This window comes from Dermacentor andersoni, chromosome 4 (assembly GCF_023375885.2).
Source record: "Dermacentor andersoni chromosome 4, qqDerAnde1_hic_scaffold, whole genome shotgun sequence".
Classification (NCBI taxonomy): domain Eukaryota; kingdom Metazoa; phylum Arthropoda; class Arachnida; order Ixodida; family Ixodidae; genus Dermacentor; species Dermacentor andersoni.
The window spans coordinates 88,794,167-89,947,599 of NC_092817.1; the positions used below are offsets into that span (position 1 = coordinate 88,794,167).

Genomic DNA, 1,153,433 nt, shown 5'->3' on the forward strand with positions numbered 1-1,153,433 from the left:
ATCCTCGTAAAAAAGAATTCTCGAACTTATCGAAATATCCGCCGAAAGATAGTTTGAGTTTCTGTCAAGATCTCGTTCCAATGAAATTTAAGCACGATATGTCATAAGTGGTAGGAATGGACAGACTTATATTCGCAGGTCGACCGGTTTCCTAAGCACGCAAACACCAATACCACAATGAACAGTTTTCAGTCAGTCTCTTGCTTCGGACACCTATTGAATGGCTTAATAGTAAGGCTCCACTTAGGCTTTCACATTACCCAGTCCCATGAATGAGGTCGAGATTTCCTCGTCTAACTGACGGTACGTGTGCTAATTTTTACCCTCCCGAATCGTAATTCTCAAGACGAAATGCGCCGTTGCTGTGTTGAAATTGTCAAAAACTATTGAACATTATCGGTTTTGAAGTTGCGGAGCACAGCTCCGATTATGTAAGGTTCACTAACTGTCACATAATGGTCATTGCGCAGCTGACGTGAAAAACAACTCGCACCCGGCGCTGGCGGTGACGGCTCACCTGCTTTCAGCGAGATGTCCCTGATTATACGCCAGGGCGAGCTATACATGCCCTCAAGATGTTCTTTGCGTATTGATTAAGCGCAGACTAAACTTCTTCACCAACCCGTGCGAAAATTCACACTGTAAATTATTTCTTTCGTCAAAGTGGAAGGCACATCGATATCTTGTCGATGGAGTAATCTATGGTCAAACGCAAATTCTCAGGTTTCTTCAAAAGCACTATCGACGAGCTTAGCTAGGAATACTCAGCCATAAGGTGATGTGTGCACAAAGCTCGCGTGTGTTCGGTGATGTGCTTTGTTTTTGCAACACTTACAAAATTGTAGAATATCGTAGCTATCGATGGGGTTTTTGCAATGTTTCATTTCAGGTTAGTTGTACTACTAATTTGCTTTTCTCTGAAAGCATGGTGGCGCCGAAAGAATTGATTTCTAATTTGGGTTAGGCAAGTCGCAAACCGAGGGAGCACGGTAAATTACACATCTAAATACATCACTTTTTGGAGGCAAGGACAGATTACTCGCTGCTACGATGATAAATGACCTGCGAGCTCTTGTCGTTTGGAGATATGCCAGTTGCAACGAGCAGGCCTGATCGCGAAGCACGCTTTACTGACGATCAATTTAGAAGAACCTACAGAAAGCAGTAAGTTGGGTTCGAGGCTGAAGTATGCAAAGACGCTTTGAACAACCATTAGAACGGCTTTTGATATTGTGGCCGCAGTCTTCAAAAAAGCTGCTGTTCTCTTAGAGGAACCGTCGTTTACGTGGTCACTTTGCGAGGACGTTTAAATTAAGCGGCTGCAGTATTGCGTACCCAAAACGGGACAAATTTCGGAGCCACCAAAAATGCGTCCCCCGTGCATTTCAGTTTGTGCTTCTTTCTAGACATGCCTTTTCTTGCACGTTGCTCGGTATATCGACATTCATATGATGAACGATGCAGGGACTTAATATCTTTAAGATCAGACGCTTCCAATTAATTCACCAAAAGGAGAACTTTGTGGATGCATTTAGGTGATTCGATAGGACTTTTGCTCACTTCGCTCCATTCAGACCGTTAGAACTGTCATAATGCGTCTGTTATCGAACGCAGTACGAGAAGGCCTATCCGATCTACAAGAATGAGAGTAATCGGTCTTCGCAAAATACACAGCATACACTATGCAGTGTATCCATTATACACTATACAACGAACGCTTCTACAACGAAATGAACTGCATAACGAACTAATAATTCTGTCGCCGTTCTATTGTGAGTTGTGCGGTGCGCAACCTTTACAACGAAGCGACTTGTATAACAAAGTATTTCGGAGGCCCGAAGCACTTGGTTATAAAGGAGGTCGAGTATAAACACTTGTTACTACTGAGATGTATTTAATTTCTTTAACTCTGCCTTAGGTCGACACAAACTATGGCATAAAATGTACCAGCGCGATAAATAGTAACGATAGAGTTAAATCCTTTACTATAAAGTCAACGTCTGGTTTAACTTTTCGAGCGGCTAATTCAATTTACGATGCACGAAGCACGACAAACGGTGACCTGTTTGTAAGACGTTTCCACGACCTATTCCATGGCAGGAAGAAGCACTGTTCGTCTACAATTTTGTTTACATAATTGTGATTTTGGTTTACGCTTTCACCTAGATCAGGGATCTCCAAACGCTTTGGCCAGTGGACGGAAATGGCGACCAGTGGCGGAGTTGAAGGCCAGACAATAAATAAGTAAACAAATATTAGTGAAAATAAATTTGTAAACCTAAGTAATGGTACTGGGCGTAGACTAAAAGCTTCAAACACATCACGCCATTTAATGGATGTGCTTTGTTGAAATATTTTCCTATTTTTATACATGCTTTGAACTCCAGATCAACCAGAAGGGCAGCGATATAAATATATTTTAATTAGAATTTCGATTTTTCTGCCAAGTCCCGGTGGGGACATAGATTTGATATAACATTCAACATTGATGATGGGAAACGAGCTTGTTCCCATTTCCAGGCAGCACGCAAGTTTTTCACTTCTTCACAGTCTTCTAGTCTTCTACATGCACCAAGTAGATATCTACATGATCTGCGTTGGTATGGCAAGCGTCACTGTCCCTTTCAAAGGGCTTTTGGTAAGGGGTCGTTACCGCAACTGTGGTATTTCTACGAAATTGTGTTAACTAAGGATAGAAAGCACTCGTTTTGTTTCATCTTGGTCTCTGTCCTGCGTTTTCACTATTTTATCTTTGACAATGTTTGCGTTTAATAATCGACAGAAAATACGACTCGTGCATGTTGAAGTGTACAATTATATATAAAATGAAGCTTAGAAGTGATATGAGTGTAGGAATTTGAAAAGGCAGCTATCAGAGGGCACGGAACCAAAACGCACGCGCTGAAGCCTCCCAGCTTCGGTTTCGCATGCTCTGATAGCCAAATGTCGACGTGCCACAGTTCCGTGGGTTATCAAATTTTTTTCATATGCAAAAGTTAATACGGCTTTTACGGATAGCTAGCTTCAATTTCCCGATCGCGATGAGCCCGCTGAAATTACACAAGCATGAAAGTTAATCTTTTATTTTGGTTTAATAGTGACTGATCGCCTCTGATCACTCACCACCCCATGGTCGCCATTGATCATGGCGTGTCTCCGAAGAAACTGGTCTTTTATTTCAAAGCGGCGATTTTTGAATACGACTAAAGGTTTTCGTAGGAATCCACGACATTTGTATGCAAAAGAATTTCGTCGCGTTGGCAAAGACGTGGAACGGCGGCTATAAGGAGTGGTGGGCCTGATGCTTCGACTTTATTATTTCAGTGAACAGTGGCGAAAAATATCGTAATCCAATACTATTCTGAGAACTCAGGTTTTCGCCAGAGAAATAACACTTGCATCTCGACTTCCTATTCTTCATTCTGAAAAATTTTTGCTTTGAAAAGCAGGTAGTGTCAGAAATTCACGGCGGACAAATTGCTTTACGTTTCGAAACGGTTCAGAGCTGATACGATCTCGACCGGGTGAGGTGGGTCTTCACCGCAAAGATCAAAAGTTGAAAAGAATGTATTCATTTCTTTGGTACGTGGTTCTGACTCAATCCGAGTTCGAGCGGTTCTTATTAATTAACACGTGGGCCTGGATGGCCTTAAACAACCCCTCTTTTCCTTGTCGAGGGAATCCCCTGGCCAATCACAAACACCGAATCGTTCACCAGCTCTATCGCCCCTCACTGGTCTTGCACGTGCTGCTCGGGTACGTTGCGCACCTGTCTTCATCGTGCTCCTCCGATACGTTGTGTACCTGGCTTCATCGGGCTCCTCGGATACTTTGTGCACCGGTCTTCATCGTGCTCCTCAGTTACTTTGTGCAGCGGTCTTCATCGGGCTCCTCGGATACTTTGTGCACCGGTCTTCATCGTGCTCTTCGGATACGTTGTCCACTTGTCTTCATCGCGCTCCTCGGATACTTTGTGCACCTGTCTTTATCGTGCTCCTCGGATACTTTGTGCACCGGTCTTCATCGTGCTCTTCGGATACTTTGTGCGCCGGTCTTCATCGTGCTCCTCGGATACTTTGTGCACCGGTCTTCATCGTGCTCCTCGGTTACTTTGTGCACCGGTCTTCATCGGGCTCCTCGGATACTTTGTGCACCGGTCTTCATCGTGCTCTTCGGATACGTTGTGCACTTGTCTTCATCGCGCTCCTCGGATACTTTGTGCACCGGTCTTCATCGTGCTCTTCGGATACTTTGTGCACCAGTCTTCATGGTGCTCCTTTGTTACTTTGTGCACCGCTCTTCATCGTGCTCCTCGGATATCTTGTGCACCGGTCTTCATCGTGCTCCTCGGATACGTTGTGAACCTGTCTTCATCGTGCTCCTCGGATACGTTGTGCACTTGTCTTCATCGCGATCCTCGAATACTTTGTGCGCCGGTCTTCATCGTGCTCCTCGGATACTTTGTGCACCGGTCTTCATCGTGCTCCTCGGTTACTTTGTGCACCGCTCTTCATCGTGCTCCTCGGATATCTTGTGCACCGGTCTTCATCGGGCTCCTCGGATACTTTGTGCACCGGTCTTCATCGTGCTCTTCGGATACGTTGTGCACTTGTCTTCATCGCGCTCCTCGGATACTTTGTGCACCGGTCTTCATCGTGCTCTTCGGATACTTTGTGCACCAGTCTTCATGGTGCTCCTTTGTTACTTTGTGCACCGCTCTTCATCGTGCTCCTCGGATATCTTGTGCACCGGTCTTCATCGTGCTCCTCGGATACGTTGTGAACCTGTCTTCATCGTGCTCCTCGGATACGTTGTGCACTTGACTTCATCGCGCTCCTCGGATATTTTGTGCACTGGTCTTCATCGTGTCACAATAGGAGGCAAACACCTGCCGTCGATGCTTTTCCTCGGGAGTTCTCGACGAGGACCCTGTCATCAATAAGTGGCCACTTCGTCACGGTCAGAAGGACGACGTTGCTGTCTTGAAACGAAGTGAATGATGAGGCGTGAACATCAACCGTGGCAGCTGCGCGTTGCTGGTGGGGCATCCCCTCCTCCCTCCCCTCCTCCCGTCACCATATGTGGTAGTCGATGGCTTCTTGGAAATCTTGGGGAACAGGATCGACAGGTGGATCATAATAGAGCCTTGATGAGCAAAACGAGAACAATGTAAAAGCAGAGAAATACGTTTCGACAGGTGGACTTGTCTTCTGCAAGGCGACATATGCTTTCTTATGATATAAAACTAAAAAAAAACAGAAAAAGACAAATTCACTTGTCGAAATGCTCGCTCCCGCTTTTACCTTGTTCTCCTTATGCTCATCGTCTTGAATTTCCTTCTCCCGCCTTCTCCGTGTTGTCGCTTTTGAGAGCCTTGTAATCTAAAGAAATATATTATATTTTCAGCTTATTACTTGTACTTCAACATATTGTTTGATTTCAGTTTAGGTACTTCTAATTGAAAAGAACATGGCAGTGAATCCACATCGCACCTAAATAGACTTTGGAACATTTGTTGTTGGCCCTTACTGATGTCAAGGTCGAAAAATCGCTCGCAACATAGTGGATATAGATCGCCGAAGATTCTTGTCGCAAATAGGGAAGAAAATACGGGCCGACTTAGTCTACCAGTTAATCACTGAACAGCTACAGAAGTGCTCCTACTTTCGATTTTGCAGCTGCTTTAAAAAAAACTGCAGTTTTGTGCTGGAGCCTTTTATGTCGATTTGCAGGTCATGAATGAGGTGTGCCTGTCTGTGTGCAGCTTCACATTGAGTCTATCAATGTGGTCCGTTTTAGTTGATACAAAAGGCCAATAGCATGTATGCTTTGAACTGTAGTAACTCGCGACGATCCTTCTGTGCAAGGAACTCTTTATTTCTTGCATAATTTTAAACAAATGAGACAAATGTTTTCCGCAGCTCAGTCATGTAACTGCTCCGGGATACGTCAAGTCTACGAACACATGTTCTGTCGCCTTTGGAGATTTATGGAACTGCGTGTGATTGAGTCTACCTCATAATATTAGCAGCTGAAGCAACAGGTTTCACAATACAGGACATGCCCAGGGCCTGCTCATGAACTACGCCGTGCAAGAACATTGCCTTTACACCCGCCGCGGTTGCTCAGTGGCTATGGTGTTAGGCTGCTGAGCACGAGGTCGCGGGATCGAATCCCGGCCACGGCGGCCGCATTTCGATGGGGGCGCAATGCGAAAACACCCGTGTACTTAAATTTAGGTGCACGTTAAAGAACCCCAGGTGGTCGAAATTTCCGGAGTCCTCCACTACGGCGTGCCTCATAATCAGAAAGTGGTTTTGGCACGTAAAACCCCATAATTATTAACGTTGCCTTTCCGAATCTATTAACTAGCTTTTCATATTTGCCCAAGCGTGGCTTTTTTAACTGCAGACGTGTTTCATCAGTTGTGGCAGATTTGATTTTACCCCACTATAATCTGTATACGGATAGTCGTTTCTCATTATTTAAACATGTCATCCCCCTGTTACAACAGCACGCATGCATTAGACTGCAGGAAAAGTCGCAGTTTCACCCGAAAGGCGGAGCATCAATTGCGATAGCAAATTAGCATACAGCTATACGAATTTAGGATAGTAGTTTTATCGGCCGTATGAACTTTGAAATTAACCAGCATGGTGTCAACGCGCGCAGGCAGAAATGAACACATCACAATCGAGACCGCGGACACTCGCTGTCAAAACTCTAGCAGCAGCGAGCGAAATGACCTTGCTGTCTATCGCTTCAAAGCAAACAGGGTGGCGAGAATACAGCACGCACAAAGATATCAGCCTTCTGCAGACTGCATTCAAGATAGGGCGCGCGCGACTGCACGCGGCCGCACAAAGTACGCAGTTGCTGCCAGAGTAGAAGGCTGCCTCCCTGCTTTCCTCCTTTGCGCACGCGAGGTTGAGCTGCGTTCGTCGGTTACCCTTCAGCGCGGTCGCGAATTACGCCGTTGCTGCTGGAGAACAATGCTGTCGTTCTCCTTCGTGTCCCTCCATCCCTCCCTCTCACCCCCCCACAGCCTTTCACACGACGGAAGACGGCGTGTTTCCTCTCAGCTTTCTTCTCTTGCGCGCGACAGATTGAGCCGTGATTGTCGGCTCGCCTCGCGCGCTTTCACTCGCACATACATTATACGGCGCGCTGCGGCGTTGTTATCGCCCTTAGACTTGATGCGGAACATCACAACGACGCCGACAGCAAAAATGCGCCTACAGTGTCCTTATAATTGCTATTGCAATCAACACCTTCATACTATATACAGCTACTTACAGCAGTAGTTCCACGAGAGAAAATATGGCGAAAGCTCTCTGGGCCCAGCGCACCTGGGCGAAGTAAAAAAAAAAATATTGTGCGCGGCTCTGCTATCGCAAACACTAGAGACTAGTGCAGCTGGGGGAAGGCCAGTAAAGTAGTGCCAAAACGCACGCTTAGTCTAACTTTTGCCAGTCTTCCCCCAGCTCCACTGGTCTCTGGTGTTTTCTATAGCAAAAGCACGAATAATTTTTTTCTACTGCGAGAAAGAGGAACGCCGAAGCGAGTGCACGGGTTTTTATCAGACAGCAATGACGTCACACCACCTGTGTATCTGCCGCGCCACTCCTCTCCCGCTAGGCTCCACCCACCCTCGCCACGTCGTTATGCTGCGCGATTCTTTTTTTATGCTCTTTTATTGATTTATTTATTTATTTTATTCTTTTATGCGCTTCTTGCGATCTACCGGCCTGTGTGAACGACTTTAACTGGAACGCCTTTTGTGTGTGTGTCGCCATGTGCGCCCGTTCCTTTTTTTATTATTTTTTATATTTTTTTCGTTTTCCTCTCTGTCATCTTTCTAACCCCTATCCCCCATCCCCAGTGTAGGGTAGCAAACCGGACACTCATATCTGGTTAACCTCCCAGCCTTTCCTCTTCATTCTCTCTCTCTCTTATGCTCTGCTTTCACTCTCTCTCAGCTCTCTTCCCCTAGCTCGGCGAAGCTGCGGACGTCAAGACAAACCCAGCGATGTTCTAACAGCTCCACTGTAAAAGCTTCGGCGCGTCTTCTGACGTGGGGGCCGGGATCCGCCGATCGAAGCATCACGTGCTTCTCACGCAATCATCGCCTGAGGCTCCTGATTCGTCGGCGCTACCTCGAACGAGGTGGCGTCATCATGTAAGAGCAGTAAAACCGGCTCTCGGGAAGAAGCACAATAGCGCAATGTTTCGGAAGCAGATTCTCGACGCGCAGTGGAAACTAGCTGCACAGGGGGGGGGGGGGCACTATAGGTTTCGTGCTATTGAGCGGGAAAACGGAGTACTACTAGACATTTATTCGAGGTTTCCGGAATCTCCGACGCTGTCGAATTTTAGAAATATCGAATATACATATATTCTTATAGTGCCTCATTGTGAAAAGAGCCGTATACCCACTCAATGCTCAATCGTTTTGATATCCGAGTTGCTGCACTGTCCTTTCACTCATAAATAATTACAAGAGCACGCGTACACACGAGTTGGTGACACAATAGCAAACAGAATGCATTTCTGCTGACATCTGAAAACAACGCCAACTGCGCACCTCAACTGACGTGCAGGATGCACGTCACTTTAAGACAAGTGCATAAGTTTGATGAGATCCCGCTGTAGCTTCTACCAAAATCTTTTAAACGTCAGGTAAGAGACGGTCAGCGCGAAATCTGAAAAAAAAAGAACTGTTAAGCTGTTACTACAATATGTAGATTGTTCTTTCTTCTCAAGAGTGCGCTGTCTGCTGTAAGAGACAACTGCTGTAGCAGTGAGCAAATTCATCTTCTGTGGAATCTGTGAACTGTTCTGATCTGTCGTTCATTTTTTGTCCTCCTTTCCCCTTCCACAAATGTAGCGTAGCCAACCGAACCGTATTTCGGCTAACCTCTCAGCCTTAGCGCAGGAAGTCGTAGCTCCTTTATTCTGCTCTTTGACCCTATTCATGCGAGAGTTGACAGTCCTAATGGGAACCCGCACTGACAATGCGCCCGATACTAATGCGCCTTGAGAATGCGGCGCCTGCTATTAACATATATTCAAATACGAACAATACCAAGATTACTGCGACGCCCAGTTCACCTGCATTTGTAACACTGGCTTAATTAGGACTCCATAACGTACACTTGGTACTACGTCATGCTTTGAAACACGCTACATAAGGATTACACATGACACTCCTATGTGATTACGTGTTACAGGCATTCTGATCACTTATTTCCTGTTCGCTGTTTATATTTTGCAAACGGTACTTAGTCTAATGAACAGCGCCTCCTGCACTTCCCGCGTCACAAAGGCGCTTTCAACCTTTCTGTGGAACATATGGTTTAGTGAAATAAAAAATTAAAGAAAGAGGCTTAGTCACATACAATGGTGACGGCTACTGCCTTTCATGTAATAGTAATAATAACAAGAAAAACGCTGTAAAATGACTGGTAATAACGATATACTGTAATTAGTTTGCGTGTTATACCCTATGTTGTGTGTGGTGTACGTCTTGCGCCTTTGACATGTACTGTGTATATCGTTTCATTTCTCATTGGTAGCATTTGGAGCGTCATGCTGCGCGTGCAATCGGGAAATTTGCCCAGTTTTCATTAAACAGTCCATTTCACTCCTTATGTCTTTTGTGTCCCTCTCTTTCTCGAACGGACTCGAAGTAAACAATCAACGCTAACGTCCTATATTTGTTAGGAGTTCGATATATTCGCAAAATTAAATTTGTTAGTGGCGTTATTCTTCTAATTCATAAATTTTAAGAACAAGCTGTTTGGTGCTCTCCAACTTGGCACAAAAGAACCGGAACTAGCCCTGCCAAGGCGATAAAAAGTTCATTTGTCTTGAACCGACAAACTGTCTTAGAGTCAGTATGGCTTGAAGAGATTTATGATCTGATGTCTTTTTCTCCTCGCTGCAAAAGCTCATTGCTATCTGATATGATGAATGGAATGTTCCCTAGGTTGCATTTATTATTACTCCCCCCCCCCCCCCCCCCCTAATTGACATGTGGTTTCCAGAATTCTAACAGATGGCATCGAAGAGTTAAAAGCGCGCATTTTCAGTAATTCAACCTAATTGCTGAGGGAAAGAATGCGACCAAAAATGTGGGCGTTTGCGAAAATGATTACGTTGCATATAAATGAAGCAGTAGCCTTGACAGCTGCAATAGTTCGTTTAAAACAATTTCACCGCCATTTTGATTGCATTTTTATGTATTCTGACAGTTTCAAAATCGTTATGTTTGTGTCTGAAAACAAGAAAGGCCAGTCAACAGCGGTTGACATCGAAGAAACAAAGCGTATTCCTAGGCGCATTATTGTGTGATGCCGTTTGCTGTTCATGTTCTCCCGTGTTGGTTATCTAGAAGAGAACCGAGTCTCTCCTGCAGTCGACCTTGTCCTTTTTTCTTCGATGCCAACCTCTGTTGAATTGTCTTAACTTCACCTAAGCCAACTTATCCTGCTTTAGTACCATCTTGCTCTTGAATAGAACGCTTTCCTTGACCTTTAATATTATTTACCTCACTTTCTTCGTTTTTAGACTGCACTAACCCAGGGATCTGCCAACATTTTGAGACTTCACTACCTTTGACATTGGCCGACATTTTTTGTTGAGTGAAGCCGCACTTCTACTAGTTCCGGTTTTAGGCACCGCCAACTTCAGCGAGCGCATCAAGGTGTTATCACAGTCTTTTTTCGCTAATACGAAGTATTTGGGCTCTGGCCATACCTCTACGCTAATTTGGTGCGTCTCGTTCGTTCCACGCTTCATTTTAATGCCTCGGTGTTTCACATGCACCAAAACGTCTGAAATTGTATAAATTGTGAGACGAAAGTGGTTACATACCCAGATCCCCCGAACTCCAAATCGACCTGAACTCCATGAAACAGACTTTTTCATAAAAAAAAACAAAAAAAAAAACAACTACGCATATTAAATGCACATGTCGGAATCTATTCGAAGTGAACCTTTTGGGACGCAGGTAATTAAATGCTATAAAGGTGTTTATACGATTCACCGCGTTCTGCAAAATAACAATTAGGTGCCTGCACAGCAAGACGTGGCTATTCTCGCCATTCGACCAATGGGGGGACACACGTGACCGCGAATTACACTGCCTCCGGGATCAACACAGTTTTTGTTTACACCACCTGCGGGAGTGGGCCAATTTCTATCTCCAGGACTGGTCGACTTTATTCGGCAAGAAAGCTCCTGAGTGGACGCATCAAACCCTAGAAAAGTAGGCATGTAGATATTTGCAGGAATATATATATATATATATATATATATAGGCATGTAGATATTTGCAGGAATTATATATATATATATATAATATATATATATATATATATATATATATATATATATATATATATATATATATATATATATATATATATATATATATATATATATATATATGTATATATGTATATATATCACACACCTGATCGACATATAAGTACCGTATTTTGTTTCATCGCGCAATCCCGTAGAGAATGGAGCCCGGAACATCCGCAGGAATAAAGTGTGGATTACTGCAATGAATGTACGGGAACACATCACTCACCAATATCAGACCAAAATTTCTGAAATTTTGGGCCCACGAACGAAATAACAATGCAAAAAAAAACAATAAAACAGAAAGTCAGCACTCTAATAGCGATGTCTCACGGGTACATCTAGTCGGAATCGAGCACGATCGAGATTGAATTTCTCGGTTCCGATTGGCTCATTTGACCATGTTGCCGAAGGGAGCCAATCGTGACCTAAGAATTCGTTTCTAATCGGGCGAGATCGCTATAGAAGGTGCTCCCCGTGGCCGGTGTATAACCCTTCTGACGTTATACCCATTTATCTCTTTCTTTAATGCAACAGCATCATAGGCCCACCTCACCCACTTCGAAGCTCGCTATGCGTAAACGCGTCTTTGCTTGAAGCATATCTGCATAATAACGGTGTGGTCTCGCGAATGATATGCAAAATTAAACGTAACGAAATGCCTCGCATGGTTACTATGTGGTGGCCACAATTTTTGTGGTCAGTTGGGTGATCTATCAGCAAGTTATGAGGTCGTAGTGCATTCTCTTGCGAGTGTAGGCAATCATTTGCATAAGGACAAAGGTGTATTAGGTTAATGTTTCTGCTTGAAATTGGCACAATTTCTTGTTTGTCACGTCAGAAGAACTGGAAGAACGGAGGCTGGTTAGACATAAAATAGCGCTGATATAAAGGTGCTTTTTATACTGTAGAAGGATCGATCCTGTGTGCTCCTGCCTTCTGTCTTCGTCATACTGCGCTGCCCCTTCAAGAAGTGCTTTTTATTTATGTATTTATTTATTTATTTATTTATTTATTTATTTATTTATTTATTTATTTATTTTGTTTATAGCATACCTGAACAATAGCAGAAACACACAGGCACGCAGGATATGGGTTACATTAACAATGATTTTTGTGGTTAAGACAATAACTATTTTTTAATATTTATTAGTAATTTACTGGCTCTTGCTTTCTTCTATGTATTTTTTCGTTTTTTTTGCTGCAACCCTCTGGATTTTCTGCATTTCTTAGCTGAAAAATGTATGACTACGTCAGCGACGGCCCTCATGTTAAAGCGTGGACGAGCATCACTTGCATCGACCGACAGACGCTCGGTGAGAGGTTTCAGCGATATACAGTTTAGGTTGACAGTGCGAACGATATGGCGCGTTACGCAATTCGCAATAAGGCGAGTCGCTAAAACTTACCAGAAAACAGAGGTGCCGGTGAACGCAAAACGAGGCAGCGCTCGATGGACAGCATCGAAATGAACGCTTCGTTTCGTAAGTGCTTCAGTATTGCTGCGTGCCTCCTGCAGAGCAGGCTACGGAACGAAGGAAGGCGTGTCGAGTGGTGCGATTCCAGTATTGTGTTTATGAAACGGAAATGGCGTTATATAAGGCTGGCGGAGCCAGCGGATACGCAGGGTGAACGTATACAGAGGAGGCGAGAAGTAATAGAGCGAAGGATCGGTTGACGATCATCAAGATGGCAGTCGTAAGAGACTTGCTGGTGCTGCTGCTGCAACGAATTCCGAGATCGCCGCCGAAGGTAATTGACGCTGGGAGTTGGGGTGGTGGAAAGCGGCGGAGGAGAAGGAACAACGATGGAGGCGGGGAGAAAAAAAAAACGACGGCTCTGATAAATGATGCTCGACTCCGACGCGCGTAGAAGCGGGGCTCTGGTCGCACCGAGGCAGGAGGAAAAAGAAATCGAGGGAACGCGAGGAATCGACCGGAATTGAGCTCGCCAACGTCCGGACGCTTTAGATAGATAGCCCTTCCCAGTCGGTCACAGTAACCTCTCCACTATCTCCAGAGGCACGCGCACGTGCAAGCAGACTGGCACGTTTGAACGAGAATACTTTCTGTCTCTGCAGTGCGAGGGTGGGGCAGATTGAGTTAGGTCGATGTGGTTGGGTAACTCTGCCCGTGCTCGCTTCGCCAGGCATACCTGGCAACAGAGACATCTGCTGCGTTTCGTGGCTTCTGTCGCAAGCGTCATCACGAAGAGTTCCCGATAAAAGTACAAAGCGCGAAACTCGTGTGCATTCGATTCCGATTCGAACTGCTGCTCTCTCAGATGCGAGTCCTACGCTCCAGTTAACGGCGCCTGCTCTTCGATTGGCGCAACAAAGGCAGCATTTCAGGATATTTAATGCACCTCGTAGGGACTTTCACGATGCTTCATAACTTTCGCAATGACTTGGGAAATTTATTACGTGGTATAGCATGGGAAAATTAGATTTAGCTCAGCTAACTCTGAGAAGCGTTGGAATCTTTTAAGGTAGCTCATGTTGAGACGGCTTAATGGGCCGGGTGCACCACATGACACTGCGGGTGAACGATATGAAAAGAAATAAAGAAAAAGTTTCGTGAAGAAAAATCCCAGTTGCGCTCTGGAATGCGATGGAAAAGTAGTAAGCTGTTTACTACATGACAGCATAGGTGACACCACCAGTCAGTGGAAAGGCTGCGGTTACCAGAGTTTACACAGGAAGCGTTGATTGCTCCAAAAGGTTTCGAAAAAAAAAATAAAGAGCACTATTTGCTGGCCTAGCTGCGGCGAGCTTCCTTTTTCATTATTTTCTTGGATGATAAATTGTTGAAATTTCAGTGAACTGAACATCAGGGTCGATCAGGCCGGCACATATCCGTGTCTGGCAGCTTTACACGAAGTTTGCTCCCACGTAAATCGCGACGATGCCTCCCTATACTGTGGGCAGACCTCCACTGTAGCACACATGCTCTGGGAGAGCGGGTCGAGATACCCCAAGTTCACCAAAGAGGAGTGGGACTCGCTTCTGCGTAGCCCCGCTCTAGACAAGCAAATCCTGGCTGTCCGGCGTGCCCGCGACCGGGCAGGTGGGCTAGACCTGCCGGTCCCGACGTGGGACTAGCCGGGTGCGCGACGAGTTCGCGTTCTCGCCGGACCTCCAATAAAGTTCTTTCACTGACTAGTTCCCGTGACAGATTTCGTTTTGCTTCTTGACTGACTCGTTTACGAACACACTTGAGGAAAGACTGGCAGAACGAGTATGCCAGCACGCAGAAGTTCCGGTGTACCTACTGGGAATGGTTGTATAAACTCGCACCAGGCAGTTTACTAGGCGGAATATCAAAAACACAAACATTTGCATGCAATCGATTCACGCGTACACTGCATCTATTCATTTTCACGTTTCTACTTCGCCCAAGTAAATCCGTCTGAGTTCCAAGTCAGTGAATCCATTATTTATTGCGTAGGCAGTTCAAGTCACTCATATACACGTTTCCATTCCTTCATTTTACCATGTCTACGCAGTAGGACGCTGAAATATTGTAAGATAGTAATCACGCATGCATCCTTGGCAGATTGCACTTCATGCGCCAGTGCGGGCGCAGTGTTCGCCGCAAAGGCAATAGGAAGCTTTATTATAGCACGCGTAAAGTGCTTGCTTGCGTTATAATATAGGGGGTCCTAAGCACACGTGCACAAAGCGCAATGAAGAGCTTTGCGACTTACGTACGTTTGCCAACTCTTGGGCTGAAGTATCGCTGGCGCTGCATGGCTTGCATTCGCCTGCTTCAATTGCCACTAGCACTATATCGCAACAAGGAGAAACAAATCGCAAATTCTATTTTTTTTATTCCGAAGAAAAAAAGCTACCGACAGTGTTTAGTACGTTGTGAAAATTATTCAGATCAATCGCCTGTTTTGATGCCGGTAGGCTTACAAAGAAAAACACCGTTTCCGAGAAAGCACCTTCATCTCTGTCGAACGGGCGGGGCCACAGCATGGGCTGGTGATGTGGAGTTCTCTACTAAGAGCCTCCTCGAGGACATGCGTCTGTCGCAATCATTGCCGTTTTGCGTGTGTTTCGGTAAATGGCCGGGAGCGCCGCACTAAAGCTTTCTAAATATCTTGAACTCTCTTTTTTCACATAGGACAAACAGAACTTGAAGTGGCTGCCGTATATCTGAAAAAGCTGAAAGAACGTCCGACGCCCCGCATTGCTATGGCATGCTCCGAGCACGAAGCGTGAGGGAATTCAGTTTCCGGCGCATCAGAGCCCATACGGCGTACCCTTGTGCCCACGCCGACAACTGGAAAGGAACACAGGGCTATCATCGTACATCAGCTATCGCCGGCGGAAATTGCGAACCAATGGCGTTTTGCTCGTTTCCTTCTCATACGTTGCGATGCCCCGCTTGCGTAGTTCTTGGCCGTGGTTCTTAGTCGAGCGTTCCCCCGCAATTGCTGTGGCGCTCGATTTCGCGAAGAAAATGCGGGCGCAGTACGGCGGCATTCTGCGCCGTGGTATACTATATCCGAGCACGTTGCATTGCGCGATTGCACGTGAACTGGCGCTCAAAGTATTTTTTTTTTTTCTTTTCAGCACGGAGAGGGCCGTTCCGGCCGGGTTCTCGCTCCTAGCAGTTTCTTTTTCTTTCTTTCCTTCTTTCTTTCCTTCTTGCCTAGATTCTGTCTCAGAGAACTATCATAAATCATATACCCTTAAGCCCAGACTTCCGCGTTCCCGTGCCTCTCTTCCTGCCCCGTCAGTTAGTGTTTCCCCTTGCTTTCACGGCCGTTTCGCTTCCCCCCCCCCCCCCCCCCCCCACCTCGTCCTCGTCATTACGGTGCCCCAGTTCGTAGTGCCGCGATAACCAAACGTGTTTACGCTCTCCGAACTTGTTCTTTTTCGTGCAACAGGATGAGCCGCAAGATATTTTTTTCCAGATGTGCTCTTTATTCGTTTGAATTCTTTTGTGATGTCTCTGTAGAGGACGTGCTCCGTAAGGAGCGCTCTGTATCGGTCTTATGGCAATTCAGCGTAGCATTGCTCCGTCTTTTTTTTTTTTTTTTTCGTGGGCGGAGCAGTTCGAGATTGAAAAAAATTCCTCGGTACGGAAATCCCCCGCAAAAATGGAGAGCTGCGACGCGCGCGTTTCTGATTCTGCGGCGATTTATGATCTGTCGCCGTGCTCTTTGATCCGCACAGTGTTTCCCCCCTTGCGTTTGTGGCGTTCAGGAGATTGCGAACATGTGCTTTCTCGGGCCATAGCATCACAAAAGAAATGCTTTATGAACATATATGCCTCCGACGGTCGCCCAAGAGTATAGATTCCTGGGGAGCCACTATTTGATTTGCGGCAAAAGGCACGGTGCGCTCGCTGTTCGTTCAACGTCTACTGTCACTGCGCACACAAGGGTTGTACGAGTCGCATTTGCCTTATGTTTTGCTTCGGAGCTCTCAAATCCCCGCGGTTAGAAAGAGATAGTGTACAGTGAAGCCGGCGCTTCAGAGCTCATGAGAAATTGTGTAGCATTGTGTAGTGCGTTGTATCGGGGGGGGGGGGGGGGTGCACAAAGCAATTCGATATAGACATCCACTCTTTTCGTGAGTGGAAAGCATGGCGGTGTTCTCAGATTTCGACTAAAACATTATAAGAGCCCTGAAACTGTGCGACACAGAACTGGGCGATTTTAGTAGCGGTAGAACAGCAATCAAAGCTCTTTCTTTGCGAACTGAAAATATTTCTTCATGCACGTTTCGCGCTATTGTGCCCCACTTTATTACGCAAGTTATTTTCTTCTGTGCATGCATGTTTTGTAGACGTATTCTTGTGTATTGCATATCACCGCTAGAAGTTCGTAGCTGTTATGGGCAATTATTACGTAGAAATCAAGGAGAAGAACCGTATGGAGGTATACCAGACGACCGCCCAGTTTGCTACCCTACCCATGCAGATGATAAGGAAAACGAGGGTGAACGAGGAAGAGAGTGAACACTGTGATCTCGCATGAGGATGCGCAGGAGGGATGCGCAGGAGGATAATAAATTATCGCTGAGCTGGTGCATTTCGAAAAGTGCAGTAGCGCCTGAATGGCTTTCTGTGCCAGCGACGAAAGTGGTCCCTTCTCAGAATTTGCAGAAGTCATACTTCAAAGGAGACTGCTAGAGTGCATGCACTCGTGCATAGGTGGGTGTTGTAAACAAACGACTGACATTTGGGCACAAATGAGTATCATAAACTTTAATGTAAATATTTGGTTAGTGCATACTAATTAATGAAGTGATAAGTGTGGCTGCGAACTGAAGCAGTATAGTGGGACAAAGTGATGTCTTGAATAACGTAAAGGGTGTCTAATTTAATTATTTATTTATTTATTTATTTATTTGTTTGCTTGTTTGTTTGTTTGTTTGTTTGTTTGTTTGTTTGTTTGTTTGTTTTGTATTGCCAACGTCATGAGAGGTTATTTTAGGGAAGGGGTTACAGCAAGTCATATGTGAAGTGCCACAATATAACAGCAAGAAATTAACTAATACATACGGGCAATGACAAAGCAAGGAAGAATAAGGCAGGAGGGTCTTCGCAGTCATGCAAAATTGCGTCTAGATACTTTTTAAGTATGACCCAATAATGCTATAGGAAGCAAATAATCGTACAACTAAACGAAAAAAAAAACATCAACACGGTTAGCAATGTGCCACGAAAGACCGGACAAGGACACGTTGATACCTACTCGTGCCATGTACCTAGATCGTTCTCTACTTCGGCTGCAAATCACTTCAATTAACTGGCGTTCTTGCAATCTGCCATAGCGAACGGTGGGAAGCCGTCTTCTGTTTCTTTCGGGGCGGGGCAGTTTCCTACTATTCCAAAAAACTCCCAGAGGTTATACAATATGGCGCACAACAATGCCTGAAGCAAGCACCTCTCCCTGTGTGTTTTGTGTACTACGCAGACAAACAGCAGTGGTGCACGCAAGGTAACGCTTAGCGTCAACTCAGCAATCTCGCGTTGGACTGAACGTTGAATACACGAAACGTTCGCCGGGAACATCACAGCTAATTATAGTCAATCAAAGAAAACAGCACAGAAAGCTTCGCTAACATCGATTACCACAGTGCGTGGGATCTGCATAATCTTTCTTTCTCTTGTCTGGCGTAATCATTTATTTTCAGTGCGTACACGTAACTTTGAGATCGAGTTATCGCGGTGTCATAGCGTCGCGTAAGAAAAAAGCAAAGTGGGCGTGGCTCGAAAGATTTTGATAAATCGTGAAGGGAAAAGTGCGCAAATTGAATAGACGCAAATTGGCATAGCTCTACGTTATAATTCGCCGGATGTCGCCCTTCGAGCGCACTACATGCTTCTTATTCAAAACAGAGGTCGAAGATGTGCCGCCAGGAGCCATCACCCTGAGATACACCGCAAAGCAGTTACTTGTCATAAAAAAGCACACGAAATAAAGATATCTGCTAGTAAGGCATCGCGGTTACTTCTGTTTATTAAATTTCGCTGACAGAATTTCGCCCGTTACATTTGGAAAGTGTGACCATTGTAATGCCTGTGATGTGGCTGCCACGATAAAAATCTAGTTATCGAATCTCTTTTGCGGCGAACAATGTTTCACAAGAGACAAATGAAATTAGAAAATGTGCAGTCGTCTTCAAATCTGGCTGCAATATAGACACTGTTTGGTTCGATGACATACTCGGGTCAGCGTTCCTTTTATCGTTCTGCACGACCTCGAGCACACTGAATCTTGCTGCGCATGTTTGTTTGTTTCATTTTCTCATTCCGTGAGCGCTGTTGAATCTTGCGGCCAAATAGAAGAGCTCTTTTTACCTTGCACCTTAAGGCTATATCGTTCAGAGCTTCAATTACACGCAAGAAATGGCTAAACAATAATAAAAAAGAGAAATGCTGCAAAAACTATTCTTTGGCGCGTCTCCGACAATGGGCGCCGCTGAAACCGAGTCGGCGCGAACCTGACTGACAGCTCGAGTTGAAATTAAGCGCTCGGCGGCAATTGTAAGGCGGGGATTGCTGAGCGGGCCTTTGCTGAAGAGACCGCGAGCTCAGCATTCTCTGATCGCGGCGCCGCGCCGCCGAATAAGCGAGCACCGCTGCCGCTGCTTCGCTCGCAATCTACCTCAAACGCAATCCTCGGTCTCCCTCTCAAATACGCGAGCACGCAGACGCGCACATACGCTCACGCACACGTCACATTGGTGCTTTCCTTTCCACGCCCCCCCCCCCCCGTCTCTCTTCTCCTTCACCCTCCCGCGGCTCGCCTTCAACCTCCGCTGCCACCGCTTTTTGAGTACGCTAGCGCCTGCGTTGTCAGCAGGGCCTTTCTCGGGGCTGAAGCAAGAGATTGAAAGCCCTCGCCGTTCACAGTTGGAAATGGCGCCAGTATGCACATAAACGAATTCTCGTGTTGCCGGGACGCATAGCCATTCGAATCTGTCAAACGAAAGGAAACGGGGCGCGACGTTGCCAACGCGGAATGCTACTCGACAGTGAGGAGCAGGACCACCACCCGCAGTTTCGGATATAAGCGTCCCAGCGATCGATCGTGTTACACACGTCCCGCCGAGTTTTTTTCGAGGCCATTTGACGAATTCAAAGGTTCGGGTTCCGGAAGCGACAAAGGAAAAGAGCTTAGGTAAAGGTGTTTTACCCTGCTCCCTTTTTATTTTTATTTCTGATGGAAAGTTATTGCTCCACTAAGCTGTAAACGAGCGCGATAGGGAGAATTCTTGATGTTTTTGCGCATTGTTGTCTAGTTATCGATATTTCGAAGTATGATTCTAAAAAGAATCGTCTGCCGTACGGTATATCTCCTAATATTACGATGAGGATGAAAAGGTCACCTGTCAAAGTGGTCGAAGCAAGTATGGTTTTGGAGCAGGTATCGGTATGGGGTTTTGGTGCGGAAGAATTTCTGAATTTCATTCTCATATTTACAGAACAAGTAGCCAAGGTGTCTCGTGAGTCGATACGTGGCGCTTGAATAGGGGTCGCCCCAAATGACGTCATATAATTAATACGTACGCCTTAGCCATTTTCATGTAAGCGCTTTCTTCAAGCGTTACTTTTTCGTTAGTAACGTAGCATCGACGTCCTTGATTTTCTTGTGGTTGCTGCTACGGCGAGCACTTGGTGAAAAGTGCTGCTCTGTGTGCTCCACGTGCCTTTACATTTCGAGCTTCATGCAGTGTTTTGAATGCCTGCGTCGAAGCCTTCAGGCTAACACATTTCCTGTACGGGCTCCTTCATCTTTCTCCCGTCTGGCTCCCTCGAGGAGTGCCGTGTGTTGCCACCATTCCCGTGTGCTCCCAGTACTCAGAAATTACATGCAGCCACCATCATGCTAACCTTCTCCTCTACTCGTCGCAAGCGGGTTGTCCTGGTTGGCTGTGGAAGCCTAAGCTTGGGCGTCTTTCCGGATCAACAACAACCATAGCTAAAAAAATGTCACCCTGCATCCATGAGTTCAGACACTAGCAGAAGCGTACGCAGAAGACAGGGCTCCTTCTTGTGCCCTACTGTGGATCCTAAGCGGAAACGTATTTACTTTTTTTCTTTCTTCTGTATAGTAGAGAAACGATGCCTTAATGAATTTTTGTTGTTCTTGTTGTTGTTGTAGTTGTGGTTGTTGCAGTCCACTCTTAATCTCATTGCACATAGGCTTCATTAAGTGTAACATATTTTGTGCCACTTACTAAGCGGTACCTATGTAGGAGAAATGTCCTTGAATGCCGGCTCCTTCTTCGTTCCAGTTTCTTGCATCTCTTCCTGTACGTCACTCCTGATATCGTTCTACTTAAAGTACATCAACTAAGCGGTACATATGTAGAAGAAATGTCCTTGAGTGCCGGCTCCTTCTTCGTTCCAGCTTCTTGCATCTCTTCCTGTACATCACTCCTGATATCGTTCTACTTAAAGTACATCAACTAAGTGGAATATATTAGCAGAACTGTTCAATTTACTAATTGAAACTTGAAGGGAACGAGATTAAGATGGCAGTAGTAGTATACTTTAGCAATTGTAGTAGTAGTACACATAGTATAAGTAGTAGTAGTAGTGGTAGTAGTAGTAGTAGTAGTAGTAGTAGTAGTAGTACTAGTAGTAGTAGTAGCAAGTAGTAGACCTTTGCAAGTTTCTTTTTTGTTTTTACTGCTTTAGATCCAGTCCGTGCTTTTCTGATTCCTCTTGCCACGGAAGTCGTTCTGCCCAATGAAAGCATTAGTTGAGAATCGCAGCATATCCTGCGCCCCTGCTGTCGTTAGTGCACGCGGCGTCACCGTTCAAATCTTATAGCGCCTTCAGTTGGGACCAAGCTGCAACAGCGTCTTCGTGGAGCTGCGCGCTGCCACTAAGGCACCAAACTGCCGCGCTGCTGTCCCTCAAGCGGAATCCGCGCTTGCTTCTCATCACCGAGCGTAATTTATGCGCACTGAAAACGCTTGGGTTCGCGATTGTGCGCTCGCGTGCCCGCGCATGACGCCTCAGTCGTGGGCGGAAACGCTTTTTAGGCTAAAACGCGCGTGCTTAAAAATATCGCTACGAATAAACAGAACTCCTTTTGGCTTCGCTCGGGCGCGGAAGCGAATGCGTGCGCTCGTCCGTAGCCAAGTTAATTAAATACGAGCGTCGTCAGAGCCGGCCTGTATAATTAGTATTCGGCACGCGAATGGGGCCAAAGCCGCAATCGCTTGCCACGAGAGGCTTATTTATCAAAGCTTCACGCCCGAAGGGCTCTCATGGTGTGGCTTCTTGGTTCTGAGAGACCGTTCTCCCTCTCCATGAACGAACTATTCTGTGCGCAAACGCATACAGCTGACTCTTCCTTTCTTATATCTTTAAATCTTTTTTTTTTATAGCTGAACTTTGATGGAACGCAAAACCCCTCGTTCTGAATTGCGTGCTTGCACACAATGGAGAATTTTAATGAGTGACATAAAAGGAGCTTTTTTTTTTCTTTCAGTAAAATGAGAACAACGAGCATTATAATGAATCTGCTGCGACCGCTTCGGGTGCTGTAATGCACGTTCCCATACAGAAAGCTGTGATTTCCATCATCATTGCTTCTACACGCGCAAGCGTTCGTCGCTGGCGATGCAGTAGCTAGTGTGACTGCCGGGCGACGCACGGTTTAATTTCTTGCCCCTCTTTTTCCACCTTTTTCTACCATTACTATCGTCGCGCGCTCCTGTAATATGAGAAAATTTGATTTCTGCCTCATGAACAAGTAGTCTTTCCCCTTTTTTCTTCTCTTTACGAGTGAATTCTCGCGTGCCTTCTTACGCGGTACGAACGTAATCTTGCTCTACTAATTTCAGGTGTGTGAGGTTTCTGAAGTTGCCACGCAGCGGGCAGACTTACCACCATTTCGGCACCGCCCAACTTTTCGTATTCCAGCTCTGTTGTAACGTACTGTCAACGAAATGAACGCATACATTTCGACTGTCATGGAACCACTTCATTCAATTGACGGGGCCGCCTTTGATGATGCTTCTGTTGAGAGGTTTTAAGCTGAAAGCCAGTATAATGCCCCACGCCTCACGGGTGTGTGTGTTTGCAGTGCCTGCTCCAAACTTACCTAACCCTTGCATCGTCATCTGTGCGTTGTGAAACGCAAGCAGACAAGAGCCACTGAAGCAGCTATTCGGTGGCAGAACGCGTTTCGTTTTCCTGTTGACAGATGAAAATGCACTCTCAGGAAACGCGAGCGTTTGCCTTCCGTGTATTCTTTATATTATTTCACTGCATTGCAGGCTTCCACATATCGATTTGAGCGCGCTCGTCATAAGCACTTACCGAATCCAATGTGGTGGAAGAAGGCTTCCGATAGCTAACTTTCACATTTGCCGGTCCCGGAGCAGGCACATCGTTTCCAGAGCCGTTTGCCATTTACCTATTCGTGTTTTGTATTCTGTCTGTTATCCACGTTTTCTTTTGCTTTCCTGAAGAAAGAATACTTTATTTCTAGACAGTGACATTTAGTTTCCAGAATACGAAGCCACTTCATTAGAACTGGTATCTTGGGGAAAATGCGTAATAGCACAAAAGAAGAAACTTGCAAAACGATCGAGAAAGATAAAGTAGACAGCGAGACACTAATGTGAAATAAATGTGCAATAGATTTATGACGAGATCTTTTAGAGGAATTTTCGAGAATTTTTGCAAAGGTGCGCGCTGGAGTCAATCGGGTGAGTTTCAAAGCCGCCATGGACTAGATCGACGCGGATGAAGCGCGTGTCATAGTAAAGGTAAAAAAAGTGTGCGCGGTCCAAAAGGACAGGCAGATAAAACCGTTAGAAAAGGTCAAATCTCTCTAGGTCGGTTGACGAGAAAATGCAACAGGAAGTTTGGTATGCGTAAGGAGACTCTACCTTAGATTTATCGCGCTTATGTATGACACATTCTTGAATTTTGTTGGCTGTTGAAATATGGTTCTCCCAATTATAAGTTGCAAATATTCTTCATGCCAGAGAAACGGGCCCACGTCACTGTCTTGGTGCCTTTAATTGTGTTGGGAATTCTGTCCCGTATCTAGAAGGAAGGATACGAGACTCAGCGTAGAGATCTCAACTACTAACAGTAAAAGCTTTTCTTAGAGCATACGAACATGTTCCCAGCACAAGTTATTCTCTGTTTGTCGCACACATGGCATTATAGATTGATTGCATGTGGCCAAATTTCAATCTTCCTCATGTAGTATTTACGCAGAGTCTTTCACGCAAAATAAACGTTAACCTACAATCACATCAATGTGTAACTTCAATAAATCAATGTAATGCTTGAAAGTTTGATAACCTCTTTCCAAAGACTGCTAAGCTCATATCTAGGCAGTCACTAGTCAGACTCTTGATTGAGTATTTGGAAAGAATTCCCTCATACAAGGTAGTGTCCACGGATGCGTGACAGCACGATGAGAAATCGGAGATAGGCATCTGCTTTGGAACACTATCATGGATTTTTGCCATCCATCTTCGCGATTATACTCCGATTTTTGTAGCTGAATTCGTAGCAAATTTTTCGGCCATATACAAAATTCCGATCAATGTGTCGCACATAATATTCATCATAGACTGCCTATAATTTCTTATGTCGATAGAAAGCACAAATAATTCACTATTGCACCAATAGCTACATTTTTTTCATTCGACATCATGTTAAAGAAATTTGGTTTTTGCAGATACCTGGACAATATGCACTAGCACCTAATGAGATTGCAGACAGCTTGTCAAAGGCATGGCTCTGTGGACCGGTAAGTTTCTTTATATTTAACCTTACCTGCTGTCGATAACAAGATTTAGAAAGCGAGAACAATGCCTCGGTCGAAAAAATGAGCCCTTCCTGGCTGCACCGGACTACCGACATTTGACGTTCCCCTGGAATGTCTGGTCACGTCTCACTCGGCAATGCGAAGTTTCGATTACCCTATCACGATGTCGAATACAGCAATAAAATCTGTACACGACTACAACATTGATACAGAGAGACTGTCATGTCGAACTCCTTTTCCTCATCATTAACATTAGATCGTACATTTTTTTTCCGTAATCAAGTAGCTTCATGAAAAACTGGCATGATCACTTTTCAAAAAAGAAAAAGAATATATATTTATTATTATTTAGATATAGGTACCGACCACTAAGTTAACGGAAAGCGAAGAATTAATAATGCGTTTCCGTTGCGAACCATCGCCAATCTCCACTTGTCAGTACGAGCCATTTGTTGAAGGCGACACAGCAACAACAGACAAATGAGCGATTGGATGAGAATATAGATGGTTTTGGAAAGAACTCGTAACTCAGTACACGAACTCATAAGGAGAGAATTAACAGTACACGCGCTGTACTCAGAGTTTAATGATTTATTGAAAACCGTACCCTTACTTTATAAATATATATATATATATATATATATATATATATATATATATATATATATATATATATATATATATATATATATATATATATATATATAGGCACGTACCCAGGGGGGGGGGGGGCAGGGCGCTCCCCGAAATTAAGCGGCGTACCCCCCTCCCCCCCGCCCATTATCTGCCCACGCCACCACCCTCACGCACATTCCTAAAGCGCCGACAAATCAATCTACTCGGTGGTCAAGATTTTTCTGCCTTTTACAGCGAAAGCAGTGTATGACTAACTTCCGTAGTTTTTTTTTCGGTGTCTGTTAACAGAAAAAATCATCATGTGGGCCGATCCTGGTGGAGGAGGAGGAAAAGAGATAAGAAGAAGGCAGGGAGGTTAACCAGAATCATGTCCGGTTGGCTACCCTACACCGGGGGAAAGGGAAAGGGGGAGAACAAAGATAACAGGGAGAGAGAGGAGGGAAGGAAAGAAGGAAATTGCAGTGAGTTCACTGACGTGTGTGGCCTTACAGAAATTGCATTAATAGTCACAGTTGGTCGCACAAGCCCGTCGTCCTTAAGAAGCACAAAAGTGCCTTCACCGCTTTATGGGCCGACGGGCGATGGGGGCGGTGTTCCAGCAGCACCTGCACAGAAAGCGGCCGATTGTCCAGTTTATGAAAAGCTTTGGCAAGTTCTTGTCTCTCAGGGGTGTATCGTGGACAGTGGCACAGCAGGTGGTCGATGTTTTCTTCCGTGCCACAGACCTCGCATGCTACACTCTCAGTCTGTCCAGTTAATGTAGAGTATGCCTTTGTGAAGGCAACTCCTAACCAAAGGCGACAGAGAAGCGTAGCTTCACGTCGAGGAAGTCCGAGTGGAGGCCGGAGTTGCAGGGAGGGGTTTAGTCGATGCAGTCGTGTGAGTCGTAAGTTTGGCGAGTTCCACTCGGTCAGTGTGAGACTGCGTGCCAGGTATCGAAGCTGCCTAGCGGCGTCTGTCCTCGAAAGCGGAATTGGAACGCTCTGCTCTTCCTGATGTGCTGTGCGAGCAGCGTTATCGGCGGAATCATTGCCACTGATTCCACAATGGCCAGGTACCCATTGAAAAACGACCTCGTGACCTTTTTGTTGGACATGATGGTAAAGTTTCGCGATTTCGTATGTCAGTTGGTCATGGCATCCGTGTCGGAGAACTGACTGCGTGCACTGTAATGCCGGTTTTGAATCACAGAACACAGCCCATTTTCTAGCTCTTTCAGATTCAATGAATTCCAGCGCTCGACGCAGGGCCGTTAGTTCTGCCGCCGTTGAGGGCGTGACATGCGATGTCTTGAAGCGCAGTGTCATTCCTCGCGTTGGTATCACCACGGCACCACCGGAACAGCACGACGTAGTTGATCCATCGGTATAGATGTGCACGTGGTTGCTGTACTTTTCATGCAAAAGAAGTAAGGTCAACTGTTTTAGAGCAGAGGCCGGTAGATCTGTCTTCTTCTGTAGTCCTGGAATCATTAGGTGTACTTGTGGACGGCTCAAACACCACGGAGGAAACGCTGGCTTGGGCGCAGGTGCGTACCCTGAAGTAAACGACGCACGATGTGCACTGACAATGCCGCTAAATGTCGAGCAGGGCCTTGCAGCAGTGAGGCTCGCCAAGTGGTGGGAAGGGGTCCTAGAATAATGCCTGAGGTGCATGCGCATTGTCTCAACGGTAATGCGTCGTGATTGGGTAATCCTGCGCAAGGGCAATGGTTTCAGCCGTTGATGCACTGCGTGGTACGCCAAGACATATCTTAAGGGCTTGGGCTTGAATACTCTGTATCGTACGCAGGTTAGACTTGCAGGTGATAGTGCAAAAAAGGGTCCGAGATCGATGGCACATACCCCTGTGGACTCGGGAACCTGTAAGGCGCCCTTCGGAATCTTCGGGATGGGCTCACGTTAACGCCTGCTAACGTCCAGAAGGAATGGCAGCCGAGAATCGAATCCAAGACCGAGCGCTAAGCAGCAGAAAGCTGAGCCGCCACGGTGGGTAATGGCGCTGTAGAAGAACAAACCAACATAGAAGTTTATTTTTGAAGCCTAACGCTCAAGGTTGGATGGGAGGATTGCTTCAACCGTGTCTACGGTATTCTCAATGCCAAAACGCTCTTCTCTCCAGTCATTACGTACCCTGTAAGTTTTCACAATCCGCCGTAGTGACTAACGTCAAGAAGTTTCCTCTTTCGCATTCAGAAACGGCATGGTTAGTCTTGTTGACCACTGCAAAGGCCATTGATTCGTCCGCGCCTTACAAGCCGGCATAGACTTCGACGGATCGTTAAGTGCTCTCGCGATGTGAGTTCCCGCCAAAAGTTAGCCTCGTTAGGAGTCATCGGCTACATTTATAAACATTAGCCTGCAGCCGCGCAACGACGATGACCGGGTCCCTCTAGAGCGTAGTTTCTTATTCCCGCGTGACAGAAACTTCTTGCGGAGAAACTGCATTGTTATCTGAGCGTTGCCACTTCTCTCCGACGACGTAAACCAAGCACTGCCTTTGGTCTCTTGCTTTCTGCTTTCTAACTCGATCGATACTGTAACACCAGGTTTCATGTGAAAGAAATTTCGAAGAGTACCGGCAGGAATGAGGGTAACAAGGCGCCCTTTCATTGGGAGCTCATCTGCTGATTACACTGAGAGGATGAGGTAACGTCATTAGTAGACAGCATGGCGGTTGCTGCTAAGTAGAAAGCGCCATCGATTTCCCCACCAGCAACGAAGGAGCCGACATGGAGGTGGAAAGAGCCGGCACGGGAGGTTGCCTTCTTTCGGGAACGGCAGCAGTGTACCGTTGAAGTCCTGCTCCCATCGAAAATCTGTGTTATCCGTCGCGCGGGCTCCATTGGTGCTTCTTCTTGTTTTCTTTTTCTAGTTTTCTTCTTTCTTTGTTCTTTATGCGAAATGGGGAGGGGCCTTCTGCAAAAGACGATTTCTTATATTCTTGCCGCCTGAAATCCTCGAAAGAGAAGCGGGACGATGGCTTTATTAGTGGTGGTGAGGACGGTGCGTGTCTAAGATCAGGTATAGTGTTCTCGATGGCTGTTAACTAAGGAGAACTCCCCAATACAGCAAACGACATTATTCATTTACGCTATATACGCACACGGCTCTTTCTACCGTGCCATGTACAACGGATGCATTGAGAAGGCTAACTTGCTGTTCTTTGTGGAGCGCGGCAAACACCGCGATCAAACACCGTAAAGAAAAAAACAATTTACCCTTCGCTCCTCTTATGAAGATTAATGACTATACGAAAAAAAAAGCGTTGCTTGTTTCTACCTCTCGGTACTTATTTGCCTACCTATGTAGCTCTGACAACACTTATCCTTAATTCTGCCTTAACGTGATAATGCGAGGAAACATGTGCCCAACCAAAGCCATACGCGGCGTTCCGAAGTGCAAGCTTTTTTGCCCACATTCTGTGACGAATATTGCCTAATTGAATAGCTGTGCTTAGGGAAGGGCGTGCTCATCCAGGAACGCTCCACCGTTAAGGGCTGATAGCATCTCATTTGTCGAGCACCTGGTTCATCGAACTACACGGGCAGCGTCCCTAATGGCTCTCTGTCTCCGGCAGACACGCCTAATGCGATCGTACATTTATCTCTAAACTAATCAACGGACAGCAGACAGGATGTACGGGTCAAAAGCTAGGCCCCAGGTAATGTTCGCTAGCTTGCGATGGATATCGACAAATTCGGATTGAGCGGGAAATTATTATGGGCGCAGGGATTTGGACCACCTACCAAGGCTGCTGTAGCCCCTGTAGCAGCAGTCGTAGGCTTTCGACGAGCTGTGTTTTGTCATTTTCGTTCGACACATTTGTTGTACCCCAGTGCGCGAACATGAAAACAGCAGAAATGAGGGCTTCAAGAAAGTGTGCGATTAAGTTTCTGCCACGGAAACATGGATGACGGTCTAGAAAAAATTAATGGGTTCTCAAGTTGCACATTATGAGCAACCGTATTTTTACCTTTGGAGAGTTTTGTGCTACTATAGGAACGTGGGCAAAAGTGATCATATTCTGCCATTAAAAATATTATATATAATATTCTGTTTCTTTGTACAACCAAATAAATAAATAAATTAGTCATTCAATCAATCAATCAATCAATCAATCAATGTCTATTTTTCCTTTGGCAAAAGGAGCCAGGACTAAAAGCCGTAGTGGCTTGCCTATGGTGCCGACACTCTTTACATGATTACACACGACCGTGCTGAAAACTGCGCAAAAAAGAATAAAACGCAATAAATAATTAAAAATAAAGCATTGTAATAATTAGGTGGACATGTGTTAATGCATGCAGCAATATAAAAAATGCGCGCTACGAGTGATGCACACAACGCATGAGAACTGCAGTGAAATACAGAGTAAATTTTTCTGCAAGATGACCGTGACAAAATCCCCATGAAAATGACCGCATGATTATCTTCAAAACATGAGCTTCTTTATGATGACGGATGCCTAAGCACATTTGCAGCAAACTTTTACCAGCTGCAGCCACCGTCATCACGCCAGGGAGTCTTTGCACTGATCGATAATACAACACACTCGAGCTGTAGTGAGTTGTACGGTAAACAGAATAAATATAGATACTTCGGATTGCATGACCTGGACTGCCAGTCGCACGATAGTAGGTGGGAGGCCTGCGGCACGCTCTATACTCACAGTCGGGAGATACGTACCATTGGACAGGCAATCATACCACCGAATGGTACTCTTTACATTCAAAGAACTTTAGCTGTCTCGCATGGACAGAGGCAGTTAGATGCAACTTAACGAGCCATGACATGTGTCCAAGAATGCGTACAGCAGAGAGAGAGAGAGAGAGAGAGAGATTATGATTGAAACACAGAGAGATACAATCTCTAATGATGTATGATTCAACTAGTTGACTGCTTGCAGACAGGTGCAAAATAAAACCGGCGAAGTTTACCTCCTTTACTATGCCTGTGACTCTGGTCGCACATCACGATCATCAAAAAAAGAAAAAATAGCGGGAGGACGCATAGCGACGAATAAATCTCGATTATAAAGCACACGTCGGTAAAGAACTGACAGCCTAACCCCACAGTTGCCTACAGCGATTAAGCGTGACAATAGAGTTGGTTATTTAGCTCCTGGGCCGAAGATGCTTGCTAGCATAAAGATATCGTTTTATATGTATCTCTTATTATTGTACGCAGCAAATAATAGAAATCGTATGCAACGCGCCAACCTTCACGTCCTACGTAGAGTTCGATTTACTCGACCGAGATCATATAAAATGGACGACCCCAAGGCACAGATGCAACGAGTCGAACCCTGCGCACAGGACGTGGTGCGGGACGTGCTTTACGGACAGGAGCCCATGTGGTTGCATTATTGAAGCAGGCCGACCCGTTATGATCGAACGCCAGACAGATCTAGGGGAACGTGATTAAGGCAGGTACAACGGGGCTCGGCGCTGACGAGGCGGCTGCAGCCAACAATGACATTCGGGTTGGGGAGGAGGGGCCCCACGGTTGCCAGCAACCTAACGAGCCCACGGTCACACCACGCGCTGACTGCACAAACCGAAAGCTCGACGTTGGTGATCTAGTTGCTAAAATATTCACGCCAGGCGCGGTCAACTCATTCTGAAAGAACGCTGCTGGCAGGACGTCAGTAAGAGCGAAACCAGGCTTGCCTACATCGCTATGCGAAGGTAGCCAATGATTCGATCACGGCATCGCCGCAGAGAGTGCAGAGCAGCATTGCTTCCTCTGTTGGTGTAGATACCCGAAGTCTAACTAGTCGGCACGTGGCAGAAAAAAGAGAATTCCCACCAGAAAGAAAATTTTACTCTTGTGTTTCATTACTTGCAGTTATCTTGTTTCTCAAAAGACAACAGTGCAAGGGGGCATTTCACTATGGTTTGTTTACTCAAAAGTATATTGATTCTAGTAGAATTGGTAGGTGGGTTAGTTGGTGAACGCTTTTTTGTGATATTCTTAGCGTGAAGCAAATAACCCGACACGCGGAGTGCCGCGGAACAGCACTAACAGTTTCCACTCATTTGCTACATTTCCTTTTTTAAATTTTGCTCACGTATTTCGTTTTGTTGTTAGTTCAGCAGCAAATGGAAGTCTTAGCTTAAGCTGCCCACAAGCGAATAATTAAAATAAGAAAAAGAAAGAGCCATTCCACTCTGTGAAGGAGGATGACCAGCGAAGATGTTAAAAACCACCCCTACAACTTCTGAGGATGGTATGCAATGATGCATAGCTTTAGAGTAATGGTAGTACTGCTCTGTTAGAATGATGGTAGGAATGGGAGTAATCGTAATTTTTACAGCACGCCGCCGCCCATAGCGGCCAGAACGTTCTTGAGAAGCCAGCTCAAAGCGCTTTCTTCAGGCTACGGATTGCATTGTTTATACTATCACAGACCAGCACGTGACCTCCGCAGCCCAGCACCTGCATTTTTTTCGCATAGGAAAGTAAGCACAGCACGTGCACTACGCACAAACTATGAAGCACTGGCTCGGCGGTGCCGGCCGGGATGGATGGATGGATGGATGGATGGATGGATGGATGGATGGATGGATGGATGGATGGATGGATGGATGGATGGAGTATGTATGTATGGATGGATGGATGGATGGATGGATGGATGGATGGATGGATGGACGGACGGACGGACGGACGGACGGACGGACGGATGGACGGATGGATGGATGGATGGATGGATGGATGGATGGATGGATGGATGGATGGATGGATGTTATGAGCGTCCCCTTTGGTACAGGGCGGTGGGTTGCGCCACCAAGCTCTTGCTATTATACTGCCTAATGGCCTACCTAGGTTAAACAATTAAAAAAGAAAAAAAAACACTATGAACTACCACGCCCAAATTTTCTGATCCCGTACTGCGAACTGTGCTTTTGTACGCGTCCGCCTTTTGTCGTTTCCCTACTTTTCTTCCACCGATCCTCCGATCGCCTCTTACTAATGCCTATTACGGACATGTTTGCTTTAACACTGCTCCCGCTGAACCCAAGGGCTTCAAGGAGGCCAGTGGTGCCTAAATCGACCGCTGGGTGGATGCCTTCACATTCTAATAAAACATTCTCCGTCGTTTCCCTAGCTTTACCGCAGCAAGCACGTGCTTCTTCTTCCTTCTTATATCTCGCTCTATAGGTGCGTGTTCTAAGGCATGCCGATCTCGCTTCGAAAAGTGATGAGCTTCCCTTTGAGTTATCATAAATGGTTTCTTTCCTGATTTCGTTTTTTTCCTCTTAAGTAGTTACTCATGGCAGATTTCCTTTCCATTGCCGCCACCCATGAGATTATTTCAGCCTCTCTGACTTTCCGCTTGACCTTCTTTGTTGCTGTGTTGCCCACCATACAGGCCGCATACTTGCTGGTAAGCTTCCTAGTTCTTTTCCTCCATTGTGAATCAATATTTTTCGTGTGCAGATACCTGAACACCCTCCCAGCCCATTCACTTTCTTCCATATTCCTCAGCCGTTCTTCATACTCAATTTTACTGCGAGCTTCCCTCACTTCAAAACTAGTCCAGCCCATATCACGCTGCACAGCTTCATTTGTAGTCTTCCCGTGAGCGCCCAATGCGAGGCGACCCACTGACCTTTGGTTCCCGTCGAGTCCTGATTGTACCCCAGATTTATACCCTGATGTACCCCGGTATGCGCGGAGGTGAGGCCATCTGGGTCGCGTTGCAAGAAACCCAGCGACACGCGCGGAAGGACCATTTCAGCAGCAGCCAGAAAGTGGCAAAGAAAGCTTCGCTCTAAAAGAAAGCTGCTAAATGAATTCTTGAGCACAATTGATTTTAGCAGGGCATTATCAATTCCAAAATATTTAACCTAGAAAGTGCACCTACTGCAGGTGTCTGTGGAAGGCTTAAAAAGAAAATCTTCATGAGCGCTCCAAGGGGGAAAAAAATAAGCACACAAGGGCTTCGTGTTTGCCTTTCAATATCAAAAGAAGCGATATACATGGGCTTGCCGCCGCTGCCGCATCGAGGCTTATTTGCATAAACAGCGGCCGCTGCCACCGCCGCCGCCTGCGCCAGACGTGGTTTCGCGCTCAGCTCCTCTTTCACGACTTCGCCGGTCGCATTCGCAAGCCACGACACAGCGAAGGCGGGCGCGCGCGATCTTACGCGAGCGGCGACGGCTTGCTTTAAAACGCCTTCGGTCGGCGAAGCACGGCGTTGCGCCAAATGAGACGCGCAGAGAAACGCTAGCGCCATCGGCGCGGCGCCTGCATCTTGAAAGGGGTGCTTGCCCGCCAGCTGCGACTCCGAGGAGAGGCTATTGTCATCGGTTAACGAAGTGCGCCAGGCGACGGCGGTTTACCGAAAAGAAAGCCGAGCCAAGCATACACGGGCTTCTCCGAGCGTGATCGCGTGTAGACATTTGAAAAGGGCGCCTGGTACGGAAGGTGCAAGAGAGACGACGGTTGTAGTGCGGGATGCTTCGTGAAGGCTGCTACACTGAAGGAACGCTCGAGCACGCCGGCTTGCGCCTATACCGACGCGTCTGTACCGTTCAAGCGCAAGAAACAGCCGCCTTGTGTTCCGCTTAAGAAATTCCATGCAGCTGCTGTGCATTCCCTTGGGGAGACAGCTGCGACTGGGGCCGTCCAATGAACGCATAGGCAGTCCTCCCAAACAGCGTGTGATCACAATATCGCGTATTATTCCTATGCAAGGGCTTCTAAACATGCTAACATAACGGAAGCTTAGACAAAGCATTTTTCTTAAGCACGGGAAAGCCTAACTCTGTACTGCGGATGACGGAACCCCCCGTAGAACTTTGTTTTACAGGTCTACGGGCTGTAGCGCGTCAGAGCGGCCGATTCCGTTCTATATTTGCTCACTCTGGCTCCCCTGCACGGAATTATTAGATGTCGCTGAGAAGTACGCACGTAAAGCGCAGCAGTATAGACGCGGGCACCCCAACCGGCTCGAAAAACCGGCATGGTGTGCGCCGTTCCGTCACGTTGATTTGCATACGAACTGTTCTTTCTTCTCAGCACTTTTCGACTCCCCTCTTTTACCCCCCGACATTCCTTCGCCGCCTATGCTTGCGCGAGCTATTGAGGATCCCGGTATTTGCCTTACTTATTCCTCTCTTTTAAATTCTTTCCTTCGATTCTCTCAACACCTCCGCCCCCCCCCCCCCCCTTTCTCCTTCACGCTTCTCAACGCAATGATTGGCTCTCAAGCCGGGCCACTCTCACGTTCGCCAGCAGACATTTCACGCGATCGTTTCGATTGATTTTTGCATTCGCCACGCCTCGGTGGCTTCTATGCTGCACACGCCGTGGACGAGGCTGTCGAGAATATTGAACGGACGAAGTATGTATGTGTGTATATATATATATATATATATATATATATATATATATATATATATATATATATATATATATATATAATATGCACGCTGCTGTATATGCGTGCCAGCTGGTATTCCTCAAGACAAATACCTCGGCACGGAGCAAAACGTTTTCTATTTTTTGTTGTCTCGTGTGGACACTGAACACAAAATATTGCGACGTTCGGATAGCTGCGCCGTGAACTGAAACGCCGACGGCCTCACATACATCTACTGCTGAGCAGCGCTGGTGGCAGCTTGTTGCATGTTTATGACACTACACGAGCACAATCTGCCTCCCGTGTGTGGCAATGATTTCAGGGGTAGCGTTGCTCCATGCAAAACGCATTTAAATTCCTCTTCACTCATTTTACTGCCGCTGCACACACATAAAAAAGAAGCCTAGTTTCAGTTATTATCTCTAAACACAGACAGTGCAAGTGCTCGATGTGCGCTGGGATTGCATTGTGTGCTAGGTCTTTCATCACAATCTTCGCCGTCCTTTATCTAATTCAACCTAGGACAAGATTCACTTATTCACGTGTTCTAATGCGGTTCTATACGTGGCGAGGTACGCTTCAGTGTAGAGCGCAGAATTACCATTGGTATCAAAGCCCTTTTTTCTGACGTGTAGATAAATTTCGGTAGCCCGGTGTGAAATATTGATAAGACAGAGCTCGGTGTGAAGGGGGTAATAAAGGAAACTTATATTCTGATTATGCAATACAGTAGGACAAAGGAAAACATCGCAGCGTAAGACGCAACGTCTTCGGAACTCCATCCCACCTCTACGATGTAAACACAACCGTACCAACGGCCTGCTCTTGTCAAGCACCGAGGCCGCCGACTCCACTCTACATTCCGGACAGACGAGGAGTCCATTTCGCTTTCTCTAGGGAAGGCATCTTGAGCGCACGTGCGGTTAAAGAGATACAAGAATACGAAAATACAAACACCCGGCACGCCAAAGCCTCAGCAACCACAACCAACGTTATACTAGAACCAAGCGAGTTTGATTCTAGTAGCGTTAATTGATTCATAGTTAATTGTAGTCGAAGCCACCAAGTCGTTTTATTAGTTTTCTCGCGTTGCAATTACAAAATGTAACGCGTTTAAATCGTATTAGACGATCAAGGACGTGGTCACAGTTTATAGCGCTTCACTCGCCATAGGCGCACCCACGAGCGACTGTAGGATGGCTCCAACACCATACTAACAAAGTGAACACTTTCTACCAACAGCAACGTCCCGGCATATACTTTCTGATCGCCTCTGGGCAGCATCGACGCGCGTATAGTGTACACAGAGCGCCCTTCCTTGGCCGTGTACCACCTCCTCCCGAATGGGGACGCCGCTGGAATATATGACTGAAGGCATGTAGCAGCATCGGCGTCACGATGCCCATGCCCGCCATCTGCGTCTCCGCGCTTCCCGCTAGAAGAAGCTCGGTGTGCGCGTACGGGAAAACGAGATTATTTGTATGCGTCACACGTGGTATTGGAGGGGGTGAGGAGGGATGCAATCGCAGCGGCTGCAGCCGGAAGAGAAAAGAAAAAGGGGAAGCGAAGGCATAGGTGTCCTCCTTAATTTCCGGGAACCATCGTTCCCCGGGTGCACCCAGCAAGGCGCCACCCCCAGCGCGTTCCTGGCCCGCAGCTCAGCGCGCCTCTCTATCGGCGCCAGACCCCGTTGGGCTGCACGCGTGTCCCAGATTGTCTTTGGTTAAGATGCGTGTTGGCTTTGGACTGCCTCTCTCTGGCGCTACCGGATAGACTGTAGCCGTTCCGATCTGCGCTCGCGTGGCGGAGGTTATTGCTCTAAGGTGGAGCAGGCGCGATGCAATTCTGGGTGAGCCTAAAATAAATATTTTCGGATGGGACATTGGTTTGGGTGCGTGTGACAAAGGCTGTGTGCGTGACAAAGTGACAAAGTGACAAAGTGAAAATTCACGAAAATTTAGCTCGCAGGGAATAAAAATTACTGAGAAAGCGCCCATACCTGCCCTATTACAATACGCAAATAAATATTTTTGTGTCTACGGGAGCTCAAGTTAATAAAATCTATGAAAAAAAAACATTATTCTCTATAATCAACAATCGGCAGCGGCAAAAGGTAATTAGAAAACGCATGAGCAATCAGTGAAAATCCGTCCTAAATTCAGAAAAAAAAGAAAGAATATATAAAGGTTGTGCGAAAGCGGCGTATAGCGGGACGATTAAAGATATCATTGCATCCAACTGTTATATATATAAGTGAAAGGAGGCTCCTGTATTCTTGATTCGCTGAACCTATTTATTTCCTTTACTGATATTTACCTATAGCCATAGAAAACCATAAACTATATATATTGTGCATAAACTATTTTGTTTCATTCTTATCAAATAACACACATGTTGACCATGCTGAGAAAAGGCGAGACGCAATGACTGCGCAAGAAATTTTGATAGGAAGGGGGATATTGAACAGCGCTGCCCTAGGCAAGATCTTGGCTTCTGAGAGGCATACTGAAATTCAAATTGCCAAACTATGGGCGGCAGTAGTAATACCGGTCACGAAAGTGAAATTACCTGACATATATCAACTCCTTTAGGCGGCTGTTTCTTTCTTTATTTATTTTTGGCTCCCAGAACGATGAACACAATTCAAAAGGAGCCAGTCGTTTCTCTTTTGGAGTACGGCATAAAGCACGAATGTAACAAAGGCTATCAGAAGGACGTTGCGAAGGGAGGGCGACTGCTCAGGTATCGGATACTCAAGTAACTCTGCCATTTTAACCACGTCACGGCTTTTGTTAAGTGCGTCTTTCAAAATTAGCGTTGTCCCGCCGTTCCCTAATATTAGTCTAAAAAAATGCGACGCCGCTGTGCTGTTGAATGTTATTCGTTAATAACGAACATAACCGTTAGTTTCCCTTTATCAACTTTAATGAAACATGGCCAGTATCGTAAAACAAGACTTGTCTTTGCTCAAACGCTGCACGTATGCCGCGGTGTGGCGCTGCGGTCAGAACACCTCGGGAAGCGAGCTGGGCGTAGCCTTCCTTGGTGCCGTCTTTTCCAACTCAAGTTATATACGCGTCACAGACTCGAAGCTCGAATCACTCTCTATCGTTATGCCTTCTCAGTTTCAACATCCTGACCTCGGCTGCCTGCTTCCTAAGCTCACATAGCAAAGAAGCGCACGAGAGAGTGAGTGAAAGCGAGGACCTCAATTGCGTCCAGCGAGGCCCGACGCGCTGTTCGAGCGAAAACATTTGCCCGGCGCGAGGCAGGCCATACGAGCCGTGACGCATTCCTTCTCGGAAGCCACGCGAGAAGCTCTGCGGCCGCATCTATGCCTCCCGATATGACAGAGACGCGAGGCATCATATGGAACGTCGGGCCGCCACCCGGCAAGGGAAAACAAAAATAACTCGCCGCGTGGACGAGAGCGAATTTCATATCGCGCGAAAGTGGACACTGCAGCGCGCTCGGACGGCCATAACTTGACGCGGGCGCTGGCTGACCGGCAATATATGCCGCCAGCTGTGCCTATAGGCCGCTCGTAAGAAGCAGCGAAAGTGGATTTGTTTTGAGAGGTACTTCTTGCTACAAAATCACGAAGTTTTCCTTTTGCCCCCCCCCCCCCGCCGCCGCCCATTTACGTACTTACTCTCTATGTGCAAGTTACTATGCGTAACTTGCGGGGGGAGGGGGGGTGGGGGGGCTGTTCTGTGATCATACCCTCGGTACTACTATATGTCACGAAAGACATTGAACGTTTCGAGTTAATCGGCAAGGAACGTCTACTTTCCGCATATGTCTATTCTTCCGTTCCGCTGCTGAAGCGACATCGTGAATGCAATATCCTGCAGCGGGTGCTGCATCCCGGTCGGGGAAAAGTGTGAAAACATTTGTGCACCGTGCTTTGGGAATATCAAAATTAATCCGGAGTCCCTATACTATACGGCTGTGTACTATACGGCTGTGTGTACTATACGACTATCCCTTGGCGGACACATTCATCCTGGTGTTAGCATTGTCGGTAGCGGCGTATATAATGAGTCGGGCGTGGTCGAATTTGCATAAGGTATTGTCAGTGAAATGAACATTGTGTGCTAAAGTCGCCAGGGTGCTAGCAGCTGCCCAATTTTCTGAGACGCCGACGTGTGATACAATAACGAGAATAGTCAGTGTTCTTTTCTCGGATACGATTTAATGCGCGACCTCGAAAAAATTATGTAATATCACTTGTAGTTTGTTTTAATCCGAGACAAGCTCACACCATCATGCACGCCATGCACCCATTCTATAAAATCTTGAAATCCCGGAGGCGCTAGCTCAATAGTCGCGTTACGTTGTGCGCTTATGGCTCTGCATGTTTGTTCTTGAGCTAAGACGAGCAATATTTCAAGACGTCATATATGATGCATCCATCCATGCGGAATGACGTGCTGGCGTCTTTTACGTATGTCTGCACTCCTCATGTTCATATAAATTTGTGTTTCATTTTCGCTTAATTTTTTTTCCTCTAAGCCAAAAGAAAGAAAAACAAATCTTGCGCTACTCCCATGAAGCCGATCCACAAGTTCACAAGCGCGTAGGCTCGCTGCTACCTCAATCTCGAGAAAGTTTCTCTCCGCCCTCTTAGCTTCATGCTTCAAATATGTACACTGCCGCTTCTGGCTGTTACCGTACGAGCAGCACACACCATATGCGCTTAGTCGTGGCATGAGTGCGTATACGGCTATCGGGAGCGCCCGCGCTTGGAAGACGGAAGGAAGGGGGGGCTTCTTCCGCCGCCTCTCGGAAGAAGCCCGGCCTGGCTTCCCCGTCCCGCGGGATGCGCCCGCGTGGTCCCTGTCAGCCGAAAAGGGTCGGTCGGCTTTTGGCCGCGTAGCTCGCTGCCACCGCCGCCGCCGCTGGGCCAGCGCCAAGTTGACAATAGGTCGCGTCAATCTCATGCCCAGACCCGCCTCACACTTTTCCATCCACCGCACTTCTACCCAAACCCACCAGCGTCTGTGCCGTATTTATTTTCTTTCTCTTTTTTTTTCTTCTTTCGCTATCGGTTTCTTGCTTCGCTCGCTTTTCCATTCCAGGCACTGCCTTGCGTCTTTCCGATGTCTTTTTTTGTGTGTTTCATTTCTTTCCCCTCTCATGGTGTCTCGATGGCTAAGTCCTGCGCCTCCAAAGTCCGTGCAGTGCGGCGGAAGCTAATGTGGGCGTCATTTATTCGAGGGTCCCTGGCCGGATTGACTATGATTCTATATTGGCAAGAACTACGAGCCGAATTTATAAAGCTTCGCGCTTTGAATAATCGTCACTAGCCGTTGTACGGTGGAATTTTGAACAGCGCGACACAGAAAAGATGCACATGACAGCGGCATGTCCTGAACTTCTTTTGTGTGTCCTTTGTCGGCACTATTAAAGATCCTGCTGTTTCATAAACTGTACCAACCAGCTCGAGTGAACACACTCCTAATGTCACTAGCCGGCCGCTTCTAACAAATAAATGGCCATGATTGGTTGAAGCCTGTTCTGATAAGGGCTTTCTGTTTTATTCGCTTGTGTTTCGTTAATATTTTGACGTTGGCTCGTACAGCTTCTCAGTGGTAGTTCATTGGCCAGTAATTTTTGCACATTCACCCGTTAGCAAACGCCGCGAAGCTGTGGGGACCATGGTGTGTGGAAACTGACGTCAGGGTATTCCAATAGCCTGCGAGAAGGGTGACAACCCAGATGCGCGGTAGCCGTCATGGGAAGATTACCAGGAACAAAAATATTGTTAAAATCAGACCCAGCGGCCAATTTCATCAGAGACAATATCAGCGAAAACAGAATACCGCCAGTGGGGCCGAGAAAAGTCTTCTGAATAAGGAGCAATGGTATACGCATGCGCTACCATGGTACTCGCTTAGTTCCGAAAATATTCCAAAAACTTATGTTCACGAGCGCATCAAACTTCCCTAACGTAACAGCGTTCCCGCATTCGGTGGTCTTCTGACACTTGCAGCTCTTGATACCGATAAGCGTGACAGTGCAATACTTACCGCGGTAATGACCAATCATGAATTTCCCTTGCGGAATGCAGCTTTTTCTATTTGGACCTAATTTATTCATACTGATCGAACATATCGGTCACAAAGGTATTCCCACGTTGATATGCATGCCACTTGGGCACATCAAAGAGATCACTAAGATATTCGCAATAGTAGCACGGAAAGAAAACTACACTTTTTTTTTACCCAGAAATTGTTGAGCCCTTTTATCCGCGATACACCTTTACCGCCTTGTTTCTCCAAAGCACTGAATGTGAAAAGGCATATAAAAGTGGTGGAAGTTAGGCTGGTCTCGTGCGCTGACCAGTCACACTCAACAAACGATGTTTAAGCGTGCAAGCCGAGCAACCAGGAAGCTTTTTTACGCCACGAAAGTTTGGTGATTGCGTACTAGAACTGGTTGACCCCATCGCAGCATTCGCATCGTTGCATGATTTTATCGGGACGGGGTGTAGCGTGTTTAACGACGGTGTCGTTATCGATGGATGGACGCAGCCACCGCTGAGCCATATGGGTGCATTTACTTCCTAAATTTCTCGGCAAAAAAAAAAAACTGTTATAGACAAAACAGAAAGAAAGAAAGAAAGAAAGAAAGAAAGAAAGAAAGAAAGAGAACAAAATATCAGAGTCGCCGACAAGGACAAAAAAGCGAAAGCATTGGTCATTGTGATGGACTGCCCTTTTTATGTCACTGTAAGGCGCACTGCATCAAACGTCGCTTCGCAAATGTAAGAATAATTATTGTTGCCATCTCTCCTACGGCTATATAATAAAAGCGTACTATTCAGCGACACTGTCCCCCGAGCCCTCCGTTGCGACAATATTTGTTAAATATACAAAGGACTGCCTTGCCAGTTCTCCAAAGAAAATTTCTATCAGTAACTACGTCACTGTAAGCCTTTATTTTTTCCATCAAATCCAATGAAAATTTTTAAGCAAGCGTTAGAACATACGTGAAACTATAGCCGGAAGTTTACCAAGTAATAATCGCGCATTCATTTGCTATTTTACTGCAGTTCTGTGTTATCAAGCGCGTATAATGAAGAGCCATTAAGAGTGCTTGATTACACAGATCTTTAGGGCATCTTCGCGACCTCATCTGTTGAATGCATTTCTCTATAATTTTAAGCAATATTTGCTCAGGTACCCATAAACAACGTTCATCAAGCATCTTTTTCAGTGAAATGTGCTCAGGATGCAGTAACATTCTAAAAATATGTCAGTCCTTCGTCACTTGTGCTCATGGCTTTAGGAAAGAATGATGCGGCGTTCGAGTTAATAAACGACAACTCATGTATTCTGTGTTATATGTGTTTAATGTAGTACTGTGGGATATTATTCTCGGTACCCGGGGTACAGAGGTCGTCTTGCTTATCTGATTAAGATGTATTACGGTATAAATGGTCCGGTGGGCGGGTTCATAAGTACACAAGGTACTCGTTAGCAGTGCCTGACGTATACGCTGATGCCAATCTTTCAAAATGTGCATCCACTACATCTACACGCAAAACAACCCAACGCCAATAGGTATGAACCTCTTCGAGGCTTCTCAACTACGTCTAAACGAGCAAGAAACAAAGTCGCCGTTACGCGACCGGGTCTAGTTCGCTCTTGCATATTAAACCCAGCACTTCTTGTCCTCCGCCGTCGACAATGAAAATGAAGAAATGAAACGTCAACTGCGTAGCCAAATTGTAACACGGAGACATCAGAACTTACAGAGCACGGCTTGAGGCGAAGTCTCGGCCGTATACGTCTAAATTAGCTTGTCCCTGAAAGCATGCGTAGCCGAGCAAAAAGTAACGAACTGTGAGTGAGCCCGAAACCAGAGAAGGAAATAAATAAGCGCAACGTGCTACACTAGCACCAAGAGCGATGAGAAGACGAAGACGAGGCCAGCGGCTCAGACATCTGCTATCTCGGCGGGGGATGGGTTCCATCAGCTCATCAGGAAATCGAGATCCAATATGGACGAGGCGGAAGAGCCAAGGCTGTACGACAGTACACGATGGAAAAAAAAAAGGAAGGAAGGAATGGGGCCGCCCGTAAGAAATGTGGAGGGTGCGAAATTAACTCTATAGCGGCAAGAAACGAAACATCGAAGAGGGCTTCTGGCTTTAAAGCCCGAGCGAAGCAAGACCTCACTTCCACCCCCCTCCCCACGTCCCGCCAAGTATTCCTACAACCCTGGCTCCTTTTCTTCCCTTTGCTCCCCCTTTAACCCCCGCTCTCTCTTTCGCACCCTTCCACGCAGCCACTGCCACCACTACGCTGTCTGTTAGTTGTGTCCTTCGTTTTTATTTTTATTTTTCTTCCCTACGGCGTATTTTATTGGATTTGAGCAGACGGGCACCGAACTTGCGCCGAGGCCTGATCATGAGAAACAGAGGCGCGCAGCATGCAGCAAGAACGTGGAGGGGGATCTCTATGTAATAAAACTTAGTGACTCCAATGCAAAGGCAGGCCTCCTACGCCTTTCCCCATTCAGGCACTCCCCCCCACCCCCATCTCCCCTCAGTCCCCTATTTCCCCTTCTTCAATGTTAAAAAAAAAAAAAACACGCTTCGCGGAAATGCAAAGTAAAGATGGGGCGCAGTTGAAAAGAAAAAAAAAGAAAAAGACAAACCTCGGCATGCTTGAGAGGATCCTGACCTGATACTGTCGAAGACTGGTACTCGAGCGTAAAGAAGGCCCAGCCTATATCTCGTTAGTACGTGTGGTTCACGTTAGTTTGTTTCTTCGAAACCTTCTTTTTCTCCACTCTTGCTATAAAATGCGAGGAAGGGAGCGCTAAGAGCGGGACGGTATGCGCCGTAATTACAAGCTGCAGTTCGTACATCTTGACAGCGTCCTCGACGTTATTTGGTATGGGACCCCGAGCTTTTCTGCTCGCGCTCCGTTATTTCGTTGTGAGTCGTGCTCGCGCGCGCGTGAAATAGCGTGCTCTTTGCCGTGTGCTACTGTAAACGCACAGTCCTGGGTGCTTGTTTGTTTCGCCTGGCCTTGCTTTGGTGTCCATTACACGCATGAAGGTTACAGACATTGCTTGTGCGCCTAATACCGCACAGCTCTGTCCCCGGATTCTTCACTTATGAAAAAAAAAGAAAGTTACTTGGAACTCACCACGCTTTTGTAGTTTGTGAAATGTGTGTGGCTTTACAGGTGATGCAGAGAATGGCTCACGCCGAGTTTATCTGATGCGTCGAAGCTCTGCCACGACAGTTGTCACCACGAATTCCTAAGTAATTGCGTATAAAATGTAACGAATGGCGGCGTTGAAGACGTTTGATTGATTGATTCGTGGGGTTCAACACTCCAAGCAACTTTGGAACTACGAGAGGGTCCCAGTAGATCGTTCCGGTATCCTTATGACCGTGTGGGGTTCTTTACGTGCACCTAAGTGCAGAAGCGTTTTGGACCAGAGAATCCGATGTTCAGCAGCGCAGTGTCATAGCTACGGAACTACTGCAGCGTGTCCACCTTCATGTGAACTTCTGTCTTGTATAGGCTGCTTTGGTACGTAGCGGTGTTGCACCCGACGGCAGCAAATTATACACATCTGAGACGACGTTCCGGTTATCGCCTCACTGGTTGTATTCTCTGTCAGGTAGGCACAGGATGGTGAATAAAAGCCTTTCCTCTTCCTCTGTGCCTATAAGAAGCCGTGGCTGGAACCACGTTTCTGCTGCCTTCATATGCATCGCCAATCTTCCAGTCTTCTAATCTGCTTTGATTGATCATTCCGTGTAACAAATGCTTATGCAGACTAGATCATTCTTTGTGTCAACCCACTCCTCTCTGTAACGCCTTAGTGGCGTCGAGAGTACTAAAATGAAATGAAATGAAACTAAAGGCAGAATAAGCGTAAAGGTATATCTAGAAGGATACCTCTTTAAGCAAGTACTAAAGCAGCACCTGTAAATGGCAGTTCCACAGCGGGCTCATTCCTCGTATCCTTACTAGGATCTATGAAACTTTAAAGCCAGCACGAGATAAACTGTAACGGAATTGGGAACGCACCTTCCTGTTTCGGCCATTGTTGCAGCTGACGATGAGGCTCTTATTTTGTTTTGTTTTTTTCTCTTTTTTTCGCCATCGTTGACCCAGCGGCCGCAGAAAGAAAAAAGGAAAAACACGGCCCCCCTCGCCGTCGTTATGGCTAGCGATAGCGGTGGATATAAATGGGCCGCAGAGACATGCTTCCCTTCGCCGCGCGGCGGCCGGTCGACCACAACTCAAAACGCTGAGTGACATGCTAAAGCCAGGCGCGCACGCGCGCTCGAGAGCGTAATTGCGGCATGTCACCGGCAGCGCCAGCGACACAGGTCTCGGGGTTATTACCGAGCGCGCAACACTCTTTCTTGCACCATTCCTTAGGAGACGCGCGGCACGCCAGACTTACGCTTTCCCCTCCCCTTGTTTGCCTTATCCCCCCCCCCCCCCCCCCTCCTCTAATTCCTTGTTTCTTGCGTCTCCTCATTTGGATTTCTTACTGCGCTTCTGTTTCTCGGTCCTGCGCTGCTTTTCCTGTTTTGTGCTCCTTCGCTGTCGACGGTGTTCCCAGTTGCTCTCCCTCTCGGTCCCTCTTGCTTTTACTTGCCCCCGTCGTTGCCTTTCATTTTTCGGTTTCCGACCCCGTATGTTTTGCTCCTGTGCTCGCGTCTGTTTGCCCCCTTCCATATGTTACTCGACACGAAACGAGACCTCACTGCTTGGTTTGCGCAGAGGTTCGTTTACGCTGCAAGCTCGGGCCTGTCGAGGCGAATGTTTGCGTGGCGGAAAAATCTGTGCCGGCCTTCTATCCGCCCGTGTCGTGTGCTTGTGTGTTTACACATGTGCAGTTGTGTGTGAGTTGGTATCCTACTAGCAAGCAAGCAAGCAAGCAAGCAAGCAAGCAAGCAAGCAAGCAGGCGAGCAAGCAAGCAAGCCTGTGCGTGCCTGTGTGGGCGCGCGCGCGCGTGTGTGTGTTTGTGCGTGCCTGCCTGCCGGCCTTTCGATTAAGCCGTCGACGACACCGTTAGGCTTAGCTCCTCCTTCTCGACTTCTCCCTCGCCATATGGGAACGACAAACAAAACTTGTGTCACCACCGCCACCGAGTATTAACCGCACGCGCGTGCAGCAATCGACAGATGGAAGTAAGCTGCGCCATTCACTTCGCTATCGCGCGGAGCGGTGGCGTCTGCATGTGCATGTATTTCCGAGGCCACAAGATGTGGTATACCGGAGTGCGACTAAAAACTTTTTCTGATGGCATTACATTAGCGATGCCGGCAACTGTTGTGTCGCCGCGTACAAGAGATTGCCGAATGAGCAAAGGATGATATGAGGTCATATGTAGGGCAAACAAACAAACGGTCCGGCAATAAAGCAAATATTGTAAACTTGCCTAAAGAACAACAGTCAGTACAGAAAAGAAAACAGCACCGAAATCAATATATATTTCACACAGAATGCTGCGACATAATAATAACACACAAGCACCTACTAATTGTTAATACATAGATACAATGTCACTTTTCGTGTATACGGACGACGTTGTGTGCAACAAAAAGTAGTAGTTTGCCTTAAAATGACGTACGTGTCCCGCTGCGACAGCCTGTTGTTAACGCAGTGATTATACAGGCCTGAAGCCGAAGAATAACTCTCTCTATTCTGCTAATTTGTGAATTGAACAGATTTCTTTTTTGGCAAACATAATCTAGGAGACTGCTATTAAAGGCAGCGTATCTATACGTGGCGTTCAATCTGTACCTACGTCGCGAGACCCCCAAAACTCCCGATGAATCGTTTTTTAAGACAGGAACCAGGAGTGTCAGTTGCCTGCTTTTCATCTCGTCCATGCCAAGCTGCATCTGCCATTTATAAGTGGATTCTGTCGACTGCCGATGACCGCGCGAGATAAGCTACATGGACAGACAACTGTAAAGAGAAAGCTTAGCCGGAACGAAAATGCACTATAGGAAAGAGCAGGTCACTGGAGTGTTTACTTTTGCACGAAAAGGTGCTTTGACTGTCTCCCCGGGAACACCTCCGACACACGCAAGTAAATAAAGTTTGAAATAAAGTATACTATGGCGTGAGAAATAAGTTATTAGAAAAAAAAAGCAACTGCTAGAAATATGCAAGAAGCTAACCATACAGCGCTGGTGAAAATCGTACAACGCAGCATCGGCTTCCGTCGAGCGTGCACGCGAAGGCGTACTTCTGTACGCACTTTCTATGTGTAATTGCGGAGTGCGCAAATTTATGGGAGTGTAAAGAGACTGCCTTACTATGGCCCATTGTCGTTTTTCTGTAACGCTCCACAATCACCATAACTTCTATAGGAATGCCCAGGAAAAAGACAGCGTGATCGCTATCGCTTCTTTTGCTGCAGTTTTTTTTTCATTTATTTATTTGCCTCTTCACTATCTTCTCTGTTCGTGGTGCAAGCGAGTGGAAACCGCTTCCAGCACCGCCCTCACTCTGTTTATTTTTGGCGAGGGCAACGCAGCCGAGCGCGAAAAGATTGTTTGGTTTCTACGGAGCAGTATGTATTACAAAGAGGCTTCACTTCCTTCTTCCTTCCTTCACAATGGCCGCGCTATTCAGGCTGTTGGTTTGTGCCGCGCGTAAGTGCAGCAATACGGTTCGCTTTCTCCTTTCAACGCCAGCAGCACCCGCGCTGCCTTAAAGAGAAAAAGAAAGGGGAGGGAGAAAGCAGAAAGGACAACAAATTTCGCGAAATCTGTTGAGTACACAAGTGGATGAAAGGGCGAAAATAATCGAGCGAGAAAAATGCAATACGGGGTCGTGGCAGTGGAGGAGGAATGCAGCAAAATGAATTGTCAGCGGAGGCATAAACGGAAACGCAGACAGACCGGCGCGAACGATAACGGAGACAAGCCTCGTACACTCACTCCCCAACAGCGTCGCGTAGCGATTCTTCAAGCTTCATTCGTGGTTCTTGACTGTTTCGAGCAATTTTGTTCATTCTATAGTAGCATACAACCCCCATCCACTCCCACCAACCCACGCCGTCGACTGCTATGCCTGGCGCTCACCACGTCCCTACCCTCTTCGGGTCGCCCGCCTCGAACTCTTCCACGCCGCAACAGAAGCTCCATAAGCTGCATCAGCGATCGGAATCTTTAGTTGCATGCTCTTGGCAGCTAGCCGGCATACGCGGCGACTAGAATTGAAATGCCTCCCCCCCCCCCCCCCCCCCACCCGGTTTCGGCGCAGTGCAGAATGGCTGTTTTAAGAAAATCCATCAAGCGAAGCGGACATGCCATTGATGCGTTCCAAAGCGGGGTCATTAGGAGACGGGTCGCGACGGAGTCTGCTTCATTTTAAATCGTTCTACTCCCCTCGTTCGCCCGCATTCTGCTCTTGCCTATATTATTATTATTGTTTAGTTTTTGTTTCTGATCGCGCTCGCAATTTTTGTTTTCCAAATGAGCAGGAAAATAAAGGCAGTTTCGCAGCCCCCCGATCTTCCCACTCGCTCCATCTGCGTGTTTTATGACGGGGCAAATGAAAAGGCGCCGCCCACTGCACTCTTCGCCACCAGAAAGCGCTATCACCGTGGCAATCGGCTCCGCTCTTCTATGATTGTGAAACAAATCTGCCGACGTTCTTAGATCGTCACACTTGCTTTAATTTTATTATTTTCTTATTACATGCATCCTTTAGAGACTGCTCTCTCCCTCGTTCCAAGGAGGCACTTTCCGGTTAAAAAAAAATAGAAAGAATCGAGGGGTATGGAGTTGAATGCGGAGCGTACTGGATCGTTTTTGCGTGTACTCCCGTTATGTACGCTCGACATCGGTCCGCGATCTTTATCGCGCGAGCATATTCCTTTTCACGTGGCGCTGCGAGCAATTATTGAACTTTTTGGTGGCCAGTTATTCAGCGGCTTCTTTTGAGGAACAAAATGGGGTGCCCGCGTCCCTGTCTCTCCCCCTTCGTCTCCTTTTCTCTTGGACTCACAGCGACTGACGACGTAATGGTTATGGTTTCTCGATCGACTCGAAGTCTGCGCGGAGTACTGGGTGCACAGTGCGGCGCCCCGCAAACGGCGAATAGGAAATGGATGTCTGGTGCGGTTTCTTGTTCGTTTTTTTTTCCTTTTTTTTTGAAAGCACATAATTTCCACTTAATGCAGCATGAAATGCGTGGGAAATGACAGCTGAGCTTACCGCGAAGACCCGGAAATCGGAAAAAGAAGAAAAACGCCGTTTGGCTGAAATTTTCAACCTGATGACAGAGATTCCGTGCTCGATACAGACGTTGTCATCTTAACGACATTCGCTGCGGCCTTCTTTCCGCACAACTAGATCGAAACTGACTAGGGTGAAATGTTGATGACTATTCTTTCGATTCAATGCGTACTTCTGAAAATATCGAAGAGAAATAAGAAACACACCATCTTTGATCACTCAACAGGCCGCGAAGTAATTTAAAATTCTAAAAAAATCAGGACTTTGACCATATACGTATAATACAAAACCTGGGAGAAGATATGTGATGGAGAAGCTTGTAACATGTATTACAAATAACCTCTAGCAATTGTGAATTGCATGACGCAACAGGTAAGGCATTAAAGTATGTATAATTTAAGGTCTTAAGGCCAGTGGCCACTGTCGGAGGACAGGTGATTGTCCAGCGTCTACGTTGAAGAAATTGCACTGCTGCGTTCAAACGAGTAACCTACGTACATAAGCTACAGGGCGAACGTCGTCCCATAGACATTTCTTTAAAGTCGATTTCCCACTCCAGTCATGTAAGGTGCACGTATGGTACTGCTACATCTTCCTCTAAAGGGTTGTATCACATCACCTACAGAAAGTGGACGCAACTTGCCTTGCTCCTTGAAACCAAACACGTTATAAACAAAGCAAATGAAAAGTTCCTAAGCTGTAAATCTTTACTTCACGCTTTGGGGTTGCACAAAGCACAAGGAAAGGCAGAAAGGCTCGATTGACAAAGCGCTACTCTAAAAAAAAAGCTAACTGAAAAAAAAAGATATAAATGACGTACGTATATTCAAGCGCCACCTGGTAGTTAAAGAAACAAATAAAGCAGAATTAAATGACCATTGAAGTGAAACAAATTATCATATGGCATTTTCTCTCAATTCCGAGGCATATGTTGCACAGAAAAAAATAAAAATTGATAGCTTTCCCGTAATAGATAGTAAATGTAAGCATTAAATAGCAACCGGCAAAGCAGATTGGTGGGAGATGATACTAGTCACAATCTTAAAATGGGCGTACTGCATTTTCGCAACAGCGAACCCCACCACACCATACCGCACCGCGTCATACCGTGTATTGGTCCGTATAAACGCTGTCCAGCTAGAGCAAGAAAACGGGCTGAAGGCGACACGACAGGAAGCGAAAGACGCCAGAGAGACAGAGTGCACCGCCCAGCTAGAAGAAAAGCGCCTGAAGGAGGCCCCACGCAGCGTGGCGCCATCTCTCGAGCCAGTCAAAACCCGCGCTAGAGAACTCGTGGACCGCTGGCGTTGAACAGGCAACCCTGTCTCATTGCCGAAGAATGACAATGAAGTGTATCTGTATCTGCCTTTCGAAAGTCGCCCCCCCCCCCCACCCCCTGTTGGAAATTAGAAATAAAACTTAATCGTACTAGTAGTTATAGCTTGAGTGATAGTGCGAACAAACACTAGGGAGAACTCGGAAGCAGTATATTTTGTAACTTGTTTGGGCAGTAACTAGCGTATGTAATGCGGTCCTGTACAAACAGTTGGGGGACAGAGACCACATATTCTTAAATTTTGACTGGCTGCCCGCATGATCTCGTTTTGTTCCAAATCAGTTCCAAATCAGTTGGCTTGTCTTCGTCGTCCTTTTTTGTCCCTCGTCTACGTATGCGCTGTAAGTGACGATTGATACCATGGAATACCAACTAGCCCGTACTAAAACCTTACTACTTTCAGGCCATGCCGTGTATGCAATCCTTCGTTTATTGCATATGTTATCGTCTTGGTGGAATTGTGCCGCGTTTGTGACTCTGTTCGTATCGCCTCTTGTTTAAATAAACTTTTTCTGAACATCTCGCAACTTGACCGGATGTTCTCGTTTGAGTGCCCAGATAACGTCTCTGGATTTTGGCTCAAGGTCGCCGAAAGCGGGAGCTAGAAGAATTTAATGTTTAATACTTATTCATTTAACAAAATAGCCGGCTCAGTAACGCCCGCATTTTCTTAGCTTTCTTATGTAAAGGGCCTCCACTATTTCTCAGTTTTTTTCTTCCTATCTCCGCATATGTTACGTGTGTTGGTATAGTAAGAATTACCATCGTTGTTTCGCTCAACAACTCCGCATTTTCCCGCGTATTATGTATTGGCCGCTCTTTTGTTTATTCCTCTGCCTGCGGCGCCACACAATAAGGCCTTTTGTTGTTCGTGGGAGCGAAAACCAGGTTCTGCTGGTCGTGCTAGCTCGGCTCGGAAAACAAACGGCTTCGGAAATTGGGAGTGCTGCGCGTCGCCCTACTAATTGCGTTCATTCGGAGATTTAGGTGGAGGGGGGGGCTTCCGTCGGCCCTGATACGACAACATTTTGTGTCGCGTTTTTTTCTTTCTCGCCTTTTCATCCCCGCGGTGCTCTTCTCGGGTACGCTGCTGTCTTCTCTCGAAGGGTTCATTCATTACGAAGCGACCTCGGAGCAGCATCAGCAGCAGCCCAGCTGCCCCGATTTGTACACTCCTGCTTCGTGTTTCTGCTTCTCCGCCGTCTCATCTAACGCAATATGGCGCCACGAGGTGACGCTTCGTGCCATTTGGTGACAAACAACGCTAATTTGTTTCTCCTGTACACTTACGCGCGAGGCAGTGAAACGCCAGGACAACAGTACTTGAAAGTCGTGCACATACAACCGAGAGAGTACATTAAGGAGTGTCTCTTTACCTATATAGGATTAAGTTGCCCGTCGCATTGCTTTGTGCATGCGTGCGTGCGTGCGTGCGTGCGTGCGTGCGTGCGTGCGTGCGTGCGTGCGTGCGTGCGTGCGTGCGTGTTTTATTACACCAGGGTTCTCGCCTCCAACGTCACTGCTGTTGTCGGCTTCCAAGCGAGCTCATTCCGTGATGGAAGACAGAACGCCCCTCCTTCAGCACGTGAGACAAAATGGATATCCCGCAACGGTCCGCCGGCGCCAGCAGCGTAAATGCGCATAATTGGATTCCGAGAGAGCGCACAAATTGGCCCATTGCGCGTACGCGCTCGCCGCCACCTCCGCGTTTCATTGTAGCGCCCATTTTTGCCCCGCCCCGCCCGTCTGTCTGGCGAGAGGTGTACGTTTTTGTTTCAGCGGGCCACGTTAATTTGGTTTCGAAAAACATTCTCTCAAGTCACCCACTTTCCTTCGGCTAGCTTTCGTTACTTTTTGTTTTCTTTTTTTCCCTCCCTTTCTCAGTGTTCCGATGTCTCTCCATATTGCCCCTGGAACCGAGGTGTCAGTGTATACACGATTGCCACCGCAGTGTTTTCTGAGTCTGGTCGCGCGCACGTCACCCGGCACCTCTGCGGCGCGCGGGAAAGCAGGAGAGGAGGGCGGTGTAACCAATCGGAGAAAACGACGACATTTGCTCGGCGTGTGTGGGTGTATGTATTCGCTCGTTCGTTCGTTCGTTGGAACATGTTCGCTGTCGTCGTCAGTGTGGGACGACTGGAAGCGGCGCTAATGAATGAACTTATTTGGAAGTGAGAGGAAAAGGAGAGGACTTGGGAACGAGCCAAGCTCGCGGAACGGGAATCGAAAGCGGAGCGAAGGGGCGAGGCGTTTAAAGGTGAAGAGAGGGCGGAAGGGAAAACGCGGAGCCGTTATTCAGATGGCGTGACAATTCCTGCCGCTGCCGTTTCTCCCGTAATTGGGAAAAGAGTCACGTAGTGGGAGCGTTTGCGAAAGTCGTCGCCGTTGTAAGCGATGGAGTTCGATTATGCTCGGCCCGCTTGGAGGAGAGCGCGCCCCCTTTAACAAACGAGCTGCTTGGCTTTCAGTTCGCAACTTTCTTTTACCGACGAAATTGCCAGTGCAAAAAGAAAAAGGGAAAGAAACGTTACGTGTTGCATGGCTCTTTTTTCCTTTCTAATATTTTATGCGTATCCCCATATATCCACATCTCGACAATTACGTTTTCACTTATAGTGTGGGTCGCCAACAACGTTTCTTTCTCCTTTCTGTAAATCCCATCGAACCAATACCCACCGATCTCACTAACGTTGCAGAGACCCCAGTTTTACACAAACACTTACTTTGAGTGTACTCGTTGTCAGATAGGTAAGCACTCGAGGTTTGGGACGTAGTTCTGAGACGATAGAATAACAAGATCGCTGTGCGCGGGGATGTACCAGATGTATCAACAAAAACGTAGAGTTATTCCTAAAAAGAGTGTAATAAACATCAAGATATCATTTTCGTGAGCACGATATTAACGCTAGTATGCATCGAAATTTGCGAGAAGATCGCCGATAATGCCTTTCAATGCAGAGCACCAAAATAAACGTTTTAATTATATTAACAGTAGTCCAATGCTATAACTTCACATATAAATTTAGTAACAGGATTTTCTAGGCCACCGACAACTCCGCGACATCCATGGACATTGCCAAGACCACTAGTGAGCCTTCAGATCCCCGGAAATATGAAGAAATCTCACGTTTCCTCCATTAGCTTGAAACAGCTCGCCCTGTCTCGTATATTTACATTATATAGTAGGACTGCACAAGTATACACCGATGGTTCGGTCACACCATCTGCCACAACGGCCGCATTTGTCATCCCCCAACTTGGAATTACTCGACGATTTCGATTAGATCACAAATCGATATCTACGGCTGCGGAACTTGCGGCAATACGGGAGGCTGTCCGTTTTATGAAAACGCAGACACCTCATAAATGGACGATATTGTGCGATGCCAAATCAGCGCTACAGGCGCTAAAATTCTTTTTAAAGAAAGGACTATACTACCTGCTCGTGCTGGAAATCGTCGAACTTCATCACAGTGCCGAGTTAAGTGGCCACGTGATCACATTTCAATAGGTGCCTAGTCATTGCGGTGTTTTTGGCAATGAACTCGCTGACAGTGAGGCAAGATCGGCCTCCTCTTCCTCTGATGAAGTACGGATTGCCTACTCGCGACCTGACACCAACTCCATGATCAAAGCACTCATGCAGGACCTTACAAAGGCTTACAGAGCCCACTATGACAACATTCACAGACGTCTACATATTATCGACCCAGTCGGTAAATTCTGTTTGCCCCCGAAGCTTACACGAAGCAAAACATCATTGCTACACAGGATTCGGCTCGGCGTTGCTTTCACCCGTCACTACGCGCATCTCCTCGGCCAATCGAACAGCCCTGATTGTGAACATTGCCAGATGCCTGAGACACTGCAACACGTACTGTGCGACTGCCCAGCATATATGCTGGGGCGAAGGACGTTAGAAAGTTTCCTAGCTAGCGTTGGCAGGCAACCAATGTCGGAGGAAGCTATCCTCGGCCCATGGCCTGACGCTGCAATTTCAATGCGGGCAACAAAAGTATTGCTGAAGTTTCTGCAGGACACCAAGCTCGACGAGCGGCTCTAGCAAGACAACTGTCTCATGTACATGAGCACTCACCACTTCTCTTATCATCATCATCTATCCCAGTACTTTCACTCCCCTTCCCTCTTCCCCAGTGCAGAGTAGCAGACTAGAGCGCACTAGCTCAGGTCAACCTCTCTGTCTTTCCTATCAATAAATTCTATTCTATTCTAATACTAACAGCATAATTGTGCCAACACTTTGAGAATATTAATTTATAAGTTCTGCTACAAGATGCCGCTGTAGTTCTGCATAAAAATTGTTGCTCTTAAGCAAGATATCTGCGCAGTATGTTGCGAATGGCACTTTAGCTACATTTATAACTACATCTATACCTTCACTTAAAAAGTAACATTCACGAAGAAAACGCCATGGATACCTCAAGAAAAGCTCAGCCTTATATGAAGCCGGTCTGATGTCCTACCTTGAGTTGTATGTTCTAAGATAAACATTCTCATCAACATTAAATGCAACATCGTTTCCTAATATAAACAATGGTTTATTTTGTGGCATTTATATTTATCATTTCATTAGAAACTGCCATCCTCAAACAGCTGAGCGCAACATGCCTCAGCGGAGGATCCTCGGCTTATAGCCTACAGTGCTTTTCCTTGTCATGAAGTTGTTTTTAAATTTCTTGTTGGCCCCAAGGACGCTACTCGAAGCAGTGCCCTTCAGCTCTCTAAAACAAGCAAGGATCCTGATTGCTGTGTACTGTATCAAGAGCTGCACGACGCAGTAACCATAAGGAGAGTTTCTTGTTTGATGTTCTGTATAAGCTAGGTATCGCCACGAGCCAGAATAATCAGTGGTCTCATGCCCTGATTTCGAGATCTGTGGCTTATACTGTTCGCTCCGAAAGTTCCATGTGCGTGTGTGTGTGTGTGTCCGTGTGTACGTGTGTGCGTGTGTGCGTGCGTGTCTGTGCGGGTATGTGCGTAAGTATGTGCACGTGCGTGTGAGTGCGTGTGTGTTTCATAGCGTCTGTACGCCAGCGCTTGCCTGCATCAGGCTGATTTCAAACCTTTATGAGGGCGGCTCAGTTTCTGTACTTTGTGGCAGCGATGAAAGCCAACTGGTTATTGAATACAGCAAAATTTTAAACTGCGCGGGTTTAAACTTTGTGGCAGCAACGAAAGCCAACTTGTTATTGAATACAGCAAAATTTTAAACTGCGCGAAGAAAACGGGGCATGAACAGATACATGGAGGCCCACACAAAACGCAGGACTGACTATATTTCGTGAAGGCCGAAAATTTATAAGGTTCTACAAAATAGATAAACAAGGAACAAACAATCGTGATGAAATTATGCACGAGGCAGTGATGAAAAATAGCAATGCCGCGTGTGCTCTAAGCGCATGGGAGAGTCTTAATATGCCCATCTAAGAATTCAATTTCGTTCGTTGATAGTGATATAGGAGCTGAGCTAATGCAGTTGTCACCCCTTTTAGCGACATGCAATGCCTCGATAATGTCTCTTTCTTTTCTTGATTTTGCCTTTGAAAGGAATTCAGTGTGTTCCAGATACGGCAAACAGCTTTTGCTTTCGCATCTCTTGCACTACAAGAGAATATTACTGCCCATGCATGTGCGCATGAATCGCTCGTGTTCCTGTGCACGCTCATTGAAACAGCGGCCAGTTTGACCTATATAGGATCGACCGCACGATAGAGGTATCTCGCAGATAACATTAGAGATGCATTTAGTGAACTTGTTCAAATGATTCTTCTTGCATGAGCTATACTCCTTTTTTGCATTGTTCAGTAGTGGGCACACTTTCTTGAGTTTGCAAATACCGTGTACTAACGGCGGCTGCATGCTGAAAAACTACCTCGCCATGCTCTTCAAAACTTTCCCTGATAGCCTTATACAGTCCCTCGTGGGGAATAGAATAGGAAAGGTCTTCTACGTCAACAGATAGGGCCGTAGTAGCGAGCTGCATTCCTTTTTCTAGGGCTTGCACAAGGTTCTTAGAACTGCGAATGAGATACGGATCATGACCCTTAATTTGGTCGAGGTGTTGCTTCAGAAACAAACCCACAGCATGCTGCCAGCTATCTCTCTCTGAAACAATCGCGAGGAGCGGACAATCAACCTTGTGTGTTTTGCCAGTAAATAAAATTTCTAAAGCATCTCTGTTTGCTATAGAGACAGAAGTTACGACGGCGTCAAGATTCCTTTTCCTCAGCGTCTTGATGTTTTTTTGTTTTTTTTTGTTGTTGTTGTTGCTGTTGTTGGAACTTGGCACGGTAATTCAGAGGTTTGAATTGCTTTAGAATAGTTGGTCGGGCGTTATCTTCAAAGATACCTTGCAGCATGACAATGAAGCCACCTTCCTTATGTGCTTCCCAAATGGGCAGCCCGCTTTCCCTATGAAATGAAACTACTTTCTTGACCGAGGCTTTCCTAGAAGATAGACGACTTACATTCCGTAGAATCTTGTGTACAAGATTACCTGCACCGAATTCCCCGCGTCGTATGTTGGCAAGGCTAAGTACCTCCCGCAAAGAATTCAACACAAGGAGGGCCATTGCTATCTTTTTCTATTTTTCTCTTTCTTTCTTTCTTTCTTTCTTTCTTTCTTTCTTTCTTTCTTTCTTTATTGCTTTATTTAAGACAATGCATAGATTGTTTTAGGGGGCATAGCTAAAGGCAAACATTTTTGAAACCATTAGGCCACGAATGCATGCATCGACAAACGGCATAAATAGAGAATGCAGTGCTGCGGCAAAACACTGCGAGGTTTTTGATCACAAGATTATCCCCGACGGCGCTGTCGTCTTGGAGAGAGAAAACAACCACCGGCCGCGGTTCCTTTTGGAATACTGGCACATCCAGAAGACGCCTGGCAACATAAATCGTTCGTCAGCAACACTTCCCGCTGTGTACTTTCAAGGTCTAGGAAATGTGTCTGCTTGCCTGTCAAAGCACCTATCAAAGCGCCAAAAACGCATATAAGCTCTGCTACGCCTCACGACATCTCACCCCTGAAGAAGGAGCCGGTCGGGCTCTTAAACATCGAGTTCTAAAATATATTTTGATTGGAGTTTTCCTTCTCTTTAATTAAAAAGCAAGTCCTACGACTCTTACATGAAGCACACTTCGACATAACAAAGATGCTTGCTCGAGCCAGAGGTTGTTTCTAGGGGCCCACTATAGAAGCTGACGTCACGTATCTGGTGAAGCAATGTCAGCACTGCGTCGAAACAAGCGTTAACATGAAAATGCCACAATTGAGCTCCGAATTTCCAGAAAACCCACGGCAACGCATTGAAATAGGCTTGTCTTACTTTAGGAGCTAGTGGGGGTTGATAGTTATAGATGTTTATTAAGGACACCCTGAGCTGGGTCGGCTGCAGAAGCTCACGTACGCAGCTGTAGTCACCAACCGCAAGTCATTTTTTCAAGTCACGAAATTCGTGAGGAAGGGGTTTACGACAATGGTCAGCAGTTTCCGTTGACTAAGTTATCACTTCTCGCTCAAGACTACGGCTCCAAGCCCATTACGTCTAGCCCTCGCTATCCTCAGAGTAACGTACTTGTCGTAATGGTCTTAAAGGTGAAGTTTAGGCAGACGCGAAAGGGAAAAGCCCCAAAATAAGGAAATGTTTACACTCAGTGGCGTGCTATTTCTTTTTTACCGCTCCACTGGAAGCCCACATTCACGAAGTGGGTGGCTGCGATTTTTTCAAAGCCTCATATTCGCCCTTGAAACACAAGCTGCTTACATCGAAGTCACCGTAACAGAATCTGTGAGCGGCAGCGCACTGCTTCCTGTTGAGCCAGAAGGCGACAGGTTACAGGATAAACAGTAATATTTGCTCTTGCGCACTGAGGAGTCAGTTACAGAGGTGTTTTTCAAGAATGCAACAAGTCGGTTTTACGTAAGCCACGAATGCGTTTAAGTAAACGGACGCGATAGAAGTAAGAGGCTCACGTTTTGTTTTGCCTCGCTCCGCTGCCAAGGATACAACAGGAGAAAACTGGATGTTTCCGCGTTGCGTTTGACGTTATTGTGCTTGCAGCTCGTACTCTACAGAAGTAGAGTTACATTCGGGTTGTGTGTATGGTGACGATGCGTGCAGATCTCATCATGAGAGAGCAAAGTTTGTTGGACGAGCTGAAGATGCCAGAACTTTTTCGCCTTGTTCCATACCGTAGTAGCATATTACATAGCTTTATTATAATCACAGCAAAAGTAGTAGCTTCTTAGAGCCAGTGTTTTGTTGTCGTTGTAAAACATCATCTCCCACCATGTAGGCGGTGCAATCTCACGGCTTGTATTGTTGCATACGAGTAAACAAATATCCGGAGGTTTTGGAATCTTTTGTGGTGTCAGCATAGATGGAAGGCGAAATTCATGATGCTTCTACAGCAAGGCATTGCGGATGTTATGAAATATCGGCACTATGACATCTAATCTGCGGAAGTAGATTAGTAGAATGCTTGACCGTCATGTTCTTTAAGTTGCTGACAGTTCCTACGCTTACACTGCGCAGGTTTTCTCCGAGCGTCTCGGTTCGGTATTTTACCGCAAAAACAGTTTATGGCTAGGCTTCCGGCAATGTTCTGGTAAATGAATGGAATGAAAGCGACCTCCTGGTTTTGCATGAGGCCGCAAAGCCTTCCCACTTCGAGCCAGAAGGGTAGCTATTTCTCACGTATTTTCTGTCTGCACGGGAAATGAATGTCGTTGATTTTTGCTACTCTGTACTACAACTCGGTGGCAAAGTTTCATCGTTATCTCACCAGTGTTGTTGAGATTAGCTCTCGATATCTGGACATGAAAGCTTAGCTCTGGTAACGGACATGTGGCTCGCTTTGCCACTCACTTGTATTAGCGTGGCTTGAGTGAGGCAGCGTGCACACATCTTTGTTCGTGGTAGCCCCTGATGATAGGATATGATGATTACGATGACGGTGATTTAATCGCATCCCCTTTGAAACTGGAGGGGGGGGGGGGTCACAAATAGCAGCTAGCCTTCTTGATTGCCAGACCTTCACAATTGAAATGTATAGAAAGGCTCATTGACGTACCAGAACGTGCGAATCCGTCAAAACGCTCATTTTAATAGACGCAACTAATGTTGCGAAGTAAATGAGCACGCGTTGACACATGTCCTCCTTCAACCCGCCTTCTTCAAAATAAAGCGAGTATGCACTACAACCATTGGAGGTACTTGTGGTGTATGCATTCTATGTGTCTTTATGTCCTTCGCGTCATTTTATGTGTTGCAGGTATTTACTAGCTAATGCCGAGATCTCAGTACTGTTTCAAAATGCCTAATGCAGCAGACCATCGACCACATGAATCGTAACCCTTTCAAGGTTTGTTTGTGCGTAGGAGCGCGCGTCTCGCGGTGGCTGAAATGTTCGTTAATATTCTGACATGGACATTCTGTGACACGAATGCGGCAGATCATTTCTATAAGTCTTTCTCGTTATCAACCAACTGTGGGAAAAAACCCGCCGTGGTTGCTCAGTGGCTATGGTGTTAGGCTGCTGAGCACGAGGTCGCGGGATCAAATCCCGGCCACGGCGGCCGCATTTCGATGGGGGCGAAATGCGAAAACACCCGTGTACTTAGATTTAGGTGCACGTTAAAGAACTCCAGGTGGTCGAAATTTCCGGAGTCCCCCACTACGGCGTACCTCATAATCAGAAAGTGGTTTTGGCACGTAAAACCCCATAATTTAATTTAATTTTTAACTGTGGGAAAAGGGGGAGGGGGGGGGGCTAGAATAGGGGCTAGAGAAATCACACAATTTCAGTTTTGAATTCTGATTTCGAAACAGCAGGATGGCACCAGGTTTAGCGGTGTTTCATTACAAATTGCCGCGGATCCGCCGTAAAAAAGAACGCAGCATCAAGGGCAAAGAGGCAGCGGACTGAGTATGTTGAGCGCAAATGGACAGGACATAAAGGAGCATTACCTACGTAGATGGGCGCTACCTGGAGGCGTGCTAGTTACGCAGGCTAGTTATACCCTTTATATCAGACAGGTTCGATTCCGCTCCCCAGCGAAGATGTTCTGAATAGTCTTTTTGCCATTGAAAAGCGGCGCGTACCCAATGTCGCATACCCAGTGACCCAAATTGCCATGAAAGGCGTTAGATACGAACATACATACCACAGACTGGGACAAGTTTACAAAGAACGCTAATCGCATTAAAGAACATGGTAGAACGCGCTTCGCGGGGACAGATGGCGCCACTGTTTCATTGCTGAGAAATTGCTATGTGTTGAGCCGACACGCACTTGTCATTAACTTGCGATGCCTAAAGCAACACACGCCAGCATATATGCTCCCCTCGGTCGCGCACCAACGCTTAAGCACGTAAAATATTTCGTGAAATTTTAGGGCATCCTACAGGCGTGAGCTTCTCGTGGCTAAACTTTGCGCTTCAGTGTGTGTTTTACAGCCCTGCATAGCTCCTTCAGGAGCGTTGGCTGCATCACCTCCAAAGAATTCAACGGAGCTCCCTAGACTACAACGCTAGAGAAAGTGCGTGGCTGACAATCCAGTATGGTCTTTCAAGCAGTCTAGGGAACACTGGGACCGGGCTAGTGACTCAAACTATGCAAATCGGTGGCCATGCGCTAATACACATTTCAAAGCAATACACTCGTAAACCTATTTCTGGCATGTAGTGTTTGTTCACTGCTTCTATAAGGCATTCAGCGGCCGCAGCTTCTGTGGTAACCTATGTATAATCGGAGATAAAGTAATGTCCACACTTTCTTAAATCTCTTTTTTTTTGTAAACTAAATTTCAAATCGACTAAAGTGGCTCGTGCTCGAAGTAATCCCTCTTTTAATATTACAGCTTCTGCCAACCAAGTCTCTCTTCACGGTCACAATCACCATTTTACAGTTGCGTAAGGGTAATTTCTAATAAAGACTTGCGTATTACTCCTATTTAGTATCCTTACAACATTTTAGGTTTCACATCGGCTGAGGCAGTTTCTCTTTATTCGATCCTTCTTACCAAATAGGCCCACTATAGGACACCCGGCTACGGCGACAGCATGCGACGTACCACAGGAAGTTGTAACAGCGCTAGCTGTGAAAAAAAAAGATAAACAAGGAAAAAAAAGAAGGAGGATGGAACAAAATGCGACAGCAGAACATGCGGCACCTCATCAGGGAAGTAATGAATACTGCGTGCGCACGCGGTGGCGACGAAAAGAACGCGAACTGAGTGCACGCTGCAGATGGCGCCACGGTTGCGCTACTCCCTCTGCCGTCTACTCACCGCCCCTTTGGGCTATAAAGTGCGCGGCTCGCCTTTTATCCCGCACGTGGCTCAGCTCTCAATCCTCATCAAATCCAGCCCATTTATAACGGGTAACTTCTTTCGGGCGTCGGTAGCGGTTTTTCCAGCTTCTTCCTCGGTCCTCGCCGCGGCACCCTTTTCCGCTTTCCTGGGCGCGCTAATAGAAGTCTGACTCAAAAGTGGGAATGTCCCTTCCCTCCCGATGCTCCCCCCCCCCACCCTGCCCCCCTTCCAGCTCGCGCATGTGGGGTCCTCGTCTTCGATTTAGTTTCCTCCCCTTTTCACCTCCAACTCATCCTCGCTCACTCCCCTTTTGTGACTTCGTCAGTGTGTCTCGAGGCGCTGTAGGCGAATCTGTTTCGTCAAAGGGTGTCTTAGGCGAGCAAAGACGAAAGAAATATTTTATGAAAAAAAGAAAAAAAGCCGAGACAACTTATAGGAAGCCCACGAGGGAATTTCAACCTGAAGGGCGGGGTTGGTTTATTATTATGTCTCGAAGTGTTTTCCTTTTTCGCGGTAGTTCTTGAAATCGGTTCGCCTGTCGTCGGTGCTACCTTGAGGATTTTCAATACACTCACCGAAGGTGAATGCGTGTTAGAAGCGATTTACCTTTTCGATTTCGAAGAACTAAAGGCAAGTCCCTGCGGGTTTCATTGTGGCATTCTCAATTCGTCGCCAGACACGGATAATGCAAGTTTAACGAGTATACCGTGCCTTATTTTGCTGATCTATAGCTCTAGAGGCCGGCGAATGTGATCAGGCCTTTTGCTGAGTCTCAACGTGACCCTTTCAAACATTTTGTCAAGTGCACCTGTTACACGATAAAATAAGCAAAGTTTCCCTGCACGTGAAGGTGTTGGTAAACATGTACACGTTGTCGTAATGATGTTCAAAAACTTTCTCATCACAGTGAAGGTCTGGCTCTTATAAGTATGATGTTCATTACCTTTAGTTCTTTCGTAACGCAAAGGAATGCCGTAGGCAGAATCCTGCTTGAGTTCACTGTTGCTGTGCAGTGCTAGTTAGGGCTAGCCTTAAGGACGCGCACTCTTGATATCCGCGTTTATTTTCTTCTCTCCGCTGGGTGAGCGTCTCCCTTCGTATCCAGCGGTGCGATGAAGGCGGTTATTAAATTTTAGGCTCATCTTCTACGTCACGACGTTAGAGAGGAAACTTTCGTTGAGCCTTCCCAAAAAAGGAAAGAAAAAGGGAAAGAGAGAAAAAGAAATAAAAAGCGCGGTGAATTAGAGGCGAGCCACTCATCCCAGTGCCTGAAAAGCATGAAACACATTTCCAGAGCGTATGGGCGGACTATCCCAGCTCTCATGGCTCTAGAATCCTTGCGAAGAAACTAATAAAAAAAATTCTTTCTCAAAAAATAGAAGGCGAAACAGTGAGAGTGAGCGATAAATGCAAAGAGAGAGGAGAATCTCATCACCGTTTCTTTTTCTGCTAGGAAGAAAACGACGTAGCGAGTACGCGAGAACAAAGAAGGTTTCATTAGAGTTCGCTTCCTTGGCATTTCCTCTAAGTAAACGTAAACTTAGAACATACGAAAGGGAAAAAAGGAGATTAAAGTCTGAATAAAAAGGAGACTGGAGACGTACGGAAAGCAACAAAACACATGTCTGAGCATTTCTTTTAGGCTCCTTATTTTCTATCCTTGTCTGCCATCATTTCGTTTTTTTTTTCCTTTTTTCCCTCTCTCATACGGTCCCTTCCCAGCAGGCTCATCGCTTTTTCCTTTCTTGCTAGCGCCTTGCGTCTCACGCTTTTTTCTCCAAACTGTAGCGCCTTGCACAATTCCCCCGAGGTGGTCCGCGCACGCGCCGGTTCTTACTAACGGTGTTGCCAGCGGCGGCACCTCTGCTGTCAGCATCCATCAGGAGAAAAGAAGAGAGCATCTTTGCCCTCCTCCTCACAGCCTCATCCCCCCTCCCTCAGCACCGGCTCCACCATCGTTCTGCCGAATGAGTGACCGCTGCCTGGCAGTGGCGGAGGCAGCGCAAGAGGATGCGCTTCGCCGCTGCCGCTGTGCTGATGCCGCGCTGACTTTCCCGCCTGCTTCGCTCGATCTAGCATCCCCTCTTGCGAAGAAGAAAGGGAGGCGAGGAGGCGGCAGGCGATGTTAGAATGCTCCAGCTTACTGCTTGCCTTAGTGCGCCACCGCTCGACTCGGGCCTGGCGGGACAGGAAGGAGGAGAAAGAAATCCGACGCCCGCATTTCGCCACCTTCATCGGACGCCCCCGGTCAGCCGGCGCACAAGCAGTGTCAGGGCGACCAGCAGTGCCTTTGTGCAGCGTGTCGCCACGGGCGCGCGGGTCCGGTAATCCGCGACGCTTTGTTCGCGACTGTTGCTGTCCCTCTGCGTCCGCGTTTCATCCGCTCCGCTTTTTTTTTCCTTTCGTGCCTGTCTTGGCTTTGTATATTCGTTTTCTGTGCGTCCCTTTCCAGCCACCTCTTCTGGCGGTCTTCGCTTCGCGACGAGCTGAACGCGGTGCCAGTTTACGTCGGTCGCTCGGTGGGCTGGTCGGTTGGTCAGTCGTCGCCGCTCTGTTTGCGCTGTCCGCCGTCCGCCGCCGTCGGGGACGTAATCATGTCTAAAGCACACTAAATCCTGACAGCTCTTGCCACATTTTCCCGTTTCTTTCGTTTGTACTGCCGCCACCACCCGCCCCCCTTGCCCCCTTGTTTCCTCCATTTGCTGCCGGTCTCACTGCGAACGCTCTTTGGCTTTGCACTGATAACTCGGTAGCTGGCCACGTTTCTCAACGAATGTCTCCCGGCTGTGACAGCGTAACAGTCTTTGTAAGGAAAAGTCGACAGCCAAAGCATGTAATCATCAGCTGCCAAGCCCTTATTAGATTTTGTCATGTCCAGCGGTTCTCGTATTTGTCTGTTTACTTGGGAACTCGCGTGCTGGCCAAAAGAACCTGATTGTTTTCGGTCACCTTTTTCCTTATGTTCCTACTTTTGTACGGTTTCGCGTCCTGTTTACCTTGGATTGAAATCGTGTGTCCTTGTGGCCTTTCCTTTCCGTCCGAAATTTTTCGGGCCACAGTCTTACACGTTGCTGCACAAAGCTGTTTCAAATACAGAAGAAATATTTCTAACGAAAAGTACGAACATTTTATCCGTGGTCTTCGAAGCATTTTCGCTTAGTCGTATTATTCGCAAAGTGAGTTCTATCTCGCGCGATAATAAGGGCATTTGACAGCACACTTCTTCTTGAGGTCGTAAATAACACCTTCTAACTGAACTTAGCAAACAGTAAACTGGCTATGTACTCGGCGTTGCACTATAAGAATTAAATATTTGTTTAGATCTGTAACGCTGAAGCTCTCGTATATAATGCTTCTCCACGCCTCCTTCCAGTAAATGCACTTCCTTAAAAGGACAGACATGCCATTTGCGTCCAGCGTGCCGTTGTCAGCTCGCATTACCATACCTGATCTTCATTCGTCGGTTCATTACGCAGAACAAACGATGTCGCGAACGTTCATACTCAAATAGTGAGCTCGGCCCAGCGGCATCGCTTACGCGACCAAACAAACACGGCCGGAATCCCACCCAGCCGTAGCCGTACAAAATAAAGGCGGCACCGATTAATAGCAGGTGCTCGGCGCAGTATCGGACACCCTGTTGTTACTGACGCGTCGGCACATGGCTGGCATATGTTCGCTGTATACTTAAAACGAGAACAACCAGCTGCGCTATATTGGTGACTGAAGTGGAGGCTGAACACAGTACCTGTGTTCCCATTTGTCTGTTCATTTTAGTTCTAAACACGGATGGTAGCTCAACAAGGAAGCGCGTTTCTCGCTTCAAGCACTCTCGGTAAAAGAAAAATTGAAAAAGAAGTAAAGGAGAGTGGGCATTCATGAAGCGCGCGGCTAGTGCGTGCGCGGCAGGCCCGCCGCGCTCACTTCATAAATATTTCCTTTTTGCTGCCGAGTCGAACGCGCACGCAGCACTGCTATCACACCGCGTCGGCGCCAGTAATCGGCCAAGAGAGATCCCCGCCCGGTTGTTCCAGTTTAATCGACCGGCTCCTAATGACCGGCTGCTGTTTAATGCTTTCTTAATGACAAGAGCCAACCGGTCTCCAATATTTCTTTCCCCGAGGCGTGCGCAGCTCGCTCGCGAGCTGCGCAGTCCTGAACTTGGGTGATTAGGGGGACCGGTGTCGTTATGCAGATACCTCTCTCTCCTCTCCATTGTCACCACCGTTGTTCATCTCGTCGGTTTTCTACTCTGGCGGGAGGAAGGAAATCGTCTAGCGTGCTCGCAGGCTGCTTCGTGCTTAAACATTGCGCCTACAGTATAGTGGACCCAATGCTTGTCGCGCTAAGCTCGAGGGGGGAATGGTCGTTGCCGCGGAACAAGGTTTCTTAAGCGGTAACGAGGGCGAGTTTGTTGATGATCAGTTCGCGGCTCTCAAATTTTTGGCCATAATTTCTGTCGGCAGAAGAATTTCCTCGCGTGGCCTCACCTTTGGATATCGCCCTCTGATTCCGCTCGTCTCGCTGGCGTTGTGATTACAACATTGTCGCTTCGATGCGACCAAGTCGTTTGCAGCGTCAGTGCTCTGGATAAGTAGGGCCGTTACTGATGCAACGGTGCCTTAATGGCGTCGTAGATTGTGACAAGGATGCGTAGATGGCGTGGAAGAAAGTTCACTCAACTGATGCAACGACGTGTTTTATGCGTATGATCAAATGCGTTGGCGCAATGTTGTTTAGCGACTGTTCTGTGCTTCTTGCACTTCCCTAAATGTCGTAGTGAGAAATTGCGTCGCACCCAAGGCGACGACGCGGCCTTCCATCTGATCCTGACGCATTATTCGTTACGGGAACTGAGCGTAAAGGCGGTGGTTCTATAACAACTGCAAACGTAATAAATTATTGACCTGTTGTATTCGGATGATCGTAGCGACTGTTCAAAAATACGATACATACCAGAAACCGATCTGATTTTATTCCTGTCTCTGGACGTCAAATTTACGTAACCACCGACGTAAGCGTCGGGTGGCAAGCCGCCAGCGTTATTTGAAAACCCCGATAAAATGCTCTTCTTTAAAGGGGGTCACTCTTGTTTCTTTTCAAAGCAAATAGAATTGCCTACATTGAGCATTTTTCTTATCTCATTGGAGAGAAGACGCAAGGAACACTAACAAATAGGTAACCCGATACCGGGTTAGGGCGGTGCCGGCGCTTGCGATTGGTCCGCGTCCTCTTAGCTTGCCGTGGCTGGTCAAGCTCGCGGCGGCGTGCAATGGAAGGTTAAAAATGCCACTAAAACGGATCTTCAGCGAAGAGTAGTTGGCAGAGCGATGTCGTGTACGTGTCGAAAGCGCTCGACAAGCTTATACTGCCCCGCAAAAAGTTTTGTTATAAGCAAATAAATCCATGCTCCCCAGCAGTTCCGAGTAGCCAGTGCCAGCTATCTTCTATCCCATTCAGAACGGCGCAGTCTCCCGCCATTCAGAAAAAGAAAATCAGTTTCCTTCGGCATATTAATGCATCTATAACGCGTAAACGTCACTTTGAAGCGGTGAGCTTTTGCAGTTTTGTACCGTCGCGCGACAAGATAGGCTGAATGCGCGCAGCCGAAAGCTTTTTACCAAGGGCAGAGGGCTAATTGCGAAAAAGGCGTCGAATCAGAAATAGTTGTTTTTATTTTGTTCGGTCTAATCATGCATAATAAACTTGTACACGTCCTATCACATTCGGAGTGTTCGCTGTTACTGTGACTTCGTATGATAGACAGGCAAAGTGGGGGGTGGCCAAAAACATCGTTGGACTAATTGTGGAGCGCTGACTGTAGAACTGGAATAGAAAAAGTTCAGAATAGCTTTAGGTTATAGCGACCCTGCTCTTCTAGAAGAGGTTAGGTTATGTTGTTCAGGGTGAGGGGTCATTGGCACCTAGCCAAATGCGCATGCTGATTTCAAGTAACGACAACATTACTGAATCACGGTCTGTGTCGCGAGTGCTATACCTACCCGATTACATGCAATTCTGGTTTAAAAGGCGCACCATTGGGGACCATAGGCACAGAGGGCAACTCACAGCATCTCAAAAGAGTTGCGGAAGTTGAGTAACGTCCTTGCGCTTTCAAGGGAAAAAAGGGACTATGGGAAGGATGCAATTAATTGTTTAAACCCTTTATCATTTCCGCACTAGGACTTCAGCACCTATCAACAAGGATTCAGATTATAATATCTACACGACTTTTACATCTCACACTACAACCGGCAATCAGGAATTGTGGGATATTTAAACAGTTTGATCTGATGAGTTTAGTCTCACCTCACGGGCTTTGCCCAGGCACATGTCATTCGCGTTCTTTTTTTGTCTTTTAAAGAAAGGTCATAGAAGAAAGCATTTAATCTGGCAGCGAAAATACATGTCTTAACAACGATTACCACATTGCTTAGGCTTTTCAATTGTAGTACAGGTCTTCTTCTACAAGTGTTTCTACAGACTCGGCTACAAACACTTCACGCGATTTAAAATGACGGGTGCATACATTTCAGTGATTCGGAAAGCGGCTTAAAAATTCTGTCTGTACCAATTCAATTGTGCCGGTAACATGAGACAAGAATCTAGCAGCCAACTAGCCCGTTGAACAGCATCACTTGCAATGTTTTCGACAATGTTGTCGCTTCTAGGGGCGGCCGTAACTCAAGAACTCTTGCGAACACATTACAAGAGAAGTTTTGCGGTTCCCAACACGGTCAGCAGCAGCCGCGCCAAATTGTGTTTTCCAACAGGCGAGGTAAGCAGGGTAGTTCTTGCAATCGCTACAACTCTAACTAGAGCTCGAACTTGTGCAGCAGCTAGGCAAAAGTGCGTGCATAGTGTCAGTACTGTTCCAAGCTGAGGAAGTAGAAATATAATGTTCCGACAAATTCATTACAGGTGTCCGCGACTACATCACCTCGATTTATTGTCTAGACGCTGACAAAACTTGCTTAGTGTCTCCTCATATGACTTTAAAAAATATTTAAAGATTTCTGCTAACCATTGACTAAATGTATTTTGACCGTAAACTCATCGTGATTTTCGCACAATAGGCTAGCTATTTGTGCCTGAAAGGAACGGTAGAGGAAATTTACCTAGAGATACGCTTGAGAGGAAACATTTCAGTTGTGTGTACATGTTTATTTTTATGAGAGCATGCTGCCAGTCGTATCATTTTTAAATGAGCATTAATTTTCCCATATGTTAAGCATTTATCGTTGCAGATTTTCTACTCTGGTTACCGCGCCTATTCAGATCGATCACCGGTGATCGATGCTTTATATCGCCGATTTCGACATGTTTGATTCATTTGTCAGGCACTTAGCGCCACGCAGTTATTGTTACAGCAACTGAACTTGTAGAACCAGTTTAAATTTTCTGGTTCTGGTGAAGTTGTCATTTGCGACACACTTTCCTGCGAACTAATGTGCGTGCGTTGTAGCGAAAAGGGGCGTGGCTGTCATTCTTTGCCGCGCTCGAAAAAAAAAAAACGCGCGGCTCGTGATTACGCCACACTAACATCACGCTTTTGGGATAAAAAGCGTCCCAGTAAGTCAGGAATCAAATCATGTCGTCGGCTTTGCCTTCTGGCAGTGCCGAGCGACGATAATTATACACCAAAATGGCGCCATCTGTTCGCCAGTGAGCTTTGGTTCGGAGTCCAAGGAGTTTCATTCCACGAAATCCCATTTCTGAAGCTTCCCCGCCTGTCCAACAGCACTACCTGGCATTTTCAGCCAGTTTACAAGAGTTTCGTTTTTGATGCGAAATCCCGGCGAGCCGCGTTGCCGATGCTACTACGCATTTATCGCAGTCGCTCGCATGGCGGTGGCGCCCCGTGCGATTGCACCGCGAGAAAGGCGTTCCGCTCGGAACTGTGCTAGACCCGAATTTGAATTTAGTGATGAGGACTCGAGCTACGAGTCCGAAGGTGAGAGCAAACCAGATTCAAGCTCTGACGGCGGCCAGGTTTAAAGTAAGCCGAGGACATCCGCAGCTGTTCCCCCAACACGAGGCGGCGCCGGAACTGGGGCACTGGACACGGCGGCCGTTCACAAGAGCGAAAGCGTCACAGCTCCCCCCGAATGTAAGCGGCGATCAGAGGGAAAGCTCGCCGATTACGCTCTGTCCGCTCCCGCAAACACGCACCGCTCCTGTCCGCAAGAAGGTGAACGGTCCGATCTCTGTGACCACCGTGCTGTGTCTGCCCGCTTATCGCGCGGCTGGGATCGCACGTGGTGCTGTCAACTACGCATTGATTTCCTGTTCACCAGCGAGATTAGTTTACGACCTTAAGCGGTCTCCTTCCTAGTGCGCGCTAATCTGCCGACGTTTGTGCGCGACATGAGGGCTATACTGATTATCTGCACGTGCTTTGCTTGGTCAGGGTGTGCTGTCAGCGGCAGCATAAAAAGAAAAAAATCAGTTCCAGCCCAGGAGGTCGCCCGGAGCCCAACTTGGCCTAGCACTACGGAGCAGCGCAATACACTTTACAACGGCGCGGGATTTCTGCAGTTCTTCGCCGCCGAGATGATAAAAACAACCTGTACATATACAAGCGCATATGCTTAGATGCATATGCTGGGGTTGCCCTGCTACGCTGTGAGAGATTGGTCCTGGAAAAAGGTGACCCCAGGAGAACTGGTGAGGTTTATTGGACTTCTCATCAGACCATCCTCAGAAGTAGCCGCAAAGGCAAGACTGCAAAATGTCTTACGAGGATCGCCAAGTAGAAAAAAAAAGAACAACGTATTATGGAAAAGTGCGAAATGCATCTACGCTTCACAAAAACCAGGAACGGCTTCACCGCATGGCAGAGGCAATGGAGAACTTCTTGGTCTTCATTTCTTTCTTGTATCTGAAGAACGGCACAGTACTGAGCATTTATTTTATCAGACACTATTCCTGGATGATTTATCTTTGAAATATATATTCTGAATTTCCTTTCATAATTATTCTTTTGTAGATATGTTTTTATATTGTTGTTTTTATCAACTGGCCATAAGAATTGAGTTTTCTAGAATTCTTGCAAAATAATTTTTTGCTTTGCAACGCATGTTTTTGTAAAGAGCATTTCATAGTGTGCAATTTGCTGTGCTGCAATGTGTGCTGGAATATTATTTGTAGTGGCAAAGAGTTTTCTCTGAGACCTATAAAAACGACCGTTTTCCTGAGGTAACGAAAGAGTTAAATAGCGTGGCTAGGGAAACAAAAGGTTATTGCAGTAGAAACGCCATTTAATTTTATTTTAAATTATTGTACCTCACTTACAACTGCTTATTTTACAGCCAGTGAGGCCTAATGATATACCTGTAGTTGCGAAAGTGATCGAGTTTATTATGAAGAAGGGTATAACTGAATTAAAAAGAAGTAGTTTTGGTGTATCAGTGATATGGTTACGGTTTACATGTATGCAGTTTTTAAGATGCAGTGCAGTCGTCCTGAATGTGAGCGATGTCGTGCTTTAGAATTATTTCTGTCGAATGCTCTTCCTTGTGGAATTTAATATGACAGAGCAATCAATACGTCTTTTAATGCGCTTGAAAAGAACAGAAAGCTTCCCATTTCACGACTGTCTTGGCTTGGCATTACCTCATCGCGAGCTGGCGAGCTAAGGCAGCCACGAATTAACAACACTCTTACAGAGCGCAAGTAGTTACAAATGCAAGTTGTAATAACATAAAAAAAAGACGACCTACTTTGCAGATGCGGAGTTCGTCTCCCCGAAATTGTCTTCGAAGATAAGCCTCAACCTCATCAGCTTGAAACAGTTGCAAAGAAATTTGGCGATGGTTCTCTTTCCTATTTGGACAAAGCCGTTGTCAAGTGTTGATTTCCTTGTTTTCTGTATAAGGTTGACAGCCTGCCGACTACGCGGTAGGCTGTGAAATCGGCACTCGTTATGCAGTTGGCGAATAGACGACCTTCGCCAGCTATTCGCCAGCTTCGCCAGCTATTCGGAATATTCGCCAGCTGACCAGGTCAGCTGGCGAATATGCCAGCTGACCTGGTCATGACGGTCGAGTGGTGCCACTTGATGCAAATTTTGACGCAGAAACGGCAGTCGCGCTAGTGCGTTCAGTAGCGACGCCCACGTCGAATGGCAGTTCGACGGCGAAGGGAGCGACTCAATCCCCTTAACCCACAAATGCGATCGCGTTCTGCACGCGCGTGATTATGTAGTTGCGTTATCGTTTAGCATGTGCGTGCAGTTTCGTAGAAAAATTACCAGAGGAAACTGGCGCTGTGGTAGTTCAGCTGCCATGGGAATGGCGGGAGGCACATGCGTTTGTATAACTTTAGTGCTTGTTACTTGCGGCGTTATATATTACGCCTCGCTTTGCTAAATTTCCTAGCAATCGCACTTTTTTTTAAACGCCACGCGACAATACGTCTCTGTGAATGTGCACAATGAATGCGCATTATTGTCATTTGTGTTGAAAATGGTAAATTCACAAAGCCACAAGATTGTTTAGGTAAATCCGGTAAATCCACAAATTTTAGGTAAATCCGTGCAGCAACCATTTTTTCTATGCTGGCTGTACCCTCAGAAGAAATTTTTGTAGAAAACAGAGTGAACATGCATATGGAGTGCTTGGTGTCAGTGCTACGTCTAGAACGACATTCTTGTGTTACGCGAATAATAGTGTTTTTATTGCACAGTAGACCTCAATTTGTTTCGCTTGACACGGCTGCAATAAGTCGCTTCTGTATTAATTTTTTTCTAGTTATGTTTGCGCTTACATTTTTGTACACTTAGTATGTGCGCTTGTGGTATGTGTGCGCATAGTTACACATAAAGTGTTAGTTAATCTTTTCAACTGGGTAATGGGGTTTTAATGTAGCCTACCTTCCCATTTGCGTGCAGTTACTAAGCAGCAGCAACAACAAACAACACTCTGTGAGCATGTGAACAAATCATGCTGTCCACACACGCTCCGCCACTCAGAAACGACAGATAAAAAATTGGTTCGCACCTGCTCGGACCTTGACGTCCCTGCTGACGATGGTGCCGACACCATTGGTGGCCGAGCAGCGGTACGTGGCATGGTGCACTTCGGCCGCATACTCGCGCTCTCCGAATGCCCGGAACACGAGGGTGCCGTCCTGCAGCACGCGCCGTAATCCGTTCGGAGTAGCCGAGGCGACCAGGACGTCCTCCGAGCCGCCCTTGCCCGAGGTGGCGGCGGTGGTGCTTTTCGCGGCCACAGCACCAGTCTGAGAGTCAATAGCATGACCTTGGTGCGTGTGCCACGTGATCTGGAGTCGCGGCGACCCGGACACTGAACAAGGAACGTGGGCACCGGTGGCGTTGCTGAACACCACGCGGTTTGGAGGTTCCACGAGGAACACCGGTCGTGCCAGCTCTGTTGGTAAAAAAAAAAAAGCAACAATGATTGCAGTGTGAGAAATGAAGGTGCAACTGGATAAGGACAATGACAAGTGATCTGTACCGTGCTATAAGCGCACACTTCGTTCTGCAGCAACAACGGCGAGAAATTATTTGTGGTTGTTTTGTTTTGTTATCCCGCAACTTTAGACCCAGCACGCATAAACGATTCTATTCAATTCGGTTGCGTTTAGTTAGGTAGCATATGGAAAAGCTTTCGCCGATTTGACAAGCGTCTGATGCCCGCTTGAAGGTGTATGGAAACCGCTATTACCTGCGCTGTACTCGAGCACTAAGCTCGTTTCATACATTTAGACTTCGGTGAATGGTAATTCGCAGTGTCGGGCCTCATGGCGGCTTAAACGCGACACTGTAAGACAATTGTTTGCAGAGAATTTAACGCTATGTCGTTTTCCTTGTGCCTTTACATGCACAAGTTGTGAGGAAAATAGGTTAAACACGAATTTAATATGAATAATTAGTTGTATGCGATTGATGAATTCCATGTTGGGTATGCAAAAATCAATATTATATAGTGCAGTAGCTCGTCGAGATAGATATGACTTAAAATATCAAAGACCGAAAGCTCTTTGAGCTCAGAACCTCGCAAACATGCGAAAATATGTTGAAAATCACCACGTGACACTTATGTGGGAGGGATATGGTTTGGGCATCAAATTCTTGATCGGTAGCGCTGGTCATTGTTTTCCTGGGCAGTGAGTAAGGGTATTCCGCAATATAATGAAAATAATCTTAAAAAATACTTCCCCACTCTCAATTTATTCAGTCTTGCTCTGTAGAAAACCTCTAAAATATGATCTATCGTATAAGCTCATGAGCATTCACCGAATTAAGGTGAAAAATTGCTATTCTGGGTGCTACATCTATAAATTTACATCGTCAACTCCTCATGGGCTGTTGTCTCAATATAAGCCGCGAGACAAGTCTGTCAACGTCAGAGTAACACGATACAGTAAGGATTGCTTACACAACATCCTCGTTGCTGCTTCCATTAAGAAATGTCACGAAAGTCTGCTCTCGCTCGTAAATTGTGAGACCGCAGGAAGCCACCAAATTTCCCGGACTTCCACTGGTTCTGATCCAGTGATGTAAATGTGACACTAATAATGTAACTTGAGATCGAAGTCTTCTAATGAGAAAGCCTGCCATGTCAGAGTGTACGTCCTTCGTTAACATGCATATGCGTCCGATGTCACGCAGAGAGTAGACCCGTTATGGCCTTTCTTTTTAGCTCATTGTTTTCTTTTCTTCTCTCTTCCCTACTGATTTTTTTTTCTGAGACTACCGCTTGGTGCTCGCTTTCTTCTGTCATGTTTTTATGAGGATTTTATTATTATTAGGTTAGGCTTGTGATAAATCGATGTCAATGCTGGTTCAAATGAGATCTCACAGAATACTTCAATCGTTTAATTGGGGTTTTGAAGGCTTATTCAAGAAGTTTGACAATACATTTTTTTTATTGTTGCTGATACCCTCTAAGATATATAAGCGCGATAGCGTTAAGGGCCCCGTGTCGCAATAAAGTCTGGTATCGGCGTCCTGCGTCCAGCGTCGACCATCGTTTCGGCAGGCAATGCAGGTACAACCATGCGTACCCAACCACGCAGACCCTCCGTGTAGCGCAAAGAAGTCACTGAACTAATTGAATTTCTCAAACTAACATACGTCATAAAAATCGTAAAGTACGACTTACACATAAGCTACAGATATGGTGTGATCGGATGGTAATTTGAATATACGTGAAAACTTAAATCTGTTACGCGGATACTAAAAAAAAAAAAACTTTCCAGCGTTTCTGCCATTAATAGACGTAACGTCCGACGATTGCGCGCGCCGGCGTGCGCAAATGTCGGACTCCACGGAGCGGCACGCCCGGTTCCTTGCAACACCTACAGATGGCGCTCGCCTCCGCCGCGTCGTGGCCCACGCAAGATGCCGCGTTTCCACCAGAAAGCTCGCCTTCGTGCATAGCGTTCGCCGCCAGCGTTTCTAGGTAAACATTGCGGTTGCACAAGCTGCAGTTGCCGGGGAGCGTGAGAAGCAGTCAGGGATCTTTGCTATCACGTTCCACTTTCAAAGGCGAAGCTTAAGCGTCCTCCAGGTTTTTTTTTTTTTTTTTTTTTTTTTGCATTCACCTGTTGGCGCACACTCCTTCTTATCTAGAATACTCTCCAAGTTATATACAAGACGTGTGTTAGTCGAATGTGTCGCCTTCATCTATTATTATTATTAATATTATTATTATACACTGCTGGCTCAAAGTCCAAGGGCGGGCAATAGAAAATGTAACCGATACACAACAAAAGGAACAGCAATGTATTACAATAATGTTGTTTTGCCGTCTGGCCATCTACTTCAGGGAACGAATTCTATTCATGTATCACCCTCGGAAAAAAGAAAGTAAACTGCAACATGTCAGTGCACGAAAAATTCAGCCTTAGTGGATTTTGTTGGTGTTGTCGGGCAAGCCTAAAATTTAAAGGTGATAAATATGGTGATGGATCTAGAGCTCGTTTGTCATAGTAAAGTTGTGAGAGGAGTTCTAGCCCATTTTTTTTTGCCTTCGTGCTCGTGATGGCAGCATATTAGTTTTAATTAGTTCAGAGGGACCTTCTAACGGGACACATTTGTTCAATATATAACCTTCGTTAAATATAAACCTGGCATGTTATGCTTCTCTATATGGTACGGCCGGGGTGTGCAACTTTGCTTTCATTTAGTGTCTTCATCTCGCTGCAGCTGTTTGGCCACACTCGTGCTTACACCGCAAGGGATTTTCTAAATTTTCTTTATCGATTGCAAGGAAACCTGCTTTCTTACTGCTTATACTTCAGTCTGAGTGCTCCTCTGGACCCACGTAAACCCTCTAATTTTTACATACCCAGTTCTGTATGACGCTTTCAGCACAGGAGATTGTATCTGCTTACTTTATTCCGTGCCCCCCTTACTCTATTACCCATGTAGGGGCTTTGTAAGGTATTTTGCAAAGAATAATAAAAAAATAAAAAATAAAGAGGCTACAGCACATACTCGCACGAGCTACCACACCGTTATTGAATCGGTTCTCGACGAGTTATCCGCTTCTAAATATTTGTCGCCGTTTCGGGCAGCTCGAAGTCGTCATGGCGAGTCACCCTAAATCAATCAGCTCTGGCTCGCGCGTCAGGGGAAAGAGCGGAGCCCCGTTTCTCAAAGCCAGCACGCAAGGCGTCAAGCGGTAATGACTCTCTAGTCCGAAGACATCACGCCATGCAGATGAATTCTCGCACGACGTTCTGGCTCGCGAGCGAGATAAGCTGGGCCGCACTCGTCTGCCCGGAGAAATTAGTCATGTCCGGAGAAGAGCTCGGAGGCGCGGATGAGAAATGAGCCGCACTGACAGGCTCAGTGCGCAGTCACTCCTGTCCCCATCAAGCAGCCCACTCCCGCCCTTTCTCCTCCTTCCCATCTCGCATACGCGGTGGCACCACTAATGGCCGCATTCCACATGCAACGGCAACGATGAGATGCGGCGCTTCTGTGTCGATGAAGCCCACGGGCGCATACGCATTCTGGGAGCCAAAACTAAAAGGCAGACGCTGCTGTCGCGTAATTCTAACCAGCTTCTGTGAGCTCAGATTAGCTATACAGTCCCTTTGTGGTCAGGCTGATCGTAGTGGTTGCAGCTGGCCAAATGCGAGAAAAGACCTCCCACCATGTGGGAATCAGTGCCAAATAGAAAAGGGTTGCTTAAAGCAGCAGCTGACGAATTCTTTTGCCAATAGCGCATCGATTTCGAGCATTATTCCTCATAGTTGAGCGAAATAGTTTTTTACGTTCCGTCTATAGTCTCTAATAGCAGCAAGTGTGTTTCTTCAACAGCCTTCTGCTTTCATGGTTGTGTTGACATGGTTAAACTATTTCTAATTATAATAACAGAAACTGCACACAACTATGGGACAAATTATTACTTGATAACGGGCCTACTTCTGTCAAGCCAAAATTTTTATTGTTTACTTTGTACACGTTTGTTTACGATTAAGCTTTTACATTGATGATATGTTGCAGTTTTGTCAAATGTATCTTTTGGATAGGCTTTTGATAATGTTGCTCATACAGAAAATCAGCTTAATCCGGAGAGAGAGAATAAACCTTTTCATCAGGTAAATCCGGAAGCAAGGTTGTTGAAATTGATGAGTTCACTATAATTCTCTTTCCTATGATCATTCTTAGCTTTTTGATACGATAGTATACAGCATGCATCCAAGATGGTGGCGGATTTTAATGCTAAGTTGCGAGTTGAGCCTACAAATATAAATTTTGGATCACAGTTCCACACGTTATCCCTACAGCTTCGATTGTAACAGGTTCCATTTTGCCCTGTTTTGTGAATTTGATTTCATTTCTTAAAACAGCATGTATTTTTCTCTGTCACTAAAAATATTCCATGGCTTCACGACCAACCACTACGCTGCATGCCTGCGGTAATACGTTAAGGTTATTAGGACGCTCCAGATAGTAGCCTGGTTGTTGCGCCTGCTAGTTGGACGCGCACCAGGCTCAGTGTAGTGGTACTCCGTTAGATTGGCGCGTCCGACCCATATACGCACCATCCAAATTTTTGTGCGTAGAGGCGTGCGGTCGTGCCTTGCACTTTTTATAAACATTTATCTATTACCGTCCAAAAGTTCCCTGCTCATTATTAGCGATGATTCTCTTTCTGGCACCTGGCCTTAACATCTGCAAAACTTTGAGTGAGAGTAAGACAGATCACTTCGGTGAGAAGTTGTTGCAGTCAGTGCACGGGCGGCAGACTTATACATATTGCTCAAAAAAGCAACTAATTACAATTAGAAGTCTTCATACGACAATTTAATTGATTACAGTTACAAATTACCCCACCACAAATTTAGTTAAGGAATAACTCAAAAGTAATTGATTACTTATGGGTTATTTTTCTCCAAACCTTTGTTTACATAATGACGAAACAGAACCGCGCACGCCTGGAACTTTCAGTGCAACCTCTGTAGCCCTTTATATAATACTTATCTGCCCCACGGCTGGTCAGGAGCTAATGGAAAAAAGCTGGGCTAGCTGTATTTCTGATAACTGATGCATTTCCAGTGGTTTAAAAAAAACACGAGAAATTCAGAAAGTAACTACAGCAAGAAAGGTTGAAAACCAGCGTCTCCTTGTGTTGTTCTCTTTTACTCTCTCAATTTTTCTGTTTCTTCCTGAGCCCTGGAAATGCATCAGCAGTCTGAAGTAACAATCGCTTTTAAAAAAATTTCGTTGGTCATCATCTCGTGTTTTTATTGTGATGCCATCTAACGGGGTATTTTGTAAGTGTCGACCTAGTGGACATGCCCATTTCGTCTGCTATTGAAGTTATGATGGTACGTGTCAATAGGAGACAGCCGCCTTCAGCCAATCAGTACTTCAGCAGCAGAGGAAATGGGCATGCCCACTAGGGGGACGCTAAAAAAATAGCCTCCCATCAGTGACGCTGAAAGCTCGCTGGTTGAGGAAAAAGAGAGAGAAAAACAGGGAGATTAGCCAGTCAATGTGCGTGCTGGGGCGTAGGGCGATGCTGAACCGAATACGGTTCTTGTGTACAAGTTCGCGGTTACTCAGCGTGTGGGTTTTCTACGCAGTGCGGAGCTTCATTGTTGCTGGGACTTGAGGAAAAAAAACGCTTCCGGGTGGGCCAATGAAAAGCTGAAAAAAGCGTCCGTATGTGTTTTCCTGGCATTAAAATGCTAAGTGGCCTTCACTTTCGAAGCGTAAAAACACCGGTTCAATGAAGAAACTAACACTCAACCCCAGGATTACCTGTGTGAACATGCGCATTCGCGAGGGTTCTGCGTGTGCCATCTCGGGCGTTCTACAGCAGATTTTGCCAAATTTAAGTTGTCAAGGCTGATTCCCACCTGTTACAGCCTTCTCGTCAATAAAGTAACTAGTTACATATACAGAAGGAAATATTGAATTACAGTAAGCACCATCGAGTTAACAAAGTCAGTATTAAATCACAAGAATACAAATAAATATAATTGCTGCCATGTAATTCATTACATGTGCAAGTCAGATGGGCAGCAACAGGTGACGTTACGCCTTCTTTGTCCCCTACGCCATTGACCACACATGCACCGCTCTAGATAATATTTGATCCATAAATATCGCCACGTGCGCTTGTTTACCGTTCTGTGGTCACTGTTCACTGGCTAACTGATTTTAAACGTTGTCACTCAGCGTAGGACGAGCCTGCATGCGTCGGAAGTTTCTCGAATGTTAGCGATGCTTCTATATCCGTTGTCTGTCGTCGCTGCTCCTTCTGTAATTTGACTGTATGTGCGACGGGAATTCTGTAGTACTTTCTGGAAGACTTGCGTGCACCAGCGATGACTCTGCAGCCTTCGATGACTCACGTATAAAAGCCGACGCACTCGACCCGCAAATTGTGTTCGCCGTTATCGTTATGCTTTGAGTGTAGCCCGTTTTTCTGGGCACAAGTTCGCCCAATGAAGAGTTAGTTTTGTCATTAATAGTCTTGCTACTGTGTTCTTTCATGACAACGCGACAATATCGTATATCTTTCGCCCATGATTAGCGATATCTGTGCTATATGAGGCAAACTTTCACGAAATCATGCACGCCATTTCGACCCAGCCTACAGCAGCCGCTCCACATCACTGCACCGTTGCACTTACTTCGACTTCTGAACAAATCCCACTGTAAAGCTGTAATAACATCACCCGCATAATATGAGTACTACCATGGCTTCCTCGAGTCTAAGCCAACTGAGAAATGAGAGCTAAGCAGGAAACGCCATCGCAGTGTGTAATGTACCAGCCATATCTTTTTCCTACCTGCAAACGGCACCTGCAGCTTCCTCCATACACGATGATGGCGGAAATGGCCATTCGTGCTAGACGGAAGGCAACTACGTAACTTTAAGCATTACATCTCTATGAGCTCCGTGGTAACGGGCTGTTCCGTGGTGGCGTCTCGCAGAAATTTGAGGCACACCGTTTTTTCTTCTGAAAAGCGGATAACGGAGCCGGTAGATACGCGTCCGTTTAGAAACAATGTTGCGCAAAAGCGACGTTGTTAAATGAAAAGAAACAAAGGAAGTCGTACACAGAAGTGCGGTTTATTAATGTAAACGAGACAGATGAAGAATATGAATGTGATATTCAAAGTAATGTTTACAGCGCTCTAGCGTGAGAACTAGAAATAAAAACAGTACAAGTAAAAACATTACTCTTTTATACTAGCATTACAAAAACGGTATCCAGTCCTCTTTTTCATAGAAAAAAAAGCATGCTATTAAATAGACGCAGCGCAAAGCACCATGATATGAGAATGGATGTTGCCATGCAAAATAATCTTGCTTGCGCAACCTGTCCAAACAGGGGAGCACAACGCCTGTAAAGCGTGCTCTTTCTGTAAAGCATGTACGCAAGGGGCGAAGCAAGCGGCGTGCGCGCGCGTGTGTGTGTGTGTGTGTGTGTGTGTGTGTGTGTGTGTGTGTGTGTGTGTGTGTGTGTGTGTGTGCGTGCGTGCGTGCGTGCGTGCGTGTGTGCGTGTGTGTGTGTGTGTGTGTGTGTGTGTGTGTGTGTGTGTGTGTGTGTGTGTGTGTGTGTGTGTGTGTGTGTGTGTGTGTGTGTGTGTGTGTGTGTGTGTGTGTGTGTGTGTGTGTGTGTGTGTGTGTGTGTGTGTTTCCGCTTCACCTCGGTAGCTCGCATGCTTGCAGTGCCGACTAATCACGTGATTTAGAAGACACATTTCAGCATTTTTTTTTATTCATGAACGTTATCTCTTGTCAACCATCGCTTTCCATCACATTAGCAGGCAAAAAGTTAATTTGAAAACTTCAAATTCAAGTTGCTCGTTAGCTATGCGGTAAATCCCGGGGTGATCACATTTGTTTTGATAGGTGTTAAAGTACCTTGTCTAAAAAAGGCAATGTTTTGCGCTAATTATAGCTCGTTAAATTTGTTGTTATGCTACATGTCTATAGTTCGTGGCGTCGTACCTTAAATTTTCGTAGGTGCGCTTTCACGACTTGCAGGCTATGGATGTTCTCGATTGTGTTTGCCTTTATCAAAAAAGAGAGGGAAAGCCTTATAGATGTCTTCTTTTACTTTTTTTTCAAAAGAATAGGTAACGCTTATGACGTTGTGGAACCAACATCGCATGTGATTAGGTCATCTTTAGGGCAATGCAAAAAAACAAAAAAAATAATTGCGACAAGGCACGTATGAGAGTGTGACGATGTTTTATTTACTTTCTTTACACTCGCTGTACTAAAACGCAGAACTACATTGTGTTTCGTCATATGTGTCAGTGCTGAGAAACAGGTACAACTCCCTAACACCTATTGCCGTGCGCTGCCTATCCGCAAGAAAGATAAGACACTCATCTGATAGGCTAACACACCTTTGCTCTATATTGACCTGACGAAAGCTTTTTGAAATAGTTTTAATCTAACCATGAAGCGGCTAAGAGTTGCGTGAGAATGGCACTAGGCGCTTACATCGCACACTTATGCAGCCAGTAGCAGCATGCGGCAGTATACACGGGCGTACAAAGATGATCAGTTCACACATACGGAGTGAGCACTTAAACTGTGCTCATGTAGTCAGCGAAAAACTATGCCAAGAAATACCTCTCGAACAGTGCCGGGAGGAATCTCTATTGTGCTGAAGCCAGCTAAACACTTAAACTAAATATAGGTTGCGATACCACGCACGCTACTGGCTGCACCTGACAGTTTCGTGGTCCCTGTCACGTGTATAAATGACCCGCTAAATGTGGACCGAGTCCCATGATCCTGTACTTATATATGTATGCTTTAAAATTGAGCAATCAGCTTTTATTGACCACTGAGATGCCGTAGAAACTGGCCCGCCCGCCCATTTTCACGTAGTGCCATGCAGGCAGGCCTGAATACACGGCAAAGTTTAATGAATGGGCATGAAAAAACTCTGGATTTTTGTATAGCATGCAAGATGGTCGAATCAACAGAAAAAAACCGACTCGCATATTAATAGTTGCTAGAACGGCCCAAAATCTTGTTGCGCCGATACGATGTAAAACGTAGAGCCCGGCGCCAGCGTTTTCATATGTAAAGTTGGATCATGTGCGGATGTCACTCAGGCGATAACTGTAGACGGTGCCACGATATGTCCTCACATTGAATAGCGCGACGTAAGTGCATCTACAGCTCCATCAAAAGAGAATAAATATTACGCTGCAATTAATATTAAATTTCTCTTGCCCTCCTATCCAACGTGTGGACGCAAAACATTAACTTAAGGCTCCTGTAAAGCGGGCTGGGCCTGTAGAGAGTATGTGTTTAAGGCAAAGCAAACAATACGTGTCACCATCATTACTGCGTTAACACGCACTGATGAGCGGAAACATTGGGATATTCTTCTGACACCATGATTAATTGTAAAGTCACGGTTTCTTGTAGCATGACAGCTGCTTGTAATATCATGGTTACTTGTAACATGACGGCTGCTTGTAACATTGTAAGTTCATTGTAACGTCGCGGTGGCTTGTAACAACACGCTCGAGGCCTCGGAAACGAAAACTGAGTGAATGTACCCACTTGCAGGGGCCCAAAGCGACAAGAGCGCACAGTGGAGTTTAAGACCAATATTGGGCGTTGCTCATATAAAGATTCATTCGGTTCTATGGCTGAGGATGCTAGGTCCTGTGAAGTGGTGCATTGTAATGGAACTTCATAGCTCAGTAAATGACTGAATGTGATTGATGGATTGACAGAGCGCAGCCATTGGCTGAAATGAGTTGACGGTTTTTGATAGGTTTCGCTATAATATATTGTAATGCAGTCTTTTAACCAATACCCTTACATGTGTTAACCTTTGATGTTATGATTTCATCACATTCCTGAATTCTAGCGAGGTTTCAACGCGTCTACAAAGTTTTGCGTTGTCTTGTAAAAGCTCGCAAAAATCAACTTGGCCAATATTCTCATTTCAGCAACGTGGGTATACTTGCACCGTACTGGACAAAAAAGTACTGGTTGATCGTAGCCAATGTCGCATAGTGATTGTTGTTGTTGTCTGGTTCGAACGATTAGTCTTATAGTTTCCTTCTAAGCGCACAAAGGTTTCATATTTTTCTACGGTATTGAGCAATGCTATTCTTCGATTCGTTCACACTGCTTTTTTTTGTTAAAGCTAATAAAATGGTTTCCTCTTTCTGTTCCCTCTTTCCCTTCCCCCAGTGTAAGGTAGCAAACCGGACGCTCGTCTGGTTGACCTCCCTGCCTTTCCTCTCTTTGTTATTTCTCTCTCGCTCTAATCAAATGATGTTCTCTTTTTCTTCCAGGTATTGCAAAATGTTACAAATATAAGTAGGTTTATCTCATAATGAATGTTAGGGTTTAACGTCCGAAAGCAACATATGTTAATGAAAGATACCATAGTAAATGACTACAGATTATCTGGGACCACCAAGTAATCCATAAAATGCAACTAGAGCCAGGTACATAAGCGTTATTACAAAGGGAGGTTGTTGGTACGCGGCTACCACGGACGACAAACAAATCTGCAACCTGGCGCTCAGTAGCAGATAAGGAATTAGAGGGCACAGTAATAGAAACATTACCTCGACCACTACTGGCACTTCTGTCTAAGTGATTTACGCTAACCTAGACGTAATGTTCGTATTACTCGGTAGCATCTAACATAAGCCTTCACTGGTGAAGCATGCCAAGAAGAAAAACGAACTGTACCCTTTGTTCCGCTTGACAATGGGAATCAGCTATAAAGTAGCCTAATTGCGTAAAGTAGCAATAGCCCTGCCAGGACAACGCATGTATTGCAATCATCCTGTACCCAATTTCCCTGAAGGGGCCTACGACGTTCAGGCTTGCATTGTTTTTGTGTGGTTCCGTAGATTGTTCTGTCAGGATGTTGATATTGTCCGTGTTGTCATAATCAGCGGCTTAGCGGCTAGTGGCAAAATAAGTCTTACAGTCTTTGCTACTGAGGCGTTGCGAAACTGGCCCCAAACCGGCGTAGATGCTGCAATAAACGTCGAGGTAATTTGCCAACGCAGTTGCTTCTTCTTATTATTATTATTATTATCATTATTATTATTACTATTATTTTGTCCGCCCTCAGATGGTTTCGCCTGTTTTCATTTTGTCCAATTTCGCCGCCAAAATAAACGTGTACAGCACTGTGGACCTTGCATGTGGGGCGCTCAAATAATACGAGGGAAGGCTAAAGCTTAACCTCTATTTTTTTTCGTTTCCTGCCACTTGTCCCTTTCTTATTGATCAGGGATCCGTTGCGTGTCAAAGGGCCTTGTTTGGTTCTCTGTGTTTAATAACGAAAGCATAAAAGAAATGAAGGCCGTACGAAAAAATTTGGGTGAGGTATAGCGTTGCTGAACACGAAAGGAGGAACGATTTCCGTATTTTCGTGCAACATATCTTATGGCTGCAGCTCCTATTTACTTTTTCAGTAACGGTCTCCGCAAACTGCCCTGCAGCTTACTCGCGCCCACTTTAATGTATCGTTGGTATCTCCTCCTTGAGTTGTGAAAGGGCAGTCGCGCTCCATACGCGTCGCTAAGATGAAACTTTAAACAGTTGCGCGCTACCATGCCCAGCCCCGAAGTTATCCATTGGATTCCCCGAGAATAACCTCCCTGACGTCGTTCATGCCTGAGAATTATTCCCACGGGGACACTTCCACAAGATCGCACCATGGCGATGAAAGTTCCGGAAAATTGCAAGTTGGCGAGATGGAACGTGAGATCTTCTTTTTTTACTGTATCTTTTGTCCTAACGCGTAAAGTTGGATGGCCGGCTTCTGACCTGAACGGAACTGCCATCGTTCCTATATATATGTATATATATATATATATAGTCTTGCTTTCGTTCTGATTGCACGGTTCGTTAAGCCTCCGACAGTTCAGTGGACCTGTTTCGCGTTCGCTCGCGGTGGTGATAATAGAAAACTTGATTTTGATTTATTGAGGCTAATTGCGGCAGCAAGATATCTTGCTAAAGGCAAATCGAGCACATCAGCAAGCACTAGTCGTGTGTTCGAATCATGATAGGGTTGTGCCCGACTGTCAACGGTGAAGACATACGGCGGCGACATCTACCGGAAGCGCTCCGCTGACGTGGTATGAGCGATAACAAGGTACACTCCAGATAGATTGGCAGCCGGCGCTCGATTGAAACGCCGCGAAGCCACCCTCCTGCACATTTCTGCCATCGTTTTCAAACTAAGGGAAGCTGTTCACTATCAAATTAATGCTCCCGAGGCCAGATAAAAGCCCAGAAAGATTTGCAGACGTCCTCTCTTCACAATATACAATAAACGATCACTTGTGCGTATCTCGCAACGTCGTCCACCGAAACGGCTTCTTGAGGGACAAGAGCAGCTGTCAAGAGGATGACACGGAAAATAAAATCGTGTTGGGTGCTGGCTGTATAACCGAAGCGAATGGCGACTCAGTGCAGCGATCGCACAGACTCTCACAGAGCAACTGAACGTTTACTTTATGCAAGGCTGGGCGAGACGTTTGCATTTCGCTGCTGTCTGCATTGGCTATGCGTTTGTTTGCTTCTTTCTATTTTCTAGCTTTTTGTTGCGGCGAACAATTCTTTTTTGAAAATCACGTGCGAAAAATAACGCAATTCGGCCTGTTCATTTGCAATAGATGAAGAACCATACATTATTACCACGACAAACTGGAATTTCCATATAGTAAACTAAAATGATTCACTAATAAATTTTTAATATTATTCGTTTATAGAAATTTGTAAATTTAATTTTAACCTAGTGCTGTTGCAGTCGTATCTGCTTAGCAGAAATCCTGAAACTAGCATCATTTTCGAGATCTTTGCTTCCAAATGTTTTTGCTAAAATCTGTATTAGCGCTTCCGAACACTTAGAGGAAGATTTGTTAAGAACTGTTAACAGGAACTCCAATGTATTTAGTACCACATTTTGGCACTAGATATGATACAAGTGAGGCTAGTCTCAAGATTTAAACTAAACGAACATAACTTCCCGGTTACACGTAACATTGAATAATTAAAGAAGCTACGTCAGTCAACACTGTGAATTAGCTATCTGTACATTGCAATTTATCGTGGAAATACTGTCCGAATTTTCAGCTAATCAATACGGAGATCAAGTCTGAATTACGCTTTCACAGCAAGTTTTTTTTTTTAAGTGCGTTATTTGTAGATGGGTACATAACGGATCACATATTTGAAACGAGATTGAGTTTGCTATCACAGGCACAACTTAATGCCGGAAAATTAGCGACAAAAGCGGCAAAGTAACGACCTGGCCGGACAAAGCACAATTCTTTCCTCCATTTTTTTCATACCGTTACGCAGATTTTTTTTTTTCGTCATGAACGTGCTGTAATATACGTATTTGTGCCGGGCAGTGTGCTTTAGGTGACAGCATATGAGCATTCGACGGGACACAAGCAATGAATCATGACGTTTTCGGAGCTGTTCGAAATTACTTTTGTTATGCAGCTCTTGTAACTTCAGTGCGCGCGGGCATATCTGACAGCGCCTTCATAATGAGCCAATAATTCTGTGAATCCTTCGTTGTTTCATTATTTGTCGTAGGTGCGCTGCGAGCCCCAGCATCCTTAAGGCTCACACGGCGTGGTGAAAAACCTTTATTCTCAGTTCCACTACTCTACTCAGCACGCCTTCGATGCTGCCAGAGCGGCAGCTGTGCAAGCACGATCCCTCACACAACTCCACGCCGACGGCCGGGCCAGCCTTTGCAGTGGAAGAGCGCGCCCTCAATTTTGAGATCAACACACTGACTGTTTCTCAATTATGAAACGCTGAAGGTTTTTTGAGTAAAAGCGTGTCCTCGTTTTCTGAAATAAAAAGAGCTTATATTACGCCTCGGTTAATACGAACAACTGAAGTTACACCAGTAAGAGGCAGGCAGGTATAGTTTCTTATTTTTGTCAGCTTTGTGTTTCGAATGGGAAACTTTCGATAGCAAGCAGTATATGGCGCTGCACAATAAAAGAAGATTGAGGAGCGTCAGTACGCTCTGAGTATGTAACAATATATATATATATATATATATATATATACATCTATGTATATGAGTTGATAAGGTTGCGAAAATATTCGTAAAGGTATTGTGGCCTTCACTAAGAGTAAATGGGCTCAGTCCTGACCAATGCTTATTGTGCGTTGCAACGTACGAACGCTCTCGACATACATAACACAAAAGAACGTATCTCGCGTGTGTCCGAAAAAAAAAAAATTGGCGAACGATTCTTAGCACACTTCTACGCTCTCATTTTGAGGAACCACCACTAGGCCAGTTTCAAGTGGGATACATGGTCCTGCAGCTTAAATTAGGATGTGAAGGCTTGACCATGCGACGTGTGGTCAACTTTCATTCGGCCCAGCTGGTACCTTGATGTTCAATTTTCAGCGACTCAAAGGCAGCCCTACAATCTGTACTATCAGCTCTGCGTCGCGGGCCATCTGAACAGCTCGTATTCGATATTAGATGCCTACTTCATACATCACATGAGAAAGGACATCACGTGACGTTTCAGTGGCTGCCAAGTCACTGCGGCGTCATCGGAAATGAAGACGCCGATAAAGCCGCTCGGACAGCTCTTGAAGACACACAGGAAGAGGCCATACCACTTTCACGTTCCGACGCAGCCAGCAGACTTCAAGTGCTTGCACAGGAGATCACGCTCTCTCTATGGTGCACACCAAGCAGCCAGACCAACCGCAGCGATCATCAACACGACCTGCCCTCCTTGATGCATCTCTGTATGCCAACCGGACTCCGCCGAAGTGAGGCCACCCTGCTTTATCGCTTATGGCTAGGGGTGGCCTTCACGAAATCTTACTCGTTTCGCATTGGAATGGCCGACAACGCTCTCTGCAATGCCTGTCTTTGCGAGGAGACGCTGGAACACATTCTGTGCGACTGTCCTGAATATAATGTTCAGAGACAGTCCATGGCGTCCGTTCTAGCGCACCTTGACAGTAGACCATTGTCAGTTGCAACCATTTTCACATATCGCCGACTGAAGACATCGCAGCTGAAGGCGACGAAGGGACTACTTCGGTTTATGAAGGATACGGGCTTGGACAAGCGACTGTGACAGTGATGTCACGTACCACACAAGAGTGACAGACTGTAACCAACGATGTGTGTGCCGTGTTATGTGCCCTCTATCTCTTCTCCCCATCTTTCATCCCCCCCATCCCCCTCCCATGTGTAGGGTAGCAAACCGGTTAGGCAAAACTGGTTAACCTCCCTGCCTTCCTTCTCCACTTTTTCCTTCCTTCCTTCCTTGGATACCTGGAAGGTACCTTCAATGTTGTTCGTTAATTACATAAATATCGGGGAGGACCGTTCACGTCCACGATATTAATCGAAATGAATGTTTTTATCAATATCGAAAGTGCTAATGCCTTTAGAGACGGCACCTTTTTTTTTTTTAAATTATGGGGTTTTACGTGCCAAAACCACTTACCACTTTATGATTATGAGGCACGCCGTAGTGGAGGACTCCGGAAATTTCGACCACCTGGGGTTCTTTAACGTGCACCCAAATCTAAATACACGGGTGTTTTCGCATTTCGCCTCCATCGAAATGCGGCCACCGTGGCCAGGATTCCATGAGGCGGCACCTCAATTTTACAAAACGTTCAGAAGAAACGTAATGAGTAATTATTTTTATTCGTCGCTCTTGTACTCTCTAATTGTTGAGAAAAACAACGCAGGATGCAGTGAAATTAGGACTCGGCAATGTAGTCAGTGGGAGGGGAACAAACTGAAAATTAGCAGGCGCGAGTAAGGACACAGAACAGGCGCTAACCTGTCCGTGGCACCTGTCCTGTGTCCTTACTCGTCCCAGTTATTTATCTGCTGATTTCTTCCATTCAACCTATGTACCAACTCAAGCAACATCGGGCATTACTAAGCAGTCAGCGAGTTTCAGTTTTAATGCCATTATGGAACACAATGGGAAACGTGTCTGTTAGGCAAATAAATGTGGATGACTGGCTGCATCTTCAGAGCTTGCGAGAGCTCAAGGAGGATCTAAAACACCGCGAAAGGCCACATTTCAAGAGACGTCACCCGCTGTTAAATAATATGTTTACCCCACTAGTCCGGAGCTTCTGCTTCAGATATCGAATCGAAGTTTACAGGTTTAAGTTAGGCCGAAAGAAAGATGAAAGAACGCGCTACGGATCGTACGCGATGGTCCTTCACAGTGAAGGACGAAGCTGTACGGGCCTCGTTCGTACGAACAGCGCCTGAGACATATAAATAAAAAGCAGTGTTTGGACATAGAATGGTCTCCATCGCGCTCAAGGCAAGATCCACCTGCAGTTGATATATAAGCAAAGGGAGCCATCAGTCTGTCGGTGAGCAGTGTGTCTTCCTTTCTTCGACGCGAGTTCATCCTCCTCCCCAGGGAACATCAGCGAACCGGCGGGGGCCGCCGTAAAATGAAAACTGCGTTACTAACGCCCACGGCACTACTGCTAACTTTTTCTCTTTCACGCCTACCCTCGAGCTTACAAAATTTTGATCGGTGCTTAAAGTTGTTCATAAGCAACGCACAATACAAGTGTAAAAAAAAAAGGATTTAACACAAAGCCAAAACATACAGAGCCCGGAGACACAAAACGGAGGCAGCAGCTTCCGTTACGTTCTCGGTCAACAAGACGAGCCAAATAGAACCCCCCCTCCCAGACACCTCTTTCCTTTACATAGAAAAAGAAAATGCCGAAATGTGCCGCGATTCCAGTAAACTAAAGCATTCTCAAAACCGCTTCACCAAAGTTTGAGTAAAAGAAATAAAGGCTGGAATGACTGGAATTGGAAAGCGCAACAAAGCGTCTTCAAGGCGTATAACCTACATGGGCGCTTTAAAGCAAATTGGAGCACAAAAGGGTCGAAGCGAATTTCAGGACGTGGAAATAAAGGGCCCGCGCGGAAGCTAGCATAAAGGTAGCGAACAAATGGCAGAAAAGAAATTGCGTGCTGAAACTAAAGAAGGGGCCTTGAAGCTAGTAGTGCGGGCGTGATTAATGATCTGTGTCGGGCCAACTGTCGGGCCGCTTTTTATCAGTCGAGGACACCCCCCCGACTCTGCGAAAACACAGCCAGTGACTTGACTGTGCACAGAGCGTTACTAAACGGGAATCGAGGGAGCAAAAAGAGACGCACACAAACAGAGCATCGGTTCTAACGCTTTTCCGACAATGAAAAAGTTCTATCGTTACAGCGAAGGTCATACTTGCCGGAGGACAAGTTTGGTTTCCTTTTTCGACTTCTCCCTCTTGTTCTTTGTTTTTTGTATCTTTTGGAGTATCTTGAGAGCATGGTAGTTATTGGTATGGAAAATGTCATTCGGCTTCCCTATCTCTGAATAAATGAGTTAGGTCATCACGCCACGTTGAAGAAATAAAGGAATTATTTACCCGTCCTTTCGATTTTATACATTATATGTTAAGCGGTGGGAGGTGGCGCTTTCTTTAAACGCTGACATATAAAGCAAGAGTAAACAATCATATTTCAGGCACACATATACGTATGTTCTGTATAGTTGGCAGGCATCAGCCGCGTCCTCACTTTTGTCCCGAGAAGTGGAGAGGCCAGTGTGGCTTTTCCGCACATCACTATTCGATAGCACGCTACCATCGCAATATGTGTTCCTTGGTGACGTTTTCCCGTGATCTACTCACAAAGCTGTAGCAAATTAGGTTTTCGTACCTTGCTGATCTCGGTTGTCTCGGGGAGCCGCAAGTGCACATGGAAGAAGAAAAGAGCAGTCCTCCCGAAAGTGGCACAAAAGAACTAGCAAAAATGCGTACGGGCATCTCAGAAGGAGAGCTACCCCTCAAAAAAAATTTTTTTTTTACGTACTCTGGAAAACGAATTCGGGACCAACGCGTTTACGACATGTATCGTATGCGCTATATGGCTTGTGCGCGCCACCCGCTTTAAGTAAAGCTGATACGTATTATAGTGGAGTTGGATACGCCTTCCCAGTCTCCCATTCTGTATACAAATACCAGTCATTCTCTAAAGTGCGCGGCATTTTCCCCTCTTGCATTCTGTCTATCATGATTCTGGCACCTGGCATCTAAAGTGGATATAAGCGTACAGCATTCTTCAACAGACAAGTGCGGCCCCGTGAACCGTGGCAAATACGTGCCGTGCCTCAGCAAGTTGGTCACTGAGTTCGCGTTGACATTTTCTACTATAGCGCCATTCTACCATGGCGCCATTTTCTACTATATTTCTACTATTCAAAAGTTGCACGCGGTTCGCCCCATTTGCTTGAGCGTGCGTTTCACTGCACACAACTTGTAGCCCTGGTAACCCTGTCAGCGTTATCCAAATGGCTAGGTGCCGGCAGTTGCTCCAACTGAGCGTGGCTATTCAAAACGCGAAGGGCACTACCACAGTTGCGTTAGCTCGTAGTCGCGTATAGCCCCTCTATGCCATAATAATTAAAGAAAGGTCCCGCATACAGACAACATATAATGTAAGCTCATAGGTCTCTCTAAAGCACACCCACATCCTAATTCAAGAAGGAGTCATACTCAGCGATTTCATTTATTTACTTAAGTTTCTGTAATTTATCATTGCCAGTGAGTGTATGCATTCTTGGGCAATGCTTACAGGGTTTTCTACGAAGGCTTTAGTATACATTTAAAGATAGCCGTTTTGAAATGAAAAGACGGTTTCTTCAGAGATTCGCCGTCATTGCTGGGCTCCGTGCTCCTCGCTGTCGCCGCGCGCTAGCTGCTCCCTGCTGTGTGACGTAAGCCGAACCTCGCTCCGTGGGGCGCGGCTTTTCTCTCGCTGCAGGCTTCCAGTTTCAGTTTCGCGCCATCTGGTAGCCGAATTTCGTTGTGCCGCAACTACGCGGGTAATCGCATTCTTCTAGGTCCAAAAGTTGTTATGGCTTGTACGGAGAGCTCACTTGAATTTCGCAATTACGGAGAAGCCGAGGAAATAAAAGCTTAAAAGCTAATAATTTTTGTTAATTAGCGACTGATAACGATGTGTCACCCTTCACCTCATGGTCGCCATCTCTGACAGCATGTAAAATAACATTGTAAAACAGCAATCTCTTAGAGCCGAGCTCTTCGTTTTACGCCGATATGCACTAAAACAGAGGACTTCGCATCGACCTGTGAACAACTCCGTAACGAGTTGCTAGCCAGCGCAGGGCTGGCAAAGATACGTTGAAATTGTAGCATGATACTATACAAGTTACTCTGGCAACGAGTATTTGAGATACAGATACAAGATACTACTGCAATTATTGTATCCGATACGATACTTTCCATTTGCATCTTAAGATACTTCGATAGATCCGCAAATTTCTAATTATAGATGCTCACTGGATCCGATATAAGCAGCGTTGACAGAATCCTTAGAACGCATTCGCACCAATCCTAAATGCAACGAGGACAGCACACGGTTTATTCGGGCCCATGTCGACGGTTCTATGACTCAATTTGTTTCGATTTTCGTGCATAATTTGGGCACTTTGAGTGTCAGAAAAGTAACCTTCTTATGTTCGGAGTGCCTTGACTATAAAAATCGAGCTCATCAACCTTTCGAAATGCTAAGCACGATGACGCGGGATCAAATCTCGCCCACGAGGGCCGCATTTCGATGAGGGTGACATACAAAAACTGCCATGCACTTAGATTTAGGTGCACATTAAAGAACCCCAAGTGGTCAGAATTAATGAGGGGTTCCTCACTACGGCGTGCCTCATAATGAGACCGTGGTTTCGGCACGTAAAAACCCATAATTTAATTTCTTAATCTTTCGTAACGTATAAACAAGTGCTACTCCGTGCGTAATGTGCAGCTTTCGTAGCTTATTCATATTTAGCAGAATTCTTACCTTGTAACGCAGCTCGAAAAATTGCTTTTGATGCTTGCGAGCAACAATCGCGTACACAAAATATCCGCTTTATGCACAAGTCTACCGGAAGCAGCGCCATCCACGCTCTCGTTCACAATGGTCAAGCTTACATCCACGAGACCCTTCGAATCGCTGATGTGTGAAAGGCACTAGACGCAAGGCGACCCCATTACTGCATTCGGTAGTACATCACCACGCATGAGAAACTTAGATAAAGGCACTATAGCGAAATCTGAATTTGTACCAAAGACGCCGCACGCTTAGGCGTACGCAGCACAGCACGATGACTACGAGAAAGTGTAATGGCACCCACGCACTTAAAAAGAAGAAATCACGAAATCGAAAGGTTGGCTGCGTAGAGACGTTCGTGCGCTTGTTTTTGTCGATACTCTGCTCCACCAATAGGCACGCGGAGACCTGATCGCCTGCCCTCGCTGGTGGGCTCTGGCGTATGGATAACAGAATATCGCTGCCTAATTTTATTCAGGTGGCTTAGTGGCAGTAGTATCGGCTTGAGAAGTGGAGTTCAGCTAGCGTTTATAGTCTCGGAGGCTGATGTTGGTATAGCCTCCCCCCCCCCCCCCCCCCCCCGCCATTATCTTGTATCTTAAGATACACGATACATTCTTTCATGTATCGGAAAAACAGGTACTGATACACGTCTTTCAAGGCGTGTAATGATACATATATAAGAAATCAAAAGAGTACCTAACACAGTCTCTAAGATACATGTATCTTTGACACTGCCCAGCACTGCGCCAGCGTTATCCTGACTTTGTTATCAGCGACGTGATTCAAAAAGCGCACCATCTTGATCACGATGCGCTCATCAACTGCAAACCAGCTCTCGAAGATTCACGGACTAACCTCATTCTCGGGTATTCAGCACCAGCCCTTAATCTAAATCATATTATACGGAAGCATCATACCGTACTCTCACAGAGTGACAAAATGCACCAAATCGTTCCTGAACCTCCGCGGGTGGTATACAGGGGGGCCACCAATCTCAGAGATGCCGTCAAGTCTTCCAAAATTAACTCAGCTAACTTCAAAGGCTCCGCACCATGCGCAAAGGTTCGATGGGCACTCTGCCCCACGATGAGTACCGCTAATGTTGCCACCGCGATTTCATTTTCATTCAGAATCCGAGGGGATTACAACTGCGACACTTGTTGTGTATCTCCTCGAATGTACCATTTGCCGCGCACAATACACGCGACGTACGGAAACCCGTTTTAAGCTACGCTTTAATAATCACAAATCGCATGTGAAAATTATACAGCAGCTCTCCTTCTCGAAACATGTGAACACACAAGGCCACCCTTAATCTTGAAAAAATTAAGGCCACTATTTTGAGATCCGGATTCTCTACTCACTACAGCAGAGAAGCTTACGAGTCATTTCTATTACGCGAATTCAGCACAAGTTCAAGAGGAATTAATGAAAGCATATGTAGGCTGACGTGCATGCCAAACTAGGAAGAGACGTTTTTCCAAGTTTGTCGACGTGTCTGGTGCACCAATGAACATTATTCCCGTCTGTTTCGTGTATTTACTAGAGGTTATATATATATTATATATTATATATTATATATAGCAAGTTTACCGATCTAAATGTATAGTTGCGCATCACATAGATATTCTTCTCGCCCTTCTGTTATGTTGGTGCCTGTTACTTCGTTTTGTCATATATTTTTCATTTATTTAATTTTTTATACACGGATAGACTTTGTATCAAAAACAGTTTGCCCGCAACACAAAAGATGCCACCTGTGCAAGGAATGCAACAGAAAGCAGTTCGTGGAACTCAGAAGTTAGTGGAGGTCATAGTATGGGTGTATTCACCGTCTTCGTGGTCTCACAAAAGTTGCGGTAACTCCAAACAAGAGAAAACAAGAGAAACAGTATTCTTGCAGCTCCGACCATTCGCCTGCTCTATGCTAACGTATGACCCCTCCGTCGTGCATTCTGCTGGCTGCGTCTTTCCATCTTATATTTCTCACGCCTTCTGGACGCCACTGAATGTATACGTGTTTGTTTTCATAGGCTACGTACGTTTTTTTTTTGTCTATTCTTTTTTTTTTGAGCGAATGTACGCGCTGTGGTACGTTTTTTTTTCTCTCCATTCTTAGAAAGAAAATGTATAGATTGAGTTCTGGGTGCTTGCAATCTCACTCTTGATGACGGCCGGACACCAGCCGAAACGTTGAAATCAAATGTTTGCTTTCCTACATGCGCCTGCACTTCTCAATATATATATATATATATATATATATATATATATATATATGACAAGCGTCCCACCTAGCCTTCGTCCACGTGATGTCGCTGATTGCACTTTTCGCACTGTGCATCCTCCTGATCTACTATTTGTATTTTTTCATAGCTTGTGAGCGGTGTAGTGCATAAATATAAAAAAAATTGCGTGCGACTAAAGTCGTTCACCTTTGTGCTGGATAAACACGCGCGTTGGATCAGGTTGCACGTTTCATAGGATGGAAGAATTCACAATTGTAGGCATCGCCGCTAATCGCATACGATGTAATTCACACCGCTTGACTTAAGCGCTTCGCACGGTATGCAACGTGTAGTACATTGGGCCTGTATAATTTTTACGCATCAAACATAACTTGTGCAGAAGGCAACCAATAAATAGTTGCCATGTTTCTAGGCACATCTGTTCCAGTCACTCGCTTACGACGATTTGTATTTGACTAATACATTGCGAATAAGGAGAAACAATTTTAATAAATAATTCGCAGTGTTAAGTATAACATGTTCAAAGTTACACTCCAATGAGAAGGGACCTGTCTTATCTTTCTGATATTTAGCCATAGTCGGCCGATAAATAAATATAAATGGAATTATGTTTTAAATATCCTTCTTATCTTGAAGCTTCCTTGCTAACCTTCGCGGCTTCATCGTCATTTCTGTCTTCCGATTTTTCTATCTTGCTTCACTTGACTCTTTTTTCATTCCTTCTTTTCAATTTTTATTTATTATATTTTTTTTTTAATTTTCACACAGCAGCTCAGCAATTTGTTTACACTCGAAGAAAACGGACCCTCCACAGGACTGCAAAATTATCGCTGGCCACGTAGGGCCCGTCCATTCTGGAAAGAAAGAATTTAGTGCAATAAAAAACTAACAATAGATAGAAAACACAATTATTCAGCCGTAAGTAACGTTAGCATACTTCCCATTAGGGTTCTCAAAATAAATGAAGCGTGAAAAAAGGAATACGGTGTAGAACGAAGGCAGCAAAAAAAAAAAGGAATAGAAATATATCTACGTTGTAACAGGCAACTTACACAAATGCAAAGACAAAAGTAATCGAAAGGAGAAAAGACGTCGGTGGTGGTAACGAGGAAGCACCGTGAATAGCCAACTAGCGCAGATCGCGCACCATCCCCTTCCCTTCTCACTCGTTGGGTGTCTCCGGAGGCTGGCTGCACCGCATAGCAGAGAAGGCGAGCGGAAAAGATGCAGACACAGGGTAGAAGAACAGGAAGGGGGTTGAATGGGCGCAAGGGGGGTGAAGGAAATGGAGAGGAGGTTACAAGGACGACAGAATAAAAGGGTTGGAGCCGTGAGGGTGGGTACGGGGTTTGCGATACGACCTCACCCCCTCGCTGCTTCCTGTCCGTGCAGGTCAGCGGAACAAATTATACCCCATTTATCTCTTCCTCCCAGCTTGCCTGCCAGCGCGCTGAGAATGGCTGCAGTGCTTCGTCTCCGTGGCTGCCTTTCGCTCGCCTTGTCCCGGACGAACAAGGCTCGCAGTGTGTCAGAGTGCGGAGAGGGTCGTGAAACAACGCGCTAGCACGGCCACAGTGAAATAGTGCGGAGCGTGCTCAAAATTAAACTACTGCGCCTAACAGATTAAACGTCTTAAAGAAAGCCTGTCGAAGAAAGCCCGTCAACGTCTTAAAGAAAGCCTCGTGTCTTGGGTGCCATGTTCTTTTGGAGAATGTGGCTACTGCGATAAACTGAAAATTTATATGGAAAGCATGGGCAGCAGTGGCAGCGGCAGTAATGACGATGGACGTCAGGTGCTAACGCTTCTAATTGTGACCCGACTCGGAGATATTTCATAAAGTAATAACACGATCTCCCCAACTTTTTTTTTTGTTTTTGTTTGGTTTTGTCGGTATGCAGAACTATCACTTCGACTGTAACAGTGGCGCAGCGGACGTGAGTTGCATGCTTTGCTAATCAGAAAATCTGGCTGGTACGCGGGAAAGCTTGCTACAACAATGGTGTTTGACTCATGCAATCGTAAATTTGGTGTTATCCCTTGAACATCAATACTTGGCACGCCGGGGCAACTGTACAAAACTAGCTTTCAAGTGTGTCCTATTATTAGCGCTAATGGTCTTAATTCTCCTTCTTTAAGGTGTCTCAACATAAAATCCCTGTTTTCGCTGCCCACTGCTAAACGAAAACCCTTTACAATTCGAAGTCTGAATCAAACGCAACGTATATCACGTAGTCTTGGATTAGGTGAATGCACACAAACACACAAAAAAACATTTCGACAGGACCATTCTCACGATGAGTGTCGACGTTGCTGCGATTAGTGCTCAAGCAGTGTCGTGATACACCATATTGTTGAAAGGCACAGGTCTTTATTTTTAATCTGTAGTCGACATTCTGAAAAGTTCATTCCTTCAGGTATATGAACATGCACTGGCTCCGGGATCGCCCCACCTTGCTATGACATTCGTTCAACACAGTCAGCCATGACCATGACGGCAAGTCAATGAATATATGACGTCGACGCGGTGGCGCCAATGCGATGAAGAAGAAATGAGGTCGATAAAACGACGAAGTCTGTATGACGAGAACGGCGTGACAACAATGTTATTAAGATTCTGATATGATGACGATGATATAGTGACTGCAGCCTAACTATAGCACGAGGACAATGGTATGATAACGATCGCGTGACTGCGATTGTATGGCATCTATATGACAACGTTAGCGTGACGACGACGGTATGATGATAATTGGTTGACGAAACTGGACTGACGATGATGGAACGACCACGACGGCATCATGACGACGGTATGACAAACATGCGCGAAGATGACTGTATGATGATGCAGTGAAGACAACGGCATGCCGTTGACATGATAATCACGACTGAATGACGACAGCATGATTACGATGGAATGAAGGAGAGACGACGTCAACAGAAAGATGAAGGGGGAACTATGACGGGACAGCAAGACGACAATGGGATGGCGTTTCTGAAGTGATGAAGAGGGCACGGCGACAACCGCCGTAGTTGCTTAGTGGCTATGGTGTTGGGCTGCTAAGCACGAGGTCGCGGGATGGGATCCCGGCCACGGCGGCCGCATTTTGATGGAGGCGAAATGCGAAAACACCCGGGATTTAGGTGCACATTAAAGAACCCCAGGTGGTCTAAATTTCTGGAGTCCCCCATTACAGCGTGCCTCATAATCAAATCGTGGTTTTGGCACGTAAAACCACATAAATCAATTTAATTTTTTGGTACGACGACAGCATGACAACAATGACATGATGACAAAGGGCTGGTGATGACGCCATCACGACAATAAACATATCTAGTGACCGGAGCTAGTAAACAACCTAGGGAACTGTGTTGCGTAAGAGACTATAGATGAATAGTCTTACAGCCGTATTCTTAGTAGATCCACGACTCGAAGCATAGCGCCGCCACACGACTAAACAAGACACTACGCTTCACGTGAGTTGCCCTGGATTATCATGAAGCGCAGTGACTGCTTGTGTTGAGGGATGGCACTGCTATCTATTTTCTTGAAGCGAGGTGGGCGTTGAACGGAGAAACGTTCTAGAATACGGGGTCAAAATACCTAAAGTAAGCAAAGAATGCTAAGCACATAAATATATATGGCAGCACTGGTTTCTGTTGATTCACTAGTCGTGTAAAGTCATATTTTCAAGTATTCAATCTTTATTTTTGTGTGACCGTAGTCCTGGTCAATCGATTGTCACTTGGACTCATGTTACCATGATTGTTAGCTGTTTTTGTTTTACAACTTTCTCCTTTTCTTCATTAACAGTTGCCACTATACGCTCACATCACCACGACAAAGTAACGTGTCTAAGCTCTGGATGCTCTAGAGATGTCCACTGAACGCAGAGCTCGTCAGCGCCATTTCATTATCATCGCAGCAACTTTGTTTCATGAATGTGAAGGTTAAGCAATGAGCAAAGAATTTGTTTGCAACTAGCCTCAGCACTAACATTTCAGAAGTTACAATTACCATTGTATACCACCGAAGCAGGACTAAACATGTGCGTACAGTTAGATCACTATATTCGCAAGGGGGGGAGGGGGGGCATTAAAAATATCACTGTACATAAAAAAATATTGACATAATTTTCGATTTTATGACTGCTCCGTACTCATGTTACAATCAACAAGTGCGTTCTTCCACGAAATGAACTGCTGCTGGAAAGCTAGAAAAAAAGAAGACCAACGATCCCGCTTTGCATCACCAACGCACTATTTCTTTTGCAGCGGACGTCTGATGCCTATTGCAAAACACGAAATCTAATTAATGGTGGGTTCTGGTTGCATAACGTTTGCGTGAATATCCCTTTGAGATGCATATTCATCTGGCGAAAACCTACCATTTGTGGCAGGCCATCTCGTGCCGCAGATATTATTCGATTGCGTGCTCCGTCGTGTTGCGTGCCGCCGGCAGGTCTGGAGCTGCGAATGCGCCTGACTAAATATTATTTCGCGTGTCGGCACTTGCTTAAGGGGGAGGCGGTAACCTGGCTTTGATCAGTCACTTCTGCACGTGTACACCGGGCCGATGCTCTCCGCAGTTCGGCGCTTATTTCTTCGTGCGTGTTCGAGGTTGGATTGGCTGCAGGTGGCGTGTCCCACGAGAAGTCGAGCTAAGATGAAATCTGTGAGATGGAACCAAGACAAAAACAAATAAATGTGAACCTCTCGTCGAAGGCATGCAAGAATCGCCTTCTCGGTGTGAGGTGTGCTGTGAACGGCAGTAGATGTCGCTTCGGAAGAACCGTTGGCTTGAGTGAGACGTGTGCAAGGGCAGCGAACGAAAAGCCAGTATGGGCAGGCTGTGTGCGAGCTCTGGGAATGTTCCCGATCGCCTACCTTTTCCCGGAGAAAAATTAGGTGAACGTATGTTATACGTCAGAAATTTGCAGGTCTAGAAAGACTTTTGAAGAACGTGGTCAAGTTGTGTATTAGGTATTTCTTTGTTTCTATTGTGTGCCTGTGTGTGAAAAGGGTGCACTTTAAGGTAGTATCCTTAAGTTTCATATACATCTGTTACTTGTTTAGTTAATTTATGAGCTCCACTAACACCAGTACTTATAAACTGCCTATGTGTTACAATATTATGCCTTCCAGAGCAGGCTGTCAAGTGTATATATAGGCACCTACATGTCGGTTGTATCTGACTTACTACACTGTGACTTGTGACTTACTAGACTGTGTTTGCCTAAAGTTCAATTGCCGCAGCCAAATTTGCGATGTATAGCTCCCGTCAAGTCACTCTTTTTTACTCTACTTCACAACAGTAGATATGACGTTTGAAGTAAAGACACGGTCACGATGACAAATTCCGCTCCTAGCCCTGTCGTATTGTGTGTCATTGAGCCATCTTCTTGGTTCCATTTTCATGTTTAAACATGTGAAAATGAGCCTCAACATGTGACAGTGAGCCTCACAAGATAATCTTTAGAGTTATTGGCGTTCATTTTATTCTACATTACAGATGTGCTACCTTTGTTGTCTTTGGTTATTGGGACCTCATTCCAGGTGATGCATGAACGCATCATGCATCTCATTGATTTTTCAGCGGAACTATGATTTACGAAACAAATTAAATAAATAGCACGCTGATAATATGAAGCATCGTCCAATGAGTTATAAAATGCGATTTTACAGAAACGGACGTTATACCATAAAGAAAATGCGAGGTAAATAGAAATTTAGGCACAAACCTTTTGGTGCTAAGTGAGTTTGTGTGTAGTGTGTAGGCGGGGTCCATTTTTATAGCGATCCCATGAGTGGCTTGCTAATTAAACTCACAATTTGCTTTCATTGCAAGCTTATAGTGACGCTACGTACGTGCGAACAGAAAACTTTGGATGTAATTGCTAAATATCCAGCGTCTTACACTTGAGCTATTCGAGTCAACTAAAACCATTCTTTCATCAGCAGATATGCTATAGGGGCACAAGAGACAGTTTCCTTGAAATACCTTTTGTGTTGTGCGCAAGCAGGCTCTAGCAAATTGTTGTCATACTTATGGAAAGTGTCCGTATATTAAGTTACCTTCGTTGGGTGTAAGCTAAAGTAAGTATACTAGAGACAGAAAAAACGTGGTTTCAATGGCATCAAAGCAATAGATCACACTTTCGCCTGGTACGTGGACCTTACTATTACGTGAGCTTGCGTAATGAAGCCATACAATTAAGGCACCTAACGAACTGCTGCCTCGTAGCTCACCATTCAGATGCAGTATTATCAATCGACTTTCTCGACAGGTGGCTTTGGCATAAAATATTACTGCGGAAACATACGTCAGCGCATTAAACAGCGTTACTGAAAGAAGACCGAGCACCGACTTTACGTTGGCACTTGCATCAGCTGATAATTAATTTATGTGTCAGCTCCACAAGAAGTACGGCCAATAAAACCAGCTTTTCCTTCTGATGAACGCAGAAAAAAAAAGGAGGAAGGTTAATAACACGACAAGCAAAACCCACCGACCGCGCCACCACGTCCTTGTATACTATATTATATTATATAGTATAGTATACAGGCACGACGGACGGCGTTTGCATCACGACACCCGACGTCCAGAAGAAGTAGCACCATCAGAAGGAGCGAGAGGCGAATGGAGCAGCACCAACCCTACACAGTGGATGGAGGGGGAGGAGGGGGGGGGGGGAGACGAGAATCAATTTAGCGTCGGGGAGCAAAAGAGCTGACCAGAATGCAGCCGTAACTCGGGCGCAGCCGGCGCCCCGCCAGCTGGCAGAGTGGCATCATGCACGCAGCAAGAAGGGATTGGGGAATGCAGCGTTTCGGTGGTCCGTAGGGGATGGCTGGAGGTAAGAGAGGAGAGGCGGGGAAGAAGAGGTGCCAGGGGTGTTTATCTAGCCCAGCGGAATGATCGACTGACTGAGATCGGCGAGCAAGCCCGTCGTCGCTGCCGCCGCCACCACCACCACCACCGTGTTTTGAAGCGGCCTCGATGTCTTTCCCTTCCTTTCTCGCCCTCTTTCATCCTGGCGCGGCAGAGAAAGGGTGGGCGAGCCGTCGCCCGAATTCTCGCTCGCTCGCTCCCTCCGTCGGTGGTTGCGCTGGCGTGGGTGGTTGGACGGCAGGGCGCCTTCTTTATTTCCTTCTTCTTCTTTTCTTCTCCACTTTTTCCCTCCTACGTTCGGGAACCATCTCCTAGATTAGTAGAAGCGGATCGATGAAAGAGTTGTCGCCGTCGATCGCGATAGGTTCCCGGCGGTCCTCTTTTTCTCGCGCCACGCTACCACAGCCGCCGGTCAGGGCGATGCCGGGGAGAGTGGGCCTTGGAAGAATGTTGCGAGAAGATGGAGAGGAAGACCGCTCTGGCTCCTGTAACCTTCTGCGCGCGCTGAACACCTCATCTTCTCCACATCCCCGTCACTTCTTTTCCACTTTCCGGGCGATGTTGGGCCTTCGCGGAAAAGCGCATGAATGTGCGCGTACATTTTACTACCGCTGTCAAGAATTTCAGCTGGGTTGCTGAACGCTTGAGTTGTCCTGCCAGAACAGACAATTTTCCGACCTTAGAGGACTCCTTTACAGTTTTTATCTTTCATTTAAGGATATCGTATGCATTCACTTATATTGTTTAAATGCCTGCACAGAGCAATATGAAGCGCGCTGTATTTCTTGTCCATTGGTGTCAAATCAGGGGGGCACTCACACCGTCAGACTACTCAGCGCAGTTTCGGCACGTCCTTGGTTAACTTCCCTACCATTCTCTCTTCGTTCCTCTCTCTCTTCCATGTGGCTGCTTTTTTCCTTTCTACAAAGTGAAAGTAAACGATAGATTGATTGACTGAATACTTCCACACAACCTGCGCCAGAGTTTCTTAAGCTCTGGTGCTTATAAGAAATTAAGATGAAAAAAAAAATAATGTATATCGAAGTGTCCAGAACTCTGGCGGTCACGTTGAAACAAGGCAAAATATCGTGCAAAAGATTTTACGAAGCGAAATCTAAAATTGCTTATATAAGCAATTGATGTGAGCTTGAATCACTGCAGGACGCGTTTATATATACAGTGGGGCCATATTTTGAAACAAGTCGGGTGGGTACGTTGTTAACGAACGTGTCTGAAGTTTTTACACTTGCGCTAGGCACGAATTAAATAAAATTTTCATTTACGGTCACTAGAAAGTAAATAGATTTTGTGTCATGGTAAAGCTCAGATTTTGCTGACTACATGTGCCTGAGATTGCCGAGAGAAGTTCGTTGTTTAGTTAGCTTCTTTAACGAGGAATGTGTTAGCCTAAGATTTATATTTTCACAATCCCTAAGCTAGTACATTGCTCACAGCAAATCGTGACAAAAATTACATTTTAAAGTGAAAGTTCATTTTGCTCGATATCTTCTGTTTCGCTATATATGTGTGTGAAGCAACATGCTTCTTTAAATGCATCATTGCGCAAGTCTAGTTGCACATACTGGGAACACGCGAACAATTAGTACACGCCCAATTAGATTGTTATTACAACTGCACACATAAATTCGACAGAATTGATCAGGATATCGCTCTCGAGTAAATCACGGTGATTCTGGCATCCGCAGTAGCTTGGCGTTCCCAGTGGTCTCTTAGTGCAAGGGATCTTTCTATACAGACCTCCCTATAAAATCAATCTCGTTTGTGGGTGTCTGTACTGTTTATACGTTTGTGTGATAACTATGTATACCATAATTATCATCAAGCACGAGGAGTGATGTACTAGACGATCAGCAAAACTACCATCACAAGCTTCTCATTAAAACCAGCATTTCTTCATTATCCTTCTTGTCTTTGTAACAGTACACTTTCAGCGCGTGTTTCTTTTTACTAAGTTTAGTTTATGAATCTCGCTTTATACTGTGAACACCACTGCTTTTCTCTTTGTTTGCTCACTCGAGCAGATAAAGCGAGAAGAATAAATTTGAACATGTACTGCCGCAAATTTCTGGCAAGGGTTGAATCACTCATTGAAATAACAACAATGAAGAAACACAAATGTAACGGGCGTTGGTAATTCTCATCACGTAAATATCACATCAGTTACCACAATTTTCAGACAAGATAAAATGCCACATTTTGCTTTCAGACTTTCATGACTGCAATAACATGGGAAGGAAGTAGGTTGCCAACGCCGCAAGCCGAGGATATGGTGCACTGTGTCACGGTACAATACTGTAATTATCGTCGATAAGATATTTTGTGGAATACTTTGCCATGCCAGATATCTTTATCTGCCGTGTCAAGCGTACGAAGCTTTCTGCCAACTTCCGTTGATATAACCGAGCAAATTCATGTGCACTTTCAGGACAGAATACTATTTTTTTTTAACCAGCGTTATGCAACGTAGTCGAATCGAGTGCTGATAGCTGTCGTAGTCACGGTTTATTGAATTTGGTGGTTATTTCTTTTGTGTCATGATTTCATAACGGCCCACAAATGGGAATGAAGGCTACATTACGGCAGGCTATCCTAATATACAGTTGAGATATTATAATTACCTATGTTTTCTATAGATATGCACACACGTACCACGAACGCATAAACGTACTACTTCTTCAAGAAAGTGAGTATAAACAAGACAAAATCAATCCAAGCCAAAAGAAATGACCTATATGCACCCGCTAGGTGCGCCTGCTCTTCCTTTAGCTGAACGGGTAGCCTGCTTGCTCAATTATGTCAACTTGACAGGATATACCACGCTGACACTGCTTTTCGATGTCAAAGCTCTAGGCATGGTGGAGGCTTATTTTGTGATGTCATGCTGTAAATAATCTTTACCAGACATACACTGCCCTAGCGAAAGTGCTCACCACTCAGAAAAGTTATTTTCTTTTCTTAATATTGGTGAGTACGTGTTATGCGTATCAAACGTATATATGTGGTCCTCTGAGCTCCTGATATTCTGTGTGCCTAGTAAAGTGACTATGGTGTAAAAATCAAACGCATTGTTCTTTAGCAGCGATTTGGTCTCTTGAGAAGCACCGGAATTTAAAGCCCAAGTGCTATTCAGCCGCACGTGCCTCCTAATCGCAAATTTTTGTCTGACTCAAATTTATAATTCCTGACACGGAACTGGAGGCAGTCAGTCAATCTAACCTCTGCGCGAAGCCGTAATTTGTATGGAATGCATCAAGAACACTCATATTCATCATCAATCAAAACAGAAAATAAATGTAGACTACATTATGGAAGAACACATAATGTTGACATGAAAACTACATGACAACGGTATTGGACCACTTATGTTCAAAGTAATCAGGCTGATGTATTAGTCTCTGTGCGGACAGTAAAACTTATGTAAATCCTAATATATATCACTTTTAGTTCCGTTGTGACTTTTAGAGTTCCCTTACTTCCTCTTTTGTTCTTTCAGCCCCCTTTACTTTGTCCCCAGTGGAGGATAGCGAACCAGACCCTCGTCTGGTTGAGATCCGCCTCCTTTCTATACTTCGTCGTTGTGTACATGAATTTTCTGTAAAATTTCACTATTAGTGCAAATGAGATAAAAGTTGGTAGTAAGAGTGAGAAGTCAATGGCAAGGAGATAATATTTTATTCCAGGTTAGAAGAACCTGATGAGGAGTCCATCACATAATATTAAGAATATAATTACGGAAGGTATCTGATAGTGGAGTTATAAGGGAACTTGAAGCAACAAGTGTTGGTACGTTATCCTGTTACGAAAATTTTGATACAGTGATAGGATCGGCACAAGCTGGCTTTGAATGACTGCACTTCATAGAAAATTAAGCTCTTGCAAAGGGCTATGGCCTCAGGTTTATCTAAATCCAATAAGGGTTATTAGCTACATCGCCTCGCTTCGAGTTCTACAATTCGACCAATTTTAACGATTCTGGCAGAAACATGATCTTAACACATGGGAACAACATGACTAATCTTTACTGTTACTCTTTGATATACTGTCAAAATTTTGCGAGATATCTATTTAGCGAGATACATTGGGCTTCATATTTCGGGGAGAAATAGCTTGTTCTAACTGGCCTACCTTCCACTTTAAATATTTAGCAAATGCCGAAGGAGAACTGCGACGTCACAAATGGTCTTCGTGTAGTTAAGTGCGACCTTCCAGGACATTTGCCAACATCTCAATTGGGAAGATCAAGTGGTCGTGTCATTTCAATGGTTGTATGTGCGTTAAACGTCGAGCTTTACTTTTCAGACTTCTCAGCACATGTACCTGTGCATGCACTTCTGCCTGCAGCGTGAGACCAACAGCTCCTCGGCATCGATAGTGCGGTGGAAGCAGTCGAGAATTCTTGCGTCCACCAGTTGCCGCAGTGGGTGGGATTGGCGTAAATTTAACCTTTTGCCTATACCCTTCCAGGTTTGGCATGACCACTGCTGCTGTTTCTGGTGTTGTTGCTGCTGGACCGGTTAGTATCTCGGCAGATATGTTTGTATACATATATATGTATATATATTCTGATTCTGATTCTAAATGAAGCTTACAAGTGCGCTGTTTGGCAAGTGCCGATAAACGATCTTATATAAACCCTCTATGCTAACTGATAGCGTAGTGCCAGTAAGCGCTCCTACGTGCCGCGTAATGAGAACAAAAATGCTCTACAAGAAACCTAGCACAGAAGGTCGGCTCATAAGTATCTCTTTAGTACACCAACCTCTAGAGGAATAGCGTAGTATATATTTACTGGATTATTTCATTTACCTCATTTTCTTTGATTTAACCATCCAGAACGTGTCAGTGTAAGAGAAAAGTTACATAATCCTTGAACGCAGGTAGATATGTGTCGTATTTCATCTTGAATACACCTGTCATCAACATTCGTCCTTGAAAAAGCCTAATACATAGCCTACGACGTCATGACAGTGACGCGTAGACATCTCAGACAGTGCATCTGACTGGTCCGGTGTTTGAATTTTGGCATAGCGTGTGCTATGTACACGCTCCATAGCATGAAAATAAACACAAGCCTACACATCGCCGTTAGTTTTATAGCATTTAATGTAGACCGCTTGAATAAAGCTTCACTTCATATATATTGCGATATGTGCGCTCGATCTGCATATTTTTTTCTAGAAACGTTAGCCCATTTGGCAAACGTGAACTATTGGCTTAGCAAGACCTCTTCGGGTTGCATAAACCACCCTTCGCGGATGTAACATCGTGCAGAAGTTGCCACTGGGTTTTTGTTAACTTTTGTCAAGCCTGCACGCTTGTTTATTTTTAAGTGGTACCGAGGACACGGTATCCTTAAAGTATACATTTCAAACGTTGTTCATTCTGTGGTAGATCACCTGACACCACGCCTCAATAAAGGATCCACTTTGATGCTTACAAACGTAAAATTTTGTCTAGCCTGCTTATGATTTCGCAATAGAACCCCATAAACCCGCGTCGTCATGTTTCTCGCGACGGCGGTGTTCCCGTACAAAGTGATCTCGTCTTTCCCTCGGTGGAATGTAAAAGCAAACACGAAGTTGGGTAAAGGTCAACGCACCAGCAGATAAAGTAACTTCGTGGTAGCCAGACGACTGAGATTGCGAAAGATGAGCGCAATAGAACAAAATGCCGGTTTCTTGTTTGCAGAAGGAGCATCTCCTCTGTGCGAAAAGTACATCAATATAGACGAATGGAGAAGAAAGTGTCGGCGGAGGAAAACAACAGCAAGTTAGCTCTTATCAGTTACGAAACAAGGAGGTATAAACAAACCAGTGAATCGTAAGAAGCAAAGCCGGCTAGACGGTTTGCGCAAACTCCAGGCGACTTCACCAAACATAGCAGACACTTCTTGAGACATAGGCCAACCACGCTCGCTTTTCGGGTGAAGCGTACTTACTAATTGAGAAAACTAACCTGGTCATTTTTTTAGCTTTGTCGCCAGCAACGACTAATGTCTAGTGCCACTCAGTTATACTTTATTTTCGTTTCTAACGACTACTTTCACCTGACGGTGCAAGTAATAAAAAAAAAATGAATTTAAGGATTCCGCGGCGTTGCTCACACGGATGAAAAAAAACAAAGAAATCAATTCTTTCTTAAAGCAGCCCCACAGCGCTAACAATCCACTATACACAGAAGAAGCTTGATCGTCACGGAACTCTCGAGCTTATGAATTCTAAAATGAGTGCATCAGGTCAGGCTCCTCTTGATACGAAGCCAAAGACTGTACTGCTGCTGACAACCTTGAGTGAACTTGTAGTTTGCGAAAGCAAGCTCAATCTTGAATGACACGATGTAATTCGCATTCGCTTTCTTTTTCTTTCATTTGTCCTGGTGCAAGAGTACGACAGGATTTCTTCTTTCTCCGGTGACGTATAGCTGTTTTCCTTGCAGCACACGCTCCATCTGACAAGAGATCTTTCATGGGAAAGAAGAGGGAGTGGCTGTCTATGTCGTGCATGCGTTCGTTTTTTTTTTCTCTTTCATTTTTTTTTTCTCACTTTGCAGTTTCTCTCACCACGTCTGACAGCTGAACTTCCCTGTAGAAGCACGGGCCGCGATCTATTGCGTCTTGTGAGCAGTGTAACGCGCCCGATCTTCATACGATCTGGATTCAGCAGTGCTCGTTGTCGAGACGTCAGTGCGTTGCGAAACGAACGAGCGTTCGCAAAAACACGTCGTTCGTTGCCTTATCTGCGAACACCATCGCTTTTTGTTGCCAAGTCTTCACCTAAGCCCATCCGTGGAGGTTAAGAAACACTAGCGAACGAATTTCGAAGTGTCGCAATCGATCAGAAGCAAGTGTTCAATAATAAAAAAAAAAATGCGGCATGGGAGAAGAGGGAGCAATGAGCGACGTTTGGAGACAAGTGATCCAGTTGACACCTTCATGGCCGCTCGGGTAGAAAAGGGTAAGTTCTTCGTTTATAGCAGTCGACATCTTTATTTTGCCAGAATCATAAATAAAAGGAGTATATACGTAAGTCCTACAAATCTATTGCAGCTGACGTTTACTTCATTGTTTCCTCGAACTTGAAGGACATCAGTGATGCGGCACCAGACCGGACAACCTAAAGCAAGAGGCAATTGGTTGTGGAATTTTAGTGTTTAGCAATACCTCGCGCAAACCTCGAAATACCAAGGTGCGTATAATCTTTTCTTTCCTCTTCATTGTTGGTTTTTACTTTCTTTCTTCATTTATTCAAGCTTGCTGACAAATACTGGAAGGCCATGCTTTGACAAAAAGTCAATCTTGTTTATGTCATCAATTCAAGTGGGAGGCCAAAACCAAAGCAACGTTCACTTTGTTTTACTGTCCATTAATATCACAAGGTAAACGTCTGACAGAAAAGCTGTTAACAAGACTAAATGATGTAGAGTTTTTCCATTGATCAATTTTTTCGTTATCTCCAATTGAAGCCCAATCGTAAGGTCAACCTTCCGAAGGTATAGACAACCACCGCTTAATCTAGAAGGGTCGTTTGTCGAAGCTGCATCGAAATTATTCGGCACTTTTACGATTCATAACATCCATAAACCGTCGCTCTGTACTGCTTAGCCGGTGTGGCCTTTCGCAATATTCGCTCACTGAACTGCTATCCTCAAAGGCCGCGTTTCGATTCCGTAGGCGGCCAATGAAGCTGCTGCGGAATTCTTTTCAACCATGATGCTCGACTCTACATCTGCAGTGCTCCTCCTGCGTCTGCGTACCATGTGCTATTGCACCACTTCTACAACTACTACAACAACAAAACAACTGCCGTTACTACTGGCTATGAGTAATGATAATACTGCTAATGCTAATTATAATAATATTAATGATAATAGTAACTGAAATGCATAGGCACGATTTTTCATCTTTTATGAGAAACAAGATAAGAAACAAATGACAATGAAGAGACAACACAATTTTTCTGTGCTGCGAATGTAAGATATAGAAGAATGAATTCTTCAAGAATTCACGTTCAAATAGCAACCGTATTCGCAGAGGGTGTCCGGTTAACTCTTCATTCCCAGAACATTTTTGATAGACTATAGGTACACACCGCGCGCTCTCCTGCAAGTAATATCATTTTATTTAAGTTTCCGGAGATACAAAATTTAGAAAAGCGCTATTTTAGACATCCTTGAATTTCGTCATTTGCAGTAAAGCTGGTAAACATATTTCTGCTTAACGGTAAGCATTTTACTGGCCAAACGAGATAGTGCTGTTTAGTATTTCGTGTAAGTCCATTCTCGTTACCAATGGACTCCGTGGTTGAAACGAAAATTCCGCTTCGTATTTGGTTCAATACTCAGCGAACAGCAAATAACATGAGGAGACTCGCCAAGAGTCTAAAAAAAATATCGATACTGTAAAAAAAAAGAAGCATAAGAAAAATAAAATAAAACCTATTTAAAAAGGCAAAATCATTTTCTACTCCATGAAGCATGTTTGCATAGACTTATTCCACGCATCTACACGCAAAAGTACGTCACTCCAGTTTACTTCTTACAAAAGACGACAAAGCCAAGACTGGAATGAAACAAGCCCCGCGTCAATATAGCGAAGCGGCGGGGCCCTTATCACTGTTTACTCAAGTCTTTCATTCTATGGTTCGAAGTTGTCGCGCAATTTCTCGCAGTTTGCGAAGCAATAACGGCATATTATTGCTACTCGGTCATCTTCTAGGTGCTGCTTGCATATGAGGAAGAAATATGCTCGCTTTGAGATTCTAGGACAACCAAGCTTGGCAAGAAACTCGCGATTTCGAAGACGGACTTTGGATATGTCTTGATATCTTGAAAGAGAAACAGGAAAACGCCCATTTCTATACGAACCGCTTTCTTTTTAAATTTTTTTCTTCAGGCAATCTAGGATATTGCATAAATATTTCAAGGGAGAACATGGGGAAGGCGGGAGAAAATGAAAATTTAAGACGATGAGCAAAATGAGAACAAGGCGAAAGCAGGAGCCAACGTTTCGACAAGTGGACTTGTCTTCTTCAACTTCAGACTTCAAACTTCTTCTTCGCCTTCAAGAAGACAAGTCCACTTGTCAAAACGTTGGCTCGTGCTTTCAGCTTCTCGTTTTGCTCATCGACATAAATATTTCAAAGTTGATAATTAGCAATAAATTAGGGCGCATCTTCTGTTTTTCTCGATGTTCATTTGACAAACTCAGCAGATAAATATCACCGCAAGTCAAGAGAGCAGCTAGTTTACTTTTTTCGAACTCCGCTTCACTGTGTATTTTGTTGTCCTATCAATCAGCCAATCCTTCAGAGGCCGATATGTGCTAAATCCACTCGCATGAACAGACGCAGCAGGTACACTCCGCTCCATCAGACGCGATTGTAAAATCGTTTTGTGGAATTCGACCACTTCCACTCAAACTTCGTAAAGTAGCGACACACTTTAAAGAGTGCCGCCTCCTCCTCGCGCGCCCTGGCCGAGGCCGACGCCGCGTCGCTATTGGCCTAATGATATCACATGGGTCCTCGCGCCTGCTTCGTTTGTTTACAGTCGCGCTCCACCGCCATTTTCGCTTGGGAAGCATCTACTGACTGGTGAAGAGCGTTGCTCATCCGTGTCGTTTTGGTTTGCAAACGCCTTGAACTATGTTTTGGGGCAATTGCGACGTCGCTTCATGACATTTTCCATCACCATGACCTGCTGTACCTTCGTATGCCCAAATAGTTTCAGCGAAGGCGAGAAGCTCTTTTCGATACCGTCCGGTAAGCGCGACGGGCCAAGAAAGGCATGGATTCATCGAATTCGAATGATGAACATATTTCACAGTTCACTGAGCATGTTGGCATTTGTATGCACGCTTTAACACGATTCTTATGCGACTAAGCGACCTAAACTTTTTTTTATGTAAATAGTACATGGTAGCATTTGGTGCGCTTATAATCGTTTTGTACGGCAACAGGCTTGAATTCGCGGGAACGCGAACCTATCTGCGAAAACGTGATTACGAAACTTATTAAGACACTTTTTTTTTTTATTGCGATAAAGGCTTGCCCTTAAGGCATAATTCTTGGAGCGTATATGTGTATTATATGTGTGCTGTGAGGTCTGTGTTGTGTATGAATTGAAGCAGTGTTTTGTGGAATCTGTTATTAAGATTCAGCCCAGTCCCTTTCACAGACTTTGAGGCTCGAGCGTGTAAACTCATCTTATTAAAGCAAATCTCTGCCTTTTCTGGTTACTTACTAACCTTATTTAGAACGAATAGCTTTGTTGGCCTCTTTTATTCGTGTTCTTCGTCGGCCGTCGCCAGATGAACTTGCAATACGTGCGACTTCTACCAAAATTGAGTGACAGGGCGTTTTCGTCGCCGAACGACAGCATCATAGGTCTCTGAGACGTACGGGCTAATTCGCGTGAGCTTCGAAGTCTGTGAAGTTTAAGATGCGGCCGTGGAGCAGTAGCAAAGAAAACGTGCGGTCACCCGCTCATTCACTGGTTAGTTTAGTCAACTTTGGCTCGTTCGGTTAGTCGTTGGCACGCTCGTTTATTCTTTCGCTTCCTGGTTCGTTCAACTATTAGTTCGTATGGCCACTATGTCTCTGAGACGCATTTGTTGTAGGGCACTTAGGCTTGTGCGTTTAACTACTTAAATGAGACAAGAAATAGTGTCTTAATATCGACGACTTTATCATTCCACTTACTTCAATTTCGGCCGCATCATGGCGCGGCAATTCTTTGCGGAGTCATCACTAAAGTCATATCTCGCAAGTGTCATTTTGGAGAGAGCGCAGCCGCCCTCACTGCATGCACCTTAGTGCAACTCGGTTCGCGATAAGTGCGTCACTTTGTGAATGGACGAGCTAAGGCGCACTGAAATGTTATTAGTGATGAGTCAATAACCTGCAAAAAGAATTTACTCAAAGTAAGCTCACTATGCACTTGTTTGAGTCTGCATGAAGCGCTGTTACTGCGTTCCCGCTTCACGAATGCATACTAAAAACAGATTTCATTCTCTTTGTACGCAGATTCCCGACTCGTTGATCGGCAGCTTGTATTTCTGCCGAGATTGAGGCACAAGAAACATAATAGCATCAGCGCCCACCTCTGAGCCTTCGCGCATGCTTAGAAGACTGGCAAGCCCTCACGTTGGCGTCACTGTAGCTTGTAGTACTCTATCGAACCTTCAGCCTTTGCGCCTCATAGCTGATACTCACCGCAAATTCACATGTTAAGGACGGCGCGGCATATTTATGTTACCGAGATCTTGCTGGAGGCCAGGGTGTTGTCGTTTTCGTGGTTTTGTGATGTCGCGTGACAGATAGGCGAAGTGGGCGTAGCCCGTAAACGTTGGATCAATGGCAGAGTATTATGACAAAAAAGGCGTTCGATCCAATCATGCATAATCAGTGTGCATACATCATATCAGATGGGGCATTTTCATGGTTTTTCTGACGTCGTGTGAGAGACAGCCGAAGGGGGGGGTGGCCCGAAATTTTTTTTACCAAGCATGGAGAACTGATTGCAGAATTTGAATAGGAAAGTTTGGGGTAGCTTTACGTTATAACGCCCATGGATATTTTCCGTCCAGTTGCTTTTATTCGTTTGAACTCCCACGCATCATAAAACGTGGAACGTGTATACCACCCAGCGAACAGTGTAATAATCGTAAAGGTGTGCCTAACGGCTCCCTCTGCACCGGTTACTGAGGGCGATGGTGCATAGGGCTCAGATCGCGCTTCTGCTGAAAACTCACTGTTTATAATATGACAGCTTCTCAAGTGGAATGAGTGCAATGGTAAACAACATTACTTGTGCGGCCACACTCTATGCGATTTCCGATTTTGACTTCCTCGCACATCATCAGAAAGGAACTAGGCGTGAAGCTAACAGGACAGAGACGTCTAGGAGTAAAATGGCTATGCGTGCATGCATACTCACTTACATTATTTTTAATTCTAATATGAATGTAAAGATACTATGCTCTTTGGCAAAAACAAGTACAAATTTACTCGCTTACTGCATTCAGTATTTATTCTCTGCATTTAGTGAACTCACATGAAAACCTACCAGTTGCACGGAGTAGTTGGTAGCAGGCAGCAAAGTGAGGTTCACCTGCAGTTGAGAAGTTTCCGCTCCTCCTATGCGCACGTCCATAAGTACGGTGGCATGTTCATTAGTAAGCCTATTTTTTCAACGACGCAAAAAAAAAAAAATGCTTTCACGCATTTTTTATAGTTTCTCTTGCTTGTTCTCTTTTTCTTTTTTTATTGAAATGAAAATAAAAGAAAGAGACGAAGTCACCTTATAATGGTGACGGCTACTCGTTTTCTCGTAGCGGAAACAACAATATAAAAATATCTAGGAAAATAAACAGAAACCACTTCATACGGTCAGAAATCCACAGCACAGTCCTATACACCCATGAACATATCAGTATAGAAGTCAAGTGCAAGTTGCACCACAATGAGTTCGTAAGCAAAGTCACAAACACACACAAACGGCCGTGATGTAGGCTTCGATGAGCATAAAACAGATGAGGTGAGATGAGAATTACACAGTGTTGAAACAATTCACGCACAAAAAATGTATAACACGTGATATACAAGAACTAATAATTACACATAATAGAAGAACGTTACAGTGACATCGTGCGATTATTGAGTGCAATACCTAGTATTTGTTAATGATGCCTGTGTCTTCATAAAAATGTTCAAGCGCGTTCAATGCTTCTCTCTGTGCTATTTTCGATGGCCATGGGCCCAGCAATTTTGCGAGTGAGAAAGGCCGATGAGGATCAATGGAGCGTAGCTCTTGTTCTAGCTGCAGTCTTTGCATCTCGTATATGGGGCATTCCAGGAGTAGATGGCGGACATCCTCATCGACGTGGCCACATGAGCAAGCCGGGGAAGGAATCCGTTTGATTCGATGTAGGAAATGTTTGGTGTATGCTGTCCCAAGGCGCAGTCGATGAACTAATGTCTCGGCACTTTTAGAAAGTTGTACATCCAGCTGGTATTTGAGTTCATGGTCTACTTCGTAAAGGATTGATTCCTTAGTGTTGTCATTAAACCATGTTGACGTACACAAATCTTTCTTTAATACTCTCAATATCCGTTTTATGTCCATTGGTGATAAAGGAATGAGCTGAATTTCTGCATCTTTATGGGCCGATTTTGCCAATGAGTCCGCTAGTTCGTTGCCGGTTATACCAGCATGGCCGGGGACCCACTGTAGTATCACTTCATGTTTCCTTTCGTTAGCCTGAGTTAAATTGTTCAGTACTGCGTATGTTATTCGTGTGTGAGGTTGGCCGTCATCAATATTTTCAAGACATGCTAAAGCCGATAAGGAGTCCGTGCAAATTGCCCACTTTGTCGATGTCTCATATCTTTTAATAAAATAAGTGGCTTGGAGAACGGCCACTAATTCCGCTGTTGTTGGTGACGACGTGCGTCCCAGTCGACAAGCGTACTCTACCTCTAAGTATGGTATAACATGAGCTGCAGTCGCACTTTCTTTGATTACAGACCCGTCCGTGTACACGTGAATGGATTTCTGGTACTTGTCAAATAGGTGATGCAACGCTAATAGTTTTGCTACTAATGTGGAAACGTCGCTTTTATTTTTAAGCCCTTCGATTGACGTTTCTATTTTCGGCGCTTGCAGCTTGTTCTCTTAGTATATCTGACTGGCACACGTGCTCTGTGACTCACTTATAAAAGCCAAAAGCGTACAAAAGCATTATAAAAGCGTATAAAAGCGAAAGAAAGGTGTTAAAAGCAAGCGTGCCATCTGTGCAACTTTCATTCTTTTGTGCTTTCATATTCTTCCGATTGAGTATTGAGGATTGAAGACCTTAACAGAGAGAGTGTAACAGTGGGGTTGAAGATTACTATGCAGAAGACGAAGATAATTATCAATAGCCTGGAAAGAGAACAAGAGTTCAGGATTGCCAGTCAGCGACTAGAGTCTGTGAAGGATTACATATACTTATGTCAATAGCTCATAGGGGGGCCTGATCATGAGAAGGAAATTTACAGAAAAATAAAAATGAGTCGGAGAGCATACAGCAGACATTATCAGATCCTTACTGCAAGCTTATGATTATCAATGAAAAGAAAGATGTACAATCAGTTCATTCTACCGAAGCTAACTTATGGGGCAGAAATTTGGAGGCTAACAAAGAAGCTGGAAAACAAGTTGAGGACCGCGCAAGCAGTGATAGAACGAAGAATGTTAGTCGTAACGTTAAGAGATAGGAAGAGAGCGATGTCGATCATAGAGCAAACGGGGATAGCCAATATTTTAATTGGCATTAAGAGAAAAAAACAGAGCTGGGCAGGCCATGTAATGCGTAGGACAGATAACCGGTAGACCATTGGAGTTACAAAATGGGTGCCAAAAGAAGGGAAACGCAGCCGAGGACGGCAGAAAACAAGGTAGGGTGATGAAATTAGGAAATTTCCAGTCGCAAGTTGGAATCGGTTGGCGCAGGACAGGCGTAATTGGAGACAGCAGAGAGAGGCCTTCATTCTGCAGTGGACATAAAATAGGCTGCTGCTGATGTTGATTCTTCCACTACCACTGAATGTCTTCTTGCTTTCCCGATTTCTTACGTTCCGCGACATCCAGTTTTATGCACTAGACAGCACCATGATATGCCTACATTTAACACAGCCTTCCCATTCAAAACCAATGCGCAGCACCAACAGCCCAAGGTGCTGGTCACTGCCAAGGCTACAGAAGTAATCAAGACGCTTCACGAACACGGGAAACGGTTAGAAGAATAAAAATTGCGACGGGTACAAAATCAACAAACTAGATGCGCTAGGCGCTGGCGGCGATGCAAATGACTCCCAGTTCCATCTTTTGCTATTCGTCGTTCTTTCTTCTCGCTTCTCTCTTGACGTAATTCTCATCGCCATATGTGACCATGTCTTCTCTGAGGTGGCTGCTTCCATTTTCTTTTTTTCCGTTGCTTTTACTCGCAATGTGATTTCTCTCCTTTCATTGTCTGTTTCTTTTTTTTTCGTTTTAATTCTAACGTTGCTGGTCGGTCGGCTACAATTTCGCACCAGTGGATGAGCAAGCGAGGAGTTTTTCTCGGCGACGTAGCAGTAATTGCGGTTTCCAGTTTAGGGGAGACAGACCGAAAGGGAGGCCAACTGTTTTCTGCGCACCGAGCGACAAAACGGATAGCAAGCTGACTCACGAGGAACATAACGGGCGCACAGGGGAGAGAAACGCCAAGCTCAGAACTTCAAAAGTGAACAGATGTGACAAGAATACTAACCACAATAAATAGCGCAAATAAAGGTATTCTATTTTATATATTCTGTCTCTACAGCCAAATACGCAGAGGGAGTGTTCACAAACCTACAAGAGAGTGCATGCAGCTTGTAGGAGAACGAGCGAAGCCGAAATGAAGAAAGAAGAGACAAAAAAGAAAAAAAAAAGACAAACAGAAAGAAGGAAAAAAAGAAAGAAAGAGGAAACGAAAGAAAGGAAGGAAGAAGGAAAGTAAGAAAGGAAAAAAGAAAATGAGATAAGAAAAGAAAGCTTGCGCGATTAGCGCCAGTGAGAACATTCTCGTGCTCTTCCGGAGCGCCCTATAGCTAATGTCCAGAAAGAGGCAGATACAACGCTCAGGTAAACTCGTTGCAGAAATGTCCACAAGTAAAAAAAGAATAAAAATAAAGGGAGCGTACCGGAATAAACGATGGCTGGAAAAAGAACAAAACCAAACATATACTCGCGCACGTCCTCGTATTTAGCTTTCTTATACTGTTTCGTTCCCCCACGATAATCGCTTTTTTTTTTCCTTAGACGTCGTTCTGTCCTGACGCCTCTACGGCTTTGCAAGTGCAGGCGGATAACTGCGGCTTCTACCGCTGAATGTGGCCCGTGACGTTTTCCCCGGAGTATTCCCTAAAATATACGCGTCACCTCACCTCACGCTGCGCTCGGCGTTGCTTTTCTAGCGTTTGCTGCTTAACGCTCAGGGGCTCGTCTCTCTGTCTCGCCAAGAGTTTCCTTCATTGCGGGTATTCTGTTTATCTTGCACGTGGCCTAGAACAGCGAACACGGCGCTCGCTGCACGTCAAAGTAGATTAGCTGAAACGCCCCCTTGTTATTTCTTCCCACCAACGCGTCTGAGCGCGCAAGAATCGCGCTAACACTGGAATGGTTGCCTCCGAGTCTCGCAGCGCCCATCCGTGTGCAAAAACGACCTAAAGGGCAGGATAGAAATGAGCAAAAGAAAAAAAAAACGCGTGCAAGTGAAACGTGTAGGCACAAAAGTAAAAATAATAAAGGACTACGGAATAAGGCGTTGTTGTGGTCTTTCCTTTTTTAATTTGCAACGTATTGTAGGTCCCTGGAATGGCTGTAAGCTGGAGGAGCAGTAATTAGAACATCAAAAAGAAGTAAAGAATAATTTATTATAAGCAGAACAAAATTAGACATTAGACATTATTTATTTAATCATAAATTTGTACATTTGTACAGTTAGCTAACTGTACATTTGTACAGTTAGCGCACAAAATATCAACAGAAAGGAAATGTGTCTTGAGAATGTTTAGAAAGAAAAATGAAAAAAAAACGAGAACGAACGTCATTGCAAGTAATGTGATATACCGAAAGCGACGTTGAAAGGCACGAGGCAGCACACGTTTACCACGATAGACCAGCGTACCCGGGCGCGTCGCTTTGACCGCAGAAGAAAAGGAAAATAATAGAAGCCAGAGAGAAGTCGCATTCGCATTTAGGTGGAAAAGGAAAGGCATGTAAGAGCAACAGTAAGGGGGGTACAGCAAAAAAGTACAGCACGATGACTGTTGCAGCGGATAGGCAGAAAACGTAAATGAGCGAGCGGCAAATGAGGAGAGCGGAGGAAGTAGCCGAGTGTTTATACGAGGGGCGGTCCGGGAAAGGAAGCGGCAGTTCTGCTCGGATGGCACGCACGCGTAAAGAGGCACGGCCGTTGGCACGAGAGGGAGCGAATATCCGAGTGGCTTGTGCTTGCGCAGATGTACACGAGGGCGGATGTCTGTCTACACGTGTGTGCTAGCAGAGCGAATGGAAGAAAGAAAGTAAGAGGAAAGGAAAGAAAAAAAGAAATGCAGGGAGATGTAAGCACGAGGCTGTCGGCTGGCTCGTTGGCTGCGGCGGGGAGTTCATTCCGGCGCATTAGCAGATTGTAATTCGGCGATATATTTTCGCGAAACGTGCTAGGGCGCGGGAAGGGGCGACCGGTAGCTAGCTGCCTTGCGAAGGTCGGCGTAAGCGCGCGTGTGCGTGCATGCGCTGCCAGCGACGGAAGCGGAGGCTACGACGACGATGTCGACATCCGCAGCGCACGGCTGCAGTATTGGTTGTGCCTACTACTTATTATTCTTGCGTTTCATTTCTTGCTTTTTTTTTGTCGTTGTTGTCGTTTGTCTATCGCCGTCCTGTTTGCAAAGCTCGCTTTCCTTCTCGCAATTTTTTGCACCTTCGTAAGATCCGTTCGCTGCTCCAGAGCAGCGCTTTTCCACCCGTGTGCAGCGCGCCGTGAATCGGGCGGGTCGTTAACGCTGCAGAAACGAGAGCGCTCTCAGGGAGAGGCAGATAGCGAGAGGCGGAGGCAAAGGAAACGCAGCCGACCCGCGTGGGTCTGCACTGCTGCGCCAAGTTGTACTGCGTGCGTGTGAGCGGCTGGAATATGCACGGACCGATGGCACCGGCGGCCACCGCGAGAACGAGACGGGCGTTTGTCGCCGGAACGACGGCCCCTATTGCTGCTGCTGCTGCGGTGCTACTCCTGTTAGGAGCGCGATATGTACGTAGGAAAGCACCCCTTGGACTTGGAGTTGTGGACCGAGCAGTGCAGGCCAACAGATGGCTTCGACTCCCTTGCTCACACCCTCTTCGCATATCTGGCTGTCACCCGCTTGCAGCGTGTTCTTTTCTTATTCGCAGGCTTGTGTCGTAGGACCACTGTAAATCAACAAGGAACGACTTCGCGAGAGCAACTTCTGTGCAGATTTTTTTTTTTTACATAGTATAAGTATACATACATTTTTCTACCGTTCGCTTTCCTTCCTTTGCTTTTTCGAAGAGAAGTCCGACCGGACGCGCAGGCCGAAGCACGCCTTTTGTTTAGCTGTGAAAGGTCACCGCGCCGGGTCGGCAGTTTCCAAGCAACGGACCTCTCTTCGCTCCCGCGTTTCTGGCATTGTACTTTCTTTCCCATCTTGCTTTTCCATTGTAATTTTCCCGTCTACTGAGCGCACGTCCGCTTGCTCTCGATACAGAGAACGCAGGGAGCACCGGTTTTGGGGATCACCTCTCTCGTACAAAGCACGCGTGCGGCGCGGGGCCAGTCTTGTCGAAATGGTGAACCGTGCAGCGCGCATGGGCTGACGCCGGTATAGCGGCATTTTTGCGCTCCAGCGCGCGCGCGGTGACAGGCTGTGCCCTTTGGCGAGAATGTTGTGCTCCCTTTTCCCCTATATTTCCGTCGAGAGTCGCGCACTGTTGCGTGCGCCGGCACGAGCCAAAGCTGCCGCGCTGCCGCTGCAATGGCTGCAAATTAGCCGTGCCTTTGTTGTGGAGACCGTGTTTTCGCGCGCCGCGAGGTCATCCGTGCGTGGTTCTGGGTCGTGTCAACATGGCGCCGCCGCTCCGGACCAGTTGCGGACGCTCGGCGCGCATCGAGCGCTAGCCGGCAGGCAATATACTAATGCCACTGGAAGACCCCCCCCCCCCCCACCCCATGTCTTCACTACCCCCCCCCCCCACTTAGTTTTAGAGAGTTGCATGTGTATATATATATATATATATATATATATATATATATACATATATATATCGATTATGTTTAATACAAGAGCATTTTCTCACCAAAGCCTTCCGCCATCTTTCTGTGAAAAGTAAGGTAACTAGCAGCATTGCTGGCGGAAAGCGTCAGAAGACAATGCTTTCAGAACATAGTGTCTACATGATCCTCTTTGTCAGCCGCATGCCAGTTCACTGCCATTCGCTGCGGGACAAGTACGGCAAACATAAGTAAGAGCTCGCTTTTCCTTTACATTTATTGTTCGGTCCAGCAGTCCCACGAGTATCCTTGCATTTATTCGTATTCGTACCTTATTTAAAATTAAGCAGCTAGTATCGCCACCGCACTTAGCGCGCTATGTACTTGGCGACACAGCTGGCTTAATCTCCAATTGCAACATCTTTGCACTCCAGTATACCATCCTAATGATGGCATTGAACGTACCTCTTGGTTCACGCAAGATGCTCTTAACTTTTCAAAGTGACACTGCTCTCGACACTGTACATGTGTGTGCTAAGCGTCTTATATCGGTGTGCATAATTTTATATGTCATTGCGTTCATCTGGAGTTGCCGCAAAGCATACCTCTCCAGGTTACATTAAAGATCTATCTATCTATCTATCTATCTATCTATCTATCTATCTATCTATCTATCTATCTATCTATCTATCTATCTATCTATCTATCTATCTATCTATCTATCTATCTATCTATCTATCTATCTATCTATCTATCTATCTATCTATCTATCTATCTATCTATCTATCTATCTATCTATCTATCTATCTATCTATCTATCTATCTATCTATCTATCTATCTATCTATCTATCTATCTATCTATCTATCTATCTAATCTTCATGACCTGTTTCGTCACGCATTATTTAAGTCTAGGCTTCAATAAAGACCTCATCTTACCTCTAATGAGCATGAAACTCAGCCGACGCTAGAGGAGAACGTGAACCCCGATCACTGTTACTGCTCCCCAAAACCAAAGCCACTGCAATGACCGAGTGACTTTCTCATGCTGTACTCGCTTACACGAAATAGCCAATGATGCGAGCGTCCATTGAGTCCCGGGATCGTGATGTTTGATAGTCATTTACTAAACTCTCATTATTCAACAAAGCATTTTTTTCTCTCTCCTACCCATTACTTTTTAAGCAGGAGCGCATTTTTGAAGATATCTCTCACGCTTTCTTCAAAGATAGAAAGATGTACGGATGGTTCGATCGTGAGGGAGCAATATAATAGACACGCCCATTTATTTCGATACGACTGAATTACCGTGAAATTGCTACAGGAGTTTACTAAGCCATGTGGCTGCTGCTCCGTCAATCTTATTATAACATCACGTAGTGTGAAACCTTCTTCAGAGTTCTATCATAAGTTTAGTTAATTTATATACAGAGTGCGGAGAAATTTTCTCTATCCCCTTGGGTACTAATAAAGCCTTCGTATAGCACGCAAAATAGGTGGTGCGTATACCGAGCAGAGGTAGATAAAAAAATAGCGTGAGCAAACGCTTGCACTTGCTGGCCATTACTTTAGATATATCAACATATTTAATAAAATTTGTCCGCTAGGCGGGCTTGACAGAAAAGGTTCTTAGCGTTGTTACTCGTTTTTTTTTTTTCATCATGCACCTTGCGACAAACTCTCCCTCGTCGTCATCTTTACTTCATTGCCTACTGTAGTGTTAAAAGTGTTCCTAAGAAAACTATTTCAACGTATTTATTGCGCCCTCCATGGTTCACCAGTGTCTATGGCGCTGTACTGCTGGTCTCGAGATCTCACGTTCAATCTCGATTGAAGTGGCCGCATTTCCATGTAGGCGATATGCATAAACACTCGTGTACTGATAGGTTAAGGCTAAAGAACGCCACGTAGTAAAAATTATGCCGCAGTCCCTTAGTACGGCGTGCCTCCATATCCAGACGTAAAATAGCATTATTCAAATTTTAGATTTTACGCATAAAAAAACTGCGTTAATAAAGCGGCTCCTATTACACTGCATACAGCTGTCATTGGTACGTCTCATCCGTAAATTACGAAGAAAAGAAAATTAATAAGTACGTTTAATTTCGGAATATGCAGGTAGCGACATCACACTGCGTCTCACGAGTGAGAGCAGCGCCTTCTATACCCAAAGACGATAAAATAAAAACAAATAGAATGTACTGGTGAGAACGGGCAGCAGACTAATGATTTGAGCCGAACACTCGATCAGTGTCGTAGTCTGTTCCACTCAAGCGACGGTGCCCCGCCGCCAGCGCTCACAGACGTCAAAGCTCCAGCAGCGTAGCCACCTTACCGTCGCACCCTTACTCCCTCGCTGCTTCCCTCATCCCTAACGAACCACGTAGTTGCCACAAAAGCCCTATATATTTCCAGCATGCGTGGTGCTTGGGGAAAAAGGGAGGAGTTCAGTCGTCGCCGTCGTTCGTCGCCACGGGGGCTTCTCGCGCTAATTATCTCGCCGCGACCAGATCAAGAACGTCATCTGCAAATTCCGATAACGACGCGCACCAGCGGGCACCGCGCCGCCGCTCCCGTCGAGGCAGCACTCGGTGCGCGCGCGGAGATGGCGGTGATGGACGCGTTCCGTACGTCCGGCAGTACTACGCTGCCTGGCCACATCACCCCCTCCGCTCTCTCGACAGCGCGCGCCGCAGGTCGTTTTGTTGAAAAAGCAAGGAGGGAAGCCGTGTAACGTCGAGGCTGCTGATCCGAGAATGATGGCGTCGCAAATGGCGGCGCATCTGCATGCGCCGCCTTACTGAACCTGAAGCGCTGCTGATGGTGGGGAGTGGGGTGCTGGCGGCAGTAGTGGGCGACCACCTCTCCGCTCCTGTCTCTCGCACACGGCTACCTTTCTTCCCTCCGTCGCGAGCGATAGATGGTGCCCCGCGGAGCTGCTCGACTCAGGGGCTCAACTGAGTGAAGCGGAGCGCGTGTTATCGCTTACCGGGTTTCTTTTCTTCTGTGGTTCAATTTCTTCTCATCCTTTCTCTCCCTATCTCTCTCTCATCGTTTTGTGTGAGACGCTGTTCTCGCGCTCGTACATATTTTCATACGCGTCTCGGGAGACATTAGCTTGGCAGTGCCGGGTAAGTGCAGTTTGATGACCGCTCGCTCGCTCGCAAGCTCCTTCGTCGTCGACGTCGTTTTCTCTCTACCGCGCAAAGCGTGCACGCGACGACTAGTCTTTCTAAAGACGTCGGCCGGCACGGCGCACCTGCAGACGGAGTGCCACGAGCCGCGACACGAGGAATGAAAGAAGAGCACGAAATGAGTGCGAAACGCAGATACAGTTCTGCAAGATAAATGTCTCCTTGGCTTTCTTTTCACGTACTATCCTATCTCGTCCCACCTAGCACAGCTTCTTTTCATTTTTATCCCATTTTATTTTCGTTCCTACTCATCCTAATCTCAAATTTTATTCCCCCTCGCACTCTTCTACCCCACGCCCCCTATCCCTGCTTCGTATTCCGCCCCTTCATTCCACTGTCAATTTCAAACCGTGTCGTTTGATGGCACATTGTGAGGCGCCGATAGATTCTTTATTTCCATCAGCGGTAGCTTCTGACTGAAACGGCTCGCGTCGCTGAGACTCCCTCGAAGTGTTCGTGTATTACTCCGTTGGTTTCATTGCAGTTGCACACCCGCAATGAGTTCCGAGACTTATTTCTTTTGGTGCTTCAGCAAAGGTACTGCCGGTGTTCTCTGAGAGTTATCGTTTCGATTTCAGTCCGCTAAGCGCACGTGTCATCGTCGTCATCTCGCTTATAACTTAGAGCAAAACAAAGCGAACGCTCGTTGGAATGAGGCGGAACAAAGAAACGCCGTTTCGTTTTTGACTGTGAGTTTGAGGCGTTTGCTCCAAATAATTCAGCGCGCTTAAATGCTCATTTACTCCGTGCGAGGTAATGCGCCAGGAAGATTGTTTGGATAACGTTGGTGATAGAATATCGAAAATGCGCGCACAAGTGTATACCGTTAACAACACCAAATCAAGAATTTCAGGCGCCTTGGCTGACATCCATAACTACAACAGCTCTAACGGATGTAAAAATGGATAAATAAGTGAAGACACCTGGACCCAATCACGTCGAAAACGGAGGGCAGGGAAATGGCCGCCACATTTTCTTTCACTCTGATTTAGTAATAAATTTGCGGAGTGACATCACGCCCGATATTCGGCTGGAAATTTCAATGATTCCTGCTTGCAGCTTGTATGCTCTTTCGATAATTCTTTTAGAGAACAATAAATGCGGTGACATGTTGTTTATGTGACACAAGGTTCGGCTCGTAGATGCATTCTTCAATAATCTTGCGCACGAAAGCAACATCTTGCACTTACATGAAAAATTAGTGGTTTTGCCCGAAGGGCAAGGAATTGACAATGATAGCAAGGTTCAAATTTAGGGCTCAAGCTCCTCGGTCGGTGTTCTAACACTGAGCTGAGAAGTTACGGTAGGCAACTGCTGCTGCTCCCTTGGGCTATCAGGAGTCTCATGACTCTGGCGTCATGAGAAGTGCCGCCGGTGGTATTCCATGCGTCACGCCTCGATGGTGCACGGCATAGGGACTAGAGAGATTTCATACATACACATGTTGAAACGAAGGCGCCTGTATGAATGCTCCCTAGTGTGCGGTAAATGAAATGGATGTGAAACCATCGCCTTTGATTACAACCAAAGAAAGCATTAGATTATTTTGTACCTGGACGGTTGTAGCCTGTTTAGCCCCAACCAGTGAGTGCACGTAGCTGCTCAGCAGAAAAGTCAATGCGCGTGCGGACAATGTTAAGGCAAGCAGCGGAAGAGACAAAAAACACCGCCATGACTCTGTTACCGAGCTGATTGGGCGGAGCTTCACGGTGCGTCCACATGGTTTTATTGCTTTATAGCGAAACGAACTATCTGCAGGTGTAACTCCTGTCTCTGAAGAATTTCAGCGCGCTCATGAAACAAATTCACCAGTCTTCTCGCCCTGTTATGATCAACCTGTGAAGTGTGAGAGGCGTTCAAGCGGGCGTCCCCATGTCGACATAACTGCCCTCTTCCCCAAAACAGCGTCATCACTTTTATTCCCCGAGCGGACACAAAGGGAAGGACGAAGAGAAGAAAAACCGATGGGCAGGAGGCCGTTGATGGCACAACCTGACGAAAGCACTAATACTTCCACCGGCTCCCCAAGAAGACATCGACGACCGCAAGACCGCAACGGGTAATTAGGGCGTCCTGGCTCCCGTGTTAACCAGAACCGCTCGAGGCACATATAAGAGTCGTAACCACGTAACGATGAAACTAATACAATATTTTCTACTTTTTTCATCATCTCGATGCCCGGCTTCGTCATCGTTTCCTGATTCTTGCGGTGAAGACCCACCTCAACCGGTCGAGATCGTATCAGCCCTAACTGCTCGCCCTGGCATGAAACCGCTATCGCCTTAAACTAGCAACAGAGAATGTGACTTCCGACACTTGACGCACGGGCAGCTCCTGCACACCGTCGCTCTCCGGAGAGCACTGCGACAGAGATGGAGCGAGTGTAAGGGGAGTGTTCATATAATTCATATCACAATAGCGAATGGAAGCACCGGATATAGTAGACGTTAGGCGTCTCACATCTCTTAGTATACAACAAAGAAGTTCTAACGGCCTGCCACTGCTGGATGGCGGTGCGATAGGAATCGCCACAAGTGCTAGTCGAAATTACGTTCCATAATAGTGATGTCTCAAGTAAGTGGGTAGTAAATGCAGGGAAGCCCGGTAGCGTAAAACAGTAGTTTTTAGCTATAGAATATGTGGCTGCCTAGTAAGAGAAGGTAAGTTACTTCGCGTGCACTGAAAGACAGCCACGTTTCGAATTAAGAGATTATGTGCACTTGCTGCCACAACAACAAAACAATCTCTTCTTTTTATAAGATCTTGGTTCCCTGGGTGCTCGATTTGTTATGCTCGATCGTCAAATTGAAGACCAACAGAAATCCGCAGTGCTGCTATTTTATGCGCTGGGAGTTTTGTTCGCAAGCCAGTTCTTGCAGTATCCCGAACTGGGACTCTAATTACCATATTTTGTTAAAGCGCCCTTACTGCTCTCTCTAACTGCCATGCTCGCGAAAAAGTGGCGATTGCTGAGTCAACAGAGTGACGTAACATGTCACCTTCTAAAACAGAACTTCCCTTAGGACCAGTGTTTAAGAAGACATCACCCGTAGAACGTCTATGCGATAGCTGGCACAGGAAGCTAGTTTGTTTTTAATTGTTCTGCTTGCATGGACATGCGGAAAATAAGATTTCGCTGCAACGTGACCTTGCGATTTTTGCAACATTCAAAGCTTCGTGGTTTTTTTTCTCTAATGTTTAGCAAGAGCTCACTGTGAGAAACGCAACTATACTTAATCCTTCGTCCTGCTTCAATATCCTTAAATAATACCACATTCTTAAGGAATCTCGACTACATAGTTGCTGACGTTAATATGGTATGGCTTTCGAATATCGTGTCTCGTGTCTCATTGCGGATTGTCCCATTACTGTAGTATTTGCGGTGAATGTGTCAAGTCCGCTGTAAACGAATAGTGGCTGCAGTACGTATGCATTTATTCTCGGAATGCATGGATCTTCAACGATGGGCAATCATATCGCGGCATCTCACATCCCTACGGCTTCTTAAAATGCCGTCAAAATTTGTGGTTAGAATGCTTAGCTGCAATTTATAAAGCCGTACATGAGTCGATATTCGTTTTGTCGGTTACAAATCGGTTACAAGTGTTGCTCATTCCGTGTAACCTGCCACGGATTATTGCAGGGAACAAAGCCGAGGACCGTACCAGCTGATAAATGTTTTAAAACGATCGTTAATAAATATCTTATATACGTATCCAAGGCTACGCGATTCTTACGTCATGGTTCGCAGTTCGCCTACATTAAAAAAGTAAAAAAAGACATTTGTGAGATACGTGCATTTGAAAGATATTGAAAGGTTTTTGAACAATATATTTTCAGGTTCAATGCAAGCTTTATATAATGCCTGACGTCATTCCTAAGGCGCGACACACGGCGTTCATCGTTTGCAGCTCTGCCGCAGGTAGCATCTTATTGAGGCGGAGCACGCTTTACAGGGCACTTTTGAAAAACGTCATGGTAGAAGTATGCATGTGGCCGTTACCAACTGACAGAAACAAATAAACAAACATACAGACAAATCAATAAATAAAAAAAAATCCTTAACCATAATTCCACACTGTGCTAAACCACTTTACCTTCATGATTTCCAGAGCACTACAGATGCCGCTGATTCCATAGTTAATAATAGGTTATGGCCCATCGGAAATGGTGCACTGCTGAATTAGAGCATGCTTTGCAGAAAATAATGAGGGGTACGCATATGAAACGGGGGGCAGGGCTTATGAGACGCAAAAAATAACTGTTATCACTAGGCAGACAAAGAAAATCTCTCTACTAAGCAAGAGCAATGTAAATCACTGGAACATGCGAGAAATGCAAAATGCAAATTCAGCGCTGAGGTAACGGCTCGTCACATTTGTTCGGAGATGGGAGGAATAGTTTTCCGTCTCCTCATACTAAGCCTACTTAGTGTTGTCTTAGTGTTGTTCCCCCCTTCTTGGTCTCTATCCACGCTTTCTTACACTGGTTTCTTATACGTAATACTATGACATAGCATTGGGTCGGCAACGCATATGTGCACTTCATTGCAGTCACTAATTTACAGGTGAATATTTCAGCAAGCTTGTTTAAGGGTATTTCTACAAAGACGTTAAGCGATATTTACACATAGCCGTTTCGAAATAAAAGAATGGTTCCTTCGGAGACTTCTCGTCATTAGTGGGGAATACGGGAAGACGGATGATACGGAGTAATTGGCCACTAATTAATAAAAATTAATTCATTACCGCGGAAGCTTTTAGTTTCACCGGACTCATCGTAATTGGCAAGGTTAAGAGAAATTTCATGAACTTTTGGATCTGAAAAGAAAAAAAAAAAGCTGTGATTACCCGGGGAACTGGGATAAGACAAATTTCGGCTTTCAGAGCGCGTGAAAGCGAAACAGGGAGGCTGGAGGGAACGCAGAGGTCGGGCCCTTTGACGCCTGTGACGTGTACCGTCTTGTGATCGCGCCTTCGCGCTACAATATGTAGTCAAGCTCCTAATTTCAGTTTCGCGCACTCTGATGGCCGAAATTCGTCGTGCAACAGTTCCTCGGTTAACCGCACTTTTCCAGAACCAAAGTTGATATGGCACGTACAGAGAGCACACTTCAGTTTCCCAATGACGATGAGCCGGTTGACACTAAAATACCGAAAGTTAATTATTCGATTCTTGTTAATTAGAGACTGATTACCCAGTATAAACCGTTATTTAATGGTCACCAGCGCTCACGGCATCTCTCCGAAGCAGCGGTCCTTTTATTTCAAAACAGTTACTTTAAATATTACTTAGATTCGTTGAAACATGCTCTATACGACGCTTGTTGGCGTGCACACTACTCTAACTCGACTCTAGGTATTACAACTTTGCTTTGCGCTCACATTTCAATTGGGAGTGGTACAGAACGCTTTTTTCCCTTCTCTTCTTTTTGGCGGAGGCGTACAGGTGGCTCTTGCATGGATGGCAAGTCACCATAGTATTGGTATTTTCTCAGGAAACAAAAGGCTTTGACGATCGCATCGGCAGTCAGGGTGACAGTATTTACTGTACGTGTTTACGTTGGTGGTTATTAGAATTAACACAACACAGTAGCAAAAGAAAATCAATCGTGGGCACAATCAATTCGAAACGTGCAAGGGCTGCTGGTCTAGCACGCACTTGGAGGGCAAAAAAAAAAAACTGTGGCGGAAGACTGACGAAACGTATATGAGTGTTGCCAATAAAAAACTCGAGATCCCAAATTGCGCACTCTCCTCGCAAATTGTGTCATCAGATTCGTATCCCGAAAGTCAGCGTATTTCTTTCTCTCTTCTTAGTGTCACGCAATGTTCGAAATTCAGCTACGAAGCCGAATCAGCTTCCACTATAGCCGCTGAAACGGCAAGAGCTACCAGGAGTGCGAATCGTTGCGAACGCCTCTCGCGAGGGCCAGCTTTGTTAGCCGTGCACTGTGTTAGTAAGTCCGGCAGCATCGAACCTGACAAGCGGCGAGAGGATGCGGTATCCCAAAGTTGCCTCCTCCCAACGTTGAACCAGCAAAGCGGACGCGCGTGGTGGGGGGTGGGGGGGGCGAAGTACTGCGAGCGGAGAGAAGGATGTTGGAGAGCCGGCCGAGTAGTCGATGGCTCACCAAAACGCGGCTGACTGGGCTCCGCGCCACGAGGCAGCGGCGCTCGCTCTGCGACACAGGAAGCGGCCGCCGCAACAGCGCTGCTTAATTATTCCCCCGAGGGCCATCCAGGCGCGAGTCCCTCACACCGGTGCCCGGCGGCGGCCGAGCCGTTTATTCTCACTTCGATCGGAATTAATTACAAGGCAAGCCGGCGCCGCGTCCCTGCCCGGCCCCTCTCCACAACAATAGCAGAGCAGCGGCGACAAAACAGCGCGGCGCATCCGAATGCGCCCTGAAATGAACGCGCAAACAACGGCGCCGAGCGGGGAGTAGAGTTCTCTGAACTGCCTGCCCCCTCCCGCGCGTCAGTCCCTCGCCGTCCGCCCTTACTCCCCCGCATGCGCTTCTGCGGACTGCCTGTGCTGAATGAGAAAGTGGCGGAACTGGTTTCGGCCATTGTGCAGGCCATGAAGTTGCTCCCACAAAGTGTAGACGCTTGCAGTTTCTTTCTGTTGCGACGTTTCGAGCTTCCTGGATCGGGAGAGGGAGGAACGAGGAAGAAAATAGGCCCTCGGCCTGATTAGCTGTGAGCTGCCGGAGCTAAAGCGGGCCCGAGTGCCTCGGGTGGCGCGCTGTGCAGCGGAGGGAGAAGGGGGGAAGAGACAGCTGAATTCGCACGAAGGTTGGCTGGAAAGAGAGGCGGATACGATTGATGAAAGATGTTTGAAAGCTGACTGCACTCTCGCGTGTTTTCGATAGGTTAGCGCGGTGCTGCGGCCGCGCTAGTGCAAGTATGCTGCTGAAATTACGCCGCGTCAACGTCCGTGCAGTGAAAACTATATTGTGTCATAACGAAGACTGATATTGATGACCTACTGGGCGGCAAAATTTTTAAACGCGCTCCCTGTATCAGCCACCGACTGCCTGATGTCGTAATAGAGGGAGCCATTTTAAATTAAAATGTGTGGAACGTAGCAGTGCAGCACAGACAAGGGGCCTGAAATTCAAAACTGAATACATATTTTAAGAGCTCTGAATGCTTTCACTTATTTAATTTTTGAAGACAAGCCTTTAAATAGGTAACCCAGATATAAAAACCGCTTATATATGAGGTCGTATGAATGGCACTCAATATTAGGAAAGCGTAATTAATGGTCAAATGTTGTTCACTTTGATTTTCACTTCATTGGTAGGAACGAAAGACTTGAAATAAGAAGTGATGCCTTGGTGGTTTTCTATACAGGCATATGGGTGGATCAGCCGTTTTCCATAATTTTAGCAACACGAATTCAACGAATTCACTTTTAAGGTTTTTGAATATGATTGTATCGACCTGCCTGCCTATTCATTATTCAGCTGCTGAAAACGCTGCGCGATCACCTGGTGATACCCAAGAGGGCGAATCGCATAAGGTCGCTTTTCGCACTTGGCATGCCTCTTCCTCAACCTTCGCATGCACATTACCATAAGACTTTCAAAGCACCTAGACTCCCCCGCACTTTAACCTCTACCTTGCCAAGAGGCATTCATGCCGACCCTCCTGACACGTTCTTTCGCAAAATCCTTCCGAATTGAGCCAAAGCCGCGCGGAATCTATCAGAATCCCCCCGACTAAATACGGCGCTTCGGCACAGCGCCAGTGACTGAGGTAAACTTTCGGGCATTTTGCGTGGCGTGCCGTCACATCATCAATCAAGCGAATCCCCCTACCCTTCTTCGCCAGCCCGTGCAACCTCCCCCTCCTCCCTGCCCTCACACGCTTCTGTCCAGGCCGTCGCCCGCGCGTGGTTCGCCCCCAAACGACAGCCGGCGCCGGTGCAAACAAATCAGCGAACACGCTGCTCCGGGGCCTGCTTTCGCCACAGTGCCGAAGGAACGTCGCCTCCTCCTCGGCAGCTGGCTTCGCACTCTTGGCATCTCTCAAAGCGGCGTCTCCGTCGTCGAAGCTTCGGAGTTGTTTGGTCTCCGTCAGACACGGCACCCTCTGTATATATACGACGTCGCGAGCCGAGACGCAAAGATTGAAGACCCGTCGGCTGGGACTAAAGCCCCGTTTCAATCGGTCTTACTCGGGCTGGCTCCACATTTCGCCGAGTGTTTTGCTTCCCTGCAAACTCTCGAGTTCGTTTTTTTTATGTCTTTTTCTTTCTTGCACAGGTGTATGTGTGTATATATATATGCACCATGTCGACGTGCGAATATGCATGCGAGAAGTTTGAGCAGTACGGAGAGGGTGCTTACGAGTCCTAGCGCAGATTTCATCTTCATTATCGGCTGTGATGGCTGTACTTCTACGTGTATGTGTGGGATCAATTGTTCCAGCGTGCATAGGCAAGCGTATGCATGAATGTGTGCGAAATGCAGGTCTCCAATATCGCTAATTTCCCAGGTTTCTTTATCCTTAGATGACTATGCTTCATCCTCGAGTAATTAAGTGTTCGAGGTTACATAAAGTCTTCTTTGAAAACAAGCTGGTACGTGCTCCTGAAAGCTCTTCATTGAAGTGTTTGTGACTAGTTGTAGTGAGATGTCGATACTCTTTTCGTTCCCCATATTTTAAGCACCTAAAGGGGCGTGACTTAGAGGCATACATACATTAGCGTGTGAGGATAAAACGAAAAGATACCTGTTCAAAGGACCCCAATATTACGCGCCACCACATCGCGGCTGCGCCTAGTTCAGTTAGCCCCCCTTCTAGCAGGGTGAGTTCACTGTACGCTGAATCAAAACAACACGAGAAAAGAACTTTGCAGGTGCTTAAAATTAAACCATTCCAAGTTGTTTATCTTCTTTTACCATTACATTATTGCGCGCATAAATTCGCGATATCCGCATAACGGTTTGTAAGGTGAATACCTAAAATCTTCAACGTTAAGCACGACAGTACGTTCCGTCTAAATCTCGCTTCCACACTGACTACTAGGCACGACTACATCTACCCCAGCCGTCACGCGCGCGGTCTCGAGTGTTTGCTTTAACGATGCGTTTGCACACCCGGGCAGTTTGCTCGACCTCAGGCTCCTAGCATTTCGCTTTCCCCAGAGCGGTTCCCTCAACGACGCCAAATATACGGGTAACTTTAGTAATGGTTAAGTCGAGCAATTTATACGCAGGCGGCAGTTCTCGATGGCTCTGCTTCTCGACCACCACGACCGCGCAAATGCGACCGACTGGACGCTGCAAATTGCTCTCGGATCTTGAGGCGTAAACCCGCTACCGTAATTGAAGCCTTCATCTATATGCCTAGCTTTGCGTAACGGAGAAGCACAGAATATGTGTCGGTATCCAGACGCTGTGATTTTGGCGCGTTCAATACTGACCCCAAATGAACACGGTCAGCTTCATTCGTGGCTTTTAAACGCGACGAGTTGTTTCCCTAGTGCACATTGAGTGTAAATGTTGATTATGTAATCACGTGCATTATGCTCTTCGACGAACATCATTTGAACATGGTCAGCCTCATTTGTGTCTTGGAAACCTGATTAGTTGTCTCCCTAGTGCATATTGCATCTAGTGGACTGTATCGACTTGTTTGCGTCGACTTGTACTTCAACGCACATGAACAACGTACGCGAATCAATGAAGAACACACGCCAATATGCAGCACGATCGATCAGTAGAATGAGGACAATAAGGGTAGATGCGACCAGCGGTGAAGAAACAGGCAAAACTGTCTAGTTATCTGGTGTCTATAATAAGCTGAAAGCTTCGATTTCTGTAAACATTCGTACCTTCCCTAGTCGATGGCCATGCCTAGTCGTCTAGGCGATGGCGCAGTGAAATGACCATTTTGGCTGAACAACCAGCAAAGCACAAAACAGGTCGATATTCTTTATGGCCAAAGTGCACTAATGAGCTAACATATATACGCTTACAAAAATGGGCTTCGTGTAGAGGTAGGTCAATGGCACAGCGCGCAATTGCATGATACTTCAAGCTAAGACGAAGGTTACTACCATTTAAGGGTGTTAAGAGATGAGTGCCAAAGTTGAAAAAGTCATCAAACGCAGCAAAATAAAGTCCGTGTCCGCAAAATATCAGACATAGGCTATTACAACTATCAAAGGTCATAAAACGATTCTCTAACCTAGAAAATTGTGGCGATCAACAAAATCAAATAGCCCAGAAAGGCAGCTGCACGGATATCTCGTAGTAAATTGCACAGAAATCTCGCAGTGCAATTGCCCTCGTAATAACACACACACACACACACACACACACACACACACACACACACACACACACACACACACACACACACACACACACACACACACACACACACACACACACACACACACACACACACACACACACACACACACACACACACACACACACACACACACACACACACACACACACACACACACACACACACACACACACACACACACACACACACACACACACACACACACACACACACACACACACACACACACACACACACACACACACACACACACACACACACACACACACACACACACACACACACACACACACACACACACACACACACACACACACACACACACACACACACACACACACACACACACACACACACACACACACACACACACACACACACACACACACACACACACACACACACACACACACACACACACACACACACACACACACACACACACACACACACACACACACACACACACACACACACACACACACACACACACACACACACACACACACACACACACACACACACACACACACACACACACACACACACACACACACACACACACACACACACACACACACACACACACACACACACACACACACACACACACACACACACACACACACACACACACACACACACACACACACACACACACACACACACACACACACACACACACACACACACACACACACACACACACACACACACACACACACACACACACACACACACACACACACACACACACACACACACACACACACACACACACACACACACACACACACACACACACACACACACACACACACACACACACACACACACACACACACACACACACACACACACACACACACACACACACACACACACACACACACACACACACACACACACACACACACACACACACACACACACACACACACACACACACACACACACACACACACACACACACACACACACACACACACACACACACACACACACACACACACACACACACACACACACACACACACACACACACACACACACGCGCGCGCGCGCGCACACACCCACGCACGTACGTACATACATACATACATACATACATACGTACATACATACATACATACATACATACATACATACATACATACATACATACATACATACATGTGTGTGCGTGCGTGTGTGTGTGCTATGAATTTCACCTTCTATTCGTGCCAAGGACTAGTCTCACTAGTACAGGCGTTGCTTCTAAAATATGCCAGTGACGAGTCTTAGTCGTCCAGGCACTTGCTTTTCTCTACGGAGTGCTACGGACAAGGGGCAGTGGTTTCATTATTTTGGTGTGAATGCGGCGCTATTAAGTGGCATCAGCTTTCTAAGAAAACTAATATTGTCAAGGCTTAGTTGCCGGGAACGAAGCGGTAGTCTGGCTTCGATGGGCTTAAAGAACGGTGGCATGGAGGGAGGAGACCTGCAGCGACGACGGGCACCGTTTGTTCTGAAACTCATGGTATATTGGGACATTTCTTTACCTCATGCAAGCAATTAGAACTGGAAAGCACTAGCGAGTTGTCTTCCAAGCTTAAACTTAGCGCTAACAATTCGGAGAAAGATTCAGAACTTCTGGTGAGCTCTATCGGAGTGGGCGCGGCTGGACGTAAACGCTTTGCAGCCGGCGCCTCTGCGATTTCTGTTCCCGCGCAGCGCCAGCACTAACACATAGCATTGAGGATAACAAGACGCCCCTTACCTCAGCTCCAAGAAATATCGCGCTTTCGTGTTCATTGTTTCTTTGGCCTTGTCCATGTGCAACTCAAATACATGAAAAAATTATTGGAAGTAGAAGATAGCAGAAAATAAAAAGTGAACTGCTCATATTGCAAAAATTAAAGCTGTTCACAGTGAATGAGTCATCAAAAAATTTAGAAATTGTTGTGTTTATTTGAAAAAAAGAAGGAGAGGACACAAAAAGGGTAAACATAGTTAAACGGAAACATAATTGGCAAATTTAACCCTCTTGTAAGTTTGAAAACGAGTTGCACGCATTTGTCAGAAAATTTACATTCCGCATATAAGTGTATCTCAATATTTTACGCTGTGCCCTAAACGGGCTCGCGTAGGCTTAGCAAGGGCGTTCCGCCTCTGCAGTTGGGCATCGACATGTGCCTGAGTTTTCTCTTTGTAAATTGGTGCTCATAGCCTGACGTAACGAACCACCCCGCGTATCTAAACGCGCCCTCTGTCCCTACAGCCGCTTACCAGCACTGTTCGTCTCCCGCTTTCTTCATTTTTTCTTATTTCGGACTTATTATTCCCTCTTCGTTACGGGGAATAAGAATAAAGACTCCGCCTTCTGTACCCGATAAGCTTCATTCCGTTGCTGCAGCATGCTTTAGTTTGTTGCTCTTGTTCGTTTTTGTCCGCTCTACTCCACCCACTTTTCTCGACCTCAGCAGTGCTTTCTGTAGGGTTCGAGGTCTGTCTCTCTCTCTTTTTTTATGTGCAGTCATTTCGGACGCAAGACCCGGCTTCGCTAGCCTCAACCGCCGCACCATCTCTCTCCCTCTTTCTCTCTCTATATATCTCTCCTTCTTTTTCTACCCTTTCCACAGGGTGCCTATAAGGCCTCGACCCGGGCCATAAAGAAAGATCGTCGCGGCCGTGGCTAGGATCGACCCTTGACAAATTACGAGGCTTTGATGGCGACTTTGGGGACGCGAGGACCCTAAGAAACGACTCGTTTATATTTGCTGCTCGTGCCCCACCGCTTTCAGAACAGTGTCGGCTCTTCTGCCGTCCGTTTTCTTTAGCTTAGTTCGCTGTTTTCTTTCCGCGCTTTTTCGCGACGCTATTGCCGTACTTCTCCCTTTCTCTCGACGTAAGTGCTGCGTAACGCAGGGCTGGTCTATCCCTAACTCTCCCCCCCCCCCCCCTTGCCTCCTTCTCTTCTCTGTACCTTCAGTCTCACAGACTACATAGCGTTGCCCTTAAAGAAGCGGAGGGTACTGCCCCGCTTGTCTTTAATTTCCTGCAGCCCAAGCGGTGGTTGGCCTGCCGGGGCCATTACATGCTTTTATAAGGAGCCTGAGTGAGGAGGAGGAGGAGTAGAAGGAAGAATGGCCGGGATTTTTCGTGAAACATCCTGCAAGGTTCTTTTGACAAAGCGGTGAGATGGGAGAGAAGAGGAGGGGAGGGGGGGGCGTTATCGCCTTCCGAACCTTATTGTCCTCTGAAACATCGTTCTATGGGCGACACCGTTGTATGTCTCGGTTTCGTTGGTGTTTCCTTTGTTTTTATTTTCTTTAGTTTTGCAAATTGACGAGAGGAAAAGATTAATGCCTTTCTTCCCGTCATATTTTGGTCAATGCACGAGCAACGTCCTGCCAAGTCAACATTGTTCGGGGCTGAGAAATTACACCACCACGCATTCTAAGCGACTCTTGTGGTAGGTAGGCACGTGTGGTGGTTAAGTCGTGTTAACAAAGGGGACAATTTGTCGAATAAATAAAAAAAAAGAAAAGAAAGAATTGATGTTGTGTTGAGGAGGAGAGTAATCAGCACTGAACATAAAAAGATTCGAACCAGTAATTATGACTGTGTGGCGTTTCTTTCTTTTCAATGTCGCCACACCTACAAAGCTGTAGAGCTCTATTCATTGAAGATATGACTGAATTTCAATTACAACACAAGTGATAGAAAGTGTACCATTCAGTTATAACTCTAATCTGTTCTAATTTAAGTGGCGCAAGTTCCTGCTTAGAAGTGTATATTGGATTCATGTATACTTTTTGTAGTGAAAGTATCTCGACTGCACTACTCACATGTCAACGCTCTTTCTTCTACGCAGATTCCGGCGCATAGTACTACCGTGAAATGCGCACGAACAGATATTTGGCACAAATGCCTCGACGAGGGATAGCGTGTCGTTGTCCAAAGCTGTATTCTTTCAAACGGAATCAGTTACTACAAGAAGCGGCGTTGAGGAGTCTTAACCTAACAAATTATGGGCAATATTCAGTGACCGAAACTCTATGAACATAGTCACTACAACGCGTATAGCGCATAGCGCACATATTCTATATGGAATGCGTCCAAGTGCAGTGCATCTTGCCATGTGCAAAGCAACCTGCTTCGGTTACTTCCAGCTGCAATGGCTTTGTCTAGCTTGAGCAAGGCAAAAACTGTTCTTTATTTTATCGCAAAAGCATTGGACTACTCACCATATAAAGCTACAATTTTGCTATACTGCATATCTACAATGTCTTGACAACTGAACGGAGCGAGGAGAATCAGGGACTAGAGGGGATAAAGGTTCCGTCCACAAAAAAGCAAACGGACAAAGAAGCGAAGGAAAGCGATGCTGGAGTAAATGTGTCTTTATTCGAATATTGAAATCCCAGTCGTTGAAAATAAAAATGCTGGAAAACTGAGTGATCTTTCCAGTCATAACGTCAGCGCGCCGGCGTCTGAACCAATGGTGAAGGAATGAAAGAAAAGTAAATTAACTCTGGTCGTTACAAGACCAGCTCCTTGAATTTTAGTATTGCACGATTTGGTGAGTGAAAAATACACTGTCATCTTCTCACGCAAGTTCGCTTGCTGATAATGACTGCTTACAATATTGAGTTGTAAATCGCCCACACATGCTCAAGGCCGTGGATGCCTCGCGTATGACTACGTCCGTGTAGCAGTCGTGTACACACTTTTACAAAACTCTAAGAGAGAGAGCAAATGATAAATGAAAGGTAGGGAGGTTAACCAGGACTGAGCCCGGTTGGCTACCCTACACTGGGGAAAGGGAAACGGGGACGGAAAGATTAAAGAAAGAAGAGAAAGTCCACCGGGGATATCGTTCAGTCACTCAGTCCGGATCACAGACGCTGACTCAACCCTGTATCTTTCAAATATCGCAGCAGCGCTTTTGTGGCCTTTTGTAGCTGCGATATGCGAGGCCATAGTCCCAAGATCTTGTTCAAGGTGAACGGTTTTCTATCTAACTGGTTGAGAGCTGTGCAGAGTGCTTGTCTTTCATTTTCAAATGATGGGCAGTAGCACAGTAGATGGTCTATAGTTTCTTCGACACCGCAGGCATTGCACTCGGCGCTATCAGCCATTCCAATTAAAAACGTATATGCATTCGTGAATGCGACGCCCAAGCGTGGCCAACTCTAAAATGCACACTGTCACTATGGAAGAAAATTCCATATGCACAATGCTGGCAGCGACCACCGGATGAAAAGAGAGCACCTGCGACTGTTAAGAATATAAACAGCTTAGTCAATCGCATATATACCCGTGTTATATCGCAAAGAATACAAAGAGAGAGGTATGTGGCACGAAACACTGCAAAACGTACCAGCGCGCCAGCTTGCCTTAAAGTAGCTTGGCAAGCGCGATGGAGCATGTGAGTTACTTTCTTCTTGAATACATGCGGTGAATTTTATCGGCTTCTATTGGCGCGAACCCAAAAAGGCGCATCCTACTTACGTAAGGGCCACACTTTTCATTTTTCAATACCCGTTTCTTTCTCTCTGGCCTTGTGGTAAGCCGTAAGAAGGGCAATGTGAAAATGGATCGGTAACAGAATTTTTTTTCTCTCTTTTACTTCTGTATCTTCAGGGCACTGCGCCTCTAACGGAGGAAAGTGTCGTCATCATCTCGATCTTGGGTGATGAATTCACCTCACTGCGCACAAAGCGATAACGATTCTCGGTTGTCTGGTGAATCGCATGAGTGGTCGTACGCCGAGCGCATGAAATATTCAGTAGGTTCTTCGTGGAAAGAACAAAGGAAGCGAGCGTACTTTTTTGGCCTCTAATACGTCTCGCCTTGTGCATACGATAAAGAAACAGACAGGCAAACAAAATTCATAGATGAAAGAACGTTCGCAAACTTCAACAACAAGAAAAATAAAGGCAAGAAAAGGCAAGATAAATGCCTGCATCTGTTTTTGTATGGTACATATATGGCGTAGCATGCCAGGTAGGGAAAACGAAATTGCATATTCGCACATATTCGTCCAACTCGCGCACGGGCTTTGTTCCTGAATAGCAGCGTTCGGCCTAGTATTTGTTAAGACTTGTGCAGAGACTGTCGTTTCAAATCAGATGGCTGGCTGCAGAAAGCGTCGGCTCGCTCCCTCGATCGAAAGCCATGCAAGAACGGGTGAATAAAAGTGAATTCACAAAATTCTCTGAAAAAAAAACGTAGCTGAGCATAAATATTTTTAGAGATGTGTAAGCTGGAACTCGTTAAATTCGTAAATTGATTCATCGGCTTAAAGAAGAAAAACTACGTTAGATTAATCCGGACGATCGCTGGGCATCGAGACTCTTGATGCGGTTGCCGAAGCGATGTTGTCCTATTCTTCAAGGATTGTTAACTTGGTGTTCTCTGCCGATTAAAAACGTGTCCCGATAAACAAAAGAAACATACATAGTAAGATTGTTACTTTCAGAGTGATGTGCACCAGGCCAAACCTGGTCATTGCGAGCAGACAAATCTGGAGTGTGCGAAAATGTTCGCTCTTCCGCTTGCAGAACAGCAGGCCCCCAAACACGAGTCTATATATAATATCTATACGAAAGCTGGGCGCGAAATCATCAATCCAAGTTAAGGCTAAGCACGCGCTCACTTGAGATGGCCTAGAAACCTAATTTCATTAGCGACATTGTCCCGTTGTAGCGGTGGTGAAAAAACACAGTAGCAAAGCTGCGAGTCACGAAACTAACTTTTTTATCGGGCGAACCAGTGCCCATAAAAGACAAGCGACGCTCGAAGCTCAACGACAGGGGCGAACACAGTCGGCGATCGTCGAAATCAGCTGACTCGTCGAAGCTTTCAGCGCAATCGCTGCTACCCCCGTGCCCTCCAGAAAGTACTACACAACTTGCGTTGTGTATACAATCAGATTACACAAAGTTCGGTGACAGCAGACAACGGATAGAACCATCTATAACATTCAAGGAACTTCCGATAAATGCAGGCGCGTTTTGCGCCGAGCGGTAATGTTTAACATTTGATAGCCGGTGAAAACTGGTCACCGGGGGAAGATACAGAAGCACACGTGTCAACATGGTGCTGGCGCGCCTAAGCAAATAAGCTTGTCACGCAGCGTTCCGCAGTTTCTTCAACGTAACAGCTACAGTCATTGTAACGAACTTACTAGTAGTAGAATCTATACGGCAAGGAAGGAAGCAGGAATAGACGCAAGGACAGCGAGGTTGGCCAGTTCTCGGACCGGCTGGCTACCCTGTGCTGGGGAAATGGGGTAAGGGGAATAAACGAAAGTCAGAGCTGTAAGAATGTCTAATTACACGAACGGCATTCAATTGCTAAGTGCGCCGACGCATGCGTTCTTTCGAGCACAATTGTCACGCTCGCAGAGCCGCCTATTCAAAGCCCCGTCGGTCTTATTGATAATGAGAAACGCCTTTAAAATAACAATATGACTACTTGCCTTGATCGACCATGTTGGCTGCAAAAGAAGGATAAGCATTGTAAGTGTCGCCCACATTCCCCACTGCAACTAACCGCTCTCGCCTTCCCGAGTGACGCCCTAGCCTGGAATGCTGAATCCCGCTGGTGCTTGGCTGATTTGGCTACTTGGCTGTTCATCTCGATTATTCACAGCGCATAGGTGAAAAAAGACGTGCATGGGTCAAAACGAGCACTGTCTTTGTCCCGTTAATGTATATGTCGACCTGCGGGCTGTTCGCTATATTAAGGTTTCTAAGAAATGTCGCTTGAGCACTACCAAAATAAAGTTAAATTTTATAGACGTACCTATTTAGTTCCCTGAAGCTGCATTCTTTTTATTTTCTTGTTTTAAAACGATACTCGTTTTTATGAATCTCTTCTTGAGCTTTTGACGCAAAGACAGCTTGACTTTAAGACAGGATGTTTCACTTGAGTCCTTGGGGATGTGCGCGTTTTCCTAATATATAGGGGGTGACTGGCCCCTTTTGGGGCCTATATGCCTATTCATTTTGCTACAAAGGACATACTAGCCTTGATGACATTGCGCATGGATAGTTCAACAGTCTTGCCGAATCGAGCCGAAGTGTGTCGTGATGTGGGCAATTTATAAGGAGGTGATATATATCTTCGTCTACAAATCCACAATAACATTTGGGGGTTTCCACTTTGCCAATTCTGTGTAAGAAATTTTTTTTCTAGGCAGTGTCTAGCCTTAACCGATGAATAAGGGCTTCCCTATATCTGTGTATTGACAATGAAAATTTGAATTCAATAAACGGATCAATATGCTACAAATTCTGGTAAAACCACGTATTTCTACACATTTTGAAATACGCTGTCCTTATAATGCAGCGTAATTCATTCGTTGATATTAGGAGCGGAACCACATCATCTTTGAGGTGTGCTTGTCGTGCTGCTTTATCGGCTGCTGGGTTGCCAGGAATGCTACAATTCCCTGGTATCCAGTGGAATGCTATTTCATGGTTCGTTTGGCTTGCCTTTGCGAAGTCTTCAAGTGCTTAGTATATTATACTATCACTGATTGTTTTTCCTTTTGTGCTGCAGAGTGACGTTAGAGCCGCCTGTGAATCGCTGAAAATTACACAATTTTGTGCATCTTTTACTGACAATATAAATTATATCGCACATAGATTACGAACAGTTCAGCCGTTCTGGACGAAGTCGCACGAGATAACTTAAATGATTCTTGGTTCTTGAGGTGCGGTATAATGAATTCTGAAGTTGAAGCGGTTGCTGTACCGGAGACATGTGTATAGACGTGTCTGTATCCCGAATATCGCTTATATATCTGGTAAAGTGCTAGTTGTTGAGCAACTTGAACGAACACGTCTCTTTTTCTGAATATCCCATCTACTGAAAATTTGTTTTTTCGAAGTGTAAGCAGCCGTGGAGGATATTCGATGTTTTAGTTCCAAAATTCATTTCTTGGCAATATATGAAGATTTTCTCGAATTTCTTTATGAACATAACTTCTATCTCGTTTCATTATGTCTACAGCCAATGGGTCCTTTTCATGCTGTGTTCTAAGATGGAAATAATGTCGGCATATTTCTGTAGTTCTCCTAACTGGAAACGGTGATTGCTGAGCCTCAGATATTACAAGAGAGCAAGAAATCGCTCGCAGAACTCCTATACATATGCGCAGTCCTCTAGCTAAATGTCTTTGAAGTCGCTCTTCTGACGTGTAGGAAAGTCCGTGTAAGATGGGCGCAGAATACGCAATTTCTCGTCGCATTAATGTATTGTAAACAGCCAGCATGGACGATACTGATCCGCCCCATGATGTGCCTGCAAGTCTGCGAAGTACAGTCACTATCGCATTGACTTCGTTTTCGAGTTTTTTTTTTATGTGGGTTGCCCAGGATAGCTGCCTATCAAGTATTATGTCAAGAAATCGGTGCTCTGTGACAATCATTAGAGGGTGTCCTCCCAGATTAAGAGATAATTTCTTTAACTGCCTCCGAGTGAAGGGCAACACAGCTGCCTTTGCGTGTGATAGAATCATGCCTCTCTCTCTCTCTCTCTCTCTCTCTCTCTCTCTCTCTCTCTCTCAAGAATTGGTTAATGATATTTGCGCCGTCTTGCAATGACATCTGCAGTAATTGAGCATTAGACCCAGATGTTCAAATACACACATCATCTGCATACACTCAAAACCTTAACTGTGATGGCAGTCTTTTCGTTAAATCAGCCATGACGCAGTTAAAAAGAAAAGGGCTGAGTACGCTTCCCTGGCGTACTCCCTGCTTGACAACATGTTCAGCACTCTTTCCTTCACCCGTCTGAACAAATATTTTGCGACCTAATAAACTTTCAGAAACCCATCGCAAGGACCCTAATGGTCGGAAAAAAAAAAACCCTGAAAAGTCGCAGCACCGCAAAAAGACAGCGACCAAACAGATAGACTTATTTTTCTTTTCTTTTATTCTTTAGCACTGCGTTACTCGCCTCGCTGGTCGGAAGCGACTGCCCCCGAACTAGCCTGATCCTTATCTTTTGTGCAAATCCGAATCCAAATCCAACACACACACGCACACGCACACACACACACACACACACACACACACACACACACACACACACACACACACACACACACACACACACACACACACACACACACGCGCGCGCACGCGCACGCACACGCACGCACGCGCACGCACGCACACGCAGACGCACGCATGCACACGCACGCACGCACACGCACACGCACACACACGCACACGCGCACACACACGCGCACGCACGCATATGTACATTCCACACAGATACTCACGTAAATAGGTCATGATATCATCACCGCCACTACGATCGTCGTCGTTTTGTTTTCATCGTCGCAGACACGCATGCATTAGGCGCACTGAATCGTTTGTAGACGCCCAACCTATGCAGGATAGACAGCTACTTGGACACTTATTTGCTTAACATCGAGCCCCAAAGTGCACGGGAACTGCATCGTTTTCAGTATGATTCTAGAGAAATGCAAATATAAGCGAGCGTCTAGTGCCTGCGCGCGGAACGTTATTGAGCGTGCTTCTCACGGGTATTTGGCATGCGCATATAATTGCGCTTGTTTACTTGGTGCTTTCATGCTACGGCTACAACTGCCATTTAGCCTTCCCCACGGCGAAACAACCTTGCTGTGTCGCTTGTGGTTGGGAGTGGCGTTCACGAACGCCTACTCCTATCGTATGGGAATGACCGAGAGCCCGGTGTGCGACTCTTGTGGGTGCGAGGAAACCGTCGAACACCTATTATGTACCTGCCCTCGCTACGATGTACAACGCCTCTCTCTGCAGGAAAGCTTAAACCGACTGGACTCATGGCCGTTCTCCGAGTCAAAGATACTAGGACCGTGGCCGCACCCGTCACTGACACGAAAAGCGATTGGTGCACTAGTACAATACTTGAAGTTCACCGGCTTAAGAGACCATTTATAGTGTCCCTGTGCATCCTCCCACAGGCACTCCGTGCTTACTTTCTCCATTTTTACTCTTTCTGTTCCCCTTTCCCCAACCCCCAGTGTAGAGTAGGAAACCGGGTGCTCGTCTGGTTGACCTCCCTACCTTTCCTGTCCTTGCTCTTTCTCTCTCTCTCTCTCACAACTTCTATTTCATAGCGAAGGCGTTCCCGATACAGGTCAGCGCCTTAATTCATTATTGCTTTGCTTACTGAGCGCACGAAAAAAAGGCAGTTCCGCTGTTCTCGCCCTGAGGCATGAATACAGTCGCAAAGCATAAATGCATTACTACCAACACCTTTTACTACCTATGTAAATATGGCAGTGGTTTACTTTCACGCCTATATAGTTAGTCGTTATACACTCTGTTGCAGCGTTTGCTTGAATTCGATACTAGGGTGTGTTCAGTTAAGGGCAGACAAAGGGGGGGAGGGGGATCCCGATTATTTTTAGGTTTTAGCGAAATATATGGAGGTGGAAAAGCGCCTGTATAGAAAGGGACCAGCATTCGTTTTGCGAAACTAAGCATGGATTTAAAAAAATATATATATTTTACTAAAGGCGGAAAAGAGCATTTTAAGGACTTTCAGATATATGAAATTCGAAGGCCTATCTCTCTAAAATGAACCCATTGTACCCCGCCAAATATTTTTTGGTAAATTAACAACACTAGTAGTATTGCCCGGGCCCAATGAAAGTTAAGGTTATGTCGCCCAAAGTATGTTTGAAAAATTTCCAAACTTTCTTTTTTCAGCAACTGCCTCTGACTGACTCCGAAATCAGGATTTCTTTTTGGATCAATTAACTAAGGCGATCAAGCTAAACAACATATTTCGGACAAATCCTCAAAAGTTTCTAGTAAACTCAACAAAAGAAGTACGCAACTACTCCACATACTTATTTCGTTATAAAATCCAAAAACATACCAAAATTACAAAAATATGGACAAATAGAACCTTTTTAAGAATTTAAAACAACAATCACCGCCAATTTTTATGAAACTTTCACAGAATACCCGCTCATGACTTCTATATATAGTACTGCAAAAACATGTTGCATTATATTATATTAAATCAGAAAATTGTGCCTACTTTAAGAGCCATGCACGGTCAGTCCAACGATGTGTCTTATTGTAATAATAAAATAAAGAGCGCACTCATATCGAATTCTGAGCTCATCATTTTTGTTGCACTGGATAACAGTGACTCATATTTTGTTTTGTTTTTTGCCTCTATTTAGCCATGAAATAGATTGAGCCTGAGCTTTCAGGGCTTCTGCATCCATATTCCTACTACAGATGCCTTGAGGTGGCAAGCGCGGGACAGCATGTACACCAAGTTCTCTAAGACAAGTCCCGGAAACGCATTTATGGCATTTATCGTTAATTAGATCTGCTATCTGAGATGCTCCCCGTGTACATGAACGATGCACCAGACTAGTAGGAAAGTGCGATGAATCCATGCAGTGGATAAGCCAGCTGGGTGTGCTCAGATGAGGACAGTCGCAAAATGGTCCTCACATGTTTTTCAATTTCCCTTATACCTCTATATTACGCGTAAAGATGCTTCCACACTGCAGAACTGTGACTGCGTTTGCAAGACAATTGTTTTTCAGAGACAAGAAATCTTATCTGAGACAAGGTGCAAAAATTGCGTTATAGAGTCGAAAAATGTCGTAATCTTTAACGTCGCGTGGTATAAAGAACGCAGTTTTCTACATGTTAAACCATTTACTCCTCGTCTGTACAACCCCTCACACGGAATTAGAAGGACAAATCTCTTCGAAGGATAAATACAGGACGTTGGAAAGAAGAATTTTATCAGAGTGATAGCTTTTTTCGGCTTTCTTCTCACTTCTCCCTGCTTGGCGGTTTGTACGTGTCCGGTTGTTTATTCCCAACGTGGCACACAATACATCACTAGTTTTCACTAAAAATAAAAGAAAAATAAAGATGTTTCCTGGTTGGATTCGAGGCCTGGCTTTGCAAACGAAAATTGATAACTTCGCTTACAAACTCTGCTTTTGCTAACGCATTTTCTAGTGTGTTAGAATTAGGAATGTCAACGTGGAAGTCAATCTGGGAAGCCGGTCATGTAATATATATATATATATATATATATATATATATATATATATATATATATATATATATATATATATATATATATACATATATATATATATTCGTTAGCTGCATCACCATTTTGCTTGATACTCAATATAAATAAGACATTTCGACCTCAGTTTGAATACGCCGCGTCCGTCTGGTCTCCCCATCAGAAATACTGGATAGAAAAATTCGAATCTATTCATAATAGGGCTGCGCGTTTTATTTCATGTTGTTATGACTATACCCAAAGCATAACACAAATTAAATTCGACCTCTCACTAGAGGCCTTGCATGATCGTCGTAATGTAGCCCTGCAATCATTATTTCGTAAATATGCCCATAATACAGCACCATCAGTTCTGCCTCCTAAAACCTCATTACAGGTCACACCGGCTGTACAATCAGTTCAATTTTATGCGCATCTACGGAAATACTAATTCATTTACCTACTCCGCTCTTCTAAGAGCCATTCGCCTTTGGAACACTCTTCCTAACACCACCGCTTATAAGAGTGACCAGTAAAAATTCCGGCATCTTCTAACAACGCATTTTTCAAACTCTACATAACCTAACGTGGTATTTTTTCTTGAGTTTCCTACTATTATTGTGCTACTACACCTTAAATACTGTTTTGTTATAGCCAAATATTGTCCCGCTCGCTTTGTAATTCTATTGATTATATTTTACTTTGTGAAAGTCTCTTGTTCACTGACCTCTCGTGTTCAAAAGCACTTGGTTTGTCTTTTGTACAATTTTAACACCACATTACTGCATGTTAGCGCGTTTCTTACACTATATTTTTTGTATATGTATTCACATATGCATTCTAATTATTGTATAATATTTGAGTGTACTCTCGCCCCTTGCGTGATGCCTCTTGGGGCCCGTAAGGTATACCTAAATAAATAAATAAATAAATAAATAAATAAATAAATAAATAAATGAATAAATAAAATAAATAAATAAATAAATAATATGTGGCAGGACGTGTGTAGTGAGGTCCAGAACAACATTTTGCAATGTGGCGAATGCGGTTTCAGTCCTGGATCCGGAACTGGAGAGAGGTGCGACGTAATACTATTTCATTTCGCAATTACTGCTTAATCGCATCTGAATGTTGTGTTAATTATTCGCTTTTCGTGAATGGTTTGTCTCAATTGATATACGGACCAGCCAGCACGAGCTGCATTACACAGAATTTCTTTTCTATTTTCAAAAATAAAGAATCGGTACTAAAACGCAGGGCCTTCACGGGCACTGCTGAATTTTTGAATTTCGAGACCCTAGGTTAAGCTTTGGCTTTCCAAAATGCATGGTTCAGTGATGGCCAAGAAACTGACTGGTAGTATCCCGACTGCAGCTCCAGTCTGCCTACAAAGATTGGTGCGAATGCTGCGTTGGTTGTTCGAGGAGGGTGCGAAAAAAGACCACACATGACAGTATCCGAATAGGGCACCCATTCTAGAGGCGAACCATAACGAGCTGCCTAGTAGCAGATTGGCGGACGCCCTGTCCATTTCAAAGCCGGTGGCTTTCGGAAGGACTGGCTTTGAAATCAGTCGCCTCCAGCATACCAGGCGCTTCAGCTTCAAAAAGACAGCAGTCGTATGGCATATACAACTTTGCTTGCAGGGATGATAAAAAATACGAATACCTTCCGTTAAATAGCACAAATTCCTCACAGTATAAAACGAAGTAGGGCAAGACAAATCGCCGAACAGGTGGTGTTCAAAACATGGCATCTATGACGCCTTTCCTGCTCTACACTTGCTTCAGGCTATGCTTTTGCAGCCAGCGAACGCATAGCCTTCTTAGATTGGTTTCTGCTACTCGGAGGAAGCCGTCGCTGAGGCGTCGATCTTCACAGCATCTATATAAACCACTTCCTTGCAGTTCTTCCTTCTTTCACAGTACTATACATACCATAAAAAAGTTTTACGGAGGCTCTGCAAATTCTTACAATGCGTTCTTGCCATGTTACCGCTGCACACGCACCAAGTTTTTGCATAGCTCACAAAAACAACGTATTAGTAAACATGCTCATTTCATAAAATATCATTACCACAACTTTCTATAGATCAAAATATGGCACATTCGAAGCATGCGAAACACACCGACAGAGAGCGAACTTCAAGAAAGCAAGCGCCAATGTCCCCGTCCACGGGAGCCCACGCTCACGCTTCCAAGATTTAGGGACGCGTTTATTACATTCGAACGGCACTTTGAACGTATACTACTTTACGGGGCAGCAATGTATCTATAAATTCTGTAATTGTCATTTATTTCTACTTTATTCAGAAATATTCGTTGTTCGCAGAGAACCGGTCACATTTCATTTCGCTCCTCTCAACGGTGCCATGCCACTGCACGTTTTGAGACATTGCAAAAAGTAGTGCGCAACCTATGAGGCTTCACTGCCACAACCCGTGTAAACGAGAATGCTGGCCCAACGAAGGACATATTTAAAGGCCATTTCACCACGTCACCCCAGCTATCCTAAATTTCAGTTTCGTAAAAACGTAAATTTACAGTGTTCACGCTTTCGCATTTCTCCGTACTTCCATTGCTTCAGCTTTGGCATGTCTGGTTTATGATCGTCGCTGGGGACACACCTTTAAACGTTCTTTACAACGCCCACAAGACAGGCGATTTAGAGCCCATCCAAAAGAAGTAAAAGAAACACGACAAATTCAAGGAACTTCCTCGTGTGCTCCCATGGCAGCCATCCTTCGTCACCGAGCAACAGAGGCCGTGGCGGAAAGCTGGAGATATAAATTTGCTAGGGATTAGGGTGGCCACGCCGCGCCCAGCGAGGCGTCAAAGCTCTCCGGGGAGCGGGATTGGAGCGGATTTGTCCGAGCACTGGCGCGTCTCCAAAGCCGCCGCCGAAGGAGGAAGACCCGGCGGGCCGGCGACATCTTTAATAACTACTCACCGTTCGCAATTTTAATCCTGGTCCGTCATTAGTCGCAACACTTTAGTCTTCGCGCATAATACGCCGTCGTTTCATGCTGTCTCCCTGCATTCCTTTTTCTTGACGTTGTCCACTAAGCACTTCATGTAACGCCGCGTCCTTACCGAACGTGTTGTGGTTCCTTGCTTGCAGAAGCAATGATAGCCTTTTTGTAGCAATTAATCACTTGCTAATAAGCTGTCGTCGTTGAGAGAATGGCTTCACTATTGGGGACTTGACGTATAGTGTTACCGTTTGCAAGGCACATCACGGGAGGTGTAGTAGATAGTACAACTCTTCCCTTCCCATTCGCTCTCTCTCTCTTTTTGTGTGCGTGTGTGTGCCTCGAGGGGTTGTTTTGATGGTGTCCTAAAAGATTAGTTTCGCTGTGAGATGTGCAAAACTCGCATTAGCACGGCGTGTTAGACGGTGCTGAAATGACAGTGGCTGTGGAAGCACATTGTCAGTATTTAGTAGCTGCTGCGGCCGCTAAGCAGGCTTCGCATCATTTTTGTTGAAGTCTCTTTCTTGAACATAATTATACGGCCATCACGAAATTCTTTTACATCTGCTGTACGCATAAAGAAAATTTTCGGCAACAATTACAGAAACGCTCCTGTGCCGCTTGCGAGTAGATGTCTCTTTCAAGAACGCCTACTCATTCCTAATTGGAATGGCGGACAGTACCAATTGCAGCAGATGTGCTGTCGAAGAAACGAGCAAACATATTATATGCGACTGCCCTATATACGTAGATGAGAAGAGTGCCCTTCGTACAGCTTTGGAGCACTTAGATGACCGTCCGTTCACAGAGTAGAAGATCTTGGGCCCGTGGCCTCGTTCGTCTGCTATATGCAAGGCCACAAAGGCGCTGGTGTGTTTCTTGAAATGCAGCAGCCTGTATGACCGCCTGTGACTGACTCACTGGTGCACACTTGCATGCGTAACAGTGGATACTGTGACCGTTTCTCCTCCTTCTCCTCTTTCAATCCCCTTTCCCGCTTCCCCACTACAGGGCAGCCTACCAGGCTCAGCCTGGATAACCTCCCTACCTTTCCCTACTGACTTATGTTTCTCTCTCTCTCTCTCTCTCTCTCTATCACCCACAATTAGGATACTCCCTAACGCGAAATTTCAGTGCAGCTGTATACGCATTTACATTCAGCGATATATTGCCTGGCACGGACAATCTGTCTCGTGCGGCACGTTGCAAGCGGAGCGACGTGTGGCGCGGCTGCCTCACCAATCGCGAGACCGCGAGAGGCGGTGTGTGGGCGACGCTACGTGGATGTGCCATTACACTGCTTGAATTTTATTCGTATTAGCGTCGACAGTCATCCTGTGATGGTTTCTGCCAAGAATTTTGGCAAAGAAAACGTAGGTGCCTATTGGTTATCACCAGTGCACCTTTCTCTCTTTCAAAACCTAAATGCTTTGAAGTGTTTTCCACTTGCTAAAATTTATATCCTACCACCTTTATAAAACAAGAACATGTTAAAGAAACATCTATCTCATGCCAAAAGAAGCAAGCTTTACTGCCCACTATACACAAAGAATCATCTCTTCAGAAACAAAACTATATAGTATGGTGAAAGCGTTACTCTCTTTTGTGTGTGTGTGTGCCTCCGTGTGTGCGTGTTTTTTAACGCTTTCCTCTCTGTCCTCTTTCTAACCCCTATCTCCCATCTCCAGTGTAGGGTAGCAAACCGCAGGCTGATATCTGGTTAACCTCCCTGCCTTCCCTCTTTATCTCTCTCTCTCTCTCTTATCAACAAACACGCAATTGTCACGTAGAAAGGAATACCTTCGTCGATCTTAAGCCACCGCCTGTCTTCCTGGTAAAGAAAATTATTTTAATGTAATCATCGTACACTATGGCTATAGGGTACGTCGACCTTGGCACAGGAATGACGCCTGGGCGACGAAATTCTTATTACTTCATGGATGGTACGACGACACGTGGACACCGACGGACATTAAGTTTCAACGCTACAAAATAAGGATGGTCAGTGAAGCCTGACTATGGGCGTAACGACGAACAAGCACAACTATTACTTCGTACGTAATCCACGTCTGCGCAGCTACGTGAAATAACCAGGGCGCCTCCCATGACCTTGCAGATTTTCTGGCAGTATTCTTATTCAGGAAAAAGCTAGCACTCCCATGTTGATAGCAAAACAAGAAAACAAACAAACAAAAACGAACGAGAAAGCAAGCAAGTAAAAAGGAACTGGTTCATGCATATATAATACTTGATCAGATGGACATTACAGAAAGATTAGAAGTTGAAACGTGTGGCAAATCTTTACGCCTTGAGCTAGTCTTCATGCAGTAGAGCACAAAGCTTTGTTACGGGGACCATCATTCCAGCGCGCTATACATAGAATGCAACGCTTAATCAGCCCTCATATCTTCTTTTTTCAGCTACAACTGCTCTGTAATATCATGGCTATGTGCCGTAATAAATTATAATAATTGCTTTCCTAACATACGTATTACGAAATAAATGGGCCGAGAAAGCGTTTTCCCGCCGCAATGCGGTTTCTTTAGGAAGCATATTTTCTGGCTCTTACAACTCATGCATGTTTCTCAGCTTGCCGCTTAATGACTCTTTCGCACGGTATATGCTTGGGCAGAATAATTCTTTACACAACTAATTCCATACATCAGCACTTCTGTTACGCAAGCGCCCCACCGCCATAAGTTCGAAAGAACAGCATCAGTTTCGCTGGGACTCGGGCTTTACTTACGCAAAAGCTCGTGAAAGGATGTGGTATTTCTGCAATCGTGTCTGGCGATTGTTCTCCTATTTATGGAATAAGATTCGACAGACTGATTTAGCATGCAATTCACGGATGGTGTGTGGTAACTCTCTGGGGCGAGAAGGCGACTGATGCACGTGGAAAGCAAATTGTTAATGCTTTAACCACCGAGGGACTCTGCTTGGCAAATGACAAACAGCCAACGTTTTTTCGACCACCGGCCTCTCACAGTGTTATTGACTTGACCTTACACTCAACGGACATCCTCGCATCGTCAACGACTAGTAAAGATAGAATGGGCAGTGATCATTTTCCTGTCTTCGTTAACATTGCTGGATATAGAACCAACGGCCGAAGATCCTGTCCTGTGACGCATTGGGATACGTACAGGGACGGCCTAAGCCAATCATCTGGACATGCTACGTCATGCTACGGACATGCTACGACATCTGGTTCGCGGACATGCTACGTAGCAAGAGATTGGCTACCGCTGAGCTGAAGCTACCCGACCACTTCCCCGCTCCGGATCTAAAGCTCAAAAATCTATGCGCTGCCCGTAGAAGAGCGGAGCGGAGGCTGATGAGGACGAAGGGCGACCCACCAATGAAGACTATATATAACAGGATTAACGCAGTAATTCGCCGTTATGCAAGGAAACTAAGAAGAGATCAATGGGCATCATTTTGTGCACGCCAGTTCCACGGATATGGTGGGTCGTTCGTTAATAACCTTGCTGGAAACTTTCGACCAAACAAGCCATTTGAAGCCCTAGCATTGAAGTTAGGCAAGACACTCGCTTGTCTTGCGAATGCCTTCGCTGAAATATACTCTTCCGGCAGGTCAGCCGGCACAACCAACCCGCCCCCGCCGCTATCGTCGTCTCTAATGGATGTTCCTTTCACACTCAGAGAGCTGGAACTAGCTATGAGCAGCCTCCGACGTCGCTGTGCGGTGGGACCTGACCTTGTCAGTAATCAGATGCTGCCTTACCTACCGGTTGAGAGACGGCGTGATTTGCTGGCATTTTTTAACCAAGTCTGGGCCAATGGGGCTATACCATATTTATGGAAGGTAGCATGGGTGGTACCGGTTCTGAAGCTTGGAAAGAATCCTGCAGCTCTGGACTCATACAGACCGGTATCACTGACCTCGTGTGCAGCGAAGCTAATGGAGAAGATGGCGTGCACAAGACTCACTTGGTATGTCGAGCAGGGTCGAAAACTACCATCGTGCATGACTGGGTTTCGGCAGCGTCTAAGCGCTCAAGACAATGTGCTGGACCTGCTAAGCCACATAGAACATTACAGTGTGGATGGCCTGTCGACACTTGCTGTTTTCATGGATGTTTGTAAGGCTTACGACTACGTGTCTCAAAGAGCCATCATCAGCCAGTTACACGTTATAGGCGCCACGGGTCATCTCTTGCACTTCATACATACGTTCCTCAATGATCGTCGCGTCAGAGTTCGTCTTGGCGACACTTTGAGCGATGAAATACGTATATTTCGCGGTGTGCCACAGGGGAGTGTTTTATCTCCCTTATTATTTAACATTGCCATGAGTAGCCTCCCAAGAGTACTAAACCATCGCACACCAGTGAAGATATCTATATATGCCGATGATATCTGCATATGGGTCTCCGGCTACCAGCATCGCCACCTCGCACGAATAGCCCAGGGAGCAGTAAAAGCCATTCAGGGCCACTTGGCAACGATTGGATTATCCCTATCAGCGCAGAAATCATCATTCGTACTATTTCCTGGAGTGAAAAGAAAATCTACACGCTTGACGCTGAATTTGGACGGATACCAGATTCGACAACTCACCAACGTCCGATTTCTGGGCGTTACCTTAGACCACAGGCTACTCTAGCGCCGCGGTGTTGACCACGTTGTGGCGTCATCGTCACCCATGCTACATGTGCTCAAGCGAGTCGCTGGCATACGCTGGGGCAACCACCCGACGTCGATGCTACGGCTACATACAGCGTTGGTTACCAGTCGAATCCTGTATCAGCTACATCTGATGTCACCCTCAGACAGCCAATACGAGCGCTTAGAAGCCATCCACAGAAAAGGTATCCGACTTTGCCTTGGAGCCCCTCAGCCAGCGTCAAACAAGAAAGTGCTCTACGAAGCTGAGTCACGCCCTCTACGACTTCAGGCTTCCCAGGCTCTGATGATCCAGCTCCTACGATTGAGTGAGTCTACGCCCGGTAGAGCCCTCTTACGACGTATAGGTAACAGGCCGCGCTCACAATTTTATGCAGCATTGAACACGCTTCGCGTATTAGGATTGCGCTGCTCGAGACAGAGGGAAAGGATAGAACCACCCTGGACATTCGAGGACATCACATGCAGCTTAAGTGTACCACGATTGCAATCAAAGAGCTGCATTCCATCTGCAGAAGCCAAGTCATTAGTCCTGGAACACCTGAACACGATTTACCCGAATCACCTACAAGTATACACAGATGGCTCTGTCAAGGCAGACGAAGACCGCTGTGCAGCTGCATTCTATATTCCCTCTCTAAGATATACGTGGTCTGGCCGTCTGGACTGTATAGCCTCGTCGACAGTTGTGGAAGTCGTAGCAATAGCTTCTGCTCTGCGCAAATTAAAGACTTTGCCTCCGCAGAATGTGGTTGTCCTTACGGACTCAAAGGCCGCATTACAACAAGTATACCGTGGTCTGCCATCCCTCAAGTTCCCACGCAAATCACTAGCCATCGTGAAAGAACTCAACAACAAAGGTTTCACAGTAAAGTTTCAGTGGATTCCCTCCCACATTGGTATCTCAGGAAACGAAAAAGCTGATGCGCTTGCATACGCAGCGCTCTATCATCCTCCCAAAATCAAAGCTCCAAAGAGTAATGAAGTGCAAAAATCTGACATTCGAAATCACTTTGCGTCGCTTTGGGTTCCACCGCATATGCCCTGCGTAACCAAGAGATTGTACCGAGAGGAAGCCACACTTCTATATCGAATAAGGACAGGATCTGCTAATACACCGGCCTGGTTATTTAAAACCAGGCGAATCAATTCTCCGAACTGTGCGGCATACAACGAGACAGGAGACATTGAGCACTTTTTGTGGTCCTGCCAGCAGTTCCAAGATGAAAGAGACACTCTCCTGAAGAATCTGCAAAACAAGGACCTTCCGCATGCGCGCCTGCAACACCTTATATTTCCCGAGGGATCAGTTATAGCCCGCAAAGAAACTTCACGTCTCCTCATCGAATTCTTAAGAGAGACTGGTTTGATGGACATATGGTGAAACCCTACAGCGGTATTGTGCGAGGCTTGCACGGGCGGCACTGAAACACGCCATGATCGTCGGCTGAATATGCGATCCCTGTATATATATATATATATATATATATATATATATATATATATATATATATACAGGGGCCCTATAGCGTAAAACTATTCCAATGTGTTTTATTCCATTCTCCTGACGTCAAATTTGGTTAATCACCGATGCAACCACCGGGCGGGCACCCGCAGGGTTGTCTGAACAGACCAATCAAAGGCTCTCCTAGTTCATAGGAGGTCACTTTTGTTTATTTGAAAAACGAATAACATTGCCTAGATTGAGCGGTCTGTCTTATCTAATTGGCTGACAACAGGCGAGGAGCACGCTCAACTGGAGAGGGATTCGATGGGGCCGAGCCACTGCACTGAAAGTCGATAGCCGGATGAAGAAGGTGGCACCGGCGTATGCCATTGGTCCGGTCTCCCTTACTTAGCTTGCGGTGGCTGGTCGAAAATCGCGGCGGCATGCAACGGAAGCTTAACAATGACGCTAAAACGGATCCTCAACAAAGAAGAGTTGGCAGAATGAGGTCGTAAACTTGCCGAAAGTGCTCGAAAACGTTACACGGCCACGCAAGAAGTTTTATTATACGCTTCATGCTCTTCTAATTTTCTTTCATCTACCTTTGAATAAACCGTGCACGTTTCGCACTAGAAATCGTCTCGCCCTTGCTTGGTCGCCATGGTCTACCGGAAGCCTGCAGCCCGCCGACAACGCCACGCTACCCAATAAGTAACGTCGGTCAAGCTTCGATAGACAGGCGCCACTACTCGGCAACAGTACGATACGCTAGCCTGGAGTACGCAACAGTGCTCACTACATCACCGGCCGCAGCAGGCCACCTTAATTCGCACTATATCCGGTGTTTGTTTGCGGTACGTCCGGCACTTACAAATATGGCCGCCTTAATTTAGACTATATCCTGTGTTTTCTTTTTTTTTTTTGCACAATGTTCGATGGCTTTTCGAGTTGCACTAATCCTGGGATCGGTCCACATTTTTCGGAGACGAAGTTAGCGCATCCTTGCGCGTGACGATGCCCTGACCTTGGCTCCGACTAGGCAAGGAAATTATTTGCATTTATAAAGTAAAGAAAGGTCGCGATGAAATACACAGCATCGTATATGCAATATCACTCAATATATTTTCGTTATTCACTCTAGTTTAGTTACTATCTGCTGTGTCGCTGCTACATCATAGCATGTTTCTGTCCTTTTCAATGTTAGGAAAAGTGGGCGCAGAAGTTTTGCTGAATTTTTTCTATCTCGACTGTCCCTTCAGCTCTTTCTGTTTTATTAGTTGTCATGCCCATCGGAAGTTTTTAATAAAGGCCGACACGTAATGTTTTTATGCAATCAATAAGCGAACAAAAGCTTCTTCAGTAGCGGTATGGTAATTTAGGCGCGCGATATTGTACCACAAAAAGCCGCCGCATACTTTTTTCATATTAATTGAGTTTGATTTTCTTTCTGCTATGCAGTTGAAATGATAGTGTACTGCCTTTGATGCGAAGACAAGGTGTTTTTTAATTTAATTTAAATTCCTGAATATTAAATTTGGAATACGGCAGCTTAAGTAATCGACGTCTAAAATTCGGGAAGACTGTAAGTAACTCTCCAACGCATTCCATTTTGCTTTGTTGTTTGTTCATTTGTACCTAAACTGCATTTCGCATTGGTCTCTCACTTAGGGCTAGTTGGAGAAAAAGTGAGAAAAGCGCTAAATAAAGCTTGTCGCGAAACAAAGTTGGGCCAAGCTGCTTTCGGTGCATTTTCAGAAATCACTGAGAGGACTTCATTAATGTAGCTGATTTTGTAGAATATCGTTTGGCTGTTATGTGGCTCTTTTATAAAGTAGATATTTGCTAGATAAAGAGTGCCAGTAATTGTACTACGAAGAGAAATTCAACTGTTTTTAAAAAGTATTTCAAATAATGCTTTCATAAGTGGCTGACATCTCCAGGGCAATGAATGCCGCAAACTCTGACATCTGTTTCAAATTATTCACAAGCCGTGTAAGGATTATAGGAAAGAATGAAAAGGCACCGGTAATAATTGCTGGATTCTCATGGGATATTATTTTTTAAGTGCTCTTTGTGATATTTACACAAACTGAAATGGGCTTATCAGTTATGAACGAAACTTAGTCATATGCTGCACCCACCGCGGTGACTTTGCGGCTATGGTGCTGTACTGCTAAGCTCGAGGTCGCGCCATCAAATCTCGGTCGCGGCGGCCGCATTTCGTTGGGGGCGAAATGCAAAAACGGCCATGTCCTGTGTGTGTGTAAACGCACAGGTAAGCTGCCGAAATGTATTACCAGTAGGTATTAAAGTTAAACATTTATGGAACAAACTATTATCAAGAAAGAGGTAGTGAAGATTTTCATGTATCTTAACATAGTAGTAGCTTTGTCACGATAATGGATTGTAGCTATGAATGGGAACACATTAGTTCCTGTGGCCACAACTGTACGAATATACCCCTAATAAAAGAGCTACCTAGGTGAATTAATGGAATTACAAACGGGCGACACGGTGCTTTGTAATACATCATTAATTTGTACGAAGAGTGAAGGTTAGCGCATAGAAAATAAAAGTGACACACTCGTGGCCACCAAGAGTCCAATACCGCGGTAAGTGACCCATGTTTTGTGGCCACAACTTAAGTGCGTTCGATAGACGACTCTTCTACCATCTTCGTGTAACACCCACGCACCACGTAGTTCCTTGTCAGCCACACGCTAACGACTACGTTTTCAGGCCTTCTAACAGGCTCACCGACCCAACATATTCATTCGACACACCCATCGGAATATCCTCGACGACCTTGAAACTGGGCATGTAAGCCGATTTATTAAGCGCAGTTTATACCGTTCCCCCCCCCTCTTTTTTTTTAAGCTTTCTTCTATTAGTTCTAGAAGTCATGTGCGGTGCTTTTGAAATAATTTTATCCCTCCAGTCTCAGCAGCATGAAGCACTAGGCGTATCTCACCAAGCTGTCGCAAAAATCCCTCTCGGCGTCCCCAGGTCCAATCTTACTCCCGCCTCGAAAGCAGAGGATACATGTTTGTTTTGTTATTGTGGACTAGACAGGAGTGCAAGAGTTGGACGACGCCCCATTTGGCGTTGACGTCGGTTTCACCTCAACGGAACACCTGCATGTTCTTGATGCCACGTCGTCTGCTCCATGTGCACTAATTGGAATCGAGTCCGACGCCCGCATCACGTCGATGCGGACGCCGCCTCTAGAGAACGCCCCAGGCTGCAGCTCTCCTAACCAGCCTGGCTTTCATGCTGCAGCATTTTCTGTATCATCAGTGCTGCTGCGTGCGAGCGTTTCCCAGGAATAACGGACTCTTTGGAGAGTGGAAATGGTGAGCCGGCTTCTTGCCGGATCACAGTATGGCGTACGGGAATGCTAATAAGACTCGGATTGATCACAGAAATCGCACCTGAGCATGCCTTGTTCACCGTTTGTCTTCATCTCCTTCACGTGTACATAATGGATGACAAATATGTGCCTGTATGCACATACCTTGTAAATATGTGCGCTTGGTGGCCACAAATGGCGAGTGATCAGACAGTCCTTTACTCCGTGCACTACTTGGTAGCGTTCTTTTTTAGAACGTTTTCTTCATATTATATATATAAAGAATCTAAAGTGTTCCACAGCGCACCGAAACGCAACAGGCTTTCAAAGAGCACACCGCTTCCCATTGCCCACTCACAAAATGTTATTCCTGAGCATTTTAGGTAGCCGCGCTCTCCCACTACGGCGGCGGCAGTTTTAAAGGCTACCTCGCACCAGGTTTCGCAACACGCCACGCCCGTCAGCGCAAAAGCTACACCGCACCACGCCCGCTTTAGGACGACAACTCCTACGAGTTGCTCAAACGCACCTGAAAAGACCTAGAAAGACAGAGAAGATAAACACGCTCCGAAAGCCGTCTGCAAAGCCTTCCTCGCTGAGCCGCCCGCGCACACAAACCAGCCCCCCCAGTAAGGCATCACCGTGCGACCGAGACCCGGATCGGGACGCGCCCATAGCGCTTACGCGATTCCATGGTGGCTCTCTTCAAACAAGACGCTGCTAGGAACAGGTCTCCGGGCCGCCCTCCACTCCGCGCTGGCGTTCTTTAGGCCGCGATCGTCGACCTTGCCTATGTTTGCAGAGGGCGTGCTTTGGCCCCGGGGAACGGTGCAGGCACAGTATCCTCGGCAAAGGAGCGCGCTGTGGGCTGCGAGGAGGGGGGGGGGGGGGGCGAGAGGGAACACGCATGTCTTCAAAGTGCCCGGGGCTCTTGATCTTCCGCTGCACTGTGAGCGAGACAGGGGAGCGATACCCACACTCCCGCTTGTAGCAGCGACTGTTGTAGTCTGTGTCTGTCCCCCCTCCCCCCCCCCTCCCTCCTATAGAGTCTTTGTTGTCTGGCCCTCTCTTACTGTTTTTGCGCCTGATAGTTATCGTGCGCGAATTTAACACGGCTTGTACACGGTCGTCCTCCCTCGCGCGGTCTCGTTTACACAGACCGGGCACAGTTTGCAGTCTTGCGATTGCGCTTGCATCAGAGCTCCCGCCGGGAAGACGGAGTCGGGCGGATGCTTCGCCACGCAAGCGGTGTCTGCACCGCATGAGCCCGTCGTTTGTGCCGGGGCGGCGTTAACGCGTCGGAGACAAGAGGTGCGCAAAGCAAATGCGGGCCCGCCGCGTGCAGTGCGGTTTTGGAGATTCGAGTGGCGCAAGCAGGGCCCGACGTGTAGACGCAGCTTGGCTGCGCCCAGTTAGTCTAAAGAGCGCGGAGTAGTTTTACGGGCGAGGAAATGCAGTTTGAGCCACGCGATTATCTTCGCGCACTCGGAACTCGTACACGCGGAGTGCTAATTCCTGAAGATTTCTCCAGTGCTGCGAACGCTGGAAAAAGTTTTGTGAAAGTACTTTGCGTCAGGCTTCCCCGAGATGCGTGCACATCGACTCCGAGGGAATTATGTATGCTTTGTACCGTATTGTGTTTGGCAAAACATTCGCGTTTCTGTGCCGAGGTGGTTGGATAATAAAGCGACAGGTTTAGGATATGACACCTTGGTAAAGGACTCGTTAGCGTTAGTGTAGTTGGATAATTATAAAAAGGGAAGGTCAGTTCTTTTCTTTGTCACTATACAGGCCCAGCTTTCTCGCCTTCTAGCACTACGAAAGGTGAGCGCGTGTATTGTCCAATGCGAAGCGCAAAAGTGTGTAACGAGCCTATACTCGGTTACAACTTTAGAAGAAAGCGGAGGCCCCGCCCAGGTGACCGAAGCGCGACACCCGATTGCCTCCCCGAGTAAAACAGTCCCGCTCAGAAAACCGTGCTTCTAAAACGCGCAATTCTCGGTATAAAAACTTTTGTAGTTTGATGACTACTTTTTGTAGAGCTCTCGTGATTGGGATGCTACATCACATGCCGGATCACGTGAGAAAAATAACCCCGTGCCTCCTACAACGCTGTGCGTCCTCTGCTTTTTAGCTTCATTGCAAGGGAGAAAATATATGGGCACTTTGCTGAGCTAAACTGCGATAGGCGAAAATCTATCTATGACTGCCTCTGTTGCTCTTGTTTGAACTGTTCTGCGAACGGACGCAGCCGTGGCCGCGAGCATGGGATGCAATCACAGCCATATGGCTGCAAGGTTTGTCGCCCATGTGCGCACACCCCCACGCGCATGTGCGCGCTCTCCCACGCGCCCACCCGCACAGCCCTACTGGCATGGCTCCTCCTCTCCTTGCTTACCTCGCCAGTGATCACCACTTTCCTGCGTCCACCACGGACTGCGCCCGGACACTCATGAGCCACTAAGGCTTACGCGTTAAAGGTAGAAATAGCAGCTCTGCATGACTTTTCCGCTGGTGCGCATGTACGCGGCACATTTACTACTCGTTTTCCGAGCTTAAAATGAATCACTTGCTATTTAACAAGTACTTAAAAAAACAATGCATTTATCGCAATCATTACAAACCTGGGGCGAGAAGACGATCGAGGCAGGAAAGGTACGAAAATGCTTTATTCATCGTTTTAAATGAATGCTCTTGGTTTTAAATAGGATAAAATTTGTATTTTTTTATTTTGTGTTTTCACAAACTTTTTTTCAAGAATGTGATAGGTTTCTTGTTTCGTTCCCTCTCACGTTTCTTTTTTTTTGTACAGTGACACTGCACACGAACACACCCGCCGCTAACATTAGGCACCAGACTTCGGCAAATTTTTCTTATCGTAACTTTGGAGCAAAAGAAAACACCATGGAACAAACACACAGGATGTTTGTAGTGGTGTGCCGCCGCTGGAACCTGTTTTCAGATGAAGCGTAGCGTAGTGTCAGCGATGCTCGCTGCAATCTTTTGTCTCCGGATCACGGCTCAGGATAAACGCACACGGCACAAATGGTGCATCGTAGGCTCGCAATAATATTTCCAGCATGATAGACCACCACAAACAGTTTGAGGATCCACTCTGACGAGGGCCAGACCCACACGACTGATGCGACTCGGCCCAGTTCGAAGCGCGGGCGGCCATCTTCTTCATTGGTGGGCAAACCGGCCGTCCGGCTCATGACGTCAGTTTAGAGTGCACGCCCATTGGTGGAGGCTAATGTGCATCCGCCTTGGAGGAGTAAACGCCCATTTTTTTTACAAAGTTGTACCTGACTATAACAATGCTTGGCATTTCTTCTTACTTTCTTCTTCTTTAATGACCCCTATTCAGGTAGTGTACAGTATTCAGAATATTATTCGCACTCTAGGAATTTATGCAGATCTAAATTTATCTTTCCGCTAAAAGACGTTTGCGCATAAGCGCTATTTCATCCACTTTGGTCAATTATTGACATGATATACATTCAGTAAATTCATCTTAACAGGACTTGAATGCGGGCTACTTGGAATGTCCGTCGATGACATATAGCACAGGAAACGCATGAACTAAAGAAACATGTTGGCAAAGAGCAAGAAGGTGTAAAAACGTTCTTCTTTTTATTTAAAGTGACATGTTAAAAGCGCAGCTATGGCAAAAGTCCAAATGCATCCCCTGACGGGATGTGTAAACACCAAATAATAGGCGACTAAAAATGCCGCCGGACGCCACTGAAACACCATGTAGACATTAACAATGCTCAGCGAGCGGGTTCACGCTTGACTTACTGTCAGGTAAACGAAACTTTAGTAAAGCTTTCTTTTTTAATGGCTCGCCAGAGCTAGGGAACCTCGACGCAGTAGGTAAGCCCTATTAAAGACAACATTTTATGGGTTGTATCTGTCGGTCATCGTGGGACTGTGATCGACGTGATTTTCCAAAAAAACAAAAAGAAAAGAGAAATGCTAAGTCGCCTTCGCGCGTTCTTGCGCGTTGAGGACAGTTGTTTATTTCATTAATAATAGCGCAGAGCTATCAACCATAGAACTTGCTCGAGTTCGTCATCGTTCGCAATAGCTAGGGGATTTGTCTGCCCCTGACAAAATAGTACCTTTTGATTGTTGATTCACAAGCGCTTATAAAATCAGTAGCAAAACAAAGCGTCAGAACAGCATATCTGAAGTTATTTTCCTCGTACACCACGAACTTTTTAAGTTCGCAAGTTAAACTGCATGTACCGAGTAAATAACGCAGTCAGTACATTTCAACTTCCTTAACCTCCTACAACATGGCAGCTCAGTTAAATTTTTTTTTTGTTTTTTTTTTAATGGGGAAATATGGATGAGGGGGCGGGGGGAGTGATCGGTTGACGCAGGCTCGTAGCGTACAAACGTTGTCGTCGGGTCAGCGTTAACGCAAGAAGCCCGACGCTAACTGCAGCGTCAAAGTGAAAAAAGAAAATGTAAAATGAAAATAAAAAGTTAGTAAGGCACGGGCACTTTCAAACGCTTGGGTATTGCGTGTTCCTGTCGTATACGTCGGTGCCAGCAACTGTCAGGCAACTCTCAAATTAAGGTTGCTGCGCGACATGGCCAAGTTGTCTTTTCGCTGCCATTGTTTATTTGTTTTTTTCTTTCCTTCTTCGCCCTTCCAACCTTTCGCGTTTTTGCCATTGTCCGCTCGGCGTGTCACTCTCACTCTGCGAAAAACGACAGTAATCACAACGGACCAATCGAGTTCTTTCACCAAACGGCAAAAAGCTTGTCCCGCAGTCGAGAGCCCGTAATAAACCGTTCGTACTGTACCGCGTCTGCTAAGACGAATATATATAAGCACGCAAAAAGAAAAGAAGAAAGCGACAGTCCCACACGCACTGCTTCTCCAACACAGGAAAGATTAAAAGTAGCATCCCGGAAAGGCTTCTTTCGTTCTTTTTTTTTTCGGTGTCCAAAATGTGCGGGTAGAAAGCAATAGACTACTACAGGCACGCAGAAACTCGGCTGTCCCGCACTAAATCGATTTCATTGAGAATCCAATGAAATGGAAAAAAAAGGCTGCACGGCGTTTTGCCTTTACTTCGTTCGCTGACAAAGAACAGGACAGCATCCTCGGACAAGATAGCTGGAAAGCACCTTGGTTCTCAATATGTGAAAGGACCAGGGAGGAGGGGCTTGATGTAGAGAAGCGGCAACAAATTTGGGGAGGACGTGCGCAAGCAATGGGAATCAAACGATAGACCGGGCGGGAAGAAAGATATAAAGAAGTAAACAGGGCGTGGAGAAAGGAAACGGATATAAAAAAAAGGAGAGACGTGCCCGGAAGGCGACAGGGTTAAGGAAAGTGCAGAAGGGAGGTGGTAGGCAATATCGAACATTACAGCGTCTACTGCCACATGCGATGGTTTTTTGAGAGGCGAGCAGATTGCGAGACAGAAGCTAGAAAGAGGGAAAGACATCGGGCTGGCGTGAAAAGCAAGGGATGACATAAACGTTTAGAGAGAAAGTTCGAAACATTATCGCAAAAGAAATTGTTCGTAAGCAACAAACGAACGCAACGTTGCTTTTGGGAAAAGGAAAGAAGCGGGAAAGAAAAGCTGAAGTACAATTGAAGCTAGTTTCCAGCTAGCAGAGGTCACTGGCAAAAGGTGAAGGCGAGGAGGGCGAGCAGAGTGGGAAACGCGTCGACGACGAGGTAGGACGAAGAGAATGGTAAGGCTCGGCGCAAACTTCGCGGCTCGCTTGAAATACATTATTATTGGGAGGTTTTGTACTACCTATAATCGAGTATGTGGCGACGTTTGTTTTACTGCACTGGTGCTTTTGGCTTCCGAGTCTAGCTTTGTAAGCTGCCGCTGTGAGATGCCCGTGTCGTGTTGCAGTTACAGTAGCTACAATAAAAGAACAATCAAGACAGCAAACTACACAAGGAAACAGGCACAACGACTGAGGTGGTGTTGTGAGAAGTTCTCTCTACCTCTTCCGTTCTCCAGAAAAAAGGAAACAGTGAAATAAATATCGGAGCTTGGAAGCAACAGAAGGGAGAAAATTTACAGCGAAGAAGACGACGCTCTGGAGGCGTGAAAACTGTTCGACCACTTTTTTCCCTTTCTTTCAATATTTATGTTGCAGTGAGTAAGTAATCTGGCTCATGCTGTTGGCGCATCACAAGTTCGAAATGTTGTTATTGTTTTGTTTTCTTTCTTTCTATCCCGTGGACCATGCACTTAATCGCGAAGATAAGAAAGATGTGTGCAGTCAGGTCCATCAGCCGTATCGTTCATTCAACGCTGTTCGTTCGACGCATCGAAGCAACTTGTCCGGAGCAAGGCCTTCGGCAGTCCCCATTACGTGACGTGATTAGTTTCCGTATGAGGAAACAAGGAAAGGATGAAACCAGGAGTGGGCTCATAGTGCTTCCTTTATTGCCGGTACGATTGATCTATCGGCTTTATTATAGTCAATCTTCTTTTCCTTTTTTTATTGCACGAACGCAGGTGTATTTTTGTTGCTTACTTCTCGGCAGGGTCATGGAGAATCAGTCATCTGATGCTAGCTCATTTGTGTCGCGCACTATTTAAAGGTCCTCATGGGCTACGATGCTGCGATGAAATCGTGTATGTCGATTTCTATTCTCTATACTTATTGCGGGAGAGCTTGTGGTGATCATTGCTATAACGTAGAAACATAGGCAACGTCGCATAAATTTCTTCTCTCAAAATTACTTGGAGACACAGAAGTACAAGGAAAACAACCTGAGGGCACATCAATGAATAAAGGACTATACTGTAATAGTATAGTGTGGCCGTCACTAAGTGATTATTTTATAACACAAATAAAGGTCTGAAATAAATGTATGGTATACGAGCAGATAACGAAGATCTCGCATTGTTTATACAAAATAAAACGTGCATTGTACGCGGTGGAGCAGGTTAGCGCAGACCAATAAGCATGAGAGAATTAACATCAAAAAAAAAAACACGATCGATGCCTGACCGTTTAAATGAACTACACGAAAGGTTGAAATTTTTAAGTGTTTAGTGGCAGATAGCATGCTGTTCGTCCTCGACAAGGGTAATTGCACAGATTAGGAAAAACCTTCACTATTCTTTGTTCCCTAATTAGGATTAGAAATACGGCTGCCGACTTCTAGCTATGTACCACAATATCTCGACATATAACATTTTAACCAACTAATAAGCCTTTCTTGCGCATTTATTCGCCTGTACTTAAATCAGGGGTGCTTGTAGGTACGTGCAGAGATGAATGGGAAACTTAATATGCGCCTTCACTCTTCGGCAAAATAGGATTCTTATTAAAATCTTTACAGTGTATGAAGTCATAATAAATAAGATGTTCAAAAAGACGCAAAAATGAGCAAAGGAGGTTGCCTAGGTTATTTCCTGTACTTATTCAGTTGAAACAGTGAAAATAGTCTGAAGAATTGCTGATTTAATAAAGTTATCAAATGCCTTTAATCGCGAAATTAAACACTATACGCAACGGTACAGATTATTTACCGTAGATGTTTGCACGTTGCACCAAATGTAAAGCTTTCTTTGCACCTTTCCGTGGTGCAGTAGTTAGTCTGTGTACAAGATTCTCAAAAGTGCTAGTGCCACTTTTAACATATAAAAATACGAATTCAGTAAACTGCAGCGATTCCTTTTGCTGGATTTTATTTCTCTGTAATCATTCGGCACTAAAATCTGGCCAGTCTTGATGATAACTTAATCGGGCCGCCATTCTGCATCTATTTACGAAGACCGAAAAGGAAAATAATTGGGTTAGTTTCATTATACCGGTGCTGGGGTGCGCCGCAAGTAGGCCCAAGTTTGGCAGAATTCGGTATCTCCGCGAGAATTAGGGATGCCCTCAAACGAGTCAGCTAATTATTTCAAGGGATAACATTCAACCCTCGGTATGCCTCTATTTCATTGGCTTATCTAGACTCACTCCTATAAATAAGAGGAGTCGCGTGGTCAAACCATCGGCACCTCCTTTCAATTGTTTATCGTTCTACCTGTGCAAGTGAGTTATAGAAAAATACATTTCCTGATTCTTATTACGCACTTTCTGTTAGTTCATAAGCATTTCTAAATGATTCTTTTTTTTAATCCTCTCTTTCACCTATCGCATCCCCTTGCCCCTCCCCCAGTACAGGGTAGCCAACTGGAGATAATCTGTGGTTAACCTCCCTGTTCTTCCCTTGCCTTTCTCTCTCTCTCTCTCTCAAGACAGGCACTGTGTTTGCCTTAGAATACATCGCAACTATATTACACGTTGCATTGTAGAGCGAGGGAGCGGCGGATAGGCAGATGTCCGGAAGAGCGGGCACGCTCCTGACGCGCTCCAGAAATGTGTGGGATGCGGCTTGCGCCTAATGCGTAAAGACGTAGCGGGACAGTCACGGCATTGCCATATTGCGATACTGTGCTGATAAAGACAAGCGGCGCAGGCGGCTAACATATTGCCCCGTCTTCCCTGTTTGAAATGAGGGAGCGGGATACGCAGGGTGCGCTCGTGTTGGCATACGTGACTTTATCTTGACACTTTCTTGTTAGCTACTTTCGCGTGATCCGCGCTATCTTTCTTTTTTCTTTTTTTCACTGACTGTTTTTCGAGCAAGCTCAGGCGAGCGAGAAATTCGGAGCATCCAGCACAACATCCGTGGTTTGTTTAAAGAATGTCAGACATCTCAAATAGTGCGCGGTACTTCCGTTTTTATAATTTTCGAGTAGTATGGGCCTAGAAGGCAGACATATTGAGCCACCTCTGTCGCGGTAATAGTCACGTCGAATTATGCCGCCGATCTCTTCACAGCCTTTCGGCAAGCCTGGCAGATATACGGGCTCACTTCCTGATAAAGCCTAAGCGACCTAGTTACCGATAGTGCATGAGACGTCGATATGCTTATTCCGTCTTCCACGATAATTTAAAGCCATATCAAAAAGAATAGCTCAAACTAGCCTCCAGGTATACTCACACGCACTCTATCCGACTCCTCCACTTTTCGTCTGGTCAGCGCGACCCGTTCTCGAGAAAGCCGCCAAAGAACTCCGCACCCACGCACCCGCCCCAACTCCTTTTCGGTGTGATCCACGATCCAATCTCAGAGGCAGCCGTAGGCGGAGGATGAGGCGGCGCTCTCCCATTAGGGTCATGGCTGCTTTCGCATTCGCGCGAACGGAACGAGCTCATCTAATTCACTCCCTCGCCTTATTTCCTCCTCCGTCCCATCCGACAGCATCCCCAAAACCTTCCGCGCTGACTTACTGCACCGGCCTGTATACTACTGTATATACACCGGCACGGAATCAGAACTCACGCGTAGGCGCTCGTCTATCCGCCGCGCGAAACAGGAAGCGCGCGCGAGGCAGTGGCGCGATCCAGGGGAAGTGCATGGCGCCTCTCCGGCGCTTGCATATACGGGTGCTATAAGCGCGCCGACGGCGGTGTGATGTAGGCACGGGGCGGAGAGGAAAGGAGGCGAGTTCGAAGGAGTGAGGCCTGCCGTTTTCAATGAGCGGGCTTATCAGGAGGTGTGCATGCGAAAATGGATGGCGCTCCGCGCGCGCGCCTTCTTCTGCCCAGGCCGTCAAGAGTGCGCGCGCGTCACGGACGATATGCGATGCTGGCCGACTCCCCCCCCAACCCCTCCCCACGCAGAGCAGAAGAGCGCGGCCCACATTATGAGTGGGGCTAGCGAGCACGGGGTAGCGGCGATCTATTTCGCCGCCGCATTCGGTGTGCAGCATGTGTGTGTTTGTGTGTGTGTTTGTGTGCATGGGCCGAAGGATGACGATAAGAACATGGCCGGTTTCTCTCGCGCCCGAGATGTATACAGTATACGGCTGCTCCCTCCGCTCTTCGCCGGTGTCGTCTCCGTCGTCGCAGTTGGGACTCGTAATCCGTCTTGAGTCCGATATTCGGAGGCTCCTGATATGCATAAGCGCCGCTTAGGTTTTATCTCGACGCTCTTCACAAGTGTCGTCGGCGGCACGCATTCGCGGAGGAGGAGGTCGCGTCCTAATGAATCGCGAGACACGATTTCCTTGCGCATAGGATCACCTGGCCTGCGCTTTGTGTAGCTCTGTCTACTGTTTTTTTACTATAATCCTAGTACAAAAAAAAAAAAACTACTTGAGAAGATATGTTTCAGCGTGTGCTCCTGAGCTTTAACATCTGAGGCAGGCGCTAAGATAGAATTCGGTAGCGGTCGTCAAAGCTTTCATTTGCCACGTTCAACAGAAAAAATACCATGACGGATGGCATGTACATTACAAATCGTGGTCCTCATTCACAAAAAAAAGCTCTCATGCTTGAAATGCTAGTAAGAGAAGACTACAACTAATCCTGATGCTGAACATTTTATTAGTGAACCAATGGCAAGTAGCTCTTACGAGCGAAAAGCCATGTGAATTCCGCCTTAGAACGTTATTCGAAGAATATTGGTTACAAAATATTGCACGAACACCATTCAATCACCGGATTAATTTTCTACCAGCACGACTTTGTTTCTCTAGAAACACTTGTCATTATTTTATTAGTTGTAAACTTAATTAGTGGACGTGACTACAGAAACAAGAAATGGTGCACTCACACTTTATTTTGACAAATTGTGAAACACACATATGAATAAAAAAAATGTTTGAGCTGCCGTTTTTCCCTCTCGCTCTTTAAAAAAAATACGACAAAAACTTCGTGGTTTCTAAAGGGTTCCCTTTGCAGCATCGAGCTATACCCCTCAATATTAAGAAAACATCCAGACAAAATTGTGATCCTGGTGATAAACGTATTGAGCATTGCTATAAAGCAAGCCGCGGGTTACTTCAGGCATGGTACACGTTCATATCTGCGCATGCCATAATTATGTGCTTGCTGAAGTGGTTCGCTAAAGCAGTTTTCTAACAAGGGCTTAACGAGTACTTCAAAATTCACCGCTGTGCCCTCCAGCCTTACGACTCTTTGCCTTGAGCTCGTAACGACCAGTTTACCTCTGTCGACCCACGTGAATACATTTCTTTGCAGAAATACTTGTACGTCGCCCACCACTCAGCGAAATCTTTCTTCAAACAGATCTGACTCTGGTGAGCAGCAAACGACACACGGCCCTCTCCCAGATCAGGCTTATTTCCAGGTTGTCCTCCAATACGAACAGTAATTGCGTCCATAAGAAAGTTCCTTCAAGCTATTTCCCTCGGCGCAGAAAATATCTTCGTCAACAGTCTAAGCGGCAAGATTCTCTCGACTTTATATATTTAAAGCAGCTAAGGTTGACATCGTCGAAGATCCAGACGGCAAACTAGGCTGCTCATCATCCTAGGAAAAAAACCCATCCCCTCCCCCCCCCTCCTCGTCCCGCCCCCTTTTCTTTCCCTTTACGCCACTATAGGGACATGAAGCAATGTCTTACAATACAAAAAGAAATTTTTTTCCGTGGGAGAAAAAGGCAGTATCCGAACGCTCTGCCGAGAAGGGCTCAGCTCTGCATCGGAAGAAGTGATAGCTAGGTTGCGTCGCAGAGCTTTCCTGTCGCTCCAGTAGGCAAGACCGTCGAGCGAGCACTTCAGAAATAGTCCTCACTGGTCTGTCCATTTTTTTGTGTGTGTTTTTCTTCTTTGTTTTCTATATCTCGGCAACGAAACGAGTGAGGCGTACCAGTGCGGCTGCGCAGGGGTTTTGCTCCGAGGCACGCTCAAAAGCACGTTGTCTGGCCCTACACTCTCCGGGATCTTTAATTGAAGAGAAGAGAAAAGCCATGGAGTGCTGCTAGGAAGGAAGGAAGCGCCCGATCAGGGCCCTCCAACTTCTTCGACGAGACGCAAGAAGGGGAGCACTCTTCCGCTGCGATTCCATCCGATAAAGTGTCGCTTCAAAGGTAGTTTCGAGATGGCGGATCTTCTGCTTCGCAAGCGCGCCTGCAGTAATCCGCTTTTCTCCACGGGCTAGCCCCAACGAGAGAACTCCAATAAATATCGCAGGAAAGAAGCAAAGTACCCGTACTACACTTTCCTAGCTTCGCGTAGCTAGGAAATCTTCTGTGTTATTTCACTTTATTTTTTAGCATTTTGGCATTGATCTGCGTGGACTTCGTTTTCGTGTCGTCGGCTCCCCCTCAGCGAAGGGCCGGTGACTTTGGAGGAGGACTGCACCAGACATATATCGAGTTTGACTCATGCGCATTTTTTATTTGTCATCTCAGGTCTTTATATTGGCGTTAGTTCTCGAAATTTTTGTGTCATTGAACGATGTAAGAAAGACAATGAAGCCGATTACTTTTTTCGGTATTGGTAAAAAAAGGAGGAAACTTGCCGCACGCGTTTAAACGCTTCTTGAAGCAGGGCAGATGCCATGAATAGATAGCATCAAATATGTGACACCTTCTTTTAAAGGGAAAAATTATATTAGTCTGAATGTGCACTAAGGCAGGGAACACGCTACGCTCTTAAAGGCAACTACTTCAAGGTTGTGTACCAGGTGAGGTGTATTACTGCAGACCTTGTCAAACAGAAAAAGCCTACATAAAGCAGTCGGTCTTCCTTATATCACTTTAGTGAATTCTATAGTTTGAAGTGGTGACCCCTGGGAAAAAAAAGCAATTCAAAATGCATCAGACTCAGCGGGTAACCTGGCATAGGACAGGATAAATCGATAGTTATGCGGCACCACTCATTGGATATAAAATGCCCTGATCACTCAGAATAGGTAGAATATTGCAAGTGATGAAAAGACACCATTTAAGTCATGTGTGCTTTAGAACAAATGATGCTGACATATTCTGTAACAAATGCAAACACGTTGGGGGCAAAAGTCCATTTTGCTTAGGATCTGGCACATCTTACATGAACTATATGTGCGCTGTATGATACTCTGCTGGAACAACCGACGAAGCATTGCGTCATCTCATTTTCTGTGCCTTGTACACCATTCCAGAGTGGCATTCTTTAATATCTTCTAATGTGGGTGCGACAAAATCAGCCTTGAGGGCGGGGAGGGGGCTGTTACTGCACCTTGTTGTCGCGCCGCTTATGTGCCACCTCACCAACAAGCTCACGGGCAGCCCTCCCTCTGCACCATGGCTGAACTCGCTGCCTTTCGCGCTCCAGAAACTTTTCATCGCTTCGAGCCTCCTTTCGGCCCTCCCATAACATTTTCGCATGCTAGGCCACCTTTTCCAACAAAAGGATTCAGCAGAACCTAACTATCAGACATTTTATCCACGCACTAATAGTAAGAAATGACTGAAGTGCAGGTCTTTGCCCCAAAGAACGACATGGCCTACCGACCGACTGACCGGTCGACCGACCGACCGACCGACCACCCGACCGACCGGTCAATCATACCCCATCCGACAGACCGACCAACCAACTGACAGGCCCCCTGAACCGACTCGCCCAACCCGGACGACCGACACAAGCCCACCGATCAACCAACCATCTTCCTTGATGCCTCTGGCTCACTGATGCACCATTCGTCACGCAATTTGTCGGCAGGCATGCCTAAGTGCCCTGACAAATCGCCTGCGCGATTGCTCACGGGCTGAGAGTTACGGAAGTGCCCCATTACCGATCTACTTTATTGTTCAAGATCGACCACGTTTGTGATGTTTCACATTCATGATCGTTCCACATTCGCAACCTGGTAAATCGAAATTACCATTAGAGCGCCCAACGTCGACTGCTTACACAAGTACGTCCGTCCGTCTGCATATGCAGCCACGCCGAAAGGAGCAATATCAGGCTATTTTATACCATTTCAGAGCTCTAAATGACATGAATAAAGTACGATTCAACGTTGTTCAGTTTAGTACTTATGGCACACGTGCTCTCGTCAGAAACATTAGAAAGAAAGGCCGATCGCGTCCCTCGAATCGTACAACAGAGTTATCCTTGATGAAACACGTAGCGAAGCAGTCGGCGAAAGCATATGCGCAGACACGTCCATTGGCCACGAGCGGCCACTACTGCTATCCCGCGCACATCTCCATCTTTTAAGAGCTCTCCGCAATCCTCGAAATGGCCAGCTCGTATCACCGTTTTTCTTTTGTCGTCTTCTCAGCAGAGGCAGTAGCCGGCGAGCACGGATCCTCAGCGCGTGGCGACAGCAGTCGCGCGAAGCACTCGGGCTCTTGTCGGCAATGAGGAGGGAGTGGTAGGCGCTAGGAAAACGAGCTCAGGAGAAGGATGTAAGAGACGGTGAGGACGACGCGCGCTCGTATGGCGCACGGCTTCTGCATTCAGGCACGGAAGGTGCTAGTTGCGTGCAGCGTCGCTGCAACGACGACTATTCTTCACACTTAATCTCGTTCCACTTAAGTTCTACTAAGTAAGTGGAACATTTTCGCAAGTATGTCCCACCGAGTTGATAGAATCTATGTTGAACGAGACTGGGATGTTCCACTGAGTAAAATTATCTGTAATTGGATTAAGAGTGTAAGAGTGGTTAGTGAGAGTGTAGTTACTTCGCATAACACCTTATTGGCTTTATGATGCTAATTTTCAAGCTTGTCATTCCTAAAAGAAGGTTTTGTGAGTGACCTGCAAGCTGTAAAATAATCCGCGGTCAACATCTTTGTGGTAAAGCTCCGACGAATACATACGGCGAGGCGGCAGTTCATAAGACTAGCTCTGTATAGATGCATGTATTTAGCGACAGTATGCCTCACAATGAGAAGATGTCCAAATAATCAGGTCAGCATTTTGTGCCACAAGCGGATGCTTTCGAAAAGTCCGCCATCTCAGCCGCACACGGAAGCCGAGATGGAGTACTTTGTGAACTGTTTCCCCATCGTGACGAATACAAGTCCAATAATAATGAAGGTAACAACGAAAGAACTGTCTCCGTTGTCTCTGTATCTCTCAACATGGAGTTAGATTTGCATGCATAACTGTCGGTTGTGTGAATTACGTGTTGGTGTAGTTTGTGGAGGCGCTTCGTGACATTGTCGAGGTACCCGCACCACATTCTACATTTTCTTGAGGTAAAGTAATCTGTAGAGGTCAATCCCAAATACTAGTGACGCGTGTCAAAAGCTGGCGATTTATGAGCGTCCTCGTAGCCAACACCTCGAAAACATTACGACTGTACCCTCAAACCCGTGACGTAACGCGTGATGATCATCTCCACCATTTCGATTCAGGACGCAGACGACCTGTAGCACGAACGTTGTTGCTCGAAAGCGTGGTTTTCAGCTGCAGCATCGGTGTTCCTATATGGGTACACGAACTCGGAAGGCACGCGTCTTCTCGGCAGGTGTCGACATCGCTTGTTAAAAAAGAATTGTCGGGGCTGGCTTGTCCACGCCGATAGACTTTCTAGGGAGAGGTGGCCCTCTGTTCTTGCAGCTTTTCATCGACAGGAGCCTGTATTTCAGTGTAGAGCGTAAGCATGTGACCGAACTCGTTACCATCGCAAGGATGCGTACTATATAAGCAAAAAACAAACAAAACTAATGCACCAACTGGTACTAAAGCTAGGCCCACTTCTTCTGGTGCTTATTTGTCAGTACACTGGTTACACGTATCGGTTGTCTGTTCTTTATATTAGTCTCAAAATTATCACAGCTTCAAACAGAATTAATAGAATTCATAGAATGAATGTTTTGCCGTATGATAAGGTACACGAATGAAAAATTGCCACGCGTGTCTTCAACATTGTTAAACACAACCTGCCTTTTCATGTTCCCACATTTTACTCATCTTTCCGTGCGACCAGAAATCAAACGTGCGGTAATTTTAATCTTCCTCCAACTAAAAATATTTACGGACAGCGTTTGCTACAGTCTTCAGGGTCAAAAGTTTGGAATAAACTACCAGCAGAAATAAAACAAGCAAATAATTTTTCATCCGTGCTTAAGAAATACTTGCTTAACCTCAATAATGCTTTTTAATGTGAACAATCATAATGTCCTTTCTTTTCGTTAGTAACTCGCTGAAACGTGCTAAACATATCTAACTAGCGTTTAGATTTTGTCGAGAATAATGTATGTTCATAATCATGCAGGAATTTGCCTCCAATCCTCCCAACTAGTGTATTATGTGTTTACTTAGAAATGTTTAATGGTATGACATGCTTTTAACTGTTTCGCATTTCATTATGTACGGTCGTGCAATTTAATAGTATGCGACAAATATGTGTATGCATGTGATGTGTCTTACTTGCTTTGTACTTGCAATTGTTATTCATTTTTCATTGGACCCGCAACTAGCCTGTGGCTGTGGGTCCAACCAGTTTTGGTATTTCTGTATGTTCTATGTCTGCAAATAAAGAATTGAATTGAAAAAGAAATATTGGGTAGCAGTAACCATAAGGTAACCATAAGGCTAACGAATATTGATGGATGAGTGATCACACGTATTCTAGAGATAAGGCGAATGTGAATGCTGCCGAAAGTACAATGGCGGCTCTCATACACATTGGAAGCACTCATCTTACAATTTGTTAATCACTTATGTCAGAAGGAATGAGAAAACGTTTAAACTGAGCCGAATTAGGCGGAGGCAGCCTGAATCTTGTCAAAAGGGAGCTCCTCCTCTAGTATAAAGATGTGCGCACATGCCTACGCATAATCGAGCACTATTACGTGAATTAATGAAACATTTATTTCTTTTCTTTGTTGACTGGTTCCTGATTGGGCAAGTTCGCAATCACCTGAATTTAGCGAAATACTGCAGGGAAAACTTTTACTAGTTTGTGTGCAACCCGTAAGGGTTTCCTTTGTGGTTTCTTGCCACTATCAGATTGCTTGCGAGTTTTCCTTTAAGAAGCTCGTCTCCACCTCGCAGGACTCCGCAGACTGTATATCGTGGTTCGTGTGCCACTGAGGGGTGTTGTAGTATCTGGCCGCAGACAAGTTGGCACAAAAATTACCAGAACCGCAAAAAGTATACATATGTGACATGTGCCATTTCGAGACGCAATGCTGCGATGCAGCGAAGCTGCTGCGTTACTGCACACTACTGCTCGGGTGAAGCATGCTGCGGGAGAAGGGCCGATCTCGTCGTGGCCGTTGTTGCTGCCTGCGGAGTGAGGGCACTTTCGCCGCGACCGCGTTAGGGGGACAGCTACGCAGGGCAGCGACGGAGCGCCTGGCCGACAGTCTGGCCGCTAACGAGCCTGCCTCGGCCCCGGTCTCGTCTCACCAACACCCCCGCCTCATCTACTCCCCCTGCCACCCCTCACGTGCCGCAGGAAGAGCGGGGCCAGGGCGGTTAGGATAGGAGGTGTTATTAATATCGATCTTCTACGAGCCAGGGAAAAGCCCGTGGGTGCTTTTCACCACTCTCACCCACTCACTCCACTCTCTCTCTTCCGCCCGTCTCGCACTGTAGCCCTTGGCGTCGTCGCCTTACTTCAGTGCGAGGCGAGACGGAATGGCTACTTTGCGGATCCGAGGCCGCGAGCTTGCGCGGCGAGTGCTCATGTGCGGGCGTGTATGTATGTCTGTGTTTGTGTGTATGTGTGTGTATGTGCGTGCATGCGGGCGTGTGTGTGTGTGTGTGTGTATGTATGCCTGTTTGCTTGCTTGCTGTGTTTGTGAGGCTTCTGCATCATGGGCGCATGCACCTCATTTTAGTGCATCTGTGTGTAGTTTTTGTTTTTCTTTTTGGAACAGAAAAATATACCCATGTTTAGCGCGGAGAGAAAATATAACCTAAAACGAAGAATCAGAAAAGAGGGGAAAGACTGCGCTGCCGGCAGTAGGCCGAGAATGCTTGCAAGACCTTGGCTATTGGGCCAATTTAGCAAAGTGCGTGTGTAAAACTATGGTGTGGCAGCGAAAATTAAAGAAAATAAAAACATCAGACGTGACATTTAGTGTAGTTCCTCGGAAGGCAACCAACACCGCTGCAAGGGTATTGCTTGCAGCGGTATGTAAAGCGACGTGAAGACGTGCTGAGAATGCTGATGCTCGTGTGTGCTGGGTATAATGTTTCCATGAACACAAAATAAACAAGCTTGCAAACAGAGCCCAATTACCTGTGGTCAGGCTTGTAAAGTTTGTAGCTGAGGTTCTCGAAGACCCCTAAAGATCGGCGGATGTCAACGAACTACGGGCTGATGATGTAAGTGTTATTGTGATCGTGGGTGAACGAAGATATTTATAACACCAATATCCAGATTTTCATAACTTTAGTTTACTTTTCTATAAGCTACCTTGAGCGGCATTGATAGATCCATCTGAATGTTTTAGCCGCTTGTTAAGCGTCTTTTGACAAGTGCGCTTTATTCTGATTTATTAAGTTTTAATTTCCAGAAAATGTATGAGTTTCGTGACTCAAGCAAATGAAACCACTTGCTTTGCGTCTCTTGCTATGGCTTTTATCTTTTATATATATCTTTTAAGTAAGTCGTTTCAGAAAGTAACATAAGTGTTAATTTTCCCTCAATATCAACATACACAAGCTATAAAGTTGCATGAATGAGAAAGATATATATATATATAAGAGTGTCCCAGCTAGCCTCGGCCAAACATTTAACAATACCCAAGAGCTCTAGAGAAATCGTACCACCTGCACAGTAGCCAAAATCGTATGTACTTACGGCCAGTATTTTTTTTATCAGGAAGTATTACTTTGTTAATTACCTTTAATTAGTGAACTTCTTAAATTATTACTTGAATCGCAAACTTCCCAATTACAAAGTTGTAGGGTACCTTAAATAACCTCCGAATCAAGCATTTATTTCGTGCTGAAGTGGTCCTGGTTGTTCTTTCCAAGAAAAACCAAAAGCCCGCGAAATACGCGAAATACAAAATAGATGCGCACTCGCACGCCGCAACTCAAGCGCCTACAAGAAACCATTGAAAGTTATACGGCTGCATTCTCTTATCGCCGCATCGTACAAGGCTCCGCTACGCTTATCAATGCGTCAGCGGCGTGTTCTCTTGATGCCGCGACCATCACATAGCGTGAAGCCCAGTATCGAGCTGCTGCCGCTAGTAAAGCCGTGTATCCGTGGCTATTCGCTTGGGAGCCCTTGAGTAGCGGCGTGCGAGTGCGCATCTATTTATTATTCCGCGGGCTTTTGTTTTTCTTGGAAAAAACAACCAGGACCACTTCAGCACGAAATAAATGCTTGATTCGGAGGTTAAGGTGCCCTACAACTTTGTAATTGATATGTTTGCGATTCAAGCATTAATTAAAAAGTTCGTTAATTAAAAGTAATTAATTAAGTAATGCTTCGTGATGATAAAAAATACTGGCCGTAAGTACATAAGACTTCGGTTACTATACAGTCGGTACGATTTCCCTAGAGCTCTTCGGTGTGTTTAATATCTTGGTCCAAGTTAGCTGGGTAAACCTGTATATATATGCATTATGAGCTTATGAAAACCTGCTGTTTGTCCATTGGGTAGACTAGTAAGTTAAAAATGTTTTAAAGGCGCCAAGAAATACACTAGAAATAAGAAGAAAGAATATACAGAAGCAGTGCCCTCGTGGTGTCCCTTATTCTTCTAGCATATTCCTTATTTTAATATACTTATTCCCGCTTTAAAGGCCAGTTTACAACTCAAAATCGCCCAACTATACTTGCATATGATGACTGGACAAATGACAGAGCAGTGTGCCCACATGGTCTGCATAGTGCCATGCCCGAAGTTTAAGTCAACGTTCGTGTTCAACGTTCGTGTCGACGTTCATGCTCTCTTTCACTCCCCACGTGTAGGGTAGATAACTGGACTCAGTCTGGTTAACCTCCCTGCCTTTCCTTCTTCCCTTCTCTCTCTCTCTCGTGTTCAATGGCGAGCGAAACTTGCCATAGTTCCGAATCGTGGAGACTAATTTATGCGCTACATACAATGTGCTACACCTGTAATACACCTGGCAAGCACCGAAAACGCCCGTTTACAAGCTCTACAAAAAAAAAAAAAAAAAAAGCGGCACTCAAGGAAATTTGGGGAACAACCATGACACCACGCATGGAAAGTAGCTCGATAAATAGACATGAGTAAGAAATTAAACACGCTTACGCGCACTGCAGTCTCTTGCTTCTCATTAGATATGACCAGTATTAGATTCGTCTATTCACTCTTCGTTGACTGGCGAAGCGGCTTTGGCTGTTCTATATGCATAAATTGTTGTGTTTAAAACCATATATTCTGAATGCCTCCCATCATACTCTATCATTGCTAGGCTCACCTATCAAAACGTGTGCAGCCAGCCTTTCTGGGGCACCTTATCCCTGTTTGTATCTTCTATTCTACACTGTGCTGCTGCATCTGTCGGCCTCCTTCTTGATTTTGGATTTCTATTACTTTATAGTTTTCTGCAAAAAGCAGCCTTAGCTTCCATTCGGCACCCTTTCTTCTTTGTTCTTCTTTTTATTTAGGTGGAAAACCTTAAGCGAAGATGTAGCTTCAAGACGCAGTAAACGCAGCGCAATATCTGTGTTTCCTCTCGTTCACGGAGCACTTTTATAGGTATTCGCCCATCAACACACCATGGCTGTTGACCCACGCAATCCAACATCCTTTCTTTGTCACTGCCTCACGCCATGCATCTCCCCCCAGCTAGCCTATGTCCCAACTAATTTGCAATATATTCACCAAAACCTGTAATAAGCATAGTTGTCCTGGTAGCTGCCACAAAAATCGGCATCTGTTAACGACGCAGCGCGGCGCATAGACTTATTGCGAGCTTGCAAGGCAGCACATTTAACTGAACAGCGAATGCATTTATTTGCCATGCCACACGGAAGGGCGCGCACGTAATGCAGCTCTCCAGAAGTATACAGAGCTCCGCACACCCTGTTGGTTGCTGGCTCATCCTTAATTACTTAGCCTTCGCAACCACCTTGTGACGAAGCCAAGCGGGAGCGCTGTAGGGGGTTAGCCCGCTCCCTAAAGCGCTAACAATGGGATGCTGTGCGTGACTATTGAAATTAGGGATCGAGAGGAGCGAGCAGCTTTTGTAGGATCTAAATAGGGTCGGATGTTTCTACGACGGGACAACAATCGCGCTTTAGTGACGTTTGCGCCTGCTGAGGGCAAGCAAGCGGTGAGGGAGTGGCACGCCATGGCCCTTACTGGATATCACATCTAAAACCGGCGTTCAGGCATTGCACCGAAAGTACGAGGCAGTGTAGATACATTTTTAGCTAATAATAAGTAACGTAAGTAAGCAAACGAAATGTGATGTTTTAGTAAAACTACATTGTCCGACTAGTTATTAAGGAATTAAGCAGTCCCCCATATTATAGCAGGTATTTGTGTCTGTAGCCACTCCCCCCCCCCCCCCTCCTCCACCAACATACTTTTTTTTTTTCGTTTGTGTGGAGCACTGCACTGTGTGCTGACACGACTTCAGGTGTGGATACGAACAAACATTAACGATGAGACTCTTGTAATAACTGCGGAGTTACCATTACTAATGTACCGGCACTTTATTGAAAAGTGGATGAAAGCTTGTCCGGCCACTCGCTTCACCTACGGAAAAAAAGAACAACACATATCGCCAGCTAGGTTTTAAGACGCGGTGGATTACCGCGCATGAAATCATTCGTAGCCTCTACGGCTCATCTCATGAACTATCTCGCGATCGGCTCTTTCGACCTTTTTGTTCTTTCGCTACTTTCTTTTTCTGCTTGCTGCGTGTCTTCCAAGTTCTATCATGACAACTACGTGATGCTAAGGTTGTGTCGTGTGCAGTTATGTTTTGACCTTGCTGCAGTACCATCGCCAAACTGAGGACAACGGAAAGGAACTTGGTGGACGGAATTTTCGCCGTTACTTTTGTATCATTTGTGTGGCAGCGCGAAAATTTAACGTCGCGTGAGCATTACATACGTACACAGTTCTGAGCGATATATATATATATATATATATATATATATATATATATATATATATATATATATATATATATATATATATATATATATATATATATATATATGATGTTATCGTATTCTTTCATTGGATTGTGTACACCCGCCATGTTTGCCTAGCGTTGTGCTGCTAAGCACGATGTCGCGGCATCAAATCCCTGCCACCACTGTTGCATTTTGACGGGGCCGAAATGCCAAAACGCCCATGTGCCGTGCATTGTGTGCACGTTAAAGAACCCCAGGTAGTCGAAATTAACTCCTAGTCCTCCGCGACGGTGCGCCTCATAATCAGACAGTGCTTTTGGCACGTACTACCCCAGAATATCATTTATTTTTTAATATAGTGCTAGTCGCCAGAAACAAGCAACATAAAATTCGTCTGAACTGTGATGCTTGCTGCAAGGGGAAAACTTCAGTGGTTTTAAATATTAGAGTCCTAGCGTTATCCTAGAACGGCGAGCTTATACCCGCCCTGGTCGCCTAGTGGCTATGGTGTTGGGCTGCTAAGCACGAGATCGCGGCATCATACCCCGGCTCCGGCTGCCGCATTTTGATGGGGGCGAAAACACCCGTGTACTTAGATTTAGGTGCGCGTTAAAGAACCCCAGCTGGTCAAAATTTCCGGAGTCCCCCCCTCAGGCGTGCGTCATAATCAGATAGTGGTTTTGGCACGTACAACTCCTTAATTTATTTTTAACGGCGAGCTGAGAAGCATGTAGCGAAGCTATCTTTTTTTTTTTTGGTACACGTGTATGAATACACGATAGCGCTGTATAGAAAAGATGTGGGTATGTTGAACTCAGCTTTCCTTCGTTGAAAATATAGTAAGTGTTGTGACAACTACACGTGCATTAAGGAAAACCATGATGTAGTGCTAGTTTTAGATTGCGAGGCATGGGCTGGTTACATGCCGGACATTCAGGTGTGTTTGTTACTTGCGGGCACTTCTACAGGCCTGTTTTCAATGCGCAGCATTCTTGGCGAGTTCAACCAAGTTTACTGCAACGACTATCTCGTCGTTTTCGTGGGGCGATCCCGAAGATTGTGCTCTATGAAAGCCTTGAGCCATTCCACTCTGTGAATGCGGATGACCAGCGAAGCTGTTTAGCCCAAGACACAGATGTGACAAAGAATTTTCATCAAAGGTACGAGCACATTTATCGTCGTGATCGGTGGTCATCGTGACGAAAGGTACGCGCGCACATTTACATTTAGAAGGACGCTTAAGCTTTATACCTTTAAAAGTCGAACGCGATAGCAGTCAAAGATAGCTGACTGCTTCTGACGCTTCCCGGCAACCGTGGCCTATGTAAGCGTAATGTTTTCCTGGAAACGCTGGCGGCAAGCGCTAAGCATGAAGGCCAGCTTTGTGGATCTTTTTTGATGTTGTTTCAAAGAACCGAGCGGGCCGCGCCGCTCCTACTTTCAGACGGACCGCAAATGGCAGCCGGAAAAGTATTTGAGTTTTACCGCAGCAGAATTATGTTTTCTCGTATATTGAAATCGCAATCCGACGCTATTATGTGGATATTGCACTTGCTAAGCTTAGCATGTTTTTTTATTTATTCAAGAAAGAAATATAAACGTGTACACTGTGGTTTTATTGTTTTTCGCTCGCGTGTTTGAGTGAACAAAAAACGACAGAACGTCATTGCCGCTGCCTTTCTACCAAACTTAGCACGGTGGTAATACCTGTGGAAGAAGATATTTATTTTCGTTACAGCCTACATTATGACGGTGGTTACCGCCGACCATTTGCGATTATCACAGTTTTCGATTTCGCAAATTTTGCTGTGCTAACTGCCCCAGCAATTTCGTGATTTATTTGTAAAACAACGCGCGCGTCATGCGGAAGATGTGTATTTGGCTCCAAACTTGCGCCGAGTTATCTTTTCGCCGACTTTCATTTCCCTCCACCTTATTAGTATAACATTGCCTATTAAAAATAACTGTAACCTTCCCCTATATTCTTTCTCCGGGTTAGTTTTCTCATACATCGAGTTGTTATGACCAGCGCAATATTCAGCCCTTCGGAACCTCCTAATTTTAGTCGCTCATTACGTTTTGATAAGTGGCGTATGTGAACGACTGGAACCACACTCGGTGCACAAGGGTCGTAAAAGCCGGAAATGAAGAAAAAGACGCCGCTCCCCAAGTCGAAGCAAAGGCGATTGCTTTCGGTGTACGCCGAAATGAAGTTGTTTATGTGCATAGTAAATGTCGCGCCTCTTTTGTTCCTCCTCGAAATAAGGCGCTCTTTCTCGACGGGGGACGCCTCGTGTCTAAATATTTATGGCTCGGAGAAAGTTTCCCGGGCGACGCCAACAGCGCCTTTAACGTCCTTACGGGATTCTTTTTTGTCGCGGCAGTTAGACGACTAGATAAACCGAATTGCCGCGTGCAGTATTGATGATGTTTTCAAGGCGCCCCTAGCGGCGAGAGTGCCAGTCTAGGTTTTATAGATCGCGAAGCATAGCGGCTGTGCGCAAGCCACTCAGCCAAAACGGTGCCATTCCTTTGAGCGACGAATTCTCAGTCTCGATGTGCTCGGCTATTCACCAAATAGTTCATTTACGCGTCCTCAATAGCATTTCTTCGGCGAGCGTAAATTTTTCAAGATTGAGAAGGGCCAACTAAGCGATTTTCTTGTTACCTTCTTTTCTTGTGTGTGTGGGGCAACGAGAACGGACCCACACGACCGCGTTCGAAACCAACGACTGACGAAATGCATAACGGGACACTAGAGACGCGTGTGTGATGTTTCCTGAAGAAAAGCAGATAATAGCTACACGCCTACGTCACAAGAGTTCAGAAGATCATTTATAATGTTGCGTTTTAGAGATCAGGTTCCTTAGATTTCAGAACTTCTAAACAAAGAAACTCAGTATATAAGCATTTTGCCTTGTGAACCACACAAACACTGTGCCTCAATACTTTCATTCCACGTGGACAGCGAAAAAAAAAGAGGAGGGGGGATATATGACGCCACGTTCCAAGAACGAGCGAACGATAATCGCAAAGGAAACGACTTTCGGGTACTGCGCCAAAGTCCCATGGTCAGTTTGGAAATGTTCTTGTCTCATGGGCGAGAGCATTAATGCACAATAAATCAGACACTATGCATGCGGAAGTGTGCGCCTAAATCAAGAACGTTATCCGACGAAATAATGCGGAGAAACAACGAATTACCTCCCGAAATCAGGCTTCCTTTCCTACAGTGGCACGTTTGCGCATGCAGCACGTTCAGCGAGTCCTGACTATAGACGCGAGCTCACACGGAATCAGGAGTTGCTCACGACCAACAACCGCGTGCAACATCGTCGACGCGCATCGTCGCAGCACAGAATTCCCGCAAAGTTCTTCGAAAGACGGCCATGCGAGGAACTTAGTAGTGCTGCAGGATGGCGCGATAGTGGGGAAAGGGAAATGAGAAGCAAAGGGGGGCGACGTGAAACAGGAAAGACGTTGCCACTTAAGAGCACACTGAAGCGAGAAGGAGGGCGTGGTTCCCTTAGGGAGAACGTGAAAAACGGTATCAGTATTTCGCGCAGGGATGGACGCGCGTAGTAAATAAGAATACAGAAGAAGCGTCACAACTCAAGTGCGTAGGGAAGAGGAGGGGATTGCAGCGCGAAACCGGGAACGGCAGAGGGGGAAAATACGCAGGAAGAGAGGAAAAGGGGTGAGACGAGAGATGCGGTGCGAGAGGTTTCAGGGCGGCACGGGCAACACGGCGAAGAGAGAGAGAGAGAGAGTGTGAGAGAGAGAGGAACGAAAGCAGTGCGATGCGCTGATCTAGACAAACATCGCCGCTGCGACGGTTGCATTAGTTTTCATCTGGCGACCAAAGTGGAGCGTCGTCGCCGTTGCCGTCGCACTAGTCGTCGTTTCCCAACCGCTTCCGCCTCGCTCGTCCAGGGAAGCAGGGGCGGAGGCCGCTTCCTCGCTGATCGTCGCGGTTTGCAGCAGCCGAGCGTTCGCCTTCGACTTCGTCCTCGTCTTTCTGTACGCCCCACTCTAACGCCCTGCGGAACGAGTAAGCGTCTGCAGCGAGCGGCGCGCGGGGGGGAAGCAAATGCGATAGTTGGCCATGCTAATGCGCCGGAATTGCGAGTCGCACGTGTGGTGCGCCGAGCAATGGGATTACGCGTGGGCGCGCGAGAGTTTAGCCGCCCGGAGATTTATGATAGTGAGGTGACCTCAGGAGCGATGTAAAGAGGACGAAAAAACGAGAAATAAAGAAAGGGATTTCCTCGAAAAAGCTGTTGCCGTCGGCTGCCTCCTTGTCCCCTTGGCTTCTTCCCTCTCCGTTCTTTGGGTCAGGGTGGGGGGAGTGTTCTTACATCATGGTGTAAATCCTTATGATCCCTGCGCTTCTTCGCCATCATAACTCACACTGTTCCAGCAGTGAAGTTTAACGGGGTGTTAGTGACAGGAAACGAAACGTATGCTTTCTTGATGATGTATAGCACCTGTCCAGAGCTTTTGGAGCGCGCGCTCTGTTTATGCACGTGTTTGAAGATACCGCGTCACTGTGCGACCACATCATTCTACACGTGGGGTCGAGTATGACAGTTTCTCGTTCAGATATATTGCGCGTTGTCATCCAACACGGGATGTGTTATATTTCGCCGCAATGATCACAAAATGAACCCATTACAAGCAGCATTGCTCAGCGCCGTACTTCCGGATTGTTTGTACCATGGTAGTGTATATCATAATTCTGGAATTTTATCGCATGGATGCGGCGAAAATTATTCGCTTAACAAAAGCAAGATTGTAATAACATATGAAGTTATTTAACGCTTGAAGATATACGTGTCTGTTACGCTATAGTAATTCTTAAAACCACTTTTGAAGGTGTACCACTGGTATCGAAGCGTAAACGTTTACTAGATAGTCTGCCTTTTCTATATATTTTATTATGTGCGTATATTTAAACAAAAACCAAAGTTCATTCGAAGGAACCTTGTCCCTCTCTCTCTGTATCATTTAGCTCACGAGCACACGGCATGAACGGGATACATGCGTCGTAGCTTGTTAACTACACCGCGTCCCTACAGTGAAAGAAAATATGCAGAGCGCAAGCTTAACTACCGGCGTTAAGAGGAAGGTTTAGCTTGGGGGCTCCTATCTAAATACATGGTGAAGAATAAATCGTTTTTCTCGGCCACCGCTGCACCAAATTTGATTAGGTGTGTTGCATTTAAAAGAAAACTTTAAAATCTAGTGGCTGTTGGTAGCAAAACTGTTATTTAGGTCATCAACTTTATGATAAGATTGCTGAAAATTGCAAACTTCCAGAAAACGAAACTATCAAGCTTACAACTATTTACGTCAGCAATAAGAAAACGATATCACAATGATGTAAATTGCATGTAATAGCGTCAGCACACATAATCACTGTATTATACATGAGAGAGAGAGAGAGAGACAGAGATCACTGCCATGCTTCTCTGCGTGGGGAAGGGAATTGGGGAGATAAAGAGAGAAGGAGAGAGGCGAAAAACAAGGAATAAATAAAAAAAATATCATACCTGACTTTCACGTAGACCCCTGATATGTGATCAAGGCTTTTGCAAAATACTTGTAAACAGTTTAAGAAACTCACGTAAGATATAAATTGATAAATAAAGTTCATTCACTTTGGGTGTTCTAATGGATGTATATTACAGAACTGGGATATCTGTTTTTGGTGCATAGCTGCGAATTTGCAAACTTCGTGCTCCTTATTTATTAAAGCATACCAATTTTTGAAAATTACTTTTAAATATTCAGACCTCAAATCAGAATTCTGCTTGCAAGAGTCACTAGAATTTGGCTTTCTCTTTCAAATACTTCAAGTTTCATTAAAATCGACTGAGTGGTTATCTGAGAAAAGCGATTCCACGTTTTACACATACATTTCAATAGGCGGCATGCATCGGAGTTGGCCCGTGTTAATGCTTCCTAATAGGTAAAATAAAAGAAAGCTTCGAGAAATGGCGCTGCATATCGTTGCCAATGTCTGGGTTTGTCTTCACGGGTTTCAACGTATGCTACGTGTCTTCTCTGAAGAAATACGCTCTTTGTTTGGGAATATCACCGTCAAGGAGTATATTTGCTGCAAATAGTTAAAACGGCTGCGATTCCGACTCGGGCAGCGTATTGCTCCCACAAAAAGCGTGTTTAAAGAATCAGGACTGACACATTTTTAAAAAATAAGTTTGTCTACCTTTTCATTCTATTGCCAACACACTTTATAGCGCTAAATCTCCCCCACCAAAACGACCAGCTAGGTAAGATTACAAAGGAGATCAATGTAACACCTTTACACTGGTTAGACGTTACTGAAGCTAACAGTGGTTCGCGGTGAGCGTTCGATTTTTTTCACCGAAGTTAATCTCAACATACATAGCGTGGCAAGACTAGCTACAATTAATTGTGCGATATCACGTATCCTTCAGGCGGCATAAAATGCGTATCCCACTGCGAACTTGCGAAGCAGATACCATTATTTGTAAAGGTTTTTTCTTTCGCAAGTGCTCTTTGTGATTGGTTGGACGAATCCACTCGTCCAACGTCCAGATTATCTGGAATTTCCTTTTATGGACAATTCTACCATAGGAAATTATCTTTTATTTTTTATTTTTGTGGGCACGGGCCAATATGCCGAGTGGCTCCGCACAAAGCCTGCAGTCTAAGACCTGCTCCTTCGCGGAGGAAGTAAAGGTGCCATGACCTGAAAGCTAGCTTCACAGCCCGTGCTGATGATCCCGAGTAACTAGCGCAGATAACGCCAGACTATCGAGACGGTGGCCAGCAATAACCGGAGAGAAGGTCGGCATGTGCTCCGTCTCTTTGATCATCAAGCATGCTCCTCCTAATTTTCCGGTTCTATTTCCCAACGCAGAGTCACCACGTTAAGTTAAACGACTTCAAAGTCGTCAAATTAATCGCCTTTTCGAAACTCACGCGGCTCCCCTGTTCACGGTGCAGTAGACATAAGGTTGTCGTTAGTTTAGGTACGCAGCCCGTGACGTAATGATTGGGAATGAACTTAGGGCAGAGTGTCGTCCATTCGGTACTGCATCAGCAAAGATTCGAGTCATAATCTCTTCGACGTGCTTTTTTCTCCGTTCAACGCTGCTGCATTGTCCCAGTCAACGACGTGGTTGCACTTGTACGCATGGTCCGCCACTGCTTTGTACAGATGATTGTCCTTATCGACGTCAAGCGTGCGCTTTTTCAGTCGCCTCGAGACTTGTCAGTCGTCTCGAGAGTCGTCTGGAGAGGTTGCAGTAGCTGCATTTCATGCAGGATATTCCGTAGAGAAGCACTGGGAAATTTTCGCCTAAGAGGAGATTCACGTTGACGAGCGTGTTGCGGAGCTTGCTTGAAGGCGTTTGTATAACACGCAGGTCATACCTGGCGATGGCGTTCCACAATTATTCCCTATTTTCGGGGACTTATGGGATAGCGGGGCAGTCCCCGACCCCAGCCCATCTTTTATGGTCAATGAGAAAAATAACAAACTAGCATGCTCTGTTATTTCTTCTGGAAGGATCTCGGTGCGGGCGTTAATAAACTCGTACTACTGTGTTTGACGCAACGTAACAGAGACGGCTTCCGGCATGCCTTTGTTCTTTTGCTGCTGTGGAAGAAGCACACCGCTTTACTGCGACGCCCTCAACGCACCATCGGTCGTGAGCTTCGCCAGCGAGCTGTACCGGGTAGCGGTGTAAACAGCGAAGCCTATTAATATTGCGGCTCAGCCGGCAATAAAACTCTCGCGAGCCGCCCGGGCAAACAAGTGCACCGCTCCGTTTTGAAGGCTTTGCCTCTGAAATCCTCGCTCGCGGAAGCGGAATCATGAGAGCTTGGGAGGAGACGGGAGGGGGGGCAGGGGAGGGCGAAACAGGAAAGCCACACATCTCCCCCGCGTGACTCCCATGGCAATATATTGAAGCGGTGGTGGCGGTCCACGGTCGCAGTCTTTCACCGCAACCTTCTCCCCGCGAAGGCCTCCTGCTCCCTGCCTGCAATTCTTAAAACCCTCTCGGCTCTGTTGCTTGCTTTTCTAGGAGCTCGTCTGCAGGGGCAAGCAGCCTGCGATTTCTTTGTGAGCCCGCACACAAAGCTTTTTTCCCAGGCAAGAACCGCGTGTACCCGAGTGGGCGCTTTAGAGAGAGGAAATAAAAAAAAATAATAATAAACAAGTGGAATCAGAGGCAAGATATGTTTTATTCAGGCTTCAACCATTGTTCCGCTCCTCACACGCTTTCTCAGTAACCCCAGCTCTGGCTTGGTTGGTTTCCTTGCTTGTTCGTTTTTTTTTCTGTGTGCGTGTGTCCCGGTGTGGGTGTGTTAGTTTTTTTTATATATAATAACGAATGATGGTGGGGCTTCTGTTGCGCTACTGTCCATAATTTATCCAGCTTGAAAGCGCGGACCGTCTGTTCAGTCTTGTTGCTTCTACCACTACCATTATTGTTAGTTTTTGTTCCCGAGGAGCGCGAGTCCCTTTCTCTTCGTAATTCCCCGTCTATTGTTTTGAGCGCTCGCTTTCACCGCTTACGTTTCGCTTCGGGCTTTGAGAAAGTTAAATAAAATAAAGAAACAAAAACAAAAAAGGAAGGTGTTTTTCGTCTTTATTGCGCTTGTTGCTCGCGGACAATTCGGCTTCTGTGCGGGTATGTGTGTCGGCGCTCCAAATTAAATTGCCATCCGCCCATTTTCTTACGGACGCGAGCGGTTGAAGCTTGTGGCGCCTCCTTCGGCCGTTTTGTCGCGAAATTGCTTTCTCCCATAATTCTCTTTCAGAGTGCTTTCATTCCGTCCGTAACGCCTCCAGCGTCGAATTTGAATTCATCTTTTTATGTACATACTTTTTTTCCCTTTCCGCTTGAAACGAGCTATACTTCGGGATCTTGACGCAGTTTTCTTCGACCATTCTCGGATCCACTGCAGTGGTAGACGTTTATGTGCAATATTTCGAAGCTCGGCTTTAATATGCCCCGATAACCGCGTTGTCACACTTACTGTTGGTTTGTTACCTTCTTCAAACTTTGGTGTTGGGAAGAGCTCTTTTTTTACAACGACAGAAATAGCGCCCGTGCAATTTTTCTTGTGCGAGAAAAAAAAAACTCAGAAATGCGGTACGAAGTTGAAAAAAAAAAAAAGAACACTTGCTTCGGCTGTTGCTGGCCACCGAGATTTGACAAACAAATTTTATTTATTTTCAAAGAAGAAAACAGAATTATATTGAACTGAATTCGCGAATTTAAATATCCACCTGACCTAAATGGGCGGCCTCGCGTATACGTTCCACGACAGTGGAAAGTAGATAAAGAAGTATCGCGAATAATCCCGACCACAAGAACAGGCTCGTGCAGCTGAGCGCAAGCAGCAACTGCGTAGCTAGCATCCGGCAGCCTACCAAGCCGTCGTTTACTAAACCTTCGGGATTAACCCAGTGATAAACACCGGGGCCACATGTTTCAGCTTCGCTGGTTAACCATCTGTACGGAGTGTCTGGGCGATGATTTTTAATGCACACAGTTGGCTCACCATGCAAGTCACACAACAGGCACATTTCCTTTGCGCTATAGCAAGCACTCTGTTCAAGGTCGGTGATGTATAGCAAATCAAGAGCGACTGTCTAATCCCTGATCTCAGTTCTTATTATTTGTTTTGAAAAGATGTATGCACTTGACAGGAAAGGAAAAGCGAGGAGCAGGCCGGCAACTGGCGCCGGAAGGGGCACAAAGCCTACCTACTCTTCAGGAAGGAGGAGACAGAAACATAGAGGTGGGGGATAGGAAGAAGCCGAGGAAAGAGGAAAGAAAGGGGAAGATGACATATCTCGATGAATAAAGCAGAACACACATAGTATTGGTCACACAATAGGTCTGGTCACTGCAGGTCACGAATAGTTCTAATAGAAGGCATAGTGCCTGAGGTCTTGTGGTCTGAGGTACTGAGGCCTGAGGTCTCGCGAACCTTAGTTACTTCTAGAAAAGTAAAGAAAGTGCGATGAGCCAGATCGCGTCGAGACCCATAAGTTGGGACACAAACACTGGTCGATTGTCGTACACCGCAGACCATGGAGATGATAGTCCCTCACTAGCTACGTGCTCTGCGCAATGAAATCGGCACACTTCTCTATCAGGTGCTGGCGTGTCTCTCAGCAACCGCATGACGTACACGATGTACATGCCACATGTCCTTGCCGGTATAAACGTTCACACATGTTCCCACAGTCAAGGTAGTTTGAGTAGTTGTGCTCTAGTGCGACGAGGCAAGCCTCGACCGCGACCTCGAGGCCGGAACGTTCCATTTACGATGCGCTTGTCTGGATGTTGCTTGAGTAAGCGACGAAGAACCAGCGGACAAGCGTCGTCAAGCTTGCACATAATTTGAGGGCAGACGCCATTGTTATGAGCGCAACCTGAGGCCAGCCGATCAGCCTCTTCATTTCCGGCGATCGCTGTCGGCAGAGTCATAAATGCTGCGCGCAACTGGATAATCAATGTGACCGCGTTGTAATATAGGAAGGGCAGTGCGAGATTCCGTGAAGATGACACTCTTTGATGTGGTTAACTCCTCTTGCACGTATTTCAGTGCAACATTAATCGCTGCCAAGCCCTCAGTTGTTCACGAGGCTGGATGAGGTATATGAAATATGCGTCGTACTTGAGTCGAACGGCCGAAAAAAGCTGCAAAGGCGACTTGACCACCGCTGTGTACAGATGCATCGGTGAATACTTGACGATAATCTGTAAACCTTCGAACTTGTGTGACTGAGCCAATTGTAATATTGCCGAAACAGGCTCATCAGACTTTTTATTTATGTCAGGAAATGTGAAATAAATGGGGAATACGTATTTGTTGATACCTTTTGGAGGCGGAAGCGTAACTGAAGTAGCATGTTCAGAACTGCCAGCTATGTTTATAAATATTGCGGCCATTTCCCTTGCGAGAAGACGGGCGGTGAATCAAATGATCAAGGCGCCATTGTGACGAGTGGAGACGAGTCTGTTGGACGGACGCAGTGGACGAAGATTAAGGGCGGGTGATGGTGCGTGGTCGTACGCGGCGGCGTGTCATGTGAGGAGAGCGCGCGCTGTGGATCGGAATTGGACGGCTCGCCAGAACGATCATGGGACGGCGAGGACCTGGTGGGACGTGTTCCAGAAGCGATCAAGACGGCTACCAGTCCGTCTCAATTGTACAGCCGGATCAGCCCAAGCACGAGCGGCTAACGGTCCGCTCGGGCAACCGTCGGAGGCTCGCGGGGACCAGGGAACGACTCCGCCGCCTAACGGTCCGCACTGGATGCCGTGCCTGTGGCCCCACCTGAGAGCCACCGCTTAAACCGAACAGCGCTGTAGTTCATGTCACCGCCAGCAGTGCTTCCGGCCCTGTTAGGCTGGCAGGAGCCAACGGAGCTCGCCGCGAACGGGTCTGTCATGCTCCTCAAGTCCAGAGCGGTGACCGCCTTCTTCGCCCTCTTTCCCGGTGCCGGGGCGTGGCAGCTTCACTAGATGACGCGGCCGCGGTCATTCGGAGTACTGTAAGGACACTGCCGTGGTACCGCCGTGGTACACCACCATGGGACACCGCCGTAGTTAGTCACCTGTCTGGTGGGAGTGAACACTTTAAGACACCGAACATTACCATGCAGACATGGACGACTAAAACAGAACCGCAAAGCCTGCTCTACACTTGTGTAACTGTTGTATGTATTCTGTTGTATGTATTATTCACTGTCTTGCGTGTATGTAAATGCTCTGTGCACCCTGGTATAGAAGGGATATAAACAGTGTCAGCCCTCCATGCCTTTCTCTCTGTGTGCCGAGCCCCTGGGCCCACGAACATCTACCACACCATTGACCATTCGATGCTCGGTGCAGACGCTCAATATAATATAGAACTGTGAGGTCTGCTTGCAGACTCAAGGGTGACTGATGCGCTTCAGTGAGTAATGCAACAGACTGCGCCTCAGAAGGTAATCCGAACATAAGTCGGAGGGTAACGCGATAATCTCGTTCAAGTTGCGCCATCGAACTAGGTGGGACATTTGGGACTGGTTACACATATATCACGCCTGAAAGTACGGGTAACGCGTACACATACAGAGCCGTTGCTTGGTCGTAACCCGTACCTCTAGCAGTCAAGGCGGTCACACACTTAAGGAAGGACTGCATTTGCGTCGCAATAATTTAATGGTCATAAACCAAGAAATGCGATCATCCGCAATTAGGCCCAAATAATGGTGTTGTCGCACCCAGCTTATCGCCGTCTCGTTAAGGTACAGTCGGCTCATTGTTCAACGACCGTGTTGTTTAGGATGATTTGCTGTTGCAGCCGACTTAGCGGGTGATATCTGCAGGCCAACTTCACCCAAGTACTGCGAAGCCGCGTTCAGAGCTCTTTGCAAGCTTGCACGGAGTCGCGCACCAAGGTTCGAGAGCCCGCTTATTCAGAGAGCAACATCATCTACATAGATAGCTACGCCCACAGGGAATTTCACTGTCAAGTGACTTGGAAGCGCGGCGAGAATGGTGTTCAACAGAAGCGGTGATAAACTGCTGCCCTGTGGGACACTTCACACGTCACATTGCAAGATTCATTTGCTGTTTCTCGGGCACGCACTATCATCCGCCGGTTCGATAGAAGATTGTGCATAAAGCAGAGCATTCGAACCGAATTTCCCGCGGTTTCAATAGCGAAAATAATAGCATTATGCCGAACCGAGTCGATTGGATTGGATTGTAAAACTTTATTTGTCCAACAGATGTAGGGAAGTCTTTAAGGCTTCCCCCCTAGACGACGGCCAGGAGTCCTTGGACCCTAGCGGCGGTTTCAGCCAGTCGGACGGTCTTCAGTTGAATCTCCGGATCAGAGCTGAGTAATAAGATCTCCCATTGTTCTAAAGACTTTATTCTTCCCTCAGAGGGAGCCTGTGGGCATTCCCACAGAATGTGATTAAGATTAGCCCTGGCTTTACATAGCTTACACTGGCTGGAGTACTGACCCTGGTAGTAGAGGCTGCACGACACCGGGCTTGGAAACGAGTTGGTTTGCAGGCGACGCCAAGTGGAGGCCTGGCTCTTGTTTAAGGATATATCAGCCGGAGGATATTTAACCCGCCCTAGTCTGTAGTGTTGTGTGATCTCTCTGTAACACACTAAGCGCTCCCGCCCCGTGAAGCCTTCGGCTAGCCCACCAGCTCGGAATGTAAGTCCTCGAGCTAATTCGTGGGCCGCCTCGTTCCCAGTGATGGAGGCGTGCGCAGGTGCTCAGATTATTTCAATTTTCCTGCTACCTCTGCAGGTCTGCAGGATTCTGTTCGCCTCGGGAGAAATTCTGCCTCTGGCAAAGTTCATCACCGCAACCTTAGAGTCGCTGACTATAATTTTGGCTGAAGTACTTGCAATGGCAAGTGCTATGGCAGATTCTTTTCCAATCTGAGAGCAATCTGTTGGAACTGTGCTACTGGCTATCAATCTAGTTTCAGCGTTCGCTACAGCTAGGGCCATGCTGCCGTTGCCATGGTCGGCAGCATCAACGTAGAGCACGTCCTTCGAGTTTTTGAAACGCTTCTCAAGAGCCTCGGCCCTTTTCTCTTTGCGTTCCTTGTGATGGATTGGGTGCATGTTTTGAGGTAGTGGTGGGATTATTAGTCGGTTCCGCACGCTTCGCGGCAGGTCGACTTTGATGCCTTCCTGCCCCTCATAGTTTATGCCTAGCCTAGCTAGAATTTTCCTGCCGGTAGGGCTTCCCGCAAGTCTCTCATACTGCGAGATCCTCACGGCTTCAATAATCTCCTCAAGAGTGTTGTGGAGCCCTAGAGCTAAAAGCTTTTCATTTGCAGTGCGGATGGGAAGCCCCAGCGCCTGTTTTATACTTTTACGTATGATGCCCTCAATCTTCTTCTTCTCGAATGCCCTAAAACTGAGGAAGGGAGCAACATAAGCTATTCTACCTATAACAAAGGCCTGGACTAGCCTAACTAGATTCGCTTCTCTCATCCCGGACCGCCTGTTGGCAATCCTGCGGATCAGCCTCATGGTCTTCACTGCGCAGCCGTCTAGTTCCTTATTGTTTCGCCATTAAAGCTGTTGGCCTGAATCAAAAGTCCCAGAACTCTGATTTTGTCCACTTTTGGAATGGGGATCTCCCCAGCTGTGAGGGAGATTTGCGGTTCCTCCTTACTGGCCCTGCCTTTCGGCTGGTATAGAAGCAGTTCCGATTTTTGCGGTGAACATTTAAGTCCCCTAGGTCCGACGTAACCTTCAACTGCATGGATAGCCCTTTGGAGGGTTTCCTCGATTTGGGCATCGCTGCCCCTAGCTATCCACAACGTGATGTCATCAAAACGTTCTGTATGTCTAGGATGACAATGTAGGCGGAGTCATGGATTCCTTCAGTAAATTTAAGCTCTGAGACAAGGTCTAAAATACTGTCTAGAGCTTAATGGCGGCGACCAAAAGCACTCATAACATATGGGGGAGGGGATTCAGCTTCTCTAGCCTGACATCTAGGCGAAACAGGACCATTCTCTGCATTAACTTGATGACATTTGAGGTTAGAGATATTGGGCCGTAGGACTTGAGGTGTATTGCAGGGCGCCCTGGCTTTAGTATTGGTATTGCTACGGTCAAGTTCCATTAAGCAGGGATTACATAGGTTTTCTATAGTTCGTTACAGTCATCCAATATACGATCATGAAAACCCTTATCACTGTACCACAATGCTTGGAGCGTCACAATGTCTTCACCTGGGCCGGTGCGGCGTTTGGAGAAGTTGAGTAGGTGTCCAAGCTCCTCGAGAGTGAAGTCTGACTCGTCCATCTTGCAGACAAGACCATAAGAAGCCTTTATTATACTTACGTCCGCCATCCAGTCCGCCCATACGTACCGAAACCCCTGCAATGCTACAAATGCTGCAAGATGGGACATGTAAAAGGTGTCTGTAGGAATAACCTCGTGTGCCCACGGTGCGCCGGATCTCATTCAGCAGATGCCTGCCGCGCAACTGTGTTAAAGTGCCCTAACTGCCATGGTACTCATGAGGCCTCATCCAATGATTGCCCGCGGGTGAGGAACGAGCGAGCAGTACTCAAACGTATGGTACGGGACCATTCAACACACAGAGAGGCTGCCGCTACTCTCAGGCGACGACGACATCGGCACCGAAGAGCAGCACGAAGAGTTACGTCTACTGAAAGATATACGCCATCTTCCGGCAAAGCGGCTACCGTATCAACGCCAACTTCCACAAAGACCGACAGTGCGAAAACGAAGACTGGGGCAACACTCTCATCTCCTGAAGAGTGGCCTACACTTCCACGAGCACAACCTGCCTCGGAGTCACATCAAATTGCGCCGCCCTCAATGACCTCACGAACCGCGGATGGGATGACGACTGAGAATCGCCAAGTCATAGTGATGCTGAAATCACTTATGGACGCCATGCGCATTCTACTGAGCAGCATAAAAACCCCATCGGCACAGAGCGCACTGCAGGTGCTGGACACCTTGAGTCCGGTGCTTGCGGCTCTAGGGTAAAACCACGGCCCCAGAGATGCCGTCGTTTCAAGAGGAAGTCAAGAATGCATCTGTCTTTCAGTGGTACGCCAGACGGCTTAAGTCACGCATGTCCGACTTTAGACAGTTTGTCTTTGCGCACCAGTTCCCCATTATCGTGATTTGCGAGCCCAACCTGTCAGCTCCCATCAGGCTGTCCGGGTATGAGTGCTTTATGTCCTCTACCCACGGAGAGTGCAGCAAGGTTGTTGTGTTTATACGCCGTGACTTGACTCATATACATCACCCAGTGCCTCCTGACGAAGCAAATCAATACGTTTGCTTAACAGTGAAGAAGAAAAAGCTCACGTTCACAATTCTTGGAGCCTATTTATCTCCAGCAAGCCGCCTAGATTGTGAGCGCCTACGAGGAATTTTAACATCGACTCCACAGCCGTGGGTGCTCACCGGTGACTTTAACGCCCACCATTACCTATAGGGAAGCTCCAAAGTTAACTCTAGAGGCAGAACATTGGTGTCATTTGCCTCTGAATGCGAATTTTGCTTGTCAAATGATGGAAGCCCTACTTATCTGCGTGCATCAGCGTATAGCAGCTGCTTGGACCTAACCTTCGTTTCACGTTCGCTTTTGAGAAGAGTGCACTGGTTTTCGGATTTAGAAACACGGGGTAGCGACCACATCCCAACCTATTTGAAGATCGAAGGTTTGACTAGCTCCAAGTCCCCCAGAACCGTCCAGTGCACCGATTGGCCTAAATACAACATAATAATGGAAGACTGTTGTCGTGACGGCACCTCCTATAACCTACAGGGCGCCATAAAAGATGCCATACAAACAACCACGCATTTGCTTTCGAGGAGTTCTTCCCGCACCGATTTTGACATCGAACTAGCAAAACTTCGAGCAATTCACCGTCGTGCGGAGCGAAGATATAGACGCACGAAGTCCAATCATGACTTGAGATTGGCTAGACGAACACAAAAGAAAATACAGCGTCACATGAACAAGCTGGCTTCACGACAATGGGCATCCTTTTGCGAGTCCCTGGATCCGCGAAAATCTTTGTCGCTTATATGGAGGACTGTTCGTGGCCTTCGCACAACCTTTGGTCAGCGCCACCCGTTTAAATCTCTGGCACTTTATCTACAATGTAGAGATATTGACGTCGCTGAATCTTTCTGCAGAAAGATTGCTGGCGAGGCAAATTCCGATGAAACGGGTACAGGAACGCTCGACCACCTACTGTTCTCACGCGATCCCCGCATGGAACGCCCTTTTTCTATGGAAGAACTAGAAGCTGCGCTGGCTTTGTGCAGGCGTTCTTCAGCGCCAGGACCTGACGGCATTACATACCGTGCCCTGTGTAACCTAGGAGATCAAGCTCGGAAGGCACTCTTGCTCCTCTACAACGACTCCTGGCAGACGGGTACGGTTCCGCAAGAGTGGAAGTCAACTCGCCTCATTCCACTTCTCAAAGCTGGCAAGTCGCCTTTGGACATTTCCTCATACCATCCGATCGCACTTGCCAGCTGTGTCGGAAAAACAAAGGAAAGAATGATTTTAACACGTCTGGAATGGTACTTAAAGTACTATGAAATCTATCCACATGCTATGGCCGGATTCAGACGGGGCCGTTCGTCAACAGACAGCGTTGTTGACTTGATAACATTTGTGCAACACCAACACCAGCCGTCGGACTGGGTGGCAAGATGTATATGTGGGTGCGTAACTACTTTCAGAGGAGACCATTCTACGTGCACACAGAAAATGGCCCGACGTCCGAGCATTACGGTAGCCGAGGAGTCCCTCAAGAAGGAGTGCTTAGCCCGACTCTTTTCAATCTCACCCTCAGTGGATTAGTTTACAACCTGCCAAGCACCGTACGACTTTCCATCTATGCGGACGACATCTGCATTTGGGCATCAGGTGTGTCACGACTTCAGCTTCGTGCTCGGCTTCAGAAGGCAGCCACAATGACATCTTGCTACCTTCGTGAACAAGGACTTGAAATTTCATGCGGAAAGTGCGCAATGGTGGCATTCACGAGGAAGTCAATGTCTGGTTACGACGTATCTATAACGGACAACTTATACCATACAGCAGATGTCACAGATTCTTGGGAGTCGTAATTGACAGAGACCTGTCTTGGACTCCGCACGTCAATTACGTGAAAAAGTGGCTGACTGCTATCTGTCACCTGTTCAGGTTCCTTGCAGGAAAAAGTTGGGGAGTATCTATACACGCTACGTTACAGCTGTACATGGCGTTGTTCGTTGGATTCCTGCGATACAGCCTGCCTGCAATATCCAACACCTGCAAGACTAACCTGCGTACGATTCAAAGTATTCAAGCCCAAGCCCTTAAGATATGTCTTGGCTTACCACGCAGTGCATCAACGGCTGAAACCATTGCCCTTGCGCAGGATTACCCAATCACGACGCAGATTACCGTTGAGACAATGCGTATGCATCTCAGGCATTATGCTAGGACCCCTTCCCACCACTTGGCGAGCCTCACTGCTGCAAGGCCCTGCTCTACATTTAGTGGCATTGTCAGTGCACATTGTGCGTCGTTTACTTCAGGGTACGCACCTGCGGCCAAGCCAGCGTTTCCTCCGTGGTGTTTGAGCCGTCCACAAGTACATATCATGATTTCGGTACTACAGAAGAAGACAGATCTACCGGCCCCTGCTCTAAAACAGCTGAGCTTACTTCTTCTGCATGAAAAGTACAGCAACCACGTGCACATCTATACCGATGGATCGACTACGTCGTGCAGTTCTTCTGGTGCCGTGGTTATACCAACCCGAGGAATGACACTGTGGTTCAAGACATCGCATGTCACGACCTCGATGGCGGCAGAACTAACGGCCCTGCGTCGAGCACTGGAATTCATTGATTCTGAAAGACCTAGAAAATGGGCTGTGTTCTGCGATTCAAAACCGGCATTACAGTGCACGCAGTCAGTTCTCCGACACGGATGTCATGACCAATTGACATACGAAGTCGTGAAACTTTACCATGATGTCCAACAAAAAGGCCACGAGGTCGTTTTTCAATGGGTACCTGGTCATTGTGGCATCAGTGGCAATGATTCTGCCGATAACGCTGCTCGCACAGCACATCAAGAAGAACACAGCGTTCCAATTCCGCTTTCGAGGACTGACGCTGCAAGGCAGCTTAGACACCTGGCACGCAGTCTCACACTGACCGAGTGGAACTCGCCAAACTTACGACTTACGCGACTGCATCGACTAAACCCCTCCCTGCAACTCCGACCTTCACTCGGACTTCCTCGACGTGAAGCTACGCTTCTCTGTCGTCTTTGGTTAGGAGTTGCCTTCACAAAGGCATACTCTACAATAATTGGAGTGACTGACAGTGGAGCATGCGAGGTCTGTGGCACCCAAGAAAACATCGGCCACCTGCTGTGCCATTGTCCACGATACACGCCTGAGAGACAAGAACTTGCCAAAGCTTTTCAAAAACTGGACAATCGGCCGCTTTCTGTGCAAGTGCTGCTGGAACACCGCCCCCATCGCCCGTCGGCCCATAAAGCGGTGAAGGCGCTTTGTGTTTCTTAAGGACGACGGGTTTGTGCGACCATCTGTGACTTTTAATGCAATTTCTTTAAGACCACACGCGTCAGCGAACTCGCCGCAATTTCCTTCTTTCCTTCCCTCCTCTCTCTCCCTGTGATCTTTGCTTTCCCCTTTCCCATTCCCTCGGTATAGGGTAGCCAACCGGACGTTATTCTGGTTAACCTCCCTGCCTTCTACTTTTCTCTTCCCTCCTCCTCCTCCTACTATATTCTGACTTGTAAAAGAAGGAAGGTCACCATGTCTGGTCTCACTGGAGATAGGAAAGACGAAAAGGTCTGCAAATGCCCCCGGTAGACCTTTTGGTGGCTGGCGATTTGCTATGCGCAATGCAGCAGCAGGGTTCTCGAAAACTGCGGGTGTGCGGAGAGCTCTCCGAGCACCAAAGCAACATTTCTTTAAATTTAGTTGTAGGCCAGTGGAACTGAGGCTAGTAAGGGCAGCTTCTAGGTGTTCGAAGTGCGTCTTAAATCATGCGAAAAGATCACAATATCGTCCAGGTAACATAGGCACGTCTGCCACTTGAGGCCGCGGAGGATGTCATCGATCATGCGATCAAAAGTGACAGGCGTGTTGCACAGCCCGATTGACATCACATTGAATTCATATAACCCATCGGGAGTAACAAGTAACAAGGACTGTTTTAGGGCGGTCAGCCTCAGCCATCAGGACTTACCTGTAGCCGGAGCGCAGGTCTAACGAAGAAAAGAATTCGGCTCCTTGTAAGCAGTCCAAGGCGTCATCTATGCGAGGCAGTGGATATACGTCGTTGCGCGTTATGTTGTTCAACCGATGGTAGCCAAGGCAGAACCTTATTGAGCCGTCCTTTTTTTTTTTTACGAGAACAACCGGTGAGACCCATGGGCTGCTTGAAGGCGGTATGACGCCGCGCTGAAGCATGTCATCGACTTGTTCTGCGATGATACGACGCTCCGAGGCTGACACACAATATGGGCGCTGATGTAAAGGAGCTTGGATACCAATGCCGATGGGGTGAGCTATGGTTGTAATACTGCCCAAAGAATGTTGTAAGTAATCGAAGCTGGCGCGAAAGCGTTGAAGTAAAGAGATGAGCTTTGTACGTTGCTGCTGCGTAAGATGGGCGTCGACGCATTGAAAGAGGGCGTCAGTAAAGGATGGTGGAGAGGCTAGAACAGAAGCACCAATGGCGCCAATCTGAAGAGAAGATGGTGGGTCAGGAACGACGTATGTAGAAAAGGGATCGAGTTCATCAACACTGCCTAGCCACTCGCCCCGCAGTAAAGCGGAGGGGCAGGGAAACGGATGGGAAGCACAGATGGCAGTAGAAGTATCGTCAATTGTCAGTATGGCGAAGGGAACCAGAATGCACTTGCGACGGACAGCGGTTGCAGGAGTAGAAAGCACGGTAGAGCCAGAAGGCACGTCACAAGAAAGAGACACCAGAGTGAATGAGAATGGGGCTATCGCAGTGTCAGCGGCAACAAACACTTTTGCAGGCAGAGGTGGCGAGTCGACGAACGCGAGCTCACACAACAGCGAAAACTTGACTTCGGCGCGAGCACAGTCGATGACGGCATGGTGAGCAGAAAGGAAGTACCAGCCCAGCATTACATCGTGGGAGCATTGCGAAAGCACAACAAACTCAACGGTCTACAAAATATCTTGGCTAACGACGCGTGCTGTGCACGCCGGGAGAGGTCGGATTCATTGTGAGCTCGCAGTGCCCAATGTAAAGTCACAAAGCGGCGTCATTACTTTTCGGATTTCACGGCAAACTTTTTCAGTCATTTCAGACACTGCGACTCCAGTGTCAACAAGGGCTGCAACAAGCACACTTTTGACGCAGGTGGCAACAACATTGGAAGGGTATAAACGAGGTCTTGAAGAGTTCGAAAGTTGCGCAGGTCTTGCCGCCGTAATTGCGGCTTCTAGTTTTCCTCAGGGACAGGCTGAGGGCGTCGCAGCACTGGTGAAAGGCAACCGCGACGTGCTGAAGGCGACCGGCGTGCGTTGAAGGTTCAGCGACTCGAAGAGAAGGAATCAGCAGGAGGATCATTTAGAGGATTCCGAGGTGGTCGACGCGAAATCATAGTTATTTCGTCGTAACAGTTGTATAACGTCGGGTACCGTTTGCGGGTTCTCGGCCACAATCATCTGAAATGCATCGTCATTGACACTTTTTAATATGTGTTTGATCATGTGGGCCTCTGTCATTAATGGGTTGACACGCTTGCAAAGGCCGACCACATCTTCAGTGTAGCTTCTGCAGGTCTCGCCACGTTGTTGAGCGCGGCCGAGCAAGCGCTGCTCGGCACGCATTTAGCGAGAACGGCTGGACGACCGAAAAGCTCCACGAGTTTCGTTCTGACGGCCAACCAGGTGGTAAGGTCAGTCTCGTGGTTGCGGAACCGCTGATTGGCGACGTCCGTCAAGTAAAATATAACATTGTTGAGCTTATGCATGTCGTCCCATTTGTTGTGCTTGCTTACCCAGTAGTATCATTTAAACCAATCCTCCACGTCCTTGTCGTCGGCTCCGCTGAAGAAAGCAGGGTCGCACTGCCGAACGGTGCGGGAACAGACCACAGTCAAAGGCTGGGAAGCAACCGGCCGCTCTTCGTCCGTGGCCATCACAGAAACAGGAGGCAAGGTACGGCTGCGGAGATCCAGGGTTGTAGGCAACCAGCAAACTCCGCCAAATATAATGGGGGCGTTTGGAATCTACTCCTTTTAGAAAAGACACTGTCGTAGTCAGCGAACCGACAAAGGCAAGGAACAGTGCAAAAGCCTCGAGCTTCTCAACCGTCATCTTCTTCTTGCATGAACACCGCACTATGCTTCTACAAGTGCCGATATATATATATATATATATATATATATATATATATATATATATATATATATATATATATATATACGTTAACGTTAAACGTTAAGTAAGTACGTCTTCCAAAAGGTTCGTCGTGATCTTCCTGCATATATATATATATATATATATATATATATATATATATATATATATATATATATATATAACGTAGGAGTTTGCCAGAATCCGGTAATCACGGAGGAAATAAAGCCTCCCGCTTTAGATGTGATGTAAAAAGTTACATACAAGGGTGAGAATTTAGTGTTGCATTCACGTTTAATCTTTAAATCCTGTCATGAACATAAGACATGTTTTCTTTCCCCTTGTTTATAAGCTCTTGTCTATTTTCTTGTTTTGAGGCACCTTCGTTCGCACATTCATAAAATCATGTTCATAAATGTACAGTCTCGTATTAATTATAGTTTCTCTGAAGGGCGAGGAAATGGAAGCGTTAGCACGCAAGTGAGACCTTCAGGTGCTGCCACGGCATGTGGCAGCTGAGCTTGACCGTTTGAAAAAAGACACTTCCAGGCACTGCCATCTTCAAAGCATTGCCATATCCTTGTCTTCACTGCCGGGGGTGCTGGGCATGTTGCCTAAAAATTTACTCAATGACAAAATAAATGCTACCTCTGTATACTTATTGCAACAAATAAACGTCCTGGGGCCCTTTAACGCAAAGCAATTCCAAACTTTTCTATTCCAATTCTGCAATCAGCAATCCGCGATTGGGCAAAAACTTTTTTGGACCCCCTCCACTTCGCCTGTCTGTCACGCGACGTCACGAAACCGCGACAGCTCCCCATCTGATATTACTTGTACACACTGATTATGCACGATTTGACTGAACAAAAGAAAGATAGTTATCTCTGATTCGATGCCTTTTCCGCATTAGTCCTCGGCTATTGATCAAGAGTTTTCGGGCTGCACCCACTTCACCTGCCTGTCACGCGACGTCACAAAACCGCAAAAGCTCACCGCGTCAAAGTGACGTGTACGCGTTAAAGATGCATTAATATGCCAAACAAAACTGAATTTTTTTTTCTGAATAAGCGCAGGCTCCCCCTCTCCGAAAGGAATAAAAGATGGCTCGCACTCGCACTTGCCGGGGAGCATGAGTTCATTTGCGTATAATAAGGCGTTCTGCGTGGCCGTGTAGCGTTTTCGAGCACTTTAGGCACGTTTACGACCTCGTTCTACCAACGCTTCTTTGCTGAGGATCCGTTTTAGCAGCATTCTTTACCTTCCGTTGCATGCCGCCGCAATTTTCGACCAGCCATGGCAAGCTAAGTAAGGGGAAGCAGACCAATTGCAGACGCCGGCATCACCCTCTTCAACCGGTTAGTGATGTTCAGTGCACTGGCTGGGCCCCATCGAATCCCTCTCTACTTCAGTGTGCTTCTCGCCTCTTGCCAGCCAATTAGATAAGACAAGCCGCTCACTGTAAACAATGTTATTTGTTTTTCAAGCAAACAAAAGTAACCTCTTATGATCGAGGAGAGCGTTTGATTGGTATGTTCAGACAACCCTGCTGGTCACCGCCCGATGCTTGCGCCAGGAGATTGGAATAAAAATATATTGGAATAGTTTTACGTTATAGGGCCTCTGAAGCGAACAGTTCATTTAATAAAACAAACCTTTCTAACCCTTGTGTAGCTGCTGTCTTAACCATTAGGTAGGCACGGCATCGTCATCTCGCGTATTTGCGCGATTATTGCGGCCTGACGTACGCACACCGGACAGTTGTTCCGTAGGGGCCCGGCATAAAACACTGTCGGCGTAGAAGTGGCACAATAATAATGTTCGCCGAAGTTTCCCTGTGGTCCTTCAAGCTCTACGCGTCCCTTACACTTGTAGTTTTCAAAACTGATGCCTTCCATGCAGTTTTTCAAGAAATCCGACTACTCATTCACATTGGTACTTGATGGTGCGGGCATATGAACACATGTAAATCACCGGCATTTCAGCACGTGGCAGTCATTTCTGTATTGCATAAAGAAACCATATTTCTGAATGAAGCTTCACTCGATGTAGTCAATGTCTGTGAGACGTGAACGTCGTGACTCGAGTGTGCGGCAATAAATTAGCCTAAAAGTCCTTTAATTTTTTTTTCTAATTTACTCTGGTTCCAGACGGCGTGAGCGCTGCTTTGAATGTGATCGTGTTGTTCGCTTCGTCAAGCGAAGATTAAACGCTACTTTGAGCGAACATGATGAGCGGCTCAAAAACTGAAACTTGGCAAGATCTCACGGACAAAACGTCGGTTGAAGTCCTAGCTGAAGTAATAAGGATCAAACGGTAAGTTTAATGCCGGGCGACGTTAGAGGGACAAAATAAAAAGCACCTTTACAATGGACCAGCTCTGTCGTGTTTCCAGGCAGCACGAAACACCGTAACATTGTTAAGCTCATTATTTTGTAGGCTAATTAGCAAGAGAGGATAGTTACTCAGGCACTCCTAATCTCTCGGTGATCATTTCTGAGACTGCTCTCTTTACTGGACTGCCCGTATCTGTGCTTTATGAACAGCTATTCCAAAGGGGACCGTCTCTTTTATATGAGCGATATTAGGAGCGCAGCCTGTGGGAACTCTAAAAGATGCTAATTCCCGCAAACGGCCTCTTTCATGACATTGTTTCTTCGTAGAACGCAGCACTAGAATTAAGAAACGTATGAACCTCCCGCCTGAGTCCTAATCTGCCCACTTATCTTTTTTTTTGTTGGTCCTGATGCAACTCACCCGCTTTTTGTTTCCTCGAAATATTCTTGAGCGCTTTTGTTAACGATTGCACTTCGTCTTTCACGTGGCATTTGCCGTGGTATGTATATTGTTCGCAACGACGCAAAAGCAAATGAAACAAATGCCCCCAAATAATAGCCCTCTTTCCTTCTTTTCTTTCAGGGATCTTAAGTTCCTAGCGCACCCATCCTTGGTACTCTTTCTTGCTCCTTATCCGCTGTTTCTGCCCTATGCGCTTTTATGTTTGTAGTGGAGCCTTCGGGAGCAACGCAGTCTCCGAGCAGGCTTCTTTTCGGCTTTGCATAATGGACTCATTTCGGTTGATCGTCCCGGGCCTCGCTACGCCTCGGAGACGACCATGTCTCCGATCTTGATCCCCGGTGCTTTCTCCGCTTTTCTAAAACTTTGCTTTCACCGCAACGCAGCTCCATCTTTGCGCAGTACCGCTTGGAACGAGATGAGAAAATATGTTCGAAGAACACTCCTCCATATCTTCATTATGCATGGGGTCTCGCCCGGAGTCCTGTGTCAAAAGTATCGATGGTATTTAAAAATGCTTCATCTTAGCGCATTACGTATCTCTCTCTCTTTCTCCCTATCTCTCTTTCTGCTTTCCACCCTGCTTGTGCTTGAAGGCCTTCGTAGTTAACTGTAAAACAAAGAAAATCAAAACAATGTTCTAACAGCAGCCGCGATCTTTCATGCATAAATATGGCTCTAGGCTGATTTACTACGCTATATTACCAGCGCATAGGCTGCTCAAAGATTAGAATAATGTGCTCGATCTAAACAGTCATGGTTTTGGCAGGAGGTGCAGGACGGGGCCTTGCAACACTAAGTCACTGTAAGATGTGCTTTACGACACGTGGCTTCTTCTAGCCAAACTTGCAGATTGTAATCATGACTTTGTAATGTACTTTTGAGTCTGTTGTCTGCTCAACGTTCCTTATGCCGCTTTAGAGTGGCCGGTTTATGAAATTTATCAGCGAATGAACACTTGAGCCCTAAGCAATGCCCCCTCAAGAAAATATTCCTACAAATCTATTCATAACGAGCATATTATGACAGCTCTCACAGGCTGGTTAGAGATAGAGGGGAGAGACGACCCGCATCAGTATTTAGTAAATCGCCTACGAGTGACATAATTGCGTTATATTAATCATAAAAGCAGTTCAGTAGGTTTTACCCTTGAGATACTTTTGTTTTCATGTAAAGGGGAACCTGCCATGGTTGCTCAGTGGCTATGGTGTTGGGCTGCTGAGCACGAGATCGCGGGATCGAATCCCGGCCACGGCGGCCGCATTTCGATGGGGGGGAAATATGAAAACACCCGTGTACTTAGAGTTAGGTGCACGTTAAAGAACCCTAGGTGGCCAAACTTTCCTGAATTCTCCACTATACGGCGTGCCTCATAATCAGAAAGTGTTTTTGGCACGTAAAACCCCATACTTAAATTAATTTTATAGAGGAGATCCATGAGACAGGTTTTAGGTGCTTGCTTGCGTGAGCCTGCGCGTGCGCGTGGGTATGTGTGTCTGTGGGCACAGCGTAAACGAGCAAAATGACAAGTGTGGTGGGAGTATACTACATGTATATATAATTTGTTCGACTCCATTCATTCCTTAGCATATGTGGCACCGAGTGGCTTATTCGTGCGATCCCGCTCTCGCAACGTCGCGTATTCCAACGGGGAAGGCAGAAAGAAAGTTCACACTCTGCAGTCTGGTTTATTTTCCATCCGAGCGGAATGCCGACTAGTCGACACGGCTGGGTAAGAAATTGGGGCGCTATAAAACACGCGAAATGGTAACATGCATTGAGTTACCATTAATGTCCGCGTGAAGCTCACGCATGGCCTTCCCTTCTCTACATGACCATCCATCACACCACCCTGAGGAGACAGCCAAGCTAGTGCACACCACATCAACAGATTGATCGGCCTTCACCTCTCGATGAATCTATATAAGTTGGACAAGAAGCTACATGCCGTGCCACCCCTTCTACAATATTTATATGTTTCTTCAACTGTACCCTGAGGACACGTCAGCAACACGCTTTCCGCCTTGTTCAATACGTTCCCGATTGAGCACGCTTCACAGCAGATCCTCACCGTCACGAGCAGCAAGAGCAGCGGCGCCCCGTCGACACAAAGCCAGGCAGTTTCTCGCTCGGCCTGCGCCGCGAGACGTGACCCGGGGTGTTCGCACGTCTCGCGACGAGCTCTCGCTCGTACAAGGAGGGTCGCGTCCACTCAAGGAGGGGAGTAAGAAGAAGAAGAAGAAGAAGAAGAAGAAAGATGACAAGGAAGATGCGCAGTAAGGCAGCTTCCGGACATTGTAAAAGGCCCACTTCCCTCGCGGGTAGAGCCCAACTCTGACTCGAAAATTCTTTCCTGAGCATTCCCGGTGGCAGTTTCTCTTAGCCGCCTGTGGGACGAGGGCACAGGAACTGGCCGGTTCGAAGCACCGAAAGGAGTTCGGCGGAGCATGTTGAAATGCCAACGCTTCACGCGCGTGTACAGCCAGACAGCGGCGTCGACTAACAAAACAAAACAAAAACATTTAATTATTCAAGCAAAAGTTGTCTCTCGACGCGGCCGCTGACAAGACGCCGCCGTTCGCGCGGCGGGGGGAGGCAGCCGCGAACGCTTCCCTATACTCCTCGCTTGTATACAGTGCATCGCAGTGGAAGCGTGCGCGACGCGACGCGCATAGCAATGCCCGCTACCCTCTCGCCTCACCGAAATCGCTGCAGCGTGGTTGAGAGTTAGGGAAGTAGCGTGAGCTAAGCGCGCGCTTAGCTGCCTTACATCGCGAAGAGCGCGTGGCAGTTGCGGCCTAACATTTGAAATGCTTATCCTTCAGGCCAATCGAGAAGGCCAAAGATGAAGTCGTCAAGACGTCGGCTAAGCCGGAGCCGTTTGTGTAGACGTACGCGAAACGCAGCTCCTGGAAATGGGCTTCGCGAGTTGTCGGCTCTATCGCTCGAGCGTTCGGAGAGAGTTGCACCGATTTAAAGAAGCAGGGAACAAGTGCGTGCCACTCGGTGTTCGTGCGCTTCGCTTGCTTTCCATTGCTGCTGATTTGCAGCTTATCTTCTCCAAGCTCCCGACTTCATCCCCTCTGGCGGGGCGCGCTCGCTCCACGCACTTTACGATTCTCCCCGCCCGCGTGAGGCTCCACCGGCAGCGTTTTCTCTCTGGACCGGTTGAAAACAACGGGGGAAGCAGTGCTACTCTCTGGACTTTTGTAATTGATTTGCCGTGCTCCCCGTGGTTGGTTCCCCGCCCCGTGGCGTGTGCAGGGGCGCTTCAAGGCGTTTGGGGCCGTGGCTCGAACCCCGTGGTGCGCCGACCCGGAGGCTCTAGTAAGAAAACAAAAACAAAAGAAGTAAAAGTTGGTGCGGCGCTCCTGCCACGCCTGCGTTCCCTGCGATATTTTCGTATTTCTTCCTCTTCCTCCGATTTTCGAATCGCTGTGCAGGTTCCAGTTCAACGGTCGCCCAGCGCTTTGTGCCGGCGGCGAATGTGTGTCACTAACATCGCACGAGATGTGGTCGTTGCGATGGAGTGCTAACGTATAACGCCGGCAACGGTCAGCGCGTCAGGTTACTGAACAACTTAAGCAGACATACGCACTAGTTGGTCATTCGAACTATTATGCTGTCGCTTCCAGAATACATGAAAGTACTGAACAATGTGCCCGCTTTATTTTTTTTTCCTCTTTTTTTTTCATCTAACGAATTTTGCTGTGACAGCAGTTGAATGTTCGCAACTTTATTTGCCGTGTTCCAGCGTCATTTGTGTAATTAAGTCGCGTGATGAACAACTAAAGGAACGCAAAGTTTTCCACATCACCGCTAGTGCGGATTGCGCTCATGCCTCTATACTGCGATGTGCAATTAAGGGTCGCGCGCGCTTATCGCAGTGTTATAACGCCACGTTCACGTTTTACAATTTGTTCGCGGTTTTGTGCGTCACGGGTATTCCTAGAGTGGTGGTGTTTGCACATGTATTTCCGAGGCTACCACGAGCAATATGCAGGATAAGATGGCTTTGTTCTATGGCAGCCTTCTGCTGCTGGTGGTGCTGCATCATAATGAGGTTAGCTTCGGAGAAGCACTTCAAGTTTGTTTCCTTCATTCTTTTCTTTTGTGCTAGGTCTAAAACGTGCTCGAGCCGATGAAGGTGAAAGGGCTTGCTGAGGAGTGTCTTGAAGAACTGAGAAAGAGTATTCCGGTCTGTTAATTATCTTTTCTGCTTAATATGTCTGAGTCGACTAGAAGAACAAACGTATACGTGAAAATTTTTATGGGCTAGCTAAATGCGTCGTGTTAATATTAGGTCAGGAAAGACCCCACTGTCGACATCTGTAAACACGCCAAGGGAAAGCCTCTTTATAAGTGCGCTTTATAAGCCTCTTCTATTCATTTCTGTTCTATCCATTTACAACCCCTCTGATAATGTAAGCGGAGCGCCACTGAGGTCAGTGACGAAGCGCGAGAAGGAATACCATTGGAATAGAATCGCTGCATTATCCTGGACCTGCTTACAAATCACTCGTACTCGTGACTGCGCAGAATTTGTTTGATTTTCCACCGCGCACTGGTGATATAAATATCTGAGTTCACATGAGCAACTCCAGCATGTTGCAAGATATTATTATTGCTATGATATCTGCGGCAAATGTATATAATGATCAAGAGGACCGGTACTGTCTTACGGTCTCGATTCGAACAAGTATGTCCTTGAAAAGCCTCACTCGCAGCGCTTCATCATCTCTCGCGAAATAAAAGTCATCCGTATTATTTATTCAATAGGTCACACAAAACCGAGCCTTTATATTCATAGCCTAAATGCGAGAGTGACCTGGTCGTTGCATGCGAACTGCTTGTGCGAGTGGCCTGTTTATGAATTCTGTTTTCATTTGTTTATTTTTGCAATGTGCTTTTTCTCATTGCAATCGCACGGATGAGGTTCATTAATGCGTTCCTTTGATCTCGGCCCCGGTTTCCTGGCGTGATTAAAGCAGTTCCTTAATTAGAACGCTATAGTTTAACCAAAAGTTCAGCTAAAGTAGTCATAATGAAAAGAGGCTCTCAGATCCCTGCTTATTAGCCATGTTCGTTCTTTACCTCCGAGGAACTACTACGCTTTTATTGCCGTGTTTTTAATTTGTATTTGATGAGTGCGTCGGTGAAGGATTTTCATCATTACAGAACCACCACATTTATTTGCCCTCATAAATCTTTGCTGAGCGCTTTCCTATACAGGAGACATTGGAAGACAGTTGATCAGTCTTGCATAAACCGCTGGGGGCTGAATTGGCAAGGCATTTCGTTCTTAAGAGCTCTTTCACGTTTCGAAGCTGTTTTCGCTGATAATATATTCACTACCTTGGTTCGCAGGCTCCTGTTTTCAGATCAGCTCTAAGGCACCGACCGTTTTCTGAATATAGGCCGTCTTCAGAGCGGCGTCTCCATTAGGAAAGTAAGATTATTTTGCGGGATTCTAACATGGGGGGCCTGAAGTCGGCGTACAAAGATTGTTCGAATATTTGTTGTGTAAAAGTAGTAATGATGGCAGTTGAAAATGTAATATGCGGTGGAGGCTAAGCAACTGCCGTATCAAAAATTTCATCGTGTCTGTGTAGACTTGTGGATAGCTTACAGCAATAAAGCAAGCGTGAGACGAAACCAACTGCTTCTTACGGCATTTGAAATGAAGACGAGAAAGCATCAGATTTGTAATTTGGCAGCACCCCATGTGTGAGCTTCGTACGATAAACTCGGTTAAGTTCGACCAGAAAGCGCCCCAGTAGCCGAGCAGCAAATCGGACATTGAACTGTTTCTAAAAAGGCCAGAGCTATTTGTTGACGCATCTGTGTCTAAAGCTAGGTCTCTTTCTGAAATACTTATCAAAATAATTTATCAATCCAACGACAAATAGCATTTTTACTTACGTCTGTAAACCAGTTCCTCCAACCCCGGATTTGACAAGACATGTCGGAACACGACGCTGTCTATACAAAAACTATTCTTCCTTTTTTATCATTCAGCGTTATTCATTTGCAACCTACATGCAAGCACCCAAAAAGCGCGGTGGAAATCGATGTCAGATTCTCCAACGCGAGGCTTTCCGTAAAGAAAATTTTTTTATACCACCTCGCTCTCTTCGCTCAACAGTGAAGCGCCGAATAAGAGCCGTTGACATTCCTGGGCTTTGAAGCTACGCGCTTTCTTTGCATCATCGCGATCAACAATGACAAATTACAAACTTTAATATAGAAGGTCACCGCCCAAGTTCTGACGTCCCTCAGCATGAGTTCGACTATAATCAAAGTAGTACGTGCCTCGCGTCGGTAACGAGAAGGAAGTTCTTTTCTACAAATGCTTGACGAGGAGGGGCTTTATTGCACGGGCTCGTAAATGTTACAAAAAGAGCTAGAGGAGGATAAGGAAAGAGAGCGGGCTTTTCTCTCTGCTTGTGGCTTTTGTTCCCCTTACATTGCCCTGGAAGGACTCGGAGTGTATAGCAAAATGAAAGTGGGGAACTTGGGAGTTTCTGGCGCTTTCGTTCGTTGAAAGCATCTTAGAACGCTGCGTCCGCCCGACGTGCGGCGCCATCGCAACGTATTATCCGCGCTGGAATCCCTGCCCGGCGGCCACAGCGACTGAGTATTGTTGTTCGGCCGAAGGAGGAACGCTCTTCTGCCTGAACTGCCGCAGAGGGTCCTGCTGGTTTTCCTTTTTCTTCTTTTTTATTTCGCTGGCATCCTATGTTTCCGTGAGACTTCAAGCGTGCTCAGAGAAATTTAGAAGGACCATACTGAGACGCGCGGATTCTTTTCATGGTAAATTTTATTAATTTGACGATAAAGAGAGCAGAAAAAAAAAGATAGCACGACACGGGAATGTGGCGTTTAGAGACAGATGCGAACTCTTCCGAATGATGAGAGTTGGTATGCGCGAATCTTATTTTGATTTTGTTGTCGCAGCGTTGCTTTTAAGTGTTATGTTCTGGGCCGCAGATTCTCGGAAGAGGGGAATCGTAGTACTACAAAGACGTGGTCCGAGACACGGAAAAAAATATTTCAGTAAGCCCACGCAGCTTTCTAGAATTATTTGACATTCTTTACAAGGAAGAGTATACGTCAAGCAAAATGTAATTTGTAGCTTTCCTACCGCAATTATGATCGCGTTTGGTGTGAGGTGGATTTAAATGAGTGGTGCTGTGCGCAGTTCATTCGACACAAGCTTTCATGCTTTTCCTATCTATTGAGAAGCTTGGAGCAATGTTTTAACTTGTCGGAGGCACTGTTCAAAAGCAAGAAATTAAACGGTTCACACCCACCCACATGTGTAATCAATATTCATGAGACTGAACAAGACTTATTGCTGAGCTAGCTGGTTCGGGGTTTAGTGTACGTAAAATAAAAGAGCTCAGAGAAAAAAAAAAACATGGACAGGACTGAACTCCACAAGCGCTCTTCAGTCTTGTTTATTTTGCTTATGTAATTTTACTTGATGTCATGAGTCTAGCTCAGCATAATCACTAATGTAATCATGTGTAATCAATGGTGAGGCTCAACCGGACTCATGGCCTAACGGCATTGACGAAACAGCCGTGCATCACTTGCTGTTCTTATGCCAGCTCTTTTTTTTTTTTTAAGGCTTGAGCACACAAATGCGGAGCTAGCTGTAGTTATTCGCCTGGCTTCGCACGCAGCTTCACGTCTCTCTCTCTCTCTCTCTCTCTCTCGCTCTGGCCGAGTACTTGCGCTCTCTGCTCTCAAACTATAGTGCGTTCGCCTCTGCACCTTAATATTGAATCAGCGCCAGTTCCGATTTCCCGGCAGTTAATGATAGCGCGATTTAAAGGAGAAACAACAGCCGCAATTCAAGATGCGCATGTAGAAGATCGGGCGCCGCATCATTAGCGCCGGAAGATCCTCTATCCACGCATCTCGTATCTTTTCTCTTCATTTTCTCCCTTCAACCTCCTCGAGTTTCATCGCGAAAGAAACCCGATGCCGTTTTGCTGAGTTAAAAGAAAGGGGAAACCATTGTTAAAGATCACTCGAAAACACATCAGGTTGCGCAGAAGCCCTTACAGGGGAAGGAAGGAGGAACAATGCGCCGAGCTGAGAAAGAAAGAGAGAGAGAGGGAGAGACAAAGTAAATCTTCTCGCATGTCGAGCAACGAAAAAATGATACAGAGAGTGCGAGCCGCTCCCACGGCAATCTCGTTATCTGGCCCGCATTGAGAGAGAGAGGGACAGTGAGCCAGGGGATAGACGCGACTCCATAGGATCTTTTTTTCTTCTCCTCCTACCTCTTCTCTCCATACTCTGCTCTCTCCATGGACCACCAAGTAGATTAATGAGGTAGACACACCTGGGTTGCTCATTAGACGAAGCCCACCCATCTCTCCTAACCGCTCTCCCAAGCGCAACCTCCAGCCCCTGTTCAAGCATCCCGCTCAGATCACGAGTACCTTCTCCCGATCTCCTCCGCGGCGTCCCAATGTTGCTTGTTTCCTCAGCCACAGAGTATTCTGTCTCTCTATTTAAGTCCGCATTCGAAGCACGAGCTCTATGTCTAAAGCCTAAAGTAAAGATCTGCGTCTTGCTCAGATTTCATATCTCGTCGTTGTTGTTTATTTTAGTGCTTCCTTTCTTTTCATTCCTGTTTCTAATGAATATATAGTTACTTCCTACGCTGGTCTTCTTTTTCCCGGCTCTACTCTTCGGTGGCGCGTTCGCATTTCCCTAAACACTTCGCAGGGTCATATATACTACTTGCATGGCTTTCTTTCTTTCTTACCATAAAGGCCAATGTTCTTCGTACATTGAAAAAGAGAGAAGCCCACATTTTTTACCTTCTGTCACACCTTGAATTTCTTTCTTGTTCCTACGCATTCAACCTTCTGGCCTTCTTTGCCTTGGCTACACTGCTTATAATTTTTATCTTAGTGCGTGGGTTATTTGTACAGTGAACGAGACAAGAGAGGACGAGAAGAATGAGTAACAAGAGTGGCAGCCCCGGGTTGTTCAGAGAGCGCTCGCGCAACGCACAATACAAAGTAGAGCACGCCTCATTGAAGAGGGAAGCTCCCTAATGAGTTGCTCCCTTTCCGATATAAGAACGAGAACAGGCGGAGTAGCCCGTCTTTATTACGTACGTACTTTGAAGCTCCGAAAGAGGAATGGGACCGAGACACTCTAGTACTGTACTGCTGCTGAATCTGCCCTTTCTTTCTTTCTTTCTTTCTTTCTTTCTTTCTTTCTTTCTTTCTTTCTTTCTTATGGAAGTGGCTTTGAGAGCAGGAGGGGGGGGGGGGGGAGGCGTTACGGTGTGTGCGTGTTTCCAGAAAATTTTGCTTGACGAGAGCGTTGTGGCTTTTTATTCAGATTTTGCCATTTGTGCCCTTCTTAAGCAACAAAAGGAATATGGGGGAGTGTGCGTTTTTGGTTCGCGAGGTTTCTTCGAAGAGGGATTCGCAAAAAGACTGGGGCACAATGCGACGTGGGCTCCTTGTCGTACTCGTCGCTCAATACGCGCGCACTTTCTTATGTACTCGAATGGAACCTAATTCATCCCCGGTATATGTTGCAGAAACTAAGTGTTCTACGAATTTTGCCGCGGAATGTTTCTTATTTGGCAGTTTAAAGGTAGAAATCAGACTTTCATATATCAGCAAGTAGCAGAACGGCACGTGTCATTAAATATTAACTGTAGGAGCGAGCTATCTCATGTTTGTAAGCGTCGTAGACGTGTTCAGCTTCCTTAAATTTGACGCGAGAGAATGGAATGAATGAGGCGAAAGCTGGTTGTGGCAAAACGCGCAGACAGGTTGTGAGTCTTCCGTGTTCAAGACACAGGCTACCGTGAGCAGCGGCTGATAGCAACATCTAGACAATGCTGTTTACATTAACGCAATCCATCCTTTTCTCAGGCACAGGCTTCAAGTACTCAAAACACACGAATATTTTTACGATATTGTCCAAATCATCCGCCAGAGATGGCCAATACATCTAAATAAATAGCTAGTATTGTTTTGTTGTGTTTTCTATCTTTTTTCTGATATGACGTAGATGCTTTCTGATACGTAGTCATTCTGTAAATGATGCTAGCATCATGGTGGATATTTGAATATTTTTTTAAGGGGTGCAGACCCGATCGAGACTGTTTTGGGCTTTTAGAGCCCAGCTCTTACGTGCCCGTTCCTGCGACGAACGTCGGCGTCGTCCCTCGGCGTCCTCCCAACCAAGTAAACTGGCACAGCAAAACGATGAAATAGCGAACGCGGAGTGCGGGTGAAAGACGGCGAGACAGAAGATAGCGCGAGGAGGAAAGTGGAGGAGGAGGGTATGGCGAGAGCAGGAGAAGGAAAGCGTAGTGCCACGCACGACGGGCTTTGCGGCAGAGTAGCGTGCGTCGTCTGTATGGAAACAAAGCGCTTCATGAGCGAAGGTCTGTCTGCGGCGGCTGCTGTGAATCGCGCCCACGCGTCACGATTAGCGAGGCAGTCGCGCTGCACTTCACTTCGTTTGCAACGTACCGCACGAGGCAGATTGTCGGCGCCAGCCACTATATGGCGAAATGAAAGCACGTGTAAAGCTGCGCACAAATTTGGCATTAGGGAGTATCATAATCGTCAATGAATGTTTGTTCTGAACACCTGGAAACTGCATCTTTATGTACGGTTTTCAAATAAACTGACCTTGACAACCAATGATGTTGCATATTTTTTTCCTTCCAACTTGTCATATTTTATTCAAAGAACGCACCATACTGTAGCAGCTGACAGTGGACAGATACATAGGGCACCTGGCACCTACTAAGCATTCTTTTACCTCCGCATGAGGACACAGACGGCCAAAGGTGCTCGTCAAACTGGTGGAGCAATCTGGTTCCTTTTGCTATATCCCCGGAAACCTGGAAACCTCCTTTTGCTATATCCCCGTGTCTGTACCTTTAACAAATAAAGGTAACGCCCCATATGTCACTGATTGCAGCAGCAGCAAAGCCACCTAGAGAATAATGTGTGGCACCAGTACGTCTGGTGCCACACACACATGCATGGTGGCACCATGCAGTTGAGGCTGAAAGCGCCGTGTATAGCAGACAGCTTGTCGCAAAAAACCAGAGAATGGCTTACGCCAGCAAGCATTTGACGCATAGTCGAGCCCGCCGACCGGCAAAATCCCGTGCTGCAACGGGGGAATGGCGTGAGGAGAAGCACAGGGCCAGTCAGGGAAAACAAACTTTTCCGTTGGGCAGAATAGAGGTATGGGCAGAATAGATGAAAGAACAAGGGAAGATATTTTAAAAAAAGGAACGCATCACTTCGCACGCTCTATAGTTTTTCGACGAGTCGCGTTTCTTTTAAAAAGAACACTCGCGCTTTTAGAACCAGCGCCTCTGTTCCCTGGATGCTTATGTGAAGCTCCGCCTTCCACATGGCTTACCACAACGGGAGGTAACTCTCATTGGCCTCTTAGGGCTTGGAGTACTGCTAGCTCATCGGACTGGCCAAAAGTCACGAAAGTGAAGTTTGCGGGTGCAAAAAGACAATAGCGTTCAGTCTGCGCGGTTTTCGTCGTTTCAAGGCGCAATATATTCAGCAGCAACCTGGAAAAGATTGAAAACCGTTCGAAGCAGAATTCTTGGAACCTGGTCCTAGCCGACGTCGGGCTGAACTACTTGGTTAGCTCAAAACTTCCAAACATTTCGATGGGTTGTTTTTGAAGGAGCGACGTGTGGGCTGTAAATTGTTCAGTTGCAACTATCATTGTGTGCTGACCATATAGCCCTTGGCAGAGTGGTGTAGTCAGGGAGTAGCACACCAGGCACATCCTCCCCCTCCCCCCTCCACGATACAAAAAAACAACAACAACAAGAAATTGTGTTTGTAGGCCGCCTTCTCAGCTCTAGTTCGCCCTCCATGTCCCCCCTCAAGTGGGTACCCGAAGCCCCGAACTCATGACCTTCGGTGGGAGAAAACAGGGAATAGCACCGCATTAGAATGAAAATGTCAATTAATGTAATCAATGTCTAGTGGGCGGGAAGCCTTCCGCCTTCATCCTCTTTGCTAACGTATGCTAAAGTATGCTAAGGTGGCTGTCAACTGCTCTCGTTGCTCTTTGCAGTAATATTCAAGAAATTTCACGCATAAAGGTCAAGGCATTTCCAAGGCATTCTCAAAGCAACGCATGATGTTCAAATGCCGATTTGCAGCTGGACGTGTCGAATGCACTTTGTCTGCTAAATTATAGCTTATAGTCTGATGTTTTTATACATACCTCCATAAATGATCTTTTTCCATAGAAATGTCACCAGTTGTCCGCTAGGGGAGCTAATTCTTAGCGTGCAATTTTTCATAATCATCATCATCATAAACCTGTATTTACGTCCACTGTAGGACGCATGACCAATCCCTGCGATCTCGAGTTACTCATGTCATGCGCTGGCTAACTTCAACTTGTGCCTGCAAATGTGCTTATTTCACCATGCCACCTGGATTAATTAAATATTAAATTATTGCAATTATTCTGTTTTATGTGCCAAAACCACAATCTGATGATCCAGATCAATTTTTACCACCTTGGGTTGTTTAACGTGCACATAAATCTACGTACACGAGTGTTTTTGCATTTAGCACCCATCGAAATTGCGGCCGCCATGGCCGGGATTTGATCCCGCGACCTCGTGCTCAGCGGCGCAACACCAAAGCCACTAGGCCACCACGGTGGATATCACTCCACCTAGATATCCGCCGTCCTTAACTGCGCTTCCCTTCCCTAGGCACCCATTCTGTAAATATAATGGTCCACCGGTTATCTACCCTACGCATTACATGGTCTGTCCAGCTGCATTTTTTCTCTTGATGTCCACGAGAATATCGGCTATCCCCGTTTGCTCTCTGATACACACAGCTCTCTTTCTGTCTCTTAATGTTACGCCTAACATTTTTCGTTGCATCACTATTTCCACGGTCCCTAGCTTGTTCTGCAGCTTCTTGGTTAGCCTCCAAGTTTTTAGCCCATATGTTAGCACCGATAAAATAATTGTGCACCTTTCTTTTCAATGTTAGGGGCGCTAATTGTTAGTGCGCGCAATTTTCCACCATCATCATCATCAGCCTATTTTTATCTCCCCTGCAGGACGAATGACCTCTCCCTGCGATCTCCTGTTGCTCCTGTCTTGCGCTCCCAGTCAGGATTTTGTGATGCCTTCCTTGTGCACTGCAACCAATTTTTATGCTTGTAAATTTCCTTCTAATGTAAATTTCCTTCTAACGTTTGGTTCCACCATCGGGTGCGTAATTCAATTTTTTAAAGTCTGTGCAATTAAAAAAAAGGAAACTGGGGAATCTCAAAATTATCCTGCAGCCCTCTCAGAATTGCGTCCCTCACGGCTTTTCGGCTTCTACGCCTGGGATCATCACTTAGCGACAAGAAGCTGTCGCATTATAAGTGCCAAGTGAATGAGTAATATATACAAAGAGGCAATAACAGCAATGTACATATTTCTGTTTATACCAGTAATTTAATAGTAAAATAGGAAGCTGCGATTGGAAAGCATGCACTTGCACGACCAGTCAATCACCTGTAGAAACAATGGTAATTGACTTCGGATAATTTTTTTAATTTACTAGATAAACCTGAACGATTTGCAATGTAGAGGTTCCTGCTGTACTAAATTAATGCGGAAGAAATAAAGAATGTCACACCGTACAGCAAGTAAGGAAATAGAAGTTTGGCGCAGCCACGAGTATTACGAATGCGAATTCCCTCTAAATCAACGCGAAATGTGACGCGGAAGAAGCCCATTTCTGCATAGACGGTAAATGATGAACGGATTCAATAAATCTCTGCACGTGACCTCACAGCTACCGCGCTCGCTCCGGTGTCGGCCGACGACGTCACTTCTTGCGCCAAGATCTCCATCTCAAGCTGCGCCCCCGCTGTCAAAGGCTGAGTGCGCAGACTTGAGCCGACATCTTGCACGTCTTCTATACGCTCCATTAGGCGAGATGGTGCCTGGGCAAAGCAACGTCCGCTGCAGCATAAGAGCGCGTAATGGAGACGCGTAATAAATAAATGTTAACAAACGATCGTCACCGTTAACCGCAACGGAGGAGAAATTTTGTTCGCTGTTCTTGCGGGACGACTTTTTACCGTCTAATTTGTCAATGCCATTTCGCTGAGAAAACGAAAAAAAAAAAAGAATAAGAAACGCCTGGCGCACCAGAACAAAACTACCCTCTCCTACTTTCACTCCAAGATCTCCTCCTTTTTTTCCCGCGCGTTTCGGACGCTCCTCGAAGTGCTCTCTTCTTTTTTCTTTTATTTACTTCTTCTTGGAGAACCATCCCTTCCTGTTCCCCGTTCCTTTTGCCTACCTCGTGTGATCTTTGCGCGGGTCCTTTATTGTTCTTGTTCTTCTTTTTCTTACTATTCTTTCAACCGAAGGCGCTGAGATTAGTCGCCGCGGTATTCTGTTTCGCCGACGGCACCCATAAATCTACTGCGCTCCCCCTACCCCCCTTGCCTAGATTCCCAGTTGCCGCACGCACCTCTGGAAATGCCGCCTGTGCGTTTTTGCTCGACTTTCTGTTCACTCGCTCGCTTTCAGTAATGTTTTGAAACTTTCACTCTTGAGTTCAGCGTGCTCGCTCACTGCCAGTTCTACCTCTGCGATTTCTTTTTTTTTTTTTTTTTTTTGGGGGGGGGGGGGTCTTGCTAGCAACTGGCTTCCATATTCTTAACATTCAGTTCTATAACATCCCTTTGCTCTTCTTTTATATCTCCTTTTCTTTCTTTTGTTTCTTTACTTTGCTTGTGTTTTCTTAGAATGGCGCTTGTCATTTGTTATTGGTTACCTTTGTTCCCCCCCCCCCCCCCAAAAGAAAAGTAACAATTTTCACTAGCTAATCCAGGCGTCAGGCTTTGAACAAACTTGTAGACATCGTCGCCTCTATACTGGAAATTTTTATTTTTCATATCGAGGTTCTTTCTATATGTGGCACAAATATTTTGGACGTACTTGGCTCTTCGTTCAAAGCCTTGCGGCTTGCGAAATCCCATCCAGATTCAATGTCTGTCATTACGGTGTGATTTCCCGATGCTACGAATAACTTGGCTGAATTGTTTGTCTCCAGTAAGTGCTCGTCATTCCCGAAAACTACAAATAACGTGAAATATATCTGTTCGTTGTTCATAGCCATTTGGCGCTGAGCGAGCTATCTGTCCGTCAACTCTTCCTCCAACGTGCATTGGGGCGCAGCACGGCTTCCGTCGAACCCGTCGCTCTGGCTCGGTGGTTACGACGTTGCGCTCCTGAGAACGAGGTCGCGGGTTCAAATCCAGGCCGCTTCGGCCGAGCTTCGATGGTTGCGGAATGTAACAACGCTCATGTACCGTGCTTTTGAGTGCGCCGTAAAGGCTCTCAGGTGGTCAAACTTATTCTGCCATCTCCCACTACGGCATGTCTCATAATCAGATCGTGTTCTTGCCGTGTAAAACCACAAAATTTTCTTTCATCTATATCAAGGCGCGATAATATACAAAAAGAGACAGTTATACAGATCCAATGCTCATATTGAGATTTAAGCGAGGGAAGGATTTCGTGAAGTGGTTAATCAAATGCTACAGGTTTGCCCATTTCATTCCTGCTTTTTTTGACGTAAAGGAAACGAGCGCGCACGTGCGTGCTTTTGAGCACCCGTGCTACAGGATGCGGCAGATGCAGTGATCAACTCAAAGAGCCAGTCAGCGTTGGCATGGTAGAAGTTTGCGTGTGATTGTGGCCTACTAGTTATAACACTGAGCTGCTGTGCTGGGGAACCGACGTTTGGTTCCACCATCGGGTGCGTAATTCAATTTTTTTAAAGCCTTTCCCTACTGAGGACAAACCAAGTTCCTCGTTGAAATTTCTATCTGCAGAGGACGAGCTATGCCGTAACGAACAAAAATCTCCAAGCACAAGTTTGGCTTCATCGCGCATTAGTGGTTCGCCTTCACTGCGTGCGTTTTTCTTTTTTTCTATGTTGCACGGCAGTTGACATGATAGAGCGACATATTCCTTATGCTTGCAACGAGCTTTCCCGAATGGCGTAGTCGTCATCTTGTAGAGACGCTGATTATCGAGGACTGCCGACTTCAACCGTAAAAAAAAAAAAAAAGAATGCAAATACTCAGCTCCTCATGCCGCCGCTTATCGCTCGCCACTTCTCCAAGCATATTGCGTCAATTGCTAAAGCTCAAAAAGATAAGGAAGAGATGCTTCGTCTACTTCAGATTATCCTCACGTGATAGAAAGAGAAGCACTCGCAAGGAAGCCATGGCCGCGTTCAAAGACTGCGGCATGGCGCTGTACGCTATTCTTTGCTTTTAAGTCAACCATACAGAGGTCATCATTTAGAAGGGTCGAAGCCCTGTTATACCGGCGTTAATCAAGGTGATACTGTCGCTCTATTTTAGAGCAATGAACACGCCTTTCCTGCTAGCCTCATAATGTTGAAGCTCGAATATGAAGTTTTTTTTGTACTGCGGTTGAGTAATCTGCCAGTTTATTTTAGTCAAATATCTGTTTTGAAGCCTTCTTTTGAAACAAATATTTTCAGTAGCTAAATGTTGGCTGTTTTTTTACGTGTACGTTTGTTTCAAAAACACAAACAGTTGGTATATTTGGGTCGCTCTTGCAAAGCGTACTCCGCAGAGAAAGAATTAAACATGACCTACTCGGTAAGACAATGGCGCCCAGCAGTCATGGTTCGGGACTGCTCACAAAGAAAGCTTCGCTTTAAAACAATATCGTTGTGAGGATTTGTATAGCACACGGCTAATCGCTTTGGCTGCAATATATTTGGATGTTCGATCTCCGCTGGGCAATGAAAGCAAACGCAGGCGAGCCCAACTATCGCAAGTAGTTAGCGCATGCATGGACACATTTCAGTAAAAACTGCGAGCCTGCTGTTAAGGGAGTGTTAAATAGCAACAAAATACGCCGAAGCGCACTACTAAGCGTACAGCGTTTCCTCATGGTCGCGTCGACAGCAGCTGTTCGCTTTATTTTGGTTTCACCAGCAATTGACAAGCTGAAGCCGAGAGAGAGAGAGAATCAACGTTTATTGAGTCCTTAGTAAAGGATGGTGGGCGCTGGCACCAGACGGGGTGGAACCTTCTTCTCAGGTCCTATATGCGTACAGCAGTTCCTGGCCCTTAGCCGCCAGCGCGAGCTGGGTCGGTAGGTCGGAGCAGGACAACAAGGTCTCCCATTGCTCGGGGGGGGGGGGGGGGGGGGAGAGGGGGGATAATGGGGGGGTCTTGAGCTTAGTGCACTCTGCAAGGATGTGTGCTAGAGTGCCTTCTGATCGGCAAAATGGGCATTAAGTGTCATGCTCTGTTGGGAACATCTTCGGTTCGCTAGCGGCATGCGCACGCAAGCGGGGTGCGCTAGCGACCCCGCTTGCGTGCGTCGCACGATCGTTTGCTGCCTTCGGCTGAGTTGCGGATGCGGACGGGGAAGCCTACATCTGCCGCTTTTGAGCATTTGGGTGATGTCTTTGTAATTTATCACGGGGTGCGGTAGCTCTGGCTCGTCCTCGGCCCGGATTGACAGTTCTCGTGCATCGTGGTCGGCGAGCGCGTTTCCTTCCACTTGCGATTGAGCCGGGACCCACACGAGCTCAACGGCCCGTCCCGGTGATTTGCGTTTGGCGAGGATCGCTAGTGCCGCGGGAGAGATGTTCCCCTTGCGGTTGCTTGCGTAGGCGGTCTTAGAGTCTGTGACCACAGTCCTCACTCCCGGTTGTGCGAGTACAAGGGCCACGGCCACTACTTCTGCTTCGGTTGTATTCGTCGTACGTATCGACGCGCCTGTGACCAGTTTATCGGTGGTGGTGACGACCGCCGTTGATCTGGTGCCGTGCTTGGGAAGCGAGGCGTCCGCTTAGAGAACCTCGGGGCCCTCTTCCAGCTGTCGAGCCAGTGCCTTGGCCCGTGCAGAGCGTTTCTCGTCGTTCCTCCCCGGCTACACGTTCCGGGGGAGGGACTTGGTCTTAATAATTTCTCTCCATGTTGTGGGGAGCGGCTCCGTTGTCGGTTGCGGTTCAATTTGCCATCCTGTCTTGCGTAGGACGGCCCGGCCGTGCTCTGTCCGGCTCAGCCTTACTCTCTGGTGGGATAGGTGTGAATGAATGAATGAATATTTGATGTTTAATGGCGCAAGGGATAGGTGTGCTTCCACCAGCTCTTCCACCGTGTTGTGGGCACCCATGTCCAGCAGCTTCTGCGTTGACGAGTAGACTGGGATGCCCATGGCGAGTTTGACTGCTTTCCTTATCGTCGTGTTCAGCACCTCGCGGTTCACCTTCGTAAGCTGGAGGTACGGGGCGGAGTACGTTACGCATGACACGACGAATGCCTGCACCAGGCACAGTGTGTCTTCTTCTTTGATCCCTCTGTTTCGGTTGGTGATTTCTCCGGATCATGCTCAGGACCTGCTCTCATGTGGTGTTTATTTTTTTGACGGCTGCGTGCGCCTTGCCGTCGCTGCGCAACAGCAGGCCCAGTATCCAAACCTGCTGTGTTGGTTTGATCTCGGTGCCGTCAATGGTGATAATTATGTTCGGTGGCGGCTCCTTCTTTAGTCTTCCGGGCTGTACCATGAGCAGCTCCGATTTCTGTGGAGCGCAGCTCAGGCCGCAGGTCATGGCATACTCGTGGACGGTCGTTGCCGCTCTCTGCAGGGCTTCCTCCACCCAGGCATCGGACCCCGCGCGATTCGTCCATACCGTTATATCGTCGGCATAGAACGCGTGGTCCATGCCTTCGATCTGATTGAGTAGTTCGGGCAGGGGCAGGAGGGCCAGGTTGAAGAGCAGAGGCGACAGGACCGATCCCTGTGGGGTCAGCGAACCTCAGAAGCGCAGTCTGGACACGGCTCTAAGCAGCTATCACATGGAACGTATTTTCAAAGGCACCTTCGACGTTGCTCATCGTCAGCGCCTCTATGCAATGTCGTGGCGTGACGCCACAAAGTGCGTGTAATGGCTTAGCGGACGCAACAGGAAACTATTAGCATATGTCGGCGTGCGAGAAAAGTGTGAATCTCTGTCCATCTCATTCATCCCTAACATATAGCCGATCAAAAATCCATGACGTTGATTTCCTCGACGACCTTCCGAGAGCGTACCGAATTTATTGATTCTTAGACTGTGTTTGACGTTCTAAAATAACAAAGAGGCTAGGATAAAATCTACTGTTGGTGCTCCATTTCACCGCTATATTTCCCTTCCGCTTGTTTAACGCTGAAACGAATTTTTCGGTATCGCGTTTTATTTCATCATGTGTAAGATCAGCTGACATTATCGCACGAAGAAACAGCTCCCAACAAAGATCTCACGTAACGCACTGAAAAGGTTTCCCCAGCTTACAAAAATATTGGAATAAATTCACAACATTGGTCACGTAAGGCAGACAAAAATATAATCTCAAGACCCTTTGTACGTTATGTTGCAGATTGTAATAAATGCGGAAAACACGAAGCCGGCTCACAGAATGGCACACGGATTCAGGCACAGAATGAACCTGAAATAAGGAAAAGGATATAGAGACGGCTTGCCACAGATGATACAAAGCGACATTTATTTTCCAACAATACTACATCCTGACAGAAATAACTAAGCGGCCACTATAGCTATTGCGTTTCATTCCTCTACACTGCGTAAAGGTGGTCACTTGCTACTCTTCCAGCTCACGTTTATGACAGACCATTGTCAGAGCACACTACTTTAGAATGCCGACTTCCTAAGCCATCACATCAATGGGTGAAGCAGTAACAGCTACAAAACTTGAGGGAGGGCAACGAGCTTGCACAAACGGTTACAGACTTAATTGGCGTTCATCGGGCTGCGCGGGGTGTTGTGCTTAGTGCGCGGTGACTTGGTCTTCCAATGCGAGCTTTAGAGCTAGAAGTAGCCAAATATAGGAGACGAACACAAGAAACGCACACGCTGTGTGTATTCCCTGGTTCCCTTGTTTTCTTGTTGTTGTTTTTTTTGAGATAAAAGTTCGCCCTGATGTGATGAGCCAACAAGCCCACGTTGCAAACCTTATGTTCACCGGCTCGGATTGTTGTATATGCTCCGTCTATACCTACTTTCTTTCTTTCTTTCTGGCTCTTGCTTCCGTTTCACCAGCGTAGGGTATAGGAAGCCTGGCTTGTCCATTCTCGTTGCGCTCCTCCCCTCTCTCCTTTCTTTCTGATCTATCTCTTTCTCTCCTTGTCGCGTGCTCCTGGTTTCATTTAAAATATTTGATATTTAACCGCAGTGTTGGTTTCCAATATATTGTGAAGATACGCCTGCCCTCAAACATGCACTTCGTGAAGCATTGTGGCTCCCAAAGCTCCAACGTTCACGGAGGCGCACTTAAACGATACTCTTCAGAGAGAAAGGTCGGCAGACTCGATTAAAAGATGAGGCAACTTCGCTCATTTGGTTTTTTACTTATATTTTATTGTAACGTTCGCATGAAGGCATGATGATTGCTAGGAAGCTACTGCAGCGACGATGTCACCGTAATCGCTGCCGGAAAGTGGCTATAAATGCTGTATAGTCCTGAAAGTAACATGATAACTACATAATTTAAATTCTGGAGTTTTACGTCCCAAAACCAGAATTTGATTTTAAGGCACACCCTATCGGGGGTGACTGCGGATTATTTTGACGACCCGGGGTTCTTTGATGTGCCTTGAAACAAGGTACAAAAGTGTTTTTGCATTTCGAACCCATCAAAGTGCAGCCGACTCGGCCGGCCCGCTACCTTGAGTTCAGCAGCGCAATGTCATATGCACTAAGCTACCGCTTAGGGTAGCTTGGTCACTACTGTCTGTCGCAAAAGACAACAAATGAGAATATGTATATCAGTCTTCCTGAGCACGCGTGCATATCGTTAACGCATTCGTTTGCCCGCCGCGTCGCATCGCATATCGGGTTTAATAACGATCGCCCTTCCGGGTTTCCTTGCTGTGGTCCTTCTCCCCCTCTTCTGTGGCATTCTCTGTTTGCTCCAAGCCTTGACGTGTTCTCATGCTCTTTCCGACCCCGCAATGAAACAATGCTCCCCGACCGTACGCAAACATGTCTGTCACAGTCAGCCCGTCCCCACATATATCGGTGGATGGAACCGCGCGTGGTACTTATCTATGTTCATTCATCCCCACGTGCCGGGGGGGGGGGGGGGGGGGTCGTTTTTTCACTGATGCTGTGGCTGACAACGGAGAGTTGTCTGTCCCGTACTTTCGGAGCCGCACGAAGTGGAACACTGAGAACGATGAGCACAAAAGATTAAAAACAAAGCGTAAAGAGGAGACGACAAGCTATATGCCCCAGCAGCAGTTTCGCATGGGCCAATGTTTGTTTCTGAGCTGGCTTCTTCCGCCACCCCCTCCCCCTCCACCCTCCAACACTAGTTTCTCTGTCTGTTTTTTTTCCTTTCTGATCCCGTTTGGCTTCCTCTCGAGTTTTTTCTTTTTTTCGTACCGTCCACTTTTTTCTACATGCGCTCTTTCTGTTTATAATTCCTCTTTACTTTTGCTGCAACGTTGCAGTCACCTTTATTCCGGTTATTCTGTAGCACGTTGTTTCATCGGTTCCACTCCGGTTTCCTTGCACGGATAATCTCGGTGCGCATCTTCAGCGCTTCAGTGCATGCCGTAACACACACACGGACACCCCTCTGCCGGCGCCAACACAACACCGTAGCAAACGCTTGTCGGGATTCCTATCTCGCCATCGCCTGCACTACACTACCGAAATGTAGCGATCGGGTGCATCGGCTGCGGCATTACGCGTTATTGTGTCAGTTTTTTTTTTTTTTTTACTTTTCTGTGGTCTTTTCATTCAAGCGTTTGCCTTTCCAGCCCGTGAAGACAGCACATGGAAGGGAAAAGGAGAGGGCGTTGTGAAGGAAGGATGTAGAAGCGACAGGCAACAGCCGGTGGTGGAGGAAGAATCGGGGTGTGCTTACATTCCTGTCAGTCTCGCGATCGGAGGGAAACTGCCACTGACAGCTTCTAAACGAATTACACCGCTCGAGACGACCGGAGCTCAGTCTGCTGCCGCCGCCCGCCCGTTGCCGCCTCGAAGCTGTACTTTCGCCACTCGTTGGTGTGTGTTCGGACGCACAAAAATCAAGTAGAAAGAACAGACGCGACGAATGACGTCCAACAGCTTGCCCCGGAACTGTGCGAAAGGCGGCTTGTTCCAGAAGCACAAGACGGTGCGCTTTTATCGCTTCTTGTTTAAATTACTTCGCTCCCTTAAAGCTATCGGAAAAGCAAAGTCCTGCGACGCGCTGCTCAACACGGCTTCTGTCCAGGGCCGTATGGGCTGCTCCGCACACGCTATTTATTTCTTTCAGTTTTTGGTTATTTTATCAAGCGTCAAGTTCAGTGACGGGCCGTGGCAGAGTTCGTAGAAATTCCGAAGTGGGAAAAGTATTTCTTTCGGCTTAGAGCAGCAGCTGAGCAGATAGAAAAAGCAACGTAAAAGAAAACAATGAATTAACGAACAAACGACAACAACAGCAGCGTACAATAAAACGTCTACGAGCCTATGGCGTGCGCTGTCGCATGAAGAGCTCGCCAGGCCGATATGCTTCTGCCTCGAGCACATGCCTGCACAAAGACGGGTCAGGAATTTTCCTCCGTGGTAAACGCTGCGTGTAAAAGCACGCTGCTCACAGCCACTGCTTCCGTGTGCCATCGTGCTTTTTTTTTTCTTTCTTATTTTTATTTTGTCTTTGTATCCGTTCGTTTTTATTATCCGATTTTTGTTTTCGTATGTCCGTGTGTGCGTGTGAGTGTGTGCATCAATCTCTGTGGCTTCTCTCCTCTCGGTCCCCTCTCTTCCTGTGCTTCAGACTCCCTTTCCCTCCACTCAACGTTATTTAGGGTGTGCGCGCCTTTGTGTGCCCCCAATTCCCCCCCGGGTTGCAATCGCCCGCACCTCTGGTCCCGCAAATGCGCGTTCGGGCGTGACTGCTTTGTTCGAACGGCCGATCTGGGAGATGCGGGTTTTGCTCGGATGCTCCCTCGCCGTTGGCGGATAAGCGGCCCAAAAGAGGTACCGGGCGTGATAAGATTATATTAGTGCGAGGATCAAAGAGTAGCAAGCAAGCGAACAAACACAGACGCAAGTGCATATGCGAGAATGAGCGTTTTTTTCTTCTTCCAAGCGAAGGGTGATGAAGCTTGCATGACGAGCAACAGAGTGCAAATAGAGTTAAATGATGGAGGGGGGGGGGGGGGGGGGGTTCATGGTGCAAGTTATTTTCTTTTCTGCAGAAATGACGGCCTCTTTGGATTTGCTGTCTTTCGTATTTTAAGCATGTCTGTTGCAATACTTGATTGCTTGCGATATGTTTCCTGCTACGGCCACTATGTACAACTTTCAACTCGCTGCGTTTGCTTTCTCTGAAAGCTGATTAGAAAGAGTGACTTCACGCTTGGAGAACGATAAACCATATTCGTACGCTAACTTCAGACCACGTATATTTTCCTGCGTCGCTAACCGCTTACTGACTACCGGCTAGATGTTGTTACAGTCTCCAAGCAATTATTGCACGAAATAAACCGAATCAGATCTCATTAACTATGTTGCTTAGGGCATGCCTTTTCTTTAGCATGATCAGTGGGCGTAAGAAACGAAGCGCAACCAGTAAATATCAATAGGGAAGGCAAAATACACCGGCAAACAACTTGCCATGCTTCGCCTGTGTACACAGAAATACTGATTCCGTGTTCCCAGTATTTTAGTATTTATTGCCATAGCAATTATATGGTCGCTGCAAGCGAAATCTTACTGTCGCCATAATGTTCCGTATATAGTTCAAACACGATATGGTCACGCTCCGCGCGTTTAATGCTTAAGGACACGTGATCAAGCAAGCTAAAGGAAGGTTGGGGGGTGGGAAAGGGGTAAGCAGGCATCTCCTCATCGAGCCCGGCCATGATGTGCACCCTACTTTGGAGGTATTCTATGGCAGGTGCAAAGACTGGTCGAGGCGAGATAACTGGTATCTTCGTGTGCTGTATTCCCGCGCGTATAGTTCTAGGTCACGTTATCTTCACAATATTCGCAAAATGCAACAAATGAGAATTTGTTTATCAATTTTCCTGAGCGCGTGCGTGCACATAGTTACCGCATTCGTACGCGCACCGCGTCGCATTTGCATATCGGTTTTGATAAGGTTTTCCCTTCCGGGTTTCTTTGCAGTGGTTCTTTTCCCTCTTTACCGCGGCATTCTGCTTTTGCTCAAACTGTTCACGCTGAGGCACTGTTCATCGCACTGCGTTGTGACAGTGAGTGTTCACGGTCATCGGACAGGGTCTGCTCATGTTTGCTTCTACGTGCGTGACAGCAGGCTTGTTAGTTTGATTGGTAAGCGAATGTTTACTGCATTTTAGACGGCCGATATAACTATGAACGTTACTCTGTGTTGTTCTCTAATGCTTTGGTATCACTATCAATGGTTCGCCTTTCGGGCAAAACTGCAATTGCTTCAGCAGTGGGAGTCTGCGGTGACCGGCTCTTAACCTGCGGTTCAACTGCGGGCTGTTACCTAGGCTTTAGAAGTCGCCGCAAGACACGGTCTGACGGCTACTTCACGACTACTTCATGTAATCTCACAAATATTTTTCTGTTGACGAATTAAAGTTTTCACCACCACCATTATCCCTTAATTAAAGAATGGCATGAGCCATTCCACTCTGTGAAGGTGGATGACCAGCTAAGCTGTTTAGCACAGACATAGAGGTGACATATAATTTCGAATAAAGGTACGAACACATTTATTGTCCTGATCAGTGGTCATCTTGACGATAGGTATGAACACCCCACATTATTCTACCACCTCTCTTATTAAATACGTCCGTCACGTAAGACAATCAATGGGTCATGCACGTTTAAGCAATACTTCGTACCACCGTAAATAAAAAACAAACAAATTTTAACGCGGCCTCCCCATTACAACGACAGAAGACAAATGAATTTCTGCGCTGGAATGATGAGGGGCAACCAAGCCAGCTGTGGAAGAAGACGACGACGACGAACGCGCGAGCACACTAGCGCGTTCGATTGGTAGCGCGGAGAGGCGCGAACGACCAGCTGTGGAAGAGAACGACGTTGCTCAGGCCATTGCTGTGATGATGTTACTTTTTGTTAATGATCACGATAGTTTCCTCTTGCTTTTGCTGAATGGATCATACCCCCTTAAGCAATGAGAAGCAACCCAGCCAGCCGTGGAGGGAGACGTGGATGACGAACACGTGAGCAGAGTTCGTGGGTTGTTTGCGGACGACGTAAATGTCCTAGCTGTATAAAGCTTCGCTGTAAAAAAAAAAGAGAAAAAAAGAGAATTCACAAGGACATTGGCGGGGTGTTGAATTGTTGATGTTCTCTAGTTCTAGAAGCTGTCGCCGGTTATGGTCAAGAAACGAAGGTATCCTCTCTTCTTTAGATACAGTTCACGCTTTCCGAAGGTATCATCAAACGACGATACTAAAGGGCGAGTGTCAGTGAGCACGAATAAAGTATCTTGACGGAAATCAGAAAGTATTTCCTTCTTAGGAAGTAACAGCCATTGGCCTACCGCCTTATCTATTAACAAGTGAACTATCACACTTGACTAGTGCCCGTTATTACGAGCCACTGCGACGCTCGAGTTGTGCTATAAATACGAGCGCAACCTCTCCTAGAGCACTCTTGATCGTAACGCAGAGCTTACCCTTATGCATATTCACGCCTGTGGCCCCTGCGTTCATTATATATGTATAGTTCCTAATGAGACGCCACCCCTAGCTTGCGCTACTTGTTCATTCAATGCCACGGGGCTTGCAAACCGTGAACGTGCGGGTGGTAATCCGGCAGGGAGGGTTTCGACAGACAGGCGAGGAATTACAAGACCTGAAACGAAACAAAAATTCATTAAGAAAAAGAAAACAGACAGAAAGCTCGTGGGAGTGTAAGCGTGAACAGCAAGTATCCGCGGCTGCATAGTTGCGAAACACGAAGGCCTGCGTTGAACGTATACAGCTTAACAACGGAACGAAACGAACAAAAAAAAAAAAAAAAACGCCAGCCCTTGCCTTTCTCTCTTATTCTTCGCACTGTGTCCCCTCCAGAAGATCTTGAGGGCCCACGTTCTTCTTTCTCTCTCTCTCTCTCTCTCTCTCGCATCCTCCCCTTTCGCCGAGGATCCGGAATTGATTGGTCCGGCCCTCCATTAATTGTTGCTGAGCCTCGCGCCTCAGTAACTTAGATTAGGGCCGGCCTGCTTGGGTCCCTAATCCGAACAGAATTAATCAAGCTGCGCCGGTTGCCGACAGGGACGCGAACGCGATAGAGCCGCTGCCGACGCGCGTAGGTTCCGGCAGCTATTGGAGGCGTGCAGATAGCTGGGTTGGGGCGAGGGGGTCGCAGGAAGGGGAGGGTGTAACGAAGCGCCAGCGGAACGAGCCGTACGGCCGCTGCCGCCACCAAAGCGGAAACCAGCCGAGGCAAACTCGATGGAGAGCGGTGCACCCTGGCCAGCCGGGTAGCACCGGGTAATACGAAGGCAGAGGCGGACGCCAGGAAGAGCTTTGCGGCCCTGAGCACACGTCGTCGCCGGAACAACGCGCGCCATACGTGCCGAATACGCGCAACAATATCGCCTGTCACGGTCGCACGACGGCCGAAAGTCCCCACGTGGTTAGGGTGGCACGTATAAGACCTAGAACGTAGTGCCTAGCAAGGTACTTTTGCTGAATGTCGGCCTCGTGCAGGCATTTTTTGCAGAAAACTGAATTTGAAAGAACGACGCCGAGGTCTTTTATAGAGCTTACGGTTATTAACACAAGTAGGTTCTGGCATGCTGTCACCGCAGGGCATGTGAAGGCTGAAATTCCGCTTTAATTGATGCTCGTACTGCTCGCCGAGTTTTTTTTTTTTTTTTTTAGAAGTATGTCACTTTTCTTTCAACCAGACAAGTAGCCTTTAAAATGTGCAAACGCAAAGTAATATGAATCTGCAGTGAGCGGGAGATGGGTGGCGAGATCAGTTTTAATTTCTCCGGTGCCGTTAATGCGATCGAGACGAGCAGCCTCGTCGCGAGCACACGGGAACCTTGAGCAAGTAAGGCGGCTCCGTATTTCATTCTTGGCGAAGAGGTGGACTTAAATTACACTTGAACACGCACACACACACACACACACACATACAATAAAAAATAGAGACAAGAAAAACAGGAAAATAGCTGCTCCTTATCGCACTTATCAAGTCACGCGTCCCTATCCTTTCGTTTCGGAATCTTGTTTAGCATATTTGTTACGTAAACCAGCGACACAACAACACAGGGAACGCGCGAACACCAGTAATCAAGAACTATTTTCACGCTACACCAAGGAACCACAGCGCATGCCTTCGTCTGTTCTGTGTGTCTCTGCGTAAATTATTCGCGCTTAGTTTTCCAGCTAGCATGTTGGACCAACTAGCGCAACAGTTAATCCTTCTGAAGCAGGAAAACAATAAAGCCAAGTTAACATTTCGGGCATACATCATGTGCAAGGAATCGTGCGTACCTGCGTAAGAGACGTGATCATTCTGCAGTGCTACGTGCCAAGGGTAATTGCCGCGGAACCTCCGCAGTGCTATACAAGGAAACAATATATACGGAGAGAGCAGAAGCAGTGACAGGGAGTCATGGCATTCGTATACCAGAAGGAAATCAAGGGGAACGATACAACGCGAAAACAGAAAGAAAAGGAAAATGGGGAAACAAAAACAAGCCGACAGCAATTGGCTGCCGCCGGGACTGTTGGACCCCTAGTCGTGGGAAGCTATCTCCTGCCGCTGTAATAATAAAGACGTGGCAAAGAAGCTTCGCCATGTCTGTCTGTGTCTCCTCCTCGGGATAAAGTCCCTCCTCCGTCCGTTCGTCCTTTTCCTCCAGCTCTTGCCCTAGCTCCCTGTCCACTTTTTTTTTTTGCCTTTTGCCATCCCAAACAGGGGCAGCAGGGGAACTATAGCCGCTAGCCTTGCCTTTATTTGTTTCGTCCTTTCTGTTGTTTCTGCGTCTATGGTACAGCCGGGGCCGGATTCTTCCCCCGATGCCCGTTGTTTGCGTGGGACGCGCGGAAGGTGCCCGCCCTCCCGCACGCGGCGGCGAGCCGAATCTGCCGCGGGCCGCTTCGCGAGCTCCCCTGATAAATCAGTCCTTCGCCACCGCCGCCGCCGCCGGCCTCTCGACGGGATGCGCCGGAGCTGGTTATGACACGGCGCGTAGTGGAAAACACAAGAAGCGAACACGGAGCGTGGCTTTGCTTGCGCGCCTCCGAGCCTCGCACCAAAGCCCTCGTGCTCAATTTCCTCCCACCCCTCATCGCCCCGTCCCCCCCTCCCCCCTCTTCTCGCTAGATTTAGATCCGCTGCTGCTTGGCTTGTTCCCGCGACACCACCCCTTTCTTTGTCCGGATCATTTGCTTTTGTTTTGGTTCGAGCCTTCCTGCGTGCGTGCGTGCGTGTTTGTGCTCGAGCGCGTGTCCGGACAGGCGCCAGTGTAACGCACTTGTGTTTCGCCGCGTCCCTTCCGCCTCGGCCGCCCACCCACCCACCGATCCGTGTTTGCTTCGAGAAGCGCAATCGCGGACCAGCCGGCGCGGAGTGCGTGGCGTGTATGACTGGGATAAAAGAGCGGAACTAATTGCTCGGGAAGCGGCGCCCGGTCAGATAAGAGCGAACACACCGAGCGGAGGACGACGGATGGACGTGGCGCGGCGAAGTTTCAGACGCGAGCTCGAGCCGACTTTCGCGCAGGATCCGTGCATGGAGCTCGAACGCCGCCGGTGATGGTGGGTCGTGTGGGTGTGTTTTCCTGGTATTGTTGCCACAGCTCTGCTGCCTTTTTTAATTTTTATCTCGCTTTGGAATTTTATCTTGTAAGTGACGGTTCTCGGTTAAGGCGTGATGCGGTCGAAACTGCGAATTGATCGCCGCTGAGTGGGCGCAAACGACTGTGGGCGACGAACGCTGCTGACACGGTTGTTTGAGGAAGGCGCGCGCCCTGGAGCTAAAAATTAATTGCCAGCGCTGCCCGCCTTTGCGACACGACAAATTTGGCTACTAACTTTCGTTTGTTTTCCATTTTTGTTGTCGTTCACAGGCCTTGTTTAAGTTGGCGCCCTGTGGCAGCCTCTGCGTTCGCAGAAATCTCCGAAAATCAAATAAGTATCGAAATCCTGAACCTTTATTAGCGCCGATGAACCAGCCACCAAGAAGAAAATATCGGACGAGTGGGACATGTATTTTATAGCCCATCCGAGTGAGAGCTTGCGTCTTCTGTCTTGTCTTCTCACATGAGAGGGCTCTGAATCGACGAGGGTGTAATTGGAAGCATCTCTTAGTTAATGCACAAAAACCAACCAATAGCAATTTGTTCATAACAAAGCATTCCTGTGATTTCTAAATGGAATGGCAAATATGAATGGCTACAATTTCGCTGAGGTGTATATACAGAAACAGCGTAAAAAAAGGGCTAAACCTGAACGGACAGCTCGATTTCCACGATGCGTGTTGATTTAGTACGGAACTGAAGTTTCAGTCTGCAGTAACGCGCTGGACTGGCACAGTGTTCAATTAACCTCCACTTTGTCTGCGGGAACTGAAAAAAAAAGTAAGATTTTTTTCTAATAAATCCACGCATCGTAATCTTTTGTCACCAAAACTACATGCCATATATTTCATCTGTCGCTCGTGCACTAACCAACCGGCAGTTCACCTGGAATACTTATCAACGGGAATGCGCTACCACTATTTTGCATTTACCTCCACGCTAAACACAAAATAGAGAAGGAGGGGAGGGGGAGGAAAGCCGCGGTGAGCTCGCAGGCTCACCGCGGCTTTCCTCCCCTTCCGCTCTCTCTCTCTATCTTATATTTCTACTCCCTCTCTCTCGTCCCCCAGAGTAGGGTAGCCAACCAGGCGTATTTCTGGTTAGCATCCCTCCCCTCTCTCTTTATTTCCTCCTCCTCCTTCACCTCCACGCTATTGCGCCTTCGCCATGTTTCATGCAATTACTAACCAGAGCTTGTTTCTATTGTAAAGGCGCAAATTTGTTGCTGGATACACAGTCTATACCTTCATTCAGTTTATTGGTGTAGCAAGAAACACGGTCCAAGTAGGAAACATTTTTCGCGCATTCCGCCACGCAGGCTGTGGTCGCACAAGAGGTGTCACTAGACCGAACGTTTCAAAAACGTGGCTTGCCAAATGTTCCAGGGACATTCTTCTTTCGAAACTTGCCAAGGTTGAGGACTGGGCGTGTTGGTATAGCATATTAGAGGCTTGATTGCGCAACATTTGGACGACACACACAGAAGAGAAACAAACACAACATGTGTGTTTCTCTTCTGTGTGTGTCGTCCAAATGTTGCGCAATCAAGCTTCTTTCGACCCGTGTTGGTAACTTCAAGGTTTCGTATTTCTGTAATCCTCCGTACTCTTCAAATAAAGAAGGAGACACGTGTGACGTAGACTCTATCAACTGCCTTTTGTTTTTTTGCTGTTGTTTCTACATTAAGTGAAGGCAAATGGCGAGCTGTAGACCTCCTAGGGCCCTACGATTCGTATGCTCACACTCACCCATATAGCTACACTGCAGTGCAAATGTATATATATATATATATATATATATTTATATATATAGGGTGTTTCAGCGAACTCTCAAAATTTTTTAAAGGTTGCCTGTGGCAGATAGCTCAATTCCAGTTTATGAGCGGGTCTACTCGATGCGGGCGACACTATACTTGCACAAAGAATTTAATTGCAAAATTGACTAATTAACAATTCACTAATTAACTTTTTAGATAGATACCTTATGACCCATATGGCAATTTACAAATTCTAGCACTGGATTTCGCAAGGTGGATCCACTTGGAACAAATTCTCAGGGCGACAGCAGTTTCAAGATATAAATTGCCGAACTTTGAGGAGAAATGCATTGGCGTTCCAGTTACCTGTGTGCTTCAGTGCATTAAACGACCTTTTGTTAACAAATTAACTGGAACGCCAATGCATTTCTCCGCAAAGTTCGGAAATTTATATCTCAAAACTGGTGTCATCTTGAAAATTCGTTCCATGTAGATCCGCCAGGCCACCTCCACGGCTAGAACTTGTAAATTCCAATATGGGCCATAATGTAATTAGTTAAGAACTTATTAGTGAATGTTTATCAGTTAGTCGTTTTTGCTTCTCAATTCATTGTGCAAGTATTATCCGCCGATTCGAGTATACCAGTTCATGGACTAGAATTGTAATATCTGGCACAGGAAACTTTTAAACATTTCTGAAAGTGTTCGCTGGAACACCATATATAAATAAATAAATAAATAAATAAATAAATAAATAAATAAATAAATTGCTAAGAGATTTATTAGCAACGGGCGCGAACGGGTAGCCGTCACAAGCGTTCGGCGAGCTCATGCCGGTAGCGATGGTGCTGTGGCGCAGGCAGGCTACTCTTCTTCGTTACAATCGCCCTCCGCAGAAAAAGGCGCCATCCTGGCGGCTTAAGGCGAAGAGACTACTATTGGGTCGTAGTACGGCTTAATGCGAGAGACGTGGACAAGTTCGCGGCCGCGATGGCGTAGGTCCGTCGATGGCGTGAGGGGCTCTACGATGTAATTGACAGAGGACGTTTGCTCCAGAACGCGGTAGGGTCCAAGGTATTTTGCGACAAGTTTTGAGGAGAGGCCGGGTGTAGTAGCGGGTACCCGAAGCCATACGAGAGAACCAGGCAAAAAAGTTGGTGCAGAACGGCCGGCAGGTTGACGGGATTGCTGCTGCCACTGATCCTCGGTGGAAAAAGAGCGGGCAAGCTGGCGGCATTCCTCGGCATGACGAGCAGCTTGAGATAGCGGAGTACTTTCGGACGGGTCAGGTGTCTATGACAGAATGGTATCGAGAGTAGTAGAAGGTTCTCGTCCGTATAGGAGAAAGTAAGGGGAAAACCAGTAGTTGCTTGGGCCGCAGTATTGTACGCATACGTCACGAAAGGGAGAACTTGGTCCCAGTTGGAATGATCAGAGGCGACGTACATGGAGAGCATATCGCCAAGAGTACGGTTGAAGCGCTCGGTCATGCCGTTAGTTTGCGGATGGTACGCTGTACTGGTGCGGTGAACGATTCGGCATTCGTCGAGTAGTGCCTTCAAAGCATCGGAAAGAAAGGTGCGGCCTCTATCACTCAAAAGTTCGCGAGGGGCACCGTGGCGAAGAACGAAATGTCGTAACAGAAACGATGCAACGTCGCGGGCGGTGGCAGTCGGCAGAGCAGCTGTTTCAGCATAGCGGATCAAGTGGTCCACCGCAACAATAATCCAGCGGTTGCCTGCTGGAGTGGAGGGTAGCGGTCCGTATATGTCTATACCAACACGATCAAAGGGCCGACTAGGGCAGGGAAGGGGTTGTGATGGGTAGACTTGTCCGGGAGGTAATTTTCGGCGTTGGCACTGAGCACAGGAGCGAATGAACTTTCTGACGTAGTTTTACATGCCGCGCCAATAAAATCGGATGCGCAATCGAGCATAGGTCTTGAAGAGGCCGGCATGTGCGCACTGAGGGTCTGCGTGGAAAGCGTCGCAGATAAGGTCACGGAGATGGCGGGGTATCACGAGAAGCCACTTGCGACCGTCAGAGAGGTAATTACGACGATAAAGAAGGCCGTCGCGAATGCAGAAGTGGGTAGCCTGGCGGCGAAGAGCGCGAGATGGTGAAGAGGTGGATGGATCAGAAAGGATGCTGATGAGAGCACTGATCCAGGGATCCTTGCGCTGCTCCGACGGCATGTTGCGCAGTGCATGAGATGGAACTGTGGGCTCAAGGGCGGATAGGCAAGCGCAGTCAGCGGAGACCGGTGAGCGAGAAAAGGCGTCAGCGTCCGTGTATTTGCGGCCGGAATGATAGAGAACGCGGATGTCGTACTCCTGTAGCTTAAGGGCCCAGCGAGCAAGTTGGCCAGATGGGTCCTTAAGTGTAGACAGCCACCAAAGGGCGGGATGGTCAGTGACGACATCGAAAGGGTGACCCTACAAATAAGGACGGAATTTTCCAAGGGCCCAAATAATGGCTAAACACTCTTTCTCTGTAACAGAGTAATTAGCCTCGGCCTTTGTCAGAGTTCGGCTCGCGTAGGCAACGACATATTCATCAAACCTCGCTTTTCGTTGTGCGAGTACGGCGCCAAGTCCGACGCCGCTGGCATCGGTGTGGACCTCTGTGGGCGCTGCAGGATCGAAGTGGCGGAGGATAGGTGGCGAGGTTAGCAGGCGGCGTAATTTCGTGAAGGCGTCATCACAGGCGGGCGACCAAGCGGAAAGTTCTTTGTCGCCACTTAGAAGGGCTGTCAGGGGTGCACTTATGGAAGCGAAATTTCGAATGAAACATCGGAAGTATGAGCATAAACCAAGGAAGCTTTGAAGCTCCTTTAACTTCTTTGGTTGCGGAAAGTCGGTGACAGCGCGGAGCTTGGCTGGATCCGGAAGGACGCCGTCTCGCGATACAACATGGCCAAGAATCGTGAGCTTTCGGGCGCCGAAACGACATTTTTTTAAGTTAAGTTGAAGTCCCGCATCAGTAAGGCATTTCAGAACTTGCTCGAGACGGCTGAGATGGGTTCGGAAATCAGCGGAAAAGGCAACTACGTCATCCAGGTAGCATAAACATGTGTTCCATTTGAGGCCGCGTAAAATATTATCCATCATTCTCTCAAAAGTGGCCGGAGCGTTACACAGGCCGAAAGGCATTACGATGAATTCGTACAATCCGTCAGGTGTTACAAATGCTGTTTTAGGTCGATCAGATGGTGCCAAGGGGGCTTGCCAGTATCCGGAACGTAAATCCAGCGAAGAAAAGAACTCAGCTCCCTGCAAACAGTCGAGGGCGTCGTCGATACGCGGTAACGGGTAAACGTCCTTGCGCGTTATCTTGTTCAGACGTCGGTAGTCGACGCAGAATCGAATAGAGCCATCCTTTTTCTTAACGAGTACGACCGGTGATGTCCAGGGACTGTTGGAAGGCTGCACAACGCCACGCTTGAGCATGTCAGCAACCTGGTGGTCAATGACACGGCGCTCAGAGGCGGATACTCGGTAAGGGCGCTGCCGTAAAGGTGCATGACTGCCGGTATCTATCTGGTGAAAAACGGTCGATGTGCGGCCCAAACCGGAAGCATGGCTGTCGAAAGAAGCGCTGAACCCCTGCAGGAGAGCAATAAGCTGGCTTCGTTCTTAAAATGACGTGCCATCGTCGATGTAGCAGTGGAAAGCGTCGAGGAGTGACTGATCAACCGCAGAGTCACAAGTAAGTGCGCCAAGGCCCGCAGAAGTAGAAACGGCAGGAGCGTCAAAGATGCAAAAGGTGTCGACCGGTTGAACAAGGCCTAGGCATTCACCATGAAATAAAGCTAAAGGGCAGGCCGTGGGATTGTCGACGACCATTTTCGTGACGCCATTGCGAAGAGTAAGGAGAGCAAAGGGCAGCGGAGAACATCGGCGGCGAATGAACACCTCAGAGGGCGTAAAGAGAACAGTGGCATCAGAAATAGCGGCGCACGACACAGGCACGAGCAGGGAAGAGCGTGGAGGGATGGAATTGTCTTCGGAAACAAACAGTTTAACACTGGAAGGGTCGTTTTCGATAGTCTCGATGTCGGGAAGTGCAGAAAGTTCGAGTTCGGCGTGACAACAGTCAATAACGGCGTTATTATTTGCAAGGAAGTCCCAGCCTAATATGATGTCATGGGAACACGTGGGCAGCACGACGAATTCGACGGTATACAGTAGAACTTGAATGAAGACGCGAGCAGTACAGGCAGCGAGAGGCGTTATATTTTGGGCGTTCGCGGTTCGAAGGGAGAAGTCGGAGAGAGGCGTCAAAACCTTTCGTAGTGTGCGGCAGAGTTCGGCGGAAATTACGGATACGGCGGCTCCTGTATCTACAAGTGCCAGGACGGCGATTCCTTCGACAGAGACTTCAATTACGTTGGCTGGAGAGGTACGAGGACTTGGGCATTGCGACGTGGACGCAGTTCGTGCCTCGGGAACTGCGGCCATCAGTTTTCCTGCTCGGTGGACACGGGACGGCGCCGCATCGGAGAAAGCGAGCGACGACGGGGAGATGGTGAGCGGCGAGTAGAAGCGGTTGGGCGGTCAGGGGAAAAGGAAGAGGTAGGAAGGCTGGAAGGCGAAGTGGAAAACGGAGCGGGGAAAGGTGGCGCTCGCCGGATGTTCTGAAGTGGAAGCATGCCACGACGACAATGGCGCGCCACGTGACCAGCACCACCGCAAGCAAAACATATTGGGCGTTCATCGAAGGTGCGCCACTGGTGGGGGTAAGGTCCGAGTCGCGGTTGAGGATTCGGAAAATGCCGTCGGTCGTGAAGCGGCATAGATGGCGGCAAAAATGTCGGTGGTCGTTGCATAGAGGGCGGCAGGGGCGTTTGTGGACGAGATCGGGAAACTGCTTCAGCGTAAGTGAGAGGAGCCGCGACTGGTGTCTGCTCAACGGCTGGAGGAACGGCTTGAGATACTTGTTCTTGAATGAAGTCGCGGATCGTAGGATGCAAAGCAGGTGGTGCTTCCTGGACAGAAGATATCAAAGATAGCTGGCGGGCGACCTCTGCGCGAACGAATTCCTGAATTTTTACGAAGAGAGCAGCATGGTTGTCGTCGACTCCAAGGCATGATAGAGAGTTGGCGGGCGGGGTGGGACGTCGGGTGTGAAGCCGTTGCCTGCGCAACTCGTCGTAACTCTGGCACAATTCTATCACTTCAGCGACAGTGTGAGGACTCTTCGATAATAACATTTGAAATGCGTCGTCCTGAATACCCTTCATTATATGTTTGATTTTCTCCTCCTCTGACATCGACGCACTCACCCGTTTGCAGAGGTCAACAATGTCCTCAATGTAGCTCGTGAAGTTTTCTCCGGCCTCTTAGGATCGTGTGCGCAAACGCTGTTCTGCACGAAGCTTTCTTACTGCAGGCCGACCGAAAACTTGGGTAAAGTTGGTCTTGAAGACCAACCACGAAGTGAGGTCGGCTTTATGGTTTAGAAACCATAGTTTCGCAACGACCGTAAGGTAGAATGCGACGTTTCTCAACTTGGTAACGTCGTCCCACTGGTTATGGGCACTCACTCGCTTATAAGACGAGATCCAATCTTCAACGTCTTTGTCATCTGTGCCGGAGAAGATAGGGGGATCTCGCTGACGCAAGGCACCGGCACAAACCAAGGTGGCCGGCGCCGTTGGAGGAGCTGGAGGAGCGCGTGCGTCGTCGGGCATGATGGGGGGTAGAGTGCGACTCCGAAGTTCCAGGGTGGTCGAAACCCAGCACGTCCACCACTTGCTAAGAGACTTATTAGCAACGGGCGCGAACGGGTAGCCGTCACAAGCGTTCGGCGAAAGACAGCAACCACGAGCTCATGCCGGTAGCGATGGTGCTGTGGCGCAGGCAGGCTACTCTTTTTCGTTACAATATATATATATATATATATATATATATATATATATATCGTAAAGTTGGTAAAACAATAACATGCAATAGTATACGATGGCGAACATTCCAAGAAAGGTATGTGAATATTTCCCAATAGTAAAGAAGGTTCCTCTTCCTTCTCTGTTTATTTCGCATATGCCATATACGGGCTTCGTTGTATTTTGTACGGCATAGTGTACTTGCTACATTTTACACGCGGTGCGGTATATTCGCTGCATTAGCATGGTGCTGTAGATTTCTACACTTATGTGGGCCGAATAAGATGATAGTCTCTGGCTGCGTATATGCGAGTTTCTACCCCTTTGTACACGCTTCTCGTGGTTGAGTATGCCATTTATAATATGTAATATTTCAATTCTTATTGTTACTTCTACCCTCGCGTGGGCGTCCGCTTGGGATTCGAACTCACGAAGTGGATGGCGAAATGGAGTCGGGAAGCAATCACCGGCGACCAGCCCCCCACCCCCTCCCGCAGAGAAAAAATCCGATCTGTCATGTTTTGCTGTGATGAGTTTCGGGGTGCGCAGAGGCGCCCTTGCACTCGATGTCGCCATCCATCTGATATTTTATGGCATTATGAAAGGGTCAATTTCCTGAACTTTCTAGAAATTAGGATACCTTACGTGGAAGCTTGTTATAGGCTTCGCTCATTTTTGCCACATGTGCGGATGCAATGTCATGGAAATGCCTTTATGTTTTCCGCAAGCACTTTGATCGAGAGATAATGAGAAACAATCTATTTTTTTTTAAATAGAACCGGCGATAATGCAGAAATGGCAATCCTGAAAAGCAAATTCGCGCGCGTGGCGATATTCATGAAAGAGATAATATATATATATATATATATATATATATATTATCCGCGCAAGGCATTGATCCACTTCCGGTTTCTTCTGCCATCTCCCTCGCTTTTCATCCCATCGACCTTAAAATTTAATCGCGATCCTGCGCTTCTTTCTGCTTTCCTTTCGGAAGTCGCCCGCCATCTTCGGCGACGCCACGGGGCGGAAGCACGTGCCCTCACGGCGACACGGAAACTTCATTTCGTTGCCCCACGCACCCACTCGCGAGCCGGCGCACTCGATGCGTTCTGTCGGCGCGTAACAACAGCCTCCTCAGGACGCTGTAGCACGCATCGCACGGCTCTCCAGCTGCTTTACAGCGGGCCGGAATAAAATAGTAAGGAGGAGCACGAAGAATAGAGGCGGGGAGGGGCGGAGAGCTAGCGCGTCTTATTTTTCAACGCTCACGCAGAGTTCGACACACTCGGGGCCTTCGTTTCAATCGGAACCTCCAGAGAAGCAGTAAACCCTTCCTCAGCCAAAACTCTCGCGTGCCGTCGCTCCCTCCTCTACAACCTTTCTTTGCCCCGCCGAATGCCGGTGTCTTCTCTCGGTTCCCTATACGATGCCATCCGGCTCACCTGAGTCACTCTTCCGCACTGCTTGCATGCATTGCTAGAAAGCACGCATGTCATTCATTCTTTCTTTGCTTTTCACTCCTTTCGCTTTCGCACTGACTTTGCTGCGGATATGCTACATTCTCTCTTCGAGCTTGCGCGCGCGTGCAACGCGTAAAAAGTAAAGGGCGCGCCGACGATTTCTAAACAGTAGCGAAGACGAAGCTGCGGCGGAGAAATAGCACAAAGGCCGCCGACACTACCAGTGCGGTGGAGAACAAAAGAAGAAAGGACGCAGGAAAGTGAGCGTGTATCGGGAGAAAATGAGAAGGGCGCGCTGGAATGGCGCGGTAAGAGAGCGACAGAGAGAAGGGGCGAAGGAGGGCAGCAGACAACGCGAGCGGAATTCGGAATCAACAGCGTGCAACATAAAACCTTTTCCCTGAGCACTCCGGGATAGAGCGCGGCTAGACTGCATCGCTGTGTGACGAGTGAGACGCAGCGCAACCACGTGATCGCCGACTGTATTGCTTTGTTGCCTTGTCTTTCTAACTCGTGCACGGCTCTTGCTGCGCTTGACAGTAAAAAAAAAGAGAGTAAGAAAGAAAGATTTAAAGAAAGCTGATTGAGGTCGCTTGTTTGGCTCAGATTTTTATTACTCACACGTTGTTTTATTTTGTTCTCGAGTTTACAAGCAGGGTGGTTTAGCTGCAGCTTCGATTGTCCTCCGTGTAGTGATTTGTTGCTGAAAAGAAAATGGTAAAAAAGCTCACGACCAGTCGCATACTCTGCGTCATTTCCAGATAACTGGTAGATTTGCTGGAATCGCCTATGATGTATTAGAAACTGCTGCGGGAACAGTGTGTTGCTCAGCTATGCATGAGCTGACGTTGCATCCCTGATTGAAGTGGAAACCAGTAACTTTTGGCTTTTTTCAGCCACTTAAGCATCTAAAAGCACAATCCTAATTAACCCATACGCACACTCAGTGTCCTTCTGAGCTCGGCTTTCTGTGAACGACCATGTTGTGCATAATGCGTTTGCCTACATGCTATGGTTTATTGTGCACTCAAGTTCTCCACCAGGTACCTCTGTTTCAACGTACGTTGCGCCTCTTCACCGAGCATGGGTCAGATTTAGACGTTATTCATATTAAGATCCTCGCGTCCTCTGTTTATCACAACCCATGGCGGTGTACTTGATATACAGAAACACACATTCAGTCTAACGCCCTTTACTTCCATTGCTAGTGAGTAGCTTTCTCAGCTATGCTTTGCGACTGCCAATGTCAATGTTAAGTGTTACGACGTTCCACACCTTTTCATCGTAATTACAATTTAACTAGTATCCATGTTTGTTTGCGTAATGAATTCTTGCCGAATCTGTGGGCAGTGCCAGTGTGAGTTTACCTTCTTTGCAGTCTTCGTAGACTGGCGCCTCTTCACAACAGAAGAATTCGTGCGTTTCTGCCTCAAGATTGCTGACTGGACAGAAAGAAAATTTGCCTGGTTGCCTATGCATTGCCTATGCAACACCCGTGTGCTTAGATTTAGGTGCACGTTAAAGAACCCCAGATGGTCGAAATTTCCGGAGTCCTCCACTACGGCGTGCCTCACAATCAGAAAGTGGTTTGGCACGTAAAGCCCCATAATTTAATTTTTTAAATTAGTGCAATGGAAAGATTACCGGCTAGAGTGTCGAATCCCGAAGTGCTAATACGGAAAACGCCGTGGAACATTTTTCTGACAGAATTTTTTAATCTGTAGTGAGGATGTAGTCGTTCCGTGAAAGCATGATGAAAATGGTGACAGGCGAGCGCGATAGCGATTATACGCCGGCATTAATGGGAGGCAGATGACAAGTGTGGCCGTAGCTGTAACGAAGTATGATTTTTATTTATCAAGTTGGTGTTCCTGCGATTCATGTTTTCCGAATTGTTAAATAATTTCTGCGGTAATAGCTACGTGTTTTCGTGTTTGCCTGTCCAACTGCTTTAGTATTTAACCAGTCAAAACGAAACCAATCGGATCGAAAACGAGACGACGCTTTTACACGTGATACGGAGTTCAGCGTGTTGCTGTAGCCACGCATGCGTTTTTGGTTTCCGAAGCATAGAATAATGCCCGAGTGTCTAATAATATACCAACTGCAAGTTTAAGGAATAATTATGCAGTACTTATTGACAGTCGACTTACGTACAGTATTCTCATAGAATGCATCCGAAGTACCATGATTTCACCGCCAGGCTTCACCACTTACTGGTTTATGAGACTTTCTTTGCCAATTTAAAATTAGAATCCCCACATATCGCGAACAGCGTGCTGGATTCTATCAGTATAAATTATGGCAATTTCATTGCCATCAACGTATGGCAACACATTCTGGCCAGTTGTCAGCCCCTTTAAGCACTCCCCATACGTGGGCCGACCCGCAGTGGAGGTGCAGTTCGCCATTGAGGAGCCCACATACAAAGCTTGTCTGGTCATCCGTCTTCACAGAGTGGAAGTGCTCTGAGTTTTTTGGTTATTTCACTCTGGCATGCGGGACATCAATAGTCCTAGATATGGACGTGATATCCCTATTATTTTTAAAGGTACTTGATATATTTACACCTTTATTATTACTTTTATAACTTTATTATCTACGTATAAAGATAGGATGCAATGTAAGGCAGGGAGCTTAACCAGAGGCAGCTCCGGATGGTTACACTACACGATGTGAAGGAGTAGGGACACAAAAAGAGAATTAGAGGGGAAAGGGGAGAGATTTTGTATAGATATGATTGCCGTTAGAGGCATTTACATTGTGTATTTGCTCAAGCCACGGCCATATTGAACGGTAACGTCTTCTCTGGAAAGCGGGTGAACTTCCCGATACGAGTTGCACAATAAGATTGTGCCATTTAAGAAGTGATGGAGCTTAAATCACTGGCTCATTGACACGCACGTCAGTTCTAAGGTATTAATCGTGGATGTCTAGTACACACCGCGAAGCTTCCACCAGAAAAACCAACTTTACTTACTGCTATACTACGCCATCTTGTTCACAATACAGTACTTTGCGTAGTCATCTCGGAAGTGTTCTGCAAGAACGGTCGACTCTTTCGTTCTTCCATAGTGCACCGATACGAGGGTCAAGAGTTACATTTTAGGCAGGAAAAGAAATAGACAAGGGAATGAAGGCCGGCCGTGACTGGCTGTATAATGCACGTGGGCTTTGTGACCATAATGAATTAACGGTGAACAGCACTCACGGAGGCCACACATTGCGGTTATTTGTGCCGAGGGAAACAGGCTTCACGTTGTGCTTGCAAAATACATGTTGTTTCTTTCATTCTTTTTAAAGCGCGTTAGGTTAAGGCTGCCGGGTGCAGCAGTTTCACAAAGTACATCGGACTGATTGACGCTCGCAAGCGTAACAGTAAATTCGGTTGCCAAAACATCTTGTAATGAAGTTTCTGGTCAGGTGTATACCGCAACAGGTGAATGATAGCACAACTCAACTCTAGGAAGGCGCATATTGTAGCATCATGGCTCGTTCACCTTAATCTGAGCGCACCGCTTGTGTTTCTCAAGGCTTTACGTGAAATCAATACTGCACGGGCTGGTTAAGGGGCGGCAACAGAGTGCTGGAACTGCATAAAGTTCGCGTGTTTGTCATTGCCATGTTATCAACGTGACCAAGATTGTGTGGCATAATTTAGTAGTTCTTTTACCAGCGCTCTTACATGCCTCTGGGATCTGACGTAGTCACCGGCGTTATCTACGACGTAGACGTCGCCATCCTCAATAACGATTTGCCGATTCTTATCAAGCCAGCCAATGATGAGGTCATCGTTGATGTTAAGGGGCTAGGCAGTTCACGCTGAGTGAAAATAGCATTCAAGGGTAAATATATACCCTCGCATCTTAAGGTGGGACACTTCAGACATGCATTGCGGCCTTTCATTGCAAAATCTCTTCAGTGCCGCAAATGCATGAAACTGGGACACGTGAGCAGCGTTTGCGAAAATTAGGCAGCATGCCCCCGCTGCGGAGAGCCCCAAGCTGCAGATAAATGTGGCGCGACTGTAAAACTGCGGAGGATCACATGAAGCTTCATCGAAGAAATGCCCACATAGTAAGAAGGAAATGGTCATCTTGAAAGAGATGGTGAGAGGTCATCGCGAAGCCGCCGATAAAATCAGGAAGCGACGTTCACGTCGCCGGCGCTCCTCAAGGAAGGCGCATGCCACTTCCTACAACACCACCTCCTCCTCCACCGCCCAGGCCAGACAATGTGGAAAAGACCGCGAAGAGCAAGTCCACTGAGAAGACCACATCTGCCGAATCTTGGCCGGCTCTACCGAAACGACAACATTCACCAACAGAATCACAGCAAACTCTGAGCTGGACATCCCCCGACGTATACTATCGGCGATTTGTGCGACCAAGACAGGCAGGTGGCTGATATGCTGCAATCGCTAATTAATACAATGCGCATTATACTGAACAAGCTGCAAACACCAGCAGCTCGAAGCGCTCTGCAAATACTGGATGCACTAAATCCAGTGCTTGCTAGCATCGTTTAAGCATCATGGCTCGAGCAATAGTCTCCTTCCGCACTGTACTTAAAAGTGCGTCGATCTTTCAATGGAATGCCAGGGGTCTAAGGACCCGTATATCAGACTTTCGCCAATTCATTTTTACAAATCGCTTCCTTATACTGGTCATTTGCGAACCAAATACATCAACTCCACTCAGACTGTCCGGTTATGGATCTTTCGTCTCGTCCACATGCGGTGCGAGCACGAAAGTGATAATCTACATCCGCACGGACTTAAAATATGTCGCTAACGCGGTAGAGCCTCATGACGACAACCAATATGCCTGCCTAAATGTCCAAATGAAGAATGTGTCATTTACACTAATTGGAGCCTACATATCCCCAGCGGGTCACTTTGTTGGCGAACGACTTAAGAAAATATTACTAATGAACAATGGCCCCTGGGTTATCACAGGTGACTTCAACGCACATCACCAGCTATGGGGAAGCACTAAAATTGACTCCAAAGGCAGGAGTCTTGCCTCCTTTGCTGCCGACCATGATTTGTGCTGTGTGAATGACGGCAGCCCTACATTTCTGCGAAGCACGACCTAGTAGCTGCTTGGACTTAACTTTGGTGTCACGGCGCTTTGCCTCGAGCGTCCAATGGTTTACGGACATAGAAACACATGGAAGCGACCATGTTCCAACATACATAAAGATTTGAGGAGTTGAGCTACGCTCCTCTACTTTCTTGCGTACAGTTTATTGGTCAAAGTTTAAGAAGGATATGGATGACACATGCCGGGAAGGCCTTTCACACATTATAGAAGAAGCAATCGCAGAGGCATTGTGAACATCCATCTGCTCGCTTCCAAGGTCAGCAAGGCGAACAGAGTTGGATATGAAACTGGAGAGGCTGCGTGCGGCACGCCGACAGGCGGAGAGGAGGTATCGGCGCACGAAGTCCGTCTTGGATCTGAGGGCTTCACGACGCATACAAAAGAAAGTCCAGCGTCGCATGGATAAATTGGAAGATAAGCGATGGAAAAGTTTCTATCAGTCGCTTGATCCCCGAAAATCGCTCTCGCACATATGGAGAACGGTTAGGGGTCTTCGCTCATCTCCGCATCAGAGGAAGCCCTTCACTGCTCTGGCCCTCTACCAACTCCACTGGGAACTTCAAGTGGCTGAAGAGTTCTGTGCACGGGTTGCTGGGTCCGTGGCCATCATTACTGACGCAGCATTGCATGACATCCCTGAGGCACGTGTACCAGAAATGAACGTGCTATTTTCACTCGAAGAGCTCGATGCTGCGTTGGCGACCTGCAGGCGTTCTTCGTCACCAGGACCTGATGGCATCACGTATGCTGCCCTATGCCACCTTGGACATGACGCACGTGATGAGCTGCTCAACTACTACAATGAGTCTTGGCAGAACGGCGTCGTTTCTAAACAATGGAAATAGAGCTGTTTGATCCCCATTCTCTCATCACCGAACAGCTCTCATCATATCTTCTGATTGCGCTTTCGAGCTGCGTCGGCAAAGTGATGGAAAGAATGATTATTGCTCGCTTGGAATGGTACCTAGAACGATTCAACATCTATCCGGACGCCATGACAGGCTTTCGTCGAGGTCGCACGTCCATCGACAACGTCGTTGACATCGTAACATGGGTACAAAATCAACAAAGCCTCAAGCGCCTATCTGCGGCACTTTTTCTAGATATAGAAGGAGCATACGACAACGTCGCCCATGAGGCCATACTGAACTCACTTGAGGCTGTTGGAGTTGGTGGCAGGATATATAAATGGATTCGGGACTATTTGACTGAGAGGCGTTTTTTTCTTACAGACCGAAGACGGCCTAACTTCAGACCATTACATCTGCCGTGGTGTTCCGCAGGGTGGAGTGTTGAGCCCTATTTTGTTCAACCTCGTCCTGGTAGGACTAGCGGTTTACCTACCGCAGGCAGTTCATGTCGCAATTTACGCCGATGACATTTGCATCTGGGCCTCTGCGGTGACTCGCCCTCAGCTTAGAGCCAGGCTTCAGCGAGCGGCAACCATGACGGCGTCTTATCTACGACAACAAGGCCTCACTGTGTCTACTGAAAAGTGCGCATTACTTGGTTTTACGCACAAACAAATGTCATTGTATTCTGTTTCCATCAATGGCCAAGCTGTATCCTATGTTAAGACGCATCGCTTTCTGGGCGTCATCATCGACCGCAACCTTTCGTGGAGCCCTCAATGCGTCTATCTGAAGAATTTAGTCGCCATTGCTCAGGTCTTCAAATTTCTCTGCGGGAAAAACTGGGGTACACCAGTCCATTCTATGTTGCAGCTGTACAGGGTTTTGTTTCTCGGACTCCTACGTTACAGCCTACCATTGTTGTCAAATGCATGCAAGACGAACTTTCACGCCTTGGAGAGCATACAAGGTCAAGCCCTACGCACGTGTTTAGGGCTGCCTCGGTGTACCTAAACAGCAGCAACAATCGCCATCGCGGGAGATCATATAATCGAGACACATGTAGCTGTCGACCCTCTCAGAGCGCACATTCGCCATTTGTCAAGGATCCCCCACCATCATTTGGCCTCCTTACCAGCCGAGAGACCTCAAGCGACCTTTTCACGACTTATTAGCGCTCATCAAGAGTATAACGGCAGCTTTTACACCGGCGGCGAAGCCTTCCTCTCCCCTGTGGTGCCTGCGACAGCCTCAAGTGAATTTTGCTGTTCCTGAAATTACAAAAAAGTCCTATCATCTAGCGCCGGCTCTGAAGCAACTTACGCTCCTATTATTGCACCAGACTTATCATGACCACATTCGTATATATACCGATGGTTCGACCTCACCTACCAGCTCAACTGCCGCATTCGTCGTTCCAGCCAAGAACGTTACAGTTAAATTCAAATTGTCGCACATGACTACATCTACATCGGCAGAACTTGCAGCTCTCCATGCCGCTATGATGCACATCACCGAAGAGCCAACAGAGAAATGGTTCGTATTTTGTTACTTTAAGGCAGCCCTTCACAGCATCAAGTCTGCATTCCGTCACAGAACTTACGAGCTGATGATATCTGACATCAGGGAAGTGTACGACCATGCTCTGGAAAGGGGACACCACATTATATTTCAATGAATCCCTGCTCACTGTGGCATCGTCGGCAACAACCTAGCTGACGAGGCTGCCTGGTGTGCCCAAAAAGATACCAAGACGCGTCCAACACCTTTGGCGAGGTCGGACGCTGCCAGGGAACTTCGCCTACTTGCACGCAAGAAGTCACAAGATCTCTGGATTTCAAGTACCTTCAATTGCAGATTACGCAAACTGGACCTCACGCTACGGCTACAACTACCATCTAGCCTTTCCCGCGGCGAAACAACCTTGCTGTGCCGCTTGTGGCTGGGAGTGGCGTTCACGAACGCATACTCCTACAGTATTGGAATGGCCGAGAGCCCGATGTGCGACTCCTGTGGGTGCGAGGAGACCATCGAGCACCTATTGTGTACCTGCCCTCGCTACGATGTCCAACGCCTCTCTCTGCGGGCAACTTTACGCCGACTGGACTCGAAACCGTTCACCGAGTCAAATATACTCGGACCATGGCCACACCCGTCACTGGCTCGAAAAGCGATTCGTGCACTAGTGCAGTACTTGAAGTGCACCGGCTTAAGAGACCGTTTATAGTGTCCTTGTGTATGGTGTCCCTCCCACACGTACTCAGTGCTTACTCTCCCCCTTTCTTCCTCTTTCTATTTCCCTTTCCCCCCCTCCCAGTGTGAGGTAGCAAACCGAATGCTGTTCTGGTTGACCTCCCTGCCTTTCCTATCCTTGTTTTCTCTCTCTCTCTCTCTCACCAGCGCTGAAAACTAAGAAAACTGCAGAAATACAGGGGTTGAAGTGCGTCTTTGTGCTAAGAATATCAAGTGAACGGTGTTCTTCTGAAGTTGAAATCTTAAAAGTTGAAGATAAACGCGTAATTTTTGCTGTCACTATGCGGGTCTTTCAAATACATTAGTGAAATAAACCTCATGTACACAATGTTGGTAAGTTCAGAGTTTGTTTCTCTCCTGTACGCATCCTAGACGAACATGAACCGTTATTTGTTGATGCGTTATGCCATGTAAGTCTGTAATATTTAGTTAAAGAAAAACAGCTGCATGTAAAAAATTTACACCACAGTTTCAGTAACAATTTTAGCGAATTTCGTGCAAAATTTAGCGATAAGTTAGCAGCTGCAACTTTGTCTTCGTTTAACGACACGCTCAAAAAAAAAGTTGGCAATATTGGTCAGGAGGCGCTATAGTCGGCTCACCAACACGTGTTAGGTGAGAAATGGAGAGCAATTATTGGTCAAGTCAAGTTCTTCGTGGAAGCCGGCCTTTCATTTCGCAGTTCTGCAATGATGGCGTCGTTTATAGTTTTGTTTTTTCGTTTGTACTCCCCCGCCAGCATAATTGCTCCGCATCAGACAGTGGAGTTAGGGGAGGCTGGTAGATGTGGGCATGTCTGAGAAAAAAAAAACATATCAAGTAAATGAGCGAGGTTCATTCATTTGCCGTCGTTCCCTCTGATGAACGTGCATTCTGCCTCAGCGAAGTCTGCGTACTCGTCGAAACGTTGGCGTACCACTCCGTTCAGCTTCAATTGACCCTGTCACAGCGCACTTTCAAACTAAATAATATATACACATATAGATATACTGCGCGCATTTCAGTAGACAGTCACACATTTAGCATGTTTATTTTCGTGTTTTTTTTTCTTGCCGCTCTACACAGTGCCAGGATTTCTCGCGCACAGAACTTCAACAGACATACAAATAAAACTGCGGATGAAAGGCACCGTCGCTTTGTGTACGTTCCTGAAAAGGACCACAAGAGTTCCCCTTCGTAAGCGTACTGAACACAATAATCACAATAAAAAAAAAAGTGAAGCCTTCTTGGCAGAGCCGGTTTGGCTCTCACAGCTACCCGCCTCTTGAGATCTGAAGGCCAACCGCGAGCACGGAAGTCTCGAGTTTTCAAAGCGGAACACGGAGGCGCGTGTTTTGCAAACCACTCCCGTTTCTTCTATCAAACATGCCTCGGTACCTTTTTTCTTTATCTTACCTAAGCTTTTTTTTTTCTGGGACACCTCTGTCACTGCTCCAACACTCCACTTTGCTGCCTTGTTCACCGTCTTCAGCCTCTCCGCTCTTGTGAATGCGCGATTTTGGCATTGCAAAGCCACCTCCTTTCACCGCCGCTCTAAACGATCTATGGCGTACCGTGTTTCTCTCACTGGAAGCCTCTATTTCGACACTTCAGCAGTTCTTCTGGCTTCGGATGTTGGAGAACACAGAGGCGGACACGCATTTTCTACAAGCTACGTCATTTCGTGAGACTTGCATGCTTTGTGATTGACGTGTGTGCGTTGTGGTGTGCCTTCGTTTCCCCTTCATCTTTGTTTTTACTCCTCTTCAAGTGTGTGTACGGTGTGCCTCTTTAAAAAGACAATTGCTAACTAGCTTCTTTTTGTCTCTGCAAGGTGTTTATGTAAAAATACGTCAGAAATAATACTAATAACGTTGACTTGCTGCTTAAGCGAATGCTATGCGTTATTTTAAAGGTGCAGTCATCATGATTTGTGTACCAGCACAAACTGCAGAGTGTCAGTGTGATCCTAATGTCATATTGAAAGCACACGGAGATATCTGACGTGTTTTCTATTTAAACCAAAATTTATGCCAAGTATTGAAAGCCTGAGCAGTGCGGGCGCCGGAACGTTGCCGCGTCAGGTGGATAATATAATGTGACTTTGTATTATTCTGACCTTATACTACTGACCTCGTACTATTTGGTATACATTCCGTCAAAGGCATCTCAACTGTAGATTTGCGTGACACGCGGGGTATTTTTTGTGCACATGAAATCAAAATGAATTCAAACCACCTCAACAGAATAACGTCCCGCGCGCTGGAATACTAATGCTACCTTCGTGAACAACCCCAGTCGCAACGGCTATGCATCTGTTATGGACAACACATCATTGCATTGAAGCACTGGAAAGAACACCTGGTGGTTGTTCCCTTCTTTATCTTTCTCTCTCGTGCGCACACACAGAAAGAAAGAGTAAGGGACCAAGTGACATCAATATTCTTGAGTTTCGACTGTGTCATTTTCTGAGCCGAAGGCCTGTTGTTGGGCTGTGTTCCTGACTTCCACACTTTTATCGCACAAAAGTGCGCGTGCTGTACGACATAAAACGCGGTCTCACCAGCTCGCATTGAGCCGCGTGCCCTTGCCTTGGAGAGAGCACTTTGCATAGCCACTGAGGTCCGCGCGTCCAGAGTGTTTACAGCGCGTCAGCGGTTTTCGTTTCCTTGGCCGGAATAAGCTGCGGAATTTCAAAATTTCGCGTCGCCCCACTTCTGTTTTTCGCTCGTTGTCCCTCTTTCTTTCTCTGTATTTATTTTTGCTGTTGAATTTTTTTCTTCTGCTGTTCTCTCTTTGAAAGCGTTTTCTCCACACGAAGAAAATCAATGGTTCCTGCGCTGTCCTTCCGTGGACGCTGGCTGGACGTTTGTTGTGTTGCACGCGGTCGGTGAGCACTGGCAGACAATCGATTCCAAGGCTTTAGCGTTGTCGGGCTCAGCCTGAAATATCAATCGAAGGGAAGGAAAAGCAACGTGCCACTGTACTTTCTATCTCCTTCTTATGCTCGTTCGCTTCCTTATTCTTCGCGCGCCGAATCGGTGATTTATGCGACACGCAACACATTGCTGTTCTCGCCTCAAGCCCGAATAAGAACGCCACCGTGGGAAATTCGCAGCAACGCTCGAACATGTTACTTTGGCCGCGCAAGGCCTTTCACGAGTTTCTTTGCCCTCCAGAAAGCACCGGAGTCCAGCTGAAGCCGTTGAACGGAGGCAAGAAAAAAGGGAACGAAGACAAGCAAGAACGACCAGAGCGTTCGATCTTTCTACTGTTGTCTCGTTCGCACCTGCGACTTTGGCGTTTCATCTCTCCGATAAACTTGAGGCACTAACTGCAGCCTAAACACAGGTTACAGTCACCATAAATTGCAGTTCAAGTTTTTGCTTTCTTTTATCAACGCCCGACTGTCACGTCTGCACCCTCATCTGCTTGCACATGCGAAAATGAAACTCTGACCAAAACTAATGAAACTTATAAACGCATAATGCAAGGCGTGGTCCAAGGATACTCTCTGTAACGATGAACGCTTTGCCTATGCCCCACATTTTTCGTGTCCCACTGTCATACGCGTTGTCTCTTGTATGAATGCCATCAGCGAGACATTACTGTATAACGAAGGGAACAACGTGATTCCAGATAATAAGACTGCAAAAATTCAAACCCTAGAAACCGTTTACGTAGAATTGCATATAAAAAAGACAGTTTCCTCCCTCGGACAAATGGAGCATCCGACAGATCGTGTCGAATGCTTACGTTACGAATGCTTACTGCTAATTTGAGGCTTACTGGCATTTCAAAAAAAAAAAAAAAAAAAAGAGAATTGTCCTTAATGCCTCAATCTCCTGATGTCAAATTTGCGTAACCGCCGACGCAAGCATCAAGTGATGACCCGCAGCGTTGCCTCAACAGCCCAATCAAACGCTCTCTTAGTTTATAAGAGATCACTTTTCTTTCAGAACGACTAAAATTGCCTACACTGAGTGGTTCCTCGTTTGTAATTAGCTGCCAGGAGGCGAGGAGCATGCTCAAATAGAGAGCGTTTCGATTGGGCCGAACCAGCGCACTGAAAATAGATAACCGGATGAAGAGGGTGGTGCCGGCGTCTGCGATTGGTCCGCTTTCGCTTACTTAGCTTCCGGTGGCTTGTATAAATTCGCGGCGGCGTGCAACGGAAGGTCAAGAATGCCAATAAACGGATCCTCAGCAAGGAAGAGTTGGCGGCAGAGCGAGTTCGTAAGCGTGCCGATAGAGAGATAGAGAGAAAGGCAAAGGAAAGACAGGGAGGTTAACCAGAGATTATCTCCGGTTGGCTACCCTGTACTGGGGGAGGGGAAAGGGGATGCAACAGGTGAGAAAGAAAGAAGGATAAAAAAAAGGAAAAAAAAAACCTAAGCGCACACACGCACGTACACACGAACTATTTCTGTGGGCACTGTCATGCAGCCCGCAAAGGCATTCCTAGTCTTACGCAGTGTCACCGTACAGTCCTGCGCCACACAGTGTACTGTCACAATTTGTCAGAAAGTCCCGTGTCTTTCAAGTATCGCAGCAAGCGTGCCGAAAGTGCGTGAAAATGTTACACGGCCACGCAGAAAGCTTATTATACACAAATAAGCCCATGCTCTCCGGCAGGTGCGAGTAGCCAGTGCCTGAGCGATCGGCGGCAGCCATCTTTTATTACTTTCTGAACGAGGCAACCTGCGGCTATTCAGAAAAAAAAATCTGTTTGTTCGGCATATTATTGCATCTTTAACACGTACACGCCACTTTGACGCGGTTAGGTTTCGCGGTTTTGAGACGTCGCGTGACAGGCATATGAAGTGGGTGCAGCCCGAAAACTTTTGACCAATAACCGAGCGCTAATGGCGAAAAGGCGTCGAATGAAAAATAACCCTTTTTATTTTGTTCGGTCATGTCATGCATAATCAGTGTGTACACATCATATCAGAGGGGGTGCTATCGTGGTTTTCGTGACATCGCGTGAAAGGCAGGCGAAGTTGGGGCGGTCCAAAAAGTTTTTGACGAATCGCGGAGGGCTGATTGCAGAACTGTAATAGAAAAGTTTGAAATGGCTTTACGTTATAGCGCCCCTCTGTTGCGCAGTTTTAGTGTCAAAGGTTCTCCAGCTTTCGTTAACCTCAGCGTCTCTCTCATTTCATGCAGAGCTGATCAAGAAAACTAAACTCTCCTGCAGTTAATTGATGCCTGCTTGGAAAAGAACTCGCGCAGTTCCGCTCGCGCCGCCAAAGGTTGCGACCTAATCAAGCTGCTCTATAATTAGCTTTGCAAAGCTCACTGAAAGAGACCACGCTCGATGTAGCAATTCGATGCGACTCAAAGTATTCGAGTTATCGAGATGAAAGGACCTGCCCGGAATTAAAATTTTCAGGAACAATCTGTGTACATATAGCTGAAAGATTAAAGGTAAAACGTGGGTGGTTCGCTTACAAAAGACTCGCCCCAAGCCGCCGCTTAACGCGTTCGGCTTGCTCATGGGATCTTCCCTCAGTTACTTGCAGACACCGTTTGTCTTTTTGTGTCATGGCACATGCACTCGAGGCCTCATTCAGGGCCTCGCTTGCCTGCTGGCACGCCGAAAAATGAAAGCAAATGTTTCGGTAAGACGTCGTGGTTTCTCGCGAATGGACACACGTACGCTGTACTTAAGCGCTTGCGTTGGAAAGCGTCCAACGCTATAGTAAGGTAGACGGCACTAGATAAGTTAGAAGCTGATTGGGTGAGAATAAAATTTGCACGCAAGTGGTTAATGTATCTCGATGCATATTTGGTGAGCCTTCCGCTAAGTCCACTGAAAAACTGCAATTAGCGTGCCTATCATTGTGAGAAGCATAACCCATTCCTATAGGCTTGGTTACTGGTGATCCCCTGGACTACTGAATAGCACTTCGATAATCAGAGGGACGTTATGGGATTACAAATTATGGCTCAACAGTGTGTGAATGGCCGTTCCATGCCCCTAGGCATAATAAATAAAACGAGCAATCACCGTTTCCGTAACCGCATTGCAACTCTCCCACGCACAATGTAGCTACACCTGACTCTGATTAGCGACGAGGTGATTTGCAGTGCGTTCTGTTTAAGCTTGCTTAATGAACTCACTTGCAACGATAACTCTTTATATTCTAAAAAAATTTTGCAGTTTTGCCCGAAAGGCAAAGCATCGATCCGGTTAGCAAATTAGTAGACAGCTACACAAAATAAGGATAGCAGCTTCATTGGCCGTATAAACTTCTAAACATTCGCTTGCTAACTTAATTAGGAAGCATGATGTCACGCGCACACGCAAACAAGAACACATCTTACTCGATGACCGCGGAAACTCGCTGTCAAAACGCTAGAGTGAGAAGGCGTGGCAGCAGCAGGAAGCAAATTGACCTTCGTGCTCGTCTCGCTTCAACGCGGACTAAGCGTCGAGAACACAGCGCACACGGAGCTTTGAGCCATCCGCGCACCTAGACTCTGTACTCATAGCAGCTCGCTTTCAAGATAGGGCCCGTGCGACCGCGCCGTACGCAGCAGCCGCCGTAGTAGAACGCCTCCCCGCTGGCGCCTCGCGCGCGACCGAAGATCACTTTCAAGACCCGCGTGGACGCGCCATAAGTAGCAGCCGCCCGAGCAGAACGCGCCCCTCCTGCCTCCCCTCTACTCGATGTCTCGCGCGCGATGGAAGACGGCGCGCTTTCTACCCGCTTTCCTGCCTTGCGCGCGCGAGATTGAGATTGAGATCGTCGGCTCGCTCTCGCATGCTTTCACTTGCACATAACATCTGCATGTCATGCGGCGATGATGTTATCGCCCTTACATTTCATGCGCAACACCACAGCGACGACGACGACGACGGCATAAATGCGCCTGGAGTGTCCAAATAATCACTATCGCAATAAAAAAAGTCACACTTTTTCATTGCCGTCTTCTTACATCTCAGCTTCTCTCCACTAGTCGTTTCTCGTGCGGAGTTTACTTCTGCCCAATTTCAAAAAGAATGCATTGATATTTCCGTGTTTTTCTTGAGTTCTTTTCATATATCAGAAGTAAAATAGGAACATTGAAGCGGCTTCAGACGCTTTTGGTGGACGTAGTCCATTAGAAAGGTGCATATTTTAATCTCTGGAAAAGCGTTTTCCTCACCAGAACGTCGTCCATCACTGAATAAACAGGTCATGCGTGGACATTACAAGGTAAAAACAAGGTGGGTAGTGCTAGTGCTTTGTAATCTATTTTCATTCATCCTTGGTTACAAGCTTATGCTAAGCTACGTTTACATTAATTCGTTAAACAAGAGTCGTATAGGCTTGTCGGGTTAAAACCCGGTCATCGTGTTCATATAAACGTTGTACCGGGTGAGGCAGAAAGGGAGCCGAGGGGGGGGGGGCTTTGTCAACCCTCGTACAAAGGCCGGGTTGACTTACCTATCCGGCATGAAAAGGTGCATATAAACGTGGTTGAGTTCGGTTGCGTCAGCTCGACTACTGACTCCACCCTCCTGCGTCTAGTTTATGCTAACGAAGCTATAATGTCATCGTATGGGCGTGACTACAACTCAAATTCTGGCGATTCCACGTGTATTACAGTGCTCCTAGACTCTTTAGATTGTTCTCTTAATGCAGTTTCTTAGAAGCAAAATATAGGCGTGTGTATCTATAAGCAATAGATATTCGTTAACATAAAGAAGGAGATTTCGATCATATTCATGGAAACTTAGAACTCAATAATTTGCGCTCGCTTATTGCGGCGTGTAATGCGCTACGAAATATTCGTGTGAAGAGCAGCATACTAATGGTTATAGGTAAGAAAGAAATCATCATAAAAGAAAGCAAGAACAGCAGAGCAGACAAAGAAACTACGTGTGGAGATGTTGAGGCCGCAACAAAAACAACTACGTAGAGCCTGGTTGTACGGTTACTTGAGGGTATCGCAACCGGCAAAAACCATCATAATTCATTTCCTTTGCGCTCAAAAAGACCCCCACCTCCCTAGCGGGGCCGACAAACAAGAACCAGTTAATTAAGGCTGGCACGCTGCTTTCGGGTGTCTGTGGAGGGCGTAACAGTACTGCTTGTTCGCCCCTCTTCTCCAGCTTGTTCTCTCATCTGTGCTTGTGATCATCCTTCATTTACAGACGCTTCCTTTCCGCACGGAACGGCCGCGGCATCATACCCAATTCTCGCGAGATTGGTATGTGCAAACACGACGGAACCTTCGGAAATCGCATTACGATGGCGGAGCTACAGCACAGGGACATCTTCCGACACAGCAGACAAACGCCCGCTCCAAGCCTGCCTCTACTGGAGTTAAATACTATTAACAATAATAATAATAAATGAAGATAGGAAATAAAATTGAGAATGACTGGTTGTCCCTTCCCCATCTCTTTCTGCAGACGTGGCAGGCAGAGTTTATGGGCCGCTATGATTAACAGCCATTTCATATGGCGCGGCTGATTCCGCGGCCAGTTAAAATGAATCGTAAATGCCGAGTTAACACGGTGGGAGCGCAAGGCGAACGCGTCATAAACGAGCGGCTAACGCGAGTGAAATGTAAAGTGGGCACGCCTAGGAAAGCGGAGAGGGTTAAGCGGGCTTCCAGCCTGGAAAACGGCATGAGCTTGGTCCGACCGGCGTCCCTGAACGGAGGCGTAATTTATAGACGCTTCCGACTCATTACTTATTTCGCACTGTCGGCAACAACAAACAGATCGAAGCAGCGTTTCTGCTGACGCCGGTATTGCTGCTGCTGCTGCTGCTGCTGCTGCTGTTGGTGCCAGTTGCTTCTGCCTCGACGCCACGCTCACCCTCCGGGCGTTCCTCTGTGTTCTTTACGTCCGTGACATCGCCGAGTCGTGGGGACATGCGTTGCCCCGAGTCGCTCTGTCAGTGTTCGCGCAGTTTTCATTTTACTTGTTTGTACCCCGCTTCAACTCCTTTTTCTTTCGGCGTGTGCGATGACACAACCTTTCTGTGTGCTTCCGTGTCTCCAGCGCCTGAGCGAAGTATCAGCCGACATATGGGGGAGTGAGGAACGGTAGCGATGTATAGAAGGAAGGAAAGGCTCGAAGGAAAAGGCGAGAGGATGGAAGTGGGGAGGGGGGCGGGAGCTTCTTCCTTCTTCTTTTTTTTTTCTTTTTCTCTTTCTAACGTTCTCCATATTTGCAAAACGGCTTCGTGCCGCGACGGGGTCGACGACGCGGATGCTGTTGCGCTAGTATGTGAGACGCTGTTTATTTGTCGTCACACGTACCATAAAAGTTTTACGCCGATCATAAAACACAGCCCATGGCGACACGCAAACGGGCTTTCTTCTCTTAGTAGTACCGACACTCTTTGTTCGCCGGCATTCATGGATATATTTAACAAAGAAAAAAAAATTTAATTTATTTGTTTCATAACCGCGCCATATCCACTTCTGACTTTTTCTCCGAAAGCAAAAAGAAATCTTTTTCTAAAGACGTGAAAAAAAAAAAAAAAAACGAGGGACCAGGTTACAACACTAGAACAGGAATCGTTTCCTTTACATATATCTGGCCCGTTGGTTGTCTTTAATACAATAATTTTTTTTTAAATATCATATTTGGTTCAAGTCGGCCCACCTTCCGCTGTATGTGCGTGTGCAAAGGCTTGCAGTTAAAACTAGCCCTCTAATATTTTTAGTGCCATTTTAAGAAGAAATAACCTCCATTCGTTTCTTCGCATGGTGAGCTTAAGGAACTGAACATGAGCGGTCGAGTGGCAACAGGTTACAACCAAATTATTTGACGTTATGGCAATAATGGTAACCGGTGGAACCACATTCCGTTCTCATTGCGCTTACAGTACCGTATAGTACGACTTCAAAACAAGCGTGCCTCTCAAAGTTATGTGCTGATCATTTCTCGTCTACACAGTCAATCCTACAGCCACGTAGACAAGTCTATGTAGGCTGCTGCACACGCAGGGAATCTTATGCAACGAAAGCATACCTTATCGACTTATTGAAAAAAGTAAAATATTTTAACGTATGCGCATGCACGCAAATTGATCATGAATTTCTCCTGGGTCCCGGTCACCTCGACGCCCTACGCAAAGGTGGTAAACCGCAGTACACATTATCATGGAAATTGCATCGCGTCTCAAAGTTCATGCTGTGCCACACGCACAACTTCATTTTTTTATGCATGTCATTATCAGGCAGCCAACTTGTCGGCTGACAAGGAGTGCAAGAAAGATGAGCTCTTTCTCTCTACATACGTTCATCTAAGTTTGAACATGTATGGCAGCAAGCCTTACAAGAAATTAGAAACAAGAAAAGGCACTCGCTGCAAACAGCTTTTTTATAATATGGCAGCAGCTGGTGTTTCAGCACTTCGTCGAAGTATTTTGCAGATGGGTCACAACGGTCGTATGCAGTTACGACGTTGGAGCTGTGCTTTGTTCTTGCGTCGCGCCTTAGATACGGCTGACGCTGTAACCCAGGACATAAACGAATGCAGCGCCCCGTAATTGTTGCATGTGAGCACGGGTACACGGCAAACCTTTTAGCGTTTATTAGCGAAATAATGTTTTATGCAACGAACTCGTCATTTCTGCACACGCAGTGCTGACATGCGGCCAGGCTGCCTCCGAGGCAGGTTCACAACGGATGGAAGGCACGTCGTTAGCGCTGTTGTTGCTAAACAGTGAATGAGTTGAAACGAATAATGACGACGCCCAGGCGAAATGGTTTACGACCTTGAACAAAAATACATTACTTACAGTATTACGATCACTGAATTATTCTCACGGACGTATGCTCTTGTTTACGTTACTGGGCGCTAGCGAGTTAGGAATTTATTACTAATGTTGCAGCTTGCCTGCTTTCAGCATGAGCGCACCCAGCGCCCTGAAAGTCTACGGGTGCCCCCCCACCCAAATGGATGAAACTTTATTACAGAAGCCGAGGAAGAAAAAAAAAACATACTCATAAAGTGGTTTGCCATCCACGACCAGTTTGTTATAAATTTAGGGCCATACTCTTCCGCCACTAACTTTTACTTTCCGTGAGTAGCTGCCATCAAAAGGTCGAACAATTTCTTATCTGCTGTAATGCGTTCGGTGACAACATAGAGCAGAATAACTCAGCGAGCTAATGGCATACAGAAACTTTATAATACAATGAACTGCTTACTCCGGCAAATTTGTTCGAACCCGTGCTCCCGCTGTGTCAGGCCCTTTTTTTTCATAGTTTGTATCATTTTATTATTTTATTTTCAAGAAACTAGTAATCGTACGTGTACGCGTACTACGGCAGGAGATGACTAGGCATTATTTGCTCTGGAGCACCGTCAGGCTGGAGAAACAATTTCCTGACTTGAAAACAAGGGAATGGCCAAGGGGGCAATTTCTTCAATCATTCACAGAGAGAAGTTTCTAAGTCATCAGGTAGGCATTGCATATCGGGTACCTTTTTTTCTGTGTGTGCCAGACGTTACGCCGGGAAAAGTAGTCGAGTTAACAAGCGGTTAGGCAAGCATGACGGTGGTTTGAAAAAATCAGTGATGACGCATATCGGGGATAATTGTGAAGAGTGCAATTGTCGTCCAATGCCTAGGAAGACCTCATTTCCTTTTCCCCATCATAACCTAATAGAAAGGGAGCTGGTTGAAGTTTATCACATTGCAAAAAAAAAAAGGCTCCTGTGTGGCGTTGCGCTTGTTTTATTAATGGCAGAGACAATGGTCTTGCCTTGAAGCTGAATAGACTATCGAAAATCATGCGCCGGCTGTGTATAGTGGGCAATTTCCTTGTGCATTAGCTTTTTTTTTTCTATAGCATATATACTGATGGTTGGCCGGGCTCATCAAGTCAAGGTGATTAGGTTGACTGGTGTCGCTAACATGCTTCCATTACGGGGTTCGGCCTTTTCAGCATGTCTTGGTCTTTGGTGCATATATGCCGGCTTCAGTGCAATAAAACTGTAAGTTGATAGACAGCGCCATGCCGTTCTTTAATCTTTCGTCATTGTCCTGTTTTTGTGCGGCATTTTATTGTGTGCTAGCCAAATGACCAGACATTTACAAACATATTACAGTGGAGAGGAAGAAGTGAGAAGGAAAGCGCAGGAAGCTTGAACAGGCAGAGCCCCGTTGACTACCCTGCACATGGGAAACAAGAAAGTGGACAAAAATCTGAGAAGAAAGACGGAAGAGCACATTTGATATATATATATATATATATATATATATATATATATATATATATATATATATATATATATATATATATATATATATATATATATATATATTGTTACGCCCAGAAAAGGCGTTACTTTGAAGCCGGGTAGAGTTAGAAGCGATGGCCTTGGTCAACTGAGCGCCTGTCGAGCCTCAGCCAGCCAGCCACACGTCGTCGTCCTCGTTCACCACCCTTCGGTGCCCCCACATACTGTTTGTTGAGGCGTGAACCCACTATGCACCTAAGCGCGTCACATTCGTGAACCCACTATGCACCTAAGAGCGTCACATTTCCCTCCGCGCAGACGAAGCCCGCCGGGCAAGTCAAACAGGCTGTCGAGAAATAAAGGGCTTTAAACGGGCGACATGCGAAAGTTCAGTCTTTGCTGACCGTCGGCCATTTGATGTGAGACGTGCTATGCGGTAGGTTAATTCGCTGATGCGCTCCGTAATAACATAGGGTCCAACATAGTGGGCCAGCAGTTTTTCACATAGTCCACGTTTCCTGGTTGGTTTCCAGAGCAACACTAAATCACCAGGGTCATATATCACGTGTCGGCGTCGGCGGTCGCAGCGTGCCTTCGAGCGGTCTTGTGAAACAAGAGTGCGTAACGAAGCAAGTCGTCGGGCTTCTTCAGCAAGACAGACTGTCTCTGATATACAAAGATTATCGTGGCTGGAAAACGGGAAGATAGTGTCTAGTGTATAACGAGGCGGACGAGCGTAGAGAAGAAAGAAGGGACTGTAGCCCGTAACTTCATGCTTTGACGTGTTAAATGCGTACGTAATGAAAGGTAGCACGCTGTCCCAGTTCTTATGATCTGACTCGACATACATGGACAGCATGTTAGTAAGAGTTCTGTTCGTGCGTTCCGTAAGGCCATTTGTTTGGGGATGATACGGGGTGGAATGTCGAAACCTTGAAGCACATAGACGAAGCATCTCTTCGACCACGTCTGCAGTGAACTGCCGCCCACGATCGCTGATGATGACTCTGGGAGGTCCATGTCGGAGAATGACAAAATGCAGCAGAAAAATACACACTTCGGTTGCAGTAGCCGATGGTATTGCAGCTGTCTCACAGTAGCGTGTCAAGTGATCGGCACACACGATAATCCAGCGATTCCCATCGGATGAACGCGGGAAAGGACCGAGGAGGTCGATGCCAACTTGCTCAAAGGGAGAGCTGGGGGGTGGCACTGGATGGAGTTGACCAGGAGGAGCACTCGTCGGACGCTTATAACGTTGACACTCGCTGCAGCTGGACACATACTGGGCGGTCGTCTGGCGCATTTTAGGCCAGTAGAACCTTTCTTGGAGGCGGTAGAGAGTTCGCGCAGAACCCAAATGTCCAGATGTTGGATCGTCATGCATAGCGCGCAAGACGGAGACACGGAGACTCTCCGGGACCACCAGAAGATATCGTGGGCCTGTAGTAGAATAGTTCTTTTTGTAAAGAACCCCATCACGAACACAGAAACGAGTGGATGGTGCTGATTGCCTTGCAGTAATGAGCAGTGGTTCTAAAGTTCTGTCTTTTTGTTGCTCGACCTTGAAGGTATTTATATCAGGAAATCCCGGCTCCAGTGATGCGATATAGCAGTCGAAGTTGTCCGCGTCGCAGTCCGTCGTTGGAAGCGGCATGCGCGAGAGGCAGTCAGCGTCGGCGTGTCGGCGGCCGCTTTTATAAGAAACGGTAAAGTTATATTCCTGTAAACGGAGTGTCCAACGCGCAAGCCGGCCCGACGGATCACGGAGATTAACCAGCCAGCAGAGAGAATGATGGTCTGTCACCACAGTGAAGGGGCGCCCGTACAGGTACGACCGGAAGCGCTGTATTGCGAAAATAACTGCAAGACATTCTTGCTCTGTAACAGTGTAGTTACGCTCGGACTTACTTAAAGAACGACTCGCATAGGCGACGACGTGTTCTTTGGTGTCGACGCGTTGAATAAGAACGGCGCCGATGCCAATACCGCTAGCGTCCGTATGAACTTCTGTGGGAGCCGCATGGTCGAAGTGTCGGAGAATGGGATGAGACGTCAGACGAGACTTCAGCTCACGAAAACTAGCTTCACATTCAGGAGTCCACTCAAAGGGAACGCCCTTCTGGAGGAGGCATGTCAGCGGATACGCGATGTTGGCAAATCCACGAATAAACCGGCGGAAGTACGAGCAAAGCCCTAGGAAACTGCGTAGCTCTTTTACATGGCGAGGTTGCTTGAAGGCTTCCACCGTAGCAGTCTTCGCTGGATCAGGCCGTATGCCGTCCTTATCCACTAGGTGTCCCAGAACGAGTGTTTGGCGCTCTCCAAAATGACACTTCTTCGAGTTGAGCACCAAACCCGCTTTGTCCAAGCAGTCTAGCACAAGATCGAGACGTGCGTTGTGCTCACTGAACGTGCGCCCGAAAATCACTACATCATCTAGATAGCACATGCATACTTCCCACTTCAAACCACGCAGGATGTTGTCCATGAAGCGCTCGAAAGTTGCAGGCGCATTACAGAGCCCGAACGGCATCACATTAAATTCAAAAAGTCCATCTGGTGTTACAAATGCCGTTTTCTCCTTGTCTGCCTCGTGCATAGGAATCTGCCAGTACCCCGACCTCAAGTCAACAGACGAAAAGTAAGACGCTGATGAGAGGCAGTCGATAGCATCATCAATACGCGGAAGAGGATATACGTCCTTTTTAGTGATGGTGTTGAGGCGGCGGTAGTCAACACAAAATCGCCATGTACCATCTTTCTTTCTAACCAGGATCACTGGCGCTGCCCACGGACTACAGGATTCTTGGATTACATTCTTATTTAGCATTTCGTGGACTTGGTCATTGATCACCTTGCGTTCCGACGGTGAGACTCTGTATGGTTTCTGTCGCAGCGGTTGGGCAGATCCCGTATCGATGCGATGGTGTATACGAGAAGGAGGAAACAATGGTGGTCCCTCTTGCTGGAAGAAGTCAAACAGTCGGGCATGTTTTAGCAGAATATTCGCCACTTCGTGACGTTGCTTAGTGCTGAGCGACTTGTTTACCATAGTCAGAAATGAGGAGTGCGCCGCAGGGCAGACATTAGCGAAATGGCGCTCATCCGCAGAATCAAGGGCCTCTGTAAGAATGGCGAGCGATAGCACGTGATCTTCATGGTAGGCGGCAAGTTTCAGACCCTGTGGTAGTATTGCAGGTTCACTCGAACAGTTTACGGCCCATAAGTTGGTGCGTCCCTGAACAACTGACAGCGTGCAATACGGTATCAGTACATTCCTCTTGATGCAACTCAGGTGAACGGGCTCCACGGTAGCGTCAAACGTTCCGTCGGTGGTGGGGAAACAGGCGACTGAAACACACGTTGCGGATAACGGAGGCACAACTGTATCCCGGGATACACAAAGCACACTTTCACGACACGGTGGGGCTTCCATAAACGCCGCAGCAAAGCTAGTACCTACACTGATTTCACCCGTTTTGCAGTCGACGGTGGCACCACACAGTTTCAAAAAATCAAGACCCAGGATTACGTCATGCGTAGAATGAGGTAGAACAGCGAACTCCGCGTTAAATATTTGACCACCCAAGGTAACGTCTACATTACACACGCCCACAGGATACAACAACTCCCCACTCACTCCGCGAAACGTATCGGCACGGTCCCAGCGAAACATCACCTTTCGTCCTAGGAGGCTTTTAAACGCAAGACTCATCACTGAAACGGTTGCTCCCGTGTCCACTAAGGCCATGGATGAAACCCCGTCAATTAATACAAACACCTTATTCTTAAACATACAAATGGTTGGAGGTATCTCTGTCGATATCGAAGATTGTCCAGCGACCTCACCTCCAACGGCCGCGCTGGCTAGTTTTCCGGGGGTGGCGACGGGTATCGACGCCGCGGAGAGGGCGACCGGCTTACACGAGGAGCGGGTGGTGGTGTCAAGCTGCGATCGGATGCTGGAGAACGGTTCCGTAGCGGCTCCGGGTGCTGGTGAGGCAAGCTTCCTAAATATGTGTGCGAGGGCGAATATGTTTCGCCCAGAGGAGCGCGGTACCGCCTAGACATCGTCGATCGGTCGAACCTCGGTGGTTGGCGGCGATTGCAGTACCTGGCAATGTGACCCAAGTCGCCACAGCTATAGCACACAGGTAAACGACGATCGATGAACTGCCCTTCGAAGCGCTCAGCCGTGGGGGGTCGTGTAGCAGAGCGGAGCGGCTGAGCCTGCTGCACAGGAGGAACGGTCGGTCTGCGTGCAAACCTGCTGGGGCGAGGATGTTCTGCTGGTCGGTGTTCGGGCGTAAATGTGTCCTCACGTGGCCATGGAGCACCTCTGTGGTTGACGTCTGTGACACATACGGCGGGTTGCCAGGAAGCGCAGGGTGCCGCAGGCGCCATGTGTTGCGGGTAATAAGCGTCAGGTTGTCGTATGACGTCGCGCGCAAGTTCCTGGTGCCGCAGCAGTTCTTCACGCACGATCTGCCGTATAGTAGACGAAAGATCGGCAGACGGGCTCTCATCGACGCTGGCAATGGTTGTCACATTCGCTAGGCGTCCAAACTTTGGCACAATGCGACGTGTTTTCAACGTCTCAAACGTACGGCAATGACGCACGACATCTGAGACGGAATCAACGTGTTCCCGACTTATGAGGAAATTGTACACATCTTCTGCAATTCCTTTGAGGAGATGTCCGACTCGGTCTTCCTCGGACATCTGCGGATTTACGATTTTGCACAGCTTGAGGATTTCCTCTATGTATATAGTGCATGTTTCTCCAGGAGCTTGAGCTCTTTGAGCAAGTGTTCTCTCGGCGCGTTTCTGTTTGGCGTGGGTGTCGCCAAAACACTTCTTAATTTCCTCAACAAAGTGCTCCCACGTTGTTAGGGAGTCTTCGTGGTTTTCATACCACATCAACGCTGTCTCACTCAGAAAGTGTGCAACATATTCAAGCTGAGTGACAGAATCCCAACGGTTGTAGCGGCTCACCCTTGCGTAGTGCATCAGCCACTCGTCGACGTCTTCGCCCACTTTTCCCGCGAACGAGCGTGGTTCCATGTAGTGCCGCAAAAGTCCAACTGGCGCTGACCTTTGAGAAGGTGAAACTATAGCTGGCATTTGTCCACCTCCGTCCTGAGCCATAGGGAAGGTCGTTGGCAAGAGACCGGCAAGACGACGGCTCCGGCGAAGTTCTAGATGTTGCGACTCCGTGGTACGTTCTGTCGTACCCAGCACCTCCACCACTCTGTTACGCCCAGAAAAGGCGTTACTTTGAAGCCGGGTAGAGTTAGAAGCGATGGCCTTGGTCAACTGAGCGCCTGTCGAGCCTCAGCCAGCCAGCCACACGTCGTCGTCCTCGTTCACCACCCTTCGGTGCCCCCACATACTGTTTGTTGAGGCGTGAACCCACTATGCACCTAAGCGCGTCACATTCGTGAACCCACTATGCACCTAAGAGCGTCACAATATATATATATATATATATATATATATATATATATATATATATCAAATGTATATATATATATATATATATATCGATATTGAAGGGGAAATGAGACGTCCACCCAATCGTAGCAATTGCCACAAAGGAAACCCATACGGGTTCCTCGAAAGAAAAGCTCGCGGTTGAAGGAAACCTTGCCCTGGTCCGGGACTCGAACCCGGGACCGCCGCCTTTCCGGGGCAGCCGCTCTACCATCTGAACTAATCAGGCGGCTAGCAGATGGTAGGGCCTAGTTATGATTATTTCGTTATGATATGAAAAGTTATGACTATTTCCCTGAGTGTAACAATAAGAATGCATTAAGAGTAAATGAAAAATTAAACAAACTCTTTTTAGGAACCTAATATCGGAACGAACGTTCTCACCTGAACGTTGTTTTCTTAAGTGGTGTTTCACATCCAGGGTACTAGCTTTAAATTTAGATCATCCCAGTTCTCACATTCAAACGGCAGCGAAAATTTTTATCTGAACCGTATCAGCCAGACGAGTATCAGCCAGACGAGAGACTTTTTACGCATCTAAGCTCAACGTTTTAAGCCCAAGATAGACAGAATAGCTTCGTCAACAGAATAAGCTATGAGAATAGATATAGGTATATCTGCAATTTTCGTATTATTAATTTTGCTATGTTATCTGTGCTGATCATGTGTGCTGATCGTAGGTACCGTGTTAAAAAGAAACTGTGTTAAAATTATGCCAATAACATCCGCATATTAAAGCTTCATTGCAATGTTCAAAGAGTCTTCCTAAAAAATTAAACGGAAGCATAAGCGACTGCCCTGAACAATGGTTTTATATTTACAAAGCTAATGGGAATTTGTGCATGATTTGTTTCACATTATTGGAGCATCATGCTTATTTAGAAATGAACCTAATGGCAAGGAATCCATTGACCGAAATTTTGAATGCGGCACACTTCTACCTGAACTACTTGAAATGAGTGAAAGAAGCATACATGAAAAATGCACACCTTCTTCTTTTGATTGTTCATACTCACCAAGAGAAGTAATTTCAATAAAGCCTCTACATTCTGTGAGCTGTGCTCACCTGGAGGAATCGTACGACCTTAACAACAACATTTCTCTTTTTTTTCTTTTGTTTTATGCAACCGAGGAGACTACGTGTTCCACTGAAAAGCCCTCTTGAAGCATGTCTGAAAGTGTCGTACTGCAATCTATTGTCACGTGCAATGAAAGCGTTTGCAAGGATTAATGAGCTCTTAAAAACGTATTATAATACATTACCGCTGTGCGTTTTAATAAGTCCACATTTACGCAAGCTAACCGTTACACGTAATTTATTCAAGTGCGTAAATATAGCCGAGGCACCTTACCATTCGCAGAACACGATGCCATCGTCGAAGACAGCAGTACAAGCGGGAACACGAAACGCAGCGACAGCTGAAGCATTGTTATCCTGAACATGGTTGCGAGAAGGCGTGTCCTGTTGGGAACTAGCACCATGTCCTTATCGACGATTTGACTGTAGACGTCGTCTGTGTTCCCGCGTTTCGCCATCGGCCCTCGCGGCGCCCAAGAGTACGACAGGTCGCTGCGGTGGCGGCACTGTGCAACAAGCATGCGACCTTCCCTTTCACTGAAATGCCAACGACCACGCTTTAGTCTCGTAGTGTCCGCGGCTGTCTCCGTATACGCTGATGCAAGAAACCGAGCTCTTATCCCACAAGTGCATCGGTGTCATCACTGACAGTGTCCGGCAGGAGAACTTCGTCGCCCGCACGCACCGGCATCCACCGGCAGGGAGGCTGTCGCAAGTAACAACAATCGTTTCCCTCGCTATAGTCACTGCAAACGCATACTCGCGTGGTGGTACCAGCGGGCAACCACTCCGACGCCGTGTTCGCCTTAACAAGCACCCGATGGACCCTCCCAAACGAGGGCGGCGGAAACCGCACAGGAAAACACGCAGGTCAGCATCGTGGCTTCTCCGCACGCCGGCGTGCACCGAGGTGTGCCTCCACGGACGCCGGCGCTCGACGCGAGCACGCTCGCCGAAACCACGCTTTCCCGCGGCGCGGACGGAGCGCGGTGAGGCAGGGGCGAAGAACCTCGGGGAAAGCTGCGCGGCCGGCTTGCGACAAGCTGCACATTTCTGGTGCGGCTGGGTTTTGGGGAGAGACCCCGAACGGGTCCGCGTGCTCCGATCGATCCTGGCGTCGAGGCTAAGCACGCGGGCGAGCGCATGCGCATCAGGTCTCAGCTGGTGAAAAGGCGGGAGGGGGGGGGGGAGGAACAGCGGTGGAGGCGGAGGGGCGACAGGGAAGAGAGGAAAGCAGAAGCAATACAGGATCTCTGGAGGATCGAGAGTATCGACACTGGGGAAAGCGAGGAATAAAATGTGTGCGGAGGTTGGGCGTGTGACTTGATGCGGAAGGTAGCCGGCCCCCTTTCTTGTCTTTTTCCCCCTTTTCCTCGCCTTATATTTTTATCCACAGCTAGGTTTGCAGCGCTCAGCCTTCTTGTCGGGAAGAGAAAACTGTTATTACTCAGAAAATGGGAGTTTCGCTTTGGCTCAGTGGATGTATAGAGCTCTGAACAACACCGAAAGTTTTTGGGATCAAACCACCCCTATCAAAGGATAACTTGGGTTGGGACTTCAAGGGAACGATAGAGTCGTTTCGCGTTACGTAGGGCCCGGTGCTTCGAACTGGCAACAGTGACCGCAGGTGGCATTGGCGGGAAGTGAGAAATATGCCAGCTAAATGTGCCGGCCTTGGTCGTCCCCCCCCCCCCCCCCCTCTAAAAAAAAAATTGTCCTGAGCCTCCCACTACTGCGTGCTTCATAATCAGATCGTGGTTCTGGCATGTAGTACCTCAGAATTTAATTTTTATTGATGCGCCTGTAGAGCTGACATTCGTACTTGCGTGGTTGTGCGCAACAATGTTATGTAATCGCTGCGGCAGTTAGATAAAAAAGTAATTTTTTTTAGTTTATTGCATTATTTCAACAAGCGAGATTAACACAGGCCAAACGAGCTCGAAGGCTTTATACGTGCCGAAACGTCACAGATGCGGCTGTGGAAACGCTAGCAGCAGAGCCCTCCGACGCTGATGCTAGCGTCATGCACCGTAGACGTACCCGCAAAGAGCCGTTTTAGTAAAACAGTATTGTTTTAATAACAGTAAGCAGTACAGGACGGTGAAACAGTCCCTCGTTTTGCTGAGCAATTCTGCATCAAAGGCACGATTAACCAAAAGTGACCATTGTTGTTGTCTCAGTTAACACGTGTTAGAACAACGCTGTAACTTCAAGGTTTGCTTTCTTATTATTCTCTTTAGTTTTTGTTTTTGCTGCTGTTGAGATTGTGTTATTTAGCCTCGTACTGTGGGACAAGAGGTATCGCTCTTCCCAGTGATTGCAGAGCAGAACACTACAATCTTCGGCCTCCCCAGTCGTAATCAGTTTACTAGTTTGTTACCTTGTTAGCTCTAACCTGGGGTACCTTTTGCGCTGTTAGCTCCGAGAGTGCTTTTGCGAAAGGGGTATCAAGAGAGAAGCAAACGCCCCTGCAGCTCGCAATCTGAATGGGAATTTCTTTTTTTAGAGCACGCGCTTAAAGCGATCTATTGTCTTTTTCCATACGTAAGGCAGAGCTCAAATGCCTTGCGAACGAGGATAAAGCGAGAAAAATAACTCGTTTAGTTATTACATAGTGTTGAAAATATAGCCATCTGCGCCTAGTATTTCATGTAGAAAATGTGAGATCATCGCGTCCAAGCCAACCGACGCATGCGAGGTAGAAAGAGAGCCAGAAAAAAAAAAGAAAAGCAAGAGTGGAGAGCTTAGCCAGGTTGCGCCTGGCTTGCTAAACTACACTGTGGGAAGATAAAGGAGAGAGAGAAAAGTATAAGAAGCCAAATGGCAATTGAATAAAAAGCGATGCACACGCCTGCACAAGAGTTCACCGTGCATCCAAAGGTTGGTAGCAGGGTCCAGTATTCCTTAGAATGTGCAGCAAGAGGCTGTGGTGTCACTCTGCGGGGAAGTATGCGAGAATGAAAGAAGGAAGCAATACAGGCCAGGATGTGGCGAGTGAAAGCAACAGCAACGCGGCCAAGCTTGACAAAGCGACAGTGACGGCGAAGCGCATCGTCTATTTTATTGACACTGGTCCAGAAGCTGCCACCGCGTACGTTTCGTCGTACGCTGATTGCCAACTTATTGCTTAATGTTATTGGAGGAAGGGAAGGAAGCTACGATATTGCTCATTACTTTGAAGCGTTTTCATACTTGCATTTCGCTTTTGGGCTATTAAAATAGATAATGTGGCCTTTCTATGACTTAAGGCGTAGGGTACGTTTACTTTAAAACACCCGTTTTTGGAATGGCCAGATTTACAACCCAATTCCTTATGCTACTTGGCTTGATTCCCTTGAGTATTTCAAAGTACGGATTTTTTTTCTGACTGCAAAACCCCCAGCCAGAGCACGAACATTGCGAACTTCTTGTCCCAAAGACATCAGGAACGTTATGTTCCTGATGTCTTTCTTTTTTCTACTCTGCCTAGTAACGCATCTCGTGCTGATTTAGTAGAGAAAAACAACAGAAACAAGATAGTTCGAATGATTGCGACGACGATAGAGCAACAACTCGCGAGAAAAAAGACGCATGTTACGGAATATCAGTGCAAGTTAGGTCTGATGGAAAGCAAAATTATTGAATATTTTAAGGAATTTGGAATTGAGTGATAGGTATGCGTTTAGTTTCACGCAGGACAAGCCTTATTGGATATGCGCGAATGAAAAACACTGTCACAGAAATGTTTCGGATACATTGCCCAAGAAAATGTCATAATAACCACGCACGACTTCGGAGAAGAGATGTATGCATTCCGAGGTGTCAGCTTTTCTTTTTGTTTTCTTCCTACCGTAACTACCATGCGTTCAATGTCTCTATTGTTCCTGCTTTCGTTTGTGTTTTCGTCTACTTGTGACTATTTGTTCTTGCGCGTGCAAGACTCAGCAACATTTCCCGGCATCTACTAGCTCTCGAATCATGGAAACACACACACACGCGCTTAAACGCACGCACACGCACGACACACGCACGCACACGCACTCACACGCACGCACACGCACGCATACGCACGCACACGCACACGCACGTATACGCACGCACAAGCACGCACACATGCGCACGCGTTAGGAGATACAGAGAGACCATAAAGCTGACAGAAATTAGTTTACCCTCTTATTGACGCCGAAAACACAATCGGCATGATCACCATATCCACGTGTCGGAACAAGAATAGGAGAAAAGAAAGAAGAATACTCTATTCTACTAAGAAAATACGCGAAATAACAGTGGCGAAGCACGAGGCCTATAACCTTCGCAACCTAATCACGAGAGCTGATTCGTGCTCCCCTTTCGGCCCGCTCTTCTACCCTGACATATAAGCGAGAAGAAAAGCTCAAGCGAAGGCACTCTTGCCAAGTGAGCAAGCTGTCCACAGTGAGCGTGTCATGCTTGCTGATGTCGGTTTCGATGAAGCGCAGTGTGCGTTGAGCGCCCGTCACCGTCAATTGCTTTGTCGTTTGCAAGCAGCGCGGGGGGGGGGGGGGGGGGGGGGAGGCTTCATTTGCCTTGTTGCCGTGAGCGCGCTCGCGGTCCGAAACGAACATGGCGGCCCTTGATTAATTCTCCTGGAGAGGATCAACCGAGCGAACGGAAGGGCGAAAAAGAAGAAGAAACGGAAAGAGGAAGGAAAATGACGGCAAGAACCAGAAGAGAGACAGAGCAAAAGAAAAAGAAAAAAGAATAAGGGCGTCGGGAAGGGGACAACGGCGCTCGAGCACAGGATATGAGGAAGATCGAGACAGGCGTAGCGTGCTAGACAAAGGTGGCAAGAGATGGAGAAGGGTTAGAGCTAGAAGCGCAGGCTTGCCGAGAGCGAGGTAGGGAGCGGAAGTTGGCAAGAGAGAGCGGTTGATACGAGGAGCGTGACAGAGATGGCAAGTGGAAGAACGACGAAAGACAAAAGAAAGGCGTGAAAGGAGCAACGAGAAAGCGAGGGGTGGGCTGGAGTGAGAGAAGGCGTTGCGGAAAGGCGTTGGGAGAGAAGGAGAGGGGCAAAGATGGGTGCGGATTGCAAGGGGGCACACTAGACAGGCAACTGGCGGACCAACACGCCTGATCGGCAAAACGTGTTGCTCCCCTTCTCTTTTCCGTTGTCCCGGAGAGTGCGCGCATGCTTGCTACGCAAGCACGGCGAATACAGGGAGGGGGGGGGGGGGGGGAGGCAGACACTGCTGCCGCGATTTTCCGCTCGGCGACGCAGATATCTTGGGTGTGAGCCAAGATCCTCTATCGACAGTGCGTGCGTGTCGTTAATTTGGGCATACGCGCTAACGTCCACCCTCCTCCTAACCCCCTGCGCAGTCAACCCGCTCCCGTCGTTCCGAAGTAGAGCGGCAAAGCCGAGCATGCAGGTTGTACTGCAGGCAACCGCCTGCAGCCTGCTAGCAGGCGTCAGCAACTACAGAGATATTGTGTGTACAGCAGGCAACGTGCCCTTCTTGCACCTCGAGCACGAAATTAGGGAGATCGAAACGAGAACTCGGCGCTGATCACTCAGGCATCGCCGGCCGTTTATATATATATATATATATATATATATATATATATATATATATATATATATATATATATATATATATATATATATATATATATATATATATATATATATATATATATATATATATATACATACATACATATATATATATATATATATATATATATATATATATATATATATATATATATATATATTTCTGTTTCTCTCGACACTAAGCTTGGATCTTGCATCTTCACGTTTATATATAACAGTCTCTTCGTAGTACTGGCGCTACACCTAGAACGCACATCCCACCCGTGACCTGCTTCAGCTGCCTCTTAGCCACTCTACCCAGGAGATATGTATAAAGAAAATTCGCGGGACCACTGATTCGTTGAAGCAGACAGCAGCAAATTTATCTGTCCTGGGCCATTTCTGCCCCTTCACACGTCACTGCTTGCTTTCTTACCGCTTCATTTCGATCGTGAAAAATCTGAAAGTGCACTTCCAGGAAACCAAGAATAAATACACAAGCGTGGATTAAAGAGAAAACAGAACCTTCTTAGAACTTGAAGCTAACTGAATCTATCGAGACATTTGCTTGTACCACTGATTATTTTTTGCTTCGATTCATTTTGTTTATTCGTTTTGATGACTTATGCTTTTAAATGGGCTTGCATTGTTTGGGGTGTCCGTTTACCATAAGCAGACGTTCCACTTATGCGGGCCAGTATTTCCTGAGCGTGGAACGCTTAGTCGTGCGTTTTATCAGTCTCTTCAGCAGCTATGATTAAAATTGACATTTAATTTTGTTCAAGAAAAGACTCGTCGTTCCTCGCTCGAGGTTCATTTAAAAGAGAAGGCTTGCCTGGTTTCTCGCATTGCCTCTTTCTTTTAGTATATATTTATTACATATAGTTCAGAGTGTGCTTCTCCAAGGATTACGCATGTGCGTAAAAACTTTTTAAACTAAAGATTCGAGGAAACGGGACGTATGCAAAATATTGCGCAGTTAAAAGACGCAAAATGCCATTGCAGCTTCCTTGTTAAAAGGGCTTAAGGACAAGACAGCGCCTCGCTCAGACGAACTCCAAGTACGGGTTATTGCTTGAACAACCTTGATGTTCGTCAAAAGGTACTTTTGGTTGAAAACAGAGATTGAGAAAATAAAGTTGCATTTATCTGCTCTTGAACAATTCCCTTTCAGTTTTGCAGTTTGTAACCACTTGCACGTAGAAAATGACTCGACTGTGGAATAACATTGGTTTTCTTGCTTGCTTTTTTTGTCCCAGTAAAAAAAGGGTCTTCCGAAAATCATGCGCATGTTAAGTAGCGTGCGCTAAAATAATGACACGTATATTTAGAAAAGCGGTTACCGAAAAGAAATTCTAACCTCAATAGAAGAAAAGGGATATAGAAAAAATCTGCCACAAGAAGCAACATTGCAATATAGGACAGCACAGAGCCCCGCTAGTCGGGGTAACTATGAATAGGAGTTGACGGTGTATTGAGAAAACTAACCATGTCTTGCGAAAGTGCGGTTTGAAAGCGATGTGTGCCATTCAGGTTAAACCGCAATCAAAGCACGAGATTTCGGGCATAGCATGTCCCAATCGCGGCACTTCAATATGAGCCCATCGCGCTTAATCCACAGTAAAAGCGTTGTCTTGCTGTTAAAGAAAGAAAGAAATCAATGGATTCGACTGGTAGCAGCTGTCGTCAAATCTCAGGGGAGCCTATACGCAGGAGCATCCATGCAATGAGATGCGGGCACAAATTTATGAAAACGACTGGGGAGGTTATAAAAATGCGCAGCCATTCGTCACGTCACTTCTCATATGCTAAATGTATGGCTTTGAGCTGTAGATTTGAAATCGATTGATGAAGTTATTGATGGAGTTTATTAGTTGACTTATTTATTTATTTAGTTAGTTAGTTAGTTAGTTAGTTAGTTAGTTAGTTAGTTAGTTAGTTAGTTAGTTAGTTAGTTAGTTAGTTAGTTAGTTAGTTAGTTAGTTAGTTAGTTAGTTAGTTAGTTAGTTAGTTACAAATGAGCTCAAAGGCTACGAATATGAGAAAGACCATGGTGGAAGGTTCCGAAACAATTTTGAGTGCCTGTGGCTACACTACATCGACGAAGAAACATTTTAACTTTGCCTTTGACCGAATGCAGGTGCCGTGGCTGGAAACTGAACTTGCTGATATTATGTATTTACTTCACTAATATTTCAGTGTGCACTTGATGGAGCTTAAATATGTTTTTCTTTCTGCAATAAAGCCGCTGCGTAGTATAAGGGTGTTTGTGAAGAATTATGGGATATCTCTCTTGTTAGCACGCCGACACGGTGAAAAAGGAGTCAGAGAGACACGTGGCGCACGATAGGCCATGCAGAATTAGTCTCAGCTAGCTTGGCAAGGAACGCACAACACAGGCATAACAAGCGTGAAGCCAAACAACATGATCATCATCGACAACAACAACTGATAAGACCGAGAATCAGGACGTCAACCAGTGCCCTCTGAGGCCGCGAGCTGGAAACAGTACCTGTTTTTATGGGAAGGGTCGCGTTTTGCGAAAGATTAAAAAATTGTGGGGTTTTACGTGCCAAAACCACTTTCTGATTATGAGGCACGCCGTAGTGGGGGACTCCGGAAATTTCGACCACCAGGGGTTCTTTAACGTGCACCTAAATCTAAGTACACTGCGAAAGATTTGCTACAAAGTATACATATTTTTATATATTCATAGGAGATAGAGTTTTCTCAGTTAGGCGACGTTCCACTTGAGAGATAGTGTCTTTCAAGGCCAAAAAGCCGTTCCGATTCTACTCGTGACGTTTGAAAGTATGAGAGTCTATAAAACTGTCGAAATTTGTAGGTGTTTCTGAGTAGTGAAACACAATTTGCCTAAAACTACGTTGTCCATTGGATTACTCCAATGGCCTTGTTATTCTTACAGACATCACTTTCAGCACGTTGGACCAGCAGGAGTAAACATTTGAGGAAGTTGTTCCAAAGTGGAAATCTTCATAATGCTGTCGCAAAGCTATATGAAAGACTGCAGATATATGCGTATACTGATGAAGCCCCGCACTCAAACGGGCCGTGGCCGAGCGCGTATCAACCCTGGAACAATAAGTTCCCTAATAAAAGGATCTTGATTTCACTGCTTAGATTTCAGCGCTTGGTATGCACAATTCATTTTTTTAATCTTCAACTAAAGTCAGCTTAGTTCTTGCCTGCGCTGGTGCCAGTGTTGCCATGATATCACTATTGTGTAGGCTTAGAGACCTTTTTCATCAATGTGTATAAAAGTATAACAGCGAAGCTTTTAATCTACAGTTGGTCGGGGATTGTCTTGGCGTGCTCACTCAAAAAATCGACAGCGGGAATAGGGTTTTGTGTTTGAGTTTCCGCGAGACAGAATTAAGTTTTCTCGTCTATTCGAATTACTATCCGTTGCTATAATGTCTGTAGGTTGTTATTAAGTCGTGCTTTACGAACTGCCTGGCACATTTTACTTCAAGAAATTCAATTAGTTCAACAACGCACTTGCACTAGGTGGAAGGCCAGCTAAAATGAAAATGTGGGCGGTGCTAACGGTACCGACGCCTAGCGGCCGCAGCCCCCCAGACAGACCTGGAAAAGGACTTTGTCTTTCAGTTTCCACGTAACAGATTTATGTGTTATCGTATATTCGAATAAGAACCCGAAGCTATCACGTCTGTAGCTTGTGTGCAACTCGTATTTTATGCATTTTCTGAATGCAATTTACTTAGAAACATTTTTTAGTTCAGTAAGGCACTTGCGCTTGGCGGACCGCCTAAAACAATGAGGATGGATGCTGCACTTCCGCACGCGTGCGCGTGCGAGTGACATACGTTGCTTGTGATGGTGGTGCTTGTGTAAGGTCCCCATCTGCTGAGCTGTACATTCGCTAGTGCAGTACTTGAAGTGCACCGGCTTAAGAGACCGTTTATAGTGTCGTTGTGTATGGAGTCCCTCCCACACCGTACTCAGTGCTTACTCTTCCCCTTTCTTCCTCTTTCTATTCCCCCTTTCCCCCACCCCCAGTGTAGGATGCTGTTCTGGTTGACCTCCCTGCCTTTCCTATCCTTGTTTTCTCTCTCTTCACAGGGATGAATGGAGTCAGATTTTTTTTTCATTAGAAAAACAGTGTTGTGGAATCCGGCAAGGTGGAGGAAGTGCCATGGAAGGGCAAATTTTCATCCACTCGAAAGTAGCTCGATGCTACAAAGGCAACCCATACGGCTTCCTCCGTCCCCCTTTCCCTTTCCCCAGTGTAGGGTAGCCAACCGGGCTCAGTCCTGGTTAACCTCCCTAGCTTTCATTTATCATTTTCTCTCTCTCTCTCATACGGCTTCCTCAGAAGAAAGGCTTCGCAGTTGAGGAAAAATTTGTTCTGGTCCGGCGATTGGAACCCGGGGCACTATGCCCTTTCTGGGCGATCGCTCTACCATTTCGTCTAACCAGGGGACTAGGAGACCAGGAAACTGCAGCGCGAGGTCTTTCTAGGTTTTCTAGTTAGCAACGAACGACATTTTTTTAGCATCATGATAGAACATTTTGTCGGCCATTTAGAAACTTTCTTGCTTATTAAGTTATTGAGAAAGCGGCTTCCTATAGAATGCGCGTTATCATTCAAAAGCAAGCCGTAGGCGGAAACTATCGGATGTACGGTGTGGAACCTAATTGTCATCGCCGTGTTAACAACTTGACTGAGCACGTGATGTAGAATTTAGATTCACCCCCCCCCTCCCTCCTTTTCTTGCACGGGCACCAAATATCGAAAAATTCGGAGGAGCGCCCTGGACCAAGTGCGTTTCCGTAGTGGGAAAAAACAATTACTCGACTCTTTTTTTACTTGTGACCTTACAATCTAAAGGGAAATGAAATATTTCCGCTGTAATCACCCATTCATTTGTAAATATATTTGTAATTTAAAGAAATTGTAAACCCTAAGTATCCCTGTTTATTCGTCAGATGCACGAACACTGGTGGAACGTGTAAACTTTCGGCAAATGCTTTCCGCCACGTTAGCCTCTTCTCATTAGCCGATAATACAACGTTTCAAAGAACCAACATTATTGGACGCTAACAAGGGAGTTTGTGAAAATTTTAGTGATTTTGCAGCAATATTTCGCAATAATTTAGTGGCTTCTTGGTCTCAGTTTAGCGACACACACAAAAGAAAAGTCGCAGTTTCGCCCAAAACGCGAATCATTGATTGCAATAGCAAAATAGTCTACTAAACTGCATACATATTTCCTAAATAATAGCCCTCTCTCAGTTGTCTCATCGGACAAATACATTGGACTTAACATCACGAGCAACCTTTCCTGGCGCATGCATGTCGACTTTATATGTAGCAATGCCAATCGCATGTTGGGCTATTTGTGCTGAAACTTCTCATCTGCACTGTCGTCACTGAAACTCACTCTCTACAAAACGTTAGTTAGCTCCAAACTAGAATACGCATTCGCTATTTGGGACCCGGCTAACATTACACTCGTAAACAGCATAAAAGCCATTCAAAATTGTGCAGCGTGTTTCATCTTATCAAACTACTCGTGATATGCTAGCGTCAGCGCAATGCCAGACCTCGTTGCCAATGCCAATGCCGTTGACCTCAATGCCAGACACATTACCTCAATGCACTTAACTTGCCAGGACATTCTTTCCGTCGTAGATGCTTCCGCCTTTCGTTCTTCCATAAAATCTACCACCACAACCCTTTGTTGAAAGAACAGCTTATCACTCAACCGTCATACATATCATCTCGCTCTGACCGCAGTTTCAATGTTGGTGTGCCATCTTCACGCACTAAAGTTTGTAGCAATGCATCCATCCCTAGCACAAGCAAAGATTGGAACGACCTTCCTGCCACCGTTGCAGCCATCCTGTATACGGACACCTTCAAAACCAGGATTCATGAAACGCCACGTTGAATATGCCTTTGTATCTTGCACAATTATTTTGCTATGTTCACCCACTACTTTCTGCAATGCCTTCGGGCCTTGAAAGTATGTTAAATAAATAAATAAATAAATAAATAAGTAAATAAATAAATAAATAAATAAATAAATAAATAAATAGTGAACAGCTATCCGAACTAAGGATAGTAGTTTTATCGGCCCCATAAGCTTGCAAGCATAGACATACTAACTAAATTAACAAGCATGGTGTCCCGCGCGCATACGCAAACATGAAGACATCTCGCTTGATACCCGCGGAAACTCGCTGTCAAAATGCTGGAGTGAGGAAGCGCGGCAGTAGCAGCGAGCAAACTGACCTTTGTGCTGCGCTTAGCATCAACGCGAACTAAGCCGCGGAAACACAGCGCGCGGCGGACTCTTTCCCCGTCGCCGATGGCTTTCAAGATGAAGTGGCCCGGGTGAGCGCGCACCGCAGCCCGGGTCACCCGGAGTAGAACGACCCCCCCCCCCCCACACTCATACCCTCCCCCGGAGCCTTGCGCGCAATGGAAGACGACGCGCTTCCTCACCACTTCTCTCCCTTGCGTGCGCAAGGTTGAACCGGGATCGCCATCTCATGCTCGCACGCTTTCACTCTCACACACAGCATACGGTGCTAGGCGGCCCTTGGACTTAATACGAAATCTCACGGCGACGCCGACGGCGTTGGCATAAATGCGCCTGAAGTGTCCATATAATTGCTGTCGCAATAAATGTTGGCAATCTTGGTTCGTACACTGCTGTGCATGTGCTAGCCACCAACTTGGAAAGCTAGCTTTTCCACATTAATGAAGCTTATGCGGCAAAGTACTCTTTTCGTAGTTTATCGTAAGGAATCAAAAAGATCGTCAACCTTGCCGTGGATGCGGACAAGATTTATGTTATGTTTGCTTTCCCTTTCCTATTCTGCGCCCATTAAGAATGCGCAGCCGGTCCGAAAAGCCAGCACACAACATGTCGTGCCATTTTCCCTTGCATGTCTGACCTGCATGCAAACATGCCATATTTTCCCGTTGAAACAATCTTTCTAGTCTTGGCATGCACTGTCGCTGTTGCTTTGAACACTACCGTAGAACGAACAAGATTAGGCGTCAGAAGAATGCGGGAACAGACAAGCATGAGGCTAACTTCCAACAACAATATTTATTTGCCGGTACGAAAGCCATTATGTCACCTTCTGCACAATGCACTGCTGAACGCATGCTTAAGCATAAACACTGGTGCGGACAAGAACGAAGGAAGAACGACGAAAATGCTGAACCTCGCTGATTAATCTTACGTTATGGGCAAACAACTACGTTTATTTGCTTAAAGGGGCCCTGAACCACGCCTACACCTTGGGATTGGTGAAAAAACACGGTCCGCGGATTGCAAACACTGCTATGAACAGCGCAGCCAAATATTTCTGTCGTGCGCATGCGTGGAGCTCGCAAGGAGAGCGTTAGGTCACCTTTTCTTTTTTTTCTCTCTCTCAAATTCTCTCTTTTCAACGAAAGTCTGTTCCTCACTTTTTTGTGAACGCTTAATATTGCAATATAGCAGATTCCCATACCCGGCTGCTATTGACCAATAGCTGACAACAATCAAAGAAGGGTGTTTGGATGAGTGCGCTTCTTTCTACTGTTACGGTGTATAGTTATTCACGCTGTTTAATAAACACGCTTGAAAAAGCGAAAATCTTCATTTGAAACTCGATAATAATTGCGTAATTCCGAAAGAAGCTGAGCAGCGTTTGCTCACGCTTGGCTGCTACCGCCCACGTGGTAATTAAACTTCGGCCACCCTGCTGGCCAGTTGCATAGGGAAAATAATGGAAAGAATGATTTTGACTCGCCTGGAATGGTACCTGGAAAATTACAACGTGTATCCAGATGCTATGGCTGGCTTCCAGTGTGGGTGCTCATCCATAGATAATGTCATCGATTTGATCACGTTTGTTCAACATCAAAAACGTGTGAAACGACTCACTGCGGCATTTTTTCCTTGACATAAAAGGCTCCTACGATAATATAGCACATTATGCCATTATAGAGGCTCTGATTGAAGCCGGAATCGGTGGCTGCACTTTTTAGTGGCTGTGCAGTTATTTGACCGACAGGCTTTTCTTTGTGATGACCGAGGATTCCGTGGAGTACCGCAAGGTGAAGTGTTGGGGGGGGGAGCCCGACGCTATTCAACCTACCGCTCGTTGGCCTAGTCAGATGCTTGCCCAACACAGTTCAAGTATCGATCTATGCCGACGACATCTGCATTTGGGCGTCTGCTGTAACACGACTGCAGGTACGAGCGCGGCTACAAAAGGCAGCTACCTTAACATCACTGTACTTGCGAAAACAGAACTTATTGCTGTCTTCAGAGAAATGCTGCCTTGTTACTTTCACTCGGAAGGCAATGAAGCGTTACTCTGTAAGTGTCAACGGACAAGCAGTGGCAAATGCACAGAAACACCGCTATTAAGGGGTAATTATCGACCGCGACCTATCATGGAGCCCGCACGTTTCATACCTAAAGAGGAGGTTGATGACAATAATACATCCCCTCAAATTTCTCGGCGAAAAGTCATGGGGCACATCGGTGCGGTCAATACTGCAGCTTTATAACGCCTTGTTCCTCGGTTTCGAAAGATACAGCCTATCTGTACTTGGTAGTACCTGCAAAACAAACCTGCGTGTACTTCAGGGACTACAAGCTCAAGCGCTAAGGATGTGTCTTGGTCTTCCGAGGTGTGCGTCTACAGCGGCAACGATTGTCATAGTTCGAGATCACCCAATATCAACGTACTTAGTAACCGACGCTCTCAGGGCGCATATTCGCCAAATTACCCCACTACCTTCTCACCATCTTGCCGCTCTACTCGCAGAAAGGCCACACGCAACTATCAGTGGAATAATTGTTGCCAATCGTACCTCATTGCCATCGAACTGCATGCCCGCACCAAGACCATCCTCACCTTTATGGTGCCTGCACAGACCTGAAATACGCCTCACCATCCCAGGAATCATGAAGAAGGCTAACATGCCGTCGTTTGCCCTGAAGCAGGCCACATTAGAACTTTTACATAAGGTGCACAGTGGGCGCGTACACGTTTACATCGATGGCTCAGTCACATCTGCAAGTTCAGCTGCTGCTGTGGTGATACCAACAATATCCGTCAAAATACAGCTGAAAACGTCATATGTATCATCAACGACAGCTGCTGAACTGGTAGCCTTGCGTGCGGCTCTTCATTTCATACAGGAGGAACCACCCCGTGCATGGTCAGTCTTCTGTGATTCCAAGGCAGCCCTACAGAGTGTACTCTCAGCACTGTGCCACGGATCACATGAACACCTCGTCGCAGAGATAAGAGAAGTACACCATCGCATAGTTGATGAAGGACATGATATCATATATCAGTGGTTGCCTAGTCACTGTGGCATACATGGCAATGATCGAGCAGACGCAGCTGCCCGATCTGCCCATGACGGCGTCGACTGCGTTGCCATTCCCCTTTCGAGAGCCGACGCAGCAAAAGAACTTGCCGTACTTGCACATGACCTGACATCAGCTCAGTGGAATTCATCCAATTTAACAAGTGCACGCCTTCATACCCTGGACCCTCATTTACAACTCCGTATTCCGCCCAAGCTTGCGCGATGCGACTGCATCCTTCTAGTTCGTCTATGGCTTGGAGTAGCATTTTCAAATGCGTACTCTTTTCTTATCGGAAGGTCCAACAGCCCACTTTGTGACTTCTGCGGGTGCAATGAAACAATCGCGCACCTTCTTTGTCAGTGCTCGCATTTCAATCCGCAAAGAGCAGTCCTCTCGGCCACCCTAGATAAACTGGATAAGCGCCCAATGACAGAAAAAAAGATTCTCGGTAACTGGCCTACGCGAACATCAGCGCGATCGGTTATGAAGGCGATGCTGCGGTATTTAAAGGACACTGGACTTTCTGACAGATTGTGACTTCACTGTGTGACGCAGGATTGTACGGCGACACTGCATAACACCAGGAACGCCTTTGCGGGCTGCGTGACAGTGCCCACAGAAACAGTTTGTGTGTACGTGCATGCGTGTGTGGTTTCTTTTTTCTTTTTCTTTTTTTTAAATCCTTCTCTCTCTCACCTATCGCATCCCCTTGCCCCTCCTCCAGTACAGAGTAGCCAACCGGAGATAATCTCTGGTTAACTCCCTGTCTTTCCTTTGCCTTTATCTCTCTCTCTCTCTGACCACCCTGCTTATCGGTGTCACATTCGTCGGGTTTCGCTATCTTCGACTAGTTTTGAACACTAAACTAGCCTGGTACCACGCAAACTTTAAGGCCAGGCCCAACGCACGCTTGATAGCACGTGCTTTTTTCTGGCCGCTCCTGATTATCCGCCTTGGTAGAGTTTGCTTTGTACCGAACTATTCATAGCGATCCAAATGCGCAAGTTGGATGCCGCTTCTACCCGTCATTCAGGATGGTGCAGCACAAGGCCTATCCGCACCTCGTAGCACGGCCATATTGGCTCATATGAACACGCTCGGCCACTCACGCCCTGTCGTGCGCAAAGCTAACGATGCGCATACGCATGGCAGTGTCACGTAGCTGCGGTCTGCTACGTAGCGTAGATACCGCAGCCGCCGCGGATTGCTGCCATGAGACCAATGGCTAAGCGCACTGTAGCTCGCTGAAGACAACCGCGTTTGGAACCACGAAGGCGCCAGAATCGGAAATAGGGGCGTTGCATGAGCATCAAAAATCAAATGTGAGCTGCGTGCCATGGTGACATTCAGCAGAGGCGCGGCATTGTGGGAACGCCCCGCTCCGCCGTAGCCTTTGTAGTGCAAGTCATTTAAGAAGGAACGGAAGCAGGGCTATCAGGATTGCTTGAATGTCAATAACACCGCTTCTGCTGAACACACTGATGTACTTTTTGTGGCAAGGTATTTCCGAAATAGTCTAAGTTAACTTCAAATACATTTCTCAATTTCGATAAGGAGTGGTTCAGGGTCCCTTTAAGGAAGCAAGGGACGGCTTAAGAGGAAGCTTTAGCTCTGGCCCAACTCCGACGCGGCCTATATTCAAATACATGTAAAGCGCAAGAACGCTTTTCTGAGATAAGCCCTAGACCAATTTTTATGAAATTTGTTGCATTTGAGAGAGAAAAGTAAATTATAGTGTCTGCTGGGAGCGGAATTTCTATTTAGGGTCTGAATGATTTTAAAAGACTTTTCGAAAATTCGAAAGTTTGAAAAAAATAGAAGCACCAAGTTTACAAATTAATAGCTCTGCATCAAGAACACATATCACGGTTCTGTAAACGGTGACCATTCGAAGCGGACACATTCAGTATGTTATTTTATATTTTACGTGAATTCGTTACGTTGTGTATAAGGATTCTGCAAAAGCTGTATTTCCGTATTAAAATTTTTTTTTGACATTCATGCGTAACATATCATGTTTTTCCGCTCTAGATGTACTAATAAATGCAATTCACATAATTGTAATATCATTTTTCATTGCTGAGTTACAGAGTTGTGAACCTAATGGTTGCGTTTTCTGAAAATTTTCTATTTTTGCCACTTTTAATAAAAATTGACAACCTAAATCAAAAATTTGAAACCAACAGTCACTTGGTTTTAAGTTTTGTTTTTAAATGCAACAAACTTAGTCAAATTTGGTGCAATGGTTGCCGAGAAAAACTAATTCTTCTGTTACATGTATCCTGGGATCGTGTTTTGTGTATTTTCTATTTCAATATAGAAACTTCTGATACTATGCCGTGAGTATATGTGTAGGTATCTTGGTGGATCATGCTCAGATGATAAGAAGATAAGCTGTTCAATCAGAGGTCTGAAGAAATGCTATGGGTGAGGGGTTCACTTTACATAAACGAGCGGAGCACTTATTGATAACTTAGTTTCCCTGTTCTGCTTGACGGCTGAATCTTACTTAAACGTCAATAGATGTGCGATTTGTAGTACGTGCACTTGAGAAATTACGAACTAACCAAGCCATGGCGAGAGAGCGCCATGCCATGCCCTGCGTTTTGTGAAGGACTATATGAGAATGTTTTAATGCGTTTAGTATTTAGCCACGTTTCCTCACTTATCCCTCGTTTCCCTTCAGAAGAATCATGTGACTGTGACTATACACTGCTGGGATATGCAGCAGCGAAATTATGTCCAATAAGGCAAACGTCTTTAAGAGTCATGTGCATGCACCGTCCGCAGCAGCGCATTGCGGTAGCCTGTCGCGACGTGGCGTCGTTCTAGAGCATTTTATGCTAGTATCGGCCAACAGGAACGTTCGCAAACTTGATTTCTGACTGCATCTGAGGACAGCTTTGAAAGATCGCTTTAGTGCACTTCTGGAGTTCCTCTGGCTATGGTTTCCGAATTTGTGCCGGATAGGTGAGACGTGACTAGAGGCCATAAAAGCGGCTACGTCATGAGTGAAATAGGAATAAACTCTATACAACGAGATGAGTAAAAAATCAGGTTGAAAAAAAAAAAGCTCATCTTTATATTCATGCTTTACATTAGTTTAGAATATTTTTGAGGTAGAAATATTTCGCCGTAGCGGAGTAAGTCTGCGTTCTATGCGACCGGTACGAAAGGTTCATTCAGTTCTCCTTGAATACTTTCCTGCCTGAGATTGCTCAAAGCTGCGTTGGCGGCGACTTCAGCTCGGGCGAGTGAGGTTTCAGATGGCTAAGATGATACATATTGTAGTAAAACGACTCACGTTGAGCCATGCCCTACTCGCAATGTGCACATACAGACATAAAGAGCAAGGAATAGGGGCGCCTTTATGTCAGTCCCGGCACGTGCGTGATCGGGGACTATCCGTTAGGTAATCTGTCTCGAAAACTCGGCTCATTTGTCAACGCGAGTGAACGGCAACATACGCCAGCATCGATTAGCGCCTTCGATTCGCGTAGCATAGAAAAGCTGCTTCTTCGGCTCCAAATGCTCCAAGCATAAATGATGATTGCTGCCACGGAACACGCCGGTGGGCCTCTACTATTAGTAACGTAGGTACCTTTATTTAGCCGCTTCTCCACTGCGAGCAAACGCAAAAAGAAACAAAAAAATAATACGCAGTCCCAGACGTGCGGCTCCCTTCCTACATGCTGGCTCTTGGCTCTTCAACGATGAAACCCGATTTCGGCGCAGCCCTTGTTGGTTTACATGACTGGTGAGTCAGTAAACACCTGGTGGCTCTCCCGGCCCGATCCAGACTGCTACTGAAGCACGAAGCTCCTGTAACATTTGCTTTCATGGCGGTGCATGTGCGTGGAAAGCCCGGGCACAGATGTGAGATATCGCGAGAACACGCTCCGAACGAAGCGCGTTTGCGTCGAAGACTGAGGCATAAAAGTATGTCGCGTTGGGCCTATCTCGTCGTCGAGGGTCGAAGCAGCATTCATTAGTTTGTTCAGTCGATTTGCGCAGGAACTACATATGTGCGCTTTTGTTATTTGCTAGTCGATGGTAGCCTTTATTATCTTGAAACAATCTCTCACTGTAGTTGCATTTACTCTGGCTCCAAAATGGAAGGGGTGCGATCTAACCCTCGCATAGTTAGTTAGCGACATGCAAAAAAAAGGAAACAAAGAATACAACTCTGGCATTGACACGTTGACTTGTTCAGCGTTTGTGAGGGAGCGCTTTTCACCGTCTAACGAATGTTATCGCTCAGCGCGGGACGCACCCGCATGTATCGAAAGTTTGTCGAATGTTATCGATGGTTCTTTCTGCTGTCTGGTTGCCACCGAAGCGTTTGCAATCTGATTACATGTGCGACGCGAACTGTGCAGATCTTTGGGGAAGACGCGCGGCCGCCACCGATTACTCTGGAACCTTCGATGACTCGTGTATAAAAGCCGATGCGCTTAATCGGCAGATTTTTGGCGTTCGCCGACTGTGTTCGCCGCCGCTGTCGCCGTTCTTTGAGTGTAGCCTGTTTTTGAGGGCACAAGTTCGCCCAATAAAACGCTAGTTTCGTCATTCCCAGTATTGCTGGTTTCTTCACCGTCACTACCACGTCACATCTGGTGAAGGTGCTAGTGCGTTCACGTACCGAACGCCCCCACAAAGCCGCCGTGGTTGCGCAGTGGCTATGGTGTTAGGCTACTGAGCATAAGGTCGCGGGATCGAATCCCGGCAATGGCGGCCGCATTCCGATGGGGGGTGAAATGCGAAAACACCCGTGTACTTAGATTTAGGTGCACGTTAAAAACCCCAGGCGGTCGAAATTTCCGGAGTCCTCCACTACGGCGCGCCACATAATCAGAAAGTGGTTTTGGCACGTAAAACCCCATAATTTTTTAAAGCTTTCATAGAAGCCCACATGCTCAAAACATGGCGGTTCATCGGTAGTTCATGAGCCTTAGCGTCATCTGTACGAGGAGGGAACACTGCCGGCGGAAGAAAAAAACAATGTGACGCTATATCCGTTAAAAACAAAACTGACGTCATTTTGTTCTCAAAGGCGCAAAATTTGTTTTGGCGGTCTGCCATTAGAGCTATATATATTGAAATGCCTCGCCATTCGACTTGATGGGCGTTTCGAGCTTACAGCGCGGAAAGCGATGCAAGAAAAGATCAGCGCTGCGGGTGTCGAAATCGCAACCCTGAATAGAACATACTTTCTTTGCAGGCTGGCGAAAGCTTTAGGTGTGGAGCGCTGGTTTTGGCGTCAGACGCCAAGCCCGTTGGCCTCTGCAGTCGCGTGAAAACAACTAAAGCAAGCAATTATCTGGCGGTCGTAACTCACTACTATTGACCGAACAGGTTGAGAAACGATGAAGCTACCCGCGCAACCAAATTCAGACAAAACGACAAGCAAAAGAGCACAACGTGTGAGGGGGGCGTATTGTAACAGGTGAACTTTACGAGCGCGCCTTTCTTAACACTTCAAGCGCTGCATTACTTTGTAACCGATAGCGGGGTCAACAATGGGTGCTGACAAAAGGTATTTATTGATAATGATAAAATAAAATAGCGGTGTCTTTTCTTTACTCGTCAGGCATATATAGAATTCATAAGGAATTTTATTTTCGTTGAATTATTCTAACTGTGTCCCGCTTTAATTAAAAGAACGCATTTTTTTCTTTCACAATGTCCGTTCCCTCCAAACATAGTCGCGCTTCAATCACTGCTCCCATAACCACCCTGTCTGGTGTCGGTGACGATTTGTTCTGAACCGCTCTTCACCCGAAGCTTCTCGACCTATTTGGAAGCACTTTTACCTAAGCCCGGAACCCGAGGACAACACCAACGTCGCCAAGGAGCAGCGAGCTAGTCGTAGGCAGCAAGGACTACTACCGGAATACGGACGTCTTTTCGAGAAGACCAGAGGGATCAAGCGCAAGTCAGCAACCCAAATGGCTTCCCCAGCGTCCCCCATTCTGCTACAATAACCTCGGAAGCCACCAACCTTCCATGGATCGTCGTCTGAAGACCCAGAGACCTGGCTGGAGACCTATGAACGAATTGCGACATTTAACAACTGGGACTCCGACGACAAGCTGCGGCATGTATAGTTCGCCTTAGAAGACGCCGCAACAACGTGCTTTGAGAACCGGGAGTCCACCCTGACAACGTGGGCCCTGTTCCGTAGCGGGCTTCCTGTGGACCTTTACGAACGTCGTGCGCAAGGAAAGGGCCGAAGCTATGCTAGAAGCCCGAGTACAACTAGCCAATGAGGACATAGCAATCTTCACCGAGGAGATGACACGTCTGTTCCGCACCGCCGACCCGGATATGCCTGAAGAGAAGCAAGTTCCGTTCCCCATGCGTGGGGTCAAGCAAGAGCTCTTCGCCGGATTCATACGCAACCCGCGCAGGACTTGCTGAATTTGTCTCCGAAGCAACAACCACTAAGAAGACTCTCGATATGCCGACAAGGCAATATAGCCGCCGAAACTACGCCAGCGTTGGTGTAGTTGGGTAAACTTGAGTGTACTGCTTCAATCTGGTATCCAGATCAAATAAACCTAACGCACTCACTGGAAATGGTTCAGAGTAACTCTACTCATTTCATTCTCTAACTATAACAGAACCGCGAGTATCAGTGCCATGAAATCTAGATCAATAAGTTACCGTCCTTGTTATTACGTGTTTTTCATGATTTATTTCATGACTCAATGTTGCGCAACAAACTTATTTCTCCGCCTTCATATGTATCACCTAGACTAGATCACATTCATAAGGTCGGCATTCCATTATGCAGATCCGACGCTTTCTTGCAGTCATTCGTACCACGAACTTCCAATGACAGGGAACGCCTTCCCGCCTCGATGGCCACCATCGCAGATAACATATTATTCAAGAACGTCATAGCTAGCACTGTATAACTAGGAACCTTTTTCTTCACATTGTTCAACCTGCACTCACGAACGCAATAGCTAACTTTGTATCTCTAGGCTCCATTTATTATTTGTGTTTGTATACACATTTTTTCTGCTTTATTACCTCCTGTTTGTTGAATTTACCTGTTTTGCTTATAACCATTCCCCTCTATAATGTCGTAATTACCCTGAGGGTATGCTAAATAAGTAAATAAACAATATAAATAAATAAATAAATAAATAAATAAATAAATAAATAAATAAATAAATAAATAAATAAATGTTAAAGTACTCGGCAGTGAGGATATGCGAAAGACCATCAGAGCGGTCGTTCGCGAGAAACTGCACCAGCTCTTCCCAGGGTCGCCACCTAAAGTGGCCTCAATCGCCCGCATCGTCAACTAACTGGTTCAGCGATCACTTGGGGTTACTGAAGTGCAACCGCCATCGCCACAGCCCCAACTGGAAGCGATGACATTGTCGCACGCCGTCAGATCCCGGCCGCGCCAGGCACGACCGTGCACGCGCCAGGGCACCATGACACCGCGATTTCATTGCCAGACGCCGCCACCGCTACCGCCGCCAACCCAGCGAAACGCCCCGAGGAAGACAGACGTATGGCGCGCTCCCGACCACCGCCCACTCTGCTAACATTGCGAGGAAGCCGGCCATGTGTATCACCGATGCCCATACCACGACTTTGAACTGCGAGAGTTCGCCGTCAACGTGCCGCGTCCATAGGTGGCGGAGCACCGTCGTGACATCGCCGACTACCTCGCCGCCACTCAGTGGAGTTCTCGATTACCTTCCCGTTCAGCATCACTACCTGTCGCCGCAGCGACGACCATACACTGACCCAGCCCGGGGTCGGTCTGTGAGCCCATATCCGGAAAACTAAAAGCTGCAACCGATGGAGGTGCGGTTGCTGTTCTTCGAACTGACGAAGAACCTCCGCCGCCGACGAAGACGCCGAAAAGAGTATCTCGACGATATAGCAACGAGATGCTGCCATTCCGACGAAGCCTAGAAGCAAAGAATACGCGCACAAAAGAAGACCTGACGACACGACGTTCCAGACACACGTCAACACGACGCAGCCGTGATCCGACGCCGAGACCTAACTGCAACGCAAGACAAAGAACCACCGACCTCGACGTGCTTCTCGATGGTCATGCAGTCACCACCTTAGTGGACACAGGAGCCGGCTACTCCATGATGAGGGGACCCCTTGCCACCCAGTTGAAGAAAGTTAAGACTGCATGGGAAGGTCCTCAAATCCGGACAGCTGGAGGACACCCAATAACGCCGACTGGAATCTGCACGGCAAGAATTACGGTTCATGACCGGGCCTACCCCACCACCTTCTTTATCCTCCAATAGCGCCCATGAGACTATCAGCGACGCAAGACACCACCGTCAATGCCAGCAGGATTACTACAGCCGATCGAGCCTCCTTACCGATCATTTCAGCAGATCGGGATGGATTTTCTTGGACCCTTCCCGACCTCAACATCCGGAAACAAGTGGGTCGTCGGGGCGACGGACTACCTCACCCGCTTCGCTGAAACGAAAGCTCTGCCGAAATGTTGTGCTGCTAAAGTGGCGAAATTCTTCGCCGAGAAGATCCTGCTGCGACATGGCGCCGCAGAAGTCTTCATCACCGACAGGTGAACGGCCTTTAAACGGAGCTCACCCAAACCATTCTGTAATACAGCCAGAAAACCACAGGAGGACAACTGCCTACCACCCGCAGACTAGTGGTTTTACGGAGCGCCTGGATAAGACCCTCGCCAACAGGCTGGCAATGTATCGACGTCGAACACAAGACCTGGGATGGCGTCCTGCCGTACGTAACCTTCGCTTACAGCACGGCGGTGAAAGAAAAAATACAGGCAAAGCCGTTCAAGCTGGTTTATGTTAGGAACAAGACGACGACTCTCACGCCATGCTGCCGCATGCCACCGACGAAGAGAATCTTGACGTCGCCACCTATCTCCAGCGCGCCGAAGAAGCCCGACAGCTCGTCCGCCTGCAGATCAAGAACAAGCAGAGGACCGACAGCCCACACTACAGCATTCGACGACGCTGCGTAGAGTACCAGCCCGGTTACCGTGTTTGGGTTTGGACCCCAATAGGCTGACGAGGACTTAGCCAGAAGCTTTTACGCTGCTATTTCGGACCCTACAAGATCATCCGACGCATTGGCGCACTCAACTATGAGGTCGTGCCAGACGGCATTTCGCTATCACAGCGGTACTGCTCACGACCTGAAATAAGCCATGTTGTGCGACTTGAGCCGTTATCCAGCGCTAACGAACTTGCACTTTGCACAGCGGAACTTCAAGCATTCTTTTTTCGGACTGTGTTACATTGAAATTTGTTTCTTTGTTGTTTTCTTACTTTTGTTTAGTAAGTATCTTTTTATGTTTCACTCTCCTTTTTGTAGCATCATGGCGATGATTTTTGAGAGGGGGCATTGACACGTGGACTTTTTTTATCTTTTACGGGTGAGCGCTTTTCATCGTCTAACGAATGTTATCTCTCAGCGCGGGACGCACCCGCATGTATCGGAAGTTTCTCGAATGTTATCGATGATCCTGTTGTCACCGAAGCTCGTCTAATTTGATTGCATGTGCGACACAAATGGTGTAGAACTTTCGGGAAGACACGCGGCCACCACCGATTACTCTGGAACCTTCGATGACTCGTGTATAAAAGCCGACGCGCTTGACCGGCAGATCATATTTTTGACGATCGCCGACTGTGTTCGCCGCTGTCACCGTTCTTTGAGTGTACCCTCTCATTGAGGGCACAAATTCGCCTAATAAGACGCTAGTTTAGTCATTCCCAGTTTTGCTGCTTTCTTTACCGTCACTACTGCGTGACAGTATCATCGTTTGCTGTCTTCATAAAGACACTCCGAGCGTAACAGTGATTTATCTGTGCATAAAGAGCCCGCTTGCAAATATTAGTCATTTGGTTATTTGTTGCACCCTTAATAGCATTTCTGAAGTTCGTGTCAAGACGTTATAAATGCGACAGAAACTTCAATATTCATAGCCGAACGCGAACAGCTTACTCTCCACTTACGCTCAATTATCCATCATAGCTAAATATCTTTAGTCGTAGTCGCATACGGGCAGCATGTAGACCTCGCCGATATCTGTTTTGTGATCTGCGTGTGATCGGAGCTGGCTCCTCATATATGCCACAAGTCTGTGGGACAAAGCCTCAGAAGAGCAAGCTTACTGATTGGTGTCGTCTGTAATCGTGTTCAGTCTCATTGTTGCTTTTTTTTTTGTCACCACTCTTTAAATTTTACGTGGAGTTCGAGCTAACCATATTTTGACAAACACATCTGCCTAATTCAAGTTCTCATTAGCACCTCACCCAACCGCTGTGCGAGGGCCTCACGTGACACCTAGCGCGCTCCCTCTATAGGACGCAACAATGTGGTGCCCTTCCGCGACGGGTTGCGGCAAGCGGGTGCTCTCTTCGTGTCGTAACGGCCACATCGCGAAAGTACGCATTTAATCTGATGTAATGGGGAATCTCGACCGTGTTAAAAAACGACAACAAAATTAAAATTGAGACAGGTGTCTCGTCGAGTAGTTGCCGGCGCCTAAGTGGGCTAAAACCCATTGTAGGGGACGCCTCTGCTTACCATCCAAATCCCCCTCCCCCCCCTCCTTATTTTGAGTCTAGTTTCTGTTCCTCCTTGTTCGTACTTTTTCCTGTTACGCCCTCTCACTACTTAAGCCACGCGCGTAATGAGAGCCCGCGTCAGCGTGCACGACTGCGTGTGTGTTTTGCGCGTTAAGTGATTGTGCGCCCCTCTTGTCTCATACACCTGTAGTTACTGACGGAGAGAACAGCCGCCGGAGATGATTCCAAAGAACGGCACGTAGGGGTGGCGTTGATTCGAACTTCCTTCTTTCTCGCCATTCCTCTAGCTCCCCCCTCTTTCTCTCCCTGGAGTCTTTCTTGTGTCCTAGCCCTCAGGCGCGCTCCGACCTCCCTTCACGCCGCAGAGCAAACGGTGCGAAAGCAAGCCCGAGTGCCCATACGCGCGCTCGTGCGTTTGTGCGTGGTGCCCGTGGGCTCGCCGCCATCGTCACCAGGAAACAGCTGCGTCCGATGGCTCCAGCCTCTTGCTCTGCTGCGGCTGCTCAGATTCCCCTGCGCCGCGCACACGCGCACTCCGCCATCGACGTGGCGCGCTGTTTTCTTTGTAGCTCTCGGTGCGCTTTACAAATACACTCGGTCTGCTGGTTGGCGCCACGCCGAGGCGACTCTGCTGTGAAGCACCGCGATTTCCCCTTCCCGCTCTTCCGGCCGACCAAGGGAAGCATCGGTTTCCCCCTATTCTCTTCCCCGTCCAAGCCTTTGCCTTTCGCACCCACCTACACTGCCAGCAAGTTTTGGCGCTGTGGCTTCCCTTCGTGCCGGTGTATACGGTTTCGCTTTCCGTCACTCTGCCAGTCGGCGTGCGAGCTGCGGTGGAGCGAGCCGCTTTTCGACAGACGTGTTGCGGGCCCTCGCACCCTCTCGCGCCCGCTGCTGCGGTTTCGGGGAATAATATCTCCCAGGAAACGCGTGGACGGAGGCCAATAAAAAGGAATCAACAGGCACCGCCACTGGCGCGTCGGGGTTTGACATTCAGCAGAAGTGCAGAACAGTGTCAGCTTCGAATTGTGTGTGCCGTTTTTTTTTAAATTTTACCAGATTCTTTTTGTTCGTTTTTCTCTTCCGCCCATTAATATCCTGTATCATTTCGCTATGGAAGTTGTGCAGTCAAATGTTTTCCTCCCTGTAAGTCCCGTGGTCTAAAATACTCTGCAGGAACATCAATACATCAGCGAGCGCTGACCACTCTGTCAGGCTCCTGGAGAAACGGTGGAGTGGAACAGCATGCTGGCGAACGCTTTGCTGATCTCTTATCGATTATTCGCCGGGATATCTTCGCGATATGACTTCTTTATAACTGTCATTTTATTGTTAAGCAGCTCTAATGAAGTTTTTGTACTAGACGTAGTGCCACGTGCTGAAACTGCGTACGTGGACACAACGAATATCTTGATTGCGTTTGTACATGTCACGTCGGATCGAATTTGGTCGTTCGTTTTGGCAACATATTAAGTCATCCGATATGGGGCACTTGTTATTGTTCATTTATTATAGCAAGATGGATTCCATGTGGCGCAGACCACGAGCGAACTTGCGGTTTCGTTTTTTTTTTTTTTTTTTTTGTCTCACGCTAGAGTTTCGGCTTATAAATAAACCTGACATGGACATACGTCAGCACGCAGCGACTGAAGCGGGCGCTGCCTGCAATATACATTTTAAGATAATTAGATTCGCGCATCATGCACGTTCATCCCTTTAACGTCGCAGCACTGCATTAAACCTCGTTAGCTGAATTTTCACAGCCTCGGTTGCAGAGACAAAAGGCGCCACACGGTCAAATCCAAGGAAGAACAAAACTGACACTTAGCGGTCGTCCTCCAGCGCTTCTAATCAGCGGATAACTAACACTCCGCGTCTTCACGTCAGCTGTGCTGCGGGGTTCTTGGCTGCAGGCGCTCCTTGAGGGAACCGGCGAACAAAACAGGCAGTGCTATTACAACAACCTGCGTCGCGCCCCACAGGGAGAGCGACAGCACGTGGCAACAGACCTCGCTCTTGTTTGCTGGCGTTGCGCCTCAACGAGCGGTTCCCCTCCGGCAGCAGCACCGCAGTGGCATCGGTGTGTACGCGACGATATACACAGTACGCTACCCGCGGCCCTCCGCTCCCTCTCCCAGTTGCCTCGGCTTTCGAAGTCACCGTTGCCACAGATTGCGGCCAACGACTCGTTGGACGTGCCCCGGAGACGCCACCAGGGACGAGATAACGTACTACCTCACCATGGAGCAGGCAGAGGGTTGGATGTGGGTCGACCGAACATCACCGCCGAACGTTGGCATGGCGTAAGACCACAGAGGCAGGGGAGGGGCCGTAGAAGGGGTTGTGTAGGGTTCCGCCGGCACTGGGGCTCTGTGGGCCGACGTCGCTGACGTCTGGTCCGAGAGAACATACTGTGTAAGGTCGCTGCCCTCGCCGCCTCTTGCCCTCGCGGCCCTTTTCATTTTACGGCTCTCCAGATTGGCTATCGGATCGCGCGCGCTCGTTCTTGCTTAACCGGAGGCACGGGAGTAGGGCGACCAGAACGTACTCGGGCAAGTCGGAGCAGAGACGGGGCGCGTACACGCGGGGTCTGCGAGCGGCGAGCCAAGTGCGCTGCCGCCGCGCCGCCGCCATTCGCCGCCTTTCCAGCCTCGCGCGTTTTATGGGGTATCAAAGTTGCCGGAGATAAGCGGCTTGCTGAGCCCGCCCGTCTGCCAGAGATAGTGCTTGCTGCCTGTTTCTCGCTCATTTTAGCATCTTCTGTGTACGTACCGCGCGTTTTCTTTCTTTTTTTTTTCTTCCGGCTCCTCCGCCAAGCTTTCGTTTTCTTCGGAGCATTCGTGCTCGTCGATTTTTTTTCTTCCCGTTGTTTTGTGCTTTAGCATTGCTTGCCACGCAATCACTCATGCAGCCGTTCCTTCCCTGTCTTTCATCTTGTTTCCCGAGGGACTCGATAAGGCATTCAGGTTGTTACAGCGTGGAGGGCCCCAGGGGCAAATGGTCTTTAGCACCGCCAGGACTCCCCTTTTGATCTCGGATGGAACTTGGCCGTGAGTTTTCTTTTTGATCTGGCTCTTTTGCTTAGCCGCACGACATGCTTGGAAGCTGAAGGGTGAGGTGAAAAACGGCTGGCATGTACACCTGTGCACTTGAGGCCGTGTCGTGTGTTAATAAAGACATAGCTTATTTCTTTTTCTTTTAGAATTTAAGGAAGCATTTTAGGAGACGCTATTGACTGGCTGAAGTTATTGTTAAAAAAGAAACAACAACTTCGAGCTTGCAAATAAAAAGTTATCAGCGAGTCAAATATTCAAGCGTGCTCTAGGTTGGAGAAAGCATTATTTCTAGCTATAAGATCCTCGCGCAATAAGCCACTTAATTTAACAAAATACCCACATTTGTTTCTACTGGCAATTGCAAAACAATTAAAATTTAGCTTTTTTTGAGCAGCAGGCATACTCATCGCGCTGAAAAGCTGTCCGTAAGTGATGCATAACCGTAACAAGTGAAAATGAAAAACGTACAGGGATATGTAAAAATCTTACTTTGTTGTTTGCACGACGATACTCCAGCTGCACCAGTAAGTATTGCAGCGGGAATAGAAGAACGGGCAGGAAACGAACACATGAAGAAACTTGGTTACCCTTAAAGCCAGGAGAGAAAGAGCGATAAAAAAAAGAAGAACAAAGGAGGAAACGTCCGACAAGCTTCGTAAGAGCGCACTGCAGCGTAACCTCCTCGCTCTTGACGTTATAATAATGCGAAGTGATTTATCTTCAAAACCCCGGATGGAATTAACTGACCGCCAGCTTACACTCTTGCGTTACCCTTTTCAGGTTCTTTACCAGCTGGCAAAATATACTTTACTGGTGTTATTTTGATATCCAAACTAACGAGCACATTTCCGAAATAAAAATAAAATAAATTATAGTCCTTCTCTTCAAGAAGGCGTACTTCTGGTGTACTGTGCTGGTGTACAAAAACTTGGTGCTTTCTTGCACTCGGTACATGCCTAATAATATAAGTGCACTTTGTGCTTGCACTGGTAAGTGAAGTTTTGTCTGAAGCTTTTTCCGCTTCATATGCACTTCCGACATGATAATGACGCAAAATATCACAAGCAGTTGCGTTCTGTGATTAATGTTCTTGTTCGTTTCGCCTTGTCTGAAACATCGTGTGGGTCATAGATCTAGCCACACAATAAAAGGCAAAAAAAGAGATAGACTTAAAGGTGGGCACGAACATCTCGGAGGCAACAGACGTCATTCGCAGTGCGCATTCTAGATGGCGCCACAGTGCATCACCGCATCGAACACGTAATCTTTGATGAAGCACGTGGCGTCTTCGCTTTTATGGCAAAAGTTAGTCAACGTGCAGCTGACACAGAGATTGATGAGCAAGAAGACGTAGGATAACGGCAGCTTGTGCAAGAAAGACACGTGAACTTGCTGTCGCAATTCCTTTCAGCTGAAATTTTATACGTAAGCCCGGAGTCTATGTTTCTTGCTTTTGATAACGCAAACAATTGCTGGATATTCTTCCATGGTATTCTTGACGTCCCGAGATTGTCTATTCTCGTGGGAGATCGATGGCGTTGATTCAATACAATTATCTTCTATACACGCAAGTTCTTTTTTTATCGAGCCGCAAGTTTTTGGTATTGTCGCCTCTTTGCTCTTTGTGTTTGTACTTTCTGGCAGCCGAATGAACAATACAGCAGCTCTTCGCTGGATCAGCCACCCTGACAGAATGAGAAGTATAAGAAACAGAGGAAAATTGTTCGCGATTTCTCATTTTATATCGTCGCACGCTTGGTATGGCTGTTACTCCCTTTCGTCGTTGCGACATTCATAGGCAGTATTCTGCGCACGTAATGGCGGTGACACAAGGCACATGGATGTTGAAAACAAGTTTCTTCAACGGCTGGATGAATGTTGCAAAGGCCTATTTGTGAATTTTATTTTCGTTAAGAAGTGTTTGAAAAACAATTTTTCCTTGAAATAACTAACGAAGTCTCCTAAAGGAAAACGAATTCCATATATATTATTCTGTTCTCCGATCTTGCATTCTGAGCGCGTCGAATGTTGACCTTGGAGAATGAGCTTTCGGTTGCGCAGGTTTTACGCTCGAAAAACAAAAGTAGATTCATGGCAATGCGACTTCTTCCATGCTGCCAAAAAAAAAAATAATAACGTCAAAGCAGTTACCGACAATACATATGCGCGATATATCACTTCAAGGGCACTATAACGCAAAACTATCCCGATCTGTTTTTATTACAATCTTCGGATCTCAAGTTTAGGCATACGCTGACGCAAGCATACGGCGGTAAACCGCAGCGTTGTTTGAACAGCCCAATCAAACGCTCTCTTCGTTCTGAGGAGGTCACTTTTGTTTGCTTTAAAAACGAATAACATTGCCTACATTGAGTAGTTTCTCCTGTCCATTTGGCTGACAAGAGGCGAGGAGCATGCTCAAGTGGAAAGCCTTTCTATGGGGTCAAGCCAACGCAGTGAAAGTAGATAACCGGATGAGGAGGGTGGTGCAAGCGTCTGCGATTGGTCCGCTTCCTCTTACTTAGCTTGTGGTGGCTCGTCAAAAATCGCAGTGGCATGCGACGGAAGGTTAAGAATGCTGCTAAAACGGATCCTCAGCAAAGAAGAGCTGGCAGAGCGATGTCGGATACGTGCCGAAAAGGCTCAATAGCTTCATACTGCCACGCTAAAAGTTTTATCATACGCAAATAAATCCATTATTTCAGGCAGGTGCGAGTAGCCGGTGCCCGTGCAATCGGCGGGCAGTCATCTTCTATTCCTTTTCGGAACGAGGCAGCGTCTGGCTATTCATTAAAAAAAATGAGCTTTGTTGGGCATATTAATGCATCTTTAACGCGTACACAACACTTTTACGCGATGAGTTTTTGCGGTTTTGTGACGTCGCGTGACGGACAGACAAAGTGCGCACACCCAAAAACATTTGTCTAATAGCAGAGGGCTAATGTCGAAAAGACGTCGAATCAGAAATGGGTATATTTTTATTGTTCACTCCAATCATGCATACTGACTACGTACATATCACATCAGATAAGGAGTTGTGGCAGTTTTCGGGATGCCGCGTGCCAGACAGGCGAAGTGGGGGTGGCTCGAAAATTTTTTTTGTCAAATGTCGAGGGCTGATTGCAGAATTGGAATAGAAAAGTTTGGAAAAACTTTACCTTATTGCGCCTCACGTAATTTATCCTGCTTTTTGTTTCGTTATGGCAAAATATCAAGAAGTTCTTTTTCAGACTTTTATTGACGTGGTATCAAGTCAGACATCACTTCGAAGTACGTTAAACTCTAAACAATAGCAGGGAGAGAGCTGGATGCATAATACGAAGATATCCGCAAGCTTTAATTAAACTTTATTAACAAACGAAAGTTTAAATTTCGCACTTGTCTACCAACACACTGCTTAACTTTTTTATAAACTTATACTTTTGTCTATATTAAGCATAGAAGCTACCTTTCCCAAATTAAGGAAGTTATTCTTTTTATTATTTTGACTGGTTGTTAATCAGAGATTTCTAAACAAGGCGCTTGAAAGTCTATAGTCAATTGTAGGCAGAAAAGAACTGCGCGTCAGATTCGAAGGCTTTCATAGTTATCCTAACTAAACTCTGTAACCATAGCTTTTCCATCTAATTTTTTTGCGGTACTCTATGCATCGAGTACCTCACGTTTTGGCTTGATGCTGTGTTATGAGAAACAATAAAAAAGATAATTCGTGCACTGTTTGAACCTTGTTGCCGTAATTGTTTGCTTGATTGCTTCAAAAACATATTTTATGGTCTCCTCCGTAAATACTTCTGTCCCGGATATTCCCGCTTTCTTGACAACAAGATGGCAGGTACAATGTGAAGGTCCGGTTTCCACATTGGCAGAAGAGAGTGTTAGGCTGTATAGAAAGTGTGATGGTGATGTTTTTAAGTTTTAGTTCAGGTAAAACAATTGAGTAAGGGACGTTGTAAGCACACAATGTTTTTAAAAGAATATGCAAGTTCACGCGTACATTCGCATGTCTATGCTATGCAAAAAATGTTTCTCGTGCTCATGCAGTTGCTAATAGCGTGAGTTATTCTCTATATTTTTATTATGCTTGCATTACATTTCTGCTGAGCCAGACTTCCGACATTATTATGGTCCGGAAGAAGGCATGTACGCTTTTTTTTTACATGAGGGCCTCTAATCACAAAAAATATTCCTTCTTTAGAATTGTTCTCCATAACCGCTCGTGAATTGCGACGTTGGACATATTATTAGCTTATGCAGCTAGTTAATGGCTAGCTGCAACGAACGAAACAGTTTGTGGACTTACTCAAGGGTAACGAAGACAATGCAATTCTCTAACTTCAGGTTCAGTAAAATATTGTCACGCTAATGTGACAGGGAAAAATGGTAAGCGTCATCGTCAAGAAAAAAAGAAGACAAGGCAATGTACCCGTGATAACATGGAAAAGTTTGAACTCTTGCAATTGTGTATTTTTGTAATGTTTTTTTACTGAAATATTTAATAGCAATTAATAACCATCAGTAATGCTTTGTCTTTATAATCAGCAGCTTTATATATCACAGAACCGAACAGGCAAGCCACTGCAGCCATGCTTCGGTGGATGCGTAGTGCAGAAATGCGTACCTTGAGTAGAACTTCACGTTCGTGCTGCCTGCAACTTTATCGGGACATCTCGATAATTTTTATGGAAAGTGTTTCCCTCATATCATTACATGCCTAACCTTGTGATATCCTCGACTTCTATCTGACACACCCTGTTCCTTTCATCCGTCTTCTCTTTGTGTTGCTATAGTACGTTGCCAGGTGACGGTACTGGCCGTCGGCTCCTTTCGTTGAACGAAACGAAACCGTTCAAAATGGAAATTGAACTCCATTAGGCGCATCAGGTAGGAATATGCTCGGAGTTGAGGTAAGCCTGTGATGCTGATTACTGCAAAACTGTGCCTCAACATAAAAGCTTTCTTTATGGCTAGTTTTGGGAAAAGCAGAAAAAAAGGCCTTGACGGAAATGCAAATATTGTTTCTTATATACATCTGCGGCTTCGTTTCTTGAGCATTCGCCTAAGGGCTGTTTTAGGAACGGGACACTCAATAGGGTCGGGCGCGTAGCCGGGGTAGGAAAAGGAAAACAGCACGACGCTGAAAACGATTCGGGTTCCCATTTTCCCGATTACCTTTCTATTCGTGGCTGTGACGGCTGCCATGGTGTATTAATAGTGGATTCTTTGTCGCGAAAGCAGTGTAGGTCATTGGAGCCAGTTTCTCGGAGCTTCATTTTTTTTCCTTTGTGATATATTGAGACTTGCTCGAGCCTGTATGACTAAAAAATATTTTTAGCACAGTAATGTTGTTTGGCTAGCATTTCTAAATTCTATGAAATTGCTCCAATGAAGCCAGATCATCAGTGAAACGGGAGAGTTTTTTGAGTCATCGAGATGCTTGCCTAGTTTACAGGCTAGAATGTTTCTGAGCGAAAGAGAACAAGCACGCTACATTAAATTGACTCGTACATGACATGACAAAATGCGCGCATGACATGCACGTACACAAACTGTTAAAGCTAAAGGCAGTGCCGGGGTCAGCCAAGCCTTGCGCAAGAAAGTTCATAGTGCAATCTTTCAAAGTTCGACACACAATTGCCTCTGCATCGAGTTGCAGACAGCGTGTGAACACAATCCGTATGACACTTATAGGTCCCACACTTGAATGCCCGTCTTATGAATTTATAGCATGCAATGATACATACTTTAATTGATTTAGCGAATCAGCGTTTCGACAGCTGTATTAAGGAATATCTGGAGTGAAACAATTGCAACACTGAAAAAAAAAGAAAAAAAAATAACCAGAACGGCGCCTTCATCGCTCGCCTTTTAACTTACTTACTAGCAATAATATCGGAATTTTCTTCCAGATCTCTTTTATCACATTCCGCGCATTACTCTAATAACAGATTAAAGTGTGCGCCATTGCTAGTTAAATCTAATAGCAATATGTCAATATAATGAACGGAGCATCAAATGCGTGCTTTTGATTCAAGGCGATTAACAAAGTTTACTTTGTATTCATTTGCTTTTCCTCTATTCTTGTTCTGTAAAGAAGGGTATGATCATACTAGCTTTCAGGCGCCATTTTCTTCTGGGATGCACTAGGACTTAGATAAGGACCTGAATATTTTCAAGCAGAGAGAGAGAGAGAGAGAGAGAGAGATGAAGAGGAAAGGCAGGGAGGTTAACCAGATATCAGGCTCCGGTTTGCTACCCTACACTGGGGATGGGCGATAGGGGTTAGAAAGAAGACAGAGAGGGAAGGGTTAAAAAAAAGAAAAAAACACACACAGAGACACACACAAAGGGCGTTCCAGTTAGAGACGTTCACTAAGGCCGGTAGATCGCAAGAAGCGCAGTAGCGCTTGCATGGCCTTCTGTGACGTTCGGTCCTGTCGATTGTCTAGAATCGTTTCTTCAGAAAGAGGTTGATCGGCAAGCTGGTCGAGTTCATGGCGAAGGGCTTCCCTCTGTGCACTGTATGGTGGGCAGGCGCACAAAATATGGCCAATCGTTTCCTCATAGCCGCAGTGGTCACAGTTTGCGGTGTCGGTCATCCCTGTGCGGAACGCATAGGCTTTGGTAAAGGCAAAGCCTAACCAGAGTCGATACAAAAGCGTGCCGTCTCCATGGTGAAGCTTTGATGAGACTCGAAGGCTTAATGCGGGATCAAGGAAGTATAGTCGGGAATTTCCGAAATGTGGCTCATTCCATTGCGACGTGGTGCACTAGCGAGCTAGTAGGCAGAGCTTCCGTGCTGCGTGAGTTCTAGAAAGTGGTAATGGTACGTACTGGTCCTCTGTATGGGCTGAACGGGCTGCTTGATCGGCCTGTTCATTGCCGATAATCCCGCAGTGGCTTGGAAGCATCGGAAAGTTATTTCATGGCCTGCATCACTTATATGGTGCATCGTCTCTGCAATCGAAAATACCAGCTGTTCGTGCGGTCCGCGTCGTAAAGGTGACAGTAGAGACTGCAGTGCCGCCTTTGCATCGCAGAATATCGTCCACTTGTGTGGCGGTTCATCACCAATGTATTGAAGGGCTGTATAGAGCACTGCGGACTCTGCTGCCGTCAGTGTTGTCGCTTGAGTCGTCTTAAATTTGATGATTGTAACTTTCGCTGGTGTAACGATTGCCGCAGTGGAGCTGCTTGGCAGGACAGATCCATCAGTGTAGATATGCGTAGAGTCACGGTAGTTCTCGTACAAAAGTGGCAACGTGAGATGTTTAAGGGCTGGTGATGATAGATCAGCTTTTTTCGTGATGCCAGGTATAGTGAGGTTGATTTTTGGCTGAGTGAAGCACCATGGAGGAATCGAAGGTCTCGCAGCCGGAGTGAAACAAGCTGGCAATTATTCACCATGTGCGGTTATCGTTTGGCTGAAAGAAGTGCGTGGTCCGTCCGCTGGTAGAGAGGCTAGGTGGTGGCGAGGAGTCCTGGCAAGATGCCTTATATGGGTCCTCAGCGCTTCAATTTCAATGTAGTTCTCGACAAGGTGGTCTCTAGCGATTGCAATAGTAGCTACTGTTGATGCACTCTGAGGCAGGCCTAGACAGATCCGTAGCACTTGAGCCTGAACACTTTGTATTGTGCGTAGATTCTTTTTGCCTGCGTTGGTTATCGCTGGCAAGCTTTATCGGAGAAAGCGTAGAAAAAGCGCCCTGTGCAGTTGTAACATAGCACTTGTCGACAATTCCCAAGCCTTGCTAGTGAGTAACTTGAACAGGTGGCAGATGCCTGTCAACTGCTTTTCCCCGTATGATACGTGTAGGCTCCATGACAAGTCCCTGTCAAGGGACTTGTCATGGCAGCTGCTGTATGTGAAGCCACGTAGAAATGTAGGACTTCGATCATTCAACAGCCAAAGTTCATTACTGGAAAAGAAAGATACCAGAGCTCTGCCTCTCGCGTCGATCTTCCATCTTCCCCAGAGTGTATGATGGGCGTTGAAGTCTCCATTACTCACCCTGGAATGGGGAGTTGAGGAAAGGATGTCTCGTAGTCTTTTGTGATCAAATCGACTTGACGAAGATTTTTCTCTACTTTAAGGCATATATATTAATTATCGTCATTAGATGGCACAGGCTGATGAATGTAAATGAGGTCATGGCGAATAAACGCAAAAACCTTACTGTTTTCACCAACAATTGAAGACATAAATGATTCGTGTCCAGAAAGCCTGATCGTGTTCGATAAGTTCGGCTCGCAAATGACGAGAATGGAAAACATATGGGCATACACAAAGCGAGGGAAATCCGAAATGCGGACTCTGAGTCCGCGGGCATTCCACTGCAAAATAGGTGCTTGTCGGACGTCATCCCTGAAAGACAGTGACTGGGGAGCCATGATCTACTCAAGGGTTTCCAGCACCAGACTCAGAGCGCCCAGTACTTGAAGTGTATTTCTGGAAGACGGCGTGTGCATGTTGTTTAGAAACACGCAAATAGCATTTATCAAAGGCGTAAGAAGAGCAATCACTTCCTCATCTGTTTTCCGCGACTCCTCGGGTGCAGCACATTGCTGTACTGGGGGTGGCTTCTTCTGCGGCTCTTCTGCCGGTCGTATACGCGTAAGTGGCGGCCATTCCTTTGTAGAAAGAGATCTGGCAGTTTTCTCCCTTCCGACATCGGTGATTGGGGTGCTGCAAACTTCCGCTTGCGGTGCTGCTTGACGAGTCAACTTTTCTTGAAAATTGATATTTTCCGTCGTGAGGACCTTCAACGGTGACGTCGTCTGCGCCGGACTTTCGGAGCGGCGTCTTTGTGGGTATTTATTTATTTATTTATTTATTTATTTATTTAGTACCCACAGGTGACAAAAGGCATTACAGGGGGGGGGGGAAGGTTTTACAAACCAGTTATAAACTTTCACAAAAGACTTTTTTTACCCGACGTTAGAAAAAACAACAACAAACGTTCAACAGAAGTTATAGAAGTTACAAAACACGGTAAGTTATACATGGGCAATTCAATCTAAAGGTAAAAGAAACGGGCTAGTTGAGTCACTTCAACAGGCCAAGAAATACATCATTTGACACGACGTTGACGACACTGGCAGGTAACCTATTCCATTCTTGTATAGTTCTTGGAAAAAATGTTTTCTTATACAGTTCTGTCTTGCATGGAACTTCTCGTACCTTTAGCGCATGATCCACGCGTTCTGATAGGTAATGAGCTGTCTTTCACCATTTGTTTAAGAATGGTGATCTCTTTCTTGATTTGGGGACAGTCTTTGGAAAATGCGCAGTGATTACCTTGACAGTTAGGACACTTCAACCTGGTTGCGCTGCAGTTGTCTTCTGAGTGGGGTTCGGCGCATCGACGGTACACTGTGAAATTTCTTCAGACACGCTTCATATGGCCAATCTTCTGACAGTTGAGACATTGCATTGGTCTTGGAATAAATGGTCGAACCTGGTGGCGAAAGTGACCAACCTTTACGTAGGAGGGAAGACAGTCACCTTTGAACGTTATCCTCACACAACGTGTTTTACTGAGGCGACCAGTGTGCACAATGTCGTTGTGTTCACTTGCTGGTTTTATGAGAACTGGGTGGCTTGCGTTTTCATTGTCAATGTCATAAATGACTCCTATTATTGTGGCACCATTCGCTGGCACGATGGATCGGACCTTTACGTTATCCAGGTGCGTTACATGTTATAGTGTGCTCAGCGTGCTCAGGTTCATGACATCGATTGCCAAGATGTTTCTCTTAGTGTTTATCCTGACATCCTTGATCTCGTATGGCAAGATGTTCTTTAGATACACGGAGAGTGCTTGCCTGCTGAGGACGCGCAGGATGTCAGTCGCGTTCTGCGGCACAAACAGGATGGAGTGAGGCCATCGTTGAGGCGCAGTTTTCATGGTGGTCGTACTTGCCGCGCGATGATGCGTTGAGAATTCTTAGTTTAACCTTGCTGTACTGGACAAGTCGAAAGCTTTCTTCCGAGGACTCGTCACCGGGTGCGGAGTACAGCTCTGTGTCCTCGCTATCACTCGATGTATTTCGTCGCTTCCTCGAAGCGGTGTCCGTGGGTGAACGGGAACCGGGAGGGTCCTCGGAGTGCTGTACATCCATCACGGCGATGTAGGGGGCGGTAGACCCCACAAGTGCAGTGAGAAGTCCAGAAAAGCAAAAAGACGGCCGAGATGTGTTCCAAAAGAGAAACACTTCGTCTTTCTCCCTCCTTTTCAAGCAGAGATCCATTACTTGAACTCCCTTCTCTATACCCCGCAGGGGCGTCTGCGTCAGCAGGCGTTTGGCGTGTTGCGACACCACGTACCTGAGCGCACGAGAGTTGGCCGAAAATGACGGAACGAAAATGACGGCGAAGTTTATGAAGCACACTTCATGAAAATGTGAGACGCATCGCTATGACGTCACTTGACCTTATCGGGGAGCTGAAAGGGCACATGCAGGGTGTCTCAGCTAACTTTAGCCACAGTTTAAAAATATGCGAATGTTACGTAGCTGGACAGAACCAAAGCATTCTTGTTTGCCGCTGCTTGGAGATACTCAGATTATTTTTTTTTTCTTCCGTCTAACTAGATAATCGCAAATGTACGCAAAATATCCGCGCGACTGGCCGCTCAAGGCACTTTGCGTGTATTCACACGCTTCTTTCACGCTCAGAAAAACAGCTTTAGTTAGCACGTATTGAGCAACAGAAAGCTGTATCAGCAGTTTTTCATGCCACTCTACAATTTTCTTATGTACACTTTTCATCTGACTATAATGTTTGTGAAACTTATGAATTAATTTGGAATAATTATCTACTTAGGCGAAATGAAAAAAATAATCTGAGTATCTCCAAGCGACTGCGAACAGCATTACCTTGATTCTGTCCAGCTACGAGACATTCGCATATTTTTAAACTCTGGCTAAACTTAGGTGGGACATCCTGTATACTGGTGCGAAGGATTGGAAAGCAAACCCTGAATAATTATCCTTCTGAGGCTCGAACATTCAGTGCAGACTAAAATCGAGTTCACAACTTATTTGCACAAATTTCAAGGAAGTCGTACTATTGTACTCAACGTCACCGTACTGCACTCGTCGTCGTGCCGTGACCTTGCCGTTGTCGTCACACACAGGCTTCCATTGAACCCACAGTTGCTGACCTCACAGTGACGAGCTCGTTTTTGTTTTTCATCCGGTAACGCTTTTGTGGAACACCAAAGAATGCTAGATAAACCACTACGCCTGCAAGATGCTTCGCATAACACTGATTAGCACTGTGGGTGTGATCTGCATAAGTGTTTGTTTTTTCCCCTCCCAGGTAGTCCCCTATACACTAAACCTTTCTCTTTTTTCTCTGAGGCCTGATGAATTAGGCCTGACTAGATAACGTCAATCAAACTCCGGTCATGGGACACGTGAACAGGCTTGGCATGGAGAGTCGGAGCGCTGGGCTGTGGCGCATTCTTGCCATGCCAAGTGCATTGAGTTAAAGCGCATTACTCTTTATATCGCAGAATGACGATACCCTCGCTTTATTTTTTCCTCGGGGCCCCACTTCTTTCAAATTATACGATGTTACGAACAGCCTTATATTTCATGCCCATATCTTTTTCATATGCGCGCCGTGATATATCGCTCTGCACATCACAAAACGCGGGGGAACTACACTTCGCCTCGCGAAAAAGCCGACATGTTCAGGCCTTGCTGGATTTTTTTTTTTCTTTTTGCGTAACCTTATATCTAGACACCCCCGAACCGATCTCTCGGAGAACCGTCGTCGCATCTCCTTTTTTTTCTTCACCCTCGGCCTATACCTGCTAGTCTGAATTCAGTGAGCGATGGCTCTTCTACGCGAAGAAGCGTCTCTCCTCCTGTGAGAGAGGAGACGGGGGAAGAAAGAGAGTCGCTGCTTTCAAAGGCGTGGGAAATTCACGACGCGCGCTCTTCGTGGCCGTAAGCGTTTCTCAGCAAAGGCGCGCGGCATCTCGTAGCGCGCGCGCGCACGCGCGCGTCGCTTCGTTCTTGGACCGTGTGAAATATTCAAAATTCGCACCTTCCCTTCCGCTACGCCCCCCCCCCCCCTCCCTGCCAGCCCAGCCGTCGTCCCGTGTAACTCCCCTCCGCTTTCCGTCCGTGATCTTCTTCGCACCTTACAACCTCCCCGGAGGCGCGAAAGATACAAAAAGTAAGTAAATAAAGCAGCGATAGCGCCTGAAGCATCATTGTCGGTTCTTCCTTCTTTCCTGATGTGTTCCTCCTACTCTCTCTCTCTCTCTCTCTCTCTCTCTCTCTGCCGTCATGCTCTCTTCCATGCCTCTCTACGACACTCAAGCGAGCGCGTGCGAGCGCGCGCACTCGAGCTCGCGAGCAGCCCCCACTTCAAATACGCGCGCCCGCCTTATCATCAATCATGATGATTTTGGACGGCGTTGACGCGGCTGCGCCTCGGCGGCGTAGGCGGATCAAAAAACACACACGCACACACAAAGACAAACAAAAAAAAGACGGCACGGTCTGCTCGCTCGTATACGCGTTCGCGCGCCGATCGGAACCGGGGCGATCCTGTAGGCAGAGCTGACGGCTGATGTGTATACGGAGCAAGAGACGGACGGCGGTGAAGCGACGATGACGACGAGGACGAGTGCGCTATACGCGACGCGATGCCGGCGCCTTGCGTCTCACGCTGCGTGGCACCAGGCGCCGCCGCTGTCGGCCCGGGCAAACCGTCGTTCACTCGCCCTCATTATTTTCCTCGCGGCATCGCCTTCTTGATTTCTTTCTTCTTTATTGGCGTTGCCGTTGTCTCTTTCGCTCGGCTGTTGCGCGAGATTTCTTTGTTCTCCACCAGCGAGGCCTCTTTGCGAGCCAGTAGTCTACACCCTGTAGAAGGAGAAGCAGCAGCAGTAAGGACAGCTAGAAAGACGAGGAGGAGGAGGAGAAGAAGGAGGGGGGAAACGTCTCAGCCGCCAAAGCTCCGGTTGATCTTGTGTGCTGAGCTCTTCTTAAAGGGAGAAGAAATAGCAGCCGCTATCATCCTCCACTGGCTTCGGCTGCCGCGAGCTTGCCAGGCGCGCAGGCAGTGGCCGTGCTACAGTACTGGCGCGGTAACTCGGCAAGAAGATTTGCACCGGGAGAAAATTGAGTTCGCACTCGGCTGTGCCAAGGTCTACTTGGAATCCTACCTCGACGGGGCCGTCTGCAAATGCACCGAAGCGAAGTAGGGCAGCTTTGCTTCATTTCGCTTTCTTTTTTCTTCTTTTCTTTTTTCATTCGTTGTTCCTAGGTGAAATTGTTTTGCGCACAGAATGCTGTAAGAATAAGAGTCGAAGAAATGTAAATGAGAGGAGGTGCAAAGTTATAGCCTACTCCGCCATGTAGACGCGCAAGCACAAAATGTAGTACAATTTCTTGCCATTTGCATATACAGCTGTCATTCTTGAGGCGTCAAAAAAGAAAACAAGAAAAGCAAGGAGATTTGTGTTTTCTTGTACGCGAAGCCAGAGCAATCAGTGACCGTGCAGTACCCGAGGAGGCGGCACAATACGCGTAATTCTGACTGCTCGTATGGGAAACGCGTGCGGGCGCAGCATTTCATCACGTCGTTGGCAACTTCTGTCTCGCGATTCAAGAGCCGGGTAACTGCAGACGAAGTAGATGAAAGATAAAGTTGCGCCTAGCAAGAACGCACGTATGCACGCGCGTGGTGACACAATGACACGACGGTACGTGCCCAATCTCGCAGACACGAAGAAACACGCGCTTTCCATGCGCAAATACGCATTTACAAACAATTTTTAGTGCACCGCATTCCGGCCCTAAACCACGCACGCTTTCAGAAACTCGGTGTTTCCAAGGAAATTATGTAGTTCCAAGTGAGTATGGGCGATGCGGATGTGCCACTCTGTATTGGCTACTGCTGATAAAAGCGTCGGCAACTGAGCGAAAAAGAGTGCGGTTTTTATACGCACAGAAACACCTCGATGGTGAGATATAGATGCGTGAGGTGTTTCCGTATCGCGCATGCTTGCGTATATAATTGAAGAGCAGCATGTTGTAGTTTTGTGCGCAATCTTACGTGGATCCTGATTTCTCACAGGAACGTCAACCGCATTTCTACCAAAAAATTCTGGTTGAGAGTCCTTGGCCGCGACGATTCTATGCCAACGGTAATTCCACGTCGAGCTTCGTTAGCGCATGGTGAGAGCGAAGCCAGCTCAGAACAGCGGATGATAAAAATGACATAGAATCTAGCGGAACAAATCGCTACATAATATCGGCCCTACTTTGCCTGAATAAATTTCATATGTCCTTGGACGGCAACATAGCGCTGAAGAGTGCATTTGCTGTGGGCTCAGCAGTAATATAATAAAAAAAAACTAGAAAATACGAAAGCGCTTACAATTATTTGCATAAACTTGCTCGACACAAAAAGTTGCCTTTTTAGCATGTGGCTATCTGTAACGATGACTCTTTGCTGCTACTATAACAGGTAATTAGCGAGATGCTACAAGTAGCGATATGCGCATCGTAGCCACGGCAAAAAAAGAAAAGTGAGTCGACAGCAGTTGACATTGAAGAAAGACAAGATCTCCCGGGGCTCATTGTTGCACCGCGTGGTTCGCTGTTCCACATTTTTCTGCGCTTTTTTAACCCTTTACTGCACCTTGCTGCATTCACGCAACGTTTCGGTGAAGGGCGTTAAAAACGGAAGCAAAGTCCGTTTGGAGTTGCCTATACAAGTTGTTGCAATACCCCAACATCCGTCTAAAAAACGCGCCGCCTTGTGCTGCCCTCTGTGGCCATCTTCCACATCTTCTTGCAAAACAAACGTGGCGGAGGCGGCACGCCCCTGCAAGCAGCGATACAGGCAAGTTTTACCAATTGTAAATGTATTTCTCCATAAGACAAAGCGCAAAAGAAATTCTTACACTAAGCTCCACATCCTCCTGACTCTGTAGATTAAAAAATAACATTGTTATCTCGGAATAGTTTGTTCCTGCCGACGGAACGTTGCTACGTTGCGTAAATGCAACAAAGTGCACATGGTTTATTTTCTTCGGAAAAGTAAAATGGCTCCCAGACGCTTTTATGGCCGAGCAATTCCTCCTGATAGTGAAGGCAGCGACCTTTCTAGGAGTGACGACAACCACGAGTGTAAGACCGTTTCAATTCATTATGTGTGCAAGATGTTTTCATGTCGAATTTCCTTTTATTTTTTTTTTCAAAACGATGCAGTGATACCGCACGCTGCAGTGTCGTGTCGTCACAAGCACAGCCTTACCGTCTGTGTTCCTATGTATTAAATTTTGACAATAACGCGAAAACATTTCATTGTTTCCTGGCTGCACGGAAATCTGCATGACGTACTGCACGAAGTGTAGGAACCACCTGTGCTGCACAAGCAAGTACAATTGCTTCTTTCTGTTCCACACTAAATCGTAGGTGCACCAATCATTGTCTCGTGCAAATAAACATCTCAATATGAATCGCACTAAGTCTATCTTTCCCCTTCAAATTCTTTATTTGCACGTTGTTGCAAATACGCAACAAACCCTTTTTCTGCAAATTCAAACCACAGAAATTCGTTAAGGTTAGTTTCCATGGGAATACCGTTACTGTCATGCTTCCCTGCAACTCCATGAATAATATTCTGAAAAAAAAAACGAAAAATGGTGCAGTAAAGGGTTAATTCGGCAGGGAAGAGAGATTCCCCTTACGACCTTGTCTGCCTTCGATTTTAACCGCGGTTGAGTCGCCTTAATTTTATCTATGCATGCCTTCGTTCTGTGCCACTTTAGATACGTGGCAGCCATGCATCGATGGAAACGGGCAGAGCGGGATAAATTGAATGCACAGCTTAGGAAGATTACCAAGCGGGTTCTCGGGTTACCCGTATACACTTGTACAGAGCGCTTAATGCAGTCGATGAGGGTAGAAATAGGGGCTTGTTGGTACGGCATATCTTATTTTGTTATAGCGCAAGCTTGACACGGACAATAGAAGGCACATCTGACACACACAGCGCTGTGTGTGTCAGATGTGCCTTCTATTGTCCATGTCAAGCTTGCGCTATAACAAAATAAGGTTAATGCAGCTTGGCATTCATAACACTTTTGAAGAGATTGCAGAGGCCCAGGAGCGCGCACAGCTAACTCGCCTTACTACTACTAAGGCAGGGAGATCCATCTTGCAGGAACTCGGATATCACCCCGCTAGAGTAGCGGAGGAGTTCTCTGACGTTCCTCCGTCGATTCGTGAGAACATTACAGTCGCGCCAATACCTAGTAGCATGCACCCCGATCATAATCGCGGTAGAAAGAGGGCAAGGGCGGCCAACCTCCTTAGGCAAAAACATAGTGATCAGCGACAGGTCAGCTTTGTGGATGCCGCTTCTTGTAAAGGACGTCGGGCGTTCACCATCGTCACTGTTGATGGTCGGCAAGGAATCACCAATGCTGCCTCGGTTCGGACGAGGGACTCCGAACTAGCTGAAAAATTGGCTATTGCACTAGCCCTGCTGGATAGCTCACGGAATGTCACCTATAGTGATTCAAGATCTGCAGTCAGAGCATTTGAATAAGGCACCGTTTCCAAATAGTCCCTCAGACTTATTGAGGGCAAGGCAATCACGCACCACTTCATTTATTGGTTTCCGGCACATGAGGGTCAGATAAAGGGTGCTCCTCCCAACCTCAACGAGTCGGCTCACGGGGCTGCGCGTAAACTTGCCCACCGCGCTACCCTCGATCAATCGGAAGCCGACTCCCCGGAGAACAGGGACACGCCCTCTACCTACAACGAGATTACTAAACACTACTACCTCAGCCGTAGAACCTACTTCGTTCCTCATCCGCGCCTCAATAGAGCTCAAGCATCAACGCTCCGTCTACTACAAACGAATACATATCCGAATCCGTCGCTCTTACATAAAGTCTATCCGGATACTTACACCAACGCTACCTGCCACGATTGTGGAGATATAGCCACGTTAGACCATATGCTCTGGCGGTGTGCCCAGTCACGCTATATCATCGCTAACAGCTCGGCCAGATGGGAGGTGGTTCGCCGCAGCCCTCTTTTGGCTGACCAACTCTGGGCTGTCCAGCAGGCCCACGATGCGGCCGAGAGGCTCGGCCTTCCGGTTCCCACGTGGGAGCGGCCCGCTTCGTGAAGACTCACGATCTGCAGGACTTCATTAATGTTTGACCAAACAATACCATACCTCACCGTGCTTTAGTATCATGCTACATTTACATAGAGCCTTTTGCTTAATCTATAATTTTATTTCTTTGCTTTAAAAACTGCAGGACCTTCGGAATCAGCCGAGATATTTAGAGTGCACTACCTTCCTTGTATTTCTCCCCAATAGAACTGCTAAACTAAAGACCTTGTCTTCAAAATATGGTAACTTGAATCCACTCGAACAAAAATACCAATGCTATAATTTTTATACATGCTACAGGGTGCACAGGGTATGTGAAGTGAAATTTGAGTATCGCTTTTTAAGAACGTTAGCTTCCCGAAATTCAGCTCACTATTTCTGTTGTATCGAAAAAGCCACTGTTCTTTCACACCGCACACAAGCAAGCACAACACACAATAAATAATTCAAAATAAATTCGAACAACCGCTTTTCCATAGCCCTCGAGCAAATGCTTTCAACATCCTTAATGGCTACAGAAAAGAAGTATTCCGTCAAAGTGGTGTGCGGCAGCGAAGATTTTTCTGAGTCAGTTGTTGCGAACGCGCCAGGGGCGCGATTTCTGTTCCGGCCTTTCCAGGAAGACAACTGAAAAAAAGAAACACTCTTCCTTAAACACGTGTTTAGCCGCGGGCCGTACAGATTCTTCGCTCACATCGCAGGTGAACAAACACAAACCTCGAACAAAATATAGCGCCCAAACAGAATGCAATTTTTAGACGACGTTGCCCTCGTGCAACGTTTCTTTCCTGCTCTCGCAAGATGGCATCGCCATCTTGTTTTTTTCCTTCTTTCACGTTCCTTTTTCTTTTTTGTCCCAGGTTTTTATCACTTTCTTTTATTATCCGTCGCCAGAGGTCGCCCCCGGCCAGCTTCCCCAGAAAGACATCACATTTCGGTCCCCTCAGTGGGCGCTGCCACGTTGCTTCATCACACCGGTCAGCGCGTCTCGACGTCTGACATATTGAAAGAACCACGCTGTCCTGATTTCTGGATCTACGCCCGCATCATCTGCTTTCTTTTTCCCCCGTATACTCCTTTCGCTTCTTTCTCTTCGCCTACTTCTTTCTTCTCAAGCTCTGCCCTTGTATTGTTTTCCCGAAACAGACGCGTGGCCCCGGCGAAAGACACACCCTAGGGACGACGAGTCTCGTCAAAGCTCCCCACCCCACCGGACGCCTGTCGCGCTGGAAGGCCCCCGAGGCGATCTCGTCGCCGACGCCGCGGCTGCCGCGGCAGAAACCTTGTAAAAGTGTGCTCCGCGTTCACCGTAGAGGCGCAGGCGGATGACTGGCGGACGCGGAAAAGGCATTGTGATTTATTCACGCGTTGGTTTCTAAGCGACCCACGTGAAACAAGTCCCCGCAGCAAGAGCTGTTGATGCCCCTTCCCGGGAATCATCAGTCTGTATATATATTCTTTAGAAATTGTAAATTAACGGGAGGCACTTCACAGCAAGAATCTGACCTATCGTACGTAGAATTTATTGCAGCGTGGGCGAACGGCTATTACAAATTTTTTTCTTGTCTATAGTTTCCTAGATGACTGGAGAGGAAGCGATGCAAAAGAGAAGGTTCTTCGATTGTCTGAACGTAAAAAGGTTTGGAAAGAGTGGGTCGCTCTAAAAAAAAAAGGAGGGGAGAAACAAATCGCCCACTTCTATTACAAATTGGAAATAATAATAATAATAATAATAATAATAATAATAATAATAATAATAATAATCATCATCATCATCAGCCTATTTTGTGTCCACTGGAAGACGACGGCCTCTTCCTGCGATCTCCAATTACATTTGCGCTGTATTAACCGATTCAAACTAGCACCGGCGAATTTCCTGATTTCATTGCACAATCTAGTCTTCTGCCTTCCTCTACTGCTCTTCCCTTCTCTTGGTACCCATTCTGTAACCCTAATGGGCCGACTGTTACCTAACCTGGGCATACATGACGTGCCCATCGCCATTTTTTTCTCTTACTGTCAATTAGAATATCGGCTATACCCATTTGCTCTCTGATCCAAACCACTCTCTTTCCCTCTCTCAAGGTTGTGCCTAGGATTCTTCGTTCCATCGCTTCGTCCTTAACTTGTTTTTAAGCTTCTTTGTCAGTCTCTAAGTATCTGCCCCATATGTGAGCACCGGTAAAAGGCACTGTTTATACACCTTCCTTTTTAATGATAATGGTAAGCTTCCAGTCAGGAGCTGACAATAGAGACTTTTAGCTCAGCGGGTTTACCTTTCGCTCCGCTCGCGGTCTCCACCGTTGCGCCAGCGGAGCGGCTCGCGAAAAAAAGAGTTTTAGCCCGGCGGATCCCTCACCCGCTCGAGCGGGGTAAAGAGCGGGGCGCTCTGCTGCCCCACCTAGTGGTCCGAATAGGAGTTACTGAGAAATGAATTTGAATTACGCTTGCTTTTATTATGCAAGAAATGTTGAATAAAGATATATTACATGTTCTCAGTACATTATTTGTTAATAATGCACTGAGTACTAATGTACGGGTCAGCGCCGCAGTCGCCGTCGTCGATGCAGAACTGCCGGCGTTCATGTTCGCGGCTGCCATCTTGCATTTCCCATACACGCCCGCGCGCGCTTACGCCCGCTCGCGCGCTGCGTATACCCTCCGCTGGGGAGTGCTTTCCAGCGGGCGTAAACGCTGCTCCGTAAAACCGCTGGCCGCCTCAGCGTGGTGCGCATGCGCAGTCGCGTCTCCGCTCGCCCGCTCCGCTCCGTTGGCCGTAAACCCGCTGGGCTAAAACTCTCTAATGTCTGCCGTATGGGATCCAACCTATACGCGCCGTGCAGGCCGACGGACGCGCCACTGGTGGCGGCCTTGCGCAGAACACGCCGGAGAGGAGCCTGGCGCGCGCCGTAGTTTGTTGTGTCATTGAACGTGCTTCTCTGTCTTATTCACGTTTTCAGAGCAAGATAGGCAACACAATTTGCACGTGTGGGGTGGCCAACGCTTCAGGGAATGTCGAAAAAGAATGTTTGCAGGGTGGGGGGCTCAAATACCGGTGAAAACGTGCCGGCGATACGGTTCTAATCATTCCCAGCAAAGCCTCATCAGCGGGATCAACGGTAGCTAAAATGGATCGTCGCTTCGAAGGGAAATTTCTTGTTCTCATCCTTTCCTTTGTCTCGTGGGTGTTTTTTTCCACTCGATCATAGTTAGACGCGTGAGCAACGAAGTTCGTCTGCAGTGCAGCATCAGGTTTAAAGGCATTTCGCTAAAGTTCGGAATGCTGTTTGCCGCTTATACTGTTTTCCGCTTCTTTACCGCGTTGCGCTAGCTAGGCAGCACGACTGCACGAGCGCATTGCGTTATATGTTAAAGCTACTGAAGTTTGCAAGAAATGAAATTGTTGGTTTCATGTGGTGCGGTAAATCCTCGCACCAGCTGTCGCGCACTTCATGTTTTTACATCTATTTTATGCGAGGCTTCGCACATGTTTAACTGTTGCTAGTTGCTCCATGCATAACTCTTGTCGATTCTTTTGAGCTGCGAAGTTTTCACCCTGCCTTGTATGTAAAGGGTATAAATCACGCTGTGTCTTATCGGAATGATACAAAGGAGGTGCTTCTTTAACAGCTTTATTCTTTTCGGCCGAGGGCATCTTAGATATTGTTTGCGTTTTTGGAAATGTGTTTAGAAAATAGGTAGTTCAGGGCGAGAATGGCAATAGCTGCTGCATATGGTATTTTTGTTCCATTTCTCGCTGAAAAGTTTGCGTCCCGTTTGGGAAGTCATCACACCTCAATGCTCCCTGAGCAAACTTAACACGCCGAGTGATTTGTTTCTTTCACAACGTAGTCCCTTCTTGCATGTGAGTTTTGTACTCAACTCAATTCTTTCTTGTACTTACGCTGCAGGCGACTAAACCGCGCCTTGCCGCCAGCGATCATCTACTTTGACTGGCGCTGCTCCGCCTTTAAATATGTCACGTGGAACCTCTCTCTAGCAATATACAGAAGTACTGAAAAGTTGGTCAGTCTTTAGCTTTGTACGTTTCCTAGCAGCTCCCTTGGGGAATTTAAAATTGCACAAACTGCAGCGGGAACGGTAGTTCATTGGCGTATGCAGCAGAATTGCATCGGCGGTACAGCACTAACACGTGCTTTTATTAACCCGTGTGTTTGGTCACTTCGTTGGCTAGTGTACGCGTTTCCATCAATAAATTTGCAATTACTCTTCTTGAGGTGACTTCGACTGCGCTTATTCGGCGATGTCACATGTATTCATCGGCAGAAAAATCACAACGGCATATGCAGAGATTGCACCGTGCGGATTTGTTTGATATAAGTCTGCACTAACGACGGGTGCTTATTATTCAGGCACAGAAGCAGCATTGCGGCAAGGGTAGAATAAAAAAAAAAACATCGAGAGATCGCATCGCTCAACAAAATATACCGGCTAGGGAACATGAGCTCCACGTCATGTAAATGGGGTTCACGGCGTCTGTCTGCGGGACACACCTTGCCCGTATGTGGACCATGTTGTCCCAAACACCGGTAACATCGTGTTCATACCCGCTCGCACAGAGGTCAGCATCTTCCCTATAGCTGTCACCGCCGAAGCGGCAGCCTGGCACCCGAACAAAGGAGAAATGGCAGCCGCGAACTTCAGCCATCCTTGCTGCAAAGGGTTGTCGTCTGCTACTGATCCCGCGTATACTGTTGGAAGCGTCCGCTAGGTGGCTTTCAGTGGCGCCTCTATAGGCGGTGCACGAGGCGTATATTAACGCGACAACATTAAGGAGCTCGTGTCGCAGAAAAGCCGGTGTCGTCGGTGTCGGCGTCCGCGGCGTTGGCCGTGAGCGAAAAATTCCGGCAGGCAACTCATAAATAAAAACAACTTGCAACATGGGCTGCGTGGGAATCGAATCAGGGTCTCCGGAGTGTGAGGCGGAGACGCTACCACTCAGCCACGAGTTCGATGCTTCAAAGCGGTAAAAAAGCGCCTCTAGTGAATGCGGTCTTGTCTTAGAAACGTGCCGTAGAAAGTTATACTGCGGCGTATATCGGTAATTATGAGCATGTAACTTAGAGAAGTTGCAGTTACACGAGTAGCGAAGTACGTTTCCGCTACATTTCTTCTGCGCTTTCCGCACACGCAGAGCCATCTTGCGGCAAACACAGAAGATCCCCTCCTCTCAATGTACGGCGCTGCCCCGACAAGTGATGCGCCACCCGCGCATTGGGGCTGTGCGGGGACCGGTGAGAGGCGCGTCGCGACCCCGACTACCTCTCCCCTGACGACGCTTCACCGTGCTCTCTCACGGGTAGCAGAATCAAGCGTCCTTCCTTTCTTTAGATCACTATCTATATTTCTCTCTGCCCGTGCCGATCACGACGTTTGGCTAGCGTAGATCGTTTACCCCTCTGAGTCACCGAGTTCTTTGGTTGGTTCCGCTTGCTCAGGCGCACGTTTCGTTGCCGCGCCGAACACTGCGTTGCTCGACGCTCACCGCGTGATTGGTCGGTGCAAAGTCCGATGCGGGGCGCCTCGTAAGTGATCGTTGCGCCGTAGCGAATTGTCTTACACCCCTTGGCGGGTCGACGGGAACGCTGTCGCGTTTCACTCTTGAAGGCGAATCTTAAGCGTCCTCCAATTTTTTATTCTTCTATGAATTTCCTGCTCATGATCAGGGTTTTCTGTGAATAATTGACCTCTTATTCCGAAGAAAGTGTCACGTTACTCAACAAGCAAATTTCATGCATTGAAGAATAATAAACAAGGCGTGGTATCGCAAGTGGGGTCGTAGATATTTTCAAACCCCGCAAATTGTCATGTACGCTTCTTTAACAAGCAGGCTAATATGTTAAACGCTTCGATGACCGCACGAACGAACTTCGAAGCTCTCACTTGAGCCCAAGCACGTTTTCTTTAAATAAAGCGCGTAGTTGGTCCGTTATTGATTATTTGCAAATTGCATGATCTCATGTTAATTATCAAGACGAACAAGCAAGGTGTCCGTATGCACGATTCTCTTTATGTGAAGCACAGACAGCAGTTCTATATATTGACTGCGCAAACAGTCAAGAATGAAACTCTGTACAGAGGTTCGATGAATTTGAATGTGTACGCTAAGCCGTGACATGCTTTAGTGGTTCCTCATTAATAACTGCAAGCCGAGTCGATATCCAGGAATTTCAGACATTACTCGTCCGACATTTTTGGGAACGTCACGGCTTTACACTAGCGTTATTGAATGGGCATAACTTTTAGGAAAATATGTTCCGAGATATCAGCCGAATGTAAACAAGTTTCAATAAACAACACCGAGGGGGTACTCCATTATCACAAAATGTGCATATACTGTAATTCTTGTAAACATTAGTGCTGATTCAAAGCAGCATTTTGCTCAGGCATGAGCGGTGAAGTCACACCTCAGGAGTAAATCAGTTTGCGAACTCCGGGCAGAGTTGACTTGAAGAGGCACCGAATTTACACCGCGGAGGGATTTATCAAACTGGCGTTGCAACGGTAAGGGCACAGTGATCCTCATTCAGTCTGTTTGCACGCGCAGGCTTTTGAGAGGCAGCAGAATGGGAGACAGTGGGCACGGTTTGAGCGTGCGTGTGCATTCGTGTGTGCACGTGTGCGCGCGTGTGCCTCCGCATTTGCATTTGCGCGCGCGTGCAGGCAATTGAGTCTGTGTGGGTGTGCACGGGTGCGTGTGAATGTTTGTGTGGGCGCACGTGCTCGTGTTTGAGAAAGCATTTGTCTGAACACATGTGTGGGTGTCCGTACCTCCATGTGTCCGCAGGTGCGCGAGCGCGCGCGCGCGTCTGCTTGCATGCGTGCGCGTGCCTGCGCGCGTGTGTGTGTGCATGCCCAAATCCACGAGACCAGAATGATGTCTTTTTTAAAGTAATACTGATGCTAAAAAAGAGCAACAAGAACATTGCTCTTTGCTTTCATATGCGAAAGTTGCCGCGGGTCACAAACAGCTTTTTTTTCGCTGGGAACGAGTTTATCGGGATGGCTGACGTCGTCTCATGCGAGGGCGAGTGGGCTCTAAAAACGATAAATGAGAAACGAGGCGCCGGAAACAAACTATAACGTTACGGTGGTGACTGCCAACAAACATTCTTGATAAACCCTTTCTTTCCGTAAGTACAAATTTGCGCGACCGGGCTTGAATTGTCAGTACTAATGGTACCGTAATTGATAAATTTAGCCCACTTGGGTAGGAACATTAGCATTTTCCCTTGTAGTATAGCCAAATGGAAAAAAGAATAGTCACTTCAGGAATGCTGTAGTGATTTCCGCGGAAGTTCTACGAGCAAACAAACACTGGCGCCCGTATCGGCGGGCGCCAGTGTCCGCTGCGCCCGTATCCGCGGGCGCAGCGCCAGCAGCAGCCGCTGCCTCTTCAATCACTGGCGCTTACGAAATGGTGGAAGGACACCTTGCGGCTGCTTCTAATTTGTTCAAACACACGATAAAACGCACCGCTGCCTGCGACATTTTTTACCGCATCCTTCCATCATGGCCTGATGCAGTTACGTGCCGGTCGCGCTATGTAGCGGCTATGCTATAGTTTCGGATGAACTCTTGACATGGTCCACTACAGGTTTGCGTAGTGGAGTTCCTGTAGGTCGTTCGTTAGGCTAATTAGGTGTAGTATGAATATTCCATAGCTATGGTTCAAACAAACTGTTCTGAACAGCAGTGTTATACAGGGTTGCCAGATTGGGCTATTAATAGCCAAATTGGGCTACTTTTGTCCGAGTTGGCGTCAGAATTTTCCTTTTGGCTATGTGGCTATTGTTGGGCTACATCTTTTCCTTGTTTAAAGAAAGGGAGAATAGTTAAACACAAATGAAAAGCACGATGGAATCAAAATGCAGACGACAGCAGGATAAAGAAATTGAGCGCGTCTGCTACAAAATCAAAATTTGCAAGTTCTATGTTAGAGAACACATATGCATGTCAAAAGGTCAATGATCGCAGCCTTTTGATAATGTTAATTAAGAAAGCTGGCCTCACGAAACCCGTCTCCATAGGCGAACTAACGCTACCCGTGCGCCAGCGAACATAGACTGTTGCTGTCTCCACATGCGAGGTTTCAGCCTCCTGCGTTTTAAGCATGATATGCTTTTGTCTCCCGTTGACGGTGCGCCACGGGTGACCTCGGCGCCAGAACGGAGGGAGGACACCGAGCTGAGCCTAGCTGAATTTTGCCGAATTTTCTGCCTGCCGCATGGCGCCTACGTGGCAATTCGCTCGGGCCCTTCCTGCCCAAATTGCCCCTGCTCCAACGCCAATGTTGAATGTATCCTCTTCCGTTGCCCTACAGCCACCACAGCCATCCATTCCCTACGCAAGTCCAAACCCTCCTCCTGTCTTTGCGATCACTATCCGTATCAAATGCCGCCGTCGAACGAGTGTTCAGCCAGGTCTCGCTCATTAAAACCAACCTTCGAAATCGAATGTCGAACGAGACATTGGTATCACTCTTCCACCTGAAGTTTGGCCTGGCCAGGAACAGAGGCTGCTGCAAGGATTTTAAACCGGGCCAAGAATTTTTGTCCCGTTTCAGCTTTGACATTTTGTACAGACCAAGCAGTTCCGCTTCGCAATAAGCTTGTGATGCTTAATGATAGCATACTTTTTATGTCTATATATTGTACTAGATTTTGTATCAACCACCATCTATTGTATTAGACTTGGTCTTGCAACTTTTTGTAGTTTTTCGTTCAGTGCATTGTGTGGTGTTAAGCGAAATTATCATGAGCTGTAAACTAGTAATAACACTGAACGCCTCAATGCATGCCATTGCTTAGCGCGTTTATTGCGCGGTGCTATTTGTGTGTTGTTCTTTTGGTGATGTTTTGGTGCTCTGGGAAAAATAAAACAGTGCACTTGCAATGAAGACTGCATTTGCCTTATCATGAATTTGCCACATCGTTTCTTCATGCACTTCTTGCGCTTGTGCAGCATCCGTTTCCCGTGCCGCATGGCCTCCGTCACGATGCGCGCGAAGGTCATGCGTGGTCACGCGTCGAAAATTGAATATGTAGGTATTCTTGTCGAAAATTAATTCAATATGCTTAAGAAATGACTTCACAAAAGGACAAAGCTTTTTGGTGACTTTTGGGCTAACCAAAAGTTTCGCTTTTGGCTACATTTGGGCTACTGTGGAGGCCAATTTGGCTATCTGTGGTTGGAGCGATCTGGCAACCCTGGTGCTGTGCAATGTTTTACGCGACTCGTAAATACAATACGCCATAGGTTCTTGAGCCATTGCACAGAAATTAGTCGTGTGCGTACGGCCTGGAACACACGGGTACGTACGTGTACGCGAATGATATCACATCTTAGCTCATGGCCACGGGAAAAGCAACTCAATGTGCTCATTTGCGTTTGAAATTTTTAAGCTCGTCTTTATTTTGTGTGTGTGTGTGTGTGTGTGTGTGTGTGTGTGTGTGTGTGTGTGTGTGTGTGTGTGAGTGTGACGTCACACCCTAGGTATAACTCGTGCTTCATTAAGTTTATTTATCATTACTTTATTTGAAAGCGCCTGGGTGCATTTAGAGGTGAAGTGGAGCAGCAGGAAGCAAGCAATGTCAGCTCCTGCACGCCATCTCCCAACTGGCCCTACGTATAAATGAAGAGAGAAGCGTGGATCTAAAACAGTCCTGAGTGATTTATAGAACTTAACTAGATCGTACCTGTGAGTAGCCGGCATCGCCCGACAATATTTACTTATAATATTAACTTCTCCAACTGGGGCACGGCACCGATACCAGCATGCGGAACTCGTGCGCGCCAATTTTGTAGACCACTGCCATATTCGGCATCTGCTCTTGGGCCCTGGATTACTGGCGATGAAGCCCTGCGGAAGCGCTACAGCTGCCACCCACCCCGGTGCCCGTTTGGCGCGAACCTGGATGCCTCTGGGAGCTTCATATGGTAACAACGTTCGACAACGGCCATCACCTGCTGAACCAAGGCCGCTTATAAACGCCCGCCTGTGACTCTATCCGTTGGGCACGGCTCCGATACCAGCATGCGGAACTCATGCACGCTACTTCTGCTGGTCATTTACCTTAAGTATGTTATTTTTTTTATTATTGATATGATATAAGGAGATGTTGACGCACAATTCAAGGCGCCGGCTACTCCTTAGCTTTTCACTGGGTCTAGCTTACAGCATACAGGGTTCAAGATTGCATATCAAATAACCTTTTCGTACAAGCACCAGGACTTGTCGAGCAACGTTTTCACAGTAGCACTATGACGTAAGAAACACATCGTACATACAATATACAAGTTAAATGACTCCACAGTTCTGTAGAAGAAAGTCTCAAAAATACAAGTGATACTGTCGCCTAATAACACAGTCTCTAGTCAGCGCTTTGTTCATACATCGTGTAAATGCATTATCACATATAGTCACAACAGAACGGTCAACACAATATAATCCATAAACACATACATATTGTTACGCGAACGAAGGATTAAGAACTGGAGACTATTTGCAGAGTATATTTACAAAGGATAACTGCAGCGCTGGCCAGTTCAGCCGACAGCTCGAGAGCCAGAGAGAGTTCGTCCTCGTTCCTCGGGGCGCCCGCGTGCATCGGCCTCAAGAAACACGCAATATGCATGCATCATTACCCCGGCGGCAGAAGCACCGTCCCGAAGCGTCTAAATATCTGTGATAACCCGAGAGTAATAAGGATTGAGGCGTGCGACATGCACAACTTCAGTGGAATTTGGGACAGATGGCGCACTGGTACTGACTGGGGCGATTTCGTAGGTAACTGGAGTCATGGCCCGCAGCACTCGATGGGGGCCTGTGTACTGAGAAAGGAGTTTTTCTGACAGGCCAACGTGACGAGTCTGGGACCACAGGGGTACCAGAGATCCAGGCGAAAAGTGGACGTCTCTGTGTTGGCGATCGTACAAGCGCTGTTGCTTCTCTTGAGAGGTCAGGAGGCGAGCGCGGGCAAATTCGCGTTCTTGGGCTGCCCTGGTGATGGCGTCAAGTGCATACTCGCTCGTCTCTGCTGCGGCGGATAGGAGGGATGCGTCTAGGGGCAATGTAGGTTCTCAGCCGAACAGCAGAAAAAACGGGGAATAACAGACAATGCATTAACGAGAGGGTGGCAGGTCTTGTTGTGAAACTTAATAAGAGGTACAAAATGAAGGTTGTACAGGTCTACGCCCGTACATCGAGTCATGATGACCAGGAAGTCGAAAGCTTCTATGAAGACGTGGAATCGGCGATGGGTAAAGTCAAAACAAAATACAGTATACTGATGGGCGATTTCAATGCCAAGGTAGGCAAGAAGCAGGCTGGAGACAAAGCAGTGGGGGAATATGGCATAGGCACTAGGAATATCAGGGGAGAGTTATTAGTAGAGTCTGCGGAACAGAATAATATGCGGATAATGAATACCTTCTTCCGCAAGCGAGATAGCCGACAGTGGACGTGGAGGAGCCCGAACGACGAGACTAGAAATGAAATAGACTTCATACTCTGCGCTAACCCTGGCATCATACAAGATGTGGACGTGCTCAGCAAGGTGCGCTGCAGTGACCATAGGATGGTAAGAACTCGAATTAGCCTAGACCTGAGGAGGGAACCGAAGCAACTGGTACATAAGAAGTCGATCAATGAGGTAGCGGTAAGAGGGAAAATAGAGGAATTCCAGATCAAGCTACAGAACAGGTATTCGGCTTTGACTCAGGAAGAGGACCTTAGTGTTGAAGCAATGAACGACAATCTTGTGGGCATCATTAAGGAGTGTGCAATGGAAGTCGGTGGTAACTCCGTTCGACAGGATACCAGTAAGCTATCGCAGGAGACGAAAGATCTGATAAAGAAACGCCAATGTATGAAAGCCTCTAACCCTACAGCTAGAATAGAACTGGCAGAACTTTCGAAGGTTATCAACAAGCGTAAGACAGCTGACATAAGGAAGTATAATATGAATAGAATTGAACATGCTCTCAGGAACGGAGCAAGCCTAAAAGCAGTGAAGAAGAAACTAGCAATTGGCAAGAATCAGATGTATCCGTTAAGAGACAAAGCCGGCAATATCATTACTAATATGGATGAGATAGTTCAAGTGGCTGAGGAGTTCTATAGAGATTTATACAGTACCAGTGGCACCCACGACGATAATAGAAGGGAGAATAGTCTATAGGAATTTGAAATCTCACAGATAACACCGGAAGAAGTAAAGAAAGCCTTGGGAGCTATGCAAAGGGGGAAGGCAGCTGGGGAGGATCAGGTAACAGCAGATTTGTTGAAGGATGGTGGGTAGATTGTTCTAGAGAAACTGGCCACCCTGTATACTGAATGCCTCATGACTTCGAGCGTACCGGAATCTTGGAAAAACGCTAACATAATCCTAATCCATAAGAAAGGGGACGCCAAAGACTTGAAAAATTATAGACACATCAGTTTACTGTCCATTGCCTACAAAGTATTTACTAAGGTAATTGCAAATAGAATCAGGAACACCTTGGACTTCCGTCAACCAAAGGACCAGGCAGGATTTCGTAAAGGCTGCTCAACAATAGACCATATTCCCACTGTCAATCACGTAATAGAAAAATGTGTGGAATATAACCAACCTTTATATATAGCTTTCATTGATTACGAGAAAGCGTTTGATTCAGTCGAAACCTTAGCAGTCATGGAGGCATTGCGTAATCAGGGTGTAGACGAGCCGCATGTAAAAACACTAAAATATATCTATAGCGGCTCCACAGCCACCGTAGCCCTCCATAAAGAAAGCAACAAAATCCCAATAAAGAAAGGCGTCATGCAGGGAGATACGATCTCTCCGATGCTATTCACAGCGTGTTTACAGGAGGTATTCAGAGACCTGGATTGGGAAGAATTGGGGATAAGAGTTAATGGAGAATACCTTAGTAACTTGCGATTCGCTGATGATATTGCCTTGCTTAGTAACTCAGGGCACCAACTGCAATGCATGCTCACTGGCCTGGAGAGGCAAAGCCGAAGGGTGGGTCTAAAAATTAATCTGCAGAAAACTAAAGTAATGTTTAACAGTCTCGGAAGGGAACAGCAGTTTACAATAGGTAGTGAGGCACTGGAAGTGGTAAGGGAATACATCTACTTAGGACAGGTAGTGACTGCGGATCCGGATCATGAGACTGAAATAATCAGAAGAATAAGAATGGGCTGGGGTGCGTTTGGCAGGCATTCTCAGATCATGAACAGCAGGTTGCCATTATCCGTCAAGAGAAAAGTTTATAACAGCTGTGTCTTACCAGTACTCACGTACGGGGCAGAAACGTGGAGGCTTACGAAAAGGGTTCTGCTTAAATTGAGGACGACGCAACGAGCTATGGAAAGAAGAATGATGGGTGTAACGTTAAGGGATAAGAAAAGAGCAGATTAGGTGAGGGAACAAACGCGAGATAATGATATCTTAGTTGAAATACAGAAAAAGAAATAGGCATGTGCAGGACACGTAATGAGGAGGGAAGATAACCGAAGGTCATTAAGAGTTACGGTATGGATTCCAAGGGAAGGAAAGCGTAGCAGAGGGCGGCAGAACGTTAGGTGGGCGGATGAGATTAAGAAGTTTGCAGGGACAACATGGCCACAATTAGTACATGACCGGGGTAGTTGGAGAAGTATGGGAGAGGCCTTTGCCCTGCAGTGGGCATAACCAGGCTGATGATGATGATGATGATGATGAACCGACAGCGTCGTGACGCGAAGAATCATAAGCAAATGTTACATAGAGCAGGGCAATGTCCCAATCAGTATGGTCGGACGAGACGTACTTTGCAAGCATGTCTGTTAGGGTGCGATTCAGACGCTCAGTGAGACCATTGGTCTGTGGATGGTAAGACGTAATCAGCTTGTGCTTGGTGGAACAGGACTGCAGGATGTCGCCGATGCCTTGAGAATGAAATGTCCGACCACGGTCTGTGAGCAGTCGGTGTGGAGCACCATGCTGCAGAAGCACGTCGCGTAAAAGAAAATCGACGACATTTGTGCCGCAGCTTGTTGGAAGCGCTCTGATGATGGCGTAGTGCGTGGCGTAATCTGGCGCCTCAGCGACCAATTTGTTGCCAGACGTGAATAGAGGAAAAGGGCCAAGTAAGTCCAAGGCAACGTGAAAGAACGGCTCCGAAGGAATGTCGAGTGGTTGAAGGCACCCGGCAGGGAGCGTCAATGGTGCTTTTCGGCGCTGGCATTTTTCACACGCCGCAACGTATTTCCGGACGGAGCGGGCGAGGCCGGGCCAAAAGAAGCATCGGCGAATCCAGTCGTAGGTGCGGGAGACGCCAAGGTGACCTGCCGTTGGTAAATCATGAAGTTCTTGGAGAACAGCTGACCGAAGGTGCTTAGAAATGACGAGCAGTAGGGCACAATCGTCGGGGCGTACATTGTGCCGCTATAAACACCATCCCGGAGAATAAACAGTTGAAGGGACGAATTAGAAGGCGAAGATTCCAAGCCATCAATGATGGCTCGCAAAGTGGCATCACGGCGTTGCTCGTCGGCAACGTGTAGCAGCTGAGAAACGGAGAAAACGCAAGCGTTTGTATCGGGATCAGGATCGGCGGGTAGTTCGTCCACTGGATAGTGGGATAAACAGTCTCCGTCTTGATGTAATCGGCCCGACTTGTACACTACTGTATAGGAATATTCTTGCAGCCGCAGAGCGCAGCGACCAAGCCGGCCGGTAGGATCCTTGAGTGAGGAAAGCCAGCAGAGGGCTTGGTGGTCCGTGATTACAGAGAAGTGCGTGCCGTACAAGTACAGGCGGAATTTTTAAACCGCTCAAACGAGAGCCAGGGATTCACGATCTGTAATCGAATAGTTGCGCTCCGCTGCTGTGAGGAGCCGGCTAGCGTACGCGATAAAGTGATCTTGACCCTGTTGGCGCTGGGCTAACACAGCTCCGATACCGTGACCACTGGCACCACACCTCTGTAGGAGAGGACGGGTCAAAGGGGGCTAGTGTAGGTGGCGTGGTGAGAATGTTGGTCAGGCGGGCAAACGCGGCAGTTTGAGTGGGGCCGCACATAAACGGCACGTCCTTCTTCAGCAGATCAATGAGAGGTCGGGCAATCGCTGCGTAGGTTTTAACGAAGCGTCGGAAGTAGGAGCAGAGCCCTACAAAACTTTGGACGTCCTTGACAGACTGTGGTACAGGAAAAGACTTGACAGCACGAATTTTCTCCGGGTCTGGTTGAATACCGGAAGCGTCAACGAGGTGGCCCAGCACTGTAATCAGCCGACGACCGAAGTGATACTTCGGGGAATTTAGTTGGAGCCCAGCCTCGCGGAAGACTTGAAGAACAGCTGATAAGCGCTCAAAGTGTGTCTCAAATGTAGGCGAAAATACGAGCACCTCGTCTAGGTAGCAGAGGCATGTTGACCATTTGAACCCTTGCAGCAAAGAGTCCATCACACGTTCGAACGTTGCTGGGGCGTTGCATAGACCGCATGGCATAACTTTGAATTGGTATAGGCCATCAGGCGTGACGAACGCTGTCTTGGTCTTTTTCATCCATAGAAATCTGCCAATAACCAGACCGCAAGTCTATTGAAGAAATGTAGTTGGCACCGTGGAGACAAACGAGGGCGTCGTCAGTGCGAGGCAAAGGGTAGACGTCTTTCTTGGTAATGCGGTTTATATGACGATAATCTACGCAGAAACGCCATGTGCCATCTTTCTTTTTATCAAGAACCACGGGCGACGCCCAAGGGCTCGACGAAGATTCAACAATGCCTTTGGCAAGCATCTTGTTCACTTCACCTTGAAGGACCTTACCCTCTGAAACATGAACTTGATATGGCTGGCGATGAATAGGACTGGCATCACCAGTATTTATGTGATGCTTAACAATTGAACTTTAGCCCGATTGGCGATTGCTGAGGTCGAAGATGTCGTGGTAGGAAACCAAAAGACGACATAGAGCTGCTGCTTGTTCAGGCAATAGGTCCGCAGCAATCACGGGCCGAAATGTTGCGTAAGGGCAAATAGCATCCTGTGGACATGGTGAAGAATCGGAGCAGACGAATACAGAAAACGTCATGACGTGGTCATCTCCGATAACTCGGAGCGTTGCAACCGATATGCCTTTGGGTAGAACTTCCTTTGTCAGGCCAAAATTGACGACGGGAGGCATGTCCAGCTATCGGCGACGGTGACGACGGAGTGGGGCGCAGTGATATTACGCATCAAAAGGAGACCAGGAAGAGGTGTGGCGACGTAATCACCATCGGGCACAGGAAAAGATGATACCAAATCGACGAAAGTAAAGGCTTTAGGCGGCAGGCGGACGAAGGCGGACGTACTAAAGTTGTTCGGCAGTTCGGCACGAATATGTGCGAGTAGAGGAAGTACGAGGCAAAGGGTACCGGCAGAGGAGTCGATCACAGCTGAATGCGCCATAAGAAAATCGAGTCCAAGGATTAGGTCATGGGGACAATTGGTCAGCACTGTAAAAAGAATAGGAACGTGGTAGTCGGCGATACTTATACGGGAAGTACACATTCTGGTGCCGTCAACAGTCCTTCCATCGGCCACGCGTACAGCTCGAGTAGTAGGAGGCGTGAGAACCTCCCTCAGTCGACGACGGAGGTTACAACTCATTATGGACACCTGGGCTTCACTATATTAACGCCGTCAAAGGGACACCGTCGACGTGAACATCAAGTAAGTTCTGGTTCGTTGCGAGGGTGAATGGAGGATTTCGACACGACGAAGATAATGCAGTAGTACCTCCTGGAGCTGCATGGTCTAGTTTTTAGTCCGGGAGGGTCCATCATTGGTTGGCGACGAATAGCAGCGTGGCTGCGGCGACGGGGACCGACGGCGCTGAGGTGACGGCGAGCTAGCAGGACGACTGACATCGACGGATACGTCAGAGTAAGGAGGCATACGGCGAGGTGAATAACGGTGCCGGTCGCCATATGGGCGCGGAGACGGGGAAAAGGAGCTTGAATACGGCGACGTCCAGGAAGTGCGGCAGTGGCGAGCGACGTGGCCAATGCGGAGGCAACGGAAGCAAATGGGCTTGTCGTCCGGAGTTCTTTTCTCGGTAGGGTTACGGTATTTAGGAAGGGAATACAGATAGCCATGAGACGTAGCAGTCAGCACCGGTCGGGCGTCAGGTCGGGAGATGGAGCAGGCAGCAGGAAAACCTAGGTTTCCAAATTTTTGCCGAACAACAGCCTAAATGTGAGAGATCGCTGGGGCTGATTGGTCAATGGTGAGGTCAAGAGGGCGATGATGGAACGGCGCAGGACTTGTGGCCTCAAGCTAGCGGCGAACAACACGTGTGATGGGCTCATTTAAGGGTGGTGGAACTGTAAGGTCGACGCACGGCGACGTCGCAGCCGTGTTAGGGAGCCGGTAGAACTGTGGAATGACGCGGCAGCTTTTGGCTAGCTCAAAGCGGCGGCATTCCTTGACAATGACGTTGATGGTGGACACATTGTTGAAGCCCAACAAGTTGAATGCGTCGTCCGTGATGCCTTTGCGTACGTGACCGACTTTGTCAACCTCGGCCATTTTCTCTTCGACTTTCTGGCAAAGAGCGAGCACGTCTTGTATGTACGAGATATACGATTCAGTAGAAGACTGAACTCGGGTAACAAGCTCTTTTCTAGCAGCGAGCTGCCGACCGGTGGGATTTCCAATCAGGTCGCTGAGCTTCTCCTTAAAAGCATCCCGGCTAGAGATCTTGTCCTCATGTGTCCGGAACCAGACACGACGAGTTCCGCCCAAGTAGAATAGGACATTCGCTAGTATATGGTAGGGTCCCAGCGGTTGTTTCGGCTAACACGCTCATATAGGCTGAGACAGTCCTCAACGTCGACATTATCTTGGCCGGAGAATATGACAGGATCGCGGGGATTGGTAACCGTGCCGTACGTGGTTGGCGGGTCGCAGGAGTAGAAGGCGACGAGGTTACACGGAGCCATGGCGGAAAGGAGGACGGTGCAGCCGCTGCGGAGCTCTGTGGCGAGGACAGGGAACGGCACCCTCCACCAAAATGTTACGTGAACGAAGGATTATTACTGGGGACTATTTACAAAGTATATTTACAAAACATACTGCAGCGCTGGCCAGTTCAGCCGACAGCTCGAGAGCCAGAGAGCGTTCGTCGTCTTCGTCGTGGCGCCCGCGTGCATGGGCCACAAGAAACACGCAATATGCATGTATCAATATATACAGCGACATTAAAATGAAAGGAACAGTGAAAATGAATGAAATGAAAGGAAGTGTGCTTCTTAAATTATAAGTGACTATAGATGCCTCGCAGCGGTGTCGTGCCCAATGGAGCCGCTGGAGGGTGTTAGGTGAGACTTGTCTGTGATTTCGCGATTGTGTTCTGCCTTGTCTAATATTATTTTGTTACTCGCGGGTGACATTGAACCGAGCCTGGGACCCGACTTTGACACTCTGGAGAAAACGCTTGCATCTGTGTTGGAAACCGTTCGACAACTTGGTGCTGGACAGGAGGTGGTATTGAGAGAAATACGAGACATAAAGGACAAACAGGATGCCACTGATAGACAAATTAGGCTTATAATAGAAGAACGAAAATCAACCGCTGCTGAGGTCAAATGCCTCCAAGACGTACAAACAGCAGTATCTGCTAAAATCGATCTCCTGGCCAGCAAACTTGCAACCCTTGAAACCACTCTTTCTTCAATCAATGTGACCGAAATAAACAAACTTGGCAGTCTACTGTTCAACATCAGTGAGGTACTGTACGAGGGCTGTCAGATCGAGGGAGCACATCTGGATTCGACAGGTTCTTTTCATCTGCATTGACTGCTCAAGATCATTCCAAAGTTGCCATTATTCCTGATCATTAATTTCGATTCATGTAGCCCATTGACATTCCAATTGAAGGAATCGCACGCCTTATTATAAACCTTAAAGTATCTTCCTGTGCTGGTCCCGATAACGTATGTTCTATAATCTTGAATAATACATTGTCTATATCTAGTAAAATATTATATACCATTTTCGCACAATCTTTATCAACAGGACATCTTCCACTTGACCAGAAAGTTGGAAAAGTAATTCCAGTGTTTAAAAGCGCTAACAGAAATATGGCGGAGAACTACCGCCCTATCTCGATCACTTGGATATGTTGCAAAATACTTTACCAACTATTGCATCAAATATTTATAACCACCTCGAGTTTAACAACTTATTTTTGAATAATCAGCGCGGGTTCCAAAAATTGCTTTCGTGTGATACGCAGTCACTAGAAGTCACCACTGACTTCCACTTTAACATGAATAATGACCTTCAAACTGATTGCATCCTTTTTCAATACTCAAAGGCATTTGATTGCGTTGCTCACTGACGCCTCATCGCTCAGCTATCGTCTCTTAGACTAGACTCACTAAGGCTATCTTGGCGTTTCGCTAGCAGTTCAGAGTCGCCAATAATTTTGCCTCTTCTTTTCGTGATGTCAGATCCGGTGTTCCCCAGGACAGCCTGTTAAGCCCTTTACTTTTTTTTTTAATTTATGGTAGTTACCTGCCTTCTAGCATTTCCTCTTGCATGCGTCTATTTGTTGACGGCTGCATCATATACCACACTATTTAATGTCGTAATGACCGCCTCATCCTCCAAAAGGAATTTAACCTTTTTTATGCCTAGTGTGATAACTGGCTTATGACGTTGAATTCGAATAAGTGCCAAACAATTTCCTTTACTCGTAAACAGGCATTTTCTAATTTCACGTATTCTATAAACAATGTTTCACTGCCCGGCACGGTGTCATATAAGTACTTAGGCTTGCGTCGTACATACGACCTTTCATGAAAATTTCATATCACCAAAATATGTGCTAAGGTGTCACAAGAGCTGGGTTACATAAGTCGAAATTAGCGTCATTGTTCAACTCGTACTCGCAAATTGTCACATTTAACTTTCGTCCGCCAACAGCTTGAATTTGCTTCGTCCATCTGGTCGCCTCATCAAGAGAACTTAATTTCAATGCTGGAAGCCGTACTGAATAGAGCCACTCGATTCATTTCGTGTAGATATATAGCCGCCAATGCAGTATAACAAAAATTAGGCTAGACATTCCACTCCAGACGTTATGTAATCGTCGTTCTGTTGCTTTTTTATGGTTGATACACAACTATATTCTCAGCGCAACGCCATCCCCACTGCCACTTGACAATACATTGCGCACATCCAGGCGCCTTCATAATCACCTCAGCATGAAACGCCTATTTAGTAAAACAGAAGTTTTCAATTCTTCGGCTTTGCCACAAGCCATCGCCCTTTGGAACGATCTTCCAGATACCACTGTTTCAATCACTAACCGTGAAATTTTCCTCGAGCGTTCGTATGCCCATTTTACAAACTGGAACTGTTAGTGATGCGTATTTTTTTCGTTTTGTTTACTCTTACTTTTCTTTGTTCTTGTTCATGCTTATCACGTATTTTGTTGTACAATCCCCCATTACTCAATGCTCCGACGGAACCTGTGATGTAGCTTTGAATAATAATATTAAAAAGGACTATGTTAAAAGGAATTGGAGCATGTGCTTTAATAATGTTGGGAGAAAATGGCGACTGCCGTTGCTCCTCACTCGTCGATATTATAGTGGCAAATAAATAAAAGAACTTGAGAAATTCAACACTAGATCAATAATATAGCTTTTCTAGGACACCAAGAAAACGGACATACAATATTTTCTAGCGCTTCTAGTCGCAGAAACAACTTTGCTGTAAAACGAGGTTTTAGCAACTTCAACGTCATTCATTAGTTAACGCACATACTTGAATATGTTCATTCTTTTCTCATCAAGATTCCCTACCTTTTCTCTAAATGTAAACTTTCGTGCGTAGTCTAAACTTGTCTAAACGTCCTCCTGGAGTGTCGGGCAGCCGAATCTGAGAGAAGGAAAAATTTTTCCCTAGCATACCGGCAGCACATCGCCTTACATCCCGTAATGCTACTCGGCCCAGAACCGCTATTTTACACCAACGCAGTCCTAAGTTTTCTGAAAGATGTTGTATTACATGTTGTTAGCCCCACATGTTCGTAGCGGGTCCTCTCTTCAGAGGATGCCGCTGTGATAGCTCTTTCGTATAGCACATGCCTCTAGGCCCTTGTGTTTCAAGGGCTCTGGCGAGGCAGCAGTGCTCCAAGTAATTTTACCATCTCATATATTTTCTATTTTGCTTCATTCTTCTACGATGGACTTTAATGTCCATAGTATTCGTCATTAGTCATCGCCATAATATTATAGCACGTAGATTTTACGCACTTTACAGCGACTATTTTTAGGCCCCTTTACAGCCAAGTCACATCTTCTTCACTGAACTCATCATTCCACCGCGAAATCACTAACACTGTCTTGACGCTCTTTGGCCATATCTGGCCCTTGCGCCACTAAACCACACACATTCATTCATTCATTCATTCATTCATTCATTCATTCATTCATTCATTCATTCATTCATTCATTCATTCATTCAATCATTCATTCTAAACTTGGCGCCCAGTACACAGTGAAAACCCAGACACAACGTTTTTGAGCACTTCCAGTCGAGCTAACAACTTCGTTGTAAAACAAATTATTCGCGCACTCCTTATAAGAAGAATGTATATTTAAGCCTCATACGATCATACGGTGTCGTTAGAAAACAAACGAGAAACTTCGGCACGCTGCCCTTAATAAAAATTACGTACAAACAAGCGGCGATTATTTGGTGTCACCGCGCAACGTGTATTTAGGCATCGGCTCGACGGAGATACGCTATTCAACTGCCAAAACGCGTTTATTGTTCTTCAGCATATGTGAACCTTTGCAAGCCTTTTAGACTTTCGTGTGTACTTAAGTAGCCGCGTTCTGGTGAATTGAACCCTCGTGTTTTAATGCGATGGCAAATATAGGAACAACAAAGATGCGCGCACGCCGGGCTGTTCCAGTGTATTGTCACCGTCGTCGCTTCTCTGCTGCCGTCACGCGCATGGTCGCGTTAAACACACAATTACTCGCCTTAGAATACATATTAATTCCGTGCGGTGGCGCTTCGCACAAGCACAAACAAAGCTGAATGACTAACTACTTTCAATTTGCTCCTCATAACGTCGATTCCTACAGTGGCAGGGATTTGTATAACTTTATTACTGTTCATGAGTGGTGCGCGTCAGTTTTAACTTTTACCCACAATTTTGGCTTACGCTACCTGTATCAGGTAATATGGTGTAGCAGACACGAGTTCTAGGTTTGAAAGTTAACAGCGATAACCACTAGGCTAAGGCTTAGCGAACGCTTCCACACCACGTTATCTCTTTTGAAAAGTACAGTGTTGTTACAACGACATCGGTATACTCAATGGTGTACACAAAAATCGTCCCACGCACTCACAAGAGGGCCGCTCATAAGCTACAAACTAAGGCAGCGTTCCCACAATGATCGACTACGCCAACCATCAAAACGGGAACCACGGATTGAAAGCGAGCACGCGCACCGCGAACAGTCCGTATCGTCCCACGCAGGCCTGCCGGTCTGAGCCCCTGAGCCCGTATTTAGCGCACTATCTGCGTACAACACCGACACTCTGCGGCACAACAGCCCCAGAGCACGGAACCCGAAGGCTTCGGTGCGCAGTCTCCCGCTATTCTATGCTCGGATGCGTTTCGCCACACAATTACCCTTCACGCTTTCGCCTCTTGCACGCATCTCGGCGAGCACCACGCTCCGGCAACTCCCGAAAGAATGGCGTCCTTGTGCGCGCCTAATCCCCAGACACCGTTGCGGGAGCCCTTTTGGCAAATTATCATTCTACTTCTGTTCTCTTTTTTCTCCGGGGTTGGTATACGCGCGTGCGTGTGTTTTTTGTGTCCTTTCATTCTTCGTCGGCGTCTCTTGTGAAAGGCATGACACGCTTGAACAAGACGTGCTGTACACACATCCTTCTTACATCCAGGGAAAGAAGCTTTCTATACTGACATTAACATTTACCTTGTTGGCTGTTATAACGCTGCCACCTCGCGATTGATTGAAGCGACGGTCGTCTTTACCGCAGTTGGTTTGCGTTTAATCTATGCACAGTATAGTTGTCGAAACTTTACTTATATACGTGCATTATTCCTGCAAATAGTTCGTTTCTTGTCTACGTCATTAGGTTTTCATTACTTTTGTTGTTGCGATCTTACAATGATGCCATATCAAAGTAAAGTGAAACAAAGTAAAGAGGAAGAACCAGGTTTACATTCGTAAACTGCCCTTTATCAGTGTCGTTTGAGAGTATCCGTCGCATGAATGCTTTCAAACGTTCAAGCAGTCGAGAAGATAGTAATGGGACAGTAACGGGTCCTGAAACTCGCACATCGTCCATGCTCTGTGCGAGTTTCATAAATCTGAGTTCCGAAGTGTACTATAAAGGTTGATTTTACGGTGTCCACGCACCTGATAGAGCAGGGTCATTCTTACCTGCTGATGGCGGCGCAGGGAAGTCGCTGATGATGTGAATGTAAACACAGTAGCCGAAAAAAAATTGCAGCACAACTCATCTCACGATGACTGTCGACGTTAACGCGATTAACAATTGAACAATGTATCGACACACTTGTTTCTGAAGTCACATTTATTGAACATCTGTAGCGGTGGTAATGAGACTTCCGTTGCTTCCTATATACGCGAAATACTCCGCCATTGTCCATATTCGCGCTATTGCGCTCTCATGACAAGGTCACCCATAGGCATGGTGTCATGACGATAATTGTATGACGCCGATGTAATTATGACGATGAGACGACGAAGGCGGTCTGGCGACGACGGCATGATGACAATAAGACGGTTATTTCTAAAGTATGACGATGATGTAATGACGACAGTGTGACGACAACCGGATGACGAAGCTCGAATGACGACGACGGTACAACCAACACGGCATGTCAAATGATGCATGATAAGAACTGTCTGACGACGACGCAATGACGACGATGGCATGACAACGGTGAAAAATCACGACCTAATGACAACAGCACGATTATGATATATTGATGAAGAAGGAATGACATGTATGTATTGACAAAGGTGGTATTACGACGAAGGCATGACAGCAACGGGATGGTGTTACTGAAGTGATGATGATGGTAAAATGAAAGTGTGCCAAAAGCGGCATGACAGCAATGGTATGACGACAACTCTATGACGACGACGGCATTATGAGAGTCGAATGACGAAGTTCGAATGATGCTGATGAAACCATCCCGACGCCGTCATGAATAAGATAAGACAACGGATCTATGACGATGATGATAGGACAACGGTACGAGGTCAAAGGCACGGTGACGACTATCACGAAGCCCGCATGACGCCGATGGCGTGATGACTTCATGACGAGAGACAGATAACGAGGCTGTAGTGGTGACATTAGAACAACAACGAGGACATCTCAACAGCGGTGTGACCCCGTGATGTGACAACGAATGCTCTTTTACTGAATCACGACGATGGTGGGATGACGATGGCTTGAAAAGAGTTGGATAACAAAGCTGCAATGATGACCATGCAACGAATAGGATGGCAATACGTCGGCATAGAAGGTACAATGGCAACGACGGCATGACGAGATTCACCAAATAATGAAGCTGGAATGACTACGATGGAACGACCACGATGGAATAACGGCCACGAGAACATACCGAGTTTTCCAAACTGGTAGACAACGTCGCTCGCTGGGCCGACACAGACAGACAGACAGACAGACAGACAGACAGACAGACAGACAGACAGACAGACAGACAGACAGACAGACAGACAGACAGACAGACAGACAGACAGACAGACAGACAGACAGACAGACAGACAGACAGACAGACAGACAGACAGACAGACAGACAGACAGACAGACAGACAGACAGACAGACAGACAGACAGACAGACAGACAGACAGACAGACAGACAGACAGACAGACAGACAGACAGACAGACAGACAGACAGACAGACAGACAGACAGACAGACAGACAGACAGACAGACAGACAGACAGACAGACAGACAGACAGACAGACAGACAGACAGACAGACAGACAGACAGACAGACAGACAGACAGACAGACAGACAGACAGACAGACAGACAGATGGATAGATGGATAGGCAGGGAAGCTCGAAACAGCGGAAGTCGCCAAAGAATGCTGATCGCATTATTATTAATTAGGAAGTAAATTACAATCACAGCATAGCGACTATACAGCGTGCCTTTAGTCAAAGGACGCCAGCATTGCGTCTTTTGACACAGAATGGCGGGGTGAAAAGGAGGTAATCTGTTGACAGGCAGTCGCATGCCCGCCAAACTAGATGAGCTAACGGAGAGCACGCAGGTTCTCCTACAACTTCGCTCAACGATTAGTAAAGCTGTCCATAGCGCCGTATACGGCAGGTTTCTTCTTTTTTTCGGGACGTTGCGAACGTAGAATTGACTTTGGTGATGCCTCAGACTTGAGGCTACAATATCTGTCAATGCGAATCTCAAGTGCACGCGCGAAAGAAAATAAGCCTAAATATATATCAAGGGGTGGAATGCGGCCAAGTTTGTTGGTGGTGAACTCTCCACAGTTTTTCACAGTAAGCAAACTTCTGTTAGATGGTAAACCACGCATAGCAAACATACAACACTTGAAGTACGCACAAATTGCAAGACGACGTCCCCAGTATATCCCGTCAAGAAAGACAACAAATAACGCGCGGATGTGTCTGTTTTGCGGTCTTGTTTACAACTGTAATGCTGCGTCCACGTTTGCGAACACGGAATTATCAGAAAGCGAGCACGTAATTTTATTGCGCGAGCAATTATATAGACACTTCAGGTCAATTTCCGACATTGTCGTGATGTTTCCTATAAAGTCCAAGTGCGGTAAGATCTATCGCAGTTGAGCTGAGTTGAGTTGAGTGGTTGTAGGCTACTGGCGGGATTAGCCCTGCAGTTGCTGCCGGCAATTGCTCCACCGTAGCGACACTTAAAATAAATCACATAAATAATACACAGACCTCACAATTACAAATGGTCACTCCTAGGGTCACCATGTGGGGGCCAAATCCGTGTCCTGCAGGTAATTTAAAAGAAGGCGAGAAACCTACTTCCTACACAACTGGTTCCCGCGCGGGAAACAATGTCCTGAAGAGAACTGTGAGGAACTCCTGTCTTCTTGAGGGACCCGAACAACACACTCCTTTCCGCGTTATACAGAGTACAGCACATAAGGTAATGTTCTATGCCACCGCACACACCACACGTTGAACATAATGGAGACAACGCCAGGCCTGTCTTATACATTCACGCAGGGGTACGAGCAGAGCCCGTGCGAATGCGGAGCAGCAAAGGGGCTTGGTTTCTTTTGAGACCCTTGATCACACATGGCTTGTGAGGTGAGCTCCACAAAGAACGGAAGTGACACAACACCGCTTCTCTGTAGAGTCTCTTGTCCTCTTGAGGCACTTTTCTCAATGGATTCCTAGACAGAGCTCTATGGGCGAGGCTGTCTGCCATCTCGTCGCCTATGATACCTATGTGCGAGGGCACCCATTGGAAACGTATGGAGAAGCCTTTGATATGGAGATTGTGCCCCGAGCGTAGGGAGCTAAGACATAAGGCATCAGTAGGGAACCCGTGCTCTAACCTTTGAAGGGCAGATTTTGAATGTCTAAGAATGACAAGTTGAGGTGTACAAAACCGTAGCTTCTTTAGAGCTGCCTCAATGGCAGCGCTTTCGGCCGCTCAGTTTGCTACCCTACACAGGGGGTAAGGGAAAGAGGAAACCTGATTATGGTCTTGTGCTCTTCCAAACTGAACTTTTCAGCGAGTGTTGTCCTGTTCACTTTGGACATCAAAAAGAAAAATAACGTGAAAACATTGCTGCTCCTTGAGCCATGGAATTGGAGAAATTCGTCAACAAACTCTAGAGCTTACAGTTTTCTTTGTCATTTCTTTCTTAGTGAAACGTCATGCTTATCAGCACTCCCTCGTACATAATCTGACCACAAAGACTTGGGTTACACGAGAACGTAATTTTGTTGGTCCCATATATTATTGCGTGCGTAATCAGGAAGCGCCTATCAGCATGATTGTGACTATTTGGAACCTCAATTCCAGGCGTGCATGGAAGGTGGTGGTGATGATGATGATGATGAGGATGATGATGATGGTGGTGATGATGATGATGATGATGATGATGACGACGACGACGACGAAGACGACGATGACGACGACGACGACGACGATAATGACGCCCGAAGGTCTCGAATCGTTTAGTTGCGTCCTTTAGTAACAGCTGCGTTCATGACATGCCTTAATATGCAATGCCTGGATAATTTTGGGAATAGAGCAGTCCCTAGTAATATTGCGCCATTTAAGTAAAACGACCACATTTACACGAGCATACAGGTCACAAAGTAGCTGACAGCCGCGATCTCCATATAAATACCTTTAGCGCTTCGCAATAGACGCACATTTTTTCGCTTTTCTTTTTGGTTCACGAAATGCTTAAATGTCCGAGGCACCAAAACATGCGGCGAAGCAGACAATCTAAGGGAGAAATATTCATGTGTTGACGCCATTCGCTTCTCGCGTGCACAGTTTAAAGCGACCAAAAAGAAGGCCGCAATTTTTAATGTGTTAGGCACGGGTACTCGATCCAAACTTTTTGACGAGATTTTTTTTATCCCGCTGATATCAATTATTTTTTTGATATGAGAAGGACAATCTTGTACTTGTACGTGACTTGCTATGCCATCTTGTTTTTTCGCGCTCTTTTCTCTCCCTTTCTAATTTATTTAACTCTAGAGACTTATATGTTGCCTGATGAGCAGAAAAGCTCCCTGCTGAACATGCCGAGCTAATAAGGTTTCCACCGTCTTAAAAGCCTAATTGTTGAGCGAAAGAAACAACGCAGAGTTCGGAGAAACCAGAGAACCTAGGCGTTTGTTCATAATGAAGCTTATCTCATTAACCGCTCGCGTGATTCGCTAAGTATATTTGCCGCGTTAGTGCTCCAATCATACTCCGGCCTCAAGTTTCGCCCGTTGTACACTGTTTTTTTTGTTTTGTTTTATTTCTGTCTTTATTTCTTGCAAATATGAATTTCTTTTTACGGTTTCTTGTTTCTTCCCTCGATCGAGCTTCCCGGCGTTGAGAACACCAGTTCCGCAGGTCGCGCCCTCCAACGTTAATTAGGACTGCATTAGGAAAACAAATCATTTCTTGATGGTCTTAATCGATGTTTGCTTACGAGGCGCACTAATTAATTCCCTCTGTGGGAACGTGACAGCCGCTTACGATCCGTTGCATGGAAACCTTGTCTGCAGTTGTGGTTTCACCATTACTTACTTTTCTAGGGCGAGATACAATCCGAAAAATGTTTGATCGCGAAAAGAAAGAAACAGCTGGCTCATGTCTGGGAATGCTGTGGATTGTTTTTATTTACGCGCCATGCTTCAGAGCACATAGGAATCAGTTGCCATGCCAGAACAGCCTTAGATATTAGGAAAGCAAGGAGGAAACTAGGAGGATGTATGATGAGGGCGATACAAGAACAAGTTGCAAGGCTTGGAGCATTTCTCTCCGCCTGACTGAGGCTCGTAAGCACACATCTTAACGTGTAGTGACACTTTGTTCAGCGAAATATTTAACGATCAAACATTCATAGTCACAAAACCTTAGCTTTAGATTCAGAGCGCCCACAGTGGCTTGTTCGTACGTAAAGATGTTATATTCCGCTCATACTATGGAGGACGTTCGCGAGGTAAATCTCGAAGAAAAGCTTAGAAGAGACCGATAGAAAGGGGGCCGTTAACGGCACAGCCACTTTATCTCCATGATAAAGAGATGGTAGGTTTAATGAAAAAAAAAAAAAACATATCAAGAAGTAGGCGAAATGCCAGACTGCTATAGAAGTAGTAAAACTTGAGTAGCTCAAGCAGGCGAGGTGTCTATTTGCGGCTGCCCAGTTACGAGGGATGCCAATAAAACCACCACCGCCATCATCATCACCATCATCATCATCATCATCACCACCGCCACCACCACCACCAACAACAACAACATTAGTTCATTATAACCTACACTTATTTTTAACGTGATATAAAAAGATTACAGGGTATCACGCACCAAAACCACTTTCTGATTATGAGGCACGCCGTAGTGGAGGACTCCGGAAAGTTTGACCACCTTGGGTTCTTTAATGTGCACCTAAATCTAAGTACATGGGTGTTTTCGCCTCCATCGGAATGCGGCCGCCGTGGCCGGGATTCGTTCCCGCGACCTCGTGCTCAGCTGTCCAACACCATAGCCACTGAGCAACCACGGCGGGTAACGTGATATAACAGTTGAGATTGGCGTCTTTACGTGGCACGGGCTGCTGTCGAAAATGTGTCGAAAAGCACTCAGTGCAGTTAGGCAAACATGGCGGCCCTATTGGCTAGGTTTTAATGGTCCTATTTTTGTTTAGATGCCTGCAAAACACTTAGAGAGTTGATTGAAGATGATTGAACCATCCATGCTTTAAGGATTGATTCATCGCCTGTTCGCGTCATTTACTCACTGGAATACAACGTGCAGGCTAATCGTCACTTTTTCGTGTAGCCTCCACGTTGGACTCCGGCGAGTGAAGTAGTGAATAATCATTAAAGCATGGGCACTGTACTGTAGTACTAATTCTATCAATCTCCCAAGCATTTCTTAGGCAACTCAAGCTGAGTAACAATATTCAAACGCACAACGTAGGGCCCTCACGCTCTCTTTGAAGCACGTGCTTTCCAGTTCTCCAGGCAACGACGCCGAGCAAAACCTGACACTGACACTGCGATAGGCTCGGCTACTTTTCTCGAGCCTATCTTACTTGTTCCCCTCAGTCTGTCTTGTCAGAAGAGCCGACAAGGAAGAAAGGAAGAAAGATGCAGGTCGGATTGCCAGCGCCGCGTCATCGCATATCGGCATTCAGCGCGGGCCCAGCCCCGCGTCCACGATGCTAGACAGGGCGAATCCGAGTCATGGCCCGCTTCGAAGGGGGCGTTTCTTCACTTTTCCTTCTGCGTTTCTTCCATCGCTGGCGGCGGGGCAGGCAACAGCAGGCTGCATATATGAACTGGACACGTCGCCTGCAGCAGGACAGGCCAGCCGAGAAGCCGAGAAAAGCTGGCGCGCCCATCGATCGCGCCACGTCGTCTTCGTCGTCGTCGTCGTCTTCGCCGTCATTGCAACCGCCCCCACCACCCTCACCTACTCCCTCTTTCCGTTCAGCCTCACAAGTCGTGCCGATTGTTCTTCTCTTCCACCGTACCGTGCCGAAAAGGAGCCGAAGTTTTTGGGGGAACGCCGGACGTTGCGGTACAATTCTACCTCCATTTTTTTTTCTTTCTGTTTGGCCTCATTACCACGGCCACCACTGCCGTCCCATGCTCGCCTCATACCATATCCGACTGTTGCCCCTTGCTTCTCATTCCACGCCCCCCCCCCCTTTTCTCTCACTCTTTCTTTCGCTCTCTCTTCTCTTTTATCTTTGTCTCCTTCCCATCCACTACTGCCCGCACTTCGTCCGGCCGAAAACCCGCCACATTGAGGCAACATTTGGTGCCGGCATGAGCGCCAGCTGGCGTTCTTTCTCTACTTGCTCGTGAGTCTCCACACGTGAAGACTGCGGCTCGCGCGACGCATTGCCTCAGTGCCTCGCTGGTGCGCAATTAAGAGCAAATGTCCATTTATATTTATTTATTTTTTGTTTGCGAGACGGGCAAAATGGTGGCAAGAAAACGTGCAATGGCGCGCCGCCGACCATTTTCTCTGACGCCGCTCGCCCGTGACCACGAGACACGATGCGTGCCGGAGACGTCGACGCACAAACAAATGTCGCCCTACCAACGCTTAAGCTGAAAGTGAAAAAAATATATATATATATTAATAAAATATGCGGGTAGTGGCTCTGGCGGCGTTGGTAGTTTGCGTGTGTACGGTTGCTGTAAAACAAACCGCTCGACCGGTGAGGTAGAATTATACATGAGGTTCTTTGTGAGCTGTTGCGGGGGGGGGGGGGGGGGGGGGAGGGGGGGGGGGTCGATACAGTTATTTCTGGCTTAGCGACAGTACTAGTAATCGATTATAGTCGCGTGCGTTCAATGGTTAGTTCGGTCTTGTCTCCTCATCGTTGGAATCCCTTATGGCTGACATGTGCACCTTGTCGCGAGAGGGGGAGGGAGGGCAGTGCGTGTTTTCTCGGAGCTCTGAATACCGCTGTTGCCATGGGTGTACCGTTAATCAATAACGCTTCATAAAGCGCTGTAAGGGGCTGTTTATACTTCGGACACTTGAAAGCAGAGAGAGTGAATATAAATATCAGATAGAAGAAGATAAGAAGATAGTTCAATATTTCTAGTATAGGCTGAATTAGTGCGCGACATTAATATGGGTGGATTTTTAAGATATCTTTCAAGTGAAATATCTTCAATAGCACCAAAGTTCCATGCAATTTCTTGTCCGCTTACTACATTCAAGGATAGGTGAAACCTGCCATGAGGTATACTATAGCAATATTGATGCCGCTTTTTTTTTCGTGTGACAATACCTCAGTAATAGTAGGACAAATTTCCCAGAAAACAGCTGTAGAGGTCTCTTCCGGGCACCAAGCAGACCCTTTCTGAATACGCGAACCCCCCCCCCCCCCCCATGTAGCCTTAGAAAAAACTGAAGCCGATAAAATGGTTAGTGGTTCACGTAATTTTGCTGCTGGGCCTGTATTAAAAAAATATAAGCGACCTTTTTCTTTGACTTATGTGTCTCTTAGTCGCACTCCCACCTCGGCGTCGGTGGTCTCTATAGGTTAACTTTAGGCGAACGCAACGCACGAACCGAACTCGGAGGAGCAAGCGAGGGACTCCGATTTCCTAAAGACTGCGATTCTGTGCTCTGGTGTGCGGTAATCAGTGGCTTCTAGGTAATTATATGTAATTGTTACTGACACTTCAGTAACTGAACTCGTAACTAAACTTCTCTTCTGGTATCATATCTCTAATGAAACTCGCGAATTTCGTACTGTACTATTTTTTCTAATTTTTTTCTGTTTTATTTTGAATTTCGTCTCCGGTCGTCTCAGGCAGTAGTGATTTCCAATTAATTATGATTATTCCAGACACTTCAGTAACTGAACTTGTTACTAAAATTATGCTCTGATGTCGCATATATAATGAAATCCATGAATATATTTGTGTACTATTTTTTTTCTCTTTTTCTGGTTTATTTTGAATTTCATCTCTGCTAATCAGTGGTTTCTAATGAACTATAATTACTCCATACACTTCACTAACTAAACTTGTAACTGAACTTATGCTCTGATATCATATCCATAATGACACACATGAATTTTTTACTGTAGTATATTTTTTTTCTATTTTTCTGGTTTGTTTTGAATTTCGTCTCTGGTAATCAGTGATTTCTAATGAACTCTAATTATTCCAGACACTTCACTAACTAAACTTGTAACTGAACTATGCTCCGATATTATATTCATAATGAAACCCATGAATATTGTGCTGTACTGATTATTTTTTATTTTTTTTTTCTGATTTATTTTGAATTTCCCCCCGTCGTCTCAGCAGTTGAATCAGATGTCCTGCGCAATAAAAAAGAGTATCACTCAGTGCTCATGTCGCCAGAAAAAAGTTCTTATGTTATATAGAAGTGTTCATAAGAGCGAGTGTCAATCTATCGCAGTTTTCCACGTAATATTAGCGATCGAAGCAAGCGAAAGACGAATAGCCCGTATGAGCAAAAAAATAAAGGCCTTCTGAATTTGGCCCCTGTGGGTTCACAGAGACCGAGATGATTTCTACGCCAGTCCTTCAACACAAACGCAGGACATAACTATTGTTGGTTCTACATGGGTAGCGGACAAGGCGTAAGCGAAAGAAACGTGCATTGTGACGTCATTAGCTACTCCGCGTAATATAATCGCACGTACCAATGACTACGTCACGTGGTGTTTGTTAAAACGACAATGGCATTTGTACTGAAGCAAAGAAATGTTAAAGCACGATTACCTTGGGCAATCGAGAATTCGTTGCAATGTCTCACAGTCTCTAGGTAACGAAAACTGCTACGAAGAAAGTACTGGGGAAAGTGGGTCGGTGCCGGAGACAGGGCAGTCTAACACGGCGCCTCAAAGCGCGAGTTGTCATAAGGAAAAAAAAAAAAAAGATGAGAAAGTAGTACGTGGCGCACGCGCAGAGTGTTTCAAAAAGGGTACGCACTTAGGAACCAGAAAGGAATTCGTACAATTGTGACCTAGTTCTAAAGACACAGAGCGAGAAGATCATATTTCGGGGGAACCGTAGGCTCTCTGCTGACTGCATGTCTTCAGTATTTCGCAGTGTGTAGTAAAAGTTCCAATCTGGGTATGCGCTCCGGTACGTACGTCTGCACCTTCTGCGCTTCGACAAAACGGGACACAGGTTCGTGAATATATTCGCGGACAGGTCTAACATCAATATGTGCATTGTGTACAGCCGTCCGAGTTCGCCATATGATGTGCAAGCTCCGGAGCATGACAAGATCAAAAGGCGCGCCATCTTCTTTGTCAGCTTTGAGATAACACATTCCACGCGGACTTAGGATGGCTCTTTTTCAGAGTTCTCTCTGAGCAGTTCAAGAGAAACACCCCACATTGGAGCAAAATAAAAACACGTATTCAAATGTATCTTCCTTTACTTTTCATAATAAACAGTGTGTACCAAATGGAACAAATTTGTAAGCTCTTTGACATGCGAGCCAACGTAGACGCATAGAAGCGATTGTGGCCTAGTGGATACATCGCCGGGATGCTGTGCTCGACGATTGAGGTTTGATTCCCCCGTCGGCCACACGATATTTTCTTTTTATTTAAAACGACTCAAGACAGGAAGCTACCTTATTAACTACCGCAAAGTGCCGATATTGAAGCAAAGAATGCTTCGTGTTAAAAAAGCGCTGCTTGGCACTTCTTTTGAACGATTCGTCCTTACGTGCTATGCACTTAGACGGCGCTGCCTTTTCAGCGAATTAGCGTGAGACAAGGCGAGAGCCCGGTGCATTCCGTGCTTGTGAGTGGATGAGTAAGTCAGGGACCGCTTAATCTTTTGGGCCTTTTGCATCAATGTGCGTCTTCACGTCAACTCTACTGCACTCTGATATAACGTGAATGAATGAGTGCACAATTTCTTTAGCTTGTTTGATATTCCGGCATTGATAAAAAGGAAGCGATATATAACTATAGTCACCAGTTTTTATTTAGTAGCCAGAGAATACTTTAAGGTCATTTCAGTAATAAAGGCATCTTAAATAAATTTTCACCATATTGTTTCCAAAAGGAGACGCAGACAGAGCTCGTGGATGCTCACACGTTCTATGCGCCTCCAAATTGCATATACGGAGTGTTTCCACGAATACGTTAAGTAATATTTAAAGATAGCTGTTTTGAAATAAGGACGTTTGCTCTGAAGAAATACCGTCAGTGGTAGCGACCACGTGATGTTGGGTGGTGCGGAGTAAGTAGTCCCTAATTAACAAATATCAATTGCTTACCATTTAAACATTTAGTTTCAGCGGGCTCATCGTAATTGGCAAGTCGAAGCGAGGGCTCAGTACAAGCCATATCAACTTCGCGCCTTTGCACAATGTGCCAGAATCACTCCCAAATTATAGCAATGAATCGTCCAAAGAAGAAGTAGCGTGAAATTTTTTTTACAGATCTTGTGCATAAATGACACACAAAGAGTTACTGAAACTAATTGTCTCTCATGATTTAGTACTGCTTCTCTCGTTGTCCCGTTAATATTAATGCACTTCGCTTGGAACGTAAAAACTCTTATGCTGATGTATAAAGTATGTTTGTTGTTGCTATTGACGCGGCTGAATTCCGGACAGGTTGCGGGTGTCTGCCTAATAAGATGTAAATGCCTTGCGGCAGCAATAGATAAGGCGGTCAACTAAGCCCGCTTGGAAAGTTCAGGTTGCGCAATCACTTCGCAAAGCCTCCAAGCAGAGTAGTATAGTATTGGATTGTATAATATGTGACTAGAATGACGTCACTGTGCTCCCGGAAAGTCCGCACTTGCCGAAATAATTTATTAGAAGGAGTCCAGCGGGAAACACCGCACAGCCTTGATGCTGAGCTTGTTCGATCACCGCTGTGACGGTCGTAGTTTGGGGGGTGGGGGGTGATTGTAGTCGAAACACACTCGTGTACTTACATTTAGGTGAAAGCGCTAATGTAGAGAAATACATAGAATTAGAAATGCTTAACTTTCTTTTGTTCGGTCTAATCATGCAAAATTAATGCGTACGCATCATATCAGATGGGGGAGTTTTTGCAGTTTTCGTGACGTCGCGTGACAAATAGCCGAAATGGGGGTGGCCCGGGAAATGTTTGACTACTCATGGCGAGCTGAATGCAGAAATGTAATAAAAACAGTTTGCTATGACTTTTGCGTATAGAGACTCAGCTTTCGTAAAGGTTGCTTGTACTTTGTTGTTGAGAGATTGGGAGACATGAACAATAAGGTATTGACCAAGTGTCAGTCTTGGAAAGAATTCATCGCGTCTTTCCTCAATGCAGGACTCTACTTACGAGCCTTTTTCTCGCAGTTCATTGCTTCATGCTTGATGGATGCTATTAGTGTGATATTTGCGGTACATACGACGCCCGTAACGCTTTGCCAGACGTGCGTTAGCCTCCCACGCCTTTTTTACTGGTACACTCATTTTTTAGCGTAACACCTGTGTATGAACCAAGCCAAGCGTTGACCTGATTATCGTTTCATCTACCGTCCTTTTCTGGTTTGCCTCTTAACCGCACGCAGTGCAATTCATGTGGAAATATTTATGGTAAATTCTAACGGCGCGGTCAAGAGTACCGTAAGCTATCACCAATTTGCCTAGTTCTTTCTTCCCTTAGATAAAAAGTTTATGTGACAATTATATTACTAGGAAATGATTTAAAACTAGAGAAGCAACAACTTATTAGAGAAAAAGAAATGTTGCGAACGGCATTGATGAAAATGTCTGATGCGAATTTACGGTTGTAAACACTGGGCTGCAACGCATTCAGAAATGCCTACCCAGCACTCATAAATTACTTATAGTGTTTCGAGCACTGTCTGCGTTCGCTGCGATAGCACTATTGATGACGTTACACGACACTACCCTAAGTTTGATGCCCAGGAACAATCGATCTCCATAGCATTCTCAGGATTTGACTTCCGACCTTAGTTCACAACTATTGACATCACCGCTCGTCGGCGGACGAGGCTTTGAAAGGGCTATGTTGTTCTTTTAGGTCAATTGGCCCGTGTTATGTTGTTTGACCACGTGTCGGTATCCTTGCGGGCACAGGTCCAGGCAACCTTCTCGTTTTCCCAGTGATACCTCTACAGCCTGTTCTTGCTTCCCTATTTGGCTGCCAACACCGCTCCTAATGTTTCGACTTTGATAGCATCTCTCGCTCGTCTCCCCTTCGGAATCTAACATTGTTTAGCACTTAAAATAATGGGCCTTTCTATACAACACACAAGGATATGCCACAGAAAATGTAATTTATTGTAGTTGTCTTCTTGTCGCAAGAAGGCAAAATATCCCAAATTACGCCGGTGGGATTTATTCTGCCTTGTTTGCAAGGTCTGTTTTTTCGTTTTATTTTTGGTGCAGTGTGTCAGTGCAGATATTTTGGTGCTTCTATCATATTGTCACGTGGTGGGGACGTTGAATAACACAGTAGCAATACTGTGAACGACAAAACAAACTTTTATTGGGCGAACCTGTGCCCACAAAACAGGCTACACTTATGGCACAACGATAGCGACGAACACGCTCGGCGATCGTCGAAAATCTGATCAGCGGGTCAAGCGCGTCGGCTTTTATACAACAGTCCTCGAATGTTCCAGACTAATCGTTGGGACCCGCATGCCTTCCACAAAGTTCTACAACATTCGAGTCACGCGATGAAATCAGATAACACAAGGTTCGGCGACAACAGACAGCCGGGTAGAAGCATCGATAACTTTCCAGAAACATCGGATACATGCAGGCGCATCCCTCGCTGTGCGATTACAGTTGTTAAGCGGTGAAACGTGGTCGGCCGATAAAGATAAGCACACGTGTCAATACCCCCCTCTTAAAAAGCATCGACCCGATGCTGCAAACAAACGAAGTTAATAAACAAAAGCACTCGTAGCAAAGAAAAGAACAAAAATAACGAAGTTCGTCAGCGTCTGTAAAAGGGTTTAAGGCGCACCACGTGGACCACTTCAGATCGTGCGCGGCGCCGCTGTGAATGCGAAATGCCGTCTGGCACGACCTCATAGTCCAGAGCGCCAATACGTCGGATGACCTTGTAGGGTCCGAAATAGCGTCGGAGTACTTTCTCACTGAGTCCTCGTCGGCGTATCGGGGTCCAGACCCAAACACGGTCGCCAGGCTGGTACTCGACGAAGCGTCGTCGGAGGTTGTAGTGTCGGCTGTCGGTCCTCTGCTGGCTCTTGATTCGCAGGCGGGCGAGCTGTCGGGCTTCTTCGGCGCGCTGGAGATAGCTAGCGACGTCAACATTCTCTTCGTCAGTTACGTGCGGCAGCATGGCGTCAAGCGTCGTCGTCGGGTTCCTGCCGTAAACCAGCTTAAACGGCATGATCTGTGTTGTTTCTTGCACCGCCGTGTTGTACGCGAAGGTTACGTACGGCAGGATCGCGTCCCACGTCTTGCGTTCGACGTCGACGTACATTGCTAGCATGTCGGCGAGGGTCTTGTTCAGGCGCTCCGTGAGACCATTCGTCTGCGGATGGTAGGCAGTTGTCCTCCTGTGGCTTGTCTGGCTGTACTGCAGAATGGCTTGGGTGAGCTCTGCTGTAAAAGCCGTTCCTCTGTCGGTGATGAGGACTTCTGGGGCACCATGTCGCAGCAGGATGTTCTCGACGAAAAATTTCGCCACTTCGGCTGCGCTGCCTTTTGGTAGAGCTTTAGTTTCAGCAAAGCGGGTGAGATAGTCCGTCGCCACGACGATCCACTTATTCCCGGATGTTGATATCGGAAACGGCCCCAACAAATCCATCCCAATCTGCTGGAATGGTCGGCGAGGAGGTTCGATCGGCTGTAGTAATCCTGCTGGCCTTGTCGGTGGTGTCTTGCGTCGTTGACAGTCTCGGCATGTCTTGACGTAACGGGCGACGTCGGCGGTCAGACGCGGCCAGTAATACCTTTCCTGTATTCTCGACAGCGTCCGGGAGAATCCGAGTTGCCCAGCGGTTGGATCGTCGTGTAGGGCGTGCAGTATTTCTGGACGCAGCGCTGACGGTACAACAAGAAGGTAGCTGGCGCGGACTGGTGAGAAGTTCTTCTTCACGAGCAGGTTGTTTTGTAGCGTGAACGACGACAACCCGCGCTTAAATGCCCTAGGGACAACGTCGGTGTTTCCTTCCAAATACTCGACGAGGCCTTTTAGCTCCGGGTCTGCTCGTTGCTGTTTAGTGAAGTCTTCCGCGCTTATTATCCCAAGGAAGGCGTCGTCGTCCTCGTCGTCTTGCGGCGGGGGATCGATGGGGGCGCGCGATAAGCAGTCGGCGTCGGAGTGTTTTCTTCCGGACTTGTATATTACCGTGACGTCATACTCTTGTAGTCTGAGGCTCCACCGCGCCAGCCGTCCTGAAGGGTCCTTTAAGTTAGCTAGCCAACACAATGCATGATGGTCACTGACGACTTTGAATGGCCTGCCATAGAGGTAAGGGCGGAATTTAGCTATAGCCCAAATGATAGCGAGGCATTCCTTTTCAGTCGTAGAATAGTTGCTTTCCGCTTTTGACAGCGACCGGCTAGCATACGATATCACCCTTTCAAGTCCTTCTTTCCTCTGGACTAGGGCGACACCGAGGCCTAGGCTACTGGCGTCAGTGTGGATTTCGGTATCGGCGTCCTCGTCGAAGTGTGCAAGTACCGGCGGCGACTGCATGCGTCGTTTGAGTTCTTGAAATGCCTTGGCCTGTGGCGTTTCCCACTTGAACGCGACCTCACATTTGGTTAGATGTGTTAGCGGCTCCGCGATGCGTGAGAAGTCCTTCACAAAGCGCCTATAGTAGGCACACATGCCAAGGAATCTGCGCACTGCCTTCTTGTCGGTTGGCTGCGGGAACTTTGCGATGGCAGCTGTCTTCTGTGGGTCGGGGCGTACTCCTGATTTGCTGATCACGTGGCCTAGGAACAAAAGCTCATCGTAAGCGAAGCGGCTCTTTTCCGGCTTCAGAGTGAGCCCTGATGACTGGATGGCTTCTAACACTGTCGCAAGCCGCCTAAGGTGATCGTCGAAATTTCCGGCGAAGACAACGACGTCATCCAGGTAAACAAGGCACGTCTGCCACTTCAGTCCGGCTAACACCGTGTCCATGACGCGCTGAAACGTTGCAGGCGCTGAGCACAGTCCGAATGGCATGACCTTGAACTCGTAGAGGCCGTCTGGCGTGATGAAGGCGGTCTTTTCTCGATCTCTCTCGTCGACTTCTATTTGCCAGTAGCCAGACTTGAGGTCCATCGACGAGAAGTATTTAGCGTTGCAGAGCCGATCCAATGCGTCGTCTATCCGTGGAAGGGGGTACACATCCTTCTTCGTGATCTTGTTCAGTCGACGATAATCGACGCAGAAGCGTAGGGTTCCGTCCTTTTTCTTTACCAGGACTACAGGAGAGGCCCACGGGCTTTTCGACGGCTGGATGATGTCGTCGCGCAGCATTTCGTCGACTTGTTGCCTAATAGCTTCACGTTATCGTGTCGAAACTCGGTAAGGGCTCTGGCGGAGTGGTCGAGCGCTCTCTTCGGTTATTATGCGATGCTTTGCAACTGGTGTTTGTCGAATCCTTGATGACGTCGAAAAGCAGTCTTTGTATCGTCGGAGAAGACTTCTGATCTGTTGCTGCTTACTCATAGGAAGACTTGGATTCACGTCGAAGTCTGGTTCGGGGACAATGCTCATCGGGGTAGATGCGGCTGAATCCGAGAGGACAAAGGCATTGCTGGTTTCCACAATTTCCTCGATGTATGCGATTGTCGTGCCCTTGTTGATGTGCTTGAACTCTTGGCTGAAGTTGGTTAGCATAACTTCCACTTGCCCTCCGTGGAGTCGAGCGATCCCTCTTGCGACGCAAATTTCACGGTCGAGCAGTAGATGTTGGTCGCCCTCGATGACGCCTTCTACGTCAGCGGGTGTTTCAGTGCCGACGGAAATAATAATGCTGGCGCGCGGCGGGATGCTCACTTGATCTTCGAGCACACTCAAGGCGTGGTGACTACGACAGTTCTCCGGCGATATCGCTTGATCTTGTGACAGCGTTATTGATTTCGACTTCAGGTCGATGACTGCGCCATGTTGATTCAGGAAGTCCATGCTGAGAATGACGTCTCGTGAACACTGTTGGAGGACAACGAAGGTGGCAGGGTAAGTCCGGTCATGAACGGTAATTCTTGCCGTGCAGATCCCAGTCGGCATAATCAGGTGTCCTCCAGCGGTGCGAATTTGAGGGCCTTCCCATGCAGTCTTAACTTTCCTCAACTGGGCGGCGATGGGTCCACTCATGACGGAGTAATCGGCTCCTGTGTCTACTAAGGCGGTGACTGCGTGGCCGTCGAGAAGCACGTCGAGGTCGGTGGTTCTTTGTCTTGCGTTACAGTTAGGTCTCGGCGTCGGATCACGGCTGCGTCGTGTTGAACTGAAGCTGGAACGTCGCGTCGTCAAGTCGTCTTTCGTCGGTGTAGTCTTGGCTTCCTGACTTCGTCGGGACGGCGGCGTGTCGTCATTAGGTCGTCGAGATGGTTTCTTCGTCGTCTTCGTCGGCGGCGGAGGATCTTCGTCAGTTCGACGTACAGCAACCGCACCTCCATCGGTTGCTGCTTTTAGTTTTCCGGATACGGGCTCGCTGACCGGCCCCGGGCTGGGCCAGTGTATGGTCGGCGCTGCGGCGACAGGTAGCGGCCTGGTGATGGCGAACGCGACGGTCGTCGAGAGCTCCACTGAGTAGCGGCGAGGTAGTCGGCGATATCGCGAGGGCGTTCACCTCGGTGCGGGCGCGGAGCATTGACGGCGAAACCTCGCAGTCCCATCTCCCGGTATGGGCATCGGCGATACACATGGCCGGCTTCTCCGCAGTGATAGCAGAGCGGACGGTGGTCGGGGGCTCGCCAAATGTCTGTCTTCCTCGCGTAGGTGCGCTGGGCGACGGGTGGGCGTGCTGGCGGCGGCGGCGGCGGACGACGGAATTGCGTCGTCGCAGGGCCCTGGCGTGGTCGCGGAGGGGGACCTTGACGGCGTGCGACGGCGGCGTAGGTCATCGCTTCTGGCTGGGGCTGCGGTAATTGAGGTTGCACCTCAGGAACCCCAAGCGATCGCTGAACCTCATCTTTCACGATGTCAGCGATCGAAGCTACTTGAGGCTGCGACGAAGGCAGGACCTTGCGCAGTTCTTCGCGCACAATGGCCCTGATGGTCTCTTGAAGGTCGTCCGAACCCAGTCCTTGGATGGCATACTGCGGCGTGTGCCCCTGGCGGTTATATTGCCGGGTGCGCATCTCCAGAGTTTTCTCGATCGTCGATGCCTCTGCAGAAAACTCAGCCACAGTCTTCGGTGGGTTACGAATAAGTCCGGCGAAAAGGTGTTGCTTGACGCCGCGCATCAGGAAGCGAACTTTTTTCTCCTCCAACATTTCCGGGTCGGCGTGCCGGAAAAGACGGGCCATCTCCTCCGTGAAGATCGCGATCGTCTCGTTTGGCAGCTGCACTCTGGTTTCTAGTAGAGCTTGGGCTCGCTCTTTTCGCACGATGCTTGTAAACGTGTGCAAGAAGCCGCTTCGGAAAAGGTCCCACGTCGTTAAGGTGGCTTCCCGATTCTCGAACCACGTCCTGGCGGCGTCTTCCAATGCGAAATAGACATGCCGCAGCTAGTCGTCTCTGTCCCAACTGTTAAACTTAGCGACCCTCTCATACGTTTCGAGCCAGGTTTCCGGGTCCTCGAATGTTGATGCGCGGAACGTCGGAGGTTCCCTGGGCTGCTGCAGCACGATGGGGGACGCTGGGGCTGCCATTGGGGTTGCCTTGTCCACAATCTTCTTGGTCTTCTCAGGTAGAAGTCCGTGCTCCGGGGGCAGCTGTTGAAGACGGCGGCTTGCTCGATGCTCCGGGACTACGTTGGTGTTCTCTTTGCGGTCCGGGCTTGGATCACGGCTTGTCGGGGGCGTCCGGTACATGAACGAAAAGCACCTCCACCAGATGTCACGTGGTGGTGACGTTGAATAACACAGTAGCAATACTGTGAACGACAAAACAAACTTTCATTGGGCGAACCTGTGCCCACAAAACAGGCTACACTTATAGCACAACGATAGCGGCGAACACGCTCGGCGATCGTCGAAAATCTGATCAGCGGGTCAAGCGCGTCGGCTTTTATACAACAGTCGTCGAATGTTCCAGACTAATCGTTGGGACCCGCATGCCTTCCACAAAGTTCTACAACATTCGAGTCACGCGATGAAATCAGATAACACAAGGTTCGGCGACAACAGACAGCCGGGTAGAAGCATCGATAACTTTCCAGAAACGTCGGATACATGCAGGCGCGTCCCTCGCTGTGCGATTACAGTTGTTAAGCGGTGAAACGTGGTCGGCCGATAAAGATAAGCACACGTGTCAATATCCTACTCTCAGACTATGGATATGTATACTTTTGACGGCTATGCTGAACTTATATGATTTTTTCGCCTTCAGTGTTGTATTTTCTTTCTGTCTGTTCTTTTTGTTCCTGTTATAGTATCAAATTTTATATTCGCTTGGGTATCCTTTAATTAGCAGGCATCTGGCCCCTTCGATGGCCTATTATTTAAGGTAACATTATTCAAGCAACGACGACAACATGAAAACTAAGGATGACGCAACTAAACGTGTGTCCGCTTCTGCACGAGCGAAAAAATGACTCTGGCAGGTAACTATACAAAATCTGCGTACTCGTGCATCGCCAAGACCTCATCTACACATATACTGACACTAGGCTTATTGGGGTAAGCAATTACTCGCTTTTGGTCGTGCTCATTTGATTCAAAAGGCCAATATCAGAAGCTGTATACAGGCACGCGGTTTTTTTTTAAAAAAGAACCTGTTGTAGTCTAAATGACAAAATCACGCGTGCGAACTCCTCCCGAACTGGATGAATATTTCTCGAAGCATTGAATCTGTAATGGCAGCGACTTTATCTGTATTGTTAAATGACAATGATTACAAGTCGGTATTCTCGCAGTTGTGAGGGTCTTGCAATATTTTCGCTCATTTTTTTGCGATGACGATTAAAATGACTGTTCATCTGATGCCCTCCACCAACGACATTTCAGATGCACCGTCGCTTAATAAGAGACAACAATTTGCGAGCGATCAAGAAAAGCGGCTAGCATTTTAATGGAGAATCCGCGATAGTCAAATCTGTATTCGGTGCATCCAGTTCTCACAGAGCGAATACCGAAAAATAGCATTCCAACATTCTAAGCCAGTCATGTGACAGCGTAGGCGCAGTTTTCGAGCTCTTTCGTCAAATTTCTGCCAATGATGTCACTGCAGCTGAAGACGCGAAACGCCGGAATTATGAAGCGTGCAAGATTTATGAAACATATTTTTTTCTCTGCATAGGGGCTTGACACCCTGGCGAATGCGAAAAAAATGTGATGTGCGCAGCGGAACCTTACTTATGCGCTGATATCGAACGTTTCACCAGAGCCAGCACTTTTGGCGCATTTCTGCCGGCGCACCATGCAGAACACAGTACGGTAGAACGTGCCTAGGCAGGCTTTTTCTGCCGGTCACGTAACCATGACTGACGGTGGCCGTTGTCAGAACGTGACCCCCGATTGCGGACCGCTGCGAAAACCTCGACTGGCCAATTGTTTTCCGTGGACTATTAGGTGCCAGAGTGTACTGATTGTTCAACGCACTGTCGTGTAGCAAAACCAGTCTGCCACACCATGCTTCAGATAACGCGGTCGTTCTTTGCACTGGATTCATTCTTCTCCGTCGATAGTGCGCTGACTGGCCGATTCTTGCGATGGAGAAGCTGCGACCACGTGAGGCTAGGGAATTTCTGCTTCGTTGCTGTTGTTCATTTAGCTTTGTTTATTATACCAGCCTTGACCAGACAGAGCAAGTGAGTTTTGAAAATCCATGGGTGCATATTTGCTTTGTCCGTCATACTTGTCAGGCGCGGAAATGCAGTCATGCGAATAAGCTCACCTCTATCTCTCTCCTTGGCTAAGTACTTTACGTAGGTTAAAACTTTCCTGCGCTAAGTTTGAGGGCTCGACAAAAGAAAGCGAGTTTGCTAAAGTTATTCTGGAGCCTTTTCAACCATGTAACTTGTAGGCTAGCAGAAAATGTCACAAGTAAAATTACACGAATTGTCACAGTTATTATCAACCACACACGAAATCACGATGGTACATCGACATGGACAGCTAAAATCATCATTCCCTTCAAGAGAGAGAGAGAGAATGAAGAGGAAAGGCAGGGAGGTTAACCAGATATGAGTCTCCGGTTTGCTACCCTACACTGGGGATGGGGGATAGGGGTTAGAAAAGTGACAGAGAGGAAAACAAAAAATGTAGCTACTCCACTATTGAACATGACCACAGACGCGTTGACGAAATTTATTGCCTTGTACAGCAAAGTATGCATAAGGAAGGAGTAGCATGGTGTTAGCTACAGGCGGGTCAAACCTAGCACAGACATGCAGCCGATTGCTCCGCCCGAGCGCCTCATCTTTACTTCTTATGGTTAAGCTGGTCACAGAGTTACATGGTGGCGTTAGCAATTCGCTTGTCACTATCACTGTTAAAAGAGTTGAATATATTGATCAGCCGGAGAAAAGCTATTGTGCCTCTACTTCACCAAGAGCAGTTACATCATGCGTTCGATATGCTATTAGCAAATACTGCTAAACACGACCATTCGTTGGACAAATCGCTCTATGAGGAAGTTGCAAAGGAGGCGAAAACCTCCCTCCTTAAATTGCTGTGTTATTTCAGAAAGACTGACTCCCGTATTTCAGAAGTGTATCTTAAATTGAAGTTATACCATCCTTAGAGGTAGAGTACGCTTGTCAACTAGGACACACGTCGTCACCAACAATAGCGGAATTAGTGGCAATTCTCCAAGCCGCTCATCTTACCAAAAGATATGAAACATTAACAAAGTGGGTAATTTGCACGGTCTCCTTATCGGCTTTGGCATGTCTTGAAAATATTGATGACAGCCAACCACAAGCACGAATAACATACGCAGCACTGAACAGTTTAACTCAGGCTAATGAAAGGAAACATGAAGTGATATTACAGTGGGTCCCGGGCCATGCTAGTATAGCAGGCAACGAACTAGCGGACTCATTGGAAAAATCGGCCCATAAAGGTGCAGAAATTTAACTCAATCCTTTATCACCAATGGACACAAAACGGATATTCAGAATACTAAAGAAAGACTTATGTATGTCAACATGGTTTAATGAAACCACTAAGGAATCAATCCTTTATGAAGTAGACCCTCAACTGAAATACCAGCTGGATGTACAACTTTCTAAAAGTACCGAGACACTAATTAATGGACTGCACCTTGGGACAGCATACACCAAACATTTCCTACATCGCATCAAACGGGCTCCTTCCCACCCAGGCTTGCTCCTGTGGCCACCACGATGAGGATTTTCACCATCTACTCCTCGAATGCCCCATATACAATATTCAAAGACGGCAGCTAGAACAAGAGCTGCACTCCATTGATCCTCACCGGCCTTTCTCACTAGCAAAATTGCTGGGCCCATTGCCATCGAAAACATTTTTATGAAGACACAGAAGAAGAAGTATTTTAATGACTGGAAAATGTAGAGAGGTCGGCCGGATAATGGAGCATCTGGCCTGCTACTCTACGTAAGGGAAGGGGAAGAGGGGAAGATAAGGGTCACAATGGGGGATGATAATGAGAGGAACGAGGTGAAGGACACATTACACAACTGGTATCACAGGCGTGAGTCCAGGCCCGTGTCACAGACATCCTCAACAAATACTGGGTATTGCACTAAATAATCACACAATGTCACTATAACGTTCTTCTATCATTTGTAATTATTAGTGCTTGTATATTACGTGTTAATTATTTCAACACTGTGTAATTCCTCATCTGTTTATATGCTCATCGAAGTCTACATCACGGCCGTTTGTGTGTGTTCGTGACTTTGTTTACGAACTCATTGTGGTGACACTTGCATTTGACTTTTATACTGTTATGTTCATGTGCGTATATGACTGTGCTGTGGATTTCTGACCGTATGAAGTAATTTCTTTTCATTTTCCTACATATTTTTTATATTGTTGTTTACGCTATGAGAAAAGGAGTAGCCGTCACCATTATAAGGTGACTTCGTCTCTTTCTTTTATTTTCATTTCAATAATAAAAAGAAAAGCCCACGCTTTACTTGATCAACATGACGCCTGTAGTGAACACGCCGTAGGAGACGCAATCAGCGTTCTAGGCGCGTTCACATTAGGTGTCATTTAGATCAAGTCAAGCTTAGGCTTCAAGTTAAAATATACTTCTGAATACGAGGTTAAATGGTCGCACGTGGAGCCAATCTGGGTAAAAGGGCTTTTGCGTTTGTGAGGTGTCTTAGCATTCTACGTTGCAGCGAAAGTTATCTATAGTCTGGTACAACTTAAGAAGGCAGGGCAGTCCCCGCCCAATTGACCGAAGAACGGCAGCCCATTGCCTCCGCGACTAAAGAAATAGTCCCGCTCACACGACTCGGCCCAGATCAAAGCGTCCGCTGCCATGTTCTCCGTCGGCGGAGTCACCGGCCGTCCGTCTCATGACGTCACTCTAGTGTGGACGGCCATTGGAGGAGGCTTGTGTACATCCGCATTTGAGGGGTAAATGTCGCTGTCTTCTAAAGTTGTACCCGACTATAGCAGGGAACAAAAAAATAAAGCAGGCCACATGAAACCGCCCTTTCAGTGAATCGGTGGCAACAATATTAGCGAGTTATCGTTGCCTCGTCGACAAAAATAGACGTCGCTCACATGGTTTGCAAGCCAGGCATAAGGTGACCTTGAGCGAGCGATTCTGACGTGACTTCACCTGTCTCCGCCTGCGTTTCCTTGACCACTGCTAACCGCTGGTGAGCCTGGGCGAAGTCTTCGTCCGTCTTTGTCAAAGTCTCCCGGGTCGCGAATGTACATTCCCACATCGACGTTTCCTCGGCGTAGCATTTGCTCACCGAAAGTATGCGCGCCAGCCCCACTTGGGATTTATATGCCAGCGATCAGACAAAAGCAGATCCCACTGCATATTTATGCAGAGGATTTCATTCGTAAGTGGGTTTGCCATTGGCCTTCGTAAGTGCCTTCGCTAATATTATGCCCACGATCCCGATTGGCTGGAATGTTATCTAATGAACAATTCTAATTTAAGAGCTCTTTGTGAATACCAGCGCTCTTCTGCAAGTGCTCTAAGTCTTGCGGGCAGAGAGGAGCGCTCTCCCCCGCTCTATACCACTGCCACATGGGAACGTTTATAGTGGTTTCCATCGAATGCTATTGACATTTAATGATAACAGCAAGCTGTAAAAGGGGGTTGTTTATTATCATTAGATGAAAATGACATTTGCGATCGAATAAGTTAGGGCAAATAATATGAATGTGTTTCAGAACCTAGTATTTACTCTACATGTAAGAGGACGACGACGAAAGCATGGAAGCAGCCAAAACACCGGGTAAGGAACACTGTGTAAGAAATAAAATAATTTAATTTGCAGTCGGACATTTATTATCTTTAATGCAAATGGCATGCGTTTTACATGACTAGCGCCAAACAATGTATCCGTGCATTAAATAATAATGCTCCTGCATATACCCCGGCATGTCAGCTATAATATTTGTTGAAAGCTGATCGGGATTCATACGTACATCGCTTGAGTCGTGTCTGGATTTCGTATTTATAAGTATCGCTCTATGTTAACGTTATTTGAAAATTTTATATCGTTATCACAAATTACTAAAGAGGCATCGTATTGAAAATACGCCTACTTTGCAATGTCTTACACATATACTGGGATATACCTTGCATCTCCTATTTTTTTCATACATTGTGATCGCCACCTTAAGTGAATGACGTTAACTTTTTCCTTGTGCACCGCAATGACTTAGAGTCGTATGATGTATCGAATAGCATTGCCTACCACTGACACTGAATTTGCCCGTGTGATAGGAGTATTAGACATGTTGGGCAACCGTCCATTGATGTAATATAGTTCTGTAAGCTCTGGTATGGCTTTAGAGTGTAGCTCTTTGGCGCTCGTTCCTGCGTTTCGCGTCGCCGTCGCCGTTGTACCTCGCCGTTGTCCCTCGCCGTAACCACCTCCGTAGCCGGGGCCAGCGCGCTGCTCTAGCTGCGCACGCTCCTGGCTCCATATCGCGCGCACGGCACGAGCCTTGCTCTCTTCGCTCCTCCTCCAATGCCAGCCCTGTGCGGCGGCAATCAGAGCGCTGGCTTAGTGGCGGCTGATCTCGATTATGTGCTGCTGTCCAAGCCGAAACGCATAGCCGCCGCCGTTCGCCACTGTGTGCACCCCCCCCCCCCCTCCCTCCGTGGCGGCAACCGCGCTACAGCGCGCGGTGTTCTCCGGTTGCCGTACCACCGGCTCGATATCAGCGGATCACAGTGCGCGCTTCCCAAGCCGAAACGCAGAGCCACCTTCAGTTGACTCGCTATCAGCGTCAGCGGCGTCCGTCAGACGCTGCCATCTCTTCGCCGCGCAACGTTCCTATGGGCCTACACGCTGTCTCCCGCGACCTCCCGAAAATAGAGGCAGTTACGCCAAGCTACGCTCCCTTTGCGGCGGCTGGTGCGAAATGTTCCGCACGAGATAGATTGTCCGAGGCTCACAGACGGTTTATATTATAATGTAATCCATCTGCCTATATAAATAGCTTATTCTCAGCCAGTTTTTTCCGAGCCATGACCGGTGGAAGTCCGTCTCCCGCTGCTGCTAAGCGGGCTGCCCGAGCAGAGGCCCAGCGCCTTCGCCGCAAGAATCCAGAGGTGCGTGCCGCCGAAGCAGAAGCTTACCGTTGCCCTGAGGAGATGACCCAGGAGTGAGTGCGGCTGGCTCGTAACGCCTCCCTCGGCGGTGACAACCTCGCGAAATACTTTCATAGACCTCTCCTTTGAGAACCAGGAATTGGTGCAGCAAGTCGACCATATATCTATAAATTTATCCGACCACACAACTTCCTTCATGACAATCTAGAACTGGGAGTGGAGCGTTTCTTGAAGAAGGAATATGTGTGAAGAATAAAAGGTTGTCTGTAACTGTACGTACATGTATTGATCAAATTCTTTGCCTCAATATATCGAAAAGCCGAAACAGCAGAAGAGCTGCGCTCAAATTTCGCATTAGAAAGTAACGTAATCGTCGGCAGATTCTTTACTCAGCCAAATGTGCTCAGCAGAACATCCTCGTCTTTATTTATCTAGTTTCTTAATCTGTTAGCCGTTCAAACTCTTCTTCAGAGCCCCGGAACTGCACTTGTGCCTTCGCGTTGTAATCAGAGTCATTGAACTTTGTACACAACGTTAGTCCAGCAGCATCAGAAAACAATTACTGCTATTTTAGTGCACGGTCGTCTCTACGAAGCGGAGTTTCGAAATCGCATTCATGAATGCACCACGGTTAGGCTAACGAAGCAGATCGGACGCTTGCGACACACAGCTGTCCTGTATAGGTAGACAGAAGGTGAAGCACGGGATGAAAGTTTAAGACTATGTCTGGACGAGGAATTGTCGAAAGACTCACAAAATTTATCCCACCTGTTTTTGACCGACGTGTATTTTGGTCCTTTTGAGTCCTACAATACGATGTTTGAAGCGGATGGCTAATAGACGCGAGTGGAGGAGAGACGGTGTGTCTCTCGCTGTCACCCAGAGTGATGCTTTGAAACTTACTTTCTTGAGGAGCACTCGAGTACAATAAGGTGCGCCATTGATAAGAATGGACAGGGCAAAGCGAACAAAAATTTGCGATACGAAGGAATATGGTGGTTATAGAGCTTCCGGCGTTATCGGTAAGCGACCACTGCTTACTTGTGATAGCAATACACAGTATAAGAACGCAAATGGCAAGCTGTGTGGTGCGCAGATTCTCAAAGGGAAACAAATCAATACACTTCGTGTTCGCCATTGTAGCCATCACCCTTGGGACTCGGACGCAGTCTGGGCGAGAAACAGCGGGAGCCGTCGCTTCTTCCCCGCCTGGGGTCCTTGTTTAGGGCGGTCGCGCGCGCTGTTGGGCACAGAAGCGTTTGGCTTGTGCGTCCTACACCTCAAAATCAAAGGGCCCTTCCCCGCCGCCCTTTCTTCGAGCCCAACGCCCCAGGTGTACGTACGATAAGAAAGTTGGGCTGTCCTACCTTTTCCTCCCTCTCCTCCAAGCTTCCACCTTCTCACTTCGTCCATTTTTCCCAATCCTCTATTTCATTGGCCCCGGGAAGTGTTATTGCTGTTATTATTTCCTCAACTCTGCTTCGGGGACCCTCCGCGGGTAGACGGTGTTCGGTCTATTGGTTACCCATAGGGTTTCGAAATACGAATAGAAAGAGGATGGGTGTGTATTTGATGTTTTTATCTCGGTTTTACTCCTGTTTATACGCTTTGTATACCCTGTAGGCATTGTTGTGTCGAGAGCCTTGCCTACAGGGAGGTCGGTGATTTTTTTTATTGAGTTCGCTTCCTTGCTGTGGGGGTTTCTTTCTGCCATGATGAGTGGAAAGCCAATGCTGAAGGAGGTGAAGCGATATCTCTCTTCTATTTATTTTTTTATGTTCTTTGTGCTTCATGGCTCTTCATTCCTTTTCCGTCTCTATCATCACGCCTTGCAGTTTACTCTTCGATTTCTCTCCAACTTTGAAGATGCCGGGAGGGATTCTTTCTAGGACAAAACCTCGATCAATGGCTGCCTGGCTTCTTCGCCGCCGCTGATGCCTTTGCCGCTGTTGGCGTTGGCGGTGGTGTCACTACTGTTTTCTGTCTGTTACTATGCGTCTTATGTGTTTTCGTTCTTCCTTTGCCTCTTGAGCAGCCCTCGAGACCATCTTTTGTCTTCGCGCGCGACACCAACTCGAGCCATCTTTTCCTGTTAGCTTCCACGCTTGTGATGGTTTGTGTTCGTATAAGTCGGGCCTGAAAATGTGCCTTATACTGACTTGCTTTGGGCTCCGACGAGCGCTTCTGAAGTTCCTGGCTTTCATAGAGATTGAGGCTTCTTTTGTTCGTTCGTTTTTTTTTTCGTTTTTGTGTGCGAATGCTCGTTACACGCTACTTTGAAGCATTTCTTTTTGTTTGTCTCCTCAGTGCGTGAAGGTTAGCACTGATTGCGCCACACTGAGCTCCAATATTTTCGATAAAGTTACGAAGAGCCCGAGGCGACGATTCTCGCCAGTGTCCTGAACAGCGTTCGAACGAACATGGCTTGAAGGGAAGTTGGGTTCGGTGATTATTTCTAGTAAGCTTAGTATGTACCGAGTAATTGCGCACTTAATAAAATTCCTTTCTGTTGCACTCAAGTATAGTTAATCGTTAAATAGCGACCCTTGCACGCGTTTACGCTGGAAGGTTATGTTCATATTTTATTTTTCCCTCCTCAGTAGTGGGCAGACAGGGCCCCTTTCTCCTTCTGCAGTAAATTACTTTTCGCATTCTTCATCTATTTGTGCAATAAACAAATTCTTTCCCGCCTTTTGTTTTGATAGAATAGACGAAGAGGAGTACTCGCCTAACCCATCTAGCAAAATTAAGAAAATCACGTTCTTGTATACCCCTGCACATAGCAACTATTACAGAAAGAGCTGGAACATATAAGCGGTCACTAGTATGCGTTGGGAGAGCAGCGTAATGCCGCTACCGCATTGAATGGGCAAGTGGCTAAACGCCTTTCTTACAGCTTTTTATTTATACCTACTTTTGTATATTCTGCTTTTCTTATATTACTTGTTTTCTTTGCCTGAACACTTATGCGCACATTGTAACAAGTGTCTTTTCCCGTCCACTACATTGCTCACCAGTTCAAGCAGGCTGACGCTATGCGCCCTTCATTGCGTCTTCATTTGCTCGTTTCTTTATGTAACGTTTGGGTTCTCATGAGGCAATCAAGTTTTGTGGAACAGCTGGTAGCTAAAGTTGTCAAGGCTGCACTATCCTCAAATCAGACAACCTCTCAGTTGCTTGTATTGGTGAGTACTTGCCGGCCAAGGTCGCCGGGGTACTACATGCAAGCGCCCGCAGGTTAGAGAGCTTTGACTTATTTCACATAAATCCAAAATCTTTTGAACACATGTCCACCTACAGGTATTTCCTTATATTCTCTGTGTAAATCGGAAATCCCGCTGCAATTTGTTAAATATCTTCTTTCTCATTTACCTTAAGTGCCAGACTGAATGTTTTCGGAAACGAAATGAATGATCTCTGGAGAAAATAGACCTTCCAAGCTTGGGCAGCAACGCAACCGGTGCGCAGTGGACCTACCCTCATAACTCGAACGCACCGGATGCATTCTTCGACCGGTGGTGCGAACTGCGCCGCAAAGCGAGCGGAGCACAGTTAATGAGGACAAACAGAAATAAATTTACCCGAAGCGACGTGCTCACTTCTACCGTCATTGAGGCCTGATATGGCGTGGGTAACGCCAGGGCAATTCCTTTATGCTTGCTGTAACCTCCGCAGGGTCTCAAACGTATCCACGAGAGGCGATATCGACCGTAACACCGTGTGCAGCGCTATCGAGCCTCTCGCAATCATCCCTGCCATCGTCAAGTGGCTGATCGCGTATAGAGAAGAGTTGGGAACGGGCGCCGTTTTTCCCGGTGACGTGCCGCGAATGAAGCCGATCGGGCGAAATTAATAGTTCGAAGCGGTCTCGGCCTCGACGCCGCAGCGCCAACGATCGCCGCAGCCGAGCTGGTCGCGCACCCTGGCCACGTCCCGGTAATTGTCATCGCGATACTGGCCGACAAAGCCGCCCTGCAGCGGTAAAGGCCGCCGCTGTTGCCGCTTTGGAATGCCGCGATCCCCTCAACCGTTTGCCGTGCGTTTTTTTTTTTTTTTTTGCTTTACATCGCGCAACCTGCTGCCTGCAGCGATTTTGACGCTACACACTCCTACCTGGTTTTCGAAAGTACAAGGAGTGTAAAAGGCACAGTGCCAGAAAGGAAAATCTCACGATAGTTATCTTCCGTATCTCTCAAGTCACGGCAGTGAAATGGTGCATACGATTGAAAAAAGTGTCAGTGTCAGGAAACAAGAAAAGGTTTGTGTAACATATGCATATTGGAGGTGGCGGCGAAGTTGTTTGCCCTCAAGGATCAACGTTAGGGAACGTAACATAAATTAGTTTTTTTTTAACCAATAGCAAGATAAAGTGATCGTTGGAGTGCTTTGGTCTTTTGTTCTGTCCAACTTAACCTGCCTCCTGCAAAGATTGTCAGACTCCTCCCTCTCTTTCTTAAAGAAAAGTATTGGACAAGGCACCATGCAGGAATAAGACAGTCCCTCGATAATAATATTTGGTATTTTCGAGGCCATGGCGTTGTGCTGGTACATTGCAAAGAGAAAGCGTGAGTATTCGACAGGTGTCAAAGCGTTAGGAAAAAAACGTGCTTTGTATAGCATTTGTGTCTTGTACAGTAGATCCAAGCAATTTGTCCTCGACAGCTGCGGTTGACGTCATATAGGATGCGGTTTCTTATCGGACTTAAACTTAACTGATTCTTGCCGTGCGGCAGTGGCTGAACGCCATTGAGGGCCAAATTAAATGCCCTGGCATTCTTATCTCAAGATGATCAACGCATTTTACATTGCCAATGGTCACGCCTTCCTGGATACAGCTTTTGAGAGAATTTTCCGGCAGCTTAAGTTCTTGCCCGTAATAGCTGTTGTGAATGCCTTGACGGTGTTGAATTAACGATATGGTGGCCGCAGATCCGTTCAGATGTGGAAGTCACACTATTTCTTGACTGCCTATGATGGTCAGTGTATTTGTGATGATCCTCAAGGAAAACATAGTGGAATTGTACAGCATAGCAGAATTCGCCAGCGTATAGAATATAATTTCGCTTCACTGTGTCTGCCTTCGTGCCAGGCACATTTTCTTCATTGCGTTACTGCGGTCCTCTCTGCTTCTTAAACCTCGTTTAGATAGACTTGCCAGTTTGCTCGTGGCACAAACCTCTGTGACCATATCCATGACTGAAGTAAGATTTCCGGCCTTGTAGGCCAAGCCGAATGCATGAAATGGGCAGTTCGGTTACATAATTTAAAGCAATGAAAGCTGGACAATTTCAAAGTATTTTATCTATTTTTTGTGCAACCGCACATGTTTATGCATGTTCTTTCGTGTATATGTGATGTCTTTTGACATCGTATTAGTTTTTTTTGGCGTGCTCTATGAGGATATCAGCGTTTTCTGACATATTTTCTTATTTCATTTTGTCGCCATGCGATGCGGAGCATATTACGTGACACCTCAAGGAGACAACCTATCCTTTTGAGTTATATATCTACTAAAATTAGGCCTTAAATCGGTTTCACGAAGCAACACACTCTTATAAAGCTGTACTATATTGCTACCACTGACGTTACAGCTGGGTAGCGAATAGAAGAGGAACACAAATGCAATGTCTCCGTGAGGCCGTAGCATTGGCAACCATGACAAGATGTGAATTTCTATTCCGAAGGAAAAGCGAGAGATTTTGTTCTTATGTAAACCGTGCAAATCTGGAATGAGTAACGTTACACAGCACTTGACCTGAGCCGGCATTACGGGATTGTGTTCTTGTAAAATTGGAATTGACTCTTCTCAAACTTTAATCCGAGAAGACTCATGCAATCGAAGTGCAGCAGTTCGCTCATTGTTTAAAAATATAGGTGTTTGCATGTGTGTGTAGGCGGCGGGAGGGCAGGGGGGAGGGGGGGGGGGGGGGCGTAAGGGAGATGGCGTGGCTGGAAGCACACATGGTGATATATTTCAAACATTTGCCAGCAACGGTGTTCTTAGTGCACCTTAACACGTGTTATTCAATACATCCGACATAGCATTGACATGGTGAAGAGACTAATAATTAAACTTTTCTCACTTCAAAACTTCTAACAGGCATTCCACACTTTTCACAAACACTTTGCTTCACGTCAGGTCAATAGTGCTGAATAATTTTGAGCCTTACTAGTAATGCTGGTACTGCTTTATCTCAGGTTACGATGACATTTACAAATCACGCTCTTATGTAAATGTTCATTTTTACGTTAAGTGCATGCATTTGGCTTGGAATGTCTGAAGCAGGAATGTTCTCTGCCTATGTCAGTGGTAAAGGCGTTAATGAAGCCTTTGTGTTTTTATGTAACATTTGTGATAGCGTGATAGGCTGCGGTGGCCGCTACGAGCTTCGGTGCGTGTGTCCGCATAGCTCGCTCTTTTATTTATTTATCTTCTATATTATAAGTCATCTTTTCTTGCCTTTCTTTACTCGTGAAAAAGAAAGCTTAATCCTGGTAAATTTACCAGAAGAATAAATGTGGTTATTCTTCCTCTATTACTCGTTAATATCACTCTCAGCTGACGTAGATATCACAGCGAGCAAAGCACCGAAAGAAGCATGCATGCTGAAAGCAAGCGCCTTGGAAGTGGAGAGCACCGGATTTTGATTTCCTAGCTCGACTCAAGCTGTTGGGTCTCATCAAAGGTGCAGTCCCTTTGATGCACATCACACCTAGTCAGCGGCTATAAATGTTAACCTGCCCCGCTTCTTTTACGAGTGTGCAGATATACAGAAAGAACGAGATGCGACCGCAGCGCTCCTCGGACAATGGGTCACGCGCGCTGGAAAATTGCCTCGCTAGCGAAAATAAATCTCCCCGTCTCTTCCTATTGGAAAAGTCGACCGCGACCGCACCATCGCGTGGAGCACGGCGGGAGAAGAGAAAAACGCTTCCTTGTTGTTTCTGAATGCAACTTCTCTGCAAGCGCTTCACGTCGCCCACAGCGCATCAAATAAATCACGAAGTCGAACGGCGCCGCGGAAAAGTCGATCCGCACCCTAGAAATAGCAAAAACATACACGCATACGAGAAAAAAAGTAGGAAGCGGACAAAACTTGTTAGGGGAGAAGACGGCTTCGTTTCTCCGCGGATTCTTCATGGTCGGCGGTTTCCCCACAGGACAAAGTTGAGAAACAGATAAATCGTATAAGAAAGGCGCCTCCACCGCCGGATAGAAAATGCCCCGTAAGGTCTCGCTAAGCAGGAGCGGCGACGCGAGGTAGCCTGCGCGATATATAGTAACAAACAATGACTTCTTATAATGTTGCACTGCACGCTTCCACCCTGACTGCTAGTTGTATTCCCTCCACGGAGTGAGAAACTCACCGCGGCCGAGACTTTCTCGATGATTCTCGCAACGCCGAGTTCCCGCAAGTTTAAGTAACTAACCATACATCACGAAGTTATACGCATTCAAAAATGGCTCCACCTGTACGTTTATGATTGAGAATAGCAACGCACTAACAATATGCCAACGATCGGTTTCGAGTAACGAGAGCACCAGCAATACGCTGGTCAAAACGAAAATGTGTTGCGTTGAAAGAGACGACTGGGTGGCTCGAAGTGGCCACCAACATACTGGAGACGTCGTCTTGGTGACTTTCTTTAGCTGTTCATCAACTTCGAGCAAAATAGTTGAAAGAAATCCCCGCTACTTTACGAATCTATGAAAAGAAAAGAGCATATTACGGACTTTCCCAAATGAAAGTTCAGTAGGGGAAGTAGGTCAGGACGGCGAAAGTTATTATAGGGGATCAAGTTCCCCCGCTATTGTTTCCCGCTTATGCTCAATTCGTGTAGAAATTTCAAGGCAAAGGCTTCTTTACTAAGTACCAGGCCCTTCCCAGTAAATTCCTGTCCCACCTCGTTTTGGGCCTCCTCAGTGGAAAAAAGAAATTACCTGTGCGTTGTTGAGATCGAATAAATGTCCCCCGCCGAACAAAAATGACGAAGCGCTACGCTTTAGGACTAAGACTGTGCTGCAAACGGCATCGAGTGCTTTCGGATGATATTGCCTACGCCACATCGCGGAGGAAAAATTTTTTTTAGACGAGAAACGAAAAAGAAGAAGAAAGCCCTTGCGCACGTTCCAGAGGCGCACAAATCGTCATGGGCAGCCCTCGCCCTCTTTCTCTTTTTACTCCCGTCTCTCTTCCGCAATGCTGAGTAGTGGGTGAGAACTTTGATTCAGACCGACTTGTCAGGATCTCTAACATCAAGTCCCTGTCTCTATTGGTTAAAGGTGGCACACGCGTTCAAAGTTTACCAGCCAGCCTTCAGCATCTTCGAAGACGTCGTCATGGAAGGACTCCGGAACCAGCACGCTCGGAAGCCTGTAGCGGTTCGTCATACATCTGTCCATACCGGTTGCGGTGGTCGAAACTGTCGCGTCGCCTTCTGGAGGCAGTCCTCTGACCCAGCAGCTGACCCCTCGGAAATGAGCGTTGATTCACACAGAGCTAGTGTTTCTGCTCCGTAGAAAGTGCGGAAGATATCCAGCACCTCCACCAGTTTTTTGAGGGTGCGGTAAAAACAACTGGCGGCATTTATTAGGAGTACCTTGCTCAGCGCTTAAGGAGACATGCGTTAGTATAAGATAGCTTGCTTGTTCCATTTACCGTGGCGCTTACCGGCCCTGACAGATTGGTCAAATTTATTATTATTATTATTATGATGATTATGATGATGATGATGATGCAGCGAATTTGCATGCTCTTCTAGACATCGTCAAGTTCTGTCACATTGTCAAATCTCGTAATGGTGGCAATTCTAGCCAATCAGAGACCCCGTAGCGGTCCTCTGGGCCAGCGAGAGCTCACAAGATGGCGAATTTGATAATATGGTGATATATGACAATTTTCAGAATAGTACCACAGTATCCAGTGTGCTGCTCCTTCTTTTGTCCTCATGTGCTTTAATATAACACCACGCAACACACTAGATGCGACAATATTTGATCCGCTTGGATGTACGCACGTGCAAATTTATCTCTAATTTTGCGAAAGAATAACATTGACAAAAAGGTTAATACTGATTTTGCCATCAATAGCATTTGTTGCTATTACAATGTTGTTAGCCGTGTAAAAGCCTCGAGTCCATTCAGCATCACTCCGTTCACTTGATGAATTCTTATTATAATTTTTTCTAGTGTTTCACGAATGAAGAAAAATATTTTGACCTACCTAATGTCTCATTGCGACGTCGCGTCTCTCGTCTAGGTCTCTCTCGTAAAATTGATTATACTAACAGAACTATAAAAGCAAACCCCTTCAGGAATTGCTTGTAATACGGTTATAACTAACTACATCCAAAAAGTAGGTGAAAGGATCCGTAAATAGAAGGCTTCCGGCGTCGTCGTCATTGACAAAAAAAGAAAGAAAGAAAAAAGCCCATTCAAACTTTTCCGCAATAGATCATGCGCTTGACGGGAGTATCCATCAAAGTCACATAAAAGATGACTCGATCTAATCGTAAAGTGGTCAGTGTGTAAACTATTCTTTTCGCCTAAGGCAGCTTCGTTTGAACGTGCGTAAAACTTCGAAATTTTCACTTCTATTTTCTAGCTCGCTGGCGATGCGAAACAGCTTCGTGCCATTTTCGATTCAGAGCTTCTCTTTTCACCCGCTTCTTTCAGTACGTGCATTACTTCGCTTTCATCTTTTGTTTAGCTTGTATTTTTTTTCTTTTGATCAAGTTTTACTCCCAACACACACCTCTGCTTTACTGGGCCGTTTGTTTCGTTCTTACGTATTCGCACGTAACTGGAATCAAATTTCACGCCTCCTCCTTCGAAGAAGCCAAGTGAAACGGATATGACGTCCGTGTTTCTTTCTATCTCGGTCAGCGTTTTCTTTCCTTCCCTTTCTTTTTCTTTTGTAACTTTTCCTTTTGCGAGTTCTTACTGCCATTGCGAAATTCGACTGCCGGCCATTTCAATAGTATGTCAGCAGTGTAAAAATAAAAGCAACAAATGTGACTCAATGGTTTCCATTCGTCATTTCGCAACAGAGAGGCGAGGTAGATATTCAAATCCCATCTCTAGACACTCCGAAAAATCAGGTTGCCTCGTCCTCTCGTCTTTCTCCGATCGTTTATCCTCTGTGCCCCCCTCCATTTTGTGCTCTCATTGGTTCCCGTCTAGCTCGCCCGCTGAAATATGCGACACCTCTAGCTGAATGTTCCTGTTGCATGTACGACTCCTCCACCAACACCACCACTACAGTCGCCCTGGCTAAGGTAGGGAGATAAGCAAAACACGGAGAGAGAGAGAAAAAAGCTCGAAGGATGCGATAGCAGGGAAAAGCAGTAAAGAAATATGCAACGAGACAGCCAAACTCAACAGGCGAGCGAGCAACGCCGCTCGCCAAGCTTTCTCAGCACGCCGCTTCTCACGACACCGGCTTCATAAACGATTCCCCCTTCCTCAGCGAGAATTACTGCTATTTTCCGCCGTGCGAGTCCCTCCCGTGTGCCTTGCCGCTGGAATTCAAATCAAATTCCGGCGCCGTCACGTTCCGGCGACATCAGGACAGCTCGCTCTCCTGTTTTGGCCATTTCACCTACCATTCTTTATTTTTTTTTTTTTTTTTTTTTTTTGCACCAGAGCGCGGGTTTCATACATCGGCGAAGTACGGCGTAGAGGGGAAAAAATTGAGTTCGAATGAAAAGGAAATAAAAGTGCAATGCGAATGAGGTGGAGAAAACAAGGACGTAGATTTATACAAGCAGGGCCAGAGCGAGGCCAACGCCACGTCTGCCAACGGACGTAGTTCGATGCTGTGCTGCGCTGTGCAGCCCTCCGCTGTGAGGCGCTACAACCGGTGGTGGGCGCCGATTTTGTATACCTTTTTCATTGACATTACGGGTGTCGTGTCACCTATAAAGGGGAGGATCGCTGTGTCGGGCAGAACGTAAGTTACGAGACACTCGCGAGCTCGTCATTCATCGCGTCGGCTGGACTCGGGGACTTTCTCTCTCTCTCTCTCTCTCTGTCTTTTGCTTATTTCTTTTTACAATATTTCGTCACCCATCCAGCCGTTACAATTTACATTTCCAGAAATGTTCTTTTTTTTTCTTTCTCGAAACCACTTCACTGGAATACGCAGAGAAAATTTATTATTTGGCGTCTATATGTGCTCCACAGCGGGCGAAAAGGAAATAGAAATAGGGCAAGAAAAGGTACAAGAGAACTAGGCGTTCGTATACTTGATTGCAACCTAGCGCCGCTTGGCTGTAAAGTGCCGGGCGAACAAGAACTTACTGGATATAACAGGAGCCTCGATCCTGCCCGGAGTGATTTACGGGAAACGAGGAAAGACGATGCAGTGTAACCTGTCGAGCGATGCGGCTTTGAGTTATTCGCGCATCTGGCGATTCCTTCCGACGCTTTAGTTGTAGCCGAACAAAAGATAGATGAAACCCGTTCATGTAAGTGCTTCATGCAATCAGAAGAACAAGAAAGTGATATGTTGTACTTTCATAATGTGAGGTCCCATGTACAATTGTTGCTTCTTATATTTCCTTGGGTGCTACCCTTCCCCAGTTAGTCGTCACTGTTCTCGCAACCACCTCCAATGAACTGACTCATGGCATACTCACATTAAGACACTTGTCGCGGAATTGGAATGAAGGATGTCGAAGTCTGTCTCTTTTTGTTGTTGTGTTGGTGATTAGTGCCCGAATTTCAAATTATGTAATCGCGAATATCTCCACGATTCAATTGGTGAATCAGCATTTGGAATACTTGTACGGAGCCTAGAGTTTCCGACAAAAATTACTGCAAAGAACTCTGGCGCTGTGATCACTCGCCTACCATGGCAGTGATGGGTAGCACACGGATTTGTGTAATCACCGCGCTTGTGGCTTCAGACGTTCTTGCGACGTTACCTATTACGCTTTATATATCTAGATTTCGGAACCACTCACAGTGTTCGAAGCACAGCAAGGTAATTAGTTTCTTCTCACATGTGCAATGATTGAGAATTCTCGCATTTATAACGGAGTACTTGTTGAGAAAAATAAAATCTTTCAAAATCGCAAAAGGCGTTTGCAGCATGACGGACTGACTTTTGACAAATCCAGGCATATCGTTCCTAGGCTGGTTGAATAGTCATACTTACAGATCTCGTATGCAGGCGATATCTGCCCGTAGCTAGCACCACCCTCTTCTTCCTCCCTCTTCTAATTTTCTTAGGAAATTCTATGGTATGATGCCATGCTTATAGTGGTTGCCTACTGGCTGAACTTAAATAGCACCAACTCAGCAGAAATGATTATCTATCCCTGCAACCCTTATTCACAGCGAAACGGTAGTTCATACTGCAATAGGCATACGCCCTGCATAGGTGAAATTGTTATTTGGGTGAGCAGGTCCTTTCTCGATATAAATCAGAGTGGACGAAGCAGAAACGTTCCTTCGACATATAAACACTTTCTATCTACTGTTTTTGCTACGAAAGCGGTTTCCGTCCCGTATATATAATTGAGTCCTTGGCGCTTTAGCGGTGCTTTTGAGGCTCCGAGAACAGATTTTGAGTTCTTTTTCTTGTTGCTATAAGAACTCGAATTTGGTGATCTTTTTATCACGCTTACATTTTACATACGATCGGGCTCAGTTTCTTCGTTCCGAAATTGTCAATTTTACAATCCACTAAATCATATTTATTCCCTTTTCGATCTTACACTTCCGCCGCTAACAGTGTTTCTGAGAGACATAAACCTTCTTCCGTCAAGGCCTGTGGTTATCAACAATTGACAACCCTGCAACGTCTCCTAGGTTTGCCAGCTCCTGTGATCACGCCCCAAACTCGACACCTGCTGTTCACCTGCTTTGTTGGCACTGGTACGCGGGATAGGCACAAGAGGCTCATAACTCAAGCCTGAAATGTTTCAAGGAACTATAACCCTTGGGCAACGGACAGCAAACGCGGAAACTCATACTTGCAGTACCGGCGTGATGCATGGTTGCATGTCTTTATGTGATGTTCTTTTTAAATCAATTTTAATTCATGCACCTTGGGACAAAGTGCTTGAAAAAGAAAGAAAGAAAAAAGAAAGAAAGAGAGAATGAAAAAAATCCTTTTTTGCTTACCAGGAGCCCCGTTCGGTTTTTTTTTGCTTTCTACATGAAGGAAAGATAATCGGAACCTCATTCAAGGCTGTAATCCAGTTGTGTTCTTAATTTTGGGCGTTTAATTCCATTGGAGGATTTTTTCCCGCACATCCTCGCACGTAGGGCACACATCTCACAAAAATGACTTTCATTTCCTTTGTGAAGGAGCTGACATTTATTTAACCGCAAATCCATGACTTCCCGAACGATGGCGTTTTGATTGCATTGCATATCTGTTTTATACATACGCACAAAACGACGACACTTAATGTGCCACGAAAAGAAAGTAGTAGATTCGTAGAAATTGTACCATGCAGAACACTTCTGATTATACTTCAGGAAAAAAAAAATACTAGGTCTAAGGTGGAATGCCTATAACGTTTGCAAGTGTATTTTTTTTCGCGGCAGCCTCGATAAAACCACGTTGGCTTTCATCGAACACATTGTGCTAGCCGTAAGGAATGTATTTTGCTTCACGATACTGACTTTACCTACAGTTAAGGAAGCTAATTTTAAGATTAGGCAATTTCTCCGTTCTGAAACCAGGTCGCTGCAACTGTAGCATTGCTTAGTTGACCGCACGATGAAACTTGCTGCTGGTCCTCGTAAAATTATATGAAAAATATAACTGTGTCTAGAGAACGCACGCTATCACTGCTCCGTTTTCTTTTTCTACGAGCGCATCGACACAGAGCAACACCCATAGCAACAGTGAACGTGGTGCCTGCGAAGGCATTCTCCTCTGCGACGTACACTTTCTTGACAGAATGCAAGTTTGGCCGTGTTGGTATAGGCGCTCCTCTACGTCTATCTACACTGTCATTGTGTGTCGTTTGTGCGCTAAAGGCTAAAATATATATGTTCAACACAGAACAGCTAATCCCAAAGAAAAAAAAACGTTATGCTTGTAACAAAGTCCAGGCTCGAGTGACATGGGCTTGCCTGCCGTTGAAATACGGTCGGTACAGAAATAATGTGAACGGGGAGTCTGAGAATGGCCGAGAATGAAAAAAAAAGAAGTGAATACTGGAGCCGCAGTGCAGTGAAGTAACGACGAGATGAAGAAAGGACTACAGAGGGACCTCAAGAATAAGTGTAAGCTCAAAAGCAAAAAAAAAAAAACAAAAAAAAAACAATGTCGTGCATTTGCGAAGTCTGTGCAGCGAAGTAGGCGATAAATATAAAGGTATAGGAAAATGAAAAGAAGGACGTGCGCGTGTGTAGTTCGCATATTTTGCGCCGTTAATAGTGCGCAGCGCTGTCAAAGGTAGAAGAGGCGGCGCCTGTGCTTATGCGAATACGCATGGTGGTTTCATTCTGGTAGACAAAACGTAACGGAAAGATAAAGCAAAAAAAAAAAAAGAAGGTTCAACTAGAATGTGAAAAACTTGCCCGTTTTATCAGTGCAGAAGCTCTGCATTTTTGCTTGGACCAATTAAAAGAGAGGCTAAAAGAAAGAAACTTTCGGATATTACATGAACGTGCGCAGCTGATTCGAGGAAAAGGAATGTGTGACTGATGCTTCCGTCGGGGAAGAAAATGCAACTGTGGGCATTGTATTACCACATCTAAATTGGTCTTTTTCAATTCGGCTACCTGACTTTACGCCTATCTTACAGGCGCAATTACAGGCAGTTAGCTTTACTCAAATTACCACCATCTCTGCCATCAGCCACAATCTTAATTGATTGCCATTCCGTCTGTTCTTCACTAACCATGCACATCCAAGTTATCAGATTCATTAAAAACTTTCTATTCTCTTCTCCCAAGACACTTGCGTCTCGTTCGTTTAGTCTAGGTGCCAGGACACAAAGGCCTAGCCTTAAACGAATATGCAGATACACTCGCAGTAGCATTACACGATGATCTAATAATACCCACTTTACCTTCGTCAGCTTTCATCACTCCGGCGTAGTTCAGAAAATATACTACTACAAATTAGTTTGCGCAATCATCATTGGCATTATCTGATTTCCCGCATCTGAATTTTCCCTGAAACAACAAATGGTGCTCCTCTAGAAAAATTAAAGTAACGATTACACGACTACGATGCCGAGTCCCCTCCCTGAACGTTTACCTCCACAAGTCTGGTCTGGCTATATCGCCCTTGTGCTTTTTATGCAATGAGACTGAATCTCGGGAACACTTCTTTTTGGCCTGCCGACGTTTCATTATTCAATTTATTTATTCCACTTATTATTCAACCTTTTTATTCAACATTATTTCGACTTTTAGAAGAACCCTTCGAAATGCTTGGCTTGAATTTGATTCTTCCTACAACTCTTTCCTTTGGGGCTACCGTACTGGGATACAGCCACAGGAACGTTTGTGAAGCCCTCTGCATCTTTCTGCGTGAGACAAAACGAATTGCATGTTAGAATTCTTCAAAATTCCTATAATGTTCACAAAATTCACAGGAATATCCAGATGATTTATTATTCGTGTACCTGAAACAGTAGATATCTTAAATTCAATTTGCAAGATGTTTCTTTCATTCCACGCTAATTTATTAAAAAAATGCTAACAGTTCCATCACCGTTCGACTCATGGTCGATCCCCCAGAGTGGATTGCGCCATTTGGCTATGGAACAAAAGCAAGAACAGCAATATGCACATTATACCGTGCGAACCTTCTCGCCTTGCTAACACGCGCCAAGTCGACAGTCTGTCTATTGTAGAAAACTATTTTAATTACAGAAAGCTATTTCTTTTCTTTAAATGTCGGTATTACTCATATGTTGCTATGCTAAAACCAAGGTTCATTCAATGTGTAAATCCCTATACGCATATATTCATAACATATTTCGTCCTATCACCTTCTCAGCGCAGCTGGCAAGGCAATGAAGAGAATTGCCATGATACGATTTGAATGCTACTTAGAGGATTACACGGTATATCCACATGCAATGCCTGGATTTCGAAGCGAACGTTCATTGTTAGGCAGCGCTTTGACCTTGCAACACCCCTACAGCGCCAGGAATATCCGAAGTGGCTGGCTGCGGCCTTACTTATTTCTGTCAAGGGGCCTACGACAAGGCAGCTCAGCAGGTGATTCTGCATCACTTAGAAGCTGCTGGAACCGGCCATTATGGATTTCGCTACATACACAGCAATTTGTGCCAAATGACGTTTAACAGCGTGAGCTGTTGTGGGTTCATCCCGATAGCCGTTTCGCTTGGCGATGCTGTTCGCCGCCACCACTGGTTTCCGGTGTCCGTAGCAGCTATCGCCGGAAATGAGAGAAAAAAATATCGAGTTCTTTCCAGGATCGAACCCGGACTCGCTGTGTCGGAGCCAGCTACTCTACCACTGAGCGACGCCAGTTTTCTTTATTTTTTTTTTTTTCTTTATTGACTGAGCCACGCCGTCGCTTGCTATCATGCCGCTGGAAAATGTCCTATGAAAGCGTCCCGTGCGCGCGAGGAGACACGCGATGTGCCATGCATACCATGTAGCGTCGATACGTGTACATTTCGCGTTGCCATTGCATATTATTACGCCGGCTAGAACTCAATGTAACCGTTTCACATGCAGTGGTATAAGGCAGCCAAAAAGGTTTGGGGAAGAAAAATAAGTTTAAGCACATGTATACAAGAACGCTAGAAAAAAAAAATGTATATTGTGTAACTGACTAAATCAAGCTTGTTAGGTGACTATGTCACCGGCTCGTTTCAAAGGGGATGCCAATAAATTATTATTATTATCATAATTAGCATCATACGGTGCCACTTGTCTTCCGATAGGAGATGCGCGCCGCGGTCTATATGTGCGCCCTTTGCATTGCAGTTCGTCTTATTACATCAGGTAACACGCCACGTAGCAGTTGCGTTGGTAGACAGAGAAGCCTTGAGCAAGAAAAAGAATATTACGAAGATTTATAAATATTTATGTAAAAAGAAACATGTATGACATACCTGATTAATTCAAACAGGCTATGTTACTGTCTCTCACCGTCTCGTTTCAAATGGAACGCCATTAAATCATCATCCTTGGCGTCGTATCGTGTCGTTTCACACGCGATGTGACATGCCCGTCTCATAGCATCGATGCGTACAAACTTTGCAGCGCAGCGAAAAAGAAGACGAAGTGTCTTTCAGGCAGAACGCCGGCTCTTCCAGCTCTACTCATTTTGTGAATTTCTTAGACTTTGCTAGTGGACTGCTACTTCCTCCTTAACTGCGATGGAGATGGAGCCTCACGCGCGTCCGCCGGGCTCGGCAGTGCCCGCGGCGGCAGCCTCCAGGAAGCGCAACGGCACCGAGAGCGACACTGACAGCGACGACACCATGCAGTACTATGTCAGCAGTGAAGATTCTTGCGACGACACCTTCGAGCTGGTGCGGAGTCGCAAAGCAAAGCGAAGATTTCTCAGCGCATCATCGAATTCGAGTGAGTCCACCGTGAGATCTTCGCGGGATACCGAGGAGCTCACCATCCTGTTCTCGCCAGTTCTCGCCAGTGACAACCTGAGACGCCTCAACAGGCAAGCCGTGTCTTCTCATCTAGAGGCGCTGGCTCCAAACGAAATCAAAGACATCAGGGTGAACACCCGTAAGAACGTGCTAGCTATTGACGTAGAACACGCGGCTGCGTTGGATTCCTTGCGCAAGGTCACGGAACTTGGCGGGATGAAAGTCCGCCCTTATATTCCGCTCGGCAAACAAGTCCGTACTGGCGTAATTTACGATGTTGACGAGACCATCGTCGACTCCGATCTGTCAATCTTAATCAAGCCAGCTACGGAAAGCACCATCATCACAAACGCGTTTCGTCTCGGCACGTCACGGTGTGTGAAGATCATATTTAAGGGCGAATCCCTCCCATCGCACGTAAAAGTGGGCCACTTCCGACACGCAGTTCGCCCCTTTATACCAAAACCGCTGCAGTGCTGGAATTGCAAGAAGCTTGGACATGTGAGTAGTGTGTGCAATAACACTACCGTCTGTTCTCGCTGCACTGGGCCCCACACCACAAACACGTGCGAGGCCAGTGTGCTGAAGTGCACAAACTGCAGCGGCCCTCACGATGCATCTTCGAAGGAATGCCCTTTGATTCGAAAGGAAATGCAAATATTGAAGAAAATGGTTAGAGACCACTCGTCTCACCGAGAAGCAGCAGCATCTATTAAGCGACGACGATCACGTCGCCGACGTCGATCAAGAGCCTCCAAAGCCTCTGCAGAACGCCACACACTTATATTACCACCCACTCTTCCACCCAGGTCAAACGCAGTCAGCTCAAAGGACAAGGGTGCACCGAACAGCACGGCTGCTGACGCGTGGCCTGCACTCCCGAAGCTACATGCCCCTACTGAGCGTAATGATACTTCTACAGTAGAGGACACTTCGTCTGTTCCTGATAAATTGGCGGACCAAGATCAACAAATTGTTGTTATGATCAGCTCTCTGGTGCGTGCTATTCGTGTTCTACTGGACAAGCTACAGACACCAACAGCTCGAAGTGCATTGCAAGTGCTGGATGCCATCAGTCCGGTTCTGGCGAGCCTTCAGAAGTCCAGTGCTTGAGAACTTCTACAGCAGAACCACGGCTCATCGACAACAACAAAGATCGTTCCGGGATGATGTGAGAAGTGCCTCCATATTCCAATGGAATGCGAGAGGCCTGAGGTCTCGTATTTCGGATTTCCGACAGTTCGTATTTGCAAACCATTTTCCTATACTGGTAATCTGTGAACCGAACTTATCAGCCTGCATAAGACTATCGGGATATGAACCTTTTCTTTCAAACACGTGTGTCCGTAGTAGTAAGGTTCTGGTTTACATTCGCAAGGACCTTACGTATTTTTCCCAACACGTAGCGCCACACGACGGTAACCAATACGTCTGTGTTACTGTGAAAAAGAAGAAGCTGTCTTTTACTCTTATTGGCGTCTACCTTTCCCCAACAAGTCAGTTTGATAGAAAAAGACTGGAAGATATTATGGCTGATACTCCCGGTCCTTGGATAATAACAGGGGACTTCAACGCTCACCACCATATATGGGGAAGCTCCAGGATAAATTCGAGGGGCAGGTCACTAGTATCCTTTGCATCAGGCCACAACCTGTGTCTCTAAATGACGGAAGCCCGACATTTCTGCGAGGAACTACATACAGCAGCTGCCTTGACTTGACTTTGGTGTCACGTTGCCTGACTTTGAGCGTGCAGTGGTTCACTGATGTTGAAACCCATGGAAGTGATCACATACCGACCTATGTGAGAATCGATAGACTAGACGCCGCATTACCGGTTGTCTCTCGCCAAATCGACTGGTCAGTCTTTCAAGATCGCGTAGAAGACACATGCAAGACACATATTGCACGCAGATTAGAAGACATAATTGCTGACGCTATGCAAGATTGTACACGCCGCTTCACACATCCATCAAAGCGTACAGAGAATGACATTGAATTGGAAAGGCTTCGTGCACTACGTCGCCGAGCTGAAAGGAGGTACAGGCGCACGAAGTCAATTCTTGACCTCAGAGAAGCTCGGCGCATGCAAAAGAAGATCAAACGCCGAATGGATAAGCTAGTGGATCAAAGATGGAAATGTTTTTGCGACTCACTAGACCCCCGCAAGCCATTGTCCTGTGTGTGGCGTACCCTACGGGGTCTTTGCTCAAGTCCCCAGCAACGACACCCATTCAACGCCCTTGCTCTCTATCAAAACCGCCGCGAGATAGACGTCGCAGAGGAATTTTGTGCGAACGTCGCTGGCGGCACAGTTTCAGTCCCTGACATGGCTCTAGGCAACATCCCCGGCCCACGAGATGCAAGTATGGACGCTCCATTCTCTATGGAAGAGTTAGAAGCTGCTATGGCGCTATGTAGGTGTTCGTCTTCACCAGGACCCGATGGCATAACATATACTGCTTTGCGCCACCTAGGCAGAGAAGCACGAAGAGAACTCCTCAGCCTTTTTAATACTTCATGGCAAGATGGTGTCGTCCCACAGGAATGGAAACGCAATCGCCTGGTACCGCTTCTAAAAGCAGGAAAGTCACCGCTCGAATTGGCATCCTATCGGCCTATAGCTCTTGCCAGCTGCGTCGGGAAGCTTATGGAACGTATGATCCTCATGCGTCTCGAATGGTACCTTGAACATCATAAAATTTACCCTGACTCTATGGCGGGATTTCGACGCGGTCGTTCATCGATTGACAGTGTCATCGATCTAGTATCATCTGTGGAACAACAAAAATCTCGGAAGCGATTATCAGTAGCGCTCTTTCTTGACGTGAAAGGCGCTTACGACAACGTTTGCCATCAAACCATTCTAGACGCACTTCTGACAATTGAACTAGGAGGGCGAGTCTATCGATGGGTCAGTAACTACTTGACACAAAGGTCCTTGTTCGTACGAACGGAAGATGGTCCGACTACCGACCACTACACATGCCGAGGCGTTCCCCAAGGCGGTGTTCTAAGCCCTATTCTTTTCAACCTCGCGCTTCTTGGGCTGGCCGAATCCCTACCGGAAACAGTGAGTGTTTCAATCTACGCCGACGACATCTGCATCTGGACATCAGCGGTCACTCGCCTGCAGGTTCGCGCACGGCTACAGAAAGCAGCAACACAGGCATCAGACTACCTTCACACACAAGGCCTTACCATCTCAACAGAAAAATGTGCATTAGTCGCTTTTACGCGAAAAACGATGACTCCTTATCCAGTATGCATCAATGGTCAGCCTATCTCCTACAAGAGAAATCACCGGTTTTTGGGTGTCATTGTAGACCGGGACCTCACTTGGAGCCCTCATGTTGCCCACTTAAAGAAGAAGCTCACATCTATTGTTCACGTCTTCAAGTTCATCGCCGGCAAAACATGGGGATCGTCAGTGGGCTCCATGCTACAGTTATATCGAGCACTGTTCATCGGATTCCTACGCTATAGCTCCCCCGTGCTTGCTAAAACATGCAAGTCAAATCTTCGAGAACTTCAGAGCGTGCAGGCACAGGCACTACGTGTTTGCCTAGGCCTTCCGCGCAGCGCCTCGACAGCTGGAACCATTATAATCGCTCAAGACCATCCGATCACAACTTACATTAGCACCGAAACGCTTAGAGCCCATGTTCGCCATGTTTCACGGATGCAGTCAAGCTTTCTTGCGTGCCTGCCAGAACGACGACCACAGGCGTCCTTCTCCAACAAGGTCAACATCCATCGTGCCTCCTTACCATCGGGTTTCACACCCTCTGCACGTTCAACCTCAGCTTTGTGGTGTTTAAAACAACCTCAAGTGCGTCTTACGATTCCAGGGATAAGAAAGAAGACCGACCTGCCTACCTTGGCCTTGAAGCAAGCAGCTCTGGATTGTTTGCACACTTTCTACTTTGATCGAGTACATATATATACGGATGGCTCTTCCACTCAGACCAGCTCCACCAGCGCAGTGGTTATACCATCCCATTCACTAAGCATCCAATACAAGATTTCGCACTTGACAACATCGACTAGTGCGGAGCTTGTTGCCCTCCGAGGTGCCATTGATTATATTAATAACCAACCGGCTAATAGGTGGGCTATATTCTGCGATTCGAAGGCGGCCTTACAATGTCTTCTGGCATCTCTTCGTCGCGGGTCATGTGAACAACTCGTGTCGGAGATACGAGAAATGCACCATTACATGATCGCGAAAGGACACGACGTCGTGTTTCAGTGGCTGCCTGGTCATTGCGGTATCTCCGGCAACGACCTCGCTGACGAAGCTGCTAGAAAAGCTCACGAGGGAGCAACCCTTGTTTCAATACCTTTATCGCGGACCGACGCAGCCCAACACTTAGGCAAGCTAGCGCACTCTTTGACATTGGAGAAGTGGCGCACACCTGAATTCACTCACCATCGCTTGCATTCCCTCGATCCCTATATGCAACTGCGGCTGTTACCAGGTCTTCCGCGAAATGAGGAAACAGTGCTGTGCCGCTTACGTTTGGGCGTCGCATTCACAAATGCTTATGCATTTCTGATTGGAATGGCTGATAGCGCCGAGTGCAATGCCTGCGGTGTCGAGGAAACCATCGAACACCTACTGTGCTACTGCCCATCTTATGAAAATGAAAGGCAAGACCTCTGCACAGCTCTCCATCAGCTAGATGGAAAGCCGTTCACCTTGAACAAGATCTTGGGATCATGGCCTCGCATATCACAGCTACAAAAGGCCACAAAAGCGCTGCTGCGATATTTGAAAGCGACCGGATTGAGTCAGCGTCTGTGATCCAGACTGAGTGACCGACTGATATCTCCAGTGGACTTTCTCTTTTCCTTTTTTTTTTAAATCTTTCCGCCCCCTTTTCCCTTTCCCCAGTGTAGGGTAGCCAACCGGGCTCAGTCCTGGTTAACCTCCCTACCTTTCATTTATCATTTTCTCTCTCTCTCTTGCAGCGCAGCTCCGTTATGTTACACCAGGTGCCCCGACATGTAGCAGTTGCATATAGCAGTTGCATGCTGCATGTAGCTGGATCTGGTTAACCCAAGAAGGATAGGTGACTATTTGTCACCACCTCGTTTCGAAGGGGGTGCCAAGAAACAAATATCATCATCATCACCATCATCATCATTATCATCATCAACAACAGCAACGTGCGGTGCCACGGGGCAAAGGATGTGACATGCGCACCACGTAGTCTGGATACCTGTGTTTACTCTGCAATACACGTTATGGTGCCTCTTCGCAAGGTGCGAACCGCTGCTGAAGAAGCGGATTGTAGAGCTACGCGCGCGGCTGTAGCGAAGCAACATTGGGCTCAACAGACTGCTGTGCAGAGAGCAGGACAAGCCGCAGCACAAGCCGCAGTTCGCCGTCGACGCCGGGTGGGCAGTGCAGATAGTTCTTGTGAAAAAGAGGCAAAACAGACTTCGTCGCGAAAAGCCTGCAGTGCGGGGTGCCCAAAATAGAGCTCCTGTGGAGGCGCTCTACCAGCTTACTCTGCGGCTGTCCTGCGTGTGCCACGTTGCCTGTCACTATTCTTTTTTAAATTTCGGCTGATGACCGGCCAGCATTAAAGTTACGTCTTTCGTAGTGTTCCGCAGTTCGGATGACAGCTTTACACTGTTCAAACTAGCGCTCGCTGGTCTTGTGGGATCATTGCCACAAACCGCGCAGCGCTCAATCAAAGCTGACAATTATTTCATACGGGTATCCGACGTGACAACATGCCTACGAATTCGCGCATGGTCTCAGAAGGTTTTTAAACCAGTGTATACATACCTACGAAGGTAAGGCCTGGATGTTTCACGTTGAAAATGCTCATTCGCTGCTTTTACTAGCGAAGCAATGACGCCGTACAGCTGAATGACCAAATTTTTTACTGAACAGACGAAGGTACCAATTTCTTGGAGGCATGGTTGATAACGATTTGTTATCAACCATGCAATAGATGTCAACACAGCGGTTGACATCTATTGCAGTATGTCTCACATTTCTCGGTGGGAGGTCCTGTGGCGCTTCAGGTCAGTCACTGCAGAAGTTATACAATGCATCGCTCAGGGGGCTTCCTGTGGTACAGCTCACCGTGCTAGGAAATAGTTACACGATAGACATTCAAAAACCTTAAAGTACACAAGCTCAAGCCCTCCGAACTTGTCTTGATCTCACAAGAACTGCATCTTCATAGCGACAGTGGTCGCTATGCTAGATTAAACCATCATAGCCTACAACGCCTCTGGTGCACCGAGAGCCCACCTTTGGCACATGACTCTGTTTCTTCAGACCATCCTATTTGCCTGCTAATAATGGGGCCGCGTTTAACTTTCGCCCTAAACATTACGAAATATCAGACCTTCTAGCCAACAGAATTTACATATCCTGCCAGAATGTCGGTACCATTGCGCTTTCTGCACCAACCTTAGACACAACTGGCTGTTCCGGGTATCAAAAACTAACCTTGAGCACTCTTGCAAGCTTTGAAGCAAGCAACTTTGGAATATCTTCGTAAAGTGCACAGAACCCGACCGCATGTTTACACAGATCGATCGCGGAAGCTCTACAGCTCTGGGGCTGTAAGCATCATCCCGAGCGAAATCTGCAGAAACAAGTGTGGCTAACTGCGTCGACGGGTGCACAATTCGTCGCACGCCGTGCTGCAGTTATATTTGTTGCGCTGTCCAATTTCCTGACGTATACGGGCCTACATAATAGACCGGCTAACGCAGGCAGCGTTAGGTAGTCATCTATAACTAAAAAAATTAAATTATGGGCTTTTACGTGCCAAAACCACTTTCTGATTATGAGGCACGTCGTAGTGGAGGACTCCGGAAATTTCGACCACTTCGGGTTCCTTAACGTGCACCTAAATCTAAATACACGGGTGTTGTCGCATTTCGCCCCCATCGAAATGCGGCCGCCGTGGCCGGGACTCAATCCCGCAACCTCGTGCTTAGCAGCCCAGCACCATCTATAACTACCGTGGGTTAAATTTTCTTTGCTTTATATAGATCCTCTCTCTCTCTCTCCTTCTCTCTCTCTCCTATACTGGACAACCATGAATGCGCAGGTCACTTTAGCCGAGCTGCCATTCAGTCCCTGAGTCGCCGAGGCGATCTCCCACCTAGGCAAACGCTGCCCAGTTTTCGCGACGAACGCTACGGGGAGCGTGAACTTCTCAACAGATGGGCTCCCTCGAATGCACGCGCATTTTAGGGAGAGTGAGACGACGGCTTCTTCTTGTTTTTATTTTGCCTTCTTTTCAGCATATTTCTTTTCTTTCTTTTCCTTTTCCTTTTCCTTTTTTTTTTTCGCGGACCTGACCTGAGAGCGTAGCGAACGAGTGAACGAACGGCCAGCCGGCCAGGCGCCGGCGGTCGCTTGGAAAAAAATGCGAGCTCACGTCTGCTTGCGATTGCCCCCCCCCTGCACCCCCCCTGCACCCCCCCCCCCCCCCTGCATTCCTGCACCCTGCTGGGTGCAGGAATGTATTGTCTCTGCTCTGTGGGCTACGCGCGCGGCGCGCCGTACACGGGGATATTAAATTGTCACGAGTGGAGCCGAGAATCCAATTTCGCCTCAGGACTAAGCGGGTCTCGTTCCTTCTCGCTCATCGCCTTCTTTGAGAATAAGGCGGGAAAAGACGAAGCCCACTGGCCACAGAATCGTTCTTTTTTTAAATTATTTCTCTTTGATTTTCTTTTCCGCTCTATGTGATCGTCCCTTCGCTTTTGTTTCATGCTCGGCACAATTCGCTCTATCTTTCTACATTACGCGTCAAATGCTTCGTCCACGTGCTCCGCCTTAACTCTGAGGAGACTCTCGGTATGGGCCTTCTAACACGACGACAAAAGTAAAAAAAGAAAAGTGAACTTGACCAAGCTTTCTGTTCCTCTACGTTTAGCTCTGCTCGCCAGCGTCCCTTGCTGCTCTTTCGCGATGGCCCGCTTTTCTGTAGAAAGCTCATCGGTGCGCACTGTCCAGCCTCATGGTGCAAAAATGCTCTTGAGTTTGTTAGTCGTGCTTTCAGTCTGTGAACGTACATGTTCCTTGTCACTTGGCTTTGTTCTTCCTGCTTTCTTCGGGCAAAAAAAGGGACAACGGAAGTAGGCGAGTATTTCGAGCGATAAACTCGAACTGAAATAGAACTTATTGCCAGCCAGGAGTTGACCGGACCGGAAATACGGATTGCTTGGCTGGAATCGACCGTTCTAGAAAAATTTTTTTTTCTTCCTGGTTTAAACTCAGCTTTATAGCAAGATGCAAAACTAGTAGTTTTTCATTGTTTTCAGCACTGTTTGGCTATAGAGTAGCACTTATCGGTTGTAATTCCAGAGACTGGCACTGGTTATTAAAAGTACAGAATTCAAGATAAGGGGATAATTATTGATAATCAAAGTGCATACCAGTGGGAGACATTCGAATTTGCACAACAAAAGGTAATACGCTTCTCAGTGGCAAATTTTGAGTAATTAGCATGCTCGTCGATAACCTTGGAGCATATTGTAGTTGCATAGATGGTCAGCTAGTACTCAAACCACATCCTTGAGCTAGAAGCTCCGTGCTATGCGCCGGTTTTTAAAATGAGCGCGGAAGATCTGCATCGAAACTCGCAGTAAAACATGTACATGCACTGTAAAAAAAGGCAGTACAGAAGACTGTTCACTGGCGCAGCAATGCATTTCACGGCCAATGTTGAGCCCATATTTCTCTCCAAAAACGATCATTACAAACATGACTAAGATTGGTTGTCGCATTAACCAAAGGCCAGGAGTGATCAGAAAAAGCATATGCCTGTTTATTTGCTTTCCTCTGAAATGCTGCGTTCATCGCCGTTTGCTTCACACTCGTACTAAATATGCAAGAAATGTTCTGTAACAGCTACACGCCAAGCAATTCAGTCAAGCTCCAACTATAATTGCAGCACCACCGCTACCATCACCACAGGATATCAAGTGAAGGGAAAAAAAGGCAGGTAATCCAATAAATAAGGTGCATCAATCCGAGTTTCTGACTGGAGTGAAAAGATTGGGTTATTATGTGATTCCAAAATTGCCAAGTTGGTAATGATCTATCTTAATAGCATCACTTAGGATATCGACAACCAAAATTGCTAACGATGTGTGCTGTCCCGTATACTGTCCTCCCCTTTGCAGTACATGATGATGTAAGTCCCGTGGGCGACGCCCTTCTTATGTCGAACGCCGCAACATGAATTAGACGACGCAGCTTGAAACCAGCGTTTCAACAAGGCCATCGCAATTGTCATTGTATAATACCAGCTAATTTGCAAAGTGCACTGAGCAACGAGACTGGAGGCCTTGGTTTCGCAACCGACAATGGAAGGTGAGCCTATCTGTAACAATATTCTCCTGAGTCCCCTTGTATACATTAAAGTGTACATTCCCTTGAATGCTTTTAATTGTGAACTCCGAAGCGATTACACAGAATGTTCAACCAGGATACTAAGTAACGTGCACGCGGATCTGTATGCGAGTGGTTTCATCACATTTTTCTCGTCATATTTTGAGAAAATAGGCGCTAATTTTACACAGACCGTTTTGTCCTCATATGCGAGAGAAAGCAGCCTTGTAGTCTGATTCGAATACCGCAAGACCTCACGATAGTTAAGGACTCAGCATAAATGTGACTACTCGCCACACAATGTTAGGCCTTCGTCCGCAAAACTCTCTTCAACTGCAAATTCAAGCAAAGAACGAAAAAAAAAATGTGTCTTTAGCATGACATATATGAGGAGGTAATTAACTTGTCAAAGTACGCACACACGTGCCTTTCTGAATGTAATGGTAGTATTTAAAACAGAAATGGTTTTGTCACGTTCGTGACGCAATGTTCTCTGATAAAAAATGACTTAAAATGGTATTTATCTCACTGAGCTGTCTTCGCTTCTAAGTATGATGTAGAGCTAACCCGCCTTCGCCGCCCTGTCCATAGCGGTGCTCTTAACACTTGTACGAAGGGCCTGCACACTTCACAGACATAAGCAAAGCAGCTGGATGAACGTTATGGAGCTAGATAATGAGCAGTACTCATGAGAGTAGAGTAGCACTCTAAAACTAAATTTAAACCAGCAGTGCTGCGGAAACCTGTAGAACTGACTTGTGATAAACAGTTGTCAGTAATCAAAAGAAAACTACAGAAGCAACGTTACGATACATGAGAGTACGGGATTGTTTCCGCGCCTTCAGCAGTTCACGTGCACTTGCGAGTGTGTTCATAAAGAAAGCCAAAACTTTTAATCATGAACACATGCTACCGCAACTCGACTCATGCGCCAGTTGGGATGATATTATTCTTGCCGAATCCCTCAGCTCTACAACGATATCTATCTTTTCTTTCTCTTTCGGTCCACCAAGGCTGCGTCATATTGTTCCTCTTCGTCGTCAGCTAGAATATTATCGGCATATAAATTTTGAGGATGCAGATGATTGCATTGTTTGTTCGGAATCTGTTGGATGTTTGTAACCAATGTTTTGGAGTTTTTGTAGCACGACAGCCACTTTGCGTCATATATCACAGAAAGCTGAACTGTTTTCAGTGCGCCTCCTGCGGGTATGTATGCAGAATCGTGAAGACGTTGGCTTACAACGGGTAGGGCAGGGTTCAACGCAACCGCACAGTCGAGCGAGTCCGTAGGCAGCCGTGAATGGTAAACAGACGCTGCGTCTGTATATTATTCAGGATGTGCATATTAACGCAGTGAAGCGAGGTCAGGTCGTGTCGTGAAAACGCAGCGTGCAAAAAGTAAAACTGCTTCCTTCGCTCACCAATCTTTGCTCTAGAGTATCAGCACCAGCTGGGAAAGTTTCAAACCAGTCTAACACCTCGCCCTTGGCAAAAATGCATGAACTACGCACAAGTGAATAAGATCGTCTATTCGTGTCTGCACTATTGACACACGCACATATTCTACTCGTTTCTTATATAAAGAAAAGTGTCCGAGGATTACGATACTGCCTAATGCGAAATTTGAGCGCAGCTCGATACCTGTTTTCATTCCGCAATATATTGAGGCACGGAATTTGAGACCGAATTCACCACACCGACTGGCAGTGGGCAAGTGCTGTCGGCGCCTTCGCAGAGGGAGGGGCAGTATAGGAACGCTGGCAGGATGAGTGGCATCGGTGCCTTCTGTGGAAGAAGGCGACGATGAACGCGAGCAGTGGCAAGACCGCGAGGGGCAGTATGGGAACGCTCATGATGAAAGGCATCGGAACAACAATTGAGATGCAAGCAAGCAAGCAAGCAAGCAAGCAAGCAAGCAAGCAAGCAAGCGATTACGCCGAGGAACCGTGTCGTTCAACCCAGGAACGGGCGCCTTAGAGCTGCACTCTAAAACGGAAGACTCAAAACGAGACCAATTGGAAAAGCAAAGTAAGACATCAATCAAAGCAACAAAAAGTAAGACCTCTTTGTGAACCGTCGCTGCAATAAAATATAAGGCGACGTTAAAGCCAGCATGATCTATGTTAGGAATAAACAAAAACGGGCGTGATATACGGGTGGAGGTCGTCTTTGACGTGAATTCTACTCATCCTTTTTTTGGGTATCGCGCTGTTTTCCCTACTCGTTCGATAAGAGGTGAGCCCATTCGCTTAGATCCAAGCCGCCAGCTAGGAGTTCATCAGCCCTGCTCCGGGATTCTAGGCTAATGCAATATGTTCGCACGTCCATTAAACGCCCGCAGAATGCGTCATTTTATCCCTTTGCTCCCGTCTTCGTTTATTTATTTTTTTCGTTTCCGGCCTTTTATCTTATTTTCTTTTCTTTTTTTTCTCCTTTTATCATCAACGCGACTGCGCTTCCGGCGCCTTTTATCCCCGGCTGTTCGGCCCCGAACGTCTCCTTTCCCGAGTCCGCTTCGCTCGCACATTTTCTTTGCGACTTTGGCACTTGATATTTTCTCTCTTCGTTTTTCTTGTCGTGTTGTTCTCGTTGTTTTTAGGCACCTCCCTCACTGCTCCCTGTCGAGGTAAAACTGTGCTTCTAAACCTTGATTCCTGCTTGCCGTCTAGAGGGTGCCCTTCTATTATTCAGCAATGAGAGCCCGGCGTAACTGCAGCTCTTTGCCTTCAAGGGTTTGTGTGTTTGCCCACCTGAAAGGAGACGGTGGAGCCGTCTAGTATTACCCAGTTGTTTCATATTCTCTCTCGAGTCACCTCCCGCCGGCCGTGTCACTAATTCCACTTTTCGTACCCCCCCCCCCCCCCCCATACAGAACTTGCACTTTGACTGTGTTCAGTACACCTTGTAACAAGCCCGATGTCCTCTCTTGACGTTGAAGAGCAAATAGGTATAAAACGAATAGGAGAAAAAAAGAAGACGGAGCGCGGAAGGAAGTGATGCTCTTGCCCTGCGAACGCTTGTAAATATTCGAGGCGCCAACTTGAGAGATAGCTTCGCCTGTTCTCGGGGGGAAGTTGCGGGGAAGCTTGTATCCCAGGCGCGCCAAGCCTGCGTTGGATCCTCCAACAAGATCTTGCGGGCATGTGTGATCTACAGCGCAGCCACCGGGATATATTAGGTGCCTGGCATTAACCCAACGTCATTATGCGGTGGACCCGCCTCGACGTCATCAATGTTACAGCAACGCACGATCCACGAGGTGCAGCGTCAGCTGAATTCTAAAGGTGCATGGGTCAAGCTACGGAGAACTTTGTTTCTCGCTGTCTCCTAATGGCCAAAGATTACTTTGAGTATGGGCATGTTTTGCGCACTAGGTAGTTCAACTCAATTGTGGCCTATTTGTTTCCAGAGCATCGTTCTTCACTTGTATTACCGTTTACGACTGCGCTTCGTATGGGACACGAAATACGGGGATAAGAGAAAAAAATACTATTGCCTGCTGTCGTTCATTCGTTTTTTATTTATGTTTTTTAGTGATGCTTGCGCTTGAAAGCGCCTGATGTTGTTCCGTCCCGGGACAGCGTTGCAGAAGTAACGCATCGCAGCCTCCGCCGGAAGTAGTTGCAGGCGTGTCCTTTATATTTTACGATCAGTTGTCAACGCCTCCATTTTCTTTCTTTTCTTGTGCTCACGCGCATTGTTCTTACTGCTGTGACTCCCAAAGACAACATTACGGGAGATGCGAGCCATACGGCCATTTCCATCGAATGCAGTCGTGGGCTTCTCCTTTACGAGCCGCTTTAGAGGAATTTTACGTCCGTTGACGCCTAGATCGCTGTAAGAAAAAGAAAATTTGATCTGGCAACTAGGGCACATCAGACTGGACGCAAATGTGGCCATAGCCAGGCCGTGAGTGCAAAAAAAAAAGAGAGATAAAGAAAAAAAGAACGACGGGGTGCCTTCGCCCAGGCCGACCTCGGGCCAGAGGAAGTAGCCGTGGCGTAATAACGTTTTGCGATTCCTGACTTCCGGTCAAGGCTAGGGGGCTTTTATCGATCTATCGGGGGCGACCGATCGAGAGAGGATCTAAGCGTGTTTCTGGAGAGGCAGTGCGCCAACGTTAACCTCATTGATTCACTTCATGCACGCGCAAACTTCTTTTCATCTTTCCAAATTTAGAACAAAATGCGGCCAAAACTCCCTTAAGGGGAATTATCATGGTGCAAAGCAGTAAAAAGTGGCTCCTTATTTGAATTCATCAGTTTGACGAAAACTCGTCTGGCCGGGATTGCTCATAGTGAAGGGCAAAACGGATGCCGATTGAATTGTGGACAAGGCGCCCGTATGGGAGCCGAAACGTCTTCGTTTCTTTTCTTTTAATGTTTTTGCTCGGAATCCGCTTTACCCTTGACTATGGCTCCTTATTTACGCGTTTGTTAGCTAAACGTCCTTGCTTCTCTTCTTTTGTTAGATTCAGGCAGCGCTGCCTATCCATAGCTGTTCTGGCGCATGACACATAAGCAGCGCTCACCTTCTTTAGTAGAGGCATGCTTGCAGTCAGAGAGCAGGAGCAGCTGCGGCAGCGGCGAGCAGCGCCCGATTTCCAATCATTGCACCAATGAGGGCATGCGCCCGCACCAGGTATGCGAGAGTTGCGTCGTGGCTGCACCTTTAGCGCTGGAAGGGTAGCCTCGGACTTCGTTGTGGGTGATGGGGCCCTGGTGCCCAGAGGACTGAGAACCCCCAAAGTATTGTATGATCATGTGACTCACAGTCGTACACCTTACTACACATATTGCCGGTTTTCAAAATTAGCTTATCACTTCATAGCCCTCGCACAACCAAGAAGAAGAAGCAATTAAACTTTAGGAAAAAGAATGGCCCGGCAGGTTTGGTTGTGGAGGCCTCAGGGGGCGGCTCGAAGTCCTTGGATTCGGGCCTTGCCGGACGGCCCAGAGCTGGTCTTCCAGCTCCGAAATATGAAAAGAAAGCCACGTGACGGAGCTGTCGCACAGTGGTGTCGTGCTGCTCTCAAGCGTGCCTTCGGTGCGCTAGGTCGGCTCTCGTTGGATGACGGCACCAATGCATGCTGCTGGCCGAGAGCTACCGAGGAGATAAAGAACGCCCTGCCGCTTCCCCGTCGCCAGTCACGATGCAGCCGACCTAGTTCACCGAAAGCACGCTTGATAGCAGCACGATACTCTTTTTTTATATTTCGCGGGCGTTCTTTGCAACCCGGAATAAAGGACTGCGTGAGACGTATCGTACAGAAAATAACTTGATTGGTGGTTTCTGAAGGTGCTCTACAAATCTGCGTCCAATACTTGGGGTCCTCAGCCAGTAATTAAAAAGTTTGGTAATTAAACCTAATTAATTAGGGAGTTACGGGGAAAACAAAAAATTACCTGAGCTACTACAGGCCAGTGCGAATAATATACATTCGGTTCAATGTTCTGCCGACGCTCCTTTCATTTTTAAGATCTTGGCTCAAGTTACGTGGGACACTGTGTGTGTGTGTACATATATATATATATATATATATATATATATATATATATATATATATATATATATATATATATATATATATATATATATATTATTATTATTATTATTATTATTATTATTATTATTATTTGTGGATTCGGGAGCTGAAAATTGATGTTTTAAGATGGGCCAAAAAATTGAAAATGATCTTGCGTGACCTTGATGACAGCTTCGCATATGATGCTTGGTGTTAAAAAGAAACAGACAATATAGGAAACATTTTTCTTGGTCCCCGAACCAGCTCAACCCAGCTCAACCAGCAGTCATTGTTGTCACAGTTCCGCGTCTAAGCTGTGGGACTGCGGGGTATCTTTCTAACCATGAAGATATACCACATCACAGAGAGCAAATGCAATCTGCTGAATTCATTGCAGCGAAAAATTGTTTGTTCGCTTTTAAAGGTCCGCAGAAATTTCAACCACTTTACAAATATTGACCTTAAAAGACTTAATAAACACTGTATCTGTTCTTTTTACTGCTTTATACTTGTACTTTATTCCTCGATTCAGATGTCATTGTATAGACTGTGAATCCAGTTCCATTAAGAGAGCAAGAGTGATTGTGGAAATAAGGAGGCTCTGTTTTGTGCTGGCCTTTCGAAAGCATGGGTCAGCAAATTTGAGAAGAGGAGGAGGATATAGATAGCAAATAAGAGAGAAGTCAGTTGTGGTCGCAGGACCCATGGCTGACAGCGACAGGCAGGCAGGTTGTGCATTCAGGGGTTAGGCACCAGCCGCAATATGCGAACAATCACTCCATGAGCGTATTTGTTCATCTCCCTTCGTTTGCAGCAGCACAGTCGTCGAATCACTCTATACCTGGTTCGCTTTTTCACAGGTAAGCTCCCTTTTACTTTTACTCAAGCACCTTTACACTCATAAAATAACGTATTTCTCTTGTTAGGCTGATGTCGGCGGAAGATGTTGTACTCAAGACAACTGGCACTCATTTAGGCGACTTGCCCGATGTAATAAGGGATAGAGAACATGCAATAAAACTCAACTCCGAGGCCTTTGCCTACTACGTATTATACTGTGTTGTTTTAACTTGGTGAATACAGCTCGGCTCTGCAGACTGGTGTGAGCGTCATCTCTTTCTCTAACGAATATTTCTATTCCCTCGTTCCTCATCTCCTAAGAAGGGTAGCCAGTGAGACAAATTTCCATGTTAAACTTCCTCACTCCTCTCTTCGTATTCTCTCTCTCGTTGTTACTACGCAACCCCACTATGTACACTCTTCAGGCTATATAGAAGGCTGACGATGCACGCTTGTCCCCGACGTAGGTCAGGCATGCTTGTATCCAGACCCGTATGACAACGGGCTGTATAAGCAACTTTACAAGGAAATAGTGTGTGCGAAAGTAAAAGTCAGATACGGACGAATTATTCATTTGAACTTATGAGATATTGTACTCATTTTATCAGTCAAAATGTGTTTCTACAGGGTTTGTGTTTATATGTTTATGTGTTTCCCTGCTGTCGCAAACTCGCGCGCCCTCTTGCAAAACAATGTAGCACCATTCTCAGGCAGCTCGTCCGACAGTTGTCATGAATTCCGTCGCGCAGTGTTAGGCTCTTACACTATTTATCTTACCCACTAAAGGACTCGCGCTTGCGTTTTCCACTGTCGGGATACAAGTTGCGCAGCGCCAGTGATACTCTGCATACCCATACCGGTCCACCTCCGCGCCCATATAGTCGGCCATTTTAGGACCCTCTCAGAGCTGTCTTCGGGGAAGGACACAAACACTGCGATGAGGGAGTGGAGGATGTCTGTCATACCCGGTTGGCCTTGGAGACATATCTCCGATAAGGAAGGAGTGGGAAACGACCGCGGGAAGAAGAGGGCAGCGGAAAGGGTGCCGTTGACTACGCGCTAAGGGGACGGGATGTGAAGGGGCGCATTGTTTGTCCAGGCCACGCCGTGTTCTGCAGCAAATGCGTTCGAGGACCCCACTCGCTTGATGAATGCGGCGCCGAAAGGAGTTGACCAGACGCGGCGCCGTCCTCTCGTCGTTGGGCTGCGCCACGTCGTATCGCTGGCACAACATGGGCGACGATACGCCACCAGCGTCCTCCTAGCGGGGCTCACTGCCTGGCTTTTGTTCGACCCGTTTTGGTTCGGTCGCTGCCGAAGCCGCTCGTGTCGCAAGACTTATTGCGCGAGGCTTTCAATCGGCCATTGTATCTGCCAGATGATGCGCGAGTGCGTTCTCGGACTCGTCCGCCGGCTTCGGTGGCCCAAAGTGTCCGGAAACAATTTTAGAGTGTGTGCGCCTCGTGGTGCTCCGGGATTGACGAGCAAGGACGAGTGAAGCTGACAATTCAAAAGGCGTGCCCACTGCGGGTACGAGTCGTAGATTATGGTAGCAACGTACGAGGAAAAAAAAAATGAGAGGTGTAGCTTTGGAGATGAGGGCACATCGACGCGTTGCTTGAGCTTTTACGAAAGTACTTATGAATATCCCTAAAAAAAAGGCCTAGTTTCTCAGATTTTATACGTAGTAGGGTTTCCACGTTCGAATGAAAAGCTTTAAGGAAATGCGCATGAATCGAATCAGTTGGTGTTCTCGAGGGGGAAAACACGAAGGGAATATTCTGAGCACTTAAAACGGGAGCAACGAAGAATAACATTCCTGACCTGAATGATTTTAAAGTTGTTCGTCAGCATCTTACACCATAATGACATTTTTGTGTCCATACGAAGCAGCCATTCACGACTCTGAGTGAATGTAATTAAAAAATAATTTAATGTAGATTAGTCATGCGCTTGAATAGTCGCTGCAGAGTTAAATAGTCTTCGCCGATTCACAGCTGAATTTATGCTGAAGCGATCATATCGACCTATTGTCTTAAAGCGAGCTTCCTCAGAAGTGTATTACGTCAAAGTTTTCTTAAGTTTATTCAGTATGTGCACACTCATTCGTTCTTCAGCCTATCCGGCGTACAACTTATTGAATTCATTGCATCAGGTTTTTTTTTTGTTATATTACTGGCGACACATGAGCGAGAGACCCAGCAGCAATCCTAGATGGCTTCAGTTCCATCTACAAATGATGTGTTCGATACTAACAGCATTCATTAGGCACGTCGTGAAGTTGACATTTTTTGACAAGTTTCTAAGTCCCAATGACATAACAGGATGAAAGGATGGCGTACATTCCACACGTTTGAGTCACGACATATAAGGTCGTATTAATAATCAGAACAATATAGGCTCCTTCCTTCAATTAGCGAAGCATGGAAATGACCGGTGGCATTTGCATCACAGGGTCACATGCTCTCGAGCAGACTCTTGCGTCATGCGCAAAAAAAAAAAAAGAATGTCTTAGTAAGGGGTACAACATGTAGCCATTTCTTCCCCCCCATAGAGTCTTCTAAACACGGAAGGCTGCTAGCCCATGTTTCTGACGAATTATATATGAGTACCCATGACTCGGTCGTGCTATGTAGGTTGCAGTCTATATGTGATGGGTGGCTTACGGAAAGTAATCTCGAATATGGACAACCAAGATGAATTACTAAAGTATTGATGCTCCCGCCTGTCAAATCAGAGGTACTAGATTGAATAAGTCAGACATTGGCCTGGGGATCAATCGGGACCAGGCCAACTTTTTGTCAACCATGAACCTTTCTGAGAAACCCATATGGGTTTCGTTGTAGCCAAGTTCTACAACCGGGTGCATGACAATTTACTTCGCGAAATTTTCACAACTTTACATATTCGCGGAAATTCGATTTGCAATTTACACTGCTACTCCTTTTTTTGTTTTCAAGTGGGAAAGACTGCAGAATTTTTTATGCGCATTCGCAAACGCATCTGTGCAAATGGCGTAGGCATGTGCCTGACGTTTGCAGCGTAGCAAAGTTAAATGTATTGAACTGGTATCTCGCCATCCACGCTTTTCATGCGGCCTGTCTAGTGACAAAACGAGCAAGAGATGTTGCCTTAGCTGATGAGTCTCAAATGTACTGTAGCTAAATGACCATTACTGAAAGCCGATGGCGCTATTAAAGCGGTTACTGAAAACTCATCGTGGTGATGTCTGCAGCACACGCGATCGTGAGCTAAGCATCTACATAGCCTGTCATTTGTCATTGCTGTTGGGCACGCAGTTTCTCAATGAACCCGGCTAGCAAAAGCACCACTAGGCTGCAACTAACTTTACCCAGTAGCATCGGATGCACATGCGTTGCTAAGTAAGCGTCTGTGCTCAATTCACCTATTTGTCTTCCTGTGAACGTAACGGCTACTTAGCTGATTAGCCATCTATTGATTGTTTCGCTCACGGTTGCTATGAGGAAATATTATTCAAGTCACCCCGACTCCGTCTTCATGCAAAATGCAAATGAGTCAAGCCACCAACAGTTGTAGAGGGTAGTTGGAAATTAAAGCAAACAAGAAGCGTGGAATACTGAGATGTATTTTATATAAACAGGATTTTATTTAGGTTTACTTTGTATACCGATCAATAGGTGGCAGCCACAGTGAGAGCAACCTACGTTGCATGTTTGCAATGGGGCGAAACGCGCGCACTTCAGATTGACAAGAGAGTGAACATTGGTAACTGTCTACTACACCGAAAAGAAAATCGCGAAATAGTTCGAGTACTTCTTCTCTCGTGTTCTCGTATGTGTCTCTTTAATTAATCATGATGTCGTGCAACTTTACCCAACCTTTTTACGTGTAATCGGTAGTTAATCTAAGGTAAACACAATTACACGTGATTCATCTGTCGACGTTGTTGCTCAAGACACCGCGTGGCATTGTCGCAGTGGTTTTAACTGTCGCACCACGATTGCCGGCTTTTTGTGATAAAGTTTCTGGGTAGAAGTATTATTCCAGTATCTTTGTGAAGCCTACTTATTATATATGAGTTCGGCGATCTACGTTTGTTTTCCTTTTAAGAAAGCATGCATTGTATTCATAATGTATAAACCTTGCTCTCAGTTGCACGCGATCGTTGATTATGTCTCTGACGCATCGCGTGTATTGCTTAGAATGGACACCGCATAATTTATGTTTATCTGCATTCTTTGAAATCGGTGGTATCAAGCTATTCATTATTTGCACTGTTTTCCTACCTGTGCCAGACTTGAAAATCATAACCGACCAGAGGAATATGCTGCCAGAAGTTAAACCGTCTCGTCATTTTCCGAATTCATATACCCTCAAAAGAAAAAAAAAAAAAAAACAACGACGAGAATTTTTTAAAAGCTGACAATTCCAAGTTAAAAAAAAAACAAAAGAAAAACATTGAAAGCTTAAAAATTCAGATTGCGATCAACGTGATGTTTCTGTATCTACGGCGCGTTTCCTTATTTAAATGACAATAAATTATTATTATTATTATTATTATTATTATTATTATTATTATTATTATTATTATTATTATTATTATTATTATTATTATTATTACATAATACAAGCAATGTGCAAAACTTGTGAGGACACTGGTTTCCAATTGACATCATTTCTTACCTGCTGTCGGCCATTCAAACGCACAAAGTTCTTCGATAATGCTTGTATTGTACCCAGTTAAACGGAGACCATTTAATTTTCCCTTCACTTATCCAGCGATAGCTTTTAGGACCTCATTCACTTACTTGTTTTCGCGTTCGCTAGTGACGCCGGTCTCCGCCGACGGAATTTCAGAGTGCTTAGACAGACTCTTTTAAACAAATAAAGAAAGGAAGCAGCAGCGGCCAGCAAGGATTTGTACTTCAGACCCGCAGATTGCCAGACGAAGGTAGAGTGGAATTGGGTTCGTGGTAGTAAGAGAGAAGTCTTTAAAAAACTACGGAGGTGCAGAGGTGCCAAGACGCACCTGCTGCAAATTACCTCTCAGAAGTGTTCCAAATGATTCACTGGCAAAATTTTAAAAAAATTATGGGGTTTTACGTGCCAAAGCCACTTTCTGATTATGAGGCACGCCGTGTGGGGGACTCCGGAAATTTCGACCACCTGGGGCTCTTTAACGTGCACCTAAATCTAAATACACGGTTGTTTTCGCATTTCGCTCCCATCGAAATGCGGCCGCCGTGGCCGGGATTCAATCCCGCGACCTCGTGCTTAGTAGCCCAACACCATGGCCACTAAGAAACTATGGCGGGTGCTGGCAAAATTCGACTGTATAGCTTATATCGCCCTTGAACTCAAGACTGCTTGTGTTTTAGTACATCAGTAAAGCGGCGACAACTACGGGCACACTGGAGTTTCCATGTCAGATATGTATGCGCCCTTAGAACGGGTAGGTCGGCCGTTTCTCTATTCGCTACATGCCTCGAAAGATTAAAATGTTAATTTATAATGCTTTGTTTGCGAGCCACCTTCATTATTGCTGCCTTATTTGGGGCACCACATCTGTTACAAATATTAACCGCTTGCTTGTAATACAAAAGAAAATTGTTCGCGTAATTAGTGATATGCCCTTTGACTCCCCATCTGAGCCCCTATTTAAAAAACTTCGGGTACTTAAAGCCAGTGATATGTTCAACTACCGCCTTGCTCTTGGATACCTAAAAGAAACCAAACAGAACTTAAGCCTTGTTTCGTCTCTGGCTAGATTAAAACACAACATCCCATGTTATAACACCAGGTCCCCGGAATACTGGCATGTGCCGCATGTGCGTTCTACCTATGGTAACCAAATGACTTGTTGCACTCTCCCCACTCTACTGAATAATCTCAGATTTGCGTCCATCGATGTATCAAATTGTTCTGGCAGAGACCTGTATAATTTCTATTGCCCCAGGAATTGGGTGTAACCATGTACCTCATGTTTTTCTTTTTAAGAGTTTTGTGTATCTATATATCTATATTGTTTGTTTTTCCCGAGCTGTTTCATGTGTGAAGAAAATTGTTTAAGTGAGTTCTATGTACTACATGCCATTACTCTTTCCTTTCTCCATTTTCGTTGTTCCTCTTTCCTTTCATTTTCTTATTTTTTTTCTCGCTCCTTGCTGTCTGCTGCCTTTTGGACCTTCTGGTTATTAGGACCAGTCAAGTTGCTTTTGTAGCAACTTTTTTCCTAATGCCTTGGCACTTTGTACCTCTTGTTTTTATGAATAAAGGTATATTATTATTATATTATTATTATTAACCCTTACCACAGTGACAGTTAGAAACCACATCATACAGTTGCACTGATAAATGGTCTCCTTTCTTATGGAGAAAAAAAAATATCATTCTAATATTAGTTCTTGTGTAATCCATATAACGTACTCTGTTGATACATTAATGGAAAAGTTTCTGGTGGTCTCGTATGTGACATTCTGCGCGATCTACGCGTCGTAGGTCCGCATGGTACTACAAAGTTCTCAATGGTTCTCAAGCTGAAATTAACTTCCGAAATTGGCAAGATTATTTATATTAGTGCCAAGTAGTCTTACTGATTCTGAACATTAAGTATCTACTCAAGCTCAATATGTTAATCATATTTGAGCAGCAGTTCAACAAAGTGTTTGAAGTAGTGTACAATACAGGCACGTACCCAAGGGGGGGCCCGGGGGTGCCCCCCCCCTAAATTAAGCGGCCCCCCCCCCACCTTATCAACCCACGCCACCTCTCCTCACACACATTCCTAAAGCGCCGACAAATCAATCTACTTGGCGGTCAACGTTTTGCCGCCTTTTACAGCGAAAGCAGTGTATGATTAACTTCTGTAGTTTCTTTCGGCGTCCGTTAACTGAAAAAAATCATCGTGTGGGCCGATCCTGGTGATAGTGAAGAAAGGGTCCAAGATCAATGGCACATACCCCTTTGGACTCGGGAACCTACAACCTGCCCTTCGGAGTCTTCGGGATCGGGCCACGTATGAAGAGTGCTTAACGCCTGCTTCACCTCCGCCGCGGGTGGGCCTGGTATTGCAATATCTTTGGAATCGTCCTATGTATGGGGAGTTCTTAATTCCTGCTTCACCTCCGCCGGGTGTCGGCCCGGCATTGCACTGCCTTCGGGATCGAACCACGTATGGCGAGCGCTTAACGCCTACTTCAGCTCCGCCACGGGTGGGCCTGGTATTGCAATATCTTTGGAATCGTCCTATGTATGGGGAGTTCTTAATTCCTGCTTCACCTCCGCCGGGTGTCGGCCCGGCATTGCACTACCTTCGGGATCGAACTACGTATGGCGAGCGCTTAACGCCTACTTCAGCTCCGCCGCGGGTGGGCCTGGTATTGCAATATCTTTGGAATCGTCCTATGTATGGGGAGTTCTTAATTCCTGCTTCACCTCCGCCGGGTGTCGGCCCGGCATTGCACTACCTTCGGGATCGAACCACGTATGGCGAGCGCTTAACGCCTACTTCAGCTCCGCCACGGGTGGGCCTGGTATTGCAATATCTTTGGAATCGTCCTATGTATGGGGAGTTCTTAATTCCTGCTTCACCTCCGCCGGGTGTCGGCCCGGCATTGCACTACCTTCGGGTTCGAACCACGTATGGCGGGCGCTTAACGCCTACTTCAGCTCCGCCGCGGGTGGGCCTGGTATTGCAATATCTTTGGAATCGTCCTATGTATGGGGAGTTCTTAATTCCTGCTTCACCTCCGCCGGGTGTCGGCCCGGCATTGCACTACCTTCGGGATCGAACCACGTATGGCGAGCGCTTAACGCCTACTTCAGCTCCGTCGCGGGTGGGCCTGGTATTGCAATATCTTTGGAATGACCTACCTATGGGGAGTTCTTAATTCCTGCTTCACCTCCGCCGGGTGTCGGCCCGGCATTGCACTACCTTCGGGATCGATCCACGTATGGCGAGCGCTTAACGACTACTTCAGCTCCGTCGCGGGTGGGCCTGGTATTGCAATATCTTTGGAATCGTCCTATGTATGGGGAGTTCTTAATTCCTGCTTCACCTCCGCCGGGTGGCGGCCCGGCATTGCACTACCTTCGGGATCGATCCACGTTTGGCGAGCGCTTAACGCCTACTTCAGCTCCGTCGCGGGTGGGCCTGGTATTGCAATATCTTTGGAATCGTCCTATGTATGGGGAGTTCTTAATTCCTGCTTCACCTCCGCCGGGTGTCGGCCCGGCATTGCACTACCTTCGGGATCGAACCACGTATGGCGAGCGCTTAACGCCTACTTCAGCTCCGCCACGGGTGGGCCTGGTATTGCAATATCTTTGGAATCGTCCTATGTATGGGGAGTTCTTAATTCCTGCTTCACCTCCGCCGGGTGTCGGCCCGGCATTGCACTGCCTTCGGGATCGAACCACGTATGGCGGGCGCTTAACGCCTACTTCAGCTCCGCCGCGGGTGGGCCTGGTATTGCAATATCTTTGGAATCGTCCTATGTATGGGGAGTTCTTAATTCCTGCTTCACCTCCGCCGGGTGTCGGCCCGGCATTGCACTACCTTCGGGATCGAACCACGTATGGCGAGCGCTTAACGCCTACTTCAGCTCCGTCGCGGGTGGGCCTGGTATTGCAATATCTTTGGAATGACCTACCTATGGGGAGTTCTTAATTCCTGCTTCACCTCCGCCGGGTGTCGGCCCGGCATTGCACTACCTTCGGGATCGATCCACGTATGGCGAGCGCTTAACGCCTACTTCAGCTCCGTCGCGGGTGGGCCTGGTATTGCAATATCTTTGGTATCGTCCTATGTATGGGGAGGTCTTAATTCCTGCTTCACCTCCGCCGGGTGTCGGCCCGGAATTGCACTACCTTCGGCATCGACCCACGTATGGCGAGCGCTTAACGCCTACTTCAGCTCCGTCGCGGGTGGGCCTGGTATTGCAATATCTTTGGAATCGTCCTATGTATGGGGAGTTCTTAATTCCTGCTTCACCTCCGCCGGGTGTCGGCCCGGCATTGCACTACCTTCGGGATCGATCCACGTTTGGCGAGCGCTTAACGCCTACTTCAGCTCCGTCGCGGGTGGGCCTGGTATTGCAATATCTTTGGAATCGTCCTATGTATGGGGAGTTCTTAATTCCTGCTTCACCTCCGCCGGGTGTCGGCCCGGCATTGCACTACCTTCGGGATCGATTCACGTATGGCGAGCGCTTAACGCCTACTTCAGCTCCGTCGCGGGTGGGCCTGGTATTGCAATATCTTTGGAATCGTCCTATGTATGGGGAGTTCTTAATTCCTGCTTCACCTCCGCCGGGTGTCGGCCCGGCATTGCACTTCCTTCGGGATCGAACCACGTATGGCGAGCGCTTAACGCCTACTTCAGCTCCGTCGCGGGTGGGCCTGGTATTGCAATATCTTTGGAATCGTCCTATGTATGGGGAGTTCTTAATTCCTGCTTCACCACCGCCGGGGGTCGGCCCGGTGTTGCACTATCTTCGGGATCGGCTCACGTATGCGGGGTGCTTAACGCCTGCTTCACTTCCGCCGCGGCTCGGCCCGATATTGCATTATCTTCAGGCCGACCCACAGCGGAGGTGAAACACTTTGCTTTTCGTTTGAGAGCTTTGACTGTCGTCAGCTTTCGCTGCCATTCCATCTTCACAGAGTGGAATGGTTGTCGATTTTTGCACTCCTTTTGGATGGCGGTAGTTATCGGCATCTCCTGGGGTGTGGAGACCAGTTTTCTCATCGATTCCGTGCTCGCGCTACTAACTCAAGATGAGTTCAGTTGTCACCATCTGTTGCGGCAGGCAGGGCGTAGTTTATTGTTGTAATTATAATAGTTTATTTTCTTTATAATGCCAGCAAAATTTTTATCTGACCATCTATTCAGCGATCACGCGCATCGCTGTTGCTTCGTTAGTTCAACCTTCCTTATTTAGACTGATCCAGGGGCCAGGAAATGGACTCGGTTCGTAGCCAGCTGGTCTGTATGCTCGTGGAACGAGTTGTTGCCGGAGAAACTGTCAGTTGCGTTTAACTTTTCCTTTTGCGTCATTATTTCCTCCAGTGAAGGCTCGCCGCGACACTGGCAGATCTTCGAAACCATATATCCGCGATATGAGTTATATAAGGTGGAAAATTAGATATTTCGAAACAGCGTCCATCATCAGACCCTGCAATAACCGCTAAACTCATAAGCAATATGACTGTCACCCGTTACCTCGTCTGGTTTTCCCCTAACTGTACAGCACGTTTCATGCAAAATTGGCAAGTGGAAACAAGAGTCGCAAGGAGATGAGAAATTAAGCGATCTACTAAGAGAGAAAGCCACGGCAACATCAAACAGGGAGGAAAAGCGAACATTCATTGTGAAAATATTTATGGATCTATATCTTTTTATTTAAGAAGGAAGTAGAGAAAACGCCACCGGAAGTTGAGAATAATTCCGTGTGTTGAATGACGCTTCAACAGTTATGAATCGAGCGGCTTGACGTATCCACTTCCCTGCTGTGCTAATGGGGTGTTTTTCTAACCTTCCGCGGTGGCCTCAGTACGTCTAGAACCCCACAGCGTCCTGCGCACTACGCGGTTTTACGGGACTGGGGACCACGAATCGTTACGCAACTTCCCAAATAACAACACGAATCGGTTTTGGCACTTGGTAGAGCAGTAAACGAGGGATGCAAAAGAACTGTGATTGTTCGGCAAATATGCATTTCTCTATCATTCTTCCAGAGCTAATTCGAAAAACGCTACTAGAAATCGTTATTTGGCACTTTCGCTTATTAACTTGTACTTGCAAGGTTCTTCCTGCGCATTTTTCATGCGCGAGTCCATTTGATGTGGTTCTTTGTTTGCAAAGTAAAGAAAAGGTGTATCTCACAGGTTTACACGTTATGCAATTGATACTGTGAGATACACGTTATTTCATTTCTCTTTTGCGGGTTTACGTGTCTTTATGGCGAATGGTGGGCATTATTCACATTTGTACTAGTAAAAGTACCCTGCCCCTCATTTGCATAGAAATGTTACCTTGGTTTGCCCCCGCCCCTCCCGAAAAATATCCTGCTTACGTGCCTGGTACAATACCAGGCTGGCGGTAGCTTCGTGGCTGTGACATTGGCCAGCTGAACTCGAGGTGGCGGCTTGAATCTGAGCAGTGGAGGCCGCATTTAGAAGGTGGCGAAGTGCAGAAACGCTGGTGTACTTGAACTTGGGTGCACGTCAAAGAACGCTAGGTAGTCAAACTTGATCCGTACTCGCCCAATACGGCGTGCCTCATAATGAGATTGTGGTTCTGGCAGGTGAACACCCAGAATTTAATTTTTAAGCACTAAGTAAACTCACTACCACGTACTAATGACGTTGAAGTTAACTGGCCCTCTAGCCACATATTCGCAAAAAAGAAAGAAAGAAAGAAAGAAAGAAAGAAAGAAAGAAAAAGCCACACGCTGTCCCAAGAACGTGTTCGCAAGGTGGAGTAAAGCCTTATTAAGTACTATAGTATTTCGAAGGCTCAGCAGACACTTAAATGATGACGATGACAATGAATATGGTTATCAACGACAACCTGCACTTATCGCTGCACATGAAGTATTATGGCCATTCGAACAAAACAATAAATTGCTTGGTTGGGAATCGGTCAGAAATTCGCGGGGCCGCAACATTCATATGGGCACGGATTCAATAGGACAGACTGGCGGGCTAGTTGGTATGACATTATTTACATAGTAGTGCAGAAGCACATGGACGAAAGAAGTACACGGAGCACAGCGAAGCTGTTTAGGCTGCATACATTATGAAATCAAAATTTTTTTTATACGGCACCACACTACACCGACACATGCGCCACCGCGGTCACCGCACCTTCCATGCATCTGCCGCAACCGCTGCTGCAGCCGCGCAGGCGCCTCCGACGCCCGTGACGTCATAACCATAGAAGCGCAGGCCACGTACAGCAGTCGCCGTCGCCACATTCTTTCCCCGTCTCCCCCACACGGTCGGCTGTGCAAGCATTCCTGTCCACAATACGGACGCAAGCCACACAAGCTGGACCCCATCCGGGAACGCGTACGGGGGATGCATACGCGGACTAGAGGCAAAGAGATTCGCAGTAATAATGTAATGTATAAGAATATGGGGGGGGGGGGGGGTCGTTGCAAATTCGTAAACTGCAAAAGGCAATAAGTCGCACCTGCATTTCTAACATGGTCCTTTCTTTGATAATAACCTCTGACACCTTCAGAGCACGGCCCATTTTCAAAGCTTATGTTACAAGTAAGTTGTAGGAGAAGGCTGCTGTCACAATAAATGAGTTTAAAGTGAAAGCAATCGCTGAAGTCTGTTGTCTTTTTACAATTTTCCTTCTAAATAATTGCTATGTTACTTTTGCTCTTACTAATAAATATTTAAATAATTGCTCTTACTTTTTGCATCTTAGCTGTCCTCTAGAGAATCAAAAACCTAGATATACTAACGGAGGGCAAAACTTTCCTTGACTAATCAGTTGATTACACCCCCAAGAAGTGGTGCGGGGCACTGCGTTTCAACTTAAAGCACCCTGAAACATTCGCAAGAATGTTTGATGAATTGCGGAGTGCTTGCAACCCTACTCAAAGGATGGAATAACTGAATCTGTAGTGATTATGTGTTTTTAATAATGCAGGTGGGTCCTGTGGCTGTTCGTTATCACTAACGACATCATGTAGCTATAACGCATGCTAATGAACATATTTTGATTACACCCCACTAAGAGTGAATGGATGGATGCACACGCACCTCCCCACACACACATACGCACACACACGCACACACACGCGCACACACACACACATAAAGAATTTCCAGCAGCAAACTTTTGAATCACTACTGGGAACATTGTTTTTGTACGCCTCCGTTATTTGTGGTCTCCCTACTTTTCTGCCGCTAAACATCCGATCACCTCTTAATAATCTCTATTGCGGGCATGTTTACTTTCCCACTGCTATCTCTGAACACAAGGGCTTCAAGAAGACCAGAAGTGCCTATACCGACAGCTGGGTATATATCTGCACATTCCGATAAAACATTCTTCAACATTTCCCTAGCCTTACCGCAGCAAGCACATGCTTATACCGCGGTGTACGTCGCTTTATAAAGATGCGTTCTAAGGTATCCTGATTTGGTTTCAAAAAGTAAGTAGCTCTCATTTGACTTATCATAAAGTGTTGCTTTCCTGATTTTCTTTTATTTTTCTTTTAGATAGGTGCTCATAGCAGTTGTTTTTCCACTACCGCCAACCATGTCATTGTGTCAGCCTCTCTGACTTTGCGTTTGACGTTTTTTGTTGCCACGTTGCTTACCATACCGATCGCATACTTGCTGGTAAGCCTCCTAGTTCTTTTCCTGCACCGTCAGTCAACGTTATTCCTGTGCAAATACCTGAACACTCTCTCAACCCATATACCCTGTTTCATATTCCTCAGTGGTTCTTCAAAATCATTATTACTCTTAGATTTCCTCACTTCGAAACTTGTCCAGCCCATATCGCCCTGCAGAGCTTCATCTGTAGTTTTTCCGTGAGCGCCCAATGCGAGGCGTTCCACTGACCTTTGGTTACCCTTGAGTCTTGATTGTACCCCTGACCTAAACAAATGTAAGTCCTGGAACCATATAGAATTTTCCACATACCCTGGAGCACCTCGTATCTACTGGAGCCCCATAGCGCTCTGTGTTTCATAATGGCCACATATCTCTTCCTTCTTTTTGTTTTTTTTCCTATGTTTTCATATATAGCCTTCGTTTACCCATACACGAAGATATTTGCAGCGTTTTACCCGAGGTATATCCTGGCCATGTATTGCCACTGGCTGTTCACTGTTTTCATTGAATACCATAAAACCTGATATTTTAACGCTGTTTTAATACTAAATTCTTACATTCCTGTCCACAGATATTAGCCAGATGTTGCATATCAGTGTGGTTGTTAGCAAGCAACACAATGTTGTCCGCATAAAACAATCCAGGAAGCTGCTGCTCCGCTATTGTGCCCGCCTGTTTGCATGAGAGATTAAACCTAATATCGATTACTTCTAGCGCCCTTTTCATCCTTATCATATACATCACAAACAGTAGCTGCTATATTAAGCACCCGTCTATTAGCCCTTTGATGATATCAACTTACTCCTCAGTCCTCAATCCTTCCCATTAAATGCAAGTTGTATCTTCCACGTAAACCTCCCTCAAAAGCCGCACATGGTCGTTCTCTAAGCTTTCCCCTTCCAGAATATCCCACAAAATGCTGCGGTCTACCTTGTTATATGCTCCGGTAATGTCTAAAAAAGCCACATGTAACGGTCTCCTTTCTTCACTGGATATTTCAATACACTCAGTAAGAACAAATAAGTTATTTATTCAGGCGTCTACCGATTCTGAAGCCATCTCAATTTCTCCCAATATGCTATTATATTCTGCGCATGCTTTTATAATACGCTAACTTATACGCCTGCATTGCTAACCCGTATATCACCGATGTAATGGTTAACGGTCTATATGAATGAACTCTAACTCCCACCCTCATCCTTACCTTCATAAATTGAGTTCATTCTACCTTGTCGCCAACTGCTTACTATTCGCCTATCTGGTAATTTTTTTCTACTGCTTTCAATAGAGCTTCCCTACTTTTTGGTCCTAGGTCATTCATCCGCCTAACGGGAACCTCGCCCAAACCTGTGGTTGTGCGTTTAGTAATTTTCCTTTCAGCTTTATTCCAGTTGAAATATCTCAGGACCAGCTCATTTTCTATCTAGTTATCGTTCATGCTCTTTTTCTTCTGATAACTCACCTCGACATTGCCTTGAAATGATTCGGGTGTTATTTTTCGGATGTAATTTAATGCCACGTCCCCATTCCAGTTTATTTCCATCTTCGTCAAGGATATATTGTTGTATTGTTCCGGACATCCCGCCTAATAACTTAATCTGGTTACAAAACATTCTAGCTGCGGCTTTCTTTTTCTCACGTTTTTTCGGACAACCAATGTTCACTTTCACCTTTAATCTTTCCTTGCACCACTATTTGAACCATAGTTCTGTTCTGCTGGTTAATTTTCATTTTCTGTCTACTTCATCCCGCCTCAACTGTGCTTTGCTGCCTGCCTGTGCTGTCGTCAAGCTTTCTGCCTTTCGTTGATCGCTTCTCTCACCTCCTTGTTCCACCAGGTTTTCGGTTTCCGTTTTCCTTTCCAGCAAAGTGTTGCTTCTCTATCTCATTTCTCTCGTCATTACACTTAAAAGCTCAGTGTAATGTTTAGATTTATTGAGACGCATGAAGCGAAGTGCACAAGAACGTAGTACCACCATATTCAACTTAATAAATGCCCATTGAGTGTACGCTTAGATAAGCGTCAAGAAACGAAAGGTCATTGCATTTTTGCCGTGCTGAGCTGTTACTTTGTGGACATCGAGGGAGGTAGTCTGGAAGAGGTGCACACAATCTCCCGCATTGAAAACACCATTTTTAGTGACTAGCTTTAGTCTAGTTTAGTTTTGTTTTCAAAAATCAATTGCTTCCTGCATTATTTTCTATACTGAAGATAAGCCCGTACAGAACTAATACATAACAAAAGTTTAATTAGGTGTGTTGTTCGTAAGTTTGCGTGTATGGAATTACGTCATATGTAGAACTATTTTGTTATGCGCAAGGCTGTTCGATATAACCGAATTTCACTGTAAGCAATTTTATTGGCATGGTTAGTAAATAAGTAACTTGTTATTGGTAAACAAGAAGCATGGTGTTTGGTTCATGTGTCTACAAATTACTGAGAACGAATCATGTCGAACACGTTAGTGCAAGGACATCTGACGCAAAGCCTTGTTGCAATGTTCAATCTCGTTAAGTTCGGCTACTTCATTCAATGTCGTCCTGCTAACACAGCTACGACCAGAGCACAAGCATAAGGCGTAGGAGGCAGGTGCACCGTATTTCCTGGTGTTCTTGTTGTCCTTTTCTGTGTACTGTTTTTAGAGTGCACTTCCAATCTCATATTTTCCCAGTTCAGGAAAACGCTTACAAAAGGGCAAGAAAGACGGTTCATGTTCGGGCTCGGCTTCCTTTTCCATTTTTCTAAAGATAACATTCAAATATTACTGCAGTTCCTGTTGTTCCCTCTGCATTTTTTTCTTTTTTATTTCTAAATTATATCGACCAATTTAGGATAAAACTTGACATTCCAGTAATGCTAGCCGGAGGAATAAAACATTGGAAGAGCAAGCGCAAAATCTTACTTGTCATGACCAAAAAAAAAAAGAACGATAAAAGGAAAGAAAGAAAGAGAAGTACGGCTGATGAAATCAAATTTAAAGCCGGGGAACATGTTTACCAGATAGTGGTGTGTCCGCAGTTCGACAGGTAGGCCTGTCTTCCAACTCAACCATGACACATCTAGAGGCAAGAACCCAGGCAGGAGAGTTTCTTTTTGAGCTCTGAAAACTTTTCTTTTCATGGACATATAGGGGCGCGCGGCGAAGAATGTTATGGAACATTGATATCGTGCTGTCAAGTGCAATCCAGCATTCTTGACACTCGGGAGCCAATGCGAAATTCAATATAATGGACGCCATTTTGTCATTACATACGTACGCACCTTTGCAGTCGCATTCATGCCAGAATAGACGGGGAATTCTTGTCACTTGGAAAAGCCGAATCGTGAGGCGCATTGTTTGGCCCTTGTCGAAAAATGTTTTCTTCTCGTGAAATGTTCTTTCATTGTTTCCGACTTTTATCCTTTTCTCAAGATATAACGGATGTCTGAAAGCATCACGCTGCATGTTCCTTTGCTCACTATTGTTCGCATCCACTTCCTCTTTTTTCTTTTCTGGACGGAAAAGCTTTAGCCGTGATAAATAATTTAAACATGCAAGAATCATAAAAAAATAGTAATGTAACGTACCCTATGAGACGAACAGAAAAAGACTTGTAAAAAAACAACAAGCGTAATTCACTTTATTTATTCACGCATCTTCTTATATCAACCAGTTCGATATAACATTGTTTATTATTATTTACAAGCGCCCACTGCATTGATTCGGGACGAAAACATTGAAAACATCAACCAGGTTCAGTGTTCGTTTGAGTAGGTGTCAAAGCATGCATGCGCTTGCATGTGTGCACACAAGCGCAACAGAGTTTCTTACTGGGCGAGTTGGTATTTACGCTTGCGAATGAACAAACGTGCAGCGAAGAGAACCTCACAAGAGAGATAACGCTAGTCCGACCTAGCACTGGGCTTACAACAAATTACGTGTGGCGTGCGTCGAGCGCTTCGGTTTTTTTTATTCTGTTTCAAATATGTCTTCTTGTTTTCTTTTTTTTAGTTCAACTGCCCACTAAAACCGCCAAGTTTTCCACTCTCTCTTATGATGGCTGGCTTATCTGACATTGAAACAGCAGAAACATATACAAAGAATCGTCCACGGGTAAATGCAGCCAATGCACAACGGCATTTGCGACAGGGGCAAACTGTAAAACAGTAGCTAATAATGCACGATCAAGAGTGTTGACATCGATTTGAGCTTTTACAGAGAAGTTCAACTATTTTGACAACGGACTTCACACATGCAGTTTACTTGTTTGCTTCTGTGCCAAACGATACGGCGCATGGGCTGTTTCTTTTTCCCGTGGGGGAAATTTCCCAAATAAAGTTAGCTGTAAGTCGAACGCTGGTGTCCTTGACGTCGTCCACTTGCATGAGAATCTGTTCGCTGTCTCCTTGTTCCCTCACACACGCACATACGCGCGCACAAACACACGTACACAGAGATAGACACACGCATTGTCGCACTGGTGAGGATAGTCCGTTGGAGCGGCCTGTCCCACTGCTTGCCACGCACAGACAACACATGTGTGCGATAAAACAACGGAATGTCTTTTTACGGAGTCCGCACCTTTCAGCACTAACTGTTCATTGCGCGAAGGACAATGGAGTCACGGGATTTGCTTTATCGTTCGAGGGACCCTTCCAAAAGGATTCTCGGACGGATGATCACAGATATGGTGTTTCTCTGCTACCCACCGGAGGCATCAGGACGCGCAGACCCCCGTCACCTGCGCAGAAGGCAAGATGCACATGACGGCTACATTTCAGACACTAAACACAATCTCGTTTTAGATAAAGTCTAATACCATGCCCGAAACGATACACGCATGGATTGTGGCTCAGCCGCAAGTATTGTCTTATTGAGGCAGAGCACGCTTTACAAGGTGCCTTTCCAGAATAGAGCGAGAGAGAATAACTTTATTTAATTGGGAAAAGGGGGATAGGGGATTAGGAGCTTGATGGGTGGGGCCTCAAGTCTAGGGCCTCCCCTGGCTTCTACCGCGAGCCGAACGTGACCCAGCCTTCTGCACTTTTGCGTCTGAGCTGGCGAGTTGTGCCTCCCATTGCTCCAATGTGTTAGTTAGAATGGTGACAAAATTATCCGAAACGCATTGTGAAATGTGTCGCGTGTCCCAATACTGAACGTTTATCGATTTGAAATATCGTAACCGCATACATTGGCTAGATTATTCTTGGAATTGAACAGTTGTGATGCCCTCGGCATTTTAGAAATTGTAATGCGCTCTCTCGGATCACGACTTACTGAATGGAACAACAGCATCACGAATACCATGAAGCAGTGATCAAAAGATGATTAGAAAATGCTGTCTGATTATATGGTTAATTCAGAAGTTGAAATTACCTTTAAACTCGCCTATTCATGAGGTTTTATATGGATGAGAATCGTAAATGCTGTAAGATGTGTTGGCCCTTCGAAAAATACATTTATTACCATAAACTACCGAGTACAGCTGCTATAACTGGCACACACGCTTACCTTTAACAAAAGATAGTTTGTTGAGTTCACGATCACACTCGGCTTCAGACACTTCATGAAGGTCGTCGTCGTCTGCATTTATACAACGTTGAGGCGAGTGTTCAGCGTCGCTGCCAGTGCCGTTATAAGGCGGTCTGAAAATAAATTAGGAGACAGAAATGAGTCACTTTGTAAGCAGTAATCTTAGCCAAAATTAGGTTAGCTTCTGCTCGCAATAATTAAGAAGAAATTGGAAAGCGGCGTTACTAACGCTTTGAATATAACATTCTTTCTAATTGGCAGTAGTATTTAGTCACTCTAAAATAAAAGATAAGAACGGTACCGAATGGCCCACAACGTGAACAGACCTCTTAAGTGAAAACAACTGTCGTTTTACAATACCGAGAGAAATAACATGCTCAAGCGCATGTCTGTTGCGCGGGCTCAGTCAATATTATATTCTCTACCTGAAATATATATAGATATAAGGATGTTGCTGACGACAGAATGTTGGACAGTCTGGGTAATTAATTTCCCTGTTTTTAGGCGTTTCATTACCTTTCTTTTCCTGGCAAATCACATTTTAACGCGCATTGTGCACATGGACCAGCGTCATTCCATCCCCTATTCATGTTGAATTTTAACGGCCAAACGAACAAATTAAAAGACAAGAAGGCCACAAACACGAGCCACGCAAACAGTCACAATGATTAAGAAAAAATTTGCTCACAAACGCGTCATAACAAAATTTATTTCAAGTACGTCTGACGTTCAAGAAACGACGTCTAGTACTTCAAGATAACACTCGTACAGCATACATTTGGGACATTAAAAAGACAAAAGCTTAGCGTTTATAGGTTGTGCGAGAAATGAACTAGCTTGCCAGCGCCAGCGGCGTCTTCAGACTTTGTGGGCCTTTGTGCGCCAGTGCAAAACCGTCTCCCTTTCCTTCGGCCTGCGGGAGAGCGAGCCACGTCCAATGAATTGCGGTGCCAGTCTGTCTGCGAAAGCGATTCCAGCCTGAACACGCCGATTGCGCATGCTTCGGTCGACGGTTTTCTCTTCCTCCCGGGTCGAGAATGTTCCCGGGAGTAAGCCTCCTTTCCCGGGAGAATATGCGCGTAAAGAAAGAGACCTCGCTAGCCGAAAGCTTTCGTCTTTACTTTTAGCTATTATCGGGCTGTGAAACAAACCGATCTTTACGTAACGGCGTAAATAAACATTTGGTTGCTGTTGTTTCTTGTTTGCGTGCTCTTGCGCTATGTCGCTTCATCTCCTTCCTTGTCCTCTCTTGTTATTCGCCTGGCCGCTGCAGGGGCTAGCGCTACTCTTGGGACTCGAGAGTTTATTGCAACAACTCCTCCCAACTGGCTATAAGAAATGCCTGCTTTGGCTAAAGAGCGATTTCAGGAAGGTAATAAATAAATACATAAATAACTAACTAAATTAATTAATTAATTAATTAATTAATTTGGAGCTGTCCTGCAGGGATACTGCAAATGACGCAGTTCGGTTTCTAAACGGTCGCTTCACTTTACTCCGTTTCAATTTCATTCATTCATTTCATTCAACAAGGTAACGTTCTTGAGAACGATGGTGTCAAATTCCTTTGATAACGTTTCTAACAATAAAGGCACCGGGCGCTCTATGGGCTTCGACCGGTGACGCCTTCAAACGATGGTGCCTCGGCCGTAACGGCATGTGACGACCGCACCGGGCGCAGCGGCCAGCTTCGTTGGTTAAATGTGTTCCACCGTCTGTTCAGCGTCGCCGAGATACCTCGTGGAATCGAATCTGGACAATCATGTTGCATTTCTGTGTGCGCGACAAACGATTCTTACGGGATTGAAGCTGGTGAGGGGATTCAGTTCCATCGGCTTTCGTCACAACGTCACCAGATGGAATGGCAAAAAGCGCGGATATGGCGCGGTCTGCAGGCAGCGGTACGTGCTTTTGCGACGATGATTTGCTTTTGATTAGTCGTTCTGATATCAATAAAGGAGCTGTTCACTCGCGAGAGCTTCATGCTTTGTGTAAACTGTGTGTTTTTGCCTTCGGAGGTATGATGGATCCGGAGTTTTTCGCACCCAAGGCAAGCACGCGGACTTGTAGTCGTCATTCTGCCGTCGTTTAGGGGCTTAGTCTTATCGTTTTGGAATATAATTTGCCTTCCTCGTACTTCTAAGCTCTGGCTCCGCCTAGTATACGACTCTGTATGCTCTGCATCGATGACGAACACCGAGGCAGTGGCGTGTTCACATTCGCCGTCAATGTCAGCTTTACAGGTGCACCGGCTGTCGCCGACGGCCGGTGCGCATGCACACACACACACACACGTGAACACACACATACCCACATGCACACGCACACGCAAACACACAAATACGCACGCACGCACGCGCGCACACACGCACACAAACGCGCACGCACACACGCACACATGTACACGTACGCACACACACACACACATACGCACATGCACACGCACATGCACACGCACACATACACATACGCACATGCACACACACACGTACGCACACACACACACACACACGCTTTTTACACGGTTTTCTCTTGAGAATGGGATTTTCGTTGCTGTCACTGAAGAAATGACAGTTGCCGTGTTGACTTGAAAACTACGCTTGAAAAGGTGGTTCATTTTTCATACTCGTTTTACTTTTTCATCTCGTCGTCGTCGCTTTTGATATATGATTTTTTTTCTAACGTGGCGTTGCCCGTATGAAATCGCACACCATGATAACATGGTTTCTCTAGCACCATTACAGTACACACACACTGTCTTGAAATCAAAACAAATCATCATGTGCTTCTATTTCACATCGGTGCTTTTATTCCTTAAGAAAGATTATGGGCACACCACCTGAAAGACGTGCTGTGAGTTTGGCCCTTCCCACAATTATTTTACAGCGAAGCTGTATATGGCTAGGGTTCCATGTATTTTTCGTGTGCGTAAACAAAAACTATTACTATCAATGGTTCATGCCCCCATGAGCAAGGAAAAAATTCAGTCGTTCATAGCTCCGTACGGCAGAGGCTGCAAATACTCAGCGAAGTGAAGCAAACAGTGCATACATTCTTTCTAATCACGTATACAGCATAGAGAATAGAGAACTGTATGTCTAAAACTGTCTTCATCAATCGCTCATACCCCCGAAGCAATGGCTCGTACCCCCGTTAGCAAGAAAAAAATACAATGGCTCATATCACCGTAAGGATCATGGCTACAAAATGTATGAACAGAGTCAAGAGGACAACTCTTTTACGTTCTGGTTGCTACCGTTGATTGGGCATGCGTATTAAAAGAAGACGACCCTAGTAAGGCGTACAATATTTTTCTTGATAAACTTATTGCATGCTACAATCAAGCATTTCCAACGGAACTGAGTAGGCCAAGATGTAAAAGAATACGGAAGCCCTGGATTAACAACTCCTTATTAAAGAAAATAACAAAAAAGAACCGGTTGTTCCATATGTTTTTAAAAACGCGAGGAGAAAATGCCCTAATCACTTTCAAACAGTATAGAAATAAACTGAGCAGTGAAATTAAAAATGCTAAGGTAGAATATTATGAACAGGTTTTTGCCAAAATAGGTAAGGATCCTAGGAAAATATGGAATGAAGTAAAAAATCTAACTGGGAAGAAAGAACAATGTACCGTACTAAAAATAGTCACACCTACAGGCACACTAACCGGTCTTGAAGCGGCCACCGCCCTTAACGCCTATTTTGCCACGAGCGCAGTGTACGAGCAGGAAAATGATGAAGAGCATAACTTGGTTGATAACAGCGTTACGATAGTGAACTCTATGGTTCTCGCACCAGTAACTCCTCACGAAATCAACAAACTTATCAATGGGATTAGAAATGATGTTGCTTCTGGTTCTGATGAAATTAAAGCAATGCCAATTAAACATGTGTCTGAAATCCTATCCCCCATCCTAGCAGACATAATAAATAAAATGTTTGAGACTGGAATCTTCCCTGACTCGCTCAAGATAGCCCGCATCTGTCCTATTCACAAGGGTGGTGCTGAAGGAGACATAAGCAACTATAGGCCAATCTCGGTCCTGCCTGTTCTATCGAAAGTATTTGAAGGGGCCATAAATATAAGACTAGAAAAATTCTTTGCGAAATATGGGGTAATAAGTGACATGCAGTTCGGATTTCAAAAAGGAAAATCTACCGAGGACGCACTTCTCAGTATCAAGCATGATATTATACATAACTTTGAGCACAGGCTTTACACGCTAGGACTGTTTGTAGATCTACGAAAAGCTTTTGACTCAGTGTGTCATGATGTGCTATTAATTAAACTAAAAAGATACGGTGTTCGCGGCGTCGTCCTTAAACTGATAGAGAGTTACTTAAGCAATAGGCTTCAATATGTAAGTGTCCACCAAGGAACGACTACAAAAATAGTAATTAAACAAGGTGTTCCTCAAGGCTCTATTCTTGGACCGCTATTATTCTTAGTCTATATTAATGATCTCTGTAGCATCTATAATTCCCCTAAACTAATAATGTACGCAGATGACACGAATATTTTCTTCACTGCACGTACCCTTACAGAGCTTCAGGAGATTGTTAATAAGTATATGGAGTCACTTTCTGACTGGTTACATGCCAACAGGTTACAGTTGAATACTAATAAAACCAAATATATTATATTCGCTCCGATTAACAAACCAATGAAGAATGATATTCATATTACCTTTCGGGGCACTCCGTTAAAACAAGAGGTGAAGCAAAAATTTCTGGGAGTAAGGTTCCAAGAAAATTTGTCTTGGAACACCCACATTGATAATCTTGCTTTGGAGCTCAGTAGATCGCTCGGCTGCTTGTATAGAATAAGCTCACTTATACCTTTGTGGCTTAAAGTTTCTCTTTATTATACTCTCTTTTATTCCAGACTTTCCTACTGTATTTTGGTTTGGGGTACAACCTCTAGTAGAAACTACCTCCGAATACTAAAGTTTCAGAAGCGTGTACTTCGCCTACTCGAAAGATATGCAGGACACCCACAAGACTTGCCAACAGGTCCACTGTTTGTAAAGTATTCTCTGCTAAGAGCTGATGAAATTTATTGCTTCAAGTTATTGCAGTATGTACAAAAACATAAACTACACGCATTTAGCAATCCCGCTGAAACACACACGCTCGCCCTTCGAAGGCAAGAGCGCAGAAAGCCTCGAACACGCACGAATTATGGAAAACAACATTTAAATTACCAAATTCCGGTGCTTCTAAATAAACTTCCAGATGATGTCGACCTCAACAAATCGATTAAGAAAAAAACATTCAAAACAATGGTTATCGAGAAAGAAATTCGCTACCAGTGACATCTCATTTAAAACCATATGTAGCGTTTGTCTGTAAAACAGTGCTCTTTTACTGTGTGTTGGATGTCGCCTTTTTTCTCTTTTTTCATATGTTCGCTACGATGATTGACATTTTGCATTTGCGTTCATATGTTTTTTTTTTTTTCCCGTCCTGTCACATCTATGACAAGAAATCTGTTTTATATATTTGTGTGCAGTGATATGAACTAGATCCTCTATGACATAGAACTGTGTAGAGTGTAACTACAAATGTGTGTGCTGTTTTTCTCAAATCTCTTTTGTAATATTGTCGAAACTGTATACGGAGGGAGGGCCTCGTCAGGCTAGTAGCCTTTAGCTCTCCCTTCGCTTTTTCCTTGTATTGGAAAGAAACCAATAAACAAACAAACAAACAAACAAACAAACAAAATGTATGAACAGAGTCAAGAGGACAATGCCAGCGACTGCAGGGATGAATGTCTGAGCCGTACAAACGAAAGACTGGATTGTGATATCCACTGTGCATATACCTCCAGCACCACCCAAGTGTGGTATACAGAAGTTCATGACTGCGCACTTTGAGTGGGCTAGCCGTGATGACATTACCCCTGTGATCATCGTTTGAGACTTCAATGTGCACATTGCAAAAGCACACAAGAAATGGTTCACCCAGTTTCTGCAAGCAAGGTTTTGCTTTGAATTGCCACACCAATCTAAATTACTCAGCTACTCAACAACGGCCGTGTATAGATTTAACTTTGACCAAGATTCTGTCTAAGGTTGTAACCAAATCAATCAGTGCATATCACAGTAATCACAACGCCATCGCGACTGTCATTACCAAATGATAGAAATAAGTACATTTACCCTTGATGTGATGTGCTACAGATTCGCTGGTCATCCACCTTCCCAGAGTGGAATGGCTCCTCAAATTTTTTTCTGTTGTAGGCCCTATTGTAGTCGGCCATAGGGATTTTTTAAAAGCGAAGTTTTATATAGCTAGGCGAAACGATAATCCGTATGTCCGTGCCTGTGTGCAGAAAACTATCACCATCAGCAATGGGAGCGTTGTCGTCTTCTTCCACAACTAGCTTGTTCGCACCCTTCGGTGCAACCGCGCGAACGCGCTCGACCCACAGCTCCCGTGTTCGTCGTCATCGTCGTCTTCTTCCACAGCTGGCTCATTTGCCTCTCATCATTCCAGCCTAGAATTTCACTTCTGTCGTCGTAATGGAGAGGGCGCGTTTACGGGGGTATGAGCCATTCCTTGTCTTACGTGACGGACAGATGTAATTTTGAAACAACCTAATTTTGAAAAATCGCAAGCGTCAATGGCGGGTGATCGCTGATAACCATGTCGCGGAGCAAACTCAGACATCGAACGCAAGTGACAAAGGCGGACTTCGGGGATACCATCACTGTCGTCGTTCTGTCCATCGCGGCCGAACACGAGTGTAACCTCATTAAGAAACACCAAGACGTAACCAATAATTGAGAAAGACTTTATTGCATTGTCGGGATTAACCCAGCGACAAGCACCGGGGCCGCACGTTTCACCTTCGCTGGTTAACCATTTGTGCGGAGTGCTTGGGCGGTGATTTTTTTTATTTCTTTTTTTTTTTTTGCAGTTGAGGTGTTTCTGATTGTCTCGAAGCTAACTTTGAATAAAATTTTTGTTCGTTTTTGATTGCTGTGATTTTTTCTTGCAATATTTTTCTGGTTAGGGAAGCGCAATCTTAGCCAAATGTCTGAATTCAATGATCTAAATATTTTACTTTCTTTAAGATTGTCGTACATCAAGACGCCTTCATTGCCACGCCATTCTTGGCCATAACTTCTTTGTAGGCATGCGCTATAGCTTACAAGTAAGGTAACAGCAACAGCTCGAAGTCCTTCTGATAATACAGGCTTTTTTGCTTTTAAAATCAGCGGCTTTACTAGCTATTCCCCATCACTGCCATGTCTTTAGAAGATAAAACAAGAAAAAAGTACCGGAGATATCGGAACACTTTTAAGCAGATGATACATATAGCTTCAAGTGTAAATGGATAGCTGACAGATGAAGTAATTTGTTGGAGTTATGGCCAAAAAGAACTACGGGGCTTGTTCCAATTAAACGTATGGTTTTATTAGTTTACCGCTTGCTCTCTTTGTATGTCTTAAATACTGAATAAGTGCAAATTATTGTTTAAATGACGAAGGGCGGGGATAATAGCGAACAATCACGCAAGTAGCTTCCGCGGATTCCGAGAATTTATTAAGAGTGATCTGCAGTCAGTACATCAAGTTCTGAAGTTAGTGCGTTTCCTGTTTGCGTCGCCACTGAGACAATCTGCTATGTACGATACGAAGGTACTACCGGGAATTATGCCTTAATCGAACACATTTATTTGTGCTGTTATTTTCTAATATATACAGCAATCGCCTGAAGGTCTACATTCCTGCGAGAACGCCTACAAGAAACAGTGCCCATCCATAAAATTTCCGTCAAATTTGCCAGCTTCTTGAAAACAGCTGTGGTTTGTTCAAAAGCACATGATAGCTACTTACATATAAGAGAACACTGCTGATTCTCATGTGTGAATAATGCTCATTCTCTGTTGGAAATATATGAATAAGACGCAGTTCTTCGTTTCAAAGAAGGGAAGGACAGTCAATGTCAACTATTCTTAGGCCTCAAGTGAACGAAGAGCACTGGTATAACTAATACGTGAATAGAACTGAATAAAAGTTCATATGGTGTAACAACAATAACTATCTTGCCTTCACTCTAAAAATGTTTACCCCCTTAAGGGTGTATTCTTGTCGCACTGTAACACCCTTAACGTTAAGGCCTTAAAAATATTTATAGAAGACAACAGCGGAGCTCTGACGAGACGTGGGATGACAAAAGACGTAGTTGAAAACTAAGTAATCATTCTGACAGCCTTGGGCGCACAGAAATATCCGACAAGAGAATTTCACAGGGAGAGATAGGAAACTCTCCTGTCGGATATTTCTATGCGCCCAAGGCTGTTAGAATGATTACATAGTTTTCAACTGCGTCTATTGTCATCGCACGTCTCGTCAGAGCTCCGCTGTCGTACTCTATAAATTTTTGTAAGGCCCTAAGGTAAGGATGTTACAGTGCGACAAGAAAACACCCTTAAGGGCATAAATGTTTTTACAGTGCTCCCACGAAACTGCAGAAAGGGCGCACCTGCGAAAATAGTTTTTCTCAATATCAGCCATATGAAATGTGATTACACCCACTAGTTACTTCGATTACTTTCGTGGCACGCTTTTTTTGTGTGTTTTTTTTTTCACCCACATGTGACGGAGCAGTTCCCGCTTCTCTCGGAATCATTGCTGAAAGCAGGAAGAAATTACGACAGAACAATGGGCACACCTCAAAGACCCATGCACTTTTTGCAGCATTACCCGTGCGCGGCTCAAGTAATCCGCCTTCCCACATTATAGTTAAGTAATGCAGACTGGGAAATAAACGGAGCTCGCACTGACCGACTGGATGTCCGGGTTCTCCGGTAGTCGGAGGGCTGCGCCGTGCTGCTGATCAACTGCGACGAAGGCACCCACTGCTGGTGCGAGCCAAGCTCCCGCACCTGCTGCAGCCGACCGTTGCGGCGACGCTCCAGCGTTTTCCGCCCCGTGTCACAAACCTCTGTGCCGCCCAGCCACAAGGGAAGAAGGCAAGGATAGGAGGCAAAGGGGGGAGAGAAATATGTGAGCTCGCCGTTAGATTCTGTATATAGGTACAGTCGCCAATGATGAATGTGCACCGAAGAGCAATCCAGCCTAGTTTTCTTGAAATCCTAAGCGGTGGATCGAATCCACGAATTCTACTAATACAATAGTTCTTTTATTTTATCAGCTCCTTTAGGCTGATGCCATGTTTTATCTGTTACATTTCCTCTCGTAGTTACATTTTAATGTAAGGTTGTAGTTTCTAGGCCATGCGCAGTTACGTTGCAGATATTCTCTTCTCTGTTACTGCGAATGCGGGTGAATTTACGTGACAATGTATCGCAAGCACTGTTTTTTGGATTCCTCTTGTACGCACGCGGCACAGTTGCTGTTCGCGCAGTGCTTAAATAAATATGCGTCGCCATTAGATACACGAGGTCTCAAAACAAGAAATGTACCATGTTACCGGGCTTCTCAGTAGGTTACGCATGTTGGTTTCGCTGCCCGCCCTCTTTTGCCTACGGTATTGCAGACAAGAGCATTTCATTGACGAAACTGGTAATGAGCTAAGCATAAAACATGTAAAAGCACGAAAGAAAGAGCAGAAACTGTTACACCCGGGATGACGCTTCTCAGGCTGTAGTCATTTCACATGAATTCCACTTATATAGGATGGAAATAGTAGTTGCACATCACAAAACGTACGAAACTACAAAGCGTAAATAATGCCACTCACAAAGCAGCGAGTCTTAGGAAGCAGAATCCCTCGAAGCTGCGATGCACATTTGGGTGAATTATTTTCAAGTGGTTACCGACAGCACCCTAGAGCTTAATTATGTCCTGCATGCGGCCTTCTTCGTACCTGTTGGTCAATATTTATTAAGCCTTTAAACAGCAATCAGATAGCCTATATCAGAGAATTACTGCGGTTTTACTCATTAAGGAGAAGATCCAAGAAGAAAAATAAATTGCACGCATTAGGTCCTGCATATTGTCAAATCGTTCAATAACCCTGCTATCTAACTTGACATATTGGAAGATGGAGGATGCATCTTTTACTTGTCGTTTTCATAGCTGCAATCAACAGTTGAGTGAATCAGGATTTGTAGTTCTGGGCAACAATAGGTCAATCAGCCCTTTGGGGTTTATTTACAACTTGCGAAATAATCAATCAGTCATTGAAAAGATCGATGTAACATACAGCTGCGAAATTATTTAGTGGGATAAGCAACAATTAAGCTACGGTGTTATGTCGTCAGCAGTCATTTACCTGTCTGTAGAAAAATAGGAGTTTTGTTCATTACTAAATAAATAAAAAAGCACCAGCTCTTTTTTTTTAGGTTATTATTATTATTATCTCTTTGCAAAATAGCAAGCATATGAATGTGTGCAGAAGCGTGGAGAGGTGCTGTGTAGATTCAAGTTTTGAGGCCGATTACCGTGTCGTTGCACGAATCCCTTTCTGTACAGAATCTGGTACGCAGGCCAGAGTTCACAGTCCAACGGGCTAAAGCAACCTAAAAACGTGTCCGCATTGCGCAAAGTGAAAGAAAGAGAGTTAATGAATGGAAAAAGCATCAATAAATTTCCGAGAGCGTCTTTGTTACCAACGCATAGGGGCAAGGTTAATTTGTAATGATTCACATAAGCAGCAACAAGTACGATTTTACGGTTATGACGCGCTCCTGCAAAAATTATGCCGTGCAAAACTGCTTCCTCTGGTTAACCCTATTAGTGCTTTTTTTTTCATCAAAGAACCATTATTGCTGCTATGTGCGATCACGGTACAGCATGAGAAAGAGAAAACATGTTTTCGACCACTCGTGACATTAGAACCAAAAATATGAGTCCCTCTTTCCCTTATGCAATGTCAGACTGCTGCATGCATCAGGACCAACGCAGTTACTTTTCCCTTTTGCAAAACACCTGTATTAAGTTGTTTTGCAAATACATTGATTGTGATTTTGGAGAATAATCTGTACATACTACATTGTATGCGTACATAAATTGCAGAAATATCAATCTTTATCAACTATATCAAAGCTAAGTCACTGCAAGCATTCTAGAATTCGATTTGTTCTAGAATGCAAGTTCTAGTTCTAGAATGTTTCCTGCAGAACCAGCTGCAGGAAACAAAATATCTGCGCTCTTATTCCCTTTCGATTATGCAAACATTTTGTCTCACATTTAGCAAGTGGCTTGCAGTTTGTTGTCTTACGCATTCGAATTGAGTTCGCAAAATTAGTCGACATATCTGTGTGTAAACTACGCACTAGGCTGGACAAAAACATGCGAAGCTTTATTACAGTGACGGCAAGTTTATGTATCTATTTCGAAGAACGAAGCCACTCCCTCCCCTTAACAACCATTGTAAATCTTATAAACGTGAAGTAAAAATGTCTGTTGAAAAAAATTGAAAGAAATGTGCCCCTTACAAGAGGTTAATATTCCGACAGCATAATTCAGCCATCAATTGAACACATAAAAGAGTTTAAGTGATTGGTGCAGCTCTCCGAACACAGTGAGGAAACAGTAAATGTAGAGCCGCAAGACGGCGACGCTAATCGGCATTTCTTCCTGCGGTCAAACTGCTCAATATGCTCGAATAATGCAAAAAAGAAGTGAGAAGTTTCAGGTAACACAAAGAACACAAGAAGCATCACAAGAGAAGAGTGCACTGCTATGGCGTTCACTATGTGAAATGAAGTGCTGGTGACTGCAAGTGCTGGTGATGCAATGCAGTGCCGTGAATATTTCCAGCGCAGTATCGCAGGTGGGTTACCAGTAATAATTTGCGTACTAAGCTGTAAGTCGAGCTAAAAAAACAACAGTTCTCATGATTTCGCACTTTTGGCTTGTATTAACCAAAATTTTAACTAAATGAAATGTAAAATAGGGCCACTTGGCAAATGCTCACGACAGTTAAGTGCAGCGCAAGTTGACATAGCGCAAGCTTGAGAATTGAGACATCACACGAGCGCTACATCTAAATGCATGTAAAACGCAGAAATGCATTTTTGAGGCAACCGCCGGACCGATTTGAACGAAATTTGTAGAAATTAAAATTTTAGTGACTCTAGAAAGCAGATTTCTAATATAGGCCCTGGATTTCTTTTTTTTTTTACTGAAGTGGCCTGATATTAGTGTGTCTCAAAAAATAGAAGCACGGTGTTTAAAAATCTGTAATTCTGCACCTAAAACAGATACCGTAGTCAGGTAAACTGCATTCGTTAGATAATTCAAAGCGGATGAGTTTTGTAAATGCATTTACAGCTTACACGTCTATACTTTACAATATCTACGAGGGCCTTGCAGAAATGCTACTCCCATATGATTGGTACATTTCAGGGTGGCGCAGATTGCATAATTTTCTTCACTTATGATGTATTATTCTATGCAATTTACACAACTGTGATATGGATTTTCTCTGCTGAATTACAAAGTTGTAAGTTCATTAGTTTTGTTTCCTAGAATTTTGTGAGGTTCAACAATTCTCATGTAAAGAACAACGGCCTAAACAAAAGCTTGCTTCCAATATCATTAGATTTGAACTTTTTCTTTCACTGCAATAAATCTCCCGAAATTCCGCGCTGTGGTTACCGAGCAAAAACAATTTCTCCAGTCCCATGTACCGAGGTAACAGCCTTCGAGATAAAGCATTCTCTGAAACGACAATAAACAACGATGACGATAAATTCCCAGAAACTGTTCATTTTTCTCTATATTTAAGCTTTTTCTACCCAGCAGATTTCGCGATAGCAAGCGCCCGGGTGACTTCGCAAGCGCGAAACAATAAGTGAGCAAACTTACTGGATCGTTTGTCATTGAATAATGGCTTCGAGAGAGATTTGAAACCCCGTGGGAAACACGTGGAAAGAAATTCCACTCTGGGTGCCTCTAACACTTCTCTGAGCCACGGCGTTAAAAGTTTCCCGTCATGTCCGTATCGAAATCATCAGTTTGGTGAACATGATAGCATTTCTCCTCCAGTCCTTATTATTTCTTGCATTTTTTTCTTTTGTGAAATGTGCTCGTCCCATTAGTTTCACTCGGCATGACTGAAGTAGATAATATAAATATAATATAATATAATATAATATAAAGATAATATAATATATATAATATATAGATAAGATAATATAAACGGCGATTTCGTGCGGTGCCTTTCCTAAGTGAACTACTGTAGCCCAGCAAAGCGTGTGCTCAGAATTCCTATGCGATCACGTGCACGGCGTTACAAAGCAATACAATAATTCATCTCTGAAGTTTACCTTAAGTTAGTGACTCGTCAAGAATGCAATGCAACCGCAAATATCCCTCGAATGACACACGTATAACGCATACGTACACCAGCATTTACCTCACCTGATTCATGGAGAAGCTAATCACCTTCTCCATTCTATCCATGTAACCAATCTAAGCAAACGACATGGTGTGAACGTGCTTAATATAAAGGAATAACGGGGCGGGGGTGGCCGGTGGCAACTTCTTCGTGAGCTACGAACAATTACGAATGGTTGAGCTCGTCCATCCGTCTGTCCATCTGCGTGCGATGCTCTGAGCATCGCACGTGTAATGGGATTGCGTGGGATTGTTCCCAACCTCTGGCAAGTTCTTTTTTCATCCACTTTCACTGCCATTAATTTATAATTTCTTTAATTCAATTAGTAAGTACAGGTAATTCCCCCTATGTTTTCCTTGGCGTCTTTGTTTGTTGGTTTCTCATGATCTGAATTATAAAAATTGGGCCCCTCGGTTAACCCCCTTTCTTCTCGTTCGATCTATCTTTGGCGCACAAGCCTATTCGTATAACCGAGTTCGACTGTAAACGTTTCTCTCCCAGTGAAAAATACGTATGTAGCATGCTGACATGAATTAACTACTACGAGAAACTCAACCAGGCATTGGTGCTTCACTACCAATGCTTTAAGTGACAAACGGAGTGCTTTTTGAAACTTGAGGTGCATCGCATGCTTCGAACACACCTGATAGCCGGAGTTGCTTTTGCTCTACGACGGTCACGAGAAGCGTCGGTTTGAGGCTGTAGCTGCAGGGGCAGCCGTAAAAGAGCAGCAAAATAGGGCAGAACAACGGGTAGACACAGACCACATGATAGCCACGTTTTACAAGCGTGTATTGAGCTAGTTTCCATCTTCACATTCAAACATTCTCTGTACATTCTGCATGGCGTTTGGTGACATTGTTGAGTCGTCTATGTTCGATTTTATTCGTTTCAGTTCAATATGCACTTCTCGTCATGACACCCTCACCAAATTTGCTGCATTCTTCCACACGCTATTTACATTTTCCTCGAGAAGCATATGGCATTCTTATCTTACATCTTCGCTGCCAACTTAAGAATAAAGCAGTTAGCTTTAGCTAAGAATTATAAATTAAGCAGCACACTCGTATACAAGTAGTCTACACCATTTTTCTGATCTAAGCAGCAGAATAAAAGTGCCTTAGGCTATTATATTCTACATGCTATTCTATGGTTGCTATTATCGTTTTAGTAATTATACTCTTGCTTTGTTGCTGTCACGCACTCTCAATAGGCGTAGAAAAGGCAAATCAATGTCAGTATTCATAAGCAACTGCTTAGTGGCTATAACACGAGACGCACTGAAACAAAGCGCATGCATTGAAATGAAAGAAGTCACAAAACGAATACGCACTTACGGGGCACCTGATAGAGATTGGTAGCAGGAACAGGCGTAGGTATGACACGCTTCACTTTAGAGTAGGTCTCTTCGTCTCCGGGAGGCTGCGCATACAAGGGAGGACATCCATGAGTGATGTCAAAAAGGCAATATCAGAAGTACGGTGATTGGACATTTCATAAGAACGCCCGTGCGTTCTCAACTGTGTACGACCCACCATGCCGAATGGCGCATGAGTAACACATTTCACAAGTGACAGTCGACATTCGACAGTGTCCTTACAAAAGAGTAAATAGCTTGGACAAGACGTCTGACGAAGACAAGCCTTCGTGTAAAAATGTTGGCTCGTAGCAGAAGCATTTCTTGTTCGTCACCTACAGTTCATCTCTTAACGTAACGATCTTTTAGAAGCCCTCTGTCTTGTTCAGATACCTGAAACATTTGACACATTAATGGGAACTGTAGTATACTTCCGAAATGAAACGCGACAGGTAAACTTTAAAGTTGAACCACCCATATTTGTAATTACTCTTGAGTGATATTAAAGGTTGCTATGAATGTGGTCACTAATCATGATGAGGATTCTGATCTCTGTGCAGGTGCTAATATTACGCCAATTGCACTGGTACTGGAGACGGTGGACACGCAAATGTGGGCATTAGATCGTCCACGCGAAAATTCACGCGTTTCATTCCGTGAGCATAGCCCACATTGTAAAGAACTTTTCTTTGTACAATGTGTACAGTACACCATGTTGAACATTTCTTGTTTTGAAGCTTTCTTTCTTTTTACAGCGAAGCTGTATATGGCTAGGTTCTCGAAAAAAACTGCGTGCGTTTATCGAGCCGTGTGTGTGCGTGAAAACTTTAATTGTAATGAGGTCCGGAGGCCCGACTTCTTAAGCCAAGGCGGGCCGCAACGTCAGCGACACCACCTTCAGCGACATCATGGGCCCTCTGGACGGTCCTTAGTTGGTCTTGAAACAATGAGCTTTGAATCCTTTTTTCCCACTGTGTCCATTCTTCACCGAGGTTGGGGAGAGTCGCGGGACACCCCGCCAGCATATGTCTGATTCCAATGATGCTATATAATCGTTGTAGTCCACCTTAATCTCCCTCTCTGGATATATTTATTAATGTGGTACGGCGTGGGATATGTACCTGTTTTCAATAAGCACATTGAGACAGTCTGAGCCCTGTTCAGTTTCGAATGTGGCAATGGGAATTGCCTGCGTCCTAAATAGTAACGTTTGGCAATGTCATTGTAAGTTATTAAATGATCTCTAGATTCCCTGGCTTGATGGTGAACGGCTCGGTTGTGACTGTCACGGTTAGCAAGTCCTCGTGCCAAGTCATGAGCAATCTCATTAAGGTTTACCCGAGTCTCGTCCACTTTCCCCATATACACAGGAAACCATCGGATTTCTGTTCTCATAATCCCAATGTTTTCGAAAAGCTTAGCTGAGCCGTGTAGATCGTGAATTTCTGCCCACACATGGCCCGATCCCGAAGGTAGTGCAATACCGGGCCGAGCCGCGACGGAGGTGAAACAGGCTTTAAGCATTCCGCCAACTTGCAAAAATAAGTTTAATATCTTAGGTCCAAATACGACCCCTGTCAGATATTAAGCTGATAAGAACGGATACTACAGTTTGACCCGCGTCTCCCATGCCTACGTTTGCACCGCCCTCTCTTTGTCGGCGTTCCAAGCGCTTAAGCATCTCCTTTCCTTTCCTTCCGCTCTCTCGTGGTGGTGGTCCCGTAAGCGTTCTGCCCGTCGGGACAGCGAGGCGGAGAGAAATGCAAACCATCCACGTGGCCCCGATCCCGCAAGCATGGAATGTTTCAACCGGAGCAGCGGTCAGGATTCAGAAGGATTTTATGGAGAACCAATTCTGTGTGACCTGTGTTGTGTGTGACCGTTTCTGGTTTTCGAATGACCTCAAAATTATTACTTCACTGCGGGACGTCGACCAACGCCTTGTCGCCTTGCATGCGGGGAAGCAGTCTGTTCCCCCAGAGTGCGGTGACGTGCGTGTCTCGTCTACGTGCAGGGATTCGTTAGTAAAAGGTGTGCCGTGTTTTGCAACAATACATGGGCTCGTATACCCCCTGGTGCGTCATCATCTTTCGAGGCTCAGCATCATAGAGGAGCGATCAGTTGCGCTTCGCCTTCCATTTACGTGCATACGGCGTTTGGCGCACAACGGACAGTTCGTCATTAAGAGGCCCACATACAGAGCTTCGCCGGTCATCCGCCTTCACAGAGTTGAAGGGCACTGAATTTTTATGCTCAGCCGTGCACCGACAATGGCGAAACACAGATACAGCAAGATATCAAGCACCGTATATCCTCCTATCGGCGCGCATATCTCCCCGTACATCCCATCCTTACTCAATCGCACGAGCACGTGCTTGCACCACTAATTCTGCGGCCTCATTTTTTCTTCGCACAGCAGTTGACTGGAATGGCCTTCCCCGTGACATTGCAGCCATCACGTGTTCATCAACTTTTGCGGAAAACTTAACTGCATTTGTTTGTCATGAAGATCACTCTCTGTAACCTTAATTTGTAAGCGCACCCCTTATGTAATACCCCCTAGTAAAAGTACCCCCTAGTATTTAAAGTAATAAAGTGAAGTGAAAAAGTGAATCCAATTTGCAGACACTAAATTGCCTTTTAGCAGTGAGCAAGGGAAGGCTCAGGTTGGATACCAGGCATCAACGTCGTGACGCTCCTTCGTTAGCATCACTTTTTGATCACTGCTACTCGTGTTAAGACGTGACTATACAATTTCAACACCACAGTTTTTATAGGAAGCTGAAAACGTGACAATGAACTAGAAGAATGCACCGACAGTGGCTCAATCTCACGTGCGTAAGGGAAGAAAGCGGGGAGGAAACGCGCCGTCTTCCATCGCGCGAAGGGCCCCGGGGGAAAGGAGGGCCGAGGGGGGGGGGGCGGAGTCCTACTCAGGCAGCAACTGTGTATTGCGCGACCGCGCTCGAGGGGCACACGACCATCGTAGCTTAATCTCGCGCGTGCAAGGGAGGAAAGCGGGGAGAAAACGAGCCGTCTTCCATCGCGCGCATTGCGCCGCAGGGGGGGGTATGGCATTGTACTCCGGCAATCGCGCGGCCGTGTGTGCCCTATCTTGAAAGCGATCTGCATTAGGGGTTGAGTTTAGGCACGACGGCGGCTCAAAAGTATGCGTGCTGCGTTCTCGCCACTCAGTTTGTGTGGAAGCGAAACACAGCACGAAGGTCACTTCGCTCGCTGCTGCTTTCGCGCTTACTCACGCCAACGTTTTGACAGCAAGTGTCCACGATCATCGAGTGTGTTGTGTTCATGTTTTCTTGTGCGCGCTGGCTCCATACTTGCTAATTTATATAGTAAGTGAATGTTCGCATTTTTATACGGCCGATAAAACTATGTTATCCTTATCTTTTATAGCTTTCTGTGCATTTGCTATCGCAATCGATGGTTCGCATATCTGGGGAAACTGCAATTTTTTTTCCGTGCCATTTCTCCTGTTCCCCAGTACACGGTATCTATAGTCACCGAGCCTGACAAAGCTACAAACGTTTGGCTAACGACTTATTTTTCTGTCTTTCTCTGCCTGCCACAGAAACAAAAAAAAATGTTGTGTTACACTATGAGTACTTGAAATGAAGGCTGCAGCATTTGGATATTAGGTGTGCTACTGCGATGACATGTTTCAAGTGAAGAAGCGAAAAAAAAAATAGAAAGTTGAAGTGCACATCATTTACTTGATGCACCTCGTAACGTGAAACAAGAGCGGTGGCTCAGATGTCGTCTTTCCGTTTTTTTTTTTTTTTTATTGGTGCTGAAAGAAAGCTATCCTGGTCTGGCGGTCGTGCACCGTTGAGAAGGAGTCTTTCATAAATAAACTATAAGTTGCTTTGTGCATGCACTTCGTTAACTGTATACCATCGTTATTTCCGTGCCGCAACGTTTGTGCATTAATAATCAGCGCCTTCTATCCAGTGAATACTGAGCCGGGTAGTAAGCTTCCCTGGAGCCTTGAAACTAAATAATAAGAACGGATACGCGGCTTAATTTTTGTGCTAGTACTTGGCGCGAGATGTTAGCGGACCTAATAGAGTAAAACTAAGTTCCTCTTCAATATTTCCGCAGGCAACACATTATCAACACCAGTGGACAAAATGAAAGCGTGGTCTGGATATTTAACGCACGTCTTATGTCAGGATAGGCGAGCAGCCTGAACGAGGCTATCTACTTGCGTACGATGAATATAAATTACGTTTTACCTAACCCTTCACATCCCACTGACGCCATTATGATCGCGCAGGTTGGAAACGTCTTATCGTAATCACAAACACAGTTAAAATGCCTAAAAAATTAAGACGTTATGGTACGAATAAAATAAAACAGAAACGGCTGGGTCTTGAAGTAATATTCTAGTCAGTACGATGCGCGCCTGAAGACCATCCTTTGTTTTCTATAAAATCACAGTCAGTTATTAACAATGCTATCATCGCTGGAAAAATCTTTCCTCTTTTTCCCTTTGCCCCCTTTTCCTTAGCCCCAGTGCAGGGTACCAAACCGGATACTTGTCTGGTTGATTTCCCTGAATTTCCTCTCTTTGTTTTCTCACTCGCTTTTCTAAGGAAGCCGTATTAGTTTTATTTGGGATTAAACTTTACTTTCCTGCAAATTACAGTCTTCATTATCAGGAAACTTTGCCTACCTTTGTGGAAATTCAAAACTTTTTTTTGCTGATAATTTTGATATGGATACATTTGATTATCCCTGTTCCAAATTTTGCATTTTATAAAGTTAACGTGTCGGCTAGTTGGTTGAACAACTTGAACTAGAGAACAACACGAAAAACGAGAACGCAGAAGAAGCACACAACAACCACCCGTAGCGCTACGTGTGGTTGTAGTGTGCGTCTTCCGCGTACTTGTCTTTTGCGTTGTTGCCTAGTTGAATTGCATTTTATGAAGTCACATGGGTTTACATGTTTCTTATCGCGCTCGGAAGTTTGTCTTACATATATTATAGCATCATGCAAAACTTGCAATAAGGGTCGGAGAAAACGCCATTGCTGTATAGAGAGGCTTCGGAATCGCAGTTTTTATCATGATTTCTGCTCTGAAATAGGTTGTGGAAGGAATGGAATGTTTGCAAAATTACCATGCTAGCCTGAGACCTACTAAGCTCACTGCAATACCACTTGCTAGCACCTCAACGCACGGAATTCTATTAAAGTTGCAAAACGTGTGGTAGCTTAGACAACATCGTCCGTAGGAACTGTCAGGCTGTAATGGCTACCTATATTGTATCTTGCTGAATTCACCAACACAATCACCGAATTAGCGGGAGCATCATTTGCAAGTACCTAGTCCTCAATGATGACAAAAGCTATCCTGAGGAGGTATCAATTTTCGAAACCCTCGGTGGTGGACCTGTGAGTGAAGATAAATGCTGACAACAAAGTAACCTCGAGCACGCACCTACACTCCGTTCCGTACATAGCAGACAACGCTGTGGAAGCTACGCAAGAAGTTCGGTCAGGAAAAGTTACCAATCCGCGCGTTCCATCGATGCTTCGCTGCGTGCCAACAGCGTTCGCTCGCGCGAGCATGCACAAAAAGAAAAATAATCTAAAACAACGCATTAGCAGCCGTATAGCACAGCGTGTTTGTTTCTAAGGATTAAAACCTGGTTCATTCAATAGTGAGCCTATATAAAGACAGTTGCGCACAATTGCGGTAAAAAATAACATTGAGCTGTATCCACGTGCGAACGAAGCAGCTGCAAGAAGTATCTCTGAGTCCTTTTGGTTGTTAGCAATACTGTGTTGTCGTTATTTTTGTCGTAATCACACGCTTGAGACCCCACAAGTGTAACATGAGAGGTCTTCAAGTTCCATTCCGCGCAGAAACCAGCCGCTTGAACAGAGAAACAACGAAATACTAGCATATTAAAGAGAATATTTGTTTGCGAACGCTTTCCTTACTTTGCTATTTGTGCTGGTAATGACTTGGAAATTCGCTCACAGTTTAAAAAATATAACCACGTGCCCGGTTGTGGGATCCAACCTCGGCCCCCTCAGCACAGTAGCGCGATGTTGTAACCATTAGCTCCAAAAAGCACGTGTACTTCTAGAGTGCCAAGGCTCACTCGCTCTTTGAGATGATCACCGCGTGTATCACATTAAGTAGGACAAATGCATGAAACCACATGTGCGTGCACTTGTTTTCTTTACGCCAAAGACGCAGAATGATATGGGCAAAATTAGAGCATTTGCTTAATCGGCTTTACGAAAGCTTCGTTTCACGTAGATTCTAAAATGTGCGTTCAACTTGAATAATTTTTTACTTTGGTAAAAGCAAAACAAAACGAAAGTATAACATATCGTTTGGGCATTTTATCCGACCTTGAGCACAAACATTGAGGGGAAAAAAGCAGCCCAAGTTAGTGCATGTTCTGCAGACGCAAGACTGTGAACACAGTAGCTACGAAACTAATTTGCAGTGCTGGCTGAATACCAGCATAATTTACAAATCATCAATTGAGAGATAAAAAAGAAAGAAACCGCAGAAATTAGAAGCACATATCCCTTAAATATTTTGAAGCTTCGCAAGAATTTTCTATTGTTTATTTTCATTATTGTATAATCTGTGAATAATACCGTTACGAGGCCTGTTTATGACGTTCCCTAACATTTCGAATTAAGGCTTGCTTACCTAAGGAAGCGCTAGAGGACCGTTTGGAAAATAAGCTGCTGCCCATGTAAAGGGAACCTAGCCTAGACGAACCGCATTAAGTCAGGAAATTGCCTGTGGTACAGAATGCTTCAAGATATACAGGCCCAAACATCAGCATCTAAGGTCTTCAAAATCTACGCTGAACCTTACAGAGTATTTCTCAAAGGAACGCGTTCTTGCGTGTACATTGGGAGGCGAATATGGCCTCCACACAACTCTCCTCAGTTCTCGTCGAGCTGGCAAACTCAGAATACTTTCACAGCTTTGCAACTACTTTCTGCTCTGCAAGTCATGTACGAATATGTGTGATTCTGTTTACACGAATACACGTGAATATGAATTCACTGTGCTTGCACACCGAATGTGCACACCGAATGCAGCGTGTTGTCGTTGAGGTATTCTTTCCTGAACAAACACCGCTCCTCTGATTGCGGAAGGTATTCGGTTCCTTTGCGTTGTGAAAAGGAAACAAAAAGAAAGTTACAGTGACGTTTCACTTCATTACCGCGGGTGACGCGCAAGCGTATCGGTGCTATAGCGCACACGAGGCTATCGACCCTCGGTGCGCCTAGACGCCTACATTGTCCGCGTCGCAGGTCGTATTCAAGATAGGGCTCCGGCGGCCACGCCCTACGCAGCAGCCTCCGAAGTAGAAGGCCCCGTTGTAAACATTCGCGTACTATATAAATTAGCTAGCATGGTGCCTGCGTGCGCAGGCAAACACGAACACTTCACCACTCGATGATCGCGTACACTCGCTCTCAAAACGCTGGTGTGAGGAATCACGGCAGCAGCAGCGAGCGAAGTGACCTTCGTGCTGTCTATCTCTTCAACGCAAACTGAGCGGTGAGAACACAGCGCACGCAAAGCTACGAACCTCCGGCCCGCTTAGACTGGGCGCCCAAAGCAGACCACTTTCAAGATAAAGCCTTTCAACAGCGCGCAACCGCGCTGTGGGACAGTATGGTGGTACCACTGGTAGGATAGTACCGTTCAGCCTTGGTTCAGTACAACATGGTGGCACGGTGGTAAGGTGATAGTCCTGGCATCCTTCTCTCGTGACAGCTAGCGCTTTGAGACGCTGCGCCTCTGGTCGCAACGTATGCGATCAGAGGTGGTGGCAGAGGTTACACGGAGTTCCGAATGCGTTGCTTGAAGAAGTGGCGCTCAAAGTACCGGTTGGCTTCGGCATGCGGGTAAGGCATGGTGGTAAAGAGGAGCAACCTCCATAACAGAGTGCAATCATAGTGCCGCTAATAACCACCTCCAAATGCATGCTCAAAGCATTCTTGAAAATTAAGGATGGTTGGTTCTGCATAAATTTTTTTCGTTATCCATTAATAGGAAACATTTCAGCAGCGAAATTTTAGGCATATACGTGTCAGACTTTGTGTCCAATGTGTTAGTTTTAAAGAGTATGAAGGACGCTTAACAATATTTATCCTCAAATGTCTGCGTTGTCGTTGCCCATAGTGCTAATTAACTGTGCAATCGAAATATCCAGCCATACCGGAGCCATCACAAAGGCCCAGGTGCTTTCCTCGTTCACTTGGTACTCGGCTTCAGACGAACACCGCCGATATTCACGAGCTGGCCAGTTACGCTAGCACGTAAAAAAAGCAAAAGAAAGAAAATAAGACTGTATTTAATAGCGAGAGAGTTAACACGATTCAAATTGTCATCAAGGCAAAACAACAAAAGCAGGAGTTGCGATGCGAGAAATACAAGAACCGTAAAGGGACGCAGTCGGCGCATGTCAAACACAGGCGCAGCAAGGGTGAGCTTTCCCAGAGCTGCAGTTGTTCTAATATTAGCGCCCACGGTGGCGTGCAAATTCTTTCCTTGCTTCACGCGCTTTGTTTTCGGCATATGGGTGTGAACACGCGCGCTGCAGCTGGCTTTTGTAGAGGCACAAAAGAAAGTCAATTAGACGAGTCTTCAGGCTATATTTAGCTTCTATATGTTGTTCAGCATAAAGGGGCTTTGTTGGGCGTTCAGATTGGCTACGCGTGCGTTGTAAGAAAAGTGCGAGAGGCGGAACCACGAAGAACGCTGTCGTGACGACTGAGATTTATTTAGGTGCAAGCACCCATCAACACAGGTAACGTGCAAACGAAGTAGCGTGAAGAAGAGAGAGAGAGAGAGAGGGAGGGAGAAACGCTAGAATTTGGAAAAGCGTCGAAAAATAGAAGAAAAACACAGCAAAGCAGATGGACGCGTGCCAACAAGTCAACTATAAACCGATTCAATGTTACTAAGCTTGCTTCTCCGAAGCTACGTGAATGCGAATGGTGCGGTAACCATAGTAACTACATTATATCACGCCGCTATTGTTTCGAAACTCTCAGGAACGCAACTTGCTCAAGCTATGCGCGCCGAATGTAGTCATCGGTCGTCAAAAAGCAGCGATTGCGAAGCCAGCAGTTCTAACTTCAGTAGCATTGACTCCAATGCAAGAAACGCACCCCTTTTACAAACGGTTCTTGCAATCTGGAGCTGACGAATTCTCACAAAGATTTCCTTGGCCCACTTCAACATGACGTGTAATTACCTGCTGACGTTCGGAAAGCAGCGTATAACCTTGTAGTATACTGCAAATTAAGAGTACCAAGATTTCATCGATCGATCGATTGATTAAGTAATCAACCAATCAATTGATTTATCAATTGATTATGTATCCAATCAATTGATTGATTGATTGATTGATTGATTGATTGATTGATTGATTGATTGATTGATTGATTGATTGATTGATTGATTGATTGATTGATTGATTGATTGATTGTCCGCCTTGGTTGCTTAGTGGCTATGTTAGGCTGCTAAGCACGAGGTTGCGGGATCGAATCCCGGCCACGGCGGCCGCATTTCGATGGGGGCGAACTGCGAAAACACACGCGTACTTTGATTTAGGTGCACGTTAAGGAACCCCAGGTGGTCCAAATTTCCGCAGTCCACAACTACGACGTGCCTCCTAATCAAAAAGTGGTTTTGGCAGGTAAACCCATATAATTTTTTATCGATTGATTCAGTTTAATAATGCAATAAAGTTATTTCTGTGTTGATTTATTGATTGAGTGATTGCAAGCCCCAAAGGAGCATATGAGAGTCGCTCCAGCAGGCAGGCTATGAATAACCCTATCCAGGTTAGGCTCCCTAACGAGCATTCGCTGTAAGTGTAAATGAGGACGTCAGATCGTAACAGATACGCGCTGCCTTAGCATATTTCTCTGGAAATTGTAGCGGTGATTAAACAGATGTAGCGAGTCTGTTCGCAAGACAGTAATCAAATATGACGTTCCAAATTACGACTACTTTATTTTCTTTTTTTTTCATTTAGGGAAGTGCACTATCACGAAGTCGTTTGTTTAACCTATGTTCTGCTCTGTGAGTAGGTTTCTGTAGTTTGCCTTCCCTTTTTTCACGACTGAATTCATTTCGAAGCTCCTCAATTTTAAATTCATCTTATTTCTTCATCACTCTTGGATCACTGCTGCAGGATGAACGTACCTGGCGGAAGCAAACTATTGACAGAAGGGGAGCCTCGAAATAGGCCACATTTTCTTTCGAGTCCGAAATGAAAAGCTGCACTGGGATGTTGTACGAACGAGAGCGCAATAAACGACTTCCTTGCATGGCATAACCAGGTATTTTTTTTTGTAAATGACTTCAACCTTTCTACTCGCGCAGCTATATCCAGATTTCAAGCTCCCGATGGTATACTTTCGCGTTTTCTTCAAATTTTTAAGCATGTCTTCTCATCAGTTCCGCATAGCCTCTGTTTATCAGTTGTTGGAAACAATTTTGATGTGATCTCTACAGATTCAAAGAACTTCTAAGTCCTTCATGAAGCACACAAGACCAACTCAATGTTGGCCATGAGGTTTTTTTGTGGTTCTGTCTTATTTACATTTTTTTTTTGTGCAATAAGTCGCATTCCTGTTTAGCCTTGCATGAAAGAACCTCATTGTTCATTGTTCACGTCCGACCTATTTCTGTCAACGGTACAACTCCACCCTTTTACCGCACCCTGCTTCATCCACCGAAAAAAAAAATAACGAAATAAAACATTGGGGATATTAGACCCTATAAACGAGAGATATCGCATAACACAAAGTACACAGTTGTCCAGCTCTCTGTATACCTTAATTATAGCAGATCCCCTTACCAAGCTTGAGAAAACGATCCCGATATTCTGTTTGCAGTAGTAATAGCAGTCGTAATGGTGTGCGCAATGGACGGCGCTGTTGACAATCGGCTCCAACTCCCATTTCTTTGTTTATGTACGTTTCCAAAAAAAAAGTTTGTTTTCAAGCAGTACCTATTATGATACCACAAGCAAGTCAAATCAAACATTTGCGCTTTTTTTTTTTTTTGCGTTTCGTACGACAGATGCGCGAGTACACGAAAGCACGGCTATTCGAAGCGCTGCAATGACAGCAACATAAAGTAGCTCTAGCAGAATAAATGATTTAATATCCGTTCCCGTACGTGCATTATTTTGACCATGTTATATTTCTAGGAGCGAACAGATTTCGCGCTCCCGTACAACGCTGACGAATGCATTTTGTCCAACTTCATCTCGTCTAAGCTGTCGCGCCAAGCAGAAAGAAGGCCTATCTGGATATATATCCCTCCTCACAGACAAGCAAAGCCGAGTCAGGTATTCTACCGCTGTGCAAAGTTCTTAGCATTTTCGCACATGAAACTTTTCAGCAGCAATGAACAAAAAGGAAATCAGTAGAATAGCGAAAGCCAGGGACCTCGAGTAGAGGCAGCACAGCTAAGAAGAAATGCGTGCCTTCGAACGTTATTCATAATAAATGACCGCGCAAAGATTTCCTTCACCCTCCCCAGCCCAACCTCCGCTTACCCCCTCCCCCCACGGCCGAAAAAGAAAAACAAGAAACAGAAGACGCCAATTCAAGCGGCGATTGTCGTGAATACGGAAAAAATACTAAATTTGAGTGCGGCTTTTGCGATATGCATAAGCTGCAGAATATAAATATGCGTTCCTCGCACTTCCTAGCGCGCTTGCGCATAGAGTCCCCTCTTCTCCTTCCGTACGTATTTACTTGGAATTTGAAATCAGCAAAGAAATTAGCATAACCCTGTTTTATAAGGCCCGATGTTGATGTATGAAGCTGCTTAAACGGCGTGTCTTGCGGGAAAGAAAAGTCGAATGCGAAGAAAACGGACGGGCTTAAGGAAGAGCGTCAGATGAAGAAGATGACGAAAAATCTTGAAGTTACGGAGGAGATAGCATGTAAAGAGAAAAAAAAAGGGAGCGGGGGGAGACAGCGTGTTGTGCTGCGGGTAACATATTGGCGGCTGCATGACGTAAGAACTGGAAATGTTTTGACTGACCGCGTGCAAAGCCGGGGCCACGCACGAGGTCATGCTAATCTGCGCGTGGTGCGGACACGCTAGGCGGCCCCTCTATCGAGAAAAATCGTTGTGCTCGTGCACTTCAGATGGCTTGAAAAACAAATCCTCCCCCCTCCCCCCCCTCCCCCCACACCCGTGCGGGCTTCTTGTTCCCCCACACCAAAAAAAAAGCAAAATAATAAACAGGTCAATAACAGGCTGGAAAGCCTGAACATGGCAAGTAAAAAATTGAGTGCCTTGTCGGCGTGTTAGCATTGCATAATAACCCGTAAGGCCGTGAATAAATGGCCTGAGCCTCTTGTGCTTCGATTACAGGGACAAAGTACTATTATTACTTCTTATGGTACACCAAATATATCAGAGCAAACAGCAGAATTTTTGTTGAAGCCAGCGATTATTCTTGTTTGTGTCATGAAATTAAAGAGCAGAGTTTCCCGAGTATGATTCTTTAACTCTATAGCGGATCGCATTGAGTTAGGTTCAAACACGTTTCCAAAAATCGCTGTTTAAAGCCTGATTGGGTGTGCCCTTTCATACTTATTTGAAGTGTGCATGTATCCAATCAAGGTCCGCGTGTGCGTGTGAAAGCACACTTACGCTCAACCCAGGCGCGTACATCACACCCTTTTCCATCATCTCCTCTCTTTCGCCTTGTCGACGTCCTCCTCCCATACCCCGTCATCAAACAAAAACAAAAAAGACGTGAAGAAAGAAAGGTACATTGGTTGCGTTGCAAGAATAATAATAATAGCTCCGCAAAAGCATACAACGTGTACCGAACAGGACTACGTAGAAATATCGCAAATACTGATTAACCTGGGGCGGTTGTACAGGAGTGAAAACTCAGACATCCTGACTACAAAATGCGCGTATATTGCGTCAACAATGCAACTCGACGTTGGTCGCGGGTCGACACATGGTCCAGCAACGCGAGGGGAACTGGCCAACGCGAACGATAAATGCTACTGTTTTTTCATGTCGGACACTTTTCACTGAACATTTAACACCATTTGCCATATATCAGATTAATGTGCTGACTGCGTCATGTGACTATCATCGTCACCGTCGTCTAACGTAAAGGGTCGGACGCACGATGAAGACTCTCTTGCGTCCGACCAGATTGCCTCAGCTTACCTCTTGTGACGTTCCCGCCCCATGTGAACTTCACTGGCCTACAGATCCTGACATATCCTACGAACAACTCCAGTGCGTAACTATGGTTGTGGATAAGAATCCTAGGGCCGAACATAGGAATAATTGTTTTTCTGTTTTTCCTGTTTCCTGCGAGCTGATCGCTGGTAATCAGTGGCGCTAAATAAGCTAATAGTGTCTTTGCAATAACGATTGGCTTGCACCGGCGCTTCATTATCATTAAGTCATTCGTTTCATCCTCGGTTCTTACAACAGCACTGTTAGCATATCTGACACGAACGTCTGACATATCTGACACGAACACAGACGTTTACTTGTCACCTCTAGTATCTGTTCACGAGGTACTTCACCTAAGCATTTTCCATGCAAAATTTCGCCATCTCCAACAGAGTGAGTTTATCTTGTCCCCATATTTTCATTTCGAATCGAACAGACCATGCTTATAAAGATGGTGCACACTTTCGCCAAACCAACGCTTTTTTTGCAGTACTTCTAACCCTGAACTACCAAAGAGTCGAATAACCTTCGCAAACAGAAAGTCCCCATCAAAGACAACAACCCGTTCAAGAACGCATTAGCTAACATTGCATAAACATAAAGCGTACTACATTTCTCGGGCTTGAATTCTTAGTTTTTTTATGAGCCTTTCAGGCACTCTTCCCTCTGATTCCGGTGGCCCTGGCAGTAAGGTAAATGCATCAATTACGAAATATTGAGAAACGATCGGTATTTTTACCTGTGAACTGCGTGAACTTCCCAACAACACAGTGTTCACGCAAGTCCCCTAGGAGCCATAATGCAGTCAAGATACATCCCTTAGAGTGTCTTGCGAAATAGCAATTCACCTCGCCAAAACAAAGAAAAGAATGTTCGGGAGGCCGCTGTGCGCCTCCACAATAAATAAATCTCCTTAGTCGAAAAATCGCGCTTCTTCACGACAAGTTGCAGTGTAATGTCTGATGCACACAACCAGGAAAGTCAGCGGGCCTGAAGCTTGAAAACGTCCGCGAAAAAAAAAAATGCACCACGAGCAAACAGCTCAAGCAGCTTGTACTGGCACGTAAGGATAACAAAATGAAAAGCTCCTCCTTTCGACGCTGACGGGCTACACGGACGAGACGACAGAGAAGTAGTGAGAGAGAGAGAGAGAGACAGAGAGAAAGAGAGAGAGAGAGAAAGAATTGTGTGTGTGTGCGCAAAACCTCTTGAAGCAATAACAAAGAAGAAACAGTAACACTCAACTTGTTTCGCAATGGCAGATACCCCGTCGGGAGAATGGGAAGCAGCGACGAAGACGTTCGCGCCGATAGAAATTGGAGATGGTTGCAAATAAGTGGTCGATAAATTCTTCCGCCTTCCCAGCCACATCCCGTGGGCCCGTCCGGAATTCACGAGGAACGCGGGCATCGAGAAAACTACCAGTCGTGCGTCGCTGCATCGCACGCAAGTAGAGCCGAGACGTACGGAATTCAAAAGGCCGGCCAATGAGAAAAGAAGGAAAAGAAAGGGAAGTGCAGTGTAACTCGGGAGGCATATTGTGCTAGTTGTGTGCATTACGGGGAATACCACCGATCACACTCGGAAAGGCGCTAAGTCAATACAATATTCCGGGCTATAGTCGTGAGGTCGTTATCATGGTCATAACGTAGCTTTAAGTAGATTACAGAGTATAATAAGCAGGTCGCTGACAAATGCACGTAAACCAAGGTATAATAATAGCACAGCTTCACGTGTAAGACACCGTGATAAAGTTAAGAAAACTGACGGTTCAAGGCGATGGGGCCCGAAGTGCATTCAAAGTGATGTATGCTTTCTTTTCTTCGACGAGAATAAGCTGCGTTTGAGCTATTTGATCTGGTTAAGTAAACGCATAATGATATTGCTTGCTATATTTTGAGATGCAGGTGGCAAAAATAAAGCAAAAGGCTGGCAAGGCCACGCATATCTGCGGATAAGAACCATTTTCTTTTGTACAGAGTACGAGCTCCCTTCACAAATGCACAAAGTACCCAGAAGCGCCTAAAAATGGATGATTTTAAACGTTTCTTGTTCTGAAGTAACATTGGTCTTTTAGTTTTAGCTACAAACTAAAGCGTTGAGGAAGAAGTCACAGAAACAAAGCTGCAACGTTAAGGTTAACGTGACGCAGAAGCAGCGAGAGGACAACAAAAATGAAGCGCACGTTCGCGCATAGTACTGAGTCCGAGCAGTTCAGACGGCTTCTGCAATTTATGCGACAACGTCGCACTGCATCTAGAGCGATGTAATGCGTGCAATTAGGGATAACAGGTTACAAATACAGGTCAAGAAAATGAGATATGAAAGGAAACACAGCTAAGTCCGAACAAGTTCACTATACCGCAGTAAGTCATCCAAGGTCATACCGAGCAGGACGACCAATCGCACGTAAAGAAAATTAATATAAAGCGAAATAAATGTAATCACACTTCCGCAATTTTCTTCATTTATTTCGGGAGGATTTTCCGCAACACTCCAGCACTTGCTGTCTAAGGCACACCGCCTTGGAAACGCCGGTGCGGAAACTCAGCGTCGTACAGGGAGGCAAAAGTATGAAACGGGAGCGACGTATGGTCTGGGATTCCTTTTCGTGCGAGTCAGTTCCGGAAGGGATCAAGGCACCAAGAAAAATAAGGGGGGGGGGGGGCGAGGGGGGGGGGGGAACAAGAAATTGCGAGACGTCGCCGAAGAAAGTACAAACCCAGGACGGAGCAACCGACCGAAAACGGAACACGTCTCACGCTACGAGACCTCCGACGTGTCAGCCATTCCACGCGTAGCCGTTCATTTCCACTTCCGCGGCGCCCGACACAATTTAAGCAAGAATAATAATAACACTGAAACGTCGTAAAGGTGAAGTGCTTCAGCGTACGTTCTTTCGCGTCCGAGGAAAGTGGTAGCTACTGAAATATTGGCGCTTTAATGCAAAAGCTCTCCACAGGGAATCAATAACAAATGCACGGCACAAAAAAAAAACACCCAAAATAAAATAACATGAAAGAAGAGTGCTTGCCTGGGTACGTAGAGGAAAAGTAAAATCTAGAGAGCGCGCCAGACCCGATAGCTTGCATTGCGCAGAGAAATAAATTTGGAAACAAAAACAATAATGAACGAGGAGACGCATAGGCTTGGCAATTGGGCTAAATTATTCAGACTTGGTGCTTCGTTTTTGTATAAACTCCGGGAAATCACTCACTTGGTTTTTTTATAATTTGATGTTTGAAGCGCCGCATTCAGTTCCGAGGTTCTTGTGTTGCCAGGCTTTGCACTCGCGAAGGCGATAAATTTCCAACTCTGCTGCTTAAGTCACCGCCAGTTGTGGTGAGGCGCTTCTTTCCGGAATAAAATCTAATCGATCGACCTCTGCTTCTTTAGCAGAGCGCCAAGGAAACTTTAAGATATCAGGAGCAAAATTTTTCCCCTTCCACAATGGCTGTTGTTTTCATTTACGTAATGCAATTGCAGAGAAATTTTGCGCCAACCAAAACAAAATGTGATGCGAAATTCGCGTTGACAGAAACGTGTCACGTGAACGTGGCAACGGCAGACATATATTTGTACAGTGCGATAAAGGTACAAACAGTCTTCGTTATTACTATATATGTTCGTCATAAATAATTTAACATTTATTTTGCCAGTAATACTTACAGTGAGAGAGCAGTTAATTTTATGTCAGAAATATAGGGCTTGTTACCACATGGCTGATAAACATAATAATTATATTCAATACGTCTTGTCGCTACACCAAGTGTTTCTACAAAGTCTCTTGCTGATTGTTCAAAACTAAGCGGAATTTATTGACACTGTATTTTCTCGGCATAATTATTCACGCCGGCTGACGTTCAATATGGTGAGAAAATCGTTCGCTAAATTTTTCGTCAACTAAACATTTCTGATTAGCGTTTAACTGCCGCCAACTTCACTGATGTCCGATATAGCGTTGCCCCACAGAAGGCTGATGAATAATTTTCCTAACCTGAAGTTTTTCGAGGGTTGCAATGTGGACCCTCGCCTTTCTGACCTCCCCACCTTTCTTTTTCTTCCTTTCTCTTAGCCTGAACGTACATGCGCGCGCATTTTTAATCCGAAACATTATTTGCCTCATCCCAGGCATTTTGCGGTAGGTGGGTAGGTAGATTCATGTCTGGCCTCATGTCGGACCTCTGCAATAAAGATGTCTGGTAGAACCTATACCGCGATGGCAGTCGACGGTAACGAGATTAGTTTCAAGCGCACCTCATAGTTGAGGACACCTTTATTTAGAACCAGTAGCGGTCATTCTGAGGATTCCTTACTTCGGCTGTATGCCACATAAGATGTCTCCGGTGGTGGTTGCCTTTGCTCTAACACTCGCTTGCCAAGAGCGGTCATGAGCATTAATGAAAGTAAATTAAATTGCGGTGTTTTACGTGCCAAAATCACGATCTGATTATGAGGCACGCTGTAGTAAGATTAAACGACAAAGTAAGATTAAAGCGCTTTGCACAGTCCTACATCCAAGTTGTGACCTGCCTCTCGCAAGAACTTTGTTCTGCACCAGCAATTCTGTGTTTCGTCCAGCCAAGTAAGTGCAAGTTTTGCAGCAGCTAAATAACTGCACCAGAGTCAGCACTCGGACGAAATCTTCATTCATGGATACCATCCCCTCTAAGCAGGCCGTAATTACCCGAAACAACGAAACAAGAACAAGAAATAATGAAGAGGCGAGAGAAAAGATAGCACAATGTAAATTAGGGGGTAGGGGGCTTGACAGCACTTGCAAAAAGCGCACTCTGAGGCAATAAAAGAGACAAAAAAATTAAAAGAAGAAAGAAAATCGACCTGAGAACCTGAGAAGAAGTGTCCGCATTACGTTGCAATTAAAGAAAAAAGATTGAGCGATACCCTAGCCCCGAAGCTCATTGAAGTTCACGTCGCACTAAGACAGCTTTAAGCCCCTCATTTGCCTGAACATCTATCTGTGCAGCTTTACCGTCCATGGGCTCGAGGCTATTAATCTAGCTGCACCCTCGTTGGTTCCCACAGCCAACGAAATCCCAAAACCAGCGACACGCACCCAACACAATGCATGGCTAATGAACCAGTTTCAGCTCACTTCTTTCTTTATCGCTTTCTCTCCCAATTTTGATCAGCGCGTAAACAATCTGATATTTCGATGTGTCCTTTTCGATCAATACTATAGTGGGTCAAAGCTGTGTTTCTTTTTTTTTGTGCACGTAGGAAGTACGCTAGACTGCTACAGATACTACACGCAGTATCCGATGAACGAATAAAAAAGCCCAGGCTGATGAAGATGTGAACCTAAGGCACTTACCAAAACTTAATGCAAGCAAGATTTAACAACAAGTTAATGAGCTATCGGAGCCCCGACAACCTCAACAAATGAACTCGCGGAAATGACCAGCCCTGTGCTAGTTGCACTTCGGAAGCATTTCCTTCCCTAAAAGAGATGTAGTCGTAGAACTCAAAACATTTCTTTGAATGTTTGGAAAACTTTATAGTTAAAGCTGACTTCGGGAAATGCGCACGTGCAGCTTCCGAAGTGCGCTGCAATATTCCACGACATCGGGGTAATTGATCCAAAATAGCTCATTATGTCACACAAGGCGTGCGGCTTGCTCGGCTAAAGCAGCACTTTCGGGCTGGCTCGCACTTACTTGCAGAAACACAAACTATAGATTTTACTCGCCACAAGTATTTGAATCTCCTAAAGCCACTCACACTTTTTTTACTTATAGTTGATCGCAATGGTGCGTCAAACCTATGCCCTGTTCACTTCCCACGTGTCCTGAATTTAGGCATCTCAATAGCGACACGGCGTATGGTGCGTCTCGATGCCAATTGTCTCTTAAGCAGTACTGCTTTGAAATGCCATGCGGGAGACATGAAGAACAACGTTTTATGTTAAAATAAGATAAGCAGTAACACTTTTACAAGTAGTGAAAGAAATGGTGAAAAGAGAAAAATGCCAGGGCTGGTATACCGTAAGGATTGCTTTCGCTCGATTTCAATCCTTTCATATTCTCAGCGCGCAACCGGTCAATTCTAGTGATCACGCAAGTGGAGCGACGCTCATACCAGTGAAGAAGCGCAAAAAGGAAAATAACTGGAATAAAATTGTTACATAATTCGGGCCAAGAAGTCTAACGAACATGAGAATGCACAGTTGCATACCCTGTATGATGGAAGGGGGAAGCGTAGGAAATGTTAGTACAAAAAAAAAGGACCTGAAGAAATAACTATCTCTCTTTGAGGCGAAGCACCCAACATCGTCATTTTTTTTTTTTTGCTCCTCGGAATGACCGATGGCCCTTAATGGGATGTTTGGGCGCGCAAATAGCCGATTTGGCATATTAATGGGGGCATTATCCTTTGAGCGCGCAATAACCGTGCTCTCCAGAACGTGGGACTCGATAACGCCTTGGCCCCAGCCAAAGTTGGTGCAAGTTGCTCGAAAACCGGTAGTACTTTGTCGATGCTTTAGTGCGTAATTATTCTTTGGCGAGTGCCCCAGCCCTGTCACGCGAAAAGTGCAATGCCTTGTATCTGCACAAAAATGTGTAGTTTGGAAAGTTAGGACATTCAATAGTTGTGACAGTGTAAATTTACATAAGTGGTAGCTTTCAAACGACTAGGAACAATATCAAGGAAAAGAAATAAAGTGACGCTTCACAACATGAACGCGGGTGACGCTCAAGCGTATGGGTGGTATAGCGCACACGATGCTATCGACCCTCGGCGCGCCTAGACGCCTACACTGTCCGCATCGCAGATGGTACTCAAGACCGTGCTCGCGCGGCGGCGTCATACGCAGCATCCGCCGGAGTAGAAGGCCACGTTGTAGGTATTCGCATAATATCTAAATTAGCTAGCATGGTGTCTTCGCGCCCAGGCAAACATGAACACTTCGCACTCGATGACCGTGGACACTCGCTGTCGAAACGCTCGCGTGAGAAATCGCGGCAGCAGCAGTGAGCGAAGTGACCTTCGTGCTGTCTATCGCTTCATCGCAAACTGAGCGGCGAGAGCACAGCGCACGCAAAGCAGCGAGCTGTTGGCCCACCTAGACTGTGCCCCCAAAGCAGATCGCTTTCGAGACAAAGCCCGCGCGACCGCGCACAACCGCGCCTTGGGACCGTATGGTGGTACCGTTGGCAGGGTAGTTCCGTTCAGTACCGCATGGTGGCTCGGTGGTAAGGATGGAGCGTTCTCGCATTCTTTGGGCGCTCTGAAACGCTGCCGTTGAGACGCCGCACCTTTGGTCGAAACGTGTGCGATCAGAGGCGGGGGCAGGCACTGCATGCGGTTCCGAACGCGTTGCTTGAGGAAGTGGCGCTCGAAGTACCGGTTCTCTTCCGCGTACTTGTAAAGCCCGGTGGTAAGGGGGAGCACCCTCTATTACAGAGTGCAATATCATGGCAGCTGGACAAAAAATAAAGGTGTGGCCTGCCCCGTGCACCGAAAACGCTGTCATCCGCCGCTGCGCTACCAGTCTGGATCTGTTGTGCGGGGTCGGCATAGAAAATGCGCGAGGAACGCGCTTCGAACGCCGCCGCCCGTGTAAACCGACGCTTCCCGTCCCCGAGAACTGGCGCCGTTTGACCCAGCCAAGCGGCCGAGAATGCAACTACGGCTGAGACATTCGATCCCATTGCAGCCCGCCTGACGTGGCAGGCCACACCTCTTTTTTTTTTTATCTAGTGGCCGTGGCAGCATAGTGCCGCGAATCCCCACCTCCCAATTCGTGCTCGACGTATCCTTAATGAGTAAGTGCGATTCGTTCTCCATAAATTTTTTTCGTTATCCATTAGTAGCAAACATTTCAGCAGCGAAATTTGAGGCATATGCGTGTCAGACGTTGTGTTCAATGTGCTACCTTAAAGAATATGAAGGACGCTTAACAATTTTTATCTTCAGATTTTTGCGTTGTCGTTGCCCATAGTGCTTATTAAATGTGGAGATGAAATTTATCGACATGCCGGAGTCAACACGGAGGCCCAAGCGCCTTCCTCGTTCGCCTGCTTCGCGGCTTCAGACAAACATCGCCGATTTCTCGAGCTGGCCAGTTACACTTGCGCGTAAAAGTAGTGACGGACGCTGCGCGCGCTGCACTTGTAAAGAAGAGCGGTTGGAGGCGGTGGCACCACAGGCAGCAAAAGCCGCCATATGGACGCACTTGATTCCTGTCACTGGTGGGCCGTGCCGTTGCGAGCATGAACTATGCCCATTTTACGATTGTGGCTAGTATCATCTCCAACGAATCTGCTTTGCCGGTAACCATTTCATGCTTACATCAGCTCTCGGTTACGGGAGAGCCAGCATTTATTGATTTTGTTATCTGTGTTCAAGAAGATGTAAGTGTCTGTAGACGACGCCGTGTACTTCTCTTGTCTTTTCTATTATTTGACAGATATGCACCAAATGATGCACGTGTTTCACACTTAATAAGAAAAAAAACTAAACTTTCAAAGAAGTTTATAAAATACAAATGCTCAATTGCAAGCACAAATTAAGCCCCTCATTAGTGCTGCACTCCAAGCCAATTTTGCTGTTAGGCATGAATTGTCGAGGTACCGCTAGCAGTCTACAAAATGTCACGCCAGCACCACCGTCCCTGTAGTACTCTGGTACATCTATCTGTTGTCGTTGTACTTCCCCTGTCTGTCTACGGCCTTTTCTGTGCAACGCTTTATCATATTTGCAGCTGCACCTTATCTCTACATATCGATTATCTTTCAGAAGCTTGATAACGTTTCCTGATACTGTGCCAGCTGTTTCTGCTCGCCAGCGATGATGGCCATTCGTTTTATGCGGCAAGGACGAAGCCAAATTCTATAAACTGCTGCCAGCACAGCAAGAACACTTCGGAAGCTACGAAGCGTCGAACGCCTCCGTGCTTCCAGCGGAGGCGTTCCAGCGAAGGAGCGTTCCTGCTCATCATCGTCGTCGTCTGTGTGACTGTTCGCGTGATGCAGCGTGAAACCTAATCTATCTGTCTCTACCACACGATCCGTGTAGGACAGTGAGTGACGTTCGACGCAAGACGGCGCCAGCGTGGCAGGCGAAGCCCAGACGTGACGGCCCGCTCGTACTTCAACTTACAGTTTTCTTCTTTTCGGCGAGAGTTCTCACGGGAGAGCCTTCGCCTTGTCCGTGGATTCACGAGATCATGGTCGAGTTGACCGCTCTTTTCACACCAATGCCACTAAATGTCTTGATTTTACAGCGGACCTGTATATGGTTATCGTACCTTAGACTTTTTTTGTGTCCGCGCACAAAAAAAAAGAACAACTATCATCATCAATGGCTCATGCCTCCGTAGGCTCTGATACTCCGTAATCAATCAAAAATGCAATGGCTCGTAGCCTTGTAAGGCAGAGGCTACAAGCACTCGGCAAAGTGAAGCGAACAGTGCTTAAATTATCTCTAATCACGCATACAACATACAGAACAGCATATCAAAAATTGTGATCATTATGACCGCAAGCAATAGTTCATGCCCCTGAAAGCAAGCAAACAATGCAATGGCTCATAGCCCCGTAAGGTTCATGGTTGCTTACTCTGCGTGGGTTAGTTGCGATGACACTAACCCTGTGGTCGTTATCGCCTATTTAAACGTGGATGCATCAGAATAAAAAAAGGCAATGGTTAACGCGCTTAGCGCTTAGCGCTTGCCATACCACACCGATCCGGCCCAACCGACCACCCAGCGGCGTACGTGGATCGATTTGACACTATCAAAGAATATTGTTGCAGTTGCGAGTATGCCGATCAATGATCCGATCATAGCGACCACAAAGCCATTGTGACCGTAGATACTAAGTCACAATAAGGGGTGCAAAGTCTTTACCAAAAATTTTCTAACCACGATGTTAACAGCTCCGTTGGTCATCCACCTTCGCAGGGCGGAATGGCTTCGCATTCTTGTTCTTCGTCACTTCGTTATTGTCCGGGCCGTTTACGCTGATAGTCGTAAAGTGGGGACAGACGAAGAGGAAATGTTGGATAGACTTTCACATCCTCAGCTGAATGGCTAGCCGTTTCGAAAAGTAGATTTCTGCGCTTTGTATCTATTTAGTTCCAACAACAAAGCTGTCTATACTTTTTAGGGTTTGCCACGTGATCAACTATAACAAAAAAAAAGAAAAAGCGTGTAGCTATATTACTCAAAAAGACACTAAAGAAAAGCATAATTTGAGCTGCTTTACTAGATTACGCGTCCGAAATACAAAAAAAAAGAGATCTCCTCTTGCAGCGAAAAATGCTTGGTACGTCAAAAAGGACAGAAAAACAAAAGAACAATGGCGACAGCGTCTTTCTTATTTTTATTTCCAGCATGAGATTGCCGTGACGTCGTGAATTGTGACACGGCACCTTCTGGGTCTTTGTTAATTTTTTAACAGTAAAGATGGACCACATTGTGATTCAGTTAAGCGAAAGTCTGAATTCAGCAAGTTTCAACAACTTTCACTGAGCTACAACTGCCCAAATACAGAAATATACTTTGAAATTTATTACGCCCCACTGACCAACTGGCACTCAGATTTCTTCGTGAAACTGTGGAAAAATAAACTATGACCTTCAGTTTCCCTTCCAGTACTCAACTAATTACCATGAGATTAACAAAAATACGTAGTTTTTCAAAAACGATTTATTGATATGAGCAGAATTTGTGTTTCTTTATTGTGTCCCTTAAGGAGGAGGAGGAATAAACTTTTATTGTAGAACCAGCACTTTATGATGGCCGGGCCTAAGCCTCCCACGAAGGGACGTCGAGGGCTTGCCTCGCCGCCGCTTCGCGGGCGTGCTGGGTCGCCCAGGTTTGGTCGTCGAGGGCGGAGCTCCGCAGAGCCTCATGCAACCTCGACGAGAGAGTCGTGGTGTTAGTCTGGGTGTACTGTGCTGGGCACTCCCATAGCATATGCGCAAGTGTAGCCGGGTGAGTTCCACAGCACCGGCAGTTGGGGGTAGTGTAGACGTCCGGAAATATAAGGTTGAGGCGGGCGGGTGAAGGGTACGTGTTTGTTTGTAATAGACGCAGGGTGGTAGCCTGCGCCCGGCTGAACTTTGGGTGAGGCGGGGGGAAGATTCGGCGACTGAGGTAAAATGCCTTCACGAGATCGTTATAAGTTGTCATACTGTCCCTGGTGCCCAACTCATCTCCAGTGACTCCGGCGCGGTTGACTAGGCCTCGCGCAATGGAGTGGGTGACCTCGTTGAGATTGGGGAGGTGTGGGTGGACAGGGCCGGCATGGGCCGGGATCCATGTTAGGGAGATTATGCTGTCTTTAGAGTGTGGTGCCTGGCAGAGGATGCGAAGAGCTTGGGGAGAAATACGGCCTTTGCTGAAGTTAGTAACGGCTGAGCGAGAGTCACACACTATGGTGTGACAGGTGGGATCTAAAGCGGCTAGGGCGATGGCCACCTCTTCAGCCGTCTCCGCAGTGGGGGTAGTGACGCTGCAGGCGTGGTGTAGGACTCCATCGCGTGTAGGACTCCATCGCGTGCGACAAAAAAGCACGGTACGAGCCGGTGCTGTATGTCCGTTCTACATGAACAGCAAGCGCGGGGCGTTTTTCATCCATAGTGCGCTGTTTTCAGACAACGGCCCCTTAGTAAAAACAACTTGCTAGCGTTGCTGTCTCTTATAAAACGTAATGGACGCCGTTTGAGTTTTTTCAAGGCATGACTTACACAATGGTCACACTCATTTCTATGGACGTTTTCTCTGAGTCGCGCCTTATTTCCCTTGCAACGAAAAATGCATGGCTAACCTGGAGGCCTCACTGAATTTTCTTTTATATAACACGTTCCTCACCCATTGTAAATCCCTTTATAAAGTATACTACTATAAAGCTGGTAACATACAGGAATTCTATAGCATTAACGAGAGGGTGGCATGTCTTGTTGTGAAACTTAATAAGAGGTACAAAATGAAGGTTGTACAGGTCTACGCCCCTACATCCAGTCATGATGACCAGGAAGTCGAAAGCTTCTACGAAGACGTGGAATCGGCGATGGGTAGAGTGAAAACAAAATACACTATACTGATGGGCGATTTCAATGCCAAGGTAGGCAAGAAGCATGCTGGAGACAAGGCAGTGGGGGAATATGGCATAGGCACTAGGAATAGCAGGGGGGAGGTATTAGTAGAGTTTGCAGAACAGAATAATATGAGGATAATGAATACCTTCTTCCGCAAGCGGAATAACCGAAAGTGGACATGGAGGAGCCCGAACGGCGAGACTAGAAATGAAATAGATTTCATACTCTGCGCTAACCCTGGCATCATACAAGATGTGGACGTGCTCGGTAAGGTGCGCTGCAGTGACCACAGGATGGTAAGAACTCGAATTAGCCTAGACCTGAGGAGGGAACGGAGGAAACTGGTACATAAGAAGCCGATCAATGAGTTAGCGCTAAGAGGGAAAATAGAGGAATTCCAGATCAAGCTACAGAACAGGTATTCGGCTTTAAGCCACGAAGAGGATCTTAGTGTTGAAGCAATGAACGACAATCTTGTGGGCATCATTAAGGAGTGTGCAATAGAAGTCGGTGGTAACTCCGTTAGACACGATACCAGTAAGCTATCGCAGGAGACGAAAGATCTGATCAAGAAACGCCAATGTATGAAAGCCTCTAACCCTACAGCTAGAATAGAACTGGCAGAACTTTCGAAGTTAATCAACAAGCGTAAGACAGCTGACATAAGGAAGCATAACATGGATAGAATTGAACAAGCTCTCAGGAACGGAGGAAGCCTAAAAGCAGTGAAGAAGAAACTAGGAATTGGCAAGAATCAGATGTATGCGCTAAGAGACAAAGCCGGCAATATCATTACTAATATGGATGAGATAGTTCAAGTGGCTGAGGAGTTCTATAGAGATTTATACAGTACGAGTGGCACCCACGATGATAATGGAAGAGAGAATAATCTAGAGGAATTCGATATCCCAGAAGTAACGCCGGAAGAAGTAAAGAAAGCCTTGGGAGCTATGCAAAGGGGGAAGGCAGCTGGGGAGGATCAGGTAACAGCAGATTTGCTGAAGGATGGTGGGCAGATTGTTCTAGAAAAACTGGCCAGCCTCTATACGCAATGCCTCAAGACCTCGAGCGTACCGGAATCTTGGAAGAACGCTAACATAATCCTAATCCATAAGAAAGGCGACGCCAAAGACTTGAAAAATTATAGACCGATCAGCTTACTGTCCGTTGCCTACAAAGTATTTACTAAGGTAATTGCAAATAGAATCCGGAACACCTTAGACTTCCGTCAACCAAAGGACCAGGCAGGATTCCGTAAAGGCTACTCAACAATAGATCATATTCACACTATCAATCAGGTGATAGAGAAATATGCGGAATATAACCAACCATTATATATAGCTTTCATTGATTACGAGAAAGCGTTTGATTCAGTCGAAACCTCAGCAGTCATGGAGGCATTGCGGAATCAGGGTGTAGACGAGCCGTATGTAAAAATACTGAAAGATATCTATAGCGGCTCCACAGCCACTGTACTCCTCCATAAAGTAAGCAACAAAATCCCAATAAAGAAAGGCGTCAGGCAGGGAGATACGATCTCTCCAATGCTATTCACAGCGTGTTTACAGGAGGTATTCAGAGACCTGGATTGGGAAGAATTGGGGATAAGAGTAAATGGAGAATACCTTAGTAACTTGCGCTTCGCTGATGATATTGCCTTGCTTAGTAACTCAGGGGACCAACTGCAATGCATGCTCACTGATCTGGAGAGGCAGAGCAGAAGGGTGGGACTAAAAATGAATCTGCAGAAAACTAAAGTAATGTTTAACAGTCTCGGAAGGGAACAGCAGTTTACGATAGGTAGCGAGGCACTGGAAGTGGTAAGAGAATACATCTACTTAGGACAGGTAGTGACTGCTGATCCAGATCATGAGAGTGAAATAATCAGAAGAATAAGAATGGGCTGGGGTGCGTTTGGCAGGCATTCGCAGATCATGAACAGCAGGTTGCCATTATCCCTCAAGAGAAAAGTGTATAACAGCTGTGTCTTACCAGTACTCACGTACGGGGCAGAAACCTGGAGGCTTACGAAAAGGGTTCTACTTAAATTGAGGACGACGCAACGAGCTATGGAAAGAAAAATGATAGGTGTAACGTTAAGGGATAAGAAAAGAGCAGATTGGGTGAGGGAACAAACGCGCGTTAATGACATCTTAGTTGAAATCAAGAAAAAGAAATGGGCATGGGCAGGACATGTAATGAGGAGGGAAGATAACCGATGGTCATTAAGGGTTACGGACTGGATTCCGAGGGAAGGGAAGCGTAGCAGGGGGCGACAGAAAGTTAGGTGGGCAGATGAGATTAGGAAGTTTGGAGGGTCAACATGGCCACAATTAGTACATGACCGGGGTAGTTGGAGAAGTATGGGAGAGGCCTTTGCCCTGCAGTGGGCGTAATCAGGCTGATGATGATGATGATGAAAGTATACTACTCGCTTACCGGAGCGACCTAGGAACTGCTCGCTCCATTCTTTCGACAACTAAGGACAATTTTTTTCAGCAACAGCAATCACAGTCAATAGCGCCCCTAAACTATGAAATCCATGTACAACCACTCGCCAAACATTTGACAACGCGTTCGCCTGCATCAGACGTGAGTAGCGGTCAAATGGGTGGTACGTATAGGCGGCGCTCAAAAGCGGAAACTGAGCCTCGCGTTCCTACCTGCGAGCGAAAACCGCAACACAAGTGGGCTTTCCTGTGACTGACGTGTTGCGAAACGACCTGCGTTCGCCACGCATGCGCACAAGCGCTCGGGTGCTGTCGGCAGTAGCTTAGGCGGATCCAAACAGCCATTGTCTTTTTCTCGTTTTCGAGCACGTCGCGCAGAGCGTGGACGCACAGCAGCCTTGTTCGCAAAGGCAAGGCCAAACAAATAGTATGTAAATAAATAAGCAGCTTTCATTGGCCCCGTAAGCTAATGTAAACACACCGTTCGCTCATGGTGACGGAAGCCAGAGCGACTTTCCAGCAAGCCCGAACTGCGCAAGATGATATGAGTAGTGCGCCGGGGGAAAGACTTCGACCGGTCGTGAGTGCACACTGTTCAATCCTCTGATGCACGCCGGGCGTGTCTGCGCTGTCTCGCGCTCTCCACACCCAATACAGCGCCGGCGAGATAGCACATCCGTCATAAAAAGCGTATTGAATGAAGTCGTCGAGAGTGCCCGTTCATCCAATCAGCGAATAGGGGCCGTACTCCAGTGGTACGGGCGAGGGCGACGTGTACGCGTATATGCTCCGTCGCATTAAAAGCGTTCAGCGCTGCGGAAGCCGAAGCCTAGGCGTCACGCGAATCGTTGCGATATACTTCGCGGACTCATCCTGTGCGAAAGAACTGGTCGCGATCTTCTGGCATCCGCCACGAGAGGTTATTATACTCAGTCTTATGGCGGTGATGTTAGTAACGGTGCACCAGGAGTAGGGTGACGCTGGACAACTCCACTCTTGACAAATGTGTGATTCACGCTGTACGCGTAATTGCAGTTCGCCAAAAAAAGAACAAAAAAAAGAATACACTCAACAGCCAGACACTAGCTAGCCATGAAACGGTGAAACGTGATGAAACTTGACCGTGGTAAACGGCAATGAAAACTGCAAGAGCTCAGCGCAGCCATTGCCGTCCATTAATCGCTGTTACGCGTTTGGCACAGTAATTGTCAACGGCCTACGTGGGCTCTACTATGTCGACAATGTACGAAATTATGGACTGGATTTTTATTTTTATTCGCTTAAGCATGTGACACGCAGAGGCTCGAATTAGAGGTCTCGGTAACAATAATACATTCATTTCAAGACGTTATTAGAATTTCATCAAACTAGGACCCTTCATAAATACACCTCTGTTCACTTTGGTTTATTATTTGCCATTTTAGTTATTATTTTCTTGCCTAGAAATTAGAGGTGACTTCCGTAAAGCGCCGTAGAACGGTCGATAGTACTTTTCGAATTTCAATATAACTGAAAGAGCAACGCCATAAGTGCTGTAACCGCACATGAGTGAAAATATGTGCCCCTTTAAAATTTTCCCATGAATGTAGTGAGAATTGGCGCGAAGTCACGGTCGTTTAATTCACGTACAGAGCTTCGTAAACCCGGGCCGTTGTTGGTCAATGATAGTTGCATCCTACAAATACTGTACGCTTTTAGCGGCAATAAGCGAAGTGTTTCCTCTTGCCAGACTCGTCGGAGCAGGCGCGTGCTTTGAACTTGGTCTGTTTTCAACAGGGTGCATTAGACTGAGTTTACTAGAAACGTCGCTCAAACTTTTTCCATGGGAAGTGCTATATATCGCCATGTATACACTGTTGTAGGACAGGCGCGGTAGAATTGTCGGAATAACTACCCAGGAGAACGGAGTAGTGATCCATAGAAACCGCCGTCTATTCGTTTGAACTTCTATATTTCACTAAATTTACTCTTACTCTCATCACCTCTCCGTCTACATTCGCATTCTTCTTTTCTTTCATCCTTTATTTTTCTTTTTTTTGCGTGGTTTGATATCAACTGAGCACAACGTGAAGCCCCAGGGTTGAACATCGGTGCTGTTTACGTTGGCAAGAAAAGATGCGGAGCTCAAAACACGCTCTTTCTCATCTGATAGGCTCGAAGTTTGAAGTTTGAAGTTTATTTCTTTTTTTGTTACAGAAAGAGGAAACAAGAGCTAAAGGCCATATGGCCTGACTCTTGCTCTTAACTCTTGCTCCTAAGCGCGTTTGGCTTACATGATAATTGAATGTACGAAAAAAGCTAATATAACAAGAACGAGCAAGTAGGATGTAGAAAATACAAATAAACATGATAGTTTGTACATTATACAATAACTATGTGAAAAGACATTTTATGCTTCAACTTTTGTTTATTGGTACATTCCCATTACAGCGAAGATTTAAGCATACATAGATAGTGCATAAAAAAAATTTAGTGCGATAGCATTTTATGTATACGTAATTTGATAATATATGAGAAGGCTTTTTATGCATTGCTTAAAAGGAGGTGCATCAAAATCGATTTCTTGCTCAACGATGTTTAGTAGCCTTGGTATTTGATAGCTTATATCCTGAAGTCCGTAGTTAGTACGCGTAAATGGTATTTTTTTGATTTGATTACATAATGGGTATCGAGGAGAAGTGGGTGTGCTGACAACATGGAGTCTGCGTTTCTTTATATGTAACAGTAAACTACAATAAAAAACTTGATTCGCTCGGATCAGTAAATAGGATATGCGTAAGGGCTGTCACATTCAGGAGGCACTTTTGGAAATATGGGAATTTAATGACACATGTACCAACCATTAGACAGGATTGCGACGGGTACAAAAACAACAACCGAAGACGATAAAGCACAAACAATAAGAGTGAGGAGTCTAGGTAAATCAGCTCCAGCAGCGTCTTGATATACGACTCCTGAGGCGTATGTCTTTATCCTAGAATTTTTATCAAAACATAATTTCATAGACGATCGAAGAGAAGTCGCATGGTGGTGCTGTTTGGCATAAAGATCGGCAGGCGCTATTGCAAGCAATGCAATATTAAGGCGCCTCTGCCGAGATCACAAATGAACCTTCTTCCGAATATTAAAACAGGGGTGCCATGCAGCATGGCCTGAGTTTCTCGTTCTCCTGAGTTTGTGCGACGGCGGTTGGTGAACAATGACAGCACGGAATGCGCGAAAGGAGCAGATAATAAAACGCCGACATTAGCCACGTATTTACGCACGAGCGATAAATAAGATAAATAAGGATAAATAAGACTGGGCAGCGTTACGGGCCAGCGCCGCTTATTGTTATCAGCACATTATCGCAATACCGCAATACCGTGACTGTCCCGTTATCTTTATACACACTCGGCGTAAACCACTGGCCCCATATCCCTGGGGCACGTCAAGGGCGTGTCTCCTCTTTCGTACATTATCTGCCGATCTAGTGCGGACGTGACGCATTCTCACGCCAACCGTTTTCTTGTCTTCGAATAAGCTAACAGATAACGTTTTTCTCTAACTTATTTGCCCAGGTAATGCACTGGGAAGAACGATAAGTATATCAAAGCAGGCACCTGCGGTCGGACCCCATAACTCCTTTTTTTCCAGCCATCCATAAGCCCAAATGATAACCCAAGAGTGAAACTAGACAAGCCAGTGAAACTGGAAACTTGCCGAGCGTTAAATTTTATGTCTTGATACCATTAGGTCGTTCATCTAAGGGCGTCACCAGAGCGTGCGGAGACTTGGAAATTTGCTAAACTCTGGCCATCCTGCATAGCAACACAGTGCCGCATTCAATGTCACCCGTTGAGCATGATAAACATCTGCACGTACTTCTAGATTGTAGCGCCTCGCAAGCTATAGGGCACTCCTGCACACTCCGCATGCTGTATTGAGATTTTAAATTCAGCGCTTGGCAAACCAATGTTTACTATATATAAGAAAAAGCTTATCTGTGACGCCCTCACTGTGACGTCATCTCGAAAGGCCGACCTTCCCAAGGTCGTTGTGTTACGTGAAATTGTTCGCATTATGGCTTCAAAGTTTCTTTGTAATCTCGTTATGTCATTTAGACTTGCATGTGGTAACGTAACCGTATGTTGTATATACCACCTGTTCACGAGACAAGAAGATTGCACCATATTTGTGCGCCAACACCCCCTTCTATCATGTCAATAAAGAACGCGACATTAAGGCTTTCGACCCTTGGTATGGAAACAAAAAGTCATAGCACTGAGAGTCGCCTACGTCCCCCACTGTATTACCGACGCTGTGCCTTTTGGCATTTTGCCACATGAAAGCAAGAAGAGGTTGGGAAGATTCAGGGCACAAGGTACGATGTGCATGCTTCTTCATTTACGGCTATGTTTATTTTATAAAGTTGTAGGGACAAACGGCCTTTGAGATGACAAACGGCAATATTAACATTGAAGACACGGCCTGCAAAAATGTCAAGCTATAGCATGTGATAACTTACATGTGAATTATGACAATGCAGTGCTGGGCCGTATAAAGTAACAATGCCTTTCGTTCGATTACATATCTTTCTTATCGTCTACCGCTCACGTCCGGCTAATGCTGGTGATAACGCACGCAGAACGCAGTTCGGACAACTAAGGACACGCAAGAAGGAACACTATTGAAATAGATTGGTTCCATTATCGCGGCTAGGAACTTCTTCCTTGGGACCGTTAACGTAGTGGCAGTCCCAGCTTGTCTTGACGTGGCGTTTTATCACTCTTATATTATCACCTTGTGCGTCTTTCGTACCCCAACACATCCTTTCCGGTCAATGCAATCTATCCCAATTATCTGTTCCGCTAAGCGACGTCCACAGACGTTTAGCACAATTGTATCAAAGTTTGCTGCATAACTGTGAGCAGCCAGTTATCATTTGCCCGCTATCATCATTAAAAAAAGTTCAATGTTCGCAGCTTCAGTTATCTAAGTATGCAAAGTTTAAGACTTTCTTTTTCTTCAGCTGAGCGTGTCACAACACCCCACCCGTGATGAATATGGCCAACGAAAATGTTTCTAAACTTGTCTGACAACCACTGACACAAGGCTGAAATGTCGCAGTGTTTTCTGGCTTCAAATAGCCTTTTCTCCCCGGCCCTGCAATCGTTAAAAATTAAGAGTTGTAAGAAAGCAACTATAAAAATAACGCGGCGCACGTTCTGTGTTCGGCAAACTTCAACAAGAAATGCAGCGTCCTACAGAGCCGCTCGCGGAAAATTGCACGCGTACGCTCGCCGACGTTCCGTTCGTTCGCGCGCGTATTGATGTTTCCCTCGCTATCGTAAACACTCTTAGAGGCTGCCTATTGGTTTCCAATTACCCAGGCACGTCGACAAGCGCGCACTGAAGGACGCGCGCTTCGCGGTGTGTGCACCCTAGCCGCTTCACGTCTCGCGCGGCAGCAGCTTATCGGGAATATATATATATATATATATATATATATATATATATATATATATATATGCAAACTATCAAGCACTAAAGTTCGCTGTTACGAGTTACGTAAAAAAACAAAACGGACTGCATGCACCGACCACACGCGTTTAGCGCTTCACTGTTTGCTCATATGAACCACTCGGAGCGATATACATATACCAAGCCAAACTCTTCCTTTCTCCGAAGTACCCGTTTGGCTGCCGTATTTTTCCTGTTACTGGCCGGGGTTAACGTTGTGCTCGCATTTAATTCGCGAGTTCTCTGCCACGCAAAGCAGGCACGGCGTCATTATCGATTTTCGCAAAGTGTATTAGTATTTATTTTCTCTCTGTGTCTCTTCTTTATAACTGTAAGCTGCAGTTGTAACCTCATATTTTAGCCACCATGTCTGTCCACGCCTCGCACTCTTTACGCTGCTTAGTGCTGCGCCTTTCGTGTTATTTCATCTTGTTATTTGCCATCGCTGTTTTCTTCTTTCCTCTTTTTTTTCGTTCCTTCTTTTTGCGCTCATTCCCTCTGCCCGCCTAATGCGGCGACACCGCTTGCCAAACGCACGTGTTTACAACGTTCGAGACGAGATAACGCGCTCGGAACAGCACGAACAAAACACTCGCAGTGCTCTAGCCGAGCGGGTGGTGTGTGGACGACGAAGCGCCAGGACCCACGACAATGGCGCGGACAGCTCTTCTGGTCGATACAGAGTGGTGCATCCTTCGCCTTCCTCCCCTCCTCTCTCTCACCCCACGGCCAATGGCCCCTCTTCCCCTCTTCTGTCTTCATCGTGCCCCCCTTCCTGGTCCCTCTACCTCGCGCCCGTCGCGATGACGCTTCCATTTTCTGTTGTTAAGGCGTTCTTATTGGTACTTTCCTTTCTTTTTTTTTTTATTTCGCTCAGGCTAGTACTCCCTAAGGAGAGCCACCGTGTCCACTGACGATATAATGATTCAGGAGACAGAAGTTCGCGGCGACCACTGTGGTTACGAGCGCACAGCTCGCGAAGACGTACGACTATACCGCAACGATACGGGAGGCCAAGAGAAAACACGGGACAATGGATGCGGTTTCGAACGGAGCGGCGGACGAAGACAAAATGGCCCCGCAAAGCAAACAAGGTGAGAAGGAAAACAAAGCGACCATCCATAAAGTAGGTGAACCAACACAGATCGAGGTATAGCGTGAAAGAACCAGAGGAAAAAACAGGAAGAAAGATTGAGAACGGGAAGAGGAACGGGTCGTCCATCACATCTTTTATGTCCCGACCGCCGGCAGAGCGATGGGGAGACGCCGATCATCTCGAACCGTGGCGCCGCGATGGGTGGCGGCTGGAAAGTTTTGGCTACGTGTTGGGGAGGAGGGGTTGTTTGGTGTGTTTTATGCAGGAGTCTTCAGGCTTAGCACAGATCAGGGAACAAAAAATTAAAAAAAATATTATGGCTAGAGAAAACCGGGATACCACGCCGACCAAAGCAACCCGGGTTACTACATCGAAACGGATAATCATGAAAAAAAAAAAACGGCATTGGGGACAAAGGCCTTCGCCAGCCCTTCCGTATATTGTTGAACCTCTGGAACTCAGGCCTCATTGAAAAAAAGAAGACGACAGAAAAACAAAATAAAACAAATAGTAATAACAGTGATAATATATGTCAGAGATCGGGAGAAAGCTAAGGCCTTTGTCAAACATGAGCTAAAACAAGCCTAAATCACACACGACACGGAGGCTGTCGCGCTTATGTCTCACGAAGCTAGCAAGCTCGTATACCGTGATTTGAGCGTATACATAGATGTAGTAGTGTGCCGAAATCACGGAGATGGAGCGGGCTACGAGAAGGTACCATCAATTTGGCATAGTTTATTTCAGTGAGCTCGCTTTATTTATCTCGTTTACTCCTGTCGACTTTCTCGCAGGCGATTCTCTCCCTTCTTTCTTTCTTTCTGACGTTAAATTCGCTGCACATTCGTCCGTATATACGCCTCGGCAACTTACTGGAGTGCCGCATTAGATGGAAAAGAAAATGATAAGAACAAAAGAAGTGTAGCAGAGAGTGCGGAAATCTGAAATGCGTGCCGGACAGATGATGTCGTAGTTACGATTGAAAGGAAGTGCACTTTTGGAAAGAAAACACAATGATCAGATAACGGGTTGTCAGTTAAAGGTAGAGAACTGCGCCAAGGGATAAAAAATAAATTTGAAGAAATAACAAATTTCCAGGCATAAGATGGTTGTTTTCAAGTGAGACAGGATAGGTTGATTCTGTGATTCATTTGAAAGTGGATTTACTGCATCAAGAATATTTACTAGGGACCACAGTCCTCATGTTTGTTCGTTGGTAATTTTGTTCAGCGCTAATCAGAGCAGGCGGAATTGGGCATCTCTATTGAGAAATGTTTCTTTTGCAAATGACTCAGCCTAAATGAGAACGGCTGACAGCAGTGCAAATGTGTGCAAGCATGAATTTACAATGAGTGGAATGAATGAGTGGAATCGGCGAGAGCGACTGAAAACTCCGTTGCATTACAGCACCATAGTGAGCGCCATGCGGCTCCTACGTCATAGATGACGTGCATTGCACCAGGTACCCTCCTTCCCACAGCAGGCAGTGCAGTGCTGGTGCAAAATTTTTGGCCGTACTTATTACACTACTTTTTCGGTACAGGGACTACACCGCATGCACTTATGCTTGGATCTACCGCGATGTACGCTTCAATACGTGACCTTCCAACCAAAGATATATTGTCTCGGGACAAGGCCGCAGAGGAGGGCTGATTGAGTGTACCTAAGGGGTTCACAAACAAGAGTACGTAAGTAATGAAAATGAATGCACACTCGACAGCATATTTTTCATTCCCGTCGAGCCTGCGGTCGAAGATGTGCAGGTTATATGTCAGGCGACAAGAAAAGTATTATCACCCTCCTAGACGGGATAAGAGGAAGCAAGAGTTCCGTGTTCCGTTCGAGCAACGGCAGCAAGAAGAAAGCATTTGGTTCGCTTTCCAACCTCACTCCCTGACCTTTTGGCAAAACGCCAAGTGAACCGGAGTCAAGGATGCTACTCCAGTACGCTATGTGCTTCAGGTTAAAGTAAGTTCAAAGAACCATTCCTAACCGCCTCATTAATGGTCATTGTTTTGTTCTGCGACATACTAAACAAAATTAAAAGCTTTATAGCTGTAACCAGGGCGGATCCCAGGTAGCGTCCAGAAGGGGGAGGGGGAGCAGGGGGGAATCGGTTTATATAGTTTATGTAGATGGCTAATGAACCATTTCGAAATCTGCACATTGAATGCTTCTTCAGGGAGACTTTTCACACTGATATTCGTTTTTCCATGGCGCAGCTTCTTTACTGGGAGCATCATTATGTTCAGCACAGACACCTTTGGAGCGAAGGAGCGCGATTTTCGGCTTTTTACATCATTGTATGTGAAAGACATAGATTGAATAGAATTATTCTACTCGCCTAGTCGTCTGTTAGCAATCACACAGTGAAAGAAAGACTGCCGCCATTGCAAGTGAAATACACAAATTAACCTATTGTGCCAATCGCTTGTTAGAAATCAGAGAGGGAGGTAGAAAACGGCAGAGCGAAAACATATCAGGTGTTTAAACAAAAAAATAAGAAATGTCAGACTTTCTGACAGATCTAGACGCCAGAACATTAAATTTTTTGCAGAAATACTTATCTGCTTCAGTGAAATAATATTTAACTCAACATCGTCTCCAGCCAAGAACGGCAGTTTAATTAAACTTTACCTTTTCCTCGCCAACTCGGTTGCTTTCTCAGTGATTCAGTGGCAGACATGACGAGCAGTGCTATTCAGCTTTTTAACTGTCCAGTTCTGCTTTCACACTGTTTGCTGTCACGTCAGTATACAAACTAGCCAGTCTTAACGCTAATAAACAGCGTTCGCAAAGAAAGCCGCGTACAACAGATCCACGTACTTTCAGCGCTGTACGAAAGATACTCCCGCCTAAAATTGACCATTGATCCCCTGCTGTATATTTAATTATCCACCTGCTCGTCCTAAAGCAACTCCTGCCCGAAATTACGCGCGGATGAAAGGGTGAGCCCGTGGCCTAATTCCCTTCAGTATAAACCCTCTCACACTCACTGGGCACCGCGTGGTCTCGGAAAAGTAGGCCAGCGCGTTTCGGGCGCCCTGAAACCTACTGCGCCTGTATGAACTAAGCAAGCAACACGCGGGTTTGAGCCAACGAGACATTCAATAGAGCCAGAAGCACGGGGCTCAAAAGGACTCGGTAAACACTTGCGAGCATGTGGGCGAGTTTGCGTCCGCTCTGATTGAATTTTCACGGAACGTGTGCCGCCTCAACTTTCAACTATGTTTTTTCATTCGGATTAGGATGTCGGGCCCCTGGAGGCAGCCAAATAGTTCCAGTTTCCATTAAAGCTCCAACGTTCCTATCTTAGAAGCAGGTGCTTGCGAAGCAGGCTGCCGGAGGCCTTAGATCCATGTAGAAGGGGTCGCGTATTAGGTTCGTGTCCCACGGATGATCTAGCCTCGTTCCAAGCGAACGCTGCCTGAGGTACCGTTTGCGTGAACGTGACAAAGAAATTGAATTGGAGGTCTTTTAGCATGGGTGCTTGGTTTAAAGTTGGGCGAGTAACTGTATGATGGGCGAGTAACTGTAAAGATGGGCGAGTAGCTGTATACAGATTTAGAGATGCGATACCGATGAGAATCATTAAAACAGCAGAGAAATAAAAATATACCTAATGGATGAGAGCATACGACAGAATGGCACGTGGAACAGATTAAAATCCAGGTACTACTCGCAAGCACGTACCCAGGATTTCTTTTAGGGGGGGGGGGGGGGTCGACCCAAGCTAACTTTTCTATGCAAATGAGAGGGGGGTACCTTTACTAGTACAAATGTGAATAGCACCCACCATTCGCCATAAAAACGCGTAAACCCACAAAAGAGAAATGAAATAAGGTGTATTTTAAAGGTACGCTTGTGCGATACACCTCTCCTTTACTTGGGAAACAAAGAACCACGTCAAATGGAGTCACGCAGGAAAGAATCGCAGGAAGAACACTGCCAAGAACAAGTAAAGAAGCCAAAGTACAAAATAAAGATTACTTTAGTAGAATAGAACTTTAAAAAAATACCAGTTGGCAACAAAGGCACACGGACCGCGCGGACTTGTGTTACTCCGCCAGCCAATCACAGAAGCAAACAAAATCGTCGTCATGCAGCCTTTTCAAAACGGCGCCATACTTGATACCTCCGTAGCGTCTGCTGTTCTTGAAGAGTCTTTTCATCTGCGGAAGTAATGAGGTGTGCAACAGACATGGACAAAATGTATGGAGCCTGAGCATTTCACTGTTCAAAAGTCTGCGGTGCAGTTCATTTCCCTGCTGAACCCGTCTTACTCATGTAATTTCACTGCCAACTGAAGTGAAACTTCACAACAAATAGTAGTAGCGAAGCAAGCACGTTATTTCAGTTCAATAAAGAATTAGGTATTCGCCGTTCCAGTATAATAGGCAAGGGGAAAGGTAAAAAAATTACGCGCTAATAATTTTATTTTTGCAGTTACCGCCTTATTTGGGTAACAGAAAAGTTTGAAGTATGAATTATTTGCAGCCTCACGGATGAACAGCGGCTGGCTTAAGTTGTATCCGACTATAGTAGCGTTTTTTTAAATAGCTCTGGAAGAATCATACAGAAATACTTATTTCCGGAACAATCACAGTTCTTTTGGATCCCTCGTTTACGGCTCTAACAAGTGAAGTGCCAGAACCGACTCGTATTGTTATTTGGGAAGTTACGTAACGATGCGTAGCCGCCAGTCGCGTACAACCGCGTATGGCGCAGGAAGCTGCGATTCTACACGTACTGCACCCGCCGCGGAAGGTTAGAAAAAGATTTACATAATAAGCACATCAGAGAAGCGGCTGCGTTAGGCGGCTCGAATGATAACTGTAGAAGCGTCATTTAGAACACACACAATTGTCCTCCACTTCCGGCGGCATTTTCTCTACTTCCTTTTTAAATAAAAAGATGTTGATCCTCAAATATTTGTATAAACAACGGTTAAATTTGTTAATTTTTGCTTTTCCTTCCTGTTTGGCTGTTGCCTTGGCTCTCTCCATTAGTAGATCGCTTAATTTCTGAAATCCTTGCGACTCTTGTTTCCAGTTGGCAATATTGCACGAAAAGAGCTGTACAATTAGGGAAAAATCAGACGAGTTAACGGGTGACAGTCATATTGCCTAGGAGTTTCAAGGTTATTGCAGGGTTTGATGACGGATGCTGTCTCGCAATATTTTATTTTCCACCTTATTCAACATATATCACGGGTATGCGGTTCCGAGGATCTGCCAGCGTCGCTGCGAGTCGTCACTCGAGGAAATAATGAAACAAAAAGAAAAGTTAAACGCAATTGACATTTTCTCGGGTCGCAACTGGTTCCACGTGCATACAGACCAGCTGACCACGAACTGAATCCCTTTCCTTGTCTCTGGACCAGTCTAAACGAAGACGGTTGAACTAACGAAGCAACAACGATGCGCGTGACCGTTGAATAGACGCCTGCAACTGAATGCATCTCGAGCTAATCACGTGGGCACCGAATTGATGAGGAAACTGGCCTTCACATCCCAGGAGACGCCGATAACTACCGCGATCCAAAAGGAGTGAATAAGGCAGTAAAATGTTGACCACCGAATAGTTGTCAAGTCTCAAGATTGATTTGGGCGGCGCTTTATGAATGTGTGTGAGTAGTAGTGGCGTGGGCGGGAAAGGAAGGGGGCGTATGCGTCGTAATATCAGGGGGGGCCCTCCCCCTCCCTCCCCCCCCTTGGGTGCGCGCCTGACTACTCGTCATCGTTGAAATATAGAGAAAGAAAGGACTGCGAAAGGGAGAGAAGTGGGAAATTAAGGACAAATGTCACAATACGTTTTTTTCGTGAATCAGAGTTCATAAACATTAGCAGTTTGTTGAGTCAGTTTATCCCTATTTCAGACGCATGTTTTACAATTCCATTGACACTCTGTGTCAGAAGTTGCCCATGTAGTGCAAGCTGCAAGCTCGACATCGCCAATTGTAAAATCAGTGCAATGTGTGCTTAACGTGCTTAGGAGAACGCTTTCGGTCGCACAGATGGTACATTCGCGGATTTTGAAATTACACCCTCGCTACAATGTCGATGAGATTAGTGCGACGTCACAAATTTGTGTTTTTTTTTAACCTAAGAAGGTATGTTTCTTTCTTGACGACGAAAGTGTTTTATTTTCTATAGCCAGCAGAAATTATTCGTTCATTGACTGTGCATATTCTTTGGATCTAGATGCAAATACCCACAACTGTATAGCCGAGGGCTTTTCCAAAAACAACATTTACTTTGACTAAAAGATAACAACGTAACGGGAAATGAACGTATTTCGGTAGTGGAACGGTTTTCGCAAACGCGCATGCACAGTAATACAAAATCAGAAAGAAACGCAGCAGTAACATCAGCCCCTGCTGCAATTTCACCAATCGGACACAATCCACCACAAGCATCCCACCGATATCAGCTCAATAGTCGGTAACAAAAATATTGTCTTGGTTCAATGATGTCAGCAGCTTGAAAAACATTAACAAAAAATTCATAACATTCAGCACAAGTTGCTGTCAAACTCAAGTCACAAAAGACACTGTCTCTGCAGCTAATACGAATATACTCAGCCTGTAAGACATAGTCAATGCGGCACTCTCAGTGTATGTATCACCGTCATCTGCATTTGAATTCACACCATATTCTGTCAAGCCCAGCTCCTGAATTCACCAAAAAAGTAGTGCTTTTGGTTTTCATTAGATAACAAACATCTACCTATCTGATTGCTCCCTGCATTACCATAACGTGCTAACCCGGGCTTATTGGTACATGTCTGAAGAAAACGAGTAACACCGCTGGACAACGGAACATGACTCAGACAGACGAAGCACTGGCTTTCAACCAGTATTTTATTGCGCACACGTCAATATATACAGGGGCTTGAATAGGCAGGAGGGAGAGAATACAAGACCTGCCTCTCCTGCGGTCGATGATACATCGGCCAAACTGGCCGTTGTATTATTGACCGCCTCAGAGAGCATTCAAACTTGATGAAGGGGTGTGTTCGCAGCCACCTAGCCGTGCATAGTTCCCGGTGTGGTTGTCGTGCATTGTTTGACAAATGCAAAATACTAAGGTGATATGGTGACCAGCATGCACCTGAGATATACGAGGCCTTTTGCATCGACAAGAAAGGCGATATGTGCGTGAGTGTGCCTTCAATATCGCTCTTCACGAAGGAACTCGCGCACCTTGCATGTGGATGATAGCAACCATTTAGTAATATGGCTTCCAGATTATCCATCATCGCTATCTTTCTGACAATGTACTATTACTGTAGAGGAGGGTTAGAACGGTACAGTGGGTTGTCCTCTCCAGCGCTTTCTATTAGGCCCTTCTATGGTGGTTGGGCTGGCTGGTCACGGGTGGTGCGGCGCTAGGCGGCTGCACACCGTTACAAAAACGTGCGCAGCCAAAAACGGTCGCTAGAGCAGGTCCCATCCATGTCATAGGACGCGTAGTACGAGGCGGCTGCTGATATGACTGCATGGCGGGCTTCAGTTAGGGCCGATCCACGACACTGGCACAACGGGGAAGCATACATGGAGAGAGTGGTTGGGTCCGTGCAACGACGTCAACTCAGCTTACCGGAGCAGCCGCAGGAAAATGATGGGGCCGGTCTGGCAAGACCTCGGCAATTTCCTGCGCGATCGCCTGACGGGGCGGAGGCATAAAATTGGATGCAGACTGTTGGAGATGCGACGGGTGCGCGAAGGATATCAAGGAGAGCTGGCGTCCAACTTCCTCCCGAAGGAACGCTTTCATTTCAGCAAGCAACGCTGACAGGTCGGAGATGGTAGCCAGACCAGCAATGAGGTCGCCGCGCGAGGAAGGGCGACGGGTCAACGAGCGCTGCCTACGTTGATCCTCGTAGCTTTGGCATAGAGTGATGATATCTGTCACCGACTGAGTATTCTTGGCAAGTAGCATGTTGAAAGCATCGTCCTCTATCCCTTTTAAGACATTTCTGATTTCGTCGGATTCCGACATCGTCGCATTGACTTTCTTGCACAAGTCCAGTACATCTTCAATGTAGCTGGTAAATGATTCGCCCGGCTGCTGTGCCCGTTCTCGCAAACGCGATTTCGCTCGCAGCTTGCGCAAAGCAGGGCGACCAAACACAGCCACTAAGGAGGTCCTGAACGAGGACCCCGTCGGAAAGTCGGTCTCTTGGTTGTTGTACCAGAGACTGGCGACACCCGCGACATAGAAGAGCACGTTGCTCAGTTTGGGGGCGGTCGTAACAGTTGACGTTGGCGCTTACCCTCTGATATGTCGTCAGCCAGTTCTCAGCGTCGGTGTCATTCGCGCCGCTGAAAATGGCAGGGTCCCTGTGACGAAGCACACACCAGAACACATCATGGGCGGAGGAGGTTTTCTGGGATGCGTCTTCAGGCATGGTTGAGCGTAGGGTACGAGATCGAAGTTCCAGGATGGCCGTTGTAGGCCGAAGCACCTTCCACCACTTGTAAAGGCGTTTATTAGTCACCGGCGTTTGGGACCGACCGCTAGAGCAGGGCACTGACTCCTAGCACGAGCAGCGTTTTCCGAGGAAGAGCGCTGAAGAGAAAGACCCACTAGAAAGCGCTGGAGAGGGCAACCCACTATACCGTTCCAATCCTACTCTATAGTACTATATGTTCTCCTCTCTCTCCTGCATATCCGAGCCCCTGCATATATTGCTCTGCACACAACAAAATATTAGTTGAAAGTCAGCGCTTCGTCTTTCTCAGTCGCGTTTCGTTGTCCAGCAGCTGTTACACGTTTTCACCCCGGACTAAGCACAGAAAAAGGTATTTGGCGGAGCATGCATTGCGCCACCCTTCATTGGACTCACCCTTCGCACGTGAAAAGGCACGTCGTATGTGTGGTGATGTCTGTGCTGGCCGTCTCCGCCGCCGTTCGAAGGCACGCTGTCGCAGTCGCTATTGGCGTCGTCAAACTCCTGGCCCGCTGAGGCTAGCTGGCCCGCACTCTGTGCCGCTGACAGGCACTGCTGCTGCGCCTGCTGCTGCTGCTGCTGAGACTGCGTCAGCCGGGGCGGCGACGGGTAGAAGCTTTTGGCGTTCGTCTCGTCGAACGACGAGTGAAGCTTCTTGCTGAGCAGCACCATGTCCACCATGTCGCGGCTGCCTGTCTTGCTGTTTCTGCTCCGGTCGTCCTCGCCTGCGGATCCAGCGTGGAGAAAGTCATAAATACACAAAGGGGACTTGAGCCTTCGTTTTGAATACAATGTCTTCCTTAGGAAGTTTTCCCCGCTTTTCTGTATCGGGTATCTAGGTTTCTAGCTTTCTTTTTCTTGTGGATTGATCTCCAAGTTAGTGCAGGCTAAATATGTGAGCCGTTCCCGTCAGTCCTTTAGCAACGCTAGATCTAACGACTGTCTTGCCCGTTAACCAATATGTTATTTTTCTTTTTCTTTAGTGACCTGCGATGTTGTTGAGCGACATGAACGGACGTCTTAGCGATTTCAAAGTCAGGAAACTGGCTTCCAAAATAGCCCTCTAGAATGCGCTTTATTGTCAGCATGCTGCATGTCAGGGGCCGATATTGGCTGTATGACGCGTAGACTCGGTGACCATGGTGAAGCAAGGGCTGCGTTGACAGGATTCACCGTGTGTTCACTGAATGCATGTTTTCATTATTATTATTATTATTATTATTATTATTATTACTATTATTATTATTATTATTATTATTAATATTATTATTATTATTATTATTATTATTATTATTTACGAAACCGATCTGAATGAGACTTAACGCTACAGGTTCTGCACTTTCAATAGATGCGCTCGATTGGTGGGCATTTACAAATTTTATTGTGATTTAAAACGAAGCTGGTGTATCAATAAGATAGGCCGACAGCGGAAAGGCGCCTGAGTAGGAGTGGCTGAGCTCATGCACGCGAGCCTTGGCACATTGCTTCCTGATTGCATGCGTTTTTGGACAAACAAGCGCACAACAAACATCCTTCAGGTGGACCAATAGGGGCAAGTGTAGTGTTTGCCCTTTTTAAGGTCACAAATCTTTAATCGACGATTTACAATGTGACCTTGCGCCCCTTGGAGAACTTCGTTACCCTTTCAGAAGAGCCGAGTTCTAGAATTTCAGAACAACATTCATTTGGTGCATACTTGAATTAGGAAGGAGCAGCGCTAAGACGACCACGAGAGGGAGAACGACACAGGACACGCGTCAACTTCATCCATCTTTAGTCAATGAAAAATTAGCAAATATAAGGAAAATCACAGACATGCGCGTAAGGACCATAATGCATCATCTGCCAAACCGTTCAAGATATGACATTTCCCTTTTAAAGAGGGTCATGGAAGTTAAAGACGGTCACGGGTCACGAAAGGAGCTTCTTCCTTATGCATCGGCGCATTGAAAAACTGTAAAACGTTCAATTTCTAAACTTCCTCTTGAGTCTGCTCTAGTGAAATCATGTCAGCATGCAATGCGTGCGAGCTATGACAAGGAAGTTGATAGGTCGGTTTCCGCGGGGTTTCCATGCACGGTTATCACAGCAGTGGCTGAAGCAATCTTGCAGAAAATCAATGGCGCCATGGTCAAGAAACCGTGCGCACAAGAAAAACAAGCTGCGAAGCCGGAAGTGGTTCCGTATGCGCATAGGATCGCCCACAATGTCAAAAAGGTGGCAAAAAGACACGGCGTCCCAGTCGTGTTTTCGGCTCTTCGGAAACAAGCACAGCTATGCGCCCGCGTCGCGAGCGAGGGTACTAGGAGCAGCTGCACCAAAAAACATGGCAAGCAGTTTGTAAAGTGCTGCACCGGTGTGGTATATGAAATACCTTTGACCTGCGGGAAAACCTATGTGGGCCAAACGAGTAGATGCGTAAATGACCGTGCAGCTGAACAAGTGCAGTAGCTGAAAGAAGGAGGTGCGCATCTTTCGGCGCAACTTGCACTGCGTGTGACTGGGCAGCAGAACATTCGCTACGGAAACAATGCCTGTACTGCAAGAAGTGTCAACCACAGTTTCGAGAGATAAAGATTCTTGGCAGAAGCAGAGATACAAAGGCACGTGAGGTTTTGGAGGCATTCCATATAAAGAAGATAGAAAAAAAACTTTGTTAGTGGTACTTTCGTGGCCCTATATAAAAGCGATATGTCATTTCTTGAACGGTTTGGCAGATGATGCGTTATGGTCCTTGCGCACATGTGTGTGATTTTGCTTAGATTTGTTGATTTTTCGGTGGATAAAGATAGATGAAGTTGGCGCTTGTCCTGTGTCGTTCTCCCTTTCGTGGTCGTCTTAGTTAGCGCTGTTCCTTCCTAATTCGAGTTCTAGTATGTTTTCAGGAATAATGTGGACTAAGTGCCTTTGCCTGCTAGTGTGATCAGACTGCTTGTGTTACTTTAAATTTGGCTTCATTGGGAACCTCGAAAACCTGATGATAAGCGTCAAATTTCCGTGGTCATCGTCCGTTGTCATTTAAGTTTAATAGTAACGTAAAAGGCCACTACACGCTGTGGCAAATTCACTGCTTATTCCTCATTCAGAAGGATGCTAGACGAACATCAGATGGTTCGGTAAGTTATTTACGCGAGGCCAGCGTGTTTTATAGTGTTCCGAAACACCTACACCTACCTTAGATGCCAAAAAGAAAAGTGGAGCTTTTGTGACTTTTTCGTCTCACTTTAGTGACACACTTTAAAGAAATATGGCATCGCTGGTTCCCGTGGGTATGCGAAGTCTAAACATATGGGCTAATTCCCCATGATAGTGAAGTAAAAAAAAAGTTACGACGCAGTCCGACACTCCTCTAACTTTCCTCACGCGAGGGGTGACGCGATATAGTTTTGTATGCAGTGACTCCCCCCCCCCCCCCCCCCCTCTTTTCCATTCTCACCCCCAGCTTGCCCAAAAAGACAGTGTACTTGTTCGACTTCAACCAAGAGGCTGTATCACCTTACAGATTCTTAGGTTTTTGATAGTTGTTAGGTGGCACGCTTACATTCGTATTTCTCTTCGGTTTCACCTTTAAAATGATGCATATATAAACTAGCTAGTACGTTGCAACGAGCCTTAGTAATGTTAGCACAGGTCAATAAGCAAAATAATATTTAAAAAAATTAAAGGACAGGTCAACGCGGCTGGTGTACACAAGAGTTCGACCGTACTGCGTCAAAAAAATATCTAACGAATCTAGAGACAGCCCTAATATACTAAGAGAAATGCGAACGCTAGTTGTAGAAATCAAAATTGGAGACGCTTTCTCGCGTGTGGGTCTTTCTTTTTAGCTCGGTTGCAAGGACAGGAATTTGCCGCCACGCATAATGCACGGCGTCAGATGAGCAGAGCATGACATGGCGTATTCTTTATTTTGCTAATCTTTCTGAGAGGTATAATAGATTTTTCTTAGGAGTACAAGTTTCGTTGTATCAAAGATGGGGTATTCAGGTATGTACATGATCCGGTGATAGCACATCTTCTGTTTGTTCTCCGGCTCTATAGAACTGAGACATGCAAGTATACCTTCGCTAGTTTCCCTCAAGTTAATATATAAGTGCACTTTTCGCGTGCTGTGTGTATCACGTAAACTAAATTTGGCCACCTCGTAAGTGCTCTCCATCTATTCTGTCGTGTGACTCTACTGTAGATAAGAGTAGATTTCCGCATTTCAGAAACATGACACAATATGTGGTAGAAATATCTCGTTTGAAAGGATCATTTCCCACGGAAAAATTGCATATTCTGATTCAGGATTCACATAATCGCGCGTGGTAATAAAAAAAACGAGCTCAGCCAAGCCTAGCATCCGCACCGTTTGAATCATAGGCCTTGTTTCATAAACGCTCTGCTTAGGTTAGTGCCATAACGTAATGACACACGTTAACTTCCCAAGAAGAGTTTCGTACCTAACACATATTGAAAATTACAAGCTCCCTTATTCAATTGTTTATCCCTCTTACCCACTGCATCGCCTGTCAAAGAAGAAAACATAGATGGCTTGTCTGTGAATATGCAAGAGCATCTAAATTAAAAAAAGAAAACATATGTTTGCATACCACCTATGCAGCCATCTGTATCAAGCATCGATTTTTCGTAATGCTATAAATGTATTTGACTTTTTTATTGTTTTTATTAGAAGTTGAGAAATATGTGTCTTTATTTCTGTAATTTTTGTAAGCGTACGAAATAGGTAGATCCGTTATTTTCAGTAGATCGGCAAGTTGGGCTAGTTGGCGGAAGTTCATCTTCCAATAAGGGGGTAGTGCACTATAAACCGAATTTAAATAATCATTGCTAGGGTTTTCGATCGAGTGCTCTGAAGTTCACTGTGGCATCAAAATACAGGACTGTCTCATAACCACGTGAACTCAAGCAATCGCTGGAAAGGGAGAATGCACAAATACCTTGCGTGCGAAAGTTTTGTTATTGAAATTAGTACACATACGTCCAACCTGCATCTGCAAACTTGCACTTCCGGAAGCATAAACGCTGAATATGGAAGTTATGCCAGTTACAACAAGACAAAAAAAGATAACGCTGCTAGAATAGCAACCATCTGTTCCTCTGATGAGAGAACAACGCAACTGCGCGTTGTGCATCTCAATACTGGACAAAATTCTCAAGAATTGAAGAACATTTGTGGCCTAAATGAGGTATGGCTACCTTCGTCGAACACGAACTCCTAAATTGTGTGCAGTAGCGTGAGCGACAACCACGCTGGACATCCATAACTTTTCTTTCTTTCTTTTTTCTATTTGCACACGAAGTTTCCGAAGCAGCGGTTTCTTTTAGCCGCAGATGATTGAAAGCCGTTACGCATACACCCGCACAATACAATTATACGCTGAAAAGTTTTAAAATTGCTCTAGTGTGAAGACCAGTACGTTGTGTGGCTTCTTCAACCCCCTACCTTTTTTTTTTAATTTTACATATTTCAAAGAGTCGCCGTAATAAGTTCAAGCGACGCAACTGCAAAAATAACAACAACACTTTTTTGACACCGCAATCAATTAAACAGACTGGGAACGTAAAACGGCTTTGTTTCCGGCCCACCCGAATAAAAATTGGTGAAACTAAAAAGATATGGAAGACGTTCTGGGTCACCACAATCTGAGGAAAGCAATTATAAATCGCTTCAAAGAGTCCCGAAATCTCCACGTTTCTCCGAAGCCATCCGTCAGGCTTGTTTGACACGCGCCGGAAAACTCTCGATTACCCCTCGAAACGGCTCGCTTCGCGTGTTTTATTCCCGAGCGAGCCTCTTTTCATAGCGTTTGTTACGCACAGAGCTTACGTTATTACTTCGTTCTGATTCTTCGTATAGCGCCGTGATCTGTTCTGTCATTAAGTTTTCTGTTCAATCAGTATGGTGGGAGAACAGAGCTTTACAGTATACCAGAAGCATAGCATCGCGGCCAATTCTTAGGCCGATCGGTTACTCGTTTTATTGCCAGAGAACTATAAAAAAAGGGGCACCATAATGTAGCCCGCTATGCGTGCACGCTACTATGTCGTTACCTATGTCGACACTGTTTATGTTTACCGGACAGTTTTCCCGTACCGATTATTTATTTATTTATTTATTTATTTATTTAATTATTTATTTATTTATTTATTTATTTATTTATTTATTTATTTATTTATTTATTTATTTATTTATTTGATTACCCTCAGGGCTCGAGGGTATTATAGAGGGGAGTGGGTTACATTCGAAAAAGTAGAAAAAGACAGTACTAAATTTACATGAAACTAAGTATATATATATATATAGGGTTACATGAATACACTAAAGGCTGTACAAGGAGAGGAAAAAAAGAGAAACAGATGAGCCTAGAAATCATAAATAGACCTTTTGGAACAAAGAAACAAAAGGGAAACTACGCTCGAAGCAGTAATATATGCCTACAAAACAAGGAACACCCGTTTTAAAAAGGCTGTTGTGATCAAGAAAAACAAATGGGCGAAGCAAAAAGAAAAATGATGCCAATGCTAGAATTTCTTGTGTTTACGACAACAGAAGGTTAGTTAAAGCATGCCTTAACTCAGAATTATCAGATATTTGGACGACAGATCAGGGAAGGTGATTCGAACTTGCTGACGCATTGGGAATGAATTAATTGCAAAGTGGTTGATGTGGCATGAAGGAATACCAACCTTATAAGGATGGTCGATGCGAGCTGAAACCAGGAAGATGCGGTTATCAATTTACTCTTAAGAATGGGGTTGTCATGATATATCTTATGGAACAAGCGAATGCGGAACATTTTCCTATGATGTGATAGCAGTGGTGATGATGAGCTTATTTTCATAGTAGTAACGCTGGAGTTGCGATGATAATTAGAAAGAATAAAGCGAGCCACCCGATTTCTGGACAGATTGAAGTTGATATATGAGCGTCTCTTGACTGGGGTCCCAGACAGATGCAGCGTATTCCACTTTAGTACGAACTAACGATATGTAAAGAAGTAATTTTGAGGACTAGAAGAAATATAAAAATTGCGGCGTATGTAGCCAGCATGCGACTAGCGTTGTTAGGTATATAGTCTGCATGCATCTTCTAAGAAAGATTAGAAGAAATAAATGCGCCTAGATATTTGTAACAGGACACAGATTCGAGGTTACTTATTCATATGAGAGCAATGTAGTATTACGACGAGAAACACGCATGTGCTTCCATTTGCTGGTGTCTATTTCCATGTTCCACGTCATAGCCCCGTCAAGAGCATGGGTGATATCCGACTGAAGAATCACTGAGTCACTGTTAATTTCACTGTATATGACGCAGTCGTCTGCAAAAAAGTAAATTGATGAAGATAACTTATGAATTAAGTCGTTCATATAGATTAAAGAAAGCAAAGACTCCCGCATAGAGCCTTGTGGCACGCCAGATTCAACTGCAGAAGGGAAGGAGCAAGTATTATTAGGTGTAAGAAATTGTGAACAATCGGGGAGAAAGGAGTGCAGCCATAGAATGATGTTACGATCAAGGTTACATTTACTTCGCTTTAAGGAAAGCAGCTGAAAATTGTTGCCAAACGCTTTTGAAAAACCTAGGAATATACTGTGAACAATGGAAAGCCTGTCAAGTATGGAATTTAGGTAATGTGTAAACGACAAAAGTTCAGTTTCATAGAAAAATTGCTCGAGAAATCGATGCTGATGATCTGTAAAAAAAGCACTTGACTGTAGTAATGATGCATGATGAGAGTAAATGACATGTTCTATAATTTTACATGGAATGTACGTAAGTAAAATGAGTCAATAATTATATGGCGAATGGCTATCTCCAGACTTGTGCAAGGGAATCACCCTGTCGACCTTCCAGTCTTCCGGAATGCAGGCTGTCTGAGGAGATTGCTGGAATAGATTAGAAAACATCATAGCACGATATACTTTAGGCCTAATTCAAAACTTGAATATATATTATCAACGCCACATGGTGAAGAAACTTTTATACCATCAATATCAAAGACAATAGGGTCCATTGGTAAAAATCAATAGTGAGATAGATAGGGGTTACAGAAGACATATTTTTGGAAAAAGGAAAAAGAAATACAGAGTTCAAAAATTTGCGCACTGATCAAATTAGATTAATTGATCGTTCAGTCTTAAGGGTGATAGCTGAATTGTCTCTTCAAGCGTGCCGCAATAGAAGTCGGAAAACATCGGAGGGAGCCGCGACATTGACTTGATGCATGCTTGGTGTTTTTAATATGTGCGAGCTTATTACATATTTTGGCACAGCCCACAAGTGAATGAAGATGTGGGTGACTTTTTTCGAGGACAGGTACAACGACCGAGTGGTATGCAAAGGCTACCAAGTCCAGCATGATTCTCCGGTTGACTTCCTTGTGCACACAACAAAGGGTGAGCTCCTGGATCTTCTTCTTATCGAGCTTCTATGTCGCCCGAAGGGTTTGTGAAACGTGGTTCGGCCAAAGTGAACATCCCAGTGGACCTGTGTAACCAGCTGGTACGGGGACGACCATTCGTTTATGCAGCGTCATATGACGAGCGACCAACAATTCTTCAGGCCATAGCGATGCAGCAACAATTTTCGCAACAGAATGCCATGGCAAAAGCTCTCCTGTCTGCTTTGCACCACAAAGGAAACATCCAGTTGAAATTTTGTGGTCAGAAACTTTAGACTGGTCTCCTGATAACCAAGAAGGGTGAAATATTTTATATGAAGCCGCAGCGTTATAGAACGGACGGCTGTCTGACCAACAGCTGGTCTTAAACATGCGGCAACTTCGGAGTGGTGTAACGAGAAAGTGGCTCCAAAGAACTAACGTGCAGCGATGGGACCAGGCACTGTTTTACTATTGTAGGCCTAGTTCCCCACTTGACTACTTTCTTAGGAAGCAGAGACTGCTTAGACTTGCTGAACCAGATTTGTCATCAAGATCAATCTTAGCGCTTGTAATTCACGGTCTCCCAGGAGATTTGCACCGACATGCACAAATAAAAGGGCCGAAAGCTCTCTAGGCACTACTAGAGCTGCTACAACTTTTCCCTCATTACTGCTCTGAGAGGAGCTGCAAGACATGGCCAAATCTTCCCGGATGGTCAGATTCTCAATCCAGCAACTCGGATGTAAGGTCGCCACAACTTAAAGATAGTGCAAATATTATACTACGTGCGACCGACACAGGGCCCGGTGACGTCTTGCAGACATCGACACTGTTCAAACAGCAACAGTTGACACAAAAAGCCTCCGTGTGTTTAACCGAAACAAAACGAGACCTTCCTACTGATTTCTTCAAGTTTACTTCACATACAACTTGAAGTGAACGTACAGAACCTGCGAGCTCTTGTTGACAGTGGAGCTTCAATATCAATACTCACAGGAAGCACAGCAAATTCAGAAGACATATTCACAGGCAGCCCAATCCTTCTACGAGTCTATGACGGACATGAAAGGAGCAATGCGAATGGATAAGCTTAAGGCTAAAATATCAGCCGCAATGCGTGGAAGTTCTTGCCCCGGTGATGGGAGGTGTCGAATACGCTTTCTTCATTCTCGCCTGAACATGAAATAATTAATGCTAAACATTCGTTGGGACGGCACTGTGTCTGTAAGCCCCGATAAAGATCATTCCAAACCTATGAAAGTGCAAACGGAATTCACAGGCGGAAAAATGGTGAAACTATTCAGAAACTCTACCTGGAATGGCTCTGCTTCGGGGGCTATCTCCTGCAACCACAAATTTTTGAAGTTACCTTTAAATTGCACGGCACTACTATAGTCTGGAAAAAGTCATACAGCCTATCCAGAGAGAAGACGACATGGCTAAAAGAGGAGCTTCAAAAGATGTTAAATGCTGATATCAACCGTCCATATGTATCGCCATTTGCATCGACAATCACCATCGCCACAAAAGAAGACGGTAACCTCAGGCTGTGCACTGACTGCAAAGCGATGAACAACCAGACGCATTTGATCCCATTTCCAATGCCTCGATTAAACAGCATCATCGACTAGACAGGCGGATGTAGCTGGTTTTCCAGGATAGATCTGTGCAAAGCCTTCTTTGCACAGATCCGTCCACTTCAAGCTACTTCAAAGAAAGCCACTTCAAGAAAAGACAAAACAATAAACCGCCTTTGTGACCCCATTCGGAATTTACGAGTACAATCGTCTTGCGCTTGGTTGGAAAAACTCGCCTAGCTGGCTTCCGAAGATGATGAATACAGTTTTGAACCACTTTAATGGTCGCTTCTGCAATGTACATGTAGACGACCTCATTGTATACTGTAAGAGTGAGCAGCAACATGAAGAACACCTTGCGAATGTTCTCGCTAGTTTGTCTGAAGCCATGCTAACAATAACCTTCAAGAAGAGCGAGTTCTTCAAAACCAGTCATTTCTCTGAGTCGAGTATTGGATGGTACCACTAAGAATACTAAAGAAGAGTACGTAACGTGCATCGCTGAGCTTGTGAAGCCATCTGACGTCCATTCCTTTCGCATGCTGTTGGGATTAGCCGGCCATTTGAGAGCATTTATTCGAGGCTATGCTAAGAAGACATGTTGCTTAACAACGTTGACGCAAAAACTTCCAGGCCTAGTCCGCCGTGCGGCTAATTATGCACTCCACAGCTGCACGTATTCACGGTTTCACCGATAGTGGGTTCACAATATACACCAAAGGGTGTTTGAACCCGCCATCGCCCAGCTCATTGACGCAAAGAGATGCACCGTTTCGATGGACAGGAGAATGCGACTACGCGTACAAAGAGGTGGTGCAGGTAATTTCCTCGGATCCTGTGCTTTACCTTCCTGACTTTTCCCTTCCAGTTGAACTAAATACAGATGCGTCACATTATGGAGTGGGAGTGGTGTTGTATCAACGCAACCCCACCCGGGAAACCAATCAACAGCTTCGCATGGTGGGTTACTACAGTTACAATTTCGCCAAGACGCAAGTTAACTACACAACTGAGAAAGAAGCTCTCGTTGTCCTAAAGGCCATTTGGTACTTCCACTCCTGCGTAAAAGGAACAAAATTCAAACTCTATACTGATCATAAAGCAGTGACACACCTTTTGAAGTTGGCGGAGTTTAAGGAAAAATCGTACACTGGGTCGACGAGTGAGTCATTGCCTGAGAACTTCAATGAAAGACACTAGTGCTATGTCGAGGTTGGCGGTCACGTGTGTTTCACTTCAAGAAGCAATAAACACCGCGATACTTTGGAATGGAACTGAAGCACTACAGTCCACAGCGACGGAAAAGTTGCAGTGCCTCCCACCCTTGTGTCAAAAATCTTGAATCTGTATCACAATAGCCCTCAATTAGGCGGACATGTTGGGTTTTGTCGAACCTACATGAAGCTTACGAAGCGTTTTACATCACATCATGTGAAACGAGACGCGAAGATGTATGTGCAGTGATGTCACGAATGTGAACGGAATAAGGTGAAATTAAAACAACCAATTGAACAAATTACATTGCCGAAACATTCAGGGACATCTTTCGAAGTTGTCCACTTAGACTTCGCCGAGCTCCGTAAGAAGTCTGAAGGTGTGAAGGAAACGCAAGCGTTCTTTGTGTGCGTGGACGAGTGCGCTTGGACGGTAGCAGCGAAGCCAGGAACAGAGGCTACCAACTGCGTGATCTCGTTGCTCAACCGCAAAAATGTTTCACAAAGTGAAAGTTTTGGTATCCGATAATGGTCCAGCTTTTAGAAGCCATAAACCGCAGGAATGAGCAAAACGACGTCAGGTAGCACTGAAATTCGCCGCCCCGTACCACCCAGCAGCTAATGGATTGGTGGAACGAAATACACGGGACATGAAGCAATACATCAGCATGTACCCAAGTTTTCCGGGAGGATGGAAGTGCTGCCTTAAAGCAGCGGTATTTCACCATAACCGATCACACAGCTGGTCTAAGACGTATGCCATTCTTTGTTGCAACTGGAAAACCAACTTGTTCTCCCGCTGATGTATCCTTGGGAGTCGGCAATATGGTGCAGCTTACAGAAGCAAGAAGGACAGAACACAGCCAAGCAAACTACCATGAAAGAATGAAAGGAACCTTGATGAGAAGCAAAACACAACGTTATCAGCGCTGAAGGTAGGAGACTTCGTTCTCATGAGTAAAGGACTATATAACACTGGCTCTGTCTATAAAGGACCGTATTGTGTCGGGAAAACCGCAAGTCAGTGAGGCAATTTAAAAATTGTCTGGTATATCGGCGCGCACGAAAATGAAGAATCGCTTCCATAGCGAATTTGTTCAATTACCATCTCAGGAGGGATGAAGAAAAAAGGTGTGGGGGGGGGGGGGGGGGTGATAGTGAAGCGAGCCGAGATAGAAGAAGAGGTCGGAGAACATCGGAGAGAGCCGAGAGATAGATGAAAAAAACAGGGAAATTAGAAATGGCGGAAGAAAACGAGAAACAGCGCTGGGAAACGGGACAATTTTATTAGAGAGACAAAAAGAGTACCTTGCTGAATTTCTAAAATTATCAATAATTTCTATTATTTAATTTCTTTACGTTAACTTATTTTATCAAAATTCTTAACAATCTCTTCATTGCACTTCTAAATTGCAGTCCTATAGGCCCACGCTCCACTATTCAAATCTAGTTTCGCTTTACTTCTAAGCCTACGGGAAACCGCCTGCTTCTTGGCCAATCACCCATAGTGGGTATGCGCCACTGTTTGGGATACGAGACAAGAAGACAAGACAAAACGGGACGTGACTGAGACAGACGAAGCGCTGAGGAAGAGTGAGCGAAGAGTGAGCGAATAGTGAGCACGGGGCGTGCTTCAGTCACGTTCCCTTGTCCAGCGCTGTCACTCGTTTTCTTCGGACACGTACCAACCAGACCAAGTTAGCACGCTATTGTAGAAATGGAAACATGACGCTTGTTTGGTCTATTTTATATGTGCGTGATTACTGCGTATCTTTTGTTGACTACGACCCAAATTGTCTAAGGTTAGTAATTAAAATAGATGGCGAAGTAGTATTTAAAAATGAATCCTTGGCGTGCTTAAGAACGTTTTCGTATGCTGTAGTCACGACCTAATAAGCAATACAACTTTCTTTAGTACCAGTTTAGCTTTGCAGAGTGAAAAATTCGTTTTTTTTTCTTATTACATAGTCTCTTTAACGACTCACTAAACCATAGTCAGTTTCACGTGATGACTATGCGTAGAACGTAGCTCTCGATGAGCGGGGAAACTTTTTCTTTGAATAAATTCCAGTTAGTATTGACGGAGCGATCATGAAAGTTGGGCAAGTAATCATCCAAAATGGCAGAGAGCTCATAGTTAATAGCACCATAAGCAGCGTGTTTATAGCCACGAATATATTTTTTTCCGGTTACTTTTGTGAGGCATGGTGCAGGTCAAAGAAAAATGAAGAAGTAGGTGATCACCTAGCCCCAGTAGGCACGATATGGGATTGAAAAGAGCAGTTGTAGTGGTAAGTACCACATACACGATGTTAGAAATAGTTCGAGTAGCCTGCATTACAAGCTGGGACAAGTTGAAATAAGTGCACGAATTCAAAAATCTGCCGCCTTCACTGGAAAAAGAATGACTATAGGAATGGTCATTAGACAATACTATATTAGGGAAGTTAAGGTCACCTAGTAAAAGGAACGGACTATTCGGATACCGCACTGTAATCATATGGATGAGATCATGAAGGTCGTCAGCAAAGGTGGGTGAACAGGACGGCGTAGGATAACAAACGTCCAATATCAATTTCTTAGAGCCCGTTTGTACTTCAACCAAAACAAGTTCTAAAGCGATAGTAAGATGGACAGGAAATGACAGACAGCATCAGAGAGTGATACAAGCACGCCTCGGCCTATATTCGCAGGTAACCAGGTTTCAGTGGGACATGTCGGTCTTACTGAAAAATTATATTAGCGTCAGAAGCATTATTAGTAGAGCAAAGATCGTCATGTGCTGGCAGTAGGCTTTGAATATTTGTGAATAAAAGCGAAAGTTCAATAATGACTGGTAATTGTGATCCACTGCCCCTTGCGCAGTGCTATTCAGTGGCGGGTAGCGCGGAGGCACTAGACAGTGCGTGCACGGAATCGAAAGATTCGACTGATGGCGCGAAGGCGCTAGAAATTGCACGCATGCAATCATCACAGAGATTAAGATGCAGCACTTTTTATGATCAAAATTCCTCACCAAGATGACAGAATTACAGTTGTGCGTATCGTTCAACGCGCAAATAATCGCTTTTCCTTAGCACGGGAACGGTATACAGTGTACATCTGTCACAAAACACGGAACAAGCTAATCACTATTAGTTTCAAAGCATGCTTCTGAGCGTTCTAGGTTTTCAAGATACTTGGGCAGAATGTTAACTTTACGTCCCTTTCGGATGACTTGCCCAACAAACACCTGAGTGCGGGCGCAACTCGTAAGGCATCAAAGTCATCTTCAACCACCTTGCACACCTAAATTTCGCGTTCTCGAGAACGAGCTCACCCCTTTGCCGCGCGTGCGCCATCTGAGCAGTGATTCTATAAAACGGCAAGTCGTGAAGATGAGTCCCAAACACACCTGCCGTCTCGTAGATGACCCTAGAGCGCGCCCGGCAGCAGGTTCGGCTGTAGAACAGGCACAAGACCAAGGACACCATGAGGACGATAACCGCTGAGCAGGCCACCGGCACTACGATGCCCAGGTGGCGGTAGAAACGGCGTTCCTCGCTGTTCACTGACACCAATGGTGGAACGGTGCCTAAAGAACGAAAATAGGCGAGGAAAACAGGCTGTAACGATTGCTATCCTTGCATCAAACCAATGACTTACTCAAAGTGAGTTTTGTGTAAACAGCGAAGTTACTCTATACCTCTGCGTGAAAACAGCGCCGCAGACTCTCAAACGCGGCAAGAGAAGATATACGCATACCTTTGCATTTGTTTCCTAGGTTACGCACAAACAAACAGACAAGCGGTCAATCGATCAAATAAATAATTATTATTATATTAATTAATAGTTACTAATAATTATTTAAATTGTTTGTTTGTTTATTAATTCCGCTACATTCTATGAAATGCGACCTCCTGGCATATTTCTCTCTTGTAAGCAGCAACCACGACAGTTAAATACTCCGATAACACCGCAGTGAGCGGCAGAACGTGACGATAATTGAGCCGGCAGTGAACTGCATATTCTTTGAGCAAGTGCGTATGCCCAGCTATGTAGGAAGCGTTGTGTGGGGGTGTCATTTTTGCGCACTTGGATAAACACTGCCATAGTGTTAAGGCAACAGGACTGAACTCTCTACGTGATCCTGCATCATTTCAATCATGAATCTTGCAGTTGCTTAAATATTGAAGCCTCCGCGGAAAAGAAATCGCTTACAAAAATGCAGCATCAAAGAAATATTACTTTACGTATTCAGTCATTGGGCAGCAGCCTGCGTTATTGACGTGATGTCCATTATGATAACACCGTTATACTGTTAATGGGACTGTTAAGCTCTTAGTCCTTGCTAAACTGCCATCATACCATTGAAGACAATTTCTTCCTCGTGTTCTCAAGTAAAAAAAGAACAACCTCATGCAAAGATGAAAACTTAATTTAAGAAAAGCTTGCGAGGTTTATGCACGTTACCGCAGGTGAAATAATATACCACTTAGGCTTTGTTACCTGTAATAACGCAATAATAGATAAATTCTATAACAGCAGATATTATTACTGGCAAATAAGATTTGGCGGAAACTGAACAACGGGAAATACCGGAAGCTTAATATGGCACGACGCTTATGCAGACAACCATCTGCTATGAAATATCACCCCATGCAATTACTGGAACAATCAGTACAGTGACAGCACGATTAACGAGTGAGTTATACACATCAAAGGTTTTCATAATGTTACGCAATATGGAGATAATTGAAATAATCCAGAAAAGTATATTTGATGACTGCTACTAAATTCCTAATGCATAACAAGCGTATTGAGTTTGCAAAATGAGCCCTTCTTATGAGTGAACATAAAGAAACTCACAACCGCGCATGAACATAGAGTGTTCTGACCTCGCAAAATGATGAGCCCATTGAAATACTAAGACTACGTGGACGAAAAACGTGCGCATCATGAGAAACAGTGAAGTCCACATTTTCCTTGCTTGATTTTTGAGCAGTACTTTCGGTCGAGTACCTTGCAGAGTAATATATTCAAGTCCAAAAAGAAAATGGGATCTTTTCGATAGGAGGTGCACACAACGTGAAAAATAAGGTGTCATTATACTGCCGGGTAAGAAATCTTCCACGATCGATATCCCTTCCTTTGCATCGTGGTTGTCTTGTTTTGCTAGTCTTGTTTCGGTCATGGATGGCAGTGCACCTGCTGGCACGATGCTTTAGTGCACGTTTTCTTCGCTAAGTTTCCAAGGAAGCTACCAGACGAGCTCTCAGAGTATTGGCCAAAAAGGAGTCCGGACATTTTCATCTCCTTTCTCCATTCATTGCTTATCTTGGCTCCTTATTATAGGCAGTTTATCGAGAATTCAGTGCCGCTTTCCAGGTGCCTGCTTAAAATATCGAAGCTATGTATTTTCCATTTCAGCTCTTTGTCAGTATCCTGTATAAACAGCACATGTTCTTATCGGCGAAAAAGAATGCAAGAGTTCAAGACAACGGTAGCACGCACTAGAAATTATACTTTAAGTCTACTGAAATAAGCTTTTAAAAAGCTTATAAACCTTAAAACTAAATAAACATTGCAACAACTGCTAAATTTGTGCAAGTACATAATCCTAGTTTGTTCAAGAAGTAAATGCCAAACATGTGCGAAGGTTCGTCTTTGCGTACACGCTCAGCCATGCTAGATTTCTGATTTATTTGTTGACTGATAACCGGCACGGACACTACCTTTAATGACTGAAACGGCGGGCAAGTTAAAGGTTTATCTGTGTCAGAAGGCAGTATTCCAATTTTCAGGCATAATTCTGCAGCGAATGTGTCTTTCTTCTTTTTCGCAAGTGTAATAATCCTTCCTTTTACGTCGTAAGCTTTCAAGCGCCTTAAGCATTTCCTGATTACATTCTTAGTCAACAACTTTTAAGTTCCGAGTAAGCACACAAGAAAACAGACGCTCTTCTTGTACCTGCTGCAAAAGTCTTCAAGCAAGGTTGAAACAATGAACATTCTCAAGACGCGCTGAGTGACCATGTTCAATATTGCTGTGCTTTAAATCTTTCGATTCTTCAGCTAAGTTCCAATGAAAGTGCGGAAGTGCACACAAATGAAAGTGCAGAATTGCACGCAAAGCTTTGTGTGTCCACTTTTGTGTGTTAATTATGTCCACTTCGCGCTGAAATCACAGTCGCGAATAACCAGCAAGCCCAACTTTCTACAGTTTTGCCGAAGGAACAGTCTTTTACAGTACGAATCACCATGAAAATGTTATACGTCGGAAGTTATTCTGGTTTCCATCTCTAGAACTAAATTATGGGGTTTTGCGTGCCAAAACTACCATCTGATTATGAGGCATGCCGTAATGGGGGACTCCGGATTAATTTTCACCGCCTGCGGTTTTTTAACGTGCGCATAAGTCAATGTACACTGCTGTTTTTGAATTTCGCTCCCGTCGAAATGCAGCCGCGGTGGCAGCGATTTGATCCCGCGACCTCGTGCTCAGCAGCGCAGCGCCAAAACCACTAAGCAACCACGGCGGGTCTGGTTGCTATCGCATAACGTGAGATAACGGAATGCAAGTTGCAGCATCTGAATTAATCAACGCCAGCGACGCAGACACTAATTATTGCTGAGCTCATGACATCAATTCACTCGGTTGCACCTAGTTCACACGAGCAATAGAGGCACTAAAAAACACACATCTAAATTTTTCTTCTGTTCTTTTTATTTGTCTAACACCCTGATCATTCTTCATTTTCAGTCCCTGACATTGTTGTTTTCTTTTTTACCCTGCCATCCTTCTAATAAAACATTCCTGTCATCAATCTTTATTCCAACGTAGAGTACCATGCAGGCACTCACACAAACTTCATTCAAACTCTGGCACCATTTTACACACAGAAATTTTCTCGCTCCCTACTTCATTAGGCACAACAACCACCTGCGAATGCCAGCGTTAAAATAATGTCTGAACTAAGATAGAGTGTTTCCCCCTGGCTGCCCGAAGTTCCAATAGGTGGACCCTATTTTTTTCAAAGGTGGTTCTGGAACCCGAAGCGCGTTAGTTTTATCTTTAGAGATGAGTCGTGTCACTTGGCCTCATGAATGGCGGCATCAGTCTGGCCAATAAGCCGTTTCAGCCCTCGTTCTCTTTTCTACATCATCTTTTGCAAGTTGGCGCATAGGTACCGACTACAGGGGACTCCAGGACTCGAGCCCCCTCCGGAGTGCCCCTCCGGGGCACTCCGGAGGGGGGTGGTGCGCCTTTTTCCCGGCGAAGCCGAAGCCTAACTCCCTCGCCCCCCCCCCCCCCCACACACACACACAAAATGTCAATACCAGAATTTGCTCACCTACATCATCTGAGGTTTCTTGTGACTTGGCTCTACCTTTTCATATAAAATTTTACTTGGGCTAATAGCTCACTACATCATTATTGGCGCGGACGTGCACGGCTTGTTATTCATAATTTCGCTTTATTTCTTCAAATCTTCACTGTAGGATGACAAGCGAATAAGAAGCTTTTTGTATTTGTCCGCTTTAACATTGTTTTAAGTATCCACGTTAAAAAACCTGCACACGCACAATATATACACAGAAAACAATTTATTATATTTTAAAGAGGGGGGTGCCTCTAATCAACTCGTGGTTTCGGCGCGTAAAACACCAGAATTAATTTTTGAAAGAGGAGGAGGGAGCCAACAACCAATTAGTTCTAAGGGTATGGATGGCGTATGCCTAGAGAATGAATATGTTGCTGTATGTTCACCTCGCTTCAAATTGGTTTGCATGCTTTTCTGACACTGAAAAAAACCCTGCAGACTTCAGTGACCCCTTCGGCAATGTCTTATATCAATGGCATGTGAAACGCACTTGAATGACATATGTTTCAGTATTGCTTCTTTTTCCAGTAAGCAATGCTAACGACTCAAGAAAAGAAAAGAAAAACTCTTTAATAAGTTACTTTTTTTAGAGATAGGAACATAGAAAAGATAGTGCATATTGTTTCCAGTAGATTAGAGTAGCCGCCAGTAATTATTTCATTACTGATAGTCATTTAGGTACAATTGTAATTACTTATCTAACTCGAGACCTACTATCTAAATTACCAAAGTGTCAATGAGGCATTTGTAGGTACAGTCAAGCGACATCTAAGTGCGGCATTTTCAGCGACTTACTAATTGCGCACTAATTTTTTCTGACTGATAAATAAACCTCGTGAAACATGAAAAATACCACGTGATTACGCTACCACCCGCATCTTAAAGCAACGCCCTCGAACAGGCTCTCTCTAAGTTAGTGAGAACGAAATAAAGGAAATAAAGAAAAACATCGCGATCGAGCCTTATCTGCCGTGCCCCGGCCGAAGTAACACATCGCGCTTGGTCTTAGTTGAAAACAAGCTGTCATAGTTGTTGTCCTAACGTAAATAAAGTGCACAAATAGTTCCCTTTCTTGCCGCATTGCCTACCACAACAAAAGCCAACTGACAACCTCAGTGCAAAGGTTGAAAGGGGCGTTTTGTTTCGTCCCAGTCGCCAGGTCTTTCTCTAATGAGCACTAGGAAATCATGATCCCTGCCTTGGGAGCTGCAAATAGAAACAAGAGGAAGGCCGGAAATATGTATCAGTCACGGAAGTGTGGCGGTAGGCCAACCGCATCGACTATAATAAGAAATTATAAAAACCTGAGACAAACCGGCAGCTTCCAGAATCAGCGGCGGAAGACTCCATCTTTGAGTCCTAGCCTATGCACGGATGTTCTAGCATTTATAGCTTCAAACCCTCATGCTAGCATGTGGGACGTGGTCGCACAGGTACCAATTTCCAAGTCATCAGTTTAGAGGATTCTAAGTCACTCGGTCTTTCACACGCAACAACTTAACCTGCAACATTCTTGGAAGATATGGACCTGCAGAATCGTCTAGATTTCTTGAATTGGTTCCTCACAAAAGCCGATGAGTCACCGGACTTTTTGAGCAACATCATGTGCACAGGTGAAGCCAGTTTTTGCAGAAAGGGCAAGGTAAATTTGATTAATGCACACATTGGAGTGACTCCAATCCACACTGGGTAAAACGCACTCGGATATACTACCAGTGGTCGTTCAACATGTGGCGTGTGAATTACGCCGGTGCTGTAATCGGTCCCATCTTCTTCGATCACACACTCACTGGGTAGAGTTACGTGGACGAAATCCTTGAAGGAGTGGTGGATTAGTTTGTCAGCGAAGTCCTGCTGTCACGTCCTCCACTTCTGTGGTATCAGCAGGATGGGGCGCCAGCACACAGCAGCAGCCGAGCATGAAACTGTCTGGATGCGACTTTTCATGCGCAACAGATTGGAAGGCACGGGCCTGTGAATTGGCCGGCTAGGTCACCTGACCTCTCTCGACTCGATTTCTTTCCTTGGGGCTATGGGAAATACCGTGTTTACATGATCCAGACGACGACGTGTCATGAGCTCAAGGCAAGAAGAATGGATGTCTGCCGTAGAATTACATCGTCGTTCATCAAGAAAGTCACTGAAGATGTGGTAAAGCGGACTCAGTACTGCATAGCTGCAGAAGTACACCTACTCGAACACGTGCTCTAGGCAGCAGCTGGTGTTCAACATCGCTTAAGAATTCACAGATAATAAGGGCCACTAAAATCTGATGGTTTTCTTTTTCTGTTGTTTTTGTGCAGACGCCCTGATTGCCAATTGGGCTCATTTAAAAGTGGTGCATTTACTTTCATGAACGCATCAGTTTTACCTTTTTTCTACATGGTGGTCGCTTCCCGATCTGTCTATTCGGTATTTTTTTTTTTGGCCGCGAGCGTGTTTATGCAGCAAGTATACACTCTCATGGAAAAGAAAACCGTCATTTTAATTTGGCTGTGGTCCGGAGCAAGTTTCTGGCGCGAAATATAGCCATAAAACTGTGCACGCACTCTTTCGATGCGGTGCGATTAGAGCTGGGATTTTGCAACGTCGTTCTATGCCTATTCCATTGCTTTTCGCGTTTCGTGCGTGGTAAAAGCGGTGGTTCGGCCGCGTTATTAAGGGGCTCTTGTTATCAATGTGATCAGTCGACCTTGAGAGACGGATAATAAGTGTGACATAGAAATGAGAGAAAGGAATAGGTGCAAAGTCGCGAAACCTGCTGTTGGTGCTCCTTCCGTACCATTATCAAGGTGATGAACTGTCTCTTCGGGTTTCTGACAGGCAAATCAGTTGCTTTCAGTCGGCTTATTTGAGGGTGCTGCTTTATGACACGGGTGGGAGTGCAATCACGGGATATTTTTTTAATATTTCGTGGGGTTTCTTCACCAGCCGCAAAAAATTAGTACGGCATTAATGCGTTGCTCAAAAAACCGCAGTTAGATGTCATTTGCGCGTGCCTACAAATGTCTCATTGACAGTTCTATAATTAGGATAGTACTTCTCGAGTTGGATAATTCAGTGCAATTACCAAAATAAATCTCAGTAACGAAACATTTTGGCGGCTACTCCACTGTACAGGAAACTACGAGGTGTTGTAAATAATCATATAAGGCCGTCACTTCAGAGAACAATTCTTCGAGGTCAGACGAAGTTTCTTCAAGTGCAACTGTTATTAGGGCTATATATATATGTATATATATTGAATGAGAAGCAAGGGGGTTAACCGAAGGGCCCGATATTCATTCATCATAGCATTAGAAGCCAACAATCCAAGACACCGAGGACAACACAGGAGAATTTCCATATACTTCTTAATTGAATTAAAGAGATGATAACTTAATAGAAATGAATGCGGATGAAAAAACAACTTACCGCAGGTGGGGAACGACCCCACGTGTTCGCATTAAGCGTGCGGTGCTCTAACCAATTGAGCTACCGCGGCGCCGTTCTGACATCCACTTTCTGGGGTATTTATGTGTTGACATTAGACTAACTCTGGGAATGTTAGCCAGCGCCACCACTCACAAACCTTGGCGGCGGATGTGGAACATCTTTTCTGTCGCAAGCGTCAGTATGAAGTTTTAATATCAACACATAAATACCCCAGAAAGTTGATGGGATTACGGCGTCATGGAAGCTCAATTGCTATAGCATCGCACGCGTAATGCCAAGCCGTGGGACCGTTCCCCACCTGCGGCAATATTTTTCATCCGTTTTCGTTTCCTAATTTATCCTTTCTTTAATTCAATTAGTAAGTACAAGTAACTTCCCCTGTGTTGCCCTTTGTGGCTTTGTTGCCTTCCTATGCTATGATATATATATAGGGGGGGGGGGAACGCTGGGTGGGCCCCAGCTTCCCCCGCCCTCCCCCCGCCAGGAAAAATTAAAGCTTTCCGCCTATGGGTTGCCGCAGCCGTGAGCGACACCAAGCGAATGAACACATTTGTCACTGAGAACTAGCATCCCAAGGAGAGCAAGGCCGCTTTTGTACAAAAAAAAAAAAAAAAGGTTCACAGCTTATAACCCCGAGCAGCCGGTCTAACGCACCTGGTTCATTTATTTTCATTTTGCAGTGTGTTTCCATCGGTTCGCATCTGTGACTCCGACCCCGGATACAGTTTCTTACCAAATTACTAAGAACAACTCGGGCGCTACTGTTTGTGGGAGCTAAAAGCAGGGTGCTTCAGCCAGCTAGGGGCGATGGTTAGTAAATGGACTTGCCTAAACCTCCTGCTTCTGCTGTCAAAGAAATTTGTGACTTTGCAAATTGATCCACTTCAAGAAGATATCGCGCCATAAGTGCAAGGTTCCACAATGATTGTGCACAGTCTTAATAAAAGAATAGGAATTGCTTCAAACGTATGGCCAATAAAGGCAATAAGGCGTCGTAAATGAAGCCGCAAAAATGCACGAAACGACCAGCACGCATATCACACAAACACATTTACTAACCATCATTCCCAACAGCAGCTGAACTGCGATCGCAGCGCCAGAGTTCCTTCCAGTGTACTTAATAGGAAGATCTATATTCAAATCGAAATCAAAGCAATTGAGCGGCGAGACTTGGTGGAGAATGCGCTACCATACCTCCATTCTCCGTGTAGGTGGCGAAAACAAACTCGGCATCCGTGGATCCGGCGTCATTGTGCGCCGTCATGAGGAGATTGTACCAGGTGCCCGGCTGTAGCTGGGGCACCATCAGGGTCTCTGTCTGCGGTTGCACGTGGTTGGAGATGAGCGTCCACTCGGACTCTCCCTTGGGCTTGTACTGGGCCACAAAGAAGCTGATGTGGCAGCCGCCGCTGTACCACGCGCCCAGATGCAGAAGAACGAACGTCGAGTTGATCGCCAGGAAAGAGGACTTGTCAGGAGCCACGGGTGCTGGGGTGAGAAACAGAGAATGGACGAGAAATGTGGCGAGCAGAGCTCGTTAGTGGACACGGCACAGTTATTTTGTGTATCATTAGGTAAAGAAAACAAGAAAAAGAAAAATGGGCCCCTTAGGACCGGCTGTTCCAAAGAGGCAAACGCGACTCAGCACGTAAAGGAACAGAGGAGAAAACGAGATGAAAATAACACATAACAAACTAACAAAATAAATGCTGGAAACACCATAAAACAAGTCACAAACTTTTATGTGACTAAACACGACCTGGAAATGTATTCATCCGGTACTCTTTAAGTTTATAATACCAATTCAACACATGAAAATATGGCCACTTGTCAAAAAGTTGGATAAAGTGACATTCCTAATTACACCATTGTTAATCACCAATTCAAATAGAGCGCTGTTGGGGTCTCGGTGCTGACGCCCGTTATTGCCAATGGGTCGCAAGCACCAAGGGTAGCGTTGGCCTGGCGGCCTGGGGCACTGGAAGCATCCGAAGGTCCCGGCAAAGCAAGAGAAGACTGGTAACAGAACAACTTGTTTATTCTAACATAGCAAAAGAGCGGCCGGTCAGGTCGACCGAAGTGGAGAGACGGGAGAGCACGTAACTCAACAGTACAAATCGGAGCCTCTCTCCTCGCGTCCGGGGGCAGCTGCTCTTATACTCTCGGCGTCGCGGGCCAGAAGGAAGGTCACGGGATGAGCCCACGCGACGGCGGAGCATGAGCCCACGACGGCGCGCACGGTCGAGCCGAGAGACATGCTGAACCGAGTGTAGTGACGCATCGCCAACCCGCCGACGGACAGACCTCCTGGCACCTCACTTGGGGAGCTCCGCTCCCCGGCTGCCGCGCTTTGACAAGCGTGGGCACACACACACACACGCACACACGAAGACACGTGGCACTGAAACACGCCTGGACACGCTTGGCGGGGAGGCGTTGCGGCGGCGTCGAACGGGCCAAAATGTCCGCCGCTTTGAACGAAGCCCCGGCGTCCGTTGCATCCGCGCCGGCATTACCGCGCGTTGTAGGCGAAACGTAACAGACCGCCCCGCCGGGGGAAGGAGATCCCGATGGTCAGGGGACTGCATCCGCTGTCCGGAGGGATGTCGCTCGATGATGCTCATAACCGAAGTCGGGCGTCCTTTGGCGTTTCTTGAGCGCAGCGCACAGAGAAGGCCTCGTTCTCACGTTCAGGTGCACACAGGACACTGCAAAGTGACTTCGGGAGAGTTGACATTTTTGTTCTCGTTTCCGGCAAGCGTTAGAACTACGCCGAAAGTCAACCGCTCAGTCAGCAAGCACGGCACAACCCTCACTAAGCCCTGCCAGGCTCTTTCCCCTTTTATACTGCTGCCTAGTTCCTTACAGTAGTTTAGCAGCACTCAGAACGCGTCCACAAATCGGAAAATTGCACTAGAAAGCACATCATCACTTTGAAACACTACACGAAAGCAATAGGTTAAAAATCCTGCCTCAGGAAGAAAAACATCAGTAACAAGCAATTTTGAGGCTGATTCCCACGTTAGGGGCTTCGACTTAAGCCATCGGCGTTACCGTTGAGACTCCCCTTTTTGTAACGCACCTCAAAGGAATATTGTTGCAAAGCGAGGCTCCAGCGCAGGAGGCGGCCATTTTTGGGAGAGATGGTCTGCAGCCATTGGAGAGGGCAGTGATCCGTCTCAATGATAAACCTCGAGCCAGCTAGGTAACATGACAATTTCTGAACGGCCCACACGATACACGCACACTCTTTCTCGGTGGCGCTATACGCCTGCTCACGACTCGTCAGCTTACGACTAGCATACAGGACGGGGTGTTCTACTTCTCCATTTTCCCGTTGGCACAGTACAACGCCCATGCCTCGCTCACTAGCATCACACTGAACAACGAACCCTTTTGTGTAGTCGGGCGATCGTAGCACAGGCTGGCTTGTTAGGGCGCTCTTTAGGGCGCTAAAAGCTCTTTCCTTTGCCTCGTCCCAGACGACTGTTTGCGGCTCTGTCTTTCTTAGAGCATCCGTTAGGGGAGCCGCGATATCAGAGTACCTGGGGATGTACCTCTGATAGTAGCCGGCGACACCTAAGAACGACCGAATATCGGTCTTCGTGCGCGGTTGCGGGAAGTCTCGCACAGCGGCCACCTTTATTTCAGAGGGGCGGCGACGACCCCGACCAATCACGTGTCCGAGGTAGACAACCTCGGCCTGTGCTAACTGGCACTTGGGAGCCTTGAAGTGCGCCATATGCTCAGGCCAGGATGCGGAGAATATCGCTACGTCGTCTAGATACGGTAAAGCGAATTCTTGCTGTCCCCGCAACACTTTATCCATGAGGCTTGAAAAGCAGTATGGCGCGTTCTTCAAACCAAAACTCAAAACTTTAGGACGGAATGTCCCCATTGGTGAAATGAATGCCGCATACCTACTAGCCTCTTCTGTAAGTGGAACCTGCCAATAACCCCTGACAAGATCTAAGGTGGAAATAAACTGAGCGCTACTCACTCTCTCAAGGCGCTCCTCGATGTTAGGGATCGGATAAATTTGATCCTTAGTGATGGAATTAAGCCTGCGGTAGTCGACGCAAGGACGAGGTTCCTTGCCCGGTACCTCAACTAAAATCAAAGGGGAGGTATAATCACTCTCACCTGCTTCAATAACACCGAGCTGTAGCATTTTCTTTACCTCAGCCTCCATAATATCGCTCTGGCGGGGTGACACCCGGTACACCTTGGATCGTACTGGCTCTGGGGAGGTAAGTTCTATGTCATGAGTAAGGACAGAAGTCCTACCAGGCCTCTCAGAGAACAGACCTTGAAACTCTTGTAAGAGCTGGTGTAGTTCGGTTTTCTGCTCAGGCGACAGCGATGCTTTACTTATTAAGTCACTAATGACTTGATCGGTGTCTTTCCTGTTCGTCACTGAGCCTAGTCCCGGAAGCTCGACCGGAAGCTCTTCTAACTTTCCCGCATCGGGATTTTCCTCTCCAGTATCTGGTGCCTTTAACGCTACAGGCTCAATTTTATCCCGTTCGGGCGTGCTCTGAATACCAGCTTGCTGCGCCTCTGACCCTTTCTCATCGTTCAACAACGTCGGCCCCGCAACTACCGCCTTTGCAGCGAGCTCCCGAACCTTCGATCTGGTTAAGGCCTGAACGCTAGCCTCACCAAACAAAAGCCCCTTCTCGCGCAGGAGGTGATCGGACCTGTTCGAAAATAAGTACGGGTACTGGGGGGGCAGCATAGATGACACTGCGGCCTCCGTCTCAAGTGCTCCGAAAGGTCCTTCAATAAGCACTTTTGCTACCGGCAGACACACGCTATGAGCTTCCACTGCTTGCTTGATCCATGCGCACTCGCCCGTGAACATATCGGGTTCTACGTAAGAGGGGTGAACTACATCCATTGTAGCTGCGGAATCGCGAAGCACTCTTTCCCGTTCACGAGGAGGTCTCGCATGTAAGGCTCGAGAAGCTTCATGTTCTCGTCAGTGCTGCATAAAGACAAAAACACGACTTTTGTTTTTGTTTCTGGACACTGCGCCGAAAAGTGACCCGGCTTCTGGCACGTATAACAAACGCGCGCTTGCCTCGTCTCGAACCGCTTTCTGCGATCGGCTTCGGTTGCCGCCGTCTCCGTACGTTCGGTCGGACTGCTTTCACTCGCATCCGCACTACGTGTATCCCCCTTTGCTCTCATGGGTGTGAACTTCGGCCTCTCAAACTTGGAGCCAAATTCACCCTTTTGACCGTCCTTAGCTCCGCGAGCCCGACGCGTCACAAACTCCTCGGCTAACTCAGCGGCTCTAGCCACCGTACTAACGTCTGGCCTATTCAAGACCCAGTACCGCACGTTCTCAGGTAACCGACTATAAAACTGTTCTAGCCCGAAACACTGCAGAACTTTCTCGTGGTCACCAAACGCTTTCTCTTCTTTGAGCCACTCCTGCATGTTTGACATAAGCCTGTAGGCAAACTCTGTATATGACTCACTCTTGCCTTTCTCATTTTCCCGAAACTTCCGACGGAACGCCTCCGCTGACAGCCGGTACTTTTTTAGCAGACTCGATTTCACTTTGTCGAAATCCTCTGCCTCCTCTCTCTCCAAGCGAGCGACTACGTCGGCCGCCTCGCCGGGTAACAAAGTGAGCAAGCGCTGTGGCCACGTTTCCCGAGAGAACCCCTGCTTCTCGCACGTTCGCTCAAAGTTAACCAGGAACAAACCAATGTCCTCTCCAAGCTTAAACGGCCGCATCAGGTCAGTCATTTTGAACAATACTCGTTCTCCTGCACCGTGTGCCTGACTTCCATTACGAGCGCGTTCCATCTCTAACTCGAGACGCTTCATTTCCAAAGCGTGTTCGCGCTCTTCTTTTTCTTTCTGTTCTTTTCGTTCACGCTCATCTCTCTCTTTCTGTTCTTTAAGTTCACGCTCATCTTTCTCTTTCTGTTCTTTAAGTTCACGCTCCCTCTCCTCAATGGTCTCAAGGCATTCCGACAGCTCGTCATCCTCAGCTTCTAACTCAAGAATAGCCCTTAGCAGTTCTGGTTTTCTGAGTTTGTCTGAGACATCCAGACCCAACTCTCTTGCAAGCTCCAGCAATTTCGGTTTGCGCAACGACTTCAAATCCATGGCTGCTCTGAATGCTGCTTTCTCTACTGCCTACTATTGTCTTGCCGCAAACTAACCCGGCAGCAACGACAACCACAATTACCAGCTCTGTTTCTGACACTAACAAAAGCCTGGCAAAACTCAGAAGAAGAAAGTCCCGCACTCACCAAACCTCGCAGCCAAGACTTCAGCGCAGTCGTTCCGCTGCAGGCAACCAGTCATCACACAGGGCTCGTTGCACTGCTCCCGGATGGTCGTTGTGCTGCTCAGCATACATTCAACCGCATCTCTTCGCTGCTGGCCTCCGTTGTCGCGATCTCACCGCTGGCAACCAGATGTTGGGGTCTCGGTGCTGACGCCCGTTATTGCCAATGGGTCGCAAGCCCCAAGGGTAGCGTTGGCCTGGCGGCCTGGGGCACTGGAAGCATCCGAAGGTCCCGGCAAAGCAAGAGAAGACTGGTAACAGAACAACTTGTTTATTCTAACATAGCAAAAGAGCGGCCGGTCAGGTCGACCGAAGTGGAGAGACGGGAGAGCACGTAACTCAACAGTACAAATCGGAGCCTCTCTCCTCGCGTCCGGGGGCAGCTGCTCTTATACTCTCGGCGTCGCGGGCCAGAAGGAAGGTCACGGGATGAGCCCACGCGACGGCGGAGCATGAGCCCACGACGGCGCGCACGGTCGAGCCGAGAGACATGCTGAACCGAGTGTAGTGACGCATCGCCAACCCGCCGACGGACAGACCTCCTGGCACCTCACTTGGGGAGCTCCGCTCCCCGGCTGCCGCGCTTTGACAAGCGTGGGCACACACACACACACGCACACACGAAGACACGTGGCACTGAAACACGCCTGGACACGCTTGGCGGGGAGGCGTTGCGGCGGCGTCGAACGGGCCAAAATGTCCGCCGCTTTGAACGAAGCCCCGGCGTCCGTTGCATCCGCGCCGGCATTACCGCGCGTTGTAGGCGAAACGTAACAGCGCCTTCCTTTTGAGCCGGATCACTCAATAGCTTGCACATAAAAAGTGATGATGACAACAATAGCTTTTTACCAGGTGACCGTATCCTTAGGACTCTATATGACAGCTCTGACATGGTAAAAATCTCAAACGAGCAGATATAGCCTAACGCAGTTAAAGGAAGTAGTAAAATAACACAAAAATTAGGTGACTGCCGTTCAATACTTGCTTGTGTGATATGCTAATGCGTTGATTAGTTCTTGCTGAAATCTGCTCCAAAAAAAGAAAGACATCTACGGGTATAGCTGTTGCTTTGAATGCCGCCCGATTACATCTATACAAACATATCGCTATGGCTTTTGCTGTGCCATTTTAGGATTTTAAGTACGCCTTACAACTCTACGTTTCTAGTGGTAGTTCGTATATTGTGATTGGATGTATACTAATATCTTATTTACATTTATTACTTCAGCTATGGGAGCCATAGTATAGCTGCAGATTAGGGGCGCTCTCACGTAAAGCTATTCCAAACTGTTTTTATTCCAGTTCTGCAGTCAGCCCTCCACTACAGGTACAAAAGTTTTCGGACCATCGCCACTTCGCCTCTCTATCCTGCGACGTCACGGAAACCACGAACACTCCCCATCTTATATGATATGTACACACTGATTATGCATGATTATACCTAACAAAATAATACGATTATGTCTGATTTGACATCTTTTCGGCATTAGCCCTCTGCATTGGCCAAAGCTTTCGGCTGCGCCCACTTCGCCTTCTGTCGCGCGACATCTGAGAACTACAAAATCACACTGCATTGAAGTGAATTGGCAGCGTAAAAACTGCATTAACATGCTTAACGAAACTGGATTTTTTTCTTAATAGTCTCAGACTGCCCCATTCCAAAAGCAATAGAAAATGGCTGCCCGATGATCGCTCTGGCACTGGCTACTCTGAGATGCTGGGGAGCACGTACTTATTTGCGTATAATAAATAGTTTTACCTGTCAGTATCACGTTTATTGAACCCTTTCGGCACGTATGCGACATCACTCCGCGAACTTTTCCTCGCTGAGGATCCGTTTTAGCGGCGTTTTTAACATTCCGTTACATGCCGCCGTTGGCTATGACCAGCAACCACAAGCTAGGTAAGGGGAAGCGGACCAATCTGAGACGCCGCAATTACTTTCCTCGTCAGGTTATCTACTTTCACTGTGTTGGTTCGGCCCCACCGAAACCTTCTCCACTGCTGCATGCTCCTCGCCTCCTGTCAGCAACTTAGATAAGAGAAACAGCTCAATGTAGGTAATTCTACGCGCTTTGAACGCAAACAAAAGTGACCTCCTATAAATGAGGAAAGCGTTTGATTGGGCTCTTCAAACAACGCTGCGGGTTACCGCCTGATGCTTGCGTCGGTGGTTATGTAAGTTTGACGTCAGGAGATTGGAATAAAAACAGACTGGAATAGACTAGAAACAGGCGTTATAGGCCCTTAGGCCGCTGTTCTCGCTGGCATAGGCTACTAATTTTTCCTCATACTACTTCCTCTTTTTTTTTTGCTTTCTTTTTCACGCTTTACTAACACCAAGTACAAAAGGGCACCTTTTGAAATTGAAGACCAAATCAACGTCTTGCCTACTGACACGAGGAGAGAAAGATTTCCCGAGGATAAGAATTCTTTTTTACGTTAAAGCTTGCAAGGATGAAAGGCAACAAACAGAAACAACACAATTTCTGTTCTGTCAACTGAGAAAACACTTGCTAGCCTCAAAAATGAAATGACAGAAAAGAAAGATTATTCTATTATTCCAGAAAGATTAGTGAAAAGTGGCAGCCATTAAGAAGTCCACGCTGTCTCCGTGGTACCAGTCAAAATACCTCCGTTGATTAGGGTCTTAAGCGATGCTAACTTCGCAGTTGATCGTTCCATAAAGCACAATGTGCACTAGCTATATGCAGTGCAATGTTTCTTTATAAGGATGTAATCCATGTAAGACATATATCACTGCCAGTCAAGTGGCAGGATAAATATTTGCAGAGTAAAGCGTTCTCAATGGATAGCGCCAAGAAATGTTTGTTAGCGCAGGCTGTCGAGAGTGTATGCAGCTGCAAATGCATTCGAAATATAAAGTAAGGCTGTCTTGTAAATCGAAGAAAAAAAGGCTTTGCGTTCAGAAATGAGGTGGACATTTCCGCGTAATTACTGAAACACGGGTCTCTCGAGGACATTTGGGGGAAAAGCAGCTATGTAAAGAGCTCGCCAAGGAGCCTCATTGTTTTGCTGCTGTACCAAACCCTCAACACCATAGTTAGCTCCCTCTGTTGCCTTTAGAACCAAGAAAAAAAATTATTCATTTCCCCGTACCCAGTTCACAATTTTTCTCTATTACACGAACTCGGCATCGAAATGGTCAGCTCTAATCCCTTTGAATATGCTCATAGCTATAGCACCTACCGGCAGACGTAACCATTAATAGTTTGAGACGGCTTAGTGTTACCATCAGTAAACGTTTTGTTAAGACTCGGTTTTCTGTGTCATTCTACTCGCCCGTGAAGTGACCAGTGGTTTCATGTCTTTCGCTCGACAGATCGGGCATCGAAAACTCAAGAAAATGTTTGAAGTCGGTTGAATCTTGTGGCAAATGACCATTTGTCTCTCTTCATCTCAACGCCTTTCTTTAACAAGCTCGCCATCTCTTTAAATAATGCTCGTGACGCGACGTTTGCTCCATCGCTAAGGAAAAGAAGCATTACCTCAATAACAGACATCACTATTGCTGTTGATAGTGTCGGCGAAGGCACTGAACGTGCATTATACGTAGTGACAGCAGATCTTGAGAGTTTTAGTAGCTCGTAGCAGCAGCCGACTTTTTCGCATGAAGGGCCTTTCCGAAACCGGTATCATCTATTCTCCCCTCGGGATGACGGCCTGGTTAGCGATCCAGCGAAACGCGTGTGCTCGAAGGATTATTATGGCTGCTTAGCTTTCAACTTGTTCCTCCTCGAAAGTGACGCCTTGCGAGCGGTACACAGAAACGCAGTACTCGCTGCGGAAGTGCGCTTTTCTCTTCGTGTTGCGTTTTGCCTTCACTTCGACCAAGCTTCACTGCTTCGTTAGCGCGTTCGCGGAGCCCACCGCTGGGACCTCATAACTGGCAGGCGCCCGCGTCAGCCGTATGGCCAGACTCGGGCCGCACTTCTTGATCGGCAGAACAAACAAAGTTGTTGCCTACTTCGTTAATTCTTTAGCCTGGTCATTATTAATGGACCACTGTTCTGCAGCCCTCCTCTAACCCCCTTCCTTCTCTCATTACCCCCTGCTCACTCTTTCTTTGATGCGCCAGATCTCTACATCTTTTTTGCTTGTTACGTTTCTCTTGCACCGGTAGGGCTACCCCTCTCTCTCTCTCTCTCTCTCTGTTTCTTTTTTTCTTTTCTGCCTCTTCTCCCATCTATCCAGCTACGTCCGAAGCTGCTTAGCGCATCGGGAAAACGGGCGTTCGTTGGTATTTTTCGGGGTCCGGCCGAAGGGCTCGTTAACACACTCAAATAATTAACCTCAGGGAATTATTTGCTGCGCCTGAGTCATCACTCACAGGGTGGTGCTGTTCGGCGTACGCTGCACGCGTGGAAAGACGACACGCATGGCGATTAGGGTCGTATTGCCCGCTGCTACGCATTCATTTAATGTTCTTTAGTGTGTGTCTTTTTTTCTTTCTGCCGGCCTCCTCGTACCATCGCGGGGAGGATTTTAGTTTCGCTATCAGCTCGCTGCTACTGCCGCTGCCGCCATTGCTTGAGCAAGCGAACCGGCGAGTGGGGTCAGCACGCCCCCTGCTGTTGTGCAGAACATCCTCCCCTAATGCGTCGCAGGCGGCGCGCCGGTGACGGCTGGTTTTTTCGTAATGAACCATAAATCGCCTTGGAAGGCCGTGCGGTGTGGTCGCGCTTGTTCCGCCTACACTTCAGCCGCCGTACTTCCTTGCCACCGTATCTAACGAAATTTCATTAGCAGTAAACCTGTGAACCCCGCTGGTTACAACGTGCCTTTAACCCCAGCAATAAGTAAAATCGAACGAAAAGAAGCGGCGCTCGACAACAGCTGCCTCTGGTTAGGGATAATAGTTGTGCAACTTAGAGAGCGAAAGTTGTTCGCTGAAACGCACTAAATATTGTGGGTACATTGTGGGCAATGGGCGTATTGGTTCAAGCGACGATTTCGTTGGTCTTAACGAAGAACACTGTTATCCTTTAGAACTAATTTGCAAACAAAGCACTTGCACAATCTGCAGTCATTTTCATCCGGGAAAGCTTCACCCAACGTAAGATTGTGGCACTACAATGCCGTAGACACGGCTCACTGAAAGCTTAGTCTAATATCAACATTATGCACCGAACCGATCTTGTCCTGTACGAAGTCAGAGTACTTGCTTACAGCTGTAAATGACATGGCCCGATTTCGCTGCTTTCATATTGGTGCGCATCGATGGTGCTCCATTTCTCTTTTATGCCCAAGTGTGCAATCGTGTTACGAGCCGTCTTTTGCTACCCTTCGACTCTGCTTCGTTTCGCCTTTCACGACAAAATTTTCACTGCGCTTCTCGATTCTCGTTGTTTCCAGGCGCAAAGGCAGGAGCGCATCACAGAGAAAGAAACCGAAAACGGCGACAGCAGGGACGCGCCATCTGTGGGGCCCCAGCGTCCCATAGGAGCAAGACACCCAGCCAGGCGCTTGTGGGCCTGATGACAATAAGCATCAAGACAAGCATGGCTTGATGATGACGACGATAGAATGACGCCGACAGTGCCGGCATACCAAGTGAATTATTGTAGCCTGGCGAACAAGCATTACAACATGTTCTGTTACGGTCTAGGCGGATCCCTAATTTAGTGTACTCGTGTGCTGAGATGGACGCCAAGAACTAGATCGCGTCCGCCACTCTGCGCGCGGAAGAGAACCTACCACGTGGTAATATGCGCGTGCTCGAGCGTATAGAAAGGGTCAGCAGACCCAGGCGGGGCTGACAAGCGGGGTTAACAAGCGTATTAGAGAAGGCACGTTGGCTTGGTCAGACGCCAACGTTCGGGAGGCCACCAACTGCCAGAGGGACCTGGTGGAGCGCCAACGTACGAGAGGACCTCGAAACAACAAGTCTTCTGCTCCCGTCGCCCAGCGAACACATAAGAATCTGCGACAGCTCTTCTGCTGTTTCTCCTTGAACACTTCGTCAAGCGAGTGAACACACCGGATTCATGAAACAGAAAATCGTGAGTTCATTGTGCTAGGACGAACGCTTTGCATTCTTTTCGCGCGCCCAATGCTTTGGCTTCTTGCAACTGTAATTTTTGTCATTGATTATATGTTTGTGTGTCGGGCCCACAGGCCGTACTTGTCATTGTTTCTTTCTAGCTGTCCTCGGAAGCGTCTGTGAATACCAACATTAAGCCTGCTCCCCGAACCAAACCACAACAACTGGTTAATTGGGCCGGTCACGAAAGCGGCGGGGCGCCTAGGTGGCAACGAAGGAAGGATCGAGAAAACTGGTGCAGAGAAGGAAACTAGCTATAAGCCGTGATGCACCCGCCTACCACCTTCAAGCACTAGCTTGTAGTAGAGAGAGAGAATGGTAAGATTGTTATTCACTACTGTCATGCATGAACCTATGGCCTAGTGGCTAGATCATCAGGCTATTTTGCCATTGAGTGACAGATTTTTTGAAGTGGACCCCAGCGTCTACTCAAAAAGAGAGGATCTGCGAGCACCCGCAAATTTGTGGGTTGGAGGGCCAAATAAAGCTTTGCTTTAATACAAGTAAGCCTCGACTTATACCATCTTCGGGGTGGATTTGCCCCACATCAGGGACCGGCCCGTTGTTCAAGACAGAATTTTTTGAAACAGAACAGCGCGTTTTTGTCGGGGACAAGCAGGGAGAAATGACACGGACGAGCGCTGACTTGCCACTTGCAGTTGCAAGTCAGCGCTTGTCCGTGTCGTTACTCCCTGCTTGTCCCCGTCAAAACCACGCTGTTCTGTTTCAAATAAGGCTTGCCAACTCGCACAAACGTCCGTTTTATCAAGGCAGCAACCACCGCATGACGCCTTTATACGGGAAGGTAGCTATACCATAAACATAAAGTCGCGAAATTCGGCGATGTCTCATAGTTGCCCCTTTTTCGCCTGGATGAAAGGAATGCGCATGGAAGACAAATTATACATTCCCGGTCCCCCTGGCAATCCAACCCAAAACCTTTGAAGTGCGAGCTTGAAATTTCTGTGTGCCATGCCTGTAATTCAGCCCCGGAAAGTGCTCACCAAGCTGCTGCTGCTTCCCAAAGGACCAGTGCGCGTCCTAAGAATAATGCGCCTGTCTATGCGGACGACGAAGCCGAAGCGATGTACAGATGCTGGTGACGGCCATAATGAAGATGACGATGACAAAATAAAACAGTCTCGTTGAACGTAAGCGGCCAAGCTAATCAAAGCGTTCAGTTCTGCTAGTTGTTTCATGATCACTTAGCATAAACAGCACAACAATGGAATAAGTAACAAGCCATACGAGGCTATTCTTATATGCACGCGTAACTGTCCAGCCATCCGTAGTTTTTAATGCTTGCTTTCTTTTTCTTTAATACGCACGTCTAAATAAAAGCGCCCAGCTGCTAGTCAGCGGTAGCGTTATTTACCTCGCAATTGGCCCAATTTGGTGCTATGCTAACTAATCTGAATGATACTTGTTGCTGGTGGTGAAAACATCGGCGCTCAGTTCGGTGAAAGAAATTTTGGTGTCTTGCCTAAAAAAGATGATGTGCATGGGGCCCTTCTGTACTGTGACAGTTCATAGACAGCCTTTGACGAAAGCTTCAAAGTGACTGCAAAGTGACAGAATTTGACACCGGTCTTGGTACCAAGAGACGCTCGCACTCTGAAGCTGTATAGTTCTTTCACAACGAAATCACAGCTGCCGCAACGCTCTGACATAACCGAAAAAGCACGTGATGGCTTTGAAATTTTTGGCAAGGACTGCACTTTCAGCTATGTTGCATTTGAGGGGGAGGAATATGAAAAAAGAAGACATTTTGTAAGAATAATGTCAAGTTCATGTGCTGCTCATACCTGTGCCCTCCGTCTTGACACTGAGTACTTGAGTAGGGTCCCCTTTTCCAGCGTCATTGAATGCCTCCATGTAGAGCTGGTAACGTGTTCCACATCGCAAGTTTTCCAATACGATGCTTTGCTGCGTCCCTGGTACATGTTGCTTGACCCAATCATTCTGTTCTTCCTTGTAGTGTAGTATGTAGCCTGCCAATAGGGCATCAAGCACCAGTCAAGCATCTTTTTATACTTAACTCAGAAAACGTGCAAGGACATAGTGGACAACTCAGACTAATATTGTCATCGCAGCTGGAAACACATCACGTATCAACCTATCTTAAGCAACACACTCACAGAAAGAAGGAGCACAATAAAAAAATGCATGTTTACTTGATTGCCTATCAGCCCTGGCACGGCCTTCTTTATTTTTTTTTTTTCAGCAAAGTTACAGTATTCCTTCAGTTGTCTGATTTTTGTACTGCTACCACACTGATATCTGAAGTGGATACTAATACGTTAAAGCAAATGTCTCTTTCTTAGAAACAAGGGCAGTCCAATACGTCGCACATACTACTTGAAAGTCAAACATTTCCTGCGTGCCTTGATCTCTATAGCAATAACTCTGCCGAACAACGCGCCGAAATTGTGTGAAATGCACGAGTTCCGTACCAGTGACGGGAATGTCGGGTGGCTCCCACAGCAGATGTACCGATGTTGCGGTCGTCGACTGAACTCGAATCATAGGAGGGCTGGGCGGGTCTTGAGGCAAAACCGTGCCGGCAAGAAAGAAACAAAGAAGGAATAACATAGCCAAACATCAGCCTTTAGAAATGACGCTCTTTAATTTAAGAAAAAGGAGCAGTCATTAAGCAGCCAGCCTTCATTGTCTCGTCTTTCCATCTCATATCCCCCCCAAGCGCGCAACCTGATCGGCAGCGGCAAGCAAGCGCCGCTTAACAATGTACTATAGAGATCCCCGCGCCGAGACCTTTGTGAACTTTCAGCTGCGTTGAAGCACTCCTATCTTTTTTTAGCAAGCATCCCTGGCGTCCGGCCTAAGCAACGTTCTCGCTTCATTTCCTGGAGCCTGAGAAGAGAAGATTGCGGAAGCTCGTAGGAACCTTAACTTTCCGAGCTGCGCTTACAAGGTGAAGGGGGAAGGGGAGGATAACTGTGCCGCATCAGCAGCATGCGAGATGAGTGGGTGAGGCAGCAGAAGCGTTGGACATACACTTCGTACTTTCCTTAGCTCTGGAGCGATAACAGCGCTTCCGTGGGTGTAGTAAGCGCCTTCGCTGCGTAGCGCCATCGCTGTATGGATCCTTTCTCCACTTGAAGCAACAAAAGACGCGCTTCAATATTGCCCCTTGCTCCGCTTAGGTTGTTTCCTGCAACACTGTTGTCCTTTATCTCGACACGTCTTTTCTTTTTCGTTAATCTAGCTAGGGAGTAAGAAAACATTAGCAAGGCTGCAAGCATCACCAAGGACGCACAAGCCGTCACGACACCGTAAACGAATAAGAGTAGCGCACCTGGACCGAACTTGTACTTCGTTTCATGAACGCAATGTTCCAACTTTACAGCAAGGACAAAAATAAAACACAGCTACGGAAACATTAACATACATCGTCCATAGGAAAAACTAAATTTGTGTCTTGATGCCACATGGATTTAGGCACAGTCTGAAAATATTCCAATGCATGTTCTTATTCTTTTTCCAACAGTTATCGCGATGAGGATTTTAACGCTGCGTTTTACGATGCGTTCTACACAGTAGTGATTCTAAATGTTAATTTGCCTTCGAGACATTGACTGTGTGAAGAACAAATTGCCATTGTGTTTGTTTTCTGTTTCTTGCACACTCATTACGATCAGTGAGAAGGCATCTATCCATGAATGTTACAGGCTGAAGCACCATATGCCTTGTTTCTCGTACACGTGTTTGTAAGCTTACAATGGCACTGATACATAATGGTAAAACGCATGGGAACATGGGAGCATTATTATGATAGAGCAGCAAAATTTGGGAACGATTCTTGAGCAAACTGTAAACGGAGGCGATGGTTCCTAAAAAAATAAAATAAGCTGGCTTTAAAGCTAAAGAAGAAGGGTTACATTATGGTAAAATTAAGAATAAAATTGTGCACGTATACTGCGTTATTGCAGCCATGATTCACGTTCTTTTCATCAACATGTTTAGTATTTGAAAATTCACGTAGTATATTATCACGGGGCTCCTAACATTATAACCATGATGCAAAACTGTTTACACCGTCCAGCACAACAGAAAGAGCGGGAACTAAACGAGTGGATGCACATGAGTGTGAACATACAAAAATTTTGAAAGCTTCATTCTCAAAGTTTAGAAACTACGTGGCCCCTGTGATTATTCTGCTGGGTCAGCGTTGGTAATATCGGAGAACATGAAAACAGAAAATGCTTTCCACGCCACTCCGCGTGGGCCATTACTAAGTGTGTTTTGTGAAACTGCGGACGTATGGCCCTATATATACTTCCCGGTTTTTCGCCGCGCATAAATTAGGACTGCTTTAGCAAAAATGTCAAGGATAAATACATTTTCGAAGTTTATATTTTCTTCCTGCTTTTGGATGGCTCTGTACATGCTCACTAGTATCTTGAACTGGAGCGAGTCCTTTATCCCAAGAATGAACTTCCGTTTCTTCCCAACCACCAACCATTACGCCATCTGCCGGTAGCTCTTCACAGCAATCAATACCCTCCCGAAATAATTTTTGCGCCACCTGCGAGAGATGGCGCGTCGGCCGCTCCAAGGTTCAAAGTGGTCTGTGTTGAAGGCAGAAAGAAGGACCTAATAACTACGACATTACTTAGAGTACCACGTGCGCATATATATATATATATATATATATATATATATATGTGTGTGTGTGTGTGTGTGTGTGTGTGCGTGTGCGTGTGTGCGTGCGTGTGTGTGTGTGTGTGTGTGTGTGTGTGTGTGTGTGTGTGTGTGTGTGTGTGTGTGTGTGTGTGTGTGTGTGTGTGTGTGTGTGTGCGTGTGTGTGTGTGTGTGTGTGTGTGTGTGTGTGTGTGTGTGTGTGTGTGTGTGTGTGTGTGCCACCTGCGAAGCGCATCACAACGTTGTGTTGCAGTGGTTACCAGCCTACTACAACACAACGTTGTGATGCACTTCGCAGGTTTTAATAGATAGGCCCCCGATGTCCATGATGAGTTGATCCTGCGCGCGTGATGACTTCAGGGGCTGCAGTACCACTCGTGAGTCGGAGAAGATAAACCAAGGCAGAGCTCTCTGGTATGCGATGCGCGCAGGGCAGCTAATTAAGTAGCTGTAGTTGAAGTGTGGTGACTGGAAGTGGCTGAGATGGTGACACTCGCAGAAGGAATACATACGCCAGTGACAGATGATGTAGCTGCAACGGCAGGTGACTGTAAATATGATTGTGAGCCCTGTAGGCGGCGTTAATATCATTGCGGGGAAGAGAACGAAGAAGACTTCTCAAGAAGGAGACGACGAAGACCATGGCTTCTGCTTAGGTGACATTTCTACCTTCAGTAAATACACACCTCTTTATATCTCTGCGCCTGCATTTTTCCTGCGTCAATATGCTCGAGAGCGAAGTATGTGACCACTGGCGCGGGAATATTTCTCTTGCTCCTGAAACCAGCTACTGACGTGACAATTTACGACAACGGAGAGAGGGAGAGAGAGAGAGATAGGAAAGAAAGGAAAGGCCGGGATATTAAAGAAATGAGCGCCCGGTTTGCTACCCTACACTTGGGGTAAAGGAAAGGGGGAACAGAAAGAGTAAAAGCGAAAGGAAATAATCACTGTGTATGCAACGAAGCGTCGTGACACCCAAGTCCCAAAGCTGGTGATGCGCGTTGAAGATATATCTGATGACGACGACGGAAATTTCCACGGTGGCTCTGTAACGGTTTCTTTGTCGTGGTATCTCGGTCATAAAGACTCCGTTACAGTGGTTCAGCCAAAGTGGCTTTGTCGCAGTGACTGTGTCGGGGTGACTCCGTCACAGTGGCTTGTCACGGTGGTTCTGTCCCGGCGTCTTGCATAGAAAGGCTTTCATAATTCGCAATGGTAATACACCTCTGCTTCAGGTGGATGACCCGGCAATCTGGCTACAAAGCGAACATGAGCTTGCAAACAATCTTGCTGCAAAAGCACTGGAGCAGGCAAGTATCTGGTTTCAGGAAGGGTTCCTACACTTGTGTTTTTCTGTAAGCCTAGACGCACGCTCAGGGCTTTAGCTCGCATACCAGTGATAATTTTATGTTGGTTTGGGAAATGCACTGTAACATGGGAAGGCAGTATCATAGGAGATCTTCAAGGAGAGCCGTATACATGTCTAGTAAAGCATTCATAGAGCAGCCACCAGTGTTGCTTTAATGCATAGCGGTGTTCGCCTATGAGCGAATTTTTTAAATTAATATTCGAACATGAAGTGTCCATATCACTAGTCTGTCGAATTTCACATGCAGAAACTTGTGCCCTGCCAGCCTGTAAACACCGAAATTCATAAATATCCTTGGGACATGAAACTAGAGGGTGGAGAGTGGGAGGTGGAGGAGGGTAGCACGTATTTGATTAAAGCTTGTCTTGAGCATGCGCTTTTTGTGAAATACGTACGCACTATAATAATGATAGTTTAGCCTTAAACGTAGCACACAGGCATCAGCACCAAGTTTGGAGCCGAGACCGACAAGCAACACATTCTTTTTACAACGCAATAAGTCTTTCAGCGACTATGTCGTTGCAGATTTTGCCCACTTCAAGAACTTGCCTGTATAAACTTGCCTAAAGCAAGCAGCTTTCTTAAACCTTGTCACCACTGGAAAACTTCCAGCGGGAGGTTTAGAGACCGACGAGTGAAACTTGCTTTTCCGCTACAGCAGTTTTTGTGAAACATTATGCAACATAAGTAAGATAAGTAACACAATCCTGAATTCCAAGTTTACAAAAAACATGCCCAGCCATTGCACTCTGTTAACGTAGGCTATCAGCGGAGCTGTAAAAAAGGCAAAGCAGACCACTGAGTGCAACAGTTTACTTATATTGGGGGCTTTTCCCTTCCACGTCTCTCAAATACTCTGCGAACACGCACAATGGCTACTACGAGTGATAGGCGCTAACCTGTTGACGGGTCCAATTGAAATGCGCCAACCATTTCAAGACGCTGGCTTGCCCGCAAGAAATTCGTAAGGGCGTTCTATGCTGCTTGCCGGTGTATGCGTCCGTGGCGTAGTGGCTTCAGTGTCAGGATTCTGTGCTAGAGGTCCCGAATCCTGCCGGCGGATGATATTAATAATATTTCTTCAATCATCTATCACACAACACTTTGTTGAAAATGACGAATTTACATAAATGAAGGGAAGGACGAAGTTTAGGTAAATTTATGTAGCTCCCATAATTCCTATGCTGGCTGAACTGCCCCGATTGCAGCTCCAGTAGACACTAGCGCTAGACCTCCCTCTAGTAGTTATTGCATGAAACTATGCATTGGGTGGCCTCTCAGCCTTCCTCCTACTACGCCAGGTGTCAACACATGCCTTACTGTTTTGCCTTGCCTCCTCATAGAGGGCGTGGTAGACTTGAAGCACAGACATTGACAAATGTATGGCGGGGGAGACATTTACAGCTCCAGTGTAAAATTTGGGACAGTTGGTAGGTATGCGTGGCTCACACCGAATGGGAGAGTGCGAAGCCATTAACGGGTAGCGAGAGACATCCCGCTTAGTGAGGGCAATGGTGGCACACTTGTGAAATATTTAAACCCCGTGCCAATGGAAATGTCTGAATAAAATGTATGGCCTTCTGCAAGCTTGTAGGCAGGTTACACTTCCCTCTACTACAGCTACATATTCGGATATCATCTACATTTAAGGAGATTTCCAACGATGCACACATAAATGTGCTTCCTAAGGCTAATGAGAGAGATTTCAAACACAGTCGGACTTAATACATCCCCCTGGGGGACCTCCTCGTTGCACTGTGTGCGGGGCCATGTTACCATCTTTTGTGGAAATGTAGACTAAACGATGGGTGAGGTAGTCTGAGATCCTGTGGTACCTGCAACCATCAATTCCCACAGTCCTCGGATCACATAAGATAGATAGCCTCGTGAGTCACGTTGTCGAATGATCCGTTGATGTAACCGAATATGACGATAGTAATGTTTTGTGCAGCTTTGTTGAGTTCGACGCACTTAGCAAGCATAAGCACATTGTCTAGGCTGCTCCAGCCTTTCTGAACACTGAAATTTGCAGAAGGCCAGACATTCATACCCATCAGCACCCAGTCTAGGCGCTTCATTGCGGTCTCCTCTATAAGCATTCATACGCAGCTGAGAAGAGGTATCGGGTGATGGGAGTTCATGTTTGTTGGAGACCTGCCAGTCTGTAGAGCACAGGGATGACACGAGCCGGCTTCCCGCGAGACTCGAAGCGTCCACTCTCTCAACTGGCATTAAAGATGGCAAAAAAGACCAATAGGCGTAGCTGATCTAGTCAGGACCAGGAGATGGCGCCTTGTTCACCGACGCCAACGCGCCCGGAAGCTCCGGGATCGAAAAAGATTCGTGTGTTGAAGCAGTGTTCACTGTCGCGGGAACCTTCTGTGCAGCTTAGGGAAAACATACGAGCGCCGATGGAGCAGTGATCTTGGAGCAAAAAGCCTCCATTACGTCCACCTTGTTGATGTTACGGGACTGTGCAACTTAACTAAAAGCATGAAGTTGGGTCTACGGAGCTCTCAGGACGTACACAATGCTCCACATTCTTGACAGTGCTGGACTGGGATCAAGTCAGGAGCAGAAGGTCTCCCATTGCCTGCTTTTCAGCTGTCCAGATTATACGTTGCATATAACTTTTCATTGGCCTAACGTCGTGAGTGGCATCTGCAGACAATGTCCTTCGCGCACCTCTTTCACATTTGCGGCGCATTATCTGGAGCTTCTGATTCTCAATGCCAGCCTTTCAATGAGTTCGATGTGGTTTCAGATGTATAGTGCTGCTTCTTTCATTCCACTTAGCGCACCAACAATCTTCTCGTACGTAAACCATATAGGTCTGAATTCACGATTGTAGCCTTTCTTTGTGTGTTCCACGTAGAACAGCCCAAAGAGATGTAGGTTGGTAAGTAGTCACTGCCATGACTTTCAATGTCTGCGAGCGAGGTTGCCGTAGACATGAGGCGCGAAGAGGTCATGGTGACGTCGATTGTTCTGGCTCTGTCTCCCTTGTAGAAGGTTGGCTGCCCGTCGTTAAGAACTTCCAGGGTATTTTGATGTCCTAAATAAACAAAGGCGACGACCGCGGACTGAATACCTCTTACCGCCCAGGCCAGGATTATGTGCGTTGAAGGCCCCAATTAGTATGTGCGGCCTTGGTGTTCCATATAGAATGTCCTGCAGCCGATGCACTTCAAGTGTAGCCCGAGGTGCCGTGTTCATTGTAAAATTGAAGCTGTCCCCCTTCACTGTCACTGCTATATACCCGTTCGATCTATCGGCTGCTATGGCGTGAGAATTGAAAGTTAATTAATTTCGAACAGCCAAGAGAACTCTACTGGTATCTGTTCCTGTCGGTAAAAGCGTGACCGTGAACCCAGAAAGGAGAATGATGGTGCGCACTCGGGACTCTGAAGTGGCAATCACCAGAAAGCTGTGTTGTACACGAATTGTCTAAAACGGGGGGGGGATCGTAGGTGCTGGAGGCGATCCATTGAAATATGGTTCAAGGGAGGACGCCGCCTTTGTATACCTTAATTATTCATGTTCTATGCACAAGAATTCTTACATTAATATCATCATTGTAACTTTCCTTCATCTCGAAATATCTCTTTTGCTAGGCCTCATCACTTATTCTCATTGAAGTCATTAGCCATTATTTATTAACAAAATACATGCGTTACTGAGTGACCCTTTTTTAAGCACTGGTACTTCGTAAATGTGTTACTGAGTCTCATTTAGAAGGGCTATTTTCCCATATGTTAAAAAACTTCGCTTTAATAAAATAAATGGTTTCTGCAGTGCAACCTTACACGTGTAAAAATATATTAAATCAGTCACTTGTTAAATGAATGTGTTCTTTGCCTATAAAATAAATCAGTAGCATGTCAGGTTCTTAATGTGAAGGATTACTGATTCCTCCCTGACCTCTAAGGCGAAGACAAAAATGTAGCGCACCATGCTACAAATTACCCATATATATAAATATCTGTACACGTCTACACGCAAGTCGCGAAACATTGGCGCATCACTTGCCAGCTAAGATCAGCCTTCGCAATAATGTGAAATCCTTGCATTACCTCACAACTATTGTATCCACTGTCGCAAAGCAAAAAAATAAATATCATAATCCCTGAAGACCTTTAGAGAAGTGCTTTGTTTTACTGTAATGTTGACAGTAATCACTCCTCTCTACTAACATTACTGTAAGTATTATTAGTGACAGTCATTAACGTTGGGTACCATCACGTTTACGCTAACGGTCATTTAGTAGCCACATTGAAGCTGCTAACAAAACCGCATTCTAGCCACTGACTAAGGGATGGTTGCTTTGCACCCAATCAGAGAACCGCAATGCAGACGGAGTGATACACCCAGCTTTGCAAGAATGCATTGACGCCACCGAGAGTCATGGTTGCAATATGTTGCTTCCTTTGTACAGCGTTGTTCTCATTTGGTAGCAACAGCATCCGCCGACTGAGATCCAAGCAATGTTAAACATAAAGCTTGTTAAACTTAATGCAATATGTATGTCGTTCGCACCATGTTCCAGGGTCTTCGCCACTATCTCCTCACTGGCTGGTCCAGATCCGGCAGAGTTGAAGGCCTGCAGGCGTATGGAGTACTCGGTGTTCCGACGGAGGTTGTTGAGCGTGAACTCCTCCGTGTCACTATTCCTTGAGCTCTCCAGGGTTTTGTAGACGTACTGTTCCCCGGAACGGTGCAGCTTGTAGCCCAGATAATATCCTTTCACAGGGCTCCGTCGTTCCTGAGACGGCGGAGCCTATAAAAAACGAAACAAACGTCTTAAGTGCAAAAACATTCCTTGTTGTAGTGAGAAGGCCGCGAGATATGTGTTCAAAGTTTACGTGCACGAAATAAAACCAAGTGAAGATGAAATGTAATATTACAAAACGCGTCACAGACACAAGCTCTTGCTAATGCCACTGCCATTTCCATCACGCAGCTGTTATTATTGCGCGCCCACGGGTAAGAACAGCGATTTGGGCGAGTTGAAATGAGTTGATGGCGTTATCTTTGCAACACGAAACTGCGAAGCGCGGGAGGACAATCACAAAGCGTTAGCAAACGAAGGGCCAGCAAAAGCGCTTTACAAACAAAAGGCTGGAGGAACACACAAACGACTGAACTAATGGAAGAACATCTAAGCTAGTGTTGCAGTGCAACCTCGGTTTGAAGAGGCAAATGTGCTAGATCGCCACCACGATCAGGGAACGCAGGAAATTTCTGAGGCCTACTATATTAAGAAATATGGTGACAGGTGTGTAAGCAGACCATCAGTGGCTTTAAACGACCAAGCGTGGACGCCTTTGAGCCCATGTCAACGTTAATCTGGTCTGGCTCTGTGTCTCAAGATCGCGCTGCTACTTTCTTGATTCAAGTAAACTCTGCGCATAATTAGCGAGCAAGCATTCCTCCATAGAGAAAGATAGAGAGGAATATTTTATTTATGGGAGAGGCAGAGAGGTCGACCTGAGATGGTGCGATCTAGCCTGCTACTCTGCACAGGGTAAGAGGCAAGGGCAGCGAAAGTATAGGAATGGGTGATGACGAAGAGAAGAGGAGCAGTGAATGTGCGTCTACATGATACAGGGGAACTACAAAAGCCATTAGTCTCTAATAGGTTTAAGGAAGCATGATTTAAAAAAAAACACGAAAGAAGACACACATGGACACGCACTATTTGAGTCCCTGTGTGTCTTCTTTCGTCCTGTCATTTAGTAGCGCTACCGTATACCTACTCAAGATGACATACCAACAAGCCCTCATTGCAACCCTTGTAAACCATTAGTGTAGTTCCGCGTCATGCATAAACTTCAACAGCGCCTTCCTTGTCTGCCTTGCACTCGCAATATCAGGAGGCCATAGGCTTAAAATATCGCCCTCCGATCGTGGTTGCCGGCCAACGTTGCCTATGAAACTCGCCAGCGTCCATCTCTGCAGCATATATTCTGGGCAATCACATAATATGTGGCATAGCGTTTCAGGCGCCTGACAGCGTTCAAAATAGGTGAGTTCGACGGGCCGGAGAGGTGTGCGTAGCGGTGGGTAACAACGGCCAACTGAATTCTTCAGAGCAGTCACACTTGGCTGCGCGTAACCTCTCCCAGAAGTAAGATAAGATAGTATCATTAACATTGCAATATGTTTTTCTAACTGGCAGGAGCCTGATGTAAGGTTCTTGTCGCGCATTAACAATAAAATGAATTTTTCTCTAGGTACCCATTCGGTTTCTCTAGTAATGCATTTTTTTTGTCGCCAGCTGCACCCACTAAATTATCCAGAGTCTTCCTGCCGTATTCCTACGGGACTACCAAAGGGGATTCAGCAGACCGAAATTCCAAAGTAATATAATACTACAAACCTTCCATTTGATCTTTATTGATTTAGAACTCGTCGGCTCGATCTTGATGTCTGTTGGGGGGTTGCTTGGGGCTGAAAGAAAAGAAAGAAGAAGCGAATGTGAAATTTACTTTCGTTTTCCAAAGTTGGTCTGTTTCCGCGAAAGCGAGGTGGTCCATTTGTCATTTCTCAGAAGCAAGTATATCAGGAAGATTATGGTCAGCTGCAGGCGGACCTAGCCTTGAAGAAACTACCGACACCTTTTCCACCCGAGCGGCACTCATCAAACGCGGTCATGTCTGAAGCCCATCACGGCAGTTGCAGGGAACATAAACAGCGAGGAAGGAATTGGCCTCCCTGTTGCAGTATTTGGCCCCTACCTCCCTCAAAACAGTGGTAGCGTGGCGTATAGGTAGAACAATGTTTTTTTTTTATGCCTCATGTATAATACACTTTAATTTGGCAAGTGTTACATTAACATGTTATGCCGGTAAGAAAACTCCCCCAGACGACCTCTATTTGCAGCAGGGCCATGAAGTGCGTTTGTCTGATCGCTCGTGAGTGTTTTCTACAAGAGGCAGATGGCTACCGTTTGTATCATCCCGTCCCTCTTGACTGCGCACTTTTAAGACGTGCTACTATAATAGCACAATCAGTGCTTCTAGTAAATTATTTTTGCATACCCTGCTTCTTTCCTCCATGCCTTTTTCATTTTCTTTCCTCTTAGAGGTTCGTTTGTGTAAGCATACATCCTATTCAGAGATGTATTTATTTCATCATTAATCATTAGTACAGAAGGAGGTCCCGGAGTTACAAGAACTGTCAGGGGGACCTCCTACTAGTAATTTAACATTGCATGAATTATTACATTATGGCAACATAGCAGCGACAGACATCAGAAAACACGAAGTTAATGAAAAAATAAACAAATACAAAAAGTTGCTTACCATAATTGAAGTTCAAAACACAAGCAAATGAAACCGATACAGCGTATGAATAAATAGATATGTAGTAATTGACACGTTATGGAAACGTAGGAATGACACATGTCAAAGAACACGGGGTTGATGTAACAGATAATTAGAAACAAATATATGCTTGCAATACGCAAAGTACAAATGTTATATAGACTATGCGACAAAAAATTTAAAATGCCTAAGAAAGGAGAAAAAAGAAGACAAAGGAAGATATAGAATAACAAATAAATAAAAGCTGTCGATACAATAGGTAAGTACAGAATCATTGAAAACTGGGAGATAGATTTGTACACAATATATACTTATAGTAATGAATCAGTAGCCAGTAGTGTCGTTATTAAATATTTCTTCATATCTCTCCTGAATGTTAAGGTTGTGCGGCAGGCTTTAATATGGGGTGGTAGTTTGTTCCAGTATTTAATGGCCGAAAAAAGGGAAGTAAACATTCCATAATTAGTGTTTATTCGAGGGAGTAAAAAATTGTTGTTAGAGGAAAATCTCGTATTGTTAGTGTTGGTAAGAGCAGAGTTACTAAATTCATCTAAAATTATTTCATGATTTAGTGTGCTTTATATTAGTAAAACCAATTTGAGCTGGAGCATGTAACGTAATGGTAGTATTTTTAAGGAACTGAAAATTGGTACTGCATGTGACATGTAACTAGAGAAATTAATGATCCTCAAGGCTTGATTTTGTAAATGTTGTAGATGTATTATGTGCGAGCAATATGTGTTTCCCCAAACTGAGATGCAGTATTGCAAGTGACAATGAATAAATGCGTAATAAAGTGAAGTTCTAACCTTTTGTGGAAAATACGAGCGCGTTAGGATTAGTACTCTTATTCCAAAGGCAATTTTTTTAGACCATGTCAGCATGCAAGTTAAACTTAAGTTGGGGGTCAAGTTTGACGCCAAGGAAGACAACTTCATGTGCAGGTGAGAGAACATGAGTTTGTAAGACGAGCGGTGGCGCGGGCGCGATGACGCGTTTATGTGTATGAAAAAGCATAAACTGAGTTTTCGAAGGGTTGATGTGAAGTTTGTTACTCGTGCACCACGCAGATATGTTGCTTAGGTCAGAATTTAGTCGTTTTATTACAGTATTTATGCATTTGCTATTAGTAAATATAGTCGTGTCGTCAGCATATAGAATAGACGAAGTACTGGTTAAACAATGAGGAAGATCACTAATGTACACCAGGAAAAGTAAAGGGCCTAAAAGTGAGCCTTGTGGGACACCCTTAGTGACTGATTTAGTACGTGAAAGTGAACCTCCGAAATTTACAACTTGGGTTCTGTTAGTCAAATAACTGCGGCTGAGCCTAAGAGCTGGGCCACGAATGAGATCTCTGTAAGATCGCAAACCAGGTGCATTATAATAAGCCTGCCAGCCTGCTTTCCTTTCTCTCTCTCTCACGCTGTTTTCTTTAACACCAATCCATTAGACAGCCTAGGCAGGACATTATGATCCTGCCTCTATCTTCTGTCTAGGTATCCTTGCTCCCTGAGCGATTTCCTGGAGAGCCACAATAAAGTTTCGATGCAAGTTATATAAATCAATATTTTCTTTGATGAACTGTAGCTAAAATTTAAATGCCGTGCCGACTGCCAAATCGATTACTAGGAGCGCACGAAAAGACCAGACCGTTAGGCGGACCGCTACTGTGTAAAGCATATAGGTCTCGTAATATCTACATCTAACACTTTACGTCATATGGGATCACGAAGTATCTTTATAAGACAACATGATAAATATGTATTATTGGGTATACTAAATGGCGTAATGGTTACAGCGCTGTATCTTCTTTAGAACTGAGGTGAGAGAACACAGCGGAGAGGGAGCCTAGCCAATTTTGTCAATGTATTGAGACAGTGACAGCTGGTGGCGATAGCCAGAAGCATTGTGCTGAAATGCGCTGAAAGCCCACGACGCCTGCGTCACCTCGCGGCTGCGCACGCAGCAGCTCCGACCAATCAATATGTGTCACTGAGCTAAGCATCGCTAGATGGCGCCACACTGCTTTGCAGAGCAAGTAGAGTGGGTTTCTACTTTTGTTTTATATATATTTTTTACGTTCATGCCTTCCTTTTTTTTTGCGCAACCTTTCTTTCTCGAGTTTGCCTGACCCGAGAAGTCCCTAAAGAGAAATCTGGGGCTTTTCGCTAGGGGATCTATGTGCCTTTGCTTAGGTACTACGGAGGACGACGCTCTATGCTTCGTCGGCAGCCTAAACTTCCCCTAAACAGGGGGAAGTTCCCCCAATAGAGTGTATTGGCAACTCCAGAATCCGTTACTTGCGCTGGCAACACTGTCAAATTAAACAAAGATGGCTACGACATCCAGGTTCACGGCGGCTATATCGCTTGATGTTGCGCTCACGGTTTTTCCTTCGTGGGGTCGAATCATGGTGTTTCGTTGAAGCCGAAAGAGTCCTTGCTACCGATTACTTTATTTTGATTGGTGTCAAGGACTTCGTGGACGAAACCGCGGAAATCGCTGCGCTGTGCGTGCCAACGTTCGGCCTGCCCAGCGAGCCGAATCAGATTTTTTTAATGACAAAGAGCCTTTCAAGCGCGCAGGATGTTTAAAAAACGGAGGTGTTTGTGTAAAGCGGACACTTCTTCGCAGCGTTGCTCCACTGGTACAAGTACGATACTCGACTGTTTTCGACTTCCATAGCAGGCACGTACCCAGGAAGGGGGGCCTGCCTCCCCGCCCACACCATCACTCCTCACACACTTTCCTAAAGCGCTGAAAAATCAACCTATTCAAAAATCAACATTGTGATGCCTTTTACAGCGAGAGCTGTATATGACTAACCTAACATAGTTTTTTCATCATCCGTAAACCGAAAAAATCATCATGTGGGCCGATCCTGGTGATAGTGCAAAAAGGGTCCAAGCTCAATGGCGCATACCCCTGTGGGCCCGGCCCACGTATGGGGAGTGCTTAATGCCTGCTTCACCTCCGCCGCGGGTCAACCCGGCCGATACCGAAGACAGTGCAATACCCGCGGCGGAGGTGAAGCAGGCGTTGAGCGCTCCGCATACGTGGGTCCATCCAAAGGTAGCGCAATGCCGTGCCGACCCACGGCGGAGGTGAACCAGGCGTTATGCACTCCCCATACATGGTGAAGCACTTTGCTTTTCGTTTGAGAGCTCTGACTGTCGTCAGCTGTCGCTGCCATTCCATCTTCAGAGAGTGGAATGGTTGTCGATTTTTTCACTCCTTTTGGATGGCGGTAGTTATCGGTATCTCCTGGGGCGTGAAGGCCAGTTTTCTCATCGATCCGGTGCCAGCGCGATTAACACGAGATGAGTTCAGTTGTCACCATCTATTCAACGATCACGCGCATCGCTGTTGCTTTGTTAGTTCAACCTTCTTTGTTTAGACAGATCCAGGGACCAGGAAAGGGATTCGGTTCGTAGTCAGCTGGTCTGTATGCTCGAGGAACGAGTTGCGGCCGGAGAAAATGCCAGTTGCGTTTAACTTTTCCTTTTGCTTCATTATTTCCTCGAGTGACGGCTCGCCGCGACTCTGGCAGATCCTCGGAAGCACATACCCGCGATATGAGTCAGATAAGGAGGAATATAAATAATGCGAGACAGCGTCCATCATCAAACCCTGCAATAACCGGTAAAACCATAAATAATATGATTGTCACTCGTTACCTCGTCTCGCTTTTCCCTAATTTTACAGCACTTTTCGTGCAAAATCGCCAACTGGAAGGAAGTTGAGAAAGTAAGCCATCTACTTAGGGAGAGAGCCAAGGAAACAGCCAAACAGGAAGGAAAAGCGAAAATTAACAAATTTAACTGCTTGTGAAAATATTTATGGATCAACATCTCTTTATTTAAAAAGGAAGTAGAAAAAAGGCAGCCGGAAGTGGAGAATAATGCCGTGTGTATTGAATCACGCTTCTACAGTTATAAGTAGCCACTTCTCTGCTGTGCTAATGTGAATGTTTTTCTAACCTTCCGCGGCGGGCGCAGTACTTCTAGAACCTCAGCGTCCTGCGCTCTACGCGGTTGTACGGGACTGGTGACCGCGCATCGTTACACAACTTCCCAAATTGCAACACGGGTCGGTTTTGGCACTTAAATTGGTAGAGCAGTAAATGAGGGATCCAAAAGAACTGTGATTGTTCCGCAAACATATATCTTTCCCTATAGTTCTTCTAGGGCTAATTGCAAAAGTGCTACTAGAAATCTTTCTTTTTTACTTTCGCTTGTTTACTTGTTCTTGCGAGCGTTCTTCCTGAGCTTCTGACACGCGCGAGTCCATTTGATTGGCTTCCTTGTTTGCCAAGTAAAGGAGTGGTGTATCTCACAGGCGTACCTGTGAGGTACACCTTATTTCAATTCTCTTTTGCGGATTTACGCCTCCTTAAGGCGAATGGTGGGCATTATTCACATTTGTACTAGTAAAACTACCTCCACCCCCCCCCCCCTCATTTGCATAGGAAGCGTTATCTTGGGTTGCCCCCCCCCTCGAAAAAATATCCTAGGTACGTGCCTGCTCCATAGGCAACTCCGCAGTGCGAACCGTGTTGTAGTATATCACATCTAGCACCTCACAATACATCAGCAGTGACGTATGTCTTAGTTTTAGAAGCTAAATACCGCTATTCTGCACTTAGGCTAAAAACTGTAACCTTACCTGGTCATTGTGTCTTGGGATAAGAACAAAAGAGAGTTCTGTTTGTGGGTCGGGGCCGCACCTTTCTTTTTATAGTTAGCTGATACGTGTGATAAGGTCATCTGCGTCCGATGACTGGTGCTTGTTCATGCTTGCACTACGCTGTATCCGAGGTAGAGCTCGGGCTTGCGAATACAGCATATACCCGCCCCTCGTAGAATTTCTGACCCTAGTGAAAGGCGAGAAGTGAATGACACGAGACATTCATTTGAGGGATCGCCCGATGTCTGTGTGCAGGCGCGAGTAAGAGCGGGCGCGAGAAAGAAAATCTGGGGGCTTTGGCTTCTTGAATGTATGACTCTGTCTGGGCAACACGGAGGAGGTTTCTTAGTCTGTTGTATGCGTTTGTCCCCTAGGAATGCCGCCATTGCGGAGTGGCGTCGAGTCCGTTTACGCTCCGACTCTAGCTGCCCGCGCGGTGAGACAGTGGGCACAAACGCCCCATTTGGTGATCGCTGTGTCTGAAGGTACGTCGGACAGACTTTATCGCGCCTGCGGCACTAGTGCTCACTCAGTCATACGGAATTAAACCTTTTTTGACCCCCATACGGGGCTCTACCTCAAAAAAAAAAAAAAAAAAAGGAAACTGATTTTTCTAGGGGAGCAGTAAGGACCGTAGTAGAGGCCCGGCCTGCTCTCCTGCTGCAGTATCTTTTCTCTTTGCAGGCTTTTCATATGCTGATGTCCGCGACTTTTCAGGAGCATTCTTGAGTGGTCCCCTTTGAGTGAAATAAATGCACAGCGCCTTAGCAACCGCGCTTGAACGCCACTGACTGATGTAACGCCATGAGCATTATTGTCTTTGAATGCCACACGTTTAGGTTAGGTTTAGGTTAGGTTTAGGTTAGGTTAGGTTAGGTTAGCGTAAAATGCGTTAGGGTGGCGCGGCGTAATCTACCAGTTGGTCCAAGTTGAGTTACTTCTAACAGGATTACTTCTAACTAGCCCCCTTCATTGCTTTACTAAATGTTATTTCGAGTACATCGGGCTTCTACATCCCTAACATTCCTCCGCTTCCTCGTAGCTTATATTTCGTCGACAACATTGCGAAGGCCAGGCACAGAACTCGCACCCTCACGTACGCCCTGAAGAACGGTCTATCTTCACCTGTGTTGGCTGGTCTACGCGGAAACGTCGCCCCTACCGAAAGAACGGCAAGACGCCTCTGCAAGATACTCCGAGCGGAAACGTGGCGACAGATTCGCCTCTTCCGAGACCACATTGCGGCGATATGCGAGGAAACAATGGACCCGGCGGCTTCAACAGCAATGATCAGGTATTTCTACAACTTGGCAGAGTTGCATGCCGAAAGCTTGTGGAAAGGCTCATTCAAGAGCCTCCCTAGAAGAGAAAAGCGTAAGCCTCAAGGAAGCGGTGCTGTCAACCTATCCGGTCGAAACATCCCAGATTATGTGCAACAGACCCTAAATAAGGGACCAAAATACGCAATTGAACCTCCAGTAACGGCAGTACAGTTCCTGGCCATGGTACGCTCAGTCGCGGAAAGAACCCCTGAGCCAGAAAAAGTGACTTGCATCCAAGAAGTTTTGACGGGAGTGTCAAAAAAGAGCCTAGTAGAAAAACCCAAACCTGCAGGAACAAGCAGAGTGACTAGGTACCTCAAGAAAGAAAATCTAAAACTGCTCCTCTCAGACAAAACAGGCGTGTTTGTCGTGATGAACGCTCCTGAATACGAAAAATCCGCCCAAGAAGCGATCCGTAAGAATTTCGCAATAAGCGACATTACGTACAAAGCAATTGCAAAACTGAAAAATGAAGCAGGCAAAACATGTGAAAGCATGGGCTTGACAAGATTGGCAAAGCGCGTGAAAGAGAGCAAAGAACTCACTCTGAAGCCATTTTTCACGGTAAAAACCCACAAAGAGGGAATTCCTTTTAGGACGATTATTGAAGATCGCGGAACATGGCAAAGATGCGTCGCGGACTACCTTCAGGCCTGCTTGAACTCTTTACCCTTCGACGACCCGTTCTTGATCCGCAACTCTGACGAAGTTATTGCAACACTAAAGAGTAGCCCGCCGACGTCTTGTTTTTCAATCGACGTGAAGGACCTGTTCTACAGTGTCCCGAGGCAAGCGGTGGTACAAGCAGTAGAAGCCATCGACACGTTGGGCTACACCAAATTTCAGGACGTGTGCAAGTGCAGTATTTCTAGTTTTGTGAACTTGTTAAAACTGTATCTACATGGTGCGTTTATCGAATATGGTGACAGTGTGTATGAGCAGAAGGATGGCATCGCTATTGGTTCTTGTATAGCCCCCGTGCTTTCCGACTTATTTTTGAGTGTGGGAGACAGGAAACTTGCCGCCTTGTTAGGAGAAACGAACATAACTACCTGTTTCAGATATGTTGACGATTATTTGGTGTGCATGAAAGAAAACCAAACCGATCCATTTAGCGTAGAAACTGTCATCAGCATGTTCAAAAAAGCGCATGAAGGTTTAGCGTTCACGTACGAGACTCCTACCGAAGGCCGATTGCAGTACCTTGATATAAACATTAGGATCAGAGGCTCCCACATCTGCTGGTGCTACAAAACTAGAGGAGAAAAAGAAATCCTGAGGTATGACTCTGGCCATTCTAATACCATAAAAAGAGGCATCGCCAAGGCTTGCATCAGTCAAGCAATTGAAAAATCATGCCACCATGCTGCGAGGGAGAGCATCGATTTGCAAGTAAGCCGCTTAAGAAACAGTGGGTATCCGAACAGCATGGTGGTGCAAATCTGTGAAAACTTGTTGCCCGAAATCAGAGCCAACAGGAAAAGGCAGAAAACACAGCAAAAATTGAAAAAACGCGTGGTGTTGCCTTACATCCATGGCTTGTCACATCGGATAAAAAAGACAGCCCAACGCCATGATGTTCAAGTTCTGTTCTCCGCCCCGCAAAAACTAAAAGGCATGTGCAAGAGGGTGAACGCAGGATCCAAAGAGGCCAACCCTAGTGCTACGGTCTGTCAGACTAAGCACGCGAAAAAGTACGTGGAATGCGCTACTTCAGTTGTTTACCAAATCCCGCTAGATTGCGGGAAAGTATACATTGGGCAAACTGGACGTTGTCTAAATGATAGGTTACGGGAGCACAAATACACGTGTCAGCTTCTGACAGCACCTAGCAACTTGGCCGCACATTGCAAACAATGCAAATGCTCCCCGCTGATAGAAAGCACCACAGTAATTGGAACATCAAAAACAAGAACGGAGCGAGAAATATGAGAGGCGCTTGCGATAGCTAAAGAAAAAGAGATGTGCGTAAGCACTCCGTCCATCGCGCTTATCAGAGCTGAGGTCGAGTTTGCCAGGGCGAACGGGTGCATGTGAACGATGTATGCCTGACCCGAACTATGATCACACGTCGTCACCTTGTCATATCTTATATGTAACCCCTCCCCCCCTCCCCCCCGCTCCATATCTCCTTGTATATAAGCGCGTTCTTTAACAGTATTAAACAGTTGGTAGTTTGCGCTACGTCCGTCCACGTCCTGTCCTTCCTTAATATCGTGTTTGTAAAACTGAGCGCAATATAACCATGAACGTTCACCAACTAGCCCCCTTCATTGCTTTACTAAAAGTCAAGTATGGTGTTGAAGCAAAGGAAAAGAACCCGTATAGCAGAAATCAAAGGGGGAAATCATATAATAATGCAGAGGTGATTAAAAAGTTAATAGAAGGTTATCAAACAAGTGACTCAAAAAGAAGACATCCCAGTAACGAGCCCGATGCTCTGGCACTGCGCCAGCGAACTGATAGGCTTACTGCGGAGTATATATACACTGTCGGGCTAAGCAGCTCACCTAAGGACAAACAGAGCAATACACGTCATCCTCCGTAACCTGCCTTTTCCTCTGTCTTTGGAAACGGCAGGTTTCGAGAAGCAAAAAGAACCAGATGCCTTTTGCGCGACTCACGCATGCGCACAACGCTCGGCTAAACGCGGGAAAGGAGGTGGTCTCGCAATTTTTTTCTGCTTTAGTGAGCACCTGTGCTAAAAACACAAGGTTCGGAGTAGTTGCGTGGCATAGGACTTGCAAATCTACGCACTGGTAGTGACCCTTAAGAGACCACCCTCGGCTTTTTATAACATACAGTAGAATCTCGGTTGACGGAAATGGCTTAGTAGAATTGCCGCTTAAACAGAACGAGAACCTCTAAAGTGGTTGGTTTTGTATTTGGGAATGCAAAAAGTGATTTCGTTAATCGGAACCAAAATTTGCGAAGCTCACTGTAAGCGTAACAACAAAAGCAACCTCTAAAAACTTATCCAGATATGTACATCATCAGAAATTTGCGACACCTGCCATGAAGACACGCAAACAAACCACGTTCCCATATGACCACGAATTCTAGTGACTCCGGGATTGACTCCCTGTGCTACGAGATTTGATTGTATCTAGGGCCGGCACCCGGACTGTACTCGTGGACAACTTTCTGTGGCTATGAAGGGAAAGCTACGGGGGCGGAGCTTCTGCACTTGTTTTAGCGCGCTAAGTAGCCCGCCAACGTTTGACAGTGATTTTCGTTGCTCAGAAGAGACGCTGAATCGGGGCAGCTTCCACGTGCGACGGTTTCGCGTTTGTCTGGACGCAGAAGGAAAAGCCGTAAAATAAGTAAGCTTTAACATCCACTGGTGTTTTGTCTTATTCAACTGTTGCTACTAAGTGTTTGTGTTTTCTCTTCACCAGCTTAAACTAACGTAACTGAAAATGCGGGACTCTTTTCAGGAGCGCTCTCCTTTGTGTGCGCTTTGCCTCCGTAGCTTCCCCTTCAGCCACAAAAAGTTGTCCGCGAGTATAGAAAAGGTCAATAAGGAGATACTGCAACAGTAAACTACAGTCTACTCTGCGAAAGACCAATAAAGAAGACACGCCAAACCCCAAACCATAGGAAAGTATACATAGAAAGGTTTGCTTTATTAAACGAATTATGCTTTTGATGTCGTATAGTTGCTGCAGTGAAAATATTTAGGCATGAATTGTTTTATTCCAGAATAATTCCGTAGGAAAGAAGGCTAGCAGCCAGGACACCTGCAAGGGTACTAAAGATGGTATTGCTGCTCTGTGTGTCAGCTGTTCGGCAATACGGCCGCACCTAGCCATAATGAATGAAGCCGAAGAAGATACCTATACGAACATGTGGACTTTCTTCCACATTGGAGTTAAGTATTGCTAGGGCGCTATAATGTGAAGCTATTCCAAACTTTTCTGTTCGAATCCTGGAATCAGCCCTCCACGATTGGTAAAAAAATTTTGGGGCCACCACCCACTGCGCCTGTTTGTCACGTGATGTCACGAAAACCGCCAAAAACGACCCATCCCATATATGTGTACACTGATTATGCTGACTAGACGGAACAAAAAAATGATAATATCTGGTTCGACATTTCTTTAGCCATTAGCGAAGAAAACGTCGTTTGGCCAATTGCCATCGGTCAGACTTTTTCGGGCTACGCCCAATTTGCCTCTTTGTTACGTGATGTCACAAAACCGCGAAAACGCACCGCGTCAGAAGGATGTGTATGTGTTATAGACGCATTGATATGCTGAACAAAACTAAAGCATTTTCTGCTGGCTGATCACTGTGGCACTGGCTACTCGGAGCTGCCGGGCAGCGTGTATTTATTTGTGTATAATAGAAGATTTTGCGGGGCAGTGTAACGTTGTCGAAACCTTTCGGCACGTATACGACATTGCTCTACCATCACTACTTTGCCGAGGATCCGTTTTAGCGGCATTCTTATCCTGCCGTTGCACGGAGCCGCAATGTTCGACAAGCCACCGCAAGCTAAGTAAGGGGAAGCGGATCAATCGCTAACGCTGGCACCACCCTCCTCATGAGGTTATTTATTTACATTGTGTTAGCTCGGCCCCATCGAACTTCTCTCCATTTGAGGGTGCTTCTCTTCTCTTCTCAGCCAGTTAGATACGAAAGACTGCTCAATGTAGGCAATGTCATTCGCTTTGAAAGCAAAAGAAAGTGACGTCGTATAAGCAAGAAGCGCGTTTGATTGGGCTCTTCAAACAACGCTGCGGGTTACCGCCCGATGCTTGCGTCGGTGGTTACGTAAATTTGACGAGAGAAGATTGGAATAAAAACAGATTCGAATAGTTTTACGTTATAGGGCCCCTAAAGTGCTTATGCTTACGAGCATTTTAGTGTTTCTTGTGAAGATCGATCATGACCTGAGTATAGCACGTTTCAAGGATGAATAGAAAAGCTACGGGGCTCTGTGTATGTGTCTTCGTCACCGAGCAATCGGAAGATATTTCTTTAGCTTGTTTGTCTGCTTATGGTTCCCGCAATATTTATGTGAGCCTGAAATTAATACCACAAAGAAAAATCCCGGACGGTTCGCAAAGAAAGCTTGGCTTTAAAAGCTGGTGGCAAAGGCGCAAGCAGGCATAAATGTGAATGATTTTATTTCTTAGCATTTACAGATCTGGAATGATTTGCAGCACCGCCACTCGCCTCAAAGACGATAAGATTGTAAAACAACATTGAAAATTTTGGCCATCTTACATTGCAGTTTGACACTTTCGATTCCCCTAGCATCACTGCCTGTTATTCTGCCACCGATAGGAGCCGTAAGAGCTGTGTGTTTGTTCTGATACGTCACCAGCACCTTTTCAAAACCGAAAATAATGACCATGCTCAATTCAACAGCTGTCGATGATGCCCAAACCACAGGGCAAACAAGTATGGCTACAATCACTTCTTATTGGTTCATATATTTAACAGTGCTAAGAAGCTGTATAACATACAGTGCTCGACCTTTGCACAGATCTTTCTTAGTAAACGAAACTGCTGTTAATTACAACATATTTATCCGGTCTCCTAAGGTTCCGTTTAAGGAAATTTTACTTTACTGTGGTACACTGAACCTGAAGATGGATGCCCCAACTTTGCTAGACATGTATCTATCTGCTACGCCACAGGGGGCATGCATTATTGCCATGAGCGGATGAAACTGTAGCTATTAAACGACAGTGGCTTCACATTTAATCTCTTTAGGACAGCCGGCATTGTATTGCACATATGGGTTGTCAAAAGGTAGGTTTTTTTGTGTCAAGCCTTTCACCAGCCACCAGAAAATTTGAGGACGCGGAGGTGGACGTGAATGTTTTAACGAACAGGTTGGTCGACTTATCGTTCACCACCAAACTGTACACTCAGTACCCCAGCAAATATTTTAGCAGTACAACTCAGGGACTAGTTATGAATCAATCTCGTTCTGTCTGTCACGTTACGCCTGTCATTTTCCGTTCCATTGAAAGTTGCGCTGGGCTTAATTTCCTTCCCAAGACTCTTTAGTATCCTTCATATCTCGCCATGAAATTCTAGTACTGATATAACGTGCTGATCGCGTATTTTTTCTTCTGCACCGTTTCAACGCATTGACAACCATTCGCTAACTCTTGTTTGTTCACCATACTCTTGGACGTTAAGTTAACGTTGGTCATAATAATCCCCAAATTTGCCCTATGATTTTGTCAGTTAAGGTCTTCAATCATGTGTTATAACTTTCTTCCAGCTTTTCTAATGATAAGTGCCTGCTAAACTAATCCCTTCAAATTTGTTGTTCTGTAAAGGTACCACTGACCTCACTGAATCAAATCATCGATTAGACGTTTGTTAATTACCCTGAATAAAAAACTTACCTGCTACATTTCTTTCTTATTTTATAAAATGGCCCAAAAATAATATTTTATCGAATAGGACATGTTAGTTTCAGGATTAGCAAAAGGGGTTACCAACTTGGTAAAGACGAGAAGCGTCTGAAGCGCAAGGCGGGTCAGACAAGAACCAAGAAATTTGAAGAGACACCCTGAAGCGAGCGCACCTTCCTCCTTTGTGATGACGCTGACCACCTCGCTGGGGTTTCCGTGTCCTAGAGCATTCTCCGCAACCACCCGAAAGTTGTACGTGGTGACGGGATTCAGGTTGCGCACCACGACGGACAGATCGCTGGGGGAGTTGCGCACTGACATTACGTCCGGGGTCCACTGCTCTGCACACGAAAAAAAAATGCACAACGTCACTTCCGGCGGATTAATGACACCTGGTATTCTTCCACCAGCCAGCACCACCTATTCACTACGTTTGACAGTACGCCATGAAAACAAAACAGAGGTTCACAGGACGATAGAGAATTGAAATGCCTTGAATTGAAAGTGCATACCAGATGTCTTGTATTCATCAGTGCCTGACGAAGGCAAGCTCCCCCTGTCGAAACGTTGTCTCGAGAGACATCTTTTGTCGGACCATTGTTGATTAGCACGTCGTTCAAGGTTACACAGCGCTTCTATGGAAGTTGCTAGCTTCTTAACGGAAAAAAAATTTCAAGTAATAAATCATACTTGGGAAGAAAAGGAGGACCGAAGATAAAGAAATCAATGAAAAGCATCGTCGAGCTTTTGTACAAGTGGCAGGATGCTCAAGACACTCGCGCTTAAAGTGCAGTTTCTGTCTACACAATGCGGATTACTAGCAGTAGCCAATAATGATGACGTTAATGGTGAGCGTTTTCTAACACTATTCCTGCTTCTTCCAGCAACCCGATCCTTCACAATCTCTCATTGTGTATTTTGCGTAGCAGAATATGAAAATAGAAAGAGAGGCCGGAGTGGGCGTTTCAGATAATTTAATACGAAACTTTCAGGTACCGCTTTAGAATATTGCGGGGAACATCGCTAGATATATTGTGAATTTGGTATGGTAGACAGTCACATGGAGTCAGATGAAAGAGAGTGAAACCCAGGCACGTACCCAAGGGGGGGCCCGGGGGGGCCCGGGCCCCCCCCCCGAAATCAAGTGGCATACCCCCCCCCGCCCACGCCACCACTCCTCAAACATTCCTAAAACGCCGCCAGATCAATGTTGAGACTTGACAGCTGTTCATCGGTCAGCATTATGCTGCCTTTTTCACTCCTTTTAGATGGCGGTAGTTATCGGCATCTCTTGTAATGTGAAGGACGGTTTTCTCATAGATTCCGCATCCGCGCGATTAAGTCGAGAGGCGTTCAGTTGTCACCATCTATTCAACCGTCACGCGCATAGCTGTTGCTTTTGTTAGTTCAACCTTCTTTGTTTAGGCTGATCCTGGGACCAGGAGAGGGATGTGGTTGTTACTCAGCTGGTCTGTACTCTCATGGAACGAATTGCGGCCGGAGAAAACGCCAGTTGCGTTTAACTTTTCCCTTTGCTTCATTATTTCCTCGAGTTACGGCTCGCCGTGACGCTGGCAGATGCGCCGGAAGCGCTGCCTGGGACCATATACACGTGATATGGGTTAGATAAGGTGGGAAATAAAATAATGTGAAAGAGCGTCCATCATGAAACCCTGCAATAACCCTTAAACCCATAAGCAAGATGACTGTCGCCCGTTACCTCGTCTGTTTTTCCCTAATTGTATAGCACTTTTCGTGCAAAATTGGCAACTGGAAACAAAAATCGCAAGGAGTTGAGGAATTAAGCGATCTACTAAGGGAGAGAGCCAAGGCAACAACCAAACTGCCAAACCAAACTGCCAACCGACCAAACTAATAAAAAGGTTAACCGTTGTTTATGAGAATATTTATGGATCAACATCTTTTTATTTAAAAAGGAAATAGAGAAAACGCCGCCGGAAGTAGAGAACAATTGCTTGTTTTTAATGACGCTTCTACAGTAATCGGTCGAACCGCCTCACGTAGCCGCTTCTCTGCTGTGCTTATGTGGGTGTTTTTCTAACCTTTCGCGGTGAGCGCAGTACGTCTAGAATCGCAGAGTCCTGCGCTCTACGCGGTTGTATGGGACTGGCGGCCGCACAGCGTTACGCGATTCGCGGAACTGTCAAAACTGATCAACAAGGCGAAAATAACTCATATTCGAAACTATAACATGAGAAAGACTGAAGAAGCCGTAAAAAATGAACGCAGCGTGAAATCAGTAAAAGAGAAACCTGGCATAGGACAAACCATGATGTATGCACTAAAAGAAAAGAAGGATAATATCATCAGCAATCTCGAAGATATAGTAAAAGCAGCGGAAAAATTCTAAGCTGACCTGTATACAGTACCCAGAGGAGTCACGATACCTCACTTAGACACAGTAATCAACAGGATACAGAAACTCTCCTATAACTAGCGATGAGGTCAGAAGGGCCCTGCAAGACATGAAACGATGAAGAGCGAGAGGAGAAGGTGGAATAACAGTCGATTTAATCAAAGATGGAGGAGACATAATGCTTGGAAAACTGGCGGCTCTTTATACTAAGTGTCTATCGACTGCAAGGGTCCCAGAAAACTGAAAGAATGCAGACATTCTATTAATCTACAAAAAAGGAGACGTTAAAGAATTGAAAAATTATGGGACCATTAGCTTGCTCCCAGTATTATATAAAATATTTACCAAAATAATCTCCAATAGAATAAGGGCAACACTGGATTTTGTCAACCAAGCGAACAGGCTGGCTTCAGGAAGAGATACTTTACAATGGATCACATCCATGCCATCAATCAGGTTATCGCGAAATCTGCAGAGTACAATAAGCCTCTCTATGTGGATTATATAGATTACGAAAAGGCATTTGATTCAGTAGAGATACCAGCAATCGTAGAGGCACTACGTAATCAAGGAGTACAGAACGCTTACGTAAAAAGCTTGGAAAATATTGCTACATGCGTGTGGTATTTGTTTGTTTGAACGAGGCGCGTAGGCGCCATCACTCCAGAAAAGAGGAGGAAGAACGAACTGGGCTCGCGCTGTGAATCTAACCGGTCAGCGCTGCAACCGTTGTTGTAAATATAATCTGTAAATAGTTTCTCGTCTTACTGACTCGTCCTTCGCGTAAGAATATCTACAGAGGTTCTACAGCTACCTTAATTCTACACAAGAAAAGCAGGGAGATACCTATAGAGAAAGGGGTCAGACAGGGAGACACAATTTCTCCAAAGCTATTCACTGCGTGCTTAGAATTCAAGCTATTAAACTGGGAAGTCTTAGGAGTGAAGATCGACGGCAAATATCTCAGCAACCTTCGGTTTGCCGATGACATTGTTCTATTCAACAACAATGCAGACGAGTTACAACAAATGATTGGTGACCTTAACAAAGAGAGTGTAAGAGTGGGGTTGAACATTAATATGCAGAAGATTGAGATAATGATAAATAGCCGGGCAAAGGAACAAGAGATCAGGATCGCCAGTCGGCCACTAGAGACTGTGAAGGAGTTCGTTTACCTAGGTCAATTAATCACAGGGAACCCTGATCATGAGAAGGAAATTCACAGAAGAATCGAAATAGGTTGGATCGCATACGGCAGACATTGCCAGCTGTCGACTGCAAGCTTACCATTATCATTGAAAAGGAAGGTGTACAATCAGTGCATTTTGCCAGTGCTGACATATGGGACAGAGACTTCAGAGCAAGTTAAGGACCGCGCAAAGAGTGATCGAATGAAGATTGCTAGGCATAACGTTGAGAGAGAAAGAGAGCGGTTTGGATGAGAGAGCGAACGGGTATAGACAATATTCTAATTGACATCAAGAGGAAAAAATGTAGCTGGGCAGGTCATGTAATGCGCCGGTTAGATAACCGTTGGACCATTAGGGTCACAGAATGGGTACCAAGAGAAGGGAAACGCAATCGAGGACGACAAAACACTAGGTGGAGCGATGAAATTAGGAAATTCGCGGGCGCTAGTTGGAATCGGTTGGCGCAGGACAGGGGTAATTGGAGATGGCAGGGAGAGGCCTTCGTCCTGCAGTGGACAAAGAACAGGCTGATGATGGTGATGGTGATGGTGATGATGATGATGATGATGATGATGATGATGATGATGGAGGTGGTGGGCCCCCCCAGAAAAAAAAATCCTGGGTACGTGCCTGGTGAAACCGCTACCCATTTGCATGCATAAGTATATTTCAAACTGCAGCAGCCTCTTGTTCTACCATCATGACAATTATGCGTGCACCTACGTATGATTTTATGTCGGACGTCTGAATTCGCATTGACAAAGCGCATTTTAAATATTCTAAGCTACCATTACAGGCTATCAAAACTTGTAGACCAGTTTAATCTCTAATCACACGTGCCTCTAACTTGAATATACTTCAGTAGGGTCACGATGTAACTGTCGAATACCTTTAACACTGACGTTATGGAATCACGATAACGCGCTCTACTACACAGTACACATATTATACACGCGTCGTCCAGCATGCCGTTTGCCGCCTCTTTAAGTCGTTGATGTCCCAAATATACGATCACGGCACGTTGACTGCGGAGTTGGTGGAACAAGCTGGCCGGCTATAGGCCCAATGTACTACGGCCTTACGAGTGTGCAACTGGTGGGTGTCCTAGTAGTTTTGTTTTCGCCTACAGCAAGGCGCCTAAGCCAGACGATGCTGAGGACATACGTTTGCTCCCAGCAAGAGCACAGCTCCGGTTCCATTCTTGCCAAATAAAGCACACAAACGTCAAACAGGGAGGCCGAATTGACAAAACAAGTGGTTTCGACAGGAGGGAAAGCTTAACTGCGATCTCCACTTTGAGTATCTCGGGGGCACATGTGTTTCACTGCAGTAAATATCACAGATGAGCCACTTACCTGAATCCCGCTTGTACTGGACGATGTAGCTGGTAAGGGGAAGGTTACCGCTGTACGGTTGCATCCAAGACATCGTCACACTCTGACTGGTCACCTCTTTAATGTTCAAATTTCGGGGGCTGTCTGGCTTCTCTGGAAGTGAAGAAAAAGTTGCCTGTCACGCACAAGGCAGAAATGGCGTTTCGAAAAATGTGGCACGAAGCAACAAATTACGTGTCGCCAGGGCGGGCACGGTGAGTTGGCAGGAACCACATAAATGTTCCTTCTTCTCCCTAATATATACTCATATTCCGCACCGGTAATAAATTAAAGTGCACGAAAGCTAGCTCTTCATTGTACGCCATGAATGATATCCCCGTAATCGGTGCAAGAAACTTTCGTCACGACATATCACAGATATGCCGTTAATTATCCACTGCATAACGCTACGACAAGCGTCCTCTGTCACCTTGTGCAATAGCAAGTGGCGAGGTGGATTAGCGATATCGCGTGTCCTTTTTTATTGAGCTTGGAACAGCATGAGCAGTGCCACGGAGCTTCAAAATTCTACCTCATTCTACATCAATACTGTCTTCAAGCGACGGCACTCATTAGCGAATCGACAAGAAATTGCTTAAAAGAAACCTAAGTTACGCAGTTACCCACTTAGAGCATCATAAATGTTGACTAACAGCACCAGATTCTAAATAAAGCACCAATAATGAAACTTAAAACAGATTATATAACTGCACCGGCTTTTTTTTTTACCCTAAATTACAAGCAAGCTCAAGCACTCGAGAACAAAGCAATGCAGTGCGAGAGAGTAACTTGCACAGCCGGAGGAAAATGCTGCACCCTATTTGACTCGCAAATTGAGCCCCAAGGCTGTGTTGTAACTGCTTGGCGTTTGGACATCGTTAAACAAAAGCGGACGACGCGCTGTACCAAACAAAGATCTCTAACGTTTAGTTTTTTTGTGCCTTACCATTACTTTTCCTTTTTTCCCGCTCCTTCGCTGAAAAGTGGGCTCGGAAAGATTCTTCGAAAGTGTTAACGCGATAAACTTTGCAGCGAAAACATTGTCTGCGAAGTAATTATTCACGGTCATGCTCACTAGCGGCAAATCTGCATGGTAATTCCTCCGCGCTCTCGGAGCGCCAGTCCTGTTTAGCAAGCTCTGCTTTATTAAAAACGCTAGCGACAGCAGTCGAAGAAACGATGGGACGTCTTTTAAAATTTACACTTGCGCCAATGCGTCGGACACGTGCAAAATGCTGTTGCTATGGCCGCTTCGTGACAGCGCTCCCGAGGGCCATCGCCCCACGTTTGCGAAAACCCGGTGTTGCGTGTGAAGACACATCTTGCAAAGGCGTACGGCAGACGCACTCGAACAGTCGCCGAAGAAGGGTAATGATTAAGAAGGAGAATGCTGGCGAAAATACACGAACTCGTGGAAGTTGCTTGAGGCGTGGTCGCGTATGCAGAGCAGGTCGATATCGGCGAGATGGAAACATGTGGCGCGGCTTCGTTTCTAAGCACAGAAGTCCGCGTGCGTCATTCCCTTTGTCGTTATAGGCATTCGCGCAAACGTCAGCAAAGAAAAGTTGGCGCTAAGGCATGCGCACGTGATTGGCACAACGCAAATACTCAGGCAGATCGCTGCCTAGCGAACAATCCAAACTTCCCTGATGCGGGGGCAGCAAATACGGTAGCCAACGCGAAGCCGGTGATTCAATTTGGGATCAAGGGAAGAGATTAGCTATGTAAATAACGCAGACAACGACAGGACAATATGTACATTGTGTGTACGAAGGCTTGAAGCTGCTTATTGAGCAAATCTACGAATTTATTCAGGTGTCGAGTGATGGAAGCTCCGGAATCGCGGAAGGGCGGATAAGAACTGCTCAGGCGTCCCTACAGCCAAATGTTGGGTAATCGATCCCTGAAGCAGCTATCGCTTGTTTTCAAAAAAGTAGTCGTGCGGGTGTCAAATGGATATCTTCCCTGGCAAATGATCACACCGCTGCTCGCTTACTCGTACGACTTTTTTTAATCCGCGCAGCTACTTCATAGACAAAGTGAAAGAGCATATCGGATTTAGGAAGTTCATAATTGTGTTTAAAAAAATCAGGGACAAGGAGCAACTCTTTCGTGTTTGGATGGAGAACTGTCGTTCACTAGGAACGTCAAACAATAAACGAATTTTGACAAGAGTGAAATTGCTGAACAAGAAGGACGCTCTTGAGAAAAGCTACAACTTTTGACAGAAATCCGGAGAGTGCAGAAAAGCCTTACTGCGAAACATCTCACAAAACTCAATAAGGGCAGCCAAGACTACCTTTAGTTGTTATTGAGCAGATGGTACACACTGCTCAGCACCCTGATTGGAAGAATATAAGTTTGCGGTTTATTGCATCACGAATCGCAGTAGCGGGAATATTTTGAAGTTTCATGCTTGACTGTTTGGTAAGCCCTCTTTGAGATTGAATTACCCTTTCTTTTTATCATGTACTTCTTGTCAAGCCATAATTTTATTTCACAGTAAACAAACATGGCGGAAATTGTAAATTTTACTAGTTATTTCTGCTCTCGAACTCTGTTTAACGAAAATTCTACAGTAAATGTGTGGTGAGGACGGCAGCTTAAAACCTAAACTCTTTCTTTCCCGATTGTCCAAGATAGCTCACAGTGTGAGCTATGTTTCTGTAGCGCCTTGTGTTGGTACTTCCTTTTTACGATACACAGTGTAAATCGATCAAGGTGTGTTTTAGCTTGGTTCCACTTGTTGTTAGCAAAGCGTAACGCTTGTGGCACTTAGCCCCAGGCAATATGTGTTCTTTAAGAAAAGGGATCTCTAACACTACAAAAATGTTTTGCCGTGTTTGTTTGTTTTTGTGCGTAGGTGGTGTAGAACGATACACGGCCCCTTTCTATTCCCTACTCTATTCCGGCAAAGGTGGAAAATGCTACGCAAACAGAATTTCTGCAGGAACTATAGAAGGCAACATAACACAGAACGAGGAAGCACATAGCAACATGAAGTCGAAGAAATGTGATATGCCAAACAGAAGTTCGCGCCTGTTCCCGGAAGAGCAATACCCGGTTGCGCATCTCAATGTTCTGGGAAGTAAGAGCGCACTCAGATGCTAAAAAGAAAAAAGGGCGGCGAAGAATCGAGGATAGAAATAAAATAAACTTCTTTCACACGTCTGGCTGCGCGTGGGTATACGAAGAAACAGACATGCACACGCAAGAAAGCAAACGAGCGCCCAGTGCCACACGCTTCGTGCCACTCGAGCGCGCACGCGAGCGACCCAACCGATCGCGCGTGCGACGCCTATAGTTCGGCAACGCGCACTTTAACGTCAGGCTGCGGCAACAGCTGTTATTCAACACGTATTGAAGAGACAAGAAGACAGGGGTGGCAGGCGGCAAATACGGACGAAAAGAAAGAGCTTCTTCATTTTGGCTCAAACAGGCAAACCAGAACAGCCGAACGCTCCAAGAAGCAACACAAATGCAACGGCGAGACAAAGGAAGTCGGCGCAAACACAAAAGTCGGCGGGAGCTCACGCGCGCGGCGCTTCCGACAACGAAGCGAGGAGGCGGCTACACGCGTTTAGCGACAGAGCAACAGCAACAGCAAGCGCAGTATAGCAGCAGCACAGCGGCAGCGAGGACGACAACGGCACAACAGCTCGGAAGCAGTCCTGCTGACTCGGCTTTTTTTCTCGATGGCGAACACACGCACCGGGGGCACCGACGGAGTTGTGCGCTTTCAGCAACGCTGCACTTCCCATTTCCCCGCGGAATTGTCCCGCCGGGCTGGCGGGCTTTCAGCGCTGCCGGAGGGCCGCACGCTGCGTTTTATTCTTCGGTGCGGGTTGCCATTGCTCGTGCGTCCCCGCGTTTCGAATCCTCGCCACCACTTCACCACCCATTCCTCATTCCCTCATCCTTTTCCACAGAACCCGTGCCCACGAACCCTTGAAACTCGTCTGACCCAACATTGTACGCTTTCCTTTTTGTTAGTATTATTATTTTCAACTTCCCCTTTTCATCTGTTTGCCTCTTATTTGTCAGGGGAGTGCGGTTCGCTGCCCTGCTTCTATCACCGGTCCGCATGCTCGAAGCTCGGTTCGGACTCGGATCAAATTCTGGCGGCCCGCCTCCTCCTCTCCTCTCCACCTACGCCATCGTCCAGGACTCACCTACTGGTCTCTTCTCCTGTTGCACGGCTCGAATAGCCTGAAAGGGCAAGCGGAACAAGTGGGCTCTTTTCGTGAAAAGCGTTTTTGGCTGGCGACCGGAAAGATAACATGTCCAGGAATGGAGCGGAATTAATTCCAAACTAGACATCCGGCGGCTCGACCCGCAGGCCATACTTCTTTCCTGTTTACTTATATTTATATTAATGTTCCAATCGGCTGTCACTGCCACTTCAACTTCGTTCTTTCATTTCTTTTTCTGCGCGGGCGTATTTTTTTTATTCTCTTTACTCCAAACGAACCGTTTTGGCAACAGATAGCGTGGAGTCAGCATTGCATGAAATTTGTGATGCCTAATTTCGTTTTGCGCAATCTACTCAGAGTACTTGCAGTACTACGTGCGGAAATAACAAAAACAGTCATGCACTCGCGCTAAGCGACGCACTTAACTCGATATTGCATCTTAGGCTCTCCTTTCGAAAATAGGCTTCCTTTTATTTTTGTAACTGAATAGCCTGAAGTTCTTCGTTTCGTACTGCACACACTAGCTATATGTGCGCTATCGTAAACAGCTGCCTCTGTGAGGGTCCCCTTTCCCCCACACCCAGTGTAGGGTAGCAAACCGGATGCTGTTCTGGTTGACCTCCCTGCCTTTCCTACCCTTGCTTTCTCTCTCTCTCTCTTACCTCGTATACTCGAACGAACTTCGCAAGAGCTACAGACAACCTACATAAGCATAAAGATGCAACTGCGGTGCCATCGTCTTCATTATACGTGACGCGCCAATGTGGCTTAGTGGTTACGGCAGTCTGTTGCTGAGCACGCGATCAAAGATAGATTTCCTTACGCAGCGGCTATATTTAGATGATGCCAAAATGCACAAGCGCACATATACTTAAATGTATGTACATGCTAAAGCACACCGTTGGCAAAAGTTAATCCAGAGCCCTTCACTACGGTGTGTCTCACACCTTCGACGTTGCTTAGTGGCGTTAAACCTCACAAATAAATCTTCAGTTCACGTAAAAACACACTGGTTACAATAGTTTGACATTGAGCGTTCACGAAGGAGAAGAAGGCGACGAATTTTTGAAAAGTATCCTGAAAAAGATAACTGTTTGTCCGTCGAAAGTGGCGAAGGGCGCAGAAGTTCTGCTCTGCTCTTTTCAACAATTCGCTGCACGTTTCGACGGCCTTTTTTTAGACATCTAACTCATCTAAGCAGCAGTGAAAGTCCAGTTTGTCTTAAAGTACATGGATTTGGCACCGCAATGTCCCGCTAGTCGATAGTTTAATTTTGCAGTTGCGTCTTCCTGGCTTTCTTATTCATTGTGAAAGGTTAAAGGGGAGAGGGGGGGAGACAGGATGAGTTCGCGCAGTCTTGTTGAAACGAAAAAGACCTGGGGCACAGCCAAGAAGCCTCAATAAATTTATAAATCATTGGTAAGCATGCACCAAAAACAACGACAGCTGATAGGCGGAAGGCCATTCAACTCGCCGCAAATTACCACTCCCTGCATCCTCGAGTCTGAAGAACAGGGAGCTTGCTCCGAGGAGGAAGACAAGCAGTAAAGTCAATTCGCCTATTTTGTAATGCACTCGCAATGCCAGGCATTGTACCTATAGCTTTCCACAACGCTCCCTTCTTTCGTGTCTTCAGGCAAGCTGTTAATGTAAATGAGCGCGGAATCATACGGAAAGGGCAGGGAGGTGAAACGACCAGCAAGCGAGAATAAACCGCATCGACCAGGCTATGCTATAACCGCGACACGTAGCGGCCTTCAAGTGTAAGGCTTATCATGGAAGGACGTTCTTTACTCGTTATCAGCGGCTATAAAAAGAAGCGCAATAGACCCATCGCCGTGTATGGAAGCCTGCCGTGTCGCCGGCGCTGTGAAACGGCACAGGCGGCACGGTAGACTGATTTTGCAAGTCGGAGATTCTACATTTCAACTCAACCTTTACGTTTCTTCACGCAGCTGGAGACGGCAAAACGTTAGTTGTGACCTGCCACCCGTAATATGTTCAATGAAGTTGGATGACCTTATCAGGCGAGTCAGCACTCCTGTCTGTCGTACTTCTTGTAGCGGTTTGCCGAAGGCTTCTTTGCGCGCCACTCCTCCAGCGTCACTGTTCTCATCGGAAGCACCGGCGAGAAATACAGGCCTCGTGAAAACCGCTATCACTTCTACGTCCGAGCTCGAGGCTGACGTCAGGTGTAAAGTCAATATCAAAGCTCCTCCATGGTCCGACATGATGTCCAGACATATATCCCGTCTATCCAACTACATTCCGCCTCCACGCAGCACTGTTTCGTAGGCCTCGGGATCGGGGACTGTCATTGCGCCTAGACTCCCGTAGTTATAGATGCCACAGAGAGTCTTTGAAACTACCGCGAGCATGTAGAAGAACGAAATTACACAGAAGCACGCTAATTCAGCCCACCAGCTCTTCCCGTTTTTCTCCTTTTCATCTTTCATTCGCCTTTCCCTCTTCCGCAGTGCAGGGTAGTGAACAACGCTCAATCTGACTAACCTCCCTGCTGTTTCCTTATGTATTTTCTTTCTCTCTCTCTATCTTTCTTAGCCCACTTCAAGGATTGTGTTTTAACTAACTTCAAGATCCTAGAACGCAGACCTCGCCATTCATCCAAGTTCAGAAGGCACTATTCACGTTTCAAACATAAAGGGGCCTTCGTTATTAACATGTCGTTGGCAATATGTCATGTTCCCTGTGCGTGTGCTCATTCAGAGAACGCCCCCCTGCGTTCTTTTTCTTCCATCCTCCTCCATTCTCTATATAAAGCAGTAAACCACACCCTTTTCTGCTTTACCTCTCTACTGTCGCCTCCTATACATGACAAGCACCTCACGGAAGTACTCACGGTTCCGAGCAAGGCAAATCTAAACACAAAGAAAAGTGAATTTTTCTGAAGAAATTTTGTATTCTTAAGAAAAACGTTTGACGGCCACACCAAGACCCCGAAAGAAGAGTAGGTTCAACGTATACGCCAGCTTGTGAAACCCCACGACGTGCACGCACAGCGTGCCTTTCTCGGATTACCGGGTCATTTCAAAGCTTTCATTCCCGGGTGTGCCACAAAGATTAAAAGCGTGACAGTCCTATAGAAAACAGAAGTTCCTTTTATATGGCGAAACTAATGTGACGCGACCTATAATTACTTGGCACAAACCATTTCATCGAATTCTGTTCTCGTTCTTCCTGGTTTTAGCTTTCCGTTCGAACTCTGCATGGATGCCTCACATTTTGGAACCGGTGCTGTACTGTACCAGAGGCACCTGACGGATCATCGCCAGCTGAAAGTTAGATATTGACACGTGTACTTATACTTAACAGGCAACCACGTTTCGTCGCCTAACAAATGTTATCGCACAGCGCGGGACGCGTCTGCATGTATCCGAAGTTTCTGGAAAGTTATCGATGCTTCTATCCGCTGTCTGTTGTCGCCGAACCTTGTGTTATCTGATTTCATCGCGTGACTCGAATGTTGTAGAACTTTGTGGAAGGCATGCGGGTCCCAACGATTAGTCTGGAACATTCGACGACTGTTGTATAAAAGCCGACGCGCTTGACCCGCTGATCAGATTTTCGACGATCGCCGAGCGTGTTCGCCGCTATCGTTGTGCTATAAGTGTAGCCTGTTTTGTGGGCACAGGTTCGCCCAATAAAAGTTCGTTTTGTCGTTCACAATATTGCTACTGTGTTATTCAACGTCACCACCACGTGACAATATCATGCTGACACATCTTCGAAAGCTCAACACAATTACCCTACTACCGAAAAAGACAGTAGCGGTGGTCATGGGTCTTCATTATTGCCGATCCTACTTGGAAGGGCACTATTATAAGTTATTCGCCGATAATCAAGCGCTCAGCCACTTCTTAAGTTTGGCCCAACCAAAAGGACGACTTGCGAGATGGATAGCCGAAATGAAACAATTCATTTGCGACGTCGCTCACCGGCCTGGCGAGAAACTCCCAGATACAGCGTCCTGTCAAAACCCCAAATGCAGGGAATAGATCAGCATGAGTACATAAATTAATTGTGTATTTGGGAAGGCACTGAAGATATGGAACTGCGGAACCGGAATCTTCATATTCCTGAATCAGACGTGGCCAATATTCTGAGACTTCAGCATGACAGCCCCGAGTTGGGTGGTCCCGACGAGTTCTGGAACACCTGCTGGAAAATATCGAGCAAATTTACGTGGGATGAAAGATTTTCCACGAAGAAAGATGTTAACAGCTATGTCCGAACTTGCCATGAATGCGAACTCAACGAGGCAAAATACAGGGCGTGCGGAAACAAGATGGTAATTTCCGACTATTCTGCGACTCCATTCGAGGTAGTTCGCCTCGATTTTGCTGAGCTACAGAAAAAGAAGAAGGGAATGAAAAGGGCACAGTTTTTTTCAGTTGCCATTTATGAATGTACGAGCATTGTATTATCAAAAGCGGGAAAAAAAGATTCAAACACTGTTATTGATGTTTAACGAACGCGAAATGTTTCGGAACACAAAAGTGGTAGTCGCTGATAATGGCGCTGCCTTTCACCGCAAACAACTTACGGAATGGTCTCATGAAAATTCGACAACGATTGCGACACTCCCTAATGCGAAATGTTAGCGCAGCTATATACGTGTTTTCAGTTCACTATATATTGGCTGGCGCGGACAATCCGCTTCGTGTGGCGCATTGCAGACGAAGCGAAGTGGGCGCAACTACCTCGCTACACGGGAGAACACGAGAAAGCACGTAGGCGACGCGTGGGGTGATTCACAGCAGCCGCAGCAGACAGATCTCCACTCATGCAGTGCTTTGTTTCCATATATGATATCGGTGGCGTCATTGGTGAACTGATGACGCGCTATCGCTGGCGCCATCTCGTAGCGATAGTCGTTGCAAAGCCAGACTTGCGCGGCACCGTGCTTTTTTCTCACGGTTTCGCCATACGCTCCTCCTCCGCTTTGTGTCTCATGGTTCTGCTGTAACGTCCTTCTCCGCTTTCTTCCTTGCGCTCGCCTCGCAATCGCCGTCTTTCATCCACACTTCGCCTTTGCTTTTTCATCCTTCGCTGTGCTCGTTCGCTCGGTTACGAGGACACCGAGGGACCATGTCAACGCTCGCCGCAGGAACGGGCGCCTGAGAGCTGCGCTCTAAAATGCGCTAAATGCATTCGCCTCCATACCACCCGGATGCGAATGCATTGGCAGAGAGGGTCATTAGATATGTAAAAGAATTCATGCCGATGTACCTGAACTTCAAGGGTGGGTGGAGATGCTATTTAGCAGCCGCCGTAACACACCACAACACTTCTCATGCCACCGATTTTGGCTGTAGTCCGCACTTAGCAGCCTGTAGAAAAAGCCAGTGGTTTCCAGCCGATGCTGCACTGGGGTTACCTGAACATTAAGTACTTAATGAAAAATAAGTATGGCCAGACAAGCAGCATCGATACCAAAATGCAGTGAGGAAAGGCTCGGATAGACGTCACGGAAGTCTTATGCCAGGTATTGAACGAAGGCCGTCGTCCTCGTGCGAGAACGGATTCAAAGACCCAAGGCACTGTTCATAGGCCCTTACCCCGTGACAAGGAAATCCAGACAGCAAGGAAACATAAAAACCGTATCTTATGAAACAATGGAACAACAGAAATGACTGCGATTGAAGATGTGGCCCCTTACCATCGCAGTAGGGGTGTAAGCAAGGCCGGGGAGGATATAACGGTGCAATCACCAGAAAACGAGAAGGCACAAAGTCGAAGAATGAGGACAAGGTAGTTGGAGGCAGAATAAACATGGATTCCGATATAAGTACGTCTCTTTTTTAGGAACAACATTACAATACTCTTTCTCTCTCCCTTTCATAGCGACCACTTAGAGATAAAGCCAGAATAAGAATATCAGTTACAAATTTTGGAAATGATTCGGTGCTACCCTAGTTTACGACGTAATTTCACAATCTTTAGTGATGCTAGCTGTTTTTAGAGTTTAACAAGGTCGCGTTTGTCACTTTCTTCAGTAACGATAATATATTTGTTAAACCATAGAAGTATTCACTCTCACATCTTTGGTTATCCCGCAAGAATAGTGGAAACGATGAACTTTTGACTCATAAGGAGCACGGCGGAAACCGCTGTTAACTAGTCAAAAATTTGTTATGACGTTGAATCGTCTTCCCGTATCGGTTCCTTCAGGGTTATAACACTTGTAGTCATCTTTGAAAGGTGTAAGAAAATATGATATTTGTAACTCATATGAGCTGGAGAAGTAAATGAATTAATTAATATATAATTCGCATGTTTGGACCTACTTTTAGCACTCTGCACTGCTTAATTGATTTTCTCTTTTGATTTCATTTTGATTTTATACGGACATTTTGATAAAGCCAACGAACAGAAGCGGAATGAGGATATCTGTCTCCTGGCTAAGACTTGAATGGATACCCCACTGTGGGCTCAATCTTCAACTGGTCACAATAATAAAAATCTCTAAAGACCACTGCAGATAAAATGCGCCAGCACAAGAACATTGAATATTTCAATCCTGCTTCGTTGAAGAACCGTTGACGTCTAAACCTTATGGACCACACGGCCGCTATTTAACATGAGGTTGTATATATGTATACACGCAGGCTAGGTAGTAACCTGCATTTCGGATATGTAGCTTGCACTACTCCGCACACTAGCAACAAACTTTTGACGCTGACTGTACTTTGACCAGTGTTACCTGTCAGCCAATCTTACCCTGAACAACGACTTGAAAGTTTGTCTCGTCTCTCCCGTAGGCATTTGAGGCCATGCAGGTGAACAGCGATGAATCACGGCGGTCGGCGGATTTAACGTGAATTTCGGACACCACGTGTTCGGGCAACGTCGTCGTTGTTTCCTTGTACCTGCAAGGAATAAATAACGAGTGTCGTCAAAGTTCTACGCTTACACATACACATAACAATTATATAAACTCACAATTGTTTCTGCGAGCTTGAACGAAAAATAAATGTTGTCATAAAGCATAAAAACAAAACGAACACACCCTGTCAACAAAACCAGATTGCAGGGCCGGCAGTTTTGTGGTGGTAACGAAAATTCCAACATTACCGTATGGTGTCTTGCCGTAGGAGACAATGAATAAGTCATGGTGAAAATAGCTCTTAAGGCGAAAGGAGTGCCGCATGGGTCGAAAACCCATTGTCCGGCGTTATCGAAAAAATACCCGTCCAGCGTTACGCCACCAAAATTCAATGGCACCAAAATTGATGGTGCCACCGACGACCTTTGATGGGAGTCAAACCGCCGACCATCGGTGGGACTAGAACCCGCCACCTTATGTGGGAGTCGAACACACGTCCAGTGGTGGGACCAAAATTCAATGGCACAAAAATGTGTGGTGCCACCATTGACGGTCGGGCCCAACGCCAATGGTAGGACTTAATGAGAGCAGCATTCCGGGTGTTACACGAATGCGCAGTTCGTTTTTTTTTTCGTGTAAGCGCATGCGCAGTCTATACTGCTTCAGATATATAAACCGATTCAATGGCACAATAAATTTAATTAAAAGTTTGCGATTGGTGTGTGTTCTTCTCTTAAGTCCGTGTCTTTTCTGTTGCGCAATAGTACTTCAGCACTGGTAGGAGTCGAACCAACGACCTTTGTGGTTAATTAAGACGAAGTTCACTAAGGCAATGTTAATTATAACAGAGGTAATTAAAGCGCTCGAACCCACGACGTTTGGTGGGAGTCGAACCCACGACCTTTGCTGTTAATTAAGGGGAAGTTAATTAAGGTACGCTTGATTAAGCATGAGTTAATTAAGGCACTCGAACCCACAACCTTGAGTAGGAGAAAACAAGTGATAGGTAGTAACGCATTCGAATGGGAATATCAAGTAATTTAATGAATGTCGCGTGAGCGCGCAGGCTTTCATATTCATCCTCTTCAGCGCATACTAAAGTGACTGTCAACTTTTCATCTTCGAATACATTGTAGCTCCCGCTGTGAAATCGAGGGTTCGACGGAAGCCCGTCTGGTCGGGATGAAGCATTGAAGAAATAAAACACATCGAAATGAGGGAACCCTCCCCCCGTCATACACGCGTCGCTTACGTCACGTTCTAAAGCATAGATAAGCTTCCATGAACCTTCCGTCATCCCATTGTGAACAAGGCTTCCGTAGCGAAGCCGAAACGTCCTTTAGTTTTATTCATTTTTTAGCACTTCACTGTTGGTCGGTGTCCTTCGTTTTATTTCTTCAATAGCTCCCGCTGTCTTGCTATTATGAAAATGCAAGCGCCGCTACGACGGCGAAATAATTTTTCGTTCTGATAAAAAATTAGCCTTACGACGGAAATTCTCTTGCAGCATTTCTGAACATATTTTGTGACCTTCAGCATGTGGCCACAGCAGCTGATGGTGTGAGAGCGAAGGTAGTCGCAGACTACGAAGCTACGATAAAAGAAGCGACTCCAAAAAACAGTTTTAAGTCATTGCAATACCCGTCAAGCAAGTAGCACAACCCCACCCAACGACCTCTCCCTCCTCCGGTTCCGTAACTGCCCTCCCAGACTTTGTGGCGTGAAATCATTTGCTTTCTTCACTGTTCCTGGACGTGCTGTTTATTTCTATTTATTTTTTAAGCAAATCTTTCATTGCCTCTTCCCCCCACTTTAGGGTGCTACCTGCGGTCTTGCACGATTGGCTGCTACCATACCTGGTGCAAACAAGCGCCGGTTAGAGTGCTAACTAAGGCCCTCCGGAGTGGCAGGTGGCACACGTGAAGAAATTCATGCGCTGCCCATGAATCCCACATTACTTAAAGGACTGCAGCAACCGATCGAGGGATACAGTTATGAGCTCTCTGCTGGTCACCAAGCGCCCTTTGTATATAGAGGTCAAAATACGAAGCTCTGATGTTTTCACGCTTTCATTCGGGTCCCTAACATCACTCATAATTATCCCTAATGTTGGGACAACCACATCGATGAATGAACACTTAGAACGTCGTTTAGTACGCCGTTCCAAAATTATTCATCTTTGGAATAACGCGAAAAAGCAGGACGTACAAAGAAGCGACACAGGACAACTCTGAGTACCAACTGAAATTTTATGAAAGAGGAATTATTGTTGGGAACGTGACAGTCGCACATATAGTCTACGACAAAACCGCATTGTGCAGGCGTTTAGTGCATCTCTCGCGTGTTTGCGCCCTGGACAAAACGAAAATCCGCACGTCTTTACCACCGTCGTGGTGAAGTGATAGGACCCCACGGCCTCTCAATGTATGCGTCGGAGCGCGGTTGTGAGATATAGGGCGCTATAACGTAAAGCTATTCCAAACTTTTCTTCTCGAAGTGTGCAATCAGCCCTCTACGATTGGTCAAAAAAATTTCGGGTCACCGCACTTAGCCTGTCTGTTGACGGGACGTCACGAAACCGCGATAGCTCCCCATCTGATATTACGTGCACACACTGGATATGGATGACTGGACCGAACAAAAAATAATAATTACTTCTAATTCGACGCCATTCTGCCGTAGGCCCTCAGCTATTGGTCTGCGCCCACTTCGCGTGTCTGTCACACGGCGTCATAAAACCGCGAAAACTCACCGCGTCAAAATGACGTGTACGTGTTAAAGATACATTAATATGCAGAAAAAAACTAAATTTTTTCGGAATAGCCGGAGATTGCCCTGTTCCGAAAAGAATAGAAGATGGCTGCTCGCCGAATGCTCAGGCGCTGGCTACTCGCACCTGTCGGATAGCATGGATTTATTTGTGTATAAGAAAACTTACTGTGTGGCAGTGTAACTTTGTCGAGCCCTTTCGGCATGTATACGACATCGATCTGCCAACTCGTTTCTGCTGAGTAACCATTGTAGCGGCATTCCTAACCTTCCGCTGCACGCCACCGCGATTTTCGACCAGCCACCGCATGCTAAGTAAGGGGGGGAGCGGACCAATCGCAGACACCGGAGCCACCCTCCTCATCCGGTTATCTATGTTCTCTGCGTTGGCTCAGCCCCATCAAAACCCTCTCCACTTGAGCACGCTCCTCGCTTCTTGTCAGCCACTTAGATAAGAAAAACTGCTCAATGTAGGCAATGTTATTCGCTTTGAAGGGAAACAAAAGTGACCTTCTATAAACGAGGAGAACGTTTGATTAGGCTGTTTAGACAACGTTGCGCGTCACCGCCTGATGCTTGCGTCGTTGGTTACGTAAATTTGATGTCAGGAGATTGAAATAAAAACAGATTAGAATAGTTTTACGTTATAGGACCCATGTTCTCTTGCAGCCGCAGGCAAGTCCACGCAGTCACGTGTGTAGTCACGTTTCCTCGGGACGCCTCTCTCGTAACGCAATGTAATCTGAGAGCGGCGACATAATATGTCTTTTTCCCCTCGATGGGTGCGCTTCCCACGGGCAGTCTGTTCGGGACAATGTCACCGTGACTATCTCAATAATTTTTTTCTGCTCGAACCTCTGATTCTGCGTTCTCGATCTGCAACAAGTGTCAAATCTGATTTCAAGTTTGTGGAGATAGCCGCACATGCTAAACAATAACAACAAAAACGTACCATAGGTTCACAAGCCGCTACAGCCTGAATATCAAGAGACATATAAAATTGTTCTTTTTTCTTGGTGAGAGCGATACTTGGTTGGCTTTAGGCAAGCTGCTGCTTCTTTCATTGCGATAGCAATTATGTGGACACTCAAGGCGCATTCCCTCCGGTGTCACCATGGTGTTCCGTATAAAGTCCCAAGTGTGATAACATTGTGGCCGCGCACCATATACTGTGGGTGCGAGTGAAAGCGTGCCAGGGTGAACAGAGAATGGTGCCTCGATCTTGCATGCTCAAGGAAGGAAGGCGGGGAGGAAGCGATCGGTTTCCCTTTGCGCGCAAAGCACTGGAGAAGAGGGGGGGGGGGGGGGAGCGTTGTACTTTGGCGGTGGCAGCGTCAGGCACGACAGAGCGCAGCCGCGCGGGCCCTATACCTTGAAAGCAATCTGAGATGTCAACAGGACCTTGGCGTGCAGAGGGCCGATAGCTTCGTGTGTGCTGTGTTCCCGCCACTCAGTTCGCGTTGAAGTGGGAGGCAAAAGAAGGTCGATTCGTTCGCTGTTGCTCTCAGTCAGCGTTTTGACAGCAAATGTCCGCGGTTGTCGAGTGAAATGTGTTCGTGCTTGAGAGCGCACACTTGACATCATGCTTGATAGTAAGCGAATGTTTACAAGTTTATACGGCCGATAAAGCTACTATCCTTATTTCGTATAGCTGTCTAATAATTTGCTATCGCAATCGGTGCTTTACCTTTCGGGCGAAACTGCGATTTTTTTCCATAAGATAAGCCGCAGCTATTGTCATCATTGTAATAATCATCATCACTCTCCTTTCATTTCCCCTGTGGGCTGATACTGATGCCTTCACAAGATAAGTGTTTTTTACGAAAGGCACACATCCACATTTCCGGTTATGAACTGCTAACTGCGGCATTGTATTATTCCTCAGCTTTTCTTTTCGTTCGTGAAGGCACACATGACCAACGTGAAGTCAACCTTTTTAGTGTGTTCTCTTTATTAAAAATGTCAACTGATAGTCAGCACTGTTTTGATCCCGCCTCACTGAATGCCCCGGTTTTCTCTCGCTGTTGCGAAAATGAACCAAACCAACTCGCTCAAATTTCATATATACTGCAGTTACGGAGCTGCAGTCTGCGAACGCAGAGAATACCAGCTCCGCTTACACAACGACATCTTTCGACATTACCTAGCTTCGGCTTGGAAGTTGAGCACTTGACGATCCTTGGTCCAAGTGATATTGATGGGCTTTTCACCGAATGCCTCGCAGCGAATTCTCACGTCTTCTCCTTTCTGTACGTTCTGGGAGCTGAACTGGGACTTGAAGAAGGCCGGTACTGGTCCACAGCGTGGCATGTAAAGAAGAGTGTTTGCAGAGAGCTTTGTTAGGGCTGCGCGAACAGGACCGAATATAGTTATTTCATAAGCGCTTGTAATTGTCAACAAGAACAACTGCAATGAGCTATGCCACTTCCATGGGTGCTCGCTGCTTCCATGTTTCCTTATTCTGTAGTGAGCTTACTAGGCGCCAAGTGCTCTACGGGCCTTATTAATTAGTTAACAATTGCTCCACTTTTAGGATGAAAGGGTTATAGTGAAGCAATAATTATTGCAATAAAAATAAAGCCTTTTCGTATTCATGCCTTGTTCGAACGTTTATTTACTTATATTTTATTGATCTGTTTGCTGGCGCACACTAATGTGAAATCTGAGATTGTTTCGTAAACGTTCTCAAGGCAAGGAAGCACAGAAAAAGGAAGGAAAGAGAAAAATAGACATGTTCGCGAGGGCAAGCTCACGTCTGAGTGAAATTGTTTTATAGAAAGGTGTAGTGCATCAATACATGTACCACTATGTTGTACGGGGATTGGCTATGAAAAGAAACACCGAAAAAAAAACGAGAAAGTGAATGGACAGCAATGGTTTTGCGGATAGTGTGATGAATGCTAATTTTCACTTTACGCCAGTTGCTTTCCATTAACATATGCCATTTTTTGATGATTCGTGAAAGCGACAATGAGTCCCTTTATTCAGATTAAAGTACCCCTATAAGAATATATACAATCAACAATCAGTGCAGGGTTAATGGTAAAATAGTGTCCCTTGCACTCTTATCATATAAAGCCTAGAACACCAAATTTTGTTTCTTCGCATAAGCTTTAGCGTGGGTTCTCAAATTTCACTGCGGACTCCACAATGAAAAAAGCCCTTCTGCGTTTCTATCAGCAGATATTTCATGCAATGTAAGGTTTCTGTAGTGTGGAAGGCGTTGCAACATCGCAAATGACCTCAGTATCACGTATTATACTGTCGTATTCACATTTCACGCCACATCGATAGGAGCTAGACGATGTTATGTTCATCGGTGCGTTAACACGCATCTCATGAAATATGCACACACCTGTTTCGAAATAAACCACAACGCTTGCTCAGACAGGGAAATTGGGGTTTCGTCTTATTTTATTTTTTATTCACTTATTTGTGATGCAAACTCACCGTGAACGCGCAGCTTGATAACTTCGCTAAGGCTCGGCTTGACGTTGTTCGTCGCCTGGCACATGTACTCGCCGGCGTCCTTGAGTCCGATCTCGCGCAGTACCAGCGAGCCATTTTCGAGGATCTGGATGTACGGATTGCTGATGATGGTCTGCGACTCGACGAGCGGACCCGCTGTGAGTGAGGCAAAAAAAAAAAATAGCGGCTTGTTCGCGTGTGCGCGCAATGCTTTACACTGAAATACACGGTGTAATGAGTAATCACGCAGCGCCATTCGATACAGCGCCCGCATACGCTGCCGTAAAACAACCCATTTCACGCCCAAAGTAACTCCGCGTTGCGCGCGGAACTGCCTGTTAGATGGCGCTGCTTTCGAACCCGCAATGAGTGCACGATGTCGCCACTCTCGTTGATACCGAGTATGTATACAAAGCGCGACGCAGTGCGAGCAACACCGCGCCGGCTCGTTGTTGCGAAAACAGCGGCGCCCGGCCACACGCGTAAGCTCATGAAAATGTCGGCGGTGTATAGCCCCGCAGCGCCCCGTGAGCCACCTCCTTGGTCTTCAATTCTAATCCCCTTCGCGAGAGAGCCGCACCACCGTGTGTGCTTGTCTGTGCGTGTACGCGGGACGGATGCGCGCGCGCGGATCGCAACAAAAATTCCATTTCTATGCAAATACCGGTCGGGCGCGAACTGCGTTACCATAGTTAATGCGCGAGAGAATTGAGGGGGCCGGGAGAATATGCGCATATATATATATATATATATATATATATATATATATATATATATAGTGTGTGTGTGTGTGTGTCACGCTCTCTCGGCCGGCGGAACACCTCTGCCGCCTCGAGCCCGCGTTCTGGGGCTTTCGCAAGCTCGACGCTTTCTCACCGGAGATGGGTAGGAGAAGATCGGGTCGCTTCCGGAGCAACGCGAAAAACTGTTGGCGATTTCGTTTGAACGCAAAGCGTGCCAGACGCGGGAAAGCAACGTGGGTCTCGGCTGCTGGGATCGCGCTTTTGCGCCGACGCAGACAGAAAACAGGCCCGTTTCTTTATCCCTCTCTCTCTTTTTCGTTTCTCTCTCTATCTCGTCACTGCTGCTCTTAGCGCGTTCGCGTGGAGCGGGACAGCGGCGAGGGTGAAGGCGAGAAAAGAAAGGAAGAAAGTGCAGAAGAAAGTTGCCGCCGAAGGCAGAACCACAGCACTGATTCGATATCGACGTAAACAGCGCGAGCGGTCGTCTGTCTTGCTCTTTGCGTTGTTTGTCTCGTACGTGTTCACGCGCGCGGGCCCTTGTTGCTTGCGTTTGTACGTGCATGCCTGCGCGTCTTGGAACGCTATAGCGAAAGCGCTCTCTTGAGAGAGAGGTGCAGAACGCGCTGTAAACAGAAGTGAGATGGTTCGCGCGCTGCGCGCAACAGCTGTAAGGCGACCGCGCCGACGGTTGCGTGACGGAGGCGTGTGTGAGCGTCCCCCTGCCATTGCTCGGACCGACGATGCGTGCCATCGCATCGGCTGCGCCCAGAGATATCTGTGCCTGCATCTTCTCAGTTTCCCCTCTTGTGTCACCGCTGCCTTTGCTCCGCTGTCAACGAGCGGGAGCCTGTGGAAGGCAGCGGGGCCTGCTGGAACGGTTCCAAGCTGCCATATAGACGTATGGATCTGCGCTCGGCTCCTCTCGCTAGGCAACGCCTGTCAAGCTCTTGCTTCCCCTTTACCGTTCCATAGTTTTCTTCCTGATATTGGGGGGGGGGCTTTGTTCTCGTATTTCGCGTGCCTTCGGGGTGGTACAGATTCCAGGAATCACCGCTTTAGGCATTTAAGGGATATGATCCTTTAGTTCGTTTTCCGTTTCAGTTTGCTTACTCGGCGTTTCGTGTCTAAGAAAAAAGACGTCTGCCACGCGTCCTTGTTTATTCGCGGAGGCAAATGCGCGCGCGACGAAAATTGCGCATGAAACCTGAGAACGTGATTCGCCTCGTAAAACGTGACCGGAATGGCCTAGCAGACTGCACCGGTGGTCTCATCACAGTACCGCGAACCCGCACCCAGCATTAGCGCTGTTCCTAAAGTTGATGTCGGCTGTAGTTCTCATCTACATAGCGTACCGCTTCTTTCCGCTTACTTCCAGGGCGATGCTCTTTTCTTTTTATTACGTCACTGAGCTGGCTCTTCCTTCCATCGTCAGCATTTCATAAATCCTTTTTAGCACTTTTTTTGTTATCCCCTCGAATAGCGGTGAAAAGAAACGAAAAATACAAAGACCAAGAATTTCTGCCTTGTGTCGTGTCTATACGTGTGTCACGACGTTCGCGTGCCAATGCAGTTGAGATGCATGATGCGTCGCATTAGGGGACGCTGGAAAGCACGCACCATTCTCATTTTCGGACGTCGTCCTCTCTTTCTTTTTCTCTCTCTCTCTCTCTCTGTCGCCCAAATGTCTTGATACGAAGTGCGCATGCGCTGCAGACAATAATATCGATTCTCTCTCCCTTCTACGCTTTTGCGAAATCGAGCGCCGCTGTCGATGCTGAAGGTGACAGTTGAGTGCTGCGGCGATGGGCCCACAGAAAGAGTGAAAGCTAACACGAAAACAAACACTTCGTGGTCGGCTAGCTGCAGCCCAATTTAAATTCCTTTAGACTCGATCGCAACAATCCGATATCATCAGTGCACGGCATTTGAGTCAAGGGAAGATGGAATATCGCACTGTTTGTCTGCTCGAAGCAGGACTGAACTTGTAAGTTCTTCGAAATTTCAGTCATGTAAAGCAGTAGTATTGAGATGTGACGCACCTTCGGCATCGATCAATTGGTGTCGTAATTAAATAAGGCGGATGTTTGACAACAACAGCGCTCCTGCTAAAATGAAGAGCGTGGAGCAGATTATTAGAGCACATGTGGTACACACCGCCCAAGATTCCCTATCACGTACAGTACAAGCATGTTCTGGTTCATGTAGTATACTTCACAGTTGGCTGGCTCCAGGTGCGCGAGGAGTTAGCTGATCCAGCCTATAAACAACCCTGCACCTCATAGCCGACATGGATGGATTGTGGTATTGCAACAAGAAATTTAATACAGAAACGAGTACTGAATGGATTAGCGCCGTTAGATCCGAGGTTGGGAATAAAAGGGAGCGGTGTGGTTTACTGCAACAGCTTACACAGGTTGATGGCCCGACTCCCCATTTTACTGTATAATAAAACGCATGATATTTAATGGAAACGTGCTTCCGAATAAAATGTGATGGATTGATTTGTCAGCATCGCAATGTAGACCTACGCTTTGTCGTCAAACTGTCGAACACGTCATTGTTTTAGTCGTTCTGTGAACTAGCTGTTCTCTTTACTCTAGTAGCGAGCAGCTGCCACAAAAACTTATCTGCTAAAAAAAAAAAGAAGAAGCAATCGGACTTTTGGGAAGAACTATTGCAGGCTGCTTTCTTGCTAGTCTCGAGGCTTTAATATATATATATATATATATATATATATATATATATATATATATATATATATATATATATATATATATATACATATATATAAATCGACATTGGGTTACCACAACGACCGCTTGTACATCCCATTTTTCCTGTACGTTGCTTCCCCCAATGATCACATTTACGGCGATTTCGGCGGCCATATGGAAGCGGTGAGTTGAAGCAGGAGACTCTTGCCGGAAATTTCCGCCGCACGTTACATGAGATCGGCACCGAAGTGTTAACTTACGAATCATCTTCTTCCACCTGATCTGAGGATGGGGCACCCCGTCAGCTTGGCAGTCGATGATGACGCTCTCTCCCAGGATACCAGCCTTGTCAGTGGGTTGCTTGCGCCAGTAGGGAGGAACTGGACACATTGAAAAACAAAGTACCTTGACAAACTGCAGCGAGAATTATGAGAAATACTGATAAATATAAATAAAATGGTTGTATCTGAGGACTAAGCACTAGGACAGCATTAGAAGAAGCTGCTTAACGGAGTGCTTGTAGAATACCTATTTCGAGTGTCGGGCTAATTGAAGAGCTCTTGTAACAAAGTGATATTTCGGTCACATTATTATTCCTACATTCCAAAAAAAGACAACTATATTTGGGGTACTGCATGACAATTGATGTTTCTCAGCATTTTTTTTTTACTTTGAGCAATGGTACTTTTATTAATGAGCTATTTAGAAAATTGTTCGCTAATAAGCAACCTCACGGACTCCTTGTCACTGCTCAAATTTCTAAAGCAAGTGTTTTGCTAGTTCCAACTCAACCGGTGCTTTGCTGGTGCCAGAAAAGCACGACGGAGTTTATTACAGCGAAGCTGTTTGCCTCTCGGTGGTTGCCATTCTTCGGGTCCGTCCGTGAACAAAAATTATGATCCTCAGCAATGGCTCATGCAACACATCATCGGCAATGGCTAAGCAAGCAAAAATGCAATGGCTCATCCCGCTCGTAACGCAGAGGCTACAAGCGCTCGGCAAAGTGAAGCGCACATTGAAATCACCGACACAACAAACAGAAGAACGTATGTTTCAATAAATATCAAGTTCTAAACAAGCATCACAACTACCAATAAAGCATTGCATACCTTCAGCAAAATTTTCCAACTGCCCGAAGAAGACAAGACGTGAAGAGAAATACAGACGCAGACACAAAGCACAATGTGTGCATCTGGGCTTCTGTTCCCGCCTTATCTTCTTCGCGCAGTTTAAAAATTTTACTGAATCTATGAAGCGACTAGCCCAAGAACATGTCTTGCTTCTTTGCATACCCCACTCAGCAGTTCTAGCGGTGTTTTTGCAACAGCTTCGCTAGACAACCACTTTCCCGGGGCTGGGATGGCGAGTCAATTCCTTTTTTTTTCTTTTCTAAAGGAACATTACTTTAAATAGTGTTCTTAAGCGACTTTTACCTGTTTTATAGATGAAACCTCAATTATTAAACTGTTTAACACTGTGTTCGTTCTAAAGCATAATTTCCGGTTTTCAACACCGCCTACACTTGTGCTACAGCGCTGAAAAATTCGCAGGCTGCAAATGCAAAAGCTACAGGCGCTTTTCGCGTATAAGGATGCTTAAGGGCTGAAGAAATGACACTTTCTTCAGTTGTTGAACAGAATAAGTGGCTACTGACACCACTAAAGCACCGCATAACTACCGGAAGCCACGACTACGAGCACGGTGGGCTCGCCTGCCCAGCAGCGATCGCAAAAGTTTGTCGCAAAGCAACCCAAGCGCATCACTTCTCACTGCACCACTGCTTTCTTTTTTTTTTCTTTCTTTCCACTTTTTAACGTCTAGAATTACTGGACGCAGCGTTCAAAGTTCCCAAGAGTGATTTTAGCTTATTTAATTTTTTTTTTTTTTGCTGCCGTTTTCCGGCTTTATTCGATGATTTAAAATTGAGGCAGTTTCGGCCGCAGCGCTATCCGAAAATCCGCGGCGAGTTATAAATTGCCTGCAGCCGACAATATGATTAGGATAAATTACAGGCGGCCCCATTCTGCGCGTCGAGATCGGCTACAATTTCCAGCCAAAACTGGCGAGCGGAAACAGCATCGCACGTGCAGGCCGCCCAAAAATATAAGCAACGAAGCGTTCCAGCGAGCGAGATACGCTATCAAAAAGCACGAAAAAAAAAAAAAAGAGAGGCGGAAACAAAAAAGAAAAAGAAAGTCGTCGAGGACTGACGGGATTGTGGGCGTCGAAGATGCTACTTTTCGTCCCTCAGTTGACGGGGCTCTTTTTTTTTTTTTTTCTGCCCACGAAACTCTTCTACGCACCAGCCACGCCTACGCCAAGCGTCGGCACTGCCGCGGCAAATTCTTATTTATGGCGTCTTAGCGGGCGCTTGGTGTTCGGAGAGTTCGCTTAGAAATCCAGCGCCAGCTTGCCGAGGAATATCGTGAACAATGGTCCCGACGTCAGAGCGCGCAGCGTTTGATGGCGTTAGAATTGCAGTGAGAGAAAGATCGACAATAAGAAACAGGTCCGAAGTAACGTTATCTAAATTCCCGTCGCGTCTGACCATGTTTTTTTTTTAATTTCTGTTTCGTTGCACTCGCCTCCTATATACTCGCCTCCTAAACCACGTACCACGGATGTATATAGTCGGGAAAAGACAAACCGTAGCGCACGGGCATCCCGTGTGATAAATGAAGATTCCTTACTCAATTATTCTGTAACGCGTTGCGCTGATTTACGCTGCCGTCACTCGTGGACTTTCGACAAGCGCTCAAGCGAACGCCCGTTGAGCTAACGGATCACCACTGAATACTCCTGGACTAGTGCGCTCTTAGACCATGCATTGACTCGATTACTGAGGAGTCAGTGGAGCTACGCGGAACTGTTTTGAGAGATGGTGCGTGGAAGTTGCTTGAGTCGCAGAAGTAGAGGCAATACATGAAATGTATGAATTGTATCTAATACCATCAGAATGCATAAAACTTGTTCAGAAGTTATAAACTTTGTTGTGTCATGCTTAACACACGTAATTTTTTTTTTTAAATCCTATGACATCTAAGCACTTCTCAGTTGTGAATGCGAAATTAGTAATGCCCAATTGAACACGGCTGAGCGGTTCTTCGAGTTTTGCGCCACGAGTAATGTTTTCGAGTTTTGCTGCGGGGTATGCATGTAATAGAGATTTGCGATTAAATTAGTGCGCGTTAAATTGGTGCTGCCACTCAGCCTCGCAAGAATTAATTAAGACGCCCGTGTGAGACTTAAGATACCCTCGACTGTGTTCACGGCCTTCAAGCGTCAACGGCTTCACTACTCATTTAAGCTACTCATGCGACATGTTTGTTACGTATATGTTGATATTAAATTGAGAAAGAAACACGAACGACTGCGACAGCAGCTCTTCCAAGCGGGCGGTGCCCGGCATGGTCGTAGAAATTTCAACCTTGGCCGCTCACTGGCAATCAATGAAACTATTAATTTTTTCCTTTCCTTCTTTTACGTGCAAGAGATAAACCTGACCTACAGACGCGGTCGCTGACTAGTGATTCTAAACAATGTGGACTATTTGTGATTATTAAGCACGGTTTCAAACCTAGGTAAACGGGCGTTTTTGCCTTCTGTCTCCACTGGAGCTAGAACGCCCTGGCTGGGTGTCGAATCGGCCGCCGTGAGTCAAGCACCAGAACGATGCAAGCACTGAGCTGGAGATGGAGCTAACATAATTCTCAAGTGAAACCTTCACAGTGCAGAGGATTAATGCTTTGATCCGGTGCGCATTTTCTATAGTACTCAGGCAGCAGACGGCTCGAACTCTGGACAGGCCACAGCTTCAGGATATCCGGGCCCAAACTTTTGCGTGTGATCTTCAGTCCCCTGCTTCTGGCACGTAAGAAAACTCCAGAAATAAATTTGTTAAAGCCACGAAGGGGACCATTTCCCATTTCAGTTTGTTACCGACGGCAAGGATTCCAGTTGCGCTACTTTCACAATAATAAAGATTCACAATAATAAAGATGAACAATATCGCCTAACATCCTTCTTCTTTTTTTTTTGTGCGATTCGGGGGTCATGACTACTTTAAAGTCCCCGGTGGGTGTACTTGGTTTTCGAACACAGTACTCACAAAAAAAAATATTCCGTTGTCCCATAGCGTCGGGTCTCGTTAGGTAGCCTTTGTGCGGCCTCGACACGAAGAATAATTGCGTCAGCGCGTGTGCAACGTTGTTCGAGATGTCGACGCCACCGAAACTCGTCGTCCGCCAGTCGAAATCAGTATTTGGTGCAGAGTCGTCGCGACAAGGCCGGAAAATGATAGCGTGTCACCGGGAACCGAGGACGGAACTTGGCCGCGCGTTACGTGACCTGAATGGAAAGCTGAATTTCTCCGTTGCCTGGCCTCCTGTGTTGTCATTATTCTCTCCTTCTTTACTTGTCTGGGCGCCTGGGCTGTAGTGAGAACATTTTGGAAGACTTCGACGGATGTGTCGTCATTCTTTCTGGGCCGCAGGGTTCTCACGTCGCGCAATGCAAAGTTCACCGCATTTGTATATTTCGTTCTCTCTCTGATTGTTCCGCACCACCAAAACAAAAGTATAAGCAAAAAGTCCATAGTTAAGGTTGTGCTCATTTAACTCATTGCGAACAACAACAACGACGACGAAAAAAAAAACATCTTTTGTACGTTTTCTTTTGTAACATTATTCTACTAGTTCATGAAGCGGTCCTGAAGGGTCATGTGGCGGAATACCAAATTCCTTCATTCGCGATGTAAGAGGCTTCATACCTAATATGCAGAGCAAGGACTATAGCTTGGCTTGATCGTGCATTTACGAGAGGTATAAACATTTTATAAAGTTGGCACATATATCAAACTTCATCGCATACACGTACTCCCCGGTTTTAAGTCGTGTGCCGTGGACCATGTACGGAACACCGAATTTGTTTTAAGCGTCGCAGATCTGTTCATAACAAACGTATCCACACTTATGAATCGTGTCATAATAGATCTTAGCACTCAAATGCTGTCGCATTGGCATCAACAGTCATCAGAGATGGCTTCTTCAGCATTCTTTGATTTCATGTCTATTGAGCGTGGAACTGTCGCGGAGCGGCAGGTGCGAAAGAAGTTTGGCTTTCAGTTAGTGTTAAGCGTCCCGCGGGCTTGATATGTCAAGGAATAAATTGATAGGTGCGCTTGGTCGCGAAAGTAGGATTCTTCGTATGAAAACGCGCCTGTAGGACGTGACCACCTTTGTCGCAGTTTGGAAGCGGCAGAGTCTTCGCCGCCCTGGAAGAGTTTAAAATTGTATGCTTTAGGACTAAATTCTTATTGATAAAACAGAATGGGTGTTCAAATAAAAAAAGCAATTTGAATGGGTAAATGCGTCACTAAAAGTCATATTTAGAACAGCCAGCTTTGTAGTGCCACTAAACTAGCGCTCTTGAATATAGCATAAATATGTTTAAAACTATGTCTGCTTTAAAATCAGTAGTTTTATTTGCAGTTCCCTCCTCTTTCTTTCACTACCTGCATTTATCTGCTTCTCCCAGCTACGGTAGAAGTGGAGAAGTCAAAACACCCCAGCAGAGTGGACGACAGAAGAATTATTGCAAAATGAACAAAAAAAAGTGCTGGCCATGCCCGCCGCTTTCGTGCATTAAGTCGGGAAATCAGACTGGGCAGAACTGACTCTCTTTGTAAATAAATATTTGTTATTTAGTCGGATGGTGCCAACTGATAGCGCGAGTTCACAAATGCAATGCATTACAATTGCACACAACACTGCTAAACTCACAATGCAAAGAAGTGGTAAGGCGTACAGACACGGACACAAGAGAAGAGAAGTGGACAACACGAACGCCGACTATCACTTGAAGGAAGCACTGAGGTGAAAAAAGAAAGAAGACCGAAAACTCATCTGTGCATGCTCTGGAAAGGTAGCACCACGTGTCGGTCGGGTACACGTGCAGGTCTACATGATAGGTAACTGTTAAGGCAATTGATCTCTTCTTTATGTAAGGTAATCTAAGGCTGACTCACGCACGCACTTCCGCCATTATCGATATGCCATGCCTCGACCATAAGACGCGTATCTTCATTCCTATGCCTGTACAATATCGAGCATTCATCTCACTTAGGCGTGCAGTTACGATCTTGGCAGTACTCCCCTAAATCTTCGATGCCATTGTTAAACTTTCAATCCAAGCATTCCAAAGTAGTAAAAAACGGAATACCCATGTCATGCCTTAAGTCTTCTCTCACCAGATTGTGCATGCACAAAATGAGCACAAGTTCTAATGCACAGGTCCGGCACCTATTAGAAGCAGGGTATCCTAGCGTAGCAGCGGCCACTGTGGCTGAGCACCTAAAGAAGTCGATTTCGGGGGGGATGGACATGATTACAGAAAGCAGTAAGAGCAAGAAAAGAGTCGTGGCTATTCCTACATTCATTCAGTATCGCACAGGCTTAAAAAAGTTGCAAGTAGATATGGTGTTTATGTCGTTTTCACTGCTCCCAATAAGCTAGCTAAGATATGCGCTGCCGTGCAGAGAAAAAAGGAACGGGTGAAAGGCAGAAAAAGAACACATATTTTTCCAGTGAAGCACATCAAGAACAATTTTACTGACTGTCGTATGGGTGTGGTATGTAAATTTCCCTTTAGCTGTGGCCACTTCTATATAGGGCAAACGAGGCGGTGTATCAATCAGAGGCTAATGGAACATAAAAGGTCGTTAACCAGTGGATCGCCTTCTAATCTTTCCTTACATTGCCAAGATTGCCAAGATTGTAACTGCATGCCTAAGTTAGATGAATGCGCAGATATTGTGCAGGCATAGTAATGAAGATACGCGTCTTATGGTCGAGGCATGCAATACCAATAATGGCGGAAATGCGTGCGTGAGGATTAGTTTGCATTACATAAGGAAGAGATCAAATGCCTTAACAGTTACCTTTCACGTAGACCGGCACGTGTACCCAATTGGCATGTGGTGCTACCTTTCCAGAGCATGCGCAGATGAGTTCTGTGTCTTCCTTCTTTTTTCGCCTCGGTGCTTCCTTCAGTTGATAGTCGGCGTTCGTGTTGTCCACTTCTCTTGTGTCCGTGTCTGCACGCGTTACTCTTTCGTTGCATTATGAATCCTTACCAACTAGATCAGCTTTCTGTCGTTCTAAACTGCTAAACTCGCTTCTTCTTTTGGAAGGATATTTGTTTTTCGCAAAGCCTGATGAAAAAAAAAACTTAAGCTGCCACTTCTGTGCAAAAAAAAACTTATCTTAAGCGTGAATACGCAAAATGAGAACTGAAATTTGTTTGTTTGTCCTACAGCGATTCTTGCTCTTCTCGAATCTAATGAGAAGGTCGCGAGTGGAACCGTTATACGTTGGCCGTATAAGGCCCGCATATTATTTTGCTCTATATTAGCCCATCAATTTAGTAATTTAGAATACTCTGAAAGAGGTTTCGCAAAATTAAAAAAAAAGCGAGCGACTGCTCACAGAATCGAGAAAAAGGCGTGAAGTGAGGCGAAAATGAAGTCAGGCGTCATAAAGCAGGGTCATCATGTTCTATTGCTGTACGAGAGAAAGAATCAGTTCGTGCGCCTTGTTGACTTTAGCGAAAACTCATATCTTTATGACCCGAGGCGAATAATCATGAACTGCCTTATCCGTGCGACTGTGTTATATTACTTCAGACACTAAGCTCTTTGTTAGACATAATCGTACGTTTTTGGCTGAACCGAACAACGAAGCTGAACAAACTACATCTCATATTCGCTGAAATATTGTTGACATAATATCTTGATTGCACAGAACGGGTCCCGAAATTCCATTTCGCATTCGTTATCTTGTTCGTATACGTACTTGACGTCATAAATTACGTATTCCTCCGGGGATGAGAGTAACAAACAAGAAAAACATTTTCGTTGCATATCAGCTTAACATTTGATCTTGAGATTTCTTCTGTAATCTCTTGTATTATAGTGATTATTCCTATAACAACTGAGTGAAGTATAGTGTAATTTATGTTTTAGTTGTCGTGTTCATGCTGACGCGCTCAAGGATTTGCAGAACGCTCCTGGAAGCAGCCGTCTTCGTTGTATGCAGGTTACGCCTGGTGGCGGCCACTGTGTGTCTGATAGCCCGCCAGGCGCATGTGCACACTGTTGCAGACGTGTGCAATTCTGTGCACATTGGTTTTTGAGAGCGCTCGAGCTTATTCGATGCCTTCGCTTTGCGGAAGTGGCCAGCTCACACGCTCAACAAAGCAGTGGACCGATCTGTATTGTGACGGACATCTGCTAAGTAGCAATCGAAGCAAGTAACCTTGACCTCTAGAGCTAAGGTCACAACAAATCGGTTCTTTAACATCCAGGCTGCGCTACTTTTCTGACACTAAAATAAACCTCGACACTTTCTTCATAGAAAACTTAACAGGGCACTTTTGCATCGATGGTCTTATTGTGCAATTTACAGCCGAATGCAGGAGTCAAGAAATATTTTTTTCAACTTCAGAATTTGTTTCCAGCGTTTCTGGTTCGCTGGGTACTAACGCATTTCTGCCTTTAAATAAATATTCATGGCAACACGCGACAAATCACAGTCCCTTATTACGCTTTAATTCTTAAACTGTATATGTAAACGAATTTACCATGTCTCCCAAAACAAGGGAAGGCTGCGTTTACCTTGCGGCAATGTTTATTTTCTTTTTCCTCCTAGATTTTTATTACGGCTGCTGGTGGGGATAAAGTTACATATTAATGCAGTTCATCTCCTTCCATACGTCTCAGAAGCCCGATATTCGGTGTTAGGGCTTCCTGGTAAAGGTGTTCAAATTCTACGGTCTGCGTTGCGCATATCGTACAGGTGTGAGAGCATCGTCTGCTAGGCTGATTCAGTCCCTACGTAGCCTCTGCTGTTTAGTATAGGCAAATATATCGTTTGCAACCACGTATTGTAACCACTGTGAGCGCAGGAGCAAGTCTGCGCATCTCTGCTTACGTCGGAAGCGAATAAGCAGCAGGGGTTGTTTCTAGCCTAACAGAATAGCCTAGCACCCGACGGCCGGACAAGAGTAAGCTCTGTGCTCATGCGCCTGCCGTTACCGCTTTGGTAGCTGCTTCCCCGTCACAGTTGTGTGTCTCTTGCGCCAAGTGCTTTGGTAAGAAGGAAACGCGCGCCACCATTTCAGTACCTTTGACGGTCATCGTGGCCGACCGGTTGACAGCGGCGGCTGGATTTCGAGCGACGCAGGTGTAGTTGCCGCTGTGCTGGGGTCCAACCGAGTGGAAGGTCAGGGAAGAGGTGAACGCGTTGAGCATCTCTGTGTGCGCGCCCAAGTCCGGGCCCAAAGGTCGGCCGTCTTTGAGCCAACCAATGAACACAGGCGGATCGCCGTCGATGACCACACATACGACCACGGTCCGCATGCCTTCCTCCAAGTCGCTGGGGAACTTGAACGGGTCCACCTTTGGTCCCACTGTCAACGATAACAAAATAAGTGATAGCGAATCAACTATTATTTAAAAAAAAGGTAGCAAAGTTGCTTGCAAGCTAAAGTCGCGGCATTGAAGTTTGATAAACAGGCATTAAGTCCGCCTTCTGGAGCACAGGCCTGTAGGTGAGCGACGGTAAAAGAATTTAGTGAATCGCACTAACCTTTGGTAAAGCGCTGGTGAAAAGAAAAAATAACTTAATAGGCAAAACTTGCGACAAATACAAATAACATTATGATTTGCAGTGAAAAAGTTGTTAATCCACTTATGATAAAACGTGGCTAAGTACGGCAACTGGGATATGATGAGGAGTGACTTATCACCTGAATGTCTCTGTGAAAACAGCATATGCTGGAACAAGAAATGAATTCTTATATTCAGTTTGTACTCATAACTCAAATAAAGCGTAAAATATTATATTAGTGAGCGTCCGACAAGTATTCTGTAGCACCGACCAATTAAGAAATGTCAAGTAGTTTTTGAAACATTTCGCATAGGTACAAAAGATATTTATGATTACATAAAACCATTCTTCAACCGAATCGCCCTGAAAACGTTGCCTTATTCTTCCTCACTGCAAGTGGTATTCAAATAAGCGGGTTTTTTCTTTAGCACTTAAGCACCGGTTTTCCCCATTGAAGGCGTGACGCACTTCTTGTCATGTGTCAATGGCAGTATATTTAATTTATTAAGCAGGAGACTACTTATTAGACAGAATTATATTCCAATCTATATTCCCTTTTTATTGTACCCTGCCTAAACTCAAACTCTTTCCAACATAATTAATACGGCTTAATATTTAGACAAGTGTTATTGGGGTCGCACACAGACGCCAATACGTCAATCAAGCAAAGCGATAAGCCCGCCAAGGATATGACGGTTTATAAGAGGTCAGCCTAACTTACATACCCATGTTTTCTTGTAATATCAACGTGTGCATAAATATAACATTGCACGCTGCGCAACGTACGCGTGACTGTTGTGCATCCCCCGTTTTATGAAACGACAAAGCTGGGCCTATAATATTGGTACTAGTTATTACGCAGCGAACAAACTTCACCTAAACTGAATAAGACTGCTCGACGTCACCAACTCACGGAACGCGAAAGACGCTGTGCTGGAGTTGCGCCGGCGTAATTTTGAATATCTATGGTTCTCTTAACATGCGACCAAATTACAGCGCACGCGGCATACGCATTCCTTCCCCGACCTGCAAGCGGTTGTTGCACCCGCCGCGGTGTTTCAGTGGCAGCGAATATTCAGATAGATCGCTCGCACCACTTTCCGCAGTTTCCAAGTCAACGTTCTATCTGAAGTTATAGAAAGGCACTGGTCATCATATGCTTGTTCGGCGTTGAAGGAAACTTGCGATTTGTGCCATAGAATGAAATGTTTCAACATTTTAAGTTTTGAATAATTACCAGCAGAGTGCTTGTGACGTGCGCTCACAAATTCAATTACCTGTTAACCTAATTTATTCTGCAAAAGTTTGGACGTTCAGATCACAGGTCGGGTCCTTGTGCTCCCACATATGCCTCGCCAAAGCTTTCGCTCGCATACCGTGGAGAAACATGCAGATTTATGACTGCGATTGTACAACACCGCCACAATTCTAGTAACACTGCCAGCGCCACAAATTTGTTGACCTGTAAATTTCCCCATTAAATGTGCAGTAAGATGTCAGTAAACTCACTTATCGCTTTATGCCGAGTTTGTCTGGACAACATTTTAGCGCTGGGCTGTAAACCACAAATGTGTACAAGGAAGTGTAAACTACTGGATGCGCTAATTTCAACACTATATTCCCACAATAATTTATGCCTTTATATACCATCCACGAAAACAGCAGGTCTGGTCAGCACGTCAAACTTCTATTTCCAACGAAGCCGTCTGTTTATCAAGAAGCTTGATAGACGCAGTGCTTACACAGGTTTCACCACACTATCTGACAAGCTGTGCCTCTATAATTTCGCGCACATCGTTGTCTTTGTACCAGGCAAGAATTCCACATGCGGTGACCAAACGGCCATTAGGACAACACCGCTTGTCCTATGCATTCCCTACCACAGGGCAATGGCAGTTAGCACACCACTTCCTCTTCATAGTCTACATCGTAAAGCATAGTAAAGGACGAGCGTGACGGTCATGTATCCGCTCAATGTCAGGAGTGCGATGGCGCTCCCTTGTTTACCAATTCTGTAGTTCTTTCAAGGCACATGGATAAGGATGTGCGCAAAATTACAGAGGCACAGACTATGAGATGCAGTGAGGAAAGGTGGACAAGCAGCGCGTCTATCGACTTTCTTGATAAGGACGCGGCCTTTTTAAATAAAACTTAGACGTGTTTACCAGGAGTGACGCTTTTATGCATGGCATATAAAAGTGTACATTTTCCCAGGAATACAGTTAGTTAGCGCATCGTGCTGTCTACGTCTTCTTCGCGAGGCTAAAATTTTATCCAAGTTCGAATACGTCCAACATACAAGAATTCGGTTTCTTCTATTGCTTTAAAGTCATGCGTAAAGCACGCTTTACAGGTTTTCTTATGCATACGAGCGGGTTTTGTGGCGAAGCCTGTGAAGCGTGCTTTACGCCTGGCTCGAAAGCAACAGAAGTGTCCTCCCTTGTCCGTGTTTTTTGGCGCTGTTTTAAATAGGAATGATCCGTACCAACTAGCTCGCACCCAAACCCTTCTGAACCAAAACAAACTCTGCGGGAGAGTGCAAGGGGCAGCGATAAGCGAATTATTTGAGATGTTAAGGCACGTCTATGAGTGCAATACATTATGACACGTGTACTTCTTCATCTTCATCGGGTGACCACATTTCACCGCCTAACAAATGTTATCGCTCAGCGCAGGACGCGCCTGCATGTATCGGAAGTTTCTCGAATGTTATCGATGCTTCTATCCGGTGTCTCTTGTCATCAAACGTTGTGTAATCTGATTGCATGTACGCGCGACGCGAATTGTGTAGTACTTTCGAGAAGACAAGCGGGCACCGGCGATTACTCTGGAACATTCGATGTTTCATGGGTAAAAGCCGTCGCGCTTGACCCACAGATCAGATTTTCGACGATCGCCGACTGCGTTCGACGCTATCGTTGTGCTTTAAGAGTTGCCGGTTTTTGAGGGCACAGGTTCGCCCAATAAAGAAACTTAGTTACTTCTTTCATAGTTTCGCTGTTGTAATCTCCGTTGTCAGTACAACGTGAAAATATAATGAAAATTAATAATTACTAGCCACCTGATTTCTCTTTCTCTTAACGTACCATTAGCGGATCGTACATAAGATTTTATATAGAGGTAGGTCTTATATTATACAAAACAAAATCTCTGGCTAACTTTGTTTCACTTTTTCAATATTCGCTGCGCCTCAGCGAAAATCGGCCGATTTCCTGATCCAAAAGTGAAAGTTGAATGTAAACATTGTTGCCATTGCAAGGATACGCAAAAAAAGAAACAAGGACTTCCGTAATTTCAACTCACCCATGACGTGCACGTGCAGTGGTCTCCTGGCAATGTCCCCACGTCCGTTCTCAGCGACGCATTCGTAGGTACCTTCGTCCGCTTTGCGGTTCACTTCCGACAGAACGAGCGTGCCGTTGGCATGAACGAGCTGGCGGTGGCCGCTCGGAAGCGTTCGTCCCTCTGAAAAACAAAGAACGCAAAAAAAAGAGAAGGAAATGGCGAGAGCGTCATTTGCATACGTTTTGGTAGACCAGTATCTGGTAGGAAAATTTGAACAATACGCCCGACCTGAATAGTTACGAAAGGATGCTGCACAAACCTGTGACGATAGATGTCATTCAGCAAATTAGTGAGCTGAGTAATGATTTTACCATCCGAAACACCTAGCACTTGTCTAAAGGCGGTGAGCGGATTACGTCAACATGGCAATGCACTACAAACAGATTTTTGTGACAGGTCTCTTAGAGCCGTCGAGGCTTAAACAAGAGTGACGTTTCAACCTAAACACCCGTTTTCTTTCGATGCCTCCGCACCTTGAACCTTAATTAGAGAAGGCACGCTCACCTCGCTCCCACCGGATGGCAGTGAGCGGATATCCGCCGACGGGGCAATGCACCACCAGGCTCCCTCCCGAGAGCGCAGTCACGTTGCCCATGGGCCGGATGGCGGGTGGCCCATACACGTTCACGCGGGCAACGTGCGCGACCGAGCCTACGTCGTTGGCGGCGCGACAGCGGTACACGCCGCCGTCCTCAGGCCGCACGCTGCTGATGTTGACGTAGCTGACCACGCGGTTGTCGCGTGTGACGTAGTCGCCCACTCGGTAGCGGATGGTCTCCGGCAGGTGGCGCCCGTCCAGGTCCCACGTTACTTGAGGCAGCGGGTTGCCCGTAGCTGTGCAGCGCAGTGACACTGAGCCGCCAGGCTTGTGGATGGACTCGGAGAACACGCTTTCCAGGACTGGTGGCTCGTCTTGTGTTATGGCGTACCAGGCCACAAGAAGAGAGAAAAAAACTTTATTAGTAGAGGCGATGGGGTTTCTATTCAAGCGGTAGCTATAGAATTTTGTGAACGCGCTCGATATTTGACGACGAGGAAAACGTGAAGCGCGCTGATGATGATGTGCACAGATGAGAAAGGTTTGCGCGTGATGATGATATCTATAGTTGAGGAAGATGAAATTCATAGTCGCATACTGCGCTCATCAGATATTATTTAAAGTCCCCTTTTGCGGTCATCTGGAGTAATGATTTCTAGAGCTTCTTGTCTCTGCTCTTGAGTACGGCTTCTTCTAATGTCGTGTTTTATTTTTTATTGATTTTATTATCGTGCACAAATTCTACATAAATCGTCAGTGACAAATAGCACTTTTCCAGATCTTCAGGGGGACGGTATGTAAAGGCTGGTAATATTTGCACGTCAAAATATCATATTCAATTTGTTTATTACTGGCGTGTCGCAAATTATCCTATTAATTCGCACGTTAGACCACATGTTGAAATGGCGTTATTAAAATGAAGCAGTAATGAAGTCGTCTCAATTGTGCATAAGCCTCGAGGCCAGCTCCAACTTCTCAATATCGGTCCTCAATTTGTGCTCCAGAATGTGTAAGCGTTTACACTCAACCATTTTAGCTCACTGCGGAGGAAAGCTAAGCATAACGCCGAACTCACCCACTTTAGATTTTTTAAAGTGTTTCATAATTAAGGTGCTTTGCGAGCTACAGTGCAGGTGTTTCACGGGGGTAATTCTGGTCAAAACTTGAACCTTGGCCTCGTCAAAGCTCACCATTAAGGATGACCTCAGAGGCGGCCTGCGCTACTTCGAACTGGTTGCGCACGAAGCACTGGTACATGCCACGGTCCTGGCGCTTGACAGCGTTCACCACGAGCACCCGGTCATCGAAGAGCAGCTTGACCCTGTCCGAAGCGTACAGGGGCCTCGCGTCCTTGGACCAAGAGAGCTCACGCACCGGATAGCCAGTCGCCGAGCAGTTCAGCCGCAGTGTATGGCCGATGGACGCCGAGACCCGTGACGGGCTCACACTGGCACGTAAAGGGGCTGCAAAAAAAAGAGCGGGAGATATTGAATTGAACTGAACGTGAATGAATAAATAAATTTATGCTTTCTGCGCTTAACGTGCCAAAGCAACATGGTGTATCAATCAATCAATCAATCAATCAATCAATCAATCAATCAATCAATCAATCAATCAATCAATCAATCAATCAATCAATCAATCAATCAATCAATCAATCAATCAATCAATCAATCAATCAATCAATTTAAATTAATTTATTAATCATCGTTACTGCGAGAAATTCTTAGACCTAAGAAAGGTCTAGGAAATGCGAGCAAAGAATACGGAAGCGTTTTTGCTGCAGAAGGCTAAGACCTGCCCAGGTTGCGAGGTTAAGGAGCCAGGGCGACACAGACCGTTATCAAGTTACCCAAGAAGTGCACCGGACTATATCGACACGATTTAGCCATACTTACCTGAGCGAGGCAGTTACGGGTAAATATGGGAACGGTCATTTTCATATCGAACAAAAATTACGATCTCAGGTATAGCTTCAGCTTCTGAATTATCAAATCACATTTATTACGATGTTTGATGGCGCGTGCTTCTCAACGAAGCAGCTAGCGCTTTCCCACCCCACTGTTGTTGAACATTTATGCAACACTGACTATGGTTTTTCTTTTCTTTCCTCATATGTTATTCCTTTTTTCCCCCTTCCCAAGTGTAGGGTGGCCAATCAGGCACGTCCTTGGTTAGCCTCCCTACCTTTCCCTCTTTTTGTATTGATATAAGGAGATGTCGACGAACAATTAAAGGCACCGACTACTCCTTAGCTCTTGATTGGGTCTAGCATACAGCATACAGGGTTCAAGATTACATATCAAATAACCTTTTCACATAAGCACCAGGACTGTCAAGGAACGTTTTCACAGTAGCACTATGACGTAAGAAATACGTGATACATACGATATACTAGTTAAATGACTCCACAGTTCTGCAGAAAAAAGTCTGAAAACTACAAATGATACTGTCGCCTAATAACACAGTCTTTAGTCAGCTCTAGACATAGATCGTGTAAACGCATTATCACGTATAGTCACAACAAAACAGTCAAGATAACATAATCAACAAACATATATGTATATATATATATATATATATATATATACAGCGACATTGACATGAAACGAAAAATAAAAGTGTTAATAACGGCCAACAATGCCGCCGTCTTCAAGAACAGTCTTTAGTGCTTTTAAAGCGCTCTTCTGCAAGGAAGTTGTTGGCCAAGGACCCAAAAATTTGTTTAAACTGAAAGGTCTGCGGTCTAATGTAATTAGGGATGATTTAAGTCGGCGTCTTGGTGTGTCGTGATGTGGGTAATCTAGAAGGAAGTGATGTATATCTTCGTCTACTATCCACAATCACATTCGGGGGTTTCCGCACGGCCAATTTTGCGTAAGAAATGTTTTGCGTAGCAGGTGCCTAGCCTTAATAGGTGAATAAGTGTTTCCATAGTTCTGTCTAATGCCAATGAAAATTTAAATTCAATAAACGAATCAATATGATAAAAATCCGAGCTCTTAGAATTCTGGTCAAACCACGTATTTCTACACATTTTTAAAGACGTTGTCCTCTTCGTTTCTCTCCCCATGCAACACGTGAAGTTGTTTCTTTGTCGTAAGGCTTTACATCCCTTAGTAATACATGACATTTTCTGACTACCACTTTATCTAACCGATGTGCAACTCACTTTTCATTCCGTAATAATCTTTCCCTGCTAAATGCGAATGTACTTTATGAGAAATTATTCTTTTTTTGCATGCGCCCGTCATAGAATTCTCTTGCGTCCAAACTTAAAGAAATTATGCGTATGGATGTACAGGTATTTAGGTGAAAGCCAAGTGCTTTCATTGAACACATGATTATTGCGTTTTCGTTTATTTAGTTTTGTGTGCCTTATGTTCTTTTTTTAGTTTGTTACTGAATCTGACTGATACGGCTTCTGCATATTTAAAATTCTTTATTCAGAAATTTGCTCGAGATTTGTTTCATTACACTTTCTTCTTTCTTTTTTTTTTGCCACTATCGGAGATTTTGCCTGCGTATTCAGACATTGGAAGGTCTACGTGCACATTTCCCTAGGCATTAGTGCTGCATTTTTGCAACCTAATAATTCCGTGACTCAGTAATCAAGTAATTCATTTTCCTATCAAATGAATAACTGAAAACTTCGTTTTCACTTGCATCTCCGCATACTTCGCCCTCAGAGAATGGACGTTAATAATGCCACCTAGTAGTGACAGTGAAGCACTGCGCAGTAGCAAAAATTGTGAGACAGGAAACTAACCCTTTACTGGGCAACCCCGTGCCCAGAAAAAAAATGAAGTTGCACTCAAAGCACAACGATGACCGCGAGCACACTCTATGACAATTTGATTTTTGGGTCAGTGCGTAGGCTGTTTATCCGTGATTCGTCGAAGGATCCAGAGTAACCACTGGTGCCCGCATGCCTTCCAGAAAATACAACACTACTCGCGTCGCCCATACGATGTGATCACAAAAGGTTCGGTGACAACATAGGCAACAGAACGAATCAACGATAACATTTGAGAAAGTTCCAGTGAATGCAGGCGCGTCTTGCGCTGAGCCATAACCTTAAGTTGTCAGCGGCTGAAGCACACTCCGCGAAAAAGGAATAAACAAGTGGTCAACAATATGCACGCGTCAATATTAAATAAACTAGATTCGAAAGTGAAATAAAAATATTTGTATCGTTCTATTTTTGACTGCCTATTGTAGACATAGCAAATAATGCAGCGTACCCCACATAATGAAGGGAACTTGGAAGAATATTGAGTTGAACGAAATAAATTCACCTTGCAAGTTGATTTGCGCGATACCCGTCGCTGCTCTCTTCATGATTGATTTTGTAGACGACTGCACAGGCGATGCCGCACACAAATCTAATTAACCACTTTTGGGACCTAGACCAGTGTTAGCACGACTGGGCACTTGTCGACTGACTCGGAATCTGACCGAGACGCCATCTCAGATCGATCCCTCACAGCACGCCCCCCTCCCCCCTCCGCTGCAGACGCTATGACTTCCACTTTGTCAGTAAGGGATTTTCGAACAACCATTTGAGTGTTCTCACTAGAATGAATGAACTAAGCTGTGTATGTATTATGACGATCTTCGCAGTTCGAAACGACGACTTCATCGTAACTCGGGAGTGATTATGTTTTCATGTGCGTTGCAATCCTTCCTCGCAAGTTGAAATGAACGCAACTACGCTAAAGTGTGCGCAGCCAAGGAGGCAAGTATTCGATTGAAAAATGTAAACATATAGCCATATCGGATATAGCGAGCACACTGACTGTTATTGCATTGAAGAGTGTCCCCCTGAGATAACCGACATTTAAGTAGAGCCATCGCAATCGCCAATGACGTATCATAAGCCTACCTTCAACAGAAGAAAAAATGCAAGCACTGCACATATCGTAAACACGTCGCGTACAACGGGAGCGATATAAGCACAAGTTTATGGACGAAAATGCTATCTTACCTGTACCAGGCATGCCTAATTATCGAAAGGATTGTCAGGCCACACAAATTACCTAAGAATAGAGCTTTTGGTTCGTGAAGGCACGACGATGTTCGCAAACACTTGCTATTGCGAATGTCGGTCTTCTTTCAATGCGTCTCGCTGCGCTCGCGCTTAGGTAAAAGAACAAACCCCGAAGTCAGCGAAGTCGGTAAATGGACAGCGCCGAACTTTGGGAAGCCGCTGCTACACCGGTGTTTTATCATTGGCAGTAACAAGCCATTAAAGCGTTGACGAGATCTCTCAGGCCGCATATCACTGAGCAGCGCTTGTTTGCTGTGCATTCATGTGCGGAGCCATTGATCTCACATTGTTTGCTGTGAAATAAGCCTATTGAAGAGAATGTGTGCATCAGCCGATAACTTTGACCAAGCGTTTGTTTTAATTTTGTCATTGTCGTTCGTGCGAGTAGCGTATAACTGAAACAATTTAGCAACTAAAAGGCAAAGTGATGTATACTTGGCCACAGCGCATGCAGCCACGAGGGCGTGCCATAGGCGGCGTTATAAAAAAAACGCTAGTACAAGGCGCATGGTCATGGTGGCAGCAGGCACTCCAGAGGCAAGGCGTGGTTTTTTTTTTTTTTTTCATTTCAAGCCCCTCTATACGTCTGCTATGCACTTGTAGGACATTATTCTTGCAGCCTCGCTAACACGGGAGATGGAACAAGAAATAATAATAACAAAAAAAAAAGTTACAAAAAGATGAAGAATGTGCCTCATCGTTGCCAAATTTCAGTTATTATTTAAAAGGCGTCAGTCATGCTCCGTGTGGTGGTGCAACAATGTTTTACGTGCAGGAGGAACCCTGTTCTTGCGCGGCTGCGCGTGCGAGCGCGTTAAGAGCGTGATCGCAACGGGTAGAGAAGGGTCGGCGCCGGTTGCCGCTCATCAATTTTAATCAGCGTAGCGTGACCAAACACGTCCAGGGACGACGTAGCACCCTCTATACCGCCAAGGCCGCCGTACACATGAAACAGGCTAATAACACTTTCTCTCTCTCCCTTTCCTCCTCTCTCGCTCGCTCTATCGCTCCGTTGGAACCACGAGCTTCGCGGCGCCAACACGCCAAACCCCGTTCCTCGTCTCGACGTTTTCTCGGCAACGACAAACGACAACTTTCCATTCTCTCCCTACTTTATCTCGGCCTCTGTCGTCCCCACTCTCTGGGTTTCTTATTTTTTTTTTTTTTTTTTTTATCTCGCGACACTAGACGGAGCACGCGCTTTCTTGTTCCACTCGCACGCGCGCGTGCTCGCGCCTCTTTGTTTGGAGGGTCCCGAGCGGCTCCTCCCTAAAGGGACTCCAAGAAAGAGATCCGTTGTCGTGCGCGCCTCGAGAGAGAGCAAACAGCGATGAATCGACCCGCCGTTGTATTCGACGCGTCTCGCTGCTGCTCCCAACTGCGTGTTTTCTCCGTCTCCAGCGTCGCCTATCTCTCTCTCTCCCTCTCTCTGTTTCTCAAACTTCTCCCTCATCTTTGTGTTCTCGACTCTGGCGTCCTTGTTTTCTGCAACTCCCTTAGAGTCTTGGGTGAGTGTGTTGCATCTCATTCTCCCTATCCCCGCGTCTTCTCATCCTCTCTCGCTCTCTCTTTCTGTCTGTTTTGTTCTCTTCACAGCATTGAACCATGTGCCACACTCTGACCTGCACCTCCTGAGCCCGGCTGGCCTCGGGGCTTCGCGCAGCGCCTTTACCGTCGGTAATGGCAATGTCGGGATCGCCCTGCCGAGAGCTCGTGCAACACACGCGCTCTCTGTCTGAAAAAAAAATTGCGTTTCGATCTTCGCGTCGCTAGCAACGGCGAGTCAACAGGATAATGTGTGTGTTGCGCCCCGCCGAATCGATTTGCTTTCTTCTCTCTCGGCCCTCTCTAAATGGGAGTTGTCGCCCTGTCTAAAAGGGGCCTTGTTCAGTAATAAGAACAGTGGCGACAAACACAAACAATAGATAGAAACTGCATCAAGGTGAACAATGCGCATATTGTTAGAATTCGGTAACACGACAATGCAAGAAACAACGAGACAGCCGGAGAGAGGGGGGCGGGGGGGGGGGCTGCAAAAGGAGAAAATGGAGATTCGTCACGGCCTTTCTAAACATCCTGTGCTGCGCAGCTGTTTGGATGGGACGGTATCGTGTCGTAAGGGGTGTGCCCATGCTGGACACCTCGACTCAGATCGAGCACACGAGGATGCGTGTTCGCGCTAATATGTATCGCAGTATGTTTAAATTATTGAAAAGAAGCGGGGTGTGTCCGCCTGGAACGTACGAAAACACCGTAAACATTCTTCGCAGACTAATGTGGGTGTGGGCCAAGAAAAATTTTCTCCAAACATAGCACCGGAATTTGTAGCTTAATGTACTGTTTTTCGCTTTGAATGCAGTGCCCAAGGGATAAAATGTTGAAATATCACTCTCGCCCTGGTCGATCTAATAAGTCTGTGTAGTCAAGGGGGGTCATTGTTACAGGTGCTAGCTTAAGCAAAAAATAAAAAAGAGAAGCAATGACGTCATGTCGATAATGTAAATTCGTAGCAGAGTAACAACAGTCGCTGCCCGCTGTGACATAAATAAGGATATAGCGGAACATAAACATCTATTTTGACCCATGATCAGCCACAGTAACAAGCGTGGAATCGCAACAACTACATACTTTAGCCGTAATAAAGGGAAATTGTTCTTGCCTCTTTCATTCTAACATGGGCGTTGGATGTGCACGATATTCTTTTGTGTGTTTTTCGCTTTGTTGCATGAACAGTCTGCCGCCTATGTCGGAGTGCTGCACATCGAGGACAGCAATGGAACGCATGTTCAACCACCATTGTGTCGAGAATCTCTTTATCAGGGATTAAAGCAACTACCTTGTCAAGTTTGTAATTGTCATGTTTAAGTAATCCGAGTGACTGTGATAATCTTAGCACTGAGCGTTTTCAGTTTAATGCATAATGTTTATCTGTGTTGAAATTAAACTGAAAATCATAAACAAAGGTATTCCTCCTCTAATGCATGTTTATAATGAGAGTCATAACTCATATTTTGTTGTACTATGAGCGAGGTGGCTGATTAAGCATAGTGAACCTGATTTATATGTTTTTGCTGCACATTTTACAAGACCAGGTAGCAATATCTGTCAAAATTGTGTCACGTGATACGGGCCCTTTTATTTATTAAAAACGTATAGTTAGTTATCCATTGTCAGTGTTCCCTCAAAAAGAAAGTTAAAGAAGATTATTAAGCCCTTCTTTGCAGTTGAAGGGCAGCCTAAAGTGGTCAGCAAAATTTGTCCTTGCTTACATTTTGTTATAGTGCGTTCGCTTTTTAGGGTACTTTTAGGGTACTCACTTAGGGTACACGCATTTTGCGGCGGTTGTATTTCTGTATTTATCTATCTATGTTTGTACCTCCCCATTTTCGAGCCTACCTGTGTCACTGGGTATTCAGTGGTCGAATGGGTAGCGCAATGGGCTGCCGCACTGAGGTAACAGGGTTCGAAACCAACCATCGGACCAACTTGGGTCACTGAGTATGGGGCAACGCGTGAATACTTGCCGCTCTTCAACAAGGCTCTTTCACACAGACATGGGTCACTGTTGATGCGAGACTGGGGAGGTACCGCTGTTCGAAGAAACTCATTGACGCCAGTTTTGGAATACTGGATATGTGGCCCTCCGTCTCAGATGGTCTCCAATAAACCTCTTTGGTGCTAGCTTATGTCACTGGGTCGGTGTTTGCCGCTCTTGAATGAACGCCTCTGAGGCCAACTTAGTTACTTAGGTATGTTCCACTGAGAATGTGCCGCTCTAAATTAACGAAAGGGATCCCTCACTTTTCTTCGCTGCTTAGCGGAATGAAAACCACGTCAGAAGGGTTCCTCGAGGACAGCAACCCGATGCATTAGCAGGCTGTGCCACAAAGGCACTTAGTGCATGCCGCTTTCAATGAACGCCTTTCACGCCAACGCTTTAGCGGGCTGCGCAATGCATGCACTGGGCGTGCGCCGCTCTTTAATGAACCTCTAGCCAATGCCAAGGTCACTGAGTATGTGCCACTGAGTTTGCGGCAAGGGAGAGAACAATTCTCAGCGTTCGGAGGCCCCGGCGCGCCACGCTTCTCGTCTCGGAGGCCAAGCGCAGACTTCTCGGCAGTGCCACTAGATGGCGCAGCATGTCCAGAAACAAGTGCGGGAGAAGAACCCGGTTGCCGCATGGCGCCTTTCTCAGCGCTGCCACGCACCGGCGCATCACGCATTTGGGAAGCCGTGCGCAGGCTTCGCGATGGCGGCGCTAGATATTGCCGAGTCCACGCCTCGTACATAACTCGTTTCGACGGTGCTTATGCGTTGTGCCGCCATACTGATTCAATACTAAATGCATTACCATCGCCAGCCATCGTGAGAAGGGTTCTGTGGCAATTTTTCGCTTGGCGTGGGCAATCTAACTTGCACATTTCATATTTTTACTTGGCGATGATTTTCTTTGTGTCTTGCGATAATTGCGAAGTAACTTAGTGTTTTCCTGAAGGCATTCTACAATAGAAAATAATATCGCTTTGGACATTTTCAAACCAACTGCTGAAAGATGTGACAAGCCCTGAGTTAATTGTGCGTGGATTCAAGCGTGAAACGCGTATGCGTTCCGTTAATGAAAGCATATGTCGAGCCCGATATAGGCACGGCTGCAGGGAACGGTCGCTCGCGTTTTGGGATGGGTCGAAAGGACACGTTCAGTGCATCGCACTCAAAGAATACACGACAGCCATAAAACCTGTCAAGCTGTGTAAATAACTGTGTGAAACAGCGTTGGACTAGACAATAACAAATGCTGGCCCTCGTCGTGAGCTAAGCAATATGCTTCACTGGTGAAGGTAAGTGTTCATTGATTTGTTTCAAGTTTTGTCTAGCCATTGGGCAACGTTATTGGCTTTATCGGTCAGATGGACTGCGTTTATTGCCATTTCGAACACCACTTGCACTGAAGTTCAGCGTTCCAAGACCAATAAAAAGCATTGGAAGGCAGCCTTGATTCAGAAAGTAACGATTTTCTAAAGCGATGCTCAGTAGTAAATCAGAATGCTCCACGAAGGGTTTAAACATTTGTAGACATCCATAAAGCAAGATAGGATATTTAATATGGCTACTTCACATTTTTATTAAGTATACAAGCTCAGCATCCTATCTTTAACCTATTTTCATCAAAATACGTGCAAATCTCAGCAAGCGTTTCAAGAAACTCGTGTATTCATTAATATAAAAGACAGGCGACCAAGAGAGATTATTGAGGCCGTAATGATTGACAGGCTTGACACACAATGCATCAGATGACCAACCGTCAGATTATCGCAAAGAAGACTGATATTACTTCGGGCGAATTTCCGATATCTTGCAAAGCGATGATTGTGTGACATGCGCGCCTACTTGAGAAAACATTCACATGTGTTTATTTTCCTGCTTCTAATAAACATTTCTTAATTTTAGCACTTCCGTGTCTCGCGTACTGTGTCCTTGTCTCAATTTTTGGCAGGTACTGCTTCTGCGTAGAAGTCCCACATTGCTTACTGGAGTCTTAATAATACGCAGCGAGAATATTTACATTTATTTCTCTATTTTTGGTCTGCCGGAAGCTTTTTGCCAACGGCGGTGCTTCTTGTACTGCTTATCTCACCAAGCGTGTATACGACGTGATTGCTTTCTTACGTGTCCTATTCTCGGCTACAACATATACAGACGTATACTGGGCATGGATGATCCATCACGTAAGAAACTGTGGAATCAAATCACCCAGATGTAAGGAGTCACTTCACCTCACACCATCTTTTCTATCATATGACAATTCAATGTCTTGAATACACCGGCGACACTCTTGTGACGGTCTTGTCGACAAAATGTCATGAATATGGCGGCGACAATCTTGTGACATCGTCGACAATATGTCCTGAAGATACCGGCGACACTTCTGTTCTTAACGTTTACAATGGTGTACAATATAAAGAAATCAGCGAGCGTTTCCAAAACTCAAGAATGATGTCATAATTAAATTTAGTCGTTCAATGGCAAACACCATATTATTTGCCATTGCGTTGGTGACACGATTGGCCAAGGTCTCTTTTCAGTTTCAACCAACTAAAGATACCAAACATACGTGGTGCTTTTATCTCTCGGTATCGTATAAAATCGTGAATTTATTTACAAATCAATTTCTACGTTTTCTTTGTATTAGCGCTGGCCTGCGATAACTGCAAACACAAGTGTAGAAACACGCAAGAAAAGATAGGTAGAATCGTAATTTTGTCTCCTGCACGTCACCTTGAGCTTAGCTTTGCAGCAACAAATACTAAACGCCTGGTTTTGACCTTCGAGCATTATCTCGGATGGAATGCCAGCGAGCTCACTGAGAGAGCGATACAGCCATGTCCTTCGTGCGGGCCTAGGGTCTCTCGAGAGACAAAAAGACCTTCGCCTATGGGTGGTGTCGTTAGGACCCCCGAGCAGAGGGAGTGAATACACGCACATTACTGGCGCAAGTCCTCGCACACTGCCACTAAATGCCTCGGATAGAGCTTGTCTCATGGGCTTTTGCCTTCCTCTTCATCGTCGTTTCGATTCTCCCTCCCCTACGTCGGCCCCACGGTAGTCTGCAGTTCTTCCAGTGCGAGTGGGTAGGTTATGCCGGATACGCTTCTTACAAGACGCGTACACCGTAGTCGTGTTCATCGAGAGACACGGGGTCGAAAAAGAGGCCAGTATCTATAAACTTCTGTCAGATGATGACTGCTGCCGTCCGAAATACTCGCAAGCATTTTTTTTTTATTTTTTTTATTGAGAAGGTCCTTTTCGTTTGCGAGGTTCCTACGTGAACCCTGTCGCGTACCGTGGACAGAAACGGGAAAGAGCAGAAGCATGCACGAACAGAAAGACGATGACGACGACGACGACGACGACGAGGATGACCCTCTCGGCAGTCCTTATCTCTTTTACGCTACGAGTTCGTGCCCTCTACTCGTCGCCGAAGGCCTCGAAAATTGGTTCGCCAGAGAGCCGTAGCCGGACCACTTCCCTAATGGTCTCTTTGGGACCTTCTTCTTACATTTCACGCTCCCACTGCTTTTTATTTTTGTTTGTTTGTTTCTCTTTCCCTCTCTTCGTATCGTGTTTGCGCTACCTTTTATTTTTTACTGTGACGCCCTCGTTACACCAACGTTTGCTTAATTTTATTTTTTCAATCGTGACACTTCTAGAGAGTTCACGTGTAGCACATTTATTTTATGTCTCACATCCACGGGGGTTCCTCAAAGGCAGCAGAGGCGAGGGCTGTGACTTTTAGTGTCCATCTCGGAAACTCCTGTTTTCTGTTTGCTACCACTGGGCTCGTGTATACTTCCTATAGCTGGCCACTTACTTCCTGAGCATGTTCTTCTATCTTCGTATTTTTTTCTGACGTTCTTCTTGGTTAGAAAAATACGGGAAGAGAAACAACATTTTCCCAAACGTGACTAGCAAAACTAAGCCGTGAAGAGCACGTCATTCAATTCTCGTATTAGAGCCCTCTTCGCATTTGCTTTACAGAGCCGAGTCACTCAGAAATCTCTAACGCGTGCCATGTTTTCTTTTTTTTTATATAGGTAAATCTGTTTTCTCGTAATCTTTCAGTGCATCCGATCTTATCTCTTCCGCCAGAGCTCAAGGGTTGTTCGATTCGTTATAGTTCAGGTGCACAAGAGGAAACGCTTAATATGACTTTAACGCAATACCTACCGGTTTGAGTGCAATGGCAGGGTTCGGGATGTGGATGTTCCGGCGTAACAAAAAGATATAGCGGCAACACTAGTAAAAAGGAGAGTGAGAAAGCTAACCTCCTTTTACGTCCTGCGGAGGGAGTTCGCAACAATGCACGCGGCGTAGGGCGTGCCGATGGACGCGCCACTGGTGGCGGCCTTGAGCAGTGTACTCGGCAAAGGAGCCAGCCGCGCGCCGTAGTTTTCTGCGTCGTTGATCGTGCTTCTATATCTTATTCACGTTTTCAGTGCAAAATAAGCAACACGCTTCGCATTTGTGGGGTGGCTAAAGCCTCAAAGAATGTCGAAGAATAACTGTTGCTAGGTGGGGTGCTCAAATACCAGCAAATACGTGCCGGCAATACGGTTCTAATAATACCCCGCAAAGCATCATCAGCGGGAGCAACAGTAGCAACGAATCGCCGCCGTTGAACGGGTAATTTCTTGTTCTTATACTTTTTTTTTATTTGTCGTGTCGTCTGCAGTGCAGTATGCGGTTTAAAGGTATTTCGCTAAAGTTCTGAATGCCGTTTGCCGCTTCTGTACCGCGTTGCGCTAGCAAGGCAGCACGACTGCACGAGTATATCGCCTTGTATGTTAAAGCTACTGAAGTTTGAAAGAACTGAAATTGTTGGTTTTATGTGGCCCGGTAAATCCTCGCACCACCTGTCACGCACTTCATGTTTTTGCATCCATCTTGTGCGTCGCTTCCCGCATGTTGAACTGGTGCTAGTGGCCTCATGCATAACTTTGTTCATTTTTACGAGGCGCGAGCTATTCACCCTGCCTAGTTTGTAAAGGGTCAAAATCACGCTGTGCCTTATCAGAATGACACCAGGGCAAGTGCTTTTTTAACAGCTTTATTCTTTTCGCCCGAGGGCATCACAGATATTGCGGTTTCTTGGGAAATGTGTTAAGAAAATAGGTAGTTCAGGGCGACAATTGCCAAAAGTTACTTCATATGGTATTTGTATTTCATTTTCGCTGAAAAGTTCACGTCAGATTTAGGAAGTCATCACACCTCGATGCTGTCTGAGAAGGCTTACCACGCCGAGTGGTTTGTTTGTTTTACAACGTGGTCCCTTTTTGTGTGTGAATTTTGTACTCAACTGAATTCTTTCTTATTATGCTTACGCCGCAGAGGACTGAACCCGGCCTTGCCGCCAGCGCCCTCTGCCTATAAATATATCATGTGGAATCTCTCTCTAGTAACATTCCAGAAAAAAAAAAAACTACTGAAAACTTGGTCAGACAAGCTTTGTACGTTTCCAAGCAGCTCCCTTAGGGAATTTTAAATTTTGGCAACTGCAGCGGGAACGGCAGTTCAGTGACGTAAGCAGCAGAAATGCATCGGCGGTACAGCGCTAACTCACGCTCTTATTAACCGGTGCGTTTGGTGACTACGTTGACTAGTGTACGCGTTTCCATCAATAAATTCGCAATTACTCTGCTTAAGGCGACTTTAACGGCACTTATTCGGCGATGTCACATGCATTCACCGGCAGAAAGATCACAACGACATCTGCAGACATCGCACCGTGCAGAGTTGTTTGAGATACAAGCCTGCACTAACGACGTGTGCCTATTATTGAGATACAGTAGCAGTATTATGGCAAGGTAGAATAAAAAAAACTATCGAGACATCGCATTACTCAAGAGAACCTTGCGTCTAGTTAACATGAGCTCCACTTCGTCTAAATAGGGTTCATTGCGTTTGTCTGTGGGACACGCCTGGCACGTATGTGGACCAGGTCGTCCCAAACACCCGTAATATCATGTTCATGCTCGCTCCTACAGAGGCGAGCGTCTTCCCTGTGGCTGTCACCGTAGAATAAGCAGTCTGGAATCCGAACAAAGGAGAAGCCGCAGCGGCGAACTTCAGCGATCCTTGCTGCAAAGGGTTGTCGTCTGCTCCTGCTCCCGAGCGTACTGTTGGAAGCACCTGCTAGGTGGCTATCAGTGGCGCCTCTACAGGCGGTGCACAACGCGAATGCATAACAAGAAAAAAATAGATAAAAGACAGGTTACAAAAGACAACTGTACACCCCATTTCGCACGCCGAAAAATCTTTATTTTTATGTCTTTCCTCAACCCTCACAACGCTGTGAAGAAATTACGCACGCACGAAGTTAAGATGTTGTGTTTGTACTGTATTAGTGATTTGTGTCACTTTGTAGATTCACTTTCATTCTTTATTTTCCTTCCTTTTCATTCGACTAGAGAAATCAGTGTATGTAAGTGAGATGAAACACTCATTTTACTTCTTACTTTTTTTTTCAATATTCAAACCAACAGGCATCGGCAGAGCAAAGCAGCCTTCGATCAGATTATTATGGTAGACGTAGAGCCCTTCGTTGGAATGTTTCTAGTGATGCTCTCGTCTTCTTCGGCACTTATATTTACCTTAGAGAGCCCCTGCGTCATGCTCGGTCTCCTCGAGCCGCACGCTCTCACAGATAAACCATTGGCTTTTCGTTGGCTGGCGCGACCGCTCAGGCCCTTGGTCAGACCAGCAACAATGGTTTATTTGCGTGAGCGAGTGTCTTGAGGAGTCAGAGCATGACGCCCAAGTTCTCTGAACTGAGGATGAAGGGCTGGAAAGATGCACGTGTCTTCGGAATAGTGAATAAACATTAAATGTAAAGCTTTCTTTCTCAGCGCACGTCAGCGACTCAGTACGCCTTAAAACCTTCAGTTATGAAAGAAGGAGCACTGTGAAATCCATCCTAACAGGCGGTTCTAATGCGCTTACGCTCAGCTGTCGTCAGCCGCCCTGGTTTTTGGCAGCAACGAACTACCGATTCCAGTTTTCTCGTCCTTACGACAAGAGCACTTACTAAGGCGAAAGCCTAATTTGCCCATGGAAGCGGAAAATCCGACCAGCGTCTGGCGTTAACATCGGATGGCAAGAAAACCCATGCGACCAAATGATGACGTCACATTCCCGGCGATGGACCCGCTGCGGCTCGCACTGCGAATTCCCACAGTGAACAACCACGGCGCCAGACGGACGCCGTCAACCACACACAAAGAATTGACTTTGCCCAACTCGAAAATTGACTTGACCCCAAGTTCAAAACCAACCTGACTCACTCCCAAAACTGACTTGGCCCGTTCCCAAAATTTGAGTGGCCCACCCGCAAAATTGATTTTGCCGAATTCGAAAATTCAGTTGACCCACGTTCAATACCGACCTGGCCCACTCCCGAAAATGGCTTGGCTCACCTTCAAAATAGACTTTGCACGATTCGAGCACATGACCAAGTGAAAGGTATCGCGCGGAAGAGTCATACTGCTTTCGCTTTCAGTGCGCGTAAGGAGACTTAAGTGCCCCTGTAAATTTTTATCTGATGTTCAGGCTACAAAACATAATAGGACTTCCTGTGCGATCCGACCTGCGCAATGGAAAAATACCGGCTACCCGCTGTGGTTGCTTAGTGGCTTTGACGTTGCGCTACTAAGCACGAGGCTGCGGGATCAAATACCGGCTGCAGCGAACGCGTTTCGATGGGCGCGAAATGCAATAACGCCCCTGTCCCGTGCATTGCGGGCACCTTAAAGATCCTCTGGTGATCAAAGTTGATCTGCAGTCCCTTACTACGGCGCGCCTCACAATTAAACTCGTGGTTATGGCACGTAAGGCCAAGGAATTCAGTTAAAGATGCCGGCGTTCCTCGTGGCAACGCCTGGTGAGATCCTCTTATCAAATACCTTCTACTAGTTTTACTACAGGGCCAAACCTTTCGTTGTTGCAGTGTGGTTGCTGGCGATATACTCATGCCTTTCTGTGGCCTCTCAAGCAGTGCATGGCGACCTTGGTCTTCCCTATCACTTATAAATTGGCGTTTTATTGTCGTGACATAGTGTGTCAATCTGGTGGGTCCGCAAAGGCCGATACTGTTTCGTACTAAGCAAAATACAGTTGCATTTAAAAGTCAATTTTAAAGTACCAGCCTAGGAGGTAAGCGTGCATTTCAACTCTCACAGAGTGTCTTCTACATGGGCTACATCACCACCGCCGCTGCGTCTTTTAGTTTTATGCAGTGGCTAAGTGACTGCATTCTGAAGCGCTTCGGCAGCTGATATTATTGTGGATATTTTCTCGAACATTAATATTTTTTTTAGAAAAGAGGGGCTGCAGATCTTTTGTTTTTCCGTTTTTGTCTACATGTGTTCAAGATGCTTGACGGTGGGGTGATAGCTTATCAAAACCGTGACGCTTGGCTGCGGAGGTGAGCTTTCCCGGAATCACGCAGGAAACCGAGCAGAGAAGCAATGCGCAACAAATAATGCAGTAATGTCACCAAATATAACTACGTCTTTACGCGAAAGTTATGCTGACAATAAGAGAAGGTTACTATGCAAATAACGGAACCTGACAGAACTTGCAGTAGCAACCAGGCTTATCATACTGTTTTCCTCGGTAACAAATATTTTAAACAAGTGAAGGATAGGAATTTCCTTCCCGAGAAGTTCTTGGAGAGTGCTCTAAGAACTTATGGAATCAGAAAAGAGACGCCTTAAGTGCCCCAAGAGCTGAAAATTAAGAACTAGGCAAGACCTACTGAGGCTTTCCAAGTATAGATCTTCATTCAGTTCGGTGATGTCGAAATATAACGAGTAGCACACTCTCGGTCTTCCTTCCCTTTCTTCAAACACACATAAGCTATCTTCGCGGCTCCATGATCATTGATTTATCTCGTTTCGGCACTGACCAGAGCACGGGGAGACCACTCGACGGTTTCGAAGCCGTTTCCAACTTCTATCCTTAACGATCCCCATCTCTTCTGCTCTTCACCACTCCGATAACTTCGACTGCGATGCTTCTTCACTTCTCAACGTTCAGCAAAGCCACACGGTCGCGTTCACTCTACATTTTTTTTTTTTTTTACCGAAAGTCGCCTCTTCCCACCCACGTCTTACCCACCTCCACTGATTGAGCAAGGGTAGTCGCCGCCATCTTCCAGTTCCTTTGTGACGGTCAGACACGGAGCGTATCGTGAAATCGATTGCAATGGAAACGGGGAGCGGCGGTCCGTGAAGAAGAGGAACCGGCGAGGCTTCTGGCTGCGCTAAGACAGTGGCCGTCCCTCGCGACGAGAACGCGAGAGAAGCATTAAAAAGCGCTCAGATCCAGCCATAGGGAGAAGAAGAAGCCCGCGAAGTGCGCTCTCTTCTGACGCGCTAATGCAGTGGCGGCCGTGCAGCGGTTCTCGGAACAAATTATCGGCGAATCCTGCGGAAGCCCATTCTTTCCTTTCATACTCTTTTACATCCAACGGCCCACACACCGTGTCCGCATGCATGCTGGAAGGAGCCTGAGCGATTCCCAAGCTCCGCCCCCTTTTTCACCCCAAATTTTACTTTTTCGCCCTAACTTGTTCCCTATATATCTCTCGCTGAATATCACTCTCTCTCCTTTGTTTCCGTCTTTCATTTCCTTGCCCCTCATTCCCGCTTTCAGCACCTCGACTCCCGCTGAGCTTGCACAACGAGCAACCCACGAGAAAGTCAACGATGCGACGTTAGCGCTTTTCGCAGAAGTGCCTTTCTCCTCCCAACCGGCCGCGCTCTGCTTCCTTTATCTCCCTTTCGCACCCCTTTATCTTCACCAACCTTTCCCGGCTCTTCATTTCTGAGCGCCCATCTCGCTTCCGCATGGTCCCCGGTTCTTGCTGACCTCCCGCACCGCTTACGCCACTATCTGGCTTCTGGCCCTGACGAGTATTTAATTACTCAACATTTTCATCGAGCTTGCACCGCAGTGCTCTCGACCGGGGTCCCGTGAGTGCAAGGAAGGAGCAAGTTTGTGGCGCTTGGAGGTCTTGACTCGAAATTGAGTGGACGTGATTAAAGACGCAGGCAGAAACTGTCGTCCCACTTGCCGCCCTTTTGTGGTTTCTCGGTGAACAACTCCAGTACTCGACCGTGTGCGGTAGAGTTTATGTACGCGGACCACTGAGTGAGCACAGAAAAACGGCATCAGCTTCCTGCTCGTTTACCTTCTTCTTTTCTTTGTTTCTTGACAATTGGGATGCAATAGCAATGCGATTAAGTGCTTTTAATTAACCCAGCTGTTGTTTCTTCCTTCGTGTGAACTGACGTCATTAGCGCTTCTTTCAACGCTCACACACCCCACCCTTTATCCATGTAAATTCCCCCACTGCGAGGCCGTGCGCGTCACTGTATCATACTACCTGGCCGTGTCGCAGGTAGTATGACACAGGTTTCTCTTCTTTCTTTCTCAGGAAAGAAAGAAGAGAAAGTGACAAGGAATTGTCAATTATGTCAAGAATCGCCTAACCTAAGTGATTTATTTTTTATAAGAGAAACATCCACGCCAGATAATGGAAATAATGCGTCAGTTTTTTTTATATACCTATTCGATGACGCAGAGGAAATCTTCACACTGAATGAGCAATTCGTGTGAGCGACACGCCGGCCAACTGCAATGAAGATATTGCAATGACGGTATTAAGGTCGAACATCCTAACACTCGAGGAAATGATAAACACGTTATGCAGCTATGCAGATGTAAGAAGTTTAGAGAATTGTAATTGCACCTACGTGAAGTGTGGACAACAACGCACAACACAAAATGCGCACGTATCTGATGAAACATGCGTGCAACTGCGAACAAAGCTGAAACACCAACGGTCGTGTGTGGCTTCGTAATATTTGGTAACATATCTATCATATGAAATAGAGTACGGTAAAAAAAATGTAAGAAATTTTGTGGGCTTGGCGCGCTTTACAGGTGTTAAGTGTGTGTATTTTTTTTTTTCTTTTTCGATGCCTTCGTTGCTCACATTCCCAGACCTCGCTGAGCATGACTGTTGCTGCTGTCTTGCGCGGAATATATCGGGTAAGTGCAAAAGCAAGCGAGCTAGAGTCGGTTTCCATTAGCCCACCGATGCAGGAGGGCAAAGCACTCGCAGCTGGGCAAGGTGGTGCGGCTGACTATACATTAGTTTTACGGAGCGGAAAACGGCACACAGGGAACATGACATACACAACCTTGTGTGTGTGATGTTCTCTTCGTTGTGTCTGTCTTTCGCGCCGTAATAAGGAAGTATAGCAGGAACGAAAGGGGCCAGTAATAGTGAACTTTACCATGCCTGTCACGATGAGTACTTCTCTGCATACACCTGTCATCATCTTTATTGAGTGTCATTAAGCATCGCCGGCCTTCGTGCTCATGACATTGCTGCATCGACATGTCGTAGTGCGCGTTCTCGTGAAGTGCTCGTTGCATGTAGGCACAGCTTATGAACGCTGCATAAACGGTGCATAAATGGTGTGAACCCCCACCGTGGTTGCTTAAAGCTCATTCACATTAGGCCAACACGACACCGATTTCGGTCTCCCGACTGTCGGCGACAGCGTTTTTTTCCTTCGTGTCGGCGTCTCTGTCACACTGTACCAACGCCGAGCTCTCCGCCGACCGTCGGCACATTGTCAGCGTCGGTACAGTGTGACAGAGGCCCCTACACGAACGAAGGAAAAAAACACTGTCGCCGACAGTCGGCAGACCCAAATCGGTGTCGTGTTGGCCTAGTGTGAATGAGCCTTTAGCAGCTGTGGCGTTACGCTGTTAAGAATGAGGTCGCATGTTCAAATACCAGCCGCGGCGGCCGCATTTCGATGGGGGGCGAAATGCACAAGCGCCCGGGTGCCGCACATAGAGTGCACGTTATAGAACCCCCCGTGGTCGAAATTAATTCGGCGTCCCCCACTACGGCGTGCCTCATAATCAGAACGTGGTTTTGGCACGTAATACCGCAGAATCTAAATGGCGTAAACGGAATAAACATATCCATTGCATGACATTAAAGTTGGGAGCTGTTGGTTGCGCAAACATCTATTATTATTATTATTATTATTATTATTATTATTATTATTATTATTATTATTATTATTATTATTATTATCATTATTATTATTATTATTATTATTAGATATGAAAACATACACGCACACAAAGGAAACAGGGAGGGAGCAAGCCGACAAATGCCACCGAGGCGCACAACGCCTGCCTAGTCTTTCGGGAGGAGGGAATGAAAAGAGGAGAAGATAGGGAAATAACAATGAAATAGGAAAGAAAATAGGAAATAAACAAATGATAGAGGCAGGACAAAATGAAGTGGGAACACGGAAAAAATGTTTTTAAACGGGAGGCCAAATCAGTTTTCTGTATGAAAGTTAGCAAGGGTCTATGGGCCTGCTCCCGTTGAGCAGCGCACCCGCTCGGAAACAGGCAATCGTCAACAGTCGTACACTTGAGTCCAATCAGTCCATATTCCTTAATTAGCAGTGCACGTTGTGGGACGAATGCGGGACGCTCCCATATAAGGTGTTCAAGTGTCTCACATGGAGCCACTGGGCGTACAGGGCGGACTGTCCACACGTCCTCGACGAAACAAACTTTCACGCACCAACACAGAGCCAACTCTTAATTTCGCAAACATCAAGCACTAAATGAAAGTACGCATTGCACAGGCTGACAATAAAGACATCTGCACTCACTGCGCTTTGTTTTATAGCATTTAGTTAACCGCTTCATGAAAGCTTTACATCGGAGAGATTATAACGTGTGCGTTTGAACGCATTTTTTTTTACCTGAACAACGAAGCAACAAGGCCTGTTTAGGGAGGTTTAGTAGTGTACTGCTGAGAGCTGCAAGATATTGTTTCGCCCCTGGTCAGCGAATCAGAGTGCAAAGTTCAAAGCAATGGGCACATAGTAGTTGGCTTTTCATCATAGTCGTGTACGGGTAAGACCCGAGTGTTGCCCTGTCTCCGCAGGTTCTAGTATTTCTCAGCAAGACTGCAGCAAAATCCAATAGAACTGGCATGAAACACTAAGTCAATACCCTTTAGGAATACGGAAAATTTCTGAGAGCTTGGTTTACGGCTACAGAGAGTCAGAAAATTTAACGTATACGTACACCGAAAGGGCTGCAAATAATTCAAGATCTCTTACCTCATCATTCCTCTAAATTACCATTATTACCATTGCTCTTAAGCAAAAAAGCATTGCATACGCACCCCCCCCTTCCCCCCCTCAGCAGTGGCAGTTGTGGTTTTCAGCAGTTTCGCTGGACATGCGCTCTCGCAGGGCCGGAATGGCGAGTCAATTTTTTTCAAGTGGAAATCCACAATACGACGAATCAATAGCGAAAGTTTTTGCAAAAGTGATGAGCACCCAACGGCTTCTTTTGCGAAGAGGGCGCGCTATTGGAGCAACTGCAAACTCGCGCTGAATGATAAGAGTGCATAAAATATTGACACGGAGCAAAATTTCCAGGACACCTTCGCCGTGAAGAAATACCTAAGCTAATTCAAAGCACACCGAGATAACGTATATATAGCGCGAAGGCACAATTGCAAAGCAGAGAGACAGACACACATCACAGGCGCTTGACATCTATCTGTCTCTCTTCTTTGTAATTGTGTCTTCGTGCTACATTATGTTGGTAAGCAAACACCAACTAGCCCAACAAGTCCTTCAGCATAATTCAAAGCAACTAATCCTCACTTTGTGCGGGCAGGACATCCTACCCGCATGCTTGCGTCGTATACGGATTTGGATTTGCCGGTAAGCACATTCAGGCGCTCTGCACTCAATGCCTAACTGCCGTTTTTATATCTAGTGGCGTTGCGCAATGTAAAAAGGAAAATAAAATTGAAGAAGAAAAAGGCGTTCTTAAACATATTTAACACTCATGCACGTGGCGATTTTATGGACGCACGTTGGAGGTGGATTCGACAAGATGCGTAAGAAAATAATAATGAATAACTGGCATGGAAAACAGCGCAAATTGAAACGAAATATTATAGCTTGTGTACCCCATGTTACAGTGAAGGCTTTAGTGCGTGAATAAGGGGATACCATGCTGCGATGCGGTCACTTGCATGCTTGCCATGTATTTCGTAGACACGTGCTGTTGCCGGTCTAGTCTACTGGGACGGATCGAGCGCGCCCACGTGCTTGTTTCGCATTCCCAGACCCCGAACGAAGCAACAAAACCAGACAGCGATAAATATTCCGCAGCGAAAGGTTCTCGAGACAAAAGAGGCATTCGCACCCTGCGATGTCTGCGCAGTACGATGGGGTTTCTCAATGCTTCATTCGGAATCAAGGGCCGGAGGCCATACCTTTCAGGCCCGGTACTTTGTCGCTCAACAGCTGCTATTTCTCACCGTTTGCGAAACAAAGCAGGCAGCATCTAAGCAATACGTGAATGCACACCCGCGCAAGAGAACAGGTTAGGCTCTCGCCAGGAAAAGAGGCTGTAGCGAAAGAATATGCTCTGAAAAAAATAAAAGAGACAATGAGGAGGAAGAAACGATATAAAACACAAGAAAGCGCGAGAAGAGCGCGAAAACGAGGGTGTGCGTCTTCCTTCTCGAGACAAAAGACACTAACACAATGGCGAGCTCCACGCATATTCTAGTTCTCTTAAAAAGAGTGCAGTGCAGAATAACGCCATAGAACGGTGTTCGACTAGTCGAGAACTAAGATTTGTAACACTGGGTTTAACGCAGGGACGCGTACAAGACGGGTGATGACTGGGCAGTCTCACCTTAATGCCTGGGACTGGCTGCGCACTCCCCCTCTCCCATTTCCGATCTTATATTGAATTCTCTCGAAAATTCTACTTGCTGCCAGATTTTATTTAGCTCAGCTAGTTGCCTCGCGGGAATCTGAAAATTCCGCATTTATTTCGGTAAGGAAAATTGAACACAAAGTTCTTTTTTTACAAAAATTGCTTTTTATTGAGAACCCAAAAGGTTCGTCATAAGATTACCTCAACTTGGCTGTAATTATTTGTCTAACGGAAAACGGTTTCCGTTGGAGAAGCCGCAGCTCTTCTCAGGCAATCAAGAGACTGAGGCCACGTTAACGTGAGGGTTCCTTTCTATTTCTTTCTTATCAACCGCCACCCATGACCGCCCTATGCGTGGTATAACGTATGCTGACCGCTGCGCGGACTTCTGATGCAACTGAAAAATAAATTCAGCATAATAAAACAGTTATCCGAGATTTCTCTGTATCAGATTCGCAAAACTTGAGCTATCGAGGATGACTTGCCGGTATCACGGGCCCGCGCCTCAAAAGTACTAGTCCCCTTTCAGGAGAAATATGTCAATAATATTCATACTCTCATAGTAGCCCAAGATTTCATGAGGGCCTCTAACATAACCGTAATTTATTATCTCCTTGGCCTGTCACCCATCAGTCGATTTCATATCGTTCTGACCCTACCAGATTGAATAGTTTCGCAAATGCTCGCGCCCTGACTCGACGCCGCAGATAAGACAGGGCAAAACCACAGCATGCACGGGCCGTCTGTTTACTTGAGTTTGCGTGTTTGCATACATAAAACGTGCGTCATAGGTAGTCTCTACAGCGCTGCGCTCTTTTTACGAGACAAACACTCCAGCTGCCACGACGCTGTACAGTATTAAAGGGGCACCACGGTGGTCCCGACCCGTGTGTGCGGGCGTAGTTCAGGACATAGAAAGGCGGGTGCTCCCGCTATAGCGGCTACGCGTTTCGTCGCGTCCAGTGAATAGGAGTGTGTTGCGAAAGGAGTTGCGAGCACACTGCACGTATCACACGGCACGACGCACACAGCAGGCAGCGCCAGGGCCACGGGGGCTTTCGCTCACGAAAAATATTAATTAGCGAACTCATCAGAGCCCTGCTCCATGCAGGCGCCGGCCAGCGACTGCAGTGCAGATTTTGCGAGCACCAGTCGCGCTCCGAACAGTCGCGCTCCGAGACATACAGTCTCTATGGAGCTGATATTGAAGTATGCGTATGCAGGAGAAGTCGACGAAAAGCTTTTTGCGAGGTAGTAGAGGCAACGTAATATATACAAAAAAAAAAGAGAAAAGAGGACAAAGAATGAGAACTACACAGCAGGTGAATGAACTATGCAGACGTGTTCATGTTCCGTTGTTTCTTGTGCCGCGACCCCCTTACCTCCCTCCACCCCCCCCCCCCCCCCCCACCCCGTCATATTTGTTTTAACATCAGCATCAAAGCAGTCCAGTGCTCAGTGGCTATGGTGTTGGGTTGCTGAGCACGAGGTCGCGGGATCGAGTCCCGGCCACGGCGGCCGCATTTTAATGGGGGCGAAATGCGAAAACACCCGTGTACTTAGATTTAGGTGCACGTTAAAGAACCCCAGGCGGTCGAAATTTCCGGAGTCCTCCATTACGGCATGCCTCATAATCAGAAAGTGGTTTTGGCACGTAAAACCCCATAATTTAATTTAAAGCAGTCCAGTTCGGTCCATTGCATGACCTAGGTGCTTTTCCTGCACATATTTATGTATACGAAGGTCCTGACTGAACTACGCTTGTGCCCTAAAATTAGCTAGATTCGGTGTTTTATATTACACCGTGCCACTGCAGACCATATTTCTTTTCTCTTGGCGCCGATTCTACAAAAATACCGTACTACCACTACTGTGCACCTGTACACCTTACATGACCTACCCAACAACGGTTACTACAGTTATTTCACCTAGCCAGGTTTTTATATCTAATCTGCTCAACTGCATTTCGATCTCCTTAACGTTATACCTGACATTTGCCATTCTCGCGCTACCTGCGCCGCTCATAGCTTACTTGAAGTTTCTAATGTGTTTGCGTACGACTTCTGGCCGCGTAGAGTTCGCTCTTGCACTCACATTCACTTTGTTTCTTGACAGTATCGGCATTCATGTGACGGTGAATATCTGTCAAATGCACTCGAATTGATTTTTCTTATTCAACAGATTTCCTTCTCATAGCAACTCTACCGAGTAGTTACGGTCCTGCGGTGCCCACTGACATACACAAATATAGCCCTTCTCTGCTTCTGGAAGCTGACTACAAATCATGGACAGATGTTTCGCCTCCCCCCTCCCCCCCCCCCCCCGCCCGAGACTGTTGAACATTGAGTAGCTAGCTGCGTATCCACACGCGGAAAGCATGATGGTGGCATGGCGCATAGGTATGGCATCGCTCTCGTAGCCGTTTTTACACGTCGCTTCAAGAAAAATTGCCCGTTCTTTAGTGTAGAAGGCGAGGTCGTTCAAGAAGTGCCGTTTCTGCGAACACAGTGAGACGGCAGCGATATTTGCCCGCGTCGAGGACCGCTCTTGCTCAACACGACCGTAAGGACAGCGCACCACGCTTAACATGAGGCAGTTCCAAGACGCCGCCAGTGGCAGTTTAAGCGCAGTCCAGTTCCATAACATCGCTACTGGGACTAAGAGCACTCAGGCATACAGAAATACGAGACCGGAGTTCTCTACGGAAGCCCACTTGCAGGCCGCGCCGGACGTCGCTGAACGCTCGTGATGGCTGCAGCTGGAGCGCAACGTGTGCAAACGGCCATCGCTTCTGAAAAACGTGGTGCAAGGTGCAAGCGCTTTCACCACATCTTCAATGTTTTGTTATTCTTTATTTCCTTTTTTTTTCAAGAGTGCATTATCAGGTAGACGCCGCTTGTGGCGTCACCTGGCGCCCTGCCAGCCAGCCGGCGCTCCGCTATTTGACGCTACAAAGCAGCTCGCAGTTCTCTTGACCGCTTGCAAAACGGTGGCGGCTGCAGCGACTGCCGGCGTGGCGTCTGAAGCATTACGCGCTAACGATGTTGCGCCTCGACGCCGCCAATTGGGTTCCCGCTGAAACAGATTACCACCGACTGCACCGGCGTTTAAACGATGCGCTCGCATACAAGGGGTCCGAAGCGCCGAAAACGGTTATTTCTCGAAGCCGGTGGCTGCAATGTTCTCTGCCAGTGGAAAGCTCGCGCAATCCTCGTCTCTAGGGAGTTTTGAATTGCCTTAAGAATGCGATGATCTGCTATACCACTGCTCGGACGAAGCCAACAAAAAGCAGCCTTCGCTGTCAGCACTTGCGCAATGTCTGTGCAACATTTCGGCGCGCAACAATCCTGCTTTTCTTTCATTGGGCATTCACCTCAGCGATGTGCTGAGTGCGAACAAAAATAAAATTGATGTAGCGAAGTTTAGAATTGTTTTTCATGTTCTGGGCTCATATTTGCGCATACGAATACATAATCTAATCACTCAATTGCTACCAGCAAAGCAATCGTCTTACCATCATATTGACAGCGACCATGAAACATAATAATCCTGGCACACAATTAAAAAAAATACTTTTGCAGGAGCATTGCGAATATAAGCCTCAGTTAATTTCTTTCTTTTGTTCTGCCCTATTGAAGAATAAAAGAAGGAAAACTGAAACGCAGTTGAACTTGGTTTCACGAGGTTACATTGACTGCTACTCCGCAGTCGAAAGAACGCTTTAGGTAGGCGCACTATCTCTGTTCAGAAAGTGCTATGAGCCTCGTCGTGCCGCATTATCCTGATGTTAGCTCTCAAGGCTTTACCGTATCTGTGTGCGGACAATGATTTGATTCATTCTCTATGAGAGGAAGCTACGTGGCAGTTCTTCATTTTCTCAATGTTACCATGACCTGCTCACGTTTGTGTTGTTCATGTACCTTTAAGATTTTTCATTTATCCTCTAATGCATCTATGGAGTTGATGTGCTGAAGCAACGTGCATTTATGATAGACTTGATTTCACAGCGTTTGGTAATTTCATCACCTCTTTTTTTTCTTAACTAAGATTTCTGGATAGACGGCCCTTCCTGCCGTCAACCTCTCTATATTACGCATCTAATAAAGCAGAATAATGTTGTCTGCTCCAAAGCGCAGCACCGAGGGTGCTGTCGTGTAAGGTCTACAAACGCTTCAAGTGCAGTGTTACTTTAGGAAAATTTCTACCTGAAAGCACACGTCGTAATCAGAAGCCCACGTTCGTCGTTATCGGTAATATTTGCTAAAAAAAACAAAACAAGTATAACTAAACACTCAGCTTACAATATTTTCTAATTAAGTGGGAATGAGAAAGTCTTTCCCCTAATTTTTGTTATCCAAAATAAGCAACACATAGGTAACTACAAATATACGTACTATTCTACGTGCCTTACACTATAGTTACACGTAGTTCCCACGCCGGTTCAGACATTTGCTTCATTGCAATGCTAAATTTGAGGTGAAACTGTGATAGAATTCGTCTGGCTGACTGTGGAACCACCGTCGGACTGCTGTCTTGTCTTCATCGTTGCATGTCATCACTGTCCTGCCAGGAACTTCTTCAGCGGACCCAAAACATGGAAATGACTAGTGGCCAGGTCCGGACTCCGTGGTGGGTGGTCCAGATTCTTCCAGTGAAACGACCGGAGTTTGTCGGCGGTTTGGGTTGTTACATGGGGGGCCTCGCGTTGTCGCGAAGGTTAACCGCGTTGTCCACATCGAGAATCTCTCGGCGTTTTTGCCTGATGGCAGCCAGCATACGCGACAGGGTGGGACAATAACTGTCGGCATTGATGGCTGCACCTTGTAGCGTGAAATCCAGCAGGGGCGGTCCTCGGCGATCCCAGAAGACCGTTGACATCATCTTCCGAACAGATGGCACTGAACATAATTTTTTTTTTTGTCACAGGCGAATTCGAATGTTTCCACACCATGCTCTGCTGCTTCGTTTCTGGCGTGATATGCAGTATCCGTGTTTCCTTGCCAGTAAAAATGCGGTCCAAGAAACTTTCACCTTCCTCGGCATGTCGTTGCAGATGATTCACTTAAGCAATCATTCGCTTGCCTTTCACCATGTCATCCAACTGCTTAGGCACTCACCGACATGAAACCTTCCGATACCCTAAGGACCCGTGAACGATATCGTAAACACTACCACACGAAATGCCAAGCTCCCCGGAAATGTACTTGTGGCGCAAATGTCGATCTGCTTTCTCCATTGCATCATCGCGGGAAACGTCATCAGTCAGCGACGCACGCGGCCTCCGCGAACGCTCATTGTCATGCAAGTCTTCACGGCTTTTTGATAACTCACAACGCCACCACCCCACACTTCTCAAAGCGAGACACTTTTCCCCATACGTGGGCTGCATTTTCCTGTGGATTTGGATGGGCATTCGTCCCTTGCTCAATAGAAAACGAATCACACTTCGTTGCCCGTACACCGCGGACATGTGAAGCACAACCGCCATCTTCAACAACTGACAGCAGCGCAGTTCCACGGGGCCTGGCCCGTCAAAGAAAGGTGCACCGGTGGAAATGGATATGTGGACTTCGCATTTACAGCCGTAATTTGGCTAAAGAAATAGGGGCAAAAATGTTCTGATTCGCCCTCGTAAAGCACGCCCAGCTTTACGAAGGTTACGCAAACCTTCAAACTCATTCTACGAATAAAGCATTTCGATGGCGTTCGGCTGCCGCCTCGCGCAGAACTGGTGACTGGTGCAAGAAAATGCCTACAAAAGTTTTCGTTTCGTGCAATTACGAAACCTTTGTGCTGAACTACGACGTATGTTGACTAACGCAAGAGTGCTTTGCATTCTCAATCATTCGTAGCTGTTCGCTGAAGGTTTCGTGGATGTGGATGCGCATTACAAAGGCCGCGCCAGTCTCATGAGCTTCTGGGCTAGCGCGGTTTTAATTTTCTACGTCAACACTGAACCCACTCTATGTTTTAGCGCCACGTCGAGCACTAGGCAGATATTTTATTTCTCTGCATTTTTCTTTGGTGTACTTAACGTTACAACAGCCAAGTTGCGTTATTCATTGACGCCTTCAACAATTCACTACACGCAGACTTCTTTTTTTCTCTCTCTTTCTTTTCTGTGCGTTTCTGGCTGTGCCTCACCGTGTCGCGACAGCCATAATCCGGCGCGTGAAACACCGGGGCAGGTCATCGAAAAACGCGCTCAGCCACAGAAGCAGTAGATCGTGGGGAAGAGGAGGGGGGTTGTTGAGAACAAATAGAAAGGCTGTAGAGCCCGAAACAAAGCTCCGCGAAGTTTTGCGAGGCCCCAGACGCTATTCCTCTGAATAATTTCTCACTTGCTTCTTGCCAGTCCCCGTGAAGAGCAAACGCAGTGAAAAGAAGAAGAAGGAAGCGTAGAATCAGGTAGAGGAACAATGACGAGGAGAACCGAGGTAGGGAGAGAAATAGGGAAGGGGGGAGGGGGGAGCGGTGGTGCGCGGCAACGCGCAAGGCGCAGGCAACGGGCAACGGCGCACGCTCAAACCCCTGCTGGCCACGCGGCGGCGGCGGCCCGGGCCGGGTTCTGGCACAGCGAGCGACGTGTCGGCACCGAAAATATACGTCGCTTTAATTATGCGCCGCTGCGCTATCAGAGCCCGGTGTACCGCACACGCTTCACACACATCTGCGCTGCGCGGGGCCCCCACGGCTAGCGCGGCCGCGTCGATGTTTAATGTTTCGCCGCTGGGCTCCAATGGTCCCGCACTAACGTCGTACCCTCCTCGGCCATATAGAAAGGCCTCAGCCCGTTCCCCGGAGGCCACTTCGTGAGCGAGCGAGCGCGAGTCGGTCGAATTTCTGACGGAGAACATAAAGCAGGCTGCGTGCAACGGTCAGCATGAACCCACGACTGCTGGAGTCTGTGTGCAGCGTACTCCCGCCTTCGCCTCATTTCTCGCCTCCTCTCTTTCCCCCTTGCTTCCCCCGTTCCTTCCTCCCTCCGCCACCCCTCGTTTACCCGCCCACACCTCTGTTCAACGAACAAAAAAAAATATATGTCGAGCGTGGCTTTGGGACAGCGCTGCAGTCTACTACTCTGGAGGGTAGTGAAAGAAAGGAGTGGATGGAGTGTAATTGCCCACCTCCGGACTTAATGAGGGATATTAAATAAATCGCGCAAATGGGACGGAGACTCGTCGCGGCTATGTGTCACGACACTTTTAGATAGAGACCGTGCGGCGCTCTCTTGAGGCGCGTGTTTGCATACATTCTAAATGAGACAGGATTCGGTGGCGACGCCAATTTCGAGGCTCATCCTCATTTAGCATCGACTGACTTTTCTCTGCAGGCTGAGAACCACGCCTAGTGGTTCGAAGCCTCTCGTAGAAACAGCGTTAAACTTGTGTGTGATAAACTCAAACAGCAGATCGAAGATCGATTACGCGAAGTGAGACGATGGTGGTTTGAAAGGCGTCAAAAATAGCTAGAGAAGGAGCTCGAATACGCCTTTCCGTCATCCAGGTCACCTTCGTTGGAAGAATAAAAACCTATTTTCTTTTTTCTTTTTAACGTCGTGCGTTCACATAAATTTGCCGTGCCTTTGTCTCGTTTGCTTTCCCAAATCTGAAATGAGCTGCAGGTATTGCTTTTATTTTTTTCAGCTTATCGTGTGTTACACATCTCTATTAATATTCGCTTGCCATTCAGTGGACCTGATAAATGTTCCTACGCCGTAGCTAGATATACTGCCACCAAGGTATACGGAGCGCAGTCCGTCAGCAGAGGCGCGAGCCATTAATATCCCAGATTGGTAAACGTACATTTGTATTACACGTGCCTCTCCCGCTTTCGAAGCACGTGCACGAAGACTTTTGCTTCTGCGCCGAATGCATATAAACTCAGCCGATCAATTCTTTTTAATCTCGTGGTATAACCATCAATAACTGCTCAACGTTGATGTCTCTTTAAAAAGAAAAAAAATTATGCATCGATCGTTCGGAGCCGAGGATATCTTATTCGCCAATTCTCCGCGGCCATTCCTTTATAAAAGCTGGGCTACGCGATTTTGCTAGCCTAATGGAACTCGCAAATAAAGAAAATAACACATATCTGGAATGGCGCTAGCGACCCTCATAGTGCAGCTGCAGTTATAGCGTTTCGGACACGGCAAGAGAAGTGATTTTATGGCCGGCATTGCAGCAATTACTGGAGTCATCGTTTGAATGTTTATTATGGACTTTAAGCATAGTTTGCAGATTTCTGCACAGTAGATATCCCAATTCGTATGCGGGTGACCCGTGTCTGAATCTATCTTGTGCCCGAAGGTTATATATTGAACAAGAGAGGCAATATAATAGCACGTGGATTCCGATATTATCCTATACCATTGCTCGAGAAAGCTAATATCAGGAGAAATAGAGTCGTGTTCTGCATTCGGATGGTATAATTTATCCACCCAGGGCAAAATAAAAACAAAAAGTTCATACTGCGAGTCCACGTGCAGAGACAAAAACGTACCAGATAGAATTTCATTCTTCTCGCGTGGTGCTTTTTCTGCTACCTCTGCTTACAACGTACGATTAGCTTCTGCTGGTTCATTTGAATATATTTAAGCTTCCCTGTAAAGCAATGATATACCAGCGGCAAATGTGAAACAAATGACACTTCGACCGCAAAATGAGAACACGTAGTCATTTCGTCGAACCACAGCAGCGCCTTCCTCTCTTGCGTTATTTTGCTGAAGAGTTACTCTGAAACAGATGGATTTTGCTCTCCACGTCACAAGTCCGTGAATCTATAATGTAATCAATGAAACGTTGGCCCGCACTAAAATTCTCAGAGAGTGGCATTATACTTCGCCCTGACTGTGAGTTGAGAATGTTGGCAAATGTTCAACTTCAAAGCGTAACCAGGGCGACAAGGGCCCCGGCACACGTCCCTACGTCCCCACGCTTCAGTCTTATCGTGTTTGTTCTGCTCCGAAGACGATCCCTTGTGCCCTTTCTGCGATAGTCAGTGTGTTCGCAGTCCGAAGGGAAACCGGAACGTCAGTGAGTTTCTCTGCTCTTCGAAAGCTGCATTCGTACGTAATATGGCTTAACCTGACGGCGCAGCGAATTAGGGAAGTAGTGTAGAGGTACACAATCTGTGTACTTTATTCGGGAATATTAGTTTGCGTCTAGCTTGCTCAGGCGGAGCTGCAGCGCCGAAGCGTGCGTGCTATAAGCCCACAGGAAAAGGTGCACATCGCGCGCGTGCTCTAGCTTTTCAATTTTGTGGGCTCTCCTGAGGCACACACCTCAGATTATGACGCCATGAGGTATACAGCTCTAAGGCTCAATCCGTGTGTAGCTAGCATGATAAGCTCACAGGCACCCTGGTATGGTTATCAGCTTCTGTTCAAGGAAGAGGAGGAGAGGGAGGGAAGGAGGAAGAGAGAGATCGCAAAGGAAGGTAGTGAGGCCAACCAGATGCGCTCCCTGTTTGCTACCATTCGCCGTGCCGAATTAGCTGCAACGGCGGGGCTGTTCTATGGGAAAGAATAAAGTGAGGCTTTCGCAAAGCACTCACCTTCACTTCGATTAAAAAGTATTCGTAATAATACGAAGCTGCGCTTTTGAGAACGACAAATGACACCACCATTGTCTAGGAAAGTGCGTTTATTTCTTTTTGCAAGTGCCTTGACGGTGATGCGCACACAAACCGGACTACCACTCATACATCCCTCCGTGGTTATATATTATCAGTGCTTGCCAGTTGTCTCGAGAGCTCTGTCTTGTTTCTGCTCGCCTGTTATTTCGCTCAATTGACAGAAACGGTAAACCTTTCAGCGCGACAGTGTGGTACGTGTCTCTATTGACCGACTGTTTAATGGTGCCTCACGTCCTTAGCAAAGCTTGGACACTGAGAGGCGATGCAGTGACGAAAGCGAGGGGGAAGGAGAGCGCGGGGGAGAGGGACGGTGGAGCACTTCCATTTAACATTGAGCAGAAGATCAACACGCACGTGATTTTACGTATACAAGCTCGCTTTTCAATTACGCCTCTGTCAGAATCTGGTCACTGCAGAACGAAAAGCAAACCCACGACGTTGCACTTTGCAACGGAAAGCCATATCTATACTGAGACACTTCGGAGAACACCATGCGTCTAGTGAAAGCAGCCTTCTAGCTACGTGAGAGCGAACGAAGCACTTTTCACTCGCCGATTTTGTAATGCTCTTCATTAAATCTTGCATCACTGGTTTCTCATCGATTCCGCCGTCAGTTTGCTTATTTCTCCATTGCCTTACAGTCACGTCCTTGCATCATGCCGACATTTCTTTCATGGTGCTGCACCGCCAAGACGGCCTGAAAACTTAACCTAAAAGAAGAAAAATCATTCAATTTTTAGTGAACTAACGTGTGGTTAAGATGCCCCCCCCTCCCCCTTTCCCCCCTCTTTGTTCCAATCTAGAAGCAAAAATAATGGCTATAAGAAAGCAGCCAAGCACGTGTCGTTTCGCCATCTCTTTGATGCACTAGCTCATTCCACCTAGCTCACTCGTCTGTTCCTCGCAGTAGCGGGCCCAAAATGAAGCTTTGGCGCGCAAGACATCGCCATCACACGTCCATCCACAGCTTCAATCATTGCCTTCCCTTCTCTCTAGCTCTCTCTCTCTGTCAAAGTCCTTCCCCTTAGACCGCAAGCAGAGAAAGAAAAGGGGGGCAAGAGGTATGCCGACGCCCAGCTTCCCGTCAGAGTACGAGCAATCTCACGAGGCGCGTCTAATCGCTTCAATAAATCTCGGGCTAATCCCTTCATTTTCGGCCGTTAGAATAAAAACGCCTCTCTGAAACTAAACCCGGAGATGGAGAAGTGAAAGCGGGGGGGAGGGGGCACCCAGGCAGAAGGCGAGAGAAACGCGGCGAAGTTGCGCGCGGCGGACGTCATCGATTCGTTATTTGTCAGGCGTTAATGAGAAGCGATCGCCCCATTACCACGTCCGCGCGATTTAATCGCTAAAACTGCTGTCGCGTTGACCAGCGTCCGAGGCCAAAAGATAGACCGCAGCAAGCAGAACTATGTAGGCACTGGCTTGTGAAGAACGATGTCGTTATGTGCCTCTTTTTTTTTCCCCGCTTTCTGCAAGGCATCTTGGAGTTGGGTAGACGCATCCCTATGCCAGCAACGTGCTATACAGCAATAAGGCTTTAACGAGGTCGTAAGCACCCATGGTTAGTGCTTTCCACGTCGCTTTCGGCGGAGATTACGCAGCGTTGCTAATTAACCGTAGGGAAGCCCAGCCTTGATGCACCGTCCTAAATTGTACTACGAAATATTTTCTTATCGTGTCACTCTCCTGCATGTCTTCGCATTATAGCACTATCTGTGCAGCATGTAGATGTGTTAGTACTGCGTGCTCAGTATGCTGGACTTCCGTATCTATCACTGTCACTTCAGCAGTGTTCAACTAGCGACACAGAAAACTACAGGCTTCGTCAAGAATCTCCTTGGATCAAAAATATTAGGAAGTGTCAGCTCTTCAGCTACCGTCACAACGACCGATGGTCGCGTAGGTATAATTTATGATTTCAGGTTTTTATTCAGTCTTCTGGGGCTAACGCCTATGGGAAGTTTAGGAGTATGACGATGTGATTAAGCGTTGTAATAGAGAGCTGTAGGCTGTCCGCACTGGTATCACTTTCTGCGGTATATTGGAATACTAGGACGCAGGCGTGAATGGATGGATGGATGGATGGATGGATGGATGGATGGATGGATGGATGGATGGATGGATGGATGGATGGATGGATGGATGGATGTTATGAGCGTCCCCTTTGGAACGGGGCGGTGGGTTGCGCCACAAAGCTCTTGCTACTATGCTGCCTGATATCCTACCTAGGTTAACCAATGAAAAAAGAAAAGAAAAAAAAAACACTATGAACTAACACGTCCAAATTTTCTGATCCCCTATTGCGAACTGTGTTTTTGTACGTCTCCGTCTTTTGTCGTTTCCCTACTTTTCTTCCACCAATACTCCTATCGCCTCTTACTAATGTCTATTGCGGACCTGTTTGCTTTACCACTGCTCCCGCTGAACCCAAGGGCTTCAAGGAGGCCAGTGGTGCCTAAATCGACCGCTGGGTAGACGTCTTCACATTCTAATAAAATATGCTCCGTCGTTTCCCTAGCTTTACCGCAGCAAGCACATGCTTCTTCTTCCTTCTTATATCTCGCTTTATAGGTGCGTGTTCTAAGGCATCCCGATCTCGCTTCGAAAAGTAATGAGCTTCCCTTTGAGTTATCATAAATGGTTTCTTTCCTGATTTCGTTTTTTCCTCTTAAGTAGTTACTCATGGCAGGTTTCTTTTCCATTGCCGCCACCCATGAGATTAATTCAGCCTCTCTAACTTTCCGCTTGACCTTCTTTGTTGCTGTGTTGCCCACCCCAGAGGCCGCATACTTGCTGGTAAGCTTGGTAAGCATACTTGCTCTGAACAGCTGCGCCGAGGACACCATCTTGCGGCGTTGAGTTCAACCACGGCCCACAGAAGCATTATGGCAATGCGCAGGGTATGTTCTACATAGCTGACGTAGTAGATGCACCGGTAGCAACGCAGTCATGAACGTATGATAGAGCTTTCTCTCTCTTACTTTTTCTTCTTTTGCATTCTGCGTGGTGGCGTGTGTAACACAAAACCATTTTTAACACACTTTCATTGAATGAAACTTCAGAAAATGTCGTAGCAGCACTACTACTGCAGTATATGCCTGGGGCATTGCGATATTCTGTAAGCGGTAACAGCAAACGGACGTGCTTAAAGCTTTGAATGGTGTTTCAAACTAAGTAGCCTCGGTGAATGCAAATCGAGTGCCTCACAAGTGGATGCAAACGGCAGACCACTCACCATAGACGACGAGCTCGGTTTCTGCCCTGTCCTGGCGAGCAGTATTGTTGACGAGGCAGTAGTACTTGCCGGCGTCGTCGGCCATAACGGAGCGTATGAACAGGCTGCCCGAGGACATGCTTACTCGAGCGCCGTCTAGCGGCACAGGCCGGGGTCTAGCTGAGGCATCGCCGTCGCGACGCCTCAGCCACTGGTACGTAGGCAAAGGGTAGCCCTGGGCCACGCAGGGCAGCACGGCCTCGGTGTGTTCCAGCGCTGTCACCTGGCCCAGCCGGTGGGTGATGCGGGGTGGCACCATGTTGTGCGGCTCTGCAGTAAAGACAACAAACGGGCAAGAAATTACGCTTGGTGGTACCCGGCGCCGAATCCACAACGCTTTTCATTCGTACGTGATTTTGGCAAAGGCCGGTGCCCTTTCGATTATTAGTAACTTGAAGCAACTGCACTTGCTCTGAAAAAGAACCGTTCGTTGCATGGCGAATGCGCCGATTTTTTTCCCACACTAGCGGACGCTTCCGGAAATATGATGTCCGACCTGAGTCCGCGTTATAAAATTATCGGTTACTGTAAAGTTACCCGTCTTACTTAAGGCAAAACAACAGTGTAACATTCTCATTATCTAAGCTTTGTGAAGACGCTGTCATCCAGGAAACGAGACAAAAAGAAATGTAGTTTACACCGACACCTAGAACAAACTATGACAAACAGACCTGACTTTGCATAGTGCCCGTTCTCCTAAATAGACGTATTTCTGGAGATTCGCAAGCCTCCTGAAAGTCAAACTCGGAAATTCGCCTGTAAAGCCCGATATATATATATATATATATATATATATATATATATATATATATATATATATATGCACAATTAGTACATGACCGGGGTAGTTGGAGAAGTATGGGCGAGGCCCTTGCCCTGCAGTGGGCGTAACTAGGCTGATGATGATAATATATATATATATATAAGACGAAGGATTTCACGCCAGACTCGAAGGTATAGCATTCAAAAATGAAAAAAAGACGAATGTTATGGCATATGTGGTTACTAACTTTTATTAATTACGTTAATAGCGTTAATTAGGCGTCTCTATGGCGTCCGCCAAAGGCGACGTTGCCGGCGCTCGAGTGTCTTTTGTCTGGTTTGGCACTACTTTACTGGCCTTCCCCCAGCTCCAGTGGTCTCTGGTGTTTGCAATAGCAGAGTCCCGCACACTTTCTTTTTGCCAGGAAAGAGGCATCGGGAAATATGTGCCCCAGTGTACCGCAACGCAATGCTGGATTCCAATCGGCTGGGTTCGCGTGTGGGTGGCACGTTTATGTTCTAATAGTCGCTTGAGTACAATAAATTTTCATACGTGGTGTCTTTACGTGTGGCTTGGTTTATTTTAAATAAAATATTTTATTTTTCGGAATTATGGCAGAAAAACAACGCAACTTATTTGTATCGAAAGAAAACATTCTGTTAGATTTTGTTTGACACCAGTGACGATGAGTCTGCTTTACAGCTTGAAAAAAAAATTTTTCACAACATTTGTGCAGAAATTGACGCAGAACACCGAGAGAATCGAGAGTATTTAAAGCCACCGAAAAAGTGAAAGAGATTAGGTGTGTCAAACAAGAATATCGGAATTACTACTCACAAAAGCTGCGTGTGTAGTCAAAGGGTCATCGAATGGATCATCGACCACAGCTCATTCCCACGTGCAACACAGGGAAATTAAGCGTGTTCCTTAGTGCAAACAACAGACATCTTGTAACACTAAAAGCATTTTCTGTTTTCATGATGTTGGAGAGCCTCGTAAACATGCTTGTAAAAGAAGCCTTTCAGTACGCGCAGCAAAACGGGAACATCTTCATAACGTCCGCAGAATAAATGAAGGCCTTTCTAGTTGTCAGCCTTCTGAAGAAATATCACGCACTGGCAGCTAAAAGGCAACTGAGACCTAAAGTTAAAAGTATAATACTATTTTTGAGCGTTCTTTGAATTACTCGACAATGGAGTATAAACATTGTGTACACCATGTACGTCAGATTACAAACTTACGAGCCCAATGAGATCGCTGCTGTTCTTGCGAAGCAGTCGCACAGGTTCTTATGGAAATGTTTTGAACTGAGAGCGGAACACAAGTCTTCAGTCTATATGCGGACGCATGAGAAAGTGCGCGAGACAAGGATATCACCCACACCAAATTACAAACGCATCCGCTCGAAAGAGGCGCACGGATTGTTGCAACTCAAAGCTCAAAAACCTTGTATTTACCTGCTGCAATATTTGAAATCTTCCCTTCTGCTTCCCTACCCCAATTAATTACTTCATGGAGTTTTACGTTGGAACGAGCTAAGCAGCCCACAGAAATGTTTAACTCGCTTAAGGTACATAGGGACACATATGTCCAACAGGATATCACATAAACTATTGGAAATATATTTTCGAAAAGCGTTTAATTATTACTTCGAAGGCCCAAGTAAAGAAAAAAATACGCTACATCAATGACGTCTCGACTCATTGGCTTACGTACTTTAGGAGGTTAAAGGGTCGGGTCAACTTTCAAGCTCATGGGAGCTTTTTGTGCCGGCTCCTCATTGTGAACACAGAGCTCGTTATTTCCAGCGTGTTTAAGGCGTAAATCAGATAAAAAGAATGCAGTAGTTCATAAAAGGTTCAAGATTCATTATGCTTTGTGGAGGTGTACATATTGAGAACGTGTTTTTTCAATATTCGTAAGAAATCACTAGAAATTATCGATGCTTAAGTAGGTGCATTGACGGAGAGAACAACGGCATAATTACGTATCTACGAGGGTGGTGAGGATCAAATAGTATTACTCTGTTCGGTGAGCCGCCCTTATCAAACGCAGCCCACCAGATTTTTACTTTGCGCTGCACGGTGAATTGGTAGGCACACTTGTTCACATCAAGCTTTCCTCCTTCTCATAAAACAGCGTGTAACCTTTTGGAGTGAAGAACACGGCCGGGCTCATTGGGGGTGTCAGATTGCCTTGCGGAGGACTTCCTAGTTTCCCTTCCTTTCCTTCCGTTGCTCACTTATCACACGTCCATCTTCGCCCACCTTTGTCTCCTGCCCTCTAAATCTAATCCTTCTACTCCTTTCAACACGCAACCATTTCCTCCCGCCTAAACCACTCCACGTGCCACCCACTCCGCGCGATAGCCTCGAAACAAGACATAAGGCGGGGGAGCAGGCGGTAGTAACATCGAGGGAGGGTAAGAAGGGCTCTGAAATACTGAAGGAGGGCGCCCAGCGAAACACCGCACATACAGCGGCGGTGCTCGTAACACCTGTCCGGGTTTCGCGCCCCCCTATACCAGCCCGCGGTTTCTTCTCTCCCCATTTTTGCTTCTTTTTGTCGTTTCTCTGCCACGTCGGCGCACCTGCGGCATGACATAAGTTATGTATGATCCTCGCGCGAGAGATTCACCCGCCGGTTGCCATTCTGGCGCGCGCACTTTGTCTGGGTGACAAATGCACTACCGCCGCGGCCGCGGCCTGTTTGTCTGCCTGCCTGCTTGGCCGAACGAACAAGCTTGCACGTACGTACACCCGCGCACGTGCACACAGTGGGCGGCAGAAGACGGGCGGCACGCAACGCTTCATGATAGCACAGACGGACGCGTCCTCTCCGCGAGAGGGAGCGCAACTTTCCCATCACGGCCAAGCAACAAAGCTGAAAATTTGTGTGCCTCAGAACGTGAACGCGAAAAGGGAGGTCGAGGTTGAGAACGGAAAAGTGGGTGGCACGGGGAGTGGCGGGTGATAGGATGGAAATGAGGAAAGTCTCCACGCATAGTGCGAAGCGGAAGCGGGACGAGAAGGAAGCCCGACTCGTGCCATGCAGCGCGTGAAGCCTTAAAATCCCCCGAGCGGGAAGTTAATTAGGCTGTGGGAGTTCTGTCCGAGAGCTTCCACGGCACGTCGCCTTGATTCTCGCTCCTTAACGAGCGCTCCAGTGTGCGAAATGCCGTCAGTTGGTGGAGACTCGGGCACTCGCTACACTGCTGCGCCGTCCGCGAGTCTTTTGTGCTGGCCGGCTCTTCGGTAGCGCAAAAGTTGGAAGCGGCTGCCGGTGGCCGCGGGGGGCGCCCTCTGCATCGCGCGCGGCCAACTCCACCGCAGGCGCTGGTGGTGGTCGTCGTCGTCGACGTTGTCGCAGTTGAGCCCGCCTCCCCCCCTCTCTTCCTTTCCCTCCCCTCTCCGAAGAGTATCCGTTCGCTTGAGCACACTCTCGGAGTCGGAGGCTCTCCAGCGCCCCTTCGAAAGCCGCCGAGAACTACTGGCCGACGCGCTAAAGCGAACGCCCGAGAACGGTAACAAACAACAAACAAACCACGTCGCAGCTATGGTTCGAGATTCTGGGAGTGATGCGGGAGAAGCTAACTGTGTCCTCTCTTTTTTTTTCCTTATTTCCTTATCTGCTTTCTGTTGCTTCCGCACATTTCTTTGGCCGGTCAGAAACTGAATGCGCCGCCTCGCTTCGCTATTACGCGCCCCACTGACTTCGGGAGGAGGCGGCGTGCATTGTGTTCGTTTTCTGTTTCGTCGCTTTTTCGGGCTATCTCCGTTCCATGCCGCTGCTAAAGCGACGATTCGGGTGGAAGCACACGAGTGAAAGAAAAAAAAAGGAAAAGAAGGAAGCAAAAGCGTGAGGAGGAAACGCAGAACTATCAACGGCTGATTCGCCGCGCAAACAGACCAAGTGGATGGCGATCGCCGGCCATGAAGGTGGGTTCTACAAAAAAGATTTCTAACTTAGAAAGGCGTTACAGTGTTGACTGGCATTTCGACGAGAAGCAGAGTGTTCAAACTAATAGCCCCTACGACGCGAAAAATGACTGTGCGGTTTAAAAAAGATAGGATGAAGTAATTGCTTCGGAAGTCCAGAAAAATAAATTCGGCGCTTATGAAGCGTTTTGCGCAATTGCACTTTGCTCTCAAAGGAAGTCAGCGTAATGTATTTGAGTACAACCGCAGATATAGCAAGTAAAATTTTGTAAGCTTACATTTCTGTACAGGACAGAGGTATTCAACATTTTGGAACCGCAGATTGGATTGCTTTTTATGGAATGTATTATGGTGCAACAAGTACTGCTGTATTCCTTTGTTTAGATAGCACGAGCAGTCTGCTAAAAACATTCTTAGCATCGGTCAGCCAAAAACTGAAATTACATAAAGGAAAACTCGTTACAGTGGGCGAAAATTTCCAATAGTAATGGTGTGATCAGATAGAATAAAATGTGGTGCGAGATGACTCGGCGTGAGCTGTGCTTGTGTTCACTTGGCTATCATTAGAATTTGTGTGAATAGCAACTATATTGTTATGCACGCTTTTACCGCCGCCTGAAGAGGGGAGACACCTAACATAATGCATTGACTACTTTTCGCGTTGTTGATGTACACATAACCGCCTACTCAATATATTTAATGTTGCATATTGTGACATTGCGTGCGTAGTGGAGGAAGAAGATGGGGTGGCGAAAGGCGAAGATCGTTCACCGACCTCTGTAATTTGTATTTTCCGTTCCACTTTTGATTGGTCGTTCTCCGTAATATTTCCTGACTACATACCAGTATTACAGCGGAGCTGTATATGTCTACCCTCCCATAGATTTTTCAATGTCCGTGCCTCAGAACTACCGCGCCCTCTACGAGGCGGCAAAGCGAACCGGTAAGGCATGTGCTGACACCTGGCGTAGCAAGGAAAAAGCTAAGAAACCACCCAATACTACATAACCCTATACCCTCTATGAGGAGGTGGAGCAAACCAGTAATGCATGGGCTGACAACTGGCGTAGCAAGAGGCAAGCTAGGCAACGGGCGGCGAGTAGCAGCGCAGATCCTGCCAGAGAGGCTAGCCGTGATCTGCGAGCTCGACAGGAAGAAGAGTGCCGCGGAGCGGAGAATTCGGCGAAGCGACGCAGGTACCACGTCAGTAAATTGGACGAGCACAAAGGTGCGTGTGCGAAATTTCAAAGGGAGTATCTGGACAGACACTTCGAATTCAGTTGTGCTGTGTGCGACATACTGTGGTTCCAGGACGATTTGATTGTGATTGGTAACGTTCGATATGTCGCGAAGCGTGAATGTAATACGGTTTTGACAGCTACCCCAGCTCCTGATTAGCCAGCTGCTCCGTTTGGCTGTGCCGAGGGAGCGCTAATAGCCGTAGCGCGTATCGATCATTTGGTGTGACAGGTGGTTCCTAACAAGCCGTCTGCTGCATTTCCACGCCTGCGCAAGGAACCGCATAGGCAGTTGGTAGGTTGCATGCTCTGGTATGGGAAGGCCGCATTTAGTGAGTAGTGCCGAAGAACAAGCTGCTCACGAGCCCATCTTCGGGGCCGCAGACGTGAGCGATGACGGCGGGCGGCACGAACCAGCGTGGCGCGTGCCGAGGAGGCTGACCCTAAGCGGTGGTGTCCAGCGGAAAGCCCCCACATCGCGAAGCGATTAATGCGGCGCAACGACGGAGGTACCCCGCTCGGAAGGCTGATACTTACAGTGTGCGGATGCGCGATCCCGCCGAGACTTCGTGGACAATACGTTTGGCTGTTGTCGTGTGTGCCCGATTGCGCTTTGAAAACGACCTATCGGTGGTTGCGAACGTTTCTTACCCCGATGTTTAAGCTCTGCTTGGTCATCCACCTTCGCAGGGCGGAATGGCCTTGAATGTTTGTTTTATCTGAATATATGGCGGTTATATTGGCCTTACGAAAAGTTAAAAGAAATAAATTCTGGAGTTGCCAGAACCACGGCATGATTATGAGGCACGCCGTGGTGGAAGCGCACAGTATAATTGTGGCCACTTGGGGTTCTTTAATTAATATACGGCTCACGGGCGTTTTTGCATTTCACCCCCATCGAAATAAGGGCGCCACGGCCGGGATTCGATACCATCCCCTTGGGCGCAGCTGCGCGACACCAAAGCCAATACGCCACCACGCCGGGTGACCCTACGAAAAGCCAACTCATGCATCTCGAAAGTCGTTATAGAAACGGATTCTTTATGTTCAGCTCTTACTGCAAATACTGGCTTAAATATTTCGCATACATCTGATTGTATAATACCCTCTCACTTAACACCAGTGATTGGTATGAGTATGGCAAAAAGTGGTCCTTAGTGGACCCATTGTCTCGATCCTTCTTGTGTCATCTTTCATGCTCCTGCAAGATTACAGAGGCGTGCCGTCATGCAAGACACTCGGAACCTGCCATTAACAAACTTTCTTGATTAGTAAGGATTAGATTAGAATTGTATTACTAGAGTAGAAACGTTTGCCGTACTAAAAAAATGAAGTCCTGCTTACTAATTTACACTGTAGAATAGCTACAAGAAACTAATACCTGCATAAATCCAGTCTGGCGACCCCTTCCTTGTGATCATATTGTGGTGAGCATGAGACGAGAGAACACTTCTTCTCATGTCGCCGTTTCCCTTCATTATGAAAACATGCTTTATAAGGGCAAGTTCACTGTGGTGGATAGAATATTTCCATTCCCGATATTCTACTCTTGGAAGCTTCCTCGCTGGGACATTATCATAGGAATTTTGGTGCTACTGTTGTGAGGTTCATAGTTGGATCAAGACAATTTTCCTGATAAATTCTTAAATCTTTATCTGACTTCACTGTCTTTGTTTATTCATTCAACATTTCTCAGTACTGTTTCTTTTTAGACTAGATCGATTGTTTTCCTAACTCACCCAATACCTGGCCGATTTCCCATAGTGGATATGAGCAATTCGTAGAGGAAATGAAATCAACTAACCAACTAATGTTTTAAGGCAGCAGCAGCAGCATGAGCAACAACAACAATCCGTGCGCTCGTATCCTGAGCTCACCTCTTACCCTTTGCAAGTTTACTCCTATAGTGAACGTAACAGTGTGGTGGAGGCCTGTCAGATGCCGGGGAATGTTTCCTAGAGCTTCTCGGCTAAGAATCTTTACTGCATGGTAAGCGTACTGGCCTTCAGTTCTGAGGGTCGTCTTAACTCTGATGGTCGCCCATAACGGAGGGTTCCACGGCGGTTGCAAAACAGCGATATATGACCCGGGACACCGGTGGAGTAACACACCGGGGCCGGCCGAAACCTTGCTTGCTCCTCGATGAAGTCAGAAATAATATTATACATTGAACAGTGGATAGGTTCATCGCGTGTATTATGAGGATACAACTGGAGTCGAGAGGAACGGGCACGGATGGCCCGTCCGACGACTTGCAAACGAAAAGCTTTGTGAATTGGTCTTATAATTTTCAACAGTGGCAGCTAACTTATCCTTTACATTTTTCTTTTTTTGTATTCGCACGCAGTATGCAGTCACAAATGGCATTTTAGAGGCTTCTAGAATATTGTTAGCACTAGACACGGGACCTGACGGACCATATCATGAAGATAGCTAGAGCCTTCGTTCGGGCTAGTCAATTTTAGTTTTATACGTCGGCGAACACTATTCGATATACTTCTCTTTTATACAAATTAAAAACGAATCTTGTCCTACATTCGATGACCAAATAAGTTTGCTTAAGAAGATTGTATTATTTTTTTTCACCACGCACAATGTCTATACAATTCAAAACTGACAATTGTTTACTCGTTGCAGGGTTGGCGCCAAAATGACGTTGCGCCTCATACTTTAGGTTGGCACAACGTTTACGCGTGCACTACCCCAACCCGTATCTGCTGATAATTATTCAACCAAAGCGTGCGCATTTGAAACAACTCGAGTCAGATGTTGAGGGTCCTGCTCTCCCAACGAGTCGCTCATCTCCTGCCTATACGTGGTTTCATTCTGTGCGCCGGGGGAGAACTGAGGGCTGCGCAAGCTTGGCGTTCCATTCAAAATGACATATGCAAAAAAAAAAAGAAGAAAGAAGGTTACTCCTAGTCTCACCTGTCACGTTTGCGCGCGATATAAACCGCGCACGAACTTTGACGTTAAGTCCAAGAGAGCACGGCGTAGCGACAGCCCTGGTATTCTAATGAGGGGCCTGTTTGGAAACAGCTCGCCCAATTCCAGCGAAAAACAGCAAGGAGAGGCCTTGGGAACGGTTCCTCATTAGAAATCTCCGCAGTTTCTTCTAGACCACGCGTCAGAAGAGGCACGTGGAGTTCGCACTTAGCGCCCTTCTATAATAGAGAACTCCGAAGTACGTGCAGTAACAACCACCGAGAAATTTGTTTTCTCGATCTACCGGAACAAAAAAAAGGGAAATAAAAACGCGAAGGGAAATTGGTAATTCGCTCTGAGCGCCGTGTCAGCCTCTAACTGAAACTGCTGCAAGCAAGGCTGTAGAAACAAGCACTTACGCGCGCGCTATCCAATTCCTGACGTTAATGCTATAGCAATCGTAACTTTGGCAAACGCCAACAAAGACGCTTTTACATACTACTGCGTCGCTCCCATCATTATAAGCGCCAAGTTGTTCCTTCCCGTGCAACTCAACTCGAAAGCACGCCCGGAGCAAGTCGTTGTATTAGTTTTGATTCAGAGCTGTTTCCAATTTAGCGCGAATCCTTCTACACTCATATAGCGCGGATTAGGAATCAAACGAGGATGAACAGGCGAAGAGATTAAATAAAAATGCGAGGGCTCGTAAAAGGGCGGGCACGAAACGAGTTCCTCAGTCGGAAAAATACTTCTCAATCACTTTCCCCTTGTAGTTCAGTGCGCCCTTCCCTAATTCAGGTTCACTTGTTTATTTATTTTTGCGCAACTGCTTTCGTAAGCTCGTCGAAGAAAGGCGAGTTGTGGAGCTGAAAGCTAGGGCAGTGGCTGAACTTTAACATATACTTTCTTCCTTCTGTTGCTGCTTTTCTGTGTTTTCTTCTTTTCTTCGCTGTGCAATAACTTTTCGGAGTTTCATAGAGGCTGGGAAAACGTGCACGAGCTGCAACCAGATGGCTTCGTCATCAGCCCCCGATGAAGTGAAACAATAAATGCCGGGGAGCTCCAGAAGCGAACTTTAATTTCGGTGCGGCTGCCGGCGGGCTCCTATTTTCCGGCTGTCCGTTTTCATTCGGAGGCAATCGGACCTACCGAGGCAAGTTGTATAATGGTAACGGGAATGCCTCTGCTTCGGCCGGGGGCTGATATATCCCTCCGCGGGGCCCTTGCATTTGGCTCGGCGCTGATCCTTTCCTTCTGTGGCGCTTTCGCGGACTCTGCAGTTTGCACCGTGCTCCAGGAGTTCGACTTTGTTCCATTCCGTTGGCCCATTCTGACGTTTATTGCGTTTAGTGTTCCCCCTACTCTGACGGTCGTCATCAAACGACAAAGACGAGCATCGACCGGCAATTGTAAGCGCGTTGTTTCGGTAACGTACAAGAGCCAGGAAACGCAAAAAAAAAAAAAAAAAATAGGTGATAGCTGACGTGGGAACGAGTGAGAAGCGGTAAAGTTCGTCGACATATAGTAAATTAGGCAAGCTAATGCAGTGTGCACGCAGATTGGCAAGCTTTTGTTCCAGCGAGCCGAAAAAAAATGCGCATTGCTCGCCCTCTCCGTACTTCGTACATTTTCCATTCTCAGCGCTTTCCATACGCCACCAATATCCTCTCTTATACCCTGACGATGGTTGTCTTTCATTCTTCTTCATATTTTCTTCCTGATACGCTATTTTTCTTCCTATTATACATCTGCTTACGAGCGAGGTATCTCTCACCCCGACATAAGTAGCAGACAAGGCATGCCAAGAAGTAAACATGATCAATTAAATCTCTTTCTCTCTCTCTCTCTCTCTCTCTCTCTCTCACTCTTTCGCTTACCAGTTTGCTTAGAATCTAAAAGCAAGCGCATCCCGTTCAAATATACCACTAAAGCTGACTTGACTGAAGCGAGGAACGCAAGAATTTGTACAAGTGCAAAACACGGCCATACGTTCGCTCTTTTATTGCGTTTTCTTGCAGAATACTTCCAACGCCAACAAAGTGTCATAAAGTACTAAGAGGCTATTTAGACCAAACTACATTCATACAGAGATCTCATATTTTAAGTACATCGGCAAACCAACACTTCTCTCTGTTCGTTAAATGTGGAAACCCTAATCCTCTCGGGGCTTATGACTGACGTGACTTTAGAAGTGTAATCAGAAGCAAAATAACACAATGACCTATCAGGCTGTGCCATAGATGCGGCATTAAATCATAGATGCTTCTTGCAAATTATAACCTAACAAAGAAGAACCGCATTGATCGTTTGTCAATGGTTGCAATGTTTGAAACATAAGGATTACCTCCGATCCCCGCGTTTATGTTTCATTTTGGTTAAATTTGTTCGCCGTAATTTCACACACTTCCCCGACATACATCAGCCGGCTTTATCTTTTCATATTTTTATTACATTTTTCTCACAGTGCTACTCCCAAACGGCGTGTCGAACTGAACCGGAACCGAAAACCGTACCGAATTGAAATTTTGTGTGGCACTGAAGCTGAGCCGATATTTTCTGGGGCGTACCTTAACCCGAACCAAACGTTAACCGTAATAAATAACGACTGTCACCGTATATATATATATATATATATATATATATATATATATATATGCTTTTCAGTGCTTTCGACTGTTTTGTCTGCCGTTAGCCAGTTCACGACCACGCGCAAGGTGCGGATGCTCAAGAAAGATCGACTTACGATTCAGTACAAACCTTACTTGTTCATCGTCCATAAGCATCAATGTCTTCACCCTCTTCTGAAGAAGCACGAAACTGAGCGAAATGTCCAATGCTGGCTTCTTGCTTTGCTACAGAGTACAAGTTTCCAGTTTTAATTTATGTGATACAATGTGATGTCGCACTGCCCTTCGCCACCATACATCACATGCCACAGTTGGCTCACCGCTAGGCCTGTAGTAAAAACCAGAAACGAAACGAAAATTAGGTGACTCTGCTGTTGTGAAGTAACGAGTGTGAAACATACGCAGACCTTACGATGATGAGCGGATTCCTACTAGTTATCTCTGTCTTTATGATCAATATTCCTCCGTACCTGCGTAATTCATTCGTAGAAGTTTGCCTCCTCTCGAAATTTGCGCAAGCGCCATGCGAACAAGGCGATAGTACTACGCTGGATATCACCATTGGGCAGGATAAAATGGACAGAGCCAAAACCATTTGCCAACAGATTCAGTGTTGCGAGCCGGTTCCCGAACCATTATAGGTTTTGATATTTCTCGGAACCGCAATGAACCGGAACGAAGTCGGAGCGCATTGAACCCGAATCAAACCGGTATTTATTTTTTCAATTCGACATCCTGCTCAGAAACCCAGTAAAATTACGGTGGATAGGCTATTTGGCTACACTATCTAAATTGAGGACCTTAATCCTCCCCCTCCCCCCCCCCCCCCCCAAAAAAAAAGCGAGAAGAAAATTCAGTGTAATTCCACTCTGTGAACGTGAATGATCAGCGAAGCTGTGTATGTGGGCCCCTTAATGGCGAACTGTCCCTTGCCGTGCGTCAAACACCATATGCACATAAATGGAAGGCGAGGCGCGACTAGTCGCTCTTCTACGATGATGAGCCTCGGAAGATGATGAGGCACCGGGGAGCATACATACCCATGTAGTGTTGCAAAACGCTGCACGACACCTTTTACTAACGAATGCCGGCACGTAGAACAGACACGCACCTCACTCTACTCAGAGGGCACACACGGCTTCACCGTAGCCAAGGCGATATTGTGTTCGTCGACGTCCCGCAGTGGAGTAACGGTTGTGAGGTCACTCGAAAACCACAAGCGGTCACAAACGACACAGGCCGCACAAAACTGGTTCCGCACAAACTCCCTCTGAAACCTGACCGTTGTTCCGGTGAAACGTTCCAAGTTTGTGGGATCGGGGCCACATGGACGGCTCGCATTTCTTTCCGCCTCGCGGTCCTGTCGGGAAAGACGCTTACGGGAGTGTCACCAAGGGAGAGCGGAAGGAAAGGAAAGGAGATACGCAAGCGCTTAGAATGTCGACAAAGAGAAATGTGGACATGGTTGATGCGGGTCAAAGTGTAGTATCCGTTCTTATCAGCTTAATATCTCATACGGGTTGCATTTGGACCTAAGATATTAAACTTAATTTTGCAAGTTGGCGGAGTGCTTAAAGCCTGCTTCACCTCCGCCGCGGGTCGGCCCAGTCTTGCACTATCTTCGGGATCGGCCCATGTGTAGGGAGAAATTCTCCGTCTACAAAGCTCGCTAGACGCGCACAATTTTTTCCAGAATCTAGCCACATACAGCTTCGCTGTAAAAAATCGTCATTCTAATTAGGCCAATATGCGAGTCGAGTGGTTTGACCTAATGTCCTAAAGTTTATACACGCTGCATGCCGGCAGCCCGCCAAAGCTGGGGACGTCATTCAAGAAAGGGATCCGGCAGCTGGCTACAGCGACAAAGCCTTTCAATTTACCATGAGTGCCTTGACGCGCGGCTTTCATATATAGGGTTACACGCATGGCATGTCCCGCCCGCACCTGCGGGACTTGTTGCACGTGGCCAGTCGTCATATCTAGTCATACGTAGCCCTGTCCCAACTGAACCTCCCGCCATGTTTATTAATAAGTTCTCTTTCTCGCTCACTTGCTAGGTACTTTTATACTTTTCACTTTTAATCCTTCACGGCGTGTAGGGTGTAGGCGAAGTATGCTGTAACCTATAAGGACTCCTTTGTTCACGTTGTGCAGCTTTAGAGGAATTTTCGTCTGAACCTACGCGTCGCCATTTTAAATGCAGTTCTAAATGCGATGTTACAGTTAAGGAGAAGTGCCACTTTGTAACACGCTCACCTGCACTTCTAGCTATATGACACTCCGCGGGGTCTATCCTCTGAACAAAATGATTGCACTTGCTTATTTGATATTCAACTATTTGGAACTGGGCCGAAAATTAGCTCTTGTGAATACTCAAGACACTCTAAAGCGCCAAACGTTCGGTAAACAACTCTACGGTTATACAGCTGTGCTGGACCAATCCGGAACATATCAACCACTGTCACAGGAAGACTTCTAAAGCAAATGCAGCATTGCCTGATAAAATAATGCTAGCCAAAAGAAAAGTTGTGCCATTGTTGCAGCTTATTTCTTCGTTCATACAACCGGTGAGATCCATACCTGCCTTTCCCCTGACAGCCGAAGGGCTTTATGTGTTCCTTTATTTGCATTTTAAATGGAAATCTATTGTAACATAAGAAAGGAAAAAAAAAAGAAATGTAGTAATGTCACCAGTGCTAAATATGCTATGACAAAAAAAAAAAACTACGTGGGCCAACTAGCAATGATTTTCCACGTGAACTAAACGGTAACGAGCCGATGACTTAGTTTTGTCCTCAAGGAGAACAAGAAAGACGTAGGGACATCTATGAATGACATCCATCCGGTCTAATCAATGAGTGGCCTCCGCCACTAGAGATCAATAGTTTTCCGAGTACGCAGGTTCCTTTAAACATGAAACAGGCGTGCTAAAGATATCTACACTCAGCGGTCATGCGGGCGATCGACTGTTGCGCTTGCGGATAGCAAACAATTTCACTTGTCCCTCTCATGGACTCCATAGAGTCGTAATGCAGATTTGTTCACCGCCTCATTCCTATTCATTCCACAACCATCAGAGACTCATTAGAAGCACTTAGCAGTAACTGTTTCTTCGACCCTTGCATTGACATTGAAGCTTAAAAGTTTTGTAGTGAAGACTACAAACGCGGGCCAACCAATATCACCAGCACTAGACACGGGGTTGGCTGCTCGGGCTGGGACTCCAGCAGCTGCCTGACCTCCGCGTTAGCCGCTCTCAGTCCACAGCCAATAAAGCTATTCACAGCTGGTGGAGGTGCGGGGTTCTCTGAAAACGACTACGCTGGAACTTCGATCCGGCGCGCTACCGTCTACCATGCCTGACGGCGAATCCCCGGAGTCGCCTCCTTCTCCATCGGTCATGTGCTCCGGTGTGGGCCAACAAAGGGACTCTGCTGTTTTCAGTGGCGCGGATTACAACAGCGTGGAGGATTAGCTCTCGTCGTTATTATTGCATTTTTCTATTTCGTAGAGTGCATCGAAACAAGGTGCTCCAAGTTTTCTCGAGAACATTTTTAATAAATATTTTGCCTCTGCAGGTAACCTGTACCCATGTTCGCTAAAATTTGGAGGACGCGTAAGAGGAAGCTTCAGCTCGGGCCCAGCTACGATGTGGCCTATTCAAATACATATAAAACACTAAAACGCTTTTCTGAGATAACCACTGAACCGATTTTAAAGAAATTTCTTGCATTTGAGAGAAAAAGTTAAATTCTAATGACTGTTGGAAGCGGAATATCGGTTCAGGGCCTGAAGTTTGTTAAAAGAATGTTAAAGAATTTGCAAGTTCGTAAAAGATAGACGCACGAAGGTTATACATTAATAGCTCCACATCAAAAACAGATATCTCGGTTCTGCAAACGGCATTTATTAGATAATTCAAAGCGGACAAATCTGATATGTGAGTTTATATCTTACATGAATATGTTTCGTAGTGTACAAAGGTTCTGCAAAAGCTATATTTACATATTACTGAATTGTTTTAAATTCATGTGTAACATATACATTTTGTGCACTTTAGATGCACTATTAGATGCAATTCATAAATTTGCGATATCATTTTTCTTTGCTGAACTGTAGAACTGTAAACTTGATAGTGTCGATTACAGAAAATTTTCAATTTTTAACAATTTTTAACAAAATATTGACGACCTAAATCAAAAATTCGAAACGAGCAGTCACTATATTTTGAGTTTTTCTCTTAAATGCAACAAACCTTGTGAAATTTGGTGCAATGGTTGCCGAAAAAAAGGAGTAACGAGCAAAATGTGGCCAATAACAGTTCTTTCCAACTCCAGGAATGTATTTGAATGTATGTATACAAAAATATTACGGGATGCTATATGACTGTACCAAAACGCTGTTCACTTCATAAGGTATAGCTGGTATGCGATTACATGAATGCTACAGTTTTCATCTGCAATTAAAAGCCATTGTCAAAGCATTTTCCTGTTACGTTCATTCTGACTCTCCCTAATTTTATAGAACTTTTTTACGGAGTCAATAGAAATGATATCCAGCTACTTCCGGCACTCTGCGTGTAACTTAATATTTGCGAAGGTCCAAACACAAACATAGCGCCTTGAACGGAGGGTGCTTGCTACGTTACGTTCATAAATGCAAGGAGACATGCAACCGCTAGTAAGCAAAAGTAGACATACATCGCTGGAAAAAGATCGAAACAACTAGCTTAATATTGTAGTGCTAGGGCAGAACACCTGCACATTCTTTCCTACTGTAACTAGTGACTTGTTTTCCGGTTCAAAGGTGTGCGTTCACAGGCCGTATGATGCAGCTTAGGATATATCTAGCCAGTGGTGCTTCCAAGCAGCTCTGCTTCCTAAAGAACTGGAGAAACCACGTATTTGCATTGCGCTCGGTGTGGTGTCCCCGTTAATTTCGGTAATACACTGTACAGCCACAAATCAAGGGGATGGATGGCACGAAATCGGAGATAAATTTATACCACGAAAAAATCTAATATTCTAACGGCCTGATTGGTAGTGCCATTGCTAAACGTTGCAGTGCACAAGTTGATGCTTAGACTAAAGTAACCAACGCAGTCACACCACTGGAAGCAGAAATGCTAAACAGAAGACTGAAGCGGCTGAAAACTCGCGTTTCTTCCGTAAAGACGCTTTGTCAATGTCACGGCATCTCCCAGTTGTTAGTGCAATGACTTAGCGGCGAATTAGGAATCCTCGCAAGAATGATTTCGCTAATAACTCATTTCCTATGCTCGTTAATATGCTGTTTTTTTTTTAGAATGTCATATTTCTGCTAGAATAGTTTTGAAAAACCTTACGACGGATATTTGTATGCATTTCAACTCAGCGGCTGCCTATTAAATATTACCCTTCGCCGTCCCGAAGCGGTCTTTATTCTTCCACTCTCAGCACACTCGTTGCTTGATAATGAGTGCCCTTAAGCCCGATCATGTTTGTTTCTTTCTTTTTTTATTCCTTTTTAACATTTTCGCAGTCACAGTGCACATTTGGTACATTTAAAGGAAAAGAACGCTTCTTTAAAATAGAGTAAATAAAGAATGAGGCATCATGAATAACTAATGGCACGAATCTAGCGTACGAGAAAAAATAAAAGGGGATGACGAAGGGCGGCGGCCGCTTCACATGTACTAATCTTGTCGTGTTATTGTGCAGGTAGTGCTTTCAGTAAATGGTATTGTGCCCTTATAAATACGTTATGCTGTTGCCAGTTTTTTAGTGCTTCACAGTTTTGCATCCCCCACTCCCCTCCATCCTCCCCCTTAATAGAAAGAAAAGAAAGGCTGAAAAATGTAGCATGACACGGCTACAACTGCTTACATGTGCTGTACGACAACCCAAACTGCTAATCGAGGGAGTCTCCAGCATTATCCCGATCTGCCTGTTCACTCACATTCCAAAGGCGGCAGAGAAGCTGCGCTTCTCTGCCGCCTTTGGTTAGGAGTGGCCTTCACAAAGGCATACTCTACATTAATTTGAATAACTGACAGCGCAGCATGCGAGGTCTGTGGCACCGAAGAAAACATCGACCACCTGCTGTGCCACTGTCCAAGATATGCCCCAGAGAGACAAGAACTTGTCAAAGCTTTCCAAAAACTGGACAATCGGCCACTTTCTGTGCAAGTGCTGCTGGAACACCGCCCCCATCGCCCATCGGCCCATAAAGCGGTGAAGGCGCTTTTGTGTTTCTTAAGGACGACGGGTTTGTGCGACCATCTGTGACATTTAATGCAATTTCTTTAAGACCACACGCGTCAGCGAACTCGCCGCAATTTCCTTCTTTCCTTCCCTCCTCTCTCTCCCTGTGATCTTTGTTGTCCCCTTTCCCATTCCCCCGGTGTAGGGTAGCCAACCGGACGTTATTCTGGTTAACCTCCCTGCCTTCTACTTTTCTCTTCCCTCCCTCCTCCTCCACATTCCTTTTGCCGGCATTGCCCAATTAAACCGAATACCGTTGGGAAATGTACCCTATTCCTCTTGCTTGACAGCGGCAGCATATACTGTGTATGGTAATTTTCTGGGGTCTGTGGCACTGTGTTTTCGGGTGACAAGAACGCCTAGTTGACCTAATGGTCAAAATTAATGCGGAGTCCCCTACTACGGCGTGCCTCAAAATCAAATCGTGGTTTTGGCACGTAAAACCCCAGAATGCAATTCTACTCAATTGAGCAAAGGTATTGATGCTTCAGGCGCGTTGTGTTATCTATCTATCTATCTATCTATCTATCTATCTATCTATCTATCTATCTATCTATCTATCTATCTATCTATCTATCTATCTATCTATCTATCTATCTATCTATCTATCTATCTATCTATCTATCTATCTATCTATCTATCTATCTATCTATCTATCTATCTATCTATCTATCTATCTATCTATCTATCTATCTATCTATCTATCTATCTATCTATCTATCTATCTATCTATCTATCTATCTATCTATCTATCTATCTATCTATCTATCTATCTATCTATCTATCTATCTATCTATCTATCTATCTATCTATCTATCTATCTATCTATCTATCTATCTATCTATCTATCTATCTATCTATCTATCTATCTATCTATCTATCTATCTATCTATCTATCTATCTATCTATCTATCTATCTATCTATCTATCTATCTATCTATCTATCTATCTATCTATCTATCTATCTATCTATCTATCTATCTATCTATCTATCTATCTATCTATCTATCTATCTATCTATCTATCTATCTATCTATCTATCTATCTATCTATCTATCTATCTATCTATCTATCTATCTATCTATCTATCTATCTATCTATCTATCTATCTATCTATCTATCTATCTATCTATCTATCTATCTATCTATCTATCTATCTAAGCCAAACCGGCATGGTTTGGTTCCCAGAGAGGTTCTTTAATGAAAACTAGAGAAGTTTGTCATCGCGACACGCTTCTGGCTTGCTACTCCAGAGTACCTATTCTGCGACGATCCGCTTCGGCAATAGTGTCACCTTGGCCATGAGACGCGCGCTGATTGCCTGGTTGAGCGAAATTGGATGACGTTGTGCTCAACGTGCCAATCAGGCCACCCGATTTTGCTCGACCGGCCAGTTAGCGCTCCCCTGACGGCTACACAATCGCCGAGGCGACACTGTCGCCGAAAGTGAGCGTCGCAGAATACGTCCTCAGATGAATGCGATGGTAAATTAAACAATGCACACTACAGGCAACGCATGTGTAGCACGACACGCAGTATTAGAGTATCTCGTTGAGACCAATGTCTCTCAGGAAAGTTACACGGGAATATCATGCATATAAGTAGCTTAGAAGAAGTAACGGCTCTCCCATTTTTCGGACTATTCCGAAGAATCGCAAAGGAAACATGGATTCTGTCTGCCAATTAATCCTATACGAGAGCTGAATAGCGCTAAAAACTCGGACAGCGACGTTCATCTTTCATAACAGCTCTTCGGTACAGCCCATAAAATCAACGTGTAGAAGCGTCCCACCGATTCATTTTCCGCTCGCAATGGCAAAGTTTTCCACACTCGCAAAACAAGGACGCTGACAGGTTCGTTTACATAACTACCGAGCGAGTATTTGCGAAAACACTTATCCAGATTGCCTTCGCTTGGATTAACAGAAAAAGAAAAGTGCCTTGAAGTGCACTCCCGTTATGTTATTGTTTTTCTGACAGCAGCACACTCTAGTTTCTGTTCCTCTCTTCGTTGTTGTTGTTGTTTTCCCAGCACTGCCTTCAACTACACGAGTGCGGGCTGAACCGCTCTGCGACACCCAGCAGCCATCGCGAACAGGCAACGTGACTCGCATGTGCCGTCTTGGATTAGTGCAGCCACGCAGAAAAAAAAATGAATTACCGTTAATAATCTCGACGACGCATTATTTCCCGCTGTTCGCCTCTCGGTTTATTAGAGGGAAGTAGCAGAACGGTAATAAAATTCGCGTACGCCATTTTCGAGCTGATGTTTACGGTGCTGTCCCATGCATCGAGGGACAAACGGAGGAAGCGCCTGGCGACTGACCAAACACAGGAAAAAAGAAAAGATTTTTTTATTTAGCATAAATAGCTGTTTTTATTGCCCAGGAAAGCCTCTCACGCTCTGTGGTGTAACAGTGGAGGTTACAGTTGCTGCGAGTATCGCACAGGTTCAGGTTTGCAGCCATAGCTGCTCAAGTGGGTTCAAGCTGCTACTGCTACCCAAATCTCCGAACCCCTCTTAATACACTAACCTCAGTATAATATACCCCTATGGGCTATGTAAAAGGCCACGCAAATACTTTCTGCCAAAGCCACCATGATGGTGAAATGGCCCTGCTTTGAGCGAGCTTTGCGCTGTAATATCGAGGGAAATTTTTGTACATCAAGAAGTATGTACTTGAGAAGGGATGTGGGTTAGCTAACAAAATTCCTTGGAACGCGCATCAGTTTACTGTAGTATAGTTTAGTCTAGTGGGAACAGTTGTAATAGTGAAATAACAGTAACCATCGTTGCCATTGGTGGTAGTGGCGGCGGTTCTGAGCAGGAGGAATTGTTGAAGCAGGCTGATTTTCTTTCAAAGCAAGTATTTTGCTCCCTACCATGCCGCAGTGGTGGGTTTGTTTGTTGGTCGTTCCATCACTGGTCGATTTGCCGTTGAGTAGAACTTCCTTACCATATAAAAAAATGCGGTGTCCGAACGTAAGAGTCGAACGTGGATATCTCCGTGTAATAGCCCGATTTACTACCCGTTAGGCCACAGCCACAAGGATGGAAGGCAGTCATTGCACGTGGTGGCGTCTTCGTCGGTTGAACATACACTCAAAGCGCTCAATAGTGGCATCACCTGGCGTTCCACGGAAAGTGGTTTTACCAATTAGTCTTAAGATGGACTCTGGGATACCGCGTTTAGTGAAGATTCTTCCTGGTGTCCAAACTTTGAGTGGTAGCGGTGCTATGTTGCGCTTCTGCAAGGTCCGTCATCGTGGATGAGGACCGCAGTGGCATGACTGTGGGACACGCTTGTCGCCGAATTCCGCTGTGCATTTGTTATCGATTTGCAACCACCGCACTGCTTACAAGGTGGGAGAAGTCACGTGAGCAGAGTATGTCAGGTGTCTCACGGTTGCCTGATTCTCTTTGGCGGGAAAGTGCGGCAGTGTTACTGGTCTCTGAACAATGATTCCGGAAACTCATACAGGTTTCTTGAAATTTGGATCGCTATTTATGCGTTACCTCCACACTGTACTCAATAAGTACTTAGGTACCATCCTTTGACTAATAAGCTTACCAATGCTACTTACTGAAAGTGTCAGCCTCAAAGAAGCGCATTCAACCACTTGCTTGTCTCAGTTGTAAAGCTTCTGAACCTTAACTGCTGGTCATTTAAATGTTTCAGTCGACTTAATACTGAGTACTAACATGTTCACTAAAAGCGTTCTTGATATTTACATGAAGACCGCGTTTTGTTATTCAAGACATAAATTGTCTTGAATGAATGAATGAATGAATGAATGAATGAATGAATGAATGAATGAATGAATGAATGAATGAATGAATGAAAGTTAGCACATCACTTCTTGAGTTCGCGCAGTAACCTAACCCAGAAGATCGGACAGAAACTCCGTGGCGCGTTTCTGTTTATCAATTTGGCCTATCTTCTTTTTTGACGGAAGGTATTCTTCCCATCAAAAGTTGGCGACTAGTGACACTTCCGGTTTGTCGCAAGCCTTCCTTTCTGCCAATTATCTAGGGAGACAAGAGAGGAGGATGAAAGAATATGTTCGGCGGGCAAACTTCTAGATGCTGGCGGCGATCGCATCTGAAGGCCCCGTAATGACACGCCACGAGCGCGTATATCGCTTCCAGCGCATCCTATGTTCTTCCTGTTCAACGTTCCCGCCCACCACATCGTTCATCTCTGTCAGCGGTCCGTTCACATTCGCCCAGGCCAAACTACAGGACGCAAGGCCGCGTCCTCACACTGGCTTGACTACCGCCTGTGTTTGGGAGCTGCGAAATCACCACGTCTCCGGCACCGCGCCAAAGGGAGCAACACGCTACGCTGCGTCGCCAAAACGCGGAGAGCACTACGCAAGGCTATACCGGCGTTGTTCTCAGATGTGGTTCGCTTCGCTAGCCGAGTGCAAGGAAAAAAAATGTCATGCAAAAGAACAGCTCGGTGAAAATTTTACAGCGCACTGTGAGATGACAGATAAACCGAAAATATCCGGATGACCGCGAAATGAATCTATTTGCAGTGGAACCGTGCGCACGCATCTTTGATATGCTGTCAACGACAGCGGGTTCGATGGGTGACCTCCTGTAAAAGTCGTTTCTTTTTCTCCACACACCCGTATGACGTTATTATTGAAGAGGCGGACGAGGCCTCAGCGAACTCATGCGATTTTCTTTGTTCCCCACGAAGATATATGAGCACTATGAAGGCAGAATAAAACGCGAACACGACAGTGGAAGGCACATTTCCCACTTCACATTCACGAGTATTTGTCGCATTGCCTACGCTCCTTTGGCTTCGAGCTTTGAACTCGCTTGATGCTTTGAGGCAAGAACGGCGTGTATTTGGCACCCGGCTACGCCACAATCACTAGCGGCACTTGTAATTAATTAGGCGCAACAAGTATTAGGCTTCTCTTTTTCTGTCATTACATTGTGATATTACTTAAGTGAAAATCGTCAGTGCCTTTGAGAAGAATATGGAATACCGAGCTGTAGTTCATTAAATCCATTTCGTGTCTGTATCGACAGTAAGATCAGCATTCGTGTACCTCTGGCACGTCGCTGGAAGCGACAAAAATATGTGCTTCGTTTACAATAAGATGCACCTCTGGCGGGGCCTTAAGACACAGAAAGTACATTTAGCACGTCCTCGCTACTGAGCCGCCAAGAGCGCGCGCTCTCCATTTCTTATCCGGTTAATGCCGTATATAATCTCTAAATTTCTGCTGATTTAAGCAGCTACATATCACATTGACCGCAAATAAAGACGAGGGCAGCGGAAGAGAACACTAAAAAGACACGGGCGTGTCGTACCGCCCGTGTCGTTCTTGTGTTCTCTTCCGCTGTCCCCGTCTTTATTTGCGGTCAATATGATATACAGTAAACACCAACTAGGCCAAACTGAAGTTCTTCTAAGCAGCTACGTTCCCCACAATCATGCTCGTCAGAAAAAGCGCGACAGATAGCTTGCGATATTACTAGTTAGAACAGATTACTTAACGATGTCAGCGGAAGCTTCTTAATTTGAGCTCGACTAACAGTCCGTGTTTTAAGGGCACCATTCAAGTTGTAGATTCTATCCAAAGGCAAATTTTTTTTAAAATTTCGGATGAGACATGGTACGTTATGAAAGCAGGACGCATCCTGCCCAACTTCAAACTTGATTTTGAATGAGCTCGTTGAAATTTATGTCTTGATGTCTTATTTTTCTTGATGCATACAAAACGGTCGTCTCGAAAAGGGTACATTATTAAAGACATCGAGAGTCCATATACTTTTCACACTCTCCAAGTTCTGCGATGTGATAAGAAAAATCAAAGCAAAATTTTAAAGAAAGACGCCCTTCTATTTGCGTTCTTTCAGCCCTTCCCGCAATGCGATTTACATGCCTATGTACATTGACCATAGCAGCAGTATGCGGTGCAATTAGTGTGAACATATCGGTGCTTTTCTAAGCCAATAAATTCGCATCATCGAGCTGTCATTACGCCAGATACTACTTACCAGGTGTGAGTATGTCATTGCGGGCAAAGACGTAAAGCTTTCAATTCCATGAAGCTGTAAATGGCCGGCAGGTTCCGCTACCGCAAATAGGCAACGTCTCTTCTTGCGAAACGCTCTTGCATAAACAGATGTGAACATCTGCCGCGCGGCCAATTTCAGAATGCCCATAACGAATTGCTTGTCATTTCGTCATTACCAGGAATGGCCGGCGCATATTTTGAAAATCGCTCTAGCATAAGACCAACTTTATGAATACGGCACCTGGGCGAGTGTTCGCAAAACAGATCGCACAGTAGCGAGGTTGTAAGAACAGGGTGCCGAGCAAACGCTACAGCCCAGGAATTATTCAAGTGAGGCGCCAAACAATGACAATACGAAGTAGTCTGTTTTGTCTGTTAGGCGCCAGGGCCATCAATTCAGAAATCAATTAATAGTACAGCGGTGACAATCACGACACAGGTTCACGCTGGCCTCTCAACGTCTCACTAATCTATCTATCTATCTATCTATCTATCTATCTATCTATCTATCTATCTATCTATCTATCTATCTATCTATCTATCTATCTATCTATCTATCTATCTATCTATCTATCTATCTATCTATCTATCTATCTATCTATCTATCTATCTATCTATCTATCTATCTATCTATTTATCTATCTATCTATCTATCTATCTATCTATCTATCTATCTATCTATCTATCTATCTATCTATCTATCCGTCCGTCCGTCCGTCCGTCCGTCCGTCCGTCCGTCCGTCCGTCTGTCTGTCTGTCTGTCTGTCCGTCCGTCCGTCTGCCCGTCTGCCCGTCTGTCCGTCTGTCTGTCTGTCTGTCTGTCTGTCTGTCTGTCTGTCTGTCTGTCTGTCTGTCTGTCTGTCTGTCTGTCTGTCTGTCTGTCTGTCTGTCTGTCTGTCTGTGTGTCTGTCTGTCCCTCCATCCCTCTGTCCCTCTGTCCGTCCGTCCATCCGTTAATTAAAATGGGCGAAACATAAGTATACGTCCAACGACACACGGTTTTGAACCGACTGGTAAATCATAAAAAAATTATCGTAGCCTGAACGGAATGATAGCAAGGAATCTTGACGTGCCGATGCGTTTTGCGGTCTTTTTAAAGCCTTTGCTCGAGAACCTTAGCCTTAAGAGCCTTCTTACGCTGCTGCTCTTCTCGCAAACGCTGAAGATGATGATGGTAGTTGTGATCATGGAAATTATCATAATGTATCAACAAATTGTCAGGAGCATCCCAGCATATATGACTACTTAAGCGTTGCAGCAGGAGCGGCTCAAGATATGGTCGACTTCCCAGACGCAGTCAGCCATCTGCTGCCGCGCTAAGCACCGCAAAACACAGCGAAAGAAACACATTCTCAGGCACACACATACACACACAAAATCATCGTTCCGTGGCAGCAGACGAAGAAGAGAACGAAACAATAGAAAAGACCAGCAGTATACAACAAAAAATAAAACAAAATCCGTGGCAGTACAGAAGTGAGGCACCGGCATGTCGTCAGAGCTGTCGAGGAAGCAAATTGTATACTGTAAAAGTCATCCTGGAAGGAAAAAGAAGGAACGAAGGAAATGTAGGCGCGGTAGCAAGTAAAGATGAGGTTGCGCACTGTAAAAATGCACGGCGCGCCTGGACTTCGTATGCAGTTTACGTGGCAGCAGAGTACGCCGTTGCATACTCGTTGGCGCAGCCGTTGCGCCACCACCATCCGCACAACGACGAGAGAGAAAGAAAGGAAAAAGATATAGGGCTAATACCAGCAATTTAGATTTGCGTCGGGGAAATTTGAAACCGTACGTTGGCATGGCAGGCTTAGCACGCCTTGCCCTGATCGTTCCTTTTTCTCCTGTTTTGCCTCCATCTAGCTCTTCAGCTTTTTTTTTTTTTTACTTACCCGGTGTTGTTGTGCGGAGAACATATTCATCTGGCACTCGCATTTTGGTTTTATTAGGACCCATCCCAAATCACCGGGTGCGTCTCAGGCAATTCGGGCAGCAGACGCGCCCGCTCTCGGCTCGTTCCTGCACGAGGCCTCAACGATCACTGAGCAGTGCGGAACCAAAAAGAAAGTATGACGCACAATTATAAAGAAAGAATGAGGAGAATGCGTGAACAATAACTCACGTTAAGCATTCAGCCTTCTTTTTCCTTTTTTTCTTTTAGGCTTAACCAAGTTTGTAGGGTAATCGTTGTCTTGAGCGTCCCCGCGCACGCACCAGTTAGCTGTTACTCTTCTTGTAATACCGTGCTTTGTCCTTGGTTGACGTGCCGCTTGGTTATACGTCTGCTACTAATTACTTCCATGAATTCGCGCGCAGTAAAGGGTATTGCTTTGCTTTTCTCTGAGAATTAGAGAGTTCTCGGCAATAATTAGGCACTAACCAAGCCGTCATCCGCAGTAGAAATGAAGAAACATTAAACGCACCACGCAATGTCAATCTTCACAGACGCTTACTACACCGGAACTCGTCGTAAGTTCCAGGCGACCAGCAGCAAATAGTAATGCCGCTAACGGAGGCATATCTTTTTTTTTTTTTACTCCGGCTTCACTTGTATGTCATGCTCACTCGAGGTCCGTCTGGATGCCACATAGTTCGTGATTACATTTGAGCTTACCAAGAACGCTCTTCACGCTTTTCATATTAAATTATTTGAAGCCAACCAAAACTAGAATTTAAGTGGCGTAGTGCATTTAATAATTTTACTGTTTCTGTCTCTTTACAGGTACGTTATAATTATATAGATGTACGCTAGACAGTGCAACTCTTCCGTAGTACAACCGCCAGTAATTCATTCTCTGAAGCAAACTGTGAGAGCCTACAGTGAAGCTCGGTGTCCCTGACCGGTGACTGCTTTCTAATAAAACTGCACGCCTAATGATACATTTGCGTATCCGGTCCACTAAAATATTTTTTTAAATTTTATGTACTCCGCGACGTCTGCATGGAGTTATTAAGGATCCCATATTAGTTAGACGTTATTTCCATATGAATAGGCAGGACACGGCGTTCAATAATTACCTACCAAGCTGCGACCAAAGCACATTTATCCTGCATCGCTTCCACAGCAGAGCTTTTGCACTGTCTAGTAAAGTCTCCTGTGAAAAGTCCCTTGTGTGTGACATGTGCTTTTGGGATGCGTAATAAGGCAAACTGCAGCTTGCGATAGCGCGCACTGCTGAGGGCTAGCTTTTGGCTCGTGTCATGTTGTCTGAAGCTTTTTGTATGTCCAATCTCTAATCGCGTAAAAATAAAGATTAGAAGAAGTATAATCGCAAAAATATGTGGAAGTGGATATTGAGATTTATGAGGCAACGGCCGTCATCCGCCAAGTACATGCTAGATGGCGCCACAACAGAGCACCGCGTCAACCACAGAGGCTTCACCAAGAGAGAGGAGGGGGAGAGAAGGGAAGAAGGAAAGGTAGGGAGGTTAACCATACTGAGTCCAGTTTGCTACCACACACGTGGGGAGGGGAATGGGGAGTGAAACAGAGAGAAAGAGAAAACATGAATCTATACCGCTTGACCAAAGGACCTATAATATATGTGCATTGTTAGCCAACGCTCGCAAACGTGTACCTCAAGGGGCAATTTATGAGTGAGAGCCCGTATACGAACAGTAAAACATCGCTAAACAACAGGACGAGGATAGGGACACAGAGAACAGAGCTGACTAACAACCAAGTATCTTTATTCTCTCAGTCAGCATTTATATACTCCGCCGCTATCTCAAAGCACAGAATGCAATTAATGAGATAGGAAGGCAATCTTCTTCGGAAGGAGAGAAGTAGAGGAGAGGCTTACACAGGCTTCGCCGCTAACATGAATGTGGAAAGCTTCGGAAATAAGACATGCGCGGTCATCGCGGTATTTTGGCAGGTAGGTCACATCTTTAAAAGACTGCTTGCAGCCGCATTCATTGCAATGCAGTGATAATTGGCTATCTCTAGCTCGTTTTTGAACTTTGTTTGAGTGTTCGCGCATGCGGTCATTGATGCACCACCCCGTTTGACCGATATATATATATCGGTCAGGAGATTGCCTTCCTATCGCATTAATTATATCTTTCTCCCCTTCGCATGCTGAATTCTGTTGATTCTGTGCTTTGAGATAGCGGCGGAGTATATATATATATATATATATGCTGACTGAAATAATAAAGACACTTGGTTGTTAGTCAGCGCTGTTGTCTGTGTTCCTCTCCTCGTCCTGTTGTTTAGCGCTGTTTTACTGCTCGTAATCATGAACCAACCAGCGCAAACGCGTACTCTTCCGCAGCCCGTATACGTCTGTGGTAGTGTATGCAACAGAGACCTCAACTTGCTCTCGCAAGCCCTTTCATTGGCAGTTTTATATGAATAACTTTTTGGGCTTTTGTAATTCACTTTTATTCGGGCAGCGATGGCTTGCACAAGAAGTGAAAATGTTGATGTGCTTTCGAAAACTTTTACGCATCCGAATATGTTCGTTTTATAGTATAAAAACTCCAATGACAAATAATAGAGCGGTACTGAGACACTCGTAATCAATTAGATTTTCGCAGCATCTCTTTACTGTTGTCTCTGAGCCCAATACCGACATTTCCACTCGCTCCTAAACGAGCCTGCGTTGCATAATAAAAGATTTCGTTTATCCAATACCCTAGTTCACGTGCTTAACATTGTTTCATTCGTGTCGTCACACGAAAGTGGCACAACGTGAAGCTGAAAAATAAGGTTATCGTAAGTGTCTTTTCTTAATTTGTTTCTTTTTTCTCGTTTCCTCCAGCAGTTGAATGAACACGGGTGGCTTTGAAAACGATGTATCCGTGCTCTTCCTTTAACTATACAGCAACTTACTATCTTTCCTAGCCCTTGAAAGTCAAGCCTATTTGGGGCTTTAAACGTTATGACGTTTTCCCATTCTATTTACTTTTTTTGTCGTTGTTGTTGGTGTTGTCATTACAACAAGTTCTGTTTTTATTTTCGGTCATCGCCGCAGGCCATTGCGCACGAATGTATTCTTTACAGAAACCTCCTCTCTCCCCCTCTCTCGCTTGCAACCCGTTCGGCAACAGAGGCGCCGCTCTAACAGTTCGCATCCAAGCCAATCCACGGACAAAGACGACGAGGCCAGCCACTCGAGCGTTGCAGCCGAGGCGATCGCGGCGGACGGCAGCGGACTGCAATCGAGTTGCGAGGCAGGCGTGACCAGCGTGCTGTGAAGCCCCCTTGCGGGGGAACCGAGGGCTCGGGCTGTGCACTGGAACGCGGAGGGTGAAGGAGGGGCGGCTTTGGGGCTCCACTTCGCACGGCTCGAAAATGGCGTTAGACAATCGTAAACAGTTTACAGCTTCGGGAGCCCGCGCCAATCCATTTAGGCCACCGCCCTCCTTCGCGCCAAAAGAGGCGGTTCTCGTGCGCCATTACGCACACACATTCTAGCGAGGAGCCAACTGACGACGGACGCCCTGGCCTTAAAAGGATTGCCGGAGAGGCTTCGTCGTGAAGCAGGCTGAGACGAAGGGAGAGGGGAGAAACAGGGAGAGAAAAAAACACACACACACTATTCCAGGGGCGTCCGAATCTAATTAAAAAACCAGGCCAGGACGGAAAACCCTGGCTGGCCCCAAGAAAACTTAATGTAATAAATTCCTCCAGAGAAGCTCGGCGATGCAAAAGAAATTACTCGTGGTGTTAACGTTAGTCCCTTGTGGCATATTTGGAATCTGAATTCGACGAATCCCCTGTTTGGGAAGCATTAATTATAATACTCCCCGAGCACTTGCGCCGTTTCATTCTATGCGTCCGGAAATTGGACGTTGCAGAAAGAGACCTTTAAGAATTTCGATTACAATTTCAATACGCTCCGCGCGCCTACAATTGTGCTCGTGCTGTACAGTATTGACGCGGAAGTCGCTGTTTAAGATGTCCGAACGTAGAAGATAAAGTACACTTCCAATTAGCGCTTGCAAATGACAAAAGGGGAAAGATACTGTTTTGTGCTCGTTTAAATCTCGTACAGTGTGCCTGAAGTGCCAGAAGGATACTTAGCTATGAGTAGGAAACTATTTCGCTGCAGCTGTGCATTCCAGCTACTGCGGACATCTCTACGCATCGATGTAACTGCTTCTCTTGTACCTTTTTGTTTGGGACCATCTTTGCAAGGGCCAGTACTTTATATTCGTAAGGAACTGCTAAGTGGAATTCTAATGCAAAATGTAGCGCTCTCAGTTGCCTGCTGTTGATGGGTGGCAGTGCACCTTTCGCAACCTCCAGCTTTAAAGCACCGAGGAGGCGCGTAAGTGGCGCTCTGCTATGTATTTTACCTTGACAGTCAAGCAGGAGAAAAATGTGCAATCACACCTTGACTGTTGCCGCAAGGACTGCCGTCTTTGTCTTTCAATAGAGAGAGAATCCGAAACGAATATGAAGCAGATGATTAGTCCTTCCTCACTAGGTAACCTGAATTCATGACCGCCAAAGAGAACCTGCGACAACGCACGCTGTTTCTGCACGCTTATAGCCTCACGAAGCAAAGAACAATTGCTCATGAAAGAAAATTATAGCAAGTTGATCCCCATTATTTCCGGCCACAGAGAGCATATTCTTACAAATAACAAATACATTCTTATTAGGAAAATCATTATTTAGTATAGTAATTAATTAGTAATTGGTTTCCTGAACCACCCATAACTGAGAACATGCTCTAGCCGATAGAGAAAAAAAAAAATCACAGGCCTGTGCGGCACACGCAGCAATGTCGCAGCGTATGCTGAAGGAGTGCCTCCATAGGAGCTCCATTTTCGGCAGCATGCAATAGAGGGTTCGTATCTTGCGAAGGAGGCGCCATAAGGTATACCGAAGAGCAAACACAGACATTGAGACTATTTGACGCACAAGTCACATCCCTTGACCAGGGACTTTGAATAGTCTCGGAGCGTGTAAGATTCTCATCACCACCTTCATCTTCATAATCAACGTCTTCTCTATTCTTTCTTTCTACACCCTTTCCCCTCCCCCAATGCCGAGTAGCAGGTCAGAACATTGATTCAGGCCGACTTCTCAGCTTTTCCATCATAATACATACCTCTCTCTGTCTCCCTTAGACCGGGGCACGATACGATGCTGTTGATGATGATCAACATTTATTTACATCCCCTTTGCAACGAGGTGGTGACGGTCACCTAGCCTGCTTGAGTTGACCAGGTCCAGCTACATGCAACATACAACTGCAACATGAAACTGCTACGTGCAACTGCTACACGTCGCCACTACGCGGCGCGCATCTCACATGGCGTGAAAAGTGGCACGATGCGATGCATATGATGACGATGATAATGATGATAATGATGATGCTGATTTATTCGCATCCGCTTTTAAACGGATCGGTGACAAACAGTTCTTTAGCCTGCTTGATTTACTCAGTCATGCCATACATGTTTTCCATTCTAGAATTTTTTATACATCTCCTTAATCTTCTTCTTTTCTTTAAGTTGTAGTCGGGCGTGACATCAAGCCTGCGTGAAGCCAGGGAACGTACGTTAAGAGAGCAGGTGGCAAATCGGTGGGGCTGTTCGAGGAGTACAAAGCAAGGTTGCAGGATTGTGTCAAGGCGATGCTATTTGAGTGTATGGCATTCGTTACGCGGTGCTCAATCTGGGTTTGCGGTGCCGTGGTAAAACGCGAGAGCGTTTTCAGCGTTTTTGCCGCCAAGCGAAGTGGCTCGACTCGTGAGGGTTTTCGCGGGGAAGCTGCCGGGCCACGTTTCCGGCTGACCACGTGTGTGGTTGTTCGCGTGTAGAAGTGGTCGTGCATGATTTTCGGCAGCACGCACTTGAGGCTTTCGTCGGCGAAACTATCGGGCTGCATTTTCAGCAGCCCGCGCTAGAGGGTCTCTGCGGCGGTCTTTTTGCGTCCTTTTCTCGCGAACGAACTAAACTGTCCCCCCGGCGTTGACGGCGACCCGAGGTTTCTGCACAGTTGTCTGCTGAGCCCGACGTTGCCTGGTTGCAGCCTCGGGCGTAGCTCTACGAGTCGCTTCTATAGCAGTGGTTCGTACGTTGCGAGGAGGCGGCATAACGCATTGCGAAGAGGTAACACAGGTAGCGAGACTACGCGGCGCACATGTCACATCCCTTGATACGTGTCACGATGCGATGTAAGTGGAAACCTGTGGGTCCAAAGTCCCCAGTCCGCAGGAACCGTTACGAGAACGCACTGTTGTAGATGCAGATGTAGATGTAGATGTAGATCCTTGTGATCTACTGGCAAGTACCCACTCTGGGGAATTGGCCAACAATCGGGCAGGTTATAGTAAAGTGCAAAATAAGTCAAAATTTTATGATAGGTAAGCCATAATCGAATGATATAGATTGTAGAGCCTGCATGATTTTATGAAACTGAAAGTTCTACTATGACCATAAAGTAAAAACAAGTCAAGTTCAATTTTGGTGAAAGAAAAGGAGGCTAAAAATTTTGTATTCAGAGGGTAAATCTCATTGATCCTAAAAGAAAATCTTGGATGGCAGCTGTAACTTTCCCGTCGCTATGCCCAAGGTTAGAGGCAGTCAAAGAAAGCACATTTTTAACAGTTAAATCTAGTCTAAAAAGGCGGAGTGGTGTTTCTAGGGTTCATTTTCTTAGGCTAATAAATAGTCGACAAGAAATGAAGAAATGTTCTATGGTTTCATCTTCCCTACACACATGACAAATTGGTGAGGGTGCCAGACCAGCGCTCTATAAATAAAAATTTAAAGAATTTATGGGTCAGCGAAGCCTACTTACAGTTATTTCAATTTTTCTAGATTGGCAAAGAGTGTTTCTCCAGGGGTACAATAAATGTTTAATATTAGAGGAATTGGTTATGGACGGCATAGAGAATTCTCGCATCATTCGCCTCCGAAATCTTGCAGCTGTGATCAAGGCTGATGTAGGGAGAGCTTGAATAGCTGGGCCAGCTAGCGACGCTTTCGCCAATGAATCAGCCGTTTCATTTAGAACTACGCCTGTATGCCCAGGTACCCAGACTAAATGGATATTAGTTAAGTGTTGAGGTACTCAAAATTTAAACACTCGCAGAACCCTAGATTTATTAGGTTCTGTGAGTGATGTACAAAAGAACAAAGAATCAGTAACGAGGACTACACAATCTATTCTTCTGCTTGATTTACGAAGGGCCAGTACAGCTGCTAAAAATTCTCCAGGAAATGTTGGCACAAAGTCTGGACGCCGCGAGGAAAAATGACCAATCGAGAATAAGGGTGAATATACCAATAGCACATTTTTTCTTGGCTCTGCGTGGCACCAGTCGCTACGACTACATTTGTTTGCATTTTTATTAAATAATCCCATAAAATTGCACTCAACATTCGATAAGGTAGGTGTTTTGGATTGCTTGGGAAAATATCACTAAATAGTACGTTAAGAAAATTTTCCCCGTCACAAATGGGCTTTACCTCACCGATTCAAACGTTCAACGGGTCGAATAGAGTTTGTACAAAAGTAACTTGAGGAGTGTGGAATCGAAACCAATGCGCATAGAAAAACATACTAGATTGAGAAATGAACACTGTTTGGCAACGTCTTAATACCGCGCACTAGTAATTTCTTCTTCTCGTTTGCAATGTTTCTTCTAAATGGCGATATGTCTTCTTTTAGTCTTTGTCCTTGCCGCATTGACGCGGCATTTTCCTTCCTTTCAAATGATGCATCGTCCCAATGTGATAGTTAAGAGTGTGTATGCACGAAAGAATGAAACCCGAAACGCTGGGATAAGCACGGCTTTATGCGCACCACAATACGTAACTGCAATGCAAAGTGAGCAGGTATCGACGCTGTAGTATACGCAGCGCTCCTGTGACATCACGTGACTTCTTGTGCGCTAGGTGATTAGCTGTGATGGATACGGGCTCTGGCGGCGGACGCCATCGCCAACAGAAATGGCCATTGGAATGAGCCTAGAATAGTTTACGCTGTAAAAAGCGCTCCTTTGGGTTCACTTTCCCGAGCTTGGAAGAGTAAAATTGAGCGTATGAAAAGTGATACGTTGAGCTATGTGGGAATAAGTGTTTCTCAAGCAGGCGCCTTCCGTTTATCTTTCATTGGCACTTCTTCGGCCATAAAGAGTAGCGAGGGGGGGGGGGGGGGGGGCAGGCGAGAGGCTGCAGCCTAATGTGGGAGAACGGTTCGATAGCTCATGTTTCAGGCCTTTAACGCAGAACAAGCTCAAAGAGCTGTACAAGCTGAAGTTGGACACTTCCTGAATAGATACTAGGCAGTTATACTTGCTCCATTGCCGATTGCCAAGCCAGCTGATCTAAACCAACTAGAGTAAAAACCAACAATAAATTTTTGCAACCGAGAGAACCAACAACAAAACAAGAGCATTACCGAACAACTATTTACGATGCAGTGGGGATACCGCCATTGATATTAAGTGTTTCCAGCTCCTACAACGAAATACTTCTTACGGTAGGTATTGATCAGCTGTTACTGAATACCTTCGTCGACATAACCGTTTCACACGGTTTTATTTCTTCGCCGCAGCTTGCGCACGCTTTGGACGGCGGACAGAAATATACGTTCTTGAAAGCGTTGATTACGTTTTAACGTCTTCATTCCTAGTTTTATTTATTTCTTCTCGCGTTACTTCTCTTTCTCATCGTGGCACCTAACGTAAAACAAAACGCCGCAATGTTCGCTTCCTTTCTAATTTATATTGCACGCAGAATCCCCGTGATGCAGTATTTCCCACAGTGATATGTTGATTAAGCCAAGCGAACTCTCCATGCCACGCCGCATTGATGCGACAACGAGCGCCCATATTAAATCGACAGTGTTTGCGGTCTGCCGGCGAACGGATGCGTTCAACCGAGGCGAGGTCGTCTCGTGAAGCGCGCGAGCGTGACATCCGCGCGCACCAACAGCGTTACAGAAGCGTGGAAGCACGTTTACGCACGCCCACTCAGACGGACACAAAAGCACGCTAACGCTCACTCTCTAACGCCCACATCAGTGCTAAGATGGAAGCCGATGCTGATGGGATATGCTTAACAGCAGCGCCGTTGTGGTCGAGGAGGAGAGAGTTGGCCGCTTCGCGCTAAGTGAGCGAAGCGAGCGCGTGAAGGTGGTGGAAAGGAGGAGCCGTCTTTCCGGCCTCGTCAGGAGGATAGGCGCCGCACAACGAGCGGGGCCCTGCGCAAGTCGTCATCGTCAACCTCGGGGTCGCCCCCCGCTTGCCAATTAGGTAACCCAACTTGTCCGCCTCCTCTCCTCCCCCTCCCCTCTAATTGCCCGCCGGCTTCTCCGGTCCTATGTCGTTGGTATTCGAAGAGCACGCGCGTGGTGTGTGGCGTGGCAGAGTGGATCCAATAGCGTAGCGGTCACCCTCGCACCTAGTGGCCTGCCGAGTCCGAATTATTTATACATGCCGCTAGAGCTGCTGAGTGCGAAGGCGCTCAGCGAGATGATGCCCCGCACGAAGAGGACCACCGCGGAGAGGACGAGTCGAGTGGTGGTGGCGAGCGCGCCTGCGGCAGTCGCAACTCGATTCCGCGGCGGCGATGCGAGGAGGAACGCGGAACTCGCGCCCCCACGGACTCTCTCGTGCTAATACGGCGCAGTGTTGTGACCTCCAGCTCCAGCCAATCGCAAGCGCCGTTCACGGAGGCACTAACGGATACATTTCACCATGGTAAATCTAGCTTTGCCAAAACTAAAGGTGGCATAGTAATTTGTGCAACCAGTGCGTGCGAGCGCAGTTTGCTCGTCTTATGGGATGGGATATGCAGATGGATGGGATATATGTTGTGATGAAATCACGCGCAAGAAGCAAACCCCTTAATTACTTTGCTATCGCTGTGCGCGTTTGGACAATACAGGCGATTTGGCAGCCGCCATCGTCCGATCCCTTTACTACGTTTTCCTTCACAGCCGTGTTACCAATTGGACGTTCTCTCCACGGTAAAAGCTGTTCTGCTTATTTAACAACACTCGCTCCTTACAAACCAGGCTTTTAGAATATTCACATTTATTTATCGCAGAGAATTTCCACTTAAGGTGCACTACGGTCTTAATAGTTTACCTTTAAACATTTCAATAAAATGTGCGCTATATCTGTTCGTATTTCGAATCAAGAAAGCGGACATTCCTTGCAAATTTATTCCACCTCACAGCTGATAAATACAACCGAGGTAACATCAACAGAAAAGAAATCCTTCCCGAAATTGAACACATTACGATGAAATGGCCGCTCTCTTTGCGGGCATTCAATGCCCGTTACTCACATTATTGTTTCTGCTGTAACCAAAAAAAATTTTCTCATAGAACTACGGACCGGCACGGGCGCAGCTCCACAGGCCCAAGAGGAAATGATGAAGCTCATTAGGGCCCAGGACCAGAGCTCTCAAATCCTGGCAGTCCAGAGGGATCGCGAGAGGGCCGTCAGGTTTCACCTGATGGTCCCCGAGTGGGCCTAGCCAGGTGACGTTGAGTTACTCGCGTCTATTGTGGACCAAATAAAGTTGTTTCACCCACTCATAGCACTGCGGCGAATGACTGTAGTTCTACAACTGCACTGTATGATAACAATGGTCTTTTTTTTATTTACTGTTATCCGGCCACCATGTTTACTTGTTCTTGCTTACGTGGATTTACCGAATTGTATCTCCCTTGCGATTATCTGACACAAGTTTTGTACCAAGGCACTAATATTTTTTTGCACTAACTAAAGAATAGACTATTCCGTGCTTTGTTTGACATATATGTTGTATTGCCGTGCTGTTCTTATTTATTGTTATAAATTTGTTTCTGTATTCCGCTCCATATCCTGGAATCAGTTAAGGAATATGTAAATTATGTGTTATTTTCTTTTCTTTCTTGTTTCTACTTTGGTGCTCTATTATTGGATGCGCAGCTTAATTTTATTTATAGTTTTATTTTATTACTATGCATATCATAACGCGAAGCTCTCATATTGTGTGACATTATGACATTCTGGGGCAATAACGTGCGCGAATGCAGCAGTTGTACCGGAAATATTTCTGATAACAAACATGAAACCTGACATACGCCCCTCCGTCCCCCTCACCCCCCCCCCCCCCCCAAAGTGCACATAATACACAACACGTACCTGAACCAGTATATATGTTTAGCATCGGGACTCACGCGTTCACTGACCTACTGTATGTCGAAATTTGTTTTTCTTTAAGTTGTGTGTACAAAAATACAAAACAAAGAGAGGAAGAAAGAACCCAGACAAAAAGCTACGTCACGACAACCATGTCAATCAGATGACTTGCCACAGTCAACAGAGTGCTTAATGCCTGTTTATTGCAGCGTAATTTCCATCCCTCGCTAGATAACGCGCCCTATGGATTCGACGGCGCTGTACTGTTTTAGAGATGCGGGGCGTACAGGCGGTTACCTCACCCTGCACCCAGCCCGTGCCCCTCGATGCCAAACCGGCTCTCCTCTCTCACAACAGCCCATCGTACGCTGCCAGCCGCATAAATTGCGAGCCTCGACGGCTGTACGAGTGTGTGCGCGCAGAACGTCGAGTGGGAGCCGCAGTCTGGCCTGGAGTCCTGGCGCAGCCTACTTCGTCGAAACGCTATTCCTCGTCGAGCGAAAAAGAAAAAAAAAAAGAATCCACGCTTTGTGAGCGCCGAAGACTAAAGAGAATGCTCGTTTGCCCGAAGACCACGCACGGGCTGGCCTCTTCACGCTCGGACTTGTTCATCCCGTGCGTCGCTGTGTAGCCGTGCTGCCGTATTCTTCTTTTGCCAGCTGGCACAAAGAAAGCTCGTTGAACGCCCGTGGTCGTTAGCCTGGTTTACTGCAGTGGCTATAGCGCAGCCGTGCCGGAAAAGAGGCGTTTAGTTCAAAGCTTACGTCATAAACCCGCGAGTTTTTGGCAGCTCGTACAACTCGTACGTGCCGCGTAACCGCTGCCTTGATTTCCACGTTCCGGTCTGAATCGTTCTGAACGGGGAAATGCGGCCCTCGTTTCTTGGCTGTGCCCTCGAGTACCGTCGAATAAATTAATAAAGCAGTATACGCCACTAAGAGAAAAGAGAGGCCCGAATTAATCAACCTTGTTCACTGTCACTTTGATAGCTATCGCACTACGGTTCGCGTGTACATGACATTGCCCAGTCGGACATCGCAGCTACTGAAGGGGAAATGTTGTGAATCTCGGCCCTTGTCGAGGCGGATAATCGCGAGCAAATCATGGAGAATGCCTTGAGCGAGAGATATATTTTAAAATAGTAAGTTGTCTAACAACGATGTTAAAAGCAGTAGCCGTCGTCAGCGTATGGCGACAAAGATTCCTTCATTCATTTTCATCACAGTAGAAAAGAAAAAAATAACAAAGGAAGAATGGAAAAAAAGAAAAGAAATGATTTGGGAGATGTGCGCGAGGCAGACTGTGGGTTCATTTCTTTTTCTCTTCCTGATTATCAAGAACCGAAAACAAAAGCACAGAAGATTGCCAAGAATCATGGGAGGCCATGATCGCGGTCCCGGACTTGGAGGACCAACGAAAGCTGGTGAACCATGCCAGGGAAGCAGTAAAAGCCAATGGCTACCTGGACTGAGGGGGCCATCGACCTTGGGTGAAGAATGAACTCTTTCTCACTGACTCGGATTAATAAACGTTCTCTCTCTCTCTCTCATTCTTTTCTTCTTTCTTTTTTTTTGTAGAGAAGGATTGGCACGATATAGTGGGTCGTCCTCTCCAGCGATATTTTGCTCGTGAATGCCGCTCGAGCTGAGAGTCCGTGCCCTGCGCTAACGGTCGGTCCCAAACGCCGGTGACTAATAAATGCCTTTGATAGTGGTGGAGGTTGCTGCGGCCTACAACTTCAACCCTGGAACTTCGATACGGTACCCTACGCTCAACCATGCCTGAAGACGCATTGCAGGAAACCTCCCCCGTCCATCATGTGCTCTGTTGTGCTTTGTCAGAGGGACCCTGCCATTTTCAGTGGCGCGGACGACACCAACGTGGAGGACTGGCTGACGACATATGAGAGGCTAAGCGCCAGCAACAAATGGGACGATCTCGCCAAACTGTGCAACGCGCTCTTCTATCTCGCGGGTGTCGCCAGTCTCTGGTACAACAACCATGAGACCTACTTTCCGACGTGGTCCTCGTTCAGGACCTCCTTAGTGGCTGTGTTTGGTCGCCCTGCTTTGCGCAAGCTGTGAGCCGAATCGCGTTTGCGAGGACGTGCATAGCAGCCGGGTGAATCATTTACCAGCTACGTTGAAGATGTACTGGACTGGTGCAAGAAAGTCAATGCGACGATGTCGGAGCCTGACAAAATCAGAAATGTCTTAAAAGAGATCGAGGACGACCCACTAGAAAGCGCTGGAGAAGATGACCCACTATATCGTTCCAATCCTTATCTACATTTCTTTTTGACATGCTGATGCGCATCCTGTCAATAAAATGTTGCAGAGCACTGACGCTTACCACACAACGAATACAGCTTGCGAGTGACAACAACGCAAAACCATGCTTAAATGGAGAAAGCATTGTTCGCGAACACTCTTTGGATGACATAGAAAGGCATTCGTAAATGAGTATCTCGCACATGCGAAGCAATCGATTTTGGCCCATTTGTTGCTTAGATTTGCCTAAGTGATCAGTCAGGATGGACCGCACAGAGATTTACCAGCTTCGAAAGAACAACGCTGGTGCATATTGCGTTCGCCGTTCTCGTACAATCTTGCAGTTTCCCGAGTTCCCAGGCAATGCCTCTGCTCCAGGCTTTAGCCAAACGGAGAGCGCCTGCTGCACAATCGGGAAGGTTCAGCTAGCGTTTATAGGTTGAGAGCGACAGTGTTCTAGCGCAAAAGAATGTGCGAAGAGAAGGCAAAAGGATACGTCGTCGATAGCAGCTTGCCAGCGGACAGACCACGGTCACAAGAAGCGTACACAGGCCAAGTGAGATTTATTAAGAAGGGCACCCCCCCTCCCCACACACACACACATATGTCTATGTCTCTCACAAGTTATCTCCAATCAACCTGCCGCGTTGTCATGTTGAAATAAAAAAAAAAAGCACATCAAAAATAAAAGCATCTCAACTAGCCTGGTCACACACCTCGACAGGATGACAGGATGCGCGCTAGGCTTTCCATACCGCATCGACGATAGGCTCCAAGAATACCGTGCCGCTTTGAAGGGGGATAGAAGAAGAAGGGGAGGGGAAAGACACACTTCGCGAATCGCTGCCATAAATATGCGTGCGCAGTGCTCTAGAGCACGCGTCCTTCAGCGCTTTGGTGGACAGACATAAAGAGAGGTTTTCATAGCAGACTCAAGTCATGTAGAACGCGAAAACTACGTGAGTTCTCCATCCATATTGTCCGCTTAAGAAGAGCTTTGATAAATCAGTAACGACATTCCTACCGATCATTTAACACTTGTTTGTAGTATTTTCTTTTATCGCTTTAGTTGATGTCTGCGTCAATGTCAGGGAGGGAAACTTGAAGGTGTGGATGTCAAGAAGTCACATTAAAGTAGGCAAGGCGGTGACATTGATTGCAAGGGGTTAACTGTTCACTAAGATAGAATAATAAAGCGACAGAATGGATACCATCAAAAGACTACGAGTCAAGAGCTAGAATTACGTTTCAATTTCGGTCTTCTTTCTCTTAGCGAAATATCCACCGCATTCTCCTTCAACAGCCCTGCACGTACCCAAAGGCATCCCAGACATCTTCCTCGCCCCATCGTTCGTCCAATCAGACTGCGATGTGCGCTGCGCGCGTACAACGGGTCTACAGGGTGACACTGTCTGGAGTTCCAATATGTCAAGGCCCTTGCCACAAATCCTTTGCAGTGCAATATGTCTCTTATTTCTCGAAGTTAATACGCAACCAAGGGCAGAAAAAAGCTTTAGGAAAGGAAAGAGCGTCACTTGCAACTAGTTTATTGAAAGCAGACAGGATCATATTGCTAAGCGGATGTGGTCATGTGCGCACATACGTTTGCGCACAATACTCAAACAAGTTTGCATCATTATCCAATCACACAGCTCAAGAACTGTCGTTCAGTGCTACGTAATGCCACGGATGTATCGCTCATAGACGCCATGTTTCATGTTGATGAAACAGGCTTACAGTAATTCCAGTGCCAGGGAAGGGAATCTTTGCTTTTAACAAACATGCGGATATTGAAAATATACGGTTCACACGTGCATAAATCGCAGTGCAATGGCAAATGTGCATTAATCTTATTCTTGACAGACAGCTCGTGTTACCTTGCCCTATCATTGATGCAACGGCCTGTCTGGCCAGAATACAGCCTGCCGCAATTAAGTGGAATTTCGTACACCACACCGACTGCGCAAGTCACATACGGCCTTGTAGAATTTTTACTACAAAGAGTCAGCTTCTGCGGGTCTGAGATGCGCAGACTCACAGTCAACACGCTTATGCGCCCTCTGTAAACCACAGCTTCCTCCCCCCCCTCCCCCACTCACGGCAATAACTCACTTTCGCCGTCTTGGTGTCGAGCCACACATCTGGCCCTTACATGTAGCCGCCCGAGCAAACAACACTGAACTGCACTTCTCTGAAGCCGAATCTCTGTACATAATAATAAAGGAAAGGAAGGACCAAATCAACAAACAAAAAATAAAAGCTTTCATCTCTCTTTTTTTTTTCATCTGCCATTATTTCCTGTGTGTAACACTATAGGGAATCTGACAGCCCACCAAGTGTACTTGAACGAAATCCCCCGCTCGTCTCACGATGTAACACCATGGCCGCTCCTCGCATCCTCTATCCTAACCACAACAAATTCAGCTTTCTAAAATACGATACCGTTCCATAAACTAATGAATGCCACCTCGTCTCTCTCCTACGGTTCATCCGTATTTCTTTAGCCTTGTTCATCTACAACTTGCTACACAGTAGATTGTCATGTCATAATATTGTCATATTGTTAGACGCACGTGCACTCTGTCACCTGCAGTACGAATATAATTCTACTGCTCCAGCCCTTTTCCTTTCACTGCCATCTCTTTAACGCAGCAGGTTTGCGGAGTTTTGAGAGTCACTTGTACCCATACGAGGCGTTTTCATATTGTTGGCCAAAGGCCTCTTGAGTAGCAATACTCACTCCACAGCCATTGCACCGGGTCTTGGCTGCCAAAGCAATCGCAAATAATTACGTTCACACATAAGTTAAAATTTCAATCTTCCTTTAACTGCAAATATCCTTTCGTTTTTTTCAGGTTTTCACGAATACGAAATGTGTATGCACCTGACACTGGGAAAGCTAACGCTCACTGCCTCCGATTACAACAACAAGAGCGGGCAGCTGGAGTTAATCAACTACGCAAACACAGGCAACCTTTTTAACCAACCAGGGTGAACGTTACCGGGAGGACGCAAAGTCCTCCAGATTAGCCCGTGCAGCGGCAGTGCTCCGAATTTCAACGAAACACATCTTTGTTAAAGAGCGCACGCGGCGACTCTGAAATTAAGTTAACATGAGGCCCGCGTGCTTGACCGAGCTGCAGCTAGCGCTCATTTTCGCGGCCATGCATAAATACCACCCCCCCGCGCCTCCTGCGCTAACTTCGCCCGGCTCCCCTGCCTGCACAGGTTGTTCGCCCGGTGCTATCAACATTCCGGCGTCGCCGCTTCGGCCCATTCGCATCGTTTTCCTTTTCGTTGTTGCATTTTCGTTCCTCGCCTCCCCGGGCGGTGCCGGAGCGAAGCAAAGTCTCCTCCGCGTGCCTTTCGAGACACGGCGCGGAAAACGCGAGAAAGGTTGCAGCGATTTCGGGAACGGCTCGGGGCGTAACGCCTAGAGGAGGTAGCAGCGTTCATAACCGTCGTTGTTTGCGGCGTCCACACAGAGTTGACTGCGTGCCGCTCGTCGCAGCGCAGGCTCAGAGAGAGAGAGAGAGAGAGAGAGAGAAAAAGAAAGAGAGCTGACAATGCCGGTCAAGCAAACAGTGCCGGGGCGTCACGCTGAGCTAGACCGAAGCAGGCAAGCAAGTTGCGAGGCGTACGACGAGGCTCAGACGAAAACGCAGGCTCCTCTTCCCCCCCCCCCCCCCCCCGCCCACTTCCTCTAGCACTAAAAAGAGCAAACAGTGAGTGAAGTTTGGAGTTTTCAACGTTATTCTCTTGTTATTGCCATCGGGGAACGCCGGACGAGTACACAGTTTCTGCTCTTTCGGGTGTTTCCTTTCCGCCTTTTTCACGGAAAGCTTTGCTAAATGCTTTGGGCACAACCACCTGATTAAAGCAAAACAGAATCCTGAATAACGCTCTCCCGAGATGTCTTCCTCTTTCTCTCGCCTCTCCTGAGACATTTTGCATTATTATGTTTCTTCTGCCGAAGGCTGTTTAAGTGTGCAATCTCTGCCTGTACCTCTATCTCCACGCTCTTGCTTAAGAGAACAATATTATTTTTTTAAACAAGAAGCGAAGCGGCAAAACTAAACGAAGACGCTCCCGCTTTCACTGTGACTTTCGTTCGTTTTTTTTTTCGTCGCTTTTAAGGATCTCTTTTATTTGATTCACACCTTTATAACCTTCGTCTAAGACAGCCTGATTGCTGGCGTCCTCCCGAGGTGATTGCGTGCCGTTATGAATTCGCACTTTAATTGTCGCTTCCTTGTCGCTCAACGATAACCATCGGTGCGCGCACGGCGCCGTCCACCGTCACGCCTGGATTGAGCGGCCGCACGCCGTTCGGCCGCGGCCGCGCACGCGAGGGAGTGGCTTTTATTTTAACGAGGAGCGCACCTCGGTAACGACCTGCCACACGCTCGCGGGCCTGCCTGGCTGAGTACAAGGCCTGCTAAGCCTTAGTGCACCGTCATGTGCACATATGGATATGCGCCTGTTATATAAAGCCTCACTGTAACTTTGATCGCTTATTTTTTTCGTCTTCTTTTTTTTTTGCCAGACGTAGCTCTTCTTTTTTTTTCCCCCGTTGTCTCCGTGCGCACCTCCACGAGGGACATTATTGATAAATAGTAATGTTCAGTTTTATTCGTTTTTGTACCTTCTTTCTGCTACGGAACGCGCTGTTTCTATGAAAGTCACGCAGCGACGTGCTTCAGCTGCGGTGCTGCGCGGCGAATTTTAAAGAATTTCAGAATAAACAAAACGCAAAAAACAATATATGCTCATTAAATGCAACGAAAGGCGGTAAACGAAGAAATCTTTCACTAAAAGCACCCCCAGAAGCGAAATGTTTGCAGCCCTGCAGCGAACTTGACCTGGAGCCGTCGGCGACGCACCGACAGACCCACAGACATTAACCTCTGGAATGCAAAAATGTGTGGTCGTGAACGCTACCGGAGAAGCAGTGCTTCGGCAAGCGCGGTTTTCATCAAAGCAGAAAAGCAACTGTCGGAGTTAACCAAATGAACACGTCCAGGAAGGACCCCTCTACCTTCTTAGTACCCACGCTCTACCGATGTACCTCTTCTTGAAAGCGTCTATTAAGCTGGAGCACAGAGCTAAATTCTCGCATTAGAACACTAAGGTATTCGACAAGAAAGCAAAAAAAAAAAATACGAAAGAGGCACGAGAGATTTCCTTCAAGCTCTCCGCCGTGTTCGCCGTCTTTTGTAACGCCGAGACCAAATTTTTCCCTCTCTAACTGCGGCACGCACCCCTGCGGTCGACCGCCTCCAGGCTGCGCCTGTCAGGACCGTCGACGAACAATTCTAATTCGGATTCCGCTGCTGGCGCGAGCTGCTTCGGCTGCTTCCCCCTCTTCGCCCCCGCGCAACCGCCACTTCGACGCAAGGGACTCTGCGTTTGACATTATGCAGCGCGCTTCTCTTCCGCGCCGCCAAGCGTCTTCCGACCGTCGTTCGACTGCGGATAACTTGTCGCTCGCACTCATTGCATACACAGGCACGCAGTCGTACGCGCGGCGTGGCGCGTCAGACTCAACCGCGCTGTCGCTCCCCGACGTTCTTCGCTCAGCCGCGGGAGCTAACCCACCGCAAACCTGAACGAGCCCGCCTCGTTAACATGTCGACGCGCCAGGACTTCTGCTTCTCACTCGCTCCCACCCTATATCTCTCCCTCCGCCTCTCACTATCTCTCCGTCATGCGCGCGCTCGCGCTTTCTTTTCCTACTTTTGCCGAACTCCGTGATTTTACCCGTCTGACGCTCGCGGCATGCTCTAAATTGAACATATTCAGATGGCATGAACCGTGTCGGATGGGTCTTTTCTCCCTTCCGCCAATGTGGCGCAGTACTGCTTCTCCCGTTTGCCTCTTTCGGTCAATTCTTTCCTCGGTTCGCAATACTAGCTAGGCCGCTGTGATTTGTGACAGTAGTTATTCGGCGGCCCGAAGTTGCCTCAAGCTTTGTATAAAGCGGCAAGTTGTGAAACAACCGACCAGCGGAAGTCCGGAAACGAGGAGGCGTCTGCACATTACGGAAGCATGCTTCAAAGGAAACAGCCAAAGAATTCGTGTTCAGGTGGTGGGAAGGTACATGCAGTGTGCGGGTCTGAATGTTTGTGTGTCTCTGCACGATAGCTCGTTCCTGCGCTCGTAGTGTGTGTGCGTTCGTGCGTACTAGGGCGGGAGGGGGGGGGGGGGGGGCTTGTTTCTTTTCACTCATGTGCCGGGTAAGTATGATAGTCCCGCGTGTATGTACACGCTTCCACCTTATCAATGGCTGAACCATCCCAATATCTGGTGCAGGAAATGTAATTTCCGATTATTTATTGATTCCGTTTTGTTCTGATGGGGAACTTTCATGAAATTATTATGATCACTTAGAAAAATAAAGATGAAAGACAAATTCCTGCATTTATGCCGCTCTGTACAAAAAGTAGCTGATTGCATGCAAAGAAATATCACAAAACACCAAACGCAGATCTATGTCGTAAAATACTATTTGATACTGCATTTATACTTTCTTTTACAGCGAAGATGTATATGGCTAGCCGATTCGTCCATCCGTCCGTCTGTTGCCTGTACGCCCAAAACTCCCCAGGCGCGACCCCATGCGCATGCGCGGAAAATGAAAGAGAGGCGCGCGATTGACTGTGCCAGTAGTGACGTCGTTTCTCTCCGTCGTACTCCATCGCAGCCGAGCGAGCACGCCGCACTTCCCTCCGGCTCCGTAATGGGTAGGCCACGCGTTATACGTACTCCTGAGGAGCAGGCAGCTTTCGATCAGCAACGCCGTGAGCAGAACAGGGAACAAGCTCGTCGACGCAGTGCCGTTGCTGCAGCCCGGGCACACGAACAGGTTCGTGCAGCCGAGCGCAAGCAGCAACTGCGTACAGAGGATCCGGCAGCCTACCAAGTCAACCACCGGGATTAACCCAGTGATACACACTGAGGCCACACGTTCCAGCTTCATTGGTTAACCATCCTTATGCAGTACTTGGGCGGTGTCTTTGTTTCTTTTTAGGTCAGGACGCGACTCTCGGCTGTGGGGCTTGCCTATGCTACACGAAAATAAATGCAATATAATAAGAGCTCAATGACAGTACTAACTTTATTTCTTCTTCTGTTCTTGCTTTATTTCTTTTCTTTTTAATTTTTACTACGTGATAAGAGCGTTTTTCTCGAACACAACAAGAGCTGCACGGAGAAGATTAACATAACTGAAATACAATATCTAGCAGTTAAGGAATGACAGCGTCTTAAACGAATTCCCGCGCTGTATTGATTAGCTAATTTTATTGTGTAGCAAATGTTGGTATAGATAATATGAACAAAAATAGCCTAAATGGTTACCTAGAAGCAGCAAGCAACCGCATTGCCCGTTCATAATTGGAGGTATAGCATAGTGACTCCGCGGGAGAATTCCGGACTTTCGCAAGGCGCAGGTCTCCGGAAATCATTCCAACAAACAGAAAGGTCCTCCCCTGGCGGTCTTAAAAAACGAGCTCACATTCTTTTGTTCAAGTGTATTCCCTTCTGGAGCTCTATAATGTGTTGCGCGCTATTTACCACCTGAAGCGACCACAGCGTCACACGTGTAGCGCCTTTCCTAAGTCTGCTGAAAATCCTGAGTTTACCGTGGCTTAAAGCAACCGCCTGCAATGCCATTAATGGCCCAAAGATTTGCTTTGTGCCTCTTGCTCGTTAGCTGTGAACTGTCGCGTCCGGAACAGACTGAGAAAGTTCTCAGAAAAGAAAATCGGCCGAGACGCTCAAGACTGCTTACGTGTGGGAATGCGGAAGCATTATAATCCTTTTGGTTAAATGATTTTTTTTTCTGCACTTTCCTTGCCTATGCATGCTTTCGCTTGAGCTTTAACTGCACCTCGGTAAGGCGAAATGAAAACGCACGAAGCGTTGGAAGGCGCTTGCTTGCCCGGCAGGAGTTCACAATTCGAAGGACCACTGAGCGGCGTTCAGTTGGACATTAACGCTTTTTTATTTCATACACTCATTTTATGCACTCACGACATGGTGCCACCTCCCACCCATTGGCTGCGCCGCCACGCTCTAACGACGCACGCACTACGCATATATTTAGTCAATCAGAACCGTGGAGCGACCGTGGTGTCGGGGAAACATGCTCGCTTCGCAACCCGGATGCCCGGGATCGATTCCCACTGAGGCCGAAATTTACCTAACCTTATTTTCAAAGCCATTAGTTTACTTTGCTTACAAGAACCTCCTGAGAAATTTGACGTCAATCCGAGTATTCCTTGACGTGTTTTTACTCTTTGTCGTTGGCTATTTTTGGTGGTGGTATGGTATGGTATGGTATGGTATAGTGCGGTAAAACTTTATTGAGGTCCTGCACATCGTGAGTCATTACAAAGCGGGCCGCTTTCACGTGGGAACCGGAAGGCCAAACCTCTCGGCCGCATCGTGGGCCTGCTGGACAGCCCAGAGTTGGTCAGCCAGAAGAGGGCTGCGGGAAAGCGCCTCCCATCTGGCCGAGCTGTTATCGATGATAGAGCGTGACCGGCCACATCACCAGAGCTAACGTGTGCGCTAAAGCGTCCTAACGTGGCTATTACTCCACAGTCGCGGCAAGTACCATCGGTGTATCCGGATACATTGTATGTAAGAGCGGCGGATTCGGATACGGATTGGGATACGTATTCGTTTGTAGAAGACAGGGCGTTTGTTCTTGAGCTCTATGTGCCATCGATGAGGAACGATGTAGTTTCTACGGCTCAGATAGTCGTGTTTAGTAATCTCGTTGTAGGTGGAGGGCGTGCCCCTGTTCTCTGGGAAGACAGCTTCCGATTGGTCGAGGGTAGCGCGGTGGGCAAGTTCGCGCGCAGCTCCGTGAGCCGACTCGTTGAAGTTGGGAGGAGCACCCTCTATCTGACCCTGATGTGATGTGCGGGAAACCGAGAAATAAAGTGGTGTGTGATTTCCTTGCCCCGAAGAAGTCTGAGGACCTGTTTGGAAACGGTGCCTTCTTCACATGCCCTAACTGCAGACCTTGAGTCGCTATAGATAACATCCCGCGAGCTAGCCAGCAGGGCTAGTGCAATAGCCATTTGTTCAGCAATTTCCGAGTCCCTGGTCCGAACTGAGACCGTATTAGTGATTATTTGCCGACCGTCGACAGTGACGATGGTGAACGCCCGACGTAACATACAAGAGGCGGCATCCACAAAGCTCACCTGTCACTGATCACTGTGTATTTGCCTAAGGAGGTTGGCCGCCCTTGCCCTCCTTCTACCGCGATTATGATCGGGGTGCATGTTACTAGGTATGGACGCGACAGTAATGTTCCCACGAATATACGGAGGAACGTCAGGGAACTCCTTCGCTACTCTATCGGGGTGATACCCGAGTTTCTGTAAGATGGATCTCCCTGCCTTAGTAGTAGTGAGGCGAGTTAGCTGTGCGCACTCCTGGGCCTCTGCAATCTCTTCCAGAGTATTGTGAATTCCAAGCTGCATTAAGCGTTAAGTAGAAGTGTATACAAGTGACCCGAGAACAAGCTTAGTAATCTTCCTAAGCTTTGCATTCAATTTATCCCGCTCGGCCCGTTTCCATCCATGCATGGCTGCCACGTATGTAAAGTGGCACAGAACGAAAGCATGCATTAGTCGAATGAGGTTATCCTTCTTGAGTCTATGATGCCGATTTAATATCCTCCGAACTAGATGAATGGCATTTTCAGTTTTAGCAAATAGCGTGCCTAAAGTCTTGCCATTTGCGCCCCCTGACTCAACGATCATGCCCAAGACCTTGATTGAATCGACTCTGGGTATGCGGCAACCATTTCTAGTATATAGGTTGATGTCTCTGTCTTCTAACGATGTCCACCCCGTGGGCCTTGGGCCATGTTTCTGGGGACTGTGCAGTAGGAGTTCCGACTTCAAGGGGGAGCATCGGAGTCCGGTGGGTTCGATATAGGTTTCGATAGTGTCTACGGCCTCCTGTAAGGCCCCTCAATCTGACGATCATTGCCTCCTGCGCATTACATAGTGATATTGTTACGAATATCTTTTTTTTTCATTCATTCATTCATTTATTTATCCAAATTTCTTTGTACAGGGTGAATTTGCTGGTCAATCTAAGCACGCAGTGCTTGTAAAATGACCAGGCAGTTGGTGAAACAACATAATAAATTCATGTTACCACAATTAATACATTCTCTCGCATATATAAACTGAACACCGTCCAATGCATTTTGAGTTCCTGTTAGCATACATGGTGTTTGATGCTTTCAATCTCGAGAAGCTTTCTGCTAAGGCCAACCATGCCTATATTGAATAGAGAGGGGGAAATGACCACTCCCCCTGTGGCGTGCCTCTCTCGCAAAATTCCAGCAGTTGTGATTCAAGATCGGCCGCCCGGAGGGTAGCCTTCCTATCCGCAAGTAACGATTCAACATAGTTGTAAAATATCTCACCCAGATTGAGCCGAGATATCGACGCTAAGATATGCGAATGTAGAACGTTATCGAAGGCCTTTTCAAGATCAAGTCCCAAAACGGCCAGTGTGTTTCTAGAGTTGTTGTCTATGATTTCATGCTTAATCAGTTTCATAGTACCCTGTGTTGATAGGCCCTCTCTGAATCCTAGCATACCATGGGGTTAAATGTCGTTATTCTCCAAGCACTGGGAGAGTCGATTGAGGACCGCATGCTCCGCTACCTTACCCACACAGGACGTAAGCGAGATGGACCTCAAGTTGTCAACGCTAGGTGTTTTGTCAGGTTTGGGGATGAGTACTGCGAGAGCAGTCTTCCAAGACAGTCGGACGGTTCCATTTCTCCATATTTCATTTATTTCCCCAATGAGGTATGCGATTGATTTATCATCCAGATTTCGCAGCGCCTTGTTGCAGATACCGTCTGACCCTGGTGCGGATCTACCATTGAGTCCATGTAAAGCACTACGAATCTCCTCAATGCTAGACTCCGCATCCATGTAGGAATTAGCCTAACCATGGTAATCGAGATGTACATGAGACCGCCCTTACCCGACTGGGAGATATTTATCAGCAAGCGTGCGGATTAACTTATCCTCGGAGGTCATTCGTGCGGCCTCATGTATGGTTCTACCAATGACATGCTTCTGATTAGTCTTGTTAATCAGAAGCTTAAGCAAGTTCCAAGTTCTACCCTTACGCACCTAGCCGTCTATGGAATTGCAAAGCTCGTCCCACAGCTCTTTAGAGAGGGTTATGCAATACTTCTAAATGTGTATGCTAATCTCAGATATCATTTTGCGTAGCCTAGGATTAAGTCGTTGACACTTCCATCTTTTAAGAATGGACTGTTTGGCCTCTAACAGATGGGTTAAGTTGCTGTCCACTTTCCCAACAGGAAGGTCGGTGCAGACCTTAGAGGTTGTACGCCGAACGTCCTCTTAGACCTAACCTATCCTTGCTCTAGGGTCGGTCGGGAATCTGAGGGAGTCTTCTACTCCCGAAGCTTCCAGAATTTATCTCAGTCCGTGTACGAGAATTCGCGCTGTTTTTTGTCCACGATAGGAAGCTAGGTGGTGGTGGTGGTGAAAGTTTGCGCGGTTATTCAAATCAATGCGCCGTTTATTCCTGGGTAGTTGCCTCTGACAGGGCTCCACTGACTGGTCGAGGGTTGCCAGTTGGCTTGCCAGGTCCAGTTCGGAGAGTCTTGCCTCCAGATGCCTTGTCTTGTCGAGGCGCTCCCTCTGCGCTATGAGTGTGGCGCTTGCTAGCTCCTCAAAGATGTTGTATACCCCCAGCGCTAGTAATTTCTTTGCGCTATTGAGCGAGTCCCGACATCATGCTTACTAGGTATGCACGTCCTGGAGAACAACGGCATAAGGGTAGCCTCAGAGAAAATAAATCACGCAATAAGAAGCATCGCATCACTCATCGCCAGAGTAGCACGCAGCAAAGATGGCTTCACTGAGGACGAAACCATAAAACTGGTACAAGCCCGCGTCATCAGCCGTATCACGTATGCACTCCCATATCAAGTCAAGCACGAAAGCGAGACCGAGCGCATGGACACTGGTATAAGAACGGCGTACAAAACGGCCTTACAGCTGCCGTCAGGCTACTTCTTGTACCCTCATTTGGTCACACCACCAACTACAACGCCGGATGTTCGCATAGTGAGGCGTATAATACTTTCACATTAATAAAGCTTGCCAACTCCCTTCACCCCGCTACACAAACTAGTACCTTGCGAACACCTACATCTGATGACCTCGTGAACATCTCACCTGTCAGTATGAGCTGTCCCACTGTCACGCTCTGCGACACGGCGCCGGTCAGGCGATGACGGGTCTGGCAGCGGTAGGTGCGGAAGCCATCCTGCTGGTCCGTCTCACGGATGAGCAGTTCGCCCGTCGGCAGCACGGCGTACTTGGAACCTGCAATGCAGTAGTGGCATCTTGCGTTAAACCCTGCGTCTCTCATTTGAGCCGCCGAACGTGTAATTCCTTCTGGCCTGAATTTGCGAGAGGCATTGTCACGTGTGTATGCTGCAAAATGCAAGGGCGGATGAAAGGAGGGGCGGTGGTGAGGGTCTAATTGCTCTCTTTGTACCGCGATGACGCCATGAACGAAACGTTAGCTCTCAAGGCAAGATTCTCTTCGGCGTCGAAGAGTCTGTGTGGAGCAGTGAGACTTCAACAAGCATATTTCACCCAAACGTTTAGTTATGAAATATGGTGCAATGTCCATGCGTGTGTCTAAAGTCAAAGCCGTACAGATTTCAAAGTGCTGCACTGTCCATGGAAAAAAAGTAACGAGGGCAAGACCTCGTTTGTGTTTTCTGGTGAGTTTTTGTAATTACGAAGTAGCGATATTTAGATGTCGGGTACAATCCGTCAGGCCGCGTTTCATTTTTCTTACAGGAAAGATTGAAACTATCAACTAAAACCACATGCAGCAGTATATATGTATATATATTTACACTTTGTAATATGTGCGACTTTGACTGTAGACGCACGCTTGGCCATTCAGACGAGGAACAGCAATCTAGTTCTTACCAATTGCTGACGGCATAAAGTCACGTCAGACATCACGTAAAACATGGCAATTCCTTAAGAAAATAATATGGCAGTTTCGACCGATGGCAGAAGCAGTTGGAAGAGATAGCAAGGTTTAGCGTTTAGTTTGTACTCCTCGAATGATTTCTATCTACACGCGAGTGGGACACGTTGGCGTGATGGAGCACACAAGGCGACTGCTGCTGGACAGAAGTAACAGCTACCATGCGTCCTAGGAAGCTGGCGTGATGACGTGCGTCGTCAGTGGCATTACAGGTGTCGCAACTCGATGTCACGCGAGATGAGACCGACGGTAAACCTGCGGCGTTAGTGAGCGCCAAGCGCCAAGTAAAGCGTAAGATAACGTTAAAAATTCAATTCTAGGCATTTTGCGCGTCAAAGCCAGGACCACATCATGAGGCACGCCGTGACGTGGGACTCCGGGTTAATTTAGACCCGTTGAAGTTCTGTAACGTGCACCCTACGCAAGATACGCAGGCGTTTCTCCTTTTTTTTACATTTTGTTCTCATCGAAGTGCGGCCACCGCGGCAAGGGTTTGATCCCGCGACCTCATGCTTAGTAGCGTATAACGCCGAAGCCACTAAGCAACCACGGTGGGTATCAGGCAACGTTAACTTTACTTCCCGCTCCACTCAAATCAATGCATACGCAGCAGTTCAGCAGAAATGCTAGCGTGCTTACATTGGCGTGCGAACAAAGGTCCATGCCAACAGCGGAAGCGAGAACGTAGTTTCGATTTTTCTCCACCGAGGCGATTGAGCGCCGCGTCTGCTTCGCTGAGTGGTTATTGCAGCCAGAAGCACTGCGCCGTCTCCAGACGCCCCTCACCCCCCCCCCCCTTCCCCTCTCCTCTGTGCACGAGTCGCGCATGCACCGTCGAGCGGGACGGCATGACAACGGCTTTTTGCGCATCAAGCATCCGTGTAATTTGCTATCGCAATAAAAACGACCGCGTTAAGCGGCGTTCTGCAGTCTGAAGTGAACTAGAGTCATACTGTGCGATCTAGGGAATTAAGTTGAGCCGAGGCCAATATCCCTGTTTCTCCTTGCCACTTCCGGACGAAACTCACGAAACAAATCGCGTACACAAATACGTACGCAAAACAAATCGTGTAAGCTACGACACAAGGGGTGTCCACAAACGGTACTCGTCTAAATTTCCTACTTCAAAGGTTCACTATGCTGCCTCGATCGATCAAACCAAGAAAAAGGGAAGGCAACTGTGGGTTGTTTGGGGTGAGACAAAGGTTGACCATTTTACCTTCGTGAGAAATATTTTGTACACTTCTTCAAACACTATGTGAAAGCGCCCATTGCAGCACCGAGAAAAAAAAAAAGAAGAGCGAGAGAGAGAGAGAGACGAGGGGATATAAAGAAGGTAGGAAGGTTAACCAGCCAAGAGTCCGGTTGGCTACCCTATGCTGGGGCAAGGGAGAAGGGGAAGATGAAGAAGAGAGAGACAGAGGGGGTATAGTGACGTGAACGGACAGTACAGAGACAAAGGAGCTCGTACAAACGACAGTTTCTCAGAAAGCACAAAAGTGTCTTCAGCGTCTTCTGAGCCGATAATCGGTGGGGACAACGTTCTAGCATAGTCGGCTGAGAGTCCATATAATAGATAACACAGAATGTTGCTTTTAATGCCCAAATGCACCTCGCTTCAATTTGTTGAAGCCAACGCCAACGCGATGCGAGGACTGTTCAGTCAGGAGTCCGAGCTGCAAAGGGGAGGGTCAGCCACCGAGGCAGCACTGCACGCAACAAGCCCTTCCTCAACAGCTCTCCTATTCAGTAGTAAGGCTTACTATGCCTCCATGGAAGACTGGTTTAAACGCGTGGGGCAGACGTGGGGATTATTGATCGCTCCACTGTGACTTCTCGGCCAACGCGGTATAAAACATTCAGTTATTCAGTTAAAAGCGTGTAATGCACAGCGGTTGAAAGTTGGGGCCAAGCCTTCGTTCTGCCTCCTGACGCACGTCGACCATTAATGGCTTTCTTTCCGTCTCTATTAACCCTAGAGCGGAGTAGATGTCCAATGTAATCTCTATCGTGTCGACCTGTTTGTCTTCAATTTAAACAACTGCTCTTTCTCTCGCTGTTCGAAACGAATATCGAGTGTCGATCGGCATTAGGTACGTACTTCGGAGAAGCAAAGTCGATAGTTAAACAGTTGTTACCGCATAGCGCCGGATGTCCGCCAGACATGAAATGTGTTCCGCCGACAAAACAGCATCACTATAGTTTTACTCTATCACTGCTGCGCTGTTTATTCTTTTTTTTTTCAGAACAGTTCAACCACTGAAATATCCGATATGCTGTCTTAGAATATGAAGTACCTTACAGCGAAAAAAAAAATAATAATAAAGAAGAAGAGAAGACACGCTCTCTGCAGCAGATTTTTAAAAATGCACAGTAGAGGGCTAGAACGTCTCACGGTTATGGTATGCTATTTATGCAGATAGGTGCTTATCTCGTACAGTGACACAATTTCTGTGCTTGCGTTTTGTGATTGTGTGCCTAGATATATTTCTACATTTTTTATTGTTCTTTCCAGAACAGTGTACTTACTATTTCGGGATAGCCGGCAATAAAGAGGTCTACCTTTACATTTTCACAGCTATAAAAGAATATGCGAGACTGTAATAAATAAAGGGGACACATAATTACGCAGAACTCTAAAAAAAATCTGCTCGTGTTAGCTGAAAAATTTAGCGGGCTTCTTCTAGAAACTCGCCTGTCTTACAGGCAGATGACGATATACAGCAGTATTAAACGGCAAGGGTCTAATTTTTTATTTGTATACTGCTAAACAAGAACAATATAAGCGAAAGTTTCGGGATATATGACACTTTGAGCATAAGTTATTATTCAAGGAGAAAAGTAATAATGCGAGCAAAGTAAATGACAGATTAACGATGTCACGGTGTCGACAAGGACATAGATTTTGTTTCAAGGTTGTCTGTCAGTCATCACAGCGAACTAAGCCTCTAGTACATCTTAAAGTCATAGCATAGAGCTTTCCGACTGCCAAGCAGCCATTTCTTCAGCGAAAGAGTAAGATGGCTAAGAATATACGTTCTATTTTTTCACCTCCGTTCTTTTCAAGAACGTGCTTCTCTGTACATGAAGAAATTTTACTGTTATGAACATGCCTACCGTCAAGAATACCTCCCAGTAAAGTTTGAATCTATTAGTTACGTCTCTGCAAACATACTCCCCTTAATCAGCTATACAAGCGTCTGCTTTGTTTGAAAGTGGGTCGCACAAAATTCGTAATAAAAAAGAAGATACTTGCTTTCACAGACACGTACAGATATGGAACTGCCATCGGCAGCCATAAATCGCAGCCCCGGTACGCACGCTGAAAACCCTTTCATACATGCGAAATGTGCTAGGCCGCATTAAGAGATTTAGATAAGTATCGTGCGGAAGATGGCCGTTTGTTATGTGCCCATCTGCGGGCTTCCCTGCGAAATCCAGCAAAACATCGGTGCAGCCCTGTGCCTTATAACATTCCTCGACGCCCGACTGTCGTTTGCCGTAGGCCATCCTCGTCCGCCAAATGTACTCTGGAGAAGTCGGTTTTTACTTCGGGCCCGTTCAATTCATTAATAATGTGGAGCCTAAAGAAAGGAATTCTGAACGCGCCCTCCACTCTCCATAAAATAGGAGACGAGACCAGCCCCTAAAAACCCGCCCCTCCTTTTTTTATATATATAGCGAAAGAAAAAAAGAAAGCTTATAAAGGAAGAAATAATTTTTAGTCTGTTTCTGACGTCAGTTCAGCATCAATCTTTCCTTTCCTTCCTGCCTCTCCATAGGCTAACAAACTCCCACACTACACTGCTCTTCTTATTTAGCCTCTTCACGCAAGTGAACAAAAATACGTATGAAATATTAATGATTTCGAATTTCTTGGGAAGCCGCGCTTCCTCTGCAGCGTAGTGACTTCTTTCTTCTTTTTCATTATTTTCTTGCACAGAACGACGTCCGCCTTACTTGGAACTTAGGTAAGTAGAAGCAATGCGGCAGCAATATTATTCACATGTATTTTACCGTCGTAATAAATCGAGCGTGATAACGGATCGGGGACTGTGTTCTTATGCGTAAGGAAATAACTCTAACGCCCGAGTAATTTCGAAGAGAAGAAAAAAAAAAAAAGAAAACGAACGACCAACACCGCGCACACCGGCAGTTCTCCGTGTCATTAATACTTAGAAATTTAAGTATCAGCGCTCCGAAACGTACGTTCTCATTTCCAATCCCTAAGCCACGATCGGGTGCCGGATTAACGGCGCCGCTTCACTGTTAGTCACTGTAATTACTTCCCGAGATTACTGCCGTCTGGACGCATTCTTTGCTCGCTTTTGTTTTTACTTCTCGCGCTCACGCCCTTTCCTGTAACTATGTAAGTAATTATTTATTGGAGCGCGAAGAATGAGCCGTATTGAAATTCAGATACTCTTTGTCTCAGTTAGGCCCCGATGTAAGCCGTGTTTCAGGAATGCGAGTTCAGACTGGCCAAGCGACAAGTACAAATTGCGGAGTTGGGTACATGATAACTTTTTGCGCACTTTTCAGTAGTATCATTACAATATAACAGATGAATGTGGTCATCAGCTTAATGCATAGCAGCATTGGCCAGCCTCTTTCACTGTTGCCTGTACGAGACACAAACACAGCTTCTTGAATAAAATATTGTCGCTTGCAGCGGTCGCGCTCTTGACAATGTCCTGCGTGGTCACGTGCTTGGTCAAACAGCTGTAGAGATGTAGATGTATATATTTAAAAAAGAAGCAAGTACACTAAGAAAAAAAAGAAAGGGGCAGCAGACTTCAGCGATTATTTCAGCTCTGAACTCACTGCGATGACAGTATCCTCCCATACTGAAGACCACTATCTTGTTTTTGCTTGCCTGCTCGTTCGTGAAATATGCGCACTCACCCACTGCGCGGAAAGGGAAAAGAAGCCCCTAGTGATAGGTTGGTTAGATGGCTGGGCAAGAAGGGCAAGTGTGGTCGCAGAATTGTTTAACAATTTAACGTAAGAATTTAGAGAAATATCTGGGATAACATTTATTAACAATGATAAATTCCGTATCGCTAGGTAAAACAAGTGTTGCATATTAAAAAAAAGATAATGGGGAATTTGTCTTCTGCGGGATGCACGCAACTTATTTTTCTGCATGACATAGTAATGTGCCAAATTCTATCGCGTAAAACAACATTATATATTTTTACCTAGATCAATATAATTTTCCTTTAAATTTTGCAATGTTTTCTTTCTTTTAGTATCATCGCAAAGGCCTTTGCATGGCTGTAGAAAAATATCCTGACAATTCAGGTGCTGACGAATTTTGTATTACAATCTACTGCGCCACCATTCCGTCACCATTCCGTTACTGCAATCATCATCATTACTGATACTCAAGGCCACATGGCAAGTCAGTAAAGAGGCTGAATTTCGCAAACATGCCTAACCTAGTAAGACTGTATCACGGCTTGCTGGAAGCTTGCTTGCTTGTTTGCACCTTTAACCTTGGTGCTTAACCAGGAAGTTCTCCTACCAGAAGTAAGAAAAGAATCATAAGATAAATAAAGCTCTTTCTCATATTATCTTTCTCAGCCGTCCGTGTATCTTTTATTTCTTCTTCGTATTCCTTTTTTTTTTTCGTCCTACATTACTAAAGCGGCCCTGTATATTGGAGCCTTCCACCGGGACCAGTAAATGATGACGGGAATAAATCGCATTATCCGAGTGTTTGCGAGGTAGGAAAAAAAGAGGAAGTGAATAGAAGAAACAAGTGAAAAGTGAACATTCTCCCGAAGGAAGCACCTACCCTTCTAGGACTTGCAATTGCGTCAAAGAGTCCCCACAAGAGGTAACGTGGAAAAAACAGCAAATACTTTAATTCTCCTTTCTTTACGACGTTCCACGCTAACATATTTGGGAAGCCTTTGATCCCTGAAGTGAGTCGCTCTACCAGCAATAAATAAAACTAAAACAATAAAATAAAGATGAAACGAGCACGTACGCCAGCAACCGACGATTTCCCGACAACTTCAAACTCGCACACCTTTCACTCTTGCTTTGGGGACTGAGCACTTCTCGTTATTGCGACTCACGTATCGAATGAGTGTCTTCATTTCTTGCTTGTACTATTTTGCAGCGAGCAATACTGCACAACCTATAGGCAGACCAACAGGGTGTGCCGTTCGCGGAGTTTTCCATAACCGTGAGCTGGAAAAGAAGCACCAGGAAGCAATAAAAGGCAAAGAGGTGGCCTCACAGGCGGGACCTCATAAACAAGTGTCCGGGAGCGACCAGCAGACACTAGGTGTCACATCGTCACCTAAATTTCCTCGTAAATTGGGGTCCCAAACCCTCCGAACGGCCATCTTTAATGGACGCCAGAGACAGTTCCTTTATGGCGCCTTCAAGGCAGCCTGTCCTCAACAGGACGTACTTGGGGGAGCTGTGTCCTCCTTCCGCTATACTCCAGGCGCACGGTGAGCGAGATGTGAGAGAGGAGGTGGCGGGCAAGGGGGCGGGATGTCGTGCCCTTAGGGGGTCCTTCCGTCGACGCCGAATTTTATGGGGCAGCATCTCTGGCCCGCGCTATAACTCGCCCGTGTATGTATTTCTTTGTTCTTTTTCATTTTTCCTTTTCGGATCCCCCCCCCCCCCCGATCGGGACCTTCTTCATTAATATTTTTTCCCCACTGCATATACAAATCCCTCCAAAAAGACACCGTATATGAAACGTTGCTTGAGTGGCAGTAGTAAAGAAATCCGAAAGAGATGTAAGCTTTTGTTTCTGCTTCCTTTTTCCCTGGCTCAAAAATCTTTCTCGACGAGTGAGGGCAGATCTTCGTTATGTGTACCTTCAGGGCTGTTCCTGACAATATTATTCACTTACTTCGCCCGTCTTATTGTATAAAATATTCAGCAAGATAATTTCCCAATAGAGTCAGGGCAATGCTTGACTTCAGTCAACCAATAGAACAAACTGGCTTCAGGAAGGGATATTTTACAATGGAACACATCCATGTCATCAATCAGGCAATCGAGAAATCTGCGAGGTAAAATCAATATCTCCATATGGCTTTCGTAGATTTTGAAAACGCATTTGATTCAGTGGAGATACCAGCAGTCATGGAGGCATTGCGTAATCAAAGAGTACATGAGGCATACATGAATATATTGGGAAATATCTACATAGATTCCACAACTACCCTGGTTCTCGACAAGAAAAAGAGAAAATTCCTCATCAAGAAAGGCGTCAGGCAAGGAGACACACTCTCTCTAATGCTATTCAGTGCATGTCTAGAAGAAGTGTTCAAGCTATTAGACTGGGAAGGCTTAGGAGTTAAGATCAACGGCGAATATCTCGGCAACTTTTGGTTTGCAGTTGACATAATATGCAGAAGACAAAGGTAGTGTTCAATAGCCTGGCACGGAAACAAGAATTCATGATAGCCACTCACCCTCTAGAGTCTGCAGAAGACTACGTTTATCTAAGTCAGTAACTCACAGGGGAACATGACCATTAGAAGGACATCTAGACAAGAATAAAAATTGGTTGGAGTGCATACGGCAGACATTACCAAATCTTGATTGGGAGCTTACCACTGCCGTTGAAATCAAAAGTGTACAACCATTGCATTCAACAGGGGCTAACATATGGGACAGAAACTTAGAGGTTAACAAATAGGCTCGAGAACAAGTTAAGGACCGTGCAAGAAGCGATGGAAGGAAAAACGTTAGGCGGAACGTTAACAGACAGAAGTAGAGCGGTATTGATCTGAGAGCAAACATGGATAGCCGATATTCTACTTGACATTAGGAGAAAAAAAATATTGCTGGGCAGGCCATGTAATACGTAGGATAGATAACCGGTGGATCAGTAGAGTTACAAAATGGGTGCCAAGGGAAGGGGAACGCAGTCGAGGACGCAGAAAATTAGGTGGGGTGATGAAATCAGAAAATTTGCCGGCGCAAACTGGAATCAGCTAGCGCAAGACCGGGGTAATTGAAGATCGCAGGGAAAGGCCTTCGTCCTGGCGGCAGTGGACATCAATATAGTCTGATGACGATGATAATAATGATGACTTCGCCTTTATTAATATATAGGGGGCGCGGGTAGGAATGGTAGCTTTTAAGTTCTTCCATAAAATGAAAATGCTGTTTCTTCAAATGGCACTTTGGGAACAACTGGGAACTTGAGAAATAGCGTACCAAAGCTATTTAGGGCTCGCAAATACATTAGCTTTAATTTATTTATTTTGTTCGCGTAGAGGATAGCGTCCTCTAATTTAGGTCATGCTCAGCACAAGAAGTCCGGGAATATTTGCAAAGAAAAGTTCTCTTTAATAGTAAACCCAAAGCCACAAATCCTCACTTTACAGACGTTCCATTTATGGCTGTCCATTGTTGCGGTGATCGCCTTGTTATCATGCTCACCTCTGTCTTGAGTGGCGGGGCGCCGACGAGCAAGCGCGTTTGCAAAGGTTTGCAAATGCAGGCCCTTAAGATCCGTCAAGTTGTAATCTCTGGGGAACTTCTCTAGCCTCGACGAGTACAGGGTTTGATTGTGCTGAACATGGAAGGCTTAGTGCTGATCAAACAGCCACTCGGTGATCTTTCCCCAGCTGCGCCAATGGTCGAGGTGGAACATTCGACAAAGACAAAAGAGCACATGCGACAACGCCATAGGCGTGCGTGTAAACATTCACAACAGTTACTGTTGTCAGCCGTTGCCACGAGCTGTGAGTGCCATCACAAAACTTGATGATGATGTGTGCAGAACCATAGCGGTAGGCCAACAGCTCATGCGGTCATCAATAATTATCCCAAGGTATCAATGCTCTTTCCTGCAAAAAACATTTCAAGGATGGCCTCGCTTGCTATCGAAGGTGACAGGCAGTCGATGCTAGCTAGCTTGGACGGAGAAATTAAAAGAATGTGCTTCTGTAGATATTTCGCTGCTGGCATCCCGGGTTGCTTGTTGAGTTCAAGGGGGCCTACAGTATATAGTGAAACGGTAATCCACAAAGCAATATCGTCGGCGGAGATTGCAACGCGTTATACTCGTTTGACTAGGAACACCAGCGAGGTAGACCCAAAAGCGCACGATTGAGGAAAGTGGTGCAGAACACTGCCTTGAGCAGGTCGGTAAGTAATAAGGCGAACGACGAAAGCCTATGGCTTCCACAGATACGCTTGGTTGACATGGAGTGCAGAACATTTTCATTCCTTTCTTTCAATTAAATGAGAGGTACGCTCCTTAAAAAATCCCTTTTTCAGCAGTTAAGGCGTAATATATGTACACTGAGCACCCCATTTCAGTGAAAGGAATGAACAAAAACTAACTGAAGGAAAGAAAGCTAGGCGCCGTCTGTGACAGCCACAGCAGGCTTTGTATGCTATCACCAGTTTCCCAGTAAAAGAAAGAACAATTGTCCTTTCCTTAACTCCAAGCTACAATAGATAGCTCGAAATTCACGTCTTCGTAAATTGCAGGCTGTCAAATGACTTCTGCTTGGTATCCTTATTTTTCTCTCAGTGCGCACGCGGTGATTGCGTCGAAGGTGCCACAGTTCTTTAGCAAAGCGTTCGGAAGTTCGGCGGCGTTTAAAATCAATTCTTGGGTCCAAGCTTCTTTGTCTTCCCGGCTCTACACAAAGCGTTGAACTAAAGTTCCAGGGAATAAGCAGCGGAGAGAGAGAACCAGACGTCGCTGACTTCTCCAGCTGTCGCTCTGACGTGCCGAGTCGTCAAATGACCTTCGTTGCAGCAGGAGCGACTAGGAGTCGCGCAGGGGAACAACGTGATCGTACCCTCCTCTCCGTTTCCCGATACCCGTTCCGTGACAGCAGCGAGCGACCGGCGACGTATGTCGATCGCTTTTCATAGTTCATCTAAACAACGCTGACAGCTCGCGACGTCTCCCGTTCCGTCTCACTTTCCGTCGTCCGCCACCGAAGACACTTCTCTCCTTTCAGCCTCTTCAAGCTTTCCCTGCACAAGTCTGTGCCCTCGCCCACCTTCTCCTCTATCGTGAGGCTCCCCAGATCTGGGAAGATGGAGGAACAGTGTAAATGACGTTCAGAGACAAAGGAATAGAAAATGTAGGAAGGGTGACTGTCAGCCGAGTAAGACCCCCACTGCTGATACAGGAAACCGAGTGACAGCGGAGACAAATCGGAACGAAAAGCGAAACCGAGATCCAGGAAAATGAAAGATAGGAAGAAAAAAATTGGCTGGGAAAAGAGAGCCAATGAGTCTCAATCGAAACGTATCGCTGACACATTGCCGATGCCTCGCCATGACATTTCAGTTTTGCTCGATTCTGTATTTCACTAACTTTTCTTTCTCTCTCTCTTCTCTCCCTTTCGGTTCTGTCGCACTTTGACGTTGTGTTTCGTTTTCTCAGCTAGGAAGCCTCGGTATTCCAGCTCGGCACAGAAAAATGATCCTTTCGGTTCTTGCCCTCGGTGTAAGAAACTACCGAAGTTGAAAGTGATGTATAATGAAGGCTGACTGGTATTAATTCGTTTTAAAAACCTACAACCCATCGCTTTCAGTAGCTGCATCGTTCTCTGTTTGACTAACATTCAAAAAAAATATTGGAAATAATTATTAATCTTCCGAAAGTGGTCCTAATTGTGACGTACATCTACAGATGGTTTTAAATAACGAACGGAAGCTTCTTTTTGTAGCCGAACCCAAGTCCTGGCATTTCTCAAGAGCGTCGAAGTCGAATAACTTGGCCCGTGATGTCTCGGGGCTTGGCTATCGACACAATAATAGCAGTTCGTTCCATGTGAACAAACCTAATCATATGAAAGATAGAACCATTCACTTGGCATGAGTTTAGGGCCACTTTGAGAGAGCATATAAAAAGCGGAATTTAGTGAGGTTAACTGAAGTTTCTACTTGGCTACCCTACACAGGTGAATGAATGGCACAAGGAAATAGAAAGATATCAGAGAGAAGACAGCTTTAACGCTCTTATTCAAGTAGCATAATCAAATTGGCGTTCTCCTACTGAGAACCTATAAAACTGCACACTGCATATTGTGAATCATTATTAATGTATACAGTGTACGTGCGTAGCCATATAAGATGAATTCGGTTTACACCTTTTCATTTGACCAACCTCGCTTCTGTTGCCATCTATATGCAGCCTCATTGATTCGCAGCGATGCAGTTTCCATATTTCATAAATATTGCACTGCCATATACCATTTGAGACTTTCTCCTTATACCTCATCTGCAATGTCTGTAACGTTCACCATAACTCATTCTCAGGTTGTTTTGAACTCCTTCTTTATTCTGTACTCCATACATTCGCCGCAGCGTTCTTATTTCATCCTCTTGGTTCTTTTGAATACAAGACGTCCTCATCAGGATCGGCTCATTTGCATGCGACATTGAGGCGCGGCCTTTTTACCTTGGTTTCATTATAGATTTTTTCTCTTCCAGGTCACTCCACTTCCTTGCACACTTGAATATTTTAACGGTATCTTGCTGCTCTACAAAACTACCGAAACATATTTCAGGTTGTTTCTACCTACGTGGACTCTTATAGTCGTTTGTCTTCTGTTGTCGCTATTTTGCCTCTTCTACAACAAACGCATTGGTGCCAACTCTCGTGTTCACCGTAGTGTTATCGACTCTTTCGTAAACAAAATAACAACACTTCTTTTCGCTGATAGTGAGGCCACATTTCTGTTCAGTTACTCGAACTCCAACCCTTAAGCCTTACTCTAAAGTCAACGTCATCAGCGTGAAGAGGGTCGCGAGGAGCCTCTCTACGTTGCTTTGTCGGAACAGGGGCCATCACTTTAACCGGGAAAAGTTTAGCGAAGAAACCTATATAGGCGATACTGTGAGTTGGCTCACGAGCAGAACGCCATCTAAGCCACAGCGGTAGTCGGTGCATATTTTTTTCATTAAAATGGCTGTGTGTCATCAAGCTTTAACAATAGCTCATCGTAAGTAAAAGTCATGTTAAAACGACATCGTGTTCCAAACCAAGTATATCTGAGCTATAGGACATGATTTTCACATTTATTGAGCAGCACAGCAGTTTGAAACATTATCAGAGGTTCGGAGTGCATTGTTGCTAAAAACGAGGGAATCCTGAAACCGTGGCCCCGTAGGTCTGCGATGTAGAAAGTCACAAATGTGCTGGTAGGTTTTTTATGCACCAACCCGTACGATTGCTTGTGGCTGATTGAACGACCAATGTTTGTGCGTGTGCGTACGTACGTCCATGATGCGAACTTTTCTTCTCTCCTTCTACTCGTCCTTCATTCACTTTTCCCTCTTCCACAGTGCAAGGTAGCAAACCGGGCTCAGCGCGGTTAACCTCTCTCTCTTTTTTTTCACTTATCAATTCCGTTCTTTTTCTCTCACCAATCTAAGGTTTCTGCACTATACTGATGCACAGACAACAGCAGTCGATCATACTGTCATATCCTTTGCGTCGCGCATGAAGTGTCTGTCCTCTCCCCCCTGCTTACATCTCTCCTTCAGCCTGCCAACTCCTTTCCTCGGTGTGGCGTAGCAACCAGATGTGCGTTTGTCCTTCGTTTCCTTTCACTAACTCACTAGCTCTTTATGTTGCGCTCTCTCAACTCATTTAGTGAAATGACTTCCCCGGCGTACTTAAAGAATCAAGCGGTAGGAGTGGTTAAACATTCTTCAAGAACTGCGAATGTACCTCGTTCAAAGCGTTTAAGACCTCCGCGTTCTTGCAACTGCCTAACTCACAAAAGCGCCAGATAAGACGGCTTATTGCTCAGCAGGGCCGTGAGAGAGCTGATAAAGAAAATAGGTGAAAAAAGGTTGCTCAATATTGAATACGCCTGAATTCCAGCATTCAAGAATACCTTCGATGCTCTGGAGAAAGGCTGTGGCCTTAGATTTATTTGTCATAGTTACTCATTTTTTAAGGAGAAAAGTTGGTTACATCGTTAATGAATGAATCGTTACCAATAATACCACTCTAAATCATTAATATTTTGATTACCAGGAAACATACGACACCAGTGAGCTTTCTGTAATTATTGCGCACAAGATGGCTTAACTAAGCGCTACTTTGCGCCGCGCGTAATATCGGGAGCAGCGGTACCCTCCCGTCCACCCCTTCCACCCTCCCCCCCCGTAGAAGAGCGCATTTTCCACGCCCATAAAATGAAGAAAGGAACATAGCCTCGTGGAGCCTTACAAGCACCCAGTAATTAAATTTTGGCTCCACACTACAGCCTTCGTGTGCCTTAGCTTGACTAGCTCACAGAAGATAAAAGTGCAATAGAGTCAGAAGTGGGCGAACGGAGCTCTCCCAGCAAAGGCGTAGTGTGACGGAACTTTCGGCTCCTACGTTTTGTCTTTATTTCATTTTTTTAATTCGTAAACTGCACCTAATGAACGTGAAATGGGAGTCGTTCATTAAAACGAAACAAGCAAACTAAAAAAAGGACATTGCCTTCATATGAAAGCGTTCCCAAACGACTTGTACTTGCAACCAGAAACGAGAAAGGAAAACGAAAGTAACGTTTGCGTGGCCGCGAAGCTTACATCTGGTCTCTCTTATCGTTTGCTTGCATCGTAAACCATTTTACCTCAGTTGAGCATTGAGAGAGCCATTTAGGTATTGAATTCTCGAGATCACGTAATTTCGTTTTGTTTTCTTTCGTGAAAAAGTCCCATACCGCAGCTCACTCGAGCTCTCTGTCTGCGAAGCGACGTTTCTGTCGCTTTCTCACAGTTCGTGTCATCTTTCGTCGTAGTCCGAGCCTAGAATGGTGCATTAGCCTGATTAGGCCCGTCTCTTTCCGGGTTGTTCGTTTTTCAACCGGGATTCCTTTTTTTTTTTTCATTTCAGAGCCCCGGCCGCTCCCCTTTTCGCTTGCCTCGAATGTTTACCCCCACGGTCCATTCAAGAGCGCTTCGCAGTAAAGCATTCTCACTTCCTTTCCCTCCCCATTGGGTTCGTTTTGCGCACTGGTTCTGCGCTGATGGCGGACGGCTTTTTAGTGGCCTGCTCTGCGATCATATCTGAGTATGAACTGAAAAGCTACGCGCTCTCCTTCTTGCTACTTCTCGAAATCTGCTGACGTCAGTGCATGCAAGCATGCACACGAAAGTAGGCATCCACGCTCTCATTATCCCATTCATGCTGACACGCGCATACACCCAAGCACGTATACGTCCCTTCTAAAGCTGACACTATATTCGTTTCGCGAGACAGCATCTATGCCACGCAGTGAACACCGGCAGCAACTTCTTACCGAGATAACACGAACGATGATGAATCATTAGCTAGAACATGTTCTTTCATGCCACCATGCAGACAACAGCAAATGCTGGGTTAGTTAACATTAAACCCACGATGGCTTTACAATTTGTCAGTACTGCAAGCTTCGTACTATCTCTGTATAACGTATGGCAGATGCCAAAATGCTTGTAGTTGAGCAATAATGGCAGCCCTTCTAATTAGTCGAAGCGCAAGTTCGTGCATTGCTTGTGCAGGAAAAAAATCTGCGACACTGCGTCGCTAGCCTCGCCGGCTAATAACCACTATGCAATCCAAGAACAGTCGCCATACACCTTCCACCGCACAAGCTGCAAGGATTTGAGTCGGCTGACGTCTTCCTCAAAGTGTTGTTTCTCCCCAGTCTCCAAATATGCATAAATTGAAGAGAGAGAGAGAGAGAGAGTGGTAGGCGAGTCACAGACAAGATACCTTATTTTTATTTTTCCTTATTTCCTTGACGCACATCATTCCACTTTCTCAAGCAGCCCACACTTTGCCTCTGGTTTCCCTAGCCGACGGAAAAGACGCGCGTCTTCCCATAGCATTGTTACTTGCATGTCTCCGCCGTTATTACCACTCAGCTGCTGTTTCCCCCCTGTTCTCGCGAACACCCTTCCTTCGACATCTCTTTTTTTTTCTTTCTCTCCCTCTCTTTCCCTCAGCCGTCCGGGGCCTCCTCGGCGTCGACGCCGGGAGCTGTCAACGTCCTCCGCGGACATTCTGCCGCCCGCGTGCTTTTGTCCTGTGGTTCTCGATATTTATTTCGCCCTTCCTTTTCCGAGCAACCTTCGGGTTCCTCGCATTGTTGCTAGAACCGCTCGCTCCCGCCGCATTCCCCCCGTCGACGTGGCGACGCCAGCAGTGGGCTGCGGAGGCCCGTCCGTATCTCGGCCGCCCGTCCGGCGAGTAGCACTCGCATTAGCGCAGTTCCATTGTTTCCCGCTCGGAGACAGCAGCGCCCGAATGAATGCTCCGTCCTTACATCCTGTCCCCGCTCTTCAGCACCCATCCGCCCTTCCTTACACCCTTCTCTCCCTGTTTTTTCGTACATTACACCGCAGGGCACGAACACAGCGTGCTTGCTACTCGCACTGCCAACCCGTGGCCGGCTCGCTGCCGTACGCATAACAATGCTGCAGCGGCGTATACAGCCGGAACCCGCGCCGTAAGGAGGGAAGAGGCCAACCGGTACCTCAGTGGTGTGGCCCCACAGGTGCAGGCGCCAGCAGCATTCCTGAGAGCGAGCGATTCTTTGCGAGTTTGTGCGTAACTACTTCCTCTGCATTAATGCACCGATAGGTAACCGATATTCGACCTGGCATTTGTGATAGCGGTTCGTTAATATTGCCGATTTCCAACGTCAATTGCAGGGGGGGGGGGGGGGGGGGGAACCATTTACCGCCGTTAAACTTGCGATACACCTACGTGCTTGCAATTGCCATTTTGGTAGTGTAGTTGTCACGCATTCTTGCTAACTTGATGGACTAAAATCCCCATCCAACACAGTACTGTAATCCGTAAACACTGCAAAGACCATCCGCAGATTATAAACGATTAGTCCCATATGCGATCGAAACCTGTCTCTGGAAATCTTGTTAGTTTTGCCTTTAATGACGACGAACGCGGAATATAGTAGGTTATATGTCTAACGTCAAGCGTCGCTATTACGGTGGCGACATCGTACGCTTAGAGAAAGCTTCCTATTCACATACTGGTGTAAACAGACGCAAGTCAAATGAGGACAGTGGCAATGACTATTTTTTTTACTTAGCTGTAGCGTTGCAGCGTGACTATATCTCCTATTTTCCCTCTCGGTGCCTAATTAGAAATATTTATGACACAGTGATTAATCCGGCTACCACTCGCAAACCACCGTTACGAGGGACAAGGTTTGCAAAGTGGGCTTTCAGTTCAAAGAAGGAAGATACAGCATCACCATAGCTGCCTATGGCAGCTCTCTTAATGGGGCATCGTAAAAGAGAGACAGTAAGTCGCAGTGGTTAAAATGAAAGGAGAATAGTGAAAGTCTGCTTAACCCGCAGCTTGCTAGACGCGCAGGGCCAGGAAGGGTCCCTCGTTGACCCTTCGGTCCTACATGTGCTCGTCTTCAATCGATAGCGTCCCTCGTGGTCCATTTCTAGTGTGCAAAGAACTTGCATGAGTAGAAAAGCAAGCGTTCGCTTTGCTGCCCGCACTTCTTTTTTAAAGTAGTATCGCTAAGAGTTCTCTGTCGCAGAAAATGCGGCGTCGATGCCAGCGGCGATGTTCGTATGAGAAAAATCCTCCCGGATCACGCATCCCTATCCACGCAGGCCCCCCACGTGTCGCATAGGCGTTACTGAGCTAATTTAATTTCTTAATGTAAAACATGTCAGAAAATTTGTAAAGTGCGACTTGCACACAACGTACAGACATGATCGCATCGGAATGTAATTTGAATATACGAGAAAACATATTGCTCTTAAGGGAAAACTCAAACACAAACCCCTTTTCCAGCAGCCGCTTGAGTGTTTGAGATCTATCTTAGTAGGAGCGGCGCGCCCCATTCGGTTTCTTGCACCACCATCCAGATGGCGCTCGCCTCCGCACATCCGCGGCAGCGGCGGCACTCAACGCGGGGGGACAACCTAAAGAAAGAACCAGAAAGCTCGCCTTCGTGCATAGCATTCGCCGCCAGCGTTTCTAGGCAAACGTTACGGTTACATAAGCTACAGTTGCCGGTGAAGCGTGAGAAGCAGTCAGGGATCTTTTCCAAATTTTTATCATTATTTAGCCTTACTCATTATTTGACCAACACTGGTGTAAGGTATCCGCGCATTCTTCTAGCGCACAGCCCCAAAGCCTTATATATATATATATATATATATATATATATATATATATATATATACAGGTTGTCATGTAACGTGAGCCAAAGCTTTATAAATGAAAGGCACTCCGGACGCGAGTTGTACAGAATGCATAATGTTGGCACTGGCCTAGAGTTTCTCAGGCTATTTCTTATTTTCCCTTTAACTAACAGATTCGTTATCTTTAATTAGTCAACTTTTTAAGTATTGGCTGCATGCAGACCCCAAGTGTAATACGCAAAGTTGTAGAGCACCTTGAGAAACCTCTCAATAAATTGTTTCCAACATGATATATCTCACGTGATCCTTTTTAGCGTGTTCCAAAGAAAGCCCCGAAATATGGAAAAAATTACCACGTGGTCGGGGCGATTCCGCAGTGGTATTGTGCTGCTCTCAAGCGTGCGATGGATGAACAAGGCAGGCTGCAGCGAGACTGGCCCGCGATAGGGAGACATGTCTGGTGTAGGTATCTGAGCATGCTGCTTTTATCACATGACGGCGCAAACGCGTGCTGCTGGCCGAGCGGTGCTGAAGCGATATAGCGTCTAACGAGACAAAAGAGAACAAGAACATAGCTTTGTTTTTTTTTTTTGGTGATTCAAGTGGGCAAGAGCTGGCAGCCTGCCGACGGAGTGTAAAGGGGAGGGTGGGGAGGCGGCGTTAGGGCCGGAATGATTATCCAGTGACTTCCAATCCAAAAAGCGCCCTTTGATTATAAATCGTGTTCGAAGAGGTCACCATGTACTGCAATGCACATTTGGCATCTCAAAGGCACATTTTTCGAGGCGTTCTTGGTCTTGGTATGAGGGATGGAGTTGCAGACTTGTCCTTTAGGTTCTATGATGTGGTTGGTGTCCGATATACTTGACCCTTGACGTAGCACCAGAGAAGGAAATCGAGGGGAGGTAGGTCTGGCGACCGAGCCGGCCAAGAAATTGGCCCACGCCGTCTAATCCACTGCTGCGGGAATACTTCATGTAGCCATTTGCAAGCTTCGCTGCTGCCATGCGCGGGAGCATCATCATGCTGATACCAAATATCCTTGATCCTAGCCAATGGAACTTCGCAAAGAAAATCCTCAAGTGCCCCATCAAGGATGTCGTTGACGTATCTTTTGGCTGTAAGCGTACTATCAAAAACACGGGGCTAATGGTAGTGCCATCGTAAATTCTACACCGCACACTAACCGATCACTGATATTGGTGATGTGTCTACAAAATCCAGCGAGGGTATTCGTCGATGCAATAGTGAGCGTTGTGAATGTTCGCTTGGGCATTACATGAGAAGGTAGCTTCATCCTTCCACAGTATTTTGTTGACAAAGCCTGGGTCCTCATCCGTCTTGATTTTAATCCAGTTTGCAAAGTCCTTTCGATTCTGGGAATCGCGGGGCTCCAACATCTGGTGCAGCTGCACGTGGCACGGATGAAGTTGCCCTTTCTTCACCCAGACTGAATACTTTGCCACTCCAGCTTCAGCACTCACACAACAAACACTTGCATGTGGGTCTGAAGAAAACTTTGACGTAATATCTGTCTCCACGTCCTCGTCCAGAATTGAAGATTTATGTTGTTTCTTCGTAAAAGTCCAAGTCTGTGTCAGTATTTCATATGCACGCACAATCGTCATTGAGCTCGGACGCGTACCTGGATGCCAGCGTTGAAATAGCTCAACTGCGTGCCTTCTATGTCCACTTGACGCACCTAGAGCGAAAACCATATCCGCTCTTTCTTCATTGCCGTAAGCAATATCTGCTGCTCAACGTTGGTCACAGCCAGATAGCACTGCTGTGGAGAACACGCAAAAATACGGGCGCCTGAGGATCACTGGATATGTTGCAGTTAACTGGGATTGGTTCAAACTAAGTACATAAGGTATGATCTACATCCGGTAAACTGGAACAGACAGCGGGCGCACTCTCTCGGGGTCTTACGCGCCGGTCGCGGTGCGCAAGTGTGAAGCCATACGCGGCCACCCGATACTGCGACCACGAAGCGATGCGCACGTGCGGGATGCGAGATCAAAAAAGAACGTCTGGTAGACAGTAAGTGTGGCAAGAAGAGCAGACGAGGCCAGTGGGAAAAGAGTCATCGTCTGAAGAAGACATGCGTAATCTTCCTTGAGTACAACTAAGGTTCTTTTACCATTAGTTAGTTTTGTCCCCGTGTGATTTATCCGCTGTTATTCGAGCCCAAAGGTTTAGAGTTGTAGCATCACCGTTCAACTCGAAAACTACTACAAGGTCGTTTGTGTACAAAGGCAAAATTGTATTAGCCGTCATCGCCTTCCATCGTTCCCGCGAGCTTCGCCCTTTCCTTCTTTCAAGGAGAATCAAAATGCTGCTCTCGTCTTTTCTTTTTCGTGCGCTTAGACGCTTTATCGCTTCGGCAACGCTCGGCCGGCAGCACGCATTTACATAGTGATGCGATAAGAGCCGCATGCCCAGATACCTACACCAGGCATGACGCCCTGTCGCGCGCCAGTCCCGCTGTAGCCGACCTTGTTCATCCATCGCACGTTTGAGAGCAGCACAATAACAGTGTGCAAGTGCCCCGTCACGTGGTATTCTTTTCATATTTCGTGGGCTTTCTTTGGAACGCGGAAAAAGGACCACGTGATATATATCGTGTTGGAAACAATTTATTAAGAGGTTTCTTAAGGTGCTTTGCAACTTTGCGTATCACACTTGGGCTCTGCAGCCAATACTTAAAAAGTTGATTGATTAAGCATGAGTAATCCCTTACTTAAGGGGAAAAAATATAGCCTGAGTAACTTTAGACCAGTGCCAACGTTATGCATTCGGTTCAACTCGCGTCCGGAGTGCCTTTCATTCTTAAAACTTTGGCTCAAGATATATGGGACAACCTGTATATCCATACTTTCTTATTCTGAGTAATTTTTGCTGGTTTACTGGCGTCACCTGCTGAGAAGCAGTCTGGGTGCGAGGGATGAAGCGTCTCGACCACTAGTAGGTAAGAACGTTGAGAAGCCAGGTATTTGGCTAAATGCCAAAAAGATTCGAGCGCGGAGTTCGTTGTGTCAGAGGACAAAATAAGATAAATCAGAGTGTACAACTCGCCATATTCAGAATCGTTGAAAATCTTAAGCGCTGAAAAGACATAGAAAGGTATCTAAGCAGTGTTGCCAGACACTAGCGAGAAACAAAGAGCAATGCCTTGTATGGACGAATAGCCCAACCAACTTTAAAATACCAGCGGCATTTGATCAGTTTTCTACCATCTGAGAAGCTGACAACGAGAAAACGGTCGTGGAATTACGCAAATTTTCGTGATATTTGGCTGTCACCTATGTTCTTGATTGCTTTTGTGCTTTTAGTATCGCTTGCCCTGGGAAGAAGAGTAGCCGGCACCAATAAAGGCGTCAACGTGTCCTTTAATTAATTAAATAATAATAATAATAATAATAATAATAATAATAATAATAATAATAATAATAATAATAATGATAATAATAATAATAATAATAATAATAACAAAGACCGTTGAAACTTAGGTCACGAAATTTCATAGCACTGAGAACATCTGAAAGATGCCCTGAAACTGCCCTGCTTGGTTGAAGAGAAAAAGGGGGCAAGTAAATGACAGAAAAGAGCGCCTCACAGGACAGTTACAATTCTGTGACCGGAATGTTTAAAGTTAGCTGTGGTGTGGGCTTGGCTTTTTCACTCCCGATTTCGAGCTCATCGAATCGCTTGGCGGTATGGAGGTACTGCTTCATCCTCGACATCTCAGTGTACAGGATGTCTTATTGAGATAGAAGACACGCCTCCATTAAAATTCTAGGGATGGGATGCGGTGCTTTCTTCTTGCTTTTAGCGTTTGGAGGCAGAAGGGATGGAATGATCGAGTGGGGGGTAGGGAAGGCTGGGTTTCAGATGGGCTCCTTCAACCCCCCGCAGAACATGAACATGAGCATGAACATGAAGTGTCGACAAAGCGTGTTGGCTGCCTGACGCTTGGGAACGCGCTTTGTCGACGCTGCCTTCAGAAATACGGCCAAAAACCCATATAGCGTTCTCGTTTGAGCTAATGTGGTCCTCTCCGGTGCTCGAGCGTTCGCCGGTTTTCTTAGCATACACTAGCGCAGCCGAAGTCTACATGAAGACGACGGCATAACGACAATGTGGCGATGATTCTGAAGTTGTACAGACAGGATAACCATGAGAGCGTGACATCGACCATGGTATGAGGACAATGGGATGACGACGAGTGTATGACGACGATGGCATGATGACAACTGTATGACGACGACTGTATGGCGACGACGGTAGGACGAGAATCAGATGACGAAGCGGGAATGACCACGATGGCATCACGACGACGATGCGACAACAAATGCATGACGACGATAGTATGACCACGATGGCATAACAACGGCATCATAATCACGGTTGAATAACGACAGCATGATTGCGATGGACTAGTGAAAAAGGAATGAGGACGATGAAACGATGGAGCCAGTATGACGACAATGGGGTGACGACGAGTGTATGACGACGATGGCGGGACGACTGTGTGACGATGATGGCTTGACGATAACGGCGAGACGATGAAAGCACGATGTCGATGGCACATACCCTGTGGTGCATACGCATCAGCACATACCAACGTGAACTGTAGACTGCAATACCTCCTCGGTCGGCCCAGCACTGTGGAAGGCGCCAACGGAGCCAAACTGAGCACCAAGCTGAGCAAAAGGCAGCAGAAAAGATGCGGTAGCTTACGCATGCAGCATAATGGACAGTGCGTGTGTAATGCGTCACTTTTTGCTCATTATAGTTCAGAGCTTAACCTGGACATCGATCTCTAAGAAATTCATGGACGAATCGAAGAACACTTTAGAGACGCCCATAGCCTGGAGTCCGTTTATGATGCCTGTATGAAGCACACTGTCATATGCTTTGGCAACATGCCGATGTGCTCGATGCTTGACGCTCGATGCGTGACGATGCTCGATGTGGCTTAGTAAGTCCAAGACACTGTCCTGGCTGCTCAACCGTGGACGAAATCCGGCCAAACCCGATGGCACTCTACTTCCTTGCTCAAGATACGGAGTTAACCTCGTACACATTAGTCTTTCCATCAACTTTGATACACATGATCTTAGCGATACTGGTCTGCGCGCCCATTCTGCACGAGACGTCGTGGTGCTGACGGACTGAAAGTCAGCGTTAAAATGATTACACCGTAGCCTCGACAGGAGTTTACAAGGCAATCTCTGGCACTGATTAAAGATCTAATGAGCAAGGCATTTAACGCAACATTTCTATGAATCCCAACCCACGTAGCAATCGAAGGAAACAAGAAAGCTGATGCTCTTGCACACCTAGCGCTTATATACATCCCAAAAGTTAGAGCATTTAACATCTTTCAGAACTCTAAGGATGCAGTATATCATAATGACCAGTAATAAAGACAACAGGGAAGGAGAACACAAAAATATGAGACAGGCGGGGCCGCCCACGTCGTTTTCTGTTTTTTTTTTCCCTGTCCTCGTCTTTATTAGCGACCACTATGACATACAGTAACAATGAACTAGGCCAAACTAAAGTTTTTCTAGGTATGCAATCCGCAATCACTTTAGGGTGATCCACAAGACTTCAAACCAAGCCTGTGTAACCCATGGACTTACTCGCGAAGAAGCAGCGCTGTTATACCGCATCCGAACTGACTCCGGGTTCTGGCTCTGGTTATTGAGAAAATGGACGATGCGCTTCCCCGCTCTGTGCTTTCTGTGGTGATATCGGCGACATCGAACATTTCTTTGGCTATGCCTGGAGTTCGACACAGAAAGAAAAGCGATGGTCGAAAGCCTGCAAATGAATGGTCCTTCGCACAGGACCTTTGAAGACGTCCTTTTCCTCCGAGGGCCCACGGCAATCAGGAAGAGAGTGCAACGACTGCTGATTGCCTTCATGCGAGACACGGAGCTCTTGGACACCTGGCGACACAACCCTGGTCTCAACTCACAGGAGGCTCAGGGGGAATCCAGGCTAACCCCGCCTACTGCAAAAACACCCCACCACCAATACCACCACCCATCTGTATCTATGCGGTCTCCCAGGCACTGATGAAGGGTGGCGCCATGCAGATGGGTTGTTTACCTCTTTAAATGTTTCGGCATCCAATCGGCCTAACGGATTCTGAAGAGACTGACGTTGGCCGTTGAAACGGGGGCCGTGGCAGGACATCTGCCCGAGGCTTGCTGTTTGTAACTGTTATTTGCCTTTGGACAGCCACCTTTGCTAAAAGTATACGTCCAACATAACAATTGACTGGAAACTTGTCGTATGAACAGTTGTAATGTAAGAACGTCACTGTGAATATAGGCCGAGGTTGCCACCAGTACATGTAGTACCTTCTCTGGAATCATTGATCATCCCTGCCGGTAAGCAGTGTAGGTTGATTGGTACCTATTATATACATGCCCACGAAACGAGAAACTGTACAGCCACTACAGCGTGCGTTACACACAACTTGTTTCAGAGCACGTGATTATTGATGCGTACAGCAACCTCTAAGAGTAGGCAAGGACAAGAGGCCCACCTGCATAGATTATCAGTATGCATGAGGCAACCTCAGTAGACTTCCGACAGTCACTAAATCATACGCTCAATGGTTGCATACTATACAGTATAGCCTTCACAAGCTGACTATTACAGACACAGTGAGTGTACGAAAACAAGGAAAAGAAGGAAGGACGTAGATTCACACTAGCAGCTCTACTAAAGGCATTCGCTGTAATTGGCTGTTGTAAATTGTTAGGACGGACATCACAAAAATTGTAGCTGTCGTCCGGTGGCGTAAGCGCCAGGATGCGCGTTCATTGTCCCCGACACCTACCTTCGGCGAGGGTCGAGTGGATGAGCAGGCCGTCGTCCCTGAGCCAGGCGGTGATGGTGAGCACGTCTTTGGCAAACGACGGCAGGTGGCAGCGGAACAGCGCGGCGTTTCCCCTCGTCACGAACTCGTCGTACGCACGAACTTCGAATGGCTGCGACACGACTGCGAGGGAGAAGAGAGAGAGAAAAGCACAAATGAACGCACCCGCGAATGCGGTGTAGCATCACCTTCCCGTTTTCTCCAGCCCCGTCGAATAGCAGCACTGCGACTGGGGCTATAGTTTATTTGAAGTAGTAAAGGCAAGGCGCAGAAGACAAGGACTCAAGAAGAAGAACACAAACGACAAGACTGGAATGACTGTGTTCTTCTTCTTGAGTCCTGGTCTTATGCGCCTTGCCTTTACTTCTTCAAGCACGGACCAACTAGCCCAAGCAATACTTTTACTTGAGTATAGTATATTTATTTGAATATACTGTCAGTCCGCCATTGGACCTAGAGAGGAGTGGTGAACTAACAAATCAGTACATTACTGAAGCTCTAGAACAGCATTTGGGCACATTAATACAACAAAAATAATGCATTATCGCTCTCAATACAGTAATACCATACAGAATGCAAAAGAACTACACAGTCAACTACAACAAGAACACAGTAGCATATCAATAAATAAAGGTAACAGTTTAGCACTTCATTGCACTAAAACAATCCATGTGCTATCTGTACAAGCAGTGTGGAACAAAGGTTTGAAATAATCAGCATTGTGTTTAACCATATACTTGTGTCAATCCCGCATAATCGCTATGGTCACACCAGAATACTGCTGGTGGCTTCATTTTCTCTACTTATATAGTAAGAACACACAGCAGAAGAAGTTGACACAATAATTAGTCTTCGTGGTTCAGTTAAGTCATTACTTTAAGTCATTATCCTTATTGTGTATATTAAATCGGTACATAATAAAATCTAGTAAGTAACAATCATGGTCGGCATGATAACTTCGTCCTTGTCGCTATACTGCAAGAAAACATTAGGTGACGTATTGATTCACGTATTTTTTAAAGATACTTTCTATTTATATTGAAATATTACCAAGCTGTTTAGCCACTTCCCCTTATTCACGTCTTCCTAAAGGTCAAACTTTTTTGTTTTGTTTTAGCTAATAACTAGCATAATTTATTGTTCTTGAGCCCTAGCTCTTCTTATGACGGAAACAAGCCAGAACCGTCGGCTATAACCAGTCGTCAAAATGTCTGCGTAATTCACACGGAACAATAATTTTACTTATTCTTAGTTTGGCCATGCATTGTTTTAACAAAAACACCCGCCTGTTCAGGATACCTTTCTCAGAATAGGGGGACTGGGAAAGCTCACTATACTGAAAGTATTCCTGAAAGAAAAACAAATGGCATCTACTCGACTGTACCACAAAGCTACAAAGCAAACCCATACCAGTTCCTCAGAAAGGTTCACAGCAGAAGAAACATTCGTCTTAGTTTGGAATTCGAACCTGAAACCTGGGCTCTAACACCTGAGTAAACGAGGAGGCTAGCAGATTGCAGAACGAGGATGAATTAATCGACAACTCGAAGCACTGGTACACTGAATATCGCAAATAGTTACGCAAAAGCCCGAAGGCCGGAGGAAAGTTCACGAAAGAGAAACATTCTCATACACCTAACCGTAGCGCGAAGCTACAAAGGAAACCCAAAAGAAAGCTAAAGTATTCATTTAGCTCTATTCCAGTAAGTTCTTGCCTACCCATGCGTCGGTCGACTGCTGTTAGCGATGACCCGTTTATGGAGGACTCACCTTGAAACGAATTTCAATAAAATTGTTGCAATAGTACAGCAATGACGACCTGCATTAGACTAGGCATGCCTATGAAAGCGTTCACTTCGTGATCGTCACCAACAAATATTTAAATGCTAACATTTTCTTCATGCATTTCATACACTCAATGCTTAGAATGACGCTCCTGGTTTTATATTTACAGTATACGCCAATCTCAATGTATTAACGTTTCTAGCGACCACACGTTTGAATCCAAGGCAACATCCGACTCGATGACGCCATGCAGGTCTAGAAGATTGATACAACAAGGCGGACTGCATTGCACTTGGAGCGTTAAGGACATAGTCGGACCTTAGTTCCAGCCAACTGACGCGCCAAGCAATGGGCTTGGGGTTCCACATATTGCATACGAACACGAGATCCACAACATTGTTAATTATCACAATGCCTCAATACCGTAATGTCCTCTACCCAGTTCTTCGCGAGAAAGATCCTTCACCTGCCCTTGTTTACAAATCCGTTATACATGACACCACTTAACAATCTTTCCCCTCACAAAACAAATAGAAAAAAAGTATGCCCAGTTGTCACGCACAATTTCATGGCCTATTAGCATTGAGTGAAACGCATCAGAAAAAAAAATCTAAACGAGTACAGAGGCAAGATAGAAGCGTCGGCGATATCGGGCAACGAGGCCACTAGCGTCCTAAAAGATGTCCTCCCTACAATTCCTTTTCCAACGAGGCCGATCACAGCCGTATAATCAAGCCATTTATTTCTGGCTATGCAGCGTGGCCGCTTCTGTTTCTGCCTCCCCTTTGCGCCCCCTTCTCACCCGGCCTAGGCAGCCTCGAGCCAGCCGTTCGAGGTCTGCCGGCCAGCCAGCCAGACAAGGCTATACGACCCACTCGAATATCGGCTCCAGAGAGCGTTCTTCAGAAGCGCCATCCCGGAGAAACTGTGCGCGGGCTTTTGACGCCGCTCGATAAGAATGGTGCCGCGCGCCGCGGCGGCTTTCGTAGCGCATGATGGATGACACAATCGCGCCGGTACTTACGAAAAGAAGGGGTGGTGGTAGGGGGGGAGGGGCGCCTTGCTGGAGAAGAGAGATGTGTGTGTCTGTGTGTGGGGGGGAGGGAGGTGGAAGGGGGAGTCTAGACAAGACGTGAGCCCGAGACGCCGCCACTGCGGCCGATGACGAGGGAGTATGATGAATACCGCAAGTCTGTGCTTTATTTCCATCAGAACGAGTGGTGTGTACGTGCATTTTTTATCGTTTATTGGTCGGGGCGCGTTTCGTGTACCTAATCATCGGACGAAGGACCATAATGCGGGGCTGTTTATGCAAGGCTCGTTTTCCAAATGATCGTGCCGCAGTGTATAGCGGACACGGTTTCGTTCCGACGAAAAGGCAACTGAGCCAACCCGCGTATTTACGTTGCTATTTCAGATTGTTCGATAATATACGCAAACGAGATCCGATGCAGGCGGCGAAACGTTTCCTGTTCCAGGTGGACGAGTTGCAATGAATATTTACGGAGAAGAACGCAGTGATTGTGTTTGCTTACTTCCGCCTCTCTCTCTGTTGCGGAAATCGGGTCGCGCGAGAAAGCGTAGAGTTGCAGAATGAGCGTGCCATGAACAGACTCCTGCAAGAAATTCATTGGCCGTGTCAATTACTCGGCCCGCGCCATGTTTATGAGGGTTGTTAAAAAATATCATGTCACTTTAATTGTGATCTTTTCTCATCCGCTGGTGTTTGTGCCTCGTTATTCACGTTATTCTAGTGTAAGTAAACTCACCGAACAGAGTAAACAATTGCTTGTGTTTCCATATTTAGGTATTACAATATTTTTTTTTCCGTCGCTCGTGCTGAATACGCAATTTCGTGCACGCAGAACACGGTTGGCATAGATGTCCCTTCAGCTGCTTGGTAAGCGAGAGTCCGCGTGAGGTTTAGCGTCATCAGAAAAAAACATAACAGGGGCTCAGGAAGTAAAAAGTAGCACTACATGTCTGCCAGCGTCAACGCTGTTGTACCTGTACTATGGGAAACGAGTAAGAGAACCTAAAAGAGGAAGAACGGGGAAACACACAGCACCGGCACTAATCTTTTCGCCTGCCTTCGTCCTTTGTGTGTTGTTACTAGTTTCACAAAATGTACTATCTCGACCAGCTTTCTATTCTTAGGATAAAGCACTAAATAGGTGTGCTATGTCGATCATGCGACAGTTTCATTTATTGAATTCGCGGCGCAGCCAATCCAGAAAGTACGATCCAATGTAAGAAAACACTATGAAGCCAGAAAAAGATCAGAAGAAAATTCAGGGGGATGATTCGGGCAATTGGCACTTGCCTCGTACACTATCGAAGCTTGCGATATATGCGTATTAGCAATAGTGAGAGCAGCACAAACCTTGGAGACGTCTCTCTCTGACTCATTCTGACATCGCACGTCCCTGCCAGGACCTACGCCTCTCTGGACCACTCTGCCACAAAAGCTACATCTGACACTACTGCCACTGCTCGTTGCTCTCATGAAACATGTCAACGAGGAACTCAGCAACACGATCGGGACCCAGCTAACCATCTACAGCGGTGATCCTAACTGACGGTCTTATAAGAATGAACTTCCTCTCTCTATCTTTCTATTTCTCTGTTAAAATTGAACATAGGGATATAGCGACATCTCGCGCCTATTTCGTGTCCTGAACGTAAAAGTACTTGAAACATAAAAGTATATCATGGAGAGTTTGAGACCAGGATGTAAAAACTAACGCCCATATCAGCAGTCCCTCTAAACGGGCATACCTTTAGTGCCGAGCTGCAGCACCGACACATATCTGATATATAGCGTAAATAAATTATTTGGGAGGCTCAGCAGCGATATCTTGTTAATTGTCTGGTTGCCTCTTGCAGTTGTTGCGCGCGTAGTATCTGTATCTTCAAGTAAGTCATCTGAAAAAGCAGAATTTCTCATTGGAAAATCCTCTATGCCCTGCACGATAATTCTACATGATCATGTGGGTTTATATAGGAACAAAAAACAGGGATTACGATAGGAGGCATATATGGTTTTTCAATGGAGAAGTATGCTTACTTTCCTGTACACAGTCTTCGGAAAACAAAAACAAAAACTACTTCGTATCATTAAAGATGAGACAGACGGTAGGCAGCTAATTAAAGATGTTGCTTCCCTTTGCTTTTTCTTTTTTTCTTGTCTACGCGTCAGGCAACACCTATTGTTGCCTTATTTTACAAATAAAAGCTCAATTGCAGGTAGATATCGCTATTGCATGTCACTACCACAGATACAAGTACTTCGCCGGATGTTTTGGTACAGAAAAAAATTAGTAAATCAATAAAAGAAATGAAACCTTGCGGACCATTAGGAGACTGTTCTCTTCATTTGTAAATGGGTGGTCGTGCAGGCACTGTAAAAGAGAATACTTTTGATGCTCCGTTTCCATTAGCTCTAAAGCAAGTTACGTGCCAATGGCTCGTCAATACTAAACCACTGTTAACGTTGCGTCAAAGCAACGTTCATTCCCATTAGCTCTAGAGCAAGTTTCGTGCCATTGGCCCGTCAAAACTAAACCACGGTCAATGTTGCGTCAAAGCAACGTCCCTGTCTTCGTATTGTTAATTCTCGCCTTTTTTTTATCTTGAGACATTGGAAGAAAGGTAGTGTTCCGAATTGCTTCGTTTCTACAAGCTACCCTCGAAGTACCGACAGTGTTTATGTATTTTAACTGATTTCTTTAAAGCTTTCCGGCCGAGCGCAGTCACCTCATTAGCGACTCTGGCAGCAAGCACAGACTGCTAGCAGCACCTTGTTTCGCAGAAAGATGTGTCGCACGACGGCGACTACAGGACCTTAGTCAAAGAAAAGGAGAGTGAAGAATCGTCATGGCTTCCTCGTCTTTAAAGAGAACGACGGCGATGTAAAAAAAAAAAATATAAAAAAGAAAGACGCGCTCCGGCTCATACCATCCCGTATACATCCTGTAAGCCATGTATGCATCGCTTGAGGCTTTTGTTGTGAATGAGAATTTAAACAAAGATAGCAGCCGACACCAGACTAAGTAGTGCAAGGCTGCGCTTAGGATTAGAGAAACGATCACGTCACTGCTCGGAAAAAGTTGCGAATTAATTTTTTTTTCACATCCACATTTTTTTTTTGTTTTTTTGTTCCTGTTGTCTTTTCCAAGCGAATTTGATCACTCATAGCACCTTAGCTCAAGCAGAAGTGAAATGGTATAGCAGGAAGCACTTTCTTGTATTCTAAACAAACTTTTTTATTGCCTGAGTGTCATATTTGAAACACATTGACACAAACATTAGTTGTCGGAGAAGAAAAGAAGGAAAAGAAACTAATGATTCTAAAGAATATTATAAATGAGACAACGGTAACGTGCACAGGGCAAATTAATTGCGGAAAGAGCAATGTGCCATTTGTGTCGTTCTTTAAGGCTGCGTTTCGCCTTATGCTCATATTCATGTTTGCGGAGTATGCCAAAGCAGACCACTAACCGGTATCAGGAGGCACACTCAAAATATTACCTTACCTGCGTGCGCAACGTGAGTCGCTTGTCCACTATAGCGCTACCTGGATATGACAGCCAAGGAAATATTATCTATACGTTACAGCAAAGGCGCCGCGTAGTCCCTAACATTAGCGACTTAAGCATACCTGCGGCATTTGGCAGATCAAACTGTAATTGACGTCGACGTAATGCCAGGCATCCTTGATTTGCGGAGAACGGTTATATAAATAAATTAACTCTTGTTTAGCAAACGGTTATGTAGAGCTTACATTTATAATAAGTATGGCAGAATGCTTTAATTGGCACGACGTAAAATTGAAAACAAACTGAAACCTAGAGGCCCGTACTAAGTCGCCCCAGTGGCACGTTCCCAGTCGCGCCAGTGGCACTTAATTTTAGACTGCCCTATGGCCGGCATCGGTTCACGGAAACTGAAAGATGGGCTGCACTAACATGGTGATTGGCCCACCAAAACAGCGAGATACCCCGTCTGACAACACGCAAATAAGTGGCTGAACTTGAAGAGGAATGCTTCGCTTTAAACATTTAACGCAATATTTTGTATATTCAGAGCTTGTTTACGATTGTTGTAAGAAAAAAAAAATATGATTGTAAATTGGTTTCAGTTTAGGGCAAATCTGACTTCAAAGGTGTACAAATACAGTCAATTACTGAATTCTTCAGAGCCCAAAATTTTCGGACCTGCTAGATTATGCGGACTTACCCCTGAGCGCCACCACACGCTCTATTGAAACAGTGTGTCACGGCAAACGAGCATTAAGACTGAGCGATATTCTGCTTGGCGTCTATCTGTTTTGTTTCCTGCTGCTGTCGCCCCACTCTTCCTTTCTCTCTCTCTCTCCTACGCTCGTGACTGACGCCAGTGTTTTGCACGCTTGTTCCACCGCCACCGTTCTCACCACTCGAACAGCAATGAAACTGTGTCTTATAAGCGGCAGAAAGAAATGTCTCAAACATAGGTCAAAATTAAGGGTAGAACGTACTTAACGCAGCCTAATGTTCGCAGCTTGCATACATTAGTACATGAAGCGACCAGAAGAGTCCAGATAAAAGAAAGAAAAAAGGGTCGTTATCTCCCCCTTAGCTTCTTAACGCGAACAAGTTTCTTCCCTCCCATTCTCTCAAATGTTTTCTTTCGGCAAATGGGGAACTTTAATAAACTTGAGATCACGTTGTGCCCCCTACCTCTCGCTCCCTCCTACGCCAAAATTTTCTCGGCATTATCATATTACATCGCGCGCACGGGCGCAGGCGCGCTCTTTTCGGGATAGCGGAGCTTCCTTTGAAACCAGCACGCACCAAGCCGAGTAATCTTTTTTTTATTGTTACTCTGCGCTTTATTTTTGGAAAGGTATTATTCCTCATCGAGCGCACGCTTGTCCAGACCTACTACCCCGGCGGTCCCATGGCGGGCTCGTGGAAGCCGGTGCCTAATTGCTTTCATTGTTGACGGGTTTTATCTCCTCTCCTGCAGGAAAGACTAGGGACAACAAGGTTTCTAATAAGTGCTTTAATTACACACGCGCTCGCGGCTGGGTAGCGGTGAGCAGCGGCTTCTTTTTCTTCTGTTTTTGTTTTTGGGGGGGGAGGGGGGAGCTTTCTTTCGAGTTCACGAAATTGCCCCACTCCCCTTGCCCGACTTGCTTTCCCTTTATCTGAATTTGTTTTGGTTCGCATCTATAAGGGGGGTCTAAATTGAAACTGCAGCCTGTCCGGAAGTTTCTTAGGCTACGGCACGGCTGGGGCAACAAATTAAAGAAAGCACTTTCCCGAGTGCCGGTGCTTATAGAAAACTGGAATTAATAAAGCAAAGCAGAATGTGACTAAGATATGCCCTGTTTTTATGTTTGATACAATGGTAGTACCTAGTGAAACACGGTTGGCTCACCTTCTTAACGCACATATGGTCTTTGCGCTGATCAAGACATCTCTCTGCAACGTATCTTTAAACATGGGGGCTTTGCCGACAAGCCGTTATCAATTTAGAGAATCGCATTCACAAAACCGCTCGAGCGTGTTCAAGTTTTTCTAGCATACCCTTCTAACCAGATTTCGAAGGCCAATAACTGTGTGGGGCTATAGCAAACAGGAATATTTTCTTCTTTTCTTTTCCAGCTTTAATTGAAATCCTTGAAACTGGGGTTGCTTTGTCGATCCGTCCCGTCTGTTACTCCTCCTGTTACTCTGTTGAGGACTGTAGTCCTTATCGACGACACACAATTATATATATATACTTCTTCAGGTTACCCTTTCATTCCCGGGTGGCGATCAAATTACGTCCACTTGGACCTGCTCTACGTATGCTCCGCCCAGTCATGGGTGTGAACTTCAGTATTCAGTTCAGTTCAGTTTTATTACCTTAAAGGCCCCTTTCTGTATTACGTATGACCTCCATATGAATATGTTACAATAAGTTAACGTGTAATTAACGCAATAAATAAAATATCGTGCCATTCTTCATTTGTCTGCGGCCGCTAAAGCGGAATCTACCCATGCTAGTGAAACAACGTGCATTCGGGAGTCGGGCGCGCTGACCAATGAGCGACTACCACGCAAGAGCAATGATGCGCAAAGAGTGCAATACCTTGTGCTTGAGAGACTCCGAGAGCAGTGGCACCTGCGCGTATATCTCGGAGGCCAGAACGAGCAATACTGTAGCGGACGAGGATTACATTATTATTACTTCGCATGACAAGATGACTTCGCATGACAAGATGACGGTGCGTTTGTGTACACTTCTTTGTTGGCATTCTCCTAAAGAAAGCGTCGGCAGCACAAAAGAACCGCGCATGACAATGGTGATGGTAAGCCTCAAACACGGCACATACACACGTTAGAAAATGCACCTAGAACAGGGTTTTCTTGGGGAAAACACGTCAATGCTAACAGCGACTTCGCGGTGACAGGTAATCTACGCAGTAGCTCACGGTATTCGAGGGCGCCAAGTGCCCCCTACTACAGCAGTACTGCAAATATACGGACAAAATGAAATCGCTCAAATGTCGTAGGTGGCACTACGTCATTTCGCTCTTGACGTCAGTTGTAGTTTTCACTTTAGGGACTATTTCAAGGTACCAGTCGTCCCTTCCCTTAAAAAAAAGAGGAAGAAAAGAAATAAGCGTAAGCTTTTGGCCAAACAATTCCGAATAAAAGGCTTTAGAGTGCTATTCATTTTAACTAAATGTTATATAGCCTACTTACGCAGGGCGAGTCTGAAAGTGCTAGAGTCACTCGATGCGCGTAGTTCGAATACCACAATACTCGTTACTATGTCGTACAGAAAGGAAGGTGCCTACATGAAAAGGAAGACGAGATAAGAACTAATCTATTTCACACTATTCTTTCTGTACTGTCACACACATACAATTACATTTCAGATATCAAAATAATTTTGAAATCTTACTTTAAGTTGTGTTTTTATACGACTGTGTCGTTCCCGCTTAACAAACTACACTATAACCGTCGGGTTCTTCTCCAGTTCTTCGCGGTGGATGAACGCGGTTATTTGACATAGAAATCAAACAGTCAAAACAAAAAGCAAATAAGATGCCGGTCTTCATTGGGGTGAATTGCTGCTGTCGCAGTAAATCAGTTCAGAGCCGAAGGAATCACTGAAATCTGCTGCTTTTTTTTTTCTTTCGTTTTCCTTTTTCTCTCTCTCTCTTCTTTTTTAACGTGCCCATTTCGTGAATCGCATCGCAGATCTGATCAAAGCGCGGTGCCTACAGCATTGATGCTGTGCACGCGAACTGTAACACGCTTCTTCTTCGCTCCACCGGTTTTCACTTTGCATTGTATTTTCTTTTCTTTTCTTTTTTTTTTCGAGATTCGGGACAAGGGCGCAAAATGCGAGATTCCTGAAGCAAGTGCGCAAAGAAATGCGCTACAAGCAAAAGGTGAACACAGTAAAGATCAGTGCCAGGAAAGCTCGGAAGCTTCGCGCGTTTTGCATAGCCTGCCTGCGACCAGTTGGCATTCTCGAGAGCGGGCATCGTATCTACTGCAGCATGGCGGCTGCACTATGGTTTGTTTCTTGCTTCTTTTCTTTCATACGGCAGGGCTGTCTCATAGCTTTATTGAATAGTTGTCAGGTTTTCTTCAGGTGACACAGCAGCTCACCAACGTCCGAACTTTGAGATGTTATTGTCTCTCAGTGGTCGGAAACTTTGCTATTTTGGACATTCTCGCAAAGCCCCATAGTTTTAACATCAGGCCGAATATCATACGTACGTGTGCAAAACCTAATTCCTGCTTAACAAGTATAGCACGCGACTGTAGCTTTTTCGTGTCAGTAGTCAGCGCAGTATTATGAACACGGAGTCACAATACCTGCGACAACTTAAGCCATACCACACATGGAGTATGCGTATTCTCTTCCTTCTTCTCGCTCTCAGTGCCTTACTAGTTTCGTTCACTACCTCAGCATTGGCTAGCCAACCAACAATTTTCTGTTTAGCATCCCTGCTTCCACTCTCCTATTCTGTCTTTCAGAACGTAGTTCATGAGAAGGCGGGCAGCTGTAGTAGAGTAACAGTCGCATGCGGAAGCGTGTGATTCAACAGCACTGCCTCATATACAAGAGGGAGTTTTAAAAAAGAGATGGTTAAGCAGACCCAAAGAGAAAGAGAATGCAAGGAAAGGAAAAGCTGGAAGGTCAACCGGACGAGAGTTCGGTTTGCTGCCTTGCACTGGGGTAAGAAAAAGGAAGAATAGAACGAGAAAGAGAAGGAAAGGTTGAACACTGAGTGCTCGCCGGAGGACACCAAAGGAGAGCTGTAAATTGTTAATCAGGCCGGACCCCTTCGAGAAATGCACTAGTGCGCGCACAGCTTTTTGCGCCACCGACGGATGTTGGCCATAATCTGAGACCCAGAAAGAGGTTTCTAGTACAGTCGATCCAAAATTTTCGGAGGTTGTCCGTGGTGGCAGTGTTAACCATTAGCCGCGTAAGATCCCAGTCGGCAGTGTAAGAAATGGTTGCTTGATTTAGAATGTTGATCAGTTTCTTTCAAATGATCTAATCGCAACGCTAGATGACTGCACCAAGCGGACAGTGGACTGCTGGTAACCGGAGGTATTAGCTGTACTGATATCTTTAATTTATGTCAGTGATATACTAAGCTGTAGTAAGCTGTACTTAATTCGATGTTTACTATGACTCAAGTTAGCCTGCGAAAGTCACATTAATTTCATCGCGTACTTCAGCCACTTGTTAATTTTAGCCTCGATAGCCTGCCACGAGCAAGAGAAGGCTCGCCTAAGTCCAACTTGTGAAACACATTAGGCCCCTCCCGCACATAAAATTGAGTCAAATCGCTAGTTTCAAAAATTAAGAAAAAGAATAGAATAAATCAATCAACGGAAAATCGCAATATCAATACAGATGTCTTTTGTCTTTTGTGTGTGTGTGCGTGCGTTCGTGCGTTCGTGCGTGCGTGCGTGCGTGCGCGTGTTTGTGTGTATCAGCTGCGCAAAATCTTTTTTTCTTTCCTTCTTGCAGATAGAACGTGTTCTTGCAGAAGGGAACGTGTGTTAACGTGAACGTGAACGCGAACGTGTAATGAACGCGAATTTAACAAATAAATTAAAACTGCAAATGTCTCAAGTTGCCACTCAGAGGTTTTCTAATGGCGTATAGGATCACATATGGAGGACGCGCCGCCACATATATTTCTTAGCTTTTCCTTTAAATCTCGCAAGAACGCCTCTATTTGCGAAATAGGCTGATCACAACTGTTACGCACAAAACTTCATCAATCATCAACAGTCTGTGTTGAAAAGAAATCACCTTCCACTTAAGCTTTCTAATGCGCGCCCCGAATCCAAACGTCGATGGCGACCTTCAAAGCATTCGGTGGGGTACAGGCGCCTTCGCCGAGCAACAGCGTTGCACTTAAGTGCGCGCGGCATGCCTGTTGTCTCTGCCCGGCACTACCATTGGCCCCTTGCATCAGAGGTCCCACCACGGCAGCATTTGCGTCATGTTTGCTGCGCAGATCGCGCACACGAGCCAAAAGCGCGCGCACAAACCTCGTTGTCGTCCCCCTCCCCCTTTTTTTTTTTCCTCGCTGGTGTGGCATCGGCTGCTGCAATTGGAAGCGCCACGACCGAGCATTCCTCCTCGTCTCACGTCCGGCGCGCAACACTAATGGGGCTGATTAAGAAACATGTCCGGCTCGTCTGATTAACGACCTTCGGATGCCGCCACGCCCAACGGAGCCAGCCCCGAGTTTCAATTTCATCGCCGCCTCCTCACCCTCGCCGAGCCCGAGCCTGACTGCTGGCGCGTACGTCGCGACGAGCACATCCCGCCCGGCAAAGTACGGCTTGGATCTCTCGATGTGACTGGCAAGCTTCCAGTGGCTGCGAAAGCGTCAGAATTGAATAGGAGATGGAAAGACAGAAACGGGAAAGGGTGTGTATTGGGAGAAAGGAGAAAGTGGGGAGATAATGTAGGGGAGAAGCGAGGAGAAAGGGAAAAGGGGGAACACAAGCAGGGAGAGAAAGGCGTCTCATCGCTGCGCGATGACAACTCGCTCCCAAATTGAGGAATCGCTCTCCCGGCCGCAGAAGTCGCGTCCCACACGAGAGACAAAAGGAAGAGGAAGCAGCGCCCGGAAGGATCAGCCAGCGAAAGGGCGTGCGCAGCCAGCACGCCAGACACCCGCGCGCACGCACTCACACAGACGCGCGCACGAACACCAAGAGTGAAGGCATTGCGGCATTGGTCGAGGGGGACGAATCGAGCGCGGCTTCGCTGGTGCCGACTCTTCGCGACGCATACGCGCATCGTTCGGCACTCCTCCGTCGTGTCCACGCTGGCGCGCTCTCCGTGCAGCGAAGGAGGGGGAGGCATCCGGACTCGCGAGGGGCATTGTTTTCGCCGATAATTAGGGTCGCTGACAAATGTATTCGTGGCACTTGAACGCGTTCCTCTCGAGGCCGCTGGGGCATGCAGAGGCGCGTCGCGAATGGAAAATGGTCAATGGAAGAATGCACCGGCAGCTTTCATTTTTTTTTTTAAATTTCGGGATGCAGTGGCATCCGTCCTGTTCCGAATCTCTTAGCGGCGAAATGCATTCCGATATACGAGCGCAATGCCGAGCACGAACAGCTTTGACGCGACGACTGAAGGGGCTGATTTAAAAAGAAAGCAAACAGAAAGTATCCTAACAGAACAGAAAAAAACGTTTTAAGAGTTACAAACTGTAATGTCCTGGAACAAGATTAATGAATGCTGAGATCTATCGCCCATGTATGGCGTGGGCTAAAGCATAAGTTTATTTTATTGTTACATCGATTTAAGGCATTAGTGTGGTGAAGCAAAGTACGTAAGGCCTGCATTTAGCCTCCTGTCGTGTCAAAGTTTGCGAGCAGCTGCGGTGTACTAATGAGGCACATGGTACTCTGATTTCCTACTGAATGTCGCACCAGCATTTCGTAAGCGACTTCGAGACTTTGCACTGCAAATCACTCTTTTCTGTGTATAACTGTCCCACGTTGCTCAACGAAGAACTGAGGTCGCTCTATAATAAGCGCTCTTCGCCAACCGCATAATTATTGCGTCATTAGACGTTTCAAACGTAGCGTTCCACACGTGCTAACATGAAACTGATTTCGCAAGCGGCATACTCTGCCACTCACTCTCTCTGCCACTCACTCTTGTGAGTCTGAACTCGCGATATAGCCGCGCCGAGAACGACGATCGCTTGCTTAACATGGCAAAGTGTTCCCGCTTTTTCGGAAGAATTTCTCAGATCTTTGAGCAGACATAATATTTAGAGCAAAACCCGTGTCGTGCAATATTCATTTTTCACCAGAACGTAAAGCAGCGTTTTACCGGTTGTAATAAACGATATAGCTAACACAGACAATAAATAATAAAGCTTAAAGGTAAAAATTAACTCTACTAGATGGAAGAAAAAAAGTGTTCTTTAGTCATTCCTCTCGGTGCAGATTGCTTAATCTTACCCTTTGAGACTTGAAAACATGCAGGCTTCAGCCTTTCCCTCACAATATCTGTACCAACGATTCGACTTCAATTGTCCAAACACCATTTCTTATAACGCATAAATTTTCATTTATCTCGACAATCTAACGTAGAGCATGAAGGCTGTGCATTAAGTTCTGTCCAATTTCCGTCCGTAGATGGAAATACATAATCTCGAGACGAGAAGAACGAATACGTTTAAAGGCTGAGAGAGAAAAATAAAGCAACATCCGTATGGGAAACGAAGGAAAGTTGCGACAGCGCTCGCACACAAACTCGGCTCCGTTAGCGCTCACGCGTTTCAATTTCAGCGCCAACCTTTTCCTCTCTCTCTCTCTCTATCTCTCTGTCCTTTTTCCATTTTTACACGCCGCAAGAAGTTTCCCGATATAGCGAAGGAGGTGGGCCAACCCGAAAGCCGACACCTCGAGTGGGACCCGCCGCTAAGCCACAGACCTCTCTGCGAGCCCTTTGAATGGCATGGCAATTTCCGGTGCGTGCTGCGTTTCTGCTCCTAGCGGGGTTTCTCCCATCGCAGTCTTTTTCCCTTTTTCAGCGAGCCACACATCTACGCTTTCCAGGCTCCCCAATTCGTTTCGTCAGGTGTCGTCGTTCTACTTTCCTCTCCCCTTTTCTCCCCTTTTTGCGACTTCTCGCGCAGCATGCCTTTGACTTCTTTCTTGCCTTTCTTTATCTCTGGTGGTTTTCGGCTCGCCTCGCGCGCTATAGTTCTCTGAATCCCTTCATTTCCTCCACCGCTCCCGCTGTAACCCCGTTCCCTTACTCCACTCTCATTCCCTTTTCTATTCCGTACCGTTCTACCCCTTCTCCGTCTCAATCTGACCCACTCCTACGCGCGGTGGTGGCGAAAGCATCCTCGAAGTCAGTGGTGCCCGTTCTCACCCCTACCTCGAACTTCCCCGACCGAGAGATGGGGCACCGGCGGCGGCCACTCTCAGCTAAAGGGACAAAGCGGATCGCTCCGCCGAATGCCGCTGTTCCTTTTAATAGAGCGCCCCATCCGCCTAGCCTGCAATCCCGGCGTCGGAAATGTACGTACGCTGGCTGGCACTGGAGCCCAGGAAGAAGGTTCTTCAGCGTGGCCTGTCCGAGACCGCAAATATCCAACCCGGACCGCGCGAGCTAGCAGGGAGCCCGTGTCCGCGCGTTCCCTCAGCGATTCTCCGTGATTTGTCCTCCGCGTATAGTATGTCCGTGCTTGTACCGTGTTTACCTTCGATTCTGCATCTGAATCTCGGTCGACCACGCCCATCCCATTTCGGTTTCACTACTTTTTCTCTCGGCTAGTCGTCCCTTTACTTTCTTTCTTTCTTTCTTTCTTTCTTTCTTTCTTTCTTTCTTTCTTTCTTTCTCCGTTTCCCAAGCGATAATTCCGAATTCTTCCTCTGCCGATGAAATCAAAGTAGAAGAGAACCTCCGTCGGGAATCCTCTTACGTGCGTCGTTATTTGTGCCTGTGCGGCTCATCCATTGCGAACTTTCGGCACTTGAACTTGACACATGACAAGCATTCCCCCCGCGCCTCCAGCTAGACACTTCATTTGCCTTAACTTCTGCGTGTTACAGGTTGCCGTCGAAAACCCATTCGTCCACTCTGTTACACGTGCATATAGGCCATGTCGTCCGGTATCCGAAGACTGCAAACTATTTCCACCTCTTCGTATGATCTACTAAGGTCAATGCAGTGAGCAAGTTTTTTAGGAAAGTGCACTTCTTGCCTGTATAATTTCCATCAAAAGCGTGGGCTGCTCAAGTATTGCCAGCCCTTTTCTGCTTTACTAGTTTGTGTTTTTCCATGTGCTCGTGAGTGCACCGAGTCTAAGGTGAGTAGGTTTCAGAAACGTGCAGAACTAACCATTCGGAAGGACGCTTCCCCTGAAAGCACTTCGATGACCGCCACGCAAGCGAGTACAGAAAGCAAAACTGTGGTCCAGCACAGGAAGTAGCAGGCAGTTGATTTCAATGTGTGCGGTTTTGAACAGTTTACATTCTTGTCTCTTGGAAACACTCTTACAATGTTGAAAGGTTCAGAGTACAGAAGTTAGTCACAAAAAAACGGACAGAAGACGATGACGAACTGAATTTTATATAGCGATACCGGGCTCAACACGCCAATGAAATACTTATAGGGCGTCACTTTAGAGCACTGAGACCTGATCACTTCCCTTCTCGTTGTGGAATAGTTAAAGCGATTGCATCGCGAAAGGGGGAGTATAAAAGTGTAACACTAGAACAAACGCTTTCTCGGTGTAAACTCTGAGTGAAAGAGAATAAGTATTCTGCTCGTAAGTTCACATGCCCCGTCTGTGCAATCGGCGAGATTAAGTCGGAGGCCGCCGAGTTGGAGAAGGAAGCGAGCGCCGTAGGAGGAGGGCGCCTAGAGGTGGAGATGAGGGGCGCGCTCCGGGGAACGTACAGAGGACCGCGCGGCAGATGGGGAGGAAGAAGGAGGTGGAGCGTCACGGAGGAGGAGGGTAGGCGGAGGCGTGCTGGGTTCCCCTCCTCTGGCAGTTGGTACGGGTTCTATGTGCGCAATGGATGTACCGCGTTCGTCTGGCGATCGAAAGGCCCAGCGCCGAGTGAGAACGACGGAGCAGCAACGCAAAAGGTGCAAGGCGCAGTGCGAGTCAACCGACCTCGAAGTCGCCGGCAAGCGCCGAACACGTGCTAAAGAAAAGCGGCAAAAGACGCAGGCTAGGCGTGCCCAGTAGACTCCCGAAGAACATGCTGGGTGGCTGGCGACAATGCAGTGTGTCAGGCAAGAGAGCATAGATTAATAACTTCGGAACAACACCTGTACGCTTGTGCGTAACCCTGTTCACGAAGCGAAATGTCACTTTTTTACAGCGAAGCTCTATATGGCTTGCCGATTCGTCCGTCTGTCTGTCGGTCGCCTGTACGCGGAAAACTCCTCCGGCGCAACCCCATGCGCATGCGCAGAAAAACGAATAGAGAGAAAGAGGCGCACGATGAGCCAGCACCAGCTAGATAGCACAAGGCATGTTTACTCCGATCCATGACGTCACGCTACCTGGCCCGAAATTTCCATTGACAGGGCTGGCGTGATGAAAGCGGTGACGTCAAAATCACTGTTACCTACTCGAGAACATCCCCATTAGATTATATGTCAGTCGGGCCAGGTAACATGACGTCATGGATCGAAGTGAAAAGGCCTTATGCCATCTAGGTGGTGTTGGACTCACGTCGGCGCTCTCCATCGCAGCCGAGCGCGCGCGCAGCAGTTTCTCTCTTGCTACGAAAGGGGTAGGCCACGCGTCACACGTACTCCTGAGTTGCAGGCAGCTTTCGATCAGCAACGCTGCGAGTAGAATCGAGAACGAGCTCGTCTACGCCGTGACGATGCTGCAGCGCGGGCACAAGAACAGGCTCGTGCAGCCGAGCGCAAGCAGTAACTGCGTACTGCTGATCCGGCACCCTACCAAGCGGACGCGTTTAATGGACCGTCAGGATTAACCCAGTGATAAACACGAGGGCCGTAGGTTTGAACTTAGCTGGTTAATCATCTGTACGGAGTGCTTGGGTGGCGATTTTTTTTTTTTATTGAAGCCTCGTCTGACGCCTTATGACTCCAGGACGGCTCTGATAGGAAATACCATGGTTTCCTGGACGATTCCAACGTTTACATTGAGGGCAGGAGGGAAGAAAGCCAGCTCTAGAATATGTGAGATGAAGTGGCGAGAAGATTAAGTGATAGTTTACCAGAGTGCGTTAGGCTTCAAGGTGAAATACACTGAGTTAAGAAGGACACGCATAAATTACGGAGCATTTCTGCGAACTTGTGGTTCTTATTACACATCAGAGAACGAAGTCATTTCACTGGAGAGCACGGTTATACTGAATTCGTGCAGCTCCAGCATATTCGATCAGCTGTGTAAAGAAGTTTACAGAACATGGTTTCTGCGAGAAAACTCTATCACATCGCAAACTTGAGTTTTTATTTGCGTGGATATTTTTTCATCTCCGCTCTGTAGGGTACTTTCACTTAGCAAGGAAGTTCAAAAGGTCTTTGATGTGTTCCGCCTCCCTGATAACTTCTATAAGAATGTAAGCTAAGTGCTAAAGAAAGTCTCCCCGTGGAAACAGCGTGCTGCTGACGATATGCATGCACTTAAATATATGCCTGTGTACTCTGGCTCAAAGCTTTTGGAAGACCTTTTATCAATTCAGCGCCAACCCTCTCAAGTGAGCCCTACACTAAAAAGCACGCGGTGGGCTAACGTGCTCCACTATTGCGTGAACTAGAAATATTATTTCATAAATGTTTTCTCCACGCTCTGCAGATCAAAGACGAAACTTGCTCAATAGAACGGAGTTTATACGAACAGTAGTGTACACTTAACACAGCTCACACACCCATACAGTGGCTACCTAAACTAATTAAAAAAAAAAAAGATGGAGAATTGCTTTCTTGCTTACTAATGCAAGGAAAATCGAAGTTTTCCTCTGCAAACATCGCCGGGTTTACGTGACCAGTGAAGCTGCCTGGCTGTTCTGTCGCCGAATAGGCGAACCAGTCACAGCGGAGAAGGCACGCGTCACCGCCGCTGTATTCCTTGCATCACCGCTAGATGGCTCTGGTTTCCGCGCATCCGCGGCAGCGGCGGCGTCGGCCGTGTGGGAGAAAGAAAAAAAAAGAACCAGAAAGTTGGCCTTCACGCATTCGCAGCTGCACGGTAATGGGGAAGTAAATGCTTCTTGCGGGTAGAATGGATTCGAATTGCGCTAGGTACGCATGCGCAGACTGGCTGTGAAACCGTGATGCGTTCAAGGCGTCCGTCGTATTCGCTAGTTGTCAGGAACTCCGCCTAATAACAGACCCAGTATAATTTGCGTGTGCGTCCATGTGCTCGTGTTTCGACTCTTTATGCTCAAAGCTTTGCTGTATATAGATTCCAACTCGTTGGATCTGCAGAATTTTTCTCAGGGTCATATTATATGCTATCGACTATACACTGTAGCAACGTATACGATTTTTACTAATCATCCGGACATTTATCGTTTCAATTATTTTTTTGTTTTTGTTTCAGCGACGGACGCTATAGGTATAACCTGCATAATTAAGTGACGGTGTCGTGAAGGTGTACCGTTATTCTTACTTTCACTAAGCAAGTACGGTTTACGTCTAGTCTGACGTCGCTATTTCCCTCTGTAGCGTGCCACGGCTTCTGCATCAAACGCCGACCGCCTTCTGAACATTTCTATTTTATGTGTGCAACATGTCTGAGGCTATGGCAACGGCTCAGTGCGAAACGAAACAAACGAGAACACCGTACGGCGAAGGCAGAAAAGCTTCCTCACAAACAAAACCTACGCGTTCTTTAAGGAGGAGGACGAAATAAAGGGAGTAGGCAGGGACGTTAACCAGAAATGCGTCTGGTTGGCTACCCTACTCTGGGGGGCGGAAAGACGGGATAGAAAGATGAGATAGAGAGAGGGAGGGGCAGGAAGAGAAGAAAAGCCGCGGTGAGCTTGCGCACGCTCGCGGAGGGCCTGAGCGAGTCAAAGACCTTCCCATAAAAAAGACAAAACTTCCTTCATAGTCTTGTGGGCCGACGAGCGATGGGGACGGTCTTCAAGTAGCACCTGCACAGACAACGGCCGACCGTCCAGTCGTCGAAATGCGATAGATAATGTTTGTCTTTCTGACTGAAATCGATGACAATGACACAATAAATGCTCGATGTTCGCTGCTATGACCTTATAAGACGGTACAAAGGGCTCTTTAGTCGCCAACAGAGTGTCAATATTGGCCCAACATTATATGAGAGGGGTGATATTTCAAATATCTAAAAAAAGGAATCGCGTATTGCTCTATCTGACTCAGTCTTCCAATCGGCCAGTGACTACTCGTAGAAAAAAATAGTTTCGAAATAGCTTTTGAATATTTTAATTGACAAACTGTGTGCAGTCAAGCATAAAGCTGGGGCAAAAATGCAATAACTTATATCATGGCGGGCACAGTGCGCATAAAATACGAGACGGGGGGGGGGGGGGGGGGGAGGGGAGCTCCGGGAGCCAAATATCTCTGGCTAAACCGCTTCCATTCGCATTCGCCGCTGAGTATTCAGTAGAGGAATAAATAGCTTAGCCAATATACTGCTAATGCACCATTCGTCCTTTTAATCAACAACGATTGATAACACGCAGTATAATGACGGAAACTTGCTAAAGTTAGTCAATATAATACGATCTAAAGATCGTTTTATATTATTGGTCAAAACGGCTGTTCATTATTCGGAAACGATTCGAAATGTATTCTAAAATCCATTTGATTTGGTTATGGCACTATAGAATTTGTATTCAGCTTGTTCTCAAAATTTATTTTCACATAGTCGTAAAATTTCGACAGAACCGTCACTTTCCGTTTGAATCAAGTATGTACCGAGATAAAAGTGCCTGATTTCTCTCGCACCAAAAGTTAGTCCCATAAGAACGTAAAAGTTTGCGGGGCATCCTGTTATAGTAAGCAAAACGAAAAACCACAACATGATGACTAAACAACAAAGGAGCAAGGTTTCTCTTTTTCTTTTCTCCCTTTCTCTCTTTTGAGGCGTGAAATATCTAGAAAGTGATGTATTTGCAAGTGAATGATAGAAAATAATTTAAAAGAACAAAAGAAGGAAAAATATAAATACACATGGGCTGTTTTTTATCTTTCTTATCGTGGTAGGAATGGTGCAGAGTACGCGTGATATTGAACTTGGGCAGTACGTCAGGTGCTATCTAGGACGTTAGAGCGCAAACCATTTAGAGAAAATTTATCAGGTACTAAAGATAGCTCCAATGTAATAAACTGTATTGTCCCCTTTTCTATCGATGCCAGATTCCCCGGATATTTATGGATGCAAACGTGTTAACGTATGGTGTATGCCAGGCAAAAATTTTTGCTTTTCGTTCTGGTAGGATGTTTCCTCAACGCTCTTAGCGTACTACCTGAGTGGAGGTTCGAAGTCCAACTGAATTCCTCACTGAGCACAACAAGATATTGAGTGCTCAGTGAATGCCCATTAAGCATGCTCAGTGAAATAGGATGACACATGACCATCATATGTCATCCTATTTTATCATCAATGTCATCTTATCACGCCTTCCCATGCAGCATAAGCATTATCTATATTTCTTATGGATACGAACTTAGACAAAGGCTTGACTGGCCAGGGGGAGAGGAATATGTCTTGAGGGGGGCTCCCCTAGCAACTAAAGCCCGTAGCATTGCTTCAGGGAGACCAAAAGCATTCCTACTGAAGCAAACAAGAGTGGCGTTTGTGTGGTAGCAGCGTGTGGCGGTCACGGTATCGAATGCCAACCAGAGGCACCCAGCAAAGCGGTGCTACGAGGCCCTCAAAATGTACTGTAGGGCGCCGGCGTCGGTGTAGCTGACCGCACAGGAACGTGTGTTGGATATATATATAATGCAGAATATATTACTGAGCTCGGATATAGCGAAACTTTCGTAATGCCTTGAGTACAAATTTCAAGCAGTAAAAAAAAAAAAAAAGAAGAGACATGCCCCTTGGATTTCCAAGTGGCACACGAACTCCCTTGTACAGTTTCACTGACTTTCCCGAATGAGTTGCTCGTACTCGAGAACATCCATAAACAAATTCATTATAGGCAATTTTGTTTAATTTGGCTTGTATATCTACAGTAATTCCCATGTCAACCAGGAAAGAAAAACTGCTTTCAGAAGGATCAATAAACGTACTAATGTCTGTTACGTTTTTTTTTACCTCTCAGTAACGCAGTGCGCTTTTCACTGAAAGAGTGCGTGTGTAAGTGTCGTTGCGAAATCAAACAAAATTTTGCTCTCCCTGTAACACACCCTGCCACCACGCAGCCATTATGTTTCAACATGCTACTTCTTTGTGCACCACCGTGAAAAATAAAAATAAAAAGCGCCACCACAAGCTACTACGAGGGGCGGTCTGGCTCGTTCGTTGCGACGCCTGATCGAGTATTGCAACTGCTACTGGCTGCAGTGACACACTTTGCGGTGTCCCTTTCTCCCGGTTTTGAAATTTCTTTCGCCTGGCCCGCTCGCTTGCAGTGCTCGCTTTCGTGCTTTCGCGAAGTTAACTTTCGCTGCGAATAAAGTAACACCACGTTTTCATGCTCTGTCACGACAAAGTTAAAAGTCGAGCGCTGCCAAAGTTTGAAAACGGCAAGCGGTTACTTTATTTCCTTTCTTTTCCCAGCCCCAAACGCTGACTGCCGGAGAAAGAGAGAACGAGACGGAAATGACAAAAAACGGCAAAAAAACTTTTTTTTTGCCGCAAAACAAGCAAAAAGACACGTGTTTAACAAGCCAGGCATAGTAATGGCGGCCATTTCCGTTTTTTTTTTCGTTGCACCTTCGGGAAACCGCAGGCGTTGCCACATACGTGGCTGAAAGAAGGTTCTCAAGCGGCGGCGGCGGCGTTTAGACGAAAAGATAAAAGCGGGAAGGGTTCGACGGATACGAGGAGCAGTGCGAGAAAGAAAAAAAAGATAGCACGGAGCATCAAAGCATAAATAAAATAGGTTGGGCCATAAACGACAGCCGCTACCGGGCAACCACGGTGCGCCGTTTGGCGCGGCATTTTGAAACAGAATTGTCCGCCAGCCGAACGTGATGGTCGTTCCAATCGCGCGGCTTGCAGCGACGGCGAAATGCCGCACGGCTCGCTTTCAAGTGTAGGCCTCATTTCTCTCTTCGCCCCTGCCTCTCTCTCTCTCTCTCACTCACTACATCTCTCTAGCAGGCATCGGACGCTATAGATATAGCCAGTGAGGGAAATACGGAGGCCTAAACCAATTTGTCGCCCCGCGGTTTTGTCACCGCAATTCTCCTAAGCACTCGTCTTTCTTTTCTTTGCTTCGTCTTCGCGAGCGAAATTTCAGCAATGGACCACCCATTTTCTCTCCTTACTTTTTTTTCTCTCTCACCTCCTTTCATTTCACTTGTATGTCCAATACATTCGTCACCAACATGTTTTCATGTTCTCTCCCTATGTTCTTTCAAGCCGCTTACAGCCGTTATTCACCATACGACTCCCATTTTCTTCTTTTTTCTTCAACACTTGTGTTCACTGAAGCAGTGGGTAGGCACCATTCAGGCTTACACTTTGGCGCCGCCGCGGCCTGTTCACCGATCGTCACGCGGATCAGTAGGTGGTATTATAATGCACAATTACAAAGGTTTGTACGCTTTGGGTCGTATCTTGTCCCAAAACGATAATGGTCGTCTGTCTTGCCCGTATTTCCTTTCTTTAACGCTGCGAGCCCGCTACTTCCACGTCATGAACGGTTTGCGCGTTATCAGCCTGACACAGTATTCTCGACAGGAAAGTAGCGAGCGCTGAGTTTTCAAGGAAAGAAACGAAAGCATGACTATTATCATTGTGGGAGAAGTCCCAAAGGATGTGAACTTATTTTAAGAGTGTATGCCACTCGTAGATGTTCAGCCTTTTTAGTAAAACATGTTTCAAACACCTTCGAGTGCTACAGAGGACATTGACGAAGTAAGAGACGCACCGTATGGCTGTGTAGAGCGAAAAGGGGTCCTGACATCTTCAGAGCGACTGCTTTCGCGACGGAATCAACCAACATTATCTGTTCGTTTGTTGCGCCTATATTTTTTTTATTGCTTGCTTTGATATTGTATAGCACTTGTAAGCAAGCACTGGTTCACTAATTAGCAAATGGGATAAAGTGAATGATATACTTCCAATTAAGCCTGAGATTCAGTGAAGACACGTTCTATTCATACACCTGTGGAATGCGGAAGAGGCAAATAAAGAAAGAAATTATTAATTAGGGGGTATTATGTGACAAAGCCACAAATTGATTATGAGGTACGCTGTAGTGGGGAACTCTGGGTTAATTCTGACCAGCTGTTCCTTCTTTCTTTTTCTTTTTTTTAACGAGAACCAAATGCACGGTCCAGAAGCGTTGTTGCATTCGGCCCCTGCCGAAATGCGGACGCCGCGGCCGGGGTCACATGCGGGACATGTGGGCAGTGACATAGCTGCTGAATACGCAAGAAAGAAATTTTGTGGAAACAGCGAAGCTTTATTGTTTAAAATGCCAAGTGCACGGGTGCTAATCTGAGATAAAAAATAAGGAACAAGAATGTTCTCCGGACTGCATCCAGTAGAATGTTTAATGCAGGCAAAATTGACACGCAATATTTGAGTTTAAGGCAGACTCTCGCATAAGCTGCGTGAGCTCTGCAGTGATGAGCTCCACGGCTCTGCGTTTCTTGTGTTTCTTTTGTAACGGAAGCATGATTTCGTGAGCAGCCGTCAGCACATGTGAGCTCGTCTGTCCCGTGAGCAAAGATTCAGTGCGTGAGAAAACAAAAAGTGGTAGGATGCTTGTGCAGCAATGCCATTTTCTTTCAGGTTACCAAACAGTGGTTCTCATCGGAATTGAGGCTCGTAGCGCCGAAAACAGTGTCGCCATGATTCAGTGACTAAATGGCAGCCTCTCTTATTTCTGGATTATTTTGGCCACAAAAACATATTGGGCTCCCTGAACCCCCTGATCACAAATCTCCGAACAATAGATCCATAAGCAAATGCACAACGCCTCGTACCCCATCAAAAAAAAAATTGTTTCGTTTGCATTAGGGCCAGCTGACGCCCGGTTGTCATTCTACGTCGGAGTAGCTTGCCCCTTGCACGAAAGGCGAAGTAACAGCTTACTGCATTTGCAAGACAAGCCTCACTGCGCAGACAGGACTGTAAACCAGGGCTATATAGCAGGAAAAAAAAACTTAGTGAAAATATGTATATATATATATATATATATATATATATATACGTCAGATGTAGGCAGGTGTCTGCGACCGTTTACAGACTTGGTGCGCACCTTCACTGTGCGCAACATTAACGTGCTCTCTCTCCCCCTCCTTCTTCCTCGCCTTTTTTTCGCCACTGCATCCCCTTCCCCTTGTTGAGGTTAGAAAACCGGACGTGCGTCTTCCTGACATCTCCGCGTTTCCCTGCTTCTCTCCCTCCGTCCGTTTGCAAATTTATTTCGAGCAAGCATAAGACATACCCACAGCTTAATTGTTCAGAATCACAACATATCCGTTAAGGGGGACACAAAATATGGGCAATAAACATGCGTCAGGATTCCCCTCTCAACGCAATGCCAACTGTGGCTTGGAACTGCCATACCCTTAACCGATGCTGTTGCGTTGAAAACGTAACACACGCCCATAACATCTGATAACGAAATTTTTCTTACGCTGAAAGATGTCATTACACTGAAACGCAGCATTCTGTGAAGGAGAGAGAGAGAGAAAGAGAGAGAGAGAGAGAGATCAAAACAATATCATACGTTTTCATTTATTTATGGATTTATGGCTGCTTTTCTTTCCACTACTGGTTGTTTCAAATGTTGACACTAACAGTAACGACGGTAGCAACAAGAAAGAGAAGAGGAAGTGCTCAGAGAGAGTAAAGCAAGAGATCACAGTACAACAGAGGCACCTATCCAATTATTTTGCGCTGACGGAAAGCAGCCTACAACACCAATTTTAGATTTCTCCCTGCTGAGGATACCATACTCATTTTTCACTTCCGCTCGGATGGTTACAGACGCAGAGGTTAACGCTTCTCATCGGTTAACAATGCGAGTGCTCGTATAGAGCTTTAACTTATTTTGGTTGTGGCCTGAAGGAAGGAAATGATGAGACGTCCCAAGGAACAACAAATGGGAAAGCAGACAAAAAGAAAAAAAAAGAGCTGACAACTAAGACTATTATAAAGACTACAGGATAACGAAAAGCGGTGTGTAGCGGAGTCACCCTGCCAAAATAACTAAAATAAGCCGGAGATGTGCGAAGATAAGGCGCCCCACGCTGGTGTAGTCAAGTGTAAACACTTGCCTAAGAGAAGCCAGTGTATAAAAGATGACCCGTATATATATATATATATATATATATATATATATATATATATATATATATATATATATATATATATATATATATATATATATATATATATATATATATATATATATATATACATATATATATATAAAAGTGCTTTTCGTACTACATTCCTGGTGGTACGAAAAGCACTGTTGTGAAATAACGGGCTCTGTAAGCCGCGCAGCACGTTTTTCAGTTAAGCGGCGCTCATAACTGAACTTTCCATTTAATAACCCGACCATTATACTTAACGACCGCCGAGCAGGCTGAGAATGACGTAAACAGTGGTGGAAAATACTGTCGCAGGAGTATATAAAAAAAAACCGGAAAGAACGAAAGGTGTACGATACTTAACAAAAAAAGATCTAATAACAATAAAGAACGCCGTTCTCATAGAAGAGGCGCTGTTCCCAAACTGAATCAAACTTACAGTGCGATAAGAAGGAAATAACTGTCAATTTCGTGCTCTTCGTACCACCGATGTCGAAGGCAAAATAATAGCCCATTGTCGTTCAGCCAACCCTCATTACGCTGCTCAAATGTGATGGGGAGAATCGACGCATTGATTTTTCCTTATTTGTTTGTTTGAAGTGCTATACACGCGGTGCTCGCGTCAAGTGGAATAATTAACGTTCCCCTGGTGGCGGAGGAAAATGACGCCATTGCACAGCTAACGAACAATACGGTACTCGCCGGAGGCCGACTTGTGCATTTATTAGGAGCTGAAGAAACAGAGTTTCTGGTGCCTCGAGGTATCCTGCGTCGCCGCAGCGGACGTCCCAATTTTCGCTTTCTTTCGCTGCCTGTCTCTCGAATTTATCCGCTCCTGGGCGAAATACTGCAGCATGCGAAAGACCCACCCAAATAAAAATGACTTTTAAGTTCTGAACCCCGACAAAGACTGGTGCCCTGATTTTTTCTCATTGTCACGCGTTCGGTGTTTTTCTTCATGTGGCGAAATAGGAGGCGAATCAATATGAAGTCACAAAGCGGCAAGAAAGAGCGCCTCCTACTTCATAGTGTTTCGCGTCCTACTTACATCACGACAAGCAAAAAACAAAAAGCACAGCAACAAGTAATGATGCTTTTCACCGGATTATCACTTTCACCAAATTATCACTCGGCGCAAGACACCTCCCCCCCCCCCCCCCTTCGGGCTATGGGGTAACTCGGTTTACCGGGGATGTGTATGCGTGCATGCTACACTGGATATGTGAACATTCTTAGCCAATCCATGAGGATGGATATGTACCACTTTGTTCGTACCCATATGAACAAGTAGAACAAGGGGAAAGAAGTGAAACAAATCGGCAACAAAAACGGACTGTACAGAAAGGAGTGAGGGGGGCAAAATGGGACCACAGTGAGCATTCACTCAGTAGCGTCGAGTTAATGGAGATGTCGGCAACAGAAACAACGGACTGTGAAGTTAATTGAACAGAACCATGAGCGTTCGTTTAGCGAGGAGTGTTGAGTAACAATAGAAGTGAAGAATCAGAAGTGAAGTAAGGACATTTCAGTAACCATCAAAGAAACCACGATTGCCCCGTGTGCGTGGGAACCGCCGATGTTAAAGCGAATCTTCCGTTTTCCTATTCATCGACTTTTTCGCTGCTACTGGCGGTTGTCTTGCCAAATATATCTTGCGGAATGCGCAATTCAAACTGATTGTTCATGTCGTCGTCGAGCCGTGGTCATCGTCTAATGTCATCCTCGCTCCCTGCTGGCTGCAATTCTTCTTTATTAAATGTATTTAGGGAGAGGTTGGAGCCTATGGCCTAGCGCCGGCTACTCCTCTTCTCTTACATGATTGTTGTCGTCGAAAAGTTGTCAACGATCACCAAACTTGACTAATAAACACAGGAACGAACATTAACGTACTAGGTCTCAGTACTGCAATATAAATAAATGTTCGCGTAACAGAAGGGTTCACATAGTATAAATACTCAGAAAATCGAAGTGTTCACACGCAACACATGAGTTCACACACAATAAATGCTCACAAAACTAAGATTTTTACACAAAAGGTGCTGTTGTGCCATTACCACAAGCCCGGATTCCGAATCTACAAGATGCAGAATTTATCCTGCGAACGTCCTTTGGACAAACCCGGGGCTGCGCCGAAAGGCACAGCGCCCTAATTCTCCCTGGACAAGTCAAGATGCTGATCCGTCAAGCAGCGGTGTCCTGCGGAAAAGCATCGGCGAGCGACATGTTCAAACGTGCAACCAAGTGCCAGACAGCCCGGCGCCGTACCTCCTTTTGCCTGGAGGTCACCGCGCGCGCCAACATTAAACCGGGTGGCCAGCGCGGTCGCTGGTTGGACCTCTCGGATGACCGTCGAGTGCTGGCTTTGTATTGGGCCGTTTGAGTGACAATGGTTTCTCGGGGCATTATAAGCCGCGACGCGGCCGCCTGGAAAACCGGTATAAATCGTAACTTACAGCGCAAACATAGACGGAGGACAAAAAGGACGACGTAGACAAGCGCTGTAAGACCTTGCTTCAGTACAGCGCTTGTCTACGTCGTCCTTTTTGTCCTCCGTCTATGTTTGCGCTGTAAGTTACGATTTATACCATGGAATTCCAACTAGCCCGTAGTCAGACCTTGGAAAACCGGATCCGCCGACCCACCGGGAGCTGAGTGCCGCTCTCGACTGGAGTGAGATGTGTCACGCGTTGGAGTCTCAACGGACGTCGCCGAGCGGAAACAGTCGCGTTTGCTGTTAGCTCTCGGCCCCCGTGCCGATTCGAACTTGTCCTGTATATTGACCTGTATATAGTGTATAAAATCCCTTTCGTTATTCTCACCGACGCCTGACTCGGAGTCTTCGCTACCAACGCTCTGTCACGAAACGGGTGACGAGCGCTACGGGACCACCTCAAAGTCTTAATAGTGGTGGCAGCGGTGCAAAGTCGTAACAGTGCTGGGCAGTTGAATGCCGCACTCGAAATACAACAGTTACAAATTCTACATGAACACGAAGACACAATGAACAAGTAATTAAGAGTGCCTGTCAATAATAACAATGCGAGCAATAACTATTGTTTGATTTAGTATTTTTGTGGTAATTTTATTCTTCCAAAAATTCTACTAAGGCGCGCGCGTGATGCCTTGAAGTTTTGCTGTTGGCAATGCATCTCACATTTTTCCAAAGAATAGTGGCCGTGTATCCAAGTCATGTGGTTTTTCCGAAAGGTTTTTGCGGGGAGCATCGTGATTTTTACAGTGTAGAAGAAGGTGTTCTATGTCTCCTTCAGCCTCTTCACATGATCATGTAGCACTGTTAGTTGTTCTTATCCTATACGGGAAGTTTTTAGTATAGGCATCGTCTAGCCGAAGCCTATGAACTGTTGTTACAATAGATCGACTAATTTTAAACGGAATATTGAATTCTATTCCAGGATCTATATTGTACAATTGAGAGTTCTGCGCAGCATTTATGAACCACGTTTCCTTGGAAAATCTACCACTGTTGTCAATGCGCTGTTTGGTTTTCTTAAGCTGATTTCATTTATGCACAGCAATCAGGGGCGCTATAACGTAAAGCTATTCTAAACTTTTCTATTCCAATTCTACAATCAGCTCTCCACGATTGGCCAAAAACTCTTTCGGGCCACCCCCACTTCACCCCTCTGTCACGCGACGTAATGAAAACCGCGATAGCTCCCAATCTGATATGACGTGACCACACTGATTATGTATGATTCGACGGAACAAACGAAAAATGATTATTTATGATTCAACGCCTTTTCGCCTTAATCCTCTTCTATTAGTCAAAAAATATCAGGCTGCACCCACATCACCTGTCTGTCACTCAACGTCACAATACCGTAGAAACTAATTGCGTCAAATTTACGTGTGCGCGTTAAAGATGCATTAATATGCCGAACAAACTGGAATTTTTTCTGGATAGCCGCAGACTGCCCCGTTCCGAAAGGAATGGAAGATGGCTGCCGCCGATCGCTCAGCACTGGCTACTCGCACCTGCCGGGGAGCATGGAATTATTTGCGTGTAACGAAATTTTTTGCGTGGCCGTATGAAGTTATTGAGCCCTTTCAGCACGTATACGACGTCGCTCTGCCAACTCTTCTTTGCTGAGGATCCAATTTAGCGGCATTTTTAACTATCCGTTACACGCCGCCGCAAATTTAGACAAGCTGCCGCCAGCTAAGTAAGGGAAAGCGGACGAATCGCAGAAGCCGACACCAACCTCTTCATCCGGTTACCTATTTTCACTGCGCTGCCTCGGCCCCATCGAAACCCTCTTCACTTGAGCATGCTCCTCGCCTCTTGTCAGCCAATTAGATAAGAAAAGCCGCTCAATATAGGCAATGTTATTCGTTTTGAAAGCAGACAAAAGTGGCCTCCCATAAACGTGGAGAGCGTTTTATTGGGCTGTTCAGGCAACGCTGCGTGCAACCGCCCAACGCTTGCATTTGCAGTTACGTAAATTTGACGTCAGGAGATTGGAATAAAGACATATTAGAATGATTTTACGTTATAGGGCCCCAGGCTTGTGATTCTCTAAGAATTACCCAGCGAAGTGGTTCTAACTGCTGGCTTATGTAACGTAAAGCAGAAAGTATTAGGTAAAGTTCTGCCGTTGTGGACGTTGTAGATTGGCAAAGCTTATAAGCACTTTTCTTTTCGTATGCAGATATGTAAAACGCAGATCTGTAGCTTTCTTTCCAACATGATCCATCGGCATACACGTGAATGCGATCTACTTACTTGGCGTAAAGATGTGATAAAGTTAATTGCTTTATCGCAACTACGGGCATATCACGTTTGCTACCTGCTCCACGAATTGAAGTGACTATTTCGGCAATTGCTAGTCGCCATGGGAGATGAGTTGCGCAAGTAGGCCATTATTCGTAAGCAGGCAGTAAGTTTTTGCATAGCCGTATTTCTTGATGTATGCGTGCAGCGGTTCTCTCTTGAAGGTCTTGGCATAGTGGATGGTTAGCGCGTTACTTTGCCAAACGAAAAAAAGTGACAAGTTTCCGTAAATCTTAGTGCATGGAAAGTTGACTGGCGGGACTCGGCAATCACCAAAGCACTGGCAGATGCACGCGGTACACTAAGACATGCACGACGGCTTCTGGCCAGCAATCGTTGAATTGTTTCCTCTAGATTACAGGCTATTCCATGTAGCACAGGAGCAGAGCATGCTATTCTTTGTCTAATGATCGTCGAGTGAATGCGTAATAAGGAAAAGACCGAACTACGCCATCTCACTCCAGCAAATCGACCAAGAATGTTGATTAGGGAGTTGACTTTCTCCTCTAATGCTTTTATTTGGGAAGCCCATGATAGCCGCCTGTCTATGATAATACCTAAGAACTTGTGTTGTCGCACCAGTTGCAGAAGCTGAAAGTCTAGCACGTGCTGGAATCTCTTGAGGCATTTCCTTGTAAAATTAAGTACAGCAGTTTTCTCATGTGATATAATCATGCCTCTTCTTCTCAAAAAAAAAAAATAATTAATTGGGTTAGGCCAGCTTCTAGCTCTTACTGAACGGCTTGAGTACTCGAGTCAGATGCCCATATGCGCAAGTCGTCTGCATATAGTGAATAATTCAAGGTAGCAGGCAGGATATGGGGTAACTCAGCCGTAACCCAGTTAAATAGAAATGGAGTAAGTACACTACTTTGCGGAACGCCTTGATTCAATTATGTCCTGTGCTTTTCCCATCATCCGTTTCAATTAATATTTTCCTGTCTGTTAAGAAATCCGCGATGCATATGAATGTTTGGCCACCTATGCCCAACTGAATTAATCCATGTAGTACGTGAGTGTGGCTGGCTGTGCCAAATGCACGCTTTATGTCTAGAAACACTGCAATAGTGGTTCCTCCATAGCTCCTTTCATCAACTCCGTATGTAACAAAATCTAAAATAGAATCTATCGTACATAGGCGCCTGAGGAAGCCCGCCATATGTTCGGGTAGTGCGTTGGCGCACACTGTCCACCACCGAAGCCTAGCGTCTACCATCTTTACCATAAGATTACATAGGCTACTTGTCAGACCGAGAGGGTGGAAAGAATTTAGTTATAAAGGACTTTTACCCGGTTTTAGTATCGAAACCACTCATGCAATTTTCCAGGAAGGAGTAAGACATCCCGATATCCCCGCATCGTTTTGTAAACTTATCAAAGTTTTTGTGACCACAGGACCCAGGTTTTTTCACGGCAGCATGCGTGACCCCATCAGGTCCAGCGGTTGTCCTTTGGCGGCACGATACAAGTGCGTTCTTTAACTCGCCTAATGAAAACGTCTGATCTAGGTCATGATAATGGCTATTGATAGAAAAATTGATCGATGCTTTGACCTCTTGGACAGCGTTAATGTATTCAGGTGTGTTTACTGCTGCATTTGGGCGCGTAATAAGCTGACAGAACTCGTTTGCAACTGTCGTTTCCGTTACTTTCTGGAATAAAGCCAGCGCTCTGAGTGGTTGTTGGTGCGTTACTGGCCCATTAAAAAAGCGCAGAACGTTCCATAATTTTGATTCAGGTGTAAGGGGAGTAAGTGAAGTGAAGAATTCCCGCCAGCACTTTGTACCTATAGGCGCTCCAGCTGGTACATTTTTTTCATACATTTTTTTACATTCTCGGTAATCTTCAATACGGCCTGAGCATCGGTATTTTCTTTCAGCCCTGAGTCTTTCCTATTCAGAGCCTACACTAGCGTAACTTTCAGGATATATCAACAAACTTTGAACGAAGGTTTAATTTGTCTTCTATAAGCGATAGTAAACTGTCTGTATCACTGACCGCATCAGCTTGACTTATAATGTGATATCGAAATGCCTGCCGATTTTTCATCTTTTCAGCGCGCCGATAAGTCGAAAATCGTAGTCTAGAATGCTGTATTAGCATGCGAAAATGATCGCTGCCCCTTGTTTCAATGTCTGTCCTCCATGTTGCTCCACATGCAATATCGTTTGAGCAGAGCGCGAGGTCCAGGCAGCTGGAGTAATTAAAACCCCGTGGGAACGCAACTGAGCCGTCATCCAACAAACACAGACCACTATTATGGATTGACTTTTCTATAGGTCATTTCCACGGCTGTCACAGTAGGCGCTTCCCCAAATGACATGATACACAGTGAAATCGCCGCAAAATATTACGTATTCCGTGTACTTCTGAAAGAGGCCCGTCAATTTGCAAAGTCAAATACTTTTAGAAGGTTGTAGATTAACACTGACTATAGTGACAATTACTCAGCAAAACCGAACTTTACATGCTACGTATTCCGGTATTGCTGACGCTGCGGTACTTAATAACGCTGACGGCAGGTCTCTTCGAGCACAGATCACCGCTCTCTATAGATCTCAAGATCGAGAGGGCGTACAAACAACGTAGTTAGCTAGTCTAAAAGTGTTATCTACACCGGCCTCTTTAATACATAAAACCGGAAAAGAGAACTGAGCCACCAGTTTTTTAAGATCCGCCCACTTAGAGCGACGATTCTGTCCACTGGAATATTGCGACATCTTGATTGCAATTATTCATGCCGCGCCTGCGCTGTGGCTGATGTAATGTTTTGAAATATCACTTGTTCCATCGACAATAAGCCCATGAACTACGAGAGGTCATTACCCTGAGGAATCGAGGCAAGTTTGGCTTTTAATGTACAAAACAACATTGGTATGACAAGTTCAGCAATAGACGCAGAGGAGTTCGTCTCTTTCATTACACTTACTGGTTGCGGCGTGCTAGTATTCTGTTGTATGTTAGACATGTGGTTGCTCTTCTGACGAGCTCCCTCGTGAACTTCTTGTCGAGCTTCACGTTGGCTTGGTAATGTCCCAAAACTTTGCCCCTGCGTTGGGGTCCCCTTGCGGGTTTTGCATATTGCGTAGAAGTGTCCTGATGCTCAGGCGCTTGTGGTCGAGGTGATCGCGCTGGGTTCAACGTATTCATTTTTGGTTCCGGTGGACAGCGCTTTTGTGTGTGACCATAGGTAATGTCGTGTTGGTATAAAACAGAGCGCGCATTGTTCGGCGGGCATCCAGAAAAGGATGCAGTGAGGGGCCCGTTGCTATTCGTGCACTTAGGTTTTCTTACAGACTTGCAGTCTTTGTGATGGTGGTCTTCAGCACATATTCTGGAGCGCCTTGTTCCACGCCAGTATTTTCGCTAAGTGACCAAATCTCTGGCAATTGTAACAGCGTCTTGCTGGCACCGGATATTACTCGAATGGATGGCTAGGGAAGACAGGATACACACGCTGTGGAATTGGTCGGTTGTAGCGGAATTGCAAAAATACACTTCTCACAGGGCACAATTCCACGGTGTCATCTTCACGTATGTAACGGGACTGCCGTATAGCTGATGTCACTCCTACCTCTCTTAAATATTCTTGTAATTGTTCTTTTGTGTACTCTAGAGGTACGTTCTGATTTTGCCAACATATCGTATGTATGACTCCGGAATAAATGGCTTCACTAGTAAGCCAGCCAGCTGCACACATGATAACAAACTCTTGGCTGAGGTGAGTGAACTCACAGTGACTGAGAAACTTCCGTCTTTGTTCACTCTGAAAGAACCTACTTTCTCTTTTGCTAGCGCAACGATTTCTGAGGGTACAACATTTCGGTTTACTTTCCAAAACGTTTTCATTTCTTCAGTTGGTCGGAATACCACAGCAATTCCCTCAAACCTTCTATTTTTTTATACGTCACAAGAGTGAAAGAATCTGCCTCCTCATAACATTCAATCTCTTCTTCGCTGAGGGAGTACGTCAATGTTTTCTCATTCACGTGGTTGACCTGATCTTCCACTATCACCTTTTTCGCACAGCTTGCTTCGTCCGACATCATCAACATCATCACCAGCCTATTTATGTCCACTGCATGACAAAGGCCTATCGTGCGATCTCCAATTACCCCTGTCGTGCGCCAACCGATTCCAACTAGCCCCCGCAAATTTCCTAATTTCGTCGCACCACCTAGTATTCTGCCGTCCTCTACTGCACTTCCCTTCTCTTGGTACCCATTCTATTCCCCTAATGGTCTAACGGTTATCTTAACGGCACACTCTTGACCTTCCCAGTGCCATTTATTTCTCTTAATGTCTATTGGAATATCGTCTATACCCGTTTGCTCTCTGATCCAAACCGCTCTCTTTCTGTCTCTTACAGTTATGCCTAGTATTCTTCGTTCCATAGCTCTTTGAGCGGTCCTTAACTTGTTCTCAAGCTTCTTTGTCAGTCTACAAGTCTTTACCCCATATGTCAGCACCGGTAAAATGTACTGATTGTATACTTTCCTTTTCAATGATAACGGTAAGCTCCTAGTCAGGAGTTCACGATGTCTGCGGTATGCGATCCAACTCATTTTTATTCCTCTGTGAATTTCCTTCTCATGGTCAGGGTTCCCTGTGATTTGTTTACCTACGTAAACGTACTCCTTCACAGACTCTAGAGGCTGACTTGCGATCTTGAACTCTTGTTCCCTTGCCCGGGCATTTATTATTATCTTTGTCTTCTGCATATTAATCTTCAGCCCCACTCTTACGCTCTCCCTCTTAGAGTCCCCAATCAGTTGTTGTAACTCATCCGCAGTGTTGCTGAATAGAACAATATCATCGGTAAATCGAAGGTTGCTGAGGTATTCGCCGTCGATCCTTACTCCTAAACCTTCCCAGTTTAATAGATTGAATACTTCTTCCAAGCACGCTGTGAATATCCAAGCACGCAGTGAATTCTCTCAGCTAGCCTCGTCGCTTCCAGGACGAGTGTTGGTGGTCGAATGTAGGAGGCCCTGACGGCTCCAGGCTGGCTCACTAGGCTCGTCAGTTTCGAAACTATGCTGCGAAAATGGGGGCCCTTGACACGCTTGCACATGCCCCTTGCTGCCTTGGCCCTCCGCCCCGGCGGCCGTTGAACGACAGCGCTTGGTGTCATCGCGCCGCTCACCGGTATCAGTGATTGCTCCTGATTTTGTCCTTCCTCGAAGCCCTAAAAAGTTTCCACGATAGCCGCTCTTGTGCCTAACTAGCCTCGGCAGCTAGACTACTTCCTCCGCCTTTCGAGACGTTCTTTGGGCGCTTGGCCGGTGCCGGACACCGTGCAAAGAAACATCTGACATAATGCAAATCGAGGAGGCCCGTCTCTATTTGCACTATATGTACGTAAGTGCAGGCGTGAGTTCCATTGTCATTCCGTCATCGTTACATTAGCGCCTTCATGCGATCGACATCATTCCTGCCTTGTCATGTAATCTTCACTCTGTCGCTATCACTGCACTGTCACATCGTCGTCACTGCGCGGCCATCTTCGAGTCGTAATCTTCATACTCTCATCGTCGTTTTATCGTTGTTAGTCCATCGTCATCATCTGATCATCGTTGTACCATAGTAGCCAGTGAGTCGTCGTGAAAGAGTCACCGTCATGCTGTCGTGGTCCTTTCATCGTCTTCATTTTATTATAGTGATTTCACTGTCGTCATCCCATTGTCGCCATACCTTCCTCGTCATGCACCCTCGTTGTTTTATCATCATTTTTTCGTCGCCGCCATACAGTCGCCTTCATGTCATCGTGGTCGTTAAATCATTATTTTTTTTGTCGTCATTATTCCGTCGCCATGTGGCGTATGTGCTTGATTGAGCACAACAAGTTCATGTTTATCGTGGTAATTCCCATTGAAAATGTGCCCAACTGGGTCGTGTGTTCTCTACTTGTAAATGATCGCTAAGCAGGAACAGGATTCTTCAGAAGCATCAAAGAAAGCTTCGCTTAAACCTGATTTTTACAGCGCGTGGAGTCCGCAGATTTTTGTTAATTCCTCTTTTACTGCCCTGCTCATGATCAAGATTCCGTGTCACTACATAACATATAAACATAGCTTTGCGAAGATTCTAGAGCCTGTCTGCAACAAATGAATTCTCGTTCTCTTGCTAGACTATTGAGCATTACCTTTTTCTTCTGCATATTGATATTCAATCTTGCTAAAGTCCTCCACTCTGTTTCTCTTTTTATTCCCCTTAACCCTTCCCCCTGCGCAGGGTAGCCAACCGGAACTACCTCTGGTTAACCTCCCTGCCTTTCTCTGCACTATTTTCTCTCTCTCTCTCTAAAGTCCTCAATCATTTGTTGCAAGTCATCTCAAGGGTTGCTAAACAGTAATTTGCAAACCACAGATGACATTGGCAGAAAAGTGAACACAGTAGGCCGCTCTTGGAAATTCGAGCATCTTCGAATGCACACTCTGTGCATCCCTACGTGTCGCAGTCATGCGAGGCCAAATGGAGACGCCAATGTTAATACACGACTGTTCTACTTTGATTAATTAATAACTTATTGCTAAGGAATGCGGAAGAACCTTGTTTGTGATATTTATTTGATATGATTGACAATACACACATAACATTGAAGTGGTTGAACTGATAACTCATAAAAAAAAGTGAGCTTACAGGAGTGGCCGCATGTTGACATATACTGTGTGTTTTCACTTGCGCATGGGCTTCATGATTTCTAAAAAAGTATGTCTTGCTTTTTGCTCCTATATACCGAATTCAACATGCTCATTGCATCCCGTTGAAAGAAATACGTTCAACAGGTAATGGTTAACTTACCTATACTATCTTCTTTTTTATAGCATTGTATTGGCCACTGATATACCAATGTTGCCTGGTTTGCTCTAATTCCTGAAACATTATTTAATTGAAACATATTTGCAAGATAATGTATCGATTATCTTAAATACATTTTACCAAAGATTTTCGCAAAAGAGCCCTGGTGACAATCTCAAAGCAGAAATCATGATTCTAGATGAGCTGACGTAACTGAGCCCATCTTTTATTCTCTAGAAGATAGCTATTGAACTATAGGTACGTCAACGCATATATATATATATATATATATATATATATATATATATATATATATATATATATATATATATATATATATATATATGTATATATATATATATATATACAGCATACGTCTCGAAGGTCAAACCTTATAGCACTTGGACTTGGTATGGAATATCACGGATACGGCGGTGTCGAATACTCTCCCGGAGTTTCCATACAACTGCTGTCGCAATAATATCAGCTACAGAGGAGTTCGGCCAATGACGGCAAGTCAAATAAGATAATTCAATATTTTTTTTTCCGCACAATTCGATCGCGCGCGCCTTGAGAACACGTCATTTAAGAATTCTTGAGGACGAGGAGTCGGCCAAGTAATGACACACAGCTATTTTCACGGTGGTACAACTTTTAGGGCAAATTTCACCAGATGTGTTTCTAATCAGTACAAAAGAAGTGGAAACAGACAGAATTTGCATTAAATATCAATCAGCGATAACGTAGAAGTATTGACTTCGGTTTATGTTCTCGATTTTTCCACGGCTTCACTCGTCCCCGATTCCACCAAGTGGAGCGCGACGTCGCTATTCGACTTGTGCAGTCATTTCGCTTCACTATAACGCGCTTTGTGGATACGTGTGATGAGGGGTTGCTTCAGCAACACCTGTGTACTTTATTGAATTCATGTTGATTATACGTCTACAACTGTCTGGGGTGTGAATACAATAAACATATTCTCCTTGTTAACGTCAATGTGGGATTTGTTACCGTCGCATTCGTGAAAACGTGGCTTCACCGCCTTTACCCAACCAAGCACTTCACATCACCCCTCGTAGGACGCCACGTGAAACCTGACCAACACTGAGAGTCCTCCTTCATGCGAACGAAAAAGCGTGATGACCATCACTCAGCCTGGTTGAAAAGAAGCCCGGATGCTCCTCGTCAAAGCGTTGTGGCACGCACGTGGTAATGGCGTGGGCAGTGCCACAGTGGTTCACGCCAGAAACACATTTGGGTATTCCATTTAGACAGCGCAATGTCGTAACGCCGAACCATTAAGGAGACATAGCAACAAACATAGTCATCGTTTTTTTTTTGTTTCTTAACCCCAAGAATAAGACTCCCGCATTCATTTTGTTATCAGCTCAGAAGAAGAGCGAAAAATCGATGATTTGCTGGTCATCACAATGTCTTAGCGTAAATAATAAAACTGTGCAAATCTATGCCCCTTTTGCTGAAATATCTTTCTTACCCTCGTTAGGCAGCTCACTCACCGCTATCCTTCAAAAGAAAAGTCTGCGATCATTGGGCTATATGTACCCGTACTAACATCTTGGGCAAAAAAAGGGTTAACAAGATAGTTCGAGAACAAGTTGAGAACTGCGCAAGGAACAATGAAATAAAGAGTGGTAGCCGTAACGTTGAGACACAGGAAAACAATTGTGGGGATTGGAAAGCAAACGAGGGCTGGCAATATTCCAGTTAAAATTAAGAAGAAAACATAAAGCGTGGAAGAACATGTAATGTGTAGGGCGGATAACCGGCGATCTGTCAAATTAGCAGAACGGGTGGGAAGGGAAGCGCAGTCGATGATGGCAGAGAAGTAGGTGGTGTGATGAAATTTGACAATTTGCCGGCATAAAAGTGTATCAGCTGGCGCGAGGCAGGGGTAATTGGAGATCGCTAGGGAGGGTTCTTCGTCGTGCAGTGGGCATAAGATAAGCTGCAGCATCTACTGATGATGATGATGATAATGATGATGATGATGATGGCAGTGTGAACATTTTAGAATCTCAAAGCGACGTGCCGCTGAAGGAACAAACAAACAGGACGAAGAAGCAGCCATGTGGTCCGATTACCTTTCCGCTTGGCAGTCAAGGTATCATTCTCGCACAATTATAAAATGAAATTTTACAGGCTGCTATGTCTTTCGAACGTATACCTATATAAAATTGAGCGCTGTTGCGCAAGGAAGCCTTCGTTTAGCTTGCAGACTCATTGACAAAATTTCGCACTCAGAAATTCAAAACGCTGGGTGTATTCCAACGTTTCTACACAGTTGACTCAAGTGATAGACATAGGTATCTGTGCGAGTTGACATGACATTTTCGATTAATTTGTCCAAACAAGAACCTAAAACGAATTAGAAAAAAAGACGGCGAGAAGCGAAAGAAAGCAAAAAGACAGGGAAACAGATAACCCGCTTTCCTAACCTACACTGATGGGAATAGGAGTTAAAGGTAAAACGAAAAGAAAGAAAGAAAGAAAGAAATAGATAGATAGATAGATAGATAGATAGATAGATAGATAGATAGATAGATAGATAGATAGATAGATAGATAGATAGATAGATAGATAGATAGATAGATAGATAGATAGATAGATAGATAGATAGATAGATAGATAGATAGATAGATAGATAGATAGATAGATAGATAGATAGATAGATAGATAGATAGATAGATAGATAGATAGATAGATAGATAGATAGATAGATAGATAGATAGATAGATAGATAGATAGATAGATAGATAGATAGAGAGCTATGGAGCACATGCTAATGGTCACAGCCATTCACAGCAGGCTTTCACAGCAGTTCATTCACAGCAGGCATTCAACACACTGCACAGCACTGCGTTGTAATCTACAGTAAAAACGAGCTAGGAATTAGGCCCATATGCCGTTAGAAATTAAGTCCTCATCTCGCTATTTATCTATTATCAATAATTTCACTTTCTGCCAGCTGCCCCGTTCTTGCACTTACACTACAAGACGCCGAATATTATCGCCTTCTGCTGACAAACCCCAAAGACATCCAACCGTCAAAAATGCACGCACTTTTCAGCAAGCCATAAACCGTAGGTATATCAAAGAGAAAGAGAGACAGAGTGTGTGTAACCCTCGCTCTTTTATTTTCTTCATTAATTTATTTTTCGCTGCTGTCCAGCGTGAGTTTTCTCGCAAACAAGAAATGATTGCAAGCGACCGGAGTGCAGGAAACTTCGCGTTCAAACGATGCCTTTGTTGGAGAAAATCAGATATTTAAATGAAGGAGCTCTCAAACTTTAAAACACGTGAATATGCATGGAGAGCGCAAACAGGTACCCGGCGCAGCCACGCCATGAATATTCAAAGCACGTTGGGTGCAACTTGGAGACGAGGAGGTGCTGCGGAGAACAAAAAAAAAAAAAAAAAAGTTTATCCGACGTTGTCGCCCCTGTAGTATTACGCTATACTAAGCAACATCGTATATATTCCGGAGGACAACAGCGCTAATCGAAATACCGTCCGTGTCGCAACGCGGTAGCAAAAGTCACCGGAATTATAATAATTTACGGCATATCCGAGGAGGCCTGATTGCGTTCTTTGCTTCTTTTCCCTGCATGTAATTCGTTGACCCGCCGTGATGAACAACCATTCTCGCACTAATTCACGGGCACCCCCCGCGGGAAACGATTAAAAACCAGATGACGGGCGCGAAATCACTCCTCGCGCGGCGCGTATCCTGAATGAAGGAGATAACAGGTTTCGCAGCCGCTACGCCATTGCCCGCCGCTTTTACTTTATTTCACATTGGCGCAGAGAGAGTTGGAAAGATGGTACTAAGAAAAAGGCGAGGCTGCAGAACAAAAACTCGCAATGAGAACGCGACAAAAGGCGGCCGCGCCATGACAGCTGCGACGGAGGCGAAGAGCTGGAATTAGTTACACAGCGTGGTTGACAAAGGCGGCGTGCGAAATTGAGGGCAAGCGTGTGTAGTTATCTTTATTTGGGTGGGTGGGTGCACGAGCTTTGTCTCTATGTGTTTTCACGTATTTGCGCAAACGAGAGTATGCACGTCTGGGATGACGAAGAGAGTAGAAAGATGAAGAAAGGAGGGGGCAAGAGCAGGAGGGCAGGACGTTCGGGGGTAGGGAGGCGTCACGCACACACAAAAGAAAAAGAAAAAAACAGTGGGCCAGAGCTCATAAAGAAGCTTGATGTACGGCGAGCACGGGAAAATCGAAAGATGCGAGAGGCCTGCTTGCGCTGCGGCCGCATGCCTCCTTCACACGGCTGCGACGGGGACCCTTCAGTCCCCCTTGGCCCGGCACGCTATAGGAGACGAGTGGCGAGCGCTAATAAACGAGTCCCGGCTGAACCATTAGCTTGATCGTTTTCCCCGAGATAGACACAACAGGGCAGCCGCACTGGACGCCGCAGGACAAGGAAGAAGAGAAGACGATGAGTTGGACCAGCGCCGACGGTAGCAGAAGCGGCAACGGCCAGCCTCTAGGCACGCTCAAGATGGTCGCTTGCGTAGCGAGAATGCGAGGGGTAGACGGGGAGAGAAAAAAAAAGGAAGGGGGTGATCACGACGAGCGGGGAAAGAAGAAGGAGATGAATTAAGTAGAGGTGATGGAAGGGAAAAAAGGGAGATTTCGAGGAGACCATCTCTTTCCCGTAGGGACGCCGTCCAGGAGGACCTTCTATGAGGAGCAGTGTAGCTGACGTGGCTGCTCTCGCTTTGATGAATCGTCCCGGAGCGTTACTCTTCTTCGCCCTGGCCTCGGCGACAGATGTTGCTTGGGAGAATGGAAGGGGAGCAAGAGGAAGGTTAAATACCAGCCACCGACGGCGAAAGCGGGAAGAAAGGAACATTGTCTGTGTTCGCTTCCTCTTTCGCTTCGAAAAGCTCTTAGGGAAGAAAATAAAAGGTGAGGACGATGTTTCACTTAGTCATGCATAAGTATACCTTGGTGGGTAAGGGCTGTGGAGAAGAGAAAAACGAGATACATAAAAAAGCATATACGTTAAGACGTGTAAACGGTAGTTTCACGGTACGTGAAAGTGATATTACAAAATATAGTAGGTTATGATTGATGAAAGAAATCTATTTTTTGCGAATGTCCATTGCAGACTTCCGTCCGTCCGTCCGTCCGTCCGTCCGTCCGTCCGTCCGGTCTGTCTGTCTGTCTGTCTGTCTGTCTGTCTGTCTGTCTGTCTGTCTGTCTGTCTGTCTGTCTGTCTGTCTGTCTGTCTGTCTGTCTGTCTGTCTGTCTGTCTGTCTGTCTGTCTGTCTGTCTGTCTGTCTGTCTGTCTGTCTGTCTGTCTGTCTGTCTGTCTGTCTGTCTGTCTGTCTGTCTGTCTGTCTGTCTGTCTGTCTGTCTGTCTGTCTGTCTGTCTGTCTGTCTGTCTGTCTGTCTGTCTGTCTGTCTGTCTGTCTGTCTGTCTGTCTGTCTGTCTGTCTGTCTGTCTGTCTGTCTGTCTGTCTGTCTGTCTGTCTGTCTGTCTGTCTGTCTGTCTGTCTGTCTGTCTGTCTGTCTGTCTGTCTGTCTGTCTGTCTGTCTGTCTGTCTGTCTGTCTGTCTGTCTGTCTGTCTGTCTGTCTGTCTGTCTGTCTGTCTGTCTGTCTGTCTGTCTGTCTGTCTGTCTGTCTGTCTGTCTGTCTGTCTGTCTGTCTGTCTGTCTGTCTGTCTGTCTGTCTGTCTGTCTGTCTGTCTGTCTGTCTGTCTGTCTGTCTGTCTGTCTGTCTGTCTGTCTGTCTGTCTGTCTGTCTGTCTGTCTGTCTGTCTGTCTGTCTGTCTGTCTGTCTGTCTGTCTGTCTGTCTGTCTGTCTGTCTGTCTGTCTGTCTGTCTGTCTGTCTGTCTGTCTGTCTGTCTGTCTGTCTGTCTGTCTGTCTGTCTGTCTGTCTGTCTGTCTGTCTGTCTGTCTGTCTGTCTGTCTGTCTGTCTGTCTGTCTGTCTGTCTGTCTGTCTGTCTGTCTGTCTGTCTGTCTGTCTGTCTGTCTGTCTGTCTGTCTGTCTGTCTGTCTGTCTGTCTGTCTGTCTGTCTGTCTGTCTGTCTGTCTGTCTGTCTGTCTGTCTGTCTGTCTGTCTGTCTGTCTGTCTGTCTGTCTGTCTGTCTGTCTGTCTGTCTGTCTGTCTGTCTGTCTGTCTGTCTGTCTGTCTGTCTGTCTGTCTGTCTGTCTGTCTGTCTGTCCGTCCGTCCGTCCGTCCGTCCGTCCGTCCGTCCGTCCGTCCGTCCGTCCGTCCGTCCGTCCGTCCGTCCGTCCGTCCGTCCGTCCGTCCGTCCGTCCGTCCGTCCGTCCGTCCGTCCGTCCGTCCGTCTGTCTGTCTGTCTGTCTGTCTGTCTGTCTGTCTGTCTGTCTGTCTGTCTGTCCATCCGTCTGTCCGTCTGTCCGTCCGTCCGTCCGTCCGTCCGTCCGTCTGTCTGTCTGTCTGTCTGTGACCATCCAACTGAGATGGACTGATATGAACGCGGCAAGGAATTCGGAATTATAGTATCCAGATCTGCTATGCGTCCTAAAGAAATGTGTATCTCAGAAGCCCGACAGTAAAAAATTTTTGCTTGGTACTTACGATGAGCCATAAAGATTGCAGTTGGCGCTCGAAGCCACAATGTTCTCCTCATAGCATAGCTGCAGCTGATTAGGTATGTGCTTGTAGTACTCGGTTTGTATGTAATTACACGATTGGCAAGTTCGTCATCCCTCAAGGTTACGAAATCGCCATATGGCTTCCTGTTGCTAATCGCCACAATTTAACATTTAAATTGCGCAAGAACAAAAACAAAAGTAAGAAAGATGCGTACACAGACATCTACTAAAATACACTAGAAAAATAAAAATAAAAGCTGCGCAGCAAGGTGTTCACCAACAGAAAGTTAACGCTACGCACGAAACGAAAATAAACGTGCAGAGGATTTGAAATGCTAATGCCTTTTTTTTGGAAAATGAATATTATGCAAAGCAGCACGAAACACGCGTTTGGCGCCAAGGAGTGCGAAGCTATTGAAAATTCAGTGTAATCTTATTTTTTGCTATGGATGACTAGCGTGAGAGATCAGTGCCTTATCAAAATGCTGAACCCAATATTACACGTAGATCCGTTCTTGCGTGTAATCACTGGAAGGTTTTCAGTCACCTTTTCGCAAGCCTCTATACTTAGTAGTCTTGTTGTGAACAAAGAAAATGGGGTATAATGAAACCCCGCCGCTTACTGGCTATTGTTTCTAAAGATAAACAGTGGTGTAATTAGGCATGCGGATATAAATTGTTCGGTTTTGCAATTACTGTAACGAGATTCTCCAGCACAACATGGCGCACATAAAACAACCTCGACATACTTTATTGGGCCTAACGCGGGAGGAAATCTCGGCAATATTGTCGACAATTTTGTAGCGGCGCAGAAGCATATTAGCATCTTAGACTCGTCTATGTGGAAAAACCGTTTGCTCAGAGCTCAAGATGACTTGACTGACCAAGCAAGATCAATCTAGATTACTACTGGTGGGTGTGTTATGCAAGCACGTATTCCTGCTCCGACTCCTATAGTATATGTCGCATGCGAGCAAGAGCAACAGTTGTCATCCAGGCTCTCCAGTTTCATTGACGACGTCGCTGCACGGTTGTCGCAGAACACGGCCGTGTTACGTTTTCCGTAATGATAAATACATCCTTCTGTGTGACGCCACGAAAGGTCTAATGGAGGGCAGTTGTATTAAACTCAGTATCCAGGAAGACGCTGCAGTGTTTGCTTGATTATCAAACTGAGCCTTCATCGAAACAACTATTGTCTATCTGACTCAGTGCAGCTTTAGAGATACGCAAATATTTGCCTTCAGGCATCTGCGGTAATCCGAATTCATGAGCGTGCGCGGCTTTAACAAGTAGCAAAGTTGATATAACACTAGATCATCGCACAAAGTCTGCGTGTGACTTCTCAAAAGGCCGAGTTTTAACTGTTTATTCGCAAGCCCATGGTGCCGTATACAAGTAATATTCTGCGCAAGAATAATCTCTTTCTGATGGTGGTCACGGATCCTATTTTAACCTATAGTCACCATTGCGCATACCCAAACGAAATCTCGACATTCTTGACCCGCTTGCTGAAATTTTGATGCACTAGAAAAAGGGCTTCATCGGTGATCTCTATGCGGCAACTGTACAACGCGCTCTCTGGGAGACTGACGGCACGGTGTGCAGCTGCTCTCAACCACATGCTAGTTCAATCTTCGGGTTCATGAGAGAGAGAGAGAGAGAGAGAGAGAGAGCATTATAAATGAAAGGCAGGAAGGTTAACCAGGACTGAGCCCGGTTGGCTGCGCCACACTGGGGGAAGGGGAAATGGGAGGGAAAGATGAAGAGAAGGATAGAAGGTCTACTGTGGACATCGCCGACGTGGTAACAGTTTTCTGCTCTGTATCCACTGACGGTCAATGAGTCCGGATCATAGACGGTTGCTCAATCCGGTAGCTTTTAAATATTGCTGAGAGTGCGCAGAGTCAGGCCATCCGGAAGGGCTTAAGCCTCACTCGGCGCACCTCGCTCGGTGGCCTCACTCGGTGCACCTGTTTAGCTTCTGCGTTAACTTAGTAGGCCGGAGCTGCGTCTGGTTGAGTTCGCTGCCTTTCCATCCCTTTTTCTCTCTTCTCTCCGCAGTGATCTTCATGATGCCGTAACGAAGACGACGAAGCTAAACGTGCACAAGGCGCGATCAAAACGTCCCATGACTATCAGCGTAGGAGCGGACCGTCATAAATTATTGCGTGGAGTGACACATTGCCGGAAACATAAACAAATGCAGTGCACGAGTATTCGTGACGGCGTCCTTGTATCTCATACCGATCCACCAGCGCGGTCCCAGTACTACCTCATGCGTTCCTGCGCTTCTCACCTCAGTATACCTAGAATCTGAAAACGCTTTTCAGCACATCGTTATGCATAGGCGCGCACGCTGCCTCAACTCGACCGCTAGCGCTATCGTATTCCATTGGTTGCCGACGGTACAATGCCATCCTTCGTCGGTTTGCCCGGTCGCATCACACGCGAGGCGGAAATTAGCAGATCACTAACGCGCCCACGCGTTTGCTCTGCGCACAGTTCTGCCGGTGCATCCTACTTCTGAGGTCGTAGGGGAGGGCATGCAGAGTGAAAGGTGCAGAGCTAGGCGGCAAGTTTGCGGCGTTGGCGTCCAATCAGAACGGTTGCGCGAAGGCGCAGTGGTATCCGCAGTGCTATCAGAGATTCCAACTCTGCAATGCACGGCAGCCAGAAGAATAGAAGAGCGGTTGAAAAGTTCTGGCACGAAGAGGGAGCCCGAAAGTTGCGGCACTATTCCAAGGTGAGGGGGAGTGGCTGCAAGGCGGAATGTTGCACGAAGAGGAAGCCTGAGTGGAGGGGCAGGACGAGGAAGCCGGAAGCTCGGAAGTCAATTGGCGGCCGCGTTACTACGGTCGCTCGGGGTTTCCCGCTCGGCATCCATCAAGTTCGGAGCGCCCTTCCCCACCCAGCCCAGGTTCCCCGCTTGAGCTGTGCGCGTCGCGCAGCCGCATCCTCCGCGTGCCACGGAGGAAACATCGTGTGCCGTTGACAAATGGGCCGCATCCTATCCGGATGACTGGAGCTTACGACGACGGCGGTGGCAGTAGCACAGGCGGCGTTGCGCCTTGACTCATGCGAGCGCCCCGTCAGGCCTCATAGATTTTTGCACCACTCTTCCCGTGTCAGACCCTCACCTTCCCCCCCTCCTCCCCCTTCTTTTTCTCTCGTCTTCACCACTGCTTCTTTCCTTGAAACCGGCAGCCTTACGGATTCCCACTATGCTGTCGTTCCTCCATTTTAGGATATCTCCTTTGTCGTTCTTTCTATCCTCTCCCTTCCTTTCATCCTTGATGTGAAATGTTGCGCGATGGAGCATCCACGTTCGCTGCGGGCCCTCGGCGGCGCGACCAGTCGTCAAAGTGCCTTAAATGTCGCGCACGCCTGTCTTTGATCGGGTGGCGCGAGGGGAAAAGTGTTGAGCGCAGACAGGGGAATGAGGGACAGTTAGGGGCCATGAAGAGATAGCTATGGCTGGCAACCCAAGGTTCTTAGGAAAGGCTCACTTTTAGCCCGCTCTTAGCTCGCTTCTCTCTCTCTGCCTCTCCTTCGTAGCAGGCGCCTTCCTCTCTTGCACTGCCTGCGCGCATATCTCCGGTTTATTTTCGTTTCGGCCTCGGGCCACGTACCGTATTGCCTTCCTTTGTGCAGCTGAATACGTGCCTCTGTGTCGGTGCCGGGAGCAAGATGCGTCTCTCCGGCCTTTGATCTCTGCTGCTATTCGCGCCGCATTCCGCTGTTTTTTGTTGTTGTTTTTGTTGTTGTCCTTGTTTGTATGTATGACTTTTCTTTTGATGATCCGGTGACTTCGTCCGCTAAGGGCTTCCGCTTCTTATTCTACGGCGCTATCTGCTGAATGGCGCGGAACATCCACGCCTGGAACAACAAGTCTGCGCCCGTGCGTAAAACCTGAAGTAAATATTACGAAGACAAACGACTGACGACTCAGAGACCGACGCGACGCCTTTCGGAAGCAAGTCCAGTCTCGCATCCTGCGTTATTTCTCTTTCTCTGTACCCTTCTACTCTTCTTTCTTAACTTTAATTTTTGGATAAGTGCGTAAGATTATTACTTGTAATTGCGAATGAGAAATCTCTTTAGAATATCAATTATGCTGTAATTAAGAGGGCTTCATGGAGGCACCAGCTCACAGTGCCAGTTCCGTTGCATTTCTTTCTTCTCTCTCTCTCTCTCTCGCTCTCTCTTTTTATAAGGGCATGTTATAAGGATATGTTCGCGCACAAGAACGCCGCCGGGTACTCCTTGGCTCTTGAACATGTGGTACAATCAGTTGGTGCGTAGTGTGACGAAAATGACAAGTACTATGTTCTACTATGACAAGTTGAACTCCCATTCGAAGTAAATGTTTGCATTGTTCAGTGTGTCGAACTGTCAGTAAAACTTAAGTTCCGGTTCTCCACGGTCACAGAGCCTCAGCAGTGCCACGCGAATCTAATGAGACGGTCTAGCGGCCCCAAGCTTTATGTAACCGAGCTCTGGCCACGGTTGTTGCGAACAGGACGGGCTGTATACGTAGCTGTTTTTTGACTAGACATTGAAATTTGAATAAAGGTAATGCTGCCCTCTGAGTGACAGACTTCCAAAGATGAGCAACGATGAAACCCTGTGACATGCCAACTCTAGTATCACCCCACGTGCCCACGGCAGTTTCCAATTATGAAAGCTTAGACGCGTGAGAGTGTTACATATAAAGCAAACCCGCCGTCCGCAGAATCGGAGCCACACAAATATATCCCTCTCTTACTTCTGGGTTTCCTCTGAAGCACTTATATTGCTTTTCATGGCCGACGCGCGGATAACACTAACATTAGTGGCTACAGCTGGAGTATTCAAGGTGCCATTAAAAGTGCTAGAATACGTTGACATGGACGATGAGCGAAATGAGAACAAGGTGAAAGCCGGAGCCACGGTTTCGACTAGTGGACTTGTCTTTTTTCATGGCAAGTGGTTTCAAGGCGAGCGCGAGGGTTTGGAGAAGTCCATTTGTCGAAATGTTGGCTCCGGCTTTCACCTTGTTCTCGTTTTGCTCATCGTCGATTGAATTTCCATCTCCGACCTTCCCCGTGTTTTCACTGGCGTGGACAGTATTGCAAGTACTTCGATTTCGCAAAGCTTTTGGCTAGTCAGTGCTCTTTGCCATTGATTCGCCGCCTTCGCTAATCGTATGTCCAGCATCAAGACTGACTGGAATTTGTTTTTACGAACAACTATATCGTAAGAGCTATTTGCGAATACAGTGCTACGCTGAAAGTGAGACGTACTTTTGTGCCGGTCCATTCTGATTGTTTCTCGTACAACTTTGTGCTCGTATTTGGCAACGTCCGTACGGCAAGCTCCTCGATGACGTAGGGCCTCGCCGGGGCGCGCGAGCGCCCAACTGGAGGCACAAATAAAGTTTGCTTCAATCCAATTCAATCCAACAGCTGCTTCTTGGCGCGAAAAAGTGGTAATGGTGTCGTGCTAAACAGTGTCGTGCTAAACCAACCCGAGGCACGTTTTCCTCAGCGCCAACAGTCCTCAACGTGTTCACTGCCAATAATTATCCACGTTTTTTGCCTCAACATGTTTGATTGGCACCTGGGAAGATTGCATGATAACGATAAATATTGATGGAGGACAACTGCCGGCGCGATTACAGTTTAAAACGTGAGGTAAAAAGAACAAACAAACGCTCTAACTGCATCGTATCAATCTTTTTTTTTTTTTCTGAGGGGCCAGCTCTCTCCAATTCAGTTTGCCTACTTATTTGTTATCGCTACAGCCTCATTATAGGGAATCCTATCAGCGTCGACTTCCGCGTCACGGCATGAGCAAATTGCTGCTCGCTAATTTGTGTGGTCCAAGGCCATCCGCGCCTACGAAGAAATAGAAAAAAGAAAGAATCGTTTTGGTGCAGCTATACAGAGAGCTCCGATGCGAGGAAAAATTGGCCACAGTACGGAGATTGGGTCGCACCATCGCTGAATAGGATTGTCAAGTACAGGCCTTCGATGTATGGTGTGAAAGAAATGGGGAGAAAGTATGTGTGTCTTTTTCTTTTCAAGATTTTTGTTCGTACCTTTTCTTAATACGTAAATGGTTTAAAGAAAACGAGCCAAGACAACACAGCCGGGATAAACGAGTATTCTTTGTAAGGTCGTACTTAGAGGAAGTTCGTAAGCTAGAATTGCTCGTAACAGCAAATCCAAGCTGATTGTGATGTTTGACATATCGTTAGTGGGAGGAACATTGTAGCAATATTTTTAGAGAAGGCCATGGGCCTACGGGAAAGAGCACTGCCAAACCAGAAGCTTCGCGAATATGCCCCTGCATGCAGCGGATAGTAAAAGAAACTAATGCTTGCGTGATGAATAAACGAAGAATACCTGATCATAATATATTTGATTTAGGGCCCACGTTATGAAGCGGAAATTAAAGTAAAATTGTGGAGCATTGGTCTTAGTAAAAAAAAAAGAAAAGAAAAGAACCAATCATGTTTGATGATGGCTCCCTAACACAGATTTTGTGAACGCTTAGTGCACTAAAAAAAAAGAAGAAAGGAATATGGCAGTTCTCCTAAATCGCAACGAACTGTATTACAACATCCCAAGCCTATAACATCATAAAACGATACTTCACAAACGAGAGAGACGGTAAACGAAGCACTGCTCAATATATTTCGCAACCCGAAAGATGTGTCGCAACTAGAACACAAGCTCGGATATGGAATTCCAACAAGTTATTGATTTTCTCAACAAACAAAATCCTACAAAAATAAAACAAACAAACAAACAAAAAAAGGCTTTCTTGCAAGTAAATGACACAGGGAGAGACTGTCCTACCTGCTTCTCGGCAGTGCAAAGTGCCGCCTATCTGAAATTAAATTTTACATCAGCTCAAACATATCGACGCTCCCGTTTCAGTCTGGTGAAGCAAGGCCGGTAGATATAGGGAAGAAAATTTGCGAAGGAGGGAGCGGGAGGCGGAAGGCCCCTAAACGCGGGAAAATAAGCTCCCGGGCGCAACGGTCTGTGCGTATACATACGCGGCCCGCCAATCCCTGACAAAGCGAATCCGGTAAACGAGCAACATCGTCCCACCGTAGTTGTTCTCCCAGAGCGAACCAATTTGCAGAAGTACGCTTTCCGCGACTGCCACGGTTCTGGACTGTCTATCGAAGTAGACGATTTCCGCACGAAATCCGCGCGCGCTTGCGTCTTTGTTGCGGACTCGGTGAAATGGAGTGCTTTATTATTCGTCCCTTTATTCCGAGACCCTCCTGTCTCCTTCAATATCGTTTTCTTTCTTTTTTTTTGTTCCTTTTTTATCCCGTGACGGTTATTTCTTCCTCCGGCCTCCCTTTCGACGCTATCCCTTCTGATTGTTATGAATTATTCAGCAGCAAACTTGAAAACAACGCGCCGCCGTTCGACATTTTTCTTCCGTGCGGGCGTGCTCGTCGAAAGCTCCGTCGCGCTTTGATTCGTTCGTCTTCGTTCGATACCTTTCTTTGGCTTCGTGCTGCGTTGGGCGCCTAACCCGTTCGATCAACTGCCGTGCCTATCGGTGGAATAAAGCAAGTTCACAGAATTCTGGAGTGAAGCATCAATCACGCGAGCGCGCTGTGGGGACAACTATCGAGAAAACAAGCTCACGTATCGCTTCCCGAGGCCTTCTTTCTTTTTTCGCTATTACTGTTATCATTGTTTTTGTCGTTATTGCCGCCGTTGCATGTATACTTCCTGTACAACCTTCCCCGCTTCCCCCTCCCACCCAGCAGCCAGGAAAAAGAGGATACCTTATTCTGAAGCTGGTTGTTTCCGAAAGCGGTTTCAGTTTTCCCGCTTTTCGGCCGCTTATGCGAACCTGCTGTGCCCACCCTCTTCGCCTAATCTGCTTCCCCGTCATTACAACGTGCTTGACGCAATATTGTCGGGCGATCAGGCGGGCGGAGTGAGTGTTTCTCGAAGCCGCACTAACTGCCGCCGCCAATATTACGGTGCCCGCCTCGCTTCGTTCTCCCTTGCATTTTTCCTGTGCTTCGCCCATCCTAATATACGAAGCAGTCTGTGGGACGCTGCGAAGGGTCTCGTTTATTTTTCTACCTGACCAGTCAGCGCATGCTGAATATTGCGCGTAATGAACGCGTTGGCAATGACTATACCATAACCTCTTACGGAAAGGACTCCGTGGTGAAATGAAACGACATCGGTTTTAGTAAACGAGAGAAAATGACAAGGTTGTGCGTTATCCAGCGACCACGTGTGGAATTAGCTGGCAGCGTGTATGTTATGTGTTTCTTTTCGGCCTCGGAGCTTTATTCTTATTACGTTTCTGCGTTGCCATGCGGAACTTGGCGGGCACTTTTGTTTGCAGAACACAATATGTTAGCGTCGGCGGTGCATACTGTTATATTGTTTGTGTCCACGGCCACTGTCTAGAATTATTAAAATGGGGAAGTGGAGAAAAAGTGATCATTTTTGCGATAGACTAAGCTTCATATACCAGCGGCGAACGACAATAGTTGTGCAATAGCTGTCAGTATAATGATTATTCAAGAATTATAATTGATCAGCTGTTAAGTCAATCATTTCAAGATCATGTAGTATATGAAGAGCTAAAGGTTTGTAAAGTAAGCCGGGGAAAGTCAAAGAGACATAGAAGGTAGGTGCACTCTCATTTAGCACCGCGAGGGAATGCTTAAAGGCCACCACATCGGGAAAAAATTGTTAACGTGTATTTGGCGCCACTGAACAGCATGTAATTGAGACCTTATTCCATTGGTCAAGCGCTAACATGCGCGTTGTGCCACTAGAATTTAGTTGGATGCCTAGGCTGCAAACAGTAGTAATTAAAATAAGGCGAACATCACATTTTATGCTTGCCGCAAAGTAATTTTTTAAGCTGGTGAATTCAGCGTAGGTGTTATAACCATGGAATGAGAAGTGTTAATTTGGGGCTAACTTATACGCGTGCTTTAGATCCCGCCGCATCCAGGTTGAGCGAAATCGGCGTAATTGTTGGTTTTACCCTTCGACCAAAATTCATGCCACCGTCAAACGACCTGATGCGTAGCGCCGCGGCATCGCACTCTCGGGTAATTATGTATAAAAGGTGTTACACAGGAACTTCCCCTGTCACGTTTCATTCTGTGAGGAAAATACACGCCCAAAAAGAAGCGACAGTCGTCACATGTAGCTAACTTCCAAATTCGGAAGTGTACTGCGCGAAATCTACACCGCACACACACACACACACACACATTTATATATATATATATATATATATATATATATATATATATATATATATATGCGCTAGCCTGTGCTCTTTCCTCTCGCCTTACTCGTTTTTCACCCCCACCTTGCGGTGTACATTTCAAGCAGTACACTACAGAATTCAGTATGAACCAAATAGCCTACCAGAAAGTGCTCTGGAACATCCAGATCTCTCTCTTTTTAAAAAGCGAATAAGGTTTTTCACCCAGACCAGGGCTCGCAATATTATATTCCTCAGTCGTTTCAAGACGATGCATATGGGGATGACGGTTTGCCGAATTCCTTTTTATCCTTAGATCACCCTTGAAGTCTAGTCGTATATGTCGTTTATTTGACAGTGCAGACACTCACAAAAATTTTCTTTTTTACCCGACTGCAATTGCGCTGAGTAACTGAAAATTAAAAAAAACGTTTTCACTGCTCCTACCATTAAAACTAGAAAATACTTTCATGTAGAGCCTCTAAAGATTACTTAAGATTCTTGTAATTCCAGCGACGACGAGGATAAGGGGGTGAACAAGCGCACTATTTGTTCTTGCCGTCAATGCGCGCAAAATAAATTTAAGTATGTCTTACCAAGAAGGTCGAACGTCAACGCTTGTCACATAATGTTGTTCGATAAAGATATGCTCGTGCGCTTTTTAAATTATTAACCAGAAAAAGAAATACACCGACAGTGCAACCATTCTCATGACAAATAGAATAATTCCTACAAATAGGACGCGAATAGTACAGTTACACTATGAGCTCTTCTACTCACGCAGCCATTAGCCATATACTACAATAGCATTGCCGAATTCTCGAAACGGTGGCACCAGTTATTCACCCCACTTCAATAATGCATTCCGGCGCCGAATTCAACAAGATACACAACGCCGAAGCACTCGGAGAGAAGAGAGAAAGGATACGGCTGCAAGTCATACGCAATTCATTTCGTTCCACCAGACCCGCGGCCAGCCCATAATCAAGGCCGCCGGCTAAATCCTGCTCGGGCAAGAACCAAAGGCCCACGCACGTAGTTGTGTGGCACTGGAAGCGCATGCCACTCACCGCAGCGCAGGCTAACGAGCAGTGACGAGAACCCGGGATCACGTATGTATGTGCGGTGCAGGCGGAGGCGGTGCCTTGTCCGTGCGGCCGCGCTGTGACGTCACCCACTGATTGCCTTGGGGCTCGCAATGAAGATAAACGCCTGCGACGTGACGTGCAAGCGCCCGCGCTGGCCGCTTGACATGGACGACCGATGCGGGAGCAAGAGGAAACAAACCACACACGCGCGTCGCAAGTGGCCCGCGCCCCTGTTGCGACGCCGCTCGCGTTCCTTGACATGTCATCGCCACAGCGTCCGCAGAACACGGGGCGATGGTAATCTGATGCCGAGTATGCTTTTCGCTTGTTCGTTCTTGTTAGCGTCTTCTTCCTCTGTTTGGCAAGAATTATCAAACGCCTTGCGCAGCGTGTATCCTGCAAACGAGCAACGAGCGTAGAGATGTTGTAGAACCCCTCTATACAGACGTAGCCAGACACCCGTTGCTAGGATACGCAGCAGTGAGAGCGCACTATCGCAAAAGGCTGCGGCAGCGCTGCTGTCACACGCCAGAAAATGTTGCGCAATACTTTGCTGCAAGCGCGGTAACGGGCAATTACCGCGCTGTGTTTGCAGAAATTAATAAGCGTGGTCGTTCCGACCGTGCGCCGAGGGTAGCCATAGAAGGGTGTTGAAAGCCTGCCCGAAGCTAACGCAGTAATGTTATTGTGATGACCAAGCACGCACAGCAGCACGCTTTTAAACCGTTGTTAGCTAAAGGCTAGAATTATCACTGCAGCTCAGGGTCAAGACATTTCCACAACACAGGCTTATTCAGCTGCAGGAAGAAGAGTGAGCATGCGACTCTATAGCAAGTTGACTAGCATCTTCGGTGTAGGTAGAATCTTTGCGCTTGCTGTATTTTTATCACTGCAACTGCTACTCATGATACTACAGCGCAACGCGAGTGCGTTCTGCTGTCCAACTACTTGATATTCTATATTTCTGAACTCATTCGAAATAAGATAGCAAAGCTATCTCTATACGACGCACACCCAGGGTTAAAGACAAAGACGGGACAACCATGGTGGCCTTTGAACTATCAGCTTGCTTTTCCATCATTTCATCTCATCTTCAACATCAATTTCTCTCTCTTTCTCATCTCCATCCTAAATCGCGGAGGTACCTAGCCAGAAGTGTGACACTGTCGACATCTCCACTCTTGTTACCATTCAGGGTTTCTACCTTTTTATGCTTTCACGCATTTCTAGCAATATTCGGCTCCTCCGCATTATTTTGAATACGCAACAAGCTGTACGGAACACCGTCGTGACCAGTTCAAGACACCAACTAGAAACATTACACTGCCGCTGCAGCCTGGTGCTCCAGCGTCGTTGCCATGTGGGAGAAAAGCTGGCAACGTCTTGAGCCCCTTGCACAAAGACGCGCTTTTAAAATGCGCGAGGGGAAACATCAATGGCATCAGAAGCACAAGAATGTAGCAATTCAAGTGATCCAACTAGAGATCTGTAGAGTGAACTGTTTCAAAGCGTACGCAACGAGTTCCCATGCTGATGGAGGAAACCTGTCTTTGGGCCCTTAAGTAGGTTCGATCGGTTGTGCTCTTCTCTAGAAGGGTTTTTCAGTTCAGTACTTCTTGCTTCCGCGTCATACCATTTCACTGAGCTCACAAACGACTATTCGGTTAACCACTTGGGACAGACGCCTTGTACTCACTTGGACTTCGAGACTTGTCCCTTGCGCCTGGCTGCCAGTTGCCACTGGCGAGAACTGTCGCATGTTGCGGGGTCTTTTGTTTCTTTTTTTTTCTCTCTCCCTGCCTGCGTGTGTGTGTGCTAACAAGCGAAGCTCAGGTACCGGGCACTTCAACAAAGGAGCTTAAACATAAAACTATAGATTCTTTATCGCACTTGCTTTAATAAGTCTAGGATTACTAAGACGCGATATTTTCTAGCTCTCATTATCCGAGAGTCGCGACGACACATTGAAAAGAAAGGAAATCCAATGCCGTACGGGTGTACTTCACGACTCCTCCTTCCCACACAGAGTTGCAGACTTTAACAAGCTGCCCAAAAGTACTGAAATATGTGTGTCAGAGGGAGCGTTCTACTCACTCTATGCGCAAGCATGCATGCCCCGTCTGCGAAATCGGCGAGATTGTGTGTGTGCCGCCGTGAGGGAAGCGGTCGCCGAAGGAGGAAGGCACCTGGTGGTGCAGAGAATCACGCGTCGGGCAATGGACGGAGGAGCGCATTGAGGATGTATGGATGGATGAATGAATGGATGGATGTTATGAGTGTCCCATTTGGAACGGGGTGGTCGGTTGCACCACCAAGTTCTTGCTATTATACTGCCTAATGTCCTACCTAGGTTAAAAAGGAAAAAAAAAAGAAAAAAACGCATGATCAATTCCCAGAACCAAATTTTCTGACCCCTTTTTGTGAGCTTCGTAGTTGTACGTCTTCGTTTTTTGTCGTTTCCCTACTTTTCTTCCACCATTCTTCCAGTCGCCTCTTACTAATCTTTAATGCGGACTTTTCCGCTGCTCTCGCTGAACCCAAGGGCTTCAAGGAGGCCAGTGACTGCTAAACCAACCGCTGGGCAGATATCTTCACATTCTCAGAAAACATGCTCCGTCGTTTCCCTAGCTTTACAGCAGCAAGCACATGCTTCTTCTTCCTTCTTATATCTCGCTTTGTAGGTGCGTGTTATAAGGCATCCCGATCTCGCTTCAAAAGGTAATGAGCTTCCCTTTGAGTTATCATAAATTGTTTCTTTCCTGATTTCGTTTTTTACTCATACGTAGTTTACTCATGGCAGGTTTCTTTTGCACTGACGCCACCCATGAGATTATTTCAGCCTTTCTGGGTTTTCGCTTGACGTTCTCTTGACGTTCTTTGTTGCTGTGTTGTTCATCCTACAGGCCGCATACTTGCTGGTAAGCTTCCTAGTTCTATTCCACCACTGCGAATACATGTTCTTTCTGTAGAAGTACCTCAACACTCTCCCAGCCTATTTACTTTCTTCCATATTCCTTAGTCGTTCTTCATAATCAATTTTACTGTGAGCTTGCCTCACTTCAAAACTTATCCAGCCCATATCACCCTGCACAGCTTTATTTGTAGTCTTCCCGTCAGCGCCCAATGCGACGCGTCCCACTGGCCTTCGGTTGCCATCGAGTCCTCATTGTACCCCCGATTTCAAGCAAACAACCGCATTTCCAAAAATAAGTACTGGAACAATTACACCTTTCCACATACCCCGAAGCACCTCGTATCTACTGTATCCGCATAGCGCTCTGTGCTTCATTATGGGTGCATTTCACTTCCCTTTACTGTTATTGTTTTTTCCTGTGTTACCATATATATATTGCCTTCGTTTATCCATATACCAAGATATTTATATTCTTTTACTCGAGGTATTTCCTGGCCCTTTATTGCCACTGTCTGTCCATTGTTTTGACAGAATACCATAAAACCTGATTTTCTAACTCTAAAATTCAAACCTAAATTCTGGCCTTCCTGTCTACACATATTAGCCAGACGTTGCAAGTCACCTTGCTTGATAGCTAGCAACACAATGTCGTTCGCATAAAATAAACCTGGAAGCTGCGGCTCTACTACTGTACCCGCCTGTTTGTATGAGATATTAAACCCGATATTACTTCCTTCTAGCACCCTGTACATCCCCGCCATGTACATGATAAACAGCAGTGAGGATCAAGGGCACCCCTGCCTCAGTCCCTTGTTGATATCAACTTTCTCCTCGCTCCTCATCCCTTCCCATTCAACGCAAACGGTATTTTCTAAGCAAATCTCTCTCAAAAGCTGTAGACAATCGTCGCCTAAGCCTTTCCCTTCCAGAATATCCCACAAAATGTTGCGGTCTACGTTGTCATACGCTCCTGTAATGTCTAAAGAGGCCACATATAATGGTCTGCTTTCTACTCTTGATATTTCGGTGCACTGAGTAAGAACAAATAAGTTACAATCCAAACGTCTACCTATTCTGAAGCCATTCTGAAGTTCTCCCATTATTCATTATTCTCAGCCCATGGTTGCAGCTTTAATTTGATTGCCTGCATTGCTAACCTGTATATTACCGATGTAATTGTCAACGGTCTATACAAGTGAATTCTATCTTTGTCCCCCTTACCTTTATAAATTAAATTCGTTCTACTTTGTTGCCCAACTGTCTGGTATTCTTCTATCTTTTAAGGTTTTTTTCCACGGCTTTCACCAGAGCTTCCTTACTTTTTGGTTCTCTTTCATGCTCCATTTTTCTTTTTCAAATACAACCTCGTCATTGCCTTGGAAATATTCGGCTGTTATTTTTCGGATGTAATTTATTGCCGCTTCCCCTTCCAGTTTGTTTCCATCTTCATCTAGGATATGTTGTTGTATTGTTGTTGACTTCCTGCCTAATAATTTTATGTGGTTCCAAAATATTCTAGGTGCGGCCTTCTTTTCCTCACGTATTTCTGACAACCAACGTTCACTTTCACCTTTTATCTTTGCTTGCACCAGTATTTGAACCATAGACTTTTTCTCCCGGTATATTTCTCATTTACTGGCCACTTCATCCTGCGGCAACTGCGCCTTCTTTCCCTGCCTGTGCTCTCAGGATGCTTTCTGTCGTTCGGCGATCGCTTCTCGTATCTCCCTGTCCCAGCAGCTTTTGGGTTTCTTTTTTCCTTTCCAAGGAACATGTTGTTTCTCCTTCCGTATTTGTGTCGTTACGAGCGCGCGGCAAAGCAACACCACTTAGAGGAAAGTCAAGGTGGCGTTGAAAGAAGCGGGGAAGGACAGAGGAGGCGAAGCGCCGCGGAGGAGGAGGGTAGGTGGAGGCACGCTGGGTTGACATCGTCTGGCAGTTGCTACGGGTTCTGCGTGCGCTATGGACGTACCGAGTTAGACTCGTGATCGAGAGGCCGAGCGCAGAGCGAGAAGGATGGAGCAGTGACGCAGGCGGCAGCAGGCCCAGCGCGAATCGACCAACACCGAAGTCGTCGCCAAGTGTCGGGCACGAGCTGAACAAGCCCAGCAAAAGGCGCCAGCTTGGCGCGCCCTAGAGGCTCCAGAAGAAGTTGAAGAGGAAAATTAATAGTGTGAATAGTATATTACCAGAATTGCTTGAAATATTAAAGACTGTGCATTTACTTACAGTGCCTTACCATCTTTCCTAACGACACTTAAAGATCGAAAAACGGTCATAATACATGCAAAATAAAAAAGGTACACCCTGAAATCACCGCCATACTTACACACAACACAGCATTTTTAGAACATTCTACGCGCAATGCACAAAAAGGGGAAAAAAAAGCACCCATACGCTAGCGCGTAACCCCCGTTCACGAAGTGAAACGTCACTGTACTTTTTTGTTGAACCTCTCATAAAATTGGCTTCTTCTCTACTACATTAGCTTCGTTTTGAAAATTAGTCCACCTTTCCAATTATTTATCATTGTTTCGCTTATATAAGTATACACATGGTTTCTTGCGTGTTAGTAAGCGTTGTACCCTATTGCAATAATGTATCTTGTTATGAACTGCAGGTAATTTTAATAAATGAATAAATCAATTAAAACATGAACGAATGAATGAATGAATGAATAAAAATTGACACGTCAAACTGACACGTTATTTAATTTATTTTACACATAAATTCCCAATTACAGGCAATAATATGAGCGTTGTCCTTTTCAGTTACTTTACATTCACAGCACAAAGTGTGTGTCAAGAAATAGGAGGCAGTGGCCCGAGAAGACGGAAACGAGTGACACACCGACCAAGCCGCTGCGAGTGCCCGGAAGCCGAGTGACGCCACTGGAGTCGGCAAGTGGACAAAGTGAAGGATCACCAACAAAGAAAGTTCATTAGAACTAACCAAATTTGCCGGAGCCATTCCGACTTCTTCATGAAGGGTGGCTTCGGAAAGGACGAGCAGCTCTTTATTAAGGACCTCACCCCAGACGAGACCACAAACAGCTATAGTGGACACTACAGGAATGTTTTGATGATCCTGGGCCTCGGATAACTGGCAACAGACTTTTACATCTCGTGCGTGCCGTTAAAAATCTCGTCTCCTACGATGAAGATTAATACCTCTTCTTTCTCTGCACTAACTTCCTTTTCTTTTGTGAACAGTGACAAAATGAGTCACATGATGTATTACGAATTTAATTATACGAGAACTTGAAGTCGAACAGAAAAATAATAAAATTCAGGGGCCTTCCACTCTTTGAAGAAGGATGACCAGCGAAGCTGTGTATGTGACCCCTTAATGGCGAACTGCATTTCCGCCACGGGTCGGCCCGGCATTGCACTATCTTCGGGATCGGTCCACGTACGGGGAGTGCTCAATGTCTGCTTCATCTCCACCGCGAGACGGGCCGGGCCGGTATTGCGCTATCTCCGGGATCTTTTTTCTACAGGCGGACACAATAGTGCGGAAAGTAGCCCTTCTGGTAAAAGCAAAAAGCTAGCAAGAATATTTCAAGACTAAGAACTGTTGTCCTGCGTTGCAAAGTGGGTGTAAAGCCAAAATTGACAAAAAAAAAACTCGAATATGAAACACTTGTCGCGCTCTTTCTACTTTCCAACGTCTTGCATTCGCTTTGCAAAGCACGCGAAATGTGATGTCTCAGCACGAATTTGCCAGGGAGAAAGCCATAGTGAGCTTCGCGTGAGACGTGACGTCCAAGGCCACAGACGCCCTCTCAGTGGGAAGTGCCGAGCTTTTTTTTTTTTAGTTCTCGTGATATGTTATGGAAAAAAATGAAGAACGTCAAAAAAGGAACGTACAGGGCATTCGCGAACGTCGATATCGATGGCAAACGTATAATGATAACGCGTCTCGCATGAAGAGAATCCAACCTCTGTGCAAAAGCGCCACACGCCGTACGAAGCTTTTCCATTCGTGATGCCATTAACCTACTTTGATTGCATTTGAAGCCATTCGTGCGGCAAAGGCGGCCAGCAGAATCAGCGATAGTGCCGTATTTTGCAATGAGGTGCCAGATATCAAGAACGCGCAACCTGTACATGCCAAGCGTCGTTGGGACGCAGCCTGTTTGAGAAGGGAAATCACTAAGGCATGAACGGAAAACCGGATAAAGTGTTCTGCTTCTTTTTCCGCACTAGAACAGTGCAGTTCTGAGAAACGTGTAGAACTGGCGTCAGTAATAAGGAGCGCAATTCGAATGTCTAATAACCGTATCCACAGCTCTCGATTGGTTGGTGCCTCACCACGATGCTTCGTTCGCTGTCGCGATTGGACGAGCATTTATAATGTTATCACGTGGATGAAGTTTTACGAATCTGGGCACTGAATGAGGGACGGCAGCTTATAGCTTTCACGGTGCTGCACGTCTGTTATAGGAACGGGGTTAGATACTTTGGAGCGATGCTGCCAACGGTGAAGTTGATTGCTGGCTTCCGCGCCGGCGAGGACCGGGTCGCTTGCGCTACGCTTGTTCATGCCCGCTAGCATCTAGTTATTCGGACAATCAAAAGCGAGCGGGTTGACTGATAGCGTAGCAAAAGCAAATGCGACGGTGCAGCGAGCGGCCGTATCCGCCACGTGGCGCGAATTTCGAAAACTGCGATAGCGTAACGACGATACAGACAAGCGGTCGTACGATTCCTTCGTTTATGGTTGCAAGCGCCACTTGGCTTGGCGCAATCAATTGCCGCAGCAGCGTAAATGCAAAGCATACAAGTCGCGCTCGGAGAGATAGCGCTTCGTGCTAGCGGCGCTGTCGCGTTATCTGTGCTTCGCATCATAAGTTGAACATTTAACATGCTGTTTGTTTAAGACAAGTCAGAAATGAGCAAGACAAAAAAAAAAAAGAAAGGAAGAGAACCTTGTTGCCAGCCCGTCTCTACAGAAGCGGTCACAATCCTGTTACTGAGGAGAAATCATCTGACGTTGTGCACGCAGCAAGCAAACACATGTGTGAAAGAAACACTGATTATCGTGTATATATATCCTTCCTCGTATTTCGACTTCTCACCGCAGCTTGTCGCGTAGTGGGCCTTAACTGCATAGTTGGTTATGATTAACACTGTTCTGGACGGCTACAGACTAACCTGGCCACCCGATCTTATTTAACGTACACCTTATTCTATATGCACACGATCGTTTCTGAATTTCGGCCTTACTGAAACATGGCCACCACTGCAGGGACGCGTACCCACAACATTGTGATCAGAAGCAGTATACGCCATAGCCATGAAGCCTTTCTTAGGGAGTAAAGTGCCACGATCCTAGACAGTTGCAAATGTTGCCGAGAGAGTGAGATGAATCAGGTGAGTAGAGTTCAAACCGCTCCATAAATGTCTCAGACTGTAAAGAAATACCGGGCTGGTAAATTCTCGATCCGATATATACATTCAATGTCTGAAACTCAATGTACGAAGCGACTTCGGTATACTCGCATACTATTGACCATGTTGTTGATATAGGCGATAGATACATTTTCCTTGCGTGCCATGTCGCATTACACCAGTAAACTTTGTTATAATTTTGATTTTACTACATTTTCTCAAAAGCTCTTGATTCCATATTTGGCGTACGTGTAGACATGCAGCTTGAAACATGGCACGCAGAAATCGCGCGCTGAAACAAGCGTGCCGGCGTAAACATAGTTGACATAGCGTGCTTGCGTAGCTGTACGAAATATGCCAACGTCATCCACAAGTTTTCAAAACGCAGCAAAGGCGCCATCTCGTGTTTACCTTCTCCTGAAGTTCTGCTAAGAGTCCCCACTGTAAATTCGGTAAATTTTCACCATTTTCTTTCGTTGAACGCGCAACAAAGGTGCGCAATCCTGCAGGAAAGATCTCACGCACTTCCGCAGTTCACATAACACCGAAGTCGCAATACATGAGCCTCGGATGCAACTAAAGAGACATGAAATATCAGCGTTACGAGGATTATTTCTTCATAAAATAATAAAGGTAACATTTTTCCTGTTTCTTTCCCGCTTATTCGCGCAACAGCTGCATCGGCTTCACGCTGCGAAACTATACTTTTTTGCAGCCTACTTCTCACGAACTACTCCGCCAACTCATACTAAACCCATCGCACAACTAACAAACCTCGCTTTTTCGCTATCTAACGACGCGCATCGCCTGCAAATGGTCACCAATGCCTTTCAAACCTCTCTCTCCCCCTCTCTCTCTCCCTGACACAGACACACACTATAGCGCTCAAGAACGCATGGACTCAAGCGCCTCCTCGTGAAGCTATGCGATAATAGTTTCGCGCGAAGCCCAGGAGCGAGACGCCGAAGACCAGGCTTCGCCGCTCGAACCGTTAGGAAGGAAGCTGGGCGGCCGGCAACTGCTCCTTATGGCACCACGACGCCGCCGCACAAGACCGCAGGGGAACCAAAGCGCGCACAGCCGAGGGGCTGCTAGTTATTAGCCCAATATTTATACGCACCCGCTTTGCTTACCTATCATGTCCAGGCGGAGGGCAATAATGCTCCCCGCCGCGGCGGCCGTGCGGGAAGGCCCCGTAATTACGCCGCGCTTGGACAAACGGATCGCTCTCTCTCGCGCGCCCGCGCTGTGCGGTGCCGTACCGACGACGCCGCAGCAGCAGGTCGGAACCCCGGTCCGCCGCCACCGGTTACAGGCGTGCTTGTATGTACGCCGCGCGAGATCTCGAGCGCGTGGGCGCTTTGTTGCAGGCGTCGCTGCCTTCCGCCTATAGAGCGTGAACCTACATGCTCGCGCGAGCCACCGTCCTTTGTTCTTTCTGCGTGGCGGTAAATCTTCCTACCTCGTAGAAGAGAGGGAGAGAAGGAGATGAAGATGAAGGAGCAGAAGCAAAAAAGTTGCGAATGTTTCTTGGCGCACTCGTTTCGGAATGGCGGTGACTGCTGCTGGGTTTGGCGCTTACACGGGGTAGCGATTCGTTGATGCGTAGGGGATTTGCGAGCGAATATTAGACACCGATGTGCGGCGTGTCGAAGCAAGATTGAGAACCACGACGACGAGATACTGAGCGGTGCAGCAGAGCGGCCAGCGTTGAGTGCCGGAGGCTTTGAAGATAGATTGCAGTGACAACGGTGAACGCGGTTGCTGTTACTTTTGATATACGTGAGTTGAAGAAAAGCCGCTCTTAAGGACGCGCGATCATGTGTATCAGAACGTTTGCTTTCCTTTCTCTGGTTTCATTTTTTCTTTCATATGTGACTGCTGCTTTAAGAACTACGCAGTCTGTTCAATGCAGGAGAACAAAGTACGACGAGTGGCGAGTTAACGATGCGATGACTGCAGTTACAGATCTAGTATCATCCTCGCAATCTACGTATAGCACCTGCATGAAAATTGAAATATGGCAGCAACCCGAAAAAAATTTAAGCAAGTGTTACACGTTTGTGAAACGTAAAGTGGAAAAACTGATCGCACTCTCGGCCAACTTTTTGTCACGATTAAGAGACGTTTATGAAGAACTGTGGCAAGTGTATGCCACGTGTGCAATCAGGTTTTCGCTTTCACGTTTTGCAAACGTGTAATACTTGCTTAATTTTTTTGTACAATCGCCATCGAAGGTTCTTCCATCGGAGCGCACGACAGAACTCACCAAAATCGCCGCACCTATTAGTAGTCGGCTAGCGTCGTCAGCGCCGCAGACGGAGGGGCAATATTGGAGCGCTAGCATAATGAGCTGCATTATAGACCCAGCTGTGGAAGGAGATGACGACGAACGTGCGAGCAGTGGCACGAGCGCCTCTCTGTGACGTGTGCAATCACATCAGAACAGTTGAGCAGCCCGTGGCTTCAGAGAAGCGTGCTCGTCTCACACACCGGAGGCCCGGATTTGATTCCCACCCACACCGAAATGTACCAAATTTTCTTTTCAAAGCCACTGATTTACTTTGTTTACAGGAACCTCCCTGAGAAATGCGACGTCAATCCAAGGACTTGTTGACGTGCTTTTACTCTTTGCGGCATCGGCCATTTTCCGTCAAGCGCAGTTTTACCAAGGTCACCGCGAATTAAGGGCACCGCCAGTATAGACAACTAAGACTTGCGCCTTAACAATGAACGTGAGTTGAGAGGCCCGATGAAGTGCGCAGTCAACTGCAGCGCACTTTGCTGTTCCAATCAGTGCATCAATCATGAACCAAAGCTCTAAGAACCTGTGAGAATTTGTTGCAGCAGTATCAGAGCACAGTGAAAAGAATCGCGTAACACGAGCTGCACTATTGCCGAGCAGTTCTTATACGTGCGATACACGACGAAGACGAAGTTCTTGCGCTCGGTTGGTGGTTTTCTTCTGGTGCTGCAGTTTTTCTATGTGTACTTTTCGTGCATCAGTAACAGGCGACGACGTTCGTTCTGAACCCTGAAGACTCCTACTGTGCTGGGAGGTCCTTCCCGCAGAGCTTGCTATGGAAGATATGATCTTAGACTCGTCCGGCGGTCAGCACAGACAGAGAGGTTCGCGTGAACCCCCGGAGAAATGTCATTGCCGTTGACATAACAGATGACAAGATGGTGCAAACTGTGCTTGGTTTGTCTGCATGAAACCTGTGGGGTCTACACGTGGCCCTAAATACCGCAGGGCACACAGATAGCAGCTCGTGTCGAATCTGATACCGACTTGGGTCTCAAAGACGACGTCTTTAAGAGCATGATCGTTTGTACGCCTCAATGCAAAATAATTTGCGTTCGAAGGCTGGGCTCGTCAATGTGTATGAAGGTACTTTTTGCCTGTAAAAAGCTGCCTAGCCATATAAAGGCTGGACTTGTGGGCTATCCTGTTCGACCTTCCGTACCACGGCCTTTACAATGGGTGTCATTTAGCGCGTTATTTAGGCAAGTTACTCGTCTCAGCCGGAATTCTCGTCGTCACCGCTTTCAAATGCATTACGCCGAGCTTCGATTCAGCTTACCACGAAAAAAAAAAAAAAGAAAGGCCACACGAGCCTTCTACACAAACCAAAACGTGACATGACCTTTCTCAATGCCATCGTCATCATAAGGTCGTGTGGAGAGTCCAGACTGTTTGCGTGCAGGAGACTATCGACCACGTGCTGTGTGCGTGCCAGCAGTACTTGAGCAAGAGACAATCAATGGCTAAATCTTTGGCTAGTCTCGATAACCGGCCACTTTCCGAAAGTGTTATTTTAGGTACAAATAGCCTGTATGCCAGGCCATGTAGGCCACTGATTTTTTAGAAAAATGGCGTGGATATGCGGCATTATTGAGTGTTTTATGTTTTAGTTATTAAACCTTAGCATATATGTTTCTCTCCTTATAATCGTCCTACCCTTCTCCCGCTCTTTTTGTTCGCCCTTAGCCCAACTCTGAATTGTAGGATAGAACGCAGAAGTTGAGACCAGTCTCTCAGATTTTTAATTATTCACTCTTCTGAGCTCGCTGTTGCGCTTTAAGTTATCTCAAGTGAGCGACGCGATTCTGCCGTTAATTTAAACACTATCTTTCTTAATTTAATAACAACCCAGAAAACAATTTTGCTATTAGTCCACAGGAACTTGTCGAAGGTAGTCGCCTCCCTTCTCGTCGCACGCCCGCCACGCTTAATGACCGGTTATGCGTTTAACAAACCGCGTCACAACGCACTTAAATATGTATAGCGCAACCACAGTTAGTGACCACAGGCGACGCTGCGACAGCTAAAGCATCGAACGTTTAGCACGCTTCGATCACTACTAGATATCGGGCTGAATTTCAAATTTATTTATATGCGGCCTCGTATATTCGTACTCAAAACACTCTTTATCGGCGGCAAGTTAATTGAACAGGAATGGGAGAGAGGAATAGAATTTACAACAAAACGATCGTAAGATGTGCAATCCAGCTGTGTGCCAACGCTTCGTGGGCTTAGTACAAACAAAACCCGTGATGAAACAGCCTCGTCGCCCCTTGGATAATTACAATCTTTGTCAGCGCCAGACGCATTAATCAACCTAACGCGTGCTCGCACACGCCGCCTATCACGCAGCTTCTAACGGATTCCTAGCAAATGGAGGGCAGGACAAAGCACCGCATATAGGCACGGGGCATTTGTATCCGCGTAATTGAATCTGGGAGATACGCGCGCCTGGCTTTTTCACCGGCGTCGAGACAGCGCGACGCACTTGCAGTGAGGACACCAGACAGCAGTTTGTATCCACACCCGTTAATTTCGTACGGCGGAGTGGAAGAATGGCCGGCGGCTTGTTCGGACCCGCGCGTGTAGCCAGTGACAACCACATCAGATAGCCCTGCCGCTTTGGCGCCTTCAACACGTTCTCACTTCAGCACTTGGATATTTGGGACAAGCGCTCGCGAATTTCCCAAAATGAGGAAAAACCTGCGGAAAGCTGAGCTTTGCGAATCACGGAAGTGTTGGAGTGACTGGTATAATCTTGCAGCTCGTCCCAAATGAATGATCCCGCTTGTGCGCGCATCCTAAAAATTCTGGATCTTATTTTCGTTTGTACCGGTATAGTTGCGCATAGCACGAACGCAAATTATGTTGATTCAGCATTGTTTCAGCATCGCAATCTTTAGGATATATGTACGGCCAATATCTGAATTTTAGCATTATATGCATACATGTGAGAAGAACGGGAAAACAAATGAGAATATTGGAGCGCTCGTGAAATGTTCCAGTGGATGTGCACGATGCCGCTGTGAAAGAATGGCACGACGTGCCCGTTTTGAGCGGGCACAAAACAAGGGTGAAATTTCGAAATTACAAACAAATAAGTTATCCCCGAACACAGAGTATTGCCTCCCAATAAACAATTAATCAGTGGATGTGAAAACCGGCTATCCGGAGTAATTGCGCACTGCACGGTTCGAAGCCCCTTTGTTCGGCACTGGACGTTTAGCAACCGAGGCATCTTAGATCGACTGCAACAAATTGCCATGGCGAAATCCAGGTCAATGATGCGTGACGCCGTTCAACAAACGATGCCGTTCCATAGCACCGCAAGCGCGCAGCGAACACAATGTGTTCCACCCGCTTTCTCTGCCACACTGTTTATACGAACTAGCTACGCAATCGTGCGGGCGTACTTACAATAGCATTTCACGAATGCAGTAATTGTGCAGTTTCGGCGAGGAGAGAGAGCGACAAGGGAGGTTTCAAGAACGACACGCGAGACGAATATGTTGCCTGTCTGATTGGAATATTGCCGACATAAGCAAGGGACAAAATGCATTTATTTCGAATAAACACTTTGATAGGTCTAGCGCTACCAAATACTGCTTTACGCGCGACAGCAAGTGGTGCTTAATTTGCGCACCAGTTCGTGTTAACTTTACTGAAGCCTCCTGTTAGTGATTTCTGTAATCACGCACAAAAAAGCGGAAGAAGACGGAAATTCGTGTATGGAAATATCGGAGGCTATTGCAGTCATTCGCCCAGAGCACACTGCGTGGTGCCGCAAAGCACTTCCGCAACATATGCTGAGGCTATAGAAAGGCACGTGGTATCTGCGTCTTATTATAGCCTATGTTCACCAACGTGCACCTGAGGCGTAAATGCATCAGCAAGAGCCAGCACCTCATGTATAACCATGAATTGGAGATACCTAAACTTCCCATAGCAACTGCTTTTCGTCGCGTTTTATTCGAACGGCCTTTACATATTTTATTACCTGAGTGATGTGATTTACTGACCCCTGCATGTTTAATAAACCATGCGTAGGGAATGTACTTGAAGCAGATTCCTTGTTCCCAACAACGACTGCACCTGGCAATGGTCTTTGCGTAGATTCGTATGTGAGTTTGGGTTACCTCGCACTTGAAAAGGGTCGACGTCTTCAGTTTGCTCGGTTACAATGGTCACATATGGATTTAAGCGCGTCGAAGACGTCAACACGGCTTTACACCCCTGGGATTATGCTTATGCGGCTCAATACTGATTTATTTTGCAACTAAGCACTCCGAGTGACTTCTGGGCCCTAATTCACAGGTTAACCTACGCCAGAACAGTTTGAAAGAGCAGAGTGGTAGCCTGTACTGGACGTAGAACAGTCGAAACCTTTCCACATTTCTGATAATGCTGTCTGAGGTGTTCCCTCGAAGCAGACGATGCCTTTCCGCCGTGACTTATTACAGCGATATCCTTGTATTCATCTGATCTCTCTCTCTCTCTCTCTAGTCTCCCCGGGAAGAAGCTTTTGTTTAGAGCTACGGCGCCTTTCGGAACGCAGTTTTCACACGCCTCGGCCAATATCTATATCACATCTAACGGCTGTCCCTCCGCGTTGACGCGCGTCGTCAGGCTCCCAGCCCGCAAGACAAGCGGCTGTCGCGTCGGCATGACAGCGCATTCTTCACCATGTCCCGCGAAAAAACAAGAATGACGCCCTCCTTCTCCCTACCAACTCAAGAGGAGGGGAGCTGTCGCTCGAAGAAAGAGACGTCAATCCGCCGACCACGTCGACGACGCTCACGAGGCAGGCGAAAGCGGGAAGGAAGGGCGCATAGAAGGTTCCCAACGGGGGCGACGAAAACTGAGGTAGTAGAAGGCGAAAGCGGAATACGGCGAGGGGGAGGTGGGGAGGAGTCTGGAAGCGCCGGGTGCCAGCTGCCCGCTTCTCCGGGGCCAGCGCACCGCAGGACCTTCGGACGAGCTCTACGCGCGTCGTCTACCGCTGGCTCCTCTGCTCTCCCAGGGGCCCAGAGCGATGGCGCGCTGGTACAAACACACACACTGGGCGCCGTCAGCAGCGTTGGCCGTAATTAAGGAGATCAATAAATCAATCCGCTCAATCGTGCCAAGCATCCGGCGCCGCCGACTCGCAACGCCACGACACCTAACGACCCATGTTGGAGCGAGGGGGAAACGACGTTCACGGCCAGAACTGAGCTGGCCGAAATGGGCCTTGCACGCTTGACGTGCAAGAGAGGGTACGGAAGGCAAGAGAGTGGGGTTCGCAGTAGAGGTCCCCTCCTCCTCCACCAGAGGTGGGGGGCTGGGGGGTTCTGACCCGAGGCTTCCTGCTGCACCAGCACGCGGCAGTTGGCTGCCTGCGTTTATGTGCGTGCGTGTGTGCGTCCGCGTGCTTAGCCGAAGTCTGCAGCGTTCCCGACGTCGGGCGCAGTCAGCGCACAGTGGAGCGACGGCGGTGGCGACGGCAGCGAAAGGGGTGTGGAGAAAAGCCGAACACAATCGGGATGGTAACGGCACGTCGCGTATGCAGGCCGTGACGACGACGACGGGACCATGGCTGCCTCAGCTCGTGGCATTGCTCTCCTTCTCGCTTGTTGCACTCTCTCTCCTCAAAGTGCAACTGCCTCCTGCTCCCTTCCTTCTTCACTACCCTCGTGGATCGAGTTCCGATCCGCTTGAACTGCAGCGCTCCGATCGCTCAACTCGGGGTTGTCTCTGATTGCTCCGGTCTTGCCCATTCTCTAACGTCTCCACTCCGCTACCATTTGTACTTTTCACTCTTTATATCAACCCCGGCTCGCTTCTCATGACTCTACATTTTTTTTGTCCATCCGATTCTTCTTTCCTGTAATCGGCGTCACCTGCGCTCTCACCAGGCAAAAGAATAAGTACACGCATTGTCAGAGCATTCACCTATCCATGCCGCGAAATCAAGAGTTAGCATTAAGATTAGTGCACGATGTGTGGGAAACTAAACTAGACTTGTGTGGAAACTGTGGAAGACATTTACAACGTGCACAGATTCCGGCAACATATCTACCCAGCCGCTTTCGTAAAACTCAACAGCTCTACTGCTACAGTCCGCATCCCGGGAAAATCCGAAGAAATAAAGTTAAATATTTAGTGTCGCTATTCTTCCCTTTTGCGCAAATTTGTTTCGTCAGCCAAGTGACAAGGAGTAGCCGGTGCCACCACATAAAGGCGCCAACCTCTCCTAACATTCACTTCAATAAAAAAAAAGTTAAAAACTAAATGTGTTACCACCTCGACAGGTGAGGAACTTGCCGCACTCCGTGCTGCACTTGATTTCATTAATTTGGAAGCACCGCCAATATGTACAGTGTTTAGTGATTAGAAGGCAGCGCTTCAGTCCACACAAAGCCCAATGCGCCACGCACCGAATGAACAACTGGCCTCAGAAATTCGACACATATATCATCGCAGCCATGATAAGCGACACAACATAATATTTCTATGGCTTACAGGACATTAGAACATCAGCCCGATCTGCACATGAAAGTGGTCAATGTGTCTTGAATCCGCTTTCGCGAACAGACACTGCGGCTGGGCTGCGATTGATGCCCCGTGAATTTACTTTGCCCCTGTGGGACTCAAACGTCTTCACCATCTGTCGTTTGCGTTCGTTGTCCCCGGAGATACGGATGCATCCACCGCCTTGGTTAACACGACGTGAACAGACGATGCTGTGCCGTCTGTGGCTAGGCGTAACATTTAGGAACTCATATGCCTTTCTTATTGGAATGGCCAACAGCCCCACGTGCGACACATGCAGTAGAGATGAGACGCTCGCACACGTTATCTGTGTCTGCCCGCGATATAGTGCCCAGAGAGATGTGATCTGCACAGTGCTTGATCAATTGGACAGTCGTTCACTATCAGAACTAGAAGCTTTAGGTCAGTGCTCCAAAAGAACATCCACGCTAAAGGCCTTACTCGCGTTACAAAGGTTCCTGCAGTCTACGGGCCTTCACGATATACTTCAAAAAGGCCGCCCCATGCATACCGCTCTATAGTGTACGCGGTTTGTTTGTGCTCGTCTCTATTTCTCTCTCTCTATGTCCCCCTTCCATTCCTCTTCTTTCTTTATCCCCCTCCTCGCGCCTCTCCTCGGACCTCCTCGCCTCTCACAATTGTCTCCGATTGTTCACGTTATGCTACCAGCAGCAGCCGACTCCTGCAAAATCGAGGCTTCCTTTGCCTATAATCCCCCTCTACCAAAGGCTTCCTGTTTTTCCGTTGCTCCCAGCAAAGTGGGCTGATCCCGAAGACAGCGCAACAGTAAGCTGGGTCGATCCCGGAGACGCTGTAATCAAAACTGGGTCGATTACGGAGACAGTTCAATAGCAGGTGGCGAGTTGGTTGACCAATTCTTACGTCAGAGGACGTCACGCATCCCTGTAAGTGTTTTAATGTGTCATGCGAGATGAACATGACGGCAGTGCCGTGCTGATAAACGTGTCAATCATATCGCGTTACAGCCGCTCATGTGCAGCATGCGGTCCATATAGGTTCTTTTCCTCTTGCTCTAGAATTAGCGTCAGAGTCCCGCCAAGTAGACGTAGCAATGAGTCTCCCCACAGCTGTAGCGCCGAGCGGGAAATCACTCAGGACATTTACTAGACAAAGGGCATATACAGCCAACAAGGAACTTCTCGTAGGATAGACACAGGAGGGGTCTCCGAGGTCGCATGAATTCTGTGGAGGGAGTGTCTGATCGCATGTTTGTCGGTGGTGTTGAAGCATTAACCATTAAACTGTATACTCAAACATCTATCTACAATGTTTCTTTAATAATAGCAAAACACCACATTTGCCTAGAAGTCATAGCTGCCTTCACGTCGCGTATCATGACTCTGCGCGAAGTAGTGTTTGTATTTAATCAGAAGGGGGGAAGAAGTTCATAAGTTGAAAATAAGATACAAATGCGCGCATCATAGCATAGCAGTTATCTTAGACGATTCAAGAAAGGTTCATTTAATCTAATGAGAAGAAGTGCGTTGAATCTGCCGTAATTTTTGTTGCTATTTTTTCATTGTAGCTTTACACCCGAGAGTCATTTATGTCCCACACCAGTTACTTGTAAAGGATGCAGCTGTTAATGCAGGTTTCACATACTGTCTGCCATTTCACATACATTTAAAGCAGAGCTTTCTTTGGCTCTTGCCCCAACTTAGCAGCTGCTGGCTGCTGCTGGCTTGCCAATTTTACAACTTGAGCCGATAGGTATTTATTTGCACTGGGTGTGTTTCCAAACAGACAGCATGGGCCACTGGATATGAACACCTGCGCATGCAACGCTGGCTATGTACCACTAGGCATGTGCCACGGTGTATTTTCCCGAATAAACAACTTGGGCAACTGTGTATGTGCGACTGCGCATGTGCCACTCGGTATCTTTCCGAGTAGACAACTTGGGTCAGTGGATATGTGTAATTGCGTATGTTCCACTTGGTGTGTTTCCGAATAAATAAATTATACGGTACGTACATATGTAGTACTGGGCATGTGCCACTGGGTGTTTCCGAATAGACAACGTGGGCCACTGGGTATGCGCAACTGGACATGTGCCAGTTGGTAGTTGTCCGAATAGGCAACTTGGGTGACTGAGTATGTGCAACTGCACATGTGCCGCTGGGTATGTTTTCGCATAGACCAATTGGGTCACTGAATATGAGCAACTGTGCATGTACCATTAGGTATCTTTCGGAATAAGTAACTTGGGTCACGAAGTATGTGCACCTAGGCATGTGCCACTGGGCTATGTTTCCGAATAGACAAATTGAGACACCGGATATGTGCAACAGCACATGTGCCGCTGGGTATGTTTCCGAATAGACAATTTGGGTCACTGAATATGAGCAGCTGTGCATGTTCCATTAGGTATCTTTCGGAATAAGTAACTTGGGTCACGAAGTATGTGCACCTAGGCATGTGCCTCTGGGTATGTTTCCGAATAGACAATTTTGGTCACTGTATATGTGCAACTACGCATGCACCATTAGGTATATTTCAGAATAAGTGACTTGGGTCACTAAGTATGTGCAACTAGACATGTGCCACTGGGGTATGTTTCCGAATAGACAATTGGCACACCGGATATGTGCAACTGCACATGTGCCTCTGCGTATGTTTCCGAATACACAATTTTGGTCACTGTATATGTGCAACTACGCATGCGCCATTAGGTGTCTTTCAGAATAAGGGAGTTGGGTCACTAAGTATGTGCAACTAGGCATGTGCCACTGAGGTATGTTTCCGAATAGACAAATTGGGACACCGGATATGCGCAACTGACATGTGCCTCTGGGTATGTTTCCGAATATACAGTTTGGGTCACTGGATAAGCGAAACTGTGCATGTACGAATCGTTTTTAGGAATAAATAACTTGGGTCATAAAGTATGCAACTAGGCATGTGCCACTGGGGTATGTTTCCGAATAGACAAATTGGGACACCGGAAATGCGCAGCTGCGCATGTGCCGCTGGGTGTCTCTCCGAATAAATAACTTGGGCCACTGGGTAGCTACAACTAGGTATGTAACACTGGTTATGTTTTTGCGAATGGACAACTTGGGTCACTGGGCGCGTGATAAAACCGGCAACAGAAGCAGACGAGTGCGAAGAAGTCAACAAAATAGAACGCATGCCTTAGAGAAGTATGACGCCTACAAAAAGAAAAACATTTATGAAATCGGTTAAAGATCTATGAATCGGAGTGCTTATAAAACTTCAAAAGAGTTTCTCTGTGTATATCCTTGCTCGTCGACTGTACACACAGCAGTTAAGGATAAAGTTACATCAAATGGGGAGCGTCTGCTTTGGCGGCGCGGGGAGCTACATTTTCTCTCCTACGGGCACGCAATTTCGGCCGGTTGTAGTGACTGCGTACATTTACGTGTACAGTGCAAGGACTTGGCACTAGATCAATGACGCAATCTGTGCGGCAAGAGAGTCGCGCAACTGTCAGGTAGGAAGTGCGGTAGGTAATACGGCAGGTAGACAACGCTGTATTGCACCGTATCGGGTAAGTCTACCGTATATACCTGCTTTGAACATGAAGCAGAATCATTTCGATGATCTTCAAGAACTCTGTTAGTATGGTTTTTTGCTAACCGCATTCAGCACACCTTTGTTGTTCTGTTATTTGAGTCAGATCATGCTACTTGACCGGCTGCAGTTACATGCTGTATACATATATGCAACATAGACATATGCATATATTTCATATATGCAACAGTACTCTGTGGCGTAAGCAGCAATCATCTTTCGTATTTGACCTCTAGCCGCATCATGAGTTCGAAAATATTTAAAGAAACTTTGGTCACGTTTACGTAGTGCAACTTCCTAACATTAGATTTTGGATTTTAGGGTGCTAAAACCACCATATGATTATAATTACTCTGGGTTAACTCTGACCGCCTGGGGTTCTTTAACTTTCATTTCATTTCATTTCATTTCCTTCAAGACCCCGTAGTAGGGGTATTACATAAGAGGTGGGAATACAACATATACAACAAGTGTTAAAACGCAATCAATTCTGTAAATAAAAACGTGCACTTAACGCACGGTACACGCTGTTCTTGCATTTCGTCACCATCGGAATGCGGCCGCCGATGCCTGGATTCGATCCCGCAACCTCGGGCTTAGCGGCACACCACCAAAGATCATTACGTCACCACAGCAGGTAGGCCTTCGGGATGAGCGTCTCATTCATTGCCTGCGGATAGGCAGCGGATGTCGACGGAATTCGTGTTGTTAATGTTTGTCAGCGGTAAGTGACACAACGAACAAGACAATTTATTTCTTGTTTTGTTTTTAATATAGAGAATGTTGAGAAAGGAAGCTAAATATAAATAAGGGGAGACAGAGATGTCAGTGTAGTTTTAATATTTGCGCGTAATACCACAGAAATAGCTTAATTTCATGCGGTGTTGGTACTGTGCAGTCGTAAGAATTTCCTCTTCGATTTGTCGTAAAAAAATGAAGCGTGTCAAAGGCGTTTCTCTTTTCATAAAAAGTTAATTTGGCTACGGATGGTGAAAAGTAGGCAGAACCCGAGGCACTACAGATCTGTAACATAACACGTCCATGACGGCAAATAAAAACCTATGTATAACACAGTGGCGTTTTACACAACGTACATGCATACGCCGATGAAAACACGCACACGTCCCGGGATCAGCCAGATACCCCAGTAGCTCCGGAACAAGCCCCTCGGCAGTAAAATGTAGGGTTCAGAGTTTCTCAATGCAACTTCCTCGATGGTGATACGATAGACAGCTATTGTCGACAAGGTACAACAGTTCTGTATCTAAAGAATACTGACACATGCCTCCTTAAACATGCGAAAACACGGCCCACTGCAAGCCGTGCGAGCACCACCGACGCGAAGCGGTGTCCCTTGATTAAACTTTCGACGTAATAGAGGACAGCAACGTGAGCACTTTGTCGCACCCGAAATGTCCGACTTGTTTGTACTTTTTTTTATTAGCAGACCGCATTTTCATTTTTTTTTCAGCGTATATAGTACTTCCACAAGAGGCCGCCATTTCGAATTCAATCTGGAAAATTGTCGCGAACAATGCGTTCGTACGCGCTTGGTTGCGCCTAACAGAAAAAAAATACTGCATGTTTTGGTGTTCGCGTCGCTTGGCAGATAGGCCACGTAAATGTCGATAAAGACAGGCCTCATCACGCACACAGCAGTTAACCCGCCTTTAGCTCTGATGAACCTAAATCGCGCGTCACGGTCACGAAAGGGAGCGCACGTCACCGTGAAACGATGCGCTTCATTGACCGAAGTGAGCAAAGTGTATGTTTGCAACATCTGATCTTTTGTTGTTTTTGCAAGCCTGTTCATGCTCACGGTTCTCTCATCTAATTTCTTTTTATGTCCGCAATGATTGGGAAAATCTCTCTAATATTTTAAAAGCTGTGCTCTGGCCGTGGCGATCGTGTTCCGTATTTGTCATGTACGCCGCCATCGCGCTGTATTTCAATATCATAAGCTATTATGACCAACCGTATCGTCTACTCACCTGCCCCAAATTTGCCGCTCTCGAATCTGGCCTAGTCAATGGGTGGAACTCGATTAAAATAGTTATGTAATGCTAGAACGTGATCAGGAAATGTTTTCCTTTGGCAACTTTTAACGTGAGATTAGAACACGCGAAACCTACCGGTAAATGTTACACGTTGAGGTGAGATGTATAATTCAAAGCAATGTGCCGCCCACTAGAACATCAGTTATGTAGAGCTTGCGTCTGCTGTGGTCACTACGCGCAAGTTGATAATCAGACAACTATTCTGGGATACATAGCAAGAACATCACAAGTTTGTGAAAGGACCGCGATTGGTCGAAACAAAATCCGGAGTCCTCCACTATATACGGTATGCCTCGTAATTAAATTGTGGTTTTGGCACGTACAAGCTCATAATTAAGTTCGATTTAATTTAAGCATCACGCATATTCGCCCATACTTGTATGTTCCATGCGGAGGTCCATCAGGTTAGGAGAAACTGCAAAAATGAATCCTGCCATTTCATTAGTAGGCCATCATGCGTCATGCTAAATTGGTGCCACGTTTCGCGAACATTTCTGCCACGCGCACACGCGCATGCACGCGTGCGCGCGCGCACACACACACACACACACACACACACACACACACACACACACACACACACACACACACACACACACGTCTGTCCTATGAAAGTAGACAATATGTTTGGCCAAATGTGCTTTCGCTTGCGAGAACAACTTTTGTTTCCGATTCGGGCTCGGCCTGCGCGCCGGGAGAGGTCAGGGCCGAAAACAGACGCCATCGATTCTCCTCTCCTCTGTACAGTTTCATCAGGCACGCCCACAAAGGCAAAAAGCCATTTGACGTCAGTGGCGATTACTTCTTTAGCCAGGCCGACTCCTTTGTGCTTTCGCCACTCAAAGTGGTCTCAACTGAAACAAGCGGCGAAAACAAAACGGAAAGAAATGCTCAAGAGCAAGGCAAATTAAAAGAAAAGGCACGAATAGAGAGTCGTCCCACAATGAATAAACAAAGGAACCTTGAGAGCATTGTGCCGGCTCCCTGCTCTCGCGCTAATCGCGGCCGGCCGTCGCCACGTCCGAGCCGTCTCTGGAGTCCCGCGCTAGATTTTTTGGGAGGGCGACAGAAAGAAGGAGAAAACGGGACAACGAGAAAAGACGCAATAAGCTTCGAAACGAGGCAAATGGAGAGAGTACACCGCTGGCAGAGACCTTTTATGCGCAACGCAAGGGGGACGGGCGGCGTGCGCGGCAGCAACGACAAGGAGGACGTCGCCGCGTCGGCCGGAAAAGACGAAGCGCTTCAAGCTGTCTTCCAGCAGGTCGTTAGTGGCGAGCCCGCAGCCTCGCCACTGGCCGCTCGTTTTGAGCGGCGGGACGAGCAGGCTCGGCGCCGCCGTATACACGCGTATGCATGTCAGGCGTTAGTGGCGAGAAATAAGGCAGGACGAGGAAGACGTCAAAAGAAGCCGGACAAAACGCTAACGTGGCGGGAAGCTGTTAAGAGCGAAAACGAGGGGTGCGCAGAGTGGCGGCAGCGACCTGGCGTCTCTCTCCTTCCGTCTCTTCTTTCATCCTTTCTTTTTTGCTTGCTTGCTTGTTATTTGCACTTGTTCTTACATAATTTTATAACAACGTTGGCAATGAGTCATAAAAGCAAGGACGTTATCTATGCATGTGTTTCTTTTGCTCATTTGCGCTAATTGGACACCTTAATGCTATGGAGGAGTTTGGTTGCTACATTTTTTGAAGCAAGAACGAGGACGTTACTTTCATATAACAAGAGCAGTGTGCCTCCGAGGATAGTCTCGTCATTTAGTGTCAGAAAAAAAACATTTCTATAATGAATCGAAGCGAAATTTTCTTTACTCCGTTTCATACATGAAATGCAATGCTGTGGAGGCTAGAGAGACTTCTTCCGGTGGCTGCGCTTACGCTTAGAAATAGTTCGGTGGCTTTCTGTGTGTGTGTGTGTGTTTCGTATTTTTACCAATCTTTATGAAAATGTTCCTTGTATAGGGTCAGTTCCGAACGAAACATTTATTCCTGGGAAACTAACAATCCATCTACTTGTACGACTGCTATCGAGACATTTTAGATAAATTTGTTTTTCGTTGCTTTTCATATCGCGTTAATTATTTTCAGCTCGTTGCGGTAGCTACACGAGCATGCTTGCGCGAGAAACCACCGCCGGCGTCCAGCGAAGCATTGAAGAAAGCGCGGAACGGTGAATTGCAATGACCAAACTTCTTTCGTAGCTTCCACCAACTAGGCCGCTGAATTTTGAAGTAGCAGGACCACATGTCTGTCACGATATTGCCGTGGGTTCAGCGTTTGACACGTTGCTGAAAGGCCACTTAGGGATTTTTTTCGGCCACTTCTTTCAGCAGGTTGCACTGATGCGCTACATCGCGTTAAGGCGATTCGATGAACGGCCAATGAAGGATAAATATAGCGAGTCAAAGACCTCGACACTCCCGCACAGGCAACAGCTACACTACAAATTTAGGACTCTGGACAAACGCCTACTGTCACTTCTGATTATACTTCAACCAGGACCACTTATTGATCTTTAAAAAAAAACAGAAAGGGTTCCCGTGCAGTAAAATATTTTTCATTAGTGCGAAAATGTGCTCAAAACACCCGTGCCAATTTTACGCAGTGACTCCCGCTTGATTTCAATTTAAAGCAAATTTATATTTTCTAAACAAGTGAAAGGAGGTAACCGGAGGCACGCGCCTTCCTATACGCCATGTTCGACCCCATTTAATCCTCCCTACCTAACTAAAAGTTCGTAGGCGCATCGAAAATGCAACCTTGTTTTCGGACCCTTTCTGTTCAGTTCACGCGCCAGAAGGAGCTTTTGCGCACATATGCCTACCAAGACTGATCTTTCTAGCCAGATGTCTCAGGTATACGAGATTATAGATATATTTAACGGGTGCCTCGTGTCTCATTTTCTTTACGTCTGTCGCATTCAGCACCAAGAGAATACCGTTGCTACTCGCCTGCGAGGCTCACAAACGTTCACTGGCGCAGCTCGCGTCGCATTGTAAAATGCGTGCCCTATACTCATTTGCAGGCTACTCTTCCTTCTCGGTATACCGCTGACTGGTGCAGTAATCCGAGGCGCCCTCTAAGCGCATTGTGCACACATACATAATGCAATTCTCTATAAAAGCAGGCGTAAATTTTCTTAGATTGCATTCATGTTTCCAGCGGTCCCCTCCTCCGCCACATTCCTGCCTTTTCATTTTCTTTTTTTTCATTCTTTTTTGTTTTTGTTTTTTTGCCGATATGATCACGCCTCGAAGCACGCCACAACCACATATGTCCTTCAGATGGAGCACAAGATAGGTCGTCCCCCTGTGCTTGTGTATCGAGCGGTTTGGCGAGCGGGTACTCGTCGCTTTCCGTAGCGACGAAGGTGGGTTGCGCGCGGCTGCGTGTTTCGAATCTGCACGCGACTTGCGCGTTATGGGCTGATGGTCGAACAGGTGCCAATGCTCCTATATCAAAGTGCGAGCTGTCGCTAGCGTTGGCAGTGCCAGGAACGGGCCAGAGGGATGAGCTCGTGTCTGACCCATAAGGCGGCCAACCCTTTCCTTTGGAGAGACTTTCTTTTTCCCTCTCTTTAATGTGTTAGAAGTGTGGGAAGCCGGTCACGTGGTAGAGGTATTTAATACACACACACACACACACACACGCACACGCACGCACACACACGCACACACACACGCACACACACACACACACACACACACACACACACACACACACACACACACACACACACACACACACACACACACACACACACACACACACACCGCCGTGGTTGCTCAGTGGCTATGGTGTTGGGCTGCTGAGCACGAGGTCGCGGGATCGAATCCCGGCCATGGCGGCTGCATTTCGATGGGGGCGAAATGCGAAAACACCCGTGTACTTAGATTTAGGTGCACGTTAAAGATACCCAGGTGGTCGAAATTTCCGGAGTCCTCCATTACGGCGTGCCTCATAATCAGAAAGTGGTTTTGGCACGTAAAACCCCATAATTATTATTACACACACACGCACACACACGCGCACACACACACACATATATATATATATATATATATATATATATATATATATATATAACTCCGCTTTGAAGGTAAGATAGGAGTTTGTGCGACTGCGGCCGGGAAAGGTGATGGCGTGATTCAGCAACGCCGCCAGCGGGAAGCCCTGAAGTGGCCTCACGACCAGAGTGTTGGTGGTGAATATTCACAAAGAACTAGCCAGCGAGGAGGCCCTTACACCCGTACTCAGAAATGCGCCTTAACTTGCAGCCGCGACTTCACTTAGTCAGGTGGGGCTCAAGATAACGCTTCACGTCAACATTCCTAAAACGCTCCCTGTTTCCTCGGGCCTGTTCATGCCAGGCACTCGCTTATGAAGGTTCGATACCTGTGATGTATCAGTTGTTCGAATTCGAATTCGCATTGTTCAAATACGTCTGCGAGGTATTTTGTTTTCAGTTTTGCTCTAACGAGGTTAACTAATGCACGTACAGGTATAATGCGGACCGTCAGTGACTGTTCTTTGGACAACTCCTGTCTCATACGGAGAGTTTGGAAATGCTATCTAGTTCTTTTATAGTCAATCTATTGCGAGGTGGTGGGCAATGTGTGCAATCACGTGATGGTTAGATTTATGTACGCTGTGTATTCCCAACCAAACTTGGCGTTCCCTGGGCCTGGATGTATTGCTCCGAGATTATAGGTTAGATAAATTCCAATTAGGTGGCACGAAAACAGCCAGTGGTGGTAACAGACACACCTAGGAAGAAAACAAGAAAAAAAAAACGGAATCTGTCTAGCTCTCAACGGTACACGGAAAATTACTATAACAAAAGCTAATAGAATTCGTCTATACATGCAATAAAGATGAGGTATCAAATGAGGTATGCAGGTACAGGGAAATTGCACGAAATATGTCAGGTTGATATTTTTTCTCCACGTAAATATACCTTTTTGCTAAGAGCGCCGTCACCAATCGGCACACACCTCACGCCTCATGCTTATGGGATCCGCGCGCTTCGCTTTCAACGCGACTACGCGAACTGCGAACGCGTGCTATCCGTGCTGATTTCGTGTCGGCATCGCTGCAGCGACATTTATTCCGCCCTAATGTATTCCATTCCCATCCCGCATTTATCGGACACGCATGCATTGTGTGCCGTTCACACGCAACTCACATGCAAATGAGATACAACGTGTGGGCAACCGGCAACGAAGTTGCATTTATGCTCCGTACGCAACGCCATTTGATTTCTGTCGCAAGAAACAAAGATGCGCGTGCGTGCGCGCGCGTGTGTGTCCTCAACTGACCATGATGTTTTGCAAGGTGGGAACTCTTTGACTAAACATGAGCAAATATTACCTTCGTTCGCGCCGATATCTCGAGAAAATGCCTTCGTTTATCATCAATCACAACCTTTTGCGACCACGAGGTGTGGGCATGGATTACGACACTATCGTTGGACCTGCTACACCTGGCGTAGGAAGCGGTAAACAGCGGCAGCGAGCGGAACGGGCGCTGAGGAGGCAAAGGTTGGAGCTAAACGCACTACCTTTCCTCCTTTTATCTTTTGTCACGCGCAACGCACCACTCACTAATCACTTAGTGCCGCATTACTGACGCTTCGTTGCAAACGTCACACGTACGTCGTTATCTGGCTCTTGCACCATCCTTGCCTGTCCAACGACGCTACAAGACATCCCGTAATAACTCCCAAAAAAAGAGAGCTGTGGTCGCCGACCATTGCGTTACCACGTGTTTCGAAACAGCATAAACTGCACCCAGTTGCGAGATGTTTGCTGTGGCGTTCGCTGTATGGTATTTGCTTGTACCTGAACGCTGTTCTTGTTTTCCCAACATTGCGGGTCCTTGTTTTCTTCTTGTTTTCCATTCGTCATACGTTCCAGCGCGTTAGATAATGGTGCCTGTTGTGACGCGTCCCTTTTGTGTGTGTGTGTGACGCGAATGTCGGCTCAAACTGCAATGTAGTAGGAGAAACCGGCTAGCTATGGCAGAAGACAGAGGGGGAATGTAGAAATATGGTCATTAATACAAACACAAAATATTGTTGCATAAAAAAGGTATATTTACTGTTTTTACAGGCAAGGAGAGTAACACAGGCGTAACAGCGACGAAGATGGCGAGGAGCAACCTCTACCTCTTCTTCATCGATGCAGGCCTAATACGGCAGTCTTCTTCCTCTGTCTCGTGCAATTACCCCTGGCGAAAACACTAACACTATTCGGACAGGTCAAAGTGCAGCATCAGCGGGCGCGTTATATACTTTCAGCCGAGCAACCTGAACGACATCAGTCTGGGAGGGCGCAGACGGCATTATTGGCTTGGTCGGTGCAATCTCATACGTCTGGTCGATGACTTGACACAGAACGCGATAAAGACCATTGTAGCGTGGTACAAGCTTCACTGAAAGACCAACTCTTCGAGTTGGCGACCACAGGAGCACTAAGAATTCAGAAGAATAATAGGCACCCTTATGACGTCAATCGTAACGGAACGTCTGTGACGCCTAAGACATGAAATGACGTGCAGCGTTTGCTCTTGCAATGGTATCTTGTGTGTACTCCAATGGTGATTCAGGAGCGGCTGGTAGGAAAGTATCCATGGGTAGTGTCGGTTCCCAACCAAAAAGAACATAAATCGGTGAACAACCTGCAGTATTGTGGCTTGACGAATTACAGGTCAATGAAACAAAGGGTAACATAGCATGCCAATCGCGGTGGTCGGCGGAAACGTACATGGAGGGCGTGTCGGTTATGGTTCGATCCAGTCGTTCAATGAGGTCGTTTGTCTGAGAGCGGTAGGCGGTGGTGACCATGTGTCTTGTGGAACATAAGCGGAGAAGGTCATTGGTAACATCAGACGAGAAGTAAGGACCGCGATCGGCGAGCAGCTGATAAGGAGCTCGATGATGTAGCCTCACATCGTGGAGAAGCAAGTCGACAATATTGTTAGGTCAGCTGGTTGGCAATGCGCGTGTAATAGCGTAACGCGTGGCATAGTCTGTCGCGATAACGACCCCTTTGTTCCCTGCCGCTGATGTAGAAAAGCATCCGAGCAGATCGAGGCTGACGCGGAAGAACGGCTCTAGTGGGACATCGAGAGGCTTAAGAAGGCCGGCGGGATGCGTCGGTCGCCTATTGCGTCGTTAGCACAGTTGGCAGCTGCCAACATACTTTGGTATGGAGCGATAAAGGTCGAACCAAAAGAAACGACACCGCACGTGATCATAAGGGCCCGTTACACAAAGATGACCTGCTGTGGGTTTGTCATAAAGGTGCTGGAGGACAGTGTAAGGTATGTGAGGGGCACCACGAGCACATTCTCAGGGCCTTCCGGGTATGCACTATAGCAGTTTAAGGTTAAACTATGTGAGGTAGACATCCGGAGTGACTCGTCAGAGGCCCCGGATGGTTCATGGTGGAACGTAAAGCCAGATCACGCCGCTGTTCATCGCCGAAATGAATAAACTTCGAGATAGAAAGAACACAGGCATTGGTGTTAGCGTTGGTGCTGTCGGGTGGATAAACATGATATCGGGACAGTCAGTCCGCGTCCTGGTGTAATTGGACGGACATGTGCACGACGGAAAACGAGTACTCTTGTAAGCACAAAGCCTAACGTGCAAGATGGGCCGTAGGATCTTTCAGCGCGGAAAACCAGCAGAGCGCATTGTGGTCACTCACTGTCATGAATTGACGGCTAAAGAGGTCCGGCTGAAATTTGGAGATGGTCCAAACAAGGGCAAGGCATTCACGCTCGGTAGTCGAGTAATTGCACTCTGGGGCACAGAGCTGGCGACTTGCGTTCGCCATGACGTAGTCATGACCATGCTCGCGCTGGGCAAGCACGGCTCCGATTCCGTATCCACAGGCATCCGCACAAACGTCTATAGGAGCAGGTGGGTCGAAGTGCGCCAACAGAGGAGAAGTTGTGAGAAGGTGGATAAGCACAGAAAATGCATGAGCTTGTCTACGACCCTATAAGAAAGGCGCAACTTTCTTGCGAAGTTCTGTGAGTGGACGGGCGAAGATGTCAGTGAAATGTTTGACAAAGCGACGGAACTCCGAACATAATTCAATGAAGGAACGAACGTCTTTGATTGAGAAAGGTACAGGGAAGCGCATCACGGCGCGAATTTTTCTGGGTCAGGTCAGTTTCTTACAGCGTTAACAAGGTGACCGAGCACTCGCAGCGATCAAAGTGGCACTTGGATGATTCGAGCTGAAGACCAGCGCTGAAAACCACTTGGAGAATTGCTGACAGGCACCGACAATGTTGTCAGATGTCATGAAAAAAAAAAAAACGTCATCCAGGTAACATAAGCAGGTCGACCATTTGAAGCCTCGAAGGCGCGAATCAGTCATGCGCTCCCATGTGGCTGGGGCATTGCATAGACCGAAGGGCATAACGTTAAATTAATATAGTCCATCAGATGTTACAAATGCAGTCTTCTCGTAGTACATAGGATCCACGGCAACATGCCGATAGTGACGCCGCAGTTCGATGGATGAAAAAAGGCGCAGTTTCGCCCGAAAGACGAAGCATCGATTGCAATAGCAAACTAGTGGACAGTTAGCTATACCAGGTAATAATAGTAGTTTTATCGGCCGTATAAACTTGTAAACGCCATCAGTGCCTCCCTGTCTAAATAAATCCCTGTTTTCCGTAAAAAAAATTAAACTGAAATCTGGCGTTGTTGTTATCTTTCTCTGCTCATCCGCGTTTGTTTGTGCGCTGGAACGATATTTCATAATGCCATTCACAACCAACTAGCCCAGCTGTCCACGCTTAGCTTCAAGGGCCATCGCCGAGGAAACAACGCGACGACCGCTTCGGAGTTTCGTGCTTGGGTGCTGGCGATGAACAGGCAGTGTACCCAGTATATGCACCAACATGTTGCACAAAAACATATATTTACAGATATTTACAAGTAAGGTGAGTAGCGCAGGCGCAACCAAGATGGCGAGGAGCAACCTCTAATTCTTCTTCATTGGTACCGCCCAATCCTACAGTCTTCTCGTTACGTCTCAACACCACCAAGGGTGTTAATTGAACGTTTGCCCACATGTCAAACCACCGCACCCCCTAACCCCATGTCAGCGCGGCGTGGACAACGACTAAAAGAGCCCGCCCCCTCCCCCCCCTCCATTACATGGAAACCGGAGAAAATGATTAGCGAGAGGGAACCCCGTGAACCAGTGGATAAGCGCAGTTAATGAGACGAGTCAAGTCAACACCCATTCCTCGGCACTTATCCAGCCGTCGAGGCAGCGACTAAACCGGCTGTTCCAGAATTCCACGAAAGGACCTCAGCCTGCGCCTCACCTTGCAGCCTTAGCGAAGAACGGGGTGGGCCACGACGAACCAACCAGCTGTCGCCGGATGATTGTTTTTTGCCACAAATTCAAAACTAGTTTCTCCGAGGCGGAGTTACTGCGGGTTGTGGATAGCCTGTGCGTGGTATGGCAACGGAGTCGACGATGGTGATTTGCTGCTGGACAGTCTACAGACTCCCTAGTTGACTCGCATAGGGAAGGCGACAGGATTAAAAGTAGATACTTTTTGATAGTGTGGACAGAAGTTCCTGATGTGAACTGAGGCGCCTAACTTGCTCCTACGTGGAGTGTGCTTCCGCACTGGCGCCATGTAACTAAGCTAACAAAACTTTTTTCCTTCATTCTCTACAACTTCACGTCGTAGCCGATGGGCTTGGTGGATTTCAGGACCCGAATGCCACCTTAGCCGCAACGTTCTTCTACTTCGCGGCAATAACGTAAAGACACAAAACCATCGATGATTTTCAATGTAAGCGATGAGCCCAACGCTTCTAGAAAGCTAATCGTTTTATTGAAGTAATGATGCGCTGAAAGCCGTATATTTGTTGAAGTGAGAACGTTTCGCTAAACTGTGTTGTTTCACAGTGTAATTCATTAGAAAACAGAGCTATTAACCAAAGGAGAAGGCAAGTAAGAAACAGAAAAACAGGGTGGTTAGCTACCCTGTTCTTGGGTAAGGGGCAAAAGGAATTAAAGATATTAAAGAAAAAAAAACATGAGCAAAACAGAAGAAGAAAACGCACACACACACACACACACACACACACACACACACACACACACACACACACACACTCACGCACACGCACACGCACACGCACACACACACGCACACACACACACACACACATTGTTTATGGGGCGATGTAGCACACGACACTGCTCAAAGTCCATCAGTCAGTCCACTTATCCTCAAGAAGTGCAACATTGCGTTCAACGACTTCTGTGCGAAGGCTGGTCTCGATTATTTTCCAGGGATTCTTTCTTCCAATAAATAGCGATTGTCAAGCGTGTTTAATGTGGTTGAGAGTTTTTTTCTAAGCGCAATGAAGCAAGGAAATTCACGAAGGAGACGAACAAGGGTCTCCTCACCGCCACAGTTGTCGCATGTTTGGTTGTCGGACGTTCCGATGCGAAATGAATGGGAGTTTGTGTAATACCTATGTAATACATTATAAAGAATGATAAGAGACGGACGGTTGAGTATAGATAAGTGTAATAGGCGGTAAGTGATGAAGGGAAGAGAATCACGGAAAAGAAAACACAAACGTGCCGCGCACTAGCTAAATACGCTGGCGCATACCGTCTACAAAGGGAGCAGTTATCTCACATACACATTGTGTCAAAAATGCTCTAGGTAAGCTTCGGTTTTCGAACCTTGAGCCATTTTCTTGCTTTCGATTTCGTCTGCAAAAGCGCTGAATACAGCAAATCTCGTAACCTAATTATGTAGGGCTAAAATCGGAGAGGCACATGATTCAAAGTAGAACTTGATATCCAGGTAAGCACGGGAAGTGTTTGCGTAATTGTGAGTAGGATTAACCCAATGAAGGGAAAATATATCTAATGAGAGTTGGCTGAAGACTGCATCCGTTGGATTAAAGGAACAAGAGCGTCCAACCCATCACGGCTAACCCATGACGGCTAACCCATCATGGCTAATGCATGTGATCACGGAAAATCTCGATGGCTTAGACCCCGCAGCTCAGCTAGTTGACAACCTCACTAGGTGTAGCGAGCGATGACGTCTTCCTTAGCTTCCTCAGATCTTCACTTCGTTCGTCATCCCAATCTTCCCCACGTTGTTTTGTTTCGGCTGGGCCGGATCAAAGGTAGAATTTCTTGAGACCTATCCTTCGATAGCAATTCCTTTTCCGAGAGGCAAGCCGCGATTAGGCGGTAAATCACTGCTAATAAAGAAAAAAGAAAAGAAAGAGAAAGAATCGTGACGAACACATTTGGGGGTACCCTACTGCTACTCCCGCCTTTTCTCTAAGTGTCCCTGCCTCCTGCATCCAAGACAATAGAGCACAGGAGAACTGGCGAATACTTTATTTGTCTCGCGATATCGCTTAGCTCAATACGTCAGCGCATCTATCGATTGGGCTTTTCTTAGCCGTAGGCCACGGCCGGTGCCTTGGGGGCGTGCGTAAGCCTCCGCCCGTCCCGCCAACGGCGTGCACCGGCTTCAGGCTTTGACCGAATTTAAATGAAGTCTTCCGCTCGAGAGCGCTGTTCCAGGGTACACACGCGGCGAGCACAAATTGTTAATCCCGCGAGAATTGAGTTTGCATCGATTATTTTTTTGGGCGCGCAGGGGGTAAGGTAGGAGGACAGGCGCGATCGGGTCTGCAGGCGCTTCTCGGCACACGCGAAATTGGGTAATTACGCAAAGAGTGGCCGTCGTGTGCGCGCTCGAGCTGGCGGTCCTCGCAGTGTCCTCCTTGTTGTTATGAGCGGCAAGGCGGCCTTGTGGAACGATCTAGAGATGAAAAATTCAACAGACATCCCGTAATTTCTGAGAATATTGCGTTCGCAGCTATAGCCTTCGCGGAGACCCGACGGCATACAGCGTCGTTTATCTCAATGGTTCGCTCGCTCTGTGTAATGAGCCACAACGACGTTCATTTTACTTCTTAAGAATCGGACCGAGTTGCAGCAGTAACTGAACATATTAGGCGCAGAATACGAGCTGGGAGTTCTGCAAACTCCAGATTAAGGGCAACCGCTATATACGGTGTGGGGACGATGAGCGTCCTGCGAGATCGATATCGGCATGCAAGAGTTGAAATGAGGATATCACGCCGCTGTAACACTCGGAAAAAGCCACAACGTGGGCACATCGCTTAGCAGCGCCTACCCTTATTTAATCACAGATGCGCAAATTTATAAAAACACATCAGGCTTGCTAAGTGCGAACTGAACCGATAAATAACTTTAGTAACGTGTACGTGCTCCTTCGATGAAACAACACGTTATACCTCGCACGCATTGGGCAAACGCTGAGCTCCCGAAGACCTGCCTGTACCGTGCAGTACGAGATGGATAAGCCCAGTAGTGATTCCAAATTCACTGCTTTACATACTGGCCAACTCACATACTCTCAGTGCGTGCTGTAGCATAATCGCAGCCCTTCCGAACCCCATAGCATCAGTAGTCGCTACAGCACACGAAAAACAGCGCGCCATATGAATGAAATCTGTTGAGGTGTCTTCGTTTAAATGTGAAGCATTCTTCGCTCATTACAGACCCTTTGCCCTAAGTATGTACGTTCCTGACCTACTTCGTTTCGGACTTTAATAAAAAATAAATGCGCGGCCGACGATGGTGTCGACTGTATTACTCCCAGAAGAAGATACGCAGCAGGACCACCCCCATGCAGAACCTGGCATCGAAGCCATGATGGTAACATTTTCATGTGCCAAACATTGTCGTTCGTTCCGTGACAAAAAGTTAAAACGTGAAAGCACAAATAGAAGCTTCCGTAGGAATGAACGCGCTTAGGAAGACTATTTTACATCCGTAACGAAAGATATGTCAACCAATAATTGAGGCTGATGCCTTTTTGTGCCATAAATGTACTGATTCTTATGAACAGGCACTTCACAAGAAGTTGTACATTATTACTACTTCTCCGTGCAATGCAATGCAGCGTGCGTATAAGAGTTCAGTTCGATGAATGTATTATTCTATGTGATAAGGAAGCACGTTAAATAATTCAGTAGCACTCCCCGATGTTCGTTTTCCTCTTATTTCATTCTGCGTGCATGAACATCTTATAAGTCCTATCAAACTCTGCTGCAAAAGGAATGAATATTCCGGTGGTCTAATGGCTTTCTAAAGAATATAGCAAAGGTCACGTGCGAACTCGGAGTGCGCAAGTGTATACCTGCGAAAGAGTGTCGACAATGTCATCTGTTTACATTAATCTATAATATTCCTCTGTAACGGCCGTGTGCACAATCCGTATGAAATGATTTCTGTTGAACGAAAGTGTTTTAACTTCTTTCTTTTCCTGATGGCCAAATCCATTCATTCTTTTTTTTTTTTTTTGGCCCCTGATGAGTTCTATTGCGACGGAGCAGAAACGTGAGTGCTGTGAAGTCCGGTCGCCACTCTGACGCTTTGGCAACGCAAGGCTGGAGTCATTACCATACCCATTAATTTTGAATGAAATGACCCGAGGCACATAAAAGATCAGGGCTCGGGGTTGCCCGACCAGATTTTATGCTCACGTTCTCGCTGGAGCCGAGCCTACGCCTCCATTCCACACACAAAAAAAGAAGGAACGAGAAAGGACTGAACACTTTTCTAACGAGAAGATATTCTGGATGGCTCCTGATTCAAATAGCGCCTAGCACGCCGCTGCGTTCTCCGTAATAAAGGTATATGCAAAGCAGGAAACCTTGATCCTGTTGATGTGACCTAAATTGCTTGGGAGGAGCCATACATAAAAAGAAAAAAAAAACGAATCCTTAGCGGCGCGGTTTAGTTATCCATGTGATCCGAGAACCTCCGATTTGCCTGGTGTATTTGCAAAACGCTCGGTTTTGAAAGGCCCTACTTTCTACGTGTGCTATGGCCGATTGAGAAATCATGGCTAGCATTGATAAAGTACTTAGAATATTCAAGAAGTTGCGAACTACAGGCCCAGGCTAATCGCAGTAGCAACATATCAGCAAACGCTGCCAGCACGGTTCGTAGAAATGCGAATTTTGTGAACTGAGCTGCACTTTCAATGTCGGTGTGAGAAAATTGCGCACTAACTGATTAGCTTTCCAACCAGGGGAACGTTACCTAATGTTAGGTCAGACTATGGCACAAGACGTGCATACTGAACCTCAATTATTACAGGGCAGTTATAGGCACCGCGAGACCACGGCGTGCTAGAGTACACTATGCATAGCGTATATACCGCATTGTAGTCTGAAAAAATTCAGATCGCATCACTTGCATTGTCGTACCTTATATTGTAGCTTCCTGTGATGGTGGCTTAGCGGTTTTACATTACAATGTGATCATTTTTGCGTTCTATGGAATTTTCAAAAATCGCCTCTTGCAGCTACATAACATAATTCTAGTCATTGAGCTGGATTGTTCAGATAGGCAGCCATTAGCGCACAAATAAACACATATTCAACTAATAACAAACAATCAGCAATTAACTTCTTAACTAATTCCTTAAAGGCAGATATTGCAATTTATGAATTGTAGCCGGTGAGTTTGTCAGGCGTATCCGATTGGAATGAATTGCCAGAATGACACTAGTTTGGCGATATACGCCATCAAACTCGCCGTAAAAGTGCACTGTTGGTCCACTAACATTTTTAACAGCACGCTATTTTATGCATTGAAGTACAAATGCAACTGGAACGCCCATGCATTTTATTCCACACTTTGGGAAATAACATATCGAAACTGGTGTTATCCTGGAAATTCATTTAAAGTGGCTGCGGTTTGCAAACAAACTGTCTATAATTTGTTAATTGTAATATCTGCCTTAGAGTAATTAACTAGGAAGTTAATTCGTCATTTTTTTTTCTAATTAGCTGAATATGTGTTGCGATTACTCGTGCTCATAATGTCCGCCACCTCGAATAATCCAGCTCCAGCTGTAGAACTATACTAACTGCCGCAGGCGATTTCTAAATATACCATAAAACTTGAAAAACGATCATCCCGTATATGGTTGAGCTGCTTAGTGTGAGGTCAGATATTTGATTTGCGACCTCACCTGCCATATGAGTAATCCCGATCGGAATCAAATGCCGCAATTCTCGTGTGCTTAGGCGTGCGTACAGATTAAAAGAACTTACGTTATCAAAATTTATTAGGCGTCCTCCAATAGGGTGCTATTACCGCAACTAAACTGTAATGTGTGAGCCAGTAAGGTTACTTGAAGCCTGCGTCGTCATGTGCATGATACTACTAAAAAAAAAAAAGTCAGAGCCATTCCACTCTGAAGGTGAATGACCAGCCAGTATAAGCAGTAGTATAACCAGTATAACCAGTAGAATGACCAGTATAGATGATGATAACTATGTTGATAATAAATATGTTGATTGAAAATGAGACACATACCAAAATGAATTTCGTTTTTTCTCGATTTCGTTGTTGTTTTACTACATTTCATACTAAATGCTTTCATTTGTATTTTTAACCTTCTTTTGGTTGCTTTATTTATTTATTATTCGGTCAGCGAGGTGACTACCCCTTCATCATCGCTGTGATAAACGGCCAGTGGTTCTGTGGCGACACTGGCAAGCTTCTTGGCCAATGTGAGGTCTATGCGCGACCGATAACGCGTCGTGGGCACACTGATGTTTGTGTAACATTGAATGCTGAACCTTTCCAAGAGAAACGCCACGAACCACTTTCCGCCCGGCCGAAACACGTCTATGTTGAAATCACCGACAATTATGATAGGAGTGGAGTCTGTAGATGTGATAATCCTGAGGTGCAGACGCTTGGCGTTTGCGGCACGATCTTCGTCCGTATTACGTGCCGCCCGCCGTCACCGCGCATATTCCCGCTTCTGTTCACGACGGTGTTCTCTGTAGGCGCGTTGTTCTTCCGCAGTCCTCACCGCACGCGGCCTACCCATTGCACAGGTGGAAGAGAACTGAGATAAGGTTACCTGGTTTTCCTATAGAACCTGTGGCATCAAACCGCAATCCAAATTAAAGAGTATCTATTCCGGCTTTACTTTATTTATTACGGTATTCTTTTATGACTAGACGTTTTGACACTCCGGGATCAAATGCAGCTGGGGCATACCCGGCGATATACGCTTTTACTTTATGCTTGAGCTCTTTTAGCTCTGGGCTGGCCGCCGTCTTTCCTTTTTTTTTTTTGCCTACGCACACAAGCCGCCAGAACATAGCGTATAACAGCTCTGCTGTAGAAAATTATGGCATTCTACCTACCAAAACCACGATCTAATTATGAGGAACGCCGTAGTGGAAATATATGGATTATATTTAAGCATCACGGAGTTATCTAACGCGCGCCTAAATCTAAGTACACGGGTGTTTTTGCATTGCGTCCCCATCGAAATGCGACTACTATACTTTTTGGAATTTATAAAACCGCGCACAGGATGTCACCGCAGCTGTGGTGACTGCATTAGATGACCGAAGCCGACGCAAACAGTAAGCTTATGAAACTGCTTGCCGAGATGGGCGATTTTCGGGACAACATAAAGAAAAGCATCCGATTGGTGCTGCACAAAATATATTCCAAAGAAAGGCATCAACATATTTAAGAAGACATGGAGGCATATGAATAGAAGTGCAGTAACAACACCCAAAGAGATTCAGAGTGCCGACGAAATGAGGCTCTGAGAAATTGAAATTTATTTTTGGACTGTAGTCTAATTCACAGACTCATACCTGCCGACCTGTCAGCTTTAACATACGTTAAGTTGCCGCAGACATGACTCTGCCGAAGGAGGGGAGGGGGGATTTTGGTTTGTTTTCTTGGGTTTCCCGGAGCATCTTTGTGGGATAAATGCGAACGTTGTTATTGATTATTTACCTTTAGAAGCAGCACACAAGCCACAAAAAACTTGGAAGAGCAGAGTCTGACAAGTAGCACATGATTTTGAGGCCAACAGAAACCTTTTCACGACTTCCCTTTAGCTAATTTTTCTTGGCAAAGGAGCCTGTCTGAATGAAATTACTCGAAGCAACTACCACTCTGGCGTTTTTTCACCATCAGAAAATTCTCAAGAATATCTTTGGACATCGACGAGTGAAATTTTTTCAGAACAAAATTTTTTTTTGTAAAATTTGATGCAACATTCGTAAAATTGTAGAATGAACCAAAGTTCGTAAACCTTTCGAAAAATTTGGGAGAGTTGGCGGATATGCAGACGCAATTAAAGAAAAGAAGTATCGCATCACAATGCTACTCTGAAGGATGCCTGTAAACCAACTAGCCGCGTTTTCTCAGCCCATTCATGCGAATTCAATATTGCACAACCGATTAGAAAACCAGAATACAAACGTCTACAACAGTATCGCCTGAGGATTTCATCAGCAGAGAAGCACCGGTAGCAGTGTTGTCACATTTCCCTGCTAATTAGTTTCCACTTAAAGGACTTTTGAACAATCCTAGCATCAACTAACAATATCTGCAACCACACTAAACATTGACTAAAACGATTAAAAAGAAATAGCATCTCGAAAAGAAAATTGGCAATTTGAAGTACCTCAAGCATGAACTAAATTATGTTTACGACACAGCAAACGGTAAAGAAAAAAAAAAACGGATCCAATACCTATAAAATTTGATGACGTTGCACTTCTTTAAAGGTGTAAGGGAACGTGCTCATTAATTAACTTCCGGACGACTCTCTGTTTTTGAGAAATGTGCAGACGTTTTGTGAGCAATTTCATTGTTAAATGTATTGCTTTTTCCTCAATGGAATTGTATTATGGCAACATACGAAATTGACTGAAATTCACTATCCCAAAAATGACGCATGTCGCCACTAATTAAGCATAAAATAATCTCATCTGCGACAATTTCAAGGCTGATTAACGGGGACATCGGCAGATGGTTACTAGATTAATTGAAGAAGGAAAAAAAAATAGGTGTCACATAAAGAGGCTCTCCAGAGCAATGGCGGGGCATAAATATATATTAGGCCTGTATTCACTTTATAAAGTGTTGTTGTTAACGTTATAATGACAAAAGAGAAACAATAAAGCCATGCAGATACATTTAGGGCAGTCCAGGTTGGTTAGTATAAAGAAGGTTGCGTTAGTAAAAGTAAAAGTATATTTCAACTCTTGCGAATAATTGCTTCGGGTCTACACTGTAAAGGCTTTATCATCCATCTTGTAAACTGGCGCAGTAAAAATGGAAAGCGGATGACAGTTTTACGCCAACATTGCTTTCTTTTCGTCTGCAGCTTGCAGTAAGTCAAGCACTCCCCCCCCTCTCTCTCTCTCTCTCTCTCTCTCTCTCTCTCTCTCTCTCTTTGCGTAAAGTATTAGTGCAACAGAAAACCACCAGTAAAACTTCTTCAACGTAACATACCGTGAAGGCGAAGTGTTCTCTTTTGCGAAGAACGTCTGCACACTCCTCGAATGTTAGAAAAGAAACAAATAACGAATGGTTGCGGCAAACAAAACAGGGGATCTTTGAGAACGTTCCGGTGGCGTGCTAGTGACGAGGTCGCTGCTTTTGTGAATAAGGAGGCGTAGCAGACTGGAAGCAATCTTTTTTCGTCAAGCTCTTTTCAGAGCTTCAATGGCTGCGGAACATGCATGAAGGCCCTCTCGGTACTTCACGTCCGGCACAGGCAACCGTGCTATTCTGCGAGCGCACAAAGCCGATCCAAGGCAATCCAAGCGATGAACCCCGCGAGAAGTAGCAAGCTGTCTTGCTGCATACACATCTTAGTGGTAGGTTACTCGGTCATAATTTATTTACATCTAGATAAAATTTCTTCGGTGCCACGTCGGTCTTGTTTGCCGAAATGAACTCATATATTACACATAGAAGTAGTAAAGAATTTAATTTTAGCTGTAGAGCGCTGATGTGGCCCCCTATGTTATGCCTTCTAGTAAATGTACCGAAATTAGGCGAGGAAGTGTTCCGCAGGCCACTTATGCAGCTTCTTGAAGAAGGAGAACTGCAGGCAATTACTTATCGATAATATAGCGCGCGGAAAACCGTGCAGACATGAATTCTTTGGCACAATTTGTGTGCGAGTATAATTCTAGAAATGTGACAAAACAGTTTAGCAAGCTACTGTAGCCCTTGACAGTGGAATGAGCCCGTGCGTATGTGCGCCCTAGAGTGTTGAATGAGGCAGGCTTTGCTTTACCCTTCTGGCGAAGCCCTCTAGAAGTGCCGTGCGCATCAGTGCCAAGTGAAGCCAGAGGTTGGCCGAAAAGCCGCATGACAGCCAAGGAATACGGGGAAAGCAAGCATTTTTTTATCGGAAATTTCATTACAAGTGTCACGTCCTTTACTGGATACCTTTAGATGCTGGTGCGTTAGAGATCTGCGCAAATAAAGAAGTAGAGGGATTGAAATGCGCATGCGTAGCACTTAGCGGACCTTTACGCCTCACGTACGCACGCTAAATATATACGCGTGTGCTTCGCGCCCGATACCTATAAGTGTACTCTGCGCCCCGTGGCTCTCGCATCAATACTCGCTCACTCTTCCATAGGGCGCCAATTTCGTGCCCCAAGGGCTCTTTTAGAAACCGAAGGTCGCAAAGAACGCTTCGAGGTACTTTACAGCTCAGAACCATGCAGCAACGTCAACATAAGTCGTTAAACATAAGCAGTTTGCGCATTTAAGAAAAGCATGGCTCTGACTCCGCCTTGTCTTGGAAGAATGTGCCAGCAGTAGCGTTTCCGTTTGCCGACAGGAGGTGCGAATGGGCCTACGGAAGCCCTGTAAGTCTATGAGGAAACAACCGTCGTATAAATTAGGGACTTCCCCGGATAATATCCGGCGTACGCGAAAATATAGGAGTTCCGGGCTTGTGGTGTGCATCGCACGTATAATTCTCCAGTTTGCGCGTGCTAAAAGCTTCTACGCACGCGAAAGTTAACTGTCTGATCGGAGCCAGTCACCACCTTTGAATTTGTTTCGTGCGTGCGCTCGCGTGTGCTCTTATTCGTCTGTATTATTCGCTCGCTGATTCATGTGGTTTCCTTGCTTCCTAATCTTTGTGACATCTCCAACATCTTCCTTATCTGGCAGCAAACCGGCTATAATCTTGCCTTGTTTGTTCTGATTATTTATCTGCTGCTATGGCTATCGTATCTTGTGCCGTCTACATAAACCCAATCCTAGCCGATGCTCAAAACGGTGCGAAGCAAAACCCGCACCAACATACACATTAAGAAAAATTGCCCCCTTAAGACTGGCTTTTTGGGTCGATAACTCACCTCCTTACACCCAGCGGGAAGACTCATATGAATGGGTGATTTTTTTTTCGAATTGTAGCCTTTTGCCCAATGGTTGTTCTTCAGAAATCTCCAGTACGTTTTCTATTTACAGTGATACCATTTATTCTATCCCTACCTTAGTCTTTCGTATGTCCGGCAAAGTAATCCCAAGGTTCTTTCCGAGAGATCTATAAAAAGTAAAGCTGAGAAAACAAACAAACAGAGCACTCCACCGGGGTTTGGACTGTGTACCTGCGGATCGCAAGTCGCAAGTGTTACTTGATGGCCACACGCATCTTTTTCTCTTTTTTGCACTCATGACCACTCCACCAACACTACCATGGATAATAATACAGCGCCTATAAGAGTGCGCTGGCGCCTCTAGCTGCTGTAATAGGCTGACGCCACGCCCCCTTCAGTTTGCCGATAAACCAGCACCTAGGTAAAAGAATTTAGGTGAAGCTAGCAATAAAGTACAAAAGGCAGAAAGAAGAGGACAAAATAATTATCTCCCCTCTTTACAACCGGCTCGAAATAAATGCTTTGTTCTTATCAGTAGGAATTTGCTCCGCATGTACGTACAAACGTGTATTCCAACTCATACTACATAAAACAGTGCAGGCCTTTAGTGCGCCTAATATTGGACAAGCGTCGATGCTACACCACAAGTGTATCTGTTCGGTCGCTGTTCTTGTGCGGTGCTCTGAGTTTTATGGTTTTTGGACATTTACGGTTACCATTGACGACGATTGATTAATAAGACGTCGGGCGAAGATTCAACGAGCCAGGTGCCTTACAGGTACGACATTTCTTTTTTCAGCACCTGGCTATTAACCTGCCGCTACGGTGGTCGGAAACCGAGAACATCGTCACGAGCCTTATGCTCGTCCAAACGTAACAAGCCATATGAATGATGCTACGGGCCGTAATGAAAAGCCTGGGGCCTTGCAAGCGTCACAAAGCTTCATAAAGCCGGCACGTTTGGTTCTCCACAACTCGGAATCAACTTCAGCGAATTCAGGAATAATGGCTGACGGTGAAGCCGAGAGCAAGAAGCCTCGCCTAGAAGACAGCAAGTACGATGACACAACATCGAATTATGAGCTAAGTGATGAAGAAGAGATGGGTGACGATACACCATTTACTTTGGTCACGTACAAGAAAAAGCGAGCCGAAGGCATTCCGGTTGTCTTTCGCCCAACAAGTGAAGGCACTACTTTTTGGCAAGTAAATCCAAACCGAGTGTCTGCTGAAATAGTTTCCGCTGCCAAAGAAAAAGTACAGTCTTTCAGGACGAACAGAGATGGAAGCTTCAGTGTCAGCGTTGCTTCCTTAGCGTCGGCGAAACGCCTTTTGATGCTCTCAAGTGTAGGCGGCCTGGAAACCAAGCCCTTCATCCCCGAGTCATACACGCGAAACGTTGGGAAAGTAAAACATGTGGGTCTGCAGTATACAGACGAACAACTCCTAGACTTCTTGAAAGACGCAGGAGTTATATCGGCACGCAGACAGATAAGATATTCCCGCCAAGAAGATGGAGCAGTACAGTCACGTCCACTTCACACGGTAATTCTGACTTTCAGAGACGATCGCCCTATTCCAGGAAGAATTTACTTGGGTTTCACCAGTCACCCTGTCGAGGAATACCTAGGACCAGCACTTCGCTGTTATAGCTGCCAGATATTTGGGCACATGGCGAAAACCTGCCGCAGCACACGCCGATGCAAAATCTGCTCAGAAGATCATGACCACAAGGAGTGCAAGTCACTTCTTCAACCTAAATGTGCAAACTGTGCGGGGAACCATGCCGCCTCCTTCTCAGGCTGCCCTCAGAAAAAAGCAGCGGCACAAATGCGTCGACATGAACTAATCCATGGAAGACAACCGCGACGCAATGAACCCGCCCCAAACCTTGAGATTGTTTATCCAGTGCCAGATCACCCACCTCAGCGGGCACCGGAACCACCACAGCCAAGAGCATCAACAAACTATTCCTCCTCTAGAGAACAACCAACAGTGCAATCAAGAGACCAATCAAGAGGATCACAGTCAAGTGCCCAGTCTTATGCATCAGTGCTACGGAAACCCAGACGACAACAGGCAGAAAGTAATACACAAGAAAGCTCCAGTACTCACACACATTTCTCTCAGCGACCTTACTCATCTACTGCAGAAGTAACACCAGCTAATAGCGACCATACCACAGCATCGGTGACACAACTGATTTTGCCAATGCTTTTCGCAGCTCTTAAGGCAATCCTGTCTGCTCTGCCGGAAGCAAATAACCTACCAGAAGTGAAAGCCTTGTTGCCTCTAGAAGCCCTATTGTGTCAACAATCCGGGCCGAAACTGCGGCAGGCAGAGCATGAATAACCGCTACAAAAATGTCTCCATATTTCAGTGGAATGCGAACAGTCTTCGATGGAAGTGTGCTGACTTTCGTAAACTGCTTGTGCAATACAACTTCCCAATACTTTGCATTCAAGAGGCGGAAATCAATGACGACTTTCGCCTCTCAAATTATGTGATATACAAGACTTCTCGTCAAGGTGCTGTTAGCAGAGTGCTCCTGTGCGTCAGAAAGGACCTACCATCTTATCAAATTCAGTCCAGTGATTCAGACTTCCCGGAATTCATCGCATGTAAGGTATCCTTTGGCAAGCTCTGTATAACAGTGATTAATCTATATCTACAACCTTCAAACCGGATTTCAGTAGAAGCGCTAGTGGATATCTTCAAAATAGCTCATTCTAATGTATTTATATGTGGCGACTTCAATGCACACAACACCATCTGGGGCAGTGATCATCGTGATGCACGGGGTAACGTTATTGAGTGCGCCATAGATAAATGCAACTTGACTGTTTTAAACGATGGGTCGCCAACATTCCTTCGTGGATATAATTACTTAAGCTGCATAGATGTTACCCTGTGTTCACATGATCTAGTGAATGATGTGGGATTGACAACAGATATGGAAACGCGCGGAAGTGATCATTTCCCCATCCTTGTTTACCACCCTAGCATGCACTGTGATATCAGGCGTTACAGCAGACTAACCAACTGGCAAGCTTTTCGGTACCGCCTAACGGATCAAATTAATCAACATGCAACAGTGTAAAAATTTACAGAATTTTTGCAGGACAATATGACCATATGCACAAAGAAGGTCCCAATTCCACAAGATTATGCTGCAGTTGACGGAGAATATGAACACCTAAGAGCCATCCGACGTCGATCCGAAAGAGGTTACCGACGGAGCAGAAGTTTAGAAGCATACAGAAACGCTCAGAAAATACACAATGTAATGCGCAGACGAATGGAAAATTTAGGCAAACGGCGCTGGCGCGATTTCTGCGGCACGCTGTCTCCTCACACGGCTGTCCCACGAATTTTTCTAGTAATTCATTCTTTAAGCGGACCTGTAACACAGAGCTTCCCATTTCGTGCTCTCGCTGTAGCTCGGGACACGTGTGAAATAATAGTTGCAGATGAATTTTGTGAGCTTATTTCCAGACCTGCTTTTTCATCGCAATGTGCAGAATTTGATATTTCAGTAGTGTTGGCTAAACGAAAAATTATTGCTTGCTACTGGGCCCAACATCCTCAATTAGATCATACTTTCACATTAAGCGAGCTTCAATGTGCAATTGCATCATGTCGCCAAAAGTCTGCTGCTGGGCCGGACGGCATTACGTACAATATGCTAAGAAACCTCGGACCGACAGGTACAAATACTCTCTTAGACATCTATAATAACTTATGGATAGAGGAAACTGTACCTGACTCTTGGAAAGTCGCTCGAATCATACCAATTTTAAAACCTGGCAAGACGCCCTTGTGCCTTGAATCCTTCCGCCCTGTTAGTTTGACAAGTTGTTTATGCAAAGTAATGGAGAAAATGATTGACGCGCAACTTCAATGGTGGTGTAATGAAACGAATGTGCTGTCCAACTACTTAGTAGGTTTTAGAAAACATAGATGCACAATGGATGCAATATTAGATATAGTAACCTGTGTGGAGCATGAGCGTGCACGTGGGAACATGACTATAGCAGTATTCCTACACATCAAGAGGGCATTTGACACCGTTAGTCACGTTCATGTTTTGCTAAGCATGTTGGAACTTGGTCTGTCTGGCAGGTACTTGCGATGGATGTCTGAATTTCTATCAGGTCGCAAAATATTTGTTCAGCCGGGTGAAGGAAAGAGTGCTGAGCATGTTGTAAAACAGGGAGTACCACAGGGAAGCGTACTCAGCCCCTTCCTTTTTAAGTGCGTCATGGCTGATTTAACAAGAAGGCTGCCATCACAGTTAAAGTTTTTACTGTATGCAGATGATGTGTGTATTTGGACATCTGGGTCTAATGCTCAACTACTTCAAATGGCATTGCAAGACGGCATAAATATAATCAACAAATTTTTGAGAGAGAGAGGAATGGTACTATCACACGCAAAGACAGCTGTATTGCCCTTCACTTGAAGGCAGTTAAAAAATTTCACTCTTAATCTGGAAGGACACCCTCTAATGATCGTCACACAGCATCGATTTCTAGGCATAATACTTGATAGACAGCTATCCTGGGCACCCCACATAAAAAAACTCGAAAACGAGGTCAATGCCATAGTGGCTGTACTTCGCAGACTTGCAGGCACATCATGGGGCGGATCAGTATCGTCCATGCTGACTGTTCACAATGCATTAATACGACAAAAAGTTGCGTATTCCGCGCCCATCTTACACGGACTTTCCCACACGTCAGAAGAGCGACTTCAAAGACTTTTAGCTAGAGGACTACGCCTATGCCTAGGAGTTCCACGAGCGACTTCTAGTTCTCTTGTAATAGCTGAGGCTCGCCAATCACCATTTCCAGTTATGCGAACTACAGAAACATGCCGGCATTATTTCCGTCTTCAAACCCAGCATAAAAACCACCCATTGGCTCTAGACATAATGAAACGAGATAGAAGTTATGTTCATGTAGAAATTCAAGAAAATCTTCACATATTGCCAAGAAATGAATTTTGGAACTTAGACATCGAATATCCTCCATGCTTACAGTTCCAAAAATCGAATTATCAGTAGATGGGATATTCAGCAAAAGAGACATGTTCATTCGAGCTGCTGAACAACTAGCGCTGTACCAGATATATATGCGGTATTCAGGATACACAGACGTCTATACAGATGGCTCCAGTACAGCAACCTCTTCAACTTCATCATTCATTATACCGCACCTCAACAAACAAAAATCATTTAAGTTATCTCATTCGACTTCGTCCACAACGGCTGAACTGTTCGCAATCCTATGTGCCATAAAATTCATATTGTCAGTAAGAGATGCGCAAAAATGGGTAATTTTCAGCGATTCACAGGCGGCTCTAACATCACTCTGCAACACAAAGGGGAAAACATTCAGTGACAGTATAATATATGAAACACTTAAAAACCTCACAAAGGCAAGCGAAGCGAAACATTCAAAAGCATTCAAGTGGATACCAGGGCATTGCGACATTCCTGGCAACACAGCAGCCGATGAAGCAGCACGACAAGCGCACCTCAAAGATGATACGGCTCCGCTCCCAATATCAAAGGATGAATTACGCTGCATTATAAGGACAACGTCTCTCAAAATGTCTAGAAACACTGGGTTTGACCAGAATTCTAAGAGCTCGGACTTATATCATATTGATCAATTTATTGAATTCAAATTCTCATTGTTATTAGATAGAACTATGGAAACCCTTATTCATCGATTAAGGCTAGGCACTGCCTACACAACGCATTTCTTACACAGAATTGGCCGTGCGGAAACCCCCGAATGTGATTGTGGGTTTGTAGACGAAGATATATATCACCTCCTTCTAGATTGCCCACATCACGACACACCAAGAAGCCGACTTAAATCAGCGCTAATTAAATTAGACCGCAGACCTTTCAGTTTAAGGAAACTTTTGGGCCCTTGGCCAACAACGGCCTTGCAGAAGAGCGCTTTAAAAGCACTAAAGACTTTTCTTGAAGACAGCGGCATTGCTGGACGTTATTAGCGCTTTCATTGTTCCCTTCATTTCATTGTCACTGTATATATCCATCTGTTTGTTAATTATGTTATGTTGACTGTTCTGTTGTGACTCAATGTGATAATGCATTTACACGATGTATCTACCACCCGCTGACTAGACAATGTGTTATTAGGCGACAATATCTTTTGTACTTTTGAGACTTTCTTCTACATAAGTGTGGAGACATTTACATTGTATTTTGTATGTACCATGTGTTCCTTACGTCATAGTCTTCCTGTGGAAACGTTGCGAGTTAAGTCCTGGTGCCTGTGTGAAAAGGCTATCTGATATGTTACCTTGAACCCTGTACGATGTATGACGGAACCACTGAAGAGATGAGGAGTAGCCGGTGCCTTAAACTGTGCGCCGACATCTCCTTATATCATATCGATAAAAAAAAAACACGCGCCTGAAGAACTAGTATTGGCTAACGCGCTCTGATTCCCTGACGAGTGGCAGCTAATACATACATACATACATACATATATATATATATATATATATATATATATATATGTATAGAAGAGCACCGAGGTTAAACAGTTTAAAAGAAGCTACTGGTAATAGGCGAAAGGCAGTATAGGAAAAAGAAAGCTGTTCAGTCCCTCCATTTCACCACAGGGGACACCCTATGCATGAAGTAGCAGGATGACATCCATAGCCTACTATGGATGTCAAGGCAAACTTGTACCTAAACATCTTTCCCTTGTGTATATAATTTATTTTAATAGCTACCCACCCCTTATGTAATACCCCCAATCCTGGGGGCCTTTAAGGTAATAAAGTGAAGTGAAGTGACTACGTCATGTGCTCAAACAGTTACTCGGCGCAAACCACTGCGACATAAACCGGCATGGCTTTTTCATGCTTGAAATGTTGAAGATACCGGGTCTGCTAGATTCTGTGAGATGTACGTTGTAAAAAAAGACCCTTCAAGCAGCGTGAAATGAATCAAAGGGGGTAGTAAGGGTGTTCTGCTAACGAATACACCAATTAAACTTTTCAAAGGAAGTAAGGGGAAAAGAGGGCGTTTAGACATCCTGTACACTTTCCAGGGTGTTGTTTCCATTAGGGTGTAGGAAGTGGAATATGGGGTTGTTTCATGCGGTTATAGCGCGAAAACTTCAGAAAGGTAAAGCGTAGAGAGGGCTACTTCTAAAGTAACGCCGAGTATAAAACCTTTATACCGCGAAGTTAGTCGGACTAACAAGGAGTATCAAAGTTGGACATATACTGCTGTGAGTGCAAAATTCTTTCGCCAGAAAGACCCATGCAATTGCCAATTGGTTTCCCGCTGGGGCCATCCGCTACCACTGAAAATTGAGCACGCAAACACACGCCGACTGTTTTGAAACCGTTGCCAGTCACTGATACTCCTTTGTGTGGCAACAAAGTAACGTCGATGCGAACTTGTTTCACGTTCGCCCCGACCCGATCGTTGCCGTACGTTTCGAAACTGGGCTGTGTTTTTCTTCTACTAGCACCAGGAACGCCACGTGGGGCGACGAGCGTGCAACAACATTTCTTCTTCCGCGGGGCAATCATGGATGGATAAAGAAAACAGGGCGGGGTGGCCACCAACGTGGCTTGGAAGTAAAACACTCTCCGGGCAATATCAGGCCGGACCGTTCTCCCATTTTCTTTCTTTCTTTTCTTTTCTTTTTTTTTATGTTTCGGCATGCTGCGCGGACTGTATATCTCCTGTGATGTAATCCGATTGCCGACCACCGCTGGAGTTGACAGCATCGTGAGGGCCTCGTCAAAGCATCGGTGGCTCCGGCATCGTTGAGCTGCCTCGAGATTTTCTTACCTTGATTTTCTTTTTTTTTTCATTCGGCCTTTCTTCTTTGCGCAGCTCGCCACAAGAGGCGGAATCATTTCTGCTTACATATACTACGTCGTTCCTGTTCCGGGAAAGCTTACGCCAACAGCTTTGTCGTTATCAATTTTATACGTGCGCTGCCTTAGCTGTAAACGCATTAGCGGTTCACCTCCGCCATCGTTTCGTAGCACCGCAAAATACTTCGCTTGTTTGCTTCGGCGTTCACTTCTGCTTGCATTTCACTGAGGACGCCAACTTGTAAAGTATGTTTTCACACATAGATATGCCTTATATGTAGCAATGTGCATATCTGCTGCACACACTGGCAACTAGCAAATTAAATAAATAGACATGCAAAAACCCTTTATTGCACAATCATATAAGTCCGCTGTAACACGTAAGCGCGTGCTGTTGCGAAGCAACATTTAAAGCTTAACAAGTACGTATAACTGGTCACAATTAAAAAAAAAAACGATTGCCATATATATATATATATATATATATATATATATCATAGGCCAACAAACAAGAACACCAAGGACCACATAGGGGAAATTACTTGTACTTACAAAGCAAATCAAGGAAGTGATAAAGAAATGGAAATCAAGGCGGATGAAAACACAAAGGGTCGCAGGTGGGATACGAATATCCACGTCGTCGCGTTATGCATGCGATGCTTTTACCAGTTGAGCTATCGCGGTGCCGTTAGCCCATCCACTTTCTGGGTTATTGATTCTGTACTACTATAGAACTAACCCTGGGAGTTAGCCAGCGTTCCCACTCACAAACCTAGGGACCAGCTTTGGAACATCCTTTCTGCCGCAGGCGTCAATAGAACGTTATCTATTTGGCTGACGGCAGCTGGTCAATAAACTCACACATACTGGCCTGAAGGCATCAATGCTGCCGGATCCGAGAGCATCATAATGAAATGAACGAGAAAAACGTAAACCGGAGGGCCTGATTTTTATGAATCATATCATAAGAAGCCTACAAACAAAGACACCAAGGATAACATAGGGGAAATCGCCTGTACTTCCTAATTAAATTGCAGGAATGATAAATTAATTGAAATGGAAGTGGATGAAAAAACATAGATAGCGCGCTCTCTCTCTCTGTTTATATTATATATATATATATATATATATATATATATATATATATATATATATATATAAACGAGAAGAAAGGGGGTTAACCGAGGGTGTCAGTGTTTGCTGGCTTCTTATGATATGACTAATCAAAATCGGGCCCCTCCATTAACCCCCTTTCTTCTTTATATACATACATACATACATATATATATATATATATATATATATATATATATATATATATATATATATATATATATATATATATAAAGAAGAATGATAGGTGTAACGTTAAGGGATAAGAAAAGAGCAGACTGGGTGAGGGAACAAACGCGGGTAAATGACATCTTAGTTGAAATCAAGAAAAAGAAATGGGCATGGGCCGGACATGTAATGAAGAGGGAAGATAACCGATGGTCATTAAGGGTTACGGACTGGATTCCAAGGGAATGGAAGCGTAGGGCAGAAAGTTAGGTGGGCGGATGACATTAAGACGTTTGGAGGGACAACATGGCCACAATTAGTACATGACCGGGGTAGTTGGAGAAGTATGGGAGAGGCCTTTGCCCTGCAGTGGGCGTAACTAGGCTGATGATGATATATATATATATATACAATGCATATTCTTAAGAACTATTACAGCAAGTCACAATATCATCTTGACAGGCAATCCCAGCGCGCGCACCTTTTGTAAAATAATGCGCACTCACCAGCCCTCACTTTGACGTCCCGGCTGGCGACCGATCCAACACTGTTTGTGGCAACGCACCGGTACAGCGTCGCGTGAACGTCCTGCCGGAAGTCCTTGGGCGCGAACTTGGGGAACACCAGCGATCCGTCGGGGCGGACGTAACGCAAGCCCGGCACCTCGGCAGCAGCCACACCGTCCGGCAGCTTGATCCAGCGCACAGCCGGGCTGGGCCTGCCCAGTGCCTGACACGGCACCACGGCCTCCTTGGCGTTGGTGAACTCGACCAGACCGGGCGGCTCCTCTTGGAAGCGAGGGCCCTCCTGGTCCGCTGTTCGCACGGAGTGCGCTCCAGCTAAAATTAAAAAGAGAAGCAACGAAAGAGCGTTAAGGGCTACTTAATATCGCGAAACTTTCACCACCATGCACAGAGATGATCAGTGCAGTCATTCTAGACGTAAAGAGAGAAGACGAAGAGGAAAGGAAGAGTCGGGGAGGTCAGCCAGCTCTGATCTTGGCACAAATTCAATTATGAAAGCACTGACATCAACAAAGTCAACAATTCGGCCCGCCGAGACTTCCATCTAGGAACGTTTCGTCATTAGATTTCCCCCATTGGTGTTCATTTCGGTATTAATGGAGTTGTAGCAACTAGTGCATCCTACCAGCAAAGTATACTGCATATTTATTTTATATTTAATGTGATTGGGACACGACTATGCCATCATGACTTTGTAACGATTCGCAAGAAAGTAATGAGGCCTGTCTTTTTGTCTATCTATTTCTGTCAGTTACTGGGAAAGTATAACTTTTATGGGGGGAGGGGGTGGGGCGTCCTCCATGGATTCCAGAAAACGTCGCAGCCAGCGGTCGCATTGTCGGCAGAAAGCGCATTAGCTCAAGCGACAGCTTTGGCAATGGAGCTTTGCCAGTCCCAGATTTTTAGCTAATGTGTGTTTAACCAATTAGAGCTGGCTATTTTATACCCTTGTCACATGCACACAATCAAAGAGCGTTCAAACTTAACGCGACTGAAATATGCGATCCCCTTTGATTCCTTTCCCCGAGTTCGCGCAAAGGAGGCAACCTTCATTGAAAAATGCGATTCCGATCGGGTTAGATTGCCATCTAAATTGCCCTCTAAATTGCCATCTAAATATACAACCTTGCCAGTTGGAACATTCTGAACCGATCTCACATCTAGTGGCAGAAGAATGCAGATTTTTTAGTGCCTATCTTAGTAGAACTCGGTAATCGTGGCCTGGCTCAAAATAGAGAACTTCACCCGCGGGTGGCGTCTTGAAGCGACACCGTCGTTAAATGTTTCTACATATACTGATCAAAACAAAAAAAATCAAAACTCTAAAGCTCATGCATGTCACCCTGCCACTTTCTGAAACAGCGCGATGACTTCACCATTGTCATTTCGTAATGATCACTTCTCAAGACTGCAACTCGTTCTCCAAATCTTATTGCTAGTTGTGATAGCTTTTTCATGTTGCCGACCACGACCAACTAGAATTGGTGTAAAAGAACTCTGGCTAACGTTCAGATTGGCTTTACTGGCGCAACTGGGACCTCAGCAAGACGGCGCGAGAACACTTACAATAGATCTTTATGCTTTTGCTCGCCGGCCTAAAAAAACAACGTAAGTCTTTCTTTAAACATAGAGCACTCGTCCCTATTATATGTGGCTGCTCATCTTAATGGCGTGCTAGCTTACCGGTTGAAGGCGACGAATGTAGCCGCATGGCGCTTCATTTTATTCTTTGTTCTCTAGTCTTTACAGCGGTAGACTTGTAAGCCTGTCGTGCGCCTGTTGTCGTTAACTGTATGTGCCATAACTTCGTTGCAGAATAGGCGCGTGTGCGCGCGCAGAAAATGCCTATTTGCGACCCGCTCTGATTACGGTGGTTAGATCCGACAGCGTCACTCTTGTCACCAGCGCTGATCAGAAACTTCGGAGTGATTATCAGATTACTTACAGCGCCATTTAACACGTATTCGTGCACGTGGGGACAAAAATGTTGAAGGTGGCATAGCGATCGCTCGCCTGCTTTTTCATTCCCGACGGTGAAAGTAAACTTGCGATGCCCGCCTATTGTCACCTGTTTGATCTCGTTGCCATAGGAAGTGAGGTTGCTTGAGTACGTCAGTCGCGCTTGCGCTAGGAGGACGTAGCGCTGACGTGTATGAGTATCAAGTTCAAGATTCCGTTATATTTTGGGCCAGCAGTAGCAGTTAGGCGGTGTTAGGTGCCAGGCGGTGCTGCAGGCGCTATTTCCTGACCATGATTTCCGACACTCAGTTGCCGGTCATTTCCGGTAATTGGTCATCTAGTGCTGTCAGTTGAGATTGAAGTGCTGGCCTCGTGGGAAAGTGTGCATGACGAACGCTCGTGAACACGGGCACTGCGCAGCTGAGGCGGATGAAGCTCGCACACAGTCTCATACCACACTTTCAAATGTATGTCGCAGTTCTTACACTTCACAACAGAGGATGACTCCTTTCTGCTTTTTAACTTTCCAAATAAACAGTACTAAACAATCCCCGATCTCTCGGCGGAAAGTTGTGGCAGCGGCCGGCTTCGGCTGATCCCTGCTTCCTCCGGATACAGAAGGCGTTCAATGGCGGCGCGCCTGTGGCGGTCCCTGGTGCGTGGTGCTCGCACTGCTCGCTATAAAAAGCCTGTACTTCTATAGCTTGTCATAGTCACCTGCAGACAGCCAGGCGGCTATGCGGAAGTCTGATCAGATGTAAATAAATAATGCACGCACGACATTGCGGCGGGACTTCATCGCCCGCTCCCAACGTGGGCGGTGCCACCGACTTGATCTTCGGGAGCCTTCGGCTTTGGCTCCCCAAGATCTCAGTCCCTCAGGACTCAAATAAAGCTCTTGTCATGTCATGTCATGTCATGTCATGTCATGTCATGGAAATGACGTCCACCCGCGAAAATTTTCACGTCGCTAACTGCTCGCTTGTGTGGTCATCTTTAGGCCTTTTCTTGTTCACTGTAGTTAGAAAGGTGCGAGTCAACTTACAGCTGTAGGGTATAAGTGATTCGAAGATAGCTACCCTTGAACATGCACACTTGACACTTCAATTTTGTCAGGATTCGATTTAATTTACATGGTCAACTCCAACAGGGAAGTAACGAAATGACCGACGCTATTTTAGCCTGGCAAGGGACCTAAAAACAGGCGCCCCACATATATTTGGCATCATAAAAGAAAACAAAGCATAAGCATTTAAGCGTCATCAAAAGCAGCGACAATATTTCGCGACTACAAGGACGATGGCGCGACCACGGTGAGAATGACAACAATGAAGACGGCACGACGAAACAAAAACAGCATCGGCATGGTGACTTCCATGTCGCTCATGCGGTAATGAATCCTGGTTGGGGATTAGCGAAGCTCATCTTACTACAGGCCTTCCCTGTACTATGTTGAAATGATGATGAAAACATTTGATACATCGTGGACAGAAATGTCGAGAGTGGCAGCAAACTTTTAATGAAGAACTACTGCTGCTTTATATATTTATTAAAGGAAATTTACATTTTCTATATAGCTGAACTACAGCAACCGGAGGCCCTGTTTACCCCCTTAAAACCCTTCCTACCTGCTCTTTTAAAAAGGAAGCTCGCGTTTCTGGAGAGATAACCGTTACGCTTTAGCTTGCATTAAGATAGAAGGTATATGATGCGTTTTATGATCTCACATTTTTGGTATCTCAGAGCGAGAAACGAAAAGAAAACAGGGTGCACCTCACAACTACGGTCAACATGAACACGGTGCGAAAATGGCAGCGAAACCTGGGCGATGCATATCTCAAAATTCCTGCATGAAACCTGCATTAAGATGGCAACATAATACGCGAGAGGTAATATTCCGTATACAAAAAGAAGCAGTGCTTTTCTTAAAGCAGTTTTTTAATTGTGCTCGCTGCTTTGCTTGCTGCCTTTCGCTGACCTTGAATTAAAAAAAAAAAATACTAGTAGATGCATTGCTGTTTAGTATACGTTCTGCTTCGGTATAGGCCATGTTGTCGTTAATTGTTTTTTTTAGTGTTGTATGTTTTGTTATCGCATCGCTGAAACGCATTCACTGTCGTTTAGTTGCATAGGCTTTTCCCTGTTCTTTTTTTTTTTTTTTCGCTCTCGGTAGCTCTATTTCTACTTCCGCAAATGTAGTGATATGTTTTTTCCCGTACTCTGTAACGTCCTAAGGGACCTTCAATGTATCAAAATGGATGAATGAGTAAACGTACTCGAGTGAATATCTTTTTTCTTCGTGTAAATCGATTCCCTTCTGTTGCCTAAGTAAACGCTCCGTTGTGGAATTCCCTTGAGCTGTCCACATGACTGCATTAGGGTATTACCGTATAAAAACAAAAAGAAAGTAATATAGCAGATGTCACGAGCGCGACCAACGCAAACAGTGCACTTAATGGAGGTAATGCCTTCAGCGTTACGTATCAAGAAAGTCTGTATATCAAGAAAATCTCTACATGCACAGACGGCAAGAGGGGCACTATGCAGCAAGAAGTTAGCTTTATGCGTACACTAATGCCCGGTATATTACGTAATAGGACTTTGTTTACCGCACACTGAGGCCTAGAGCTTTATTTTTCGCGCAAAATAAATCGATTTCCTTCAGGACACCTGAGCAAATATTTTTTTTTATTCGTGCACAGTTTATTTTATTTATTTTTATTTCTCATTTCTCAGCAAATAGGATAGTCAAACCCACTTGTCCTCGGTGTTTTTCAATAGACTGTTCTGCTGAGCTCGCAGGGCTGTCGTAAGTTGTTTGCGTTAATGGTCGTGACTGCTGGCGCCGACAGTCATTGGGAGTAATAAAGGGCATTTTATATTCCCTGTCTTGGGCCACTTGTGCAACCCTGTCGCTTTTGTAAAGACAGAGAAGTAGAAAGCTGCAACAATGATAGTGTCTGAATTCGTCTCGCTGGCGCAGAAATGTAATTTTATTAGTTTCGTTACCATAGCTTTCAGAAACCACAGATTTTACACAGTTTCTTCACATGCCTGTGAAACAACAGAAATCTTTAAGTTCTCTGGTATAGTCGACGTGACTAGCAAATATTGGAATCATACGGTACAAGCTTCCACTCTTCCTGCAAAGTTTCCCCTACCGAAAAATTAAAATGTTAGAATTCGTATTTCAGATTTCTTAATGATAAATGTTCAATTTTGCCTCTTAGAATCATAAGAGCACATTCTTTTTCTATTACCAATGAGACTTCGTCTACTGTTCTACCCTACACACAGTGGTTGCTTAGTTACTTTGGCGTTACAGTGGTAAGCACGAGGTTGCCTGATCAAATCCCGGCCGCAGCAGCCGCATTTCGATGTGGATGAAATGCAAGAGCGCACGTGGGCCCTGCATTTTGTGCACGTTAAAGAACCCCAGGTGGTAAAAATGAATCCGGAGCCCCCCCCCTGCGGCGTGCCTCATAATCAGATCATGGTTAGGCCACGCAAAACCCAAGAATCTAATCTAATCTAACTGCTCCACCCTGTAAAGACGTTGCTTATCACCGACATCTGGCGCTATTCTTGTACTCTGTGCAACTCAATATTTGAAGTATTTATATTTTCTACCTGTTTTCCAACTTGCTCATGCGGAATTTAAAAGATTCACCCGTGATATCTGCCTGCTTTTCATAACAAAAAAATGTTATAAATAATAAATAGTACGGATAAGATTCGGGACTGATATTGTGCATATGGAGCGTTTAAGTTTTACGTTTAGGTTTTACAGACTGCAGTTATGTTCAACAAGACAGCAACGGAGAAATGGCAGGCGAAGTCGGGGGGCATATGATTATTAGATGGTGCAATGAAATCGGGACTTTTCGGCCATTAGATGGATTCGCCTCGTGCAAAAGAGGGAGGCAGAATAGTATATATAAATGATGACAGGATGACTATTTGGGTACCTGTGCAAAGGAAAGGGAGCTAAGAGTTCCTCAGTATATATGTGGATGCTTCACACGCGAACCTCCGTAATGATTTTATAAGTGTATGTTTGACGTTAGCTCGGGGTTAAACCCGTTCCTTAAACGACGTCCCTTTCTAAGGCTAGTACCATCCCACTCGAGAGAACTTTTCATTTGTCGGTGAACATAAATTGGCCGGTAATGATGGCTGCAACCAGTTAAAGCTGTTATGAGTTCTGGGGCCAAATTAGGAAACATTTTGGTTCGTAAATGCTTCTTGCCATTGGTCAATCGTCTTCACTAATAATATCCTTATTATTAGTAATGTGATTACGGTTAATGTGCCGATGATTAGGATTGGCTAGAATTATCTCTTACGAACAATTTTAGCGTGAAAGCTTTTTTTCTAAAATACTGGTTTCTACATACTGGCAATGATTATGTGCGCTGTGTGTGAAATAGTGCACAGCTCCGGTACTGACCCATTCAGTGCTCCTCTGATCGTGCCGCAATGTGTGCTTGACCTGGAGTAATAATTTCAAAGCAAGGGAGTGTGTGCCAGGCGAAGTGCGAATTTCGTGCTCGGTATACGGCTGAGCACAGACCTGGGGAAAAATAAACACAGAATAAAGCGGAGGCGTGTCGGCGGAGAGCAGAAGGCGTAGCATGTGCGAATGATACTGGAGGATGCAAAGTAGAAAGGTGTAATGTTTCGCTAAGCCTCAGAGATACACGAAGCACAGTGTGCAAATGATACTGACAGATGCAAAGTGGAAGGGTGTAATGTCTCGCATAGCCTCAAAGATACGCAATGCACAGGTTGCAGCGTGTGCATGGAACTCTCCGGAGCGGCGACGTTAACTCCTCGCAGGTGGTTTAGAAACGCCCCAAAAGAAGCACATACACCGCGGCGCAAAGCTAATTGAATCGAGTCAACAGGCAGAATTATGGAAGTATTAATTACTATGGGAATAAGTATGCCCAGTACCGAGTGCAGCAGTGAGTACGTTCTTTCTCACGCTATATAAAAGAACTCCGTAATCACGTTTGCGCAAAACAAAACAGGCGTATATGCATTTTCGCCGCGTACAATTTCCAGTGCTCAAAGAACCAGAGGCTTATCGCACTTGCCCAGAAGTGCGCCCATTGTTCTGTTGTCTCAGAGAAATTAGCAGTTGTCAGCAGCTCTTGTGCTGTACAGTTGTCTCTTGCTATCACGCATTCTAGCTGCGTATTCGAAACGTCATGACTGCCGCATTTCAACAGCAAAAGCGAAGGTTTCCTTTCAATGACTCTACACATTTCTCTTGCCCAACCCACTTCAATGGCCCCTTTTCAAAACGGAGTCTCACTACATTTGACCTGCTCTTGTAGCCGGCACGTTGTCATGAACAGTGAAGTCATTGCACCAGCCGTCAGCCTGATTAGAAAACTGGGCAGGTTTGATTACGTTCATGATGTAGCTGCACAAATAAGAGTGGGAAAGTAACAGCCTCTATGACGTTTCTTCTTTTATGCCTGTGTCTGTTACCTGCTTGATGTCGCGCCTGCATACCAGCGCTTAAATTACAGACCTCACGCCAGGTTGTGGCAATCGCCCAAACGTTTTTTTTTTCGGTTTAGAAAAGTCACTTACGCGCTCACAATTATTTTCTTTTCTAAACGCTCTTGGCCATTGGCTGGTCGCATTGGGTAATGTAATGCCCAGCTTATGGATTGGTTTTAACTGCCTCTTACGAACAATTCTAGCGTGAAAGCTTTTTGTGAGTGCGGGCCAGGGTCCGTATTCACAAAAGCCTGTTACGATTGAATTATTTGTGATAGAAAATTCCAACAAATCGCCATGCTATACATATTGTTAGGAAGGCAATCAGCCTATGGCAAATAGCGCTTACAAACGAAAAAGCTTTGTGAATTCGGCCTGTGTAATTGCTGAAAGAGAATATTATACCTGCTATTCAGTGCTACCCAATTCAACTTTACTACTGACATTGGCAATCATCGTCGATGGTCCCAGCACAATTTGTTTTCCCCTCCCAGTCAAAAACCATGTGACTGCGACAATAAATAAGCAGTTTGCATCAAGGAGAATGACCAAGCTTGACATAGACGAGCCCCAAGAAAGCAGAGGGACCGCTGTGAGCGTCACCACGCTGGTTAAGCCATGAAGGTAGATAAGAGTGTCAAGTGACAAAGTCTCGATCCACTTCGGATACAGGCAATGACCGCAAGCCACGTTTAGCTGTGCTGACGGATGTTTCAAGTAAAGCTACAATCCTATACTATGGCGCACGTTGATTGGTGGCATATGAGAAGAAGAATGGCACAAAAAGAGAAATGTGTTTGCAGCACTCCCAGCTGTTGTGTACGAGAGATAAGCGGTCATTTCTTACTTCACCGCTCTCTAGTCGTTTCGTTCGATTTTGCTCGTAAGGAAATAACGCAGTGCATGGCATGTTATTGTTAAGTAATCCAAACGATTACATCATTTTGTTATCCTCTACCGTTCACACCAGCCTCTCCCGCTGACAAAGCGAGCAGAGTCACGCTCGGGCCACTGTCGAAGCACGAGATGAAATGGAATGAAAGAAGAATAGAATGAAAAAGCAAAAAAAAAAACGAAACCATTAACTCATACCACCCCGTAGTTCAACAGCTAGCCTTGAGGTACATCGCAAGTGTAGGCTATAGAAAAAAAAAAAGACATTATGCCCTCGTGTAAAGGTTCCAAATTTTTTTATTTTAGGTACTGCAACCCTGAGTTGGGATTTTAGCAGAGCGGAGTTACATTTGCTGGGGTTTGCAAATTGGCAAACAGCTAACAATAAAAAAGTACACGGAAGGGAAGTACATAATTTGGCAATGCAAACACAATGATGTATCGGAACCAAGCACAAGAGCATATAAAAAGCTTAGCGCAACATGCGAGGCAAGTCACTGCTGTAGGTGTACAGCAAAAAGATTTAAGGATGGTTGCGAATCGACTTCATTAGTACGGTTTTTTTTTCGTTCAGTTATTGTCCTAGGAAAAAACGAATACTTATAAGTGTTATTTCGAGTGAAAAATTGAGTTATGGTCAAGGCTTGTCCATACCTTGCGGCATATCCTGTAGAAAAAGAAAGTATCTGCACTATGTCTACCTTATAATAACCTTTAACTAACTGAAACAAAAATTTCAATCTCAAAACACTATTTCCTTGCGTTAGCGTTGGGAGGTTGGCTATTACCAATAATGATGTGATCGAAGTTCACGCAACGCTGTTATAAATAAACCTCACCGCCCTCTTTTGCATTTTTTCAAATTGGTTAACGTGTTTCTGACTGTCCGGGTACCAAATTATAGATGCGTAATATAAAGTTGGCTAAACAATTGCCTTAAACGCAATCAGGCGAGCAGCGGGAGTAGAAAGTTTGATAGCACGTTTTAGATAAAAGAGTTGATAGTTAGATGAGCTAATTACAGCATTTATGTGTTTTGTCCAGCTAAGGTAATTTGAAATACAAAGACCAAGGTACTTGTAGTGCTCCACTTCCGACAGAAAGACGTTACGAGCTGAATATGTGTAATGAAGAGGACTACGTTTATGAGAACTTTTCATGAAAACGGTATTTTCAAGATTAACAGACATTTGTTATTTATCACACCAACGAACAACCCTTTGAAGTGCTTCGTTCAAATAGATTTCATCTTGCTGAATTTCAATTTCAGAGTAAAGGATACAGTCATCTGCATATAACCCACCTTTTACAGGTATGTGTTGTAATTTAATACGTCTTTAAATGTCTTGTAATTTTAAATCATTTAAAAATAAAAGAAACAAAAGAGGCCCGCACACTGAGCCCTGAGGGACACCAGAGTCGACTGATACTGTGTGAGAACACTGATAATGAAAGGAAACATACTGTTTTCGATTTGAGAGATAAGCAGAAATCCAATTGACAAGCTGAGTGTCTTTAAACATTATATCTAGTTTAAAGAGTAGTTTATTTTGACAGACTTCATCAAAAGCTTTAGCGAAATCCATAAAAATTACATGAATCTTTTTTCCGGAATTTATAGCTTGAGCGAAATCGTGTACGGTAGTTACTACTTGAGTGCAAGTAGAAAACCCTTTCCTGAATCCATTTTGAGAACTTGACAAAATAATATACTTATCTAAATATTCCGAAGTATGCCTATGTATTATATGTTTAAAAATTTTACCTGAAGTGGAAATTAAAGAGATTGGGCGATAATTAGTAACATAATGTGTGCTGCCACCCTTATGAAGGGGCTTGACTTTGGCAGTTACCCAGTCATCTGGAACTCGGCTCTCATTCAAAGATTTAGAGAATTGCATTGTCAGATATTTTGAAACACACTCTGCATAACGTTTTAAGAACTCATTCGGTATTCCATCTAGACCAGGAGATTATTTTACATCAAGTTGCAAAAGTAATTTAATAACACCGTGCTCACTAATCGTAATAGCTAGAAGAGCAAACCTGCTCTGTTACAAATCGTGCAGCAATAAAGTTGTTGTAAGCCGTGTTAACGGCGAACCCAACCTAGTTGTGCTTTGTGCTAGTGAACACTTCTTGAATGGTACCGCATGTACCGCAATTTAAATTCCAGACTCCAGTAAGAGCTGCAGTTGTACATCACGTAGAACAATAGCTCATTTTAGCGCGAGCGCTCCGCGATAGACAAAACAAGATCTACACAACCAAGGCTACCAAGCACAGAGTATATCTTCAGCGATTTCCGCTTTTCTCGTCTTTAAATGCGGCTCTCTTCCCCGCTTCCATCTTTCGTATCGACGCCAGAACCGAGCCCGAGCGGAACAACGAACTTCCGGTACGCAGTGCGACACGCACAGCACAATTTTTCCCAAAAGGCCTCACGGTTAACAGCAAACACCGAAGGGAAACAACGGCACAAGCTATGCGCTACAACAAGCGAAGAAGGCGATCTTGGCAAAATAAAGACTACATCGGGAGGACAAAGCGCGGGTCAAGCAGGAACGTCTTCTTTCGCTCGCACGACGACAAGAAGAGGACAAGCTTCGGTGAGCAGCCGGTTGTCGTATCGAGACGAACGAGCGAAAAAAAAAAGAAAGAAAGAAACCAGATGAACTAGAAATAGCGTACACTGATGAAAAGCAATCTATTTTGGTTTCATTGTATGTTTGGCAAGCGCTATCGCGAGGAGCAACAACTGTGTTCACCACGGCTCCCGGCCTCCGGGCTCGAGTGGGTGTATTCCACTCTCAAGCGAGCGTTAAGCTAGCTCCTTGTATCTCTTTATCGCTTCACAACATTTCTGGTCGCTCGTCGAGTGTCAGCAGCGACCAACAGGCGACACGCAGACCTCTCCCGCTCTATTCTTCTTGTTGCCCGAGACATACGCGGTGATGCCATTAGAGACACGGAGTCGGCCCGCAGTCCGCGCAACCCTGCAGCAGCAGCCCGATAGGACACGCGTTCAGCGAACCACCCGTGGATGCGGTACCGTTTGCGATTCCCGGTATACTCGGGTTCGCTTCCGTGAAGAGTCCTTTGCAAAAGCGCCGCCGGAAAAAGAGTTTCGACCTTTGCTTTCCCGCTTCCCTATCCCTACCCCAACCCTTCATCCTTCCCCCATATACATTCTGACTGCCTATCTGCCACCGGAGATCGCGCGCAGTGAGACCGACCGGCGTGGCAAAGAGGGTGAGGGGCAGCACAAGGGGTTGCGTTGCTTAGCCAGCCGTGTCAAGCTGTCGGTCGACGAAGACGACAACTCGAGGAGATACAAGCGTGAAGATTGCGGCGCTCAGAGGAAGAGGCGAGCGAGCGATCGAGGCCGGGCTGGCCGGACGCGCGGACACGGCAGACAGGCAGAAACGCAGCTCTTGGCTGCAGAGCGTTTCCGCTGCTAATCGATGTGATGACCTCCGCTGTTCCGCCGCAGCATCTTGGCTTCGCTTTGACTCGCCAGCCCCGCGCACTGGTTCGCCCGCCTCCCCCCCCCCCCCCCCCACTTTCCTCGAGCTCACGTCTTCCTATTTTGCGTCCTTTCCGTCTGGAGCGTTCGGGCCCTTTGTGTGTAGGTACAGTCCAGTACTGTTCCTAGACACGCCTAAAACTTGCAGCTTCCTCCCTTCCAGATCGTCTTCCTTTCTTTTCTTTTCACATTCTTTTTTTTTCTTGCGCGCGTCATGTGCTCTCTTTCTCCCAAAACAGTGGCAGCCAGGCTTTTACATCACTGTCCTGCCCAAGTCTGAGCCATTGTTCTGTATACTGACTGTCAGTTTATCTTTCTGTGTGTGTGTGTGTGTGTGATTCGGGAACACGTCGCCAGCTCGAAAAAAGGGGCGCCTGTTAGACAATTGAAATGTCCCTACAGCGGGCTACAGCTCCGTCGCCCCGCGTTGAAAAAAAAAAAAAAACCCACACTCATTGGATTGCGACTAGAACGCGGAAAGCGAAGGCCAGGAGAAACAATGGCACGAAGGAAAAGAAGGCGGAGACAGAGTGCGCACTGCTCTGTACACGTCCCGGCAGTCCATATACACTCTTCTATTCCGCTTCGTCCGAGAACAACTGCGGTGCTGAGCTTCAATTTTTTGTGCCTGTTTGCTTTCAAGGTGACACCGAGACGGCTGAAATATCGACTCCACTTTACCGCCTCCCGTTTCAAGTTAAGTCACGGTGTTATTTATTGATCGTTTTCTCTTTCTTTTTTATCCCCGCTGAGCTCCTCCTTTCAGTGAATAAAAGTGCTTCGGAAGACTTGGCGTTTAGAGGTTTCTTTCCCCCTTCATCCAACGATATATATGTAATCTTCTTTTTTTTTCACGAAGCAACGATTTCGAACTCAAGTCCGCCTCCGCTTCACATTACGGAAGTTCAGTTGCTCGCTCAACCGGGTAATTCTTTTTAATTTAGTTTCTGGTACTTCGAATGCGCAGGGCACTCCGAAATACTATATAACTGTTATTCACAGATAGACCTTGGTACATTCATGAGCGATCGGCGTGATATACGAGATCAATTTTTCGCGTGGGACCGTTAATTCAGCAAAATCAGAAGCGGTTGGAGAGTAGCCTATTTTTTGCCCTGCTTGCTTTATTATTGTTCTCGTGAACTATTGAGCATTGCTGATTACAAACAAGAAAGAAAGAAAGAAGGAAAGAAAGAAAGAAAGAAAGAAAGAAAGAAAGAAAGAAAGAAAGAAAGAAAGAAAGAAAGAAAGAAAGAAAGAAAGTTTCGCTCGTTTAGAAGTGGGTGCAAAACTAGAAAAATATCTAGTCATTTCACAAACATTTCCCAACACCTCTGAGCACCTAAACACACCGTTTACGAAGTGAAAGCCACGGAAGAAACGAAAATATTAAAGCGTAAAGAGTTTGCTATAGTACAGAAGAGGTGGAATGACTGACTCGTGCAAAAAATACAATATTCTCATTATGTGACTCCTTCCTCAAAGATGATGGCAACTGTTTCGCATAAGATTGATGTCGCTACGAGGAAGGATGCGTAACAGCGAAAACCACAAACTAAAAGCAATAACTATCAAAAGCTACCTGCCGCATTTATCTGCGGGTCTTCAACGCTGTCACCGGAGTAACTGGTGCCACTGGCGCTGCAGTGTCAGTCTACTGTGCGCGCTTTATACGGCTGAGTCGCTTGCATGATGAGGCGGCGCTGCAAGTTGACTTGGTCATTCAAAATTAGATGGGCTATTGAGGTACCGTGTTACATTTTTAAATGAAGTCATTATCGTTTTTAAAAGTCATCATCATCAGCATCAGCATCATCATCAGCCTGGTTACGCCCACTGCAGGGCAAAGGTCTCCCCCATACTTCTCCAATTACCCCGGTCATGTACTAATTGTGGCCATGTCGTCCCTGCAAACTTCTTAATTTCATCCGCCCACCTAACTTTCTGCCGCCCCCTACTACGCTTCCCGTCCCTTGGAATCTAGTCCGCAACCCTTAATGACCATCGGTTATCATCCCTCCTCATTACATGTCCTGCCCATGCCCCATTTCTTTTTCTTGATTTCAACTAAGATGTCATTAACTCGAGTTTGTTCCCTGACCCAATCTGCCCTTTTCTTATCCCTTAACGTTACACCTATCATTCTTCTTTCCATAGCTCGTTGCGTCGTCCTCAACTTAAGTAGAACCCTTTTCGTAAGCCTCCAGGTTTCTGCCCCGTGCGTGAGTACTGGTAAGACACAGGTATTATACACTTTTCTCTTGAGGGATAATGACAACCTGCTGTTCATGATCTGAGAATGCTTGCCAAACGCACCCCAGCCCATTCTTATTCTTCTGATTATTTCAGTCTCATGATCCGGATCCGCGGTCACTACCTGCCCTAGGTAGCCTTACTACTTCCAGTGCCTCGCTACCTATCGTAAACTGCTGTTCTCTTCCGAGACTGTTAAACATTACTTTAGTTTTCTGCACATTAATTTTTAGACCCACTCTTCTGCTTTGCCTCTCCAGGTCAGTGAGCATGCATTGCAATTGGTCCGCTGAGTTACTAAGCAAGGCAATATCATCAGCGAATCGCAAGTTACTAAGGTATTCTTCATTAACTTTTATGCCCAATTCTTCCCAATCCAGGTCTCGGAATACCTCCTGTCAACACGCTGTGAATAGCATTGGAGAGATCGTATCTCCCTGCCTGACGCCTTTCTTTATTGAGACTTTGTTGCTTTCTTTATGGAGGACTACGGTGGCTGTGGAGCCGCAATAGATATCTTTCAGTATTTTTACATACGGCTCGTCTACACCCTGATTCCGTAATGCCTCCATGACTGCTGAGGTTTCGACAGAATCAAACCCTTTCTCGTAATCAATGAAAGCTATGTATAAGCGTTGGTTATATTCCGCACATTTCTCTATCACCTGATTGATAGACAAATTTTTAAAAGATGATTTTTAAAAGTGATAGTATGGAAAGACGTGCTAAATGGAAACCGGTCATGACCAAGTATTATTCATCGGTAAGGTAGCGCTGCGCACAAATAAATGACAACAAAGAAATACATAAAATTAAAAAGAGACGAAAGAAAAAATATTATTAAATGAAAGGCCGAGACGTGGGTCTGAGTTTGTATAGCCTGGCCAGCTACTCTGTACGAGGAAAAAAGGAAAGGGGAAGGAAGGAATGACGAATAGTGAAGTATTTTATTTATTTATTTATTTATTTATTTATTTATTTATACCTGAGATATCCCTGATAAAGGGTATTACATGAGGGCTGGGATCTTCATAAAAATCTGTCGCATTGAACGTGATTTGACGTTTTTAGTTATTCCTGCATGCATGTATAACTTTTGAGAGCTGAAATGGCATAACGTAAACACAATTTCACACGAACGAGCTTATCTAACCTGAACCAAGTAGTTCATAAAAAGTTCCCAACGAAGCATAGCGATTCAGCATATTGCTTTCAGTCGAAAACAAAATGATAAGAAAGTGTTTCTCATAAGCTTGAATTCACCTGTAGATGTCAATGGTTGCATCGTCTCAAAGAAAGGCTCAGTGCCCAAAAAAAAACAGGAAAAGATGAAAACTTCCGTTCACGCGCAGATGCAGGTTTGCAGCGGCATCACTTTATCGCAGTCCTTTCAGGAGCCTTGAAAAGAGGAAGCGTTCCGGGGAAATGTTGGAGGCGATTCAGCAAGCCGACATCACATACGATAAGTACAACACATCGACCAAATATGGCTCGAGGACATTTTCATTGTTCTTTCTTGCTCTGCGGCGCTCGGTAGTTTCCCGCTATGCTTGTTGTTGCTCGTAGCGTTTCCACGCTAGTTTTTTATCTCTACTTGGTAAACGGGGCAGGCATTCAGGGACAAAAGAGGCGATGAGAATGTGTGAGGTAGACGGTGCCTCCTTGTTGGTGCATGTCACGCGCTGTCAACTTGTCTTTCTATTTCTCTTTTCTCCGCTCCCGGGTATTTCACTCCCGCAGGGTCTGACCTGTTTGCAAGACTGCTCTCAACTATTTCCAAAGCTATGGCTACGCGCACAAGCAGGGCGGTTCTTTTCTGTCGCATATCGCCAGCCAGTATAGCGTAAAGGTAAGCCAGCGCAACGACCTGCGCGATCATAGAATTTAGTTATTGGGCTTGTTATTTTGTTGTTGGGTTTAAATTTGGCTTGAACCTGCGGTCGAACTGCTGCGGAACGGTTCCTCCAAAAAGTTCCGGTTCGGGAGCAGTTCCAAAATGGCGGAAAACAATATAGGTTCGGTTCGGTTCTGGTACAGAGGAAAATAACGGTTCAACTCCGGTCTTTGGTGCAGTTGCTCGTTAGTTCGACGCCCTGCAAACGTGACTTTACAGCTTACTGTAAAGCTATTTGGTTCGTTGTTACAACATGTGGATGCAAGAGTCGAGTCGACAGACAGGAACAACTGAAGTTCACACAGCTTCGACCCAACAACGGCAGCAGGTACACAGCTTTGCACCACAACTTGTTCTTAGCAAGTTAGCCATGTGCGCTACGGTCTTTGTTGCTGTATATTAGTCGTGTTTACAAAATGTCTTCGTGCATTTTTCTTTTCGATACAATTGATTTAAAAAAAGATGAACGTGGTCTGAGACTTATGTCACCACTGGACGTAGCAGAAAGAAAAGCGGTTCGCAGACGTGGTTTTGTTGTCTGGAGTAGAAGGTACTGCAACATTCGCTCCATACGCATCAGCGCATTGCCCCGCTTTTAATTGAGGTCTAAACATGAGAAAAACCGCGAGACGGCGCTGTCGGCAGGAAGTCTTATAACTTTTAGCCGTAGATCGTGGCAATATGAACCTTTGGGTTAGTTTTACATGTAACTCAGTAAGTGCTAGTGCCCTAAGTAACAAAATTGGCACGCTCGTCGACTTATCAATATTTGTCTTCTTAACTCTAGCATATCGACACTGACACGCAGACACAGTGAGCACTAGAGCTAACCGCTGAAGCGTTTCTGTTTTTATGAATGCTGCGGCAGTCAGTGTTTTCACAAGAGCGCACGTTAATTGAAAGAAAACAGACTTGTACTCTTTGTGCAAAAAGAACCTATTTGTGGATTGTTGCGAACTTCTTAACTTAATAAACACCCCAGACTGTGAGGCACTCGAATGTTTGGTCCCCTGAGGCACTTCTGTTCCATAAGGAAGCAAAAAAAAAAATTAAATCAAGGGAGAGGCTGGCAAATATTATGGTGACACGTGAATAGTTGAACAAAAGTTTTACACACACCATAAAGTTACTGTATGCTCGGGAAGTAACATTTGACTGGTCGCCTTCATTTGCTATCTAGGGCGAATTAAATTTATGCAATAGGAAGGCCTTGTGTCTGCTGAGACATCGCCGAAACTGAAAAATAAAGCCTGCCTTCGATTTAGCGCAGGCAAAATATCTGCAGTGGAGGTACCGAATGAATAGAAACGCTCATCAGTGAGTACAGCTGATTCGTTATCATATTTCTTAACCACTGCGTGTAGAGTATTTTCTTGATAGGTTCCTCGCTAATTAGTTAGCCCTAGCACACAGTTCCTTCATTTCCATCCGATTCCCCTCGAACACACCTTCAATTGTTCTTATCAGAATTGCATTTTCTGTCCCCATATTTGTCCGCAACCACTTATAGTATCTTTCCATAAAAGGTACATCTTATTTATTGTCTTAAGAAGGCAGTAAAGATCATTTTGGGGCGCTGGAGTACACATCCGAAGGGAAGGGCTTTTTGTGGTGCGTATGTCTTAACCTCCGTATGTCTACACTAGCGCCCCAAAACAATTTTTAGTAAACCCCGCCAACTTGCCCAAATTCTCTTAAGAAAGTAGGTTTGCGTAGCTCGTGGTCAACATGAGAACATCGCATAAGGAACATTTGCTTGCTTACATCAGCGTAAATATAAATTCAATGAGTACATAAGTCGCCGCAATGGAAAAACAGCGTTCGTTACATTGGTTGACCATTGTGTAGGTGACTTCCGTTTTCCTCGCACCACCACCAACACCGACTACTGCAAAAGACGCTGACATGCTAAGTTTGTCGCAGTGCAACGACGTGTAATTGGTTACCGATCAAACTGCATGCTTTTCCTTCTTACGTTCCAATTGTGGAAAACCAGTGAAAAAGGAACTTCGGAGCCGTCTGCGTATATTACACATCTTTTCGAGAAAATAGTGCGTCTGATAAACGTATCATGAGTGGCGGCCTTTGTGTTATATCCGAAACTGCAAATTAATTTCATCATGTGTAATTTGTCAAAGTGCGGCTGACGCCTGGAATTAATTTTTTGACGAACATTTAACGCTTCTATTGAAATCCCAGAGAAGAGAAATAACGCACTCTGTGTCACCTTAACCAATCACAACTTTGAATCAAAGCGACGTGCGTCGCACGCGTTGTTTCGCAGTGCTTGGCCCTCGCGGTTCTTGACGTTATTTTCTTCCATAAAGCAGTATTCCGCATTTGACATACCTCACCCATCCGCAGGTTTCGAGCCTAACCGAAGCGAACTGTGTATCCTACAATCAAAGCACCAGCACGCAAGTACCACGTTCTGTGTAACCGCGTAAGGCTTTGCTAACCAGACGCCGCACTTCTTTTTCTCTCGCTCTTTAACTTGGCAACCATCGGCTATGAAACGTCGCTTATACGCGATGCCCCGAACGCGGACTTCCAGTTGAATTTGCTCACCAACTAGGCGTGTGAATTGCTCGTGGCCGGGAAGAAACGGTCTGGCGGACCGCCCACGTTCTCACGGCGCTCCATACAAAGCGTTTGCTCGTGTAAACACTTCGGGACAGAGCGAGAGCCCCTGCTCTCGTCGGAATATACAAGTACTGGCGCAGCATCAAATTCAGCTCACCGGCCACGTTGAGAGATAGAGTGATAGAGAGAGTCTTTGTCTGAAGGCTAAAGTAGGCGCACGAAGACGAGGAAGAGGAGGACGAGCATCACGGGGAAGGGGAAGAACACGGGGATGTAAGGGAAGAGTTAGGTGGCCAAGAGGAGATATGGGGGAAGGGTTCGAAGAAAAAGTTAAGCCACTTTGGCGGAAGTCTTCAGCCCCCGGGAGAGCGACGAGACAAAGAAGAGAGAGAGAGCAGGCCGGGGCTGCATCCATTATGCATGAATCGCGCCGCGGCGAGGAAGATACTCGAGTATGGGCCGGCTTATATCAGTCATTGTATTCCATACACGCGCCGTTAGCTCGCGTGCGTGTCTGTACGCCATCGAGTATTTGTTCTTGCTCCTTTATGCGTGGCCATTGAGGTTATGCGGCATGTCACGGAGGAAAAAACAACAACAAAAGAAAACGAGTGCGTAAGGTCTGTTTAGAAAGGTGCTATTCTCAGATTCGTTTTACCTTTTAAGTATTCATTTATTTATATTGTTTTTGTTTTACTGTGTTGCACAAGTCCGCAAACATGACGCGATGCGTTCAAGAGCGCAGCGGTACGAGCCTTCATGTAGAGCAGGTCTCTCTTTTTTTTTCTGCTTTTACTCTCCTGGGCAAGAGCATAAACGGTGCTGCTTACATATTCATTGCTGTCATTTGAATGGGAATAGAAAGGTGCAGCGGATACGGAGCAAAACACTTATTCGAAAGCGAAAGCGTCAATAAAGAACGCGCGCATTTGGTTAAAAGAAAAAGAAAGCGCGGATATTTCTTGAGCCGTCGCGTTCCCAAGCACAATGCGCATCACGAATGGGCGTTCTCCTCCGCAGGGTCATCAAAAATTCATGGGCAGAATTCGTGTGCGTGAAGTAGCGCTACTTGACATACGTACGGTTACATTTGTGTGTGCTCTTTGGCTTGATGGCACGGGTATGGGAGAGCACGCTAAAATGAAGTCAGTGAATGACGTCATTCAGGAAAGTGGTACTAGTCGGTAATTAGGAGTTATCAATAGGGACATTGCGAAACGGGCCTGCTACCAGTACAATGACATCAGCTACTCTTCTTCTGTGGTGATTGTACGTAATTGATAATGCTGCAAAACGAAAACCACCTGCTTATCTGGTTGTTTTATGGATTAAACCATATCTTTTATTTGAAGAAAATGTTCCATTTGCGTATGTAAAGTAGGTTGCTCGGTGAATGAGGTCCGTACAATGAACGTCCAAATTATCCATTATTCCGTTTATTCTAAGCAGACAATCAACCGCACTAACACTCTATTTTAAATATCCCGACAAGCATCCTTGAAGACTATTTGACGCACCAAATCAAAGTATTTATACATGTTGTTCTAGCCATCCAAAAACATTTATTTGTATTTAAGTGATTCACTTACAGGCGTGCATATGGGGCATGAAAATATATTCTTACGAATAGATGCAAACTAGCTCACGTGCAATGATTGAAGTTTTCTTTCTCCCTTTAAAAAATTTGGTCATCGGGCTGACTTCACTGACTTCACGTAAAAATTAAAAAAATATGGGGTTTTACGTGCCAAAACCACTTTCTGATTATGAGGCACGCCGTAGTGGAGGACTCCGGAAATTTAGACCACCTGGGGTTCTTTAACGTGCACCTAAATCTAAGTACACGGGTGTTTTCGCATTTCGCCCCCATCGAAATGCGGCCGCCGCGGCCGGGATTCGATCCCGCGTCCTCGTGCTCAGCAGCCTAACACCATAGCCACTGAGCAACCACGGCGGATTGACTTCACGTAAGTAATGTGGTGAGCTCGCATGGCCAGTCACCATTGACTGGTCCTGTGTGTTACTTAAAAAATGTTTGCCGAGCAATGACGCGCCTCTCATCCTCTTCAACAGCATTAGTAAATTACGTCATCACTACCCCTCCCTTCCCCCTGCGTTTAATATTAGAGACGCTTTTCACAGAGTTTTCAGATGGCAATGAATAATTAGATGTGGTAACCTGCGTACCATCTGTCTATCACTATCGTGATAAGCAGGTTCCTCTATATCTCGTTTTCCGGGGCACCTATCTCGGCTGCTCTCAGCTCTATATGTACAGGACAAGGGGGAGTATTACAGGGTCTTTTCGGAGATCTCCGCTCACTCGTAGGCTGATTGTGGTCTTCAATCCTTGTCCCCGTATTAAAATTATTACATGATGAATGTTCTCCAACACATCTACGTAAAAGTACGCTCAGCACTTCGCTGCTCTTGCCCAGCACTTGGTTGTTGTGGCAATGCCAACCCCGAATTCGATATTACTATTTCAATGCACCCTGCAGCGTCGAAGCATTATAGCACAGGAGTGGGTACAATGGAACTAAAATCCACTAAAATCACAAGCAAAGAAATAATTTCAACAGCAGTTAGTAAACAAAGGCTGCGTACACGGAAACTACATGCACAAATCACTGATGGCGTTGTAAAATACAGTTCTATCGGTGGTGACAACGTCCAGAGGTGAGACAGTGAATTCTGGAAGCGTTTTTGGTATGAAATAAAGCTTCGCGTAGCTTTAACTACACGCATGTTGTTTGGAATTTATAAGGTATTGAATCTCCCGTATCTTACAACTGCGGTCTCTGCTGCAGGAGACGTAATGGGTAGGCTTGCCGTATTTCAGGTTATATATACCAGTTGCGCTGTTAAAAATGTAGTGTTTAAAAGTGGACAACGAAGTGTGTGTTGTGTGGAACGCTGCTTTTCTGTCTCACCAAATTTCCAGCTACTTTGTGGACGACGCCAATCCTTTAACTACGGGGATGGACGGGGAGACACCTGTAGGGGTGACGGGTCCTTCCACATAAACAGCGGCCTCTTCAAGAAAGCGGTCTAATCGCCCGAGTGACACCAACAGCGAGGACACTGTAATCTACTCAGCGACCAATGGTGAAACCTCGCATGACAGTGACTTTGTGACCGTAGCAAAGCACAAAGAAGACTCGCCAGGACATCTCCTTTGAATCCACAAGTAAGACAACTGTGGTCCCGACGCGGAAGTCATCGGACCACACAATTTTATTTGTTCCTGTGGCTGCTAGCGACAATCTAAACCGGCTCAACCGCCAAGCTACATCTGTGTTGAGCGAGGCCCTAGTTTCGGGTGAGATCATAAATTTAAGAACCAACGCCCTTAAGAAAAACCTCGCTATAGACGTCGCAAACCGCAGCGGATATACCTTTTGAGCAACGTTAACGTGCTGGATAGAATCAACGTACGCTGCTATAAACAAGACGATCATGAATCTATGGCCGCTGTTGTGTATAACGTAGACAATTCCATAAGCGATGCTGACCTGCATATACCCATCAAGCCGGCGACAGAGATAATAGACATGTTGCAAGCCCGTCGACTAGGGAATTCGCACTGCGTGAAGTTAACCTTTAAAGGAGACAGCCTACTATCACAAGTAAAGGTCGGTCACTTCCGACACGTAGTACGGCCTTTTGTGCCAAAACCGCTTCAGTGTCGGAAGTGTCAAAAGATAGGGCACGTTAGTGCGGCTTGCACATATGCTGATGTGTGCTCACGATGCTCTGGGTCGCACAGCTCCGACGCCTGTCGTGCAGAAAACCAAAAGTGCGCCAATTGTCAAGGCTCTCACGATGCATTTTCAAAGAACTGTTCACATGTGGAAAATGAGAATAAACTATTGAGGTAAATGGTCAAGGATAGTTCGTCGCACAGGGAGGCTGCCGCTAATGTGCGACGTCGGCGTTCACATCGCCGGAGATCTAGGAAATCCATTAGTACTGGTAAAGATGCGCCGCGTCCACTGCAAGTCCACGCAGAGAGAGAGAGAGAGAGAGAGAGAGAGAGAGAGAGAAAGCAAGGACAGGAAAGGCAGGGAGCTCAACCAGAAGAGCACCCGGTTTGCTACCTTACACTGGGGGTGGGGGAAAGAGGAATAGAAAAAGGAAAGAAGGGAGAGAGTAAGCACTGAATGCGTGTGGGAGGGACACTACACAGAGAGACACTATAAACGGTCTCTTAAGCAGGTGCACTTCAAGTATTGCACTAGTGCACGAATCGCTTTTCGTGCCAGTGACGGGTGTGGCCACGGTCCGAGTATCTTTGACTCAGTGAACGGTCTTGAGTCCAGTCGGTGCAAGGTCGCCCGCAGAGAGAGGCGTTGGACATCGTAGCGAGGGCAGGTACACAATAGGTGCTTGATGGTTTCCTCGCACCCACAGGAGTCGCACATCGGGCTCTCGACCATTCCCAAACGATATGAGTATGCGTTCGTGAACGCCACTCCCAGCTACAAACGGCACAGCAAGGTTGTTTCGCCGCGGGAAAGGCTAGATGGCAGTTGTAGCCGTAGCGTGGGGTCCAGTTTACGTAATCGGCAATTGAAGGCACTTGAAATCCAGAGATCTTGTGACTTTCTGCGTGCAAGTAGGCGAAGTTCCCTGGCAGCGTCCGACCTCGCCAAAGGTGTTGGGCGCGTCTGGGTATCTTCGTGGGCAGGTCGGGCAGCCTCGTCAGCTAGGTTGTTGCCGAAGATGCCACAGTGAGCAAGAATCCACTGAAATATGATGTTGTACCCTCTTTCCAGAGCATGATGGTGCACTTCGCCGTTGCCACGGCTAGACCAACAAGCGGATCAGAAACCTGTAGCACACTTGCCGAATCATGTTTCACCTTCTGACATTAATGAAGACCACGACAAACTAATTGTCACCATGATAAGGGCCCTTATGAACACGCTGCGAGTACTACTTACTGCCATACACACTCCGGTGGCTCGAGGTGCGCTTCAAATGCTAGATCCCTTGACAGTAGCGGTGCAGTCTTGAGAAGCACCATGGGTGCTCCCCTGCACTCGTTTCTTAAATAAGTCAAGGAAGCGTCTGTCTTCCAGCGTAACGCCAGGGGCTTAAATCCCGCATTTCGGACTTTCGTCCCTCTCTTTTTAAGAACAAATTTTCAATCAACGTCATTTGTGAGCCAAATGTTGAGAGCGCCATCTACCTATCATGATATAAAGCTTTCATGTCTGCCACCTGTAGCGACCCCAGCAAACTCATCGTTTACGTCTCATGCGATTTCACTTATATTTTGCACCCAGCGACACCTGATGACGACACTCAGTACGTGTACTTGACGATAAAATGCAAGAACGTTGCACTCGCGCTCATAGGTGCCTACATTTCACCTTCGAGCCGATTTAACGACGCACGACTAAGTGCAATTTTAACAGCGACACCTCGACCATGCATTATTACCGGCAATTTCAATGCGCATCAACCACTGTGGGGAAGCTTAAAGATGGATTTTCAAGGAAGACGTGCGCTATCCTTCGCGTTGGATCATGAACTCTGCTGCCTAAATGTTGGTAGTCCCGCCTTTCTTTTTTTTTTTTTTGCAGGGATTGACATACAGCCGCTGCCTGGACTTAACTTTTCTTTCAAGATGCCTCAGTGCCAGTGTGAAATGGTTTTCGAACGAAGCGCATGGGAGTGACCACGTTCCAACATGTGTTAAAATCGACGGAATACGGAAGTCACACTCTACAACAGTTCTAGCGCGCCGAGTGGCCTAAATACACGTTTATCAAGGAGAAGAATTGCCAAAAGATCCAGCACTGTATACCTGGCAACATTGAGAAGCTAATTAACGACGCTGCTCAAAAAGCCACAAGAGTTTTAGGCCTATTCCTAAACTTTCTTAATTCGAAGCAGAATTGAAGCGGCTTCCAGCAATTCGGCGTCGCGCGTAACGAAGGTAGAGGCGCACCAAGTCCATCTACAACCTAAGGGGGGCGAGACGCATACAGAAGAATATCCAGCGTCGGATCAACTCCCTGGAGTCTATAAGAACGGATACTTTCTGTAATTCCCTTGATCCACATAAACCCCTGACACATATATGGCAAACGGCGCGTGGTCTTCGAACACCAGCGCAACAACGCCACCCCTTCAAATTCCTGGCTCTCTGTCAACACTGCCGAGGTAATGACGTTGAGGAGTCACTATATCGCCAAATGAAAACACGTATAGAGCTGCGCTCAAATTTCGCATTGGGAAGTACTGTAATCACCGGTGAAGTTTTTCTAATTAGTTTCCGCACTTCCTACCTTGTCTCGCTGCTTAATTTATAGTATACTTTAGTTTAATCCTAAGGCATGAAAATTTCAGTCTGTTCTTTTTGTTCGGAACGTACAATGATGTGTTCGTAAAGCGCTGACGTCAAGAAGCAAGGATGCCCTTTGCGCATCAACAATCTATGTTGCAATTATTTCTTATCTCGTTTGGCTCTTATGTTAAGTAACTCGCCCAGACAGAGCATAAGAAGCCAACAAACAAAGAAAGCAAGGACAACAGAGGGGAGATTACTTGTACGTACTGACTGAAATAAAGAAATTATAAATTAATGAAATTGAAAACGGATGAAAAAACAACTTGCCGCACGTGAGGAACGATCCCACGTCTTCGCACTACGTGTGCGATGCTCTACCAATGGAGTTACCGTGGCGTCGTCTGTCCATCTACTTTCTGGGGTATTTATGTGTTACTACTGAAACTAACACTGGGAGTGTTAGCCAGCGCCACCATTCACAAACCTTGGCGGTGGATGTGGAACATCCTTACTGCCGCAGGCGTGCTACTTGAAGGCATCAATGTCGCCGGATTCGAGACCCTCGTTATGTAATGAACGAGAACAAAGGGGGGTTAACCGAGCTGCCTGCTTTTTAATAATTATAAAGAACAATTATAAGAAGCCAACAAACAAAGACACCAACGAAGACACAGGGGAAATTACGTGTACTTACTAATGGAAAACGTGCCCACACGTGCTCCTTCAGGTAGCACGTGTGAGTATATTGGTCAGTTGCCTCCGCGCAAAAAGATCGCGTACTCATGACGCCTGCGGCAGTAAGGATGTTCCAGATCCGCCGCCAAGCTCTGTGAGTGGTGGCGCTGGCTAGCACTCCCAGGGTTAGTTCCAGTATAAACACATAAATACCCAAGAAAGTGCATGGGAAGTTGGCTCCGGCGGTAGCTCAATTGGTAGAGCATCGCATGCGTGATGCGAAGACGTGGGATCGTTTCCCACCTGCGGCAAGTTGTTTTTTCATCCACATTCAGTTTCATTAATTTATAATTTCTTTATTTCAGTTAGCCAGTACAAGCGATTTCCCCTCTGTTGGCCTTGGTGTCTTTGTTTGTTGGCTTCTTATGATATGATTAAGAAAAATCGGGCCCCTCGGTTAACTCCATTTCTTCTGGCCCAGACAGAGGTAACAAAATATGTTCGTTATCTTGTCAAGAATATCATTTCAGTGAAAACCTTGAGCACCTTTTGTTAGATCGCCCTTTGTAGGAAAGCCACCAAAATTGAACTCCCGATTTAGTGACGATTTTTATCCAGCGAAAGGCTCTCCCTAGACCACACAGTTTAGTCACATTAGTTAGTGACAGACTGACTTATTGCATTATTCTTTCCACGGACAAAGACAAATATCGAGAACGTTCAGCACACTACGACAATCGTACTGCCTCAGCAATTGCTACCACGAGCGCTCGTTGGCGACGACAGGTAGCCATTAATCGATGGCCCTGCCGCCGATCCCTTACAACATCAAAGAACCGTCGAGGGTGGATCATGACTCATTTAGCGCTCGGTTCCAACGACGCGCTTAGCGATAAGGCCCGTTTACAACTACACTTTGTGTGCCAGCCAGGATATCCCGCACAAAGCCCGCACTTACGTTGAAAAAAGAAAAGATAAACGTTTGCGAGCCGTTTGTTCCAACTGCCGTGTAGATATCATAACTGCCCACGGATAGAGAAGTGGATTTTGATAGCAGCTAGCAACGTTCACAACGACAATTTCACTCCAACTCTCGCTCACCTTTTATTGTTCGTTTTGTTCTTTATTTTTTTCTTTGGGCCCCGCACTCGAAATTTCATTTCCTTCCTCTTCCGCAACAAGCGCTGAGAACAACATTCGCGGGCCCAATCTCGGAATTTCGGGACTCGGTACATTACCTCCGCTGCCGAACCCTTCTCACGCTCACGTTGCCGACACAAACAGAGAAAGAAATATCGGTTCCTGCCAAGAAAACGACCCGTTGCCGCCAAGCTAACCGACCACCCTTCGCTCCTTATTTTCCGCCCCCCAAACTTCCCACGTCCTTCCCGGCCCCCTTCGAACACTGCCAATAATCTGAAAGCGACCGGCGGCCGACCGGCCACAAGATTCCGCCTTTATCGGAAGTGCTCGCTTTCCTCCTCGCTCCCCTCTCCTCCGCGATCCGAGCACGACGGGTGTTCACGCACGTGTCTACGAGTTTCCTGTCCGGCCTTCGTTTTTATGTCTTACGCAGTTCGTTTTCCGACCCCTGCTTTCAATTTGATTCGATGAAGCTCTCGTCGTTTGTTTGCTTTTCGTGGTTTTTCTTCGCTTCTAGGGCAGTAAGAGAAGGCGAAAGTGTCATTCCAAGGTGGACACGCAGGCCCACTGCTTCCCCCTGTGGGGTGCCGGACCCGCCAGAACGTACTCGGAAGTCATTTTTCCGGTTTAAAGAAATTGAGCCCCTATCGAGCGAGTTGTGTCGTGCGGCCAGAATCTGGGCGCCCGCACGCGCGCGCGCGCGCTCCCGCGGCTTGATGGAAACTAGGGGTCCGACCGGCCGCCACACCAACTGAGCGGCGGCAGCGGCGTTTTGCGACCCCACCATTGCCGTCAGACGCAAAGAGAAAAGGAAAAGCAGAGAAGGAAAAGGAAAAAAAAGAAGACAGATTTCGGAGTGAGAGGGAAAGATGCCTACGAGTGTAGGAACGGGCGAGACGGAGACGGGAGAGCGCGCCAGCGAAATCGAGTCACTCGAGCGCAAAGTGAGCGCGGCCGCGCCAACGCACTCGGCCCAATAATTCAAAAAGTTTATCGTACGCCCCAAGCTCGGACAGGAATATGACGTGGGCTATTTTTCTGTGCTCACGTATCGTCGTCGCCGTCGAAACCAACGTGTGCGTGCGTGCGTGCGTGCGTGTGTGTGTGTGTGTGTGTGTGTGTGTGTGTGTGTGTGTGTGTGTGTGTGTGTGTGTGTGTGTGTGTGTGTGTGTGTGTGCGTGTGTGTGCGTGTGTGTGCGTGTGTGTGTGTGTGTGTGTGTGTGTGTGTGCGTGTGTGTGCGCGTGTGTGCGTGCGTGCGTGCGTGCGTGTGTGTGTGTGTGCGTGTGTGTGTGTGTGTGTGTGTGTGTGTGTGTGTGTGTGCGCGTGCGTGTGTGTGTGGCCGAGTCTTTCTTCGTCTCCCACCACTCGCTCTCTTCATTTTCTTTCCTGTGCGTTCTTTCCGCAACCACACTTATTTCACTATTTCATGTCACGATCCCTATCTCTGTTCCTGCGAATGCGTCTGCGTTTGTTTGCCGATCCGAGGCCAAAGGCTTTTGCGTCGCCTCGGCCCCGAGAACGGAACATTCTCGTCGCTTTTGCCTGTTGGTCAGCCCGCTGTCTGATTTTGGACTTTGCAAGCGCCGATGGTGTCGGTGGTGGTGGTTGTGTGATGGTACGCTATGTCAACCAAGAGAAGGAGATAGATCGATAGACAGATAGATAGATAGATAGATAGATAGATAGATAGATAGATAGATAGATAGATAGATAGATAGATAGATAGATAGATAGATAGATAGATAGATAGATAGATAGATAGATAGATAGATAGATTCTTAGATCGCGAAGAGCTAAGCCTCAAGAGCACCCCGACTGCAGTGGCTCCTAGCAATTCGTCAAGGCACTGAGGTGGGGGAATTCCTTCCCTCCCGTATCTCACTTTCCGCTGATTACACCGACCACATCAGCGAGGCGACGCAGTGCGGGCGCGCGAGTCGGGAAGAAATGCGCTTCCTTCCTTCGTCTCGCCTGTCGCGCAGAAACCAGTCAGTGCGCCGAGACGAGAAGTGAGGGGGTGGGGGGTGGGGGGGATTCGCGGTCTTGAATTCTTCCACGCGCTGGAGCACGGAGCCCCGTCAGAGAAAGTTTGTAGCGCGCGCCTAGACTCTGCATCGCTGAGCAGCGAAAGGCGCAGCAGCTCGCCCGCTTTGTGCGCTCCGCACTCTCTCTCTCTCTCTCTCTTCCTCTCTGCTTCGCGTCCATTAAACTCGCTCTCACCCTCGGGATATGCGGTCTCTGTTCCTCCTTGGCGCGTTTTTAAGCCAGCGAGCGTGTTTATGTATGCGCATAGGCCAGTGGTTGGGCACGGGGGGTGTTGTGCAACGTGTCGAGAATAGCGCGCTGTGTGGTCGTGTTCCGCAGTTACATTACAGCTTAGATTAGAGACCGCTGCGGCTGCTACAGCTCCTTCTTCGCGGAAAGCGCCAAGTTAGACGGCGTTAGTTTGTCGCCATCCGGCTTCGTCACATTTATCTGCCGCGTGGGTCCGCAGCGCTGGCTCCCCCTACATCTGCGCCGCGCGCATCGTCTTCCAACACGAGGGTTCCGATGCCCGCTGAGCCATGCCCAGACACGAACAACTACAGCGACAACAACAACAACAACAACAACAACAACAATAATAATAATAATAATAATAATAATAATAATAATAATAATAATAATAATAATAATTCGATTAGTCTGTGATTTACGTTAGGTGCACCGGACTAACCATGAGGTCTAAGTACTGGCGCACGCCCCCCTACGCATACATTCGAAAAAAAAAAAGATCGGCTGGGGAATATAAGTAAAAAAGTACAATGAATAAAAAGAACAAATTGAAAAGAGGAGTGTACATACAAAGGGCAAGATGAATACAAAAGAAGAAAGGAGGAGAGGGGCAGTAGAACAATATGTGAAACTATCGTACAACTGCGAAAACCTCGGAAAAGAACAATGGCAGCGAGTTATGAAAAATATCAAAATAATAAACATAAGCGTTCTAATGACTCTGTATTCTGTGGATGTTTGAGTGTTGGTGATTAGGGGCAGTAACATGGAAAAGTCAATGTTCTCTAGTGATCTTGCGCGTAATACAAAACATACCACTTTTGAGTTCGGGGCAGGTGAGGATATCGTAAAGAAGTTTGAAAAGAAACAAAGTCAGCGAGATTACGCCGGCAGCGAAGTGAAGCCAATGGAAATAATCCAAGTGCTAGAACAAGATCCATTGTCCGTGTTAGCAAAGCGATGATGACATATGGTTAAAAACTATGCTTGGACCCGATCTACAATGTCACTGTTTGACCTAACAGGCGACTGACGCGTATTCGAGTTGAGAAAGACAGATTTTTGTGTAGAACTTGCTGGAACGGTGTAAGAGACTTGAATTCTTTCGATAGCCTGAAAACAGAGCCAAGCCAGCGCACACCCCGCATTGCAACCCGTTTACTGCGCGATGAAAAGTCATAAGATTGTATCAAAAAGCACTTCAAGATCATTGATATCACAGACCTTACACAACGGAATCTACAGAATAAGAAAAAAAATGCTTTATCGTTTGCCGGTTAAAGTCATGACTTTGGTCTCAGCAGCATTCAAGGTGAGGTTATTAGTTTTGCACCATTCACAAGAAGGAAACGGGTCAGAGTGCAGGATGCGACAGTCGTCAACAGCATGAATTCCTTCAAAAATTTTGATGCAATCGGCATATAGAAGGAGTTACGAATAGCGGAAAGAACGTCATTTTTTTTTTAATTTTTAAGAGGAGTGGTCGTAATACTGATCCTTGAGGGACGCCACTAGTTGCAATGTAAAAAGAAGACGTTTGGCCATGGACGTTAACATGTCATAATCTATCAAGAAGATAACTGCACAAGAGATTTACACTTGACGAGCCAACACCAAATAGCGCAATTAACCTTGATCAGAATCAGTAAGTGGCTGAATACATCAAAAGCTTTGCTGAGATCACAATAAGCGGCCTCGACATGCCCCTCTTGAAGTACCGGCGCTGAGATCTGTGTCATGAGATCTGCGAGAAATCCATGCTGGTTCAATATCAACAATTTTTTCACAGTAAAAGAGAATACGTTGTGAAGAGCAAGCTCAAAAATCTCAGGTTTGGCACAGAGAGGGCGATAATTCGAGACACTGGTTTTACAACCAGAGTTAAATACAGGAAAACACACGCAGTATTCCGCGCGTGAGGGAAAGTGGAAATATTCAAAGAGTTATTAAGTATAGGTGCAAATGCTGGGGAAAATGTACTGCCGTAAGCTTTTAGAATTGCGGAGGCAATGCCATCAGGGCCGCAGAGTAGGGAAGGCTTCAACCTTCTAAGCCATTCGCTGATGAGATTTTCATCAAACAAAACAGTACTAGATGTAGGAACCATCGTGTGCTGTTGACTGACACCATCGCTGAAACCTGAAGCTTTATATCAGGATGAGAAATGTGTGGCAAAACAATCCACGACTGCTTGGACTGCTGCTACTCTAGAGTGGAGCAGGTGAATACACTCTCCACGTTAATGAGTCATGATCCCGCCTGCACAGAGTCCGAAGAAAGCGGAATTTTCTCCATTCATTAGGCACAGGACTTCTGCATTTACGGTGCTCGTGATCATTACACTTTAGGGCAGTTACAAGTTCAGATGAGGACAAATGGCGATATTTAGAGCGCTCAGGACTGTACTTAAGAATGCATTTGCACATAGTGCTCAGAACAAGCTCCGTAAACTGATCTACTTCGTTATCAACATCGGTTTCGTCTGTGATAAGTGACCAATCGGTGGTGCACAGGAAATCATATAAACCAACGTAATCATCACGCTTCAAAGCAACGCGAGATAATCCATTAATGCCACTGGAGGACTTCAGCCTAAGGGCTGAAACAGAGGCTGTAATCTTAGGTGACGGGTGAAACTTAATCGGAACGCACAAGAGAAATGTCAGAACGAGAGACATATGAGCATTCGACAGGGAAAGGTTTAGGACGTTGCTATAGGAATTGGCGATCAAGTTATGCTGCTGAAGTGAACAGAAGGACAAAAAGTCCAATAACAGGTTGCATTTCTTTTCTGTTTTATGATTGTAATGGTAACATGTAAGCGTATTGCAATCGATTCCAGGTTTATTAATATCACCAAGTGCTTGCTATGGAAAGATCAGGCACTTTCAACAGAAGAGGTTACCGTACGAAATGACACAAGATTATAATTCGGCGGTGCATAGAAAGTTCCCATTAACAAATTTCCACAGCGCGCTAGGCTGACATCAAGCCTAATTGACTCCTGTACACTTCCTATGTCGTTGCGCCTAACACATCTCAGTGAACTGTCAGCAGCAGTAAGTACGCCACCACCTTTTTCTTTAAATCCACTGTAGTCTCGGTCACGGCGGAAAACATTCAAGCGTGCTGGAAACAAATCTGAAGAGGAAATTTCACTAAAGAACGAAGTTTCGGAAATAAAAAAAAATAGGAAAAGAAGACGAAATGACATTGGCGAAACATTCACCGGCTTTGGTGCGAAGTCTACGAGCCTTTTGGCAGAAGATAAAGAAATCACACACCACTTTCATCATTGGGGGATTTCTCGGAAGCACGAAGCATGTCGTCGTGTAGCACGCCACGGAACGGTTTGGACAGGGACCCCATTGGCTACATTGACGGATTCTTCAGTCGCTTAAGGGCTTCATCGTGGACGGCTTCACCAGCACAGACGTGAAGCGAAACCTACAAATTATGTCTCGTCTTGAGGTGTTTACAAGCAATGGGCCGTCTTCCGACGTTTCAGAAGTGCGCAGTCAGATCAGCAGGCGAGGTTTCATGAGTGAGCCTGGGCACAAATAAGTCGCAGCTTCGCCCGAAAGGCGAAGCGTCGATTTCGATAGGAAATTTATAGACAGCTATACGCAGTAAGGATAGTAGTTTTTTCAGCCGTATAAACTTGTCAACATACGCATCCTAACTAAATTACCAAGCAATCCTTCCGTCCCCTTTTCCCTTCCCCTAGTGTAGGGTAGCCAACCGTGGTCATTCCTGGTTAACCTCCCTACCTTTCATTTATCCTATGCTTTCCCTCTATGGTGTCAGGAGCGCACAAGCAAACAAGAACACATCTCACCTGATGACCGCGGAAACTGGCGATCAGAACGGTAGAGTCAGGAAGCGCGGCAGCAGCAGCGAGCGAATTGACTTTCGTATTCCCTATTGCGTCAATGCGAATTATGCCGCGGCGCACGCCGAACTCCGTCTCAGTGGCAGATGGCTTTCAATATAGCGGAGCCCGGGCGGGCGCGCATGGCTACGCAGCAGCAGCCGGAATATAAACGCGCACCCCCTCCCTTCCCTTTCTCCGGAGCCGTGCACGCGACGGAGGACGGCGCGCTGGGACTTTATATGGAACGTCACGGCGACGTCAGAAACGCGCGCGGAGTTACATATAATTTCTATCCCAATAAAACAGCATTCGGTCGCGGGGCGCGTTAAATCCCCGATATGCCCTTGCTCTCCCCAGCTTTAGAACTCCATGTTCGCTCCCAGCTCACTCCATGTTTGCGGTAATAATAATAATAATAATAATAATAATAATAATAATAATAATAATAATAACAATAACAACAATAATAATAATAATAATAATAATAACAATAATAATAATAATAATAATAATAATAATAATAATAATAATAATTCAATGAATAATTTATTCACTTTGCCCAGGAACAACACAGGTCTGGGTGCTGGTGGAAGAAGGTAGAAACGTAAAACAGCTGCGTCTAATAGTTATTGGATAAAAACAAATAGAATGAGACAACAAAAACGATAATCAACTGTATAAACAACTCTCTTATGAACAACAATAAAGCAATAATGCCTAACTGAGGGACGAAGAACTTGTACGGAAGGAAACTGTGGGAAGTCAGTAGTGAAGCGCAGCTAGAAAGAAGGCTCAAGAGAAAGTACCAGGCTCGGAACGGAAAGAAGGCACCAAGTTTTGAAAGACATAAGATGGAGAAAATGAAACTTTAAAAGATTTTGCATTTTGTGGAGAGGCGAGTGTCCACTGAAAGAGGCAGGAACGTGGAAGGGACTATATGTTCCACGGCAGCCTTATGCGGAACTCGCAGTGAAACAGAAGCAAGTCTAACTTAACCTGTTATAATTCCAAGAATGATCTTATATAAAAAGGGGACGTCGGCACGACTACGTCTGCAGCTATGTGGCAGAAGTGTGTGATGATTACTCAGACTTGAAGAGTGCTGGGTGCGTGAGGTCGTAGACGATATCTATATACACTCATTAACTCTTTTCTGCACCTGCTCAAATAAAATGCTATTTAAATTGCTTATTCGCATGATAACTTCAATATAAAGATAAAATCAATATAATGATAAATATATTAAATGAATTTTGTCAGGCAACTCATGCTGCGTCAGAAATGTGCACATATTTCTAATATGTTCAATATTTTCCGATTCTGCACAATAGAGTCAAATATGCTAAAAAAGTGCAACCCAATTGCAGAGGCCCTTGCTTTATCCCATCGGCCGGGAAGCTGGCCACCGGGCTAACCGTGGCAGGGGCTGTGCCATGCCGGCTCCGGTATAGTGCTTCCCTAGCAGATGACGCTTGCGCTTGGGTTGAACCTCACATGTTTGCGCTTATCTTTACTGATGTCGTCACTATGTTCTGCCATAAGATGTCGGCAAGGCGGCCGGTCGACTCCGGCGCAGAATTCGAAGGCTGTACATGTAAAGCTCGATACGCTGTTAAAGGTAACGTAAGGAAGATCTTGGTTTGATCTAGTTGGTATTGATTCATGATTAAGGCGCACTTTTCGACGCAAATTAAACGAGGACGAAGAAAACAAATTCGCAGGACTACCCATTTTTGATTCGGAGTTCAGCTGAGCTTGTAGCTGCACTAGCCAAGGGAATCCGTAGTGCTCGGTCTGCGTTTTCAAATGACGGGTTTATATTACTCTATACCACACAGTAGTCTCTTCACAACAGTTCGAGGGCTGACTGAAAAAAGTGGAGAACGGCGCTTTCGGGACCAAGCAAGCGTCACTAGCGACCGGTTTTTATCGCATTCAGAAATTTACCTAAGCTGGACGTCCGTCGTCCATGACAACAAGTTTTATGTTCAACAAGCAGGAATTTGCATTGGGTATTCGGTGGCTCCGGTGCTGAGTGACGTTTCCCTGCCTGTCCCGACTTGACAAACGCGTTTCCTGTACCCACAGTGTTGATCGCGTGGCTAAGGTATACCATTATGTGGACGATTTCCTATTTTTTATGAGTTGAACAATTCAAGAGGGTAATGCAGTCGCAAGTGATGTTCTATCTATTTTTGAGCAGGAAGCTGAAGGCATGATGTTCACTTGTGAACGGCCGGTCGAGAATGCGATACACCTTTCAGGTATAAAGGTTTCGTTCCGTGCCGGGGCGCACATTTGTTGGGCGCATATTCCTCGCTGTAAGAATGACCTTTCGTCGTACCACAGTGCCCACTGAAAGGTAATAAACAGAGGCACCCTCACCACGTGTTTAAAAGCGGCCCTCGAGAAATCTAGCACTCATCAGCTGACAGCTAGCTTCAGAGTCCGGCTCCCCCGGTTCATCGAAGCAGGATACCCTTCGGTTTTGAGTGCCAGCGTTCGTGAGAGCGCCTCACAAGGAGAGCGCCTCGCAAAGAAGTGCTGAGGGGAAAAAAAGGCTATGAACAAACACCTGCACAAGTGATCCCATACGTTCATGCACTTCCGCATCATATCAAGAACATAGCATCCCTTCATGATGTACGAGATGTCCGGTCGGCACCACGCAGACATGCAGGTTTATACAGGTTTATGCGCCATGATGAGCCGTAAGAAGAAGAACACGTGTTCTACAAACCATGTAGCTATGTTTAAAACGGAATGCGCGTCGGGGTAGTTTATCATATCCCAGTCAATTGCAGGAAAGAGTACATAACGCAGAATAGACAGTGAACGCTCGGGCCAGGCAGTACAGCCCCAATATAATGAATGGTTTCGGCAGCTTAATGGCAACACATTGCAAGCAGTGCGAATGCTATCGTAGGTTCAATGAAACCAAGTTCATTGGTAGGGCGAGAGACAGAACGGAGAGGGAAGTTATGCAGGCTTTTTACATAAAGAAATAGGGCGATGCTTGTGTCAGCACGCCATTATTATCCCTTCAAGATAAGGAGCCAAGTTTTCTCAGCAACAGCTTACGTTTCTGTGAGTAGTAGACGCAGGTGTACATAAAGAATGGTGTGATGCGCGCAGACATTTATCACGTGTCTTGGACTGCGCTATAAAATCATCTTGTCTGCATGAAATAACATCAGTTGGAAGTGGCGCTCATTTCGTTTGTGTTCTTTGTGTTCTTCATACTCGTATTTGCACCGAAAAGTGTGCCTTAATCATGTAACACAAGTGCGTCCTTCACATTGCGTTGGGATTCTAGCTGCATTGGCTGCTCGAAGAGTATCGATGCACTGCGCAGGCGCGTATATAGAGAGCAGCCAGCGCTACGTTCCCGAAGTCGTCTGATGAAAATTCTGACTTCGAAAAGAACAAAATGCACACGTGCCTCAAAATCACATGTTCCTTTTCATAATCTACCGCACTGTACAGATTATATTGGCTTTCTACCGATTGCGACTGCCTAAAGCTGACCTGCGGAATTCTCTTCGATGTGACACGTGTAACGTTTTGGGGTAAGTATAACACTTTACAGCGAAGCTGTATATGGCTAGCCGATTAGTCCGTCCGTCTGTCGGTCGCCTGTACGCCGAAAACTACTTCGGCGCAACCTCATGCGCAAGCGCAATAAAGAGAGGGAGAGAGAGATAAAGATAGAGGCGCGCGATTATTCAACACCACCTAGATAGCACAGGGCCTGTTTACTCCGATCTATGACGTCATGCTACCTGGCCCGAAATTTCTATTGACAAGGCTGGCGTGGTGAAAGCGGTGACGTCAAAATCACTGTTGCCTACTCGGGAGCATCCCCATTATATTGTATGGCAGTCAGGCCAGGTGACATGATGTTAAGGATCGAAGTGAAAAGGCCTTGTGCTATCTAGGTGGTGTTGGATTAGCTGCGCCAATAGTGACGTTGTTGCTCTCCGTCGCAGCCGAGCGCGCACGCAGCCGTTTCTCTGCGGTTCCGAAATGGGTAAGCCACGCGTCATGCGTACTCCTGAGGAGCCGGCAGCTTTCGATCAGCAACGCAGCGAGCAGAAGCGGGAACGAGCTCGTCTACGCCAAGCCGATGCTGCAGCCCGGGCACAAGAACAGGCTGGTGCAGCCGAGCGCAAGCAGCAACTGCGTACAGAGGATCCGGCAGCCTACCAAGCCGTCGCTTAGTGAACCGTCAGGATTAACCCAGTGAGAAACATCGGGGCCGCACGCTTCAGCTTCGCTGGTTAGCCAAGGTCGATTCAAATAGGTCGCAAAGCTTCGGGCGAAAAGCGGTTCAGTACAGATTGTTACCGACATCAGCATGGGGGGTTATGGGAGCAGCGATTGAAGCGCGACTAGGTTTGGAGGGAACAAACATTGGGAAAGAAAAACGCGTTTTTTAATTCAAACGAGACACAGTTAGATTCATTCAACGAAAATAAAATTCCTAGTCAATTTTATATACTCGTGACGAGTTAAGAAAATATAAGTTTAATTTTATTATTAATAATAAATACATTTCAGCGCCCATCGCTACAGGGGGTGTTGACGCCACTATCACTCGCAATGCAATGCACGTCTTGAAATGGGCAGACAGGCGCACTCGTATCACCTGTTGAAATACGCCCCCCTCACAGTTTGTGCTTTCTTGCTTGTCGAAGTTTGTATGAATTTGGTGACGCGGGTAGCTTCATTGCTTCTTAATCTGTTCAGTCAAAAGTAGTGAGTTACGACCGCCAGATAATTGTGTAGTTGTTTTCGTGCGTCTGCGCTGGCCGACGGGCTTGGCATCGAACAATAGGATCAGCAGTCTACACCTAAAGCTTTCGTCGGCCTCCAAAGAAAGTATGTTCTGTGCAGGGGTGCGATTTCGACAACTGTACGGCTGGCCTTTTTCTGCATCGCTTTCCACGCTGAAAGCTCGAAACGCCCATCAAGTCGAATGGCGGGGCATTTGAATATATAGCTCCAAAGGAAGAACAACAAAACAAATTTCGCGCCTTCGAAAACAAAATGACGTCACTTCTGCTTTTAACGGACATGGCGTCACATTATTTTTTCTTCCGCCGGAAGTGTTCCCACCACGTACAGATGGCGCTAAGCCCCATGGACCACCGATGGACCGCCATGTTTTGAACGTATGGGCTCCTATGGAAGCTTCGCTACCAGGTTTATTTACCTTGGGTTAGCCGTCAGTACGGTGTACTTGGGTGGTGAATTATTGTTTACCTCCTTTGCACTGCAGAGTGGTAAGCACCAGACACTGATGAGGGTCGCATGCAACCTGGGCTACTCTATTGCTTTGAAAGATGTCCCTCTTCTAGGGGGCATGTGCTGCACCTTCTCGCATTTTAGAAGAACCTGGACTTCCATAAATATAACGTAGGGAATACCTTCGCGTTTAAAAAGCAGCTCCTAGGCGGAAACATTGGGGGTGATATCCGCCTGTAGCAGCAGCATTGGCAGCATAAATGCAAGATACAACGGAGGGAATGCAAGACAGCGATCACAGTAGTTCAATTAGTAAAGAACGGAGCTTCTTGCACGAACGCTCTGCAGCTATGTCTGCTATCAGTGTCGCCTTGTCTTAGTTACTACGTCCTTTTCCTTCATCGTTAACATCAGAAGCTCTTGAAGTGTAAGACACTTAACACAACAATGCTTTCCTTTGTTTCTATGCATTTAGCGTTGTTTATTTTCTTGTTTTTTTTTCGCATAGTTAATGCGCCTATTAAGTGACAGCAAGTTGCATTGCAGCAAGAATGAAGAACTGAATGAAAAGAGCCAGTCTTTGGCGACACCTATTAGGAGGAATAATAAGATAACACCAGCAAATGCGGGAAAAACAAATTGAAGAAAAATAAAAAAGGCAGTTCAAGGCAGGCTACGCAAACGCCGGCGAGTCGGTCCTGAATCCCAGGCTGGATCCAAAAGCCCAGGTCCCCGCGGTGCTCTTCGCTTGACTAAGTCCCCGGCCCAGGAACTCGTACTGCAGTATTCAATCTCCCGCTTGTTGGCTTTGCCGTTTCTTTTTCCAACTCTGACTGTCTCTTCTCCCAGGAGTACCACACGGACGATCAGCACTGGGGCACATTTCTCTGTTCTTTGAAGGCCGCTGACAATGGCCGCACAGTTCGCAGGCGTTCATGTTTTGGCGCTGCTGCTAAGTTAACGGAGATCAGCTCTTTCGGCGTGTCGCTCATGTCTGCCCCCGGACGCGAGCTTGCACGTCGTCAGCTCTTTGCACGTAAGCGTATGTAATGTTTTTTGAGTAACTCGGTGGAAAGCTGCTCGTAATGGCAGCAATCTAGACGAATGATGTGACATATTTGCGCTTTTGGGTAAACAGCGTTACTACGAGGCCCGCAGCGTTTAAAAAAAGTAATTTTGTTTCTTCTTTTCTTCTTTAGGTGCTGCCTGTTTTTTTACAAATTTTGGGACAGTACATTAGTAGTAGGAGGAAAATGACGAAGGAAACGTAGAGAGGTCAACCAGACGCGCGTCTCGTCTTCTACCCTATGCGAGCGGGAAGAAGGAAAGAAAGGAGAGGGAAGAATAAAGGTGTTACCAATGCGAACACGTGTAGTCGTCCATCACAGCATGCATTTCAATTCGTGACTGGGGCATCGCGATTTCCTGAACTGTAGAATTACCCGCGTCGCTTTCTTAGCCTGCGACTCGTGGGGAAATTGTACAGCGTCGTTACAGCTGAATTTTGTCAGCCTAATTCAGCCTCGAGAAAAACGGCAGTTCACGAAGTTCACCGATAGCTTACGTAAGCTTGATAAAGTTACGTAATATAAAGGGATAACCAATAAAGTGTAAAACAAGTACGCCTGTAACGAAACGCTCTAGTAAAAGAACATTGTTTTGCTGATCAACAACAGTTGAGAAGAAGGAGCATCAGCTCTGAGCCAGCATTCTGATGACAGTACTTGTGTTCCTTCGTCGGCAAGGGTACTTCTCGACGAAGGCATCTGCCCTTGTCGAAACGGTGGCCCAGGGCTGAGGCATCACCCTATTGTCTCCCAATTTTTAACATTTCAAGTGCTCATATCAAAATGATCGCTTTGTCTTGTTCGGATTTCTTATTTATGTTTGTTTGAAGTCTCCACGAAATGTGAACGGAGAAGACAAGCGAATGCCAGATGTGACTATGTTGGTTTAGCTTATATACTAAGCAGATCACGCAGATTTTAAAGCTACAGTTTCAAAAACTACCAGGAGTTAGCTTATAATAATTCGCGTTTGAACGATCCTCCTTAAATGGGGAAGTAAATCCGTAAAACTGAAACACCCGCAACATTTTACTAGCATGAAACAACAAATTTACAATTCCTGAAAATGAGCCGGCTTTTGATATATTTTCTCCGTTTTTTCACGCAGAAAAGTCCGCGGAGACCATGACCATCAGGGTACCCCGAGGCTTCAGTAGCCTTTACGTTATTTATCTTCGACACCAAGTTCGTAACACTCCGTTGCGGAGAATTAAAAATCTCACTCCGAGGGCGTAAGTGCACGGTCTCTTGCAGTGTAAAATTCCTCACCCACGAAGGGTCGCTAACTTCAACTAGCGGGATGCCGCTACCACCACTGCTTTATTTTGTCGCAACGCCAGAGCCGTGGAGCTGGATGCGAAATTGATGGCAAGGCGTTTAGCTCCTATGATGAGTTCTCGCAGGCTTCCTTTCACTTCTGTATCACGGAGACACTAGGACAGAGACGCACGTGAGTCCCCAACTTGATGTTCGTGCGGTGCAACAACCGTCTCGGCGAGACGGGGAATGCCGCACCACTAAGAAATCGTCTCTCTCCTGCGACGACGGTCCGCAGGCGAGGAGACAGAGGCCAAGCCAGGTACGGAAAAGCCAGAACGAAAGAACGAATGTGAGACCGACGCGGAGAAAGGCACGGAAGCTGAAACGGGAGGAGATGGCCAGTTGTAAGTGCAAAATGATGGATCGCCTGTTTCTCCCCAATGTCACGTCGGGCCTCGTCCTGATGGATGGACGTAGTGACCGGCGCGCAGGGTCCTGGCCTCTTTCGTTTTTCTGTTCCTTTCCTTCTTTCTTTGCGCCCTGAATTCATTTAGTTTCTTTTCCTGCCCGTTTCCCATATCGTCCTTGAGGATGTGTCGTTTTGTTTTCCTACGCCTTCCTTCGTTTGCCTCGGCTCGACGCTGCGGTAACTACTATACTGCTATCTCTTCGGTGGCTGCGCGGCAGGTCTCGACGAGCCAGTTGCCCGGTTGGCAGTTGGGTGCCGCGTACAGGAGTGTGCTGTCAGCGAGCATTGTGCAGTGACCAAGGGTCTCCCTCCCGCTCTGGCAGAAGAAGTGGATCCACGCCCAACCATTAGCGCAGCCCGCAGTATGGCCCCACGGCGGTGCCGCTGTCACTGCGGAACCGTTGACAATGACTCGCTTCGAAGCGCCTCCCCGCTGTACGTTATATAACTTCCGTTACGGCGCCTTGACATTAGAAAACACAAATCAAAATCTAGTCGGCTAGCGCTGCTAAGTCTAGGTCTTTTTTGCAGAAAAGTAAGCGTGTTAAACTGAAATCCATTTCTAATTATAATACACGCCATCACTGTTTGCGACGAAACAAATTGGGAGCGTTATATTCTTGATACTTCTGTCATGTTTGTCTCGTTGAATATTTCGGAATGCTTTTCGTTAACTAGCACAGTTATTGTGTTTCTCTTGTCTAGTTGTCAGCAGGTGTATTTTTACGCTTCATGTTTCTCTCCTGCACTTGCACAGTGCATCCCACCGTAGCGGTCCTTCTTTCTTTTTTTAATGTGCAAGGTAATCATGCTTTAGTTGACAGCGTGTTGCTCCTCCTTCTCGCTGCACCAGGTGCTCCACCAAGTAATTATTGAATCTAGTAGAATGGAGACTTCGCGGGCACATTATTCGCTCTGGTAGACACGAGAGGTCGTGTGATGTTCACTTATCGACATTTGTGTAGCTCGAACTCATGAATGAATGCATTAAGCCATTGCTTGGAACAGCTCTACAGAACACCGTCATTTTTCAAAGAAATGTTGCTGAAAAGAAACCGTGAGAATGCGGCGTGTTTCGAGGCAATCATTCTAAATATCTGCCACATTATGCACTGGTGTCTCACAATTTTATCCCCGTGCGTAAGAAAAAGGCTTTCTGAAAAAAAAAAAAATCGGTAGGTGGGCGCCATTTGCCGACAACGGTATCTCGAAACTGCTGCTGCCCCAAAATAGTTTCCGAGTGGACAGGCCGCGCACGCTGACTTGCTTCACTTCTGCATTCCGGAACATGCTCTCCAGAAGTAGCTAGACTGTGATCGTCTTGAAAGAAGATCGTCTACGTCATTCTTACGCAACGTTTGTTTATATGGCGCAAAACCACGTCACACTTCGTTCACTGACAGGAAGAGGGAACTAGTTTTATGCAGTAAATTGCGATATTGGATGGGGGCACGGTCATTATACTCCTTACTTTAAATAGCTGCGCTAGGACTAGCACACGCCTGAGAACAACCGCATACAACAGCGCGTATCACAGTGCAGTATGTTTTGAGGAGGGACTTAATTAGTTGTCTTCTTATATTCATTTGAAGACAATTAACTATAAATTGTTGAAGATTAGTTCCTTTAATTTAGTTTACAAATAGTTATCTTTCTCTCTCTTACTCTTGTGAGCATTCCTGGATGCCCTCGTGACCTCCTCCAAGTCAGGAAGCTGCCGCGAGTAGCAACCTGTGACGCGATAGAGGCGTGGGTGGAACACCATTGTCATCTGTGCCCTACCACCGCAGTATCACCGGTTGGATGCAGCCGTAGGTTCTAAAACATAATAATAATAATAAAAGACATCTTGGCGTTGTAAGCGCTAAAAGCACGATTCGATTGAGGTACGCCGTATTCGGGGACTCTGTAGTAATTTTGACCACCTGGGATTATTCAACGTGCATCTCAATTTAGGTCCATGAAGGTTTTTACATTTCGACCGCATTGGAATTTAGTCGCTACGGCTGGCATCGAAGCCGCGACCTCGAGTCTCCGCAGCTGCGCAAGCAGCCGTAGTTTCTACAGATCGCCATGTTAACGGAAGGGACGTCCCTTGTCAAGTTCTGCACCAATGTCGTGCTCTTTCACAAACGTAACTCGGCCTCGTTGCTTGCCTAATATGTCCGGACTTTTATTTGCCTACAAGTGGCTAGACTAACACCACGGTTCTGCGAGGGCGAAATGATCCTATAACCGTGGCGTAGCCGAGACACTCACAACATTAGTCTCCCTGCAGCAACCAATATACAACAGAACAAGGGAACATCTTTCTTTTTTAACGCGATATGTTCTTATGTTCTTGTCTTCACTTTGCGGTTTGTATGTTTCTCTCCATTCATGGCCAACTTGGGCCAATATGGCCAACATGGCCACCAGATGTTACTCGTTGCCACTCGAAATAAATTAATAAGTAGATGCAAAACACCAGGAATTGTTTTTGAAACGTGGCCCGCTAGCACAGATGCTCGATTCTCTAACCATTAGACCATGGACGCATGCGTGAAAAGGTAACATAAACTTGTGCAAGTCATCGCTTGAGAAGTTTGGTGCTCTAGGCGCCTAGTAGCACCGCAACAATTTAGTGATAAAAAGTGAGCGCGCTCATCTTCTAACTGACGATGAAGAAAGAAGTTACGGGACGGGTTCGTCACCGAAAATAAATAAGAAATCATCATCAATTCGCGGCGCTTTCCTCATCGTGCTATGACGGTGTGGCGTGTTCCTATACAGTCAAGATCCTGTGATAGGCAGACTTTCGCTGCGATATGTTCTGGGACATCTACCTCCACCTATTTATGTTCTGTCATCTCTCTATAGGCATACGTAATCCTTGTTATTTCTTTATCGATTGCTTTCGTGAGACTCCCGAGGTACTCTTTTGCTTCTGGCGACTTTCACGTTTCCTACTGAATGCTTAGATTGAGATCCGATAATCTCCCTGTTCGCCCGGCTCTCAACAGTTGCGGCAGTTATTGCCGTCGCATTAGCTCAGAGATTAACGCTTAACCAAGGCATTGCGCAGTGTTTGCGCATCGGCTTTATTGAAGCATCAGTTTGTTAATCTAATGAAACCTAAAATACATAGCACTATAGCCAGTGAGATAAGCCCAAGTATTATTTAGGGCTAAATTCACTTGGGTCACACCGCAAACAAACAAAACAAACAAAAAAGAACGAACAAACAAGTAAGTCGTGCCTTCGGATTGAGGATGTTATAATGCTCAATAAAGGTATCGATTTGTCTGCAAGTTCAACCATGGTGGCTGAGTGACACGTTCGTAACTGGAATTTGCAGCGCCTCCCTTGTCGTAACACTCAAGCTTTCGCTTGCAAAGGCATCATTCCAAGATAAGTGTATTCTGCCGGGATTTCTTTTTCTGAGTGAGCTATCCAAGCAAAGATGACGCGCGAAGAATTCAGACAATAAGAATGCGACATTTCTGCAAATTTTGAGCAAGTGCTTCCGTTCTCATTCACAGCCTTGCGAGTGGACGCTTCATGCCCGATATGTCATCACGCAAGCTTCCCAATGCGAACGCCAGTTCTGATCTGTCAGTCGTGTGACCAGAAATATGAATGCTTGATGTGCGAGGCAACGCACTAGATGTGAACGCCGCAATCGACGCTCGCACATCTATATTTTTATGGAATACGGAAGCAAATAAACTGTCGACCTACATTTACGCTAGTTACACAGCGCGTGCAAGCAACGGACAAATACCACATGTAATCGCGTAGAACAAGTGTGCCAGTATTTCCTTACGCCGCATGCTATCCAGAATGCGTAATGAGGGCGCCAGGCGAAGCATCACGCGAGCCGTACGAAGGGCGTGCGTGGTGTACGTCATCATCATCATCATCAGCCTAGTTACGCCCACTGCAGGGCAAAGGCCTCTCCCATACTTCTCCAACTACCCCGGTCATGTACTAATTGTGGCCATGTTGTCCCTGCAAACGTCTTAATGTCATCCGCCCACCTAACTTTCTGCCGCCCCCTGCTACGCTTCCCTTCCCTTGGAATCCAGTCCGTAACTCTTCGTGACCATCGGTTATTTTCCCTCCTCATTACATGTCCGGCCCATGCCCATTTCTTTTTCTTGATTTCAACTAAGATGTCGTTTACCCGCGTTTGCTGCCTCACCCAATCTGCTCTTTTCTTATCCCTTAACGTTACACCCATCATTCTTCTTTCCATAGCACGTTGCGTCGTCCTCAATTTCAGCAGAACCCTTTTCGTAAGCCTCCAGGTTTCTGCCCCATATGTGAGTACTGGTAACACACAGCTGTTGTACACTTTCCTTTTGAGGGATAGTGGCAACCTGCTGTTCATGATTTGAGAATGCCTGCCAAACGCACCCCAACCATTCTTATTCTTCTGGTTATTTCAGTCTCATGATCCGGATCCGTGGTCACTACCTGCCCTAAGTAGATGTATTCCCTTACCACTTCCAGTGCTTCGCTACCTATCGTAAACTGCTGTTCTCTTCCGAGACTGTTAAACAATACTTTAGTTTTCTGCAGATTAATTTTCAGATCCACCCTTCTGCTTTGCCTCTCCAGGTCAGTGAGCATGCATTGCAATTGGTCTCCTGAGTTACTAAGCAAGGCAATATCATCAGCGAATCGCAAGTTGCTAAGGTATTCTCCATCAACTTTTATCCCCAATTCTTCCCACTCCAGGCCTCTGAATACCTCCTGTAAACATGCTGTGAATAGCATTGGAGATATCGTATCTCCCTGTCTGACGCCTTTCTTTATAGGGATTTTGTTGCTTTCTTTGTGGAGGACTACGGTGGCTGTGGAGCCGCTATACATATCTTCCAGTATTTTTACATATGGCTCATCTACACCCTGATTCCGTAATGCCTCCATGACTTGAGGTTTCGACTGAATCAAACGCTTTCTCGTAATCAATGAAAGCTATATATAAGGGTTGGTTATATTCTGCACATTTCTCTATCACTTGATTGATAGTGTGAATATGGTCTATTGTTGAGTAGCCTTTACGGAATCCTGCCTGGTCCTTGGTTGACAGAAGTCTAAGGTGTTCCTGATTCTATTTGCGGTTACCTTAGTAAATACTTTGTAGGCAACGGACAGTAAGCTGATCGGTCTATAATTTTTCAAGTCTTTGGCGTCCCCTTTCTTATGGATTAGGATTATGTTAGCGTTCTTCCAAGATTCCGGTACGCTCGAGGTTATGAGGCATTGCGTATACAGGGTGGCCAGTTTCTCTAGAACAATCTGACCACCATCCTTCAACAAATCTGCTGTTACCTGATCCTCCCCAGCTGCCTTCCCCCTTTGCATAGCTCCTAAGGCTTTCTTTACTTCTACTGGCGTTACCTGTGGGATTTCGAATTCCTCTAGGCTATTCTCTCTTCCAAGATCGTCGTGGGTGCCACTGGTACATTATAAATCTCTATAGAACTCCTCAGCCACTTGAACTATCTCATCCATATTAGTAACGATATTGCCGGCTTTGTCTCTTAACGCACACATCTGATTCTTGCCTATTCCTAGTTTCTTCTTCACTGTTTTTAGGCTTCCTCCGTTCCTGAGAGCCTGTTCAATTCTATCCATATTATAGTTCCTGATGTCCGCTGTCTTACGCTTGTTGATTAACTTAGAAAGTTCTGCCAGTTCTATTCTAGCTGTAGGATTAGAGGCTTTCATACATTGGCGTTTCTTGATAAGATCTTTCGTCTCCTGCGATAGCTTACTGATTTCCTGTCTAACGGCGTTACCACCGACTTCTATTGCGCACTCCTTAATGATGCCCATGAGATTGTCGTTCATTGCTTCAACACTAAGGTCCTCTTCCTGAGTTAAAGCCGAATACCTGTTCTGTAGTTTGATCCGGAATTCTAGTTTCCCTCTTACCGCTAACTCATTGATTGGCTTCTTGTGTACCAGTTTCTTTCGTTCCCACCTCAAGTGTAGGCTAATTCGAGTTCTTACCATCCTGTGGTCACTGCAGCGTACCTTGCCGAGCACGTCTACATCTTGAATGATGCCAGGGTTCGCGCAGAGTATGAAGTCGATTTCATTTCTAGTCTCACCATTCGGGCTCCTCCACGTCCACTTTCGACTAACCCGCTTGCGGAAAAAGGTATTCATTATCCGCATATTATTCTGTTCTGCAAACTCTACTAATAATTCTCCTCTGCTATTCCTAGAGCCTATGCCATATTCCCCCACTGACTTGTCTCCAGCCTGCTTCTTGCCTACCCTGGCATTGAAGTCGCCCATCAGTATAGTGTATTTTGTTTTGACTTTACCCATCGCCGATTCTACGTCTTCATAAAAGCTTTCGACTTCCTGGTCATCATGACTAGATGTAGGAGCGTAGACCTGTACAACCTTCATTTTGTACCTCTTATTAAGTGTCACAACAAGACATGCCACCCTCTCGTTAACGCTATAGAATTCCTGTATGTTACCAGCTATTTCCTTATTAATCAGGAATCCGACTCCTAGTTCTCGTCTCTCCGCTAAGCCCCGGTAACACAGTACATGCCCGCTTTTTAGCACTGTATGTGCTTCTTTTGTCCTCCTAACCTCACTGAGCCCTATTATATCCCATTTACTACCCTCTAATTCCTCCAATAACACTGCTAGACTCGCCTCACTAGATAGCGTTCTAACGTTAAACGTTGCCAGGTTCAGATTCCAATGGCGGAATGTACGTAGTTACGTAGTTACGTAAGTGTACGTAGTTTACTGTAATTTCTGCCACGTGTTGACCTACTCTGATGTGCGCAAACGTGCTGCCTATCCTTATCACTCTCAGATGCTGTGAATTTTATCGTTGTGACTCTGATCGTTGAAACACCCTGAACGAACTTCTCGTCTACAAAAGACGCACGCTGCACGCAATAATATTCCTCGCTAACTGCCGCAAAAATTCAAGAAGAGGCTTATTCGCAAGGTTATCCAAATAAATGGGCAACGAGTGGGCACCCGCGCTAAAACCAAAAATGGTAAGCCACTAAGTACGTCCTGGCCAGCCACCGCTACAAGGATTCCGAGGCTCGGTAGCCACTGTCCGCGCGCAAGTCGGGAACATTTTTCTCCTTAAATCGTCTTATGGGTCACCGAGTGGGTGACTTCGTGAGATATCGTTACCTCGTTTTCATGGGGGCATTTAAACGTTGCCTAACGAGAACCAAGCCGCTATCTCTTCTCGTGCGCTCATAAGCTAAGCCTTCCCCTCTCCCCTACCCCTGAGCCCCCCCCCCCCCCCCACACACACACACTCCCCGCCGGGAAACGCGAGCTCTTAATGAGTCATCTCCGTCATTTTACTTTTGGGTTCCTCACATCCTTTAGCGGCGTATCGCTGAACGCAGGAAAGAAACACTTTGGCTAAGAAAAAAAGAAAAGGACGTTACAACTTCTGCGACAATAAAACGAAGCAGAGCTGAATGAGCGAGAGCTGGGCAAGTCGCTGAGCGCGAACACCGTAGACACGGGCGGGTTTGACAGAAAAGGAAGTAAGAAAAGAGCAACAATAACCGAGCAGTTGTAATTGACCAAGACACACACGGCGCAGCAAAAAAAAAAAAAAAAACTGTTTAGCGCGCATTCACGTACGCACAGAGATCGCACTTAAAACAGCTATCGCTCTTTTTATTAGGCACAAACTTCTGACGAGCTGAGCCAGCGGGCTTGTAGCCCCCTAACTAATTGCCTAACGTCGGGGGCCACATACACGGTCGGCATTCGCAGTACGGCGGTGGTGTTCCAGGCTTCGTTGAGGTAAGAGAGAAGGACGCGAAAGCAGAGAGGGCGAAGAGAAGGAGGCGGGAAAAGGAGTTGACGGGGGAAAAGCCTGGGCGACGTTCATTAATCCTGCTCCTAACGAGCCGCTTGTCGTGACGTCCATGTACGCAAAAGTGTAGAATGGCGCTTTACACGCCAGGGGGCGCCCCGAGAAGCAGCAAGCGCTAGAAATCTAGTGTCAGTGCGAAAAGCAGCGGAGCGATGTATGTGGCACGTAACCTAAAGCGAAAGGAAAGAACTATAATAACAAATACTAGACGGGGCGCTTGAAACGAGCTCTTCCAACATCCTCGTCTTGGCCACTGTGCATGGCATCAGGTTGCAAAATAGCGTACCGACCGTGCCTCGCGCAGGCAACCACTAGCGGGGCAGTCATGGCCTTCTCTTTCTTTTCTTTTTTTCTTTTTTGAATAATTTTATTTCTTTACTTGCTGACCTGTCAGGCGCTGAGGACGCCCATAATTACACCCTATCGTGATGGCTGGAGGAATTTAGGCAAAGCGCTAAAAATGCTCTGTGGTCTCTTGAGAGTGCCTGATGCGAGTTTTTTGGGAGATACACCTAAAAGCACCAACGCAGCGCATCTCTTTCATTTGCTCACAGAATTTGAAATGTGTCACCCTGCTCAACTAGTGATGATGATCAGGTTTAAACAGCCTCGCCTGTAATGACAGCTTTTATTCTTTGTGTATATCTGCTGTCGGCTTGCTTGGAGAATATGATAAGTTCCAATATTCTTATGCGCTGTAGTATCACTCTTCCTGTATCTTAATTTCGTTATAACGCTTGCTTAATGCGAGTTTCCCACTTTTAAACAATACAAACAATTGCTTCAAGTTACACGAACTGAAATGTCTTAGACGCCTGACAGACTTTATAGCGAGCCAATACATTCATGTTTACATGTGCACAAGCTAGATATTCCCCAGAGAGCTGTTTAACTTAAATGTCATTATACCGTTATGCGATTATGAAGGTAGATTTTCGACCGATGAACCAATTCACATCACGTAGCACTATATCTCCGGTGCTGTCAAGATTCCGTTCTGAAAAGTGCATCATGTAAACATAGGTATTCTTACCGCTAATTTGCAATGGTATGGAAACTTTATAGCGAATAAGATCTCGGTCTATTTTTCGTTAGGAACTTATTTATAAAAAACAAACAAGCAGGTTCCATTTCTTGCGTTCTTCTATAGCTGCCGTACCACCCGCTAAGAGATCGGTAAGGTCAGAACCAAGAACAAACGTACCGCAATAATATGCCGCAAAATAAACCGCAAGCTCACTTGCCATGGACATTAGGAGTGGGAAGAAAAACACTGTCTTTAAATACAACCCATGTGAACATCTGGTAACTAGATCCGCATCTCCTTCCACTACGGAGCGGATGTAAGCATGCGGGTGATTTGCTGTGAACCCTTTAATGCGCCACGAAATTGAGAATCAAGACACGAGAGCCTTAACACGCTTTATACACATCTGAACATCTCTGTACTGCGCTCATCTTCGTTCCTCTGTGCACCTATTTCACGGCCGGTTTGGACATTGTCTTCGTGTCCACCAGTGGTAACGCTATCCGTACAAGCTTCCTTGTTAACGAATGGTCGCCAAAACAATTAATTGGAAAGGAGCTCGCCCATCGAAATGCATCCGGCACTACTGCTCCATCGCAGTGTGTGAGATGCAGTGGTCCAACACATGCGTCATGTGTCATGGCCACATTTCAATCTTTCATCTTCCAGGCTTCCATTGATTTTATTTGTCCTATTTTCTGCCACGGCAACACGCCCACAGATGTCGCGCACTCCTTACTTTGCCTTTATTGTACATACTCTACATATTGTACATACTGTACATACTGTACATATCGTACACTTTGCCTTATTGTACCCTGCGTGCGCAGCTCACTCCATTTCCTTGCACACAGCCTGCAAGTTTCCTTTCTCCACACAAAAGAGTGTTTGCAGAGAAACACGCTTCCCGTAGCAGTTTGTTTTCCCAGGAATTAGCTAGAAAGTAGGCACAAATGCAGAATACTCTACATTCGATGCATTATGTGTCCTTGTAACTACGAGCATTGTAATGATAATCCCTGGCGCCATAATGTGGAACAAAAAAGCCATAAATATTTAAACATTCGTCAGCTTAGATGAGACTCGTAGCCTGCTCAATGTAAGATTGGAGTTGAACCCTTCCCAGAATTGGGACATCGAGTGCCATGGCCGGACGGCACGCTAAATGCTCGTGGTTCGCTGTGCCATCCTACAAGCGGAGGGACCCCACTGAAAATAAAGTCTGGTGACAGTATGAACCGTAAAATTTCAATTGGCAGAGGTTACGGGCACGGCGGATTGTGTAGGTATATGAAAACTTTGCTTATCTATGATGCTTATTTGGTATTTGATTTACAGAGCGTAAGATCTTCCAACATGTACGCTCTCTGAACAATCAAAAATCGTCCCTGAAGCGCGAGCAGCAGTATGCGATATGTTCAAGGTGCACTTGTGATAAAATCGAAGCTCGTCCGGGATAATGCCCAAATAATTATTCTGCACAGCTGTTCTACACTGACAATCAGAAAACATGGTTAGGCGTGTTAGATATACTCCTTCTTCCTGAAAGAGTGCGATTTTCTGCTGATTGTGACTTTGTTCCCTCCACTGTATTCTTTTTTTTTCCTTTTTCTTTTCTTTTTTACCTTCCCAACCTCGTTCTTTACCTCTGTTTTTCTTCCTTCGCCCTTCAACACATTATCTCTCTGCAACCTGCCTCCACCTTTCGTTCGCTTACTTTGCTTTTCCAAATTCGTACGCATATTTCTGAATTACATTTCTTTCGCACTTTTCAATAATATTTAACACAGGGTCAGTAACGCAGCTGAGTGACCCCGAGGGCCTTTTTTTTTTCGGCAGCCCTCCTGCCAATTCCTCGCAGTAACACTTAACATTTCTTATAGCAAAGCCAACAAGTTGTGCAACCTCAGCTTTTCACTTTCGTCTTTATTTAGACAAAACGAAAATGGAACAAAAGCTCCCTTCAAGTCTCTACAGAGGTGAAGCAACGTTCCGGAAAAAAAGCTCGTACGTTAACATGCAAAGCCTGCGCCCTCTACTGGGAAAACTCCTATGCAAGCGCTGCAGGCTACCCTAAGCCTGGACCATCTTCTCGCAAATCGGTATAAGCTCTAAACCCTTTTTTCAATGTCTGGGGCAGCTTTCGTCATAGGGATTTTCTTTACTATCGATCCGTTATCGCCGAACGACGCGGTATCGCTTACGTAAGTGAATTCCTGCCTGCGAGCATCAATCCAAGCGCGGGGACACAACATAGCAAGGAAATAAAGTAAGGACATCTGTCTCTCGCCACCACAACCATTGAACCGGAGCAGTGAACCACAATCTGTAAACTAGAAACCATGAATTCCATATATGGAGTCCTTGCCGGTGTGTAAAAAAAAAGTGGTATCAGCAGGCGTGAAGCCGTTAGATAGACTCGGGCAGCATCGTCGATAGTCAACGGCACAACGCCAGCACCCTCTTTAACTAAGCTCGGAGTGCTTTCGTCCACAAGCCACCTTTTTGGGACTCTCCTCGGTCGACAAGCTTGACGCCTTCTCCACTGCTCCCTTCCCCACCTTCCCCGGATTCGGAAAGCCTATTCAGCACTCGCCCGCCGTTTCCCCAGACCCCATTCTATACCAAAGCCCTCCACGCTATTTTCCGCCCTCTCATCCTGCTCCTTTTTTTAAAATTCTACCACGTCGGTTAAACTCCCTTCTCCGTCGTCTTTCATGTAACCCACATACTTCAATGTCACATGGCGCAAAGCCTACCCCCACCCCCCCCGCCACCCCCCCGCACACAGCGCGCGCACGCGCTAGCGGTAGAGAAGATACTGCCGCGACGCGCCAAGTTATAGATACACTCTAAGCGCGTCGCTTCTCGTAGAATTCACATGTATACATTTTTGTTTCTCAAAAATCATTTAGCTTTTCCGCCTCCTTCTCTCTCACCTTGCTCAAACTCTCGTCTTCTCCCTCGAGCACTCTGCCAAGCCTTTCCCGCCTCTCTGTGATTGATGGAGCTAACCTCGGGTAGAAAGGCTGCCGCACGGATCACACCGGCATTTTGCGAGCATCCACAGCGGACCTCTCAACCCTATTAAGGAACACCGCTTGCCGACGACCGGAGCCTGAATAAATATGCGATGGGTGCTTTCGCATCCCCTCCCATCCCCCCCCCTTTATTTCTTCTTCTAGCCCTCTTTCTCTTTCTACGTGGTCTCGCCTTTTACCGAACTGTTTATTCTATCCTCCTCTCTTTCGAAGCGCCATTTCTTCCCTAAGCATGTCCCGTTTATGCGTACAGATCGCCCTATACGTTCGCCCTGTTTTGTTTTTTAAAGCTTCCGCGAAGAATTCGCTCGAGGCTCAATAACAAAAAAAAAAAAAAACTATGGCTCTTCTCTACAGCAAGGTGGAGCTTTTCTGAGTGGCTTCTTTTTAACCCTTCCTCAATCTATCCTGCATTTTTTTATTCTTCTTCATTCAACCCACAGACGCACGTGTTGTTGCTCTACCGGTCGTCTCCCTAAAGATACAAAGGAGAAAAAATAAAGAGGAAAGCGAGCTAGAATCGCGGAAGCACCGGGGATCTGTACTGTGGGGCTGTGTAATCGTCCGAAAGAAACTAAGGGCAGCCTAAGATACAACGACAGACAGACGGACAAATACAAAGAAGATAGGACAAAATATTACAGCCGCATAGAAAAAGAGAGAGAAAGATCGGCAGCGAGCCGGTGAAAGAAGAACCACGCCGCGCTTTCTCCGGGCCTCCCGAAAAGAATGAGCCTCGGCTATAAATTTATTCGCTCGGATTCCGTCAAAGGTCGGTCGGCTGACGCGAGGAGGTAGAGACGCCTTTTAAACTTTCTATCCTCTCTGCAGCATCGCCCCGAGCGAGATTCCCCATTTATTTGGGCACGTTTCTATTTTTTTCCCCTCTCTCTCTCGCATGTGCCTTCCGTTCTTGGAGTGTTTCACTTCTCGGCGCGTTCGAACCAAGAAACGTGTCTTCATTGTATCCGGACTGCTTGACCAGCCGGGAGGCATCGCGCAGAAAGAAGCTCGGGGGAGTTTCTTGCAGAAATCACTGATCCATTCGGCATTCTTCGAATCTCGCCGGCTTTCCTTTGGAAGTAGCGCCGGTAGCATAAACGGCGAGTGAGCTAGGCAGGCCTCTTATTTTTCAATCTCCGCGCGTTTCGGGAAAAAACAGCGCCGAGCTGGGGGAGGAACACTCGAAGTGAGGAAGTAAAAAAGGCGGTCGTCGGGGGAGAAGCAGACCGTACAGTGGGGATCTAAGAAAGGTTCACTTCTGGTGGTTCTTGACGCATCTTTCGGGCATTCGTTCTCATAGCTCTACGTTTTGGTTCGTCTCATCTGAAGTAAAACAACTCTCCTTTCAATCAGTGTTTCAAAAGAATCTGAGACCACCTTTAGTTATGACTGCCGCTACTTTGCGTCTTCTTTCGCGATTTATTGGTAAGGTGTTTGAAGATACATGAATTGTTTCTTCGGAGCGAGTAACCTCGACGCTTAGTAGCTGACGCGTAACAGTATGCATGCTTTCCAGCTAATTTAGGGAAATGTGCTCGTTAAAAGGCACTTTCATAAAGGATCTCTGTGAATATGAATCTTACGTTAAATAAAAGAAACATAAGCATTCTAACTACGAAAGCATAGTGCAACTATTTTAAGTAATTGAAACATTAGGTAAACGGAAGCACATAAGTGTACTTGGGCCACTTGAATGATAAACCGCCAGTGCTAACGCAATTTAGTCGTGCATGATACCGTTTAAGCACCGCAGGCAACTGCATATGTTGCTTTTTTTTCAGCAGTTTGCAAATATAAGAACTATATATAGGTTCGAGCTAAAGTTTGTAACCGCATCGAATGATTGACGAGTACGAATGAATTTTGTTCTATTACGATGAAACATTCCTTATTGTTCATAATATAAACCCACGACACTTTCACCACTTCAAAAGAACAGCAACGACAAAACGGTTTTTGGGGGCGTTATATTTCCTTAAAATTTCTGTTCATGGAAGTGGAGAGATTGTACCGGGACACAAAATATATTGGTTGTCTGACTGGATATTTTGTTGGCCAATTTATTATTCAGTGGACTGACTAATTCGCGATAAAATAAATAATTTTAGAACAAACATAACGATGAACATGAAGAACAGCTTGTACGGTTGCGATATCAATGTCCGCGTATGGGTGTAACATCGACTACCTAACGGTTAAGGGCACGTTGTCTCTCATAAATGTTTTGCGAATTGCTAGTGACTGGCGGCCTTCGTCGTTTCATATTTCTTTCAACTCTAGGAATAATTTATGTACTTTTCTAAAAATAATAACGCATTGCAATTGATGTCCGGCAGTAGCCTCTCTTTCAGCATCTTCGTTTGAAAAATTTCGCAGTCTAACTGTATAACGTAAGGCAAACACGCATTTCGTTGCAAAGACAAGCTTCGGAGCATAGTTAGAAATGGGGCGAGAAAAAAATGATGTTTCTCAGTGAAAAGAAATTACAGACATCCTGAGACCCCCAAAGGAAACTACACTGTTAATGAAGCTCTGGTCCAGAATTTTTTTACATTCTCTACTTAAAAAAAAAGCTAAACCTTGCATGAAAGCAACAGTGAAATGACGAGCCCATCTCGGGGATAAACAATGTGTAGGTTCTTATATACCGGGAGGTGGCTTTTGTCGAAGCCAGCTGCGGAGTAAGAATTATCAAAGCATATATATCTGCTTGCACTCGTGTTCTTGTACATTCGAAAAAGACCTCGCCTTTTAGAGTATGTTTTGCAACACAGCTCTGCACGTATGTATTGTTATTCGGTGGAATTATGCACTTCATGGGAATTGTCAACATACTAAATAAAATCGTAACTTTGCCGAGACCAATTAGCGGCGTTGTTGAATATGAAGACAAACTCTGCTTTAGTTTAACGGTTCAACGATCGCGACATGCTACTGATCTTAAGGAACTTATAGTCTGTTATTCGAACTCTTCCGATGACGACTTTGACCTTGTGCGGAGCCGCAAGGCGAAGCGAAGAGAGGCCAAGGCCTCAATATTACAGCGAATCTGTATGTGGCTAGGGTTCTGTGCATTTTTTGTGTGCGTCAACAAAAACTATCATCATCAATGGCTCATACGCCTGTAAGCAACAAAAAATGCAATGTCTCAGAGCACCGCAAGGCAGAGGCTACAAGCACTCAGCAAAGTGAAACGATCAGTGCTTACAATCTTTCTAATCACGCATACAACATAAAGAACTGCATGTCTAAAACTGACATCATTAATAGATCATACCACCGTAAGTAAGCAAAACATGCAATGGCTCATAATCCCGTAAGGTCCGTGGTTACACAATGTATGTACATTTCTCCTCTTGATTCGCAAGATGACAATGCCAGTGACTGTGGGAATGGATGTTTGTGCCGTACAAACGAAAGGCGGAATTGTGGAATCCACTGTACGTATATTTCCAGGCACACCCAAGTGTGATATCGGGAAGTTCATGACCACGCACTTTGAGTGGGTTATACGCGATGACAGTATACCCCTATGATCATTGTTGGAGGCTTCAATGTGGAAATCTCAAAACCAGACAAGAAATGGTTCACTCAGTTTGCACTAGAAAAGTTGCGTTTGAAGTGCCAGAGCCATCCAAGTCACTCAGCTACTCAACAACAGTGGTTTATAGATTTACCATTGGCCAAGATTCTGTCAAAGGTTGTAACCGAACCAATCAGTGTATATCACAGTAATCACAAAGCTATCGTCACTGGCATTACCAAATGATGAAAATAAATGCATTTACCCTTGTCTAACCCTGTATGATGTGCTACAACTTCGCTGGTCATCTACTAGAGTGGAATGGGTCCTCAATATTTTAACTGCGTAAGCATTTCTATTGTTACCCAACGCGAAAACTGTCCGCCTGTCCCTCCTTCGCGTAAGACGATTGTTTTCAAGATAGAGCCAGCCATCTGTGGAAAAAGACGACGACGATCGCGCGAGCATTGGCACGAGTGCGTCTCTGTGAGCACGTGACCTGTGCCATCAGGCAGGCACCCGAACTCTATACAGTAACTGTGGAGCAGCTTTGGCTTGGGATCGGAACGTCATCAGCGCACCTGGTGCCGCCACCTGCAGTAGTTTGCTGGCCTCATCACTTGACGCTGCGACGCCTTCCGCAGCAGTTCGTGTAGCCGCAGCGCTGTCGTATTTACAATTATGACGCCAAAACGGCTGCAACCGCTTAGCGCAGAAGAACGGAAACGCGGGAATGCAGAGTATCAGCGTGAATACAGACAACACCAGAAACAAATGGACGACGCGGCACACACCGTGGAACTATAGAGCAACACGCTTCCGAACGCAAGAAACAGTAAGAACGATGCCGTGCTGACGCCGCCCGATACCGACGTTCCAGGGAAAGCGGCGTACATTTCCTGCATTCCCTACATCTCCCTCGTCATTTGACCCCTCGTTCCCATCCGCTGCGAGCTATCTGTAACAAGAGTGAAGATTGCTTCTACTCGCCTCTTCTATGTCGTCTCGTGCATGTATCTCTTAACAGTTCGGTGTTGAAACCGCGCTTCTCCGTTTCACGATTCTTTCACGATCGTTCTTGCAATTATACCAAACACACCAGCACACGACCACTCAGCACCACGTCGTTACTACGAAATGCTTACGCATCATTTACTACCGGAGGAGATTCTACGTACAATATTTTTTTCAAGCAAGTCAACTGTAGGCCCAGCTCGGAATACTGCCAGACAGTACGATTATTATTATTATTATTATTATTATTATTATTATTATTATTATTATTATTATTATTATTATTATCGAAACACACACGAACACAAAGTAAACGGGGGGAGCAAGCTGACAACTGCCACCGAGAGGGGCACAACGCCTGCCTACTCTTTTGGGAGGAGGGAATAAAAAGAGAAGAGGCGAAGCAGACAGGAAACAAAGAAGTAAGATAGAAAATAGGAAATTAACAAATGACAGAGACATGGACAAAAGAGGGTAGGAACACAGAAAAAATTTCGTTAAACGGGAGGTCAAATCAGTTTTCTGCATGACAGTAAGCAAGGCTCTATGGGCCTGGACGCGTTGAGCAGCACTACCTCTCGGAAACAGGCAAGTGTCAAGGGTCGTACACTTGAGTTCAATCAGTCCATATTCCTTAATTAGCAGTGCACGTTGTGGGACGAATGCGGGACACTCCAATATAAGGTGTTCAAGTGTCTCACACTAGCCACAGGACGTACACGACGGACTGTCCACACGTCCTTGAATATACAAGCGATCACGCACCAACACAGAGCCAACTCTTAATTTCAATAACAGTGCTCTAGCACTACGAGGCAAGCCAGGACCACGAACACAGGGAGGGAACGAGCCGTTTGCAACGCGTGGTCTGGGTGCTGTTTTAGGAAGTACTGGCGGATTAACACACGGGCATTGTCAATCATACAATAAATTTATGAGCAGTCACTCCCGTTGCGAGCACAAGTTGAAGCGAGGCGATCAGCCTCTACATTTCCAACAGTACCCACGTGCGGAGGTATCAACTGGGCAATGAGGGACGCCCCACGAGAAGTAATTTTGTCGGCGGACTCTATTATACTGCGTAAAATAGGGCTATTTCCATCCCTTCTCAACAACCTGCTAAGGGTAGCACGGGAGTCTGTAAGAACGACGACCTTCGATGTGCTTATTTCTTCTGTACGTGTTTCAGAGCAACATCAATCGATGCCAGATTCGCAGTTGTTGATGAGGACGGATGAGGTATTATAAACACCCTTCTTATGTCAGTCGAAGAGCACAAAACAGCTGCTGCAGCGCTTTGAGCGTCGCTTTTACCGGTGCGTCCGTGAATACCTTAAGATGGTCTCCATATTTTTCAAACAAGTGCAGCTGGGTCCACCGGAATAGTGCCGAAACAGGCTGGGCAGACTTTTTGTCTATCTCGGGAATCGAAAGGTCAATGGGGAAGGGGCATTTGTTATTGTGTTCCTTCGGACTTGTCGGTGAGGTAGTATCCACTGAACTGCCAAGAATGGCAACGAACAATGCCGCATTTTCCCCATGCGGGAGAACGGTCGCTGAATCAGTTGGTTTATAAGTGCTTTTCCATTTGATGCTCGGTGCAAACGCTCTACGTGATGTAACGCTCTCTGGGCTGCTTGCAGCCTCAGGGTCAGCTGGTGTGCTTCAATGAGTAATGTAACAGACTGCGCCTCACAAGGTAAGCCAAGAATGACTCGGAGGGCAACACGATGGTCCCGTTCCAATTTAGACATCAAACTAGGCGGCACGTTCAACACTGGCAGCGCATACATCACCCCAGAAAGCACAGATGAATTGATATACGTGTAGTGCTGTCATCTGGTCACAGCCGTCGGCCCTAGCAGTCCAGGTGCCCCCATATCTGAATAGGGATTGCAATTTGCGCCTCACAGAGGTGACGGCAGGGCGCCATGATAGGAGATGATCGATAATTACGCGCAGTTAGCGGTGTTGCTGTACCCAATCTATCAGTGCATCTCCGAGGTATAGCCGGCTCATAGTTGGATGAGCGCATTGTCTAGGATGATACGTGATTGCGGCAGACTTAGCGGGTGAAATCTGCAGACCAACTTAATCCATGCACTTTGATGTGACATTCAGAGCTCTCTGCAAGATTCCATGAAGACGTGGACCGTGGTGCGAAAGACCGCTGATCCACAGTGCGATGTCATTAGTATAGATTGCTATGCCTATCGGAAAGTCACATTCCGGAGGCAATCGGCTTGGAAGTCCAGCAAGTACGTTGTTGAAGAAAGCGGCGACAAGGCGCTGCCTTGCGGGACACCACACTTAACAATGTGACATTCACTTGTTGCTCCTCCAACGCACACTTTGATTTCGCGCTCCCATAGAAAATTGCCCACAAAACGAAGCAACCGACCCGAAATTCCCGCATTCATAAGCTGCGAAAATAATCGCCCGATGTGGTACCGGATCAAATGCTTGCTGTACGTCTAGGAAAAGTAAATACGCAGAGTAGTTGTTTTCTCGAGAAGATTTAAGCGATGATGCAAGGTCTGCAATGCTGTCGAGGGCTGTATGATGACGGCGAACGCCACTCATGACATCAGGAAAGAAATTCAGTTCCTGTAATCTGCTATCTGGACGAAACAGTACCATCAGCTTGATAACATTATATGCTAGTGATATTGACCCGCATGACTTGAGGTGTTCTGCAGGACGTCGGGGCTTTAAAACAGCTGTCACCACAGATGATTTCCATTCGTTTACTCGTTTACTCCTTTACTCCCTCTCGTTTAGACTCATTTATCACACTATATTATATTTGTATTGTATACGATAAGCTGATGAAAGGCCTTATCAATGTATCGTAAGGCTTGGTACGTGATACCGTCTTCACGTGGGGCAGTGCGGCGTTTAGAAAGGCTAAACACATAGCGTAGCTCCTCGAGAGTAAAGTCTGCCTCATCCATGTCGCAAGCAGGACCATATCAAGAGGTTATGGTACCGTGACTTGCCAGAGCATTAAGGCCGCCGTTTGTGTTATCTCCTGACATAGCAGATACGAAAAGCTCCGCAAATGCTTCAGCGAGAATTTTCAGTGGCCGGCTGGTCATAATGCACAAAGCACCAGTTGGATTCGTGCAGACCTCAGCAGTTCGGAGAGCCGTCAGATGCGCCATACACTTCCGAAACCGCTTGCCGTATGCAGCGAACTACAAAGTACGGCCCAGCTCTTTCAAACGAGTTGTTTTACGTGCCGACGTATAGCTGCATCTAGGCGGTTACATACCGTCCAATCAGAGCTTCGTTTAGAAAGCTGCGACCTCCTGTAAGCGCGGCGTCGACAAGCGCGTAGCCTCAAGAGCTTAAGCTCAGGGTTTGGTTTATCTATGCACCGCCGTCGTCGTACCGCCGCTTCCTGTAGACACTCACTCACCAGTTTGAACAGCTTGTCGTGTGATGGCGCCTTTGAAATCAGCTGACGGAACTTGTCCCAATTTGTAACAGCGTAGGCGGCAGTCTTGTGGCAAGGAGTGTTTTTTGGAACCAACCAAACTGGTAGGTGATCTGAGCCCCATGGTTCAGCTTCATGTGACCAGGCCAAGCACACATGTCTCGTTGATATCGCAAGGTCGATGGTGGATTGTTCCTTTCCTCTGCCGACAAATGTAAGTGAGCCGTCATTGAGGGATTGTAGATCATCTCTAACAATAAGTTCATTGATCTACATGCCATGACTGTCTTGTGGACGAGAACAACAGCTAGGATTGTGAGAGATTAAGCACTCCAGTAATGTGGTGTCTGAAGACCGCGTTAATCAATAATATATGCTTGCCACAGTCGCCGTTGTACCTCTGAGGCTTACAACAACAGCAGCACATTGAAAGTCGGCGTCGAAATCTCACCTGTGTCAATAACTGCGAAATGTAGGTCAGCTCGTACGTATAATGATGCTTTTGAAGCATTTCGTGGATGCGTGATGTCCGTGCGCTGGAAAGTACCGCATGCTGGCAATGTGCATCGAATGTTGCTGTGGACGCCTACGAAGGCTGGAAGTCTGAATTATTTTCTTACATCGTTCTCTTGAAGCGTTATACCATCTGCCAGGATTTTCATTTCGAGGAGGCGAAGGACTAGGTTCGCATGCCGTGGTCCTAGGGAGCTGACATTCCATTGCAGCACAAATGAACGAGGCTTTCGACAAGTGTTATTATTAATTCTAGTGAAGGCCGTCGAGAACTGGAACGAGATCCTCGAGAAGTTGCTCTGCGGCTAATGCTGCTGATGTCTGACGACCGGCGCTCAGATACCTAATGATGTTGACAGCATCTTAAGAAGGTTGATAAGCTGGGCATCGTCGTTGACTGATACCGTTTTGGGCGCCCTATTTAAAATGTTTTCTGCTGTAGACGGGGACTTGGCAGAAACTAGTTAGGGCGGTTTGAGAGGTGTGATCTCGGTAGGGAAAGGTTCTGATGCTTTCGATGGAAGCGCTGGCAACGAAGTCGCTGAGTGGCAGAAGTTCCACCTCCCTCCTTCCCTCCAGTGCACGGTGTCTGCGCTATTCTTTGAACTTGCGGGTACATACCCAGTTGTGGCATTTGCAGCCGCTGGATGGACGCTATGGCTACGTGTCTTCTCGCCTGATGCCTCCTTTTTAGCTTTCTTTTTCAAAGCTTTTAGTTTTTCCTTCAGTGTAGGACAGTCTTTGTTTCTTGCCAAATGTTCACCTTCACAGTTAGGGCAACAAGATGTGCGACTGTCGCAAGAATTTACGTGTGATTTTAGCCCAATTTGGCACAGACCACAACACTTCTGCTGTAATCCTGTACATGACCAATCTTTGGACATTAACGGCACTATAAAGACTATTCACGTTGTGCATGAGACTGCGCAGAGCACTTTGAGCAAACAAAAAGAATCTGGTGACATGAATATTGACCTGGGTATTGAACCAGTCCAGCCTTTATATGGCTAGGTAACTTTACACAGTCAAAGAGTATCTTCACGCACATTGACGAGCCGAGCCTTCAAGCGCTGATGATTTTGCATGGTGGCGTGCAAACGATCATGCTTTTCAGAACGTCGCCTTGAAGTTCTAGGTCAACATCAGATAAGACACCAGCAGCTACATTCGCGCCCTGCGGTATTAAGACCGTGTGTTGGCACCACACAGTTGAGACAGGCCAGGTAGAGTTTGCACCGTTTTTTCATCTGTTTGGGGCATGGCAATGATATTTTTCCATGGGTTCACTCGAACCTTTTGAATAAGACCAAGGACCAGTTTTAAGAAAGAAGTCATGAAGTTTCTGTTTGGAGATGTCATTCAAGCATACCACGACGTCCACAGGCACGTAGGCTACTGTCGTAGTCACGATGCTGTTGTATAGGATGGTCGCTTCACTTGAGGACGATGTCGAGGACTTCCGTCTTAAACGCCGAAGCTTAGCAGGTATGAAGTTATCCGAGCCATCCAACCTTGTATCAGACTTGGAATCGCCAACTTCTGATGCCACTGAAGAGCTGAGGCGTTTCCTTGCAGCGGTAGGCCTGTCTCAGCCGCCAGACGGGTCCATCACCATCTCCTCCATCGCGGGCTTTGCAGGGAGGGTCTCCCAGCAAAGCAGCAGTCTTGAAGGCCAGTACAAGCAGCACTGGGCGTTGCTGATGCACGACGAAGCATAAAATTAGAAAAACTTCAGCATCAAAAGATTCACCAACCGAACGCAAGAATTTGGTTACCAACAGCCTGAGGCGACCTAAAATTAAAAATATATATATACTTTGGGACTTTGGATGCTGAAATCACGATCTGATTATGAGGCATGCCGTAGCGGAGGACTCGGAATTAACATTCACGTCCTTTAACGTGCACCCAATGCTCGCTATCCGGGCGTTCTTGCATTACGCCCTCATAGACATACGGCCGCCATGGCCAGGATTTGGTACCGCGACCTCGTGCTTAGCAGCGCTACGCCAAAACCGCTAAGCAACCACGACGAGTAACTAAGGTAATCTAAGAGTAGTCTGCCTCGGTGCTCCTTGAAGCAGTGGCGCCCACTGAAGTTATGGATGTCAGAGTTTACCCATGAAAAAATTCTCACACTATTGACGTTGCGCATGAGACTGCGCAGAGTACTTTGAGCAAACGGACAGAATCTGGTGGCATGAAGGTCCACTCCTATATCCCTCTGGTGTTTAACCCCTGAACGAGAACCAACATCATAAATACGTTCGCCGGCATAGGTGTAAGGCTTTTGTGATGCAATAGCCAACCCCCCTGCCGAGTCGGTGTCATAAGCTGGACACGACGTACCCGCGGGAGCGAACCTTGCACGTGGTTGTGCACGCTCTCGAGTGTGCAAGCGGGAAAAGGCCTGCGTCGCACGTTCATGTGAAGAAAAATAAAGAAGACAAACACCGACAAATAAGCGAGTGCCACAAAAGAACGCTCAGCGAATCGCCAAAAAAATGCGCGGCTCACGCGTCCTACAGAAGACGAAGAGACTACATCGGCAGGCAGACGAAGTTGAGAGGCGGAGCAAGGAAAACGCGTTGGCTTGTATAGGACGTCAACGTCCTGGAGGCGAACATCTGCCGGAGGGACCCGGTCGAGCGCTAACGCACGAGGGTACCTCTAAACTACACGTCTTCCGCGCCCGTCAACAAGCCGACTGACGAGAAGCTGCGAGAGCTCGCCTGCCGTCTCCGCTCGTACAGTTCGTCGAGCGACGCAACGCCAACCAAACTGTGAGTGCACTGTGGTAGCCACTCTGAACGCTCCGTAGGGACCCCTGGTCCCGCTTGCCTCTATGCCTTGTGCCCTTGCACTTCCATTTTGGGTGGGTGAATATATGTTTGTGTACGGTGATTGTTGCCGTTCCTTCCTCGTTGCCCTCGAGGCGTCTCTGACTCACACAATTAAACCTGCTTCCCGAATCACAACTTAACAGCTGCACGTGTATTCAAACTTCTCCAAGTCATATCCCATCACAAGTTCTCGTCTTACCAATTCGAGGCAGCTTCGCCAACGATGATGCACAAAGACCAAAGACCAAAATTATAAACAAAATAAAAAATTAAGGCTCGGCACGACCTTGCAAAATGTAATTTCTTTTAGTCCTTCAGAAAATTCCAAGTGCCAGCGCCATGAGCGCTGAAGTGAAGCTGCTGCTAGCAAAATTGTAACGCGGACCGCACTTCCGCACCTTCGCGTCTGCTGTTCCACGCGAACAAATTTTTCTTCACCGAAAGCATCTTTCCCTGCGCAGCGATGTTAATAACATCGCAAACTATTAAGAAGAAAACGAAACGACGCAAATGGTGCTCGAGCAAAGAGCACCACTCTCTCGCGGTGATCGGACCGCAAGAGCAGGGCAGAAATCTTCGCGGAGCTGCGAACCCCGCGTTTCTCTGCGAAGAGAGTCCGCCCTTCTCCCATTGTGTTTCTGCGGACTGGATGTTCCGCCGCAGTAATCTTTCCTTTCAGCCCGGGGATTCGCTCCCTTCTTTTCGATTCTAATTCAGATTTATCTCCTTTCATTTCTGCCGCACTCTTGCCTCCTTGCCGCCCCCACCCTACATCCCCCTACTTTTCTGCCTTTCGCTTTCCATCCGTTCCACGAGCTTCGTAAAATTGTTACGAGCTCCTCTTTACGACCACGAGTACGCAGAGCGCGCACGCCACTGCTTCTGCTGCCGCCGCCGGCCGCTTCTCGATGCGCCCGCCCCCTTACGGATTCTGTGCGTATTTCTTTTGTTTCGCCTTGAGCAAAGCCGCTGCCTCACCACTCCCGTTGCTCTGCCGGTCCCTTCTCGAAGCAAATAATTTTGCCCTCCACGAGCACGCGCTGCCAGCGGCGTTAAGAGCTGGGCTCGCGGGCCCGCTAGCGCCAAACAGCAGAAGAGCATAAGAGCCGCGAGGTTTCCGGCGCTGTGCACTCTGCGTGCACTTTACTTGAGATGTTCCAACTGCAACCTTCGGTCACGTTCCAATGGTCACCTTTTCGCATTCGTTACTTTTTTTGGTGTACTGAATAAAGCTGGACATTAGAAAGAGCTTTTCTTTTTCATTTTCGTTTCTTCAAGCACGACGATCAACGCGCCGCTTTGCTACGAGGCCAAGCTGAAGAGACCGACGAACTGAGATGTTCAGAAGCGCCTCAGAAACAGCCATTTAGGAGTTACTTCAAGAACTTCTATCTCATTATCCCAAGACTTTTATTTAAGGAAATTAAATAACAGAAGTTTGACACAAAATCCTACAATCATGGCTTCCTGCATCTGTGCGATCGGTTAAAGCAAAAATCGCTGCTGTATATTTTTGTTTGTTTGTTTGCACCAACCTTATGACTGCATGTGACAAAGTGAATCGCATTAGATAAGGATAGTGACTTGGGGAAGTTGGTCCAAGTTTCTGGCGTGATTTGCAGCCCGAAGCACTCAAGTGCGAAAAGAAAATAACGAAGGAATAGCGTGTTCGTCCTACTTTCGCAAACCCTGCACTTTTCTTTCCGCACTTCGGCGCTTTGCGCTTCACATCAAGCCATGGATGAGCTGAACAATTAATATTTCATTGTACGTCTTTCAGTGCGTACCACGAAGTTCTATTCATCGTTTAGTTCCCTTTCCTCTTCACCAGTACAGGGTAGCCAACCTGCTCATTTTGTTTTACCCTTCTCTATTTCCATTTCCCTTCTCTCTCTCTCGCTTCTCTTTCCGCCTCCCGCAATATAGGGTAGTAAACTGCTCATACACCTGGTTATTATCCCTTCGTTTGCTTTATTTCTCTCTCTCTCTCTCTCTCTCTCTCTCTCGCGTCCAAGCATGGTTGGAGAGATCGGAGATGTTCAATCCTTGCCATGGTGCTAGACTTGTACTGGTAGACCATATAAGAAGCGGCATTGCAAATGTGAAAACCGATATTAGTTCTCTGTGTCTACGTAATTGCGTTGGATATCTCAAGTCGGAGACAAAGGCGATTTCTGTTTGACGCAGCTCTTGGCAATAAAGCACAGTTACGCGTCTCGTCTTCACGGGTTTTCCGGAACATGCGCGACTGATTGCTGTATTGCGCATAGGAAAGGTACCGTCCAACACTTGTGTCTAAATGTAAGATGGACCCCTCCCGCCAATTATTTTGCGCCTCATGAAGTGCTTATGCCTTCTTGCTAATTTCTGTGTGCCAGCCTGTGTAGCAACATGCCGTTGACAGCAGACTCACATACAGGTGACCGGCCATGCGGTAAAGACAGGAGAGCACTCCTTTAAAAACAAAACACAACACGAACAAGCAGCCTCTCTGCCGCGTAGCTCCATTCCTCCTAAAGAGCAATGAAAAAACAACGAAAGCGGTTAGTTTTGTTCCGTAGAAAATAGAGTTCGGAACGTCAGACAGAGTTGCTTTACTGTTGAGTACGTGTTGAGCACTGTGTTCTGCGTGGGCTGTACGAGGCTTATTGCCAGACTCCCAAAATTCATCCCCCCCGTCAACTGTTTGTTTGGTAAGACGGCTGCATCCCTACTACAAAAAAAGTATCTAGACCCAACGCACGTGGTGAAATCTATGTGACGTGAAGCTTTAACCGAGCGGTTATATACATGTTTCAGAATTAACGGCGATGCTACAATTTTGTGTACCTACATTCCGTGCTACGTAAATTGCGAAATCGCCGCAACGGCTATGTTTACTCACCACAAGAGTCACAGTTCTTCTCTAATCTGCTTTTTGGGTCGTCTTGCGTCGCCTCTTGTTTCACAGCAGCGCATACCCATTCTAGAGGATTGTTTAAGAACGGGCACACGTCCAGTGGCATATACCTAATGACTAAGTCAAAGAAGATCAAGTAAATTAAATAATTTGTTAAATATAACGTGACATTTCATTAACAGGTCGTGAGCCGACATTAGATGTTCATGAACTACGTGGGAATTCTTTTTCCTTTTACGTACAAAAGAGCTACGCTTACTTGCACAACTTCGCCGATATACACACAAGGTTTATCTAAGCCCGTTCGCTTGTACTTGCATTCGGCGCTCATATAACATTCGTATACTGTGAAATGTATCCACTGAGATAATGACCGACTCAGCTGGAGACAGCTGCAGGCGGTGGCCGCGGCGGCGGCAGCATCATCATCAGCAGCAGCAGCAGCAGCAGCAGCAGGAATACCAAACTCGGATGCGTAGGCAAAGGAAGCTTCGCGTTCAATAAATTATATGCTTCTCGACAGACGCGAGCTTGGAAATCGCAGTTCACCATTCAGTACTGCCAGCACCGAGGGGCCGCATACAGGAATAGGCTGCACAATAGATCTTCGCTCAGCATGGGTATCGAGACTCGCACAGGCACCGCTGTTCTCCAATGGCGCCCGCATCGCCAGACATCGAAGAATAGCGCCTATCCCTGCTCCGGCGGATAGTGCTCTGCAAACAGTCTCGAACGCGCCGGGATGGCCAGGCGCTGTCCACTGCGCCCGGGTGTTTGGAGTGCCGAATTAATTAAGTAGCCGCACTTCTCCGAAGAGAGAGAAAGAAAATATATAAATATAAACGAAGCGAACCCAGACAAAGGGATCTCCCCATACTCGTCACCCTTCCTGGAGATTTGCGCAGCTTCGTCGAGAAATAAACTCGAACTGTCTGCCGTCAAAGTTTGGGCAAACAGAGTCACGAATGAATAATTTGGATGAACGACTGCTACAGGCGGCGCTTCAAGAATGATAGAACTGCTAAAAACGCGAACAACGAATTAATTTAATTAATTATGGGCTTTCACGTGCCAAAACCACTTTCTGATTATGAGGCACGCCGTAGTGGGGGACTCCGGAAATTTCGACCACCTGGGGTTCTTTAACGTGCACCTAAATCTAAGTACACGGGTGTTTTCGCATTTCGCCCCCATCGAAATGCGGCCGCCGTGGCCGGGATTCGATCCCGCGACCTCGTGCTCAGCAGCCTAACACCATAGCCACTGAGCAACCACGGCGGGTACGAACAACGAGGAATATACCCGGCACTGTTCGCCGAAAGGTGCGAAGATAAACACTTAATGGCGCACGTCTGTTTAAAGCACAGAAAGAACAAGATTGAGACGGGTCCAAATACAAAAAATTTACAGCTCTCCCTAAGGCAATAATTGATATTTACTCTTTTGTATTTTGATATCTCTAAATAAAATTGCTGATTAGGTCGGCATGCGTATAAATTTCAAAAAGTGTTTATTGGTCAGCTCTCCCGATGATAGACTACGTATACCGTAATGGTCATAAAGCATTATGTAGTGTTAATGAATCTTAATCATCTAGCGCGACTCCTGCCGAGCAGTGAAAATCACAAACGGTAATTTTCTAGCGTTTATGGTTACCCTTTGAGACCTCATATTCTTGCACGCTGATGGGATACAAATGTTTTATAGGTGCGTATATGAAATATATTTCACGTTAAAGCCGGTAATATCATGAGTACAGTGAAGCACAACCACTATCAGTTAAGGCAAGACAATCCAAAATCAAGAACGGGGCCAACAGATGTAGTAGCAAACTGTAGCAAGAGAAAAAGGGGAACCGAGGGGCTCGATTTTCTTATTCATAATCATTGAAAGCCAACAGACAATGAAGCCAGGGAAGGCATAGGGGAAAATAGCTGTGGTTGAAATGGAAATGTAGAAAATAATAAAGGGGAAATGAAAATGAAATGGGACGATAACTTGCCGCCGGTGGGGTCCGAACCCACAGCCTCGGCATTACGTATGCGCTTCACTAGCCATTGTGCTACGGCGACGGCCATCAGTTCGACCACTAACTTGGATACTCATGTTAGTAGTCATTTTTCTCCTAACTTTGTCTTACCTGTACCTGACAACAGCACCTTTCTTTTATATTTTTCGCTTAGCTCCTAAATAATTTATGTCCCTTTGTGGCGCAAGTGGGGCATACACAACCCCTTCCCACACTCTGTCCCTTTGGTGCTCAGTACAAAAAAAAAAAGAAAAAATGATTTCGATGAAAAGCCGTTGCAGCGCTTTTATCAAAATAACAGGTCCAACCTAAATTACATTAATCGACCTAAAAGGCAAGGTTTGCTAAATCATCGTCTTACAGAAGGTCATGCCAATTCAATGAGCTTAAAATATACCGCAAAGAAATTGGCACACGGTAGCTACTACGATACAGCATTAGGCAAACACGTATTCACTTCAAAGCCAAGCCAGTGAAAAGCTTCGAGACAAAAAAGAACGCGTGTGCCGCATCTTCTCCAAACATCTGCGAACATATCGGAATACGCTCGTCGCTCGACCATTGCTCTAAGCACCCTTGAACGTCTAAACACAGCACCATCGCCCACTCGTGAATACCGAACGTGACAAATATATATATATTTCTGACGCAGTGCTCCTCTAAAACTAACTAATCACTCTATCGCATACCTCAAAGCCTTCGAGGAAGAGGAAACCACGCACTAACTTAAGCCGCAGAGTGGACGCCTTCGAATCGTCGGCAAGCTTTATCGAGTTTCACGCAACATCAAGCTGTGCCCTCAGTGAAGCAAGTTCTTCTCCTGCCGAACGGCAGTCCATGACTGCGGCCTCTTACACGCGCGCTCGTGCCCTCTGCAGCTGCGCGAAACTGCGTTACATTCGTCCCTCTTCGCCGGCGCACTTAATTGCCACTCCGAGAGACCCCAGCTGATTACCCCGCGAACCACTCGCGCTCGCTTTTCTTCTTGCACGCTTCGCGCACTTTCTTCCTCCTCACTAGGCGTCCCCAATTGCCTGCCCCAGCTAATACAGGTACTGCGTGGGTCAGAAGGAGCCCTGCTGACGATGCCGGGCCAGCGTTTGCCTCGCCAACGGGAGCCAAGCCCGCCGCTGCGAGTGCTTCACCTGCCTCTCTTGCGTCGCTACCGCTTGCGTATTTGCCTTTGGCCACTTCCGCTCTTTCTCCCCGCCCCTCTCTCTCTCTCTCTCTCTCTTGTTTCCGCCGGTGTCCCTCAATCCGTATTAGTAAGTTAATTAGGCGTATCTGATTTGCCACCGCCCCGCTCCCGTGGCTTCCAGTGCCCCATTTTTCGGCTAATTCCACCAGGAGCACAGGCCCCGCGCCAGCACTAACCTAACCCCGGTGCTCCTGTCGGGTTGTTTTCTATGGCGATGTAAAGAAGGAACGGGAGATGGGTGTACCGAGAGTTTCCTTCCGCATGGCAGGCCGCATGCACGCGCGAGCATCGTTGATCGCTTTAGTATAATGCCTTTATGACAAAACTCATCATGCAGACTCTCCATTCGCGAACATGACCAGCGCTGAAGCTGTGGCAGTGTTCATTCCGGATTACCTTCCTGCTCATCACGCTTTCCATTCCTTTCGTTTGCTTCCTTTAAGCCTTTCTGTTCGTCACTTAGCGTACTTGCCCTCTTTAATCCTACATAAAAGCATTAGAGAATGCACCCTGCATATAGGCTTCCTTACTGTGACTGCAACATGGAGGATGCATTAAGCCGTGGAGGCAGCAAGAGCAGCGATAACAACGAGCTGGATGTATTGCATTATGAGATGCATAATGATGACCAACCTTATGAAAATGTCCTATTAGCTTTCAATATGTCATAGCATGGGCAATGAAAGCCTAAGAAATACTTAGTGATATAGAAGCATGTGCGTTAGACGTCATAGTGGTTTCACCTTATTCACCTTGAAAGTGTTATACTTACTGTACGGAATACAAATTATTACGCCACGGTACATGAAGACCCACAGAGACTGTCCATGTGTCATCTTATTTCAGAGTAAAGAGAGAGAGAGAAAGAAATGAAGATGCGAAAGGCAAGGACGCTAACCATAAGACAGACATCCAGTCTGCTGCCCTTCATTTTGGAAGGGGTAAGGGGGGCCAGATGGATGAAAAAGAAAAGCAAATTCGCAGTCAATGTGCAAGTTTGGTGCCCTGGGTCGTACTCCTACCTTATCGCAAGATTCGCATGTCACTGATCTGGTGCCTTCGCTAATATTATGTTCTCTGTTAAAATTCATCGGCACCTGTTCTAAGGAACAGCTTTTCAATACAAACTGCTTTCTAAGTATGGACCCCGATGAGAGCTTTCAAGACGATTCAAGTAGGCGGCAGCTTCAACGAGGCCTATAGCCTCGCCATCTATATTTCCAGTCCATCGGCCTGACCTTGTTTTCAAAGACACAAAGCGCCTTGCCAAATGAAGTGCACAAGTAAGCAGCGGAAGTGTCTGAACATCGTTAAATTGACGTCGTTGTGCGAAAATGTCGATGCCAGTGATCAGTTTAATTCGAGCACGCGAAAGAAGAAAGAGCACGGCAGTTCAAATTAACGAGCACGGCACGGCAGTTCAAATATATATATATATATATATATATATATATATATATATATATATATATATATATATATATATATATATATATATATATATATATATATATATATATATATATATATTATATATATATATATAATTTCTCCTACCTTTATTCGCTAGAGTATGTCCACATGCTACACGAGGCGCATTTCTCTTGCTGCAAGGTATGAAACATGAAACAGTTCATGAAATTTATTCATCTTTAGCGCCACATCTGTCATATATGAGTCCCGCACGGAACAATCAAATCAAAGCGCGCAGCCGCGATCGTCGTCTCGTGTTGACACAACGGAGCGTCGTGCAACATCCAGCGCCAGGGCGCGGACTGGCCCCGCCCCGCTAGGGACGCCCACTAATGCTCCCATTAACGACGTCCGGACATTTCGCGTTGCCAGAGCACTTTCTTTGTCTCGCTTCAGTCGACACTAATCGCGCTTTGATTAACTCCTGGATCGCATTCTTCAACTCGCTCCTCTGCGTCCGCCGTTCGCGTTAGCCATGTTCTCGGCATCCTTTCTAAGGCGCGCAGCTTTCTTCTTCCTTTTTTTTTGCTTTCATTTTTGCACGCGTGACCACCTAATTACGCGATGCCTTTATACAAGGCGTGCCTCCACCGTCGGCAACGATTATTGTACTCATGCATGATCTGCTGCGTCGAGAGTTGATGCGTTAATCTCTCGTGTTGTACGCTTGAGAAAGAAGTACTGTATCGGAAGGAGATGCGCCCGTGTTTCACCAGCACCCTCTATATTGAAGCTTAAGTGTTTTCGCTCTTTACTAAGCGCTTCGCGATATGAACGCTGAAAAGTAACGGGCGTCCGAATAATTGGGCGAGGATGCGCCAGCAATGACATTTTCTGGATTTCCCGCGTGTCGTTATTATTTTTTTTAAATCTAAGAGATACTTTTCAGAATACGATGTTTACGCATTCTTTCCATCGCTCAGACATTTTTGTTCTCATACTTTCACTGACCGAGTTCCCATCGTGTTCCAAATCCTTCTCTCTTCCATGTCAGCTAAAGAGTCTTGAATTACCAAACCAGCAGTTAACGTGGCAATCCATGTTTTTTTTTTCCTAGTACCCGTTGAAAACAGTGCCACAGACATGTTTTGATAGCTTCGTCTTTCCTTTCACTTAAGCATTCGCTCAAAAAAACATGCAACAAAATTGATTTAATCCGGATTATAATATCTCTGCGACTAGCAATTGCTGGAGTCTCATGGTTCCCTTTTTCTTAATGCGCAACTTGCCTTGAGCATTCGTGTCCCTAATATATTTTCGGAACTCATATGGTTCATTAAGTTCACAATGGGCACATTACTACTTAAGGTTAAAATATTTTCTCTGAAAGTTTCGTAATACATGTGAGAATAACTAAACTTCACGCATTCTACTGTAATGCAAGCTTAATTGTATAATGACTGTGCGTCCTAACGAGTTTCTTACCTTTCAGATCGTTTTAAGGGCCGCCCTACGATGAATTATTGTGAAAAATGCGAACGGACGCTAACCTGCAATAATACGTTCTTTTTATAGCGCAGCTCTTAGGCGTCCGTTCCTGCGGTGAGCTTCGGCGCCAGCGTGCGCGTCTCTGGTAAGCGAGCGAACGAGCACAGCGAAGGACGAAAGAGAGAACGTGGAGCGCAGTAGGGAATGAGAGACGGCGATAGCGAAGAGAGCGCGAGGAGGAAAGCGGAGGAGAAGATAGCAGCAGAACGATGACGCGGCAAGCGGAGGAGGAGGGTACGGCGAAAGTGTGAGAAGAAAAGCGTAGAGTCCCGCTAGATGGGCTCTGCGGCGACGATGGCTACGAGATGGCGCCAGAGTAGCACCCGTCGTCTCTTCGCCGATGACGCCGGCGAGACCAAACACAGCGCTGCATGAGCTGAGGTCTGTCTGCGGTGGCTGCTGTGAATCGCTCCCCCGCGTCACCCACGGGCTGCCTCTCGGGATCTCCCTATTAAGGAGGCAGTCGCGTCGAAACTGCGCTCCGCTTGCAACGTGCAGCACGAGACAGATTGTCCGCACTGGTGAATATATCGCGAAATGAAAACACGTATAGAGCTGCCCTCAAATTAATCATTAGGGAGTATCGTAATCGTCGGTGATACTTGTTTTCATTTTCTTTTTGTGCCCTTGGAACAACGTCATGTGTTCTCCTGGTAATACAATAAAGTCTCGCGGAGGATTCTGTAACGTTGCCTGTTCCTGCCTGAGTTTCTTATGCTGTTGTTTGATTAAAATGTCCCTAATAAACGACCTGGGTTGTGTCTTTCTGTCCATTAAATTTTGTTTGTACTAGTTTAGCGTGTACAAACAAACAAGTCTATTAAATTGTTTTACTTATGTGAGAAAAACACATTGGTTTCGAAGGAAATATTATTTTCTTTACAGTGTAAACACAACTTGTTCCCAAGGCCTAGCACGCTCTAAATTTTCTTTTGGAGTTTTTTACCACTCGCCGCAGATAAAAAAAAACTACTTCTTTTAATGAGCTCAGCTTCCAAAGCACGCATATACTATCCAAATATGTGTTCCATGATCGCACGCGATATCTATCCCAATGCACATGATAAAATATTATCTGATAAACTAGTCATAGTTCTCATACATTTTCTGTGATACCGTAAGCCGGCACTTGTTTACAAGCATAACAGCATTATTATAACTCTTGTTCTGATTGTACCCATTGCAGAATATTTGTCTATAATTCATTATTATGTGATTAATTACTTTAAATTATTATTTCTTATTCATATTACTTTAATAGGCTGTCTTCTTCTTTAGTCAATGTAAACAAAGAACCTCATAGAAAAAAATACCTACGGAAAAGCGATATAAGAAAGCGATGTTACAATTCTACAATGCGTGTAGAATTCGCATTTCAGTTTGAAGCAAAATAGTTTAGGAGAAAGCCACTTATCACCAAATTACAAAGAGTATTTTTGTTGGGCGTTTTTTTTTTATTTTTTAACATTATCAGCCGAAAGCTCCACGCGTGGAAAACATTCTCACAGACATATTCTTAAAGTCGATCAATGAGCTTACAACTTATAACGATCTTCTGTATCAATGTACGCCTCAAACTGAAATGAAACTGCCTCCAAAGTTGAATCATGACTCGCGTGGCTATCTGTGTGAATAAGCGGTCGCGTTGTGGGCTTTCGTTGTGGCACTACGCTAGCGAGAAGCATCGCCCAGTGGCAAGCAGTCATTCAGTTTTTCTGGCACAAAATCGAATAAGGGCATCTTGGGCCAAACTCGGGATAAAGAGCAAACACCTCGTCAAAGTAGAGGGTAAGGTGTCGAATAGTTTCTGATCTCATGACGAATGCGTCAGTGAGACACTGGCACTGTGCATAACTATGTGGCGCCTTTACAGACAGTGTGACTGTGCCCACCCAGGCAGCTTTATAGTGTTCATTCCTTCCACCTCTCACCCCACTCTCACTTTTCTCTCACCGTCTTAGAATTTCTCTCTCTTTCCTTTGCCTTTATCTTTTTCTCTCTCTCTGAACTCACTAACTCAAGTCGACTCGATGCTCCTTTACCACTCTAACAATTTGAATATAGTGCCGTGCTTTCCCTGCAGTAGACACTACTCTATAGTTGTGCTCTTCAATCATTCCCATGAGAGACGTATTGACACGGAAATACGGTTTTGCACCCCTTAGTTCGAGAATACGATGAGATTGCCAACAAAGTTAACGTTTACGCTGTAGAGCTGTTATAGAGTGAGGGTTGTACACCAATGCAGTAGCGGTGTAGTGTGCGCGTGTAGGTAAGCTCCTTAGAAAAACAAGTTTACATGGGTACCTTACTGGGAGTAGACGAGTAGCGTCATTTGGGTGTACGTTTGTGAATACACAGGCTTTGACAAGCGGCCAGCGCAGCCTAGATATAGCTACCCTTACGCGCTTGATATTGTTACGTAGGATGGTAGAGGAGTATCGGATGAAGTGTCGTCTACTGCAATGGATGCTACTGAGTGATCCTCGAATGAACAAAGCTGGGCCAAAGACATCCCACGTGGCAGCACTTGTGTCGTCAAGCCAAAGTTGACCACTGGCAGGCAGACGCAATTCGCCGTAATAGATAAAACTGTATGGGGCACTGTGATCCCATGTGTAAGGAGGACGTCTTGCATAGGAGCCGCGATGTAGTGACCGTCGGGGACTGGTGGGGATGACACTAGGTCAACGTAGGTCAGTGCCGAAGGTGGCAAGCGAACGAAGTCGGCGGAACTGAGGCGACTGGGGTGTGGTTCAGCAGGATCCAGAACAGGCAGGTCAAGGCGGAGAGTACTGGCGGAACAATCGATGAGAGCAGAATGTGCGGAAAGGAAGTCTAAGCCGAGGATGATGTCGTGGGGACAGTGGGCGATGACTGTGAATAGCACGATTGTGGAGCGATCGGCGAAGGAGACGCGGGCGGTACACATACCAATTACGGGGGCTGTTCCGCCATCGGCGACACGGACAACAGGCGTCGTGGCGGGCGTGATAATTTTCTTGAGCCGGTTACGAAGGTCAGCGCTCATTACGGACAAATGCGCCCCAGTGTCTATGAGAGCAGACACAGAAACACCGTCGACTTGCACGTCAAGAAGGTTCAGATGAGTGGGCAAAGTCAGTAGAGGATTTGGCGGCGTAGGGAGCAATGCAGCGTCACCTCGAGGCGCTGCATCGTCTAGTTTTCCGGCTGGGAGCGGCGTCCGAAGGGAGTCGGCGAATAGGAGCGACGGGGCTGGGGAGAGCGAGATTGTCGTCGTTGGGGCGAAGGCGAACGAGAATAGGGGCGGTTCGTTGCAGGAGAATCAGTGGCGGCATTATCGGAGCGTGCGGCATAGGGACGAGAAGGGCCACCTGAGGGGCGAGAGTAGGCAGTATAAGTAGGCCGGCTCGGGGAACTCCAGCGACTACGACAGTGCCGAGAAATGTGCCCGATTCGATGGCAGTGGAAACAAATAGGCTTGTCGTCAGCAGTGCGCCATTCAGATGGGTTGCGGAAACGTGGTGGGTAAGAAGATGCGGGACGGGGCGAAATCGAAGAAGCCGGGCGGGTATTAGGGCGATGGGCCGAGCAGATGGTGTGAAGACCCATGTTTTCAAACTCCTGGCGGACAACTGCCTGGATCAGTGAGACCGTGACTGCAGATGTGTTGGTGGGACTGGAGTCGAAGGCAGCCGGATAGGCGGCCTCGATCTCACGCCGGACGATCCTGGTAACATCGGCAGTGTTGTTGGGACGAGGAGCGTCGGCACAGGAAGATGTCGCTGGGGTGTTGGGCAGACGGGCAAACTGCTGGTCAATACGTCGGCTTTTGGCGAGTTCCAGGCGGCGGCACTCTCTTATAACAGCATCCACCGTGGCTACGTTGTTGCAAACGAGCAAGTTGAAGGCGTCATCGGCAATGCCTTTGAGGATGTGGGAAACCTTGTCTGACTCAGTCATGTGGGTGTCAACTTTGCGGCACAGAGCCAAGACGTCCTGAATGTACGTGACATAGGGCTCTGTTGACGTCTGCACACGGCCGGAAAGCGCCTTCTGCGCGGCAAGTTGTTGACCGTAGGGGTTGCCGAACAAGTCTCGAAGCTGTGTCTTAAGTGAATCCCAACTGGTGAGCTCATCTTCGTGCGTGCGATACCAAACTCGAGGTGTGCCACCGAGGTAAAAGACTACGTTGGCGAGCATAATAGTAGGGTCCCACCGGTTATTGCGGCTGACGTGTTCATACAGGCTGATCCAGTCATCGACGTCTTCCCCATCTTGGCCCGAGGATACGCCAGGATCACGGGGAGCGGGGAGAGTGATGTAGGTCGTCGAAGTGGCAGCAGGTGTCGGAGCCGGCGGAGTCGGGTTGTCGTCGCCGGGAGCCATGAAGGAAGGCTCGACGTACCGTCCACTGCGAAGCTCCGTGACGAGGTACAGGGAACGTCCACCTCCACCAGATATGTTACGTAGGAAGACGCAGACGAAAAGCTATGTACAAATATATTTACAAGGAAAATACGCTGCGCTTGGCCAAGAGGCAACAGCCCGCGCTAGCTTCTAATCGTCGTCGTCGTCTTCACACTGCTGGCCTTTCGTGATCGCGCATATTGTGCCGTAGCAATATCTTAATGTGTCACAAACAAACCGGGATTTCCCCGGTCAAACATGTTATCATATGTTCGCTATCCTATCCTATCCTATCCTAACATGTTATCATATGAACTGATATCCTATCTCTCGTTTTGACACATCCTTTAGCACTACATTTTCGACACGCCTAGGCGATGACGGTTGTACGTTTCACTAAAAGAGGGCCACTCATGGTGTGGAGTCAAAGATGGAGTGAAGTGATAGCTCCAAATTTGAACTCCGAGCAGCTCCGAATAGACAACAAGGGCCGCTGGGTATGTGTAAGTTCGCATGTGGGACTGGGAATGTGAATACTCTTGGCCGATTCCGCGGAATTGCTATGTGCCACTGGCTTGGTGCCCGAATAGACAAGGAGAAAAAGATGAAAGAAGTGAAGGAATTGGCAAAAAAGCAGCCCGTCGCGGAGAAAGAAGTCAAATGAACAAAATGGAATGAGAGCATGCACTGATCAATGAGCATTGAGCTACATCGAAGTGAACAAGGAGAAGTGAAATTACATTTCAGTGAACACCATAAAAGCTTCGCTTGTCACCGATTTTCACATGGGCGTTGGTTCCAAAGATTTTTCCTCATTTATTGGCAAGCACTATTCCCCGAGAAGCGCGCAGTAGGAACCTTTTTGCGTCACGAACTGCCTGGGCACTAGCCAGAATTGTATCTTGTACAAAATGCTTGTATTTCTGTTTTTGTTTGTTTGTTTGTTTGTTTGTTTGTTTGTTTGTTTGTTTGTTTGTTTGTTTGTTTGTTTGTTTGTTTGTTTGTTTGTTTGTTTGTTTGTTTGTTTGGTTGGTTGGTTGGTTGGTTGCACTAGCCGCGCAGGTTTCTAATCCTATAGGCACTCGCAACATATACTAATATACAACTTTCAGTCGGTCTGTATATAACATAATACAACCGCTGAAAGAGTTCTCATTTCCATTGTAGATAGCAAAGGATTGCCGTACACACGTTACTAATGCGTGCAGAAACACGATGCCTACCTGCATAGCCTCGAAACAACAAAATAAAAGGAAAAAGGACATAGAACCGCATAGTAACCTCTCGGTCGAATTCTTGCAACGTATCACGTTTTCTCGCTTTTGTGTTGACGCTTGCTTGATTACGCTTTCCGTTTCACGCGCTCCCTCTTCCACTTCCAGTGCTTCCACTACTTTGTTTTCTTCCGACTTGCGCCTCTTGTGGGTCTTTCTCACTCTCGTCTTTTGCTCTTACGGTAAGTGTAGTGCCATCGGCGTAACCGCGAAGAAAAGTTCTACAACGCTATCGTCTCTCAGCTCTTTGCTGCTGCTGTTTTTCTTCACGAGAAAAAGGATAGAAGGGCTGCGGGGGGGGGGGGGGGGGGGGGGAGGGTAGGTAGGAATGGCAGAGGGGAGCACGAAAAGCCGCTTCGAGACGAGCCTTGCGGTACTAGGAAAGCAATGTAGCCATGATGCAGCCGCCGAGAATAAAAATATATAGAGCGCGCTGCACGCGAATCAGATGGGATGGTGGAGGAGGAAGAAATAGCGAGCCAAAGACGCCGCGGTAGTGGCTTGCTAAGACGTCGCCCCGAGAGTGTGTCGGGGGACCGGCCGCAAAGATGCGCGCTACAAGAGAGCGGAGAGGATGACACTGATGATGATACCGGCCGCGTCGCAATCTAGACGAAAGCCTCCTCGCCCTAGCCATCTCTCTTCTTGTTCGCTTAGTTTTGTCCTCGTGACCAACTTCTGATTGTTTTCTTCTTTTATGTCGCTCTATTTCTCTCTCTCTCTTTCTCTCTCTCGTGCAACCAGGGATTCGAATCGTCGAAGGCTTCGTCGTCAGCCTACACGCTATTTACTTCTCGATGCTCGTTTTCAACTACACTCTGAGAAAGCAAAAAGTGACAACAACACTAAAAAGCATTCTTTCGTGCGACAAGAGCGGTTGCGAAGCCGGTGTAGCCGGTGAAAAAATGGTGATATAGAAAGAATAAATAAAAAAAGAAGACTGAAGCACGAAGCTAAAGGTCTAAAAAGTGCGGAAGTCCAATCTGTACAAAGCGCTTTGAAAGCCGCACTCTCTACCCATTTTAATGCTTCATATTTCTTTTTTCTTTCTTCCTGCATTTTCTGCTCGTCAACAGGATCACAAGACGGCAGAGTGAGAAGCGACTAAAACGCAAGAGAAAAAAACAGAGCGATAGAAAGCGGAGAGGACCGGGCGTGACGAACCATAAAGAAAATTGCGCTCCCCTGTATGAAGGAGCGAGCCAGGCTAAAGTCATTTTTCGCGCTCTTTAGGCACGACGGCGCCAGCCACTGTCCCCGCAGCTACTGTACAGGGCTCCTCACAGTGGCTTTGAAGGATCTAGAACACTGAGCGCTATTCGCAAAACAGCTGTTGATAGCGTGATTGCCCGCCAAGATATAACGCGAACCTCCACGTGGACCAATTATGAGTAGTCTGCAATAGCGAAATACAGTGCGAGTGCGATATGCGGATGCAGCGGACGTGCGGGGGTGTTCTGTAATTGTCCACCAGGTGTGCTGTCGATTTCCGCGCTCATTAATTGGATAGAGCTCGATGCCAGTAGGGTATGTGCCAATCGGTGCCGCCGGCTCTTAAGCTCCATCAATTCAGTGATTGCTGATACCACAGAATACCTCCCACCCCTCCGTCCCGCCCACTCCTCCCCCTATAGGTTCATGTAAAAAAAGAAATTTTCAGTGAGACCTGTCTATCAATGACTGTCAATACTAAAAACATGGCATCAGAACTAAGCCTAGCCTGAAGTTTTACCATTTTAATAACCATCACCAACCTTAGTGCCAATAGTTTCTTTTGAATCATGTTGCAACAAGGAGCACATAAATTAAGAGTTCTAATTGTAATTACGCCTCTCAATACTGTTCCGATTGGGTCGTGGCAAAGGGGGCCTTGTTTTAAAAGGGTAATTTTAACTTGGTTAAACAGAACCAGAGAGCATCAGGCTTGAACCAACAGCGAGCAGAAGCATTCGATTAACTAACCATCAATTAAATTTTCTAAATGAATGCGTGGTCTGTTCGTTTATAAGTCGCTCTAAAGAAAGGAACATGGTATTTGAAAACGCAGCCTTACTCCCATTGAAAAAACAGCAACACGAGATAATACCATAACCAACTAACGCAGGTTCTTGGACTGGTGAGATACTGATGGTTTTGCAATGCCTATAAACTAAAATTACTAGCACAACTTTGCACGCTTGCAACATCCTTAGTGCACGCGTGCCGTTTGTTTTCCTCTGAGCAGTTTGAACTACGCCGTGAATATCACAAGTAGTGTTTCGATAATACGACACAAAATTTTCTTAGTAATCACTTCATACAGTGCCTGACCAAAAGTGGCGCAAAAGAAAAAAAAAGAGGTGAGCTTTAGGTAGCTACCTACAACCATAATAACGGCTTCACTAGAAGGGCGAAGTGATTCAGTGCGTCGTTGCGAGCCCTCGGTGGTCCGAACACCGCTAAGGGGAGGACGCCACTAATAACCATTTCAGCACAGGAAGAACTCCTCCTCAGTGTACGATCGGGGCGCCAACTGAGAGGTTACAAAGGGAGGGCGCAGAGCAGGCATGGCGGGCATGGAGGCAAAACAGGCCGCCAAGGAGGATTCTGCTGGTCTCATCGGCAATTAACGCGGGCACGCACGCCGCTTCATGCACGATCGGCCGTCCGCTGGGCCAGGCGCCGCGAGCTACGCGCGGCACCCTGCCTGCAGGACGGCACCGAATGGCGTGCCCGCCAGCCCGCCCGCCCGCTCGCTCTCTCGTTCTACCAGAGGTACGCGTTTTGTCCGTGCCGCGCGGACCGACCCAGCCTACCGCGGCTGTAATGATGATGGTACGTGCTCGCTCGCACACACACTAGCGCTGAAACGCAGGCACGCCGAGTCTTGGCGAGGGACGCGAGATCACGCCATCTCCTCCACGGCACCACTCTAAGCTCGCGCGTGTGCCGGCAAAGAAGGGTGAAGGCGAACAGGCTGGCAGGCCGCGCAGCGTTACTTTCCCGCACAGTACGGGGGTAGGGCGGTGATTCGAGAAAGAGAGGGAAATGTAGTCGAAGCGCGTGTTGCTGTTTTTCTTTATTATATTTCCTTTAAAGATGTCTAACATGACTCCGAGCGTCGTCATCAAAGCGTGCTCGCAGGAAGGAAACGGACCCTTCCTGAAACACACCCCGAGGGAGATGAAGACGCGGAAAAGAGCCCGGCGACTCCAATGAAGCTATTGAGGCGAGCAGCCCGGTAGACCCGCTAGCCTGGCGTGTGCCCGGTAAGGCCGTGCGAGAGTGCATGCGCGAGTGTGTAGGTGTGTACGCCCGCACGCCTACTTACAGGCCGACGAGAAAACAGGCGGACAGGGTCAGCTACACGCAAGCGGTCGGTCTGGGAGTGCCATTCACTTATCTTTATTTAGTTCTTTTTCCCCTTTCCTACTTTTTTCTTTCACGCCCTCGCTCCGAAGGGGTTCCTTCGGACATTCCTGCTGAGAAGTGCGCTGCTTCGCCAGTAAGCTGGGATTTCGTGGCGAGAAAAGTTTTGGGGCCGGACGGCTAGCCACCGATGCTTTTACTCGCGCTACCAGTTCTGGTTTTACGACTCCTCATGCCGCCGCTGAAGGGGCCACGATACTGGCGGCGTTACGCTTTCAGGCGGTGTGACTGCGCCTTGGTTTATCTTTATTTACTACGTTATCCGCATGTTTTATTTATTTCCTGTTTCACCGCGAGAAGAAACTTTGAGAAAGAAGACAGCGTCCGCTTTATTTTTCTTATCTTTCTTCTTTTACCTCCTCCGGGCTATTAACCTTTTTACGTTCGTTTATTTCTGCTCCGAAGTTTAAAAACCGCCTGGTTTCCCCATTTGATTAGAGAAAAAAAAGCGCACTGTTGGTTTTAGATATCACATGCCGTAACACTATTTGTGCCTTTAAACACCATAAAGACTACAAAGGAAAGCTGGGTATCGTTATTCGGAACAGGCAGATTCAACTCACTTAGACTGAAACAGTAAGTACACTTGCGTACTACCGCTATCTTGTTTCCATGCCTAGCCTAAATAAAGTGAAAGCGAAACAAGATATATTTGAGAAATGCAAATTTTAGAAGCAGATATCTTGCTCGAATGTTCTTATTTCTGATTCATGTCTCTGAATATGAAATAAACGCGTTAAAACTGTTCACCCATGACAAAATGCGTTGCTGTATTCCTTTGGATGCTATTACACAAGCTAAAAGAAGTATTTTAGTGACCACCTCACCTCATATGCTTTAAACTAATCGTGTTAAAAAATCATCTTGTGTGCTGAAATGTTGCCTGATTACTCAATCAAATAAGCGGATAGCTACGAACCTTACGATGCAGCTGTTTATTTATGACTGCCTGGGGAAAAATAACTCCAATAGCATTAGCTCAATAGCACGTGTTACCATAACGAAAAATAGGAAGGAACAAATCGCACACATTCGCGACGTTCCCAGATATTGTCTCACGCGTTGATAACATTTCCTACCGTGTAACTCAGGCTAAAATTTTCCCACTCATAAAGAACATTCCTAAAGCACTAGCATGCTTCAATAGTCTAAATGAAAGAAACGAACAAAACAAAGGACGACCTTTTACATTATGTTACTTTCTGGCGTTAGTGTTCCAGCCCAAATGCAGTTTCATCGAGGTAAATGCGTAGGCATTTCTGTGCCTACTCAACGAGAAACCCCGTTCGTCCGTCAAGTGAGAACATCGCTTTCAATAAAGAACCTGCAGCAACGAGCGAATCGACCTTCGTGCTGCCTCTCGCTTCAAGGCGAACTAAGCGGCGAGAACATTGCGCACACGAAGCTATCAGCTCTCGGTGCTCTCTGTCCCCATCGCAGATCGCTTTCAAGAGAGGGCCCGCGTGGCTGCGCCATACGCATCCGCTGTTCGGAATATTGTTGATCACGGTTGATAATGGTTTCACGGAAATGAATTAGGATACTAAAGAGCAATAACGGCTTATAATAATCAGAACTTCATCAGCCGCCACCTGCAGTAGTTTGCCTGCGGTATCAATTTACCTTGCACTGCAGTCCACAGCTGCTAGTGTCGCCGCAGCGCTGACGTTTATAGCGGTCGGATCGGGTTTCACAAAATTCATAATTACACCAGGCTGTGTGCAGATGAGCAAGTGGCACAATGCTTACGCATAGTAAGGCAGCTCCCAGAAGAGTTTCCGCGTGAACTTTGTTCGAACAGGAACAACTTCAAAAGCGAATAACTTACTATGGATTTTTAACTCAGTTTTGTGGTTTGCGGCCGGTGGTAAGAGATGGTACTTCCACAGCTTTCACAGTCGATACAGACGCGTTGATACAGAGCGTGCTTACTATCGCACAAAAGAGTTGCAGGAAGCGTTTGCCGCCGAATGCTAACTGTTATAGGTCGTTGATATGCACGTTCTATCCACTTATATTAGCGCTAGAGATGTGCTGGTTAACGGGTCTGTTTTCTCCGGAGTATTACGCAATGAAATGACAAGCGCTATCTACCTATCCCCAATTCCACAAGCATACCCGGTCAAACGCATCACTTCCTTTTTTTTTCTCTCTAAAAGCGTTGGGCTATTCGCTTACGTCGACCATCATCCACCGATGGTCAAATTCTTTTCTTTGCAGTATTTCTATATCTATTGGTACGATACATTTTTTTTATATTTTATTCGTTGACTTTATTCTTGATTGTGCATTATATAAGTACAGTTATTGGGAGGTTCCCAGAATACCACTCTTTATTTCAACATGGCACATGAAACGTACATTTGCTTTGCCGCATAACTATCAGTAGCAAGGAGGTGCACCCTTTACAGTGAAGAAAGAAAATCTCGAGGCTGAACTGAACAGTCCTTTGTGAGGAAGAAAGAAATTATTTCGAGATTCCATTAGGGGGCCTCCTCAATAAGTAAAAAATCAAGACCAACTCAGGTTGGTGGAGACGGTTTGCGCATGCTTAACTTCAGATGTTTCTGTTCAAGTCGTTTCAAGTAAAAGCAGTGCATTGACTAGTCAGAAATATAATAATTTTCCCTTCAGCGATTCCTTTATCTCGTTAACTTGACGGCATGGCACAGAAGAAGGGGAGGAACCACATACGAAAGTTCTGAATTCACCTGATATGATTAAACTTAGTCTAACGGCTTACAGTGCAGTCTGGGACATTGAAAATTTTGTTCTATATATACGGTGTAGGTATGATTGAGGTATGCGCCGGCGCCTTTGCGCGGCCATTCACCTGCTCTGTCGTCCCTACGCCTCTTCCCTTTCCTCTCGCGACGGTTGTTGGGGGTGGCGCTCCACTGCCGGTGGTTTGCGGTGGGGCCGCTCGCGTTGCCGGCGGCGGTTTGCCGCTCTCCGCACAATGCGCGCGGGAGAGATCTTTCCGGGACAGTACTGGGGTACGCACACGCTTTCCTCTCGACCGTAAGCCCCTTTGTGTCTCAAACTTGAGCTCACCTACTGTGCCTTAGCACGTACGGCGAGCGTGTACCTTGTGTTGAAATTTACCTGACGCTACGCCGAAGAGCGGTGCCTCGTGCTCGCGCGTGGTGGTACTCCGCCGAGCCGCACTTAACGGAGGCTCAAGCCAAGAGAGATAGCCAGAGCTCTAGCGAGTGGGTTTATTGGTTATCGCGACCGCAAGTGGCATGCCCGCGGGGACTTTTCATAGCGGCGGGTCGCGGGGAGCCATCCCCTGGCACCGACAAGCTAGCCGATCCCGTGTCTGTATTTTCGCTCTTGGCGCGGGAGCCCTTTGATTCGTGCGCCAGCCCGGGACCATGCGTTTGTGCAGGGTTGGGTACCACTGGATACAATAAACGCTTTCCGATAGTTCGGAGGAGTACTGTGTTCTCTCGCGTGCGCAGCGCTCGGCGCCCCCTTTAGTGGTCTGAGCGCTTCCGCAGCAACGTGCTAGAGTACGTGAGACGACGGCTGACCCAGCGCTGTGGCTCGCTAAGCTCAAACCCGCGGTGGTCGGTACTCATGTGACATATCGGACCCCGACATTAGCACCCAACGCGAATTCAAGCGCTCATCAGGCATATGTCTGCGCTTAGCGGAGTCGGTACGCCTTTACGAATCGGGCTAGCCACATTATGTCTGTCAGGCACAGTGACCTTTGTCCTTTTTGTGCTAGCAGACGCCGCCTTGCTCGAGAACGCTGCCAGTGTTTCCCTTGAGCAACGAACCCCTGCCCCCTGACCTGTCGCAGCCCCGTGTGGAGACGACAAGACGAGGCGCTACCTACCAGCTCCCACTGGAGAAATCGCGTCGTTTGGAAACGGGACACAGCTCTCCCCGAACGGTGAACTTCGGCACATTATTCTGCCACGGCTTCCTTCGGAATGCAAGGCAGTGCGATGTCACAGCCCTCTCGTTCGGTCCCTTGTGGAGTTTACGGAGTGCAGTAAGGAAACGGGGCCTTAGCTCTTCTCGACTTAAATTACGCTAAATTAGATGCACACGTGCCTCCTCAAGTAATATGAAAGAAACACGCAAACAGTTTTGAAGTATTTGTAGTGACTAAACACGCATGTCTCTGCTCCGAGATATCCGACTCCGAATTCTAATTGTCGTTCGCATGATTACGCATGCAAGATAGTTAGGCCCAAACAATGAAACCTTCCTTTCCTTCGAGCGCTTGCTAACCTTACGTGAGGCCTCCTTACAGCGAAGGACCGATGAAGGAAGCAAGCGTACTCTGAAAGCTCCCTTCCCCCGTCCTCACATAAGGAGTGGTTGCCGCATACCTGGGTTCGAGATTATCTCTTAAAAGCTTTCCGCGAACACCATTATTCAATAAAAAATGTTGTATTGTCGCACAATCTTTAAATTGAAGAGCTAATATAGAGAAGCGTGAACGCTTTCTTCTAGTTTTGTTTACTAAACTTAAAATAAAGTAGCGCATTACAGTGCAAAACTTGATGTGCTCCAGCAACGCTGGCACGCCGGCGTCGTGCAACGCCTAGCAACGCTTCCATGCCGCACGCGTGACTGAAACGAACATGGCTGGCAAGACGCACCGTGCTCGCGCTTCTCCACAGGTGGGCGACAGCGCGCATGCGCAAGCAAACGTCACGTGGTTAAGCAGTGAGGTGAAGCGCTTGTTCAGGGCCAGGAGCGTCGTAAGGACGCATAATGGTAGCTTTGGAGCTGCCTTATGCTGAGGAAGCACCAAGGAAGCCTTCACCGAGGGCCCCTCAGTAAGGAAGCTTTCAGAGTGACATAAGGTAGCCTCACCGCAATGAAGGCTCCCTTATTGAGGTAAGGAAGATTTAATTGTTTGGCCCTTAGTATCGCTGCAAAGCTCCTCCCTGATGGGACGTGGTCGTTGCGTGTGGCGTTTAGTCTGACAACGGGGCGGAGGCATAGGCAAAGATGATAACTGTTCCCTTTCCCCTCTCGGCTGGCGAAATCAAGATATCACAGCTCAGTGTGCCGTACCAGTATTTGCTTTTGATTTCAATAAAACGTACAGTACTTGGAAATAAGCACTCACTTTATTTGCGTAGCCCAGACAAGGACCATGCCCGCTCGTCTAGTCGCCATTACGCACGCGCACTGCCCTCCGGCTTCTCCGCTCGCGCCATTATCTCGGCATAGCAGCCACCGAGATCGTTACAGGCTGTGCGGTAGCGTGTTACGACAGCCGTTCCGGGTTTTTCGAATTTTCGTTTCGCCAACCGAGAGGGGAAGAGGGACAGTTATCATCTTTGCCAATGCCTCCGCCCCGTTGTCAGACTAAACGCCACACGCAACGACCACGTCCCATCAGGGAGGAGCTTTGCAGCGATCCTAACTATCTTGCATGCGCAATCATGCGAACGACAATTATAATTTGGAGTCGGATATCTCGGAGCACAGACACGCTAGAAAAATTCTTCCAACTGATACTATGTGGAAACGACTGCCTCTAACTTTTCAATACAAATATTCCCATTTGCTGCATTCAACAAAAAGTTACTTATTCAATTTCAAATAATTGGGCTGCTGACAGCGATAATTATCATCTCACTTTGTGTCCCCCTGGCCACATAACTTATCTGCCCAGGTGGCCTTCGCGTGTCTTCCCACCACCTTAATTTTAAGAAAACCATAGATCTTAATTTTGAACACCCTGTACATTCAGACAAGGTTGTCCGAATACATATGACGCGGTTTTTATGCCGCCCGGGACCGGATAAGTCGTTAACGATTTCCTGTCGTTGAAGAGTTGCACATGCCCAGTAGCACATACCCACTGATGCAAGTTCGCGTCAAAAAGGTTCATTGAAGAGCGGAACATACCCAGTGACCGAAGTTGGCGGGAAACGGTTAGGCAGGCAGACTGACGGACAGACGGACGGACGGAAGGAGTGAGTGAGTGAGTGAGTGAGTGAGTGAGTGAGTGAGTGAGTGAGTGAGTGAGTGAGTGAGTGAGTGAGTGAGTGAGTGAGTGAGTGAGTGAGTGAGTGAGTGAGTGAGTGAGTGAGTGAGTGAGTGAGTGAGTGAGTGAGTGAGTGAGTGAGTGAGTGAGTGAGTGAGTGAGTGAGTGAGTGAGTGAGTGAGTGAGTGAGTGAGTGAGTGAGTGAGTGAGCGAGCGAGTGAGTGAGTGAGTGAGTGAGTGAGTGAGTGAGTGAGTGAGTGAGTGAGTGAGTGAGTGAGTGAGTGAGTGAGTCGTAAAAGGTAATTTAATTAGACGAGCGTGAACCACCTCACAATTGTTGCCTGGCACCTAATGCGCAAAGTTGAACTGTCAACATCACGGACTGTCCCGAGAGAAAAAAAATCTGAAAAAGCAAGTGTGACTCGTAAACAGAGCTCGATGCATCTCTCTGTCCCTGCAGAGATGCATCGTGTCAGCAGACAGGCAATAGTGACAGAGTGTCTCAACGCGATGGAGCACAAAAGTGGAAAGCGATGGGAAGGGTCAAAGACATTTCAGATCTCGAAAGTTAAAAGAAAAGGTGAGCTGCCAATTTTAAAGGAACACCAGAAGTACGCTACGCTATTGCTTTCGGGTCTTCCTTCGCACCGTAGAGAGTAAATTTAATATCTTGCGAATGCCCCCTAGTGTTCAAAGCTACTCAGCCCTTCCTTTTACTCTTTAGCTTACCTTCCGGGCGCAATTGGCAGTTCTTTGTTTGTTTCTTTGTTTCTTTGTTTGTAAACACTCGTATTTGTCTTTGTTTTCTTCTTTATAATACATGCGCGGGGTTTATTGCTGCCTGAATGCGGCAAAAGAAAGACAGCTTAACATGAAGGCATTTTGTGATTCAAAAGTGGAGTTGTGAAATAGCTCTCAGTTGCCTCTCAAGCACTGAAATGCACTGTACAACGGGTGGTACAGTACTGCTACTACCCTATAAATGCTGAAGCACCTGGTGGAGTCAATGCGCGTGATTCTCCGTCGTGTCCAGAATCCGGCCGCTAAAAGTGCCCTGCAGGTGCTCGCCGTACTCAACCAGCTTATCGCGGCTCTTTACATGCTATAAAACTATTGTTTGGCGCCCGTGCTGCTCACGCAGGGGAGTCCCACACACGAGCTTCATCTTAGAGCCTTTATCTCTAGGTTCACTTGAACTAGTGACTACAGACAAGATACGGTACCCGGTAGTGGCTTCATGTAAGAGATTTTTGAATCTTTATCATCAGAATGTTGAGCTTGCTTTTACCGTTGTGCATCCCTCTTTCTATGTCATCATTATCCCTCCTCAAACCTTTGTGTCCCCATTCCCCCTAGTAGCAGGCTAAAGCACATTAGCTCAGGTCGACGTTCTCTCTCTCTCTCTCTCTCTCTCTCTCTCTAAATCTCGGTCTACAATTCCTGGCGCTTTAACCTCGGTGATTTAGAAGTGGTTCTGGATTCCTTGGTAATAGCGCGCATGAGCTGGTGGTGCCTTGATAAGCTGTTCTAGGTCGTACAAAACTAAAGCTACTTTAAGAGCCCTAAAGTACACACACGCAAAAAAAAAAACATGTTACGCTAGAACACTGAACAAAAAAAAATATTTCATCTCATCCTGTAGCTGGACACATAATTAGCGCATGCGGTCGGCCAATAGCAAGAAGCACTTACAAACAAAAAGCTCCGTGAACTCCGCTTCATGTTTCACTGAAAACGAGTTCCTAAATTTGGCTCCAATTCACACTCTTGCAAAGATTATGTCATCCAGAAGCCAAACATTATCCTTCACACATGGCTTTAGCAGATTCCTCCTCCAGCATGAAGTGGTTTTCATTGTTTACGTGTGCTTACTAGCTACGTTCGATTCGCCTTGTTTCCGGCATCGCAGTGTAATACCAGTCTACTATGTAGCTAAATTTTCGGACAAACAAATTTTGCTCATGTAGAAAAGCGTATTAGGAAAGGATGCTGTGTGTGCGATAGCAAAGCCAAGACCAAAACCGCCAAGGCTGATGGCAGCCACAGAGAACGATTTAATCGGGCAGAGCACGACGATTCAGGAAGTCGGCACGCAGTAGCGCCAAATGAAAGACCTCTTATGAAGAAGATGGTGGCGACTTGGCATACTGTTTCTTCCGAAAACAACATTTATTTTCTCTGTTTCAGCGACAGCCTGCTGAAAACGCTCATGTGCTATTATTCAGTACCAAACTAAGTGTTAATGGGCCTTAACATGGGTTAAATCCCAACGCTTCTCGTGCTATGCAAAGCGCACGTTCAAACACTCAAACTATGGACAAAGCAGTTGTGAATGTTCGAATTTCATCGTAATCATTTTTTCTCATTGACTAGCACTAGCCAGAATGTGAAAATATGGCATGTGCGAAGAAAAAAGTTGATGAGTAAAAGGCCAACAGTATTTAGTCTTCTGCATGCACTGAAGCGTGCGACAAGGTCATTTGCCAGAGCAAACTTGCATCAACACTTGCGTGCACTTCATCACAAAAATAACAAGAACACCTACAAAACTATTTTCCATGCTTTCCAAACTACACTTCAGAAAATGTTTCACCAAAATTATGTACAACTTTCTGCTAAACATGGAAAGCTGCTTGGGGCGCTCGAGATAAACTGGGCTGAATATAACGGACAGCGCCTGATAACAAGCGCTAATTGCCTACGCATCTGTAACTATGACGAAATATCTGCCGAGTAGTATGGTGAGCACTCATTTCTCATTTGTACGCGCCACCCTCGCCCAAGAAGTACTAGAGCTGAACTGCGTCGCCGCTGGAGTCAGCGACCGTTTCAAAGAACAAACTCAGCCCACCTTCCGTTTCTCTCTTTCTCTTTCATTTCGCCGATGAAGAAGAAAAGATCTTCGGTCCATTAAGCTTTGCGTCCCCGAGTGTCACCCAATGGGCTTCGTGCTCGAGACGTACGCGCGTTCGTGGTCCTCATTCTCGCAGAAACGGGCGTCCCGCACCCAGGAGCGTCGGGCGCGCGACCAACGATAAATCAACGCGTCTTTGACACCCTCTTCATTTGTCAGCGCGCTGTCTCTCATATCGCAATAGAAAACCCGGTCATTTGAAATTCAGGCGACGCATCATCATTCGTTCGCACCGCTGGTCAGTTTCCCGAGCCCCGGGGAAGGAAATTTATTTGCGCCTTTCCGCGCGGGGATTTCGCGCAGGAAACGGCCAGTTGCGAGTTTCCGCGGGAAACGCGAAACGTACCGCTTTGGTCGCGGCGTGAGATGAATTTTTTAAAGGCAAATAAACGGCCCAGCGAAGCGAGGCGCCTGAAGCTGCAATACATTCTGCCTTGAATTGGCACAAAACGCAAGAAAGTACAAACGAATCTTAAGTTATCCAGGCAGGCGAAACGCGAGACGAAACCCGAGGTTGAAAGGCAGAGGAAAAATATATATTTGAGGGAGCTGGTTCATCAGACTATTAAATGTAATACACTGCAATAAAGATGAAGAGAAATCAGTTTCTAATAGTGATTTGTGTTATGATAAATAATCATGCAAACATACATGAACACCACGCAGAGAGAAAGTGAAGTGGGCTAGTGAGTGGCTCTTCAAAGAGACACCACCCCAATCCACTTACAAGAGAAAAACAAAAAACTGGAAAGAGAGGAGTCAGGAGATCAAAACAGAAGAAAATAGACAGGAAGGTGCACCACAACCCGTAGCACCACGTGCAGAGTCCGGGCACTACAGGTGGGCTTCTAGTCCCGCGGTTGAGAAATATTCTAGTGCAGCTTTGTGAACCTCGCATCGAGCTGAAGCACGAACGCTTTGTTTGAAACAGAAATGGTGCCTTTTACCTTAAGGATTCCATCCAGATTCAGTTAGTCGCGGCAGAATATTTAATTATAAGTTTGATCATTATTTGATACAGTCTAGTTACATCATACCCATTGTTTTTTTTTTCGTCGAAAACAACGACAAAGGGAATCCTTGAACATGGCTTCAATCTTATTCGTTGCTCCCCAATAGTGAGACCGTAGTCGCTTTCTGTTCGCAGTATGATCCTGCTTCCAAGATTGCCTATAGCTAAGAAGCTCCTTTCTTTTTTTTTTGCTTAATATTAGTGTGAGGCACCTCGTCGGCGGCAGAAATGCTTGCGCTTGCGTGAGCAATGATGAAGCGAGCCTTGCGCAAGCACATTTTTGCTATTCATAAAAGCCCCACACGACTGATTCATTGCAGATAGTAAAGGTGGGTGCTCGATGAGACTTAAAAGCGGAAATCCAGAACTCGCGCGAAACCCGAGACAAATTGACGACACTCGGCCTGATTCTCAGCGTATAAAAGGTTACCGTGACGCAAGATGTCCGCGCGGCCGTGCCGGTTCATTACTAGGCAAAGAATACGCTGAGCGAGACAAGAGATCGGTATTACAAAGAGTCTGATGAAATAGCAAAGCCGACGGCGAAAAAATTTAGAATTTTTTTTCCTTGCTGGATCTTTTTTTTTTCTCATCTTCGTTCTTTAGCTAGCATATTTTTAGGGAAGTTTGTGACCTGATCCACCGGCAAGGCAAGCATCCGAGCTCGCTCCTTGCTTTCCTTACACCTGCCTAACTCCTTTTCATTCATTGTGCGCAAGTGCGACCAACGATCTCGCCAGCTAGGAGACACTCCCGCCGGCACACTACGGTGCAGCCGGAGAAAAGGCCGCTTCCTTTCACTGGGAGAGCCCCGCGGGACGGCGTAATCACCACGGGCGACTCCCCAGTCGCACTGCCTGATTGCGGCGCGGCTACTGTATTCAACGCATCGCTCAATCGAAGCGCTCCTCCGCGGAACCGGCGCGCCTAACCGGCAGATCCGCGCTGTCAGCAGCGAGCGACTCTTCGGCCCCTGGGCTCGGCAGAAGCGACGGAAGAAACCGACTCGTAGCCTGCTCAATCTGAGCGCACTACTCGCGGGAGGACATCGCAGCTCATTTCTTTAGTGCCCTGGTCCGACCGTTCTCTCCTTATTTTATTTCTGTCTTCCTTCGGCCTTCCATCCAGCCACCTTCGCCGTGCCAGCTCGCGCGTTATGCCCTCCCGTGAGACGCGGAGAGGGACCACTTCACGCTTCCGTGCGCGGAGGAGGGAGGACCTTCTGGGAGGGCGTCTGCCCACGGGCGCCCTGCGACGAGAAGAAAAAAGCCGGCAAGGAAGGCACGCAGAAAAGCGTGCAAAAAATATACAGGCAGCAAACAGCGGGCGTGAGCAGAAGACCTCGGACTGGCCTGTCTCTCCCTCTCTCTGTCTCGCTTTCCTGGTGGCCGATTGCTAATGCCCTCCTATTGATAATTGGGGAGATTGGCGCGCGGCCCCACAATCAACGCACTCTCTTCTTCCCTAGGCGCGCTCCCCAACGCCTACCCTAAGCAGGCGCTTTCTGTCCCTCTGCCAGGCCGCGCGACACGTGTGGGCGGCGGAAACCTAGCAAGTGTCTTATGCAGCGACGGCGATGCCGGCCTGTCTCTCTCCGGAGAGGATCAATGAAACGAGCCTCGCGCGTGCCTCCCCGGTGCCCCATTCGTGTGCCACTGAGCGCCGGAGGATTCGGGTCGGCCCTGCGCATTTCGCTGCGTCGGCGCACTGGGGAAGCGCGTGTGCGTCTGTGTGCGTGCGCTATAAGCCCGCGTAGGAGCTCGCATGCTAGACCCCGTCTTCCGGAATCTCTCTCGTTGTTGACAGGTAATTAGGGGTACACTCCTCTCAATAAATTCGTGAGAGCCCAGAGTCTGCACATCTTTTCTTTTTTTTTTTTCGTTCGTAATACTTTTTGGTGCTTCTTCAGTTTCCGCCGCGTGATAAGTTTAATTATTCGGCTTTTTGTAGAGTTGCTATGGCTGCTGTAAACTACTTACAAGCGTTCGGTAAACGTTAGTCGAGCGCTCTTAAATTTCCTCACGGTGAACGCGCTCGCAAGTTTCAGTTGTCGCCAACGCCAGCCAACGCCGTCTTGTTAATGATTGCCAACCCGCGGGATACCTTGAGTCAGCGACTGAACAACAGTAATCAGACAACTGAGGGCAAACAAATACCAAAGTGTCATTCACGTAGATCGAGAAACTGCATTCTGGGATAGTGCCAGTGGCTGTGAACACGATAAAAAATCAGAAGCTATCGCAGGATTTTCCAGAGCACACAGATATCCACGCGCTTGTCAAACCGCTTGAAAAGAGATGCATTATGCAAATTACAGAAAGCAAAGCTGGCGTGACATGAACACGTTTCGGAATTTCTAGTTAGAGTACGGCACGAGGACACATAGGAGGACATAAACCGAAAATTAGTTAGCGGCGAACTGATATATATATCGCGAATTTCACGAAGTGGTGTGGCAGGGACAAATGCACTCGACAGCAATCAACTTAGTACAAACGGCGAGGTCGTAGTAAAGTGAGAGATAATCAGTACTGTGGTTCGTATGGCCATCTCTTTTTCCCTGTTAGCGCAACCGGCCAGGCGTCATTCGCGTGTGAGCTGGCACAGCTGGCGTCAGCTAGCTATAGTGCTGCTCAAGGCATCGACTGCGGTTGCGCAACTGACGCACTAGCTCAGGCTGCCAATTGGCTGCATTGCGCAACGCCTGCTTCTATACAGAAACGGTGACAACACCTCCCACCTGTGACGTATTTTATTGGCCCCGTCGTTCCGCGATACTCGCCTTTGTCAGCGTCTGTCTGATATCGATGGCCGTAGATTTATACAGCCGCAGATTCTTATTTCTTCTTTTCTTTCTCTTTTGTTTTTAGGCCGACAGCTGGATGTACAACACTGAACGACCTCCCCCCCCCCCCCCCTGGCCACCAACAAAAAACAAAGGAAGTACTTTGTATGGTAGAGAAGCACTGAATTCAGGAACGAAGCCAAGAATATATATAGTGCGCCTTTGTACCTTGCGAACGTGCGAATGCATGGCGCTGAGTACCGTCGAAATTCTCACTGAATTATTGAAATGATTACGGTTCAACCGTAGTTGACACCAATGCTTTTCACCGCTTTGCGGCAGACTCTGTCCAGTGTATATAGCATGCGTTGTGTACGACTCGGTTCGCATATCGATGCCTCAGATCATGAAAATCGCATAGGATTGAACTAATAGAATCACAGCAATAAACTCAACGAAGAAATATTTGAGATTGCATTGATCTCCGCAAAAGAAAAATAATAACATTACAATCTCGACGTTCGGTGGCACGCCAAGCTTTTTGCGTTCTTGACCGAAGAATACACGCTAGTTCATGCACTTCACAGTGCAGTAACAAGTAACACATCCTCAATGCAATAATTTTGGAGAATATTATCCCGCCCTAACTAGAGAAGCGGTTATATTACAAAGTTCTAAGTTCCTCAGATGTGTGACAAAAAGTTGAGGAGAAGAAACTGAAGAAACCTCCGTATGACTACTAGTCACGTGGCTACAAGTAGCTTGCTGGAAAATTTGTGGTCACTAAATACTTCATCTTTAGCCTCGTTGTTGCAAAACCATCGAGTACGTTCCCTCTTCTTCGTTTATTTGTTCTGCATTCGGGATTCTCGAAAGACCTTGCAATCGACAGACTTGCTTCCCCTGCGGGTGATTGTACCATCTTCAATAACCTTTAATAGCCCTTAATGCTAGACAGATCGAAAACAAATGCGACGAACAAGTCAAGACGCAAAAGACGATCGCTTTCTTTATTCGTTGTATTTCGTTAACATGCGAGGCTTGCAATTTATCGCTTTTAAACAAGACGATTTAAACATGGCGAATATCAGTATCGTGCGCAGAGCTTAGTTTCCTTCTATGGCCTAGTGCAGGCTGCGCGATCTGCTCGTTGAATGCGTGATTTTGCTGTTTATTACAGTTGCCCTTCCGTTTGTTGGTTTTTTTCTTATATCCTCATTTTGTTTGATCACCCGCTTACTCGCTTATTATCATTTCTTTTTTCTGTCACTGGCTTTGTTAAGAACGTAAACGTATTTGTCATCTCGCGAAAATTTTGCCGACATGTTCTCTTCCTCAAATTCATCTCTGCTGTTCAAGTCTTCGTTCATTAGTTCACTCTTTCGTTGGCTCTATTGCCTGCTTGTTCTTTCGTTGAATCGCTCACTCGTGCATCTGGCCTTTGCTTCGTTAACTCGCATTCACATTCGCTTCGCTTGCCGTTTCGTTCACTCACTCGCCAATTCATACGCTCGTCGCAAGCTCTTTCCATGCTTCCCACCTTTCCTCCTTTCACCCTTTCGTCTTTCGTTCGCTTGTTCATGCCCAGCTTCTTTCCACGCCGCCCGCTTGTCAGCGCCCAGCTTTCACTGCATCGCGCGTTTTTTTATTTTTCTGTAGCATCGCCGCCTCCATGCGTGGCCTCAGCAAAAACGCGTGCCGTATGCAACCTTCATTACAAATGTCCGCCACCCAAAGGCATGGCAGACGCACGTGAGAGCACACCGGCGCCACCATTACCGCGTGGGGAATCTCGAGAACCCCCCCCCCCCTCCCAACCCCTTCCCCCTACTCCCTGCACACTCACCGCCGCTTCGCTGTACCGCTGACGAAGGACGAAGAGGAACGTCGCGCAAATGGAGCCGCGAAATCTAGGGAAGAGCAAGCTAGGATCAGGACAATAAAGTGCTGAGAGCGGCATCTTCTGCGAGGCGAAGCAAAAACCCGCTCCCTTCGTTCGCCGTGCCCATTATTGCACCGTAAATAAGGGCCTGCCCTCTTTTACGATTTGCGTTGGCCGGAATATCTCGCCGCATCGGAGGGAAACAATGGAAGCGAAAAGTAGAGAGCGCGGCGCGTCCTGCGAAACACGCTGATTGGTTCATCATGCGTTTCTTTTTTAAATCTCGTTTTTAGTTCGCCGATTAATCGCAGACTCGTACGTCGTGTGATCCTGGCGCTGTGATCAATTTAGTATTTTACGGCCCTTTCAAAATTTTTTACAATTTTTGTGTTGTCTATCATATTCTGAAATATTTGTGCACCTTACGTAAGCGTTATTTGCTCCAAAATATTGCTTAAACAAGTGATTTAAATCCCTCAGGGAATCTATCCCCAACATAAGCTGGTACGGCGTTGTTAGACATCGAGCTACAGTTAGCCGTTTGACGTAGCAATCCTGTGCCTAACAGCCTACCCGGTATTCCAGCCGTGGAAGCTGGAAGGACGTCGCTTCTGGAGTGGAGGAAAAGGCAAGACTCGATTATGATATGCTATTTTTGCTCCTCACTTATCGACACAACCGCTGCATTCTGAGGCGATTTACCAGCACCTGTTCACGAGGGGTTTCCCGTATGCTGTTCGGAAGTGGCATTCTACAGGCAACTTTCTAAATGGTATACATCAATCAGGTTTGCTTTCTTTCTAATGCATAAATTCATGGGATAGCGTAGAACAAAGCCTCATTAGCAGCACAAGCAAAAGTTCCGGGACCTTCTCGTAGGTAATCGAATAAGAACATCAGAACAGGTGTTACAAACTTTGACTAAAAATTTTAGCCCTGCCACGCCTGTTCAATTTTTGTGCTTATTTTTCCTCTAAACAGTAATACTACTGTTTGAAGTACGCAATAACACTCACAACCTCCGGCACAGAATAAGGCAGAAGAAATTTGGCCGACACAGTTAAGACTGCTTACGTGTGAGAATGCGAAACATTGTAGACGTTGTAAACTTGCACGGTGTTCCTTTTGAGATATGATGGCGGTGGTACAACTCATTTTAACACTCATAATTTGGCGTCGAGAGTGTTGTTGTTCTTGGTGTTTCCTGTCACGTATGTGACTCCTACCCAATATGGGGGATTGGCCAAAAATGTATACGCGGAGGAAGGAAGGAAGGAAATTAACTTTATTCGAGGTCCTGCAGGCCACGAGAGCTTTGGGCTCTCATGGAGTGGGCGTCTCCCACGACGGAACCAGGAGGTTGAGTTTCCTGGCGGCGTCGTGGACCTGCTGGACGGCCCAGAGTTGGGGAGCGAGTTCTTCGCTCCGGATTACTTCTTCAAACTTGCGCTTGTCCTGTTCGCAGTTTATGTGAGCTTGCGAGCACGGCCAGAGTAAATGATAGACGTTAGGGGATGTATTGCAATTGGTGTAATAAGACTTGTCGTAGAGCTCAGGCATGTAATGGTGCAGTTTGTTTTGCGTGGGGTATGTGTCTGTTTGTAGCATTCTGAGTGTAACCGCTTGAGCTCGAGTGAGCGTGCGGTGTGGCGTGCTATACTCTCTACGTTGTACGTAGTAGTGTTTAGTGATTTCATTGTATGTCGTGGGGGCATCCTTGTTCTCCGAGTGGTCGGGTGAAGCCGTGCGGTCTGTAAGCGCGTGCGCAGCCTCGTGTGCCGCCTCGTTAAGGTTGGGGACGTCACCGATCTTTGGTCCTAAGTGTGCCGGGAACCAGTATATGACCTGTTTCCTAATATGTTTCTTTGTAACAATTCTGAGAGCCTGTGCGCAGACCGTGCCCTTTTGGAAAGCTCTGATAGCGGCTATGGAGTCGCTGTAGATATGGCAAAGATTGTCGTTGGTGAGTGCAACAGCGATCGCAACCTGTTTGGCCTGTTCAGGCTTCCTTGCAATTACCGTGGCTGCATGTCTTGTGGATCCGCGGCCGTCCACAACCGCCACTGCGAAATCTTTTTCCCGCGTATGCAGCCGCGTCCACAAAAGCTGAGCGTTCGCGGTTCGCCAAGGCTTGGTTAAGGAGGAATTGTCCTCTCGCTTGTCGTCTGCCCGTGTTGTTTTCGGGGTGTAAGTTTCTGGGTACAGGTCGGACCGTGATCTTGGCCCGGATGTCCAGTGGGAGGTCCGCAAAGTCTTTTTCTATGTTTCCTTGAGCAAAGCCTAGGTTCCCTAGGATCGTGCGCCCCGGAGGCGTCGTCGAAAGCCTAGCAAGCTGGGCGCGCTGCTAGGCTTCGGCAATTTCTTCCAGGGTGTTGTGCATGCCCAGGGGCTCCAACTTCTCGTTGCTGGTGCTCGTCGGAATGCCGAGGGCTTGCTTGGTGACCTTTCTGATTTGGGCATTAAGTCTGTCTCTTTCGGATCGTGACCAATTGAGCATTGCCGCAACGTATGCGAAGTGACAGGTGACGAACTCGTGTATAAGTTTGATGAGATTATGTTCCTTGAGGCCCCTGTGTCTACTTGCAATTCCTTCTGATGAGCCCAATAGCGTTGTTGATCTTGGTGATGAGTTTCTGAACCGTAGAGGCATTGACGTCTTTAGTCTGTACGATCATACCCAGGACTCTGATTTTGTCGATGCACGGTATGGCGTGTCCCGAATTGGTTCGTACGGTAATTTCTTGATTATAATCGAAGTCTGACGAGTATGGTCTGCGGCCCTTCTGCGTGGGTCTGCGTACGAGCAGCTCCGACTTGGTAGGCGAGCATCTGAGTCCTGTGGGAATTAGAAATTCTTCTACGGTATTCACTACTTCTCGCAAGATGTCCTGCACCATGCCCGGGGTTCCTTTGGAGACCCACATGGTGATGTTATCTGCGTATATGGTGTGCTCGAGCCCATGGATCTGCCCGAGTTTCTCAGCAAGTCCCGCCATGCTAAGGTTGAAAAGCATAGGGGAGATGACCGAGCCTTGGGAGGTGCCTCTGCTCTCCAGCGAGAGTGTCTCCGTGGAGAGGTAGGCAAATCGGAGCGCAGCCGTCCTGTTATCCAAGAATGACTTGACGTACGCCTGGAATCTAGCTCCGAGGTTGAGGTCGGAAATGGTGTCCACACTGTATTGGTGAGAGAGGTTATTGAACACTTTCTCGAGATCCAATCCGAGAATGGCGTTGGCGTTTCTAATGGTGTTATCAATGATTTGGTGCTTTATTAAAATCATGGTGTCTTGAGTTGATAGACCGGGTCTAAATCCGATGAGCGATACGCGGAGCGCAGCAGTGCCCTTTCGCACTGAAGGATCGTTAGTGCGTGATAGAAAACAATGACGATGGTGACCCGCACCCCATCAAAAGTGTTGCGTGAGCTTTTGCATACAGGGAGGACACGATGCCTGCTTGCGTAAGACACTTAGAAATTGCACGGCAGTCCGCGCAGCTCTTGACTTATTACATCTCATAGCATCACTTCAAAATTATGTAAAGTGTATCAGTCATATCACCATTGTACATAACCATTGTGTGCACTGCTTATGTAGAACATCATTTTATACATATGAAAATTAGTGTATGTGTAACTTTGTTTTTTCGTGGATCTATGTTGTTATATGTTAGTGAGTGAGGACTCTGACACTACTTTGAGAACGTGCCGTGTATACAATCCTTCGTTTCTTTTATATGTTATCGTCCTGGTGTAATTGTGCAGTGATTGTTACTTAGTGTTCCTATCGCCACTTGTTTGAATAAACTTTCTGTTGACACTCGGCCGTCGCCGTCGGCCATTTTGGGTACCATGTGTCGATCGCGCCGCCGTCGGATTTTCGCGAAATGGGGGCATATAATGCTGTCACATTAATAGCAGTCAAGAAAATGTCGACGAAAACTAACTACAACAAATATACAACATGCGTCCTGATAAATTTACCGCGGATAAAGGTAAAAGGAAATGGTGCCTAATTACGTGCCTGAAACCACGATATTGGACTGAGAGTAGCGCAAGGTCACCCTCATTACTTCAAGCCGTAGCAAATAGGCGCCAGAGCGAGCAACAAGGTAATAAAGGATTTGGCCAGCATGACCATGTAACATCGGTACCAAAAAAAAAAAAAAACTTTCAGCCAATCGCGATTGCTGGATGCGGCATTAAAGGCCTACTGTTGCTCGGACCATGAGTGCCGACCTCCGCATAGCGCGTAGAGAGCCCTACAGACTTAAAGTTCTCGACTATATTGTTTACAATATTACGACGGACAATATGGCGGTTCGCTAGTAATAACGCGTGGTTAGAATGTCGGTTACACAGCACGCGGACCTAGGCGACACAACGATCGAGCTGTTGTGTGCAAAATGCCCGAAGGCAGCCAACAATTTCTTGGCACTCTGTGAATCCTACTACTATAACGGCTGTCTCTTGCACCACAACATCAAAGGCGTCATGGCACAGACGGGCGACCGTGCAGGTATGGGATGAGGAATGCTACCGTTTCCAGTCCGGCAATTTACTATCAGTAGGGGCCATTATACGAGCAAATAATTTCCCTTTGTTCCATGAAAACTGCAATCTGGGCGACCGATACTGTACGATTTGCCGGATAATCCTTTGTGCCAGCCTGGATCTTCAACATTTAATAGCTACGTGAAGTATAATCAATTTTTCCCGTATGGCACAAACAGGACTCGCTTCAAGATAGCGGCCAAGCAACGCAAAGGGGTGGCAAGAATGAGTCACAGACCCTTCTTCGAGGCAGATTCGATTTGAGCTCCAGTGCGATGCAAGTCGCCACGGGTAAAAGGAGCACTCTCTAGAGAACCATATAGGTTAGGCTTTTGACCGAGAGATAACTAAAATGTACGCCGACCAAGACGTTAGTAGAAAACAAAAATACGCAAAGGCAAGAACTATATCTGGCAGTTTTCAAAAGGACTTCGACTCTTGAAACGAAGACCGGGCAGAAAGCAATATCAGCCGGAAAGATTGTACGTAAACAAGGAAACTACTCCGACAAGGAATGCCAACTGTAAAGCGGATGTTTCTCGAGCCCGAAAAAAAAAGCAGCCTAAACAAACAACAGGCAATTACAAAGCAAAGAACCGAAACGACTGCTCGCACGTGAAGAGGAAATTACAGTATCGATCAGCTGCGGCGATTTCTCTTCCCCGAGCTAGAGAGGATAGGCGCGCGGTTGCTTATTGTCAGGTGGGCGCACGAAGAAGAAACGTCGTTTTCGGCTTCGCACAACAAACGCGCGAGCGACAAACGTTGCGTGCGTGGGGAAAAAAAAGGAAGTGGGGAAGGGTGGGCGAAAGCAAAGTACACGTAAAGGCACCGTGAAAGAAAGAGTGAGGGGGAGGGGGTAGGACAGTGAGGAAGAGAGTGAAGGTGATGGAGCCGAGAGCAGTGGAGGAAATATCGAGGAAGATCCCCGAGTGTTTGCGGAGCCGGCCGAACGAGAGACGAAGCGGAGACGGTGGCGCGTCGACCAGTACGGAGCGGTGACGACGGGCAGCATCGGTGGAAGCCCCCACCGCGTAAGAAGATCCCTGCGAGGAGAGATTAAGTGCGCCACGAAGAAGGGGGCAAAAAAAGAAAGAAAGGATCAGGAAGTAAGGTGAACGGAGGGGAAAGCCGGAAGCAAGGCGGCCTTCGCTCGGAGAAGACCCGCCGGAGCTTTGGACGATGGCTGTCGCGGGGAATGGCGGTGTTGACAACACTCCTAATTGCGAAAGAGACCGAGAGCGCCCAGCCGCTTCTTTGTTGCCGCGTGCTCAGTTTTGTTTACAGGGGGCTTCCTCTCTTCCTGTCGCCATAAGCACTCGCGTTTCCGATCTCCTTTTTGCGGAGGCGCACACAACCCTCTCCGTGTAACGCGAGACCTCTCGACAATTCTAGCGTTTGTTGTCGTTGTTGCCTGAAAACATGACTCGTATCCACAAAGGGAGTTGATTTCTATGTGTGCCTGCGTGTGCGCGTGTTTCTTTCTCTTTTCTTCATTTTTTTTCCAGAGTGACAATGCTTACCCCAGGTTGACAAGTCATGAGAAAGCTTGTTCCCGTGATCGCAACCGTGTACTTATTCCTCGCAAAGAAATTGTCTCCTTGATATCTGCTGTCTACGTTTTCCCTGCGCAGAGTTGTTGTATGTACAATTGCTTTACTTATGTATCATTTTGTAAGATCCTGACAACGCATGGATAACCAGTTTCTGATTCTGTAGGAACCTAAAGTGTTTGAACTTTGGGGTGGACGGTGCGCGTCTGTAGGTGCGGTGGAAGTGAAAGAGGTCAACGAGCCCTTGTCTCGCGCTAGACCGTAGCCTCCTATATATATGGCTAGGCTAGCGATTGTGTTAACTGCAGGTGCCCTTACATTTGAGGTCATCATCATCATCATCATCATCATGTCACTGGTGTGCACTGCCTGCCCTGGGCTTGTTATCTTGGGCATCTTCGGCAATCCTAGCAGCCGTCTGCAACCAGGCCTGTGTTCCTGGTGAAGCTGAAAAAGAGCACAGCTTGTGCCTGTGCTGTGCGCGGTATGGCCAGGCCAGGCCATGACCGCGCACATAGGCCAGGTGCCGGTCCGGCTCTGCGCGAACTGGTCTGCTCGTGTGTCCAACAGTGCCACGTTGCTTTCCATTGTCGGGCATTTGGCCAGGCCTCTACTAACTGCTGGCACAGCCCTGGCCTCGGCGCGGCTCAACAAGCCGTGAGCGTGTGCTAGCGTCACGCTTCCGTAGGACTCGCGTGCTAACAAAGCTGTGCAGTACTATAGCGTCTTCGCAGACATTACTCACTTAAAGTGTCTGTCAAGTCTTATGTACCCGTCAGATCTTCACCCAGTCCTGTCTTACCGTTATACAGTGGGTCCCAGCTAATGTCATAAGATAATGACCCATCGCCCCTCCCCCGGTTGTCATCCAGGCCTCTCCCACGAAAAAGGGAACCTACAATGACATGCCAACCTGCTGACACACGGCGCTACCTCACATTCCTCCACCGACGTTGAGTAGTACACCTTTCTTTTCTCGCCGCTAACACACCTTCGGACGTTGCCTCGCCCTCCCGCCTTACCCCTTCTCCCCTGTAGAAGAACCGTACCTATATATACTGTGCCGAGGAAGGCATGTCGCCTTGAAAGAGACAAGTCCACTTGTGGTGGTGGTAGTGGTGGTGATAAACTTTATTGAAAGGGGGAAGGGTAAAGAGGGACGTGGCTGAGGGTTAGGGCTCAAGTAAGGCCCTGGGCCTGCTTGGCCTTTTCCGCCCAGTCCACCAGTTCAAGTTGTCCCCGGAACTGAGCCAGGCTGTCCAGTCAGTCTCGCTGCTGACGGGGGGATGAGAGAACGGGAGCGAGGTGCATTCCCACATTATGTGTGTGAGTGTTCCTGTTTCTGAACAGAGCCTACATTTGTCGCTTTCCCTGCCCCCTGTGATTTTGTTGATGTATTTTGGGTTGGGTATGTATTTATCTGAAGTCGCCGAAACGCGACCGCTTGCGTTTTGTCGAGTTGCTTGGCCGGTGGTGGGAGCGCGCGACGCCTCGAGCGATACCGATGGGCTATTTCATAATAAGTCTCGCAGGGTTCCTCGTGTCTCTCCTCCTCATTCACGCCGTCCGCATCCGCGGACGAGGCTCGGCGCGCGAGATCTCGAGCCAAACTGTGAGCCGACGCGTTGCCGGGCACAGCTGCGTGAGCGGGGGTCCACACGAGGGTTTTCAAGACGCTTAGGGGGCGTCGTGTGAGGACATGGTACGCCTGTTTGCAAATTCTACCACGGACGAAATTGCCGATGGCCTGCTTGCTGTCGCTGATGACGGTATTCGCTTCCGCATGCATGGCCATGGCAATCGCGGTTTCCTCCGCTTCCACCACTCGGCCAGCCGTGATTGTTGTATGTTCTATCAGTCCTCCGTTGTGATCCGCTACCACCGCGGTCATGAGGTCGCCCCGAGGGTGTCTGGCTGCGTCTGTGTAGACCACTCCATCTTGCGAGCCGTAGCGTCGCCAAATGGCAAATGGATGATCCACAAACTCTTCAAGAGATCATGCAACGCGGCATCGACGTCGCACAAGCTTATGCGGAGTCGAGGGGCCTGACGTGCTCACCGGAAAAATCCGAATACCTCCTGATCAAGCCCGGCAGAAGTAGCTGTCCCAAGGGATTACCACGGAGAAGGCGCTTCCTTGAACTTAAGGTCGGAGAACTTACCATCCCGGAGCGCCCCAGTATCAAAATATTGGGGCTAGACTTTCAGAACACGCTGCGCTGCGGGCTCATGTTAAAGAAACTCCAGAGGGCGACCAACTACACACTACAGCTCATTCGCCGGGTGGCTAATCGGCACCACGGCATGGGCGAGGGCGATCTGCTTCGACTTGTGCAGGCATACATAACCAGCAGAACCATGTACTAGACACCATATGTCAAACTCGCAGCCACGGACTTAGCCAAATTAAACACCATGATCCGTCGAAGCACAAAGGCAGCCTTGGGCCTTCCGGACCACGCGGCCACCGCAAGGCTAGAGGCCTTAGGCATGCATAACACGATCGAGGAGCCCTTAGACGCTCACCACACAGCCCAAGTCCGTCGTCTCTCGCTAACCCCGGCTGGCCGCACAGTCCTCCGGAAGCTCAGTCTCGAGGCTATCCCCGAGGGGACAGAGTACATTACGATTCCGCGAAGGGTCAGGGGGCATATTTATGCCCCACCTCTACCCCGCAACATGGACCCCGAGTTCCATCAGGGCCGTCGGCAGGCCCGTAGTGAAGTCCACTTGTCGAAACGTTGCCTCCCGCTTTTAGCTTGTTGTTGTTGTTGTTGTTGTTGTTGTCGTCGTCGTCGTCATCCTGAGTGGCTGTGGCACATACCCACAGTAGGGGATTGGCCATGAATCGAGTGGTTAATTAGGTATGTAAAACAAAGGAGTTAACAATTTGAACGTTATAGCTTAAAAAGTAAACGTTTTGTGTGTCGAGAAAAAATAATCAGAAGAAAAATGTATATAAAAAATTCGAATAATAGATAAGAAATAAAAGCTATGGTGGTGAGTGAGTGAGTGAGTGAGTGAGTGAGTGAGTGAGTGAGTGAGTGAGTGAGTGAGTGAGGGAGTGAGTGAGTGAGTGAGTGAGTGAGTGAGTGAGTGAGTGAGTGAGTGAGTGAGTGAGTGAGTGAGTGAGTGAGTGAGTAAAAACTTCATTGAATATAAATAAAATAAGGCACGATGGTTTGGGCCCCTATTCCAGGGCCCCACTGGCACGAGCGGCTCGCTGGGCTTGGTCCAGAAGAGCCAACTGGCTCTCCCGGTCCTCGTCCGCAAGCCATGCCTCCCACTGCCTATTCCTCATTAGTGGATGTTGGTGTAATATGGGGCTGTCTATGTGCGGAGGCCTCCTGGGGAACTCACATGTGATGTGTTTATGGTGGGGAGGCAGAACGATCAGTCTAACATGGTAATCGATTGGTTTCAATTAGGTAATTTTGGATTGCCAAGCAAACATTTCTGTGACGGAACCCAATAATGGAGGCTCCAAAAGATAGTATCACCGGTACTGATAAATTTAGGCCAATATTTCGAAGCGGGATTTCTAATCGTTGTTTTGTTATAATAGAAAAACGCCTGCAAGCCAACAAGAAATTGTCTATTTTCTCCGCTTCGCCACAGGATGAGCATAATGGTGAGGGGACCAGTCCAGACCTGTGTAGATAGAAATCCAACGCAGGTGTATGGCAGCGCAGCCCCGTGATGGACACTTCAATTTCTCGTGTTTTGGCAAACATTATCCGTGCCAAGCGTGTAGAAGATGCCGGTAATCGACAGAGTTGGTAACTGTGGAGCCTGATACCGCCTGCATATTGACACTCCTGAGAAATCTAGCAGCAGCAGCATGAACAGTCAAAGTGCAAAAAGGGATAATCGTTCACGTTTTGCTCATCATCTTTAATTTCCATCTCTCGCCTTCCCCGTGTTTTCCACGGTGTTCGGTAGTTACATGTCTGACGACCGAACACGGTAAGTCCTAAAATCAAATGGTGCACCATGATTCTTTTCTCATTTTTTTTATTTGTACAGCTTGGCTAAAGTTAGCTCGGATATCCTATACAAAGACTTCCTTTGTTCGTTGAAAGAGTGTGTGTGTGAAACCTAAGCCCACGTCATGCTCATCACACTAATTCAGGTGAGTCGGCGCCAGAGACACCATAACACGCCAACACACACAACAAAAATCTGGATTACAAAAACTAAAGAACAGTGGAGTCATAAATAATACTTTTTCAAATTTGCCTCAAAATACGGTTATTACAACTTCGTTGAGTGCCACCGATCATGCCAGGTAATAACCTCCGGTATTCCGGTTATCGCAAGATCACCACACTTCAAGAAAAATTTGCGCTCTCAATGTTTATCCTGTCCATCAACAGTGATCATAAACTATAACCCTTGTACATTTCACTTCTTCAACCCAGCACTCCCGATACTTCGAAGTCACGTGCAGCAGGAACGTATCAGTATAACATAGTGTTCCTTACAGGAATATAGCTAGCACGAGATCGATGATGGTTGTAGGTAGGGGTCATGATAAGCTTCTTGCAGTACGAAACTAAGCATCAGTCAGCTCTTTCTACCATTGGATAGTGCCAAGTGCTGATTGTTCGCACCCTACCGCACACTGGTTTACGTGCTCCCTTTGAGCCAGACATTTACGGTGTCCGCTACAGAAGATGAAACCACCCGTCCTACAACACGCCCCACCCTTAGTAATGTCATTCATGCGCTGAAAACATTTGGCTTGGCTTGCGCTGGCTTCACTTTCCATTCCCTAGAACATGAAGAAAAGTGGAAGCCAAAGCAGGCGGCAATGCTCTAATCGGCACTTTTGTTTATCCAAAGGAACAGAGTGTTGGACTGTTGGTAATCTATTATGTACACTATGGAGCAAGGATGGAAGCCAGCACAGATACGAAAGACGAATACGCAAAGTCTGCTAACGCTCGGATGCTGGTCAGGAACGCTGCCTAGCTCTCCAGGGAAATCATAGAAACCTTTCTGATCACCCAGAGTTGTTGCAACTATGTAATATGTTCGTCTGTAGATCTATCCCAGTAAATGAGCGAATCCAGTTTTCTTTGTACAGTCTTGCAGATGTGAGATTCGGTACTACTGCATCGTTGTGCTCTTTGATAATTTGATTTTTGGTTTCATCTTCAATGCTGCTGTAGCTTTTCATGCATGGGCAACAAACCTTCAGCTGTGTATTCTCTTGGAAAAAGAGAAAGTGCCGTCAAACAGTTCTTGGTGTCTTACATACAAAAGTTTGTGTATTGTCTCAGAAAAATATTTCAATACCGGTGATGGTAAAGGAGGCAGCTAGTCTATCGCGGTAGTAAGTGACCGGGTGGTCTACAGTTTACCTTTCAATAAATTCTTGGAAATCTGAACAGTTTGCACCATAACCAAGATTTTCTACGAGATTTCTCGTTGCTTCTCGCCATAGTATTGCTCTTATGACTTGACACATCGAAACGGTGCAACTTCATGGTGAAGGAAACCACCGTAAATTTTTCACCCATCATGTTCCACACTGCGATACAAACGACTAAATGCGCAGTGCAAAAAAGAAATAATCATCATCACGAGCAGCAGCAGCCACCTATTCTACGATCACCCTTCCAGACAATGGCCTCTCCCAGCGGTCTACACTTAATCCTCTCTTACCTCCACAAAAAGCCTGCAAAGTTAAATTTTTCACACATGTGAATCGGCACAAAAGATGAGTACTCACACCAACAGTTTCTAAAGACAACATAATTGCATAAGCGGATGTGTAGCCTGAATTGGTGTTCGTTGTGGAGCACGTGATACTGTGCTGTTATAGTATGCGGTGATAGCGACCTGATGTGTGCTTGCGTCTGTGCTCCATTTCTCTCTCTCTCTCTCTCTCTCTACACTTTCCTAACTTTCTACCTCCGCCTCCTCTCCTTTTCCTAGGGCAGTGTAGCAAACCGGATTTTTAACTTCTGGGTAATTTCCTAGCCTTCACCCTTCTTCTTGTGTTTCTCTGTTTCGCTGAAAGAGAGCTAGTTCGTAATCTATGGCTTATCTTCTCAAAGTCCACCTGCTTGACTGAACATTTAAAGTCCCCTCTTGAGTCCTTCCTTTCTCCACTAAGTGTTCACTCTCTCCATTTCTTTATCTTTTTTATTTGCTCTTTCTCTTACCCACAGTGTAGGTCAGCAAACCACACATTCGTCTGGGCGGCCATCCTTCTTTTCTTTTTTCTCACTTTCTCGCTTTCTCTCCCTGTCTCTCGGTACGTCAAAGACCAAGAGACTAATTATCCGAGCATCAAGCCTATGCTTGCACCAATTTGGATCATCTTAGAGTACAATGGCAATCAAAACACTGCACATAAAAGGAGATTAATGAATGGCGATTGTGTGCGCTCGATTCTGCACAAAAATGACACTGTTTGTACTGAAGATGTTGTAACCCTTAGTGCACACAACTTGGCTATCGCACTGCGCTACTGAGTTTGACGTCACGGCTTTGATTCCGGTCTCGGCGGCTGCATTTGGATGGGGGCGAAACGCAAAAAGGCCTGTGTAGTTATATTTATGAGCTCGTTAAATAACTGGAAATTAACCCGGAGTTCCCCCACTAAGGCGTACCTCAGAATCAGATTGTGCTTCTGACACGCAAAAAGCCACAGTTCAATTCAATTCAACGTAAACTACTTAATTCTACTTTAACTTGTACGTAGTTATCACTAACAGAGTGTCCCGTTAATTGATTGTCAACTGTGTGTAAGGGATGCCTTCCTTTTGGTAATGTCTAAAGCCTTCCTTATTTATCCAGTGGTTCGCTCCGCGCCCGCGCCTTTCAACGCGTCTGTTATTTCCAGACGATGAAGCTCTGTGAAAGCGAAGAATGCTCGTAGTTATGAGTTCCTTTGCTCGCTGGCTCCTGCTGCAATCAGTCCGCCAACAATTTAAAAGGCAAGAGGGAACAATTGAGTAGAACTTATTGCTGGGCGAGTTGGATTGGATCTAATGAATACATTGTTGCGCCAAAAAGAAAAATGAAGACTTGGGAGAGAGAGAGTATGAAACGACAGATCGAGCGCTCGATCTGTCGTTTCATACTCTCCCTACCAAGTCCTTATTTTCCTTTTTGGCGCAACAATGTATTCATTAGAGAACAATTGCTTCTCATAATCACTAAAGTGCAACGAAAAAAAAAGGAGCAATATAAACTTGGCTAAAACATGTTGGTAGGCTAGTCGGTTTGAATCCATGATAGAGTGTGTAAGCGCGACTGAATGAGGACGTATAAAGAAAAGATACACAGGGACAGCGCTAACTTTCAACTATAAGTTTTATTTTCGCGCGCATCGATAAATATATATCGTACGAGCGGAAACAAACGACAAAGCAAAAAATTTGGAGGACGCTTAAGCTTCGCCGTTAAGAGTGGAACGCGATAGCCTTCAAAGACCACTTACTGCTTTTCATGCTTCCCCGCATATATATATATATATATATATATATATATATATATATATATATATATATATCAAAACCTTTATTTTAAAAAAAGTGCAGAAAGCGAGTGGGTGGAGCCCCTAGTCCGGGGCCCCACTGGCTTGATCGGTCCGCCGTGCCTGGTCTGAGGAGCGCTAGTTGCATCTCCCGATCCGCGCTGGCGAGCCAAGTCTCCCATTGCGCCCTTCCGGAAAGTTTGCCGGCTATTTTCGGTGTATTTAATTTGGGTGGCCTGTTCTGGAAATCACAAGTAATGTGGGCGTGAGTTGGCCTGCCTCCGCACCAAGGACAGCGAACGCTGTACAGCGTGTGGCGAATGGCATGTTTCAAATAAAGGTTCGGATATGCGTGCGTCTGTATTCGGCGCCAGTCATCAGAGTCCCGCCTGGATAGGTCAGGGTGTGGTGGATTGTACTTTCGTCGCTCACGCCGTTGGTGCGCAAGGATGTCTTGTGGTAAGAAGGGGTTTTCGTCAGAGTGGTCGGCCGCCTGGCAACTGCAGCTTTTGCAACCGCAACGTTTACCAGGAAACGCTGGCTGCAAACGCTATGCACGAAGGCGAGCTTTCTGGTAGAAACGCGGCCTCTTGGGTGGGTCAATCTCCTGTTATTGTTTCGCACGTTTAATATTTCAGTCTAAAAATTAAAATTAAATTATGGGGTTTTACGTGCCAAAACCACTTTCTGATTATGAGGCACGCCGTAGTGGAGGACTCCGGAAATTTTGACCACCTGGGGTTCTTTAACGTGCACCTAAAATCTAAGTATACGGGTGTTTTTCGCATTTCGCCTCCATCGAAATGCGGCCGCCATGGCCGGGATTCGATCCCGCGACCTCGTGCTCAGTAGCCCAACACCATAGCCACTGAGCAACCACGGCGGGTTAATATTTCAGTCTGAGAAGAGCTAACATAAGGACATGCGCTGTCGGTATTTTTTTTCGATTACATTTGTTTGTGGGCTGCCGTTCTCAAAATTCCGAGAAATAACTTTGGAAAGAACGAAATACAAGGTATGAGCAACTTTGGTGGTAGAGCAGTGGTTGGGTATGCGCGGTTCAGAATTCTTTTTGCCGACGCAACGTCCTACGCCGACACGGTACGCCGACGCCGGTGCCAGATTTTCTGCGACACAGGCTCCTAAACGCTATGTCGTTAAAAAGAACCTTCAGTGGTGCGTGTCAATGAACCGTACACATGTCCGCACACGTGTTTTGATCATGCATTGGACACTTGTACGGTTCATCGACACATGTCGCACCACTCAATATTCTTTCTTGCTGTGTCGCTTATTTCCACTCGTATGGTGTACATGTTTATCGATGCTTGCGAAAATAAAATCTGTAGTTGAAAGTTCGCGCTGTCGTTGTGTAACTCTTTCTTTCTACGTCCTCGTTCAGTCGCGCATATACACTCTATGATGTAGCAGTATAGGCTTCTTGGGAAGCTCTTTCATTCTCGCTCTTTATCCCTGTCGTTCGTCTTAAAGATTTTTTTTTCATTTTTCAGGACAAAGTGACCCTCCTTTTCACACCAATTTGTGCCGCACCTTATTGCATAATTTTTGGCCTAACAATGCATTGTTAGGGGCCAAGCAACAAAACTATATTTTCCTCGTGAAGAATAGAAAACTATAGAAGAAAGAAAGAACAAGCAGGGTAAGGATAATACTGTGTTGCATCGTTACTTGTGGCTCTGCGGTTCAAGGCTTTACCGTCTTTCGAAACGATCGATTTCCGATTGATGCTGGTGGCTTGCCTCTAACGACCTGGAGCGAACCTTAACAACGTGAGCGATCTCGGATTGCGCAATCAATTTTCTGTATTTTATATCCCACGAGTCGTGTCGAAACAGGCCATTGCGAACCGGGCTCTTCATTTCTTAAGTGATTTAGCAATAATTGTTGACTCTACATTGTAGATAACACACGCGGGGGCCGTGGGCTACCTCGGAACTTACTGTTTGCCTCTTTCCCGAGGAGTCTCCGTGTGTGGCACAGATGCGATATCGTTAAAGTTTCATCACGCATGAATATGGAGCAAAGTATCTTCTCATGCAAACATTTACTTAGCCGAAAAGCCAGGCAATGTCATCTAACTGGAATCCATATTTGCCCCGAGCGGAGGGAGCAACAAACTGTTCGTGTTACGAAACAGCTAGGTAGGTTTCAACTGCTCGTCCTGTTGCCACCTGTGCACTAAACTGAACCAGGCACTCCAGATGCGTATTACCAGGTTACCAGGTGTCAGTTGTTAGCGGTGCGTGCATACGTGCTACGTATGACTTTGTAATTTCAAGCACTACCTTTCTCCCATTAGGTACCCTATGTACTAGGATTAAAGGGCCAGGCAAGCATCTCCATCGGAGAGTGTCTGGCCCTCTCATTTTGTTTGTATTGTATTTGTACCTGCGATGGTTCTGAGTAAGTGAATCCCGTAGTTATCAAGAATATCGTGAGCTTCTGCGCTAAACGTTTGTAAACTAAACGTGTTTTCGTCGTGGAGAGCGCACATACCTGTGTGCCATGTGGCAACGGTTTCTGCGGACATAACTTTTTCTTGGTAGCGAAAATTAGGAAGTTAGGGAAGCAACGTTTGTGTTAAGTCAGCTCTCTGAAAACAAACAGAATCGGAGGACAAGGCGAAAGCAGACCGAAAGCTAACTAGCGGCCTCGCGCGCCTTCATGCCGTTCGGTACATGCTTAGAATTGCCCTTGTATCTTGGGTCGGTAGCAGTTTCCACCGTTACTCGCCTCCTACACGAAAACCGGTCATCGAAATCCTTCATAGTCAGGCAGTTTACCTCCGCTACCTCGAGACGTCTTCGCTATTTCAACTCTCTCGTTGAATGGAAAGAGCGCACGCTCCAGCCCTTTTCGTGTTCCTTCGCAAGACACTGGAAACACGAGCGACGATGCAGGTAGGAACTGGATAAAAAGAAAAATGAAAGTTCAGGAACGAAAGTCAGAAAGGAGAACTCGAAGCAAGAAAAAAGAGTAGATTCCGAAGCACGTCATAAGGCACGAAACTGCCTCCTCGGAAGGATGTCTTCATATAAGTCGTCTTGGTCGATAAATGCGGATCACAGCAAGGACGAGAAGGGGGCCTGCGAGAGGGTATAACTGCGGCGGTGCGGGCCTTGGGCGGCAGAGGAGCGCGGGGTTTGGTTTGCTTTGGTCGTCGTCGTCGACGTCTTCGGCGTCGTCCGTATACGTTCGGGGGCGTGCTGCGCCGTTTTTATTGCCTCGCCCGGGCGTTATTTCTTACTGCCTTCTCCCTTTCTACTCTTTTCCTCTTGCGCTGGCTACGAGAGAAGCCGCCGAAGCAGACGTGACCGAGCCACGGGCAGCAGCGGCAATCATCCGGCCTTCAAAAAACGCCCCGGTTCACCACCGCCACGCGAAGCGAAGCTGCTGCGCGGCGTTTCGCTCGTATATATAGCGGCGTCGCCTTTTGGGTTTCTCGCCTTTTTTTTTCTCTTCTTTTTTTCTTCTTGCGCTGTCGGCGAGACGATAGCGGCTCCGCTGCTTGTGTGGTACGGTGACTCCGTTCTTGCTCCTTTTGTGATTGGCTGCTTGTCTAACTACGTTCTATGTGTGTTAGTTCTATGCGTTTTCTTTAGCTATCAGAAGTCGTGGGTGCTCTAAACTTTTCCTGCCGTCTTCAACGAAATGTTGGCTCGAAAAAGAACTTGTTAAGCGGTGCTAGAGAAAGGAGAGGGCGACGAATCGTTCTTGAGCCATCGAAGTGTTTAACTATAGATGAAGGCCCACGATGGGGGAGAAAAGGAGAGAGAGGGGAAGGAGAGAGGACGAAGAAATAAATAGCCTCTTTACAAAACATATTGTAACGTGGGGTTGCGGCTAGCCTGGGCCCGAGGAAAACATTGCTCCACTTTACGAAGGGGTTTGTAGAGGCCTGCAGCTCTGCGAGTCGTTGGTTTTTTTTCTGAATAACAGGTCTTTATTTATTTATTTATTATTTCTGTATTTCCTTTTGAAGTTAGGAATCTGGGGCCGAATTCACAACGCTTTTCGTTCGTAAGTCATATGTGCCATTGGCAGATCGGCTTCACTAATAATATGTTCAGCATCAGTATAAGCTGGAACATTTAAAGCGCGAGCTGTTATGAGCGCAGTCCAATAGCCGTTTGATTAGTGCTGTCATCCGCTGCCGCCGGTGTCCGTCGCAGCTTTCGCACCTAATGCGCGAGAAGTCACGTGATGTCAGGAGCGCGCCGCGCAGCGGCGATTCCTGCACAACTTGCATTGCTGTTGCATATTGTGGAACGCATTAAGCCGTACTTACTCAAGAGATTCGCGTTTGATTGTTTCGTGCATGCACCTGCTTAACTTTGACATTGGGACGATGCATCCTTCGAAAGGGAGGGGAGGAAAATTCTGGGTCTGTACTATGGCAACGACAATGACGAAAAGAAGACATACGGCAATTTAGACGAAACATAGCGAAGAATTAAACAGTCTGTTCTTGTCACTGTTCCTGCTGACTAAGTGCTTTGGGCTCTAGAGTTTCCGACACCGAGAAAATATCATTGCACCAGGTGTCACGACACATACCACTTGCATCGTATCGTGCTGCGGATCAGGAGATGTAACACCTGCGCCGTGCAGACTCGCAACCAGTGTTACCTCTTTGCAAAACGTTATGTCTCCGCCTCCTAGCACGGTACGAACCGCTGCTCAAGAAGCGACTCGTAGTGCTAGGCTCGCGGCTGCAACCAGGCACTGTCGGGCTCACCAGAACACTGTGGATAGAGCAGCGGAAGGTGCAGGCCACCGTCGACGCCGAGCGGACGGTTCAGTTCACCCTCGAGAAAACACAGCAAAAATATTTCGCCGCGAAGGCCCTCAAATGCGTGCTGCTGACAATTCGGCCCGGTAGCTTCGCCGCCGAGACCCTCATGTGCGCTGCCGGAAATGCGGGCCGGCAGCTTCGACGCGAAGACCCTCAAGTGTACGCTGCCGAAAATCACGCAGGACAGCTTCTTTGCGAGCAACCTCATGTGCGCTCAACCAAAAATTTGGCCCGACTGCTTCGCTGCGAAGACCCTCCTATGTGTGCAGCAGAAAAGGACTCTTGAATGAATCTTGAGTATGTGGGCTGCCAGTATTTATGCGCCTCGTCTTTTCTCATCTCCATGGAGGAAAAGAAGATGTGTGTGCGCATATGTGACCAAATGAAAACACAACTTCCCACATACCTAGTGCTTGCAGTTACCGTCTACAATCAGTTTACAACGGTCTCCTGAGGAGACGCTGCTCCAGCTTACGCTGATTATGCTGCGTGTGCCGCGCAGGCCTGTGGCTTTTCTTACAGCGGAGCTGTATATGTCTACCCGCCCAGGCATTTGTCAGCGTCCGCGCCTCAAAACTCCCGCGCCCTCTATGACGAGGCAAAGCAAACCAGTAAGGATTGTGCCACGAAATACATGATAACCACGAAATACATGATACCATACAATAGTTACTGGAGAGAAATCTGGCGCTAGTATCTACGGGAGCTGCAATATGGGCGGTTAAGCCAGCGTGTGAATTATGGGAAGCACATGGATTTGCTTAAACTTCGTCCTTCTGGCTTTAAACGTCTCTTCGACATGGCAATGTTGTCATTTTCAATAAAGCACTGTACAATAAATAATTAAATAAACCTTATTAAAATCATCCGCAGGCAGGTTCCGAACAGATGACCTCCAGCACAGAAGCCTGACATTGAGAACATCACAACACGGATGCATGTTTTTTTTTTTTATTATTTATTGTACGCCACGTACGCTTGCATTCACAAGGGGCATAGAACGCGCTTATGAATTTCTTGGGGCAAGGCAGCGTCCTGAGACGCTTGGTGCCCTTTAATTTGGACAGTTCGACAGGTTGAGCCGCTAATGTTAGCGATTGTCCGTGTTCGTAGAATATTGCACAGACGCGGAAAGGAAAAGCCTCCAAAATAAGTGAATTTCTAAACGCAGTGGTGCGCTTTTTTTTTTACGAAGACTTCTAGCGTAAGAGCGTTTTGTCAACACAGGCCGGGGATTTGCAAAGTTTAACGTGCACTTTAGCGTGCTCCTTTCTATTCGTTGCTCGCTTGCAAATGCATGGGTGTAGCCATTGAAAAGACTCGTACGTAATTAGGTCATCTGAATGGCTCCTTTTATGTTACTTGTTTGAGTCTCGGGGTCATCACGCCATAAAGACCCTTGTAATCTCATTTCTTAATATTGAAGAGGCGTTTAGCAATGCAATACAAAAAACTGTAGCATAAGAAATCAGGTGGACATATAATTTCACTTAACTATGTACTCGCGTAAGCGCCGCACTTTCTTTTTCACAATTTTGACGACGTGCTGGCCTTGGTTCAGTCCCGTCTAAGGACTGCCGCTAGATGGCTCTAGGTACTATATGCCACCATTAGATTGCTCTCGCCCTCTAGTAGTGGCACGCGTAAGTACGCAGCGCTCGAACACCCACCGATGCGTGCCCGCGCCATTGAAACCCGCACGCGATTGCTTCACCACTGGAATTTTTTTTCCTCAAATTATGGGCTGCCAAGTAGGGAGTGCGGCACTTACACGGGTGCGGCCCTTACACGAGTCTATGCGGTATATATATTTCAGCTGATTTCACCGGGTACACTGAAGACACATGTCGAATTCAATTGAATTCTGGAGTTTTACGGGCCAAAACAACGGTTTGATTAGGAGGCACGCCGTAGTTGTGGATTCCGAATTAATTTTGAACACCAGGGGATCTTTAACGCGCTCCCCGATGCGCAGGACACGGATGTTTTTGCATTTCGCCCTCATCGAAATGTGGCCGCCAGGAGTGGGATTTGATCCCGCGATCTCTTGCTTAGCAGCGGAACACCGTAGCCGCGAAGCCACCGCGATGGGTTGCAGACCTTGTGGTATACAGACCTCGTGACAGTGAGAGGTGTGACAAAAAATTAAAGAGGCCAATGGTCAATAGCAGTACGTAAAGTGAAGAGAGTGAGCGATGGCGCTGAAAAAATAAGTATGGCCGATGTATTCTCGCTGTGTCATTCGCAACGTACTCAAGCTGTGAATATCGAGGTGTAGCCACGTCAGACAAAAAAAAAAAAATTATGGGGTTTTACGTGCCCAAAACCACTTTCTGATGATGAGGCACGCCGTAGTGGAGGACTCCAGAAATTTCGACTACCTGGGGTTCTTTAACGTGCACCTAAATCTAAGTACACGGGTGTTTTCGCGTTTCGCCCCCATTGAAATGCGGCCGCCGTGGCCAGAATTCGATCCCGCGACCTGGTGCTCAGCAGTCCAACACCATAGCCACTGAGCAACTACGGCGGGTACTACGTCAGACAGTCCATTCTAGCTGTCACTTTCGACAACTCTACTACGGCTCAGCCAGTATTGTATGACTACTTCTTTATTTTTATTCAGCACAGTTCATCTTTCAAACAACCTTCTTTTTTTAAGCAGTAAGTGAACACGTGAGCATGCTATGCGGAAAAATTACAGATAGTAATCGACAACTGATGGACATGACATTTCGCAGAAATATTAGCACTAGGACCTTGAGTACTTATTTAAAAGTTGCCAAGAAATTTACTTTGCAGTTTCTAAAAACGTTGTCTATAACAGATTATATGCAAAACATCAATATACATGTAGCACGGTAAAATGAACCAGAACAGTATAAGCCGAGGGATTCAAGAGGGCATTGAAAATCGAAAGAAGCGTGACGGTAGAGTTCCAAGTCTGTTCAACGGTAAGGAAATGGTAGTCATAGGTCCATTTAAACAATCAGGATTCTAATAGTTTGTGCATATTAACAACTGAATATTTGAGCTTGGCTTACTCTATATTTATTTTTTCAAGCACTCTTATCGGATATAAGAACTTGGGTAGACATCAGAGTAAACCGCTTAGTATCAACAGGCTGCAGCCATAGGTCTGTCAATGACACTTGCTTCTTACGAGCAACGACTTCTATTTATAATGCGTTTAGTTCATTGAATAAGCTTCAGTAAAGTGCATAGGATGAACGATTTAAAGTTTAGTGAAAAAGGGTGGGTGGCTCGACCTAGAATGAACACTGACTTTCGGGCTTGTTTATCGATAAGCATTCAATGCTGTTTTTTATGCTATTCTCTTAAATATGTTATAAATCTATCACGCATCTTAGTTCCTGTCTCTATTAAGAAAACACATAATTGGTTTCCAAGCGCCTTATTGAAAACACGTGCTACAACTTGCGCACCAGAAACTCTCAAGGCCGATGTGTCCCACTAACTACAATAGTTTCAGCCTTACGCAACCACAAAATATACCAAACATTTCCTACTGCGCTTCGTTTTTTTTAAATCTCGAAGGCACGGCTGTGTAGCTCGTCACATTGATGGCCTAAAAAATTTGAGAAAGTTCGCCTAGCGTGTTCTCTCATAAGTTAACAAACCATGAGAAACGTTAGCGGTAGCATACACGCACATGTCTGAGCACATTTAATCTGCCTGCTCTTTTGTCTTTTCAGCTTCCTTAGCCAGTTCAGCGTTCGCTAGTTGCGAAGGAACAAGAACTCTAATAACGTCGCCCGTTTTTCTTTCTTCCGTTCACCTCTCTCTCGCTTAGCAGTCGCTATCTTCGGAAATAAGAGCACTGCGCTTATCTTATTTCATCTGCGCGAAAGCTACAATGTTAAGTAAAAACTGCACATCCGAGTCGCTAACCCGAAGCAGCAGTGAAGAGCATCACGTTGTGGATAGCTGCGAACGTGAGCGCTTTCTTGCATCCCACGCGTGGCATTCGGAAAAGACATCCTCCCATCCTGTTCTTTTTTATCCTGATACCCTCCTTTATTTATAGATTTTCTTTATCTTTTTTTTTCTGTTTCTCTGTCCTTGTTTCACTCGGCGGCACCTTTACTATAGCATGGTTGCGTGTGGGCCGATTGGCAATCTCCCGAGAATGCGGCGGCTTGTGAGCATCGTCATTTGAGGCCCTTCAATGCCTGCGGTGAGTGATTGATCGCGTAACGAAGTGCTGCCGCCGCTGCCTCTAAGCATCGACCTTATCGATTCGCAAATCCCTGTCCCGAGAGACGCAGAGGCAAATAAAAGTACAGAGTGGCAAAGCCGACCACGAGGCGCATACTTTTTGGAGGAAGATTCTCCAAGCGATACGCGTCAGTTCAGTTGCATGCAAAGCGATAACGATTGGTTTATCAGCGCACGTTCCGGGCGCAACACGGTAAGCGATGCTCTGGGTTCCCTAAGAAAGGCTGGCCGACGAAAATGTTAAGGAGTGACGTGTGCTGCTGCTCAAGTCGAACAGGAAACCAGGAGGATTTCGAAATCTACGAACTGGGAAAGAGGAAAAGGGATCCGGAAGAAAAGCCTAAAATGCTTTGCGAAGCTCACAACCCTCTTTGTTAAGGAACAATGCCGAGCAACCCAAAGCTCGCGCGCTGTTTTGTTACGACGAATCGTCACATAACGAATGTCGGGAAGCATCTGCGCGGGGCGAACGATAGTTACTGAACTTGATAAATATCAGTCACTACACCAATCTTTCTGATATGCTTCTGGCATTTCTTCCAAACATTCGAATATATTCAAAGCCTTCGTTGTTCTTTCTGCTGCGCTTTCCCACCTTTACTAACATAACCGATTTTCATGTTACCTTTAAAAGCTTTCTTGCGTCAAAATATATAAGCAACTTTGCGTAAGCAACTGCTATCGGTCCACACTCCATTTGCAAACAATGGATATGGTTTGTGATAGCATTAACCTCGGATAGCCAGGCCTCCTCAAACAAAATTCCAAGTGGATTTCTGAGTGCTTACTACATTTCCTTTTCACAATAAGTTTTAAAAAGTTGTCGGAAACTCATCACTCGAATAAGCTTTTAAAGCGGACGTGTCTTGTTGCTTCTGCATTTATGTGCGTCATTAGCTTCATGCATGCATGCGTGGCGGGACCTATGTCACAATTGGGACGCAGTCGAATCAAAATGCTTTCTTGCTTAATACAATAGCTTTCTACACTAAATCCCCCAAAATACTTATTCAGAGTATAGCTTCTGTATTCCTGCTCTACGAAGGTGAAGTGATTTAGGTCTACATTTCTTTATTCCATTTTAGTCAATTACATCTATGTGAAAACGTGAATTTTTTTTAAGAACATGACAAAAGGCATTAGTCCTTTCTCTTGCTGCAAATGATCTATAAATTAATTATATTAAATATTTTTAAAATATTAGTTGTTCCAAAAATTAAATCTCAATTATTGTATAACAGAGAAGTGGTGCACCTATCTGTCTTCTTTTTTTCTAGTTGCAGCGTTCTGTTCTTTCTATAGGTGTATCAGTTTTGTATTATATTTATTACTTCCTTGTATCCCGTCTCATGATTACGTTCTATTGTGTTATATTGTGGCATTCGTTGATTGTCCACTTCAATTCCAAATACTGGCGCTACCACTGCTTGTTCAGTGTAAGCTAATTTAAAACTTTAGCTTTCCGTAATGTGTATTCGTTTGGCGCCATTGTGGCAGTGTTTGCCTTACAGTATTGTATAGATAAAATCAATAAAAACAATATAAATAAAACAAGTAAATATAATCACACAACAAATTATACCAACGACAGCGAAGAAGGGCGACTGGGAGGAAAGGCAGTATTTCTTTCAAAAGTGAAGCTCGAAACCAGCGGTTCACTTTCCCTTGGCAGCCCAAATTAGCACCGTGATAGCAACCAGGCACTTAGCGTTGGAAAGTCAGCGCGAGAGTAGAGTACGAGAAGCCGGCGTTATCAAGTTGCACACATCATATGCTCTGTTTCCGGCTTCTGAGTTGTATTTAAGTGGGAAAGGGCGTAGGTGGAAAACTGACAAGCCTAGGTAGAGTGCTTGTTGGCGGAAGGAGGGAGAGGGGGAGCGAGGCAAGGCACATAGCCTCCTGTATCAGGTGTTCTTCAATGTAAGTTGACGCATAAGCGCTGCCAAACTGTCCAGACTAGTTCGGCAGATCAGGTTGACTTGCCTCAACACTGTGCAGAGCAGCCACCAACCGGCAAATATAGAATCTAAGGAAGAAGCTAAAGCAAACTGGAAAAGAAAAGAAAGAAAGAAGATACGAACTCCAGTTGCCGCCACAAGTGTGGCCCGCTGTAAAGTCGAAATAGGTAGCCTAATTACGCGATCAATTATGTTTCGAGCGTCAGCGCGTGCGGGGGTGCACATTTCCGAGCGAGATGGTTTTCGCTAATGGAAACACCGTGCAGTGGGCTGCCTTCCATCAGCGCCGAGCGTTAGAGAGGCATCACGCGGCAACGTCCAATGTCTGCCGTCGATGCCGGGACGTCCAAAATGCTGCTGGAGGCATACATTATTGAATACGTGGCACCGTCTCTGGGCGACCAGCCTTCCCTCCTTCCCGAACCCTCTACTTTTCAGTCGGCCCCTTCAGCTCTCCTCAGTGGCCCCTCCCGACTTGGCTACCGACGTCTAGTTTCACTTGCAAATTTCATCTCTCGACTGACCGCCACGGCTTGCTCCTGTCATCTTTCTCGCATTTCCTCTTTGCTCTTCCTTCATTTGTTTGTATTTTTCTTTCCTTCCTTTACACTCACCATAGACGGAGTAGTGATTGAAATGTGCATTTTGGCACCGTTCTTTGGATCCTGTCGGGACGACATCAGGAACTACAACTTTACTTTGATGCTATTTTTTTTTTTTTAATGTGCGAGGCATCACGTAGTTTTATCTTCACGAAGACGTATAAAGTGTATCTGTGAAATATACTTATTGTAGCTTTAGGGCCCGGGGCTAACTATAATGTCTTATTTTTAGCTGAGAAATACTTATCGGGGAAACGCTGGAAATTGATTTTTTTATTGAGTAAGAGTGGCGGTCAATTAGAACTTAATGTGCTGGGTTTCCCAGCAGCTTTCTTGCTATAGCAGTCAATCTTTCTGAAAGTCCGTATGCGATCGGTAGCTCTTTACGAGAGGTGCTCATAGAGTCCTACATGAGTGACAGGCTTTTCTGTGCAAGCGCTGTGCAAGGACGGGCATGAGGCTACTTCGCGGTCACTACTAAAACGGTTTGCCTAGCGTTGGTTATAAGGGTGGTTAGAAACTTCAACCAGCTCCAATATTCAAACAAATTATGGGAATACAAGCTTTGTTTTTCTTGATGGAACTTTTGAATCTGTGCTCTTGTTACTCGAACCTCTGCTAGGCAACTAATGATGAATTCCCCTTCCTCATTATTTCTCATTTATAAGCATACGAGAGCCCAACTAGGCATGGTCATAAAAAAAAGGCAAATTCTTTTAATTCATGGTCGCATTTTAATGACACCAAACCGCTTGCATACTCTTGTTCTGCCACTGTACTCTAAAGCTCCATAAAACTGGCCTTGCTGTGTGAATAAGCGAGTGTTAGTTCTCCTGTATCACGCCTGCTAGAAAGTATGCTCACGCGTCCCCGTAGAGATTAGGCGCATTACCTTGCACGCAGAAGAGTGCAGCGGAAAATATATACGCAAGCCTGTGCAGTTTCTTGCGCATTATTAACCCTTGCGTTCGTCAGTAAGTGCAATAACAGTACCTCCCATATGACCGCGGATCCTATTCTCACGCGGAGTCATCCATTACCTTTTCGATTATTCCCCACGTAATTTTCTTTTCTAAGGGGGCGACATGCAACGAACGCCGTACGCTCGCTATTAAAACGTGTGCGGCTTCGTTTTATTATCACTCATAAAACACGACTGCAGAAGAAGAAAACACTGAAAAAAAGAAGAAATACGGCGCTTCGAAGCTGATACGTACGTCGAGGTTGCAAAGATGTGTTGCCTCCCTGTGGGGGCAAGCGTTAGCTTGGGGAGCGTTGGAGGGAGCCTAAAAATCGCCACTTTACACGGTCATCGGTCGCGGCGTCGGCCCCCTGCGCGCCGGCGCGTTCTGTCGAACTCTGTAAGCGGCCTGGTCGAACTCGATAGCGTCCCTGTTCCGCCCCTCCTTTGCGTCCTCCTTTTCTTGGCCCGGCCGAAATTGCGTTCTCGCTTGCCCGAGCAGAGGCGGCCGCCCTGGTCTCTGCCTGCGCCTCTGGGTGCGCGAACCGCGTGGCGTACGCAGCCGGGCTAGGCCACCCTCCAGCCCTAGAGCCATTAGCATAAAATATAACCCACGCTCGCGCGCGATTGTGCCTGGGAGAGCGCACTACAGGAAAAGGGGAGAAAGGGAGGGTGAAAGATTGGGAAAGAGGCTGCGCTGGCAACCTTTTCCGCCTTCGCGAACAGCTGCAAATACGCGAAAGGCGAGAATCGGAGAGGAGATGGGCGTGATACGGGAAGGGTGGGTTTGAGGGTGAAGGAAAGGGGAAAGACTGCTCCCTGGACAAGAAGCGCCTGCACAGCGAGAGGCTGCGGTGCCGGCGTTGTCCTGATGCGTGCTCTTTGCTAGCGTCACCCTTTCTCCTTTTTTTTTCACCCTGTCTCCCTCGCGCGACCGACGACACTGAGCTAGTGCTATGCGCTAGTGTCCGTACGTCCTCCGCCATCGCCCTCCGCTTGCTTCTCGCGCGCTGCCCTCTGCCTCCCGCTTCGTCTCTGCATCACCGTGAACCGGGGCTCGCATCCTGTTCGGCTCGTTTACCCGCTGCGTCAGCAGCATTGCCTCGCCGCTGCCACCGAAAGTTCACGGGAACGCCATTTAAACGCCGCGCCTGCTTGCCCATCTATCTGGGCAGACGGGAAGGGAGAGGGGCGAGGAAGCGTAGAGGTTGAGGGTGAGTGGCCCCAGTGGCGTGATGGCGCGCTGACGCGTGCTAACTCGTTGGGTACTGCCGAAGAAGCGACGCTCAGGCCCGGATAGACGGCCGCTGTGTTTGCACGAGCAGTGGGCTGTGCGCTGTGGCGAACATTGCTGCAGTGAGTCATGGCCTAGTCTCGATTACGGGGGACCTGTCTGTGTTTCTCCTCCTTCTTGATTTACGGAGGCCATTCCGCCGCCAGCGGAAGCGTTACGTGTGAAGGCGGTAGGGCTCCATTGGGCTCAGGTAATCTAATCATGTTTCAGTTCGGCGGAGAAGGGGAGACGAAGGCGCTTATAGTGCTCTAGCACCTTGCACACAGAAAAACGAGATGAGCACTGAAAATCTATTATTGTCCTTGCTGTGACTATACGTAGTGGCAGAAGTTTTGAAAAGTAAGGAGAAAAGAACGCGGAAACCACGGAAACCAGAAGCAACTTGGAAGTGATGTGATGTTAAACTGGAATAACCTACCGGAGGCATGCAAAGGAAAACTATGCGAGCAGAAATATACGTGCTCTCATATATTCTAGGTAGAATAGGCTGTGCTTAACGTGATAAACGATTCCCATATCCAGACCTAACTATACGCGCAGCTGTGTGTGTTCAAACGAGTCATCTCCGTACTAAACCTTGAAATATTAACGCGCGCCGAATATTCGAGCTACAACAGCTTTAGTATTTTTTTTTTAATCTGGGCGCGAGGAATTTGTTTCGCACTCTGTTGTTTATCTATGCATGTGATAAGCTATTGTATGCTTGCCACAATTCCCTCCTGCACCCCCCCCCCCCCCCTTCTTATAAACTATTTTCTTTTAAGTGCATCTGGTCACTGCAAAGTAAGCAAACACATTTAGGACTTGCGAGGCAAACCAACTGCATCTAGTTGCAGTGAACGCAACAACAGTGCAAGTGAAGTTATTCGAGGACCGTGTTTTTCTTCAGCGTCATTGGTACACACAAGAACACACTCATAAAACGCCTTACGAGCCCACACCAGAAAAGCTTGAAGCATGGTTGATCTATGCCTAATACTGCCGTCGGCTGCATTGCACAATACCTTTAGGTCGATTCACGTTTTGTGTTTACGTTGATCTAGTTTGATTGTCGAGATACTGCAAGTCAAACTGCTATATCATTGGTGTTACTAGCATCTTTCATTTTCCGCGTATGCCGCCGTGGACGAGCGTCTTTAGCGTTACTTTCATTTCAAGGTGGAAAATGGTAACAGTGGTGACAGTGGTGACAGTGGTGACCCAATGTGACAACGCCGCTGTGCTGAGATTTTAGCAGTTAACAAAGAGTTCGTGATAGCTAACTCAGTGGCCTCGACTGCGGATCCTCTTACAGCTTAAGAAGAGTTATGGATCGTAAAATCACATAAATTAGTCAGTGACCAAATCGCTCATGCTTCCAAAATTAGTAAAATATACAACGCACAACTTATCGGTCACAAAGGCACTAGCAAGGGTGAGGCACGAACGGAGATTAAAAAATAATCGTTTCACAGTGACAACACGCGATCCCAGCGAAACCACTAGGTATAATTGCAGCAACTGCCCATATTGTGACTGTTACCTTAAATCTAAACAAAGACAACTGCGCGCAGATATGTAGTGGTTGGCCTAATGAAATCACGTTTAGAAGTTGTTTAGAACATGACAGGTAATACGTCGGCGCATACACGATGCACCACTTATCAGCTGGCTCGTGTAAGCCCCGAGTAGACAAACAAGGCGGTAACACCAGTAACCCATGCAGAAGCTACTTAGCCTCGCTGCAAATAAGATTTGTTGAAACCCGAATATTGTTTGGGCTACTATGTGTGTTAAACTGTGGTCTCCTAGGCTGCCTTAAGCCGTGATATAAACAGCTCGTCGTTCCCATAGAAGAGCTTAGACCTGCCTTGGCTGAGAACAAGCAACGATTAAGCTTATTCAACAGGTTGCACACTTCTATTCTCAATGCTACGGTGACAATCTTTCAGGCTGTTTCGTGCATCCTTGATGCGGATCAACGGAAAGCCTTTATATTGAACTGTAATTAACCCAGAAGGTCAGGAGTACTAAATTCAGTAAAAAACGAAACAAAATACATATTAAGACCGCGTTCCTATATGCATGTAAATTAACCTGCTTAATCCTTTTTCCCAGACCATTTCCCAATACGAGGCAAATGAGAAAGAAAAAAAAACATCCCAGCATACGCGGCCCCGTTTTTTGCAACTGGGGCTTTCGGCAAATATGTAGCACCAAATGGAAAATTTTCGACGGTGGTATGAAAGATCAGAACATGTGCTGAGAAACGCCTGATTCCTGATTAGGATGGCTGATTAGGATGGCTGACTGGGACTGCGTGAAATTGTTGTGGACTCAAATGACTGTATAGAACACTTCCTCGGACCTTTACACTTAGGGACGTCCATATGTGACCGCTGCATAGACTACATCCCGAACGGCCAGAAAGTTTTCCCAATTGGCTACTCCCAGGCTCTTGTGCCAGGTGCCAATCACGAAAGAAGATCGCCTGTCCACAGATCAGCGCAAGTCGTGTATGCGTGGTGCTAATATATCCTAGTTGTACCCTTTAAAGGCTACTGCACTTGGATACCGGGCCTGACTGCGTTGGGAAAGATCACACGCGCACGCGCGAGCGTTAATTCTGTGAAAACTCAGAAGAGAGTGGAAGAGCAGTTCATAAACGAACACGGACATTTAATGAAACAGTGAACTGTTGACAAAAATGGAGGGCGTTCGAGGAAGAATTTACAACACGTTGTTGTATTTCCGACTTCCATTTTTTTTCTGTCCTATCTTGAACGTCTTCCAAACCGCTCCAGAATGGCCTGGCGAATCGGGCACGAAGTTGGTTAAATGGCCTACATTTCGTTGTTTCTCCTCTTTTACAACGCCCATGAAACACGAAACGTTTAACAACGATCCAGCACGGATGAGTCTGTTATCATTAACTGCCGGTGAACTGCTAGCCAGCACTAGCGCGCACAACAGTCCGCTTCAGTCGCGCTTCGGTGCAACCTCTGGTAACGACCCCATATAACTGCACATCTTCGGACGCCGTTCTGACGGAAACGCCACTGAACTCCCCGTACCCTTATACGCTACTCGTAAAAGACCGTTTGGGGAGTAGAAGTCGCCGTTCCGCATCTAGAAAGAGTGCGTGACCACATCGGCGAGCCATTACCGCGCGCAGCGCAGAGTTGAGGAGAAACCGGGAACCACGAGGGTCAGGAAGTAATGTAAGGGAAGAATTATAAAGGGGAGGCGCAAGACGGCGGGGAGAAGCAACTTCCGCTCCTAAAGACGCAAGGTTGAAAGTTCGCCGCCTCAACCACGCCGGCGCGCACACAACAGGGCAGTTTTAATTACGGAAGGCCCTCTTTAATTGGATTCACCCACGCGAGCTCTCCAAGTAACACTGCGCCGACCATGAAATCGTGAGAGAAAGGCTGAAAAAAAAAAAGAAGGAAGGAAGGAAGGAGGCGGAATAAACTAGATGAGTGAGGCGGGGCGAAAATGAAAAGTTCTTCCGCGGGAGAAAAGAGTGACGGCGCCTGGGTCGGCGTGCGGCCCCATCTTCGAAATGAGGCCCCTTTCTGCAAGGAGCGCAGTCTTGGCCCTCGGCGCTGCTACACGCATCTCGGTTCCCTTTCCTCCGCAGTTGCGCCCCGGTGTCTGTGTGGCGGGCGCTGCACGCACGCTTGGGCCCCTCCCGCGTCGCGTAGGCGCGTCTGAGAAATGGCAGCTCTTTAGCCGCATGAGCGCGAAATCTCGTTCCGCACGAGAATCAGCAAGCGTAGGACATGAGAAGGCAGGTCCGTTCGACGCACCTCATTTAGGTGGCGCAAGAAAAGACGCGAAAGAAGGAGCGCGAATGCTATATGGACAGAAAGAGAAAAAAAAATATAGGGAAGGACATAAGGGGATTTGTGGAGCTGCTTTGCTCCGACTCTCTTGGAACACGTGCGTGACGGAACGTAGATGCAATACGCATATGAGTGCTTCGGGCAATACTAGTTGCGCTGTAGATCTGAAAATTTCCTTGCGCGTTCGTATCCTAATAGAGTTGATCATTCGTGCTATTTGTGTGTGTGTGTGCTTGCAGAGTGAAGCACTGCGTCGGCAAAAATTATTAAACATCAACCTCAAGACCATAGTCCCGACGGGATTCTGGCTTTTAAGATAAACTTAAGTTTTATGTCTAGTGAAAGCGGCAATCAGCGCTTTTAAGCCAAAATACGTCAAAGCACGTCCGTGAGTTCGCGAACATTATCACTTACGCATTTGCTATTTTGAAGTCACGATGATCCCATTCAATCTTTGCCTCTCAGCACGCCTTCAGCTGTTCCTCTCAGCCGCTTAATAAGCTCTTTGGCTAGCTTGCCTAAAGATAGAACATTCTTTCGCAAACTTTTGCCGCCATGAGAGCTATTCAAGCGGTTTTAATACGAAAGAAAAAGGAAACTGGCGGCTCGAACAGGAAAACGACAAAGCATGAAACGACATAAGTAGCCAGAACATCCCCATTGGGATGGGGCACGTCCACTTTTTACGAGAGTGACCTCGCGAGTCTGATGGTATAATTTGATCACAGCCGTCGGATGACGCTGGTTTTGTTCTGCTTTCTTGCCTTTGACTGTCAAGCTGAAACGCAGCTTCTTGCAGGAAAGATAGTCTCGCAGCTGCATGACTGCGGAACGAAGGCCGCGACACTAGATGCTACGTCATCCTGAAGCAAGAGACTGTCGTTCTCTCCCCCTCGACAACCCCCCACCACTGCAATCTCATTTTCTTGCGCTTTGTTGCTTCGAGAAAGCAGGCTGCGAAACCAAATGATTGCTGCACGCACATCACATCAAACCCTCAATATTTCCGCGCAATATTAGCATAAAAGGAAAATAAGAGCACACATTGAACCCGAACATAAACAAATCTATGTCGTTGTGGAATTGTGCTTCCAGCTCTTAATACGAACCAGCGCTATAGTTTCAATCCTATGAATTATTTGTGTAACAGATGGAAGTTGTTCTTTTCTTTACCGTTTGATACAGGACAAAGGCAGCGATCGCGCGTTGCTATCCTTCCTTGTTTCCAGCACGCTTAGCGGTGCCGCTTTCAGCCCTTATTGTTCAAATGCTATAGTATTAGTTTCCATCTTACCTATACCTTATTTGTAAACCACTATTTCCGTATACTTTTGTCCAGAAAGCTGTCCGTCAGTACTCAATATCCACACACCAACCAACCACCTCGTTACCTCTCGATTTGGTTCTGCGGTTATAAAACGTACCAGTTCCTATCATCACATGAAATTTTGAAAAAAGGTCAATGCACAAAAGGTCTTGAAAGCACAAGTACGTAAAAAATAGTCCGGCCCGGCTTACAAGACCTGACGAGCTCAACCTTCAGCACCGCGTAGTAGCTACTCTTCACCACTTCTTTCTCCACCTCACATCAGAGACATTTTCTCCGATGAAGGCGTCCCCGCACCTGACAGGATTTCTAAATTTGAGCGGCTTAGGCACGCATCATTAGACAGTTGCTTCTTAATCTTCAGCCTTATGCAGAGGGAACGGCCCTCTCTGAGACACTAAGCTTGTCGCTACAATATCAAGACATCATCAAAAGCTAGGAGAACCAAACCTTACGTTGCCCGTGCTAGTATATCAACGCGTAAGAAAGAAGGTGTCCCTTCCTTCCTCCCTTCCTTTTTTCTGCTCGCTTGCAGTTTGCTGACAAGGACACGTGCAGGCCGGGAAGACCCTTCGAGGATAATTAACCCCTAATTGACGGCAACGCCAGCAACGGTGGTTCTTGCCCCAAAAAGCAGGAACCGGCGGCCCCGCATGGTGGTGAACACGGCGCTCCACTCCGCTTCTACTTGTGCTTCTTTCTATATACGTATATATATTTTTTCGCGCGAGCATTGCGCGTTCTCCGGGTCTGCGTCTAGCGCACAGTATGGCCGGTACTCCGCCGTCTCGCCTCTATGACCTCGCTGTACGCCCGTGCCGTTGTTTTCCTAATTTAGTACACGAATCTATTTACCGGCTCTCCCTTTCCTTCCGCACCCGTGCATCGTTAACGCTTTCACTGTCGCACTCGCTGCCTGTTCCACCAGCGATTCACTTCGTCAGCCGGGGAATCGGTTCCAATGCTGCGAGCTCTTTTTACTTTCTGTTATCATTTTTTGTGTTAGGGTGGTAAAAAATTTACGCCCACAACGGCACGATTAGTGCGAATCTCAGGTAGTACTTCGTATCCCACTTCAGTGGCTATATTTCTTCTGTGCTGTATTGAATTTCCTGGCAATGGCCATGGAAGTTGCATTGCCCTGGGTAACTGCTAAGGATAGACACATTCGCTGAATATATATGCGACAAAACTAGGAAGACTTGACGAACCTTGCTAATCGGCAGTCAGAATGAACATCCTGCTTACTAAACGGACTAAGTATATTTGTGTTTGCTGCAAATCTTGTACAAGGGTGTCATTTATTTATTTATTTATTTATTTATTTATTACCATTCATTTTTTTTTCAGCTTGTTCACTGTAGACGACGTCAGTGTCAATTCTTCACGAGTGTTCTTTTAAGGCAAATGCCTTAAGTGGGTATTACTCCTGATGGCTATCATCATGAGCAATAACTCATATCCTCCCCCCCCCCCCCCCCCGGAACAAGTAAAATATACAATAGCTCATCCCTCTCGTAAATCAGAGGCTACAAGCCCTCAGCAAAGTGAAATGTTCAGTGCATACATTCATAGGACTCACGCATACATGGTACAGAAACGCGGCGTCTAGTGAAGCGGTAAAAAAATAAGAACCACGAGACCTTCTCAATGGTTCATACTCCCGTAAGCAAGCCAAACATGTCATTCCTCATACCCTCGTTAGGCAGAGGCTGGAAGCGCTCAGCAAAAGGAAGCGGATAGCGCAAACATTCGTTGAAATCACCCATACAACACATAGAGCAGCAAACATTTCAATCCCCTGTTGAGAGGATGCAACGTAAAGTCGAAGAGAAGCGTCGTTGCCGCGAGTCTGACTCCGCTGTATGAGCGCGCGAAGCCGCAGCTAAACGCCGCACACGAGCCGAAGACGCCGAACTGCGAAAGCAGCAACGCGATGATCTGAGACGGCGAATTACTAAGTGTGCAGCAGGCTTTCGCCTTCATGTGGTTCAGGAGTATAACATGTTGCTGCACTATTCTTAATATTTTTTTTTTTTTTGCTGTTAAGCCGGGTCAACCACATATGTATGTCTACAACCACATATGTAACGGGTGTAGCATCGGGCTGTCATCCTTAAGAATCCTGGTTAAAATCCTATAATCAGAGACGTAATCCTTACTGAAGACGCCCCAAACGATCGTCTCTCCTTTCAGTGATCTCTCCTTTACAGTGACAAGGAGTTTAATGGCTGACGGATGACGCTGCCCGGTCGGCCCATGATGGTGCCCAGATTGTACCCATAACGCTGTCAAGAACAGATGCAGCCAAAAGTCTTCGCTCCCTCGCACGCGAGCTTACGCTAACTCTGTGGAACACCAGCGAATTCACGAACACACGTCTTCACAGATTGGTTCCAAGTTTGCAACTCCGTCTTCCACCAGGGTTGCCACGAGCGGAAGCAACACTTCTGTGCCGCCTATGGCTCGGCGTGGCATTCACTAACTCATATTCCTTCCGTATTGGAATGGCCGACAGCCCTGCTTGCGACACCTGCGGCTGCGAAGAGACGATCGCGCACCTCCTCTGTGACTGTCCACGTTACAATGTGCAAAAAAAAGTGCTCGTGACCGTGCTCGAAAAACTGGACAATCGCCCCTTCACAGAAGAGAAAGTTCTAGGACACTGGTCCAGACGGGTTTCGGCACTCAAGGCTTTAAGGGCCTTGCTCAAGTTCTTAAGGACATGTGAATTGTGCGAACGCCTTTGGCTATTGTTGCGCGTAACATCGCGTTACTGGGTGCATTTTTCTTGTTTTTTTTTCTTCTCTCTTCCTTCTCCTTTTATTCGCTTTACCCCTTTCCCCAGCACAGGATAGCCAGCCGGTATTTACACTGGCTAACCTCCCTGTCTTTCCTTCCCTTTTGTCTCTCTCTCTCTCTCTTAATGGCTCAACCAACACGTTTGGTTTGCCTGCCTGTCTTCCTATACGCGCTACCGCGACATGGCTGCCATCACAGCTCACTCCGGACGCCGGGCCCTCCATTTTACAGCGAAGTTGCATTGGGGGGCTCCAACAAAGAGTTCGCGCACCAGCGTGGGGGGTGTCGAAGAAGTACGGGCGCACTGCACGAAGCAGAGCCGCTACAGTGCAGCCGGCGCAGCATACAGGAACATGCGTCGAATGTATTACGGATGTAGTACGGAAGCAATTAAGCACGGATAGAGTGAAGCACCTGAAAAATACTTGGCCATATTGAAAGAACTGCACCAGATATAGTGAAGAAATTAGAAGGTACTGTATAAATTCTGGCTGGTTTCTTGAAGCGAGCACAAGAGCTCGAACATAGCACAGAAGTACACTGGATGCTGTGAGATGTTCCAGTAGACATCGTGTATAGCGAATACGTTGCGCTGGCTAAGTGGAGCACTTGCCAGTGTGGAGCATGTGCAGAGTACAGGAGCGTGTGTCTTGCACAGCGGAGAGTATGGCAAGCTAGGCTGCTAGTTAATATGTGTGTTATGATTGAGTTTACTAGATATCTCCTCTGATTTGCAGGCATTTTTTGTCCACTACCAACATCGCAGGCATTTTAGACATTGAACTGCCCGCCTGGGATGAGACAGAGACGATGGGGTAAGCCACGATGTCATTGGCACACTCAAATGACATTAAAATTTCGAGAGTTACTTGCGAATGGACTACCGTATTGGCCAGATATATTAACGCCGTATAGGCGCACCAAGGACAATATACTGCCATGGTAATAAGTGATGCATGCGAATAACAATGAAACTGGACACATGCATGAGACTTTTCTTTACTTCTTTACTTGGTCTTTCATGCAAGTGAACACATTTCGGGACAGCTTGGCCGAAGTAGTTCACAAAATGTTGAGATATACAAATTAAGGCAGCATCATGTAGGCAGAAAAACGACTAGCAGGGAGCAGACGTTCAGGCAGTTAACATCGACAACGCAACCTTTTCTGACGCCACCCCTTCCTCCCTTTGGTGCCTTCTTGCTCGTTCATTCTTCGAAAGTAGGCCCTCCAAGTGCCAGATCTTTCAAGACACAGTTTGTATCTTTGTAGCCATTAGTCACGTCCTGATCCTGAACTGTCATGGACGAAGGAAAGAATTAGTAAGGAGCATTACCTAAAAAAATTGAATCCAGAAAGAGTGGCCCAACGCGCGATCATGTCACGGATCATTTAGTGACATCTAATGCCGCGCTACTACGTACAGCTTTCGCTGTTTCGAAAATAATACGGGTGCAACCGCAACGGACAGCTATCACACACACACGTTCCAAGGCAAGCGATAAGTGCCTACTTTTAAATAAAATATTAGAGCGCCTGGCAAAGCACCCTAAAGAGCGTGCATCGAATAGAACCTACCTGGAACCATAGAATTTCATACAACAATCAGTATAGGGAACACTGATAATAGCGTCTACGGGAGCTGCAATCAGCCAGCATGGAAATTATGGCAAGTAGATGGATTTGTCTAAACATTGTTGTTCTGGCTTCAAACAGCTCCGCGGCTTTGTAAATTCGTAATTTGCAACAAAGTACTGTTTAATAAACAAATTAATAGACGTTATTAAAATCGTCTGATGACATAATTCGAACACACGACCTCTAGCACAGAGGCCCGACACTGAAACTGTTACCTCACGGACGCATGCATCGACAAGTGGCATAGAACGTCCTAATGAATTTCCTGCGGGCAAGCCAGCGTGTTGAGACGCGGCGCGTTTGGATTTGGCCATCTCGACTGGTTTTCTAAGTGAATAATTCTCTGGTAACATCCAATTAGCGATTGTGCGTTTTCGCAGAGTATTCGGCACTTAGCAAAGCATAGATCGCTTTCAAATTTAGGAAAATGAAGACCGATACAGCGAAATAAACAAAGCCGCAAGAACGTCTGAATCCACAAGCATGCAGATAAGACAAGTCTATGTACTTCCCATCATTCCCATGGTGGCTCAGCGATAGCAGCGCCAGAGTTCCCTCTAGTAATTATTGCATGAAACTCTATGCCTGGAACCAAGCACACTTTGCCGAGTCCACCGAGCTGAAAAAAAGCGAAGGGGATGGCTTCGCGGAGACTTGGTTTGCAAAGACCGGCTGGCGTGAAGTTATTCTCCCACCTAGGTTATTTCCTTCCTCCATTAGATTGGTCCTGACTTCCTGCACTGCGCTCCCCTTCCGCTCTCTTTGTCTTTTTATCCCCCATTCACCCTTCCCCCTCGTGCAAGGTAGCCAACCGGAACTGCTTCTGGTTAACCTCCCTGCTTTTCTATGCATCCTTTTTTTTCTCTCTCTCTCTACTCTACCTCCATACTTTCCGCACATTCGGCTCTCGAAATTACCACTTGCCTATCAAGTGATGAAATTCAATTTTCTATTAACCAGTCCTTGTATTTTTTTTATGAATAGGCTTTAAAACTGACAACAGTCAATCGGTTGGTAGGTTCCTTCCTTCCTTCCTCCGTCCGTTCGTTCGTCCGTCCGTTCGTTCGTTCGTCCGTTCGTTCGTCCGTCCGTTCGTTCGTCCGTCCGTTCGTTCGTTCGTCTGTTCGTTCGTCCGTCCGTTCGTTCGTCCGTTCGTTCGTTCGTTCGTCCGTCCGTCCGTCCGTTCGTCCGTCCGTTCGTCCGTCCGTTCGTCCGTCCGTTCGTCCGTCCGTTCGTCCGTCCGTCCGTTCGTCCGTCCGTCCGTCCGTTCGTCCGTCCGTCCGTTCGTCCGTCCGTCCGTCCGTTCGTCCGTCCGTCCGTCCGTCCGTTCGTCCGTCCGTCCGTCCGTCCGTCCGTCCGTCCGTCCGTCCGTCCGTCCGTTCGTCCGTCCGTCCGTCCGTCCGTCCGTTCGTCCGTTCGTCCGTTCGTCCGTTCGCTCGTTCGCTCGTTCGCTCGTTCGTTCGTTCGTTCGTTCGTTCGCCCGCCCGCCCGCCCGCCCGCGCTTTAGGACTTGTCAACGCAAAATTAAAATGTAGCACAGTTTTCAGTCTCGGCTGGCGTAGCTTTCAACCCTAAATGAGTGACTGCATTTTGGTCGGTGCTGACATCTCAAGAACTTTCCTGAAATGGATGGCATGAAAAATACAAATGAAACATCGTTCATGCAACCAGAAAAAAAAAATGGCGCTGCAGTGAAGCGATGACTGATGTGTTGCTACGGCATTCGAGTGCGTCATCTAATATGCCAAGTGTGGAGTAAAAATAGGCGCTGTACGTACCATCGGCGCGGAAAAGCAAAAGAAGTAACACAGTTCGTAGCTGAGCTTAACTTTCTCTTTTAGCAGTGTGTTCAAGAGGGCTGAATCGTTCATCTTTAGAATAAAAACAGGAACAGCGCAACACAGGACGAGCGAGTTAAGAGCACAGGACTGTATTTTAGATCGAAAAAAAGGAGCCTGAACGATGACACAAGGAGAGCATCGCATCAGATATTACAAAAACATAAAACTCGCAAAACCTGTATGTAGAAAATGTAGAAGCACCATCGTCCAGACGTATGCTTAAGCTACCGAAGCGCGCGGCCTGGCAAAGTATACAGAAACTGATTTTTTTTTTCTTTTTAAGCGTAACAGTGTGTCACTGAAAAATGCGCGTGGCAGGTCTCCCTGAAATTCAGAAAAGAAAAGGCGAGGGGAAAGCGACGGGAGTAAATAAAAGGGGACACGGAGGTTCCCTTTCGCGCTAATGATCCAACAAATCTCATTTCCTAATTAGCCAGTAGGTTTGCTTAACCGTCTCAATCTCTCTCACACTCACGCGCACTCATACAACGGTTGTCCCGGAGGGCGCCACCACAAATACGATCAAGAGGGGAAAACGAGCGTGCGGATCGTAAATTTTGACAACGCGCACAGTGGTGCCAGCCGCAACTGTTCATCCACCTTGCGGCCCCAGAAGCGCCGCCCTTAAACCTCGTTTTGCCCATGGCTTGCGAAGCAGCCACATGTTTAAAAGCGCGAGGCAAAATTTGTATCCCTTGTCCCTGGCGCATACGATCGAGAGTTGTAACAAGAAGGCGCTCTATCCTGCAGTCTTTTGTGCCACCCCCCCCCCCCCCCCGCTCCCCTGCGCAGTAATTCGACGGTAATACAGTTGTGAATTGTCTTTCCTTTCTTATCCCTCTCTCTCTTTCTCAAAAGAAACGGCGCGCCCTTGCGCAGGATAGCGTCTCCGCACGCGTGCGCTTAGTTGAGAGCGGAGACGCGCGAATAATCCATTTTAATCTCGAATCAAGCCTGATATATGGTTCCCGGTCGCGAAAATATAGTGCGGGATCGCAACGAAGACGGGGAAAAACGCGACCACAGCGAGCATGCTGAGTGTTTATTAGCATTGCCTGCTTCTTGCGCATATTGTGCTTCACCGAGAAATGCGTTTGTTCGCGGGATAATTTCTCAACCTTCGCCCTAAAAGGCACTGAGAAAATGGAAAGAGGGTTTCAGTCAGCAGGCACTTCCGACCAAACAAAAGCAAGCGGCCCGCATTTCTCCTGAGGCATTAACGATGTGAAACAAGCGAGCTTAAATTTGAGCGCCCAGGCATTCCGCGCGCTTACATATGCTTGTAACGGTGACGCAAGCTTAACTGCCTTACTTATCTTATTTATTGTATCAGTAGCTCCTGGGCTAGACCTCAAAACCTTGGTAATGGCGACCACGATACTGACTAATACTGTTATAGGAAAAGCAGAACATTCCTGAGATTTTGCACACTTGTTCTGCCTCACATGTCCTGTGTCAAGGTACTTCGCTGAACTATAGGTCCGGTTATAGGCGTGACAAATTTATTGCAATTGGAGCGCAGAACGGCAAACTTTATGTGAATAGCACAGCCATAGCACAGTTCTTCGTCAGCTATAGGTCGCGGCACATATGCACTGAACATTTTTATTCATTTTTCGAGTTGTGCTCTGCCTGTCTGCTGCATGATGCTTCGTACAGTAAGTCATAGAGCAGTAGCATGAAATGGGTAATGCTATTGATATATCGTAAATAATTTTGGCGAGGCTGTTCTGGAGAAACGGAAAATGACGTGTCTTGTCGGCGTTACTGATATTTCGAAGGTTGACATCTATTCTGTTCGAGAATTCTACATACTTTGCCAGGTTTGCAAAGCATGTTTGCGTGCTTCATTTGCTGTGGCCTGCACGCAACAAGCGCCAATGCAAGTGGGGATTGCCTGCTGGCTGCCAGCACGTTATTATTCCTGGTGCACATGCCCGTATTAGCAACACGATGCAAGGTGCAACAGAAAGCTAGATTACTATAAAGGTAGAAGTGATTACTACATCAGCCTTTGGAACAATTAAATACGTCTACGGTAACGTAGACGATATAACCAATGTCACGTACCCAAAGATGACTTGTTAGTGAGCCGGCAGCGTTACCTTAATGATTAGACCTTCTCTTCTTTAATTGTACAGCTTGCCGTGTGCGCTAGGAATGCAATCATGAGATTAAGGTTTTCACTTCGATATGCGTGCAGCAGATTGTTAAGATTAGCACAAATTATTTGGCCTGGTCTTAAGTAACGTATATATTCATCAGGTCGCATCAATTTACTACAGAATAGATTTAGGGCCATCTTTACTGCATAGTCATTTTAAATCTTACGCACTATATCCTCGATTAATTATTGTAACAGCGTCTGGCTACATTCAGCTGCTTCATCGCATTAGCACAACCACAAGTATGAAGATCAAATAATTACCCGTGACATGTCGCTCATTACACACACACACACACACACACACACACACACACACACACACACACACACACACACACACACACACACGCGCGCGCGCGCGCACGCACACGCACACGCGCACGCACACACACACACACACACACGCACACGCGCACGCACACACATATCATATATATATATATATATATATATATATATATATATATATATATATATATATATATACTGATAGAGTCTATATTTCCTAGTCCTCCATCCTCCTTTGTAACCTCTCTGTTTTTACAGCTTTCGCAAGTAATAAATTAACTCTGTGTGTTCCGTATTCGCAGAAAATCTGGCTTGTTGTTCCTTTTACCATTAAACGAAAAGCGGGGCGTATAGTTCTCTAACGCAACCTATTAACTGCAAATTCAGGCAATAATAATTCTTCATAAATATTTACGTTTCCAAGCTGCGCGCTGACTACAACAGAAGGCTTCGCAGCAGCAGCCATTGTGATTCTTGTTTTCCTTAAAAGGCTCATGAATTCCGCTTTTGCGCTCGACACCCATTGGAAAGAAGTCAATCTGGCTGGCATCCTGTGTTCAGTGCTATAAGGCGTTAAACAAAGGATTACAGTTTTGTGACGTTCCATTACCTTACGCGAGTTCGTATACGAGGCAGCTTTGCTGACCGTTCGTATCTCATTTATCTCTCTCTCTTTCTTTATTATGAAACTGTGCTCTCTCAATGTCCTCTCTCTTTCTCTTTCATTGCTACACCCCTCCCCTAGCGTAGGGTATCAAACCGGACGCGCGTTTGGTCAACCTCCCCACCTTTCCTCTCTTATATATATTTTGCACGTTAAAGAACCCCAGGTGGTCGAAATGTCCGGAGTCCTCCACTACGGCGTGCCTCATAATCAGAAAGTGGTTTTGGCACGTTAAACCCCATAATTAAATATTACATATATTTATTTCTCTCTCTCTCTCTCTCTCTCTATTCCCACGTTTATCATTTTGTAGAATAATTTATTGATATATTTGTTTCTAGTACTTCGAAGGGCTATGATAAAGAGCTATTACTTGAGGGGGTTAATATGCTTGTGCTTCTGCGGTATATATGTCTTTTGTTTACGGGAAGATGTCAGCGTTCATTGCTTACCTGTGGCATGGCATAGCCTGATCAAATGTTTCCTGGCACCGCCTATAGTCGTTAAACAATACCCAACGAGAGAAGAAAGGATAAACAAATTTGAAGCGACATAAGGGCACCCCCCGAGCACACTAACAAGAACCAGACGTTAGCGTTCCCCGACTGTCGTGTAATGTAGCGTTCCCTGCAATAAAAAAACAAAAAAAAGGAAGCAGAATATGTGCTGGGAGCACTGTGCCGAACCATAAATATTAGCTCACCTGCCCCGAGCCACTGGGTATTGATCACCTCGACAAGCAAGCGCGACTTGCCGGGCTTCGCATCAACGGCTCTGCCCGGTACGTGGTATAAGTTTATATACGTCATGATCTATCGCTCGGTACCGGGCCTTCGGCTCACGCAAACAAGCATCTGTGCACTAACTGATGGTCAAAGCTACGTATGGTCTCGCCCAAGATGACGCTCGATTTATATTTAAAGAAAGAAGAAATGAACGCACACAGGCTGGATAACAATCACGAACAAAACCAAATCACCGCTCGTATTATCGCCACAGGAGCCACGCGATTCACCACCGCTCAACGAGCAGGTCGCATCAAGAAAATATTTCCAGCCGGCGCATTCAGGGATTACGTGAGGCGGCATTCAAGGAGAGGAGAAAAGAACGCGAAGGAAAAAAAATAAAGGAACAAAATATAAAGACGGGCGCTGGCCGCCGACACGACCATCGTGACAGCCCATAAAATCTTCCCGCGATTTATTTTTTTACGACCTCGTCAAATCCGAGCGAAGAAAGAAAGAGAAACACGCCCACTCGCCCATTAATTGTTGTCTCTACCTGCGCCGGCTGACGTTTATTGCGTCCCTGATTTTACCTTCTGCGGCGGGCCAGGCTGCCTACCGTTGCTGGCCTGCGCACCATGCTACACCGCAACGGTGTGCCTTCCTCCCGTACTTCACTGCCGGTGCTTCTGGTCTACCAAACCACGCAAGAAAAGGATCCTCGATCTCGTTCCCGCGTTCCGAAGCACTCGGAGCATCTCGGTCTTGCTGCTATCTTTCTCCGGTATACTGCTCCTCTTTACAATTCGTGGCGGCATAAAGCGAAAAGGCATAACTAGATCGAAACACAGAAAAGAAAAAAGAATGTCAAAAAGGAACACGTGAGTAATTGATATTGGATGACCCCCGCTCCGAAATGATGTCCTGATAATGTTCCGGGGCCTCCGTCTCCTCCAAATGGAGAGAGAGGGGCGAACGCGGCAACATCAGAGGCCGTCTCGACGTTTATGTAATGAGAGCGCACTTTCGTATGTACGTATGTACGTGCCCACTCGTGCGAGTAAGCGCACTAGCGAGCGGGATCAGGGCTAGCGGAGAAGGAGGAGAAAGAGAGTTAGGCGCTTTCGCAATGGTAATTGTGCCTCGGAGCTAATTTGTCATTTGGCGACATCGAACGGAAGCCCAGAGTACGACTCGAATCGAGTGCCGTCAAATGGTGCACGACACGAGGAATGGGGACAAAAAAGAAAAAGAAAGAAGCAGCACACGTAGGGAACTAGAGAGGCGAGGAGAGCATGAAAACATCCGATGAAATATGCAGCCCGGGAAGAGAAAGCACGAAGAGAAAGCGGGAAAGAGAATTTCTTGAGACACTAGAAATCGGAGGATTTTGAAGATGGGCTGTGACGACAGGCAGGGGAGGTGCTCAGAATGCTTCCAGAGTCAGAATTGAAGGCGCTCGTTCCCTTACAATTGCAATTGTAAGCAATCGCATGAGCGCAGCCATCAGCACTTACACTGTTAGCAGGTGGTCTCACTAATCACGCCATTCCGCCAGTTCACCGCTTTGTTAAGGTCGAATGAGACCCATGCTTAACTTCGGCGTTATGCCGACAATCGTTCCTTTCACCATGACATGGCTGATGAACATATTCAAGCAGTACCACAGTTTTCTCTCATGGTGCTGTTCTAGGAATTAAAAAAATCAACTCCATGGTCCATGTAATTTATCTAAAAATATTATCGTCTTGAAGTCTGGTTAAATTTTAAACAGATTAATATCTACCCACATCTATTGCCCTTTTTATGTCCCTGATTGCTGATATTATGGCGTCCTCTAATTTTGTTTTTTATGTAGAATAACCAAACGTACCAGCTGTGTATTGTGCAGCACATCCACAATATTTAAGCTGTGGACTCAAAACGAAACGTGATGATGTTTTTTTATTATTTGTTATGCTTTTGTGCAACTTTGACTCTCACCGTCAACGGGAAGCGCAGCACGACGAAAGTCAGGCTTGCGCTGGCTATCGATGCAGGCTAATTTATTAAAATAATATTTTTGCTTCTTATAGTTTGAGGATGATGAGACGATGGTCATCATTATTCTATACAGTGTAAACCGATTTACAGCCTTAAGGTTGCTAACATGGTCTGCAAATTACACCCTTACGCCAGTGAGGGTGCAAGGTTGTGAGTTAGAGATGGCAGAAACGCTTAAGGTCACAAACCAGTTTACACTGTATTGGGTCCTTTGTAAGACAAGGTCCTCTCCCAGCGAATTCTAGTCATCCATGTCCTATGTGAGTCGATTCACAGGGGGCGAAATGCAAAAGCACCCGTATACCGCGCATTGTGTGCACGGTAAAGAATCCTAAAGTTGGTAAAAAAAAAATATGAAGTCTCTGACTATGGCGTGTCTCATAATCATGTTGTGGTTTTGGCACGTAAAACCCCATAATTCATTTTTCCCCAACTTGCAATTAGACAACGGCCTTGAGCAACCACATGCAAGAGTTCAACTGGTAGTCTTCGAAGAGCTAACATGGTCTGCGAATTACGCCCTTACGCCCGTGAGGGTGCAAGGTTGTGAGTTAGAGATGGCAGAAACGCTTAAGGTCACAAACCAGTTTACACTATATTGGGTCCTTCGTAGGACAAGGTCCTCTCCCAGCGAATTCTAGTCATCCATGTCCTATGCTTAGCTTAGCGCGAAAAAAAGAAATGTGGTTGCTACCGATTGCTGTACTTGCGTATCTGCGTACAAAGATTTATCGCCACCAGGCGGTGGCTTTCAGTGTTGTTTGCCGTGTTCAAATGACTGTGTTGCGCCCGTCCGCAAGCGATAAGCAGGCGCTTCTGTTACGGCAAATTATTATCGTGAGAAATTCTCACCGTGGCGGGGAAACGAGCTCAGCTTCGCGAAAAAGACCAAGTATACTGGCGTAGAGTCTGATCGCCTCTCAGGTTCCTAAATTGAATTGAATTGAAAGCCGAATTGATGAACTCATCGCACACGTTTCAATTATTGTGCTGGAATTCCCAGCGTGTGGTCCTTCGCCGTATTACCTTCAGAAACTCAGAAAAATGTGAAGCTTGGAAGAAGTATTAGTCTTTTCCGTGTCGATGACAACCCAATTTTTTTTTTCAGTGCGGTGAGCTTTTCAGGGAATTTGATACGCCACACAATATTTTGGCACATGCAGGCGCATTACGGGCATGCCACGGCATAGTTATATGCAGACGTTCTTTAGCAATACGAGGATTATAACAATCACCGTTCAGGAAAAATATGTAAGCCAGTGAAATAGAAACACAATAAATTCGATTTACTTTATAGATTCATGCCAACTCTATCGGTTTGCTTCAAGGGCTACTTAAAAGATGTGAGATTCCTGTGTGTGCATTTAGGAGTGTTTTTATTGTAACGGTGGACATAAACTTCTTTTGCTTAACGTCGGTGTATATGAGACGCTTCTTCTGGTTAGCTTTACTCTTTGTTTCTATTGAATTTACTTTTTTTCTGGACTTAGCGCGTTTTGTCTGTTTGTGGTATGAGTACGTGTGTTTAAGGGGTGAAAGATAGTCTCAGTTTCTTAACCGTGCCTTCAGGTAGCCGGCACTTAACGTAACCGAAACCATCATACCATCCCTTTAACCACAATTAAAGAACAAATAAACAATTATTACGTCTGAACGTCAACACAAAGGAAGTACGCATACCAGTAGACGTTTCGAGTCTGCAAGAGCCAGTGTAAACAACCACCGACAATGGATCCGCGCTTTGCTTACGCAAACCAAGCCCACTGCAGGTTGCGCAAGGACAACTGCACTCGCCCTACGCAGGCTGGGGATGAGAACAACGTTCCGAAGAACACCCAGTTTTTCGGGCGTCGCCAACTGATGCTGGAAAGAGTGCACTTGTTGTCCGCTGCACTCTTTCGCCATCATGAGCTCGTTCGACAGCTCACCATGCAATTTCGTTCCTACTGTGCACTTTGGGCCACCACAGAACAGACACCTCATTGCATGAGGATAAGCGCGCGCACAAGAATCGAGAAGCTCAAAGTAAGGATGCGGGGCCGAATTCACAAAGCTTTTCGCTCGTAAGTGCTCTCCGCCAACGTTCGGCCGCCTTCGCTAATGATGCGTTCCGCATCAGCGTTATGTAACAAGGCAGCATTACTCTGAAGACAGCTCTAAATTCAGTTTTCGCAAGTACAATGATGTTAGCGTAGATTCACTCGCAAGGCAATGAAGCCTTACTCTGTAAGCGTCAATGGGCAAGCAATTGCAAACGCACGGAAACACCGCTTTTTATGGGTAATTATCGCCCGCGACCTGTCATGGAGCCCGCACGTTTAATACCTCAGGGAGAAGGTTAGTGACAATAATTCATGTCAAATTTCCTGGTGGAAAGTCATGGGGCACGTCGGTGCGGTCAATGCTGCAGCTTTATAACGCCTTGTTCCTATGATTCGAAAGATACAGCCTCCCTGTGCTTGGTAACACCTGCAAAACAAACCTGCACGTACTTCAGGGACTACAAACTCAAGCCCTAAGGACGTGTCTCGGTCTTCCGAAGTGTGCGTCTACAGCGGCAACGCCTGTCATATTTCGAGATCACCCAATATCAACATACTGAGCCACCGACGCTCTCAGGGCTAAAATTCGGCACGTTGCCCGGCCAGCCTCTCACCATCTTGCTGCTTTACCTGCCGAAAGACCACACACAACTATCAGTCCTATTCAATCGTACCTCGTTGCCATCGAACTACATGCCTGCAGCAAGACCGTCCGCATCTTCATGGTGCTTGCACAAACCTGAAATACGCCTCACCATCCCAGGAACCACGAAGAAAGCTAACATGCCATCATTTGCCCCGAAGCAAGCCACATTAAGACAAGCTAGGACACCTACAAGTTCAGCTGCCGTTGTGGTGACACCAGCAAGATCCGTCAAAATACAGCTCAAAACGTCGCATGTATCATCAACGACAGCTGCTGAACTGGTTGCCCGGCGTGCGGCTCTTCATTTCATTCAGGAGGAACCACCCCATGCATGGTCAGTCTTCTGTGATTCCAAGGCTGCCTTACAGAGTGTATTCTCAGCATTGCGCCATGGATCACATGAGCAGCTCGTCGCAGAGATCAGAGAAGTCCACCACATAGTTGACGAAGGACACGATATAATAAATCAGTGTTTGCATAGTCACTGTGCCATACATGCCAATGATCGAGCGGACGCAGCTTCCCGATCTGCCCATAACGGCGTCAACTGCGTTGCCATTCCTCTTTCGAGAGCCGACGCAGCGAAAGAACTTTCCGCACTTGCGCGTAAATTAACCTTACCTCACTGGAATTCACCCGAATTCAGAAGTGCACGCCTTCATATCCTGGACCCTAATTTACAACTCCGTATCCCCCCGACCTTGACGTAACTGCACCCTTCTAGTCCGTCTATGGCTTGGAGTAGCATTTTCAAATGCGTGCTCCTTTCTTATCGGAATGGCCAACAGCCCACTTTGTGACTTCTGCGGGTGCAACAAAACAATCGCACACCTTCTTTGTGAGTGCCCTCCTTTCAACCCGCAAAGAGCAGCCCTCTCAGACAACCTAGACCCTCTCGACAAACACCCAATAACAAAGAACGACATTCTTGGAAATTGGCCTACGCGAACATCAGCACGATCCGCTATGAAGGCACTGCTGCGTTACTTAAAAGACACGAGACATTGTGACAAATCGTGACTGTAGAACTGTACAGTGTGTGATAAAGGACTGGAGGGCGACACTGCGTAACACTAGGAACGCCTTCCCAGACTGCGTGACAGGCCCGTGACTGCGTGACAGGCCCGTGACTGCGTGCGCGCGTGTGTGCGTGTGCGTGTGCGTGTGTGTGTGTGTGTGTGTGTGTGTGTGTGTGTGTGTGTGTGTGTGTGTGTGTGTGTGTGTGTGTGTGTGTGTGTGTGTGTGTGTGTGTGTGTGTGTGTGTGTGTGTGTGTGTGCGTGCGTGCGTGCGTGCGTGCGTGTGTGTGTGTGTGTGTGTGTGTGTGTGTGTGTGCGTGCGTGCGTGCGTGCGTGTGCATGTGTGTGTGTGTGTGTGTGTGTGTGTGTGTGTGTGTCTGTGTGCGTGTGTGTGTGTGTGTGTGTGTGTGTGTGTGTGTGTCCTTTGCACCCCTTTGCCCCTCCCCCGTTACAGGGTAGCCAACCGGAGCTCATCTCTGGTTAACCTCCTTGTCTTTTCCTTGCCTCTCTCTCTCTCTCTCCCGCATCAGCGTTGGTTACGATTACCTCTTATGAACAATTCTAGCGTAACAACTTTTCGAGAATATGCGCCCTGGCTACAAGCGACAAAGTTTATTTCAATTTTTGCTTTTTTAGAGAAATATTTGCGTTCATTTGTTTGTTTTCGCTCTTGCACAGCAAGCATATCGGTCTGAGTGAACCTTGCCCATGTAAATGCGGACGCCCGGCCTGGAGCTGCTTATTAACAGGTGGATGTTTGACGGTGGAGGCCGAACCACGCCGCTCACGCTGCCGAGCCGGGTACCCCACCCTCCTAGCCCACAGTACCTGCACCAATCTCTTTCTGTTGCGCCATGCTATCTCGCTACTGGACACATATGGATTTTTCAGTCGCCTGCCCAAGACTTGCGCCGGCGAACGGTGTGTGCGAACTTTACCAGAATTCTTTAAGCACCGTCTCAATCTTTAGAAATTCGTAGATGTCTTCTTAATGCGGCAAATCAGTAAACACTTCCAAGAGAACAGCCAAGAAGCAGAAGCTCGTCTTCAGTGACCCCTCGCTCGTGCATCTTGCTGCATGTACAACAAATAATTGAATAAACAATAAAGAACGGTAATTTTACACGATCGACGCATGGAAAGCACATGGTTGTAAAAAATGACGTCGGTGTCATCGATTATTGGAAACACTACTAGATGGCTTCAGTCTGGAAAGATTCATTATGTAGACAAGCTATGGCAGAAATTTGGGGAAGGCATCCCATTCTGTAGAAATAACTTGATCACAACTAAAATAAAACGTAAATAAACGTGGACAAGGTGTAGCATTATTCATAAGAAAAGTATAGCGTATGCACAGAAACCGAGGTAATCCGGACGACATACGCGGACCTGCCAGTCAACTTAAGGCTGTAATAACGTCCGCGCGTAACTACTTTTTCAAGCGAAGCTTGTACTGCCTCACTTGTGTCGGCGCCGGTGTTGGTGTTGCCGTACGAAAAAACCGAAGCCACGCGAAAATTGCTTGTCGGGCTGCGGATTCAAACAACCGACCTCCGGATTGCGAGACCACCACGCTAACTTATTCAGCCACTGTCGGTTCATCATACGCGACCTTTAAAGCGGGGTTTTATATGCACGGAGAAGTAGACGCAGCGCAAGGCGCGAGCCAATCACAGGCATGTCCTTTCTCCGGAGGAGGAAGAAAAAGGTGTGATGACGTGTTCGCTTGCCTCGTACCCGCCGTTTCCCGCCAGTTCAGGCCCGGCAGTCAGATGGGGAGACCGCATTTGGTTTGTCTTGCCGAAGAGCAGGCTGCGTTGAACGATCGGCAGAGGGAGCGGGCCGCTCGTCGTGCGTTCGCCCTAAGAAAAGGCAGCGTTTGATGAACGCCGCCAAGAACTCGCTCGAGAAAGTGCTCGTCGTCGATGTGCTGACCTCGCCGCAAGGGAGCGCGAAGCCGAGGCGTTACGACAACGAGGAGTCGCGGATCCCGAGCTTCGCTTGCACTCCACAGTAGTGGAAGGGCGGTCACGTTTTTTTTTCTACCATGCCGACAACTTTCATGACGCAACAACCACAAAAATTTTGGAGCGCCCTATCTAGGTCTGAAAGTTATGCTATTCAATTAGAAAATGACTGCGAAATAACTGACAACGCACGCGTAATAGAGAACGCCTTAAATGCTTAAGTCGGCTTTCACACGCTCTACTGCTCCTATCGAACATGAACATGTCTCAACCTCGGGGATAATAATGGCATCAGTAGTGTTCACTGAACACGGAATCTTGAACTTGCTGCTGAAAATGGACGTCGAGAAGTCTCCAGGACCGGACAATATTTCCAATATGTTTTTAAGGCGCTACGTACAAAAACTGACGCCTTTTATCTACAAAATATTCAAAGTGTTTTTGGAAACCTCTACCCTATCAACAGACCAGCTAAGGGCAAAAGTCATCTTTATCCATAAGGGCGGTAACAAGTTGAACGTTAACATGTCCAGACCCATTTCACTCACCAGCTCTTGCTCTAAGCACATGCAACATATAATTAACAAAGCAATTATGATCTACCTGGACGAACACAACTTACCCTACTCCAAACAATACGGGTTCCGAAAAGGAGTTTCTGCGGTGATGCAACTTCTAGAAATTGTGCACGACTTTGCGGCTGTAATTAACTGTCGACTTCCAGCTGTTGCAATATCAACTGAAGTTTCGCAGGATTTCAACAGGCTAATGCATTGAAAGTTAATTAACAAACAATTAACAAACTTGTGTCATCGGAATTGGAGACAAAGTTACATCATTGATAAGCGCATACCTTTTCAACCACAGTCAGTACGTTAAAGGTGAGTGAAACAGAATCCGAATGCTTAGAAATCTTCCCAGTGGTTCCACAGGGTTCTGTATTAGGTCCTATATTATATTTATTATATGTAAATGATTTGCATCTTGATGTTGAGCTGGGAGTGACATTAAGACTTTTCGCAGATGACTGCGTCATATACACGACAATACGAACAGAGGCAGACCAAGTAAAATTAAGTTCTTCGTTTTCCCGTATCGCCAGCTGGTGCCAGGAATGGGGCATAGACATAAACTTAAGCAAGACCGCCTGTATGTCGATATTTCGTAAAAAAAAAGCTATTACAATAGCCCTACAACATCATGGGATCAGCTGTTTCCCGCACAGAATCGTTTAAATACTTGGGGGCAACAAAAACAACGACGCTGAAATGGGTTAAAACACCTTGGCAGGCTAGTTGGTTCGAATCCACGGTAGAGTGTCTTTGTGACCACTGCAGTACGTGCTTCCCCCATGCCTTGCACACGTGTACGGTTTATCGAAATTCATCACTGAATGTTCTTTTTTGCTGTTACGTTTGTTTGCGCTCGTACGGTATATATTTATCGATGCGTGCGAAAATAAAATTCTCTGTGTCTGTGTATCTGTTTCTTTCTACGTCCTCGTTCAGTCGCGCTTATACACTCAACCATAGACGCTGAAATGGGACACATATTAAATATACGTGCCAGAAGGCGTTTAAACAGTTAGGTTTTCTTGGTAGAAAGCTAGAAACAGCACCGCCCAATGTTACGTTATCCAGCTACAAATCTCTTGTGCGTCCCACCCTCGAAGAATCCACATCAAGCTTATGCGACCAAACGTTTCGAGGCAATTCAAAATAAGGCGCTCCGCTTCGTCTATTCCAAGTACTGCCGGAGTGATAGCGTGACTGCACCGCACAACCGCGTCGCCATGCAAACCCTAGTAAGTCGTCAACGTATCGCGGCTATGAAATTCTTATATCGCATTTATCACGACAACATAGCTATAAACAAGAGAGACTACCTCAGACCACCTTACCAACACTCGAGCAGAACTAACCATTCTAAGTGCATAGGTCCTTCTTTATCAAGCGGTGATGCTTTCAACTATTCTTTTTTTCCATCTGCCATATAAATCTGGAATAAGCCATCACGTATGTGCATGGGTCTATCATCAACGGACGCATTCACCACTAAACATGAAGAATTGTATTGCTAACCGCAGCTGATAAACATTCGTCACTCCCGAGCTGTTTTTTTTTTTTTTTGGGGGGGGGGGGATCTAACCTTTTTATTAATGCCTTTTGGAAATTCGTTTGTTCATGATGTACCCATGTATGTGAACCCACGTGTGTATCAGTTAGTATATGTATATATGCTTTTCTTTATGTCTTGTTTTTACTTTTCCAAAATAAGAACTCGCTCACTATTTTCTTCAAAAGCTGTTAGTTTAACAATATTACCTATGTTAGTGTATGGCAAGTCCTCCATTTTATATGTTTGGATATGCTTTGCTTGACATTTTTCGCCTGTGCTTTAGGTACCCACTCCTGTACGAACCTGTGTAAGACTTACAGGATGAAGAAGAAAAGAACTGCAGGCTCTTGAAAAAAGCTTTTATGCAGAGGATTCATCATCATCATCATCATCATCATCATAATCATCATTTTATTCAGAAAGGCCGCAGCGGGTAGTACGACATGCACCACACACGACGTTCACTTGCGTAACGCTCCCCACTATTCAACCACATTTATTTTTTCATGGGTTATCACGCGCTCTCTTGCTGTTACTCGGTCGTGAATGTGAAAAAAAGAAAGGAAAACCGTCTAGACAGGATAACGCGAAGAACCTGTTACGTCGCATGCGTATAGTAGTCTTGCTCTTCGGTGCAACGGTGTCCCAAATGCGTGCAAGCCGACAAGGTCGCGTCGGAGAACTAGCGTTGTACAACGGCACTTGAAGCATTCGTGCAGTCAACGCCTGCATCAGGCACCAATAGAGCATCTCAGAATCTCCGCGCGCTGTGCCTTGCAAGCATTTTAGTGCAGTCGTAAAGTCAATTCCGTTGCTTCGCATGTGGTATAATAAATTGCATTATGTACAGCGCTGCAATGCATTTCCTTTTCGTGTTGTTTCCCTTCAACGCGTTGTAGGTTATGCGGGATCAAAAGCGGCATCTTCAAAAGTTCCTTTTAGTGCGTCCTTTTATGTCTGAACACTGCTGCTTCAGTGAAAGTGATTTAATCTGTACTCCCTATGCTTTTGTAGCCTACGACGTCCTTACGGCTTTCTGTGTTTTTCGAACGCAGCAACTAGGGGCGATCAGTCGAAGCTTAAAAAAAATTATTGGGTTTTACGTGCCAAAACCACTTTCTGATTATGAGGCACGCCGTAGAGGAGGACTCCGGAAATTTCGACCACCTGGGGTTCTTTAACGTGCACCTAAATCTAAGTACACGGGTGTTTTCGCATTTCGCCCCCATCGAAATGCGGCCGCCGTGGCCGGGATTCGATCCCGCGACCTCGTGCTCAGCAGCCCAACGCCATAGCCACTGAGCAACCACGGCGGGTTTTCAGTCGAAGCTACAGCACCATTACAAATGTGGCAAACTGAAAAAAGAAAATATAAAAGCTGCCGTCTCTAGCTTACGAAGTGCGCTTACTAGCTCATTAAAAAAAATCATTGAAAAACTCATGATTTCGCTTATGTTGTGTAAAATCTTATTTTCGCGGTGTAATTGGCTTCTTTAGCTGGTTCACTTGCCTTTGACATCTTTAATGTGGATATGGTCTTTCGCCACTCTGTCACGTCCACCTTGAGATACTTTCTTTTTATCTTTGGCGGTTCTTATCGATGGACAATGCAGCTGATGTTCTTTGTTTCTTTTCTTTTCTGTACACTTCTTCAACAACTTACTGCATTTCATGTGCTTTTCCGTACCCGGCGCAATGAGTTCACTATGTACTGCCTACGGAGTACGATAAACAAGAGTGCCGGTTCGCCAAAAGAGCGTTCCACCTTGTGGCCCTGCGAATCAGCTGCTTTGTGGTGCAAATCATAGATGGCGCGGAAACGTTTTACCGGCACCCACAGCTGCATCGGCTGCAACGGCCCAAGCTTGGTGTCGCGTGTAGCGAGGCATATATAGTGGGCTTTCTGCTTGGCAATTAATTCGTTCCTTGCAGAGAGATGCCCGCATTTCCGTTGTTGCCCGCGTGGCGCTGTGCGTGCGTGCGCTGACGAGCAGCTCCTATCCTCTGCCGAAGTACGCGGGATATTTCATTGCTTTTAAATGCGTAAAGATTACCACGGGAAGTGCATGTCCCTTTAGCGACTAATAAACAATCCTATATTGAACGTTTGCATTTGTTTACTAGAGCCACATTTGCAAAGAAAGAAGTATATCTCGAAAGCTGCGAACAGCCTCACGTCAGAGACCATTCAGATTATCGCTGAGCGCGCTTTCGTATCTTGTCTGCGTTCATTAACTTCAATTTATGGCATGTTTCGGACTGCGTCCTGGTATGATCGAGCCAGTATCCCGCAATTTCATCACAGCACACTGGCCAACATCCGGCTACAATACAAGCATTTAGTTGGCTTTACCACACACTCCATCGCTTATTTGGGCGACTAGTCGCAGCGGTGCCCTAAAGTTAGTAAGGGCAGCTACAAGCCCTCAGGAAACATTAGCACACTTTTGTTGTATGCTGTAACTCTGCTTACAAGAAATGCAGTTCCATTCAAATCATGGTCGTGAATGTTGTAGCAGATCGGCACCCACGGAGGTCGAATCATTTCATATTGTTTTCTACTTGTCTCACCGTAATGCCCGCAAGCATCCTGCAAGCCAATATGCTGCTGCAGCTCCGTTCAAACGACGCACTGTTATCACCTTGATCTGCGCTAGTATAAGAGCGATGGATAACTGCGGTGACGCAACACTTTTTTTTTCACTATTGGAAACCGGCAGATCGCATCCCTACTCGCTACAGTTGCAATCAATGAACGCGCCGCTTTGATATGCAGCTCAAATGGCGACAACAGCGAAAGTGCGAAATCCGGCTACTTAATATTTTCTTGATAGCCGAGAGGGGTCCTCGGCACGCTCGTTTCTCGATATGGCCACTCCAGGCCGCGAATATTTGGCATCCACAACCAGGGAAGGAAAAGCAAGAGGAGAGTACCTTGGTAACCGGCGAAGAAAAAATTAGATGGGCGGACGCGGAGAGAACCCGCGGGGGAATACTGGGGGCCTGTTATCGCTGGGGCGTTACAGTTGGCCGCGCGAATAGCATTTCCCGATCGGTGAGTCGGCCCTCCTGTATATTTTACTCCGTGTTTCTAACGTGCGCACTTCGACCTTATCTCTTATTTCGCTTGTGCATACACTGAGAAATAATATACATGATATACATTTATATCATACAAATGCATATGTACGTATATGCGTATACGTATTTACGTACATATATGTACGTATATGTATGATATGGTGCGTATATATACTTATGTACTTATATGCCCACTTACAGATGATACAGCGGAGTAATGTGATAAGTCATTCTTCTGTAAATTTACCATCTAGACTGTCCAAAAATCTAAAACAGCAATTGCGGTGCTAACTTCCTCTATTCAAATTAGAAAACAGAAACAAGGAACGCGAAATTGGGAGAGAATAAACCCGCAATGTGGCCTAATATATGTATGAGCCACGCAGCCTCCAAGAAGAAGCTGTCGAGAGCACGGCAGTTTATGTATCATAAAAATAAAAACGAAGTACTCACGCGCTCCCGCGGCCGCTTGGGACTCGTGAAAAAAGATTGCCGCTGAGACCCTTAAGTAATAGCTTCCCTACTCGGCAGAGTTGTGCAATGATACAAAGAGGCAACACACATCGTTTCCATCGCATCTGCCTCTTTGTCTAAATACGGCGGAACGGTTCTTTTCTTCCAATTTTCTCTCGAATTCGTCAGTGAATTTTTGATGAGTAGTAAATTGCATCTGGGACTGTTTTCGCAATGCGTTGCTGTTGCTCACTAGAGCTTTGAAAGTGCGTCCATAGTACCGGAACATTACTCTTGCTTTCGTCAGCACGGGCGAGGCATCCGAATGCGTTGTCGTTTTATTAGCGACTCAGGCTGATCAGTCTGTTCAGTGGATTTCATCTTCTTTGTTCTGCTATGTACTATGAGTAGGCAGGCACGTCGCAAAAGCCCTTCTGTATTTCCAAGCGCGCCTCCCATACTTCATTTTGTCGGGATTATTTTTCTCTCTGCGGTAACAAACAATGTGGTCTTACAATAGGCTGTTTTCTGCGACGATTATTCTCAAATAAGCCATCCCATTCCACTTCGTCATGTTGTTTCGGCAATTTAGCGTTTTATAATTGACTTTCAGATCGAACAAAAACAGTCCTTGTGGCCTGTCGATTTATATTTCTTTTTTTCCTTTCTTTCCTTTCTCCTTCCCTTCTTCCAATGTGCCCTTAGTTGCTACGCTTGTATGCCCTCTTTCCTTAAGAACATATAAGGTTTGTGTCCCTTCTGGTGGCAGACGAAAGCCTGCAGTTTGCTTTTCATTTTGGCGACTTTAGGCATCTAAACATAGAAACAATAACCGAGGTATTTGAATTTATTTCTAATGTTTCCAAGTTTTCGCTTCAGTGAGTTAGCACCCAGCGTTGGTTGGCAAACTCACTCATGGGTCGACTCATTCAAATTCGTACAGCCCCTTGAGTTTGAGTCTGAGTGAAACAAGCTAAGCAGAATTTTAGTGAGTCTGAGTCCGACTTAGCCTTAACCAAAAATAAATTTCGTGAGGGAATCTGAGAGAGTTATGATTATTTTGCCGGCCTATAGGGTCAACTAAAAGAAGAAAAAAACGCTGCTGCTATTATCGTGGCTATGGCGGCCGTGGGAAACGATTATCCAAGCGTCGCGCACCATACTTCGAATGACTGTACCGAGAAAAAAAAATTGGCTGAAGCCTTAGCTTGGTTAAGCCTGGAAGATTCCGAAAGCAATACCCTTGGCTGCGCCTTGGTTCGGCTGATGGTGTGGACATGGTTGCCCTTTGTTAAACTTATGGCTATACATCATCCGACATAGCGCAAGGCAGCGCGCCGACCACTGCGAGGAGCCGAGCTGTAGCCCCATTTATCCTCCTAGCGTGACGTCACACCAGCGAGCGCCCTCTCTCGGTAGCGCCGCAGCAGCGGCGCGCAAGGCTTCGCCTCCACCATCGATGCCGCGAGCTGGGGCCCCGTCTCTCGGTCTGGCCTGACGTCACACGGTCACGTGGCGCACAGCTGTGTAAGGAGGCGCCACGACCACCGATGGGCCGAAAGTGCGAGTAGTATTGCTTTCGCAATAAAAAACAAAAAAAAAAAACTCACCAAGCACTGAACCGCGCGGCCGCACTCTCGGACCTACGCTGCATTCTCAAGGTCACTGCAATTCTCCATTTCTTCAAATACACACACGCATACACACATACACGCTTTGCGCACGCTCCACAGGCGCATGCGTAAAGTCTAAATATATGGCGCCCGCTTCCGCCTCTTCCCCCTCCCCGTTCTCACTGCCTGAAACTGTGTCCACTCTTCGAGCCTCCGCGGCAAGATGAAGGGAGTGTAAAAAAAAAAACAATGTAGGGAGCCAGTCACGGGGAGCGCGAAGCATTGAGCGTGGTGCAAGCATAGCTTTCGCCTTCACCCTGCTGAGGAGGGTCAGACGCAACAGACCCTCCAGGCACCGGCGGCATCGCGAGCAGCGAGCGTGACAGACGCCTAGTGCCTAGTTTGATCGTTGAGTTAGCTCGACTGAGAGCAAACGTCGATTACACGGTTGTGCACTGACCGTGTTAGGTGCAGATCTGCGCCTGTTTGCCATTTGTATCATGATTAGTCCTACCGTTACATCTGCGAAGAAACCGCATACTCTTTAAATGTTCAGAATGACGCTAAAATGACGCTAAAGCCAGACACGTGGCCATGGACGCGTCGAGGCGCCGCATCATGTACCGCACACTCTAGATCTATAGCGGCGCCAGTGCCTGCTAAGCTAAGATGACTGTCTTTGCGTGCAAGCCTGCCGTGGCTGTACAATGCTAAACTTATTAATTCACATTCGTGAAAAGCGCCGATTGCATTCTTCCGTGTGCAATTTCTGCCTCCTCTTCACAAAATTATCCCTTGAACCATGCGCACAAGTCGATAGTGCAGGGCAACCTCTCGCCGTGAGGCTCGATAAAGTGGACTATGCCAAACCAGTTCGCGAATCGCTATACCTCTTTATTTTTTACGAACCGAAACTGAACCGTAAACAAATCAGAGCACGTTGAACCCAAACTGTACCGGCATTCATTTTTCGGTTTGACAGCCTCGTTTGATTACCAGTAAACGCTGCTGGTGAGTGTGAATGGACGTCCTTCTCAGCGTGGACGAGTACGCGCGAGTGTGAGCAGAAGTGGGCGCATTGTGGGTGCAGGGCAGTGCAGGCTTGTAAACGTGAGTGTGATCGTCACTTTACGAGAGCTCTGATTTTGCTCTCTATCAGTGATCCTTACCGTGAGCTCGTAATTCGCGTGAGTTATAAGCCAGTGATGTTCGAATCAAATCAAATTCCGTTAGTATGAGTGCATACGAAATGACGTGAATCCGAAAGATGTCGAGTCAGTGTAAGTCAGTGAGTCTGAGAGGGCATGCCCGAGTCTGATTCTGGTGAGTCTAAGTACGAGTGAACCAGGCTTAGTCCGAGATCTTGGTGAGTCTGAGTCCAAGTGAGTTCGGCTGAGTAAAATTTTTGGCGACTCTGAGTCCGCGGGTGAGACCGGCTGAGTAGAATTTTCGTGATTCGCAGTTCGGCGTATGAACCCTAAGCAAAAAAAAAAAAAAACACATATATATTTTGTGAGTGAGTCTGAGTGAGTTCCGTTTATATTGCCCACCTACTGCGCCTACACATTCTAATCGAAGACAAATTTTAATTGGAATAGAATAGCCAGTGGGAATAATGAAACCACGCACAAGAACAAAGGACATTGAGTGATAGGCACACCACGGACGCACACGAGACGGGCACGACAGTCGTCCATTCCCTGTTTACCTTCTAGTGTGCTGCAATTTTTGCGCACTCTTCTGCTACTACAAATATATACGCACTAACCATTCCGTTATACTGCAGTTCGTCAATATATACCTTACCAGATTCGCAACTCATATTCCTAGTCCATTACCAATTCTGCGTTGGCATCCTCTTCTTTCCAACAGTCGTTATCGACTCTATCGTCATTCAGCAGCCACTGTGTATCACAAGTGCACAGAAAAACTGCACGCGGCGCTTCGTTACTGCATAGCAGTAAAAAGAAATGGACGATTGCTTTGAGGCACACCGTTTACCATAGCTACGCGCGTGCATGCTTCACTGCCCAGTCTGCGTGCACTACCTCACCGTTGCAGCAGAGTGCAATTCTACTCTTTGTCGAACGCACATGCGGCAACACATGAACGCAGTAACACGAATGCATCCCGGCACTAAGCGTGCTTCGAAGATGGATTGAAAAGCATAGTTCAGGCTGCCTCGGAGTAAATTAAGGATGAAGTACTATTATTGGGCCTTTCCAAAGGTATTATAAAAACGTACGCATTGTTCTTGAAACGGAATGCTATGCTTCAGCGAATTTTCTAACGCACAGGAGGTCTCGCGGACGCTCATCTGGTCGATCTGGCCTTTCTTCTCCTTGCTCTCCTCTCTCTTTCTCACTCTCTCTAACACGCCGACTCTTTTGTGGTCATAAATATTTGCTATATTCCTCGCTTTTCCCCCTGCTAGTCCGAAAATGCGGAAGCCATTTATAATTCCGTAACCTGGTTAGGTTTGGCAGTGTCCATTAAGCCTACCTGGAAATAAAATACATTCTTCGCACGGTTAATGACAGTAGGGCAACGTAAGCAACTGCCGCATTAAAAACGCTTTACCCATTCTGGCGTTCACGGTTAAGAAATGCTGTTTCATGTGCAACCATTAATTTCTCACGGAGTTTTAGCCCTTGATGAAGGAGGAGTGTGTAATATACGGGGAGTCCCAGATAACCTTAAGCAAAACTTTAAGAATATGCAAGTGGCCCTTAGCTAAATAGAACAAAGGTAATGTTGTTTGCCGTCCTTTGGAGATACTCAGATATTTATTTTTTTCGTTCCGCCTATTTACATAATTAGTCTTACTTAACTTTTTTCAACATCTCAAATATTATAACTAGATAAATTAGACGAAGCGGCAGCACGACTGGTCGCTCGAGGCACTTTTTTCTGGCCGCTCAAGGCGCTTTTTTCACGCTCGGAAAAAAACTTTTATGGAGCACATATCGAGCAACAGAAAGCTGTATCGAGAGTTTTTCATGTTGCTGTACAATTTTCTCACCAACATTTTTCGTCTAAATATAAAATTTGAGAAGTTGTAGAATTAATTAGGACTAATTATGTAATTAGGCGAAATAAAAGAAATAGTCTGAGTATATTCAAGCGACGGCAAACAACATTATTCCTTGGTTTTGTCCAGCTACGTGGCCATTTGCATATTTCTAAAGTCTGGCTAACGCTACGTGGGACACCCTGTATATTGCCACGGCCTCGACACAGCTGACAGCCACTCGGTGCGATTCGGTGCCACATGCTAGGCATGTTGGGTGGCTCCCAGAAGAAGAGAACGACGAAGGTGCCAGGACAGCGATATATAGAAAGATCTATAGCGTCGACCGAAGTCTCTTGTGGCTTTGTCTGTGACAAACTGGTGGAGGTGCGGGGTACGCGTCTATGTACTCTGACCCCCAGGAACTGGAAGCGGACAACCTACGCAAAAGCCGACGGCTTCAAGGACTGCCTCCGGAATACGGCCCGCAAGATCTGCCGAGGATGTCCACCACAACCGCAAGCCAGACACAGGAGACATATGGTACGGGACAGCCTCCTGCGTCGCTGGTTCTCCACACCTCACGCTGGCCGCGGCCGTTCCATGGTGAGCCTTTTGAGGACGTGGAAGACTGGCTCGATGACTTCGATCGTGTGGCAGACGTCAATTATTGGGACGAGCAGAAAAAGTTAAGGAACGTTTACTTCGCCCTAGAGGACTCTGCCCGAACATGGTTCGCTAACCACGAGCCATCCATCACCACCTGGCAAGAATTTCAACGGCAGATACGCGATACGTACAGCAGCCCCGCAAGAAAAGAGCGAGCAGAGCAAGCCCTTCAGAATAGGATTCAAAGGCCAAACGACAGCGTAGCCATGTTCGTAGAGGGCATGTCGCGGCTTTTTAAGCGTGCTGACCCTGGCATGACAGAAGCGAAGAAAGTACGCCTGCTGATGCGTGCAGTAAGAGAACAGCTGTTTGCTGGTCTGATGCGAAGGCCTCCAGCTACAGTAGCTGAGTTCGTCAGTGAGGCGACAACAATGGAGCGAGCCCTTCTGCAACGCTCCTTGGTCTACGATCGCCAAATCAGCCTGGGATCAGCATCTTCTCTCTCGTTGCCCTATGACACCGATGCGCTTCGAGAGCTTGTACGTAGTGTCGTGCGTGAGGAGCTCGATCGACTACAGGGAGTGCGATTTCAACCGACCGTACCATCCCTCACAGATATCGTCCGTGAAAAAGTCCGCCAGGCGGCACAGCCATTCGTGCAAATCAGACCTGAAGCCACCCCCTACTGACTTATGCGCAAGCAGTGAGGCTACCTGCGCAACCCGGCAACCATCGTAACCCGCCTTCTTCTGAAGAACCGCTGTGCCACCTCCAGGGCCAAGCTTCACGTACAAATATGTACGGGTCCACGAGCCCCAGAGTCAATACGCGAAAGTCAGACGTGTGGCGCACACCTGACTATCAGCCACTCTGCTTCCACTGTGGCGAAGCGGGCCACTTGTACCGTGCCTGCTACTACCGAAGAATAGGACTCCAGGGCTATCACCCTGGCGCTCGTCGCCCACGTGAGGGAGAGAGCCCGCGAGAAATCCAGCAATATCTGGCCAGTCAACCTTCGTCGCCATACGCGCAGTTCCCACCGGTTGAACAGTCCCTGCCAACGAACCGATCTCCGTCTCCACAGAGGCGCCAGTCACGATCACCACCTCCTCGACGATTGGCGTCACCTAGCCGCTACACTACGTTCTCCGCTTCCGTGGGCAACCGGCCCACAAGCCCAAGTCGGGGAAACTAAGAACAGCGACCTCCGGGGGTGGGGCCGCTGTCCAACGCACTTCGAAAGATCCTCCGCTGCGACACCCCGACTACGGCGTCGACGACGACGATGACGATAACGAAGACAACAACGACGACTGCGTGCCTTCGACACCTTCCTTCGAAAACCGTGAACATGTTTCAGCGGACATACTCGTTTCTGTAGATAACCACCCGGTAACTGCTCTTGTCGACACTGGTGCCGATTATTCTGTCATGAGCGGACAGCTTGTTACTGCACTTCGCAAGGTGACGACACCGTGGCCAGGACCTAAGCTCCGTACAGCCGGCGGTCATGTTCTCACGCCGATCGGCAAATGCACTGCGAGGGTACAAATTTGTGAGGTCACATTTGTCAGTTCATTTATTATACTGGCAGAGTGCTCTAGGCAGGTCATAGTCGGCATGGACTTTTTTCGGGAGTACGGCGCAATCATAAACCTTCGCAAGTTGCTTGTCACTTTTTCCAGCGAACACGCAACTCATTCAAATGACTCCCACCCACAGTCCACGGTGTTACGCGTTTCGGGTGAATGCGCTACTTTACCACCCCGAAGTAGTGCGTTGATCACCGTAGAAACAGACGATGATCCTCCCCATCTCGGAATCGCTGAAGGCAATCTGTCAGTCTTGTTGGCTCGACAGGTTTGCGTAGCCCGCGGCATCTTGCAGCTGTCGTCACGGACTGCTCAGATTTTAGTGACTAATTTCAGTCGTGAATACCAGCACTTCGCCCCACGAACTGCCATCGCCTATTTGGAGCCAGTCAGTGACTTTCTCGCTTGTTTAACTGTAGGACACAATGATGGAGATTCTAACTGTGAGGTGCCAGCCAACAGCAATATTGATGTGAATTCTAGATTATCAGGTGAACAACATGCTAGCATTCGAAGCCTTTTACAGTCTTTTGCGGACTGTTTCGCTTGAACATCGAAAGTCAACCAAACGCCTATTGCGAAACACAGAATTATTACAAATTCCTATGAAAGACCCGTGCGCCAACGTGCCTACCGTGTTTCTCGTAAAGAGCAAGACGCCATCCGAAATCAAGTCCAACAAATGCTTACTGACGATATCATACAGCCCTCCACCAGTCCATGGGCGTCGCCTGTGGTTCTGGTGAAAAAGAAAGACGGCACACTGCGTTTTTGCGTTGACTATCGCAAGCTTAATAACGTTACGAAGAAGGACGTTTATCCCCTCCCCGCATCGACGACTCTTTGGACCGCCTTCGACATGCTCGATACTTCTCGTCGATGGACCTTCGCAGCGGCTACTGGCAAATAGAGGTTGATGAGCGTGACCGTTAGAAAACCGCATTTATTACGCCTGACGGACTTCACAGATTCAAGGTCCTTCCTTTCGGATTGTGCTCTGCGCCTGCTACTTTTCAGCGCATGATGGACACGGTTCTATCAGGTCTCAAGTGGCAGTCATGCCTTGTCTATTTAGATGATATCGTTGTGTTTTCATAAACATTTGAGCAGCACCTCCCGCGCTTACAAGCAGTTCTTGATGCAATTCGTACTGCTGGCCTGTCTTTAAAGCCTGAAAAATGCCATTTCGGGTATGATGAACGCAAATTTTTAGGCCATGTCGTCAGCTACGAGGGCATTCGACCAGACCCCGACAAAACCATTGCTGTTGCTTCGTTTCCAACACCTTCGAACAAACACGAACTCCGCCGTTTTCTAGGGCTTTGCGCATATTATCGACGCTTCGTGGCAAACTTTTCACGGATAGCCGAACCCTTGCAGCGGCTGACTAAGGATAATGTTCCGTTTGTCTGGGAGCAGGACCAATAAGAGGCCTTCTGTGAACTCCAGAATCGTCTGCGCACTCATCCTGTTCTAGGACACTTTGACGAAGACAGTGACACCGAGTTGCACACGGATGCCAGCAACGTTGGCCTAGGTGCCGTCCTCGTACCGTGGCAAGATTGAGCCGAACGCGTCATTGCGTACGCAAGCCGCACTTTGTCTCTAGCTGAAAGTAACTATTCCACTACGGAGAAGGAATGCTTGGCCGTTGTGTGGGCAATTGCTAAGTTCCGACCATATTTGTACGGCCGATCGTTTCGAGTTGTGACAGATCACCATTCATTGTGCTGGCTCGCCAATCTGAAGGATCCATCTGGCCGTCTTGCACGCTGGAGTCTTCGCTTGCAAGAATACGATATGACGATAGTGTTCAAGTCCGGGCGTAAACACACCGACGCCGACTGCCTGTCACGTGCTCCACTTCAACCGTCGCCATGCGAGTTTGATGAAGAGGACGCATTTCTGTCCATTATCTCAGTATCAGACATCAGCAAGCAACAGCGCGATGATTCAGACCTCCGGCCTCTCATCGACTACCTTGAGAACCGTCTACCAGAGCCGCCTCGTATGTTCATCCGCAAGTTATCCTCGTTTTTTCTCCGCGATGGCGTTCTCTACAAATTGGGTTTTCACGCGATGCTTTTGTTCTCTACCACCTTTCATACTCGGCGGCCATGCATATATGGCATGTTGCAGAGAGGAACAAGCTCAATTCACTCATCAGAAAGGCCTTTAAGCTCGCCCTCGGCTTACCTGCAAGCACCCAAACCGAAAACCTGTTGAAGCTCGGAGTCCACAACACGCTCGAAGAAATTATCGAGGCACAAGAACACTCACAGCTGCTCAGGCTATCCGGCACCCCGACGGGCCGCAAGTTACTCGGCGAGATGGGCCTCAATCCTGTCGACCAGTGCCCCGACGCCGTGCGGATTCCCAGCGACATCAGGTCTCACCTGCACATCGCGCCCCTTCCCCGCAATATGCACCCCGCAAACAACGTCGGCAGACGTCGGGCCAGGGGTACAGCTCTACTCGAGCATGTCCGCAATAACCACATTGAAGCAAGCTTCGTGGATGCCGCGGCATATGTCCAACAAGAGGCATTCGCCGTCTCCATCGTAGACTCCAATTCAAGGCTCACTTGCTGCGCTACGGTACGCACTTCGAGGCCCGTGGTAGCCGAACAGGTTGCAATCGCGCTGGCTGTGCTCGATGGTCGCAGAGTGGCAATATATAGTGATTCAAAGGCAGCCATTAAGGCCTACCAAACCGGTATGGTCTCCCCCCAGGCCCTCCGCATTCTCCAAAGCGCCAAAAGTATCTCTCCGCATTCTCTCATTTGGTTTCTCGCTCACTTGGGGTCGATTGAGGGTTCTCCCTCTAACCCTAACGAGGGCGCACACGAGGCCGCGCGAGGACTCACTGACCGCGCTGCCTCAGCAGTACCCCAGCACCGCGGGAAACCCTTGCTTACGTTTAATGAAATCACCACACACTACTATCTGTCAAGACGGGTATTCCCCCTCCCGCACCCCGCCTTATGCAGGGCGCGGGCGGTTACCCTTCGACTTCTACAAGCCCGTTCGTACCCTAACGTCGCGGTTATTCATGCCATATACCCTGAAAGGTATCCCAGTGCGGACTGCTCTGCCTGTGGACTGAGGATAACATTGGACCATGTGTTGTGGGAGTGTGAAGCCATCGGCTCCTCCTTCAGCGAGGATAGGTGGGCTGCGCTCTTGGGCAGCCCCGAACTCAACGACCAAACCCTGGCCGTCCAGAGTGCCGGCGATCGGGCCGTCAAGCTCGGCTTGGCGGTCCCTACGTGGGACTAGCCGGGTGGCGCGGTGTCTTCCCTGCGTCTTCTCTGGACCGAAATAAAGTTATTTCACTCACTCACTCACCGCAACCGCCTGCCTACTTGTAGTGCCTTCTTCACTACGTGACGACATCCTGCGGGCCTCTCACGACGATCCATCTTCGGGCCACTTGGGATTCGCACGAACGTTTTCACGCATACGCCAAAAGTACTTCTGGCCTAACCTTCGCCGTGACGTAAAGCAATACGTGAAGACATGCCGCGACTGCCAGAGACGCAAGACACCACCCGTGCGTCCCGCTGGTCTTCTCCATCCCGTGCATTCTCCGCGGATCCCTTTTCAGCAGGTTGGCATAGATTTGCTTGGACCATTCCCCACGTCGAGGGCTGGTAACCGTTGGATTGCTGTTGCCACAGACTACCTTACACGTTACATTGAAACCCGAGCTCTCCCACGAGGCAGTGCAAATGATATTGCGACCTTCTTTGTACATGGTATCGTACTCCGCCACGGTGCTCCAAGAGTGGTTATAACCGACCGGGGCACAGCATTTACAGCGCAGCTCACAGAAGATATCATGCTTCTCAGTGGTACCGTTCACCGCAAAGCCACTGCTTACCATCCCCAGACGAATGGGCTCACAGAAAGACTAAACAAAACGATCGCTGATATGATTTCCATGTATGTTGACGTCGACCACAAAAACTGGGACGACGTTCTCCCATATGTTACGTTTGCATATAATATTGCCGTTCAAGGTGTGAACTTAACAAACTACAGATAACCATAATAAGACCAATTTTGTCGTTTTTGCCTCACATCAGCGATCACCTAAGCTCCTTCAGTCTATTTCAATCAACAATCACCTAATCAATGCAGTTGATCATTGCACCTATTTAGGTGTGGAATTCGACCGCCATCTCAAATTTCACCTTCACATTGCTAATGTTAATAAGAAAATGGCATACGGGATACGCAATTTAATCAAAGCACGACCATATTTATCATTTTCTACTCTCATGTCGCTTTATTATGCTTTTGTTCATTCTCATATTAACTATAACATTGAATCATGGGGAAACACTTATATCAGTCACCTAACTTCGTTGCAAGTCATTCAGAATCGAGCTATTCGGCTAATAACATTTTCACCTCGTAGTATTAGCGCAATTAACTCAGCTGTTACATGCACATAATATTTTGAATGTGACTGACCTCGTGAAATATAACCTGGCCATATTTATTTTTAGGGCATTAAACAATGATATTCCAGTAACCATCATACCGAAGACATCCCTTACTAATACAAATAATACTAGATTTGCTGAAGATATTAACTTCATTTTACCCTTAGTTCGCACCAACTATGGTAAGCAGTCACTACACTTTTCAGCTTTATCTCTGTGGAACACATTACCATTCCCTTTAAAATTGCTCAAAGCTCACAGATTTCGTACTGAACTTAAGCATTTTCTTTTAGCTTCCTCCGACTTTCCCATTTGAGTATAGTATAAGTTGTATTTTGAACTTTCTCTTTGTCTCTTGATTTCCTTCCCGCATATATATATGTGTGTGTGTGTGTGTATATATATATATATATATATATATATATATATATATATATATGTGTGTGTGTGTGTATATATTTTACTTTCTTTTTTCTTAGGTATTTTTGTAGTTTCACCTTTCGTTGACTAAGTCGAAGCCTTGTTTTTGTTTAATACGTAGATATGCTGCTTTTCTGTTCATTTATGCCCTGTCTCCTTAATCCTTTATTCCTAAATTTTTCATATTGCCATTGTTGTATGTATTATTAATTCTAGTCATCATGCACAGGAGGTCCCATTTCAGTTTCCAACTACGGGACCTCCTTCTGTATATACATATGTTGTAATTATCCTCATTTTGTCATGAATAAAACTGATTCTGATTCTGAAGAAACTACCGGCTTCACCCCTTTTCGCTTGGTGCACGGCCGGGAAGCTGTCACAACGTTGGACGCAATGCTCTTACCCACCTACTGTTCTAATGTTGTCACTGATGCTGCCGAATTCGCTCGATGCGCCGAAGAGGCACGCCAGCTCGCACGAATGCGTATCCGCTACCAACAACACAACGACGCCGACCGATACAATCTTCGTCACCGCGACGTCACTTATCAACCCGGTGACAAAGTATGGGTGTGGACACCGATCCGCCAGCGTGGTCGGTCGGAGAAACTTTTGCGCCGCTACTTTGGACCTTATCGGATCGTTCAACGACTCGGCGACGTCACATACGAAGTGATTCCTGAAGGAGAAGGCACCGCTCGCCGTCCCCGACGCCCAAGCCTGTCCGATGTCGTTCACGTCTCTAGATTGAAGTTATACCACTCCCGCTGAACGCAAAGTCCCACACCTCTCTCACCATCTACGTCTCTCTTAACAGCATCCCCGTGGCAATCTCCAGTGCATCAATGTTCCGCATCCAGACGATGCTTCTAGGGAGGGGGGTAATGCCATGGCCTCGACAAAGCTGACAGCCACTCGGTGCGATTCGGTGCCACATGCTAGGCATGTTGGGTGGCTCCCAGAAGAAGAGAACGACGAAGGTGCCAGGACAGCGATATATAGAAAGATCTATAGCGTCGACCGAAGTCTCTTGTGGCTTTGTCTGTGACAATATAAAGCTTACGTTAAAATCCACGTTGCATTGATCTAGCACGGCGCTTATTTTAATAATTAAGTAGTTAAAATAACAAAAGATGAAACAGAATTTTGTTAGAGTAAAAAAAAAACCGTTTTGAACGTACGTTATCGTAAAGAAATGCAACTTCTTTCTCTGCAATACTTCTTCCTTTTTTTATAGTAGGATGAAAACCGATATATATATATATATACCAAAGTGATGCTAAATTACCTTTCTGTAAAAATTCGTTGAACCAAGTACCACGGTTGTCGGAAGCACATTTCAGGCGGACGCACGAATAAGACTATAACAAACTGTACTGTGTCATTATGCCGCAATTTTTCCCCTCGCTTGAAATGAAAGAGGCATTCAAGTGCGCTCACTGCTTTGCGATGCAGTTCTTTTAATGTAGAACCAACATATTGGCAACAGAAAAAGAACGACGTGGGTCAAATACGCCACGTTGTTGTTCGACCTGAACAATACTACTTCATCATTACGGAGATAGATATATTTAAGTGGGAGCAGGCTCTAAAAGTTAGATAGGGAGGTGAGAGGTGGGGGTGATGAGGGGGGAGGGGGGAGGGACGAGGGAGGTGACACGGACATCGTGTAAGCAACGTGTCGTCATTGCCGCATTCGCAACTCCGTCCGGCAGGAGTATATGTAGACGAAAATTCGTAGGAACATTTCATAAAAAGATTTGTAATGCGCGGAGTAATTTGTGAACAAACCGATCAGACCGTTTTGCTACTGTTTGTGAGGCAGAAAGCGCATCATTCTTTAAATATTTTACTGAGAGCCATCGGGTGTTGCGTATAAATTCCGATAATGAAATTTCCTAAGGAGTTGCAGACTCACGCGCTAGTTTTCCTATTTCAATAGCGGGAGTATATTTTGCACAGCAACTGTCTCATGAGCAAAACCTTTACGATCAGGTGGCACTCATGTGAATTGTTGGTCTTCGGGTCAAACAGTGGATCAGGATTGGGGTCAGTGCTGAGCGGCTTGTCATTTATGCCCAGTAAAGAACGATATTCTGTATCAATGACGCAATTACCATTTACTTTTTTTTTATCTGAGACATTTACACACATATTCATACCAGTAGTTTGCTGATCTGCGTTAACTGTGAATGTGGCCGTTACAGTTTTGATTCATTCTTCTCCATTTCGACCTTTCAAGAACCTATCCTGTACTATAATAGGAATACGACGTTGCAGTATGCATCAATGTGCCGGCGTTAAGAGGAGCTTCTCGTGAGCTCCTCTACGCGATGCCTTGTCGAACGCGTTTTCTGCTATTGCGAATTGTCACTAACCGGAACGCATGCTCCACAGTGTCAACATTAAAGATATAGATTATCAAAATTTTCACGTCGTTCCAGTGTCACGTCAATGAAGAAAACCTTGAACATGCCTCACCTTTCCCACCACCGCAAATACTCTTGCATGATTTTTTTTTCATTGAATCTGCCATTACAACAACACTTTGAAGAACCCTTTCTTTAACACCCCTTGCGAATATCAGAGAGCCGATTGTTGTTACAAATTGGGATTACAATTTTGTCCCACAAATTTGTGTAATGATTATTTTGTAACTAGAACTAGCGTTGCATGGAACCATCTTCCAGCCACAACTGCTCCGTAACCAATATCGAACAGTTCAAATTTGTAACAGGCCTTGTAAATTTTTTTTTATTGCTATTGCTAGCTGCACGTCTTTTTCTTTACTTTTCCCACTCTTTTCTCTTTTCTCCAGTGTCATCGGTCCCTGAAAGTATTGTTAATAAATAAATAAATAAATAAATAAATAAATAAATAAATAAATAAATAAATAAATAATATCTTGCAGCGGGAGCATTATCCGACTGGATTGTTGGTTAATTCAGACCTAAATGCGTAAAATTTACCTCGGAGCCACATGAGTTCTTAATACCGCGGCCTTTCATTTACCACTTGTGCCCGTGTAGACGTACTTGAAAGAAAACGCGGTTCGTGCTCTTTCGCATGAAGATGGCGCGGGCCTTATGTCACCATAAAGCGCTAAAAACTTTGTAAGTTTTTAACTTTCTAATTTCGGTTATTCGAAATTTTCAATGTTAAAAAATTCAGCCCGTGTTTCGAAATAGGGCCTGAATTTGCATACATGCGCGGGTTCACTGCGTTATCGCAATTTCAAATAGTGAACCTGGTCCGTGGAAAACGTCATGCCATAATGACTTTAACACTGAAACAGCCTATGCAGATAAGGAGATTAAACAAATATTTACTTGGAAGCAATGAAATCCTGTTTTCCTGAACATCTTAATAACAGCTCCTGAGGAACGTTTCTCGGTACCTCAAACAACCAGTCATTTCGCGTTACACTACAATATCATTACTGTACACTTCTTACCACGAGAATTGTGCTTAATTCTTTCCTCATTAATCACAGCGATTCATGTGTGCAACATAGCTCGTGTAATATGGCAACTCAATGAAATCATAAACCTTGCAGTAGTTCGTTCTACGGGAAGGCTTGGGTGATTCAGTGCTTTTGATACATCGTTCCAAATGATCCGTGCGGGAAGGAAATCATTCAAACAAAAGAAATTTCATACACAGACACAACCGCCAACGGGAATGCAGTTTGTTCATTTACCTCTCCACCCCCCCTCCCCTTTTTTTTTCTTCTCTTGTTTCCCGCGAAATCGTAGTCCTACAGAGCTGGGCCGGTATTCAGAAAACCCTCTTACCTCTTACACTATAATTTACCGTGAGAGCGAATTTCATTCCATCCTGATGCCGGTCACATTATTAGCGATGAAGACCCGCCAATGGCAAAGAGCACTTTCAAACGAATAGTTTTGCTAGTATTGGCCCTGTATTCTTATTTTTTTTATGCAAGATTAAAATTTCGCCCACAAGGAAGACCGTAACCGGACTTACCAACGAACGGAATCGTCGTATACTAAGTAAATCGCCCGTACGTCTTCCGATCCCTAACTAAGGTCCTCACTTTGTGGAAACCGTGAAGAAAGCAAATTCAGAAGGGCCGAGACCAGCAGACCTTTCAAGCATATTTTCCATTACGAGGGGGAGGGGGGGGGGGGGCTCGATGATGGTAACCTACAGGCTATAACGCCATTTCCGTAAGCACGTCTAATAATCCCGTATATCGTAGGCTACAAGATTTGTCATCGTAACCCGTATAATCTAACATGAAACTTTGACGTTATCATGGTGGCTTGAATGAAAGAGCAACCCAACAATTTTAACCTTGTATGCTCCTAAACAGCCCCAACGCACGATGATCTTTGCATCGAATAGTCCCATATGTCATAGACTATAGAATTGAGCATCCCAACCACTTTATCTCATATGATCCTTTGATTATACGGGATCATACGGGATTGTACATGCGAATGCTGCAAAAGCTTTTTATTTTATTTACCTAGCGACGCGGCTATATACATATATATTTATGTCGGGGTTTCTTTCAGCGTACTCACCTGTGAGGAGAATAGTTATCGCCAGCAGAAGGCTTGTAGCAGGCTGCCTTCTCCTCTCCTCCGCCATGGCTTGTCTACCAATGCAGAAGGACCGATAGTAGCACAATTTTTTTTTTCACGAGATCCTACAATCTTGTTCAGCAAAATCCACTCGTGAAGCGAGCCGACACTCCGGTCTACTTCGTGGCCGATCTCATCTGACCGATCTCAGCTTCCTACTCTTCCATCTTCTCGAGCCTGTTCCCGCGGGTCCCCGTCTCAACAGTTTTGCGTTCACGTTTTTGAGACACAGAGCAAGGCGCCTAAACGGACAGGCAGGCGCACGCCAGATATCCTACTTGAGCCGCCGGATTTTCTTGAAAGGGCTTCATATCCTACTTGTCCCTTTTTTTTTTCTACTTCAGTAGTTCAGGAGTCACGAACGCACACACACACAACACACACACGCGCGACCGCTATGACGACGTGTGGCGCACGGCTACGTCTACGTTTAACAACGGCAAGGCATGAAAAGATGTCGGCAGCTAAGCTACTGTTTAGTTTAGGAAGTCTTGCTGAAGAACAGATGCAGTTCAGCGTCTCTCAAATTACCGCTCCAGGTGGTCTCTGCCGACAAAGCTTAGCAGAGCCACATAAAAAAGTCGCTTTCTTTCCAACAACACCCGTCTTTAGCAGTGCGTTTCTAGACGACGCCAATCTTCAGAGGACCCCGGATTCCCACGACAACACAGTGGAGACCAATGGGTCACCAGCATTTTGTCGAGAACGGGTACTTCAGAAGCAATGTACTCATTACAAAATGCGGTGCAGCCTACACAAACGGCACCAATTGGAAACTAGTCCGGACGTCCGTTATGTGATACAACGTCCAAAAGAACTACCACAGTAGTGCGCACTCGGATAGAAAGTCACACGGCCTCGCGACGATGCAAGCTTGACGGCGCCCAAGGGCCGGTCACCGAACTCGATGTCGCCGTCGCCAGCGCGAACAGCGAAAGCAGATCATCCTGGACTCACGCCGACGCCGCTAGTAAACATCTGTCAGCGCGGACACCTAGGACGGTTCGGATCCTCTTCAGCGACGGAGGCGACGAAAACAGTGGCACGAGCACCGCCGGCAAGACGGGGCGAGCCGGCGCTCCACGGGGCCGGAGCGGCGTGAGGAGCGCTCGCGCAGTGGGCCGTTCGAGCAGCTTGCTCTCGTGGGTTCGACCCGGGCCCTCGACTCGATGAAGACTCCGGGGCCCGGACGACGACGACCACGTGTCCCGAGGCGGTAGCGGCAGCAACGCCACGAGCGGCGCCACCAGAAACTTCGCCGCCGCCGAACAGAACCCGGGCCATCTCCCCCTTCTCCTTCGCACCCCCCCCCCCCCCCACCTCGCGGCCCTCGCCCACACCAACCCCTCCACACCGCTACTCAGCGCTGGAGCAGAGCGTCGCGCGCGCGCTCGCGATGTTTTAGCGCGAAACGAGCGATCGAGAGAGAGCTCGCGCGAATGCACCCGTCCTAAAAACGGCGACTTCGCTTTCCCACGCACACCGAGAGATCTGCGTGGTCGATACCATCACCCGCCGAATGATACATCCGCCTTTCTTCCCATCTCATTCTTACTTTCTCACCCTTTTTTTTTCTTTTGCTCTATTTGTTCGGAAGCCCACGGTTCCACAGATGTTTCCTCCGTCTTCCACTCTCTTCCAAGCTTATTTTGAACATTCGCGGCAATTTTAGGAATCAAGCTAGATGTAGTTGGCTTGACAGTACTGCGTTCTCCGAAATCGATGCCATTCCTTTACTTAACATCGTTTTTTTTTTTCCAAAGGCTTCGTTAGTCTCAGTGAATTCAAGCCTGACATATCCAGAAACTCTGCCAGTTTCAATTTCACTCCAGCATGTTTCCCGTTTGTTTAGAAATATAAAGCCTGGGTAAGCTATAGCACTGCGAAAATACGCGCTCTCGGAATAGAAAGGCTGTGGCTCCGGTAGTTAGAGTTAGGGTGCGTTAAAGGATCTGCATTTGGGCTGAAGCTTCGAGTGCAAACTCTCACGAGGCATAAACAGTTCTGGGAGCGCACATGCATTTGTGCATTGATGCGCATGCGTTTGTGTATGCATGGGTTCATGTACGTGCGTGCGTGCACGCATGCACGGGTATGCATGTGTGCGTGTGTGTGTGCGTGCGTGCGTTTGTGTGTTGGCAGCACGCCTGAACAAACCCAAAAGCAGCCTTCCGCATTGCTCTCGTTGTTAATTTATCACACATACAATTTGATCATTTACATGTTTCCTACGATACGTGTACAGTCATTCGAAGTGGCAGGCAGGCCTTAGTCTGTTCTGCCGATCACATCTGTGGGCATGTACTTTGCCCGAGTATAGATTATCCCGACGTCATGCTGTCGATTTTGGTGTTATAGTCAATTTGCTCTTTCTCTTATACTGTCACATATTATTGCCATTCGAGCTTATGTTTACTGCTGCTATCACTAAAAACACTTCCGAGATAACGCACGCCATAGGGAGTCTGTTAGCGCGGACCAGGTGCAACCTATAAACGTCTATAAAACCAATCATCTCTTCGTGCAATAAAAATTGATCACAACTCCATTGGGCTACGTGGGGCAATTATTAAATCAAAGCTTTCTTTGTCTATTCACCACAATTCCCGAGTGATGGCTGCTGGCCGCTGTCTTGCACAGTGGGCTGGACCCCGAAATGTGCAAATTGGTACCGGAGGTGTTGCAAGCAGAAGTGGCCCGGGGCGCCGAGTGGTGTACGTTAGTGGAGACGTGAGCTCTCGCTCAAGCATGCCAATGTCGTCGCGCCATTGCCGCCTCGCCGCCATCCTAATTTTGTCATCTTCTTTTTTATTTGTGGTCATGCCGTCGTCATCACTCCGTGGTCGTCACCGTTATCAAATTCTGTCGTTTTCATTGCGTCTTTGTTATGCAGTCCATCCGTCCGCCCTCGTAATTATGAAGTCGTCGTCAACCTGTCGTCTTCATCAATCTGTCATTGTCGTGCAGCAATCATCATTCCGTCTTTGTTATTCCATCGCCATCATGTCGCAGTCGTCACTCTGTTTCGTCCACACATGTGTACGCATTACACAAAACAGGACATCTCGGCAGCTTCACCACACTCAGCTATCGCTTGAGGTATGGAGAATCGTCACCCGATGATTCCTCAAAATTTTAAAACAACTTTTTTTGTTTGCTTTTACACTTCTACCCTTACTTTGCGGGTTCTAGCTGCTGCCTACTGTGTTGAACGATCTTCCGATCCCAGATATAGTCCAAACCATGGCGGCCCTGAGCGGAGGGTGATGCTGGCTCAACTGAACTCAACTACAAACAAAATGGATCCGAAGTGCAGGCTAAGTCGGAGGGGACAGAGTCTCAGAAGAAACGTCGAGTAGGGGCGCTATAACGTTAAACTATTTCAATATTTCTTTACTTCAATCTTTTGACGCCAAATTTACGAAACCACTGACGCAAGCATCGGGTGGTAACACGCTGCGTTGTTTGGAGAGCCCAATCAAACACTCTTCGTCATTATATGTCGTCACTTTTGTTTTCTTTCAAAATAGCATTGCCTGCATTGAACGGTTTTTCTCGTCTAATGGCCTCATAAGAGGTCAAGAGCATGCCGAATTCAACAGAGTTCGGTGAGGCACAGTCAGCGCGCGGAAGTAGATAAATGTAAACGAATAGGAGGTTGTTGTCGGCGCCTGTGATTGGTCCGGTTCTCCTTACTTAGCTGGCAGTTGCTGGTAAAAACTCGAAGCGGTATGCATCGGGAGTTTAAGAATTCCACTAATAGGCATCTTCAGCGAAGAAGAGTTAGCCGAGCGATCCCGTATACGTGCCGAAACGGCTCGATAACGTTATTCTGCCAAGCAAAAAGAAAATTATTATGCGGAAATAAATCCATGATCCACGGCAGCTCCGAGTAGCCACTGCCACAGCGATAGGTTGGTAGCCATTTTCTGTTCCTTTTGGAACGGAGAAGTCTCCGGCTATTCAGAAAAAAATGTTTTGTTCAGTATATTAATGCATCTTTACCGCATACGCATCGCTGTGACATGTGAGTTTTCGCGGTTTTGTGACGTCGCGTGGTAGATAGGCAAAGTGGGCGTAGCCCCCCAAAAAAAGCTCTTGACCAATATCAGTGGCTTAACGGTGAAAAAGAAAACGTCGAATCAGAAATAATTATTTTTGTTTTGTTAGGTCTAATCTTGTATAATCAGGGCGTACGCTGTAAGAGTTGGGATCGGGCATGTAATAAGGGGTAGTTGGTCCATGCCGTCGTCCGACTCATCCACGCTAAGGACGTCGATGAAGGGAGGAACTTGTTCTCATCGAGAACGAGGCGTACGGGGTTTATTTACAATACCTGCATGAAGGGTGGAGAACGTTAAATTTCATCAGTTTAGCATGACTGAAACGAAGGACACACAGCAGCCGAAAGCGGCTGCTCAACCCTCCCCCCCCCCCCCCCCCTTGTCCTCCCTGCTCTCCAACCTTCGTCCAAACGGAACATTCAAAGTCGTTGAAGGGGCATCCTCCCAGAATATCCTACGCCTCTGCCGGGGAAGTTTCTGAAGCCACACGCCTGCGACGCATCGTCACGGAGACAGCAGTGACACCAGCGGGCCGCGTCAGAATGCGCCTCCAGACGTAGGAATCAGCCACTTGCGTTCCTATCCAGGGAACCAGCTGCTGGATCGGCAACATATACTGTGGGGCTGCTTGGCTCTTGCCGAGCACCGTAGAAGAGCGACAGCCATCCCCCCGCCTACTCTGAGGTATTTGGACGCCTGGCGCCATCCCATTGGTCCCCCCGATAGCCGGCGCCTAATATTCCAGCCATTAATTCGATTTCTACAAGAATAAAAAATGGTCGATAATATCTGAACTGACCTCCTCCTCCGTCCCTGCCCCCCCTCTGATGGATCCCCTTCCTGGGGGCGGAAACGTTTTCTGGTTATCTTAATAAACGTTTTAACAAACAACGTCGAAGGACCCACCTTTGAATACGAGGGTGTTTTGTTTTGAGTGCGAGGCACTTTTGTTTCACAGAACACACGGAACTGAGTGGGGCCTAGCAGACAGGGGCTGCTACGCTTGACTCATGCAGGCATGTCTTGGTTTCTGAGCTGACTCCGCAGTTAGCCCCCGCGTCTTCCAAACGATAATGATGACCGGAGAACGCCGAAGAACACTCTTATCCAGGAGTTTGCTTGCTCCAATTGCTCCGTGAAGGCGACAGCGAACCAGCTAACAACCGCCAAGCCACAAAACGTGTCTGGATTTGTGGCGCCGGTAGTCTGTCCGAGGGAGACGCATTGTTGGCTTCACGAAGCGATTCGTCGCAACCTGCTAGGAGAGGCTAGGCGGTCACTACCCCCGCTGGCCGATCGTAACCACACGTCATACCAAGTGGGAAGTTTTCGCCGTTTTCATGACGTCAAGTTACAGATAGTCTAAAGGAAGGGGGGGGGCAATATCTTTTACTAAACCCTGGACAGCTGATTGCAGAATTGGAATGGAAACTGTTTGGAATAGCTTTAATTATAGCGCCCCAAATGCCAGAACCTTTTCAATGCGCTGCAAAGGGTGGATTAGAAAGCGAGCTCATGCCAACTCGTAAGCGCGATGTGAAGCCTTTTCGAGTGAAGGCAAGCGAGGTGAACATTTTGCTTGAAAACACGAAGCAGAGCAGTGGGGATGAACAGCGAACCGCTTGGAACACGAAAATGTATTAAATAAAATGAATGCACACTTGCTCATAAACGCCAAGCTTGGAGGCGTCCATAGGCATGTTATGAGAGAGCGTGCAGGCGGAAGCGCACGGTATAATTATCGGGTGCTAACACGTACTCTGAGAAACACTTCGGGCTGGATGAGTTTGGTGCAGTGTACAGAGTGTGTGCGATTGACTCTGGCTTCTGCACTCACGGTGAGTATGCACACCGGGTTGCTACACTCTTAGGCGAAGCTGCACCTTTTGGAGTGTATCTCTGCCACACAACACTCTAAAAAGGTTTGCACCCTTTGGGGTGTATATCTGCCACGCAACAATAATCGTCATCTGCCTTTATGCATTTTCTTTCTTTAACGCTGCGAGCCCGGTACTTTCCAGTAACGAACGGCGTGCACGTTATCAGCATGACATAGCATTCCCGACAGGAAAGTAGCGGGCGCGGCGTTTTCAAGAAAGGAAACGCATCAAGGCAGATGACGATTATTGTTGTGTGACAGAGATACACTCCAAAGGGTGCAAACTTTTTTTTTTAGAGTGAACGATAATCGTCATCTGCCTTGCTTGCCTTTCCTTTCTTGAAAACGCTGCGCCCGCTACTTTCCTGTCTGGAATGCTATGTCATGCTGATAACGCGCATGCCGTTCGTTACTGGGAAGCACCGGGCTCGCCGCGTTAAAGAAAGGAAATGCGGACAAGACAGATGACGATTATCGTTGTGTGGCAAAAGGGTGTAGAGAGAGAGAGAGAGAGATAGAATGAAGAGGAAAGGCAGGGGGTTAACCAGATATGAGTCTCCGGTTTGCTACTTTACACTGGGGATGGGGGATAGGGGTTAGAAAGATGACAGAGAGGAAAACGCTAAAAAAAGGGGAAAAAAAGAAACATGCACACATGGACACACACACACACAAAAGGCGTTCCAGCTAAAGTCGTTCACACAAGCCGGTATATCGCAAAAAGCACAATAGCGCTTGCACGGCCGTTTTCTGTGACGGTAGGTCCTTTCGATGTTGTAGAATTCTTTTTTCAGATAGCGGTTTGTCGTCAAATTGGTCAAGTTCGTGGCGAAGGCATGCCCTCTGTGGACTGTACTGCGGGCAGGCGCACAAAATATGGTCAAAAGGGTGTAATTTTGCTTAAGAGTGTATAACCTAAATTTATTCGATTTTAATTTTATTCCAATCTTCAGACGTCAAATATAAGTAACCGCCGACGAAAGCCCAGGTCGTGACTGTCAAAGTTGTGCTAACCACTGTTAGGAACGGCCCGCTGAGGTGCAAGTTTTGCCAGCCAGTTGCGACAGTGGCGTCAACTTTTCGTGGAACGCCACCGCAACCTTCTAGCCACACGGCGTCACTAAGTCTACTGTGTCCGCAATACAATGCGCCACGTCCGCCACTCTGCGTCGTGGGATTGACGAGATGAGTTCGACGAACCAGGCTTTATGACTGAACACGCCACCGCCGACCTGGTCTGCCGCGAGCGGGGGAGTTGCCGAGGGAACGTCTTCGAAGGCCCCTTCCCACGCGCCTTTCAAGACGCAAGACAATGGAGCACCGGCGGCCGCGCTGCGGGGGTCAGCTCGGGGAATAAAATGCGCCTTTCCTGACGTAAACCCCGAGCTCTTCGAAGACCATCTGACGTCGGTGGGGGCCGTGAACCTGTGTGGAAGTGTGTGTGTGAGTGTGTGTGTGTCCCTCCGGCAGAGAGGCGGCTCGTCTAGTGGTCGAACGTTTCCCTCACATAGGGATCGAGGGAGGACCGCGTGTTAATAAACCGCTGTTGTGCGGCTGCTCAGTGTACCTTCTCTCGCAGTCATGCTAGACTGATGAACTGCAACGTCCTTATGTAGATACTGTATATAAACCTATATTCCTCGCTCTCGATGAGAAGCAGTCCTTCCCTTCAACAACGTCCTCAGCGTGGATAAGTTGGACGACGGCATGGGCCAGCTACCATCTAATTCATGACCGACTCCAATCTTGACAACGGGTTACGAGCGGTGGGATTGACCTCCCAATCCTCACACCACCCAATCAAATGCTCTGTTCATTTATAGGTGGTGATTTGTTTGGTTTCAAAGCAAATAGCCTGCTGTGACAGCTTTTCTTTATCAATTTGGCTGACGAGACGCGAAAAGCATGAAGGAGAGGAGATGGTTTCGATAGGGCCGAGCTAGTGCAGTGAAAGTAGCTAACCGAGAGAGTACATTGGATCCGGCATCTCGGATTGTGCCTCTTCCCCTTATCTATAATTTGTGGTCGCTTACCGACGATTGCGGCGGCGTGCAATGCGGCGTGAAAGATGCCGCGAAAATGTATGCTTAAGGAAATTTGGCAAAGCGAAGTAGCACCGTCTCAAAGGACTCGACAACGTTATGCTGCCCCACATTTTTTTTTTTTTTTTTATAATTGTACGCAATGAGGTGTATTTTAGTCGACAGCACCAAGCAGCCAGAGCGAGTGGTGGCCAGCAATCTTCTATTCCTTTCGGAAAGGGGGCAATCTACGGCTATTCAAAAAAAAAAATGTTCCACTTCGTTTGGCACATTAATGCATCTTTATTCTGTATACGTCACTTTGACGTGATGAGTTGCAGTTTTCTGACGTAGCGCGACAAACAGGCGAAGTATAGACGTCGCTGAAAAACATTTTCACCAATCATGCAAAGCAAATGGGGACGACGGTAAGGTAGAATCAGAAAGAAACGTTTTTTTTTTCTTGTGTTGTTCGGCCTATTCGTGCATAATTAGCATGTACATGCTATCTTGAGATGGGGAGTGCGCGCGCTTTTGTGACGTCACGTGACAGAAAAACTAAGTGAGCACGGTCAGCTTTTTTTTTTTTTTATTTGATGAATCGCGGAGAGTCAGTGATGGTAATGGGCCAGCCCATATTGGAATAAGCTTAAGTTATAGTGCCCCATAGCACGCCTGTCTCACTCCACAAAGCGAAAACCACTGTAGACTGCAATGCCAGCCAAATTCCTCATAACGCGCGGTACCTCTGTTCTGTGAATCTGGTTGGTCTAGGTTCAAATTATTTATGTTCTTTTCTTTTGTTGTGTTCTTCTTGTATTTTCTTTTAATTCACTGTGACCCTGTGGAGTTGGTTTGTTCGCCATCTCAAACTTGTCCGATTTCAAGCTTCCATGGGCCACTGTCGCTGTGCTGCTTGTCGGGAAGTTTTGCAGGTAACGGGTAAGTTCTTTCTCCACAGTGTGTGTCCACGTCCACTTATCTCGCCACGCCTTTTTGACATAGCCATTATTAAACTACCAAATTATATACTGAACAGCATACAGGCGAAAGAGACGCCCCCTATGCACGTGACATCCCCATCTGAACAGGCGGATTCTCTGGAAATCAACAGGATGCACTAAAACAAGCGGTGGTCCGTACAAAAAACTACCTCAAAACTTGCGGGCTTGCGTGCGCACCGGGAAAGTAGGAGTTTCTCACGATAACAGCGAGAACCAGGGAAAGACCGCCAGAAGGTGAAATACCAGAACCAGAACTGTGTCTTAATGAAGTGCATATCAACAAAGGAGAGTGGCTCAGAATCTTCGACCTACAGGTACACAAGGACGAATAGGGGGCCGCCACCCTACCTTAACTGCAAGAAATCGTCACGTAGGTAGCACATTTGGTACGACGGCTAGCAAACAAAAGATACGGCTTGAAAGAAAAAGGTGTAGTCAGAATTATTCAAGCTCTCATCATCAGCATAATCATCTACGGCACCCCTTTTACCTGCACTTAAAGAATACAGAAAGAAAAAAACAGAACACACTCATCCGGAAGGCCTTCAAGATTCTCACTGGAATCTTCGAATGCTCCTCCACACGACTACTCCACTTAGGTCTCCACAACACCTAGAAAGAGCTAGTCGAGGCACACAAAGTTAACCAACTCGAATGTCTCAAACTTACTGAAAAAGGAAGGCAGACACTCAGAAAATTAGAATATAAAGCTATGCAACTGCGCGATGAGAAAAGGACAATCCCAGAGGCAATTTGGCAGTACATCTCTGTAGCCCCCATTCCAAGAAATATGCATCCAACTCACCATGAAGGAAGAAGAAATGCCAGAATAGAGACTGGAAAACCTATGGCCGAAATCCGGACACACGATACACCGATTCAGCGAAATATACAGCAACTACTGCCCATGCGATCAGCGTCGCCGACAGCAAGGGTAAAGAGAGAACGGCAGCTGGCATCCTAACACGAAAAATAGATACAGCAGAAGAAACAGCAATAGCCTTGGCCATCTCAACCTGTGGGGAGGGAGCAATAATACTCGCGGATTCACAAGCAGCTTGCCGGAATTTCCAGAAAGGGAGAATCTCCTGGCAAGGTCCTACAAATCCTCACGGAAACGGCAAAGAAGAATCTACCAGAAATATACATCGTTTGGACTCCGGGGCACGAGCCCCTGCTGGGGAATGGGGCAGCCGACGCCTCCATCCGAGCTCATCTTCACCGGGCTTTCTCAACAGTAAGCGCCAAGGAGACAGGATGAAGTCCCAAAAAATCACAGCGATATTCTGCAACACTACAGGCTATATGAAAGAGCTTGACAGCCACCTCACCCCAACCTAACTAGGGAAGAGGCAATAAGCCTCAGGAAATTACAAACCAACAGGCACGTCCATGGTATCCTATTGCACCGTATCTCACCTACTCAGCATTAATGCTTCTGCACGTACTGTAATGCCAGACACCCTGTGCCATATGGTATAAGGATGCGTCGGAATAAATGCCTTGTAGACGCCCTAGCACTAACCGAAGAGCAGTGGGAGGCCAAGCTATCAGACCCGGACCCGAAAATACAGCGCAGCCTCGTCGAACGGTTACGGGAGATGGCCATAGCCGGCGGCTATCTGGAATAAGTAGGCCGCCTATCTAGGGCGCAGACTGCTCAGAATAAAGTTTACTCTCTCTCTCTCTTTCACTGTGACTGGTTGTAGGTTTTATCCGTACTTTCGCATTTGATAAGTATATGTTTCATTCGGGGGATTAGCGCTGCTGAATGTTCGCCGCATTGAAAAATCAGCGAAAAATGGTGGGGAACTAACAACGTTACCTTCCCTGACCTAGTATTCTGTATATAGAGCATCCTTGATAATGTTAGCCAAACTGTTCAACGAAGAAAAACTATCAAGAAAAATACGATGCAAGATAGAATTATAAGACCTACGGTGTACGGTTGGCAGACCTCTGACGACCAAACACCGTGAATTTTATAATTGAATCTTGCACAGTGTTTCTTCAATCTCTTTTTCCGTCGAACAGCTTGTCTAATGTTAGCTGAGGCACACGGTATGAACGAACTTTGGCATTAGGACAGCAACAAGCCTGCTGCACATACTCACTGCTATGTCCGTGACAAACCGTAGAATTGTCAAAAGGCTACGGCATTCAGACCACGCTCGAATGAGCTCAAATGGCATTGCCCCACGCTTCCAAATGTTCAATTTTTAAATTACACGCACTCCCCGCAGCACTCATTCGGTCTAGCACAGATCACATTACTCCAGTAGGACGTTTATACGCACATTTGCGAATGTCATTTATGAATTCGTGGTTGCTAATGGGTTCTGCGGTTATTTTACAATCCCCGAAAATGAATAGCGTACAGTTGACAATGGTGAGAGAATCTGTGGCACAGTTTAGCTACACGATTTGAGGAGCGCAAACAGTAAAACGCAGCTTTTTTTCCCCCTCATGTGCGGAGTATTAAGTTTTGCTACAATCCATCTTTCTCCGCCATTTTCCCATCCTCACAGCGACGAAGAAAGCACAGACGCTCCCAGCGTCCAGGAAGCATATCAGAGGAACAGGGAATTTAAAATATTGGATATATTGCTGAGGTCTATGACAATCGTAACTTTCGAAAAAAATATATTGTAGCAACACGGCCATGAAACATTCGGCATGCGGGACACAATGCGCATCTGATGCAGCGCCAACATTTCATCTGCAGTGCACGTCCTCTTATAATTTATTTTCCTTTCATTTACCGTTCTCTTTACATGTTTAAACAATTTTGGTTCCTCTTGTAGTGCTAGGTGACTGGTATAGCACCTGCTTCCCGCTACAGTATTCCACGAGGTGTCAGCATTCCGCGAGTACAAGGCCTCCACGTTCGCTCGCGTTCACGTTGGTCTGCGTAGAACTGGAGCCGCATGTCAGCCACGTCTACGATAGACAGGTAGTGCGTCTGCAGCACCGCTAATGTAACCTGGTAACATCGGTAACCAGTAACTCGGTAACATCGGTAGCATGGTAACTAATGGACATGGTAACATCGGCGCGTCACCACTCCCCCCTCCCCCCCACTTCCCCATGTGCCTGACGCGAAGGTCACCATTAGAGAGTTTTAGATTTGGGGACGCAAAGCGGCGTGCGCACGCAAGAACTAGAGGCGACGGTACTGCGCATGCGCAGACCCTTACGTCTGGGTCGGCACATGGGTCTGCGCATGCGTAGTACCGTCGCCCCTAGTTCTTGCGTGCGCAAGCCGCTTTGCGTCCCCTAATCTAAAACTCGTTATTTATTCCATTCGCATGCAGGTTTTTGTGACCTCTGGCTGTCCATCTCTCCCTCCCGCACCGGCTTCATCGATTCTTCTGTCTCTGCAAAGAGTCCGTATGTACCGCTCGCGCAACCCCCGTATGCGCAACAACCCAACCGGAAAAATACGGAGACTAGTTAATTCAGTTTGCCTGCTCCTCTCTCATTTGTGGCAACGGAGGTCGCTGCGCACCATAATCCACTCCCCGGCTGATGTAGATGCAACTCGAAGTTTCTGTGACGACCCAAGGAGCAATGTATAAATCGCTATGTTGGACCAATTACCGAGCTGGACCAATTACCTATGTTGGACCAATTACGAGAATGGCAGAGGGGCGTTAAACCAGCGAACTAGACATCTTTCGGACTATCACGTTGTACGCTGCACGCACATCTTTATATCTTCACTGTAGCACGTCCTTTCTTTTTCTTCTTTCTTTCTTTTTCTTGTGCGTGCGTGACTACGGTTTGAAAACCCTGATTGCGGAAATATTTGGACAAACATAGGAGATAAGTTGTTGTGAAAAATAATAAAAGCGGACTAGTCAAACTATGAATAACAGCTACATTAAAATTAATGCAGTCTTAAGAATACGATTATTTCTTGTGCATACAAAGACAATTTATAAAGGCCGTCGGAATTTGAAGCTCGCATGCACTTGAAAAAGAAAAAAAAAAGAAGCTTTCGAGCAAGACAACTTCACTGGTGCACACGCATGTTAGGCATGAAGAATCACCTTTTCCAGCCTCATGACATCTCGTGGCTTCTGTGATTAGACATGCTCACGAAAAGCTAAATTCAGGCGTCGGTCGCCTGCTCACGACCGCTAGAACGCTCTGCTGTTACAGCCAAAATGTTTATGGCTAGGGTTCCGTCACTTTTGATGCCCGTCAACAAATCTGCTTTTGCAAAAACTCAGCTCCCGAATTTGATGCAAACTCCCTATATTCTATTGTACTGAACCTTTTCCCACGCTTTTTCCACGCTTGACTTCTTTTTTTTTTCTATTCGCGTGATTCGGCAGGTACGAGATTTGCTCGGACTCAATTATGCAGGCCTCGTTTTTCTACCGCTTGAATGACCTCTCTGCTCACACCTACTTTTCTGTCCCCCTCAGCTATTCATGATATTGGCTCACCTTTCCTTTTCTGCCCTTGAATATTTGTAGCGACAGGTATTGAGTTTCATGGAGACTTTGCGTCGCATATCGCCAGCTCTATCATCATGTCTAAGGAGGACGAACTTTTGAGCTAATGGTCTTCCCACTCAACACTGGCTATGATGTCGTCACGACAGAAGCTGGAGGCCCTACCAGCACTCAGGGCCAACTTGAATCCTGCAGTTTCTTCGCCTTGGATTACCTCGCGCTGCTCTTGGAACATCACAAATTCGACCAGTTTTTGCCACAACGGGTCACACTAAATGAAGAGGAGGAACAAAGTTTATTTACAAAACTGAGCCGACGGTAGAATCGTCCCAGTTGGGCGGCGACCCTAGTTCAGTATGCCGTGGTCTTCAGCCGATACCAAAGGCTTTTCTTTTAATTTACCTTCCTTACACCTATTTATTTTTCACGCTATTTTCTCTTCTTCATCGCAGAGTGAGAGGTATGTTTCTGGTATTTTTATTATTTTACTTACTTTTTTTGGACAGCTCACTGCAATATCGCCATTTCATAAACTTTCAGAAATGTATGCACATCTCCATGGTAGCTTAAGAAAGAGCCCGCATCGCCTGTGGAGAGTACTAGTTTCGCATGCCGGTACCACCGGAAAGCATGTTTTTGGTGACTACTGCCACCAGCACGGTGTTGGGTTTGTAGGAAACTTCCATCTAGAAAGATGGTGGGAAGGCGATCTGGGCTTTTTGTTCTCTTTCTGTAACCGACTGTGGCTACCCTGTTACAGAGAATCCACTGCTAACTTCAACAAAGGTATGCAATAACAGAGGGTTTTAGATGAACGTTTATGGCCCACCCCCACTCCCGAGTTGATTGCACGTCGCTTGCGTCCCAAGAAGACGCGCTTATCAAATGCGAAATCTACGTAGTTCCCTGCAGCACCTCTGCACGTCAAATTTTGAGTGGAGCGTAAGCGGCTGGATAGGATAGGCGCTGCGAGGCAGCTTCACCTCTTGGCACGCAATCTCTATTGAGCCCAATGGAATACCATGAGTATAAGGCGCACTACATTCTAAAAACTAAACTTTTCGCTACAACTCAGACATCCGCCTGCATTGCACGGACGCGAGTTGTCCCTTCCGCGTCGTTTGTGGTTGGGAGTTGCTTTCACGAAATCCTATTCAGAAATAATTGGAATAGCTGGCACTCCTGCATGTGATCACTGCGGCTGTGAGGAGAACATCAACGATCGATTGTGCCACTGTCCTCGATTCGTACGCACAAAGACAATCAATGTTCAACGCACTGACGTGACTAGACGATCGTCCGCTCACGAAGCAGAGAAAGCACTTTTGTGCTTTTCGAAAAAGATTGACTTGTGCGAGCACCTTTGTCTGCGCGGTGCTGTCCGCGCACGTGTACAGATTCGCTGTTTCCATTTCCCTCTTCTCTCTATTTCCGTTTTCCAGTCTCTCATGACGTAGGAGAGCCAAGTACACGCCTCCCTGGTTAACGTCCCTGCCTTCTCTTTTTCCTTTCTCTTTGTTTTTCTCTCTCTTGGCCTGCAGGCACAGCCACCATTCTCTGGTGACAGTCTTGTGCTAACTTGAAGAGACGTGTCAGCAAAACCTGTTAACTTTCGTTTTGCATCCTGTATCAGTTGAATGAGGCTACCAGACGCATATCTTCGTGTTGTGTTTAGTTGAGGGTGGCAATACCCTGGCCAAATGACTAATAATCATGTCGCGTCATTTGTCTTGTCTCCCTTCACAATTAATGATTTTCACATCGTGGATGTACGCAGTTAGCGGAGCATTGAAGTGAGACAGCGATTAACGACGCTCCCAAAATGTTTTTCATCTCGTCTTTGTGTGCGTGCGTGTGCGTGTGCGTGTGCGTGTGCGTGTGCGTGTGCGTGTGTGCGTGTGTGCGTGTGCGTGTGCGTGTGCGTGTGTGTGTGTGTGTGTGTGTGTGTGTGTGTGTGTGTGTGTGTGTGTGTGTGTGTGTGTGTGTGTGCGCGTGCGATAGATAGATAGATAGATAGATAGATAGATAGATAGATAGATAGATAGATAGATAGATAGATAGATAGATAGATAGATAGATAGATAGATAGATAGATAGATAGATAGATAGATAGATAGATAGATAGATAGATAGATAGATAGATAGATAGATGGGAGAGAGAGGTTGAGGGGGGAGAGAAAGGTGGGGGAGAGTAAATTTGTGCAGCACATGAACAAGGGCGGTGCGAAAATCAAAACGGGCCTTCACCAAATTATGGCAATGGAAAAAAAATATACCATCCACTGAAAATGCAATAAACTTAAGAAACGCTTGTCTGGGACAATGCATTACTAAAGTCAGTCGGGCTTGGTCGGTGTGACCATTGTCTGAGCATTTTTTTTGTTAAAATGAATATTAGGAGAGGTTGGCGCCTTTATGGTGGCACCTGCTACTCCTTGTCACTTGGCAAAGGAACCAAATTTGCGTACAAAGGGAGAATAGCGACACGAAATATAGCACTTAGTAGAACACTGGTTGAAAGAAAAATATACAGCCCATCAGTCGCAAAGCTCTGTGCATTAGTTCAGTCCACGTACGCTTATATAAAGTCAGATGTTTTGAACAGCCAAAACACACAACACATGTAATGCACTGCAAGTACAGAACAGAATTATACATATTGCGTAAAAGTTGCGATCACCACATAAACCAATTATGAACCACGAACAACGTTTGTGTTACTCATTTAGCGTATTCGGATCATCTGATACCTAATATTTTCCCAAAATGTTGGTGTCCTCAAAAAACTTTTTCAGAGCAAGAAACGCTCTTTTTTGAAGGCCCGCAGTTGGCCATGGGCCAAGAATCTTTTTTAGAGTGAATGGTCTTGTGTCTAATATAAACAAATTAGCTTGCAGTACCGTTCTTTGTGTATCGTATTTCGTGTACTCGACAAGAAGATGATGCACATCTTCGTCTGGATGACCACAAGAACACTGCGGACTAGAGACATGTTTTATCCTGTACAAGAAGTGTTTCGTAAATGCAGTACCAAGACGCTGGCGGTGTACCAATGTTTCAAATTTTCTGCTGTCTCTTAGATTTCCCGGCATTGATAAGTTTATACATTGGTCTATAAAGTATAACTCCGAGTTTTTAGTTTGCTGATCAAACCAGCTAGTCTTGCTGAGGCGACAAGAAAGCTGTCTCAGGAGCAGACGGACTTCACTACGCAATAGAGGAAGATTGGTTGTCTCCACGTTATTTTGCGCCCGATTCGCAGCTGCGTCCGCTGCAGTATTACCAGGAATATTGCAGTGCCCAGATATCCATTGGAATGCAATTACGTGGTTCATTGAGCTTGCTTTTGTAAGTTCTTTGAGTGTCTCATACAATAGCAAAGTGTTCAAGAAATTTTCTTATTGCTCTGTAGTAATGTGAGAGCGGCTTGCGAATCGCTAAAGATAACCCATATTTGCGAATGTTTTTCTGATGTTATGGAACGCAAAGCACACAGGATTGCAAACAGTTCTGCTACGGTGGAAGATGTCTCTCGGGATAATTTGAATGTTTGCTCTAGCGCTAAATGTGGAATGACGAATGCTGAAGTCGAGCAATTTTTATGACACGAACCATCTGTATACACGTGGATGTACTGGGGGTATAAGGAGTAAATTTGGAAGAGTGTCAGTTGTTGTGCGGCTACTATGAACATGTCTGTCTTAGATATAATCCCGTCAACCGATATTTCTATTTTAGGACATGTTAACATCCAGGGAGGGTAACAAACATCCACTTTGCATAATTCAAATCTTAGTAATAATGCTTTATGTTCTCATACAACATCGTGAATTTTGCTTTTGTTTCTTTCGGTAAGCGCGAGGTTTAATGGATGCTTCTCGTATTGGGTTAAGATGCGATAAGTATGTCGGCATGTTTCAACCGTTCGTATGACTGGAAATGGTGGGTTACGAGCTTCAGCAATTACTGAAGAACTCGAGGTAGCCTGCGGAACCCCAAGACACACTCGCAGCCCTCTTGCCAGTAAACGTTGAAGACGTTCCTCGGAAGTTTGCGATAAACCATGGAGAATAGGTGCCGAGTAAGCAATTTTTTGTTTTATGAGTGCGTTATGAACCTGTAATAGTGAAGAGACTGATCCCCCCCACGTTGTGCCAGCGAGTCACCGAAGTACGTTTATTACTGCATTTGTCTGCTTTTCATTTGCGCGGATGTGTGAAGCTCATTTTAGCTGGCGGTCCAGAATACCTGCAAGAAATTTATGCTCTTTCACAAACCTCAAAGTTTGCCCATTAAGCGTAAGTTGGAAATTATTCAGCTGTCGTCTAGTGAAAGAAAGTACGGCTGTCTTTGCGTATGAAAGACTCATGCCTCTTTCTTTTAAAAATGTGTCGATACTATCAAGCACCGTCTTGCAGCGTTCTTTGAATGTCTTGTATATGAGATCCAGAGGCCTATATGCAGGTGTCATCTGCGTACAGCGAATACTGTAGACCAGACGGGAGTTTTAGTGGCAAGGCTGCCATGACAAGGTTGAATAAAAACGGACTGAGAAGATTGCCCTGCGGAACGCCCTGCGTGATGCCGTGATAAGTACTGTCTCCTTCGATTGTTTCCATAAATATTTTTCTGCCTTTCAAGAAATTTGATACCCATCGCAGTGATCGACCGTGTAGGCCAAGCTCTAACATGCCAGCAAGGATGTGTATGTGACTTACAATGTCGAATGCTCTTTGAATGTCTAAAAATACTGCTACTGTCACATTTCCGCAACTACGTTCATGTTCGACGCATGTGGCAATGTCTAATACTGAATCCATTGTACACCTATTTTGTCGAAAACCGGTCATGTAATTGGAAAACACATTTGTGTGTTTACACCACCACTGCAGTCGGTGGTCTATCATCTTCTCAATTAGTTTGGAAAAACAGCTTGTGAGACTGACGGGTCGGTAGGAGGCAAGACAAAGTGGAGTCTTTCCTGGTTTTAGCACTGGAACTACCCCAGCTAATTTCCATGAATCCGGAAGAGTCTCTCTTATCCAGATATCATTAAATATCTCCAAGAGAGCCATTCTTCCTACTGGGCCTAGGTTCTTTAACATCATATACGTGACACCATCTGGGCCTGTGGTTGTCTTTTTACGGCATGACGAAAGAGCACATTTCAATTTATTAGGCTAAACTCACAGTCAAGTTGACGATGTTGTGACATAAAGCACGCACGAACTTTCTGTTCTGCTAGTATTGTCGAACTTGTAAATTGTAGGCAAGTAAACGGAATTCCTGGTCTGGATATAAGTTGACAGAATTCGTCAGCAACAGATGTTTCCGGAGTGCTTCGAGCTACGGCAAGCGCTCGGAAGGGATGGCTCTGGGTAACTGGACCACTAAAAGATCGGACAACTGACCATATTCTGGGAACTGGAGTAAACGGAGACAACGACGCGCAGTATTCTCGCCCCCTTCTCGTACCTAATTTTTGTGTCTGCGCGAAGTTGACCAAATTTTCTGTGCCATCTTGTAGTCATGCAGCATTCCACTGCGGCGGTAAGCCCGTTCTGCGCGTCTTCTAATTGCTCTTAGACATTCATGCTCCCCGTCGACTGCAGCGTATTCATTTGGAACAATGACTTGCTTTGTGCAAATCTCGTAAGAGATTTGCAAAACTTTGAAAGCTCGGGTTTTCGCCCAAAGAGTTACTTAAATTGTGACGAAAACTTTGCCAATTAGTATATTTTGAGCAGCGCCGAGTCCCCTTATTCCGTATGAGGCGATGTTTTACCAGGATAGGAAAATGATCACTACCGTGCGTTTATATGTCCGTTCACCATTCAACGATATCAAGAAGGTCTTGTGAGCAGAGCGTAACATCTATACAGCTTGAGTAACGAAACCCCCGCAAGAACGTTGGAGAGCTGTCATTTAACACGACCAGATTACTTTTTTCTGCGGCAGACTCTATAATGCGTCCACGGGAATTGTTATATTCACTGCCCTAGATGACGTTATGTGCGTTGAAGTCCCCACAAACTCGCACATGTGAGTTTGCGATACCAAACACATTCAGCAAGCTATCTACTGATATTTTGCTAGCACATTGTAGATAAAGACTGATCACTGTGACGCTTGTGTTTCTAAAAGATATCTTGCAGTCTACGAACTCCGGTATATTTAAATCGCTCGACTGTATTAAATAAGACGGCAGGTCCTTTCTCACGCATAACATCGCTCTGCTACTTCCAGCAATGCGCGATGATTTATATATAACATAGTTTGAAAGACGAAAATCATCTCTTACGCCTGCCTCCTGTATACATAAAACAGGAAAGTTATGTTGAGCTAGTAGTTTGCGAAAATTCTCCACCGGAAAATACAAAGAAACCGTGTGTTGAGAAAATTGCACAAACAGGCCTGGAGTGCGGCCTGATCCCAGTGACCAGAACGGGTAGCGCACTCTCTCACCAGAGCAGGATCGGCCACCCTGGTGCAGTACTTGGCCACAACCTCCTATATGAACACAACAATCAAACCCCGGCCCTCAGTTCCTAGCAGCTGCGAAGCAACTGACCACGGCGGCGGTCAGACCTGCGACGCTGCAGAGGGTTCTAAGAATCCCTGGCTCCGGACAGGCCGCCATTGGAATATGAACCTGGCAACGTTTAACGTTAGAACGTCATCTAGTGAGGCGAGTCTAGCAGTGCTATTGGAGGAATTAGAGGGCAGTATATGGGATATAATAGGGCTCAGTGAAGTTAGGAGGCCAAAAGAAGCATATACAGTGCTAAAAAGCGGGCACGCCCTGTGCTACCGGGGCTTAGCAGAGAGACGAGAACTAGGAGTCGGATTCCTGATTAATAAGAACATAGCTGGTAACATACAGGAATTCTATAGCATTAACGAGAGGGTGGCATGTCTTGTTGTGAAACTTAATAAGAGGTACAAAATGAAGGTTGTACAGGTCTACTCCCCTACATCTAGTCATGATGACCAGGAAGTCGAAAGCTTCTATGAAGACGTGGAATCGGCGATGGGTAAAGTCAAAACAAAATACAGTATACTAATGGGCGATTTCAATGCCAGGGTAGGCAAGAAGCAGGCCGGAGACAAGTCAGTGGGGGAATATGGCATAGGCTCTAGGAATAGCTGAGGAGAGTTATTAGTAGAGCTTGCAGAACAGAATAATATGCGGATAATGAATACCTTTTTCCGCAAGCGGGTTAGCCGAAAGTGGACGTGGAGGAGCCCGAATGGTGAGACTAGAAATGAAATCGACTTTATACTCTGCGCGAACCCTGGCATCATACAAGATGTAGACGTGCTCGGCAAGGTGCGCTGCAGTGACCATAGGATGGTAAGAATTCGAATTAGCCTTGACTGGAGGAGGGAACGGAAGAAACTGGTACATAAGAAGCCAAAAAAAATGAAATTTTGGGGTTTTACGTGCCAAAACCACTTTCTGATTATGAGGCACGCCGTAGTGGAGGGCTCCGGAAATTTTGACCACCTGGGGTTCTTTAACGTGCACCTAAATCTAAGTACACGGGTGTTTTCACATTTCGCCCCCATCGAAATGCGGCCGCCGTGGCCGGGATTCGATCCCGCGACCTCGTGCTCAGCAGCCCAACACCATAGCCACTGAGCAACCACGGCGGGTCATAAGAAGCCAATCAATGAGTTAGCGGTAAGAGGGAAACTAGAGGAATTCCGGATCAAGCTACAGAACAGGTATTCGGCTTTAACACAGGAAGAGGACCATAGTGTTGAAGCAATGAACGACAATCTTATGGGCATCATTAAGGATTGCGCAATAGAAGTCGGTGGTAACGCCGTTAAACAGGAAACCAGTAAGCTATCGCAGGAGACGAAAGATCTGATCAAGAAACGCCAATGTATGAAAGCCTCTAACCCTACAGCTAGAATAGAACTGGCAGAACTTTCTAAGTTAATCAACAAGCGTAAGACAGCGGACACAAGGAACTATAATATGGATAGAATTGAACAGGCTCTCAGGAACGGAGGAAGCCTAAAAGCAGTGAAGAAGAAACTAGGAATAGGCAAGAATCAGATGTGTGCGTTAAGAGACAAAGCCGGCAATATCGTTACTAATATGGATGAGATAGTTCAAGTGGCTGAAGAGTTTTATAGAGATTTATACAGTACCCGTAACACCCACGACGATAACGAGAGAGAGAATAGGCTAGAGGAACTTGAAATCCCACACGTAACACCGGAAGAGGTAAAGAACGCCTTGGAGCTATCTATGCAAAGGGGGAAGGCAGCTGGAGAGGATCAGGTAACAGCAGATTTGTTGAAGGATGGTGGGAACACTGTCCTAGAAAGATTGGCCGCCCTATATAAACAATGCCTCATGACCTCGAACGTACCGGAATCTTGGAAGAACGCTAACATAATCCTAATCCATAAGAAAGGGGACGCCAAAGACTTGAAAAGTTACAGACCGATGAGCGCACTGTCCGTTGCCTACAAAGTATTTACTAAGGTAAGCGCAAATAGAATCAGGAATACCTTAGACTTCTGTCAACCAAAGGACCAGGCGGGATTCCGTAAAGGCTACTCAACAATAGACCATATTCACACTATCAATCAGGTGATAGAGAAATGTGCGGAATATAACCAACCCTTATATATAGCCTTCATTGATTACGAAAAAGCATTTGATTCAGTCGAAACCTCAGCAGTCATGAAGGCACTACGGAATCAGGGTGTAGATGAGCCATATGTAAAGATACTGGAAGATATCTATAGCGGTTTCACAGCCACCGTAATCCTCCACAAAGAAAGCAACAAAATCCCAATAAAGAAAGGCGTCAGACAGGGAGATACGATATCTCCAATGCTATTCACAGCATGTTTACGGGAGGTATTCAGAGACCTGGAGCGGCAAGAAATGGGGATAAAAGTTGATGGAGAATACCTTAGCAACTTGCGATTCGCTGATGATATTGCCTTGCTTAGTATCTCAGGAGACCAATTGCAATGCATGCTCACTGACCTGGAGAGGCAAAGCAGAAGGGTGGGTCTGACAATTGATCTACAGTAAACTAAAGTAATGTTTAATAGTCTCGGAAGAGAACAGCAGTTTACGATAGGTAGCGAGGCACTGGAAGTGGTAAGGGAATACATCTACTTAGGGCAGGTAGTGACCACGGATCCGGATCATGAGACTGAAATAACCAGAAGAATAAGAATGGGCTGGGGTGCGTTTGGCAGGCATTCTCAAATCATGAACAGCAGGTTGCCACTATACCTCAAGAGGAAAGTGTATAACAGCTGTGTCTTACCAGTACTCACCTACGGAGCAGAAACCTGGAGGCTTACGAAAAGGGTTCTGCTGAAATTGAGGACGACGGAACGAGCTATGGAAAGAAGAATGTAGGTGTACCGTTAAGGGATAAGAAAAGAGCAGATTGGGTGAGGGAACAAACGCGGGTAAATGACATCTTAGTTGAAATCAAGAAAAAGAAATGGGCATGGGCAGGACAGGTAATGAGGAGGGAAGATAACCGATGGTCATTAAGGGTTACGGACTGGATTCCAAGGGAAGGGAAGCGTAGTAGGGGGCGGCAGAAAGTTAGGTGGGCGGATGACATTAAGACGTTTGCAGGGACAACATGGCCACAATTAGTACATGACCGGGGTAGTTGGAGAAGTATGGGAGAGGCCTTTGCCCTGCAGTGGGCGTAACTAGGCTGATGATGATGATGATGATGATGACGACGATGATGATGATGATGATGATGATGATGATGATGAAATACGAAAACATTGTTGTAACGATTATTCGTTAAGCCTGCCGTGGAGCTGTTGGTGGTTGTGGAAGTACCTACGATTCCATAGAAAGCAGTGCTTTTACCTCTGGTAGGTTGTTTGCTTGTGGAATGGCACTTAGAATTGCACGCAGAGCTGTGAATAGCATGGGCAGGATCATCTGAGTAAAGACGCGTAATCACCAAACGACGCTGAAGCTCCATGCGTGCTCGAAGCAGGTCGCTGAAGAGTTGACTGAGATGGTCGGTGGGATGACTGGTTTGGTTGAGGTGAATGCTGAGGTAGTCGCTCAGATGTTAGATGAGGTTGCTGTGTCAGTGGCTGAGGGCGTTGCTGAGAAGGTCGGCGAATTTCACTCGAAGGCTGGGCAAGATAACTAGCATTCTCTGAAGGTGGATCATGCCGCTCGCTGTCAGAACGTTGTCGACCTGAGTGCTTTAGAGCTGCAAAATAGGTCATATGGACCCCTTGCTCTTTTTCTTTGTTAGGAGTTGGAGGCGCGCATTTTACAGCATCAAGGTTGGGTGGGTGCGCATTACGAGGAGGCGGCCTACCGTATTTTAACTCATGTCGGCGTAACCTTGAAGCAGCTCTGCTCTGAGGGCACCCGGAGTAGGAAGCTGTATGGTTTCCGCCACAGTTGGAACACTTTGGCTGACACAGACTTGCACTCTGAATGGTTGTGGTCTTCTGAGCATATCTTGCAGCGACGCTGACTGCGGCAGTTCTTCGATAGGCGTCCAAATCTCTGGCAGTTGTAGCATCTTAGAGCAGGGCCATGATATTCTTCTACGGGGTAACTCATGAAACCTAAGTGCACTTGTTGCGGCATTGGTTTGTCTTCTCTGAAATGGAGGATGACGGTTCTCAGAGGGCGTGATTCTACCGCTCCGTCTTCTTGGCGGTTGTAGCGTGCCTGACGACAGGCGGATGTCACTCCAAAATCCTTCAGGAAGTCAACCAGTTGTTCTTCCGCATACTCATTTGGCACATGGCGTATCTTGCCAACATTCTTGGTATAAGACGCCGGAATGAATGGCTTGACTTTCAAACCAGCCACTTTGATCATCGACGGTAGATGTCTTGCAGATGAGACTGAAGTAACGTTGACAGAGAAACTTCCATATCTATTCACGCGGAAAGACTGCACTTTTTCTTTTGCCGCGGAGACAACTTCCGACGCAGCTCGGTTGGGATTCACTTGCTAGAAGTTGCGTCCTTCCTGTGAGGGACGAAAAACAACTGGAATTCCCTCAGGCCGCTTCTTTTTATACGTTACCAAGGAGAACGGCGTTTCATCGCACTCTATGTCTTCATCTTATGTTAGATCATAGGTAGATGTTTTGTCGTCGTCAACCCGTGGTTTCTTGGCTTCACTTTTGCTTGTCTCAGCCATATTGACTGAAGGTGCGCTGGAAGGTAGGGCAGCGTTGAAAACTAGCGTCGCCTGCTTGATGACATTGGGCGCTTGTTGTGGCACTTCCGAGTGCGGTGCCGATTCTGCGGCACTCATGCACCGAGGAACGCGCTGTCGGACATATGGCTCGTGCCGGTGTTCTTTGCTGCCTACCGCCGTGGTAGGCGTAGATGCGCTGTGGAGCGCAGACAAACCACGCGATATTGTGTGTGATCTTTAGCCCATAGGTATCCCACGGGATGTCTGTTCTCCCTGGACAACAGTGAAGTCTGAACACAGCACTGATTCTTCGAAGAAAACAGAAAATAATATCTCACCGAAGAAGCAGCGGCCGCTCGGAGGGACTTGTCCGTCATTGTCCGTCTTGTCACAGCTCTTGTCACGACACTTGTTAAAAGAAAACCTCCTTGTTATGATGTGCAATTTGAATGAAGGCTTTGTTCTGGCATGCGAATATCCGGCAGTAAGGTATGGCAACATGGAGGTGTGTGAACTGCAAGCTCTCTACAAGCCGTCGATGGGACCCTATAGTCCCACTTGCAGGTACCTTCCAGTTTAAACGAAGGCAAACATAACCAACAAAGGCGCGGAAAAAAGCATAGTCTATAAAGACATCTATGGACATTATAAAACTCGCTCGCAAACTCAGTTTAACAGTCCTGTTAAGTTGCGCCTGCGTCATAAGCCTGCATTTGTAGTCACCTGTGATGAGCGCCACTAGACCAGCAATTGCCCGTGTCGTCTCTCTTGAAGCGAATATTATAGGATTCGCCTCAAGGGGCAAATGCAATTTTTTTTAAGATATTGCACCGAGGAGAATAACAGTGCATGTTGCAATAGCGAAACATATGCGAGATGGTTATCAATGCAAGTCCTTTCACTATGAATCCTTAAACTATAGCTCTAGTTGGCACATATCCTTGTATAAACAATCACAACAATCCAGTGGTATTCCAGTTAATTATCTAATTTTTCTTTTCCTTCTTTTCTTTTAAACAGACTTCTTCGCACATGCGAATAAAACTAAATGGAAGACCATGCAATGCCACACCTGCCAGGTTGTTGAGACAAACGTCTCTAAATTCCTTCTTGGCTCGAGATGCCTTAGAGAACAGGCATTAAACGCTCACTGCTTTTAATTTCTACTTTGTGACTAATGCTCTAAATAAACGATACAGTGTGCTTATTTTACGGATCTAAGTCATTTTAACGTCACTAACTAATCATAGAACATCTTTGCCCAGGCACAGAGATGTGCTCGATTTATCTCTGCTGCGTTGTTTAAGAATACCTAAGTCTTCCATGAAGTGCCTGTCAATTCATCCGCATTCCCCATGCAGAACAAGCTACACGGTTAGCTTGTAAAGAAAAAAAAAGCATCCGCCGTATTTTTATCAGTGTCTTGTGACAAAAGTTCCAAGACAGCCTCACTTTATTTAGCATTGCGTCAAGTTCAGTGGGTCAAAATTAATAAAGCTTAAGAGCATTCAATTGAACTTGTGCGTCTATCTATTGCCCCACTTTGCTATCCCATTACAAACTCGCTCGACAAGTGGAATCGCTACGTAAAATAGCAATTGCTCGTGCAGCTAGCACGACTTGCTACCTGTACGAAAGCTTACAATCGTTTGATCAAAAAAAGGCAAAATTGCCTAAAACTATGAAAGGGGCCCAGCCGTACCACAAGTTTACGCAGCTGTCACTTAATTTTTTTATTTTTTTCTCTACACTGCGAATTGCAAGCACGGTGTATAAATTCAGATGCAGCCTGGACAATGGTCGCAATATTCTGCTACTCGTACGCCTCTTTCCTGATCAATTCTGTGGCTCGGCCTGTGAATGTGCTGCGTTGTGAGGCTCGAGAACATTCACAGTAGTGGCTTTCGTCTTGATTAATACCCATGCAAGCGCCTTGGCGCAAATACATAAAAAAATATTACGACCTGTATAACTGCTGCGAAAGGTCAACAAAGGTGCGGCCGGGTCGAATTGATCTCATGAAGGGCGTCCACGGAAACCCGACAAAGGTGCGTAGCCTTGATTTGCCGGGGTAAGAATTGCCACTCGGAACTGTCCAAATTTCTCTAGATTAAGCTGACCTAGCCCCTAGTCGTACGCTGTCAACACGCCAGTAAGTTCGCGGTTGGTCCATCCAGCGAGAGCCGTTGAACTAGTTGACTAATGTGGCTGTTCGGGCGTGTTGGTAAGACATGTCTAGAAACTTGAAGCCCAGCGAGATGAGGGTGGTGAAGAAGATGGGAGAGACGCGAGCGCTGTTGAGCTAGGGGCACGTAAAGCGGTGATCACATGGAGTGCGTATTCGACGACTTTTAGGTGCACAGTCTCCCATGGCCAGAAATTCAGGAAGCATGCAAGAGACCTAGCGCACTCTCTCGGTGGGCGCACGCTCGGCGCTGTGCGACTAAATGGGCACCACAGTTAATCGAATCGAGCTTTCGATCGCCACCGTGATTGGATTGTCTCCTTGCGCAATCTGTAGAAGCGAGCCAGTCGTGGTCGAGAAATTCGATCGCCATCGGGCTCGACTGCGATGGAAATTAGCTCTGTGACATCGGTATTAGATAGATTTAGCATCACGTTTCCCGTGCGTTCCGCTCAGACCAGTGTATTCGCCATGGTGTGGTGTGCATACAGCTGCTCAGCAACGCTAACGTGTGGGCACACAACCTGAATTCAGCATGTCAAGCTGGACATTGCAATTGCATGACAAAAGAAGGAACATGACATAGAGATGCGTAGGCGTAATTCGCACTGGTTATTTCCGGACACAAAGAGCGCCCCTAAATTGAGCAACGGCCTTTCACTTCTTATTGACGAGTCGCATGTTTCGCAGTGCTTGGACACAATTAACTTTATTCCTTGACTAGTTTACTCTCGCTTAAGTGCGTTTTCCTGTCACGCTCTTATGGACACACAATGGACCCGCGCAATGGGCCCGCCGGGTGACGGGTTACCTGCACAATAAGTCTGGAAGTGCAAGCTTGCGGTTGTTTACAATCACGGAAAACGTCTTATATACCACTGCGGTGCTATGGGGGCTCACCGAGCCCAGTCTGTAGCTTAGTGAGACGCGAAATCAGACGACCACGAAGACAAAAGGCAAAAGCGGAACTGCCAATCTGACACGATGAAGGATCTTACCGAAACCCTATATTGCAGTTTGCTTTGCCTTTCAATTAGGGATAAACAACAGGTCCGCAAGCAGTTGCAGCTCTGTAGAAACGCGAGGAATCAGCGCGACGGTCTCGGCGAGCTAACAGAACCCGCATAGCCACATCTCCTCGCAATTACGCTTACTGCAGATCATCGCCCCGCAGTTGCTCGTCTGGTTGGGCAGAACCCGCGTATCGACAAGTACTGACATTGGATGGATGGATGGATGGATGGATGGATGGATGGATGGATGGATGGATGGATGGATGGATGGATGGATGGATGGATGGATGGATGGATGGATGGATGGATGGATGGGTGGATGGGTGGGTGGGTGGATGGGTGGACGGACGGACGGACGGACGGACAAATGGATGGAAACTGTCGTCAGGCACGACAGTTCTTTAAAGCGAAGCTTTCTTCGCCTCTTCCTTCGACTTTTGCGCTGCTGCTGCTGCAGCTCTTGTATTTCCCGCCGCGTCGTTGGTGCTTTAGAGCGTGTACATACTTGACAGAGTGTGGCAGAGAGGAAAGTCGACGCGAGAAACGCGTTTGGACCTTTCCATCGTGTGGCATGTGCGCAATACATACATACATACATACATACATACATACATACATACATACATACATACATACATACATACATACATACATACATACATACATACATACATACATACATACATACATACATACATACATACATACATACATATGCATCAATACATTGTAGCCATGAGGAAGCCACAGTTGAAAGCTGCGCGTACGCTCACATGTAAATAATAATAATGTCAGGTTATGTTTCTTTTTTTATAGGAAAACTGCTTCTGAGGAGGGTAGTGTTTATGAACGCCTAAACACGACGATGTCGTCTAGCGGTCGGGACTGAAAAATACGAAGTTCGGAACTGCTCGCGATAACGCTGAAAGTGCTTGAGTTCAGTCTTTGTGTCGAAATGGATCATTTGTCCTAGTTCAGATTAGCTATTTCAGAAATCCCAGGCTTAGGATATCCAAATCAATGACTAGGGCTTACTTATACAAGTTAGACAACTTGTATAAGTAAACTTCCTACTATAAGTCGAGATTTCTAGTAACTTCGAGGTTCATTTGTGCAAATAAAAAACAAATTTCACTCTGTCGCAGATGTCGACCAAACATAAGCAGCCTAGTAAGGTTTCCTGTGTATTTTCTCTTCCTTTATTTTCTGCCTCTGAAGAGCCGGGGCGCACAGATCATCTGAATGCAGCTTCCTAACCTGCCAATTAGTTAAAGTATACTCATGTATTTCGTATGATTTCAGATAAGTGCTGCTGGCAAATATATCAATTTTCTTGCTCATGAGCACGTCACGGTATCACTCTGCGTCAACAGAGTGACTATACTACATTTTGACATATATAGGGCGCTATCAGTGCCATGAAACTGTCTTTGAAACCGCTGCCAGCTTTTACCTCGTGTACTTCACCGCAGAGCAATCAAGCATTACCCGAATGGTGCTTACTCTCTGAATAATGTTGGGAGCGAGGCTGCGGCAAAATGATCGGTCAGTAAAATCCCTTCTTCCGTGACATGCTTCTTTCTATTCCTTCCGCGAGTACAACGAGGTAGAAATTGCAACGCTGCGCACTAAGTCGACATGTTTGAGTCGAACCGAAATTTGGTGCGAGCTTTACCTGGCGAGCTTCAGTAATTGTTCGCAGTATCATCGCAACCGAAAATGGCTGAACGATCGCAAGCGTGTCGCCGCCTATCCTTGCGTTGATTCCTTTTATTTTTTTTTTTTTGAGAAGTTACGCTCCCATTATAATCGAACATATAACCTCATGATAGCCCATTATAAAGCAAACTACTTGTTCCTGGTAGGGTCAAGAAATGCACCGATATCAATGCGGTCTGCCTAACGAGCGGGTCGAAATCTACCATGGTTGTTTAACCCCTCAGAACAGGATCGACAATTATCGCTTGCGACGAAGAATCGACGTCAGTCCGGCATACAAACATTCGTAATGATGCGTGTGTCTTGGAAAAACAAACCAGCGCGTGCTCGGAGCGCGAGACGAGAGCTAATAGTCATTTCTTTCTTTCCTCTCTTTCTCTCTTTCTGTCATTTGCAACCTCACATAGAGCTCTCTCCCAAATCTACCCTCACGTATTTTCGGAAGTAGGTCAGGGCACAGCACCGTACACGATTCAACGAGTCACGGAAATGCACCGTGTTCCTCGCCCCTCCCCCCATTGTTCTAAGAGCAGAGTGAAAAGGGGTATTGAAGGAGGCGAAACAATAGGAACCATATAGAGGGCAAGCAAAAGCCAGACATCGAGCCGGTGGGGACGCACGGAACGTAAGAATCGATGAGCAACCAAAGTGGGAATATTGAATGGTACATGCGCGCGTGCGTATCTGGCAGAATGGAGCGCTACGGTAGGCCGGAACTACTCACCCGCGATAAGCATGAAGCATGAAGGAGCATGAAGGAAAGCCACCACACAAATAAGGTGGGCAGAGCCGAAGGGGACTGAGAGGAAGTGTAGGTCGTTTATAAGGTGAAGCTTTCTTTGGCTGCCGTTCTATGGTTTCGCCTGGGTCGGTCGGTCGCTGATTGAGTTCTTGCCGATTAGATTAGCATTCACTTAAAATATAATAATAAAGCGCGTCGGGCGAAGCTTGGCCTTACAAAGATGCGTAGATACCAACATGTGCGTTGGATCTGTGTAATTATTTTTCTACACGAAATCTGGTACAAGTCAAGCCATATTCCTTACCATCCGCAGCACTCGACCGAGATGTTGGGGACCTGCGCCAAATGCCCAGCCAGCGAAGCCGCGCTGTAGCTAGCGAAGTGAGCTTCGATCGCGGTACTACAACACCGCTTCGCCGGCAACTTTTCTTGATGACTTTCTCTTGCTTCATAGTTCTTTTTTTTTGTGTGTGTGTGATTTCTTTACCTTTCACTTGCTCCAGCTACCTAAGAAAGCGAGAATGAAAGCAGAGCAGTGAGGTGCAGAAAAGTAGGGAACGAAAAATAAAAAGCCAACGGTGGCGTGCTCTTCTCTCGCCCCCACTTCTACGTGATGCCACCGCACTGCGCTTTCCCTAACCGTAATACCAGACTCCCTCTCTCTCCCACAGTCACTTTCCATTGCCCAGAAAGGAGGGCTGCTCCGAGAAGGCAAGTGGTAGTTTATAAAGTGGCCTACTCGGTCTTTCGTCCTTGTGCTCATTTTTTATTAGTGCTCTCAGTATCTTCTTTTTTTGCACAGTTATTTGTTTCGTTGTCTCATTACTATTAATACTTTTTTCCAGCTTTGCGCCATTGAAGTTCGTGGCCTCCGCGGTTTCCAGAACCTTCATGCTTCCTGCAGTGCCGGCTTTCCTGGGTGGTTTCATCTTTCCTACGCGAAAGAAATAACGGTTGCGCCCTCGTTGACCAATTCCTAAAGTTACTAGCAAAGCCGGAGAGAACACTGGTTCTTGAAACTCGACTCATCTATCACTGCTTTTTCTTGCACATTATCAAAATGAAAAACGGTAGTGACGCCGAAATGTACTGGAAGAAACGAAGTGTTGGAATGCATGCAGGAACTGTAGAATGTAGAAATGAGCCTAAAACAGCAGGATAGACCAGCAGGTGAAAGGGAGTTATAAGGTGAATAAATGTCGCCTAGGTTTTGCCTTCTTTACTTTCCACGTTTACTTCTCTACTCTTTCTTCTATTGGGGGGGGGGGGGAATGGAAGGGGAGGCAAGTTGTGAGAAATCGCCCACAAGCAACAAACACTCGGCGCTGTATTTTCAGTGCAGCCATCAAACTGCGAGTGCCAGAACGATGGCTGCAAGACCAAGCAGGACAAACGGGAGAAACAGCCACGACAGACTGAAAGTCGGGAGAAAAACAAACAATCCAGCAAACGCGTCGGCCATCGCCTGTAGAGGAAAGTTAGCAGGACGCGTAGGTGTGATGAAGCCAGCAGACCGGACTTTGCCGCCTCCCCCATTTCTTCCGGTGGAAGCGAATTTTCACGCGACGGAAATTGCTTTTTGCGAAGCGCGAAACCGTGTCCGGGCGGCGCCCCGCGAAGCGCATGTGTTTATTCTTCATATCCTCGGAGAGTTCGCTCCCGAAGCGGGACCCCCATAGAGCGGCCAGAGTGGGGCCGTGCCATACTGCGTATAGCCCCGGACTTGTGCAGTGAAGACAAAGTTACGGGTTGTGTTACTCGGCTTGTAGGTCTGCGGACGCAAACGCAAGCGAAGTATCGTTCGTTCGCCGCGTGCGAATCCGCGCGTGAGATACAGAGAATGTTCTCGTGGTAAGGCTTTGCAGAGCCAACTTGCATTTTACACGGGCCATATTGTTCGCCTACACCACATTTCGAGTGAGCCATCTCAGGAAAAACAAGACCTACAGCGGTTCGCCCGAGAAGTACGCGGATGTACTGCTCCGGGTTTCGCCGAATTCGAAGGTTAGTCCTGCGCATGCCGAACAGGGGCTATTTTTATCGCCTGATGCAAAGCAGTAAACTACCCTCCCCAAAGTGCCAACGTTTTCCCACACTGCATGTTGTAGTTATGGAAGCATCACGTTTATATTTAGTTGAACTGCTTCGGGGATAAGTTGAAGCTCAATGCGGTATTAAAACATCGACGCGCGAACTTACAGACGGCTCCTTGATAAATTACATTGAGTATAACGGGAGGTAGAGGGGCTGCTGCACATACGTTTTGTGATCACTTTATCGGTGCCGAAGCACGCCCAGCAGCTTTCGCCGCACTGCATCCACTTGGCGCTGAGGCGAAGCATAACCGGCGTCATCCCGTCTCCTACACTTCCTCCACACACGCCGCCACCCCCCCGCCCTCCAACCCTCCGCCATCGACTGCCGCTCCGCTTTCCGCTGCTCGCTCACTCGAAGCCAATGGCTGTTTGCGTTGCTGCGAGGACCGTCGACCCGAGGCGACTCCCGGAGTGCCGACACCGTGCTCGCGCCAGCCGGCCAACCGGATAAACAATAAGAAAGAGAAGAAGAAAAAAACTCGCGCGTGAACTGGACTATGCGTCAGAAAAGAGCTGGCGTCGTTGTCGTATTCTACGAAGAAGGAGACGAGTGTGCATATGGCCAGATGCCTATCTTTTGGCGATGGTGATTCGCGCCGAAGCACGTGGCGATGCCATTGTTGTGCGGTGGCAGCAGGAAAACGAAGCCGGCTGGAAATGCGACAGAATGGGACAAGAAAAAAAAATACGACAGGACGTGGCAGGCTTATTCGCTCAGATATTCGCTTTGCTTTCTTTCCAGGCCACCGCAGGGCTCTTGAGACTGGCCCGCTTCACGCGGATGGGAGATTGAGTTTTCCACTAGACTGGCCGCGCTCGCATTGGTCACCTCCGTTCCTCCTCGTCGTCTTCCGTAATGCAATGTCTGGCGGAAGAAACGAGCTTTAGAGCACTTCCTGTGTGATTTGCATGGGAGATGAGGTCCCTTGCGCTTTCTGGATCGATGTTTTTTTTTCTTCCCGAACGATTGAAGAATAAGAATGAATATGGTGGTGTTCAATGCAAACCTCCGTCACCAGAATGGGAATTTAGCGCTTCTGTGCTTCTTAATCAACAATGTCGAGTGGCATGATCTACGCAAAAAGGTATCAGCACAGCTTGAAGTGCAAAAATACGTGCTTTATTTAGATGCATGTGAATATTTACCATTATATTTAGCACTGGCTTCTTGAAGTACAAATCTCTAAATCGTGCATGTACCTCTTAGAGCGCTCACATAATTAACGTCGGGTGTTAATGGTTCGTCATCTTGTATAGTGTCATTATGAAAGGCAAAAGGCAGAACGTAATCACACGTGACTTAAAAAAATAAATTCTATTTGAGGTTTAACGTCCCGAAACTGCACAGTGGGCTATGAGGAATGTCGTGGTGAAGGGTTCCGGATTCAATTTCAGCCACTGATGTTTTTTAACGTGCACCTAAATACAAATGCTCAAGCGCTTACTTTCTTTTTTTTTCAATTTTGCCTTCATCGCTTAACTCGGAAGAAGATGTCAACAATATTAGAAGACGTGTTGGACGAATTGCAAATAAAACTGCCCAATGAGAATATTTATGTTATTGCATATGTTCTAGGACCGTAAAGAAAGCCAACAAATGCTTAATGCCTTCTTTAAGATGGCGATGGAAAACGCGTCGTGTAGGTCAACAATATTCTACCCGTATCTCAAAAGGTCGGGCTTCCATTGGGCTCCTTATAGCCAGTTCTTGCGCGCAAGTGTAAATGGCTAGGGGCACCGAGGGCCGTTCATGGGTAGTGTGAAGCAGCGAAGGAAGCGGAGGAGGACGGTGCCTAGAGGTAGACAACAGAATCGCGCGCCGGGGAAACTACGAAAGAGCATGTTGACGGGCGGCAAACCAACGCCACCTAGAGGAAAGTCTAGGTGGTGTTGAGCGAAGCGGGGAAGCAGAAAAGAGGCAAAACTTCGCAGAGGAGGAGGGTAGGCGAGGCGCGCTGGGTTGACCTTCTCTGGCAGTTGCTACGGGTTGTGCGCCCGCAATGGAGGTACTGGGTTCGTCTCGGGATCGAGTTGCCGAGCGCATTACGATAAGGACGGAGCAGCCACGCAAGCGGTGGTAGGCCGACCGCGATTCGACCGACCTCGAAGTCGTCGCCAAGCACCGGGCGCGAGCTGAACAAGTGCTGGCGTGAGGAAGCGCGCCAGCAGCAGCTATCGAGGAGACCTTCGTGCTGTCTATTGCTTCAACGCAAACTGAGCAGCGAGAACACAGCACGCACAGTGGTATGAGTCATCTGCAGATCCCTTTCAAGATACGGCTCGCGCCGCTGCGCAAGCTGCGCAGTTGCTACTACAGTACAAGCAGCCCCCTCCCTCCCGCGCTACCTTCCCGCTTTCCTCATTTGCCCGTGATTCGGCTTACCGTCACACGCTTTCACTCGCATATGAGCATACGGCGCGCGTCGACGGTGTTATCGCCATATCGCGGCGACCACGACGGCAGAAATGCGCCTGTAGTTCCATATCATTGCTATCGCAATTATATAGGAATGACACCCATACGCTTGCACGTAACCCGCGTTCACGACGTGAAACGTCACTAACCTTTATTGCGATAGCAATTATATGGACACTCCAAGCGCATTTCTGCTCCCCCCCTCCCCCCCCCCCGTGGCTGTGAGGTTTAGTATAAAGTTCAAGTGCAGTAAAATCAACACCGCACGCCGTGTGCTGCATGTACGAGTGAAAGCGGGCGAGGGTGAGCTGGCGATCGCGGCTCAATCTCCCGCAAGCAAGCGAGGAAAGCAGGTCGGAAGCACGCTGTCTTCCGTCCCACACAAGGATCAGGGCTGAGGGCAGGAAGGGGGGACGCGTTCTACTCCGGGCGGCTCGGGAGGCCGCGCGCGCCTGCCTGGACCGCTGTATGTTGAAAGCCATCTGCGATGGGGACAGAGACCGCCGCGCAATCTTTATTGTTCGCTATCCACCAATTTTGTTTGTCGCCGTAATTATCTCGATAACGCATTTAACGAACTTGTAAGTGCATACGGTGTGGCCTAAGGAGCGGATAAAAGAAGGAAAATAATCGCAGTAAAAGTGGAGTTTTCCTTTGTTTCGCAATAAATATCGCTGCTTACTTTTTCCCTGTCTTTTTTTTTTTTCTTTTTATTCCTAACGCTAAAGTATGAGGGATGGCGTTGGTGCATCTTTCCTAGGGAACCTCTATTTTGTACTGCGATGCATATTTTATGTGTTTTTATTTAGCGTATTATTTGTTTTGGAAGCATATACATTTGACAGGAAAGGGAAAGCGAGCAGTAGGCTGCCAACTGCCACCGAAAGCGGCACAGCGACTGCCTACCTTTCAGAAAGGAGGTGACAGAAACACCGAAATGGAAGATAGGAAGGAAGGCAGGAAAGTGGAAAGAAAGAGCAACAGGAAAAATCTAAAAGAATAAAGTAGAACACACTGTACAGCTCCCACACAGTAGGGCCGGTCACTGAAGGTCACGCTACTACAGAATATGAAATAGAAGAAATTGTGTCTGAGCTACAAACCTGAACCTAAGTTGGTTGATTCTAGAAAAGCAAGTAACGCGTGATGAGCCTGACTGCCTCGGGAAGCACAGCCACTCGGGTACAAACGTTCGTCGAGTGTCGTACACCTCAGGCAAAGGAGATGGTATTGCCTCACTAACGACATGCGCTGCGCACTGAAAGCGGGACACACCGATATCAGGTGCTGAATTTAACTTCATCTATGCGAAAAAAGGAAGTGGGCTTCACTACCATGTGGTGACAAAGTCTCCTATATTTACACTTACTTCAATAAAGAGAAAGCAACTAACCACCGAATGGATTAAACCTAAGTCCGTATTCACGTTACTTTTTTTCTAATTCAGTGCTCTCACCCCTGTGATCGTGTCGTTATCAGATCGATCGTTATCCAGAATGGTTGGCGGCCGAATACAGGCCAATAAAGATACGTCCTCACGTAAAAAAATATTGTTAATATGCGTCGTGTCATTCCCAAAGACGCTAAATCGGGGAGATCTTATCAAGGAGCTAATCAATGTTTTCTTGTAAACAGGGAAAACAATGTCTATTGCATTTGGCACCATTACGACACGCAGTGCTCAAAGAGGCCGCAGAAATTCAAGCATATAGTAACTTTAAGCATGCTTATCATTTGTAGGCACTATAACCTTAAATTGGTCTCTCGTGGGCGATTTCCAGGGCTTTTTCAGAACTTAAAGCACTGAATAAGGAACAGGTCAGTTGGAGTGTAATTTGTTGTTTAGTGCACCAAAGTCATGTTGTAGAATAATAGTCAGGTTCGTTTAAGGTTGTGGTGGTTTATGGTCATTTTATTCTTGAATAGTAATCATCGACGGCTACGCGACTTAATAGAGCGCTCTGATATCGCTAATCGATGATGCCGTATAATTTGCGGTGATATAGAAGGATTGTTACGTCACGCTGTGTACTGCATGTTGTGCTGCCCCAAGCATGCTCGTTTGTGTTTACCGCCTACATTACGAAAATGGGTGGTCAGTCGTATCTCTCTGCTCTGTATACACTGTGCTAACATCTAGTAAATGCAGTCAGTTATTTTAAAGGAACCGCATCACTGTCAATATTCGCTTGGCAGAGTAGAAACAGAATGAATTCTTGGGTTTTACGTGCCAACATCACGATTTTATTGTGAGGCATGCCGTAGTGGGGGACTCTGGATTAATGTTGACCACGAGGGAATTTTTAGCGTGCCCATAACGCATGGGACACGGGCGGTTTTGCATTGCGTCCCCATAGAAATGCGACCGCCGCGGCCGGGATTTGATCCCGTGACCTCGTGCTTAGTAGCACAATTCCATATCCGCTAAGCCACCACGGCGGCTAGCAGAATACAAACAACCACCAGTGGCGAGCCTGGTGAAAAACGAGTTGAAAACAACTCGTTTTCACGCACACTCGGTAACATTACGGAGGGCGGTTTTCTCATACGAAACCTCCGGTCGATCTTTAGTTGAATGAGGCGCCAAGGAGAAGTCGAAGGTCTCGCGGCAGGTGTGAAGCAAGATGGTATACATATATAGCCTCACGATGTGCTGATAACGTTCGGCAGATCAAGGCACATGGCGTCTCCGCAGGTAGAGAGGCTAGATGGTGGGAAAGAGTGCGGGCAAGGTGCCTGGCGTGCGCTCTTAGTGCTTCAACTGTGATGTGGGTATTGATGAGGTGGTCTCCGGCAATTTCAATAGTTGCCCCCGTTGACGCACTTCGAGGAAAACCTAGACAAATCCTGAGTGCCTCAGCCAGAACGCTTTGAATAGTACGTAGGCTAGTTTTGCTTGCGTTAGTCAATGCTGGCAAGTTGTACCGAAGCAAGCCGAGAAAAAGTACCCTATATAGTTCCAGAATAGCACTTGTGGAAAACAGATGCCTGTCAACCACTCCTTCATGTACAGTACATGGGGGCTCCATGAGATATCTCTGTCAGTTATGACACGCAATAATTTGTAAGACTGTACAAATGGTATCACCTGCCTATTGATTAGTACACTGCAGTGCGTCATGGCCTGACGCATAAGTGCCACAAATGCACATTTATCGGATGAAATCTCCAGGTCTTGATTGCTGAGGTAGAGCCAGGTCTGAGTGGCAGCTTTTTGGAGCCTCGCGCGCAGCTGTAAGCGTGTTGCTCCGGACGCCCAAACGCATATGTCGTCCGCGTGCATTGATAATTTACCTGTGTTCGGAAAGTGATCAAGGAGACCAATCAGCGTGAGGTTAAAGAACGTAGGGCTCATCTCGCCACCCTGGGGGACGCCACAGTAGGTGTAATGCATAGGAGTGTGGCCGACCTCGGTGCTCACAAAGAAAGATCGCACAGAGAGATAGCTATGTATCCATCTAAACATCCCACAACCAAGGCCTACCTCTTCGAGAGTGGCGAGGATGGCTTCATCTGTAACATTGTCCTACATTCATTTGAGGTCGAGGAAGAAAGAAGCGCAGAGAAGTTTACATCTTTTTGGTGCTGAACGTAGGTAACTAGGTCGACAACGTTATGAATCGATGAGTGGCCACGTCGGAAGCCTGCCATGGCATCTGGACAGACGTTGTAGTATTCCAAGTACCACTCCAGGCATCCGAAGATTATCCTCTCCATCACTTTGCCCACACAGCTCGCCAATGCAATTGGGCGATGCGATGAAAGCGCCAACGGAGACTTGCCAGGGTTCATAGCGGAATTATGCGGCTAGTCCTTCAGCTCTGGGGAAGTGTACCAGTTAGCCAGCATTCATTATACATTTCAAGCAGAACACTCCTCGTCCCCTCACCCTGATGGCGCAGTGCTCTGTAAGAAATTTTGTCACGTCCTGGTGAAGACGTACGTCTGCACAAACAATGCCACCTTGAGTTCATGGATGGAACATGGTTGATCCATGCGTGGTCACGCGGTGGCGGGAAGCTGATGGAATGCGATAAGTTGTTGGAAGGTGTGAGTTGTCCGGAGACTCTGGCACAGAAGTCTTCTGCGACATCAATATCTGGTCGCTGTTGGAAGAGGGCCAGAGCCTTGAATAGAGACCAGTGTACGGGTGGTGTCCTAAGCCCCCGAACTGTCCTCCATGGTCTAGCGAATCACAGAAAGTAGTCCAGCGTTGTGACTCCAATTTATCTTACTGGCACTGGATCTTTTTGTAGGGGTGTAGCAGTCCTTAGATTTACAGTCCAAAACACCTTGTCAAATTGGCCCAACGAAACACGTCATCGCTACGTGCAGGTAGGCTCTACAATCCATGTGCTTGTTAACCCGCGTATCAGCCGGGCGCATTAGCGCGTAAGCGACTATAACCATTGCTGAGTTGTACTTTTGCATTCGTGCCTACTCTTACAAGACAGCGTGGCTGTGGCTGAAAGGTAACGCCGTTCTTATAATCGTCGGCACCGCTAACGTATCCAGCTTTGCTGGACACGAGGGTTTAGTTCATGTCAATGCCACCCCGTGGCATACTGACGTGGTGATGCGGTGATGACGTCAACAAAGCAAAAATAAAATAATTAAACGCTATCCCAGCGCATTCAACTTCGCCACAATGCTTGTCCCGCCAGCGTTATCAGCGTTCTTGATAAACCGTAGCTGCTCGTCACCTGGAAATGACTTGTCATCCTAAGAGCGTTTAGTTGCGACGAGCGATGATTGATTCTGGGCTTTTGATACGGTTCTTTTTTTTTTCTTTTTTTCGTTTTGATGCTACGGAGTAAGCTAGCTAGGGTAACCGTCAGAACGACTCCGTGGCAGTCTTTCTTCAGTCGGCACACATTCTTAACGTCCGAATATCGCAAAGCGTCTACGAGAGACGCCGTCGTGGACGGCTTTTGCTTTTGACCTATCGATTTCGTTAAGGTGCCCCAAATTATTTCCCTAGTGACTTTGCTATCCGCACTCATGGGCTACCGCAGCAGCTACAAATCTACATGTGCTTAAGTATTAAGACATATACATGAATATGATGGTTTTGCACCTTGAGGCAAAGGTCACGACACAGGAATTGAGCAACTTGTGTCTGTGTCGTCGTCCGTTCGCATGCTATGGCTGAAGCTGCTCGCAATATGACGTTACATTTACTGGCCACCAAACCAGGTACGCCTTTGGGTATGACATATGTAGTAGTTGCAGTTAGTTCCCAGAGTAGTCTCCTGTCGCGGTTATCCACGTGCGTGAAGGAAGACCGGTATTTAAAATTATTGTGCTATAATATATGCGGGATTTCTCTGCTCTCCATATTGTCTACCATGTTGCCGTTCCGCCTTTATAATATAGTCGCAATGTAGACCAGCAGGTATCGAACGCCATGAAGGCTACACATAGTCAAGGACCTCGCGCACACCTACTGACACTTACTTGTATTGAATAGTTGTGCAACTGCAAAGGACATCCTTAACGAATGTTACATAATAAATTTTGGGGCTTTACGTGCCAAAACCAGGATCTCATTATGAGGCATGCCGTAGTGGAGGATTCCGGAATAACTTGGGCGACTTGGGTCCTTTAACGTGCGTCTAATCCTAAGTACACAGGCGTTTTCGCATTTCACACCCATCGAAATACGGCTGCCGTAGCTGGGATTCGATCCCGCGACCTCGTGATTAGCAGCCAAATCCAATAAAAACTAAACTACGGAGGGTAAGGCATGTTGGCAGTTCGAGGAAGGTGACAGTCGGCACGTGAGACAATTTGTTTCCATCCTCATTGCCCGAGAATCGGCACCAGCAGTCGAGGAATGACACCGTAAAATGCACTGTATTTATTGTGATGGAGTCCGCGTCCAATATTTCAGACCCGAATCACCCTGTGACTACTGACAACCAGGCATCTCGCTTATACGTGCAATCGCCTGACAGCTGCCGGGCGCTGGCGTCAGCCACGGGACATACTTGACGTCGTTTCAACACTTGCCGACATTCTCGCCTTATTTCGCCCTAGCGGGTTTCGGCTGCATTGCTTCAACATCCAATTTAATTGTGCCGAAATTTGGCCATGCTGTGAACGTTATGGCTTTTTATTTTTAGGTCATATTTTATATTTAAGCTAATGCTGTCCTGAGATTTCCAGCGCTTTCACCTTTCCGAAAATGCCCGCATTTTTGTCTGCCTCTCTTCATATCTTGGGGGATTGTTAATAGACGTTTAAACCATAGCACGGCCCCATGACCACGCTGCTCAAAAAGTCAACTTATTTTCCTGAGGTCTTCTGCAAGCTTCTGCTTTCTTGCCGTTCATCAACCTCCCGATTTCCCTGTCACTAGTATTCCATTTTGATGACTACGATCCCACGGCAGTTGACAATGGGACAGTGGGCCATGGGATTAAAGCGGTTTAAATCAATTCTGTGGTGGACACGACAGCCGCTTTTGCTCACTGCGAATGAAAATATTGCATTAATGAGCGCCATTCTTAAGCATAGAAATTCATAGTGTAAAAAATTATGCGGACCGCACGCACTGTGCGAATCGATGTAAGCGAAGCATTCTGTGTTGTTTGTTTTGATTCACGTTAATTAGCGGTAATTCTGACTGCGAATGTATTGTTTCTTCAGCGTATAGTACAATACGGGAGTAGTGAGTTTATGGCAAATGTTACCTTGCGTGCATTACTCCTCTTTGTCTGCGTAGGACACAACACACAGCGAGCCGTGTTTGCTTGAGACGTAGTTGTGTGCCGTTGTTTGTAACCTGTGAGAGGGTTGAGCATTGTCCCTGCTTCACACGACGCATCGCATCGAGGCAGATATGTTGGCAGAATTATGGTGCTACACGCGCCAAAACACTATCGGATTATAAGGCACACCGTAGTGGCGTACTTCAGATTAACTTCGATACCCTGGTGTTCTTTAACGTGCTCTCAAATCAAAGTGCACGACCGTTATTGCATTTCGCTCCCGCGGAAATCCAACTCCCACGGTGGAGATCGAACCCGCAACCTCGAGCAATGCCATAGCCGCCAAGCCACTGCGGTGGGCACATAAGTGTTGATTTGACGTGCGACCACTTCAGTAGTGCCACCTATACCCTACGGTAATTTATTGCGGTTTTGCGTCTGCACGTCCTGCATCAGTTGTCCACTTGACAAATTTGCGTGGTGTTTATTTTTTATAAATAGCAGAAACGTACAGTACCGTGCCTACAGCTTGCCCACAACCATTGTCGTGCCTATAGTAGTAGAGTTTCGTTATCTTCTTACGTCATCTTTTCCCTGTCCCGTACTTCCCCCCTGTATGAGAACTGCGAGCGAAGAATGGCAAAAGCGTTAGTCACTCGTTTAGCAAATACCTCGGTTCTACCCATTCTCTGATTTTTCTCTCTTCCCCCTCTCTACCATTCTTCCCACCTTCAGGATTGGCATGTTAGGATAAGGGTAAGCGCTGCAGTTTCTGCAATGCTTTTGCGGGAAGTCACGGATAGTTAAAGCTGTCACGAGGCTAATGTGGCGACGCCCAGGGAGATATAGAGGGCATTGTGCACACGTGACGCGATAGAACTGGCCCACACTTCCTAACACGGTGAAGCGTTACGTGGAATGCTGCCTTTAGTGTCAACGCAGAAAATCGCCGTCTTTGAAGCCCGGGGGGTTACTCCAACCCATCGCACCACCTTGCGCACCGTTTGATCAAATCGGCATGGATCTTCTGGGGCCCTTTCCCTTGTCAGCCAGCGGAACAAGTGGATTATAGTCGCCACAGACTATCTAACACGCTACGCCGAGACGAAAGCTGTACAGCGTGCCACGGCCTACGAAATTGCCCAGTTCTTTATCGATCAGATAGTCCTAAGACACAGTGCCCTATCACATGTCATCACCGACAGAGGAACTTCCTTTACGGCCCAACTAATAGAGGACATATTCGAGCTGAGCTGCACGCCTCATCGCAAGGCTACTGTCTATCATCCGCAGACCAACGGACTGACAGAACGGCTAAACAAAATTATTGTTGACACGCTGTCTATGTATGTAGACGTCCAGCTTAAAACATGAGATTAAGTCCTGCCGTACGTTACATTCGCGTACAACACCGCCATTCAGGAAACAACACAACTTACACTGTTCCGTCTTGTCTACGGGCGCGAGGTCCAGACCACGCTAGATGCAACGCTCCCGGACGACACTGACGCATCACTTACTTCCGACGCCGAGCAACTTACTCAACACGCAGAGGAAGCTCGTCAACTCTCGCGCATACACATCGCGAAGCGGCAAAGTACAGAGCAATGACGCTACAACCTTCGACATCGGCAAGTTGAGTACCAGCCAGGTGACCAAGTCTGGGTGTGGACTCCAATCCGTCGCCAGGGGTTGTCTGAGAAGCTGCTTAGCAGATACTTTGGACCCTACAAAGTGATACGCCACGTTAGTGAAGTGAACTATGAGGTCATTCCCGACGGTTCCGCGTCGCCTCGGCGTCGACAGCCCCACTCAGAGATAGTGCATGTTATTCGCCTCAAACCGTATTTCGCGCGTTAAGGTGGCGCCAACCGATCTCATATGACTTCCACACTTCCACTTTCTTTTAGTAAGCATCGGGTCAATGCTTTTCTTTTGGCGGGAGAATAATGCCGCTAGGTGTCACGCGCCAGCGCTGAGAAAGAAGTGACTGGAACGCGCGCTCTGGAAGAGGTGGGCACTGAAGAGGCAGAGGCTGAGGACGCCGTCTTGAGTTTTGTGTACGCCATCTTGTACAACTGCCTGTCTCGCCAACGCCGGGTACATCTTCAATTGTCTTTTCGTGACAATATGCACACTTGAACCCCTCTCCGACACGGCGTGCAAGGCAGCAACAGCACCAGTAGAAAAGTCGAAGGAAGAAGCACAGAAAGCTTCACATTAAAAAAGTCTTTATATATTGGCGTACAGTGGCGTATCATCTCGGCGTCAACGCGTGCTTTGCGGGATTTCTGAGCTGCGAGAGCTAACTGGCCCACTTAATTGCCCACTAGACTTTCTGCCTTCAGAAGCAACCTTACCTGTTGCCAAGGCGCGAATGGTCTATCCAGTTTACTACAGACCTACAAGACTGTTTTTAGCCTGTTCATTATTTGCGCCCTCCACAGCTATACTGTGGAGCTACTTCCTTTTTACTACATAAGTAAGCAACTTGTCTTCGAAATATATTCTCTAATATTGTTGTATTCTTGCTATCATTGTCGTGCGTAGTCTACACAGAGTACTCAAGCACCCTTTACTGCAATGCTTTCAATTTTAGCCTGATTACGCCCGCCATTGTGATGCACGTAAACGTAAATGGACCTCTTTTTCTCAGCAATAAACGCTGAATGAAACGCTGACGTCAACCAGAACAACATCAACAAGCACCGTAGGAAGCAACACGATCTTATAATCTTATGATTCCCCTATTCGCAAGTTTATTTTTGTTTCTCTTCTTCTGGGAGGGGGGGGGGGAGATGTGCTCTTGTACCGTAGAAACGTCCATCGGGCGTCTCTGGTGTGTTCGTTTTTATTCTCAAGCACCCAATGTAAACTGTCATCGCCGCAACTCCGTGATGTCCTGGTGGCAGGCCACCATGGCGTGTCGCGCAAGTATGACCACGCTGATTCATTTAGGTTGGCATATACTATTTCGTCCGTCATACTTCGCCACATGCATTTTGCAAACTATGCCAGAGCTCGAAAGGGCTGTCCAACTCACTGGGCCCCTTCCCTCTTTATTTTCGCAAAGTGTGTGTCTATCGCTGTAGTTACCAAATACGCCCAATGGTATGCTACCACTCAAGCCTTTCTGGCGACCTGAGCAACTGAAGTCGCAGGATTTCTTCAACACGGCGTTGACATTCAATATGAGTATCCTCAAATTCTTTTCGCGGACTTCGCCTCACCGCTTTCTTTCCAGTGTCATCTCTAACACTACTCGCTCGGGCTAGGCACAACACAAACATGCAACGATCTTAAGAGGAAACTTTAGTTCGGATGCTACTATCTAAATACATGTAAAAGGAGAATTCGTTTTTCTCGGCAACCACTGCACTAAATTTGACGAGCTTTCTTGCATTTAAAAGGAAAACTTGAAATCTAGTAACTGTTTCTTTCGAATTTTCGATTTCGGTCCTCAATTTTTTATTAAAAATTGGCAAACATCGAAAATCTTCAAAATACGAAACTATCAAGTTTAGAACTCTGTAACTCAAGAACGAAAAATAATAATAAAATTCTGTGAATTGCCTCTAATAGTACATCTAAAGCGGACTAATCTCATATGTCACACATGAATACAAAAAAAAATAGTAATAGGGAAATACAACTTTTGCAGAACCCTTGTAACCAACGTAACAAATTTACGTAAGATGTAAAATGACATATCAAATGTGTCCGCTTTGAATGATGTAATGGATGCCGTTTACTAAACCACGATATCAGTTCTATGAATTTGTAAACTTCGTGCTTCTATTTTTTTCAAGCGGTCAAACATTTGAAAATCGTTTTAAGAAAATTCAAGCGCTAAATTGAAATTCGCCTTCCAACAGTCACTAGAATTTACCTTTCTCTTTCAAATACATTAAATTTAATTAAAATTGGTCCAGGGGTTGTCTTATAAAAACGTTTTTGCGTTTTACCTGTATTTGAATATGCCGCGTCGGAGTTGGGCCCGAGCTAAAGCTTCCTCTTAAGGAAGTATCAGTTACATGGAAGTTGACGTGCTGTCGATGCACATTTCCTCTGATCACCGGGATGGAAACGTGGCCCTGTCATCGTGACATTCACAGTCTACAGTCTCGCTCAACAACACCGCTCGTTTTTCATCATTTTTTCTTGTCAAAGGGAGCATGTTGTATTTCCTCTGAAATACTTTCGGCTTTAGGTGCGACATTGCACGCCCAGTTATTCTGTTACACTGACGGTGAGCGTTGTCGTTAGGCTGCCGCCTCATTCTGAGCTGCCTTCACAAACAAACCGCCGTGATTCGAGCCCGTGTATTCGCAGAATTCTGCATTTGGGAGCTGGGCACACTAACCGCTACGCTACCACGTCTTCCCACTACTTTCTGTTTATCTGCCTTCCCACTTCTCGTTTCCGTGGCAGACGCAGGCAGAACGGACGCAGAAACGAAAAAAAAAAGTACAGATTGCTCGAGCCGCTAGCTGACACATGACCTTAACCTTGGCAGGAGCGCATTCGGGCTTACGGTTGCGTGCAAATCGTTGCCTTAGCTTTATCGTAAATTTGATTTCACCGACTCCTTTCGGTCAATACTGAAACGCCAATCAAAAATGAGACCTGCCGTTGTTTTCTAGGTTTAAACCAGAAACGCTCATTCCTAACTTTAAAGTCGCAACAGCTTTATCATCATTGACTTGAAGCTCATATACAAAAATAGTGATTTTTTAAGAAATGGCCTAAGGATGCTATATTTCGAGGTCATGTTGCTGCCAATACGGGCCGACACCACTTATGGAAGAACGGGCACCACACTGCCGATGCACGCGGCAGGTTACTGAATGATGAAAACAGAAAATACGACTGTTTTTCAGTTCCCGCTACTTATACACAGAACACAAAGCACCCGCCACCGTGACATATGTTTTTTTTAAAGTGACGCACCACGGCGGACTGATATACTTCTTACAGAGGCTTACTTTTATTTTTCATCGCAGCACCGCAAGCGCAGGGAGCGCCGCGCCTATACCGCTGCCACGTACTGAAGCCACGCTCCTTTTCTCTAGCAATATGGCCGCCAACAGCTTCACTCGCTTCTGTAGGAGGCGGCTGGGAGCGCCACTCGAGAAGTTTAACTATATAACCGTCTTGCACAGAAACGACAACATGATTGCTAATATATTGTTGGCTTGGATATGTTTGGCACGAGGCCCAAGACGGCACCTTGTCTTCTAACGCGTTCTTATGTTTGCATTCGAGTCTCTATCTTGAAGGGACACGCATCGTAACATGGTGCAATGGGGCTTGCGTTGTGCATGTGTAAGGCGAGAAACACTGCTCTAAATTATGTGTTCCGTAACTTGCGCAGTACACCCATGTTTATAGTATTCCCACAATATCAAGAGTCACAAGTATGGCAACCGTAACCGCAAGCGTCACGGCATAGTCGGAACTTGTCGCGACAGCGCAGTTTTAATCCACAGACCCTGCCACTAAGGAATACGCGTCAAGGTATGGCCAATAAATACGTAATTGCCATGATTGGTTTTCAGTAAACGGTTATTACAAAGAACGGCGGGTGCTTATACTACCACAAAGAACGGATGCTGGGTGGTGACTCCAATCATTTACTCGCCACACCAAACATCTACACTAGAGTTCAACCGGTTTCACCAACTCTCGCTTATATTGTCTCGACCCTAAACTGCGGCTTCGCTTTTCACTGCGACTCCAGCTGCGACTGCAGCTTTTCCTCTTTTTGTCCCCCACTCCTTTCCCAATCTGCTGAGACGTGCTTCCACCGATGTTTGCTCCTCATTTTTCTCAATAAATTCATTCATTCATTCATTCATTCATTCATTCATTCATTCATCGATTCATTCATTCATTCGTTCATTCATTCATTCATTCATTCCTTCATTCATTCGTTCATTCATTCATTCAGAAATTGCTGCTCGAAATAGCATGTATTCATCTCCGTAACCACCCTGTCTGTCACCTGGACACTCCCATCGCAAAACAACATTGCTGTGTTCGAAATTGGCTGGGAGTCGCATATACAGTTTTCTAGCAACGGCCAGCAGTGCGGCGTGCAATTTTCAGTGGGTGACGAGACTGTGTAGAGCACCTTCCCTGCCTCTTACACCCTCAGCGCTCTGCTCCGTTAGCTAAAATTAGCCGCTAGGACGAAGTACGAAATGAAAGAATCCTAGCTGGGCTGGTCGCAGGCAGGTCTTTTCGGATTCGTGGTGCGTCGATTTAAAATATACGTTTCTTACCTAAGCCTGAATGACAGCGATATAGGCAAGATGAGTTATGGTAGCTCGTGGGTTTGGACTAACGACGCTCTTCACGCAGAACTTTCGTCTTATGCGTGTTTGCGAACCGGAGTGAAAGGCAGGAGGGTAACACGCCTCCCTGAAATGAAACATTCGGAATAACCCTTTGTTTGACGGTTAGACATATGTCAGGGGCCCACGATACGAACCACCTTCAAGTCGGCATCATCTTGCAAAGGGGGAACTCAGATGAAAGGTTGTCAAGCGGATAGGCTTTTAATTACGGCCATAAGGATATATTTGTTGAGTTTGCTTACCATGAAGTGAAAGCCGATTAATAAGCATACAAATTTTCTGTAATATTAAGGCCTCCTATAATATAAGGTTTCTATTTTTTACAGCCTCGTAAATTAACAAGTAAGTTATAAAAAATAAATTGTTGCGGTAAATGTGTAAACGCACACGCAACAAAAGTCCTAGTCCTTTTCCAAGTATTCACTCAATGAAAATGTAGCACGTCCACACTGTCAAATAGCGATGTGAACAACAAGTCAGTTCCAAAAGAGTGAGTCACGAATATAACTCATAATAAGGGGAGAAAGAAAAGAAAAGAAAATAACCCTCAAAGCACAACGATGGCTGCACGCATAGTAGCCCTTCCTCTGAATCTGATATACGGATCAAAGCGTCGGTTCGTCAGATTGGAATGCTCGTACATTGCAGCCCAATGTCAGGTCCTCAAATGTGATGGAGAATGTGCGCCAGTATTCTCTTTACGCGCGCAATCTGATAAGATACCGCTCGTTCGCTATTGAGTCCGTGACAACATACTGGATATTAGAAGCACAAGCAGGCGCGTCTTGAGCTAACCGGTAACTTTGGAACAGTGGTTAGACGCTAAAGAAAGCTCGCCCCCCCCCCCCCCCCCCCCCCCCGCCCCAACCCCCGAAAAAGGAATGGTGTACAGTTGCTTTGAATATTAGTTGAAACATAGCGCTCGTGGTAAAACGGGCCCCCAAACTGCACAGTGGCGCCGACATACCAAAAATTCAAGAGCTAAACACTTTCCAATTACTGGTATTTATCAAACCAGCATTTCGTGCTTCAATGTAGCCCTGTAGTCCAGGGGCCAGTTCCAGCAGGGGTACTGTGTCGGAGCTCATATTTCATGTCAGCATTAATTGTCACAATATCACAGCATATTTTTCTTTGCACGTTACCACTAGACAGCCAAAATATATGCAGCAATACCTTTATCTTAATATTTGAGTACATTTCGTTCTAACGTGCATATCCGCGCTGATCCATATGTTACAAAGCAAGGAAAATGTACCCAATGCTTTCCCCCATGCCGCTGTTTTTATCCCTGGTGATGCCAGGAAACCAAGCCTGGTACCACCAACGCTCAGAAATGTAAACGGGAGCACGCACAATGTTCTCGCACATCTTTTGTGATGTACCGTAGCGGTGAGGTGCTTCTTATATAATGTACGGGAATCGGTTATTAAGGCAGATGTGCTCGGTTGGGCACATGTACTTAAACTCATGAAGTTGATTTGCGCCAAGAAAACCTGTCCAAGCTTTCTCACTTGCTTTATAAGAAGTCTACAGCACCATCAATATGCCGGCTGCTTTTAACTGTACCAAACAAAACTATTAAACCAATACAAGTATTGGCGACATAATTTTAGCATGCGAGTGTTCAAATTGGTAACCTCTTGACGCGGAATAAGTGGAGATGTGTGCTTAAATAACAAAAGTACGTTAAATAAATTTTCAGTAATTGATCTTAGGTGGCTAAAGAAAATGAGCAGTTTGGATACCGTCCTGGAGATTATCAGCCAAGCAAAGAAATTTTGATTCAACATGCTTCTGTAACAGCCATGCGAACAAAAATTTTCCAAGTAAACACGCTTGGAAAACAATCGACGCAGAAAAAGAACATCTGTAAAGTCACGGAAAGAACAGTGCTTCAAGATGGGACACAAAGGAGGAAGCGGACACACATTGTGCTAACAATTTGAAGTGCTGTTCTTTCTGTGATAATGTACACAACTAGCTCGTCAGTCGATCCTTGGAGACCTGTAAAGTCAACCTGACTGCACCTGGCCTTTTGTGATGCTGTGATCAATAGTATGTCCCCGTGAGTGTGTTCCTTGTGGCCAGTCCACTTTCGATTTTTATTCACACTGTTTTTTCGAAGGCAACCATTCTAAAGTTTTAGTGTCAATATACGTAGCAGCGAACGTGTGCCGCCGAAAGCTTGCTTGGTCGCAGAAGCGATGCATGACGCAATGATGGTGCAGGTTTAGCGTGTCGCTGGCATCAAGACACTGGCGCTGTCGTCGACGGAAGGAAGATAACTTAAGTCAACATCTTGGTAGCCGTGCCGATGGTGACGGTGCTATCGTGACGAAATCTGGGGCGGCGATATTGACAGGCTGAGGCGTTTTCTCCTTTTTTTTCTTTCTCTTTCTTTTACGGCAACGGCGTTAAGAGGAAGCTGCAGCTCGGGCCCAACTCCGCGCGGCCTATTCAAATGCACGTAAAATGCAGAAACGCTCTTCTGAAATAACCCCTGGACCAATCTTAATGAAGTTTGCTTCATTTGAGAGAAAAAGGTAAATTTTAGTGACCGTTTGAAGCGGAATTTCTATATAGAGCCTGAATTTTGCTTAAACATTTTTCGAAAATTTGGAAGTGCGAAAGAAACAGAAGCAAAAAGTTTACAAATAAATAGCTCTGCATCAAAACAGATATCGCGGTTTTGTAAACGGCAGCCATTAGATTATTCAAAGCAGACGAATTCTGAATGTCAATTTATACCTTACGTGAATTTGGTTACATTGTGTACAAGGGTTCTGCAAGAGCTGCATTTCCATATTTCTTAATTTCTTGAGATTCATGTGTAATATATCAATTTTGTCCGCTTTAGATGCACTGTTAGATTCAATGCACAGTATTGTGATATTAATTTTCATTGATGAAAGACAGAGTTGTAAATTCGATAGCCTCGTTTTCAGAAAATTTGCAATTTTTGCCAATTTCTAATAAAGAAATGACGACCTAGATCAGAAATTCAAAACAAGCAGTCACTAGATTTTAAGTCTTCCTTCTAAATGTAACAAACCTCGTCAATTTGGTGCAGTGGTTGGCAAGAAAGACGAATTCTCCTTTTGCGTGTATTTAGAAAGGAGCACCCGGGCTAAATCTCCCTCTTAAGGGTTACTTTCCCCACTATTGTGTTCGCATGAAGAATAAAATCCCGAAGATAGAGCAATGTCGGGTGGACCCGCGGCGGAGGTGTGGTTCACCATTTAGGGGACAAGATACACAGCTTCCCTTGTCATACTTCTGCACAGAGTGGAAGGGAACTGCGTTTTCATTCTTTTTATTTTTAGCAATAATATAGTTTTTACAACGATACAATGCTATAAATACAATGTCATTCGTTCTTGTCTCGTAGATAAAAATATGGGTTTAAATAAACACTATATCCCATTCATCCGCAAGAGTAGGTGTAAGCGCGGAAATGCTCGCTAGCTCTCTCGCTCACACACGCACCCGCACGCACACGCACGCACACGGAACTGCACGCACACACAAACACGCGAATGCTCGCACACGCATACAAGCACTCGTGCGCACGCATATTCAAATACCGATGCAGAAACACGCGCGCTCACGCAAATATACACACGCGTGCACGCTGAAGGTGTGCACACCCATATACATTCCCTCTCTTACCCTGTTGCCTCACAAAAACATGCGCGTGCAAACAGACCGAATGACACTCGCTCTGCAATAACCGTTCAAAACTCAAGCTGTAATAAATCGCTTTATGGTTTAAATTTCGCCCTTCTTCAAGTCAGTGTGCCTTCTCCTGAGTGAGTGCAAAACCATTTACTCCCGTCGCGTGACATAACCGCCCATCACCGACCAAAACACTGCTTTAACGCACCACCAATGTGCCGACTAAGTGCCATAAATGCGCATGATGTTACAAAGGACTACTCCTGGCGCAGACAGTTGAAGCTTGTTGATACTCGGCTATTATATAGAAATAAAATTGTTAAAAAATTTGCCAATTCAGTTACGCATGTGCATTGCCGTGAAGTTCCACAGGACCGTGAAGGTGTAATGTCCAGAATTCCTGAGTATGTCCATGCTACAAGGCACGATAGTATCATTTTTTAACGTAACACAAAGACATGCGCATGCTTGTTGTTATGTTGCCCAAGGAATACAATCTGATAATAAAAGCGATGGCTTAACAAATAAGTAACCCATTGCTACGTTTTAGGAAGTAAAAATGGAAATTATAATATGTGAAGAGCCCTCCAGAAAAAAATTAACTGATACCAGATCTTGAGTTTTGTGTTTCGGCCATCTGGTGGGAGACTGTCGAACTGAGTCGTACGTAGCGGTAAAAACCGGTATCACGCAGCACGGTATTGAACCGCTGCCAGCATGACGCGGAATGACAGAGGCAAGCAATTAAACACCTCAGCCACGGCACCAAACCTTTCCGCAGGTGATACGCTCGGGTTTTTATGAATACCACGTGAACTTGCACGACTATATTTCAAAAATTGCTTTTGGGAACAGTGTTACGCCATGTGTACAGAGTCAAGATAGGCATCAATCGAAAGCTGAGCCTCCGGAATACATACGCTGCAGCGGTTATTACAATAGACGCCGTGGTTTTATCACAGCTACCGTTTTTATCTGGAAAATTGAGTGTAAATTTTCGTTATTTCCATAGCCTTCCATTGTTTAATCTTTAACCGCTTTTGGAACAAAAGTATTGCTTGCCACAGCATTATCACTGCATTTTGCTCGCGTGGATTTTCTTCCAGAACACGTCTGTCACCTACGTTTTTCAATAATCGACCTGCAGCTTTTGTTATTCGCGAAAAACCCGCTCGTTCCATTGAAAACGCGCTAGCTTAGTGCCGGGGCCACTCGGGGCGCTAGTTGGTACATGTCCAGAAAAGCTGGATGTGGCTGACCTAAACGTACGTCAGTAATTCTTGGATCACTTAATGGCTAAGGTCAGCAGCAGAAACCTCTCACTACCATTTGTTTCTGTGTTTAAACTTCACGTCTGTTCCATTGCGGAGCAACAAACCTGGATTTTTCTTTGTTGGCTACTTTCTTCAAAACTGTGCGTTGATGTTTTGGTTAGTCTGACAAATAGGCAACTGAAAGCTGCGTATCTATGCTCCAACTTGTTCAAATGGCTACGTGCCTGCGCCGATATATCGCAGACACTAAAGTGTCTCGCCTTTTCCGACACCGTTGTCTCCGGAATTCAACTTCGAAGATAGTGCGGCCCCGCGACATTCGACGAGGGCACTGTTGCGGTCACTCGTCCTATACTTGGGGTAGGCAGCGTTGCTATTCCTTCTCCAACGTTTCTCTCAGTCACACCACCCTGCCTTCTCTGATAGCACGCAACACGCGAACCGCTATTGTTTCTTCACCTTTCGCCATAAATTCCGCCTCTCGAGACAGGCCGAACGGGAGGAATCCGCCGCGAATTGCCTTTCTCCTGCGGCCTCGACTTATCGCTTATCTAATTCAGGGAAACCTAGGCCACGATCGACGCGAGTAAACCGCAAGAAAGGAAAACGGCGAAGAAAACGTTAGAGAAAAAAAAGAAGCAATCTGACCGCGAGAGAATAGATGGCACAGCGATGCTCGATAAAACACGGCGGAGGAGGGGGCAGAATGCCTAGGAGAGGGCATTGCCCAAAGCACGAAAGAGGCACTCGCAAGAAGTGAAGTGGGCGGACGACGAAGAGATCGTAAGGGGGTGGCAGCGGCGGCGGCACACATGCCTATAAAGGGCGCAGAGAAAGGCCGCCCAATATACGGCTCAAAGGCTGACGTCGTTCTCGTCGTCCTCGTCAGAGACGCCAATGAAGGGGGTCACACGACGGCGATGCAAACCATCCGAGCCGAACATCTTCGACGCCCAAGAAGCGGGAGTAGCGGAGAGGGCGGATAAGGGGCGTCGGGAGGACCGTCTTCCACCACCACCAGCTCCCTTCCTTCCTTCGTTGTATGTAGGGTCACACGCGTGCGCGCGGCGTCAGCACCCTCCCGCCAAATTTCTCCCGCGAACGCGCGCGCGCCAGCCGAGCACGCTAGCGCGTTCATTCTTCACGGCCCGACGCCTTCGCGGTCTCTTTTCCTCCTAGGCGGCACTAACGTTATAGCTCTCCGCGTTGCACTTCTTCTTTTCCCGCACTTTCTCTTTCTTGTCTCTGCTGTGCTCAGCTTCGCAGCCTTATTTTCTGTTCGTGCGTTTCTCATTTCTTTCGTTCTCTACCGCTTGACTCGCCTCTTCAAATCGCTCGGGCGATCCCGTTAGTTGTATTCCACCCCGTACACGGCCCGCTTTATTCCTCTTTCTGGTTCGTAACTCGCGCTGGAGCAGCGAGGAAGGCCTCTTAGAGGGCAGTATCGCGCTATATAACTTATCCCTGCGGACCGCTCGCTCTCCTTCGCATCCTTCTATTCTATTCTTTCTTTCTTTCTTTTTCTATCTCCCATTCGCCTTCTCTCGCGAGCATCTCCGTGTAGCACACAGACGCGCACGCTCTCAGCTTCAGAAGCATGCGGCGAGGACCATTCAGTTTTTCGGGAGGAGCCCGCGTGCGCCCCAAGTTTTATTCATTTTTCTTCCGTCCGTTTGCAGATTGGAAACAGGCTCTGGGAAACAGCCAACCGCACGAGAAAGCTGATGGAATGAAAAGTGTGGGTGCGAGAGACACAATGCTCGTCTCTCTCTCTCTCTCACTGTATTCATTTTTTTTTTTCTATGCCACAGTAGCGGTCGTTTTGTGCAGGAAGCCTTAAACCCCAACCAAGTTGCCGAAAGAATGCAGGGATACCACGCGCGCTATGCTAAAAAAAGGAAAGGAGGTGAAAGAGAGAGAGAGTAAGAGTAAAGGCTACTCGCTCGCACTCTTTTGGTAAAGAGTATAACATCGCGAAATGCGTACAAGGCGGTTCTACATACGCAAAAGAAGAGAAATGACCGAATGAAAATGACAGAGAGAGAAAGAGCGTGCTCGAGAAAAAAGAGGGGGGTTGGAAGAAGAAGAAAATGAAGAAAAACAGCAAGAGCCGTGGGACACGACGTTTTAGGAAGGAGCGAAGGATAAAATTTTCGAAAACGAAGGAGAGACCATTTCTATTTTTCGACTTCTTACGTTCAAGAGCAGTCGTATTCGTCGCGTTTGAGAAATAGAGATGAAAATGAACGGAATGAAAAAGAACATGAAGGGGTGGGTGGGGGGGGGGGGGGGGGGCACAAAAAGAACGTTGTGAGGACGACGCGGTATAGGGTGAAACAAACAATAAAAATAAATGAAAGCAGGGGTGGAGAGGGAAGGTAAGAGAAGAGAGGGGGTGCAGGACCGAATGACGCCCCAACTTGCGGCGACGGTCTAGCTCAAATGACAGGAACAAAACAGAAAACAAAAGGGGTAGAACGTGCGTCTCAATCGCGGATTGCAACCTGAAGGACGAAAAAAATATATTACCGAAGAAGCAAGGTATACAAGAGCGAAACTTATTTTGCCAAGAAAGAATCGAATAGTTTCTTTCTTTTTTTTTTCGATTCAGAAAGGGCGAGCATGTGGGTGGGGCGCGGCGTGAAGCTGTACCAGGAAAAAAATACAATAAAAATAAAACCGAAATAGACCGTGAGGCTACGGTATATTCTCGTGCTTCTTTAGTTTCATTCACTTCCAGCTTTGTAAGAACGTGTCATTCAATTGCGGCTTTAGCGGAAACCCACGCACGCAACAAAAGGGGAGGGGGGGAGCGAGGGGGGGGGTAAAACATCAACCGTTCTTCGTTCTTCAGCTCTCACTTGCCTCGACCGCTTGAATAAGCTTCGACTTGATCGGTCGCCCGCTCCACGCCGGAATTATATCGACGATACACACCCGTTCTCTTCTCTGTTGCTGTCTCGGTAATGTTTACATGCTCTTCTTTCCTTTTGATTCAAGGTACCTACAAATACATCTTTCTCTCTCTTTCTCTCTCTCATGCCAACCACAGTCAGACAGCGGGAATCCACCGCACAGCGTCGAACCCGCGTTCAAGTTTTGCATGGCCCATAGGATGGGAGCGACGAGAGCGCGGGTAGAACGACGAACGTCTTGCGAGAACGACGCCGTTAGCCGCAAAGCAGCCGCAGCCTACTGCTTCCTGCGACCGGAAGTAGTGGAAGTCTTGAATGCTTCGGGCGCAGTCCGTCGAGCGCGTCCGCCACGTCCGAGTTGTCGAAACGTTTCATTTGGAGAGCGAGTTTTTAGGCGTTTTATCCGCTGCCCTTTATTGACATTTTATTCTCATGTGATAATGCCACTGGGCGCTCGATGTTTCGTGCCACGTCAAGCGGGACACTCAGCGTCCGGTTATGATTCGAAGCATATTTCTAAGTCTCCATGGCGTTGAAACGGGCCGACAGAATGGCAAATGGCTCGTGGTTGAGAAGCATACACGGGGGTGTGACGGAATCTGTAGGGTGTTATGAAATACATGCTGTCGCAGCACATTCGTTATTCTGTCTCCGCACGGATACAGTAACAAAGTAATTGTTGTGTGCGTGTGAATATATGGCTCTAAATGGAAGCCCCAGTAGCACAGCATTCATATGCAAACCATTTTATTTCCGTTCTCGGCGCGCTGTCATCTCCCCTCTTAATGTGCCGTTTCTTTTCTTTTTATTTTTCATTGTTGTGCCTCGCTACGCAAGCTGGACACACAGCCTCATTGCCAATGTGCTGTGGGCGACACCCGTAATAACGGAAGTTTCAACACACGATTCTGACGCCCATCCCTTTTTGATCAGCTCCCCGATTTCACCTATTCTCTATCGTATTTCATAAAACGAGAAAAGAAAGCGAACAAGAAATACTGCACACAATATCGCCTGAATTCCAAGGTTCCATGAACATACCTCGAATTCGAAGTTCTACAAAAGGAAAAAAAGTATGCCCTTAACCTGCCATATTTGCGTATTTTTGTGCTTTGAAATTTCGGACAATGTGTTTTGCACCCCAGCGGCTTCTCATGGTCGCCAAGGTGAATAAGGTAGTACTTTGTTTTTCTGATTTACATCGGCAAAGGAAGACTAAATATTCGCAGGAATCATTATACGTCGACAAAATCGATAATTATTTTTTGTCTTTGGAGAGCGAAAACATTGACACAGTCAGTGTACTGATGTGGCTAGCGTGCAAAGGCCATGGAAACTTTGCTCGTAACCGGTACAAGAGCGTGGCGCTGGGCTACTTTACTGAGCAACATTCCGAGTAAGACAGCACAGCAACGGTAACAATGAAAGATAAAACAACACAGGCGATGTGTGATAATGCAGATGATGCCGTCACCAGTTCTTCATCACGAAAGTAATCATTGGAGCTTATATATATATATATATATATATATATATATATATATATATATATATATATATATATATTCGCTTTCAACATTATTTATTCCCTTAGATATTATTCCGTGTATGCAACAAGCAGCACCCGACATGTACGTCGCCGTCAGTAGCACTCGGGCCCTCAACGTCACGTGACACGTTGCTATGAAATCCATGCCATGTTATACTGCTACCCCCATCGCTCTGACCATCGTTCGAGTATATCTAGCGAGTTGGTCGTGAGTCTGTAGTCGGATGCGAAGCCTGATTCTCGGAGAACCCGCTATACATTGTGTTTGGTGCTACTGCAGGTACGAATAGCCCCACAGCGGATTGCAGGCAGAATCATACCATGTGTGTGGAGGGAAATAAAGCAAAGAGATGTAAGGTATGGAGGCCAACGAGACGAGCCTCATGTTTGCAACGCTACACCGAGAGTAAGGAAAATGGGAAACGGTAAGAGAAAAAGAGGGTGAGAGTGAGCGCTGCTCGCACATACGACTGTAAACGGCCACTATGGCGGCTGCACTGAGCGGCAGTATCGCACGAACAGATTTCGGCAGCAGCGACAGATGGTTCAAAAACTTTCGTTTCATAATATGCCCTGGAGTCGAGCCGGTTCAGTGCGGTCTGTAGAGAGGTGCGCTAGACGAACTACCGAGGGCGAGTGCACAACAGGTGCCCGCCGGTTTCGTCAGAACTGCAAGAGGTGCACGCTCGTGTATTAGTCATTCCAATAGGCTAACGATAAGCGTCACTCTCAGCCATAAGCGATGGAAAAATCTTGAACTGACGCGAGACAAACTAGTCAAAGTCTGAAGCTGTAACAAAGGGTCCCAGTTACGTAGGCGGCACTTAGACACGCATAGAAAGCTGGTGTAGGTTGTGTGAACAAGTAAATGAAGTCGTCTTGCAGCATTCGTCCCTCCCAGCACAATTCGGCGTGCCCGGGTGTCTTCGTGAGCAGATCGGACAGCCTTGTTAGCGAAGTTGTTGCCGACAACGCCACGAGGATCCGGGAGCAACTGAAAGATGACATCGTGAGTAGACTCACGCAATGTTTTCTAGCCACCTGAAGGATGTAACAACCAGTTCTACAGGTAGACCTCCATGCCGTGTAAAATCTTGCGCACCCCTTCTGTTCTTCAAATCACCCATCAAAAGGACGAAAGCTGCGTTGAACATCCCGATTATTTGTGGACAGGTCACTGAATTGCTCCGCTGTAGAGAAACAACAAGACGCGATATAAAAGTATAATGCTGAGTATCCTTCCGATTTCTCGCTCAACAACACGAAGAAGCGGAGACTTTCGCAGATCTGCCTGACAGAGACGTCGAGACACTTCGATCGCATGCTTTACAAAACCCTACCTTGTCAAAAATGAACACCGCGAAGGAGCAATGGGAGGCACTGCTGTCCAGCTTGGCCTTCTACGACCAGCTCAAACTGACCCAGGGAGCGGAGAAGATGGCAAGAACCGGCAGGGCCCTGGACTAGAGGCCCAGACCATTAGCGATGCCCCCTTCAGACCAACCAACAGCAGCTGTGATTCCTCCTTCAATAAAGCTGAGAAGCTTAAACAACTTTCGGGAAGATCGTGACATTCACATTATATGGGCACCCCGAACACTCCTCCCTTCCCGAGAACGAAATAGCGCACAACCTGGCTCGAGAACTCATGGGCCGAGCAGGTAACAAGCAGCAAGTACTGCGAACAGAGGGAGACCGGATGACCAGCTTTAACGTGATCACCAAACACTATAAATTCGGATGGGCCGATTTCCCCTTGGCACACTCTTCGCTGAGTAGACGGCAAGCGACGGCATGGTGCCTCAAAGAAACAGATACATATCGAACCCGGTGGCATACCACCGCTACTACCTGAACCTTTACACGGATAGATGTAGATTCTGTCAAGAAAGGGCGAACCTGCAACATATGGTTTGGGCTTGTCCTCGGACACCCACACAGAATACAACAAACAAGACCAGAGAGCCGTGGGAGGCCGCGTTGCTCAGATGTGCATCGGAAGACCAACTCAAGGCAATCCAGCAGGCCGAAGATGCCGCCAGGGCCTAAGGCCTCGAGGCATATAGGTAGAGAGGCCTAGGTCTCAAATATACTGCGCACAAATAAAGTTTATTCCTCCTCCTCCTTCTCTCTTGTCAAAAATGCTCCCCCCCCCCCCCCCTGTAGTTGTGTTCAGTGCTTCCCTTCATAGTGACAACAATTGTGGTGAAGCCACCATCTGCAGAAAAAAAGGGGGTTTTGTTTTCAGAATAAGTTGTTGTATGGCAGGTTGGTCTAATTTGCTCTACATTAATCTACATATAATGTACATATATATGTACATATAGCACATATATGTACGTCTGTAAATATAATTAGATACAACCACACTTACACATATGTACGGTCCCTGTCACGTCGTATAGGAACAATGAACACACACACTCGGGCTAGTAAAAAAATCAACCGAAGTCACCGGCAAACGGAGCAACGCTGCAGTTTGAGAACAGGAAGATCACCACGATATCTAGAGTTGCAAATTTATCGCACAATTTTTAAAGCGAATAGCTTTTTTTGTCTCTTCCAAGTAAAACCCTTGCTTGGGCTAGTTGGTTCATGCTCACCGCTGATAAAATGGGCCGACGCGTATGGCACGCGCTCCAGAGCCACCGATGGGCTAGATGCATTCATTGCCAAAAGCCCACTATTACAGCTCTTTCAGACGCACGTGCTGTCTACCTATACTAGCGCTACAGACGTGCTGGTTAACGCCTCTATTCTCTACAGAATTACGCAATGAAACAACAAACGATTTTTGAATGGTCTCACTGCAACAAATGTATGCCATCAAGCGCACCATTTTTTAAATGAATCGAGTGGCGTTCTTGAAGCGTTCGGCTATTCCCTTACATTGGCAGTCATCATCGATTATTTATGGACAATTTGTTTTAGATCTTCGGTTGATTCGCTAGAAAAACATCACTTGCAATCATCTACGTTTTCTATTTCCCCGGAGGAAATCCATAGAAGGTGACTGGTAAGGATAAATTCATTTTATCCTTGGAGCAATACTTTCCATCAAATTTATTCAAAAATTTAGAAGTGAGACTACCACAGTCAGTAGAGACAAATACAGTAACAGTGTCTGTTGTTTCAATGAATGATGTATGACTGTAATCAAAACAATGAACGTAGTTAACGTACATTGACCATGCAGTAAAAAAATATAAAAAATTGAGTGCTCACCCAAAGGCACCAAGTTGAGCGTTCTTTTATTATTTATTATTGAGCACTCCTACGGGAGAAACAATTCGTGAAAAATCGGAGCTTCCACAAAAAAGCTTTCTAGTTGTTAGAAGACAAGCGAAAAGTTGATAAGGTTAAAACAGCCATCCATATTCTTAACTTCAGAATATTATTAGGTTTGTCTACACAAAACAACTCAAGAAGAATAGACAGAAAGAGCTAGCTGGTAGCTGCCACCAGCCAGGGCACAATGTCTGCCCGATCTAGAAGAGCAAATGAACATAAAAAAATAACAGTGAGTGAGGAACTGAATGAACATTAAGGAGAAGAGGGCGTAGTGAGTCAACGAGAGGAGATATTTTAAAAAGGGGGATTTGAGGAGACCAACACGAGTATAAAACGTACATCCACCTCACACACTCATCGAATGGCATTTAGCGTCCGCCAAATATTCCACAAATTAGCACAAGCATGAAAATGTGCAGTGTAAATTAAGGCGTGTAAATGTATTACGTTCAGGTGTAACAAATGGGCTTTGTGAACTTAACCAATTTTAGACGCACGACCAGAATGAAATATAATGAAGATTCATGGTAACATAGTAAGCCCAGTAACTATTAGTCTCTTAAAGTGGAACAGTCACCCGCCGTGGTTGCTCAGTGGCTATGGTGTTAGGCTGCTGAGCACGAGGTCGCGGGATCGAATCCCGGCCACGGCGGCCGCATTTCGATGGGGGCGAAATGAGAAAACACCCGTGTGCTTAGATTAAGGTGCACGTTAAAGAACCCCAGGTGGTCGAAATTTCCGGAGTCCTCCACTACGGCGTGCCTCATGATCAGAAAGTGGTTTTGGCACGTAAAACTCCATAAAAAAAGTGGAACAGTCCAAGGTTAGCTGACTAAGCGTTTCTGTTGCACCTGACAAAGCACAGGATGCATTGAGTGCCAGCTCTCGTCGCACGCTGCTCGAAGTTTTCCTACCACGCCTCTAAGGCAACGAGGTGAACTACGCCCACGAGCTTGTGGAAGATATGATCTCGCAGCTGCCTTGTCTAAGAATATTTTACGCCATCTAAATTCAGCCAAACTTGCAATAAATACATAAGTGGTTCTCAAGAATCTCCTAAAAGCCGACGCATCTGGGCAACTAAGAAGGAAATCTAGATAAGTTCACCATGAACATTTAAAGCAGCAAAGCTTTAACAGTGTGAAACGTTAAAGCCTGCTTCCCTCGTGAAACAAACAGCAAGAGAACAACATTTTTAGTAAAAAGTTGCTGCTTTGTTTCAAACTGCGAATGCATATGCTAAATTTGTTGCTTTATAGAACGCTTGTTTCTGTGCTCTCTGCATTTTTGGTGAACTCTTTGCCTTTCGGGGTGCCTTACCTCCCCGTCTTGCGACCATGGACGCGGAGCATGCCACAGGCCCTCCTGGCCAGAAGTCATCACGGCTGTCAACCGCAAGGAAGCGAGTTGGCTCCCCCAGCGACACCGAGGACACCGAGCTGTACTCTATGTCGGAAGACGACTCATCCGACGACGGCTTCATACCCGTCCGGAGTAAGAGGGCGAAGAGGAAGATCGCCAACACAGCGCCGTCACCTCCTGCGAGCACTACGACTATGAAGTCACGGCCTGCGCGCTGGCCACACGTCATCATCTTTATGCCGAAAGAACCGTCAAGCAACCTACGGTTGCTGAACAGGCAAGCCCTATCCATTTTTCTGGAACGTGCGGTGCCGGATCAAATTAAAGACATCAGAATAAACCCACGCAAGAATATACTCGCCATAGACGTGTACAACGCGAGTGCGCTTGGAACACTTCAAGAAATCACGGAGCTTGGCGGAATCAAAATGCGCCCCTTCATCCCGATCGACGACACATCGATAGCCGGTGTAATTTACGACATCGACATTGCCATTCCCAATGAAGATTTACCTAGCCTCATCAAGCCGGCAAACGAGGGCACGATCATTACGCAAGTGCGCCGTCTTGGGAATACGCGCTGCGTAAAAGTAATCTTCAAGGGGGATTGCATACCCTCCCACGTTAAAGTCGGACATTTTCGACATCCAGTTCGACCATTCATCCAGAAGCCGCTTCAATGCCATCAGTGCTTCAGGCTAGGACACGTAAAGGGCGTGTGTCCGAACTCGCTTCTGTGTCCCCGTTGCGCTGAACCTCATGCAGAAGTGACCTGCGGTGCCACAGTTCTGAAGTGCGCCAACTGTAGCGGCCCTCACGCAGCCTCGTCGAAAGACTGCCCCCGCATCAAGAGGGAGCGCGCGGTTCTGAAGCAAATGGCCAGAGACAATTCGGCCCACAGGGAGGCAGCCGAAGTAGTCCGGCGTCGGCGTCGACGTCGGCACCGTCGTAAGTCTTCAAAGAAGGCGCATGAGCGAAGCGATAGTACCCGCTCCACTACGGTACCACTTAGTCGCGACGCGATAGGGCCCACCACTTCCACGAGGGCATCAGATAAGACTCTTTCTTTAGAGGAATGGCCTACGCTACCGAGCCGCTCCCTTGCTAAGGAACCTCAGAAGGTCACGGCGCCACCGGAGCCTTCTCCGGCCATTGATGATTCACCTAAAACAGATCAAGTCATCTCGGTGCTACGTTCCCTCATGGAGGCCATCCGAACGATTTTAGTTGAGATGGGGACACCGTCTGCTCGAAGCGCACTTAAAGTGCTGGACGCCTTAAGCCCAGTGCTTGAATCCCTCAACTAGAAAGATGGCTACCCATACCCCATCCTTCCGAAAAGAAGTCAAGGCAGCGTCCGTCATGCAGTGGAACGCCAGAGGGCTAAAATCACGAATTTCAGATTTCCGTCAGTATGTGTACACCAATGTGTTTCCACTCATCGTCATTTGTGAGCCCAACTTGTCGAAACCAATCAGACTGTCAGGGTACGAATGTTTCATGCCATCAACAAATAGTGCATGCAGCAAAATCATCATTTTTGTTCGTCGGGAACTCACCTATGTTTTGCAACCGATTGCGCCCCACGACGACAATCAGTATATATGCGTCACAGTTAAAAAGAACAAACTCTTGTTTACTCTCATAGGCGTGTATATATCGCCTTCCAACAATTTCGACACTAAAAGATTAGCGGATATCTTGAGTGTTTGCCCCGCTCCATGGGTCATCATAGGAGATTTCAATGCACACCATCCAGCATGGGGAAGTACAAAGACAAATGCAAGAGGACGAAGATTATCAAGCATCGCCTACAACTATGGCCTTACTCTCTTGAACGATGGTAGCCCCACCTTTCTTCGAGGCGTGACATACGGCAGCTGCCTCGACCTTGCTTTTGTCTCCAACTCTCTCGCCAGATATGTGAAGTGGTTTCCAGATATTGAGACCCATGGGAGTGATCACATTCCCACCTATCTGAACATCAAAGGCTTGATGTCTAGATCTGGCCCACGGAATACCATTCGGACGATTCAATGGGCCAACTTCAAATCTGATATGGAAGATGCCTGCAGCGAGGGCCTGCCCTCTGGGTTAGAACAAACAATTAAAAATACGATGCGGAACGCCACTCGCATACTGACGATCTCTCACACGCGAAACGACTTCGACATAGAATTAGAGCGACTTCGCGCACTTCGTCGCCGGGCGGAACGTCGATATCGGCGTACAAGATCAATCCATGACCTTAGGGCAGCCAGGAGGATACAAAAGAAGACTCAGCGTCGAATGAATAGATTAGCGTCGGAACGTTGGGCAACGTTTTGCCAAACACTCGACCCCCGCAAGCCGCTGTCTCACATTTGGAAAACGGTGCAAGGTCTGCGTTGCCTTCCGGAACAGCGTTTTCCATTCAAGGCACTCGCGCTTTTCCAAGGGCGGCAAGACATCGATGTCGCAGAAGACTTTTGTGTGCGAATGGCAGACCAAGCGACACGCCCAGATTCTCCAGCCCGAGATGATGTCCCCCATTCCCGAGATTGCCGCATGGACCTTCCTTTTACAATGGAGGAGCTCGAGGCGGCACTAGCTCTCTGCAGGCGCTCATCATCTCCGGGTCCAGATGGTATATCATACCGAGCCTTGTGCTATCTCGGAGAATCCGCACGGACAGCACTATTGAGTCTCTACAACACCTCATGGCAGGAGGGAAATGTTCCTGACGAATGGAAAGTGAGCCGCCTGGTGCCAATATTGAAGCAGGGCAAATCCCCACTAGAGCTCAGCTCTTACCGCCCGATAGCGTTGGCCAGCTGTGTAGGAAAGATAATGGAACGGATGATCCTTGGCCGCCTGGAATGGTACCTTGAACACTACAAGATTTATCCGAGTTCCATGGCTGGTTTCCGACGTGACCGCTCTTCCATCGACAATGTAGTTGATCTCGTTTCATATGTCCAGCACGAAAGGTCCCGTAAACGTTTATCTGCAGCTTTATTCTTAGATGTGAAAGGGGCATACGATAACGTATTGCATGAGGCTATTCTCGACGCTCTTGTGACGGTTGGCCTAGGTGGCCGAGTATTTTTATGGATTGCAAGTTACCTATCTGCAAGATCATTCTATGTATTAACTGACGATGGCCCAACTACGCGACGCTATACCAGCAAGGGCGTTCCTCAAGGCGGTGCTCTCAGCCCGACGCTATTCAACCTCGCTCTTATTGGGCTTGCTGAACACTTGCCAACTACCACCAAAATTTCAGTATACGCAGACGACATCTGTCTCTGGACTTCGGCAGTCACACGTCCTCAGATACGTGCACGGCTTCAGAGAGCGGCTACTTTGACAGCGAGCTACTTGTGTGAACAAGGTCTCAGCATATCGCCAGAAAAATGCGCCCTAGTGGCGTTTACTCGCAAACCAATGACGCCTTATGTCATCTCAATCAACGGGCGGACCATTTCCTATGTCAGAACCTACAGATTTCTAGGCGTAATTATCGACCGAGACCTCTGTTGGAGCCCGCACGTGGCTTACATGAAACGACGCCTAACAGCAACCTCCCAGTTGTTTAAATACCTGACAGGAAAGACGTGGGGGATGTCAGTAGACGCAATGCTGAGACTCTACAGAGCTCTCTTTCTCGGTTTTTTAAGATACAGTCTACCTGTACTGAACAACACCTGCAAGACAAATATTCGTGTTCTGCAAGCAGCGCAAGCTCAAGCACTCAGAGTTTGTCTTGGTTTGCCGAGATGCACGTCAACTGAGGCAACTATTGCGATTGCTCGGGACCATCCAATGCAGACTCACATCACGGTGGAAACCCTGAGAACGCATATCAGACATTTGGCACGGGCCCCCTATCACCACCTTGCAACACTACCTTCAGACAGGCACCAAGCATCATTCTCAAAAACTATTGTCAAGTACAACGACAAACTTCCCTCGGGCTTCACCGCTGCATCTAAACCATCGATGCCCCCTTGGTGCCTTGTCAGCCCCACAGTCCATCTCAACGTGCCAGGAATCGGGAAAAAGTCTGAGCTGTCGTCGCCTGTGCTGAAACAACTGTCTCTGCTTCTTCTGCACGAGAGGTACGCAGACAGTGCACATATTTATACTGACGGTTCCACAAACATCCAGTGTTCGTCCGGTGCTGCAGTCGTCCCAGAAAGAGGTATTACCATCAGCTTTAGGACTGACCACCCAACGACATCTACATCTGCGGAACTAGCTGCTCTTCGAGCTGCACTTTGTTTTGTCAATCGGGAACCACCTCGACAATGGTCAATTTTCAGCGACTCAAAGGCAGCCCTACAATCTGTACTATCAGCTCTGCGTCGCGGGCCATCTGAACAGCTCGTATTCGATATTAGATGCCTACTTCATACATCACATGAGAAAGGACATCGCGTGACGTTTCAGTGGCTGCCAAGTCACTGCGGCGTCATCGGAAATGAAGACGCCGATAAAGCCGCTCGGACAGCTCTTGAAGACACACAGGAAGAGGCCATACCACTTTCACGTTCCGACGCAGCCAGCAGACTTCAAGTGCTTGCACAGGAGATCACGCTCTCTCTATGGTGCACACCAAGCAGCCAGACCAACCGCAGCGATCATCAACACGACCTGCCCTCCTTGATGCATCTCTGTATGCCAACCGGACTCCGCCGAAGTGAGGCCACCCTGCTTTATCGCTTATGGCTAGGGGTGGCCTTCACGAAATCTTACTCGTTTCGCATTGGAATGGCCGACAACGCTCTCTGCAATGCCTGTCTTTGCGAGGAGACGCTGGAACACATTCTGTGCGACTGTCCTGAATATAAAGTTCAGAGACAGTCCATGGCGTCCGTTCTAGCGCACCTTGACAGTAGACCATTGTCAGTTGCAACCATTTTCACATATCGCCGACTGAAGACATCGCAGCTGAAGGCGACGAAGGGACTACTTCGGTTTATGAAGGATACGGGCTTGGACAAGCGACTGTGACAGTGATGTCACGTACCACACAAGAGTGACAGACTGTAACCAACGATGTGTGTGCCGTGTTATGTGCCCTCTATCTCTTCTCCCCATCTTTCATCCCCCCCATCCCCCTCCCATGTGTAGGGTAGCAAACCGGTTAGGCAAAACTGGTTAACCTCCCTGCCTTCCTTCTCCACTTTTTCCTTCCTTCCTTCCTTTATAGATAACCATGGAAGACATTGAAAAACAAAAAGTGTTCACATATCAAGTTATTATTTATGGCAGCGAAACAGCGTCTTTTTCCAGTAAGGCAGGAACAAAACAGAATGAGCAAGTAATTTATTTATTATCTTTTTGATTGACGCTATTCATATGAGTACATTGAAGGCTGGCCAATATCATATATTTTTTATTATGTTAATCAGCGTAAACAGGTATAAAGTGCAAGGAAATGCAAACAGACAAAACATTCGTTCGGTGTAGTGTTCAGAGATTTTGTGTCTATTTCTAGCGCGTTGCGTTTTTTTTTTTTCTGCCGGTGAACGGGTTTTAATGATAGCCGTAGTACGTGCTCGATTAGAAAATAAGAAACTCTAAACCTTGTATTCCCCGACGAGAGCCCGCCCCTGTCACCACAGCTAAAAAATACATATACCTATAGTGCATTACTTACATCAATCACATAACAGCCTCGCAGGGACTCAGCCATCTCCATCAGCTGCGCGCGGCCACGCCGAGACATAACAGCAGCAAAGCAGGGACCCTTTCAAGCTCTTTACGCCGATTAACGACCACCACCGCGCCGCACGGTTCTAAACTTACAGTTGAAGAGCCAGCCCGGCGCTAAACATCCGACAACAGCAGCAGCACAGAATTCCAGTCGGCTTTCATTTCCGAGAAAGCCCCAAACCTCTCGGCTCCATTTTGCTTCGTTTTCTTTCTGTCTGTCGCTTGGCTGTTTTTGTGGAGCGCTTTCTCTCGTCGCTCAGCGCGAGCAGGTTTCCACGACAGTCTAATTGGGCGCAGGTCGAACACCATTCGTCGTGGTGAACGCCACTGGGAGAAGGGAATCGGAAGGAGTGCGCAGGGAAACCGTTGCGAACGAATCGACGACGTCCGAACCACAGCCCATGGGACCGAGCGCCTTTGGAAGCAGACACGCGGCGGGCCTCTCGTGTCCGCGTCGAAGACAAAGGGTGTCACGACAGAGCCAGCAGCAGCTACGGCGGCGGCAATTCCCGCGAAGAGAGCGGCCACCTATTTTACCCGCGTGCGACCGCTTCCACCGACGTTGTTGCTGCCTTCGCGGTTCCCTGGCTGTTGCTACCACGGCGCGGCTGTTCTGCGCAGTACGGAGTATGGCGCCGCCTTTATGCTGGCACTCGCCGAGGTGCGCCGTTCGAGAGTGCAAAGACGGTGTCCAGCCCTAAATTATTCCGCCGCGACTAGCTCGCTGTTTTCGGTTCGAGTAATGCGACGCTTCTCGAGTCTGTTATAGTTTTACTGCAATGTACGTTTCAAGTGCGTCGCGTGGTATACTTAGAGATGGGCCAGCAATTATTTCTACGGATCGCAAGTGACCTGCTCTAAATATCCCAAGTAGCTTATGGCTGCTTTCGTTGAAACACGCGATTGCCGTTTTCGGTATGACAGTCTGCACTGATGGTTTTTGTCGCGACTCGCCCACAGATTTCGAGCTATTCACAGAGAGCACGGCCACGAAGCGCACCGTCCTGTACGCCAGTGTACAAATGTTCATTCGAAACGCTATGATAAAATATTTAATGTATTTCGTAATGCATAACGGAGCGTTTGTCTTTTTTTTTAACGCATCGATCATTTGTGTAATCAAAACGGATGCATAGTATGTTTAAGTACGTTTAACTTGTTTATTACTCATTTCCGCGTTGCACGAAGCCCAAGAATCTAACGACAGTGCGTAAAATACCACTCCATTGTCGAATGACTTTCGCCACGAATAATATATCGCATAAATTTAGGCATTGCGAAGGGTAACACTTCGTTTACTAATTTAGTGGGATCGCGACATGCTCACTCCCAAGCCTATTCGAGGCTACTAGTGCAATCAAGATGCTAATTCATCGCAGAACGAGCACTGTTGTGTTGCTACCTTCTGCATTTTCTACCGCTCTTAATGAACATTGCGAAGTGCACTGAAGCAGCGTTTTTACTGTGATAGCTAAGTGCATGACGTTAAAAGAAAATTGCAACGCAGGGAATGTACGGTCATTAGTGCGGTTTCTTGTACTATCAGGAACATCTGAAGGTTACTAAATCTCATTGATGCAAATTAATTCTGTGTGAATCTGGATGGTGGCGGAAATCATGATAGGACTGTGTTCGTAGCTTCGTGCTCTACATACAGTTGGTCGCCATTTTATTCCTTTCATAAAGCTCAATATTTTATTGTTATAATAATTATCACTTCAAAACTTTCTGTTTGTGGATGTATATTATTTTTTTTTTTCGGAGCTTGCACGTATTCGTGTTTCTGTAATCTCTTTTGTTACCATGTTCCCGTGGCAGCTGTGCGCGTGTTCACGAGTGCGGTGTTTGAAACGTGAAAATAGCGAGGGTCGTCATTTGTACTTCTACAGCAACGTCTTTATTTCATTAACTATAGAGGAACATTTGCTTTTGTGCATTTACCGCGTGTTCGTACATGTGAACTGCCCTGCCTTGCCTTTTATTTCTCTCTATTCTTTATTCGGAAGTTACGCATCATTTGGTACACATCCGTCATTCTTTAAAAAGAAGTAGCTAGCCGGCACTATGTACAGACACCATCATCTTTCTGAATAACACAAATGATAAAGATGGACGGCAAAGCTTCTCAGGTACACTACGCTCTGGAATATGAACAAACTTGTCGAAAAAAAAACGGCCAACATAGCCCACGTCATTAATAAAATAAATAACTAAACGCAGGTATAAAGAACGCAGCAGCAGTAAAGACTACAAAAACGTGCGGCCCCCAACACCGTCTATTCGAAGGCGATAGTTTGAAGTACACAAATGAAGAAGAGCAACTACGCGCGTTTCTCACAGACAAAACTGAAGCAATACGTCAGGATAGGATAATGTGCACAGCGTATAGAGCAGTCGCTGATGCCTATAGAAAGCGAAGCCGCTCAAGAAAGAAGAAGCTGAGATCTCATAGATGCACTCAGCCTTTTTCCTTTAGGCAATGAAAGTCATCCGTCCGCTAATATGTAGGAATACCAATTCTAAGTTCCGCCAAGAAGTATGCATTGTTTTACAATTTTTTCCGCTGTTTAGTCTACACGTTCGTGGCCTTCATGAAATGTGTTTGAATATCGAACAGCTTGATTTAAATGAGCGATCAACGTGATGTTCGCAACTACAGCACAGCTCGCCAAGCAACTCAGATACGCGTAACATCGAAAAGAGGAGGAAAAAGTTGGAAGGCTAAACAATACAATTTGTCGAGTTTTGTGCTCTGATGAGCTCCTTTTAAAAACCAGCTCACACTTTGCACGCCTATGACACAACACTCATTTCAACACGTTATATATGCACGCGTGCCCGACTACACGGTTGACTACAATTCATTGTCTCGTACCTTCAGGTGCATTCATCCTGTGAATTGATAGTTCGATTTGATTACATTTCTCGGATGTTCAGAATCGGGAACAGTGCACAGCACCAGAACGAATTAATAATTTTAAACTTTGCAGATAGTATCGTGAAGTTGACTGAATACGGACTCCGTGCGAGAACTCTATACGGGAACGTCATGTACATCAGAACGTCGACTATTTAGTCTGTAGCATACTTGGAAAGCAGCTATATAGGCACTTGAAAAATATGGCGCATGTAAAGCGCCGTTAAAAAAATGAAGGAGTAGAACCCACTGCATGACGACGTACTGAGGCGGTGAGCAAGTACCCCGCCGTGTACACCAACTCGTTTTACTAAAACACCCAACGCATCATTCAAAATTGCAGCACATTAATTATTTCCAATCAGGAGTGTTGTATAAAGTCTGTGTGGCCCGGTTTAAATATAAACTTTTGTAAGTGCATTTGCTGTCGGTCTTCGCGTGCACAATTGTGCACACAGCGCCAGAAACGGTCAGCACACATTCATCGTTGCTGCTGCACAGCGCAACTAAAAGGGACACTGAAGAGAAAAATGATTTCTTCTGTTTCAGTAAATTACGCTTTTGAAATACCAAAAAACACCGCTCCTATAGCATGCTAGGACGCTTGGTAAGCCAGAAAAAATAAAAGCGCCATAATAAAAGGCTGGTGGCGACGGCTCCTTGAAGTTCCCGCACCAACCCGTTGTGACGTCTTGGATTTTTACAGCGTCTTCTAGGGCCTAGTTAATATTTTACCGCGCTAAAGATAGACCGCACTGTGTTCTAAAGGAGCCAAGTATTGAACAAGGCGAGTTTTAGGAACTTCTGCCGAACCAACGCGGCCTCAATTAAACAAAAAGTAGTTTTCACGTTCGTGACGTCACTGTGACGTACCGGCGTTGTGGATACGGCACGAAATCAAAGAAAATGTAACTTTGGCCTTCTATTTCTTTTCTAATAGACAACCTATTACTTCGAAATTAACGATAACACAGTTTTCAAGGAACACTTCATCCGTCTACGCTGATTTAGTGTCTTGCCTTAGTGTTCCTTTAAGCCTCAACGCCGCGGTGCACCGAACCAGCGTGGAATGGCACGCGGTTGGGGCCAGCATAGACGAGAGCGCGCGGGACCAGAGAAAAACGGCCGACGGGTCCGTCCTCCGCGGCCGGCCGGCCAGCAGCAGTCGGCAGTAGCCGGCAGGAGGACCGCGAGACGGCAGGGTAGCACGCACCCGAAGGTGAGACAGGGCGGGGGGAGAGAAAACAGCGGCAGTTTCCGATGGAGAACCTGTCCCCTATAAAATATCCCCGCCGCACCGCAACGACACGACACGCGATACATCATCGCTCGCCCTCGGGCACGATTTGCCCTTTCTTTCGCGTTTCTTTTCTCTCTCCCTCTCTCTTTTTCCACATTTTATTGTGTGTGTTTGTGTTTCTTTCTTTTACTTTTGACGTTTTCCCTTCAAAGCAGGCACCTCTCCCTTCCATATCCCGCACATCCCCCTTGTTGTTCGACCATGCCACCCTTTGCCGCTGCTCGCGCGCCCCAACCCCACACTCATTCTTTTTCTGCTATCTATTATTGCGGATCTGGGCCACCAGAGGGAGCGACAAGAGAGCATCGAGATTGCGATAATAGCTGGCTTCCTACGCGCGGCGCGGCCTTTCCGCGAAGCCATTTGTCGATGCGTGCGGAGCTTCTATCGCTCTGCAACGATGGGGTATTTCTTTTTACTTTTCTATCTTTCTTCTTGACGCGTCGCCGACGTTGTTCTCAGTTCACGTTTCTTTTTCTTTTTTTTTTTTTCATTGTGCTCCGTCCTTTCGTTCAGCTCCCAAATAAAAGAACGCTCAACTTTTCTTTTTTCCCCGCCAATCACTTGTGCTGAGATCTTCCTTTGCAGTAAGATCCTGGCTGTTTACATATCCCTTCTACTTCTCGGCTGGTCCATTAAATTTGCAAACGTTGCAACGAAAGACATTAGTTTTCATGGAAAACAGACACTCTTTAGTGTTCTGCCTTGGCGGAGCAATGTGGCAACGAGAAGATACTCAAGGTCCTTTTGAAGCAGCTAACGCAATTAATATTCCTCAAGGGCTTTTGTGTCATGCAAGGTTCACTGCGTGCGTGCGTGTGCCGGTGCCTCCAACACTCCTGAATTGGGTCTAAACCATGCGCTTGCGGCTGCGAGTGAGTAGAACGTTGACGATAAACTTCTGCCTCCATTTCTTACGTTGTCGTCTATCTCTTGATGGTCTCTTCCACGCTCTTGCTTACTGCAGTGCCGACGAGAAGAGGCTGGCAAAGAAAGTTTAGAGGGTTTCCTTCGGTGCTATAGAAACGTGCGATCGGCTGCACAAAATAAACGCTGTATCTTATAGGGGTATTACTCAGGCTCGCGCGTGCGCACCTGACCCTTCTCTGGATCGCACAGCGCCGATGGAGCGGCAGTCGCTCGCTAGCACTTTCGCAGCAGCCCTAGCAGTCAGAGCTGTGACCCCTAACCCGCGGTTCGCAGTGAGTTGCGACCACGGCGGGTTCAGGCCAGGGGGGGACAGGGTGAGTCTCGACCTAAGGTGTTTATTCACCTTAGAGTACAAGGATACCAACAGACAACAACAGCAACAACACATACAAGTACAACACAAAACAACCACAGCGGCGGAGCATTCCGCACGTCTGGGGTGAAACAAACCGCACAATGTGGGAACCACAAAAGAGGCTGATAAGAGTTCAGCTCACCCAGAGTGGATCCGCGCTCGGGCCCTGGGGCGGTCAGTCGCACACAAAGGCCGGGCGCAACAGGGGGACGGCGTGCGGCGGTCTCAGCGGCTGAGTTGAGATGCGGCCTGTCGCAAGCTCTTCAGCCGAAAGACAACGGTGCATCGGGGGAATAGCGCTTCTCCCCGAGCGGCGGAGAGGGAGTCTCCCCGGTTCCAAGAAAGGGAAAGGAGGGAACGGGGTGCCTTGGCTGCAGCGTCGCGGCCAGGCGCGAAGAGCAGCGGGAGGGGCGAAGGTGCCCTCTCCCCGCTACCCTCCGCGAGCGAGCACGTGATTATCGCGTGGTAACCGCGTGGCCGCTCCGGAGATATCGGGATGCGCGTGCGATCCCCACATCCCCCCCTCCTTAAAATAACCCTTTAGCCGCTAAGAGGCCGCCGTCACCTGAGGCTTTTCCTGAGAGGGACGTGCTACTCCGACAGCAACACGGTTTGAGTCCATGTTGGTGAGGGAGCAGCTCTAGCTGCAGACCGTCGTTGTCGCCGTGTAGGTACTCGCGAGCCAGGCCGGAACGTTGAAGGATGACACGGGGCAGCTTGACAGTAACGGGATGTAGTAGGAGGCAAGAAGGCCGCTGGGTCCGGGTCACCTTGCGTCCCAGCGGCGTCACCTGCCCAGTCGGAGGTGCCGGGTCCGTGGTGGCGAAAGGGCCCCTGAATCTCTCTTGGCTGTCTCGATCATGCTGACGCGATCCCCGAACCAGCCTCGATATGGCGCAGGACAGCTGTCGTTTGATGTTCCGGGAGGTCGTTGCCCTCTGGTATGGTCGAAGGCATTTCTTTCAGTTCGTCCCGACACAGCTCTCTCTGTCGTTGCGCACCCTCGCGGGTGTCGGCACGCAAGAACGGTAAAGGCGCGCCGACCCACCCCTGACGATGGCTTGCACCTCGCTGCGCAGCAGGGGTCCACTCTGTCCTTGCGGGCGAAGTCGTTCGCTCGGCCTTGAGGCTGGATGCTTGGTTGCGGGGCTCGCAACTCGGTCGCGGAGCTGTGGGGTGCGGTTCGGCGAATTCTGCGCCGCCGGGACCATTCCGGACCGGAAGTCGCCGCACCTCTCACCTCGCTGTTAGCCGCCGGAGGATCTTTTCTCGCCGCCTGTTGCCTGCACTGCGCTGCTCACTGCTTGCGGCCTGCTCGTTCGTACCAACAGTGAAGACGGTCTTTTCTTCTTGCTTGAAGGTTGTTGCACGGCTCCCGACGGGCGGTCTGCTGCTGCGACAATTCTGTTAGCCCCTCTCGCTTCTTCCGAAGAGAAAGCGCGTGCTCGCTCTGGAAGCCTGCATGCTAGACATCGGAGGAGCATTCCGTCCAATATCGCGCACAATAAAATAGCCTCAGCGAACCGGACAGAGTTAGTTCTGCCGAGATCGCAAGTTATAACGCCGCACTGGGCTCGAACGTCGAGCTGTGCCACCCGATGCCGCTGCCTGCGGGCGCGGGAGAGCGTTCTCCTCGGGCCACTCGTTCCCTCTGTTGTAGTAGGGTTTGAGATCACAGACATGCACCGGTCGGCTGATCGGTCTTAGCTTCAAGTCCGCCAGCCTGTACACGAGCGAAGAGACAGTCTCTCGCACCCGGTACGGTCCTGTCCATTTCGGCGCCAGAGAAGCTGAGAATTTCTTACTGGCGTCGCTCAGGACGTGATTCCGTCTCAACACCAGGTCGCCCACTTTGTAGTGAACTTCCCGATGAGAGCGGTCGTACTGCGCTTTCTGCTCGGCACGTGCAGTGCTCAGGTTCCGTCGCGCTTTTCGTAAAGCCTCCGTTACCTTCGCGCGCAGCCCAGTCGCATAATCGGCGCGTGCCGACGAAACAACCAGTTCCGTGCTGCTTCGTTCCTGTAGAGTAAGTTCTACCGGACTCAACAGCTCCCTCCCAAGGTTGAGGGTGGCGGGTGTATACCCAGTCGATCGGTTCACTGTCGACCTGATAGCAAATCCAATTTCAGGAAGACAAGCGTCCCACTCATTGTGCGTCCCCGCAAATGCAACTAGCATGTGCTTGATGTTGCGGTTCACACGCTCAGTGGGATTCGCCTGGGCATGGTACGTGGTTGTTCTCCTGTGCTTAATGCCGAGAGCTGCACAAGAGTCCACGAAGAGTTTGGCAGTGAAGTAGGACGCATTGTCCGTTATCAACTGCTCAGGATAGCCAAATCGTGTAAACACCTCGATCAGCTTTCCCATGATCACGCGTGCCGTCAGCTTCCGTAGGGGGAACAGTTCCACCCACTTGCTGAAATGGTCTGTGACTACGAGAAGGAATCGGTTCCCGCTCGGCGTCCTGGGGTAAGGCCCCATGACGTCACATGCCGCAGTTTGCCACGGTGTTCGGCTATTGATCGGCTGCATGAGCCCGGGTGGGCGTCCACCACGCGGCTTCACGCGTTGGCACACGTTGCAAGAGCGGGCGTAGCGCATCACATCCCGCTTCATTCCAGGCCAGGTAGCAAAGCGGCACAACTTCAGATAAGTCTTAGGGCCACTTGCATGCCCGGCGATGCACGTATCGTGAAAGTAGCGTAAAAGTGCTCCTCTCAGCGTGCGTGGAATCACCGCTTTGAAGGACTCATGTGTATCCTTCTCCGCGGGGATGTATCTCAGCAGGACGCCGTCAGAGTCTAGCAGGTAGGAATCCAACGCGCTCACAGCAATACCAGCTGTTTCGGAGCGCCGCGCACCCACAGCAATACCAGCTGCGTCCATGTGCGCCGCGGCCGCGCCGCCGGGCTCCCGGAGCCCCTCAAACACTTTCTTACAAAACGGATCCTCCCGCTGTGCCTCTAACAGCTCCTTTCTGCCGAACACGCTCCCCACTGAACTGACACAGTCCAAGTGGTTCACGCTTTCGTCCTGCGAAGGGGGTTCGTCTGCCCTTCCTTCGGGACCAGCGCCGTCGAGCATTGTAGCAGTTACTTTGCTCTTAGGCTGAGTCACTGAGGAGTCACGATGGGTATTAATGTTACCCCTCCTGACACCCTCAATCGTCGCAGCGGTTAGTCCGCTCTCAAGCTCAGTTTCGGGCGGGGTGAGTTGAGTAGTAATGTTACTCTTCTCACAGTCAACGGGCGCGCGCGAAAGTGCGTCCGCCACAACGTTGTTCTTTCCTCTCCTGTAGCGAACGGTAAAATCGTATCGCTGCAGGAGAAGTGCCCATCGCGCGAGCCGGCCGCTCGGCTCTCCTAAGCGCCTAAGCCAAGTTAGTGCCATATGATCGGTCTCAATTATGAATGGGACTCCATCAATATAGTAGTCGAACTTTTTGAGAGCGAAAATGATCGCCAGACATTCCTTTTCGGTCACGGAGTAATTTTTCTCTGCGGTAGTCAAAGAGCGGCTGGCAAAAGCTACCGGGCGCAAGCTACCTTCGTGCTGTTGGAGCAAAACCGCTCCTAGGCCAAGGTCGCTGGCGTCCGTATGAATGACAAATTCTTTGTTCAAGTCTGGTAGCCTTAACTCGGTGGTTTCCACGAGCGCTTTTACGAGGTTGCGCAGTGCCTCCTCTTGCTCGGGACCCCACCTCCACTGCTCACCTTTCCTCAACAGCATTGTCAAGGGGGCTTGCAGTGCAGCGCAGTTTGGGATGAACTGTCGATAGAAGTTCGCCAGCCCCAAAAAGCGTCTCAGTCCGCCTATGTCTGCCGGTGACGGGTAGTTCAATAATGCCTGAACCTTGTCATCACACGGTAGAAGGCGTCCGTTATCAAGTTTAAACCCCAGTAGCGTTACTCGGGTTGCTGCGATCTGGGTCTTGGTCGGGTTTAGCGTTATCCCCGCAGACCTCAGACGCTCCAACACGTCCCTGAGATGGCGTAAGTGCCCATCAAAGGTACGCGAGTATACCACAACATCGTCCAGGTAAGCAAGAGCGTGGTGCCACCTTGCGTCACCCAAGACACGGTCCATCAGGCGCTGGTAAGTCGCAGGCGCACCGACAAGTCCGAATGGCATACGGGTAAACTGGAAAAGTCCCCTGTGACAAGTGAAGGCAGTCTTCTCTCGGTCACAGGGATCTACCTCCACCTGAAAGTATCCTCTGCTTGCATCGAGCGTAGTGAAGTACTTCGCTCCGCCAACGTTGGATACGATCGAGGGAATGCTAGGAAGCGGATGTGCGTCCTTGCGTGTCACCTCGTTCAGGCGGCGATAGTCAACACAAAGGCGGGGCGTCCCATCCTTTTTAGGAACCAACACCACAGGAAAACCCCATGGGCTGTCGGACCTTTCAACAACGCCTGTATCGAGCAGTTCGTCCAGAGCGCTGTCTAGTGCTTTCCTCTTAGCCAAACTCACCGGCCGAGGATTACACTTCCACGGAGAGGCGTCGCCTGTCTCAATTTTGTGCCTGTATAGCGTAGTGCAACCAGGCCGCTCTGTGAATAAGGCGTCATATTCAGTCAGAAGCGATGAGAGGCGAGCCTTTTCTTCCCCCGACAAACTGCTTGAGTCGTCCAGCAGCGGGTGGTATCGTTCGCCCCTCACTGCGGCACAGTCTGCCACCGCAGCGGGGGTTATGGGCTGTGCGGGAGGGGAGCAGTTCCCCTCCGCGCCTCTTTTCTCAGTGCGGTTGGCCGGACGGCATTTCGACCCGGCCGCAACCGTTCTGAGGGACCTTTTCGGGCAATCGTTTGGTCGGTCTGCGCGCGAAGCATCATCGAACGAAGTTGTCTCTGACGCTTTTTGAAATGAAACGAAAGGTTTCAGGGTGCCACATGCTCGCTCCCTATATCCTCCGTTGCAGACGTCAATAACAATGCCCGTCTTGGCGAGGAAGTCTCTACCAAGAATTATAGGAACCGACAGGCCGGGAAGGTGAGCGAGGCGTTGTCGCCTCACCCGTTTCTCCCACCGCACCACAAGCCTAGCAGCACAGCTCGCGTGTGCCGTGCCGCTGGCGAGTCGGAAGGTCACATTACTCTCTCTCAGTCGGATAGCGTTCCGACGGAGATGTTCACACACCTCGTCGCCAAATAGTGAAGCGCTTGCTCCTGTGTCTAACAGCGCAAAAAACCTGCGCCGGGCGACTGTAACCTCTATGAGCGGAACTGGCGTGTCGCTGGGTAATCCAAAACGACAAGCCAACGGGGCAAGGAGTTCATGTGTCTCACTTCGCACCGCTGTAACCGCCGCCGGCCGTGCAGCATTGCTCACCGGCGGCCCCGCTCGTTTCCCGAAAGCGCGTGCTCTCGGTTCGCAGGCTGTCTGCAATCCCGGGCGAAGTGCCCCGGCTGGTTGCACCGATAACAGAGGAGAGCCGGCCTTTGACGGGCTTGGCGTCCAGTGCCTCGCGCCGTTTGACCGTTGTTCCTCTCTATCGACTGCTCCCTTGCAGGCACGCTCTGCTCTCGCATCATCGAGCCGGCATGTCGGCCACGATTCTGCATACCTCGGCCATCGGCAGCGCATGCTGCACGCATGGCATAAGTGTACGGGTCGAGAGCCCGGTCAGATAAGCCCCAACCGTTTCTCAGTTGTCCGTCACTGAAAGCAACCGCACCACCTCCACCGGAACGAGTGCGAAAAGTGTCCCCGTTCCACGCGCATCGCGGCTCAAGTGCCCTCGACGCTGGGGGTGGAGGTCGGTATGAGCGCAAGGCGAGTATGTCCGCCTGTATGCGCTTTGCCTCCGAGGCCAGCTCATCCAAATCCCTGAACTTGCTGCCTCTTAGGTACGCTGCGAAGGTGGGATGAGCTTGTCGCGTGACTCTCTCCACCTTATCGCAGTTCGGAGCAGTAGGGTCAGCGGTACGATAAAGTTCGTCCATCGCCCTGACGTACTCGAGCAAGGATTCGTCCGGATGCTGAGTACGTAGCTCCAACTCGCGCCGCAGACGACGCTCGTAATCTGCGGGCAGGAATTCCTCGCGTAAGGTCGCTCGGAACTCGGCCAACGTGCTAGACCGGTGGCCAGTAAGCCGGAACCAGCGGGCAGCGTGATCAGTTAACGACACTGGTACGACGCGTTCCAGTATCTCGCCATCGGACAGCCCCGTTGCGCGCTGGTAAGTCAGCACGCGATCGAGGTATTCGTTGACGCTAACTGAATCATGATACCCGCTGTAGGTGGGTAAGTCCACCCTCACTCTCGGTCTAGCAGCTGCGGCGGCAGATGTCAGCAGAGTGTTCTGCACGGCACCTGTCAACCTCTCAATCAAGCGCATCGCATCGTGCAACAGTGCCTGCTGAGGCTCGCTCTGGCCAGTAATGCCTGGCACAGGAGCAGAACGCGTTGAGCAAGTGTGCCGCTGTGGCTCCATGCTCTCCGCAAACTCTGGCGAAGGGTTCGGCGTAATGTGCCTCACGCCTTCAAGGGTACATCCTGCCGGAGAGAGCGCCTCGTGTGTAGCGCTACCCTCTTCGAAGCTTATCAAATTCCCAGGGCTAATGTTCGCCGCAGGGCATGACTGAGCGGTAGCAGTTACCGCCGCTTCGAATTGTTGCCTGTTGGTAGCAACCTGCGACAGCGTATACAACGGCTGTAAATCAGCCCCGTATGCTGCCATGGTTCGTTCGTGTGGTGGCAATCACTCACACAAACAGACTCAACCTGTCGCACCTCTGGCCCCACGTTGGGCGCCAAATATAGGGGTATTACTCAGGCTCGCGCGTGCGCACCTGACCCTTCTCTGGATCGCACAGCGCCGATGGAGCGGCAGTCGCTCGCTAGCACTTTCGCAGCAGCCCTAGCAGTCAGAGCTGTGACCCCTAACCCGCGGTTCGCAGTGAGTTGCGACCACGGCGGGTTCAGGCCAGGGGGGGACAGGGTGAGTCTCGACCTAAGGTGTTTATTCACCTTAGAGTACAAGGATACCAACAGACAACAACAGCAACAACACATACAAGTACAACACAAAACAACCACAGCGGCGGAGCATTCCGCACGTCTGGGGTGAAACAAACCGCACAATGTGGGAACCACAAAAGAGGCTGATAAGAGTTCAGCTCACCCAGAGTGGATCCGCGCTCGGGCCCTGGGGCGGTCAGTCGCACACAAAGGCCGGGCGCAACAGGGGGACGGCGTGCGGCGGTCTCAGCGGCTGAGTTGAGATGCGGCCTGTCGCAAGCTCTTCAGCCGAAAGACAACGGTGCATCGGGGGAATAGCGCTTCTCCCCGAGCGGCGGAGAGGGAGTCTCCCCGGTTCCAAGAAAGGGAAAGGAGGGAACGGGGTGCCTTGGCTGCAGCGTCGCGGCCAGGCGCGAAGAGCAGCGGGAGGGGCGAAGGTGCCCTCTCCCCGCTACCCTCCGCGAGCGAGCACGTGATTATCGCGTGGTAACCGCGTGGCCGCTCCGGAGATATCGGGATGCGCGTGCGATCCCCACAATCTCCACGTGCAAAATTAATGCACCAGGTCTGACTATATTGCGGACTGCCGCTAAGAACGTTTGCCCGACCTAAAAGATGGACTATCCCAACCATTACTCCACACAGTTGCAAATGCGGTGCGAGATTACTGTCTGACATGTAACTGAACTAAATTCTTGGGTTTTACGTGGCAGAACCACGATCTCATTATGAGGCACACCGTAGTGCGGGATTCCGGATCAGTTTTGACCACCTGAGCTTTTTTAACGTGCCCCCATTGTACGGGACACGGGCGTTTTTGCCTTTCGCCCCAATCGAAATGCGGCCGCTGCAGCCGGGATTTGACCCCGCGATCTCGTGCTAATCAATGCAACACCTATACGCTAAGTCACCGCATCCGGTCTGGCATGTCACAGGCAGAATTTAGTCCTCTTGACACACGATTCACCTCGCATATAAAGTGTTAGAAACGTGTGCGACGAACGACGTTTGTTCTTTGCCCTACGGTATACGGTTTCTACACGGCGCATCACTTTTGCCGTTGCCAAAACTTTGCGTAAATATCTTTCTTTTTATTCCTTGGTTATTTATTTCGTGCTCCGATTGGCTTGCTGCACGAAAACATCGTAATATGCTAGCTTTTATAGAGTGTTTAAATCATGCTCTGCTTCAGCTGCGCCGTCCACATAGAATCAATTTCCTCATCTGCATTGAGTGCGATCACGGGTCAGTGAAAAACCAGCGGAGTGTGGTGAAAGCAAGCGCTTGTGTACAAGAATCAGTTTATGCGCACTTGCAAGTAATTACTTGTACGTTTCTTAACATAAGCTACTGTTTCACAGACCGCTTGCAGTTTCCAGTTATATATTCAGCGAAAATATTGCCGTATTCACAGCACAATACAGAAAAGAACAGCTTCGTCCGCAACGCGGAGCCGCGACACGAAAAAAAGTTAACATTAAATTATGGGGTTTCACGTGCCGAGACCACGATGTGATTATGAGGCGCACTGTTGTCAGAGACTGCGGAACCACTTGGCGTTCTTTAACGTGCACCTAAATCTAAGCACACGGGTGGTCGCACACAATGCGGCCGCCGTCGCCGGGATTGGATCTCGCGACCTCGCGCTTCGCAGCCCAACATCATAGCCACTAAGCAAGTGAACCTTAGGCTGTTTCTTGCAGCGTTTGTTACAGACAGCGAGACTGAACTTTTATTTATGCCAGCAATCATGAAGGCGGACGCAGCCTCCCTCCGCCTGGCAGACGGCCGAGATTCCCTGGTTCCCGCGGCTGCCTCGGCTAGCTGGACGGCCCAGACCTGGTATCGCAGGTCTGTGCTGAGCAGCTTGTTACAGTAAACATTCTCAGGTCCGAGCGAGCCACGTCCTTTTGAGAAGTAAATGAAGTGCGAGTCGGATTTGTTCGTGGACGCTGCGCCTCCCGGTGGTGAAAGTGGAAAGATCACATTTTGTTCCTACCTTTTTCCTACCCGGAATTAGCCGCTGGTCTCTACAAAAACAAGGCTTTAGTTTCTCACAACTGGATTCATTCGACTTTTCTCAAATTTATAGTTTGGCTACCCCATTGTTCGGTCTCACGCTATCCTTGACGAAATCAAGAGAACGCCAGCGCCATGCAGTAAACAGAAGAAGAATAAGGCGAGCTCTAGAAGGAGAAGACTATAACCATGACAGAGGTTCATCACCATCATCATCATAATGAATACGAAGTTGACGAGCTCAATTACTGTCATGACATACTGATCATAAAAATCTCATTAAGGACCCCTTCAGCAACAGGGCAGGCGACATGCTAGAACATGAAGAAAGCATGGACGCTAGTTCCATTAGGTATACAGGTGTTTAGGGAGCACTAGTCAATCAAGGTAGCTGCTGGCGCGATCACGCCCTCCATGAATCAGTATTCTCCCCTGCTTTATAGTATCGGCAACTAGAAACCTGGATTGCCAGAGTGTATTTCTAAGTTCAAATGCTCGTAGCACAGTTATATGTTTTGTCATTTTCTCGCAAGGAACTTTAAGATTCCAGCGAAGGCAACGGCAGGCACTGGTGGACATCAAGATTACGGAGGAAATGAGTCCATAACAGCTATCGCTGTAAAATAAGACTACGTCACTATGTGGGGTGGGTCGTCATGTCTGAGTGCAACTTTATGTAAACCTTCGCAGGCGTTGCAGCATGTGTTAGAGCTCAGCGACGCGACAATGCGCTGTTCGGAAGTCCTGCCAGAGCTAAGCCACAAGAATACATTTACGCTTCCGATATTCTGTTTATAAGGCGAAATGGCATTATTGCGTTATATAGCACCAAGGACATATCACCCGGATTGTGAAGCGACCATTGCCAAAATCAAGCACGAACTTCTTTGTTCTCTCTCATTATAACGAACTTCCAACTTGCAACAGCGTCTTATTTTGGGACATTTCGCAGTGAGAAGTACGGCAAAGAAGTGAAGCCTACCGGCCGTAGTGGCATAGTGGCCTTGGCGTTACGTTGCTAAGCTCGAGGACGCGAGATCATAACCCTGCCGCAGCGGTCGCCTTTCGATAGCGATGAAATGGAAAAGCGCCCGTGTACAATGCACCGGGCACAGCTTAAAGAAACCCAGGAGTCGAAATTAGTCCGGAGTCCTTCACCATACGGCGTGCCTCATTATCCTATCGTGGCTGTGGCAATTAAAGCTCTAGAGATTAATTTACATTAAAGTGAGGCCTTAGTATCGTGTTTGTAAAACTGAGCGCAATATAACCATGAAAGTGAGGCCTATATGCACTACGAGATGAAGCGCAATGCCTTAGCTCTTCTTTTACGACCCATTAAAGCAATTTACGTCAATCCACAGCTTTGCTTTTTAGTGAATGTCGAAAACTGTCGTCATCAATGGCTCATACCCCCGTGAGCAATGGCTCGTGCCCCCGTAAGCAAGCAAAAAAAAAAAAAAAACATGCAATCGCCCATAGCTCTGTAAGGTTGATCGCTACTCAATATGCGTGGGTTAGTTACGATGACAGCGCATTTGTGGTCATTGTAGGTGATTTCAATGCGGATGTGTCGGGACCGAAAAGGGCGTGGTTTACGCATTGCGTGTTGTAGACGTATCGCTTGCGATGCCACACCGATCCGGCCCAACCGACCAACCAGCGGCGTAGTGTATCAATTTGACAATATATCAAAGAATGATTTTGCAGTTGCTATTATGCCGATCAGTGTATATCATAGCGACCACAAGGTCATTGTGACCGTCGTTATTAAGTGACAATGAGTGATGTAATAAAGTCTTTATCACAAGTCTTTACCACAAGCGGAGCTGTAAACACCATGGTGCTTAGAGCTCCGCTGGTCATCCACTTCGCATGGTGAAATGGCCTCGAATTTTCTTTATCTTGCATTCTACTTACATCGCACCCGCCGTGGTTGCTCACTGGCTATGGTGTTGGGCTGCTGAGCACGAAGTCGCGGGAACGAATCCCGGCTACGGCGGCCGCATTTCGATGGGGGCGAAATACGAAAACACCCGTGTACTTGGATTTAGGTGCGCATTAAAAAAGACCAGGTGGTCCAAATTTCCGGAGTCCTCCACTACGGCGCACCTCATAATCAGACAGTGGTTTTGGCACGTAAAACCCCATAATTTAATATTTTTTTTAATTACATACCGAGGTACGCTAATATACACTAGCACTCATGCGGGCGTGTGCGTTCATGCGTTCGTGCTTGCGCCAAGTAATAAAAGGGAATATCTTTTACATCTCATAAAAGAAATAATGGCATTGTAGGCCTGTCATTTTTAATTTCTTCCGAAGACGAGATGACATGACTGAGGTGGACAAAGCAACATACGGGTTACTTGTTTGCTAAAGCACTCGTGGTCAGTGGACCTCCCTCCCAAGGACCACCACCTTTCGGCGCACGCGTCAGCTAGTGACTCCCACTCGCGGCTCGTTGTCTACGACCTATTGCAAGGGATCCGCAGATTGTACAGAGGCAGCTTCAAGGCGGACAATGAATGCGGGCGAGAGAACAAGAAAGAGATGGCTTCTTGTAAGCGTCAGCGCTGCCCGCTGCGGCAAACTCTGACGACGGCACTGCAGACAACTAACGAGCCGAAGCCGACAGTGAAAGCGGCGCTCAGAGCGGCCAGCAGCCATCGACGCGGCAGCGGGCGACTCTCGCGCACACGGCGCACCAGCTGTTGCGAGTTGATGAAAAAGGGAGACGCGTCGACGCGACGGCGATGCGCAATATTGGCACCGAAGGCGCGGCGCCCGGGCACGCTTTCAAGGGGCGTCGGCGAATTCGCGCTGCCGCGCCGGGCGCAACCCTGCGCTGCAGCGTCGTCGCCCGCAAGCGAGTCGCGAACGGCCTCCCAGCCGTCCGGTTTCGAGAGGAGCGGCGGTTTTAGCGGCGACAGTTTTTAATTACGCCCCGCGACGAGTAAGTGCGCCGTGTTGTTTCGAGCTGCCGGTGTTCAACAACCGCGGTTGGGCAGTGTAGAGAGACGTGCGTCGTAGTGACGCCGCCCCACCCGTCTCATACTTGCGTCGCTTCTTTTTTTTATATTTATTTCTTTCGCCCCCCCCCCCTTCCCCGTCTCAGGCATCGAAGGATTCAGTGTCAGGAACATGGCTCCGAGTGAGATATAATTTTAGCTATGTTTTCCTATTTCTTGTTGTTTTTCATCGATGCCTAAATTTATTCAAGCTATATTGGGCGTAGTATGCTAACAAAGGCCGAATAATATCTTGGATAACATTCAGGGCTGGAGACAAAATAATGCCAGGCCCTTGAGCAGTTTCAAATATACCAATTATCGTACTTTGTTCCGGGAAGCAAATGAGCGTGGATCCCTTTTTATTCAGTTTAGAGAGAGGGAGAGCCTGTTTACGCACGAGCTTCATTGTATAATATCATTGTTTTTAAAAGACAGGTGGGTTTTCACATGCGCTCACACTGGAATGCTGCAGCCCCCGGCAGGTGTCAAACTGCAGCAAACTCCTGTTAACGGAGCGTCATAGCGACAGAGCCGCACTGCGATGGGTGTGCCTCATTCACTTTCCTGGTGTCCCTGGCTTATATTTTATCTGACCGATCATGCACGACTATCTGTACTGCGAACGTAAAGAACTTGAGCAATATATCTCGCGCTGATTAATCTACTGGAAGGTCATGCTAATTTGACTGCCGACTCGTAATGCCGAACAGGCTTAACCCTTCTCTTGTGTATAGGTGAAACAGAGAAACCCCCTCTCGGCAACGAAACTGTGTGCCAGGTATGTTGAGGGTAGCAAATGGACACAAAAAGCGCGGGTCCGACGATTTAACTTCACACCTTGCGCAATGAGTGGGCAAAATTAAAGCTAATCTAAAGCAACCTTCTGCGGCCTAAGACGGCAGGTTGCATTCATAGCAAGTTCGACAAAATTAAGACGGCTCTCCCAGATACGAAGCGCAATTTGAGAGATGGGGAGGAGAGAAAACAAATGGAGAGTGCAGAGAGGTAACTAATGGCAGAAAGACAGAGAGCTAGGTTGGCCTGAGTGACATGCCTCCGGCTGCAGGGATGCTAACGCGGCAAAGCGTCTGGTTGGCTTCCCTACGCTGGGATAATAACCTTACAGGAGAACATAACGAAGATAGAGGAAGGAAAATGACAGTGGTCGCGTGCACGAGAATGGAGTGCGCCAAGCAGTAAAAGGCGTTCACACTATGGTTCACACAGGCCAGTCCCGCTCAAAAAGCAGAAAAGTGCTTCCACCAATGTCTTCACTGACTTGTGGGTCGACGATTGATGGGGACGGTGTTCGGGCAAACGTGTTTAAAAAGCAGTGCTGCTTTCTTTTATTTTAAACACAAGTGTGATCGTCCAATTCGCCCCAACGGAAGCCTTGGTCAATGTTGGAAAGCGGCCGATCATAGAGCTGTCGCAACATTTGGCAGGGTGACTGTCTTTGCAATTCAAGGGTTCGATGTTCCCTTCGCAGCTGCAGACATCGCACATGAGCACTGTCAAAAATTCCAAGTAGTGTACACGCAAGCCGAGAGTACGACGAAGTTAATCAAAATTAGAACTTGTAGGCATTAATGGCACTGAAAATTCGAAAGCAGGGCGAACTGCTTGGCGAAAGGAAGGGGAAACACAGGTGGTGCAAGCAAAATTACGGAGAAATAAATTGGTTCTCTTCCTCTCACTATTAGCTGTGGTGGCCAAATGAATGACCCACCGCCCCTACACACTTTCCCTACCGGCACCACTACAAATGTCTGGGGAGAAGCACATGAGGATACGTACTATAAGGTGTTGTCGATCACCCCGATGCAATATGTTTTTTTTTTCTTTTTTACTTCGAGCGCTTTTTCAGGTGAGAGCTTACGTGGCTCGTTGCAATGGATCATACCGAACAAAACGGCGTCTAGTCCAGTGATGTAAAAACTCGGTGATGCAAAAATTATCATCATCAGGAATGGCTCCTACCACCGTAAGCAAGCAAAGACGCAATAGATGAATATGAATGAACAAACGAAAGAAGGAAGGAAGGAAAGAAAAAAAGAACGAGAGAAAGAGAGAATGAAAGAACAAAGAAAGAACGACGGAAAGAAAGATAGAACGAAAGAAAGAACGAAAGAACCTTTAGGTAGATCATTAAGCGCCCGCATGTATCGCTGAGGAAGTCGACCTACAGAGCCATACGTTTACTTCACACTGCATGCGGCTCGTTATGTTCGCAAGAAGTCTGACCCATCCAAGCGTATTCCTTAATGCATGACCACGTTTGCAACAGGCTTTCGCGTTCACGTGTTACAGTAGTGCAACACGCTACCGAATTTTTTAAAGGGGCTCTGAATCACTTTCTTTATATAATCATAGAATAGCGTCACTATTAAAGAACGTCGTCCCGCGATTCTCATGCAGCGGAAGTTTTTCCACTCTAGCTCCAAGCTCCAAGCGGAGTTATCGCATCGATACGCAGCTTTCTCTCCATTTTCCTCTCCACTAGCGCGCTGGAAGGCCCACAGCGGAGAAGCCAAGAGGGCAAAGCCCCGGCCAGACGTTGAGTGTCGCGGTCCGGGGACGTCGACCGACAGCTTGAACTGGTGGACTGGGGGGAGAAGGCCAAGCAGGTCCAGGGCATTACTTGAGCCCGATCCCTCAGCCACCTCCCCCTTTACCCTTTCCCCTTTCAATAATGTTTACCAACACCGGCAACGAAAGGGAAGCTCGTCGAGACCCCCTGTGGTGGCCGCGGTAGACCAGGCTGCGCAGCACGCCAGTGCGATTTCGGAGATGACGCGCAGCAGACGCAGCTACGCGCCGTGCAAAAAATTAAATGGTTTTTTTGTCGATTGTTAACATGATTTTTAATTTATTTACCGCAATATTAGCAATCATGTATTGTTGAGATTGCTCTCGGGACCATGAAATATGCCAAGGCGTTGGTCGGCCAAGGGCGTTCGATGACGGCATTGCGGATGCGAGAGAAAGCGACGGTTAACTGCTTTCGACACAAGTTCGTAATTTTCCTGCCGTATGCAGTGCAACAATATTTGGCTCAAATGTTCACAGGAGCCTCATTAACTGATTGGCAGTGTGTTTTTTCTGTGTTAAAAAAAGGATTTCCGGGCTCCTTTAAAGAAAGCCCACAAATATTACTCGAATCACGTCTTTACAGATCAATTATCTGCCCACACCGACATCATTCGTAAGAAAAATCAAAGAAATCAATTCACTAAATAAACTAATTACATTAGGTGCCTTCTTAGTTACAAGGTTTGCGGGATTTATTTATATTGGAAAGTTGATGGGAATTGACATAAAGGTCTTGTTTAAAATTAGGGGGCTTTACGCGCCAAAACGACGATCTGATTATGAGGTACGCCGCAGTGATTTGGACCACCTGGGGTTCTTTAACGTGCACCTAAACCTATGTACACGGGTGTTGTCGCATTTCACCCCCATCGAAATGCAGCCGCCATGGAAAGGTCTTGTTTCGTGTTTCTACATTTTAATATGGCCACGACTGCGTCTGAGTCGCCGTCTTTATTCCAGACATGCATATATAAATATATGTTTGAGGAGAAGGGGAAAAAAGCCGCTAAATTACATCTTGACTAGAAAACTTGTAGAAGGAAATAATTGGTGTAGAATTATTAGTTCGATTTACCTCATTGCGCACGCAGCACGCGTCGAAACGCGGTTCTCCGTTCAAGCCCTGTGTGACCTAAAAGCTGGCGTAAAATGAAGCTGCCATTGCACTTTCTCTTTCCAATTTCGATTGGCGCTGTGCGCAGCCCCAGACTGGATGCACTGTCGCTTCAGCAGCAGGGGCGAGACAGACCGCTTCGTGGGACCATAGAACCAAGCTTCATTTTACGCCACCCTATCACGTTACAGTCGCTAGGGTTCCACCACGAACCGCGCCTCACTACGATGCGCGCGTAATAAGGTAAATTGAACGAATTCGCATCATTAGTGTAAATCAAGTTTCCACTAAAGACGCCAGAGCCTCAGCTGCCTCGTTTCCTGAGATGATCGATGTGAAACGGCCCGTGGCCATGCCTCGTTAAAGAGAGATTTGTTTTAACATCCCTGCGGGATTCGCTTGTTGACAGCAGGCCAATTAATTTGATTTGAATTGTTACGAGCTCTGCGTATACCAGTATTCGGTGTTTGATGTGGGCACTATCTGAGCAGTGATATCCGTGTGAGGCATGTACTAGTGTTCTTATTGCACGGTCGACATCAACTTTACGCAGGTGCATGTAAGACGGTTGTACGGATTTGTTTGTATGTCTTTCTTGTGTTTTCTTGCTCTTCCTTAAACTTTTTCTCTTCTTTAGACTTTAGAAGTCGTTGTTTTTTTTTTCTGCAGAATTAGTGTATCTGTCTGTGTGTGGTATGTGTGCTTATTTATGGGGAAATGTTTAGTCTTCGTTGCATAACAGCGAATTGGGATATTCGGCTCTAACGTAACCTCCGCACTCGCTTTCCCACAGAAAGGTCACTAATACCAATAGCTTTCAACTAGGCTACTGTGGGCCCTCGAGCATCCATTTGCAAAGTAGGATGGAGTGCGCCAGATAATTCGCTGACGTACGGCACATAATGCGAACTGCTGGCCTTTTGTTTTTCTTTTCTATACGTCTTTTGTACACACGCGTGCAAGTCACTGTAGCTTTGCCAGTGCCTCTTATTCATCAGCAAATAGCAAACGTTCTTGCGCAGCGACTATACGGTCAGCGTGATCTCAACGTTGTTGCGCTAATTCTGCTATCATTTTGCCTCCCTTACGAAAGTTCTGCTGTTTCAACATCATTACTGCAGAAAAAAAGGCTATGTACGCAGGACCTCCCATCAAACATTAAGAAGCTCTTAGGCTAATAAACATTGATCGACGTTCGTAGCACGCATATTTTGTTTTCGTTGACGCTTTGTTTTTGTTTTGTTTTCTGCAGACCAGAAGTGGGCCCGTGTTAGCATTCGATAAACTGTGCACGCACTACAGGTTCTTGGTGCACCCCAGCCGGTGGGAAACACCTGATATCTATTTTCACGTGGTAAACAGCAGCACCTTGAGCTCCCCGAAAACTGCGCATCTGCTGAGACCGAGATGGTCGTTCTGAACTCGGTAGTAGGGGATGCGTGCCGACGGCAGCGGAGTGTAAAAAAAAAAGCTCTTCTTTATTTGGAGTTACGTAAATACAGGTAATGAAATCCCAGGTGGTGAAAATTATACTGGCGTACGCCCCTATACGGCGTCTCTCAAAGCCCCATCGTTGCTTTGTGACATCAAACCCCATCAATCAATCAATAAACCTACCAACCAATTACCAATCAATCAATCAGTCTATACACGCGACAGGAACACGTCTCACCGAGGCGTGCACAAGCTCTCTCGAGAGCCTTTTGGTGCATTTGAAAGAACTACGTTTCACAGATCCGAAAATTATTCATGGTTTACAAGGTCAGGGACAGGCAGCACAGAAAATGAAGTTGCAGGAACCGTGTTTCTATAAATTTGACAGATCAAAAACAAAAATAAACAGTTACGATGTCTTGCCGTGAACGCGTAATCATCATAGCTATATCGCCATCTCGGCATGAATCTCTATCGAATGTATTCCTTGTGATGCAGAAAGTGTCTCATTGTTCGTACTTCAACCAATTACATTCCCCATGGACGCTGCCATTCTTTATTTAATGCTCTAACGGTGCCCCGCAGTACCATGCAGAACACAATATTTATATTCCGCTAAAACTAGAGAAACGGGCGTTCATTTTGATGTCTATCAAGCACGCCTGCTCCATATGTATAAGAACTTTCTGACACCCTCCTACATTCAACAGAATATCTGTATTTTGTTTTTCTGCTCCGTTGTGCGTAAGAATTATCTGTATTAGTCTCAGTGTGATGCATAATTCTGAAATATTTTGTGCATTAGGTTCCATCAAAGAAGATGTGTTATTAAATGTGTGCCACTTCGATGCAATTTACTGACTGGCTTGGTGCAGACCGAACAGCGCCATTGTTGTAACCACTCTACAATTATGCCCTCGAGAGAAAAGATGGTAATAAATAAATTATTTATATATAAAACTAAAGAGTATAGTTTCTGCATCATGTGGCACACTCATCAATTCGCAATAGAATGTTTCATTTATGTTTCATTTAAGAGGAAGATTTGGCTCTGGTGTAACACCGAATTCCCTACTCAAATGTACGCAAAACGGAGAAACGTTCTTATGAGAGGACCGAAGGACCGATCTGGTCAAACTGCATTTTAGAGAGAACGTTAAGTTCTAGGTATTCTAAAAGCAGAGTTTTAGTTTAAAACACCCCATTTTATACAATATTTATTTTTTTATCTTTAAAAATTGAGGCAGAAGTCTACAAGTCCGTCACTTTCTACATAAGAAAGATATAACTTTTCTGTAAACTACTTACATTCTAGCTTCTGAAACGAAAGATTTTGGTGTGTGAGGTTACGCTTGTGTAAAATTTTTGCACTGTTTACGTGTATTTTGCCAAAGTCCTACTCACAAATTAGTGGTGTGAGTATTTGAAAGTTGTGTATATGAATTAGTTTTGACTACGTTAAATGTCATAATCAATTAACTTTTCAAGACTGCTATACGATTGTGCATTACTGAGTTACACACTTCAAAACTTGGTGCTTGAAGTTTTTTTATTATTTTTTGCAAGCTTCAACAATACCTGTAAAACAATAATGGTGTAAATAAAAATCTATTTACAAAAGTGACCAGAATATAATTTTTACATTTAAATGAAAGAAAGTGAGAACAAGAACAGCTTCAAAATTGGTGCAGCAATTTCGGAGAGAAGTTATCTTTCCGTGTCAATGTATAGAGAGAGAGATGCAAATGAGAGAAAGGCAGGGAGATTAACCAGAGTTAAAACCTCTGGTTTGCTACCCTGCACTAGGGGGAATGGAAATGGGGAAGTAAAAAGGAAAGGAAGAGCATGACAAAAGTAAAAGCATGAAAAAAAATGAAAAGGGACGGAACGGGATCATTATAGTCTTTCTAATAGGCAACTGTCACGTAAAAAGGTCAACAAAGCCTTGACTGACTTTCGGTGCAACGACAGTTCACGTCAGCATTCCAAGACTGACTGTTCTGAAAGTGGCCCATCGTCAAGGCGTGCCAACGCGGTGAGAACGCTAGTGACAGCCGGTGCGCGCTGTATCGAGAACAGTGGCAATGTACATGTTCTATGGTCTCCTCGCCGCCGCAGTGACTGCAAGCCGCGCTCTAGTCCATACCGACTCGGGAGGCGAAATATCTTGTGTAAGCGACACCAACGCACAGCCGACAAAGTACTGCTGTCTCGAGATTCCGGTGCTGCGATCCATTGTGAATGTCATCAGGGCTATGCTGACAAGCACTGACACCCCATCTGCTCGAAGTGGGCTACAGGTGCTCGACGTGCTGAGCCCCGTCCTAGCAAGCCTTGAGTGAAGCCATGACTGACAATCACGAGTCATTTCGTAAGGAGGTCAGAAAAGCGTCGATCCTTGTCAATGTATATTGATAGAAGCGCCCAAGCTAAAGCTTCCTTTTAAGCCTTTAACGTAGATATCATCATCATCATCATCATCAGTCTGGTTACGCCCACTGCAGGGCAAAGGCCTCTCCCATACTTCTCCAGCTACCCCGGTCATGTAGTAATAGTGGCCATGTCGTCCCTGCAAACTTCTTAATCTCATCCGTCCACCTAACTTTCTGCCGCCCCCTGCTATGCTTCCCTTGTCTTGGAATCCATTCCGTAACCATTAATGACCATCGGTTATCCTCCCTCCTCATTACATGTCCTGCCCATGCCCATTTCTTTTTCTTGATTTCAACTAAGATGCCATGAACTCGCGTTTGTTCCCTAACCCAATCTGCTCTTTTCTTATCCCTTAAGTTACACCCATCATTCTTCTTTCAATAGCTCGTTGCGTCGTCATCAATTTAAGTAGAACCCTCTTCGTAAGCCTCTAGGTTTCTACCCCGTACGTGAGTACTGGTAAGACACAGCTGTTATACACTTTTCTCTTGAGGGATAACGGTAACCTGCTGTTCATGATCTGAGAATGCCTGCCAAACGCACCCCAGCCCATTCTTATTCTTCTTATTATTTCAGTCTGATGATCCGGATCTGCAGTCGCTACCTGTCCTAAGTAGATGTACTTCCTTACCACTTCCAGTGCCTCGCTACCTATTGTAAAGTGCTGCTCTCTTCCGAGACTGTTAAACATTAGTTTTCTGCAGATTAATTTTTAGACCCACCGTTGTGCTTTGCCTCTCCAGGTCAGTGAGCATGCATTACAGTTGGTCCCCTGAGTTACTAAGCAAGGCAATATTGTTGCGCGATTGCTGACCTCCACCAGGATATTGCGTGTGGAAAGACACAGACAGAAGAGGCTATTTACAGGCTATTTACACTGGAGCCAGGCAGCCAGGCCGACACTCGCTCGCGCCAAGAGCACCGACCAACTTTATCGTCGTTCTCGCGGCGGCTCGTTTCTTGAACATCGCTCGACGATATCGTAATAATCTCATCAGCGAATAACGTAGATAACAGCGATCCAAATAAATAAATAGACCAAGGGGCTTAAACTGCGCAGAGATATTCGCACACGTTCCAGTCCGCAATGCTTTATTATACGGCAAACGTTTCTCGGCACGTGCTCGTCACAGCCTGATTTGTCAATACTTAACTAATTACGGCGGGACACTATGCACAGGGACACTATAAACGGTCTCTTAAACCGGTGTACCTCAAGTATTGCAGTAATGCACGATTCGCTTTTCGTGCCAGTGACGGGTGGGGCCACGGTCCGAGTATCTTTGACTCGGTGAAAGGTCGTAAGTCTAGTCGGTGCAAAGTTTCCCGCAGAGGGAGGCGTTGTACATCGTAGCGGGGGCAGGTACACAATAGGCGCTCGATGGTCTCCTCGCACCCACAGGAATCGCACATCGGGCTCTCGGCCATTCCCAAACGAAAGGAATATGAGTTTGTGAACGCTACTCCCAGCCACAAGCGGTACAGCAAAGTTGCTTCTTTTTCTATTCCCCTTTCCCCCACCCCCAGTGTAGGGTAGCAAACCGGATACTCTTCTGGTTGACCTCCCTGCCTTTCCTGTCCTTGCTTTCTCTCTCTCTAATTACGGCGAAGAGGGAAATTCAGATTCACTATGGTCTTTCTTCCTGAGCTCATTATTTCTTTTCTCTTTTATTTCCACGCTAATATCTTCAACAAAAAATTAGCTCTGGGCAACCGGTTGTCTGGGATGAAATCATTCTTTAACGCCCACGGCGGCACGCTCCCATAGATGATTCAGGTTCAGCGGACTCAATTGGTGTTAGCTGCTTGCTTGGACGTCTTCTTTCAAAGCAGCTTCTAGCACAAATTAGGATTGATGCAAAAAAAGAGAGAAAAAGAAACAATAGTACAGCAACACGCAAGCACAGAAAGGCACGTGTTTTAAAAGTCATTTTGTAACGCACTAAGCCGCCTCGTTCCCTCCAACTCTGGCCAGTAGGCGGACAATAGAAAAGCTAGCACGTGTCCGCTTCGCTGGCAGTTAGGTCTTAGTCCTTCTATTTACGATCGGCCCCAGGCGCAGTCGGGCTCTGTTGGACTTCGCGGCAGCCACTTCGTAAGGTGGCTGCCCAGAGGCGCTTCGGAGTTCGTTATTCACTTTGCGCGGACAAAGCCGGACCCCTGCGAGGAATCTCAAATGTCGCCTTGCAATATCCACAGTGTCAAAGAAAAGCCCTCGCCCGAGCCCCGCCACCGTTCTTTGCCTTTACCCGACCTTTTCTTTTATTTATTTATTTTTATTTCATTTCATCTTGGTCGGCTCTTCTTCGCCCCACGGGCCAGCGGCGGGCCCAACTCCTCGCGAATGCAAATTGTTTTATTTCTCACAGTTCGGCTCGTCTTCGTCGAGTTATTAGCTTAATTCCGCGCCTTCGGGCCGTCTTTCTTCTTGCGACAATAAGAACGGCGCGCAATTAGGTCCTTGCGCCTTCGCCGTACCTTAGTCCTTTTGATGCGCAGTGAACTGCTCCTCCCTTCCCCTTGCATTAAAATTCAGCCCCGCGCGCTGTCTCGAAAGAGAAACAAGAAAGGACCTGTCCACGTGAATAATGAATAAGAAAAGAACGGGTAACCGGAGGACCTGGACGACTTAAGTGTGTCGCCGAATGCTCGAGAAAACATCGAACGAGAAGATAAAAGGAAGCTCGCGCTTCGCTCCGCACCGCAGTTGACTCTGGGCGCCTCGCCTTGTTGAATTCATGAGATTGGGGTACTTGCCTCGCCTCCCAATGTTAGTGTCGAAGTTAACAAAAAAAAAAAAAAACAAGAAATAAGAAAGAGCAGCCGCGCCCTTGATGTTTTCGTGTCTGGCACCGCCCGAGGCTGTGCAAGAACTTTCAAACCTTTCTTGAATATTGTCCAGAGTCAGGGCAACGGTCGTTGAGAGCTTTCAAACAACAAACCCTAACTACACGAAGCGAACTGACTGGCGTTTACACGGTACATGTTTAATGACGCATGATCGAAGGAAGAGAAAGCTAGCGATGAAACAGAAATATTTTCCCGTTTCAAAGGAAGGATTTTTTAAACGTGAGATTGAGTAAGACTCCGACACATGGAGGCCCTGTCCGTGCTTGTCTTCGCTTCAGGGCTGCTTTTCTCGCAACGTCCTGCAACCTAATCTCGGTTGTCTTTGGTAACTGTTCGCGACGTCAAAGCGTCTTGACCCGTTACAATATACAGGTGACTTATCGGTGTTTCCACCATCGTCTTACTTGTTTTCGTGTTCGCCTTCTCCACTTTCATTTTGCTCAAGCCCTGCCGGTGCGTCGGAGTGCCACAATAGTACGGTGATATACGACGATTAAAAAAGAGACAAGTGGCTGGGCTTCAAGGTGGCTTGAACCTAGTTATACGAACAAAAGCTCTCTTAAGCATAGTTAAACACGGCTTCGCCTCTTTGAATGTTTTATTGCCCATCGAAGGCTTCATCACTGTCTTGCTGCTGCTTGACTAAGGTAAAGACGGATTTATGATCTGTAAGGTAGTCGCTCGCAATTGTAACTTCGGTTGCTACAACGTTCAGATTTGGCTTGGCGCGTGCGGCGAAGAGTTGACGCAATCACACTAAAGCTCCTCAAACTTCGTAAAGTAGTGACACTCTCCTCCTCCGCCTTCACTCCTCCTCGTTTCTCCTCTCTTTCCCGCTCCCTCCTCGACCATGGCGCCGCCTACACTGCTCTAGCGTAGCAACGGCGCCAACATGCGCTCCTCGCCACTCCGTAGACGCTTCTCCAGCGAAAATGGCGCTGATGCACTGCGCGAGGGCCCACGTGATGCTATTAGGTTAATAGGGACGCGGCGTCGGCCTAGGCCAGAGCGCGCGAGGAGGAGGCGGCATTCTTCAAAGCGTGGCAGTACTTTACGAAGTTTAAGGGGTTTTAGATCGCACCGGCGCGTGCTCCGTCTATGGCGAGACTGAGCGGCCAAGCACCGGTGAAGCAGCTGTTAAACCCTCGCCTAGTCACGTGGTACGCACCGGCGAGGCTCGAGCGAGTGCAGCTGCGACGCCCCATCGGAGCGGATCACGTCACGTGACGTCACACCTTCACACTTGCGCACCGGCACCTGAAGGTTAAACGCGCGCCGAGATTGAGCTTGAGGTGTTGCGTCTCGAGGAGTAGCGTATACCACGAGATCTACTACAAGCAAAAAAGGCGAATCTACCCGCCTCCAAACGCAAGCCTCACGCGAGCCCAAGCCTCAATCCTGCGTCGAATCCAAACAAAGTCGTTCCCCAGCCCACATTGGCTGACCATAATTACCAACGGGCAATGGAACCCAATATGTCAAAACTGCACAAATCAAACATTGGCTACCCAAAATCACATTCTTTGGGGGTGCAAGGGCTTACCCCCTCCCAGGTCGCTCCTGCCAGCTCCCTCACAACAGACGTGGGAGGAGCTGCTCAGAACGCCGGATGAAAAACTACAAAAAGCCCTCGTTGCCTGGGCCGAAAGGGTCGCTCCTCGTGAGGAGCCATCCTAGGACTCGGGTCTGCCAGATAACTGAGCAGAATCTCAATAAAGTTCTTACCACCATTCTTTCTAAAAAAAGTGCCGCGCTACTAGCCGCGGCGCACTTTCTCGTATTTTGCCGGCGTTCTTCCAGGCTTGGAACAAAAAAGGAACTTTTATGTAGCGCGTATTGAGCATCAGAAAGCTGGAACCAGTATTTTTCAAGATGGTCTGCAATTATCTAATTGGCACTTTTGCTCTGAATGTAATATTCGCGAACTAATTAATTAAGTAATAATCTAATTAGGCGAAATAAAAAAAAAATTGGCTGACTTACTTCAGGCGACGCCAAATAGCGCCCCCTCGGTTCTGTTCAGCTACGTGGCATATATATATATATATATATATATATATATATATATATATATATATATATATATATATGTGTGTGTGCGCGTGTGCGTGTGCGTGTGCGCGTGTGCGTGTGCGTGTGCGTGTGCGTGTGCGTGTGTGTGTGTGTGTGTGTGTGTGTGTGTGTGTGTGTGTGTGTGTGTGTGTGTGTGTGTGTGTGTTAAATTTTGCACTAGTTAAGTATGAGAACTGACAGAACTTTGCATTGATCGAACCAAAAACATTTTGACGCGATTGCTTCGGTCAAGAGCGAATTATAATTAGGCAACCTTAGAAATTTAATAACTTCTAAATCATAAGGGAGATATAAATCATAAGCAATGGTTTTCAACAAGGAATGCAATATGAAATTAGGTTGTTTTGCCATCGAACAGAGCAGTGGCCTGTGACATGTGTCACAATTTGGCTTGTAATATCTAATATCGTATAAAAGACAAGACACTAAATGACTTGTTTTTGACAGACAATCTAAATGTGAGTTCCACCTACAATCGCACTAAAATGTGCAAACCCAAGTATATTTATACACTCGGTGCATTGAAGAGCTTTGCATGTGCATGGCGAACAATTAGATCTAATACTGTACTCATTTTACGCACGTATGCTTGCACCTTGAAGAATCGCCGAGCGTACAGACACCCATTCTGCGAAGCCTACTGTGTTGTTTCGTTTACATAACTGCCGCATTTATTTACTCTCCTTTTTGGACTTCTAGGTTTTCTTGAATCGACTTCTTTCGCAGCATGAAATGGGTGATCTGGCGACACCTTGTCTGGTCGGCTGTAATATGAACATCAAAAGAAAGAGGACGCCACTCAGCGAGAAGGTGTCGTTAATAAAGACTGCATGTTTCCGCTTCCGTATACGGAATCCGACCTGTCTTATGCTCGTTAAAACCTTATTGGTCATCGTCCTTCTTTTCTTCCTTAATTGAATTTCTTCGCAGAATCTCAGCTTCACAAAATTTTTTCTTCACAAGTTGTCGCCTGGCGTTCGCTCTTCTTGCATCTCATGAACAGCACCAGTTTTCAATGGACAGTGAACTCGTAGAACCTAAACTGTTCTTACGTTCTCTTATTTTCGTGTCGCCCCGTCTCCGCAATCTACCTTATTACTAGAAGAACTCGATCGTCGTTGCACCCCCTTCAGAAACCGCATCGCTCACCCCTCATCTCTTTAACGCTGAGCCCTGCTACATCTTTTTTTTTTTTACTTCTTCTCCCTAACATTCAAGGCCTGTGCAATTACGTCCGCACCAATGCTTCTGTACTTCGCTCAGTCTGCAAAAGGGTTCAAGAAAGCAGGGAAAGCGGAAAGCGCCGTCGTTATGGATAGCATCTCATCAAGGAAGAAAGCCAGAAGGGTGGCGCAAACTCCAATGCGTCCTCGACTGCCCTTCAGAAACCTGGAACGCTGACGCCTAGACGACGCAAAGCAGCCAGCGCGGTGAAGAAAAATAAAACAAGAAAGCAAAAGAACTGACGACAATAAACACCGAGTACAGAATGAAAAAGAAGCAAAAACAAGCAGCTCACTCTCCCACCGAAGCACAGCGCGCGGGTTTCGGGCCGTATGCAGAGCGCGAAAACGCCCGAAAAGTGAAATATAATGCGGCCCTTCTGTGAAACACGAGAGCAAAAAGCGCTCGCAGCCCGCCCGCTACGACGTCCCTTTCTCTTCCGCCTTCTTACTAGCTTTCTTCCTCTGCCTCCCAAACCTACACAGCCTGCCTCAATTCACCCTCTCCCCCTAAACCTTCTCGAAAACACATTTAAAAAAACAAATCCAAGAAGGAACTGGTAAAAAAAAAGAGGCAGCTCTCCTACCGACGCAAAAGTCTTCAAATGGCGCGCTGCTGCTGCTGCGAACGCCGCCTACGCGGCCTTCATGAAAACAAAGCGCCGCCGATCAAACATGGCGCAGAATCCCATTTCCGGCTATTTATATTCCATTGTCACGCGGCAACGCACGGGCGCGCTCGTCGGCGTATAGAAAAAGCGGCGTCGCCGGCGTCTGCCTGCCTGCCCCGTGGCCGCTTCGCCGGTTCCATTTTTTCGCGAGAAGTTGCTTCTCTTCGCCGACTCGGCACGGAGAACGCCGCGCGTATGTGTGCGCCGAGGCGTCGACGTTGTCGTCGCCGTCACTCCTACGGCGGTGTATGTATACGTCGACGACAAGACGTTTCCCTCCTTCCATTTTCAACTCCGCCGCCTCCTTCTCGACAACCCTTTTTTTTTCAGTGCCTCTCTCAACGAAAAGGCAATTTCGGTTACGGGACGTCTCTCTTCGTCGACCCTCCCCCCCCCCTCTCTCCCCACCCTCTTTGATCTCCCCGCCCCCCTCCCCGCCATCTCCTCCTCTCGAAAAGAGTGTCGTTCTCTCTTTTTTTTTATATATATATAATAGAGCTTCCCTCGCCATCCTAACCCAGTTCCGCGGTCCTCTCCCACTACGAAAGCTCTTCACTCCGCGCCTGTCACACGCTCCTCCGTTGTCCTTCCCACTCCTTTGCCAGTCCTTCTCTCCGGTTCCTGTCAAAAGAGGCACGTCAAAAAGGACCAAGAATATACGCCCCAAGCGGCTGGCTTCCAAACACTGTTCTACTGCGTCTCCGAATCCTGAAATATTGCCTCCTGGAGAGCTTGCCACCACCGCGTAGAGCCTGGCTAAGGGCTTCCATGTTCGGCACGCCCGCCATCAAAGGTGTTTTATTTCTCGTTTTGTCTGTCTCTCTCTCTCGCCTCCTTTTCAAAAAAGCGTGCTCGCGCGCGCTAACTTCGTGAGTGAAGAACCGTGTTCAACGAGCGCTGACGCCTTACGTGGCCACTTGATTTACGAGCAGCAGACTGCCAATATTGGCTCGCACCGGCGTGGAATTTTGTCTCCTCCGTCGGTCCCACAACGTATTCGCTCTCTCTTTCTCTCCCCTGTTCCACCTCGTTTCACGCAATCTGTCTGTTTCTTTGAGGAGGGTGCTCAATGCACCTCTCGACGTAAACAGTCCGCACTGTTTCGTTTCTACTGACGATCACGCTTGTTGCCAGCATACTATAACCACAATCTCTCAAAGAAAGTTTGAGTTCCACAGTCACAAGACTCGTGAAGAGAGAATGATGAATCTTGTCGCTGCCTGAGATGTTAGTTCACCTTTTCTTCAGCTGATGGATGTTGCGGCAAACACCAGAACGGCAAATTCTCTGACTACAGCACGCGCCTGTTGTGCCAATGTACGTCGACTCAGCGACGTTTTCATTGATCTAAACGAACGAAGTACACAACATGGGCCGAGGCTCTACGCGGTCACAGAATTCCTCTCCCCTGCACCATCACCCCAATTCCTGAGTGGCGCTGACATAGCGAGCGAGCTTATTTAAGCGTGAATCGATATTTCGGCGACGGAGCGCCTGGCTTAGAGAATGGAGGAAGAAAAAAAAAGCGTTCTTATTTTTTGCCTATCCCTGTGCGTCCCTGAAAAGGAAGCTGTCCTGCCACTTCTTTATAATTTATAGGCGTTATATATTCCTGGTCTTGTGACCAAGCTTACTTTATTCTGTTTAGCATGATGCGGACATCGTGTCCCGGCCCCAGTTGATAAATGAAAGTTGTTGTTGTCGAGAGGAATTCGTGCCTGGCAGTTCTGGTAGCATTAGTTTGGACGCTTGACTTATTCTCTTTGCACTAGAGCTTCTAAGCGGAAACAAAAACAAAAAAATAGAAGGAGAAAAAGAAACGTACAGCGCAAGAACACGTATGGATGCTCGGTCTAGACATGTGCCTCAATAAGTAAATATATATATATATATATATATATATATATCGTTTTGTTCTATTTATTCATTCCAGCTTTATCCTACATAATAGCACACACTTCATTCTGAATTTTTTATACGAACGAGGACAACCGTTGGCTGACTTAGCATATGTAATAGCTGTTTTACAACGTTCTAGTAGTTTCATTAGGCAGTCCACTGGTCACCTTAAACATATTGTGCCGTCAGTCAGCGTACTTGCTATGTAAAGTCTACAATCTCTCGTTGTAAGAACACTGTTGGGTTTGCACGAATTTCATCAGGAATAAAAAAGTTAGTACGAAGACCAAAATAAAGAAAGACTGCCATGACGGATGCTGCGACATGGAATATCGATCAGTAAGCGCTAACGAACAGTTCACTCGGCTCAGCCTTGGCAACACCAGTGGAATTGCATTCGATGTTCGCAGCATCTGTACTGTTGTTTATCATATAATCTAAATATCATATAAAATAAATCTAAAGCTAAAAAGAACAGAAAGAAAGAAGAACCAACGCACTCGGGAACCGATGTTATGCGAACGGTTGTCATTGCAGGTCGCTGGCTATCCAGCAGTCTGAGTTATCAAAGCACTACGAGGTCGACCAACGTGTTTGCATGTGTAAGGCAAATTTGTGTTTGTGACGCAAGCGTGTGTGACGAAAGCAACAAGACGATGGCGGCATGATATATACTCCGGCCGTTTGACGCGAGTTTGCGACATGCCGATTGTTGGGTTCTACATAGGTACTAGGGGCTTAAGCGAGAGAAACACGAATATTGACGTTCTCTGCGACTAAGTGCTGCATAATGGTACGTACCTCTGTCTATGCCGCGTGGTCTATGTTAAAACTACGATGGCAGTTGTACTCCAGCGGAGACATTTTAGTAAGGAAAACTTGTTGCTGAACTAGTTGATTTACAATGTCAAGGAAATGTATATCACGCAATACCAGACAATTACGAGAGGGCAGAGACACGGACTAGCGCATGTTTGCACTTTTCCGTGTCTCTTCCCTCTCGTAGGACGCGTAGATTGCGAGCATAGCTACCGAAGTGCAAGGTTGCAGAAGGCTATCAATTCTATTCAAAATTTTCTATTTGCGCGAGGTCTAAAGATGTCACCACAAAAGTGTGCCGTCATGGCTTTCACTAAGTGAGATGTGCTTGAAGTCACCCCGCATGCAGGAAGAGCTTGACATGGACGTAAGGCGCCTATGCATCAAAGCCTGCGAACTGTATCAGAGTGTTGTGTTGCAGTGGTTACCATCCCAGTGCGGTGTACAAGCCAACGTCCAGGCTAACTGTGCGGCCAAAGCTGAATGCGACACTTTGGGAAGAGTAGTTCAGACACTGATCTCGAGAAAAGACGCGGCGACACAGGTATCTGCATATTCTTTGCGTTTACAGCGATTCACCTGAGCAGATGCAAGCTGTCATTGACCAGTTGCTTTCACTATCTCCTCTGAAAACCCATTCTACCGGCCTTATCCGCCTCAAATCTAATATAAATGGGAAGGCGTGATCAGTTTAGCTGCTAAAAATTTAACTGCCAATGAACCACCAAAACACTCTGAAAACAATCCTATTGTCTTGATGTCATTTTAGGATATCTAAAGAACGCCGATAAGAAAAAAATTGGACCAATTCTGTTTACCGCCTGAAGTGCCGCGCCGCGCGCAAGTAGATTCTCATCGCTTTGGCGTCGAGTGTGAAATTTAATTTCGCTTCTGGCCCTTTCCTCGACTGCCACCGCGACCAACAACTCCCAGCTAGCACCACCGAGGAAGTCGTAGCTGCGTCTGACGCCGAGAGTGGAAGAAAAAGAATGGGAAGATGGAAATGTAGTGAGGACGATGCGGGCAAACCTGGTAAGGGCAGCAAAAGTGTACATCTTCATCACCACCGCCTCATCGTGGTTTTTCTTTTTTTCTCACACTTGCCTCCTCACCAATCTTTCATACCCCGAATCAGCAGCAAGACGAGACTTCCTTTGGTCCCGTTCTCACGTCGAGTCACAAAAGCTTCTGCCCTCCGAGGAGGGAAGACTCCGCAGGATCAAAATTCTATTTGCGCGGTCGCCGCCACAAGAAGCGTGCGGCTGCTTCGTGCTGCTGCGGTGGCGGCAGCGGCTTGGCCTCCCTTGATCAACTTTTGCCGAAGAGCATTGCCCTTCTTTCTGCAGCGGAGAATCGCGCTTTCCTGTGAACGCATACAACGATACAAAACGCAAGAAGAAAAAGAATACAAGGTTCGAAAGCAGGCGCTGGCAGCAACAACGTTTCTCGCGCTTCCCACGCAGCTTTTCCCCACGTCGCCCCTCTATAACAGTGGTGAGAGGAAGCTAACTTCTTCCAACTCAGTAAGCCGGTCAAGCCCGTCCTCGGCTGAACGTTGAGGTTTCTCCCTTTCCTCGACGTTCTTACCTCCTCTCTCGCGGGGAGCCAAGCAATCTGGACAAGAGTTGAGGCGCTGGCTGGAAGACGACCGACTCTTCCTTTCAGGGGGAGCAGTGGTCCCTTTATTTTCCCTGATTCCGCAGAGCCTCTCTCTTCTCGCTTATACATTTATGAGAAAAACGTGGCGCCCTCGCAAGTGCTGCTGCCTTTCCTATCGCGGTTGCCACCGGCAGCGCGAAGGGCCCCAGGTGTGTTTATACGCGTGCGAGAGTATTTTAGCTATATAGGGCTCCTCGGGTAAGAACGCACTATGACATTAAGGCTTAGCGGCAGACTTCGGGTTTTACGGAGCAACATCTCGTGCACTGCTGTACCTGCTCGTTATCGCACCTATTATTAAGCGGCTGTTGACGCGATCTCGGGGAAAGCAGCGTTTCCGTATTTGTGCTCAGCGAACGAACCAGAAGTCGAAGTGCGAAGACTCCGCTTTTTTTTTTTTTCCTCCTATGCGCACAAGCTTCGCTTCAAATGCATATATTTGTTCTCTCGCTCTCTTCTGCTTCCACCTAACCAGATGGCAGAGACGATTAGTCAGACACTCGTCTTGTGAGTTACAGTTTTTGTATAAAACTATCTTTCAAGGACGGTGCTTCTACGGAAGCTGACTAGCACTATTTCAGGTAACGAGACAAAGGCGCCATCGAAGCACTGGTAACCAGTCAGCTCCAAAGCTTCCATTCGAACTTAGGCTCGCGCGGTGTTCCTGTGCATGACAAAAGAGATTGTTTGCTCCCGAAATGTGGAGTCGGAGTCTCCTCGATAGACTCTGAGCTTGCACCAGGAGCTATGCACTATTCGGTAAGTTAAGGCGTCGTAACCTGTCCCTAACCTTCCAGCTCTTAAAACTGTAGCCTTTATGAAGCCCCTTCCTTGTATCCTAACTGAAAACAACGGCTACCGACCATAGAGTTATCACTCTAAGACGGCCCCAGCTTGGAGCCGTTCCGGAACTGCCGTTTGACAGAGCCAGATGGGTGTTTTTCTAGCAAAGGGTCATAGTTTACGAGTGAGAAGACCAGTTCGTGTTTCTTTATTTCGCAGAATTCATTCGTGAAACTTTAATTGCTCAAAAAGCTCGCAGGAAAGTGAGTGAGTGAGTGAGTGAGTGAGTGAGTGAGTGAGTGAGTGAGTGAGTGAGTGAGTGAGTGAGTGAGTGAGTGAGTGAGTGAGTGAGTGAGTGAGTGAGTGAGTGAGTGAGTGAGTGAGTGAGTGAGTGAGTGAGTGAGTGAGTAAGTGAGTGAGTGAGTGAGTGAGTGAGTGAGTGAGTGACGCGCTCGCTCTGAATATGACGTTATGGGAAAAGGCTGACTTGAAAAGCGTGATTTGTTAGAGCGGTGAACGCACTGAGCCTCGCCCCCCTCACCATTGAAATGCAACAACTATTCGGCCTCCCGAGTGACGTTCCGCCTACGGCGCACAGGATCACTGTCATATAACAGATGTTGCTCATGATCCACTCCTTCAGAAGGCTAGAGAATAAAAGTAATCCCGACAATCAACTAGTTCAAGACAGCGTCGAATGGCAATGCACGTACGCGTTCATCGTCATCACGCTCGACTTCCTTGTTTAATTTTGGGCTTGGCTTTGCAGTCGGTTATCCGCCATGGTCCAAGCGCCCATCAGGGAGCTCAATTTTTAGCCCGACTGAACTTCGTGTTCGTATTGGTCACCGCGGGAGCACACCCACCAGTTGCTGTTCCAAACGAGTGCAGAAACGAAATCTGATTTGCACAAGACAGTGCAATGTAAATGAATCAGAAGAATCGAGGAAAGGCTCCCAGCGTTACTTCTGGAACCGTGAACGATGCCGTGAAAAGTTCACCAAACATACGCGCATTCGCGCAGCACTTAATTATTAAGCGAACAAGGAGCACACGTCCCATGCGAGGCAGAGGAGGGATGTTAGAAGGATAAGGCAGTGGAAAGAGAGATGTTTAGACGAGATATGGGCGTAGCAAGGTTGTTTTTCTGGTTGTTGGAACAACAGTTAAGCATTCGGGACACGCACCGCAGCTGAGAAGATGAATGCGGTGCCCGGCCAGCTCCCTGCTACTTTTGTTTTAACATTGTCTTGCTTCAATTAGGCGAAGTGCAATGCTCTGCCTCTTACTATTTAATCACTGCAACACGCCCTCGCTCGGTTGCCCCTCGGAAGTCCATCGTTCCGTCTGGCCGAACTTGGCTAGATCAAACTTTCCTACACGTAGGCCCCGTTCCTTTCGTTCATCCTGTTTTGTCCCCGCTCTTCTTTTCGTCTTCGATTCCCATTTTCCTTCGCCTAGTGCAGGGTAGCAAACTGGAGGCTTTAACTCTCGTTAACCTCACAGCTTTTTTCTTATTTCCATCTCTCTGTTTTCACCTTGTTCTTCAGAAGGGATAAAATAAAATCGAGAAATGACGATTCTTGAGTCGATCTTTCTTTGTTCTTGTCTTTCTTGTTGGCTAGTAAGCTGCTATATTCCGCCTTCTGGCCGCTTTCATGCTACTCTAGTGGCATCGATAAAACCTATCGCTTTGCTTTCAAGCGTTATGGTTATGTTGGTTTATATGATTTCTTGTACACCACTGATTGGTCACTGGTACCTGTCAAAGCCAATGTCGATGACCAAGTAGATCAGTTTACAAAGCTTCTTTTTCGCAGTATGCGCAAATGAATTCCCCAGTATAGCCATAAACGCTCGAAACATACCCACGGTTCCCCGTCTGAACGTATAACTGCCCTAAATTATGAATTTCGCGTGCACCGTAAATCCAGAAGTCCTGTGCCTAATGAGTGAAGAGAAGAATTCTGCTTTTTTCTTTTTTTCGCACCCTCCTTTATAAGCGGCAACAGGACTTATATATTGCATTCTTGGAAACGAGTGCCTCCGACCGGCCAGCGGAATTTCAGAAGTATATCAGCAGGCACTTTAGTAAACGTGGAGAGTGTTTTCGCGTGTTCGACTGTAGAAGAGTAGAAGTCCAAGCAGTCGCGAATTGTTTTGATGGCCATTTCTCATGCTTATATAAAACTTTAGGTTTCAACGCTGCCGTCAGTCAGCAGCACGCGATGGTTCCTACATCTATGTGTTGTTTGATGAAAAGCTCATCAGCGAATGCATGTGCTTGAAGCCTTTCCTATCCTGCCACCCTGATGGCATTCCCTCCGCATTTCTAAAAAAGATGCTAACGGTAGTATATTTGCCCTAGCATTGACTTCTATATTTTAAAACTCTTTGAATACTTCCACTTTCTCTCACATGTGGAAAATCGCTCGCGTTTTTCCTGTATTTTATTATGGATGTAAAGTCGATGCCTCGAATTATTGCCCGCTTTCTCTTTTCTGTGCTTCGTCTACGATTTTTTAGCTTGCTCTTCACAAGATGTGGTCTTTTACTGTGAAGCACTCATTGGTTCCGAATCAGCCTGGATTTGTCGCCGGCCGCTCCGCTATCACAAATCTCGCAAGTTTGATAACACAGATCTCCGCAGCGGTACTTCAAAGGGAGCAAGCTGACAGCATTTACTGTGACCTCAGCAAAGCTTTTGATGTAGTCAGCCACTCACTCCTTCTGATCACGTCTACGCACTTTGGTATTGACTCGTCAATTCTCAATCTCTTGCACAGTTATTTTCTTGATAGATCATGTTATGTTAACGTCAATGTCCAAACATCTTCTCTTCATATGAAAACTGGCGGCGTCCTTCAAAAACCAGTATTATGGGCACTCCTTTGTAAGATTTTTATTGATGACGTTCTCTGCGCTATTTGGAATTTTTCGTTCCTTCTTTATATTGATGGCATCAATATTTTAAAGGAAATTCATACTGTTGATGAATGTCGCATCCTACAGTCTGACTGGTTTTCTTTTGCTAACTGGTGCAAAGATAATAACCACACCTTCAATGCTGCGAATACTAAAGTCATGACTTTCGCACGCAAAACAGGAATTTTCTTTTTTTTTTTTTTTTGTAGATTCAGAACCATTGTGTAAGTCTGTGATACCAATGATACCGGTCTACATTTTGATACAACCTTACACTTTTCAGCTCGCACTAAATACGTTGCTATGCGGGGTATGCGCTCTCGTGGCTATGTCTGCAGACCATCAAGATAATTCTATTCTCCTACACCGTACCGCAAGTTGTACACAACAATCTGTCTTTCTCAACTCCAATATACGACGGCCGTCTGGAATGTCATTTCTAGATCCAACAGTGACATTACAGATCGGGTCCGGAAAAAGTTTCTAAGCGTACATCATCATCGCTTTGCTAACACTGATACTGGACCTTGTCCTATCATTGTTGGATAATTGCCATCGCCTTAACTTCGTTGCGCACGTAGCCTTCGCGCTATCCTCAACTGCCCCGGGCTCCTCAGTTCTATCATGTTGCGTATTCCATACAAGATCTCCAGAAAACATAGACCTTTGCATGTTACTGCCTGTAATTGCCAACACTCAACCATCCACAGAATGCGGAGTCTTTATAACGCTTATTTGCATGATCTCGCTATTTCTCATTGCTCGCTGTCATTGCTCTTTTCTGAGCTTTGCGTTGTTGTGTCATAGTTTTATATATTGTTCAACTGCCCTTCTCCTCCTTTTTCTTTTGCATTCACCTTGCGCCTTGCTGTATTTACATTCTTCTTCTCAGTATTGTTCTTTTAATTATTTGTTTTCTTTTCCTACATATATTTCCCTGCTGTTCCTGTTTCATTCTTTAATGTATGCGTGCGCCAACACTCAGACATCAAGGTTGTTGCTGGGCGCGGTAAGTAAATGATTGATTGATTGATTGATTGATTGATTGATTGATTGATTGATTGATTGATTGATTGATTGATTGATTGATTGATTGATTGATTGATTGATTGATTGATTGATTGATTGGTTGATTGATTGATACTTTATATTACTGAAATTTGTTGCTGCTGCCACCGGCACCACTACCACCTAATCAATAAACACCTGTTTATTTGTCCATACCCGTCAGTCGCGTGCTTTTTTTTTTATTGAAGTGAATATTAGGAGAGGTTGGCGCCTTTATGGTGGCCCCGGCTACTCCTTGTCACTTGGCAAAGGAAACAAATTTGCGTAAAAAGGGAGAATAGCGACGCGAAATATGGCACTCAGTAGAACACTGGATGAATAAAAAGTACGAGTATACAGTCCAACAGTACATCAGTCGCAAAGTTCTGTGCATTAGTTCAGTCCACGTACGCATATATAAAGTCAGATATTTTGTACAACCAAAACACACAACACATGTAATGCACTGCAAGTACAGAACAGAATTATACATATTGCGTAAAAGTTGCGATCACCACATAAACCGGTTATGAACCACAGACAACGCTTGTGTTACTCATTTAGCGTATTCGGATCATCTGATACCTAATATTTTCCCAAAACGCTGGTGTCATCTAAAAACTTTTTCAGAGCAAGAAGCGCTCTTTTTTGAAGGCCCGCAGTTGGCCATGGGCCAAGTATTTTTTTTAGAGAGAATGGTCTTCTAACATCAACAAATTTGCTTGCAGTACCCTTCATTGTGGGTCGTATTTCGTGCACTCGAGAAGAAGATGATTCACATCTTCGTCTGGATGGCCACAAGAACACTGCGAACTAGAGACACGTTTTAACCTGTACAAGAAGTGCTTTGTAAATGCAGTACCAAGATGCAGGCGGCGCACCAATATTTCAAATTTTCTGTTGTCCCTTAGATTTTCCGGCATTGATAAGTTTATACATGGGTCTATAAAGTATAACTCCGAGTTTTAGAGCGCAGCTCTTTGGCGTCCGTTCCTGGGTTTCGCGTCGTCGTCGGCGTTGTCGTCGGCCTCGTAACCAGCTCCGCCCCCCTTTCATCCCCCCAGCGCTAGCAGCGACCGACTGATACCGCTGGATGCCGCTGACGCCGCTAGAGAGTCAAGATAACGTGACTGCATAGAACACCGTCGCCGCCATGCAGAAAGAGGAGGAAAGGGTCCCCCCCCCCTGTTCTTGTGTGGCGGATAGGGTGCTCTTCAGTTGCCGACGCGCCGGTTATTTCACGTAGGCCCCGGCACGTCGACGAATACGTGACCACCTTCCCACGGCTAGACCTGGTTCTTAGCGCTGCGGAAGCGAGGGTATCATATTGTTTGTGTCGGCATCGGCGGCGTTGTCCCTGAAACCAACTCCGCAGCTGGGGTTGACTCACTATCGGCGTCAGCGGCATCAGTCAGTCGCTGCTATCTCTTCCCTCCTCCCTTTATCGTGTTGTCCGCTTGCTGCGCGCTTCTGCCCCCATCGTTTGCCGCTGGGTGTACACGCCGCCCCCCTCCCCCCTCTTCCTGCGAGTCTCCGGTTGTCAAAGCGCCGGCTCGAACTTAATTCCTTTCTTCGCTCCTCCTCCAATGCAACCCCTGTGCGGTGGCAATCAGAGAGCCAGATCGGTGGCGGCGGATCTGTCCATCGATCCACACCGATGTTAGTAGTGGGGGACTTTAATGTTGACATAAAGACAAACAGCAATTTCCTAACACTTATGCGGGAGAACATCCCGTTCCTCTCGCTCGTAACGCGTCCCACGGCTGTGACAACCTCGCGAGGCACTTGTATAGATCTCGTCTTTGAGAATCAAGCATTGGTGTACCAAGTCGAACATATATCAGTCTATTTCTCCGACCACAAAGCTTCCTTCATGACTGTCAAGAACTGTTAGTGGAGTCTTTGTTAAAGGAATACGTGTGAAAAATAAAAAAAAAATTCTGTGATAGCGCATACATGTGTTGCTCGATTTCTTTGCCTCAATCTATCGAAAAGGTGAAACAGCTTATTTGCTGCGCTCAAATTTCGCATTAGGAAGTAACGTAATCGTCGGTAATTTTTAGTTTGCTGATCAAACCAGGTAGTTTTGCTGAGGCGACAAGAAATCTGTCTCAGGAGCAGACGGACTTCACTACGCAATTGGTTGTCTCCGCGTTATTGTGCGCTCGATTCGCAGCTGCGTCCGCTGCAGTATTACCAGGAATATTGCAGTGCCCAGGTATCCACTGAAATGCAATTACGTGGTTCATTGCGCTTGCTTATGTAAGTTCTTTGAGTGTCTCATATAATAGCGAAGTGTTCAAAGAATTTTTCTTATTGCTCTGTAGTAATGTGAGAGCGGCTTGCGAATCGCTAAATATAACCCATTTTTGCGAATGTTTTCCTGATGTTATGAAACGCAAAGCACACAGGATCGCAAACAGTTCTGCCACGGTGGAAGATGTCTTTCGGGATAATTTAAATGTTTGCTCTAGCGCTAAATGTGGAATGACGAATGCTGAAGTCGAGGAATTTTTATGACACGAACCATCTGTATAAACATGGATGTACTGGGGATATAAGAGTAAATTTGAAAGAGTGCCAGTTGTTGTGCGGCTACTATGAACATGTCTCTTTTAGATATAATCCCTTCAACCGATAATTCTATTTCAGGACATGTTAACATCCAGGGAGGGTAACAAACATCCACTTTGAATAATTCAAATCTTGGTAATAATGCTTTATGTTCTCGAACAACATCGTGAATTTTGCTTCTGTTTCTTTCGGTAAGCGCAAGGTTTAATGGATGCTTCTCGTGTTGGGTTAAGACGCGATAAATGTGTCGGCATGTTTCAACCGCTCGTATGACTGGAAATGGTGGGTGTCTAGCTTCAGCAATTACTGAAGAACTCGAGGTAGCCTGCGAAAGCCCAAGACACACTCGCAGCCCTCCTGCCAGTAAACGTTGAAGACGTTCCTCGGAAGTTTGCGATAAACCATGGAGAATAGGTGCCGAGTAAGCAATTTTTTGTTTTATGAGTGCGTTATGAACCTGTAATAGTGAAGAGACTGATCCCCTCCACGTTGTGCCAGCGAGTCGCCGAAGTACGTTGATTACTACATTGGTCTGCTTTTCAATTGCGCGAATGTGTGAAGCCCATGTTAGCTGGCGGTCAAGAATAACTCCAAGGAATTTATGCTCTTTCACAAACATCAAAGTTTGCCCATTAAGCGTAAGTTGGAAATTATTTAGCTGTCGTCTAGTGAAAGGAAGTACGGCTGTCTTTGCGTATGAAAGACTCATGCCTCTTTCTTTTAAGAAGGTGTCGATATTATCAAGACCCTCTTGCAACGTTGTTTGAATGTCGCGTATATGAGATCCAGAGGCCCATATGCAGATGTCATCTGCGTACAGCGAATACTGTAGACCAGACGGAAGTTTTAGTGGCAAGGCTGCCATGACACAGTTGAATGAGAACGGACTGAGAACACAATGCCCTGCGGAATGCCCTGCGTGATTCTGTGATAATTACTCTCTACTTCGATTGTTTCCATAAATATTTTTCTGTCTTTTAAGAAATTTGATACCCATCGCAGTGCTCGACCATGTAGGCCAAACTCTAACATACCAGCAAGGATGTGTATGTGATTTACAGTGTCGAATGCTCTTTGAATGTCTAAAAATACTGCTACTGTCACATTTCCGCAACTACGTTCATGTTCGACGCATGTGGCAATGTCTAATACTGAATCTATTGTACACCTATTTTGTCGAAAACCGGTCATGTAATTGGAGAACACATTTGTGTGTTCACACCACCACTGCAGTCGGTGGTCTATCATCTTCTCCATTAGCTTGTAAAAACAGCTTGTGAGACTGATGGGTCGGTAGGAGTCAAGACAAAGGGGAGTCTTTCCTGGTTTTAGTACTGGAATTACCCGGGCTAATTTCCATGAATCTGGAATAGTCTCTCTTATCCAGATATCATTAAATATCTCCAAGAGAGCCATTCTTCCTACTGGGCCTAGGTTCTTTAACATCATATACGTGACACCATCTGGGCCTGCGGTTGTCTTTGCACGACATGACGAAAGAGCACATTTCAATTCATTTAGACTAAACTCACAGTCAAGTTGAGGATGTTGAGACATAAAGCACGCACGAACTTTCTGTTCTGCTAGTGTTGTCGAACTTTTAAATTGTAGGCAAGTAAACGGAATTCCTGGTCTGGATATAAGTTGACAGAACTCATCAGCAACAGATGTTTCCGGAGTGCTTTGAGCTACGGCAAGGGCTCGGAAGGGATGGCTTTGGGTAACTGGACCACTAAAAGATCGGACAACTGACCATATTCTGGGAACTGAAGTAAACGGAGACAACGACGCGCAGTATTCTCGCCACCTTCTCGTACCTAATTTTTGTAAGCGTCTGCGCGAAGTTGACCGAACTTTCTGTGCCATATTGTAGTCATCATGCTTTCCACTGCGGCGCTAAGCCCGTTCTGCGCGTCTTCTAATTGCTCTTAGACATTCATATTCCCCGTCGACTGCAGCGTATTCATTTGGAACAGTGACTTGTTTTGTGCAGATCTCGTAAGACTCACACAATATATTCGCAAAACTTTGAAAGCTCTAATTTTCACCCAATGAGTTACTTAAATGGTGACGAAAACTTTGCCAATTAGTATATTTTGAGTAGCGCCGGGTACCCTCACTCCGTATGTGGCGATGTTTTACCAGGATCGGAAAATAATGACTACCGTGCGTTTCTATGTCCGTTGACCATTCAACGCCATCAAGAAGGTCTTGTGAGCAGAGCGTAACATCTATAGAGCTTGAGTAACGAAACCCCCGAAAGAACGTTGGAGAGCTGTCATTTGACACGATCAGATTACCTTTTTCTGCGGCAGACTCTATGATGCTTCCGCGGGAATCGTTATATTCACTGCCCCAGATGACGTTATGTGCGTTGAAATCCCTACAAACCAGCACATGTGAGTTTGCGATACCAAACACATTCACCAAGCTGTCAACTAATATTTTGCTAGCACATTGTAGGTAAAGACTGATCACTGTGACGCTTGTATTTCTAAAAGATATCTTGCATGCTACGAACTCCGGTATATTTGAATCGCTCGACTGTATTAAATAGGACGGCAGGTCCTTTCTCACGCATAACATCGCTCTGCTACTTCCAGCAATGCGCGATGATTTATATATAACATAGTTTAAAAGACGAAAGTCATCTCTTACGCCTGCCTCCTGTATACATAAAACAGGAAAGTTATGTTGAGCTAGTAGTTTGCGAAAATCAGCTGACTTATTTCGAAGGCTATTAGCATTCCACTGAAATACGAAAACATTGTTGTAACGATTAATTATTGTGAGCCTGCCTTGGAGCTGTTGGTGGTTTTGGAAGCACCAACGATTCCATAGAAAGCAGTGCTTTTACCTGCTTTTGCAAGATGACTGTGAGTATAGCCACTCACCGAAGTGTTACAAAAAAGGCGTACTGTTATTGTGTCCTTCACGTCATTTTTTTTTTTCTATTGGACTCAGATCTTACAATACAGCCTAAAGTGACATTACGTGTTTTTATGTTCTCGACAGTGTGCTTTTTTTAACGGGCTGATGTCATGGCCATCTTGAATTTATGCATAAAGTGACTTCTATGGAATTTCACTCTAATGCGACGGATGACCATCCTACAGGTACTGGACTGTGCTTTCGGTGCTGGTGCCCGTAGATACATTCTTTGTGTGGTTGCGTTCGGGTGCGCGTAGTGTTTCTGATATTTTCTTCTTTCTTTTCCTTTTCATTTTTGCTCGATCAACAATTTTGGGATATGCGACTAGCCTACCTTCTCATGCTTGTGCACCTAAAATAAATTTAAATATACACCCTGTTATACTACTTTGTCGGTGAGCATATGTTCGTTACATAAGCCTGTTCGTTGGTACTTGCATTCGGCCCACATATACACATCATATACAGGGCATCCCTTGTAACTTTAGCCAAACGTTGAACATATGCCTATGCAACGAAGCTGGACAGAACAAAGGTAAGGTTAATGGCCGTAGCTTGGAGATACTTACACTAGCTTTCGCGTGCCGCGTAATTAGATAATTATTAGCAATTAATTTATCAACTTGTAAAATATTATAATCACATGAAAAGCGTCAATGAGAAAATTGTACAGAAACATGAAAAACTCCCGATACAACTTTTTGCTGCTCAACACGTGACAGATAAAAGTGTTCTTCTGAGCGTGAAAGAAGACCGAGAATACACGCCAAGTGCTTTGAGTGGCCAGTCGCGCGGCGATCTTGCCTGTATTCGCGGGCTTCTTCCACGCTCGAAAAACATCTTTATGTAGCAAGTATTCAGCAACAGAAAGCTGTATCGGGAGTTTTTCATGTTGCTCTGCAATGTTCTCATCGACACTTTTCGTCTTAATATAATGTTTTAAAAGTTGATTAATTATTTAAGACTAGTTATGTAATTAGGCGCAATGCGATGGCAAATAACGTTACCATGGTTCAGTCCTGCTACGTGGCATTTGCATATTTTTAACGTTTGGATGAAGTTACGTGGGACACCCTGTATACAGGGTGAGGGTACTTAAGCTTTACGGAATTTTCAAAAATCGCCGAGGGCATGATAGCATAATTCTTGTCCTTGAGCTGTATTATTCGAATAGGCGGACATTACCAGCACTATAAATCGAAACACATATATAACGAATTAACAGAAATCAGCTAATTGAATTCTTAAATAATTACATCTATCTAACACTGTCGCGGTTACTTCAGGAGTTCCCCAAGGCTCAGTTCTTGGGTCATTACTCTTGCGAATATATATTGATGGCATCACAGCTAACATTGATTGCAATAAATACTGTTCGCCGACGACTGCGTTATTTACAGCGAAAATATATACTAATTATAGCGAGACCACATCACACTTAATGCATACCTCCACACTCCAGCTATTTGATGCTCTAATTGAAAGATGCAGTTTAATGTAAAACTGCACCCAAAAACTCATCTGGGAGTGGTCGAAGTACGCGTAAGCATTGTGCCACTTGCGCATCTCCACGCAGCGTGGTGTAATTATGAATGTTATGAAACTTGATCCGACAAGTATAAACCCTTATCAACCCTTATTGGTCGCTGTCAACCTTATCGAACTAGATGCGACCCTTATCAATCCTTATCGGTTGTTATCAACTTATTGGACTCAATCCGAGCCTTATCAACCCCTATCAGTCGGTATCAACTTTACCACACCCGACCCAATTCTTGTGAACACTTATCTGTGCTTATCGACCTTATCGGACGTGATCCGACCCTCGTAAACTTTTATTAATCCTTATCAACCTTGTAGCGGTAGCGGCCGCGGTGTCAGCCGCTGCCGAAATCCCGCCGCACCATGGCTGGCAGGCCTAAATAAACCATGCCTAGGGCGGCTACCTCTTCGCGCCGCCTCCCACAACGTTATCGGACTTCATCCGACCTGTATCAACCCGTACCGGTGCTTATTACCCAATTATAATGGCTCCGAACAATGTAAGCCGTTATTGCTCTTTAGCACCATATACATCCGTGTCGAATCATTACCAACCGTGATGAGACCCATATAACCGCTCATCGCTCCTTATCAACTCATTGACTGCTTACCTGTCTGTGTTGCGCGACGCGAAGCACATGAGCCCTCAGAGATCGGTGGCATTTCGGTCGGTGACTGAACGTCCCAACGGAAGGTGTATCCTGCGACCACCGAAACACGGCGGGAATGTGGCATGTTTGGCATTAAACTTTCGCAACATTTTTTGTGTTTTTGTATTTTGTCTAATGTCTACAATGCTCCAAGACGGCTCTTCATGTGTTCCTAGAGATGGCTTTTATTCCAGCATCACCAAATATTTCAACGACGCTTTCATGCAAACTGTTCTTCTTGACATTTGCTTTGTACCGCAGCTACAACACATTCTTATGGTTCAGATTTATTCAGTTTCTGCAAGCGTGGGTGCTTAGTCCAGGGGTCAAAACACTCGGCTTAGCAGCTTGGCGCGCAGGCTCGAAACTCAACCCCGACAACGTTTTCCTTTCGGATTGATTCCATTACTTCCATACATACATTATTCCCTATATAGCGATTCGCCTTACGTGAAGGAGGAAAAGGTTTCTCGTTGGGCAGGCGTATAAATGCTGACGCATATAAAAAAATATGTGAAAACCTGCTCCAGTGGCTTAGCGGCTGGGGTGTTGCGCTGCTGAGCACGAGGTCGCGGGATCAAATCCCGGCCGCGGCCGGCGCATTTCGATGGGGGCGAAATGCAAAAACGCTCGTGGTCCCGTGCATCGGGGGCACGTTAAAGATCCCCTGGTGATGAAGGTTAATCCGCAGTGCCCCACCACGGCGTCCATCATAATCAAATCGTGGCTTTGGCACGTAAAACGCCAGAATTCAATTCAACAAGGAAAACAAGACCATCTAACTTTAGATATGAAATTAACGTCATAGCGCTAACTAAAGTTGAACAATACCTAGGAGTTACATTAATCTCAGACCTCAGATGGAATAATCATATTACGAATATCACTGCAGGAGCGTTACGTAAACTATTTTTCCTCAAAAGAAGCCTTGAGCTCTCTAGCACAACAACGAAGCTAGAAGCCTATAGAACGTTCACAAGGTCAGTCACCGAATACGAGAACATAGCCTGGTTCCCTCATTCAGTGACTAACGTAATAAACTTTGAGGCAATATAAAGAAAGACCATACGGTTCGTTTACAATAAATATAAACGCCAAGACTCAGTGACTAATCCTCTAACACAGTCTGGATTGCGAACGTTATCTACCAGAGCAAAACACGCTCAGCTTAAATACGTGTTTCAGCTAATAATAAATAACTATAAGATAGACGTGTCCAGGTACATTTCATGATCTGAGGCTTGGAAACACCTAGAAAACATGCGTACACTTTAACAGAATGCACATGCAACAACGAAACGCTAAGTATTCCTTCTTCCCCCTCACAGTAGCTGAGTCGAACTGACTTGATCCTGCTGTAACCAACATCCAATCGTTATCAGAAGTTACCTCACAAGTAGAAACAGCAGTGCGTAAATAAAGACATTTATTATCGCATGCATCATCGTCACACATCTTGCAAAATGTTGGTGTCGACATTTCCCCCTCTTTATTTTATTAGTTGCCGTTATGTGGACATATGCCATGCTCTGTTTCGGGATCAAATCCCGGCCTCGGCGGCCGCATTTCGATGGGGGCGAAATGCGAAAACACCCGTGTACTTAGATTTAGGTGCACGTTAAAGAACCTCAGGTGGTCGAAATTTCCGGCGTCCTCCACTACGGCGTGCCTCATAATCAGAAAGTGGTTTTGGCACGTAAAACCCCATAATTTTTTTTTGGAGTGACACCTGACACCAGCGAAAGATGCCGAGAGCGAGTGGGGCTATACTAATCCAGGAAAAACCAAATTAGGAAGGCCCACAAAGCTTCAACAGAGACACTCCCTCACCAGAACAGGAATCGGCCTACCTGATGCAGTATTTGGCCACAACCTCCCTGATGATATCAACAATTAAGCATGGCCCTCAGTCCCCAGCAGCTGCGGAGCACCTGACCAAGGCGGCGGTCAGACCTGTAACGCAGCAGAGGGTGCTAAGAATCTCTGGGTCCGGACAGGCCACCACTGGAAACTGACCCTGTCAACGCCCAGTATCATATAAAATATTTATCAAAATAATCTCCAATAGAATAAGAGCAGCACTGGACTTTAGTCAACCAAGGGAACACGCTGGCTTAAGGGAGAGATACGCTACAATGTCCATCCATGCCATTAATCAGGTTAGCGAGAAATTTGCACAGTACAGTAAGCCTCTCTATATGGCTTTGACAGATTACAAAAAAGCATATAATTCAGTAGAGATATCAGCAGTCATAGAGGCATTGCGTAATCAATGAGATACAGACCGCTTACTTAGATACCCTGGAAAATATCTACAGAGATTCCACAGCCGCCTTAATTCTACACAAGAAAAGTAGGAAGATACCTATAAAGAAAGGAGTCAGACAAGGAGACACAATCTCTCCAATGCCACTCACTGCATGCTTGGAAGAAGTATTCAAGCTATTAAACTGGGAAGGCTATTAAACTGGGAAGGGACGGTGAGTACCTCAGCAACCTTCGGTTTGCCGATGACATTGTTCTATTCAGCAACACTGCAGACGAGTTACAACAAATGATTGAGGACCTTAACAGGGAGAGTGTAAGAGTGGGCTTGAAGATTAATATGCAGAAAACAAAGATAACGATGAACAACCGGGCAAGGGAACAAGAGTTCAGGATCGCAAGTCAGCCTCTAGAGTCTGTGAAGGAGTACGTTTACCTAGGTCAACTGATCACAGGGAACCCTGGCCATTTAGAAGGAAATTCACAGAAGCATAAAAATGGGGTGGATCGCATACGGCAGACATCGTGAGCTCCTGACTTGAAGCTTACCGTTATCATCGAAAAGGAAGATTTACAATCAGTACATTTTACCTGTGCCGACATATGTGGCAGAGACTTCGAGACTGACAAAGAAGCTTGAGAACAAGTTAAGGACCGCGCAAAGAGCGATAGAACGAATAATGCTAGGCGTAACTTTAAGAGAGAGATAGGGAGCGGTTTCGATCAAAGACCAAACGGGCATAGACGATATTCTAATTGACATTAAGAGAAAGAAATGGCAATGGAAAGGTCATGTAATGCGCAGATTAGATAACCATTGGACCATTAGGGTGACAGAATGGGTACCAAGAGAAGCGAAACGCAGTAGAGGACGGCATAAGACTAGGTGGTGCGATGAAACTAGGAAATTTGCCGGTGCTAGTTGGAATCGGTTGGCGCGGGACAGGGGTAATTGGAGATCGCAGGAAGAGGCCTTCATCCTGCAGTGGACATAAAATAGGCTGAAGATGATGATGATGATGACTACTTCTAATCCTAAGATGACTGTCGTAACTGCGACTTTCCCCACTAATTCCTTGCCTAAATTTTCTTTTTTCTCAAATCGTTTCTTCTCTCTCTCAAAGTGCTATGTGTTATAAATGCAGCACTTCACACAAATGTATTATTTGTTGACGCGTTAATTGTTATCTTTGCATTCGTTCCTATACATGGATAACTGGCTACGTACGTGTTCATTAATGCCAGTTTTGAATATCATGTCAGTTAACTGTCATGTGGAAACATGCATTTGCATTCCTAAACTCATCGTCCTTTTTATATTACCGTCCATGAACGATTGTTCTTTCAGTCAACTGTTCCGCCTAGATGTTCTTTAACCAAGTTTTATACTTAAGTTCTGCGTACTGGCATACATGAATAATATTGTATTGCGTAATTGCCACGCGCTCGAATGAGAGTAGCAGTATTGTAAATAAATACTAAAAATAAATATTACGGCACAGATTGCAATAAATGACTTGTAGCCGGTGAGTTTGCAAGACGTACGCACTTGAAATGAATTTCCACTAGGACAGCAGTTTCGAGGTATTATTTCCTGAAGCGAGGGACGAAATACATAGGCGTTCCAGTTACTTTTATGCTTCAATGTATAAAAGAACATTTTTGTTAAAAACGTAAGCGTAGCAACATTGCATTCTTACGGCGAGTTTGATGGCGCATATCTCTAAACTCCTGTCATTCTGAAGATTCCTTCCAAGTGGATACGCGTTATAATCTCACCGGCTACAATTCGTAAATTGTCGTGTGAGCCGTAAAGTAAATAATGAGGATGATAATTAGTAAATTTCTCCCGAGTAATGTCTGCCTCTCCGAATTATCCAGCCCAAGGACTAGAATTACATTATCTGCAACAGGCATTTTTTGTTAAATAAGTAAAACTTAAAAACGACCACCCCATATATAGGTTAAACTTTATCAGAAGCTCCCCACAACAGCGTCCTCCACAGCCCAGGTTTGCTACAATAAGGTCCATCAAGTTATCAAAATCCTCAAGCGATAGTTCACGCATGCACGTCTCCTCAAAATAACGATTGTTGATGTTCCCTTCAACAGTACGGGGCTCCTTGGCAAAGTAATGTCGAGCTTTGCTGCCACAGCCATTACACGGACCATCGAAGCGCGTTTTTGGCATGGGCGCTGCTGTTGTGCGAGGAGCATGCGAGACAAGGTTTGCCCGGACGGTCGCGCGTCGTGCTCGGATCTCGCGTGATCTGCTGCAGGCGCTAGGGCGAAGGGCAAAAACATGTAATAGCAAGCCTACAAGGCTGGTGGCTTAATGCGTGTCTGGTGTCTTAGGCCAGATGATTGGCTGAGTTTTCCAGGCACGGCGCAGTAGAAACATTGAGAGAGCGACAGCACGGCAACGTTCGCATGGGTGGATGGAGGAATGTTATGAGCGTCCCCTGTGGAACGGGGCGGTGGGTTGCGCCACCAAGCTGTTGTTATTTTATTGCCTAATGTCCTACCTACGTTCAAAAAGAAAAAAAAAAAGAAAGAAAGGAAGAAAACCCGCGATGAGTTCCCCTAACCAATGCCTTTGAACCCCTATTGTGAACTTTGTACGCCTCCGTTGTTTGTCGTTTCCTTACTTCCACCACTCTTCCAATCGCCTCTTACTAATCTCTATTGCGGGCATGTTTACTTCCCTCCTGCTCTCGCTGAACCCAAGGGCTTGTGACAAACACGAAAGCACTATGGTGGCGGCGCTCTTCCCCACGTCAGTGTTGTGACACCTGCGGTCATCGAGTGAAATCTGTTCGGGGTGTTTTTGGGAGCGTGACACCACGTTTGTTTATTCATGCAGCGATTGTTCACTGCAGCTTATATTACCGACGAAATAACTACGTTTCATGCATGGTGTAAAACAATGCTATCGCTATAGATTATTTGCCTTTATAGGGCGTTACGGCAACTTTTTTTTTTTTGCTTAACACAAGACCAAGTAAACAAAGTGTGCTCCAACACTTATCGTTATATCCATAGAAGCTACAGCGACGGAATGCGCAACTGAAGCCAGGCTCCATATCTCATATGGATATACCTATAGTGGAAAAACTAAACAAAGAAGTCGTAGTTTCGCCTGAAAGGCGAAGCATTGATTGCGATAGCAAGTTAGTAGACAGCTATACCAAGTAAGTATAGCAGCTTTATCGGCCATATAAACTTGCAAAGATTCGCTTACTAACTAGCTTAACAAGCATGGTGTCAGCGCGCACAGGCAAACATGGACAAGCCACATTCGATGACCGCAGACACTCACTGTCAAAACACTGGCGTGAGGACGCGCGGCAGCAGCAGCAAGCGAAGTGACCTTCGTACTGTCTATCGCTTCAACGCGAACTTAGCCATGCTAACACAGAACGCACAAAAGCGTGAGCTGTCGTCAGATCCCTTTCAATATAGGGCGCGCGCGACCCCGTGAGGCCGCGCAAGGTACACAGTTGCTGGCGGAGTGGAAGCCACCTCCTTCTCTCCCGCGATGCCTCCCCGTTTTCCTCCCTTTCGCGCGCGAGGTTGAACCGCGATCGTCAGTTCCCCTTGCGCGTGGCCACGAAAGGCGTAGTTGCTGCCGGAGGACACCACCGCTCCTTCCCCTCCCTCCCATCTCCCCCACACAGCATTTCCCGCGACGGGAGACGACGCGTTTCGTCTCAGCTTTCCTCCCTTGTGCGTGCTAGATTGAGCCGCGATCGTCGGCTCCCTTCGGGCGCTTTCACTAGCATATGCAGCATATGGCGCGTGGCGAAAGTGTTATCGCCCTTATACTTTATACGGAACATCAAGGTGATGCCGACGGCGAAAAATGAGCCGGGAGTGTCCATATAATTGCTTTCGCAATAAAACAGAACGCCATCCGCTAAAGCAGAAAGATGGAAAAAAGAGTGAAAGAAATCGTAAATCACAAATTGAGCTTCTCCTGGATGAATTGCTAGTGGAGTCGCAATCTCGTGAAAGCTTTGTGCGCGCTCCATGCCTCTCGGAAGGCAATCTCAACCACGCTGACAACTCGCGCATTTGTTTGCCAACGCCCCGGGCGTATATGGCAGCGAAAGCGTAGCGCTGTGTACTTCCTTTTTCTTCTTTTCTTTTGCACTCATAGGATTCCAACCTTTATTCAGACAAGATGAACGGAAAAGGATAGAAAAAAAAAGAGGATACGAAAGGCTGCACCCAAACACGAGAGGTTGGCGAACGGCCGAAGACAATGCCACGAGATGGAAAAAAAAGAAAGTGCGCACAAGGGGGAGGGACGGGGGTGCAGCTATATTATACGAACCGTATAAGACCGACTTTCGTAAAGAAAATGTCGCCAATGGGGAGGCATAAGTAGCCAAGAACGCCATTAAATTAGAAGCCTCCCCGTTCGGAGAAGAAATGTTTCTGTGCCGAACCGGAACGCCAGTCACAGTCACTCTTCTTTCTCCCTTTCTTTATTATATCCTTCGCCCTCTCTTAAGCTTCATCAGTGCGCACAGATGGCTGTACGGCAAAGTTCGTTCATGCGTACAGAGCGCGCTCCGATATCGCCGCGTGCGCCTTGTGACCCTTCCCCTTTTCTTTCTCGATGTTTATTTTATTGTACTACGGCTTTTGCGGCGCTTCGTTTGCTTTTTGATCTTGTCCCACTAGGTCGTTCGCTAAAGTTGGTTCCAACATTTCGTGTTTCGGCTGTCTCTGTCTCTCGGCGTTCTCGTACCAAGGGCGTCGCCGGGCAGCGCAGTGTCTCTGTACTGCAGGAAGAGCGTGCGCCTCGGAAGCGTTTAGCTCGTCTCAGGCGCGGCAAGGACGACGAGCTGCCTCTCAAATGCGAAAGAGGAGCCTCCGGCTGCGCGGACGAGCGAGCGGCGCTCTGCGCTGCCATGGAAAGAGACAGCTGTCGCCTCTTCTCCCGCTTCTGCTGCTTTGGCCCGGTCGCGTATTATGTTTTATTCGACGCTTACGTGCCCCCGCCATCTTGTCTTCTTTCGTTATCCATTTTATTTATCCTGCGCGATTTCATGGGCGCAAGTTCGTCTTGCAGTGTACCTTCCATTCCTATAACTCTCCTTCTCTGAAAACATTCGATTTTCAAGTTGTTTATTTTTTCCTCTTTTTTTTTTCTTCAGGAGGTTGGCACACCAATGTAATAACTCGGGCTTTCTTTCAGTTTCTTTGAAATACCTTTATATATATTTTTTTGCATTTTTCAATTTACTAGAGACGGGAAGAAAAGAAAAGGTAGCGGCCTCGAGAAATGTGCAATCATACTAAAATGGAGGAGGAGAGGAGAGAAAGGAGGCGGATGTGGCGCTTGCATGCGAAGACTGCTCAGGAACGGGCGCAAGCCGAGATCGACGTTCTCTGGGATCTGAGAACAATACAAAAAAAGGAATGAAAAATCCGGGAGAAACAGTTATTCACATTGCAGCGACGCAACGAGTTTGCCATTTCGAAATATTTTTTCATTCCTCCCAGTTGCGCCTTTTCCTCACGCTCTCTTCCTCTTCGTCTTTTTTCTCGTCCTCGGTTATTACCCTTGTGTTTTCTTTTTCTCGTGTTCTCAGCGTATATATAGACTAATTCTCAGTCGCACCACTACCTCCTCTTCTCGGAAGACTAACTTACTCACTATTCGCCTGTTCATGTTCTTTATTCTCACCCGCCTTGTCCAATTTCTTTCGGACCTTCGGCACAAGGTTTTCAGTTTGTGCGCTCTCGTATGCACGAACGACATTATAGCTTTCTTTGCATCTTCGACGCCTTGAACCCCCCCCCCCCCCCCTGTTCTCCTTTCTTTCTCCCCTTACTTTTCGAGTGGCCTTTGAACGGCGACACGCTCAACGGTTGCTCAAGAGCGAATGGCGGCACAAGAACAGCAGCTACCAAGGCAAGAGGGCCTCGTAAATTTCGCTGTCGAGGATGCGAAGTGCGCGCTAAAGCTCATAAATACTTGTATAGCTGTGAAACATTGTCGCAACAGGAATGCTTGTGGCACTCGGTACTTCGCAGTTTATGTTGTTCTTTCCTTTCTACTTGTGTATCAAGAGCGAAAGCTTCAACACTACTGCGGTTCTGTGGGCCATATGTGAAACTTGTGCCAACGTTTATCGCTTAACTTTTCGCTAGGTCATCCGATTTTTTTTTTCCAATTTCGTTTTCTGCTGCAAAGATGTATTTGCGCGATGTTGCAGAGTGTGCCATTTCTTGCGGCATGGAGTTGCAAAAGTTGCCGGCTCCCTATTGAAGAAACTCGTACGTCTTATATCCTCCATGTTCGACGACACCGTCATCTTGTGCGCGTGTATGTCGTCGCTATTTTTTTTTTTTTTGTTAGCCTCTCGTGTCAAGTAGCGCATAAACCATGATACATATGCAGCTTCTTGAATTACCGTGTCAGATTACAGCATATTGAGAGAGAGAGAGAGAGAGAAACAGAGAGAGAGGTAAGGCAGCAAGGTTAACCAGATGAGAGTTTGTGGTTTGCTACCCTGCACTGGGGTTGGAAAGAGGGCAAATAGAGAGAGAGAAAAAGAAAGAAAGAGCAGGTATAGTTAACAGAAAAGGCGTTTCAATCACAGGCGTTCACACAGGCCGGTCGGTCTCAAGAAGCGCAGTGGTACTCGCACGGCCTTCTGATGCGATGTTAAGTTTCCTCCATGTTGTAACATTTTTTTTCTTCCGGCAGAACCTGGTCATCCAACTGGTTGAGCACGACGAAAATCGATTGTCTCTGCCCACGGTACTGCAGGGACTGGCATAGAACATGACGAATTGCTTCCTCGCCACCGCAATCGCCAAATGCTGCGGTTAGGCCAACCCTACGCGGAATGCGTAGGCATTGTAAACGCTACGCCCAGCCATAGCCTACACAAGAGGGTCGCGTCTCTTCGGAGAAGTCTTGGTGGAAGTCGACGCCTTAAGGTTGGATCCATGGTGTATAATCCGGCATGCATGAAATGTGGTTCATTCCACTCCAATGGTGTGCACAGATGTCCAAGTAGCAACAGCCAGCGCGAATGATAGGCTGCGGTCTTCTACATTAGCTAAACGAACAGCGTTATCGGTACGTTCATTGCCGCCGATGTGGGACGATGTCCTCCGCGACGGACCTCCCGAGGTCCTCCGAGCTGCGATACAACGGGCTCGAAACATCGCCGGAATCATCTTAGGGAACCTGGACTGAGGGTTCCTCCCACACTGCTCTCGCCATTCAAATATTAATAAAGATGTTTTACTCTCTCTTGCCGCCGACAATACCACAGGGATCACTGCAAGCTGGTTGAGCTAAGCTGGTTAACCTCCCTGCCTTTCCTTCTCCACTTTTTCCTTCCTTCCTTCCTTCTAACAGCAACTGTTCATGCGAATCGCGCCATGATGCTGGCACTAAACATTGTAGTGCCGTCTTCGAGTCATAGAAAATTGACTATTTTTGGGTTGGTTCGTAATTAATAAAGTGCAATGCGACTTGAAGCGCTGCAAGTTCTGCTGCCGTCGACGTTGTCAAGTGAGTTGTTTTCAATTTGACAGTGGTTGCTTTTGCTGGAATGACGACATCTGTGGTAGAGCTCTGCGGCAGGGCGGAGCCGTCGGTGTATATGTGGGTGTAATACCGGTACTTCTTGTTTATTAGGAGTAAGGTAAGCCGTTTAAGAGCCGACGATGGTATACCTACTTTTCTCCGGACGCCAGGTATTGTCATGTTGACCTTTGGCTGAATGAGGCACCAAGGAGGAGTCGAAAGTCTCGCAGCAGGTGTGAAGCAAGATGGCATAGCCTCACAATGTGCGGATACCGTTCGGCAGGACGAGCCAAGTGGTCTCCCGAAGAAAAATCGCATAAAGAATTAGCTTTGTATTTCACCTCCCACCTCCGAGCCCTACCTGTTGAGAGCGGCGAGGATAGTTTCATGCGGAACGTTGACGTACGCCCCTTTCAGAGGCCTCTTAAGGTAAACTTGTTTAATGTACGTGCCTTCTGCAATAAAATGGTATTCCTCCTTCACAATGTAAACCGCACGAGTTTGTGAACATTTTGTGAACAACTGCATTTAATTAGATGAAAAAAATATGTCTTTCCGCAGCCTTCATTTTACGCTTCCTAAAAGACCAGTGCTGACATCAGGACCGTAGCATTACGCACTATTCATTTTGTCGCTGAGTTGAGTGGGGACGGTGTTGTTCCCTCTGACGTGTGTGGCCAGGATACAGCTTTTAAACCAGAAAACGGCGTCTCGCTAAACATTCCCGATAGAGAGTCCTGACTAGTTCGCAAACTGACTCCATCAGGTTAGTAATGGACGTTAATTACGTCTTAATTTAGTCGGGCGCTTAGCCGCAACAGCTTATCTTGACACGTCCAAGCCTATTTGATCAGCCCGTGGGAGATCGTGCATCAGCGTATCGGATGCCAGGTTTAAAAAGGTCTTAAGCGCGTTCTCAACGATTACACGCACCACTGCTGAACATCGGAGTGTGCAAAGACAGGTCTTCTAATACGCGCCACAAGAAGTTTCTGCCATCGGCTTCGATGTGACAACGTATGTGAAATGAAACGAATAAAATCTGAAAGATGGGGAAGTAATTTGTCGGTATTTATTGGCAGGTAACTACAGAGCTGGATAACAATGCGTTGACCCGGAGCGTTATTAACTCCTAAGATCACGACCTCACTGTAATGATGCCAGAAAGTTGCTCAAACGTGAAACAAAAGGCAAGTTCTTCAGCAAAAGCTGGAAATGTTCGCCTGTAGACGTGTGTCGCACCAGTCTAGATATAATCAATCATAAATCAAACGACACGCGATGGACACACCACAGACGTGCAACTCAAACCAAACAATGTAAAACAGGACGCGCAACAATTTCGCGAACCCGCTCACGTATATAGTTTCTCGGCAGACCTGCGGAATTGTCTAAAAAATCGGCTTTCTCGATTTGAGAGGTATTCTTAAAGTTAACTTTCCATCGTGAATACGTGATGAAAAAGACAGCTCTGTAAACTGAACGAGAAAGAGAGGACAGGACTAGGCGCTGTTTTCGACCCTTTCTCGTCCCATTTGTCGCGCTCTCCTTCCGTCATAAAGCCGCACCAACAAATACAAGTTCAGACCCTTGTCCGTTACGTTTTGCACAATGTGTAAGTTAGCGACAATATGACTCAGTTGTGGGGATAAGACAGTGAACTCACGTAAATAGTTTGTGCGAGACTATCAGCCGACACAGTTTGGTCACACAGATACAATAAAGAAGACGTACAATGTGGTTTCTTAACGAAGCTGTGGCAACCCACAAGAACATACACATCTGTTAGATAATTCCCATATTTGTTGAACAACTGTAGTGTAATATTCAATTCTAATACAGTGGTGTGAAACTAGCGGGTGAGGTAGGATGATAAGTTATCCCTTGTGTGAGAATCTGACAGCACATATGCCGCCGAAAAGAAACAAAACGTTTGGTGGTTCCGAAAGACCACGCACCAGATCGTCCAAAGATGATACATTCCGGCGGAGCCCATCTACGACGATTGTCTGAGCTATGTGGCACCCCACGTTTAGAGATACGGCGGGGGCATAGAAGCTGTTAGGCAAGTTTGTGCTATTAAAACCTTTCTGCAATCAATAATTACCTGCACAAATCATTTCACTTTCCTATTTGGAATATATTTAGAAGTTTCGATGATTCCCCTCCCAGCTTCGGATTTACGCAGCTAGGCCGACTGGTTTGATGGCAGACGCAATTAGACTCGTGGTTTATGCTTGGAACGGTGGTACGTGATAGTACGCCATTTCGCGTTTGGAAGCTTTGGCTTTGTTTAAAAGGAAGTTCGTAATTAAAATTCACACTGCGATCTGTGTAGACGCCTGCTCAATTGGCTTGAAGACTGTGTGGTTATCGATCGGCATGTGGTTGTTCCATCTGCTCTTAACCATTCGCGAGTAGATGCCTGAATTTGTATTTGCGTGTGTAAATGGCTTTGATCTGATTTCAGGTTTTTCTTGCAGCATTAAAAAACTGTGCGAAAACTATCTTTTTTTATTGTTGTTATCTTTTTCTAATGTAACTGCCTGTGAAGTGTTTGTGGAATGCTTGAGAGCACAAGAAGACTGTTTGCTACATTTGATATGTCGGGATACAGTGAATGGTCGTGTACATTTTTTCTGTAACACCCCCGCCCCCCCTCCTGCTGGGGCTATTCCTTGGGCTGCAGTATTTCCTAAATAAATAAATAAATAAATGTTACGCTTTTCTAACTTTTCTTTACTTGCACGTGCATTTGGTTGCAAACAGTTAAACAGCGAAGAGGCCACCCTTCACGTAAGGTCAATTTTCAGTCATTCATCAACTCGTCGAGGTAGCATAGTGTCTTTGGCCTTGCGATGCAATATCCCACGGCGCGAGATCAAATGCCGGCCGCGGCAACTGCCTTTTGATGGCGGCAAAATGCAAAAAAACGTGCGTGCACCGTCCATAGGGTGCACGTTAAAGAACCCAGGTGTTCAAAATTATTTCGGAGCCCCCCGCTACGGCGCATCTGATAATCATATCATGGTTTTGGCGCGTAAAACCCCATAATTATTTTTCAGTCATTAATAGTTTAACGTTGTTGAGAATCCGGCGACGTGCTGTAGTAAGTACTGTACTTCCAATCCATAACAAGTCAGTCAATCAAAACGTGTTCTCTATTGCATCCTGGTATCGCAAACACGGTGATCGCAGTGCTGGAGAGAGAAAGAGAAAAGTGAAGAAGGAAAGGCAGGGAGGTTAACCATACTGAGACCAGTTTGCCACCCTACACGTGGGGAGGGGAATGGGGAGTGAAAAGAGAGAGAAAGAACATGAAAAAAAATTAAATTATGGGGTTTTACGTGCCAAAACCACTTTCTGATTATGAGGCACGCCGTAGTTCGGGACTCCGGAAATTTGGACCACCTGGGGATCTTTAACGTGCACCTAAATCTAAGTACACGGGTGTTTTCGCATTTCGCCCCCATGAAAGAACATGAGTCTATACCGCACTTTCACGTGCACTAAGTTAGGTGTAGGATGTCTATAGTCGGGCACTCAAGTCTGTTGCCTTCAGGTAGTGAAGAAGCGTTCGAACTGCTTTCTGGGCTAATGAACTGTGAGGCCAGGCTCCCAAGATCTTTGCTTCTGTAAATGGCCCGTCATCCAGTCTATTCAAGGCACAATCGCAGTGCTAACTTATCAGGATGGCTGCTACCTAATCGTGTTACACGAAAAGAAAAAGTAATATCTGTGTATTTTGCTAATGAGATGCCCCTCAAGCACATATTACTACGTGAGCGGTAAGCTCGAAGGTCAGAAAGCGGAGAGTTTCAGTCGGACGTGAGCTCTTCAGGACCTCATATAAAGTTCTTGTCATGTCATGTCATGTCATGTCATGTCATATCAATATGTTATTTTCATGGCTTTGTTCTTCGCCGCGTAAATTTCTGAAGCTTCATTGAAAACTAGGAACATAGGCATTTTATTGTCGGTGGCGGTCTGCATACCGGGTGTTTCAGCGAACACCTTCAAAATTTTTTCAAGGTTGCCTCTGGCAGATAGCACAATCCTGCCGCGCTTTAACGCAAAGCTATACCAAACTTTTCTATTCGAGTTGTGTAATCAGCCCTCCATGATTGGTAAAAAAATTTTTGGGCCACACCAACTCCGCCTGTCTCCCACGCGGCGTCAAGGAAACCTCGAAAACGCCACACCTGATATAATGTGTGCACACTGATTAAGCATGATTATACCGAACGAAAAAAGAACAATTATTCCTGATTCGACGCCTTTTTCGCCTAATACTCTACCATTGATCAAAAGTTTTCGGACTGCGCCCACTTCGCCTGCCTGTCCCGCAACGTCACAAAAACGCGAAAGCTCACCTCGTCAAAGTGACCTATACACGTTAAAGACGAATCATTATGCCGACCAAAACTGCATTTTTTTCTGAATAGCTAGAGACAGCCCCGTTCCGAAAGGAATAGAAGATAGCTGCCCGCCAATTGCTCGGGCACTTGGTGCTCGGCGCGGCCGGGGAGCCATGGACTTATTTGCGTATAATAAACATTCTCCCGCGGCAGTATAACGTTATCGAGCCCTTTCAGCACGCATACGACATCACGTTACAAACTCTTCTTCGCTAAGGATCCGTTTTAGCGGCATTCTTAACCTTCCGTTGTACGCCGCCACCGCGATTTTCGGCCAGCCACCGCAAGCTAAGTAAGGGGAAGCGGACCAATCGCAGACGCCGGCACAACCTTCCTCATCTCGTTATTTACTTTCACTGGGCTGGATCGGCCCCACCGAAACACTCCCCACTCGAGCGTGCTCCTCGCCTCTTGTCAGCCAATTCGATAAGAAAATGTGCTCAATGCAGTAAGTGCTATTCGCTTTGAAAGCAAAAAAACAAAAAAACCTCCTATGAGAATTAGGTAGTGCGGTGCTGACTAGTGCGGACGAGCAAACATCGGCTCCCGATATCATCAATGATTTCACGAGGTTATTCGCCCCAAATCGAACTGAACTGCGTACTGTTACGACTTTGCACCGGTGCCACCACTATTACGACTTTGAGGTGGTCCCGTAGCGCTCGTCACCCGTTTCGTGACAGAGCGTTGGTAGCGAAGACTCCGAGTCAGGCGTCGGTGAGAATTACAAAAGGGACTTTATACACTATATACAGGTCATTATACAGGACATGATCGGATCGGCACTGGGGCCGAGAGCTCACAGCAAACGCGACTGTTCCCGCACGGCGACGTCCGGCGAAAACGCGTGACACATCTCACTCCAGTCGAGATCGGCACTGGCTCCCGGTGGGTCGGCGGATCCGGTTTTCCAGGCGGCGCGTCACGGCTTATAAGCCCCGAGAAACCATTGTCACTCAAATGGCCCAATACAAAGCCAGCACTCGACGGTCGTCCGAGAGGTCCAACCAGCAACCGCGCTGGCCACCCGGTTCAAAGTTCGCGCGCGCGGTGACCTCCAGGAAAAGGGAGGTGCGGCGCCGGGCTGTCTGGCACTTGGTGGCACGTTTGGACATGTTGCTTGCCGATACTTCTCCGCAGGACACCGCTGCCTGACGGCTCAGCATCTTGACTTGTCAAGGGAGAATTAGGGCGCTGTGCCTTTCGGCGCAGCCCCGGGTTTGTCCAAAGGGCGCTCGCAGGATAAATTCTGCATCTTGTAGATTCGGGATCCGGGCTGGTGGTAATGGCACAACAGTACCAACAAAAGCAGCAAGTTACACGGATTCCGTGGATACCTGATTTATTTCGGTGGGTGGACGCTTTTTCAACATTTCCTGCATTCGAATTTTTAACCTCGGCGTACAAAGGCGGGTCGGCCTAGGGCTAAGACCGCAAGTCACTCACTACCGCCATGGAAATCGTCACCGGTGAGACGATATCGCCGGAAGACACGATGACCCAGGCTGGATCACGGCATAGAACCGCAAACCACGCAAGGGCAAGGTCAGTCATCTCCAAGGAGCAAGTTCGTCAAGTACACGTGGCAGACGAAGGCATGGCGATAGCTCGGCTGGACCAAACAGCGCATACCAGCACCTCGTCGCTACCTCAAGACTCCGTCAGCCACCGAAGGACGCGTTCCGTATGATCATGAGACCCCGAGATGGTCTCCACAAGGCCAAATCCACACCTGTGCAGGTTGAGCAAGCCCAGGCAATGGCGGCAGCCCTGTCTCCTGAAGACCTCACGGAAGTCTCCATATGCCCCAACATAACTAAGAATATCTTCATCATCTGCACCCCCAGCGAACGTAACGCAAGAGCATACGCCCAGGTGTAACAGATTCGCATGAAAGACACTACGTATCGGGTCGCGGTATACCCGGCCCCACCCGATAATACCTACAAGAGCGTAGTCCGAGGCACTGACCTCGAGCTCAACGCCTCCCAACTCCGAGAACTGATCGTCACGAAACGCAACCCCAACGCCTTGGAGGTGAAGAGAATCAAGAACACCACAGCCGTGACAATCCTTTTCCAAGGAATGCAAGTACCAAGTTACATCTACTGCAGAGCAAGCATTGTTCGATGCATGCTCTTTCACAGACACACGGAATTTTGCTACAACTGTGGCAGCATCGGTCACCGCGCGGATGTCTGCCCTAACCCCAGTGTACCCCTCAGTGTAACCCCCCAGTGTACCCCTCACTGCACCCTGTGTGGCTGACCACATCCCACCGCCGACAAGGACTGCAAACGCAAGCTTCAAGTCCCTTACATCGTGTGACAGAGACGCCGCCGCAGACGCAACCGATGTGGGCGCAGCCACTCCCGAGGACCAAGCTACAGTGAACTTCTATTACACTGACCGTATAATGGTTTCCAGCAAGTACGGATGCGAGCACGCCATGCACCAACTGGCCCAGCAAACTACTCTACTAAACTTCTATTACACGGTAACCGAGTGGCGCCAGTCAACGTGACTCGAGCGCCACCTCAGGAATTTCCGTATACAAGGAGTCGCTCAGGGGTCACGCCGACACCCGAGCGCCGCAGCGCCTTCCGCAACAGCCGCTCCCGCTCCAGGGGGCGCCCTACATCCGGCCACCCCGAACTGATGTGGGCCGACCGAGTACAAGGGAAACAACACCAGCAGCATACACGGGACGCCTCATCTACCAAACAGGTAACGCTGTCTTCATTTCCCGAGCATGAAAGCGGGATAGCCAAAGACCTACGACAGGAGCTAGCGGGTCTTTGAGCCACCATACAAGTGCTTGCAGCGCAGCTTAATGACGCGAAACAGCAGATTCAGAACCTTAAAGCTCCCGAACAAGCACCACCCCAAGAGAAAAACGTAAAAGTAAGCACAGCCAAACGCGAACCCCCTCCGCTCCCTGAGACGGAAGAAAAGAGTAATGTACCGCAAGACACCCTAGCCGAAATTCTGCGCCTCACGCGATAGAACCTCGAAAGTATTCTTACCCTAGGGAATCGTGTAGAGCTTGTCGAAAACAAAATCGCGATAAAAATTAAAAACAAAGCTAGTCAGCCACAACAGATAGACACGACGACGCACCCTTCGGCACCAATAAGTTCCTCGCAAAACCAGTATGGCTAACCCGACACCGGATACTTTAGAAATTTAACAGTGGAATTGCGCTAGCTACGCGAAACGCAAATCCTCGCTGCAACAGCACCTCAAAATTCAACCCAAAAAGCCGCACGTAATACTATTACAGAAAACCCTAGGCGAAACCCTTATGCTCTCAGGGTACTGCACCGTCTCCCAAAGAGGAGAGGGCGCCAGGAGAGGCGTCGCCACGCTCGTTAATAGAAAATTCACAAACATCGTTCACGATGTCCTACCGAAAAACAGTCGCATCGAGGCGATCCTAATCGAGCTCGTACCTAACCGACTCTTAAAACAAAACGTTTTTGTACTAAACGTCTACACCTCCCCCACGCACTACAACCAATCCTTCCACGCGATCGTTACTAAAGCCACATCATTGGCACGATGTTCACCGCTCATTATCGCAGATGACTTCAACGCCCCCCACCCGTCGTGGGGTTACCGCACAATTAAGCCTAGCGGCAACAACCTCTCGCGCGCAATAGACGACCTGTCCCTCACCCTGGTGACGGACCACACGTTCCCCACCAGATTGGGTACGTCGACGCAGCGCGATACCACGCCGGACTTCACGTTACTCAAAAATGTTGCAACCTACACATGGACGAACACGCAAGAGAACCTGGGCAGCCAGCACTTTGTCATACGCACAGAAATACCAAACACGACGGCCCCATCCCGATCGTCCACCCTCACAGACTGGGATACCTTCCGTAAGTTACGGAAGGAAGACACGTACACGTACGACTCCTTCGCGGAACTCCTCTCTGCGATAAAGGGCGACGTAACGAGAACCACGAAAACCATACAAACGAAATTGGAGGTCCCTCACCTCGCACACTTACTCGAGGCCAAGGCCTCGATACTTGTGCGATGGAGAAAGCAACGTCTCAACAGACGCCTGCGCAAACGCATCGCGATCCTCAACCGAGACATGGCCCAATACTGTACGGAGCTCACAAGACTCCAATGGGACGAACTCTGTTCGGCCGTCGACGGCCGCATGCGGACAGGAGGTACGTAGAACCTCCTGAAACGCATGTTAGACGACAGCCTAACGAAGGATAATCAAAGCCACGTGCTAGACTGACTTTTACACTCACATAAAGAGAAAGGGGGAACAGAAGAGTTATTCCTGGAAGAAATTGCCAAACGATACCTTCCGCCAGGCGACGCTCACCCGAATGATTACTTGAGCAGAAAGTGCGAAGCCACACCCGAACTAGACGCTGCCTTCACGGAAGCAGAAGTCCGAGAGGCGCTACACAACCTAAACAGCAGGTCGGACTGAGGACCCGACGGGGTAACCAACCGACTTTTACGTAACTTAGACGACCAAGCCATTACATCACTCACGAAAGACATCAGCCACGTGGGGGAGACAGGAGACGTACCAACGCAATGGCGCACTGCCACGGTGGTCCTCATCCCAAAACCCGGCAAACCACTTAACCTCGACAATTTACGCCCCATCTCCCTTACTTCATGTCTGGGTAAAGTAGCCGAGCATGTCATTCAAAGCCGAGTGTCACGCTACATTGAGGAACACAAACTCCTCTCACACAACATGGTAGGGTATCGACCCCACCTATCCACCCAAGATGCCATGTTACTCCTAAGGAGACAGATCTTCGACGTTAAAACAAGAGACGTTCGAGGCATCCTCGCCCTCGATCTCACGAAAGCATTCGACACCTTCTCGCACCGCTTCGTACTGGAGTCTGTGGCGGCCTGGGCCTCGGCCTGAGATTTCAGGAGTACGTACGCTCCTTCCTAAAAGACAGAGAAGCCCGACTGCGAGTCTCACAACTTAAGTCGGACCCCTACACGCTGGGCTCCATCGGAACACCGCAAGGCTCAGTCATCTCTCCATTACTATTTAATATAGTGATGAAGGGACTCGCAGACAAACTACGAGACATCCCAAACGTAAACTGTGCTCTATACGCAGAGGACGTTACCATCTGGAAGAGTACCCACAGAAGAGTACCTACTAGACGCAGGAATGAAACTATCCTCCAAGAAATCGGAACTGTTACTATTTCGCAAGTCTTGCCAAGGAGTCCACTACCTAACTACTCGACACGAACTTCCCATCGCCCTACACACAAGAGACGCACATCAGATTCCGCGAGTCAACCACATACGCATTCTTGGGCTCCTAATCGAAGCCACCGGATGCCACGGAGACACGATCAAACACTTAACCGCCAAAACCGAAAACATGATCAGACTCATCCACAGAGTCTCGGGGCGCAGGAAGGGTCTCTGCGAAGATAAACTTCGGCGCCTATACCACGCGTTCCTTATGAGCCGCATTAATGACGTCGCCTCTGCCCACAACTGGACGAAAATAGAGACGACGAAACTAAACACACTCATGCGCAAGAGCATCAAACAGGTCTTGGGCATTCCACAAAGAGCAAGTACAGCAAAGGTCGATCAGCTAGGCATGCACAACAACATCGACGAAGTGATCGAAGCTCAGACTATGGCGCAAATGCTCCTCGTCCAAAGCCGGTAGACTAATCCTAAACGAAGCCAATGTCTCCCCTTCTCCCTATCTCGAGCACGCGGTTACCCTACCGCGCAAAATTAGAGACAACTACAAAGTCTCACCGATTCCCAGAAACGTCCACCCACAACACAACATGGGTAGGCGCCGGGCCCGCGCCTGCGCGATTCTCTACCGCACCGACGCGGATCGTGAAGCCACCGCATTTGTGGACGCGGCCCAGTACGGCAGCACATCCACTTTCGTGATAGCAGTCGTGGACGGCAACGGAACGTTACGATCATCCGCAACAGTTAGAACGACCACCAGCGCTAAATCAGAACAAATAGCCGTAGCCATCGCCATGGCAGACCCCACATTTACCCATGTCTTCACGGACTCACGTGCCGCAATTCGGGCCTACGGAAGCGGCAACGTATCTAAAGAAGTAGCGCGTATACTACTAGGGTGTTCAAAAGAGAGCAAGCGGTGCCTCTCCTGGTGCCCCGCTCACATGGGGAAAGACATTCACCCGCAAAAAGCTAACCTCAACGAAACGGCCCACGACCGTCCGCGAGAACTTGCCCGCCGCGACAGTCCCACGGCCTCCGAGAGGCTGGACATTCAGATTAATGACCCGCTACTCACTTACCAAAAAATCACCTCGCACTATAGAAAAGGCAGAACCGAATACCCGCTTCCGCACGCCAAACTCAAACGCGGGCGGCTGCATTTCGAATGCTACAAACGGACTCGTATCCGTCACGAGGCCAACTAAGTCACTACAACTGACATTCCGGGAAATTGCCCAGACTGCCCAGAACTTTATTGCTCACTCTCGCACATGCTATGGCAATGTACCGCGTTACCAAAGCGTCCTCTCTCCAGTAAGCCTGGATGGGAAGAAGCCCTCAAAAGCACGGAATTCAAACTCCAACTCAAGGCCGTCCAGAGGGCCCAAGAACTGCCGGAGCGTCACCACATTCTCTTCCCGACTTAGGTGTCGCCTACGGTTTCGGCCGGAGGGGTTCCTCGCGTGGAATCTCCAACGGCTTGAAACTCCTCAGGACCTCAATAAAGTTCTTGACTGACTGACTGCAGCTCTCCTGTGAACGGGGAGCGCGTTTGATTGGGCTTTTCAAACAACGCTGCGGGTTACCGCCCGATGCTTGCGTCATTGTTTTCGTAAATTTGATGTCAGGAGAGTGGAATAAAAACAGTTTGGAATAGTTTTAAGTTATAGATCTCCTAGTTCATGAGCTGGTCTGTACGGAGAGGCGGACATTACTTGCACAAAAAAAAATGAAATGTATATTCGAATAATTACCAGAAATTCACTAATCATGTTTTTAACTAATGACAGTATCGCACATATTTCGCTTTACAAATTATAGCCGTGGGGTTTCCAAGGGGGATCAACTTGGAACGAATTCTCAGGATGACACCAGTTTCGAGTTATTATTTCCAGAATTTTGCGGAGAAATGCATTGGCGTTCCAGTTACTTTCTAAACAAACCATATTTTTTATGAATTGAATCACAAATGCAACATGAATGCCAATGCATTTCTCCGCAAAATTCGGGAATTAATACTTAATAATTCCTGTAGCATATAGCCCAATTCCAGTCCATAAGTTTGTCTACTCGAAGAGGCGGGCATTACTTGCAGAAAAATTGAAATCCATAATCGACTAATTTCCAGAAATTTGCTAATCAAATTTATGACCAATTACTGTATCGCACATATTGCAGTACTGGAGGCGGATCCACTTGGAACGAATCCTCAGGATGACACCAGTCTAGAGATATTAATTCCCGAATTTTGCGGAAAAACTTATTGGTGTTACAATTACTTTTGCTCTTCGATGCATAAAATGACGTTTTGTTAAGAAAGTAAGTGGAACGACAGTGCAATCTTACCGCAAGGTTGAGGGCGCATATTTCGTAAATGGTGTCATCCACAGAATCATTCTCCAGTTAATGTGCCTTGCAGACTCACCCGCTAGAATTTGTAAATGGCAATATATGCCACATGGTAGTTGGCTAAAAACTTAATAAGTATTTGTTTGTTAATTAGTCGAGTATGCATTTCAATTTCTTGTGCAAGTAATGTCCGCCTATTCGAGCCGACAAACTCATGGACTAGAATTGTGCTGTCTGCCACAGGCAAGTTTAAAACATTTTTGAAAGTGTTCGCTGAAACACCCTGTATATGTACATAATAAACATTGGCTAGGGCACACATAAATGCGCTTCTTGAAATTTTTGCTAGTTACTCCCTTCACACTAAGACGCTGAAAATTGTTAATGCTCTAATACCGAAGAATATTTCACGGGGCATGAGCTTATGACTAATAATTAATTACCTAACCCTAATACCGAAAAACTCAATTCTCGTCCATGCGTGCGCGCCGTAATCGAATCAACAGCACATACTCCATCACTTGGTCGGCTCATTAATCCATACACCTAAAAAAATACGAATAAATAAAAAAAATAAGAAGAACGCGAGAAGCCCTGCAGAAGCGTAATTTTGGTAGCTGGAAAATCTTTCAGCCGTCGACGAGAAAGTGATGGCTTAAATCACGCTTAGTCTCGCCGAATCACACCGAAGTACTCTCAAATTAATTAAAAAGACGAATTCTGCCTTCATTCGACTCAGAATCAACGCTCCCACGTGCCTCCCAACCGGTCTGGAAGGGAAAAAACAGAGGAAATAAAGAAATAAGGCATTAAGAGCCCGCATCAAGCAGGCGCGGTATAAGTCAAGACCAAGTGTGAGATAAGCTACTTACAGAATTCACTTCCTCTCTTCCGAAGCCCGCAAACTAGACTGGTGCTTTGCGACCGTACAGCTCTTAAAGCAAAGCAGGAAGCTGTCCAATTGGTTCGAGACAGGAGCTAAAAAAAAAGAACATCCTGGACTTTGTACGGAAGAAACAGAAGCTGAGGTTTCTGACATTCCAACTTCGTTTTGGTTTGCGTTTTTTCTGTTACACATGTTCTACTTCTTTCTTCTTCTTTGACTGCGTTGACTCGCACGTCGTTGTCTTCCTGTGTTTTGCTTCCGAACTGCGGACTATGCTGATTAAAACGGTTTTATCCTTCAATTAGCGATAACGAGCTTGGAGCGAGCATCTGACGTTAATGCTTCTGGTTCATTTTTTCTCTTTCTTTTTCTTTGCTCTTTTTTCGAATCTGGAGAAGTACGTACTGGAACGTTCGCCAAGCAATAACCTTCCTTGAAGGAGCTAATTAGAAGGCACGAAACAAGATCCCAAATAGAACGGGAGATTTAACTTAGCTTACCTCGCGGTCACCTTTTTCTCAACGACATCTCAAAGCAAGAGCGCGGGTCTCAACCGGTTGTAAACCGTCACACTCTTTCTTCTTTTTTTCTTGCACATATAAAGTATGAAAACTTTATTTTCCACTCTTTCTTAGCTCCCGGAAATGACATGCAGCTTGTAAGACGTTAATAATGAATTTCACCTAATTAGCTCCAAATTAGAGGCGCGGTTGAATACTTTAGAAAACCGCGCTCTCGCCACAGTGAACGTTGATCAAAAGTATAGGAATAGAATCTCGTCGGGTCAAGTAATAAATAATTTTGCGAAAGAGAAAAAAAAAAAGCCTGCGCTATTTTTTTATTTCACATTGTCGGCCGCACTAAAAGCAGACCAATAAATAGACAAGCGAATGTCAGGATTAAAACTGCAGTTACCGTTTCAATTAATTACCTCCGCAGGACGTGAAGCCCGGAATTTCACGTCTGCCAAACTATTTATTATGCGGAACCTGCGCTTGCTCATTTGGTTGGCTTGCATGCAAGACAAATGAATGTCAGTAGCGACGCCCTAGTCCCGTCTACATATTATCATTATTTAAATTAACGCATACAAAAGCAAGCAAAGGTTTTGTCTAAACGGTTCCTATGTGAACAAAAAATTACATCTCTTTGCCTTGCACTTTAATATTTACTGCATATAAGCTGGGTTGCAACGTGCAGGCTTTCAACTGCTACATTAGGGGCGAGAAAAAAATTAACGATACCGCATTGCGGCTATGCTGAGAAAAGCGAGGCCTAGTAGTCAGCTAGGCATCGAAGTTTAAGGTTCTCGAGCAGTGCTCTCGTGATGTTGCATGCCGTCACAGCAGCTACGGTGTAGCGCTGCTGAGCACGTGGTAGCAGGTTCGATACCAGACCGTGGCGGCCACTTCCGGTAGAGTTTCAAGTTCCAGGCAGTCAAAATTATATCGGAATGGGTAATCTTGCTCTGTTAGAGAGCAAACCGTTCATTCCTTACTGGGCCGAGCAGCGACGTTAACAGCACGCTTGTTCTCTCCATGATGCACCAACAGATCCGTGCGACACAGATTGTTCACCATATGTATAACATCAAGAAAACGCGATGCCCTGAGCGATGAGTCTGAGGCAAACAGCTTGCGTTCCCACAGACGCTATTGTCCCGAACGCACGGCATTTAGAGTATTTTCATAGTTCGCGGGCTTCTTTCTGCCGAAAAAAAAAAAAACACACGTTGTATACCTTGCTGAAGAAATGAAACGACTCATTTGACATCTCTTATGGTTTTATACAACTATAGGATTGATACTTCGACGATTAGAACAGCAATTAAAGTTTGATAATTACGCTTAATAAATTAATCGGATGTCAGGAAATAAAACATTACTGGTTGTTTCTCAACTGAACTCCGAACCACATTCCCTTGTTCTAATTCGTATGCAATGATCCGGCTATTTCTTAAGCTCGGTTCACGATAGCTGGTACAGACAGAGAGCATATATAGCAGTGAAGCATACATGCACGCTGCACCGGCAGCCACCGCCTGTCACGGCTGCGCAAGGACAGAGCTGTTGGCGTTAATTTATTGTGTTCCTGCCCGTATCTTCGGTGCTCAGCTCTGCGAATAAAACCCCCAGTTAAAATTAGTGGAGGGACCAAGTAGCTTTTAAAGCAACTGTTCTGGGTCTCCGAAGCTGCACTGTACTCGATGCAATGACCAAGAACTCCAGCGCTGAACCATTTGCAGATGCCACCAGTTGTCACCTGCTCTGGTGTGACGTGCCAGCGAGGCCCGGCTTTCTTCAGTGCCACCGGACGTCAAACGGTGGCTTCTCCAAACGACAGGGTGAGTCGGCATACTAATTGAGACGTGAGCTTAAGACTTAACGTCGTAGTCTGCCTGACAGACATAGCAACCTGCGCTACCGCAACCAAGAGAACGGTCTCACAGCCTCGTCCGCGTCCAAAAACGCCTTCGCCATGGTTTCCGGCCGCCCCACTATACGGAATATTTGACCTGAACGTCTTCGAGGACGCGCACGGCAGGCCAGTGAGAACTTTAAGAACTATATTTGGTACGTCGACAATGCCCGAGACGGATAAAATCAAAAATACATTAAAGGGAATAGACGAAGACGCCTTTAGTGTATTCACCAAATGTAATTGCACCAAAGCTTCAACGAGCTTAGCAAGCAATGCGTTTTGGTTCGACGTTCCTCTCTAAGCGATGAGTCGCTCGTTGACGGGGTTCTTAAGAATTGGCAATGAGCAGTCCATTTTGCTGCGGCAGATCCCATACATCCCTAATTATAATCATCATCATCAGCAGTAGCCTATTTTCATATCCATTGCAGGGCGAACCACCAGGACAAACTGGTCGGCTAGTTGCTTATACATGTCTACTTGAACACAGCGCAAAATAATTCGACAGGGACTGACAGAGTAACAACCCCACAAAGCGCTGACTGCAACTGGTTTACTTCATAACCTCAGGAAAACAGGAAAATGCACAGTAGTGGAAGGGGTCTTTTCAGTGACGGAAAAATTAATTAAACTCTGCAAGAAGGTCAACTCTTCCGGCAGTCAGAATAGAAGCTCCACCATCCGGCACCAGCGGCAGTTTGTTCCATGCACAGAAAAGGTGGTCTACTAACAACCTTGTCCTGTGGCAGAGCCTACTGTTCGGCCAAACTGGCGTATGTATAAATGATAGGTTCAAAGAACACAACAGCAACGTCACTACTGGCTCTAGACACCTAGGTATTGCATTGCCGGGATGGCAGATGGCGTAAGGAAGAGTGAGCAGGCCTCAATTCTGCGCAGGCGGGCTCAAATGAACACGCGGGAAATAGTTGAAGCAGGCGAGATTTGAAAGCTTAAAGGGCCCCTCACCAGGTCTGGCCATATTGAGCTGACAAACGTAGAGCATGCATTGCGCGATAACGACTCTGTCTGCAAAGTATTACATCGCTACGCGCCGCGGAAAGATCTGAAATTTGAATACGAACGCCGTTTTTCCTTCTCCTGGCGGCCGCCGCGCTCCAAGCCGGAGGATGACGTTCTCGTGTGCCTGTGCCTACGTACCTGTGTCCGCCGTGTGACACCGCTCGTGGTGACACGTGATTTCGAAAATTATTCAGGACAACATCTGTTACCTGTACGATCGGTTGCTTAAATTGACGAATTGAAGTTTAGAGAAATAATAAAACACACAAACAGAATATCTGCGTGGCTGTTTCTTTTACTTCGCACCGAAGCAAGAGAGATACACTTCCGCTTCGTCTGCTTGTTCCCACGGTCGTGCGGTCACATGCGCAGGTACCAAAACTATGCCATTTTCTACCTGATTCCAGCGCGTGATCATGCTCTGCGATCCGCTTGCTCTGCCTCAGTATTCGTGTAGCACTGAATTGTACCGCTAGACATGTTTCCTTGTGCACAGCGCTCAAAATCGTGCGCCGCGCGAACGAGACAACAGTCGCGCGAAACACCGTTAGCGAAGTGCGTAGCGCCGAAAAATAAAAAAGCAAGCAGAAAAAAAAATGAAGGCGGCGCTTGTGACGTATGCGTAGCCCAATTCGTGAGGTCCGGTATGGGAGAACGCAGGGAAGGAATTTCGCTTGCGGAAGCTAGACAGGGCGAGTGGAGAGACCGTCTTGCTTGGCAGTGGAGCCCGCCTGCTGAAATTATGGGTTCGCGGCACTGAAATATTTCTATCTCAGCCCTTAACGAGCCGATTTGGAAAATTCTTGCAGAAAGCTCCGTAGAGGACATGTAACAACTTGCAGCGTATCACCAAAATTTGCTATGGGGCCTGGTCAGGAGCCCCCTAAAGAAAATTGTATCAGCGTTCCGTCGGTGTTAAATGATAAGGAGCGCCTCTTTTTAGGCATAGTGGCCCAATACCAGTTGTTACAAGACTGCCGGTTCATGTGGTGACTCGGTCTGCACAGTACATCCGTAGTACAGCATTGCTGTTGCTTTTGTTTTGTGTTTGACGTGGCTTTCATTCGCACGAGTGTTTTCTCCGCTATCGAGGAGGGGCTTCGCATGTCTTCTTGGCTTTATTGTCTATACGCCGCGTACGCGTCGAACTGTACATTTACAAGCGCTTCGAGTGTCAGTAAGCCACAGTTGCAATCGGAGCTTTGCGGTGTCGTTATTATGTCAGTCCCTGACGATTTATTGTGCGCTGTGTTCAGGTAGCTTGATTTGGTCTGCTTTTACCTTTGCTACGTCTAGGTTGGTCTGTTGCCTCTTGACTAATTTTGCTCTTTCTCTCTTCAAATTCAGAGCAATCCTAAACCTCACTAACCCATTATCACAACACTTTGCCCTGCCTAACCATTCTACTTCCTGCACTATGCTTGAATTGGTACAGATTATGAAAAAAACTATTTTTTGTTTGGCGATTAGGACTTTTGCAGGTCCACTTCCTGTTACTCTGCTTCCGCAATTATAATATATACATATGCATATATGGTAATATCTCTCGCTCTCTCACTATATTATATATATATATATATATATATATATATATATATATATATATATATATATATATATGCATGCCAAGCTCAGACTTGCACGGAGCCCTATGTGACATGCATCCAGGACGTGCTCGCTCTTTGTCGCAAAGTCGATGACACAATGCCGAAAACGGAAAAAGTTGCGCATATCCGCAACGGTATCGCGGATGACGCGTTTACACTTCTGGTTTTTAAGAAATCGTTCACATTGCAAGACGTCATCAATGAATGCCGACGCTTTCAAGAAGCAAAAAGTCGCCGCCTTACTCCGAACTTCACAGGTCTTCCGAACGTCTACCTGCGAGGACCCCACATATATAGTCGGGTTTCTTCAAAGTTCAGCCCGCAGGGCACAACATAACACATAGAGTAAAGAAACGACGAACCTTTTGGTAGTAAGACGTGTTTACTTAATGTTTTCGGCTGGTGGACCAGCCTTCGTCAGAGTACGGTCACCTTTCTTTACGTTTCCGTACATTACCTTTCCTTTCCTAAAGATTAGATTAGATTAGATTAGATTAGACAGACAGACAGACAGACAGACAGACAGACAGACAGACAGACAGACAGACAGACAGACAGACAGACAGACAGACAGACAGACAGACAGACAGACAGACAGACACAGACAGACAGACAGACAGACAGACAGACAGACAGACAGACAGACAGACAGACAGACAGACAGACAGACAGACAGACAGACAGACAGATAGATAGATAGATAGATAGATAGATAGATAGATAGATAGGTTCACGGGCTCCTTTAAAAACACTTTTATGTAGCACCTATTGAGCAGCAGAAAGCTGTATCGGGAGTTCGCAATGCTGTTCTACAATTTCCTGATTTTTATCTAGTTATAATATTCGAGAAATTGATTAAATGAGTAAAGTAATAATGTAACTAGGTAGAATGCCAAAAATAATCTGAGCGCCTTCAAGCCAGGGCAAACAACATTACCTCTGTTCTGTCCAACTAAGTGGCATTTGCATATTTACACAGTTTGGCTCAAGTTACGTAAAACGCCCGGTGTACAGACGGCTGCTGGAGCACGATCACTTACTGTTTTCACGGGCCTTCGTGGTAAAGAACACGAGACACTTGGTAAGGGTATCACGCATCTAGTACCGTCTGACTTCTTTTTCTTTTCTTTTTCTGGTGACACGCTGCTGTGATTTGATTTTTGCTGTTGTCTGCGAAGTTCTCCCGCAGCCAGCGACGCGTGGTCTCCGAGTCATGTGTGGAGTCGTTCACGCAAAACTGCGCTCGAACCAATTATGCTTCGTGAGATGCAGGTTTCGAAAAGTCGCCCGAGTAGAGCGCGAAATAAACGAGAAAGAAATAAAGAAAAATAAAGGACGTGCTTAGAGAGATGAACGCCTTTTAGGGGGGAGAAATGAGGGGGGGGGGGGGGGGTCTGTACTGAGACTTCAGTAAGAGGTGGAACCAGAAGACACAGAGGAACACGGAAGAATAAAAACGCCAGATGCGTTCATTCAAGCATGCCTAAACTTCCAGAGTTTGGATTTCGTTCCCAGCCCGTCAAGCGCGTGAGTTTGAAATTCTCTGGCGGGCGGTCTGCGGAAGAACTCCATATAAGCCAGCGTTTGGTGGGTGCCGCATAATTCCATAGTTTGCCTCCTCCCTCATCGTCTCAACCTTTCCCCACTCTTTTGTCGCTATCTTGAATGTTAATTTGATTTCCTTTTCAGTTCACCGGCGCTAGTCTTTTCTCTTTTTCCTTTTTTTTTTGTTGGCCTCGTTCCAGAGCATTGTCCTGGCTGGAGTTTAATACCTCCTGACCTCCCTCTTTTGTGTTTTCTTAATTCAGCCTAGGCATTCGATATATGGATGCCGCGCAGTCAACCTAACCTCACTCAGCTAGTCTGATGTGGAAAGTGTGACGTAACAGCAATAAGAGAGAAGAAGCAAAGATGATGTAAACGCCTACAGGCAAGGGTAACCAGAGATAGACTGGTTTAATACTATGCATTGAGAAAGAAAAAAAGTTGGATGATCACAGACTTGACGAGGAAGGGAGAAGCGGATAGCAAATGGGACAATGCCGGGAGATGGCACACAATAGTATCAAAACTGGAAGATACCCATGCTCGTCAGTACTTGTGCGCTCACTGTGTGCGTATACATTTGTAACTCATTTCTTAGCACGTACTTTCCTTTGGTTTTTAAGAGGAAGCTACCTTCGCCTCTTCCACCCGCTTTCAGAGTAGTGGCAGCTGTCTTGCTGAGGGGACAACTTGCGTGTCTTGTCTTGTGTTTTCCTGACCTTCATTTCATGGCGCTTGCCCTCTACAGGGTCATTGGCCACGCAGTTAAAGGGAGGAGGAGGAGAAAAACCTAAAAAACAAAGTAAGGCAGGGCAGGCAGGGCAAGGGGGCAAGTTCAGCAAATAATAGAGAAATAGACTAATTTTGGGTCACTGCGAATGTGCAAGTGGGCAAGGGCCCACTTGCACTAGATACAGTGTCTGTACAGTGGCTATGTTCCTCTGTGACAGAAATGTATTCAGATCTGTGTAGTACTTATCTGTACATACACCACTAATCAGCATACTTCCCTCCACAAGCACGGTCCTCGTGACACAGACAGCTGACGAGACAGGCTCTGCTCGTGTCATCTGATACTGCTGCTACCTGGCTAACTTGTTTAGGGTTTCATCAATGCGTTGATTCTGCGTCTTCTTTTTTTTTATATACTTTAGGCCGGTACGTAAGATTTAGCTTGCCTTCTTTTTGTGTATTTTTGTATTCTTCGGAGGTTTGCTGGCGGCTACAATATCGCGAAAGCGTGCCCTTTAGGAGCTAAACTTCTCATTTTGTCACAGTTAATAAACAAGAGCACCGGCAAACACGACCGCTCTGATCGGCGACGGATGGTCTGCTTTATCAAGCACGGTACACGGGCTGCGTGTACGTGAACACGACAAATTCAAATCGAATCGACTTGCCAGGCCGAAATGCAGTCTAGTCGGGCTCATTCAAACGGTTTGGGTCACCAAGCTTACGAGGCGTTGCTTGACTGGGTCGAACCGCGTTGCAAAACAAACTACCAGTGCAGTTTAGCTAGGTCACCTAATGGAAAGCTCTATATTATTTTTCATCTGCTCTTTTTGTGATTTACGATTTTCGTCATTTGCTAACAAGTATATGAGGGTGTAAAACCAAAGTACTGAAATATTCAGTCACTCGATTTCGGAGGTTTCATTTATACTACAAATGGTATTGTTGTTCCATCCTAAGTAGGACCCGAACAGAACTTTAGCTTTACCAGGTCGATCACCTTATATATATATATATATATATATAAAGTGCGAGTTCATCATCATCTACGCGTTAGCGAGTGCGTCATGAGCAAAGCCTTGATGTGTTTAAGTGAGACAGAAGTGCTCGTTAGAAGGTGACCGAGAGCCGTCGAGCATTCTTCCAGTTTATGAAGTGCCGATCGAAGCCTCCGTTCTATTCCCTGAAATTTACCGAATACTGGAATAAGGAATGTTACTCCGACGTGACAGCATTCGTTTCTAGACAAATGCCAACCAACTGGGTGTCCACGCTAGCGTTAGCCTTCTCCTAAACGAAAAAAAGAAAGAACAGAAAAAAAGAAACATGGTGCAAGATACGATTATAAGAACTACAGTGTTCGGTTTTCTGAGTTCAGACGACTGAACACCGTAGTTCTCATAATCGTACTTTGCACCATGTCTTCTTTTTCTTTTTCTGTTAATAGCTTCTCTATTGTTACCTGCGACGCCTTATTTAGCCATGCTTTGTGAAAAGTGACAGGCTTCGACTGAAAGCTGGGCTTCACTGCAAATACTTTTTCCCCGTAAATTTAACCTAAATATCGCGTCTCAGGGGTGTCACTTATAGGAAGCATATGTTGACGAAGACAAAAGAAATGTTATTTTTAAAGTGCGGCACGTGGTAGAAATTGTTCCCAGTCTCAAGCAGCCCGCAGTCGCGGTTTTCAGTTTAGGTGCGCAAACACTTGAAATTAATAAACAGCATCCGTACACGCATACACGTGCAGGGTGCATCTCTGAGTTTTCTATTAGAGCTCATAGAGCTTGCGTTGATGTTAGAGGAGCATTGAGTTATCAAGTGGGAAACAAAGCCGATAGCAGGAACTACACGGCGTGTGCGACGCGTAGAACTCACAGCCCTCTATCCAACGTTGATCGTGTGTGGGAAACGCGCTGCTGGCAGAATTGGTTCGCGTGTGCGTCGACCTTTCGACGCGCGATAGTAGCGTTAGAGTGTGAGGTGCTTGGAGAAGCAAAGTAAAACGGCAGCAGCGCTCTTGGCGAGCTTAGAATTGCGTGGGAAAGTAGCGCCTACTTTCGATGCGAGGAGCACGTGGTTTTATGCAATCTCGATCAGCACAAAGGCTAACAACACATTCATCAGCTGTGGGCTTTGAGGGTCCTACGAGTGGCAGTAAGATGTGAGAGGGGGTGTAAGGAGCGAATCTTTCGCAGTCTTTTAACACAATTCAACAAAAAACATATATATGAACTGAATTACTTATGGGGTTTGACGTGCCAAAACCATGACTTGATTATGAGGAATGCCGTAGTTCGGGGACTCCGAATTAATTTTGACCATCAGGGGACCTTTAACAATGCACGGGACACGGAAATATATTTATATATAAGCAAGGCAAACTGTGTTCACAAAAGCAAACACTTCAGGCTGCACCCCATTTTTGTATCACGCAACTGGTGTACACTATAGAGAGAAGGATATATGAAAGGAAGGGAATTTAACCAGGACTGAGCCCAATCGGCGACTTTGCATGAAGAGAAGGGAAAAGGGGAGGAAAAGATTTAGAGAAGGAACGCAGTCGCGCGCTTATGTGCACTGGTGTAACCAAAGTAATAAAAACGCTCCGTCACATACTGGCGCTCAGTCAGGTGGCCTGCAGGAATCGCAGCAGCGCCTTTGTGGCCTACTGCAGGTGTGAATAACGAGGCCGTTGTTCCAAGATCTTGTTCAACCAATAAGTTCTTCCGTCTAACTGGTTTATAGCCACGCGGGGGTCAAACCTTTCATTTTTAAAGGATGCGCAGCAGACAGGCAGGCGTTCTGTAGTTTTCTTGACAACACATGCACTGCATTCGGCGTCATCGGTCATTCCAACCAATAGGTGTGCTTTGGCGAAAGCAGCGCCGAAGCGTAAACGCCACGGTACTGCTTCTTCACTTCGCGAAAGACAAATTATAGCGGGTACATTTGCACAGAAAGATTGAGTGATCGCAATTGATAGCGACTGATGTCAAATGTGTTCAACTCCTGCAATGTCAAATCGTGCGCTATATTGCTTGTGTGCTGGGCTGCGTCAGTCCTCAATAAGGGTTGTTGCCGGAAGGTACCGCAATGAGCCGGCAGGCACTGAAACACACTCTTGCGTCTTTTCGTGATCACGTGGTGCTGCATTTCTCGCATCTGTGACGCGAGTTGTTCGTAAGACTCGCGACGAATCACTGAAAAAAGGCACTGCAGGGCCACCTTTTAGTAGTAGAACAGTGCCCACCGATCAGCTGGTCGTTGGTGAATATAATCAAGTGTACATCATGTTTTAAGATTAGATGGCAAGAGGGGTCCTTCCCGTTTCTCAGTTTGGCCCTTGTCATTGTGCAATCAAAGTTATAACTTAAAGGGTAGGGTGCGGCCGATACGTTATTTCCATTCGTCGGCTATATTCATTTACGCGCAGAATGTCTAATAAAAAAAAAAAAGAAGAAAGCTAACAGTGTGGTCTTAAACTTTTTGAAGCTAAGTAACAGTGTTTTACGATCGACACAGTATAGAAAAGGTAGTGCGCATGAAATAGTTACCTTCCTATGTTTCATTACCAGCGCAAGCAATTTCCTGTAACTTCCTGTGGAGGAACTCTCAATTGACAAAAACTTAACTCCCCGCTTGGTCGAAATCCCGCTGCGACTGCAAAGTGGTTTAATCGAATTATAGCTAGAACCAGGAAACCAGTTGCAGATAGGTGTAGACATAGGTTTGCAGATAGGTCTTTCCCGTCATATCCAACCACAAATGTACATTTGCCATGTACCATGTGGTTAAATAAAATCAAACTGAAAATTGAAGACATGGTGGGAATTAGCTTCAACTGATTAATAGTGGTGGAAAAATTGTTCGCGCTGAAAACAACAATTGAATCATCGCTCTATCATTTACACAGCTTTATTAAAGTCATAACACTTGTTAACAGCCCACAGTATTGCTGCGACATCCAAACAAGCGAGCATGTTGTCGAATAGTTGATTGATTTCAGTGCGATAAAGCAACATTTCTCGTATATTTGACGTTACATTGAAGAGAGGGCTCTGGATTCATAATGATCGCCCGGAGCTTTCACTGTACACACGAATCTCGCAGGATTCTTTTTTTTTTTTCCAGTTCGGTTTTTTTTTTCAGTTCGGCCCCATCAGAATAAGGTGGCCGGGGAGTCCAATTAATATTATCAGGCTTAGCAAAAGAGCATGCCCTATGTCATCACTGTGCTTACCACGGCGTACGATCCGACCAATCAGCTCGAAAGTGGTGGAATTCATCCAATCGTCTGAAGAACACAGGGGCTGTTTCTACAACTGACTGCAAACATTGATCCCGCGGTCAGGATTCACCCACTGACTCGAAAGTGAAGTTGATTCAATAGTAAAGTGTTGCCGTTCTAATGGCGCACTAATGAATGTACAAAAAAAACGGTTCTTATGTATATAACTAGAAAAACTTTTCTATTAATTTTGCCTACACTATAGATGGCATACATTTGAACAAATTGCATATAACTAATAGGTGTTAATTTTGATAGCAACAGAAAATGCAGTAAATATGGTAACGATATCGTAAGTGCTTCTTATAGCATTCTTGCTTTCGTATTGTTTCATTAGATTGTTTCAGTGTTTGGTTTTAGTAAACTTGCATATTGCTCGGTAGCACAGAATAATCTTGGCATTGGTTTCGTGCAGAAAATAGAAATAGTGCAAAGCATATTTGTTAGTATACTCTCCGATAGGCACATTGGTCTTTCCTATTACTACAGTTACGTGAGAATTCATGGCAGGTATAACATGAAAACATTGAATTAGCAATGTAAAATTCGAAACTTGGTACTTTTGCACAAGTGTACTGTAGACATGTAGCATTTGTCTTTTTCTTTACCCTGTTTTATTTTTCTTTCTGGGACAGGTGATATCGGCAGAATCATGCGCTCAAAGTTAATGAAATCCGAAATCTAAGTCCTGTAATTCAATTTTAGAATTTAGTTAACACTGAGTAAAAACGAAAATGTTGACGTTTTCATAAATGACACCTCTGTATTTAAAGCTAGGATTAAATTATTCTTCGAAATTATATGTATTTTGTAAATCTTATACTTATTTCGTTTATGTATTTCGACATGATATCTTATTGTGTCGGCTTTCTTCTCATTTTGTGCCAAATTAAAATGCTTATTGTATGCTGTATTGGGGCACATAAATAAACAATTCAATTCAAAGCATTAACCAACTTTTACCCGTGCCTTCACCATTATGTCCGCTCTGGTCCAGCTTGCGCTTATCGTGCGAATTTCTTACTTTTTTATCTTCGTCATTAGAAGTTGCGAGAACGGCGCCAGACGTAACCATGCGTGAAATTTTGGGTTTATCATCGTAGACTGCACAAACGCAAGCACACTGGGCCACGCATCATGAACACGACAACAGCGCCATCTACATCCACGTACACACACTGCCTAAGCTGCAGAATTAAGGAACGTCAGCGCGGCGAACTTCAGTGGCACCGCCTCGCTTTTTGACGTCATCCGGCTTGCATGACAGTGCTCCAAACGATGTCGTACGTTCGTGTTCTTAATTTTTGTTTATTTCTCCTTCGCTGGTTACGAGTTCGTTGCACCTCATTATACCTTATCCTTGCATTAGGGTAACCAACCGCAACGGTCTGAAGTCGACATTCCTTTGGTTAGTCTGCCTTGCGCAGCTAGTTTTCCCATTTTCCTCTCCGACTGTGAACACGACGTATCAGAGTTGGTTTACTCACTGGCAGACAAGCAGCGTGCATCTAGTCTAACGAGCTTCGGAGTCTGCCGCCGGAGGTCGCTTGTTAGCATCAAGCTGCTCCCTGTGAATCCTTCACGTACGCTAGACGTTTCTTTTGCGACTCGAAGGCTTTCTAGACGCCATCCTTGAATCATGTAGCTAACATGTTTGCAACGAGTCAGATTTCCTTCGCACGCTTCCGCCAACGTGCGCCTCCAGTTAGGGCCAATGATAAGCCAATCTTCTTGGGTTAAAAGTTTTGCCATGTCGCCAGTTGTGAAAGCCGGAAACACGAAGCGTTTTAACAGGATGGTAACGATCTATGACATTGCGAACAGGAAAGACAGTATTTCAGAAAAGAAAAAAAAAACGCCCTTCTCTCTGCAATAACTTCAGTGATTCCGAGGCGCACCCTTGTAAATCTCTTTTCGGGGATACGTCTCATTTAAGTCAGGCAACGACGATAACTGCATTCCAAAGGCGAGCCATACTCTCTGCTCAACTACTCACTCTCTGGTATAAAAAGACCGCCCCCACCTCCTCTGGCAGAAAAGAGAAGCGGATGCCACCGCGCTCTGAAGACATGAAATAGCTGAGGATCAAGTTACGCCAATTTACTTCGCAATAAGCATCTGCAATGGATCCCGCATTGCTCGACAGACTTTTTTCCTTTTCCTACTACGTGTTCCTTTAATCTTTGCGCCCACGACGCTTCTCTCTTGTGCGTCTTCCACTACACATAAGGGGGGGGGGGGGGGGGGAGGGGGGGAGGCTAACAGTGGCGCCATCTTTAGGGAGCTACCGACTGACGCGGTACCAGGGCTAACACGCGCTGCCGGCGCAGTCACCCTCCCCGACTATTCATTTAGCGCCTTCAGGAGGAGGTAAGTTCTTCGCTGCCAAAATAACGATTTTGGCAAACTGAAAGCATGCAGAGGGCAATTTACAGACGTGGTCTATTCACAAAATACAGCAAAGCCAGAATGTACGGGCGTTGCAACGGGGCATGCCAAGATGGTTTCTTGTTTCAAAGAAGCGATCGTCGAGAGAACACCGTGCGAACTACATTCGTGCTGTATGCTGTCTTAATATCCGTATGCTGTCTTAATATCCGAAGCCAATAACGACTCAGTACAGTGGTTCCTCGCATTCGTAGCGAACGACTGCGTATGGGCGTGTAAATGCTTCAGTGCGTGATGTTTCGATTTCACCGCGATCAGTACCACCATTGTGTTCACTTTCTTTCTTCCTTTCTCTCTCTCGTGTTTTTTTTTTTTTTCGTCGAGGTGGGGAAGGGAACTTGTGAGGAAATGAACATTTTTATTTGAAGTCGTCCGTGAAATATAACAAGAATCAGCATTGCACATTGGAGGAAGAGGCGGTCATTACACGAGAAAGTGAAATGTCTCCCGTGAAGCTAACTTAAACAAATCACTCACGGCATTTGACGTTACTCACTTGTAGGAACTGCGGAATTGAAGTCGAGTATTGGTGAAGTCGTTGCCACAGGAGCAAGCCGTGACAAAGATGAGGACGTTCGCCATCTGCTCCTTGATTGTCCAACACACGCTGCGCAATAGACAAATCAAAAATGAGCTACACGCAATTGATCTCCACCGACCTTTCGCACTAGTAAAATTGCTGTGCTCTTGGCCATCAAGAACACCACAACAAAAAGCCTTGAAAGCACTCGAAAGTTTATTTGAAGATGCAGGAGTATCAAACTTGCACTAGGTGCCACAACGGGTGCAGTTATTGTAAACACAACCCACTTCCATTCATTTGTATGAATATGCACTTCATTTGTTTTATGTGTGCTTGCGGTCTAATACATGTATTATGCTCATCTTTGTGCACCCGGTGGGATGATGCGCAGTTCTAACTGCTGTGTCTTGGTTCCCTTTATGTATGCCTGTTCATCATGTACCGCATCGCAGCCTTGTGTACTGCTCGGAGCTCATTATACGTGTGTGTGTAGGGACTCCGCATAGTGTGTTGCGCAAACTGCCCTCACTTTTCGTATTTGTCTCTTCCATTCTTCCTAGGACCATACATAGACTTCACGTACTCTCTAATCTAACTCTGCTTTAGATTTTCCGAACCTGTGACACTTTTTATTTTACCATATTCGTACTATTATTGCTATACGTGAAAATAAGTTGCCGTCAGCAATATAATTGACCATCTTTTTTTTCTTTCATATTCATTTCAATGAAAGAAACGTTGGTGAAGTCATATTGTTACACAGCAGTTTGTGCCGCTATATCAGAAAAGCCAGAATGTCCACAACTATCCAGGACAAGCCACGATATCCACGACTCGGAGAGGGTGCCTTCATTCTACACACTGCTTCGTATAGTTCCCCCCCCCCCCCCACCCCCCGGCAGTGTCGCACTTTGTTCCTCAATTTTACGGCACAGCGCGCGCCGTCAGCACCACGTTCTTCAATTTTCCTTCGCGCAGGCAATGCAGGACGCGTATATGGTGATGTTCGATTTAAAGTTCCATTGCGTCTATCATTGCGCGACGCGCCGTTGGGAAGATCGCAGGGATAGCGGCAGCGCGGCGGCGAACGAGTCATGTCCGAGCCGATGACGAAGGGCGAAAAAAGAAGGAAAATTGATGTAGTCGGCTAGTCAAGATGACTCTAAGAACCAGTTCACGGTTTTGTCGCACTTGCTGCTTAAGTGCTGGCAGTGCGTTCTTGTTGCTTGCGTCGTGCAAGCTCCTGGTAGCAGATGACATAGCGCTGCGCTCTGCCAGCTCATTTACGCCTGCGATACCGCCTCTCGGCTGGGAATGAAAAATAATGACAATAATAAATTACTTCTGCCTTGCGTAAAAGTCCGGAACCACACGTTTATTGTTTAGAACTTGCCGTACAATGTTTAATTGATATTTTTTATTTATTTAGCAAGCAGAAACATGCAGTTCCTCGATTAGCTCGTCATATAATGACGTATACACTTCAGAGGTGGAACCCTCTCATCTACTGGTCGCGTCCTCCCCTGTTTCCACCACTGGCTTGGGAGTGGCACATCTAGTGACGTAAGCGGCGAAATGCACGGTTCCTTTTCCGAACCGTTATAAGATTCTGCCCCTGAACCCAAGTAAAACCGCAGCTGCTGACTCACGCAAGCAGAACACCTACACCCGTCAAGCAGCACGCTTCGCATATCGAGCTAAATAACGACTCTATAAAAGACACAAAAGGCACAGAGGGCAGTCACGTGAAGATGACGCCAAGTCCTCTGCTTTGGCGTGGGCGGTTCAAATTGAGAAGAAGCAGCGGGACCTTCTACAGAAATTTTTTAGGCCGGAAAATTGATATAGTGGCGTACAGAAATCGAGGATAGACTTCTGGCCGCATACTCTGTAGATCTAGCTCGACTTAATACTCTCCTTCAGTGTCGCTTTACTGAGGTACATAAAGACTGCTAGAGAGAACTGCTTTATAAACACATTAAGAAACTTTATGACAAATCAACCACGTAAATCTGAAGATATTTATCGAAACTATACAGCCTGTGACTAAAATGGAAATTTCATGTAGTTTCGTTGAAGATGCGCGTACTATTGCAAATGCTTTTAACAATTACTTCCAGTCGGCTCTTACGCGTACGCAGCCTTCATACCTACCACTAACAAACAACGAATCCCAAATGCCAGACGTAACGATATCAGACTATGCTGTTCTTACTGCTTCTACAACTTGACGTTAAAAAGTCACATGGCCCGGACAAAATTTCAAACAAGGTCGGCTGCAGCAAGACTGGCCCGCGACAGGGCGTTATGCCTGGTGTAGGTATCTGGGCACGTGGCTCTTATCGTATGACGGTGCAAATTTATGATGCTGGCCGAGCGTTGCCGAAGCGATAAAGCGTCTCAGAACTTGTTCATTCATCGCACACTTGAGAGCTGCACAGTAACCGTGCGCAAGCGCCCCGTCATGTGGTATTTTTTTTTTCATATTTCGCGGGCTTTCTTTCGAACGCGGAAAAAAATGTGGTTTTACGTGCCGAAACTACTTCCTGATTATGAGGCTTGCCGTAGTGGAGGACTCCGGAAATTTCGACCACCTTGGGATCTTTAACGTGCACCTAAATCTAAGTAAACGGGTGTTTTCGCCTCCATCGAAATGCGGCCGCCATGGCCGGGATTCGATCCCACGACCTCGTGCTCAGCAGCCCAACACCATAGCCACTGAGCAACCAGGGCGGGTGGAACGCGGAAAAAAGGACCACCTGAGATATATCGTGTTGTAAACAATTTAGTGATAGGCTTCTCAAGGTGCTCTGCAACTTTGCGTATCACACTTGGGGTCTGCAGCCAATACTTAAAAAGTTGAATAATTAAACATAACTAATTCATTAATTAAGGGGAAAATAAGAAATAGCCTGAGTAACTATAGGCCAGTGCCAACATTATGCATTCGGTTGAACTAGCGCCCGGAGTGCCTTTCATTTTAGAAATTTGGCTCAAGGTATGTGGAACAACCTGCATAAGTTTCCCTTAAAGTTATGTAGGTGTTCTGTGGTATCGTCGTTTTATTTGGACCAGGGAGCTGGCTACTAAATCAGCGTAACCAAAACTGACGGGTGAGAGACGAGCGCCCACCTGGACGAGACTGGACTCGACATAGACGTTGGCATACAAGGGTGCTCACGTTGAGGCGACCACACCGCCGTCCTTCGTCGAAGCAACAACCACCGTGAAATACCACTCTACAGAAACGTGACCCAGACAAGCGGACCATCACGTATGGCCCACTAATTGATCAATGGGGCCAACGTCGAGGACTTCCGTGGGAACGACTTCGACATCAAATTCCCAGCTCGCCACGTCGTTTCCTGGTATGCGAGGGCGAACGTGCAACATTGGAGGCGGAGCGCGGCGGGACGACGCGACGTCATGGGCGGGATATTGCGAACGGTTCAACGATTGTGGTTGGTCGAGAGGAACAGTGAATTTCCCCAAGCAGAGAAAGGGAGAAAAAGTGCATAGGAAGTGGATCTGGAGTGTTGTGGTACTAGTACTATTGCTCCTATAGTCATACCAGTGCTCAGACTCATACGTGTGCTCCTACTCATGCTCCTATTATAGTAATCGAACTCGTGGTAGTACATGTAAACTCTCATGACGAAAATTTGTAAATAAATCTCTTGTGCGTTACCGCGGACCTCTCGATCGCCCGGCACCCGGCACATTCATCAGCCACGTTCGTGCACCATATGGGGTACACGTTAAAGAAAGCCAGTTAAGCGGCCGTTTCAGAACCTGCTGCGAGATAGGACAGCCTTCGACGAATGACTCTTGTACAGAGCATCGCTTAAGCTTCTCCAGGGCAAATCTTTAAATAGAGAAGGGAAGCTTTTGTCGATGACTTTGAGAACGACTGTCCCAAAGCTGGTCTTAGGGCTCCTGCTAAGTAGACATGCCTTGTTCTCTGATGGGCTTCGAGAGTAAACGTGCAACGGCGCGCCACAGCTTTAGTTAGGAATCTTTTATATACCCTGACGAAAGCACAATTATGCACCGATTGTTGCGCAATTTGCTGTGCTACCTGCCATGGCGTCGTAATGGCGTTGCGCTGCTAAGCGTCGAGAGCGAGGAACGCAGAAATTAGTGCACGCATGCCGGAAGTGACGGCAAATAGAAGCGCGAGTATCCGTGGCTTAAATGCGCAGCGCGAGCTTTACGACTGTCAAGGACGCGGACTGCCGCCAGTCGATATCACGCTCAACGCTTTTCGTTCGGCACACTTGGCGTCGGAAACGCGTCTCCATGACGCGTTAAAAGCATTCATCCACGTGGCATTGTTCACCGCAACACCAGTGGCTGGGAGCATTCACGCGATCCCCCCGACGAAAAATCGCTCTCTGTCACACGTCACGTGAAACACGTGATATCGGAATCCCATTACAAACAAGCGAAAACGCTCGCGGCGAAAGCAGTCGCTGTCAAATTTACAACGACTTAATAAATACACAGAGAGACACGGGCCGCAAAGTGCTGGAAAAAAAGAAAGGAATGAGACGGCAGTGTGCACGTCACCGCTTGGAGTGTTAGCGAAAGCCTTCCGGCAGCGGACGCGACAGCAATTAATCACGCACCTCAGTCAAGCCTTTGTTCGCAAGCAGCGCAAGGTGCATGCACGGCAACAAAGGAGAAGCCGGCATCCACTACAGTGCAGGCGTTATTTTCGTACTCGTGAGTGGAAAACTGAAACATCAAAGGGGGCTTGCCAGATAAAGCCTACATCTTCCCTTTTTTTCTCTCTCTCAACTGTTATTCGCAAAAGTTCTTTCTTTCCCTTATTTTTTTTTCTGTATATAGTCGATAGTCTATAGATAGACAGTTTTCTATAGTCGCTATTTGAGGGAAACACGATGTCTAGACATGACGATTACACTTCATCAATACTTTTTTCGCTTAGCATGGCCTTAAGACGATACTCAGTAATCATCAACACGAGTGGTCACGACAATAGCTAAATAATTACATTGCTTTTCATAGACCCAACATTCGCATCATTTAACACTTTCTAATGAAAGGGCTGTTTCACTGGAGCCTGCTCTCTGCTCCCATCGTTGAGTTGAGTGAGCTGCTCAACGTATGAGACAGCGATGTACCGTCCCAAACACACTTGTCCAGAGGGCTTGAGCCAACGCCTTCTAACGTAGGCGCAGCTAGTCTGAGACACCTTCGTTTCTCGGCATGTGACACCACCAGCGCGGCAAACAATACAGCCACATTGGTAAATTATGGGAAACACACGGTGATAAGACATCTGCATTCGCGTGGCTGCCATTGCCGGTACTGGGACTTTGTTTAACAGCTAAGCTGTATATGTCTAGGGTATTTCTTTCGTCCGTCGCCCACGAACAACCAACGAACTAGCTCGTTGGCGCCCCTTGGCGCAACCGCGCTCCTGCCACTGCGCACGCGTTCGTCGTCGTCGTCTCCTCTTACAGCTGGCTCCGTTGCCTCTAATTACATAAGGGGGTATGAGCCATCCATTGGCAACAGGAAACTACCGCCGTCATCATCATCATCAGCAGCAGCTATCATCATCAATAATGGCTCTAGCATAATCGTCTTCTTCCACAGATGCCACATTTGCCGTTCATCATTCCGGCGTAGAATTTCATTTCTCTTCTGTCGTCTTAATGGGGAGGGTGCGCTGAACTTTCTGGTTATTTACGATGGTATGAACCATTGCTTAAGGGGGTATGAGCCATTCATTGTCTTACGTGGCGGACGAATTTAACGCCTCTCCACCCATCACGAAAGAACAATAGCAGGAATCTCTCAAGAGCAGCAATCTCCACATTCAACTCCAGGCTGTCCGGAGGGCCCACGACATTGCGGCGGGACTTCATCTCCCGGTCCCATCGTGGGCGGAGGCACCGACTTGATCTTCGACAGCCTTCGGCTTTGGCTCCCCAAGATCTCAGTCTCTCAGGACTCAAATAAAGTTCTTGTCATGTCATGTCAGTGGTGATACGAGAATGTGTGTGCAGACCTATCGCCACGATGACCATCGATCAGGACAATAAATAAGCTCGTAGCTTTGTTCAAAGTTCTATGTCACCTCTCTGTCGTGCGCTCAATCGATTCGCTGGTCATCCACCTTCACGGAGTGGAACGGCTCATGGCTTTTTATTACACTTATGACGCTTAAGAGATGTTGGCGCTTTTAAGTGGCGCCGGTTGGTCCTCTTCAAATAGAGATCCGCAAATAATGAAGGCCACAGATGTGCGGAAAAAAATAACATACAATCACGCTCCAACAGGCAGTCTACTTGTGCAAATAAGTGACACTCATTCATAAAGTGATGTAACATGAACTAGAGGAAAAATCATCACCCAAGCACTCCGTGCTGATGCTTAACCAGCGAAGCTGAAATGTGCGGCGGGTTAATCCAGACGGTTCATTAAACGTCGGCTTGGTAGGTTGCCGGATCCTCGGTACGCAATTGCTGCTTGTGCTCGGGTGCACGAGCCTGTTCTTGTGCCCGGGCTGCAGCAACGGCACGGCGTAGACGAGCTAGTTCCCGGTTCTGCTCCCGGCGTTGCTGATCGAAAGCTGCCTGCTCCTCTGGAGTACGTATGGCGCGTGACCCACCCATTTTGGAGCCGGAGAGAATCTGCTGCGTGCGAGCATGGCTCAGACGGAGAGCAACGACGGCACTACTAACGCAGCTAATCCAACACCCCCTAGATAGCACAAGGCGTTTTGACTCCGATCTATGACGTCATGTTACCTGGCGCGACTGCCATAGAATTTAATGGGGATGCCCTCGAGTAGACAGCAGCAGTTCTGACGTCATCGCTTTCATCATGCCAGCCTTGTCAATGGAAATTTCGGGCCAAACAGCGTGACGTCATGGATCGGAGTAAACAGGCCTTGCGCTATCTAGGTGGTGCTGGCTAATCGCGCGCATTTCTTTCTTTGCTTTTCTTTGGTTGCGCCGGAGGAGTTTTTGGCGTACAGGCAGACGGATGAACGGACGGACGAATCGGCTAGCCATATGCGGCTTCGCTGTAAAAAGAAAGCCACAAAAAAAACGCAGGAACACAAAGTCCAGTCACATAACTAAAGTCGGGGCACATAATAAAACACAGAATAAGTTCACAGGAAGGCACATGAATTTATAGGCAAAGAATGGACCAACGTCAGGCTGATATAAGCATATTCAGTGACCTTATCATAAAAGAGCACTACTTAATATTTTATGTGAATGTAAGTCGCTTCCAGAAATCTCTGAAGCGTCATTAACACTCACCTTCACACTGAATATGTTGACCAGGGAGCTAGGATCATTACGAGGCTGAAGGGTCTGCCGTGCAATGCCACTAAATCACGTTTTAAACGTTGTCTTTGTGTGTCATCTAATCTGCATCCACATGGCCACAAGTGCATCACGAACTATCATCTCTTGAAATGTTCTGCAGAAAATGCTTACTGTGCGCGGTACCGAGCCGCAGCCGCAGGCGGTGAATCAACTTTTCAAAAGACCTGCTTGTATCCAATGTGGACGGGAGTTTAATTTCAAGTGATAGGACAGTGCAAAATAGATCAGAAAATTTTGGGATTCTGATCGAACCATGTCGCACCATAAGCGCGGGATGGAATATGTCCTTAGTATATGCCGCAATTCGCCTTGTTTATAGGAAGCCCAAATGTGGCGTTGTTCACATGCGATAATCCAGCTCTCTCGTCCACTGCAAATTATTTACGTATACGTAATCAGAAAGATGAAAGTCATCACGTGCTCCAGTGACCTGTTTGTACAGCACAAGTAAGCTGTAATCTTCAACTACCTTGAGAAAAATCAGCAGGCTTCGATGGAAGTCTAATGGTGTTCCCCTGGAATATTTCGACATTTTTGTAATGTTTACTCAATCGTTCCATTCCGGTAAGGCGGACCAACTAATAAGCTACAGCAACTTAAAAGCAATGAAAAAGAAAGACATGTCTTAAGATTAGCCGGAGAGCGCCTACTTGGTAGTGCATGGTCAGTAGTAACGGAATCATCACCGTCAAAGCAGTTACTCCTCCGGTAGAATATACTACTGACTGTTGCTGCGGCTTTAGATGAGCACATATCGGGCGGCACATAGCGTGCAAATGACCGTGTTTCTCTGCCGGCTACCATAAATCAATATGCACATTTGAGTAGCGATGACAATGAACTTAAAATATTGAATCAGCTTCGAAAGCGTATATAGTATATGTCAGCTAACGTGAGCGAAGCTAACCTTAAAAAAAAAAGTAGAAAACACGGTGCGTATTGCCGTAATAAGACCTGCGATGTTCGGCCGTGGGACCACTGACTGTAGAGCACTGTAGGTCTTATAACCTTGCCGTGTACTGTGTTCGTTAAATACCTTTTTTAACAGCTTGGCTACCCGCCGTGGTTGCTCAGTGGCTATGGTGTTGGGCTGCTGAGCACGAGGTCGCGGGATCGAATCTCGGCCACGGCGGCCGCATTTCGATGGGGGCGAAATGCGAAAAAACCCGTGTGCTTAGATTTAGGTGCACGTTAAAGAACCGCGGGTGGTCGAAATTTCCGCAGTCCTGCCCTACGGCGTGCCTCATAATCAGAAAGTGGTTTTGGCACGTAAAACCCTATAATTTAATTTTTTAACAGCTTGTCTAACGTTATAGCTGGGACACACGGTACACTTTTGCAGCAGAAGAAAGAAATTGTCCGAAGCTGGCTTCTCCCCAACAAGAGGCTCTATGGGGAGAAGTTGCCTTCTGCATAGAGAAAGAAATTCAACAAGAGCGGACACCCCATAGAGCCCAGTGGCCGAATTGATTGTAGCGCTCCAAGCCGCCGACATTATCACCTGAACTACACTTTTCGTTTCGTTTTCGGGCGTGCACGTTTTGAACGCCAGCTGGAACGAGTTACTCCGGCTGTGCTGTTCGGCGCGGCATTTGTATTTTTGCTTCTACAGCTCAACCACGAGCGGTCTTGGTTCGGAAACGTTCCATTATTAAGCAAAAATGATTGCGAACGATATTTACAAGCCTCCATCGAATATGTTCTACGTACAATTTCATAAAGAAGACGCGAGACGCCTTGTGACATGAGTAAATGTTCATTTTGCTTTATATAAATGCCCGTTCCGGGCTCTTTATGCATTCATCCAACGTAGTGGCACTAGGCAAGCAGCAGTAGTTCCCGTACGAAGCTCCACCGGATGACATCAGCTGAAAAAAGTAAATTGCAAGCATGCGTCGTTTTGCTAATTAACACCTTCTAGGAATGATACGTGTAGAGTCGAAACGTGCCAAAGTGGTGAATGGGCGGCATTATAAACAAAAGCAATTCGCTTTTACATACATGGCATAGAAAATACCCGACTCATCCCAAACAATACCGTACATAACATATCACGAAAACATCCGATTCCCAGGCATTCCCCCATTTCCGGGCCTTATTTCCTGCACTTTAAGAGCGCAAGTACACTAGCGACTGCGCGCTTTCAAAAGAACTTGGCTTCAACCGACGCGATAGTACGCAACGTTTACACAGAGGTGGCCAGCACACAGGCTATCATCAACCAGACTATGCTAGATTCTCGCAGAAATCCTTCTACTGGCACTCAAGACAAACGCATGCGTAAGTGCAAAGCCAGTTTTCAGTCGTTCAGAAGACAGAATTTTCGAGTTACAAATTCCTGGTGTTTGAGCTCCTCAGCGTTATCTTTCGCGCGTTCTGCCGGCGCATGCAACACACTCCCGTATTATCACTCTCGGCAATCGTTCGTCGCGTTTTCGACAAGCATGAGCACTGAAAGAACGTTAAACATTAGATTATGAGGTTTTACGCGCCAAAACCACTATCTTATTATGAGGCACGCCTTAGTGAGGGACTCCGGAAATTTGGACAGCCTTGGGTTCTTTAACGTGCACCTAAATCCAAGTACACGGGTGTTTCCGCCCTCATCGAAATGCAGCCACTGGGACCGGGATTCGATCCCGTGACCCCGTGCTTAGTAGTCCAACACCTTAACCACTAAGCAACCACGGCGGGTACCGAAAGGAGGTATATGTCCTTGCGGGGTCATAAAAAGCGTCACAAACTTGTCCCACTAAGATTCAGTACACGCCTAACTAACTTCATCACTACGGCCGAGCTGCTTTTCGCTGCGTCACGACAGGAGCGGCGAGTGTGCCCGAAAATTATCCCGAAATGTCACAATATTATTTAGAATCATGTTGGGGGCCAGAGAAATTGTCACGAACTAGTCCCAGTAAGGTGATGTACACGCGACACTAACTGCGCCACACGGCCAAACTGCTTTTCGCTAGCTGCGTCACAACACCAGCCCGCGGTAAGCGAGCCCAGAAATTACCGAAATTAGTTGCAATAATGTGGCACTCGCAGAAAGCGTCGTAGACATCTCCCAGTACTAGTCATTAACTTAACTGCGCCAGGACGGCTGAGCAGTTTTTCTCTAACTGCGTCACAAGCCTAGGTTCCGTGCCGTAAGACTAATTGCTTGAAATGCGTCGCGGACTGTCAAACGAAATTTCTCACCTTGCTATAGTCCAATAGTGCAGTGGTGCCGTGTCGAAGTGCGCAAGAAATGAAAGAATACGCCGGGAGCCCTACAAACCAGGCTAAATCCAAAAAAAAAACGAAAAACGGGCAGACGGGCAGACACACCGGCCTCGCTCGCTTTGGCGGTGTGTCTGACGCATTCCTCATGCATCTAGCGCGTCGTTGGTCTGCCGCTAGGTAATGCAAGAAAAGCAAGTCACAAAGTATAACTTAATTAATGCGCAAATATTTTTAGTTTTGCCGGGAAAGAATAAAAAAATATCAAACAATGTCTTAACTTCATTTCCCATTCTTCACTTCTCGATGCTCGCGGCAGAAAACGGTCGACATTAATACTAGCGTGACGTATTTTCGGTTGCCAGTTTTCACCCAGTGTACCCTCTCGTTGAAATTCTTTCGCTATGATGCCCGCCTGCGTAGCTTGTAAAGTGCTTACGCGAAAGGCATCACTGTAAATTCCATTCAGGAAACGTAAATAGTATTATCATAATTGGTGAGTTATTACTGTTATAGCGATTATGGGTACTGAAGCTTCTCCATGACGTATTGCGCCTAAAACTCTGAAGAGCGTCGATCAAGGGGCTTTAATAGGGACACTCCAAGCGAATATATGTTTTTTCATCTTAAGTATTCCAATTATAATAAATTCCTACTCTCCTAATATCCTTCCTAAATTCCTAAGCTCCTAATCTGAAAGTGATGTTTTTACTGGCGCCGATGCCAGTGCTCTTTACGCGCAGCGAAGTGGTGCCAGCGCGGTACAAGCGCTACACGTGCCAAAGCTTTCATGGGTGCCATACATTTGTGCGGCTCTGACTATTTATGACGACATAAATGGGCCTGACGATGTTAGCTGACGGAATACCTTTTCTCGTGCGATAGCAGTGATAAGTATGCTCGAAGCACATCCACACCGTCGGGACCGCCGGTGTCGCGCCGTCTTGCTTACGGCGCACGCGCGCTAGCGCACGGAGAATTAAAGGATCTCCGGATAAACGGAGTGGCATTTCGACCGAAAAAAAAGCCGCAGTTTTGCCTAAAAGGCGAAGCATCGATCGCGATAGCAAATTAGTGGACAGCTAGCTATACAAGGTAAAGATAGTAGTTTTATCGGCCGTAAAAACTTGCAAACAAAGGCATACTAACCTAGGTAACAAGAATGGTGTCGCGTGCGGTCAAGCAGACGTGAATGCATCTTACTCAATGACCGCAGAAACTCTTTGTCAATACGCTGGAGTGGGGAAGCGCGGCAGCAGCAGCGAGCGAATTGTCCTTCGTGCTGCGTCACGTATCAGTGCTAAGCCGCGAAAACACAGCGCGCGGTGGACTGTGACCACGTCGCAGATGGCTTTCAAGATACAGCGGCCCGGGCGGGCTCACGCGGCCGCCCGAAGTAGAACGTGCGCCCCTCCCTACCGTCCCCGAGGATCCTTGCGCGCGACGGAAGGCGACGCGCTACCTTCTCGCTTTCCTCGCTTGTGCGCGGCAGATTGAGCCGCGATCGCCGGTTCACCATCGCACGCTTTCACTTGCACATGCACCACACGGCGACGATTTTCCCGCCCTTGGACTTTGCACGGAACCTCACTGCGACGGGGCTAAACCTGGCTATTAATTGCTCTGCATCATTGATTTGGCCCGTTAAAGCCATTTTGCGTACTTGGGGCGGTCTGACGTAGAGCTATTCCAAACTTTTCTATTCCAATTCTACAATCAGCCCTCTGCGATTGGTCAAAAACTTTTCTGGACCACCCCACTTCGCCTGTCTGTCATGCGACGTCACGAAAACCGCGATAGCTCCCAATCCGACGTGACGTGTACACATTGATTATCTATGATTCGACCGAACAAAAGATGAATAATTATTTCTGATTCGACATCAGGCCGAGAATGCCGCCCGTGTCCAAGGGCTCGAGGCCGTCGCCTAGGCTTGGGTGCTTACGGCCCCACCCCGCCCAAATCACCGCTCATTTAGAATAAAGTTTTCACTCACTCGACGCCTTTTCGCCATTAACCCTCAGCTATCGGTCCAAAGGTTTCACGCTGCACCCACTTCACCTGTCTGTCACTCGATGTCAACGAAGAAAATTTATGAGAAACTACGGTAGCGTCGGTATACGTTTCAACAAAAGACCAGACAACGTCGATTATACGTTTAACAAATTCACCTTTGTTTAGGATGAATTTTGTAAACTTGACAGCACGATTATGCATGAAATGACCGTAAGAAATAGAAACAGCATAATGGTCAGTGATATTCGCTTCAAGTACATCACAACAGTCAGGTGACAGGAAATTCGAAAAGACGTGATCAATGAGTGTGCTACTGTGTCCAGGAATACATCTAGTAGTTAAAAGATTCATAATCAAAACCTATAAAAAAGCAATTGGAATACTCAGTGCAACTAGAGCTGGTATTGTCAAGCACATAAATTTTTAGGTCACTCCTTATAATGGTATTCTTGTGCTCTAATGACAAATTCTCGAGAAATATGTTGAAACTTGAACAAAACTCTGAAATTGACGATGAAGGCGTACGGTAGGTACGACCAAGAATAAGTTTGTTAGCCTTAGGAAGCGATGATAGCTCATCTAGTTCTATCAAGAAAGATTCGCAGTTATCCACGGCACTATGAAGGTCAGATCTGCGTTTGTAAGATATGGCGGGTGAAATGAAGAAGGCTGCGCGCCGTGATTGCTTGATGAACGATAACAGTATTCTGATGCGTATCCTGGAAAGCCGAACACGTTTCTATTCTCTGGCTGAAGCCATGTTTCTGACATGCAGACCAGAGAAACGGAATTATTCAGAGAGCGTAGGAGGGCGTTACTGACATCATAATTTTTTTAATGCTTCGTGCGGTAAATTGCATTGTTGATACCCAGGAATTATTTAAAAAGTGTGTTAATTTATCACTGCAAAAATACGACAAGATGGCGCGGCGAGGTGAAGTTGATGGCTAAGCTACCGAAGGTGCTCAACTCTACTGGAAGATAGAAAGGTCGGCCTCGGTGCGAATGCGATGAACTCTGATATCATTTGATTGCCTTTCTTTAATCCGATAGTTGTCTGTCCAGAGATATAAGCATTCCCTTTCTCTTTCCACTGAGACAGCCCTGGGGAACAGCCGTTTGTTGTCAGGGGTCAGGCGATCATTTGCAAACATTGGGTTGTGGCAAGGGCCAGGGAAACCGAAGTCATTCGTGTGAAGCTTATCCTTACAGGCCTTCCTTATAAATTTTTGCTTTTAATCGCGAGAAGTGTGCGATAATGTTTTTATTTGAGTCTGTCATAATGGGGACAGGGTGAAGGACGACCATGCCTGAGTAATTATTTGTACAGGTAATATTAGTAGCTACAACCTTCTCGATTGCAGCGCAGCCTTCCCCCTGAGAGCATGGAATTCCTTTGAGTTCGACATTGTTAATTCACGAGTATTGTTCTAGCTCGGACATAGGGATAGCCAGTGATTCGTTCTGTGTTATTTCTTTTCTCTTTTTTTGAGGGCCGTGTTAGCGCTAACAAGAGCAGCGTTTTCTGTTTGCAGTAGCTCAACGAGTGCACTGAAGCCGTTGACGCCCGACACAGTGCATTCAACGTCCGCCTTCATTTTTGGTACGTCAAATATAGACGTTTGTAATTTGGGACCGGGCTTTGAGCTGCTTTATGCGCTTCACTAATTCGGCATTAATGGGCATGACGGCAGGTAAAGCACACCGTATTGCTAAATGGTACAGTGCAGTTGCATAGAAAAAAACAACACTCGCAGCAGCAGCAGCAGCTACTGCAAGTCGAACGCTTAATTCGAATGCAATTGAAAAAACACACTAACCTGCTAAAGCGTTCAAAAGTGTTTAGGCGAGCGCTGCTGCGTCGAACCGTAACTGCTGCGGCAAAGTGATGTTGGACGAGCCGCACCGCCACCTTTTACCGGGATTCGAGCCGGTGATTTACGCAGAAGATCAACGCAAGTTGATTCACGATCCACGCAGTATAGCGTTCAGTGGCTCTCGTGGAAAGGACACGAGGCAATTGGCTATGCCAGGCGGTGCTCGGCGCGGCTAAACTGTAGCGGTCAGTAGGGAGGGACCGAAAACGTGACGGCAGCCGTCCAACAGAAAGCTTGGTTCCTGCTAAAGCGTCCAAAAATGTCCAGGCGAGTGCTGCTGCGCAGAGCCGTAACTGCTGCAGCAACGCATACATACACTGTGTACACTCGAAAATTTTCAGTTGTCTGATGTTTTTAATCGCGTTAAAGATATGTGTGTTTCTCCAGGAGCAAAAACTTTCAACTTTAAACTTAATATTTCGACGCTTCCTGTGAAGACATGCCAGAAGACAGGGGCATTCTTTGTTCGATGAGCCCAATACATACAAATGCAGAATATGGAAAACACCAGACGCTAATGATAATTGCTTTACTCCGCGTTGGGAGGCAGTATATTTATGATGTTCTGGCAGTGCAGATTGAAAAAAAAAGAACAGACTTCTAAATTAAGCCAGTTGCTATCAACTGCCTCGATGTAACCAAACAAAACCTTGCCATACGACCTCATTATTTCTTTTCAGAATTATGGTATCCGAAGTGCAAAAATGATTGACAGAAATTCCGAACCACTCCTGACAACGAACAGCGTGTTCCATGAGAAGCTGGATATTTGAAATACAAGAGTACTTACACAGAGTAAAATTATTACGGACGCTTAAAAGTGAAATAAAAAATTTAATTATGGGTTTTTACGTACCAAAACTAATATCTGATTATGAGGCACGCCGTAGTGAGGGACTCCGGAAATTTGGACTACCTGGGGTTCTTTCAACGCGCACCTAAATCGAAGTGCACGGGTGCTCTTGCATTTCGCACCCATCAAAATGCGGCTGCGGTGGCCGGGATTCGATCTCGCAACCTGGTGCTTAGCAGCCCAACACCATAGACACTAAGCAACCACGGCGGGTACGCTTTCACCTAAATGAAAGTGTAAATTGGTCTATACCTCACCCCATCACACCCAAAACGGATGTAAGGGTGTGAGTTATAGATTAATTTACACCATTCTATTTTACAAAGTGTAAATCATGTTACGGTGTACGGGCACTCATGCAACGCTCTCAACTGAATTTTTTTTTTTGCGTTGATTTGCGTTTGAATTTTTCTGACCAATAAATTATGTTGTGTTTGCTTCTGGCGCAATCGCTGCAGTTTTGGTTCTCTGTAATAAAAAAACAAACAAACAAGGATGTGATTTCGCAATTTTGGTAGAGCAGCCACTTTCTTGGTTTCTTGGCTCAGACACACGTAAGTGCGTGAACTTTCTTTTTTTAACTTCGTTTTCATTCCAGATGCTTCCAGCATGACGGTACAAGAAGCCATGGTGTTACTGAAATGTTCCGATACCTTGCACGGAATCCCTTAACGCAGTAAAAGACACGCAAGCAGTGCTTCCTCGACAATTTTCGCGCTTTCGAAGCGCATCCTCAAAAAAGCTCTCCTCAAAAAAAGAAAAATGACTTGGACGGAAGGGCCACGAATAACTGTTTCTTAAACCGTAATATGGCTAAGCAGCGCTTTATAGAGACCGATATCTAATTTCAGCCTAGTCTTCTTTTTCTTCTTCGAAAGCAATGGTACGAGGAAAAAGTGATGCGTGGATTTCTCTGCATATGGACTAGACAGACACGTCATAAACATCCCTAATCACCGCAACATTACCGTTTTAGCACCAACTGTTTGAGATTTTCATTCTTTTCATTCGCAACCAGACAATTGAACAACTTACCTTCATATATTATCCTCAGTCCATCAGTAGAAAGCGTTTTACAATCTTACGGGATTGATCTACATGCCTCACAGACATGACATGTAGAGCTTATTTCATTGTGTGGCAAATTACCATTAAAAACTTGTTAATTGTTGTTCTTGGTTTCCTTAAATCATTTTCTTCTCTGTAAAAACTGTATAATGCCCAAGAAAATAAGAAAGATGACGTAACCTTATCCAATTTGTACTACGCTTGTATTTGTGCATATGGATGATGTACACTTGATGACTAATATTACATGTTTTCCATGAACAACAAGACTGTAATACTTTCACTACTCCACAAGAAATTAGTGGGCCTGTATACTCGCTCTTCGACTTGTATTTTTGTATTGTACGTTTCTTGCCCTTCCTGCAATAATCCCTCCTTGGGATTGGCAGTATGTTTAAATAAATAAATAAATAAATAAATAAATAAATAAATAAATAAATACCTTCCGCACAGGCGTGCCGCGAAAATGCAGGCCACATTGCCAGACCGTTGTGCATTCAAGCAAACTGCCTTCGCATTACTCCTCACTATGTGGCCAGAGCTGGCTTCAGTTCATGATGAGAACGCAAACGAGGAAGGTCGCTTCCTCTACATGAAAGTTACAAAACCTCCACGTGTTGGAAGTACTCTGTATAGATTGCAGTACGTAACCAGTTCGTAAGGACCCTCGCAAAATCATAACAAGTTCGTAACAAAAGTGGAGGGACTTCCAGCTACCTGGTAAATGAGCTCCTCACCTACGTTTCATTCAGTTTTGCTCCCCGTTTCGGCAATTCTTCAGCAATTAATCAAGCTGCAGTCAGTCGATAGTCCGCAATGCGGCAGGCGATCCGAGCGCTCTCCATTATACTGCACTGATAAAAGAGCGCACTGCCACGATGGAAGAGAAAAAGTCGGCTAAAAGTGCCTGAAACTAGAATGTATTCGGCAGCACTCGTAGAGCATGCGTGGCATGATGGGGCTTCCGCAGTGGCACGCTTGTGTCGTCTGCAACAAAACCGAATTGGGACCGCCGCGTTGATGCCGCTATAGATACGGGGAAAATGTTCTCCTCTAACGACTCTCAACAAAGCTTTTCTTGACATGTTCAGCAAATATTTGAAGCGGCGCGGTCCTGCACAGTTTCTTTGTTAGGTTTCGTGCGTCCGTTAGAGTCGAACGTCGAATGCTAAACGGCCTTGCTTTGAACGCTGAATCGAGATATTTGTCCTTCATGATTACAGAACGCTCGAGATATAATGAAACTGGATTTCAGTTCGTCGAGTATGTCTACTGTATTTTTGTAGTTTCTTTACTTTCGCGTATCCCACCGATGGGCGTTCATTCATTTATTTATTTCTACCCGCACAAAGTGGCATATCGTTACGGATCAAGGTTCCGACTGTACATCGCCCGCCGTCAGAACATGTATGAGACAAAAAAGCAAGAAAAGTAGAAGAAAGAAAGACGGGAGACTCAAACAAGGCTGTTACCTTGGTTGTGGCTCAGTCGCTACGGTGGCCCGAAGTCATTGGTTCGATTTCGGGCCGCGGTACCTACGCCCCAATGACGGCAAAACGCAGAATTGTTCACTTGCCGAGCTTATGTTCACGAAAACTCTGCAGCTGCTAGCAATGTAGTGCGGCCACCGTCTACACTCTTTAAGGGACTTTCTGCTTTTCCTTTTTTTTTCTTCTTCTTCTTTTTTAACCAAATATCGCTCATTTCCGGATCCCGTGGGAAAGCTTCCCGATCACTAAGTGTTTCTGCACAAAGCAGAGGGTGCCTCTGTGGCACATTTGTGCCCCTGTGCTTGTGATATCGTTTTTCCTTTCTGTCACGCGGCCCACATCACCAATCACTCTCGCCCACTTTATACGTGTTATAAGCGCCCGCCGCGACGCTGGGGCGAGCTTTCCTTCTGCACCCTTTCTGTCCATCATTATGTAGTATCCGCAGTTTAGTTGCTGCCATGCAATAAACCATGTTCGAGCATCGTCTGCCCCTTCGTCTACGGAAGCCCCTGGACACGATAGCCTCCTGCACATAAGAGTTGTGTCGCGAACGCAACACGCTGCCAATGCGAGTACGTTCTGTCCCATTATCCGCAATGCAAGCCCGAATAAGGTTCGATCTCTACATGACGTAGATGAAACATTTAAAAAAGCACGCCGAGAACACCTACTCGAAGCTCGCAATGCGTTAAAATAAACGTCGCGGTTTTGCCCGAACGCCGAAGGATTGATAGCGATTGCAAAGTGCTAGGCAACTGCACGAAATAAGGTTCGTCGTTTCTTTTCTTTTTTTTTTTTTTCATCGGCCGTATAAATTGCAGTAGACATTCTCTTAGTAATTGAGCTAACAAGCATGTTGTCAAGTGCGTACAGGTAAGCATAAACAGATCTCACTCGACGACCGAGAACATTCGACATCACGACGCTGGTGTAATGAAGAACGTCAGCAGAAGGCAGCAAACGCCTCTGCTGTTTCTCGCTTCAACGCGCAGTCCAAACTTGAGATTACACGACTTCGAGCACTAGGCGGGCGCGCAATGTCGGCGCACACGCCGCGACGAGCCAGCTCAGTGCGCCCAGCTCTTGCATCCGCCGGATATGGCGTGTGCACCTCCAAGATGTAACGTGAGCAGTATACGCCCTCAGCCGCGCGAACAGCGATGCGCAGCCACGGCCGAGCTAGCGGAGGAGACGCGCACTCACCGGCCCCCTTCGACTAGCGCACGCTTCATCACGGTACCACGCGCTAACCACCTCCGGATCCGCCCGTGCCTTGCACGCGCTTTGTCACGTCACCTCCAATATTGGGCGCCCATCAAGCCACCATTCGTCTCGGCTCGCCCTCACACACTTTCCCTCGCACGTACAGCATACGGCGCTCGTCCACTTGTGCTACGGGGTGATTTATGACGTAACGCCAGAAGAAATCTATTTTACGCGGTTACCAGCGAAAACGGATGCGCAATGGCACCATTTCGCGCATTATAAACTGCGCAGTTACCCTGCAGTGAAAGAGTCGCGTAGTGTCTGTTACGAGCGGTGCGGGCGACCGCAACGCCTAAAATAATCCTGAAATTAATTCTATGTGTGTTTCCATTCAAACTGCCGCGCTGCGCCGCTGCGCCTGCTTTCTCTCCGTAGTACACATATTTATTTTTCTCCTTATTTACTTTCTCACTCTCCTTCTCTGTGTAGCCGGCGCATCCTTCCCATTCCTGAGAAGCACTGAAAGTTTTGCAATCAGCTGTGTGCAGTTCAATCAACTGCATGCATGCTAGCAATGATGGGTTTAGAAGAACCACCCATCCAGTTGCGTAACTAGATTGCTTGTCAAAGCTCTGCGGGCCTCTTAGGGAGGTTAGGTGCACCTTAACTCTCACTAACTGCATTTATTAAGCGACCTGACGCTGAACGAATCCTCTTAGTAGTTGCTACATCGTACGCGGCTACGAACTTCATATATTTCTTCAGTTATAGTGTATTGCCAGTTAGGTTTGAGACTAAAAGGAACTTTTGCAAGAGGCTGGTCTTCTAGACAAATTACTATGCGTCATTTTTCGTTTGTTTCCTTACGTCTGCCTTAAGAGATAATTATACAGCTACTATACGTAAGGCACCATCAGAAGCTCGGCCTTTTACAGAACCTAGTATTTTTATCCGGCTTGCGACCACAGCGCACTTCATGGCTTTTTACAGAAATGACCTTGAGCACGCAACGAAATCATTCTTCGCCCATGCTCCACCCCCCCCCCCCCCCCCCCCCTGCCCTTTATTTTTTAACATGAAGCCAGGCTAGATTACTGCTAGCCTGGCTCTGCCTGTATTGTTGAAGCAATGAATCGACCCTGTTGTTTAAAGAGAAGGACAATATCAGAACTCACATTTGCTATTAGCTCAGCTCATAGTCTTGCCCCAACACAACAGCTTGCAGGTTTCTGTGCTCAAAATATAGCTCCATAACAAGTACTCTGACTTTGCTTTACAAAATCGCTCACATACATGTCCTTGGCATTGAGGGCGGGCGCGCGGTTAGCAACTACTGATTGGTTGCATTATGCTAATGGTAAGGAAGGCCACTACAGCACGGGTCGTGGATAAAGAGTAGTGCGGGCTAAAATCGACTGCAAAATCTACGCAACTAAAGTACATGAAACTACACGGAGTTATGCAGCGTGGTCTTTCACCGCCAACGTTGAAAGAAGACAGGTCTGCTTGTTGTGTGCACCTTATGTAAGCACAAGATTGAGTCGAAAGCTATTTGTACCACTCCCCTGTACGCCATGCTTACCGGACCAACTAGCCCAGGTGTCATTAATACATTGTCCGATTAACCCTCCATTATAAAATGCGCTCTTATATTGCGTCTCCTTTTATTTGAATGCTTCCTCGTGTACACAGCTGCAGCCCACGTATGTCGCTTTGGCTGGAAACAAGATAGTCATTCACTAATTTGTAGCGTTCAATGAGCGTCAGCAGAAGCAGGCAGCTTCTCTCCGCTCGCTTTGCAGAGTAAAGTTGTGATTTCCGTGCTTTATTCTGGTCTTCAACCGAACTCACGTCTGATGCACAAGCGTAATGACGCGGTCTACAGTTATTGCAAAATCACGGCGCAAAGTAGCCGTGCCTGCCAAAAGTAAACTCAACGTATAATTCTGAGATGAAATCATGGTGCTCTGGAACACTAGGGAATTCAACAGGTGCTCCATCAGGCAGCACAAACGCGCCAGTGCTATGCGGATTCGAATAAGCATCCAGCCTCAGTTTATTGCCACAAAAGTACCACCGGTGAATACAGATGACAACAATGCGTTCAGAAATACTTTTGCGCGAGCCCGCCATTTACTTTTCATAATTACATTACGCGCAGCTTTTGGATCCGGCTTTTTCATTGTCATTCGTGCTAACCTTGGCACTCGCAATGCGAAGCCTGAGTGACATGCAACAACAAGACAGTCTCCCGTACCCAGGAACTAGACCACACGACACACTCAGCACACAAGAAAATAATAATAATAATATAGACGCAGAACCCGGGAAATTAAATAGACAGACGGGCCTGCACAGAGCAAGTCCCTAAACAATGGCCGAGAGGCGAATCCTGCTAGCTTTCCGAATAAAGCTCGGGCGAATCTAAAGGCAAAAAAAAAAAAAAAAGCGCGCGACAGCTAGACGTACATGCATTCAGGAGAGAAAGAAGCCTGTGGAGTGTACAAGGAAGCGCCCGAATCTAAGAATGCAGGAGCACTAGCACGCGAATGTTTTTTTTTTTTTTTTCGCATTATTGTGTCTTCTCGATACAAAAAAAAACGAAGAATAAAAAGAGAAAAAGAAAAGGACCAGGGGCAGGCGGCATTTTCGCTAGGCGCCTGGCCGGCCAACCTCACTAATGCACGACAAGGAGGGGCTTGAGAGGATCGCTGCTCCAGTCCTCTTTCGCAACCGGCCCTTTCAGCGTCGGCTCCGGCCGCTTCCGCCGCACAACGCTCCTTTTAGCCGACCCCGGGATATAGCCGCGTAGCGGCCCGATGTAAGAGCCTGCCCGGCCGCATACGCTCCGCCACTGCTTCCACCGCGTCACGAGAAGGAGCCCTGCGCCCTCACGTCTGCATCCGAACCCACGGACAACGCGGAACGCACCCTCTGTAAAGAAGCCTGTAGGCGGCGGCGTAAACAGTAAGCGAGCGAGGCATCCGATGCAAGCAGTGGGCGATGTGCGATGGGCTACGCGGGAGAGAAACTCCGTTAGTTCTGCCGCAGCGTCGTCGACGGTGAAGCAGCAGCGTAAGAAGAGATGCAGCAACTCTTGCTGCTGGAAGGGCTTCCTCTGGCAGAGCTTCCCTTTTGTCTGAGCAAGCTCGGAATAATTGATGCTCACTCGCACGGATCTCTCCAACTACATCTCTCTCTACTGTCTCAACAGACGGGCGGCATAGGCGAGCGCTAGTGAGCTCGGTCCCCACTGTTGTCCCGTTTTCTGCCTCGACTAAAAGCGGCTCCCCATACGAAAGGTTCTTCCGACGCCGAGTCCGCCGGCCCATCTTGGCCCGAGATGTTGTGAGATGTCTTGCTTGCATCACGCCTGCTATAGTATTCGTAGTTGCGTTATTGTTTTCTTGTACTATGCTTTTGCTCCTTCCTGGCACTGATTGCGCTAACAATTTTCTTTGTGTTTTCTTTTCTTATTATCTGATCGCGCTTCGATATTTAGTGAGGCGAAGTGGCGCTGTGCAAGCGACGTTACTCGCTTTTCTGCTTGGATGCTTTTCTGGTGTTGGGACATCGTTGCAGAGCGCTAAGACTTCGCGTTGAAAGAAGCACGCCGAGCTGAAAAGCCAGAAGACGTGTCGAACACAGGTCAGCGATTGCAGCATCGCTACCGGTGGGAGTGAGCTGGTCATGCATCTTCGGACAGGCCAGAAGAAAAGCTTCGCACTCCGACGCCGTGATGCAAAAGAATCCGACTGGTACGTAAGACAGGAAGTTCGGAAGTTTTCAAGACAAGAAAGCAGCTTCGCTTTAGCATAACCTCATTGATATCTTTGTGCTATTTACTCTTTTATTTTTTTCCGATTTTCACTGCGGCGGTGGCGTTCGTCAGCCTTCTTTCACCGCGGCTATACAGATATCAGCAATCTGCAGGTCTTCGACAAAGTGACCAGAAACACGCTGTGTGTCCCTAGAAAAACGCATTGGTACGAAAAGCTCATGGAGCGAAAGAAGAAAGAAAAACGATCTAACTTAATTGGAATGAAACGACAAAAGCATCTGGTTTTCTTTTGTCTCTTCGGCGCGAGTATTGATTCGTTATAAGTGGTGTTATTACTGTGATTTTGGATTGTTTATGCTACCATAAGTTCCCGCTGTTTATACGTACAATAAATTTCTACGACTAGCACAAATCTGTTGTTCCAAATTTATTCAGATGTTCCAGTAGAATAAAAAAAAAGAGAAACGTGAGAAGAGCGACAAGGCCATGATGTTTTCTCCCGCGTTAATATAGTACAGTTAGCACTTGATTCGTGGCGTCCAGCTGCTACTTCGTCCTGAATTATAAGCTTCTAAGCAGCAAACATTCTTGGTTTCCCTCAGCAACGTATACATTATGGCGTACATCGACTCTCTCTGGTCGCTGCAATATGGTAGAGCCCTCTTCGGCATGGATCCCACTTCGGCATGCGTGACTTCGCATGTCCATTAGTTTTCTGTGGGCGTATATGGATGCGCGATTTGTTTGGCGCTTAAATTAGCATGAATTATCATATAACGGAGAGCAGGCTTCAAAATAGCATTTAAGATCTAAAACCAACGAATAATACGCCGCGATATGTCTATAGGCGACATGTAACGGCAAATTGTAAGTCACGAGCAAAGCTCTAATCTCACAATATAGAGCCAGCTGCTCCACCTTCTCCAGTGCGTGCAATCACCACCCGCAGAGGCGTTGGACCGACGTGCGCGGGAATTCATTCGTGACTAATTATGCAGACTGGAAGCCGCTACGTGGTCAGATTCTCGTTCTTCTTTTTTTTCATTTTTTTTCTCAGCACCAACCCGGTCCGACAGCTCCCATATTAACACATACACTTAAAGGATGGTTTGCTTCATGGGCCCCACGCACGAACATTTTATGCAAATTAACCTCGCTCTTCGCTGAGGCTTCAGCCCAGGCTGCCTCTTTTATATCCATTCTCTTGATTAGCCTTTTCGCTGAAAGGCATGTTTCTGCGTGCACCCCGTCTTCGCACACTGTGACGAGTTTCCGACTTTCCGCGAAGCGAAGCACGCCAAGTGTGCTCAATCGTACGAGATTGTGCTACAGTTCTTTCCCGGAATCCATTAGGCAATCTGTATGGTGCGATTATGCTCGCTTAGTATGCATTTATCTTAACGCTGTACATCGTTTCCGAAACACAAGCCCCCCATATCATTGCGAAGCCACTGTTTCGATTTCCGTAGTGGTCAGTCTCTACTGACTTTGAAGTAGTGAAAGATATACAGAGACAAGCAGCTCATGCCCGTCGAAAACATGACCTAGCTACATGGGTCTCTTTTTTTCTAAGGGCGAGAAATCAATAGAAAATCTTGTTTTTTATTTTTCTTCTTGTGAATAAGTTTACTTTTACTGTGTAACCATCATATCAACGCATGTCACTCACAAAACAACAGCACCCTCAACGACGTCATGCATATCTTCGCGTTGAATGCTTCTATTAGCGATTGGGGCATAAGCGCGTTGCCAAAGCAAGGCAAAACACACGCAGTAAGGAAACGTTCAACTGCAGTTCATTTAACATTAACGTGCCTTCTAATACGCTTTCAGGAAGCAAAACTGGAGGTGGTTATCCTGCCGCGTTTTTCCGACGACCAGACGCTCTAAACTTGGCTACAAATATCAGTGCAGAAAACATTACTAAAACACGCGGGCGGGTCAAAGCAAAGCATAATAAATACTATCTGGGGCAAACATAATAAATACTATCTGTAGCGGTGTTTACAAAAGTTCTCAGCGGAGCTTCTGTTGCGTACGCATCGTTTTCCTTTGTTTCGGCAGGGAGAGAGAGAGAAAGAGAGATAAGGAAGGCAGGGGTGCTAACCAGTCAAGTGTCTGGTTGGCTACCCTACGCAAGGGAAGGGAGAAGGAGAAGAGAGAGAAGGGAGAGAGAGAGGGTATAGATACGTGCACAGACAGTACTTGAATTAAAGCCGCTCGTGCAAACCAGACGTTCTGAGAAAGCACAAAAGTGCCTTCACTGCCTTCTGAGCCGATGATCGGTGGGACGGTGCTCTAGTACTGTCTGTTCACTCAGAGGACGATCATCTAGTTTCCTCAATATATTGGACAAAGATTGTCTTCGTGCTTGAAATTGAGGACAGCGACACAATAAGAGGTCAATGTTCTCCGCGCATCCGCAAACATCACATGCAGGACTATCAGCCATGCAGTGTGTTTCACTAAGCTTTAGGGCCCGAACACTGGCAGTTATGGCGCATCAACTATCCTATGGAGCCGTTTTACAGGACTATATTTGGAATACAAACGTGTGGCTGCGCTTGTGAAAACTTCGAAGCCTCCGTTATTTCCCGGAGCTCCGTTTCAGTGCAGGACCGCACATGAACGACTACATGGCACACAAATGTATACTTTACACAGAACGCAAAACCCAAACAATAAAAGAGAGATACAGAAGCTCGCTTCGCTGCACGCGTGACCGGGAGAGGAAGACCCGCTCATTCGGAAAGCGGCGCAGGATGCGGCGTGGGATGCGGGACACGTCAGCGCTGTTGATACCTTTACCTCATCAGGTTCGACGCAATTTGGTCGCATCGGACGGACCCGGCGTCATTAAATTGCACATCCTCCCTCCCTCACTTTCACCCAACGGCGGTCAAACGCGTCGCCGAAGGGGAAATGTGGAAGAGACCACGGCTGAGGTGTTGTACCCGATAGGCAGGGAGGGACTAAGGGGTGGGGCGGGGGAAGCAAAGGGGAGAATGTGGGTTTGTTTGAAGGAAAGAAACACAGTGTGATGGGCGAGAAGGGGAATCGATCTGCGGTTTGTGGTCTCTCGTTTGGGTCCCCCCTCCTAATGGCCGGACAAGATGCGCCGTGACCGTCATCTCAATCGGGGCGGGAGACAGTTCCGGCAACGAGCGGGCCGCGACTTTAGCGGCGCGCATTTGCCGTGCGCGTTCGTTCTCCCTCCCCCACTGTCTTCGCAACTGGCACCGCTGGCGTGCCGCGTTTTCCCGAAGCGCTTAGCGTTCTTCGTCGAAGCGGTGAATTTAAAGTCCGTCCGGGCTCACGGTCCATACGGTAAGGATGAAGTTACGAAGGAGAAGGAAAGCGGAAAGAAGTGAGAGAGATAAGGCGACCAATCTCGTGAATTCGCTCGCTTTAGTACCTATACCCTGTCCTATCGCGACGACCGCGTTCGCGACAAAAAACTACAATCGGAAGTGGCGTTTACATATCGCGATGCTACACCGCTCTGGACTGAGAAACCGGCGGGATGCCCATTTTCCCGGGTGCTGAGGCAAGCGTAGGAGCAGGATTTGCAACCAGTATCATCATCGTCTCCGCCTCTTCGCTTCCGCGCAAAGCATTCATCTGGTGCATGATCAGCGAAAAAGAGAGAGGAATGAAGAAAGGAAAGGCGGGGAGGTTAAAGGGGCCCTCAAAAGCTTTTCTAGCTAACCAAAGAATTACCTTCTATTAAAGGACATCGCCTCACGCGTATCCCTCTGTAAAAAGAAAAGAAAAAAATCACCGACGATTACCATACTCCCTCATGCAGAGAGACAAAAGGGAAGGAAAGGGAGGTCAGTCAGCGTAAGTACCGGCTGGCTACTTTGTTCTGGGGAAAGGGTTAAAGGAATAAAAGAGAAAGAAGAAAAAATGAGAAAAATTCACAGAGTAACGCGATGCTACGCGCTACAATATTCAAAGACGGTCGCACAATTCACAGGCCCTCAAAAACGACCAGAGTCCTTAAAGCCTTAAGTGCCGAAACCCGTCTGGACCAGTGTCCCGGAACTTCTGCGAAGGGGCGGTTGTCTAGTTTTTCGAGCGCGGTCGCGAGCACTTTTCTTGACACATTGTAATGGAGACAGTCATAGAGGAGGTGCTCGATCGTGTCCTCACAACCGCAGGTGTCGAAAGTAGGGCTGTCGGCCGTTCCAATGCGAAAGGAATAGGCGTTCGTGAATGCCTATTCGAGAATGCAGCAAAAGGAGTCTTGCTTCTGCTCATGGTAACCCTGGCGGAAGACGGTGTTGCAGACGTGGATTCAACCTGTGGAGACGCGCGTTTGTGAATTCACTGCTGTTCCACAGAGTCTGCGTAAGCTCGCGTGCGGTGCAACGAAGACTCGTAGCTGCATGTGTTCTCGACAGGGGTCTTGGTATAATATGAGTACCACCGTAGGCCGATAGGGCAGCGTTATCCACACTGTAATTTCCCCAAATTCCACATTGACCCGGTATCCACTGCTAACCAAAGAATTACGTTCTATTAAAGGACATCGCCTCACGCGTATCCCTCTGTAAAAATAAAAGAAAAAAATCACCGACGATTACCATACTCCCTCATGCAGAGAGACAAAAGGGAAGGAAAGGGAGGTCAGTCAGCGTAAGTACCGGCTGGCTACTTTGTTCTGGGGAAAGGGTTAAAGGAATAAAAGAGAAAGAAGAAAAAATGAGAAAAATTCACAGAGTAACGCGATGCTACGCGCTACAATATTCAAAGACGGTCGCACAATTCACAGGCCCTCAAAAACGACCAGAGTCCTTAAAGCCTTAAGTGCCGAAACCCGTCTGGACCAGTGTCCCGGAACTTCTGCGAAGGGGCGGTTGTCTAGTTTTTCGAGCGCGGTCGCGAGCACTTTTCTTGACACATTGTAATGGAGACAGTCATAGAGGAGGTGCTCGATCGTGTCCTCACAACCGCAGGTGTCGAAAGTAGGGCTGTCGGCCGTTCCAATGCGAAAGGAATAGGCGTTCGTGAATGCCTATTCGAGAATGCAGCAAAAGGAGTCTTGCTTCTGCTCATGGTAACCCTGGCGGAAGACGGTGTTGCAGACGTGGATTCAACCTGTGGAGACGCGCGTTTGTGAATTCACTGCTGTTGCACAGAGTCTGCGTAAGCTCGCGTGCGGTGCAACGAAGACTCGTAGCTGCATGTGTTCTCGACAGGGGTCTTGGTATAATATGAGTACCACCGTAGGCCGATAGGGCAGCGTTATCCACACTGTAATTTCCCCAAATTCCACATTGACCCGGTATCCACTGGTAGATGATGTTGTGCCCCTTGTCGATTGCGTGATGGTGGCGTAGTCGGATGTCTGCGACTGTTTGCTCGTTAGGCCCGTGGTTGAAAGAGCACAGCAGTCACTGGAGAGCTGCCTTCGAGTCACAAAAGATGGAATGTGACTGTAAATGATTCGTGACCAGTAAACTCCAGCGCAGCACGGGTACCTGCGAGTTTTGCAGCAGTCGATGATGTAATGTGAGAAGTCTTGAATTGGATGATTCATTTCGCGGGAATTATTACCGCTACAGCTGAACTTTTGGAGAGAACCGTCCGTGTAAACGTGAATGCGTTCCCTGTGCTTCTCATGCAGGAATGAAAGGCATGGTTTGCTTGAAGACGAAGGATGGCATCTCCATTTCTTTTCCATGCCGTGAATGGCAAACAGGGCTTGGAGTGGATGTAGGCACCACAGCAGTAGAGATGATCGTGCTGCAGGCGTGAAGTTCGACGGTAAAGTTACATGGCTGGCGGCGATAATCCTCCTAACCGCTGAATGAGGTCCAGCGGCAGGAAGCGAGATGGTGCGATGGAAGCCGTGCGACGTACGTGATGTTCATCCTTGAAGTGTCAACTTAAATGCGCGTATTGATGGAATGGTCATGCGCAATGGTATTGTTACTGTCGTGTATGCACACCTGGGAAGGCCAATACATATTCGCAGAGCTTGAGCTTGCACAGAATGGAGGGCATGTAGGTTGGTCTCAGTGGTGCCACCCAGTACAGGTAAGCTATAGCGTAGGAGACGCAGGAACAGAGCGTTAAAGAGTAAGTTCATCACCCTCACAGATGCACCGGAGGACTTCCCCGCAAGAAATCTGAGGACATGGTGAGCTTTTTTTTTTTTCAGGTAGGAGATATGAGGACCCCAGGAGTGGTCTCGAACTAATATGGCTCCTAGAAAGCGGTGGGTCTTCTCGTATGTGATAGGCGGTCCATTAATTCTGACAACCTACGGGCTCATTGCTTTGCGCGTGAAAGCGACTATAGACCACTTCGGAGAGGACACCTCCAAGCCTCCTGCTCAAAGATAATCCGATGTTAGTGTGGCCGCTTTTTGGAGTCTGGCGCGCACCTGGGGACACGTCGTTCCTGATGACCAAATGCATATATCGTCTGCATAGATCGACACATGGACGGACTGCGGAAGGGAATGAACCAGGTCGATGAGCACGAGGTTAGAAAGAGTGGGGCTCGGGACTCCAAATTGTCTGTTGTGTTTTGATGCCACACCATCGTCTGTTTGCAAAAAAACTACCCGCACTTCAAGTGGCTGAATACCCATCGAAAGATAAGGTCCCTTAGGCCGACATTGCCCAAAGCAACAAGGATGGCTCGATGAGTTGCGTTGTCATAAACGCCTTTAACGTCCAGGAGCATCGCCGCTCACAGACTCCTTAGGCTTTTTCGTGCTGAACAGAGGAGACAAGATCTATGACGTGATGTCTAGTAGAGTGTCAGCGTCAAAACATTGCCACATCTTAAGGGTATATCTCGTAAGGTTCTAGATACCACTCTAGACGTGTCAGCACCATCTTCTCCATCACCTTTCCTAGACAAGTGGCCAGATCAATAGGACAATAAGACGCCACGTTTTGGGGTGATGTGCCTGCTTTGAGCAGAGGCACAAGGCGGCTGGACTTCCATGCAGAAGGAACCATTCCTTCACGCCATGAATTGTTATACACGTTCACAACAGCATGCGGGGATGTTTGACCGAGGTCGCCAAGAACTGCGTATGTCACCCCGTCAGGCCTAGGCGATGAGGAACGTCTGCACGCCGCCGACGCATTTCCAACTCCTCGGTGGAAAACAGGTTGTTTATACTAGAATACCGCGAGATTTGAGTGTCATGGGGATCATGTGCGGTAAGTAGATCTCTCGGCGACCTTGTCAGCGAATATATATGAAGGCGCGGCATTGTTGCGGTGATGTTCGAAGACCGCGCACCATTCTCCGTGTATGTGACAGGCGTTTAGGTCTGTTAAGGCAATCAAAGAAAGCTTTCTATCTTAGAGATTGCAGTAAGCTTCTCCGACACCGCATCTTCTTCTGTATGCGTCTCGTATCCCTTAAGCCATAGATGGACTTGGTGTGCCTGTACAGTCGTTCCGCGCGACGGCGAATTGCTCGGAGTCACTCCTATTCTGCATCGAATTCAGAAAATTTAGGGATAGGCCTAAAAGCGCTTGTGACTTTTTCAGCAGTAGCATTAATTAGCTCTTCGATGTTTCCAGGTAGACAGCGCTGAGAATTTTGACAATTCTTCTCCGCGAACAACGTCTATTTCTGCCAATCGATGCATTGATGAAATGTGGTAGCGTGTGACTTGCCTATGCCTTCGATTTTAACATATGTTGTAACGTGGTCACTGCCACGCGTTTTGCTGTCCGGAAACCATTTCACACTGGCACTTAGGAATCTTGAAACAAAAGTTCGGTCCAGGTAGCTGCTGTATGTCAATCCCGCAAGTAAAAGTGGGACTGCCATCATTTAGGCAGCAGAGTTCATGGTCCGACGCAAAGGATAGTACACGTCTTCCTTGGCAATAGATGTTTACGTTTTCCGATAGCGGAGGATGCGCATCGAAATCGCTGGTAATAATCCATGGTCCAGGTGTCACTGTTAAAATTACATTTAATCTTGCGTCGTTAAATCGGCTCCAAGGTACATGTAGGCACCTATGAGCGTGAGTGCAACGTTCTTGCATGTCATGGTCAAGCATACGTCCTGAGTGTCGTAATCAGGTGCCACTGGTTGTAAAACATAAAATTAAATTATGGGGTTTTACGTGCCAAAACCACTTTCTGATTATGAGGCACGCCGTAGTGGAGGACTCCGGAAATTTAGACCACCTGGGGATCTTTAACGTGCGCCTAAATCTAGGTACACGGGTGTTTGCGCATTTCGCCCCCATCGAAATGCGGCCGCCGTGGCCGGGATTCGATCCCGCGACCTCGTGCTCAGCAGCCCAACACCATAGCCACTGAGCAACCACGGCGGGTGGTTGTAAAACATAAGTGAAATCGCGAATTTGCTGAGGTTGCTACAGGTGGCAGGCATGAAAGCTTCATATCGCGATAGGCGGATGGCGCTCTCGGAGTTGCGCTCACGCAAAACGATGAATGGAAATTTTTTCTTAAATATAAAGGGAAGAAAGTCCGAAATAGGGGATTGAAGGCCTCTGGAAACCCAGTGGAAGATACACACTTCTTTTGCTTCTTTAGGGAATGAGTGCACACCAGCAGCCTTTCATGGTGCTTCTCAAAACTGGACAGTACCGGATTAAGGGCATTCAGTATTTGAAGCGCACCTCGAGCAGCCGGAGTGTGTATGGCAGTAAGTAGTACTCGGAGCGGGCTCGTAAAGGCTCCTGTCATGGGGACAACTTGTTTGTTGTCGTCTCCGTTGTTGTATGAAAGTGAAGCATGATTCGGCGAGTATGCTACATGTTGCTGCTTGCTGGTTGGTCTAGCCGTGGCAACGGTGGCCTCTCCTCGCATGAGGCAATGATATTGGAGAGTTTCTGCTTAGGATCCTCACTGCTAGTATTGCTAGTTATCTGTGGAAGTGTGTGGACTGTCATTGGACGCGCTGCATCCTTAGAAATACCAGTGGATTTCCTAGATCTCCGCCGATGGGAACGCCGACATCGCACTTTAGCGGCAGCCTCCCTGTGCGATGAACTATCCCTGACCATTTGCCTCAAGACATTTACCTAATGTTTCACGAGTGAGCAATTCTTTGAAGATGCATCGTGAAAGCCTTGACAATTGTCGCACATTTGGTTTTCGGCACGACAGGCGTCGGAGCTGTGCGAACCAGAGCATCGTGAGCCCACGGCAGCGTTTGTGCAAACCGCACTAGCGTGCCCTATCCTTTGACACTTCCGGCAATGAAGTGGCTTTGACCCAAAAGGCATACTACTTTGCGAAAGTGAACGACTTTGAAGTTTGAGGGTAGGATGTCACCTTTAAATCTTAGCTTCAAGCAGTGCAGATTCTCTAGGTGACGGGCTTGCAATATAGCAATTCCTTCTGTCGCTAGCTTGATGAGTATATGGAAGTCAGCATCGCTGATGGAATCGGCTACGTCATACACAACACCGGCCGTAGAGTCGCGATCGCCTTATCTATAGCAGCGTACGTTGAGGTTATGCAGCACCTTAACGTTGCTCAAAACGTCTAGCGCACTGCGGTTTGTGACGTCTATAGCGAGAATTTTCTTAAGGGCGTTGGTTCTTACATCTTTCATCTGACCAGAAACAAAGGACTCGAGCGTCACAGATGTAGCTTGGCGATTGAGCCGGTTTAGAGTGTCGCTAACAGCAACAGGCACAAATAAAAGTGTGTGGTCCGATAACCTTCGCGTCGAGATCACAGTTGTCTTACTTGCGGAACGAGATGTGCTGACGAGTCTTCTCTTTGCTTTGTGCTTCACTGCGGGCATGAAGTCACTGTCATCCAAGGTGTCATCAATGGTTGCTGAGTAGATCACAGTGTCCTCGCTGTCAGTGTCACTCGGGTGGCTAGACCACTTTCTCGGAGCGGCCGCTGTTGATACGGAATGACCTGGCGCCCCTCAGCTGACTCCCCAGCCATCGCCGTAGTTACGAGAACCGCGTCTGCCACAAGATAACTCGAAATTCGCAGAGACAAAAAAGCAGCGTTCCACACACTACCCTCCCTAATGCAGTTTTTTTTTCTTCCGAATTCGACATTTCAGCGCAGCTCTATACATGTTTTCATTTCGCGATATATTGGCTGGTGGGGACAATCTGTCTCGTGTGGCACGTTGACAACGGAGCGATGTGTGACGCAACTGCCTCGCTAATGGGGAGATCGCGAGAGGCAGCGCATGGGTGACGCGTGTGCGGGATTCACAGTAGCCACCACAAACAGACCTCCGCTCGTGCAGCGCCTCGTTTCCATATATAGTATCGGTGGACGCTCTCGCCGCATGCCTTATTGATGGCGTCATCAGTGAACAGTCGACGTCGCTCTACTCTGGCGCCATCTTGTAGCGGTCGTCGCCGCAGAGCCCGTCTTGTGCGGCACTACGCTTTTCTTCTCATAGTTTCGCCATACCCTCCTCCTCCGCTTCCCTTCTCCGCTTCCCTCCTCGCACTCTCTTCTCCATCACCGGCTTTCATTCCCCGCTGCGCTTCGCGTTCGCTGTTTCATCCTTCGCTATGCTCATTCGCTCGGTCACGCTGCGGGACGCCGACGCTAAACGCAGGAACGGGTGTCTAAGTTCTGCGCCCTAAAACATCGAATCTTTCAGATATAAGCGGAATTAGACGCAGTTATTGAAATGATGAGCGGCTATTCTCTTATTTCATCTCCACTATAGCGCAGGAAATTACTGAGGGGAGAAACCAGGAGGGCACAGCCCACAGCCCATACTTTGACTTAGTAAGTTAACTTTAGAGCAAAAGCTGGGCGAGAATAGCGGCAACCGTAAGGGCACCGCCATGTGGCTATTATTCATTTTTGCAGCGCTACGAATATTAAATACATTACGCAAAAGCAATAATCGAAACGTAGCACATTTTTCAGAAAGACCAGTGGTTGTTTATGAGATTTGAATGTAAAATGTATGGTGCCTAAAATTTACGGAAGCTCGGGATCGCGTTGATTGCGCGTGTCGTCGGAATCGCATTTCGTCGTCTGCGCCGGCGCGCCTGCATACGGTAGCAACATGGCGTCGCCCTTGAGGTTGTCGACTTCAATACATGGGCGCTATGGGGAACTTTTGCTCTAGAGTTGGTGATATTAATTGTACGGTTGAGCGCCGCTTGAAACTTTAGTGTCTCGGAGGCGAGAAGGATCGTCGCGGCACCCAGAGGCGGCCGCTGTATACAGGCTACGAAGCGGGCCGCTGCCATCTCGGAGGCCAGGCGCGGCCGTGTGTAGAACAGCATCGCAAAGATGAAGTATTTTTTCTGTCTGTATGAGATGACAGAGATATATATTTTATATTAACTCTAAATTAGCATTACTGAGAATGGTCTCGCGGTAACGAAAACAGCCAATAGCTGTTGGTATGCATCGCTACTTGCAATGAAGCGGCATGCCGACATGGCGGAGGCGAGATCAAGCAGCCTTGCAGTGTTTTTGGCATGAGACTGTAAATTCCCTGCTGCATGTACTGCAATAATATTTGTCTCGTATGTTCACGGGAGTCTCTTCTAGATATTGACACTGTTGTTTTTTTTTTTTTGCTATGTTCAAAAAGTGTTTCAGGGCCTCGTTACCTAGGCTTTGTACACTTGGCTATCCCGCATGTGCAGACGGGGATGTCGTAGTGAAAGACAGAGATGGAGAAAGGGAAGAGACAGTGGTGGTGCACTAGACAAGGCGTAACAGGTCCCAGACGGGCGCTCAAGCCATTGCTTTTAGGTGCTACATGTTTCGCACGGGTTTCTGGACAAACGAGGGTCGAGCACACGCTCACTGGACTTCGGTGAGGTCTGCATCGACCTACAGCCGACGCAGCATTGTTGCGTTACATCGCGAGATATCTACAGGTGACAGCAACGGTAATGACGGGTCGAGTCTGTGTAAGAGACGATTCAGGTCTAGTGATTGTTCAATACAGTAACTTGTTGCATGGTAAAAGAACGCGTACCCCACCCAAGCTGACACACTTAAAAGCGAAGCATTGCTTGG

The 1,153,433-nt window shown here is 46.5% G+C and overlaps 2 protein-coding genes, 1 non-coding gene and 1 pseudogene across 5 annotated transcripts in view; 1 reads left to right on the forward strand and 3 right to left on the reverse strand.

The window, feature by feature from the left end:
• LOC126536806 (cell adhesion molecule Dscam1-like) overlaps window positions 1–272,539 on the reverse strand; it is a 494,472-nt gene extending 221,933 nt beyond the window's left edge. The window contains exons 1-2 of the mRNA XM_055074010.2: window positions 271,773–272,539; window positions 72,568–72,957 (exon numbers count right to left, since the gene is read on the reverse strand). Coding sequence (XP_054929985.1) covers window positions 72,568–72,957; window positions 271,773–272,019 — 637 coding nt within the window. The 5' untranslated portion in view covers window positions 272,020–272,539. The remainder of the gene's footprint in view (window positions 1–72,567; window positions 72,958–271,772) is intronic.
• A 144,098-nt stretch (window positions 272,540–416,637) lies between these two features.
• LOC126536440 (cell adhesion molecule Dscam1-like) lies at window positions 416,638–966,181 on the reverse strand. Of its 3 annotated transcripts, XM_050183398.2 has the most exons (26): window positions 964,836–966,181; window positions 795,526–795,858; window positions 687,952–688,113; window positions 663,119–663,268; window positions 611,666–611,974; window positions 576,578–576,850; window positions 575,354–575,761; window positions 574,808–574,969; window positions 571,020–571,304; window positions 562,100–562,219; window positions 558,365–558,538; window positions 557,058–557,205; window positions 552,040–552,188; window positions 541,088–541,219; window positions 536,339–536,506; window positions 522,829–522,899; window positions 520,986–521,226; window positions 512,869–512,958; window positions 512,221–512,406; window positions 499,236–499,529; window positions 490,638–490,817; window positions 476,456–476,784; window positions 433,219–433,303; window positions 427,357–427,516; window positions 418,538–418,671; window positions 416,638–417,767 (listed from the first exon to the last, which is right to left on the reverse strand). In XM_050183398.2, the coding sequence occupies exons 1-26, from the start codon at window positions 964,900–964,902 to the stop codon at window positions 417,706–417,708; spliced, it is 4,872 nt and encodes a 1,623-aa protein (XP_050039355.1). In that variant the 5' UTR covers window positions 964,903–966,181; the 3' UTR covers window positions 416,638–417,705. The 3 variants fall into 3 exon arrangements, with proteins under 3 accessions (XP_050039355.1, XP_050039356.1, XP_054929987.1); XM_050183399.2 differs by lacking the exons at window positions 416,638–417,767; window positions 418,538–418,671 and having other exon boundaries at window positions 427,423–427,516; window positions 433,215–433,303; XM_055074012.2 differs by lacking the exons at window positions 416,638–417,767; window positions 418,538–418,671; window positions 427,357–427,516 and adding an exon at window positions 432,266–432,586 and having other exon boundaries at window positions 433,215–433,303.
• On the reverse strand, window positions 434,689–434,878 carry LOC126537207 (U2 spliceosomal RNA). The gene has a single exon (XR_007600759.1). It is a non-coding gene; the product is annotated as a U2 spliceosomal RNA (small nuclear RNA).
• Window positions 624,657–624,836, forward strand: LOC126537206 (U2 spliceosomal RNA; annotated as a pseudogene).
• Window positions 966,182–1,153,433: the final 187,252 nt, after the last annotated feature.

What these genes read in the sequence shown, in the direction of transcription:
- LOC126536440 (XM_050183398.2), bottom strand. Translation starts at nt 964,902, where the DNA reads ATGGCGGAGGAGAGGAGAAGGCAGCCTGCTACAAGCCTTCTGCTGGCG. An exon ending in CGTCATCACAAAGGAGGAAG is followed by an intron (nt 522,900 to 536,338) that starts GTGCGCTCGCTT and finishes CTTTTCTTTCAG; the next exon opens with CCCCAAGCAACCCCCCAACA. An exon ending in ACCCGACATTCCCGTCACTG is followed by an intron (nt 512,407 to 512,868) that starts GTACGGAACTCG and finishes CCCTATTGGCAG; the next exon opens with GCTACATACTACACTACAAG.